Here is a 1,153,433-nt window from a genome sequence, read left to right on the forward strand (position 1 = left end):
CTGCTTTGTTCGTTTTCCTGAGGATTCCTTTGCCTAGTCAGGGTCTCGTGTTGCTGGCTAGAAACTTTAGGATTCTCTCTTCTTCTCTGTGGCAAATACTGCTGCAACTTTGACTGGGATTGCATGGAATCCAGAGATTCCTTACTGCGGTATGAACCTTTCAAGTGTGTTAATCCTTCCATTCCTAGATCCCTCGATATCTTTTTTTTTCTTGTGTCTTCTTGAGTTTCTTTCCCCAAAGGTTTGCTAGTTTTTGAATTAACATAGAATTCACCTGTTTTGCTAAGGTTATTCACAGAGATCCTATTCTTCGTAATGGCAAGCTCCTGTTTTTTTTTTTTTTTTTTTTTCTTAGCTTCAGTTTTTCTATTCTTTGCAACTTTTAATTGGTTTTGTTTTGGCACAAGTGCATTGCTGTGCTCACATCTGCTGGCAATGCTCCTGTATTTGCTGTGGAAGTCTGGCCCTGTCCAACGTCCCTTCCCATCTGCCTCTACTCTACCTCGGACGCCTGCACCAGAACAACTGAAGCAGTGGTGAGGAGGCCCAAACCGAGGATTCCACCCAGCCCATACTGGGCCACAGACCCAGAAGGTGCGGACCTCACCACTGCACCACCGGCCGGCCACTTACATGTTCAGTGGCAACGTGCAGTTGAGTGCAATGGGAGTTAAATATACTAGTGAGCCCAACTCTAGCACTGTGTAGATGAGGCTAGGTTGTTTTTCGGGTCCATTGTGATGTCAGAGGATTTGTCATAATTGTGTCTCTGAGGTCCAGCATGCTTCATGGATACAGGTTTCAGAGCCTGCTTGGAGCAGTCTCATAACTCACCCTTCCCAGTTAGCCCATGCTTGACCTTCGCTGCCGTTTTTTGGCTTGTGAATTTCTCTGACTTTCAAACGTTCCAGCAGAGTCTGTCTAAAGACGGACATCATCTTTCATTGTGGATAATTCAGGTGTGATTTCTGTTCACCTTCCATTTTCTGGGTCCTCTTTTTCTTTTCCATAGTATACTCGTCATGGTCTTTCTCAGCTATCTCCCTTAGACATGCTTATCAGTCCGTTCTCCTTCATTCCAAGTGATTAGTTTGTATTTCTTTAATCGCTATATGTTCTCTAGGGTGAGGTGTGAGTGCTTTCGTGACTCTTGGCTGTTGTCCTTGAATTTGCACCGGTCACTTGTAGGACTCTTGGCTATCCTAGCCTAGGTCAAACTAAGCACTGAGAACACGTGGTCATGTGGGTTGGTTTGACATCCTGAGATCAGAGACTCCAAATTCGAGGTGGTCCTGGCAACCCCCTTCACGGACACAATGATTCCGAGACAAATTAGACAAATCGGATGAATTCCACTCTCCAGGAAAGATATTTTTCTGTCTCTTTTCCGGATTTGGGAAGTTTCGAACTTGACCCCTGATCCTTGAACGTTCCCCTAGATTCCGTCCAGATACGGGCTTACTTAATTTTTATAGGGTGTGCCATTTGTTTGCCCTACATCCTCTACCGTGGCCTGTTTATTTTTCTTGAAACACAACTGTAAAGTTCTAATTTTCGTGCAACTTCCTTACATACGGTGTCAAAACACATAATCAATAATCCTTCTACGGCAAGAGGTAGGGGGAGAGAATTTCGATGGAGGCAAACAGAGCACACTAGCCTGGGAGGGCAGCCTTCACGAAGGAACGAAGCCCTGTGGAAGAGGGTGCTTTTCAGCACCCTTGTAGAGCACTTCCAAACAAAGAGACATACCCCAAGCGTGACAGGGCTCCATTCCTTCAAGGCTTCCAAGACATCTCTTGGGACACATTACCATGTGCCCAGTGGGCCCACGTGACACCAGAGCTTCGGAAAAAGAGACTGACCTTCAAAGAATGCTATGGGCCTTGGAAAGGAGGCATCGATTCTTCTCTTCAATGTCCTCAAGACATCTTTCTTGACTTGGCCTTATGCTTAAGGCACAAGGGCACTGTAGGTGTGATGAACCCCAAGTCCGGCCACTTGTTTCCAATGAAGTTGCAAGCTTGAATCAGCATGACCTCCCCATAGACTTGAATAGATGACAATGTTCTCCTCTCCGTGCCTGTCCCTCTATTCTCACTTGTGGCCTAGGGTTCCTTTCTTATCCCTTGCATCAGACTCTGTTTTATCTCTTCTAGTTTCTGTGCCTGCTTTCTGTTTGCCAAACCTGTTTCTGGGTATCTGTCCCTTTAATAGCCTAGCCTAGGCCAATCCTCAGACTGTAACCATGCGGCCACCCACCGTGATGTCATAAGCGACCTCAAAATTCGAAGTTGTCCTGACAACCTCCGTGCACACAGAGTTTCACAGCCATCTCAGACCAGTCTGACTCCTCACCCTGTCTAGGTAGGATAGTTTTCCTTTTTCTGCAATTGTTGTCAGTTTCTATCTTTCCCCTTGAACTTCGAAAGGGCTCCTACATTCTCTCTAGACACTGGTTTCACTCCTGTAAGATTATCCTGGGTTTTATCTCTTATATCTTGGGTAGATGGCAAAATGGGTGGACCTTACCCAGAAAAAGTCCTGGACCCCCTCACAAGTTGAAGTTGCCCAGGGAATGTTCTGATGCACAATGATGGTGTCATCTCGTGGCACTCTGCCAATTCCACCTTGGCAGGTCACAAGTTTTCCTTCCTTCTGCCTTTGGGAAGTGTACCAGATACTTCCATAGATTGTAATATTCTTATGGTTCCTTTTCTTGTGCGTATTGATAACGTATCCTCACAATTGCTGCTTATTTATGATCTCTGCCCGCACCATACCATGAAATCTATATTTCCTAACACTACTAATGTGATATGCACTCGTAATGTGAAACAGTGAGGCCCGGGCCGCCCAAGCGGAATGTGGGCACTTACCTGCTCCACCACAGGGCCGGCCCTGAATTGTACTTTTGGACCAACCTTTTGCCTGAACTTGGGAAGGCATGGGCCTGTTTGGATTATCCGTGAAGGTGATTAGTAATAACATCATGGACGGTAACATTTTCCGTTCGTTCATGGGTTTAGGACTGATCATGTTCTCTTCGTAGTATTCCTCTTCACCTATTTGGAATGGTCTGCCTTTCTGTAGCATCTGTAAGCATTTGGAGGTGATTTTCCATCCTTGGAAGTTCACCTTCTGTAAACTCTTTCCGCCCCCAAAGCTTTATGACATCATTCTGGACCCCTTTTTGGATTTTTGATTTGAGGTGAATTTATAGCCATGACCCTGCCTTAGAACGTACTATAACTTCCAGATTCACATCCTCATTGCTTTAGACTTCTGTGTAGCTTACATCATCTTCACCAGTGTAAGACTAATCACAGGCCCTCACCACACACTTGTGCCTAATCTTCTCTTTCACCCTCCGTCACCGCCCCTCTTTGCCTCTGGGAGCCCGCATACAAATGTTCAGTGCCACCTGTTGGTTAGTGCTTGCTTTTTCTTCTCCTTGTAAGTGAGATTCTATGGTATTTGAATTTCTCACTGGGGCTTGTTACACTTCCCCTAAAACCCTCACAGCCATTCTGGTGGTCACAAATGGCTGGATTGCATCATTTGTTCCGGCTGAGTGGTCTACCATTGTGTGGCTATAGCCCATCTTCCTTCTCCAATCATCCCTTGCTGGACACCAGGGTGCTTTCCAAGTCTTGGATATCAGGAGTAAGAGTGTGGTGAACACAGCCATGCACATGTCTTTATGCGGTAGTCTTTCTGACTTTTTTGGATAAACAAGCGGCAGATTAATAGCTGGGTCATACGGGACATGGATACTTAAATTTCTGAGGCAGTTCCACACCTTTGGCATCGTGGCTGCACCGGGTTACACTCCCACCAGCAGTGCAGGAGGCTTCCCTTCTCTCCACCTCCTCTCTGACACTTGTTATTTCCTGTCTGCTTCCTTCTAGCCATTCTGACCACAGTGAGCTGCCATGTCCTTGCAGTTTGGATTTGCATTTTCCTGAGACTTAATGATGGCGAACAAGTTTTCATGCACCTACTGGCCCTCTTTCTGTCTTCTTCGGAGAAATCTCTGCTTCCATCTTTTGACCAGGTTTTCATTGGCTTGTTTTTTTTTCTTGTGGAGACGTGCGAGTTGATTGTATCTTTGGGCTTTTCACCCCTTGTCCGATGTGTGGTTTGCAAACATCCTCTCCCAATTGTTGTGGTGTCTTAGTATTCAGTTGATGGTTTCCTTGACTGGCAGAAGTGTGTGCATTTGATGTGGTCCCGTTTGTTTCTTGTTTCCTTTGTTGCCCTTGCCCAGTCAGACATGCTTCTTCCAAATAGGCGGCTCAGACAGATGGCAAAGAGCACTCTGCCTAGGTCTTCTCCTACAAGGTTCACGGTTTCAAGTCTGCCATTCAAGGCTTTAATCCATTTCAGGTGGTGTGTGTGCCAGGTGTAACATCATGGTGTACTCTCGTTGTGTTCCATGTGGCTGTGCAGGCTTCCCAGCACCGTTAATTGTAGAGACTCTCCTTTCTCCGCCGTCTCCGCTTGGCTCCCTGGTCCAAAATGGGCTGTCCATGTAAGTTTGAGTTGGGCTCTGGGCTCTCAATTGTTTTGCATGGGTCTTCATGCCTGTTTTCGGGCCCAGACTGTGCCGTTTCGGTACCTAGCGCTTCGTCCTCTATGTTGAAATCAGAAATTGTGACACGGGCTGCTTTGTTCGTTTTCCTGAGGATTCCTTTGCCTAGTCAGGGTCTCGTGTTGCTGGCTAGAAACTTTAGGATTCTCTCTTCTTCTCTGTGGCAAATACTGCTGCAACTTTGACTGGGATTGCATGGAATCCAGAGATTCCTTACTGCGGTATGAACCTTTCAAGTGTGTTAATCCTTCCATTCCTAGATCCCTCGATATCTTTTTTTTTCTTGTGTCTTCTTGAGTTTCTTTCCCCAAAGGTTTGCTAGTTTTTGAATTAACATAGAATTCACCTGTTTTGCTAAGGTTATTCACAGAGATCCTATTCTTCGTAATGGCAAGCTCCTGTTTTTTTTTTTTTTTTTTTTTCTTAGCTTCAGTTTTTCTATTCTTTGCAACTTTTAATTGGTTTTGTTTTGGCACAAGTGCATTGCTGTGCTCACATCTGCTGGCAATGCTCCTGTATTTGCTGTGGAAGTCTGGCCCTGTCCAACGTCCCTTCCCATCTGCCTCTACTCTACCTCGGACGCCTGCACCAGAACAACTGAAGCAGTGGTGAGGAGGCCCAAACCGAGGATTCCACCCAGCCCATACTGGGCCACAGACCCAGAAGGTGCGGACCTCACCACTGCACCACCGGCCGGCCACTTACATGTTCAGTGGCAACGTGCAGTTGAGTGCAATGGGAGTTAAATATACTAGTGAGCCCAACTCTAGCACTGTGTAGATGAGGCTAGGTTGTTTTTCGGGTCCATTGTGATGTCAGAGGATTTGTCATAATTGTGTCTCTGAGGTCCAGCATGCTTCATGGATACAGGTTTCAGAGCCTGCTTGGAGCAGTCTCATAACTCACCCTTCCCAGTTAGCCCATGCTTGACCTTCGCTGCCGTTTTTTGGCTTGTGAATTTCTCTGACTTTCAAACGTTCCAGCAGAGTCTGTCTAAAGACGGACATCATCTTTCATTGTGGATAATTCAGGTGTGATTTCTGTTCACCTTCCATTTTCTGGGTCCTCTTTTTCTTTTCCATAGTATACTCGTCATGGTCTTTCTCAGCTATCTCCCTTAGACATGCTTATCAGTCCGTTCTCCTTCATTCCAAGTGATTAGTTTGTATTTCTTTAATCGCTGTATGTTCTCTAGGGTGAGGTGTGAGTGCTTTCGTGACTCTTGGCTGTTGTCCTTGAACTTGCACCGGTCACTTGTAGGACTCTTGGCTATCCTAGCCTAGGTCAAACTAAGCACTGAGAACACGTGGTCATGTGGGTTGGTTTGACATCCTGAGATCAGAAACTCCAAATTCGAGGTGGTCCTGGCAACCCCCTTCACGGACACAATGTTTCCGAGACAAATTAGACAAATCGGATGAATTCCACTCTCCAGGAAAGATATTTTTCTGTCTCTTTTCCGGATTTGGGAAGTTTCGAACTTGACCCCTGATCCTTGAACGTTCCCCTAGATTCCGTCCAGATACGGGCTTACTTAATTTTTATAGGGTGTGCCATTTGTTTGCCCTACATCCTCTACCGTGGCCTGTTTATTTTTCTTGAAACACAACTGTAAAGTTCTAATTTTCGTGCAACTTCCTTACATACGGTGTCAAAACACATAATCAATAATCCTTCTACGGCAAGAGGTAGGGGGAGAGAATTTCGATGGAGGCAAACAGAGCACACTAGCCTGGGAGGGCAGCCTTCACGAAGGAACGAAGCCCTGTGGAAGAGGGTGCTTTTCAGCACCCTTGTAGAGCACTTCCAAACAAAGAGACATACCCCAAGCGTGACAGGGCTCCATTCCTTCAAGGCTTCCAAGACATCTCTTGGGACACATTACCATGTGCCCAGTGGGCCCACGTGACACCAGAGCTTCGGAAAAAGAGACTGACCTTCAAAGAATGCTATGGGCCTTGGAAAGGAGGCATCGATTCTTCTCTTCAATGTCCTCAAGACATCTTTCTTGACTTGGCCTTATGCTTAAGGCACAAGGGCACTGTAGGTGTGATGAACCCCAAGTCCGGCCACTTGTTTCCAATGAAGTTGCAAGCTTGAATCAGCATGACCTCCCCATAGACTTGAATAGATGACAATGTTCTCCTCTCCGTGCCTGTCCCTCTATTCTCACTTGTGGCCTAGGGTTCCTTTCTTATCCCTTGCATCAGACTCTGTTTTATCTCTTCTAGTTTCTGTGCCTGCTTTCTGTTTGCCAAACCTGTTTCTGGGTATCTGTCCCTTTAATAGCCTAGCCTAGGCCAATCCTCAGACTGTAACCATGCGGCCACCCACCGTGATGTCATAAGCGACCTCAAAATTCGAAGTTGTCCTGACAACCTCCGTGCACACAGAGTTTCACAGCCATCTCAGACCAGTCTGACTCCTCACCCTGTCTAGGTAGGATAGTTTTCCTTTTTCTGCAATTGTTGTCAGTTTCTATCTTTCCCCTTGAACTTCGAAAGGGCTCCTACATTCTCTCTAGACACTGGTTTCACTCCTGTAAGATTATCCTGGGTTTTATCTCTTATATCTTGGGTAGATGGCAAAATGGGTGGACCTTACCCAGAAAAAGTCCTGGACCCCCTCACAAGTTGAAGTTGCCCAGGGAATGTTCTGATGCACAATGATGGTGTCATCTCGTGGCACTCTGCCAATTCCACCTTGGCAGGTCACAAGTTTTCCTTCCTTCTGCCTTTGGGAAGTGTACCAGATACTTCCATAGATTGTAATATTCTTATGGTTCCTTTTCTTGTGCGTATTGATAACGTATCCTCACAATTGCTGCTTATTTATGATCTCTGCCCGCACCATACCATGAAATCTATATTTCCTAACACTACTAATGTGATATGCACTCGTAATGTGAAACAGTGAGGCCCGGGCCGCCCAAGCGGAATGTGGGCACTTACCTGCTCCACCACAGGGCCGGCCCTGAATTGTACTTTTGGACCAACCTTTTGCCTGAACTTGGGAAGGCGTGGGCCTGTTTGGATTATCCGTGAAGGTGATTAGTAATAACATCATGGACGGTAACATTTTCCGTTCGTTCATGGGTTTAGGACTGATCATGTTCTCTTCGTAGTATTCCTCTTCACCTATTTGGAATGGTCTGCCTTTCTGTAGCATCTGTAAGCATTTGGAGGTGATTTTCCATCCTTGGAAGTTCACCTTCTGTAAACTCTTTCCGCCCCCAAAGCTTTATGACATCATTCTGGACCCCTTTTTGGATTTTTGATTTGAGGTGAATTTATAGCCATGACCCTGCCTTAGAACGTACTATAACTTCCAGATTCACATCCTCATTGCTTTAGACTTCTGTGTAGCTTACATCATCTTCACCAGTGTAAGACTAATCACAGGCCCTCACCACACACTTGTGCCTAATCTTCTCTTTCACCCTCCGTCACCGCCCCTCTTTGCCTCTGGGAGCCCGCATACAAATGTTCAGTGCCACCTGTTGGTTAGTGCTTGCTTTTTCTTCTCCTTGTAAGTGAGATTCTATGGTATTTGAATTTCTCACTGGGGCTTGTTACACTTCCCCTAAAACCCTCACAGCCATTCTGGTGGTCACAAATGGCTGGATTGCATCATTTGTTCCGGCTGAGTGGTCTACCATTGTGTGGCTATAGCCCATCTTCCTTCTCCAATCATCCCTTGCTGGACACCAGGGTGCTTTCCAAGTCTTGGATATCAGGAGTAAGAGTGTGGTGAACACAGCCATGCACATGTCTTTATGCGGTAGTCTTTCTGACTTTTTTGGATAAACAAGCGGCAGATTAATAGCTGGGTCATACGGGACATGGATACTTAAATTTCTGAGGCAGTTCCACACCTTTGGCATCGTGGCTGCACCGGGTTACACTCCCACCAGCAGTGCAGGAGGCTTCCCTTCTCTCCACCTCCTCTCTGACACTTGTTATTTCCTGTCTGCTTCCTTCTAGCCATTCTGACCACAGTGAGCTGCCATGTCCTTGCAGTTTGGATTTGCATTTTCCTGAGACTTAATGATGGCGAACAAGTTTTCATGCACCTACTGGCCCTCTTTCTGTCTTCTTCGGAGAAATCTCTGCTTCCATCTTTTGACCAGGTTTTCATTGGCTTGTTTTTTTTCTTGTGGAGACGTGCGAGTTGATTGTATCTTTGGGCTTTTCACCCCTTGTCCGATGTGTGGTTTGCAAACATCCTCTCCCAATTGTTGTGGTGTCTTAGTATTCAGTTGATGGTTTCCTTGACTGGCAGAAGTGTGTGCATTTGATGTGGTCCCGTTTGTTTCTTGTTTCCTTTGTTGCCCTTGCCCAGTCAGACATGCTTCTTCCAAATAGGCGGCTCAGACAGATGGCAAAGAGCACTCTGCCTAGGTCTTCTCCTACAAGGTTCACGGTTTCAAGTCTGCCATTCAAGGCTTTAATCCATTTCAGGTGGTGTGTGTGCCAGGTGTAACATCATGGTGTACTCTCGTTGTGTTCCATGTGGCTGTGCAGGCTTCCCAGCACCGTTAATTGTAGAGACTCTCCTTTCTCCGCCGTCTCCGCTTGGCTCCCTGGTCCAAAATGGGCTGTCCATGTAAGTTTGAGTTGGGCTCTGGGCTCTCAATTGTTTTGCATGGGTCTTCATGCCTGTTTTCGGGCCCAGACTGTGCCGTTTCGGTACCTAGCGCTTCGTCCTCTATGTTGAAATCAGAAATTGTGACACGGGCTGCTTTGTTCGTTTTCCTGAGGATTCCTTTGCCTAGTCAGGGTCTCGTGTTGCTGGCTAGAAACTTTAGGATTCTCTCTTCTTCTCTGTGGCAAATACTGCTGCAACTTTGACTGGGATTGCATGGAATCCAGAGATTCCTTACTGCGGTATGAACCTTTCAAGTGTGTTAATCCTTCCATTCCTAGATCCCTCGATATCTTTTTTTTTCTTGTGTCTTCTTGAGTTTCTTTCCCCAAAGGTTTGCTAGTTTTTGAATTAACATAGAATTCACCTGTTTTGCTAAGGTTATTCACAGAGATCCTATTCTTCGTAATGGCAAGCTCCTGTTTTTTTTTTTTTTTTTTTTTCTTAGCTTCAGTTTTTCTATTCTTTGCAACTTTTAATTGGTTTTGTTTTGGCACAAGTGCATTGCTGTGCTCACATCTGCTGGCAATGCTCCTGTATTTGCTGTGGAAGTCTGGCCCTGTCCAACGTCCCTTCCCATCTGCCTCTACTCTACCTCGGACGCCTGCACCAGAACAACTGAAGCAGTGGTGAGGAGGCCCAAACCGAGGATTCCACCCAGCCCATACTGGGCCACAGACCCAGAAGGTGCGGACCTCACCACTGCACCACCGGCCGGCCACTTACATGTTCAGTGGCAACGTGCAGTTGAGTGCAATGGGAGTTAAATATACTAGTGAGCCCAACTCTAGCACTGTGTAGATGAGGCTAGGTTGTTTTTCGGGTCCATTGTGATGTCAGAGGATTTGTCATAATTGTGTCTCTGAGGTCCAGCATGCTTCATGGATACAGGTTTCAGAGCCTGCTTGGAGCAGTCTCATAACTCACCCTTCCCAGTTAGCCCATGCTTGACCTTCGCTGCCGTTTTTTGGCTTGTGAATTTCTCTGACTTTCAAACGTTCCAGCAGAGTCTGTCTAAAGACGGACATCATCTTTCATTGTGGATAATTCAGGTGTGATTTCTGTTCACCTTCCATTTTCTGGGTCCTCTTTTTCTTTTCCATAGTATACTCGTCATGGTCTTTCTCAGCTATCTCCCTTAGACATGCTTATCAGTCCGTTCTCCTTCATTCCAAGTGATTAGTTTGTATTTCTTTAATCGCTGTATGTTCTCTAGGGTGAGGTGTGAGTGCTTTCGTGACTCTTGGCTGTTGTCCTTGAATTTGCACCGGTCACTTGTAGGACTCTTGGCTATCCTAGCCTAGGTCAAACTAAGCACTGAGAACACGTGGTCATGTGGGTTGGTTTGACATCCTGAGATCAGAGACTCCAAATTCGAGGTGGTCCTGGCAACCCCCTTCACGGACACAATGATTCCGAGACAAATTAGACAAATCGGATGAATTCCACTCTCCAGGAAAGATATTTTTCTGTCTCTTTTCCGGATTTGGGAAGTTTCGAACTTGACCCCTGATCCTTGAACGTTCCCCTAGATTCCGTCCAGATACGGGCTTACTTAATTTTTATAGGGTGTGCCATTTGTTTGCCCTACATCCTCTACCGTGGCCTGTTTATTTTTCTTGAAACACAACTGTAAAGTTCTAATTTTCGTGCAACTTCCTTACATACGGTGTCAAAACACATAATCAATAATCCTTCTACGGCAAGAGGTAGGGGGAGAGAATTTCGATGGAGGCAAACAGAGCACACTAGCCTGGGAGGGCAGCCTTCACGAAGGAACGAAGCCCTGTGGAAGAGGGTGCTTTTCAGCACCCTTGTAGAGCACTTCCAAACAAAGAGACATACCCCAAGCGTGACAGGGCTCCATTCCTTCAAGGCTTCCAAGACATCTCTTGGGACACATTACCATGTGCCCAGTGGGCCCACGTGACACCAGAGCTTCGGAAAAAGAGACTGACCTTCAAAGAATGCTATGGGCCTTGGAAAGGAGGCATCGATTCTTCTCTTCAATGTCCTCAAGACATCTTTCTTGACTTGGCCTTATGCTTAAGGCACAAGGGCACTGTAGGTGTGATGAACCCCAAGTCCGGCCACTTGTTTCCAATGAAGTTGCAAGCTTGAATCAGCATGACCTCCCCATAGACTTGAATAGATGACAATGTTCTCCTCTCCGTGCCTGTCCCTCTATTCTCACTTGTGGCCTAGGGTTCCTTTCTTATCCCTTGCATCAGACTCTGTTTTATCTCTTCTAGTTTCTGTGCCTGCTTTCTGTTTGCCAAACCTGTTTCTGGGTATCTGTCCCTTTAATAGCCTAGCCTAGGCCAATCCTCAGACTGTAACCATGCGGCCACCCACCGTGATGTCATAAGCGACCTCAAAATTCGAAGTTGTCCTGACAACCTCCGTGCACACAGAGTTTCACAGCCATCTCAGACCAGTCTGACTCCTCACCCTGTCTAGGTAGGATAGTTTTCCTTTTTCTGCAATTGTTGTCAGTTTCTATCTTTCCCCTTGAACTTCGAAAGGGCTCCTACATTCTCTCTAGACACTGGTTTCACTCCTGTAAGATTATCCTGGGTTTTATCTCTTATATCTTGGGTAGATGGCAAAATGGGTGGACCTTACCCAGAAAAAGTCCTGGACCCCCTCACAAGTTGAAGTTGCCCAGGGAATGTTCTGATGCACAATGATGGTGTCATCTCGTGGCACTCTGCCAATTCCACCTTGGCAGGTCACAAGTTTTCCTTCCTTCTGCCTTTGGGAAGTGTACCAGATACTTCCATAGATTGTAATATTCTTATGGTTCCTTTTCTTGTGCGTATTGATAACGTATCCTCACAATTGCTGCTTATTTATGATCTCTGCCCGCACCATACCATGAAATCTATATTTCCTAACACTACTAATGTGATATGCACTCGTAATGTGAAACAGTGAGGCCCGGGCCGCCCAAGCGGAATGTGGGCACTTACCTGCTCCACCACAGGGCCGGCCCTGAATTGTACTTTTGGACCAACCTTTTGCCTGAACTTGGGAAGGCGTGGGCCTGTTTGGATTATCCGTGAAGGTGATTAGTAATAACATCATGGACGGTAACATTTTCCGTTCGTTCATGGGTTTAGGACTGATCATGTTCTCTTCGTAGTATTCCTCTTCACCTATTTGGAATGGTCTGCCTTTCTGTAGCATCTGTAAGCATTTGGAGGTGATTTTCCATCCTTGGAAGTTCACCTTCTGTAAACTCTTTCCGCCCCCAAAGCTTTATGACATCATTCTGGACCCCTTTTTGGATTTTTGATTTGAGGTGAATTTATAGCCATGACCCTGCCTTAGAACGTACTATAACTTCCAGATTCACATCCTCATTGCTTTAGACTTCTGTGTAGCTTACATCATCTTCACCAGTGTAAGACTAATCACAGGCCCTCACCACACACTTGTGCCTAATCTTCTCTTTCACCCTCCGTCACCGCCCCTCTTTGCCTCTGGGAGCCCGCATACAAATGTTCAGTGCCACCTGTTGGTTAGTGCTTGCTTTTTCTTCTCCTTGTAAGTGAGATTCTATGGTATTTGAATTTCTCACTGGGGCTTGTTACACTTCCCCTAAAACCCTCACAGCCATTCTGGTGGTCACAAATGGCTGGATTGCATCATTTGTTCCGGCTGAGTGGTCTACCATTGTGTGGCTATAGCCCATCTTCCTTCTCCAATCATCCCTTGCTGGACACCAGGGTGCTTTCCAAGTCTTGGATATCAGGAGTAAGAGTGTGGTGAACACAGCCATGCACATGTCTTTATGCGGTAGTCTTTCTGACTTTTTTGGATAAACAAGCGGCAGATTAATAGCTGGGTCATACGGGACATGGATACTTAAATTTCTGAGGCAGTTCCACACCTTTGGCATCGTGGCTGCACCGGGTTACACTCCCACCAGCAGTGCAGGAGGCTTCCCTTCTCTCCACCTCCTCTCTGACACTTGTTATTTCCTGTCTGCTTCCTTCTAGCCATTCTGACCACAGTGAGCTGCCATGTCCTTGCAGTTTGGATTTGCATTTTCCTGAGACTTAATGATGGCGAACAAGTTTTCATGCACCTACTGGCCCTCTTTCTGTCTTCTTCGGAGAAATCTCTGCTTCCATCTTTTGACCAGGTTTTCATTGGCTTGTTTTTTTTCTTGTGGAGACGTGCGAGTTGATTGTATCTTTGGGCTTTTCACCCCTTGTCCGATGTGTGGTTTGCAAACATCCTCTCCCAATTGTTGTGGTGTCTTAGTATTCAGTTGATGGTTTCCTTGACTGGCAGAAGTGTGTGCATTTGATGTGGTCCCGTTTGTTTCTTGTTTCCTTTGTTGCCCTTGCCCAGTCAGACATGCTTCTTCCAAATAGGCGGCTCAGACAGATGGCAAAGAGCACTCTGCCTAGGTCTTCTCCTACAAGGTTCACGGTTTCAAGTCTGCCATTCAAGGCTTTAATCCATTTCAGGTGGTGTGTGTGCCAGGTGTAACATCATGGTGTACTCTCGTTGTGTTCCATGTGGCTGTGCAGGCTTCCCAGCACCGTTTATTGTAGAGACTCTCCTTTCTCCGCCGTCTCCGCTTGGCTCCCTGGTCCAAAATGGGCTGTCCATGTAAGTTTGAGTTGGGCTCTGGGCTCTCAATTGTTTTGCATGGGTCTTCATGCCTGTTTTGGGGCCCAGACTGTGCCGTTTCGGTACCTAGCGCTTCGTCCTCTATGTTGAAATCAGAAATTGTGACACGGGCTGCTTTGTTCGTTTTCCTGAGGATTCCTTTGCCTAGTCAGGGTCTCGTGTTGCTGGCTAGAAACTTTAGGATTCTCTCTTCTTCTCTGTGGCAAATACTGCTGCAACTTTGACTGGGATTGCATGGAATCCAGAGATTCCTTACTGCGGTATGAACCTTTCAAGTGTGTTAATCCTTCCATTCCTAGATCCCTCGATATCTTTTTTTTTCTTGTGTCTTCTTGAGTTTCTTTCCCCAAAGGTTTGCTAGTTTTTGAATTAACATAGAATTCACCTGTTTTGCTAAGGTTATTCACAGAGATCCTATTCTTCGTAATGGCAAGCTCCTGTTTTTTTTTTTTTTTTTTTTTCTTAGCTTCAGTTTTTCTATTCTTTGCAACTTTTAATTGGTTTTGTTTTGGCACAAGTGCATTGCTGTGCTCACATCTGCTGGCAATGCTCCTGTATTTGCTGTGGAAGTCTGGCCCTGTCCAACGTCCCTTCCCATCTGCCTCTACTCTACCTCGGACGCCTGCACCAGAACAACTGAAGCAGTGGTGAGGAGGCCCAAACCGAGGATTCCACCCAGCCCATACTGGGCCACAGACCCAGAAGGTGCGGACCTCACCACTGCACCACCGGCCGGCCACTTACATGTTCAGTGGCAACGTGCAGTTGAGTGCAATGGGAGTTAAATATACTAGTGAGCCCAACTCTAGCACTGTGTAGATGAGGCTAGGTTGTTTTTCGGGTCCATTGTGATGTCAGAGGATTTGTCATAATTGTGTCTCTGAGGTCCAGCATGCTTCATGGATACAGGTTTCAGAGCCTGCTTGGAGCAGTCTCATAACTCACCCTTCCCAGTTAGCCCATGCTTGACCTTCGCTGCCGTTTTTTGGCTTGTGAATTTCTCTGACTTTCAAACGTTCCAGCAGAGTCTGTCTAAAGACGGACATCATCTTTCATTGTGGATAATTCAGGTGTGATTTCTGTTCACCTTCCATTTTCTGGGTCCTCTTTTTCTTTTCCATAGTATACTCGTCATGGTCTTTCTCAGCTATCTCCCTTAGACATGCTTATCAGTCCGTTCTCCTTCATTCCAAGTGATTAGTTTGTATTTCTTTAATCGCTGTATGTTCTCTAGGGTGAGGTGTGAGTGCTTTCGTGACTCTTGGCTGTTGTCCTTGAATTTGCACCGGTCACTTGTAGGACTCTTGGCTATCCTAGCCTAGGTCAAACTAAGCACTGAGAACACGTGGTCATGTGGGTTGGTTTGACATCCTGAGATCAGAGACTCCAAATTCGAGGTGGTCCTGGCAACCCCCTTCACGGACACAATGATTCCGAGACAAATTAGACAAATCGGATGAATTCCACTCTCCAGGAAAGATATTTTTCTGTCTCTTTTCCGGATTTGGGAAGTTTCGAACTTGACCCCTGATCCTTGAACGTTCCCCTAGATTCCGTCCAGATACGGGCTTACTTAATTTTTATAGGGTGTGCCATTTGTTTGCCCTACATCCTCTACCGTGGCCTGTTTATTTTTCTTGAAACACAACTGTAAAGTTCTAATTTTCGTGCAACTTCCTTACATACGGTGTCAAAACACATAATCAATAATCCTTCTACGGCAAGAGGTAGGGGGAGAGAATTTCGATGGAGGCAAACAGAGCACACTAGCCTGGGAGGGCAGCCTTCACGAAGGAACGAAGCCCTGTGGAAGAGGGTGCTTTTCAGCACCCTTGTAGAGCACTTCCAAACAAAGAGACATACCCCAAGCGTGACAGGGCTCCATTCCTTCAAGGCTTCCAAGACATCTCTTGGGACACATTACCATGTGCCCAGTGGGCCCACGTGACACCAGAGCTTCGGAAAAAGAGACTGACCTTCAAAGAATGCTATGGGCCTTGGAAAGGAGGCATCGATTCTTCTCTTCAATGTCCTCAAGACATCTTTCTTGACTTGGCCTTATGCTTAAGGCACAAGGGCACTGTAGGTGTGATGAACCCCAAGTCCGGCCACTTGTTTCCAATGAAGTTGCAAGCTTGAATCAGCATGACCTCCCCATAGACTTGAATAGATGACAATGTTCTCCTCTCCGTGCCTGTCCCTCTATTCTCACTTGTGGCCTAGGGTTCCTTTCTTATCCCTTGCATCAGACTCTGTTTTATCTCTTCTAGTTTCTGTGCCTGCTTTCTGTTTGCCAAACCTGTTTCTGGGTATCTGTCCCTTTAATAGCCTAGCCTAGGCCAATCCTCAGACTGTAACCATGCGGCCACCCACCGTGATGTCATAAGCGACCTCAAAATTCGAAGTTGTCCTGACAACCTCCGTGCACACAGAGTTTCACAGCCATCTCAGACCAGTCTGACTCCTCACCCTGTCTAGGTAGGATAGTTTTCCTTTTTCTGCAATTGTTGTCAGTTTCTATCTTTCCCCTTGAACTTCGAAAGGGCTCCTACATTCTCTCTAGACACTGGTTTCACTCCTGTAAGATTATCCTGGGTTTTATCTCTTATATCTTGGGTAGATGGCAAAATGGGTGGACCTTACCCAGAAAAAGTCCTGGACCCCCTCACAAGTTGAAGTTGCCCAGGGAATGTTCTGATGCACAATGATGGTGTCATCTCGTGGCACTCTGCCAATTCCACCTTGGCAGGTCACAAGTTTTCCTTCCTTCTGCCTTTGGGAAGTGTACCAGATACTTCCATAGATTGTAATATTCTTATGGTTCCTTTTCTTGTGCGTATTGATAACGTATCCTCACAATTGCTGCTTATTTATGATCTCTGCCCGCACCATACCATGAAATCTATATTTCCTAACACTACTAATGTGATATGCACTCGTAATGTGAAACAGTGAGGCCCGGGCCGCCCAAGCGGAATGTGGGCACTTACCTGCTCCACCACAGGGCCGGCCCTGAATTGTACTTTTGGACCAACCTTTTGCCTGAACTTGGGAAGGCGTGGGCCTGTTTGGATTATCCGTGAAGGTGATTAGTAATAACATCATGGACGGTAACATTTTCCGTTCGTTCATGGGTTTAGGACTGATCATGTTCTCTTCGTAGTATTCCTCTTCACCTATTTGGAATGGTCTGCCTTTCTGTAGCATCTGTAAGCATTTGGAGGTGATTTTCCATCCTTGGAAGTTCACCTTCTGTAAACTCTTTCCGCCCCCAAAGCTTTATGACATCATTCTGGACCCCTTTTTGGATTTTTGATTTGAGGTGAATTTATAGCCATGACCCTGCCTTAGAACGTACTATAACTTCCAGATTCACATCCTCATTGCTTTAGACTTCTGTGTAGCTTACATCATCTTCACCAGTGTAAGACTAATCACAGGCCCTCACCACACACTTGTGCCTAATCTTCTCTTTCACCCTCCGTCACCGCCCCTCTTTGCCTCTGGGAGCCCGCATACAAATGTTCAGTGCCACCTGTTGGTTAGTGCTTGCTTTTTCTTCTCCTTGTAAGTGAGATTCTATGGTATTTGAATTTCTCACTGGGGCTTGTTACACTTCCCCTAAAACCCTCACAGCCATTCTGGTGGTCACAAATGGCTGGATTGCATCATTTGTTCCGGCTGAGTGGTCTACCATTGTGTGGCTATAGCCCATCTTCCTTCTCCAATCATCCCTTGCTGGACACCAGGGTGCTTTCCAAGTCTTGGATATCAGGAGTAAGAGTGTGGTGAACACAGCCATGCACATGTCTTTATGCGGTAGTCTTTCTGACTTTTTTGGATAAACAAGCGGCAGATTAATAGCTGGGTCATACGGGACATGGATACTTAAATTTCTGAGGCAGTTCCACACCTTTGGCATCGTGGCTGCACCGGGTTACACTCCCACCAGCAGTGCAGGAGGCTTCCCTTCTCTCCACCTCCTCTCTGACACTTGTTATTTCCTGTCTGCTTCCTTCTAGCCATTCTGACCACAGTGAGCTGCCATGTCCTTGCAGTTTGGATTTGCATTTTCCTGAGACTTAATGATGGCGAACAAGTTTTCATGCACCTACTGGCCCTCTTTCTGTCTTCTTCGGAGAAATCTCTGCTTCCATCTTTTGACCAGGTTTTCATTGGCTTGTTTTTTTTCTTGTGGAGACGTGCGAGTTGATTGTATCTTTGGGCTTTTCACCCCTTGTCCGATGTGTGGTTTGCAAACATCCTCTCCCAATTGTTGTGGTGTCTTAGTATTCAGTTGATGGTTTCCTTGACTGGCAGAAGTGTGTGCATTTGATGTGGTCCCGTTTGTTTCTTGTTTCCTTTGTTGCCCTTGCCCAGTCAGACATGCTTCTTCCAAATAGGCGGCTCAGACAGATGGCAAAGAGCACTCTGCCTAGGTCTTCTCCTACAAGGTTCACGGTTTCAAGTCTGCCATTCAAGGCTTTAATCCATTTCAGGTGGTGTGTGTGCCAGGTGTAACATCATGGTGTACTCTCGTTGTGTTCCATGTGGCTGTGCAGGCTTCCCAGCACCGTTTATTGTAGAGACTCTCCTTTCTCCGCCGTCTCCGCTTGGCTCCCTGGTCCAAAATGGGCTGTCCATGTAAGTTTGAGTTGGGCTCTGGGCTCTCAATTGTTTTGCATGGGTCTTCATGCCTGTTTTGGGGCCCAGACTGTGCCGTTTCGGTACCTAGCGCTTCGTCCTCTATGTTGAAATCAGAAATTGTGACACGGGCTGCTTTGTTCGTTTTCCTGAGGATTCCTTTGCCTAGTCAGGGTCTCGTGTTGCTGGCTAGAAACTTTAGGATTCTCTCTTCTTCTCTGTGGCAAATACTGCTGCAACTTTGACTGGGATTGCATGGAATCCAGAGATTCCTTACTGCGGTATGAACCTTTCAAGTGTGTTAATCCTTCCATTCCTAGATCCCTCGATATCTTTTTTTTTCTTGTGTCTTCTTGAGTTTCTTTCCCCAAAGGTTTGCTAGTTTTTGAATTAACATAGAATTCACCTGTTTTGCTAAGGTTATTCACAGAGATCCTATTCTTCGTAATGGCAAGCTCCTGTTTTTTTTTTTTTTTTTTTTTCTTAGCTTCAGTTTTTCTATTCTTTGCAACTTTTAATTGGTTTTGTTTTGGCACAAGTGCATTGCTGTGCTCACATCTGCTGGCAATGCTCCTGTATTTGCTGTGGAAGTCTGGCCCTGTCCAACGTCCCTTCCCATCTGCCTCTACTCTACCTCGGACGCCTGCACCAGAACAACTGAAGCAGTGGTGAGGAGGCCCAAACCGAGGATTCCACCCAGCCCATACTGGGCCACAGACCCAGAAGGTGCGGACCTCACCACTGCACCACCGGCCGGCCACTTACATGTTCAGTGGCAACGTGCAGTTGAGTGCAATGGGAGTTAAATATACTAGTGAGCCCAACTCTAGCACTGTGTAGATGAGGCTAGGTTGTTTTTCGGGTCCATTGTGATGTCAGAGGATTTGTCATAATTGTGTCTCTGAGGTCCAGCATGCTTCATGGATACAGGTTTCAGAGCCTGCTTGGAGCAGTCTCATAACTCACCCTTCCCAGTTAGCCCATGCTTGACCTTCGCTGCCGTTTTTTGGCTTGTGAATTTCTCTGACTTTCAAACGTTCCAGCAGAGTCTGTCTAAAGACGGACATCATCTTTCATTGTGGATAATTCAGGTGTGATTTCTGTTCACCTTCCATTTTCTGGGTCCTCTTTTTCTTTTCCATAGTATACTCGTCATGGTCTTTCTCAGCTATCTCCCTTAGACATGCTTATCAGTCCGTTCTCCTTCATTCCAAGTGATTAGTTTGTATTTCTTTAATCGCTGTATGTTCTCTAGGGTGAGGTGTGAGTGCTTTCGTGACTCTTGGCTGTTGTCCTTGAATTTGCACCGGTCACTTGTAGGACTCTTGGCTATCCTAGCCTAGGTCAAACTAAGCACTGAGAACACGTGGTCATGTGGGTTGGTTTGACATCCTGAGATCAGAGACTCCAAATTCGAGGTGGTCCTGGCAACCCCCTTCACGGACACAATGTTTCCGAGACAAATTAGACAAATCGGATGAATTCCACTCTCCAGGAAAGATATTTTTCTGTCTCTTTTCCGGATTTGGGAAGTTTCGAACTTGACCCCTGATCCTTGAACGTTCCCCTAGATTCCGTCCAGATACGGGCTTACTTAATTTTTATAGGGTGTGCCATTTGTTTGCCCTACATCCTCTACCCTGGCCTGTTTATTTTTCTTGAAACACAACTGTAAAGTTCTAATTTTCGTGCAACTTCCTTACATACGGTGTCAAAACACATAATCAATAATCCTTCTACGGCAAGAGGTAGGGGGAGAGAATTTCGATGGAGGCAAACAGAGCACACTAGCCTGGGAGGGCAGCCTTCACGAAGGAACGAAGCCCTGTGGAAGAGGGTGCTTTTCAGCACCCTTGTAGAGCACTTCCAAACAAAGAGACATACCCCAAGCGTGACAGGGCTCCATTCCTTCAAGGCTTCCAAGACATCTCTTGGGACACATTACCATGTGCCCAGTGGGCCCACGTGACACCAGAGCTTCGGAAAAAGAGACTGACCTTCAAAGAATGCTATGGGCCTTGGAAAGGAGGCATCGATTCTTCTCTTCAATGTCCTCAAGACATCTTTCTTGACTTGGCCTTATGCTTAAGGCACAAGGGCACTGTAGGTGTGATGAACCCCAAGTCCGGCCACTTGTTTCCAATGAAGTTGCAAGCTTGAATCAGCATGACCTCCCCATAGACTTGAATAGATGACAATGTTCTCCTCTCCGTGCCTGTCCCTCTATTCTCACTTGTGGCCTAGGGTTCCTTTCTTATCCCTTGCATCAGACTCTGTTTTATCTCTTCTAGTTTCTGTGCCTGCTTTCTGTTTGCCAAACCTGTTTCTGGGTATCTGTCCCTTTAATAGCCTAGCCTAGGCCAATCCTCAGACTGTAACCATGCGGCCACCCACCGTGATGTCATAAGCGACCTCAAAATTCGAAGTTGTCCTGACAACCTCCGTGCACACAGAGTTTCACAGCCATCTCAGACCAGTCTGACTCCTCACCCTGTCTAGGTAGGATAGTTTTCCTTTTTCTGCAATTGTTGTCAGTTTCTATCTTTCCCCTTGAACTTCGAAAGGGCTCCTACATTCTCTCTAGACACTGGTTTCACTCCTGTAAGATTATCCTGGGTTTTATCTCTTATATCTTGGGTAGATGGCAAAATGGGTGGACCTTACCCAGAAAAAGTCCTGGACCCCCTCACAAGTTGAAGTTGCCCAGGGAATGTTCTGATGCACAATGATGGTGTCATCTCGTGGCACTCTGCCAATTCCACCTTGGCAGGTCACAAGTTTTCCTTCCTTCTGCCTTTGGGAAGTGTACCAGATACTTCCATAGATTGTAATATTCTTATGGTTCCTTTTCTTGTGCGTATTGATAACGTATCCTCACAATTGCTGCTTATTTATGATCTCTGCCCGCACCATACCATGAAATCTATATTTCCTAACACTACTAATGTGATATGCACTCGTAATGTGAAACAGTGAGGCCCGGGCCGCCCAAGCGGAATGTGGGCACTTACCTGCTCCACCACAGGGCCGGCCCTGAATTGTACTTTTGGACCAACCTTTTGCCTGAACTTGGGAAGGCGTGGGCCTGTTTGGATTATCCGTGAAGGTGATTAGTAATAACATCATGGACGGTAACATTTTCCGTTCGTTCATGGGTTTAGGACTGATCATGTTCTCTTCGTAGTATTCCTCTTCACCTATTTGGAATGGTCTGCCTTTCTGTAGCATCTGTAAGCATTTGGAGGTGATTTTCCATCCTTGGAAGTTCACCTTCTGTAAACTCTTTCCGCCCCCAAAGCTTTATGACATCATTCTGGACCCCTTTTTGGATTTTTGATTTGAGGTGAATTTATAGCCATGACCCTGCATTAGAACGTACTATAACTTCCAGATTCACATCCTCATTGCTTTAGACTTCTGTGTAGCTTACATCATCTTCACCAGTGTAAGACTAATCACAGGCCCTCACCACACACTTGTGCCTAATCTTCTCTTTCACCCTCCGTCACCGCCCCTCTTTGCCTCTGGGAGCCCGCATACAAATGTTCAGTGCCACCTGTTGGTTAGTGCTTGCTTTTTCTTCTCCTTGTAAGTGAGATTCTATGGTATTTGAATTTCTCACTGGGGCTTGTTACACTTCCCCTAAAACCCTCACAGCCATTCTGGTGGTCACAAATGGCTGGATTGCATCATTTGTTCCGGCTGAGTGGTCTACCATTGTGTGGCTATAGCCCATCTTCCTTCTCCAATCATCCCTTGCTGGACACCAGGGTGCTTTCCAAGTCTTGGATATCAGGAGTAAGAGTGTGGTGAACACAGCCATGCACATGTCTTTATGCGGTAGTCTTTCTGACTTTTTTGGATAAACAAGCGGCAGATTAATAGCTGGGTCATACGGGACATGGATACTTAAATTTCTGAGGCAGTTCCACACCTTTGGCATCGTGGCTGCACCGGGTTACACTCCCACCAGCAGTGCAGGAGGCTTCCCTTCTCTCCACCTCCTCTCTGACACTTGTTATTTCCTGTCTGCTTCCTTCTAGCCATTCTGACCACAGTGAGCTGCCATGTCCTTGCAGTTTGGATTTGCATTTTCCTGAGACTTAATGATGGCGAACAAGTTTTCATGCACCTACTGGCCCTCTTTCTGTCTTCTTCGGAGAAATCTCTGCTTCCATCTTTTGACCAGGTTTTCATTGGCTTGTTTTTTTTTCTTGTGGAGACGTGCGAGTTGATTGTATCTTTGGGCTTTTCACCCCTTGTCCGATGTGTGGTTTGCAAACATCCTCTCCCAATTGTTGTGGTGTCTTAGTATTCAGTTGATGGTTTCCTTGACTGGCAGAAGTGTGTGCATTTGATGTGGTCCCGTTTGTTTCTTGTTTCCTTTGTTGCCCTTGCCCAGTCAGACATGCTTCTTCCAAATAGGCGGCTCAGACAGATGGCAAAGAGCACTCTGCCTAGGTCTTCTCCTACAAGGTTCACGGTTTCAAGTCTGCCATTCAAGGCTTTAATCCATTTCAGGTGGTGTGTGTGCCAGGTGTAACATCATGGTGTACTCTCGTTGTGTTCCATGTGGCTGTGCAGGCTTCCCAGCACCGTTTATTGTAGAGACTCTCCTTTCTCCGCCGTCTCCGCTTGGCTCCCTGGTCCAAAATGGGCTGTCCATGTAAGTTTGAGTTGGGCTCTGGGCTCTCAATTGTTTTGCATGGGTCTTCATGCCTGTTTTGGGGCCCAGACTGTGCCGTTTCGGTACCTAGCGCTTCGTCCTCTATGTTGAAATCAGAAATTGTGACACGGGCTGCTTTGTTCGTTTTCCTGAGGATTCCTTTGCCTAGTCAGGGTCTCGTGTTGCTGGCTAGAAACTTTAGGATTCTCTCTTCTTCTCTGTGGCAAATACTGCTGCAACTTTGACTGGGATTGCATGGAATCCAGAGATTCCTTACTGCGGTATGAACCTTTCAAGTGTGTTAATCCTTCCATTCCTAGATCCCTCGATATCTTTTTTTTTCTTGTGTCTTCTTGAGTTTCTTTCCCCAAAGGTTTGCTAGTTTTTGAATTAACATAGAATTCACCTGTTTTGCTAAGGTTATTCACAGAGATCCTATTCTTCGTAATGGCAAGCTCCTGTTTTTTTTTTTTTTTTTTTTTCTTAGCTTCAGTTTTTCTATTCTTTGCAACTTTTAATTGGTTTTGTTTTGGCACAAGTGCATTGCTGTGCTCACATCTGCTGGCAATGCTCCTGTATTTGCTGTGGAAGTCTGGCCCTGTCCAACGTCCCTTCCCATCTGCCTCTACTCTACCTCGGACGCCTGCACCAGAACAACTGAAGCAGTGGTGAGGAGGCCCAAACCGAGGATTCCACCCAGCCCATACTGGGCCACAGACCCAGAAGGTGCGGACCTCACCACTGCACCACCGGCCGGCCACTTACATGTTCAGTGGCAACGTGCAGTTGAGTGCAATGGGAGTTAAATATACTAGTGAGCCCAACTCTAGCACTGTGTAGATGAGGCTAGGTTGTTTTTCGGGTCCATTGTGATGTCAGAGGATTTGTCATAATTGTGTCTCTGAGGTCCAGCATGCTTCATGGATACAGGTTTCAGAGCCTGCTTGGAGCAGTCTCATAACTCACCCTTCCCAGTTAGCCCATGCTTGACCTTCGCTGCCGTTTTTTGGCTTGTGAATTTCTCTGACTTTCAAACGTTCCAGCAGAGTCTGTCTAAAGACGGACATCATCTTTCATTGTGGATAATTCAGGTGTGATTTCTGTTCACCTTCCATTTTCTGGGTCCTCTTTTTCTTTTCCATAGTATACTCGTCATGGTCTTTCTCAGCTATCTCCTTTAGACATGCTTATCAGTCCGTTCTCCTTCATTCCAAGTGATTAGTTTGTATTTCTTAATCGCTGTATGTTCTCTAGGGTGAGGTGTGAGTGCTTTCGTGACTCTTGGCTGTTGTCCTTGAATTTGCACCGGTCACTTGTAGGACTCTTGGCTATCCTAGCCTAGGTCAAACTAAGCACTGAGAACACGTGGTCATGTGGGTTGGTTTGACATCCTGAGATCAGAGACTCCAAATTCGAGGTGGTCCTGGCAACCCCCTTCAGGGACACAATGTTTCCGAGACAAATTAGACAAATCGGATGAATTCCACTCTCCAGGAAAGATATTTTTCTGTCTCTTTTCCGGATTTGGGAAGTTTCGAACTTGACCCCTGATCCTTGAACGTTCCCCTAGATTCCGTCCAGATACGGGCTTACTTAATTTTTATAGGGTGTGCCATTTGTTTGCCCTACATCCTCTACCCTGGCCTGTTTATTTTTCTTGAAACACAACTGTAAAGTTCTAATTTTCGTGCAACTTCCTTACATACGGTGTCAAAACACATAATCAATAATCCTTCTACGGCAAGAGGTAGGGGGAGAGAATTTCGATGGAGGCAAACAGAGCACACTAGCCTGGGAGGGCAGCCTTCACGAAGGAACGAAGCCCTGTGGAAGAGGGTGCTTTTCAGCACCCTTGTAGAGCACTTCCAAACAAAGAGACATACCCCAAGCGTGACAGGGCTCCATTCCTTCAAGGCTTCCAAGACATCTCTTGGGACACATTACCATGTGCCCAGTGGGCCCACGTGACACCAGAGCTTCGGAAAAAGAGACTGACCTTCAAAGAATGCTATGGGCCTTGGAAAGGAGGCATCGATTCTTCTCTTCAATGTCCTCAAGACATCTTTCTTGACTTGGCCTTATGCTTAAGGCACAAGGGCACTGTAGGTGTGATGAACCCCAAGTCCGGCCACTTGTTTCCAATGAAGTTGCAAGCTTGAATCAGCATGACCTCCCCATAGACTTGAATAGATGACAATGTTCTCCTCTCCGTGCCTGTCCCTCTATTCTCACTTGTGGCCTAGGGTTCCTTTCTTATCCCTTGCATCAGACTCTGTTTTATCTCTTCTAGTTTCTGTGCCTGCTTTCTGTTTGCCAAACCTGTTTCTGGGTATCTGTCCCTTTAATAGCCTAGCCTAGGCCAATCCTCAGACTGTAACCATGCGGCCACCCTGGGGGACATGTTCACCGTGACGTCATAAGCGACCTCAAAATTCGAAGTTGTCCTGACAACCTCCGTGCACACAGAGTTTCACAGCCATCTCAGACCAGTCTGACTCCTCACCCTGTCTAGGTAGGATAGTTTTCCTTTTTCTGCAATTGTTGTCAGTTTCTATCTTTCCCCTTGAACTTCGAAAGGGCTCCTACATTCTCTCTAGACACTGGTTTCACTCCTGTAAGATTATCCTGGGTTTTATCTCTTATATCTTGGGTAGATGGCAAAATGGGTGGACCTTACCCAGAAAAAGTCCTGGATCCCCTCACAAGTTGAAGTTGCCCAGGGAATGTTCTGATGCACAATGATGGTGTCATCTCGTGGCACTCTGCCAATTCCACCTTGGCAGGTCACAAGTTTTCCTTCCTTCTGCCTTTGGGAAGTGTACCAGATACTTCCATAGATTGTGATATTCTTATGGTTCCTTTTCTTGTGCGTATTGATAACGTATCCTCACAATTGCTGCTTATTTATGATCTCTGCCCGCACCATACCATGAAATCTATATTTCCTAACACTACTAATGTGATATGCACTCGTAATGTGAAACAGTGAGGCCCGGGCCGCCCAAGCGGAATGTGGGCACTTACCTGCTCCACCACAGGGCCGGCCCTGAATTGTACTTTTGGACCAACCTTTTGCCTGAACTTGGGAAGGCGTGGGCCTGTTTGGATTATTCGTGAAGGTGATTAGTAATAACATCATGGACGGTAACATTTTCCGTTCGTTCATGGGTTTAGGACTGATCATGTTCTCTTCGTAGTATTCCTCTTCACCTATTTGGAATGGTCTGCCTTTCTGTAGCATCTGTAAGCATTTGGAGGTGATTTTCCATCCTTGGAAGTTCACCTTCTGTAAACTCTTTCCGCCCCCAAAGCTTTATGACATCATTCTGGACCCCTTTTTGGATTTTTGATTTGAGGTGAATTTATAGCCATGACCCTGCATTAGAACGTACTATAACTTCCAGATTCACATCCTCATTGCTTTAGACTTCTGTGTAGCTTACATCATCTTCACCAGTGTAAGACTAATCACAGGCCCTCACCACACACTTGTGCCTAATCTTCTCTTTCACCCTCCGTCACCGCCCCTCTTTGCCTCTGGGAGCCCGCATACAAATGTTCAGTGCCACCTGTTGGTTAGTGCTTGCTTTTTCTTCTCCTTGTAAGTGAGATTCTATGGTATTTGAATTTCTCACTGGGGCTTGTTACACTTCCCCTAAAACCCTCACAGCCATTCTGGTGGTCACAAATGGCTGGATTGCATCATTTGTTCCGGCTGAGTGGTCTACCATTGTGTGGCTATAGCCCATCTTCCTTCTCCAATCATCCCTTGCTGGACACCAGGGTGCTTTCCAAGTCTTGGATATCAGGAGTAAGAGTGTGGTGAACACAGCCATGCACATGTCTTTATGCGGTAGTCTTTCTGACTTTTTTGGATAAACAAGCGGCAGATTAATAGCTGGGTCATACGGGACATGGATACTTAAATTTCTGAGGCAGTTCCACACCTTTGGCATCGTGGCTGCACCGGGTTACACTCCCACCAGCAGTGCAGGAGGCTTCCCTTCTCTCCACCTCCTCTCTGACACTTGTTATATCCTGTCTGCTTCCTTCTAGCCATTCTGACCACAGTGAGCTGCCATGTCCTTGCAGTTTGGATTTGCATTTTCCTGAGACTTAATGATGGCGAACAAGTTTTCATGCACCTACTGGCCCTCTTTCTGTCTTCTTCGGAGAAATCTCTGCTTCCATCTTTTGACCAGGTTTTCATTGGCTTGTTTTTTTTTCTTGTGGAGACGTGCGAGTTGATTGTATCTTTGGGCTTTTCACCCCTTGTCCGATGTGTGGTTTGCAAACATCCTCTCCCAATTGTTGTGGTGTCTTAGTATTCAGTTGATGGTTTCCTTGACTGGCAGAAGTGTGTGCATTTGATGTGGTCCCGTTTGTTTCTTGTTTCCTTTGTTGCCCTTGCCCAGTCAGACATGCTTCTTCCAAATAGGCGGCTCAGACAGATGGCAAAGAGCACTCTGCCTAGGTCTTCTCCTACAAGGTTCACGGTTTCAAGTCTGCCATTCAAGGCTTTAATCCATTTCAGGTGGTGTGTGTGCCAGGTGTAACATCATGGTGTACTCTCGTTGTGTTCCATGTGGCTGTGCAGGCTTCCCAGCACCGTTTATTGTGGAGACTCTCCTTTCTCCGCTGTCTCCGCTTGGCTCCCTGGTCCAAAATGGGCTGTCCATGTAAGTTTGAGTTGGGCTCTGGGCTCTCAATTGTTTTGCATGGGTCTTCATGCCTGTTTTGGGGCCCAGACTGTGCCGTTTCGGTACCTAGCGCTTCGTCCTCTATGTTGAAATCAGAAATTGTGACACGGGCTGCTTTGTTCGTTTTCCTGAGGATTCCTTTGCCTAGTCAGGGTCTCGTGTTGCTGGCTAGAAACTTTAGGATTCTCTCTTCTTCTCTGTGGCAAATACTGCTGCAACTTGGACTGGGATTGCATGGAATCCAGAGATTCCTTACTGCGGTATGAACCTTTCAAGTGTGTTAATCCTTCCATTCCTAGATCCCTCGATATCTTTTTTTTTCTTGTGTCTTCTTGAGTTTCTTTCCCCAAAGGTTTGCTAGTTTTTGAATTAACATAGAATTCACCTGTTTTGCTAAGGTTATTCACAGAGATCCTATTCTTCGTAATGGCAAGCTCCTGGTTTTTTTTTTTTTTTTTCTTAGCTTCAGTTTTTCTATTCTTTGCAACTTTTAATTGGTTTTGTTTTGGCACAAGTGCATTGCTGTGCTCACATCTGCTGGCAATGCTCCTGTATTTGCTGTGGAAGTCTGGCCCTGTCCAACGTCCCTTCCCATCTGCCTCTACTCTACCTCGGACGCCTGCACCAGAACAACTGAAGCAGTGGTGAGGAGGCCCAAACCGAGGATTCCACCCAGCCCATACTGGGCCACAGACCCAGAAGGTGCGGACCTCACCACTGCACCACCGGCCGGCCACTTACATGTTCAGTGGCAACGTGCAGTTGAGTGCAATGGGAGTTAAATATACTAGTGAGCCCAACTCTAGCACTGTGTAGATGAGGCTAGGTTGTTTTTCGGGTCCATTGTGATGTCAGAGGATTTGTCATAATTGTGTCTCTGAGGTCCAGCATGCTTCATGGATACAGGTTTCAGAGCCTGCTTGGAGCAGTCTCATAACTCACCCTTCCCAGTTAGCCCATGCTTGACCTTCGCTGCCGTTTTTTGGCTTGTGAATTTCTCTGACTTTCAAACGTTCCAGCAGAGTCTGTCTAAAGACGGACATCATCTTTCATTGTGGATAATTCAGGTGTGATTTCTGTTCACCTTCCATTTTCTGGGTCCTCTTTTTCTTTTCCATAGTATACTCGTCATGGTCTTTCTCAGCTATCTCCTTTAGACATGCTTATCAGTCCGTTCTCCTTCATTCCAAGTGATTAGTTTGTATTTCTTAATCGCTGTATGTTCTCTAGGGTGAGGTGTGAGTGCTTTCGTGACTCTTGGCTGTTGTCCTTGAATTTGCACCGGTCACTTGTAGGACTCTTGGCTATCCTAGCCTAGGTCAAACTAAGCACTGAGAACACGTGGTCATGTGGGTTGGTTTGACATCCTGAGTCAGAGACTCCAAATTCGAGGTGGTCCTGGCAACCCCCTTCAGGGACACAATGTTTCCGAGACAAATTAGACAAATCGGATGAATTCCACTCTCCAGGAAAGATATTTTTCTGTCTCTTTTCCGGATTTGGGAAGTTTCGAACTTGACCCCTGATCCTTGAACGTTCCCCTAGATTCCGTCCAGATACGGGCTTACTTAATTTTTATAGGGTGTGCCATTTGTTTGCCCTACATCCTCTACCGTGGCCTGTTTATTTTTCTTGAAACACAACTGTAAAGTTCTAATTTTCGTGCAACTTCCTTACATACGGTGTCAAAACACATAATCAATAATCCTTCTACGGCAAGAGGTAGGGGGAGAGAATTTCGATGGAGGCAAACAGAGCACACTAGCCTGGGAGGGCAGCCTTCACGAAGGAACGAAGCCCTGTGGAAGAGGGTGCTTTTCAGCACCCTTGTAGAGCACTTCCAAACAAAGAGACATACCCCAAGCGTGACAGGGCTCCATTCCTTCAAGGCTTCCAAGACATCTCTTGGGACACATTACCATGTGCCCAGTGGGCCCACGTGACACCAGAGCTTCGGAAAAAGAGACTGACCTTCAAAGAATGCTATGGGCCTTGGAAAGGAGGCATCGATTCTTCTCTTCAATGTCCTCAAGACATCTTTCTTGACTTGGCCTTATGCTTAAGGCACAAGGGCACTGTAGGTGTGATGAACCCCAAGTCCGGCCACTTGTTTCCAATGAAGTTGCAAGCTTGAATCAGCATGACCTCCCCATAGACTTGAATAGATGACAATGTTCTCCTCTCCGTGCCTGTCCCTCTATTCTCACTTGTGGCCTAGGGTTCCTTTCTTATCCCTTGCATCAGACTCTGTTTTATCTCTTCTAGTTTCTGTGCCTGCTTTCTGTTTGCCAAACCTGTTTCTGGGTATCTGTCCCTTTAATAGCCTAGCCTAGGCCAATCCTCAGACTGTAACCATGCGGCCACCCTGGGGGACATGTTCACCGTGACGTCATAAGCGACCTCAAAATTCGAAGTTGTCCTGACAACCTCCGTGCACACAGAGTTTCACAGCCATCTCAGACCAGTCTGACTCCTCACCCTGTCTAGGTAGGATAGTTTTCCTTTTTCTGCAATTGTTGTCAGTTTCTATCTTTCCCCTTGAACTTCGAAAGGGCTCCTACATTCTCTCTAGACACTGGTTTCACTCCTGTAAGATTATCCTGGGTTTTATCTCTTATATCTTGGGTAGATGGCAAAATGGGTGGACCTTACCCAGAAAAAGTCCTGGATCCCCTCACAAGTTGAAGTTGCCCAGGGAATGTTCTGATGCACAATGATGGTGTCATCTCGTGGCACTCTGCCAATTCCACCTTGGCAGGTCACAAGTTTTCCTTCCTTCTGCCTTTGGGAAGTGTACCAGATACTTCCATAGATTGTGATATTCTTATGGTTCCTTTTCTTGTGCGTATTGATAACGTATCCTCACAATTGCTGCTTATTTATGATCTCTGCCCGCACCATACCATGAAATCTATATTTCCTAACACTACTAATGTGATATGCACTCGTAATGTGAAACAGTGAGGCCCGGGCCGCCCAAGCGGAATGTGGGCACTTACCTGCTCCACCACAGGGCCGGCCCTGAATTGTACTTTTGGACCAACCTTTTGCCTGAACTTGGGAAGGCGTGGGCCTGTTTGGATTATTCGTGAAGGTGATTAGTAATAACATCATGGACGGTAACATTTTCCGTTCGTTCATGGGTTTAGGACTGATCATGTTCTCTTCGTAGTATTCCTCTTCACCTATTTGGAATGGTCTGCCTTTCTGTAGCATCTGTAAGCATTTGGAGGTGATTTTCCATCCTTGGAAGTTCACCTTCTGTAAACTCTTTCCGCCCCCAAAGCTTTATGACATCATTCTGGACCCCTTTTTGGATTTTTGATTTGAGGTGAATTTATAGCCATGACCCTGCATTAGAACGTACTATAACTTCCAGATTCACATCCTCATTGCTTTAGACTTCTGTGTAGCTTACATCATCTTCACCAGTGTAAGACTAATCACAGGCCCTCACCACACACTTGTGCCTAATCTTCTCTTTCACCCTCCGTCACCGCCCCTCTTTGCCTCTGGGAGCCCGCATACAAATGTTCAGTGCCACCTGTTGGTTAGTGCTTGCTTTTTCTTCTCCTTGTAAGTGAGATTCTATGGTATTTGAATTTCTCACTGGGGCTTGTTACACTTCCCCTAAAACCCTCACAGCCATTCTGGTGGTCACAAATGGCTGGATTGCATCATTTGTTCCGGCTGAGTGGTCTACCATTGTGTGGCTATAGCCCATCTTCCTTCTCCAATCATCCCTTGCTGGACACCAGGGTGCTTTCCAAGTCTTGGATATCAGGAGTAAGAGTGTGGTGAACACAGCCATGCACATGTCTTTATGCGGTAGTCTTTCTGACTTTTTTGGATAAACAAGCGGCAGATTAATAGCTGGGTCATACGGGACATGGATACTTAAATTTCTGAGGCAGTTCCACACCTTTGGCATCGTGGCTGCACCGGGTTACACTCCCACCAGCAGTGCAGGAGGCTTCCCTTCTCTCCACCTCCTCTCTGACACTTGTTATTTCCTGTCTGCTTCCTTCTAGCCATTCTGACCACAGTGAGCTGCCATGTCCTTGCAGTTTGGATTTGCATTTTCCTGAGACTTAATGATGGCGAACAAGTTTTCATGCACCTACTGGCCCTCTTTCTGTCTTCTTCGGAGAAATCTCTGCTTCCATCTTTTGACCAGGTTTTCATTGGCTTGTTTTTTTTTCTTGTGGAGACGTGCGAGTTGATTGTATCTTTGGGCTTTTCACCCCTTGTCCGATGTGTGGTTTGCAAACATCCTCTCCCAATTGTTGTGGTGTCTTAGTATTCAGTTGATGGTTTCCTTGACTGGCAGAAGTGTGTGCATTTGATGTGGTCCCGTTTGTTTCTTGTTTCCTTTGTTGCCCTTGCCCAGTCAGACATGCTTCTTCCAAATAGGCGGCTCAGACAGATGGCAAAGAGCACTCTGCCTAGGTCTTCTCCTACAAGGTTCACGGTTTCAAGTCTGCCATTCAAGGCTTTAATCCATTTCAGGTGGTGTGTGTGCCAGGTGTAACATCATGGTGTACTCTCGTTGTGTTCCATGTGGCTGTGCAGGCTTCCCAGCACCGTTTATTGTAGAGACTCTCCTTTCTCCGCTGTCTCCACTTGGCTCCCTGGTCCAAAATGGGCTGTCCATGTAAGTTTGAGTTGGGCTCTGGGCTCTCAATTGTTTTGCATGGGCCTTCATGCCTGTTTTGGGGCCCAGACTGTGCCGTTTCGGTACCTAGCGCTTCGTCCTCTATGTTGAAATCAGAAATTGTGACACGGGCTGCTTTGTTCGTTTTCCTGAGGATTCCTTTGCCTAGTCAGGGTCTCGTGTTGCTGGCTAGAAACTTTAGGATTCTCTCTTCTTCTCTGTGGCAAATACTGCTGCAACTTGGACTGGGATTGCATGGAATCCAGAGATTCCTTACTGCGGTATGAACCTTTCAAGTGTGTTAATCCTTCCATTCCTAGATCCCTCGATATCTTTTTTTTTCTTGTGTCTTCTTGAGTTTCTTTCCCCAAAGGTTTGCTAGTTTTTGAATTAACATAGAATTCACCTGTTTTGCTAAGGTTATTCACAGAGATCCTATTCTTCGTAATGGCAAGCTCCTGGTTTTTTTTTTTTTTTTTCTTAGCTTCAGTTTTTCTATTCTTTGCAACTTTTAATTGGTTTTGTTTTGGCACAAGTGCATTGCTGTGCTCACATCTGCTGGCAATGCTCCTGTATTTGCTGTGGAAGTCTGGCCCTGTCCAACGTCCCTTCCCATCTGCCTCTACTCTACCTCGGACGCCTGCACCAGAACAACTGAAGCAGTGGTGAGGAGGCCCAAACCGAGGATTCCACCCAGCCCATACTGGGCCACAGACCCAGAAGGTGCGGACCTCACCACTGCACCACCGGCCGGCCACTTACATGTTCAGTGGCAACGTGCAGTTGAGTGCAATGGGAGTTAAATATACTAGTGAGCCCAACTCTAGCACTGTGTAGATGAGGCTAGGTTGTTTTTCGGGTCCATTGTGATGTCAGAGGATTTGTCATAATTGTGTCTCTGAGGTCCAGCATGCTTCATGGATACAGGTTTCAGAGCCTGCTTGGAGCAGTCTCATAACTCACCCTTCCCAGTTAGCCCATGCTTGACCTTCGCTGCCGTTTTTTGGCTTGTGAATTTCTCTGACTTTCAAACGTTCCAGCAGAGTCTGTCTAAAGACGGACATCATCTTTCATTGTGGATAATTCAGGTGTGATTTCTGTTCACCTTCCATTTTCTGGGTCCTCTTTTTCTTTTCCATAGTATACTCGTCATGGTCTTTCTCAGCTATCTCCCTTAGACATGCTTATCAGTCCGTTCTCCTTCATTCCAAGTGATTAGTTTGCATTTCTTTAATCGCTGTATGTTCTCTAGGGTGAGGTGTGAGTGCTTTCGTGACTCTTGGCTGTTGTCCTTGAATTTGCACCGGTCACTTGTAGGACTCTTGGCTATCCTAGCCTAGGTCAAACTAAGCACTGAGAACACGTGGTCATGTGGGTTGGTTTGACATCCTGAGATCAGAAACTCCAAATTCGAGGTGGTCCTGGCAACCCCCTTCACGGACACAATGTTTCCGAGACAAATTAGACAAATCGGATGAATTCCACTCTCCAGGAAAGATATTTTTCTGTCTCTTTTCCGGATTTGGGAAGTTTCGAACTTGACCCCTGATCCTTGAACGTTCCCCTAGATTCCGTCCAGATACGGGCTTACTTAATTTTTATAGGGTGTGCCATTTGTTTGCCCTACATCCTCTACCCTGGCCTGTTTATTTTTCTTGAAACACAACTGTAAAGTTCTAATTTTCGTGCAACTTCCTTACATACGGTGTCAAAACACATAATCAATAATCCTTCTACGGCAAGAGGTAGGGGGAGAGAATTTCGATGGAGGCAAACAGAGCACACTAGCCTGGGAGGGCAGCCTTCACGAAGGAACGAAGCCCTGTGGAAGAGGGTGCTTTTCAGCACCCTTGTAGAGCACTTCCAAACAAAGAGACATACCCCAAGCGTGACAGGGCTCCATTCCTTCAAGGCTTCCAAGACATCTCTTGGGACACATTACCATGTGCCCAGTGGGCCCACGTGACACCAGAGCTTCGGAAAAAGAGACTGACCTTCAAAGAATGCTATGGGCCTTGGAAAGGAGGCATCGATTCTTCTCTTCAATGTCCTCAAGACATCTTTCTTGACTTGGCCTTATGCTTAAGGCACAAGGGCACTGTAGGTGTGATGAACCCCAAGTCCGGCCACTTGTTTCCAATGAAGTTGCAAGCTTGAATCAGCATGACCTCCCCATAGACTTGAATAGATGACAATGTTCTCCTCTCCGTGCCTGTCCCTCTATTCTCACTTGTGGCCTAGGGTTCCTTTCTTATCCCTTGCATCAGACTCTGTTTTATCTCTTCTAGTTTCTGTGCCTGCTTTCTGTTTGCCAAACCTGTTTCTGGGTATCTGTCCCTTTAATAGCCTAGCCTAGGCCAATCCTCAGACTGTAACCATGCGGCCACCCTGGGGGACATGTTCACCGTGACGTCATAAGCGACCTCAAAATTCGAAGTTGTCCTGACAACCTCCGTGCACACAGAGTTTCACAGCCATCTCAGACCAGTCTGACTCCTCACCCTGTCTAGGTAGGATAGTTTTCCTTTTTCTGCAATTGTTGTCAGTTTCTATCTTTCCCCTTGAACTTCGAAAGGGCTCCTACATTCTCTCTAGACACTGGTTTCACTCCTGTAAGATTATCCTGGGTTTTATCTCTTATATCTTGGGTAGATGGCAAAATGGGTGGACCTTACCCAGAAAAAGTCCTGGATCCCCTCACAAGTTGAAGTTGCCCAGGGAATGTTCTGATGCACAATGATGGTGTCATCTCGTGGCACTCTGCCAATTCCACCTTGGCAGGTCACAAGTTTTCCTTCCTTCTGCCTTTGGGAAGTGTACCAGATACTTCCATAGATTGTGATATTCTTATGGTTCCTTTTCTTGTGCGTATTGATAACGTATCCTCACAATTGCTGCTTATTTATGATCTCTGCCCGCACCATACCATGAAATCTATATTTCCTAACACTACTAATGTGATATGCACTCGTAATGTGAAACAGTGAGGCCCGGGCCGCCCAAGCGGAATGTGGGCACTTACCTGCTCCACCACAGGGCCGGCCCTGAATTGTACTTTTGGACCAACCTTTTGCCTGAACTTGGGAAGGCGTGGGCCTGTTTGGATTATTCGTGAAGGTGATTAGTAATAACATCATGGACGGTAACATTTTCCGTTCGTTCATGGGTTTAGGACTGATCATGTTCTCTTCGTAGTATTCCTCTTCACCTATTTGGAATGGTCTGCCTTTCTGTAGCATCTGTAAGCATTTGGAGGTGATTTTCCATCCTTGGAAGTTCACCTTCTGTAAACTCTTTCCGCCCCCAAAGCTTTATGACATCATTCTGGACCCCTTTTTGGATTTTTGATTTGAGGTGAATTTATAGCCATGACCCTGCATTAGAACGTACTATAACTTCCAGATTCACATCCTCATTGCTTTAGACTTCTGTGTAGCTTACATCATCTTCACCAGTGTAAGACTAATCACAGGCCCTCACCACACACTTGTGCCTAATCTTCTCTTTCACCCTCCGTCACCGCCCCTCTTTGCCTCTGGGAGCCCGCATACAAATGTTCAGTGCCACCTGTTGGTTAGTGCTTGCTTTTTCTTCTCCTTGTAAGTGAGATTCTATGGTATTTGAATTTCTCCCTGGGGCTTGTTACACTTCCCCTAAAACCCTCACAGCCATTCTGGTGGTCACAAATGGCTGGATTGCATCATTTGTTCCGGCTGAGTGGTCTACCATTGTGTGGCTATAGCCCATCTTCCTTCTCCAATCATCCCTTGCTGGACACCAGGGTGCTTTCCAAGTCTTGGATATCAGGAGTAAGAGTGTGGTGAACACAGCCATGCACATGTCTTTATGCGGTAGTCTTTCTGACTTTTTTGGATAAACAAGCGGCAGATTAATAGCTGGGTCATACGGGACATGGATACTTAAATTTCTGAGGCAGTTCCACACCTTTGGCATCGTGGCTGCACCGGGTTACACTCCCACCAGCAGTGCAGGAGGCTTCCCTTCTCTCCACCTCCTCTCTGACACTTGTTATTTCCTGTCTGCTTCCTTCTAGCCATTCTGACCACAGTGAGCTGCCATGTCCTTGCAGTTTGGATTTGCATTTTCCTGAGACTTAATGATGGCGAACAAGTTTTCATGCACCTACTGGCCCTCTTTCTGTCTTCTTCGGAGAAATCTCTGCTTCCATCTTTTGACCAGGTTTTCATTGGCTTGTTTTTTTTTCTTGTGGAGACGTGCGAGTTGATTGTATCTTTGGGCTTTTCACCCCTTGTCCGATGTGTGGTTTGCAAACATCCTCTCCCAATTGTTGTGGTGTCTTAGTATTCAGTTGATGGTTTCCTTGACTGGCAGAAGTGTGTGCATTTGATGTGGTCCCGTTTGTTTCTTGTTTCCTTTGTTGCCCTTGCCCAGTCAGACATGCTTCTTCCAAATAGGCGGCTCAGACAGATGGCAAAGAGCACTCTGCCTAGGTCTTCTCCTACAAGGTTCACGGTTTCAAGTCTGCCATTCAAGGCTTTAATCCATTTCAGGTGGTGTGTGTGCCAGGTGTAACATCATGGTGTACTCTCGTTGTGTTCCATGTGGCTGTGCAGGCTTCCCAGCACCGTTTATTGTAGAGACTCTCCTTTCTCCGCTGTCTCCGCTTGGCTCCCTGGTCCAAAATGGGCTGTCCATGTAAGTTTGAGTTGGGCTCTGGGCTCTCAATTGTTTTGCATGGGCCTTCATGCCTGTTTTGGGGCCCAGACTGTGCCGTTTCGGTACCTAGCGCTTCGTCCTCTATGTTGAAATCAGAAATTGTGACACGGGCTGCTTTGTTCGTTTTCCTGAGGATTCCTTTGCCTAGTCAGGGTCTCGTGTTGCTGGCTAGAAACTTTAGGATTCTCTCTTCTTCTCTGTGGCAAATACTGCTGCAACTTTGACTGGGATTGCATGGAATCCAGAGATTCCTTACTGCGGTATGAACCTTTCAAGTGTGTTAATCCTTCCATTCCTAGATCCCTCGATATCTTTTTTTTTCTTGTGTCTTCTTGAGTTTCTTTCCCCAAAGGTTTGCTAGTTTTTGAATTAACATAGAATTCACCTGTTTTGCTAAGGTTATTCACAGAGATCCTATTCTTCGTAATGGCAAGCTCCTGGTTTTTTTTTTTTTTTTTCTTAGCTTCAGTTTTTCTATTCTTTGCAACTTTTAATTGGTTTTGTTTTGGCACAAGTGCATTGCTGTGCTCACATCTGCTGGCAATGCTCCTGTATTTGCTGTGGAAGTCTGGCCCTGTCCAACGTCCCTTCCCATCTGCCTCTACTCTACCTCGGACGCCTGCACCAGAACAACTGAAGCAGTGGTGAGGAGGCCCAAACCGAGGATTCCACCCAGCCCATACTGGGCCACAGACCCAGAAGGTGCGGACCTCACCACTGCACCACCGGCCGGCCACTTACATGTTCAGTGGCAACGTGCAGTTGAGTGCAATGGGAGTTAAATATACTAGTGAGCCCAACTCTAGCACTGTGTAGATGAGGCTAGGTTGTTTTTCGGGTCCATTGTGATGTCAGAGGATTTGTCATAATTGTGTCTCTGAGGTCCAGCATGCTTCATGGATACAGGTTTCAGAGCCTGCTTGGAGCAGTCTCATAACTCACCCTTCCCAGTTAGCCCATGCTTGACCTTCGCTGCCGTTTTTTGGCTTGTGAATTTCTCTGACTTTCAAACGTTCCAGCAGAGTCTGTCTAAAGACGGACATCATCTTTCATTGTGGATAATTCAGGTGTGATTTCTGTTCACCTTCCATTTTCTGGGTCCTCTTTTTCTTTTCCATAGTATACTCGTCATGGTCTTTCTCAGCTATCTCCCTTAGACATGCTTATCAGTCCGTTCTCCTTCATTCCAAGTGATTAGTTTGCATTTCTTTAATCGCTGTATGTTCTCTAGGGTGAGGTGTGAGTGCTTTCGTGACTCTTGGCTGTTGTCCTTGAATTTGCACCGGTCACTTGTAGGACTCTTGGCTATCCTAGCCTAGGTCAAACTAAGCACTGAGAACACGTGGTCATGTGGGTTGGTTTGACATCCTGAGATCAGAAACTCCAAATTCGAGGTGGTCCTGGCAACCCCCTTCACGGACACAATGTTTCCGAGACAAATTAGACAAATCGGATGAATTCCACTCTCCAGGAAAGATATTTTTCTGTCTCTTTTCCGGATTTGGGAAGTTTCGAACTTGACCCCTGATCCTTGAACGTTCCCCTAGATTCCGTCCAGATACGGGCTTACTTAATTTTTATAGGGTGTGCCATTTGTTTGCCCTACATCCTCTACCCTGGCCTGTTTATTTTTCTTGAAACACAACTGTAAAGTTCTAATTTTCGTGCAACTTCCTTACATACGGTGTCAAAACACATAATCAATAATCCTTCTACGGCAAGAGGTAGGGGGAGAGAATTTCGATGGAGGCAAACAGAGCACACTAGCCTGGGAGGGCAGCCTTCACGAAGGAACGAAGCCCTGTGGAAGAGGGTGCTTTTCAGCACCCTTGTAGAGCACTTCCAAACAAAGAGACATACCCCAAGCGTGACAGGGCTCCATTCCTTCAAGGCTTCCAAGACATCTCTTGGGACACATTACCATGTGCCCAGTGGGCCCACGTGACACCAGAGCTTCGGAAAAAGAGACTGACCTTCAAAGAATGCTATGGGCCTTGGAAAGGAGGCATCGATTCTTCTCTTCAATGTCCTCAAGACATCTTTCTTGACTTGGCCTTATGCTTAAGGCACAAGGGCACTGTAGGTGTGATGAACCCCAAGTCCGGCCACTTGTTTCCAATGAAGTTGCAAGCTTGAATCAGCATGACCTCCCCATAGACTTGAATAGATGACAATGTTCTCCTCTCCGTGCCTGTCCCTCTATTCTCACTTGTGGCCTAGGGTTCCTTTCTTATCCCTTGCATCAGACTCTGTTTTATCTCTTCTAGTTTCTGTGCCTGCTTTCTGTTTGCCAAACCTGTTTCTGGGTATCTGTCCCTTTAATAGCCTAGCCTAGGCCAATCCTCAGACTGTAACCATGCGGCCACCCTGGGGGACATGTTCACCGTGACGTCATAAGCGACCTCAAAATTCGAAGTTGTCCTGACAACCTCCGTGCACACAGAGTTTCACAGCCATCTCAGACCAGTCTGACTCCTCACCCTGTCTAGGTAGGATAGTTTTCCTTTTTCTGCAATTGTTGTCAGTTTCTATCTTTCCCCTTGAACTTCGAAAGGGCTCCTACATTCTCTCTAGACACTGGTTTCACTCCTGTAAGATTATCCTGGGTTTTATCTCTTATATCTTGGGTAGATGGCAAAATGGGTGGACCTTACCCAGAAAAAGTCCTGGATCCCCTCACAAGTTGAAGTTGCCCAGGGAATGTTCTGATGCACAATGATGGTGTCATCTCGTGGCACTCTGCCAATTCCACCTTGGCAGGTCACAAGTTTTCCTTCCTTCTGCCTTTGGGAAGTGTACCAGATACTTCCATAGATTGTGATATTCTTATGGTTCCTTTTCTTGTGCGTATTGATAACGTATCCTCACAATTGCTGCTTATTTATGATCTCTGCCCGCACCATACCATGAAATCTATATTTCCTAACACTACTAATGTGATATGCACTCGTAATGTGAAACAGTGAGGCCCGGGCCGCCCAAGCGGAATGTGGGCACTTACCTGCTCCACCACAGGGCCGGCCCTGAATTGTACTTTTGGACCAACCTTTTGCCTGAACTTGGGAAGGCGTGGGCCTGTTTGGATTATTCGTGAAGGTGATTAGTAATAACATCATGGACGGTAACATTTTCCGTTCGTTCATGGGTTTAGGACTGATCATGTTCTCTTCGTAGTATTCCTCTTCACCTATTTGGAATGGTCTGCCTTTCTGTAGCATCTGTAAGCATTTGGAGGTGATTTTCCATCCTTGGAAGTTCACCTTCTGTAAACTCTTTCCGCCCCCAAAGCTTTATGACATCATTCTGGACCCCTTTTTGGATTTTTGATTTGAGGTGAATTTATAGCCATGACCCTGCATTAGAACGTACTATAACTTCCAGATTCACATCCTCATTGCTTTAGACTTCTGTGTAGCTTACATCATCTTCACCAGTGTAAGACTAATCACAGGCCCTCACCACACACTTGTGCCTAATCTTCTCTTTCACCCTCCGTCACCGCCCCTCTTTGCCTCTGGGAGCCCGCATACAAATGTTCAGTGCCACCTGTTGGTTAGTGCTTGCTTTTTCTTCTCCTTGTAAGTGAGATTCTATGGTATTTGAATTTCTCCCTGGGGCTTGTTACACTTCCCCTAAAACCCTCACAGCCATTCTGGTGGTCACAAATGGCTGGATTGCATCATTTGTTCCGGCTGAGTGGTCTACCATTGTGTGGCTATAGCCCATCTTCCTTCTCCAATCATCCCTTGCTGGACACCAGGGTGCTTTCCAAGTCTTGGATATCAGGAGTAAGAGTGTGGTGAACACAGCCATGCACATGTCTTTATGCGGTAGTCTTTCTGACTTTTTTGGATAAACAAGCGGCAGATTAATAGCTGGGTCATACGGGACATGGATACTTAAATTTCTGAGGCAGTTCCACACCTTTGGCATCGTGGCTGCACCGGGTTACACTCCCACCAGCAGTGCAGGAGGCTTCCCTTCTCTCCACCTCCTCTCTGACACTTGTTATTTCCTGTCTGCTTCCTTCTAGCCATTCTGACCACAGTGAGCTGCCATGTCCTTGCAGTTTGGATTTGCATTTTCCTGAGACTTAATGATGGCGAACAAGTTTTCATGCACCTACTGGCCCTCTTTCTGTCTTCTTCGGAGAAATCTCTGCTTCCATCTTTTGACCAGGTTTTCATTGGCTTGTTTTTTTTCTTGTGGAGACGTGCGAGTTGATTGTATCTTTGGGCTTTTCACCCCTTGTCCGATGTGTGGTTTGCAAACATCCTCTCCCAATTGTTGTGGTGTCTTAGTATTCAGTTGATGGTTTCCTTGACTGGCAGAAGTGTGTGCATTTGATGTGGTCCCGTTTGTTTCTTGTTTCCTTTGTTGCCCTTGCCCAGTCAGACATGCTTCTTCCAAATAGGCGGCTCAGACAGATGGCAAAGAGCACTCTGCCTAGGTCTTCTCCTACAAGGTTCACGGTTTCAAGTCTGCCATTCAAGGCTTTAATCCATTTCAGGTGGTGTGTGTGCCAGGTGTAACATCATGGTGTACTCTCGTTGTGTTCCATGTGGCTGTGCAGGCTTCCCAGCACTGTTTATTGTAGAGACTCTCCTTTCTCCGCTGTCTCCGCTTGGCTCCCTGGTCCAAAATGGGCTGTCCATGTAAGTTTGAGTTGGGCTCTGGGCTCTCAATTGTTTTGCATGGGTCTTCATGCCTGTTTTGGGGCCCAGACTGTGCCGTTTCGGTACCTAGCGCTTCGTCCTCTATGTTGAAATCAGAAATTGTGACACGGGCTGCTTTGTTCGTTTTCCTGAGGATTCCTTTGCCTAGTCAGGGTCTCGTGTTGCTGGCTAGAAACTTTAGGATTCTCTCTTCTTCTCTGTGGCAAATACTGCTGCAACTTTGACTGGGATTGCATGGAATCCAGAGATTCCTTACTGCGGTATGAACCTTTCAAGTGTGTTAATCCTTCCATTCCTAGATCCCTCGATATCTTTTTTTTTCTTGTGTCTTCTTGAGTTTCTTTCCCCAAAGGTTTGCTAGTTTTTGAATTAACATAGAATTCACCTGTTTTGCTAAGGTTATTCACAGAGATCCTATTCTTCGTAATGGCAAGCTCCTGGTTTTTTTTTTTTTTTTTCTTAGCTTCAGTTTTTCTATTCTTTGCAACTTTTAATTGGTTTTGTTTTGGCACAAGTGCATTGCTGTGCTCACATCTGCTGGCAATGCTCCTGTATTTGCTGTGGAAGTCTGGCCCTGTCCAACGTCCCTTCCCATCTGCCTCTACTCTACCTCGGACGCCTGCACCAGAACAACTGAAGCAGTGGTGAGGAGGCCCAAACCGAGGATTCCACCCAGCCCATACTGGGCCACAGACCCAGAAGGTGCGGACCTCACCACTGCACCACCGGCCGGCCACTTACATGTTCAGTGGCAACGTGCAGTTGAGTGCAATGGGAGTTAAATATACTAGTGAGCCCAACTCTAGCACTGTGTAGATGAGGCTAGGTTGTTTTTCGGGTCCATTGTGATGTCAGAGGATTTGTCATAATTGTGTCTCTGAGGTCCAGCATGCTTCATGGATACAGGTTTCAGAGCCTGCTTGGAGCAGTCTCATAACTCACCCTTCCCAGTTAGCCCATGCTTGACCTTCGCTGCCGTTTTTTGGCTTGTGAATTTCTCTGACTTTCAAACGTTCCAGCAGAGTCTGTCTAAAGACGGACATCATCTTTCATTGTGGATAATTCAGGTGTGATTTCTGTTCACCTTCCATTTTCTGGGTCCTCTTTTTCTTTTCCATAGTATACTCGTCATGGTCTTTCTCAGCTATCTCCCTTAGACATGCTTATCAGTCCGTTCTCCTTCATTCCAAGTGATTAGTTTGTATTTCTTTAATCGCTGTATGTTCTCTAGGGTGAGGTGTGAGTGCTTTCGTGACTCTTGGCTGTTGTCCTTGAATTTGCACCGGTCACTTGTAGGACTCTTGGCTATCCTAGCCTAGGTCAAACTAAGCACTGAGAACACGTGGTCATGTGGGTTGGTTTGACATCCTGAGATCAGAAACTCCAAATTCGAGGTGGTCCTGGCAACCCCCTTCACGGACACAATGTTTCCGAGACAAATTAGACAAATCGGATGAATTCCACTCTCCAGGAAAGATATTTTTCTGTCTCTTTTCCGGATTTGGGAAGTTTCGAACTTGACCCCGATCCTTGAACGTTCCCCTAGATTCCGTCCAGATACGGGCTTACTTAATTTTTATAGGGTGTGCCATTTGTTTGCCCTACATCCTCTACCCTGGCCTGTTTATTTTTCTTGAAACACAACTGTAAAGTTCTAATTTTCGTGCAACTTCCTTACATACGGTGTCAAAACACATAATCAATAATCCTTCTACGGCAAGAGGTAGGGGGAGAGAATTTCGATGGAGGCAAACAGAGCACACTAGCCTGGGAGGGCAGCCTTCACGAAGGAACGAAGCCCTGTGGAAGAGGGTGCTTTTCAGCACCCTTGTAGAGCACTTCCAAACAAAGAGACATACCCCAAGCGTGACAGGGCTCCATTCGTTCAAGGCTTCCAAGACATCTCTTGGGACACATTACCATGTGCCCAGTGGGCCCACGTGACACCAGAGCTTCGGAAAAAGAGACTGACCTTCAAAGAATGCTATGGGCCTTGGAAAGGAGGCCTCGATTCTTCTCTTCAATGTCCTCAAGACATCTTTCTTGACTTGGCATTATGCTTAAGGCACAAGGGCACTGTAGGTGTGATGAACCCCAAGTCCGGCCACTTGTTTCCAATGAAGTTGCAAGCTTGAATCAGCATGACCTCCCCATAGACTTGAATAGATGACAATGTTCTCCTCTCCGTGCCTGTCCCTCTATTCTCACTTGTGGCCTAGGGTTCCTTTCTTATCCCTTGCATCAGACTCTGTTTTATCTCTTCCAGTTTCTGTGCCTGCTTTCTGTTTGCCAAACCTGTTTCTGGGTATCTGTCCCTTTAATAGCCTAGCCTAGGCCAATCCTCAGACTGTAACCATGCGGCCACCCTGGGGGACATGTTCACCGTGATGTCATAAGCGACCTCAAAATTCGAAGTTGTCCTGACAACCTCCGTGCACACAGAGTTTCACAGCCATCTCAGACCAGTCTGACTCCTCACCCTGTCTAGGTAGGATAGTTTTCCTTTTTCTGCAATTGTTGTCAGTTTCTATCTTTCCCCTTGAACTTCGAAAGGGCTCCTACATTCTCTCTAGACACTGGTTTCACTCCTGTAAGATTATCCTGGGTTTTATCTCTTATATCTTGGGTAGATGGCAAAATGGGTGGACCTTACCCAGAAAAAGTCCTGGACCCCCTCACAAGTTGAAGTTGCCCAGGGAATGTTCTGATGCACAATGATGGTGTCATCTCGTGGCACTCTGCCAATTCCACCTTGGCAGGTCACAAGTTTTCCTTCCTTCTGCCTTTGGGAAGTGTACCAGATACTTCCATAGATTGTAATATTCTTATGGTTCCTTTTCTTGTGCGTATTGATAACGTATCCTCACAATTGCTGCTTATTTATGATCTCTGCCCGCACCATACCATGAAATCTATATTTCCTAACACTACTAATGTGATATGCACTCGTAATGTGAAACAGTGAGGCCCGGGCCGCCCAAGCGGAATGTGGGCACTTACCTGCTCCACCACAGGGCCGGCCCTGAATTGTACTTTTGGACCAACCTTTTGCCTGAACTTGGGAAGGCGTGGGCCTGTTTGGATTATCCGTGAAGGTGATTAGTAATAACATCATGGACGGTAACATTTTCCGTTCGTTCATGGGTTTAGGACTGATCATGTTCTCTTCGTAGTATTCCTCTTCACCTATTTGGAATGGTCTGCCTTTCTGTAGCATCTGTAAGCATTTGGAGGTGATTTTCCATCCTTGGAAGTTCACCTTCTGTAAACTCTTTCCGCCCCCAAAGCTTTATGACATCATTCTGGACCCCTTTTTGGATTTTTGATTTGAGGTGAATTTATAGCCATGACCCTGCCTTAGAACGTACTATAACTTCCAGATTCACATCCTCATTGCTTTAGACTTCTGTGTAGCTTACATCATCTTCACCAGTGTAAGACTAATCACAGGCCCTCACCACACACTTGTGCCTAATCTTCTCTTTCACCCTCCGTCACCGCCCCTCTTTGCCTCTGGGAGCCCGCATACAAATGTTCAGTGCCACCTGTTGGTTAGTGCTTGCTTTTTCTTCTCCTTGTAAGTGAGATTCTATGGTATTTGAATTTCTCACTGGGGCTTGTTACACTTCCCCTAAAACCCTCACAGCCATTCTGGTGGTCACAAATGGCTGGATTGCATCATTTGTTCCGGCTGAGTGGTCTACCATTGTGTGGCTATAGCCCATCTTCCTTCTCCAATCATCCCTTGCTGGACACCAGGGTGCTTTCCAAGTCTTGGATATCAGGAGTAAGAGTGTGGTGAACACAGCCATGCACATGTCTTTATGCGGTAGTCTTTCTGACTTTTTTGGATAAACAAGCGGCAGATTAATAGCTGGGTCATACGGGACATGGATACTTAAATTTCTGAGGCAGTTCCACACCTTTGGCATCGTGGCTGCACCGGGTTACACTCCCACCAGCAGTGCAGGAGGCTTCCCTTCTCTCCACCTCCTCTCTGACACTTGTTATTTCCTGTCTGCTTCCTTCTAGCCATTCTGACCACAGTGAGCTGCCATGTCCTTGCAGTTTGGATTTGCATTTTCCTGAGACTTAATGATGGCGAACAAGTTTTCATGCACCTACTGGCCCTCTTTCTGTCTTCTTCGGAGAAATCTCTGCTTCCATCTTTTGACCAGGTTTTCATTGGCTTGTTTTTTTTCTTGTGGAGACGTGCGAGTTGATTGTATCTTTGGGCTTTTCACCCCTTGTCCGATGTGTGGTTTGCAAACATCCTCTCCCAATTGTTGTGGTGTCTTAGTATTCAGTTGATGGTTTCCTTGACTGGCAGAAGTGTGTGCATTTGATGTGGTCCCGTTTGTTTCTTGTTTCCTTTGTTGCCCTTGCCCAGTCAGACATGCTTCTTCCAAATAGGCGGCTCAGACAGATGGCAAAGAGCACTCTGCCTAGGTCTTCTCCTACAAGGTTCACGGTTTCAAGTCTGCCATTCAAGGCTTTAATCCATTTCAGGTGGTGTGTGTGCCAGGTGTAACATCATGGTGTACTCTCGTTGTGTTCCATGTGGCTGTGCAGGCTTCCCAGCACCGTTTATTGTAGAGACTCTCCTTTCTCCGCCGTCTCCGCTTGGCTCCCTGGTCCAAAATGGGCTGTCCATGTAAGTTTGAGTTGGGCTCTGGGCTCTCAATTGTTTTGCATGGGTCTTCATGCCTGTTTTGGGGCCCAGACTGTGCCGTTTCGGTACCTAGCGCTTCGTCCTCTATGTTGAAATCAGAAATTGTGACACGGGCTGCTTTGTTCGTTTTCCTGAGGATTCCTTTGCCTAGTCAGGGTCTCGTGTTGCTGGCTAGAAACTTTAGGATTCTCTCTTCTTCTCTGTGGCAAATACTGCTGCAACTTTGACTGGGATTGCATGGAATCCAGAGATTCCTTACTGCGGTATGAACCTTTCAAGTGTGTTAATCCTTCCATTCCTAGATCCCTCGATATCTTTTTTTTTCTTGTGTCTTCTTGAGTTTCTTTCCCCAAAGGTTTGCTAGTTTTTGAATTAACATAGAATTCACCTGTTTTGCTAAGGTTATTCACAGAGATCCTATTCTTCGTAATGGCAAGCTCCTGTTTTTTTTTTTTTTTTTTTTTCTTAGCTTCAGTTTTTCTATTCTTTGCAACTTTTAATTGGTTTTGTTTTGGCACAAGTGCATTGCTGTGCTCACATCTGCTGGCAATGCTCCTGTATTTGCTGTGGAAGTCTGGCCCTGTCCAACGTCCCTTCCCATCTGCCTCTACTCTACCTCGGACGCCTGCACCAGAACAACTGAAGCAGTGGTGAGGAGGCCCAAACCGAGGATTCCACCCAGCCCATACTGGGCCACAGACCCAGAAGGTGCGGACCTCACCACTGCACCACCGGCCGGCCACTTACATGTTCAGTGGCAACGTGCAGTTGAGTGCAATGGGAGTTAAATATACTAGTGAGCCCAACTCTAGCACTGTGTAGATGAGGCTAGGTTGTTTTTCGGGTCCATTGTGATGTCAGAGGATTTGTCATAATTGTGTCTCTGAGGTCCAGCATGCTTCATGGATACAGGTTTCAGAGCCTGCTTGGAGCAGTCTCATAACTCACCCTTCCCAGTTAGCCCATGCTTGACCTTCGCTGCCGTTTTTTGGCTTGTGAATTTCTCTGACTTTCAAACGTTCCAGCAGAGTCTGTCTAAAGACGGACATCATCTTTCATTGTGGATAATTCAGGTGTGATTTCTGTTCACCTTCCATTTTCTGGGTCCTCTTTTTCTTTTCCATAGTATACTCGTCATGGTCTTTCTCAGCTATCTCCCTTAGACATGCTTATCAGTCCGTTCTCCTTCATTCCAAGTGATTAGTTTGTATTTCTTTAATCGCTGTATGTTCTCTAGGGTGAGGTGTGAGTGCTTTCGTGACTCTTGGCTGTTGTCCTTGAATTTGCACCGGTCACTTGTAGGACTCTTGGCTATCCTAGCCTAGGTCAAACTAAGCACTGAGAACACGTGGTCATGTGGGTTGGTTTGACATCCTGAGATCAGAGACTCCAAATTCGAGGTGGTCCTGGCAACCCCCTTCACGGACACAATGTTTCCGAGACAAATTAGACAAATCGGATGAATTCCACTCTCCAGGAAAGATATTTTTCTGTCTCTTTTCCGGATTTGGGAAGTTTCGAACTTGACCCCTGATCCTTGAACGTTCCCCTAGATTCCGTCCAGATACGGGCTTACTTAATTTTTATAGGGTGTGCCATTTGTTTGCCCTACATCCTCTACCCTGGCCTGTTTATTTTTCTTGAAACACAACTGTAAAGTTCTAATTTTCGTGCAACTTCCTTACATACGGTGTCAAAACACATAATCAATAATCCTTCTACGGCAAGAGGTAGGGGGAGAGAATTTCGATGGAGGCAAACAGAGCACACTAGCCTGGGAGGGCAGCCTTCACGAAGGAACGAAGCCCTGTGGAAGAGGGTGCTTTTCAGCACCCTTGTAGAGCACTTCCAAACAAAGAGACATACCCCAAGCGTGACAGGGCTCCATTCCTTCAAGGCTTCCAAGACATCTCTTGGGACACATTACCATGTGCCCAGTGGGCCCACGTGACACCAGAGCTTCGGAAAAAGAGACTGACCTTCAAAGAATGCTATGGGCCTTGGAAAGGAGGCCTCGATTCTTCTCTTCAATGTCCTCAAGACATCTTTCTTGACTTGGCATTATGCTTAAGGCACAAGGGCACTGTAGGTGTGATGAACCCCAAGTCCGGCCACTTGTTTCCAATGAAGTTGCAAGCTTGAATCAGCATGACCTCCCCATAGACTTGAATAGATGACAATGTTCTCCTCTCCGTGCCTGTCCCTCTATTCTCACTTGTGGCCTAGGGTTCCTTTCTTATCCCTTGCATCAGACTCTGTTTTATCTCTTCCAGTTTCTGTGCCTGCTTTCTGTTTGCCAAACCTGTTTCTGGGTATCTGTCCCTTTAATAGCCTAGCCTAGGCCAATCCTCAGACTGTAACCATGCGGCCACCCTGGGGGACATGTTCACCGTGATGTCATAAGCGACCTCAAAATTCGAAGTTGTCCTGACAACCTCCGTGCACACAGAGTTTCACAGCCATCTCAGACCAGTCTGACTCCTCACCCTGTCTAGGTAGGATAGTTTTCCTTTTTCTGCAATTGTTGTCAGTTTCTATCTTTCCCCTTGAACTTCGAAAGGGCTCCTACATTCTCTCTAGACACTGGTTTCACTCCTGTAAGATTATCCTGGGTTTTATCTCTTATATCTTGGGTAGATGGCAAAATGGGTGGACCTTACCCAGAAAAAGTCCTGGACCCCCTCACAAGTTGAAGTTGCCCAGGGAATGTTCTGATGCACAATGATGGTGTCATCTCGTGGCACTCTGCCAATTCCACCTTGGCAGGTCACAAGTTTTCCTTCCTTCTGCCTTTGGGAAGTGTACCAGATACTTCCATAGATTGTAATATTCTTATGGTTCCTTTTCTTGTGCGTATTGATAACGTATCCTCACAATTGCTGCTTATTTATGATCTCTGCCCGCACCATACCATGAAATCTATATTTCCTAACACTACTAATGTGATATGCACTCGTAATGTGAAACAGTGAGGCCCGGGCCGCCCAAGCGGAATGTGGGCACTTACCTGCTCCACCACAGGGCCGGCCCTGAATTGCACTTTTGGACCAACCTTTTGCCTGAACTTGGGAAGGCGTGGGCCTGTTTGGATTATTCGTGAAGGTGATTAGTAATAACATCATGGACGGTAACATTTTCCGTTCGTTCATGGGTTTAGGACTGATCATGTTCTCTTCGTAGTATTCCTCTTCACCTATTTGGAATGGTCTGCCTTTCTGTAGCATCTGTAAGCATTTGGAGGTGATTTTCCATCCTTGGAAGTTCACCTTCTGTAAACTCTTTCCGCCCCCAAAGCTTTATGACATCATTCTGGACCCCTTTTTGGATTTTTGATTTGAGGTGAATTTATAGCCATGACCCTGCCTTAGAACGTACTATAACTTCCAGATTCACATCCTCATTGCTTTAGACTTCTGTGTAGCTTACATCATCTTCACCAGTGTAAGACTAATCACAGGCCCTCACCACACACTTGTGCCTAATCTTCTCTTTCACCCTCCGTCACCGCCCCTCTTTGCCTCTGGGAGCCCGCATACAAATGTTCAGTGCCACCTGTTGGTTAGTGCTTGCTTTTTCTTCTCCTTGTAAGTGAGATTCTATGGTATTTGAATTTCTCCCTGGGGCTTGTTACACTTCCCCTAAAACCCTCACAGCCATTCTGGTGGTCACAAATGGCTGGATTGCATCATTTGTTCCGGCTGAGTGGTCTACCATTGTGTGGCTATAGCCCATCTTCCTTCTCCAATCATCCCTTGCTGGACACCAGGGTGCTTTCCAAGTCTTGGATATCAGGAGTAAGAGTGTGGTGAACACAGCCATGCACATGTCTTTATGCGGTAGTCTTTCTGACTTTTTTGGATAAACAAGCGGCAGATTAATAGCTGGGTCATACGGGACATGGATACTTAAATTTCTGAGGCAGTTCCACACCTTTGGCATCGTGGCTGCACCGGGTTACACTCCCACCAGCAGTGCAGGAGGCTTCCCTTCTCTCCACCTCCTCTCTGACACTTGTTATTTCCTGTCTGCTTCCTTCTAGCCATTCTGACCACAGTGAGCTGCCATGTCCTTGCAGTTTGGATTTGCATTTTCCTGAGACTTAATGATGGCGAACAAGTTTTCATGCACCTACTGGCCCTCTTTCTGTCTTCTTCGGAGAAATCTCTGCTTCCATCTTTTGACCAGGTTTTCATTGGCTTGTTTTTTTTCTTGTGGAGACGTGCGAGTTGATTGTATCTTTGGGCTTTTCACCCCTTGTCCGATGTGTGGTTTGCAAACATCCTCTCCCAATTGTTGTGGTGTCTTAGTATTCAGTTGATGGTTTCCTTGACTGGCAGAAGTGTGTGCATTTGATGTGGTCCCGTTTGTTTCTTGTTTCCTTTGTTGCCCTTGCCCAGTCAGACATGCTTCTTCCAAATAGGCGGCTCAGACAGATGGCAAAGAGCACTCTGCCTAGGTCTTCTCCTACAAGGTTCACGGTTTCAAGTCTGCCATTCAAGGCTTTAATCCATTTCAGGTGGTGTGTGTGCCAGGTGTAACATCATGGTGTACTCTCGTTGTGTTCCATGTGGCTGTGCAGGCTTCCCAGCACCGTTTATTGTAGAGACTCTCCTTTCTCCGCCGTCTCCGCTTGGCTCCCTGGTCCAAAATGGGCTGTCCATGTAAGTTTGAGTTGGGCTCTGGGCTCTCAATTGTTTTGCATGGGTCTTCATGCCTGTTTTGGGGCCCAGACTGTGCCGTTTCGGTACCTAGCGCTTCGTCCTCTATGTTGAAATCAGAAATTGTGACACGTGCTGCTTTGTTCGTTTTCCTGAGGATTCCTTTGCCTAGTCAGGGTCTCGTGTTGCTGGCTAGAAACTTTAGGATTCTCTCTTCTTCTCTGTGGCAAATACTGCTGCAACTTTGACTGGGATTGCATGGAATCCAGAGATTCCTTACTGCGGTATGAACCTTTCAAGTGTGTTAATCCTTCCATTCCTAGATCCCTCGATATCTTTTTTTTTTCTTGTGTCTTCTTGAGTTTCTTTCCCCAAAGGTTTGCTAGTTTTTGAATTAACATAGAATTCACCTGTTTTGCTAAGGTTATTCACAGAGATCCTATTCTTCGTAATGGCAAGCTCCTGTTTTTTTTTTTTTTTTTTTTTCTTAGCTTCAGTTTTTCTATTCTTTGCAACTTTTAATTGGTTTTGTTTTGGCACAAGTGCATTGCTGTGCTCACATCTGCTGGCAATGCTCCTGTATTTGCTGTGGAAGTCTGGCCCTGTCCAACGTCCCTTCCCATCTGCCTCTACTCTACCTCGGACGCCTGCACCAGAACAACTGAAGCAGTGGTGAGGAGGCCCAAACCGAGGATTCCACCCAGCCCATACTGGGCCACAGACCCAGAAGGTGCGGACCTCACCACTGCACCACCGGCCGGCCACTTACATGTTCAGTGGCAACGTGCAGTTGAGTGCAATGGGAGTTAAATATACTAGTGAGCCCAACTCTAGCACTGTGTAGATGAGGCTAGGTTGTTTTTCGGGTCCATTGTGATGTCAGAGGATTTGTCATAATTGTGTCTCTGAGGTCCAGCATGCTTCATGGATACAGGTTTCAGAGCCTGCTTGGAGCAGTCTCATAACTCACCCTTCCCAGTTAGCCCATGCTTGACCTTCGCTGCCGTTTTTTGGCTTGTGAATTTCTCTGACTTTCAAACGTTCCAGCAGAGTCTGTCTAAAGACGGACATCATCTTTCATTGTGGATAATTCAGGTGTGATTTCTGTTCACCTTCCATTTTCTGGGTCCTCTTTTTCTTTTCCATAGTATACTCGTCATGGTCTTTCTCAGCTATCTCCCTTAGACATGCTTATCAGTCCGTTCTCCTTCATTCCAAGTGATTAGTTTGTATTTCTTTAATCGCCGTATGTTCTCTAGGGTGAGGTGTGAGTGCTTTCGTGACTCTTGGCTGTTGTCCTTGAATTTGCACCGGTCACTTGTAGGACTCTTGGCTATCCTAGCCTAGGTCAAACTAAGCACTGAGAACACGTGGTCATGTGGGTTGGTTTGACATCCTGAGATCAGAGACTCCAAATTCGAGGTGGTCCTGGCAACCCCCTTCACGGACACAATGTTTCCGAGACAAATTAGACAAATCGGATGAATTCCACTCTCCAGGAAAGATATTTTTCTGTCTCTTTTCCGGATTTGGGAGGTTTCGAACTTGACCCCGATCCTTGAACGTTCCCCTAGATTCCGTCCAGATACGGGCTTACTTAATTTTTATAGGGTGTGCCATTTGTTTGCCCTACATCCTCTACCCTGGCCTGTTTATTTTTCTTGAAACACAACTGTAAAGTTCTAATTTTCGTGCAACTTCCTTACATACGGTGTCAAAACACATAATCAATAATCCTTCTACGGCAAGAGGTAGGGGAAGAGAATTTCGATGGAGGCAAACAGAGCACACTAGCCTGGGAGGGCAGCCTTCACGAAGGAACGAAGCCCTGTGGAAGAGGGTGCTTTTCAGCACCCTTGTAGAGCACTTCCAAACAAAGAGACATACCCCAAGCGTGACAGGGCTCCATTCCTTCAAGGCTTCCAAGACATCTCTTGGGACACATTACCATGTGCCCAGTGGGCCCACGTGACACCAGAGCTTCGGAAAAAGAGACTGACCTTCAAAGAATGCTATGGGCCTTGGAAAGGAGGCCTCGATTCTTCTCTTCAATGTCCTCAAGACATCTTTCTTGACTTGGCCTTATGCTTAAGGCACAAGGGCACTGTAGGTGTGATGAACCCCAAGTCCGGCCACTTGTTTCCAATGAAGTTGCAAGCTTGAATCAGCATGACCTCCCCATAGACTTGAATAGATGACAATGTTCTCCTCTCCGTGCCTGTCCCTCTATTCTCACTTGTGGCCTAGGGTTCCTTTCTTATCCCTTGCATCAGACTCTGTTTTATCTCTTCTAGTTTCTGTGCCTGCTTTCTGTTTGCCAAACCTGTTTCTGGGTATCTGTCCCTTTAATAGCCTAGCCTAGGCCAATCCTCAGACTGTAACCATGCGGCCACCCTGGGGGACATGTTCACCGTGATGTCATAAGCGACCTCAAAATTCGAAGTTGTCCTGACAACCTCCGTGCACACAGAGTTTCACAGCCATCTCAGACCAGTCTGACTCCTCACCCTGTCTATGAAGGATAGTTTTCCTTTTTCTGCAATTGTTGTCAGTTTCTATCTTTCCCCTTGAACTTTGAAAGGGCTCCTACATTCTCTCTAGACACTGGTTTCACTCCTGTAAGATTATCCTGGGTTTTATCTCTTATATCTTGGGTAGATGACAAAATGGGTGGACCTTACCCAGAAAAATTCCTGGACCCCCTCACAAGTTGAAGTTGCCCAGGGAATGTTCTGATGCACAATGATGGTGTCATCTCGTGGCACTCTGCCAATTCCACCTTGGCAGGTCACAAGTTTTCCTTCCTTCTGCCTTTGGGAAGTGTACCAGATACTTCCATAGATTGTGATATTCTTATGGTTCCTTTTCTTGTGCGTATTGATAACGTATCCTCACAATTGCTGCTTATTTATGATCTCTGCCCGCACCATACCATGAAATCTATATTTCCTAACACTACTAATGTGATATGCACTCGTAATGTGAAACAGTGAGGCCCGGGCCGCCCAAGCGGAATGTGGGCACTTACCTGCTCCACCACAGGGCCGGCCCTGAATTGTACTTTTGGACCAACCTTTTGCCTGAACTTGGGAAGGCGTGGGCCTGTTTGGATTATTCGTGAAGGTGATTAGTAATAACATCATGGACGGTAACATTTTCCGTTCGTTCATGGGTTTAGGACTGATCATGTTCTCTTCGTAGTATTCCTCTTCACCTATTTGGAATGGTCTGCCTTTCTGTAGCATCTGTAAGCATTTGGAGGTGATTTTCCATCCTTGGAAGTTCACCTTCTGTAAACTCTTTCCGCCCCCAAAGCTTTATGACATCATTCTGGACCCCTTTTTGGATTTTTGATTTGAGGTGAATTTATAGCCATGACCCTGCCTTAGAACGTACTATAACTTCCAGATTCACGTCCTCATTGCTTTAGACTTCTGTGTAGCTTACATCATCTTCACCAGTGTAAGACTAATCACAGGCCCTCACCACACACTTGTGCCTAATCTTCTCTTTCACCCTCCGTCACCGCCCCTCTTTGCCTCTGGGAGCCCGCATACAAATGTTCAGTGCCACCTGTTGGTTAGTGCTTGCTTTTTCTTCTCCTTGTAAGTGAGATTCTATGGTATTTGAATTTCTCCCTGGGGCTTGTTACACTTCCCCTAAAACCCTCACAGCCATTCTGGTGGTCACAAATGGCTGGATTGCATCATTTGTTCCGGCTGAGTGGTCTACCATTGTGTGGCTATAGCCCATCTTCCTTCTCCAATCATCCCTTGCTGGACACCAGGGTGCTTTCCAAGTCTTGGATATCAGGAGTAAGAGTGTGGTGAACACAGCCATGCACATGTCTTTATGCGGTAGTCTTTCTGACTTTTTTGGATAAACAAGCGGCAGATTAATAGCTGGGTCATACGGGACATGGATACTTAAATTTCTGAGGCAGTTCCACACCTTTGGCATCGTGGCTGCACCGGGTTACACTCCCACCAGCAGTGCAGGAGGCTTCCCTTCTCTCCACCTCCTCTCTGACACTTGTTATTTCCTGTCTGCTTCCTTCTAGCCATTCTGACCACAGTGAGCTGCCATGTCCTTGCAGTTTGGATTTGCATTTTCCTGAGACTTAATGATGGCGAACAAGTTTTCATGCACCTACTGGCCCTCTTTCTGTCTTCTTCGGAGAAATCTCTGCTTCCATCTTTTGACCAGGTTTTCATTGGCTTGTTTTTTTTCTTGTGGAGACGTGCGAGTTGATTGTATCTTTGGGCTTTTCACCCCTTGTCCGATGTGTGGTCTGCAAACATCCTCTCCCAATTGTTGTGGTGTCTTAGTATTCAGTTGATGGTTTCCTTGACTGGCAGAAGTGTGTGCATTTGATGTGGTCCCGTTTGTTTCTTGTTTCCTTTGTTGCCCTTGCCCAGTCAGACATGCTTCTTCCAAATAGGCGGCTCAGACAGATGGCAAAGAGCACTCTGCCTAGGTCTTCTCCTACAAGGTTCACGGTTTCAAGTCTGCCATTCAAGGCTTTAATCCATTTCAGGTGGTGTGTGTGCCAGGTGTAACATCATGGTGTACTCTCGTTGTGTTCCATGTGGCTGTGCAGGCTTCCCAGCACCGTTTATTGTAGAGACTCTCCTTTCTCCGCCGTCTCCGCTTGGCTCCCTGGTCCAAAATGGGCTGTCCATGTAAGTTTGAGTTGGGCTCTGGGCTCTCAATTGTTTTGCATGGGTCTTCATGCCTGTTTTGGGGCCCAGACTGTGCCGTTTCGGTACCTAGCGCTTCGTCCTCTATGTTGAAATCAGAAATTGTGACACGTGCTGCTTTGTTCGTTTTCCTGAGGATTCCTTTGCCTAGTCAGGGTCTCGTGTTGCTGGCTAGAAACTTTAGGATTCTCTCTTCTTCTCTGTGGCAAATACTGCTGCAACTTTGACTGGGATTGCATGGAATCCAGAGATTCCTTACTGCGGTATGAACCTTTCAAGTGTGTTAATCCTTCCATTCCTAGATCCCTCGATATCTTTTTTTTTCTTGTGTCTTCTTGAGTTTCTTTCCCCAAAGGTTTGCTAGTTTTTGAATTAACATAGAATTCACCTGTTTTGCTAAGGTTATTCACAGAGATCCTATTCTTCGTAATGGCAAGCTCCTGTTTTTTTTTTTTTTTTTTTTTTTCTTAGCTTCAGTTTTTCTATTCTTTGCAACTTTTAATTGGTTTTGTTTTGGCACAAGTGCATTGCTGTGCTCACATCTGCTGGCAATGCTCCTGTATTTGCTGTGGAAGTCTGGCCCTGTCCAACGTCCCTTCCCATCTGCCTCTACTCTACCTCGGACGCCTGCACCAGAACAACTGAAGCAGTGGTGAGGAGGCCCAAACCGAGGATTCCACCCAGCCCATACTGGGCCACAGACCCAGAAGGTGCGGACCTCACCACTGCACCACCGGCCGGCCACTTACATGTTCAGTGGCAACGTGCAGTTGAGTGCAATGGGAGTTAAATATACTAGTGAGCCCAACTCTAGCACTGTGTAGATGAGGCTAGGTTGTTTTTCGGGTCCATTGTGATGTCAGAGGATTTGTCATAATTGTGTCTCTGAGGTCCAGCATGCTTCATGGATACAGGTTTCAGAGCCTGCTTGGAGCAGTCTCATAACTCACCCTTCCCAGTTAGCCCATGCTTGACCTTCGCTGCCGTTTTTTGGCTTGTGAATTTCTCTGACTTTCAAACGTTCCAGCAGAGTCTGTCTAAAGACGGACATCATCTTTCATTGTGGATAATTCAGGTGTGATTTCTGTTCACCTTCCATTTTCTGGGTCCTCTTTTTCTTTTCCATAGTATACTCGTCATGGTCTTTCTCAGCTATCTCCCTTAGACATGCTTATCAGTCCGTTCTCCTTCATTCCAAGGGATTAGTTTGTATTTCTTTAATCGCTGTATGTTCTCTAGGGTGAGGTGTGAGTGCTTTCGTGACTCTTGGCTGTTGTCCTTGAATTTGCACGGGTCACTTGTAGGACTCTTGGCTATCCTAGCCTAGGTCAAACTAAGCAAGGAGAACACGTGGTCATGTGGGTTGGTTTGACATCCTGAGATCAGAAACTCCAAATTCGAGGTGGTCCTGGCAACCCCCTTCACGGACACAATGTTTCCGAGACAACTTAGACAAATCGGATGAATTCCACTCTCCAGGAAAGATATTTTTCTGTCTCTTTTCCGGATTTGGGAAGTTTCGAACTTGACCCCTGATCCTTGAACGTTCCCCTAGATTCCGTCCAGATACGGGCTTACTTAATTTTTATAGGGTGTGCCATTTGTTTGCCCTACATCCTCTACCCTGGCCTGTTTATTTTTCTTGAAACACAACTGTAAAGTTCTAATTTTCGTGCAACTTCCTTACATACGGTGTCAAAACACATAATCAATAATCCTTCTACGGCAAGAGGTAGGGGGAGAGAATTTCGATGGAGGCAAACAGAGCACACTAGCCTGGGAGGGCAGCCTTCACGAAGGAACGAAGCCCTGTGGAAGAGGGTGCTTTTCAGCACCCTTGTAGAGCACTTCCAAACAAAGAGACATACCCCAAGCGTGACAGGGCTCCATTCGTTCAAGGCTTCCAAGACATCTCTTGGGACACATTACCATGTGCCCAGTGGGCCCACGTGACACCAGAGCTTCGGAAAAAGAGACTGACCTTCAAAGAATGCTATGGGCCTTGGAAAGGAGGCCTCGATTCTTCTCTTCAATGTCCTCAAGACATCTTTCTTGACTTGGCATTATGCTTAAGGCACAAGGGCACTGTAGGTGTGATGAACCCCAAGTCCGGCCACTTGTTTCCAATGAAGTTGCAAGCTTGAATCAGCATGACCTCCCCATAGACTTGAATAGATGACAATGTTCTCCTCTCCGTGCCTGTCCCTCTATTCTCACTTGTGGCCTAGGGTTCCTTTCTTATCCCTTGCATCAGACTCTGTTTTATCTCTTCTAGTTTCTGTGCCTGCTTTCTGTTTGCCAAACCTGTTTCTGGGTATCTGTCCCTTTAATAGCCTAGCCTAGGCCAATCCTCAGACTGTAACCATGCGGCCACCCTGGGGGACATGTTCACCGTGATGTCATAAGCGACCTCAAAATTCGAAGTTGTCCTGACAACCTCCATGCACACAGAGTTTCACAGCCATCTCAGACCAGTCTGACTCCTCACCCTGTCTAGGTAGGATAGTTTTCCTTTTTCTGCAATTGTTGTCAGTTTCTATCTTTCCCCTTGAACTTCGAAAGGGCTCCTACATTCTCTCTAGACACTGGTTTCACTCCTGTAAGATTATCCTGGGTTTTATCTCTTATATCTTGGGTAGATGGCAAAATGGGTGGACCTTACCCAGAAAAAGTCCTGGACCCCCTCACAAGTTGAAGTTGCCCAGGGAATGTTCTGATGCACAATGATGGTGTCATCTCGTGGCACTCTGCCAATTCCACCTTGGCAGGTCACAAGTTTTCCTTCCTTCTGCCTTTGGGAAGTGTACCAGATACTTCCATAGATTGTAATATTCTTATGGTTCCTTTTCTTGTGCGTATTGATAACGTATCCTCACAATTGCTGCTTATTTATGATCTCTGCCCGCACCATACCATGAAATCTATATTTCCTAACACTACTAATGTGATATGCACTCGTAATGTGAAACAGTGAGGCCCGGGCCGCCCAAGCGGAATGTGGGCACTTACCTGCTCCACCACAGGGCCGGCCCTGAATTGTACTTTTGGACCAACCTTTTGCCTGAACTTGGGAAGGCGTGGGCCTGTTTGGATTATTCGTGAAGGTGATTAGTAATAACATCATGGACGGTAACATTTTCCGTTCGTTCATGGGTTTAGGACTGATCATGTTCTCTTCGTAGTATTCCTCTTCACCTATTTGGAATGGTCTGCCTTTCTGTAGCATCTGTAAGCATTTGGAGGTGATTTTCCATCCTTGGAAGTTCACCTTCTGTAAACTCTTTCCGCCCCCAAAGCTTTATGACATCATTCTGGACCCCTTTTTGGATTTTTGATTTGAGGTGAATTTATAGCCATGACCCTGCCTTAGAACGTACTATAACTTCCAGATTCACATCCTCATTGCTTTAGACTTCTGTGTAGCTTACATCATCTTCACCAGTGTAAGACTAATCACAGGCCCTCACCACACACTTGTGCCTAATCTTCTCTTTCACCCTCCGTCACCGCCCCTCTTTGCCTCTGGGAGCCCGCATACAAATGTTCAGTGCCACCTGTTGGTTAGTGCTTGCTTTTTCTTCTCCTTGTAAGTGAGATTCTATGGTATTTGAATTTCTCCCTGGGGCTTGTTACACTTCCCCTAAAACCCTCACAGCCATTCTGGTGGTCACAAATGGCTGGATTGCATCATTTGTTCCGGCTGAGTGGTCTACCATTGTGTGGCTATAGCCCATCTTCCTTCTCCAATCATCCCTTGCTGGACACCAGGGTGCTTTCCAAGTCTTGGATATCAGGAGTAAGAGTGTGGTGAACACAGCCATGCACATGTCTTTATGCGGTAGTCTTTCTGACTTTTTTGGATAAACAAGCGGCAGATTAATAGCTGGGTCATACGGGACATGGATACTTAAATTTCTGAGGCAGTTCCACACCTTTGGCATCGTGGCTGCACCGGGTTACACTCCCACCAGCAGTGCAGGAGGCTTCCCTTCTCTCCACCTCCTCTCTGACACTTGTTATTTCCTGTCTGCTTCCTTCTAGCCATTCTGACCACAGTGAGCTGCCATGTCCTTGCAGTTTGGATTTGCATTTTCCTGAGACTTAATGATGGCGAACAAGTTTTCATGCACCTACTGGCCCTCTTTCTGTCTTCTTCGGAGAAATCTCTGCTTCCATCTTTTGACCAGGTTTTCATTGGCTTGTTTTTTTTCTTGTGGAGACGTGCGAGTTGATTGTATCTTTGGGCTTTTCACCCCTTGTCCGATGTGTGGTCTGCAAACATCCTCTCCCAATTGTTGTGGTGTCTTAGTATTCAGTTGATGGTTTCCTTGACTGGCAGAAGTGTGTGCATTTGATGTGGTCCCGTTTGTTTCTTGTTTCCTTTGTTGCCCTTGCCCAGTCAGACATGCTTCTTCCAAATAGGCGGCTCAGACAGATGGCAAAGAGCACTCTGCCTAGGTCTTCTCCTACAAGGTTCACGGTTTCAAGTCTGCCATTCAAGGCTTTAATCCATTTCAGGTGGTGTGTGTGCCAGGTGTAACATCATGGTGTACTCTCGTTGTGTTCCATGTGGCTGTGCAGGCTTCCCAGCACCGTTTATTGTAGAGACTCTCCTTTCTCCGCCGTCTCCGCTTGGCTCCCTGGTCCAAAATGGGCTGTCCATGTAAGTTTGAGTTGGGCTCTGGGCTCTCAATTGTTTTGCATGGGTCTTCATGCCTGTTTTGGGGCCCAGACTGTGCCGTTTCGGTACCTAGCGCTTCGTCCTCTATGTTGAAATCAGAAATTGTGACACGTGCTGCTTTGTTCGTTTTCCTGAGGATTCCTTTGCCTAGTCAGGGTCTCGTGTTGCTGGCTAGAAACTTTAGGATTCTCTCTTCTTCTCTGTGGCAAATACTGCTGCAACTTTGACTGGGATTGCATGGAATCCAGAGATTCCTTACTGCGGTATGAACCTTTCAAGTGTGTTAATCCTTCCATTCCTAGATCCCTCGATATCTTTTTTTTTCTTGTGTCTTCTTGAGTTTCTTTCCCCAAAGGTTTGCTAGTTTTTGAATTAACATAGAATTCACCTGTTTTGCTAAGGTTATTCACAGAGATCCTATTCTTCGTAATGGCAAGCTCCTGTTTTTTTTTTTTTTTTTTTTTTTCTTAGCTTCAGTTTTTCTATTCTTTGCAACTTTTAATTGGTTTTGTTTTGGCACAAGTGCATTGCTGTGCTCACATCTGCTGGCAATGCTCCTGTATTTGCTGTGGAAGTCTGGCCCTGTCCAACGTCCCTTCCCATCTGCCTCTACTCTACCTCGGACGCCTGCACCAGAACAACTGAAGCAGTGGTGAGGAGGCCCAAACCGAGGATTCCACCCAGCCCATACTGGGCCACAGACCCAGAAGGTGCGGACCTCACCACTGCACCACCGGCCGGCCACTTACATGTTCAGTGGCAACGTGCAGTTGAGTGCAATGGGAGTTAAATATACTAGTGAGCCCAACTCTAGCACTGTGTAGATGAGGCTAGGTTGTTTTTCGGGTCCATTGTGATGTCAGAGGATTTGTCATAATTGTGTCTCTGAGGTCCAGCATGCTTCATGGATACAGGTTTCAGAGCCTGCTTGGAGCAGTCTCATAACTCACCCTTCCCAGTTAGCCCATGCTTGACCTTCGCTGCCGTTTTTTGGCTTGTGAATTTCTCTGACTTTCAAACGTTCCAGCAGAGTCTGTCTAAAGACGGACATCATCTTTCATTGTGGATAATTCAGGTGTGATTTCTGTTCACCTTCCATTTTCTGGGTCCTCTTTTTCTTTTCCATAGTATACTCGTCATGGTCTTTCTCAGCTATCTCCCTTAGACATGCTTATCAGTCCGTTCTCCTTCATTCCAAGTGATTAGTTTGTATTTCTTTAATCGCTGTATGTTCTCTAGGGTGAGGTGTGAGTGCTTTCGTTACTCTTGGCTGTTGTCCTTGAATTTGCACCGGTCACTTGTAGGACTCTTGGCTATCCTAGCCTAGGTCAAACTAAGCACTGAGAACACGTGGTCATGTGGGTTGGTTTGACATCCTGAGATCAGAAACTCCAAATTCGAGGTGGTCCTGGCAACCCCCTTCACGGACACAATGTTTCCGAGACAAATTAGACAAATCGGATGAATTCCACTCTCCAGGAAAGATATTTTTCTGTCTCTTTTCCGGATTTGGGAAGTTTCGAACTTGACCCCTGATCCTTGAACGTTCCCCTAGATTCCGTCCAGATACGGGCTTACTTAATTTTTATAGGGTGTGCCATTTGTTTGCCCTACATCCTCTACCCTGGCCTGTTTATTTTTCTTGAAACACAACTGTAAAGTTCTAATTTTCGTGCAACTTCCTTACATACGGTGTCAAAACACATAATCAATAATCCTTCTACGGCAAGAGGTAGGGGGAGAGAATTTCGATGGAGGCAAACAGAGCACACTAGCCTGGGAGGGCAGCCTTCACGAAGGAACGAAGCCCTGTGGAAGAGGGTGCTTTTCAGCACCCTTGTAGAGCACTTCCAAACAAAGAGACATACCCCAAGCGTGACAGGGCTCCATTCCTTCAAGGCTTCCAAGACATCTCTTGGGACACATTACCATGTGCCCAGTGGGCCCACGTGACACCAGAGCTTCGGAAAAAGAGACTGACCTTCAAAGAATGCTATGGGCCTTGGAAAGGAGGCATCGATTCTTCTCTTCAATGTCCTCAAGACATCTTTCTTGACTTGGCATTATGCTTAAGGCACAAGGGCACTGTAGGTGTGATGAACCCCAAGTCCGGCCACTTGTTTCCAATGAAGTTGCAAGCTTGAATCAGCATGACCTCCCCATAGACTTGAATAGATGACAATGTTCTCCTCTCCGTGCCTGTCCCTCTATTCTCACTTGTGGCCTAGGGTTCCTTTCTTATCCCTTGCATCAGACTCTGTTTTATCTCTTCTAGTTTCTGTGCCTGCTTTCTGTTTGCCAAACCTGTTTCTGGGTATCTGTCCCTTTAATAGCCTAGCCTAGGCCAATCCTCAGACTGTAACCATGCGGCCACCCTGGGGGACATGTTCACCGTGATGTCATAAGCGACCTCAAAATTCGAAGTTGTCCTGACAACCTCCGTGCACACAGAGTTTCACAGCCATCTCAGACCAGTCTGACTCCTCACCCTGTCTAGGTAGGATAGTTTTCCTTTTTCTGCAATTGTTGTCAGTTTCTATCTTTCCCCTTGAACTTCGAAAGGGCTCCTACATTCTCTCTAGACACTGGTTTCACTCCTGTAAGATTATCCTGGGTTTTATCTCTTATATCTTGGGTAGATGGCAAAATGGGTGGACCTTACCCAGAAAAAGTCCTGGACCCCCTCACAAGTTGAAGTTGCCCAGGGAATGTTCTGATGCACAATGATGGTGTCATCTCGTGGCACTCTGCCAATTCCACCTTGGCAGGTCACAAGTTTTCCTTCCTTCTGCCTTTGGGAAGTGTACCAGATACTTCCATAGATTGTAATATTCTTATGGTTCCTTTTCTTGTGCGTATTGATAACGTATCCTCACAATTGCTGCTTATTTATGATCTCTGCCCGCACCATACCATGAAATCTATATTTCCTAACACTACTAATGTGATATGCACTCGTAATGTGAAACAGTGAGGCCCGGGCCGCCCAAGCGGAATGTGGGCACTTACCTGCTCCACCACAGGGCCGGCCCTGAATTGTACTTTTGGACCAACCTTTTGCCTGAACTTGGGAAGGCGTGGGCCTGTTTGGATTATTCGTGAAGGTGATTAGTAATAACATCATGGACGGTAACATTTTCCGTTCGTTCATGGGTTTAGGACTGATCATGTTCTCTTCGTAGTATTCCTCTTCACCTATTTGGAATGGTCTGCCTTTCTGTAGCATCTGTAAGCATTTGGAGGTGATTTTCCATCCTTGGAAGTTCACCTTCTGTAAACTCTTTCCGCCCCCAAAGCTTTATGACATCATTCTGGACCCCTTTTTGGATTTTTGATTTGAGGTGAATTTATAGCCATGACCCTGCCTTAGAACGTACTATAACTTCCAGATTCACATCCTCATTGCTTTAGACTTCTGTGTAGCTTACATCATCTTCACCAGTGTAAGACTAATCACAGGCCCTCACCACACACTTGTGCCTAATCTTCTCTTTCACCCTCCGTCACCGCCCCTCTTTGCCTCTGGGAGCCCGCATACAAATGTTCAGTGCCACCTGTTGGTTAGTGCTTGCTTTTTCTTCTCCTTGTAAGTGAGATTCTATGGTATTTGAATTTCTCCCTGGGGCTTGTTACACTTCCCCTAAAACCCTCACAGCCATTCTGGTGGTCACAAATGGCTGGATTGCATCATTTGTTCCGGCTGAGTGGTCTACCATTGTGTGGCTATAGCCCATCTTCCTTCTCCAATCATCCCTTGCTGGACACCAGGGTGCTTTCCAAGTCTTGGATATCAGGAGTAAGAGTGTGGTGAACACAGCCATGCACATGTCTTTATGCGGTAGTCTTTCTGACTTTTTTGGATAAACAAGCGGCAGATTAATAGCTGGGTCATACGGGACATGGATACTTAAATTTCTGAGGCAGTTCCACACCTTTGGCATCGTGGCTGCACCGGGTTACACTCCCACCAGCAGTGCAGGAGGCTTCCCTTCTCTCCACCTCCTCTCTGACACTTGTTATTTCCTGTCTGCTTCCTTCTAGCCATTCTGACCACAGTGAGCTGCCATGTCCTTGCAGTTTGGATTTGCATTTTCCTGAGACTTAATGATGGCGAACAAGTTTTCATGCACCTACTGGCCCTCTTTCTGTCTTCTTCGGAGAAATCTCTGCTTCCATCTTTTGACCAGGTTTTCATTGGCTTGTTTTTTTTCTTGTGGAGACGTGCGAGTTGATTGTATCTTTGGGCTTTTCACCCCTTGTCCGATGTGTGGTCTGCAAACATCCTCTCCCAATTGTTGTGGTGTCTTAGTATTCAGTTGATGGTTTCCTTGACTGGCAGAAGTGTGTGCATTTGATGTGGTCCCGTTTGTTTCTTGTTTCCTTTGTTGCCCTTGCCCAGTCAGACATGCTTCTTCCAAATAGGCGGCTCAGACAGATGGCAAAGAGCACTCTGCCTAGGTCTTCTCCTACAAGGTTCACGGTTTCAAGTCTGCCATTCAAGGCTTTAATCCATTTCAGGTGGTGTGTGTGCCAGGTGTAACATCATGGTGTACTCTCGTTGTGTTCCATGTGGCTGTGCAGGCTTCCCAGCACCGTTTATTGTAGAGACTCTCCTTTCTCCGCCGTCTCCGCTTGGCTCCCTGGTCCAAAATGGGCTGTCCATGTAAGTTTGAGTTGGGCTCTGGGCTCTCAATTGTTTTGCATGGGTCTTCATGCCTGTTTTGGGGCCCAGACTGTGCCGTTTCGGTACCTAGCGCTTCGTCCTCTATGTTGAAATCAGAAATTGTGACACGTGCTGCTTTGTTCGTTTTCCTGAGGATTCCTTTGCCTAGTCAGGGTCTCGTGTTGCTGGCTAGAAACTTTAGGATTCTCTCTTCTTCTCTGTGGCAAATACTGCTGCAACTTTGACTGGGATTGCATGGAATCCAGAGATTCCTTACTGCGGTATGAACCTTTCAAGTGTGTTAATCCTTCCATTCCTAGATCCCTCGATATCTTTTTTTTTCTTGTGTCTTCTTGAGTTTCTTTCCCCAAAGGTTTGCTAGTTTTTGAATTAACATAGAATTCACCTGTTTTGCTAAGGTTATTCACAGAGATCCTATTCTTCGTAATGGCAAGCTCCTGTTTTTTGTTTTTTTTTTTTTTTCTTAGCTTCAGTTTTTCTATTCTTTGCAACTTTTAATTGGTTTTGTTTTGGCACAAGTGCATTGCTGTGCTCACATCTGCTGGCAATGCTCCTGTATTTGCTGTGGAAGTCTGGCCCTGTCCAACGTCCCTTCCCATCTGCCTCTACTCTACCTCGGACGCCTGCACCAGAACAACTGAAGCAGTGGTGAGGAGGCCCAAACCGAGGATTCCACCCAGCCCATACTGGGCCACAGACCCAGAAGGTGCGGACCTCACCACTGCACCACCGGCCGGCCACTTACATGTTCAGTGGCAACGTGCAGTTGAGTGCAATGGGAGTTAAATATACTAGTGAGCCCAACTCTAGCACTGTGTAGATGAGGCTAGGTTGTTTTTCGGGTCCATTGTGATGTCAGAGGATTTGTCATAATTGTGTCTCTGAGGTCCAGCATGCTTCATGGATACAGGTTTCAGAGCCTGCTTGGAGCAGTCTCATAACTCACCCTTCCCAGTTAGCCCATGCTTGACCTTCGCTGCCGTTTTTTGGCTTGTGAATTTCTCTGACTTTCAAACGTTCCAGCAGAGTCTGTCTAAAGACGGACATCATCTTTCATTGTGGATAATTCAGGTGTGATTTCTGTTCACCTTCCATTTTCTGGGTCCTCTTTTTCTTTTCCATAGTATACTCGTCATGGTCTTTCTCAGCTATCTCCCTTAGACATGCTTATCAGTCCGTTCTCCTTCATTCCAAGTGATTAGTTTGTATTTCTTTAATCGCTGTATGTTCTCTAGGGTGAGGTGTGAGTGCTTTCGTGACTCTTGGCTGTTGTCCTTGAATTTGCACCGGTCACTTGTAGGACTCTTGGCTATCCTAGCCTAGGTCAAACTAAGCACTGAGAACACGTGGTCATGTGGGTTGGTTTGACATCCTGAGATCAGAAACTCCAAATTCGAGGTGGTCCTGGCAACCCCCTTCACGGACACAATGTTTCCGAGACAAATTAGACAAATCGGATGAATTCCACTCTCCAGGAAAGATATTTTTCTGTCTCTTTTCCGGATTTGGGAAGTTTCGAACTTGACCCCTGATCCTTGAACGTTCCCCTAGATTCCGTCCAGATACGGGCTTACTTAATTTTTATAGGGTGTGCCATTTGTTTGCCCTACATCCTCTACCCTGGCCTGTTTATTTTTCTTGAAACACAACTGTAAAGTTCTAATTTTCGTGCAACTTCCTTACATACGGTGTCAAAACACATAATCAATAATCCTTCTACGGCAAGAGGTAGGGGGAGAGAATTTCGATGGAGGCAAACAGAGCACACTAGCCTGGGAGGGCAGCCTTCACGAAGGAACGAAGCCCTGTGGAAGAGGGTGCTTTTCAGCACCCTTGTAGAGCACTTCCAAACAAAGAGACATACCCCAAGCGTGACAGGGCTCCATTCCTTCAAGGCTTCCAAGACATCTCTTGGGACACATTACCATGTGCCCAGTGGGCCCACGTGACACCAGAGCTTCGGAAAAAGAGACTGACCTTCAAAGAATGCTATGGGCCTTGGAAAGGAGGCATCGATTCTTCTCTTCAATGTCCTCAAGACATCTTTCTTGACTTGGCCTTATGCTTAAGGCACAAGGGCACTGTAGGTGTGATGAACGCCAAGTCCGGCCACTTGTTTCCAATGAAGTTGCAAGCTTGAATCAGCATGACCTCCCCATAGACTTGAATAGATGACAATGTTCTCCTCTCCGTGCCTGTCCCTCTATTCTCACTTGTGGCCTAGGGTTCCTTTCTTATCCCTTGCATCAGACTCTGTTTTATCTCTTCTAGTTTCTGTGCCTGCTTTCTGTTTGCCAAACCTGTTTCTGGGTATCTGTCCCTTTAATAGCCTAGCCTAGGCCAATCCTCAGACTGTAACCATGCGGCCACCCACCGTGATGTCATAAGCGACCTCAAAATTCGAAGTTGTCCTGACAACCTCCGTGCACACAGAGTTTCACAGCCATCTCAGACCAGTCTGACTCCTCACCCTGTCTAGGAAGGATAGTTTTCCTTTTTCTGCAATTGTTGTCAGTTTCTATCTTTCCCCTTGAACTTCGAAAGGGCTCCTACATTCTCTCTAGACACTGGTTTCACTCCTGTAAGATTATCCTGGGTTTTATCTCTTATATCTTGGGTAGATGGCAAAATGGGTGGACCTTACCCAGAAAAAGTCCTGGACCCCCTCACAAGTTGAAGTTGCCCAGGGAATGTTCTGATGCACAATGATGGTGTCATCTCGTGGCACTCTGCCAATTCCACCTTGGCAGGTCACAAGTTTTCCTTCCTTCTGCCTTTGGGAAGTGTACCAGATACTTCCATAGATTGTAATATTCTTATGGTTCCTTTTCTTGTGCGTATTGATAACGTATCCTCACAATTGCTGCTTATTTATGATCTCTGCCCGCACCATACCATGAAATCTATATTTCCTAAGACTACTAATGTGATATGCACTCGTAATGTGAAACAGTGAGGCCCGGGCCGCCCAAGCGGAATGTGGGCACTTACCTGCTCCACCACAGGGCCGGCCCTGAATTGTACTTTTGGACCAACCTTTTGCCTGAACTTGGGAAGGCGTGGGCCTGTTTGGATTATTCGTGAAGGTGATTAGTAATAACATCATGGACGGTAACATTTTCCGTTCGTTCATGGGTTTAGGACTGATCATGTTCTCTTCGTAGTATTCCTCTTCACCTATTTGGAATGGTCTGCCTTTCTGTAGCATCTGTAAGCATTTGGAGGTGATTTTCCATCCTTGGAAGTTCACCTTCTGTAAACTCTTTCCGCCCCCAAAGCTTTATGACATCATTCTGGACCCCTTTTTGGATTTTTGATTTGAGGTGAATTTATAGCCATGACCCTGCCTTAGAACGTACTATAACTTCCAGATTCACATCCTCATTGCTTTAGACTTCTGTGTAGCTTACATCATCTTCACCAGTGTAAGACTAATCACAGGCCCTCACCACACACTTGTGCCTAATCTTCTCTTTCACCCTCCGTCACCGCCCCTCTTTGCCTCTGGGAGCCCGCATACAAATGTTCAGTGCCACCTGTTGGTTAGTGCTTGCTTTTTCTTCTCCTTGTAAGTGAGATTCTATGGTATTTGAATTTCTCACTGGGGCTTGTTACACTTCCCCTAAAACCCTCACAGCCATTCTGGTGGTCACAAATGGCTGGATTGCATCATTTGTTCCGGCTGAGTGGTCTACCATTGTGTGGCTATAGCCCATCTTCCTTCTCCAATCATCCCTTGCTGGACACCAGGGTGCTTTCCAAGTCTTGGATATCAGGAGTAAGAGTGTGGTGAACACAGCCATGCACATGTCTTTATGCGGTAGTCTTTCTGACTTTTTTGGATAAACAAGCGGCAGATTAATAGCTGGGTCATACGGGACATGGATACTTAAATTTCTGAGGCAGTTCCACACCTTTGGCATCGTGGCTGCACCGGGTTACACGCCCACCAGCAGTGCAGGAGGCTTCCCTTCTCTCCACCTCCTCTCTGACACTTGTTATTTCCTGTCTGCTTCCTTCTAGCCATTCTGACCACAGTGAGCTGCCATGTCCTTGCAGTTTGGATTTGCATTTTCCTGAGACTTAATGATGGCGAACAAGTTTTCATGCACCTACTGGCCCTCTTTCTGTCTTCTTCGGAGAAATCTCTGCTTCCATCTTTTGACCAGGTTTTCATTGGCTTGTTTTTTTTCTTGTGGAGACGTGCGAGTTGATTGTATCTTTGGGCTTTTCACCCCTTGTCCGATGTGTGGTCTGCAAACATCCTCTCCCAATTGTTGTGGTGTCTTAGTATTCAGTTGATGGTTTCCTTGACTGGCAGAAGTGTGTGCATTTGATGTGGTCCCGTTTGTTTCTTGTTTCCTTTGTTGCCCTTGCCCAGTCAGACATGCTTCTTCCAAATAGGCGGCTCAGACAGATGGCAAAGAGCACTCTGCCTAGGTCTTCTCCTACAAGGTTCACGGTTTCAAGTCTGCCATTCAAGGCTTTAATCCATTTCAGGTGGTGTGTGTGCCAGGTGTAACATCATGGTGTACTCTCGTTGTGTTCCATGTGGCTGTGCAGGCTTCCCAGCACCGTTTATTGTAGAGACTCTCCTTTCTCCGCCGTCTCCGCTTGGCTCCCTGGTCCAAAATGGGCTGTCCATGTAAGTTTGAGTTGGGCTCTGGGCTCTCAATTGTTTTGCATGGGTCTTCATGCCTGTTTTGGGGCCCAGACTGTGCCGTTTCGGTACCTAGCGCTTCGTCCTCTATGTTGAAATCAGAAATTGTGACACGTGCTGCTTTGTTCGTTTTCCTGAGGATTCCTTTGCCTAGTCAGGGTCTCGTGTTGCTGGCTAGAAACTTTAGGATTCTCTCTTCTTCTCTGTGGCAAATACTGCTGCAACTTTGACTGGGATTGCATGGAATCCAGAGATTCCTTACTGCGGTATGAACCTTTCAAGTGTGTTAATCCTTCCATTCCTAGATCCCTCGATATCTTTTTTTTTCTTGTGTCTTCTTGAGTTTCTTTCCCCAAAGGTTTGCTAGTTTTTGAATTAACATAGAATTCACCTGTTTTGCTAAGGTTATTCACAGAGATCCTATTCTTCGTAATGGCAAGCTCCTGTTTTTTGTTTTTTTTTTTTTTTTCTTAGCTTCAGTTTTTCTATTCTTTGCAACTTTTAATTGGTTTTGTTTTGGCACAAGTGCATTGCTGTGCTCACATCTGCTGGCAATGCTCCTGTATTTGCTGTGGAAGTCTGGCCCTGTCCAACGTCCCTTCCCATCTGCCTCTACTCTACCTCGGACGCCTGCACCAGAACAACTGAAGCAGTGGTGAGGAGGCCCAAACCGAGGATTCCACCCAGCCCATACTGGGCCACAGACCCAGAAGGTGCGGACCTCACCACTGCACCACCGGCCGGCCACTTACATGTTCAGTGGCAACGTGCAGTTGAGTGCAATGGGAGTTAAATATACTAGTGAGCCCAACTCTAGCACTGTGTAGATGAGGCTAGGTTGTTTTTCGGGTCCATTGTGATGTCAGAGGATTTGTCATAATTGTGTCTCTGAGGTCCAGCATGCTTCATGGATACAGGTTTCAGAGCCTGCTTGGAGCAGTCTCATAACTCACCCTTCCCAGTTAGCCCATGCTTGACCTTCGCTGCCGTTTTTTGGCTTGTGAATTTCTCTGACTTTCAAACGTTCCAGCAGAGTCTGTCTAAAGACGGACATCATCTTTCATTGTGGATAATTCAGGTGTGATTTCTGTTCACCTTCCATTTTCTGGGTCCTCTTTTTCTTTTCCATAGTATACTCGTCATGGTCTTTCTCAGCTATCTCCCTTAGACATGCTTATCAGTCCGTTCTCCTTCATTCCAAGTGATTAGTTTGTATTTCTTTAATCGCTGTATGTTCTCTAGGGTGAGGTGTGAGTGCTTTCGTGACTCTTGGCTGTTGTCCTTGAATTTGCACCGGTCACTTGTAGGACTCTTGGCTATCCTAGCCTAGGTCAAACTAAGCACTGAGAACACGTGGTCATGTGGGTTGGTTTGACATCCTGAGATCAGAAACTCCAAATTCGAGGTGGTCCTGGCAACCCCCTTCAGGGACACAATGTTTCCGAGACAAATTAGACAAATCGGATGAATTCCACTCTCCAGGAAAGATATTTTTCTGTCTCTTTTCCGGATTTGGGAGGTTTCGAACTTGACCCCGATCCTTGAACGTTCCCCTAGATTCCGTCCAGATACGGGCTTACTTAATTTTTATAGGGTGTGCCATTTGTTTGCCCTACATCCTCTACCCTGGCCTGTTTATTTTTCTTGAAACACAACTGTAAAGTTCTAATTTTCGTGCAACTTCCTTACATACGGTGTCAAAACACATAATCAATAATCCTTCTACGGCAAGAGGTAGGGGGAGAGAATTTCGATGGAGGCAAACAGAGCACACTAGCCTGGGAGGGCAGCCTTCACGAAGGAACGAAGCCCTGTGGAAGAGGGTGCTTTTCAGCACCCTTGTAGAGCACTTCCAAACAAAGAGACATACCCCAAGCGTGACAGGGCTCCATTCCTTCAAGGCTTCCAAGACATCTCTTGGGACACATTACCATGTGCCCAGTGGGCCCACGTGACACCAGAGCTTCGGAAAAAGAGACTGACCTTCAAAGAATGCTATGGGCCTTGGAAAGGAGGCATCGATTCTTCTCTTCAATGTCCTCAAGACATCTTTCTTGACTTGGCATTATGCTTAAGGCACAAGGGCACTGTAGGTGTGATGAACCCCAAGTCCGGCCACTTGTTTCCAATGAAGTTGCAAGCTTGAATCAGCATGACCTCCCCATAGACTTGAATAGATGACAATGTTCTCCTCTCCGTGCCTGTCCCTCTATTCTCACTTGTGGCCTAGGGTTCCTTTCTTATCCCTTGCATCAGACTCTGTTTTATCTCTTCTAGTTTCTGTGCCTGCTTTCTGTTTGCCAAACCTGTTTCTGGGTATCTGTCCCTTTAATAGCCTAGCCTAGGCCAATCCTCAGACTGTAACCATGCGGCCACCCTGGGGGACATGTTCACCGTGATGTCATAAGCGACCTCAAAATTCGAAGTTGTCCTGACAACCTCCGTGCACACAGAGTTTCACAGCCATCTCAGACCAGTCTGACTCCTCACCCTGTCTAGGTAGGATAGTTTTCCTTTTTCTGCAATTGTTGTCAGTTTCTATCTTTCTCCTTGAACTTCGAAAGGGCTCCTACATTCTCTCTAGACACTGGTTTCACTCCTGTAAGATTATCCTGGGTTTTATCTCTTATATCTTGGGTAGATGGCAAAATGGGTGGACCTTACCCAGAAAAAGTCCTGGACCCCCTCACAAGTTGAAGTTGCCCAGGGAATGTTCTGATGCACAATGATGGTGTCATCTCGTGGCACTCTGCCAATTCCACCTTGGCAGGTCACAAGTTTTCCTTCCTTCTGCCTTTGGGAAGTGTACCAGATACTTCCATAGATTGTGATATTCTTATGCTTCCTTTTCTTGTGCGTATTGATAACGTATCCTCACAATTGCTGCTTATTTATGATCTCTGCCCGCACCATACCATGAAATCTATATTTCCTAACACTACTAATGTGATATGCACTCGTAATGTGAAACAGTGAGGCCCGGGCCGCCCAAGCGGAATGTGGGCACTTACCTGCTCCACCACAGGGCCGGCCCTGAATTGTACTTTTGGACCAACCTTTTGCCTGAACTTGGGAAGGCGTGGGCCTGTTTGGATTATTCGTGAAGGTGATTAGTAATAACATCATGGACGGTAACATTTTCCGTTCGTTCATGGGTTTAGGACTGATCATGTTCTCTTCGTAGTATTCCTCTTCACCTATTTGGAATGGTCTGCCTTTCTGTAGCATCTGTAAGCATTTGGAGGTGATTTTCCATCCTTGGAAGTTCACCTTCTGTAAACTCTTTCCGCCCCCAAAGCTTTATGACATCATTCTGGACCCCTTTTTGGATTTTTGATTTGAGGTGAATTTATAGCCATGACCCTGCCTTAGAACGTACTATAACTTCCAGATTCACATCCTCATTGCTTTAGACTTCTGTGTAGCTTACATCATCTTCACCAGTGTAAGACTAATCACAGGCCCTCACCACACACTTGTGCCTAATCTTCTCTTTCACCCTCCGTCACCGCCCCTCTTTGCCTCTGGGAGCCCGCATACAAATGTTCAGTGCCACCTGTTGGTTAGTGCTTGCTTTTTCTTCTCCTTGTAAGTGAGATTCTATGGTATTTGAATTTCTCACTGGGGCTTGTTACACTTCCCCTAAAACCCTCACAGCCATTCTGGTGGTCACAAATGGCTGGATTGCATCATTTGTTCCGGCTGAGTGGTATACCATTGTGTGGCTATAGCCCATCTTCCTTCTCCAATCATCCCTTGCTGGACACCAGGGTGCTTTCCAAGTCTTGGATATCAGGAGTAAGAGTGTGGTGAACACAGCCATGCACATGTCTTTATGCGGTAGTCTTTCTGACTTTTTTGGATAAACAAGCGGCAGATTAATAGCTGGGTCATACGGGACATGGATACTTAAATTTCTGAGGCAGTTCCACACCTTTGGCATCGTGGCTGCACCGGGTTACACGCCCACCAGCAGTGCAGGAGGCTTCCCTTCTCTCCACCTCCTCTCTGACACTTGTTATTTCCTGTCTGCTTCCTTCTAGCCATTCTGACCACAGTGAGCTGCCATGTCCTTGCAGTTTGGATTTGCATTTTCCTGAGACTTAATGATGGCGAACAAGTTTTCATGCACCTACTGGCCCTCTTTCTGTCTTCTTCGGAGAAATCTCTGCTTCCATCTTTTGACCAGGTTTTCATTGGCTTGTTTTTTTTCTTGTGGAGACGTGCGAGTTGATTGTATCTTTGGGCTTTTCACCCCTTGTCCGATGTGTGGTCTGCAAACATCCTCTCCCAATTGTTGTGGTGTCTTAGTATTCAGTTGATGGTTTCCTTGACTGGCAGAAGTGTGTGCATTTGATGTGGTCCCGTTTGTTTCTTGTTTCCTTTGTTGCCCTTGCCCAGTCAGACATGCTTCTTCCAAATAGGCGGCTCAGACAGATGGCAAAGAGCACTCTGCCTAGGTCTTCTCCTACAAGGTTCACGGTTTCAAGTCTGCCATTCAAGGCTTTAATCCATTTCAGGTGGTGTGTGTGCCAGGTGTAACATCATGGTGTACTCTCGTTGTGTTCCATGTGGCTGTGCAGGCTTCCCAGCACCGTTTATTGTAGAGACTCTCCTTTCTCCGCCGTCTCCGCTTGGCTCCCTGGTCCAAAATGGGCTGTCCATGTAAGTTTGAGTTGGGCTCTGGGCTCTCAATTGTTTTGCATGGGTCTTCATGCCTGTTTTGGGGCCCAGACTGTGCCGTTTCGGTACCTAGCGCTTCGTCCTCTATGTTGAAATCAGAAATTGTGACACGTGCTGCTTTGTTCGTTTTCCTGAGGATTCCTTTGCCTAGTCAGGGTCTCGTGTTGCTGGCTAGAAACTTTAGGATTCTCTCTTCTTCTCTGTGGCAAATACTGCTGCAACTTTGACTGGGATTGCATGGAATCCAGAGATTCCTTACTGCGGTATGAACCTTTCAAGTGTGTTAATCCTTCCATTCCTAGATCCCTCGATATCTTTTTTTTTCTTGTGTCTTCTTGAGTTTCTTTCCCCAAAGGTTTGCTAGTTTTTGAATTAACATAGAATTCACCTGTTTTGCTAAGGTTATTCACAGAGATCCTATTCTTCGTAATGGCAAGCTCCTGTTTTTTGTTTTTTTTTTTTTTTTCTTAGCTTCAGTTTTTCTATTCTTTGCAACTTTTAATTGGTTTTGTTTTGGCACAAGTGCATTGCTGTGCTCACATCTGCTGGCAATGCTCCTGTATTTGCTGTGGAAGTCTGGCCCTGTCCAACGTCCCTTCCCATCTGCCTCTACTCTACCTCGGACGCCTGCACCAGAACAACTGAAGCAGTGGTGAGGAGGCCCAAACCGAGGATTCCACCCAGCCCATACTGGGCCACAGACCCAGAAGGTGCGGACCTCACCACTGCACCACCGGCCGGCCACTTACATGTTCAGTGGCAACGTGCAGTTGAGTGCAATGGGAGTTAAATATACTAGTGAGCCCAACTCTAGCATTGTGTAGATGAGGCTAGGTTGTTTTTCGGGTCCATTGTGATGTCAGAGGATTTGTCATAATTGTGTCTCTGAGGTCCAGCATGCTTCATGGATACAGGTTTCAGAGCCTGCTTGGAGCAGTCTCATAACTCACCCTTCCCAGTTAGCCCATGCTTGACCTTCGCTGCCGTTTTTTGGCTTGTGAATTTCTCTGACTTTCAAACGTTCCAGCAGAGTCTGTCTAAAGACGGACATCATCTTTCATTGTGGATAATTCAGGTGTGATTTCTGTTCACCTGCCATTTTCTGGGTCCTCTTTTTCTTTTCCATAGTATACTCGTCATGGTCTTTCTCAGCTATCTCCCTTAGACATGCTTATCAGTCCGTTCTCCTTCATTCCAAGTGATTAGTTTGTATTTCTTTAATCGCTGTATGTTCTCTAGGGTGAGGTGTGAGTGCTTTCGTGACTCTTGGCTGTTGTCCTTGAATTTGCACCGGTCACTTGTAGGACTCTTGGCTATCCTAGCCTAGGTCAAACTAAGCACTGAGAACACGTGGTCATGTGGGTTGGTTTGACATCCTGAGATCAGAAACTCCAAATTCGAGGTGGTCCTGGCAACCCCCTTCAGGGACACAATGTTTCCGAGACAAATTAGACAAATCGGATGAATTCCACTCTCCAGGAAAGATATTTTTCTGTCTCTTTTCCGGATTTGGGAGGTTTCGAACTTGACCCCGATCCTTGAACGTTCCCCTAGATTCCGTCCAGATACGGGCTTACTTAATTTTTATAGGGTGTGCCATTTGTTTGCCCTACATCCTCTACCCTGGCCTGTTTATTTTTCTTGAAACACAACTGTAAAGTTCTAATTTTCGTGCAACTTCCTTACATACGGTGTCAAAACACATAATCAATAATCCTTCTACGGCAAGAGGTAGGGGGAGAGAATTTCGATGGAGGCAAACAGAGCACACTAGCCTGGGAGGGCAGCCTTCACGAAGGAACGAAGCCCTGTGGAAGAGGGTGCTTTTCAGCACCCTTGTAGAGCACTTCCAAACAAAGAGACATACCCCAAGCGTGACAGGGCTCCATTCCTTCAAGGCTTCCAAGGCATCTCTTGGGACACATTACCATGTGCCCAGTGGGCCCACGTGACACCAGAGCTTCGGAAAAAGAGACTGACCTTCAAAGAATGCTATGGGCCTTGGAAAGGAGGCATCGATTCTTCTCTTCAATGTCCTCAAGACATCTTTCTTGACTTGGCATTATGCTTAAGGCACAAGGGCACTGTAGGTGTGATGAACCCCAAGTCCGGCCACTTGTTTCCAATGAAGTTGCAAGCTTGAATCAGCATGACCTCCCCATAGACTTGAATAGATGACAATGTTCTCCTCTCCGTGCCTGTCCCTCTATTCTCACTTGTGGCCTAGGGTTCCTTTCTTATCCCTTGCATCAGACTCTGTTTTATCTCTTCTAGTTTCTGTGCCTGCTTTCTGTTTGCCAAACCTGTTTCTGGGTATCTGTCCCTTTAATAGCCTAGCCTAGGCCAATCCTCAGACTGTAACCATGCGGCCACCCTGGGGGACATGTTCACCGTGATGTCATAAGCGACCTCAAAATTCGAAGTTGTCCTGACAACCTCCGTGCACACAGAGTTTCACAGCCATCTCAGACCAGTCTGACTCCTCACCCTGTCTAGGAAGGATAGTTTTCCTTTTTCTGCAATTGTTGTCAGTTTCTATCTTTCCCCTTGAACTTCGAAAGGGCTCCTACATTCTCTCTAGACACTGGTTTCACTCCTGTAAGATTATCCTGGGTTTTATCTCTTATATCTTGGGTAGATGGCAAAATGGGTGGACCTTACCCAGAAAAAGTCCTGGACCCCCTCACAAGTTGAAGTTGCCCAGGGAATGTTCTGATGCACAATGATGGTGTCATCTCGTGGCACTCTGCCAATTCCACCTTGGCAGGTCACAAGTTTTCCTTCCTTCTGCCTTTGGGAAGTGTACCAGATACTTCCATAGATTGTAATATTCTTATGGTTCCTTTTCTTGTGCGTATTGATAACGTATCCTCACAATTGCTGCTTATTTATGATCTCTGCCCGCACCATACCATGAAATCTATATTTCCTAACACTACTAATGTGATATGCACTCGTAATGTGAAACAGTGAGGCCCGGGCCGCCCAAGCGGAATGTGGGCACTTACCTGCTCCACCACAGGGCCGGCCCTGAATTGTACTTTTGGACCAACCTTTTGCCTGAACTTGGGAAGGCGTGGGCCTGTTTGGATTATTCGTGAAGGTGATTAGTAATAACATCATGGACGGTAACATTTTCCGTTCGTTCATGGGTTTAGGACTGATCATGTTCTCTTCGTAGTATTCCTCTTCACCTATTTGGAATGGTCTGCCTTTCTGTAGCATCTGTAAGCATTTGGAGGTGATTTTCCATCCTTGGAAGTTCACCTTCTGTAAACTCTTTCCGCCCCCAAAGCTTTATGACATCATTCTGGACCCCTTTTTGGATTTTTGATTTGAGGTGAATTTATAGCCATGACCCTGCCTTAGAACGTACTATAACTTCCAGATTCACATCCTCATTGCTTTAGACTTCTGTGTAGCTTACATCATCTTCACCAGTGTAAGACTAATCACAGGCCCTCACCACACACTTGTGCCTAATCTTCTCTTTCACCCTCCGTCACCGCCCCTCTTTGCCTCTGGGAGCCCGCATACAAATGTTCAGTGCCACCTGTTGGTTAGTGCTTGCTTTTTCTTCTCCTTGTAAGTGAGATTCTATGGTATTTGAATTTCTCACTGGGGCTTGTTACACTTCCCCTAAAACCCTCACAGCCATTCTGGTGGTCACAAATGGCTGGATTGCATCATTTGTTCCGGCTGAGTGGTATACCATTGTGTGGCTATAGCCCATCTTCCTTCTCCAATCATCCCTTGCTGGACACCAGGGTGCTTTCCAAGTCTTGGATATCAGGAGTAAGAGTGTGGTGAACACAGCCATGCACATGTCTTTATGCGGTAGTCTTTCTGACTTTTTTGGATAAACAAGCGGCAGATTAATAGCTGGGTCATACGGGACATGGATACTTAAATTTCTGAGGCAGTTCCACACCTTTGGCATCGTGGCTGCACCGGGTTACACGCCCACCAGCAGTGCAGGAGGCTTCCCTTCTCTCCACCTCCTCTCTGACACTTGTTATTTCCTGTCTGCTTCCTTCTAGCCATTCTGACCACAGTGAGCTGCCATGTCCTTGCAGTTTGGATTTGCATTTTCCTGAGACTTAATGATGGCGAACAAGTTTTCATGCACCTACTGGCCCTCTTTCTGTCTTCTTCGGAGAAATCTCTGCTTCCATCTTTTGACCAGGTTTTCATTGGCTTGTTTTTTTTCTTGTGGAGACGTGCGAGTTGATTGTATCTTTGGGCTTTTCACCCCTTGTCCGATGTGTGGTCTGCAAACATCCTCTCCCAATTGTTGTGGTGTCTTAGTATTCAGTTGATGGTTTCCTTGACTGGCAGAAGTGTGTGCATTTGATGTGGTCCCGTTTGTTTCTTGTTTCCTTTGTTGCCCTTGCCCAGTCAGACATGCTTCTTCCAAATAGGCGGCTCAGACAGATGGCAAAGAGCACTCTGCCTAGGTCTTCTCCTACAAGGTTCACGGTTTCAAGTCTGCCATTCAAGGCTTTAATCCATTTCAGGTGGTGGGTGTGCCAGGTGTAACATCATGGTGTACTCTCGTTGTGTTCCATGTGGCTGTGCAGGCTTCCCAGCACCGTTTATTGTAGAGACTCTCCTTTCTCCGCCGTCTCCGCTTGGCTCCCTGGTCCAAAATGGGCTGTCCATGTAAGTTTGAGTTGGGCTCTGGGCTCTCAATTGTTTTGCATGGGTCTTCATGCCTGTTTTGGGGCCCAGACTGTGCCGTTTCGGTACCTAGCGCTTCGTCCTCTATGTTGAAATCAGAAATTGTGACACGTGCTGCTTTGTTCGTTTTCCTGAGGATTCCTTTGCCTAGTCAGGGTCTCGTGTTGCTGGCTAGAAACTTTAGGATTCTCTCTTCTTCTCTGTGGCAAATACTGCTGCAACTTTGACTGGGATTGCATGGAATCCAGAGATTCCTTACTGCGGTATGAACCTTTCAAGTGTGTTAATCCTTCCATTCCTAGATCCCTCGATATCTTTTTTTTTCTTGTGTCTTCTTGAGTTTCTTTCCCCAAAGGTTTGCTAGTTTTTGAATTAACATAGAATTCACCTGTTTTGCTAAGGTTATTCACAGAGATCCTATTCTTCGTAATGGCAAGCTCCTGTTTTTTTTGTTTTTTTTTTTTTTCTTAGCTTCAGTTTTTCTATTCTTTGCAACTTTTAATTGGTTTTGTTTTGGCACAAGTGCATTGCTGTGCTCACATCTGCTGGCAATGCTCCTGTATTTGCTGTGGAAGTCTGGCCCTGTCCAACGTCCCTTCCCATCTGCCTCTACTCTACCTCGGACGCCTGCACCAGAACAACTGAAGCAGTGGTGAGGAGGCCCAAACCGAGGATTCCACCCAGCCCATACTGGGCCACAGACCCAGAAGGTGCGGACCTCACCACTGCACCACCGGCCGGCCACTTACATGTTCAGTGGCAACGTGCAGTTGAGTGCAATGGGAGTTAAATATACTAGTGAGCCCAACTCTAGCACTGTGTAGATGAGGCTAGGTTGTTTTTCGGGTCCATTGTGATGTCAGAGGATTTGTCATAATTGTGTCTCTGAGGTCCAGCATGCTTCATGGATACAGGTTTCAGAGCCTGCTTGGAGCAGTCTCATAACTCACCCTTCCCAGTTAGCCCATGCTTGACCTTCGCTGCCGTTTTTTGGCTTGTGAATTTCTCTGACTTTCAAACGTTCCAGCAGAGTCTGTCTAAAGACGGACATCATCTTTCATTGTGGATAATTCAGGTGTGATTTCTGTTCACCTTCCATTTTCTGGGTCCTCTTTTTCTTTTCCATAGTATACTCGTCATGGTCTTTCTCAGCTATCTCCCTTAGACATGCTTATCAGTCCGTTCTCCTTCATTCCAAGTGATTAGTTTGTATTTCTTTAATCGCTGTATGTTCTCTAGGGTGAGGTGTGAGTGCTTTCGTGACTCTTGGCTGTTGTCCTTGAATTTGCACCGGTCACTTGTAGGACTCTTGGCTATCCTAGCCTAGGTCAAACTAAGCACTGAGAACACGTGGTCATGTGGGTTGGTTTGACATCCTGAGATCAGAAACTCCAAATTCGAGGTGGTCCTGGCAACCCCCTTCACGGACACAATGTTTCCGAGACAAATTAGACAAATCGGATGAATTCCACTCTCCAGGAAAGATATTTTTCTGTCTCTTTTCCGGATTTGGGAAGTTTCGAACTTGACCCCTGATCCTTGAACGTTCCCCTAGATTCCGTCCAGATACGGGCTTACTTAATTTTTATAGGGTGTGCCATTTGTTTGCCCTACATCCTCTACCCTGGCCTGTTTATTTTTCTTGAAACACAACTGTAAAGTTCTAATTTTCGTGCAACTTCCTTACATACGGTGTCAAAACACATAATCAATAATCCTTCTACGGCAAGAGGTAGGGGGAGAGAATTTCGATGGAGGCAAACAGAGCACACTAGCCTGGGAGGGCAGCCTTCACGAAGGAACGAAGCCCTGTGGAAGAGGGTGCTTTTCAGCACCCTTGTAGAGCACTTCCAAACAAAGAGACATACCCCAAGCGTGACAGGGCTCCATTCCTTCAAGGCTTCCAAGGCATCTCTTGGGACACATTACCATGTGCCCAGTGGGCCCACGTGACACCAGAGCTTCGGAAAAAGAGACTGACCTTCAAAGAATGCTATGGGCCTTGGAAAGGAGGCATCGATTCTTCTCTTCAATGTCCTCAAGACATCTTTCTTGACTTGGCATTATGCTTAAGGCACAAGGGCACTGTAGGTGTGATGAACCCCAAGTCCGGCCACTTGTTTCCAATGAAGTTGCAAGCTTGAATCAGCATGACCTCCCCATAGACTTGAATAGATGACAATGTTCTCCTCTCCGTGCCTGTCCCTCTATTCTCACTTGTGGCCTAGGGTTCCTTTCTTATCCCTTGCATCAGACTCTGTTTTATCTCTTCTAGTTTCTGTGCCTGCTTTCTGTTTGCCAAACCTGTTTCTGGGTATCTGTCCCTTTAATAGCCTAGCCTAGGCCAATCCTCAGACTGTAACCATGCGGCCACCCTGGGGGACATGTTCACCGTGATGTCATAAGCGACCTCAAAATTCGAAGTTGTCCTGACAACCTCCGTGCACACAGAGTTTCACAGCCATCTCAGACCAGTCTGACTCCTCACCCTGTCTAGGAAGGATAGTTTTCCTTTTTCTGCAATTGTTGTCAGTTTCTATCTTTCCCCTTGAACTTCGAAAGGGCTCCTACATTCTCTCTAGACACTGGTTTCACTCCTGTAAGATTATCCTGGGTTTTATCTCTTATATCTTGGGTAGATGGCAAAATGGGTGGACCTTACCCAGAAAAAGTCCTGGACCCCCTCACAAGTTGAAGTTGCCCAGGGAATGTTCTGATGCACAATGATGGTGTCATCTCGTGGCACTCTGCCAATTCCACCTTGGCAGGTCACAAGTTTTCCTTCCTTCTGCCTTTGGGAAGTGTACCAGATACTTCCATAGATTGTAATATTCTTATGGTTCCTTTTCTTGTGCGTATTGATAACGTATCCTCACAATTGCTGCTTATTTATGATCTCTGCCCGCACCATACCATGAAATCTATATTTCCTAACACTACTAATGTGATATGCACTCGTAATGTGAAACAGTGAGGCCCGGGCCGCCCAAGCGGAATGTGGGCACTTACCTGCTCCACCACAGGGCCGGCCCTGAATTGTACTTTTGGACCAACCTTTTGCCTGAACTTGGGAAGGCGTGGGCCTGTTTGGATTATTCGTGAAGGTGATTAGTAATAACATCATGGACGGTAACATTTTCCGTTCGTTCATGGGTTTAGGACTGATCATGTTCTCTTCGTAGTATTCCTCTTCACCTATTTGGAATGGTCTGCCTTTCTGTAGCATCTGTAAGCATTTGGAGGTGATTTTCCATCCTTGGAAGTTCACCTTCTGTAAACTCTTTCCGCCCCCAAAGCTTTATGACATCATTCTGGACCCCTTTTTGGATTTTTGATTTGAGGTGAATTTATAGCCATGACCCTGCCTTAGAACGTACTATAACTTCCAGATTCACATCCTCATTGCTTTAGACTTCTGTGTAGCTTACATCATCTTCACCAGTGTAAGACTAATCACAGGCCCTCACCACACACTTGTGCCTAATCTTCTCTTTCACCCTCCGTCACCGCCCCTCTTTGCCTCTGGGAGCCCGCATACAAATGTTCAGTGCCACCTGTTGGTTAGTGCTTGCTTTTTCTTCTCCTTGTAAGTGAGATTCTATGGTATTTGAATTTCTCACTGGGGCTTGTTACACTTCCCCTAAAACCCTCACAGCCATTCTGGTGGTCACAAATGGCTGGATTGCATCATTTGTTCCGGCTGAGTGGTATACCATTGTGTGGCTATAGCCCATCTTCCTTCTCCAATCATCCCTTGCTGGACACCAGGGTGCTTTCCAAGTCTTGGATATCAGGAGTAAGAGTGTGGTGAACACAGCCATGCACATGTCTTTATGCGGTAGTCTTTCTGACTTTTTTGGATAAACAAGCGGCAGATTAATAGCTGGGTCATACGGGACATGGATACTTAAATTTCTGAGGCAGTTCCACACCTTTGGCATCGTGGCTGCACCGGGTTACACGCCCACCAGCAGTGCAGGAGGCTTCCCTTCTCTCCACCTCCTCTCTGACACTTGTTATTTCCTGTCTGCTTCCTTCTAGCCATTCTGACCACAGTGAGCTGCCATGTCCTTGCAGTTTGGATTTGCATTTTCCTGAGACTTAATGATGGCGAACAAGTTTTCATGCACCTACTGGCCCTCTTTCTGTCTTCTTCGGAGAAATCTCTGCTTCCATCTTTTGACCAGGTTTTCATTGGCTTGTTTTTTTTCTTGTGGAGACGTGCGAGTTGATTGTATCTTTGGGCTTTTCACCCCTTGTCCGATGTGTGGTTTGCAAACATCCTCTCCCAATTGTTGTGGTGTCTTAGTATTCAGTTGATGGTTTCCTTGACTGGCAGAAGTGTGTGCATTTGATGTGGTCCCGTTTGTTTCTTGTTTCCTTTGTTGCCCTTGCCCAGTCAGACATGCTTCTTCCAAATAGGCGGCTCAGACAGATGGCAAAGAGCACTCTGCCTAGGTCTTCTCCTACAAGGTTCACGGTTTCAAGTCTGCCATTCAAGGCTTTAATCCATTTCAGGTGGTGGGTGTGCCAGGTGTAACATCATGGTGTACTCTCGTTGTGTTCCATGTGGCTGTGCAGGCTTCCCAGCACCGTTAATTGTAGAGACTCTCCTTTCTCCGCCGTCTCCGCTTGGCTCCCTGGTCCAAAATGGGCTGTCCATGTAAGTTTGAGTTGGGCTCTGGGCTCTCAATTGTTTTGCATGGGTCTTCATGCCTGTTTTGGGGCCCAGACTGTGCCGTTTCGGTACCTAGCGCTTCGTCCTCTATGTTGAAATCAGAAATTGTGACACGTGCTGCTTTGTTCGTTTTCCTGAGGATTCCTTTGCCTAGTCAGGGTCTCGTGTTGCTGGCTAGAAACTTTAGGATTCTCTCTTCTTCTCTGTGGCAAATACTGCTGCAACTTGGACTGGGATTGCATGGAATCCAGAGATTCCTTACTGCGGTATGAACCTTTCAAGTGTGTTAATCCTTCCATTCCTAGATCCCTCGATATCTTTTTTTTTCTTGTGTCTTCTTGAGTTTCTTTCCCCAAAGGTTTGCTAGTTTTTGAATTAACATAGAATTCACCTGTTTTGCTAAGGTTATTCACAGAGATCCTATTCTTCGTAATGGCAAGCTCCTGTTTTTTTTGTTTTTTTTTTTTTTCTTAGCTTCAGTTTTTCTATTCTTTGCAACTTTTAATTGGTTTTGTTTTGGCACAAGTGCATTGCTGTGCTCACATCTGCTGGCAATGCTCCTGTATTTGCTGTGGAAGTCTGGCCCTGTCCAACGTCCCTTCCCATCTGCCTCTACTCTACCTCGGACGCCTGCACCAGAACAACTGAAGCAGTGGTGAGGAGGCCCAAACCGAGGATTCCACCCAGCCCATACTGGGCCACAGACCCAGAAGGTGCGGACCTCACCACTGCACCACCGGCCGGCCACTTACATGTTCAGTGGCAACGTGCAGTTGAGTGCAATGGGAGTTAAATATACTAGTGAGCCCAACTCTAGCACTGTGTAGATGAGGCTAGGTTGTTTTTCGGGTCCATTGTGATGTCAGAGGATTTGTCATAATTGTGTCTCTGAGGTCCAGCATGCTTCATGGATACAGGTTTCAGAGCCTGCTTGGAGCAGTCTCATAACTCACCCTTCCCAGTTAGCCCATGCTTGACCTTCGCTGCCGTTTTTTGGCTTGTGAATTTCTCTGACTTTCAAACGTTCCAGCAGAGTCTGTCTAAAGACGGACATCATCTTTCATTGTGGATAATTCAGGTGTGATTTCTGTTCACCTTCCATTTTCTGGGTCCTCTTTTTCTTTTCCATAGTATACTCGTCATGGTCTTTCTCAGCTATCTCCCTTAGACATGCTTATCAGTCCGTTCTCCTTCATTCCAAGTGATTAGTTTGTATTTCTTTAATCGCTGTATGTTCTCTAGGGTGAGGTGTGAGTGCTTTCGTGACTCTTGGCTGTTGTCCTTGAATTTGCACCGGTCACTTGTAGGACTCTTGGCTATCCTAGCCTAGGTCAAACTAAGCACTGAGAACACGTGGTCATGTGGGTTGGTTTGACATCCTGAGATCAGAAACTCCAAATTCGAGGTGGTCCTGGCAACCCCCTTCAGGGACACAATGTTTCCGAGACAACTTAGACAAATCGGATGAATTCCACTCTCCAGGAAAGATATTTTTCTGTCTCTTTTCCGGATTTGGGAAGTTTCGAACTTGACCCCTGATCCTTGAACGTTCCCCTAGATTCCGTCCAGATACGGGCTTACTTAATTTTTATAGGGTGTGCCATTTGTTTGCCCTACATCCTCTACCCTGGCCTGTTTATTTTTCTTGAAACACAACTGTAAAGTTCTAATTTTCGTGCAACTTCCTTACATACGGTGTCAAAACACATAATCAATAATCCTTCTACGGCAAGAGGTAGGGGGAGAGAATTTCGATGGAGGCAAACAGAGCACACTAGCCTGGGAGGGCAGCCTTCACGAAGGAACGAAGCCCTGTGGAAGAGGGTGCTTTTCAGCACCCTTGTAGAGCACTTCCAAACAAAGAGACATACCCCAAGCGTGACAGGGCTCCATTCCTTCAAGGCTTCCAAGGCATCTCTTGGGACACATTACCATGTGCCCAGTGGGCCCACGTGACACCAGAGCTTCGGAAAAAGAGACTGACCTTCAAAGAATGCTATGGGCCTTGGAAAGGAGGCATCGATTCTTCTCTTCAATGTCCTCAAGACATCTTTCTTGACTTGGCATTATGCTTAAGGCACAAGGGCACTGTAGGTGTGATGAACCCCAAGTCCGGCCACTTGTTTCCAATGAAGTTGCAAGCTTGAATCAGCATGACCTCCCCATAGACTTGAATAGATGACAATGTTCTCCTCTCCGTGCCTGTCCCTCTATTCTCACTTGTGGCCTAGGGTTCCTTTCTTATCCCTTGCATCAGACTCTGTTTTATCTCTTCTAGTTTCTGTGCCTGCTTTCTGTTTGCCAAACCTGTTTCTGGGTATCTGTCCCTTTAATAGCCTAGCCTAGGCCAATCCTCAGACTGTAACCATGCGGCCACCCTGGGGGACATGTTCACCGTGATGTCATAAGCGACCTCAAAATTCGAAGTTGTCCTGACAACCTCCGTGCACACAGAGTTTCACAGCCATCTCAGACCAGTCTGACTCCTCACCCTGTCTAGGAAGGATAGTTTTCCTTTTTCTGCAATTGTTGTCAGTTTCTATCTTTCCCCTTGAACTTCGAAAGGGCTCCTACATTCTCTCTAGACACTGGTTTCACTCCTGTAAGATTATCCTGGGTTTTATCTCTTATATCTTGGGTAGATGGCAAAATGGGTGGACCTTACCCAGAAAAAGTCCTGGACCCCCTCACAAGTTGAAGTTGCCCAGGGAATGTTCTGATGCACAATGATGGTGTCATCTCGTGGCACTCTGCCAATTCCACCTTGGCAGGTCACAAGTTTTCCTTCCTTCTGCCTTTGGGAAGTGTACCAGATACTTCCATAGATTGTAATATTCTTATGGTTCCTTTTCTTGTGCGTATTGATAACGTATCCTCACAATTGCTGCTTATTTATGATCTCTGCCCGCACCATACCATGAAATCTATATTTCCTAACACTACTAATGTGATATGCACTCGTAATGTGAAACAGTGAGGCCCGGGCCGCCCAAGCGGAATGTGGGCACTTACCTGCTCCACCACAGGGCCGGCCCTGAATTGTACTTTTGGACCAACCTTTTGCCTGAACTTGGGAAGGCGTGGGCCTGTTTGGATTATTCGTGAAGGTGATTAGTAATAACATCATGGACGGTAACATTTTCCGTTCGTTCATGGGTTTAGGACTGATCATGTTCTCTTCGTAGTATTCCTCTTCACCTATTTGGAATGGTCTGCCTTTCTGTAGCATCTGTAAGCATTTGGAGGTGATTTTCCATCCTTGGAAGTTCACCTTCTGTAAACTCTTTCCGCCCCCAAAGCTTTATGACATCATTCTGGACCCCTTTTTGGATTTTTGATTTGAGGTGAATTTATAGCCATGACCCTGCCTTAGAACGTACTATAACTTCCAGATTCACATCCTCATTGCTTTAGACTTCTGTGTAGCTTACATCATCTTCACCAGTGTAAGACTAATCACAGGCCCTCACCACACACTTGTGCCTAATCTTCTCTTTCACCCTCCGTCACCGCCCCTCTTTGCCTCTGGGAGCCCGCATACAAATGTTCAGTGCCACCTGTTGGTTAGTGCTTGCTTTTTCTTCTCCTTGTAAGTGAGATTCTATGGTATTTGAATTTCTCACTGGGGCTTGTTACACTTCCCCTAAAACCCTCACAGCCATTCTGGTGGTCACAAATGGCTGGATTGCATCATTTGTTCCGGCTGAGTGGTATACCATTGTGTGGCTATAGCCCATCTTCCTTCTCCAATCATCCCTTGCTGGACACCAGGGTGCTTTCCAAGTCTTGGATATCAGGAGTAAGAGTGTGGTGAACACAGCCATGCACATGTCTTTATGCGGTAGTCTTTCTGACTTTTTTGGATAAACAAGCGGCAGATTAATAGCTGGGTCATACGGGACATGGATACTTAAATTTCTGAGGCAGTTCCACACCTTTGGCATCGTGGCTGCACCGGGTTACACGCCCACCAGCAGTGCAGGAGGCTTCCCTTCTCTCCACCTCCTCTCTGACACTTGTTATTTCCTGTCTGCTTCCTTCTAGCCATTCTGACCACAGTGAGCTGCCATGTCCTTGCAGTTTGGATTTGCATTTTCCTGAGACTTAATGATGGCGAACAAGTTTTCATGCACCTACTGGCCCTCTTTCTGTCTTCTTCGGAGAAATCTCTGCTTCCATCTTTTGACCAGGTTTTCATTGGCTTGTTTTTTTTCTTGTGGAGACGTGCGAGTTGATTGTATCTTTGGGCTTTTCACCCCTTGTCCGATGTGTGGTTTGCAAACATCCTCTCCCAATTGTTGTGGTGTCTTAGTATTCAGTTGATGGTTTCCTTGACTGGCAGAAGTGTGTGCATTTGATGTGGTCCCGTTTGTTTCTTGTTTCCTTTGTTGCCCTTGCCCAGTCAGACATGCTTCTTCCAAATAGGCGGCTCAGACAGATGGCAAAGAGCACTCTGCCTAGGTCTTCTCCTACAAGGTTCACGGTTTCAAGTCTGCCATTCAAGGCTTTAATCCATTTCAGGTGGTGGGTGTGCCAGGTGTAACATCATGGTGTACTCTCGTTGTGTTCCATGTGGCTGTGCAGGCTTCCCAGCACCGTTAATTGTAGAGACTCTCCTTTCTCCGCCGTCTCCGCTTGGCTCCCTGGTCCAAAATGGGCTGTCCATGTAAGTTTGAGTTGGGCTCTGGGCTCTCAATTGTTTTGCATGGGTCTTCATGCCTGTTTTGGGGCCCAGACTGTGCCGTTTCGGTACCTAGCGCTTCGTCCTCTATGTTGAAATCAGAAATTGTGACACGTGCTGCTTTGTTCGTTTTCCTGAGGATTCCTTTGCCTAGTCAGGGTCTCGTGTTGCTGGCTAGAAACTTTAGGATTCTCTCTTCTTCTCTGTGGCAAATACTGCTGCAACTTGGACTGGGATTGCATGGAATCCAGAGATTCCTTACTGCGGTATGAACCTTTCAAGTGTGTTAATCCTTCCATTCCTAGATCCCTCGATATCTTTTTTTTTCTTGTGTCTTCTTGAGTTTCTTTCCCCAAAGGTTTGCTAGTTTTTGAATTAACATAGAATTCACCTGTTTTGCTAAGGTTATTCACAGAGATCCTATTCTTCGTAATGGCAAGCTCCTGTTTTTTTTGTTTTTTTTTTTTTTCTTAGCTTCAGTTTTTCTATTCTTTGCAACTTTTAATTGGTTTTGTTTTGGCACAAGTGCATTGCTGTGCTCACATCTGCTGGCAATGCTCCTGTATTTGCTGTGGAAGTCTGGCCCTGTCCAACGTCCCTTCCCATCTGCCTCTACTCTACCTCGGACGCCTGCACCAGAACAACTGAAGCAGTGGTGAGGAGGCCCAAACCGAGGATTCCACCCAGCCCATACTGGGCCACAGACCCAGAAGGTGCGGACCTCACCACTGCACCACCGGCCGGCCACTTACATGTTCAGTGGCAACGTGCAGTTGAGTGCAATGGGAGTTAAATATACTAGTGAGCCCAACTCTAGCACTGTGTAGATGAGGCTAGGTTGTTTTTCGGGTCCATTGTGATGTCAGAGGATTTGTCATAATTGTGTCTCTGAGGTCCAGCATGCTTCATGGATACAGGTTTCAGAGCCTGCTTGGAGCAGTCTCATAACTCACCCTTCCCAGTTAGCCCATGCTTGACCTTCGCTGCCGTTTTTTGGCTTGTGAATTTCTCTGACTTTCAAACGTTCCAGCAGAGTCTGTCTAAAGACGGACATCATCTTTCATTGTGGATAATTCAGGTGTGATTTCTGTTCACCTTCCATTTTCTGGGTCCTCTTTTTCTTTTCCATAGTATACTCGTCATGGTCTTTCTCAGCTATCTCCCTTAGACATGCTTATCAGTCCGTTCTCCTTCATTCCAAGTGATTAGTTTGTATTTCTTTAATCGCTGTATGTTCTCTAGGGTGAGGTGTGAGTGCTTTCGTGACTCTTGGCTGTTGTCCTTGAATTTGCACCGGTCACTTGTAGGACTCTTGGCTATCCTAGCCTAGGTCAAACTAAGCACTGAGAACACGTGGTCATGTGGGTTGGTTTGACATCCTGAGATCAGAAACTCCAAATTCGAGGTGGTCCTGGCAACCCCCTTCACGGACACAATGTTTCCGAGACAACTTAGACAAATCGGATGAATTCCACTCTCCAGGAAAGATATTTTTCTGTCTCTTTTCCGGATTTGGGAGGTTTCGAACTTGACCCCGATCCTTGAACGTTCCCCTAGATTCCGTCCAGATACGGGCTTACTTAATTTTTATAGGGTGTGCCATTTGTTTGCCCTACATCCTCTACCCTGGCCTGTTTATTTTTCTTGAAACACAACTGTAAAGTTCTAATTTTCGTGCAACTTCCTTACATACGGTGTCAAAACACATAATCAATAATCCTTCTACGGCAAGAGGTAGGGGGAGAGAATTTCGATGGAGGCAAACAGAGCACACTAGCCTGGGAGGGCAGCCTTCACGAAGGAACGAAGCCCTGTGGAAGAGGGTGCTTTTCAGCACCCTTGTAGAGCACTTCCAAACAAAGAGACATACCCCAAGCGTGACAGGGCTCCATTCCTTCAAGGCTTCCAAGGCATCTCTTGGGACACATTACCATGTGCCCAGTGGGCCCACGTGACACCAGAGCTTCGGAAAAAGAGACTGACCTTCAAAGAATGCTATGGGCCTTGGAAAGGAGGCATCGATTCTTCTCTTCAATGTCCTCAAGACATCTTTCTTGACTTGGCATTATGCTTAAGGCACAAGGGCACTGTAGGTGTGATGAACCCCAAGTCCGGCCACTTGTTTCCAATGAAGTTGCAAGCTTGAATCAGCATGACCTCCCCATAGACTTGAATAGATGACAATGTTCTCCTCTCCGTGCCTGTCCCTCTATTCTCACTTGTGGCCTAGGGTTCCTTTCTTATCCCTTGCATCAGACTCTGTTTTATCTCTTCTAGTTTCTGTGCCTGCTTTCTGTTTGCCAAACCTGTTTCTGGGTATCTGTCCCTTTAATAGCCTAGCCTAGGCCAATCCTCAGACTGTAACCATGCGGCCACCCTGGGGGACATGTTCACCATGATGTCATAAGCGACCTCAAAATTCGAAGTTGTCCTGACAACCTCCGTGCACACAGAGTTTCACAGCCATCTCAGACCAGTCTGACTCCTCACCCTGTCTAGGAAGGATAGTTTTCCTTTTTCTGCAATTGTTGTCAGTTTCTATCTTTCCCCTTGAACTTCGAAAGGGCTCCTACATTCTCTCTAGACACTGGTTTCACTCCTGTAAGATTATCCTGGGTTTTATCTCTTATATCTTGGGTAGATGGCAAAATGGGTGGACCTTACCCAGAAAAAGTCCTGGACCCCCTCACAAGTTGAAGTTGCCCAGGGAATGTTCTGATGCACAATGATGGTGTCATCTCGTGGCACTCTGCCAATTCCACCTTGGCAGGTCACAAGTTTTCCTTCCTTCTGCCTTTGGGAAGTGTACCAGATACTTCCATAGATTGTAATATTCTTATGGTTCCTTTTCTTGTGCGTATTGATAACGTATCCTCACAATTGCTGCTTATTTATGATCTCTGCCCGCACCATACCATGAAATCTATATTTCCTAAGACTACTAATGTGATATGCACTCGTAATGTGAAACAGTGAGGCCCGGGCCGCCCAAGCGGAATGTGGGCACTTACCTGCTCCACCACAGGGCCGGCCCTGAATTGTACTTTTGGACCAACCTTTTGCCTGAACTTGGGAAGGCGTGGGCCTGTTTGGATTATTCGTGAAGGTGATTAGTAATAACATCATGGACGGTAACATTTTCCGTTCGTTCATGGGTTTAGGACTGATCATGTTCTCTTCGTAGTATTCCTCTTCACCTATTTGGAATGGTCTGCCTTTCTGTAGCATCTGTAAGCATTTGGAGGTGATTTTCCATCCTTGGAAGTTCACCTTCTGTAAACTCTTTCCGCCCCCAAAGCTTTATGACATCATTCTGGACCCCTTTTTGGATTTTTGATTTGAGGTGAATTTATAGCCATGACCCTGCCTTAGAACGTACTATAACTTCCAGATTCACATCCTCATTGCTTTAGACTTCTGTGTAGCTTACATCATCTTCACCAGTGTAAGACTAATCACAGGCCCTCACCACACACTTGTGCCTAATCTTCTCTTTCACCCTCCGTCACCGCCCCTCTTTGCCTCTGGGAGCCCGCATACAAATGTTCAGTGCCACCTGTTGGTTAGTGCTTGCTTTTTCTTCTCCTTGTAAGTGAGATTCTATGGTATTTGAATTTCTCACTGGGGCTTGTTACACTTCCCCTAAAACCCTCACAGCCATTCTGGTGGTCACAAATGGCTGGATTGCATCATTTGTTCCGGCTGAGTGGTATACCATTGTGTGGCTATAGCCCATCTTCCTTCTCCAATCATCCCTTGCTGGACACCAGGGTGCTTTCCAAGTCTTGGATATCAGGAGTAAGAGTGTGGTGAACACAGCCATGCACATGTCTTTATGCGGTAGTCTTTCTGACTTTTTTGGATAAACAAGCGGCAGATTAATAGCTGGGTCATACGGGACATGGATACTTAAATTTCTGAGGCAGTTCCACACCTTTGGCATCGTGGCTGCACCGGGTTACACGCCCACCAGCAGTGCAGGAGGCTTCCCTTCTCTCCACCTCCTCTCTGACACTTGTTATTTCCTGTCTGCTTCCTTCTAGCCATTCTGACCACAGTGAGCTGCCATGTCCTTGCAGTTTGGATTTGCATTTTCCTGAGACTTAATGATGGCGAACAAGTTTTCATGCACCTACTGGCCCTCTTTCTGTCTTCTTCGGAGAAATCTCTGCTTCCATCTTTTGACCAGGTTTTCATTGGCTTGTTTTTTTTCTTGTGGAGACGTGCGAGTTGATTGTATCTTTGGGCTTTTCACCCCTTGTCCGATGTGTGGTCTGCAAACATCCTCTCCCAATTGTTGTGGTGTCTTAGTATTCAGTTGATGGTTTCCTTGACTGGCAGAAGTGTGTGCATTTGATGTGGTCCCGTTTGTTTCTTGTTTCCTTTGTTGCCCTTGCCCAGTCAGACATGCTTCTTCCAAATAGGCGGCTCAGACAGATGGCAAAGAGCACTCTGCCTAGGTCTTCTCCTACAAGGTTCACGGTTTCAAGTCTGCCATTCAAGGCTTTAATCCATTTCAGGTGGTGTGTGTGCCAGGTGTAACATCATGGTGTACTCTCGTTGTGTTCCATGTGGCTGTGCAGGCTTCCCAGCACCGTTTATTGTAGAGACTCTCCTTTCTCCGCCGTCTCCGCTTGGCTCCCTGGTCCAAAATGGGCTGTCCATGTAAGTTTGAGTTGGGCTCTGGGCTCTCAATTGTTTTGCATGGGTCTTCATGCCTGTTTTGGGGCCCAGACTGTGCCGTTTCGGTACCTAGCGCTTCGTCCTCTATGTTGAAATCAGAAATTGTGACACGTGCTGCTTTGTTCGTTTTCCTGAGGATTCCTTTGCCTAGTCAGGGTCTCGTGTTGCTGGCTAGAAACTTTAGGATTCTCTCTTCTTCTCTGTGGCAAATACTGCTGCAACTTGGACTGGGATTGCATGGAATCCAGAGATTCCTTACTGCGGTATGAACCTTTCAAGTGTGTTAATCCTTCCATTCCTAGATCCCTCGATATCTTTTTTTTTCTTGTGTCTTCTTGAGTTTCTTTCCCCAAAGGTTTGCTAGTTTTTGAATTAACATAGAATTCACCTGTTTTGCTAAGGTTATTCACAGAGATCCTATTCTTCGTAATGGCAAGCTCCTGTTTTTTTTTTTTTTTTTTTTTCTTAGCTTCAGTTTTTCTATTCTTTGCAACTTTTAATTGGTTTTGTTTTGGCACAAGTGCATTGCTGTGCTCACATCTGCTGGCAATGCTCCTGTATTTGCTGTGGAAGTCTGGCCCTGTCCAACGTCCCTTCCCATCTGCCTCTACTCTACCTCGGACGCCTGCACCAGAACAACTGAAGCAGTGGTGAGGAGGCCCAAACCGAGGATTCCACCCAGCCCATACTGGGCCACAGACCCAGAAGGTGCGGACCTCACCACTGCACCACCGGCCGGCCACTTACATGTTCAGTGGCAACGTGCAGTTGAGTGCAATGGGAGTTAAATATACTAGTGAGCCCAACTCTAGCACTGTGTAGATGAGGCTAGGTTGTTTTTCGGGTCCATTGTGATGTCAGAGGATTTGTCATAATTGTGTCTCTGAGGTCCAGCATGCTTCATGGATACAGGTTTCAGAGCCTGCTTGGAGCAGTCTCATAACTCACCCTTCCCAGTTAGCCCATGCTTGACCTTCGCTGCCGTTTTTTGGCTTGTGAATTTCTCTGACTTTCAAACGTTCCAGCAGAGTCTGTCTAAAGACGGACATCATCTTTCATTGTGGATAATTCAGGTGTGATTTCTGTTCACCTTCCATTTTCTGGGTCCTCTTTTTCTTTTCCATAGTATACTCGTCATGGTCTTTCTCAGCTATCTCCCTTAGACATGCTTATCAGTCCGTTCTCCTTCATTCCAAGTGATTAGTTTGTATTTCTTTAATCGCTGTATGTTCTCTAGGGTGAGGTGTGAGTGCTTTCGTGACTCTTGGCTGTTGTCCTTGAATTTGCACCGGTCACTTGTAGGACTCTTGGCTATCCTAGCCTAGGTCAAACTAAGCACTGAGAACACGTGGTCATGTGGGTTGGTTTGACATCCTGAGATCAGAAACTCCAAATTCGAGGTGGTCCTGGCAACCCCCTTCACGGACACAATGTTTCCGAGACAAATTAGACAAATCGGATGAATTCCACTCTCCAGGAAAGATATTTTTCTGTCTCTTTTCCGGATTTGGGAGGTTTCGAACTTGACCCCGATCCTTGAACGTTCCCCTAGATTCCGTCCAGATACGGGCTTACTTAATTTTTATAGGGTGTGCCATTTGTTTGCCCTACATCCTCTACCCTGGCCTGTTTATTTTTCTTGAAACACAACTGTAAAGTTCTAATTTTCGTGCAACTTCCTTACATACGGTGTCAAAACACATAATCAATAATCCTTCTACGGCAAGAGGTAGGGGGAGAGAATTTCGATGGAGGCAAACAGAGCACACTAGCCTGGGAGGGCAGCCTTCACGAAGGAACGAAGCCCTGTGGAAGAGGGTGCTTTTCAGCACCCTTGTAGAGCACTTCCAAACAAAGAGACATACCCCAAGCGTGACAGGGCTCCATTCCTTCAAGGCTTCCAAGGCATCTCTTGGGACACATTACCATGTGCCCAGTGGGCCCACGTGACACCAGAGCTTCGGAAAAAGAGACTGACCTTCAAAGAATGCTATGGGCCTTGGAAAGGAGGCATCGATTCTTCTCTTCAATGTCCTCAAGACATCTTTCTTGACTTGGCATTATGCTTAAGGCACAAGGGCACTGTAGGTGTGATGAACCCCAAGTCCGGCCACTTGTTTCCAATGAAGTTGCAAGCTTGAATCAGCATGACCTCCCCATAGACTTGAATAGATGACAATGTTCTCCTCTCCGTGCCTGTCCCTCTATTCTCACTTGTGGCCTAGGGTTCCTTTCTTATCCCTTGCATCAGACTCTGTTTTATCTCTTCTAGTTTCTGTGCCTGCTTTCTGTTTGCCAAACCTGTTTCTGGGTATCTGTCCCTTTAATAGCCTAGCCTAGGCCAATCCTCAGACTGTAACCATGCGGCCACCCTGGGGGACATGTTCACCGTGATGTCATAAGCGACCTCAAAATTCGAAGTTGTCCTGACAACCTCCGTGCACACAGAGTTTCACAGCCATCTCAGACCAGTCTGACTCCTCACCCTGTCTAGGAAGGATAGTTTTCCTTTTTCTGCAATTGTTGTCAGTTTCTATCTTTCCCCTTGAACTTCGAAAGGGCTCCTACATTCTCTCTAGACACTGGTTTCACTCCTGTAAGATTATCCTGGGTTTTATCTCTTATATCTTGGGTAGATGGCAAAATGGGTGGACCTTACCCAGAAAAAGTCCTGGACCCCCTCACAAGTTGAAGTTGCCCAGGGAATGTTCTGATGCACAATGATGGTGTCATCTCGTGGCACTCTGCCAATTCCACCTTGGCAGGTCACAAGTTTTCCTTCCTTCTGCCTTTGGGAAGTGTACCAGATACTTCCATAGATTGTAATATTCTTATGGTTCCTTTTCTTGTGCGTATTGATAACGTATCCTCACAATTGCTGCTTATTTATGATCTCTGCCCGCACCATACCATGAAATCTATATTTCCTAAGACTACTAATGTGATATGCACTCGTAATGTGAAACAGTGAGGCCCGGGCCGCCCAAGCGGAATGTGGGCACTTACCTGCTCCACCACAGGGCCGGCCCTGAATTGTACTTTTGGACCAACCTTTTGCCTGAACTTGGGAAGGCGTGGGCCTGTTTGGATTATTCGTGAAGGTGATTAGTAATAACATCATGGACGGTAACATTTTCCGTTCGTTCATGGGTTTAGGACTGATCATGTTCTCTTCGTAGTATTCCTCTTCACCTATTTGGAATGGTCTGCCTTTCTGTAGCATCTGTAAGCATTTGGAGGTGATTTTCCATCCTTGGAAGTTCACCTTCTGTAAACTCTTTCCGCCCCCAAAGCTTTATGACATCATTCTGGACCCCTTTTTCGATTTTTGATTTGAGGTGAATTTATAGCCATGACCCTGCCTTAGAACGTACTATAACTTCCAGATTCACATCCTCATTGCTTTAGACTTCTGTGTAGCTTACATCATCTTCACCAGTGTAAGACTAATCACAGGCCCTCACCACACACTTGTGCCTAATCTTCTCTTTCACCCTCCGTCACCGCCCCTCTTTGCCTCTGGGAGCCCGCATACAAATGTTCAGTGCCACCTGTTGGTTAGTGCTTGCTTTTTCTTCTCCTTGTAAGTGAGATTCTATGGTATTTGAATTTCTCACTGGGGCTTGTTACACTTCCCCTAAAACCCTCACAGCCATTCTGGTGGTCACAAATGGCTGGATTGCATCATTTGTTCCGGCTGAGTGGTATACCATTGTGTGGCTATAGCCCATCTTCCTTCTCCAATCATCCCTTGCTGGACACCAGGGTGCTTTCCAAGTCTTGGATATCAGGAGTAAGAGTGTGGTGAACACAGCCATGCACATGTCTTTATGCGGTAGTCTTTCTGACTTTTTTGGATAAACAAGCGGCAGATTAATAGCTGGGTCATACGGGACATGGATACTTAAATTTCTGAGGCAGTTCCACACCTTTGGCATCGTGGCTGCACCGGGTTACACTCCCACCAGCAGTGCAGGAGGCTTCCCTTCTCTCCACCTCCTCTCTGACACTTGTTATTTCCTGTCTGCTTCCTTCTAGCCATTCTGACCACAGTGAGCTGCCATGTCCTTGCAGTTTGGATTTGCATTTTCCTGAGACTTAATGATGGCGAACAAGTTTTCATGCACCTACTGGCCCTCTTTCTGTCTTCTTTGGAGAAATCTCTGCTTCCATCTTTTGACCAGGTTTTCATTGGCTTGTTTTTTTTCTTGTGGAGACGTGCGAGTTGATTGTATCTTTGGGCTTTTCACCCCTTGTCCGATGTGTGGTCTGCAAACATCCTCTCCCAATTGTTGTGGTGTCTTAGTATTCAGTTGATGGTTTCCTTGACTGGCAGAAGTGTGTGCATTTGATGTGGTCCCGTTTGTTTCTTGTTTCCTTTGTTGCCCTTGCCCAGTCAGACATGCTTCTTCCAAATAGGCGGCTCAGACAGATGGCAAAGAGCACTCTGCCTAGGTCTTCTCCTACAAGATTCACGGTTTCAAGTCTGCCATTCAAGGCTTTAATCCATTTCAGGTGGTGTGTGTGCCAGGTGTAACATCATGGTGTACTCTCGTTGTGTTCCATGTGGCTGTGCAGGCTTCCCAGCACCGTTTATTGTAGAGACTCTCCTTTCTCCGCCGTCTCCGCTTGGCTCCCTGGTCCAAAATGGGCTGTCCATGTAAGTTTGAGTTGGGCTCTGGGCTCTCAATTGTTTTGCATGGGTCTTCATGCCTGTTTTGGGGCCCAGACTGTGCCGTTTCGGTACCTAGCGCTTCGTCCTCTATGTTGAAATCAGAAATTGTGACACGTGCTGCTTTGTTCGTTTTCCTGAGGATTCCTTTGCCTAGTCAGGGTCTCGTGTTGCTGGCTAGAAACTTTAGGATTCTCTCTTCTTCTCTGTGGCAAATACTGCTGCAACTTGGACTGGGATTGCATGGAATCCAGAGATTCCTTACTGCGGTATGAACCTTTCAAGTGTGTTAATCCTTCCATTCCTAGATCCCTCGATATCTTTTTTTTTCTTGTGTCTTCTTGAGTTTCTTTCCCCAAAGGTTTGCTAGTTTTTGAATTAACATAGAATTCACCTGTTTTGCTAAGGTTATTCACAGAGATCCTATTCTTCGTAATGGCAAGCTCCTGTTTTTGTTTTTTTTTTTTTTTTCTTAGCTTCAGTTTTTCTATTCTTTGAAACTTTTAATTGGTTTTGTTTTGGCACAAGTGCATTGCTGTGCTCACATCTGCTGGCAATGCTCCTGTATTTGCTGTGGAAGTCTGGCCCTGTCCAACGTCCCTTCCCATCTGCCTCTACTCTACCTCGGACGCCTGCACCAGAACAACTGAAGCAGTGGTGAGGAGGCCCAAACCGAGGATTCCACCCAGCCCATACTGGGCCACAGACCCAGAAGGTGCGGACCTCACCACTGCACCACCGGCCGGCCACTTACATGTTCAGTGGCAACGTGCAGTTGAGTGCAATGGGAGTTAAATATACTAGTGAGCCCAACTCTAGCACTGTGTAGATGAGGCTAGGTTGTTTTTCGGGTCCATTGTGATGTCAGAGGATTTGTCATAATTGTGTCTCTGAGGTCCAGCATGCTTCATGGATACAGGTTTCAGAGCCTGCTTGGAGCAGTCTCATAACTCACCCTTCCCAGTTAGCCCATGCTTGACCTTCGCTGCCGTTTTTTGGCTTGTGAATTTCTCTGACTTTCAAACGTTCCAGCAGAGTCTGTCTAAAGACGGACATCATCTTTCATTGTGGATAATTCAGGTGTGATTTCTGTTCACCTTCCATTTTCTGGGTCCTCTTTTTCTTTTCCATAGTATACTCGTCATGGTCTTTCTCAGCTATCTCCCTTAGACATGCTTATCAGTCCGTTCTCCTTCATTCCAAGTGATTAGTTTGTATTTCTTTAATCGCTGTATGTTCTCTAGGGTGAGGTGTGAGTGCTTTCGTGACTCTTGGCTGTTGTCCTTGAATTTGCACCGGTCACTTGTAGGACTCTTGGCTATCCTAGCCTAGGTCAAACTAAGCACTGAGAACACGTGGTCATGTGGGTTGGTTTGACATCCTGAGATCAGAAACTCCAAATTCGAGGTGGTCCTGGCAACCCCCTTCAGGGACACAATGTTTCCGAGACAACTTAGACAAATCGGATGAATTCCACTCTCCAGGAAAGATATTTTTCTGTCTCTTTTCCGGATTTGGGAAGTTTCGAACTTGACCCCTGATCCTTGAACGTTCCCCTAGATTCCGTCCAGATACGGGCTTACTTAATTTTTATAGGGTGTGCCATTTGTTTGCCCTACATCCTCTACCCTGGCCTGTTTATTTTTCTTGAAACACAACTGTAAAGTTCTAATTTTCGTGCAACTTCCTTACATACGGTGTCAAAACACATAATCAATAATCCTTCTACGGCAAGAGGTAGGGGGAGAGAATTTCGATGGAGGCAAACAGAGCACACTAGCCTGGGAGGGCAGCCTTCACGAAGGAACGAAGCCCTGTGGAAGAGGGTGCTTTTCAGCACCCTTGTAGAGCACTTCCAAACAAAGAGACATACCCCAAGCGTGACAGGGCTCCATTCCTTCAAGGCTTCCAAGGCATCTCTTGGGACACATTACCATGTGCCCAGTGGGCCCACGTGACACCAGAGCTTCGGAAAAAGAGACTGACCTTCAAAGAATGCTATGGGCCTTGGAAAGGAGGCATCGATTCTTCTCTTCAATGTCCTCAAGACATCTTTCTTGACTTGGCATTATGCTTAAGGCACAAGGGCACTGTAGGTGTGATGAACCCCAAGTCCGGCCACTTGTTTCCAATGAAGTTGCAAGCTTGAATCAGCATGACCTCCCCATAGACTTGAATAGATGACAATGTTCTCCTCTCCGTGCCTGTCCCTCTATTCTCACTTGTGGCCTAGGGTTCCTTTCTTATCCCTTGCATCAGACTCTGTTTTATCTCTTCTAGTTTCTGTGCCTGCTTTCTGTTTGCCAAACCTGTTTCTGGGTATCTGTCCCTTTAATAGCCTAGCCTAGGCCAATCCTCAGACTGTAACCATGCGGCCACCCTGGGGGACATGTTCACCGTGATGTCATAAGCGACCTCAAAATTCGAAGTTGTCCTGACAACCTCCGTGCACACAGAGTTTCACAGCCATCTCAGACCAGTCTGACTCCTCACCCTGTCTAGGAAGGATAGTTTTCCTTTTTCTGCAATTGTTGTCAGTTTCTATCTTTCCCCTTGAACTTCGAAAGGGCTCCTACATTCTCTCTAGACACTGGTTTCACTCCTGTAAGATTATCCTGGGTTTTATCTCTTATATCTTGGGTAGATGGCAAAATGGGTGGACCTTACCCAGAAAAAGTCCTGGACCCCCTCACAAGTTGAAGTTGCCCAGGGAATGTTCTGATGCACAATGATGGTGTCATCTCGTGGCACTCTGCCAATTCCACCTTGGCAGGTCACAAGTTTTCCTTCCTTCTGCCTTTGGGAAGTGTACCAGATACTTCCATAGATTGTAATATTCTTATGGTTCCTTTTCTTGTGCGTATTGATAACGTATCCTCACAATTGCTGCTTATTTATGATCTCTGCCCGCACCATACCATGAAATCTATATTTCCTAAGACTACTAATGTGATATGCACTCGTAATGTGAAACAGTGAGGCCCGGGCCGCCCAAGCGGAATGTGGGCACTTACCTGCTCCACCACAGGGCCGGCCCTGAATTGTACTTTTGGACCAACCTTTTGCCTGAACTTGGGAAGGCGTGGGCCTGTTTGGATTATTCGTGAAGGTGATTAGTAATAACATCATGGACGGTAACATTTTCCGTTCGTTCATGGGTTTAGGACTGATCATGTTCTCTTCGTAGTATTCCTCTTCACCTATTTGGAATGGTCTGCCTTTCTGTAGCATCTGTAAGCATTTGGAGGTGATTTTCCATCCTTGGAAGTTCACCTTCTGTAAACTCTTTCCGCCCCCAAAGCTTTATGACATCATTCTGGACCCCTTTTTGGATTTTTGATTTGAGGTGAATTTATAGCCATGACCCTGCCTTAGAACGTACTATAACTTCCAGATTCACATCCTCATTGCTTTAGACTTCTGTGTAGCTTACATCATCTTCACCAGTGTAAGACTAATCACAGGCCCTCACCACACACTTGTGCCTAATCTTCTCTTTCACCCTCCGTCACCGCCCCTCTTTGCCTCTGGGAGCCCGCATACAAATGTTCAGTGCCACCTGTTGGTTAGTGCTTGCTTTTTCTTCTCCTTGTAAGTGAGATTCTATGGTATTTGAATTTCTCACTGGGGCTTGTTACACTTCCCCTAAAACCCTCACAGCCATTCTGGTGGTCACAAATGGCTGGATTGCATCATTTGTTCCGGCTGAGTGGTATACCATTGTGTGGCTATAGCCCATCTTCCTTCTCCAATCATCCCTTGCTGGACACCAGGGTGCTTTCCAAGTCTTGGATATCAGGAGTAAGAGTGTGGTGAACACAGCCATGCACATGTCTTTATGCGGTAGTCTTTCTGACTTTTTTGGATAAACAAGCGGCAGATTAATAGCTGGGTCATACGGGACATGGATACTTAAATTTCTGAGGCAGTTCCACACCTTTGGCATCGTGGCTGCACCGGGTTACACTCCCACCAGCAGTGCAGGAGGCTTCCCTTCTCTCCACCTCCTCTCTGACACTTGTTATTTCCTGTCTGCTTCCTTCTAGCCATTCTGACCACAGTGAGCTGCCATGTCCTTGCAGTTTGGATTTGCATTTTCCTGAGACTTAATGATGGCGAACAAGTTTTCATGCACCTACTGGCCCTCTTTCTGTCTTCTTCGGAGAAATCTCTGCTTCCATCTTTTGACCAGGTTTTCATTGGCTTGTTTTTTTTCTTGTGGAGACGTGCGAGTTGATTGTATCTTTGGGCTTTTCACCCCTTGTCCGATGTGTGGTCTGCAAACATCCTCTCCCAATTGTTGTGGTGTCTTAGTATTCAGTTGATGGTTTCCTTGACTGGCAGAAGTGTGTGCATTTGATGTGGTCCCGTTTGTTTCTTGTTTCCTTTGTTGCCCTTGCCCAGTCAGACATGCTTCTTCCAAATAGGCGGCTCAGACAGATGGCAAAGAGCACTCTGCCTAGGTCTTCTCCTACAAGGTTCACGGTTTCAAGTCTGCCATTCAAGGCTTTAATCCATTTCAGGTGGTGTGTGTGCCAGGTGTAACATCATGGTGTACTCTCGTTGTGTTCCATGTGGCTGTGCAGGCTTCCCAGCACCGTTTATTGTAGAGACTCTCCTTTCTCCGCCGTCTCCGCTTGGCTCCCTGGTCCAAAATGGGCTGTCCATGTAAGTTTGAGTTGGGCTCTGGGCTCTCAATTGTTTTGCATGGGTCTTCATGCCTGTTTTGGGGCCCAGACTGTGCCGTTTCGGTACCTAGCGCTTCGTCCTCTATGTTGAAATCAGAAATTGTGACACGTGCTGCTTTGTTCGTTTTCCTGAGGATTCCTTTGCCTAGTCAGGGTCTCGTGTTGCTGGCTAGAAACTTTAGGATTCTCTCTTCTTCTCTGTGGCAAATACTGCTGCAACTTTGACTGGGATTGCATGGAATCCAGAGATTCCTTACTGCGGTATGAACCTTTCAAGTGTGTTAATCCTTCCATTCCTAGATCCCTCGATATCTTTTTTTTTCTTGTGTCTTCTTGAGTTTCTTTCCCCAAAGGTTTGCTAGTTTTTGAATTAACATAGAATTCACCTGTTTTGCTAAGGTTATTCACAGAGATCCTATTCTTCGTAATGGCAAGCTCCTGTTTTTTTTTTTTTTTTTTTTTCTTAGCTTCAGTTTTTCTATTCTTTGCAACTTTTAATTGGTTTTGTTTTGGCACAAGTGCATTGCTGTGCTCACATCTGCTGGCAATGCTCCTGTATTTGCTGTGGAAGTCTGGCCCTGTCCAACGTCCCTTCCCATCTGCCTCTACTCTACCTCGGACGCCTGCACCAGAACAACTGAAGCAGTGGTGAGGAGGTCCAAACCGAGGATTCCACCCAGCCCATACTGGGCCACAGACCCAGAAGGTGCGGACCTCACCACTGCACCACCGGCCGGCCACTTACATGTTCAGTGGCAACGTGCAGTTGAGTGCAATGGGAGTTAAATATACTAGTGAGCCCAACTCTAGCACTGTGTAGATGAGGCTAGGTTGTTTTTCGGGTCCATTGTGATGTCAGAGGATTTGTCATAATTGTGTCTCTGAGGTCCAGCATGCTTCATGGATACAGGTTTCAGAGCCTGCTTGGAGCAGTCTCATAACTCACCCTTCCCAGTTAGCCCATGCTTGACCTTCGCTGCCGTTTTTTGGCTTGTGAATTTCTCTGACTTTCAAACGTTCCAGCAGAGTCTGTCTAAAGACGGACATCATCTTTCATTGTGGATAATTCAGGTGTGATTTCTGTTCACCTTCCATTTTCTGGGTCCTCTTTTTCTTTTCCATAGTATACTCGTCATGGTCTTTCTCAGCTATCTCCCTTAGACATGCTTATCAGTCCGTTCTCCTTCATTCCAAGTGATTAGTTTGTATTTCTTTAATCGCTGTATGTTCTCTAGGGTGAGGTGTGAGTGCTTTCGTGACTCTTGGCTGTTGTCCTTGAATTTGCACCGGTCACTTGTAGGACTCTTGGCTATCCTAGCCTAGGTCAAACTAAGCACTGAGAACACGTGGTCATGTGGGTTGGTTTGACATCCTGAGATCAGAAACTCCAAATTCGAGGTGGTCCTGGCAACCCCCTTCAGGGACACAATGTTTCCGAGACAACTTAGACAAATCGGATGAATTCCACTCTCCAGGAAAGATATTTTTCTGTCTCTTTTCCGGATTTGGGAAGTTTCGAACTTGACCCCTGATCCTTGAACGTTCCCCTAGATTCCGTCCAGATACGGGCTTACTTAATTTTTATAGGGTGTGCCATTTGTTTGCCCTACATCCTCTACCCTGGCCTGTTTATTTTTCTTGAAACACAACTGTAAAGTTCTAATTTTCGTGCAACTTCCTTACATACGGTGTCAAAACACATAATCAATAATCCTTCTACGGCAAGAGGTAGGGGGAGAGAATTTCGATGGAGGCAAACAGAGCACACTAGCCTGGGAGGGCAGCCTTCACGAAGGAACGAAGCCCTGTGGAAGAGGGTGCTTTTCAGCACCCTTGTAGAGCACTTCCAAACAAAGAGACATACCCCAAGCGTGACAGGGCTCCATTCCTTCAAGGCTTCCAAGGCATCTCTTGGGACACATTACCATGTGCCCAGTGGGCCCACGTGACACCAGAGCTTCGGAAAAAGAGACTGACCTTCAAAGAATGCTATGGGCCTTGGAAAGGAGGCATCGATTCTTCTCTTCAATGTCCTCAAGACATCTTTCTTGACTTGGCATTATGCTTAAGGCACAAGGGCACTGTAGGTGTGATGAACCCCAAGTCCGGCCACTTGTTTCCAATGAAGTTGCAAGCTTGAATCAGCATGACCTCCCCATAGACTTGAATAGATGACAATGTTCTCCTCTCCGTGCCTGTCCCTCTATTCTCACTTGTGGCCTAGGGTTCCTTTCTTATCCCTTGCATCAGACTCTGTTTTATCTCTTCTAGTTTCTGTGCCTGCTTTCTGTTTGCCAAACCTGTTTCTGGGTATCTGTCCCTTTAATAGCCTAGCCTAGGCCAATCCTCAGACTGTAACCATGCGGCCACCCTGGGGGACATGTTCACCGTGATGTCATAAGCGACCTCAAAATTCGAAGTTGTCCTGACAACCTCCGTGCACACAGAGTTTCACAGCCATCTCAGACCAGTCTGACTCCTCACCCTGTCTAGGAAGGATAGTTTTCCTTTTTCTGCAATTGTTGTCAGTTTCTATCTTTCCCCTTGAACTTCGAAAGGGCTCCTACATTCTCTCTAGACACTGGTTTCACTCCTGTAAGATTATCCTGGGTTTTATCTCTTATATCTTGGGTAGATGGCAAAATGGGTGGACCTTACCCAGAAAAAGTCCTGGACCCCCTCACAAGTTGAAGTTGCCCAGGGAATGTTCTGATGCACAATGATGGTGTCATCTCGTGGCACTCTGCCAATTCCACCTTGGCAGGTCACAAGTTTTCCTTCCTTCTGCCTTTGGGAAGTGTACCAGATACTTCCATAGATTGTAATATTCTTATGGTTCCTTTTCTTGTGCGTATTGATAACGTATCCTCACAATTGCTGCTTATTTATGATCTCTGCCCGCACCATACCATGAAATCTATATTTCCTAAGACTACTAATGTGATATGCACTCGTAATGTGAAACAGTGAGGCCCGGGCCGCCCAAGCGGAATGTGGGCACTTACCTGCTCCACCACAGGGCCGGCCCTGAATTGTACTTTTGGACCAACCTTTTGCCTGAACTTGGGAAGGCGTGGGCCTGTTTGGATTATTCGTGAAGGTGATTAGTAATAACATCATGGACGGTAACATTTTCCGTTCGTTCATGGGTTTAGGACTGATCATGTTCTCTTCGTAGTATTCCTCTTCACCTATTTGGAATGGTCTGCCTTTCTGTAGCATCTGTAAGCATTTGGAGGTGATTTTCCATCCTTGGAAGTTCACCTTCTGTAAACTCTTTCCGCCCCCAAAGCTTTATGACATCATTCTGGACCCCTTTTTCGATTTTTGATTTGAGGTGAATTTATAGCCATGACCCTGCCTTAGAACGTACTATAACTTCCAGATTCACATCCTCATTGCTTTAGACTTCTGTGTAGCTTACATCATCTTCACCAGTGTAAGACTAATCACAGGCCCTCACCACACACTTGTGCCTAATCTTCTCTTTCACCCTCCGTCACCGCCCCTCTTTGCCTCTGGGAGCCCGCATACAAATGTTCAGTGCCACCTGTTGGTTAGTGCTTGCTTTTTCTTCTCCTTGTAAGTGAGATTCTATGGTATTTGAATTTCTCACTGGGGCTTGTTACACTTCCCCTAAAACCCTCACAGCCATTCTGGTGGTCACAAATGGCTGGATTGCATCATTTGTTCCGGCTGAGTGGTATACCATTGTGTGGCTATAGCCCATCTTCCTTCTCCAATCATCCCTTGCTGGACACCAGGGTGCTTTCCAAGTCTTGGATATCAGGAGTAAGAGTGTGGTGAACACAGCCATGCACATGTCTTTATGCGGTAGTCTTTCTGACTTTTTTGGATAAACAAGCGGCAGATTAATAGCTGGGTCATACGGGACATGGATACTTAAATTTCTGAGGCAGTTCCACACCTTTGGCATCGTGGCTGCACCGGGTTACACTCCCACCAGCAGTGCAGGAGGCTTCCCTTCTCTCCACCTCCTCTCTGACACTTGTTATTTCCTGTCTGCTTCCTTCTAGCCATTCTGACCACAGTGAGCTGCCATGTCCTTGCAGTTTGGATTTGCATTTTCCTGAGACTTAATGATGGCGAACAAGTTTTCATGCACCTACTGGCCCTCTTTCTGTCTTCTTCGGAGAAATCTCTGCTTCCATCTTTTGACCAGGTTTTCATTGGCTTGTTTTTTTTCTTGTGGAGACGTGCGAGTTGATTGTATCTTTGGGCTTTTCACCCCTTGTCCGATGTGTGGTTTGCAAACATCCTCTCCCAATTGTTGTGGTGTCTTAGTATTCAGTTGATGGTTTCCTTGACTGGCAGAAGTGTGTGCATTTGATGTGGTCCCGTTTGTTTCTTGTTTCCTTTGTTGCCCTTGCCCAGTCAGACATGCTTCTTCCAAATAGGCGGCTCAGACAGATGGCAAAGAGCACTCTGCCTAGGTCTTCTCCTACAAGGTTCACGGTTTCAAGTCTGCCATTCAAGGCTTTAATCCATTTCAGGTGGTGTGTGTGCCAGGTGTAACATCATGGTGTACTCTCGTTGTGTTCCATGTGGCTGTGCAGGCTTCCCAGCACCGTTTATTGTAGAGACTCTCCTTTCTCCGCCGTCTCCGCTTGGCTCCCTGGTCCAAAATGGGCTGTCCATGTAAGTTTGAGTTGGGCTCTGGGCTCTCAATTGTTTTGCATGGGTCTTCATGCCTGTTTTGGGGCCCAGACTGTGCCGTTTCGGTACCTAGCGCTTCGTCCTCTATGTTGAAATCAGAAATTGTGACACGTGCTGCTTTGTTCGTTTTCCTGAGGATTCCTTTGCCTAGTCAGGGTCTCGTGTTGCTGGCTAGAAACTTTAGGATTCTCTCTTCTTCTCTGTGGCAAATACTGCTGCAACTTTGACTGGGATTGCATGGAATCCAGAGATTCCTTACTGCGGTATGAACCTTTCAAGTGTGTTAATCCTTCCATTCCTAGATCCCTCGATATCTTTTTTTTTCTTGTGTCTTCTTGAGTTTCTTTCCCCAAAGGTTTGCTAGTTTTTGAATTAACATAGAATTCACCTGTTTTGCTAAGGTTATTCACAGAGATCCTATTCTTCGTAATGGCAAGCTCCTGTTTTTGTTTTTTTTTTTTTTTTCTTAGCTTCAGTTTTTCTATTCTTTGCAACTTTTAATTGGTTTTGTTTTGGCACAAGTGCATTGCTGTGCTCACATCTGCTGGCAATGCTCCTGTATTTGCTGTGGAAGTCTGGCCCTGTCCAACGTCCCTTCCCATCTGCCTCTACTCTACCTCGGACGCCTGCACCAGAACAACTGAAGCAGTGGTGAGGAGGCCCAAACCGAGGATTCCACCCAGCCCATACTGGGCCACAGACCCAGAAGGTGCGGACCTCACCACTGCACCACCGGCCGGCCACTTACATGTTCAGTGGCAACGTGCAGTTGAGTGCAATGGGAGTTAAATATACTAGTGAGCCCAACTCTAGCACTGTGTAGATGAGGCTAGGTTGTTTTTCGGGTCCATTGTGATGTCAGAGGATTTGTCATAATTGTGTCTCTGAGGTCCAGCATGCTTCATGGATACAGGTTTCAGAGCCTGCTTGGAGCAGTCTCATAACTCACCCTTCCCAGTTAGCCCATGCTTGACCTTCGCTGCCGTTTTTTGGCTTGTGAATTTCTCTGACTTTCAAACGTTCCAGCAGAGTCTGTCTAAAGACGGACATCATCTTTCATTGTGGATAATTCAGGTGTGATTTCTGTTCACCTTCCATTTTCTGGGTCCTCTTTTTCTTTTCCATAGTATACTCGTCATGGTCTTTCTCAGCTATCTCCCTTAGACATGCTTATCAGTCCGTTCTCCTTCATTCCAAGTGATTAGTTTGTATTTCTTTAATCGCTGTATGTTCTCTAGGGTGAGGTGTGAGTGCTTTCGTGACTCTTGGCTGTTGTCCTTGAATTTGCACCGGTCACTTGTAGGACTCTTGGCTATCCTAGCCTAGGTCAAACTAAGCACTGAGAACACGTGGTCATGTGGGTTGGTTTGACATCCTGAGATCAGAAACTCCAAATTCGAGGTGGTCCTGGCAACCCCCTTCAGGGACACAATGTTTCCGAGACAACTTAGACAAATCGGATGAATTCCACTCTCCAGGAAAGATATTTTTCTGTCTCTTTTCCGGATTTGGGAAGTTTCGAACTTGACCCCTGATCCTTGAACGTTCCCCTAGATTCCGTCCAGATACGGGCTTACTTAATTTTTATAGGGTGTGCCATTTGTTTGCCCTACATCCTCTACCCTGGCCTGTTTATTTTTCTTGAAACACAACTGTAAAGTTCTAATTTTCGTGCAACTTCCTTACATACGGTGTCAAAACACATAATCAATAATCCTTCTACGGCAAGAGGTAGGGGGAGAGAATTTCGATGGAGGCAAACAGAGCACACTAGCCTGGGAGGGCAGCCTTCACGAAGGAACGAAGCCCTGTGGAAGAGGGTGCTTTTCAGCACCCTTGTAGAGCACTTCCAAACAAAGAGACATACCCCAAGCGTGACAGGGCTCCATTCCTTCAAGGCTTCCAAGGCATCTCTTGGGACACATTACCATGTGCCCAGTGGGCCCACGTGACACCAGAGCTTCGGAAAAAGAGACTGACCTTCAAAGAATGCTATGGGCCTTGGAAAGGAGGCATCGATTCTTCTCTTCAATGTCCTCAAGACATCTTTCTTGACTTGGCATTATGCTTAAGGCACAAGGGCACTGTAGGTGTGATGAACCCCAAGTCCGGCCACTTGTTTCCAATGAAGTTGCAAGCTTGAATCAGCATGACCTCCCCATAGACTTGAATAGATGACAATGTTCTCCTCTCCGTGCCTGTCCCTCTATTCTCACTTGTGGCCTAGGGTTCCTTTCTTATCCCTTGCATCAGACTCTGTTTTATCTCTTCTAGTTTCTGTGCCTGCTTTCTGTTTGCCAAACCTGTTTCTGGGTATCTGTCCCTTTAATAGCCTAGCCTAGGCCAATCCTCAGACTGTAACCATGCGGCCACCCTGGGGGACATGTTCACCGTGATGTCATAAGCGACCTCAAAATTCGAAGTTGTCCTGACAACCTCCGTGCACACAGAGTTTCACAGCCATCTCAGACCAGTCTGACTCCTCACCCTGTCTAGGAAGGATAGTTTTCCTTTTTCTGCAATTGTTGTCAGTTTCTATCTTTCCCCTTGAACTTCGAAAGGGCTCCTACATTCTCTCTAGACACTGGTTTCACTCCTGTAAGATTATCCTGGGTTTTATCTCTTATATCTTGGGTAGATGGCAAAATGGGTGGACCTTACCCAGAAAAAGTCCTGGACCCCCTCACAAGTTGAAGTTGCCCAGGGAATGTTCTGATGCACAATGATGGTGTCATCTCGTGGCACTCTGCCAATTCCACCTTGGCAGGTCACAAGTTTTCCTTCCTTCTGCCTTTGGGAAGTGTACCAGATACTTCCATAGATTGTAATATTCTTATGGTTCCTTTTCTTGTGCGTATTGATAACGTATCCTCACAATTGCTGCTTATTTATGATCTCTGCCCGCACCATACCATGAAATCTATATTTCCTAAGACTACTAATGTGATATGCACTCGTAATGTGAAACAGTGAGGCCCGGGCCGCCCAAGCGGAATGTGGGCACTTACCTGCTCCACCACAGGGCCGGCCCTGAATTGTACTTTTGGACCAACCTTTTGCCTGAACTTGGGAAGGCGTGGGCCTGTTTGGATTATTCGTGAAGGTGATTAGTAATAACATCATGGACGGTAACATTTTCCGTTCGTTCATGGGTTTAGGACTGATCATGTTCTCTTCGTAGTATTCCTCTTCACCTATTTGGAATGGTCTGCCTTTCTGTAGCATCTGTAAGCATTTGGAGGTGATTTTCCATCCTTGGAAGTTCACCTTCTGTAAACTCTTTCCGCCCCCAAAGCTTTATGACATCATTCTGGACCCCTTTTTGGATTTTTGATTTGAGGTGAATTTATAGCCATGACCCTGCATTAGAACGTACTATAACTTCCAGATTCACATCCTCATTGCTTTAGACTTCTGTGTAGCTTACATCATCTTCACCAGTGTAAGACTAATCACAGGCCCTCACCACACACTTGTGCCTAATCTTCTCTTTCACCCTCCGTCACCGCCCCTCTTTGCCTCTGGGAGCCCGCATACAAATGTTCAGTGCCACCTGTTGGTTAGTGCTTGCTTTTTCTTCTCCTTGTAAGTGAGATTCTATGGTATTTGAATTTCTCACTGGGGCTTGTTACACTTCCCCTAAAACCCTCACAGCCATTCTGGTGGTCACAAATGGCTGGATTGCATCATTTGTTCCGGCTGAGTGGTATACCATTGTGTGGCTATAGCCCATCTTCCTTCTCCAATCATCCCTTGCTGGACACCAGGGTGCTTTCCAAGTCTTGGATATCAGGAGTAAGAGTGTGGTGAACACAGCCATGCACATGTCTTTATGCGGTAGTCTTTCTGACTTTTTTGGATAAACAAGCGGCAGATTAATAGCTGGGTCATACGGGACATGGATACTTAAATTTCTGAGGCAGTTCCACACCTTTGGCATCGTGGCTGCACCGGGTTACACTCCCACCAGCAGTGCAGGAGGCTTCCCTTCTCTCCACCTCCTCTCTGACACTTGTTATTTCCTGTCTGCTTCCTTCTAGCCATTCTGACCACAGTGAGCTGCCATGTCCTTGCAGTTTGGATTTGCATTTTCCTGAGACTTAATGATGGCGAACAAGTTTTCATGCACCTACTGGCCCTCTTTCTGTCTTCTTCGGAGAAATCTCTGCTTCCATCTTTTGACCAGGTTTTCATTGGCTTGTTTTTTTTCTTGTGGAGACGTGCGAGTTGATTGTATCTTTGGGCTTTTCACCCCTTGTCCGATGTGTGGTCTGCAAACATCCTCTCCCAATTGTTGTGGTGTCTTAGTATTCAGTTGATGGTTTCCTTGACTGGCAGAAGTGTGTGCATTTGATGTGGTCCCGTTTGTTTCTTGTTTCCTTTGTTGCCCTTGCCCAGTCAGACATGCTTCTTCCAAATAGGCGGCTCAGACAGATGGCAAAGAGCACTCTGCCTAGGTCTTCTCCTACAAGGTTCACGGTTTCAAGTCTGCCATTCAAGGCTTTAATCCATTTCAGGTGGTGGGTGTGCCAGGTGTAACATCATGGTGTACTCTCGTTGTGTTCCATGTGGCTGTGCAGGCTTCCCAGCACCGTTTATTGTAGAGACTCTCCTTTCTCCGCCGTCTCCGCTTGGCTCCCTGGTCCAAAATGGGCTGTCCATGTAAGTTTGAGTTGGGCTCTGGGCTCTCAATTGTTTTGCATGGGTCTTCATGCCTGTTTTGGGGCCCAGACTGTGCCGTTTCGGTACCTAGCGCTTCGTCCTCTATGTTGAAATCAGAAATTGTGACACGTGCTGCTTTGTTCGTTTTCCTGAGGATTCCTTTGCCTAGTCAGGGTCTCGTGTTGCTGGCTAGAAACTTTAGGATTCTCTCTTCTTCTCTGTGGCAAATACTGCTGCAACTTTGACTGGGATTGCATGGAATCCAGAGATTCCTTACTGCGGTATGAACCTTTCAAGTGTGTTAATCCTTCCATTCCTAGATCCCTCGATATCTTTTTTTTTCTTGTGTCTTCTTGAGTTTCTTTCCCCAAAGGTTTGCTAGTTTTTGAATTAACATAGAATTCACCTGTTTTGCTAAGGTTATTCACAGAGATCCTATTCTTCGTAATGGCAAGCTCCTGTTTTTGTTTTTTTTTTTTTTTTCTTAGCTTCAGTTTTTCTATTCTTTGCAACTTTTAATTGGTTTTGTTTTGGCACAAGTGCATTGCTGTGCTCACATCTGCTGGCAATGCTCCTGTATTTGCTGTGGAAGTCTGGCCCTGTCCAACGTCCCTTCCCATCTGCCTCTACTCTACCTCGGACGCCTGCACCAGAACAACTGAAGCAGTGGTGAGGAGGTCCAAACCGAGGATTCCACCCAGCCCATACTGGGCCACAGACCCAGAAGGTGCGGACCTCACCACTGCACCACCGGCCGGCCACTTACATGTTCAGTGGCAACGTGCAGTTGAGTGCAATGGGAGTTAAATATACTAGTGAGCCCAACTCTAGCACTGTGTAGATGAGGCTAGGTTGTTTTTCGGGTCCATTGTGATGTCAGAGGATTTGTCATAATTGTGTCTCTGAGGTCCAGCATGCTTCATGGATACAGGTTTCAGAGCCTGCTTGGAGCAGTCTCATAACTCACCCTTCCCAGTTAGCCCATGCTTGACCTTCGCTGCCGTTTTTTGGCTTGTGAATTTCTCTGACTTTCAAACGTTCCAGCAGAGTCTGTCTAAAGACGGACATCATCTTTCATTGTGGATAATTCAGGTGTGATTTCTGTTCACCTTCCATTTTCTGGGTCCTCTTTTTCTTTTCCATAGTATACTCGTCATGGTCTTTCTCAGCTATCTCCCTTAGACATGCTTATCAGTCCGTTCTCCTTCATTCCAAGTGATTAGTTTGTATTTCTTTAATCGCTGTATGTTCTCTAGGGTGAGGTGTGAGTGCTTTCGTGACTCTTGGCTGTTGTCCTTGAATTTGCACCGGTCACTTGTAGGACTCTTGGCTATCCTAGCCTAGGTCAAACTAAGCACTGAGAACACGTGGTCATGTGGGTTGGTTTGACATCCTGAGATCAGAAACTCCAAATTCGAGGTGGTCCTGGCAACCCCCTTCAGGGACACAATGTTTCCGAGACAACTTAGACAAATCGGATGAATTCCACTCTCCAGGAAAGATATTTTTCTGTCTCTTTTCCGGATTTGGGAAGTTTCGAACTTGACCCCTGATCCTTGAACGTTCCCCTAGATTCCGTCCAGATACGGGCTTACTTAATTTTTATAGGGTGTGCCATTTGTTTGCCCTACATCCTCTACCCTGGCCTGTTTATTTTTCTTGAAACACAACTGTAAAGTTCTAATTTTCGTGCAACTTCCTTACATACGGTGTCAAAACACATAATCAATAATCCTTCTACGGCAAGAGGTAGGGGGAGAGAATTTCGATGGAGGCAAACAGAGCACACTAGCCTGGGAGGGCAGCCTTCACGAAGGAACGAAGCCCTGTGGAAGAGGGTGCTTTTCAGCACCCTTGTAGAGCACTTCCAAACAAAGAGACATACCCCAAGCGTGACAGGGCTCCATTCCTTCAAGGCTTCCAAGGCATCTCTTGGGACACATTACCATGTGCCCAGTGGGCCCACGTGACACCAGAGCTTCGGAAAAAGAGACTGACCTTCAAAGAATGCTATGGGCCTTGGAAAGGAGGCATCGATTCTTCTCTTCAATGTCCTCAAGACATCTTTCTTGACTTGGCATTATGCTTAAGGCACAAGGGCACTGTAGGTGTGATGAACCCCAAGTCCGGCCACTTGTTTCCAATGAAGTTGCAAGCTTGAATCAGCATGACCTCCCCATAGACTTGAATAGATGACAATGTTCTCCTCTCCGTGCCTGTCCCTCTATTCTCACTTGTGGCCTAGGGTTCCTTTCTTATCCCTTGCATCAGACTCTGTTTTATCTCTTCTAGTTTCTGTGCCTGCTTTCTGTTTGCCAAACCTGTTTCTGGGTATCTGTCCCTTTAATAGCCTAGCCTAGGCCAATCCTCAGACTGTAACCATGCGGCCACCCTGGGGGACATGTTCACCGTGATGTCATAAGCGACCTCAAAATTCGAAGTTGTCCTGACAACCTCCGTGCACACAGAGTTTCACAGCCATCTCAGACCAGTCTGACTCCTCACCCTGTCTAGGAAGGATAGTTTTCCTTTTTCTGCAATTGTTGTCAGTTTCTATCTTTCCCCTTGAACTTCGAAAGGGCTCCTACATTCTCTCTAGACACTGGTTTCACTCCTGTAAGATTATCCTGGGTTTTATCTCTTATATCTTGGGTAGATGGCAAAATGGGTGGACCTTACCCAGAAAAAGTCCTGGACCCCCTCACAAGTTGAAGTTGCCCAGGGAATGTTCTGATGCACAATGATGGTGTCATCTCGTGGCACTCTGCCAATTCCACCTTGGCAGGTCACAAGTTTTCCTTCCTTCTGCCTTTGGGAAGTGTACCAGATACTTCCATAGATTGTAATATTCTTATGGTTCCTTTTCTTGTGCGTATTGATAACGTATCCTCACAATTGCTGCTTATTTATGATCTCTGCCCGCACCATACCATGAAATCTATATTTCCTAAGACTACTAATGTGATATGCACTCGTAATGTGAAACAGTGAGGCCCGGGCCGCCCAAGCGGAATGTGGGCACTTACCTGCTCCACCACAGGGCCGGCCCTGAATTGTACTTTTGGACCAACCTTTTGCCTGAACTTGGGAAGGCGTGGGCCTGTTTGGATTATTCGTGAAGGTGATTAGTAATAACATCATGGACGGTAACATTTTCCGTTCGTTCATGGGTTTAGGACTGATCATGTTCTCTTCGTAGTATTCCTCTTCACCTATTTGGAATGGTCTGCCTTTCTGTAGCATCTGTAAGCATTTGGAGGTGATTTTCCATCCTTGGAAGTTCACCTTCTGTAAACTCTTTCCGCCCCCAAAGCTTTATGACATCATTCTGGACCCCTTTTTGGATTTTTGATTTGAGGTGAATTTATAGCCATGACCCTGCATTAGAACGTACTATAACTTCCAGATTCACATCCTCATTGCTTTAGACTTCTGTGTAGCTTACATCATCTTCACCAGTGTAAGACTAATCACAGGCCCTCACCACACACTTGTGCCTAATCTTCTCTTTCACCCTCCGTCACCGCCCCTCTTTGCCTCTGGGAGCCCGCATACAAATGTTCAGTGCCACCTGTTGGTTAGTGCTTGCTTTTTCTTCTCCTTGTAAGTGAGATTCTATGGTATTTGAATTTCTCACTGGGGCTTGTTACACTTCCCCTAAAACCCTCACAGCCATTCTGGTGGTCACAAATGGCTGGATTGCATCATTTGTTCCGGCTGAGTGGTATACCATTGTGTGGCTATAGCCCATCTTCCTTCTCCAATCATCCCTTGCTGGACACCAGGGTGCTTTCCAAGTCTTGGATATCAGGAGTAAGAGTGTGGTGAACACAGCCATGCACATGTCTTTATGCGGTAGTCTTTCTGACTTTTTTGGATAAACAAGCGGCAGATTAATAGCTGGGTCATACGGGACATGGATACTTAAATTTCTGAGGCAGTTCCACACCTTTGGCATCGTGGCTGCACCGGGTTACACTCCCACCAGCAGTGCAGGAGGCTTCCCTTCTCTCCACCTCCTCTCTGACACTTGTTATTTCCTGTCTGCTTCCTTCTAGCCATTCTGACCACAGTGAGCTGCCATGTCCTTGCAGTTTGGATTTGCATTTTCCTGAGACTTAATGATGGCGAACAAGTTTTCATGCACCTACTGGCCCTCTTTCTGTCTTCTTCGGAGAAATCTCTGCTTCCATCTTTTGACCAGGTTTTCATTGGCTTGTTTTTTTTCTTGTGGAGACGTGCGAGTTGATTGTATCTTTGGGCTTTTCACCCCTTGTCCGATGTGTGGTCTGCAAACATCCTCTCCCAATTGTTGTGGTGTCTTAGTATTCAGTTGATGGTTTCCTTGACTGGCAGAAGTGTGTGCATTTGATGTGGTCCCGTTTGTTTCTTGTTTCCTTTGTTGCCCTTGCCCAGTCAGACATGCTTCTTCCAAATAGGCGGCTCAGACAGATGGCAAAGAGCACTCTGCCTAGGTCTTCTCCTACAAGATTCACGGTTTCAAGTCTGCCATTCAAGGCTTTAATCCATTTCAGGTGGTGTGTGTGCCAGGTGTAACATCATGGTGTACTCTCGTTGTGTTCCATGTGGCTGTGCAGGCTTCCCAGCACCGTTTATTGTAGAGACTCTCCTTTCTCCGCCGTCTCCGCTTGGCTCCCTGGTCCAAAATGGGCTGTCCATGTAAGTTTGAGTTGGGCTCTGGGCTCTCAATTGTTTTGCATGGGTCTTCATGCCTGTTTTGGGGCCCAGACTGTGCCGTTTCGGTACCTAGCGCTTCGTCCTCTATGTTGAAATCAGAAATTGTGACACGTGCTGCTTTGTTCGTTTTCCTGAGGATTCCTTTGCCTAGTCAGGGTCTCGTGTTGCTGGCTAGAAACTTTAGGATTCTCTCTTCTTCTCTGTGGCAAATACTGCTGCAACTTTGACTGGGATTGCATGGAATCCAGAGATTCCTTACTGCGGTATGAACCTTTCAAGTGTGTTAATCCTTCCATTCCTAGATCCCTCGATATCTTTTTTTTTCTTGTGTCTTCTTGAGTTTCTTTCCCCAAAGGTTTGCTAGTTTTTGAATTAACATAGAATTCACCTGTTTTGCTAAGGTTATTCACAGAGATCCTATTCTTCGTAATGGCAAGCTCCTGTTTTTGTTTTTTTTTTTTTTTTCTTAGCTTCAGTTTTTCTATTCTTTGCAACTTTTAATTGGTTTTGTTTTGGCACAAGTGCATTGCTGTGCTCACATCTGCTGGCAATGCTCCTGTATTTGCTGTGGAAGTCTGGCCCTGTCCAACGTCCCTTCCCATCTGCCTCTACTCTACCTCGGACGCCTGCACCAGAACAACTGAAGCAGTGGTGAGGAGGCCCAAACCGAGGATTCCACCCAGCCCATACTGGGCCACAGACCCAGAAGGTGCGGACCTCACCACTGCACCACCGGCCGGCCACTTACATGTTCAGTGGCAACGTGCAGTTGAGTGCAATGGGAGTTAAATATACTAGTGAGCCCAACTCTAGCACTGTGTAGATGAGGCTAGGTTGTTTTTCGGGTCCATTGTGATGTCAGAGGATTTGTCATAATTGTGTCTCTGAGGTCCAGCATGCTTCCTGGATACAGGTTTCAGAGCCTGCTTGGAGCAGTCTCATAACTCACCCTTCCCAGTTAGCCCATGCTTGACCTTCGCTGCCGTTTTTTGGCTTGTGAATTTCTCTGACTTTCAAACGTTCCAGCAGAGTCTGTCTAAAGACGGACATCATCTTTCATTGTGGATAATTCAGGTGTGATTTCTGTTCACCTTCCATTTTCTGGGTCCTCTTTTTCTTTTCCATAGTATACTCGTCATGGTCTTTCTCAGCTATCTCCCTTAGACATGCTTATCAGTCCGTTCTCCTTCATTCCAAGTGATTAGTTTGTATTTCTTTAATCGCTGTATGTTCTCTAGGGTGAGGTGTGAGTGCTTTCGTGACTCTTGGCTGTTGTCCTTGAATTTGCACCGGTCACTTGTAGGACTCTTGGCTATCCTAGCCTAGGTCAAACTAAGCACTGAGAACACGTGGTCATGGGGGTTGGTTTGACATCCTGAGATCAGAAACTCCAAATTCGAGGTGGTCCTGGCAACCCCCTTCAGGGACACAATGTTTCCGAGACAACTTAGACAAATCGGATGAATTCCACTCTCCAGGAAAGATATTTTTCTGTCTCTTTTCCGGATTTGGGAAGTTTCGAACTTGACCCCTGATCCTTGAACGTTCCCCTAGATTCCGTCCAGATACGGGCTTACTTAATTTTTATAGGGTGTGCCATTTGTTTGCCCTACATCCTCTACCCTGGCCTGTTTATTTTTCTTGAAACACAACTGTAAAGTTCTAATTTTCGTGCAACTTCCTTACATACGGTGTCAAAACACATAATCAATAATCCTTCTACGGCAAGAGGTAGGGGGAGAGAATTTCGATGGAGGCAAACAGAGCACACTAGCCTGGGAGGGCAGCCTTCACGAAGGAACGAAGCCCTGTGGAAGAGGGTGCTTTTCAGCACCCTTGTAGAGCACTTCCAAACAAAGAGACATACCCCAAGCGTGACAGGGCTCCATTCCTTCAAGGCTTCCAAGGCATCTCTTGGGACACATTACCATGTGCCCAGTGGGCCCACGTGACACCAGAGCTTCGGAAAAAGAGACTGACCTTCAAAGAATGCTATGGGCCTTGGAAAGGAGGCATCGATTCTTCTCTTCAATGTCCTCAAGACATCTTTCTTGACTTGGCATTATGCTTAAGGCACAAGGGCACTGTAGGTGTGATGAACCCCAAGTCCGGCCACTTGTTTCCAATGAAGTTGCAAGCTTGAATCAGCATGACCTCCCCATAGACTTGAATAGATGACAATGTTCTCCTCTCCGTGCCTGTCCCTCTATTCTCACTTGTGGCCTAGGGTTCCTTTCTTATCCCTTGCATCAGACTCTGTTTTATCTCTTCTAGTTTCTGTGCCTGCTTTCTGTTTGCCAAACCTGTTTCTGGGTATCTGTCCCTTTAATAGCCTAGCCTAGGCCAATCCTCAGACTGTAACCATGCGGCCACCCTGGGGGACATGTTCACCGTGATGTCATAAGCGACCTCAAAATTCGAAGTTGTCCTGACAACCTCCGTGCACACAGAGTTTCACAGCCATCTCAGACCAGTCTGACTCCTCACCCTGTCTAGGAAGGATAGTTTTCCTTTTTCTGCAATTGTTGTCAGTTTCTATCTTTCCCCTTGAACTTCGAAAGGGCTCCTACATTCTCTCTAGACACTGGTTTCACTCCTGTAAGATTATCCTGGGTTTTATCTCTTATATCTTGGGTAGATGGCAAAATGGGTGGACCTTACCCAGAAAAAGTCCTGGACCCCCTCACAAGTTGAAGTTGCCCAGGGAATGTTCTGATGCACAATGATGGTGTCATCTCGTGGCACTCTGCCAATTCCACCTTGGCAGGTCACAAGTTTTCCTTCCTTCTGCCTTTGGGAAGTGTACCAGATACTTCCATAGATTGTAATATTCTTATGGTTCCTTTTCTTGTGCGTATTGATAACGTATCCTCACAATTGCTGCTTATTTATGATCTCTGCCCGCACCATACCATGAAATCTATATTTCCTAAGACTACTAATGTGATATGCACTCGTAATGTGAAACAGTGAGGCCCGGGCCGCCCAAGCGGAATGTGGGCACTTACCTGCTCCACCACAGGGCCGGCCCTGAATTGTACTTTTGGACCAACCTTTTGCCTGAACTTGGGAAGGCGTGGGCCTGTTTGGATTATTCGTGAAGGTGATTAGTAATAACATCATGGACGGTAACATTTTCCGTTCGTTCATGGGTTTAGGACTGATCATGTTCTCTTCGTAGTATTCCTCTTCACCTATTTGGAATGGTCTGCCTTTCTGTAGCATCTGTAAGCATTTGGAGGTGATTTTCCATCCTTGGAAGTTCACCTTCTGTAAACTCTTTCCGCCCCCAAAGCTTTATGACATCATTCTGGACCCCTTTTTGGATTTTTGATTTGAGGTGAATTTATAGCCATGACCCTGCATTAGAACGTACTATAACTTCCAGATTCACATCCTCATTGCTTTAGACTTCTGTGTAGCTTACATCATCTTCACCAGTGTAAGACTAATCACAGGCCCTCACCACACACTTGTGCCTAATCTTCTCTTTCACCCTCCGTCACCGCCCCTCTTTGCCTCTGGGAGCCCGCATACAAATGTTCAGTGCCACCTGTTGGTTAGTGCTTGCTTTTTCTTCTCCTTGTAAGTGAGATTCTATGGTATTTGAATTTCTCACTGGGGCTTGTTACACTTCCCCTAAAACCCTCACAGCCATTCTGGTGGTCACAAATGGCTGGATTGCATCATTTGTTCCGGCTGAGTGGTATACCATTGTGTGGCTATAGCCCATCTTCCTTCTCCAATCATCCCTTGCTGGACACCAGGGTGCTTTCCAAGTCTTGGATATCAGGAGTAAGAGTGTGGTGAACACAGCCATGCACATGTCTTTATGCGGTAGTCTTTCTGACTTTTTTGGATAAACAAGCGGCAGATTAATAGCTGGGTCATACGGGACATGGATACTTAAATTTCTGAGGCAGTTCCACACCTTTGGCATCGTGGCTGCACCGGGTTACACTCCCACCAGCAGTGCAGGAGGCTTCCCTTCTCTCCACCTCCTCTCTGACACTTGTTATTTCCTGTCTGCTTCCTTCTAGCCATTCTGACCACAGTGAGCTGCCATGTCCTTGCAGTTTGGATTTGCATTTTCCTGAGACTTAATGATGGCGAACAAGTTTTCATGCACCTACTGGCCCTCTTTCTGTCTTCTTCGGAGAAATCTCTGCTTCCATCTTTTGACCAGGTTTTCATTGGCTTGTTTTTTTTCTTGTGGAGACGTGCGAGTTGATTGTATCTTTGGGCTTTTCACCCCTTGTCCGATGTGTGGTCTGCAAACATCCTCTCCCAATTGTTGTGGTGTCTTAGTATTCAGTTGATGGTTTCCTTGACTGGCAGAAGTGTGTGCATTTGATGTGGTCCCGTTTGTTTCTTGTTTCCTTTGTTGCCCTTGCCCAGTCAGACATGCTTCTTCCAAATAGGCGGCTCAGACAGATGGCAAAGAGCACTCTGCCTAGGTCTTCTCCTACAAGATTCACGGTTTCAAGTCTGCCATTCAAGGCTTTAATCCATTTCAGGTGGTGTGTGTGCCAGGTGTAACATCATGGTGTACTCTCGTTGTGTTCCATGTGGCTGTGCAGGCTTCCCAGCACCGTTTATTGTAGAGACTCTCCTTTCTCCGCCGTCTCCGCTTGGCTCCCTGGTCCAAAATGGGCTGTCCATGTAAGTTTGAGTTGGGCTCTGGGCTCTCAATTGTTTTGCATGGGTCTTCATGCCTGTTTTGGGGCCCAGACTGTGCCGTTTCGGTACCTAGCGCTTCGTCCTCTATGTTGAAATCAGAAATTGTGACACGTGCTGCTTTGTTCGTTTTCCTGAGGATTCCTTTGCCTAGTCAGGGTCTCGTGTTGCTGGCTAGAAACTTTAGGATTCTCTCTTCTTCTCTGTGGCAAATACTGCTGCAACTTTGACTGGGATTGCATGGAATCCAGAGATTCCTTACTGCGGTATGAACCTTTCAAGTGTGTTAATCCTTCCATTCCTAGATCCCTCGATATCTTTTTTTTTCTTGTGTCTTCTTGAGTTTCTTTCCCCAAAGGTTTGCTAGTTTTTGAATTAACATAGAATTCACCTGTTTTGCTAAGGTTATTCACAGAGATCCTATTCTTCGTAATGGCAAGCTCCTGTTTTTGTTTTTTTTTTTTTTTCTTAGCTTCAGTTTTTCTATTCTTTGCAACTTTTAATTGGTTTTGTTTTGGCACAAGTGCATTGCTGTGCTCACATCTGCTGGCAATGCTCCTGTATTTGCTGTGGAAGTCTGGCCCTGTCCAACGTCCCTTCCCATCTGCCTCTACTCTACCTCGGACGCCTGCACCAGAACAACTGAAGCAGTGGTGAGGAGGTCCAAACCGAGGATTCCACCCAGCCCATACTGGGCCACAGACCCAGAAGGTGCGGACCTCACCACTGCACCACCGGCCGGCCACTTACATGTTCAGTGGCAACGTGCAGTTGAGTGCAATGGGAGTTAAATATACTAGTGAGCCCAACTCTAGCACTGTGTAGATGAGGCTAGGTTGTTTTTCGGGTCCATTGTGATGTCAGAGGATTTGTCATAATTGTGTCTCTGAGGTCCAGCATGCTTCCTGGATACAGGTTTCAGAGCCTGCTTGGAGCAGTCTCATAACTCACCCTTCCCAGTTAGCCCATGCTTGACCTTCGCTGCCGTTTTTTGGCTTGTGAATTTCTCTGACTTTCAAACGTTCCAGCAGAGTCTGTCTAAAGACGGACATCATCTTTCATTGTGGATAATTCAGGTGTGATTTCTGTTCACCTTCCATTTTCTGGGTCCTCTTTTTCTTTTCCATAGTATACTCGTCATGGTCTTTCTCAGCTATCTCCCTTAGACATGCTTATCAGTCCGTTCTCCTTCATTCCAAGTGATTAGTTTGTATTTCTTTAATCGCTGTATGTTCTCTAGGGTGAGGTGTGAGTGCTTTCGTGACTCTTGGCTGTTGTCCTTGAATTTGCACCGGTCACTTGTAGGACTCTTGGCTATCCTAGCCTAGGTCAAACTAAGCACTGAGAACACGTGGTCATGTGGGTTGGTTTGACATCCTGAGATCAGAAACTCCAAATTCGAGGTGGTCCTGGCAACCCCCTTCACGGACACAATGTTTCCGAGACAAATTAGACAAATCGGATGAATTCCACTCTCCAGGAAAGATATTTTTCTGTCTCTTTTCCGGATTTGGGAAGTTTCGAACTTGACCCCTGATCCTTGAACGTTCCCCTAGATTCCGTCCAGATACGGGCTTACTTAATTTTTATAGGGTGTGCCATTTGTTTGCCCTACATCCTCTACCCTGGCCTGTTTATTTTTCTTGAAACACAACTGTAAAGTTCTAATTTTCGTGCAACTTCCTTACATACGGTGTCAAAACACATAATCAATAATCCTTCTACGGCAAGAGGTAGGGGGAGAGAATTTCGATGGAGGCAAACAGAGCACACTAGCCTGGGAGGGCAGCCTTCACGAAGGAACGAAGCCCTGTGGAAGAGGGTGCTTTTCAGCACCCTTGTAGAGCACTTCCAAACAAAGAGACATACCCCAAGCGTGACAGGGCTCCATTCCTTCAAGGCTTCCAAGGCATCTCTTGGGACACATTACCATGTGCCCAGTGGGCCCACGTGACACCAGAGCTTCGGAAAAAGAGACTGACCTTCAAAGAATGCTATGGGCCTTGGAAAGGAGGCATCGATTCTTCTCTTCAATGTCCTCAAGACATCTTTCTTGACTTGGCATTATGCTTAAGGCACAAGGGCACTGTAGGTGTGATGAACCCCAAGTCCGGCCACTTGTTTCCAATGAAGTTGCAAGCTTGAATCAGCATGACCTCCCCATAGACTTGAATAGATGACAATGTTCTCCTCTCCGTGCCTGTCCCTCTATTCTCACTTGTGGCCTAGGGTTCCTTTCTTATCCCTTGCATCAGACTCTGTTTTATCTCTTCTAGTTTCTGTGCCTGCTTTCTGTTTGCCAAACCTGTTTCTGGGTATCTGTCCCTTTAATAGCCTAGCCTAGGCCAATCCTCAGACTGTAACCATGCGGCCACCCTGGGGGACATGTTCACCGTGATGTCATAAGCGACCTCAAAATTCGAAGTTGTCCTGACAACCTCCGTGCACACAGAGTTTCACAGCCATCTCAGACCAGTCTGACTCCTCACCCTGTCTAGGAAGGATAGTTTTCCTTTTTCTGCAATTGTTGTCAGTTTCTATCTTTCCCCTTGAACTTCGAAAGGGCTCCTACATTCTCTCTAGACACTGGTTTCACTCCTGTAAGATTATCCTGGGTTTTATCTCTTATATCTTGGGTAGATGGCAAAATGGGTGGACCTTACCCAGAAAAAGTCCTGGACCCCCTCACAAGTTGAAGTTGCCCAGGGAATGTTCTGATGCACAATGATGGTGTCATCTCGTGGCACTCTGCCAATTCCACCTTGGCAGGTCACAAGTTTTCCTTCCTTCTGCCTTTGGGAAGTGTACCAGATACTTCCATAGATTGTAATATTCTTATGGTTCCTTTTCTTGTGCGTATTGATAACGTATCCTCACAATTGCTGCTTATTTATGATCTCTGCCCGCACCATACCATGAAATCTATATTTCCTAAGACTACTAATGTGATATGCACTCGTAATGTGAAACAGTGAGGCCCGGGCCGCCCAAGCGGAATGTGGGCACTTACCTGCTCCACCACAGGGCCGGCCCTGAATTGTACTTTTGGACCAACCTTTTGCCTGAACTTGGGAAGGCGTGGGCCTGTTTGGATTATTCGTGAAGGTGATTAGTAATAACATCATGGACGGTAACATTTTCCGTTCGTTCATGGGTTTAGGACTGATCATGTTCTCTTCGTAGTATTCCTCTTCACCTATTTGGAATGGTCTGCCTTTCTGTAGCATCTGTAAGCATTTGGAGGTGATTTTCCATCCTTGGAAGTTCACCTTCTGTAAACTCTTTCCGCCCCCAAAGCTTTATGACATCATTCTGGACCCCTTTTTGGATTTTTGATTTGAGGTGAATTTATAGCCATGACCCTGCATTAGAACGTACTATAACTTCCAGATTCACATCCTCATTGCTTTAGACTTCTGTGTAGCTTACATCATCTTCACCAGTGTAAGACTAATCACAGGCCCTCACCACACACTTGTGCCTAATCTTCTCTTTCACCCTCCGTCACCGCCCCTCTTTGCCTCTGGGAGCCCGCATACAAATGTTCAGTGCCACCTGTTGGTTAGTGCTTGCTTTTTCTTCTCCTTGTAAGTGAGATTCTATGGTATTTGAATTTCTCACTGGGGCTTGTTACACTTCCCCTAAAACCCTCACAGCCATTCTGGTGGTCACAAATGGCTGGATTGCATCATTTGTTCCGGCTGAGTGGTATACCATTGTGTGGCTATAGCCCATCTTCCTTCTCCAATCATCCCTTGCTGGACACCAGGGTGCTTTCCAAGTCTTGGATATCAGGAGTAAGAGTGTGGTGAACACAGCCATGCACATGTCTTTATGCGGTAGTCTTTCTGACTTTTTTGGATAAACAAGCGGCAGATTAATAGCTGGGTCATACGGGACATGGATACTTAAATTTCTGAGGCAGTTCCACACCTTTGGCATCGTGGCTGCACCGGGTTACACTCCCACCAGCAGTGCAGGAGGCTTCCCTTCTCTCCACCTCCTCTCTGACACTTGTTATTTCCTGTCTGCTTCCTTCTAGCCATTCTGACCACAGTGAGCTGCCATGTCCTTGCAGTTTGGATTTGCATTTTCCTGAGACTTAATGATGGCGAACAAGTTTTCATGCACCTACTGGCCCTCTTTCTGTCTTCTTCGGAGAAATCTCTGCTTCCATCTTTTGACCAGGTTTTCATTGGCTTGTTTTTTTTCTTGTGGAGACGTGCGAGTTGATTGTATCTTTGGGCTTTTCACCCCTTGTCCGATGTGTGGTCTGCAAACATCCTCTCCCAATTGTTGTGGTGTCTTAGTATTCAGTTGATGGTTTCCTTGACTGGCAGAAGTGTGTGCATTTGATGTGGTCCCGTTTGTTTCTTGTTTCCTTTGTTGCCCTTGCCCAGTCAGACATGCTTCTTCCAAATAGGCGGCTCAGACAGATGGCAAAGAGCACTCTGCCTAGGTCTTCTCCTACAAGGTTCACGGTTTCAAGTCTGCCATTCAAGGCTTTAATCCATTTCAGGTGGTGTGTGTGCCAGGTGTAACATCATGGTGTACTCTCGTTGTGTTCCATGTGGCTGTGCAGGCTTCCCAGCACCGTTTATTGTAGAGACTCTCCTTTCTCCGCCGTCTCCGCTTGGCTCCCTGGTCCAAAATGGGCTGTCCATGTAAGTTTGAGTTGGGCTCTGGGCTCTCAATTGTTTTGCATGGGTCTTCATGCCTGTTTTGGGGCCCAGACTGTGCCGTTTCGGTACCTAGCGCTTCGTCCTCTATGTTGAAATCAGAAATTGTGACACGTGCTGCTTTGTTCGTTTTCCTGAGGATTCCTTTGCCTAGTCAGGGTCTCGTGTTGCTGGCTAGAAACTTTAGGATTCTCTCTTCTTCTCTGTGGCAAATACTGCTGCAACTTTGACTGGGATTGCATGGAATCCAGAGATTCCTTACTGCGGTATGAACCTTTCAAGTGTGTTAATCCTTCCATTCCTAGATCCCTCGATATCTTTTTTTTTCTTGTGTCTTCTTGAGTTTCTTTCCCCAAAGGTTTGCTAGTTTTTGAATTAACATAGAATTCACCTGTTTTGCTAAGGTTATTCACAGAGATCCTATTCTTCGTAATGGCAAGCTCCTGTTTTTTTTTTTTTTTTTTTTTTCTTAGCTTCAGTTTTTCTATTCTTTGAAACTTTTAATTGGTTTTGTTTTGGCACAAGTGCATTGCTGTGCTCACATCTGCTGGCAATGCTCCTGTATTTGCTGTGGAAGTCTGGCCCTGTCCAACGTCCCTTCCCATCTGCCTCTACTCTACCTCGGACGCCTGCACCAGAACAACTGAAGCAGTGGTGAGGAGGCCCAAACCGAGGATTCCACCCAGCCCATACTGGGCCACAGACCCAGAAGGTGCGGACCTCACCACTGCACCACCGGCCGGCCACTTACATGTTCAGTGGCAACGTGCAGTTGAGTGCAATGGGAGTTAAATATACTAGTGAGCCCAACTCTAGCACTGTGTAGATGAGGCTAGGTTGTTTTTCGGGTCCATTGTGATGTCAGAGGATTTGTCATAATTGTGTCTCTGAGGTCCAGCATGCTTCATGGATACAGGTTTCAGAGCCTGCTTGGAGCAGTCTCATAACTCACCCTTCCCAGTTAGCCCATGCTTGACCTTCGCTGCCGTTTTTTGGCTTGTGAATTTCTCTGACTTTCAAACGTTCCAGCAGAGTCTGTCTAAAGACGGACATCATCTTTCATTGTGGATAATTCAGGTGTGATTTCTGTTCACCTTCCATTTTCTGGGTCCTCTTTTTCTTTTCCATAGTATACTCGTCATGGTCTTTCTCAGCTATCTCCCTTAGACATGCTTATCAGTCCGTTCTCCTTCATTCCAAGTGATTAGTTTGTATTTCTTTAATCGCTGTATGTTCTCTAGGGTGAGGTGTGAGTGCTTTCGTGACTCTTGGCTGTTGTCCTTGAATTTGCACCGGTCACTTGTAGGACTCTTGGCTATCCTAGCCTAGGTCAAACTAAGCACTGAGAACACGTGGTCATGTGGGTTGGTTTGACATCCTGAGATCAGAAACTCCAAATTCGAGGTGGTCCTGGCAACCCCCTTCACGGACACAATGTTTCCGAGACAAATTAGACAAATCGGATGAATTCCACTCTCCAGGAAAGATATTTTTCTGTCTCTTTTCCGGATTTGGGAAGTTTCGAACTTGACCCCTGATCCTTGAACGTTCCCCTAGATTCCGTCCAGATACGGGCTTACTTAATTTTTATAGGGTGTGCCATTTGTTTGCCCTACATCCTCTACCCTGGCCTGTTTATTTTTCTTGAAACACAACTGTAAAGTTCTAATTTTCGTGCAACTTCCTTACATACGGTGTCAAAACACATAATCAATAATCCTTCTACGGCAAGAGGTAGGGGGAGAGAATTTCGATGGAGGCAAACAGAGCACACTAGCCTGGGAGGGCAGCCTTCACGAAGGAACGAAGCCCTGTGGAAGAGGGTGCTTTTCAGCACCCTTGTAGAGCACTTCCAAACAAAGAGACATACCCCAAGCGTGACAGGGCTCCATTCCTTCAAGGCTTCCAAGGCATCTCTTGGGACACATTACCATGTGCCCAGTGGGCCCACGTGACACCAGAGCTTCGGAAAAAGAGACTGACCTTCAAAGAATGCTATGGGCCTTGGAAAGGAGGCATCGATTCTTCTCTTCAATGTCCTCAAGACATCTTTCTTGACTTGGCATTATGCTTAAGGCACAAGGGCACTGTAGGTGTGATGAACCCCAAGTCCGGCCACTTGTTTCCAATGAAGTTGCAAGCTTGAATCAGCATGACCTCCCCATAGACTTGAATAGATGACAATGTTCTCCTCTCCGTGCCTGTCCCTCTATTCTCACTTGTGGCCTAGGGTTCCTTTCTTATCCCTTGCATCAGACTCTGTTTTATCTCTTCTAGTTTCTGTGCCTGCTTTCTGTTTGCCAAACCTGTTTCTGGGTATCTGTCCCTTTAATAGCCTAGCCTAGGCCAATCCTCAGACTGTAACCATGCGGCCACCCTGGGGGACATGTTCACCGTGATGTCATAAGCGACCTCAAAATTCGAAGTTGTCCTGACAACCTCCGTGCACACAGAGTTTCACAGCCATCTCAGACCAGTCTGACTCCTCACCCTGTCTAGGAAGGATAGTTTTCCTTTTTCTGCAATTGTTGTCAGTTTCTATCTTTCCCCTTGAACTTCGAAAGGGCTCCTACATTCTCTCTAGACACTGGTTTCACTCCTGTAAGATTATCCTGGGTTTTATCTCTTATATCTTGGGTAGATGGCAAAATGGGTGGACCTTACCCAGAAAAAGTCCTGGACCCCCTCACAAGTTGAAGTTGCCCAGGGAATGTTCTGATGCACAATGATGGTGTCATCTCGTGGCACTCTGCCAATTCCACCTTGGCAGGTCACAAGTTTTCCTTCCTTCTGCCTTTGGGAAGTGTACCAGATACTTCCATAGATTGTGATATTCTTATGGTTCCTTTTCTTGTGCGTATTGATAACGTATCCTCACAATTGCTGCTTATTTATGATCTCTGCCCACACCATACCATGAAATCTATATTTCCTAAGACTACTAATGTGATATGCACTCGTAATGTGAAACAGTGAGGCCCGGGCCGCCCAAGCGGAATGTGGGCACTTACCTGCTCCACCACAGGGCCGGCCCTGAATTGTACTTTTGGACCAACCTTTTGCCTGAACTTGGGAAGGCGTGGGCCTGTTTGGATTATTCGTGAAGGTGATTAGTAATAACATCATGGACGGTAACATTTTCCGTTCGTTCATGGGTTTAGGACTGATCATGTTCTCTTCGTAGTATTCCTCTTCACCTATTTGGAATGGTCTGCCTTTCTGTAGCATCTGTAAGCATTTGGAGGTGATTTTCCATCCTTGGAAGTTCACCTTCTGTAAACTCTTTCCGCCCCCAAAGCTTTATGACATCATTCTGGACCCCTTTTTGGATTTTTGATTTGAGGTGAATTTATAGCCATGACCCTGCCTTAGAACGTACTATAACTTCCAGATTCACATCCTCATTGCTTTAGACTTCTGTGTAGCTTACATCATCTTCACCAGTGTAAGACTAATCACAGGCCCTCACCACACACTTGTGCCTAATCTTCTCTTTCACCCTCCGTCACCGCCCCTCTTTGCCTCTGGGAGCCCGCATACAAATGTTCAGTGCCACCTGTTGGTTAGTGCTTGCTTTTTCTTCTCCTTGTAAGTGAGATTCTATGGTATTTGAATTTCTCACTGGGGCTTGTTACACTTCCCCTAAAACCCTCACAGCCATTCTGGTGGTCACAAATGGCTGGATTGCATCATTTGTTCCGGCTGAGTGGTATACCATTGTGTGGCTATAGCCCATCTTCCTTCTCCAATCATCCCTTGCTGGACACCAGGGTGCTTTCCAAGTCTTGGATATCAGGAGTAAGAGTGTGGTGAACACAGCCATGCACATGTCTTTATGCGGTAGTCTTTCTGACTTTTTTGGATAAACAAGCGGCAGATTAATAGCTGGGTCATACGGGACATGGATACTTAAATTTCTGAGGCAGTTCCACACCTTTGGCATCGTGGCTGCACCGGGTTACACTCCCACCAGCAGTGCAGGAGGCTTCCCTTCTCTCCACCTCCTCTCTGACACTTGTTATTTCCTGTCTGCTTCCTTCTAGCCATTCTGACCACAGTGAGCTGCCATGTCCTTGCAGTTTGGATTTGCATTTTCCTGAGACTTAATGATGGCGAACAAGTTTTCATGCACCTACTGGCCCTCTTTCTGTCTTCTTCGGAGAAATCTCTGCTTCCATCTTTTGACCAGGTTTTCATTGGCTTGTTTTTTTTCTTGTGGAGACGTGCGAGTTGATTGTATCTTTGGGCTTTTCACCCCTTGTCCGATGTGTGGTTTGCAAACATCCTCTCCCAATTGTTGTGGTGTCTTAGTATTCAGTTGATGGTTTCCTTGACTGGCAGAAGTGTGTGCATTTGATGTGGTCCCGTTTGTTTCTTGTTTCCTTTGTTGCCCTTGCCCAGTCAGACATGCTTCTTCCAAATAGGCGGCTCAGACAGATGGCAAAGAGCACTCTGCCTAGGTCTTCTCCTACAAGGTTCACGGTTTCAAGTCTGCCATTCAAGGCTTTAATCCATTTCAGGTGGTGTGTGTGCCAGGTGTAACATCATGGTGTACTCTCGTTGTGTTCCATGTGGCTGTGCAGGCTTCCCAGCACCGTTTATTGTAGAGACTCTCCTTTCTCCGCCGTCTCCACTTGGCTCCCTGGTCCAAAATGGGCTGTCCATGTAAGTTTGAGTTGGGCTCTGGGCTCTCAATTGTTTTGCATGGGTCTTCATGCCTGTTTTGGGGCCCAGACTGTGCCGTTTCGGTACCTAGCGCTTCGTCCTCTATGTTGAAATCAGAAATTGTGACACGTGCTGCTTTGTTCGTTTTCCTGAGGATTCCTTTGCCTAGTCAGGGTCTCGTGTTGCTGGCTAGAAACTTTAGGATTCTCTCTTCTTCTCTGTGGCAAATACTGCTGCAACTTTGACTGGGATTGCATGGAATCCAGAGATTCCTTACTGCGGTATGAACCTTTCAAGTGTGTTAATCCTTCCATTCCTAGATCCCTCGATATCTTTTTTTTTCTTGTGTCTTCTTGAGTTTCTTTCCCCAAAGGTTTGCTAGTTTTTGAATTAACATAGAATTCACCTGTTTTGCTAAGGTTATTCACAGAGATCCTATTCTTCGTAATGGCAAGCTCCTGTTTTTGTTTTTTTTTTTTTTTCTTAGCTTCAGTTTTTCTATTCTTTGCAACTTTTAATTGGTTTTGTTTTGGCACAAGTGCATTGCTGTGCTCACATCTGCTGGCAATGCTCCTGTATTTGCTGTGGAAGTCTGGCCCTGTCCAACGTCCCTTCCCATCTGCCTCTACTCTACCTCGGACGCCTGCACCAGAACAACTGAAGCAGTGGTGAGGAGGCCCAAACCGAGGATTCCACCCAGCCCATACTGGGCCACAGACCCAGAAGGTGCGGACCTCACCACTGCACCACCGGCCGGCCACTTACATGTTCAGTGGCAACGTGCAGTTGAGTGCAATGGGAGTTAAATATACTAGTGAGCCCAACTCTAGCACTGTGTAGATGAGGCTAGGTTGTTTTTCGGGTCCATTGTGATGTCAGAGGATTTGTCATAATTGTGTCTCTGAGGTCCAGCATGCTTCATGGATACAGGTTTCAGAGCCTGCTTGGAGCAGTCTCATAACTCACCCTTCCCAGTTAGCCCATGCTTGACCTTCGCTGCCGTTTTTTGGCTTGTGAATTTCTCTGACTTTCAAACGTTCCAGCAGAGTCTGTCTAAAGACGGACATCATCTTTCATTGTGGATAATTCAGGTGTGATTTCTGTTCACCTTCCATTTTCTGGGTCCTCTTTTTCTTTTCCATAGTATACTCGTCATGGTCTTTCTCAGCTATCTCCCTTAGACATGCTTATCAGTCCGTTCTCCTTCATTCCAAGTGATTAGTTTGTATTTCTTTAATCGCTGTATGTTCTCTAGGGTGAGGTGTGAGTGCTTTCGTGACTCTTGGCTGTTGTCCTTGAATTTGCACCGGTCACTTGTAGGACTCTTGGCTATCCTAGCCTAGGTCAAACTAAGCACTGAGAACACGTGGTCATGTGGGTTGGTTTGACATCCTGAGATCAGAAACTCCAAATTCGAGGTGGTCCTGGCAACCCCCTTCAGGGACACAATGTTTCCGAGACAAATTAGACAAATCGGATGAATTCCACTCTCCAGGAAAGATATTTTTCTGTCTCTTTTCCGGATTTGGGAAGTTTCGAACTTGACCCCTGATCCTTGAACGTTCCCCTAGATTCCGTCCAGATACGGGCTTACTTAATTTTTATAGGGTGTGCCATTTGTTTGCCCTACATCCTCTACCCTGGCCTGTTTATTTTTCTTGAAACACAACTGTAAAGTTCTAATTTTCGTGCAACTTCCTTACATACGGTGTCAAAACACATAATCAATAATCCTTCTACGGCAAGAGGTAGGGGGAGAGAATTTCGATGGAGGCAAACAGAGCACACTAGCCTGGGAGGGCAGCCTTCACGAAGGAACGAAGCCCTGTGGAAGAGGGTGCTTTTCAGCACCCTTGTAGAGCACTTCCAAACAAAGAGACATACCCCAAGCGTGACAGGGCTCCATTCCTTCAAGGCTTCCAAGGCATCTCTTGGGACACATTACCATGTGCCCAGTGGGCCCACGTGACACCAGAGCTTCGGAAAAAGAGACTGACCTTCAAAGAATGCTATGGGCCTTGGAAAGGAGGCATCGATTCTTCTCTTCAATGTCCTCAAGACATCTTTCTTGACTTGGCATTATGCTTAAGGCACAAGGGCACTGTAGGTGTGATGAACCCCAAGTCCGGCCACTTGTTTCCAATGAAGTTGCAAGCTTGAATCAGCATGACCTCCCCATAGACTTGAATAGATGACAATGTTCTCCTCTCCGTGCCTGTCCCTCTATTCTCACTTGTGGCCTAGGGTTCCTTTCTTATCCCTTGCATCAGACTTTGTTTTATCTCTTCTAGTTTCTGTGCCTGCTTTCTGTTTGCCAAACCTGTTTCTGGGTATCTGTCCCTTTAATAGCCTAGCCTAGGCCAATCCTCAGACTGTAACCATGCGGCCACCCTGGGGGACATGTTCACCGTGATGTCATAAGCGACCTCAAAATTCGAAGTTGTCCTGACAACCTCCGTGCACACAGAGTTTCACAGCCATCTCAGACCAGTCTGACTCCTCACCCTGTCTAGGAAGGATAGTTTTCCTTTTTCTGCAATTGTTGTCAGTTTCTATCTTTCCCCTTGAACTTCGAAAGGGCTCCTACATTCTCTCTAGACACTGGTTTCACTCCTGTAAGATTATCCTGGGTTTTATCTCTTATATCTTGGGTAGATGGCAAAATGGGTGGACCTTACCCAGAAAAAGTCCTGGACCCCCTCACAAGTTGAAGTTGCCCAGGGAATGTTCTGATGCACAATGATGGTGTCATCTCGTGGCACTCTGCCAATTCCACCTTGGCAGGTCACAAGTTTTCCTTCCTTCTGCCTTTGGGAAGTGTACCAGATACTTCCATAGATTGTAATATTCTTATGGTTCCTTTTCTTGTGCGTATTGATAACGTATCCTCACAATTGCTGCTTATTTATGATCTCTGCCCGCACCATACCATGAAATCTATATTTCCTAACACTACTAATGTGATATGCACTCGTAATGTGAAACAGTGAGGCCCGGGCCGCCCAAGCGGAATGTGGGCACTTACCTGCTCCACCACAGGGCCGGCCCTGAATTGTACTTTTGGACCAACCTTTTGCCTGAACTTGGGAAGGCGTGGGCCTGTTTGGATTATTCGTGAAGGTGATTAGTAATAACATCATGGACGGTAACATTTTCCGTTCGTTCATGGGTTTAGGACTGATCATGTTCTCTTCGTAGTATTCCTCTTCACCTATTTGGAATGGTCTGCCTTTCTGTAGCATCTGTAAGCATTTGGAGGTGATTTTCCATCCTTGGAAGTTCACCTTCTGTAAACTCTTTCCGCCCCCAAAGCTTTATGACATCATTCTGGACCCCTTTTTGGATTTTTGATTTGAGGTGAATTTATAGCCATGACCCTGCATTAGAACGTACTATAACTTCCAGATTCACATCCTCATTGCTTTAGACTTCTGTGTAGCTTACATCATCTTCACCAGTGTAAGACTAATCACAGGCCCTCACCACACACTTGTGCCTAATCTTCTCTTTCACCCTCCGTCACCGCCCCTCTTTGCCTCTGGGAGCCCGCATACAAATGTTCAGTGCCACCTGTTGGTTAGTGCTTGCTTTTTCTTCTCCTTGTAAGTGAGATTCTATGGTATTTGAATTTCTCACTGGGGCTTGTTACACTTCCCCTAAAACCCTCACAGCCATTCTGGTGGTCACAAATGGCTGGATTGCATCATTTGTTCCGGCTGAGTGGTATACCATTGTGTGGCTATAGCCCATCTTCCTTCTCCAATCATCCCTTGCTGGACACCAGGGTGCTTTCCAAGTCTTGGATATCAGGAGTAAGAGTGTGGTGAACACAGCCATGCACATGTCTTTATGCGGTAGTCTTTCTGACTTTTTTGGATAAACAAGCGGCAGATTAATAGCTGGGTCATACGGGACATGGATACTTAAATTTCTGAGGCAGTTCCACACCTTTGGCATCGTGGCTGCACCGGGTTACACTCCCACCAGCAGTGCAGGAGGCTTCCCTTCTCTCCACCTCCTCTCTGACACTTGTTATTTCCTGTCTGCTTCCTTCTAGCCATTCTGACCACAGTGAGCTGCCATGTCCTTGCAGTTTGGATTTGCATTTTCCTGAGACTTAATGATGGCGAACAAGTTTTCATGCACCTACTGGCCCTCTTTCTGTCTTCTTCGGAGAAATCTCTGCTTCCATCTTTTGACCAGGTTTTCATTGGCTTGTTTTTTTTCTTGTGGAGACGTGCGAGTTGATTGTATCTTTGGGCTTTTCACCCCTTGTCCGATGTGTGGTCTGCAAACATCCTCTCCCAATTGTTGTGGTGTCTTAGTATTCAGTTGATGGTTTCCTTGACTGGCAGAAGTGTGTGCATTTGATGTGGTCCCGTTTGTTTCTTGTTTCCTTTGTTGCCCTTGCCCAGTCAGACATGCTTCTTCCAAATAGGCGGCTCAGACAGATGGCAAAGAGCACTCTGCCTAGGTCTTCTCCTACAAGGTTCACGGTTTCAAGTCTGCCATTCAAGGCTTTAATCCATTTCAGGTGGTGTGTGTGCCAGGTGTAACATCATGGTGTACTCTCGTTGTGTTCCATGTGGCTGTGCAGGCTTCCCAGCACCGTTTATTGTAGAGACTCTCCTTTCTCCGCCGTCTCCGCTTGGCTCCCTGGTCCAAAATGGGCTGTCCATGTAAGTTTGAGTTGGGCTCTGGGCTCTCAATTGTTTTGCATGGGTCTTCATGCCTGTTTTGGGGCCCAGACTGTGCCGTTTCGGTACCTAGCGCTTCGTCCTCTATGTTGAAATCAGAAATTGTGACACGTGCTGCTTTGTTCGTTTTCCTGAGGATTCCTTTGCCTAGTCAGGGTCTCGTGTTGCTGGCTAGAAACTTTAGGATTCTCTCTTCTTCTCTGTGGCAAATACTGCTGCAACTTTGACTGGGATTGCATGGAATCCAGAGATTCCTTACTGCGGTATGAACCTTTCAAGTGTGTTAATCCTTCCATTCCTAGATCCCTCGATATCTTTTTTTTTCTTGTGTCTTCTTGAGTTTCTTTCCCCAAAGGTTTGCTAGTTTTTGAATTAACATAGAATTCACCTGTTTTGCTAAGGTTATTCACAGAGATCCTATTCTTCGTAATGGCAAGCTCCTGTTTTTTTTTTTTTTTTTCTTAGCTTCAGTTTTTCTATTCTTTGCAACTTTTAATTGGTTTTGTTTTGGCACAAGTGCATTGCTGTGCTCACATCTGCTGGCAATGCTCCTGTATTTGCTGTGGAAGTCTGGCCCTGTCCAACGTCCCTTCCCATCTGCCTCTACTCTACCTCGGACGCCTGCACCAGAACAACTGAAGCAGTGGTGAGGAGGCCCAAACCGAGGATTCCACCCAGCCCATACTGGGCCACAGACCCAGAAGGTGCGGACCTCACCACTGCACCACCGGCCGGCCACTTACATGTTCAGTGGCAACGTGCAGTTGAGTGCAATGGGAGTTAAATATACTAGTGAGCCCAACTCTAGCACTGTGTAGATGAGGCTAGGTTGTTTTTCGGGTCCATTGTGATGTCAGAGGATTTGTCATAATTGTGTCTCTGAGGTCCAGCATGCTTCATGGATACAGGTTTCAGAGCCTGCTTGGAGCAGTCTCATAACTCACCCTTCCCAGTTAGCCCATGCTTGACCTTCGCTGCCGTTTTTTGGCTTGTGAATTTCTCTGACTTTCAAACGTTCCAGCAGAGTCTGTCTAAAGACGGACATCATCTTTCATTGTGGATAATTCAGGTGTGATTTCTGTTCACCTTCCATTTTCTGGGTCCTCTTTTTCTTTTCCATAGTATACTCGTCATGGTCTTTCTCAGCTATCTCCCTTAGACATGCTTATCAGTCTGTTCTCCTTCATTCCAAGTGATTAGTTTGTATTTCTTTAATCGCTGTATGTTCTCTAGGGTGAGGTGTGAGTGCTTTCGTGACTCTTGGCTGTTGTCCTTGAATTTGCACCGGTCACTTGTAGGACTCTTGGCTATCCTAGCCTAGGTCAAACTAAGCACTGAGAACACGTGGTCATGTGGGTTGGTTTGACATCCTGAGATCAGAAACTCCAAATTCGAGGTGGTCCTGGCAACCCCCTTCACGGACACAATGTTTCCGAGACAAATTAGACAAATCGGATGAATTCCACTCTCCAGGAAAGATATTTTTCTGTCTCTTTTCCGGATTTGGGAAGTTTCGAACTTGACCCCTGATCCTTGAACGTTCCCCTAGATTCCGTCCAGATACGGGCTTACTTAATTTTTATAGGGTGTGCCATTTGTTTGCCCTACATCCTCTACCCTGGCCTGTTTATTTTTCTTGAAACACAACTGTAAAGTTCTAATTTTCGTGCAACTTCCTTACATACGGTGTCAAAACACATAATCAATAATCCTTCTACGGCAAGAGGTAGGGGGAGAGAATTTCGATGGAGGCAAACAGAGCACACTAGCCTGGGAGGGCAGCCTTCACGAAGGAACGAAGCCCTGTGGAAGAGGGTGCTTTTCAGCACCCTTGTAGAGCACTTCCAAACAAAGAGACATACCCCAAGCGTGACAGGGCTCCATTCCTTCAAGGCTTCCAAGGCATCTCTTGGGACACATTACCATGTGCCCAGTGGGCCCACGTGACACCAGAGCTTCGGAAAAAGAGACTGACCTTCAAAGAATGCTATGGGCCTTGGAAAGGAGGCATCGATTCTTCTCTTCAATGTCCTCAAGACATCTTTCTTGACTTGGCATTATGCTTAAGGCACAAGGGCACTGTAGGTGTGATGAACCCCAAGTCCGGCCACTTGTTTCCAATGAAGTTGCAAGCTTGAATCAGCATGACCTCCCCATAGACTTGAATAGATGACAATGTTCTCCTCTCCGTGCCTGTCCCTCTATTCTCACTTGTGGCCTAGGGTTCCTTTCTTATCCCTTGCATCAGACTCTGTTTTATCTCTTCTAGTTTCTGTGCCTGCTTTCTGTTTGCCAAACCTGTTTCTGGGTATCTGTCCCTTTAATAGCCTAGCCTAGGCCAATCCTCAGACTGTAACCATGCGGCCACCCTGGGGGACATGTTCACCGTGATGTCATAAGCGACCTCAAAATTCGAAGTTGTCCTGACAACCTCCGTGCACACAGAGTTTCACAGCCATCTCAGACCAGTCTGACTCCTCACCCTGTCTAGGAAGGATAGTTTTCCTTTTTCTGCAATTGTTGTCAGTTTCTATCTTTCCCCTTGAACTTCGAAAGGGCTCCTACATTCTCTCTAGACACTGGTTTCACTCCTGTAAGATTATCCTGGGTTTTATCTCTTATATCTTGGGTAGATGGCAAAATGGGTGGACCTTACCCAGAAAAAGTCCTGGACCCCCTCACAAGTTGAAGTTGCCCAGGGAATGTTCTGATGCACAATGATGGTGTCATCTCGTGGCACTCTGCCAATTCCACCTTGGCAGGTCACAAGTTTTCCTTCCTTCTGCCTTTGGGAAGTGTACCAGATACTTCCATAGATTGTAATATTCTTATGGTTCCTTTTCTTGTGCGTATTGATAACGTATCCTCACAATTGCTGCTTATTTATGATCTCTGCCCGCACCATACCATGAAATCTATATTTCCTAACACTACTAATGTGATATGCACTCGTAATGTGAAACAGTGAGGCCCGGGCCGCCCAAGCGGAATGTGGGCACTTACCTGCTCCACCACAGGGCCGGCCCTGAATTGTACTTTTGGACCAACCTTTTGCCTGAACTTGGGAAGGCGTGGGCCTGTTTGGATTATTCGTGAAGGTGATTAGTAATAACATCATGGACGGTAACATTTTCCGTTCGTTCATGGGTTTAGGACTGATCATGTTCTCTTCGTAGTATTCCTCTTCACCTATTTGGAATGGTCTGCCTTTCTGTAGCATCTGTAAGCATTTGGAGGTGATTTTCCATCCTTGGAAGTTCACCTTCTGTAAACTCTTTCCGCCCCCAAAGCTTTATGACATCATTCTGGACCCCTTTTTGGATTTTTGATTTGAGGTGAATTTATAGCCATGACCCTGCCTTAGAACGTACTATAACTTCCAGATTCACATCCTCATTGCTTTAGACTTCTGTGTAGCTTACATCATCTTCACCAGTGTAAGACTAATCACAGGCCCTCACCACACACTTGTGCCTAATCTTCTCTTTCACCCTCCGTCACCGCCCCTCTTTGCCTCTGGGAGCCCGCATACAAATGTTCAGTGCCACCTGTTGGTTAGTGCTTGCTTTTTCTTCTCCTTGTAAGTGAGATTCTATGGTATTTGAATTTCTCACTGGGGCTTGTTACACTTCCCCTAAAACCCTCACAGCCATTCTGGTGGTCACAAATGGCTGGATTGCATCATTTGTTCCGGCTGAGTGGTCTACCATTGTGTGGCTATAGCCCATCTTCCTTCTCCAATCATCCCTTGCTGGACACCAGGGTGCTTTCCAAGTCTTGGATATCAGGAGTAAGAGTGTGGTGAACACAGCCATGCACATGTCTTTATGCGGTAGTCTTTCTGACTTTTTTGGATAAACAAGCGGCAGATTAATAGCTGGGTCATACGGGACATGGATACTTAAATTTCTGAGGCAGTTCCACACCTTTGGCATCGTGGCTGCACCGGGTTACACTCCCACCAGCAGTGCAGGAGGCTTCCCTTCTCTCCACCTCCTCTCTGACACTTGTTATTTCCTGTCTGCTTCCTTCTAGCCATTCTGACCACAGTGAGCTGCCATGTCCTTGCAGTTTGGATTTGCATTTTCCTGAGACTTAATGATGGCGAACAAGTTTTCATGCACCTACTGGCCCTCTTTCTGTCTTCTTCGGAGAAATCTCTGCTTCCATCTTTTGACCAGGTTTTCATTGGCTTGTTTTTTTTCTTGTGGAGACGTGCGAGTTGATTGTATCTTTGGGCTTTTCACCCCTTGTCCGATGTGTGGTCTGCAAACATCCTCTCCCAATTGTTGTGGTGTCTTAGTATTCAGTTGATGGTTTCCTTGACTGGCAGAAGTGTGTGCATTTGATGTGGTCCCGTTTGTTTCTTGTTTCCTTTGTTGCCCTTGCCCAGTCAGACATGCTTCTTCCAAATAGGCGGCTCAGACAGATGGCAAAGAGCACTCTGCCTAGGTCTTCTCCTACAAGGTTCACGGTTTCAAGTCTGCCATTCAAGGCTTTAATCCATTTCAGGTGGTGTGTGTGCCAGGTGTAACATCATGGTGTACTCTCGTTGTGTTCCATGTGGCTGTGCAGGCTTCCCAGCACCGTTTATTGTAGAGACTCTCCTTTCTCCGCCGTCTCCGCTTGGCTCCCTGGTCCAAAATGGGCTGTCCATGTAAGTTTGAGTTGGGCTCTGGGCTCTCAATTGTTTTGCATGGGTCTTCATGCCTGTTTTGGGGCCCAGACTGTGCCGTTTCGGTACCTAGCGCTTCGTCCTCTATGTTGAAATCAGAAATTGTGACACGTGCTGCTTTGTTCGTTTTCCTGAGGATTCCTTTGCCTAGTCAGGGTCTCGTGTTGCTGGCTAGAAACTTTAGGATTCTCTCTTCTTCTCTGTGGCAAATACTGCTGCAACTTTGACTGGGATTGCATGGAATCCAGAGATTCCTTACTGCGGTATGAACCTTTCAAGTGTGTTAATCCTTCCATTCCTAGATCCCTCGATATCTTTTTTTTTCTTGTGTCTTCTTGAGTTTCTTTCCCCAAAGGTTTGCTAGTTTTTGAATTAACATAGAATTCACCTGTTTTGCTAAGGTTATTCACAGAGATCCTATTCTTCGTAATGGCAAGCTCCTGTTTTTTTTTTTTTTTTTCTTAGCTTCAGTTTTTCTATTCTTTGCAACTTTTAATTGGTTTTGTTTTGGCACAAGTGCATTGCTGTGCTCACATCTGCTGGCAATGCTCCTGTATTTGCTGTGGAAGTCTGGCCCTGTCCAACGTCCCTTCCCATCTGCCTCTACTCTACCTCGGACGCCTGCACCAGAACAACTGAAGCAGTGGTGAGGAGGCCCAAACCGAGGATTCCACCCAGCCCATACTGGGCCACAGACCCAGAAGGTGCGGACCTCACCACTGCACCACCGGCCGGCCACTTACATGTTCAGTGGCAACGTGCAGTTGAGTGCAATGGGAGTTAAATATACTAGTGAGCCCAACTCTAGCACTGTGTAGATGAGGCTAGGTTGTTTTTCGGGTCCATTGTGATGTCAGAGGATTTGTCATAATTGTGTCTCTGAGGTCCAGCATGCTTCCTGGATACAGGTTTCAGAGCCTGCTTGGAGCAGTCTCATAACTCACCCTTCCCAGTTAGCCCATGCTTGACCTTCGCTGCCGTTTTTTGGCTTGTGAATTTCTCTGACTTTCAAACGTTCCAGCAGAGTCTGTCTAAAGACGGACATCATCTTTCATTGTGGATAATTCAGGTGTGATTTCTGTTCACCTTCCATTTTCTGGGTCCTCTTTTTCTTTTCCATAGTATACTCGTCATGGTCTTTCTCAGCTATCTCCCTTAGACATGCTTATCAGCCCGTTCTCCTTCATTCCAAGTGATTAGTTTGTATTTCTTTAATCGCTGTATGTTCTCTAGGGTGAGGTGTGAGTGCTTTCGTGACTCTTGGCTGTTGTCCTTGAATTTGCACCGGTCACTTGTAGGACTCTTGGCTATCCTAGCCTAGGTCAAACTAAGCACTGAGAACACGTGGTCATGTGGGTTGGTTTGACATCCTGAGATCAGAAACTCCAAATTCGAGGTGGTCCTGGCAACCCCCTTCACGGACACAATGTTTCCGAGACAAATTAGACAAATCGGATGAATTCCACTCTCCAGGAAAGATATTTTTCTGTCTCTTTTCCGGATTTGGGAAGTTTCGAACTTGACCCCTGATCCTTGAACGTTCCCCTAGATTCCGTCCAGATACGGGCTTACTTAATTTTTATAGGGTGTGCCATTTGTTTGCCCTACATCCTCTACCCTGGCCTGTTTATTTTTCTTGAAACACAACTGTAAAGTTCTAATTTTCGTGCAACTTCCTTACATACGGTGTCAAAACACATAATCAATAATCCTTCTACGGCAAGAGGTAGGGGGAGAGAATTTCGATGGAGGCAAACAGAGCACACTAGCCTGGGAGGGCAGCCTTCACGAAGGAACGAAGCCCTGTGGAAGAGGGTGCTTTTCAGCACCCTTGTAGAGCACTTCCAAACAAAGAGACATACCCCAAGCGTGACAGGGCTCCATTCCTTCAAGGCTTCCAAGGCATCTCTTGGGACACATTACCATGTGCCCAGTGGGCCCACGTGACACCAGAGCTTCGGAAAAAGAGACTGACCTTCAAAGAATGCTATGGGCCTTGGAAAGGAGGCATCGATTCTTCTCTTCAATGTCCTCAAGACATCTTTCTTGACTTGGCATTATGCTTAAGGCACAAGGGCACTGTAGGTGTGATGAACCCCAAGTCCGGCCACTTGTTTCCAATGAAGTTGCAAGCTTGAATCAGCATGACCTCCCCATAGACTTGAATAGATGACAATGTTCTCCTCTCCGTGCCTGTCCCTCTATTCTCACTTGTGGCCTAGGGTTCCTTTCTTATCCCTTGCATCAGACTCTGTTTTATCTCTTCTAGTTTCTGTGCCTGCTTTCTGTTTGCCAAACCTGTTTCTGGGTATCTGTCCCTTTAATAGCCTAGCCTAGGCCAATCCTCAGACTGTAACCATGCGGCCACCCTGGGGGACATGTTCACCGTGATGTCATAAGCGACCTCAAAATTCGAAGTTGTCCTGACAACCTCCGTGCACACAGAGTTTCACAGCCATCTCAGACCAGTCTGACTCCTCACCCTGTCTAGGAAGGATAGTTTTCCTTTTTCTGCAATTGTTGTCAGTTTCTATCTTTCCCCTTGAACTTCGAAAGGGCTCCTACATTCTCTCTAGACACTGGTTTCACTCCTGTAAGATTATCCTGGGTTTTATCTCTTATATCTTGGGTAGATGGCAAAATGGGTGGACCTTACCCAGAAAAAGTCCTGGACCCCCTCACAAGTTGAAGTTGCCCAGGGAATGTTCTGATGCACAATGATGGTGTCATCTCGTGGCACTCTGCCAATTCCACCTTGGCAGGTCACAAGTTTTCCTTCCTTCTGCCTTTGGGAAGTGTACCAGATACTTCCATAGATTGTAATATTCTTATGGTTCCTTTTCTTGTGCGTATTGATAACGTATCCTCACAATTGCTGCTTATTTATGATCTCTGCCCGCACCATACCATGAAATCTATATTTCCTAAGACTACTAATGTGATATGCACTCGTAATGTGAAACAGTGAGGCCCGGGCCGCCCAAGCGGAATGTGGGCACTTACCTGCTCCACCACAGGGCCGGCCCTGAATTGTACTTTTGGACCAACCTTTTGCCTGAACTTGGGAAGGCGTGGGCCTGTTTGGATTATTCGTGAAGGTGATTAGTAATAACATCATGGACGGTAACATTTTCCGTTCGTTCATGGGTTTAGGACTGATCATGTTCTCTTCGTAGTATTCCTCTTCACCTATTTGGAATGGTCTGCCTTTCTGTAGCATCTGTAAGCATTTGGAGGTGATTTTCCATCCTTGGAAGTTCACCTTCTGTAAACTCTTTCCGCCCCCAAAGCTTTATGACATCATTCTGGACCCCTTTTTGGATTTTTGATTTGAGGTGAATTTATAGCCATGACCCTGCATTAGAACGTACTATAACTTCCAGATTCACATCCTCATTGCTTTAGACTTCTGTGTAGCTTACATCATCTTCACCAGTGTAAGACTAATCACAGGCCCTCACCACACACTTGTGCCTAATCTTCTCTTTCACCCTCCGTCACCGCCCCTCTTTGCCTCTGGGAGCCCGCATACAAATGTTCAGTGCCACCTGTTGGTTAGTGCTTGCTTTTTCTTCTCCTTGTAAGTGAGATTCTATGGTATTTGAATTTCTCACTGGGGCTTGTTACACTTCCCCTAAAACCCTCACAGCCATTCTGGTGGTCACAAATGGCTGGATTGCATCATTTGTTCCGGCTGAGTGGTATACCATTGTGTGGCTATAGCCCATCTTCCTTCTCCAATCATCCCTTGCTGGACACCAGGGTGCTTTCCAAGTCTTGGATATCAGGAGTAAGAGTGTGGTGAACACAGCCATGCACATGTCTTTATGCGGTAGTCTTTCTGACTTTTTTGGATAAACAAGCGGCAGATTAATAGCTGGGTCATACGGGACATGGATACTTAAATTTCTGAGGCAGTTCCACACCTTTGGCATCGTGGCTGCACCGGGTTACACTCCCACCAGCAGTGCAGGAGGCTTCCCTTCTCTCCACCTCCTCTCTGACACTTGTTATTTCCTGTCTGCTTCCTTCTAGCCATTCTGACCACAGTGAGCTGCCATGTCCTTGCAGTTTGGATTTGCATTTTCCTGAGACTTAATGATGGCGAACAAGTTTTCATGCACCTACTGGCCCTCTTTCTGTCTTCTTCGGAGAAATCTCTGCTTCCATCTTTTGACCAGGTTTTCATTGGCTTGTTTTTTTTCTTGTGGAGACGTGCGAGTTGATTGTATCTTTGGGCTTTTCACCCCTTGTCCGATGTGTGGTCTGCAAACATCCTCTCCCAATTGTTGTGGTGTCTTAGTATTCAGTTGATGGTTTCCTTGACTGGCAGAAGTGTGTGCATTTGATGTGGTCCCGTTTGTTTCTTGTTTCCTTTGTTGCCCTTGCCCAGTCAGACATGCTTCTTCCAAATAGGCGGCTCAGACAGATGGCAAAGAGCACTCTGCCTAGGTCTTCTCCTACAAGGTTCACGGTTTCAAGTCTGCCATTCAAGGCTTTAATCCATTTCAGGTGGTGTGTGTGCCAAGTGTAACATCATGGTGTACTCTCGTTGTGTTCCATGTGGCTGTGCAGGCTTCCCAGCACCGTTTATTGTAGAGACTCTCCTTTCTCCGCCATCTCCGCTTGGCTCCCTGGTCCAAAATGGGCTGTCCATGTAAGTTTGAGTTGGGCTCTGGGCTCTCAATTGTTTTGCATGGGTCTTCATGCCTGTTTTGGGGCCCAGACTGTGCCGTTTCGGTACCTAGCGCTTCGTCCTCTATGTTGAAATCAGAAATTGTGACACGTGCTGCTTTGTTCGTTTTCCTGAGGATTCCTTTGCCTAGTCAGGGTCTCGTGTTGCTGGCTAGAAACTTTAGGATTCTCTCTTCTTCTCTGTGGCAAATACTGCTGCAACTTTGACTGGGATTGCATGGAATCCAGAGATTCCTTACTGCGGTATGAACCTTTCAAGTGTGTTAATCCTTCCATTCCTAGATCCCTCGATATCTTTTTTTTTCTTGTGTCTTCTTGAGTTTCTTTCCCCAAAGGTTTGCTAGTTTTTGAATTAACATAGAATTCACCTGTTTTGCTAAGGTTATTCACAGAGATCCTATTCTTCGTAATGGCAAGCTCCTGTTTTTTTTTTTTTTTTCTTAGCTTCAGTTTTTCTATTCTTTGCAACTTTTAATTGGTTTTGTTTTGGCACAAGTGCATTGCTGTGCTCACATCTGCTGGCAATGCTCCTGTATTTGCTGTGGAAGTCTGGCCCTGTCCAACGTCCCTTCCCATCTGCCTCTACTCTACCTCGGACGCCTGCACCAGAACAACTGAAGCAGTGGTGAGGAGGCCCAAACCGAGGATTCCACCCAGCCCATACTGGGCCACAGACCCAGAAGGTGCGGACCTCACCACTGCACCACCGGCCGGCCACTTACATGTTCAGTGGCAACGTGCAGTTGAGTGCAATGGGAGTTAAATATACTAGTGAGCCCAACTCTAGCACTGTGTAGATGAGGCTAGGTTGTTTTTCGGGTCCATTGTGATGTCAGAGGATTTGTCATAATTGTGTCTCTGAGGTCCAGCATGCTTCATGGATACAGGTTTCAGAGCCTGCTTGGAGCAGTCTCATAACTCACCCTTCCCAGTTAGCCCATGCTTGACCTTCGCTGCCGTTTTTTGGCTTGTGAATTTCTCTGACTTTCAAACGTTCCAGCAGAGTCTGTCTAAAGACGGACATCATCTTTCATTGTGGATAATTCAGGTGTGATTTCTGTTCACCTTCCATTTTCTGGGTCCTCTTTTTCTTTTCCATAGTATACTCGTCATGGTCTTTCTCAGCTATCTCCCTTAGACATGCTTATCAGTCCGTTCTCCTTCATTCCAAGTGATTAGTTTGTATTTCTTTAATCGCTGTATGTTCTCTAGGGTGAGGTGTGAGTGCTTTCGTGACTCTTGGCTGTTGTCCTTGAATTTGCACCGGTCACTTGTAGGACTCTTGGCTATCCTAGCCTAGGTCAAACTAAGCACTGAGAACACGTGGTCATGTGGGTTGGTTTGACATCCTGAGATCAGAAACTCCAAATTCGAGGTGGTCCTGGCAACCCCCTTCACGGACACAATGTTTCCGAGACAAATTAGACAAATCGGATGAATTCCACTCTCCAGGAAAGATATTTTTCTGTCTCTTTTCCGGATTTGGGAAGTTTCGAACTTGACCCCTGATCCTTGAACGTTCCCCTAGATTCCGTCCAGATACGGGCTTACTTAATTTTTATAGGGTGTGCCATTTGTTTGCCCTACATCCTCTACCCTGGCCTGTTTATTTTTCTTGAAACACAACTGTAAAGTTCTAATTTTCGTGCAACTTCCTTACATACGGTGTCAAAACACATAATCAATAATCCTTCTACGGCAAGAGGTAGGGGGAGAGAATTTCGATGGAGGCAAACAGAGCACACTAGCCTGGGAGGGCAGCCTTCACGAAGGAACGAAGCCCTGTGGAAGAGGGTGCTTTTCAGCACCCTTGTAGAGCACTTCCAAACAAAGAGACATACCCCAAGCGTGACAGGGCTCCATTCCTTCAAGGCTTCCAAGACATCTCTTGGGACACATTACCATGTGCCCAGTGGGCCCACGTGACACCAGAGCTTCGGAAAAAGAGACTGACCTTCAAAGAATGCTATGGGCCTTGGAAAGGAGGCATCGATTCTTCTCTTCAATGTCCTCAAGACATCTTTCTTGACTTGGCATTATGCTTAAGGCACAAGGGCACTGTAGGTGTGATGAACCCCAAGTCCGGCCACTTGTTTCCAATGAAGTTGCAAGCTTGAATCAGCATGACCTCCCCATAGACTTGAATAGATGACAATGTTCTCCTCTCCGTGCCTGTCCCTCTATTCTCACTTGTGGCCTAGGGTTCCTTTCTTATCCCTTGCATCAGACTCTGTTTTATCTCTTCTAGTTTCTGTGCCTGCTTTCTGTTTGCCAAACCTGTTTCTGGGTATCTGTCCCTTTAATAGCCTAGCCTAGGCCAATCCTCAGACTGTAACCATGCGGCCACCCTGGGGGACATGTTCACCGTGATGTCATAAGCGACCTCAAAATTCGAAGTTGTCCTGACAACCTCCGTGCACACAGAGTTTCACAGCCATCTCAGACCAGTCTGACTCCTCACCCTGTCTAGGAAGGATAGTTTTCCTTTTTCTGCAATTGTTGTCAGTTTCTATCTTTCCCCTTGAACTTCGAAAGGGCTCCTACATTCTCTCTAGACACTGGTTTCACTCCTGTAAGATTATCCTGGGTTTTATCTCTTATATCTTGGGTAGATGGCAAAATGGGTGGACCTTACCCAGAAAAAGTCCTGGACCCCCTCACAAGTTGAAGTTGCCCAGGGAATGTTCTGATGCACAATGATGGTGTCATCTCGTGGCACTCTGCCAATTCCACCTTGGCAGGTCACAAGTTTTCCTTCCTTCTGCCTTTGGGAAGTGTACCAGATACTTCCATAGATTGTAATATTCTTATGGTTCCTTTTCTTGTGCGTATTGATAACGTATCCTCACAATTGCTGCTTATTTATGATCTCTGCCCGCACCATACCATGAAATCTATATTTCCTAACACTACTAATGTGATATGCACTCGTAATGTGAAACAGTGAGGCCCGGGCCGCCCAAGCGGAATGTGGGCACTTACCTGCTCCACCACAGGGCCGGCCCTGAATTGTACTTTTGGACCAACCTTTTGCCTGAACTTGGGAAGGCGTGGGCCTGTTTGGATTATTCGTGAAGGTGATTAGTAATAACATCATGGACGGTAACATTTTCCGTTCGTTCATGGGTTTAGGACTGATCATGTTCTCTTCGTAGTATTCCTCTTCACCTATTTGGAATGGTCTGCCTTTCTGTAGCATCTGTAAGCATTTGGAGGTGATTTTCCATCCTTGGAAGTTCACCTTCTGTAAACTCTTTCCGCCCCCAAAGCTTTATGACATCATTCTGGACCCCTTTTTGGATTTTTGATTTGAGGTGAATTTATAGCCATGACCCTGCATTAGAACGTACTATAACTTCCAGATTCACATCCTCATTGCTTTAGACTTCTGTGTAGCTTACATCATCTTCACCAGTGTAAGACTAATCACAGGCCCTCACCACACACTTGTGCCTAATCTTCTCTTTCACCCTCCGTCACCGCCCCTCTTTGCCTCTGGGAGCCCGCATACAAATGTTCAGTGCCACCTGTTGGTTAGTGCTTGCTTTTTCTTCTCCTTGTAAGTGAGATTCTATGGTATTTGAATTTCTCACTGGGGCTTGTTACACTTCCCCTAAAACCCTCACAGCCATTCTGGTGGTCACAAATGGCTGGATTGCATCATTTGTTCCGGCTGAGTGGTATACCATTGTGTGGCTATAGCCCATCTTCCTTCTCCAATCATCCCTTGCTGGACACCAGGGTGCTTTCCAAGTCTTGGATATCAGGAGTAAGAGTGTGGTGAACACAGCCATGCACATGTCTTTATGCGGTAGTCTTTCTGACTTTTTTGGATAAACAAGCGGCAGATTAATAGCTGGGTCATACGGGACATGGATACTTAAATTTCTGAGGCAGTTCCACACCTTTGGCATCGTGGCTGCACCGGGTTACACTCCCACCAGCAGTGCAGGAGGCTTCCCTTCTCTCCACCTCCTCTCTGACACTTGTTATTTCCTGTCTGCTTCCTTCTAGCCATTCTGACCACAGTGAGCTGCCATGTCCTTGCAGTTTGGATTTGCATTTTCCTGAGACTTAATGATGGCGAACAAGTTTTCATGCACCTACTGGCCCTCTTTCTGTCTTCTTCGGAGAAATCTCTGCTTCCATCTTTTGACCAGGTTTTCATTGGCTTGTTTTTTTTCTTGTGGAGACGTGCGAGTTGATTGTATCTTTGGGCTTTTCACCCCTTGTCCGATGTGTGGTCTGCAAACATCCTCTCCCAATTGTTGTGGTGTCTTAGTATTCAGTTGATGGTTTCCTTGACTGGCAGAAGTGTGTGCATTTGATGTGGTCCCGTTTGTTTCTTGTTTCCTTTGTTGCCCTTGCCCAGTCAGACATGCTTCTTCCAAATAGGCGGCTCAGACAGATGGCAAAGAGCACTCTGCCTAGGTCTTCTCCTACAAGGTTCACGGTTTCAAGTCTGCCATTCAAGGCTTTAATCCATTTCAGGTGGTGTGTGTGCCAGGTGTAACATCATGGTGTACTCTCGTTGTGTTCCATGTGGCTGTGCAGGCTTCCCAGCACCGTTTATTGTAGAGACTCTCCTTTCTCCGCCGTCTCCGCTTGGCTCCCTGGTCCAAAATGGGCTGTCCATGTAAGTTTGAGTTGGGCTCTGGGCTCTCAATTGTTTTGCATGGGTCTTCATGCCTGTTTTGGGGCCCAGACTGTGCCGTTTCGGTACCTAGCGCTTCGTCCTCTATGTTGAAATCAGAAATTGTGACACGTGCTGCTTTGTTCGTTTTCCTGAGGATTCCTTTGCCTAGTCAGGGTCTCGTGTTGCTGGCTAGAAACTTTAGGATTCTCTCTTCTTCTCTGTGGCAAATACTGCTGCAACTTTGACTGGGATTGCATGGAATCCAGAGATTCCTTACTGCGGTATGAACCTTTCAAGTGTGTTAATCCTTCCATTCCTAGATCCCTCGATATCTTTTTTTTTCTTGTGTCTTCTTGAGTTTCTTTCCCCAAAGGTTTGCTAGTTTTTGAATTAACATAGAATTCACCTGTTTTGCTAAGGTTATTCACAGAGATCCTATTCTTCGTAATGGCAAGCTCCTGTTTTTTTTTTTTTTTTTCTTAGCTTCAGTTTTTCTATTCTTTGCAACTTTTAATTGGTTTTGTTTTGGCACAAGTGCATTGCTGTGCTCACATCTGCTGGCAATGCTCCTGTATTTGCTGTGGAAGTCTGGCCCTGTCCAACGTCCCTTCCCATCTGCCTCTACTCTACCTCGGACGCCTGCACCAGAACAACTGAAGCAGTGGTGAGGAGGCCCAAACCGAGGATTCCACCCAGCCCATACTGGGCCACAGACCCAGAAGGTGCGGACCTCACCACTGCACCACCGGCCGGCCACTTACATGTTCAGTGGCAACGTGCAGTTGAGTGCAATGGGAGTTAAATATACTAGTGAGCCCAACTCTAGCACTGTGTAGATGAGGCTAGGTTGTTTTTCGGGTCCATTGTGATGTCAGAGGATTTGTCATAATTGTGTCTCTGAGGTCCAGCATGCTTCCTGGATACAGGTTTCAGAGCCTGCTTGGAGCAGTCTCATAACTCACCCTTCCCAGTTAGCCCATGCTTGACCTTCGCTGCCGTTTTTTGGCTTGTGAATTTCTCTGACTTTCAAACGTTCCAGCAGAGTCTGTCTAAAGACGGACATCATCTTTCATTGTGGATAATTCAGGTGTGATTTCTGTTCACCTTCCATTTTCTGGGTCCTCTTTTTCTTTTCCATAGTATACTCGTCATGGTCTTTCTCAGCTATCTCCCTTAGACATGCTTATCAGCCCGTTCTCCTTCATTCCAAGTGATTAGTTTGTATTTCTTTAATCGCTGTATGTTCTCTAGGGTGAGGTGTGAGTGCTTTCGTGACTCTTGGCTGTTGTCCTTGAATTTGCACCGGTCACTTGTAGGACTCTTGGCTATCCTAGCCTAGGTCAAACTAAGCACTGAGAACACGTGGTCATGTGGGTTGGTTTGACATCCTGAGATCAGAAACTCCAAATTCGAGGTGGTCCTGGCAACCCCCTTCACGGACACAATGTTTCCGAGACAAATTAGACAAATCGGATGAATTCCACTCTCCAGGAAAGATATTTTTCTGTCTCTTTTCCGGATTTGGGAAGTTTCGAACTTGACCCCTGATCCTTGAACGTTCCCCTAGATTCCGTCCAGATACGGGCTTACTTAATTTTTATAGGGTGTGCCATTTGTTTGCCCTACATCCTCTACCCTGGCCTGTTTATTTTTCTTGAAACACAACTGTAAAGTTCTAATTTTCGTGCAACTTCCTTACATACGGTGTCAAAACACATAATCAATAATCCTTCTACGGCAAGAGGTAGGGGGAGAGAATTTCGATGGAGGCAAACAGAGCACACTAGCCTGGGAGGGCAGCCTTCACGAAGGAACGAAGCCCTGTGGAAGAGGGTGCTTTTCAGCACCCTTGTAGAGCACTTCCAAACAAAGAGACATACCCCAAGCGTGACAGGGCTCCATTCCTTCAAGGCTTCCAAGGCATCTCTTGGGACACATTACCATGTGCCCAGTGGGCCCACGTGACACCAGAGCTTCGGAAAAAGAGACTGACCTTCAAAGAATGCTATGGGCCTTGGAAAGGAGGCATCGATTCTTCTCTTCAATGTCCTCAAGACATCTTTCTTGACTTGGCATTATGCTTAAGGCACAAGGGCACTGTAGGTGTGATGAACCCCAAGTCCGGCCACTTGTTTCCAATGAAGTTGCAAGCTTGAATCAGCATGACCTCCCCATAGACTTGAATAGATGACAATGTTCTCCTCTCCGTGCCTGTCCCTCTATTCTCACTTGTGGCCTAGGGTTCCTTTCTTATCCCTTGCATCAGACTCTGTTTTATCTCTTCTAGTTTCTGTGCCTGCTTTCTGTTTGCCAAACCTGTTTCTGGGTATCTGTCCCTTTAATAGCCTAGCCTAGGCCAATCCTCAGACTGTAACCATGCGGCCACCCTGGGGGACATGTTCACCGTGATGTCATAAGCGACCTCAAAATTCGAAGTTGTCCTGACAACCTCCGTGCACACAGAGTTTCACAGCCATCTCAGACCAGTCTGACTCCTCACCCTGTCTAGGAAGGATAGTTTTCCTTTTTCTGCAATTGTTGTCAGTTTCTATCTTTCCCCTTGAACTTCGAAAGGGCTCCTACATTCTCTCTAGACACTGGTTTCACTCCTGTAAGATTATCCTGGGTTTTATCTCTTATATCTTGGGTAGATGGCAAAATGGGTGGACCTTACCCAGAAAAAGTCCTGGACCCCCTCACAAGTTGAAGTTGCCCAGGGAATGTTCTGATGCACAATGATGGTGTCATCTCGTGGCACTCTGCCAATTCCACCTTGGCAGGTCACAAGTTTTCCTTCCTTCTGCCTTTGGGAAGTGTACCAGATACTTCCATAGATTGTAATATTCTTATGGTTCCTTTTCTTGTGCGTATTGATAACGTATCCTCACAATTGCTGCTTATTTATGATCTCTGCCCGCACCATACCATGAAATCTATATTTCCTAAGACTACTAATGTGATATGCACTCGTAATGTGAAACAGTGAGGCCCGGGCCGCCCAAGCGGAATGTGGGCACTTACCTGCTCCACCACAGGGCCGGCCCTGAATTGTACTTTTGGACCAACCTTTTGCCTGAACTTGGGAAGGCGTGGGCCTGTTTGGATTATTCGTGAAGGTGATTAGTAATAACATCATGGACGGTAACATTTTCCGTTCGTTCATGGGTTTAGGACTGATCATGTTCTCTTCGTAGTATTCCTCTTCACCTATTTGGAATGGTCTGCCTTTCTGTAGCATCTGTAAGCATTTGGAGGTGATTTTCCATCCTTGGAAGTTCACCTTCTGTAAACTCTTTCCGCCCCCAAAGCTTTATGACATCATTCTGGACCCCTTTTTGGATTTTTGATTTGAGGTGAATTTATAGCCATGACCCTGCATTAGAACGTACTATAACTTCCAGATTCACATCCTCATTGCTTTAGACTTCTGTGTAGCTTACATCATCTTCACCAGTGTAAGACTAATCACAGGCCCTCACCACACACTTGTGCCTAATCTTCTCTTTCACCCTCCGTCACCGCCCCTCTTTGCCTCTGGGAGCCCGCATACAAATGTTCAGTGCCACCTGTTGGTTAGTGCTTGCTTTTTCTTCTCCTTGTAAGTGAGATTCTATGGTATTTGAATTTCTCACTGGGGCTTGTTACACTTCCCCTAAAACCCTCACAGCCATTCTGGTGGTCACAAATGGCTGGATTGCATCATTTGTTCCGGCTGAGTGGTATACCATTGTGTGGCTATAGCCCATCTTCCTTCTCCAATCATCCCTTGCTGGACACCAGGGTGCTTTCCAAGTCTTGGATATCAGGAGTAAGAGTGTGGTGAACACAGCCATGCACATGTCTTTATGCGGTAGTCTTTCTGACTTTTTTGGATAAACAAGCGGCAGATTAATAGCTGGGTCATACGGGACATGGATACTTAAATTTCTGAGGCAGTTCCACACCTTTGGCATCGTGGCTGCACCGGGTTACACTCCCACCAGCAGTGCAGGAGGCTTCCCTTCTCTCCACCTCCTCTCTGACACTTGTTATTTCCTGTCTGCTTCCTTCTAGCCATTCTGACCACAGTGAGCTGCCATGTCCTTGCAGTTTGGATTTGCATTTTCCTGAGACTTAATGATGGCGAACAAGTTTTCATGCACCTACTGGCCCTCTTTCTGTCTTCTTCGGAGAAATCTCTGCTTCCATCTTTTGACCAGGTTTTCATTGGCTTGTTTTTTTTCTTGTGGAGACGTGCGAGTTGATTGTATCTTTGGGCTTTTCACCCCTTGTCCGATGTGTGGTCTGCAAACATCCTCTCCCAATTGTTGTGGTGTCTTAGTATTCAGTTGATGGTTTCCTTGACTGGCAGAAGTGTGTGCATTTGATGTGGTCCCGTTTGTTTCTTGTTTCCTTTGTTGCCCTTGCCCAGTCAGACATGCTTCTTCCAAATAGGCGGCTCAGACAGATGGCAAAGAGCACTCTGCCTAGGTCTTCTCCTACAAGGTTCACGGTTTCAAGTCTGCCATTCAAGGCTTTAATCCATTTCAGGTGGTGTGTGTGCCAAGTGTAACATCATGGTGTACTCTCGTTGTGTTCCATGTGGCTGTGCAGGCTTCCCAGCACCGTTTATTGTAGAGACTCTCCTTTCTCCGCCATCTCCGCTTGGCTCCCTGGTCCAAAATGGGCTGTCCATGTAAGTTTGAGTTGGGCTCTGGGCTCTCAATTGTTTTGCATGGGTCTTCATGCCTGTTTTGGGGCCCAGACTGTGCCGTTTCGGTACCTAGCGCTTCGTCCTCTATGTTGAAATCAGAAATTGTGACACGTGCTGCTTTGTTCGTTTTCCTGAGGATTCCTTTGCCTAGTCAGGGTCTCGTGTTGCTGGCTAGAAACTTTAGGATTCTCTCTTCTTCTCTGTGGCAAATACTGCTGCAACTTTGACTGGGATTGCATGGAATCCAGAGATTCCTTACTGCGGTATGAACCTTTCAAGTGTGTTAATCCTTCCATTCCTAGATCCCTCGATATCTTTTTTTTTCTTGTGTCTTCTTGAGTTTCTTTCCCCAAAGGTTTGCTAGTTTTTGAATTAACATAGAATTCACCTGTTTTGCTAAGGTTATTCACAGAGATCCTATTCTTCGTAATGGCAAGCTCCTGTTTTTTTTTTTTTTTTTCTTAGCTTCAGTTTTTCTATTCTTTGCAACTTTTAATTGGTTTTGTTTTGGCACAAGTGCATTGCTGTGCTCACATCTGCTGGCAATGCTCCTGTATTTGCTGTGGAAGTCTGGCCCTGTCCAACGTCCCTTCCCATCTGCCTCTACTCTACCTCGGACGCCTGCACCAGAACAACTGAAGCAGTGGTGAGGAGGCCCAAACCGAGGATTCCACCCAGCCCATACTGGGCCACAGACCCAGAAGGTGCGGACCTCACCACTGCACCACCGGCCGGCCACTTACATGTTCAGTGGCAACGTGCAGTTGAGTGCAATGGGAGTTAAATATACTAGTGAGCCCAACTCTAGCACTGTGTAGATGAGGCTAGGTTGTTTTTCGGGTCCATTGTGATGTCAGAGGATTTGTCATAATTGTGTCTCTGAGGTCCAGCATGCTTCATGGATACAGGTTTCAGAGCCTGCTTGGAGCAGTCTCATAACTCACCCTTCCCAGTTAGCCCATGCTTGACCTTCGCTGCCGTTTTTTGGCTTGTGAATTTCTCTGACTTTCAAACGTTCCAGCAGAGTCTGTCTAAAGACGGACATCATCTTTCATTGTGGATAATTCAGGTGTGATTTCTGTTCACCTTCCATTTTCTGGGTCCTCTTTTTCTTTTCCATAGTATACTCGTCATGGTCTTTCTCAGCTATCTCCCTTAGACATGCTTATCAGTCCGTTCTCCTTCATTCCAAGTGATTAGTTTGTATTTCTTTAATCGCTGTATGTTCTCTAGGGTGAGGTGTGAGTGCTTTCGTGACTCTTGGCTGTTGTCCTTGAATTTGCACCGGTCACTTGTAGGACTCTTGGCTATCCTAGCCTAGGTCAAACTAAGCACTGAGAACACGTGGTCATGTGGGTTGGTTTGACATCCTGAGATCAGAAACTCCAAATTCGAGGTGGTCCTGGCAACCCCCTTCACGGACACAATGTTTCCGAGACAAATTAGACAAATCGGATGAATTCCACTCTCCAGGAAAGATATTTTTCTGTCTCTTTTCCGGATTTGGGAAGTTTCGAACTTGACCCCTGATCCTTGAACGTTCCCCTAGATTCCGTCCAGATACGGGCTTACTTAATTTTTATAGGGTGTGCCATTTGTTTGCCCTACATCCTCTACCCTGGCCTGTTTATTTTTCTTGAAACACAACTGTAAAGTTCTAATTTTCGTGCAACTTCCTTACATACGGTGTCAAAACACATAATCAATAATCCTTCTACGGCAAGAGGTAGGGGGAGAGAATTTCGATGGAGGCAAACAGAGCACACTAGCCTGGGAGGGCAGCCTTCACGAAGGAACGAAGCCCTGTGGAAGAGGGTGCTTTTCAGCACCCTTGTAGAGCACTTCCAAACAAAGAGACATACCCCAAGCGTGACAGGGCTCCATTCCTTCAAGGCTTCCAAGACATCTCTTGGGACACATTACCATGTGCCCAGTGGGCCCACGTGACACCAGAGCTTCGGAAAAAGAGACTGACCTTCAAAGAATGCTATGGGCCTTGGAAAGGAGGCATCGATTCTTCTCTTCAATGTCCTCAAGACATCTTTCTTGACTTGGCATTATGCTTAAGGCACAAGGGCACTGTAGGTGTGATGAACCCCAAGTCCGGCCACTTGTTTCCAATGAAGTTGCAAGCTTGAATCAGCATGACCTCCCCATAGACTTGAATAGATGACAATGTTCTCCTCTCCGTGCCTGTCCCTCTATTCTCACTTGTGGCCTAGGGTTCCTTTCTTATCCCTTGCATCAGACTCTGTTTTATCTCTTCTAGTTTCTGTGCCTGCTTTCTGTTTGCCAAACCTGTTTCTGGGTATCTGTCCCTTTAATAGCCTAGCCTAGGCCAATCCTCAGACTGTAACCATGCGGCCACCCTGGGGGACATGTTCACCGTGATGTCATAAGCGACCTCAAAATTCGAAGTTGTCCTGACAACCTCCGTGCACACAGAGTTTCACAGCCATCTCAGACCAGTCTGACTCCTCACCCTGTCTAGGAAGGATAGTTTTCCTTTTTCTGCAATTGTTGTCAGTTTCTATCTTTCCCCTTGAACTTCGAAAGGGCTCCTACATTCTCTCTAGACACTGGTTTCACTCCTGTAAGATTATCCTGGGTTTTATCTCTTATATCTTGGGTAGATGGCAAAATGGGTGGACCTTACCCAGAAAAAGTCCTGGACCCCCTCACAAGTTGAAGTTGCCCAGGGAATGTTCTGATGCACAATGATGGTGTCATCTCGTGGCACTCTGCCAATTCCACCTTGGCAGGTCACAAGTTTTCCTTCCTTCTGCCTTTGGGAAGTGTACCAGATACTTCCATAGATTGTAATATTCTTATGGTTCCTTTTCTTGTGCGTATTGATAACGTATCCTCACAATTGCTGCTTATTTATGATCTCTGCCCGCACCATACCATGAAATCTATATTTCCTAAGACTACTAATGTGATATGCACTCGTAATGTGAAACAGTGAGGCCCGGGCCGCCCAAGCGGAATGTGGGCACTTACCTGCTCCACCACAGGGCCGGCCCTGAATTGTACTTTTGGACCAACCTTTTGCCTGAACTTGGGAAGGCGTGGGCCTGTTTGGATTATTCGTGAAGGTGATTAGTAATAACATCATGGACGGTAACATTTTCCGTTCGTTCATGGGTTTAGGACTGATCATGTTCTCTTCGTAGTATTCCTCTTCACCTATTTAGAATGGTCTGCCTTTCTGTAGCATCTGTAAGCATTTGGAGGTGATTTTCCATCCTTGGAAGTTCACCTTCTGTAAACTCTTTCCGCCCCCAAAGCTTTATGACATCATTCTGGACCCCTTTTTGGATTTTTGATTTGAGGTGAATTTATAGCCATGACCCTGCATTAGAACGTACTATAACTTCCAGATTCACATCCTCATTGCTTTAGACTTCTGTGTAGCTTACATCATCTTCACCAGTGTAAGACTAATCACAGGCCCTCACCACACACTTGTGCCTAATCTTCTCTTTCACCCTCCGTCACCGCCCCTCTTTGCCTCTGGGAGCCCGCATACAAATGTTCAGTGCCACCTGTTGGTTAGTGCTTGCTTTTTCTTCTCCTTGTAAGTGAGATTCTATGGTATTTGAATTTCTCACTGGGGCTTGTTACACTTCCCCTAAAACCCTCACAGCCATTCTGGTGGTCACAAATGGCTGGATTGCATCATTTGTTCCGGCTGAGTGGTCTACCATTGTGTGGCTATAGCCCATCTTCCTTCTCCAATCATCCCTTGCTGGACACCAGGGTGCTTTCCAAGTCTTGGATATCAGGAGTAAGAGTGTGGTGAACACAGCCATGCACATGTCTTTATGCGGTAGTCTTTCTGACTTTTTTGGATAAACAAGCGGCAGATTAATAGCTGGGTCATACGGGACATGGATACTTAAATTTCTGAGGCAGTTCCACACCTTTGGCATCGTGGCTGCACCGGGTTACACTCCCACCAGCAGTGCAGGAGGCTTCCCTTCTCTCCACCTCCTCTCTGACACTTGTTATTTCCTGTCTGCTTCCTTCTAGCCATTCTGACCACAGTGAGCTGCCATGTCCTTGCAGTTTGGATTTGCATTTTCCTGAGACTTAATGATGGCGAACAAGTTTTCATGCACCTACTGGCCCTCTTTCTGTCTTCTTCGGAGAAATCTCTGCTTCCATCTTTTGACCAGGTTTTCATTGGCTTGTTTTTTTTCTTGTGGAGACGTGCGAGTTGATTGTATCTTTGGGCTTTTCACCCCTTGTCCGATGTGTGGTCTGCAAACATCCTCTCCCAATTGTTGTGGTGTCTTAGTATTCAGTTGATGGTTTCCTTGACTGGCAGAAGTGTGTGCATTTGATGTGGTCCCGTTTGTTTCTTGTTTCCTTTGTTGCCCTTGCCCAGTCAGACATGCTTCTTCCAAATAGGCGGCTCAGACAGATGGCAAAGAGCACTCTGCCTAGGTCTTCTCCTACAAGGTTCACGGTTTCAAGTCTGCCATTCAAGGCTTTAATCCATTTCAGGTGGTGTGTGTGCCAGGTGTAACATCATGGTGTACTCTCGTTGTGTTCCATGTGGCTGTGCAGGCTTCCCAGCACCGTTTATTGTAGAGACTCTCCTTTCTCCGCCGTCTCCGCTTGGCTCCCTGGTCCAAAATGGGCTGTCCATGTAAGTTTGAGTTGGGCTCTGGGCTCTCAATTGTTTTGCATGGGTCTTCATGCCTGTTTTGGGGCCCAGACTGTGCCGTTTCGGTACCTAGCGCTTCGTCCTCTATGTTGAAATCAGAAATTGTGACACGTGCTGCTTTGTTCGTTTTCCTGAGGATTCCTTTGCCTAGTCAGGGTCTCGTGTTGCTGGCTAGAAACTTTAGGATTCTCTCTTCTTCTCTGTGGCAAATACTGCTGCAACTTTGACTGGGATTGCATGGAATCCAGAGATTCCTTACTGCGGTATGAACCTTTCAAGTGTGTTAATCCTTCCATTCCTAGATCCCTCGATATCTTTTTTTTTCTTGTGTCTTCTTGAGTTTCTTTCCCCAAAGGTTTGCTAGTTTTTGAATTAACATAGAATTCACCTGTTTTGCTAAGGTTATTCACAGAGATCCTATTCTTCGTAATGGCAAGCTCCTGTTTTTTTTTTTTTTTTCTTAGCTTCAGTTTTTCTATTCTTTGCAACTTTTAATTGGTTTTGTTTTGGCACAAGTGCATTGCTGTGCTCACATCTGCTGGCAATGCTCCTGTATTTGCTGTGGAAGTCTGGCCCTGTCCAACGTCCCTTCCCATCTGCCTCTACTCTACCTCGGACGCCTGCACCAGAACAACTGAAGCAGTGGTGAGGAGGCCCAAACCGAGGATTCCACCCAGCCCATACTGGGCCACAGACCCAGAAGGTGCGGACCTCACCACTGCACCACCGGCCGGCCACTTACATGTTCAGTGGCAACGTGCAGTTGAGTGCAATGGGAGTTAAATATACTAGTGAGCCCAACTCTAGCACTGTGTAGATGAGGCTAGGTTGTTTTTCGGGTCCATTGTGATGTCAGAGGATTTGTCATAATTGTGTCTCTGAGGTCCAGCATGCTTCATGGATACAGGTTTCAGAGCCTGCTTGGAGCAGTTTCATAACTCACCCTTCCCAGTTAGCCCATGCTTGACCTTCGCTGCCGTTTTTTGGCTTGTGAATTTCTCTGACTTTCAAACGTTCCAGCAGAGTCTGTCTAAAGACGGACATCATCTTTCATTGTGGATAATTCAGGTGTGATTTCTGTTCACCTTCCATTTTCTGGGTCCTCTTTTTCTTTTCCATAGTATACTCGTCATGGTCTTTCTCAGCTATCTCCCTTAGACATGCTTATCAGTCCGTTCTCCTTCATTCCAAGTGATTAGTTTGTATTTCTTTAATCGCTGTATGTTCTCTAGGGTGAGGTGTGAGTGCTTTCGTGACTCTTGGCTGTTGTCCTTGAATTTGCACCGGTCACTTGTAGGACTCTTGGCTATCCTAGCCTAGGTCAAACTAAGCACTGAGAACACGTGGTCATGTGGGTTGGTTTGACATCCTGAGATCAGAAACTCCAAATTCGAGGTGGTCCTGGCAACCCCCTTCAGGGACACAATGTTTCCGAGACAACTTAGACAAATCGGATGAATTCCACTCTCCAGGAAAGATATTTTTCTGTCTCTTTTCCGGATTTGGGAAGTTTCGAACTTGACCCCTGATCCTTGAACGTTCCCCTAGATTCCGTCCAGATACGGGCTTACTTAATTTTTATAGGGTGTGCCATTTGTTTGCCCTACATCCTCTACCCTGGCCTGTTTATTTTTCTTGAAACACAACTGTAAAGTTCTAATTTTCGTGCAACTTCCTTACATACGGTGTCAAAACACATAATCAATAATCCTTCTACGGCAAGAGGTAGGGGGAGAGAATTTCGATGGAGGCAAACAGAGCACACTAGCCTGGGAGGGCAGCCTTCACGAAGGAACGAAGCCCTGTGGAAGAGGGTGCTTTTCAGCACCCTTGTAGAGCACTTCCAAACAAAGAGACATACCCCAAGCGTGACAGGGCTCCATTCCTTCAAGGCTTCCAAGGCATCTCTTGGGACACATTACCATGTGCCCAGTGGGCCCACGTGACACCAGAGCTTCGGAAAAAGAGACTGACCTTCAAAGAATGCTATGGGCCTTGGAAAGGAGGCATCGATTCTTCTCTTCAATGTCCTCAAGACATCTTTCTTGACTTGGCATTATGCTTAAGGCACAAGGGCACTGTAGGTGTGATGAACCCCAAGTCCGGCCACTTGTTTCCAATGAAGTTGCAAGCTTGAATCAGCATGACCTCCCCATAGACTTGAATAGATGACAATGTTCTCCTCTCCGTGCCTGTCCCTCTATTCTCACTTGTGGCCTAGGGTTCCTTTCTTATCCCTTGCATCAGACTCTGTTTTATCTCTTCTAGTTTCTGTGCCTGCTTTCTGTTTGCCAAACCTGTTTCTGGGTATCTGTCCCTTTAATAGCCTAGCCTAGGCCAATCCTCAGACTGTAACCATGCGGCCACCCTGGGGGACATGTTCACCGTGATGTCATAAGCGACCTCAAAATTCGAAGTTGTCCTGACAACCTCCGTGCACACAGAGTTTCACAGCCATCTCAGACCAGTCTGACTCCTCACCCTGTCTAGGAAGGATAGTTTTCCTTTTTCTGCAATTGTTGTCAGTTTCTATCTTTCCCCTTGAACTTCGAAAGGGCTCCTACATTCTCTCTAGACACTGGTTTCACTCCTGTAAGATTATCCTGGGTTTTATCTCTTATATCTTGGGTAGATGGCAAAATGGGTGGACCTTACCCAGAAAAAGTCCTGGACCCCCTCACAAGTTGAAGTTGCCCAGGGAATGTTCTGATGCACAATGATGGTGTCATCTCGTGGCACTCTGCCAATTCCACCTTGGCAGGTCACAAGTTTTCCTTCCTTCTGCCTTTGGGAAGTGTACCAGATACTTCCATAGATTGTAATATTCTTATGGTTCCTTTTCTTGTGCGTATTGATAACGTATCCTCACAATTGCTGCTTATTTATGATCTCTGCCCGCACCATACCATGAAATCTATATTTCCTAACACTACTAATGTGATATGCACTCGTAATGTGAAACAGTGAGGCCCGGGCCGCCCAAGCGGAATGTGGGCACTTACCTGCTCCACCACAGGGCCGGCCCTGAATTGTACTTTTGGACCAACCTTTTGCCTGAACTTGGGAAGGCGTGGGCCTGTTTGGATTATTCGTGAAGGTGATTAGTAATAACATCATGGACGGTAACATTTTCCGTTCGTTCATGGGTTTAGGACTGATCATGTTCTCTTCGTAGTATTCCTCTTCACCTATTTGGAATGGTCTGCCTTTCTGTAGCATCTGTAAGCATTTGGAGGTGATTTTCCATCCTTGGAAGTTCACCTTCTGTAAACTCTTTCCGCCCCCAAAGCTTTATGACATCATTCTGGACCCCTTTTTGGATTTTTGATTTGAGGTGAATTTATAGCCATGACCCTGCATTAGAACGTACTATAACTTCCAGATTCACATCCTCATTGCTTTAGACTTCTGTGTAGCTTACATCATCTTCACCAGTGTAAGACTAATCACAGGCCCTCACCACACACTTGTGCCTAATCTTCTCTTTCACCCTCCGTCACCGCCCCTCTTTGCCTCTGGGAGCCCGCATACAAATGTTCAGTGCCACCTGTTGGTTAGTGCTTGCTTTTTCTTCTCCTTGTAAGTGAGATTCTATGGTATTTGAATTTCTCACTGGGGCTTGTTACACTTCCCCTAAAACCCTCACAGCCATTCTGGTGGTCACAAATGGCTGGATTGCATCATTTGTTCCGGCTGAGTGGTATACCATTGTGTGGCTATAGCCCATCTTCCTTCTCCAATCATCCCTTGCTGGACACCAGGGTGCTTTCCAAGTCTTGGATATCAGGAGTAAGAGTGTGGTGAACACAGCCATGCACATGTCTTTATGCGGTAGTCTTTCTGACTTTTTTGGATAAACAAGCGGCAGATTAATAGCTGGGTCATACGGGACATGGATACTTAAATTTCTGAGGCAGTTCCACACCTTTGGCATCGTGGCTGCACCGGGTTACACTCCCACCAGCAGTGCAGGAGGCTTCCCTTCTCTCCACCTCCTCTCTGACACTTGTTATTTCCTGTCTGCTTCCTTCTAGCCATTCTGACCACAGTGAGCTGCCATGTCCTTGCAGTTTGGATTTGCATTTTCCTGAGACTTAATGATGGCGAACAAGTTTTCATGCACCTACTGGCCCTCTTTCTGTCTTCTTCGGAGAAATCTCTGCTTCCATCTTTTGACCAGGTTTTCATTGGCTTGTTTTTTTTCTTGTGGAGACGTGCGAGTTGATTGTATCTTTGGGCTTTTCACCCCTTGTCCGATGTGTGGTCTGCAAACATCCTCTCCCAATTGTTGTGGTGTCTTAGTATTCAGTTGATGGTTTCCTTGACTGGCAGAAGTGTGTGCATTTGATGTGGTCCCGTTTGTTTCTTGTTTCCTTTGTTGCCCTTGCCCAGTCAGACATGCTTCTTCCAAATAGGCGGCTCAGACAGATGGCAAAGAGCACTCTGCCTAGGTCTTCTCCTACAAGGTTCACGGTTTCAAGTCTGCCATTCAAGGCTTTAATCCATTTCAGGTGGTGTGTGTGCCAGGTGTAACATCATGGTGTACTCTCGTTGTGTTCCATGTGGCTGTGCAGGCTTCCCAGCACCGTTTATTGTAGAGACTCTCCTTTCTCCGCCGTCTCCGCTTGGCTCCCTGGTCCAAAATGGGCTGTCCATGTAAGTTTGAGTTGGGCTCTGGGCTCTCAATTGTTTTGCATGGGTCTTCATGCCTGTTTTGGGGCCCAGACTGTGCCGTTTCGGTACCTAGCGCTTCGTCCTCTATGTTGAAATCAGAAATTGTGACACGTGCTGCTTTGTTCGTTTTCCTGAGGATTCCTTTGCCTAGTCAGGGTCTCGTGTTGCTGGCTAGAAACTTTAGGATTCTCTCTTCTTCTCTGTGGCAAATACTGCTGCAACTTTGACTGGGATTGCATGGAATCCAGAGATTCCTTACTGCGGTATGAACCTTTCAAGTGTGTTAATCCTTCCATTCCTAGATCCCTCGATATCTTTTTTTTTCTTGTGTCTTCTTGAGTTTCTTTCCCCAAAGGTTTGCTAGTTTTTGAATTAACATAGAATTCACCTGTTTTGCTAAGGTTATTCACAGAGATCCTATTCTTCGTAATGGCAAGCTCCTGTTTTTTTTTTTTTTTTTTTTTCTTAGCTTCAGTTTTTCTATTCTTTGCAACTTTTAATTGGTTTTGTTTTGGCACAAGTGCATTGCTGTGCTCACATCTGCTGGCAATGCTCCTGTATTTGCTGTGGAAGTCTGGCCCTGTCCAACGTCCCTTCCCATCTGCCTCTACTCTACCTCGGACGCCTGCACCAGAACAACTGAAGCAGTGGTGAGGAGGCCCAAACCGAGGATTCCACCCAGCCCATACTGGGCCACAGACCCAGAAGGTGCGGACCTCACCACTGCACCACCGGCCGGCCACTTACATGTTCAGTGGCAACGTGCAGTTGAGTGCAATGGGAGTTAAATATACTAGTGAGCCCAACTCTAGCACTGTGTAGATGAGGCTAGGTTGTTTTTCGGGTCCATTGTGATGTCAGAGGATTTGTCATAATTGTGTCTCTGAGGTCCAGCATGCTTCATGGATACAGGTTTCAGAGCCTGCTTGGAGCAGTTTCATAACTCACCCTTCCCAGTTAGCCCATGCTTGACCTTCGCTGCCGTTTTTTGGCTTGTGAATTTCTCTGACTTTCAAACGTTCCAGCAGAGTCTGTCTAAAGACGGACATCATCTTTCATTGTGGATAATTCAGGTGTGATTTCTGTTCACCTTCCATTTTCTGGGTCCTCTTTTTCTTTTCCATAGTATACTCGTCATGGTCTTTCTCAGCTATCTCCCTTAGACATGCTTATCAGTCCGTTCTCCTTCATTCCAAGTGATTAGTTTGTATTTCTTTAATCGCTGTATGTTCTCTAGGGTGAGGTGTGAGTGCTTTCGTGACTCTTGGCTGTTGTCCTTGAATTTGCACCGGTCACTTGTAGGACTCTTGGCTATCCTAGCCTAGGTCAAACTAAGCACTGAGAACACGTGGTCATGTGGGTTGGTTTGACATCCTGAGATCAGAAACTCCAAATTCGAGGTGGTCCTGGCAACCCCCTTCAGGGACACAATGTTTCCGAGACAACTTAGACAAATCGGATGAATTCCACTCTCCAGGAAAGATATTTTTCTGTCTCTTTTCCGGATTTGGGAAGTTTCGAACTTGACCCCTGATCCTTGAACGTTCCCCTAGATTCCGTCCAGATACGGGCTTACTTAATTTTTATAGGGTGTGCCATTTGTTTGCCCTACATCCTCTACCCTGGCCTGTTTATTTTTCTTGAAACACAACTGTAAAGTTCTAATTTTCGTGCAACTTCCTTACATACGGTGTCAAAACACATAATCAATAATCCTTCTACGGCAAGAGGTAGGGGGAGAGAATTTCGATGGAGGCAAACAGAGCACACTAGCCTGGGAGGGCAGCCTTCACGAAGGAACGAAGCCCTGTGGAAGAGGGTGCTTTTCAGCACCCTTGTAGAGCACTTCCAAACAAAGAGACATACCCCAAGCGTGACAGGGCTCCATTCCTTCAAGGCTTCCAAGGCATCTCTTGGGACACATTACCATGTGCCCAGTGGGCCCACGTGACACCAGAGCTTCGGAAAAAGAGACTGACCTTCAAAGAATGCTATGGGCCTTGGAAAGGAGGCATCGATTCTTCTCTTCAATGTCCTCAAGACATCTTTCTTGACTTGGCATTATGCTTAAGGCACAAGGGCACTGTAGGTGTGATGAACCCCAAGTCCGGCCACTTGTTTCCAATGAAGTTGCAAGCTTGAATCAGCATGACCTCCCCATAGACTTGAATAGATGACAATGTTCTCCTCTCCGTGCCTGTCCCTCTATTCTCACTTGTGGCCTAGGGTTCCTTTCTTATCCCTTGCATCAGACTCTGTTTTATCTCTTCTAGTTTCTGTGCCTGCTTTCTGTTTGCCAAACCTGTTTCTGGGTATCTGTCCCTTTAATAGCCTAGCCTAGGCCAATCCTCAGACTGTAACCATGCGGCCACCCTGGGGGACATGTTCACCGTGATGTCATAAGCGACCTCAAAATTCGAAGTTGTCCTGACAACCTCCGTGCACACAGAGTTTCACAGCCATCTCAGACCAGTCTGACTCCTCACCCTGTCTAGGAAGGATAGTTTTCCTTTTTCTGCAATTGTTGTCAGTTTCTATCTTTCCCCTTGAACTTCGAAAGGGCTCCTACATTCTCTCTAGACACTGGTTTCACTCCTGTAAGATTATCCTGGGTTTTATCTCTTATATCTTGGGTAGATGGCAAAATGGGTGGACCTTACCCAGAAAAAGTCCTGGACCCCCTCACAAGTTGAAGTTGCCCAGGGAATGTTCTGATGCACAATGATGGTGTCATCTCGTGGCACTCTGCCAATTCCACCTTGGCAGGTCACAGGTTTTCCTTCCTTCTGCCTTTGGGAAGTGTACCAGATACTTCCATAGATTGTAATATTCTTATGGTTCCTTTTCTTGTGCGTATTGATAACGTATCCTCACAATTGCTGCTTATTTATGATCTCTGCCCGCACCATACCATGAAATCTATATTTCCTAACACTACTAATGTGATATGCACTCGTAATGTGAAACAGTGAGGCCCGGGCCGCCCAAGCGGAATGTGGGCACTTACCTGCTCCACCACAGGGCCGGCCCTGAATTGTACTTTTGGACCAACCTTTTGCCTGAACTTGGGAAGGCGTGGGCCTGTTTGGATTATTCGTGAAGGTGATTAGTAATAACATCATGGACGGTAACATTTTCCGTTCGTTCATGGGTTTAGGACTGATCATGTTCTCTTCGTAGTATTCCTCTTCACCTATTTGGAATGGTCTGCCTTTCTGTAGCATCTGTAAGCATTTGGAGGTGATTTTCCATCCTTGGAAGTTCACCTTCTGTAAACTCTTTCCGCCCCCAAAGCTTTATGACATCATTCTGGACCCCTTTTTGGATTTTTGATTTGAGGTGAATTTATAGCCATGACCCTGCCTTAGAACGTACTATAACTTCCAGATTCACATCCTCATTGCTTTAGACTTCTGTGTAGCTTACATCATCTTCACCAGTGTAAGACTAATCACAGGCCCTCACCACACACTTGTGCCTAATCTTCTCTTTCACCCTCCGTCACCGCCCCTCTTTGCCTCTGGGAGCCCGCATACAAATGTTCAGTGCCACCTGTTGGTTAGTGCTTGCTTTTTCTTCTCCTTGTAAGTGAGATTCTATGGTATTTGAATTTCTCACTGGGGCTTGTTACACTTCCCCTAAAACCCTCACAGCCATTCTGGTGGTCACAAATGGCTGGATTGCATCATTTGTTCCGGCTGAGTGGTCTACCATTGTGTGGCTATAGCCCATCTTCCTTCTCCAATCATCCCTTGCTGGACACCAGGGTGCTTTCCAAGTCTTGGATATCAGGAGTAAGAGTGTGGTGAACACAGCCATGCACATGTCTTTATGCGGTAGTCTTTCTGACTTTTTTGGATAAACAAGCGGCAGATTAATAGCTGGGTCATACGGGACATGGATACTTAAATTTCTGAGGCAGTTCCACACCTTTGGCATCGTGGCTGCACCGGGTTACACTCCCACCAGCAGTGCAGGAGGCTTCCCTTCTCTCCACCTCCTCTCTGACACTTGTTATTTCCTGTCTGCTTCCTTCTAGCCATTCTGACCACAGTGAGCTGCCATGTCCTTGCAGTTTGGATTTGCATTTTCCTGAGACTTAATGATGGCGAACAAGTTTTCATGCACCTACTGGCCCTCTTTCTGTCTTCTTCGGAGAAATCTCTGCTTCCATCTTTTGACCAGGTTTTCATTGGCTTGTTTTTTTTCTTGTGGAGACGTGCGAGTTGATTGTATCTTTGGGCTTTTCACCCCTTGTCCGATGTGTGGTTTGTAAACATCCTCTCCCAATTGTTGTGGTGTCTTAGTATTCAGTTGATGGTTTCCTTGACTGGCAGAAGTGTGTGCATTTGATGTGGTCCCGTTTGTTTCTTGTTTCCTTTGTTGCCCTTGCCCAGTCAGACATGCTTCTTCCAAATAGGCGGCTCAGACAGATGGCAAAGAGCACTCTGCCTAGGTCTTCTCCTACAAGGTTCACGGTTTCAAGTCTGCCATTCAAGGCTTTAATCCATTTCAGGTGGTGTGTGTGCCAGGTGTAACATCATGGTGTACTCTCGTTGTGTTCCATGTGGCTGTGCAGGCTTCCCAACACCGTTTATTGTAGAGACTCTCCTTTCTCCGCCGTCTCTGCTTGGCTCCCTGGTCCAAAATGGGCTGTCCATGTAAGTTTGAGTTGGGCTCTGGGCTCTCAATTGTTTTGCATGGGTCTTCATGCCTGTTTTGGGGCCCAGACTGTGCCGTTTCGGTACCTAGCGCTTCGTCCTCTATGTTGAAATCAGAAATTGTGACACGTGCTGCTTTGTTCGTTTTCCTGAGGATTCCTTTGCCTAGTCAGGGTCTCGTGTTGCTGGCTAGAAACTTTAGGATTCTCTCTTCTTCTCTGTGGCAAATACTGCTGCAACTTTGACTGGGATTGCATGGAATCCAGAGATTCCTTACTGCGGTATGAACCTTTCAAGTGTGTTAATCCTTCCATTCCTAGATCCCTCGATATCTTTTTTTTTCTTGTGTCTTCTTGAGTTTCTTTCCCCAAAGGTTTGCTAGTTTTTGAATTAACATAGAATTCACCTGTTTTGCTAAGGTTATTCACAGAGATCCTATTCTTCGTAATGGCAAGCTCCTGTTTTTTTTTTTTTTTTTTTTCTTAGCTTCAGTTTTTCTATTCTTTGCAACTTTTAATTGGTTTTGTTTTGGCACAAGTGCATTGCTGTGCTCACATCTGCTGGCAATGCTCCTGTATTTGCTGTGGAAGTCTGGCCCTGTCCAACGTCCCTTCCCATCTGCCTCTACTCTACCTCGGACGCCTGCACCAGAACAACTGAAGCAGTGGTGAGGAGGCCCAAACCGAGGATTCCACCCAGCCCATACTGGGCCACAGACCCAGAAGGTGCGGACCTCACCACTGCACCACCGGCCGGCCACTTACATGTTCAGTGGCAACGTGCAGTTGAGTGCAATGGGAGTTAAATATACTAGTGAGCCCAACTCTAGCACTGTGTAGATGAGGCTAGGTTGTTTTTCGGGTCCATTGTGATGTCAGAGGATTTGTCATAATTGTGTCTCTGAGGTCCAGCATGCTTCATGGATACAGGTTTCAGAGCCTGCTTGGAGCAGTCTCATAACTCACCCTTCCCAGTTAGCCCATGCTTGACCTTCGCTGCCGTTTTTTGGCTTGTGAATTTCTCTGACTTTCAAACGTTCCAGCAGAGTCTGTCTAAAGACGGACATCATCTTTCATTGTGGATAATTCAGGTGTGATTTCTGTTCACCTTCCATTTTCTGGGTCCTCTTTTTCTTTTCCATAGTATACTCGTCATGGTCTTTCTCAGCTATCTCCCTTAGACATGCTTATCAGTCCGTTCTCCTTCATTCCAAGTGATTAGTTTGTATTAGGTGTGAGTGCTTTCGTGACTCTTGGCTGTTGTCCTTGAATTTGCACCGGTCACTTGTAGGACTCTTGGCTATCCTAGCCTAGGTCAAACTAAGCACTGAGAACACGTGGTCATGTGGGTTGGTTTGACATCCTGAGATCAGAAACTCCAAATTCGAGGTGGTCCTGGCAACCCCCTTCAGGGACACAATGTTTCCGAGACAACTTAGACAAATCGGATGAATTCCACTCTCCAGGAAAGATATTTTTCTGTCTCTTTTCCGGATTTGGGAAGTTTCGAACTTGACCCCTGATCCTTGAACGTTCCCCTAGATTCCGTCCAGATACGGGCTTACTTAATTTTTATAGGGTGTGCCATTTGTTTGCCCTACATCCTCTACCCTGGCCTGTTTATTTTTCTTGAAACACAACTGTAAAGTTCTAATTTTCGTGCAACTTCCTTACATACGGTGTCAAAACACATAATCAATAATCCTTCTACGGCAAGAGGTAGGGGGAGAGAATTTCGATGGAGGCAAACAGAGCACACTAGCCTGGGAGGGCAGCCTTCACGAAGGAACGAAGCCCTGTGGAAGAGGGTGCTTTTCAGCACCCTTGTAGAGCACTTCCAAACAAAGAGACATACCCCAAGCGTGACAGGGCTCCATTCCTTCAAGGCTTCCAAGGCATCTCTTGGGACACATTACCATGTGCCCAGTGGGCCCACGTGACACCAGAGCTTCGGAAAAAGAGACTGACCTTCAAAGAATGCTATGGGCCTTGGAAAGGAGGCATCGATTCTTCTCTTCAATGTCCTCAAGACATCTTTCTTGACTTGGCATTATGCTTAAGGCACAAGGGCACTGTAGGTGTGATGAACCCCAAGTCCGGCCACTTGTTTCCAATGAAGTTGCAAGCTTGAATCAGCATGACCTCCCCATAGACTTGAATAGATGACAATGTTCTCCTCTCCGTGCCTGTCCCTCTATTCTCACTTGTGGCCTAGGGTTCCTTTCTTATCCCTTGCATCAGACTCTGTTTTATCTCTTCTAGTTTCTGTGCCTGCTTTCTGTTTGCCAAACCTGTTTCTGGGTATCTGTCCCTTTAATAGCCTAGCCTAGGCCAATCCTCAGACTGTAACCATGCGGCCACCCTGGGGGACATGTTCACCGTGATGTCATAAGCGACCTCAAAATTCGAAGTTGTCCTGACAACCTCCGTGCACACAGAGTTTCACAGCCATCTCAGACCAGTCTGACTCCTCACCCTGTCTAGGAAGGATAGTTTTCCTTTTTCTGCAATTGTTGTCAGTTTCTATCTTTCCCCTTGAACTTCGAAAGGGCTCCTACATTCTCTCTAGACACTGGTTTCACTCCTGTAAGATTATCCTGGGTTTTATCTCTTATATCTTGGGTAGATGGCAAAATGGGTGGACCTTACCCAGAAAAAGTCCTGGACCCCCTCACAAGTTGAAGTTGCCCAGGGAATGTTCTGATGCACAATGATGGTGTCATCTCGTGGCACTCTGCCAATTCCACCTTGGCAGGTCACAAGTTTTCCTTCCTTCTGCCTTTGGGAAGTGTACCAGATACTTCCATAGATTGTGATATTCTTATGGTTCCTTTTCTTGTGCGTATTGATAACGTATCCTCACAATTGCTGCTTATTTATGATCTCTGCCCGCACCATACCATGAAATCTATATTTCCTAACACTACTAATGTGATATGCACTCGTAATGTGAAACAGTGAGGCCCGGGCCGCCCAAGCGGAATGTGGGCACTTACCTGCTCCACCACAGGGCCGGCCCTGAATTGTACTTTTGGACCAACCTTTTGCCTGAACTTGGGAAGGCGTGGGCCTGTTTGGATTATTCGTGAAGGTGATTAGTAATAACATCATGGACGGTAACATTTTCCGTTCGTTCATGGGTTTAGGACTGATCATGTTCTCTTCGTAGTATTCCTCTTCACCTATTTGGAATGGTCTGCCTTTCTGTAGCATCTGTAAGCATTTGGAGGTGATTTTCCATCCTTGGAAGTTCACCTTCTGTAAACTCTTTCCGCCCCCAAAGCTTTATGACATCATTCTGGACCCCTTTTTGGATTTTTGATTTGAGGTGAATTTATAGCCATGACCCTGCCTTAGAACGTACTATAACTTCCAGATTCACATCCTCATTGCTTTAGACTTCTGTGTAGCTTACATCATCTTCACCAGTGTAAGACTAATCACAGGCCCTCACCACACACTTGTGCCTAATCTTCTCTTTCACCCTCCGTCACCGCCCCTCTTTGCCTCTGGGAGCCCGCATACAAATGTTCAGTGCCACCTGTTGGTTAGTGCTTGCTTTTTCTTCTCCTTGTAAGTGAGATTCTATGGTATTTGAATTTCTCACTGGGGCTTGTTACACTTCCCCTAAAACCCTCACAGCCATTCTGGTGGTCACAAATGGCTGGATTGCATCATTTGTTCCGGCTGAGTGGTCTACCATTGTGTGGCTATAGCCCATCTTCCTTCTCCAATCATCCCTTGCTGGACACCAGGGTGCTTTCCAAGTCTTGGATATCAGGAGTAAGAGTGTGGTGAACACAGCCATGCACATGTCTTTATGCGGTAGTCTTTCTGACTTTTTTGGATAAACAAGCGGCAGATTAATAGCTGGGTCATACGGGACATGGATACTTAAATTTCTGAGGCAGTTCCACACCTTTGGCATCGTGGCTGCACCGGGTTACACTCCCACCAGCAGTGCAGGAGGCTTCCCTTCTCTCCACCTCCTCTCTGACACTTGTTATTTCCTGTCTGCTTCCTTCTAGCCATTCTGACCACAGTGAGCTGCCATGTCCTTGCAGTTTGGATTTGCATTTTCCTGAGACTTAATGATGGCGAACAAGTTTTCATGCACCTACTGGCCCTCTTTCTGTCTTCTTCGGAGAAATCTCTGCTTCCATCTTTTGACCAGGTTTTCATTGGCTTGTTTTTTTTCTTGTGGAGACGTGCGAGTTGATTGTATCTTTGGGCTTTTCACCCCTTGTCCGATGTGTGGTTTGTAAACATCCTCTCCCAATTGTTGTGGTGTCTTAGTATTCAGTTGATGGTTTCCTTGACTGGCAGAAGTGTGTGCATTTGATGTGGTCCCGTTTGTTTCTTGTTTCCTTTGTTGCCCTTGCCCAGTCAGACATGCTTCTTCCAAATAGGCGGCTCAGACAGATGGCAAAGAGCACTCTGCCTAGGTCTTCTCCTACAAGGTTCACGGTTTCAAGTCTGCCATTCAAGGCTTTAATCCATTTCAGGTGGTGTGTGTGCCAGGTGTAACATCATGGTGTACTCTCGTTGTGTTCCATGTGGCTGTGCAGGCTTCCCAACACCGTTTATTGTAGAGACTCTCCTTTCTCCGCCGTCTCTGCTTGGCTCCCTGGTCCAAAATGGGCTGTCCATGTAAGTTTGAGTTGGGCTCTGGGCTCTCAATTGTTTTGCATGGGTCTTCATGCCTGTTTTGGGGCCCAGACTGTGCCGTTTCGGTACCTAGCGCTTCGTCCTCTATGTTGAAATCAGAAATTGTGACACGTGCTGCTTTGTTCGTTTTCCTGAGGATTCCTTTGCCTAGTCAGGGTCTCGTGTTGCTGGCTAGAAACTTTAGGATTCTCTCTTCTTCTCTGTGGCAAATACTGCTGCAACTTTGACTGGGATTGCATGGAATCCAGAGATTCCTTACTGCGGTATGAACCTTTCAAGTGTGTTAATCCTTCCATTCCTAGATCCCTCGATATCTTTTTTTTTCTTGTGTCTTCTTGAGTTTCTTTCCCCAAAGGTTTGCTAGTTTTTGAATTAACATAGAATTCACCTGTTTTGCTAAGGTTATTCACAGAGATCCTATTCTTCGTAATGGCAAGCTCCTGTTTTTTTTTTTTTTTTTTTTCTTAGCTTCAGTTTTTCTATTCTTTGCAACTTTTAATTGGTTTTGTTTTGGCACAAGTGCATTGCTGTGCTCACATCTGCTGGCAATGCTCCTGTATTTGCTGTGGAAGTCTGGCCCTGTCCAACGTCCCTTCCCATCTGCCTCTACTCTACCTCGGACGCCTGCACCAGAACAACTGAAGCAGTGGTGAGGAGGCCCAAACCGAGGATTCCACCCAGCCCATACTGGGCCACAGACCCAGAAGGTGCGGACCTCACCACTGCACCACCGGCCGGCCACTTACATGTTCAGTGGCAACGTGCAGTTGAGTGCAATGGGAGTTAAATATACTAGTGAGCCCAACTCTAGCACTGTGTAGATGAGGCTAGGTTGTTTTTCGGGTCCATTGTGATGTCAGAGGATTTGTCATAATTGTGTCTCTGAGGTCCAGCATGCTTCATGGATACAGGTTTCAGAGCCTGCTTGGAGCAGTCTCATAACTCACCCTTCCCAGTTAGCCCATGCTTGACCTTCGCTGCCGTTTTTTGGCTTGTGAATTTCTCTGACTTTCAAACGTTCCAGCAGAGTCTGTCTAAAGACGGACATCATCTTTCATTGTGGATAATTCAGGTGTGATTTCTGTTCACCTTCCATTTTCTGGGTCCTCTTTTTCTTTTCCATAGTATACTCGTCATGGTCTTTCTCAGCTATCTCCCTTAGACATGCTTATCAGTCCGTTCTCCTTCATTCCAAGTGATTAGTTTGTATTAGGTGTGAGTGCTTTCGTGACTCTTGGCTGTTGTCCTTGAATTTGCACCGGTCACTTGTAGGACTCTTGGCTATCCTAGCCTAGGTCAAACTAAGCACTGAGAACACGTGGTCATGTGGGTTGGTTTGACATCCTGAGATCAGAAACTCCAAATTCGAGGTGGTCCTGGCAACCCCCTTCAGGGACACAATGTTTCCGAGACAACTTAGACAAATCGGATGAATTCCACTCTCCAGGAAAGATATTTTTCTGTCTCTTTTCCGGATTTGGGAAGTTTCGAACTTGACCCCTGATCCTTGAACGTTCCCCTAGATTCCGTCCAGATACGGGCTTACTTAATTTTTATAGGGTGTGCCATTTGTTTGCCCTACATCCTCTACCCTGGCCTGTTTATTTTTCTTGAAACACAACTGTAAAGTTCTAATTTTCGTGCAACTTCCTTACATACGGTGTCAAAACACATAATCAATAATCCTTCTACGGCAAGAGGTAGGGGGAGAGAATTTCGATGGAGGCAAACAGAGCACACTAGCCTGGGAGGGCAGCCTTCACGAAGGAACGAAGCCCTGTGGAAGAGGGTGCTTTTCAGCACCCTTGTAGAGCACTTCCAAACAAAGAGACATACCCCAAGCGTGACAGGGCTCCATTCCTTCAAGGCTTCCAAGGCATCTCTTGGGACACATTACCATGTGCCCAGTGGGCCCACGTGACACCAGAGCTTCGGAAAAAGAGACTGACCTTCAAAGAATGCTATGGGCCTTGGAAAGGAGGCATCGATTCTTCTCTTCAATGTCCTCAAGACATCTTTCTTGACTTGGCATTATGCTTAAGGCACAAGGGCACTGTAGGTGTGATGAACCCCAAGTCCGGCCACTTGTTTCCAATGAAGTTGCAAGCTTGAATCAGCATGACCTCCCCATAGACTTGAATAGATGACAATGTTCTCCTCTCCGTGCCTGTCCCTCTATTCTCACTTGTGGCCTAGGGTTCCTTTCTTATCCCTTGCATCAGACTCTGTTTTATCTCTTCTAGTTTCTGTGCCTGCTTTCTGTTTGCCAAACCTGTTTCTGGGTATCTGTCCCTTTAATAGCCTAGCCTAGGCCAATCCTCAGACTGTAACCATGCGGCCACCCTGGGGGACATGTTCACCGTGATGTCATAAGCGACCTCAAAATTCGAAGTTGTCCTGACAACCTCCGTGCACACAGAGTTTCACAGCCATCTCAGACCAGTCTGACTCCTCACCCTGTCTAGGAAGGATAGTTTTCCTTTTTCTGCAATTGTTGTCAGTTTCTATCTTTCCCCTTGAACTTCGAAAGGGCTCCTACATTCTCTCTAGACACTGGTTTCACTCCTGTAAGATTATCCTGGGTTTTATCTCTTATATCTTGGGTAGATGGCAAAATGGGTGGACCTTACCCAGAAAAAGTCCTGGACCCCCTCACAAGTTGAAGTTGCCCAGGGAATGTTCTGATGCACAATGATGGTGTCATCTCGTGGCACTCTGCCAATTCCACCTTGGCAGGTCACAAGTTTTCCTTCCTTCTGCCTTTGGGAAGTGTACCAGATACTTCCATAGATTGTGATATTCTTATGGTTCCTTTTCTTGTGCGTATTGATAACGTATCCTCACAATTGCTGCTTATTTATGATCTCTGCCCGCACCATACCATGAAATCTATATTTCCTAACACTACTAATGTGATATGCACTCGTAATGTGAAACAGTGAGGCCCGGGCCGCCCAAGCGGAATGTGGGCACTTACCTGCTCCACCACAGGGCCGGCCCTGAATTGTACTTTTGGACCAACCTTTTGCCTGAACTTGGGAAGGCGTGGGCCTGTTTGGATTATTCGTGAAGGTGATTAGTAATAACATCATGGACGGTAACATTTTCCGTTCGTTCATGGGTTTAGGACTGATCATGTTCTCTTCGTAGTATTCCTCTTCACCTATTTGGAATGGTCTGCCTTTCTGTAGCATCTGTAAGCATTTGGAGGTGATTTTCCATCCTTGGAAGTTCACCTTCTGTAAACTCTTTCCGCCCCCAAAGCTTTATGACATCATTCTGGACCCCTTTTTGGATTTTTGATTTGAGGTGAATTTATAGCCATGACCCTGCCTTAGAACGTACTATAACTTCCAGATTCACATCCTCATTGCTTTAGACTTCTGTGTAGCTTACATCATCTTCACCAGTGTAAGACTAATCACAGGCCCTCACCACACACTTGTGCCTAATCTTCTCTTTCACCCTCCGTCACCGCCCCTCTTTGCCTCTGGGAGCCCGCATACAAATGTTCAGTGCCACCTGTTGGTTAGTGCTTGCTTTTTCTTCTCCTTGTAAGTGAGATTCTATGGTATTTGAATTTCTCACTGGGGCTTGTTACACTTCCCCTAAAACCCTCACAGCCATTCTGGTGGTCACAAATGGCTGGATTGCATCATTTGTTCCGGCTGAGTGGTATACCATTGTGTGGCTATAGCCCATCTTCCTTCTCCAATCATCCCTTGCTGGACACCAGGGTGCTTTCCAAGTCTTGGATATCAGGAGTAAGAGTGTGGTGAACACAGCCATGCACATGTCTTTATGCGGTAGTCTTTCTGACTTTTTTGGATAAACAAGCGGCAGATTAATAGCTGGGTCATACGGGACATGGATACTTAAATTTCTGAGGCAGTTCCACACCTTTGGCATCGTGGCTGCACCGGGTTACACTCCCACCAGCAGTGCAGGAGGCTTCCCTTCTCTCCACCTCCTCTCTGACACTTGTTATTTCCTGTCTGCTTCCTTCTAGCCATTCTGACCACAGTGAGCTGCCATGTCCTTGCAGTTTGGATTTGCATTTTCCTGAGACTTAATGATGGCGAACAAGTTTTCATGCACCTACTGGCCCTCTTTCTGTCTTCTTCGGAGAAATCTCTGCTTCCATCTTTTGACCAGGTTTTCATTGGCTTGTTTTTTTTCTTGTGGAGACGTGCGAGTTGATTGTATCTTTGGGCTTTTCACCCCTTGTCCGATGTGTGGTTTGCAAACATCCTCTCCCAATTGTTGTGGTGTCTTAGTATTCAGTTGATGGTTTCCTTGACTGGCAGAAGTGTGTGCATTTGATGTGGTCCCGTTTGTTTCTTGTTTCCTTTGTTGCCCTTGCCCAGTCAGACATGCTTCTTCCAAATAGGCGGCTCAGACAGATGGCAAAGAGCACTCTGCCTAGGTCTTCTCCTACAAGGTTCACGGTTTCAAGTCTGCCATTCAAGGCTTTAATCCATTTCAGGTGGTGTGTGTGCCAGGTGTAACATCATGGTGTACTCTCGTTGTGTTCCATGTGGCTGTGCAGGCTTCCCAGCACCGTTTATTCTAGAGACTCTCCTTTCTCCGCCGTCTCCACTTGGCTCCCTGGTCCAAAATGGGCTGTCAATGTAAGTTTGAGTTGGGCTCTGGGCTCTCAATTGTTTTGCATGGGTCTTCATGCCTGTTTTGGGGCCCAGACTGTGCCGTTTCGGTACCTAGCGCTTCGTCCTCTATGTTGAAATCAGAAATTGTGACACGTGCTGCTTTGTTCGTTTTCCTGAGGCTTCCTTTACCTAGTCAGGGTCTCGTGTTGCTGGCTGGAAACTTTAGGATTCTCTCTTCTTCTCTGTGGCAAATACTGCTGCAACTTTGACTGGGATTGCATGGAATCCAGAGATTCCTTGCTCTGGTAGGGACGTTTCAAGTGTGTTGATGCTTCCACTCCTAGATCCTGGAATCTTCTTCTTTCTCCTTGTGTCTTCTTGAGTTTCTTTACCCCAACGTTTGTTAGTTTTCGATTGACATGGCTTTCACCTGTTTTGCTAAGGTTATTCACAGAGATCTTATTCTTCTCACTGTCATGCATTTATTTTTACTTTTCAGCTTCAGTTTTTCTATTCTTTGCAACTTTGAATTGGTTTTGTTTTGGCAGAAGTGCATCGCTGAGCTCACATCTGCTGGCAATGCTCCTGTATTTGCTGTGGAAGTCTGGCCCTGTCTAACGTCCCTTCCCATCTGCCTCTACACTACCTCGGACGCCTGCATCAGAACAACTGAAGCAGTGGTGAGGAGGCCCAAACCGAGGATTCCACCCAGCCCACCCTGGGCCACCAAACCAGAAGGTGCTGACCTCGCCACTGCACCACCGGCTGGCCCCTTTCATGTTTATTGGAAACCTGCAGTTGAGGGCAGTGGAACTTGAATGTGCTACTTGAGCCCAACTTTGGCACTGTATAGATGAGGCCACGAAGTTATTCAGGCCCACTGTGATGTCAGAGGATTTGTCGTAATTGTGTCTCTGCTGTCCCGGCAGTCTTCATGGACACAGGGTTTCAGAGCCCGCTTGGAGCAGTCTCATATCTCTCCCTTCCCAATTAGCCCATGTTTTACCTTCGCTGTCGCTTTTTGGCTTATGAATTTCTCTGACTTTACCACTTTCAAGCAGAGTCTGTGTAAAGCCTTACATTCTTCATTGTGAATTATTCAGGTGTCACTTCTGTTCGCCTTCCATTTTCTGTCACCTTTTTTTCTTTTCAACAGTATAATCGTCATGGTCCTTCTCAACTCTCTCCCTTAGATATGCTTATCAGTCCGTTCTCCTTCAGTCCAAGTGATTAATTTTGTATATCTTTAATCACCATATGTTCTCTAGGACGAGGTGTGAGTGCTTTCGTGATTCTTGGTTGTTGTCTTTGAATTTGCACCAGTCACTGCCAGGACTCTTTGCTAACCTAGCCTAGGTCACACTAAGCACTGAGACCATGTGGTCATCTGGGTTGGTTGACATCCTGAGATCAGAAACTCCAAATTCGAGCTGGTCCTGGCAACCCCATTCAGGGACATACTGTTTCTAAGACAAATTAGAGAAATCTGATGAATTCCTCTCTCAGGAAAGAAATTTTTTTCTTCTCATTTCTGGATTTTGGAAGTTTCGAACTTGACCCCTGATCCTTGGACTTTCCCTTAGAATGTGTCTTGATAGGGGCTTACTTTAATTCTCTAGAGTGTGCCATTTCTCTGCCTTACATCCTCAGCCCTGGAATGTTTATTTTTCTTGATACAGACTTGTAATGTTCTAATTTTCAGCCAACTTCCTCACATATGGTATCAAAACACATAATCAATAATCCTTGTACAGAAAGAGTTAAGGGGAGACAATTTCATTGGAAGCAAAGTGAGCACTCTAGCCTGGGAGGTCAGCATTCACAAAGGAATGAAGCCCTCTGGAAAAGGGTGCTTTTCAACACACTTGTAGAGCGCTTCCAGACAAGGAGACATACCCACAGTGACAGGGCTACATTCCTTCAAGGCTTCCAAAACATCTCTTGAGACACATAAGCATGTACCCAGTGGGAACCTGTGACGCCAGAGCTATGGAAAGTGAGACTGATCTTCAAAGAATGCTAGGGGCCTAGGAAAGGAGGCATCGATTCTTTTCAGCAATGTCCGGAACAGATAATTCTTGACTTTGCATTATGCTTAAGGCAGAAGGACACTATGTTCCTGAAGGGGGTTGCCAGGACCTCCTCGAATTTGGAGTTTCTGATCTCAGGATGTCAAACCAAAACAGATGACCACGTGTTCTCAGTGCTTAGTTTGACCTAGGCTAGGATAGCAAAGATTCCTACAATGACCAGTGTAAATTCAAAGACAACAACCAAGAGTCATGAAAGCACTCACACCTCGGACTAGAGAACATATGGTGATTAAAGAAGTATAAAATTAATCACTTGGAATGAAGGAGAACGATCTGATAAGCATGTCTAAGGGACATAGCTGAGAAAGACCATGACGAGTATATTATAGAAAAGAAAAAAAGGTCCCAGAAAATGGAAGGTGAACAGAAATCACACCTGGATAATCCACAATGAAAGATGATGTCAGTCTTTAGACAGACTCTGCTTGAACGTTTGAAAGTCACAGTAATTCACAAGCCAAAAAGCAGCGAAGGTCAAACCTTTGCTAACTGGGAAGGGCGAGTTATACGACTGCTCCAAGAAGGCTCTGGAACCCTGTGTCCATGAATATTGTTGGGATAGCAGAGACACAATTATGACAAATCCTCTGACATCACAGAGGAAACAAAAAACACCTGGCCTCATCTACACAGTGCCATAGATGGGCTCAAGTACCATATTCAAGTCCCACTGCACTCAACTGCAGGTTGCCACTGGAACATGAAAGGGGCCGGCCGGTGGTGCAGCAGTGAGGTCCGCACCTTTTGGGTCAGTGGCCGGGGTTGGGCCGGGTGGAATCCTGGGGGTGAGCCTGCTCACCACTGCTTCAGTTATTCTGGGGCAGACGTCAGAGGTAATATAGAGGGAGATGGGAGTGCACGTTAGACAGTGCCAGACTTAAACAGCAAATACAGGAACATTGCCAGCAGACGTGAGCTTAGTGATGCACTTCTGCCAAAGCAAAATCAGTCAAAATTTGCAAAGTATAGAAAACCTGAAACTGGAAGAAAAAACAACAGCTTGCCAGTTAGGCGAACAAGATCTCTATGAAGAACCTTAGGAAAACAGGTGAAACTATGTTAATCGAAAACTAGCCGTCGTTTGGTGAAAGATGTTCAAAAAGACACAAGGAGAAAGAAGAAGATTCCAGGATCTAGGAATGGAAGAATTAGCACATTTGAAACGTCCATACCAGAGAAAGGAATCTCTGGATTCCAGCAATCCCAGTCAAAGTTGCAGCAATATTTGCCACAGAGATAGAAGAGAGAATCTTAACGTTTCTAGGCAGCAACAACAGACCCTGAATAGGCAAAGGAATCCTCAGGAAACGAAAAAAGCAGGACGTGGCACACTTTCTGATTTCAATATAGAGGGCGAAACTCTAGGTACCAAAACGGCATTACCTGGGCCCAAAAACAGGCACACATACCCATGCAACAGGAGCGAGAACCCAGAGCCCAACTCAAACGTACATGGACAGCCCATTTTCTACCAGCGAGCCAAGAGAAGACAGTTGAGAAGGGAGAGTCTGTACAATAAACGGTGCTGGGAAGCCTGCACATCCACACGGAACACAACGAGAGAAGACCATGATGTTACACCTGGGACACACACCATGTGAAATGGATTGAAGCCCTTAATGGTAGACTTGAAACTGTGAAACTTGTAGCAGAAGACCTAGGCAGAATGCTCTATTCCATCTGTCTGAGCCACCTATTTGGAAGAAGCATGTCTGACTGGGCAAGGGCAACAACGGAAACAAGAAACAAACGGGACCACATCAAATGCACACGCTTCTGCCCACTCAAGGAAACCATCGACTCAATGCAAAGACAGCACAACACCTGGGAGAGGAAGTTTGCAAACCACAAATCGGACAAGGGGTTAAAAGCCCAAAGATACAATGAACTCGCACGTCTCCACAAGAAAAAAAACAACAAGCCTATGAAAACCTGGTCAAAAGATGGAAACAGAAATTTCTCCCAAGAAGATGGAAAGAAGGGTAACAGGTGCATGAAAACTTGTTCACCATCATTAAGTCTCAGGAAAATGAAAATCCAAACTGCAAGGACATGGCAGCTCACTGTGGTCAGAATGGCTAGAAGGAAGCAGACAGGAAACAACAAGTGTCAGAAAGGAGGTGGAGAGTACGGAAGCCTCCTGCACTCCTGCTGGGAGTGTAAAACAGTGCAGCCAGTATGTCAAGTGGTGTGTAACTGCCTCTGAAATTTAAGAATCCATGTCCCATATGATCCAGCTATTCCTCTGAGGCGTGTTTATCCAAAGAAGTCGGAAACACTACCACATAAAGACATGTGCATGGCTGATTTCACCACAGCCTTACTCCCACTATCCAAGACCTGTAAGCCACACTGGTGCCCAGCAAGGGACGAATGCAGAAGGAAGATGGGCTCTAGCCACACAATGGCATACCACTCAACCGGAGCAAAGGATGCAAACCAGCCATTTTTGACCACCAGAATGGCTGTGAGGGTTTTAGGGGAAGTGAAACAAGCTCCAGGGACAATGTCAAATACCGTAACATCTCAATTACAAGTAGAAGAAAAAGAAAGCAATAACCAATATGTGGCACGGGATATTTGTGCCTTCCCAGAGGCAAAGCAGTGCGGTGGAGAAGGGTGAAAGATATGATTAGGCACAAGTATGTGGTGAGGGCCTGCGATTCGGCTTACGATGGTAAAGATGATTTAACCTACACAGAAGTCTAAATAGATGAGGATGTAAATCTGAAAGATATAGGATGTTCTAATGCAGTGTTACAGCAATAAATTCACCTAAAATCACAAATCCAAAAACGTTTCCAGAATGACGGCATAAAGCCCTCGGGACTGAAAGAGATAGGAGAAGGTGAACTTCCAAGCATGGAAAATCACCTCCAAATGCTTACTGATGCTACTGAAGGGTAGACCGTTCCAAATAGATGAACGTAACAATTGTGAGGATATGTTATCAATACACACCAGAAAAAGAACCATGAGAATATTACAATCTATGAACGCATCTGGTACACTTCCCCAAAGGAAGAAGGGAGGAAAACATGTGACCTGCTAAGGAGGAATTGCCAGAGTGCTAGGAGATGACATGATCATTGCGCATCAGAGGATTGCCTGGGCAACTTCAACTTGGGAGGGAGTCCAGGAGTTTCTCTGGGGTAGGTCCTCCCACTTGGCAATCTACACAAGATATAAGACATACAACCCAGGATAATCTTACAGGAAAGAAACCAGTGTCTAGAGAGAAAGTGAGAAACCGACAAGAAATTCAGAAAAAGGAAAACTATCCTACCTGGAAAGGGTGAGGAGTCAGACTGGTCTGAGATGGCTCTGAAACTCTGTGTGCACGCAGGTTGTCAGGACAACTTAGAATTTTGACGTTGTTTATGACATCATGGTACACATGTCCCCCAAGACGGCCGCATGGTTACAGTCTGAGGATTGGCCTAGGCTAGGCCATTAAAGAGAGAGATACCCTGAAACAGCTTTGAAAAACAGAAAGCGGGCACAGAAACTGGAACAGAGAAAACAGACTCTGATTCAAGGGATAAGAAAGGAATCCTTGGCAAGAAGCGAGAATAAAGGGACAAGCTCTGAGAGTAAAACATTGTCATCTATTCAAGTCTATGGGGAGGCAATGCTGATTCAAGCTTGCAACATGATTGGAAACAAGAGGCCAGACTGGGCCTTTTGAGACCTACAGTGTCCTCTGCCTTAAGCATAATCCAAAGTGAAGAATGATGTCTTGAGGACATTGAAGAGAAGAATTGATGCCTCCTTTCCTAGGCCCCTAGCCTGCTTCAAAGATCAGTCTCACTTTCCATAGCTCTGGCGTCATGGGGGCCCACTGGGTACATGCTAATGTGTCCCAAGAGATGTCTTGGAAGCCTTGAAGGAATGGAGCCCTGTCATGCTTAGGGTATGTCTGTTTGTTTGGAAGTGCTCCAGAAGGGTGCTAAAAATCAGCATTTTCCAGAGGGCTTTGTTTTTTGTGAAGGTTGTCCTCCCAGGCAGGAATCCTCAGTTTGGCTCCAATGACACTTTCTCTCTTCACCTCTTGCTGTAGAAGGATTATTGATTATGTGTTTTGACACCATATGTAAGGACGTTGGCTGAAAATTAGAACATTACAATTCTGTTTCAAGAAAAATAAAGAAGCCAGGGCTGAGAATGTAAGGCAAACAAAGTTCACTCCCTATAGAAATAAAGTAAGCCCGTATCTAGACAGAATCTAGGGGAACGTTCAAGGATCAGGGGTCAAGTTTGAAGCTTCCCAAATCCAGAAAATGAGAGAAAAATATCTTTTCTGGAGAGAGGAATTCATCATATTTGTCTAATTTGTCTGGGAAACATTATGTTCATGAAGGGTGTTGGCAGGACCTCCGTGAAATTTGGAGTTTCTGATCTCAGGATGTCAAAAAAACCCAGATGACCACTTGTTTCCAGGCTTAGTTTGACCAAGGCTAGAATAGCAAAGATTCCTACGAGTGACCAGTGCAAATACAAAGAGAACAACCAAGAATCACGAAAGGACTCACACCTCGCCCTAGAGAACATAAGGTGACTACAGAAATGCAAAATTAAAGACTTGGAATGAAGGAGAACCCACTGATAAGCATGTCTAAGGGAGATAGCTGAGAAAGACCATGACGATTATACTATGGAAAAGAAAAAAAGCTCCCAGAAAATGGAAGACGAACAGAAATCACACCTGAATAATCCACAATGAAAGATGTGCGTCTTTAGGCAGACTGTGCTTGAACGTTTGAAAGTTAGAGAAATTCACAAGCCAAAAAACGGCAGTGAATGTCAAACCTGGGCCAACTGGCAAGCATGAGTCATGAGACTGCTCCAAGCCGGCTCTGAAACCCTGTGTCCATGGAGCTTGCTGGGACAGCAGAGACACAATTATGACAAATCCTCTGACATCACAGTGGACCCGATAAACAACCTGGTCTCATCTATACAGAGCCACAGTTGGGCTCAAGCAGCACATTCAAGTCCCATTGCACTCAACTGCCGGTGGCCAACGGAACATGAAAGGGGCCAGCCGGTGGTGTAGCTGTGAGGTCCGCACCTTCTGGGTCAGTGTCACCTGGTGAGCCGGTTGGAAGCATGTGGGTGAGCCCCCTCACCACTGCTTCAGTCATTGTAGGTCAGGAGCCCGAGGTATTGTAGAGGCAGATGGGAAGGGACGTTAGACAGGGCCAGACTTCCACAGAAAATACTGTAGCATTGCCAGCAGATGTGGGCATACCACTGTACTTCTGCTCAAACAAAACCAATTCAAAGTTGCAAAGAATAGAAAAACTCAAGATAAAAAAAAGAAAAAAATACAGCTTGCCAGTACGAAGAATAACATCTCTATGAAGAACCTTAGCAAAACAGGTGAAAGCTATGTTAATTCAAAAACTAGCAAACGTTTGGGGAAAGAAATTCAAGAAGACACAAGGAGAAAGAAGGATATTCCAGGATCTAGGAATGCAAGAATTAACACAGTTGAAACGCCCATACCTGAGTAAAGGAATCTCTGGGTTGCATGCAATCCCAGTCAAAGTTGCAGCAATACTTGCCACAGAGATAGAAGAGAGAATCCTAATGTTTCTAGCCAGCAACAAGAGACCCTGAATAGGCAAAGGAATCCTCAGGAAAACGAAAAGCAGGACGTATCACACTTTCTGAATTCAACATATAGGACGAAGCGCTAGGTAATGAAACGGGACAGTCTGGGCCCAAAAACACGCACACAGACCCATGCAACAGAATGGAGAACCCAGAGCCCAACTCAAACGTGCATGGACAGCCCCTTTTCGAGCAGGGAGCCAAGAAGAGACAGAGGAGAGAGGAGAGTCTCTACAATAAATGGTGCTGGGAAGGCTACACAGCCACATGGAACACAACGAGAGTAGACCATGATGTTACACCTGGCACACAAACCACCTCGAAATAGATTAAAGCCCTGAATGGCAGACTTGAAACCGTGAACCTTGTAGCAGAAGACCTAGGCAGAGAGCTCTTTGCCATCTGTCTGAGCCGCCTATATGGAAGAAGCATGTCTGACTGGGCAAGGGCAACAAAGGAATCACGAAACAAACGGGACCACATCAAATGCACACGCTTATGCCCACTCAAGGAAACCTTCCACTCAATGCGAAGACAACACAACAACTGGGAGAGGATGTTTGCAAACCACACATCAGACACGGGGTGGAAACCCCAAAGATGCAATCAACTCGCACGTCTCCACTAGAAAAAAACAAGAAGCCAATGAAAACCTGGGTAAAAGATGGAAACAGAGATTTCTCCCAAGAAGATCGAAAGAGTGCCTGGAGGTGCATGAAAACTTGTTCACCATCATTAAATCTCAGGCCATGCAAATCCAAACTGGAATGACAAAGCAGCTCACTGTGCTGAGAATGGTTATAAGAAACCAGACGGAAAACAGCAAGTGTCAGAGGGGAGAGGGCAGAAGGGAAGCCTCCTGTACTGCCGGTGGGAGTGTAATCCGCTTCAACCACTACGCCAAGAGGTGTGGTGCTGCCTCAGAAGTTTAAGAATAGATGTGACATATGATCCAGTTATTCCTCTGCGGCCTGTTTATTCTAAGAACTCGGAAACACTACAACATAAAGACATGTGCACCGCTGGGTTCAGCCTAGCCTGACTCCCGCTATCCAAGACTAGGTAGCCGCCCTGGTGCCCAGCAAGGGACGAAGGCAGAAGGAAGACTGGCTATAGCCACACAATGGCATACCACTCAACCACAACAAAAGATGCAATCCAGCCATTTGTGATCAACTGTATAGCTGTGAGGGTTTTCGGGGAAGCGAAAGAAGCCCCAGGGAGAATGTCAGATACCCTAGGATCTCATTTACAAGGAGAAGAAAAAGCAAGCAGTAACCAACAGGTGACAAGGGACATTTGATTGGACATTCCCAGAGACAAAGCGTGGTGGTGTGGGAGGGTGAAAGAGATGATTAGGGACAAGAGTGCAGTTAGGGCCTGCCATTAGGCTTATGCCGCTGAAGATGATGTAACCTACACAGAAGTCTAAATAGATGAGGATGCAAATCCGAAAGATATAGGATGTTCTAATGCAGGGTTATGGCAATAAACTCACCTAAAATCAAAAATCCGAAAAGAGGTCCAGAATGACGGCATAAAGCTTTGGAGGCTGAAGAGATTACAGAAGGAGAACTTCCAAGGATGGAAAATCACCTCAAAATGCTTACTGATGCTACAGAAAGGTAGATCATTCAAAACAGTTGAAGAGGAATACTACCGAGAGAACATGATCAGTCCTAAAACCATGAACCAAGGGAAAATATTACCGACCATGATGTTACTAGTAATCACCTTCATGAATAATCCAAACAGGCCAACGACTTCCGAAGTTCAGGCAAAAGGTTGGTCCAAAAGAACAATTCAGGACCGGCCCTGTGGTGGATCGGGTAAGTGCCCACGTTCCTCTTGGGCCCCGGGACTCACTGTTTCACATCACGGGTGCAGATCACATTAGCAGTGTTAGGAAATATAGATTTCATGGTACACTGCAGACAGGGATCATAAAATAAGTAGCAATTCTGACGATACGTTATCAATACGAACCAGAAAAAGAACCGTGAGGCTTTTACAATCCATGAACGCATCTGGTACACTTCCCCAAAGGAAGAAGGAAGGAAAACATGGGACCTGCCAAGGTGGAATTGGCAGAGGGCTAGGAGATGACACGATCATTGCCCATCAGAGGATTGCCCGGGCAACTTCAACTTGGGAGGGAGTCCAGGACTTTCTCTGGGGAACGTCCACCCACTTGGCCATCTACATAAAATGTAAGAGGTAAAACCCAGGATAATCTTACAGGAAAGAAACCAGTGTCTAGAGAGAATGTAGCAGGCCTTACAAAGTTCGAGTAGAAAGTCAGAAACCGACAAGAAATCGAGAAAAAGGAAAACTATCCTACCTGGAAAGGGTGAGGAGTCACACTGGCCTGTGATGGCTCTGAAATTCTGTGTGCACGCAGGTCGTCAGGACAACTTCGAATTTTGAGGTTGTTTATGACATCACGATGAACATGTCCGCCAAGATGGCTGCACGGTTACAGACTGAGGATTGGCCTAGGCTAGGCTATTAAAGGGAGGGATACCCAGAAACAGCTTTGAAAAACAGAAAGCGGACACAGAAACTTTAAGACATAAAACAGACACTGATTCAAGGGGTAAGAAAGGAATCCTTGGCAAGAAGCGAGAATAGAGGGACAAGCACGAGAGGAGAACGTTGACATCTATTCAAGTCTATGGGGAGGCCATGCTGATTCAAGCTTGCAACTTGATTGGAAGCAAGAGGCCGGACTTGGGCCTTATCAGACCTACATGGTCCTTCTGCCTTAAGAATAAGCCAAAGTCAAGAATGATGTCTTGAGGACGGTGAAGAGAAGAATCGATTCCTCGTTTCCTAAGCCCCTGGCATTCTTTGCAGATCAGTCTCACTTTCCATAGCTCTGGCGTCACCGGACCCCACTGGCTTCATGCTAATGTGTCCCAAGAGATTTCTTGGAAGCCTTGAAGGAATGGACCCCTGTCATGCTTGCAGTATGTCTCTTTGTTTAGAGTGCTCTACAAGGGTGCTGAAAAGCACCCTTTTCCACCGGGCTTCGTTCCTTCGTGAAGGCTGCCCTCCCAGACTGGAGTGCTCAGTTTGCCTCCAATGAAATTCTCTCCCCCACCTCTTGCCGTAGACGGATCATGGATTATGTGTTTTGACACCATATGTAAGGAAGTGGGCTGAAAATGAGAACATTACAATTCTGTTTCAAGAAAAATAAACAGGCCAGGGCTGAGAATGTAAGGCAAACAAATGGCACAGCCTATAGAAATAAAGTAAGCCCGTATCTAGACGGAATCTAGGGGAACGTTCCAGGATCAGGGGTGAAGTTCAAAACTTCCCAAATCCGGAAAAGAGACAGGAAAATATCTTTCCTGGAGAGAGGAATTCTTCAGATTTGTCTAATTTGTCTTGGAAACATTGTGTCCATGATAAGGGATGCTAGGACTACCTGGAATTTGGAGTTTCTGATCTCAGGATGTCAAACCAAAACAGATGACCACGTGTTCTCAGTGCTTAGTTTGACCTAGGCTAAGACAGCAAAGACTCCTTCAAGTGACAGGTGCAAGTTCAAAGACAACAACTAAGACACACGAAAGCACTCACACCTCGGCCTAGAGAACATACGGTGATTCAAGAAATGCAAAATTAATCACTTGGAATGAAGGAGAACGGACTGATAAGCATGTCTAAGAGAGATAGCTGAGAAGTACCATGACGATTATACTATGGAAAAGAGAAAAAGGTCCCAGAAAATGGAAGGCGAACAGAAATCACACCTGGATAATCCACAATGGAAGATGATGTCCGTCTTTAGACAGACTCTGCTGGAACGTTTGAAAGTCAGAGACATTCACAAGCCAAAAGACTGCAGCGAACGTCAAGCCTGGGCTAAGTGGGAAGGGTGAGTTATAAGACTGCTCCAAGCGGGCCATGAAACCGTGTGTCCATGAAGCTTGCCTGGACAGCAGAGACACGATTATGACAAATCCTCTGACATCACAGTGGACCCGAAAAACAACCTGGCCTCATCTACACAGTGCCAGAGTTGGGCTCAAGTAGCATATTCAAGTCCCATTGCCCTCAACTGCAGGTTGCCAATGGAACATGAAAGGGGCCGGCCAGTGGTGCAGCGGTGAGGTCCACACCTTCTTGGTCTGTGGCCAGGGGTGAGCCGTGTGGACACTCAGGGTGAGCCTGCTCACCACTGCTTCAGTCATTCTGGGGCAGGCGTCCGAGGTAGTGTAGAGGCAGATGGGAAGGGACATTAGACAGGGCCAGACTTCCAGAGCAAATACAGGAGCATTGCCAGCGGATGTGAGCTCAGCGATGCACTTCTGCCAATACAAAACCGATTCAGTGTTGCAAAGAATAGAAAAACTGAAGCTGAAAATAAAAAATGAAAAACTGCATGCCAGTGAGAAGAATAAGATCTCTATGAAGAAACTTAGCAAAACAGGTGAAAGCCATGTCAATCGAAAAGTAACAAACGTTGGGGGAAAGAAATTCAAGAAGACACAAGGAGAAAGAAGGAGATTCCAAGATCTAGGAATGGAAGCATCAACACACTGGAAACGTCCATACCAGAGAAATAATCCGTGGATTCCATGCAATCCCAGTGAAAGTTGCAGCAATGTTTCCCACAGAGACAGAAGAGAGAATCCGAAAGTTTCTAGCCAGCAGAGACTATGAATAGGCAAAGGAATCCTCAGGAAAACGAACAAAGCAGCACGTATCACACTTTCCGAATAAAACCTATAGGACAAGTCACTAGGTACCGAAATGGCACAGTCTGGGACCAAAAACAGGCACACAGACCCATGCAACAGAATCGAGAGCCCAGAGCCCAACTCAAATGTACATGGACAGCCCATTTTCTGCCAGGAAGCCAAGAGGAGACAGTGGAGAAAGCAGAGTGTCTAAAATAAATGGTGCTGAGAAGCCTGCACAGCCACATGGAATACAATGAGAGTAGACCATGATGTTACACTTGGCACACACACCACCTAGAAATGGATTAAAGCCCTGAATGGCAGATTTGAAGCCATGAAACTTGCAGGAGAAGACCTAGGCAGAGTGCTCTTTGCCATCTGTCTGAGCCGCCTATTTGGAAGAAGCATGTCTGACTGGGCAAGGGCAACAAAGGAAACAAGAAACAAACGGGACCACATCAAATGCACACGCTTCTGCCCAGTCAAGGAAACCAGTGACTCAATGCCAAGACAGCACAACAACTGGGAGAGGATGTTTGCAAACCACACATTGGACCAGGGGTGAAAAGCCCAAAGATACATTCAACTCACACGTCTCCACAAGAAAAACAAGCCAATGAAAACCTGGGCAAAAGATGGAAACAGAGATTTCTCCCAAGGAGATCAAACGAGGGCCAACAGGTGCATGAAAACTTGTTCACCATCATTAAGTCTCAGGCCAATGCAAATGAAAACTGCGAGGACACAGCAGCTCACTGTGGTCAGAATGGCTATAAGGAAGCAGACAGGAAACAAGTGTCAGAGAGGATGTGGAGAGAAGGGAAGCCTCCTGTACTGCTGGTGGGAGTGTAAACCGGTGCAGTCAGTACTCCAACCGCTGTGGAACTGCCTCAGAAATTGAAGAATCCATGTCCCATAAGATCCAGCTATTCCTGTGTGGCGTGTTGATCCAAAGAACTCGGAAACACTACTGCATAAAGACATGTGCATGGCTGATTTCACCACAGCCTTCCTCCCTCTATCCAAGACTTGGAATCCGCCCTGGTGACCCAGAAAAGGAGGAATTCAGAAGGAAGATGGGCTATACCCACACAATGGCATACCTCTTAGCCGGAACAAATGATGTAATCCAGCCATTAGTGACCACCACAATGGCTGTGAAGGTTTTAGGGAAGTGAAACAGGCCCCAGGGAGAAAGTCAAATACTGTAGGATCTCACTTACAAGGAGAAGAAATGACAAGCAGTAACCAACTATTGGCACGGGACATTTGATTAAGGGTTACCAGAGGCAAAGCGGGGAGGTGGGGTAGGGTGAAACAGATGATTAGGCACAAGTGTGTGGTAAGGGCCTGTGATTCAGCTTACTCTGGTGAAGATGATGTAACCTACACAGAAGTCTAAACCGATGAGGATGCAAATCTGAAAGATATAGGATGTTCTATTGCAGCGTTATGGCAATAAATTCACCTAAAATCAAAAATCCAAAAAGGGGTTCAGAATGAAGGCATAGAGCTTTGGGGGCTGAAAGAGATTAGAGAAGGTGAACTTCCAAGGATGGAAAATCACCTCAAAATGCTTACTGATGTTACAGAAAAGTAGACCATTCCAAAAAGAGGAAGAGGAATACTTCCAAGAGAACATGATCCGTCCTAAACCCATGAACCAACGGAAAATGCTACCATCCATGATGTTACTACTAATCACCTTCGCGCATAATCCAAACAGGCCCACGTCTTCCCAAGTTCAGGCAAAGGGTTCGTCCAAAAGGCAAATTCAGGGCTGTCACTGTGGTGGAGCGGGTAAGTGCCGACGTTCCGCTTGGGCGGCCAGGCCCTCACTGTTTCACATTATGGGTGCACATCACATTAGCAGTGGTAGGAAATATAGATTTCATGGTACAGTGCGGACAGAGGTCATAAATAAGTAGCAATTGTGAGGATACCTTATCAATACGCGCCAGAAAAAGAACCATGAGAATATTACAATCTATGAAGGCATCTGGTACACTTCCCCAAAGGCAGAAGGAAGGAAAACTTGTGACCTGCCAAGGTGGAATTGGCAGAGTGCTAGGAGATGACACGAGCATTGTGCATCACAGGATTGCCTGGGCAACTTCAACTTGGGAGGGAGTCCAGGACTTTCTCTGGGGAACGTCCACCCACTTGGCCATCTACCCAAGATATAAGAGAAACAACCCAGGATAATCTTACAGGAAAGAAACCAGTGTCTAGAGAGAATGTAGCAGGCCTTTCAAAGTTCGAGGAGAAAGTGAGAAACCGACAAGAAATCCAGAGAAAGGAAAACTATCCTACCTGGAAAGGGCGAGGAGTCGGACTGGCCTGAGATGGCTCTGAAAGTCTGTGTGCATGGAGGTTGTCAGGACAACTTAGAATTTTGAGGTTGTTTATGACAACACGGTGAATATGTCCCCCATGATAGCCGCATGGTTACAGTCTAAGGATTGGCCTACGCTAGGCTATTAAAGGGAGAGATACCCAGAAACAGCTTTGACAAACAGAAAGCAGGCACAGAAACTGGAAGAGATGAAACAGACTGTGAATCAAGGGATAAGAAAGGAATCCTTGGCAAGAAGCGAGAATAGAGGGACAAGCACTGAGAGGAGAACTTTGTCATCTATTCAAGTCTATGGGGAGGCCAGGCTGATTCAAGCTTGCAACTTGATTGGAAGCAAGAGGCCGGACTGGGCCTTATCAGACCTACGTGGTCCTTCTGCCTTAAGCATGATCCAAAGTCAAGAATGATGTCTTGAGGACGTTGAAGAGAAGAATCGATGTCTCATTTCCTAGGCCCCTGGCATTCTTTGAAGATCAGTCTCACTTTCCATAGCTCTGGCGTCACGTGGGCCCACTGGGTACATGCTAATGTGTCCCAAGAGATGTCTTGGACGCCTTGAAGGAATGGACCCCTGTCACGCTTTGGGCATGTCTCTTTGTTTGGAAGGGCTCTACAAGTGTGCTGAAAAACACCCTTTTCCAGGGGGTTCGTTCCTTTGTGAAGGCTGCCACCCAGACTTGAGTGCTCAGTTTGGCTCCAATGAAATTCTCTGCCTGTACCTCTTGCCCTAGAAGGATTATTGAATATGTATTTTGACACCATATGTAAGGAAGTGGGCTGAAAATTAGAACATTACAATTCTGTTTCAAGAAAAATAAACAGGCCAGGGCTGAGGATGTAAGACAAAGAAATGGCACAGCCTATAGAAATGAGGCAAGCCCGTATCTAGATGGAATCTAGGGGAACGTTCCAGGATCAGGGCTGAAGTTCGAAACTTCCCCAATCCAGAGAAGTGACAGAAAAATATCTTTCCTGGAGTGAGGAATTCATCAGATTTGTCTAATTGGTGTCAGACACATAGTGTCCCTGAAGGGAGATGCCAGGACCACCTCGAATTTGGAGTTTCTGATCTCAGGATGTCAAACAAACCCAGATGACCACGTGTTCTCAGTGCTTAATTTGACCTAGGCTAGGATAGCAAAGATTCCTACAACTGACCTGTGTAAATTCAAAGACAACATCCAAGAGTCACGAAAGCATTTATGCCTCGGCCTAGAGAACATACGGTGATTCAAGAAATGCAGAATTAATCACTTCGAATGAAGGAGAACAGACTGATAAGCATGTCTAAGGGAGACAGCTGAGAAAGACCATGACGATTATACTCTGGAAAAATAAAAAAAAGCTCCCAGAAAATGGAAGACAAACAGAAATCACACCTGAATAATACACAATGAACGATGATGTCAGTCTTTAGACAGACTCTGGTTGATCATTTGAAAGTCAGAGAAATTCACAAGCCAAAACACGGCAGTGAAAGTCAAACCTGGGCTACCTGGGAAGAGTGAGTTATGAGACTGCTCCAAGCGGGCTCTGAAACCCTGTGTCTATGAAGCTTGCCGGGACAGCAGAGACACAATTATGACGAATCCTCTGACAGCACAGTGGACCCGAAAAACAACCTGGCCTCATCTACACAGTGTCAGAGTTGGGCTCAAGTAGCATATTCAAGTCCCAGTGAACTCAACTGCAGGTTGCCAATGGAACAGGAGAGGGGCTGACCGGTGGTGCAGCGGTGAGGTCCGCAGCTTTTGTGTCAGTGGCCCGAAGTGGGCCGGGTGGAATGATGGGGCTGAGCCTCCTCACCACTGCTTCAGTCATTGTGCGGCAGCCATCTGAGGTAGTGTAGAGGCAGATAGGAAGTGACGTTAGACAGGGCCAGACTTCCACAGCAAACACAGGAGCATTGTCAGCAGATGTGAGGACAGCAATGCAATTCTGCCAAAACAAAACCAATTGAATGTTGCAAAGAATAGAAAAACTGAAGCTAAACAACAACAACAAAAAAAAACAGCTTGCCAGTGAGAAGAATAAGATCTTTATGAAGAACCTTAGCAAAACAGGTGAAAGCTATGTCAATCAAAAACTAGCAAATGTGTGAGGAAAGAAATTCAAGAAGACACAAGGAGAAAGAAGGATATTCCAGGTTCTAGGAATGGAAGAATTAACACACTTGAAACGTCCATACTGGAGAAAGGAATCTCTGGATTCCATGCAATCCCAATCAAAGTTGCAGCAATATTGGCCACAGAGACAGAAGAGGGAATCTGAAAGTTTCTAGCCAGCAACAAGAGACCCTGAATAGGCAAAGGAATCTTCAGGAAACAGAACAAAGCAGGACGTGTCACACTTTCTGATTTCAACATATAGAATGAAGTGATAGGTACCGAAACGTCACAGTCTGGGCCCAAAAACAGGCACGCAGACCCATGCAAAACAATTGAGAGCCCAGAGCCCAAGGGAAACGTACATGGACAGCCCATTTTGTACCAGGGAGCCAAGAGGAGACAGCGGAGAAAGGAGAGTCTCTACAATAAACGGTGCTGGAAAGCCTGCACAGCCACATGGACCACAACGAGAGTACACCATGATGTTACACCTGGCACACACACCACCTCGAAATGGATTAAAGCCTTGAATGGCAGACTTGAAACTGTGAACCTTTTGGAGAAGACCTAGGCAGAGTGCTCTTTGCCATCTGTCTGAGCCGCCTGTTTGGAAGAAGCAAGTCTGACTGGGCAAGGGCAACAAAGGAAACAAGAAACAAATGGGACCACATCAAATGCACACACTTCTGCCCAGTCAAGGAAACCATCGACTCAATGCCAAGACAGCACAACAACTGGGCGAGGATGTTTGCAATGCACACATCCGACCAGGGGTGAAAAGCCCAAAGATACAATCAACTCACACGTCTCCACAAGAAACACAACAAGCCAATGAAAACCTGGGCAAAAGATGGAAGCAGAGATTTCTCCCCAGAAGATCGAAATAGGGCCAACAGGTGCATGAAAACTTGTTCACCATCATTAAGTCTCAGGCCAATGCAAATCCAAACTGCAAGGACATGGCAGCTCACTGTGGTCAGAATGGCTATAAGGAAGCAGACAGAAAGCAAGTGTCAGAGAGGAGGTGGAGAGAAGGGAACCCTCCTGCACTGATGGTGGGAGTGTAAACTGGTGCAGCCAGTACTCCAAGCGGTGTGGAACTGCCTCAGAAATTGAAGAATCCATGTCCCATATGATCCAGCTTTTCCTCTGTGGCGTGTTTATCCAAAGAACTTGGAAACACTAACGCATAAAGACATTTGCACCACTGAGTTCAGCACACCCTTACTGCCGCTGTCCAAGACTTGGAGGCCCCCCTGGTGCCCAGCAAGGGACTAATGGAGAAGGATGATGGGCTATAGCCACACAATGGCATACCACTCAGCCAGAACAAGGTATGCAATCCAGCCATTTGTGACCACCAGAATGGCTGTGAGGGTTTTAGGGGAAGTGAAACAAGCCCTAGGGAGAAAGTCAAAGGGGTAGGATCTCACTGACAAGGAGAAGGAAAAGCAAGCACTATCCAACAAGTGGCACAGGACATTTGATTGGGGGTTCCCAGAGGCAAAGCGGGGCGGTGGGGGAGGGTGAAAGAGATGATGAGGCACAAGTGTGTGCTGAGGACCTGTGATTCGGCTTAGGTTGTTGAAGATGATGTAAGCTCCACAGAAGTCTAAATCGATGAGGATGCAAAGCGGAAAGATATAGGATGTTCTAATGCAGGGTTATGGCAATAAATTCACCTAAAATCAAAAATCCAAAAAGGGGTCCAGCATGAAGGCATAAAGCTTTGGGGCTGAAAGAGATTAGAGAAGGTGAACTTCCAAGGATGGAAAATCACCTCAAAATGCCTACTCATGCTACAGGAATGTAGACCATTCCAAACAGATGAAGAGGAATACTTCCTAGAGAACATGATCCGTCCTAAACCCATGAACCAGCGGAAAATGTTACCGTCCATGATGTTACTAGTAATCACCTTCATGAATAATCCAAACAGGCCCACGTCTTCCCAAGTTCAGGCAAAAGGTTGGTCCAAAAGTCCAATTCAGGGCCGGCCCTGTGGTGAAGCAGATAAGTTTCCACCTTCCGCTTCAGCACCCCGGCCTCACTCTTTCACATCATGGGTGGAGATCAAATTAGCAGTGTTAGGAAAGATAGATTTCATGGTACTATGCGGACAAGGATCATAAATAAGTTGCAATTGTGAGGATAAGTTATCAAAACTCACCAGAAAAAGAGCCATTAGAATATTACAATCTATGAAGGCATCTGGTACGCTTCCCCAAAGGAAGAAGAAAGGAATACATGTGACCTGCCAAGGTGGAATTGGCAGACTGCTAGGAGATGACACAATCATTGCACATCAGAGGATTGCCTGGGCAACTTCAACTTGGGAGGGAGTCCAGGGTTTTCTCAGGGGAAGGTCCACCCACGTGGCCATCTACACAAGGTATAAGAGATACAACCCAGGATAATCTTACAGGAAAGAAACCAGTGTCTAGAGAGAATGTAGCAGGCCTTTCAAAGTTCGAGGAGAAAGTTAGAAACCGACAAGAAATCTGGAAAAAGGAAAACTATCCTACCTGGAAAGGCTGAGGAGTCAGACTGGTCTGAGATGGCTCTGAAACTCTGTGTGCATAGAGGTTGTCAGGACAACTTAGAATTTTGAGGTTGTTTATGACATCACAGTGAACATGTCCACCAAGATGTCCGCATGGTTGCAGTCTGAGGCTTGGCCTTGGCTAGACTATTAAAGGGAGAGACACCCAAAAACAGCTTTGATAAACAGAAAGTGGACACCAAAACTGGAGGAGATAGAACAGACTCTGATTCAAGGGGTAAGAAAGGAATCCTTGGCAAGAAGCAAGAATAGGGGACAAGAACTGACAGGAGATCATTTTCATGTATTCAAGTCTATGGGGAGGCCATGTTGATTCTTGCTTGAAACTTGATTGGAAACAAGAGGCCAGACTTGGGGCTCATCTGATCTACTTTGTCCTTTTGCCTTAAGCACAATCCAAAGTCAAGAATGATGTCTTGAGGACATTGAAGTGAATAACCGATGCCTGCTTTCCTAGGCCCAGGGCTTTCTTTGATGATCAGTCTGACTTTCCCTACCTCTGGTGGCACGGGGGCCGACTGGGTACACGCTAATGTGTTCCAAGAGATTTCTTGGAAACCTTGAAGGAATGGACCCCTGTCATGCTTGGGGTATGTCTCTTTGTTTGGAAGGACTCTACAAGGGTGCTGAAAAGCACCCTTTAGCAGAGAAATTAGTTCCTTTGTGAAGGCTGCCCTCCCAGTCTGGAGTGCTCACATTGGCTCCAATGAAATTCTCTCCCCCTACCTCTTGCCACATAAGGATTATTGACTATGTGTTTTGACACCATATGTAAGGAAGTGGGCTGAAAATTAGAACATTACAATTGTGTTTCAAGAAAAATAAACAGGCAAGGTCTGAGGATTTAAGTCAAACAGATGGCACAGCCTATAGAAATAAGGTGAGCCCGTATCTAGACGGAATGTAGGCGAACGTTCAAGGATTGGGGGTCAAGTTCGAAACTTCCCAAATCCAGAAAATAGACAGAAAAATATCTTTCCTGGAGAGAAGAATTCATCAGATTTCTCTAATTTGTCTCGGAAACATTGTGTTCCTGAAAGGGGTTGCCAGGACCACCTCGAAGTTGGAGTTTCTGATCTCAGGATGTCAAACAAACCCAGATGACCACGTGTTCTCAGTGCTTATTTTGACCTCGGCTAGGATAGCAAAGATTCCTACAAGTTACCAGTGCAAATTCAAAGAAAACAAGCAAGAGTCATGAAAGCACTCACACCTCAGCCTAGAACACATGAGGTCATTAAAGAAATACAAAATGAATCACTTGGAATGAAGGAGAACGAACTGATTAGCATGTCTAAGGAAGACAGCTGAGAAAGACCATGACGAGTATACTATGGAAAAGAAAAAAAGGTCCCAGAAAATGGAAGGCCAACAGAAATCACATCTGAATAATCCACAATGAAAGATCATGTCCATCTTTAGACAGACTCTGCTTGAACGTTTCAAAGTCAGAAAAATTCACAAGCCACAAAACAGCAGCGAAGGTCAAACCTGGGCTAACTGGGAAGGGTGAGTTATGAGACTGCTCCAAGCAGGCTCTGAAACCTTGTGTCCATGAAGCTTGCCAGGACAGCAGAGACACAATTATGACAAATCCTCTGAAATCACAGTGTAGACGAAAATCAACCTGGCCTTATCTACAGTGCCAGAGTTGGGCTCAAGTAGCATATTCAAGTCCCATTGCACTCAACTGCATCTTGCCAGTGGAACAAGAAAGGTGCCGGCCGGTGGTGCAGTGGTGAGGTCTGCACCTTCTGGTTTAGTGGCCCGGGTTCGGCCGATTGGAAAACTGGGGGTGAGACTGCTCACCACTGCTTCAGTCATTATGGGGCATACATCCGAGGTAGTTCAGAGGCAGATGGGAAGGGACGTTAGACAGGGCCAGACTTCCACAGCAAATACAGGAGCATTGTCAGCAGGTGTGATCTCAGTGATGCACATCTGCCAAAACAGAACCAGTTAAAATTTGCAAAGAATAGAAAAACTGAAGCTAAAAAAAAAACCCCAGCTTGCTAGTGAGAAGAATAAGATCTTTATGAAGAACCTTAGCAAAACAGGTGAAAGCTATGTCAATCGAAAACTAGCATACGTTTGGGGAAAGAAATTTAAGGAGACACACGGAGAAAGAAGGATATTACTGGATCTGGGAATGGAAGAATTAACACACTTTAAACGTCCATACTGGAGAAAGGAATCTCTGGATTCCATGAAATCCAAGTCAAAGTTGCAGCAATATTGGCCACAGAGATAAAAGAGAGAATCCGAAAGTTTCTAGCCAGCAACAAGAGACCCTGAGTAGGCAAAGGAATCCTCAGGAAAACGAAAAAGGCAGGATGTGTCACACTTTCTGATTTCAACATATAGGACGAAGCGCTAGGTACCGAAACGGCACGGTCTGGGCCCAAAAACAGGCACGCAGATCCATGCAACAGAATCGACAGCCCACAGCCCAACTCAAACGTATATGTACATCCCATTTTGGTCCAGAGAGTCAAGAGGAGACAGTGGAGAAAGGAGAGTCTGTAGAATAAACGGTGCTGGGAAGCCTGCACAGCCACATGGACACAACGAGAGTAGACCATGATCTTACACCTGGCACACACACCACCTCGAAATGGATTAAAGCCTTGAATGGCAAACTTGAAACCGTGAACCTTGTAGAAGAAGACCTAGGCAGAGTCTACTTTGCCATCTGTCTGAGCCCCCTATTTGGAAGAAGCATGTCGGACCGGGCAAGGGCAACAAAGCAAACAAGAAACAAATGGGACCACATCAAATGCACACTCTTCTGCCCACTCAAGGAAACCATCGACTCAATGCAAAGAGAGCACAACAACCATGGGAGGCTGTTTGCAAAGCACACATAGGACAACGGTTGAAAAGCCCAAAGATATAATCAACTCGCATGTCTCCACAAGAAAAAAAACAACAAGCCAATGAAAACCTGGGCAAAAGATGGAAACAGAGATTGCTCCCAAGAAGATTGAAAGAGGGCCAACAGCTGCGTGAAAACTTGTTTACCATCATTAAGTGTCAGGCCAATGCAAATCCAAACTGCAAGGACATAACAGCTCACTGTGGTCAGAATGGCTATAAGGAAGCAGACAGGAAACAAGTGTCAGAGAGGAGGTGGAGAGAGTGGAAGCCTCCTGCACTGCTGGTGGGAGTGTAAACTGGTGCAGCCACTACTCCAAGAGGTGTGGAACTGCCTCAGAAATTTAAGAATCCGTGTCTCATATGATCCAGCTATTCCGCTGTGGTGTGTTTATCCAAAGAACCCGGAAACACTACTGCATAAAGACATGTGCACCACTGAGTTCACCACTGCACTACTGCCACTATTGAAGACTTGGAAGCCGCCCTGGTGCCCAGCAAGGGACAAATGCAGAAGGAAAATATGCTATAGCCACATAATGGCATACCACTCAGCCGAAACAAAGGATGCAATCCAGCCATTTGTGACCACCAGAATGGCTATGAGGGTTTTAGGAGAGGTGAATCAAGCCCCAGGGAGAAAGTCAAATACCATAGGATCTCACTTCCAAGGAGAAGAATAAGCAAGCACTAAATAACAGGTGGCACGGGACATTTAATTGGGGGTTCCACAGGCAAAGTGGGGCGGTGTGGGAGGGTGAAAGAGATGATGAGGCACAAGTGTGTGGTGAGGGCCTGTCATTAGGCTTATGCTGGTGCAGATGATGTAAGCTACGCAAAAGTCTAAATCGATGAGGATGCAAATCTGAAAGATAAAGGATGTTCTAATTCAGGGTTATGGCAATAAATTCACCAAAACTCAAAAATCCAAAAAGTGGTCCAGAATGACGGCATAAATCTTTGGGGCTGAAAGAGATTAGAGAAGGTGAACTTCCAAGGACGGAAAATCACCTCAAAATGCGTACTGATGCTACAGAAAGGTAGACCATTCCAAACAGATGAAGAGCAATACAACCAAGAGAACATGATCCGTCCTAAACCCATGAACCAACGGAAAATGTTACCGTCCATGATTTTACTACTAATCACCTTCATGAATAATGCAAACAGGTCCACGTCTTCCCAATTCAGGCAAAAGGTTGGTCCAAAATTACAATTCAGGGCCATCTCTGTGATGGAGCGCGTAAGTGCCCACGTTCCTCTTGGGCAGCCCAGGCCTCACTGTTTGACATCACGGGTGCAGATCACATTAGCAGTGTTAGGAAATATAGATTTCATGGTAATATGCGGACAGGGATGATAAATAAGTTGCAATTGTGAGGATACGTTATCAATACGCACCACAAAATGAACCATGAGAATATTACAATCTATGAACGAATCTGGTACACTTCCCCAAAGGAGAAAGGAAGGAAAACATGTGACCTGCCAAGGTGGAATATGCAGAGTGCTAGGAGATGACACGATCATTGCACATCACAGGATTGCCTGGGCAACTTCAACTTGGGAGGGAGTCCAGGGTTTTCTCAGGGGAAGGTCCACCCACTTGGCCGTCTACACAAGGTGTAAGAGATACAACCCAGGATAATCTTACAGGAAAGAAACCAGTGTCTAGAGAGAATGTAGCAGGTCTTCAGAGTTCGAGAAGAAAGTTAGAAACTGACAAGAAATCCAGAGAAAGGAAAACTATCCTACCTGTAAAGGGTGAGGAGTCAGACTGGTCTGAGATGGCTCCGAAACTCTGTGTGCATGGAGGTTGTCAGGACTAGTTAGAATTTTGAGGTTTTTTATGGCATCACAGTGACCATGCCCCCGTCGTTTTCTAACTTTCTCTTCTAACTTTGAAAGGTCTACTACATTCTCTCTACACACAGGTATCTTTCCTTTAAGATTATTCTTGGTTTTATCTCTTATCTTTTGTGGATATGGTTAAACTGGTGGACTTTCCCCGGAGACAGTCATGGAGGCCATCCCAAGCTGAAGTTGCCCATTCAATTGCCTGATGCACAATGATCATGTGATCTCCCAGCAGTCTGACAATTCCACCTTGGCAAGTCACATGCTTTCATTCCTTCATCATTTGGGGAAGTGTACCTGATGCGTTCACAGATTGTAATATTCTCAAGGTTCTCTTTCTGGTGTGTATTCATAAGGTCTCCTCACCATTTCTACTTGTTTATGTTCTCTGTGCCCATCAGACCGTGTAATCTGGATTTCCTAATGCTTGTATTATGGTCTACACCCGTGATGCTAACCTTTGAAACCTGGTCAACCCAAGCGGAACATGTGCACTTACCCACTACACCACAGGGCTGGCCCTGAATAGGACTTTTGGACCAAACTTTGGCCTGAACTTCGGAATATGTTGGCCTGCTTCGATCATTTGTGAAGGGAATAAGTAGTAACATCATGGATGGTAACATTTTCCATCGGGTCATGTGTTTGGCTCGGACAATGTTCTCTTGGTAGTATTCCTCTTCATCTCTTTGCAAAGGTCTACCTTTCTGTATCATCATTAAGCATTTGGAGGTGATTGCTAATCCTTGGATGTTCATCTTCTCTAATCTCTTTCAGCCTCCAAAGCTTTAGGCCGTAAATCTGCACCCCTTTTTGGAGTTTTGATTTTATGTGAATTGATTTCCGTAACCCTGCATTCTAACATCCTATAGCTTTCAAATCTACATGCTCATAGATTTAGACTTCTGTGTAGGCTACATCATCTTCACCAGCGTAAGCCTAATTACAGGTCCTCACCACACACTTGTGCCTAATCAGCTCTTTCTCCCTCTGGTGGCCGCCCCCATTTCCCTCTGGGAACTACCAATCCTATGTCACGTGCTACCTGTTTGTTGGTCCATTTTTCCTCTTCTCCTTGTACGTGAGATCCTGTGGTATTTTACCTTACCCCGGTGCTTGTTTCAGTTCCCCTAATACCCTCAGGAGCCTTTCTGGTGTTCACAAATGGCGGCACTGCCTCCGTTCCTACAACTGAGTGTTATGCCATTGTGTGGCTATAGCCCATCTTCCTTCTTCTTTCGTCACATGATGGGGACCAGGGCGGCCTCGAAGTCTTGGATATCGGGAGTAAGGCTGTGGTGAGCACAGTGGTGCACGGATCTCTATGCGTTAGTGTTTCCAAGTTCTTTGGATAAATATGCTGCCAAGGACTACCTGGATCTTATGGTAGATGGATTCTGACATTTCTGAGGCTGTTCCACACAGCTTTGCATAGTGGCTGCACCGGTTTACACTCCCACCATCAGTGCAGGAAGCTTCTCTTCTCTCCACCTCCTCGCCAAAACCTGTGGTTTCCTGTCTTCCTCCTTATACCCCTCTGACCACTGTGAGCTGCTGTCTCATTGCCATTCGGATTCACATTGACCAGAGACTTAATGATGATGAGCATGTTTTCATATAGCCTGTTGGCCATCTTTCTATCTTCCTGAGAGAAATGTCTGTTTCCATCTTTTTAACAGGTTGTATTGGGCTCGTTGTTTTTTTTTCCTCTGGAGACATATGAGTTCATTGGATCTTTTGGCTATTCACCTCTCCTCTGATGTGTGGTTTGCAAACATCCTGTCACAGTTGTTGTGCTGTCTTTGCATTGAGCTGATGGTGTTGTTGGCTGGGCAGAAGGTTCTGCGTTGGATGGAGTCCTGCTTGATTCTTGTTTCCTTTGTTGCCATTGCTCAGTCACACATGCTTCTTCCAAACAGGCAGCCAAGCCAGATGGCAAAGAGCAAGCTGCCTGCGTTTTCTCCTCGTAGTGTCACGGTTTCAAGTCTTCCATTCAAGGCCTGAATCCATTTCGAGGTGGTGTGTGTTCCTGGTGTAACATCATGGTCTACTCTCATTGTGTTACATGCGGCTGTGCAGTCTACCCAGCACCGTTTCTTGTCGAGACTCTACTTTCTCTGCTGTCTCCTCTTGGCTCCCTGGTCGTAAATGGGCTGTCCATGGATGTGTGAGTTGACCTCTGGGGTCTCGATTCTGTTGCATGGGTCTGTGTGCCTATTTTGGAGTCCAGGCTGTGCTGTTTCGGGACCCAGCTCTTTGTTCTATATGTGGCAATCAGATAGGGTGATAATTGCTGCTTTGTTCTTTTCCCTCAGGATTCCTGTGTCTATTCAGGGTCCTTTGTTGCTGGATAGAAACTTTAGGATTCTCTCTCCTATTTGTGTGGGGCAGATTGCTGCAACTTTCACTGGGACTGCATGGAATCCAGACATTGCTTTCTCGTCAAAAATAATCCATAACCAATCTATAAATGAAACTTTGGGTGAGCTTACTCTGAGCTTAAATCTGAGGATTATAACCCGGGCATCAAACAAGTGGGGTGCACAGACTGGTTATATGCTCCCAGAGAGGATGTTTCACATAGGATTGAAATGTCCAATTTACAATAGTCACGAGACTACTCTGTTGGCACAGCGATTGATGGAAATAGCAGGTAGGTCTTCTGTCTCAGTGAACACAGCAGGGTGGCGGTCTGTTGCCTCCAGCTGACTGCTCACAGGTGGGCTGGGTGGTCAAAGGTGAGTGCAGCAATCTGTTCATAGCCTAGGACAAAATGCTTATCCCTAAGGAAATGTTAATGTTGGGGAAGTTGCACCTTTATCTTAAGGGCCATTGGAAATGTCTAAGCAGATATGCAATGCGTGCTAAATAGCCCTAGTCAGGCCCTTTTGGAAAAAACAAAATCAGGCCGAATTAGGTCTATACCAAATGGCTTCCTCATATACTCCAATATATCCTATTGCTTCCCATTTTTATTTGTCAGCTTTCTGCCGTATGGACGTTTCAAGTGTGTCCGTTGTTCCATTCGAAGGGCATGGAATAGCCTTGCATTGCCTTGTGACTTGTGGAATTTCTTTCCCCAAAACTTTGCTAGTTTTTGGTTTCCATCGCTTTCTCCTGTTTGGCAAAGGTTATTCGTAGATATAATTTTCTTCTCACTGGCATGGGTCTTTTTTATTTTGAGGTTCAGCTTTTCTATTCTTTGCAACTTTTAATTGGTTTTGTTTTGGCAGATGTTTATGGCTGTGCTCAAATCTGCTGGCCATGCCGCTGTATTCTCTGAGGAAGAGTGGTGCTCTCTAAAGTCGCTTCCCATCTGCCTCTACACTAGGTCACACGCCTGGCACAGAATGGCTGGACGATCATTGAGGAGGCTGACCCCCAGGATTCCACATGGCTGACCATGGGCTATCGACCCAAATGAAGTGGACTCCACACTGCCCCACTGGCCAGCCCCTTTGATGTTCCATTGGCAACCTGCAGTTGAGTGGAATGGGACTTGAATATGCTACTTGAGCCCAAATCTGGCCCTGAGTAGATGCGGCCAGGTGTTTATCTGGGACACTGTGATGTCGGAGGATTTGTCAGAATCGTGTCTCCTCTGTCCAGTCTAGCTTCGTGGACACAGGCTTCAGAGCCTGCGGGGAGCAGTCTCATAACTCCCCCTTCCCAGTTAGACCAGGTTTGACCTTCACTGTAATTTTTGGGGTTGTGACTTTCTCAGACTTTCAAGTGTTCAAGCAGAATCTGTCTAAAGACTGACGTCTATCACTGTGGATTATTCACTTGTGATTTCTGTTGGCCTTCCATTTGACAGGACCTTATTTTCTTTTCCATCGTCCAATCGTCATGGTCTTTCTGAGGTATCTCCCTTTGGTATGCTTATCAGTGCGTTCTCCTTCATTCCAAGTTATGAATTTTGCATTTCTTTAATCACCTTAGGTTCTGTAGGCCGAGGTGTGAGTCCTTTCGTGATTGTTGGGTGTTGTCTTGGAATTTTTATAGGTCACTTGTAGGAATCTTTGCTATCCTGGTCGAGTTGACACTGCACTCTGAGAACTCGTGGTCATCTTGGCTGGTTTGACATTCTGAGATCAGAAACTCCAGATTCGTGGGGGTCCTGGCAACCGCCTTCACGGACAGTATGTTTCTGAGACAAGTTTGCAAAATCTGATGAACTCCTCTCTCCAGGTAACAGATTTTTCTGTCTCTTTTCTGGATTTGGGAAATTTCGAACTTAACCCCTGATCCTTGGGCGCTCCACCAGATTAGGTCTAGATACTGGCTTACTTTATTTCCACAGGGTTTTCTATTGGTTTGACTTACATCCTCAGCTCTGGCATGTGTAGTTTTCTTTAAATATAATGGTAGTGTTCTAATTTTCAGCCAACCCCCTTCCATATGGTGTCAAAACACAGAGTCAGTACTCTTTCTACGGCAAGAGATAATGGGAGAGAATTTCATTGGAGTCCAACTGAGCACGCTAGCCTGTGGGGGCAGCCTTGACACAGGAACGAAGCCCTCTGGAAAAGGGTGCTTTTCAGCACACTTCCAGTGCCCTTCCAAACCAGCAGACATACTGAAAGAATGATCGGCGTGCATTTCTTCAAGTCTTCAGAGAGATGTCTTGGGACACATTAGCATGTACCCAGTGGGCCCCCATGACTCCAGAGCTGTGGAAAGGGAGACTTCTCTTCAAAGCATGCAAGGGGCATAGGACGGAGGCTTCGATTCTTCTCTTCAATGTCCTCAAGAGATCATTCTTGACTTTGGATTATGAGTAAGGCAGAAGGCCAACATAGGACTGATAAGCGCCAAGTCTGGCCTCTTGTTTCAAATCAAGTTTCAAGGTTGAATCAGCACGGCCTCCCCATCTACTCCAGTAGATGACAATGTTCTCCTCTCAGCGATTGTCCCTCTATTATTGCTTCTTCCCAGTGATTCCTTTCTTATCCCTTGAATCAGCGTCTCTTTGATCTCTTCAAGTTTCTGTGCCTGGTTCCTGTTGGGAAAAGCTGTTTCTGGGTATCTCTCACTTCACTATCACAGCCTAGGCAAATACTCGCCTGGGAAACATGCGGCCACCTTTGGTGACATGTTCAGCGTGATGTCATAAACACCCTCGGATTTTTCTAAGTTATCCTGACAACGTCCATGCACACAGTGTTTGAGAGCCATCTCATACCAGTCTGAAGACTCCATCTTTCCAGGTAGGATAGTTCTCCTTGTTCTGCATTTCTTATCAGTTTCTAAGATTCTCCTCGAACATTGAAAGGTCTACTACCTTCCCTCCAGAGACCGGTTTCTTTCCTTTAAGATTATCCTGGGTTTTACCTCTTACCTTTTGTGGATATGGCCAAATGGGTGGATTTTCCACAGAGAAAGTCCTGGAGTCCCTCCCAAGTTCAATTTGCCCAGGCAATCCTCTGACTCGTGTGATCACCTGGCAGTCTGACAATTCCACCTTGTCGTGTCACATGTCTTCCTTCCTTCATCATTTGGGGACGTGTACCTGATACGTTCATAGATTGTAATATTCTCATGGTTCCTTTTCTGGTGCGTATTGATAAGTTCTCCTCACAATTTCTACTTCTTTATGATCTCTGTGCCGACCAGACCATGAAATCTGGATTTCCCATTGCTATTAATCTGATCCCCACCCTGATGCTAGGCGGTGATGCCCGGGACGCCCAAGAGGAATGTGGGCACTTACTTGCTACACCACAGCGCCAGCCCTGAATTGGACTTTTGGAGCAATCTTTCGCTGAACTTAGGAAGAAGCTGGCCTTTTTCGATCATTCGTGAAGGTAATTAGTAGTGACCTCATAGAGGGTAACATTTTCCCTTGGTTCATGAGTTTAGCACGGAACACATTCTCTTTGTAGTATTCATCTTAATCTATTTGCAATGGTCGACCATTCTGTAGCATCATTAAGCATTTTGAGGAGCTTCACAATCCTTAGAAGTTCATCTCTCTAATCTCTTTCAGCATCAAAAGCTTTATGCTGCAAATATGCACGCCTTTTAGGATTTTTTATTTCCCTCTGGGAACCACCAATCCAAAGGGAAGGCTGGTATCCAAAGCTAGAATGCACAGTTTGGCAACAATGAAATTCTCTCCCCCATCCCTCGCCATAGAACAGTATTGCTTATGTGCTTTGACACCATATGTGAGGAAGTTGACTGAAAATTAGAACATTACACTTATATTTAACGAAAAATAAACATGACAGAGATGACGATTTAAGTCGAACAACTAACAAATCCTACAGAAATAAAGTAAACCAGCATCCAGACGTAGTCTACTGAAATGATCGAGGATCCAGGGTCCACTTCGAGCGTCCCCATATTCAGAAAAGAGACATAAAAATATCTTACCTGGAGACAGGAATTCATCAGATTTCTCTAATTTGTCTCGGAAGCATTATGTCCATATGGTGGTTGCCAGGACAACCTAGAATTTGGAGATTCTGATCTCAGAATGTCAAACCGACAAAGATGACCTCGTGTTCTCAGTGCTCCATTGGACCTAGGCTAGGATAGCAAAGACTCCTTTAAGTGAACGATTGAAATTCAAAGACAATACCCAAAAATCACGAAAGCACTCACACGTCGGCCTAGAGAACATATGGTGACTAAAGAAATACAAAATTAATAACTTGAATGAAGGACAAGGGACTGATAAGCATATCTATGGGAGACAGCTGAGAAAGACCATGACAATTGATGTGGATTAAGGCCACCCCAGCTCGAAAAGCCCAAGGTTATGTGGTGGACATGCAGAACTATATGACCCGGTGAATTTCTTTTGGTATGAATTAGAGGTGCCCCAGTGAGAGAAGCCCAGGTCATGCTCACCTACATGTCTATCTATATGGCCAGATTAGTATCTAATATTATATGACCACACAATAACAAGAACCCATCTGAACTGAAATCATTTAATGACGTTTACATCATATTTTCTTTTTCCATTAAAAATAAGTCATGTACCCATGACTCATAAAATTAGCCCTTACCCTCAACTCTGGGCAGCAGCAGCAGCTCTTCGCTGCCCATGGGTTCTGTCCCCATGCATGTAGCTCTACACTGCCCATATATCCTGTCCCCATGCAGCAACTCTTTACTGCCCATGGGTCCTGTCCCCATGTTATCCTGTAACGTTCTCTAAATAAAAGAGCACCACTACCAGACGTTGAGAGTCCAAGAAATCTTTCAACTCTTCAGCTCGCTGAGCCTGCATCATATCTTGTGTCCTGTATGGGGAACTTGCTTCGTCAGTTTTTGAGCTCGACTTCTGGTAAGTGCCCCTTTTTTCCTGGTGCCTCTCTCTTTTTCGAGGATGGATCTAAACTCACTTCTCCATCAGGAGCTTTCTTGGTTAGCTGTATGAATCGATGTTTGTTGCCCATGGCTACTCTATGGGGCAAATCATGGCATTCAGCTTGAAGAGAATCAGTAGCTTAAGCCTCAGGGTGATGTAGCATGAATTGATCCATTCCTTCCTGAGTCTATCTCTAATATATAAATATTACCTGGGCATGCATAGGCCACTTAAGTCATTAGGATGGTTGGCAATCTACAAGACTCCGGTGGAAGGTTTCTTCTCCTAAGGCTGGATTGGGATACCTCCCATGGCACCTGACCAGGCTCTGAACTGTGCAAAGGTCCCAATCGGGAATCGAGTTCAAGGAATCTACCAAAGTATAACCTTTGCTTGAGTATGGGAAACCCTTCTTCAGAGAATGACTCCAACACGCAATTGGGTAGAATGTCCCTCAGAGCGGCGGAAAATTCCTCACACTTTTTCTCCATTATGTTCTCTCTTAAACTTCTCCTTTTGTCTCGGGGACCATTCACCAGGCACCTATTACTGCCAGGCAGAATAGGAAAGATGTTCACCAGGCACCTGTTACTGCCAGGCATCCGAGGGAAGGTATACAAGGGATGCAATGCTGGCGGACACCCCCGTCACCCCTTGCTATAGGAACCCCACAGTAGGAACAACAGGTGGGATGCTACCGTAGGTTCAGGGGGCATTTTCAAGGTAATGGACGTGTCTCTTTCATCTTTGTTAGAGATACAATGGCCATTTTCATCTCCTTTTGAGCTTTGCAACCGGGAAACAAATAAATCTTTCAAAAGTCAAGTCCTCCAACACTGGGAGCCCCAACTTTGGCTTTCTGGGCCTGATCACCCTGGCGACCCCAAGTAGGGTGAGCTCTGTTGGCGGTTGACTCATTGAGTATTTTAGTCACCTACTGAGTTGGCTATGAGGGTAGGAAATCTGTGATTTTTTCTGTGAACAGTCGTGCTACGGTAGTGTGCCACAGCACGGGAACTGTTGTGTGACTCTTATCTTGAGAACCCTCTGAGCAGCCATGAGGGTGAGGTCTGGTGTCTTCTATTCCTTTGTTTTGGTCATCATCTCCTCTGTTGTCACCAAGTCGAGGTTAAAATCAGGCTGGACCTGATCAGAACCTGCACCTTCTGTGAAATCGAAAAACTTGAAAACATTTTCAAGGGACTTAAGTCTCAACCCTGGTACTTGGAGCCACGGCCCCCAGTCAGTTCCAGGCCTTTGTAGGCACTCCACCCTTCTCCACTCCACTGTCAGTCGCACACTGGCTTTACTGCCATGGGGAATGCCATAAGCATCCCCAGAGACTCACCACTCAGGGTCATTCCAACTAATTAGAAACACTTTCAATTGTATGGGTTATGCCCCAGAGACTCCAGCTGGGAGAAAATTTGTGAGGTTTCTCTGTGCCTTTATGGTGCAGTTGGACAGGTAGATCAACCTAGAACGTCCTTCAAGTTACAGTCCAGTTTCTGAGAAATCAAGAGCAACCGTCCTTAGAAAGTCCTTGCAAGACTGGAAAGACAGTTCTAGAGGCAGCTCAGTTTCGACCTAGTTCCTTTATCATGAAAAGGATTATCATCCCCCCTCTCCAGGAACTACTATCTACCCAATCACTCAGTCTTAAGACTCAAAAAAAAAAAAAAAAAAAGGAGGGGAAAGGGTAAATGGCCATAAGTGTGTCATTGCAAAAAGTATAGCATCTAGAGAGTCTTCTCCATAAGCATTAGTAAAAAGGCTCAAAACAAAGTTTGGATTCATAACTGGTGAGCTTTGTATTATTGTACCTGAGTCACGGCAGTAGCTTTTAAAACAATAGTTGTACAGTCTCTGTGTATGTGTGTCTATGTGTACGTTATACATGTGATATTTTTACCCCTGGATGATATGGCCAAAATAAAGATCTCTGTTTAGTTGGCTTAAAGTAAGTGCTTTCATAAATTCTAAATGTAGTAGAAATTAACTCAGTGCCTTTCAAAGTTAACATCATGTGAATTAACATTTGGTAAATGAAAGCTTCTTTAAGTTTGTTGCTTTGATTGAAAATAGTCTTGTTGTCAGAGTTGTCAGTATGTGCATAGGATGCTGGCATTCAGACTCGGTTTCCTAGTCATATAGGTTCACGTTGTCTGTTAAATTTGTCAGCGAAATAATATATTTAAATGATGACCAGTTTTGTCTAATGCCTCATGAGGTTTCCGTAGGTAATCTGAACATAATTGTTGGAAACAAATGGTTTAAATACATAAAACTCATGAAATTGAATACAATAACATTTATGGTCTCTATACTTGGGGGAAAAAACAGCTTCAAATTCTTTTGGTAACAATCTTGAATTTTGCCAAGTAGAGTTAAATAATAAATATCTGAATATCTGGATCATTTTTGGATAGGATGAAACACTGAATCATTAATAAACACATCTAAGTTATCTACTTTTGGCTTCTTATGGAAGAGGCTAAAAGCGTGTGGGTGTATTAAAAAGCATGCCTTGTGTTTTGTTGTAAAGCGGCGTGTTTCTAAACTTAGGAAGTGTTTAGAATGCTGATAGAAAAGACAATCAATAATTTTTTACCTTTTCAGTGTTTACTAGGTCTGCTAAGGGTTAAAGTTCTAATTACCTTATGGAATTAAACCTACTGCAAATTACTAAGGAAAAGAGCTTTGTATTCAAGGAGGCTAAAATGGAGGCTTTCAGTAAAAAAGGTATAAAGAATGGAAATATTTTTGTTTGATGGGTTAAGAAAGATAAATTTGTCGTGATGTACTAGAAAGGAAAAAACAAAGACTTTGGGTCAAATTCTGAAAACAAAAAAGAAAGTTGTAGAAGGTTTGTGAAGGAGAAATTCTGAAAGGAGTTTTATGCCTGGTCAAGTAGACTAACGTAAGTTCAATTAAGTGCATGAGTTTGAAAGTTCAAAATAAGTAGGTGCAGAAATTCAAGTTTGGTTTTCTCTAAAAGGATACATTTTCTTGAACTTTTGATCTGCTCTTGGTAAAGAGGTCATAAAAGCTATTCCTTTGAGTAAGTCTACCTAAGAGACAAATCTGTTTTGTGAAAATAATGACTGAGGTCACTCTTAAGATTTTTGACTCTGTTATCACTTTGAATAGATACCCGAGCATTGCTTCACAGGGAGTGTTGCTTTCTATTTGAACAAGCATTTGAAAAGCTTTTGATATGTTTTGACAAGCTTCTCCCTCAAAAATATTCAAATGCTGAATGAAGGCTTTCTTTTGACCTGGTAGGCAGAAGAAAAATTACTCTGAGGATTTTTAGAGGGCCCCTGAGACTTCTCGAAGACATTTGCTCTCTCTTCCTATAAGAAGGAAGATATTAAACTAATTAGGCTTACTTGGTCTATTAAATTACATGGGAAACATTGTGAAATCAGTGATGATAGACTTCCTTAGGTGGTATAAGATGGGTAAATGTTATTAATATAGGTGTCTTAAAATTATATAGCATTCCTAAGAGTCTGATCTTTCCTGGTTAACAGTCATAAGTCCAATTATTATCAGCAAGTGTTAAATGTCACTGAAGTAGCCAAGTTTCTTGGTCAATTGCCCTTTTGAGTCCTTTGTCCATTTCCAGGTAGTTGTTTTACTCTGATGCTTTTTTCTTTTGCAAATATGCTTCATCTTCCGAGAAATTCCACGAAAGGGTTCTGACACAAATGTTCTAAATGACAGGCTTCTGATAAACTTTCAGATTGTAAAACTGAATGGAGTAAGATTTTACAGAATTCTAACAGAAACTAAGCTCATCGATCTGCTAACAGAAAACTCAGCTCAAGAATTGATTATACAGGACTGTGTGAACTGATGAGGATGGTTGTAATTTTTTAGAACTTCTGTTTGAAATATTGTTGAGTTTTGATGTGTTGTTTTGTTTTCTCGTAATGAAGGAAAGCTTTTTCTCTTTTCCCTTATGCTAACAATGACTCACAGCCATTTGGTGAAATTATACCTTCATGAGCAAAACTGAAACATTTATCTTTTTCTCCCTACCTTATCCCTAAGGAATTTGGAAACCCTTTGTCACTGAGTATGGTTATTTAGTGGCAATATTTGCATAAGTTCCATAAGAATCTGTTCTCCTTATAACAGGCCACATTGGTTATACTACCAAGGCTTTGACTGGAATGTCATATTTGAAACATACAGGCTGAGATATGACAAGACAGCATTTCAGGAACAAAGATTGGACTTTCTGGAATACAGTCCCTAGGAAATATGGGCCTGGTACCTTGTTTACAGAGATTCTGGCAATCTTGCCCGGTCACTAAGGAAGCTTGCTTATCTGCCAGGTGCAAGGAACCTCCGAATACTTTGCTGGACCTCAAAGAGAACTGAACTCACATCTGTAGGTACTGCAGGCCAAATCTGATGGCAAGTCCTTGGCTTGGCTTTTCTGGCATCTAGAGGCCTTCACAGATCAATGTGAGATTACTCTCCCTGGGGCAGCCCCAATTCTTACTAGAAAAATATCCACCAGGTCATGTAGTTTGGCATGTAGGCCAGGTCACCTTGGGCTTCTCTAGCTTGGGCAGCATTAATCCTCATCATAAACCACCCCTGAACCCATTATGACCGGAAATCTTTGGGGATATGAATGATGGTCAGTCTTCTGTAACTACTTCTGGCTGTACAAGGTCGTAGAGCTGCCCCAAAATGGGGCCATAGGTACAGGTAGGAAGTTCAGTGGACCAGAAGTCTTCACCGGTGGAGTTCAAGGATGACAAGTTGTACAGAGCCTCTGGAGACGAGAGAATCCTTTGACGAGAGGTGGTCCAGGAGGTGAAACATTTTTCACATGCGGAAGACAAACAATGAAACAGACAACAAAATATCATAAGAAATACAAGCAGTATGTTTAACCCAATGAATAAGATTTTGAAGTACTGCAGAAACCTGGTCCTGACTAGGAGTTCAACCAGTCGTTTACAGTTAGGGTTGGTCAGACATGGATTTAATTTGGTGGCTGGGATAGGAAGCCAGAAATATTTTGATGGTAGTCAGGAATATAGACACAACATTGTTTTTATAATGACACTGGTGCCCCCTTGTGCTGCTGTTAAGACATACAGTGCCATTTGGATTTGAAGGACTGCCTTACACACTTGGGATACTTCTAAATTGAGCAGCGAAATGCTATGTTGTGTATCATTTAATGCCTTCATACTAAATTTGTTTAGGACTTCCATGTGCAAGACGATATTTTCGATTCCTAATTGGGGAAGGAAAATTGCGGAAAGATGGTCATACCAGTGGGAGACAGAGCGGGTCCAGTGCTGTTGCAGGTTGGGTAGCTTAGCAGCAGGAGATATAGTAAATGTAGTTCTACCTTGCATCCAGACAAAGCCTAGGGTGCATCATCCAATCCATCCAGGTGGCAGCCAAGGTAATAAATTGGAGCCACATATCCACTGAACACCGTTAGGGGCTAACCAATGCATTCTGGGCCGTCTATCCCAGTCAGTCCCAAACTAACCTGTATTTTTTTTAAGGCTATGACATAAGAACACATATAAAAGGGATTTTTTCCCAAGGTCAGCTGCTATTAGGCCATGTATCACAGGTGTGGTTGGTTTCTTCCCAACAGAGAGCGGGCTTTTACTGAGTTGCCCACTAGTAGGAGTGAACCAAATATACTCATGCCAAATTAGATATGGTCCATCCTGTGTGTATCGATAAGTTGGGGACTTTACTGTTGGAACTTGTTTTGTTTGATACACCTGTGACAAGGCAAATCTAGTTAGTATTTGGACAGTAGTATTGAAGGAAAATGTTTGATGGTGGCCAGGGAACTCCGAAGTGTCAGAGATAGATGGCCACAAGGAGACATTACGATTAGTACTAGATGAATCTTGCAGAAGAAAAGAGCTAGAATCTAGTATCCATGAATGGCTACTGTAGCTTCTACAGAAGCGTAATTTTTTGCTCTCTTAAATCATCCTCATTTTTACAAAAGATAGCCAAATTATGATTAACACGTTTGCAAATAAAGTGTAGTTTCAATACAACTTGCTCCAATTATTTACATAAGAGCAGCAAGAATCGGAATTGCTTATACAGGTTTTTAAAAATCTGCTTTGCTGGAATTTTTTCTGAGGAGTCTCGGATTGAACTGTGAGGGCCTCTAGAGGCCAGAAAGGCCAAGCCAAGGACTTGCCATCAGATTTGGCCTGCAGTACCTACAGATGTGAGTTGTGTTCTCTTTGAGGTCACCCAAAATATTTGGAGGTTCCCTGCACCTGCCAGATAAGCAAGATTCCTTAGTGACCGGGCAAGATTGCCAGAATCTCTGTATACAAGGTACCAGGCCCATGTTTCCTAGGGACTGTATTCCAGAAAGTCCAATCTTTGTTCCTGAAATGCTGTCTTGTCATATCTGAGCCTGTATGTTACAAATATGACATTCCAGTCAAAGCCTTGGTAATATAACCAATGTGTCTTGTTATAAGGAGAACAGATTCTTATGGAACTTATGCAAATATTGCCACGAAATGACCATACTCAATCACAAAGGGTTTCCAAATGCCTTAGGGATAAGGTAGGGAGAAAAAGGTAAATGTTTCAGTTTTGCTCATCAAGGTATAATTTCACTAAATGGCTGTAAGTCATAGTTAGCATAAGAGAAAAGAGAAAAAGCTTTCCTTCATTACGAGAAAACAAAACAACACATCAAAACTCAACAATATTTCAAATAGAAGTCCTAAAAAATTACAATCATCCTTATCAGTTCACACAGCCCTGCATAATCAGTTCTGGGGCTGAATCTTCTGTTAGTAGATTGATGAACTTGGTTTCTGTTAGAATTCTGTAATTTCTTACTCCGTTCAGTTTTACAATCTGAAAGTTTATCAGAAGCCTGTCGTTTAGAACCTTTGTGTCAGAACCCTTTCGTGGAATTTCTCAGAAGATGAAGCATATTTGCAAAAGAAAAAAGCATCAGAGTAAAACAACAACTACCTGGAAATGGACAAAGGACTCAAAAGGGCAATTGAGAAAGAAACTTGGCTACTTCTGTGACATATTAGACTTCTAGATAATAAGTGGACTTATGACTGATAACGAGGAGAGATCAGAATTTTAGGAATGCTATATAATTTTAAGACATCTATATTAATAACATTTACCCATCTAATACCTAAGAAAGTCCATCATTACTTATTTTACAATGATTCCCGTGCAATGTAATAGACCAAATAAGTCTAATTAGTTTAGCATTTTCCTCCTTTGGGAAGAGAGAGCAAATGTCTTTGAGAAGTCTCAAGGGCCCTCTGAAAAGCCTCAGATTAATTTTTCTTTTGTCTACCAGGTCAAAAGACAGCCTTCATTTAGGATTTGAATATTTTTGAGGGAGAATCTTGTCAAAACATATCAAAAGCTTTTCAAATGCTTGTTCAAATGTGAAACAACACTCACTGTGAAATATGCTCAGGTATCTATTCAAAGTGATAACAGAAAGAGTCAATAATCTTAATAGTGACCTAAGTCATTATATTCACAAAACAGGTTTGTCTCTTAGGTAGAGTTACTCGAAGTAATAGCTTTTATAACCTCTTTATCAATAGCAGATCAAAAGTTCAAGAAAATGTATACTTTTAGAGAAAACCAAATTTGAATTTCTGCACCTACTTATTTTTAACATTCAAACTCATTCACTTAATTGAACTTACTTTAGTCTTCTTGACCAGGCATAAAACTCCTTTCAGATTTTCTTCTTCACAAACCTTCTAAAACTTTCTTTTATGTTTTCAGAATTTCTCCCAAAGTCTTTGTTTTTTTCTTTCTAGTACATCAGGACGAATTTATCTTCCTTAACCAATCAAAAAAAATATTTCCATTATTTATACCTTTTTTACTGAAAACGTACATTTTAACTTCCTTGAATACAGAGCTCTTTTTCTTAGTAATTTCCTGTAGCTTTAATTACGTAGGTTAATTAGAACTTTTAACCCTTAACAGACCTACTAAACACTAAAAAGGAAAACAATTATGAATTGTCTTTTATATCAGTATTCTGAACACTTCATAAATTTAGAAACACGCCACTTTACAACAAAACACAAGGCATGGTTTTTAATACACCCACACGCTTTTAGCCTCTTCAAGAAGAAGCCAAAAGTAGATAACTTAGATGTGTTTATTAATAATGTTTCAGTGTTTCGTCCTATCCAGAAATGACCCAGATATTCAGATTTTTATCATTTAACTTAACTTGGCAAAACTCAAGATGGTTACCAAAAAGCATTTCGAAGCTGTTTTTCTTTCCCAAACTATACAGACCATAAAAGTTTTTGTACTCACTTTAATGAGTATTATCTATTTAAACCATTTGTTTCCATCAATTATGTTCAGATTACCTACTGAAACCTCATGAGGCCTTAGACAAAACTGGTCATCATTTAAAGCTATTACTTTGCTGACAAATTTAGCAGACAACGTGAACTTATATGACTAGTAAACCCAGGCTGAAGGCCTGCATCCCTATGCAAATACCGACATCCCTGAACAACAAGACTATTTTGAATCAGACCAACAAACTTAAACAGTCTTTCATTTACCAAAGGTTAATTCACATGACATTAACTTTGAAAGGCACTGAGTTAATTTCTACTGCATTTAGCATTTATGTAAACACTTACTATAAGCCAACTAAACAGAGATCTTAATTTTGGTCATACCACCCAAGGCTGAAAATATCACATGTATAACCTACACATAGACACGCATACACAGAGACTGTACAACTACTGTTTTAAAAGCTACTGCCGTGAATCGGTTACAATAATATAAAGCTCACCAGTTATGAAGGTAAACTTTGTTTTGAGCCTTTTTACAAATACTTATGGAGAAGACCCTCGAGATGCTAGACTCTTTCAATGGCACATTTATGGCCATTTCTCCTTTCCCCTCCTTTCTTTTTTTCAGTCTTAAGAGTGAGTGATGGGCTAGATAGTAGTTCCTGGAGAGGGGGGATGATAATCCTTTTCATGATAAAGGAACTAGGTGGAATCTGAACTGCCTCTAGTGCTGTCTCTCCAGTCTTGCAAGGACTTTCTAAGGACGGTTGCTCTTGATTTCTCAGAAACTGGACTGTAACTTGAAGGACGTTCTAGGTTGATCTACCTGTCCAACTGCACCATAAAGGCACAGAGAAACCTCGCAAATTTTCTCCCAGCTGGAGTCTCTGGGGCATAACCCATGCAATTGAAAGTGTTTCTAATTAGTTAGAATGACCCTGAGTGGTGAGTCTCTGGGGATGCTTATGCCATTCCCCATGGCAGTAAAGCCAGTGTGCAACTGTCAGTGGACTGAAGAAGGGTGCAGTGACTACAAACACCTGGAACTGGCTGCAGGCCTTGGCTCCCAGTACCCGGGTTGAGAGTTAAGGTCCTTGCCAAATATTTTCAAGTTGTTCGATTTTACAGAAGGTCCATGTTCTGGTCAGGTCCAGCCAGAACTTAACCTCGACTTGGTGACAACAGATGACATGATGAGCAAAACAGAGAAAGGAAAAGAAGACCTCACCCTCATGGTTGCTCTCACAGGGTTCTCAAGATAAGAGTCACACAACCGTTCCTGTGTTGTGGCACAGTACCGTAGCATGGCAGTTCTCAGAATAAATCACAGGTCTGCTACCCTCATAGCCAACTCAGTAGGTGACTAAAATACTCAATGAGTCAACCGCCAAGGGAGGGCACCCTACTTAGTGTCGTTGGGGTGATCAGGCCCAGAAAGCCAAAGTTGGGGCTCCAGTGGTGGAGGCCTTGATCCTTGAAAGATTCCTTCGTTTCCCCAGTTGCAAAGTTCAAAAGGAGATGAAAATGGCCATTGTAACTCTAACAAAGTTGAAAGAGACATGTCCATTACCTTGAAGATCACCCCTGACCCTACGGCAGCATCCTACATGTGGTTCCTACTGTGGGGTTCCTATACCAAGGGGTGATGGGCGTGGCCCCCAGCATTGCATCCCTTGTGTACCTTCCGTGGTATGTCTTGCAGTAACAGCTGCCTGGTGAACATCTTTCCTATTCTGCCTGGCAGTAATAGGAGCCTGTTGAATGGTCCCCAAGAGAAAAGGAGAAGTTTAAGAGAGAACAGGATGGAGAAAAATAGTGTAGAATTTTCCACTGAGCTGGGGGACATTCTACCCAATTGCGTGTTGGAGCCATTCTTTGAAGGGTTTCCCATATGCAACCAAAGGTTAGACTGTGGTACTTCCCTTGAACTGTAATCCCAATGGAGACATTCACACAGTTCAGAGCATGGTCAGGTGCCATGGGAGGTATCCCAATCCAGCCTTAGGAAAAGAAACCTTCCAGGGGAGTCTTGCAGATTGCCGGCCATCCTAAGGACTTAAGTGGCTGACCCGTGCCCACCTAAAATTTGTGTATTAGAGATAGAGTCAGGAAGGAATGGAGTAATTCACTCTACATCGCCCTTAGGCATAAGGTACTGATTCTCTTCAAGCTGAATGCCATGATTTGCCCTATAGAGTAGCCATGGGCAGCAAACGTGGATTCAAGCAGCTATCCAAGAAAGTTCCTGATGGAGAGGTGAATTTAGATCCATCCTTGAAAAAGAGAGATGCACAACGAAGAAAAGGGCTCTTACCCGAACTCGAGCTCACAAACCTATGAAGCAAGTTTTTGATATGGGCCACAAGATATGATATGGGCTTGGTGAGCTGAAGAGTCAAAAGAAAGATTTCTTGGACTCTCAAATTCTGGAACTGGTGCTCTTTTACTTATAGAATGGTACAGGACAACATGGCAACAGGACCCATGGGCAGTAAATAGTTGCTGCATGGGGACAGGACATATGGGCAGTGAAGAGCTGCTGCTGCTGCTGCATTGGGAAAGGTTCCATGGGAAGTCAGAGGTCCTGCTGCTGCCCTGAGTTGAAGCTAAGGGCTAATTTTATAATGCATTGGTACGTGACATTTTTACTGGAAAAAGAAAAGATGATGTTAAAAGTCATTAAATGATTTCAGTTCAGATGGGGTCTGGTTATTGTGTGGTCATATAGCATTAAATACCAATCTGGCCATATAGATAGGCATGTAGGTGAGCATGAAATGGGCTTCTATCACTGGGACACCTCTAATTCATACCAAAAAAAAAAAAACCTCACCGGGTCATGCAGTTTGGTATGTAGGCCAGGTAACCTTGGGCTTTTCGAGCTGGGGCAGCCTTAATCCACATCATTCGTCATGGTCTTTCACAGATATCTCCCATAGATATTCTTATCAGTCTTTTCTCCTCCATTCCAAGTTATGAATGTTGTATTTCCTTATTCACCATATGTTCTGTAGGGGTCTAGATTTACGGCCTAATACTTTGGAGGCTGAAAGAGATTAGAGAAGATGAACTTTCAAGGATTGGTAATCACCTCAAAATGCTTAATGATGCTATAGAAAGGAAGACCATTACAAAGAGATGAAAAGGAACATTACCAAGAGAACACGTTCCGTGCTAAACTCAGGAGCCAAAGGAAAAGGTTACAGTCCACAATGTTACTACTAATTACCGTTACGAATAACCAAAGCAGGCCAACATCATCCCTAGTTCAGGCAAAAGTTTGATCCAAAAGTCGATTTCAGTGCCGGCCCTGCGGTGTACTGGGTATGTGCCCACGTTCCGCCTGGGCGCCCAGGGCTTCATTGGTTAGCACCACGGGTGCGGATCAGATTAGTAGCATTAGCAAATATAGATTTCACGGTATGGTGCGGAGAGACATCCTAAAGAAATCGAAATTTTGAAGAGACGTTATGAGTACACACCAGAAAAAGAACCATGGGAATATTACAATCTATGAACGCATCAGGAACACTTCCCCAAATAATGAAGGAAGGAAAACATGTGACCTGCCAAAGTGGAATTGTCAGACTGCTAGGAGATGACATGATCTTTGCGCATCAGAGGATTGCCTGGGAAAAGTCATCTTGGGAGGGCCTCCGGGACTTTCTCTTGGGAAAGTCCACCCATTTGGTCTCATCCACAAAAGATAAGAGAGAAAACCCAGATTAATCCGAAAGGAAAGAAACCAGTGTCTAGAAGGAAGGTAGCAGACCTTTTCAAGTTCAAGGAAAAAGTCAGAAACCAACAAGAAACACCTAACGACGAAAGCAATCCTACCTGGAAAGGGGGAGTAATCAGACTGGGATGAGATGGTTCTGAAGAGCTGTGTGCATGGAGGTCGTCAGCACAACTTCGAATTCTGAGGGTGTTTATGACATCACAGTGAACATGTCACCCAAGATGGCCACAGGTTTCCAGCCCGAGGATTGGCATAGGCTAGGATATTCAAGTGAGGGATACTCAGAAACATCTTTTGCCCACAGAAACAGGGCACAGAAAGTTGAAGAGATCAAAGATACGCTAATTCAAGGGATAAGACAGGAATCATTGGGAAGAAGCCATAATAGAGGGACAAGCACTGAGAGAACATTGCCATCTCCTCACGTCGAAGAGGAGGCCATTCTGATTCAAACTTGAAACTTGATTTGAAACAAGAGGCAGGAACTATGAGACCTATGTTGTCCTTCTGCCTCACTCATAATGCAAAGTAAAGAATGATCTCTTGAGGTCATTGTAGAGAAGAATCAAGGCCGCCGTCCTAGGCCACTAGCATTTTTTAAAGAGAAGTCTCACTTTCCATAGCTCTGGCATCATGGGTGCCCACTGGCTACATGCTAATGTGTCACAAGACACCTCTTTGAAGCCTGGAAGGAATGGACAACTGTCATGCTTGGGGTATGTCTCTTGGTTTGGAAGGACTCTAGAAGTGGCTCAAAAGCACCCTATTGCAGAGGGGACATTCCTTGGTGAATGCTGCACTCCAAGGCTAGAGTCCTAAGTTGGGATCAATGAGATTCTCTTCCCCTTCTCTTGCCGTAGAAGGAGTATTGATTATGTGTTTCAACACCACATGTAACGATGTTGGCTGAAAATTAGAACATTATCATTATATTTAAAGAAAAATAAACACGCCACAGGTGAGGATGTAAATCAAACAAATAACAAACCCTGTGGAAAGAAAGTAAGCCAGTATCTAGACATAATCTAGCAGAGCATTCAAGGAGCAGGGGTGAAGTTCGAACTTTCCAAATCCAGAAATAGACAGAAGGATCTCTCACCTGGAAAGAGAAATTCATCAGATTCGTCTAATTTGTTGCGGAACCATTGTGTCCGTGAAGATGGTTGCCAGGACAACTTCAAATCTGGAGTTTCTGATCTCAGAATCTCTAACCAAGGAAGATGCCCACATGTTCTCAGCGCTCAGTGTCACCTCGGCCAGGATAGCACAGATTCCTTCAAGTGACCGATGGAAATTCAAAGACAACACCCACCAATCACAAAAGCACTCGCACAACAGCCAACAGAACATATCGTGATCAAAGAAATGGAAAATTTATAACTTGGAATGAAAAGGGAACACACTGATAAGCATATCGAAGGGAGATAGCTTAGCAATACCATGATGATTAGCCTATGGAAAAGAAAAAATGGTCCCAGAAAATGTAAGGCAAACAGAAATCACAACTGAATAATCCACAGTGAAAGACGGCCGTGTTTAGACAGATTCTGGTTAAACGTTTGAAAGTCAGAAAAGTCACAACCCCAAAACCTGCAGTGAAGGTCAAACCTGGGCTAAACGGAATGGGAGAGTTCTAAGACTGCTCCAAGCGGGCTCTGAAACCTTGTGTCCATGAAGCTTGCTGGCACAGCACAGACACAATTCTCAGAAATCCTATGACATCACAGTGGACCAGGAAAACAACATGGCTTCATCTACACAGGGCCAGAGCTGGGCTCCAGGAGCATATTGAAGTCACATTCCAAAACAGCAGGTTGCCAATGGAACATGAAAGGGGCTGGCCACTGCTGAAGCTGTGAAGTCCGTGCCTTCTGGGTCCGCAGCCCATGGTCGTCCATTTGTGCTCTTGGGGTTGAGCCTCCTCACCGCTGGTACAGCCATCCTGGGAGAGTCCTGGAAGGTAGTGTAGAGGCAGATGGGAAGTGACGTTAGACAGTGCCACTCTTGCTCAGCAAATACAGCAGCACGACCAGCAGATGTGAGCACTGCCATAAACTTCTGCCAAAACAGAACCAATTAAAAGTTGCAAAGAATAGAAAAACTGAGCCTCAAAAAAAGAAGCATGTCACTAAGAATAATAAGATATCTAGGACTAACCTTCACTAAACAGGTGGAAGCATTGTAAACCAATACTAGCAAAGCTTTGGCTAAAGAAATTCCAGAAGACCCAACGAATCGGAAGAGTATTCCGTGCTTTTGGAATGGAAGAACTAACACACTTGAAACATCCATAGCGGATAGAGGAATCTGTGGATTCCAAGCAGTCCCAGTCAAAGTTGCAGTGATCTTTCCCACAGAAATAGAAGAGAGAATAATAAAGTCTCTATCCAGAAGGAAAGGACCCTGAATACCCAAAGGAATCCTGAAGAAAATGAACAAAGCAGGACGTATCACACTTTCTGATTTCCACATATAGGACGAAGCGCTAGGAACCGAAACGGCACAGTCTGGGCCCAAAAACAGGCACACAAATCCATGGAACAGAATCGAGAGCCCAGAGGTCAACTCACGCATATATGCACATGCATACATGCGCAACACATTTTCAACCAGGGAACCAGGAGTACACAGCAGAGAAAGGAGAGTCTCGATGAGAAACAGTGCTGGGAAGACTGCACAGCCAAATGTAACACAATGAGAGTAGAGCATGATGTTACTCTAGTCACACACACCACCTCGAAACGGATTAAAGACTTCAATGGAAGACTTGAAACCGGGAGACTTCTAGGAGAAAACCTAGGCAGCATGCTCATTGCCATCTGTCTTAGCAGCCTATTTGGAAGAAGCGTGTGTGACAGGAATGGGCAACAAAGGAAACAGGCAGATGGGAAGCGACGTTAGACTGGGCCAGTCTTCCTCAGCAAATACAGTAGCATTGCCAGCTGATGTGAGCACAGCAGTAAACATCTGCCTAAATAAAACCAATCAAAAGTTGCAAAGGATAGAAAAACTGAACCTCACAAAAAAAAAAAAAAAGCATGCTAGTAGGAAGAACAAGGTATCTAGGAATAACCTGTGACAAACAGGTGAAAGCTATGTAAACCGAGAAGTAGCAAAGCTTTGGGGAAAGAAATTCCACAAGATACAAGGAAATGGAAGGGCATCAGTGCGCATGGAATGGAAGAAAACGAAGGAAGAATGAAGTATCATCACAATGATACCTTTCTTATCCCTGGAATCAGCATCTCTTTGATCTCTTCAAGTTTCTGTGCCAGGTTTCTGTTTGGAAAAGCTGTTTCTGGGTATCTCTCACTTGAGTATCCCAGCGTAAGCCAATCCTGGTACTGTAAACATGCAGCCATCTGGGGTGACACGTTCACTGTAATGTCATAAACACTCTCAGAATTCAAAGTTGTCCTGACAACCTCCATGCACACAGAATTTCAGAGCCGTCTCCTCCCAGCCTGACTACTCCCCCTTTGCAGGAAGGATAGTTTTCCTTGTTCTGGATGTGTTGTCGGTTTTCAACTTTGTCCTCTAACTTGGAAAGGTCTACTACATTCCCACAGACACCGGTTTCTTTCCTTTAAGATTATCCTGGGTTTTATCGCATATCATTTGTGGATATGGGCAAATGGGTGGACTTTCCCCAGAGAAAGTCCTGGACTCCCTCCCAAGTTGACGTTGCCCAGGAAATCCTGTGATGCACAATGATCGTGTGATCTCATGGCAGTCTGACAATTCCACCTTGGTGGGTCACATATTTTCCTTCCTTCATGATTTGGGAAAGTGTACCAGATGCGTTCATAGACTCTAATATTCTCATGGTTCTTTTTCTGGTGAGTATTGATAAGGTCTCCTCACAATTACTACTTCTTTATGATCTCTGTGCCAACCGTACCTTGAAATCTGGATTTCCTAATGCTAGAAATCTGATCTGTACCCATGATGCTAGCCACTGAATCCTGGGCCACGCAAGAGGAAGTTGGGCACTTACCTGCTGCACCACAGGGCCGGCAATGAATTAGACTTCTGCACCAACCTTTGGCCTGAACTTGGGAAGATGTTGGCCTGCTTCAATCATTCGTGAAGGGAATCAGTAGTAACATCATGGAAGGTATTATTTTCCATTGGTTCATGACTTTAGCACGGAACATGTTCTCTTGCTAGTATTCCGCTTCATCACTTTGCGAAGGTCTACCTTTCTGTAGCATCATTAAGCACTTTGAGGTGATTACCAATCCTTGGAAGTTCATCCTCTCTGATCTCTTTCAGCCTATAAAGCTTTAGGCCGTAAGTCTGCACCCCTTTTTGGATTTTTCATTTTATGTGGATTGATTGCCGTAACCCTGCATTCTAACATGCTATGGCTTTCAGATCTACATCCTCATAGATTTCGAATTCTGAGTAGGTTACATCATCTTCACCACCGTAAGGCTAATTACAGGCTCTCACGATACTTGTGCCTAATCAACTCTTTCTCCCTCTGGCCCTCGCCTACTTTTCCTCTGAGAACTACCAATCCCATGTCACATGCTACCTGTTTGTTTGTCCGTTTTTCCTCTTCTCCTGTACGTGAGATCCTGTGGTATTTGACCTTACCCCTGGCGCTTGTTTCAGTTCCTCTAGTACCCTCAGGAGCCATTCTGGTGGTCACAAATGGGTGGACTGCATCCGTTCCGACAGCTGAATGCTATGCCACTGTGTGGCTATAGCCTATCTTCCTTCTCCATTCGTCCCTTGATGGGCATCAGGGAGGCTTCCAAGTCTTGGATATCGGGAGTAAGGCTGTGGTGCACACAGCAGTGCACGCATCTCTGTGCATTACTGTTTCCATGATCTTTGGATATATACGTCACAGAGGAATAGCTGGATCATATGCTAGGTGGATTCTGAAACATTCTGAATTTTCACTCCTTTGTGTAGTGGCTGCATCGGCTCAAACTCCCACCTGCAGTGCAGGAGGCTTCCCTTCTCTCCACCTCCTCTCTGAAACTTGTTTCCTGTCTTCACCCTTATAGCCATTCTGACCACTGTGAGCTGCTATCTCATTGCACTTCGGATTTGCATTGGCCTCAGACTTAATGATGAGGAACATGTTTTCATACAGCCTGTTGGCCATCTTTCTATCTTCCTGGGAGAAATGTGTGTTTCCATCTTTTGCCCAGGTTTTGTTGGGCTCATTGTTTTTTTCCTGTGGAGATGTATGAGTTCACTGGATCTTATGGCTGTTCACCCCTTCTCCGATGTCTGTTCTGCAAACATCCTGTCGCAGTTGTTGTGCTGTCTTTGCATTGAGTCGATGGAGTCGTTGGCCGGGTAGAAGCTTCTGCGTTGGATGGAGTCACGCTTGTTTCTTGTTCCTTTTGTTGCCCTTACCCAGTCACACATGCTTCTTCCAAGTAGGCGGCTATGCCAGATGGCAAAGAGCAAGCTGCCTGCATTTTCCGGCAGCAGTTTCATGGTTTCAAGTCTTCCATTCAAAGCTTTAATCCATTTCAATGTGGTATGTGTGCCTGGTGTAACATCATGGTCTAGTCTCATTGTGCCACTTGTGGCTCTGAAGTCTTCCCAGCACTGTTTCTTTTCGAGACTCTCCTTTCTCTGCTGTCTCCTCTTGGCTCCCGTGTCGAAAATGGGCTGCCCATATATGTGGCAGTTGACTGCTGGGCTCAATTCTGTTCCATGGGTCTGTGTGCCTATTTTGGGGGAAAGGTTGTGCTGTACCGGTACCTAGCGCTTTGTCCTATATTTGGCAATGAGAAAGTGTGATACATGCTGCTTTGTTCCTTTTCCTCAGGATTCCTCTTCCTATTCAGGGTCCTTTGTTGCCACATAGAAACTTTAGTATTCTCTCTTCTATTTCTGTGGGAAAGATTTCTGCAACTTTGACTGGGACGACATGGAATGCAGACATTGCTTTTTGCGGTATGGATGCTTAAAGTGTGTTCGTTCTTCCATTCAAAGAACATGGAATAGACTTCCGTTTCCTTGTGTCTTGTGGAATTTCTTTGCCCAAAGCTTTGCTAGATTTCGGTAGACATAGCTTTCTCCTGTTTGGCCAATGTTATTCCTAGATGTTTTTTTTCTTTTTACTGGCATGCTTTCTTTTTTGCTGTTCCTTTTTTCTATTCTTAGCAACATTTAATTGGTTAGTTTTGGCAGAAGTTTATGGCTGTGCTCACATCTGCTGGCCATGCTGCTGTATTTGCTGAGCAAGAGTAGCACGGTATAACGTTGCTTCCCATATGCCTCTACACTGGGTTGCACGCCTGGCCCAGAACGGCTGGATGAGCGGTGAGGAGGCTCACCCCCAGGATTCCACGTGGCCGACCCTGGGTTGCCGACTCAGAACACAGGGACTTCACGGCTGCCCCACTGGCTGGCCCCTTTCGTGTTCCATTGGCAACCTGCAGTTAAGTGGAATGTACTTTAACATGTTACTTGAGCCCAACTCTGGCCCTGTGTAGATGAGGCCAGCTTCTTTTTCTGGACCACTTTGATGTCGGAGTATTTGTCAGAATCGTGTCTCTTTTCCAACCAGGCTTCGGGGACACAGGGTTTCAGAGCCCGCGTGGAGCAGTCTCAGAACTCACCCTTCCCAGTTAGCCCAGGTTTGACCTTCAATGCAAGTTTTGGGGTTGTGACTTTCTCGGACTTTCAAACGTTCACGCAGACCCTAACTAAACACTGAAGTCAATCACTGTGGATTATTGAGGTGTGATTTCTGTTTGCCTTCCATTTTCTGGGAGCTTGCTTTCGTTTCCATAGTCTAATCGTCATGGTGCTGAGCTATCTCCCTTCGATATGCTTATCAGTGTGTTCTCCTTCATTTCAAGTTAGGAGTTTGGTATTTCTTTAATCACCATAGGTTCTGTAGGCTGATGTGTGAGTGCTTTCGTTACTGTTGGGTGTTGTCTTTGAATTTCCATCGGTCATTTGAAGGAATCTTTGCCATCCTAGCCTAGATCCAACTGAGCACTGAGTGAACGTGGTCATCTTGGTTGGTTCGATATTGTGAGATCAGAAAAGCCATGTTTGAGGTTGTCCTGGAAACCACCTTCCCAGACACAATGGTTCTGAGACAAATTAGATAAATCTGATGGATTCCTCTCTCCAGCTGAGAGATCCTTCTGTCTCTTTTCTAGATTTGGAAAGTTCAGAACTTCACACCTGATCCTTGAACGCTCCACTAGATTACGTCTAGATACTGGCTTACTTTATTTCCACGGGTTTTGTTATTTGTTTAATTTACCTCCTCAGCTGTGGCATGTTTATATTCCTTTAAATAGAATGGTAATGTTCTAAGTTTCAGCAAACATCGTTATGTGTGGTGTCAAATACCTAATCAATACTCCTTCTATGGCAAGAGATGGGGGAGAGAATCTCATTGATCTCAACTGAGCACTCTAGCCTGGGAGGACAGCCTTCACACAGTAACGAAGCTTTCTGCAAAAGGGTGCTTTTGCGCACTCTTCCTGAGTCCTTCCAAACCAAAAGACATACCCCAAGCATGACAGGGGCCCATTCCTTCCAGGCTTCAAAGAGATGCCTAGTGACACATTACCATGTACCCAGTGGGTGCCTATGACGCCAGAGCTATGGAAAGTGAGACTTCTCTTCACAGAATACTAGGGAACTAGGACCGAGGCCTCTATTCTTCTCTTCAATGTCTTCAAGAGATCATTCTTGACTTTGGATTATGAGTAAGGCAGAAGGCCAACATAGGTCTGATAAGCCCAAGGTCCGGCCTCTTGTTTCAAGTCAAGTTTCAAGCTTGAATCAGCATGGCCTCCCCATCGACTTGAGGAGATGGCAATGTTCTCCTCTCAGTGCTTGTCCCTCTGTTATCACTTCTTCCCTATGATTCCTTTCTTATCCATTGAATTAGCGTCTCTTGCATCTCTTCACGTTTCTGCGCCCAGATTCTGTTTGCAAAAGCTGTATCTGGGTATCTGTCACTTGAGTATCCAAGCCTAGACCAATCCTCGGGCTGGAGACCTGCGGCCATCTTGGGTGACATGTTTACCGTGATGTCATAAACACCCTCAGAATTCTAAGCTGTCCTGAAAACCTCCATGCACACAGTTCTTCACGACCATCTCATACCAGTCTGACTACTTCCCCTTTCCAGGTAGGATAGTTTTCCTTGTTCTGGATTCCGTGTCTGTTTATAACTTTATCCTCGAACTTTGAAAGGTCTACTACAATCCCGCTGGACACCAGTTTCTTTCCTTTCAGATTATCCTGGGTTTTATCTCTTATCTTTTGTGGATGAGTCCAAATGGGTGGACTTTCCCCAGAGAAAGCCCTGGAGTCCCTCCCGAGATTGACTTTCCTGGTCAATCCTCTGATGCGTAATGATCGTGTCATCTCCATTTCCACCTGGCAGGTCACATGTTTTCCTTCCTTCATCACTTGGCGAGGTGTTCCTGATGCGTTCATAGATTGTAATATTCTCATGGTTCTTACTCTGATGTGTATTCATAACGTCTCTTCACAATGTCGACTTCTTTAGGATGTCTGTCTGCACCATACCGTGAACTCTATATTTGCTAATGCTACTAATCTGATCTGCACCTGTGATGCTCGCCCATGAAGCCTGTACCACCCAAGTGGAATGTGGGAACTTACCCAGTACACCACAGGGCCGGCACTGAATTGGATTCTTGGACCAACATTTTTTCTGAACTGGGGAAGATGTTGGCCTGCTTTGATTAGTTGTAAAGGTAATTAGTAGTAACATCATGGACGGTAACCTTTTCCTTTGGATCCTGAGTTTAGCACGGAACATGTTCTCTTGGTAGAGTTGTTCTTCATCTCTTTGCCACTGTATACCTTTCTGTAGCATTATTAAGCACTGGGAGGTGATTATCAATGCTTGGAAGTTCATCTTCTCTAATCTCTTTCAGCCTCCAAAGCTTTAGGCCATAAACCTGCTTGCCTTTTTGTAGTTTTGATTTTACATGAATTGATTGCCATAACCCTGCATTATAACACCCTATTGTTTTCAGATTTACAACCTCCTAGATTTAGACTTCTTTGTATGGTACATCATCTTCACCACCGTAAGCCCAATGACATGCCCATACCATACACTGGTGCCTAATCAACTCTTTCTTCCACTGTCTTCTGCCACCGATTCCCTCTGGGAACCACCAATCCCTTGTCATGTGCTACCTGTTTGTTTCTCCTTATTTTACATTTCTCCTTGTAAGTGAGATCCTACGGTATTTGACTTTCTCCCTGGGGCTTCTTTCAGTTCCCCTCATACCCTCAGGAGCCATTCTGTTGTCACAAATGGCTGGACTGCACCCTTTCTTGCAGCTGAGTGCTATCCCATTGTGCGGCTATAGCCAATCTTCCTTCTCCATTCGTCCCTTGATGGGCCCCAGGGCGATATCCAAGTCCTGGACATCAGGATTAAGGCTGTGGTGAACACAGCGGTGCAGGGATTCCTATGCGTTGGTGTTTCCAAGTTCTTCGGATAAATACGACGCAGAGGAATAGCTGGATCATATAGTAGATGGATTCTGAAATTTCTGCGGAAGTTCCACACCACTTTGCATAGTTCCTGCACCAGCTTACACTCCCACCAACGGTGCAGGAGGCTTCCCTTCTCTCCACCTCCTCTCCGACACTTGTTTCCTGTCTTGTTCCTTATGGGCATTCTGACCACAATGTGCTGTTATCTCATTGCCATTTGGATTTGCATTGGCCTTAGACGTAATGATTATGAACATGTGTTCATACAGCTGTTGGCCATCTTTCTATCTTATTTGGTAAAACTCTGTTTCCATCTTTTGCCCAGGTTTTAATGGGCTTGTTGTTTTTTGTCTTGTGTTGGCATGTGCGGTCGTTGGCTCTTTTGGCTATTCAGTCCTTCTCCAATGTGTGGTTTGAAACATCCACTCGCAGTTGTTGTGCTGTCTTTGCATTGAGTGGATGGTTTCCTCGGCTGGGCAGAAGCTTCTGCGTTGGATGCAATCCCATTTGTTTCTTGTTTCGTGTGTTGCCCTTGCCCAGTCACACATGCTTCTTCCAAATAGGTGGCTATGCCAAATGGCCATGAGCAAGGTGCCTGGTTTTCTACTAGAAGTTTCACAGTTTCAAGTCTTCCGTTCAATGCTTTAATCCATTTCGAGGTGGTGTGTGAGCCTGATGTAACATCATAGTCTACTCTCATTGCGTCACATATGGCTGTGCAGTTTTCCAGCACCTTTTCTTCTTGAGACTCTCCTTTCTCCACTGATCCTCTTGCCTTCCTCGTTGCAAATGGGCTGTCCATATATGTGTGAGTTGACCTCTGGGCTCTCGATTCTTTTCCGTTGATCTCTGTGTCTGTTTTTGAGACCAGACTGTGCCATTTCAGTATGTAGCACTTCGTCCTACATGTTGAAATCAGTAAATGTGATATGTCCTGCTTTGTTCGTTTTCCTCAGGATTCCTTTGGGTATTCATGGTCCCTTGTTGCTGGATAGAGACTTAAGGATTCTCTCTTCTATTTCTGTGGGAAAGATTCTGCAAATTTGACTGGGATTGCATGGAATCCAGAGATTGCTTTATCCGTTATGGAGGTTTCAAGTATTTTAGATCCTACATTCCTATAGCACGGAATACCCTTCCATGTGCTTGTGTCTTCTGGAATTTCTTTCTCCAAAGTTTTGCTAGTTTTCGATTTCCATACCTTGCACCTGTTTGGCTAAGCTTATTTCTAGAGATCTTATTCTTTTTTTCCTGGGGTTTGGTTTTTCTGTTCTTTTCAAGTTTTCATTAGTTTTGTTTCGGCTGATGTTTATGGCTGTGCTCAGATCTGCTGTCGATGTTGCTGTATTTGCTGAGGAATACTGACGCTGTCTGACGTTGCTTCCCAGCTGCCCCTACACTACCTCCCATGCCTCCCCGAGAATGGCTGGACCAGCGGTGAGGAGGTTCACCCCCAGGATTCCGCATGGCCAGCCCCGGGCTGCAAACCCAGAATGTGCAGACTTCACCACTGCACCACGGGCCGGCACCTTTCATGTTCCATCGGCAACCTGCAGTTGAGTGGAATGGGACTTGAATATGCTACTTCAGCCCAACTCGGGCACTGTGTAGATGAGGCCAGTTTGTTTTTCTTCTCCACTGTGATGTCAGAGGATTTGTCAGAATTGTGTCTCTGCTGTCCCTGCAAACTTCATAGACACAGGCTTTCAGATCCTGATTTTAGCAGTCTCATAACTCACCCTTACCAGTTTGCCTAGGTTTGACCTTCGCTTGGGTTTTTGGGATTGTGACTTACTCCGACTTTCAAACGTTCAGAGTATGTCTAAAACTGACATCTTTCTTTTTCTATTATTCATGTGTGATTTCTGTGCCTTCCATTTTCTGGGACTGTTTTTTATTTTCCATGGTAGAATCGTTGATATGGGCTCAGCGAGCTGAAGACTCGAATGAAAGATTGCTTGGACTCTCAAGATCCTGCATTGGTGTTCTTTTATTGAGAGAACAGTACAGGATAGCATTGGGCCAGGACACATTAGCAGTGAAGAGCTACGGCTGCTGCTGCCTGGGGACAGGACCAATGGGTCAGAGCTATTGCTGCTATCCTGACTAGAGGGTTAGGGCTAATTTCATAAGGCATGGGTATATGACTTATTTTTACTCGAAAAAGAAATAATGATGTAAAATGTCTTTAAATGATTTCAGTACAGATGGGGTCTGGACATTGTGTTGTCATATTTTTAGATACGAATCTGGCCATATAGATCAGCATGTAGGTGAGAATGCCCTGGGCTTCTCAACCTGGGGAAGCCCTAATTCATACCATAAATAAACCCACTGGGTCATATAGTTTGGCATGTACTCCAGGTCACCTTCAGCTTCCCTAGCTGGGGCAGCCCTGATCCACATCATAAAACCTCCCTGAACCTATTTGGACTGGAAATCTTTGGGGATATGGATGATAGCCAGTCTTCTGTGACTACTTCTGGCTGTACAGGGTCGTAGAGCTGTCCCTAAATGGGGCCATAGGTACACTTAGGCAGTTTAGTGGACCAGAAGGCTTGCCCCATTGAGTTCAAGCCTGACAAGTTATACAGCTCCTCTGGAGATGAGAGAGTCATTGACAAGTGGTGGTCCAGGAAGTGAAACATTTTTGACATGCAGAAGACAAACAATGAAACAGACAACAAAATATCATAAGAAATACAAGCAGTATGTTTAACCCAATGAGTAAGGTTTTGAAGTAGTGCAGAAACTTTGTCCTGACTAGGAGTTCAACCAATCATTTAGATTTAGGGTTGGTCAGACATGGATTTAATTTGATGGCTGGGATACCAAGTCAGAAATATTTTGATGGTAGTCAGGAATATAGATACAACATTCAGTTTTTATAATGGCACATGTGCCCCCTTGTGCTGCTGTCAAGACATCCAGAGCCATTTGGATTTGGAGGACTGCCTTACACACTTGGGATACTTCTAAATTGAGCAGTGAAATGCTATGTTGTGTATCATTTAATGCCTTCATAGTAAATTTGTTTAGGACTTCCATGTGCAAGACTTGAATATGCTACAAAAGTCGATTCCTAATTGGTGAAAGAAAATTGTGGAAAGATGGTCTAACCAGTGGAAGACAGGGCTGGTCAAGTGCTGTGGCAAGTTGGGTAGGTTAGCAGGAGGAGATATAGTAAATGTAGTTCCACCTTGCATACAGACAAAGCCTAGAGTGCATCGTCCAATCCATGCAGGTGGTAGCCAAGGTCATAAATTGGAGCCACATATCCACTGAGCACCCTTAGGGGCTAACCAATGCGTGTTGAGCCATGTATCCCTGTCAGTCTGAAACCAATCAGTATTTTTTTAAAGGCTATGATATGAGAACACATATAACAGGGATTTTTTCCCATAGGTCGAGTGCTATAAGGCCATGTATCACAGGGGTGATATTTTTTCCCCAAAAGAAAGTGGCCTTTTACTGAGTTGCCCACTAGTAGGAGTGAACCAAATATATTCATCCCAAATTTTGTATTGTCCATCCTGTGTGTATTAATAAGTTGGGGACATTACCTTTGGAACTTGTTCTGTATGATCCAAGTGTGACAAGGCAAATCTAGTTAGTATTTGGACAGTAGTATTGAAGGAAAATGTTTGATTGTGGCCAGGGAACTTCCAGGTGTCAGAGGTAGATGGCCACAAGGAGACATTACTATTAATAATACATGAATATTGCAGAAGAAAAGAGCTAGAATCTAATATCCATGAATGCCTACTATAGCTTCTACAGAAACATATTTTTTCCTCTCTTAAATCACCCTCATTTTTACAAAAGATAGCCAAATCAGGATTAACGGGTTTACAAATCAAGTGTAGTTTCAATACAACATGCTCCAATTATTTACATAAGAGCAGCAAGAATAGTAATTGTTCATACAGGCTTTTTTAAATGTGCTTCGCTGGATCTTTTCCTGCGGAACCTCAGATTGAACTGTGAAGGCCTCTAGAGGCCAGAAAAGCCAAGCCAAGGACTTGCCATCAGATTTGGCCTGCAGTACCTACAGATTCGAGTGGTGTTCTCTTTGAGGTCTCCCCAAATATTTGGAGGTTCCTTGCACCTGCCAGATAAGCAAGCTTCCTTACTTACTGGGTAAGATTGCCAATATCTCAGTAAACAAGGTACCAGGCCTGTGTTTCCGATTGGCTGTATTCCAGAACGTCCAATCTTTGTTCCTGAAATGCTGTCTTGTCATATCGGAGACTGTGTGTTTCAAATATGACATTCCAGTCCAAGCCTTGGTAATATAACCAATGTGTCCTGTTATAAGGAGAACAGATTCTTATGTAACTTATGCAAATATTGCCACGAAATGACCATACTCAGTCACAAAGGTTTTCCAAATTCAGGAGGGATAAGGTAGGCAGAAAAAGGTAAATGTTTCAGTTTTGCTAATAAAGGTATAATTTCACCAAATGGCTGTAAGTTATAGTTAGCATAAGAGAAAAGAGAAAAAGGTTTCCTTCATTATGAGAAAACAAAACAACACATCCAAACTCAACAATATTTCAAACAGAAGTCCTAAAAATTTATAATCGTCCTAATCAGTGTACACAGTCCTGTATAATCAATTCTTGAGCTGAATCTTCTGTTAGCAGATCGATGAGCATAGTTTCTGTTAGAATACTGTCATTTCTTACTCCGGTCAGTTTTACAATCTGAAGGTTTATCAGAAACATGTCGTTTAGACTCTTTGTGTCAGAATCCTTTCCAGGAATTTCTCGGAAGTTGAAACATATTTGCAAAAGGAAAAAGCATCAGAGTAAAACAACAACTATCTGCAAATGGACAAAGAAGTCAAAAGGGTAATTGGCAAAGAAACTTGACTACTTCTGTGATATATATCACTGCCAGATAATAAGTGAACTTATCACTGACAACTAGGGCAGATCAGAATTTTAGGAATGCTATCTAATTTTGAGATGTCTATATTAATAACATTTACCCATCAAATACCAGCTAAGAAAGTCTATTGTCACTTATTTCACAATGTTTCCCATTTAATTTAATAGACCAAATAAGCCAAATTATTTTAGCATTTTCCTCCTTGTAGGAAGAGAGAGCAAATTTTTTGAGAAGTCTCAGGGACCCTCTGAAAATCCTCAGAGTAATCATTCTTCTGTCTACCAGGTCTAAAGAACGACTTCATTCAGGATTTGAATATTTTTGAGGGAGAATCTTGTCACAAAATATCAAAAGTTTTTAAAATGTTCAAATAGCAAGCAACACTCACTGTGAAACAATGCTCAGGTATCCATTCAAAGTGATAACAGAAAGAGTCAAAAATATTAAGAGTAACCTCAGCCATTATTTTCACAAAACAGATTTGTCTCTTAGGTAGACGTACTCAAAGGAACAGCTCTTACATCCTCTTTACCAAGAGCAGATCAAATGTTCAAGAAAATGTATCCTTTTAGAGAAAACCAAATTTGAATTTCTGCACCTACTTATGTTTCACATTCAAACCCATTCACTTAATTGAACTTACTTTAGTCTACTTGAGAAGGCATAAAACTCATTTCAGAATTCCTCCTTCACAAACCTTCTACATCTTTCTTTTTCATTTTCAGTACTTGTCCCAAAGTCTTTCTTTTTTCCTTTCTAGTACATCAGGAGCAATTTATCTGTCTTAACCCCTCAAACAAAAATATTTCCATTCTTTATACCTTTTTTACTGAAAACATACATTTTAACTTCCTTGAATACAGAGCTCTTTTGCTTAGTAATTTCCAGTAGCTTTAATTCCATAGGTTAGTTAGAACCTTTAACGCTTAACGGACCTAGTAAACACTAAAAAGGTAAACGATTATGAAATGTGTTTTATATCAGCATTCTAAACACTTCACAAATTAAGAAACATGCCACTTCGCAATAAAACACAAGGCATGCTTTTTGATACACCCAAATGCTTTTAGCCTCTTCAATAAGAAGCCAAAAGTAGATAACATAGATATGTTTAACAATAATGTGTGAGTGTTCCGTTCTATCCAAAAGTGACTCGCATATTCATCTTTTTATCATTTAACTTAACTTGGCAAAACTCAAGATTGTTACCAAAAAGGATTTCGAAGCTGTTTTTTTTCCCCAAGTATACAGACCATAAAAGTTATTGTACTCACTTTTATGAGTTTTATGTATGTAAACCATTTGTTTCCAACAATTATGTTCAGATTACTACGGAAACCTCATGAGGCATTAGACAAAACTGGTCATCATTTAAAGCTATTATTTTGCTGACAAATTTAACAGACAACGTGAACTTATATGACTAATAAACCGAGTCTGAATGCCTACATCCTATGCAAATACTGACAAATCTGACAAGAAGACAATTTTCAATGAAACCAACAAACTTAAAGAAGCTTTCATTTACCAAAGGTTAATTCACGTCACGTTAACTTTGAAAGTCACTCTGTTAATTTTGACTACATTTAGAATTTAAGAAAGCACTACTTTAAGCCAACTAAACAGAGATCTTAATTTTGGCCAGACCACCCAGGGGTTAAAATATCACACGTATAATGTACACATAGACACATATATGCAGAGACTGTACAACTAATGTTTTAAAAACTACTGCAATGAATCAGGTACAGTAATATAAAGATCACCAGTTACAAATCAAAACTTTGTTTTGAGCCTTTTTACTAATACTTATGGAGAAGACCCTCAAGATGCTAGACTTTTTGCAAGGGCACACTTATGGCCATTTATCCTTTCCCCTCCTTTTTTTTTTTTTCAGTCTTAAGAAAGAGTGATATACTAGACAGTAGTTCCTGGAGGGGGGGAAGATAATCCTTTTCATGGTAAAGGAACAAGGTGGAATCTGAACTGACTCTAGAACTGTATTTCCAGTCTTGCAAGGATTTTCTAAGGACGGTTGCTCTTGATTTCTCAGAAACTGGACTGTAACTTGAAGGACGTTCTAGGTTGATCTACCTGTCCAACTGCACCAGAAAGGCAGAGAGAAACATCACACATTTTCTACCAGCTGGAGTTTCTGGGGCATAACCCATACAATTGAAAGTGTTCCTAATTAGTTAGAATGACCCTGAGTGATGAGTCTTAAGGGATGCTTATCTCATTCCCCACGGCAGTAAAGCCAGTGTCCGACTGATAGTGAAGTGGAGAAGGGTCGAATGCATACAAAGGGCTTGAACTGGCTGGAGGCCGGGGCTCCCAGTTCAACCCGGGTTGAGAATGAAGTTCCTTGCAAAAGGTGTTCAAGTTTTCCGATTTTACAGAAGTTCCAGGTTCTGGTCAAGTCCAGCCTGAACTTAACCAAGACTTGGTGAGAACAGAGGACATGATGAGCCAAACAAAGAAAGGAAATGAAGACATCAGACCTCACCCTCATGGCCGCTCAAAGAGGGTTCTCAAGAGAAGACTCACTCAACCGTTCCCGTGCTGGGGCGCACTACTGTAGCATGACAGTTCACAGAATAAATCCCAGGTCTGCTACCCTCATAGCCAACTCAGTAGGTGACTAAAACACTCAATGAGTCAACCCCCAAGAGAGGGCACCCTACTGGGGCTTTCCGGGGTGATCAGGCCCAGAAATGCCAAGTTTGGGGTCCCAGGGGTGGAGGCCATGACTGTTGACAGATTTCTTTGCTTGCCTGTTGCAAAGCTCAAAAGGAGACGAAAATCGCCATTGCAACTCTAAGAAAGATGAAAGAGACAGGTCCATTACCTTGAAAATCCCCCCTGCACCTGGGGCAGCATCCTACCTGTCATTCCTACTGTGGGGTTCCTATAACAAGGGGTGATGGGGGTGTCCCCCAGCATTGCATCCATTGCATATCTTCCCTTGTATACCTGGAAGTTACAAGTGCCTGGTGAACATCCTTCCTATTCTACCTGGCAGTAATAGGTGCCTGGTGAATGGTCCCCAAGACAAAGGGAGAAGTTCAAGAGAGAACAGGATGGAGAAAATTAGTGAGGCATTTTCTGCCGCTCTGGGGGACATTCTACCCAATTGCGTGTTGGAGGCATTCTCCGAGAAGGGCTTCCCATACGCAACCAAAGGTTAGACTTTGGTACTTTCCTTGAACTGGAGTCCCAATTGGGACATTCACACAGTTCAGAGCATGGTCAGGTGCCATGGGAGGTATCCTAATCCAACCTTAGGAAAAGGAACCTTACAGGGGAGTCTTGCAGATTGCCGAACATCCTAATGACTTAAGTGGCCGACCCGTGCCCACCTGAAATTTGTATATTAGAGATAGAGTCAGGAAGGAATGGAGTAATTCACTCTACATCGCCCTTAGGCTTAAGGTACTGATTCTCTTCAAGATGAATGCCATGATTTGCCCCATAGAGTAGCCATGGGCAGCAAACGTGGATTCTTACAGCTATCCAAGACAGTTCCTGATGGAGAAGTGAATTTAGATTCATCCTCGAAACAGAGAGAGGCACAAGGAAGAAAAGGGCACTTACCAGAAGTTGAGCTCAGAAACCGATGAAGCAAGTTCCCGGTAGGGGGGCCACAATATATGATGGTGGGTCAGCGAGCTGATGAGTCGGAAGAAAGATTTCTTGGTCTCTCAAGGCCTGGCAGAGGTGCTCTTTTATTTAGAGAACGGTACAGGATAACATAGGGACAGGACCCATGGGGAGTAAAGAGTTGCTTCCTGGGGACAGGACCTATGGGTAGTGAAGAGCTGCAGGCATGGGAACTGGAACCACGGGCAGTGAATAGCTGCTGCTGCTGCATGGGGAAAGGAGCCATGGGCAGTCAGATGTCCTGCCGCTGCCCTGAGTTGAGGGTAAGGGCAAATTTTATAAGGCATGGGTACGTGACATTTTTACTGGAAAAAGAAAAGATGATGTAAAAAGCCATTAAATGACTTCAGTACAGATGGAGTCTGGTTATTGTGTGGTCGTATAACATTAGATAGGAATTTGGCCTTATAGATAGGCATGTAGGTGAGCATCGCCTGGGCTTCTCTCACTGGGGCACCTCTAATTCATACCAAAAAAAATTCACCGGGTCATATAGTTCTGCATGTACACCAGATAACCTTCAGCTTTTCGAGCTGGGGCAGCCTTAATCCACATCAATCGTCATTGTCTTTCTCAGCTATCTCCCATAGATACGCTTATCAGTCCGTTCTCCTTCATTCCATGTTATGAATTTTGTGATTCTTTAATCACCATGTGTTCTCTAGGCTGATGTGTGAGTGTTTTCATGATTGTTGGGCATTGCCTTCGAATTTCCATCGTTCACTTGAAGGAATCTTTGCTATCTTAGCCTAGGTCCAACTGAGCACTGAGAACACGAGGTCATCTTGGTTGGTTTGACATTCTGAGATCAGAAACTCCAAATTCTAGGTTGTCCAGGCAACCACCTTATTGACATAATGTTTCTGAGACAAATTAGAGAAATGTGATGAATTCCTGTCTCCAGGTAAGATATTTTTATGTCTCTTTTCTAAATTTGGGAAGGCTGGAACTTGACCCTGGATGAATGGTCCTCCTAGTAGATTACATCTAGATACGGCTTTACTTTATTTCTGTAGGGTTTGTAAGTTGTTTGATTTACACCCTAAGCTCTGGCATGTTTATTTTTCATTAAATATAAGTGTAATGTTCTAATTTTCAGCCAACTTCCTCACATATGCTGTCAAAACACATAGTCAATAATCTTCTACGGCCAGAGATGGGAGAGAATTTCACTGGTGCCAAACTGAGCATTCTAGCTTTGGATGTCAGTCTTCACTTTGGATTGGTGATTCCCAGAGGGAATGAAAAAATCCAAAAAGGCGTGCTGATTTCTGGTATAAAGGATTTGAGGCTGAAAGAGATTAGAGAAGATGAACTTCCAAGGACTGTGAATCTCCTCCAAATGCTTAATGATGCTACAGAAAGTAGACCATTGCAAATAGATTATGGGGAATACTATGAAGAGAATGTGTTCCGTGCTAAACAGATGAACCAAGGGAAAATGTTACCGTCTATGATGTTACGAGTAATTACATTCACGAATAATCACAGCAGGCCATCTTCTTCCCAGTTCAGGAAAAATATTGGTCCACAAGTAAAATTCAGGGCCAGCCATGTGTTCAGGAGTGTAAGTGCCCACATTCCTATTGGGTGGCCTGGGATTCATGGATTTGCATCACTGGTGCTGATCAGATTAGTAACGTTGCGAAAGATAGATTTCATGGTATGATGTGTACAGAGATCACAAAAAAGTCGAAATTGTGAGCATACATCAGAGATAGGCAATAGGAAAAAAACATGAAATTATTGCAATCTACGACACATCTGGTACACTTCCCTAAATACAAAATGAAGGAAGTGATGTGACCTGCATAGGTAGAATTGGCGGACTGCATGAGATGACACGATCATTGCACATCAGAGGCTTGAGTGGGCAACTTCAACTTTGGATGGACTCCAGGATTTTCACTGGGGAAAGTCTACACATTCGGCCATATTCACAAAATGTAACAGATAAAACCCAGGATAAACTTAAAGTAAAGAAACCATGTCTAGAGAGAATGTAGTAGACATTTAAAAGTTCAAGGATAAAGTTAGAAACCCACAAGAAATCCAGGAAATGGAAAACTATTCAAGCTGGAAAGGGAGAGTAGTCATGTGCATAGAAGATGCTGGGACAACTTAGAAGTTTGAGGGAGTTTATGACATCACAGTGAACATGTCACCCAAGATGGCCTCATGGTTATAGTCTGAGGATTGTCCTAGGCTACGATACTCAAGTTAGAGATACCCAGAAGAGAATTTAAAAACAGAAACCAGGCACTGAAACTTGAAGAGAGAGAATACACGCTGATTAAAGGGGTAAGAAAGAAGTCATTGTGAGGAAGCAATAATAGGGGGACAAATGCTGAGTGGAGAACATTGTAATCTACTCAAGTGTATGGAGAGGCCATGCTGATGCAAGCTTGAAACTTGATTTGAAACCAGAGGCTGGACTTGGGGCTTATCAGACCTACATTGTCCTTCTGCCTTAATCATAATCCAAAATTAACAATGATCTCCTGAGGACACGGTAGACAATGATTGATGCTTCCTTTCCTATGCCCCTAGCATTCATTGAAGAGAAGTCTCACTTTCCATAGCTCTGGCATTACAGAGGCCCATTGGGTACATGCTAATGTGTCACAAGATATCTCTTTGAACCCTTGAAGGAATGGACCCCCGTCATGCTTCGTGTATGTCCCATTGTTTGACAGGGCTCCAGAATTGTGCTAGGAAGCACCCTATTCCAGACGGCTTCATTGCTTTGTGAGGGCTGCCCTACCAGGCTAGTATGCTTGGTTTGGCTTCAATGAAATTCTCTCCCCGTATCTCTTGAAGTAGAATGATTATTAATATCGTGTATTGACAGCATATGTAAGGAGGTTGGCTCAAAATTAGAACATTACAATTATGTTTATAGAAAAATAAACATGCCAGAGCTGAGGATGTAAATCGAACAAGTAAAACACTCTATAGAAATATAGTAAGCCAGTATCTAGACATAATCTAGTGGAACACTCAAGGATCGGGAGTAAAGTTCGAAACTTCCCAAATCCAGAAATGAGACAGAAAAGTATCTTACCTGGAGCGGAGTTCATCAGATTTCTCTAATATGTCTCGGAAACATAACGTCCGTGAAGGTGGTTGCCAGCACAACCTCGAATCTGGAGTTTCTGATCTCAGAATGTCAAAGCAACCAAGACGACCACGTGTTCTCAGGGCTCAGTGTCACCTCGGCCAGGATAGCAGTTTCCTACAGGTGACCGATGGAAATTCCAAGACAACACGCAACAATCACGAAAAGACTCAGACCTCGTCATACAGAACATACGGTGATTACAGAAATACAAAAGTCATAGCTTGCAATGGAGGAGAACGGACGGATAAGCATATTGAAGAGAGATAGGTCAGAAAGACCGTAACGATTAGACTTTGGAAAAGAGAAAAAAATCCCTGAAAATGGAAGGCCAATAGAAATCACATCTGAATAATCCACAGTGAAAGACTTCAGTCATTAGACAGACTCTGACTGGACGTTTGAAAGTCCGAGAAAGTCACAAAGCCAAAAACTGCAGCGAAGGTCAAACCTGGACTAACTGGAAGGGTGAGTTACGGGACTGCTCCACGCGGGCTCTGAAAGCCTGCATCCACGAAGCTAGACAGGACAGCAGCCACACGATTCTGACAAATCCTCCGACATCACAGAGGGCCAGAAAAAGAAGCTGGCCTCATCTACACAGGGCCAGAGGTGGGCTCAAGTAGCATATTCAAGTCACATCCCACTCAACTGCAGGTTGCCAATGGAACACAAAAGGGGCTGGCCAGTGGGGAAGTGGTGAAGTCCGCGCATTCTGGTTTGGGAGCCCTGCTTCGGCCACATGGAATCCTGCGGGTGAGCATCCAAACGGCTCGTCCAGCCATTCTGGGGCAGATGTGTGAGGTAGTGTAGAGGTAGATGGGAAGCGACATTAGACAGCTCCACTCTTCCACAGCAAATACAGCAGCATGGCCAGCAGATGTGAGCACAGCCATAAACTTCTGCCAAAACAAAGCCAATTGAAAGTTGCAAAGAATTGAAAACTTGAACCTCAAAAAAGAAAGCATGCCAGTAAGAAGTAAAAGATATCTAGCAATAACCTTGGCCAAACAGGAGAAAGCTATGGAAACCGAAATCCAGCAAAGATTCTGGGGAAGAAACTCCAGAAGACACAAAGAGACGGAAGGCTATTCCGTGTTCTTCGAATGGAAGAACTAACACACTTGAAGCGTCCATACCACATAAAGCCATCTCTGGATTCCATGCAGTCCCAGTCAAAGTCACAGCACTATTTCCCACAGAAATGGAAGAGAGAATCCTAGAGTTTCTATCCCGCAACAAAAGACACTGAATAGCCAAAGGAATACTGAGGAAAACGGACAAAGCAGCAGGCATCACACTTTCTGATTTCCAGATATAGGACGAAGTGCTAGGTACGGAAACAGCACAGCCTGGCACCCAAAAGAGGCACACAGACCCATGGAACAGAATCGACAGCCCAGAGGTCAACTGACACACATATGGACAGCCCATATTCGACCAGGGAGCGAAGAGGAGACAGCAGAGAAAGGAGAGTCTCGACAAGAAATGGTGCTGGGAAGGCAGCACAGCCACATGGAACACAGTGAGAGTAGACCGTGATGTTACACCAGGGACACACACCACCTCAAAATGGATTAAAGCCTTGAACAGAAGACTCGAAAACGTGCAGCTTCTAGGACAAAACGCAGGCAGCTTGCTCTTTGCCATCTGGCTTAGCCACCTGTTTGGAAGAAGCATGTGTGACTGGGCAATGGAAACAAAGGAAACAAGAAACAAGCGGGACTCCATCCAACGCAGAAGCTTCTGCCCAGCCAACGACACCATCGACTGACTGGGAAGACTGTGCCACAACTGACAGCAGATGTTTGCAAACCACACAACGGAGAAGGGGTGAGCAGCCATAACATCCAATGAACTCATACGTCTTCACAGGAAAAGAAACAGCGAGCCCAATAAAACCAGGGTAAAAGATGGAAACAGACAGCTCTCCCAGGAAGATAGAAAGATGGCCAACAGGCTGTATGAAAACATGCTCATCAACATTAAGTCTCTGCTCAAGGCAAATACAAAAGTCACTGAGATAGCAGCTCACAGTGGTCAGAATGGCTATAAGGATGAAGAGAGGAACCAACAAGTTTCAGAGAGGAGGTGGAGAGAAGGGAAGCCTCCTGCACTGCTGGTGGGAGTGTAAACCTGTGCAGCCACTACGCACACTACTGTGGAATTGCCTCAGCATTTTCAGAATCCATCTACAGTATGATCCAGGTATTCCTCTGTGGCGTATATATCCAAAGATCTTGGAAACACTAATGCACAGAGATCCGTGCATCGCTGTATTCCCCACAGCATTACTCCCAATATGCAACATTTGGAAGCCTCCCTGATGCCGATCAAGGGACGAATGGAGAAGGAAGATGGGCTATAGCCACACAATGGCATAGCACTCAGCTGTAGGAACAGATGCAGTGCAGCCATTTGTGACCACCTGAATGGCTCCTGAGGGTATCAGGGGAACTGAAAGAAGCCCTGGGGTAAGGTCAAATACCACAGGATCTCACGTGCAAGGAGAAGAGGAAAAATGGACCAAGAAACAGGTAGCACGTGACATAGGATTGGCAGTTCCCAGAGGGAAAGGGGGGCGGGGGACGGAGGGACAAAGAGTTGATTAGGCACAAGTGTGTGGTGTGGGCCTGTAATTAGGCTTACGCTGGTGAAGATGATGTAGCCTACACAGACGTCTAAATCTATGAGGATGTAGATTTGAAAGCTATAGGATGTTAGAATGCAGGGTTACGGAAATCAATTCACATAAAATCAAAACTCAAAAAGGGGTGCAGATTTACGGCCTAAAGCTTTGGAGGCTGAAAGAGATTAGAGAAGATGAACATCCAAGGATTAGCAATCGCCTCCAAATGCTTAATGATGATACAGAAAGGTAGACCTTTGCAAAGAGATGAAGAGGAATACTACCAAGAGAACATGGTCCGAGCCAAATCATGAATCAACGGAAAATGTTACCGACACTAATGTTACTACCGCTTCCCTTCACGAATGATCAAAGCAGGCCAACATCTTCCCAAATTCAGGCCAAAGGTTGGTCCAAAAGCCCAATTTGGGGCCGGGCTGTGGTGTAGCAGGTAAGTGCCCACATCCGCTTGGGCGGCCTGGGCTTCACCGGCTAGCATCACGCTTGGGGATCAGATTACTAGTATTAGGAAATACAGATTTCAAGGTCTGGTGGTCACAGAGATCATAAAGAAGTAGAAATGGTGAGGAGACCTTATCTGCACGCACCAGAAAAAGATCCAGGAGAATATTACAATCTATGAATGCATAAGGAACACTTCCCCAAATGATGAAGGAAGGAAAACATGTGACCTGCCAAGGTGGAAATGTCAGACTGCTAGGAGATCACACGATCAGTGTGCATCAGGGGAATGCCTGGGCAACTTCAACATGAGAGGGCCTCCTGGACGTTCTCTGGGGAAAGTCCACCCATTTGGCCATATCCACAAAAGATAAGAGATAAAACCCGGGATAAGCTTAAAGGAAAGAAACCGGTGTCTAGAGGGAACTTAGTAGACCCTTCAAGTCCTTGGAGAAAGTTAGAAAACGACAAGAAATCCAGAGCAAGGAAAACTATCCTACCTGGATAGGGGGACTAGTCAGATTGGGATGAGACGGCTCTGAAACACTGTGTGCATTGAGGTTGTCAGGACAACTTAGAATCTGAGGGTGTTTATGACATCACAGTGAACATGTCACCCAAGATGGCCGCATGTTTACAGTCCGAGGATTGGCCTAGTCTAGGACACTCAAGTGAGAGATACCCAGAAACAGCTTTTCCAAACAAAAACTTGAAAGGATCAAACAGACTCTGATTCAAGGGAGAAGAAAGGAATCATTGGGAACAAGCGATAATAGATGGACAAGCACAGAGAGGAGAACATTGTCACCTACTCAAGTAGATGGTGAGGTCGTGCAGATTCAATCTTGGAACTTGATTTGAAACAAGAGGCCAGACTTGGGGCTTATCAGACCTATATTGTCCTTCTGCCTTACTCATAATCCAAAGTACAGAATGATCTCTTGGGGACGTTGAAGAGAAGAATCGAGGACTCCTTTCGTAGGCCCCTAACATCCTTTGAAGAGAACTCTACCTTTGCATAGCTCTGGCCTCACGGGGGCCCACTGGCTACATGCTAAGGTTTCCCAAGAGATCTCTTTGAATCCTTGAAGGCATGGACGCCTGTCATGCTTGGGGTATGTAGCTTGGTTTGGAAGGGCTCTAGAAGTGTGCTGAAAAGCACCCTTTTCCAGAGGGCTTCATTCCTGTGTGAAGGCTGCCCTCCCAGGCTACAGTGCTCAGTTAGGCTCCAATGAAATTAACTCCCCCATCTGTTGCCGTAGAAGGAGTACTGATTCTGTGTTTTGACACCATATGGAAGGAGGTTGACTGAAAACTAGAACATTACCATGATATTTAAAGAAAAATACACACGCCAGAGCTGAGGATGTCAATCAAACAGTAACAGACTCTGTAGAAATAAAGTAAGCCAGTATCTAGATGTAATCTAGGGGAGCGTTCAAGGTTCAGGGCTAAACGTCGAAACTTCCCAAATCCAGGGAAAGAGACGGAAGGATTTCTCACCTGGAGAGAGGAATTCATCAGACTCATCGAATTTGTCTCGGAACCATTGTGTCTGTGAAGGTGGTTGCCAGGACAACGTCTAACCTGGAGTTTCTCATCTCACAATGTCAAATGAACCAAGATGGACACATGTCCTCAGTTCTCAGTTGGACGTAAGCTAGGATAGCAAAGATTCCTTCAACTGACAGATGGAAATTCGAAGACAACATCCAGCAATCACCAAAGCACCCACACGTCGGCCTACAGAACATATGGTGATTAAAAAAATACAGAATTCCTAACCTAGAATGAAGGAGAACCCACTGATAAGCATATCGAAAGGAGAGAGATCAGAAAGACCACTACGATTAGACTAAGGAAAGAAAACATGCTCCCAGAAAATGGAAGGCAAACAGAAATCACACCTGAATACTCCACAGTGAATGAAGACAGTGTTTACAAAGAGTCTGCTTGAACGTTTGAAAGTCCGAGAAAGTCACAACCCCAAAATTTGCGGTGAATGTCAAACCTGGGCTAACTGGGAAGGGTGAGTTCTCAGACTGCTCCAAGCTGGCTCTGAAACCCTGTGTCCATGATGCTTGCTGGGACAGCAGAGACCCAATTCTGACAAATCCCAGTGAACCGGAAAAACAACCTGGCCTCGTCTACACTGGACCAGATTTGGGCTCAAGTAGCATATTCAAGTCACATTCCAATCAACTGCAGGTTGCCAATGGAACACGAAAGGGGCCGGCCAGTGTTGCATAGGTGACGTCCGCGTGTTCTGTGTCGGCAGCATGTGGTTGGCCACGTGGAATTCTGGGGGTGAGCCTCCTCACCGCTCGTGCAGCCTTTCTGGGGCAGGCTTCCAAGGTAGTGTAGAGGCAGATGGGAAGCGACGTTAGAGAGGGCCAGTCTTCATCAGCAAATACGGCAGCATTGCCAGCAGATATGAGCACGGCAGTAAACATCTGCCTAAACAAAACCAATTAAAAGTTGCAAATGATGGAAAAACTTAACCTCAAAAAAAAAAAGCATGCTAGAAAGAAAAACAAGTAATCTAGGGATAACCTGCACAAAACAGGTGAAAGCTATGTAAACCGAGAAATAGCAAACCTTTGGGAAAGAAATTCCAGAGGACACAAGGAAACGGAAGGGAATTCAGTGCTCTTGGAATGGAAGAAAACGAAGAAAGCATGAGGTATCATCACAATGATTCCTTTCTCATGCCTTGGATCAGCGTCTCTTTGCTCTCTTCAAGTTTCTGTGCCCGGTTTCTGTCTGGAAAAGCTGTTTCTGGGTATCTCTCACTTGATTCTCCTAGCCTAGGCCAATCCTTGGACTGTAAACATGTGGCCATCTTGGGTGGCATGTTCACCGTGATATCATAAACACCCTCCGAATTCTAAGTTGTACTGACAACCTCCATGCACTCAGTGTTTCAGAGCCATCTCATACCAGTCTGACTACTCCCGTTTTCCAAGTAGGATAGTTTTGCCAGTTTTGGATTTCTTGTCGGGTTCTAACTTTCTCCTCGAACTTTGAAAGGTCTACAACATTCCCTCTAGACACGGGTTTCTTTCCATGAAGTTTATCCCCGGTTTTCTCCCTTATCTTTTGTGGATGTGGTCAAAGGGGTGGACCTTCCCCAGAGAAATTCCTGGATCTCCTCCCAAGTTGAATTTACCCAGGCAATTCTCTGATGCGCAATGAGCGTGTCATCTCCTAGGAGTCTGACAATTCCACCTGGGCAGGTCACATGTTTTCCTTCCTTCATCATTTGGGAAATTGTACCTTATGCATTCATAGGTTGTAATATTCTCAGCCTTCATTTTCCGGTGTGTATTGAAAATGTCTCCTCAGAATTTCTACTTCTTTATGATCTCTGTGCCCACCATACTGTGAAATCTGTATTTCCTAATGCTAGTAATCTGATCTGCAAAACTGATGATAGCAGGTGAAGCCCGGGCCGCCCAATCAGAACTTGGGCACTTACCTGCTACACTACAGGGCCGACCCTGAATTAGGCTTTTGGACAAACATTTGGCCTGTTCTTGGGAAGATGTTGGCCTGCTGCGATCATTCGTGAAGGCAGTTAGTAACATCATGGACGGTAGCATTTTCCACTGGTTCATGAGTTTAGCATGGAACACGTTCTCTTGGTAGTGTTCCTCTTCATCTCCTTGCAATGGTCTACCTTTCTGTAGCGTCCTTAAGCATTTTGAGGTGATTACCAATCCTTCGAAGTTCATCTTCTCTAATTTCTTACAGACTCCAAAGCTTTAAGCCGTGAACCTTAACGTCTTTTGGGAGTTTTGATTTTACGTGAATTGTTTGCCATAACCCAGCATTATAACATCCTATACGTTTCAGACCTACATCCTCATAGATTTAGACTTATGTGTACGTTACATCATCTTCACCACCGTAAGTCTAATTAGAGGCCCTCACCACACACTTGTGTCAAATCAACTATTTCTCCCTCTGGGCACCGCCACCTTTCCCTCTGGGAACCAGAAATCCCATGTCACGTGCTACCTGTTTCTTGGTCCTTTTTTTCCTCTTCTCCTTGTAAGAGAGACCCTATGGTATTTGACCTTCCCTCTGGGGCTTGTTTCCATGCCCCTAAAACCCTCAGGAGCCATTCTGTTGGTCACAAATGGCTGGAAGGCATCTGTTCCTGCAGCTGAGTGCTATGCCGTTGTGTGGCTATAGCCCATCTTTCTTGTCCCTTGATGGGCACCAGGGAGGCTTCCCTGTCTTCGATATCGGGAGTAAGGCTGTGGTGAGCACAGCGATGCACGGATCTCTGTGCATTAGCGTTTGCAAGTTCTTTGGATATATATGCCACATAGGAGTACCTGGATCATGTGGTAGATGGATTCTGAAAATTCTGAGGCAATTCCACACCACTTCGCGTAGTGGCTGCACCGGTTTACACTCCCACCAGCAGTGCAGGAGGCTTCCCTTCTCTCCACCTCCTGTCTGAAACTTGTTGGTTCCTGTCTTCATCCTTATAGCCATTCTGACCACTGTGAGCTGCTATCTCAGTGCCGTTCGTATTTGCATTGAGCAGAGACTTAATGATGATGAGCATCTTTTCATACAGCCTGTTGTCCATCTTTCTATCTTCCTGGGAGAGCTGTCTGTTTCCATCTTTTGCCCAGGATTTATTTGACTCGTTGACTTTTCTCCTGTGGAGACGTATGACTTCATTGGCTCTTTTGGCTATTTACCCCTTCTCCAATGTGTGGTTTGCAAACCTGCTGTCGCAGTTGTTGTGACGTCTTTGCACTGAGTCTATGGTGTCATTGGCTGGGCAGAAGCTTCTGAGTTGGATGGAGTCCCGCTTGTTTCTTGTTTCCTTTGTTGCCCTTGCCCAGTCACACATGCTTCTTCCAAATAGGCGGCCAAGCCAGATGGCAAAGAGCAAGCTGCCTGCGTTATCTCCTCGAAGTGTCATGGTTTCAAGTCTTCCATTCAAGGCTTTAATCCATTTCGAGGTGGTGTGTGTGCCTGGTGTAACATCACGGTCTACTCTCATTGTGTTACATCTGGCTGTGCAGTCTTTCCAGCACCATTTCCTGTCTAGAGTCTCTTTTCTCCGCTTTCTCCTCTTGGCTCCCTGGTCGAAAATGGGCTGTCCATAGGTGTGTGAGTTGATTTCTGGGCTCTCGATTCTGTTCCATGCATCTGTGTGCCTCCTTTGCAGGCCAGGCTGTGCTGTTTTGGTACCTAGCTCTTCGTCCTATATGTGGCAGTAAGAAAGTGTGATAATTGCTGCTTTGTTTGTTTTCCCCAGGATTCCTTTTGCTATTCAGTGTCCTTTGTTGCTGGATAGAAACTTTAGGATTCTCTCTTCTATTTCTGTGGGAAAGATTGCTGCAAGTTTGACTGGGACTGCATGGAACCCAGACATTGCTTTGTCTACAAAATAATCCGTAACCAATCTGTAAATGAAAATTTGTGCGAGTTTATTCTGAGCTTCAATCTGAGGATTATAACCCAGGGCCTTTCTACCCAAAGGAAGAAAGAGCATCAGAGAAGTGGGGGTGCACAGACTGGTTGTATTCCCCTCACAGAGGATGTTTCACATAGGATTGAAATGTCCCATTTACAATAGTCGTGAGACTGCTCTGTTGGCACAGCGATTGATGGAAATAGAAGGTAGGTCTTCTGTCTCAGTGAACACAGTAGGGTGGCAGTCTGTTGTCTCCAGCTGACTGGTCACAGGTGAGCTGGGTGGTCAAGGGTGAGTGCAGCAATCTGTTCCTAGCCTAGGGAGAAATGCTTATCCCTAAAGAAATGCTAATGTGGGGGGAAGTTGCACCTTTATCTCAAGGGCCATAGGAAATGTCTAAGCAGATATGCAATGCGTGCTAAATAGCCATAGTCAGGCCCGTTTGGAAAAAACAAAATCAGGCCGAATTAGGTTTATACCAAATGGCTTCCTCATATAGTCCAATATATCCAATTGCTTCCCATTTTTATTTGAGCTTTATTCCGTATGGACGATTCAAGTGTGTCCGTTGTTGCATTCGAAGGGCACGGAATAGCCTTGCGTTTCCTTGTGTCTTGTGGAATTTCTTTCCCCAAAACTTTGCTAGTTTTTGGTTCCCATCGCTTTCTCCTGTTTGTCCAAGGTTATTCGCTGGTATCATTTTCTTCTCACTGGCATGGGGTTTTTTTGAGGTTCAGCTTTTCTATTCTTTGCAAATTTTAATTGGTTTTGTTTGGCAGAAGTTTATGGCTGTGCTCAAATCTGCTGGCCGTGCTGTTCTCTTTGCTGAGGAAGAGTGGCGCTGTCTAACATCGCTTCCCCTCTGCCTCTACACTAGCTCGCACGCCTGTCCCAGAATGGCTGGACGAGCGTTGAGGAGGCTCACCACCAGGATTCCACGCGGCCGACCCTGGCCTGCCGACCCAGAACACGTGGACTTCACCGCTGGCCCACTGGCTGGACACTTTCGTGCTGCATTGGCAACCTGCAGTTGAGTGGAATGTGACCTGAATATGCTACTTGAACCCAACTCTGGCCCTGTGTAGATGAGGCCAGATTTTTTCTCTGGCCCACTGTGATGTTGGAGGATTTTTCAGAATCTTGTCTCCTCTGTCCAGTCTAGCTTGGTGGACACAGGGTTTCAGAGCATGCATGGAGCAGTCTCATAACTCACCCTTCCCAGTTACACCAGGTTAGACCTGCCCTGCAGTTTTTGGGGTTGTGACTTTCCCGGACTTTCAATCGTTCAAGCAGAGTCTGTCTAAAGACTGACATCTTTCACTGTGGATTATTGAGGTGTGATTTCTGTTGACCTTCCATTTTATGGGACCCTGTTTTCTTTTCCATGGTCTAATCGTCATGTTCTTTATGAGCTTGTCCTTTGACATGCTTATCAGTGCGTTCTCCTTCACTCCATTTTAGGAATTTTGTATTTCTTTAATCACCATATGTTCTGTAGGCCAAGGTGTGAGTCTTTTCGTGATTGTTGGGTGTTATCCTGGAATTTTCATCGTTCACTTGAGGGAATCTCTGCTATCCTAGCCTAGATCCAACTGAGCACTGACTACACGTGGTCATCTTGGTTCGTTTGACATTGTGAGATGATAAACTCCAGGTTCGAGGTTATCCTGGCAACCACTTTCATGTGCCCAATGGTTCCGACACAAATTAGATGAATCTGATGAATTCCTCTCTGCAGGTGAGAGACCTTCTGTCCCTTTTCTGGATTTGGGAAGTCTCGTGCTTGACCAACGATCCTTGAACTTTCCACTAGATTATGTCTAGATGCTGGCTTACTTTATTTCCACAGGGTTTGTTATTTGTTTGATTTACATCCTCAGCTGTGGCATGTTTATTTTTCTTTAAGTATAATGGCAATGTTCTAATTTTCTGCCATCCTCTCCAAATGTGGTTTCGAAACACATAATCAATACTCCTTCTACGGTAAGAGATATGGGGAGAGAATCTCACTGATCCCACTGAGCCCTGTAACCTGGGAGGCCAGCCTTCACAAAGGATGGAAGCCCTCTGCAAAAGGGTACTTTTCAGCACACTTCTAGAGCCCTTCCAAACCAAGAGACATACCCAAGCATGGCAGGGGTCCATTTCTTCAAGGCATCAATGAGCTCTCTTGTGACATATTGGCATTACCCAGTGGGCCCCCGTGACTTGAGAGCTGTGGAAAGTGAGAATTCTCTTCAAGAATGCTAGGGGCCTAGGAAAGGAGGCCTCGATTCTTCTCTTCAATGTCTTCAATGATCATTCTTGACTTTGTATTATGGGTAAGGCAGAAGTACAACGTAGGTCTGATAAGCCCCGGGTCCGGCCTCATTTTTCAGATACATTTCCAGCTTGAATCAACATGGCCTCCCCAGACTTCCGTTGATGACAATGTTGCCCTCTGAGTACTTGACCCTCTATTGTCTCTTCTTCCCAATGATTCCTTTCTCATCCCTTGAATTAGCGTCTCTTTGATGTCTTCAAGTTTCTGTGCCCGGTTTGTGTTTGGAAAAGCTGTTTCTGTGTACCTCTCACTTGAATATCCTAGCCCAGGCCAATCCTAGAGCTGGAAACCTATGGCCAAATTTGGTGACATGGTCACCGTGATGTCATAAACATGCTCAGAATTCTAAGTTGTCCTGACAACCTCCATGCACACAGTGTTTCAGAGCCATCTCATACCAGTCTGACGACTCCCCCTTTCCAGGTGCGATAGTTTTCCTTTTTTGGACTTCTTGTCGGTTTCTAACTTTATCCTCGAACCTTGAAAGTTCTACTACATTCCTTCTAGACAGTGGTTTCTTTCCTTTAAGATAGTCCTGGGATTTATCTCTTATCTTCTGTGGATGTGGCCAAATGTGTGGACTTCCCCACAGAAAGTCCTGGAGTCCCTGCAAAGCTGAAGTTACCCAAGCAATCCTCTGATGAGCAATGATCATATCAACTCATAGCAGTCTGGTGTTTCCACCTTGGCAGGTCAGATGTTTTCCTTCCTTCATCATTTGGGGAAGTGTACCTGATGTGTTCATAGATTGTAATATTGTCATGGTTCATTTCCTGGTGTGTATTCATAAGGTATACTCACAATTTCTACTTCTTCATGATCTCAGTCGGCACCATACCTTGAAATCTATATTTCCTAATGCTCCTAATCGGATCTGCACCTGAGATGCCAGCCTGCCAGTCCCAGGCAGCCCAAGTGGAACATGGACACTTACCCAATACACCAGAGGGCTGGCCCTGAGTTGGACTTTTGCACCAACCTTTGGCTTGAACTTGGGAAGATGTTGGTCTGCATAGATTATTCAAAAAGTAATTACCAGTAACATAGTGGACAGCAAAATTTTCAGTTGCCTTAGGGGTTTAGCACAGGTCATGTTCTGTTGGTAGTGTTCCTCTTCATCTCTTTGCAATGGTCTACCTTTATGTTGCATCATTAAGCATTTCGAGGTAATTGTCAATCCTTTGAAGTTCATAATCTCTAAACTCTTTCAGACTGCAAACTTTATCCCTTAAACCTGCTTGCCTTTATGGAGTTTTGATTTTAGTTGAATTGATTTCCATAATCTAGCATTAGAGAATCCTATAGCTTTCAGATTTACATCCTCATAGATTTAGACTTCTGTGTATGCTACATCTTCTTCCCCACAGTAAGCCTAATTACAGGCCCACACCCCACACTTGTGCCTAATCAACTCTTTCTCCCGCCGTCCACTGCCACCCGTTCCCTCTGGGAACCACCAATCCCATATCACGTTCTACCTGTTTGTTGGTCCTTATTTTAATATTCTGCTTGTAAGTGAGATGCGATGGTATTTGATTTCTCCCTTGGGTTTCTTTCAGTTCCCCTCCCACCCTCAGGAGTGATTATGCTGTCACAAATCGCTGGACTGCACTCTTTCTTACAGCTGAGTGTTTTGCCTTTGTGTGGATATAGCCCAACTTCCTTCTCCATTGGTCCTTTGCTGGGCACCAGGGTGGCTTCCAAGTCTTGGATATCGGGAGTAAGGCTGTGGTGAACACAGCGGGGCACGGATCTGTGTGCATTAGTGTTTCGCAGTTCTTTGGATAAACACGCTGGAGAGGAATAGCTGGATCATATGGTAGATGGACTTGGAAATTTCTGAGACAATTTCACATGGCTATGCCTAGTGCCCTCACCGGTTTGCACTCCCACCAGAGGTGCAGGACTCTTCCCTTCTCTCCACCTTCTCTCTGACACTTGTTGTTTCCTGTCTTGTTCCCTATAGCCATTCAGAACACAGGGAGCTGTCATCTCATTGCCGTGAGGATTTGCGTTGGCCTTATACTTAATGGTGTTGAACATGTGTTCATACAGCTGTTGGCCACCTTTCTGTCTTCTTGGGGTAAATCTCTGTTTCCATCTTCTGCCCAGGTTTTAATGGGCTTGTTGTTTTTTCTCTTGTGGAGACGTGTGGGGTCATTGGGTCTTTTGGCTATTCAGCCCTTCTCAGATGTGTGGTTTGAAACATCCTCTCCCTGTTGTTGTGCTGTCTTTGCATTGAGTGGACGGTTTCCCCGGCTGGACAGAAGCTTCTACGTTGGATGGAGTCCTGCTTCTTTCTTCTTTTCTTTGTTGCCCTTGCCTAGTCACACATGCTTCTTCCAAACAGGCAGCTACCCCAGATGGCAAAGAGCAAGCTGCCTGTGTTTTCTCCTAGAAGTTTCAATGTTTCAAGACTTCCGTTGAAGGCTTTAATCCATTTCGAGGTGGTGTGTGTGCCTGGTGTAATATCATGATCTACTCTTATTGTGTTGCATGTGGCTGTGCAGTCTACCAAGCACCATTTATTTTAGAGACTCTCCTTTCTCCACTGTCTCCTCTTGCCGTCCTCATTGCAACTGTGTTGTCCATATATGTGTGAGTTGACCTTTGGGTTCTGCATCCTGTTCCATTGGTCTTTGTGCCTGTTTTTGGGACCAGGCTGTGCTGGTTCGGTACCAAGCGCTTCATCCTACATGTTGAAATCAAAGTGAGATACGTCCTGCTTTGTTCATTCTCCTCAGAATTCCTTTGGGTATTCAAGGTCCCTTGTTGCTGGATAGAGACTTTAGGATTTTCTCTTCTATTTCTCTGGGAAAGATTGCTGTAAATTTGACTGGGATTGCATGCAATACAGAGATTGCTTTATCCATTACGGACGTTTCAGGTATTTTAGATCTTACATTCCTAGAGCACGGAATACCCTTCTGTTTCCTTGTGTTTTCTGGAATTTCTTTCCCTAAAGCTTTGCTAGTTTTCGGTTTCCATAGCTTGCACCTGTTTGTCTAAGCTTATTCCTAGAAATCTTATTCTTCTTACTTGCATTTTTTTCCCCAGAGGTTCAGTTTTTCTATTCTTTGAAACTTTTCATTGGTTTTGTTTCGGCAGCTGTTTATGGCTGTACGCACATCTGGTGGTGATGCTGCTGTATTAGCTGGGCAAGAATGACACTGTCTGACGTTGCTTCCCATCTGCCTCTACACTACCTTGGACGCCTGCCTCAGAATATCTGGACCATCGGTGAGGAGGTTCACCTCCAGGATTCTGCATGGTCTGCCCCGGGTGCCAACCCAGAATTTGTGGACTTCACCACTGCACCACTGGCCAGGACCTTTCATGTTCCATTGGAAACCTGCATTTGATGTGGAATGTGAGTTGAATATGGTATTTGGGACAAATCTTGCACTGTGTAGACGAGGCCAGTTTGTTTTTCTTCTCCACTGTGATGTCAGAGGATTTCTCAGAATTGTGTCTCTGCTATCACGGCAAACTTCATTGACACAGGTTTTCAGAGCCCCATTTTAGCAGTCTCATAACTCACCCTTACCATTTAGCCTAGGTTTGACATTTGCTGCATTTTTTGGTTTTGTGACTTTCTCTGTCTTTTGAACGTTCAGGGTATTTCTGAAACGGACATCTTTCATTGTGGATTATTCAGCTGTGATTTCTGTGTGCCTTCCATTTTCTGGGATGGTTTTTTGTTTTCCATGTTATAATTGTTAATATGGGCTCGGTGAGCTGAAGACTCGAATGAAAGATTTCTCGCACATTCAAGGTGTGGCATTGGTGTTATTTTATTTAGAGAATAGTATGGGATAGCATGGGGACAGGACCCATGGGTAGTGAAGAGTTGCTGCTGCTCCCTGTGGATGTTACCCATGAGCAGTCAAAGCTCCTGCTGCTGCCCTGAGTTGAGGGTTAGGGCTAGTTTTATAAGTCATGGGTACATGATTTATTTTTACTGGAAGAAGAAATGATGTGGTAAATGTCTTTAAATGATTTCAGTGCAGATGGGGTCTGGTTATTGTGCAGTCATGTAACTTTAGATACGGATCTGGCAATATAGATCAGCATGTACATGATGATGCCCTGGGCTTCTCTCCCTGAGTCAGCTCTAATTCCACCGGCTCATATAGTTTGACATGTAGGCCAGATCACCCTGGGCTTCCCTAGCTGGGGCAGCTTTAATGTACATCATAAACACCCCCTGAACCCATTTGGACTGGAGAGGTTTGGGGATATGGACGATGGTCAGTTTTCTGTAACTACTTCTGGCTGTACAAGGTCGCAGAGCTGTCCCTAAATGGGGTCATAGGTACAAGTAGGCAGTTCAGTGGACTGGAAGGCTTCACCTGTGGAGTTCAAGGCTGACAAGGTATACAGAGCCTCTGGAGACGAGAGAATCATTTGACGAGAGGTGGTCCAGGAGGTGAAACTTTTTTCACATGCGGAAGACAAACAATGAAACAGACAACAAAATATCATAAGAAATACAAGCAGTATGTTTAACCCAATGTATAACGTATTGAAGTAGTGCAGAAACCTGGTCCTGACTTGGAGTTCAACCAATCGTTTAGAGTTAGGGTTGATAAGACATGGATTTAATTTGGTGGTTGGGATAGGAAGCCAGAAATATTTTGACGGTAGTCAGGAATATAGACACAACATTCAGTTTTTATAATGGCATAGGTGCCCCCTTGTGCTGTTGTCAAGACATCCAGTGCCATTTGGATTTGGAGGACTGCCTTACACATTTGGGATACTTCTAAATTGAGCAGCGAAATGCTATGTTGTGTCTCATTTAATGCCTTCATAATAAATTTGTTTAGGACTTCCATGTGCAAGACGACACTTTCGATACCTAATTGGGGAAGGAAAATTGCGGAAAGATGTTCATACCAGTGGAAGACAGAGCTGGTCCAGGGCTGCTGCAGGTTGGGTAGGATAGCAGGAGGAGATGTAGTAAATGGAGTTCTACCCTGCATCCAGCCAAAGCCTAGTGTGCATCGTGCAATCCACTTAGGTGGCAGCAAAGGCCATAAATTGGAGCCGCATAGCCACTGAGCACCATTAGGAACTAACCAAAGTGTGCTGGGCTGTCTATCCCAGTGAATCCCAAACCAATCGGTACTTTTTTAAGACTATGATATGAGAACACATATAACAGCGAATTTTTCCCATAGGTCGGCTGTTATTAGGCCATGTATCACAGGTTTGATTGGTTTGTTCCCAACAGAGAGTGACCTTTTAGTGAGTTGACCACTAGTAGGAGTGAACCAAATACATTCATCCCAAATTTCATATCGTCCATCCTGTGTGTATCGATAAGTTAGGTAATTTACCTTTGGAACTTGTTTCTAATCCACCTGTGACAAGGCAAATCTAGTTAGTATTTGGGGAGTATTTTTAAAGGAAAATGTTTGAATGTGGCCAGGGAACTCGCAGGTGTTATACATAGATGAGCACAAGGAGACATTACGATTAGTAATAGATGAATCTTGCACAAGAAAGAGCTAGAATCTAATATCCATGAATGCCTACTATAGCTCCTACAGAAACATAATTTTTTCCTCTCTTAAATCACCCTCATTTTTACAAAAGATAGCCAAATCAGGATTAACAGGTTTGCAAGTAAAGTGTAGTTTCAATACAACATGCTCCAATTATTTACATAACAGCTACAAGAATAGCAATTGTTTATACAGGCTTTTTTAAGTATGCCTTGCTGGAAATTTTTATGAGGAATCTCGGATATAACTGTGAAGGCCTCTAGAGGCCAGAAAAGCCAAGCCAAGGATTTGCCATCAGATTTTGCCTGCAGTACTTACATATTTGAGTGGAGTTCTCTTTCAGGTCCCCCAAAGTATTTGGAGGTTACTTGCACCTGCCAAATAAGCACGTTTCTTTACTTAACGGGTAAGATTGCAGGAATCTCTGTAAACATGGTACCAGGCCCGTGTTTCCGAGTGGCTGTATTCCAGAAAGTCCAATCTTTGTTCCTGAAATGCTGTCTTGTCATAGCTGAGCCTGTATGTTTCAAATATGACATTCCAGTCAAAGCCTTGGTAATATAACCAATGTGTCCTGTTATAAGGAGAACAGATTCTTATGGAACTTATGCAAATATTGCCACGAAATGACCATACTCAGTCACAAAGGGTTTCCAAATTCTCGAGGGATAAGGTACAGAGAAAAAGATGAATGTTTCAGTTTTGCTCATAAAGGTAAAATTTCATCAAATGGCTGTAAGTCAAAATTAGCATAAGAGAAAAGAGAAAAAGATTTCCTTCATTATGAGAAAACAACACAACACATCAAAACTCAACAATATTTCAAAATAGAAGTCCTAAAAAATTATAATCTTCCTCATCAGTTCACACAGTCCTGTATAATCAATTCTTGAGCTAAATCTGTCCTTAGCAGATCGAGGGGCTTAGTTTCTGTTACAATTCTGTAGTTTCTTACTCAGCTCAGTTTTACAATCTGAAAGTTTATCAGTAACCTGTAGTTTAGATCTTCTGTGTCAGAATCCTTTCCAGGAATATCTTGGAAGACGAAACATATTTGCAAAAGAAAAAAGCATCAGAGTAAAACAACAACTATCTGCAAATGGACAAAGGACTCAAAAGGGCAATTGACAAAGAAACTTGGATACTTCTGTGACATATGACCCTTCCAGATAATAAGTGGACTTATGACTGATAACCAGGAAAGATCAGAATCTTAGGAATGCTATATAATTTGAAGACATCTATATTAATAACATTTACACATCTAATACGACTAAGAAGATCTATCATCACTTGTTTCACAGTTTTCCATGTAATTTAATAGAAAAAATAAGCCTAACTAGTTTAATGTTTTCCTCCTTACAGGAACAGAGAGCAAATTTCTTTGAGAAGTCTCAGGTGCCCTCTGAAAATCCTCAGAGTAATTTCTCTTATGTCTACCAGGTCAAAAGAAAGACTTCATTCAGGATTTGAATATTTTTGAGGGAGAAGCTTGTCAAAACATATCCAAAGTTTTTAAAATGCTTCTTCAAATAGGAAACAACACTCACTGTGAAACAATGCTCAGGTATCTATTCAAAGTGATGACAGAAAGAGTCAAAAATCTTAAGAGTGACCTCAGTCATTATTTTCACAAAACACATTTCTCTCTTAGGTAGACTTACTCAAAGGAAGAGCTTTTATAACCTCTTTATCAAGAGCAGCTCCAAAGTTCAAGAAAAAGTATCATTTTAGAGAAAACCAAATTTGAATTTCTGCACCTACTTATGTTTCACATTCAAACTCATTCACTTAATTGAACTTACTTTAGTCTACTTGAGTAGGCATAAAACTCCTTTCAGAATATCTACTTCACAAACCTTCTTCAACTTTCTTTTTCGTTTTCAGAATTTGTCAACAACCCTTTCTTTTTTCCTTTCTAGTACATTAGGACAAATTTATTTTTCTTCCCCCATCAAACAAAAATATTTCCATTCTTTATACTTTTTTACTGAAAGCATACATTTTAACTTCCCTGAATACAGAGCTCTTTTCCCTATTAATTTCCTGTAGTTTTAATTCCATAAGTTAATTAGAACTTTTTAAGCCTTAACAGATCTTCTAAACGCTAAAAAAGTAAATAATTATGAATTGTCTTTTATATCAGCATTCTAAACACTTCATAACTTTAGAAACATGCCGCTTTACAATAAAACACAAGGCATGCTTTTTAATACACCCAAACGCTTTTAGCCTCTGCAAGAAGAAGCCAAAAGTAGATAACTTAGATGTGTTTATTAATAATGATTCAGTGTTTCAGCCTATCCAAAAATGACCCACATATTCATCTTTTTATCATTTAACTTAACTTTGCAAAACTCAAGATTGTTACACAGAAAAATTTCAAGCTGTTGGTTTTTCAACAAGTATACAGAGCATAAATGTTGTACTCACTTTTATGAGTTTTATGTATTTAAACCATTTTTTCCCAACAATTATGTCCAGATCACCTACAGAAACCTCATGAGGCATTAGACAAAACTGGTCATCATATAAAGCTATTATTTTGCTGACAAATTTAAGAAAGTGAGCTTATATGACTAGAAAACCCATGCTGAATGCCTACATCCTATGCAAATACCGACAACTCTGACAAGATAATTTTCAATCAAACCAACAAACTTTAACAAGCTTTCATTTACCAAAGGTTAATTCACATCACGTTAACTTTGAAAGGCACTGAGTTAATTTCTACTACATTAGAATTTATGTAAGCACTTTCTTTAAGCCAACTAAACAGAGATCTTAATTTTGGCCATACCATCCAGGGGTAAAAATATCACACATATAAGGTACACATAGACACACATAGACAGAGACTGTACAACCATTGTTTTAAAAACTACTCCAGTGAATCAGGTACAATAATATAAAGCTCACTGGTTATGAATCCACACTTTGTTTTGAGCCTTTTTACTAATACTTATGGAGAAGACCCTCGAGATGGTAGACTTTCTGCAAGGGTGCACTTATGACCATTTATCCTTTCCCCTCCTTTGTTTTTTCAGTCTTAAGAATGAGTGATGGGCTACATAGTAATTCCTGGAGAGGGGGGATGAGAATCCTTTTCATGATAAAGGAACTAGGTGGAATCTGAACTGCCTCTACAGCTGTCTTTCCAGTCTTGCAAGGATTTTGTAAGGACAGTTGCTCTTGATTTCTCAGAAACTGGACTGTAACTTGAAGGACATTCTAGGTTGATCTACCTGTCCAACTGCACCAGAAAGGCACAGAGATACCTCTCAAATTTTCCCCCAGATGGAGTTTCTGGGGCATACCCATACAATTGAAAGTGTTTCTAATTAGTTAGAATGACCCTGAGTGGTGAGTCTCTTAGGATGCTTACGTCATTCCCCATGGCAGTAAAGCCAGTGTCAGACTGACAGTGAACTGGAAGAAGGTGCAGTGCCTCCAGAGGCCTGGAACATGCTGGAGGCCGGGGCTCCCAGTACCCGGGTTGAGAGTTAAGTCCCTTTCAAAATATTTTCAAGTTTTTCGATTTTACAGAAGGTCCAGGTTCTGGTCAGGTTCAGCCTGAACTTAAGCTCGACTTGGTGACAACAGACTACATGATGAGCAAAACAAAGAAAGGAAAAGAAGACACCAGACCTCACCCTCATGGCCACTCCCAGAGGGTTATCATGATAAAAGTCACACAACAGTTCCAATGCTGGGGCATACTACCCTAGCACGACAGTTCACAGAATAAATCACAGGTCTCCTAACATCATAGCCAACTCAGTAGGTGACTAAAATACTCAATGAATCAACCGCCAACAGAGGGCACCCTACTTGGGGTCGCTGGGGTGATCAGGCCCAGAAAGCCAAAGTTGGGGCTCCCAGTGTTGTAGGACTTGACTGTTGAAAGATTTCTTTGTTTTCCGGTTGCAAAGCTCAAAAGGGGACGAAATTGGCCATTGTAACTCTAAGAAAGATGAAAGAGACAGGTCCATTACCTTGAAAATCCCCCCTGAACCTAGGGAAGCATCTTACCTGTTGTTCCTACTGTGGGGTGCCTATAGCAAGGGGTGATGGGGGTGTCCCCCAGAATTGCATCCCTTGGATATCTTCCCTGGTATGCCTGGCAGTAACAGGTGCCTGGTGAACATCTTTCCTATTCTGCCTGGAAGTAATAGGTGCCTGGTGAGTGGTCCCCAAGAGAATAGGAGAAGTTTAAGAGAGAACATGATGTAGAGAAATAGTGAAGAAGTTTCCACCACGCTGGGGGACATTCTACCCAATTGTGTATTGGAGCCATTCTGTGAAGAAGGGTTTCCAATACTCAACCAAAGGTTAGAGTTTGGTACTTTCCCTGAACTGCAGTCCCGATTGGGACATTCACACAGTTCAGATGGTCAAGTGCCATGGGAGGTATCTCAATCCAGCTTTAACTATAGAAAACTTGCACGGGAGTCTTGGAGATTGCCAACCATCCTAATGACTTAAATGGCTCACCTGTTCCCACGTAAAATTTATATATTAGAGATAGCGTCAGGAAGGAATGGATTAATTCATTCTACATCACTCTTAGGCTTAAGGTACTGATTCTCTTCAAGCTGAATGCCAGATTTGCATCATAGAGTAGCCATGGGCAGCAAACATGAATTCATGCAGCTATTCAAGACTGTTCCTGATGGAGAAGTGAATTTAGATCCATCCTCGAAAAAGAGAGAGGCACAAGGAAGAAAAGGGCACTTACCAGAATTCGAGCTCACAAACTGATGAAGCATGTTCCCCATACGGGCCACAAGATATGATGCATGGTCGGCAAGCTCAAGACTTGAAAGAAAGATTTCTTGGACCGTCAAGGTCTGGCAGTGGTGTTCTTTTATTTAGACAATGGTACAGGATAGCATGGGGACAGGACCTATGGGCAGTGAAGAGCTGCTGCTGCTGCATTGGGAAAGGACCCATGGGTAGTCACAGCTCCTGCTGCTTTCCGGAGTTGAGGTTAAGGACTAATTTTATAAGGCATGGGTACGTGACTTATTTTTCCTGGAAAAAGAAAAGATGATGTAAAAAGTCGTTAAATGATTTCAGTTCAGATAGGTTCTTGTTATTGTGTGGTCATATAACACTAGATACAAAACTGGCCCCATAGATAGGCATGTAGGTGAGCATTACCTGGGCTTCTCTCACTGGGGCATCTCTAATTCATACCAAAAGAAATTCAATGGGTCATATAGTTCTGCATGTTCACCAGCTAACCTTGGGCTTTCGAGTGGGGGCAGCCTTAATCCACATCAATCCTCATGGTCTTTCACAGCTGTCTCCCATAGATATGCTCATCAGTGTGTCCTCCTTCATTCCAAGTTAGGTATTTTGTATTTCTTTAATCACCATATGTTCTCCAGCCTGATGCATGAGTGATTTCATGATTGTTGGGTTTTTTCTTTGAATTTCCATCGTTCACTTGAAGGAATCTTGGTTATCCTGGCCTAGGTCCAACTGAGCACTGAGAACATGAGGTCATCTTGGTTGGTTTGACATTCTGAGATCAGAAACGCCAAATTCTAATTTGTCCTGGCAACCACCTTATGGACATAATGTTTCCGAGACACATTAGACAAATCTGATGAATTCCTCTCTCCAGGTAAGACATTTTTATGTCTTTTTTTCTGAATTTGGGTAGGCTAGACCTTGACTTCGGATCCTTAATTGTTCCAGTAGATTACGTCTAGATGCTTGTTTACTTTATTTCTGTAGGGTTTTCTAGTTGTTTGGTTTACATCCTCAGTTCTGGCATGTTTATTTTTCGTTAAATATAAGTGTAATGTTCTAATTTTCAGCCAACTGCCTCACGTACAGTGTCAAAACACATAATCAATACTCTTCTATGACAAGAGATAGGGGGAGAGAATTTCATTGGGGCCAAACGGAGCATTTTAGCTTTGATGGCAGCCTTCACTTTGGATTGGTGGTTCCCAGAGGGAAAGAAAAAATCCAAAAAGCTGTGCAGATTTACGGCATAAAGCTTTTGAGGCTGAAAGAGATTAGAGAAGGTAAACTTTCAAGGATTGTGAATCTCCTTCAAATGCTTAATGATGCTACAGAAAAGTAGACCATTGCAAACACATAAAGAAGAATACTACAAAGACAATGTGTTCCATGCTAAACTCATGAACCAAGGGAAAATGTTACCTTCTGTGAGGTTACTACTCATTACCTTCACGAATAATCACAGCAGGCCAGCTTCTTCCCAAGCTCAGGCAAAAGATCGGTCCAAAAGTAAAATTCAGGGCCAGTCATGTGTTCTGGTGTGTAAGAGCCCACGTTCCTAGTCTGTGGCCTGGGACTCATGGATTCGCATCACGGGTGCTGATCAGATTAGTAACATCAGGAGAGATAGATTTCATGGTATGGTGCGGGCAGAGATCATACATAAGTGGAAATTGTGAGCATACCTTATCCATATGCACCAGGAAAACAACATGAAAATATTGCAATCTATGACACATCTGGTAGACTTCTCAAATACAGAACGGAGGAAGTGATGTGACTTGCATAGGTGGAATTGTCGGACTGCACAAGATGACATGATCATTGAACATCAGAGGATTGGCTGGGCAACTTCAACTTGGGAGGGACTCGTGGACTTTTTCTCGGGAAAGTCTACATATTTGGCCATATCCACAAAATGTGACAGATAAAACCAAGGATAAACTTAAAGTAAAGAATTCAGTGTCTAGAGAGAATGTAGTAGACATTTACAAGTCCAAAGATAAAGTTATAAACAGACAAGAAATCCAGGAAATGGAAAACTATCAGACTGGTATCAGATGGCTCTGAAATACTGTGTGCATGGAAGATGCCGGGACAACTGAGAAGTTTGAGGGTGTTTATGACATCACAGTGAACATGTTACCCAAGATGGCCTCATCTTTATAGTCTGAGGATTGTCCTAGGCTACGTTACTCAAGTGAGAGATATCCAGAAAAGAATTTAAAAACAGAAACCAGCATTGAAACTTGAAGAGTTAGAATTGCCACTGATTAAAGGGATAAGAAAGAAGTCATTGTGAAGAAGCAATAAATAACAGAGAGACAAGCACTGAGTGGAGAACATTGTGATTCTCTCAAGAATATGGGTAGGCCATGCTAATTCAAGCTTGAAACTTGATTTGAAACCAGAGGCGGGACTTGGGTCTTATCAGACTTCGTTGTCCTTCTGCCTTAATCATAATCCCAAATCAAGAATGATCTCCTGAGGACATTGTAGAGAAGGATCGATGCTTCCCTTCCTATGCCCCTAGCACTCATTGAAGAGAAGTCTCACTTTCCATAGCTCTGGCATTATGGAGGCCCACTGGGTACATGCTAATGTGTCACAATACATCTCTTTGAACCCTTGAAGGACTAGACCCTCATCATGCTCCGGATATGTCGCATTGTTTGGCAGGGCTCCAGAAGTGTGCTGAGAAGCACCCTTTTCCAGAGGGCTTCCTTGCTTTGTGAGGGATGCCCTACCAGGCTAGTGTGCTCAGTATGGCTCCAATGAAATACTCCCCTTATCTCTTGGACTAGAATGATTACTGATGGAGTGTATTGACACCATGTGAAAGCAGGTTGTCTGAAAATTAGAACATTACACTTATCATTATAGAAAAATAAACATGCCATAACTGAGGTTGTAAATCAAACAAATAACACACCTTATAGAAATACAGTAAGCCAGTATCTAGACATAATCTAGTGGAATGTTCAAGGATCGGGGGTCAAGATCGAAACTTCCCAAATCCAGAAATGAGACAGAAAAGTATCTTACCTGGATCGGAATTCATCACATCTGTCTAATTTGCCTCGGGTACATTATGTTCATGAAGAAGGTTAACATGACAACCTAGAATTTGTAGTTTAAGATCTCAGAATGTCAGACCAACCAAGATGAACGCGTCTTCACAGTGCTCATTTTGACCAAGGCTAGCATGGTAAAGATTGTTACAAGTGACCAATGTAAATTCAAAGACAACACCCAACAATGAAAAGCACTCACAGGTAGGCCTATAGAACATAGGGTGGTTAAAGAAATAGAAAATTGATACCTTGGGATGAAGGAGAACTGGCTGACAAGCATACCAAACGGGGAAATCTGAGAAAGACCACGATGATTATGCTATGGAAAAACAAAATGGGCTCAAACGAAGGAAGGCAAACACAAATAACACCTGAATAATCCACAACGAAAGATGTCAGGCTTTAGACAGACTCTGCTTGAACTTTTGAAAGTCAGAAAGTGACACAAACCAAAAAACTGCAGCGAGGTAAAACCTGGGCTACCTGGAAAGGGTGGGTATGAGACTCCTCCAAACGTCCTATGAAACCCTGTGTCCATGAAGCTTGCCAGGAGAGCAGAGACACAATTATGACAAATTCTCTGACATCACAGTTGACCAACAATACAAACTGGCTACATCTACTCAGTGCCAGAGTTGGGCTGAAGTAGCCTATTTAAGTCACATTCCCCTCAAATGCAGGTTGCCGAGGGAACATGAATGGGGCTGGTCAGCAAAGAATTGGAGAAGTCCGCGCATTCTGCGTAGGCAGCCAAGAGTTGGAAGCATAGAATCCTGGGGGTAAACCTCCTCACCGCTGGTACAGCCATTCTGGGGCAGGAGTGGGAGGTAATGTAGAGGCCGATGAGAAGCGACGTTAGACAGAGCCACTCTTCCTCAACAAATACAGGAGCATTTCCAGCAGATGTGAGCACAGTGATAAATCTCTTTCAAAAAGAAACAAATTAAAAGTTGCAAAGAATAGGAAAATTGAACCTCAAAAAAAAGAAAAAGGATGCCAGTAAGAAGAATAAGATACCTAGGAATAACCTCACCCCAACAGGTGAAAGCTCTGTAAACAGAAAACTAGCAAACCTTTGCAGAAAGAAATGGGAGAGGACACAAGGAAGCGGAAGGATATTCCATGCTCTTGAAATGGAAGAATTAACACACTTGAAATGTCCACACCGCATAGATAAATCTCTTGATTCCATCCAGTCCCAGTCAAAGTTGCAGCAATATTTCTCACAGAGATAGAAGCGAGCATCCTAAAGTTTACATCCAGCAACAAAAGACCCCGAATAGCCAAAAGAATCCTGAGGAAAAAGAACAAATCTCAATGTATAACACTTTCTGATTTCAACATATAGGATGAAGAAATTGAAATGGACACAGCGCAGGCTGGGATGCAAAACAAGGAAACAGAACCAAGGAACAGAATCAAGAGCCCAGAGGTATAGGGACACATATATGGACACCCCATTTTCGACCATGGAGCCAAGAGGAGACAGTGGAGAAAGGAAAGTCTCTACAATGAATGGTGTTAGGAAGAGTGCAGAGTCTCATGTAAGACAAGGAGAGTAGACCACGGTGTTACACCAGGCACAAACACCAACTCGAAATGGATTAAAGTCTAGAATGTAACACTGGAAACCATGAGACTTCTGGAAGAAAACGTAGGTAGGGTGCTCTTTGTCATTTTTCTTAGCCTCATATTTGGAAGAAGCATGTCTGTCTGGGAAAGGGCAATAAAGGAAACAAGAAACAAATGGGACTACATCAAACACAAAAGCTTTTGCATAGCGAAGGAAATCATTGATGCAATGCAAAGACAGCACAACTGGGAGATGATGTTTGCAAACCACACATTGGTGAAGGGGTGAATAGCCAAAAGAGCCAATAAACTCATACGGCTCCACAAGAAAAAAAAAAAAAAAGCCCCATTAAAATCTGGGCAAAAGCTGGAAACAGACATTTCTCCCAGGAAGATAGAAAGATGGCCAACAGGCTGTATGAAAACATGTTCATCATCATTAAGTCTCTGGTCAGTGCAAATCTGAAAGGCAATGAGAGAGCAGCTCACGGCAGTCAGAATGGCTATAAGGATGAAGACAGGAAATAAGATTCGGAGAGGAGGTGGAGAGAAGAGAAGCCTCCTGCACTGCTGGAGGGAGTGTAAACAGGTGCAGCCACGACACAAAATGGTGAGGAATTGCCTTAGACATTTCAGAATACATCGACCATATGATCCAGCTATTCCTCTGTGGTGTGTTTATCCAAAGAACTTGGAAACACTCATACACAGAGATTGGTGCACACCTCTATTTACCCTGGCCTTATTCCCGATATCCAAGACTTGGAAGCCTGCCTGGTGCCCATCAAGGGATGAATGGAGAAGGAAGATGGGCTATAGCCACACAAAGGCATAGCACTCAGCTATAAGAACAGATTCAGGCCAGCCATTTGTGACCACCAGAATGGCTCCTGAGGGTACTGGGGGAACTGAAACAAGCCCCAGGGGTATGGTCAAATACCACAGGATCTCATGCACAAGGAGAAGAGCAAGAACGGACCAACAAACAGGTATCACATGACAATGGATTGGCATTTCCCAGAGGGAAAGTGGGGCAGTGGCCAGAGAGAGAAAGTGTTGATTAGGGACAGGTGTGTGGTTAGGGACAGTAATTAGGCTTACGTTGGTGAAGATGATGTAACCTACTCTGAAGTCTAAATCTATGTGGATGTAGATCTGAAAGCTATAGGTTATTATAATGTTGGGTTACAGCAATCAATTCACATAAAACCAGAACTCCCAAAAGGGATGCAGATTTACAACTGGAAGCTTTGGAGACAGAAAGAGGTTAGAGAAGATGAACTTCCAAGTATTGGTAATCACCTCAACATGCTCAATGATGCTACAGAAAGGTAGACCTTTGCAAAGAGATGAAGAGGAATACTACCAAGAGAACATGTTCCGTGCTAAACTCATGAACCAACAGAAAACGTCACCGTTCATGATGTTACTACTGATTCCTTCACGAATGATCAAAGCAGGCCAACATCTTCACAGGTCAGGTCAAAGGGTGGTGCAAAAGTCCAATTCAGGGCTGGCGCTGTGATGTAGCAGGTAGGTCCCTACGTTCCACTTGGGCGGCCCGGGCTTCACCAGCTAGCATCAGGGGTGCAGATCAGATTACTAGCATTAGGAAATACAGATTTCAAGGTATGGTGGGCACAGAGATCGTAAAGAAGGAGAAATTGTCACGAGACCTTAACAATATACATCAGAAAAAGAGCCATGAGAATATGACAATCTATGAACGCATCAGGAACACTTCCCCAAATGATGAAGCAAGGAAAACTTTTAACATGCCAAGTGGAATTTTCAGACTGCTAGGAGATCACACGATCATTGTGCATCAGGGGATTGCCTGGGCAACTTCCAATTGGGAGGGCCTCCAGGACTTTTTCTGAGGAAAGTCCACCCAATTGGGCATATACACAATGGATAAGATATAAAACAAGGGATAATCTTAAAGGAAAGAAACTGGTGGGTAGAGGGAATGTAGCATACCTTTCAAGTTCCACGAGAAAGTTAGAAACTGACAAGAAATCCAGAACAAGGAAAACTATCCTACCTGGAAAGGTGGAGTCGTCAGACTGATATGAGATGGCTCTGAAACACTGTGTGCCTGGAGGTTTTCAGGACAACTTAGAATTCTGAGGGTGTTTTGACGTCACGGTGAACGTGTCACCCAAGATGGCAGCAAGTTTAGAGTCCGAGGATTGCCGTGGCTAGGATACCCACGTGAGAGATATCCAGAAACAGCTTTTCCAAACAGAAACCGCACACAGAAACTTGAAGAGAGCAAAGAGGCACTGATTCAAGGGGTAAGAAAGGAATCATTGGGAAGAAGGGATACTAGAGTGGCAAGCACTGAGAGGAGAACATTGTTATCTACTCAAGTAGATGTGGAGGCCGTGCTGATTGAAGCTTGCAACTTGATTTGAAACAAGAGGCTGGACTTGGGGTTTATCAGAACTACGTAGTCCTTCTGCCTTACTCATAATCCCAAGTCAAGAATGATCTCTTGAGGACATTGAAGAAAAGAATTGAGGCCTCCTTTCCTAAGCTCCTAGAATTCTTTGAAGAGAGGTCTCCCTTTGCATAGCTCTGGCGTCACGGGGTCCCACTGGGTACATGCTAATGTGTCCCAAGACATCTCTGTGAAGACTTAAAGGAATGGATGATTGTCATGCTTGGGGTGTGTCCTTTGGTTTGGAGGGCTGTAGAAGTGTGCTTAAAAGCACCCTTTTCGAGAGGGCTTCATTCCTGTGTGAAGGCTGCCCTTCCAGGCAAAGTGCTCAGTTGGGCTCCAATGAAATTCTCTCCCCCACCTCTTGCCATGGAAACAGTATTGATTCCTTTTTCTGACAACATATGGAAGGAGGTTTGCTGAAAATTAGCACATTGTCATTATATTTAAATAAAAATACACCTGCCAAAGTTCAGAATGAAAATCAAACCAATAGGAAATCATGTAGAAATAAAAAGCCAAGTATCCAGATGTAATCTTGTGGAGCATTCAATGATCAGGGGTCAAGTTTGAAACTTCCCAAATCCAGAAAAGAGACAGTCAAACCACTTACCTGGAGGGAGGAATTAATCAGATTTTTCTAATTCCTCTCGAAAACATAATGTCCGTGAAGGTGGTTGTCCGGACAAGCTCAAATCTGGAGTTTCTGATCTGAGAATCTCAAACCTACCAAGACGACCATGTGTTCTCAGGGCTAAGTGTCACCTGGGCCGGGATAGCAAAGATTCCTACAAGTGACCAATGGAAATTCCAAGACAACACCCAACAATCACGAGATGACTCACACCTCGGGCTACAGAACCTATGGTAATTAAAGACATACAAAACTCCTAACTTGGAAAGAAGGAGAACACAATGATAAGCAAATCGAATGGAGATAACTCAGCAAGACCATAACAATTAAACTATAGAAAATAAAAAAGTATCCCGGAATATGGATGCCAACAGAAACCAAAGCTGACTAATCCACAGTGAAAGACGTCAGTCATTAGACACACTCTGTTTGAACATTTGAAAGTCAAAGAAAGTCACAATGCCAAAAACAGCAGCAAAGGTCAAACCTGGCCTAAATGAGAAGGGTGAGTTATGAGACTGCTCCCCACAGGCTCTGAAACCCTGTGTCCACCAAGCTAGACCGGACAGCAGAGAGACGATTCTGACAAATCACCCAACATCAGGTGGGTCAGAAAAGCAAGCTGGCCTGATCAACACAGGGCCAGAGTTGGGCTCAAGTAGCATATTCAAGTCACAATCCACTCAACTGCAGGTTGGCAATGGAACATGAAAAGGGCCAGCCAGTGGGGCCGTGGTGAAGTCCGCACATTCTGGTTCAGCAGCCCAGGTTCGGCGATGTGGAATCCTGGGGGTGAGCCGCCTCACCGCTCGTCCAGCCATTCTGGGGAAGGCGTCTGAGGTAGTGTAGATGCAGATGGGAAGCGACGATAGACATCGCCATTCTTCCTCAGGAAATGCAGCAGCATGGCCAGCAGATGTGAGCACAGCCATAAATTCTGTCAAAACAAAACCAATTGAAAGTTGCAAAGAATAGAAAAACTGAACCTCAAAAAAGAAAGCATGCCAGTAGGAAGAAAAAGATATATAGGAATAAACGTGGCCAAACAGCAGAAAGCTATGGAAACAGAAAACTTGCAAAGGTTTGGGCGAAGATATTACAGAAGACACAAGGAAACGGAAGGCTATTCTGTGCTCTTCCAATGGAATAACGAACACACTTCAAACGTCCATACCGCATAAAGCAGTGTCTGGATTGCATGCAGTCCCAGTCAAAGTTGCAACAATCATTCCCACAGAAATACAACACAGAATCCTAAAGTTTCTATCCAGCAACAAAGGACCCTGAACAGCCAGAGGAATCCTCAGGAAAACGAACAAAGCAGCAAGTATCACACTTTCTGATTTCAACATATAGGATGAAGCCCTAGGTACGGAAACAGCACAGCCTGGGCCCCAATATAGGCACACAGACTCATGCAACAGAACGAGAGCCTGGAGGTCAACTCACACATCTACTGACAACGCATTTTCGAATAGTGAGCCTAGAGGAGAAAGTGGAGAAAGGAGAGTCTCCACAAGAAACGGTGCTGAGAAGACTGCACACAAACAGGTAACACAATGAGAGTAGACCATGATGTTACACCAGACATACGCACGACCTCGTAATGGATTAAAACCTTGAATGGAATACTTGAAACCGTGCAACTTCTAGGAGACAACCCAGGCAGCTTACGCTTTGCCATCTGTCTTGGCTGCCTATTTGGAAGAAGCATGTGTCAGTGGGCAAGGGCAAGAAAGGAAACAAGAAACAAACGGGACTCCACCCAATGCAGAAGCTTCTGCCCAGCCAAGGACTCCATCGACTCAATGCAAAGACAGCACAACAACTGTGACAGGCTGTTTGCAAACCACATATCGGAGAAGGGGTGAGTAGCCAAAAGATCCAATGAACTCATACAACTTCACAGGAATAAAAACAACGAGCCCAATAGAACCTGGGCAAAAGATGGAAACAGACATTTCTCCCAGGAAGATAGGAAGATAGTCAACATGTTGTATGAAAACATGTTCATCATCATTAAGACTCTGGTCAATGCAAATCTGAATGGCAATGAGATAGCAGCACACAGTGGTCAGAATCGCTATAAGGATGAAGACGGGAAACAATAAGTTTCACAGAGGAGGTGGAGAGAAAGGAAGCCTCCTGCACTGCTGTAGGAATGTGAACCGGTGCAGCCACTACGCAAAGTGGTGTGGAATTGCCTCAGAAATTTCAGAATCCACCTACCACATGATCCGTCTATTCCTCTGTGGTGTATATATCCAAACATCATGGAAACACTAATGCACAGAGATCGATGCACTGCTGTGTTCACCACAGCCTTACTCCCGATATCCAAGACTTGGAAGCATCAGTGGTGACCATCAAGAGATGAATGGAGAAGGAAGATCGGCTATAGCCACACGATGGTATAGCTCTCAGCTGTAGGAATGGATGCAGTCCAGCCATTTGTGACCACCAGAATGGCTCCTGAGGGTCTTAGGGGAACTGAAGCAAGCCCCAGGGATAAGGTTGAATACCACAGGATCTCACGTATAAGGAGAAGAGGAAAAACGGAGCAAAAAAAAGGTAGGATGTGACATGGGATTGGTAGTTCCCAAAGGGAAATGGATGCGGGGGTCTGAGGGAGAAAGAGTTGATTAGGCACAAGTGTGTGGTGAGGGCCTGTAATTAGGCTTACAGTGGTGAAGATGATGTAACCTACACAGAAGTCTAAATCTATGAGGATGTAGATGTGAAAAGCTATAGGATGTTATAATGCTGGGTTACGGCAATCAGTTCACATAAAATCAAAACTCCAAAAAACGGTGCAGATTTACGGCCTAAGCTTTGGAGGCTGAAAGAGATTAGATAAGATGAACTTCCAAGGATTAGTAATCACCTCCAAATGCTTAATGATGCTACAGAAAGGTAGACCTCAGCAAAGAGATGAAGCAGAATACTAGCAAGAGAATATGTTCCGTGCTAAACTCATCAACCAAAGGTAAATGTTACCGTCATTCATGTTACTACTGATTCCCTTCACGAATGATCGAAGCAGACCAACATCCTCCCAACTTCAGGCCAAAGGTTTGTCCAGAAGTCCAATTCATTGGCGGACCTGTGATGTAGCAGGTAAGAGCCCACGTTCCGCTTGGGTGGCCTGAGCTTCACAGGATAGCACCACGGTTGTGGATCAGATTACTAGCATTAGGAAATCCAGATTTCACGGTCTGGTGGGCACAGAGATCATAAAGAAGTAGAAATGGTGAGGGAAACTGAGCACTATGCACCAGAAAAAAACCATGTGAATATTACAATCTATGAACGCATCAGCTACACTTCCCCAAATGATGAAGGAAGGAAACATGTGACTTGCCTGGTGGAATTGTCAGACTGCTAGGAGATGACACGATAAGTGTGCATCAGGGGATTGCCTGGGCAACTTCAACTTGGGAGGGAGTCCATGACTTTCTCTGGGGAAAGTCCACCCATTTCACCATATCCACAAAACATAAGAGATAAAATCTTTGATAATCTTAACGGAAAAAGACTGCTGTGTAGAGGGAATGTAGTAGACCTTTCAAAGTTCGAGGAGATAGTTAGAAACCGACAAGAAATCCAGACAAAGGAAAACTATCCTACCTGGAAATGGGGAGTGGTCAGACTGGTATGCGATGGCTCTGAAACACTGTGTGCATGGAGGTTGTCAGGACAACTTGGAATTCTGAGGGTGTTTATGAACATGTCACCCAAGATGGCCACATCTATACAGTCCGAAGATTGGCCATTGTGTGGCTATAGATCGTCTTCCTTCTCCATTCGTCACTTGATGGGCACCACGTAGGCTTCCAAGTCTTGGATATTGGGAATAAGTCTGTGGTGAACACAGTGGTGCATGGATCTCTGAGCATTAGTGTTTCCAAGTTCTTTGGATATATATGCCACAGAGGAATAGCTGGATCATATGGTAGATGGATTCTGAAAATTCTAAGGCAATTCCACAGCACTTTGGGTAGTGGCTGCACCTGATTACACTCCCCCCAGCAGTGCAGGAAGCTTCCCTTCTCTCCACCTCCTCTCCAAGACTTGTTGTTCCCTGTCTTCATCCCTATAGCCATTCTGACCACTGTGAGCTGCTGTCTCATTGCCGTTCGTATTTGCATTGCCAAAGACTTAATGATAATGAACATGTTTTCATACAGCCTGTTGGCCATCTTTTATCTTCCTGGGAGAAATATCTCTTTCCATCTTTTGTCCACGTTTTATGGGGCTCGTTGTTTTTTTATTGTGGGGACATATGAGTTCATTGAATATTTTGACTAATCACCCCTTCTCCGATGTGTGGTTTGCAAACATCCACTCGCAGTTGTTGTGCTGTCTTTGCATTGAGTTGATGGAGTCGTTGGCTGTTCAGAAGCTTCTGCGTTGGATGGAGTCCTGCTTGTTTCTTGTTTCCTTTGTTCTCCTTGCCCAGTTACACATGCTTCTTCCAAATAATCGGCTAAGCCAGATGGCAAAGAGCAAGCTGCCTGCGTTTTCTCCTAGAAGTTGCATTGTTTCAAGCCTTCCATTCAAGGCCTTAATCCATTTCCAGGTGGTGTGTGTGGCTGGTGTAACATCATGGTCTACTCTCATTGTGTTACATGTGGCTGTGCAGTCTTCCCAGCACCGTTTCTTGTCGAGACTCTGCTTTCTCTGCTGTCTCCTCTTGGCTCCTTGGTCTAAAACGGGCTGTCAATATATGTGGGAGTTGACCTCTGGGCTCTCGATTCTGTTCCTTGTGTCTGTGTGCCTCTTTTTGTGGCCAGCCTTTGCCGTTTCGGTACCTAGCAGTTCGTGCTATATGTGGAAATTCGAAAATGTGGTACTTGCTGAGTTGTTCATTTTCCTCAGGATTCCTTTGGCCTTTCCAGCTCCTTTGTTGCTGGATAGAAACTTTAGGATTCTCTCTTCTATTCCTGTGGGAAAGATTGCTGAAACTTCGATGGGGCGTGCGTGGAATCCAGAGATTGCTTTATCCAATATGGACGTTTCAAGTGTGTTCGTTCTTCCATTTGAAGAGCGGTGAATAGACTTCCGTTTCCTTATGTGTTCTTTAATTTCTTTCCGCAAAGCTTTCCAGTTTGTTGGTCCTTGTTTGTCTCTTCTCCTTGTAAGTGAGCTCCTACGGTACTTGAGTTTCTCCCTTCGAGCTGTTTCACTTCCAATGAAACCCTCAAGAACCATCCTTCTGGTCACTAATGGCTGGATTCTCTCTTTTGTTATGGCTCAGAGATATGCCATTGTGTTCATAAAGCCCAGCTTCCTTCTCCAATCTTCTTTCTCTATTCGTCCTTCTGCCTTGATGGGCATCAGGGCGGCTTCCCAGTCTTGGATAACGGGAGTAAGGCCAGGGTGAACACAGGGGTGCACATATATCAGTGCACGACTTCTTCCAAGGTCTTTGGATAAACCCGCCACTGAATAATAGCTGGATCATATGGTAGAATCCATGTACCATGGATGGATTCTGATATGTCTGAGGCAATTCCACACAGATTTGCGTCGTGGCTGCACCAGCTTACACTCACAGCAGCACTGTAGGAGTCTTCGCATCTCTGCAGCTCCTCTCTGACACTTGTTTCCTGACTTTTTACCTATAGTCATTCAGAACACACTGAGCTGCTATCTCACTGCCATTTGAATTTCAATCGCCCTGAGTCTTAATGATGATGAACATGTTTTCATACACCTGTTGACCATCTCTATATCTTCTTGGGTGAAATCTCTGTTTCCACCTACTGCCCAGGTTTTAATGGGCTTATTTATTTTTCTCTTGTGGACCCATATGAGTTCACTGCATCTTTTGGCTATTCACCCGTTCACCGATGTGTGGTGTTCAAACATCCTCTCCCAGTGGTTGTACTGTCTTTCCATTGAGTCGATGGTTTCCTTGGCTGGGCAGAAGCTTTTGCATTTGATGTAGTCCCATTTGTTTCTTGTTTCCGTTGTTTCCCTTGCCCAAGCAGACATGCATCTTACTAATAGGAGGCTAAGACAGATGTAAAATAGCATGCTGCCTAGGTTTCCTTACAGAAGTCTCGTGGTTTGCAGTCTTACATTCAAAACTTTAATCCATTTTGTGTTGGTGTTTGTGCCTGGTGTAACATCGTGGTCTACTCTCCTTGTCTTACATGAGGCTCTGCAGTCTTCCCAGCACCGTTTATTGCCGAGACTTTCCTTTCTCCACTGTCTCCTCTTGGTTCCGTGGTCGAAAATGGGTTGTCCATGTATGTGTGCGTATACCTCTGGGCTCTCGATTGTGTTCCTTGGTTCTGCGTGTCTGTTTTCATCCCAGCCTGTGCCGCTTCCAATCCTATTTCTTCATCCTATATGTTGAAATCAGAAAGTGTGATACATTGAGCTTTGTTCGTTTTCCTCAGGATTCCTTTGGCCATCCGTGGTCTTTTGTTGCTGGATGTAAACTTTAGGATGCTCACTTCTATCTCTGTGAGAAATATAGCTGCAACTTTGCCTGGGACTTCATGTAATCTAGAGATTGCTTTATCCGGAGTGGAGGTTTCCAGTGTGTTAATTCTTCCATTTCACAGCATGGAATATCCTTCTGCTTCCTTGTGTCTTCTCCCATTTCTTTCCACAAGGTTTGCTAGTTTTCGATTTACCGAGCTTTCACCTGTTGGGGCGAGGTTATTCCTAGGTATCTAAATCTTCTCACTGGCATTTTTTTTTGAGGTTCAATTTTCCTATTCTTTGCAACTTTTAATTTGCTTCCTTTTGACAGAAGTTTATCGCTGTTCTCACATCTGATGACAGTGCTCCTGTATTTGCTAAGGAAGAGTGGCCCTGTCTATCGTCACTTCTCATCTGCCTCTATACTCCTTCCCACGCCTGCCACAGAATGGTTTGGCCAGCGGTGAAGAGGTTTACCCCCAGTATTCCACCCTGTCAACTTCAGGCTTCCGACCCAGAATGCACGGACTTCCCCAATTCTCCACTGGCCGGCCCCTTTCATATTCCCTTGGCAGCCTGCAGTTCAGTATAATGTGACTTAAATATGCTACTTCAGCCCAAGTCTGGCACTGAGTAGACGTAGCCAGTTTGCATTTTTGGTCAACTGCGAAGTCAAACAATTTGTCAAAATTGTGTCTCTGCTGTCCCAGCAAGCTTCATGGACACAGTGTTTCTGAGCACGTTTGGAGCAGTCTCATTCTCACCCTTTCCAGGTAGCCCAGGTTTTACCTCACTGCGGTTTTTTGGTTTGTGACACTCTCTGACTTTCAAAAGTTCAAGCATAGTCTATCTAAAGTCTGACATCTTTCATTGTGGATTATTCAGGTGTGATTTGTGTTTGCTTTCCCTTTTCTGAGCCCATTTTGCTTTCCATAGTATAATCATCATGGTCTTTCTCAGATTTCTCCCTATGGTATGCTTGTCAGTCAGTTCTTCTTCATCCCAAGGTATCAATTTTCTATTTCTATAATCACCCTATGTTCTATAGGCCTACGTGTGAGTGCTTTTCATTGTTGGGTGTTGTCTTTGAATTTACATTGGTCACTTGTTGCAATCTTTGCCATGCTAGCCAAAGTCAAAGTGAGCTTGAGAACATGTGGTCATCTTGCTTGGTCTTACCTCCTGAGATCTTAAACTCCAAACCATAGGTAGTCATGGCAACCTCCTTCATGGACATAATGTATCTGAGACAAATTAGACGAATCTGATGAATCCGCTTCAGGGAAGGTACTTTTCTGTTTCATTCCTGGATTTGGGAAGTTTCAGACTTGACCACCGATCGTTGAACGTTCCCTTAGACTACGTGTAGATATTGGTTTACTTTATTTCTATAGGGTGTGTTGTTTGTTTGATATACATCCTCAGATCTGGCATGTTTATTTTTCTATAAAGATAATGGTAATGTTCTAATTTTGAGCCAACCTCCTTACATATGGTGTCAATACACGTTATCAATAATCATTCTACTCCAAGAGATAGGGGGAGAGTATTTCATTGGAGCCAAAGTGAACACACTAGCCTCGCAGTGCAGCCCTCACAAAGCAACGAAGCCATCTGGAAAAGGGTGTTTCTCAGCGCACTTCTGGCGCCCTGCCAAAAAATGAGGCATACTAGAAGCATGACGGGGTTCCATTCCTTCATGGGTTCCAAGAGATGTATTGTGACACATTAGCATGTACCCAGTTGGCCACCGTAATGCCAGGAGCTATGGAAAGTGAGACTTCTCCTCAATTAATGCTAGAGGCAAAGGAAAGGAGGCATCAATCCTTCTCTACAATGTCCTCAGGACACCATTCTTGATTTTGGATTATGATTAAGGCAGGAGAATTTGTACGTCTGATAAACCCCAAGTCCAGCCTCTGGTTTCAAATCAAGTTTCAAGCTTGAATCAGCATGGCCTCGCCATATACTTGAGTAGATGACAATGGTCTCCACTCAGTGCTTGGCCCTGTATTATTGCTTCATCACGATGACTTCTTTCTTACCCATTTAATCAACGTCTATTCTATCTCTTCAAGTTTCAGTGCTTGGTTTCTGTTTTTAAATTCTTTTCTGGGTATCTCACACTTGAGTATCGTATCCCCGGATAATCCTCAGACTATAAAGATGAGGGCATCTTGGGTGACAGGTTCACTGTGGTGTCATAAACACCCTCAAACTTCTAAGTTGTCCCGGCGTCTTCCTTGCACACAGTGTTTCAGAGCCATCTCATACCAGTCTGGCACTCACCCTTTCCATTTCCTGGATTTCTTGTCGGTTTCTAACTTTATCCTTGAACGTTTAAATGTCTAGTACATTCTCTCTAGACACTGGTTTCTTTATTTTAAGTTTATCCTGGGTTTTACCTGTTACATTTTGTGGATATGGCCGAGTGTTTAGACTTTCCCCAGTGAAAGTCTTGGAGTTCCTCCCAAGTGGAAGCTGCCCAGGCAATCCTCTGACATGCAATGATCGTGTCATCTCATGCAGGCTGACAATTCCACCTATGCAGGTCACATCACTTTCTTCCCTCTGTATTTAGGGAAGTGTACCAGATGTGTCATAGATTGCAATATTTTCATGTTTTTTTCCTGGTGCATATCTATAAGTTATGCTCACAATTTCCACTTATTTATTATCTCTGTCTGCACCATACCATGAAACCTATCTTTCCTAATGTTACTAATGTGATCCGTACGTGTCATACGAATCCATGAATCCCAGGCCGCCCACTAGTAACATGGACTCTTACACACCAGAACACATGGCTGGCCCTGAATTTTACTTTGGGACCAATTTTTTGCCTGAACTTGGGAAGAAGCTGGCCTGCTGTGATTATTCATGAAGGTAATTAGTAGTAACCTCATAGACGGTAACATTTTCCCTTGGTTCATGAGTTTAGCACGGAACACGTTCTCTTCGTAGTAGTCCTCTTAATCTATTTGAAATGGTCTACCTTTCTGTATCATCATTAAGCATTTGGAGGAGATTCACAATCCTTGGAAGTTTATTTTCTCTAATGTCTTTCAGCCTCAAAAGCTTTTTGCCACAAATCTGCATGCCTTTTTGGATTTTTTCTTTCCCTCTGGGAACCTCACATCCAAAGTGAAGGCTGCCATCCAAAGCTAGAATGCTCAGTGGCCCCAGTGCAATTCTCTCCCCCAATGTATTGCCATAGAAGAGTATTGATTATGTGTTTTGACACCATAATGAGGAAATTGGCTGAAAATTACAACATTACACTTATGTTTAATGACAAATAAACATGCAAGAGCAGAGGATGTAAATCAAACAACTAACAAATCCTACAGAAATAAAGTAAACCAGTATCTAGACATAATCTACCTGAACGATCAGGGATCTGGACTCAAGTTCGAGCCTTCCAAAATTCAGAAAAGAGACATAAAAATATCTTACCTGGAGAGAGGAATTCATCAGATTTGTCTAATTTGTCTCCGAAAGATTATGTCCATAAGGTGGTTGCCAGGACAACCTAGAATTTGGCGTTTCTGATCTCAGAATGTCAAACCAACAAACATGACCACGTGTTCTCAGTGCTCAGTTGGACCTAGGCTAGCTTAGCAAAGATTCCTTCAAGTGAACGATTGAAATTCAAAGACAATAGCCAACAATCAGGAAATCACTCATACATCAGGCTGGAGAACATATGGTGATGAAAGAAATACAAAATTAATAACTTGAATGAAGGAGAATGGACTGATAAGCATATCGATGGGAGACAGCTGAGAAAGCCCATGACGATTGATGTGGATTAAGGCTGCCCCAGTTCGAAAAGCCCAAGGTTACCTGGCCTACATGCCAAACTACATGACGCGGTGAATCATTTTTTGGTATGAATTAGAGGTGCCCCAGTGAGAGAAGCCCAGGTCATGCTCACCTACATGCCTATCTATATGGCCAGATTCGTATCTAATGTTATCCGACCACACAATAACCAGACCCCAACTGAACTGGAATCATTTCATGACATTTTACATCATCTTCTCTTTTTCCAGCAAAACTAAGTCACGTAACTATGCTTATAAAATTAGCACTTACCCTGTACTCAGGGCAGCAGCAGGAGCTGTGACTGCCCATGGGTCCTGTCCCCATGCTATCCTGTACCGTTCTCTAAATAAAAGAGCATCACTGCCAGACCTTGAGAGTCCAACAAATCTTTCTTTTGACTCTTCAGTTCGCCAACCCCGCATCATATCTTGTGGCCCGTACGGGGATTTTGCTTCATCGGTTTGTGAGCTTGACTTCTGGTAAATGCCCTTTCCTTCCTTGTGCCTCTCTCCTTTTCGAGGATGGATCTAAATTCACTTCTCCATCAGGAACTTTCTTGGATAGCTGTATGAATCCACGTTTGCTGCCCATGGCTACTCTGTGGGGCAAATCATGGCATTCGGCTTGAAGAGAATCAGTAGCTTAAGCCTAAGGGTGATGTAGAATGAATTAATCCGTTCCGTCCTGACTCTATCTCTGATATATAAATTTTACGTGGGCACGGGGTGGCCACTTAAGTCATTAGGATGGTCGGGAATCTACAAGACTCCTGTGGAAGGTTTCTTTTCCTAAGGCTGTATTGGGCTACCTCCCATGGCACCTGACCATGCTCTGAACTGTGTGAATGTCCCAATTGGGAGTCCAGTTCAAGGCAAGTAAGAAAGTCTAACCTTTGGTTGAGTATGGAAAACCCTTCTCGGAGAATGGCTCCAACACGCAATTGGGTAGAATGTCCCCCAAAGCGGCGGAAAATTCCTCACTATTTTTCTCTATCCTGTTCTCTCTTAAACTTCTCCTTTTCTCTCAGGGACCATTCACCAGGCATCTATTGCTGCCAGGCAGAATAGGAAAGATGTTCACCAGGCACCTGTTACTGCCAGGCATCCGAGGGAAGGTACACAAGGGATGCAATGCTGGTGGACTTCCCCATCACCCATTGCTATAGGAATCCCACATTAGGAACGACAGGTGGGATGCTGCCCTAGGTTCACAGGAGATTTTCAAGGAAATTCACGTGTCTCTTTCATCTTTGTTAGAGTTACACGGGCCATTTTCATCTCCTTTTGAGCTTTGCAACCGGAAAACAGAAGAATCTTTGAAGAGTCAAGGTCTCCATGCCTGGGAACCCCAACTTTGGCTTTCTACCCTGATCACCACGGCAACACCAAGTAGGGTGCCCTTTTTTGGCAGATGACTGATTGAGGATTTTAGTCACCTACTGAGTTGGCTATTAGGGTAGCAGACCTGTGATTTATTCTGTGAAATGTCATGCTAGGGTAGTGTGCCCCAGCACGGGAACTGTTGTGTGACTCTTATCTTGATAACCCTCTGGGAGTGGCCATGAGGGTGAGGTCTGGTGTCTTCTTTTCCTTTCTTTGTTTTGCTCATCATGTAGTCTGTTGTCACCAAGTCGAGCTTAAGTTCAGGCTGAACCTGACCAGAACCTGGACCTTCTGTAAAATCGAAAAACTTGAAAACATTTTGCAAGGGACTTAACTCTCAACCCGGCTGCTGGGAGCCCTGACCTCCAGCCAGTTCCCGGCTTCTGTGGGCACTGCACCCTTTTCCAGTCCACTGTCAGTCAGACACTGGCTTTACTGCCATGGGGAATGCCGTAAGCATCCCCAGAGACTCACCACTCAAAATCCTTCTAACTAATTAGAAACACTTTCAATTGTATGGGTGATGCCCCAGAAACTCCAACTAGGAGAAAATCTGCGATTTTTCTCTGTGCCTTTCTGGTGCAGTTGGACAGGTAGATCAACCTAAAAGGACCTTCAAGTTACAGTCCAGTTTCTGGGAAATAAAGAGCAACTGTCCTTACAAAATCCTTGCAAGACTGGAAAGACAGCTCTAGAGGCAGTTCAGATTCCACCTAGTTCCTTTATCATGAAAAAGATTATCATGCTCCCTCTCCAGGAACTACTGTCCAGTCCATCACTCATTCTTAAGACTGAAAAACAAAAAAGGAGGGGAAAGGTTAAATGAACATAAGTGTGTCTTTGCCAAATGTCTAGCATGTCAAAGGTCTTCTCTTAAGTATTAGTAAAAAGGCTCAAAACAAAGTTTGGATTCATAACTTGTGAGCTCAATATTATTGTTCCTGACTCACAGCAGTAGTTTTTAAAAGGATGGTTGTACAGTCTCTCTGTAGGTGTGTCTATGTGTATGTTATAGGTGTGATACTTTTATCCTGGATGCTATGGCCAAAATTAAGATTTCTGTTTAGTTGGCTTAAAGTAAGTGCTTTATTAAATTCTAAATGTAGTAGAAATTAACTCAGTGCCTTTCAAAGTAAACGAGATGTGAATTAACCTATGTTAAATGAAAACTTGTTTAAGTTTGTTGGTTTGATTGAAAATAGTCTTCTTGTCAGAGTTGTCGGTATTTGCATAGTATGCAGGCATTCATCCTGGGTTTGCTAGTCACATAAGTTCACGTTGTCTGTTAAATTTGTCAGCAAAATAATAGCTGTAAACGATGACCAGTTTTTTCAAATGCCTCATGAGGTTTCCGTAGGTAATCTGAACATAATTGTCGGAAAAAAATGGTTTAAATACATAAAACTCACAATAACTTTTACAGTCTGTATACTTGGGGAAAAAAACAGTTTCGAAATTCTTTTTGGTAACAATCTTGAGTTTTGCCAAGTTAAGTTAAATGATAAAAATCTGAATACCTGGGTCATTTTTGGATAGGATGAAACACTGAAACATTATTAATAAACATAGCTAAGTTATCTGATTTTGGCTTCTGAGTGAAGAGGCTAAAAGCGTTTGGGTGTATTAAGAAGCATGCCTTGTGTTTTGTTGTAAAGTACCACGTTTCTAAATTTATGAAGTGTTTAGAATGCTGATATAAAAGACAATTCATAATTGTTTACATTTTTAGTGTTTACTAGGTCTGTTAAGGTTTAAATGTTCTAATTAACCTATGGAATTAAAGCTACTGGAAATTAATAAGTAAAAGAGCTGTGTATCCAAGGAAGTTAAAATGGATGTTTTCAGTAAAAAAGGTATAAAGAATGGAAATATTTTTGTTTGATAGGTTAAGAAACATAAATTTGTCCTGATGTACTAGAAAGGAAAAAGAAAGACTTTGGGACAAAGTTGTAGAATGCTTGTGAAGGAGAAATTCCGAAAGGAGTTTTATGCCTGGTCAAGTAGACTAAAGTAAGTTCAATTAAGTGCATGAGTTTGAATGTTAAAAATAAGTACGTGCAGAAATTCAAATTTGGTTGTCTCTGAAAGGATACTTTTTCTTGAACTTTGGATCTGCTCTTGATAATGAGGTTATAAAAGCTATTCCTTTGAGTAATTCTACCTAAGACACAAATCTGTTTTGTGAAAATAATGACTGAGGTCACTCTTAAGATTTTTCACTCTTTCTGTTATCACTTTGAATAGATACCTGAGCATTGTTTCACAGTGAGTGTTGTTTCCTATTTGAAGAAGCATTTTAAAAAATTTGGGTATGTTTTGACAAGGTTCTCCCTCAAAAATATTCAAATCCTGAATGAAGGCTGTCTTTTGACCTGGTAGACAGAAGAAAAATTACTCTGAGGATTTTCAGAGGCCCCCTGAGTCATCTCAAAGAAATTTTCTCTCTCTTCCTATAAGGAGGAAAATACCAAACTAACTAGGCTTATTTGGTCTATTAAATTACATGGAAAACATTGGGAAATAAGTGAAGATAGACTTTCTTAGGTGGTATTAGATGGGTAAATGTTATTAATATAGATGTCCTAAAATTATATGGCATTCTTAAGATTCTGATCTGTCCTGGTTATCAGTCATAAGTCCAATTATTATCTGGAAGTGTTATATGTCACAGAAGTAGCCAAGTTTCTTTGGCAATTGCCGTTTGGAGTCCTTTGTCCATTTGCAGATAGCTGTTGTGTTACTCTGATGCTTTTTTCTTTTGCAAATATCTTTCATCTTCTGAGAAATTCCTGGAAAGGATTCTGACACAGAGGTTCTAAACTACACGTTTCTGATAAACTTTCAGATTGTAAAACTGAGCTGAGTAAGAAATGACAGAATTCTACCAGAAACTAAGTTCATCGATCTGCTGACAGAAGATTCAGCTCAAGAGTTGATTATACAGGACTGTGTGAACTGATGAGGAGGATTATAATTTTTTAGGACATCTGTTTGAAATATTGTTGAGTTTTGATGTGTTGTGTTGTTTTCTCACAATGAAGGAAATATTTTGTCTTTTCTCTTATGCTAACTTTGACTTACAGCCGTTTGGTGAAATTATGCCTTTATGAGAAAAACTGAAACATTTATCTTTTTCTCCCTACCTTATCCCTCTGGAATTGGGAAACCCTTTGTGACTGAGTATGGTTATGTAGTGGCAATATTTGCATAAGTTCCATAAGAATCTGTTCTCCTTATAACAGGACACATTGGTTATACTACCAAGGCTTTGACTGGAATGTCATATTTGAAACATACAGGCTCAGATATGACAAGACAGCATTTCAGGAACAAAGATTGGACTTTCTGGAATACAGCCACTTGGAAACATGGGCCTGGTACCTTGTTTACAGAGATTCTGGCAATCTTACCCAGTAACTAAGGAAGCTTGCTTATCTGACAGGTGTAAGGAACTCCGAATATTTTGGGAGACCTCAAAGAGAACACCACTCAAATCTGTAAGTACTGCAGGCCAAATCTGATGGCAAGTCCTTGGCTTGGCTCCTCTGGCCTTGCAAGGCCTTCACAGTTGAATCTGAGATTCCTCATAAAAAAGTCCAGCAAAGCAGATTTTAAAAAGCCTGTATAAGCAATTACTATTCTTGTTCCTCTTATGTAAATAATTGGAGCAAGTTGTATTGAAGCTACACTTTATTTGCAAACCAGTTCATCCTAATTTGGCTATCTTTTATAAAAATGAGGGTGATTTAAGAGAGAAAAAATACGTTTATGTAGAAGCTATAGTAGGTATTCCTGGATATTAGATTCTAGCTGTTTTCTTTTACAAGATTCATCTATTGCTAATCGTAATGTCTCCTTGTGGCCATCTATCTCTGACACCTGGGAGTTCCCTGGCCACCATCAAACATTTTCCTTCAATACTACTGCCCGAATACTAAATACATTTGCTTTGTCACAGGTGGATCCTAAACAACATGTTCCAAATTTAAAGTCCCCAGCTTATCAAGACACAGGATGGACCATATCAAATTTGGAATGAATATATTTGGTTCACTCCTACTAGTGGTCAACCCAGTAAAAGATCATTCTCTGTTGGGAACAAACCAATCACACCTGTGATACATGGCCTAATAGCACTCGACTTATGGGGAAAATTCCCTGTTATTTGTGTTCTCGTATCATAGCCTTAAAAAAAATACTGACTGGTCTGGGACTGACTGGGATAGACGGCCCGGCATGTTTTGGTTAGCCCCTAATGGTGCTCAGTGTCGATGTGGGTCCACTTTATGGCCTTGGCTGCCACCTGGATGGGTTGGATGATGCACCCTAGGCTTTGTCTGCATGCAAGGTAGAACTACATTTAATATATCTCCTCCTGCTAACCTACCCAACTGCAACAGCGCTGGACCACCTGTGTCTTCCACTGGTATTTCCATCTTTACTCAATTATCCTTCACCAATTAGGAATTGAAAATGCTGTCTTGCACATGGAAGTCCTAATCAAATTCAGCAGGAAGGCATTAAATGAGGCACAACATAGCATTTTGCTGCTCAATTTAGAAGTATCCCAAATGTGTAAGGCAGTTCTCCAAATCCAAATGGCACTGGATGTCTTGACAGAAGCACAAGGGGGCACCTGTGCCATTATAAAAAGTGAATGTTTTGCCTATATTCTTGACTACCGTCAAAATATTTCTGGCTTCCTATCCCAGCCACCAAATTAAATCCATGTCTGACCAACCCTAACTCTAAACGATTGGTTGAACTCCCAGTCAGTACCAGGTTTCTGCACTACTTCAAAACATTATTTATTGGGTTAAACATACTGCTTGTATTTCTACTTGTAGTTTGCTGTCTGTTTCGTTGTTTGTCTTCTGCATGCCAAAATACTTCACCTCCTGGAGCACATCTCGTCAAATGATTCTCTCCTCTCCAGGGGCTCTGTATAACTTAGCCTTGGACTCCACAGGTGAAGACTTCTGGTCCACTGAACTTCTACCTGTGCCTATGGCCCCATTTAGGGACACCTCTACAACATTGTACAGCCAGAAGTATTTACAGAAGAGTGAACATCGTCCATATCCCCAAATATTTCCGGTCCAAATGGGTTCGAGGGGGGTTATGTCGTGGATTGAGGCTGCTCCAGCTAGAAAAGCCCAAGGTGACCTGGCCTACATGCCAATCTATATGACCCGGTGGATTTTTTGTTGATATGAATTAGGGCTGTCTCATGGAGAGCATCTCAGGGCATACTAACCTACATGGTAATATATATGGGCATATTCGTATCTAAAGTTATGTGACCGCACAATAACCAGACCCCATCTGCACTGAAATCATTTAAAGACATTGAACATCATCATTTCTTTTTCCAGTAAAAACAAGTCATGTACCCAGTCCTTATAAAATTATCACTAACCCTCAACTGAGGGATGCAGCAGGAGCTCTGACTGCTCATGGGTCCCGTCCCCAGGGAGCAGCAGCAGCTCTTCACTGCCCATGGGTCCTGTCCCCATGCCATCCCGTACTATTCTCTAAATAAAAGAGCACCAATGCCAGACCTTGAGAGTCCAAGAAATCTTATATTTGAGTCTTCAGCTCGCCGAGCCCATATCAACAATTATACCATGGAAAAGAGAAAACGGTCACAGAAAATGGAAGGCACACAGAAATCACATCTGAATAATCCACAATGAAACAATTAAGGTTTAGTCATACTCTGAACGTTCAAATGTCAGAGAAAGTCACATCCACAAAAACTGGAGCAAATGTCAAACTTAGGCTAATTGGTAAAGGTGAGTTATCACACTGCTAACATCGGGCTCTGAAAACCTGTGTCAATGAAGTGTGCCAGGACAGCAGAGACAGAATTCTGACAAATCTTCTGACATCACAGTGGAGAAGAAAAATAAACTGGCCTCATCTACACAGTGCCACATTTGGCCCAAGTAGCCCATTCAAGTCACATTCCACTCAACTGCAGGTTGCCAATGGAACATGAAAGGTGCCGGCCAGTGGTGTAGTGGTGAACACTGCACGTTGTGGTCAGCAGCCCTGGGCAGGCCATGCGGAATCCTGGGGGTGAACCTCATCACAGCTGGTCCAGCCATTCTGAGTCAGGCGTCTGAGGTAGTGTAGAGGCAGATGGGAAGCAACGTCAGACAGCGTCAATCTTCCTCAGAAAGTACAGCAGCATCGCCAGCAGATGTGAGCACAGCCATGAACATCTGCCAAAACAAAACCAATGAAAAGTTGCATAGGATAGAAAAACTGAACCTCAGAAAGAAAAAACATGCACGTAAGAACAATAGGATTTCTAGGAATTAGCTTAGACAAACAGGTGCAAGCAATGGAAACCGAAAACTAGCAAAGCTTTGGCGAAAGCAATTCCAGAAGACACAAGCAAACGGAAGGGTATTCCATGACCTAGGAATGTAAGAACTAAAACAACTGAAATGGCAGTAAGGATAAATCAATCTCTAGATTCCATGCAATCCCAGTCAAAGTTGCAGCAATCTTTCCCACGGAAATAGAAGAGAGAATCCTAAAGTCTCTATACAGCAACAAGAACCCTGAATACCCAAAGGAATCCTTAGGAAAAAAGCAGGACGAACAAAGCAGGATGTAAAACACTTTCTGATTCCAACATGTAGGACGAAGAGCTAGGTACCGAAACATAGCCTGCTCCCAAAAACAGGCACACAGACCAATGGAACAGAATCCAGAGCCCAGAGGTCAACTCGCTCATATATGAACAACTCATTTGCAATGAGGAAGGCAAGAGGAGACAGTGGAGAAAGGTGAGTCTCTAAAAGAAATGGTGCTGGGAAGCCTGCACAGCCACATGTAACACAATGAGAGTAGACCATGATGTTACACCAGGCACACACCCCACCTCGAAATGGATTAAACCCTTCAACTTAAGACTTGAAACCGTGAAACTTCTAGAATAAAACCCAGGGAGCTTGCTCTTTGCCATCTGGCGTAGCCCCCTATTTGGAAGAAGCATGTGTGACTAGTCAAGGTCAACAATGGAAACAAGAAACAAACGGGACTCCATCCAATGCAGTAGGTTCTGTCCAGCCAAGGAAACCGTCGACTCAATGCAAGGACAGCACAACAGCAGGAAGAGAATATTTCAAACCACACATCGGAGAAGGGCTGAATAGCCAAAAGATCCAATGACCTCACACGTCTCGACAAGAGAAAAAACAACAAGCCCATTAAAACCTGAGCAAAAGATGGAAACAGAGATTTACACCAAGAAGACAGAAAGGTTGCCAACAGCTTTATGAACTCATGTTCATCATCATTGAGTCTAAGGCCAATGCAAATCCAAACGGCAATGAGATAGCAGCTCACTGTGGTCAGAATGGCTATAAAGAACAAGACAGGAAACAAGTGTCGGAGGGGAGGTGGAGAGAAGGGAAGAGTTCTGCACCGCTGGTGGGAGTGCAAACCGGTGAAGGCACTAGGCATAGCCTTGTGGAATTGCTTCAGAAATTTCAAAATACATCTACCATATGGTCCAGCTATTCCTCTGCGGCGTGTTTATCCAAAGAAATTGGGAACACTACTGCACAGAGATCCGTGCAGCGCTGTGTTCACCACAGCCTTCCTCCCGATATGCAAGACATGGAAGTTCCTCTGGTACCCATCAAGGGACCCATGGAGAAGGAAGGTGGGCCATATCCACACAATGGCCTAGCACTCAGCTGTAAGAAAGGGTGCAGTCCAGCCATTTGTGACACCAGAATGGCTCCTGTGGGTATGAGGGGAACTGAAACAACCCCCAGGGAGAATGTCAAACACCATAGGATCTCACTTACAAGGAGAAGATTAAAATAGGGACCAACAAACATGTAGAACATGACATGGGATTGGTGGATCCCAGAGGTAACGGGTGGCAGGGGACGGTGTGAGAAAGAGTTGTTTAGGCACAATTTTGTAGTGTGGGCCTGTAATTAGGCTTACAGTGGGGAAGATGATGTACCATACACAGAAGTCTAAATCTATGAGGATGTAAATCTGAAAGCTATAGGATGTTATAATGAAGGGTTAGGGAAATCAATTCACCTAAAATCAAAACTCCTTAAATGCAAGTAGGTTTATGGCATAAAGATTGCAGGCTGAAAGAATTTAGAGAAGATGAACTTCCAAGGATTGATAATCAGCTCCAAATGCTTAACGATGCTACAGAAAATTAGACCATTGCAAAGAGATGAAGAGGAACACAACCAACATAGCACGTTCTGTGCTAAACTCATGAGCCAAGGGAAAATGTTACCGTCCACGATGTTTTTACTAATTACATTTATGAATAATCAATGCAGGCCAACATCTTCCCAAGTTCAAGCCAAAGGTTGGTCCAAAAGTCCAATTCAGGTCCGGCACTGTAGTGTAGCTGGTAAGTGCCCATGTTTCACTGGGGCGGCCTAGGCTTGGCAGGGTGGCATCACGGGTCTGGTTCAGATTAGGAGCAGTAGGAAATATGGATTTCAAGGTATGGTGCCAACAGAGATCATGAAGAAGTAGAAATTGTGAGGATACCTTATGAATACACACCAGGAAATGAACCATGAGAATATTACAATCTATGAACGCATCAGGTACACTTCCCCAAATGATGAAGGAAGGAAAACATGTGACCTGCCAAGGTGGAATTGCCAGACTACTATGAGATGACATGATCATTGCTCATCAGAGGATTGCCTGGGTAACTTCAACTTTGCAGGGACTCCAGGACTTTCTGTGGGGAAAGTCCACACATTTGGCCACATCCACAAAACTTAAGAGATAAATCCCAGGACGATCTTAAAGGAAAAAAACCAGTGTCTAGAAGGAATGTAGTAGACCTTTCAAGGTTAGAGGAGAAAGTTAGAAACCGACAAGAAGTCCCGTAAAAGGAAAACTGTCCTACCTGGAAAGGGAGAGTAGTCAGACTGGTATGAGATGGGTCTTAAACACTGTGTGCATGGAGGTTTTCAGCACAACTTAGAATTCTGAGGGTGTTTATGACATCATGGTGACCATGTCACCCAAGATGGTTCCAGGTTTCCATCCCGAGGATTTGCCTAGGCTAGGATATTCAAGTGAGAGATTCCCAGAAACAGCTTTTCCAAACAGAAACCGGGCACAGAAACTTGAAGAGATCCAACAGATGCGTATTCAAGGGATGAGAAAGGAATCACTGAAGTGAAGCAATAATAGAGGGACAAGCACTCAGAGGAGAACATTGTCATCTACTCACGTAGATGGGGAGGCCATGCTGATTCAAGCTTGAAACTTGTTTTGAGAAAAGAGGCCATACCTGGGGCTTATCAGACCTACATTGTCCTTCTGCCTTACCCATAACCCAAAGTCAAGAATGATTACTTGAGGACATTGAAGAGAAGAAGTGAGGCCACCTTTCTTAGGCCTCAGCAAACTTTGAAGACAAGTCTCCCTTTCCATAGCTCTCAAGTCACGGGGGCCCACTGGGTACATGCCAATGTGTCAGAAGAGATCTCATTGAAGCCTGGAACGAATGGCCCCCTGCCATGCTTGGGTATGTCGCTTGGTTTGGAAGGGCTCTAGAAGTGTGCTGAAAAGCACCTTTTCCAGAGAGCTTTGTTCCTTTGTGAAGGCTGCCCTCCCAGGCTAGAGTGTTCAGTTGGGATCAATGAGATTCTCTCCACCCTCTCTTGCCATACAAGGAATATTGATTACGTGTTTCGATACCACACTTAAGGAGGTTTGCTGAAAATTAGAACATTACCATTATATTTAAAGAAAAATAAACTCGCCACAGCTGAGGAGGTAAATCAAACACATAACAAAACCTGTAGAAACAAAGTAAGCCAGTATCTAGCCATAATCTAGTGGAAAGTTCAAGCATCAAGGGTGAAGTTTGAAACTTCCCAAATCCAGAATAGAGACAGAAGGTCTCTCACCTGGACAGAGGAATTCATCAGATTCATCTAATTTGTTTCAGAAGCATTGGGTTCCTGAAGGTGGTTGCCAGGACAACGTCCTACCTGGAGTTTCTCATCTCACAATGTCAAACGAACCCAGATGACCACGCGTACTCAGTGCTCAGTTGCACCTAGACTAAGAGAGCAAAGACTCCCTCAAGTGACCGATGGAAATTTAAAGACGACACCCAGGAATCATGAAAGCACTCACACATAGGCCTACAGAACATATGGTGATTAAAGAAATACAAAATTCCTAACTTGGAATGAAGGAGAATGTACTGACAAGCATCTCGAAGGGACATACCTCAGAAAGACCATGACAATTAGACTATGGAAAAGAAAACAGGGTCCCAGAAAATGGAAGCCCAACAGAAATCACACCTGAATGATCCACAGTGCAATACGTCAGTCTTTAGACAGACTATGCTTGAACGTTGGAAAGACTGAGAAGGTCACAACCCCAAAACTTGCAATGAAGGTCAAACCTGGGCTAACTGGCAAGGGTGAGTTACGAGACTGCTTCAAGCGGGCTCTGAAACCCTGTGTCCATGAAGCTTGCTGGGACAGCAGAGACACAATTCTGACAAATCCTCTGACATCACAGTGGACCGGATAGAAAAGCAGGCCTAGTCTACACAGGGCCCGATTTGGGCTTATGTAGCAAATTTAATTCACCTTTCACTCAACAGCAGGTTGGCAATGGAACATGAAAGGGGCCAGCCCGTGTTGTAGCAGTGAAGTCCGTGCATTCTGGGTTGGAAGCCCGTGCTAGGCCACATGGATTCCTGGGGGTGAGCCTCCTCACCGTTGGCCCAGCCAACGCCTGGGGCAGGCGTCCGAGGTAGTGCAGAGGCAGATGGGAAGCAACGTTAGACAGGGCCACTCTTCTTTAGCAAATACAGCTGCAGTGTCAGCAGATGTGAGCACAGCCATAAACGTTTTCCAAAACAGAACCAATTAAAAGGTGCAAAGAACATAAATACTGAACCTCAAAAACAGAAGCATACCAGTAAGAAGAATAAGATATCTATGAATGACCTTAACCAAACAGGTGCATGCTATGTAACACGAAAGGGAAGAAAGCTTTTGGGAAATAAATTCCAGAAGAGAGAAGGAAACGGAAGGCTATACCGTGCTCTTGGAATGGAAGAACTAACACACTTGAAAAGTTCGTAACAGATAAAGCAATCTCTGGATTCCATGCAATCCCAGTCAAAGTTGTAGTAATTTTTCCCACAGAAATAGAAGAGAGAATCCCAAAGTCTCTATCCAGGCATAAGGGACACTGAATAGCCAACGGAATCCTGAGGAAAATGAACAAAGCTGGACGTATCCCCCTTTCTGATTTCACCATACAGGACGAAGCACTAGGTACTGAAACAGCACAGTCTGGGCCCCAAAATAGGCACACAGACGAATAGAACACGATCAAGAGCACAGAGGTCTACTCACACAAATATGGACAGCTCATTTTCGACCAGAGGGACAAGAGAAGACAGCAGAGAAAGGAAAGTCTAGAGAAGAAATGTTTCTTGGAAGACTGCACAACCACAGGTAACAAAATGAGAGTAGGACATGATGTTAAACGAGGCACATACCACCTCGAAATGGATTAAAGCCTTGAATGGAAGACTTCAGTCCATGGAACTTCTAGGAGAAAACCCAGGCAGCGTGCTCTTTACCATCTGGCTTAGCTGCCTATTTGGAAGAAGCATGTGTGACTGGGCAAGGGCAAGAAAGGAAACAAGAAGCAAAGGGACTCTATCCAACGCAGAAGGTTCTGCCCAGCCAAGGAAACCATAACTCAATGCAAAGACTGCACAGCAACTGGCAGTGGATGTTTGCAAACCACACATCAGAGAAGGGCTGAATAGCCAAACTATCCAATAACCTCACACGTCTCCACAAGAGGAAAAACAACAAACCCAGTAAAACCTGGGCAAAAGATGGAAACAGAGATTTCTCCCAAAGAGAGAAAGATGGGCAACAGCTGTATGAAAACATGTTCACCATCATAAATTCTCAGGCCAGTGCAAATCCAAATGGCAATGGGATAACAGCTCCCTGTGGTCAGAATGGCTATAAGGAACAAGACAGGAAACAACAAGTGTCAGAGAGGAGGTGGAGACAAGGGAAGCCTCCTGCACCACTGGTGGGAGTGTAAACCGGTGCAGCCAGTAGGAAAAGCAGTGTGGAATTGCCTCAGAAATTTCTACCATATGATCCAGCTATTCCTCAGCAGCTTGTATATCCATAGAACTTGGAAACACTAATGCATACAGATCCGTGCACCACTGTGTTCACCACAGCCTTACTCCCGAGATACAAGACTTGTAAGCCGCCCTGGTGCCCATCAAGGGACGAATGGAGAAGGAAGATGGGTTATATCCACACAATGGCACAGCACTCAGCTGTAGGAATGGATGCAGTCCAGTCATTTGTGACCACCAGAATGGCTCCTGAGGGTATGAGGGGAATTGAAACAAGCCCAGGGAGAAGGTCAAATACCATGCGATCTAAGTTACAAAGAGATATAGAAAAAAAAGGACAAACAAGCTGGAATCACGTGAGATGGAACCGGTGGTTCCCAGAGGGAATGGGAGTCTGGGCCCCGAGGGAGACATAGTTGAATAGGCACAAGTGTGTGGTGAGGGCCTGTAATTAGGCTTATGGTGGTGAAGATGATCTAACCTACACAGAACTTTAAATCTGTGAGGATGTAAATGTGAAAGATATAGGATGTTATAATGCAGGGTTACGGCCACCAATTCACATAAAATCAAAACTCCAAAAAGGGGTGCAGATTTACGGCCTAAAGCTTTGGAGGCTGAAACAGATTACAGAGGATGACCTTCCAAGGATTGGTAATCACCTCAAAATGCTTAATGATGCTACAGAAAGGTAGACCTTTGCAAAGAGATGAAGCGGAATACTAGGAAGAGAACATGTTCCATGCTAAACTCATGAACCAACGGAAAATGCTACCTTCCATGTTGTTACTACTGATTCCCTTCATGCATGAGCCAAGCAGGCCAACATCCTCCCAAGTTCAGGCCAAAGTTTGGTCCAAAAGTCCAATTCAGGGCCTGCCCTGTATTGCAGCAGGTAAGTTCCCACGTTCCGCCTCGGTGGCCGGGGCTTCATTGGCTAGCATCACGTGTGTGGATCAGATTACTAGCATTAGGAAATCCAGATTTCATGGTCTCGTGGGCACAGAGATCATAAAGAAGTAGAAAGTGTGAGATGACCTTATCAATACTCACCAGAAAAAGAACCATGAGAATATTACAATCTATGAATGCGTCAACTACACTTGCCCAAATGATGAAGGAAACAAAACATGTGAGTTGCCAAGGTGGAATTGTCACACCACTAGGAGATCACACGATCATTGTGCATCAGGGGATTGCCTGGACAGCATCAACTTCTTACGGACTTCAGGACGTTCTCTGAGGAAAGTCCACCCATTTGGCCATATCCACAAAAGATAAGAGATAAAACCAGGGATGATCTTTAAGGGAAGAAACAGGTGTCTAGAGGGAATATAGTAGACCTTTCAAAGTTCGAGGAGAAAGTTAGAAACTGACAAGAAATCCAGAACAAGGAAAACTATCCTACCTGGAAAGGGGGAATAGTCAGACTGGTATGAGATGGGTCTGAACCACTGCGTGCATGGAGGTTTTCAGGACAACTTAGAATTCTGAGGGTGTTTATGACATCGCGGTGAACATGTCACCCAAGATGGCCGCATGTTTCCAGTCCTAGCATTGGACTAGGCTAGGATAGTCAAGTGAGAGATACCCAGAAACAGCATTTACAAACAGAAACCAGGCACAGAATCTTGAAGAGACCAAAGAGACGCTGGTTCAAGGGATAAGAAAGGAATCATTGTGATGATACCTCATGATTTCTTTGTTTTCCTCAGGATTCCTTTGGTTCTTCAGGGTCTTTTGTTGCTGGAGAGAAACATTAGGATTCCCTCTTCTATTTCTGTGGGAAAGATTGCTGCAACGTTGACTGGGATTGCATGGAATCCAGAGATTGCTTTATCCAGTACGGACGTTTCAAATGTGTTAATTCTTCCATTCCAAGAGCACTGAATGCCCTACCAGTTCCTTGTGTCTTGTGGAATTTCTTTCCTCAAAGCTTTGCTATTTCTCGGTTTACATAGCTCTCAGCTGTTTGGCTCAGGTTATTCCTAGATACCTTAATCTTCTAAAGCATGCTTTTATTTTTTTTTTTGAGGGCAAGTTTTTCTATCATTTGTAACTTTTAATTGCTTTTGTTTAGGCAGAAGTTTATCGCTGTGCTCACATCTGTTGGCAATTCTCCTGTATTTCCTGATGAAGAGGGCCCTGTCTAACGTCTCTTCCCATCTGCCTCTACACTACCTCGGACGCCTGTCCCAGAATGGCTGGACCAGCCGTGAGGAGGTTCACGCCAGGATTCTATGCGGCCACTGCTGGCTGCCGACCCAGAGCACGTGGACTTCACCGCTGCACCGCTGCACCACTGGCCGGCCCCTTTCATGTTCCATTGACAGCCTGCAGTTGAGTGGAAGGTGACTCCAGTATGCTACTTGAGCCCAACTCTGGCCCTGTGTAGATGAGGCCAGCTTGTTTATCTGGTCCAGTGTGATGTCAGAGGATCTGTCAGAATTGTGTCTCTGCTGTCCCGGCAAGCTTCATGGACACCGGCTTTCATAGCCCGCTTGGAGCAAACTCGTAACTCACCCTTCCCAGGTAGCCCAGCTTTGACCTTCGCTGCAGTTTTTGGGGTTGTGAATTTCTCGGACTTTCAAACATTAGAGCAGAGTCTGTCTAATGAATGACATATTTCACAGTGGATTATTCAGGTGTGATTTCAGTTTGCCTTCCATTTCGGGGACCTTGGTTTCATTTCCATAGTCTAATCATCATGGTCTTTCTCAGCTATCTGCCTTACATATGCTTATGAAGCCGTTCTCCTTCATGCCAAGTTATTAATTTTGTATTTTTTTAATCACCATATTTTCTGTAGGCCGAGGTGTGAGTCCTTTCGTGAATGTTGGGTGTTGTCTTGGAATTTCCATCTGTCACTTGAAGGGATCTCTGCTATCCTAGCCTAGGCCAAACTGAGCACTGAGAACACCAGGTCCTCTTGGATGGTTTGACATTCTGAGATCAGAAACTCCAGATTCATGGGTGTCCTGGCAACCACCTTCACGTAAATGATGTTTCCGAGACAAATTAGACAAATCTGATGAACTCCTCTCTCCAGGCAACAGATTTTCTGTCTCTTTTCTGGATTTTGGAAGTTTCTAACTTGAGCCCTGATCCTTGAACATTCCACTAGCTTACGTCCAGATACTGGCTTGCTTTATTTCTATAGGGTTTATTTTTTTGATTTACATCCTCAGATCTGGCATGTGTAGTTTTCTTTAAATGTCACTGTAATGTTTAATTTTCCACCAACTCCTTACATAAGGTGTCAAAACACATAGTCAATACTCCTTCTAGGGTCAGAGATATGGGGAGAGAACTTCATTAGAGTCCAATGGAGCAATCTAGCCTGGGAGGGCAGCCTTCACAAAGGAACGAAGCCCTCTGGAAAAACGGTGCATTTCAGCACACTTCTGGAGCCCTTCCAAACAAGGAGACATACCCCAAGCATGACAGGTGCCCACGCCTTCAGGGCTTCAAAGAGTACTCTTGTGAGACATAACCGTCTACCCAGTGGGCCCCCGTGATGCCAGAGCTATGGAAAGGGAGACTTCTCCTCAAAGAATGCTAGGGGCCCAGGAAAGGAGGCATAGATTCTCCTCTTTGATGTCCTGAAGACTTCATTCTTGACTTTGGATTAAGATTAAGTCAGAAGGACAATGTCGGTCTGATAAGCCCCAAGTCTGGCCTCTTGCTTCCAATCAAGTTTCAAGCTTGAATCAGCATGGTCTCCCCATCTACTTGAGTAGATGACAATGTTCTCCTCTTGGTGCTTGTCCCTCTATTATCGCTTCTTCCCAATGATTCCTTTCTTATCCCTTGGATCATAGTCTCTTTGATCTCTTCAGGATTCTGTGCCCGGTTTCTGTTTGTAGCAGCTGTCTCTGGGTATCTCTCACTTGAATATCCTAGCCTAGTCCAACGCTCCAACTGGAAATATGCAGCGATCTTGGGTGACATGTTCACCGTGATATCATAAACACCCTCAAAGTTACAAGTTGTCCTGACAACCTCCCTGCACACCATGTTTCAGAGCCATCTCATACAAGTCTGACCACGCACCTTTTCCAGGCAGGATAGTTTTCCTTTTTCTGGATTTCTTGTCGGTTTCCAACTTTATCCTCCAACTTTGAAAGGTGTACTACATTCTCTCTAGACACCGGTTTCTTTCCTTTAAGATTACCCTAGGTCATCTCTCATAATTTGTGGCTATGACCAAATGGGTGGACCTTCCCCATAGAAAGTCCTGGAGTACTTCCCAAGTTGAGGTTGCCCAGGCAATCCTCTGATGCGCAATGATCGTTTCATCTCATAGCAGTCTTACAAGTCCACCTTGGCAGGGTACAAGTTTTCCTTCCTTCTTCATTTGGCAAGTGTACCAGCTGCGTTCACACATTGTAGTACCCTCATGTTTCTTTTTCTGGTGCATATTGCTAACGCATCCTCACAATTTCCACTTCTTTGTGGTCTCTGTCCGCACCATACCATGAAATCTACATTTCCGATTGCTACTAATCTGATCCCCACCCCTGATGCGAACCACTGAAGCCCGGGCCGCCCAAGCAGAACGTGGGCACTTACCCCCTACACCACAGGGCCGGCCCTGAATTGGACTTTTGGGCCAATCATTGGCCTGAACTTGGGAAGATGTTATCCTCCTTTGATTATGAGTAAATGGAATTACTAGCAACATCATGGACGGGAACATTTTCCATTGGTGCGTGAGTTTAGCACGGAACATGTTTTCTTGGTAGTATTCCTCATCATCTCGTTGCAATGGTCTACCTTTCTGTAGCACTATTAAGCATTTGGAGGTGATTGTCAATACTTGGAAGTTCATCTTCTCTCATCTCTTTCAGACTCCAAAGCTTTATGCCGTAAATCCGCACGCCTTTCTGGATTTTGGATTTTATGTTAGTTTATTGTTGTAACCCTGCGTTATAACATCCTGTAGCTTTCAGATTTCCACTCCCAGAGATTTAGACTGCTGTGTAGGTTATATCATCCTCCCCTCCGGAAGCCTCATTACAGGCCTGAACCACATGCTTGTGGCTAATCTTCTCTTTCACCCTCCCTCCGCCCCCCAGTCCCCTTGGGAACCACCAATCCACTGTCCCATGGTACCTGTACATTAGCCCATGTTTTTCTGTGCTCCTTGTAAGTGAGAACCTACGGGATTTGACTTTCTCCCTGTGACTGGTTTCACTTCCCATAAGACATTCAGGAGCCATTCTGGAGGTCACAAAGGGCTGGATTACATCCTTACTTATAGCTGAGTAGTATGCCCTTGTGTCGCTATAGCCCATCTTCCTTCTCCATTAGTCCCTTGATGGGCACCAGGGCAGCTTCCAAGTCTTGGATATCAGGAGCAAGGCTGTGGTGAACACAGCGGTGCAGGGATCTCTATGCATTGGTGTTTCCAAGTTCTTTGGATAAATACACCACCGAGGAAGAGCTGGATCATATGGTAGATGGAATCTTAAATTTCTGAGGCAAGTCCACACTGCTTTGTGGAGTGGCAGCATCGGTTTACACTACCACCAGCCGTGCTGGAGGCTTCACTTCTCTCCACCTCCTCTCAGACACTTGTTTCCTGGCTTGTTACTTAGGGCCATTGTGACCACAGTAAGCTGCTATCTCATTGAAGTTTGGATTTGCACTGGCATGGGACTTCCTGATGAGGAACATGTTTTCATACAGCCTATTGGCCATCTTTCTATCTTCTGGGGAGAAATCTCTGTTTGCATCTTCTGCCCAGGTTTTAGTGGGCTTGTTGTGTTTTCTCTTTTGGAGACGTATGAGGTCATTGGATCTTTTGGCTCTTAACCCCTTCTCTGATGTGTGTTTTGAAAACATCCTCTCCCAGTTGTTGTGCTGACGTTGCACTGAGTTGATGGTTTCCTTGTCTGGGCAGAAGCTTCTGCAGTGTATGAAGTCCCGTTTGTTTCTTGTTTCCTTTGTTGCCCTTGACTAGTCAAACATGCTTCTTCCAAATAGGTGGCTAAGCCAGATGGCAAAGAGCAAGCTGGCTGGGTTGTCTCCTAGAAGTTGCACGGTTTCAAGTCTTCCATTCAAGGCTTTAATCCATTTCGAGGTGGTGTGTGTGCCTGGTGTAACATCATGGTCTACTCTCATTGTGTTACATGTGGCTGTGCAGTCTTCCATGCACCGGTGCTTGTCGAGACTCTCCTTTCTCTGCTGTCTCCTCTTGGTTCTATTGTCGAAAATGGGTTGTCCATATGTACGTAAGTTGACCTCTGGGCTCTCGATTCTGTTCCATGTGTCTGTGTGCCTGTTTTTGGACCCAGACTCTGCCATTTCGGTTCGTTGCGCTCCGTCCTACATGAAGAAATCAGACAGTGTGATATGTCATGCTTTGTTCGTTTTCCTCAGGATTCCTTTGGGTATTCAGATTCCTTTGCTGCTAGATAGAGGCTTTACTATCCTCTCTCTATTTCTGTGAGAAAGATTGCTGCAACTTGGACTGGGATTGCATGGAATCCACAGATTGCTTTATGGGGTATGGACGTTTCAAGTGTATTAGTTCTTCCATTCGAAGAGCATGAAATAGCCTTCCGTTTCCTTAGGTCTTCTGGAGTTTCTTTCCGCAAAGCTTTGCCAGGTTTTGGTTTACATAGCTTGCATCTGTTTGGTGAAGCATAGTCTTAGATATCTTATTTCTCCTACTGGCATGCTTCCCTTTTTGAGGTTCATTATTTCTATTCTTTGCACCTTTTAATTGGTTCTGTTTTGGCAAACGTTTATTGCTATGCTCACATCTGCTGACAATGCTGCTGTACTTGCTGAGGATGAGTGGCACTGCCTAACGTCGTTTCCCAACTGCCTCTACACTACCTCAGACGCCTGCCCCAGATGGCTGTAACAACCATGAGGAGGATCACCCCAGGATTCCACGCTCCCGACCGCGGCCGGCCGACCAAGAACACGTGGACTTCACCCCTGCAACACTGGCCGGCCCTTTACATGTTCCATTGCCAACATGCAGTTGAGTGGAATGTGACTTGAATATGCCACTTGAGCCCAACTCTGGCCCTGTGTTGACTAGGCCAGGTTGTTTTTCCGGTGCACTGTGATGTCAGAGGATTTGTCAGAATTTTGTCTCTGCTCTCCTGGCAAGCTTCATGGACACACGGTTTCAGAGCCCGTTTGGAGCAGTCTGAGAACTCACCCTTCCCAGTTAGCCCAGGTTTGACCTTCACTGCAGGTTTTGGGGTTGTCACTTTCTCAGACTTTCCAACATTCAAGCAGAGTCTGTCTAAAGACTGACGTCTTTCACTGTGGATTATTGAGGTGTGATTTCTGTTGGCCTTCCATTTTCTGGGACCATGTTTTCTTTTCCATAGTCTAATTGTCATGGTCTTTCTGAGCTATCTCCCTTTGACATGCTTATGATTGCATTCTCCTTCGTTCCAAGTTAGGAATTTTGTATTTCTTTAATCACTGTATGTTCTGTAGGCTGGTGTGTGAGTGCTTTTGTGATTGTTGGGTGTTATCTTTGAATTTCTATTGGTAACTTGAAGTAATCTTTGCTATGCTAGCCTAGGTGCAACTGAGCACTGAGTACATGTGGTCATCTTGGTTCGTTTGACATTGTGAGATGAGAAACTCCATGTTGTCCTGGCAACCACCTTCAAGGACCCAAGGGTTTCGAGTCAAATTAGATGAATCTGATGAATTTCTGTCTGCAGGGGAGAGATCCTTCCATCACTTTTCTGGATTTGGGTGGTTTCGTACTTCACCCCTCATCCCTGACCGCTCCACTAGATTACGTGTAGATTGTTTCTTACTTTATTTCTACAGGGTTTTTTTATTTGTTTGATTTACATCCTCAGCTGTGGCATGTTTATTTTTCTTTAAATATAATGGAAATGTTCTACTTTTCAGCCAACCTCCTTACATGTAGTTCGAAACACATAATCAATACTCCTTCTAAGATAAGAGATGGGGGAGAGAATCTCATTGATCCCAACTGAGCACTCTAGCCTGGGAGGGCAGCCATCACCAAGGAACGAAGCCCTCTGGAAAAGGGTGCTTTTTAGCACACATCTAGAGCCTTTCCAAAGCAAGAAACATAGCCAACCATGGCAGAGATCCATTCCTTCCAGGCTTCAATGAGATCTCTTGAGACACATTGGCATGTACCCAGTGGACCCCTGTGAAGCCAGAGCTATGGAAAGAGAGACTTGTCTTCAAGATGCTAGGGCCCTAGAAAAGGAGGTCTGGATTCTTCTCTTCAATGTCCTCAAGTGATCATTCTTGACTTTGGATTATGAATAAGGCAGAAGGACAACGTAGGTCTGATAAGCCCCAGGTCCGGCCTCTTTTTTCTAAACAAGTTTCAAGCTTGAATCAGCACAGTCTCCCCATCTACTTGAGTAGATGACACTGTTCTCCTCTCAGTGCTTGCCCATCTAGTATCGCTTCTTCCCAATGATTCCTTTCTCAACTCTTGAATCAGCGTCTCTTTGATCTCTTCAAGATTCTGTGCCAGGATTCTGTTTGGAAAAGCTGTTTCTGGGTAACTGTCACTTGAATATACTGTCCTAGGCCTATCCTCGGGCTGGAAACCTCAGCCAACTTGGGTGACATGGTCACCATGATGTCATAAACACCCTCAGAATTCTAAGTTGTCCTGACAACCTCCATGCACACAGTGTCTCAGAGTGATCTCATACCAGTCTGACTACTCTCCCTTTCCAGGTAGGACAGTTTTCCTTTTTCTGGACTTGTTGTCGGTTTCTAACTTTATCCTCGAACCTTGAAAGGTCTACTACATTCCTTCTAGACACTAGTTTCTTTCCTTTAAGATCGTCCTGGGATTTATCTCTTATCATTTGTGGATGTGGCCAAATGTGTGGACTTTCCCCAGAGAAAGTCCTGGAGTCCCTGTCAAATTTATGTTCCCAGCAATCCTCTGATGCACAATGATCGTGTCATCTCATAGCACTCTGGCAATTCCACCTTGGCTGGTTACATGTTTTACTTCCTTCATCATGTGGGGAAGTGTACCTGATGCGTTCATAGATTGTGATATTCTCATGGTTCTTTTTCTGGTGTGTATTCATAACGTATCCTCACAATTTCTACATCTTCATGATCTCTGTCTGCATCATACCTTGAAATCTATATTTCCAAATGCTCCTAATCTGATCCGGACCTGTGATGCTGGCCAGCAAAGCCCAGGCCGCCCAAGCAGAACATGGGCACTTATCTGCTACACCACTGGGCCGACCCTGAATAGGACTTTTGAACCAACCTTTGTACTGAACTTTGGAAGATGTTGGCCTGCTTTGATTATTCGTAAAGGTTATTAGTAGTAACATCATAGACAGCTACATTTTCCATTCTCTCATGAGCTTAGCATGGAACGTGTTCTCTTGGTAGTGTTCCTCTTCATCTCTTTGCAATGGTCTACCTTTCTGTAGCATCATTAAGCATTTGAAGGTGATTATCAATCCATGGAAGCCCATCTTCTCTAAACTCTTTCAGCCTCCAATCTTTATGCCATAAACCTGCTTGCCTTTATGGAGTTTTGATTTTATTTGAACTGGTTTCCGGAACCCTGAATTATAACATCCTATAACTTTCAGATTTACATCCTCATAGATTTAGACTTCTGTGTATGCTACGTCATCTTGACCACTCTAAGCTTAATTACAGGCCCACACCACACACTTGTGCCTAAACCACTCTTTCTCTCACCGTCCCCTGCCACCTGTTACCTCTGGGAACAACCAATCCTCTGTCACATGCTACCTGTTTGTTGCTCCTTGTTTTAACCTTCTCCTTGTAAGTGAGATCCTATGGTATTTGACTTTCTCCCTGGGTATTGTTTCAGTTACCTTCATACACTCAGTAGCCATTCTGGTGTCACAAATTGCTGGACTGCACACTTTCTTACAGCTGAGTGCTATGCCATTGTGTGAATATAGCCCATCATCCTTCTCCAAGAGCCCTTGATGGGCACCAGGGAGGATTCCAAGTCTTGGATATCGGGAGTAAGGCTGTGGTGAACAAAGCAGTGCAGGGATCTCCATGCCTTAGTGATTCCAAGGTCTTTGGATAAACACGCCAGAGAGGAATAGCTGGATCATATTGTAGATGGATTCTGAAATTTTGAGGTAATGTCACATGGCTTTACGTAGTGCCTGCACTGGTTTACACTCCCACAAGCTCTGCATGACTCTTCCCTTCTCTCCACCTCCTCTCCAACACTTGTTGTTTCCTCTCTTGTTCCTTGTAGCCATTCTGAACACAATGTGCTGTTATCTCATTGCCATTCGGATTTGCATTGGCCTTAGACTTAACGATGATGAACATGTATTTATATAGCTATTTCCAAACCTTCTATCTTCTTGGCGTAAATTTCTGTTTCCATCTTTTGCCCAGGTTTTAATGGGCTTGTTGTTTTTTCTCTTGTGGAGACGTGTGTGGCCATTGGATGTTTTGGCTATTCAGCCCTTCTCCGATGTGTGGTTTGAAACATCCTCTCCCTGTTGTTGTGCTGTCTTTGCATTGAGTAGATGGTTTTCTTGGCTGGACAGTAGGTTCTGCATTGGATGGAATCCCGTTTGTTTCTTGTTTCATTTGTTGCCCTTGCCCAGTCACATATGCTTCTTCCAAATAGGCGGCTAAGCCAGATGGTAAAGAGCAGGCTGCCTGCGTTTCCTCCAGGAAGTTTCACGGTTTCAAGACTTCCGTTGAAGGCTTTAATCCATTTCGAGATGGTGTGTGTGCCTGGTGTAACATCATGGTCTACTCTCATTGTGTTACATGTGGCTCTGCAGTCTTCCCAGCACTGTTTCTGTTAGTCTCTCCTTTCTCCACTGTCTCCTCTTGCCTTCCTCGTTGCAAATGTGCTGTCCATATATGTGTGAGTTGAACTCTGGGCTCTGGATTCTGTTCCGTTGGTCTGTTTGCCTGTTTTTGCGACCAAACTGTGCCGTTTCGGTACCTAGCACTTCGTCCTACATGTTGAAATCTCAAAGTGTGATACCTCCTGCTTTGCTTGTTTCCCTCAGGATTCCTTTGGGTATTCAGCGTCCCTTTTCACTGGATAGAGACTTTAGGATTCTCTCTTCTATTTCTGTGGGAAAGATTCTGCAACTTTGACTGGGATTGCATGGAATCCAGAGATTGCTTTATCCATTACGGAAGTATCAAGTGTTTTACTTCTTACATTCCTAGAGCACGGAATACCCTTCCGTTTGCTTGTGTCTTCTGGAATTTCTTTCCACAAAGCTTAGCTAGCTTTCGGTTTCCATAGCTTGCAGCTGTTTGGCTAAGCTTATTACTAGAAATCTTTTTGTTCTTACTGGCAGTTTTTTTTTGAGGTTCAGTTTTTCTGTTCTTTGCAACTGTTCATTGATCTTGTTTTGGCATATGTTTATGTGTGTGCTCACATCTGCAGGCGATGCTGCTGTATTTTCTGAGGAAGAGTGATGCTGTCTGACATCACTTCCCAGATGCCTCAACACTACCTCGGACGCCTGCTGGAAAACGGCTGGACCAGCAGTGAGGAGGTTCACACCCAGGATACCACGTGTCCGGCCCCGGGCTGCCGACCCAGAACATGCCGACTTCACCACTGGGCCACTGGTGGCACCTTTCATGTTTCATTGGCAACCTGCAGTTGAGTGGAATGTGACTTGAATATGCTACTTGAGCCCAACTCTGGCGCTGTGTAGATGAGCCCAGTTTGTTTTTCTTCTCCACTGTGATGTCAGAGGATTTGTCAGAATTGTGTCTCTGCTATTCCAGCAAACTTCATCGACACAGGTTTTCAGAGCCCGATTTTAGCAGTCTTGTAACTCACCCTTCCCAGTTAACCTACGTTTGACCTTCAATGCAGTTTTTGGAGTTGTGACTTTCTCTGATTTTAGAACGTTCAGAGTATGTCCAAAATTGACGTCTTTCATTGTGCATTATTCAGGTGGGATTTCTGTGTGCCTTCCATTTTCTTGAACCGTTTTTTATTTTCCATGGTATAATCGTTGATAGGGGCTCAGCGAGCTGAAGACTCGAATGAAACATTTCTTGGAATCTAAAGGTCTGGCATTGGTGCTCTTTTATTTAGAGAATAGTACAGGATAGCATGGGGACAGGACCCATGGCCAGTCAGAGCTCCTGCTGTTGCCCTGAGTTAAGGGTTACGGCGAATTTTATAAGGCATGGGTACATGACTTACTTTTACTGGAAAAAGAAATGATGATGTAAAATATCTTTAAATGATTTCAGTACAGAATGGGTCTGGTTATTGTGCGGTCATATAACTTTAGATACAAATCTGGCAATATAGATCCGCATGTACGTGATGATGCCCTGGGCTTCTCTCCCTGGCTTCTCAGCCCTAATTCATAACATAAAGAAATCCACCTGGTCACATAGTTTGGCATGTAGGCCAGGTCACCTTGGGTTTCTCTAGCTGGGGCCAGCTTAATCCACATCATAAACCCCCCCTGAACCCATTTGGACCGGAAATCTTTGGGGATATGGACGATGGTCTGTCTTCTGTGACTACTTCTGGCTGTACAAGGTCATAGAGCTGTCCCTAAATGGGACCATAGGCACAGGTAGGAAGTTCAGTGGACCGTAAGGCTTCACCCATGGTGTTCAAGGCTGACAAGGTATACAGAGCCTCTGGAGACAAGAGAATCATTTGACGAGAGGTGGTCCACGAGGTGAAACATTTTTGACATGCGGAAGACAAACAACGAAACAGATAAATTATCATAAGAAATACAAGCAGTATGTTTAACCCAATGAAAAAGGTTTTGAAGTAGTACAGAAAACTGATCCGGACTAGGAGTTCAACGAATCGTTTAGAGTTAGGGTTGATAAGACATGGATTTAATTTGGTGGTGGGGATAGGAAGCCAGAAATATTTAGATGGTAGTCAAGAATATGGACACAACATTCAGTTTTTATAATGGCACAGTGCTGCTCTTGTGCTGCTGTCAAGACATCCAGTGCCGTTTGGATTTGGAGGACTGCCTTTCACATTTGGGATACTTCTAAATTGAGCAGTGAAGTGCTATATTGAGTGTCATGTAATGCCTTCATAATAAATTTGTTTAGGACTTCCATGTGCAAGACGACATTTTGGATTCCTAATGAGGGAAGGAAAATTGAGGAAAGATGGTCACACCAGAGGAAGACACAGCTGGTTCAGTGTTGCTGCAAGTTGGGTAGGTTAGAAGGAGGAGATATAGTAGATCTCATTGTACCTTGCATCCAGACAAAGCCTAGGGTGCATCATCCAATCCATCCAGGTGGCAGCCAAGGCTGTAAATTGGAGCCACATAGCCACTGAGCACAATTAGGGGCTAACCAATGTGTGCGGGGCCATCTATCCCAGTCAGTCCCAAACCAATCAGTATTTTTTCAGCCTATGATATGAGAACACATATAACAGCAAATTTTTCGCATCGGTCAGGTGTTAATAGGCAATGTATCACAAGCGTGATTGGTTTGCTCCCAACAGAGAGTGACCTTTGACTGAGTTGACCACGAGTAGGAGTGAACCAAATATATTCATCCCAAATTTGATATTGTCCATCCTATGCATATCGATAAGTTGGGGACTTTACATTTGGAACTTGTTGTTTAGGATCCACCTATGACAAGGCAAATCTAGTTAGTATTTGGGCAGTAGTATTGAAGGAAAATGTTTGATGATGGCCAGGGAACTCCCAGGTGACAGACATAGATGGCAACAAATAGACATTACGATTAGTAATAGATGAATCTTGCCAAAGAAAACAGCTAGAATCTAGTATCCAGGAATGCCTATTATAGCTTCTACAGAAACATAATTTTTGTCTCTTAAATCACCCTCATTTTTACAAAAGATAGCCAAATTAGGATTAACTGGTTTTCAAATAAAGTTCAGTTTCAAGACAACTTTCTCCAATTATTTACATATCAGCAGCAAGAATAGTAATTGCTCATACAGGCTTTTTAAAATCTGCTTTGCTAGAATTTTTTCTGACGAATCTCAGATTGAACTGTGAAGGCCTCTTGAGGCCAGAAAAGCCAAGCCAAGGACTTGTCATCAGATTTTGCCTGCAGTACTTACAGATCTGAGTGGAGTTCTCCTTGAGTTCCCCCAAAATATTCGGAGGTTCCTTACACCTGGCAGATAAACAACCTTCCTTACTTACCGGGTGAGATTGCCAGAATCTCTGTAAACACGGTACCAGGCCCATGTTTCCAAGTGGCTGTATTCCAGAAAGTCCAATCTCTGTTCCGGAAATGCTGTCTTGTCATATCTTACCCTGTATGTTTCAAATATGACATTCCAGTCAAAGCCTTGGTAGTATAACCAATGTGTCCTGTTATAAGGAGAACAGATTCTTATGGAACTTATACAAATATTGCCACCAAATAACTATACTCAGTCACAAAGTGTTTCCCAATTCCGGAGTGATAAGTTAGGGAGAAAAAGATAAATGTTTCAGTTTTGCTCATAAAGGTATAATTTCACCAAATTGCTGTAAGTCATAGCATAAGAGAAAAGAGAAAAAGATTTCCCTCATTATGAGAAAACAAAACGACACATCAAAACTCAACAATATTTCAAACAGATGTCCTAAAAATTTATAATCATCCTCATCAGTTCACACAGTCCTGTATAATCAAGTCTTGAGCTGAATCTTCTGTCAGCAGATCGAGGAGCTGAGTTTCTGTTAGAATTCTGTAGTTTCTTACTCAGTTTAGTTTTACAATCTGAAAGTTTATCAGAAATCTGTAGATTAGATCCTCTGTGTCACAATCCTTTCCAGAAATTTCTCGGAAGATGAAACATATTTGCTAAAGAAAAAAGCAGCAGAGTAAAACAAGAACTAACTGCAAATTTGCAAAGGAATCAAAAGGGCAATTGACAAAGAAACTTGGCTACTCCTGTGACATATAACACTTCCAGATAATAATTGGACTTATGACTGATAACCATCACAGATCAGAATTCTAGGAATGCTATATAATTTTAAGACATCTATATTAATAACATTTACACATCTAATACCACCTAAGAAGATCTATCATCACTTATTTCCCAATGTTTCCCATGTAATTTAATAGACCAAATAAGCCTAATTAGTTTAGTATTTTCTTCCTTATAGGAAGAGAGAGCAAATTTCTTTGAGAAGTCTCAGGGGCCCTCTGAAAATCCTCAGAGTAATCATTCTTCTGTCTACCAGGTTAAAAGAAAGACTTCATTCAGGATTTGAATATTTTTGAGAGAGAAGCTTGTTAAAACATATAAAAAGTTTTTAAAATGCTTCTTCAAATAGGAAACAATTCTCACTGTGAAACAATTTTCAGGTATCTATTCAAAGTGATAACAGAAAGAGTCAAAAATATTAAGACTGAGCTCAGTCATTATTTTCACAAAACAGATTTGTCTCTTGGGTAGACTTACTCAAAGGAACAGCTTTCATTACCTCCTTATCAAGAGCAGATCAAAGGTTCAAGAAAATTTATCCTTTTAAAGAAAACCAAATTTGAATTTCTGCACCTACTTATTTTTAACATTCAAACTCATTCACTTAATTGAACTTACTTTAGTCTACGTGACCAGGCATAAAACTCCTTTCAGAATTTCTCCTTCACAAACCTTCTAAAACTTTCTTTCTTGGTTTCAGATTTTGTCCCAAACTCTTTCTTTTTTCCTTTCTAGTACATTAGGACGCATTTATCTTTCTTAACCCATCAAACAAAAATATTTCCATTCTTTATACCGTTTGTACTGAAAGCATAGACTTTAACTTCCTTGAATATGAGCTCTTTTCCTTAGTAATTTCCAGTAGCTTTAATTCCATAGGTTAATTAGAACTTTTAACCCTTAACAGACGTAGTAAACACTAAAAAGGCAAACAGTTATGAATCGACTTTTATATCAGCATTCTACACCCTTCATAACTTTAGAAACACGCCACTTTACAATAAAACACAAGGCATGCTTTTTATACACCCAAACACTTTTAGCCTCTTCAATAAGAAGCCAAAATTAGATAAGTTAGATATGTTTATTAATAATGTTTTGGTGTTACATCCAATCCAAAACAACCCAGATATTCAGATTTTATCATTTAACTTAACTTGGCATAACTCAAGACTGTTACCAAAAAGAATTTTGATGCTGTTTTTTTTCAACAAGTATACTGATCATGAAAGTTATTGTACTCATTTTTATGAGTTTTATGTTTATAAACCATTTGTTTCCAACTATTATGTTCAGAGTACCTACAGAAACCTCATCAGGCATTAGACAAAACTGGTCATCATTTAAACCTATTATTTTGTTGACAAATTTAACAGACAACGTGAACTTATATGAGTAGAAAACCCAGGCTGAATGCCTGCATCCTATGCAAATACCAACAACTCTGACAAAAAGACTATTTTCAATCCTTAATCCACATCAATCGTCTTTTTCTTTCTCAGCTCTCTCTCATAGGTATGCTTATCAGTCCATTCTCCTTCATTCCAAGTTATTAATTTTGTATTTCTTTAATCACCATATGTTCTGTAGGCCGATGCATGAGTGCTTTTGTGATCGTTATGTATTGTCTTTGAATTCCCATTGTTCACTAGAAGGAATCTTTGCTACCCTAGCCTAGATCCAACTGAGCACTGAGAACACATCATCATCTCGGTTGGTTTGACATTCTGAGATCAGAAACTCCAAATGCTAGGTTGTCCAGCCAACCAACTTATGGACATAATGTTTCTGAGACAAATTAGACAAACCTGATGAATTCTTCTCTCCAGGTAAGATATTTTCATGTCTCTTTTCTGAATTTGGGAAGGCTCGAACTTGATCGTTAGAGTAGATTACGTCTAAGGACTGCTTTACTTTAATTCTGTAGGGATTGTTAGTTGTTTGATTCACATCCTCAGCTCTGGCATGTTTATTTTTCTTTAAATATGTGTAATGTTTCAATTTTCAGCCAACTTCCTCACATATGTTTTCAAAACACATAATCAATACTCTTCCAAAAAGGCATGCAGATGTGCACCATGAAGCGTTTGAGGCTGAAAGACGTTAGAGAAGATGAACTTCCAAGGATTGTGAATCTCTTCCAAATGCTTAATGATGATACACAAAGTAGACCATAGCAAATAGATTAAGAGGAATACAACGAAGAGAACGTGTTCCGCGCTAAGCTCATGAAGCAAGGGAAAATGTTACCATGAGTGAGGTTATTACTAATTACCTTCACGAATAATCACAGCAGGGCAGCTTCTCCCCAAGTTCAGGCAACAGATTGGTCCAAAAGTAAAATTCAGGTCCAGCCATGTGTTCTGGTGTGTAAGTGTCCACGTTCCTAGTGGACGACCTGGGATTCATGGAGTCAATGATGGGTGCTGATCAGATTAGTAACATTAGGAAAGATAGATTTCATGGTATGGTGCAGACAGAGATCCAAAATAAATGGAAATTGTGAGCATACCTTATCGATACGCACAAGGAAATAAACATGAAAATATTGCAGTCTATGACACATCTGGTACACTTCTCTAAATACAAAATGAAGGAAGTGATGTGACCTGCATAGGTGGAATTGTCGGACTGCACGAGATGACATGATCATTGCACATCAGAGGATTGGCTGGGCAACTTCAACTTGGGAGGGACTCCAGGACTTTCTCTGGGGAAAGTCTACACATTTGGCCATATCTACAAAATGTAACAGCTAAAACCCAGGATAAACTTAAAGTAAAGAAACTAGTGTCTAGAGAGAATGTACTAGACGTTTAAAAGTTCAAGGATAAAGTTAGAAACCGACAAGAAATCTAGGAAATGGAAAACTATTCTAGCTGGAAAGCATGAGTAGTCAGACTGGTATGAGATCACTCTGAAATGCTGTGTGCATGTAAGATGCCAGGACAACTGAGAAGTTTGAGGGTGTTTAGGACATCACAGTGAACATGTCACCCAAGATGGCCTCATGTTGATAGTCTGAGGATTGTCTTAGGCTACTGATTCTCAAGGGAGAGATACCCAGAAGAGAATTTAAAAACAGAAACCAGGCACTGAAACTTGAAGAGATAGAATAGACGCTGATTAAAGGGATAAGAAAGAAGTCATTGTGAAGATACAATAATAGAGGGACAATCACTGAGTGGAGACCACTGTGATCTACTCAAGTATAGGGGGAGGTCATGGAGATTCAAGCTTGAAACTTGATTTGAAACCAGAGGCTGGACTTGGGTCTTATCAGGCCTACATTTTCCTTCTGTGTTAATCATCATCCAAAATCAAGAGTGATCTCCTGAGGACATTGTAGAGAATGATTGATGCTTCCTTTCCTATGCCACTTGCATTCATTGAAGAGAAGTATCACTTTCCATAGCTCTGGCATTACGGAGCTCCAAAGGGTACATGCTAATGTGTCACAAGATATCTCTTTGAACCCTTGAAGGAATGGACCCCGTCATGCTTTGCGTATGTCTCATTGTTTGGCAGGGCTTCAGAAATGTGCTGAGAAGCACCCTTTTCCAGATGGCTTCATTGCTTTGTGAGGGCCACTGTAACAGGCTGGTGTGCTCAGTTTGGCTCCAATGAAGTTCTATCCCCATATCTCTTGGAGTAGAATGATTATTGATGACGTGTATTGACACCATATGTAAATAGTTTGGCTGAAAATTAGAACATTACAATTATCTTTATAGAAAATAAACTTGCCAGAGCTGAGGATGTAAATCAAACAAATAACACACCCTATAGAAATAAAGTAAGCCAGTATCTAGACGTAATCTAGAGGAACGTTCAAGGATGGGGGTCAAGATTGAAACTTCCCAAATCCAGAAATGAGACAGAAAAGTATCTTATTTGGAGCGGAATTCAGCAGATTTGCCGAATTTGTTTCAGCTACATTATGTTCATGAAGGAGGTTGCCATGCCTACCTAGAATTTGGAGGTTAAGATCTCAGAATGTCAGACCAACCAAGATGAACACGTGTTCTCAGTGCTCATCTTCACCAAGGCTAGCATGGCAAAGATGGCTACACGGGACCATGTAAATTCAAAGACAACACCCAACAATGAAAAGCACTCACACGTAGGTCTATAGAACATAGGGTGGTTAAAGAAATAGAAAATTGATACCTTGGGATGAAGGACAACCGACTGACAAGCATACCAAATGGGGAAATCTGAGAACGACCATGATGATTATACTATGGAAAAACAAAATGTGCTCAGAAAAGGGAATGCAAACACAAATAACACCTGAATAATCCACAACAAAAGATGTCAGACTTTAGACAGACTCTGCTTGAACTTTTGAAAGTCAGAAAGTCACAAACCAAAAAACTGCAGTGAGGTAAAACCTGGGCTACCTTGAAAGGGTGAGTCTGAGATTGCTCCAAACCTGCTCTGAAACTCTGTGTCCATGATGCTTGCCTGGACAGCAGAGACACAATTATGACAAATTCTCTGACATCACAGTTGAGCAAAAATACAAACCGTCTACATCAACTCAGTGCCAGAATTGGGCTGAAGTAGCCTATTTAAGTCACATTCCACACAACTGCAGGTTGCAAGGGAACTTGAAAGGGGTCGGGCAGTGGAGAACTGGGGAAGTCCGCGGGTTTTGCGTCGGCAGCCTGCACTTGGCTGGGTGGAATCCTGGGGGCAGACCTCCTCACCGCTGGTCCAGCCATTCTGGGGCAGGCGTGGGAGGGAGTGTAGAGGCAGATGAGAAGCAACGTGAGACAGGGCCACTCTTCCTCAGCAAATACAGGAGCACTTCCAGCAGATGTGAGCCCAGCAATAAACCTCTGTCAAAAGGAAACAAATTAAAAGTTGCAATCAATAGGAAAATTGAACCTCAAAAAAAATGCCAGTAGGAATAATAAGATACCTACGAATAACCTCACCCCAACAGGTGAAAGCTCTGTAAATCGATAACTAGCAAACCTTTGTAGAAGAAAAATGGGAGAAGACACAAGGAGGCGGAAGGATATTGCATGCTCTTGAAATGAAAGAATTAACACACTGGAAACCTCCACACTGGCTAAAGCAATCTCTAGATTACATGAAATCCCAGTCAAAGTTGCAGCTATATTTCTCACAGAGATAGAAGCGAGCATCCTAAAGTTTACATCCAGCAACAAAAGGCCCCAAATAAACGAAGGAATCCTGAGGAAAAAGAACAAAGCTCAATGTATCACATTTTCTGATTTGAATATAGAGGACGAAGAACTAGGAATGGAAACGGCACAGTCTGGGATGCAAAACAGACACACAGAACCATGGAACAGAATCAAGAGCCCAGAGGTATATGCACACCTATATGGACAGCCCATTTTCGACCACGGCGCCAAGAGGAGACAGGGGAGAAAGGAAAGTCTCTACAATAAATGGTGCTGGGAGGACTGCAGAGCCTCACCTAAGACAAGGAGAATAGACCACAGTGTTACACCAGGCAAAAACACCAACTCAAAATGGATTAAAGTCTTGAATGTAAGACTGGAAACCATGAGACTTCTGGAAGAAAACGCTGTCAGCTTGCTCTTTGTCATCTGTCTTAGCCTCCTATTTGGAGGAAGACTTTCTGTCTGGGCAAGGGCAATAAAGGAAACAAGAAACAAATGGGACTACATCAAACACAAAAGCTTCTGCCCAGCCAAGGAAACCATCGACTCAATGCAAAGACAGTACAACCACTGGGAGAGGATGTTGAAAACCACACATCGGTGAACAGGTGAATAGCCAAAAGATGCAGTGAACTCATATGGGTCCACAAGAGAAAAACAATAAGCCCATTAAAACCTGGGCAGTAGGTGGAAACAGAGATTTCGCCCAAGAAGATATAGAGATGGTCAACAGGTGTATGAAAACATGTTCATCATCATTAAGACTCAGGGCAGTTGAAATCCAAACGGCAGTGAGATAGCAGCTCAGTGTGTTCTGAATGACTATAGGTAAAAAGTCAGGAAACAAGTGTCAGAGAGGAGCTGCAGAGATGGGAAGACTCCTACAGTGCTGCTGTGAGTGTAAGCTGGTGCAGCCACGACGCAAATCTGTGTGGAATTGCCTCAGACATGTCAGAATCCATCTACTATATGATCCAGCTATTATTCAGTGGCGTGTTTATCCAAAGACCATGGAAAAAGTCGTGCACCGATATATGTGCACCCCTGTGTTCACCCTGGCCTTACTCCCGTTATCCAAGACTTGAAAGCTGCCCTGATGCCCATCAGGGCAGAAGGAAGAATAGATAGGGAAGATTGGAGAAGGAAGGTTGGCTTTATGAACACAATGGCATATCACTGAGCCATAACAAAGTAGAGAATCCAGCCATTAGTGACCAGAAGGATGGCTCCTGAGGGTTTCATTGGAAGTGAAACAACTCGCAGGGAGAAACTCAAATACCGTAGGAGCTCACTTACAAGGAGAAGAGACAAACAAGGACCAACAAACTGGAAAGCTTTGCGGAAAGAAATTAAAGAAGACACAAGGAAACGGAAGTCTATTCACTGCTCTTCAAATGGAAGAACGAACACACTTGAAACGTCCGTACTGGATAAAGCAATCTCTGGATTCCACGCAAGCCCCATCGAAGTTTCAGCAATCTTTCCCACAGGAATAGAAGAGATAATCCTAAAGTTTCTATCCAGCAACAAAGGAGCAGGAACGGCCAAAGGAATCCTGAGGAAAATGAACAAGGCAGCAAGTACCACATTTTCGAATTTCCACATATAGCACGAACTGCTAGGTACCGAAACGGCAAAGGATGGCCACAAATAGAGGCACACAGACACAAGGAACAGAATCGAGAGCCCAGAGGTCAACTCCCACATATATGCACAGCCCATTTTAGACCAAGGAGCCAAGAGGAGACAGCGGAGAAAGGAGAGTCTCGACAAGAAACGGTGCTGGGAAGACTGCACAGCCACATGTAACACAATGAGAGTAGACCATAATGTTACACCAGCCACACACACCACCTGGAAATGGATTAAGGCCTTGAATGGAAGACTTGAAATGGTGCAACTTCTAAGAGAAAATGCAAGCAGCTTGCTATTTGCCATTTGGCTTAGCAGATTATTTGGAAGAAGTGTGTGTGACTGGGCAAGGGCAACAAAGGAAACAAGAAACAAGCGGGACTCCATCCAACGCAGAAGCTTCTGAACAGCCAACGACTCCATCGACTCAATGCAAAGACAGCACAACAACTGCGAGTGGATGTTTGTAAACCACACATCGGAGAAGGGGTGATTAGCCAAAATATCCAATGAACTCATATGTCTCCACAGTAAAAAAACAACGATCCCCATAAAACCTGGGCAAAAGATGGAAACAGATATTTCTCCCAGGAAGATAAAAGATGGCCAACAGGCTGTATGAAAACATGTTCATCATCATTAAGTCTTTGGCAATGCAAATACGAACGGCAATGAGACAGCAGCTCACAGTGGTCAGAATGGCTATAGGGATGAAGACAGGGAACAAGTCTCGGAGAGGAGGTGGAGAGAAGGGAAGCCTCCTGCACTGCTGGGGGGAGTGTAATCAGGTGCAGCCACTACCCAAAGTGCTGTGGAATTGCCTTAGAATTTTCAGAATCCATCTACCATATGATCCAGCTATTCCTCTGTGGCATATATATCCAAAGAACTTGGAAACACTAACGCTCAGAGATCCATGCAGCACTGTGTTCACCACAGCCTTACTCCCAATATCCAAGACTTGGAAGCCTACGTGGTGCCCATCAAGTGATGAATGGAGAAGGAAGACGATCTATAGCCACACAATGGCCAATCTTCAGACTGTATAGATGGGGCCATCTTGGGTGACATGTTCATAAACACCCTCAGAATTCTAAGTTGTCCTGACAACCTCCATGCACACAGTGTTTCAGAGCCATCGCATACCAGTCTGACCACTCCCCATTTCCAGGTAGGATAGTTTTCCTTTGTCTGGATTTCTTGTCAGTTTCTAACTTTCTCCTCGAACTTTGAAAGGTCTACTACATTCCCTCTACACACCAGTCTTTTTCCGTTACGATTATCAAAGATTTTATCTCTTATGTTTTGTGGATATGGTGAAATGGGTGGACTTTCCCCAGAGAAAGTCATGGACTCCCTCCCAAGTTGAAGTTGCCCAGGCAATCCCCTGATGCACACTTATCGTGTCATCTCCTAGCAGTCTGACAATTCCACCAGGCAAGTCACATGTTTCCTTCCTTCATCATTTGGGGAAATGTGGCTGATGCGTTCATAGATTGTAATATTCTCATGGTTTTTTTCTGGTGTGTATTGCTCAGTTTCCCTCACCATTTCTAGTTCTTTATGATCTCTGTGCCCACCAGACCGTGAAATCTGGATTTCCTAATGCTAGTAATCTGATCCACAACCGTGGTGCTATCCTGTGAAGCTCAGGCCACCCAAGTGGACCGCGGGCACTTACCTGCTACATCACAGGTCCAGCAATGAATTGGACTTCTGGACCAACTTTTGGCCTTATCGTGGGAGGATGTTAGCCTGCTTCGATTATTCGTGAAGGGAATCAGTAGTAACATGAATGACGGTAACATTTACCTTTGGTTGATGAGTTTAGCACGGAACATATTCTCTTGCTAGTATTCTGCTTCATCTCTTTGCTAAGGTCTACCTTTCTGTAGCATCATTAAGCATTTGGAGGTGATTACTAATCCTTGGAAGTTCATCTTCTCTAATCTCTTTCAGCCTCCAAAGCTTAGGCCGTAAATCTGCACCGTTCTTTGGAGTTTTGATTTTATGTGAATTGATTGCCGTAACCCAGCATTATAACATCCTATAGCTTTTCACATCTACAATCTCATAGATTTAGACTTCTGTGTAGGTTACAGCATCTTCACCACTGTAAGCCTAATTACAGGCCCTACCACACACTTGTGCCTAATCAACTCTTTCTCCCTCAGACCCCCGCATCCATTTCCCTTTGGGAAGTACCAATCCCATGTCACGTCCTACCTTTTTGTTGCTCCGTTTTTCCTCTTCTCCTTGTACATGAGATCCTGTGGTATTCAACTTTATCCCTGGGCCTTGCTTCAGTTCCCCTAAGACCATCAGGAGCCATTCTGGTGGTCACAAATGGCTGGACTGCATCCATTCCTACAGCTGAGAGCTATACCATCGTGTGGCTATAGCCGATCTTCCTTCTCCATTCATCTCTTGATGGTCACCACTGACGCTTCCAAGTCTTGGATATCGGGAGTAAGGCTGTGGTGAACACAGCAGTGCATCAATCTCTGTGCATTAGTGTTTCCATGATGTTTGGATATATACGCCACAGAGGAATAGATGGATCATGTGGTAGGTGGATTCTGAAATTTTTGAGGCAATTCCACACCACTTTGTGTAGTGGCCGCACTGGTTCACATTCCTACCAGCAGTGCAGGAGGCTTCCTTTCTCTCCACCTCCTCTGTGAAACTTATTGTTTCCCGTCTTCATCCTTATAGCCATTCTGACCACTGTGTGTTGCTATCTCATTGCCGTTCGGATTTGCATTGACCAGAGACTTAATGATGATGAACATGTTTTCATACAGCCTGTTGGCTATCTTCCTATCTTCCGTGGAGAAACGTCTGTTTCCATCTTTTGCCCAGGTTCTATTGGGCTCGTTGTTTTTATCCCTGTGAAGACGTATGAGTTCATTGGATCTTTTAGCTACTCACCCCTTCTCCGATGTGTGGTTTGCAAACAGCCTGTCACAGTTGTGCTGTCTTTGCATTGAGTCAATGGAGTCGTTGGCTGGGCAGAAACTTCTGCATTGGATGGAGTCTTGCTTGTTTTTTGTTTCCTGTGTTGCCTTTGCCCACTGACACATGCTTCTTCCAAATAGGCAGCCAAGCCAGATGGCAAAGAGTAAGCTGCCTGGGTTGTCTCCTAGAAGTTGCACGGTTTCAAGTATTCCATTCGAGGCTTTAATCCATTTCGAGGTCGTGCATATGTCTGGTGTAACATCATGGTCTACTCTCATTGTGTTACCTGTTGGTGTGCAGTCTTCTCAGCACCGTTTCTTTGGAGACTCTCCTTTCTCCCCTTTCTCCTCTAGGCTCACTGTTCGAAAATGCGCTGTCAGTAGATGTCTGAGTTGACCTCCAGTCTCTCGTTCTGTTGCATGAGTCTGTGTGCCTATTTTGGGGGCCAGGCTGTGCTGTTTCCGTACCTAGGGCTTCATCCTATATGTTGAAATCAGAAAGTGTGATACTTGCTGCTTTGTTCGCTTTCCTGAGGTGTCCTCTGGCTATTCCGGGTCCTTTGTTGCTGGATAGAAACTTTAGGATTCTGTCTTCTATTTCTGTAGGAATGAGTGTTGCAAATTTGACTGGGACTGCATGCAATCCAGACACTGCTTTATGCGGTATGGACGTTTGAAGTGTGTTCGTTCTTCCATTGGAAGAGCACGGAATAGCCTTCCGTTCCCTTGTGTCTTCTGTAATATCTTCGCCCAAACCTTTGCAAGTTTTCTGTTTCCATAGCTTTCTGCTGTTTGGCCACGTTTATTCCTATATATCTTTTTCTTCCTACTGGCATGCTTTCTTTTTTGAGGTTCAGTTTTTCTATTCTTTGCAACTATCAATTGGTTTTGTTTTGACAGAAGTTTATAGCTGTGCTCACATCTGCTGGCCATGCTGCTGCATTTCCTGAGGAAGAATGGCGATATCTATCGTCGCTTCCCATCTGCCTCTACACTACCTCAGACGCCTTCCCAAGAATGGCTGGACGAGCGGTGAGGTGGCTCACCCCCAGGATTCCACATCGCCGATCCTGGGCTGCTGAACCAGAATGTGCAGACTTCACCACGGCCCCACTGGCTGGCCCTTTTCATGTTCCATTGGCAACCTGCAGTTGAGTGGATTGTGACTTGAATATGCTACTTGAGCCCAACTCTGGCCCTGTGTTGATCAGGCCAGCTTGATTTTCTGGCCCACTGTGATGTTGGGTGATTTGTCAGAATCGTGTCTCTGCTGTCCGGTCTAGTTTCGTGGACACATGGTTTCAGAGCCCTTGGGGAGCAATCTCATAACTCACCCTTCTCATTTAGGCCAGGTTTGACCTTTGCTGCTGTTTTTGGCATTGTCACTTTCTCTGACTTTCAAACGTTCAAACAGAGTGTGTCTAATGACTGACGACTTTCACTGTGGATTAGTCAGCTTTGATTTCTGTGGGCCTCCATATTCCAGGATACTTTTTTCTTTTTTATAGTCTAATTGTTATGGTCTTGCTGAGTTATCTCCGTTCGATTTGCTTATCAGTGTGTTCTCCTTCTTTCCAAGTTAGGAGTTTTGTATGTCTTTAATTACCATAGGTTCTGTAGCCCGAGGTGTGAGTCATCTCGTGATTGTTGGGTGTTGTCTTGGAATTTCCATTGGTCACTTGTAGGAATCTTTGCTATCCCGGCCCAGGTGACACTTAGCCCTGAGAACACATGGTCGTCTTGGTAGGTTTGAGATTCTCAGATCAGAAACTCCAGATTCGAGCTTGTCCGGACAACCACCTTCACGGACATTATGTTTTCGAGAGGAATTAGAGAAATCTGATGAATTCCTCCCTCCAGGTAAGTGATTTGTCTGTCTCTTTCCTGGATTTGGGAAGTTTCAAACTTGACCCCTGATCATTGAATGCTCCACAAGATTACATCTGGATACTTGGCTTTTTATTTCTACATGATTTCCTATTGGTTTGATTTTCATTCTGAACTTTGGCAGGTGTATTTTTATTTAATAATGACAATGTGCTAATTTTCATCAAACCTCCTTCCATATGTTGTCAGAACAAGGAATCAATACTATTTCCATGGCAAGAGGTGGGGGAGAGAATTTCATTGGAGCCCAACTGAGCACTGTAGCCTGGAAGGGCAGCCTTCACACAGGAACGAAGCCCTCTCGAAAAGGGTGCTTTTAAGCACACTTCTACAGCCCTCCAAACCAAAGGACACACCCCAAGCATGACAATCATCCATTCCTTTAAGTCTTCACAGAGATGTCTTGGGACACATTAGCATGTACCCAGTGGGACCCCGTGACGCCAGAGCTATGCAAAGGGAGACCTCTCTTCAAAGAATTCTAGGAGCTTAGGAAAGGAGGCCTCAATTCTTTTCTTCAATGTCCTCAAGAGATCATTCTTGACTTGGGATTATGAGTAAGGCAGAAGGACTATGTAGTTCTGATAAACCCCAAGTCCAGCCTCTTGTTTCAAATCAAGTTGCAAGCTTCAATCAGCACGGCCTCCACATCTACTTGAGTAGATAACAATGTTCTCCTCTCAGTGCTTGCCCCTCTAGTATCCCTTCTTCCCAATGATTCCTTTCTTATCCCTTGAATCAGTGCCTCTTTGCTCTCTTCAAGTTTCTGTGTGCGGTTTCTGTTTGGAAAAGCTGTTTCTGGATATCTCTCACGTGGGTATCCTAGCCACGGCAATCCTCGGACTCTAAACTTGCTGCCATCTTGGGTGACACGTTCACCGTGATGTCATAAACACCCTCAGAATTCTAAGTTGTCCTGAAAACCTCCAGGCACACAGTGTTTCAGAGCCATCTCATATCAGTCTGACGACTCCACCTTTCCAGGTAGGATAGTTTTCCTTGTTCTGGATTTCTTGTCAGTTTCTAACTTTCTCGTGGAACTTGAAAGGTATGCTACATTCCCTCTACCCACCAGTTTCTTTCCTTTAAGATTATCCCTTGTTTTATATCTTATCCATTGTGTATATGCCCAATTGGGTGGACTTTCCTCAGAGAAAGTCCTAGAGGCCCTCCCAATTGGAAGTTGCCCAGGCACTCCCCTGATGCATAATGATCGTGTGATCTCCTAGCAGTCTAAAAATTCCACTTGGCAGGTTACATGTTTTCCTTCCTTCATCATTTGGGGAAGTGTTCCTGATGCGTTCATAGATTGTCATATTCTCATGGCTCTTTTTCTGGTGCATATTGTTAAGGTCTCGTGACAATTTCTCCTTCTTTATGATCTTTGTGCCCACCATACCTTGAAATCTGTATTTCCTAATGCTAGTAATCTGATCTGCACCCCTGATGCTAGCTGATGAAGCCCGGGCCGCCCAAGTGGAACGTAGGATCCTACCTGCTACATCACAGGGCTGGCCCTGAATTGGACTTTTGGACCAACCTTTGACCTGACCTGTGAAGATGTTGGCCTGCTTCGATCATTCGTGAAGGAATCAGTAGTAACATCATGAACGGTGACGTTTTCTGTTGGTTCATGAGTTTAGCACGGAACATGTTCTCTTGGTAGTATTCCTCTTCATCTCTTTGCAAAGGTCTACCTTTCTGTAGCATCATTGAGCATGTTGAGGTGATTACCAATACTTGGAAGTTCATCTTCTCTAACCTCTTTCTGTCTCCAAAGCTTCCAGTTGTAAATCTGCATCCCTTTTGGGAGTTCTGGTTTTATGTGAATTGATTGCCATAACCCAACATTATAATGACCTATAGCTTTCACATCTACATCCACATAGATTTAGACTTCAGAGTAGGTTACATCATCTTCACCAACGTAAGCCTAATTACTGTCCCTAACAACACACCTGTGCCTAATCAACTCTTTCTCTCTGGCCACTGCCCCACTTTCCCTCTGGGAAGTGCCAATCCATTGTCATGTGATACCTGTTTGTTGGTCCGTTCTTGCTCTTCTCCTTGTGCATGAGATCCTGTGGTATTTGACCATACCCCTGGGGCTTGTTTCAGTTCCCCTAAAACCGTCAGGAGCCATTCTGGTGATCACAAATGGCTGGCCTGAATCCGTTCCTATAGCTGAGTGCTATGCCTTTGTGTGGCTATAGCCCATCTTCCTTCTCCATTCATCCCTTGATGGGCACCAGGCAGGCTTCCAAGTCTTGGATATCGGGAATAAGGCCAGGGTAAATAGAGGTGTGCACCGATCTCTGTGTATGAGTGTTTCCAAGTTCTTTGGATAAACACACCACAGAGGAATAGCTGGATCATATGGTCGATGTATTCTGAAATGTCTAAGGCAATTCCACACCGTTTTGTGTCGTGGCTGCACCTGTTTACACTCCCTCCAGCAGTGCAGGAGGCTTCTCTTCTCTCCACCTCCTCTCCGAAACTTATTTGCTGGCTTCATCGTTATAGCCATTCTGACTGCCGTGAGCTGCTATCTCATTGCCTTTCAGATTTGCACTGACCAGAGACTTAATGATGAAGGACATGTTTTCATACAGCCTGTTGGCCATCTTTCTATCTTCCTGGGAGAAATGTCTGTTTCCAGCTTTTGCCCAGATTTTAATGGGGCTTGTTTTTTTTTTTTTTCTTGTGGAGCCGTATGAGTTTATTGGCTCTTTTGGCTATTCACCCCTTCACCAATGTGTGGTTTGCAAACATCCTCTCCCAGTTGTTGTGCTGTCTTTGCATTGAATCAATGATTTCCTTTGCTATGCAGAAGTTTTTGTGTCTGATGTAGTCCCATTTGTTTCTTGTTTCCTTTATTGCCCTTTCCCAGACAGATGTGCTTCTTCCAAATATGAGGCTAAGAAAAATGACAAAGAGCACCCTACCTACGTTTTCTTCCAGAAGTATCATGGTTTCCAGTATTAGATTCTAGACTTTAATCCATTTCGAGTTGGTGTTTCTGCCTGGTGTAACGCCGTGGTCTACTCTCCTTGTGTTACATGAGACTCTGCACTCTTCCCAACACTGTTCATTGTAGAGACTTTCCTTTCTCCACTGTCTCCTCTTGGCGCCCTGGTCGAAAATGGGCTGTCCATATATGTGTCCCTATACCTCTGGGCTCTTGATTCTGTTCCATGCTTCTGTTTCTCTGTTTTGCATCCCAGCCTGCGCTGTTTCCATTTCAATTTCTTCATCCTATATGCTGAAATCAGCAAGTGTGATACATTGAGCTTTGTTCTTTTTCCTCAGGATTCCTTTGGCTATTCGGGTTCTTTTGTTGCTGGATGTGAACTTCAGGATGCCCGCTTCTATCTCTGTGAGAAATATTGCTGCAATTTTGACTGGGACTGCATGGAATGAAGAGATTTCTCTATGCAGTGTGGACATTTCAAGTCTGTTAATTCTTCCATTTCAAGAGCATGCAATATCCTTCCGCTTCCTTGTATCTTCTCCCATTTCTTTCTGCAAAGGTTTGCTAGTTTTCTGTTTACAGAGCTTTCACCTGTTCGGGTGAGGTTATTCCTAGGTATCTTATTCTTCTTACTGGCATCCTTTTCCTTTTTTATTGAGGTTCAATTTTCCTATTCTTTGCAACTTTTAATTTGTTTCCTTTTGAAAGAGATTTATCACTGTGCTCACATCTGCTGGAAATGCTCCTGTATTTGCTGAGGAAGAGTGGCCCTGTCTAACGTCGCTTCTCATCTGCCTCTACATTACCTCCCACTCCCGCCCAAGAATGGCTGTACCAGTGGTGAGGAGGTTTACCCCCAGGATTCTACCCTGCCAACTCCTGGCTGCCAACTCAGAGTGCGTGGACTTCCCCAATTCTTTATTGACCAGCCCCACTCATGTTCCCTCGGCAACCTGCATTTGAGTGGAATGTGACTTAAATAGGCTACTTCAGCCCAACTCTGGCACTGAGTAGATGTAGCCAGTTTGTATTTTCGGTCAACTGCGATGTCAGAGAATTTGTCATAATTGTGTCTCTGCTCTCCCAGCAAGCTTCACGGACACAGGGTTTCAAAGGACGTTTGGAGGAGTCTCATACCCACCCTTTCCAGGTAGCCCAGGTTTTACCTCGCTGCAGTTTTTTGGTTTGTGACACTTTCTGACATTCAAAAGTTCAAGCAGAGTCTGTCTAAAGCCTGACATCTCTCGTTGTGGATTATTCAGGTGTTATTTGTGTTTGCCTTCCTTCGTTTGAGCCCATTTTGTTTTTCCATAGCATAATCATCGTGGTCTTTCTCAGATTTCCCCTTTGCTATGCTTGTCAGCCAGTTCTCCATCATCCCAAGGTATCAATTTTCTATTTCTTTAACCACCTTATGTTCTATAGGCCTATGTGTGAGTGCTTTTCATTGTTGGGTGTTGTCTTTGAATTTACATTGGTCACTTGTAGCAATCTTTACCATGCTAGCCTTGGTCAAAATGAGCACTGTGAACACGTGTTCATCTTGGTTGGTCTGACATTCTGAGATCTTAAACTCCAAATTCTAGGTTGTCAGGTTAACCTTCTTCATGAACATAATGTAGCCGAGACAAATTAGACAGATGTGATGAATTCCGTTCCAGGTAATAATACTTTTCTGTCTCATTTCTGCATTTGGGAAGTTTCAATCTTGACCCCCGATCCTTGAACGTTCCACTAGATTACGTCTAGATACTGGCTTACTGTATTTCTATAAGGTGTGTTATTTGTTTGATTTACAACCTCAGTTATGGCATGTTTATTTTTCTATAAAGATAATTGTAATGTTCTAATTTTCAGACAACCTCCTTTCACATGGTGTCAATACACGTCATCAGTAATCATTCTACTCCAAGAGATGGGGGAGAGTATTTCATTGGAGCCAAACTGAGCACACTAGCCTGGTAGGGCAGCCCTCACAAAGCAATGAAGCCCTCTGGAAAAGGGTGATTCTCAGCACACTTCTGGAGCCCTGCCAAACAATGCGACATATCTGGAGCATGATGGGGGTCTAGTCCTTCAAGGGTTCAAAGAGTTGTATTGTGACACATTAGCATGTACCCAGTGGGCCTCCGTAAAGCCAGAGCTATGGAAAGTGAGACTTCTCTTCAATGAGTGCTAGTGGCATAGGAAGGGAAGCATCGATCCTTCTCTACAATGTCCTCAGGAGATCATTCTTGATTTGGGATTATGATTACAGCAGAAGGACAATGTAGGTCTGATAAGACCCAAGTCCAGCCTCTGGTTTCAAATCAAGTTGCAAGCTTCAATCAGCACGGCCTCCACATCTACTTGAGTAGATAACAATGTTCTCCACTCAGTGCTTGTCTCTCTGTTATTTATTGCTTCTCCACAATGACTTCTTTCTTATCCCTTTAATCAGTGGCAATTCTAACTCTTCAAGTTTCAGTGCTGGTTTCTGTTTTTAAATTCTTTTCTGGGTATCTCTCACTTGAGTATCGTAGCCTAGGACAATCCTCGGACTATAAAGATGAGGCCATCTTGGGTGACATGTTCACTGTGATGTCATAAACACCCTCAAATTTCTCAGTTGTCCCAGCATCTTCCATGCACACAGTATTTCAGAGCCATATGATAGCAGTCTGATAGTTTTCCATTTCCTGGATTTCTTGTGTGTTTATAACTTTATCTTTGGACTTTTAAATGTCTACTACATTCTCTCTAGACACTGAATTCTTTACTTTAAGTTTATCCTTGGTTTTATCTGTCACATTTTGTGGATATGGCCAAATATGTAGACTTTCCCCCGAAAAAGTCCACGAGTCCCTCCCAAGTTGAAGTTGCCCAGCCAATCCTCTGATGTTCAATGATCGTGTCATGTTGTGCAGTCCGACAATTCCACCTATGCAAGTCACATCAATTCCTCCATTCTGTATTTGAGAAGTCTACCAGATGCGTCATAGATTGCAATATTTTCATGTTGTTTTCCTGGTGCATATGGATAAGGTATGCTCACAATTTCCACTTATGTATGATCTCTGCCCGCACCATACCTTGAAATCTATCTCTCCTGATGTTACTAATCTGATCAGCACCCGTGATGCGAATCCATGAGTCCCAGTCCACAGACTAGGAACGTGGGCTCTTACACACCAGAACACATGACTGGCCCTGAATTTTACTTTTGGACCAATCTTTTGCCTGAACTTGGGAAGAAGCTGGCCTGCTGTGATTATTCGTGAAGGTAATGAGTAGTAACGTCACAGAAGGTAACATTTTCCCTTGGTTCATGAGTTTAGCACGGAACACGTTGTCTTTGTAGTATTCTTCTTAATATATTTGCAATGGTCTACCTTTCTGTAGCATCATTAAGCATTTGAAGGAGATTCACAATCCTTGAAAGTTTATCTTCTCTAATCTCTTTCATCCTCAAAAGCTTTATGCCGTAAATATGCACAGCTTTTTGGATTTTTTCTTTCCCTCTGGGAACCACCAATTCAAAGTGAAGGCTGCCATCAAAGCTAAAATGCTCCATTTGGCCCCAATGAAATTCTTTCCCCCTGTCTCTTGTCATAGAAGAGTATTGATTATGTGGTTTGCCACCGTATGTGAGGAAGTTGGCTGAATATTAGAATATTACACTTATATTTAACGAAAAATAAACATGCCAGAGCTGAGGATGTAAACCAAACAACTAGCAAACCCTACAGAAATAAAGTAAACCAGTATCTAGACGTAATCTACTGGAACAATGAAGGATCCGAAGTCAAGGTCTAGCCTACCCAAATTCAGAAAAAAAGACATAAAAATATCTTACCTGGAAAGAGGAATTCATCAGATTTGTCTAATTTGTCTCAGAAACATTATGTCCATAAGGTGGTTGCCAGGACAAACTAGAATTTGGCGTTTCTGATCTCAAAATATCAAACCAACCAAGATGACCTCGTGTTCTCAGTGCTCTGTTGGACCTAGGCTAGGACAGCCAAGATTCCTTCAAGTGAACGATGGAAATTCAAAGACAAAACCCAACAATCACGAAAGTACACACATCGGCCTAGAGAACTTATGGTGATTAAAGAAATACAAAATTCCTAACTTGGAATGAAGGAGAACACACTGATGCGCATATCTATTGCAGACAGCTGTGAAAGACCATGAGGATTGATGTGGATTAAGGCTGCCCCCATTCGAAAGCCCAAGGTTAGCTGGTGAACATGCAGAACTATATGACCCGTTGAATTTCTTTTGGTATGAATTAGAGGTGTCCCAGTGAGAGAAGCCCAGGTCATGCTCACCTACATGCCTATCTATGGGGCCAGTTTTGTATCTAGTGTTATAAGACCACACAATATTCAGAACCCATCTGAACTGAAATCATGTAATGACTTTTTACCTCATCTTTTCTTTTTCCAGGAAAAATTAATCATGTACCCATGCCTGATAAAATTAGCCCTTAACCTCAACTCCAGGCAGCAGCAGGAGCTGTGACTGCCCATGGGTCCTTTCCCAATGCAGCAGCAGCAGCAGCGCTTCACTGCCCATAGGTCCTGTCCCCATGCTATCCTGTACCATTGTCTAAATAAAAGAGCACCACTGCCAGACCTTGAGGGTCCAAGAAATCTTATTTTCAACTCTTGACCTTGCCGACCATGCATCATATCTTGTGGCCCATATGGGGAACGTGCTTCATTGGTTTGTGAGCTCGAATTCTGGTAAGTGCCCTTTCCTTCCTTGTGCCTCTCTCTTTTTCGAGGATGGATCTAAATTCACTTCTCCATCAGGAACAGTCTTGAATAGCTGCATGAATTCATGTTTGCTGCCCATGGCTACTCTATGATGCAAATCTGGCATTCAGCTTGAAGAGAATCAGTACCTTAAGCCTAAGAGTGATGTAGAATGAATTAATCCATTCCTTCCTGACCCTATCTCTAATACATAAATTTTACGTGGGAAAGGGTCAGCCATTTAAGTCATTAGGATGGTTGGCAATCTCCAAGACTCTCGTGGAAGGTTTCTATCCCTAAAGCTGGATTGGGATACCTCCCATGCACTTGACCATCTGAACGGTGTGAATGTCCCAATCGGGACTTCAGTTCAGGGAAAGTACCAACGTCTAACCTTTGGCTGAGTATTGGAAACCCTTCTTTGGATAATCGCTCCAACACGCAATTGGGTAGAATGACCCCAGCGTGGCGGAAACTTCTTCACTATTTCTCTCCGTCATGTTCTCTCTTAAACTTCTCCTTTTCTCTTGGGGACCACTCACCAGGCACCTATTACTTCCAGGCAGAATAGGAAAGATGTTCACCAGGCACCTGTTACTGCCAGGCATAGCAGGGAAGGTACCCAAGGGATGCAATTCTGGGGGACACCCCCATCACCCCTTGCTATAGGCACCCCACAGTAGGAACAACAGGTAGGATGCTTCCCTAGGTTCAGGGGGGATTTTCAAGGTAATGGACTTGTCTCACCTTTCTTAGAGTTACAATGGCCATTTTCATCTCCTTTTGAGCTTTTCAACCGGGAAACAAAGAAATCTTTCAAGAGTCAAGTCCTCCAACACTGGGAGCCCCAACATTGGCTTTCTTGGTCTGATCACCTCGGTGATACTTTGGGGGACCTGAAAGAGAACTCCACTCAAATCTGTAAGTACTGCAGGCAAAATCTGATGGCAAATCCTTGGCTTGGCTTTTCTGGCCTCTAGAGGCCTTCACAGTTGAATCTGTGATTCCTCATAAAAATTTCCAGCAAAGTATACTTAAAAAAGCCTGTATAAACAATTGCTATTCTTGTAGCTGTTATGTAAATAATTGGAGCAAGTTGTATTGAAACTACACTTTACTTGCAAACCTGTTAATCCCGATTTGGCTATCTTTTGTAAAAATGAGGGTGATTTAAGAGAGAAAAAATTATGTTTCTGTAAAAGCTATAGTAGGCATTCATGGATATTAGATTCTAGCTCTTTTCATCCACAAGATTCATCTATTACTAATCGTAATGTCTCCTTGTGCTCATCTATGTCTGACACCTGCGAGTTCCCTGGCCACAATCAAACATTTTCCTTTAAAACTACTCCCCAAATACTAACTAGATTTGCCTTATCACAGGTGGATCAGAAACAAGTTCCCAAGGTAAAGTCCACAACTTATCGATACACACAGGATGGGCCATATGAAATTTGGGATGAATGTATTTGTTTCACTCCTACTAGTGGTCAACTCAGTAAAAGGTCACTCTCTGTTGAGAACAAACCAATCACACTTGTGATACATGGCCTAATAACAGCCGACTTATGGGAAAAATTCGCTGTTATATGTGTTCTCATATCATAGTCTTAAAAAAGTGCTGATTGGTTTGGGACTGACTTGGATAGACAGCCCAGCACAATATGGTTAGTCCCTAATGGGGCTCAGTGGCTATGCGGCTCCAATTTATGGCCTTTGCTGCCACCTCAGTGGATTGCACGATGCACACTAGGCTTTTTCTGGATGCAGGGTAGAACTAAATTTACTATATCTCCTCCTGCTATCCTACCCAACCTGCAGCAGCACTGAACCAGGTCTGTCTTCCACTGGTATGACAATCTTTCCGCAATTTTCCTTCCCCAATTAGGAATCAAAAGTGTCGTCTTGCACATGGAATCCTAAACAAATTTATTATGAAGGCATTAAATAATGCACAATATACCATTTTGCTGCTCAATTTAGAAGTATCCCAAGTGTGTAAGGCAGTCCTCCAAATCCAAATGGCACTGGATGTCTTGACAGCAGCACAAGGGGGCACCTATGCAATTATAAAAACTGAATGTTGTGTCTATATTCCTGACTACCATCAAAATATTTCTGGCTTCCTATCCCAACCACCAAATTAAATCCATGTCTTATCAACCCTAAATCTAAACGATTGGTTGAACTCCAAGTCAGGACCAGGTTTCTGCACTACTTCAATACGTTATACATTGGGTTAAACATACTGCTTGTATTTCTTATGATATTTTGTTGTCTGTTTTATTGTCTGTCTTCCGCATGTGAAAAAAGTTTCACCTCCTGGACCACCTCTCGTCAAATGATTCTCTCGTCTCCAGAGGCTCTGTATACCTTGTCAGCCTTGAACTCCACAGGTGAAGCCTTCCAGTCCACTGAACATCCTACCTGTACCTGTGACCCCATTTAGGGACAGCTCTGCAACCTTGTACAGCCATAAGTAGTTACAGAAGACTGACCATCGTCCATATCCCCAAACCTCTCCAGTCCAAATGGGTTCAGGGGGCGTTTATGATGTGGATTAAGGCTGCCCTAGCTAGGGAAGCCCAAGGTGATCAGGCCTACATGCCAAACTATATGAGCTGGTGGAATTAGGGCTGACTCAGGGAGAGAAGCTCAGCGTATCCTCAGCTACATGCTGATCTACAGGGCCAGATCCGTATCTAAAGTTATATGACTGCACAATAAGCAGACCCCATCTGCACTGAAATCATTTAAAGACATTTTACCACATCATTTCTTTTTCCAGTAAAGATAAATCATGTACCCATGACTTATAAAACTAGCACTAACCCTCAACTCAGGGCAGCAGCAGGAGCTTTGACTGATCATGGGTCCCATCCCCAAGGAGCAGCAGCAACTCTTCACTACCCATGGGTCCTGTCCCCATGCTATCCTGTACTATTCTCTAAATAAAACAGCACCAGTGCCAGACCTTCAATGTCCGAGAAATCTTTCATTCGAGTCTTCACCTCGCTGAGCCCATATCAACAATTATAACATGGAAAACAAAAAACCGTCGCAGAAAATGGAAGGCACACAGAAATCACACCTGAATAATCCACAATGTAAGATGTCCGTTTTAGACATTCCCTGAACGTTCAAAAGACAGAGAAAGTCACAAACCCAAAAACTGTAGCAAATGTCAAACTTAGGCTAACTGGTAAGGGTGAGTTATGAGACTGTTAAAATCTGGCTCTGAAAACCTGTGTCAATGATGTTTGCTGTGATAGCAGAGACACAATTCTGAGCAATCCTCTGACATCACAGTGGAGAAGAAAAACAAACTGGCCTCGTCTACACAGTGCAAGATTTGTCCCAAATAGCATATTCAAATCACATTCCACATCAAACGCAGGTTCCAATGGAACATGAAAGGTGCTGGCCAGTGGTGCAGTGGTGAAGTCCGCAAATTCTGGGTCGGCACCCGGGGCAGACCATGCAGAATCCTTGAGGTGAACCTCCTCACCGATGATCCAGATATTCTGGGGCAGGCGTCCAAGGTAGTGTAGAGGCAGATGGGAAGCAACGTCAGACAGCGTCATTCTTGCCCAGCTAATACAGCAGCATTGCCTCCAGATGTGAGCACAGCCATAAACATCTGCCAAAACAAAACCAATGAAAAGTTTCAAAGAATAGAAAAACTGAACCTCTGGGGAAAAAAATGCAAGTAAGAAGAATAAGATTTCTAGGAATAAGCTTAGACAAACAGGTGCAAGCTATGGAAACCGAAAACTAGCAAAGCTTGAGGGAAAGAAATTCCGGAAAACACAAGGAAACAGAAGGGTATTCCGTGCTCTAGGAATGTAAGATCTGAAACACCTGAAACGTCCGCAATGGATAAAGCAATCTCTGGGTTGCATGCAATCCCAGTCAAATTTGCAGCAATCTTTCCCAGAGAAATAGAAGAGAAAATCCTAAAGTCTCTATCCAGCAACAAGGGACCCTGAATACCCAAAGGAATTCTGAGGAGAACGAACAAAGCAGGACGTATCACACTTTGATTTCAAGATGTAGGACGAAGCTCTTGGTACCGAACCAGCACAGCCTGGTCCCAAAAACAGGCAGAAAGACCAATGGAACAGAATGCAGAACCCAAGGGTCAACTCACACATATATGGAGAGCGCATTTGCAATGAGGACGGCAAGAGGAGACAGTGGAGAAAGGAGAGTCTCTAAAATAAATGGTGCTGGGAAGACTGCAAAGCCATATGTAACACAATAAGAGTAGATCATGATGTTACACCAGGCACACACACCACCTCGAAAAGGATTAAAGCCTTCACGGAAGTCTTGAAACAGTGAAACTTCTAGGAGAAAACACAGGCAGCCTGCTCTTTGCCATCTGGGGTAACCGCCTATTTGGAAGAAGCATGTGTGACTGGGCAAGGGCAACAAAGAAAAGAAGAAAGAAGCAGGACTCCATCCAACGTAGAAGCTTCTGTCCAGCCGGGGAAACCGTCCACTCAATGCAAAGACAGCACAACAACAGGGAGAGGATGTTTCAAACCACACATCTGAGAAGGGCTGAATAGCCAAAAGACCCAATGACCACACACGTCTCCACAAGAGAAAAAAACAACAAGCCCATTAAAACCTGGGCAGAAGATGGAAACAGAGATTTACCCCAAGAAGACAGAAAGGTGGCCAACAGCTCTATGAACACATGTTCAACACCATTAAGTATAAGGCCAACGCAAATCCTCATGGCAATGAGATGACAGCTCCCTGTGTTCAGAATGGCTATAAGGAACAAGACAGGAAACAACAAGTGTCAGAGAGAAGGTGGAGAGAAGGGAAGAGTCCTGCACCTCTGGTGGGAGTGCAAACCGGTGAGGGCACTAGGCATAGCCATGTGAAATTGCCTCAGAAATTTCCAAATCCATCTACCATATGATCCAGCTATTCCTCTCCAGCGTGTTTATCCAAAGAACTGCGAAACACTAATGCACACAGATCCGTGCCCCGCTGTGTTCACCACAGCCTTACTCCTGATATCCAAGACTTGGAAGCCACCCTGGTGCCCATCAAAGGACCAATGGAGAAGGAAGTTGGGCTATATCCACACAAAGGCAAAACACTCAGCTGTAAGAAAGAGTGCAGTCCAGCGATTTGTGACAGCAGAATCACTCCTGAGGGTGGGAGGGGAACTGAAAGAAGCCCAAGGGAGAAATCAAATACCATCGCATCTCACTTATGAGCAGAAGATTAAAATAAGGACCAACAAACAGGTAGAACGTGATATGGGATTGGTGGTTCCCAGAGGGAATGGGTGGCAGTGGACGGTGGGAGAAAGAGTTGATTAGGCACAAGTGTGGGGTGTGGGCCTGTAATTAGGCTTACTGTGGGGAAGAAGATGTAGCATACACAGAAGTCTAAATCTATGAGGATGTAAATATGAAAGCTATAGGATTCTCTAATGCTAGGTTATGGAAATCAATTCACCTAAAATCAAAACTCCATAAAGGCAAGCAGGTTTAAGGGATAAAGTTTGCAGGCTGAAAGAGTTTAGAGATTATGAACTTCAAAGGATTGATAATCACCTCAAAATGCTTAATGATGCAACATAAAGGTAGATCATTGCAAAGAGATGAAGAGGAACACTACCAACAGAACCTCACCCGTGCTATACTCCTGAGCCAACTGAAAATGCTGCTGTCCACGATGTTACTGGTAATTACCTTTACGAATAATCAATGCAGACCAACATCTTCCCAAGTTCAAGCCAAAGGTTGGTCCAAAACTCCAATTCAGGGATAGCCCTCTGGTGTAGTGGGTAAGTGTCCATGTTCCACTTGGGCTGCCTGGGACTGGCAGGCTGGCATCTCAGGTGCAGATCCGATTAGGAGCATTAGGAAATATAGATTTCAAGGTATGGTGCCGACAAAGATCATGAAGAAGTAGAAATTGTGAGGATACCTTATGAATACACACCAGGAAATGAACCATGACAATATTACAATCTATGAACACATCAGGTACACTTCCCCAAATGATGAAGGAAGGAAAACATCTGACCTGCCAAGGTGGAAACACCAGTCTGCTATGAGTTGACATGATCATTGCTCATTAGAGGATTGCTTGGGTAACTTCAGCTTCGCAGGGACTCCAGGACTTTCTGTGGGGAAAGTCCACACATTTGGCCACATCCACAAAAGATAAGAGAAAAATCCCAGGACTATGTTAAAGGAAAGAAACCACTGTCTAGAAGGAATGTAGTACAACTCTCAAGGTTCTAGGATAAAGTTGGAAACCGACAAGAAGTCCAGAAAAAGGAAAACTATCGCACCTGGAAAGGGGGAGTCGTCAGAATGGTATGAGATGGCTCTGAAACACTGTGTGCATGGAAGTTGTCAGGACAACTTAGAATTCTGAGCGTGTTTATGACATCACGGTGACCATGTCACCAAAGTTGGCCATAGGTTTCCAGCTCTAGGATTGGCCTGGGCTAGGATATTCAAGTGAGAGGTACACAGAAACAGCTTTTCCAAACACAAACCAGGGACAGAAACTTGAAGACATCAAAGAGACGCTAATTCAAGGGATGAGAAAGGAATCATTGGGAAGAAGAGCCAATAGAGGGTCAAGTACTCAGAGGAAAACATTGTCATCTACGGAAGTCTGGGGAGGCCATGCTGATTCAAGCTGGAAATGTGTTCTGAAAAACGAGGCCGGACCCGGGGCTTATCAGACCTACGTTGTCCTTCTGCCTACCCATAATACAAAGTCAAGAATGATCAATTGAGGACATTGAAGAGAAGAATCGAGGCCTCCTTTCCTATGCCCCTAGCATTCTTGAAGAGAATTCTCACTTTCCACAGCTCTCAAGTCACGGGTCCCACTGGGTATATGCCAATATGTCAAAAGAGAGCTCATTGATGCCTTGAAGGAATGGACCCCTGCCATGCTTGGGTATGTCTCTTGGTTTGGAAGGGGTCTAGAAGTGTGCTGAAAAGTACCCTTTTGCAGAGGGCTTCCATCCTTTGTGAAGGCTGGCCTCCCAGGTTACAGGGCTCAGTGGGATCAGTGAGATTCTTTCCCCATATCTCTTACCGTAGAAGGAGTATTGATTATGTGTTTCGAAACCACACGTAGAGAGGATGGCAGAAAATTAGAACATTACCATTATACTTAAAGAAAAATAAACATGCCACAGCTGAGGATGTAAATCAAACAAATAACAAACCCTGTGGAAATAAAGTAAGCCAGTATCTAGACGTAATCTAGTGGAAAGTTCAAGGATCAGTGGTCAAGCTCAAAACTTCCCAAATCCAGAAAAGGGACAGAAGGTCTGTCACCTGCAGAGAGGAATTCATCAGATTCATCTAATTTGTGTCGGAACCATTGGGCCCATGAAAGTGGTTGCCAGGATAACCTCGAACCTGGAGTTTATCATCCCACAATGTCAAACGAACCAAGATGACCACGTGTAGTCAGTGCTCAGTTGGATCTAGGCTAGGATAGCAAAGATTCCCTCAAGTGACCGAGGAAAATTCCAGGACAACACCCAACAATCACGAAAGGACTCACACCTTGGCCTACAGAACATATGCTGATTAAAGAAATACAAAATTCCTAAAATGGAGTGAAGGAGAATGCACTGATAAGCATGTCAAAGCACAAGCTCATGAAGAACATGACGATTAGACCATGGAAAAGCAAACAGGGTCCCATAAAATGGAAGGCCAACAGAAATCACACCTCAATAATCCACAGTGAAAGATGTCAGTCTTTAGACAGACTCTGCTTGAACGATTGAAAGTCCGGGAAAGTCACAACCCCAAAAACTGCAGGGAAGGTCTAACCTGGCCTAACTGGGAAGGGTGTGTTATGAGACTGCTCCATGTGTGTTCTGAAACCCTGTGTCCACCAAGCTAGACTGGACAGAGGAGACACGATTCTGAAAAATCCTCCGACATCACAGTGTGCCACAGAAACAACCTGGCCTCATCTACACAGGGCCAGAGTTGGGTTCAAGTAGCATATTCAAGTCAAATTCCACTCAACCGCAGGTTGCCAATGCAGCACGAAAGGGTCCAGCCAGTGGGCCAGCGGTGAAGTCCACGTGTTCTGGGTCAGCAGGCCAGGGTCAGCCGCGTGTAATCCTGGGGGTGAGCCTCCTCAACGCTCGTCCAGCCATTCTGGGCCGGGCGTGCGAGCTAGTGTAGAGGCAGATGGGAAGTGATTTTAGAGAGCGCCACTCTTCCTCGGCAAAGAGGGCAGCACGGCCAGCAGATTTGAGCACAGCCATAAACTTCTGCCAAACAAAACCAATTAAAAGTTGCAAAGAATAGAAAAGCTGAACCTCAAAAAAAACCCATGCCAGTGAGAAGAAAATGATATCTGCGAATAACCTTGGACAAACAGGAGAAAGTGATCGAAACCAAAAATTAGCAAAGTTTTGGGGAAAGAAATGCCACAAGACACAAGGAAATGCAAGGCTATTCCGTGCCCTTCGAATGGAACAACGGACACACTTCAAACGTCCATATGGCATAAAGCTGACAAATAAAAATGGGAAGCAATTGGATATATTGGACTATATGAGGAAGCCATTTGGTATAGACCTAATTCGGCCTGATTTTGTTTTTTCCAAAAGGGCCTGACTATGGCTATTTAGCACACATTGTATATCTGCTTAGACATTTCCTATGGCCCTTGAGGTAAAGGTGCCACTTCCCCCCACATTAGCATCTCTTTAGGGACAAGCATTTCTCCCTAGTCTAGGAACTGATTGCTGCACTCACCTTTGACCAACCAGCTCACCTGTGACCAGTCAGCTGGAGCCCACAGACTGCCAGCCTACTGTGTTCACTGAGACAGAAGACCTACCTGCTATTTCCATCAATCGCTGTGCCAACAGAGCAGTCTCGCGACTATTGTAAATGGGACATTTCAATCCTATGTGAAACATCCTCTATGAGGGGAATACAACCAGTCTGTGCACCCCACTTCTCTGATGCTCTTTCTTCCTTTGGGTAGAAAGGCCCCGGGTTATAATCCTCAGATTGAAGCTCAGAATAAACTCCCCCAAATTTTCATTTACAGATTGGTTACGGATTACTTTTGTCGACAAAGCAATGTCTGGATTCCATGCAGTCCCAGTCAAAGTTGCAGCAATCTTTCCCACAGAAATAGAAGAGAGAATCCTAAAGTTTCTATCCAGCATCAAAGAACCCTGAATAGCAAAAGGAATCCTGGGGAAAACGAACACAGCAGCAATTATCACACTTTCTTACTGCCACATATAGGACGAAGAGCTAGGTACCAAAACAGCACAGCCTGGTCTGCAAAGGAGGCACACAGATGCATGGAACAGAATCAAGAGCCCAGAAATCAACTCACACACCTATGGACAGCCCATTTTCAACCAGGGAGCCAAGAGGAGAAAGCGGAGAAAAGAGACTCTAGACACGAAATGGTGCTGGAAAGCCTGCACAGCCAGATGTAACACAATGAGAGTAGACCGTGATGTTACACCAGGCACACACACCACCTCGAAATGGATTAAAGCCTTGAATGGAAGACTTGAAACTGTGACACTTCTAGGAGAAAATGCAGGCAGCTTGCTCTTTGCCATCTGGCTTGGCCGCCTATTTGGAAGAAGCATGTGTGACTGGGCAAGGGCAACAATGGAAACAAGAAACAAGCGGGACTCCATTCAACACAGAAGCTTCTGCCGAGCCAACGACACAATCGACTCAGTGCAAAGACGTCACAACTGCGACAGCAGGTTTGCAAACCACACATCGGAGAAGGGGTGAATAGCCAAAAGATCCACTGAAGTCATACGTCTCCACAGGAGAAAAGTCAAAGAGCCAAATAAATCCTGGGCAAAAGATGGAAACAGACAGCTCTCCCAGGAAGACAGAAAGATGGACAACAGGCTGTATGAAAACATGCTCATCATCATTAAGTCTCTGCTCAATGCAAATACGAACGGCACTGAGATAGCAGCTCACAGTGGTCAGAATGGCTATAAGGATGAAGACAGAAACCAACAAGTTTCAGAGAGGAGGTGGAGAGAAGGGAAGCCTCCTGCACTGCTGGTGGGAGTGTAAACCGGTGCAGCCACTACGCAAAGTGGTGTGGAATTGCCTCAGAATTTTCAGAATCCATCTACCACATGATCCAGGTATTCCTATGTGGCGTATATATCCAAAGTACATGCAAATGCTAATGCACAGAGATCCGTGCACCGCTGTGCTCACCAAAGCCTTACTCCCGATATCGAAGACAGGGAAGCCTCCCTGGTGCCCATCAAGGGACAAGAAAGATGGGCTATAGCCACACAACGGCATAGCACTCAGCTGCAGGAACAGATGCCTTCCAGCCATTTGTGACCAACAGAATGGCTCCTGAGGGTTTTAGGGGCATGGAAACAAGCCCCAGAGGGAAGGTCAAATACCATAGGGTCTCTCTTACAAGGAGAAGAGGAAAAAAAGGACCAAGAAACAGGTAGCACGTGACATGGGATTTCTGGTTCCCAGAGGGAAAGGTGGCGGGGCCCAGAGGGAGAAATAGTTGATTTGACACAATTGTGTGGTGAGGGCCTCTAATTAGACTTATGGTGGTGAAGATGATGTAACGTACACAGAAGTCTAAATCTATGAGGATGTAGATCTGAAAGGTATAGGATGTTATAATGCTGGGTTATGGCAAACAATTCACGTAAAATCAAAACTCCCAAAAGACGTTAAGTTTCACGGCTTAAAGCTTTGGAGTCTGTAAGAAATTAGAGAAGATGAACTTCGAAGGATTGGTAATCACCTCAAAATGCTTAATGACGCTACAGAAAGGTAGACCATTGCAAGGAGACGAAGAGGAACACTACCAAGAGAACGTGTTCCATGCTAAACTCGTGAACCAGCGGAAAATGCTACCGTCCATGATGTTACTAACTGCCTTCACGAATGATCGAAGCAGGCCAACATCTTCCCAAGATCAGGCCAAAGGTTTGTCCAAAAGCCCAATTCAGGGTCGGCCCTGTGGTGTAGCAGGTAAGTGCCCAAGTTCTGATTGGGCGTCCCAGGCTTCACCTGCTATCATCAGGGTTGCAGATCAGATTGCTAGCATTAGGAAATACAGATTTCACAGTATGGTAGGCACAGAGATCATAAAGAAGTAGAAATTCTGAGGAGGCATTTTCAATACACACCGGAAAATGAAGGCTGAGAATATTACAACCTATGAATGCATAAGGTACAATTTCCCAAATGATGAAGGAAGGAAAACATGTGACCTGCCCAGGTGGAATTGTCAGACTCCTAGGAGATGACACGCTCATTGTGCATCAGAGAATTGCCTGGGCAAATTCAACTTGGGAGGAGCTCCAGGAATTTCTCTGGGGAAGGTCCACCCGTTTGACCACATCCACAAAAGATAAGGGAGAATACCGGGGATAATCTTCATGGAAAGAAACCCGTGTCTAGAGGGAATGTTGTAGACCTTTCAAAGTTTGAGGAGAAAGTTAGAAACCAACAAGAAATCCAGAACTGGGAAATCTATCCTACTTGGAAAACGGGAGTAGTCAGACTGGTATGAGATGGCTCTGAAACACTGTGTGCATGGAGGTTGTCAGTACAACTTAGAATTCGGAGGGTGTTTATGATATCACGATGAACATGTCACCCAAGATGGCCACATGTTTACAGTCCAAGGATTGGCCTAGGCTAGGAGAATCAAATGAGAGATACCCAGAAACAGCTTTTCCAAACAGAAACCAGGCACAGAAACTTGAAGAGACCAAAGAGACGCTGATCCAAGGCATGAGAAAGGAATCATTGTGATGATACCTCATGCTTTCTTCGTTTTCTTCCATTCCAAGAGCACTGAATTCCCTTCCGTTTCGTTGTGTCCTCTGGAATTTCTTTCCCAAAGGTTTGCTATTTCTCGGTTTACATAGCTTTCACCTGTTTTGTGCAGGTTATCCCTAGATTACTTGTTTTTCTTTCTAGCATGCTTTTTTGTTTTTTGAGGTTCAGTTTTTCTATCATTTGCAACTTTTAATTGGTTTTGTTTAGGCAGATGTTTACTGCTGTGCTCATATCTGCTGGCAATGCTGCCATATTTGCTGAGGAAGACTGGCCCTGTCTAATGTCGCTTCCCATCTGCCTCTACACTACCTCGGACGCCTTCCCCAGAAAGGCTGCACGAGCGGTGAGGAGGCTCACCCCCAGAATTCCACGCGGCCAACCACACGCTGCCTACACAGAACATGCAGACGTCACCTATGCAACACTGGCCGGCCCCTTTCGTGTTCCATTGGCAACCTGCAGTTGAGTGGAATGTGCCTTGAATATGCTACTTGAGCCCAAATCTGGTCCAGTGTAGACGAGGCCAGGTTGTTTTTCCGGTCCACTGGGATTTGTCAGAATTGGGTCTCTGCTGTCCCAGCAAGCATCATGGACACAGGGTTTCAGAGCCAGCTTGGAGCAGTCTGAGAACTCACCCTTCCCAGTTAGCCCAGGTTTGACATTCACCGCAAATTTTGGGGTTGTGACTTTCTCGGACTTTCAAACGTTCAAGCAGACTCTTTGTAAACACTGACTTCATTCACTGTGGAGTATTCAGGTGTGATTTCTGTTGCCTTCCATTTTCTGGGAGCTTGTTTTCTTTCCTTAGTCTAATCGTAGTGGTCTTTCTGATCTCTCTCCCTTCGATATACTTATCAGTGGGTTCTCCTTCATTCTAGGTTAGGAATTCTGTATTTTTTTAATCACCATATGTTCTGTAGGCCGACATGTGGGTGCTTTGGTGATTGCTGGATGTTGACTTTGAATTTCCATCTGTCAGTTGAAGGAATCTTTGCTATCCTAGCTTACGTCCAACTGAGAACTGAGGACACATGTCCATCTTGGTTCATTTGACATTGTGAGATGAGAAACTCCAGGTTACACCTTGTCCTGGCAACCACCTTCACAGACACAATGGTTCCGAGACAAATTCGATGAGTCTGATGAATTCCTCTCTCCAGGTGAGAAATCCTTCCGTCTCTTTCCCTGGATCTGGGAAGTTTCGACGTTCAGCCCTGAACCTTGAACGCTCCCCTAGATTACATCTAGATACTGGATTACTTTATTTCTACAGAGCCTGTTACTGTTTGATTGACATCCTCAGCTCTGGCGTGTGTATTTTTCTTTAAATATCATGGTAATGTTCTAGTTTTCAGTCAACCTCCTTCCATATGGTGTCAAAACACAGAATCAGTACTCCTTCTACGGCAAGAGATGGGGGAGTTAATTTCATTGGAGCCCAACTGAGCACTGTAGCCTGGGAGGGCAGCCTTCACACAGGAATGAAGCCCTCTGGAAAAGGGTGCTTTTCAGCACACTTCTAGAGCCCTTCAAACCAAGCCACATACCCTAAGCATGACAGGCGTCCATGCCTTCAAGGCTTCAAAGAGATCTCTTGGGAAACCTTAGCATGTAGCCAGTGGGCCCCCATAAGGCCAGAGCTATGCAAAGGTAGAGTTCTCTTCAAAGGATGTTAGGGGCCTACGAAAGGAGTCCTCGATTCTTCTCTTCAACGTCCCCAAGAGATCATTCTGTACTTTGGATTATGAGTAAGGCAGAAGGACAATGTAGGTCTGATAAGCCCCAAGTCTGGCCTCTTGTTTCAAATCAAGTTCCAAGATTGAATCTGCACGACCTCACCATCTACTTGAGCAGGTGACAATGTTCTCCTCTCTGTGCTTGTCCATCTATTATCGCTTGTTCCCAATGATTCCTTTCTTCTCCCTTGAATCAGAGTCTGTTTGATCCTTTCAAGTTTTTGTTTGGAAAAGCTGTTTCTGGGTATCTCTCACTTGAGTGTCCTAGACTAGGCCAATCCTCGGACTGTAAACATGCGGCCATCTTGGGTGACATGTTCACCGTGATGTCATAAACACCCTCAGATTCTAAGTTGTCCTGACAACCTCAATGCACACAGTGTTTCAGAGCCGTCTCATCCCAATCTGACTAGTCCCCCTTTCCAGGTAGGATAGTTTTCCTTGCTCTGGATTTCTTGTCGGTTTCTAACTTTCTCCAAGGACTTGAAGGGTCTTCTATGTTCCCTCTAGACACCGGTTTCTTTCCTTTAAGCTTATCCCGGGTTTTATCTATTATCTTTTGTGGATATGGCCAAATGGGAGAACGTCCAGGAGGCCCTCTCATGTTGAAGTTGCCCAGGCATTCCCCTGATGCACACTGATCGTGTGATCTCCTAGCAGTCTGACAATTCCAGCTTGGCAGGTCACATGTTTTCCTTCCTTCATCATTTGGGGAATTGTTCCTTATGCATTCATAGATTGTAATATTCTCGTGGATCCTTTTCTGGTGCGTACTGATAAGGTCTCCTCACCATTTCTACTTCTTTATGATCTCTGTGACCACCAGACCTTGAAATCTGTATTTCCTAATGCTAGTAATCTGATCCCCAAGCGTGATGCTAGACGGTGAAGCCCAGGCCGCTCAAGCGGATGTGGGCACTTACCTGCTACACCACAGCCCGGCCCCAAATTGGGCTTTTGGACCAACCTTTGGCCTGAATTTGGGAAGATGTTGGCCTGCTTCGATCATTCATGAAGGGAAGTGGTAGTAACATCAGGGTCGGTAACATTTTCCGTTGATTCATGATTTGGCTCGGACCATGTTCTCTTGGTAGTATTCCTCTTCATCTCTTTGCAAAGGTCTACCTTTCTGTATCATCATTAAGCATTTGGAGGTGAATGCTAATCCTTGGATGTTCATCTTCTCTAATCTCTTTCAGCCTCCAAATCTTTAGGCTGTAAATCTGCACCCCTTTTTGGAGTTTTGATTTCATGTGAATTGATTTCCGTAACCCTGCATTCTAACATACTATAGCTTACAAATCTACATCCTCATAGATTTAGACTTCTGTGTAGGCTACATCATCTTCACCAGCGTAAGACTCATTACAGGCCCTCACCACACACTTGTGCCTAATCAACTCTTTGTCCCTCCGTCCCCCACCCCCCTTTCCCTCTGGGAACTGCCAATCCTATGTCACGTGTTACCTGTTTCTTGGTCCATTTTTCCTCTTCTCCTTGTATGTGAGATCCCGTGGTATTTGACCTTACCCCAGTGCTTGTTTCAGTTCCCCTGATACCCTCAGGAGCCTTTCAGGTGGTCACAAATGGCTGCACTGCATGTGTCCCTACAGCTGAGTGCTATGCCATTGTGTGGCTATAGCCCATCTTCCTTCTCCATTCGTCCCTTGATGGGCACCAGGGAGGCTTCCAAATGTTGCATATCAGGAGTAAGGCTGTGGGGAATACAGTGATGCACGGATCTCTCTGCATTAGTATTTCCAAGATCTTTGGATATATACGCCACAGAGGAATACCTGGATCATGTGGTAGATGGATTCTGAAAATTCTGAGGCAATTCCACACCACTTCGCGTAGTGGCTGCACCGGTTTACACTCCCACCAGCAGTGCAGGAGGCTTCCCTTCTCTCCACCTCCTCTCTGAAACTTGTTGGTTCCTGTCTTCATCCTTATAGCCATTCTGACCACTGTGAGCTGCTATCTCAGTGCCGTTCGTATTTGCATTGAGCAGAGACTTAACAATGACGAGCATGTTTTCATACAGCCTGTTGTCCATCTTTCTATCATCCTGGGAGAGCTGTCTGTTTCCATCTTTTGCCTTGGTTTTATTGGGCTCGCTGTTTTTTTTCCTGTGAATACGTATGAGTTCATTGGATCTTATGGCTGTTCACCCCTTCTCCGATGTGCGGTTTGCAAACATCTGCTGTCAGTTGTTGCACAGTCTTTGCAGTCAGTCAATGGTGTCTTTGTCTGGGCAGAAGCTTCTGCATTGGATGGAGTCCCGCTTGTTTCTTGTTTCCTTTGTTTCCCTTGCCCGGTCACACATGCTTCTTCCAAACAGGTGGCTAAGCCAGATTGCAAAGAGCAAGCTGCCTGCGTTTTCTCCTACAAGCTGCACGTTTTCAAGTCTTCCGTTCAAGGCTTTAATCCATTTCGAGGTGGTGTATGTCCCTGGTGTAACATCACGGTCTACTCTCACGGTGTTCCATTTGGCTGTGCTGTCTTCCCAGCACCATTTCTTGTCGAGACTCTCCTTTCTCTGCTGTCTCCTCTTGGCTCCCTGGTCGAAAATGGGCTGTAAATATGTGTTTCAGTTGACCTCTGGGCTCTCGATTCTGTTCCATGGGTCTGTCTGCCTCTTTTGGGCGCCAGGCTGTGCTGTTTCCGTACCTAGCACTTCGTCCTATATCTGGACATCAATAAGTGCGATGCCTGCTGCTTTGTCCGTTTTCCTCAGTAGTCCTTTGGCTATTCAGTGTCCTTTGTTGCTGGATAGAAACTCTAGGATTCTCTCTTCCATTTCTGTGGGAAATAGTGCTGCAACTTTGACTGGGACTGCATGGAATCCAGAGATGGCTTTATGCAGTATGGACGCTTCAAGTGTGTTAGTTCTTCCATTCGAAGAACAAGGAATAGCCTTCCGTCTCCTTTTGTCTTCTGGAGTTTCTTCCCCAGAATCTTTGCTGGATTTCGGTTTCCATAGCTTTCTCCTGTTTGGCCAAGGTTATTGCTAGATACCTTTTACTTCTTACTGGCATGCTTTCTTATGTGAGGTTCAATTTTTCAATTCTTTGCAACTTTCGCTTGGCTTTGTTTTGGCAGAAGTTTATGGCTGCGCTCACATCTGTGGGCCATGCTGCTGTATTTGCTGTGGAAGAGTGGAGAAGTCTAATGTCTCTTCCCATCTACGTCCACACTACCTCACACATCTGCCCCAGAATGTCTGGACGAGCTGTGAGGATGCTCACCTGCAGGATTCCATGTGGCCGAAGCTGGGCTCCCGAACCAGAATGCGCGGACTTCACCACTTCCCCACTGGCTGGCCCCTTTCGTGTTCCATTGGCAACCTGCAGTTGAGTGGGACGTGACTTGAATATGCTACTTGAGCCCACCTCTGGCCCTGTGTAGATGAGGCCAGCTTCTTTTTCTGGCCCTCTGTGATGTCGGAGGATTTGTCAGAATCGTGTGGCTGCTGTCCTGTCTAGCTTCCTGGATGCAGGCTTTCAGAGCCCGCGTGGAGCAGTCCCATAACTCACCCTTCCCAGTTAGTCCAGGTTTGACCTTCGCTGCAGTTTTTGGCCTTGTGACTTTCTCGGACTTTCAAACGTCCAGTCAGAGTCTGTCTAATGACTGAAGTCTTTCACTGTGGTTTATTCAGATGTGATTTCTATTGACCTTCCATTTTCAGGGATATTTTTCTCTTTTCCAAAGTCTAATCGTTACGGTCTTTCTGACCTATCTCTCTTCAATATGCTTATCAGTCCGTTCTCCTCCATTGCAAGCTATGACTTTTGTATTTCTGTAATCACCATATGTTCTGTATGCCGAGGTCTGAGTCTTTTCGTGATTGTTGCGTGTTGTCTTGGAATTTCCATCGGTCACCTGTAGGAAACTGCTATCCTGGCCGAGGTGACACTGAGCCCTGAGAACACGTGGTCGTCTTGGTTGCTTTGACATTCTGAGATCAGAAACTCCAGATTCGAGGTTGTGCTGGCAACCGCCTTAACGGACGTTATGTTTCCGAGACATATTAGAGAAATCTGATGAACTCCGCTCCAGGTAAGATACTTTTCTGTCTCATTTCTGGATTTGGGAAGTTTCGAACTTTACTCCCGATCCTTGAGTGTTCCACTAGATTATGTCTAGATACTGGCTTACTATATTTCTATAGAGTGTTTTACTTGTTCGATTTACATCCTCAGCTCTGGCATGTTTATTTTTCTATAAACATAATTGTAATGTTCTAATTTTGAGCCAACCTCCTTACATATGCTGTCAATACACGATATTAATAATCATTCTACTTCAAGAGATATGGGGAGAGAATTTCATTGAAGCCAAACCAAGCATACTAGCCTGTTAGGGCAGCCCTCACAAAGCAATGAAGCCGCCTGGAATAGGGTGCTTCTCAGCACAATTCTGGAGCCCTGTCAAACAATGGGACATACACGAAGCATGATGGGGGTCCATTCCTTCAAGTGTTCAAAGAGATATCTTGTGACACATTAGCATGTACCCAATGGGCCTCTGTAATGCCAGAGCTATGGAAAGTGAGACTTCTCTTCAATGAGTGCTAGGGGCATAGGAAAGGAAGCATCAATCATTGTCTACAGTGTCCTCAGGATATCATTCTTAATTTTGGATTATGATTAAGGCATAAGGACAATGTAGGTCTGCTAAGCCCCAAGTCCAGCCTCTGGTTTCAAATCAAGTTTCAAGCTTGCATCAGCATGGCCTCCCCATACACTTGAGTAGATTACAATGTTCTCCACTCAGCGCTTGTCCCCTATTATTGCTTCCTCACAATGACTTCTTTCTTACCCCTTTAATCAGCGTGTATTCTCTCTCTTCAAGTTTCAGTGCCTGGTTTCTGTTTTTAAATTCTCTTCTGGGTATCTCTAACTTGAGTATCGTAGCCTAGGACAATCCTCAGACTATAACCATGAGGCCATCTTGGGTGACATGTTCACTGTGATGTCATAAACTCCCTCAAACTTCTAAGTTGTCCCAGCATCTTCTATGCACATGACTACTCTCCCTTTCCAGCTTGAATAGTTTTCCATTTCCTGGATTTCTTGTGGGTTTCTAACTTTATCCTTGAACTTTTAAATGTCTACTACATTCTCTCTAGACATGGTTTCTTTACTTTAAGTTTATCCTGGGTTTTATCTGTTACATTTTGTGAATATGGCCGAATGTGTAGACTTTCCCCAGTGAAAGTCCTGGAGTCCATCCAAAGTTGAAGTTGCCCACTCAAGCCTCTGATGTGCAATGATCGTGTCATCTCATGCAGTCCGCCAATTCTACCTATGCAGGTCACATCACTTCCTTCAGTCTGTATTTAGGGAAGTGTACCAGATGTGTCATAGATTGCAATATTTTCATGTTTTTTTCCTATTGCCTATCTCTGATGTGTGCTCACAAATTCGACTTCTTTGTGATCTCTGTACACACCATACCATGAAATCTATCTTTCCCAACGTTACTAATCTGATCAGCACCAGTGATGCGAATCCATGAATCCCAGGCCACCCAATAGGAATGTGGGCACTTACACTCCTGAACACATGGCTGGCCCTGAATTTTACTTGTGGACCAATATTTTTCCTGAACTTGGGAAGAAGATGGACTGCTGCGGTTATTCGTGAATGTAATTACTCGTAACATCATAGATGGTAACATTTTCCCTTGGTTCATCTGTTTAGCACGGAACACATTCTCTTCATAGTATTCCCCATAATCTATTTGCAATGGTCTACTTTCTGTAGCATCATTAAGCATTTGGAGGAGATTCACAGTCCTTGGAAGTTCATCTTCTCTAATCTCTTTCAGCCTCAAATCCTTTATGCCCCAAATCAGCACGCCTTTTTGGAATTTTTCATTCCCTCTGGGAATCACCAATCCAAAGTGAAGGCTGACATCCAAAGCTAGAGTGCTCAGTTTGGCACCAGTGAAATTCTCTCCCATCTCTGGCCGTAGAAGATTATTGACTATGTGTTTTGACAGCATATGTGAGGAAGTTGGCTGAAAATTAGAACATTACACTTATATTTAAAGAAAAATAAACATGCCAGAGCTTAGGGTGTAAATCAAACAACTTACAAACCCTACAGAAATAAAGTAAAGCCGTATCTAGATGTAATCTACTAGGAGGACCATTCATCCAGGGTCAAGTTCCAGCCTTCCCAAATTTAGAAAAGAGACATAAAAATATCTTACCTGGAGACAGGAATTCATCACATTTCTCTAATTTGTCTCAGAAACATTATGTCCATAAGGTGGTTGCCTGGACAACCTAGAATTTGGAGTTTCTGATCTCAGAATGTCAAACCAACCAAGATGACCTCGTGTTCTCAGTGCTCAGTTGGACCTAGGCTAGGATAGCAAAGATTCCTTCAAGTGAACGATGGAAATTCGAAGGCAATGCCCAACAATCATGAAAACACTCACACATCAGCCTAGAGAACACATGGTGATTAAAGAAACACAAAATTCATAACTTGGAATGAAGGAGAACGGACTGATAAGTGTATCTATGGGAGATAGCTGAGAAAGACAATGACGATTGATGTGGATTAAGGCTGCCCCAGCTCGAAAAGCCCAAGGTTACCTGGCCTACATGTCAAAGCATACGACCCGGTGAAGTTTTTTTGGTATGAATTAGAGGTGCCCCAGTGAGAGAAGCCCAGGCGATGCTCACCTACATGCCTATCTATATGGCCAAATTCGTATCTAATGTTATACGACCACACAATAACCAGACTCCATCTGTACTGAAGTCATTTAATGGCTTTTTACATCATCTTTTCTTTTTCCAGTAAAAATGTCACGTACACATGCCTTATAAAATTTGCTCTTACCCTCAACTCAGGGCAGCAGCAGGACATCTGACTGGCCATGGCTCCTTTCCTGATGCCGCAGCAGCAGCTATTCACTGCCCGTGGTTCCAGTTCCCATGACTGCAGCTCTTCACTACCCATAGGTCCTGTCCCCATGAAGCAACTCTTTACTCCCAATGGGTCCTGTCCCTATGTTATCCTGTACCATTCTCTAAATAAAAGAGCACCTCTGCCAGGCCTTGAGAGACCAAGAAATCTTTCTTCCGACTCATCAGCTTCGAGGATGTATCACAATTCACTTCTCCATCAGGAACTGTCTTGGATAGCTGTATGAATCCACGTTTGCTGCCCATGGCTACTCTATAGGGCAAATCATGGCATTCAGCTTGAAGAGAATCAGTACCTTAAGCATAAGGGCGATGTAGAGTGAATCACTCCATTCCTTCCTGACTCTATCTCTAATATACAAATTTTAGGTGGGCACGGGTCGGCCACTTAAGTCATTAGGATGGTCAGCAATCTGCAAGACTCCCCTGTAAGGTTTCTTTTCCTAAGGTTGGATTAGGATACCTCCCATGGCTCCTGACCATGCTCTGAACAGTGTGAATGTCCCAATTGGGACTCCAGTTCAAGGAAAGTACCAAAGTCTAACCTTTGGTTGTGTATGGGAAGCCCTTCTCGGAGAATGCCTCCAACACGCAATTGGGTAGAATGTCCCCCAGAGCAGCGGAACATGCCTCACTAATTTTCTAAATCCTGTTCTCTCTTGAACTTCTCCCTTTGTCTTGGGGACCATTCATCAGGCACCTATTACTGCCAGGTAGAATAGGAAGGATGTTCACCAGGCACCTGTAACTTCCAGGTATACCAGGGAAGATATGCAATGGATGCAATGCTGGGGGACACCCCCATCACCCCTTGTTATAGGAACCCCACAGTAGGAATGACAGGTAGGATGCTGCCCCAGGTTCAGGGGGGATTTTCAAGGTAATGGACCTGTCTCTTTCATCTTTCTTAGAGTTGCAATGGCGATTTTCGTCTCCTTTTGAGCTTTGCAACAGGCAAGAGAAGAAATCTGTCAACAGTCATGGCCTCCACCCCTGGAACCCCAAACTTGGCTTTTCTGGGCCTGATCACGCCGGAAAGCCCCAGTAGGGTGCCCTCTCTTGGGGGTTGACTCATTGAGTGTTTTAGTCACCTACTGAGTTGGCCATGAGGGTGGCAGACCTGGGATTTATTCTGTGAGCTGTCATGCTACAGTAGTGTGCCCCAGCACGGGAACTGTTGAGTGAGTCTTCTCTTGATAACCCTCTTTGAGCGGCCATGAGGGTCAGGTCTGATGTCTTCATTTCCTTTCTTTGTTTTGCTCATCATGTCCTCTGTTGTCACCAAGTCTTGGTTAAGTTCAGGCTGGACCTGACCAGAACCTGGAACTTCTGTAAAATCGGAAAACTTGAACACCTTTTGCAAGGAACTTCATTCTCAACCCGGGTACTGGGAGCCCCGGCCTCCAGCCAGTTCAAGCCCTTTGTATGCACTCCACCCTTCTCCACTTCATTGTCAGTCGGACACTGGCTTTACTGCCGTGGGGAATGAGATAAGCATCCCTTAAGACTCATCCCTCAGGGTCATTCTAACTAATTAGAAACACTTTCAATTGTATGGGTTATGCCCCAGAAACTCCAGCTGGGAGAAAATGTGTGATGTTTCTCTCTGCCTTTCTGGTGCAGTTGGACAGGTAGATCAACCTAGAACGTCCTTCAAGTTACAGTCCAGTTTCTGAGAAATCAAGAGCAACCGTCCTTAGAAAATCCTTGCAAGACTGGAAATACAGTTCCAGAGGAAGTTCAGATTCCAGCTTGTTCCTTTACCATGAAAAGGATTATCTTCCCCCCTCTCCAGGAACTACTATCTGGCATATCACTCATTCTTAAGACTGAAAAAAAAAAAAAGGAGGGGAAAGGATAAATGGCCATAAGTGTGCCCTTGCATAAAGTCTAGCGTCTTGAGGGTCTTCTCCATAAGTATTAGTAAAAAGGCTCAAAACAAAGTTTTGATTTGTAACTGGTGAGCTTTATATTACCGTACCTGATTCATGGCAGTAGTTTTTAAAACAATAGTTGTACAGTCTCTGTGTATATGTGTCTATGTGTACATTATACATGTGATATTTTAACCCCTGGATGGTATGGCCAAAATTAAGATCTCTGTTTAGTTGGCTTTAAGCAAGGGCTTTCTTAAATTCTAAATGTAGTCGAAAATAACAGAGTGACTTTCAAAGTTAACGTGACGTGAATTAACCTTTGGTAAATGAAAGCTTCTTTAAGTTTGTTGGTTTCATTGAAAATTGTCTTCTTGTCAGAGTTGTCAGTATTTGCATAGGATGCAGGCATTCAGACTCGGTTTACTAGTCATATAAGTTCACGTTGTCTGTTAAATTTGTCAGCAAAATAATAGCTTTAAATAATGACCAGTTTTGTCTAATGCCTCATGAGGTTTCCGTAGTAATCTGAACATAATTGTTGGAAACAAATGGTTTACATACATAAAACTCATAAAAGTGAGTACAATAACTTTTATGGTCTGTATACTTGGGGAAAAAAAGCAGCTTCGAAATCCTTTTTGGTAACAATCTTGAGTTTTGCCAAGTTAAGTTAAATGATAAAAAGATGAATATGCGAGTCACTTTTGGATAGAACGGAACACTCACACATTATTGTTAAACATATCTATGTTATCTACTTTTGGCTTCTTATTGAAGAGGCTAAAAGCGTTTGGGTGTATCAAAAAGCATGCCTTGTGTTTTATTGCGAAGTGGCATGTTTCTTAAGTTGTGAAGTGTTTAGAATGCTGCTATAAAAGACATTTCATAATTGTTTACCTTTTTAGTGTTTACAAGGTCCGTTAAGCGTTAAAGGTTCTAACTAACCTATGGAATTAAAGCTACTGGAAATTACTAAGCAAAAGAGCTTTGTATTCAAGGAAGTTAAAATGTATGTTTTCAGTAAAAAAGGTATAAAGAGTGGAAATATTTTTGTTTGATGGGTTAAGAAAGATAAATTGTTCCTGATGTACTAGAAAGGAAAAAAGAAAGACTTTGGGACAAGAACTGAAAATGAAAAAGAAAGATGTAGAAGGTTTGTGAAGGAGGAATTCTGAAATGAGTTTTATACCTGCTCAAGTAGACTAAAGTAAGTTCAATTAAGTGAATGAGTTTGAATGTGAAACATAAGTAGGTGGAGAAATTCAAATTTAGTTTTCTCTAAAAGGATACATTTTCTTGAACCTTTTATCTGCTCTTGGTAAAAGGATGTAAGAGCTGTTCCTTTGAGTACGTCTACCTAAGAGACGAATCTGTTTTGTGAAAATAATGGCTGAGGTTACTCTTAATATTTTTGACTCTTTAGGTTATCACTTTGAATGGATACCTGAGCATTGTTTCACAGTGAGTGTTGTGTGCTATTTGAACAACATTTTAAAAACTTTTGATATGTTGTGACAAGCTTCTCCCTCAGAAATATTCAAATCCTGAATGAAGGCGTTCTTTAGACCTGGTAGACAGAAGAATGATTACTCTGAGGATTTTCAGAGGGTCCCTGAGACTTCTCAAAAAATTTGCTCTCTCTTCCTACAAGGAGGAAAATGCTAAAGTAATTTGGCTTATTTGGTCTATTAAATTAAATGGGAAACATTGTGAAATAAGTGACAATAGACTTTCTTAGCTGGTATTTGATGGGTAAATGTTATTAATATAGACATCTCAAAATTAGATAGCATTCCTAAAATTCTGATCTGCCCTGGTTATCAGTGATAAGTTCACTTATTATCTGGCAGTGTTATATGTCACAGAAGTAGTCAAGTTTCTTTGCCAATTGCCCTTTTGAGTTCTTTGTCCATTTGCAGATAGTTGTTGTTTTACTCTGATGCTTTTTCCTTTTGCAAATATGTTTCAACTTCCGAGAAATTCCTGGAAAGGATTCTGACACAAAGAGTCTAAACGACAGGTTTCTGATAAACCATCAGATTGTAAAACTGAACGGAGTAAGAAATGACAGAATTCTAACAGAAACTATGCTCATCGATCTACTAACAGAAGATTCATCTCAAGAATTGATTATACAGGACTGTGTGCACTGATTAGGACGATTATAAATTTTTAGGACTTCTGTTTGAAATATTGTTGAGTTTTGATGTGTTGTTTTGTTTTCTCATAATGAAGGAAATCTTTTTCTCTTTTCTCTTATGCTAACTATAACTTACAGCCATTTGGTGAAATTATACCGTTATGAGCAAAACTGAAACATTTATCTTTTTCTGCCTACCTTATCCCTCCTGAATTTGGAAACCCTTTGTGACTGAGTATGGTCATTTCGTGGCAATATTTGCATAAGTTCCATAAGAATCTGTTCTCCTTATAACAGGACACATTGGTTATATTACCAAGGCTTGGACTGGAATGTCATATTTGAAACACACAGTCTCTGACATGACAAGACAGCGTTTCAGGAACAAAGATTGGACTCTCTGGAATACAGCCACTCGGAAACACAGGCCTCGTACCTTGTTTACTGAGATTTTGGGAATCTTACCCGGTAAGTAAGGAAGCTTGCTTATCTGGCAGGTGCAAGGAACCTCCGAATATTTGGGGAGACCTCAAAGAGAACACCACTCAAATCTGTAGGTACTGCAGGCCAAATCTGATGGCAAGTCCTTGGCTTGGCTTTTCTGGCCTCTAGAGGCCTTCACAGTTCAATCTGAGGTTCCGCAGGAAAAGATCCAGCGAAGCACATTTAAAAAAGCCTGTATGAACAATTACTATTCTTGCTGCTCTTATGTAAATAATTGGAGCAAGTTGTATTGAAACTACACTTGATTTGCAAACCTGTTAATCCTGATATGGCTATCTTTTGTAAAAATGAGAGTGATTTAAGAGAGAAAAAATTATGTTTATGTAGAATCTATAGTAGGCATTCATGGATATTAGATTCTAGCTCTTTTCTTCCGCAATTTTCATGTATTATTAATAGTAATGTCTCCTTGTGGCCATCTACCTCTGACACCTGGAAGTTCCCTGGCCACAATCAAACATTTTCCTTCAATACTACTGTCCAAATACTAACTAGATTTGCCTTGTCACACTTGGATCATACAGAACAAGTTCCAAAGGTAATGTCCCCAACTTATTAATACACACAGGATGGACAATACAAAATTTGGGATGAATATATTTGGTTCACTCCTACTAGTGGGCAACTCAGTAAAAGGCCACTTTCTTTTGGGGAAAAAATATCACAGCTGTGATACATGGCCTTATAGCACTCGACCTATGGGAAAAAATCCCTGTTATATGTGTTCTTATGTCATAGCCTTAAAAAAAAATACAGGTTAGTTTGGGACTGACTGGGATAGACGGATCAGAATGCATTGGTTAGCCCCTAACGGTGCTCAGTGGATATGTGGCTCCAATTTATGACCTTGGCTACCACCTGCATGGATTGGATGATGCACTCTAGGCTTTGTCTGGATGCAAGGTGGAACTACATTTACTATATCTCCTCCTGCTAACCTACCCAACTTGCAACAGCACTTGACCAGCCCTGTCTTCCACTGGTATGACCATCTTTCCACAATTTTCTTTCACCAATTAGGAATCGACTTTTGTAGCATATTCAAGTCTTGCCCATGGAAGTCCTAGACAAATTTACTATGAAGGCATTAAATGATACACAACATAGCATTTCACTGCTCAATTTAGAAGTATCCCAAGTGTGTAAGGCAGTCCTCCAAATCCAAATGGCTCTGGATGTCTTGACAGCAGCACAAGGGGGCACCTGTGCCATTAGAAAAACTGAATGTTGTGTCTATATTCCTGACTACCATCAAAATATTTCTGGCTTGGTATCCCAGCCATCAAATTAAATCCATGTCTGACCAACCCTAAATCTAAATGATTGGTTGAAGTCCTAGTCAGGAGAAAGTTTCTGCACTACTTCAAAACCTTATTCATTGGGTTAAACATACTGCTTGTATTTCTTATGATATTTTGTTGTCTGTTTCATTGTTTGTCTTATGCATGTCAAAAATGTTTCAATTCCTGGACCACCTCTTGTCAATGACTCTCTCATCTCCAGAGGATCTGTATAACTTGTCAGGCTTGAACTCAATGGGGCAAGCCTTCTGGTCCACTAAACTGCCTAAGTGTACTTATGGCCCCATTTAGGGACAGCTCTACGACCCTGTACAGCCAGAAGTAGTCACAGAAGACTGACCATCATCCATATGCCCAAAGATTTCCAGTCCAAATAGGTTCAGGGAGGTTTTATTATGTGGATCAGGGCTGCCCCAGCTAGGGAAGCTGAAGGTGACCTGGAGTACATGTCAAACTATAGGACCCAGTGGATTTTTTTATGGTGTGAATTAGGGCTTCCCCAGGTTGAGAAGCCCAGGGCATTCTCACCTACATGCTGATCTATATGGCCAGATTCATATCTAAAAATATGACAACACAATGTCCAGACCCCATCTGTACTGAAATCATTGAAAGACATTTTACATCATTATTTCTTTTTCGAGTAAAAATAAGTCATATACCCATGCCTTATGAAATTAGCCCTAACCCTCTAGTCAGGGCAGCAGCAATAGCTCTGACCAGCCATGGGTCCTGTCCCCAGGCAGCAGCAGCAGTAGCTCTTCACTGCTAATGTGTCCTGTCCCCATGCTATCCTGTACTGTTCTCTCAATAAAAGAACACCAATGCAGGATCTTGAGAGTCCAAGCAATCTTTCATTTGAGTCTTCAGCTCGCTGAGCCCATATCAACGATTCTACCATGGAAAATAAAAAACGGTCCCAGAAAATGGAAGGCACACAGAAATCACACATGAGTAATACAAAAAGAAAGATGTCAGTTTTAGACATACTCTGAACGTTTGAAAGTCGGAGTAAGTCACAATCCCAAAAACCCAAGTGAAGGTCAAACCTAGGCTAACTGGTAAGGGTGAGTTATGAGACTGCTAAAATCAAGATCTGAAAGCCTGTGTCTATAAAGTTTGCAGGGACAGCAGAGACACAATTCTGACAAATCCTCTGACATCACAGTGGACCCGAAAAACAACCTGGCCTCATCTACACAGTGCCCGAGTTGGGCTCAAGTAGCATATTCAAGTCCCATTCCACTCAACTGCAGGTTGCCAATGGAACATGAAAGGTGCCGGCCCATGGTGCAGTGGTGAAGTCTGCACGTTCTGGGTCGGCAGCCCGGGGCTGGCCATGCGGAATCCTGGGGGTGAACCTCCTCTCCGCTGGTCCAGCCATTCTCGGGGAGGCATGGGAGGTAGTGTAGAGGCAGCTGGGAAGCAACGTCAGACAGCGTCAGTATTCCTCAGCAAATACAGCAACATCGACAGCAGATCTGAGCACAGCCATAAACATCAGCCGAAACAAAACTAATGAAAACTTGAAAAGAACAGAAAAACCGAACCTCAGGAAAAAAAGAATAAGATCTCTAGAAATAAGCTTAGCCAAACAGGTGCAAGCTATGGAAATCGAAAACTAGCAAAACTTTGGGGAAAGAAATTCCAGAAGACACAAGCAAATGGAAGGGTATTCCGTGCTATAGGAATGTAGGATCTAAAATACTTGAAACCTCCATAACGGATAAAGCAATCTCTGGATTCCATGCAATCCCAGTCAAAGTTGCCGAATCTTTCCTACAGAAATATAAGAGAGAATCCTTAAATCTCTATCCAGCAACAAGGGACCATGAATACCCAAAGGAATCCTGAGGAAAACGAACAAAGCAGGACATATCACATTTACTGATTTCAACATTTAGGACGAAGTGCTACGTACTGAAATGGCACAGTCTGGTCTCAAAAACAGACACAGAGATCAACGGAAAAGAATCGAGAGCCCAGAGGTCAACTCACACATATATGGACAGCCCATTTGCAACGAGGAAGGCAAGAGGATCAGTGGAGAAAGGAGAGTCTCAAGAAGAAAAGGTGCTGGAAAACTGCACAGCCGTATGTGATGCAATGAGAGTAGACCATGATGTTACATCAGGCACACACACCACCTCGAAATGGATTAAAGCATTGAACGGAAGACTTGAAACCGTGAAACTTCTAGTAGAAAACCAGGCACCTTGCTCATGGCCATGTGGCATAGCCACCTATTTGGAAGAAGCATGTGTGACTGGGCAAGGGCAACACACGAAACAAGAAACAAATGGGATTGCATCCAACGCAGAAGCTTCTGCCCAGCCGAGGAAACCATCCACTCAATGCAAAGACAGCACAACAACTGCGAGTGGATGTTTCAAACCACACATTGGAGAAGGACTGAATAGCCAAAAGAGCCAACGACCGCACATGCCAACACAAGACAAAAAACAACAAGCCCATTAAAACCTGGGCAAAAGATGGAAACAGAGTTTTACCAAATAAGATAGAAAGATGGCCAACAGCTGTATGAACACATGTTCATAATCATTACGTCTAAGGCCAATGCAAATTCAAATGGCAATGAGATACCAGCACATTGTGGTCAGAATGCCCATAAGGAACAAGACAGGAAACAAGTGTCGGAGAGGAGGTGGAGAGAAGGGAAGCCTCCTGCACCGTTGGTGGGAGTGTAAGCCGGTGCAGGAACTATGCAAAGCGGTGTGGAACTTCCGCAGAAATTTCAGAATCCATCTACCATATGATCCAGCTATTCCTCTGCATCGTATTTATCCGAAGAACTTGGAAACACCAACGCATAGGAATCCCTGCACCGCTGTGTTCACCACAGCCTTAATCCTGATGTGCAGGACTTGGATATCGCCCTGGGGCCCAACAAGGGACGAATGGAGAAGGAAGATTGGCTATAGCCGCACAATGGGATAGCACTCAGCTGCAAGAAAGGGTGCAGTCCAGCCATTTGTGACAACAGAATGGCTCCTGAGGGTATGAGGGGAACTGAAAGAAGCCCCAGGGAGAAAGTCAAATACCGTAGGATCTCACTTACAAGGAGAAATGTAAAATAAGGAGAAACAAACAGGTAGCACATGACAAGGGATTGGTGGTTCCCAGAGGGAATCGGTGGCAGAAGACAGTGGAAGAAAGAGTTGATTAGGCACCAGTGTATGGTATGGGCATGTCATTGGGCTTATGGTGGTGAAGATGATGTACCATACAAAGAAATCTAAATCTAGGAGGTTGTAAATCTGAAAACAATAGGGTGTTATAATGCAGGGTTATGGCAATCAATTCATGTAAAATCAAAACTACAAAAAGGCAAGCAGGTTTATGGCCTAAAGCTTTGGAGGCTGAAAGAGATTAGAGAAGATGAACTTCCAAGCATTGATAATCACCTCCCAGTGCTTAATAATGCTACAGAAAGGTATACAGTGGCAAAGAGATGAAGAACAACTCTACCAAGAGAACATGTTCCGTGCTAAACTCAGGATCCAAAGGAAAAGGTTACCGTCCATGATGTTACTACTAATTACCTTTACAACTAATCAAAGCAGGCCAACATCTTCCCCAGTTCAGACAAAATGTTGGTCCAAGAATCCAATTCAGTGCCGGCCCTGTGGTGTACTGGGTAAGTTCCCACATTCCACTTGGGTGGTACAGGCTTCATGGGCGAGCATCACAGGTGCAGATCAGATTAGTAGCATTAGCAAATATAGATTTCACGGTATGGTGCAGACAGACATCCTAAAGAAGTCGACATTGTGAAGAGACGTTATGAATACACATCAGAGTAAGAACAGTGAGAATATTACAATCTATGAACGCATCAGGAACACCTCGCCAAGGGATGAAGGAAGGAAAACATGTGACCTGCCAGGTGGAAATGGAGATGACACGATCATTACGCATCAGAGGATTGACCAGGAAAGTCAATCTCGGGAGGGACTCCATGGCTTTCTCTGGGGAAAGTCCACCCATTTGGACTCATCCACAAAAGATAAGAGATAAAACCCAGGATAATCTGAAAGGAAAGAAACTGGTGTCCAGCGGGATTGTAGTAGACCTTTCAAAGTTCGAGGATAAAGTTATAAACAGACACGGAATCCAGAACAAGGAAAACTATCCTACCTGGAAAGGGGAAGTAGTCAGACTGGTATGAGATGGTCGTGAAGAACTGTGTGCATGGAGGTTTTCAGGACAGCTTAGAATTCTGAGGGTGTTTATGACATCACGGTAAACATGTCACCCAAGATGGCCGCAGGTCTCCAGCCCGAGGATTGGTCTAGGCTTGGATACTCAAGTGACAGATACCCAGATACAGCTTTTGCAAACAGAATCTGGGCGCAGAAACGTGAAGAGATGCAAGAGACGCTAATTCAATGGATAAGAAAGGAATCATAGGGAAGAAGTGATAACAGAGGGACAAGCACTGAGAGGAGAACATTGCCATCTCCTCAAGTCGATGGGGAGGCCATGCTGATTCAAGCTTGAAACTTGACTTGAAACAAGAGGCCGGACCTTGGGCTTATCAGACCTATGTTGGCCTGCTGCCTCACTCATAATCCAAAGTCAAGAATGATCTCTTGAAGGCATTGAAGAGAAGAATAGAGGCCTCGGTCCTAGGTCCCTAGTATTCTGTGAAGAGAAGTCTCACTTTCCATAGCTCTGGCGTCATAGGCACCCACTGGGTACATGGTAATGTGTCACTAGGCATCTCTTTGAAGCCTGGAAGGAATGGGCCCCTGTCATGCTTGGGGTATGTCTCTTGGTTTGGAAGGACTCAGGAAGAGTGCGCAAAAGCACCCTTTTGCAGAAAGCTTCGTTACTGTGTGAAGGCTGTCCTCCCAGGCTAGAGTGCTCAGTTGAGATCAATGAGATTCCCTCCCCCATCTCTTGCCGTAGAAGGAGTATTGATTAGGTGTTTGACACCGCACATAACGATGTTTGCTGAAACTTAGAACATTACCATTCTATTTAAAGGAATATAAACATGCCACAGCTGAGGAGGTAAATTAAACAAATAACAAAACCTGTGGAAATAAAGTAAGCCAGTATCTAGACGTAATCTAGTGGAGCGTTCAAGGATCAGGTGTGAAGTTCTGAACTTTCCAAATCTAGAAAAGAGACAGAAGGATCTCTCAGCTGGAGAGAGGAATCCATCAGATTCATCTAATTTGTCTCGGAACCATTTTGTCTGGGAAGGTGGTTTCCAGGACAACCTCAAACATGGCGTTTCTGATCTCACAATATCGAACCAACCAGGATGACCACGTTTACTCAGTGCTCAGTTGGGTCTAGGCTAGGATGGCAAAGATTCCTTCAAATGACCGATGGAAATTCAAATACAACACCCAACAGTAACGAAAGCACTCACACATCAGCCTACAGAACATATGGTGATTAAAGAAATACCAAACTCCTAACTTGAAATGAAGGAGAACACACTGATAAGCATATCGAAGGGAGATAGCTCAGCACCATGACGATTAGACTATGGAAACGAAAACAAGATCCCAGAAAATGGAAGGCAAACAGAAATCACACCTCAATAATCCACAGTGATTGACTTCAGTGTTTAGTTAGGGTCTGCGTGAACGTTTGAAAGTCCGAGAAAGTCACAACCCCAAAACTTGCATTGAAGGTCAAACCTGGGCTAACTGGGAAGGGTGAGTTCTGAGACTGCTCCACGCGGGCTCTGAAACCCTGTGTCCCAGAAGCCTGGTTGGAAAAGAGACACGATTCTGACAAATACTCCGACATCACAGTGGTCCAGAAAAAGAAGCTGGCCTCATCTACACAGGGCCAGAGTTGGGCTCAAGTAACATGTTAAAGTACATTCCACTCAACTGCAGGTTGCCAATGGAACACGAAAGGGGCCAGCCAGTGGGGCAGCCGTGAAGTCCCTGCGTTCTGAGTCGGCAACCCAGGGTCGGCCACGTGGAATCCTGGAGGTGAGCCTCCTCACCGCTCATCCAGCCGTTCTGGGCCAGGCGTGCGACCCAGTGTAGAGGCATATGGGAAGCAACGTTATACCACGCTACTCTTGCTCAGCAAATACAGCAGAATGGCCAGCAGATGTGAGCACAGCCATAAACTTCTGCCAAAACTAACCAATTAAATGTTGCTAAGAATAGGAAAAAGGAACAGCAAAAAAGAAAGCATGCCAGTAAAAAGAAAAAAAGCATCTAGGAATAACATTGGCCAAACAGGAGAAAGCTATGTCTACCGAAATCTAGCAAAGCTTTGGGCAAAGAAATTCCACAAGACACAAGGAAACGGAAGTCTATTCCATGTTCTTTGAATGGAAGAACGAACACACTTTAAGCATCCATACCGCAAAAAGCAATGTCTGCATTCCATGTCGTCCCAGTCAAAGTTGCAGCAATCTTTCCCACAGAAATAGAAGAGAGAATACTAAAGTTTCTATGTGGCAACAAAGGACCCTGAATAGGAAGAGGAATCCTGAGGAAAACGAACAAAGCAGCATGTATCACACTTTCTCATTGCCAAATATAGCACAAAGCGCTAGGTACCGGTACAGCACAACCTTTCCCCCAAAATAGGCACACAGACCCATGGAACAGAATTGAGCCCAGCAGTCAACTGCCACATATATGGGCAGCCCATTTTCGACACGGGAGCCAAGAGGAGACAGCAGACAAAGGAGAGTCTCGAAAAGAAACAGTGCTGGGAAGACTTCAGAGCCACAAGTGGCACAATGAGACTAGACCATGATGTTACACCAGGCACACATACCACATTGAAATGGATTAAAGCTTTGAATGGAAGACTTGAAACCATGAAACTGCTGCGGGAAAATGCAGGCAGCTTGCTCTTTGCCATCTGGCATAGCCGCCTACTTGGAAGAAGCATGTGTGACTGGGTAAGGGCAACAAAAGGAACAAGAAACAAGCGTGACTCCATCCAACGCAGAAGCTTCTACCCGGCCAACGACTCCATCGACTCAATGCAAAGACAGCACAACAACTGCGACAGGATGTTTGCAGAACAGACATCGGAGAAGGGGTGAACAGCCATAAGATCCAGTGAACTCATACATCTCCACAGGAAAAAAACAATGAGCCCAACAAAACCTGGGCAAAAGATGGAAACACACATTTCTCCCAGGAAGATAGAAAGATGGCCAACAGGCTGTATGAAAACATGTTCCTCATCATTAAGTCTGAGGCCAATGCAAATCCGAAGTGCAATGAGATAGCAGCTCACAGTGGTCAGAATGGCTATAAGGGTGAAGACACGAAACAACAAGTTTCAGAGAGGAGGTGGAGAGAAGGGAAGCCTCCTGCACTGCAGGTGGGAGTTTGAGCCGATGCAGCCAATACACAAAGGAGTGAAAATTCAGAATGTTTCAGAATCCACCTAGCATATGATCCAGCTATTCCTCTGTGACATATATATCCAAAGATCATGGAAACAGTAATGCACAGAGATGCGTGCACTGCTGTGTGCACCACAGCCTTACTCCCGATATCCAAGACTTGGAAGCCTCCCTGATGCCCATCAAGGGACGAATGGAGAAGGAACATAGGCTATAGCCACACAGTGGCATAGCATTCAGCTGTCGGAACGGATGCAGTCCAGCCATTTGTGACCACCAGAATGGCTCCTGAGGGTACTAGAGGAACTGAAACAAGCGCCAGGCGTAAGGTCAAATACCACAGGATCTCACGTACAGGAGAAGAGGAAAAACGGACAAACAAACAGGTAGCATGTGACATGGGATTGGTAGTTCTCAGAGGAAAAGTAGGCGAGGGCCAGAGGGAGAAAGAGTTGATTAGGCACAAGTATCGTGAGAGCCTGTAATTAGCCTTACGGTGGTGAAGATGATGTAACCTACTCAGAAGTCTAAATCTATGAGGATGTAGATCTGAAAGCCATAGCATGTTAGAATGCAGGGTTACGGCAATCAATCCACATAAAATGAAAAATCCAAAAAGGGGTGCAGACTTACGGCCTAAAGCTTTATAGGCTGAAAGAGATCAGAGAGGATGAACTTCCAAGGATTGGTAATCACCTCAAAGTGCTTAATGATGCTACAGAATGGTAGACCTTCGCAAAGTGATGAAGCGGAATACTAGCAAGAGAACATGTTCCGTGCTAAAGTCATGAACCAATGGAAAATAATACCTTCCATGATGTTACTACTGATTCCCTTCACGAATGATTGAAGCAGGCCAACATCTTCCCAAGTTCAGGCCAAAGGTTGGTGCAGAAGTCTAATTCATTGCCGGCCCTGTGGTGCAGCAGGTAAGTGCCCAACTTCCTCTTGCGTGGCCCAGGATTCAGTGGCTAGCATCATGGGTACAGATCAGATTTCTAGCATTAGGAAATCCAGATTTCAAGGTACGGTTGGCACAGAGATCATAAAGAAGTAGTAATTGTGAGGAGACCTTATCAATACTCACCAGAAAAAGAACCATGAGAATATTAGAGTCTATGAACGCATCTGGTACACTTTCCCAAATCATGAAGGAAGGAAAATATGTGACCCACCAAGGTGGAATTGTCAGACTGCCATGAGATCACATGATCATTGTGCATCACAGGATTTCCTGGGCAACGTCAACTTGGGAGGGAGTCCAGGACTTTCTCTGGGGAAAGTCCACCCATTTGCCCATATCCACAAATGATATGCGATAAAACCCAGGATAATCTTAAAGGAAAGATACCGGTGTCTGTGGGAATGTAGTAGACCTTTCCAAGTTAGAGGACAAAGTTGAAAACCGACAACACATCCAGAACAAGGAAAACTATCCTTCCTGCAAAGGGGGAGTAGTCAGGCTGGGAGGAGACGGCTCTGAAACTCTGTGTGCATGGAGGTTGTCAGGACAACTTTGAATTCTGAGAGTGTTTATGACATTACAGTGAACGTGTCACCCCAGATGGCTGCATGTTTACAGTACCAGGATTGGCTTACGCTGGGATACTCAAGTGAGAGATACCCAGAAACAGCTTTTCCAAACAGAAACCTGGCACAGAAACTTGAAGAGATCAAAGAGATGCTGATTCCAGGGATAAGAAAGGTATCATTGTGATGATACTTCATTCTTCCTTCGTTTTCTTCCATTCCATGCGCACTGATGCCCTTCCATTTCCTTGTATCTTGTGGAATTTCTTTCCCCAAAGCTTTGCTACTTCTCGGTTTACATAGCTTTCACCTGTTTGGCACAGGTTATTCCTAGATACCTTGTTCTTCCTACTAGCATGCTTTTTTTTTTTTGTGAGGTTCAGTTTTTCTATCCTTTGCAACTTTTGATTGGTTTTATTTAGGCAGATGTTTACTGCTGTGCTCACATCAGCTGGCAATGCTGCTGTATTTGCTGAGGAAGACTGGCCCAGTCTAACGTCGCTTCCCATCTGCCTGTTTCCTTTGTTGCCCATTCCTGTCACACACGCTTCTTCCAAATAGGCTGCTAAGACAGATGGCAATGAGCATGCTGCCTAGGTTTTCTCCTAGAAGTCTCACGGTTTCAAGTCTTCCATTGAAGTCTTTAATCCGTTTCGAGGTGGTGTGTGTGACTAGAGTAACATCATGCTCTACTCTCATTGTGTTACATTTGGCTGTGCAGTCTTCCCAGCACCGTTTCTTGTCGAGACTCTCCTTTCTCCGCTGTGTACTCTTGGTTCCCTGGTTGAAAATGTGTTGTGCATGTATGCATGTGCATATATGCGTGAGTTTACCTCTGGGCTCTCGATTCTGTTCCATGGATTTGTGTGCCTGTTTTTGGGCCCAGACTGTGCCGTTTCAGTTCCTAGCACTTCGTCCTATATGTGGAAATCAGAAAGTGTGATACGTCCTGCTTTGTTCATTTTCTTCAGGATTCCTTTGGGTATTCAGAGTCCTTTCCTTCTGGATAGAGACTTTATTATTCTCTCTTCTATTTCTGTGGGAAAGATCACTGCAACTTTGACTGGGACTGCTTGGAATCCACAGATTCCTCTATCCGCTATGGACGTTTCAAGTGTGTTAGTTCTTCCATTCGAACAGCACGGAATAGTCTTCCGTTTCGTTGTGTCTTCTGGAATTTCTTTAGCCAAAGCTTTGCTAGTATCGGTTTACAATGCTTCCACCTGTTTACTGAAGGTTAGTCCTAGATATCTTATTATTCTTAGTGACATGCTTCTTTTTTTGAGGCTCAGTTTTTCTATTCTTTGCAACTTTTAATTGGTTCTGTTTTGGCAGAAGTTTATGGCAGTGCTCACATCTGCTGGTCGTGCTGCTGTATTTGCTGAGCAAGAGTGGCACTGTCTAACGTCACTTCCCATCTGCCTCTACACTACCTCCCAGGACTCTCCCAGGATGGCTGTACCAGCGGTGAGGAGGCTCAACCCCAAGAGCACAAATGGACGACCATGGGCTGCGGACCCAGAAGGCACGGACTTCACAGCTTCAGCAGTGGCCAGCCCCTTTCATGTTCCATTGGCAACCTGCTGTTTTGGAATGTGACTTCAATATGCTACTGGAGCCCAGCTCTGGCCCTGTGTAGATGAAGCCATGTTGTTTTCCTGGTCCACTGTGATGTCATAGGATTTCTGAGAATTGTGTCTGTGCTGTGCCATCAAGCTTCATGGACACAAGGTTTCAGAGCCCGCTTGGAGCAGTCTCAGAACTCACCCATTCCATTTAGCCCAGGTTTGACCTTCACTGCAGGTTTTGGGGTTGTGACTTTTCTGACTTTCAAACGTTTAAGCAGAATCTGTCTAAACACGGCCGTCTTTCACTGTGGATTATTCAGTTGTGATTTCTGTTTGCCTTACATTTTCTGGGACCTTTTTTTATTCCTTAGGCTAATCATCATGGTATTGCTAAGCTATCTCCCTTCGATATGCTTATCAGTGTGTTCCCTTTTCATTCCAAGTTATAAATTTTGCATTTCTTTGATCACGATATGTTCTGTTGGCCGTTGTGTGAGTGCTTTCGTGATTGGTGGGTGTTGTCTTTGAATTTCCATCGGTCACTTGAAGGAATCTCTGCTATCCTGGCCGAGGTGACAATGAGCACTGAGAACATGTGGTCATCTTCCTTGGTTAGAGATTCTGAGATCAGAAACTCCAGATTTGAGGCTGTCCTGGCAACCATCTTCACGGACACAATGGTTCCGCAACAAATTAGACGAATCTGATGAATTTCTCTTTCCAGGTGAGAGATCCTTCTGTCTATTTCTGGATTTGGAAAGTTCGAACTTCACCCCTGATCCTTGAATGCTCTGCTAGATTATGTCTAGATACTGGCTTACTTTCTTTCCACAGGGTTTGTTATTTTTTTGATTTATATCCTCACCTGTGGCGTGTTTATTTTTCCTTAAATATAATGATAATATTCTAATTTTCAGCCAACATCGTTACACGTGGTGTTGAAACACATAATCAATACTCCTTCTACGGCAAGAGAAGGGGGAGAGAATCTCATTGATCCCAACTTAGGACTCTAGCCTTGGAGTGCAGCATTCACCAAGGAATGACCCTCTCTGCAATAGGGTGCTTTTGAGCCACTTCTAGAGTCCTTCCAAACCAAGAGACATACCCCAAGCATGACAGTTGTCCACTCCTTCCAGGCTTCAAAGAGGTGTCTTGTGACACATTAGCATGTAGCCAGTGGGCACCCATGATGCCAGAGCTATGGAAAGTGAGACGTCTCTTTAAAAAATGCTAGTGGCCTAGGACGGCGGCCTTGATTCTTCTCTACAATGACCTCAAGAGATCGTTCTTGACTTTGGATTATGAGTGAGGCAGAAGGACAACATAGGTCTCATAGTTCCAGCCTCTTGTTTCAAATCAAGTTTCAAGCTTGAATCAGAACGGCCTCCTCTTCGACGTGAGGAGATGGCAATGTTCTCCTCTCAGTGCTTCTCCCTCTATTATGGCTTCTTCCCAATGATTCCTGTCTTATCCCTTGAATTACCGTATCTTTGATCTCTTCAACTTTCTGTGCCCTGTTTCTGTGGGCAAAAGCTGTTTCTGAGTATCCCTCACTTGAATATCCTAGCCTATGTCAATCCTCGGGCTGGTAACCTGTGGCCATCTTGGGTGACATATTTAGAGTGATGTCATAAACACCCTCAGAATTCGAAGTTGTCCTGAAGACCTCCATGCACACAGTTCTTCAGAACCATCTCATCCCAGTCTGATTACTCCCCCTTTCCAGGTAGGATAGTTTTCGTCGTTATGTATTTCTTGTCGGTTTCTAACTTTTTCCTCAAATTTGAAAAGGTCTGCTACCTTCCCTCTAGACACTGGTTTCTTTCCTTTCGGATTAATCTGGGTTTTCTCTCTTATCTTTTGTGGATGAGGCCAAATGGGTGGACTTTCCCAAGAGAAAGTCCCGGAGGCCCTCCCAAGATGACTTCCCAGGCAATCCTCTGATGTACAATGATCATGTCATCTCCTAGCAGTCTGACAATTCCACTTTGGCAGGTCACATGTTTTCCATCCTTCATTATTTGGGGAAGTGTTCCTGATGCGTTCATAGATTGTAATATTCCCATGGTTCTTTTTCTGGTGTGTACTCATAACGTCTCTTCAAAATTTCGATTTCTTTAGGATGTCTCTCCGCACCATACCGTGAAATCTATATTTGCTAATGCTACTAATCTGATCCACACCCGTGGTGCTAACCAATGAAGCCCTGGCTGCCCAGGCGGAACCTGGGCACATACCCAATACACCACAGGGCAAGCACTGAAATGGACTTTTGGATCAAACATTTGCCTGAACTAGGGATGATGTTGGCCTGCTTTGGTTATTCGTGATGGTAATTAGTAGTAACATTGTGGACTGTAACCTTTTCTTTTGGCTCCTGAGTTTAGCACGGAACGTGTTCTCTTGGTAATGTTCCTCTTCATCTCTTTGTAATGGTCTTCCTTTCTGTAGCATCATTAAGCATTTTGAGGTGATTACCAATCCTTGAAAGTTCATCTTCTCTAATCTCTTTCAGCCTCCAAAGTTTTAGGCCGTAAATCTGGACCCCTAGAGAACATATGGTAAATAAAGAAATACAAAGTTCATAACTTGGAATGGAGGAGAAAAGACTGATAAGAATATCTATGGGAGATATCTGTGAAAGACCATGATGAATGATGTGGATTAAGGCTGCCCCAGCTCGGAATACCCACAGTTACCTGGCCTACATACCAAACTACATGACCTGGTGAGTTTTTTTTTTTTTTGGTATGAATAAGTGGTGTCCCAGTGATAGAAGCCCATTTCATGCTCACCTACCTGCCTATCTATATGGTCAGATTCGTATTTAATGCTATATGACCACACAATAACCAGACCCCATCTGAACTGAAATCATTTAATGACTTTTAAAATCATATTTTCTTTTTCCAGTAAAAATGTCACATACCAATGCATTATAAAATTAGCCCTTACCTTCCACTCAGGGCAGCAGCAGGACCTCTGACTGCCTATGGAACCTTTCCCCATGCTGCCTCAGCAGCAGCTCTTCACTGCCCATAGGTCCTGTCCCCATGCAGCAACTATTTACTGCCCATGGGTCCTGTTGCCATGTTGTCCTCTACCATTTTATAAATAAAAGAGCACCACTTCCAGAATTTGAGAGTCCAAGAAATCTTTCTTTTGACTCTTCAGCTCACCAAGCCCATATCATATCTTGTGGCCCATATCAAAAACTTGCTTCATAGGTTTGTGAGCTCGAATTCTGGTAAGTGCCCTTTTCTTCGTTGTGCATCTCCCTTTTTCAAGGATGGATCTAAATTCACTTCTCCATCAGGAACTTTCTTGGATAGCTGCATGAATCCACGTTTGCTGCCCATGGCTACTCTATGGGGCAAATCATGGCATTCAGCTTGAAGAGAATCCGTATCTTAAGCCTAAGGGCGATGTAGAGTGAATTACTCCATTCCTTCCTGACTCTATCTCTAATATACAAATTTTAGGTGGGCACGGGTCGGCCACTTAAGTCATTAGGATGGTCGGCAATCTGCAAGACTCCCTTGGAAGGTTCCTTTTCCTAAGGTTGGATTAGGATACCTCCCATGGCACCCGACCATGCTCTGAACTGTGTGAATGTCCCAATTGGGACTCCAGTTCAAGGAAAGTACCAAAGTCTAACCTTTGGTTGCGTATGGGAAGCCCTTCTCGGAGAATGCCTCCAACACGCAGTTGGGTAGATAGTCCCCCAGAGTGGCGGAAAATGCCTCACTAATTTTCTCCATCCTGTTCTCTCTTAAAATTCTTCCTTTCTCTTGGGGACCATTCACCAGGCACCTATTACTGCCAGGCAGAATAGGAAAGATGTTCACCAGGCACCTGTAACTTCCAGGCATACCAGGGAAGATATGCAATGGATGCAATGCTGGGGGACACCCACATCACCCCTTGTTATAGGAACCCCACAGTAGGAATGACAGGTAGGATGCTGCCCCAGGTTCAGGGGGGATTTTCAAGGTAATGGACCTGTCTCTTTCATCTTTCTTAGAGTTGCAATGGCGATTTTCGTCTCCTTTTGAGCTTTGCAACAGGCAAGAGAACAAATCTGTCAACAGTCATGGCCTCCACCCCTGGGAGTCCAAACTTGGCATTTCTGGGCCTGATCACCCTGGAAAGCCCAAGTAGGGTGCCCTCTCTTGGGGGTTGACTCATTGAGTGTTTTAGTCACCTACTGAGTTGGCTATGAGGGTAGCAGACCTGGGATTTATTCTGTGAACTGTCATGCTACAGTAGTGTGCCCCAGCACGGGAACGGTTGAGTGAGTCTTCTCTTGAGAACCCTCTTTGAGTGGCCATGAGGGTGAGGTCTGTTGTCTTCATTTCCTTTCTTTGTTTTGCTCATCATGTCCTCTGTTGTCACCAAGTCTTGGTTAAGTTCAGGCTGGACCTGACCAGAACCTGGAATTTCTGTAAAATCGGAAAACTTGAACACCTTTTGCAAGGAACTTCATTCTCAACCCGGGTACTGGGAGCCCCGGCCTCCAGCCAGTTCAAGCCCTTTGTATGCACTCCACCCTTCTCCACTTCACTGTCAGTCGGACACTGGCTTTACTGCCGTGGGGAATGAGATAAGCATCCCTTAAGACTCATCACTCAGGGTCATTCTAACTAATTAGAAACACTTTCAATTGTATGGGTTATGCCCCGGAAACTCCAGCTGGGAGAAAATGTGTGATGTTTCTCTCTGCCTTTCTGGTGCAGTTGGACAGGTAGATCAACCTAGAACGTCCTTCAAGTTACAGTCCAGTTTCTGAGAAATCAAGAGCAACCGTCCTTAGAAAATCCTTGCAAGACTGGAAATACAGTTCTAGAGGCAGTTCAGATTCCACCTTGTTCCTTTACCATGAAAAGGATTATCTTCCCCCCTGTCCAGGAACTACTATCTGGCATATCACTCATTCTTAAGACTGAAAAAAAAAAAAGGAGGGGAAAGGATAAATGGCCATAAGTGTGCTCGTGCATAAAGTCTAGCATCTTGAGGGTCTTCTCCATAAGTATTAGTAAAAAGGCTCAAAACAAAATTTTGATTTGTAACTGGTGAGCTTTATATTACTGTACCTGATTCATGGCAGTAGTTTTTAAAACAATAGTTGTACAGTCTCTGTGTATATGTGTCTATGTGTACATTATACGTGTGATATTTTAACCCCTGGATGGTATGGCCAAAATTAAGATCTCTGTTTAGTTGGCTTAAAGCAAGTGCTTTCTTAAATTCTAAATGTAGTCGAAATTAACACAGTGACTTTCAAAGTTAACGTGACGTGAATTAACCTTTGGTAAATGAAAGCTTCTTTAAGTTTGTTGGTTTCATTGAAAATTGTCTTCTTGTCAGAGTTGTCAGTATTTGCATAGGATGCAGGCATTCAGACTCGGTTTACTAGTCATATAAGTTCACGTTGTCTGTTAAATTTGTCAGCAAAATAATAGCTTTAAATGATGACCAGTTTTGTCTAATGCCTCATGAGGTTTCCGTAGTAATCTGAACATAATTGTTGGAAACAAATGGTTTACATACATAAAACTCATAAAAGTGAGTACAATAACTTTTATGGTCTGTATACTTGGGGAAAAAAACAGCTTCGAAATCCTTTTTGGTAACAATCTTGAGTTTTGCCAAGTTAAGTTAAATGATAAAAAGATGAATATGCGAGTCACTTTTTGATAGAACGGAACACTCACACATTATTGTTAAACATATCTATGTTATCTACTTTTGGCTTCTTATTGAAGAGGCTAAAAGCGTTTGGGTGTATCAAAAAGCGTGCCTTGTGTTTTATTGTGAAGTGGCATGTTTCTTAAGTTGTGAAGTGTTTAGAATGCTGCTATAAAAGACATTTCATAATTGTTTACCTTTTTAGTGTTTACTAGGTCCGTTAAGCATTAAAGGTTCTAACTAACCTATGGAATTAAAGCTACTGGAAGTTACTAAGCAAAAGAGCTTTGTATTCAAGGAAGTTAAAATGTATGTTTTCAGTAAAAAAGGTATAAAGAGTGGAAATATTTTTGTTTGATGGGTTAAGAAAGATAAATTGTTCCTGATGTACTAGAAAGGAAAAAAGAAAGACTTTGGGACAAGTACTGAAAATGAAAAAGAAAGATGTAGAAGGTTTGTGAAGGAGGAATTCTGAAATGAGTTTTATACCTGCTCAAGTAGACTAAAGTAAGTTCAATTAAGTGAATGAGTTTGAATGTGAAACATAAGTAGGTGGAGAAATTCAAATTTAGTTTTCTCTAAAAGGATACATTTTCTTGAACCTTTTATCTGCTCTTGGTAAAGAGGATGAAAGAGCTGTTCCTTTGAGTACGTCTAACTAAGAGACGAATCTGTTCTGTGAAAATAATGGCTGAGGTTACTCAATATTTTTGACTCTTTAGGTTATCACTTTGAATGGATACCTGAGCATTGTTTCACAGTGAGTGTTGTGTGCTATTTGAACAACATTTTAAAAACTTTTGATATGTTGTGACAAGCTTCTCCCTCAGAAATATTCAAATCCTGAATGAAGGCGTTCTTTAGACCTGGTAGACAGAAGAATGATTACTCTGAGGATTTTCAGAGGGTCCCTGAGACTTCTCAAAAAATTTGCTCTCTCTTCCTACAAGGAGGAAAATGCTAAAGTAATTTGGCTTATTTGGTCTATTAAATTAAATGGGAAACATTGTGAAATAAGTGACAATAGACTTTCTTAGCTGGTATTTGATGGGTAAATGTTATTAATATAGACATCTCAAAATTAGATAGCATTCCTAAAATTCTGATCTGCCCTGGTTATCAGTGATAAGTTCACTTATTATCTGGCAGTGTTATATGTCACAGAAGTAGTCAAGTTTCTTTGCCAATTGCCCTTTTGAGTTCTTTGTCCATTTGCAGATAGTTGTTGTTTTACTCTGATGCTTTTTCCTTTTGCAAATATGTTTCAACTTCCGAGAAATTCCTGGAAAGGATTCTGACACAAAGAGTCTAAACGACAGGTTTCTGATAAACCATCAGATTGTAAAACTGAACGGAGTAAGAAATGACAGAATTCTAACAGAAACTATGCTCATCGATCTACTAACAGAAGATTCATCTCAAGAATTGATTATACAGGACTGTGTGCACTGATTAGGACGATTATAAATTTTTAGGACTTCTGTTTGAAATATTGTTGAGTTTTGATGTGTTGTTTTGTTTTCTCATAATGAAGGAAATCTTTTTCTCTTTTCTCTTATGCTAACTATAACTTACAGCCATTTGGTGAAATTATACCGTTATGAGCAAAACTGAAACATTTATCTTTTTCTGCCTACCTTATCCCTCCTGAATTTGGAAACCCTTTGTGACTGAGTATGGTCATTTCGTGGCAATATTTGCATAAGTTCCATAAGAATCTGTTCTCCTTATAACAGGACACATTGGTTATATTACCAAGGCTTGGACTGGAATGTCATATTTGAAACACACAGTCTCTGACATGACAAGACAGCGTTTCAGGAACAAAGATTGTACTCTCTGGAATACAGCCACTCGGAAACACAGGCCTCGTACCTTGTTTACTGAGATTTTGGGAATCTTACCCGGTAAGTAAGGAAGCTTGCTTATCTGGCAGGTGCAAGGAACCTCCGAATATTTGGGGAGACCTCAAAGAGAACACCACTCAAATCTGTAGGTACTGCAGGCCAAATCTGATGGCAAGTCCTTGGCTTGGCTTTTCTGGCCTCTAGAGGCCTTCACAGTTCAATCTGAGGTTCCGCAGGAAAAGATCCAGCGAAGCACATTTAAAAAAGCCTGTATGAACAATTACTATTCTTGCTGCTCTTATGTAAATAATTGGAGCAAGTTGTATTGAAACTACACTTGATTTGCAAACCTGTTAATCCTGATATGGCTATCTTTTGTAAAAATGAGAGTGATTTAAGAGAGAAAAAATTATGTTTATGTAGAATCTATAGTAGGCATTCATGGATATTAGATTCTAGCTCTTTTCTTCCGCAATTTTCATGTATTATTAATAGTAATGTCTCCTTGTGGCCATCTACCTCTGACACCTGGAAGTTCCCTGGCCACAATCAAACATTTTCCTTCAATACTACTGTCCAAATACTAACTAGATTTGCCTTGTCACACTTGGATCATACAGAACAAGTTCCAAAGGTAATGTCCCCAACTTATTAATACACACAGGATGGACAATACAAAATTTGGGATGAATATATTTGGTTCACTCCTACTAGTGGGCAACTCAGTAAAAGGCCACTTTCTTTTGGGGAAAAAATATCACAGCTGTGATACATGGCCTTATAGCACTCGACCTATGGGAAAAAATCCCTGTTATATGTGTTCTTATGTCATAGCCTTAAAAAAAAATACAGGTTAGTTTGGGACTGACTGGGATAGACGGATCAGAATGCATTGGTTAGCCCCTAACGGTGCTCAGTGGATATGTGGCTCCAATTTATGACCTTGGCTACCACCTGCATGGATTGGACGATGCACTCTAGGCTTTGTCTGGATGCAAGGTGGAACTACATTTACTATATCTCCTCCTGCTAACCTACCCAACTTGCAACAGCACTTGACCAGCCCTGTCTTCCACTGGTATGACCATCTTTCCACAATTTTCTTTCACCAATTAGGAATCGACTTTTGTAGCATATTCATGTCTTGCCCATGGAAGTCCTAGACAAATTTACTATGAAGGCATTAAATGATACACAACATAGCATTTCACTGCTCAATTTAGAAGTATCCCAAGTGTGTAAGGCAGTCCTCCAAATCCAAATGGCTCTGGATGTCTTGACAGCAGCACAAGGGGGCACCTGTGCCATTAGAAAAACTGAATGTTGTGTCTATATTCCTGACTACCATCAAAATATTTCTGGCTTGGTATCCCAGCCATCAAATTAAATCCATGTCTGACCAACCCTAAATCTAAATGATTGGTTGAACTCCTAGTCAGGGCAAAGTTTCTGCACTACTACAAAACCTTATTCATTGGGTTAAACATACTGATTGTATTTCTCATGATATTTTGTTGTCTGTTTCATTGTTTGTCTTATGCATGTCAAAAATGTTTCACTTCCTGGACCACCTCTTGTCAATGACTCTCTCATCTCCAGAGGATCTGTATAACTTGTCAGGCTTGAACTCAATGGGGCAAGCCTTCGGGTCCACTAAACTGCCTAAGTGTACCTATGGCCCCATTTAGGGACAGCTCTACGACCCTGTACAGCCAGAAGTAGTCACAGAAGACTGGCCATCATCCATATCCCCAAAGATTTCCAGTCCAAATAGGTTCAGGGAGGTTTTATGATGTGGATCAGGGCTGCCCCAGCTAGGGAAGCTGAAGGTGACCTGGAGTACATGCCAAACTATAGGACCCAGTGGATTTTTTTATGGTATGAATTAGGGCTGCCCCAGGGAGAGAAGCCCAGGGCATTCTCACCTACATGCTGATCTATATGGCCAGATTCGTATCTAAAAATATGACAACACAATGTCGAGACTCCATCTGTACTGAAATCATTTAAAGACATCTTACATCATTATTTCTTTTTCGAGTAAAAATAAGTCATATACCCATGCCTTATGAAATTAGCCCTAACCCTCTAGTCAGGGCAGCAGCAATAGCTCTGACCAGCCATGGGTCCTGTCCCCAGGCAGCAGCAGCAGTAGCTCTTCACTGCTAATGTGTCCTGTCCCCATGCTATCCTGTACTGTTCTCTCAATAAAAGAACACCAATGCAGGATCTTGAGAGTCCAAGAAATCTTTCATTCGAGTCTTCAGCTCGCTGAGCCCATATCAACGATTCTACCACGGAAAATAAAAAATGGTCCCAGAAAATGGAAGGCACACAGAAATCACACATGAGTAATACAAAAAGAAAGATGTCAGTTTTAGACATACTATGAACGTTTGAAAGTCGGAGTAAGTCACAATCCCAAAAACCCAAGCGAAGGTCAAACCTAGGCAAACTGGTAAGAATGAGTTATGAGACTGCTAAAATCAGGATCTGAAAGCCTGTGTCTATGAAGTTTGCAGGGACAGCAGAGACACAATTCTGACAAATCCTCTGACATCACAGTGGAGAAGAAAAACAAACTGGCCTCATCTACACAGTGCCCGAGTTGGGCTGAAGTAGCATATTCAAGTCCCATTCCACTCAACTGCAGGTTGCCAATGGAATATGAAAGGTGCCGGCCCCTGGTGCAGTGGTGAAGTCTGCACGTTCTGGGTCGGCAGCCCGGGGCTGGCCATGCGGAATCCTGGGGGTGAACCTCCTCTCCGCTGGTCCAGCCATTCTCGGGGAGGCATGGGAGGTAGTGTAGAGGCAGCTGGGAAGCAACGTCAGACAGCATCAGTATTCCTCAGCAAATACAGCAACATCGACAGCAGATCTGAGCACAGCCATAAACATTAGCCGAAACAAAACTAATGAAAATCTGAAAAGAACAGAAAAACCGAACCTCAGGAAAAAAAGAATAAGATCTCTAGAAATAAGCTTAGCCAAACAGGTGCAAGCTATAGAAATCGAAAACTAGCAAAACTTTGGGGAAAGAAATTCCAGAAGACACAAACAAATGGAAGGGTATTCCGTGCTATAGGAATGTACTATCTAAAATACTTGAAACCTCCATAACGGATAAAGCAATCTCTGGATTCCATGCAATCCCAGTCAAAGTTGCAGAATCTTTGCCACAGAAATATAAGAGAGAATCCTTAAGTCTCTATCCAGCAAGAAGGGACCCTGAATACCTAAAGGAATCCTGAGGAAAACGAACAAAGCAGGACATATGACATTTACTGATTTCAACATGTAGGACGAAGTGCTACGTACCGAAATGGCACAGTCTGGTCTCAAAAACAGACACAGAGATCAACGGAAAAGAATCGAGAGCCCAGAGGTCAACTCACACATATATGGACAGCCCATTTGCAACGAGGAAGGCAAGAGGATCAGTGGAGAAAGGAGAGTCTCAAGAAGAAAAGGTGCTGGAAAAATGCACAGCCATATGTGACGCAATGAGAGTAGACCATGATGTCACAACAGGCTCACACACCACCTCGAAATGGATTAAAGCATTGAACGGAAGACTTGAAACCGTGAAACTTCTAGTAGAAAACCAGGCACCTTGCTCATGGCCATGTGGCATAGCCACCTATTTGGAAGAAGCATGTGTGACTGGGCAAGGGCAACACACGAAACAAGAAACAAATGGGATTGCATCCAACGCAGAAGCTTCTGCCCAGCCGAGGAAACCATCCACTCAATGCAAAGACAGCACAACAACTGCGAGTGGATGTTTCAAACCACACATTGGAGAAGGACTGAATAGCCAAAAGAGCCAACGACCGCACATGCCAACACAAGAGAAAAAACAACAAGCCCATTAAAACCTGGGCAAAAGATGGAAACAGAGTTTTACCAAATAAGATAGAAAGATGGCCAACAGCTGTATGAACTCATGTTCATAATCATCACGTCTAAGGCCAATGCAAATCCAAATGGCAATGAGATACCAGCACATTGTGGTCAGAATGCCCATAAGGAACAAGACAGGAAACAAGTGTCGGAGAGGAGGTGGAGAGAAGGGAAGCCTCCTGCACCGTTGGTGGGAGTGTAAGCCGGTGCAGGAACTATGCAAAGCGGTGTGGAACTTCCGCAGAAATTTCAGAATCCATCTACCATATGATCCAGCTATTCCTCTGCGTCGTATTTATCCGAAGAACTTGGAAACACCAACGCATAGGAATCCCAGCACCGCTGTGCTCACCACAGCCTTAATCCTGATGTCCAGGACTTGGATATCACCCTGGGGCCCATCAAGGGACGAATGGAGAAGGAAGATTGGCTATAGCTGCACAATGGGATAGCACTCAGCTGCAAGAAAGGGTGCAGTCCAGCCATTTGTGACAACAGAATGGCTCCTGAGGGTATGAGGGGAACTGAAAGAAGCCCCAGGGAGAAAGTCAAATACCGTAGGATCTCACTTACAAGGAGAAGAGTAAAATAAGGAGAAACAAACAGGTAGCACATGACAAGGGATTGGTGGTTCCCAGAGGGAATCGGTGGCAGAAGACAGTGGAAGAAAGAGTTGATTAGGCACCAGTGTGTGGTATGGGCATGTCATTAGGCTTACGGTGGTGAAGATGATGTACCATACAAAGAAGTCTAAATCTAGGAGGTTGTAAATCTGAAAACAATAGGGTTTTATAATGCAGGGTTATGGCAATCAATTCATGTAAAATCAAAACTACAAAAAGGCAAGCAGGTTTATGGCCTAAAGCTTTGGAGGCTGAAAGAGATTAGAGAAGATGAACTTCCAAGCATTGCTAATCACCTCCAAGTGCTTAATAATGCTACAGAAAGGTATACAATGGCAAAGAGATGAAGAACAACTCTACCAAGAGAACATGTTCCGTGCTAAACTCAGGATCCAAAGGAAAAGGTTACCGTCCATGATGTTACTACTAATTACCTTTACAACTAATCAAAGCAGGCCAACATCTTCCCCAGTTCAGACAAAATGTTGGTCCAAGAATCCAATTCAGTGCCGGCCCTGTGGTGTACTGGGTAAGTTCCCACATTCCACTTGGGTGGTACAGGCTTCATCGGCGAGCATCACAGGTGCAGATCAGATTAGTAGCATTAGCAAATATAGATTTCACGGTATGGTGCAGACAGACATCCTAAAGAAGTCGAAATTGTGAAGAGACGTTATGAATACACATCAGAGTAAGAACCGTGAGAATATTACAATCTATGAACGCATCAGGAACACCTCGCCAAGGGATGAAGGAAGGAAAACATGTGACCTGCCAGGTGGAAATGGAGATGACACGATCATTACGCATCAGAGGATTGACCAGGAAAGTCAATCTCGGGAGGGACTCCATGGCTTTCTCTGGGGAAAGTCCACCCATTTGGACTCATCCACAAAAGATAAGAGATAAAACCCAGGATAATCTGAAAGGAAAGAAACTGGTGTCCAGCGGGATTGTAGTAGACCTTTCAAAGTTCGAGGATAAAGTTATAAACAGACACGGAATCCAGAACAAGGAAAACTATCCTACCTGGAAAGGGGAAGTAGTCAGACTGGTATGAGATGGTCGTGAAGAACTGTGTGCATGGAGGTTTTCAGGACAGCTTAGAATTCTGAGGGTGTTTATGACATCACGGTAAACATGTCACCCAAGATGGCCGCAGGTCTCCAGCCCGAGGATTGGTCTAGGCTTGGATACTCAAGTGACAGATACCCAGATACAGCTTTTGCAAACAGAATCTGGGCGCAGAAACGTGAAGAGATGCAAGAGACGCTAATTCAATGGATAAGAAAGGAATCATAGGGAAGAAGTGATAACAGAGGGACAAGCACTGAGAGGAGAACATTGCCATCTCCTCAAGTCGATGGGGAGGCCATGCTGATTCAAGCTTGAAACTTGACTTGAAACAAGAGGCCGGACCTTGGGCTTATCAGACCTATGTTGGCCTGCTGCCTCACTCATAATCCAAAGTCAAGAATGATCTCTTGAAGGCATTGAAGAGAAGAATAGAGGCCTCGGTCCTAGGTCCCTAGTATTCTGTGAAGAGAAGTCTCACTTTCCATAGCTCTGGCGTCATAGGCACCCACTGGGTACATGGTAATGTGTCACTAGGCATCTCTTTGAAGCCTGGAAGGAATGGGCCCCTGTCATGCTTGGGGTATGTCTCTTGGTTTGGAAGGACTCAGGAAGAGTGCGCAAAAGCACCCTTTTGCAGAAAGCTTCGTTACTGTGTGAAGGCTGTCCTCCCAGGCTAGAGTGCTCAGTTGAGATCAATGAGATTCCCTCCCCCATCTCTTGCCGTAGAAGGAGTATTGATTAGGTGTTTGACACCGCACATAACGATGTTTGCTGAAACTTAGAACATTACCATTCTATTTAAAGGAATATAAACATGCCACAGCTGAGGAGGTAAATTAAACAAATAACAAAACCTGTGGAAATAAAGTAAGCCAGTATCTAGACGTAATCTAGTGGAGCGTTCAAGGATCAGGTGTGAAGTTCTGAACTTTCCAAATCTAGAAAAGAGACAGAAGGATCTCTCAGCTGGAGAGAGGAATCCATCAGATTCATCTAATTTGTCTCGGAACCATTGTGTCTGGGAAGGTGGTTTCCAGGACAACCTCAAACATGGCGTTTCTGATCTCACAATATCGAACCAACCAGGATGACCACGTTTACTCAGTGCTCAGTTGGGTCTAGGCTAGGATGGCAAAGATTCCTTCAAATGACCGATGGAAATTCAAATACAACACCCAACAGTAACGAAAGCACTCACACATCAGCCTACAGAACCTATGGTGATTAAATAAATACCAAACTCCTAACTTGAAATGAAGGAGAACACACTGATAAGCATATCGAAGGGAGATAGCTCAGCACCATGACGATTAGACTGTGGAAACGAAAGCAAGCTCCCAGAAAATGGAAGGCAAACAGAAATCACACCTCAATAATCCACAGTGATTGACTTCAGTGTTTAGTTAGAGTCTTCTTGAACGTTTGAAAGTCGGAGAAAGTCACAACCCCAAAACTTGCATTGAAGATCAAACCTGTGCTAACTGGGAAGGGTGAGTTCTGAGACTGCTCCATGCTGGCTCTGAAACCCTGTGTCCCCGAAGCCTGGTTGGAAAAGAGACACGATTCTGACAAATACTCCGACATCACAGTGGTCCAGAAAATGAAGCTGGCCTCATCTACACAGGGCCAGAGTTGGGCTCAAGTAACATGTTAAAGTACATTCCACTCAACTGCAGGTTGCCAATGGAACACGAAAGGGGCCAGCCAGTGGGGCAGCCGTGAAGTCCCTGTGTTCTGAGTCGGCAACCCAGGGTCGGCCACATGGAATCCTGGCGCTGAGCCTCCTCACCGCTCATCCAGCCGTTCTGGGCCAGGTGTGCAACCCAGTGCAGAGGCATATGGGAAGAAACGTTATACCACGCTACTCTTGCTCAGCAAATACAGCAGCATGGCCAGCAGATATGAGCACAGCCATAAACTTCTGCCAAAACACACCAATTAAATGTTGCTAAGAATAGAAAAAAGGAACAGCAAAAAAGAAAGCATGCCAGTAAAAAGAAAAAAAGCATCTAGGAATAACATTGGCCAAACAGGAGAAAGCTATGTCTACCGAAATCTAGCAAAGCTTTGGGCAAAGAAATTCCACAAGACACAAGGAAACGGAAGTCTATTCCATGTTCTTTGAATGGAAGAACGAACACACTTTAAGCATCCATACCGCAAAAAGCAATGTCTGCATTCCATGTCGTCCCAGTCAAAGTTGCAGCAATCTTTCCCACAGAAATGGAAGAGAGAATACTAAAGTTTCTATGTGGCAACAAAGGACCCTGAATAGGAAGAGGAATCCTGAGGAAAACGAACAAAGCAGCATGTATCACACTTTCTGATTGCCAAATATAGGACAAAGCGCTAGGTACCGGTACAGCAAATCCTTTCCCCCAAATTAGGCCCACAGACCCATGGAAGAGAATTGAACCCAGCAGTCAACTGCCACATATATGGGCAGCCCATTTTCGACACGGGAGCCAAGAGGAGACAGCAGAGAAAGGAGAGTCTCGAAAAGAAACAGTGCTGGGAAGACTTCAGAGCCACAAGTGGCACAATGAGACTAGACCATGATGTTACACCAGGCACACATACCACATTGAAATGGATTAAAGCTTTGAATGGAAGACTTGAAACCATGAAACTGCTGCCGGAAAATGCAGGCAGCTTGCTCTTTGCCATCTGGCATAGCCGCCTACTTGGAAGAAGCATGTGTGACTGGGTAAGGGCAACAAAAGAAACAAGAAACAAGCGTGACTCCATCCAACGCAGAAGCTTCTACCCGGCCAACGAGTCCATCGACTCAATGCAAAGACAGCACAACTGCGACAGGATGTTTGCAGAACAGACATCGGAGAAGGGGTGAACAGCCATAAGATCCAGTGAACTCATACATCTCCACAGGAAAAAAAACAATGAGCCCAACAAAACCTGGGCAAAAGATGGAAACACACATTTCTCCCAGGAAGATAGAAAGATGGCCAACAGGCTGTATGAAAACATGTTCATCATCATTAAGTCTGAGGCCAATGCAAATCCGAAGTGCAATGAGATAGCAGCTCACAGTGGTCAGAATGGCTATAAGGGTGAAGACACAAAACAACAAGTTTCAGAGAGGAGGTGGAGAGAAGGGAAGCCTCCTGCACTGCAGGTGGGAGTTTGAGCCGAAGCAGCCACTACACAAAGGAGTGAAAATTCAGAATGTTTCAGAATCCACCTAGCATATGATCCAGCTATTCCTCTGTGACGTATATATCCAAAGATCATGGAAACAGTAATGCACAGAGATCCGTGCACTGCTGTGAGCACCACAGCCTTACGCCCGATATCCAAGACTTGGAAGCCTCCCTGATGCCCATCAAGGGACGAATGGAGAAGGAAGATAGGCTATAGCCACACAGTGGCATAGCATTCAGCTGTCGGAATGGATGCAGTCCAGCCATTTGTGACCACCAGAATGGCTCCTGAGGGTACTAGAGGAACTGAAACAAGCGCCAGGCGTAAGGTCAAATACCACAGGATCTCACGTACAGGAGAAGAGGAAAAACGGACCAACAAACAGGTAGCATGTGACATGGGATTGGTAGTTCTCAGAGGAAAAGTAGGCGAGGGCCAGAGGGAGAAAGAGTTGATTAGGCACAAGTATCGTGAGAGCCTGTAATTAGCCTTACGGTGGTGAAGATGATGTAACCTACTCAGAAGTCTAAATCTATGAGGATGTAGATCTGAAAGCTATAGCATGTTAGAATGCAGGGTTACGGCAATCAATCCACATAAAATGAAAAATCCAAAAAGGGGTGCAGACTTACGGCCTAAAGCTTTATAGGCTGAAAGAGATCAGAGAGGATGAACTTCCAAGGATTGGTAATCACCTCAAAGTGCTTAATGATGCTACAGAATGGTAGACCTTCGCAAAGTGATGAAGCGGAATACTAGCAAGAGAACATGTTCCGTGCTAAAGTCATGAACCAATGGAAAATAATACCTTCCATGATGTTACTACTCCTTCCCTTCACGAATGATTGAAGCAGGCCAACATCTTCCCAAGTTCAGGCCAAAGGTTGGTGCAGAAGTCTAATTCATTGCCGGCCCTGTGGTGCAGCAGGGAAGTGCCCAACTTCCTCTTGCGTGGCCCGGGCTTCAGGGGCTAGCATCATGGGTGCAGATCAGATTTCTAGCATTAGGAAATCCAGATTTCAAGGTATGGTTGGCACAGAGATCATAAAGAAGTAGTAATTGTGAGGAGGCCTTATCAATACTCACCAGAAAAAGAACCATGAGACTATTAGAGTCTATGAACGCATCTGGTACGCTTTCCCAAATCATGAAGGAAGGAAAATATGTGACCCACCAAGGTGGAATTGTCAGACTGCCATGAGATCACACGATCATTGTGCATCACAGGATTTCCTGGGCAACGTCAACTTGGGAGGGAGTCCAGGACTTTCTCTGGGGAAAGTCCACCCATTTGGCCATATCCACAAAAGATATGCGACAAAACCCAGGATAATCTTAAAGGAAAGAAACCGGTGTCTAGAGGGAATGTAGTAGACCTTTCCGAGTTAGAGGACAAAGCTGAAAACCAACAACACATCCAGAACAAGGAAAACTATCCTTCCTGGAAAGGGGGAGTAGTCAGGCTGGGAGGAGACTGCTCTGAAACACTGTGTCCATGGAGGTTGTCAGGACAACTTTGAATTCTGAGAGTGTTTATGACATTACAGCGAACGTGTCACCCCAGATGGCTGCATGTTTACAGTACCAGGAGTGGCTTAGGCTGGGATACTCAAGTGAGAGATACTCAGAAACAGCTTTTCCAAACAGAAACCAGGCACAGAAACTTGAAGAGATCAAAGAGATGCTGATTCCAGGGATAAGAAAGGTATCATTGTGATGATACTTCATTCTTCCTTCGTTTTCTTCCATTCCATGCGCACTGATGCCCTTCCGTTTCCTTGTATCTTGTGGAATTTCTTTCCCCAAAGCTTTGCTACTTCTCGGTTTACATAGCTTTCACCTGTTTGGCACAGGTTATTCCTAGATACCTTGTTCTTCCTAGTAGCATGCTCTTTTTTCTTTTTTGAGGTTCAGTTTTTCTATCCTTTGCAACTTTTGATTAGTTTTATTTAGGCAGATGTTTACTGCTGTGCTCACATCTGCTGGCAATGCTGCTGTATTTGCTGAGGAAGACTGGCCCAGTCTAACGTCGCTTCCCATCTGCCTGTTTCCTTTGTTGCCCATTCCTGTCACACACGCTTCTTCCAAATAGGCTGCTAAGACAGATGGCAACGAGCATGCTGGCTAGGTTTTCTCCTAGAAGTCTCACGGTTTCAAGTCTTCCATTCAAGTCTTTAATCCGTTTCGAGGTGGTGTGTGTGACTAGAGTAACATCATGCTCTACTCTCATTGTGTTACATTTGGCTGTGCAGTCTTCCCAGCACCGTTTCTTGTCGAGACTCTCCTTTCTCCGCTGTGTACTCTTGGTTCCCTGGTTGAAAATGTGTTGCGCAAGTATGCATGTGCATATATGCTTGAGTTGACCTCTGGGCTCTTGGTGCCTGTTTTTGGGCCCAGATTGTGCCATTTCGGTTCCTAGCACTTCGTCCTATATGTGGAAATCAGAAAGTGTGATACGTCCTGCTTTGTTCATTTTCTTCAGGATTCCTTTGGGTATTCAGGGTCCTTTCCTCCTGGATAGAGACTTTATTATACTCTCTTCTATTTCTGTGGGAAAGATCACTGCAAAGTTGACTGGGATTGCTTGGAATCCACAGAGTCCTCTATCCGCTATGGACGTTTCAAGTGTGTTAGTTCTTCCATTCCAACAGCACGGAATAGTCTTCCGTTTCATTGAGTCTTCTGGAATTTCTTTAGCCAAAGCTTTGCTAGTATCGGTTTACAATGCTTCCACCTGTTTACTGAAGGTTAGTCCTAGATATCTTATTATTCTTAGTGTCATGCTTCTTTTTTTGAGGTTCAGTTTTTCTATTCTTTGCAACTTTTAATTGGTTCTGTTTTGGCAGAAGTTTAAGGCAATGCTCACATCTGCTGGTCGTGCTGCTTTATTTGCTGAGCAAGAGTGGCACTGTCTAACGTCACTTCCCATCTGCCTCTACACTACCTCCCAGGACTCTCCCAGGATGGCTGTACCAGCGGTGAGGAGGCTCAACCCCAAGAGCACAAGTGGACGACCACGGGCTGCGGACCCAGAAGGCACGGACTTCACAGCTTCAGCAGTGGCCAGCCCCTTTCATGTTCCATTGGCAACCTGCTGTTTTGGCATGTGACTTCAATATGCTCCTGGAGCCCATCTCTGGCCCTGTGTAGATGAAGCCATGTTGTTTTCCTGGTCCACTGTGATGTCATAGGATTTCTGAGAATTGTGTCTGTGCTGTGCCAGCAAGCTTCATGGACACAAGGTTTCAGAGCCCGCTTGGAGCAGTCTCAGAACTCACCCATTCCATTTAGCCCAGGTTTGACCTTCATTGCAGGTTTTGGGGTTGTGACTTTTCTGACTTTCAAACGTTTAAGCAGAATCTGTCTAAACACGGCCGTCTTTCACTGTGGATTATTCAGTTGTGATTTCTGTTTGCCTTACATTTTCTGGGACCTTTGTTTTTTCCTTAGGCTAATCATCATGGTATTGCTAAGCTATCTCCCTTCGATATGCTTATCAGTGTGTTCCCTTTTCATTCCAAGTTATAAATTTTGCATTTCTTTGATCACGATATGTTCTGTTGGCTGTTGTGCGAGTGGTTTTGTGATTGGTGGGTGTTGTCTTTGAATTTCCATCGGTCACTTGAAGGAATCTCTGCTATCCTGGCCGAGGTGACACTGAGCACTGAGAACATGTGGGCATCTTCCTTGGTTAGAGATTCTGAGATCAGAAACTCCAGCTTTGAGGTTGTCCTGGCAACCATCTTCACGGACACAATGGTTCCGCAACAAATTAGACGAATCTGATGAATTTCTCTTTCCAGGTGAGAGATCCTTCTATTTCTGGATTTGGAAAGTTCGAACTTCACCCCTGATCCTTGAATGCTCTGCTAGATTATGTCTAGATACTGGCTTACTTTGTTTCCACAGGGTTTGTTATTTGTTTGATTTACATCCTCACCTGTGGCGTGTTTATTTTTCTTTAAATATAATGATAATGTTCTAATTTTCAGCCAACATCGTTACATGTGGTGTTGAAACACATAATCAATACTCCTCCTCGGCAGGAGAAGGGGGAGAGAATCTCATTGATCCCAACTTAGGACTCTAGCCTTGGAGTGCAGCATTCACCAAGGAATGACCCCCTCTGCAAAAGGGTGCTTTTGAGCCACTTCTAGAGTCCTTCCAAACCAAGAGACATACCCCAAGCATGACAGTTGTCCATTCCTTCCAGGCTTCAAAGAGGTGTCTTGTGACACATTAGCATGTAGCCAGTGGGCACCCATGATGCCAGAGCTATGGAAAGTGAGACTTCTCTTTAAAAAATGCTAGTGGCGAGAGGAAGAGCCAAGATGGCGCCGTGAGTAGTCCTCTTTGTCTCTCGCCCTTCGAGTCTACAATTATTTGGACACTTATCGCTTGACAAAGGATATCCAGACAGCATCTCAGGACGTCTGAGACACCCACGCGACTATACATCGGAAGGCGGATGGACTTTCCTCTGGGAGGATGTGGAAATAGGTGAGGGCTCTCCGACCCCGACGGGCAGCCTGGTACCCGCAAGCGGCTTTCTTCCAACGGACGCCCCCAGAGGATCCACGCACGTCTAGGGCAGGAGCGAGAACACAACAGAGGAGCGACGGTGGAAACAGGTGACCAGAACCCTACCTAAACCCCCTGCAATTACTCCTAAACGCAGAGGGAAACTTTGGAGTTGCACACCTGAGCCCGCGGGGAGAGTCTCTCCCCGCCATTGGCGGGGGGATCCAGCCTGGTGCTCGGGGCGCCCGGAGGGTCCCAGAGAGAGACACGGAGGGCACGGAGATCTCCCAGCTGCCGTTGCCCGCCCCGTGGGACTAGGGATTGCCAGAGATCTCGGAGAGGACTGGGGCGGGGGGAATTTTCAAAGGCCGGTCCTGCGACCCGGAGGGGAAGTGCCGGAGCTCCGCCCGGGCAGCAGACAAAACTTTCTGTTTGCCATTAGCAGAGGGGCCACGCTGAGCATTCACGGCTCCGGCAGAGGCCCGGAGAGAAGCCCTGAGGGCGGGGCGACCCCCAGCTGCCGTTGCCCGCCCCGTGGGGCTAGGGATTGCCGGAGATCTCAGAGAGGACCGGGGCTGTGGGAATTTTCAAAGGCCGGTTCTGCGACCCGGAGGGGAAGCGCCGGAGCTCCGCCCAGGCAGCAGACAAAACTCTCTGTTTGCCATTAGCAGAGGGGCCACGCTGAGCATTCACGGCTCCAGCAGAGGCCCGGAGAGAAGCCCTGAGGGCGGGGTGACCCCCAGCTGCCGTTGCCCGCCCTGTGGGACTAGGGATTGCCAGAGATCTCGGAGAGGACCAGGGCGGGGGGAATTTTCAAAGGCCGGTCCTGCGACCCGGAGGGGAAGCGCCGGAGCTCCGCCCTGGCAGCAGACAAAACTCTCTGTCTGCCATTAGCAGAGGGGCCACGCTGAGCATTCACGGCTCCGGGAGAGGCCCGGAGAGAATCCCTGAGGGCAGGGCGACCCCCAGCTGCCGTTGCCCGCCCCGTGGGGCTAGGGATTGCCGGAGATCTCGGAGAGGACCGGGGCTGTGGGAATTTTCAAAGGCCGGTTCTGCGACCCGGAGGGGAAGCGCCGGAGCTCCGCCCAGGCAGCAGACAAAACCCTCTGCCTGCGGTTAGCAGAGGGGCCACGCCCAGCATTCACGCTCCGGCAGAGGCCCGGAGAGAAGCCCTGAGTGCGGGGCGACCCCCAGCTGCCGTTGCCCGCCCCGTGGGTCTAGGGATTGCCGGAGATCTCGGAGAGGACTGGGGCTGGAGAGAGTTCCAGAGACCCAGCTTAGTAGCCTAGGGGGAAACCCTACAGGCTCACAGCAGCCTTAGGGAAAGCCTCTGCACAGCACCAGTAGAAGGCACCCAGCCGCCAGCCACAAGGCTGGAAGACCCCAGGGCAAAAGCAGCATAACTAGGTGTACTAACCACAGACTGTAGAAGATGCCAATAGCTCTCCTGCGACCTATAGAGGACAAGTGAGATTTGGTGGGTGCCGACAGCAACGGAGCGACAAATATAAGTGATCCCACCCCTGGCTGCTGGAAAAGCCCATAACACCGTTGCAGACCCCAAGGAGAGAGCACATCTAGGTGGGCTGCAACAGTAGGCACCTGCAGCCTGAAGCCCCCCTGTGACGGCCCCCACAGCAGAGGAGGGAATCCAAAGGGCCACTGTGGCTACGAAGAGGGGCCCAGGCCCAGTTAGCAACTACGGACAGGGTTCCTGGTTGGTGAAATATAAACAGCTGCTCCTCCCACCGCAGCAGCTGAAACAAGTGAAAGGAGCAACTAAACTCTATCTCCATGCGGAGGCACAAATCAACAACATCAAGCAATATGAAAAAATACATTAAATCTCCAGAACAGAAAGAAAGCAACAAATACACAGAAAACAATCCCAAAGAAAATGAGATGTATAACCTAAATGACGATGACTTCAAAACAGCCATCATTAAGATTCTCAATGAGTTAAGAGAGAATTCTGACCGACAACTCAACGAGTTCAGGAGCTATGTCACAAAAGAGTTTGATACGATAAAGAAGAACCAAACAGAAATATTGGAAATGAAGAACACAATAGAGGAGACTAAGAAAAATCTAGATGCTCTGAACAGTAGGGCCGATAATATGGAGGAAAGAATTAGCAATTTGGAAGATGGCAATATAGAATTGTTGCAGGCAGAGGAGGAGAGAGAAGCAAGACTTAAAAGAAATGAAGAAACTCTCCGAGAATTATCAGACACAATTAGGAGATGCAACGTAAGGATTATAGGTATACCAGAGGGAGAAGAGAAGGAGAAAGGGGCAGAAAACCTATTCAAAGAAATAACGGCTGAGAACTTCCCAAATCTGGTGAGGGAGATGGATCTTCAGGTGACAGAAGCCAATAGATCTCCAAACTTTATCAATGCAAGAAGACCAACTCCACGGCATATAGTAGTGAAGCTAGCAAAAGTCAACGACAAGGAGAAAATATTAAGGACAGCCAGGCAAAAGAAACTAACCTACAAAGGAACCCCCATCAGGCTATCAGCAGATTTCTCAGCAGAAACTTTACAGGCTAGAAGAGAGTGGAATGATATATTCAAAAATCTGAAGGACAAAAATCTACAGCCGAGAATTCTCTACCCAGCGAAAATATCCTTCAAATACGATGGAGAAATAAAAACTTTCCCAGACAAACAAAAATTAAGGGAGTTCATTGCCACAAAACCTCCTCTTCAGGAAATCCTCAGGAAAACCCTCATTCCTGAAAAATCCAAAAAAGGAAAGGGGCTACAAAACCAAGAGCAGAGGAGATAAGTAGAAGGACAACAACAGAGAGTAGTAGCTCTACATCAGAACAGATTAAACCATGGGACGAGAAACAAAGGAAACTGAAGAAAACCGGAAAACAAGACACAAAATGGGAGTGGTAGGCCCCCACGTCTCAATAATCACTCTAAATGTAAATGGATTGAACTCCCCAATCAAAAGACACAGAGTGGCAGGATGGATCAAAGAACAAGATCCAACAATATGCTGCCTCCAGGAAACACACCTCAGCCCCAAAGACAAACACAGACTCAGAGTGAAGGGATGGAGAACAATACTCCAAGCTAATAATGAACAAAAGAAAGCAGGTGTCGCTATACTAATATCAGACAAGGTAGATTTCAAAGCAAAACAGATAAAGAAAGATAAAGAGGGACAGTATATAATGATAAAAGGGACTCTCCACCAAGAAGACATAACACTTATAAATATATACGCACCCAACACAGGAGCACCAAAATTTGTAAAGCAACTCTTAATAGAACTAAAAGAAGACATCAACAACAATACAATAATAGTAGGGGACCTCAACACACCATTAACACCAATGGACAGAACATCCAGACAGAAAATCAACAAGGAAATAATAGAATTAAATGAAAAATTAGACCAGATGGACTTAATAGATATATATAGAACACTTCATCCAAAAACAGCAGGTTACACATTCTTCTCAAGTGCACATGGAACATTCTCAAGGATTGACCATATTTTGGGAACCAAAGCAAACATCAATAAATACAAGAGAGTTGAAATAATATCAAGCATCTTTTCTGATCATAACGCTATTAAACTAGAAATCAACTACAAGAAAAAAGCAGAGAAAGGTGCAAAAATGTGGAGACTAAACAACACGCTTCTCAACAAACAATGGATCATTGAAGAAATTAAAGAAGAAATCAAATATTATCTGGAGACAAATGAAAATGAGAACACGACATACCAAATCATTTGGGATGCAGCAAAAGCAGTCCTAAGAGGGAAATTCATCGCAATACAGGCTCACCTCACTAAACAAGAAAAAGCTCACGTAAGCAACCTCAAACGACACCTAACAGAACTATAAAAAGAAGAACAAACAAAGCCCAGAGTCAGTAGAAGGAGGGAAACAATAAAAATAAGAGCAGAAATAAACGATATTGAAACAAAAAAGACAATAGAAAGGATCAATGAAACAAAGAGTTGGTTCTTCGAAAGAATTAACAAAATTGACAAACCCCTAGCCAGACTCACCAAGAAAAGAAGAGAGAAAGCGCAAATTAATAAAATCAGGAATGAGAGAGGAGAAATCACAACAGATACCAATGAAATACAAGAGATCATAAGAGAATACTATGAAAAACTATATGCCAACAAATTGAACAACTTGGAAGAAATGGACAAATTCCTAGACTCCTACAATCTCCCCAAACTGAATCAGGAAGAAATGGAGAATCTGAATAGACCAATCACAAGTAAGGAAATAGAAACGGTAATCAAAAACCTCCCCAAAAACAAGAGTCCAGGACCAGACGGCTTCTCTGGAGAATTCTACCAAACATTCAAAGAAGACTTAATACCTATTCTCCTCAAACTGTTCCAGAAAATTGAGAAAGATGGAGAACTCTCTAACACATTCTATGAAGCCAACATCACTCTGATCCCCAAACCTGACAAGGACAACACAAAGAAGGAGAACTACAGGCCGATATCACTGATGAACATAGATGCAAAAATCCTCAACAAAATTTTGGCAAACCGATTACAGCAATACATCAAAAAGATTATACACCATGATCAAGTGGGATTTATACCAGGGACACAGGGATGGTTCAACACCCGCAAGTCAATCAACGTGATACACTACATCAACAAAATGAAAAACAAAAACCACATAATCATCTCAATAGACGCAGAGAAAGCATTCGACAAGATCCAACACCCATTTATGATAAAAACCCTCAGTAAATTGGGTATAGAAGGAAAGTACCTCAACATAATAAAGGCCATATATGATAGACCCACAGCCAACATCATACTCAATGGACAAAAGCTGAAAGCCATCCCTCTGAGGACAGGAACAAGACAAGGGTGCCCACTTTCACCACTCCTATTCAACATAGTACTGGACGTGCTGGCCAGAGCAATTCGGCAGGAAAAAAAAATAAAAGGAATCCAAATAGGTAACGAAGAAGTAAAACTCGCGTTGTTTGCAGACGACATGATCTTATACATAGAAAACCCCAAAGAATCCACAGAAAAACTATTAGAAATAATCAACAACTACAGCAAAGTAGCAGGGTATAAAATTAACGTGCATAAATCAGTAGCATTTCTATACACTAACAATAAACTAACAGAAAAAGAACTCAAGAACTCTATCCCATTCACAATCGCAACGAAAAGAATAAAATACCTTGGGATAAACTTAACCAAGGAAGTGAAGGATCTATACAATGAAAACTACAAGACTTTCTTGAAAGAAATTGACGATGACATAAAGAGATGGAAAGACATTCCTTGCACATGGATTGGAAGAATAAACATAGTTAAAATGTCCATACTACCCAAAGCAATATACAGATTCAATGCTATCCCAATCAGAATCCCAAGAACATTCTTCACAGAAATTCGACAAACAATCCTAAAATTCATATGGGGGAACAAAAGACCACGAATTGCTAAAGCAATCTTGAGCAAGAAAAACAAAGCCGGCGGAATCACAATCCCTGATTTCAAAACATACTACAAAGCTACAGTGATCAAAACAGCATGGTCCTGGTACAAAAACAGGTGCACAGATCAATGGAACAGAATTGAAAGCCCAGAGATAAAACCACACATCTATGGACAGCTAATCTTCGACAAAGGAGCAGAGGGCCTACAATGGAGAAAAGAAAGTCTCTTCAACAAATGGTGCTGGGAAAACTGGACAGCCACATGCAAAAGATTGAAAATCGACCATTCTTTTTCACCACACACCAAAATAAACTCAAAATGGATCAAAGACCTAAAGATTAGGCCTGAGACAATAAGTCTTTTGGAAGAGAATATAGGCAGTACACTCTTTGACATCAGTTTCAAAAGAATCTTTTCGGACACTGTAACTCCTCAGTTGAGGGAAACAATAGAAAGAATAAACAAATGGGACTTCATCAGACTAAAGAGCTTCTTCAAGGCAAGGGAAAACAGAATTGAAACAAAAAAACAGCTCACTAATTGGGAAAAAATATTTACAAGCCACTTATCCGACAAAGGGTTAATCTCCATAATATACAAAGAACTCACACTGCTTAACAACAAAAAAACAAACAACCCGATCAAAAAATGGGCAGAGGACATGAACAGACATTTCTCAAAAGAAGATATGAATATGGCCAATAGACACATGAAAAGATGTTCATCATCGCTAATCATCAGGGAAATGCAAATCAAAACTACACTAAGATATCACCTTACCCCCGTTAGATTGGCAAAAACATCCAAAACCAAGAACGACAAATGTTGGAGAGGTTGTGGAGAAAGAGGAACCCTCATACACTGTTGGTGGGAATGCAAACTGGTACAGCCACTATGGAAAACAGTATGGAGATTTCTCAAAAAGTTAAAAATAGAAATACCCTATGACCCAGCCATCCCATTACTGGGTATCTATCCTAAGAACCTGATATCAGATATCTCAAGAGTCCGTTGCACCCCTATGTTCATCGCAGCATTATTTACAATAGCCAAGACGTGGAACCAGCCTACATGCCCAGAAACTGATGATTGGATAAAGAAGATGTGGTATATATACACAATGGAATACTACTCAGCCATAAAAACAGACGAAATTGGCCCATTCACAACAATGTGGATGGACCTCGAGGGCATTATGTTAAGCGAAATAAGTCAGTCAGAGAAAGACGAACTCTATATGACTCCACTCATAGGTGGAAATTAGTATATTGAGAAGGAGATCTGATCGGTGGTTACCAGGGAAAAGGGGGGGTGGGGGGAGGGCACGGAGGGGGAAGTGGTGTACCCACAACATGACTAACAAAAATGTACAACTGAAATTTCACAAGCTTGTAATCCATCATAACATTAATAAAAAAAAAAAAAATGCTAGTGGCCTAGGACGGCGGCCTTGATTCTTCTCTACAATGACCTCAAGAGATCATTCTTGACTTTGCATTATGAGTGAGGCAGAAGGACAACATAGGTCTCATAGTTCCAGCCTCTTGTTTCAAATCAAGTTTCAAGCTTGAATCAGAATGGCCTCCTCTTCGACGTGAGGAGATGGCAATGTTCTCCTCTCAGTGCTTGTCCCTCTATTATGGCTTCTTCCCAATGATTCCTGTCTTATCCCTTGAATTAGCGTATCTTTGATCTCTTCAAGTTACTGTGCCCTGTTTCTGTGGGCAAAAGCTGTTTCTGAGTATCCCTCACTAGAATATCCTAGCCTATGCCAATCCTCGGGCTGGAAACCTGTGGCCATCTTGGGTGACATATTCACCGTGATGTCATAAACACCCTCAGAATTCAAAGTTGTCCTGAAGACCTCCATGCACACAGTTCTTCAGAACCATCTCATCCCAGTCTGATTACTCCCCCTTTCCAGGTAGGATTGCTTTCGTCGTTAGGTGTTTCTTGTTGGTTTCTAACTTTTTCCTCGAACTTGAAAAGGTCTGCTACCTTCCTTCTAGACACTGGTTTCTTTCCTTTCGGATTAATCTGGGTTTTCTCTCTTATCTTTTGTGGATGAGGCCAAATGGGTGGACTTTCCCAAGAGAAAGTCCCGGAGGCCCTCCCAAGATGACTTTTCCCACGCAATCCTCTGATGCGCAAAGATCATGTCATCTCCTAGCAGTCTGAAAATTCCACTTTGGCAGGTCACATGTTTTCCTTCCTTCATTATTTGGGGAAGTGTTCCTGATGCGTTCATAGATTGTAATATTCCCATGGTTCTTCTTCTGGTGTGTACTCATAACGTCTCTTCAAAATTTCGATTTCTTTAGGATGTCTGTCCACACCATACCGTGAAATCTATATTTGCTAATGCTACTAATCTGATCCGCACCCGTGGTGCTAACCAATGAAGCCCTGGCCGCCCAGGCGGAACGTGGGCACATACCCAGTACACCGCAGAGCCGGCACTGAAATGGACTTTTGGATCAAACATTTGCCTGAACTAGGGATGATGTTGGCCTGCTTTGGTTATTCGTAACGGTAATTAGTAGTAACATTGTGGACTGTAACCTTTTCCTTTGGCCCCTGAGTTTAGCACGGAACGTGTTCTCTTGGCAATGATCTTCTTCATCTCTTTGTAATGGTCTTCCTTTCTGTAGCATCATTAAGCATTTTGAGGTGATTACCAATCCTTGAAAGTTCATCTTCTCTAATCTCTTTCAGCCTCCAAAGTTTTAGGCCATAAATCTAGACCCCTGCAGAACATATGGTGAATAAGGAAATACAACATTCATAACTTGGAATGGAGGAGAAAAGACTGATAAGAATATCTATGGGAGGTAGCTGTGAAAGACCATGACGAATGATGTGGATTAAGGCTGCCCCAGCTCGAAAAGCCCAAGGTTACCTGGCCTACATACCAAACTACATGACCCGGTGAGTTGTTTTTTTTTTGGTATGAATTAGAGGTGTTCCAGTGATAGAAGCCCATTTCATGCTCACCTACATGCCTATCTATATGGCCAGATTCATATTTAATGCTATATGACCACACAATAACCAGACCCCATCTGAACTGAAATCATTTAATGACTTTTAACATCATCTTTTCTTTTTCCAGTAAAAATGTAACGTACCAATGCATTATAAAATTAGCCCTTATCTTCAACTCAGGGCAGCAGCAGGACCTCTGACTTCCCATGGAACCTTTCCCAATGCAGAAGCAGCAGCAGCTCTTCACTGCCCATATGTCCTGTCCCCATGCAGCAACTATTTACTGCCCATGGGTCCAGTCGCCATGTTGTCCTGTACCATTCTATAAGTAACAGAGCACCACTTCCAGAATTTGAGAGTCCAAGAAATCTTTCTTTTGACTCTTCAGCTCACCAAGCCCATATCATATCTTGTGGCCCATATCAAAAACTTGCTTCATAGGTTTGTGAGCTCGACTTCTGGTAAGTGCCCTTTTCTTCGTTGTGCATCTCTCTTTTTCAAGGATGGATCTAAATTCACTTCTCCATCAGGAACTTTCTTGGATAGCTGCTTGAATCCACGTTTGCTGCCCATGGCTACTCTATAGGGCAAATCATGGCATTCAGCTTGAAGAGAATCAGTACCTTAAGCCTAAGGGTGATGTAGAGTCAATTACTCCATTCCTTCCTGACTCTATCTCTAATATACAAATTTTAGGTGGGCACGGGTCAGCCACTTAAGTCCTTAGGATGGCCAGCAATCTGCAAGACTCCCCTGGAAGGTTTCTTTTCCTAAGGCTGGATTGGGATACCTCCCATGGCACCTGACCATGCTCTGAACTGTGTGAATGTCTCCATCGGGACTACAGTTCAAGGGAAGTACCACACTCTAACCTTTGGTTGCATATGGGAAACCCTTCTTCAAAGAATGGCTCCAACACGCAATTGGGTAAAATGTCCCCCAGCTCTGTGGAAAATTCTACACTATTTTTCTCCATCCTGTTCTCTCTTAAACTTCTCCTTTTCTCTTGGGGACCATTCAACAGGCTCCTATTACTGCCAGGCAGAATAGGAAAGATGTTCACCAGGCAGCTGTTACTGCCAGACATACCACGGAGGGTACACAAGGGATGCAATGCTGGGGGCCACGCCCATCACCCCTTGCTATAGGAACCCCACAGTAGGAACCACATGTAGGATGCTGCCGTAGGGTCAGGGGTGATCTTCAAGGTAATGGACATGTCTCTTTCAACTTTGTTAGAGTTACAATGGCCATTTTCATCTCCTTTTGAACTTTGCAACTGGGGAAATGAAGGAATATTTCAAGGATCAAGGCCTCCACCACTGGAGCCCCAACTTTGGCTTTCTGGGCCTGATCACCCCAACTACCCTAAGTAGGGTGACCTCTCTTGGCGCTTGACTCATTGAGTATTTTAGTCACCTACTGAGTTGGCTATGAGGGTAGGAGACCTGTGATTTATTCTGAGAACTGTCGGACAATGGTAGTGTGCCACAGCACAGGAACTGTTGTGTGACTCTTATCTTGAGAACGCTCTGAGAGCAACCATGAGGGTGAGGTCTGATGTCTTCTTTTCCTTTCTCTGTTTTGCTCATCATGTCATCTGTTGTCACCAAGTCGAGGTTAAGTTCTGGCTGGACCTGACCAGAACATGGACCTTCTGTAAAATCGAACAACTTGAAAATATTTTGCAAGGACCTTAACTCTCAACCCGGGTACTGGGAGCCCCGGCCTCCAGCCAGTTCCAGGTGTTTGTAGCCACTGCACCCTTCTCCAGTCCACTGCCAATCGCACACTGGCTTTACTGCCATGGGGAATGGCATAAGCATCCCCAGAGAGTCACCACTCAGGGTCATTCTAACTAATTAGAAACAATTTCAATTGTATGGGTTATGCCCCAGAGACTCCAGCTGGGAGAAAATTTGTGAGGTTTCTCTGTGCCTTTATGGTGCAGTTGGACAGGTAGATCAACCTAGAACGTCCTTCAAGTTACAGTCCATTTTCTGAGAAATCAAGAGCAACTGTCCTTAGAAAATACTTGCAAGACTGGAAAGACAGTTCTAGAGGCAGTTCAGATTCCACCTAGTTCCTTTATCATGAAAAGGATTATCATCCCCCCTCTCCAGGAACTACTATCTAGCCCATCACTCACTCTTAAGACTGAAAAAAAGAAAGGAGGGGAAAGGAGAAATGGCCATAAATGTGCCATTGAAAGATTCTAGCATCTCGAGGGTCTTCTCCATAAGTATTTGTAAAAAGGCTCAAAACAAACTTTACCTTCATAACTGGTGAGCTTTATATTATTGTAACCGATTCACGGCAGTAGCTTTTAAAACAGTAGTTGTACAGTCTCTGTGTATGCGTGTCTATGTGTAGGTTATACATGTGATATTTTCAGCCTTGGGTGGTATGACCAAAATTAAGATCTCTGTTTAGTTGGCTTATAGTAAGTGTTTACATAAATGCTAAATGCAGTAGAAATTAACTCAGTGCCTTTCAAAGTTAATGTCATGTGAATTAACCTTTGGTAAATGAAAGACTGTTTAAGTTTGTTGGTCTGATTCAAAATAGTCTTGTTGTCAGGGATGTCGGTATTTGCATAGGGATGCAGGCCTTCATCCTGGGTTTACTAGTCATATAAGTTCACGTTGTCTGCAAAATTTGTCAGCAAAGTAATAGCTTTAAATGATGACCAGTTTTGTCTAAGGCCTCATGAGGTTTCAGTAGGTAATCTGAACATAATTGATGGAAACAAATGGTTTAAATAGATAATACTCATTAAAGTGAGTACAAAAACTTTTATGGTCTGTATAGTTTGGGAAAGAAAAACAGCTTCGAAATGCTTTTTGGTAACCATCTTGAGTTTTGCCAAGTTAAGTTAAATGATAAAAATCTGAATAGCTGGGTCATTTCTGGATAGGACGAAACACTGAAACATTATTAATAAACACATCTAAGTTATCTACTTTTGGCTTCTTCTTGAAGAGGCTAAAAGCGTGTGGGTGTATTAAAAACCATGCCTTGTGTTTTATTGTAAAGTGGCGTGTTTCTAAATTTATGAAGTGTTCAGAATGCTGATATAAAAGACAATTCATAATTGTTTTCCTTTTTAGTGTTTAGTAGGTCTGTTAAGGGTTAAAAGTTCTAATTAACCTACGTAATTAAAGCCAGAGGAAATTATTAAGAAAAAGAGCTCTGTATTCAAGGAAGTTAAAATGTACGTTTTCAGTAAAAAGGGTATAAATAATGGAAATATTTTTGTTTGATTGGTTAAGGAAGATAAATTCGTCCTGATGTACTAGACAGGAAAAAACAAAGAATTTGGGAGAAATTGTGAAAACATAAAAGAAAGTTTTGGAAGGTTTGTGAAGAAGAAAATCTGAAAGGAGTTTTATGTCTGCTCAAGAAGACCAAAGCAAGTTCAATTAAGTGAATGAGTTTGAATGTTAATAATAAGTAGGTGCAGAAATTCAAATTTGGTTTTCTCTAAAAGGATACATTTTCTTGAACTTTTGATCTGCTCTTGCTAAAGAGGTTATAAAAGCTATTCCTTTGAGTAAGTCTACCTAAGAGACAAACCTGTTTTGTGAATATAATGACTTCGGTCACTATTAAGATTATTGACTCTTTCTGTTATCACTTTGAATAGATACCTGAGCACATTTCACAGTGAGTGTTGTTTCACATTTGAACAAGCATTTGAAAAGCTTTTGATATGTTTTGACAAGATTCTCCCTCAAAGATATTCAAATCCTAAATGAAGGCTATCTTTTGACCTGGTAGACAGAAGAAAAATTAATCTGAGGATTTTCAGAGGGCCCTTGAGTCTTCTCAAAGACATTTGCTCTCTCTTCCTATAAGGAGGAAAATACTAAACTAATTAGACTTATTTGGTCTATTACATTGCATGGGAATCATTGTAAAATAAGTAATGATAGACTTTCTTAGGTGTTATTAGATGGGTAAATGTTATAAATATAGATGTCTTAAAATTATATAGCATTCCTAAAATTCTGATCTGTCCTCGTTATCAGTCATAAGTCCACTTATTATCTGGAAGTTTAATATGTCACAGAAGTAGCCAAGTTTCTTTGTCAATTGTCCTTTTGAGTCCTTTGTCCATTTTCAGGTACTTGTTGTTTTACTCTGATTCTTTTTCCTTTTGCAAATATGTTTCATCTTCCGAGAAATTCCTGGAAAGGGTTCTGACAAAAAGGTTCTAAACGACAGGCTTCTGATAAACTTTCAGATTGTAAAACTGAACAGAGTAAGAAATTACAGAATTCTAACAGAAAGTAAGTTCGTCAATGTACTAACAGAAGATTCAACCCCAGAACTGATTATGCAGGGCTGTGTGAACTGATAAGGATGATTGTAATTTTTTAGGACTTCTATTTGAAATATTGTTGAGTTTTGATGTGTTGTTTTGTTTTCTCATAATGAAGGAAAGCTTTTTCTCTTTTCTCTTATGCTAACTATGACTTACAGCCATTTGGTGAAATTATACCTTCATGAGCGAAACTGAAACATTTATATTTTTCTCCCTACCTTATCCCTCGAGAATTTGGAAACCCTTTGTTACTGAGTATTGTTATTTCGTGGCAATATTTGCATAAGTTCCATAAGAATCTGTTCTCCTTATAACAGGACACATTGGATATATTACCAAGGCTTTGACTGGAATGTCATATTTGAAACACACAGGCTCAGATATGACAAGACAGCATTTCAGGAACAAAGATTGGACTTTCTGGAATACAGCCACTTGGAAACATGGGCCTGGTACCTTGTTTACAGAGATTCTGGCAATCTTGACCGGTCACTACGGAATCTTGCTTATCTGGCAGGTGCAGGGAACCTCCGAATATTTTGGGTGACCTCAAAGAGAACGCCACTCAAATCTGTAGGTACTGCAGGCCAAATCTGATGGCAAGTCCTTGGCTTGGCTTTTCTGGCCTCTAGAGGCCTTCACAGTTCAATCTGAGACTCCTCAGAAAAAATTCCAGCAAAGCAGATTTTTAAAAACCTGTATAAGCAATTCCGATTCTTTCTGCTCTTATGTAAATAATTGGAGCAAGTTGTATTGAAACTACACTTTATTTGCAAACGTGTTAATCATAATTTGGCTATCTTTTGTAAAAATGAGGATGATTTAAGAGAGCAAAAAATTACGCTTCTGTAGAAGCTACAGTAGCCATTCATGGATACTAGATTCTAGCTCTTTTCTTCTGCAAGATTCATCTATTACTAATCGTAATGTCTCCTTGTGGCCATCTATCTCTGACACCTCGGAGTTCCCTGGCCACAATCAAACATTTTCCTTCAATACTACTGTCCAAATACTAACTAGATTTGCCTTGTCACAGGTGTATCAAACAAAACAAGTTCCAACAGTAAATTCCCCAACTTATCGATACACACAGGATGGACCATATCAAATTTGTGACGAATATATTTGGTTCACTCCTACTAGTGGGCAACTCAGTAAAAGGCCGCTCTCTGTTGGGAAGAAACCAACCACACCTGTGATACATGGCCTAATAGCAGCTGACCTTGGGAAAAACTCCCCTTTATATGTGTTCTTATGTCATAGCCTTAAAAAAAAATACAGGTTAGTTTGGGACTGACTGGGATAGATGGCCCAGAATGCATTGGTTAGCCGCTAACGGTGCTCAGTGGATATGTGGCTCCAATTTATTACCTTGGCTGCCACCTGGATGGATTGGATGATGCACCCTAGGCTTTGTCTGGATGCAAGGTAGAACTACATTTACTATATGTCCTCCTGCTAAGCTACCCAACCTGCAACAGCACTGGACCTGCTCTGTCTTCCACTGGTATGACCATCTTTCCGCAATTTTCCTTCCCCAATTAGGAATCGAAAATATCGTCTTGCACACGGAAGTCATAAACAAATTTACTATGAAGGCATTAAATGATACACAACATAGCATTTCGCTGCTCAATTTAGAAGTATCCCAAGTGTGTAAGGCAGTCCTCCAAATCCAAATGGCACTAGATGTCTTGACAGCAGCACAAGGGGGCACCAGTGTCATTATAAAAACAATGTTGTGTCTATATTCCTGACTACCATCAAAATATTTCTGGCTTCCTATTCCAGCCACCAAATTAAATCCATGTCTGACCAACCCTAACTGTAAACGACTGGTTGAACTCCTAGTCAGGACCAGGTTTCTGCAGTACCTCAAAATCTTATTCATTGGGTTAAACATACTGCTGGTATTTCTTATTATAATTTGTTATCTCTTTCGTTGTTTGTCTTTAGCATGTCAAAAATGTTTCACCTCCTGGACCACCTCTCGTCAAAGGATTCTCTCGTCTCCAGAGGCTCTGTACAACTTGTCACCCTTGAACTCCACTTGTGAAGACTTCTGGTCCACTGAACTTCCTACCTGTGCCTATGGCCCCATTTTGGGGAAGCTCTACGACCTTGTACAGCCAGAAGTAGTTACAGAAGACTGACCATCATTCATATCCCCAAAGATTTCCGGTCATAATGGGTTCAGGGGTGGTTTATGATGAGGATTAATGCTGCCCAAGCTAGAGAAGCCCAAGGTGACCTGGCCTACAAGCCAAACTACATGACCTGGTGGATATTTTTCTAGTATGAATTGGGGCTGCCCCAGGGAGAGTAATCTCACATTGATCTGTGAAGGCCTCTAGATGCCAGAAAAGCCAAGCCAAGTACTTGCCATCAGATTTGGCAGTACCTACAGATGTGAGTTCAGTTCTCTTTGAGGTCCACAAAATATTCGGAGGTTCCTTGCACCTGGCAGATAAGCAAGCTTCCTTAGCGACCGGGCAAGATTGCCAGAATCTCTGTAAACAAGGTACCAGGCCCATGTTGCCTAGGGACTGTATTCCAGAAAGTCCAATCTTTGTTCCTGAAATGCTGTCTTGTCATATCTGAGCCTGTATGTTTCAAATATGACATTCCAGTCAAAGCCTTGGTAGTATAACCAATGTGTCCTGTTATAAGGTGAACAGATTCTTATGGAACTTATGCAAATATTGCTACTAAATAACCATACTCAGTGACAAAGGGTTTCCACATTCCTTAGGGATAATGTAGGGAGAAAAAGATAAATGTTTCAGTTTTGCTCATGAAGGTATAATTTCACCAAATGGCTGTAGGTCATTGTTAGCATAAGGGAAAAGAGAAAAAGCTTTCCTTCATTATGAGAAAACAAAACAACACATCAAAACTCAACAATATTTCAAACAGAAGTCCTAAAAAATTACAACCATCCTCATCAGTTCACACAGTCCTGTATAATGAATTCTTGAGCTGAGTTTTCTGTCAGCAGATTGATGAACTTAGTTTCTGTTAGAATTCTGTCATTTCTTACTCAGTTCAGTTTTACAATCTGAAAGTTTGTCAGAAGCCTGTCGTTTAGAACCTCTGTGTCAGAACCCTTTCCAGGAATTTCTGGGAAGATGAAGCATATTTGCAAAAGAAAAAAGCATCAGAGTAAAACAACAAGTACCTGGAAATGGACAAAGGACTCAAAAGGGCAATTGACAAAGAAACTTGGCTACTTCAGTGACATATAACACTTGCTGATAATATTTGGACTTATGACTGTTAACCAGGAAAGATCAGACTCTTAGGAATGCTATATAATTTTAAGGCACCTATATTAATAACATTTACCCATCTTATACCACCTAACGAAGTCTATCATCACTTATTTCACAATGTTTCCCATGTAATTTAATAGACCAAGTAAGCCTAATTAGTTTAATATCTTCCTTCTTATAGGATGAGAGAGCAAATGTCTTCGCGAAGTCTCAGGGGCCCTCTAAAAATCCTCAGAGTAATTTTTCTTCTGCCTACCAGGTCAAAAGAAAGCCTTCCTTCAGCATTTGAATATTTTTGAGGGATAAGCTTGTCAAAACCTATCAAAAGCTTTTCAAATGCTTGTTCAAATAGAAAGCAACACTCGCTGTGAAGCAATGCTCAGGTATCTATTCAAAGTTATAACAGAGTCAAAAATCTTAAGAGTGACCTCAGTCATTATTTTCACAAAACAGATTTGTCTCTTACGTAGACTTACTCAAAGGAACAGCTTTTACGACCTCTTTACCAAGAGCAGATCAAAAGTTCAAGAAAATGTATCCTTTTAGAGAAAACCAAACTTGAATTTCTGCACCTACTTATTTTGAACTTTCAAACTCATGCACTTAATTGAACTTACTTTAGTCTACTTGACCAGGCATAAAACTCCTTTCAGAATTTCTCCTTCACAAACCTTCTACAACTTTCTTTTTTGTTTTCAGAATTTGACCCAAAGTCTTTGTTTTTTCCTTTCTAGTACATCACGACAAATTTATCTTTCTTAACCCCTCAAACAAAAATATTTCCATTCTTTATACCTTTTTTACTGCAAGCCTCCATTTTAGCCTCCTTGAATACAAAGCTCTTTTCCTTAGTAGTTTCCAGTAGGTTTAATTCCATAAGGTAATTAGAACTTTAACCCTTAACAGACCTAGTAAACACTAAAAAGGTAAACAATTATGGATTGTCTTTTATATCAGCATTCTAAACACTTCCTAAGTTTAGAAACACTCCGCTTTACAACTAAACACAAGGCATGCTTTTTAATACACCCACACGCTTTTAGCCTCTTCCATAAGAAGCCAAAAGTAGATAACTTAGATATGTTTATTAATAATGATTCAGTGTTTCATCCTATCCAAAAATGATCCAGATATTCAGATATTTATTATTTAACTTTACTTGGCAAAATTCAAGATTGTTACCAAAAGACTTTAAAGCTGTTTTTTTCCCCCAAGTATAGAGACCATAAATGTTACTGTATTCACTTTTATGAGTTTTATGTATTTAAACCATTTGTTTCCAACAATTATGTTCAGATTACCTACGGAAACCTCATGAGGCAATAGGCAAAACAGGTCATCATTTAAATATATTATTTCGCTGACAAATTTAACAGACAACGTGAACTTATATCACTAGTAAACCGAGGCTGAATGCCTGCATCCTATGCAAATACTGACAACTCTGACAACAAGACTATTTTCGATCAGACCAACAAACTTAAACAGTCTTTCATTTACCAAAGGTTAATTCACATGATTTTAACTTTGAAAGGCACTGAGTTAATTTCTACTACATTTAGAATTTATGAAAGCACTTACTTTCAGCCAACTAAACATATCTTAATTTTGGCCCTACCATCCAGGGGTAAAAATATCACATGTATAACGTACACATAGACACACATACACAGAGACTGTACAACTATTGTTTTAAAAGCTACTGCCGTGACTCAGGTACAATAATATAAAGCTCACCAGTTATGAATCTAAACTTTGTTTTGAGACTTTTTACTAATGCTTATGGAGAAGACTCTCTAGATGCTATACTTTTTGCAATGACACACTTATGGCCATTTATCCTTTCCCCTCCTTTCTTTTTTTTTTTTCACTCTTAAGACTGAGTGATTGGGTAGATAGTAGTTCCTGGAGAGGGGGGATGATAATCCTTTTCATGATAAAGGAACTAGGTCGAAACTGAGCTGCCTCTAGAACTGTCTTTCCAGTCTTGCAAGGACTTTCTAAGGACGGTTGCTCTTGATTTCTCAGAAACTGGACTGTAACTTGAAGGACGTTCTAGGTTGATCTACCTGTACAAGTGCACCATAAAGTCACAGAGAAACCTCACAAACTTTCTCCCAGCTGCAGTTTCTGTGCCATAATCCAGACAATTGAAAGTGTTTCTAATTAGTTGGAATGACCCTGAGTGGTGAGGCTCTGGGGATGCTTATGGCATTCCCCATGGCAGTAAAGCCAGTGTGCGACTGACAGTGGAGTGGAGAAGGGTGGAGTGCCTACAAAGGCCTGGAACTGACTGGGGGCCGGGGCTCCAAGTACCCGGGTTGAGAATTTAGTCCCTTGAAAAATGTTTTCAAGTTTTTCGATTTCACAGAAGGTGCAGGTTCTGATCAGGTCCAGCCTGATCTTAACCTCGACTTGGTGACAACAGAGGAGATGATGACCAAAACAAAGAAAGGAATAGAAGACACCAGACCTCACCCTCATGGCCGCTCAGAGGGTTCTCAAGATAAGAGTCACACAACAGTTCCCGTGCTGTGGCACACTACCATAGCACGACTGTTCACAGAAAAAAATCACAGATTTCCTACCCTCATAGCCAACTCAGTAGGTGACTAAAATACTCAATGAGGCAACCGCCAACAGAGGGTACCCTACTTGGGGTCGCCAGGGTGATCAGGCCCAGAAAGCCAAAGTTGGGGCTCCCAGTGTTGGAGGACTTGACTTTTGAAAGATTTCTTTGTTTCCCGGTTGCAAAGCTCAAAAGGAGACGAAAATGGCCATTGTATCTCTAACAAAGATGAAAGAGACACGTCCATTACCTTGAAAATGCCCCCTGAACCTACGGCAGCATCCCACCTGTTGTTCCTACTGTGGGGTACCTATAGCAAGGGCTGGCGGGGGTGTCTGCCAGCATTGCATCCCTTGTATACCTTCCCTCGGATGCCTGGCAGTAACAGGTGCCTGGTGAACAACTTTCCTATTCTGCCTGGCAGTAATAGGTGCCTGCTGAATGGTCCCTGAGACAAAAGGAGAAGTTTAAGAGAGAACATAATGGAGAAAAAGTGTGAGGAATTTTCCGCCGCTCTGAGGGACATTCTACCCAATTGCATGTTGGAGTCATTCTCTGAAGAAGGGTTTCCCATACTCAAGCAAAGGTTAGACTTTGGTAGTTTCCTTGAACTCGATTCCTGATTGGGACATTTGCACAGTTCAGAGCCTGGTCAGGTGCCATGGGAGGTATCCCAATCCAGCCTTAGGAGAAGAAACCTTCCACCGGAGTCTTGCAGATTGCCAACCATCCTAATGACTTAAGTGGCCTATGCATGCCCAGGTAATATTTATATATTAGAGATAGACTCAGGAAGGAATGGATCAATTCATGCTACATCACCCTGAGGCTTAAGCTACTGATTCTCTTCAAGCTGAATGCCATGATTTGCCCCATAGAGTAGCCATGGGCAACAAACATCGATTCATACAGCTAACCAAGAAAGCTCCTGATGGAGAAGTGAGTTTAGATCCATCCTCGAAAAAGAGAGAGGCACCAGGAAGAAAGGGGCACTTACCAGAAGTCGAGCTCAAAAACTGACGAAGCAAGTTCCCCATACAGGACACAACATATGATGCAGGCTCAGCGAGCTGAAGAGTTGAAAGATTTCTTGGACTCTCAACGTCTGGTAGTGGTGCTCTTTTATTTAGAGAACTTTACAGGATAACATGGGGACAGGACCCATGGGCAGTAAAGAGTTGCTGCATGGGGACAGGATCTATGGGCAGTGTAGAGCTGCATGCATGGGGACACAACCCATGGGCAGCGAAGAGCTGCTGCTGCTGCCCTGAGTTGAGGGTAAGGGCTAATTTTATGAGTCATGGGTACATGACATTTTTAATGGAAAAAGAAAATATGATGTAAACGTCCTTAAATGATTTCAGTTCAGATGGGTTCTTGCTATTGTGTGGTCATATAACACTAGATACAAAACTGGCCCCGTAGATAGGCATGTAGGTGAGCATGACCTGGGCTTCTCTCACTGGGGCACCTCTAATTCATACCAAAAGAAATTCACCAGGTCATATAGTTCTGCATGTATACCACATAACCTTGGGCTTTTCGAGCTGGGGTGGCCTTAATCCACATCAATTGTCATGGTCTTTCTCAGCTGTCTCCCATAGATATGCTTATCAGTCCCTTCTCGTTCATTCACGTTATTAATTTTGTATTTCTTTAGTCACCATATGTTCTCTAGGCCGACGTGTGAGCGCTTTCGTGATTTTTGGGTATTGTCTTTGAATTTCAATCGTTCACTTAAAGGAATCTTTGCTATCCAGCCTAGGTCCAATGGAGCACTGAGAACACGAGGTCATCTTGGTTGGTTTGACATTCTGAGATCAGAATCTCCAAATTCTAGGTTGTCCTGGCAACCACCATATGGACATAATGTTTCCGAGACAAAATAAACAAATCTGATGAATTCATCCCCACAGGTAAGATATTTTTATGTCTCTTTTCTGAATTTGGGGACGCTCGAAGTGGACCCTGGATCCTTGATCATTTCAGTAGACTACGTCTGGATGCTGGTTTACTTTATTTCTGTAGGATTCGTTAGTTGTTCGACTTAAATCGTCATCTCTGTCATGTTTATTTTTCATTAAATATAAGTGTAATGTTCTAATTTTCAGTCAACTTCCTCACATATGGTGTCAAAGCACATAAGCAATACTCTTCTATGGCGAGGGATGGGGGAGAGAATTTCATTGTTGCCAAACTGAGCATTCTAGCTTTGGATACCAGCCTTCCCTTTGGATTGGTGGTTCCCAGAGGGAAAGAAAAAATCCTAAAAGGTGTGCATATTTGCGGCATAAAGCTTTTGATGCTGAAAGAGATTAGAGAGATGAACTTCTAAGGTTTGTGAAGCTCCTCAAAATGCTGAATGATGCTACAGAATGGTCGACCATTGCAAATAAATTAAGATGAATACTACAAAGAGAATGTGTTCCGTGCTAAACTCATGAACCAAGGGAAAATGTTACCCTCTATGAGGTCACTACTAATTACCTTCAGGAATGATCGAAAAAGGCCAGCTTCTTCCCAAATTCAGCGAAAGATTGCTCCAAAAGTCCAATTCAGGGCTGGCACTGTGGTGTAGCAAGTAAGTGCCCACGTTCCTCTTGGCGGCCCGGGCATCACCGCCTAGCATCATGGGTGGGGATCAGATTAATAGCAATGGGAAATCCAGATTTCATGGTCTGGTCGGCACAGAGATCATAAAGAAGTAGAAATTGTGAGGAGAACTTATCAATACGCACCAGAAAAGGAACCATGAGAATATTACAATCTATGAACGTATCAGGTACACGTCCCCAAATGATGAAGGAAGGAAGACATGTGACCCAACAAGGTGGAATTGTCAGACTGCCAGGTGATCACACGAGTCAGAGGATTGCCTGGGCAAATTCAACTTGGGAGGGACTCCAGGACTTTCTCTGTGGAAAATCCACCCATTTGGCCATATCCACAAAAGGTAAGAGGTAAAACCCAGGATAATCTTAAAGGAAAGAAACCGGTCTCTGGAGGGAAGGTAGTAGACCTTTCAATGTTCAAGGAGAATCTTAGAAACTGATAAGAAATGCAGAACAAGGAGAACTATCCTACCTGGAAAGATGGAGTCTTCAGACTGGTATGAGATGGCTCTCAAACACTGTGTGCATGGACGTTGTCAGGATAACTTAGAAAAATCCGAGGGTGTTTATGACATCACGCTGAACATGTCACCAAAGACGGCCGCATGTTTCCAGGGCGAGTATATGCCTAGGCTGTGATAGTGAAGTGAGAGATACCCAGAAACAGCTTTTCCCAACAGGAACCAGGCACAGAAACTTGAAGAGATCAAAGAGACTCTGATTCAAGGGATAAGAAAGGAATCACTGGGAAGAAGCGCTAATAGAGGGACAAGCGCTGAGAGGAGAACATTGTCATCTACTCAAGTAGATGGGGAGGCCGTGCTGATTCAACCTTGAAACTTGATTTGAAACAAGAGGCCGGACTTGGTGCTTATCAGTCCTACATTGGCCTTCTGCCTTACTCATAATCCAAAGTCAAGAATGATCTCTTGAGGACATTGAAGAGAAGAATCGAAGCCTCTGTCCTACGCCCCTAGCATGCTTTGAAGAGAAGTCTCCCTTTCCACAGCTCTGGAGTCATGGGGGCCCACTGGGTACATGCTAATGTGTCCCAAGCCATCTCTTTGAAGACTGAAGAAATGCACGCCGATCGTTCTTTGAGTATGTCTGCTGGTTTGGAAGGGCACTGGAAGTGTGCTGAAAAGCACCCTTTTCCAGAGGGCTTCGTTCCTGTGTCAAGGCTGCCCCCACAGGCTAGCGTGCTCAGTTGGACTCCAATGAAATTCTCTCCCATTATCTCTTGCCATAGAAAGAGTACTGACTCTGTGTTTTGACACCTTATGGAAGAGGTTTGGCTGAAAATTAGAACACTACCATTATATTTAAAGAAAACTACACATGCCAGAGCTGACGATGTAAGTCAAACCAATAGAAAACCCTGTGGAAATAAAGTAAGCCAGTATCTAGACCTAATCTGGTGGAGCGCCCAAGGATCAGGGGTTAAGTTCGAAATTTCCCAAATCCAGAAAAGAGACAGAAAAATCTGTTACCTGGAGAGAGGAGTTCATCAGACTTTGCGAACTTGTCTCAGAAACATAATGTCCGTGAAGGTGGTTGCCAGGACCCCCACGAATCTGGAGTTTCTGATCTCAGAATGTCAAACCAGCCAAGATGACCACGAGTTCTCAGAGCGCAGTGTCAAGTCGACCAGGATAGCAAAGATTCCTACAAGTGACCTGTAAAAATTGCAAGACAACACCCAACAATCACGAAAGGACTCACACTTCGGCCTACAGAAACTAAGGTGATTAAAGAAATGCAAAATTCATAACTTGGAATGAAGGAGAATGCACTGATAAGCATACCAAAGGGAGATACCTCAGAAAGACCATGACGATTGGAGTATGGAAAAGAAAATAAGGTCCTGTCAAGTGGAACGCCAACAGAAATCACAAGTGAATAATCCACAGTGATAGACGTCAGTCTTTAGACAGGTTCTGCCTGAACACTATGCAGGAGTGTTTCCGAGTTCTTTGGATCAACACGCCACAGAGGAATAGCTGGATCATATGGGACACGGATTCTTAAACTTCTGAGGCAGTTCCACACCGCTTGGCGTAGTGGCTGCGCCGGTCTGCACTCCCACCAACGGTGCAGGAGGCTTCCCTTCTCTCAACCTCCTCTCTGACACTTGTTGCTTCCGTTCTGGTTCCTTATAGCCATTCTGACCACAGTGAGGTGCTGTGCCCTTGCAGTTTGCACTTGCATTGGCCTGAGACTTAATGATGGTGAACAAGTTTTCATGTCACCATTGGCCCTCTTTCGATCTTCTTGGAAGAAATCTCTGTTTCCATCTTTTGCCCAGGTTTTCAATGGCTTGACGTTTTTATTCTTGTGGAGACATGCGAGTTGATTGCATCTTTGGGCTTTTCACCCCTTGTCCGATGTGTGCTTTGTAAACATCCTCTCCTAGTTGTTGTGCTATTTTTGCATTCAGTCGATGGTTTCCTTCACTGGGCAAGGAGCGTCCGCATTTGACGTGGTCCCGTTGGTTTCTTGTTGACTTGGTTGCCCTGGCCCAGTCGGACTTGCTTCTTCCAAACAGGCGGCTCAGACAGATGGCAAAGAGCACTCTGCCTAGGTCTTCTGCTACAAGGTTCACGGTTTCAAGTCTGCCATTCAAGGCTTTGATCCATTTCAGGTGGTGTATGTGCCAGGTGTAACATCATGGTGTACTCTCGTTGTGTTCCATGTGGCTGTGCAGGCTTTCCAGCACCGTTTATTGTAGAGGCTCTCCTTTCTCCGCTGTCTCCTCTTGGCTCCCTGGTCGAAAATGGGCTGTCCATGTACGTTTGAGTTGGGCTCTGGGTTCTCGATTCTGTTGCATGGGTCTGTGTGCCTGTTTTTGGGCCCAGACTGTGCCGTCTTGGTACCTAGTGCTTCGTCCTATATGTTGAAATCGGAAAGTGTGCCACGTCCTGCTATTTTCATTTTCCTGAGGATTCCTTTGCCTAGACGGGGTCTCTTGTTGCTGGCTAGAAACTTTACGATTCCCTCTTCTGTCTCTGTGGGAAACATTGCTGCAACTCTGACAGGGGTTGCATGGAATCCAGAGATTCCTTTCTCTGGTATGGACGTTTCCAGTGTGTTGATGCTTCCATTCCTAGATCCTGGAATCTCCTTCTTTCTCCTTGTGTCTTCTTGAATTTCTTTCCCCACACGTTTGTTAGTTTTCCATTGACATGGCCTTCACCTGTTTTGCTAAGTTTCTTCCTAGAGATCTCATCCTGCTCACTGGCATGCAGTTTTTCATTTTGTCTTTTCAGCTTCAGTTTTTCTATTCTTTGCAACTTTGAATCGGTTTTCTTTTGGCAGAAGTGCATCGCTGAGCTCACATCCGCTGGCAATGCTCCCGTATTTGCTGTGGAAGTCTGGCCCTGTCTAACGTCCCTTCCCATCTGCCTCTACACGACCTCGGACGCCTGCCCCAGAATGACTGAAGCAGTGGTGAGCAGGCTCACCCGAGGGTCCACCCGGCCCACCCTGGGCCACCGACCCAGAAGGTGCGGACCTCACCGCTGCACCACCGGCCGGCCCCTTTCATGTTCCATTGGCAACCTGCAGTTGAGGGCAATGGGACTTCAATATGCTACTTGAGCCCAACTCTGGCACTGTGTAGATGAGGCCAGGTTGTTTATCGTGTCCACTGCGATGTCAGAGGATTTGTCATAATCGTGTCTCTGCTGTCCCGGCAAGCTTCACGGACACACGGTTTCCTGGCCCGCTTGGAGCAGCCTCATAACTCACCCTTCCCACTTAGCCCAGGCTTGACCTACGCTGCTGTATTTTGGCTTGTGAATTTCTCTGACTTTCAAACGTTCCAGCAGAGTCTGTCTAAAGACGGACATCATCTTTCATTGTGGATTATCCAGGTGTGATTTCTGTTCCCCTTCCATTTTCTGGGAGCTTATTCTCTTTTCCATAGTGTAATCGTCATGGTATTTCTCAGCTATCCCCCTTAGACATGCTTATCAGTCCGTTCCCCTTCATTCCAAGTGATTAGTTTTGCATGTCTGGAATCACCGAATGTTCTCCAGGCCGAGGTGTGAGTGCTTTCATGACTCTTGGTGGTTGTCTTTGAATTTGCACCGGTCACTTGAAGGAGTCTTTGCTGTCCTAGCCCAGGTCAAACTAAGCACTGAGAACCCGTGGTCATCTGGGTTGGTTTGACATCCTGAGGTCAGAAACTCCAAATTCTAGGTGGTCCTGGCATCGCCCTTCACAGACACAATGTTTCCAAGAAAATTAGACAAATCTGATGAATTCCTCTCTCCAGGAAAGATATTTTCCTGTCTCTTTTCCGGATTTGGGAAGTTTCGAACTTCACCCCTGATCCTGGAACGTTCCCCTAGATTCCGTCTAGATACGGGCTTACTTTATTTCTATAGGCTGTGCCATTTGTTTGCCTTACATCCTCAGGCCTGACCTGTTTATTTTTCTTGAAACAGAATTGTAATGTTCTGATTTTCAGCCCACTTCCTTACATGTGGTGTCAAAACACATAATCAATAATCCTTCTACGGCAAGAGGTAGGAGGAGAGAATTTCATTGGGGGCAAACTGAGCACACTAGCCTGGGCGGGCAGCCTTCACGAAGGAGGGAAGCCCTGTGGAAAAGGGTGCTTTTCAGCACCATTGTAGAGCACTTCCAAACAAAGAGACGTACTCCAAGCGTGACAGGGCTCCATTCCTTCAAGGCTTCCAAGACATCTCTTGGGACACATTAGCATGTACCCAGTGGGCCCCCGTGACGCCAGAGCTATGGAAAGTGAGACTGATCTGCAAAGAATGCCAGGTGCCTAGGAAAGGAGGCATCGATTCTTCTCTTCAACGTCCTCAAGACATCACTCTTGACTTTGGCTTATGCTTAAGGCAGAAGGACCACGTAGGGCTGATAAGGCCCAAGTCCGGCCTCTTGCTTCCAATCAAGTTGCAAGCTTGAATCAGCATGGCCTCCCCATAGACTTGAATAGATGACAACGTTCTCCTCTCGGTGCTTGTCCCTCTATTCTCGCTTCCTGCCATGGATTCCTTTCTTACCCCTTGAATCAGCGTCTGTTTTATGTCCTCCAGTTTCTGTGTCTGCTTTCTGTTTTTCAAAGCTGTTTCTGGGTATCCCTCCCTTTAATAGCCTAGTCTAGGTCAATCCTCAGTCTGTAACCGTGCGGCCATCTTGGCGGACATGATCATCGTGATGTCATAAACAACCTCAAAATTCGAAGTTGTCCTGACATCCTGCGTGCACACAGAGTTTCAGAGCCATCTCAGGCCAGTCTGACTCCTCACCATTTCCAGGTAGGATAGTTTTACTTTTTCTCGATTTCTTGTCGGTTTCTGACTTTCTCCTCGAACTTTGTAAGGCCTGCTACATTCTCTCTAGACACTGGTTTCTCTCCTGTAAGATTATCCTGGGTTTTACCTCTTACATTTTCTGTAGATGGCCAAGTGGGTGGACGTTGCCCAGAGAAAGTCCTGGACTCCCTCCCAAGTTGAAGTTGCCCGGGCAATCCTCTGATGGGCAATGATCGTGTCATCTCCTAGCCCTCTGCCAATTCTACCTTGGCAGGTCCCATGTTTTCCTTCCTGCTTCCTTTGGGGAAGTGTACCAGATGCGTTCATGGATTGTAAAAGCCTCACGTTCTTTTTCTGGTGCGTATTGATAAGGTGACCTCACCATTGCTACCTATTTTATGATCCTTGTCCGAACTGTACCATGAAATCTATATTTCCTAACACTGCTAGTGTGATCTGCACCCGTGATGTGAAACAGTGAGGCCTGGGCCGGCCAAGCGGAACGTGGGCACTTACCTGCTCCGCCACAGGGCCGGCCCTGAATTGGACTTTTGGACCAACCTTTTGCCTGAGCTTGGGAACACGTGGGCCTGTTTGGATTATTCGTGAAGGTGATTAGTAGTAACATCATGGACGGTAACCTTTTCCGTTGGTGCATGGGTTTAGCAGGCAGCATGTTCTGTGGGTAGTATTCCTCTTCACCTATTTCGAATGGTCTACCTTTCTGTAGCATCAGTACGCATTTTGAGGTGATTTTCCAGCCTTGGAAGTTCACCTTCTCTAATCTCTTTCAGCCCCAAAGCTTTATGCCGTCATTCTGGACCCCATTTTGGATTTTTTGCTTTTAGGTGAATTTATTGCCATAACCCTGCATTAGAACATCCTATATCTTTCTGATTTGCATCCTCATCGATGTAGACTTCTGTGTAGCTTACATCATCTTCACCTGCGTAAGCCTAATAGCAGGCCCTCACCACACACTTGTGCCTCATCATCTGTTTCCCCCCTCACACCTCCCCGATTTGTCTCAGGGAACCCCCAATCAAATGTCCCGTGCCACCTGTTCCTGACCGCTTGTTTTTTCTTCTCCTCTTAAGTGAGATCCTAGGGTATTTGCCTTTCTCCCTGGGGCTTGTTTCACTTCCCTAAAACCCTCACAGTCATTCTGGTGGTCACAAATGGCTGGATTACATCCTTTGTTCTGGCTGACTGGTGTGCCATTGCCTGGCTATAGCTCATCTACCTGTTAATTCTTCCATTCCTAGATCCCGAAATATCCTTCTTTTTCCTTGTGTCTTCTGGAATTCCTTTCCCCAAAGATTTGCTTGTTTTCGAATTGACATGGCTTTCACCTGTTTTGCTAAGCTTCTTCATAGAGATCTTCTTCTTACTGCCAACGTGTTTGTTTTCTTTTTTTTGAGCTTCAGTTTTTGTATTCTTTGCAACTTGTAATCTGTTTTGTTTTGGCAGAAGTGCATCACTGAGCTCACATCTGCTGGCAATGCTCCTGTATTTGCTGTGGAAATTTGGCCCTGTCTAACCTCCCTTCCCATCTGCCTCTACACTACCTAGGACGCCAGATCCAGGATGACTGAAGCAATGGTTAGGAGGCTCACACCCAGGATTCCACACAGCCCACCCCGGACCACCGACCCGGAAGGTGTGGACCTAACCACTGCACCACTGCCAGGCCCCTTTCATGTTCCTTTGGCCACCTGCAGTTGAGTATAATGGGATTTGAATATGCTACTTGAGCCCAAGTCTGGCACTGTGTAGATGAGAGCAGGTTGTTTTTCAGGTCCACCGTGATGTCAGAGGATTTGTCATAATTATGTCTCTGGTGTGCCGGCAGGCTTCATCGAAACAGGGCTTCAGAGCCTGCTTGGAGCAGTCTAATAACTCACCATTCCCAGTTAGCGCAGGTTTGACCTTTGCTGCCGTCTTTTGGCTTGTGAATTTCTCTGACTTTCAAACGTTCAAGCAGAGTCTGTGTAAAGACTGACATCTCTCATTGTGGATTTTTCAGGTGTGATTTTTGTTCACCTTCCATTTTCTGGAACTTTTTTCTTTTCCATATTATACTCGTCATGGTCTTTCTCAACTATCTCCCTTAGATATGCTTATCAGTCTGTTCTCCTCAGTTCGTAATGATTAATTTTGTATTTCGTTAATAACCGTATGTTCTCTAGTCCAAGGTGTGAGTGCTTTCGTGACTCTTGGTTGTTGTCTTTGAATTTGCACCGGTCACTTGTAGGACTGCTTGCTATCCTAGCCTGGGTCAAACTAAGCACTGAGAACACGTGGTTATCTGGGTTGATTTGAGATCCTGAGATCAGAAACTCCAAATTCGCGGGGTCCTGTCAACCCCTTTCATGGACATACTGCCTTCACTAAGAAATGAAGCCCTGTATAAAAGGGTGCATTTCAGCACACTTGTAAAGCCCTTCCAAACAAAGAGACACATTAACATGTACCCAGTGGGAACCCATGACGCCATAGCTTTGGAAAGTGAGACTGATCTTCAAAGAATGCTAGAGGTGTAGGAAAGGAGGCATTGATTCTTCTCTACAATGTCCTCATGAGAACATTCTTGACTTTGGATTATACTTAAGACAGAAGGACACTGTGTCCATGAAGGGGGTATCAAGGTCCACCTCGAATTTGGAGCTTCTGATCTCAGGATGTCAAACCTACCCAGATGATGAACAGGTGGCATGGCACATTTGATTGGGGATTCCCAGAGGCAAAGCAGGTCGGTGGGGGGGGGGTGGAAAGAGATAGTGAGGCACAAGAGTGTGGTGAGGGCCTGTGATTAGGCTTACGCTGGTGACGATGATGTAAGCTATCTGAAAGATATAGGATGTTTTAATGCAGGTTTATGGAAATAAATTCAGCAAAAATCAAAGATCCAAAAAGGGGTCCAGAATGATGGCATAAAGCTTTGGGGGCTGAAAAAGAATCGCTAAGGTGACCTTCCAAGGATGGAAAATCACCTTAAAATTCTTATTGATGCTACAGAAAGGTAAACCATTCCAAACAGATGAAGAGGAATACTCCCCAAAGAACATGATCCATGCTAAACCCATGAACAACAGGAAAAGGTTACTGTCCATGATGTTACTACTAATCACCTTCACGAATAATCCAAACAGGCGCACGTTTTCCCAAGCTCAGGCTAAAAGTTGGTCCAAAAGTCCAATTCAGGGCCGGCCCTGTGGTAGACCGGGTAAGTGCCCACGTCCTGCTTTGGCGGTCCGGGCCTCACTGATTCACATCACGGGTGCAGATCTCATTAACAGTGTTAGGAAATATAGATTTCATGGTACGGTGTGGACAGAGATCATAAATTAGTAGCCAATGTGAGGATAGCTTATCAATACGCAACAGAAAAAGAACCACGAGACTATTACAATCTATGTATGCATTTGGTACACTTCCCCAAAGGAAGAAGGAAGGAAAACTTGTGACCTGTCAAGGTGGAATTGGCAGAGTGCTAGAAGATGACATGATCATTGCGCATCAGAGGATTGCCTGGGCAACTTCAACTTGGGAGGCAGTCCAGGACTTTCTCTGGGGAATGTCCACCCACTTGGCCGCCTACACAAGATATAAGAGATACAACCCAGGATAATCTTACAGGAAAGAAACCAGTGTCTAGGGAGATTGTGCTAGGCCTATAAAAGTTCGAGGAGGAAGTTAGAAACCGACAAGAAATCCAGAAAAAGGAAAACTATCCTTTCTGGAAAGGGTTAGGAGTCTGACTGGTCTGAGATAGCTCTGAAACTCTGTGCATGGAGGTTGTCAGGACAACTTAGAATTAGGACGTTCTTTATGACATCATGGTGAACATGTCCCCCAAGAGGGCCGCATGGTTACAGTCTGAGGATTGGCCTAGGATAGGCTATTAAAGGGAGAGATAACAAGAAACAGCTTTGACAAACAGAAAGCTGGCACAGAAAGTAGAAGAGATCAAACCGACTCTGATTCAAGGGATAAGAAAGGAATCCTTGGCAAGAAGTGAGAATAGAGGGACAAGCACTGAGAGGAGAACATTGTCATCTATTCAAGTCTATGGGGACAGCATGCTGATTCAAGCTTGAAACTTGATTGGAAACAAGATGCCACACTTGGGCCCTATCAGAACTATGTTGTCCTTCTTCCTTAAGCATAATCCAAAGTCAAGAATGATGTCTTGAGGACATTGAAGAGAAGAATATGATGCCTCCTTTCCTAGACACTGGTTTCTTTCCAGTATAAGATTATCCTTGGTTGTATCTCTTATATCTTGTGTAGATGGCCAAGTGGGTGGACCATCCCCAGAGAAAGTCCTGGACTCCCTCCCAAGTTGAACTTGCCCAGGCAATCCTCTCATGCGCAATGATCATATCATTTCCTAGCACTCTGCCAACTTCACCTTGGCAGGTCACATGTCTTCCTTCCTTCTTACTTTGGGGAAGTGTACCAGATGCGTTCATTGATTGTAATATTCTCATGGAGATTTTCTGGTGCGAATTGATAACGTATCATCAGAATTGCTACTTATTTATGATCTCTGTCCGCACTGTACCATGAAATCTGTATTTCCTAACACTGCTAAAGTGATCTGCACCCGTAATGTGAAACAGTGAGGCCCCGGCTGCCCAAGTGGAAGGAGGGCACTTACTCACTCCACCACAAAGCCGGCCCTGAATTCTTATTTTGGACCAACCTTTTGTCTGAACTTGGGAAGACGTGGGCTTGTTGGGATTATTCATAAAGGTGATTTCTATGAACATCATGGACGGTAACATTTTCCCTTGGTTCATGGGTTTAGCACGCATCATGTTCTGTGGGTCGTATCCCTCTTCATCTATTTGGAATGGTCTACCTTTCTGTAGAAACAGTAAGAATTTTGAGGTGATTTTCCATCCTTGGAAATTCACCTTCTCTAAATGCTTTCAGCCCCAAAAGCATTATGCCGGCATTCTGGACCCCGTTTTGGATTTTTGATTTTAGGTGAATTTATTGCCATAACCCTGCATTAGAACATCCTATATCTTTCAGATTTGCATCCTCATTGGTTTAGACTTCTGTGTAGGTTACATCATCTTCACCAGCTAAAGCTGAATCACAACCCCTCACCGCACACTGGTGCCTCATCATCTCTTTTACCCTCCCCCACCACCCCGCTCTGCATCTGGGAACTCCCAATAAAATGTCCTGTGCCACCTGTTGGTTAGTGCTTGCTTTTTCTTCTCCTTGTAAGAGAGATCCTATGGTATTTGACGTTCTCCCTGGGGCTTGTTTCACTTCCCCTAAAACCCTCACAGCCATTCTGGGTGTCACAAATGGCTGGAATGCAACCTTTGTTCCAGCTGAGTGGTATGCCATTGTGTGGGTATAGCCCATCTTCCTTATGCATTCTTCCCTTGCTGGGCACCAGGGCGGATTTCAAGTCTTGGATAGCGGGAGTAATGCTGTTGTGAAATCAGCGGTGCACGGCTCATTATAAGGTAGTGTTTCTGAGCTCTTTGGACAAACACGCCTCAGAGGAACAGCTGGATCATATGAGACACGGATTCTTAAATTTCTGAGGCAGTTCCACACCGCTTGGAGTAGTGTCTGCACCGGTTTCCACTCCCACTTGCAGTGCAGGAGATTTCCCTTCTCTCCACCTCCTCTCTGACACTTGTTTCCTGTCTGCTTCCTTATAGCCATTCTGACCACAGTGAGCTGCTGTGTCCTTGCAGTTTGCATTTGCATTGGCCTGAGACTTAATGATGGGAACAAGTTTTCATGCACCTTTTGGCCCTCTTTCAATCTTCTTGGGAGAAATCTCTGTTTCCATCTTTTGCCCAGGTTTTCATTGGCTTCTTGTTGTTTTTCTCGTGGAGCTGTGCGAGTTGATTGTATCTTTGGGCTTTTCACCCCTTGTCCGATGTGTGGTTTGCAAACATCCTCTCCCAGTTGTTGTGGTGTCTTGGCATTGAGTCGATGGTTTCCTTGACTGGGCAGAAGCGTCCGCATTTGATGTGGTCCCCTTTGTTTCTTGTTTCCTTTGTTGCCCTTGCCCAGTCAGACATGCTTCCTCCAAACAGGCGGCTCAGACAGATGGCAAAGAGCACTCTGCTTAGGTCTTCTCCTAGAAGGTTCACGGTTTCAAGTCTGCCATTCAAGGCTTCCATCCATTTCGAGGTGGTGTGTGTGCCACGTGTAACATAATGGTGTACTCTCGTTGTGTTCCATGTGGCTGTGCAGGCTTCCCAGCACCATTTATTGTAGAGACTCTCCTTTCTCCACTGTCTCCTATTGCCTCCCTCATTGGAAAGGGGCTGTCCACGTACGTTTGAGTTGGGCTCTGGGCTCTGGATTCTGTTGCATGGGTCTCTGTGCCTGTTTTTGGGTGCAAACTGTGCCCTTTTGGTACCTAGCGCTTCGTCCTCTATGTTGAAATCAGAAAGTGTAGCACGTCCTGCTTTGTTCATTTTCCTGAGGATTCCTTTGCCTATTCAGGGTCTCTTGGTGCTGCCTAGAAACTTTAGGATTCTCTCTTCTATCTCTTTGGGAAATATTGCTGCAACTTTGACTGGGATTGCATGGAATCCAGAGATTCCTTTCTGCGGTATGGACCTTTCAAGTGTGTTAATTATTCCATTCCTAGATCCCAGAATATCCTTCCTTTTCCTTGTGTCTTCTTGAATTTCTTTCCCAAAATTTTTGCTAGTTTTCGATTGATATGGCTCTCACCTTTTTTGCTAAGTTTCTTCGTAGAGATCTAATTCTTCTCACTGGCAAGATGTCTCGCACTGTCTAACGTCCCTTCCCTTCTGCCTCTGCACTACCTTGGACGCCAGCCCCACAATGACTGAATGTCTTGAGGACATTGAAGAGAAGAATCGATGCCTCCTTTCCCAGGCCTGTAGCATTCTTTGAAGATCTGTCTCACTTTCCATAGCTCAGGCGTCACGGCGGACCACTGGGTACATGCTAATGTGTCCCAAGAGATGTCTTGGAAGCATTGAAGGAATGGACCCCTGTCATGCTTGGGCTATGTCTCTTTGTTTGGAAGGGCTCTACAAGTGTGCTGAGAAGCACCCTTTTCCAGAGGGCTTCGTTCCTTCGTGAAGGCTGCCCTCCCAGCCTAGTGTGCTCAGGGTGGCTCCAATCAAATTCTCTCCCCCTACTTCTTGCTGTAGAAGGATTATCGATTATGTGTTTGGACACCACATGTAAGGAAGTTGGCTGAAAATTTGGACATTACAATTCTGTTTCAAGAAAAATAAACAGGCCAGGGCTGAGGATGTAAGGCAAACAAATGGCACAGCCTATAGAAATAAAGTAAGCCCGTATCTAGAGGAAATCTAGGAGAACATTCAAGGATCAGGAGTCAAGTTTGAAACTTTCCAAATCCGGAAAAAGACAGAAAAATATCTTTCTTGGAGAGATGAATTCATCAGATTTGTCTAATTTGTCTTGGAAACATTGTGTCCGTGAAGGGTGTTGCCAGGACCCCCACGAATTTGGAGTTTCTGATTAGGATGTCAAACCAACCCAGATGACCATGTGTTCTCAGTGCTTAGTCTGACCTATGCTAGGGTAGCAAAGATTGCTACTAGTGACTGGTGAAAGTTCTAAGGGAACCACCAAGAATCATGAAAGCAGTCATACCTCGGTCTAGAAAACATACAGTGATTAAGGAAATACAAAACTAACCACTTAGACTGAAGGAGAATGGACTGATAAGCATGTCTAAGGGAGATAGCTGAGAATGACCATGACAAGTATACTATAGAAAAGAAAAAATGCTCCCATAAAATGGAAGGCGAACAGAAATCACACCTGAATAATCCACAATGAATGATGTCACTCTTTAGACAGACTCTGCTTGAACCTTTGAAAGTCAGAGAAATTTACTAGCCAAAAAATGGCAGCGAAGGTCAAACCTGGGCTAACTGGGAAGGGTGAGTTATGAGACTGCTATAAGCGGGCTCTGAAACCCTGTGTCCATGAAGCTTGGTGGGACAGAAGACACACAATTATGACAAATCCTCTGACATCACAATGTACGCGAAAAACAACCTGGCCTCATCTACACAGTGCCAGAGTTGGGCTCAAGTAGCATATACAAGTCCCATTGCAGTCAACTGCAGGTGGCCAATGGAACAGGAAAGCGGATGGCCAGAGGTGCAGAAGTGAGGCCCGCACCTACTGCGACGGTTGCCTGGGGTGGGCCGGGTGGAATCCTGGGCGTGAGCCTGCTCACCACTGCTTCAGTCACTGGGGGGCAGGCGTTCGAGGTAGTGTAGAGGCAGATGGGAAGGGACGTTAGACAGGGCCAGACTTCCACAGCAAATACAGGATCATTGCCAGAAGATGTGAGCACAGCGATGCACTTCTGCCAAAATACAACCAATTAAAACTTGGACAGAATAGAAAAACTGACTCTGAAAAAGAAAAAACCAGCTTGCCAGTTAGAAGAATAAGATCTCTATGAAGAATCGTAGCAAAACAGGTGTTACCTATGTCAATCGAAAACTAGCAAACGATTCGGTAAAGAAATTTAAGAAGACACAAGGAGAAAGAAGGATATTCCAGGATCTAGGAATGCAAGAATTAACACACTTGAAACGTCCATACCGGAAAAAGGAATCTCTGGATTCCATGCAATCCCAGTCAAAGTTGCAGCCATACTTGCCACAGAGATCGAAGAGAGAATCCTAAAATTTCTAGGCAGCAACAAGAGACCCTGACTAGGCAAAGGAATCCTCAGGAAAACGAACAAAACAGGATGTGTTACACTTTCTTATTTCAACATAGAGGATGAAGTGCTAGTTACCGAAATGGCACAATCTTGGCCCAAAAACATGCACAAGACCCATGCAACAGAATCGAGAGCCCAGAGCCCAACTCAAACGTACATGGACAGCCCATTTTCGGCCAGGGAGCCAGGAGGAGACAGCGGAGAAAGGAGAGTCTCTACAATAAATGGTGCTGGGAAGCCTGCACAGCCACATGGAACACAAGGAGAGTACACCATGATGTTACACGTGGCACACACACCACCTGAAATGGATCAAAGCCTTGAATGGCAGACTTGAAACTGTGAACCTTGTAGCAGAAGACCTAGGCAGAGTGCTCTTTGCCATCTGTCTGAGCCGCCTATTTGGAAGAAGCATGTCTGACTGGGAAAGGGCAACAAAGGAAACAAGAAACAAACGGGACCACATCAAATGCACACACTTCTGCCAGTCAAGGAAACCATCAACTGAATACTAAGACACCACAACAATTGGGAGAGGATGTTTGCAAACCACACATCGGACACGGGATGAAAAGCCCAAAGATACAATCAACTCACACGTCTCCACAAGGAAAAAAACAAGAAGCCAATGAAAACCTGGGCAAAAGATGGAAACAGAGATTTCTCCCAAGAAGAACTAAAGAGGGCCAACAAGTGCATGAAAACTTGTTCAGCATCATTAAGTCTCAGGCCATGGCAAATCCAAACTGCAAGGACATAGCATCTCACTGTGGTCAGAATGGCTATAAGGAAGCAGACAGGAAACCACAACTGTTAGAGGGGAGGTGGAGAGAAGGGAAGCCTCCTGTACTGCTGGTGGGAGTGTAAACCGGTGCATCCACTAAGCCAAGACGTGTGTAGCTGCATCAGAAGTTTAAGAATCCATGTTCCATACGATCCAGCTATTCCTCTGCAGCACGTTTATCCAAAGAACTGGGAAACACTACAGCATAAAGACATGTGCACAGCTGAGTTCACCACAGCCTTAATCTCGCTATCCAAGACTTGGTAGCCGCCCTGGTGCACAGCAAGGGATGAATGCAGAAGAAATATGGGCTATAACCACACCACGGCATACCACTCAGCCGGAACAAAGGATGCAATCCAGCCATTTGTGACCACCTGTATAGCTGTGAGGGTTTTAGGGGAAGTGAAAGAAGCCCCAGGGAGAATGTCAGATACCATAGGATCTCACTTACAAGAAGAAGAAAACGCAAGCGCTAACCAACAGGTGGCAAGGGACATTTGATTCGGCGATCCCAGAGGCAAAGTGCAGGGGTGGGGAAGGGTGAAAGAGATGATGAGGCACAAGTGTGTGATGAGGGCCTGTGATTCCGCTTACGCAGGTGAAGGTGATGTAACCTACACAGATCCATGAGGATGCAAATCTGAAAGATATAGGATGTTCTAATGCAGGGTATGGCAATAAATTCACCTAAAATTAAAAATCCAAAAACGGGTCCAGAATGACGGCATAAAACTTTGGGGGTTGAAAGAGATTAGAGAAGGTCAACTTCCAAGGATGGAAAATCACCCCAAAATGCTTAATGATGCTACAGAAAGGTAGACCTTTCAAAATAGATGAAGATGAATACTACCCTGAAACCATCATCCATGCTAAACCCATGAACCAAGGGAAAATGTTACCGTCCATGATGTTACTACTAATCACCTCCAACAATAATACAAACAGGCCCACGTGTTCCCAAGCTCAGGCAAAAGGTTGATCCAAAAGTACAATTAAGGGCCGGTCATTGGTGGAGAGGGTAGGTGCCCACGTTCCGCTTGGGCGGCCCGAGTCTCACTGTGACACATCACGGGTGTAGATCACATTAGCAGTGTTAGGAAATATAGATTTCATAGTACGGTGCGGACAGGGATGATAAATAAGTAGCAATTGTGAGGATACGTTAATAATATGCACCAGAAAAAGAACCGTGAGGCTTTTACAATCCATGAATGCATCTGGTACAATTCCCCAAAGGAAGTGGGAAGGAAAACATGTGACCTGCCAATGTGGAATTGGCAGAGTGCTAGGAGATGACACGATCATTGTGCATCAGATAGCCTGGGCAACTTCAACTGGGGAGGGAGTCCAGGACTTTCTCTGGGGAAGGTCCACACACTTGGCCATCTACAAAAGATATAAGAGATACAATCCAGGATAATCTTACAGGAAAGAAAACAGTGTCTAGAGAGGATGTAGCAGCCTTTTCGAAGTTCGAGGAGAATGTCAGAAACTGACAAGAAATCCAGAAAAAGGACAACTATCCTACCTGGAAAGGGTGACGAGTCAGACTGGTCTGAGATGGCTCTGAAGATCTGTGTGCATGGAGGTTGTCAGGACAACTTAGAATTTTGAGGTTGTTTATGACATCACGGTGACCCCGTCCCCCAAGAGGGCCGCATGGTTACAGTCTGAGGATTGGCCTAGGCTAGGCTATTAAAGGGACAGATACCCAGAAACAGCTTCGAAAAACAGAAAGTGGGCTCAGAAACTGGAAGAGATAAAACAGAGTCTGAATCAAGGGATAAGAGAGGAATCCTTGGCCAGAAGCGAGAATAGAGGGACAAGCACCGAGAGGAGAACATTGTCATCTATTCAAGTCTATGGGGAGGCCATGCTGACTCAAGCTTGCAACTTGATTGGAAAAACAAGAGGCCAGACTTGGGGCTCATCAGAACTACAGTGTGCTTCTGCCTTAAGCATAATGCAAAGTCAACAATGACGGCTTGAGGACATTGAAGAGAAGAATCGATGCCTCCTTTCCTAGGCCCCTAGCATGCTTTGAAGATCAATCTCACTTTCCATAGCTCAGGTGACATGGGGGCCCACTGTGTACATGCTAATGTGTCCCAAGAGATGTCTTGGAAGCCTTGAAGGAATGGAGCCCTGTCACGCTTGGGGTATGTCTCTTTGAGTGGAAGGGCTCTACAAGTGTGCTGAAAATCACCCTTTTCCAGAGAGCTTCATTCCTTTGTGAAGGTTGCCCTCCCAGGCTAGAGTGGTCAGTTTTGCACCAATGAAATTCTCTCACCCTACTTCGTGCCGTGGAAGAATTATAGAGTGTGTGTTTTGACACCATATGTAAGGGAGTTGGCTGAAAAGTAGAATATTACAATCCTGTTTCAAGTAAAATAAACAGGCCCGGGCTGAGGATGTAAGGCAAACAAATGGCACAGCCTATAGAAATAAAGTAGGCCTGTATCTAGAGGAAATCTAGGGGAATGTTCTAGGATCAGGGGTCAAGTTTGAAACTTCCCAAATCCAGAAAAGAGACAGAAAGCTATCTTTCCTGGAGAGAGGAATTCATCAGATTTGTCTAATTTGTCTCAGGAACATTGTGTCCCTGAAGGGGGTTGCCAGGACCAACTAGAATTTGGAGTTTCTGATCTCAGGATGTCAAACCAACCCAGATGACCACGGGTTCTCAGTGCTTAGTTTGACCTGGTGCAGGATAGCAAAGATTCCTACAAGTGACCAGTGCAAATTCATAGACAACAACCACGAGGCACGAAAGCACTCACAGCTCGGACTAGAGAACATACGGTTCTTAGAGAAATACAAAATTAATCACTTGGACTGAAGGAGATCGGAGCGATAAGAATATCTAAGAGAGATAGCTGAGAAAGACCATTATGAGTATACTATGGAAAATTAAAAAGGTCCCAGAAAATGGAAGGCGAACAGAACTCATACCTGAATAATCCACAATGAAAGACGTCAGTCTTTAAACAGAGTCTGCTTGAACGTTTGAATGTCAGAGAAATTCACAAGCCACAAAATGGCAGCGAAGGTCAAACCTGGGCTAACTGGAAAGGGCGAGTTATGAGACTGCTCCAAGCGGGCTCTGAAACCCTGTGTCCATGAAGATTGCCGGTACAGCAGAGACACAATTACGACAAATCCTCTGACATCACAGTGGACGCGAAAAACTACCTGGTCTCATCTACACATCTGTAGCATCTGTAAGCATTTTGAGGTGATTTTCCATCCTTGGAAGTTCACCTTCTGTAAACTCTTTCCGCCCCCAAAGCTTTACGCTGTCTAACTGGACCCCTTTTTGGATTTTTGATTTGAGGTGAATTTATAGCCATGACCCTGCATTAGAACGTACTATAACTTCCAGATTCACATCCTCATTGCTTTAGACTTCTGTGTAGCTTACATCATCTTCACCAGTGTAAGACTAATCACAGGCCCTCACCACACACTTGTGCCTAATCTTCTCTTTCACCCTCCGTCACCGCCCCTCTTTGCCTCTGGGAGCCCGCATACAAATGTTCAGTGCCACCTGTTGGTTGGTGCTTGCTTTTTCTTCTCCTTGTAAGTGAGATTCTATGGTATTTGAATTTCTCACTGGGGCTTGTTACACTTCCCCTAAAACCCTCACAGCCATTCTGGTGGTCACAAATGGCTGGCTTGCATCATTTGTTCCGGCTGAGTGGTATGCCATTTTGTGGCTATAGCCCATCTTCCTTCTCCAATCATCCCTTGCTGGACACCAGGGTGCTTTCCAAGTCTTGGATATCAGGAGTAAGAGTGTGGTGAACACAGCCATGCACATGTCTTTATGCGGTAGTCTTTCTGACTTTTTTGGATAAACAAGCGGCAGATAAATAGCTGGGTCATATGGGACATGGATACTTAAATTTCTGAGGCAGTTCCACACCTTTGGCATCGTGGCTGCACCGGGTTACACTCCCACCAGCAGTGCAGGAGGCTTCCCTTCTCTCCACCTCCTCTCTGACACTTGTTATTTCCTGTCTGCTTCCTTCTAGCCATTCTGACCACAGTGAGCTGCCATGTCCTTGCAGTTTGGATTTGCATTTTCCTGAGTCTTAATGATGGGGAACAAGTTTTCATGCACCTACTGGCCCTCTTTCTATCTTCTTTGGAGAAATCTCTGCTTCCATCTTTTGACCAGGTTTTCATTGGCTTGTTTTTTTTCTTGTGGAGACGTGCGAGTTGATTGTATCTTTGGGCTTTTCACCCCTTGTCCGATGTGTGGTTTGCAAACATCCTCTCCCAGTCGTTGTGATGTCTTAGTATTCAGTTGATGGTTTCCTTGACTGGCAGAAGTGTGTGCATTTGATGTGGTCCCGTTTGTTTCTTGTTTCCTTTGTTGCCCTTTCCCAGTCAGACATGCTTCTTCCAAATAGGCGGCTCAGACAGATGGCAAAGAGCACTCTGCCTAGGTCTTCTCCTACAAGGTTCACGGTTTCAAGTCTGCCATTCAAGGCTTTAATCCATTTCAGGTGGTGTGTGTGCCAGGTGTAACAGCATGGTGTACTCTCGTTGTGTTCCATGTGGCTGTGCAGGCTTCGCAGCACCGTTTATTGTAGAGACTCTCCTTTCTCCGCTGTCTCCACTTGGCTCCCTGGTCCAAAATGGGCTGTCCATGTAAGTTTGAGTTGGGCTCTGGGCTCTCAATTGTTTTGCATGGGTCTTCATGCCTGTTTTTGGGCCCAGACTGTGCCGTTTCGGTACCTAGCGCTTCGTCCTCTATGTTGAAATCAGAAATTGTGACACGTACTGCTTTGTTCGTTTTCCTGAGGATTCCTTTGCCTAGTCAGGGTCTCTTGTTGCTGGCTAGAAACTTTAGGATCCTCTCTTCTTCTCTGTGGCAAATACTGCTGCAACTTTGACTGGGATTGCATGGAATCCAGAGATTCCTTTCTCTGGTATGGACGTTTCAAGTGTGTTAATGCTTCCATTCCTAGATCCTGGAATCTTCTTCTTTCTCCTTGTGTCTTCTTGAATTTCTTTCCTCCAACGTTTGTTAGTTTTCGATTGACATGGCTTTCACCTGTTTGCTAAGGTTCTTCATAGAGATCTTATTCTTCTCACTGGCATGCAGTTTTTTTTTATTTTCAGCTTCAGTGTTTCTATTCTTTGCAACTTTGAATTGGTTTTGTTTTGGCAGAACTGCATCGCTGAGCTCACATCTGCTGGCAATGCTCCTGTATTTGCTGTGGAAGTCTGGCCCTGTCTAACGTCCCTTCCCATCTGCCTCTACACTACCTCGGACGCCTGCCCCAGAATGACTGAAGCAGTGGGGAGGACGATCACCCACTTCATTCCACCCGGCCCACCCTGGGCCACCAAACCAGAAGGTGCTGACCTCGCCACTGCACCACCGGCTGGCCCCTTTCATGTTTATTGGAAACCTGCAGTTGAGGGCAGTGGAACTTGAATGTGCTACTTGAGCCCAACTTTGGCACTGTATAGATGAGGCCATGAAGTTATTCAGGCCCACTGTGATGTCAGAGGATTTGTCGTAATTGTGTCTCTGCTGTCCCGGCAATCTTCATGGACACCGGGTTTCAGAGCCCGCTTGGAGCAGTCTCATATCTCTCCCTTCCCAATTAGCCCAGGTTTGACCTTCGCTGTCGCTTTTTGACTTATGAATTTCTCTGACTTTACAACGTTCAAGCAGAGTCTGTGTAAAGCCTTCCATCCTTCATTGTGAATTATTCAGGTGTGACTTCTGTTCGCCTTCCATTTTCTGTCACCTTTTTTTCTTTTCGACAGTATAATCGTCATGGTCCTTCTCAACTATCTCCCTTAGATATGCTTATCAGTCCGTTCTCCTTCAGTCCAAGTGATTAATTTTGTATATCTTTAATCACCGTATGTTCTCTAGGACGAGGTCTGAGTGCTTTCGTGATTCTTGGTTGTTGTCTTTGAATTTGCACCAGTCACTGCCAGGACTCTTTGCTAACCTAGCCTAGGTCACACTAAGCACTGAGACCACGTGGTCATCTGGGTTGGTTGATATCCTGAGATCAGAAACTCCAAATTCGAGCTGGTCCTGGCAACCCCATTCAGGGACATACTGTTTCTGAGACAAATTAGAGAAATCTGATGAATTCCTCTCTCAGGAAAGAAATTTTTTCTTCTCATTTCTGGATTTTGGAAGTTTCGAACTTGACCCCTGATCCTTGGACTTTCCCTTAGAATGTGTCTTGATAGGGGCTTACTTTAATTCTCTAGAGTGTGCCATTTCTTTGCCTTACATCCTCAGCCCTGGAATGTTTATTTTTCTTGATACAGACTTGTAATGTTCTAATTTTGAGCCAACTTCCTCACATATGGTATCAAAACCCATAATCAATAATCCTTGTACAGAAAGAGTTAAGGGGAGACAATTTCATTGGAAGCAAAGTGAGCACTCTAGCCTGGGAGGTCAGCCTTCACAAAGGAATGAAGCCCTCTGGAAAAGGGTGCTTTTCAACACACTTGTAGAGCGCTTCCAGACAAGGAGACATACCCACAGTGACAGGGCTACATTCCTTCAAGGCTTCCAAAACATCTCTTGAGACACATAACCATGTACCCAGTGGGAACCCGTGACGCCAGAGCTATGGAAAGTGAGACTGATCTTCAAAGAATGCTAGGGGCCTAGGAAAGGAGGCATCGATTCTTTTCAGCAATGTTCGGAACAGATAATTCTTGACTTTGCATTATGCTTAAGGCAGAAGGACACTATGTTCCTGAAGGGGGTTGCCAGGACCTCCTCGAATTTGGAGTTTCTGATCTCAGGATGTCAAATCAAAACAGATGACCACGTGTTCTCAGTGCTTAGTTTGACCTAGGCTAGGATAGCAAAGATTCCTACAATGACCAGTGTAAATTCAAAGACAACAACCAAGAGTCATGAAAGCACTCACACCTCGGACTAGAGAACATATGGTGATTAAAGAAGTATAAAATTAATCACTTGGAATGAAGGAGAACGATCTGATAAGCATGTCTAAGGGACATAGCTGAGAAAGACCATGACGAGTATATTATAGAAGAGAAAAAAAGGTCCCAGAAAATGGAAGGTGAACAGAAATCACACCTGGATAATCCACAATGAAAGATGATGTCAATCTTTAGACAGACTCTGCTTGAACGTTTGAAAGTTAGAGAAATTCACAAGCCAAAAAACGGCAGTGAATGTCAAACCTGGGCCAACTGGCAAGCGTGAGTCATGAGACTGCTCCAAGCCGGCTCTGAAACCCTGTGTCCATGGAGCTTGCTGGGACAGCAGAGACACAATTATGACAAATCCTCTGACATCACAGTGGACCCGATAAACAACCTGGGCTCATCTATACAGAGCCACAGTTGGGCTCAAGCAGCACATTCAAGTCCCATTGCACTCAACTGCCGGTGGCCAACGGAACATGAAAGGGGCTGGCCGGTGGTGTAGCTGTGAGGTCCGCACCTTCTGGGTCGGGGTCACCTGGTGAGCCGGTTGGAAGCATGTGTCTGAGCCCCCTCACCACTGCTTCAGTCATTGTAGGGCAGGAGCCCGAGGTATTGTAGAGGCAGATGGGAAGGGACGTTAGACAGGGCCAGACATCCACAGCAAATACTGTAGCATTGCCAGCAGATGTGGGCATAGCACTGTACTTCTGCTGAAACAAAACCAATTCAAAGTTGCAAAGAATAGAAAAACTCAAGATAAAAAAAAGAAAAAATACAGCTTGCCAGTACGAAGAATAACATCTCTATGAAGAACCTTAGCAAAACAGGTGAAAGCTATGTTAATTCAAAAACTAGCAAACGTTTGGGGAAAGAAATTCAAGAAGACACAAGGAGAAAGAAGGATATTCCAGGATCTAGGAATGCAAGAATTAACACAGTTGAAACGCCCATACCTGAGTAAAGGAATCTCTGGGTTGCATGGAATCCCAGTCAAAGTTGCAGCAATACTTGCCACAGAGATAGAAGAGAGAATCCTAATGTTTCTAGCCAGCAACAAGAGACCCTGAATAGGCAAAGGTATCCTCAGGAAAACGAAAAGCAGGACGTATCACACTTTCTGAATTCAACATATAGGATGAAGCGCTAGGTAATGAAACGGCACAGTCTGGGCCCAAAAACACGCACACAGACCCATGCAACAGAATCGAGAACCCAGAGCCCAACTCAAACGTGCATGGACAGCCCCTTTTCGAGCAGGGAGCCAAGAAGAGACAGAGGAGAGAGGAGAGTCTCTACAATAAATGGTGCTGGGAAGGCTACACAGCCACATGGAACACAACGAGAGTAGACCATGATGTTACACCTGGCACACACACCACCTCGAAATAGATTAAAGCCTTGAATGGCAGACTTGAAACCGTGAACCTTGTAGGAGAAGACCTAGGCAGAGAGCTCTTTGCCATCAGTCTGAGCCGCCTATATGGAAGAAGCATGTCTGACTGGGCAAGGGCAACAAAGGAATCACGAAACAAACGGGACCACATCAAATGCACACGCTTCTGCCCACTCAAGGAAACCTTCCACTCAATGCGAAGACAACACAACAACTGGGAGAGGATGTTTGCAAACCACACATCAGACACGGGGTGGAAACCCCAAAGATGCAATCAACTCGCACGTCTCCACTAGAAAAAAACAAGAAGCCAATGAAAACCTGGTCAAAAGATGGAAACAGAGATTTCTCCCCAGAAGATCGAAAGAGGGCCAGGAGGTGCATGAAAACTTGTTCACCATCATTAAATCTCAGGCCATGCAAATCCAAACTGGAATGACAAGCAGCTCACTGTGCTGAGAATGGTTATAAGGAACCACACAGAAAACAGCAAGTGTCAGAGGGGAGATGGCAGAAGGGAAGCCTCCTGTACTGCCGGTGGGAGTGTAATCCGCTGCAACCACTACGCCAAGAGGTGTGGTGCTGCCTCAGAAGTTTAAGAATAGATGTGACATATGATCCAGCTATTCCTCTGCGGCCTGTTTATCCTAAGAACTCGGAAACACTACAACATAAAGACATGTGCACCGCTGGGTTCAGCCTAGCCTGACTCCCGCTATCCAAGACTAGGTAGCCGCCCTGGTGCCCATCAAGGGACGAAGGCAGAAGGAAGATGGGCTATAGCCACACAATGGCATACCACTCAACCACAACAAAAGATGCAATCCAGCCATTTGTGATCACCTGTATAGCTGTGAGGGTTTTCGGGGAAGCGAAAGAAGCCCCAGGGAGAATGTCAGATACCATAGGATCTCATTTACAAGGAGAAGAAAAAGCAAGCAGTAACCAACAGGTGACAAGGGACATTTGATTGGACATTCCCAGAGACAAAGCGCGGTGGTGTGGGAGGGTGAAAGAGATGATTAGGGACAAGAGTGCAGTTAGGGCCTGCCATTAGGCTTATGCCGCTGAAGATGAGGTAACCTACACAGAAGTCTAAATAGATGAGGATGCAAATCCGAAAGATATAGGATGTTCTAATGCAGGGTTATGGCAATAAACTCACCTAAAATCAAAAATCCAAAAAGAGGTCCAGAATGACGGCATAAAGCTTTGGAGGCTGAAGAGATTAGAGAAGGAGAACTTCCAAGGATGGAAAATCACCTCAAAATGCTTACTGATGCTACAGAAAGGTAGATCAGTCAAAAGAGTTGAAGAGGAATACTACCGAGAGAACATGATCAGTCCTAAAACCATGAACCAAGGGAAAATGTTACCGTCCATGTTGTTACTAGTAATCACCTTCATGAATAATCCAAACAGGCCAACGACTTCCGAAGTTCAGGCAAAAGGTTGGTCCAAAAGAACAATTCAGGGCCGGCCCTGTGGTGGATCGGGTAAGTGCCCACGTTCCCCTTGGGCCCCGGGCCTCACTGTTTCACATCACGGGTGCAGATCACATTAGCAGTGTTAGGAAATATAGATTTCATGGTACACTGCAGACAGGGATCATAAAATAAGTTGCAATTCTGACGATACGTTATCAATACGCACCAGAAACAGAACCGTGAGGCTTTTACAATCCATGAACGCATCTGGTACACTTCCCCAAAGGAAGAAGGAAGGAAAACATGGGACCTGCCAAGGTGGAATTGGCAGAGGGCTAGGAGATGACATGATCATTGCCCATCAGAGGATTTCCCGGGCAACTTCAACTTGGGAGGGAGTCCAGGACTTTCTCTGGGGAACGTCCACCCACTTGGCCATCTACCCAAGATATAAGAGAAACAACCCAGGATAATCTTACATGAAAGAAACCAGTGTCTAGAGAGAATGTAGCAGGCCTTTCAAAGTTCGAGGAGAAAGTGAGAAACCGACAAGAAATCCAGAGAAAGGAAAACTATCCTACCTGGAAAGGGCGAGGAGTCACACTGGCCTGTGATGGCTCTGAAACTCTGTGTGCACGCAGGATGTCAGGACAACTTCGAATTTTGAAGTTGTTTATGACATCACGATGAACATGTCCGCCAAGATGGCCGCACGGTTACAGACTGAGGATTGGCCTAGGCTAGGCTATTAAAGGGAGGGATACCCAGAAACAGCTTTGAAAAACAGAAAGCGGACACAGAAACTGGAAGACATAAAACAGACGCTGATTCAAGGGGTAAGAAAAGAATCCTTGGCAAGAAGCGAGAATAGAGGGACAAGCACTGAGAGGAGAACGTTGTCATCTATTCAAGTCTATGGGGAGGCCATGCTGATTCAAGCTTGCAACTTGATTGGAAGCAAGAGGCCGGACTTGGGCCTTATCAGACCTACGTTGTCCTTCTGCCGTAAGCATGATCCAAAGTCAAGAATGATGTCTTGAGGACGTTGAAGAGAAGAATCGATTCCTCGTTTCCTAAGCCCCTGGCATTCTTTGCAGATCAGTCTCACTTTCCATAGCTCTGGCGTCACGGGACCCACTGGCTTCATGCTAATGTGTCCCAAGAGATTTCTTGGAAGCCTTGAAGGAATGGACCCCTGTCATGCTTGCGGTATGTCTCTTTGGAGTGCTCTACAAGGGTGCTGAAAAGCACCCTTTTCCACAGGGCTTCGTTCCTTCGTGAAGGCTGCCCTCCCAGGCTAGAGTGCTCAGTTTGCCTCCAATGAAATTCTCTCCCCCACCTCTTGCCGTAGACGGATCATTGATTATGTGTTTTGACACCATATGTAAGGAAGTGGGCTGAAAATGAGAACATTACAATTCTGTTTCAAGAAAAATAAACAGGCCAGGGCTGAGGATGTAAGGCAAACAAATGGCACAGCCTATAGAAATAAAGTAAGCCCGTATCTAGACGGAATCTAGGGGAACGTTCCAGGATCAGGGGTGAAGTTCGAAACTTCCCAAATCCGGAAAAGAGACAGGAAAATATCTTTCCTGGAGAGAGGAATTCTTCAGATTTGTCTAATTTGTCTTGGAAACATTGTGTCCATGATGAGGGATGCTAGGACTACCTGGAATTTGGAGTTTCTGATCTCAGGATGTCAAACCAAAACAGATGACCACGTGTTCTCAGTGCTTAGTTTGACCTAGGTTAGGACAGCAAAGACTCCTTCAAGTGACCGGTGCAAGTTCAAAGACAACAACCAAGAGACACGAAAGCACTCACACCTCGGCCTAGAGAACATACGGTGATTCAAGAAATGCAAAATGAATCACTTGGAATGAAGGAGAATGGACTGATAAGCATGTCTAAGAGAGATAGCTGAGAAGTACCATGACGATTATACTATGGAAAAGAGAAAATGGTCCCAGAAAATGGAAGGCGAACGGAAATCACACCTGGATAATCCACAATGGAAGATGATGTCCGTCTTTAGACAGACTTTGCTGGAACGTTTGAAAGTCAGAGAAATTCACAAGCCAAAAGACGGCAGCGAAGGTCAAGGCTGGGCTAAGTGGGAAGGGTGAGTTATGAGGCTGCTCCAAGCGGGCCATGGAACCGTGTGTCCATGAAGCTTGCCGGGACAGCAGAGACACGATTATGACAAATCCTCTGACATCACAGTGGACCCGAAAAACAACCTGGCCTCATCTACACAGTGCCAGAGTTGGGCTCAAGTAGCATATTGAAGTCCCATTGCCCTCAACTGCAGGTTGCCAATGGAACATGAAAGGGGCCGGCCGGTGGTGCAGCGGTGAGGTCCGCACCTTCTTGGTCGGTGGCCCGGGGTGGGCCGGGTGGACCCTCGGGTGAGCCTGCTCACCACTGCTTCAGTCATTCTGGGGCAGGCGTCTGAGGTCGTGTAGAGGCAGATGGGAAGGGACGTTAGACAGGGCCAGACTTCCACAGCAAATACAGGAGCATTGCCAGCAGATGTGAGCTCAGCGATGCACTTCTGCCAATACAAAACCGATTCAGAGTTGCAAAGAATAGAAAAACTGAAGCTGAAAATAAAAAATGAAAAACTGCATGCCAGTGAGAAGAATAAGATCTCTATGAAGAAACTTAGCAAAACAGGTGAAAGCCATGTCAATCGAAAAGTAACAAACGTTGGGGGAAAGAAATTCAAGAAGACACAAGGAGAAAAAAGGAGATTACAAGATCTAGGAATGGAAGCATCAACACACTGGAAACGTCCATACCAGAGAAAGGAATCTCTGGATTCCATGCAATCCCAGTGAAAGTTGTACCAATGTTTCCCACAGAGACAGAAGAGAGAATCCGAAAGTTTCTAGCCAGCAGACAGAGACTCTGAATAGGCAAACGAATCCTCAGGAAAACGAACAAAGCAGCACGTATCACACTTTCCGAATAAAACCTATAGGACAAGTCACTACGTACCGAAATGGCACAGTCTGGGACCAAACACAGGCACACAGACCCATGCAACAGAATCGAGAGCCCAGAGCCCAACTCAAATGTACATGGACAGCCCATTTTCTGCCAGGAAGCCAAGAGGAGACAGTGGAGAAAGCAGAGTGTCTAAAATAAATGGTGCTGAGAAGCCTGCACAGCCACATGGAATACAATGAGAGTAGACCATGATGTTACACTTGGCACACACACCACCTAGAAATGGATTAAAGCCCTGAATGGCAGATTTGAAGCCATAAAACTTGCAGAAGAACACCTAGGCTGAGGGCTCTTTGCCATCTGTCTGAGCCACCTATTTGGATGCAGCATGTCTGACTGGGCAAGGGCAACAAAGGAAACAAGAAACAAACGGGACCACATCAAATGCACACGCTTCTGCCCACTCAAGGAAACGATCGACTCAATGCAAAGAGAGCACAACAACCATGGGAGGCTGTCTGCAAAGCACACATAGGACAACGGTTGAAAAGCCCAAAGATATAATCAACTCGCATGTCTCCACAAGAAAAAAAACAAGCCAATGACAACCTGGGCAAAAGATGGAAACAGAGATTTCTCCCAAGAAGATCAAACGAGGGCCAACAGCTGCATGAAAACTTGTTCACCATCAGTAAGTCTCAGGCCAATGCAAATCCAAACTGCGAGGACACAGCAGCTCACTCTGGTCAGAATGGCTATAAGGAAGCAGAAAGGAAACAAGTGTCAGAGAGGATGTGGAGAGAAGGGAAGCCTCCTGTACTGCTGGTGGGAGTGTAAACCGGTGCAGTCAGTACTCCAACCGCTGTGGAACTGCCTCAGAAATTGAAGAATCCATGTACCATAAGATCCAGCTATTCCTGTGTGGCGTGTTTATCCAAAGAACTCGGAAACACTACTGCATAAAGACATGTGCACCACTGAGTTCACCACAGCCTTCCTCCCTCTATCCAAGACTTGGAATCCGCCCTGGTGACCCAGAAAAGGAGGAATTCAGAAGGAAGATGGGCTATACCCACACAATGGCATTCCTGTTAGCTGGAACAAATGATGTAATCCAGCCATTAGTGACCACCAGAATGGCTGTGAAGGTTTTAGAGGAAGTGAAACAAGCCCCAGGGAGAAAGTCAAATACTGTAGGATCTCACTTACAAGGAGAAGAAAAGACAAGCAGTAACCAACTATTGGCACGGGACATTAGATTAAGGGTTACCAGAGGCAAAGCGGGGAGGAGGGGTAGGGTGAAACAGATGATTAGGCACAAGTGTGTGGTAAGGGCCTGTGATTCAGCTTACTCTGGTGAAGATGATGTAACCTACACAGAAGTCTAAACCGATGAGGATGCAAATCTGAAAGATATAGGATGTTCTATCGCAGCGTTATGGCAATAAATTCACCTAAAATCAAAAATCCAAAAAGGGGTTCAGAATGAAGGCATAGAGCTTTGGGGGCTGAAAGAGATTAGAGAAGGTGAACTTCCAAGGATGGAAAATCACCTCAAAATGCTTACTGATGTTACAGAAAAGAGGACCATTCCAAAAAGAGGAAGAGGAATACTTACAAGCGAACATGATCCGTCCTAAACCCATGAACCAACGGAAAATGCTACCATCCATGATGTTACTACTAATCACCTTCGCGCATAATCCAAACAGGCCCACGTCTTCCCAAGTTCAGGCAAAGGGTTCGTCCAAAAGTCAAATTCAGGGCTGTCACTGTGGTGGAGCGGGTAAGTGCCGACGTTCCGCTTGGGCGGCCAGGCCCTCACTGTTTCACATCACGGGTGCACATCACATTAGCATTGGTAGGAAATATAGATTTCATGGTACAGTGCGGACAGAGGTCATAAATAAGTAGCAATTGTGAGGATACCTTATCAATACGCACCAGAAAAAGAACCATGAGAATATTACAATCTATGAAGGCATCTGGTACACTTCCCCAAAGGCAGAAGGAAGGAAAACTTGTGACCTGCCAAGGTGGAATTGGGAGAGTGCTAGGAGGTGACACGATCATTGTGCATCACAGGATTGCCTGGGCAACTTCAACTTTGGAGGGAGTCCAGGACTTTCTCTGGGGAACGTCCACCCACTTGGCCATCTACCCAAGATATAAGAGAAACAACCTAGGATAATCTTACAGGAAAGAAACCAGTGTCTAGAGAGAATGTAGCAGGCCTTTCAAAGTTCGAGGAGAAAGTGAGAAACCGACAAGAAATCCAGAGAAAGGAAAACTATCCTACCTGGAAAGGGCGAGGAGTCGGACTGGCCTGAGATGGCTCTGAAAGTCTGTGTGCATGGAGGTTGTCAGGACAACTTAGAATTTTGAGGTTGTTTATGACAACACGGTGAATATGTCCCCCATGATAGCCGCATGGTTACAGTCTAAGGATTGGCCTACGCTAGGCTATTAAAGAGAGAGATACCGAGAAACAGCTTTGACAAACAGAAAGCAGGCACAGAAACTGGAAGAGATGAAACAGACTGTGAATCAAGGGATAAGAAAGGAATCCTTGGCAAGAAGCGAGAATAGAGGGACAAGCACTGAGAGGAGAACGTTGTCATCTATTCAAGTCTATGGGGAGGCCATGCTGATTCAAGCTTGCAACTTGATTGGAAGCAAGAGGCCGGACTTGGGCCTTATCAGACCTACGTGGTCCTTCTGCCTTAAGAATAAGCCAAAGTCAAGAATGATGTCTTGAGGACATTGAAGAGAAGAATCGATTCCTCGTTTCCTAAGCCCCTGGCATTCTTTGCAGATCAGTCTCACTTTCCATAGCTCGGGCGTCACGTGGGCCCACTGGGTACATGCTAATGTGTCCCAAGAGATGTCTTGGACGCCTTGAAGGAATGGACCCCTGTCACGCTTGGGGCATGTCTCTTTGTTTGGAAGGGCTCTACAAGTGTGCTGAAAAGCACCCTTTTCCAGGGGGTTCGTTCCTTTGTGAAGGCTGCCACCCAGACTGGAGTGCTCAGTTTGGCTCCAATGAAATTCTCTCCCTGTACCTCTTGCCCTAGAAGGATTATTGAATATGTATTTTGACACCATATGTAAGGAAGTGGGCTGAAAATTAGAACATTACAATTCTGTTTCAAGAAAAATAAACAGGCCAGGGCTGAGGATGTAAGACAAAGAAATGGCAAGCCTATAGAAATGAGGCAAGCCCGTATCTAGTTGGAATCTAGGGGAACGTTCCAGGATCAGGGGTGAAGTTCGAAACTTCCCTAATCCAGAGAAGTGACAGAAAAATGTCTTTCCTGGAGAGAGGAATTCATCTGATTTGTCTAATTGGTGTCAGACACATTGTGTCCCTGAAGGGAGATGCCAGGACCACCTCGAATTTGGAGTTTCTGATCTCAGGATGTCAAACCAACCCAGATGACCACGTGTTCTCAGTGCTTAGTTTGACCTAGGCTAGGATAGCAAAGATTCCTACAAGTGACCGGTGTAAATTCAAAGACAACATCCAAGAGTCACGAAAGCATTCACGCCTTGGCCTAGAGAACATACGGTGATTCAAGAAATGCAGAATTAATCACTTCGAATGAAGGAGAACAGACTGATAAGCATGTCTAAGGGAGACAGCTGAGAAAGCCCATGATGATTATACTCTGGAAAAATAAAAAAAAGGTCCCAGAAAATGGAAGGCGAACAGAAATCACACCTGAATAATCCACAATGAACGATGATGTCAGTCTTTAGACAGACTCCGGTTGATCATTTGAAAGTCAGAGAAATTCACTACCCAAAACACGGCAGTGAATGTCAAACCTGGGCTAACTGGGAAGGGTGAGTTATGAGACTGCTCCAAGCGGGCTCTGAAACCCTGTGTCTATGAAGCTTGCCGGCACAGCAGAGACACAATTATGACGAATCCTCTGACAGCACAGTGGACCCGAAAAACAACCTGGCCTCATCTACACAGTGTCAGAGTTGGGCTCAAGTAGCATATTCAAGTCCCATTGAACTCAACTGCAGGTTGCCAATGGAACAGGAGAGGGGCTGACCGGTGGTGCAGCGGTGAGGTCCGCAGCTTTTGTGTCAGTGGCCCGAAGTGGGCCGGGTGGAATGATGGGACTGAGCCTCCTCACCACTGCTTCAGTCATTGTGCGGCAGCCGTCTGAGGTAGTGTAGAGGCAGATAGGAAGGGACGTTAGACAGGGCCAGACTTCCACAGCAAACACAGGAGCATTGTCAGCAGATGTGAGGACAGCAATGCAATTCTGCCAAAACAAAACCAATTGAATGTTGCAAAGAATAGAAAAACTGAAGCTAAACAAAAAAAAAAAAACAGCTTGCCAGTGAGAAGAATAAGATCTTTATGAAGAACCTTAGCAAAACAGGTGAAAGCTATGTCAATCGAAAACTAGCAAATGTGTGAGGAAAGAAATTCAAGAAGACACAAGGAGAAAGAAGGATATTCCAGGTTCTAGGAATGGAAGAATTAACACACTTGAAACGTCCATACCAGAGAAAGGAATCTCTGGATTCCATGCAATCCCAATCAAAGTTGCAGCAATATTGACCACAGAGACAGAAGAGGGAATCTGAAAGTTTCCAGCCAGCAACAAGAGACCCTGACTAGGCAAAGGAATCTTCAGGAAACAGAACAAAGTAGTACGTGTCACACTTTCTGATTTCAACATATAGAATGAAGCGATAGGTACCGAAACGTCACAGTCTGGGCCCAAAAACAGGCACGCAGACCCATGCAACAGAGTCGACAGCCCAGAGCCCAAGTGAAACGTACATGGACAGCCCATTTTGTACCAGGGAGCCAAGAGGAGACAGCGGAGAAAGGAGAGTCTCTACAATAAACGGTGCTTGGAAGCCTGCACAGCCACATGGAACACAACGAGAGTACAACATGATGTTACACCTGGCACACACACCACCTCGAAAAGGATTAAAGCCTTGAATGGCAGACTTGAAACCGTGAACCTTGTAGGAGAAGACCTAGGCAGAGTGCTCTTTGCCATCTGTCTGAGCCGCCTGTTTGGAGGAAGCAAGTCTGACTGGGCAAGGGCAACAAAGGAAACAAGAAACAAACGGGACCACACCAAATGCACACGCTTCTGCCCAGTCAAGGAAACCATCGACTCAATGCCAAGACAGCACAACAACTGGGAGAGGATGTTTGCAATGCGCACATCGGACCAGGGGTGAAAAGCCCAAAGATACAATCAACTCACACGTCTCCACAAGAAACACAACAAGCCAATGAAAACCTGGGCAAAAGATGGAGACAGAGATTTCTCCCCAGAAGATCGAAAGAGGGCCAACAGGTGCATGAAAACTTGTTCACCATCATTAAGTCTCAGGCCAATGCAAATCCAAACTGCAAGGACATGGTAGCTCACTGTGGTCAGAATGGCTATAAGGAAGCAGACAGGAAACAAGTGTCAGAGAGGAGGTGGAGAGAAGGGAACCCTCCTGCACTGATGGTGGGAGTGTAAACCGGTGCAGCCGGTACTCCAAGCGGTGTGGAACTGCCTCAGAAATTGAAGAATCCATGTCCCATATGATCCAGCTATTCCTCTGTGGCGTGTTTATCCAAAGAACTTGGAAACACTAACGCATAAAGACATTTGCACCGCTGAGTTGAGCACAGCCTTACTGCCGCTGTCCAAGACTTGGAAGCCGCCCTGGTGCCCAGCAAGGGACTAATGGAGAAGGATGATGGGCTTTAGCCACACAATGGCATACCAGTCAGCCAGAACAAGGTATGCAATCCAGCCATTTGTGACCACCAGAATGGCTGTGAGGGTTTTAGGGGAAGTGAAACAAGCCCTAGGGAGAAAGTCAAAGGGGTAGGATCTCACTGACAAGGAGAAGGAAAAGCAAGCACTACCCAACAAGTGGCACAGGACATTTGATTGGGGGTTCCCAGAGGCAAAGCGGGGCGGTGGGGGAGGATGAAAGAGATGATGAGGCACAAGTGTGTGCTGAGGACCTGTGATTCGGCTTAGGTTGTTGAAGATGATGTAAGCTACGCAGAAGTCTAAATCGATGAGGATGCAAAGCGGAAAGATATGGGATGTTCTAATGCAGGGTTATGGCAATAAATTCACCTAAAATCAAAAATCCAAAAAGGGGTCCAGCATGACGGCATAAAGCTTTGGGGCTGAAAGAGATTAGAGAAGGTGAACTTCCAAGGATGGAAAATCACCTCAAAATGCCTACTCATGCTACAGGAATGTAGACCATTCCAAACAGATGAAGAGGAATACTACCAAGAGAACATGATCCGTCCTAAACCCATGAACCAGCGGAAAATGTTACCGTCCATGATGTTACTAGTAATCACCTTCATGAATAATCCAAACAGGCCCACGTCTTCCCAAGTTCAGGCAAAAGGTTGGTCCAAAAGTCCAATTCAGGGCCGGCCCTGTGGTGAAGCAGATAAGTTTCCACCTTCCGCTTCAGCACCCCGGCCTCACTCTTTCACATCACGGGTGCAGATCACATTAGCAGTGTTAGGAAATATAGATTTCATGGTACTATGTGGACAAGGATCATAAATAAGTTGCAATTGTGAGGATAAGTTATCAAAACTCACCAGAAAAAGAGCCATTAGAATATTACAATCTATGAATGCATCTGGTACACTTCCCCAAAGGAAGAAGAAAGGAATACATGTGACCTGCCAAGGTGGAATTGGCAGAGTGCTAGGAGATGACACAATCATTGCACATCGGAGGATTGCCTGGGTAACTTCAACTTGGGAGGGAGTCCAGGGTTTTCTCAGGGGAAGGTCCACCCACTTGGCCATCTACACAAGGTATAAGAGATACAACCCAGGATAATCTTACAGGAAAGAAACCAGTGTCTAGAGAGAATGTAGCAGGCCTTTCAAAGTTTGAGGAGAAAGTGAGAAACCGACAAGAAATCTGGAAAAAGGAAAACTATCCTACCTGGAAAGGCTGAGGAGTCAGACTGGTCTGAGATGGCTCTGAAACTCTGTGTGCATAGAGGTTGTCTGGACAACTTAGAATTTTGAAGTTGTTTATGACATCACAGTGAACATGTCCACCAAGATGTCCGCATGGTTACAGTCTGAGGCTTGTCCTTGGCTAGACTATTAAAGGCAGAGACACCCAAAAACAGCTTTGATAAACAGAAAGTGGACACCAAAACTGGAGGAGATAGAACAGACTCTGATTCAAGTGGTAAGAAAGGAATCCTTGGCAAGAAGCGAGAATAGGGGACAAGAACTGACAAGAGATCATTTTCATGTATTCAAGTCTATGGGGAGGCCATGTGGATTCAAGCTTGAAACTTGATTGGAAACAAGAGGCCAGACTTGGGGCTCATCTGATCTACTTTGTCCTTTTGCCTTAAGCACAATCCAAAGTCAAGAATGATGTCTTGAGGACATTGAAGTGAATAACCGATGCCTGCTTTCCTAGGCCCAGGGCTTTCTTTGATGATCAGTCTGACTTTCCCTACCTCTGGTGGCACGGGGGCCGACTGGGTACACGCTAATGTGTTCCAAGAGATTTCTTGGAAACCTTGAAGGAATGGACCCCTGTCATGCTTAGGGTATGTCTCTTTGTTTGGAAGGACTCTACAAGGGTGCTGAAAAGCACCCTTTAGCAGAGAACTTAGTTCCTTTGTGAAGGCTGCCCTCCCAGTCTGGAGTGCTCACTTTGGCTCCAATGAAATTCTCTCCCCCTACCTCTTGCCACATAAGGATTATTGACTATGTGTTTTGACACCATATGTAAGGAAGTGGGCTGAAAATTAGAACATTACAATTGTGTTTCAAGAAAAATAAACAGGCAAGGTCTGAGGATTTAAGTCAAACAGATGGCACAGCCTATAGAAATAAGGTGAGCCCGTATCTAGACGGAATCTAGGCGAACGTTCAAGGATTGGGGGTCAAGTTCGAAACTTCCCAAATCCAGAAAATAGACAGAAAAATATCTTTCCTGGAGAGAAGAATTCATCAGATTTCTCTAATTTGTCTCGGAAACATTGTGTTCCTGAAAGGGGTTGCCAGGACCACCTCGAAGTTGGAGTTTCTGATCTCAGGGTGTCAAACAAACCCAGATGACCACGTGTTCTCAGTGCTTATTTTGACCTAGGCTAGGATAGCAAAGATTCCTACAAGTTACCAGTGCAAATTCAAAGAAAACAAGCAAGAGTCACGAAAGCACTCACACCTCAGCCTAGAACACATGAGGTCATTAAAGAAATACAAAATGAATCACTTGGAATGAAGGAGAACGAACTGATTAGCATGTCTAAGGGAGACAGCTGAGAAAGACCATGACGAGTATACTATGGAAAAGAAAAAAAGGTCCCAGAAAATGGAAGGCCAACAGAAATCACATCTGAATAATCCACAATGAAAGATCACGTCCGTCTTTAGACAGATTCTGCTTGAACGTTTCAAAGTCAGAAAAATTCACAAGCCACAAAACAGCAGCGAAGGTCAAACCTGGGCTAACTGGGAAGGGTGAGTTATGAGAGTGCTCCAAGCAGGCTCTGAAACCCTGTGTCCATGAAGCTTGCCAGGACAGCAGAGACACAATTATGACAAATCCTCTGAAATCACAGTGTAGACGAAAATCAACCTGGCCTTATCTACAGTGCCAGAGTTGGGCTCAAGTAGCATATTCAAGTCCCATTGCACTCAACTGCATCTTGCCAGTGGAACATGAAAGGTGCCGGCCGGTGGTGCAGTGGTGAGGTCTGCACCTTCTGGTTTAGTGGCCCGGGTTCGGCCGATTGGAATACTGGGGGTGAGCCTGCTCACCACTGCTTCAGTGATTATGGGGCATACGTCCGAGGTAGTTCAGAGGCAGATGGGAAGGGACGTTAGACAGGGCCAGACTTCCACAGCAAATACAGGAGCATTGTCAGCAGGTGTGAGCTCAACGATGCACTTCTGCCAAAACAAAACCAGTTAAAAGTTGCAAAGAATAGAAAAACTGAAGCTAAAAAAAAAAAAAACCAGCTTGCTAGTGAGAAGAATAAGATCTTTATGAAGAACCTTAGCAAAACAGGTGAAAGCTATGTCAATCGAAAACTAGCATACGTTTGGGGAAAGAAATTCAAGGAGACACACGGAGAAAGAAGGATATTCCTGGATCTGGGAATGGAAGAATTAACACACTTGAAACGTCCATACTGGAGAAAGGAATCTCTGGATTCCATGAAATCCCAGTCAAAGTTGCAGTAATATTGGCCACAGAGATAGAAGAGAGAATCCGAAAGTTTCTAGCCAGCAACAAGAGACCCTGAGAGGGCAAAGGAATCCTCAGGAAAACGAAAAAGGCAGGACGTGTCACACTTTCTGATTTCAACATATAGGACGAAGCGCTAGGTACCGAAACGGCACGGTCTGGGCCCAAAAACAGGCACGCAGACCCATGCAACAGAATCGACAGCCCACAGCCCAACTCAAACGCATATGTACATCCCATTTTGGTCCAGAGAGTCAAGAGGAGACAGTGGAGAAAGGAGAGTCTGTACAGTAAACGGTGCTGGGAAGCCTGCACAGCCACATGGACACAACGAGAGTAGACCATGACCTTACACCTGGCACACACACCACCTCGAAATGGATTAAAGCCTTGAATGGCAAACTTGAAACCGTGAACCTCGTAGAAGAAGACCTAGGCAGAGTCTACTTTGCCATCTGTCTGAGCCCCCTATTTGGAAGAAGCATGTCGGACCGGGCAAGGGCAACAAAGCAAACAAGAACCAAATGGGACCACATCAAATGCACACGCTTCTGCCCACTCAAGGAAACGATCGACTCAATGCAAAGAGAGCACAACAACCATGGGAGGCTGTCTGCAAAGCACACATAGGACAACGGTTGAAAAGCCCAAAGATATAATCAACTCGCATGTCTCCACAAGAAAAAAAACAAGCCAATGACAACCTGGGCAAAAGATGGAAACAGAGATTGCTCCCAAGAAGATTGAAAGAGGGCCAACAGCTGCATGAAAACTTGTTCACCATCATTAAGTCTCAGGCCAATGCAAATCCAAACTGCAAGGACATAGCAGCTCACTGTGGTCAGAATGGCTATAAGGAAGCAGACAGGAAACAAGTGTCAGACAGGAGGTGGAGAGAGTGGAAGCCTCCTGCACTGCTGGTGTGAGTGTAACCCGGTGCAGCCACTACTCCAAGCGGTGTGGAACTGCCTCAAAATTTAAGAATCCGTGTCTCATATGATCGAGCCATTCCTCTGTGGTGTGTTTATCCAAAGAACCCGGAAACACTACTGCATAAAGACATGTGCACCGCTGAGTTCACCACTGCACTACTGCCACTATTGAAGACTTGGAAGCCGCCCTGGTGCCCAGCAAGGGACAAATGCAGAAGGAAAATATGCTATAGCCACACAATGGCATAACACTCAGCCAGAACAAAGGATGCAATCCAGCCATTTGTGACCACCAGAATGGCTATGAGGGTTTTAGGAGAGGTGAATCAAGCCCCAGGGAGAAAGTCAAATACCATAGGATCTCACTTACAAGGAGAAGAATAAGCAAGCACTAAATAACAGGTGGCACGGGACATTTAATTGGGGGTTCCACAGGCAAAGAGGGGCGGTGGGGGAGGGTGAAAGAGATGATGAGGCACAAGTGTGTGGTGAGGGCCTGTCATTAGGCTTACGCTGGTGCAGATGATGTAAGCTACGCAGAAGTCTAAATCGATGAGGATGCAAATCTGAAACATAAAGGATGTTCTAATTCAGGGTTATGGCAATAAATTCACCAAAACTCAAAAATCCAAAAAGGGGTCCAGAATGACGGCATAAATCTTTGGGGGCTGAAAGAGATTAGAGAAGGTGAACTACCAAGGATGGAAAATCACCTCAAAATGCGTACTGATGCTACAGAAAGGTAGACCATTCCAAACGGATGAAGAGCAATACTACCAAGAGAACATGATCCGTCCTAAACCCATGAACCAACGGAAAATGTTACCGTCCATGATTTTACTACTAATCACCTTCATGAATAATGTAAACAGGCCCACGTCTTCCCAATTCAGGCAAAAGGTTGGTCCAAAATTACAATTCAGGGCCATCTCTGTGACGGAGCGCATAAGTGCCCACGTTCCTCTTGGGCGGCCCAGGCCGCTCTGTTTGACATCACTGGTGCAGATCACATTAGCAGTGTTAGGAAATATAGATTTCATGGTAATATGCGGACAGGGATGATAAATAAGTTGCAATTGTGAGGATACGTTATCAATACGCACCACAAAATGAACCATGAGAATATTACAATCTATGAACGAATCTGGTACACATCCCCAAAGGAGAAAGGAAGGAAAACATGTGACCTGCCAAGGTGGAATATGCAGAGTGCTAGGAGATGACACGATCATTGCACATCACAGGATTGCCTGGGCAACTTCAACTTGGGAGGGAGTCCAGCGTTTTCTCAGGGGAAGGTCCACCCACTTGGCCATCTACACAAGGTGTAAGAGATACAACCCAGGATAATCTTACAGGAAAGAAACCAGTGTCTAGAGAGAATGTAGCAGGCCTTCAAAGTTCGAGAAGAAAGTTAGAAACTGACAACAAATCCAGAGAAAGGAAAACTATCCTACCTGTAAAGGGTGAGGAGTCAGACTGGTCTGAGATGGCTCCGAAACTCTGTGCGCATGGAGGTTGTCAGGACAAGTTAGAATTTTGAGGTTTTTTATGGCATCACAGTGACCATGTCCCCGTCGTTTTCTAACTTTCTCTTCTAACTTTGAAAGGTCTACTACATTCTCTCTACACACAGGTATCTTTCCTTTAAGATTATTCTTGGTTTTATCTCTTATCTTTTGTGGATATGGTTAAACTGGTGGACTTTCCCCGGAGACAGTCATGGAGGCCATCCCAAGCTGAAGTTGCCCATTCAATTGCCTGATGCACAATGATCATGTGATCTCCCAGCAGTCTGACAATTCCACCTTGGCTAGTCACATGCTTTCATTCCTTCATCATTTGGGGAAGTGTACCTGATGCGTTCACAGATTGTAATATTCTCAAGGTTCTCTTTCTGGTGTGTATTGATAAGGTCTCCTCACCATTTCTACTTGTTTATGTTCTCTGTGCCCATCAGACCGTGTAATCTGGATTTCCTAATGCTTGTAATATAGTCTACACCGTGATGCTAACCTTTGAAACCCGGTCAACTCAAGCGGAACATGTGCACTTACCCGCTACACCACAGGGCTGGCCCTGAATAGGACTTTTGGACCAAACTTTGGCCTGAACTTCGGAATATGTTGGCCTGCTTCGATCATTTGTGAAGGGAATCAGTAGTAACATCATGGATGGTAACATTTTCCATCGGGTCATTAGTTTGGCTCGGACAATGTTCTCTTGCTAGTATTCCTCTTCATCTCTTTGCAAAGGTCTACCTTTCAGTAGCATCATTAAGCATTTGGAGGTGATTGCCAATCCTTGGAAGTTCATCTTCTCTAATCTGTTTCAGCCTCCAAAGCTTTAGGCCGTAAATCTGCACCCCTCTTTGGAGTTTTGATTTTATGTGAATTGATTGTCATAACCCTACATTGTAAGATCCTATAGCTTTCAGATCTACATCCTCATAGATTTAGACTTCTGTGTAAGTTACATCATCTTCACCACCGTAAGCCTAATTACAGGCCCTCACCACACACTTGTGCCTAATCAGCTCTTTCTCCCTCCGGTGGCCGCCCCCATTTCCCTCTGGGAACTACCAATCCTATGTCACGTGCTACCTGTTTGTTGGTCCATTTTTCCTCTTCTCCTTGTGCATGAGATCCTGTGGTATTTGACCTTTCCCCAGGGCTTTTTTCAGTTCCCCTAATACCCTCAGGAGCCTTTCTGGTGTTCACAAATGGCGGCACTGGCTCCGTTCCTACAACTGAGTGTTATGCCATTGTGTGGCTATAGCCCATCTTCCTTCTTCTTTCGTCACATAATGGGGACCAGGGCGGACTCGAAGTCTTGGATATCGGGAGTAAGGCTGTGGTGAGCACAGTGGTGCACGGATCTCTATGCGTTAGTGTTTCCAAGTTCTTTGGATAAATATGCTGCCAAGGACTACCTGGATCTTATGGTAGATGGATTCTGACATTTCTGAGGCTGTTCCACACAGCTTTGCATAGTGGCTGCACCGGTTTACACTCCCACCATCAGTGCAGGAGGCTTCTCTTCTCTCCACCTCCTCTCCGAAACCTGTGGTTTCCTGTCTTCCTCCTTATAGCCCTCTGACCACTGTGAGCTGCTGTCTCATTGCCGTTTGGATTCACATTGACCAGAGACTTAATGATGATGAGCATGTTTTCATATAGCCTGTTGGCCATCTTTCTATCTTCCTGGGAGAAATGTCTGTTTCCACCTTTTTAACAGGTTGTATTGGGCTCGTTGTTTTTTTTTCCTCTGGAGACGTATGAGTTCATTGGATCTTTTGGCTATTCACCTCTTCTCCGATGTGTGGTTTGCAAACATCCTGTCACAGTTGTGCTGTCTTTGCATTGAGCCGATGGTGTTGTTGGCTGGGCAGAAGGTTCTGCGTTGGATGGAGTCCTGCTTGATTCTTGTTTCCTTTGTTGCCATTGCTCAGTCACACATGCTTCTTCCAAACAGGCAGCCAAGCCAGATGGCAAAGAGCAAGCTGCCTGCGTTTTCTCCTCGGAGTGTCACGGTTTCAAGTCTTCCATTCAAGGCCTGAATCCATTTCGAGGTGGTGTGTGTGCCTGGTGTAACATCATGGTCTACTCTCATTGTGTTACATGCGGCTGTGCAGTCTACCCAGCACCGTTTCTTGTCGAGACTCTACTTTCTCTGCTGTCTCCTCTTGGCTCCCTGGTCGTAAATGGGCTGTCCATGGATGTGTGAGTTGAGCTCTGGGGTCTCAATTCTGTTGCATGGGTCTGTGTGCCTATTTTGGAGTCCAGGCTGTGCTGTTTCGGGACCCAGCTCTTTGTTCTATATGTGGCAATCAGAAAGGGTGATAATTGCTGCTTTGTTCGTTTTCCTCAGGATTCCTGTGTCTATTCAGGGTCCTTTGTTGCTGGATAGAAACTTTAGGATTCTCTCTCCTATTTGTGTGGGACAGATTGCTGCATCTTTGACTGGGACTGCATGGAATCCAGACATTGCTTTGTCGTCAAAAATAATCCATAACCAATCTATAAATGAAACTTTGGGTGAGCTTACTCTGAGCTTAAATCTGAGGATTATAACCCGGGCATCAAACAAGTGGGGTGCACAGACTGGTTATATGCTCCCAGAGAGGATGTTTCACATACGATTGAAATGTCCCATTTACAATAGTCACGAGACTACTCTGTTGGCACAGCGATTGATGGAAATAGCAGGTAGGTCTTCTGTCTCAGTGAACACAGCAGGGTGGCGGTCTGTTGCCTCCAGCTGACTGCTCACAGGTGGGCTGGGTTGTCAAAGGTGAGTGCAGCAATCTGTTCATAGCCTAGGACAAAATGCTTATCCCTAAGGAAATGTTAATGTTGGGGAAGTTGCACCTTTATCTTAAGGGCCATAGGAAATGTCTAAGCAGATATGCAATGCGTGCTAAATAGCCCTAGTCAGGCCCTTTTGGAAAAAACAAAATCAGGCCGAATTAGGTCTATACCAAATGGCTTCCTCATATACTCCAATATATCCTATTGCTTCCCATTTTTATTTGTCAGCTTTCTGCCGTATGGACGTTTCAAGTGTGTCCGTTGTTCCATTCGAAGGGCATGGAATAGCCTTGCATTGCCTTGTGACTTGTGGAATTTCTTTCCCCAAAACTTTGCTAGTTTTTGGTTTCCATCGCTTTCTCCTGTTTGGCAAAGGTTATTCGTAGATATAATTTTCTTCTCACTGGCATGGGTCTTTTTTATTTTGAGGTTCAGCTTTTCTATTCTTTGCAACTTTTAATTGGTTTTGTTTTGGCAGAAGTTTATGGCTGTGCTGAAATCTGCTGGCCATGCCGCTGTATTCTCTGAACAAGAGTGGTGCTCTCTAAAGTCGCTTCCCATCTGCCTCTACACTAGGTCACACGCCTGGCACAGAATGGCTGGACGATCATTGAGGAGGCTGACCCCCAGGATTCCACGTGGCTGACCATGGGCTATCGACCCAAATGAAGTGGACTCCACACTGCCCCACTGGCCAGCCCCTTTCATGTTCCATTGGCAACCTGCAGTTGAGTGGAATGGGACTTGAATATGCTACTTGAGCCCAAATCTGGCCCTGTGTAGATGCGGCCAGCCTGTTTATCTGGCACACTGTGATGTCGGAGGATTTGTCAGAATCGTGTCTCCTCTGTCCAGTCTAGCTTCGTGGACACAGGCTTCAGAGCCTGCGGGGAGCAGTCTCATAACTCACCCTTCCCAGTTAGACCAGGTTTGACCTTCGCTGTAATTTTTGGGGTTGTGACTTTCTCAGACTTTCAAGCGTTCAAGCAGAATCTGTCTAAAGACTGACGTCTATCACTGTGGATTATTCACTTGTGATTTCGGTTGGCCTTCCATTTGACAGGACCTTATTTTCTTTTCCATCGTCCAATCGTCATGGTCTTTCTGAGGTATCTCCCTTTGGTATGCTTATCAGTGCGTTCTCCTTCATTCCAAGTTATGAATTTTGCATTTCTTTAATCACCTTAGGTTCTGTAGGCCGAAGTGTGAGTCCTTTCGTGATTGTTGGGTGTTGTCTTGGAATTTTTATAGGTCACTTGTAGGAATCTTTGATATCCTGGTCGAGTTGACACTGCACTCTGAGAACTCGTGGTCATCTTGGCTGGTTTGACATTCTGAGATCAGAAACTCCAGATTCGTGGGGGTCCTGGCAACCGCCTTCACGGACAGTATGTTTCTGAGACAAGTTCGCAAAATCTGATGAACTCCTCTCTCCAGGTAACAGATTTTTCTGTCTCTTTTCTGGATTTGGGAAATTTCGAACTTAACCCCTGATCCTTGGGCTCTCCACCAGTTTAGGTCTAGATACTGGCTTACTTTATTTCCACAGGGTTTTCTATTGGTTTGACTTACATCGTCAGCTCTGGCATGTGTAGTTGTCTTTAAATATAATGTAGTGTTCTAATTTTGAGCCAACCCTCTTCCATATGGTGTCAAAACACAGAGTCAGTACTCTTTCTATGGCAAGAGATAATGGGGCAGAATTTCATTGGAGTCCAACTGAGCACGCTAGCCTGTGGGGGCAGCCTTGACACAGGAACGAAGCCCTCTGGAAAAGGGTGCTTTTCAGCACACTTCCAGTGCCCTTCCAAACCAGCAGACATACTCAAAGAATGATCGGCGTGCATTTCTTCAAGTCTTCAAAGAGATGTCTTGGGACACATTAGCATGTACCCAGTGGGCCCCCATGAATCCAGAGCTGCGGAAAGGGAGACTTCTCTTCAAAGCATGCTAAGGGCGTAGGACAGAGGCTTCGATTCTTCTCTTCAATGTCCTCAAGAGATCATTCTTGACTTTGGATTATGAGTAAGGCAGAAGGCCAACATAGGACTCATAAGCGCCAAGTCCGGCCTCTTGTTTCAAATCAAGTTTCAAGGTTGAATCAGCACGGCCTCCCCATCTACTCCAGTAGATGACAATGTTCTCCTCTCAGCGCTTGTCCCTCTATTATCGCTTCTTCCCAGTTATTCCTTTCTTATCCCTTGAATCAGCGTCTCTTTGATCTCTTCAAGTTTCTGTTGGGAAAAGCTGTTTCTGGGTATCTCTCACTTCACTATCACAGCCTAGGCAAATACTCGCCCGGGAAACATGTGGCCACCTTTGGTGACATGTTCACCGTGATGTCATAAACACCCTCGGATTTTTCTAAGTTATCCTGACAACGTCCATGCACACAGTGTTTGAGAGCCATCTCATACCAGTCTGAAGACTCCATCTTTCCAGGTAGGATAGTTCTCCTTGTTCTGCATTTCTTATCAGTTTCTAAGATTCTCCTCGAACATTGAAAGGTCTACTACCTTCCCTCCAGAGACCGGTTTCTTTCCTTTAAGATTATCCTGGGTTTTACCTCTTACCTTTTGTGGATATGGCCAAATGGGTGGATTTTCCACAGAGAAAGTCCTGGAGTCCCTCCCAAGTTGAATTTGCCCAGGCAATCCTCTGACTCGTGTGATCACCTGGCAGTCTGACAATTCCACCTTGTTGGGTCACATGTCTTCCTTCCTTCATCATTTGGGGACGTGTACCTGATACGTTCATAGATTGTAATATTCTCATGGTTCCTTTTCTGGTGCGTATTGATAAGTTCTCCTCACAATTTCTACTTCTTTATGATCTCTGTGCCGACCAGACCATGAAATCTGGATTTCCCATTGCTATTAATCTGATCCCCACCCATGATGCTAGGCGGTGATGCCCGGGCCGCCCAAGAGGAACGTGGGCACTTACTTGCTACACCACAGTGCCAGACCTGAATTGGACTATTGGAGCAATCTTTCGCTGAACTTGGGAAGAAGCTGGCCTTTTTCGATCATTCCTGAAGGTAATTAGTAGTGACCTCATAGAGGGTAACATTTTCCCTTGGTTCATGAGTTTAGCACGGAACACATTCTCTTTGTAGTATTCATCTTAATTTATTTGCAATGGTCGACCATTCTGTAGCATCATTCAGCATTTTGAGGAGCTTCACAAACCTTAGAAGTTCATCTCTCTAATCTCTTTCAGCATCAAAAGCTTTATGCCGCAAATATGCACGCCTTTTAGGATTTTTTCTTTCCCTCTGGGAACCACTAATCCAAAGGGAAGGCTGGTATCCAAAGCTAGAATGCTCAGTTTGAAAACAATGAAATTCTCTCCCCCATCCCTCGCCATAGAAGAGTATTGCTTATGTGCTTTGACACCATATGTGAGGAAGTTGACTGAAAATTAGAACATTACACTTATATTTAACGAAAAATAAACATGACAGAGATGACGATTTAAGTCGAACAACTAACGAATCCTACAGAAATAAAGTAAACCAGCATCCAGACGTAGTCTACTGAAATGATCAAGGATCCAGGGTCCACTTCGAGCGTCCCCATATTCAGAAAAGAGACATAAAAATATCTTACCTGGAGACAGGAATTCATCAGATTTCTCTAATTTGTCTTGGAAACATTATGTCCATACGGTGGTTGCCAGGACAACCTAGAATTTGGAGATTCTGATCTAAGAATGTCAAACCAACCAAGATGACCTCGTGTTCTCAGTGCTCCATTGGACCTAGGCTAGGATAACAAAGACTCGTTTAAGTGAACGATTGAAATTCAAAGACAATACCCAAAAATCACGAAAGCACACACACGTCGGCCTAGAGAACATATGGTGACTAAAGAAATACAAAATTAATAACTTGAATGAAGGACAAGGGAGTGATAATCATATCTATGGGAGACAGCTGAGAAACACCATGACAATTGATGTGGATTAAGGCCGCCCAAGCTCGAAAAGCCCAAGGTTATGTGGTGTACATGCAGAACTATATGACCCGTTGAATTTCTTTTGGTATTAATTAGAGGTGCCCCAGTGAGAGAAGCCCAGGTCATGCTCACCTACATGCCTATCTATGGGGCCAGTTTTGTATCTAGTGTTATATGACCACACAATAAGAAGAACCCATCTGAACTGAAATCATTTAATGACGTTTACATCATATTTTCTTTTTCCAGTAAAAATAAGTCATGTACCCATGACTCATAAAATTAGCCCTTCCCCTCAACTCAGGGCAGCAGCAGGAGCTCTGACTGCCCATGGGTCCTTTCCGCATTCAGCAGCAGCAGCAGCTCTTCGCTGCCCATAGATCCTGTCCCCATGCAGCAACTCTTTACTGCCCATGGGTCCTGTCCCCATGTTATCCTGTAACATTCTCTAAATAAAAGAGCACCACTACCAGACGTTGAGAGTCCAAGAAATCTTTCAACTCTTCAGCTCGCTGAGCCTGCATCATATCTTGTGTACTGTATGGGGAACTTGCTTCGTCAGTTTTTGAGCTCGACTTCTGGAAAGTGCCCCTTTCTTTCTGGTGCCTCTCTCTTTTTCGAGGATGGATCTAAACTCACTTCTCCATCAGGAGCTTTCTTGGTTAGCTCTATGAATCGATGTTTGCTGCCCATGGCTACTCTATGGGGCAAATCATGGCATTCAGCTTGAAGAGAATCAGTAGCTTAAGCCTCAGGGTGATGTAACATGAATTAATCCATTCCTTCCTGAGTCTCTCTCTAATATATAAATATTACCTGGGCATGCATAGGCCACTTAAGTCATTAGGATGGTTGGCAATCTGCAAGACTCCGGTGGAAGGTTTCTTCTCCTAAGGCTGGATTGGGATACCTCCCATGGCACCTGACCAGGCTCTGAACTGTGCAAATGTCCCAATCGGGAATCGAGTTCAAGGAAACTACCAAAGTCTAACCTTTGCTTGAGTATGGGAAACCCTTCTTCAGAGAATGACTCCAACATGCAATTGGGTAGAATGTCCCTCAGAGCGGCGGAAAATTCCTCACACTTTTTCTCCATTATGTTCTCTCTTAAACTTCTCCTTTTGTCTCGGGGACCATTCACCAGGCACCTATTACTGCCAGGCAGAATAGGAAAGTTGTTCACCAGGCACCTGTTACTGCAAGGCATCCGAGGGAAGGTATACAAGGGATGCAATGCTGGCAGACACCCCCGTCACCCCTTGCTATAGGAACCCCACAGTAGGAACAACAGGTGGGATGCTGCCGTAGGTTCAGGGGACATTTTCAAGGTAATGGACGTGTCTCTTTCATCTTTGTTAGAGATACAATGGCCATTTTCATCTCCTTTTGAGCTTTGCAACCGGGAAACAAAGAAATCTTTCAAGAGTCAAGTCCTCCAACACTGGGAGCCCCAACTTTGGCTTTCTGGGCCTGATCACCCTGGCGAGCCCAAGTAGGGTGCCCTCTGTTGGCAGTTGACTCATTGAGTATTTTAGTCACCTACTGAGTTGGCTATGAGGGTAGGAAATCTGTGATTTTTTCTGTGAACAGTCGTGCTACAGTAGTGTGCCACAGCACGGGAACTGTTGTGTGACTGTTATCTTGAGAACCCTCTGAGCAGCCATGATGGTGAGGTCTGGTGTCTTCTATTCCTTTCTTTGTTTTGGTCATCATCTCCTCTGTTGTCACCAAGTCGAGGTTAAGATCAGGCTGGACCTGATCAGAACCTGCACCTTCTGTGAAATCGAAAAACTTGAAAACATTTTCAAGGGACTTAACTCTCAACCTGGGTACTTGGAGCCACGGCCCCCAGTCAGTTCCAGGCCTTTGTAGGCACTCCACCCTTCTCCACTCCACTGTCTGTCACACACTGGCTTTACTGCCATGGGGAATGCCATAAGCATCCCCAGAGACTCACCACTCAGGGTCATTCCAACTAATTAGAAACACTTTCAATTGTCTGGGTTATGGCACAGAAACTGCAGCTGGGAGAAACTTTGTGAGGTTTCTCTGTGCCTTTATGGTGCAGTTGGACAGGTAGATCAACCTAGAATGTCCTTCAAGTTACAGTCCAGTTTCTGAGAAATCAAGAGCAACCGTCTTCAGAAAGTCCTTGCAAGACTGGAAAGACAGTTCTAGAGGCAGCTCAGTTTCGACCTAGTTCCTTTATCATGAAAAGGATTATCATCCCCCCTCTCCAGGAACTACTATCTAGCCAATCACTCAGTCTTAAGACTCAAAAAAAAAAAAAAAAAGAAAGGAGGGGAAAGGATAAATGGCCATAAGTGTGTCATTGCAAAAAGTATAGCATCTAGAGAGTCTTCTCCATAAGCATTAATAAAAAGTCTCAAAACAAAGTTTGGATTCATAACTGGTGAGCTTTGTATTATTGTACCTGATTCACGGAAGTAGCTTTTAAAACAATAGTTGTACAGTCTCTGTGTATGTGTGTCTATGTGTACGTTATACATGTGATATTTTTACCCCTGGATGGTATGGCCAAAATAAAGATCTCTGTTTAGTTGGCTTAAAGTAAGTGCTTTCATAAATTCTAAATGTAGTAGAAATTAACTCAGTGCCTTTCAAAGTTAACATCATGTGAATTAACATTTGGTAAATGAAAGCTTCTTTAAGTTTGTTGCTTTGATTGAAAATAGTCTTGTTGTCAGAGTTGTCAGTATTTGCATAGGATGCAGGTATTCAGCCTCGGTTTACTAGTGATATAAGTTCACATTGTCTGTTAAATTTGTCAGCAAAATAGTATATTTAAATGATGACCAGTTTTGCCTAATGCCTCATGAGGTTTCCGTAGGTAATCTGAACATAATTGTTGGAAACAAATGGTTTAAATACATAAAACTCATGAAATTGAATACAATAACATTTATGGTCTCTATACTTGGGGGAAAAAAACAGCTTCAAATTCTTTTGGTAACAATCTTGAATTTTGCCAAGTAAAGTTAAATAATAAATATCTGAATATCTGGATCATTTTTGGATAGGATGAAACACTGAATCATTAATAAACACATCTAAGTTATCTACTTTTGGCTTCTTATGGAAGAGGCTAACAGCGTGTGGGTGTATTAAAAAGCATGCCTTGTGTTTAGTTGTAAAGCGGCGTGTTTCTAAACTTAGGAAGTGTTTAGAATGCTGATAGAAAAGACAATCCATAATTGTTTACCTTTTCAGTGTTTACTAGGTCTGTTAAGGGTTAAAGTTCTAATTACCTTATGGAATTAAACCTACTGCAAATTACTAAGGAAAAGAGCTTTGTATTCAAGGAGGCTAAAATGGAGGCTTTCAGTAAAAAAGGTATAAAGAATGGAAATATTTTTGTTTGATGGGTTAAGAAACATAAATTTGTCGTGATATACTAGAAAGGAAAAAACAAAGACTTTGGGTCAAATTCTGAAAACAAAAAAGAAAGTTGTAGAAGGTTTGTGAAGGAGAAATTCTGAAAGGAGTTTTATGCCTGGTCAAGTAGACTAACGTAAGTTCAATTAAGTGCATGAGTTTGAATGTTCAAATAAGTAGGTGCAGAAATTCAAGGTTGGTTTTCGCTAAAAGGATACATTTTCTTGAACTTTTGATCTGCTCTTGGTAAAGAGGTCATAAAAGCTATTCCTTTGAGTAAGTCTACCTAAGAGACAAATCTGTTTTGTGAAAATAATGACTGAGGTCACTCTTAAGATTTTTGACTCTGTTATCACTTTGAATAGATACCCGAGCATTGCTTCACAGTGAGTGTTGCTTTCTATTTGAACAAGCATTTGAAAAGCTTTTGATATGTTTTGACAAGCTTCTCCCTCAAAAATATTCAAATGCTGAAGGAAAGCTTTCTTTTGACCTGGTAGGCAGAAGAAAAATTACTCTGAGGATTTTTAGAGGGCCCCTGAGACTTCGCGAAGACATTTGCTCTCTCTTCCTATAAGAAGGAAGATATTAAACTAATTAGGCTTACTTGGTCTATTAAATTACATGGGAAACATTGCGAAATAAGTGATGATAGACTTCGTTAGGTGGTATAAGATGGGTAAATGTTATTAATATAGGTGTCTTAAAATTATATAGCATTCCTAAGAGTCTGATCTTTCCTGGTTAACAGTCATAAGTCCAATTATTATCAGCAAGTGTTATATGTCACTGAAGTAGCCAAGTTTCTTGGTCAATTGCCCTTTTGAGTCCTTTGTCCATTTCCAGGGAGTTGTTGTTTTACTTTGATGCTTTTTTCTTTTGTAAATATGCTTCATCTTCTGAGAAATTCCAGGAAAGGGTTCTGACACAAAGGTTCTAAACGACAGGCTTCTGATAAACTTTCAGATTGTAAAACTGAACAGAGTAAGAAATTACAGAATTCTAACAGAAACTAAGCTCATCGATCTGCTAACAGAAAACTCAGCTCAAGAATTGATTTACAGGACTGTGTGAACTGATGAGGATGGTTGTAATTTTTTAGAACTTCTGTTTGAAATATTGTTGAGTTTTGATGTGTTGTTTTGTTTTCTCGTAATGAAGGAAAGCTTTTTCTCTTTTCCCTTATGCTAACAATGACCTACAGCCATTTGGTGAAATTATACCTTCATGAGCAAAACTGAAACATTTATCTTTTTCTCCCTTCATTATCCCTAAGGAATTTGGAAACCCCTTGTCACTGAGTATGGTTATTTAGTGGCAATATTTGCATAAGTTCCAAAAGAATCTGTTCACCTTATAACAGGCCACATTGGTTATACTACCAAGGCTTTGACTGGAATGTCATATTTGAAACATACAGGCTCAGATATGACAAGACAGCATTTCAGGAACAAAGATTGGACTTTCTGGAATACAGTCCCTAGGAAACATGGGCCTGGTACCTTGTTTACAGATATTCTGGCAATCTTGCCCGGTCGCTAAGGAAGCTTGCTTATCTGCCAGGTGCAAGGAACCTCCGAATATTTTGGTGGACCTCAAAGAGAACTGAACTCACATCTGTAGGTACTGCAGGCCAAATCTGATGGCAAGTCCTTGGCTTGGCTTTTCTGGCATCTAGAGGCCTTCACAGATCAATGTGAGATTACTCTCCCTGGGGCAGCCCCAATTCATACTAGAAAAATATCCACCAGGTCATGTAGTTTGGCTTGTAGGCCAGGTCACCTTGGGCTTCTCTAGCTTGGGCAGCATTAATCCTCATCATAAACCACCCCTGAACCCATTATGACCGGAAATCTTTGGGGATATGAATGATGGTCAGTCTTCTGTAACTACTTCTGGCTGTACAAGGTCGTAGAGCTTCCCCAAAATGGGGCCATAGGTACAGGTAGGAAGTTCAGTGGACCAGAAGTCTTCACCGGTGGAGTTCAAGGATGACAAGTTGTACAGAACCTCTGGAGACGAGAGAATCCTTTGACGAGAGGTGGTCCAGGAGGTGAAACATTTTTGACGTGCTACAGACAAACAACGAAAGAGACAAAAATTATAAGAAATACCAGCAGTATGTTTAACCCAATGAATAAGATTTTGAAGTACTGCAGAAACCTGGTCCTGACTAGGAGTTCAACCAGTCGTTTACAGTTAGGGTTGGTCAGACATGGATTTAATTTGGTGGCTGGGATAGGAAGCCAGAAATATTTTGATGGTAGTCAGGAATATAGACACAACATTGTTTTTATAATGACACTGGTGCCCCCTTGTGCTGCTGTCAAGAAATCTAGTGCCATTTGGATTTGGAGGACTGCCTTACACACTTGGGATACTTCTAAATTGAGCAGCGAAATGCTATGTTGTGTATCATTTAATGCCTTCATACTAAATTTGTTTAGGACTTCCATGTACAAGACGATATTTTCGATTCCTAATTGGGGAAGGAAAATTGCGGAAAGATGGTCATACCAGTGGAAGACAGAGCGGGTCCAGTGCTGTTGCAGGTTGGGTAGCTTAGCAGGAGGAGATATAGTAAATGTAGTTCTACGTTGCATCCAGACAAAGCCTAGGGTGCATCATCCAATCCATCCAGGTGGCAGCCAAGGTAATAAATTGGAGCCACATATCCACTGAGCACCGTTAGCGGCTAACCAATGCATTCTGGGCCATCTATCCCAGTCAGTCCCAAACTAACCTGTATTTTTTTTAAGGCTATGACATAAGAACACATATAAAAGGGATTTTTTCCCAAGGTCAGCTGCTATTAGGCCATGTATCACAGGTGTGGTTGGTTTCTTCCCAACAAAGAGTGGCCTTTTACTCAGTTGCCCACTAGTAGGAGTGAACCAAATATACTCATCCCAAATTAGATATGGTCCATCCTGTGTGTATCGATAAGTTGGGGACTTTACTGTTGGAACTTGTTTTGTTTGATACACCTGTGACAAGGCAAATCTAGTTAGTATTTGGACAGTAGTATTGAAGGAAAATGTTTGATTGTGGCCGGGGAAGTCCGAGGTGTCAGAGATAGATGGCCACAAGGAGACATTACGATTAGTAATAGATGAATCTTGTGGAAGAAAAGAGCTAGAATCTAGTATCCATGAATGGCTACTGTAGATTCTACAGAAGCGTAATTTTTTGCTCTCTTAAATCATCCTGATTTTTACAAAAGATAGCCAAATTATGATTAACACGTTTGCAAATAAAGTGTAGTTTCAATACAACTTGCTCCAATTATTTACATAAGAGCAGAAAGAATCGGAATTGCTTATACAGGTTTTTAAAAATCTGCTTTGCTGGAATTTTTTCTGAGGAGTCTCAGATTGAACTGTGAAGGCCTCTAGAGGCCAGAAAAGCCAAGCCAAGGACTTGCCATCAGATTTGGCCTGCAGTACCTACAGATTTGAGTGGTGTTCTCTTTGAGGTCACCCAAAATATTTGGAGGTTCCCTGCACCTGCCAGATAAGCAAGATTCCGTAGTGACCAGGCAAGATTGCCAGAATCTCTGTAAACAAGGTACCAGGCCCATGTTTCCAAGTGGCTGTATTCCAGAAAGTCCAATCTTTGTTCCTGAAATGCTTTCTTGTCATATCTGAGCCTGTATGTTACAAATATGACATTCCAGTCAAAGCCTTGGTAATATAACCAATGTGTCTTGTTATAATGAGAACAGATTCTTATGGAACTTATGCAAATATTGCCACGAAATGACCATACCCAGTAACAAAGCGTTTGACAATTCCTTAGGGATAAGGTAGGGAGAAAAAGGTAAATGTTTCAGTTTTGCTGACGAAGGTATAATTTCACTAAATGGCTGTAAGTCATAGTTAGCATAAGAGAAAAGAGAAAAAGCTTTCCTTCATTACGAGAAAACAAAACAACACATCAAAACTCAACAATATTTCAAATAGAAGTCCTAAAATATTACAATCGTCCTTATCAGTTCACACAGCCCTGCATAATCAGATCTGGGGTTGAATCTTCTGTTAGTAGATTGATGAACTTAGTTTCTGTTAGAATTCTGTAATTTCTTACTCCATTCAGCTTTACAATCTGAAAGTTTATCAGAAGCCTGTCGTTTAGAACCTTTGTATCAGAACCCTTTCGTGGAATTTCTCAGAAGATGAAGCATATTTGCAAAAGAAAAAAGCATGAGAGTAAAACAACAACTACCTGGAAAAGGACAAAGGACTCAAAAGGGCAATTGAGAAAGAAACTTGGCTACTTCTGTGACATATTAAACTTCCAGATAATAAGTGTACTTATGACTGATAACGAGGAGAGATCAGAATTTTAGGAATGCTATATAATTTTAAGACATCTATATTAATAACATTTACCCATCTAATAACACCTAAGAAAGTCCATCATTACTTATTTTACAATGATTCCCGTGCAATGTAATAGACCAAATAAGTCTAATTAGTTTAGTATTTTCCTCCTTTTGTAAGAGAGAGCAAATGTCTTTGAGAAGTCTCAAGGGCCCTCTGAAAAGCCTCAGATTAATTTTTCTTTTGTCTACCAGGTCAAAGGACAGCCTTCATTTAGGATTTGAATATTTTTGAGGGAGAATCTTGTCAAAACATATCACAAGCTTTTCAAATGCTTGTTCAAATGTGAAACAACACTCACTGTGAAATATGCTCAGGTATCTATTCAAAGTGATAACAGAAAGAGTCAATAATCTTAATAGTGACCGAAGTCATTATATTCACAAAACAGGTTTGTCTCTTGGGTAGAGTTACTCGAAGTAATAGCTTTTATAACCTCTTTAGCAAGAGCAGATCAAAAGTTCAAGAAAATGTATCCTTTAGAGAAAACCAAATTTGAATTTCTGCACCTACTTATTTTTAACATTCAAACTCATTCACTTAATTGAACTTACTTTAGTCTTCTTGACCAGGCATAAAACTCCTTTCAGACTTTCTTCTTCACAAACCTTCTAAAACTTTCTTTTATGTTTTCAGAATTTCTCCCAAAGTCTTTGTTTTTTTCTTTCTAGTACATCAGGACGAATTTATCTTCCTTAACCAATCAAACAAAAATATTTCCATGATTTATACCTTTTTTACTGAAAACGTACATTTTAACTTCCTTGAATACAGAGCTCTTTTTCTTAGTAATTTCCTGTAGCTTTAATTACGTAGGTTAATTAGAACTTTTAACCCTTAACAGACCTACTAAACACTAAAAAGGAAAACAATTATGCATTGTCTTTTATATCAGTATTCTGAACACTTCATAAATTTAGAAACACACCACTTTACAACAAAACACAAGGCATGGTTTTTAATACACCCACACGCTTTTAGCCTCTTCAAAAAGAAGCCAAAAGTAGATAACTTAGATGTGTTTATTAATAATGTTTCAGTGTTTAGTCCTATCCAGAAATGACCCAGATATTCAGATTTTTATCATTTAACTTAACTTGGCAAAACTCAAGATGGTTACCAAAAAGCATTTCGAAGCTGTTTTTCTTTCCCAAACTATACAGACCATAAAAGTTTTTGTACTCACTTTAATGAGTATTATCTATTTAAACCATTTGTTTCCATCAATTATGTTCAGATTACCTACTGAAACCTCATGAGGCCTTAGACAAAACTGGTCATCATTTAAAGCTATTACTTTGCTGACAAATTTTGCAGACAACGTGAACTTATATGACTAGTAAACCCAGGATGAAGGCCTGCATCCCTATGCAAATACCGACATCCCTGACAACAAGACTATTTTGAATCAGACCAACAAACTTAAACAGTCTTTCATTTACCAAAGGTTAATTCACATTTCATTAACTTTGAAAGGCACTGAGTTAATTTCTACTGCATTTAGCATTTATGTAAACACTTACTATAAGCCAACTAAACAGAGATCTTAATTTTGGTCATACCACCCAAGGCTGAAAATATCACATGTATAACCACACATAGACACACATACACAGAGACTGTACCACTACTGTTTTAAAAGCTACTGCCGTGAATCGGTTACAATAATATAAAGCTCACCAGTTATGAAGGTAAACTTTGTTTTGAGCCTTTTTACAAATACTTATGGAGAAGACCCTCGAGATGCTAGACTCTTTCAATGGCACATTTATGGCCATTTCTCCTTTCCCCTCCTTTCTTTTTTTCAGTCTTAAGAGTGAGTGATGGGCTAGATAGTAGTTCCTGGAGAGGGGGGATGATAATCCTTTTCATGATAAAGGAACTAGGTGGAATCTGAACTGCCTCTAGTGCTGTCTCTCCAGTCTTGCAAGGATTTTCTAAGGACAGTTGCTCTTGATTTCTCAGAAACTGGACTGTAACTTGAAGGACGTTCTAGGTTGATCTACCTGTCCAACTGCACCATAAAGGCACAGAGAAACCTCGCAAATTTTCTCCCAGCTGGAGTCTGGGGCATAACCCATGCAATTGAAAGTGTTTCTAATTAGTTAGAATGACCCTGAGTGGTGAGTCTCTGGGGATGCTTATGCCATTCCCCATGGCAGTAAAACCAGTGTGTGACTGGCAGTGGACTGGAGAAGGGTGCAGTGGCTACAAACACCTGGAACTGGCTGCAGGCCTGGGCTCCCAGTACCGGGGTTGAGAGTTAAGGTCCTTGCCAAATATTTTCAAGTTGTTCGATTTTACAGAAGGTCCATGTTCTGGTCAGGTCCAGCCAGAACTTAACCTCGACTTGGTGACAACAGATGACATGATGAGCAAAACAGAGAAAGGAAAAGAAGACACCAGACCTCACCCTCATGGTGGCTCTCAGAGGGTTCTCAAGTTAAGAGTCACACAACAGTTCCTGTGTTGTGGCACACTACCGTAGCATGGCAGTTCTCAGAATAAATCAAAGGTCTCCTACCCTCATAGCCAACTCAGTAGGTGACTAAAATACTCAATGAGTCAAGCGCCAAGAGAGGGCACCCTACTTAGGGTCGTTGGGGTGATCAGGCCCAGAAAGACAAAGTTGGGGCTCCAGTGGTGGAGGCCTTGATCCTTGAAAGATTCCTTCGTTTCCCCAGTTGCAAAGTTCAAAAGGAGATGAAAATGGCCATTGTAACTCTAACAAAGTTGAAAGAGACATGTCCATTACCTTGAAGATCACCCCTGACCCTACGGCAGCATCCTACATGTGGTTCCTACTGTGGGGTTCCTATAGCAAGGGGTGATGGGCGTGGCCCCCAGCATTGCATCCCTTGTGTACCTTCCGTGGTATGTCTGGCAGTAACAGCTGCCTGGTGAACATCTTTCCTATTCTGCCTGGCAGTAATAGGAGCCTGTTGAATGGTCCCCAAGAGAAAAGGAGAAGTTTAAGAGAGAACAGGATGGAGAAAAATAGTGTAGAATTTTCCACTGAGCTGGGGGACATTCTACCCAATTGCGTGTTGGAGCCATTCTTTGAAGAAGGGTTTCCCATATGCAACCAAAGGTTAGAGTGTGGTACTTCCCTTGAACTGTAGTCCCGATGGAGACATTCACACAGTTCAGAGCATGGTCAGGTGCCATGGGAGGTATCCCAATCCAGCCTTAGGAAAAGAAACCTTCCAGGGGAGTCTTGCAGATTGCCGGCCATCCTAAGGACTTAAGTGGCTGACCCGTGCCCACCTAAAATTTGTATATTAGAGATAGAGTCAGGAAGGAATGGAGTAATTGACTCTACATCACCCTTAGGCTTAAGGTACTGATTCTCTTCAAGCTGAATGCCATGATTTGCCCTATAGAGTAGCCATGGGCAGCAAACGTGGATTCAAGCAGCTATCCAAGAAAGTTCCTGATGGAGAAGTGAATTTAGATCCATCCTTGAAAAAGAGAGATGCACAACGAAGAAAAGGGCACTTACCAGAAGTCGAGCTCACAAACCTATGAAGCAAGTTTTTGATATGGGCCACAAGATATGATATGGGCTTGGTGAGCTGAAGAGTCAAAAGAAAGATTTCTTGGACTCTCAAATTCTGGAAGTGGTGCTCTGTTACTTATAGAATGGTACAGGACAACATGGCGACTGGACCCATGGGCAGTAAATAGTTGCTGCATGGGGACAGGACATATGGGCAGTGAAGAGCTGCTGCTGCTTCTGCATTGGGAAAGGTTCCATGGGAAGTCAGAGGTCCTGCTGCTGCCCTGAGTTGAAGATAAGGGCTAATTTTATAATGCATTGGTACGTTACATTTTTACTGGAAAAAGAAAAGATGATGTTAAAAGTCATTAAATGATTTCAGTTCAGATGGGGTCTGGTTATTGTGTGGTCATATAGCATTAAATATGAATCTGGCCATATAGATAGGCATGTAGGTGAGCATGAAATGGGCTTCTATCACTGGAACACCTCTAATTCATACCAAAAAAAAAACAACTCACCGGGTCATGTAGTTTGGTATGTAGGCCAGGTAACCTTGGGCTTTTTGAGCTGGGGCAGCCTTAATCCACATCATTCGTCATGGTCTTTCACAGCTACCTCCCATAGATATTCTTATCAGTCTTTTCTCCTCCATTCCAAGTTATGAATGTTGTATTTCCTTATTCACCATATGTTCTGCAGGGGTCTAGATTTATGGCCTAAAACTTTGGAGGCTGAAAGAGATTAGAGAAGATGAACTTTCAAGGATTGGTAATCACCTCAAAATGCTTAATGATGCTATAGAAAGGAAGACCATTACAAAGAGATGAAGAAGATCATTGCCAAGAGAACACGTTCCGTGCTAAACTCAGGGGCCAAAGGAAAAGGTTACAGTCCACAATGTTACTACTAATTACCGTTACGAATAACCAAAGCAGGCCAACATCATCCCTAGTTCAGGCAAATGTTTGATCCAAAAGTCCATTTCAGTGCCGGCTCTGCGGTGTACTGGGTATGTGCCCACGTTCCGCCTGGGCGGCCAGGGCTTCATTGGTTAGCACCACGGGTGCGGATCAGATTAGTAGCATTAGCAAATATAGATTTCACGGTATGGTGTGGACAGACATCCTAAAGAAATCGAAATTTTGAAGAGACGTTATGAGTACACACCAGAAGAAGAACCATGGGAATATTACAATCTATGAACGCATCAGGAACACTTCCCCAAATAATGAAGGAAGGAAAACATGTGACCTGCCAAAGTGGAATTTTCAGACTGCTAGGAGATGACATGATCTTTGCGCATCAGAGGATTGCGTGGGAAAAGTCATCTTGGGAGGGCCTCCGGGACTTTCTCTTGGGAAAGTCCACCCATTTGGCCTCATCCACAAAAGATAAGAGAGAAAACCCAGATTAATCCGAAAGGAAAGAAACCAGTGTCTAGAAGGAAGGTAGCAGACCTTTTCAAGTTCGAGGAAAAAGTTAGAAACCAACAAGAAACACCTAACGACGAAAGCAATCCTACCTGGAAAGGGGGAGTAATCAGACTGGGATGAGATGGTTCTGAAGAACTGTGTGCATGGAGGTCTTCAGGACAACTTTGAATTCTGAGGGTGTTTATGACATCACGGTGAATATGTCACCCAAGATGGCCACAGGTTTCCAGCCCGAGGATTGGCATAGGCTAGGATATTCTAGTGAGGGATACTCAGAAACAGCTTTTGCCCACAGAAACAGGGCACAGTAACTTGAAGAGATCAAAGATACGCTAATTCAAGGGATAAGACAGGAATCATTGGGAAGAAGCCATAATAGAGGGACAAGCACTGAGAGGAGAACATTGCCATCTCCTCACGTCGAAGAGGAGGCCATTCTGATTCAAGCTTGAAACTTGATTTGAAACAAGAGGCTGGAACTATGAGACCTATGTTGTCCTTCTGCCTCACTCATAATGCAAAGTCAAGAATGATCTCTTGAGGTCATTGTAGAGAAGAATCAAGGCCGCCGTCCTAGGCCACTAGCATTTTTTTTTTTTTTATTAATGTTATGATGGATTACAAGCTTGTGAAATTTCAGTTGTACATTTTTGTTAGTCATGTTGTGGGTACACCACTTCCCCCTCCGTGCCCTCCCCCCACCCCCCCTTTTCCCTGGTAACCACCGATCAGATCTCCTTCTCAATATACTAATTTCCACCTATGAGTGGAGTCATATAGAGTTCGTCTTTCTCTGACTGACTTATTTCGCTTAACATAATGCCCTCGAGGTCCATCCACATTGTTGTGAATGGGCCAATTTCGTCTGTTTTTATGGCTGAGTAGTATTCCATTGTGTATATATACCACATCTTCTTTATCCAATCATCAGTTTCTGGGCATGTAGGCTGGTTCCACGTCTTGGCTATTGTAAATAATGCTGCGATGAACATAGGGGTGCAACGGACTCTTGAGATATCTGATATCAGGTTCTTAGGATAGATACCCAGTAATGGGATGGCTGGGTCATAGGGTATTTCTATTTTTAACTTTTTGAGAAATCTCCATACTGTTTTCCATAGTGGCTGTACCAGTTTGCATTCCCACCAACAGTGTATGAGGGTTCCTCTTTCTCCACAACCTCTCCAACATTTGTCGTTCTTGGTTTTGGATGTTTTTGCCAATCTAACGGGGGTAAGGTGATATCTTAGTGTAGTTTTGATTTGCATTTCCCTGATGATTAGCGATGATGAACATCTTTTCATGTGTCTATTGGCCATATTCATATCTTCTTTTGAGAAATGTCTGTTCATGTCCTCTGCCCATTTTTTGATCGGGTTGTTTGTTTTTTTGTTGTTAAGCAGTGTGAGTTCTTTGTATATTATGGAGATTAACCCTTTGTCGGATAAGTGGCTTGTAAATATTTTTTCCCAATTAGTGAGCTGTTTTTTTGTTTCAATTCTGTTTTCCCTTGCCTTGAAGAAGCTCTTTAGTCTGATGAAGTCCCATTTGTTTATTCTTTCTATTGTTTCCCTCAACTGAGGAGTTACAGTGTCCGAAAAGATTCTTTTGAAACTGATGTCAAAGAGTGTACTGCCTATATTCTCTTCCAAAAGACTTATTGTCTCAGGCCTAATCTTTAGGTCTTTGATCCATTTTGAGTTTATTTTGGTGTGTGGTGAAAAAGAATGGTCGATTTTCAATCTTTTGCATGTGGCTGTCCAGTTTTCCCAGCACCATTTGTTGAAGAGACTTTCTTTTCTCCATTGTAGGCCCTCTGCTCCTTTGTCGAAGATTAGCTGTCCATAGATGTGTGGTTTTATCTCTGGGCTTTCAATTCTGTTCCATTGATCTGTGCACCTGTTTTTGTACCAGGACCATGCTGTTTTGATCACTGTAGCTTTGTAGTATGTTTTGAAATCAGGGATTGTGATTCCGCCGGCTTTGTTTTTCTTGCTCAAGATTGCTTTAGCAATTCGTGGTCTTTTGTTCCCCCATATGAATTTTAGGATTGTTTGTTGAATTTCTGTGAAGAATGTTCTTGGGATTCTGATTGGGATAGCATTGAATCTGTATATTGCTTTGGGTAGTATGGACATTTTAACTATGTTTATTCTTCCAATCCATGTGCAAGGAATGTCTTTCCATCTCTTTATGTCATCGTCAATTTCTTTCAAGAAAGTCTTGTAGTTTTCATTGTATAGATCCTTCACTTCCTTGGTTAAGTTTATCCCAAGGTATTTTATTCTTTTCGTTGCGATTGTGAATGGGATAGAGTTCTTGAGTTCTTTTTCTGTTAGTTTATTGTTAGTGTATAGAAATGCTACTGATTTATGCACGTTAATTTTATACCCTGCTACTTTGCTGTAGTTGTTGATTATTTCTAATAGTTTTTCTGTGGATTCTTTGGGGTTTTCTATGTATAAGATCATGTCGTCTGCAAACAACGCGAGTTTTACTTCTTCGTTACCTATTTGGATTCCTTTTATTTTTTTTTCCTGCCGAATTGCTCTGGCCAGCACGTCCAGTACTATGTTGAATAGGAGTGGTGAAAGTGGGCACCCTTGTCTTGTTCCTGTCCTCAGAGGGATGGCTTTCAGCTTTTGTCCATTGAGTATGATGTTGGCTGTGGGTCTATCATATATGGCCTTTATTATGTTGAGGTACTTTCCTTCTATACCCAATTTACTGAGGGTTTTTATCATAAATGGGTGTTGGATCTTGTCGAATGCTTTCTCTGCGTCTATTGAGATGATTATGTGGTTTTTGTTTTTCATTTTGTTGATGTAGTGTATCACGTTGATTGACTTGCGGGTGTTGAACCATCCCTGTGTCCCTGGTATAAATCCCACTTGATCATGGTGTATAATCTTTTTGATGTATTGCTGTAATCGGTTTGCCAAAATTTTGTTGAGGATTTTTGCATCTATGTTCATCAGTGATATCGGCCTGTAGTTCTCCTTCTTTGTGTTGTCCTTGTCAGGTTTGGGGATCAGAGTGATGTTGGCTTCATAGAATGTGTTAGAGAGTTCTCCATCTTTCTCAATTTTCTGGAACAGTTTGAGGAGAATAGGTATTAAGTCTTCTTTGAATGTTTGGTAGAATTCTCCAGAGAAGCCGTCTGGTCCTGGACTCTTGTTTTTGGGGAGGTTTTTGATTACCGTTTCTATTTCCTTACTTGTGATTGGTCTATTCAGATTCTCCATTTCTTCCTGATTCAGTTTGGGGAGATTGTAGGAGTCTAGGAATTTGTCCATTTCTTCCAAGTTGTTCAATTTGTTGGCATATAGTTTTTCATAGTATTCTCTTATGATCTCTTGTATTTCATTGGTATCTGTTGTGATTTCTCCTCTCTCATTCCTGATTTTATTAATTTGCGCTTTCTCTCTTCTTTTCTTGGTGAGTCTGGCTAGGGGTTTGTCAATTTTGTTAATTCTTTCGAAGAACCAACTCTTTGTTTCATTGATCCTTTCTATTGTCTTTTTTGTTTCAATATCGTTTATTTCTGCTCTTATTTTTATTGTTTCCCTCCTTCTACTGACTCTGGGCTTTGTTTGTTCTTCTTTTTATAGTTCTGTTAGGTGTCGTTTGAGGTTGCTTACGTGAGCTTTTTCTTGTTTAGTGAGGTGAGCCTGTATTGCGATGAATTTCCCTCTTAGGACTGCTTTTGCTGCATCCCAAATGATTTGGTATGTCGTGTTCTCATTTTCATTTGTCTCCAGATAATATTTGATTTCTTCTTTAATTTCTTCAATGATCCATTGTTTGTTGAGAAGCGTGTTGTTTAGTCTCCACATTTTTGCACCTTTCTCTGCTTTTTTCTTGTAGTTGATTTCTAGTTTAATAGCGTTATGATCAGAAAAGATGCTTGATATTATTTCAACTCTCTTGTATTTATTGATGTTTGCTTTGGTTCCCAAAATATGGTCAATCCTTGAGAATGTTCCATGTGCACTTGAGAAGAATGTGTAACCTGCTGTTTTTGGATGAAGTGTTCTATATATATCTATTAAGTCCATCTGGTCTAATTTTTCATTTAATTCTATTATTTCCTTGTTGATTTTCTGTCTGGATGTTCTGTCCATTGGTGTTAATGGTGTGTTGAGGTCCCCTACTATTATTGTATTGTTGTTGATGTCTTCTTTTAGTTCTATTAAGAGTTGCTTTACAAATTTTGGTGCTCCTGTGTTGGGTGCGTATATATTTATAAGTGTTATGTCTTCTTGGTGGAGAGTCCCTTTTATCATTATATACTGTCCCTCTTTATCTTTCTTTATCTGTTTTGCTTTGAAATCTACCTTGTCTGATATTAGTATAGCGACACCTGCTTTCTTTTGTTCATTATTAGCTTGGAGTATTGTTCTCCATCCCTTCACTCTGAGTCTGTGTTTGTCTTTGGGGCTGAGGTGTGTTTCCTGGAGGCAGCATATTGTTGGATCTTGTTCTTTGATCCATCCTGCCACTCTGTGTCTTTTGATTGGGGAGTTCAATCCATTTACATTTAGAGTGATTATTGAGACGTGGGGGCCTACCACTCCCATTTTGTGTCTTGTTTTCCGGTTTTCTTCAGTTTCCTTTGTTTCTCGTCCCATGGTTTAATCTGTTCTGATGTAGAGCTACTACTCTCTGTTGTTGTCCTTCTACTTATCTCCTCTGCTCTTGGTTTTGTAGCCCCTTTCCTTTTTTGGATTTTTCAGGAATGAGGGTTTTCCTGAGGATTTCCTGAAGAGGAGGTTTTGTGGCAATGAACTCCCTTAATTTTTGTTTGTCTGGGAAAGTTTTTATTTCTCCATCGTATTTGAAGGATATTTTCGCTGGGTAGAGAATTCTCGGCTGTAGATTTTTGTCCTTCAGATTTTTGAATATATCATTCCACTCTCTTCTAGCCTGTAAAGTTTCTGCTGAGAAATCTGCTGATAGCCTGATGGGGGTTCCTTTGTAGGTTAGTTTCTTTTGCCTGGCTGTCCTTAATATTTTCTCCTTGTCGTTGACTTTTGCTAGCTTCACTACTATATGCCGTGGAGTTGGTCTTCTTGCATTGATAAAGTTTGGAGATCTATTGGCTTCTGTCACCTGAAGATCCATCTCCCTCACCAGATTTGGGAAGTTCTCAGCCGTTATTTCTTTGAATAGGTTTTCTGCCCCTTTCTCCTTCTCTTCTCCCTCTGGTATACCTATAATCCTTACGTTGCATCTCCTAATTGTGTCTGATAATTCTCGGAGAGTTTCTTCATTTCTTTTAAGTCTTGCTTCTCTCTCCTCCTCTGCCTGCAACAATTCTATATTGCCATCTTCCAAATTGCTAATTCTTTCCTCCATATTATCGGCCCTACTGTTCAGAGCATCTAGATTTTTCTTAATCTCCTCTATTGTGTTCTTCATTTCCAATATTTCTGTTTGGTTCTTCTTTATCGTATCAAACTCTTTTGTGACATAGCTCCTGAACTCGTTGAGTTGTCGGTCAGAATTCTCTCTTAACTCATTGAGAATCTTAATGATGGCTGTTTTGAAGTCATCGTCATTTAGGTTATACATCTCATTTTCTTTGGGATTGTTTTCTGTGTATTTGTTGCTTTCTTTCTGTTCTGGAGATTTAATGTATTTTTTCATATTGCTTGATGTTGTTGATTTGTGCCTCCGCATGGAGATAGAGTTTAGTTGCTCCTTTCACTTGTTTCAGCTGCTGCGGTGGGAGGAGCAGCTGTTTATATTTCACCAACCAGGAACCCTGTCCGTAGTTGCTAACTGGGCCTGGGCCCCTCTTCGTAGCCACAGTGGCCCTTTGGATTCCCTCCTCTGCTGTGGGGGCCGTCACAGGGGGGCTTCAGGCTGCAGGTGCCTACTGTTGCAGCCCACCTAGATGTGCTCTCTCCTTGGGGTCTGCAACGGTGTTATGGGCTTTTCCAGCAGCCAGGGGTGGGATCACTTATATTTGTCGCTCCGTTGCTGTCGGCACCCACCAAATCTCACTTGTCCTCTATAGGTCGCAGGAGAGCTATTGGCATCTTCTACAGTCTGTGGTTAGTACACCTAGTTATGCTGCTTTTGCCCTGGGGTCTTCCAGCCTTGTGGCTGGCGGCTGGGTGCCTTCTACTGGTGCTGTGCAGAGGCTTTCCCTAAGGCTGCTGTGAGCCTGTAGGGTTTCCCCCTAGGCTACTAAGCTGGGTCTCTGGAACTCTCTCCAGCCCCAGTCCTCTCCGAGATCTCCGGCAATCCCTAGACCCACGGGGCGGGCAACGGCAGCTGGGGGTCGCCCCGCACTCAGGGCTTCTCTCCGGGCCTCTGCCGGAGCGTGAATGCTGGGCGTGGCCCCTCTGCTAACCGCAGGCAGAGGGTTTTGTCTGCTGCCTGGGCGGAGCTCCGGCGCTTCCCCTCCGGGTCGCAGAACCGGCCTTTGAAAATTCCCACAGCCCCGGTCCTCTCCGAGATCTCCGGCAATCCCTAGCCCCACGGGGCGGGCAACGGCAGCTGGGGGTCGCCCTGCCCTCAGGGATTCTCTCCGGGCCTCTCCCGGAGCCGTGAATGCTCAGCGTGGCCCCTCTGCTAATGGCAGACAGAGAGTTTTGTCTGCTGCCAGGGCGGAGCTCCGGCGCTTCCCCTCCGGGTCGCAGGACCGGCCTTTGAAAATTCCCCCCGCCCTGGTCCTCTCCGAGATCTCTGGCAATCCCTAGTCCCACAGGGCGGGCAACGGCAGCTGGGGGTCGCCCCGCCCTCAGGGCTTCTCTCCGGGCCTCTGCTGGAGCCGTGAATGCTCAGCGTGGCCCCTCTGCTAATGGCAAACAGAGAGTTTTGTCTGCTGCCTGGGCGGAGCTCCGGCGCTTCCCCTCCGGGTCGCAGAACCGGCCTTTGAAAATTCCCACAGCCCCGGTCCTCTCTGAGATCTCCGGCAATCCCTAGCCCCACGGGGCGGGCAACGGCAGCTGGGGGTCGCCCCGCCCTCAGGGCTTCTCTCCGGGCCTCTGCCAGAGCCGTGAATGCTCAGCGTGGCCCCTCTGCTAATGGCAAACAGAAAGTTTTGTCTGCTGCCCGGGCGGAGCTCCGGCACTTCCCCTCCGGGTCGCAGGACCGGCCTTTGAAAATTCCCCCCGCCCCAGTCCTCTCCGAGATCTCTGGCAATCCCTAGTCCCACGGGGCGGGCAACGGCAGCTGGGAGATCTCCGTGCCCTCCGTGTCTCTCTCTGGGACCCTCCGGGCGCCCCGAGCACCAGGCTGGATCCCCCCGCCAATGGCGGGGAGAGACTCTCCCCGCGGGCTCAGGTGTGCAACTCCAAAGTTTCCCTCTGCGTTTAGGAGTAATTGCAGGGGGTTTAGGTAGGGTTCTGGTCACCTGTTTCCACCGTCGCTCCTCTGTTGTGTTCTCGCTCCTGCCCTAGACGTGCGTGGATCCTCTGGGGGCGTCCGTTGGAAGAAAGCCGCTTGCGGGTACCAGGCTGCCCGTCGGGGTCGGAGAGCCCTCACCTATTTCCACATCCTCCCAGAGGAAAGTCCATCCGCCTTCCGATGTATAGTCGCGTGGGTGTCTCAGACGTCCTGAGATGCTGTCTGGATATCCTTTGTCAAGCGATAAGTGTCCAAATAATTGTAGACTCGAAGGGCGAGAGACAAAGAGGTCTACTCACGGCGCCATCTTGGCTCTTCCTCTCGCCACTAGCATTTTTTAAAGAGAAGTCTCACTTTCCATAGCTCTGGCATCATGGGTGCCCACTGGCTACATGCTAATGTGTCACAAGACACCTCTTTGAAGCCTGGAAGGAATGGACAACTGTCATGCTTGGGGTATGTCTCTTGGTTTGGAAGGACTCTAGAAGTGGCTCAAAAGCACCCTTTTGCAGAGGGGGTCATTCCTTGGTGAATGCTGCACTCCAAGGCTAGAGTCCTAAGTTGGGATCAATGAGATTCTCTCCCCCTTCTCCTGCCGAGGAGGAGTATTGATTATGTGTTTCAACACCACATGTAACGATGTTGGCTGAAAATTAGAACATTATCATTATATTTAAAGAAAAATAAACACGCCACAGGTGAGGATGTAAATCAAACAAATAACAAACCCTGTGGAAACAAAGTAAGCCAGTATCTAGACATAATCTAGCAGAGCATTCAAGGATCAGGGGTGAAGTTCGAACTTTCCAAATCCAGAAATAGAAGGATCTCTCACCTGGAAAGAGAAATTCATCAGATTTGTCTAATTTGTTGCGGAACCATTGTGTCCGTGAAGATGGTTGCCAGGACAACCTCAAAGCTGGAGTTTCTGATCTCAGAATCTCTAACCAAGGAAGATGCCCACATGTTCTCAGTGCTCAGTGTCACCTCGACCAGGATAGCAGAGATTCCTTCAAGTGACCGATGGAAATTCAAAGACAACACCCACCAATCACAAAAGCACTTGCACAACAGCCAACAGAACATATCGTGCTCAAAGAAATGCAAAATTTATAACTTGGAATGAAAAGGGAACACACTGATAAGCATATCGAAGGGAGATAGCTTAGCAATACCATGATGATTAGCCTAAGGAAAAAAAAAAGGTCCCAGAAAATGTAAGGCAAACAGAAATCACAACTGAATAATCCACAGTGAAAGACGGCCGTGTTTAGACAGATTCTGCTTAAACGTTTGAAAGTCAGAAAAGTCACAACCCCAAAACCTGCAATGAAGGTCAAACCTGGGCTAAATGGAATGGGTGAGTTCTGAGACTGCTCCAAGCGGGCTCTGAAACCTTGTGTCCATGAAGCTTGCTGGCACAGCACAGACACAATTCTCAGAAATCCTATGACATCACAGTGGACCAGGAAAACAACATGGCTTCATCTACACAGGGCCAGAGATGGGCTCCAGGAGCATATTGAAGTCACATTCCAAAACAGCAGGTTGCCAATGGAACATGAAAGGGGCTGGCCACTGCTGAAGCTGTGAAGTCCGTGCCTTCTGGGTCCGCAGCCCGTGGTCGTCCACTTGTGCTCTTGGGGTTGAGCCTCCTCACCGCTGGTACAGCCATCCTGGGAGAGTCCTGGGAGGTAGTGTAGAGGCAGATGGGAAGTGACGTTAGACAGTGCCACTCTTGCTCAGCAAATAAAGCAGCACGACCAGCAGATGTGAGCATTGCCTTAAACTTCTGCCAAAACAGAACCAATTAAAAGTTGCAAAGAATAGAAAAACTGAACCTCAAAAAAAGAAGCATGACACTAAGAATAATAAGATATCTAGGACTAACCTTCAGTAAACAGGTGGAAGCATTGTAAACCGATACTAGCAAAGCTTTGGCTAAAGAAATTCCAGAAGACTCAATGAAACGGAAGACTATTCCGTGCTGTTGGAATGGAAGAACTAACACACTTGAAACGTCCATAGCGGATAGAGGAATCTGTGGATTCCAAGCAATCCCAGTCAACGTTGCAGTGATCTTTCCCACAGAAATAGAAGAGAGTATAATAAAGTCTCTATCCAGGAGGAAAGGACCCTGAATACCCAAAGGAATCCTGAAGAAAATGAACAAAGCAGGACGTATCACACTTTCTGATTTCCACATATAGGACGAAGTGCTAGGAACCGAAACGGCACAATCTGGGCCCAAAAACAGGCACCAAGAGCCCAGAGGTCAACTCAAGCATATATGCACATGCATACTTGCGCAACACATTTTCAACCAGGGAACCAAGAGTACACAGCGGAGAAAGGAGAGTCTCGACAAGAAACGGTGCTGGGAAGACTGCACAGCCAAATGTAACACAATGAGAGTAGAGCATGATGTTACACTAGTCACACACACCACCTCGAAACGGATTAAAGACTTGAATGGAAGACTTGAAACCGTGAGACTTCTAGGAGAAAACCTAGCCAGCATGCTCGTTGCCATCTGTCTTAGCACCCTATTTGGAAGAAGCGTGTGTGACAGGAATGGGCAACAAAGTAAACAGGCAGATGGGAAGCGACGTTAGACTGGGCCAGTCTTCCTCAGCAAATACAGCAGCATTGCCAGCAGATGTGAGCACAGCAGTAAACATCTGCCTAAATAAAACTAATCAAAAGTTGCAAAGGATAGAAAAACTGAACCTCAAAAAAGAAAAAAGAGCATGCTACTAGGAAGAACAAGGTATCTAGGAATAACCTGTGCCAAACAGGTGAAAGCTATGTAAACCGAGAAGTAGCAAAGCTTTGGGGAAAGAAATTCCACAAGATACAAGGAAACGGAAGGGCATCAGTGCGCATGGAATGGAAGAAAACGAAGGAAGAATGAAGTATCATCACAATGATACCTTTCTTATCCCTGGAATCAGCATCTCTTTGATCTCTTCAAGTTTCTGTGCCTGGTTTCTGTTTGGAAAAGCTGTTTCTGAGTATCTCTCACTTGAGTATCCCAGCCTAAGCCACTCCTGGTACTGTAAACATGCAGCCATCTGGGGTGACACGTTCGCTGTAATGTCATAAACACTCTCAGAATTCAAAGTTGTCCTGACAACCTCCATGGACACAGTGTTTCAGAGCAGTCTCCTCCCAGCCTGACTACTCCCCCTTTCCAGGAAGGATAGTTTTCCTTGTTCTGGATGTGTTGTTGGTTTTCAGCTTTGTCCTCTAACTCGGAAAGGTCTACTACATTCCCTCTAGACACCGGTTTCTTTCCTTTAAGATTATCCTGGGTTTTGTCGCATATCTTTTGTGGATATGGCCAAATGGGTGGACTTTCCCCAGAGAAAGTCCTGGACTCCCTCCCAAGTTGACGTTGCCCAGGAAATCCTGTGATGCACAATGATCGTGTGATCTCATGGCAGTCTGACAATTCCACCTTGGTGGGTCACATATTTTCCTTCCTTCATGATTTGGGAAAGCGTACCAGATGCGTTCATAGACTCTAATAGTCTCATGGTTCTTTTTCTGGTGAGTATTGATAAGGCCTCCTCACAATTACTACTTCTTTATGATCTCTGTGCCAACCATACCTTGAAATCTGGATTTCCTAATGCTAGAAATCTGATCTGCACCCATGATGCTAGCCCCTGAAGCCCGGGCCACGCAAGAGGAAGTTGGGCACTTCCCTGCTGCACCACAGGGCCGGCAATGAATTAGACTTCTGCACCAACCTTTGGCCTGAACTTGGGAAGATGTTGGCCTGCTTCAATCATTCGTGAAGGGAAGGAGTAGTAACATCATGGAAGGTATTATTTTCCATTGGTTCATGACTTTAGCACGGAACATGTTCTCTTGCTAGTATTCCGCTTCATCACTTTGCGAAGGTCTACCATTCTGTAGCATCATTAAGCACTTTGAGGTGATTACCAATCCTTGGAAGTTCATCCTCTCTGATCTCTTTCAGCCTATAAAGCTTTAGGCCGTAAGTCTGCACCCCTTTTTGGATTTTTCATTTTATGTGGATTGATTGCCGTAACCCTGCATTCTAACATGCTATAGCTTTCAGATCTACATCCTCATAGATTTAGACTTCTGAGTAGGTTACATCATCTTCACCACCGTAAGGCTAATTACAGGCTCTCACGATACTTGTGCCTAATCAACTCTTTCTCCCTCTGGCCCTCGCCTACTTTTCCTCTGAGAACTACCAATCCCATGTCACATGCTACCTGTTTGTTGGTCCGTTTTTCCTCTTCTCCTGTACGTGAGATCCTGTGGTATTTGACCTTACGCCTGGCGCTTGTTTCAGTTCCTCTAGTACCCTCAGGAGCCATTCTGGTGGTCACAAATGGCTGGACTGCATCCATTCCGACAGCTGAATGCTATGCCACTGTGTGGCTATAGCCTATCTTCCTTCTCCATTCGTCCCTTGATGGGCATCAGCGAGGCTTCCAAGTCTTGGATATCGGGCGTAAGGCTGTGGTGCTCACAGCAGTGCACGGATCTCTGTGCATTACTGTTTCCATGATCTTTGGATATATACGTCACAGAGGAATAGCTGGATCATATGCTAGGTGGATTCTGAAACATTCTGAATTTTCACTCCTTTGTGTAGTGGCTGCTTCGGCTCAAACTCCCACCTGCAGTGCAGGAGGCTTCCCTTCTCTCCACCTCCTCTCTGAAACTTGTTGTTTTGTGTCTTCACCCTTATAGCCATTCTGACCACTGTGAGCTGCTATCTCATTGCACTTCGGATTTGCATTTGCCTCAGACTTAATGATGATGAACATGTTTTCATACAGCCTGTTGGCCATCTTTCTATCTTCCTGGGAGAAATGTGTGTTTCCATCTTTTGCCCAGGTTTTGTTGGGCTCATTGTTTTTTTTCCTGTGGAGATGTATGAGTTCACTGGATCTTATGGCTGTTCACCCCTTCTCCGATGTCTGTTCTGCAAACATCCTGTCGCAGTTGTGCTGTCTTTGCATTGAGTCGATGGACTCGTTGGCCGGGTAGAAGCTTCTGCGTTGGATGGAGTCACGCTTGTTTCTTGTTTCTTTTGTTGCCCTTACCCAGTCACACATGCTTCTTCCAAGTAGGCGGCTATGCCAGATGGCAAAGAGCAAGCTGCCTGCATTTTCCGGCAGCAGTTTCATGGTTTCAAGTCTTCCATTCAAAGCTTTAATCCATTTCAATGTGGTATGTGTGCCTGGTGTAACATCATGGTCTAGTCTCATTGTGCCACTTGTGGCTCTGAAGTCTTCCCAGCACTGTTTCTTTTCGAGACTCTCCTTTCTCTGCTGTCTCCTCTTGGCTCCCGTGTCGAAAATGGGCTGCCCATATATGTGGCAGTTGACTGCTGGGTTCAATTCTCTTCCATGGGTCTGTGGGCCTAATTTGGGGGAAAGGATTTGCTGTACCGGTACCTAGCGCTTTGTCCTATATTTGGCAATCAGAAAGTGTGATACATGCTGCTTTGTTCGTTTTCCTCAGGATTCCTCTTCCTATTCAGGGTCCTTTGTTGCCACATAGAAACTTTAGTATTCTCTCTTCTATTTCTGTGGGAAAGATTGCTGCAACTTTGACTGGGACGACATGGAATGCAGACATTGCTTTTTGCGGTATGGATGCTTAAAGTGTGTTCGTTCTTCCATTCAAAGAACATGGAATAGACTTCCGTTTCCTTGTGTCTTGTGGAATTTCTTTGCCCAAAGCTTTGCTAGATTTCGGTAGACATAGCTTTCTCCTGTTTGGCCAATGTTATTCCTAGATGCTTTTTTTCTTTTTACTGGCATGCTTTCTTTTTTGCTGTTCCTTTTTTCTATTCTTAGCAACATTTAATTGGTGTGTTTTGGCAGAAGTTTATGGCTGTGCTCATATCTGCTGGCCATGCTGCTGTATTTGCTGAGCAAGAGTAGCGTGGTATAACGTTTCTTCCCATATGCCTCTGCACTGGGTTGCACACCTGGCCCAGAACGGCTGGATGAGCGGTGAGGAGGCTCAGCGCCAGGATTCCATGTGGCCGACCCTGGGTTGCCGACTCAGAACACAGGGACTTCACGGCTGCCCCACTGGCTGGCCCCTTTCGTGTTCCATTGGCAACCTGCAGTTGAGTGGAATGTACTTTAACATGTTACTTGAGCCCAACTCTGGCCCTGTGTAGATGAGGCCAGCTTCATTTTCTGGACCACTGTGATGTCGGAGTATTTGTCAGAATCGTGTCTCTTTTCCAACCAGGCTTCGGGGACACAGGGTTTCAGAGCCAGCATGGAGCAGTCTCAGAACTCACCCTTCCCAGTTAGCACAGGTTTGATCTTCAATGCAAGTTTTGGGGTTGTGACTTTCTCCGACTTTCAAACGTTCAAGCAGACCCTAACTAAACACTGAAGTCATTCACTGTGGATTATTGAGGTGTGATTTCTGTTTGCCTTCCATTTTCTGGGAGCTTGCATTGTTTTCCATAGGCTAATCGTCATGGTTCTGAGCTATCTCCCTTCGATATGCTTATCAGTGTGTTCTCCTTCATTTCAAGTTAGGAGTTTGGTATTTCTTTAATCACCATAGGTTCTGTAGGCTGATGTGTGAGTGCTTTCGTTACTGTTGGGTGTTGTCTTTGAATTTCCATCGGTCATTTGAAGGAATCTTTGCCATCCTAGCCTAGATCCAAGTGAGCACTGAGTAAACGTGGTCATCTTGGTTGGTTCGATATTGTGAGATCAGAAACGCCATGTTTGAGGTTGTCCTGGAAACCACCTTCCCAGACACAATGGTTCCGAGACAAATTAGATGAATCTGATGGATTCCTCTCTCCAGCTGAGAGATCCTTCTGTCTCTTTTCTAGATTTGGAAAGTTCAGAACTTCACACCTGATCCTTGAACTCTCCACTCGATTACGTCTAGATACTGGCCTACTTTATTTCCACAGGTTTTGTGATTTGTTTAATTTACCTCCTCAGCTGTGGCATGTTTATATTCCTTTAAATAGAATGGTAATGTTCTAAATTTCAGCAAACATCGTTATGTGTGATGTCAAACACCTAATCAATACTCCTTCTACGGCAAGAGATGGGGGAGGGAATCTCATTGATCTCAACTGAGCACTCTAGCCTGGGAGGACAGCCTTCACACAGTAACGAAGCTTTCTGCAAAAGGAAGCTTTTGCACACTCTTCCTGAGTCCTTCCAAACCAAGAGACATACCCCACGGATGACAGGGGTCCATTCCTTCCAGGCTTCAAAGAGATGCCTAGTGACACATTACCATGTACCCAGTGGGTGCCTATGACGCCAGAGCTATGGAAAGTGAGACTTCTCTTCACAGAATACTAGGGACCTAGGACCGAGGCCTCTATTCTTCTCTTCAATGTCTTCAAGAGATCATTCTTGACTTTGGTTTATGAGTGAGGCAGAAGGACAACATAGGTCTGATAAGCTCAAGGTCCGGCCTCTTGTTTCAAGTCAAGTTGCAAGATTGAATCAGCATGGCCTCCCCATCGACTTGAGGAGATGGCAATGTTCTCCTCTCAGTGCTTGTCCCTCTGTTATCACTGCTTCCCTATGATTCCTTTCTTATCCATTGAATTAGCGTCTCTTGCATCTCTTCACGTTTCTGCACCCAGATTCTGTTTGCAAAAGCTGTATCTGGGTATCTGTCACTTGAGTATCCAAGCCTAGGCCCATCCCCGGGCTGGAGACCTGCCCCCATCTTGGGTGACATGTTTACCGTGATGTCATAAACACCCTCAGAATTCTAAGCTGTCCTGAAAACCTTCATGCACACAGTTCTTCACGACCATCTCATACCAGTCTGACTACTTCCCCTTTCCAGGTAGGATAGTTTTCCTTGTTCTGGATTCCGTGTCTGTTTATAACTTTATCCTCAAACTTTGAAAGGTCTACTACAATCCCGCTGGACACCAGTTTCTTTCCTTTCAGATTATCCTGGGTTTTATCTTTTATCTTTTGTGGATGAGTCCAAATGGGTGGACTTTCCCCAGAGAAAGCCCTGGAGTCCCTCCCGAGATTGACTTTCCTCTTCAATCCTCTGATGTGTAATGATCGTGTCATCTCCATTTCCACCTTGGCAGGTCACATGTTTTCCTTCCTTCATCATTTGGGGAAGTGTTCCTGATGCGTTCATAGATTGCAATATTTCCATGGTTCTTTCTCTGATGTGTATTCATAACGTCTCTTCACAATTTTGACTTCTTTAGGATGTCTGTCTGCACCATACCATGAAATCTATATTTGCTAATGCTACTAATCTGATCCGCACCCGTGATGCTCGCCGATGAAGCCTGTACCACCCAAGTGGAATGTGGGAACTTACCCAGTACACCACAGGGCCGGCACTGAATTGGATTCTTGGACCAACATTTTGCCTGAACTGGGGAAGATGTTGGCCTGCTTTGATTATTTGTAAAGGTAATTAGTAGTAACATCATGGACGGTAACCTTTTCCTTTGGATCCTGAGTTTAGCACGGAACATGTTCTCTTGGTAGAGTTGTTCTTCATCTCTTTGCCACTGTCTACCTTTCTGTAGCATTATTAAGCACTTGGAGGTGATGAGCAATGCTTGGAAGTTCATCTTCTCTAATCTCTTTCAGCCTCCAAAGCTTTAGGCCATAAACCTGCTTGCCTTTTTGTAGTTTTGATTTTACATGAATTGATTGCCATAACGCTGCATTATAACACCCTATTGTTTTCAGATTTACAACCTCCTAGATTTAGACTTCTTGTATGGTACATCATCTTCACCACCGTAAGCCTAATGACATGCCCATACCACACACTGGTGCCTAATCAACTCTTTCTTCCACTGTCTTCTGCCACCGATTCTCTCTGGGAACCACCAATCCCTTGTCATGTGCTACTGGTTTGTTTCTCCTTATTTTACTCTTCTCCTTGTAAGTGAGATCCTATGGTATTTGACTTTCTCCCTGGGGCTTCTTTCAGTTCCTCTCATACCCTCAGGAGCCATTGTGGTGTCACAAATGGCTGGACTGCACCCTTTCTTGCAGCTGAGTGCTATCCCATTGTGTGGCTATAGCCAATCTTCTTTCTCCATTCGTCCCTTGATGGGCCCCAGGGCGATATCCAAGTCCTGCACATCAGGATTAAGGCTGTGGTGAACACAGCGGTGCAGGGATTCCTATGCGTTGGTGTTTCCAAGTTCTTCGGATAAATACGACGCAGAGGAATAGCTGGATCATATGGTAGATGGATTCTGAAATTTCTGCGGAAATTCCACACTGCTTTGCATAGTTCCTGCACCGGCTTACACTCCCCCAACGGTGCAGGAGGCTTCCCTTCTCTCCACCTCCTCTCCGACACTTGTTTTCTGTCTTGTTCCTTATGGGCATTCTGACCACAATGTGCTGTTATCTCATTGCCATTTGGATTTGCATTGGCCTTAGATGTAATGATTATGAACATGTGTTCATACAGCTGTTGGCCATCTTTCTATCTTATTTGGTAAAACTCTGTTTCCATCTTTTGCCCAGGTTTTAATGGGCTTGTTTTTTCTCTTGTGTTGGCATGTGCGGTCCTTGGCTCTTTTGGCTATTCAGTCCTTCTCCGATATGTGGTTTGAAACATCCACTCGCAGTTGTGCTGTCTTTGCATTGAGTGGATGGTTTCCTCGGCTGGGCAGAAGCTTCTGCGTTGGATGCAATCCCATTTGTTTCTTGTTTCGTGTGTTGCCCTTGCCCAGTCACACATGCTTCTTCCAAATAGGCGGCTATGCCACATGGCCATGAGCAAGGTGCCTGGTTTTCTACTAGAAGTTTCACGGTTTCAAGTCTTCCGTTCAAGGCTTTAATCCATTTCGAGGCTGTGTGTGTGCCTGATGTAACATCATGGTCTACTCTCATGGCATCACATATGGCTGTGCAGTTTTCCAGCACCTTTTCTTCTTGAGACTCTCCTTTCTCCACTGATCCTCTTGCCTTCCTCGTTGCAAATGGGCTGTCCATATATGTGTGAGTTGACCTCTGGGCTCTCGATTCTTTTCCGTTGATCTCTGTGTCTGTTTTTGAGACCAGACTGTGCCGTTTCTGTACGTAGCACTTCGTCCTACATGTTGAAATCAGTAAATGTGATATGTCCTGCTTTGTTCGTTTTCCTCAGGATTCCTTTGGGTATTCAGGGTCCCTTCTTGCTGGATAGAGACTTAAGGATTCTCTCATATTTCTGTGGGAAAGATTCTGCAACTTTGACTGGGATTGCATGGAATCCAGAGATTGCTTTATCCGTTATGGAGGGTTCAGGTATTTTAGTTCCTACATTCCTATAGCACGGAATACCCTTCCATTTGCTTGTGTCTTCTGGAATTTCTTTCCCCAAAGTTTTGCTAGTTTCCGATTTCCATAGCTTGCACCTGTTTGGCTAAGCTTATTTCTAGAGATCTTATTCTTTTTTTGCTGAGGTTCAGTTTTTCTGTTCTTTTCAAGTTTTCATTAGTTTTGTTTCAGCTGATGTTTATGGCTGTGCTCAGATCTGCTGTCGATGTTGCTGTATTTGCTGAGGAATACTGACGCTGTCTGACGTTGCTTCCCAGCTGCCTCTACACTACCTCCCATGCCTCCCCGAGAATGGCTGGACCAGCGGTGAGGAGGTTCACCCCCAGGATTCCGCATGGCCAGCCCCGGGCTGCCGACCCAGAATGTGCAGACTTCACCACTGCACCACGGGCCGGCTCCTTTCATGTTCCATTGGCAACCTGCAGTTGAGTGGAATGGGACTTGAATATGCTACTTCAGCCCAACTCGGGCACTGTGTAGATGAGGCCAGTTTGTTTTTCTTCTCCACTGTGATGTCAGAGGATTTGTCAGAATTGTGTCTCTGCTGTCCCTGCAAACTTCATAGACACAGGCTTACAGAGCCTGATTTTAGCAGTCTCATAACTCACCCTTACCAGTTACCCTAGGTTTGACCTTCGCTTGGGTTTTTGGGAATGTGACTTACTCCGACTTTCGAACGTTCAGAGCATGTCTAAAACTGACATCTTTCTTTATGTATTATTCATGTGTGATTTCTGTGTGCCTTCCATTTTCTGGGACCGTTTTTTATTTTCCGTGGTAGAATCGTTGATATGGGCTCAGCGAGCTGAAGACTCGAATGAAAGATTGCTTGGACTCTCAAGATCCTGCATTGGTGTTCTTTTATTGAGAGAACAGTACAGGATAGCATGGGGACAGGACACATTAGCAGTGAAGAGCTACTGCTGCTGCTGCCTGGGGACAGGACCCATGGCTGGTCAGAGCTATTGCTGCTGCCCTGACTAGAGGGTTAGCGCTAATTTCATAAGGCATGGGTATATGACTTATTTTTACTCGAAAAAGAAATAATGATGTAAAATGTCTTTAAATGATTTCAGTACAGATGGAGTCTGGACATTGTGTTGTCATATTTTTAGATACGAATCTGGCCATATAGATCAGCATGTAGGTGAGAATGCCCTGGGCTTCTCGCCCTGGGGCAGCCCTAATTCATACCATAAAAAAATCCACTGGGTCATATAGTTTGTCATGTAGTCCAGGTCACCTTCAGCTTCCCTAGCTGGGGCAGCCCTGATCCACATCATAAAACCTCCCTGAACCTATTTGGACTGGAAATCTTTGGGGATATGGATGATGGTTAGTCTTCTGTGACTACTTCTGGCTGTACAGGGTTGTAGAGCTGTCCCTAAATGGGGCCATAGGTACACTTAGGCAGTTTAGTGGACCAGAAGGCTTGCCCCATTGAGTTCAAGCCTGACAAGTTAGACAGATCCTCTGGAGATGAGAGAGTCATTGACAAGAGGTGGTTCAGGAAGTGAAACATTTTTGACATGCTAAAGACAAACAATGAAACAGACAACAAAATATCATAAGAAATACAAGCAGTATGTTTAACCCAATGAATAAGGTTTTGAAGTAGTGCAGAAACTTTGTCCTGACTAGGAGTTCAACCAATCATTTAGATTTAGGGTTGGTCAGACATGGATTTAATTTGGTGGCTGGGATACCAAGCCAGAAATATTTTGACGGTAGTCAGGAATATAGATACAACATTCAGTTTTTATAATGGCACAGGTGCCCCCTTGTGCTGCTGTCAAGACATCCAGTGCCATTTGGATTTGGAGGACTGCCTTACACACTTGGGATACTTCTAAATTGAGCAGTGAAATGCTATGTTGTGTATCATTTAATGCCTTCATAGTAAATTTGTCTAGGACTTCCATGCAAGACTTGAATATGCTACAAAAGTCGATTCCTAATTGGTGAAAGAAAATTGCGGAAAGATGGTCATACCAGTGGAAGACAGGGCTGGTCAAGTGCTGTTGCAAGTTGGGTAGGTTAGCAGGAGGAGATATAGTAAATGTAGTTCCACCTTGCATCCAGACAAAGCCTAGCGTGCATCGTCCAATCCATGCAGGTGGTAACCAAGGTCATAAATTGGAGCCACGTATCCACTGAGCACCGTTAGGGGCTAACCAATGCGTGTTGAGCCATGTATCCCAGTCAGTCTGAAACCAATCAGTATTTTTTTTAAGGCTATGATATGAGAACACATATAACAGGGATTTTTTCCCATAGGTCGAGTGCTATAAGGCCATGTATCACAAGGGTGATATTTTTTCCCCAAAAGAAAGTGGCCTTTTACTGAGTTGCCCACTAGTAGGAGTGAACCAAACATATTCATCCCAAATTTTGTATTGTCCATCCTGTGTGTATTAGTAAGTTGGGGACATTACCTTTGGAACTTGTTCTGTATGATCCAAGTGTGACAAGGCAAATCTAGTTAGTATTTGGACAGTAGTATTGAAGGAAAATGTTTGATTGTGGCCAGGGAACTTCCAGGTGTCAGAGGTAGATGGCCACAAGGAGACATTCATATTAATAATACATGAATATTGCGGAAGAAAAGAGCTAGAATCTAATATCCATGAATGCCTACTATAGCTTCTACAGAAACATAATTTTTTCTCTCTTAAATCACTCTCATTTTTACAAAAGATAGCCATATCAGGATTAACAGGTTTGCAAATCAAGTGTAGTTTCAATACAACTTGCTCCAATTATTTACATAAGAGCAGCAAGAATAGTAATTGTTCATACAGTCTTGTTTAAATGTGCTTCGCTGGATCTTTTCCTGCGGAATCTCACATTGAACTGTGAAGGCCTCTAGAGGCCAGAAAATCCAAGCCAAGGACTTGCCATCAGATTTGGCCTGAAGTACCTACAGATTTCAGTGGTGTTCTCTTTGAGGTCTCCCCAAATATTTGGAGGTTCCTTGCACCTGCGAGATAAGCAAGCTTCGTTACTTACCAGGTAAGATTGCCAAAATCTCAGTAAAGAAGGTACCAGGCCAGTGTTTCCGAGTGGCTGTATTCCAGAAAGTCCAATCTTTGTTCATGAAACGCTGTCTTGTCATATCTGAGGCTGTGTGTTTCAAATATGACATTCCAGTCAAAGCCTTGGTAATATAACCAATGTGTCCTGTTATAAGGAGAACAGATTCTTATGGAACTTATGCAAATATTGCCACGAAATGACCATACTCAGTCACAAAGGGTTTCCAAATTCAGGAGGGATAAGGTAGGCAGAAAAAGATAAATGTTTCAGTTTTGCTCATAAAGGTATAATTTCACCAAATGGCTGTAAGTTTTAGTTAGCATAAGCGAAAAGAGAAAAAGATTTCCTTCATTATGAGAAGACAAAACAACACATCCAAACTCAACAATATTTCAAACAGAAGTCCTAAAAATTTATAATCGTTCTAATCAGTGCACACAGTCCTGTATAATCAATTCTTGAGCTGAATCTTCTGTTAGCAGATCGATGAGCATAGTTTCTGTTAGAATTCTGTCATTTCTTACTCCGTTCAGTTTTACAATCTGAAGGTTTATCAGAAACCTGTCGTTTAGACTCTTTGTGTCAGAATCCTTTCCAGGAATTTCTCGGAAGTTGAAACATATTTGCAAAAGGAAAAAGCATCAGAGTAAAACAACAACTATCTGCAAATGGACAAAGAACTCAAAAGGGCAATTGGCAAAGAAACTTGACTACTTCTGTGACATATAACACTGCCAGATAATAAGTGAACTTATCACTGACAACCAGGGCAGATCAGAATTTTAGGAATGCTATCTAATTTTGAGACGTCTATATTAATAACATTTACCCATCAAATACCAGCTAAGAAAGTCTATTGTCGCTTATTTCACAATGTTTCCCATTTAATTTAATAGACCAAATAAGCCAAATTACTTTAGCATTTTCCTCCTTGTAGGAAGAGAGAGCAAATTTCTTTGAGAAGTCTCAGGGACCCTCTGAAAATCCTCAGAGTAATCATTCTTCTGTCTACCAGGTCTAAAGAATGCCTTCATTCAGGCTTTGAATATTTTTGAGTGAGAAGCTTGTCACAACATATCAAAAGTTTTTAAAATGTTCAAATAGCAAACAACACTCACTGTGAAACAATGCTCAGGTATCCATTCAAAGTGATAACAGAAAGAGTCAAAAATATTAAGAGTAACCTCAGCCATTATTTTCACAAAACAGATTTGTCTCTTAGGTAGACGTACTCAAAGGAACAGCTCTTACATCCTCTTTACCAAGAGCAGATCAAAAGTTCAAGACAATGTATCCTTTTAAAGAAAACCAAATTTGAATTTCTGCACCTACTTATTATTAACATTCAAACTCATTCACTTAATTGAACTTACTTTAGTCTACTTGAGCAGGCACAAAACTCATTTCAGAATTCCTCCTTCACAAACCTTCTACATCTTTCTTTTTCATTTTCAGTACTCGTCCCAAAATCTTTCTTTTTTCCTTTCTAGTACATCAGGAGCAATTTATCTTTCTTAACCCATCAAACAAAAATATGTCCATTCTTTATACCTTTTTTACTGAAAACATACATTTTAACTTCCTTGAATACAGAGCTCTTTTTCTTAGTAAATTCCTGTAGCTTTAATTCCATAGGTAAGTTAGAACCCTTAACACTTAACGGACCTAGTAAACACTAAAAAGGTAAACAATTATGAAATGTCTTTTATAGCAGCATTCTAAACACTTCACAACTTAAGAAACATGCCACTTCGCAATAAAACACAAGGCATGCTTTTTGATACACCCAAACGCTTTTAGCCTCTTCCATAAGAAGCCAAAAGTAGATAACTTAGATATGTTTAACAATAATGTGTGTGTGCCGTTCTATCCAAAAGTGACCCGCATATTCATCTTTTTATCATTTAACTTAACTTGGCAGAACTCAAGATTGTTACCAAAAAGGATTTTGAAGCTGTTTTTTTCCCCAAGTATACAGACCATAAAAGTTATTGTACTCACTTTTATGAGTTTTATGTATTTAAACCATTTGTTTCCAACAATTATGTTCACATTACTAGGGAAACCTCATGAGGCATTAGACAAAACTGGTCATCATTTAAAGCTATTATTTTGCTGACAAATTTAACGGACAACGTGGACTTATATGACTAGTAAACCGAGTCTGAATGCCTGCATCCTATGCAAATACTGACAACCCTGACAAGAAGACAATTTTCAATGAAACCAACAAACTTAAAGAAGCTTTCATTTATCAAAGGTTAATTCACGTCACGTTAACTTTGAAAGTCACTCTGTTAATTTCGACTACATATAGAATTTAAGAAAGCACTTACTTTAAGCCAACTAAACAGAGATCTTAATTTTGGCCAGACCATATAGGGGTTAAAATATCTCACGTATGATGTACACATAGACACATATACACAGAGACTGTACAACTATTGTTTTAAAAACTACTGCCATGAATCAGGTACAATAATATAAATCTCACCAGGTACAAGTCAACACTTTGTTTTGAGCCTTTTTACTAATACTTATGGAGAAGACCCTCAAGATGCTAGACTTTTTGCAAGGGCACACTTATGGCCATTTATCCTTTCCCCTCCTTTTTTTTTCAGTCTTAAGAATGAGTGATATGCTAGATAGTAGTTCCTGGAGAGGGGGGAAGATAATCCTTTTCATGGTAAAGGAACAAGGTGGAATCTGAACTCCCTCTAGAACTGTATTTCCAGTCTTGCAAGGATTTTCTAAGGACGGTTGCTCTTGATTTCTCAGAAACTGGACTGTAACTTGAAGGACGTTCTAGGTTGATCTACCTGTCCAACTGCACCAGAAAGGCACAGAGAAACATCACACATTTCCTACCAGCTGGAGTTTCTGGGGCATAACCCATACAATTGAAAGTGTTTCTAATTAGTTAGAATGACCCTGAGTGATGAGTCTTAAGGGATGCTTATCTCATTCCCCACAGCAGTAAAGCCAGTGTCCAACTGACAGTGAAGTGGAGAAGGGTGGAGTGCATGCAAAGGGCTTGAACTGCCTGGAGGGCGGGGCTCCCAGTACCCGGGTTGAGAATGAAGTTCCTTGCAAAATATTTTCAAGTTTTTCGATTTTACAGAAGTTCCAGGTTCTGGTCAAGTCCAGCCTGAACTTAACCAAGACTTGGTGACAACAGAGGACATGATGAGCAAAACAAAGCAAGGAAATGAAGACATCAGACCTCACCCTCATGGCCGCTCAAAGAGGGTTATCAAGAGAAGACTCACTCAACAGTTCCCATGCTGGGGCGCACTACTGTAGCATGGCAGTTCACAGAATAAATCACAGGTCTGCTACCCTCATAGCCAACTCAGTAGGTGACTAAAACACTCAATGAGTCACCCCCCAAGAGAGAGCACCCTACTTGGGCTTTCCGGGGTGATCAGGCCCAGAAATGCCAAGTTTGGGGTCCCAGGGTTGGAAGCCATGACTGTTGACCGATTTCTTTGCTTCCCTGTTGCAAAGCTCTAAAGGAGACGCAAAACGCCATTGCAACTCTAAGAAAGATGAAAGAGACAGGTCCATTACCTTGAAAATCCCCCATGAACCTGGGGCAGCATCCTACCTGTCAATCCTACTGTGAGGATCCTATAACAAGGGGTGATGGGGGTGACCCCCAGCATTGCATCCATTGCATATCTTCCCTGGTATGCCTGGAAGTTACAGGTGCCTGGTGAACATCTTTCCTATTCTGCCTGGCAGTAATAGGTGCCTGGTGAATGGTCCCCAAGAGAAAGGGAGAAGTTCAAGAGAGAACAGGATGGAGAAAATTAGTGAGGAATTTTGCGCCGCTATGGGGGGCATTCTACCCAATTGCGTGTTGGAGGCATTCTCCGAGAAGGGCTTCCCATACGCAACCAAAGGTTAGACTTTGGTACTTTCCTTGAACTGGAGTCCCAATTGGGACATTCACACAGTTCAGAGCATGGTCAGGTGCCATGGGACGTATCCCAATCCAACCTTAGGATAAGAAACCTTACAGGGGAGTCTTGCAGATTGCTGACCATCCTAAGGACTTAAGTGGCCAACCCGTGCCCACCTAAAATTTGTATATTAGAGATAGAGTCAGGGAGGAATGGAGTAATTCACTCTACATCGCCCTTAGGCTTAAGGTACTGATTCTCTTCAAGCTGAATGCCATGATTTGCCCCATAGAGTAGCCATGGGCAGCAAACGTGGATTCATATAGCTATCCAAGACAGTTCCTGATGGAGAAGTGAATTTAGATTCATCCTCGAAACAGAGAGAGGCACAAGGAAGAAAAGGGCACTTACCAGAAGTTGAGCTCAGAAACCGATGAAGCAAGTTCCCGGTAGGGGGGCCACAAGATATGATGGTGGGTCAGCGAGCTGATGAGTCGGAAGAAAGATTTCTTGGTCTCTCAAGGCCTGCCAGAGGTGCTCTTTTATTTAGAGAATGGTACAGGATAACATAGGGACAGGACCCATGGGGAGTAAAGAGTTGCTTCATGGGGACAGGACCTATGGGTAGTGAAGAGCTGCAGGCATGGGAACTGGACGCACGGGCAGTGAATAGCTGCTGCTGCTGCATGGGGAAAGGAGCCATGGGCATTCAGATGTCCTGCCGCTGCCCTGAGTTGAGGGTAAGGGCAAATTTTATAAGGCATGGGTACGTGACATTTTTACTGGAAAAAGAAAAGATGATGTAAAAAGCCATTAAATGACTTCAGTACAGAATGGAGTCTGGTTATTGTGTGGTCGTATAACATTAGATAGGAATTTGGCCATATAGATAGGCATGTAGGTGAGCATCGCCTGGGCTTCTCTCACTGGGGCACCTCTAATTCATACCAAAAAAAATTCACCGGGTCATATGTTTTGACATGTAGGCCAGGTAACCTTGGGCTTTTCGAGCTGGGGCAGCCTTAATCCACATCAATCGTCATTGTCTTTCTCAGCTATCTCCCATAGATACGCTTATCAGTCCATTCTCCTTCATTCCAAGTTATGAATTTTGTGATTCTTTAATCACCATATGTTCTCTAGGCTGATGTGTGAGTGTTTTCATGATTGTTGGGCATTGCCTTCAAATTTCCATCGTTCACTTGAAGGAATCTTTGCTATCTTAGCCTAGGTCCAACTGAGCACTGAGAACACGAGGTCATCTTGGTTGGTTTGACATTCTGAGATCAGAAACTCCAAATTCTAGGTTGTCCAGGCAACCACCTTATGGACATAATGTTTCTGAGACAAATTAGAGAAATCTGATGAATTCCTGTCTCCAGGTAAGATATTTTTATGTCTCTTTTCTAAATTTGGGGAGGCTGGAACTTGACCCTGCATGAATGGTCCTCCTAGTAGATTACGTCTAGATACGGCTTTACTTTATTTCTGTAGGGTTTGTAAGTTGTTTGATTTACACCCTAAGCTCTGGCATGTTTATTTTTCATTAAATATAAGTGTAATGTTCTAATTTTCAGCCAACTTCCTCACATATGCTGTCAAAACACATAGTCAATAATCTTCTACGGCCAGAGATGGGAGAGAATTTCACTGGTGCCAAACTGAGCATTCTAGCTTTGGATGTCAGTCTTCACTTTGGATTGGTGATTCCCAGAGGGAATGAAAAAATCCAAAAAGGCGTGCTGATTTGGGGCATAAAGGATTTGAGGCTGAAAGAGATTAGAGAAGATGAACTTCCAAGGACTGTGAATCTCCTCCAAATGCTTAATGATGCTACAGAAAGTAGACCATTGCAAATAGATTATGGGGAATACTATGAAGAGAATGTGTTCCGTGCTAAACAGATGAACCAAGGGAAAATGTTACCGTCTATGATGTTATGAGTAATTACATTCACGAATAATCACAGCAGGCCACCTTCTTCCCAAGTTCAGGAAAAATATTGGTCCACAAGTAAAATTCAGGGCCAGCCATGTGTTCAGGAGTGTAAGTGCCCACATTGCTATTGGGTGGCCTGGGATTCATGGATTCGCATCACTGGTGCTGATCAGATTAGTAACGTTGGGAAAGATAGATTTCATGGTATGGTGTGTACAGAGATCACAAAGAAGTCGAATTTGTGAGCATACATTAGAGATAGGCAATAGGAAAAAAACATGAAAATATTGCAATCTATCACACATCTGGTACACTTCCCTAAATACAGACTGAAGGAAGTGATGTGACCTGCATAGGTAGAATTGGCGGACTGCATGTGATGACACGATCATTGCACATCAGAGGCTTGAGTGGGCAACTTCAACTTTGGATGGACTCCAGGACTTTCACTGGGGAAAGTCTACACATTCGGCCATATTCACAAAATGTAACAGATAAAACCCAGGATAAACTTACAGTAAAGAAACCATGTCTAGAGAGAATGTAGTAGACATTTAAAAGTTCAAGGATAAAGTTAGAAACCCACAAGAAATCCATGAAATGGAAAACTATTCAAGCTGGAAAGGGAGAGTAGTCATGTGCATAGAAGATGCTGGGACAACTTAGAAGTTTGAGGGAGTTTATGACATCACAGTGAACATGTCACCCAAGATGGCCTCATGGTTATAGTCTGAGGATTGTCCTAGGCTATGATACTCAAGTTAGAGATACCCAGAAGAGAATTTAAAAACAGAAACCAGGCACTGAAACTTGAAGAGAGAGAATACACGCTGATTAAAGGGGTAAGAAAGAAGTCATTGTGAGGAAGCAATAATAGGGGGACAAGCACTGAGTGGAGAACATTGTAATCTACTCAAGTGTATGGGGAGGCCATGCTGATGCAAGCTTGAAACTTGATTTGAAACCAGAGGCTGGACTTGGGGCTTATCAGACCTACATTGTCCTTCTGCCTTAATCATAATCCAAAATTAACAATGATCTTCTGAGGACACGGTAGACAATGATTGATGCTTCCTTTCCTATGCCCCTAGCATTCATTGAAGAGAAGTCTCACTTTCCATAGCTCTGGCATTACAGAGGCCCATTGGGTACATGCTAATGTGTCACAAGTTATCTCTTTGAACCCTTGAAGGAATGGACCCCCGTCATGCTTTGTGTATGTCCCATTGTTTGACAGGGCTCCAGAATTGTGCTAGGAAGCACCCTATTCCAGACGGCTTCATTGCTTTGTGAGGGCTGCCCTACCAGGCTAGTATGCTTGGTTTGGCATCAATGAAATTCTCTCCCCGTATCTCTTGAAGTAGAATGATTATTAATATCGTGTATTGACAGCATATGTAAGGAGGTTGGCTCAAAATTAGAACATTACAATTATGTTTATAGAAAAATAAACATGCCAGAGCTGAGGATGTAAATCGAACAAGTAAAACACTCTATAGAAATATAGTAAGCCAGTATCTAGACGTAATCTAGTGGAACACTCAAGGATCGGGAGTAAAGTTCGAAACTTCCCAAATCCAGAAATGAGACAGAAAAGTATCTTACCTGGAGCAGAGTTCATCAGATTTCTCTAATATGTCTCGGAAACATAACGTCCGTGACGGCGGTTGCCAGCACATCCTCGAATCTGGAGTTTCTGATCTCAGAATGTCAAAGCAACCAAGACGACCACGTGTTCTCAGGGCTCAGTGTTACCTCGGCCAGGATAGCAGTTTCCTACAGGTGACCGATGGAAATTCCAAGACAACACGCAACAATCACGAAAAGACTCAGACCTCGGCATACAGAACATAGGGTGATTACAGAAATACAAAAGTCATAGCTTGCAATGAAGGAGAACGGACTGATAAGCATAGCGAAGAGAGATAGGTCAGAAAGACCATAACGATTAGACTTTGGATAAGAGAAAAAAATCCCTGAATATGGAAGGCCAATAGAAATCACATCTGAATAATCCACAGTGAAAGACTTCAGTCATTAGACAGACTCTGACTGGACATTTGAAAGTCCGAGAAAGTCACAAAGCCAAAAACTGCAGGGAAGGTCAAACCTGGACTAACTGGAAGGGTGAGTTACGGGACTGCTCCACGCGGGCTCTGAAAGCCTGCATCCACGAAGCTAGACAGGACAGCAGCCACACGATTCTGACAAATCCTCCGACATCACAGAGGGCCAGAAAAAGAAGCTGGCCTCATCTACACAGGGCCAGAGGTGGGCTCAAATAGCATATTCAAGTCACATCCCACTCAACTGCAGGTTGCCAATGGAACACAAAAGGGGCTGGCCAGTGGGGAAGTGGTGAAGTCCGCGCATTCTGGTTTGGGAGCCCTGCTTCGGCCACATGGAATCCTGCAGGTGAGCATCCTCACGGCTCATCCAGCCATTCTGGGGCAGATGTGTGAGGTAGTGTAGAGGTAGATGGGAAGCGACATTAGACAGCTCCACTCTTCCACAGCAAATACAGCAGCATGGCCCGCAGATGTGAGCGCAGCCGTAAACTTCTGCCAAAACAAAGCCAATTGAAAGTTGCAAAGAATTGAAAAATTGAACCTCAAAAAAGAAAGCATGCCAGTAAGAAGTAAAAGATATCTAGCAATAACCTTGGCCAAACAGGAGAAAGCTAGGGAAACCGAAATCCAGCAAAGATTCTGGGGAAGAAACTCCAGAAGACACAAGGAGACGGAAGGCTATTCCGTGTTCTTCGAATGGAAGAACTAACACACTTGAAGCGTCCATACACAATAAAGCCATCTCTGGATTCCATGCAGTCCCAGTCAACATTAAGTCTCTGCTCAAGTCAAATACAAACGGCACTGAGATAGCAGATCACAGTGGTCAGAATGGCTATAAGGATGAAGAGAGGAACCAACAAGTTTCAGAGAGGAGGTGGAGAGAAGGGAAGCCTCCTGCACTGCTGGTGGGAGTGTAAACCTGTGCAGCCACTACGCACACTACTGTGGAATTGCCTCAGAATTTTCAGAATCCATCTACCATATGATCCAGGTATTCCTCTGTGGCGTATATATCCAAAGATCTTGGAAACACTAATGCACAGAGATCCATGCATCGCTGTATTCCCCACAGCCTTACTCCCAATATGCAACATGTGAGACCCTATGGTATTTGACCTCCCTCTGGGGCTTGTTTCCATGTCCCTAAAACCCTCAGGAGCCATTCTGTTGGTCACAAGTGGCTGGAAGGCATCTGTTCCTGCAGCTGAGTGCTATGCCATTGTGTGGCTATAGCCCATCATTCTTGTCCATTCGTCCCTTGATGGGCACCAGGGAGGCTTCCCTGTCTTCGATATCAGGAATAAGGTTGTGGTGAGCACAGCGGTGCATGGATCTCTGTGCATTAGTGTTTCCAAGTTCTTTGGATATATATGCCACAGAGGAATACCTGGATCATGTGGTAGATGGATTCTGAAAATTCTGAGGCAATTCCACACCACTGCGCGTAGTGGCTGCACCGGTTTACACTCCCACCAGCAGTGCAGGAGGCTTGCCTTCTCTCCACCTCCTCTCTGAAACTTGTTGGTTCCTGTCTTCATCCTTATAGCCATTTTGACCACTGTGAGCTATCTCGGTGCCGTTCGTATTTGCATTGAGCAGAGACTTAATGATGATGAGCATGTTTTCATACAGCCTGTTGGCCATCTTTCTATCTTCCTGGGAGAAATGTCTGTTTCCATCTTTTGCCCAGGATTTATTTGGCTTGTTGTTTTTTCTCCTGTGGAGACATATGACTTCATTGGATCTTTTGGCTATTCACCCCTTCTCTGATGTGTGGTTTGCAAACCTGCTGTCGCAGTTGTTGTGACGTCTTTGCACTGAGTCCATGGTGTCGTTGACTGGGCAGAAGCTTCTGCGTTGGATGGAGTCCTGCTTGTTTCTTGTTTCCTTTGTTGCCCTTGCCCAGTCACACATGCTTCTTCCAAATAGGCGGCCAAGCCAGATGGCAAAGAGCAAGCTGCCTGCGTTTTCTCCTCGAAATGTCACGGTTTCAAGTCTTCCATACAAGGCCTTAATCCATTTCGAGGTGGTGTGCGTGCCTGGTGTACCATCACGGTCTACTCTCATTGTGTTACATCTGGCCGTGCAGTCTTTCCAGCACCATTTCCTGTCTAGAGTCTCTTTTCTCCGCTTTCTCCTCTTGACTCCCTGGTCGAAAATGAGATGTCCATAGATGTGTGAGTTGATTTCTGGGCTCTCGATTCTGTTCCATGCATCTGTGTGCCTCCTTTGCAGGCCAGGCTGTGCTGTTTTGGTACCTAGCTCTTCGTCCTATATGTGGCAGTAAGAAAGTGTGATAATTGCTGCTGTGTTCGTTTTCCCCAGGATTGCTTTTGCTATTCAGTGTCCTTAGTTGCTGGATAGAAACTTTAGGATTCTCTCTTCTATTTCTGTGGGAAAGATTGCTGCAACTTTGACTGGCACTGCATGGAATCCAGACATTGCTTTTTTGACAAAAGTAATCTGTAACCAATCTGTAAATGAAAATTTGGGGGAGTTTATTCTGAGCTTCAATCTGAGGATTATAACACAGGGCCTTTCTACCCAAAGGAAGAAAGAGCATCAGAGAAGTGGGGTGCACAGACTGGTTGTATTCCCCTCATAGAGGATGTTTCACATAGGATTGAAATGTCCCATTTACAATAGTTGCGAGACTGCTCTGTTGGCACAGCGATTGATGGAAATAGCAGGTAGGTCTTCTGTCTCAGTGAACACAGTAGGGTGGCAGTCTGTTGTCTCCAGCTGACTGGTCACAGGTGAGCTGGGTGGTCAAAGGTGAGTGCAGCAATCAGTTCCTAGCCTAGGGAGAAATGCTTATCCCTAAAGAAATGCTAATGTGGGGGGAAGTTGCACCTTTATCTCAAGGGCCATAGGAAATGTCTAAGCAGATATGCAATGAGTGCTAAATAGCCATAGTCAGGCCCTTTTGGAAAAAACAAAAGCAGGCCGAATTAGGTCTATACCAAATGGCTTCCTCATATAGTCCAATATATCCAATTGCTTCCCATTTTTATTTGTCAGCTTTATGCCGTATGGACGTTTCAAGTGTGTCCGTTGTTGCATTCGAAGGGCACGGAATAGCCTTGCGTTTCCTTGTGTCTTGTGGAATTTCTTTCCCCAAAACTTTGCTAGTTTTTGGTTTCCATCACTTTCTCCTGTTTGTCCAAGGTTATTCGCAGATATCGTTTTCTTCTCACTGGCATGGGTTTTTTTTGAGGTTCAGCTTTTCTATTCTTTGCAACTTTTAATTGGTTTTGTTTGGCAGAAGTTTATGGCTGTGCTCAAATCTGCTGGCCGTGCTGCTCTCTTTGCTGAGCAAGAGTGGCACTGTTTAACATCGCTTCCCATCTGCCTCTACACTAGCTCGCACGCCTGGCCCAGAATGGCTGGACGAGCGTTGAGGAGGCTCACCCCCAGGATTCCACGTGGCCGACCCTGGCCTGCCGACCCAGAACACGTGGACTTCACTGCTGGCCCACTGGCTGGACCCTTTCATGCTCCATTGGCAACCTGCGGTTGAGTGGAATGTGACTTGAATATGCTACTTGAACCCAACTCTGGCCCTGTGTAAATGAGGCCAGGTTGTTTCTCTGGCCCACTGTGATGTCGGAGGATTTTTCAGAATCGTGTCTCCTCTGTCCAGTCTAGCTTGGTGGACACAGGGTTTCAGAGCATGCGTGGAGCATTCTCATAACTCACCCTTCCCAGTTAGGCCAGGTTAGACCTTCCCTGCAGTTTTTGGGGTTGTGACTTTCCCGGACTTTCAATCGTTCAAGCAGAGTCTGTCTAAAGACTGACATCTTTCACTGTGGATTATTGAGGTGTGATTTCTGTTGGCCTTCCATTTTATGGGACCCTGTTTGCTTTTCCATGGTCTAATCATCATGTTCTTTATGAGCTTGTGCTTTGACATGCTTATCAGTGCGTTCTCCTTCACTCCATTTTAGGAATTTTGTATTTCTTTAATCACCATATGTTCTGTAGGCCAAGGTGTGAGTCCTTTCGTGATTGTTGGGTGTTGTCCTGGAATTTACATCGTTCACTTGAGGGTATCTTTGCTATCCCAGCCTAGATCCAACTGAGCACTGACTACACGTGGTCATCTTGGTTCGTTTGACATTGTGAGATGATAAACCCCAGGTTCGAGGTTATCCTGGCAACCACTTTCACGGGCCCAATGGTTCCAACACAAATGAGATGAATCTGATGAATTCCTCTCTGCAGGTGAGAGACCTTCTGTACCTTTTCTGGATTTGGGAAGTTTCGAGCTTGACCACTGATCCTTGAACTTTCCACTAGATTACGTCTAGATACTGGCTTACTTTATTTCTACAGGGTTTGTTATTTGTTTGATTTACATCCTCAGCTGTCGCATGTTTATTTTTCTTTAAGTATAATGGTAATGTTCTAATTTTCTGCCATCCTCTCTACGTGTGGTTTCGAAACACATTATCAATACTCCTTCTACGGTAAGAGATATGGGGAGAGAATCTCACTGATCCCACTGAGCCCTGTAACCTGGGAGGCCAGCCTTCACAAAGGATGGAAGCCCTCTGCAAAAGGGTACTTTTCAGCACACTTCTAGAGCCCTTCCAAACCAAGAGACATACGCAAGCATGGCAGGGGGCCATTCCTTCAAGGCATCAATGAGCTCTCTTGTGACATATTGGCATATACCCAGTGGGCCCCCGTGACTTGCGAGCTGTGGAAAGTGAGAATTCTCTTCAAGAATGCTAGGGGCCTAGGAAAGGAGGCCTCGATTCTTCTCTTCAATGTCCTCAATTGATCATTCTTGACTTTGTATTATGGGTAAGGCAGAAGGACAGCATAGGTCTGATAAGCCCCGGGTCCGGCCTCGTTTTTCAGAACACATTTCCAGCTTGAATCAGCATGGCCTCCCCAGACTTCCGTAGATGTCATTGTTGTCCTCTGAGTACTTGACCCTCTATTGTCTCTTCTTCCCAATGATTCCTTTCTCATCCCTTGAATTAGCGTCTCTTTGATGTCTTCAAGTTTCTGTGCCCGGTTTGTGTTTGGAAAAGCTGTTTCTGTGTACCTCTCACTTGAATATCCTAGCCCAGGCCAATCCTAGAGCTGGAAACCTATGGCCAACTTTGGTGACATGGTCACCGTGATGTCATAAACACGCTCAGAATTCTAAGTTGTCCTGACAACCTCCATGCACACAGTGTTTCAGAGCCATCTCATACCAGTCTGACGACTCCCCCTTTCCAGGTGTGATAGTTTTCCTTTTTCTGGACTTCTTGTCGGTTTCTAACTTTATCCTCGAACCTTGAAAGTTCTACTACATTCCTTCTAGACAGCGGTTTCTTTCCTTTAAGATAGTCCTGGGATTTATCTCTTATCTTTTGTGGATGTAGACAAATGTGTGGACTTTCCCCACAGAAAGTCCTGGAGTCCCTGCAAAGCTGAAGTTACCCAAGCAATCCTCTGATGAGCAATGATCATGTCATCTCATAGCAGTCTGGTGTTTCCACCTTGGCAGGTCAGATGTTTTCCTTCCTTCATCATTTGGGGAAGTGTACCTGATGTGTTCATAGATTGTAATATTCTCATGGTTCATTTCCTAGTGTGTATTCATAAGGTATCCTCACAATTTCTACTTCTTCATGATCTCAGTCGGCACCATACCTTAAAATTTATATTTCGTAATGCTCCTAATCAGATCTGCACCTGAGATGCCAGCCTGCCAGTCCCAGGCCGACCAAGTGGAACATGGACACTTACCCACTACACCAGAGGGCTGGCCCTGAATTGGACTTTTGGACCAACCTTTGGCTTGAACTTGGGGAAATGGTCTGCGTTGATTATGCGTAAAGGTAATTAGCAGTAACATCGTGGACAGCAACATTTTCAGTTGGCTCAGGAGTTTAGCACTGGTCATGTTCTGTTGGTAGTGTTCCTCTTCATCTCTTTGCAATCGTCTACCTTTATGTTGCATCATTAAGCATTTCAAGGTGATTGTCATTCCTTTGATGTTCATAATCTCTAAACTCTTTCAGCCTGCACACTTTATCCCTTAAACCTGCTTGCCTTTATGGAGTTTTGATTTTAGGTGAATTGATTTCCATAACCTAGCCTTAGAAAATCCTATAGCTTTCAGATTTACATCCTCAGAGATTTAGACTTCTGTGTATGCTACATCTTCTTCCCCACAGTAAGCCTAATTACAGGCCCACACCCCACACTTGTGCCTAATCAACTCTTTCTCCCACCGTCCACTGCCACCCGTTCCCTCTGGGAACCACCAATCCCATATCACGTTCTACCTGTTTGTTGGTCCTTATTTTAATCTTCTGCTTGTAAGTGAGATGCGATGGTATTTAATTTCTCCCTTGGGCTTGTTTCAGGACCCCTCCCACCCTCAGGAGTGATTCTGCTGTCACAAATCGCTGGACTGCACTGTTTCTTACAGCTGAGTGCTTTGCCTTTGTGTGGATATACCCCACCTTCCTTCTCCATTGGTCCTTTTATGGGCACCAGGGCGGCTTCCAAGTCTTGGATATCTGGAGTAAGGCTGTGGTGAACACAGTGGGACACGGATCTGTGTGCATTAGTGTTTCGCATTTCTTTGGATAAACACGCTGGAGAGGAATAGCTGGATCATATGGTAGATGGATTTGGAAATTTCTGAGGCAATTTCACATGGCTATGCCTAGTGCCCTCACCGGTTTGCACTCCCACCAGAGGTGCAGGACTCTTCCCTTCTCTCCACCTTCTCTCTGACACTTGTTGTTTCCTGTTTTGTTCCTTATAGCCATTATGAACACAGGGAGCTGTCATCTCATTGCCATGAGGATTTGCGTTGGCCTTATACTTAATGGTGTTGAACATGTGTTCATACAGCTGTTGGCCACCTTTCTGTCTTCTTGGGGTAAATCTCTGTTTCCATCTTCTGCCCAGGTTTTAATGGGCTTGTTTTTTCTCTTGTGGAGACGTGTGTGGTCATTGGGTCTTTTGGCTATTCTGACCTTCTCAGATGTGTGGTTTGAAACATCCTCTCCCTGTTGTTGTGCTGTCTTTGCATTGAGTGGACGGTTTCCCCGGCTGGACAGAAGCTTCTACGTTGGATGGAGGCCTGCTTCTTTCTTCTTTTCTTTGTTGCCCTTTCCCAGTCACACATGCTTCTTCCAAATAGGCGGCTACCCCAGATGGCAAAGAGCAAGCTGCCTGTGTTTTCTCCTAGAAGTTTCACTGTTTCAAGACTTCCGTTGAAGGCTTTAATCCATTTCGAGGTGGTGTGTGTGCCTGGTGTAACATCATGATCTACTCTTATTGTGTTACATGTGGCTGTGCAGTCTTCCCAGCATCATTTATTTTAGAGACTCTCCTTTCTCCACTGTCTCCTCTTGCCTTCCTCATTGCAAATGCGCTGTCCATATATGTGTGAGTTGACCCTTGTGTTCTCCATTCTGTTCCATTGGGGTTTGTGCCTGTTTTGGGGACCAGGTTGTGCTGGTTTGGTACCAAGCGCTTCGTCCTACGTGTTGAAATCAAAGTGTGATACGTCCTGCTTTGTTCGTTCTCCTCAGAATTCCTTTGGGTATTCAGGGTCCCTTGTTGCTGGATAGAGACTTTAGGATTTTCTCTTCTATTTCTCTGGGAAAGATTGCTGCAAATTTGACTGGGATTTCATGCAACCCAGAGATTGCTTTATCCATTGCGGACGTTTCAGGTGTTTCAGATCTTACATTCCTAGAGCACAGAATACCCTTCTGTTTCTTTGTGTTTTCTGGAATTTCTTTCCCTAAAGCTTTGCTAGTTTTTGGTTTCCATAGCTTGCACCTTTTTGTCTAAGCTTATTCCTAGAAATCTTATTCTTCTTACTTGCATGTTTTTTTTTTCCAGAGGTTCAGTTTTTCTATTCTTTGAAACTTTTCATTGCTTTTGTTTTGGCAGATGTTTATGGCTGTGCTCACATCTGGTCGTGATGCTGCTGTATTAGCTGGGCAAGAATAACGCTGTCTGACGTTGCTTCCCATCTGCCTCTACACTACCTTGGACGCCTGCCCCATAATATCTGGACCATCGGTGAGGAGGTTCACCTCAAGGATTCTGCATGGTCTGCCCTGGGTGCCGATCCAGAATTTGTGGATTTCACCACTGCTCCACTGGCCAGCACCATTCATGTTCCATTGGAAACCTGCATTTGATGTGGAATGTGAGTTGAATATGCTATTTGGGACAAATCTTGCACTGTGTAGACGAGGCCAGTTTGTTTTTCTTCTCCACTGTGATGTCAGAGGATTTCTGAGAATTGTTTCTCTGCTATCATGGCAAACTTCATCGACACAGGTTTTCAGAGCCAGATTTTAACAGTCTCATAACTCACCCTGACCAGTTAGCCTAGGTTTGACATTTGCTACAGTTTTTGGGTTTGTGACTTTCTCTGTCTTTCGAACGTTCAGGGAATGTCTAAAACGGACATCTTTCATTGTGGATTATTCAGGTGTGATTTCTGTGTGCCTTCCATTTTCTGGGACGGTTTTTTGTTTTCCATGTTATAATTGTTGAAATGGGCTCGGCAAGCTGAAGACTCGAACGAAAGATTTCTCGGACATTGAAGGTCTGGCACTGGTGCTCTTTTATTTAGAGAATAGTATGGGATAGCATGGGGACAGGACCCATGGGTAGTGAAGAGTTTCTGCTGCTCCTTGGGGATGGGACCCATGAGCACTCAAAGCTCCTGCTGCTGCCCTGAGTTGAGGGGTAGGGCTAGTTTTATAAGTCATGGGTACATGATTTATTTTTACTGGAAAAAGAAATGATGTGGGAAAATGTCTTTAAATGATTTCAGTGCAGATGGGGTCTGGTTATTGTGCAGTCATTTAACTTTAGATACGGATCTGGCCCTGTAGATCAGCATGTAGGTGAGGATGAGCTGAGCTTCTCACCCTGAGTCAGCCCTATTCTACCTGCTCATATAGTTTGGCATGTAGGCCAGATCACCTTGGGCTTCCCTAGCTGGGGCAGCCTTAATCCATATCATAAACACCCCCTGAACCCATTTGGACTGGAGAGGTTTGGGGATATGGACGATGGTCAGTCTTCTGTAACCACTTATGGCTGTACAAGGGTGCAGATCTGTCCCTAAATGGGGTCATAGGTACAGGTAGGAAGTTCAGTGGACTGGAAGGCTTCACCTGTGGAGTTCAAGGCTGACAAGGTATACAGAGCCTCTGGAGACGGGAGAATCATTTGACGAGAGGTGGTCCAGGAGGTGAAACTTTTTTCACATGCGGAAGACAGACAATGAAACAGACAACAAACTATACTAAGAAATACAAGCAGTATGTTTAACCCAATGTATAACGTATGGCAGTAGTGCAGAAACCTGGTCCTGGCTTGGAGTTCAACCAATCGTTTAGAGTTAGGGTTGATAAGACATGGATTTAATTTGGTGGTTGGGATAGGAAGCCAGAAATATTTTGACGGTAGTCAGGAATATAGACACAACATTCAGTTTTTATAATGGCATAGGTGCCCCCTTGTGTTGCTGTCAAGACATCCAGTGCCATTTGGATTTGGAGGACTGCCTTACACATTTGGGATACTTCTAAATTGAGCAGCGAAATGCTATGTTGTGCATCATTTAATGCCTTCATAATAAATTTGTTTAGGACTTCCATGTGCAAGACGACACTTTCGATTCCTAATTAGGTAAGGAAAATTGCGGAAAGATGTTCATACCAGTGGAAGACAGACCTGGTTCAGAGCTGCTGCAGGTTGGGTAGGATAGCAGGAGGAGATGTAGTAAATGGAGTTCTACCCTGCATCAAGACAAAGCCTAGTGTGCATCGTGCAATCCATTTAGGTGGCAGCCAAGGCCATAAATTGGAGCCGCATAGCCACTGAGCACCATTAGGGACTAACCAAAGCGTCCTGGGCTGTCTATCCCAGTCAGTCCCAAACCAATCAGTACTTTTTTAAGACTATGATATGAGAACACACATAACAGCGAATTTTTCCCATAGGTCGGCTGTTATTAGGCCATGTGTCACAAGTGTGATTGGTGTGTTCCCAACAGAGAGTGACCTTTTACTGAGTTGACCACTAGTAGGAGTGAACCAAATACATTCATCCCAAATTTCATATGGTCCATCCTGTGTGTATCCATAAGTTGGGGACTTTCCCTTTGGAACTTGTTGTTTCGGATCCACCTGTGACAAGGCAAATCTAGTTAGTATTTGGGGAGTAGTTTTAAAGGAAAATGTTTGATTGTGGCCAGGGAACTCGCACGTGTCAGACATAGATGAGCACAAGGAGACATTACGATTAGTAATAGATGAATCTTGTGGATGAAAAGAGCTAGAATCTAATATCCATGAATGCCTACTATAGCTTCTACAGAAACATAATTTTTTCTCTCTTAAATCACCCTCATTTTTACAAAAGATAGCCAAATCAGGATTAACAGGTTTGCAAGGAAAGTGTAGTTTCAATACAACTTGCTCCAATTATTTACATAACAGCTACAAGAATAGCAATTGTTTATACAGGCTTTTTTAAGTATGCTTTGCTGGAAATTTTTATGAGGAATCACAGATTGTACTGTGAAAGCCTCTAGGGGCCAGAAAAGCCAAGCCAAGGATTTGCCATCAGATTTTGCCTGCAGTACTTACAGATTTGAGTGGAGTTCTCTTTCAGGTCCCCCAAAGTATTCGGAGGTTACTTGCACCTGCCAGAGAAGCACGTTTCCTTACTTAACGGGTAAGATTGCCAGAATCTCTGTAAACAACTTACCAGGCCCGTGTTTCCGAGTGGCCGTATTCCAGAAAGTCCAATCTTTGTTCCTCAAATACTGTCTTGTTATATTTGACCCTGTATATTTCAAATAAGACATTCCAGTCAAAGGGAGAAGCTTGTCAAAACATATCCAAAGTTTTTAAAATGCTTGTTCAAATAGGAAACAACACTCACTGTGAAACAATGCTCAGGTATCTATTCAAAGTGATGACAGAAAGAGTCAAAAATCTTAAGAGTGACCTCAGTCATTGTTTTCACAAAACACATTTCTCTCTTGGGTAGACTTACTCAAAGGAACAGCTTTTATAACGTCTTTATCAAGAGCAGATCCAAAGTTCAAGAAAAAGTATCCTTTTAGAGAAAACCAAATTTCAATTTCTGCACCTACTTATTTTGAACATTCAAACTCATTCACTTAATTGAACTTACTTTAGTCTACTTGAGTAGGCATAAAATTCTTTTCAGAATTTCTACTTCACAAGCCTTCTACAACTTTCTTTTTCGTTTTCAGAATGTGTCAACAACTCTTTCTTTTTTCCTTTCTAGTACATTAGGACAAATTTACCTTTTTTCACCCATCAAACAAAAATATTTCCATTCTTTATACCTTTTTTATTGAAAGCATACATTTTAACTTCCCTGAATACAGAGCTCTTTTCCGTATTAATTTCCTGTAGCTTTAATTCCATAAGTTAATTAGAAATATTAAGGCTTAACAGATCTACTAAACACTAAAAAGTAAGCAATTATGAATTGTCTTTTATATCAGCAGTCTAAACACTTCATAAATTTAGAAACATGCTGCTTTACAATAAAACACAAGGCATGCTTTTTGATACACCCACACGCTTTTAGCCTCTTCAAGAAGAAGCCCAAAGTAGATAACTTAGATAGGTTTATTAATAATGGTTCAGTGTTTCATCCTATCCAAAAATGACCCACATATTCATCTTTTTATCATTTAACTTAACTTTGCAAAAGTCAAGATTGTTACACAGAAAAATTTTGAAGCTGTTTTGTTTCAACAAGTATACTGACCATAAAAGTTATTGTACTCACCTTTATGAGTTTTATGTATTTAAACCATTTGTTTCCAACAACCATGTTCAGATTACCTATGGAAACCTCATGAGGAATTAGACAAAACTGGTCATCATTTAAAGCTATTATTTTACTGACAAATTTAAGAAAGTGAACTTATATGACTAGATAACCCAGGCTGAATGCCTGCATCCTATGCAAATACCGACAAATCTGACAACAAGATAATTTTCAATCAAACCAAGAAACTTTAACAAGCTTTCATTTACCAAAGGTTAATTCACATCACGTTAACTTTGAAAGGCACTGAGTTAATTTCTACTACATTAGAATTTATGTAAGCACTATCTTTAAGCCAACTAAACAGAGATCTTAATTTTGGCCATACCATCCAGGGGTAAAAATATCACACGTATAATGTACACATAGACACACATAGACAGAGACTGTACAACCATTGTTTTAAAAACTACTCCAGTGAGTCAGGTACAATAATATAAAGCTCACCAGTTATGAATCCACACTTTGTTTTGAGCCTTTTTACTAATAGTTATGGAGAAGACCCTCGAGATGGTAGACTTTTTGCAAGGGTGAACTTATGACCATTTATCCTTTCCCCTCCTTTTTTTTTCACTCTTAAGAATGAGTGATGGGCTACATAGCAGTTCCTTCAGAGGGGGAATGAGAATCCTTTTCATGATAAAAGAAGTAGGTGGAATCTGAACTGCCTCTAGAGCTGTCTTTCCAGTCTTGCAAGGATTTCGTAAGGACAGTTGCTCTTGATTTCTCAGAAACTGGACTGAAACTTGAAGGACATTCTAGGTTGATCTACCTGTCCAACTGCACCAGAAAGGCACAGAGATACATCACAAATTTTCTCCCAGATGAAGTTTCTGGGGCATACCCATACAATTGAAAGTGTTTCTAATTAGGTAGAATGACTCTAAGTGGTGAGTCTCTTGGGATGCTTACATCATTCCCCATGGCAGTAAAGCCAGTGTCGGACTGACAGTGAACTGGACAAGGGTGCACAGCCTAAAGAGGCCTGGAACATGCTGGAGGCCGGGGCTCCCAGTACCCGGGTTGAGAGTTAAGTCCATTGCAAAATACTTTCATGTTTTTCAATTTTACAGAATGTCCAGTTTCTGGTCAAGTCCAGCCTGAACTTAAGCTCGACTTAGTGACAACAGAGGACATGATGAGCAAAACAAAGAAATTAAAAGAAGACACCAGACCTCACCCTCATGGCCATTCCCAGAGGGTTATCATGATAAAAGTCACACAACAGTTCCAATGCTGGGGCACACTACCATAGCATGACAGTTCACAGAATAAATCACAGGTCTCCTAACATCATAGCCAATTCAGTAGGTGACTAAAATACTCAATGAGTCAACCGCCAACAGGGGGCACCCTACTTGGCATCACCGGGGTGATCAGACCCAGAAAGCCAAAGTTGGGGCTCCCAGTGTTGGAGGACTTGACTGTTGAAAGATTTCTTTGTTTCCCGGTTGCAAAGCTCAAACTGAGACGAAATTGGCCATTGTAACTCTAAGAAAGATGAAAGAGACAGGCCCATTACCTTGAAAATCCCCCCTGAACCTAGGGAAGCATCCTACCTGCTGTTCCTACTGTGGGGTGCCTATAGCAAGGGGTGATGGGGGTGTCCCCCAGAATTGCATCCCTTGGATACCTTCCCTGCTATGCCTAGCAGTAACAGGTGCCTGGTGAACATCTTTCCTATTCTGCCTGGAAGTAATAGGTGCCTGGTGAGTGGTCCCCAAGAGAAAAGGAGAAGTTTAAGAGAGAACATGATGGAGAAAAATAGTGAAGAAGTTTCCACCACACTGGGGTCATTCTACCCAGTTGCGTGTTGGAGCGATTCCCCAAAGAAGGGTTTCCAATACTCAGCCAAAGGTTAGACGTTGGTACTTTCCCTGAACTGAAGTCCCGATTGGGACATTCACACAGTTCAGATGGTCAAGTGCATGGGAGGTATCCCAATCCAGCTTTAGGGATAGAAACCTTCCACGAGAGTCTTGGAGATTGCCAATCATCCTAATGACTTAAATGGCTGACCCGTTCCCACGTAAAATTTATGTATTAGAGATAGGGTCAGGAAGGAATGGATTAATTCATTCTACATCACTCTTAGGCTTAAGGTACTGATTCTCTTCAAGCTGAATGCCAGATTTGCATCATAGAGTAGCCATGGGCAGCAAACATGAATTCATACAGCTATTCAAGACAGTTCCTGATGGAGAAGTGAATTTAGACCCATCCTCGAAAAAGAGAGAGGCACAAGGAAGGAAACGGCACTTACCAGAATTCGAGCTCACAAACCAATGAAGCGCGTTCCCGATATGGGCCACGAGATATGATGTGGGGTCAGCAAGCTCAAGAGTTGAAAATAAGATTTCTTGGACCCTCAAGGTCTGGCAGTGGTGCTCTTTTATTTAGAGAATAGTACAGGATAGCATGGGGACAGGACCTATGGGCAGTGAAGAGCTGCAGGCATGGGGACAGGACCCATGGGCAGTGAAGAGCTGCTGCTGCTGCTGCATTGGGAAAGGACCCATGGGTAGTCACAGCTCCTGCTGCTGCCCGGAGTTGAGGTTAAGGACTAATTTTATGAGGCATGGTTACGTGACTTATTTTTCCTGGAAAAAGAAAAGATGATGTAAAAAGTCATCAAATGATTTCAGTTCAGATGGGTTCTGGATATTGTGTGGTCATATAACACTAGATACAAAACTGGCCCCATAGATAGGCATGTAGGTGAGCATGACCTGGGCTTCTCTCACTGGGGCACCTCTAATTCATACCAAAAGAAATTCAACGGGTCCTATAGTTCTGCTTGTTCACCAGCTAACCTTGGGCTTTTGAATGGGGGCAGCCTTAATCCACATCAATCCTCATGGTCTTTCACAGCTATCTCCCATAGATATGCTCATCAGTGTGTTCTCCTTCATTCCAAGTTAGGAATTTTGTATTTCTTTAATCACCATATGTTCTCTAGGCCGATGTGAGTGCTTTCGTGATTGTTGGGTTTTGTCTTTGAATTTCCAGCGTTCACTTGAAGGAATCTTGGCTATCCTAGCCTAGGTCCAACTGAGCACTGAGAACACGAGGTCATCTTGGTTGGTTTGACATTTTGAGATCAGAAACGCCAAATTTTAGTTGGTCCTGGCAAGCACCTTATGGACATAATGTTTCCGAGACAAATTAGACAAATCTGATGAATTCCTCTCTCCAGGTAAGATGTTTTTATGTCTTTTGTTCTGAATTTGGGTAGGCTAGACCTTGACTTCGGATCCTTCATTGTGCCAGTAGATTACGTCTAGATACTGGTTTACTTTATTTCTGTAGGGTTTGCTAGTTGTTTGGTTTACATCCTCAGCTCTGGCATGTTTATTTTTCGTTAAATATAAGTGTAATGTTCTAATATTCATCCAACTTCCTCACATACGGTGGCAAACAACATAATCAATACTCTTCTATGACAAGAGACAGGGGGAGAGAATTTCATTGGGGCCAAACGGAGCATTTTAGCTTTGATGGCAGCCTTCACTTTGGATTGGTGGTTCCCAGAGGGAAAGAAAAAATCCAAAAAGCTGTGCAGATTTCCAGCATAAAGCTTTTGAGGCTGAAAGAGATTAGAGAAGATAAACTTTCAAGGATTGTGAATCTCCTCCAAATGCTTAATGATGCTACAGAAAGGTAGACCATTGCAAATAAATTAAGAAGAATACTACAAAGACAACGTGTTCCATGCTAAACTCATGAACCAAGGGAAAATGTTACCTTCTGTGAGGTTACTACTCATTACCTTCACGAATAATCACAGCAGGCCAGCTTCTTCCCAAGTTCAGGCAAAAGATTGGTCCAAAAGTAAAATTCAGGGCCAGTCATGTGTTCTGGTGTGTAAGAGCCCACGTTCCTAGTCTGTGGCCTGGGACTCATGGATTCACATCACGGGTGCTGATCAGATTAGTAACATCAGGAGAGATAGATTTCATGGTATGGTGCGGGCAGAGATCATACATAAGTGGAAATTGTGAGCATACCTTATCCATATGCACCAGGAAAACAACATGAAAATATTGCAATCTATGACGCATCTGGTAGACTTCTGAAATACAGAATGGAGGAAGTGATGTGACTTGCATAGGTGGAATTGTCGGACTGCACAACATGACACGATCATTGAACATCAGAGGATTGGCTGGGCAACTTCAACTTGGGAGGGACTCGTGGACTTTTTCTGGGGAAAGTCTACATATTTGGCCATATCCACAAAATGTGACAGATAAAACCAAGGATAAACTTAAAGTAAAGAATTCAGTGTCTAGAGAGAAGGTAGTAGACATTTAAAAGTCCCAAGATAGTTATAAACAGACAAGAAATCCAGGAAATGGAAAACTATCAGACTGGTATCAGATGGCTCTGAAATACTGTGTGCATGGAAGACGCCGGGACAACTGAGAAGTTTGAGGGTGTTTATGACATCACAGTGAACATGTCACCCAAGATGGCCTCATCTTTATAGTCTGAGGGTTGTCCTAGGCTACAATACTCAAGTGAGAGATACCCTGAAAAGAATTTAAAAACAGAAACCAGCACTAAACCTTGAAGAGTTAGAATTGCCGCTGATGAAAGGGATAAGAAAGAAGTCATTGTGGAGAAGAAATAAATAAAGGAGAGACAAGCACTGAGTGGAGAACATTGTTATCTACTCAAGTAGATGTGGAGGCCGTGCTGATTGAAGCTTGCAACTTGATTTGAAACCAGAGGCTGGACTTGGGTCTTATCAGACCTACGTTGTCCTTCTGCCTTAATCATAATCCCAAATCAAGACAGATCTCCTGAGGACATTGTAGAGAAGGGTCGATGCTTCCCTTCCTATGCCCCTAGCACTCATTGAAGAGAAGTCTCACTTTCCATACCTCTGGGTTTACGGAGGCCCACTGGGTACATGCTAATTTGTCACAATACGTCTCTTTGAACTCTTGAAGGACTAGAACCCCGTCATGCTCCAGGTATGTCGCATTGTTTGGCAGGGCTCCAGAAGTGTGCTGAGAATCACCCTTTTCCCGAGGGCTTCATTGCTTTGTGAGGGATGCCCTACCAGGCTAGTGTGCTCAGTTTGGCTCCAATGAAATACTCTCCCCCATCACTTGGAGTAGAATGATTACTGATGGCGTGTATTGACACCATGTGAAAGGAGGTTGTCTGAAAATTAGAGCATTACAATTATCTTTATAGAAAAATAAACATGAGGTTGTAAATCAAACAAATAACACACCTTATAGAAATAGAGTAAGCCAGTATCTAGACGTAATCTAGTGGAACGTTCAAGGATCGGGGGTCTAGATCGAAACTTCCCAAATCCAGGAATGAGACAGAAAAGTATCTTACCTGGAACGGAATTCATCACATCTGTCTAATTTGTCTCGGGTACATTATGTTCATGAAGAAGGTTCACATGACAAACTAGAATTTGGAGTTTAAGATGTCAGAACGTCAGACCAACCAAGATGAACACGTTTTCTCAAGCTCACTTTGACTTAGGCTAGCATGACAAAGATTGCAACAAGTGACCAAAGTAAATTCAAAGACAACACCCAACAATGAAAAGCACTCACACGTAGGCCTATAGAACATAGGGTGGTTAAAGAAATAGTAAATTGATACCTTGGGATGAAGGACAACCGACTGACAAGCATACCAAAGGGGGAAATCTGAGAAAGACCACGATGATTATGCTATGGAAAAACAAAACGTGCTCAAAAGAAGGAAGGCAAACACAAATAACACCTGAATAATCCACAACGAAAGATGTCAGGCTTTAGACAGACTCTGCTTGAACTTTTGAATGTCAGAAAGTGTCACAAACCAAAAAACTGCAGCGAGGTAAAACCTGGGCTACCTGGAAAGGGTGGGTATGAGACTCCTCCAAACGTCCTATGAAACCCTGTGTCTATGAAGCTTGCCAGGAGAGCAGAGACACAATTATGACAAATTCTCTGACATCGCAGTTGACCAAAAATACAAACTGGCTACATCTACTCAGTGCCAGAGTTGGGCTGAAGTAGCCTATTTAAGTCACATTCCACTCAAATGCAGGTTGCCGAGGGAACATGAATGGGGCTGGTCAGTAAAGAATCGGGGATGTCCACGCACTCTGAGTTGGCAGCCAGGAGTTGGCAGGGTAGAATCCTGGGGGTAAACCTCCTCACCGCTGGTACAGCCATTCTTGGGCAGGAGTGGGAGGTAATGTAGAGGCAGATGAGAAACGACATTACACAGAGCCACTCTTCCTCAGCAAATACAGGAGCATTTCCAGCAGATGTGAGCACAGTGATAAATCTCTTTCAAAAGGAAACAAATTAAAAGTTGCAAAGAATAGGAAAATTGAACCTCAATAAAAAAGGAAAAGGATGCCAGTAAGAAGAATAAGATACCTAGGAATAACCTCACCCCAACAGGTGAAAGCTCTGTAAACAGAAAACTAGCAAACCTTTGCAGAAAGAAATGGGAGAAGACACAAGGAAGCGGAAGGATATTCCATGCTCTTGAAATGGAAGAATTAACACACTTGAAATGTCCACACCGCATAGAGAAATCTCCTGATGCCATGCAGTCCCAGTCAAAGTTGCAGCAATATTTCTCACAGAGATAGAAGCGAGCATCCTACAGTTTACCTCCAGCAACAAAAGACCCCGAATAGCCAAAGGAATCCTGAGGAAAAAGAACAAAGCTCAATGTATCACACCTTCTGATTTCAACATATAGGACGAAGAAATTGAAATGGAAGAAGCACAGGCTGGGATGCAAAACAGAGAAACAGAACCATGGAACAGAATCAAGAGCCCAGAGGTATAGGGACACATATATGGACAGCCCATTTTCGATCACAGAACCAAGAGGAGACAGTGGAGAAAGGAAAGTCTCTACAATGAATGGTGTTGGGAAGAGTGCAGAGTCTCATGTAAGACAAGGAGAGTAGACCATGGTGTTACACCAGGCACAAACACCAACTCGAAATGGATTGAAGTCTAGAATGTAATACTGGAAACCATGAGACTTCTGGAAGATAACGTAGGTAGGGTGCTCTTTGTCATTTTTCTTAGCCTCATATTTGGAAGAAGCATATCTGTCTGGGAAAGGGCAATAAAGGAAACAAGAAACAAATGGGACTACATCAAACACAAAAGCTTTTGCATAGCCAAGGAAATCATTGATTCAATGCAAAGACAGCACAACAACTGGGAGAGGATGTTTGCAAACCACACATTGGTGAAGGGGTGAATAGCCAAAAGATCCAATAAACTCATACGGCTCCACAGGAAAAAAAAAAAAAAAAAAACAAGCCCCATTAAAATCTGGGCAAAAGCTGGAAACAGAGATTTCTCCCAGGAAGATAGAAAGATGGTCACCAGGCTGTATGAAAACATGTGCATCATCATTAAGTCTCTGGTCAGTGCAAATCTGAAAGGCAATGAGATAGCAGCTCACGGCAGTCAGAATGGCTATAAGGATGAATACAGGAAATAAGATTCGGAGAGGAGGTGGAGAGAAGAGAAGCCTCCTGCACTGCTGGAGGGAGTGTCAACAGGTGCAGCCACGACACAAAACGGTGTGGAATTGCCTTAGACATTTCAGAATACATCGACCATATGATCCAGCTATTCCTCTGTGGTGTGTTTATCCAAAGAACTTGGAAACACTCATACACAGAGATCGGTACACACCTCTATTTACCCTGGCCTTATTCCCGATATCCAAGACTTGGAAGCCTGCCTGGTGCCCATTAAGGGATGAATGGAGAAGGAAGATGGGCTATAGCCACACAAAGGCATAGCACTCAGCTATAGGAACGGATTCAGGCCAGCCATTTGTGATCACCAGAATGGCTCCTGACGGTTTTAGGGGAACTGAAACAAGCCCCAGGGGTATGGTCAAATACCACAGGATCTCATGCACAAGGAGAAGAGCAAGAACGGACCAACAAACAGGTATCACATGACAATGGATTGGCACTTCCCAGAGGGAAAGTGGGGCAATGGCCAGAGAGAAAGAGTTGATTAGTCACAGGTGTGTGGTTAGGGACAGAAATTAGGCTTACGTTGGTGAAGATGATGTAACCTACTCTGAAGTCTAAATCTATGTGGATGTAGATCTGAAAGCTATAGGTCATTATAATGTTGGGTAATGGCAATCAATTCACATAAAACCAGAACTCCTAAAGTGATGCAGATTTACAACCGGAAGCTTTGGAGACAGAAAGAGGTTAGAGAAGGTGAACTTCCAAGTATTGGTAATCACCTCAACATGCTCAATGATGCTACAGAAAGGTAGACCTTTGCAAAGAGATGAAGAGGAATACTACCAAGGGAACATGTTCCGTGCTAAACTCATGAACCAACAGAAAACGTCACCGTTCATGATGTTACTACTGATTACTTCACGAATGATCGAAGCAGGCCAACATCTTCACAGGTCAGGTCAAAGGTTGGTCCAAAAGTCCAATTCAGGGCCAGCCCTGTGATGTAGCAGGTAGGTTCCTACGTTCCACTTGGGCGGCCCGGGCTTCACCAGCTAGCATCAGGGGTGCGGATAAGATTACTAGCATTAGGAAATACAGATTTCAAGGTATGGTGGGCACAGAGATCATAAAGAAGGAGAAATTGTCACGAGACCTTAACAATATGCACCAGAAAAAGAACCATGAGTATATGACAATCTATGAACGCATCAGGAACACTTCCCCAAATGATGAAGGAAGGAAAACATGTAACCTGCCAAGTGGAATTTTTAGACTGCTAGGAGATCACACGATCATTGTGCATCAGGGGATTGCCTGGGCAACTTCCAATTGGGAGGGTTTCTAGGACTTTCTCTGAGGAAAGTCCACCCAGTTGGGCATATACACAATGGATAAGATATAAAACAAAGGATAATCTTAAAGGAAAGAAACTGGTGGGTAGAGGGAATGTAGCATACCTTTCAAGTTCCACGAGAAAGTTAGAAACTGACAAGAAATCCAGAACAAGGAAAACTATCCTACCTGGAAAGGTGGAGTCGTCAGACTGATATGAGATGGCTCTGAAACACTGTGTGCCTGGAGGTTTTCAGGACAACTTAGAATTCTGAGGGTGTTTATGACGTCACGGTGAACGTGTCACCCAAGATGGCAGCAAGTTTAGAGTCCGAGGATTGCCGTGGCTAGGATACCCACGTGAGAGATATCCAGAAACAGCTTTTCCAAACAGAAACCGCACACAGAAACTTGAAGAGAGCAAAGAGGCACTGATTCAAGGGATAAGAAAGGAATCATTGGGAAGAAGGGATACTAGAGGGGCAAGCACTGAGAGGAGAACATTGTTATCTACTCAAGTAGATGTGGAGGCCGTGCTGATTGAAGCTTGCAACTTGATTTGAAACAAGAGGCTGGACTTGGGGCTTATCAGAACTACGTAGTCCTTCTGCCTTACTCATAATCCCAAGTCAAGAATGATCTCTTGAGGACATTGAAGAAAAGAATTGAGGCCTCCTTTCCTAAGCTCCTAGAATTCTTTGAAGAGAGGTCTCCCTTTGCATAGCTCTGGCGTCACGGGGTCCCACTGGGTACATGCTAATGTGTCCCAAGACATCTCTGTGAAGACTTAAAGGAATGGATGATTGTCATGCTTGGGGTGTGTCCTTTGGTTTGGAGGGCTGTAGAAGTGTGCTTAAAAGCACCCTTTTCGAGAGGGCTTCGTTCCTGTGTGAAGGCTGCCCTTCCAGGCTACAGTGCTCAGTTGGGCTCCAATGAAATTCTCTCCCCCACCTCTTGCCATGGAAACAGTATTGATTCCTTGTTCTGACAAAATATGGAAGGAGGTTTGCTGAAAATTAGCACATTGCCATTATATTTAAATAAAAATACACCTGCCAAAGTTCAGAATGAAAATCAAACCAATAGGAAATCATGTAGAAATAAAAAACCAAGTATCCAGATGTAATCTTGTGGAGCATTCAATGATCAGGGGTCAAGTTTGAAACTTCCCAAATCCAGAAAAGAGACAGACAAATCACTTACCTGGAGGGAGGAATTCATCAGATTTCTCTAATTTCTCTCGAAAACATAATGTCCGTGAAGGTGGTTGTCCGGACAAGCTCGAATCTGGAGTTTCTGATCTGAGAATCTCAAACCTACCAAGACGACCATGTGTTCTCAGGGCTAAGTGTCACCTGGGCCGGGATAGCAAAGATTCCTACAAGTGACCAATGGAAATTCCAAGACAACACCCAACAATCATGAGATGACTCACACCTCGGGCTACAGAACCTATGGTAATTAAAGACATACAAAACTCCTAACTTGGAAAGAAGGAGAACACACTGATAAGCAAATCGAACGGAGATATCTCAGCAAGACCATAACAATTAGACTATAGAAAAGAAAAACGGATCCTGGAATATGGAGGCCAACAGAAATCAAAGCTGACTAATCCACAGTGAAAGTCGTCAGTCATTAGACACACTCTGTTTGAACGTTTGAAAGTCAGAGAAAGTCACAACGCCAAAAACAGCAGCAAAGGTCAAACCTGGCCTAAATGAGAATGGTGAGTTATGAGATTGCTCCCCGAGGGCTCTGAAACCCTGTGTCCACGAAGCTAGACCGGACAGCAGAGACACGATTCTGACAAATCACCCAACATCACAGTGGGCCAGAAAAGCAAGCTGGCCTGATCAACACAGGGCCAGAGTTGGGCTCAAGTAGCATAGTCAAGTCACAATCCACTCAACTGCAGGTTGCCAATGGAACATGAAAAGGGCCAGCCAGTGGGGCCGTGGTGAAGTCTGCACATTCTGGTTCAGCAGCCGAGGATCGGCGATGTGGAATCCTGGGGGTGAGCCACCTCACCGCTCGTCCAGCCATTCTGGGGAAGGCGTCTGAGGTAGTGTAGAGGCAGATGGGAAGCGACGATAGATATCGCCATTCTTCCTCAGGAAATGCAGCAGCATGGCCAGCAGATGTGAGCACAGCTATAAACTTCTGTCAAAACAAAACCAATTGAAAGTTGCAAAGAATAGAAAAACTGAACCTCAAAAAAGAAAGCATGCCAGTAGGAAGAAAAAGATATCTAGGAATAAACGTGGCCAAACAGCAGAAAGCTATGGAAACAGAAAACTCGCAAAGGTTTGGGTGAAGATATTCCAGAAGACACAAGGGAACGGAAGGCTATTCCGTGCTCTTCCAATGGAAGAACGAACACACTTCAAACGTCCATACCGCATAAAGCAGTGTCTGCATTGCATGCAGTCCCAGTCAAAGTTGCAACAATCATTCCTACAGAAATAGAAGACAGAATCCTAAAGTTTCTATCCAGCAACAAAGGACCCGGAATAGCCAGAGGAATCCTCAGGAAAACGAACAAAGCAGCAAGTATCACACTTTCTGATTTCAACATATAGGACGAAGCCCTAGGTACGGAAACAGCACAGCCTGGCCCCCAAAATAGGCACACAGACTCATGCAACAGAACGAGAGACTGGAGGTCAACTCAGACATCTACTGACAGCGCATTTTCGAACAGTGAGCCTAGAGGAGAAAGTGGAGAAAGGAGAGTCTCCACAAGAAACGGTGCTGAGAAGACTGCACACCAACAGGTAACACAATGAGAGTAGACCATGATGTTACACCAGACATACACACGACCTCGAAATGGATTAAAGCCTTGAGTGGAATACTTGAAACCGTGCAACTTCTAGGAGACAACCCAGGCAGCTTACTCTTTGCCATCTGGCTTGACTGCCTATTTGGAAGAAGCATGTGTCAGTGGGCAAAGGCAACACAGGAAACAAAAAACAAGCGGAACTCCATCCAATGCAGAAGCTTCTGCCCAGCCAACGACTCCATTGACTCAATGCAAAGACAGCACAACTGTGACAGGCTGTTTGCAAACCACACATTGGAGAAGGGGTGAGTAGCTAAAAGATCCAATGAACTCATATGTCTTCACAGGGATAAAAACAAGGAGCCCAATAGAACCTGGGCAAAAGATGGAAACAGACATTTCTCCCAGGAAGATAGGAAGATAGCCAACAGGCTGTATGAAAACATGTTCATCATCATTAACTCTCTGGTCAATGCAAATCCGAACGGCAATGAGATAGCAACACACAGTGGTCAGAATGGCTATAAGGATGAAGACGGGAAAGAATAAGTTTCACAGAGGAGGTGGAGAGAAAGGAAGCCTCCTGCACTGCTGGTAGGAATGTGAACCAGTGCGGCCACTACACAAAGTGGTGTGGAATTGCCTCAAAAATTTCAGAATCCACCTACCACATGATCCATCTATTCCTCTGTGGCGTATATATCCAAACATCATGGAAACACTAATGCACAGAGATCGATGCACTGCTGTGTTCACCACAGCCTTACTCCCGATATCCAAGACTTGGAAGCGTCAGTGGTGACCATCAAGAGATGAATGGAGAAGGAAGATCGGCTATAGCCACACGATGGTATAGCTCTCAGCTGTAGGAATGGATGCAGTCCAGCCATTTTTGACCACCAGAATGGCTCCTGAGGGTCTTATGGGAACTGAAGCAAGGCCCAGGGATAAAGTTGAATACCACAGGATCTCATGTACAAGGAGAAGAGGAAAAACGGAGCAACAAAAAGGTAGGACGTGACATGGGATTGGTAGTTCCCAAAGGGAAATGGATGCGGGGGTCTGAGGGAGAAAGAGTTGATTAGGCACAAGTGTGTGGTGAGGGCCTGTAATTATGCTTACACTGGTGAAGATGATGTAACCTACACAGAAGTCTAAATCTATGAGATTGTAGGATGTTATAATGCTGGGTTACGGCAATCAATTCACATAAGATCAAAACTCCAAAGAGGGGTGCAGATTTACGGCCTAAGCTTTGGAGGCTGAAAGAGCTTAGAGAAGATGAACTTCCAAGGATTGGTAAGCACCTCCAAATGCTTAATGATGCTACAGAAAGATAGATCTTAGCAAAGAGATGAAGCGGAATACTAGCAAGAGAATATGTTCCATGCTGAACTCATCAACCAAAGGTAAATGTTACCGTCATTCATGTTACTACTGATTCCCTTCACGAATAATCGAAGCAGGCTAACATCCTCCCACGATAAGGCCAAAAGTTGGTCCCGAAGTCCAATTCATTGGCGGACCTGTGATGTAGCAGGTAAGTGTCCACGGTCCGCTTGGGCGGCCTGAGCTTCACAGGATAGCACCACGGTTGTGGATCAGATTACTAGCATTAGGAAATCCAGATTTCACGGTCTGGTGGGCACAGAGATCATAAAGAAGTAGAAATGGTGAGGGAAACTGAGCAATACACACCAGAAAAAAACCATGAGAATATTACAATCTATGAACGCATCAGCTACACTTCCCCAAATGATGAAGGAAGGAAACATGTGACTTGCCTGGTGGAATTGTCAGACTGCTAGGAGATGACACGATAAGTGTGCATCAGGGGATTGCCTGGGCAACTTCAACTTGGGAGGGAGTCCATGACTTTCTCTGGGGAAAGTCCACCCATTTCACCATATCCACAAAACATAAGAGATAAAATCTTTGATAATCTTAACGGAAAAAGACTGCTGTGTAGAGGGAATGTAGTAGACCTTTCAAAGTTCGAGGAGAAAGTTAGAAACCGACAAGAAATCCAGACAAAGGAAAACTATCCTACCTGGAAGTGGGGAGTGGTCAGACTGGTATTCGATGGCTCTGAAACACTGTGTGCATGGAGGTTGTCAGGACAACTTAGAATTCTGAGGGTGTTTATGAACATGTCACCCAAGATGGCCACATCTATACAGTCCGAAGATTGGCCATTGTGTGGCTATAGATCATCCTCCTTCTCCATTCGTCACTTGATGGGCACCACATAGGCTTCCAAGTCTTGGATATTGGGAGTAAGGCTGTGGTGAACACAGTGCTGCATGGATCTCTGAGCATTAGTGTTTCCAAGTTCTTTGGATATATATGCCACAGAGGAATAGCTGGATCATATGGTAGATGGATTCTGAAAATTCTAAGGCAATTCCACAGCACTTTGGGTAGTGGCTGCACCTGATTACACTCCCCCCAGCAGTGCAGGAGGCTTCCCTTCTCTCCACCTCCTCTCCGAGACTTGTTCCCTGTCTTCATCCCTATAGCCATTCTGACCACTGTGAGCTGCTGTCTCATTGCCGTTCGTATTTGCATTGCCAAAGACTTAATGATGATGAACATGTTTTCATACAGCCTGTTGGCCATCTTTTATCTTCCTGGGAGAAATATCTCTTTCCATCTTTTGCCCACGTTTTATGGGGATCGTTGTTTTTTTACTGTGGAGACATATGAGTTCATTGGATATTTTGGCTAATCACCCCTTCTCCGATGTGTGGTTTGCAAACATCCACTCGCAGTTGTTGTGCTGTCTTTGCATTGAGTCGATGGAGTCGTTGGCTGTTCAGAAGCTTCTGCGTTGGATGGAGTCCCGCTTGTTTCTTGTTTCCTTTATTGCCCTTGCCCAGACAGAAAGGCTTCCTCCAAATAGGAGGCTAAGACAGATGACAAAGAGCAAGCTGCCAGCGTTTTCTTCCAGAAGTCTCATGGTTTCCAGTCTTACATTCAAGACTTTAATCCATTTTGAGTTGGTGTTTGTGCCTGGTGCAACACTGTGGTCTATTCTCCTTGTCTTAGGTGAGGCTCTGCAGTCCTCCCAGCACCATTTATTGTAGAGACTTTCCTTTCTCCCCTGTCTCCTCTTGGCGCCGTGGTCGAAAATGGGCTGTCCATATAGGTGTGCATATACCTCTGGGCTCTTGATTCTGTTCCATGGTTCTGTGTGTCTGTTTTGCATCCCAGACTGTGCCGTTTCCATTCCTAGTTCTTCGTCCTCTATATTCAAATCAGAAAATGTGATACATTGAGCTTTGTTCTTTTTCCTCAGGATTCCTTCGTTTATTTGGGGCCTTTTGTTGCTGGGTGTAAACTTTAGGATGCTCGCTTCTTTCTCTGTGAGAAATATAGCTGCAACTTTGACTGGGATTTCATGTAATCTAGAGATTGCTTTAGCCGGTGTGGAGGTTTCCAGTGTGTTCATTCTTCCATTTCAAGAGCATGCAATATCCTTCCCCCTCCTTGTGTCTTCTCCCATTTTTCTTCTACAAAGGTTTGCTAGTTATCGATTTACAGAGCTTTCACCTGTTGGGGTGAGGTTATTCGTAGGTATCCTATTATTCTTACTGGCATTTTTTTGAGGTTCAATTTTCCTATTGATTGCAACTTTTAATTTGTTTCCTTTTGACAGAGGTTTATTGCTGGGCTCACATCTGCTGGAAGTGCTCCTGTATTTGCTGAGGAAGAGTGGCCCTGTCTCACGTTGCTTCTCATCTGCCTCTACACTCCCTCCCACGCCTGCCCCAGAATGGCTGGACCAGCGGTGAGGAGGTCTGCCCCCAGGATTCCACCCAGCCAAGTGCAGGCTGCTGACCCAAAACCCGCGGACTTCCCCAGTTCTCCACTGCCCGACCCCTTTCAAGTTCCCTTGCAAGCTGCAGTTGTGTGGAATGTGACTTAAATAGGCTACTTCAGCCCAATTCTGGCACTGAGTTGATGTAGACGGTTTGTATTTTTGCTCAACTGTGATGTCAGAGAGTTTGTCATAATTGTGTCTCTGCTGTCCAGGCAAGCATCATGGACACAGAGTTTCAAAGGAGGTTTGGAGCAATCTCAGACTCACCCTTTCAAGGTAGCCCAGGTTTTACCTCACTGCAGTTTTTTGGTTTGTGACTTTCTGACATTCAAAAGTTCAAGCAGAGTCTGTCTAAAGTCTGACATCCTTTGTTGTGGATTATTCAGGTGTTATTTGTGTTTGCATTCCCTTTTCTGAGCACATTTTGTTTTTCCATAGTATAATCATCATGGTCGTTCTCAGATTTCCCCCTTTGGTATGCTTGTCAGTCGGTTGTCCTTCATCCCAAGGTATCAATTTTCTATTTCTTTAACCACCCTATGTTCTATAGACCTACGTATGAGTGCTTTTCATTGTTGGGTGTTGTCTTTGAATTTACATGGTCCCGTGTAGCCATCTTTGCCATGCTAGCCTTGGTGAAGATGAGCACTGAGAACACGTGTTCATCTTGGTTGGTCTGACATTCTGAGATCTTAACCTCCAAATTCTAGGTAGGCATGGCAACCTCCTTCATGAACATAATGTAGCTGAAACAAATTCGGCAAATCTGCTGAATTCCGCTCCAAATAAGATACTTTTCTGTCTCATTTCTGGATTTGGGAAGTTTCAATCTTGACCCCCATCCTTGAACGTTACTCTAGATTACGTCTAGATACTGGTTTACTTTATTTCTATAGGGTGTGTTATTTGTTTGATTTACATCCTCAGCTCTGGCAAGTTTATTTTCTATAAAGATAATTGTAATGATCTAATGTTCAGCCAAACTATTTGCATATGGTGTCAATACACGTCATCAATAATCATTCTACTCCAAGAGATATGGGGATAGAACTTCATTGGACCCAAACTGAGCACACTAGCCTGTTACGGTGGCCCTCACAAAGCAATGAAGCCGTCTGGAAAAGGGTGCTTCTCAGCACATTTCTGTAGCCCTGCCAAACAATGAGACATATGCAAAGCATGACGGGGTCCATTCCTTCAAGGGTTCAAAGAGATATCTTGTGACACATTAGCATGTACCCTTTGGAGCTCCGTAATGCCAGAGCTATGGAAAGTGATACTTCTCTTCAATGAATGCAAGTGGCATAGGAAAGGAAGCATCAATCATTCTCTACAATGTCCTCAGGAGATCACTCTTGATTTTGGATGATGATTAACACAGAAGGAAAATGTAGGCCTGATAAGACCCAAGTCCAGCCTCTGGTTTCAAATCAAGTTTCAAGCTTGAATCTCCATGACCTCCCCCTATACTTGAGTAGATCACAGTGGTCTCCACTCAGTGATTGTCCCTCTATTATTGTATCTTCACAATGACTTCTTTCTTATCCCTTTAATCAGCGTCTATTCTATCTCTTCAAGTTTCAGTGCCTGGTTTCTGTTTTTAAATTCTCTTCTGGCTATCTCTCCCTTGAGTATCAGTAGCCTAAGACAATCCTCGGACTATCAACATGAGGCCATCTTGGGTGACATGTTCACTGTGATGTCCTAAACACCCTCAAACTTCTCAGTTGTCCTGGCATCTTACATGCACACAGCATTTCAGAGCGATCTCATACCACTCTGACTACTCACGCTTTCCAGCTAGAATAGTTTTCCATTTCCTAGATTTCTTGTCGGTTTCTAACTTTATCCTTGAACTTTTAAACGTCTAGTACATTCTCTCTAGACACTAGTTTCTTTACTTTAAGTTTATCCTGGGTTTTAGCTGTTACATTTTGTAGATATGGCCAAATGTGTAGACTTTCCCCAGAGAAAGTCCTGGAGTCCCTCCCAAGTTGAAGTTGCCCAGCCAATCCTCTGATGTGCAATGATCATGTCATCTCGTGCAGTCCGACAATTCCACCTATGCAGGTCACATCACTTCCTTCATTTTGTATTTAGAGAAGTGTACCAGATGTGTCATAGACTGCAATATTTTCATGTTTATTTCCTTGTGCGTATCGATAAGGTATGCTCACAATTTCCATTTATTTTGGATCTCTGTCTGCACCATACCATGAAATCTATCTTTCCTAATGTTACTAATCTGATCAGCACCCATCATTGACTCCATGAATCCCAGGTCGTCCACTAGGAACGTGGACACTTACACACCAGAACACATGGCTGGACCTGAATTTTACTTTTGGACCAATCTGTTGCCTGAACTTGGGGAGAAGCTGCCCTGCTGTGATTATTCGTGAAGGTAATTAGTAATAACCTCACTCATGGTAACATTTTCCCTTGCTTCATGAGCTTAGCACGGAACACGTTCTCTTCGTTGTATTCCTCTTAATCTATTTGCTATGGTCTACCTTTGCATATCATCATTAAGCATTTGGAAGAGATTCACAATCCTTGGAAGTTCATCTTCTCTAACGTCTTTCAGCCTCAAACGCTTCATGGTGCAAATCTGCATGCCTTTTTGGAAGAGTATTGATTATGTGTTTTGAAAACATATGTGAGGAAGTTGGCTGAAAATCGAAACATTACACTTATATTTAAAGAAAAATAAACATGCCAGAGCTGAGGATGTGAATCAAACAACTAACAATCGCTACAGAATTAAAGTAAAGCAGTCCTTAGATGTAATCTACTCTAACGATCAAGTTCGAGCCTTCCCAAATTCAGAAAAGAGACATGAAAATATCTTACCTGGAGAGAAGAATTCATCAGGTTTGTCTAATTTGTCTCAGAAACATTATGTCCATAAGTTGGTTGACTGGACAACCTAGCATTTGGAGTTTCTGATCTCAGAATGTCAAACCAACCGAGATGACGATGTGTTCTCAGTGCTCAGTTGGATCTAGGCCAGGGTAGCAAAGATTCCTTCTAGTGAACAATGGGAATTCAAAGACAATACATAACAATCACAAAAGCACTCATGCATCGGCCTACAGAACATATGGTGATTAAAGAAATACAAAATTAATAACTTGGAATGAAGGAGAATGGACTGATAAGCATACCTATGAGAGAGAGCTGAGAAAGAAAAAGACGATTGATGTGGATTAAGGATTGAAAATAGTCTTTTTGTCAGAGTTGTTGGTATTTGCATAGCATGCAGGCATTCAGCGTGGGTTTTCTAGTCATATAAGTTCACGTTGTCTGTTAAATTTGTCAACAAAATAATAGCTTTAAATGATGACCAGTTTTGTCTAATGCCTCATGAGGTTTCTGTAGGTAATCTGAAGATAATAGTTGGAAACAAATGGTTTATATACATAAAACTCATAAAAATGAGTACAATAACTTTCATGATCAGTATACTTGTTGAAAAAAAAACAGCATCAAAATCCTTTTTGGTAACAATCTTGAGTTATGCCAAGTTAAGCTAAATGATAAAAATCTGAATATCTGGGTTGTTTTTGGATTGGATGTAACACTGAAACATTATTAATAAACATATCTAAGTTATCTACTTTTGGCTTCTTATTGAAGAGGCTAAAAGCATTTGGGTGTATAAAAAGCATGCCTTGTGTTTTATTGTAAAGTGCCGTGTTTCTAAAGTTATGAAGTGCTTAGAATGCTGATATAAAACTCGATTCATAACTGTTTGCCTTTTTAGTGTTTACTACATCTGTTAAGGGTTAAAAGTTCTAATTAACCTATGGAATTAAAGCTACTGGAAATTACTAAGGAAAAGAGCTCATATTCAAGGAAGTTAAAGTCTACGCTTTCAGTAAAAATGGTATAAAGAATGGAAATATTTTTGTTTGATGGGTTAAGAAAGATAAATGCATCCTAATGTACTAGAAAGGAAAAAAGAAAGAGTTTGGGACAAAATCTGAAACCAAAAAAGAAAGTTTTAGAAGGTTTGTGAAGGAGAAATTCTGAAAGGAGTTTTATGCCTGGTCATGTAGACTAAAGTAAGTTCAATTAAGTGAATGAGTTTGAATGTTAAAAATAAGTAGGTGCAGAAATTCAAATTTGGTTTTCTTTAAAAGGATAAATGTTCTTGAACCTTTGATCTGCTCTTAATAAGGAGGTAATGAAAGCTGTTCCTTTGAGTAAGTCTACCCAAGAGACAAATCTGTTTTGTGAAAATAATGACTGAGGTCAGTCTTAATATTTTTGACTCTTTCTGTTATCACTTTGAATAGATACCTGAACATTGTTTCACAGTGAGTATTGTTTCCTATTTGAAGAAGCATTTTAAAAACTATTGATATGTTTTAACAAGCTTCTCCCTCAAAAACAATCAAATCCTGAATGAAGGCTATCTTTTCACATGGCAGACAGAAGAATGATTACTCTGAGGATTTTCAGAGGGCCCCTGAGACTTCTCAAAGAAATTTGCTCTCTCTTCCTATAAGGAAGAAAATACTAAACTAATTAGGCTTATTTGGTCTATTAAATTACATGGGAAACATTGGGAAATAAGTGATGATAGATCTTCTTAGGTGGTATTAGATGGGTAAATGTTATTAATATAGATGTCTTAAAATTATATAGCATTCCTAGAATTCTGATCTGTGATGGTTATCAGTCATAAGTCCAATTATTATCTGGAAGTGTTATATGTCACAGGAGTAGACAAGTTTCTTTGCCAATTGCCCTTTTGATTCCTTTGCAAATTTGCAGTTAGTTCTTGTTTTACTCTGCTGCTTTTTTCTTGAGCAAATATGTTTCATCTTCCGACAAATTTCTGGAAAGGATTCTGACACAGAGGATCTAATCTACAGATTTCTGATAAACTTTCAGATTGTAAAACTAAACTGAGGAAGAAACTACAGAATTCTAACAGAAACTAAGCTCCTCGATTTGCTCACAGAAGATTTAGCTCAAGACTTGATTATACAGGACGGTGTGAACTGATGAGGATGATTATAATTTTTTAGGACTTCTGTTTGAAATATTGTTGAGTTTTGATGTGTTGTTTTGTTTTCTCATAATGAGGGAAATCTTTTTCTCTTTTCTCTTATGCTATGACTTACAGCAATTTGGTGAAATTATACCTTTATGAGCAAAACTGAAACTTTTATCTTTTTCTCCCTAACTTATCACTCCGGAATTGGGAAACACTTTGTGACTGAATATAGTTATTTGGTGGCAATATTTGTATAAGTTCCATAAGAATCTGTTCTCCTTATAACAGGACACATTGGTTATACTACCAAGGCTTTGACTAGAATGTCATATTTGAAACATACAGGGTCAGATATGACAAGACAGCATTTCCGGAACAGAGATTGCACTTTCTGGAATACAGCCACTTGGAAACATGGGCCTGGTACCTTGTTTACAGAGATTATGGCAATCTCACCCGGTAAGTAAGGAAGCTTGTTTATCTGCCAGGTGTAAGGAACCTCCGAATATTTTGGGGGAACTCAAGGAGAACTCCACACAAATCTGTAAGTACTGCAGGCAAAATCTGATGACAAGTCCTTGGCTTGGCTTTTCTGGCCTCGAGAGGCCTTCACAGTTCAATCTGAGATTCGTCAGAAAAAAATTCTAGCAAAGCAGATTTTCAAAAGCCTGTATGAGCAATTACTATTCTTGCTGCTGATATGTAAATAATTGGAGAAAGTTGTCTTGAAACTGCACTTTATTTGAAAACCAGTTAATCCTAATTTGGCTATCTTTTGTAAAAATGAGGGTGATTTAAGAGACAAAAATTATGTTTCTGTAGAAGCTATAATAGGCATTCCTGGATACTAGATTCTAGCTGTTTTCTTTGGCAAGATTCATCTATTACTAATCGTAATGTCTATTTGTTGCCATCTATGTCTGACACCTGGGAGTTCCCTGGACATCATCAAACATTTTCCTTCAATACTACTGCCCAAATATTAACTAGATTTGCCTTGTCATAGGGGGATCCTAAACAACAAGTTCCAAATGTAAAGTCCCCAACTTATCGATACGCATAGGATGGACAATATCAAATTTGGGATGAATATATTTGGTTCACTCCTACTCGTGGTCAACTCAGTCAAAGGTCACTCTCTGTTGGGAACAAACCAATCACACTTGTGATACATCGCCTATTAACACCTGACCGATGGGAAAAATTCGCTGTTATATGTGTTCTCATATCATAGTCTTAAAAAAATACTGATTGGTTTGGGATTGACTGGGATAGATGGCCCTGCACACATTGGTTAGCCCCTAATTGTGCTCAGTGGCTATGTGGCTCCAATTTACAGCCTTGGCTGCCACCTGGATGGATTGGATGATGCACCCTAGGCTTTGTCTGGATGCAAGGTACAATGAGATCTACTATATCTCCTCCTGCTAACCTACCCAACTTGCAGCAACACTGAACCAGCTGTGTCTTCCACTGGTGTGACCATCTTTCCTCAATTTTCCTTCCCTCATTAGGAATCCAAAATGTCGTCTTGCACATGGAAGTCCTAAACAAATTTATTATGAAGGCATTACATGACACTCAATATAGCACTTCACTGCTCAATTTAGAAGTATCCCAAATGTGAAAGGCAGTCCTCCAAATCCAAACGGCACTGGATGTCTTGACAGCAGCACAAGAGCAGCACTGTGCCATTATAAAAACTGAATGTTGTGTCCATATTCTTGACTACCATCAAAATATTTCTGGCTTCCTATCCCCACCACCAAACTAAATCCATGTCTTATCAACCCTAAGTCTAAACGATTCGTTGAACTCCTAGTCCGGATCAGTTTTCTGTACTACTTCAAAACCTTATTCATTGGGTTAAACATACTGCTTGTATTTCTTATGATAATTTATGTGTTTCGTTGTTTGTCTTCCGCATGTCAAAAATGTTTCACCTCGTGGACCACCTCTCATCAAATGATTCTCTTGTCTCCAGAGGCTCTGTATACCTTGTCAGCCTTGAACACCATGGGTGAACCCTTACAGTCCACTGAACTTCCTACCTGTGCCTATGGTCCCATTTAGGGACAGCTCTATGACCTTGTACAGCCAGAAGTAGTCACAGAAGACAGACCATCGTCCATATCCCCAAAGATTTCCGGTCCAAATGGGTTCAGGGGGGATTTATGATATGGATTAAGCCGGCCACAGCTAGAGAAACCCAAGGTGACCTGGCCTACATGCCAAACTATGTGACCAGGTGGATTTCTTTATGGTATGAATTAGGGCTGAGAAGCCAGGGAGAGAAGCCCAGGGCATCATCACGTACATGCTGATCTATATTGCCAGATTTGTATCTAAAGTTATATGACCGCACAATAACCAGACCCATTCTGCACTGAAATCATTTAAAGATATTTTACATCATCATTTCTTTTTCCAGTAAAAGTAAGTCATGTACCCATGCCTTATAAAATTCGCCGTAACCCTTAACTCAGGGCAACAGCAGGAGCTCTGACTGCCCATGGGTCCTGTCCCCATGCTATCCCGTACTATTCTCTAAATAAAAGAGCACCAATGCCAGACCTTTAGATTCCAAGAAATGTTTCATTCGAGTCTTCAGCTCGCCGAGCCCCTATCAACGATTATACCATGGAAAAGAAAAAGTGGTTCAAGAAAATGGAAGGCACACAGAAATCCCACCTGAATAATGCACAATGAAAGACGTCAATTTTGGACATACTCTGAACGTTCTAAAATCAGAGAAAGTCACAACTCCAAAAACTGCATTGAAGGTCAAACCTAGGTTAACTGGGAGGGTGAGTTACAAGACTGCTAAAATCGGGCTCTGAAAACCTGTGTCGATGAAGTTTGCTGGAATAGCAGAGACACAATTCTGACAAATCCTCTGACATCACAGTGGAGAAGAAAAACAAACTGGGCTCATCTACACAGCGCCAGAGTAGGGCTCAAGCAGCATATTCAAGTCACATTCCACTCAACTGCAGGTTGCCAATGAAACATGAAAGGCGCCACCAGTGGCACAGTGGTGAAGTCTGCATGTTCTGGGTCGGCAGCCCGGGGCCGGACACGTGGTATCCTGGGTGTGAACCTCCTCACTGCTGGTCCAGCCGTTTTCCAGCAGGCGTCTGAGGTAGTGTTGAGGCAGCTGGGAAGTGATGTCAGACAGCATCACTCTTCCTCAGAAAATACAGCAGCATCGCCTGCAGATGTGAGCACACACATAAACATATGCCAAAACAAGATCAATGAAAGGTGCAAAGAACAGAAAAACTGAACCTCAAAAAAAAAAAAAGAACATGCCAGTAAGAACAAAAAGATTTCTAGTAATAAGCTTAGCCAAACAGCTGCAAGCTATGGAAACCGAAAGCTAGCAAAGCTTTTTGGAAAGAAATTCCAGAAGACACAAGCAAATGGAAGGGTATTCCGTGCTCTAGGAATGTAAGAAGTAAAACACTTGATACTTCCGTAATGGATAAAGCAATCTCTGGATTCCATGCAATCCCAGTCAAAGTTGCGGAATCTTTCCCACAGAAATAGAAGAGAGAATCCTAAAGTCTCTATCCAGTGCAAAGGGACGCTGAATACCCAAAGGAATCCTGAGGGAAACAAGCAAAGCAGGACGTATCACACTTTGTGATTTCAACATGTAGGATCAAGTGCTAGGTACCGAAACGGTACAGTTTGGTCTCAAAAACAGGCAAAGAGACCAATGGAACAGAATCCAGAGCCCAGAGTTCAACTCACTCATATATGCACAGCACATTTGCAATGAGGAAGGCAAGAGGAGACAGTGGAGAAAGGAGAGACTAACAGAAACAGTGCTGGGAAGACTGCAGAGCCACATGTAACACAATGAGAGTAAACCATGATGTTACACCAGACACACACACCATCTCGAAATGGATTAAAGCCTTCAACAGAAGTCTTGCAACCGTGAAACTTCCTGGAGGAAACACAGGCAGCCTGCTCTTTACCATCTGGCTTAGCCGCCTATTTGGAAGAAGCATGTGTGACTGGGCAAGGGCAACAAATGAAACAAGAAACAAACGGGATTCCATCCAATGCAGAACCTTCTGTCCAGCCAAGGAAACCATCTACTCAATGCAAAGACAGCACAACAACAGGGAGAGGATGTTTCAAACCACACATCGGAGAAGGGCTGAATAGCCAAAACATCCAATGGCCACACAGGTCTCCACAAGAGAAAAAACAACAAGCCCATTAAAACCTGAGCAAAAGATGGAAACAGAAATTTACCCCAAGAAGATAGAAGGTTGTGAAATAGCTATATAAACACATGTTCATCATCGTTAAGTCTAATGCCAATGCAAATCCAAACGGCAATGACATAGCTCACTGTGGTCAGAATGGCTACAAGGAACAAGACAGGAAACAACAAGTGTTGGAGAGGAGGTGGAGAGAAGGGAAGAGTCCTGCAGAGCTTGTGGGAGTGTAAACCAGTGTGGGCACTACGTAAAGCCAAGTGACATTACCTCAAAAATTTCAAATCCATCTACCATATGATCCAGCTATTCCTCTCCGGCGTGTTTATCCAAAGACCTTGGAATCACTAAGGCATGGAGATCCCTGCACTGCTTTGTTCACCACAGCCTTACTCCCGATATCCAAGACTTGGAATCCTCCCTGGTGCCCATCAAGGGCTCTTGGAGAAGGAAGATGGGCTATATCCACACAATGGCATAGCACTCAGCTGTAAGAAAGTGTGCAGTCCAGCCATTTGTGACACCAGAATGGCTCCTGTGGGTATGAAGGTAACTGAAACAATCCCCAGGGAGAAAGTCAAATACCATAGGATCTCACTTACAAGGAGAAGGTTAAAACAAGGAGCAACAAACAGGTAGCATGTGACAGGGGATTCGTGGTTCCCAGAGGTAACGGGTGGCAGGGGATGGAGGGAGAAACAGTTGATTAGGCACAAGTGTGTGGTGTGGGCCTGTAATTAAGCGTACAGTGGTCAAGATGACGTAGCATACACAGAAGTCTAAATCTATGAGGATGTAAATCTGAAAGTTATAGGATGTTATAATGCAGGGTTCCGGAAACCAGTTCACATAAAATCAAACCTCCATAAAGGCAAGCAGGTATATGGCATAAAAATTGCAGGCTGAAAGAGTTTAAAGAAGATGGGCTTCCATGGATTGATAATCACCTTCAAATGCTTAATGATGCTACAGAATGGTAGACAATTGCAAAGAGATGAAGAGGAACACTACCAAGAGAACACGTTCCATGCTAAGCTCATGAGAGAACGGAAAATGTAGCTGTCTATGATGTTACTACTAATAACCTTTACGAATAATCAAAGCAGGCCAACATCTTCCAAAGTTCAGTACAAAGGTTGGTTCAAAAGTCCTATTCAGGGTCGGCCCAGTGGTGTAACGGGTAAGTGCCCATGTTCTGCTTGGGCGGCCTGGGCTTTGCTGGCCGGCATCACAGGTCCGGATCAGATTAGGAGCATTTGGAAATATAGATTTCAAGGTATGATGCAGACAGAGATCATGAAGATGTAGAAATTGTGAGGATACGTTATGAATACACACCAGAAAAAGAACCATGAGAATATCACAATCTATGAACGCATCAGGTACACTTTCCCACATGATGAAGGAAGTAAAACATGTGACCAGCCAAGGTGGAATTGCCAGAGTGCTATGAGATGACACGATCATTGTGCATCAGAGGATTGCTGGGAACATAAAGTTGGCAGGGACTCCAGGACTTTCTCTGGGGAAAGTCCACACATTTGGCCACATCCACAAATGATAAGAGATAAATCCCAGGACGAACTTAAAGGAAAGAAACCAGTGTCTAGAAGGAATGTAGTAGACCTTTCAAGGTTCGAGGATAAAGTTAGAAACTGACAACAAGTCCAGAAAAAGGAAAACTGTCCTACCTGGAAAGGGAGAGTAGTCAGACTGGTATGCGATCACTCTGAGCCACTGTGTGCATGAAGGTTGTCAGGACAACTTAGAATTCTGAGGGTGTTTATGACATCATGGTGACCATGTCACCCAAGTTGGCTGAGGTTTCCAGCCCGAGGATAGGCCTAGGGCAGTATATTCAAGTGACAGTTACCCAGAAACAGCTTTTCCAAACAGAATCCTGGCACAGAATCTTGGAGAGATCAAAGAGACGCTGATTCAAGAGTTGAGAAAGGAATAATTGGGAAGAAGCAATACTAGAGGGGCAAGCACTGAGAGGAGAACAGTGTCATCTACTCAAGTAGATGGGGAGACTGTGCTGATTCAAGCTTGAAACTTGTTTAGAAAAAAGAGGCCAGACCTGGGGCTTATCAGACCTACGTTGTCCTTCTGCCTTACCCATAAGCCAAAGTCAAGAATGATCACTTGAGGACATTGAAGAGAAGAATCCAGACCTCCTTTTCTAGGCCCCTAGCATCTTGAAGACAAGTCTCTCTTTCCATAGCTCTGGCTTCACAGGGGTCCACTGGGTACATGCCAATGTGTCTCAAGAGATCTCATTGAAGCCTGGAAGGAATGGATCTCTGCCATGGTTGGGTGTGTTTCTTGCTTTGGAAAGGCTCTAGATGTGTGCTAAAAAGCACCCTTTTCCAGTGGGCTTCGTTCCTTGGTGATAGCAGCCATCCCAGGCTAGAGTGCTCAGTTGGGATCAATGAGATTCTCTCCCCCATCTCTTATCTTAGATGGAGTATTGATTATGTGTTTCGAACTACATGTAAGGAGGTTGGCTGAAAAAGTAGAACATTTCCATTATATTTAAAGAAAAATAAACATGCCACTGCTGAGGATGTAAATCAAACTAATAAAAAAACCCTGTAGAAATAAAGTAAGAAACGATCTACACGTAATCTAGAGGAGCGTTCAGGGATGAAGGGTGAAGTACGAAACCACCCAAATCCAGAAAAGGGATGGAAGGATCTCTCCCCTGGAGAGAGGAATTCATCAGATTCATCTAATTTGTCTCGAAACCCTTGGGTCCTTGAAGGTGGTTGCCAGGACAACATGCAGTTTCTCATCTCACAATGTCAAATGAACCAAGATGACCACATGTACTCAGTGCCCAGTTGCACCTAGGCTAGCATAGCAAAGATTACTTCAAGTTACCAATAGAAATTCAAAGATAACACCCAACAATCACAAAAGCACTCACACACCAGCCTACAGAACATACAGTGATTAAAGAAATACAAAATTCCTAACTTGGAATGAAGGAGAATGCAATCATAAGCATGTCAAAGGGAGATAGCTCAGAAGGACCATAACAATTAGACTATGGAAAAGAAAACATGGTCCCAGAATATGGAAGGCCAACAGATATCACACCTCAATAACCCACAGTGAAAGACGTCAGTCTTTAGACAGACTCTGCTTGAATGTTGGAAAGTCTGAGAAAGTGACAACCCCAAAACCTGCAGTGAAGGTCAAACCTGGGCTAACTGGGAAGGGGGAGTTCTCAGACTGCTCCAAACGGGCTCTGAAACCGTGTGTCCATGAAGCTTGCTGGGACAGCAGAGACAAAATTCTGACAAATCCTCTGACATCACAGTGCACCAGAAAAACAACCTGGCCTAGTCGACACAGGGCCAGAGTTGGGCTCAAGTAGCATATTCAAGTCACATTCCACTCAACTGCAGGTTGGCAATGGAACATGTAAAGGGCCGGCCAGAGTTGCAGGGGTGAAGTCCACGTGTTCTTGGTCGGCCGGCCGCGGTCGGGAGCGTGGAATCCTGGGGTGATCCTCCTCATGGTGGTTACAGCCATCTGGGGCAGGCGTCCGAGGTAGTGTAGAGGCAGTTGGGAAACGACGTTAGACAGTGCCACTCATCCTCAGCAAGTACAGCAGCATTGTCAGCAGATGTGAGCATAGCAATAAACGTTTGCCAAAACAGAACCAATTAAAAGGTGCAAAGAATAGAAATAATGAACCTCAAAAAGGGAAGCATGCCAGTAGGAGAAATAAGATATCTAAGACTATGCTTCGCCAAACAGATGCAAGCTATGTAAACCAAAACCTGGCAAAGCTTTGCGGAAAGAAATTCCAGAAGACCTAAGGAAACGGAAGGCTATTTCATGCTCTTCGAATGGAAGAACTAATACACTTGAAACGTCCATACCCCATAAAGCAATCTGTGGATTCCATGCAATCCCAGTCCAAGTTGCAGCAATCTTTCTCACAGAAATAGAGAGAGGATAGTAAAGCCTCTATCCAGCAGCAAAGGAATCTGAATACCCAAAGGAATCCTGAGGAAAATGAACAAAGCATGACATATCACACTGTCTGATTTCCTCATGTCGGACGGAGCGCAATGAACCGAAATGGCACAGTCTGGGTCCAAAAACAGGCACACAGACACATGGAACAGAATCGAGAGCCCAGAGGTCAACTTACGTACATATGGACAACCCATTTTCGACAATAGAACCAAGAGGAGACAGCAGAGAAAGGAGAGTCTCGACAAGCACCGGTGCATGGAAGACTGCACAGCCACATGTAACACAATGAGAGTAGACCATGATGTTACACCAGGCACACACACCACCTCGAAATGGATTAAAGCCTTGAATGGAAGACTTGAAACCGTGCATCTTCTAGGAGACAACCCAGGCAGCTTGCTCTTTGCCATCTGGCTTAGCCACCTATTTGGAAGAAGCATGTTTGACTAGTCAAGGGCAACAAAGGAAACAAGAAACAAACGGGACTTCATACACTGCAGAAGCTTCTGCCCAGACAAGGAAACCATCAACTCAGTGCAACGTCAGCACAACAACTGGGAGAGGATGTTTTCAAAACACACATCAGAGAAGGGGTTAAGAGCCAAAAGATCCAATGACCTCATACGTCTCCAAAAGAGAAAACGCAACAAGCCCACTAAAACCTGGGCAGAAGATGCAAACAGAGATTTCTCCCCAGAAGATAGAAAGATGGCCAATAGGCTGTATGAAAACATGTTCCTCATCAGGAAGTCCCATGCCAGTGCAAATCCAAACTTCAATGAGATAGCAGCTTACTGTGGTCACAATGGCCCTAAGTAACAAGCCAGGAAACAAGTGTCTGAGAGGAGGTGGAGAGAAGTGAAGCCTCCAGCACTGCTGGTGGTAGTGCAAACCGATGCTGCCACTCCACAAAGCAGTGTGGACTTGCCTCAGAAATTTAAGATTCCATCTACCATATGATCCAGCTCTTCCTCGGTGGTGTATTTATCCAAAGAACTTGGAAACACCAATGCATAGAGATCCCTGCACTGCTGTGTTCACCACGGCCTTGCTCCTGATATCCAAGACTTGGAAGCTGCCCTGGTGCCCATCAAGGGACCAATGGAGAAGGAAGATGGGCTATAGCGACACAAGGGCATACTACTCAGCTATAAGTAAGGATGTAATCCAGCCCTTTGTGACCTCCAGAATGGCTCCTGAGGGTCTTATGGGAAGTGAAACCAGTCACAGGGAGAAAGTCAAATCCCGTAGGTTCTCATTTACAAGGAGAACAGAAAAACATGGGCTAATGTACAGGTACCATGGGACAGTGGATTGGTGGTTCCCAAGGGGACTGGGGGGCAGAGGGAGGGTGAAAGAGATGATTAGCCACAAGCATTTGGTTCAGGCCTGTAATGAGGCTTCCGGAGGGGAGGATGATATAACCTACACAGAAGTCTAAATCTCTGGGGGTGGAAATCTGAAAGCTACAGGATGTTATAACGCAGGGTTACAACAATAAACTAACATAAAATCCAAAATCCAGAAAGACGTGCGGACTTACGGCATAAAGCTTTGGAGTCTGAAAGAGATGAGAGAAGAACTTCCAAGTATTGACAATCACCTCCAAATGCTTAATAGTGCTACAGAAAGGTAGACCATTGCAACGAGATGATGAGGACTACTACCAAGAGAACATGTTCCGTGCTAATCTCATGCACCAACGGAAAATGTTCCCGTCCATGATGTTGCTAGTAATTCCATTTACTCATAATCAAAGGAGGATAACATCTTCCCAAGTTCAGGCCAATGATTGGCCCAAAAGTCCAATTCAGGGCCGGCCCTGTGGTGTATGGGGTAAGTGCCCACGTTCCGCTTGGGCGGCCCGGGCTTCAGTGGTTCGCATCATGGGTGGGGATCAGATTAGTAGCAATCGGAAATGGAGATTTCACGGGATGGTGTGGACAGTGACCATAAAGAAGTAGAAATTGTGAGGATGTGTTAGCAATACGCACCAGAAAAAGAAACATGAGGGTACTACAATGTGTGAACGCAGCTGGTACACTTGCCAAATGAAGAAGGAAGGAAAACTTGTAACCTGCCAAGGTGGACTTGTGAGACTGCTATGAGATGAAACGATCATTGCGCATCAGAGGATTGCCTGGGCAACCCCAACTTGGGAAGTACTCCAGGTCTTTCTATAGGGAAGGTCCACCCATTTGGTCATAGCCACAAATTATGAGAGATGACCTAGGATAATCTTAAAGGAAAGAAACCGGTGTCTAGAGAGAATGTAGTACACCTTTCAAAGTTGGAGGATAAAGTTGGAAACCGACAAGAAATCCAGAAAAAGGAAAACTATCCTGCCTGGAAAAGGTGTGTGGTCAGACTTGTATGAGATGGCTCTGAAACATGGTGTGCAGGGAGGTTGTCAGGACAACTTGTAACTTTGAGGGTGTTTATGATATCACGGTGAACATGTCACCCAAGATCGCCGCATATTTCCAGTCGGAGCGTTGGACTAGGCTAGGATATTCAAGTGAGAGATACCCAGAGACAGCTGTTACAAACAGAAACTGGGCACAGAATCTTGAAGAGATCAAAGAGACTATGATCCAAGGGATAAGAAAGTAATCATTGGGAAGAAGCGATAATATAGGGACAAGCACCAAGAGGGGAACATTGTCATCTACTCAAGTAGATGGGGAGACCATGCTGATTCAAGCTTGAAACTTGATTGGAAACAAGAGGCCAGACTTGGGGCTTATCAGACCGACATTGTCCTTCTGACTTAATCTTAATCCAAAATCAAGAATGAAGTCTTCAGGACATCAAAGAGGAGAATCCATGCCTCCTTTCCTGGGCCCCTAGCATTCTTTGAGGAGAAGTCTCCCTTTCCATAGCTCTGGCATCACGGGGGCCCACTGGGTAGACGGTTATGTCTCACAAGAGTACTCTTTGAAGCCCTGAAGGCGTGGGCACCTGTCATGCTTGGGGTATGTCTCCTTGTTTGGAAGGGCTCCAGAAGTGTGCTGAAATGCACCCTTTTCCAGAGGGCTTCGTTCCTTTGTGAAGGCTGCCCTCCCAGGCTAGATTGCTCCATTGGACTCTAATGAAGTTCTCTCCCCATATCTCTGACCCTAGAAGGAGTATTGATTATGTGTTTTGACACCTTATGTAAGGAGTTGGTGGAAAATTAAACATTACAGTGACATTTAAAGAAAACTACACATGCCATATCTGAGGATGTAAATCAAAAAAATAAACCCTATAGAAATAAAGCAAGCCAGTATCTGGACGTAAGCTAGTGGAATGTTCAAGGATCAGGGCTCAAGTTAGAAACTTCCCAAATCCAGAAAAGAGACAGAAAAATCTGTTGCCTGGAGAGAGGAGTTCATCAGATTTGTCTAATTTGTCTCGGAAACATCATTTCCGTGAAGGTGGTTGCCAGGACACGCATGAATCTGGAGTTACTGATCTCAGAATGTCAAACCATCCAAGAGGACCTGGTGTTCTCAGTGCTCAGTTTGGCCTAGGCTAGGATAGCAGAGATTCCTTCAAGTGACAGATGGAAATTCCAAGACAACACCCAACAATCACGAAAGGACTCACACCTCAGCCTACGGAAAATATGGTGATTAAAAAAATACAAAATTATTAACTTGGAATGAAGGAGAACGGATTGATAAGCATATGTAATGGAGATAGCTGAGAAAGACCATGATGATTAGACTATGGAAATGAAACCAAGGTCCCCGAAATGGAAGGCAAACTGAAATCACACCTGAATAATCCACTGTGAAATATGTCATTCATTAGACAGACTCTGCTGGAATGTTTGAAAGTCCGAGGAATTCACAATCCCAAATACTGCAGCGAAGGTCAAAGCTGGGCTACCTGGGAAGGGTGAGTTACGAGTTTGCTCCAAGTGGGCTATGAAAGCCGGTGTCCATGAAGCTTGCCGGGACAGCAGAGACACAATTCTGACAGATCCTCTGACATCACACTGGACCAGATAAACAAGCTGGCCTCATCTACACAGGGCCAGAGTTGGGCTCAAGTAGCATACTCGAGTCACCTTCCACTCAACTGCAGGCTGTCAATGGAACATGAAAGGGGCCGGCCAGTGGTGCAGCGGTGACGTCCACGCGCTCTGGTTCGGCAGCCAGCGGTGGCCGCATAGAATCCTGGCGTGAACCTTCTCACAGCTGGTCCAGCCATTCTGGGACAGGCGTCCGAGGTAGTGTAGAGGCAGATGGGATGAGACGTTAGACAGGGCCCTCTTCATCAGGAAATACAGGAGCATTGCCAACAGATGTGAGCACAGCGATAAACTTCTGCCTAAACAGAAGCAATTAAAAGTTACAAATGATAGAAAAACTTACCCTCAAAAAAAAATAAAAGCATGCTTTAGAAGATTAAGGTATCTAGGAATAACCTGAGCCAAACAGGTGAAAGCTATGTAAACCGAGAAATAGCAAAGCTTTGAGGAAAGAAATTCCACAAGACACAAGGAACTGCAAGGGCATTCAGTGCTCTTGGAATGGAAGAAGTAACACATTTGAAACGTCCGTACTGGATAAAGCAATCTCTGGATTGCATGCAATCCCAGTCAACGTTGCAGCAATCTTTCCCATAGAAATTGAAGAGGGAATCCTAATGTTTCTCTCCAGCAACAAAAGACCCTGAAGAACCAAAGGAATCCTGAGGAAAACAAAGAAATCATGATGTATCATCACAATGATTCCTTTCTTATCCCTTGAACCAGCGTCTCTTTGGTCTCTTCAAGATTCTGTGCCTGGTTTCTGTTTGTAAAAGCTGTTTCTGGGTATCTCTCACTTGACTATCCTAGCCTAGTCCAATGCTAGGACTGGAAACATGCGGCCATCTTGGGTGACATGTTCACCGCGATGTCATAAACACCCTCAGAATTCTAAGTTGTCCTGAAAACCTCCATGCACGCAGTGGTTCAGACCCATCTCATACCAGTCTGACTATTCCCCCTTTCCAGGTAGGATAGTTTTCCTTGTTCTGGATTTCTTGTCAGTTTCTAACTTTCTCCTCAAACTTTGAAAGGTCTACTATATTCCCTCTAGACACTGGTTTCTTCCCTTAAAGATCATCCCTGGTTTTATCTCTTATCTTTTGTGGATATGGCCAAATGGGTGGACTTTCCTCAGAGAATGTCCTGAAGTCCGTAAGAAGTTGATGCTGTCCAGGCAATCCCCTGATGCACATTGATCGTGTGATCTCCTAGCAGCGTGACAATTCCACCTTGGCATCTCACATGTTTTGTTTCCTTCATCATTTGGGGAAGTGTTCCTTATGCGTTCATAGATTGTAATATTCTCATGGTTCTTTTTCTGGTGAGTATTCATAAGGTCATCTCATACTTTCTACTTCTTTATGATCTCTGTGCCCACGAGACCATGAAATCTGGATTTCCTAATGCTAGTAATCTGATCCACACACTTGATGCTAGCCAATGAAGCCCCGGCCACCGAGGTGGAACGTGGGCACTTACCTGCTGCACCACAGGGCAGGCCCTGAATTGGACTTTTGGACCGAACTTTGGCCTGAACTTGGGAAGATGTTGGCCTGCTTGGCTCATGCGTGAAGGGAATCAGTAGTAACAACATGGAAGGTAGCATTTTCCATTGGTTCATGAGTTTAGCAAGGAACATGTTCTCTTCCTAGTATTCCTCTTCATCTCTTTGCAATGGTCTACATTTCTGTAGCATCATTAAGCATTTTGAGGTGATTACCAATCCTTGGAAGTTCATCTTCTCTAATCTGTTTCAGCCTCCAAAGCTTTAGGCCGTAAATCTGCACCCCTTTTTGGAGTTTTGATTTTATGTGAATTGGTGGCCGTAACCCTGCATTATAACCTCCTATATCTCTCACATTTACATCCTCACAGATTTAAAGTTCTGTGTAGGTTACATCATCTTCACCACCATAAGCCTAATTACAGGCCCTGACCACACACTTGTGCCTATTCAACTATGTCTCCCTCCGGGCCCAGGCTCCCATTCCCTCTGGGAACCACCGGTTCCATCTCACGTGATTCCAGTTTGTTTGTCCTTTTTTTCTATATCTCTTTGTAACTTAGATCGCATGGTATTTGACCTTCTCCCTGGGCTTGTTTCAATTCCCCTCATACCCTCAGGAGCCATTCTGGTGGTCACAAATGACTGGACTGCATCCATTCCTACAGCTGAGTGCTATGCCATTGTGTGGATATAGCCCATCTTCCTTCTCCATTCGTCCCTTGATGGGCACCAGGGCGGCTTACAAGTCTTGTATCTCGGGAGTAAGGCTGTGGTGAACACAGTGGTGCACGGATCTCTATGCATTAGTGTTTCCAAGTTCTATGGATAGACAAGCTGCCGAGGAATAGCTGGATCATATGGTAGAAATTTCTGAGGCAATTCCACACTGCTTTTCCTACTGGCTGCACCGGTTTACACTCCCACCAGTGGTGCAGGAGGCTTCCCTTCTCTCCACGTCCTCTCTGACACTTGTTGTTTCCTGTCTTGTTCCTTATAGCCATTCTGACCACAGGGAGCTGTTATCCCATTGCCGTTTGGATTTGCACTGGCCTGAGAATTTATGATGGTGAACATGTTTTCATACAGCTGTTGCCCATCTTTCTCTCTTTGGGAGAAATCTCTGTTTCCATCTTTTGCCCAGGTTTTACTGGGTTTGTTGTTTTTCCTCTTGTGGAGACGTGTGAGGTTATTGGATCGTTTGGCTATTCAGCCCTTCTCTGATGTGTGGTTTGCAAACATCCACTGCCAGTTGCTGTGCAGTCTTTGCATTGAGTTATGGTTTCCTTGGCTGGGCAGAACCTTCTGCGTTGGATAGAGTCCCGTTTGCTTCTTGTTTCCTTTCTTGCCCTTGCCCAGTCACACATGCTTCTTCCAAATAGGCAGCTAAGCCAGATGGTAAAGAGCACGCTGCCTGGGTTTTCTCCTAGAAGTTCCATGGACTGAAGTCTTCCATTCAAGGCTTTAATCCATTTCGAGGTGGTATGTGCCTCGTTTAACATCATGTCCTACTCTCATTTTGTTACCTGTGGTTGTGCAGTCTTCCAAGAAACATTTCTTCTCTAGACTTTCCTTTCTCCACTGTCTTCTCTTGTCCCTCTGGTCGAAAATGAGCTGTCCATATTTGTGTGAGTAGACCTCTGCGCTCTTGATCGTGTTCTATTCGTCTGTGTGCCTGTTTTTGGGCCCAGACTGTGCTGTTTCAGTACCTAGTGCTTCGTCCTGTATGGTGAAATCAGAAAGGGGGATACGTCCAGCTTTGTTCATTTTCCTCAGGATTCCGTTGGCTATTCAGTGTCCCTTATGCCTGGATAGAGACTTTAGGATTCTCTCTTCTATTTCTGTGGGAAAAATTACTACAACTTTGACTGGGATTGCATGGAATCCAGAGATTGCTTTATCTGTTATGAACTTTTCAAGTGTGTTAGTTCTTCCATTCCAAGAGCACGGTATAGCCTTCCGTTTCCTTCTCTCTTCTGGAATTTATTTCCCAAAAGCTTTCTTCCCTTTCGTGTTACATAGCATGCACCCGTTTGGTTAAGGTCATTCATAGATATCATATTCTTCTTACTGGTATGCTTCTGTTTTTGAGGTTCAGTATTTATGTTCTTTGCACCTTTTAATTGGTTCTGTTTTGGCAAACGTTTATGGCTGTGCTCACATCTGCTGACACTGCAGCTGTATTTGCTAAAGAAGAGTGGCCCTGTCTAACGTTGCTTCCCATCTGCCTCTGCACTACCTCAGACGCCTGCCCCAGAATGGCTGGGCCAACTGTGAGGAGGCTCACCCCCAGGAATCCATGTGGCCTAGCACGGGCTTCCAACCCAGAATGCACGGACTTCACTGCTACAACATGGGCTGGCCCCTTTCATGTTCCATTGCCAACCTACTGTTGAGTGAAATGTGAATTAAATATGCTACATAAGCCCAAATCTGGCCCTGTGTAGACTAGGCCTGGTTTTCTATCCGGTCCACTGTGATGTCAGAGGATTTGTCAGAATTTGTCTCTGCTGTCCCAGCAAGCTTCATGGACACAGGGTTTCAGAGCCCGCTTGGAGCAGTCTCGTAACTCACACTTCCCAGTTAGCCCAGGTTTGACCTTCATTGCAAGTTTTGGGGTTGTGACCTTCTCGGTCTTTCCAACGTTCAAGCATAGTCTGTCTAAAGACTGACGTATTGCACTGTGGATCATTCAGGTGTGATTTCTGTTGGGCTTCCATTTTCTGGGACCCTGTTTTCTTTTCCATAGTCTAATCGTCATGGTCTTCCTGAGGTATGTCCCTTCGAGATGCTTGTCAGTACATTCTCCTTCATTCCAAGTTAGGGATTTTGTATTTCTTTAATCACCATATGTTCTGTAGGCCGATGTGTGAGTGCTTTCGTGATTCCTCTGTGTCGTCTTTGAATTTCCATCGGCCACTTGAGAGAGTCTTTGCTCTCTTAGTCTAGGTGCAACTGAGCACTGAGTACGCGTGGTCATCTGGGTTCCTTTGACATTGTGAGATGAGAAACTCCAGGTATGATGTTGTCCTGGCAACCACCTTCAGGAAGCCAATGCTTCTGAAACAAATTAGATGAATCTGATGAATTCCTCTGTCCAGGTGAGAGACCTTCTGTCTCTATTCTGGATTTGGGAAGTTTCAAACTTCACCCTTGATGCTTGAACTTTCCACTAGATTATGGCTAGATACTGGCTTACTTTGTTTCTACAGGTTTTGTTATGTGTTTGATTTACCTCCTCAGCTGTGGCGAGTTTATTTTTCTTTAAATATAATGGTAATGTTCTAATTTTCAGCAAACCTCCTTACGTGTGGTATCGAAACACGTAATCAATATTCCTTGTACGGCAAGAGAGGGTGGAGAGAATCTCATTGATCCCAACTGAACACTCTAGCCTGGGAGGGCAGCCTTCACAAAGGAACAAAGCTCTCTGGAAAAGGTGCTTTTCAGCACACTTCTAGAGCCCTTCCAAACCAAGCGACATACCCAAGCATGGCAGGGGGCCATTCTTTCCAGGCTTCAATGAGATCTCTTCTGACACATTGGCATGTACCCAGTTGGCCCCAGTGACTTGAGAGCTATGGAAAGGGAGACTTGTCTTCAAAGTTTGCTGAGGCCTAAGAAAGGTGGCCTCGCTTCTTCTCTTCAATGTCCTCAAGTAATCATTCTTGACTTTGGGTTATGGGTAAGGCAGAAGGACAATGTAGGTCTGATAAGCCCCAGGTACGGCCTCTTTTCTCAAAACAAGTTTCAAGCTTGAATCAGCATGGCCTCCCCATCTACGTGAGTAGATGACAATGTTCTCCTCTGAGAGCTTGTCCCTCTATTATCGCTTCATTTCAGTGATTCCTTTCTCATCCCTTGAATACGCATCTGTTGGATCTCTTCAAGTTTCTGTGCCCGGTTTCTGTTTGGAAAAGCTGTTTCTGGGAATCTCTCACTTGAATATCCTAGCCTAGGCAAATCCTCGGGATGGAAACCTGGGACCATCTTGGGTGACATGGTCACCATGATGTCATAAACACCCTCAGAATTCTAAGTTGTGCTGAAAACCTCCATGCACACAGTGTTTAAGACCCATCTCATACCAGTCTGACTACTCTCCCTTTCCAGGTAGGACAGTTTTCCTTTTACGGGACTTCTTGTCGGTTTCTAACTTTCTCCTCTAACCTTGAAAGGTCTACTACATTCCTTCTAGACACTGGTTTCTTTCCTTTAAGACCGTCCTGGGATTTATCTCTTATCTTTTGTGGATGTGGCCAAATGTGTGAACTTTCCCCACAGAAAGTCCTGGAGTCCCTGCAAAGTTGAAGTTACCCAGGCAATCCTCTGATGAGCAATGATCATGTCATCTCATAGTAGTCTGGCAATTCCACCTTGGCAGGTCACATGTTTTCCTTCCTTCATCATTTGGGGAAGTGTACCTGATGCGTTCATAGATTGTAATATTCTCATGGTTCATTTGCTGGTGTGTATTCATAAGGTATCCTCACAATTTCTACTTCTTCATGATCTCTGTTGGCACCATACCTTGAAATCCATATTTCCTACTGCTCCTAATCTGATCCAGACCCGTGATGCCACCCTGCCAAGCCTAGGCCGCCCCAGTGAAACGTGGGCACTTACCAGCTACACTACAGTGCCGGACCTGAATTGGACTTTTGGACCAACCTTTGGCTTGAACTTGGGAAGATGTTGGCCTGCATTGATTATTCATAAATGTAATTAGTAAAAACATCGTGGACGGTAACATTTTCCGTTGGCTCATGAGTTTAGCACAGAACGTGCTGTGTTGGTTGTGTTCCTCTTCATCTCTTTGCAATGGTCTAATTTTCTTTAGCATCGTTAAGCATTTGGAGGTGATTATCAATCCTTGGAAGTTCATCTTCTCTAAATTCTTTCAGCCTGCAATCTTTATGCCATAAACCTGCTTGCATTTAAGGAGTTTTGATTTTAGGTGAATCGATTTCCCTAACCCTTCATTATAACATCCTATAGCTTTCAGATTTACATCCTCATAGATTTAGACTTCTGTGTATGGTACATCATCTTCCCCACTGTAAGCCTAATTACAGGCCCACACTACAAAATTGTGCCTAAACAACTCTTTCTCCCACCGTCCCCTGCCACCCGTTACCTCTGGGAACCACCAATCCCATGTCATGTTCTACATGTTTCTTGGTCCCTATTTTAATCTTCTCCTTGTAAGTGAGATCCTATGGTATTTGACATTCTCCCTGGGGGTTGTTTCAGTTCCCCTCATACCCGCAGGAGCCATTCTGGTGTCACAAATGTCTGGACTGCACCCTTTCTTACAGCTGAGTGCTAGGCCATTGTGTGGATATGGCCCACCTTCCTTCTCCATGGGTCCCTTGATGGGCACCAGAGGAACTTCCATGTCTTGCATATCGGGAGGAAGGCTGTGGTGAACACAGCACTGCACAGATCTCTGTGCAGTAGTGTTCCCAATTTCTTTGGATAAACACGCCGCAGAGGAATAGCTGGACCATATGGTAGATGTATTTTGAAATTTCTGAGGCAATTCCACAAGGCTATGCCTAGTGCCTTCACCGGTTTGCACTCCCACCAGCGGTGCAGAACTCTTCCCTTCTCTCTGCCTCCCCTCCGACACTTGTTGTTTCCTGTCTTGTTCTTTATAGCCATTCTGACCACAGTGAGCTGCTATCTCATTGCCATTTGGATTTGCATTGGCCTTAGACTCAATGATGATGAACATGAGTTCATAAAGCTGTTAGCAACCTTTCTGTCTTCTTGGTGTAAATCTCTGTTTCTATCTTTTGCCCAGGTTTTAATGGGCTTGTTCTTTTTTCTCTTGTCGAGACGTGTGAGGTCATTGGATCTTTTGGCTATTCAGCCCTTCTCCGATGTGTGGTTTGAAATATTCTCTTCCTGCTGTTGCGCTGTACTTGCATTGAGTCGACGGTTTCCTTGGCTGGACAGAACCTACTGCATTGGATGGAGTCCCGTTTGTTTCTTGTTTCCATTGTTGACCTTGACTAGTCACACATGCTTCTTCCAAATAGGCGGCTATGCCAGATGGCAAAAAGCAAGCTCCCTGGGTTTTATTCTAGAAGTTTCACGGGTTCAAGTCTTAAGTTGAAGGGTTTAATCCATTTCGAGGTGGGGTGTGTGCCTGGTGTAACATCATGGTCTACTCTCATTGTGTTACATGTGGCTGTGCAGGCTTCCCAGCACCGTTTCTTTTAGAGACTCACCTTTCTCCACTGTCTCCTCTTGCCTTCCTCTTTGCAAATGAGTTGTTCATATATGGGTGAGTTGACCTCTGGGCTCTGGATTCTGTTCCATTGGTCTGTGTGCCTGTTTTTGGGAGCAGGCTATGTTTCGGTACCTACCTCTTTGTCCTACATGTTGGAATCAGAAAGTGTTTTACATCCTGCTTTGTTCGTCCTGCTTTTTTCCTCAGGATTCCTTTGGGTATTCAGGGTTCTTGTTGCTGTATAGAGACTTTAGGATTCTCTCTTCTATTTCTGTGGGAAAGATTGCTGCAACTTTGACTGGGATTGCATGGAATCTAGAGATTGATTTATCCTTTACGGCCATTTCAGTTGTTTTAGTTCTTACATTCCTAGAGCATGGAATACCCTTCCGTTTGCTTGTGTCTTCTGGAATTGCTTTCGCCAAACCTTTGCTAGTTTTCGGTTTCCATTGCTTGCACCTGTTTGTCTAAGCTAATTCCTAGAAATCCTATTGTTCTTACGTGCATGTTTTTTCTTTCTGAGGTTCAGTTTTTCTATCCTATGCAACTTTTCATTGGTTTTGTTTTGGCAGATGTTCATGGCTGTGCTCACATCTGCTGGTGATGATGCTGTACTTTCTGAGGAAGACTGACGCTGTCTGACGTTGCTTCCCATCTGCCTCTACACTACCTCAGACGCCTTCCCCAGAATGGCTGGACCAGCTGTGATGAGGTTCGCCCCCAGGATTCCGCATGGCCTGCCCAGGGCTGCTGACCACAACGTGCAGTGTTCACCACTACAACACTGGCCGGCACCTTTCATGTTCCATTGGCAGCCTGCAGTTGAGTGGAATGTGACTTGAATGGGCTACTTGGGCCAAATGTGGCACTGTGTAGATGAGGCCAGTTTATTTTTCTTCTCCACTGTGATGTCAGAAGATTTGTCAGAATTCTGTCTCTGCTGTCCTGGCACACTTCATTGACACAGGTTTTCAGAGCCTGATGTTAGCAGTGTGATAACTCACCTTTACCAATTAGCCTAAGTTTGACATTTGCTCCAGTTTTTGTGAATTTGACTTTCTCTGGCTTTCGAACGTTCAGAGTATGACTAAAACTTAATTGTTTCATTGTGGATTATTCAGATGTGATTTCTGTGTGCCTTCCAATTTCTGTGACCGTTTTCTCTTTTCCATGGTATAATTGTTGATATGGGCTCGGCGAGCTGAAGACTCAAATATAAGATTTCTTGGACTCTCAAGGTCTGGCATTGGTGCTCTTTTATTTAGAGAATAGTACGGGATGGCATGGGGACAGGACCCATGGGCAGTGAAAAGCTGCTGCTGCTCCCTGGGGACGGGACCCATGAGCAGTCAGAGCTCCTGCTGCATCCCTCAGTTGAGGGTTAGTGATAATTTTATAAGGACTGGGTACATGACTTGTTTTTACTGGAAAAAGAAATGATGATGTTCAATGTCTTTAAATGATTTCAGTGCAGATGGGGTCTGGTTATTGTGCGGTCATATAACTTTAGATACGAATCTGCCCATATATATTACCATGTAGGTTAGTATGCCCTGAGATGCTCTCCATGGGACAGCCCTAATTCATATCAACAAAAAATCCACCGGGTCATATAGCTTGGCATGTAGGCCAGGTCACCTTGGGCTTTTCTAGCTGGAGCAGCCTCAATCCATGACATAAACCCCCTCGAACCCATTTGGACCGGAAATATTTGGGGATATGGACGATGTTCACTCTTCTGTAAATACTTCTGGCTGTACAATGTTGTAGAGGTGTCCCTAAATGGGGCCATAGGCACAGGTAGAAGTTCAGTGGACCAGAAGTCTTCACCTGTGGAGTCCAAGGCTAAGTTATACAGAGCCCCTGGAGAGGAGAGAATCATTTGACGAGATGTGCTCCAAGAGGTGAAATATTTTGGCATGCAGAAGACAAACAACGAAACAGACAACAAACTACAAGTAGAAATACAAGCAGTATGTTTAACCCAATGAATAAGGTTTTGAAGTAGTGCAGAAACCTGGTACTGACAGGGAGTTCAACCAATCGTTTAGAGTTAGGGTTGGTCAGACATGGATTTAATTAGGTGGCTGGGATAGGAAGCCAGAAATATTTTGATGGTAGTCAAGAATATAGGCAAAACATTCACTTTTTATAACGGCACAGGTGCCCCCTTGTGCTGCTGTCAAGACATCCAGTGCCATTTGGATTTGGAGAACTGCCTTACACATTTGGGATACTTCTAAATTGAGCAGCGAAATGCTATGTTGTGCATCATTTAATGCCTTCCTACTGAATTTGATTAGGACTTCCATGTGCAAGACAGCATTTTCAATTCCTAATTGGTGAAGGATAATTGAGTAAAGATGGAAATACCAGTGGAAGACACAGCTGGTCCAGCGCTGTTGCAGTTGCGTAGGTTAGCAGGAGGAGATATATTAAATGTAGTTCTACCTTGCATGCAGACAAAGCCTAGGGTGCATCATCCAATCCATCCAGGTGGCAGCCAAGGCCATAAAGTGGACCCACATCGACACTGAGCACCATTAGGGGCTAACCAAAACGTGCTGGGCCGTCTATCCCAGTCAGTCCCAGACCAGTCAGTATTTTTTTTAAGGCTATGATACGAGAACACAAATAACAGGGAATTTTCCCCATAAGTCGAGTGCTATTAGGCCATGTATCACAGGTGTGATTGGTTTGTTCCCAACAGAGAATGATCTTTTACTGGGTTGACCACTAGTAGGAGTGAACCAAATATATTCATTCCAAATTTGATATGGTCCATCCTGTGTCTTGATAAGCTGGGGACTTTAAATTTGGAACATGTTGTTTAGGATCCACCTGTTACAAAGCAAATGTATTTAGTATTCGGGCAGTAGTATTGAAGGAAAATGTTTGATGGTGGCCAGGGAACTCCCAGGTGTCAGAGATAGATGGCCACAAGGAGACATTACGATTAGCAATAGATGAATCTTGTAAAAGAAAACAGCTAGAATCTAATATCCAGGAATACCTACTATAGCTTCTACATAAACGTATTTTTTCTCTCTTAAATCACCCTCATTTTTACAAAAGATAGCCAAATTAGGATGAACTGGTTTGAAAATAAAGTGTAGCTTCAATACAACTTGCTCCAATTATTTACATAAGAGGAACAAGAATAGTAATTGCTTATACAGGCTTTTTAAAATCTGCTTTGCTGGACTTTTTTATGAGGAATCTCAGATTCAACTGTGAAGGCCTTGCAAGGCAAGAAAAGCCAAGCCACGGACTTGCCATCAGATTTGGCCTGCAGTACTTACAGATTTGAGTGGTGTTCTCTTTGAGGTCCCCCAAAATATCTGGAGTTCCTTACACCTGTCAGATAAGCAAGCTTCCTTAGCGACCGGGCAAGATTGCCAGAATCTCTGTAAACAAGGTACCAGGCCCATGTTTCCAAGTGGCTGTATTCCAGAAAGTCCAATCTTTGTTCCTGAAATGCTGTCTTGTCATATCTGAGCCTGTGTGTTTCAAATATGACATTCCAGTCAAAGCCTTGGTAGTATAACCAATGTGTCCTGTTATAAGGAGAACAGATTCTTATGGAACTTATGCAAATATTGCCACTACATAACCATACTCGGTCACAAAGGGTTTCCCAATTCCAGAGGGATAAGGTAGGGAGAAAAAGATAAATGTTTCAGTTTTTCTCATAAAGGCATAATTTCACCAAACGGCTGTAAGTCAAAGTTAGCATAAGAGAAAAGAAAAAATATTTCCTTCATTGTGAGAAAACAAAACAACACATCAAAACTCAACAATATTTCAAACAGATGTCCTAAAAAATTATGATCATCCTCATCAGTTCACACAGTCCTGTATAATCAACTCTTGAGCTGAATCTTCTGTCAGCAGATCGATGAACTTAGTTTCTGGTAGAATTCTGTAATTTCTTACTCAGCTCAGTTTTACAATCTGAATGTTTATCAGAAACGTGTACTTTAGAACCTATGTGTCAGAATCCTTTCCAGGAATTTCTCGGAAGATGAAAGATATTTGCAAAAGAAAAAAGCATCAGAGTAAAACAACAGCTATCTGCAAATGGACAAAGGACTCCAAACGGCAATTGCCAAATAAACTTGGCTACTTCTGTGACATATAACACTTCCAGATAATAATTGGACTTATGACTGATAACCAGGACAGATCAGAATCTTAAGAATGCCATATAATTTTAAGACATCTATATTAATAACATTTACCCATCTAATACCACCTAAGATAGTCTATCTTCATTTATTTCCCAATGTTTTCCATGTAATTTAATAGACCAAATAAGCCTAGTTAGTTTGGTATTTTCCTCCTTATAGGAAGAGAGAGAAAATTTCTTTGAGACGACTCAGGGGGCCTCTGAAAATCCTCAGAGTAATTTTTCTTCTGTCTACCAGGTCAAAAGAAAGCCTTCATTCAGGATTTGAATATTTTTGAGGGAGAAACTTGTCAAAACATACCCAAAGTTTTTAAAATGCTTCTTCAAATAGGAAACAACACTCACTGTGAAACAATGCTCAGGTATCTATTCAAAGTGATAACAGAAAGAGTGAAAAATCTTAATAGTGACCTCAGTCATTATTTTCACAAAACAGATTTGTCTCTTAGGTAGAATTACTCAAAGGAATAGCTTTTATAACCTCTTTATCAAGAGCAGATCCAAAGTTCAAGAAAAAGTATCCTTTCAGAGAAAACCAAATTTGAATTTCTGCACGTACTTATTTTTAACATTCAAACTCATGCACTTAATTGAACTTACTTTAGTCTACTTGACCAGGCATAAAACTCCTTTCAGAATTTCTCCTTCACAAGCATTCTACAACTTTGTCCCAAAGTCTTTCTTTTTCCTTTCTAGTACATCAGGACAAATTTATGTTTCTTAACCTATCAAACAAAAATATTTCCATTCTTTATACCTTTTTTACTGAAAACATCCATTTTAACTTCCTTGGATACACAGCTCTTTTACTTATTAATTTCAAGTAGCTTTAATTCCATAGGTTAATTAGAACATTTAAACCTTAACAGACCTAGTAAACACTAAAAATGTAAACAATTATGAATTGTCTTATTTATCAGCATTCTAAACACTTCATAAATTTAGAAACGTGGTACTTTACAACAAAACACAAGGCATGCTTCTTAATACACCCAAACGCTTTTAGCCTCTTCACTAAGAAGCCAAAATCAGATAACTTAGCTATGTTTATTAATAATGTTTCAGTGTTTCATCCTATCCAAAATTGACCCAGGTATTCAGATTTTTATCATTTAACTTAACTTGGCAAAACTCAAGATTGTTACCAAAAAGAATTTCGAAGCTGTTTTTTTCCCCAAGTATACAGACTGCAAAATTTATTGTGAGTTTTATGTATTTAAACCATTTTTTTCCGACAATTATGTTCAGATTACCTACGGAAACCTCATGAGGCATTTGAAAAAACTGGTCATCGTTTACAGCTATTATTTTGCTGACAAATTTAACAGACAACGTGAACTTATGTGACTAGCAAACCCAGGATGAATGCCTGCATACTATGCAAATACCGACAACTCTGACAAGAAGACTATTTTCAATCAAACCAACAAACTTAAACAAGTTTTCATTTAACATAGGTTAATTCACATCTCGTTTACTTTGAAAGGCACTGAGTTAATTTCTACTACATTTAGAATTTAATAAAGCACTTACTTTAAGCCAACTAAACAGAAATCTTAATTTTGGCCATAGCATCCAGGATAAAAGTATCACACCTATAGCATACACATAGACACACCTACAGAGAGACTGTACAACCATCCTTTTAAAAACTACTGCTGTGAGTCAGGAACAATAATATTGAGCTGACAAGTTATGAATCCAAACTTTGTTTTGAGCCTTTTTACTAATACTTATGGAGAAGACCTTTGACATGCTAGACTTTTGGCAAAGACACACTTATGTTCATTTAACCTTTCCCCTCCTTTTTTGTTTTTCAGTCTTAAGAATGAGTGATGGACTGGACAGTAGTTCCTGGAGAGGGAGGATGATAATCTTTTTCATGATAAAGGAACTAGGTGGAATCTGAACTGCCTCTAGAGCTGTCTTTCCAGTCTTGCAAGGATTTTGTAAGGACAGTTGCTCTTTATTTCCCAGAAACTGGACTGTAACTTGAAGGTCCTTTTAGGTTGATGCACCTGTCCAACTGCACCAGAAAGGCACAGAGAAAAATCGCAGATTTTCTCCTAGTTGGAGTTTCTGGGGCATCACCCATACAATTGAAAGTGTTTCTAATTAGTTAGAAGGATTTTGAGTGGTGAGTCTCTGGGGATGCTTACGGCATTCCCCATGGCAGTAAAGCCAGTGTCTGACTGACAGTGGACTGGAAAAGGGTGCAGTGCCCACAGAAGCCGGGAACTGGCTGGAGGTCAGGGCTCCCAGCAGCCGGGTTGAGAGTTAAGTCCCTTGCAAAATGTTTTCAAGTTTTTCGATTTTACAGAAGGTCCAGGTTCTGGTCAGGTTCAGCCTGAACTTAAGCTCGACTTGGTGACAACAGACTACATGATGAGCAAAACAAAGAAAGGAAAAGAAGACACCAGACCTCACCCTCATGGCCACTCCCAGAGGGTTATCAAGATAAGAGTCACACAACACTTCCCGTGCTGGGGCACACTACCCTAGCATGACAGTTCACAGAATAAATCACAGGTCTGCTACCCTCATAGCCAACTCAGTAGGTGACTAAAATCCTCAATCAGTCATCTGCCAAAAAAGGGCACCCTACTTGGTGTTGCCGTGGTGATCAGGGTAGAAAGCCAAAGTTGGGGTTTCCAGGCGTCGAGGCCTTGACTCTTCAAAGATTCTTCTGTTTTCCGGTTGCAAAGCTCAAAAGGAGATGAAAATGGCCCGTGTAACTCTAACAAAGATGAAAGAGACACGTGAATTTCCTTGAAAATCCCCTGTGAACCTAGGGCAGCATCCCACCTGTCGTTCCTAATGTGGGGTTCCTATAGCAATGGGTGATGGGGAAGTCCACCAGCATTGCATCCCTTGTGTACCTTCCCTCGAATGCCTGGCAGTAACAGGTGCCTGGTGAACATCTTTCCTATTCTGCCTGGCAGCAATAGATGCCTGGTGAATGGTCCCTGAGAGAAAAGGAGAAGTTTAAGAGAGAACAGGATAGAGAAAAATAGTGAGGAATTTTCCGCCGCTTTGGGGGACATTCTACCCAATTGCGTGTTGGAGCCATTCTCCGAGAAGGGTTTTCCATACTCAACCAAAGGTTAGACTTTCTTACTTGCCTTGAACTGGACTCCCAATTGGGACATTCACACAATTCAGAGCATGGTCAGGTGCCATGGGAGGTAGCCCAATACAGCCTTAGGAAAAGAAACCTTCCACGGGAGTCTTGTAGATTCCCGACCATCCTAATGACTTAAGTGGCCAACCCGTGCCCACGTAAAATTTATATATCAGAGATAGAGTCAGGAAGGAACGGATTAATTCATTCTACATCACCCTTAGGCTTAAGCTACTGATTCTCTTCAAGCCGAATGCCATGATTTGCCCCACAGAGTAGCCATGGGCAGCAAACGTGGATTCATACAGCTATGCAAGAAAGTTCCTGATGGAGAAGTGAATTTAGATCCATCCTCGAAAAGGAGAGAGGCACAAGGAAGGAAAGGGGATTTACCAGAAGTCAAGCTCACAAACCGATGAAGCAAAATCCCCGTACGGGCCACAAGATATGATGCGGGGTTGGCGAACTGAAGAGTCAAAAGAAAGATTTGTTGGACTCTCAAGGTCTGGCAGTGATGCTCTTTTATTTAGAGAACGGTACAGGATAGCATGGGGACAGGACCCATGGACACTAAAGAGTTGCTGCATGGGGACAGGACCCATGGGCAGTCACAGCTCCTGCTGCTGCCCTGAGTACAGGGTAAGTGCTAATTTTATAAGCATAGTTACGTGACTTACTTTTGCTGGAAAAAGAAAAGATGATGTAAAATGTCATGAAATGATTCCAGTTCAGTTGGGGTCTGGTTATTGTGTGGTCGGATAACATTAGATACGAATCTGGCCATATAGATAGGCATGTAGGTGAGCATGACCTGTGCTTCTCTCACTGGGGCACCTCTAATTCATACCAAAAAATGATTCTGATTTCAACATATAGGATGAAGAAATAGGATTGGAAACGGCACAGGCTGGGATGAAAACAGACATGCAGAACCATGGAACACAATCGAGAGCCCAGAGGTATACACACACATACATGGACAGCCCATTTTCGACCACGGAACCAAGAGGAGACAGTGGAGAAAGGAAAGTCTCTACAGTAAATGGTGCTGGGACGACTGCTGAGCCCCATGTAAAACAAGGAGAGTAGACCACGGTGTTACACCAGGCACAAACACCAACTCAAAATGGATTAAAGTTTTGAATGTAAGACTGCATACCACGAGACTTCTGTAAGGAAAACTAGTCAGCATGTTATTTGACATCTGTCTTAGCCTCCTATTAGTAAGATGCAGGTCTGCTTGGGCAAGGGCAACAACAGAAACAAGAAACAAATGGGACTACATCAAATGCAAATGTTCAGCCCAGCCAAGGAAACCATCGACTCAATGCAAAGACAGTACAACCACTGGGAGAGGATGTTTGAAAACCACACATCGGTGGACGGGTGAATAGCCAAAAGATGCAGTGAACTCATATGGGTCCACAAGAGAGAAAAAAATAAGCCCATTAAAACCTGGGCAGTAGGTGGAAACAGAGATTTCACCCAAGAAGATATAGAGATGGCCAACAGGTGTATGAAAACATGTTAATCATCATTAAGACTCAGGGCAATTGAAATCCAAATGGCAGTGAGATAGCAGCTCAATGTGGTCTGAATGACTATAGGTAAAAAGTCAGGAAACAAGTGTCAGAGAGGAGCTGCAGAGATGGGAAGACTCGTACAGTGCTGCTGTGAGTGTAAGCTGGTGCAGCCACGACGCAAATCAGTGTGGAATTGCCTCAGACATGTCAGAATCCATCTACCATATGATCCAGCTATTATTCAGTGGCGTGTTTCTCAAAAGACCTTGGAAAAAGTCTTGCACCGATATATGTGCACCCCTGTGTTCACCCTGGCCTTACTCCCGTTATCCAAGACTTGGAAGCCGCCCTGATGCCCATCAAGGCAGAAGGACGAATAGAGAAAGAAGATTGGAGAAGGAAGCTGGGCATTATGAACACAATGGCATATCTCTGAGCCATAAGAAAAGAGAGAATCCAGCCATTAGTGACCTGAAGGATGGTTCTTGAGGGTTTCATTGGAAGTGAAACAGCTCGCAGGGAGAAACTCAAATACCGTAGGAGCTCACTTACAAGGAGAAGAGACAAACAAGGACCAACAAACTGGAAAGCTTTGCGGAAAGAAATTAAAGAAGACACAAGGAAACGGAAGTCTATTCCACGCTCTTCGAACGGAAGAATGAACACACTTGAAACGTCCATATTGGATAAAGCAATCTCTGGATTCCACACAAGCCCCATCGAAGTTTCAGCAATCTTTCCCACAGAAATAGAAGAGATAATCCTAAAGTTTCTATCCAGCAACAAAGGAGCAGGAACGGCCAAAGTAATCCTGAGAAAAACGAACAACTCAGCAAGTACCACATTTTCGAATTTCCACATATAGGACGAACTGCTAGGTACCGAAACGGCAAAGGCTGGCTACAAATAGAGGCACACAGACACAAGGAAGAGAATCGAGAGCCCAGAGGTCAACTCCCACATATATTGACAGCCCAGTTTAGACCAAGGAGCCAAGAGGAGACAACAGAGAAAGAAGAGTCTCGAGAAGAAACGGTGCTGGGAAAACTGCACAGCCACATGTAACACAATGAGAGTGGACCATGATGTTACCCCAGCCACACACACCACCTCAAAATGGATTAAGGCCTTGAATGGAAGACTTGAAACCATGCAACTTCTAGGAGAAAACGCAGGCAGCTTGCATTTTGCCATCTGGCTTAGCCGATTATTTGGAAGAAGCATGTGTGACTGGGCAAGGGCAACAAAGGAAACAAGAAACAAGCGGGACTCCATCCAACGCAGAAGCTTCTGAACAGCCAACGACTCCATCGACTCAATGCAAAGACAGCACAACTGCGAGTGGATGTTTGCAAACCACACATCGGAGAAGGGATGATTAACCAAAATATCCAATGAACTCATATGTCTCCACAATAAAAAATCAACGAGCCCTATAAAAGGTGGGCAAAAGATGGAAAGAGATATTTCTCCCAGGAAGATAAAAGATGGCCAACAGGCTGTATGAAAACATGTTCATCATCATTAAGTCTTTGGCAATGCAAATACGAACGGCAATGAGACAGCAGCTCACAGTGGTCAGAATGGCTATAGGGATGAAGACAGGGAACAACAAGACTTGGAGAGGAGGTGGAGAGAAGGGAAGCTTCCTGCACTGCTGGGGGGAGTGTAATCAGGTGCAGCCACTACCCAAAGTGCTGTGGAATTGCCTTAGAATTTTCAGAATCCATCTACCATGTGATCCAGCTATTCCTCTGTGGCATATATATCCAAAGAACTTGGAAACACTAATGCTCAGAGATCCATGCACCACTGTGTTCACCACAGCCTATTCCCAATATCCAAGACTTGGAAGCCTATGTGGTGCCCATCAAGTGACGAATGGAGAAGGAAGACGATCTATAGCCACACAATGGCCAATCTTCGGACTGTATAGATGTGGCCATCTTGGGTGACATGTTCATAAACACCCTCAGAATTCTAAGTTGTCCTGACAACCTCCATGCACACAGTGTTTCAGAGCCATCGCGTACCAGTCTGACCACTCCCCATTTCCAGGTAGGATAGTTTTCCTTGTTCTGGATTTCTTGTCGGTTTCTAAATGTCTCCTCGAACTTTGAAAGGTCTACTACATTCCCTCTACACACCAGTGTTTTTCCGTTACGATTATCAAAGATTTTATCTCTTATGTTTTGTGGATATGGTGAAATGGGTGGACTTTCCCCAGAGAAAGTCATGGACTCCCTCCCAAGTTGAAGTTGCCCAGGCAATCCCCTGATGCACACTTATCGTGTCATCTCCTAGCAGTCTGACAATTCCACCAGGCAAGTCACATGTTTCCTTCCTTCATCATTTGGGGAAGTGTAGCTGATGCGTTCATAGATTGTAATATTCACATTGTTTTTTTCTGGTGCGTATTGCTCAGTTTCCCCCACCATTTCTACTTCTTTATGATCTCTGTGCCCACCAGACCATGAAATCTGGATTTCCTAATGCTAGTAATCTGATCCACAACCGTGGTGCTATCCTGTGAAGCTCAGGCTGCCCAAGTGGAACGTGGGCACTTACCTGCTACATCACAGGTCCGCCAATGAATTGGACTTCTGGACCAACCTTTGGCCTGAACTTGGGAGGATGTTGGTCTGCTTCGATCATTCGTGTAGGGAATCAGTAGTAACATGAGTGACCATAACATTTACCTTTCATTGATGAGTTTAGCACCGAGCATTTTCTCTCGCTACTATTCCGCTTCATCACTTTGCTAAGGTCTACCTTGCTGTAGCATCATTATGCATTTGGAGGTGCTTACCAATCCTTGGAAGTTCATCTTCTCTAATCTCTTTCAGCCTCCAAAGCTTAGGCCGTAAATCTGCACCCCTCTTTGGAGCTTTGATCTTATGTGAATTGATTGCCGTAACCCAGCATTATAACATCCTATAGCTTTTCACATCTACAATCTCATAGATTTAGACTTCTGTGTAGGTTACATCATCTTCACCACTGTAAGCCTAATTACAGGCCCTCACCCCACACTTGTGCCTAATCAACTCTTTCTCCCTCAGACCCCCGCATCCATTTCCCTTTGGGAACTACGAATCCCATGTCACGTCCTACCTTTTTGTTGCTCCGTTTTTCCTCTTCTCCTTGTACGTGAGATCCTGTGGTATACAACCTTATCCCTGGGGCTTGCTTCAGTTCCCCTAAGACCCTCAGGAGCCATTCTGGTGGTCACAAATGGCTGGACTGCATCCATTCCTACAGCTGAGAGCTATACCATCGTGTGGCTATAGCCGATCTTCCTTCTCCATTCATCTCTTGATGGTCACCACGGACGCTTCCAAGTCTTGGATATCGGGAGTAAGGCTGTGGTGAACACAGCAGTGCATCGATCTCTGTGCATTAGTGTTTCCATGATGTTTGGATATATACGCCACAGAGGAATAGACGGATCATATGGTAGGTGGATTCTGAAATTTCTGAGGCAATTCCACACCACTTTGCATAGTGGCTGCACCAGTTCACATTCCTACAGCAGTGCAGGAGGCTTCTTTACTCTCCACCTCCTCTGAGAAACTTATTGTTTCATGTCTTCATCGTTATAGCCATTCTGACTGCCGTGAGCTGCTATCTCATTGCCTTCAGATTTGCACTGACCAGAGACTTAATGATGATGAACATATTTTCATACAGCCTGTTGGCCATCTTTCTATCTTCCTGGGAGAAATGTCTGTTTCCAGCTTTTGCCCAGATTATAATGGGGCTTGTTTTTTTTTTCTTGTGGAGCCGTATGAGTTTATTGGATCTTTTAGCTATTCACCCCTTCACCAATGTGTGGCTTGCAAACATCCTCTCCCAGTTGTTGTGCTGTTTTTGCATTGCATCAATGATTTCCTTGGCTATGCAAAAGCTTTTGTGTTTGATGTAGTCCCATTTGTTTCTGGTTTCCTTTATTGCCCTTTCCCAGACATGCTTCTTCCAAATATGAGGCTAAGACAAATGACAAAGAGCACGCTACCTACATTTTCTTCCAGAAGTCTCATGGTTTCCAGTGATACATTCTAGACTTTAATCCATTTTGAGTTGGTGTATGTGCCTGGTGTAACACCGTGGGCTACTCTCCTTGTCTTACATGAGACTCTGCACTCTTCCCAACACTGTTCATTGTAGAGACTTTCCTTTCTCCACTGTCTCCTCTTGGCTCCGTGGTCGAAAATGGGGTGTCCATATATGTGTCCCTATACCTCTGGGCTCTTGATTCTGTTCCTTGGTTCTGTTTCTTTGTTTTGCATCCCAGCCTGCACTGTTTCCATTTCAATTTCTTCATCCTATATGTTGAAATCAGAAAGTGTGATACATTGAGCTTTGTTATTTTTCCTCAGGATTCCTTTGGCTATTCGGGGTCTTTTGTTGCTGGATGTAAACTGTAGGATGCTCGCTTCTATCTCTGTGAGAAATATTGCTGCAACTTTGGCACTGCAAGGAATCAAGAGATTTCTCTATGCGGTGTGGACATTTCAAGTGTGTTAATTCTTCCATTTCAAGAGCATGGAATATCCTTCCACTTCCTTGTGTCTTCTCCCATTTCTTTCTGCAAAGGTTTGCTAGTTTTCTGTTTACAAAGCTTTCACCTGTTGGGGTGAGGTTATTCCTAGGTATCTTATTCTTCTTACTGGCATCCTTTTTCTTTTTTATTGAGGTTCAATTTTCCTATTATTTGCAACTTTTAATTTGTTTCCTTTGGAAAGAGATTTATCACTGTGCTCACATCTGCTGGAAATGCTCCTGTATTTGCTGAGGAATAGTGGCCCTGTCTAACGTCACTTCTCATCTGCCTCTACATTACCTCCCTCGCCTGCCCCAGAATGGCTGTACCAGCGGTGTGGAGGTTTACCCCCAGGATTCTACCCTGCCAACTCCTTGCTGCCGACGCAGAATGCCATCTGATATCAGTCTAACTGCTCACCCTTTCCAGCTAAGATGGTTTCCCATCTCCTGGATTTCTTGTGTGTTTATAACTTTATCTTTGGACTTTTAAATGTCTACTACATTCTCTCTAGACACTGAATTCTTTACTTTAAGTTTATCCTTGGTTTTATCTGTCACATTTTGTGGATATGGCCAAATATGTAGACTTTCCCCAGAAAAAGTCCACGAGTCCCTCCCAAGTTGAAGTTGCCCAGCCAATCCTCTGATGTTCAATGATCGTGTCATCCTGTGCAGTCCGGCAATTCCACCTATGCAAGTCACATCACTTCCTCCATTCTGTATTTGAGAAGTCTACCAGATGCGTCATAGATTGCAATATTTTCATGTTGTTTTCCTGGTGCATATGGATAAGGTCTGCTCACAATTTCCACTTATGTATGATCTCTGCCTGCACCATACCATGAAATCTATCTCTCCTGATGTTACTAATCTGATCAGCACCCGTGATGCAAATCCATGAGTCCCAGACCACAGACTAGGAACATGGGCTCTTACACACCAGAACACATGACTGGCCCTGAATTTTACTTTTGGACCAATCTTTTGCCTGAACTTGGGAAGAAGCTGGCCTGCTGTGATTATTCGTGAAGGTAATGAGTAGTAACCTCTCAGAAGGTAACATTTTCCCTTGGTTCATGAGTTTAGCATGGAACACATTGTCTTTGTAGTATTCTTCCTAATGTGTTTGCAATGGTCTACTTTTCTGTAGCATCATTAAGCATTTGGAGGAGATTCACAATCCTTGAAAGTTTATCTTCTCTAATCTCTTTCAGCCTCAAAAGCTTTATGCCGTAAATCTGCACAGCTTTATGGATTTTTTCTTTCCCTCTGGGAACCACCAATCCAAAGTGAAGGCTGCCATCAAAGCTAAAATGCTCCGTTTGGCCCCAATGAAATTCTCGCCCCCTATCTCTTGTCATAGAAGAGTATTTATTATGTGTTTTGACACTGTATGTGAGGCAGTTGGCTGAAAATTAGAACATTACACTTATATTTAACGAAAAATAAACATGCCATAGCTGAGGATGTAAACCAAACAACTAGCAAACCCTACAGAAATAAAGTAAACAAGCATCTAGACGTAATCTACTGGAACAATGAAGGATCCGAAGTCAAGGTCTAGCTTACCCAAATTCAGAACAAAAGACATAAAAATATCTTACCTGGAGAGAGGAATTCATCAGATTTCTCTAATGTGTCTCGGAAACATTATGTCCATAAGGTGGTTGCCAGGACAAACTAGAATTTGGCGTTTCTGATCTCAAAATGTCAAACCAACCAAGATGACCTCATGTTCTCTGTGCTCAGTTGGACCTAGGCCAGGATAACCATGATTCCTTCAAGTGAACGATGGAAATTCAAAGACAAAACCCAACAATCACGAAAGCACTCACATCGGCCTAGAGAACATATGGTGATTAAAGAAATACAAAATTCCTAACTTGGAATGAAGGAGAACACACTGATGAGCATATCTATGGGAGACAGCTGTGAAAGACCATGAGGATTGATGTGGATTAAGGCTGCCCCCACTCGAAAGCCCAAGGTTAGCTGGTGAACATGCAGAACTATATGACCCATTGAATTTCTTTTGGTATGAATTAGAGGTGCCCCAGGGAGAGAAGCCCAGGTCATGCTCACCTACATGCGTATCTATGGGGCCAGTTTTGTATCTAGTGTTATATGACCACACAATAACAAGAACCCATCTGAACTGAAATCATTTAATGACTTTTTACATCATTTCTTTTTCCAGGAAAAATAAGTCACGTACCCATGCCTGATAAAATTAGTCCTTAAGCTGAACTCCGGAAAGCAGCAGGAGCTGTGACTACCCATGGGTCCTTTCCCAATGCAGCAGCAGCAGATCTTCACTGCCCATAGGTCCTGTCCCCATGCTATCCTGTACCATTGTCTAAATAAAAGAGACTGCCAGACCTTGAGGGTCCAAGAAATCTTTCTTTCAACTCTTGAGCTTACCGACCATGCATCATATCTTGTGGCCCGTATGGGGAACATGCTTCATCGGTTTGTGAGCTCGAATTCTGGTAAGTGCCCTTTTCTTCCTTGTGCCTCTCTCTTTTTCGAGGATGGATCTAAATTCACTTCTCCATCAGGAACTGTCTTGAATAGCTGTATGAATTCATGTTTGCTGCCCATGGCTACTCTATGGTGCAAATCTGGCATTCAGCTTGAAGAGAATCAGTACCTTAAGCCTAAGAGTGATGTAGAATGAATTAATCCATTCGTTCCTGACCCTATCTCAAATATATAAATTTTACGTGGGAACAGGTGAGCCATTTAAGTCATTAGGAATGTTGGCAATCTCCAAGAATCCCGTGGAAGTTTTCTATTCCTAAAGCTGGATTGAGATACGTCCCATTGCACTTGACCATCTGAACTGTGTGAATGTCCCAATCGGGACTGCAGTTCAGGGAAAGTACCAAACTCTAACCTTTGGTTGAGTATTGGAAACCCTTCTTCGGAGAATGGCTCCAATACACAATTGGGTAGAATGTCCCCCAGCGTGGCGGAAACTTCTTCACTATTTCTCTCCATCATGTCCTCTCTTAAACTTCTCCTATTCTCTTGGGGACCACTCACCAGCCACCTATTACTTCCAGGCAGAATAGGAAAGATGTTCACCAGGCACCTGTTACTGCCAGGCATACCAGGGAAGATATCCAAGGGATGCAATTCTGGGGGACACCCCCATCACCCCTTGCTATAGGCACCCCACTGTAGGAACAACAGGTAGGATGCTTCCCTAGGTTCAGGGGGATTTTCAAGGTAATGGACCTGTCTCTTTCATCGTTCTTAGAGTTACAATGGCCAATTTCGTCTCCTTTTGAGCTTTGCAACCGGGAAACAAAGAAATCTTTCAACAGTCAAGTCCTCCAACACTGGGAGGCCCAACTTTGGCTTTCTGGGCCTGATCACCCCAGGGACCCCAAGTAGGGTGCCCTCTGTTGGCGGTTGATTCATTGAGTATTTTAGTCACCTACTGAGTTGGCTATGATGTTAGGAGACCTGTGATTTATTCTGTGAACTGTCGTGCTAGGGTAGTATGCCCCAGCATTGGAACTGTTGTGTGACTTTTATCATGATAACCCTCTGGGAACAGCCATGAGGGTGAGGTCTGATGTCTTCTTTTAATTTCTTTGTTTTGCTCATGTCCTCTGTTGTCACCAAGTTGAGCTTAAGTTCAGGCTGGACTTGAGCAGAACCTGTCCCTTCTGTAAAATCAAATAACTTGAAAATATTTTGCAAGGGACTTAACTCTCAACCGAGGTACTGGGAGCCCCGGCATCCAGCATGTTCCAGGCCTCTTTAGGCACTGCACCTTTGTCCAGTACACTGTCAGTCCAACACTGGCTTCACTGCCATGGGGAATGACGAAAGCATCCCAAGAGACTCACCACTCAGGGTCATTCTAACTAATTAGAAACACTTTCAATTGTATGGGTATGCCCCAGAAACTCCATCTGGGGGAAAATTTGAGAGGTATCTCTGTGCCTTTCTGGTGCAGTTGGACAGGTAGATCCACCTAGAATGTCCTTCAAGTTACAGTCCATTTTCTGAGAAATCAAGAGCAACTGTCCTTACAAAATCCTTGCAAGACTGGAAAGACAGCTCTAGAGGCAGTTCAGATTTCACGTACTTACTTTATCATGAAAAGGATTCTCATCCCCCCTCTCCAGGAACTACTATGTAGCCCATCACTCACTCTTAAGACTGAAAAAAAAAAAAAGGAGGGGAAAGGATAAATGGTCATAAGTGCACCCTTGCAAAAAGTCTACCATCTCGAGGGTCTTCTCCATAAGTATTAGTAAAAAGTCTCAAAACAAAATGTGGATTCATAACTGGTGAGCTTTATATTATTGTACCTGACTCACTGGAGTAGTTTTTAAAACAATGGTTGTACAGTCTCTGTCTATGTGTGTCTATGTGTACTTTATACGTGTGATATTTTTACCCCTGGATGGTATGGCCAAAATTAAGATCTCTGTTTAGTTGGCTTAAAGATAGTGCTTACATAAATTCTAATGTAGTAGAAATTAACTCAGTGCCTTTCAAAGTTAACGTGATGTGAATTAACCTTTGGTAAATGAAAGCTTGTTAAAGTTTCTTGGTTTGATTGAAAATTATCTTGTTGTCAGACTTGTCGGTATTTGCATAGGATGTAGGCATTCAGCATGGGTTTTCTAGTCATATAAGCTCACTTTCTTAAATTTGTCAGCAAAATAATAGCTTTATATGATGACTAGTTTTGTCTAATGCCTCATGAGGTTTCTGTAGGTAATCTGAACATAAATGTTGGAAAAAATGGTTTAAATACATAAAACTCATAAAAGTGAGTACAATAACTTTTATGCTCTGTATACTTGTTGAAAAACCAACAGCTTCGAAATTTTTCTGTGTAACAATCTTGAGTTTTGCAAAATTAAGTTAAATGATAAAAAGATGAATATGCCGGTCATTTTTGGATAGGCTGAAACACTGAATCATTAGTAATAAACATATTTAATTTATCTACTTTTGGCTTCTTCTTGAATAGGCTAAAAGCGTTTGGGTGTATTAAAAAGCATGCCTTGTGTTTTATTGTAAAGCTGCATGTTTCTAAAGTTATGAAGTGTTTAGATGCTGATATAAAAGACAATTCATAATTATTTACTTTTTTAGCGTTTAGGAGATCTGTTAAGCCTTAAAAGTTCTAATTAACTTATGGAATTAAAGCTAGAGGAAATTAATAAGTAAAAGAGCTCTGTATTCAGGGATGTTAAAATGTATGCTTTCAGTAAAAAAGGTATAAAGAATGGAAATATTTTTGTTTGATGGGTGAAGAAAGATAAATTTGTCCTAATGTACTAGAAAGGAAAAAAGAAAGAGTTGTTGACAAATTCTGAAAACAAAAAAGAAAGTTGAAGAAGGTTTGTGAAGTAGATATTCTGAAAGGAGTTTTATGCCTACTCAAGTAGACTAAAGTAAGTTCAATTAAGTGAATGAGTTTGAATGTTCAAGATAAGTAGGTGCAGAAATTGAAATTTGGTTTTCTCTAAAAGGATACTTTTTCTTGAACTTTGGATCTGCTCTTGATAAAGAGGTTATAAAAGCTGTTCCTTTGAGTAAGTCTACCTAACAGAGGAATGTGTTTTGTGAAAATAATGACTGAGGTCACTCTTACGATTTTTGACTCTTTCTGTCATCACTTTGAATAGATACCTGAGCATTGTTTCACAGTGAGTGTTGTTTCCTATTTGAAGAAGCATTTTGAAAACTTTGGCTATGTTTTGACAAGCTTCTCCCTCAAAAATATTCAAATCCTGAATGAAGTCTTCCTTTTAACCTGGTAGACAGAAGAGAAATTACTCTGAGGATTTTCAGAGGGCCCCTGAGACTTCTCAAAGAAATTTGCTCTCTGTTCCTGTAAGGACGAAAACATTAAACTAATTAGGCTTAGTTTTTCTATTAAATTACAGGGGAAACTGTGAAACAAGTGATGATAGATATTCTTAGGTGGTATTAGATTGGTAAATGTTATTAATATAGATGTCTTAAAATTATATAGCATTCCTAAGCTTCTGATCTTTCCTGGTTATCAGTCATAAGTCCACTTATTATCTGGAAGGGTCATATGTCACAGAAGTATCCAAGTTTCTTTGACAATTACCCTTTTGAGTCCTTTGTCAATTTGCAGATAGTTGTTGTTTTACTCTGATGCTTTTTTCTTTTGCAAATATGTTTCATCTTCAGAGATATTCCTGGAAAGGATTCTGACACAGAAGATCTAAACTACAGGTTTCTGATAAACTTTCAGATTGCAAAACTGAGCTGAGTAAGAAACTACAGAATTGTAATAGAAACTAAGCTCCTCGATCTGCTAAGGACAGATTTAGCTCAAGAATTGATTATACAAGACTGTGTGAACTGATGAGGACGATTATAATTTTTTAGGACTTCTGTTTGAAACATTGTTGAGTTTTGATGTGTTGTTTTGTTTTCTCATAATGAAGGAAATCTTTTTCTCTTTTCTCTTATGCTAACTTTGACTTACAGCCACTTGGTGAAATTATACCTTTATGAGCAAAACTGAAACATTCAGCTTTTTCTCTGTACCTTATACCTCGAGAATTTGGAAACCCTTTGTGACTGAGTATGGTCATTTCGTGGCAATATTTGCATAAGTTCCATAAGAATCTGTTCTCCTTATAACAGGACACATTGGTTATATTACCAAGGCTTTGACTGGAATGGCATATTTGAAACATAAAGGCTCAGCTATGACAAGACCGCATTTCAGGAACAAAGATTGGACGTTCTGGAATACAGCCACTCGGAAACATGGGCCTGGTACCATGTTTACAGAGATTCTGGCAATCTTACCTGTTAAGTAAGGAAACGTGCTTATTTGGCAGGTGCAAGTAACCTCCAAATACTTTGGGGGACCTGAAAGAGAACTCCACTCAAATCTGTAAGTACTGCAGGCAAAATCCGATGGCAAATCCTTGGCTTGTCTTTTCTGGCCTCTAGAGGCCTTCACAGTTCAATCCGAGATTCCTCATAAAAATTTCCAGCAAGGCATACTTAAAAAAGCCTGTATAAAAAATTGCTATTCTTGTAGCTGTTATATAAATAATTGGAGCAAGTTGTATTAAAACTACACTTGATTTGCAAACCTGTTAAACCTGATTTGGCTATCTTTTGTAAAAATGAGGGTGATTTAAGAGAGAAAAAATTATGTTTCTGTAGAAGCTATTGTAGGCATTCATGGATATTAGATTCTAGCTCTTTCTTCCGCAAGATTCATCTATTACAAATCGTAATGTCTCCTTGTGCTCATCTATGTCTGATACCTGCGAGTTCCCTGGCCACATTCAAACATTTTCCTTTAAAACTACTCCCCAAATACTAACTAGATTTGCCTTGTCACAGGTGGGTTAGAAACAACAAGTTCCAAAGTTAAATTACCTAACTTATCGATAGACACAGGATGGACCATATGAAATTTGGGATGAATGTATTTGGTTCACTCCTACTAGTGGTCAACTCAGTAAAAGGTCACTCTCTGTTGGGAACAAACCAATCACATCTGTGATACATGGCCTAATAACAGCCGACCTATGGGAAAAATTCGCTGTTATATGTGTTCTCATATCATAGTCTTAAAAAAGTACTGATTGGTTTGGGACTGACTGGGATAGACAGCCCAGGACGCTTTGGTTAGTCCCTAATGGTGCTCAGTGGCTATGCGGCTCCAATTTATGGCCTTGGCTGCCACCTAAATGGATTGCACGATGCACACTAGGCTTTAGCTGGATGCAAGGTAGAACTCCATTTACTACATCTCCTCCTGCTAACCTACTCAACTGCAGCAGCTCAGGACCAGCTCTGTCTTCCACTGGTATGACCATCTTTCCGCAATTTTCCTTCCCCAATTAGGTATCGAAAGTGTCGTCTTGCACATGGAAGTCCTAAACAAATTTATTATGAAGGCATTAAATGACGCGCAACATAGCATTTTTCTGCTCAATTTAGAAGTATCCCAAATGTGTAAGGCAGTCCTCCAAATCCAAATGGCACTGGATGTCTTGACAGCAGCACAAGGGGGCACCTATGCCATTATAAAAACTGAGTGTTGTGTCTATATTCCTGACTACCGTCAAAATATTTCTGGCTTCCTATCCCAACCACCAAATTAAATCCGTGTCTTATCAACCCTAACTCTAAACGATTGGTTGAACTCCAAGTCAGGACCAGGTTTCTGCACTACTTCAATACGTTATACATTGGGTCAAACATACTGCTTGTATTTCTTATTATAGTTTCTTGTCTGTTTCATTGTTTGTCTTCCTCATGTGAAAAAAGTTTCACCTCCTGGACCACCTCTCGTCAAATGATTCTCTCGTCTCCAGAGGCTCTGTATACCTTGTCAGCCTTGAACTCCACAGGTGAAGGCTTCCAGTCCACTGAACTTCCTACCTGTACCTATGACCCCATTTAGGGACAGCTCTGCGACCATGTAAAGCCATAAGTAGTTACAGAAGACTGACCATCGTCCATATCCCCAAACCTCTCCAGTCCAAATGGGTTCAGGGGGTGTTTATGATGTACATTACAGCTGCCCCAGCTAGGGAAGCCCAAGGTGATCTGGCCTACATGCCAAACTATATGAGCCGGTGGAATTAGAGCTGACTGAGGGAGAGAAGCCCAGGGCATCATCACGTACATGCTGATCTATATTGCCAGATCCGTATCTAAAGTTATATGACTGCACAATAACCAGACCCCATCTGCACTGAAATCATTTAAAGAATTTTCCCACTTCATTTCTTTTCCCAGTAAAAATAAATCATGTACCCATGACTTATAAAACTAGCCCTAACCCTCAACTCAGGGCAGCAGCAGGAGCTTTGACTGATCATGGGTCCCATCCCCAGGGAGCAGCAGCAACTCTTCACTACCCATGGGTCCTGTCCCCATTCTATCCCGTACTATTCTCTAAATAAAATAGCACCAATGCCAGACCTTGAATGTCCTAGAAATCTTTCATTCGAGTCTTCAGCTCACCAAGCCCATATCAACCATTATACCATGGAAAACAAAAAACCGTCCCAGAAAATGGAAGGCACACAGAAATCGCAGCTGAATAATCCACAATGAAAGATGTCCATTTTAGAAATACCCTGAACGTTCGAAAGACAGAGAAAGCCACAAACCCCAAAAATGCAGCAAATGTCAAACCTAGGCTAAATGGTAAGGGTGAGTTATGAGACTGCTAAAATGGGGCTCTGAAAACCTGTGTCAATGAAGTTTGCCGTGATAGCAGAGACACAATTCTGAGAAATCCTCTGACATCACAGTGTAGAAGAAAAACAAACTGGCCTCGTCTACACAGTGCAAGATTTGTCCCAAATAGCATATTCAACTCACATTCCACATCAAATGCAGGTTTAAAGTGGAACATGAAAGGTGCTTGCCAGTGGTGCAGTGGTGAAGTCCACAAATTCTGGGTCGGCACCCAGGGCAGACCATGCAGAATCCTGGAGGTGAACCTCCTCACCGATGGTCCACATATTCTGGGGCAGGCGTCAAAGGTAGTGTAGAGGCAGATGGGAAGCAACGTCAGACAGCATCATTCTTGCCCAGCTAATACAGCAGCATCGCCCCCAGATGTGAGTACAGCCATAAACATCTGCCAAAACAAAAGCAATGAAAAGTTTCAAAGAATAGAAAAACTGAAACTCTGGAAAAAATGCAAGTAAGAAGAATAAGATTTCTAGGAATAAGCTTAGACAAACAGCTGCAAGCTATGGAAACTGAAAACTAGCAAAGCTTTAGGGAAAGAAATTCCAGAAAACACAAGGAAACAGAAGGGTATTCTGTGCTCTAGGAATGTAAGATCTAAAACACCTGAAACGTCCGTAATGGATAAAGCAATCTCCGTATTGCATGCAATCCCAGTCAAATTTACAGCAATCTTTCCCAGAGAAATAGAAGAGAAAATCCTAAAGTCTCTATCGAGCAACAAGGGACCCGGAATACCCAAAGGAATTCTGAGGAGAACGAACAAAGCAGGACGTATCACACTTTGATTTCAACATGTAGGACGAAGCGCTTGGTACCGAACCAGCACAGCCTGGTCCCAAAAACAGGCACAAAGACCAATGGAACAGAATGCAGAACCCAAGAGTCAACTCACACATGTATGGACAGCACATTTGCAATGAGGAAGGCAAGAGGAGACAGTGGAGAAAGGAGAGTCTCTAAAATAAATGGTGCTGGGAAGACTGCACAGCCACATGTAACACAATAAGAGTAGATCATGAAGTTACACCAGGCACACACACCACCTCGAAATGGATTAAAGCCTTCAATGGAAGTCTTGAAACAGTGAAACTTCTAGGAGAAAACACAGGCAGCTTGTTCTTTGCCATCTGGGGTAGCCACCTATTTGAAAGAAGCATGTGTGACTGGGCAAGGGCAACAAAGAAAAGAAGAAAGAAGCAGGACTCCATCCAACGTAGAAGCTTCTGTCCAGCCGGGGAAACCGTCCACTCAATGCAAAGACAGCACAACAGGGAGAGGATGTTTCAAACCACACATCTGAGAAGGGCTGAATAGCCAAAAGACCCAATGACCACACACGTCTCCACAAGAGAAAAAACAACAAGCCCATTAAAACCTGGGCAGAAGATGGAAACAGAGATTTACCCCAAGAAGACAGAAAGGTGGCCAACAGCTCTATGAACACATGTTCAACACCATTAAGTATAAGGCCAACGCAAATCCTCACGGCAATGAGATGACAGCTCCCTGTGTTCAGAATGGCTATAAGGAACAAGACAGGAAACAACAAGTGTCAGAGAGAAGGTGGAGAGAAGGGAAGAGTCCTGCACCTCTGGTGGGAGTGCAAATCGGTGAGGGCACTAGGCATAGCCATGTGAAATTGCCTCAGAAATTTCCAAATCCATCTACCATATGATCCAGCGATTCCTCTCCAGCGTGTTTATCCAAAGAACTGCGAAACACTAATGCACACAGATCCGTGCCCCGCTGTGTTCACCACAGCCTTACTCCCGATATCCAAGACTTGGAAGCCGCCCTGGTGCCCATCAAAGGACCAATGGAGAAGGAAGTTGGGCTATATCCACACAAAGGCAAAACACTCAGCTGTAAGAAAGAGTGCAGTCCAGCGATTTGTGACAGCAGAATCACTCCTGAGGGTGGGAGGGGAACTGAAAGAAGCCCGAGGGAGAAATCAAATACCATCGCATCTCACTTACAAGCAGAAGATTAAAATAAGGACCAACAAACAGGTAGAACGTGATATGGGATTGGTGGTCCCCAGAGGGAACGGGTGGCAGTGGACGGTGAGAGAAAGAATTGATTAGGCACAAGTGTGGGGTGTGGGCCTGTAATTAGGCTTACTGTGGGGAAGAAGATGTAGCATACACAGAAGTCTAAATCTATGAGGATGTAAATCTGAAAGCTATAGGATTCTCTAATGCTAGGTTATGGAAATCAATTCACCTAAAATCAAAACTCCATAAAGGCCAGCAGGTTTAAGGGATAAAGTTTGCAGGCTGAAAGAGTTTAGAGATTATGAACATCAAAGGATTGACAATCACCTCGAAATGCTTAATGATGCAACATAAAGGTAGACCATTGCAAAGAGATGAAGAGGAACACTAGCAACAGAACATAACCCGTGCTAAACCCCTAAGCCAACTGAAAATGTTGCTGTCCCCGATGTTACTGGTAATTACCTTTTTGAATAATCAATGCAGACCAACATCTTCCCAAGTTCAAGCCAAATGTTGGTCCAAAAGTCCAATTCAGGGCCAGCCCTCTGGTGTAGTGGGTAAGTGTCCATGTTCCACTTGGGCGGCCTGGGACTGGCAGGCTGGCATCGCAGGTGCAGATCCGATTAGGAGCATTAGGAAATATAGATTTCAAGGTATGGTGCCGACTGAGATCATGAAGAAGTAGAAATTGTGAGGATACCTTATGAATACACACCAGGAAACGAACCATGAGAATATTACAATCTATGAACACATCAGGTACACTTCCCCAAATGATGAAGGAAGGAAAACATCTGACCTGCCAAGGTGGAAACACCAGACTGCTATGAGTTAACATGATCATTGCTCATCAGAGGATTGCTTGGGTAACTTCAGCTTTGCAGGGACTCCAGGACTTTCTGTGGGGAAAGTCCACACATTTGGCCACATCCACAGAAGATAAGAGATAAATCCCAGGACTATCTTAAAGGAAAGAAACCACTGTCTAGAAGGAATGTAGTAGAACTTTCAAGGTTCGAGGATAAAGTTAGAAACCGACAAGAAGTCCAGAAAAAGGAAAACTATCACACCTGGAAAGGGGGAGTCGTCAGACTGGTATGAGATGGCTCTGAAACACTGTGTGCATGGAGATTGTCAGGACAACTTAGAATTCTGAGCGTGTTTATGACATCACGGTGACCATGTCACCAAAGTTGGCCATAGGTTTCCAGCTCTAGGATTGGCCTGGGCTAGGATATTCAAGTGAGAGGTACACAGAAACAGCTTTTCCATACACAAACCGGGCACAGAAACTTGAAGACATCAAAGAGACGCTAATTTAAGGGATGAGAAAGGAATCATTGAGAAGAAGAGACAATAGAGGGTCAAGTACTCAGAGGGCAACATTGTCATCTACGGAAGTCTGGGGAGGCCATGCTGATTCAAGCTGGAAATGTGTTCTGAAAAACGAGGCCAGACCCGGGGCTTATCAGACCTACATTGTCCTTCTGCCTTACACATAATACAAAGTCAAGAATGATCAATTGAGGACATTGAAGAGAAGAATCGAGGCCTCCTTTCCTAGGCCCCTAGCATTCTTGAAGAGAATTCTCACCTTCCACAGCTCTCAAGTCACGGGGGCCCACTGGGTAATGCCAATATGTCACAAGAGAGCTCATTGATGCCTTGAAGGAATGGACCCCTGCCATGCTTGGGTATGTCTCTTGGTTTGGAAGGGCTCTAGAAGTGTGCTGAAAAGTACCCTTTTGCAGAGGGCTTCCATCCTTTGTGAAGGCTGGCCTCCCAGGTTACAGGACTCAGTGGGATCAGTGAGATTCTCTCCCCATATCTCTTACCGTAGAAGGAGTATTGATTATGTGTTTCGAAACCACACATAGAAAAGATGGCAGAAAAGTAGAACATTACCATTATACTTAACGAAAAATAAACATGCCACAGCTGAGGATGTAAATCAAACAAATAACAAACCCTGTGGAAATAAAGTAAGCCAGTATCTAGACGTAATCTAGTGGAAAGTTCAAGGATCAGTGGTCAAGCACGAAACTTCCCAAATCCAGAAAAGGGACAGAAGGTCTCTCACCTGCAGAGAGGAATTCATCAGATTCATCTAATTTGTGTTGGAACCATTGGGCCCATGAAAGTGGTTGCCACGATAACCTCGAACATGGAGTTTATCATCTCACAATGTCAAACGAACCAAGATGACCACGTGTAGTCAGTGCTCAGTTGGATCTAGGCTAGGATAGCAGAGATTCCCTCAAGTGAACGATGAAAATTCCAGGACAACACCCAACAATCACGAAAGGACTCACACCTTGGCCTACAGAACATATGGTGATTAAAGAAATACAAAATTCCTAAAATGGAGTGAAGGAGAACGCACTGATAAGCATGTCAAAGGACAAGCTCATAAAGAACATGACGATTAGACCATGGAAAAGCAAACAGGGTCCCATAAAATGGAAGGCCAACAGAAATCACACCTCAATAATCCACAGTGAAAGATGTCAGTCTTTAGACAGACTCTGCTTGAACAATTGAAAGTCCGGAAAAGTCACAACCCCAAAAACTGCAGGGAAGGTCTAACCTGGCGTAACTGGGAAGGGTGAGTTATGAGACTGCTCCACGCATGCTCTGAAACCCTGTGTCCACCAAGCTAGACTGGACAGAGGAGACACGATTCTGAAAAATCCTCCAACATCACAGTGGGCCAGAGAAAAAACCTGGCCTCATCTACACAGGGCAAGAGTTGGGTTCAAGTAGCATATTCAGGTCACATTCCACTCAACCGCAGGTTGCCAATGCAGCACGAAAGGGTCCAGCCAGTGGGCCAGCGGTGAAGTCAACGTGTTCTGGGTCAGCAGGCCAGGGTCGGCCGCGTGGAATCCTGGGGGTGAGCCTCCTCAACGCTCGTCCAGCCATTCTGGGCCAGGCGTGCGAGCTAGTGTAGAGGCAGATGGGAAGCGATGTTAAACAGCGCCACTCTTCCTCAGGAAAGAGAACAGCACGGCCAGCAGATTTGAGCACAGCCATAAACTTCTGCCAAACAAAACCAATTAAAAGTTGCAAAGAATAGAAAAGCTGAACCTCAAAAAAAACCCATGCCAGTGAGAAGTAAATGACACCTGCGAATAACCTTGGACAAACAGGAGAAAGCGATGGGAAACAAAAACTAGCAAAGTTTTGGGGAAAGAAATTCCACAAGACACAAGGAAACACAAGGCTATTCCGTGCCATTCGAATGCAACAACGGACAGACTTGAAACGTCCATACGGCATAAAGCTCAAATAAAAATGGGAAGCAATTGGATATATTGGATTATATGAGGAAGCCATTTGGTATAAACCTAATTCGGCCTGATTTTGTTTTTTCCAAAAGGGCCTGACTATGGCTATTTAGCATGCATTGCATATCTGCTTAGACATTTCCTATGGCCCTTGAGATAAAGGTGCAACTTCCCCCCACATTAGCATTTCTTTAGGGATAAGCATTTCTCCCTAGGCTAGGAACTGATTGCTGCACTCACCCTTGACCACCCAGCTCACCTGTGACCAGTCAGCTGGAGACAACAGACTGCCACCCTACTGTGTTCACTGAGACAGAAGACCTACCTGCTATTTCCATCAATCGCTGTGCCAACAGAGCAGTCTCGCGACTATTGTAAATGGGACATTTCAATCCTATGTGAAACATCCTCGATGAGGGGAATACAACCAGTCTGTGCACCCCCACTTCTCTGATGCTCTTTCTTCCTTTGGGTAGAAAGGCCCTGGGTTATAATCCTCAGATTGAAGCTCAGAATAAACTCCCCCAAATTTTCATTTACAGATTGGTTATGGATTATTTTGTCAACAAAGCAATGTCTGGATTCCATGCAGTCCCAGTCAAAGTTGCAGCAATCTTTCCCACAGAAATAGAAGAGAGAATCCTAAAGTTTCTATCCAGCAACAAAGGACACTGAATAGCAAAAGGAATCCTGGGGAAAACGAACAAAGCAGCAATTATCACACTTTCTTACTGCCACATATAGGACGAAGAGCTAGGTACCAAAACAGCACAGCCTGGCCTGCAAGGGGGCACACAGATGCATGGAACAGAATCGAGAGCCCAGAGATCAACTCACACACCTATGGACAGCCCATTTTCGACCAGGGAGCCAAGAGGAGAAAGCGGAGAAAAGAGACTCTAGACAGGAAATGGTGCTGGAAAGACTGCACAGCCAGATGTAACACAATGAGAGTAGACCGTGATGTTACACCAGGCACACACACCACCTCGAAATGGATTAAAGCCTTGAATGGAAGACTTGAAACCGTGACACTTCGAGGAGATAACGCAGGCAGCTTGCTCTTTGCCATCTGGCTTGGCCGCCTATTTGGAAGAAGCATGTGTGACTGGGCAAGTGCAACAAAGGAAACAAGAAACAAGCAGGACTCCATCCAACACAGAAGCTTCTGCCCAGCCAATGACACCATCGATTCAGTGCAAAGACGTCACAACAACTGCGACAGCAGGTTTGCAAACCACACATCGGAGAAGGGGTGAATAGCCAAAAGATCCAATGAAGTCATACGTCTCCACAGGAGAAAAATCAACGAGTCAAATAAATCCTGGGCAAAAGATGGAAACAGACAGCACTCCCAGGAAGATAGAAAGATGGACAACAGGCTGTATGAAAAGATGCTCATCATCATTAAGTCTCTGCTCAATGCAAATACGAACGGCACTGAGATAGCAGCTCACAGTGGTCAGAATGGCTATAAGGATGAAGACAGGAACCAACAAGTTTCAGAGAGGAGGTGAAGAGAAGGGAAGCCTCCTGCACTGCTGGTGGGAGTGTAAACTGGTGCAGCTACTACACGAAGTGGTGTGGAATTGCCTCAGAATTTTCAGAATCCATCTACCACATGATCCAGGTACTCCTCTGTGGCATATATATCCAAAGAACTTGAAAACGCTAATGCACAGAGATCCGTGCACCGCTGTGCTCACCACAGCCTTACTCCCGATATCGAAGACAGGGAAGCCTCCCTGGTGCCCATCAAGGGACAAGAAAGATGGGCTATAGCCACACAACGCCATAGCACTCAGCTGCAGGAACAGATGCCTTCCAGCCATTTGTGACCAACAGAATGGCTCCTGAGGGTTTTAGGGGCATGCAAACAAGCCCCAGAGGGAAGGTCAAATACCATAGGGTCTCACTTACAAGGAGAAGAGGAAAAAAAGGACCAAGAAACAGGTAGCACGTGACATGGGATTTCTGGTTCCCAGAGTGAAAGGTGGCGGGGCCCAGAGGGAGAAATACTTGATTTGACACAAGTGTGTGGTGAGGGCCTGTAATTAGGCTTACGGTGGTGAAGATGATGTAACGTACACAGAAGTCTAAATCTATGAGGATGTAGATCTGAAAGGTATAGGATGTTATAATGCTGGGTTATGGCAAACAATTCATGTAAAATCAAAACTCCCAAAAGACGTTAAGGTTCACGGCTTAAAGCTTTGGAGTCTGTAAGAAATTAGAGATGATGAACTTCGAAGGATTGGTAATCACCTCAAAATGCTTAATGACGCTACAGAAAGGTAGACCATTGCAAGGAGACGAAGAGGAACACTACCAAGAGAACGTGTTCCATGCTAAACTCATGAACCAGCGGAAAATGCTACCGTCCATGATGTTACTAACTGCCTTCACGAATGATCGAAGCAGGCCAACATCTTCCCTAGAACAGGCCAAAGGTTTGTCCAAAACCCTAATTCAGGGTCGGCCCTGTAGTGTAGCAGGTAAGTGCCCAAGTTCTGATTGGGCGGCCCGGGCTTCACCTGCTATCATCAGGGTTGCAGATCAGATTACTAGCATTAGGAAATACAGATTTCACAGTATGGTGGGCACAGAGATCATAAAGAAGTAGAAATTCTGAGGAGACATTTTCAATACACACCGGAAAATGAACGCTGAGAATATTACAACCTATGAATGCATAAGGTACAATTTCCCAAATGATGAAGGAAGGAAAACATGTGACCTGCCCAGGTGGAATTGTCAGACTCCTAGGAGATGACACGCTGATTGCACATCAGAGAATTGCCTGGGTAAATTCAACTTGGGAGGAGCTCCAGGAATTTCTCTGGGGAAGGTCCATCCGTTTGACCACATCCACAAAAGATAAGGGAGAAAACCGGGGATACACTTCATGGAAAGAAACCCGTGTCTAGAGGGAATGTTGTAGACCTTTCAAAGTTCGAGGAGAATTTTAGAAACGGACAAGAAATCCAAAACTGGCAAAACTATCCTACTTGGAAAACAGGAGTAGTCAGACTGGTATGAGATGGCTCTGAAACACTGAGTGCATGGAGGTTGTCAGTACAAATTAGAATTATGAGGGTGTTTATGATATCACGGTGAACATGTCATCCAAGATGGCCACATGTTTACAGTCCAAGGATTGGCCTAGGCTAGGAGAATCAAGTGAGAGATACCTAGAAACAGCTTTTCCAAACAGAAACCGGGCACAGAAACTTGAAGAGACCAATGAGACGCTGATCCAAGGTATGAGAAAGGAATCATTGTGATGATACCTCATGCTTTCTTCGTTTTCTTCCATTCCAAGAGCACTGAATTCCCTTTCGTTTCCTTGTGTCCTCTGGAATTTCTTTCTCCAATGTTTGCTATTTCTCGGTTTACATAGCTTTCACCTGTTTGGCACAGGTTATTCCTAGATTACTTGTTTTTCTTTCTAGCATGCTTGTTTTTTTTTGAGGTTCAGTTTTTCTATCATTTGCAACTTTTAATTGGTTTTGTTTAGGCAGATGTTTACTGCCGTGCTCATATCTGCTGGCAATGCTGCCATATTTTCTGAGGAAGACTGGCCCTGTCTAACGTCACTTCCCATCTGCCTCTACACTACCTCGGACGCCTGCCCCAGAAAGGCTGCACGAGCGGTGAGGAGGCTCACCCCCAGAATCCACACGGCCAACCACATGCTGCTGACACAGAACACGCGGACGTCACCTATGCAACACTGGCCGGGCCCTTTCGTGTTCCATTGGCAACCTGCAGTTGAGTGGAATGTGCCTTGAATATGCTACTTGAGCCCAAATCTGGTCCAGTGTAGACGAGGCCAGGTTGTTTTTCTGGTCCACTGGGATTTGTCAGAATTGGGTCTCTGCTGTCCCAGCAAGCATCATGGACACAGGGTTTCAGAGCCAGCTTGGAGCAGTCTGAGAACTCACCCTTCCCAGTTAGCCCAGGTTTGACATTCACCGCAAATTTTGGGGTTGTGACTTTCTCGGACTTTCAAAGATTCAAGCAGACTCTTTGTAAACACTGACTTCATTCACTGTGGAGTATTCAGGTGTGATTTCTGTTTGCCTTCCTTTTTCTGGGAGCTTGTTTTCTTTCCTTAGTCTAATTGTAGTGGTCTTTCTGATCTCTCTCCCTTCGATATGCTTATCAGTGGGTTCTCCTTCATTCTAGGTTAGGAATTCTGTATTTTTTAAATCACCATATGTTCTGTAGGCCGACCTGTAGGTGCTTTGGTGATTGTTGGATGTTGTCTTTGAATTTCCATCTGTCAGTTGAAGGAATCTTTGCTATCCTAGCTTACGTCCAACTGAGAACTGAGGACACGTCTCCATCTTGGTTCATTTGACATTGTGAGATGAGAAACTCCAGGTTAGACGTTGTCCTGGCAACCACCTTCACGGACACAATGGTTCTGAGACAAATTCGATGAGTCTGATGAATTCCTCTCTCCAGGTGAGAAATCCTTCCGTCTCTTTCCCTGGATTTGGGAAGTTTCGACGTTCAGCCCTGAACCTTGAACGCTCCCCTAGATTACATCTAGATACTGGCTTACTTTATTTCTACAGAGTCTGTTACTGTTTGATTGACATCCTCAGCTCTGGCATGTGTATTTTTCTTTAAATATCATGGTAATGTTCTAGTTTTCAGTCAACCTCCTTCCATATGGTGTCAAAACACAGAATCAGTACCCCTTCTACGGCAAGAGATGGGGGAGTTAATTTCATTGGAGCCCAACTGAGCACTGTAGCCTGGGAGGGCAGCCTTCACACAGGAATGAAGCCCTCTGGAAAAGGGTGCTTTTCAGCACACTTCTAGAGCCCTTCCAAACCAAGCTACATACCCCAAGCATGACAGGAGTCCATGCATTCAAGGCTTCAAAGAGATCTCTTGGGAAACATTAGCATGTAGCCAGTGGGCCCCCGTGAGGCCATAGCTATGCAAAGGTAGAGTTCTCTTCAAAGGATGTTAGGGGCCTATGAAAGGAGTCCTCGATTCTTCTCTTCAACGTCCCCAAGAGATCATTCTCTACTTTGGATTATGAGTAAGGCAGAAGGACAATGTAGGTCTCATAAGCCCCAAGTCTGGCCTCTTGTTTCAAATCAAGTTCCAAGATTGAATCTGCACGACCTCACCATCTACTTGAGTAGGTGACAATGTTCTCCTCTCTGTGCTTGTCCATCTATTATCGCTTGTTCCCAATGATTCATTTCTTCTCCCTTGAATCAGAGTCTGTTTGATCCTTTCAAGTTTTTGTTTGGAAAAGCTGTTTCTGGGTATCTCTCACTTGAGTGTCCTAGACTAGGCCAATCCTCGGACTGTAAACATGAGGCCATCTTGGGTGACATGTTCACCGTGATGTCATAAACACCCTCAGATTCTAAGTTGTCCTGACAACCTCAATGCACACAGTGTTTCAGAGCCGTCTCATCCCAATCTGACTAGTCCCCCTTTCCAGGTAGGATTGTTTTCCTTGCTCTGGATTTCTTGTCGGTTTCTAACTTTCTCCAAGGACTTGAAGGGTCTACTAAGTTCCCTCTAGACACCGGTTTCTTTCCTTTAAGCTTATCCCGGGTTTTATCTCTTATCTTTTGTGGATATGGCCAAATGGGTGGACTTTCCCCAGAGAACGTCCGGGAGGCCCTCTCATGTTGAAGTTGCCCAGGCATTCCCCTGATGCACACTGATTGTGTGATCTCCTAGCAGTCTGACAATTCCTCCTTGGCAGGTCACATGTTTTCCTTCCTTCATCATTTGGGGAAGTGTTCCTTATGTGTTCATAGATTGTAATATTCTCCTGGATCTTTTTCTGGTGTGCACTGATAAGGTCTCCTCACCATTTCTACTTCTTTATGATCTCTGTGACCACCAGACCTTGAAATCTGTATTTCCTAATGCTAGTAATCTGATCCTCAAGCGTGATGCTAGCCGGTGAAGCCCGGGCCGCCCAAGCGGATGTGGGCACTTACCTGCTACACCACAGCCCGGCCCCAAATTGGGCTTTTGGACCAACCTTTGGCCTGAATTTGGGAAGATGTTGGCCTGCTTTGATCATTCGTGAAGGGAAGCGGTAGTTACATTAGTGTCGGTAACATTTTCCGTTGATTCATGATTTGGCTCGGACCATGTTCTCTTGGTAGTATTCCTCTTCATCTCTTTGCAAAGGTCTACCTTTCTGTATCATCATTAAGCATTTGGAGGCGATTGCTAATCCTTGGATGTTCATCTTCTCTAATCTCTTTCAGCCTCCAAAGCTTTAGGCAGTAAATCTGCACCCCTTTTTGGAGTTTTGATTTTATGTGAATTGATTTCCGTAACCCTGCATTCTAACATCCTATAGCTTTCAAATCTACATCCACATAGATTTAGATTTCTGTGTAGGCTACATCATCTTCACCAGCGTAAGCCTAATTACAGGCCCACACCACACACTTGTGCCTAATCAACTCTTTGTCCCTCCGTCCCCCGCCCCCCTTTCCCTCTGGGAAATGCCAATCCTATGTCACGTGCTACCTGTTTGTTGGTCCATTTTTCCTCTTCTCCTTGCACGTGAGATCCTGTGGTATTTGACCTTAAGCCAGGGCTTGTTTCAGTTCCCCTGATACCCTCAGGAGCCATTCTGGTGGTCACAAATGGCTGCACTGCATCTGTTCCTACAGCTGAATGCTATGCCATTGTGTGGTTATAGCCCATCTTCCTTATCCATTCGTCCCTTGATGGGCATCAGGGAGGCTTCCAAATGTTGCATATTGGGAGTAAGGCTGTGGGGAATACAGCGATGCATGGATCTCTGTGCATTAGTGTTTCCAAGATCTTTGGATATATACGCCACAGAGGAATACCTGGATCATACGGTAGATGGATTCTGAAAATTCTGAGGCAATTCCACAGTAGTGTGCGTAGTGGCTGCACAGGTTTACACTCCCACCAGCAGTGCAGGAGGCTTCCCTTCTCTCCACCTCCTCTCTGAAACTTGTTGGTTCCTCTCTTCATCCTTATAGCCATTCTGACCACTGTGATCTGCTATCTCAGTGCCGTTTGTATTTGACTTGAGCAGAGACTTAATGTTGACTGGGACTGCATGGAATCCAGAGATGGCTTTATTGTGTATGGACGCTTCAAGTGTGTTAGTTCTTCCATTCGAAGAACACGGAATAGCCTTCCGTCTCCTTGTGTCTTCTGGAGTTTCTTCCCCAGAATCTTTGCTGGATTTCGGTTTCCCTAGCTTTCTCCTGTTTGGCCAAGGTTATTGCTAGATATCTTTTACTTCTTACTGGCATGCTTTCTTTTTTGAGGTTCAATTTTTCAATTCTTTGCAACTTTCAATTGGCTTTGTTTTGGCAGAAGTTTACGGCTGCGCTCACATCTGCGGGCCATGCTGCTGTATTTGCTGTGGAAGAGTGGAGCTGTCTAATGTCGCTTCCCATCTACCTCTACACTACCTCACACATCTGCCCCAGAATGGCTGGATGAGCCGTGAGGATGCTCACCTGCAGGATTCCATGTGGCCGAAGCAGGGCTCCCAAACCAGAATGCGCGGACTTCACCACTTCCCCACTGGCCAGCCCCTTTTGTGTTCCATTGGCAACCTGCAGTTGAGTGGGATGTGACTTGAATATGCTATTTGAGCCCACCTCTGGCCCTGTGTAGATGAGGCCAGCTTCTTTTTCTGGCCCTCTGTGATGTCGGAGGATTTGTCAGAATCGTGTGGCTGCTGTCCTGTCTAGCTTCGTGGATGCAGGCTTTCAGAGCCCGCGTGGAGCAGTCCCGTAACTCACCCTTCCAGTTAGTCCAGGTTTGACCTTCCCTGCAGTTTTTGGCTTTGTGACTTTCTCGGACTTTCAAATGTCCAGTCAGAGTCTGTCTAATGACTGAAGTCTTTCACTGTGGATTATTCAGATGTGATTTCTATTGGCCTTCCATATTCAGGGATTTTTTTCTCTTATCCAAAGTCTAATCGTTATGGTCTTTCTGACCTATCTCTCTTCGCTATGCTTATCAGTCCGTTCTCCTTCATTGCAAGCTATGACTTTTGTATTTCTGTAATCACCCTATGTTCTGTATGCCGAGGTCTGAGTCTTTTCGTGATTGTTGCGTGTTGTCTTGGAATTTCCATCGGTCACCTGTAGGAAACTGCTATCCTGGCCGAGGTGACACTGAGCCCTGAGAACACGTGGTCGTCTTGGTTGCTTTGACATTCTGAGATCAGAAACTCCAGATTCGAGGATGTGCTGGCAACCGCCGTCACGGACGTTATGTTTCCGAGACATATTAGAGAAATCTGATGAACTCTGCTCCAGGTAAGATACTTTTCTGTCTCATTTCTGGATTTGGGAAGTTTCGAACTTTACTCCCGATCCTTGAGTGTTCCACTAGATTACGTCTAGATACTGGCTTACTATATTTCTATAGAGTGTTTTACTTGTTCGATTTACATCCTCAGCTCTGGCATGTTTATTTTTCTATAAACATAATTGTAATGTTCTAATTTTGAGCCAACCTCCTTACATATGCTGTCAATACACGATATTAATAATCATTCTACTTCAAGAGATACGGGGAGAGAATTTCATTGAAGCCAAACCAAGCATACTAGCCTGGTAGGGCAGCCCTCACAAAGCAATGAAGCCGTCTGGAATAGGGTGCTTCCTAGCACAATTCTGGAGCCCTGTCAAACAATGGGACATACACAAAGCATGACGGGGGTCCATTCCTTCAAGGGTTCAAAGAGATAACTTGTGACACATTAGCATGTACCCAATGGGCCTCTGTAATGCCAGAGCTATGGAAAGTGAGACTTCTCTTCAATGAATGCTAGGGGCATAGGAAAGGAAGCATCAATCATTGTCTACCGTGTCCTCAGAAGATCATTGTTAATTTTGGATTATGATTAAGGCAGAAGGACAATGTAGGTCTGATAAGCCCCAAGTCCAGCCTCTGGTTTCAAATCAAGTTTCAAGCTTGCATCAGCATGGCCTCCCCATACACTTGAGTAGATTACAATGTTCTCCACTCAGTGCTTGTCCCCCTATTATTGCTTCCTCACAATGACTTCTTTCTTACCCCTTTAATCAGCGTGTATTCTCTCTCTTCAAGTTTCAGTGCCTGGTTTCTGTTTTTAAATTCTCTTCTGGGTATCTCTAACTTGAGTATCGTAGCCTAGGACAATCCTCAGACTATAACCATGAGGCCATCTTGGGTGACATGTTCACTGTGATGTCATAAACTCCCTCAAACTTCTAAGTTGTCCCAGCATCTTCTATGCACATGACTACTCTCCCTTTCCAGCTTGAATAGTTTTCCATTTCATGGATTTCTTGTGGGTTTCTAACTTTATCCTTGAACTTTTAAATGTCTACTACATTCTCTCTAGACATGGTTTCTTTACTGTAAGTTTATCCTGGGTTTTATCTGTTACATTTTGTGAATATGGCCGAATGTGTAGACTTTCCCCAGTGAAAGTCCTGGAGTCCATCCAAAGTTGAAGTTGCCCACTCAAGCCTCTGATGTGCAATGATCGTGTCATCTCATGCAGTCCGCCAATTCTACCTATGCAGGTCACATCACTTCCTTCAGTCTGTATTTAGGGAAGTGTACCAGATGTGTCATAGATTGCAATATTTTCATGTTTTTTTCCTATTGCCTATCTCTAATGTATGCTCACAATTTCGACTTCTTTGTGATCTCTGTACACACCATACCATGAAATCTATCTTTGCCAACGTTACTAATCTGATCAGCACCAGTGATGTGAATCCATGAATCCCAGGCCACCCAATAGCAATGTGGGCACTTACACTCCTGAACACATGGCTGGCCCTGAATTTTACTTGTGGACCAATATTTTTCCTGAACTTGGGAAGAAGGTGGCCTGCTGTGATTATTCGTGAGTGTAATTACTCATAACATCATAGACAGTAACATTTTCCCTTGGTTCATCTGTTTAGCACGGAACTCATTCTCTTCATAGTATTCCCCATAATCTATTTGCAATGGTCTACTTTCTGTAGCATCATTAAGCATTTGGAGGAGATTCACAGTCCTTGGAAGTTCATCTTCTCTAATCTCTTTCAGCCTCAAATCCTTTATGCCCCAAATCAGCACGCCTTTTTGGATTTTTTCATTCCCTCTGGGAATCACCAATCCAAAGTGAAGACTGACATCCAAAGCTAGAATGCTCAGTTTGGCACCAGTGAAATTCTCTCCCATCTCTGGCCGTAGAAGATTATTGACTATGTGTTTTGACAGCATATGTGAGGAAGTTGGCTGAAAATTAGAACATTACACTTATATTTAATGAAAAATAAACATGCCAGAGCTTAGGGTGTAAATCAAACAACTTACAAACCCTACAGAAATAAAGTAAAGCCGTATCTAGACGTAATCTACTAGGAGGACCATTCATGCAGGGTCAAGTTCCAGCCTTCCCAAATTTAGAAAAGAGACATAAAAATATCTTACCTGGAGACAGGAATTCATCAGATTTCTCTAATTTGTCTCAGAAACATTATGTCCATAAGGTGGTTGCCTGGACAACCTAGAATTTGGAGTTTCTGATCTCAGAATGTCAAACCAACCAAGATGACCTCGTGTTCTCAGTGCTCAGTTGGACCTAGGCTAAGATAGCAAAGATTCCTTCAAGTGAACGATGGAAATTTGAAGGCAATGCCCAACAATCATGAAAACACTCACACATCAGCCTAGAGAACATATGGTGATTAAAGAATCACAAAATTCATAACTTGGAATGAAGGAGAACGGACTGATAAGCGTATCTATGGGAGATAGCTGAGAAAGACAATGACGATTGATGTGGATTAAGGCTGCCCCAGCTCGAAAAGCCCAAGGTTACCTGGCCTACATGTCAAAGCATATGACCCGGTGAATTTTTTTTGGTATGAATTAGAGGTGCCCCAGTGAGAGAAGCCCAGGCGATGCTCACCTACATGCCTATCTATATGGCCAAATTCCTATCTAATGTTATACGACCACACAATAACCAGACTCCATTCTGTACTGAAGTCATTTAATGGCTTTTTACATCATCTTTTCTTTTTCCAGTAAAAATGTCACGTACCCATGCCTTATAAAATTTGCCCTTACCCTCAACTCAGGGCAGCGGCAGGACATCTGAATGCCCATGGCTCCTTTCCCCATGCAGCAGCAGCAGCTATTCACTGCCCGTGCGTCCAGTTCCCATGCCTGCAGCTCTTCACTACCCATAGGTCCTGTCCCCATGAAGCAACTCTTTACTCCCCATGGGTCCTGTCCCTATGTTATCCTGTACCATTCTCTAAATAAAAGAGCACCTCTGGCAGGCCTTGAGAGACCAAGAAATCTTTCTTCCGACTCATCAGCTCGCTGACCCACCATCATATCTTGTGGCCCCCCTACCGGGAACTTGCTTCATCGGTTTCTGAGCTCAACTTCTGGTAAGTGCCCTTTTCTTCCTTGTGCCTCTCTCTGTTTCGAGGATGAATCTAAATTCACTTCTCCATCAGGAACTGTCTTGGATAGCTATATGAATCCACGTTTGCTGTCCATGGCTACTCTATGGGGCAAATCATGGCATTCAGCTTGAAGAGAATCAGTACCTTAAGCCTAAGGGCGATGTAGAGTGAATTACTCCATTCCTCCCTGACTCTATCTCTAATATACAAATTTTAGGTGGGCACGGGTTGGCCACTTAAGTCCTTAGGATGGTCAGCAATCTGCAAGACTCCCCTGTAAGGTTTCTTATCCTAAGGTTGGATTGGGATACGTCCCATGGCACCTGACCATGCTCTGAACTGTGTGAATGTCCCAATTGGGACTCCAGTTCAAGGAAAGTACCAAAGTCTAACCTTTGGTTGCGTATGGGAAGCCCTTCTCGGAGAATGCCTCCAACACGCAATTGGGTAGAATTCCCCCCATAGCGGCGGAAAATTCCTCACTAATTTTCTCCATCCTGTTCTCTCTTGAACTTCTCCCTTTCTCTTGGGGACCATTCACAAGGCACCTATTACTGCCAGGCAGAATAGGAAAGATGTTCACCAGGCACCTGTAACTTCCAGGCATACCAGGGAAGATATGCAATGGATGCAATGCTGGGGGTCACCCCCATCACCCCTTGTTATAGGATCCTCACAGTAGGATTGACAGGTAGGATGCTGCCCCAGGTTCAGGGGGGATTTTCAAGGTAATGGACCTGTCTCTTTCATCTTTCTTAGAGTTGCAATGGCGTTTTGCATCTCCTTTAGAGCTTTGCAACAGGGAAGCAAAGAAATCGGTCAACAGTCATGGCTTCCACCCCTAGGACCCCAAACTTGGCATTTCTGGGCCTGATCACCCCGGAAAGCCCAAGTAGGGTGCTCTCTCTTGGGGGGTGACTCATTGAGTGTTTAGTCACCTACTGAGTTGGCTATGAGGGTAGCAGACCTGTGATTTATTCTGTGAACTGCCATGCTACAGTAGTGCGCCCCAGCATGGGAACTGTTGAGTGAGTCTTCTCTTGATAACCCTCTTTGAGCGGCCATGAGGGTGAGGTCTGATGTCTTCATTTCCTTGCTTTGTTTTGCTCATCATGTCCTCTGTTGTCACCAAGTCTTGGTTAAGTTCAGGCTGGACTTGACCAGAACCTGGAACCTCTGTAAAATCGAAAAACTTGAAAATATTTTGCAAGGAACTTCATTCTCAACCCGGGTACTGGGAGCCCCGGCCTCCATTCAGTTCAAGCCCTTTGCATGCACTCCACCCTTCTCCACTTCACTGTCAGTTGGACACTGGCTTTACTGCTGTGGGGAATGAGATAAGCATCCCTTAAGACTCATCACTCAGGGTCATTCTAACTAATTAGAAACACTTTCAATTGTATGGGTTATGCCCCAGAAACTCCAGCTGTAGGAAATGTGTGATGTTTCTCTGTGCCTTTCTGGTGCAGTTGGACAGGTAGATCAACCTAGAACGTCCTTCAAGTTACAGTCCAGTTTCTGAGAAATCAAGAGCAACCGTCCTTAGAAAATCCTTGCAAGACTGGAAATACAGTTCTAGAGGGAGTTCAGATTCCACCTTGTTCCTTTACCATGAAAAGGATTATCTTCCCCCCTCTCCAGGAACTACTATCTAGCATATCACTCATTCTTAAGACTGAAAAAAAAAGGACGGGAAAGGATAAATGGCCATAAGTGTGCCCTTGCAAAAAGTCTAGCATCTTGAGGGTCTTCTCCATAAGTATTAGTAAAAAGGCTCAAAACAAAGTGTTGACTTGTACCTGGTGAGATTTATATTATTGTACCTGATTCATGGCAGTAGTTTTTAAAACAATAGTTGTACAGTCTCTGTGTATATGTGTCTATGTGTACATCATACGTGAGATATTTTAACCCCTGGATGGTCTGGCCAAAATTAAGATCTCTGTTTAGTTGGCTTAAAGTAAGTGCTTTCTTAAATTCTATATGTAGTCGAAATTAACAGAGTGACTTTCAAAGTTAACGTGACGTGAATTAACCTTTGATAAATGAAAGCTTCTTTAAGTTTGTTGGTTTCATTGAAAATTGTCTTCTTGTCAGAGTTGTCAGTATTTGCATAGGATGCAGGCATTCAGACTCGGTTTACTAGTCATATAAGTCCACGTTGTCCGTTAAATTTGTCAGCAAAATAATAGCTTTAAATGATGACCAGTTTTGTCTAATGCCTCATGAGGTTTCCCTAGTAATGTGAACATAATTGTTGGAAACAAATGGTTTAAATACATAAAACTCATAAAAGTGAGTACAATAACTTTTATGGTCTGTATACTTGGGGAAAAAAACAGCTTCAAAATCCTTTTTGGTAACAATCTTGAGTTCTGCCAAGTTAAGTTTAATGATAAAAAGATGAATATGCGGGTCACTTTTGGATAGAACGGCACACACACATTATTGTTAAACATATCTAAGCTATCTACTTTTGGCTTCTTATGGAAGAGGCTAAAAGCGTTTGGGTGTATCAAAAAGCATGCCTTGTGTTTTATTGCGAAGTGGCATGTTTCTTAAGTTGTGAAGTGTTTAGAATGCTGATATAAAAGACATTTAATAATTGTTTACCTTTTTAGTGTTTACTAGGTCCGTTAAGTGTTAAGGGTTCTAACTTACCTATGGAATTAAAGCTACAGGAATTTACTAAGAAAAAGAGCTCTGTATTCAAGGAAGTTAAAATGTATGTTTTCAGTAAAAAAGGTATAAAGAATGGACATATTTTTGTTTGATGGGTTAAGAAAGATAAATTGCTCCTGATGTACTAGAAAGGAAAAAAGAAAGATTTTGGGACGAGTACTGAAAATGAAAAAGAAAGATGTAGAAGGTTTGTGAAGGAGGAATTCTGAAATGAGTTTTGTGCCTGCTCAAGTAGACTAAAGTAAGTTCAATTAAGTGAATGAGTTTGAATGTTAATAATAAGTAGGTGCAGAAATTCAAATTTGGTTTTCTTTAAAAGGATACATTGTCTTGAACTTTTGATCTGCTCTTGGTAAAGAGGATGTAAGAGCTGTTCCTTTGAGTACGTCTACCTAAGAGACAAATCTGTTTTGTGAAAATAATGGCTGAGGTTACTCTTAATATTTTTGACTCTTTCTGTTATCACTTTGAATGGATACCTGAGCATTGTTTCACAGTGAGTGTTGTTTGCTATTTGAACATTTTAAAAACTTTTGATATGTTGTGACAAGCTTCTCACTCAAAAATATTCAAAGCCTGAATGAAGGCATTCTTTAGACCTGGTAGACAGAAGAATGATTACTCTGAGGATTTTCAGAGGGTCCCTGAGACTTCTCAAAGAAATTTGCTCTCTCTTCCTACAAGGAGGAAAATGCTAAAGTAATTTGGCTTATTTGGTCTATTAAATTAAATGGGAAACATTGTGAAATAAGCGACAATAGACTTTCTTAGCTGGTATTTGATGGGTAAATGTTATTAATATAGACGTCTCAAAATTAGATAGCATTCCTAAAATTCTGATCTGCCCTGGTTGTCAGTGATAAGTTCACTTATTATCTGGCAGTGTTATATGTCACAGAAGTAGTCAAGTTTCTTTGCCAATTGCCCTTTTGAGTTCTTTGTCCATTTGCAGATAGTTGTTGTTTTACTCTGATGCTTTTTCCTTTTGCAAATATGTTTCAACTTCCGAGAAATTCCTGGAAAGGATTCTGACACAAAGAGTCTAAACGACAGGTTTCTGATAAACCTTCAGATTGTAAAACTGAACGGAGTAAGAAATGACAGAATTCTAACAGAAACTATGCTCATCGATCTGCTAACAGAAGATTCAGCTCAAGAATTGATTATACAGGACTGTGTGCACTGATTAGAACGATTATAAATTTTTAGGACTTCTGTTTGAAATATTGTTGAGTTTGGATGTGTTGTTTTGTCTTCTCATAATGAAGGAAATCTTTTTCTCTTTTCGCTTATGCTAACTAAAACTTACAGCCATTTGGTGAAATTATACCTTTATGAGCAAAACTGAAACATTTATCTTTTTCTGCCTACCTTATCCCTCCTGAATTTGGAAACCCTTTGTGACTGAGTATGGTCATTTCGTGGCAATATTTGCATAAGTTCCATAAGAATCTGTTCTCCTTATAACAGGACACATTGGTTATATTACCAAGGCTTTGACTGGAATGTCATATTTGAAACACACAGCCTCAGATATGACAAGACAGCGTTTCATGAACAAAGATTGGACTTTCTGGAATACAGCCACTCGGAAACACTGGCCTGGTACCTTGTTTACTGAGATTTTGGCAATCTTACCTGGTAAGTAACGAAGCTTGCTTATCTCGCAGGTGCAAGGAACCTCCAAATATTTGGGGAGACCTCAAAGAGAACACCACTGAAATCTGTAGGTACTTCAGGCCAAATCTGATGGCAAGTCCTTGGCTTGGATTTTCTGGCCTCTAGAGGCCTTCACAGTTCAATGTGAGATTCCGCAGGAAAAGATCCAGCGAAGCACATTTAAAAAAGACTGTATGAACAATTACTATTCTTGCTGCTCTTATGTAAATAATTGGAGCAAGTTGTATTGAAACTACACTTGATTTGCAAACCTGTTAATCCTGATATGGCTATCTTTTGTAAAAATGAGAGTGATTTAAGAGAGAAAAAATTATGTTTCTGTAGAAGCTATAGTAGGCATTCATGGATATTAGATTCTAGCTCTTTTCTTCCGCAATATTCATGTATTATTAATAGTAATGTCTCCTTGTGGCCATCTACCTCTGACACCTGGAAGTTTCCTGGCCACAATCAAACATTTTCCTTCAATACTACTGTCCAAATACTAACTAGATTTGCCTTGTCACACTTGGATCATACAGAACAAGTTCCAAAGGTAATGTCCCCAACTTACTAATACACACAGGATGGACAATACAAAATTTGGGATGAATATATTTGGTTCACTCCTACTAGTGGGCAACTCAGTAAAAGGCCACTTTCTTTTGGGGAAAAAATATCACCCCTGTGATACATGGCCTTATAGCACTCGACCTATGGGAAAAAATCCCTGTTATATGTGTTCTCATATCATAGCCTTAAAAAAAATACTGATTGGTTTCAGACTGACTGGGATACATGGCTCAACACGCATTGGTTAGCCCCTAACGGTGCTCAGTGGATACGTGGCTCCAATTTATGACCTTGGTTACCACCTGCATGGATTGGATGATGCACTCTAGGCTTTGTCTGGATGCAAGGTGGAACTACATTTACTATATCTCCTCCTGCTAACCTACCCAACTTGCAACAGCACTTGACCAGCCCTGTCTTCCACTGGTATGACCATCTTTCCGCAATTTTCTTTCACCAATTAGGAATCGACTTTTGTAGCATATTCAAGTCTTGCATGGAAGTCCTAGACAAATTTACTATGAAGGCATTAAATGATACACAACATAGCATTTCACTGCTCAATTTAGAAGTATCCCAAGTGTGTAAGGCAGTCCTCCAAATCCAAATGGCACTGGATGTCTTGACAGCAGCACAAGGGGGCACCTGTGCCATTATAAAAACTGAATGTTGTATCTATATTCCTGACTACCGTCAAAATATTTCTGGCTTGGTATCCCAGCCACCAAATTAAATCCATGTCTGACCAACCCTAAATCTAAATGATTGGTTGAACTCCTAGTCAGGACAAAGTTTCTGCACTACTTCAAAACCTTATTCATTGGGTTAAACATACTGCTTGTATTTCTTATGATATTTTGTTGTCTGTTTCATTGTTTGTCTTTAGCATGTCAAAAATGTTTCACTTCCTGAACCACCTCTTGTCAATGACTCTCTCATCTCCAGAGGATCTGTCTAACTTGTCAGGCTTGAACTCAATGGGGCAAGCCTTCTGGTCCACTAAACTGCCTAAGTGTACCTATGGCCCCATTTAGGGACAGCTCTACAACCCTGTACAGCCAGAAGTAGTCACAGAAGACTAACCATCATCCATATCCCCAAAGATTTCCAGTCCAAATAGGTTCAGGGAGGTTTTATGATGTGGATCAGGGCTGCCCCAGCTAGGGAAGCTGAAGGTGACCTGGACTACATGCCAAACTATATGACCCAGTGGATTTTTTTATGGTATGAATTAGGGCTGCCCCAGGGCGAGAAGCCCAGGGCATTCTCACCTACATGCTGATCTATATGGCCAGATTCGTATCTAAAAATATGACAACACAATGTCCAGACTCCATCTGTACTGAAATCATTTAAAGACATTTTACATCATTATTTCTTTTTCGAGTAAAAATAAGTCATATACCCATGCCTTATGAAATTAGCCCTAACCCTCTAGTCAGGGCAGCAGCAATAGCTCTGACCAGCCATGGGTCCTGTCCCCAGGCAGCAGCAGCAGTAGCTCTTCACTGCTAATGTGTCCTGTCCCCATGCTATCCTGTACTGTTCTCTCAATAAAAGAACACCAATGCAGGATCTTGAGAGTCCAAGCAATCTTTCATTCGAGTCTTCAGCTCGCTGAGCCCATATCAACGATTCTACCACGGAAAATAAAAAACGGTCCCAGAAAATGGAAGGCACACAGAAATCACACATGAATAATACATAAAGAAAGATGTCAGTTTTAGACATACTCTGAACGTTCGAAAGTCGGAGTAGGTCACAATCCCAAAAACCCAAGCGAAGGTCAAACCTAGGGTAACTGGTAAGGGTGAGTTATGAGACTGCTAAAATCAGGCTCTGTAAGCCTGTGTCTATGAAGTTTGCAGGGACAGCAGAGACACAATTCTGACAAATCCTCTGACATCACAGTGGAGAAGAAAAACAAACTGGCCTCATCTACACAGTGCCCGAGTTGGGCTGAAGTAGCATATTCAAGTCCCATTCCACTCAACTGCAGGTTGCCAATGGAACATGAAAGGAGCCGGCCCGTGGTGCAGTGGTGAAGTCTGCACATTCTGGGTCGGCAGCCCGGGGCTGGCCATGCAGAATCCTGGGGGTGAACCTCCTCACCGCTGGTCCAGCCATTCTCGGGGAGGCATGGGAGGTAGTGTAGAGGCAGCTGGGAAGCAACGTCAGACAGCGTCAGTATTCCTCAGCAAATACAGCAACATCGACAGCAGATCTGAGCACAGCCATAAACATCAGCCGAAACAAAACTAATGAAAACTTGAAAAGAACAGAAAAACCGAACCTCAGCAAAAAAAGAATAAGATCTCTAGAAATAAGCTTAGCCAAACAGGTGCAAGCTATGGAAATCGGAAACTAGCAAAACTTTGGGGAAAGAAATTCCAGAAGACACAAGCAAATGGAAGGGTATTCCGTGCTATAGGAATGTAGGAACTAAAATACCTGAAACCTCCATAACGGATAAAGCAATCTCTGGATTCCATGCAATCCCAGTCAAAGTTGCAGAATCTTTCCCACAGAAATATGAGAGAATCCTTAAGTCTCTATCCAGCAAGAAGGGACCCTGAATACCCAAAGGAATCCTGAGGAAAACGAACAAAGCAGGACATATCACATTTACTGATTTCAACATGTAGGACGAAGTGCTACGTACAGAAACGGCACAGTCTGGTCTCAAATACAGACACAGAGATCAACGGAAAAGAATCGAGAGCCCAGAGGTCAACTCACACATATATGGACAGCCCATTTGCAACGAGGAAGGCAAGAGGATCAGTGGAGAAAGGAGAGTCTCAAGAAGAAAAGGTGCTGGAAAACTGCACAGCCATATGTGATGCCATGAGAGTAGACCATGATGTTACATCAGGCACACACACCGCCTCGAAATGGATTAAAGCCTTGAACGGAAGACTTGAAACCGTGAAACTTCTAGTAGAAAACCAGGCACCTTGCTCATGGCCATGTGGCATAGCCGCCTATTTGGAAGAAGCATGTGTGACTGGGCAAGGGCAACACACGAAACAAGAAACAAATGGGATTGCATCCAACGCAGAAGCTTCTGCCCAGCCGAGGAAACCATCCACTCAATGCAAAGACAGCACAACTGCGAGTGGATGTATCAAACCACATATCGGAGAAGGACTGAATAGCCAAAAGAGCCAACGACCGCACATGCCAACACAAGAGAAAAAACAAGCCCATTAAAACCTGGGCAAAAGATGGAAACAGAGTTTTACCAAATAAGATAGAAAGATGGCCAACAGCTGTATGAACACATGTTCATAATCATTACATCTAAGGCCAATGCAAATCCAAATGGCAATGAGATAACAGCACATTGTGGTCAGAATGCCCATAAGGAACAAGACAGAAAACAAGTGTCGGAGAGGAGGTGGAGAGAAGGGAAGCCTCCTGCACCGTTGGTGGGAGTGTAAGCCGGTGCGGGAACTATGCAAAGCAGTGTGGAATTTCCGCAGAAATTTCAGAATCCATCTACCATATGATCCAGCTATTCCTCTGCGTCGTATTTATCCGAAGAACTTGGAAACACCAACGCATAGGAATCCCTGCACTGCTGTGTTCACCACAGCCTTAATCCTGATGTGCAGGACTTGGATATCGCCCTGGGGCCCATCAAGGGACGAATGGAGAAAGAAGATTGGCTATAGCCACACAATGGGATAGCACTCAGCTGCAAGAAAGGGTGCAGTCCAGCCATTTGTGACACCACAATGGCTCCTGAGGGTATGAGAGGAACTGAAAGAAGCCCCAGGGAGAAAGTCAAATACCATAGGATCTCACTTACAAGGAGAAGAGTAAAATAAGGAGAAACAAACAGGTAGCACATGACAAGGGATTGGTGGTTCCCAGAGAGAATCGGTGGCAGAAGACAGTGGAAGAAAGAGTTGATTAGGCACCAGTGTGTGGTATGGGCATGTCATTAGGCTTACGGTGGTGAAGATGATGTACCATACAAGAAGTCTAAATCTAGGAGGTTGTAAATCTGAAAACAATAGGGTGTTATAATGCAGCGTTATGGCAATCAATTCATGTAAAATCAAAACTACAAAAAGGCAAGCAGGTTTATGGCCTAAAGCTTTGGAGGCTGAAAGAGATTAGAGAAGATGAACTTCCAAGCATTGCTAATCACCTCCAAGTGCTTAATAATGCTACAGAAAGGTAGACAGTGGCAAAGAGATGAAGAACAACTCTACCAAGAGAACATGTTCCGTGCTAAACTCAGGATCCAAAGGAAAAGGTTACCGTCCATGATGTTACTACTAATTACCTTTACAAATAATCAAAGCAGGCCAACATCTTCCCCAGTTCAGGCAAAATGTTGGTCCAAGAATCCAATTCAGTGCCGGCCCTGTGGTGTACTGGGTAAGTTCCCACATTCCACTTGGGTGGTACAGGCTTCATCGGCGAGCATCACGGGTGCGGATCAGATTAGTAGCATTAGCAAATATAGATTTCATGGTATGGTGCAGACAGACATCCTAAAGAAGTCAAAATTGTGAAGAGACGTTATGAATACACATCAGAGTAAGAACCATGGAAATATTGCAATCTATGAACGCATCAGGAACACCTCCCCAAATGATGAAGGAAGGAAAACATGTGACCTGCCAAGGTGGAAATGGAGATGACACGATCATTACACATCAGAGGATTGAAGAGGAAAGTCAATCTCGGGAGGGACTCCAGGGCATTCTCTGGGGAAAGTCCACCCATTTGGACTCATCCACAAAAGATAAAAGATAAAACCCAGGATAATCTGAAAGGAAAGAAACTGGTGTCCAGCGGGATTGTAGTAGACCTTTCAAAGTTTGAGGATAAAGTTATAAACAGACACGGAATCCAGAACAAGGAAAACTATCCTACCTGGAAAGGAGAAGTAGTCAGACTGGTATGAGATGGTCGTGAAGAACTGTGTGCATGGAGGTTTTCAGGACAGCTTAGAATTCTGAGGGTGTTTATGACATCACGGTAAACATGTCACCCAAGATGGGGGCAGGTCTCCAGCCCGGGGATGGGCCTAGGCTTGGATACTCAAGTGACAGATACCCAGATACAGCTTTTGCAAACAGAATCTGGGTGCAGAAACGTGAAGAGATGCAAGAGACGCTAATTCAATGGATAAGAAAGGAATCATAGGGAAGCAGTGATAACAGAGGGACAAGCACTGAGAGGAGAACATTGCCATCTCCTCAAGTCGATGGGGAGGCCATGCTGATTCAATCTTGCAACTTGACTTGAAACAAGAGGCCGGACCTTGAGCTTATCAGACCTATGTTGTCCTTCTGCCTCACTCATAATCCAAAGTCAAGAATGATCTCTTGAAGACATTGAAGAGAAGAATAGAGGCCTCGGTCCTAGGTCCCTAGTATTCTGTGAAGAGAAGTCTCACTTTCCATCGCTCTGGCGTCATAGGCACTCACTGGGTACATGGTAATGTGTCACTAGGCATCTTTTTGAAGCCTGGAAAGAATGGACCCCTGTCATCCGTGGGGTATGTCTCTTGGTTTGGAAGGACTCAGGAAGAGTGTGCAAAAGCTTCCTTTTGCAGAAAGCTTCGTTACTGTGTGAAGGCTGTCCTCCCAGGCTAGAGTGCTCAGTTGAGATCAATGAGATTCCCTCCCCCATCTCTTGCCGTAGAAGGAGTATTGATTAGGTGTTTGACATCACACATAACGATGTTTGCTGAAATTTAGAACATTACCATTCTATTTAAAGGAATATAAACATGCCACAGCTGAGGAGGTAAATTAAACAAATCACAAAACCTGTGGAAATAAAGTAGGCCAGTATCTAGACGTAATCGAGTGGAGCGTTCAAGGATCAGGTGTGAAGTTCTGAACTTTCCAAATCTAGAAAAGAGACAGAAGGATCTCTCAGCTGGAGAGAGGAATCCATCAGATTCATCTAATTTGTCTCGGAACCATTGTGTCTGGGAAGGTGGTTTCCAGGACAACCTCAAACATGGCGTTTCTGATCTCACAATATCGAACCAACCAAGATGACCACGTTTACTCAGTGCTCACTTGGATCTAGGCTAGGATGGCAAAGATTCCTTCAAATGACCGATGGAAATTCAAAGACAACACCCAACAGTAACGAAAGCACTCACACATCAGCCTACAGAACCTATGGTGATTAAAGAAATACCAAACTCCCAACTTGAAATGAAGGAGAACACACTGATAAGCATATCGAAGGGAGATAGCTCAGAACCATGACGATTAGACTATGGAAAACAATGCAAGCTCCCAGAAAATGGAAGGCAAAGAGAAATCACACCTCAATAATCCACAGTGAATGACTTCAGTGTTTAGTTAGGGTCTGCTTGAACGTTTGAAAGTCCGAGAAAGTCACAACCCCAAAACTTGCATTGAAGGTCAAACCTGTGCTAACTGGGAAGGGTGAGTTCTGAGACTGCTCCACGCGGGCTCTGAAACCCTGTGTCCCCGAAGCCTGATTGGAAAAGAGACACGATTCTGACAAATACTCCGACATCAAAGTGGTCCAGAAAAAGAAGCTGGCCTCATCTACACAGGGCCAGAGTTGGGCTCAAGTAACATGTTAAAGTACCTTCCACTCAACTGCAGGCTGACAATGGAACACGAAAGGGGCCAGCCAGTGGGGCAGCCATGAAGTCCCTGTGTTCTGAGTCGGCAACCCAGGGTCGGCCACGTGGAATCCTGGGGGTGAGCCTCCTCACCGCTCATCCAGCAGTTCTGGGCCAGGCGTGCGACCCAGTGTAGAGGCATATGGGAAGCAACGTTATACCACGCTACTCTTGCTCAGCAAATACAGCAGCATGGCCAGCAGATGTGAGCACAGCCATAAACTTCTGCCAAAACAAACCAATTAAATGTTGCTAAGAATAGAAAAAAGGAACAGCAAAAAAGAAAGCATGCCAGTAAAAAGAAAAAAACATCTAGGAATAACATTGGCCAAACAGGAGAAAGCTATGTCTACCGACATCTAGCAAAGCTTTGGGTAAAGAAATTCCACAAGACACAAGGAAACGGAAGTCTATTCCATGTTCTTTGAACGGAAGAACAAACACACTTTAAGCATCCATACCGGAAAAAGCAATGTCTGCATTCCATGTCGTCCCAGTCAAAGTTGCAGCAATCTTTCCCACAGAAATAGAAGAGAGAATACTAAAATTTCTATGTGGCAACAAAGGACCCTTAATAGGAAGAGGAATCCTGAGGAAAACGAACAAAGCAGCATGTATCACACTTTCTGATTGCCAAATATAGGATAAAGCGCTAGGTACCGGTACAGCACAGCCTTTCCCCCAAAATAGGCACACAGACCCATGGAAGAGAATTGAGCCCATCAGTCAACTGCCACATATATGGGCAGCCCATTTTCGACACGGGAGCCAAGAGGAGACAGCAGAGAAAGGAGAGTCTCGAAAAGAAACAGTGCTGGGAAGACTTCAGAGCCACAAGTGGCACAATGAGACTAGACCATGATGTTACACCAGGCACACATACCACATTGAAATGGATTAAAGCTTTGAATGGAAGGCTTGAAACCATGAAACTGCTGCCGGAAAATGCAGGCAGCTTGCTCTTTGCCATCTGGCATAGCCGCCTACTTGGAAGAAGCATGTGTGACTGGGTAAGGGCAACAAAAGAAACAAGAAACAAGCGTGACTCCATCCAACGCAGAAGCTTCTACCCGGCCAACGAGTCCATCAACTCAATGCAAAGACAGCACAACTGCGACAGGATGTTTGCAGAACAGACATCGGAGAAGGGGTGAACAGCCATAAGATCCAGTGAACTCATACATCTCCACAGGAAAAAAAACAATGAGCCCAACAAAACCTGGGCAAAAGATGGAAACACACATTTCTCCCAGGAAGATAGAAAGATGGCCAACAGGCTGTATGAAAACATGTTCCTCATCATTAAGTCTGAGGCCAATGCAAATCCGAAGTGCAATGAGATAGCAGCTCACAGTGGTCAGAATGGCTATAAGGGTGAAGACACAAAACATGTTTCAGAGAGGAGGTGGAGAGAAGGGAAGCCTCCTGCACTGCAGGTGGGAGTTTGAGACGATGCAGCCACTACACAAAGGAGTGAAAATTCAGAATGTTTTAGAATCCACCTAGCATATGATCCAGCTATTCCTCTGTGACGTATATCTCCAAAGATCATGGAAACAGTAATGCACAGAGATCCGTGCACTGCTGTGAGCACCACAGCCTTACACCCGATATCCAAGACTTGGAAGCCTCCCTGATGCCAATCAAGGGACGAATGGAGAAGGAGCATAGGCTATAGCCACACAGTGGCATAGCATTCAGCTGTCGGAATGGATGCAGTCCAGCCATTTGTGACCACCAGAATGGCTCCTGAGGGTACTAGAGGAACTGAAACAATCGCCGGGGTAAGGTCAAATACCACAGGATCTCACGTACAGGAGAAGAGGAAAAACGGACCAACAAACAGGTAGCATGTGACATGGGATTGGTAGTTCCCAGAGGAAAAGTAGGCGAGGGCCAGAGGGAGAAAGAGTTGATTAGGCACAAGTATCGTGAGAGCCTGTAATTAGCCTTACGGTGGTGAAGATGATGTAACCTACTCAGAAGTCTAAATCTATGAGGATGTAGATCTGAAAGCCATAGCATGTTAGAATGCAGGGTTACGGCAATCAATCCACATAAAATCAGAACTCAAAGAGGGGTGCAGACTTATGGCCTAAAGCTTTATAGGCTGTAAGAGATCAGAGAGGATGAACTTCCAAGGATTGGTAATCACCTCAAAGTGCTTAATGATGCTACAGAAAGGTAGACCTTCGCAAAGTGATGAAGCGGAATACTAGCAAGAGAACATGTTCCGTGCTAAACTCATGAACCAATGGAAAATAATACCTTCCATGATGTTCCTACTGATTCCCTTCACGAATGATTGAAGCAGGCCAACATCTTCCCAAGTTCAGGCCAAAGGTTGGTGCAGAAGTCTAATTCATTGCCGGCCCTGTGGTGCAGCAGGTAAGTGCCCAACTTCCTCTTGTGTGGCCCGGGCTTCAGGGGCTAGCATCATGGGTGCAGATCAGATTTCTAGCATTAGGAAATCCAGATTTCAAGGTATGGTTGGCACAGAGATCATAAAGAAGTAGTAATTGTGAGGAGGCCTTATCAATACTCACCAGAAAAAGAACCATGAGACTATTAGAGTCTATGAACGCATCTGGTACGCTTTCCCAAATCATGAAGGAAGGAAAATATGTGACCCACCAAGGTGGAATTGTCAGACTGCCATGAGATCACACGATCATTGTGCATCACAGGATTTCCTGGGCAACGTCAACTTGGGAGGGAGTCCAGGACTTTCTCTGGGGAAAGTCCACCCATTTGGCCATATCCACAAAAGATATGCGACAAAACCCAGGATAATCTTAAAGGAAAGAAACCGGTGTCTAGAGGGAATGTAGTAGACCTTTCCGAGTTAGAGGACAAAGCTGAAAACCAACAACACATCCAGAACAAGGAAAACTATCCTTCCTGGAAAGGGGGAGTAGTCAGGCTGGGAGGAGACGGCTCTGAAACACTGTGTCCATGGAGGTTGTCAGGACAACTTTGAATTCTGAGAGTGTTTATGACATTACAGCGAACGTGTCACCCCAGATGGCTGCATGTTTACAGTACCAGGAGTGGCTTAGGCTGGGATACTCAAGTGAGAGATACCCAGAAACAGCTTTTCCAAACAGAAACCAGGCACAGAAACTTGAAGAGATCAAAGAGATGCTGATTCCAGGGATAAGAAAGGTATCATTGTGATGATACTTCATTCTTCCTTCGTTTGCTTCCATTCCATGCGCACTGATGCCCTTCCGTTTCCTTGTATCTTGTGGAATTTCTTTCCCCAAAGCTTTGCTACTTCTCGGTTTACATAGCTTTCACCTGTTTGGCACAGGTTATTCCTAGATACCTTGTTCTTCCTAGTAGCATGCTTTTTTTTCTTTTTTGAGGTTCATTTTTTCTATCCTTTGCAACTTTTGATTAGTTTTATTTAGGCAGATGTTTACTGCTGTGCTCACATCTGCTGGCAATGCTGCTGTATTTGCTGAGGAAGACTGGCCCAGTCTAACGTCGCTTCCCATCTGCCTGTTTCCTTTGTTGCCCATTCCTGTCACACACGCTTCTTCCAAATAGGCTGCTAAGACAGATGGCAACGAGCATGCTGCCTAGGTTTTCTCCTAGAAGTCTCCCGGTTTCAAGTCTTCCATTCAAGTCTTTAATCCGTTTCGAGGTGGTGTGTCTGACTAGTGTAACATCATGCTCTATTCTCATTGCATATATGCGTGAGTTGACCTCTGGGCTCTTGGTGCCTGTTTTTGGGCCCAGATTGTGCCATTTCGGTTCCTAGCACTTCGTCCTATATGTGGAAATCAGAAAGTGTGATACGTCCTGCTTTGTTCATTTTCTTCAGGATTCCTTTGGGTATTCAGGGTCCTTTCCTTCTGGATAGAGACTTTATTATTCTCTCTTCTATTTCTGTGGGAAAGATCACTGCAACTTTGACTGGGATTGCTTGGGATCCACAGATTCCTCTATCCGCTATGGACGTTTCAAGTGTGTTAGTTCTTCCATTCCAACAGCACGGAATAGTCTTCCGTTTCGTTGTGTCTTCTGGAATTTCTTTAGCCAAAGCTTTGCTAGTATCGGTTTACAATGCTTCCACCTGTTTAGTGAAGGTTAGTCCTAGATATCTTATTATTCTTAGTGACATGCTTCTTTTTTTGAGGTTCAGTTTTTCTATTCTTTGCAACATTTCATTGGTTCTGTTTTGGCAGAAGTTTATGGCAGTGCTCACATCTGCTGGTCGTGCTGCTTTATTTGCTGAGCAAGAGTGGCACTGTCTAACGTCACTTCCCATCTGCCTCTACACTACCTCCCAGGACTCTCCCAGGATGGCTGTACCAGCGGTGAGGAGGCTCAACCCCAAGAGCACAAGTGGACGACCACGGGCTGCGGACCCAGAAGGCACGGACTTCACAGCTTCAGCAGTGGCCAGCCCCTTTCATGTTCCATTGGCAACCTGCTGTTTTGGAATGTGACTTCAATATGCTACTGGAGCCCAGCTCTGGCCCTGTGTAGATGAAGCCATGTTGTTTTCCTGGTCCACTGTGATGTCATAGGATTTCTGAGAATTGTGTCTGTGCTGTGCCAGCAAGCTTCATGGACACAAGGTTTCAGAGCCCGCTTGGAGCAGTCTCAGAACTCACCCATTCCATTTAGCCCAGGTTTGACCTTCACTGCAGGTTTTGGGGTTGTGACTTTTCTGACTTTCAAACGTTTAAGCAGAATCTGTCTAAACACGGCCGTCTTTCACTGTGGATTATTCAGTTGTGATTTCTGTTTGCCTTACATTTTCTGGGACCTTTTTTCTTTTCCATAGGCTAATCATCATGGTATTGCTAAGCTATCTCCCTTCGATATGCTTATCAGTGTGTTCCCTTTTCATTCCAAGTTATAAATTTTGCATTTCTTTGATCACGATATGTTCTGTTGGCTGTTGTGCGAGTGCTTTTGTGATTCGTGGGTGTTGTCTTTGAATTTCCATCGGTCACTTGAAGGAATCTCTGCTATCCTGGCCGAGGTGACACTGAGCACTGAGAACATGTGGGCATCTTCCTTGGTTAGAGATTCTGAGATCAGAAACTCCAGCTTTGAGGTTGTCCTGGCAACCATCTTCACGGACACAATGGTTCCGCAACAAATTAGACGAATCTGATGAATTTCTCTTTCCAGGTGAGAGATCCTTCTATTTCTGGATTTGGAAAGTTCGAACTTCACCCCTGATCCTTGAATACTCTGCTAGATTATGTCTAGATACTGGCTTACTTTGTTTCCACAGGGTTTGTTATTTGTTTGATTTACATCCTCACCTGTGGCGTGTTTATTTTTCTTTAAATATAATGATAATGTTCTAATTTTCAGCCAACATCGTTACATGTGGTGTTGAAACACATAATCAATACTCCTTCTACGGCAGGAGAAGGGGGAGAGAATCTCATTGATCCCAACTTAGGACTCTAGCCTTGGAGTGCAGCATTCACCAAGGAATGACCCCCTCTGCAAAAGGGTGCTTTTGAGCCACTTCTAGAGTCCTTCCAAACCAAGAGACATACCCCAAGCATGACAGTTGTCCATTCCTTCCAGGCTTCAAAGAGGTGTCTTGTGACACATTAGCATGTAGCCAGTGGGCACCCGTGATGCCAGAGCTATGGAAAGTGAGACTTCTCTTTAAAAAATGCTAGTGGCCTAGGACGGCGGCCTTGATTCTTCTCTACAATGACCTCAAGAGATCATTCTTGACTTTGGATTATGAGTGAGGCAGAAGGACAACATAGGTCTCATAGTTCCAGCCTCTTGTTTCAAATCAAGTTTCAAGCTTGAATCAGAATGGCCTCCTCTTCGACGTGAGGAGATGGCAATGTTCTCCTCTCAGTGCTTCTCCCTCTATTATGGCTTCTTCCCAGTGATTCCTGTCTTATCCCTTGAATTAGCGTATCTTTGATCTCTTCAAGTTACTGTGCCCTGTTTCTGTGGGCAAAAGCTGTTTCTGAGTATCCCTCACTAGAATATCCTAGCCTATGCCAATCCTCGGGCTGGAAACCTGTGGCCATCTTGGGTGACATATTCACCGTGATGTCATAAACACCCTCAGAATTCAAAGTTGTCCTGAAGACCTCCATGCACACTGTTCTTCAGAACCATCTCATCCCAGTCTGATTACTCCACCTTTCCAGGTAGGATAGTTTTCGCCCTTATGTATTTCTTGTCGGTTTCTAACTTTTTCCTCGAACTTGAAAAGGTCTGCTACCTTCCCTCTAGACACTGGTTTCTTTCCTTTCGGATTAATCTGGGTTTTCTCTCTTATCTTTTGTGGATGAGGCCAAATGGGTGGACTTTCCCAAGAGAAAGTCCCGGAGGCTCTCCCAAGATGACTTTTCCCAGGCAATCCTCTGATGCGCAATGATTGTGTCATCTCCTAGCAGTCTGACAATTCCACTTTGGCAGGTCACATGTTTTCCTTCCTTCATTATTTGGGGAAGTGTTCCTGATGCATTCCTAGATTGTAATATTCCCATGGTTCTTTTTCTGGTGTGTACTCATAACGTCTCTTCAAAATTTCGATTTCTTTAGGATGTCTGTCTGCACCATACCATGAAATCTATATTTGCTAATGCTACTAATCTGATCCGCACCCGTGGTGCTAACCAATGAAGCCCTGGCCGCCCAGGCGGAACGTGGGCACATACCCAGTACACCGTAGGGCCGGCACTGAAATGGACTTTTGGATCAAACATTTGCCTGAACTAGGGATGATGTTGGCCTGCTTTGGTTATTTGTAATGGTAATTAGTAGTAACATTGTGGACTGTAACCTTTTCTTTTGGCTCCTGAGTTTAGCACGGAACGTGTTCTCTTGGTAATGTTCTTCTTCAACTCTTTGTAATGGTCTTCCTTTCTGTAGCATCATTAAGCATTTTGAGGTGTTTACCAATCCTTGAAAGTTCATCTTCTCTAATCTCTTTCAGCCTGCAAAGTTTGAGGCCGTAAATCTGGACCCCTAGAGAACACATGGTGAATAAAGAAATACGAAATTCATAACTTGGAATGGAGGAGAAAAGACTGATAAGAATATCTATGGGAGATAGCTGTGAAAGACCATGATGAATGATGTGGATTAAGGCTGCCCCAGCTCGAAAAGCCCAAGGTTACCTGGCCTACATACCAAACTACATGACCCGGTGAGTTATTTTGTGTTTTTTTTCGTATGAATTAGAGGTGTCCCAGTGATAGAAGCCCATTTCATGCTCACCTACATGCCTATCTATATGGCCAGATTGGTATTTAATGCTATATGACCACACAATAACCAGACCCCATCTGAACTGAAATCATTTAATGACTTTTAACATCATCTTTTCTTTTTCCAGTAAAAATGTAATGTACCAATGCATTATAAAATTAGCCCTTACCTTCAACTCAGGGCAGCAGCAGGACCTCTGACTACCCATGGAACCTTTCCCCATACAGCAGCAGCAGCAGCTCTTCACTGCCCATATGTCCTGTCCCCATGCAGCAACTATTTACTGCCCATGGGTCCTGTTGCCATGTTGTCCTGTACCATTCTATAAGTAAAAGAGCACCAGTTCCAGAATTTGAGAGTCCAAGAAATCTTTCTTTTGACTCTTCAGCTCACCAAGCCCATATCATATCTTGTGGCCCATATCAAAAACTTGCTTCATAGGTTTGTGAGCTCGACTTCTGGTAAGTGCCCTTTTCTTCGTTGTGCATCTCTCTTTTTCAAGGATGGATCTAAATTCACTTCTCCATCAGGAACTTTCTTGGATAGCTGCTTGAATCCACGTTTGCTGCCCATGGCTACTCTATAGGGCAAATCATGGCAGTCAGCTTGAAGAGAATCAGTACCTTATGCCTAAGGGCGATGTAGAGTGAATTACCCCATTCTTTCCTGACTCTATCTCTAATATACAAATTTTAGGTGGGCCCAGGTCAGCCACTTAAGTCCTTAGGATGGCCGGCAATCTGCAAGACTCCCCTGGAAGGTTTCTTTTCCTAAGGCTGGATTGGGATACCTCCCATGGCACCTGACCATGCTCTGAACTGTGTGAATGTCTCCCTCGGGACTACAGTTCAAGGGAAGTACCACAGTCTAACCTTTGGTTGCATGTGGGAAACCCTTCTTCAAAGAATGGCTCCAACACGCAATTGGGTAGAATGTCCCCCAGCTCGGTGGAAAATTCTACACTATTTTTCTCCATCCTGTTCTCTCTTAAACTTCTCCTTTTCTCTTGGGGACCATTCAACAGGCTCCTATTACTGCCAGGCAGAATAGGAAATATGTTCACCAGGCAGCTGTTACTGCCAGACATACCACGGAAGGTACACAAGGGATGCAATGCTGGGGGCCACGCCTATCACCCCTTGCTATAGGAACCCCACAGTAGGAACCACATGTAGGATGCTGCCGTAGGGTCAGGGGTGATCTTCAAGGTAATGGACATGTCTCTTTCATCTTTCTTAGAGTTACAATGGCCATTTTCATCTCCTTTTGAACTTTGCAACTGGGGAAACAAAGGAATCTTTCAAGGATCAAGGCCTCCACCACTGGAGCCCCAACTTTGGCTTTCTGGGCCTGATCACCCCAACTACCCTAAGTAGGGTGACCTCTCTTGGTGGTTGACTCATTGAGTATTTTAGTCACCTACTGAGTTGGCTATGAGGGTAGGAGACCTGTGATTTATTCTGAGAACTGTCGGGCTACGGTAGTGTGCCACAGCACAGGAACTGTTGTGTGACTCTTATCTTGAGAACCCTCTGAGAGCAACCATGAGGGTGAGGTCTGGTGTCTTCTTTTCCTTTCTCTGTTTTGCTCATCATGTCATCTGTTGTCACCAAGTCGAGGTTAAGTTCTGGCTGGACCTGACCAGAACATGGACCTTCTGTAAAATCGAACAACTTGAAAATATTTTGCAAGGACCTTAACTCTCAACCCGGGTACAGGGAGCCCCGGCCTCCAGCCAGTTCCAGGTGTTTGTAGCCACTGCACCCTTCTCCAGTCCACTGCCAGTCGCACACTGGCTTTACTGCCATGGGGAATGGCATAAGCATCCCCAGAGACTCACCACTCAGGGTCATTCTAACTAATTAGAAACACTTTCAATTGTATGGGTTATGCCCCAGAGACTCCAGCTGGGAGAAAATTTGCGAGGTTTCTCTGTGCCTTTATGGTGCAGTTGGACAGGTAGATCAACCTAGAACGTCCTTCAAGTTACAGTCCAGTTTCTGAGAAATCAAGAGCAACTGTCCTTAGAAAATCCTTGCAAGACTGGAAAGACAGCACTAGAGGCAGTTCAGATTCCACCTAGTTCCTTTATCATGAAAAGGATTATCATCCCCCCTCTCCAGGAACTACTATCTAGCCCATCACTCACTCTTAAGACTGAAAAAAAGAAAGGAGGGGAAAGGAGAAATGGCCATAAATGTGCCATTGAAAGAGTCTAGCATCTCGAGGGTCTTCTCCATAAGTATTTGTAAAAAGGCTCAAAACAAAGTTTACCTTCATAACTGGTGAGCTTTATATTATTGTACCTGATTCACGGCAGTAGCTTTTAAAACAGTAGTTGTACAGTCTCTGTGTATGCGTGTCTATGTGTAGGTTATACATGTGATATTTTCAGCCTTGGGTGGTATGACCAAAATTAAGATCTCTGTTTAGTTGGCTTATAGTAAGTGTTTACATAAATGCTAAATGCAGTAGAAATTAACTCAGTGCCTTTCAAAGTTAATGTCATGTGAATTAACCTTTGGTAAATGAAAGACTGTTTAAATTTGTTGGTCTGATTCAAAATAGTCTTGTTGTCAGGGATGTCGGTATTTGCATAGGGATGCAGGCCTTCAGCCTGGGTTTACTAGTCATATAAGTTCACGTTGTCTGCAAAATTTGTCAGCAAAGTAATAGCTTTAAATGATGACCAGTTTTGTCTAAGGCCTCATGAGGTTTCAGTAGGTAATCTGAACATAATTGATGGAAACAAATGGTTTAAATAGATAATACTCATTAAAGTGAGTACAAAAACTTTTATGGTCTGTATAGTTTGGGAAAGAAAAACAGCTTTGAAATGCTTTTTGGTAACCATCTTGAGTTTTGCCAAGTTAAGTTAAATGATAAAAATCTGAATAGCTGGGTCATTTCTGGATAGGACGAAACACTGAAACATTATTAATAAACACATCTAAGTTATCTACTTTTGGCTTCTTCTTGAAGAGGCTAAAAGCGTGTGGGTGTATTAAAAACCATGCCTTGTGTTTTATTGTAAAGTGGCGTGTTTCTAAATTTATGAAGTGTTCAGAATGCTGATATAAAAGACAATTCATAATTGTTTTCCTTTTTAGTGTTTAGTAGGTCTGTTAAGGGTTAAAAGTTCTAATTAACCTACGTAATTAAAGTTACAGGAAATTACTAAGAAAAAGAGCTCTGTATTCAAGGAAGTTAAAATGTACGTTTTCAGTAAAAAAGGTATAAGTAATGGAAATATTTTTTTTTTGATTGGTTAAGGAAGATAAAATCGTCCTGATGTACTAGAAAGGAAAAAACAAAGAATTTGGGAGAAATTGTGAAAACATAAAAGAAAGTTTTAGAAGGTTTGTGAAGAAGAAAATCTGAAAGGAGTTTTATGCCTGGTCAAGAAGACCAAAGCAAGTTCAATTAAGTGAATGAGTTTGAATGTTAATAATAAGTAGGTGCAGAAATTCAAATTTGGTTTTCTCTAAAAGGATACATTTTCTTGAACTTTTGATCTGCTCTTGATAAAGAGGTTATGAAAGCTATTCCTTTGAGTAAGTCTACCTAAGAGACTAACCTGTTTTGTGAATATAATGACTTAGGTCACTCTTAAGATTATTGACTCTTTCTGTTATCACTTTGAATAGATACCTGAGCACATTTCACAGTGAGTGTTGTTTCACATTTGAACAAGCATTTGAAAAGCTTTTGATATGTTTTGACAAGATTCTCCCTCAAAGATATTCAAATCCTAAATGAAGGCTATCTTTTGACCTGGTAGACAGAAGAAAAATTAATCTGAGGATTTTCAGAGGGCCCTTGAGACTTCTCAAAGACATTTGCTCTCTCTTCCTATAAGGAGGAAAATACTAAACTAATTAGACTTATTTGGTCTATTACATTGCACGGGAATCATTGTAAAATAAGTAATGATAGACTTTCTTAGGTGTTATTAGATGGGTAAATGTTATAAATATAGATGTCTTAAAATTATATAGCATTCCTAAATTTCTGATCTGTCCTCGTTATCAGTCATAAGTCCACTTATTATCTGGAAGTTTAATATGTCACAGAAGTAGCCAAGTTTCTTTGTCAATTGCCCTTTTGAGTCCTTTGTCCATTTCCAGGTACTTGTTGTTTTACTCTGATTCTTTTTCCTTTTGCAAATATGTTTCATCTTCCGAGAAATTCCTGGAAAGGGTTCTGACAAAAAGGTTCTAAACGACAGGCTTCTGATAAACTTTCAGATTGTAAAACTGAACGGAGTAAGAAATTACAGAATTCTAACAGAAACTAAGTTCATCAATCTACTAACAGAAGATTCAGCCCCAGAACTGACTATGAAGGGCTGTGTGAACTAAGGATGATTGTAATTTTTTAGGACTTCTGTTTGAAATATTGTTGAGTTTTGATGTGTTGTTTTGTTTTCTCATAATGAAGGAAAGCTTTTTCTCTTTTCTCTTATGCTAACTATGACTTACAGCCATTTGGTGAAATTATACCTTCATGAGCAAAACTGAAACATTTATCTTTTTCTCCCTACCTTATCCCTAAGGAATTTGGAAACCCTTTTTTACTGAGTATGGTCATTTCGTGGCAATATTTGCATAAGTTCCATAAGAATCTGTTCTCCTTATAACAGGACACATTAGTTATATTACCAAGGCTTTGACTGGAATGTCATATTTGAAACATACAGGCTCAGATATGACAAGACAGCATTTCAGGAACAAAGATTGGACTTTCTGGAATACAGCCACTTGGAAACATGGGCCTGGTACCTTGTTTACAGAGATTCTGGCAATCTTGCCCGGTCACAACGGAATCTTGCTTATCTGGCAGGTGCAGGGAACCTCCGAATATTTTGGGTGACCTCAAAGAGAACGCCACTCAAATCTGTAGGTACTGCAGGCCAAATCTGATGGCAAGTCCTTGGCTTGGCTTTTCTGGCCTCTAGAGGCCTTCACAGTTCAATGTGAGACTCCTCAGAAAAAATTCCAGCAAAGCAGATTTTTAAAAACCTGTATAAGCAATTCCGATTCTTTCTGCTCTTATGTAAATAATTGGAGCAAGTTGTATTGAAACTACACTTTATTTGCAAACGTGTTAATCATAATTTGGCTATCTTTTGTAAAAATGAGGATGATTTAAGAGAGCAAAAAATTACGCTTCTGTAGAAGCTACAGTAGCCATTCATGGATACTAGATTCTAGCTCTTTTCTTCTGCAAGATTCATCTATTACTAATCGTAATGTCTCCTTGTGGCCATCTATCTCTGACACCTCGGAGTTCCCTGGCCACAATCAAACATTTTCCTTCAATACTACTGTCCAAATACTAACTAGATTTGCCTTGTCACAGGTGTATCAAACGAAACAAGTTCCAACAGTAAAGTCCCCAACTTATCGATACACACAGGATGGACCATATCTAATTTGAGATGAGTATATTTGGTTCACTCCTACTAGTGGGCAACTCAGTAAAAGGCCGCTCTCTGTTGGGAAGAAACCAACCACACCTGTGATACATGGCCTAATAGCAGCTGACCTTGGGAAAAACTCCCCTTTATATGTGTTCTTATGTCATAGCCTTAAAAAAAAATACAGGTTAGTTTGGGACTGACTGGGATAGACGGCCCAGAATGCATTGGTTAGCCGCTAACGGTGCTCAGTGGATATGTGGCTCCAATTTATGACCTTGGCTGCCACCTGGATGGATTGGATGATGCACCCTAGGCTTTGTCTGGATGCAAGGTAGAACTACATTTACTATATCTCCTCCTGCTAAGCTACCCAACCTGCAACAGCACTGGACCCGCTCTGTCTTCCACTGGTATGACCATCTTTCCGCAATTTTCCTTCCCCAATTAGGAATCGAAAATATCGTCTTGCACACGGAAGTCCTAAACAAATTTACTATGAAGGCATTAAATGATACACAACATAGCCTTTCGCTGCTCAATTTAGAAGTATCCCAAGTGTGTAAGGCAGTCCTCCAAATCCAAATGGCACTGGATGTCTTGACAGCAGCACAAGAGGGCACCAGTGTCAGTATACAAACAATGTTGTGTCTATATTCCTGACTACCATCAAAATATTTCTGGCTTCCTATCCCAGCCACCAAATTAAATCCATGTCTGACCAACCCTAACTGTAAACGACTGGTTGAACTCCTAGTCAGGACCAGGTTTCTGCAGTAGCTCAAAATCTTATTCATTGGGTTAAACATACTGCTTGTATTTCTTATTATAATTTGTTGTCTCTTTCGTTGTTTGTCTTTAGCATGTCAAAAATGTTTCACCTCCTGGACCACCTCTCGTCAAAGGATTCTCTCGTCTCCAGAGGCTCTGTACAACTTGTCACCCTTGAACTCCATCGGTGAAGACTTCTGGTCCACTGAACTTCCTACCTGTACCTATGGCCCCATTTTGGGGCAGCTCTACGACCTTGTACTGCCAGAAGTAGTTACAGAAGACTGACCATCATTCATATCCCCAAAGATTTCCGGTCATAATGGGTTCAGGGGTGGTTTATGATGTGGATTAATGCTGCCCAAGCTAGAGAAGCCCAAGGTGACCTGGCCTACATGCCAAACTACATGACCTTGTGGATATTTTTCTAATATGAATTGGGGCTGCCCCAGGGAGAGTAATCTCACATTGATCTGTGAAGGCCTCTAGATGCCAGAAAAGCCAAGCCAAGGACTTGCCATCAGATTTGGCCTGCAGTACCTACAGATGTGAGTTCAGTTCTCTTTGAGGTCCACCAAAATATTCGGAGGTTCCTTGCACCTGGCAGATAAGCAAGCTTCCTTAGTGACCGGGCAAGATTGCCAGAATCTCTGTAAACAAGGTAACAGGCCCATGTTTCCTAGGGACTGTATTCCAGAAAGTCCAATCTTTGTTCCTGAAATGCTGTCTTGTCATATCTGAGCCTGTATGTTTCAAATATGACATTCCAGTCAAAGCCTTGGTAGTATAACCAATGTGTCCTGTTATAAGGAGAACAGATTCTTATGGAACTTATGCAAATATTGCCACTAAATAACCATACTCAGTAGCACATGGTTTCCAAATTCCTTAGGGATAAGGTAGGGAGAAAAAGATAAATGTTTCAGTTTTGCTCATGAAGGTATAATTTCACCAAATGGCTGTAGGTCATTGTTAGCATAAGGGAAAAGAGAAAAAGCTTTCCTTCATTATGAGAAAACAAAACAACACATCAAAACTCAACAATATTTCAAACAGAAGTTCTAAAAAATTACAACCATCCTCATCAGTTCACACAGTCCTGTATAATGAATTCTTGAGCTGAGTTTTCTGTTAGCAGATCGATGAGCTTAGTTTCTGTTAGAATTCTGTAATTTCTTACTCCATTCAGTTTTACAATCTGAAAGTTTATCAGAAACCTGTCATTTAGAAACTTTGTGTCAGAACCCTTTCCTGGAATTTCTGGGAAGATGAAGCATATTTGCAAAAGAAAAAAGCATCAGAGTAAAACAACAAGTACCTGGAAATGGACAAAGGACTCAAAAGGGCAATTGACAAAGAAACTTGGCTACTTCAGTGACATATAACACTTGCTGATAATAATTGGACTTATGTCTGTTAACCAGGAAAGATCACACTCCTAGGAATGTTATATAATTTTAAGACACCTATATTAATAACATTTACCCATCTTATACCACCTAAGGAAGTCTATCATCACTTATTTCACAATGTTTCCCATGTAATTTAATAGACCAAGTAACCCTAATTAGTTTAATATCTTCCTTCTTATAGGAAGAGAGAGCAAATGTCTTCGCGGACTCTCAGGGGCCCTCTAAAAATCCTCAGAGTAATTTTTCTTCTGCCTACCAGGTCAAAAGAAAGCCTTCATTCAGCATTTGAATATTTTTGAGGGATAAGCTTGTCAAAACCTATCAAAAGCTTTTCAAATGCTTGTTCAAATAGAAAGCAACACTCGCTGTGAAGCAATGCTCGGTTATCTATTCAAAGTTATAACAGAGTCAAAAATCTTAAGAGTGACCTCAGTCATTATTTTCACAAAACAGATTTGTCTCTTACGTAGACTTACTCAAAGGAACAGCTTTTAAGACCTCTTTACCAAGAGCAGATCAAAAGTTCAAGAAAATGTATCCTTTTAGAGAAAACCAAACTTGAATTTCTGCACCTACTTATTTTGAACTTTCAAACTCATGCACTTAATTGAACTTACTTTAGTCTACTTGACCAGGCATAAAACTCCTTTCAGAATTTCTCCTTCACAAACCTTCTACAACTTTCTTTTTTGTTTTCAGAATTTGACCCAAAGTCTTTGTTTTTTCCTTTCTAGTACATCACGACAAATTTATCTTTCTTAACCCATCAATCAAAAATATTTCCATTCTTTATATCTTTTTTACTGAAAACATCCATTTAACCTCCTTGAATACAAAGCTCTTTTCCTTAGTAGTTTCCAGTAGGTTTAATTCCATAAGGTAATTAGAACTTTAACCCTTAACAGACCTAGTAAACACTAAAAAAGTAAACAATTATGGATTGTCTTTTATATCAGCATTCTAAACACTTCCTAAGTTTAGTAACACGCCGCTTTACAACTAAACACAAGGCATGCTTTTTAATACACCCACACGCTTTTAGCCTCTTCCATAAGAAGCCAAAAGTAGATAACTTAGATATGTTTATTAATAATGATTCAGTGTTTCATCCTATCCAAAAATGATCCAGATATTCAGATATTTATTATTTAACTTTACTTGGCAAAATTCAAGATTGTTACCAAAAGACTTTAAAGCTGTTTTTTTCCCCCAAGTATAGAGACCATAAATGTTATTGTATTCACTTTTATGAGTTTTATGTATTTAAACCATTTGTTTCCAACAATTATGTTCAGATTACCTACGGAAACCTCATGAGGCATTAGACAAAACTGGTCATCATTTAAATATATTATTTCGCTGACAAATTTAACAGACAACGTGAACTTATATCACTAGTAAACTGAGGCTGAATGCCTGCATCCTATGCAAATACTGACAACTCTGACAACAAGACTATTTTCGATCAAACCAACAAACTTAAAGAAACTTTCATTTACCAAAGGTTAATTCACATGATGTTAACTTTGAAAGGCACCGAGTTAATTTCTACTACATTTAGAATTTATGAAAGCACTTACTTTCAGCCAACTAAACATATCTTAATTTTGGCCCTACCATCCAGGGGTAAAAATATCACATGTATAACGTACACATAGACACACATACACAGAGACTGTACAACTATTGTTTTAAAAGCTACTGCCGTGACTCAGGTACAATAATATAAAGCTCACCAGTTATGAATCTAAACTTTGTTTTGAGCCTTTTTACTAATGCTTATGGAGAAGACTCTCTAGAAGCTATACTTTTTACAATGACACACTTATGGCCATTTATCCTTTCCCCTTCTTTTTTTTTTTTTTTGAGTCTTAAGACTGAGTGATTGGCTAGATAGTAGTTCCTGGAGAGGGGGGATGATAATCCTTTTCATGATAAAGGAACTAGGTCGAAACTGAGCTGCCTCTAGAACTGTCTTTCCAGTCTTGCAAGGACTTTCTAAGGACGGTTGCTCTTGATTTCTCAGAAACTGGACTGTAACTTGAAGGACGTTCTAGGTTGATCTACCTGTCCAACTGCACCATAAAGTCACAGAGAAACCTCACAAACTTTCTCCCAGCTGCAGTTTCTGTGCCATAATCCAGACAATTGAAAGTGTTTCTAATTAGTTGGAATGACCCTGAGTGGTGAGTCTCTGGGGATGCTTTTGGCATTCCCCATGGCAGTAAAGCCAGTGTGCGACTGACAGTGGAGTGGAGAAGGGTGGAGTGCCTACAAAGGCCTGGAACTGACTGGGGGCCGGGGCTCCAAGTACCCGGGTTGAGAGTTTAGTCCCTTGAAAAATGTTTTCAAGTTTTTCGATTTCACAGAAGGTGCAGGTTCTGATCAGGTCCAGCCTGATCTTAACCTCGACTTGGTGACAACAGAGGAGATGATGACCAAAACAAAGAAAGGAATAGAAGACACCAGACCTCACCCTCATGGCCGCTCAGAGGGTTCTCAAGATAAGAGTCACACAACAGTTCCCGTGCTGTGGCACACTACCATAGCACGACTGTTCACAGAAAAAAATCACAGATTTCCTACCCTCATAGCCAACTCAGTAGGTGACTAAAATACTCAATGAGTCAACCGCCAACAGAGGGCACCCTACTTGGGGTCGCCAGGGTGATCAGGCCCAGAAAGCCAAAGTTGGGGCTCCCAGTGTTGGAGGACTTGACTTTTGAAAGATTTCTTTGTTTCCCGGTTGCAAAGCTCAAAAGGAGACGAAAATGGCCATTGTATCTCTAACAAAGATGAAAGAGACACGTCCATTACCTTGAAAATGCCCCCTGAACCTACGGCAGCATCCCACCTGTTGTTCCTACTGTGGGGTTCCTATAGCAAGGGCTGGCGGGGGTGTCTGCCAGCATTGCATCCCTTGTATACCTTCCCTCGGATGCCTTGCAGTAACAGGTGGCTGGTGAACATCTTTCCTATTCTGCCTGGCAGTAATAGGTGCCTGGTGAATGGTCCCTGAGACAAAAGGAGAAGTTTAAGAGAGAACATAATGGAGAAAAAGTGTGAGGAATTTTCCGCCGCTCTGAGGGACATTCTACCCAATTGCATGTTGGAGTCATTCTCTGAAGAAGGGTTTCCCATACTCAAGCAAAGGTTAGACTTTGGTAGTTTCCTTGAACTCGATTCCCGATTGGGACATTTGCACAGTTCAGAGCCTGGTCAGGTGCCATGGGAGGTATCCCAATCCAGCCTTAGGAGAAGAAACCTTCCACCGGAGTCTTGCAGATTGCTAACCATCCTAATGACTTAAGTGGCCTATGCATGCCCAGGTAATATTTATATATTAGAGATAGACTCAGGAAGGAATGGATCAATTCAGGCTACATCACCCTGAGGCTTAAGCTACTGATTCTCTTCAAGCTGAATGCCATGATTTGCCCCATAGAGTAGCCATGGGCAACAAACATCGATTCATAGAGCTAACCAAGAAAGTTCCTGATGAAGAAGTGAGTTTAGATCCATCCTCGAAAAAGAGAGAGGCACCAGGAAGAAAGGGGCACTTACCAGAAGTCGAGCTCAAAAACTGATGAAGCAAGTTCCCCATACAGGACACAAGATATGATGCAGGCTCTGCGAGCTGAAGAGTTGAAAGATTTCTTGGACTCTCAACGTCTGGTAGTGGTGCTCTTTTATTTAGAGAACTTTACAGGATAACATGGGGACAGGACCCATGGGCAGTAAAGAGTTGCTGCATGGGGACAGGATCTATGGGCAGTGTAGAGCTGCATGCATGGGGACAGAACCCATGGGAAGCGAAGAGCTGCTGCTGCTGCCCTGAGTTGAGGGTAAGGGCTAATTTTATGAGTCATGGGTACATGACTTATTTTTAATGGAAAAAGAAAATATGATGTAAACGTCATTAAATGATTTCAGATCAGATGGGGTCTGGTTATTTTGTGGTCATATAACACTAGATACAAAACTGGCCCCGTAGATAGGCATGTAGGTGAGCATGACCTGGGCTTCTCTCACTGGGGCACCTCTAATTCATACCAAAAGAAATTCACCAGGTCATATAGTTCTGCATGTATACCACATAACCTTGGGCTTTTCGAGCTGGGGTGGCCTTAATCCACATCAATTGTCATGGTCTTTCTCAGCTGTCTCCCATAGATATGCTTATCAGTCCCTTCTCGTTCATTCACGTTATTAATTTTGTATTTCTTTAGTCACCATATGTTCTCTAGGCCGACGTGTGAGCGCTTTCGTGATTTTTGGGTATTGTCTTTGAATTTCAATCGTTCACTTAAAGGAATCTTTGCTATCCTAGCCTAGGTCCAATGGAGCACTGAGAACACGAGGTCATCTTGGTTGGTTTGACATTCTGAGATCAGAATCTCCAAATTCTAGGTTGTCCTGGCAACCACCATATGGACATAATGTTTCCGAGACAAATTAGACAAATCTGATGAATTCATCCCTACAGATAAGATATTTTTATGTCTCTTTTCTGAATTTGGGGACGCTCAAAGTGGAACCTGGATCCTTGATCATTTCAGTAGACTACGTCTGGATGCTGGTTTACTTTATTTCTGTAGGATTCGTTAGTTGTTCGACTTACATCATCATCTCTGTCATGTTTATTTTTCGTTAAATATAAGTGTAATGTTCTAATTTTCAGTCAACTTCCTCACATATGGTGTCAAAGCACATAAGCAATACTCTTCTATGGCGAGGGATGGGGGAGAGAATTTCATTGTTGCCAAACTGAGCATTCTAGCTTTGGCTACCAGCCTTCCCTTTGGATTGGTGGTTCCCAGAGGGAAAGAAAAAATCCTAAAAGGCGTGCATATTTGCAGCATAAAGCTTTTGATGCTGAAAGAGATTAGAGAGATGAACTTCTAAGGATTGTGAAGCTCCTCAAAATGCTTAATGATGCTACAGAATGGTCGACCATTGCAAATAGATTAAGATGAATACTACAAAGAGAATGTGTTCCGTGCTAAACTCATGAACCAAGGGAAAATGTTACCCTCTATGAGGTCACTACTAATTACCTTCAGGAATGATTGAAAAAGGCCAGCTTCTTCCCAAGTTCAGCGAAAGATTGCTGCAAAAGTCCAATTCAGGTCTGGCACTGTGGTGTAGCAAGTAAGTGCCCTCGTTCCTCTTGGGCGGCCCGGGCATCACCGCCTAGCATCATGGGTGGGGATCAGATTAATAGCAATGGGAAATCCAGATTTCATGGTCTGGTCGGCACAGAGATCATAAAGAAGTAGAAATTGTGAGGAGAACTTATCAATACGCCCCAGAAAAGGAACCATGAGAATATTACAATCTATGAACGTATCAGGTACACGTCCCCAAATGATGAAGGAAGGAAGACATGTGACCCAACAAGGTGAAATTGTCAGACTGCCAGGTGATCACACGAGTCAGAGGATTGCCTGGGCAAATTGAACTTGGGAGGGACTCCAGGACTTTCTCTGTGGAAAATCCACCCATTTGGCCATATCCACAAAAGGTAAGAGGTAAAACCCAGGATAATCTTAAAGGAAAGAAACCGGTCTCTGGAGGGAAGGTAGTAGACCTTTCAATGTTCGAGGAGAATCTTAGAAACTGATAAGAAATGCAGAACAAGGAGAACTATCCTACCTGGAAAGATGGAGTCTTCAGACTGGTATGAGATGGCTCTCAAACACTGTGTGCATGGACGTTGTCAGGATAACTTAGAAAAATCCGAGGGTGTTTATGACATCACGCTGAGCATGTCACCAAAGATGGCCGCATGTTTCCCGGGCGAGTATTTGCCTAGGCTGTGATAGTGTAGTGAGAGATACCCAGAAACAGCTTTTCCCAACAGGAACCAGGCACAGAAACTTGAAGAGATCAAAGAGACGCTGATTCAAGGGATAAGAAAGGAATCACTGGGAAGAAGCGCTAATAGAGGGACAAGCGCTGAGAGGAGAACATTGTCATCTACTGGAGTAGATGGGGAGGCCGTGCTGATTCAACCTTGAAACTTGATTTGAAACAAGAGGCCGGACTTGGCGCTTATCAGTCCTACATTGGCCGTCTGCCTTACTCATAATCCAAAGTCAAGAATGATCTCTTGAGAACATTGAAGAGAAGAATTGATGCCTCCATCCTACGCCCCTAGCATGCTTTGAAGAGAAGTCTCCCTTTCCACAGCTCTGGAGTCATGGGGGCCCACTGGGTACATGCTAATGTGTCCCAAGACATGTCTTTGAAGACTTGAAGAAATGCACGCCGATCATTCTTTGAGTATGTCTGCTGGTTTGGAAGGGCACTGGAAGTGTGCTGGAAAGCACCCTTTTCCAGAGGGCTTCGTTCCTGTGTCAAGGCTGCCCCCACAGGCTAGCGTGCTCAGTTGGACTCCAATGAAATTCTCTCCCATTATCTCTTGCCGTAGAAGGAGTACTGACTCTGTGTTTTGACACCTTATGGAAGAGGTTTGGCTGAAAATTAGAACACTACCATTATATTTAAAGAAAACTACACATGCCAGAGCTGAGGATGTAAGTCAAACCAATAGAAAACCCTGTGGAAATAAAGGAAGCCAGTATCTAGACCTAATCTGGTGGAGCGCCCAAGGATCAGGGGTTAAGTTCGAAATTTCCCAAATCCAGAAAAGAGACAGAAAAATCTGTTACCTGGAGAGAGGAGTTCATCAGACTTTGCGAACTTGTCTCAGAAACATACTGTCCGTGAAGGCGGTTGCCAGGACACCCACGAATCTGGAGTTTCTGATCTCAGAATGTCAAACCAGCCAAGATGACCACGAGTTCTCAGAGCGCAGTGCCCACTCGACCAGGATAACAAAGATTCCTACAAGTGACCTGTAAAAATTGCAAGACAACACCCAACAATCATGAAAGGACTCACACTTCGGCCTACAGAACCTAAGGTGATTAAAGAAATGCAAAATTCATAACTTGGAATGAAGGAGAATGCACTGATAAGCATACCAAAGGGAGATACCTCAGAAAGACCATGACGATTGGAGTATGGAAAAGAAAATAAGGTCCTGTCAAGTGGAACGCCAACAGAAATCACAAGTGAATAATCCACAGTGATAGATGTCAGTCTTTAGACAGGTTCTGCCTGAACACTATGCAGGAGTGTTTCCGAGTTCTTTGGATCAACACACCGCAGAGGAATAGCTGGATCATATGGGACACGGATTCTTAAACTTCTGAGGCAGTTCCACACCGCTTGGCGTAGTGGCTGCACCGGTCTGCACTCCCACCAACGGTGCAGGAGGCTTCCCTTCTCTCCACCTCCTCTCTGACACTTGTTGCTTCCTGTCTGCTTCCTTATAGCCATTCTGACCACAGTGAGCTGCTGTGTCCTTGCAGTTTGCACTTGCATTGTCCTGAGACTTAATGATGGTGAACAAGTTTTCATGCAACCATTGGCCCTCTTTCGATCTTCTTGGGAGAAATCTCTGTTTCCATCTTTTGCCCAGGTTTTCATTGGCTTGACGTTTTTATTCTTGTGGAGACATGCGAGTTGATTGCATCTTTGGGCTTTTCACCCCTTGTCCGATGTGTGCTTTGTAAACATCCTCTCCCAGTTGTTGTGCTATTTTTGCATTCTGTCGATAGTTTCCTTCACTGGGCAAGGAGCGTCCGCATTTGACGTGGTCCCGTTGGTTTCTTGTTGTCTTGGTTGCCCTTGCCCAGTAGGACTTGCTTCTTCCAAACAGGTGGCTCAGACAGATGGCAAAGAGCACTCTGCCTAGGTCTTCTGCTACAAGGTTCACGGTTTCAAGTCTGCCATTCAAGGCTTTGATCCATTTCAGGCGGTGTATGTGCCAGGTGTAACATCATGGTGTACTCTCGTTGTGTTCCATGTGGCTGTGCAGGCTTTCCAGCACGATTTATTGTAGAGACTCTCCTTTCTCCGCTGTCTCCTCTTGGCTCCCTGGTCGAAAATGGGCTGTCCATGTACGTTTGAGTTGGGCTCTGGGTTCTCGATTCTGTTGCATGGGTCTGTGTGCCTGTTTTGGGGCCCAGACTGTGCCGTCTCGGTACCTAGTGCTTCGTCCTATATGTTGAAATCGGAAAGTGTGCCACGTCCTGCTTTTTTCGTTTTCCTGAGGATTCCTTTGCCTAGTCAGGGTCTCTTGTTGCTGGCTAGAAACTTTAGGATTCCCTCTTCTGTCTCTGTGGGAAACATTGCTGCAACTTTGACTGGGATTGCATGGAATCCAGAGATTCCTTGCTCTGGTAGGGACGTTTCCAGTGTGTTGATGCTTCCACTCCTAGATCCGGGAATCTCCTTCTTTCTCCTTGTGTCTTCTTGAATTTCTTTCCCCCAACGTTTGTTAGTTTTCCATTGCCATGGCTTTCACCTGTTTTGCTAAGTTTCTTCATAGAGATCTCATCCTTCTCACTGGCATGCAGTTTTTCACTTTTTCTTTTCAGCTTCAGTTTCTCTATTCTTTGCAACTTTGAATCGGTTTTGTTCTGGCAGAAGTGCATCGCTGAGCTCACATCTGCTGGCAATGCTCCTGTATTTGCTGTGGAAGTCTGGCCCTGTCTAACGTCCCTTCCCATCTGCCTCTACACTACCTCGGACGCCTGCCCCAGAATGCCTGAAGCAGTGGTGAGCAGGCTCACCCGAGGGTCCACCCGGCCCACCCCGGGCCACCGACCCAGAAGGTGCGGACCTCACCGCTGCACCACCGGCCGGCCCCTTTCATGTTCCGTTGGCAACCTGCAGTTGAGGGCAATGGGACTTGAATATGGTACTTGAGCCCAACTCTGGCACTGTGTAGATGAGGCCAGGTTGATTTTCGGGTCCACTGTGATGTCAGAGGATTTGTCATAATCGTGTCTCTGCTGTCCCGGCAAGCTTCATGGACACACGGTTCCATGGCCCGCTTGGAGCAGCCTCATAACTCACCCTTCCCACTTAGCCCAGGCTTGACCTATGCTGCTGTATTTTGGCTTGTGAATTACTGTGACTTTCAAACGTTCCAGCAGAGTCTGTCTAAAGGATGACATCATCTTTCATTGTGGATTATCCGGGTGTGATTTCTGTTCATCTTCCATTTTCTGGGACCTTATTCTCTTTTCCATAGTGTAATCGTCATTGTATTTCTCAGCTATCCCCCTTAGACATGCTTATCAGTCCGTTCCCCTTCATTCCAAGTGATTAGTTTTGCATTTCTTGAATCACCGTATGTTCTCCAGGCCGAGGTGTGAGTGCTTTCATGACTCTTGGTGGTTGTCTTTGAATTTGCACCGGTCACTTGAAGGAGTCTTTGCTGTCCTAGCCCAGGTCAAACTAAGCACTGAGAACCCGTGGTCATCTGGGTTGGTTTGACATCCTGAGATCAGAAACTCCAAATTCTAGTTGGTCCTGGCATCCCCCTTCACGGACACAATGTTTCCAAGACAAATTAGACAAATCTGATGAATTTCTCTCTCCAGGAAAGATATTTTCCTGTCTCTTTTTGGGATTTGGGAAGTTTCGAACTTCACCCCTGATCCTGGAACGTTCCCCTAGATTCCGTCTAGATACGGGCTTACTTTATTTCTATAGGCTGTGCCATTTGTTTGCCTTACATCCTCAGCCCTGACCTGTTTATTTTTCTTGAAACAAAATTGTAATGTTCTGATTTTCAGCCCACTTCCTTAAATGTGGTGTCAAAACACAGAATCAATAATCCTTCTACGGCAAGAGGTAGGGGGAGAGAATTTCATTGGGGGCAAACTGAGCACACTAGCCTGGGAGGGCAGCCTTCACGAAGGAGCGAAGCCCTGTGGAAGAGGGTGCTTTTCAGCACACTTGTAGAGCACTTCCAAACAAAGAGACATACCCCAAGCGTGACAGGGCTCCATTCCTTCAAGGCTTCCAAGACATCTCTTGGGACACATTAGAATGAAGCCAGTGGGCCCCCGTGACGCCAGAGCTGTGGAAAGTGAGACTGATCTGCAAAGAATGCCAGGTGCCTAGGAAAGGAGGCATCGGTTCTTCTCTTCAACGTCATCAAGACATCACTCTTGACTTTGGCTTATGCTTAAGGCAGAAGGACCATATAGGTCTGATAAGGCCCAAGTCCGGCCTCTTGCTTCCAATCAAGTTGCAAGCTTGAATCAGCATGGCCTCCCCATAGACTTGAATAGATGACAACGTTGTCCTCTCGGTGCTTGTCCCTCTATTCTCGCTTCCTGCCAAGGATTCCCTTCTTACCACTTGAATCAGCGTCTGTTTTATGTCCTCCAGTTTCTGTGTCCACTTTCTGTTTTTCAAAGCTGTTTCTGGGTATCCCTCCCTTTAATAGCCTAGCCTATGTCAATCCTCAGTCTGTAACCGTGCGGCCATCTTGGCGGACATGATCATCGTGATGTCATAAACAACCTCAAAATTCGAAGTTGTCCTGACATCCTGCGTGCACACAGAGTTTCAGAGCCATCTCAGGCCAGTCTGACTCCTCACCTTTTCCAGGTAGGATAGTTTTACTTTTTCTCGATTTCTTGTCGGTTTCTGACTTTCTCCTCGAACTTTGTAAGGCCTGCTACATTCTCTCTAGACACTGGTTTCTCTCCTGTAAGATTATCCTGGGTTTTACCTCTTACATTTTATGTAGATGGCCAAGTGGGTGGACGTTCCCCAGAGAAAGTCCTGGACTCCCTCCCAAGTTGAAGTTGCCCGTGAAATCCTCTGATGCGCAATGACCGTGTCATCTCCTAGCACTCCGCCAATTCCACCTTGGCAGGTCCCATGTTTTCCTTCCTTCTTCCTTTGGGGAAGTGTACCAGATCCGTTCATGGATTGTAAAAGCCTCACGTTCTTTTTCTGGTGCGTATTGATAAGGTGACCTCACCATTGCTACTTATTTTATGATCCCTGTCCGCACTGTACCATGAAATCTATATTTCCTAACACTGCTAATGTGATCTGCACCCGTGATGTGAAACAGTGAGGCCTGGGCCGGCCAAGCGGAACGTGGGCACTTACCTGCTCCGCCACAGGGCCGGCCCTGAATTGGACTTTTGGACCAACCTTTTGCCTGAGCTTGGGAACACGTGGGCCTGTTTGGATTATTCGTGAAGGTGACTAGTAGTAACATCATGGACCGTAACCTTTTCCGTTGGTGCATGGGTTTAGCAGGCAGCATGTTCTGTGGGTAGTATTCCTCTTCACCTATTTCGAATGGTCTACCTTTCTGTAGCATCAGTACGCATTTTGAGGTGATTTTCCAGCCTTGGAAGTTCACCTTCTCTAATCTCTTTCAGCCCCAAAGCTTTATGCCGTCATTCTGGACCCCATTTTGGATTTTTTGCTTTTAGGTGAATTTATTGCCATAACCCTGCATTAGAACATCCTATATCTTTCTGATTTGCATCCTCATCGATGTAGACTTCCGTGTAGCTTACATCATCTTCACCTGCGTAAGCCTAATAGCAGGCCCTCACCACACACTTGTGCCTCATCATCTGTTTCCCCCTCTCACACCTCCCCGCTTTGTCTCAGGGAACCCCCAATCAAATGTCCCGTGCCACCTGTTCCTGACCGCTTGTTTTTTCTTCTCCTCTTAAGTGAGATCCTAGGGTATTTGACTTTCTCCCTGGGGCTTGTTTCACTTCCCTAAAACCCTCACAGTCATTCTGGTGGTCACAAATGGCTGGATTGCATCCTTTGTTCCGGCTGACTGGTGTGCCATTGCCTGGCTAGAGCCCATCTTCCTGTTAATTCTTCCATTCCTAGATCCCGAAATATCCTTCTTTTTCCTTGTGTCTTCTGGAATTCCTTTCCCCAAAGATTTGCTTGTTTTCAAATTGACATGGCTTTCACCTGTTTTGCTAAGCTTCTTCATAGAGATCTTCTTCTTACTGCCAACGTGTTTGTTTTCTTTTTTTTGAGCTTCAGTTTTTGTATTCTTTGCAACTTGTAATCGGTTTTGTTTTGGCAGAAGTGCATCACTGAGCTCACATCTGCTGGCAATGCTCCTGTATTTGCTGTGGAAATTTGGCCCTGTCTAACCTCCCTTCCCATCTGCCTCTACACTACCTAGGACGCCAGATCCAGGATGACTGAAGCAATGGTTAGGAGGTTCACACCCAGGATTCCACACAGCCCACCCCGGACCACCGACCCGGAAGGTGTGGACCTAACCACTGCACCACTGCCAGGCCCCTTTCATGTTCCTTTGGCCACCTGCAGTTGAGTATAATGGGATTTGAATATGCTACTTGAGCCCAAGTCTGGCACTGTGTAGATGAGAGCAGGTTGTTTTTCAGGTCCACCGTGATGTCAGAGGATTTGTCATAATTATGTCTCTGGTGTGCCGGCAGGCTTCATTGAAACAGGGCTTCAGAGCCTGCTTGGAGCAGTCTAATAACTCACCATTCCCAGTTAGTGCAGGTTTGACCTTTGCTGCCGTCTTTTGGCTTGTGAATTTCTCTGACTTTCAAACGTTCAAGCAGAGTCTGTGTAAAGACTGACGTCTCTCATTGTGGATTTTTCAGGTGTGATTTTTGTTCACCTTCCATTTTCTGGAACTTTTTTCTTTTCCATATTATACTCGTCCTGGTCTTTCTCAACTTTCTCCCTTAGATATGCTTATCAGTCTGTTCTCCTCAGTTCGTAATGATTAATTTTGTATTTCTTTAATAACTGTATGTTCTCTAGTCCAAGGTGTGAGTGCTTTCGTGACTCTTGGTTGTTGTGTTTGAATTTGCACCGGTCACTTGTAGGACTGCTTGCTATCCTAGCCTGGGTCAAACTAAGCACTGAGAACACGTGGTTATCTGGGTTGATTTGAGATCCTGAGATCAGAAACTCCAAATTCGCGGGGTCCTGTCAACCGCTTTCATGGACATACTGCCTTCACTAAGAAATGAAGCCCTGTATAAAAGGGTGCATTTCAGCACACTTGTAAAGCCCTTCCAAACAAAGAGACACATTAACATGTACCCAGTGGGAACCCATGACGCCAGAGCTTTGGAAAGTGAGACTGATCTTCAAAGAATGCTAGAGGTGTAGGAAAGGAGGCACCGATTCTTCTCTTCAATGTCCTCATGAGAACATTCTTGACTTTGGATTATACTTAAGACAGAAGGACACTGTTTCCATGAAGGGGGTACCAAGGTCCACCTCGAATTTGGAGCTTCTGATCTCAGGATGTCAAACCTACCCAGATGATGAACAGGTGGCATGGCACATTTAATTGGGGATTCCCAGAGGCAAAGCAGGTCGGTGGGGGGGTGGTGGAAAGAGATGGTGAGGCACAAGAGTGTGGTGAGGGCCTGTGATTAGGCTAACGCTGGTGACGATGATGTAAGCTATCTGAAAGATATAGGATGTTTTAATGCAGGTTTATGGAAATAAATTCAGCAAAAGTCAAAGATCCAAAAAGGGGTCCAGAATGATGGCATAAAGCTTTGGGGGCTGAAAAAGAATCGCTAAGGTGACCTTCCAAGGATGGAAAATCACCTTAAAATTCTTATTGATGCTACAGAAAGGTAAACCATTCCAAACAGATGAAGAGGAATACTCCCCAAAGAACATGATCCATGCAAAACCCATGAACAACAGGAAAAGGTTACTGTCCATGATGTTACTACTAATCAAGTTCACGAATAATCCAAACAGGCGCACGTTTTCCCAAGCTCAGGCTAAAGGTTGGTCCAAAAGTCCAATTCAGGGCCAGCCCTGTGGTAGACCGGGTAAGTGCCCACGTCCTGCTTTGGCGGCCCGGGCCTCACTGATTCACATCACGGGTGCAGATCTCATTAACAGTGTTAGGAAATATAGATTTCATGGTACGGTGTGGACAGAGATCATAAATTAGTAGCCATTGTGAGGATAGCTTATCAATACGCAACAGAAAAAGAACCACGAGACTATTACAATCTATGTACGCATTTGGTACACTTCCCCAAAGGAAGAAGGAAGGAAAACTTGTGACCTGTCAAGGTGGAATTGGCAGAGTGCTAGAAGATGACATAATCATTGCGCATCAGAGGATTGCCTGGGCAACTTCAACTTGGGAGGCAGTCCAGGACTTTCTCTGGGGAATGTCCACCCACTTGGCCGCCTACACAAGATATAAGAGATACAACCCAGGATAATCTTACAGGAAAGAAACCAGTGTCTAGGGAGATTGTGCTAGGCCTATCAAAGTTCGAGGAGAAAGTTAGAAACCGACAAGAAATCCAGAAAAAGGACAACTATCCTTTCTGGAAAGGGTTAGGAGTCTGACTGGTCTGAGATAGCTCTGAAACTCTGTGCATGGAGGTTGTCAGGACAACTTAGAATTAGGACGTTCTTTATGACATCATGGTGAACATGTCCCCCAAGAGGGCCGCATGGTTACAGTCTGAGGATTGGCCTAGGATAGGCTATTAAAGGGAGAGATAACAAGAAACAGCTTTGACAAACAGAAAGCTGGCACAGAAAGTAGAAGAGATCAAACCGATTCTGATTCAAGGGATAAGAAAGGAATCCTTGGCAAGAAGTGAGAATAGAGGGACAAGCACTGAGAGGAGAACATTGTCATCTATTCAAGTCTATGGGGACAGCATGCTGATTCAAGCTTGAAACTTGATTGGAAACAAGATGCCACACTTGGGCCCTATCAGAACTATGTTGTCCTTCTTCCTTAAGCATAATCCAAAGTCAAGAATGATGTCTTGAGGACAATGAAGAGAAGAATATGATGCCTCCTTTCCTAGACACTGGTTTCTTTCCAGTATAAGATTATCCTTGGTTGTATCTCTTATATCTTGTGTAGATGGCCAAGTGGGTGGACCATCCCCAGAAAAAGTCCTGGACTCCCTCCCAAGTTGAACTTGCCCAGGCAATCCTCTCATGCGCAATGATCATATCATTTCCTAGCACTCTGCCAATTCCACCTTGGCAGGTCACATGTCTTCCTTCCTTCTTACTTTGGGGAAGTGTACCAGATGCGTTCATTGATTGTAATATTCTCATGGAGATTTCCTGGTGCGAATTGATAACGTATCGTCAGAATTGCTACTTATTTATGATCTCTGTCCGCACCGTACCATGAAATCTGTATTTCCTAACACTGCTAAAGTGATCTGCACCCGTAATGTGAAACAGTGAGGCCCCGGCTGCCCAAGTGGAAGGTGGGCACTTACCCACTCCACCACAAAGCCGGCCCTGAATTCTTATTTTGGACCAACCTTTTGTCTGAACTTGGGAAGACGTGGGCTTGTTGGGATTATTCATGAAGGTGATTTCTATTAACATCATGGACGGTAACATTTTCCCTTGGTTCATGGGTTTAGCACGCATCATGTTCTGTGGGTAGTATCCCTCTTCATCTATTTGGAATGGTCTACATTTCTGTAGAAACAGTAAGAATTTTGATGTGATTTTCCATCCTTGGAAATTCACCTTCTCTAAATGCTTTCAGCCCCAAAAGCATTATGCCGGCATTCTGGACCCCGTTTTGGATTTTTGATTTTAGGTGAATTTATTGCCATAACCCTGCATTAGAACATCCTATATCTTTCAGATTTGCATCCTCATTGGTTTAGACTTCTGTGTAGGTTACATCATCTTCACCAGCTAAAGCTGAATCACAACCCCTCACCGCACACTGGTGCCTCATCATCTCTTTTACCCTCCCCCACCACCCCGCTCTGCATCTGGGAACTCCCAATAAAATGTCCTGTGCCACCTGTTGGTTAGTGCTTGCTTTTTCTTCTCCTTGTAAGAGAGATCCTATGGTATTTGACGTTCTCCCTGGGGCTTGTTTCACTTCCCCTAAAACCCTCACAGCCATTCTGGGTGTCACAAATGGCTGGAATGCAACCTTTGTTCCAGCTGAGTGGTATGCCATTGTGTGGGTATAGCCCATCTTCCTTATGCATTCTTCCCTTGCTGGGCACCAGGGCGGATTTCAAGTCTTGGATAGCGGGAGTAATGCTGTTGTGAAATCAGCGGTGCACGGCTCATTATAAGGTAGTGTTTCTGAGCTCTTTGGACAAACACGCCTCAGAGGAACAGCTGGATCATATGAGACACGGATTCTTAAATTTCTGAGGCAGTTCCACACCGCTTGGAGTAGTGTCTGCACCGGTTTCCACTCCCACTTGCAGTGCAGGAGATTTCCCTTCTCTCCACCTCCTCTCTGACACTTGTTTCCTGTCTGCTTCCTTATAGCCATTCTGACCACAGTGAGCTGCTGTGTCCTTGCAGTTTGCATTTGCATTTGCATTGGCCTGAGACTTAATGATGGGAACAAGTTTTCATGCACCTTTTGGCCCTCTTTCGATCTTCTTGGGAGAAATCTCTGTTTCCATCTTTTGCCCAGGTTTTCATTGGCTTCTTGTTGTTTTTCTCGTGGAGCTGTGCGAGTTGATTGTATCTTTGGGCTTTTCACCCCTTGTCCGATGTGTGGTTTGCAAACATCCTCTCCCAGTTGTTGTGCTGTCTTGGCATTGAGTCGATGGTTTCCTTGACTGGGCAGAAGCGTCCGCATTTGATGTGGTCCCGTTTGTTTCTTGTTTCCTTTGTTGCCCTTGCCCAGTCAGACATGCTTCTTCCAAATAGGCGGATCAGACAGATGGCAAAGAGCACTCTGCTTAGGTCTTCTCCTACAAGGTTCACGGTTTCAAGTCTGCCATTCAAGGCTTCAATCCATTTCGAGGTGGTGTGTGTGCCACGTGTAAGATCATGGTGTGCTCTCGTTGTGTTCCATGTGGCTGTGCAGGCTTCCCAGCACCATTTATTGTAGAGACTCTCCTTTCTCCACTGTCTCCTATTGCCTCCCTCGTTGGAAAGGGGCTGTCCACGTACGTTTGACTTGGGCTCTGGGCTCTCGATTCTGTTGCATGGGTCTCTGTGCCTGTTTTTGGGTGCATACTGTGCCCTTTTGGTACCTAGCGCTTCGTCCTCTATGTTGAAATCAGAAAGTGTAGCACGTCCTGCTTTGTTCATTTTCCTGAGGATTCCTTTGCCTATTCAGGGTCTCTTGGTGCTGCCTAGAAACTTTAGGATTCTCTCTTCTATCTCTTTGGGAAATATTGCTGCAACTTTGACTGGGATTGCATGGAATCCAGAGATTCCTTTCTGCGGTATGGACCTTTCAAGTGTGTTAATTATTCCATTCCTAGATCCCGGAATATCCTTCTTTTGCCTTGTGTCTTCTTGAATTTCTTTCCCAAAATGTTTGCTAGTTTTCGATTGATATGGCTCTCACCTGTTTTGCTAAGGTTCTTCGTAGAGATCTAATTCTTCTCACTGGCAAGATGTCTCGCACTGTCTAACGTCCCTTCCCTTCTGCCTCTGCACTACCTTGGACGCCAGCCCCACAATGACTGAATGTCTTGAGGACATTGAAGAGAAGAATCGATGCCTCCTTTCCCAGGCCTGTAGCATTCTTTGAAGATCTGTCTCACTTTCCATAGCTCAGGCGTCACGGCGGACCACTGGGTACATGCTAATGTGTCCCAAGAGATGTCTTGGAAGCATTGAAGGAATGGACCCCTGTCATGCTTGGGCTATGTCTCTTTGTTTGGAAGGGCTCTACAAGTGTGCTGAGAAGCACCCTTTTCCAGAGGGCTTCGTTCCTTTGTGAAGGTTGCCCTCCCAGGCTAGAGTGGTCAGTGTGGCTCCAATCAAATTCTCTCCCCCTACTTCTTGCTGTAGAAGGATTATCGATTATGTGTTTGGACACCATATGTAAGGAAGTTGGCTGAAAATTTGGACATTACAATTCTGTTTCAAGAAAAATAAACAGGCCAGGGCTGAGGATGTAAGGCAAACAAATGGCACAGCCTATAGAAATAAAGTAAGCCCGTATCTAGAGGAAATCTAGGAGAACTTTCAAGGATCAGGTGTCAAGTTTCAAACTTTCCAAATCCGGAAAAAGACAGAAAAATATCTTTCTTTGAGGGATGAATTCATCAGATTTGTCTAATTTGTCTTGGAAACATTGTGTCCATGAAGGGTGTTGCCAGGACCCCCACGAATTTGGAGTTTCTGATTAGGATGTCAAACCAACCCAGATGACCATGTGTTCTCAGTGCTTAGTCTGACCTATGCTAGGGTAGCAAAGATTGCTACTAGTGACTGGTGAAAGTTCAAAGGGAACCACCAAGAATCATGAAAGCAGTCATACCTCGGCCTAGAAAACATACAGTGATTAAGGAAATACAAAACTAATCACTTAGACTGAAGGAGAATGGACTGATAAGCATGTCTAAGGGAGATAGCTGAGAATGACCATGACAAGTATACTATAGAAAAGAAAAAATGCTCCCATAAAATGGAAGGCAAACAGAAATCGCACCTGAATAATCCACAATGAATGATGTCACTCTTTAGACAGACTCTGCTTGAACCTTTGAAAGTCAGAAAAATTTACTAGCCAAAAAATGGCAGCGAAGGTCAAACCTGGGCTAACTGGGAAGGGTGAGTTATGAGACTGCTATAAGCGGGCTCTGAAACCCTGTGTCCATGAAGCTTGGTGGGACAGAAGACACACAATTATGACAAATCCTCTGACATCACAATGTACGCGAAAAACAAACTGGCCTCATCTACACAGTGCCAGAGTTGGGCTCAAGTAGCATATACAAGTCCCATTGCAGTCAACTGCAGGTGGCCAATGGAACAGGAAAGCGGATGGCCAGAGGTGCAGAAGTGAGGCCCGCACCTACTGCGACGGTTGCCTGGGGTGGGCCGGGTGGAATCCTGGGCGTGAGCCTGCTCACCACTGCTCCAGTCACTGGGGGGCAGGCGTTCGAGGTAGTGTAGAGGCAGATGGGAAGGGACGTTAGACAGGGCCAGACTTCCACAGCAAATACAGGAGCATTGCCAGAAGATGTGAGCACAGCAATGCACTGCTGCCAAAATAAAACCAATTAATACTTGCACTGAATAGAAAAACTGACTCTGAAAAAGAAAAAACCAGCTTGCCAGTTAGAAGAATAAGATCTCTATGAAGAATCGTAGCAAAACAGGTGTTAGCTATGTCAATCGAAAACTAGCAAACGTTTCGGTAAAGAAATTCAAGAAGACACAAGGAGAAAGAAGGATATTCCAGGATCTAGGAATGGAAGAATTAACACACTTGAAACGTCCATATCGGAAAAAGGAATCTCTGGATTCCATGCAATCCCAGTCAAAGTTGCAGCCATACTTGCCACACAGATAGAAGAGAGAATCCTAAAATTTCTAGGCAGCAACAAGAGACCCTGACTAGGCAAAGGAATCCTCAGGAAAATGAACAAAACAGGACGTGTTACACTTTCTTATTTCAACATAGAGGATGAAGTGCTAGTTACCGAAATGGCACAATCTTGGCCCAAAAACATGCACAAGACCCATGCAACAGAATCGAGAGCCCAGAGCCCAACTCAAACGTACATGGACAGCCCATTTTCGGCCAGGGAGCCAGGAGGAGACCGCGGAGAAAATAGAGTCTCTACAATAAATGGTGCTGGGAAGCCTGCACAGCCACATGGAACACAACGAGAGTACACCATGATCTTACACGTGGCACCCACACCACCTCAAAATGGATCAAAGCCTTGAATGGCAGACTTGAAACCGTGAACCTTGTAGCAGAAGACCTAGGCAGAGTGCTCTTTGCCATCTGTCTGAGCCGCCTGTTTGGAAGAAGCAAGTCCGACTGGGCCAGGGCAACCAAGTCAACAAGAAACCAACGGGACCACGTCAAATGCGGACGCTTCTGCCCAGTGAAGGAAACCATCGACTGAATGCAAAGATAGCACAACGACTGGGAGAGGATGTTTGCAAACCACAAATCGGACACGGGATGAAAAGCCCAAAGATACAATCAACTCACACGTCTCCACAAGAAAAAAAACAAGAACCCAATGAAAGCCTGGGCAAAAGATGGAAACAGAGATTTCTCCCAAGAAGAACTAAAGAGGGCCAACAAGTGCATGAAAACTTGTTCAGCATCATTAAGTCTCAGGCCATGGCAAATCCAAACTGCAAGGACATAGCATCTCACTGTGGTCAGAATGGCTATAAGGAAGCAGACAGGAAACCACAACTGTTAGAGGGGAGGTGGAGAGAAGGGAAGCCTCCTGTACTGCTGGTGGGAGTGTAAACCGGTGCATCCACTAAGCCAAGACGTGTGTAGCTGCATCAGAAGTTTAAGAATCCATGTTCCATACGATCCAGCTATTCCTCTGCAGCACGTTTATCCAAAGAACTGGGAAACACTACAGCATAAAGACATGTGCACAGCTGAGTTCACCACAGCCTTAATCTCGCTATCCAAGACTTGGTAGCCGCCCTGGTGCACAGCAAGGGATGAATGCAGAAGGAATATGGGCTATAACCACACCACGGCATACCACTCAGCCGGAACAAAGGATGCAATCCAGCCATTTGTGACCACCTGTATAGCTGTGAGGGTTTTAGGGGAAGTGAAAGAAGCCCCAGGGAGAATGTCAGATACCATAGGATCTCACTTACAAGAAGAAGAAAACGCAAGCGCTAACCAACAGGTGGCAAGGGACATTTGATTCGGCGATCCCAGAGGCAAAGTGCAGGGGTGGGGAAGGGTGAAAGAGATGATGAGGCACCAATGTGTGGTGAGGGCCTGTGATTCGGCTTACGCAGGTGAAGGTGATGTAACCTACACAGATGGTTAAATCCATGAGGATGCAAATCTGAAAGATATAGGATGTTCTAATGCAGGGTATGGCAATAAATTCACCTAAAATTAAAAATCCATAAAGGGGTCCAGAATGACGGCATAAAGCTTTGGGGGTTGAAAGAGATTAGAGAAGGTGAACTTCCAAGGATGGAAAATCACCCCAAAATGCTTAAAGATGCTACAGAAAGGTAGACCTTTCAAAATAGATGAAGATGAATACTACCCTGAAACCATCATCCATGCTAAACCCATGAACCAAGGGAAAATGTTACCGTCCATGATGTTACTACTAATCACCTCCAACAATAATACAAACAGGCCCACGTGTTCCCAAGCTCAGGCAAAAGGTTGATCCAAAAGTACAATTAAGGGCCGGTCATTGGTGGAGAGGGTAGATGCCCACGTTCCGCTTGGGTGGCCCGAGTCTCACTGTTACACATCACGGGTGTAGATCACATTAGCAGTGTTAGGAAATATAGATTTCATAGTACGGTGCGGACAGGGATGATAAATAAGTAGCAATTGTGAGGATATGTTAATAATATGCACCAGAAAAAGAACGCTGAGAATATTACAATCGATGAAGGCATCTGGTACAATTCCCCAAAGGAAGTCGGAAGGAAAACATGTGACCTGCCAACGTGGAATTGGCAGAGTGCTAGGAGATGACACGATCATTGTGCATCATATAGCCTGGGCAACTTCAACTGGGGAGGGAGTCCAGGACATTCTCTGGGGAAGGTCCACACACTTGGCCATCTACAAAAGATATAAGAGATACAATCCAGGATAATCTTACAGGAAAGAAAACAGTGTCTAGAGAGGATGTAGCAGCCTTTTTGAAGTTCGAGGAGAATGTCAGAAACTGACAAGAAATCCAGAAAAAGGACAACTATCCTACCTGGAAAGGGTGACGAGTCAGACTGGTCTGAGATGGCTCTGAAGATCTGTGTGCATTGAGGTTGTCAGGACAACTTAGAATTTTGAGGTTGTTTATGACATCACGGTGACCCTGTCCCCCAAGAGGGCCGCATGGTTACAGTCTGAGGATTGGCCTAGGCTAGGCTATTAAAGGGACAGATACCCAGAAACAGCTTTGAAAAACAGAAAGTGGGCTCAGAAACTGGAAGAGATAAAACAGAGTCTGAATCAAGGGATAAGAGAGGAATCCTTGGCCAGAAGCGAGAATAGAGGGACAAGTACCGAGAGGAGAACATTGTCATCTATTCAAGTCTATGGGGAGGCCATGCTGACTCAAGCTTGCAACTTGATTGGAAACAAGAGGCCGGACTTGGGGCTCATCAGAACTACAGTGTGCTTCTGCCTTAAGCATAATGCAAAGTCAACAATGATGGCTTGAGGACATTGAAGAGAAGAATCGATGCCTCCTTTCCTAGGCCCCTAGCATGCTTTGAAGATCAATCTCACTTTCCATAGCTCAGGTGACATGGGGGCCCACTGTGTACATGCTAATGTGCCCCAAGAGATGTCTTGGAAGCCTTGAAGGAATGGAGCCCTGTCACGCTTGGGGTATGTCTCTTTGAGTGGAAGGGCTCTACAAGTGTGCTGAAAATCACCCTTTTCCAGAGAGCTTCATTCCTTTGTGAAGGTTGCCCTCCCAGGCTAGAGTGGTCAGTTTTGCACCAATGAAATTCTCTCACCCTACTTCGTGCCGTGGAAGAATTATAGAGTGTGTGTTTTGACACCATATGTAAGGGAGTTGGCTGAAAAGTAGAATATTACAATCCTGTTTCAAGTAAAATAAACAGGCCAGGGCTGAGGATGTAAGGCAAACAAATGGCACAGCCTATAGAAATAAAGTAGGCCTGTATCTAGAGGAAATCTAGGGGAATGTTCTAGGATCAGGGGTCAAGTTTGAAACTTCCAAAATCCAGAAGAGACAGAAAGCTATCTTTCCTGGAGAGAGGAATTCATCAGATTTGTCTAATTTGTCTCGGGAACATTGTGTCCGTGAAGGGGGTTGCCAGGACCAACTAGAATTTGGAGTTTCTGATTAGGATGTCAAACCAACCCAGATGACCATGTGTTCTCAGTGCTTAGTTTGACCTAGGCTAGGATAGCAAAGATTCCTACAAGTGACCGGTGCAAATTCAAAGACAACAACCAAGAGTCACGAAAGCACTCACACCTTGGTGTAGATAACATACGGTTATTAAAGAAATACAAGATTAATCACTTGGAATGAAGGAGAACGGACTGATAAGCATGTCTAAGGGAGATAGCTGAGAAAGACCATTATGATTATACTATAGAAAAGAAAAAAAGTCCCAGAAAAAGGACGACGAACGGAAATCACACCTGGATAATCCACAATGAAAGATGTCAGTCTTTAGACAGACTCTGCTGGAACGTTTGAAAGTCAGAGAAATTCACAAGCCAAAAAACGGCAGCGAAGGTCAAACCTAGCTAACTGGGAGGGGTGACTTATGAGACGGCTCCAAGTGCGCTCTGAAACCCTGTGTCCATGAAACTTGCTGGGACAGCAGAGACACAATTATGACAAATCCTCTGACATCACAGTGGACCCGAAAAACAACCTGGTCTCAACTACACAGTGCCAGAGTTGGGCTCAAGTAGCATATTGATGTCCCATTGCCCTCAACTGCAGGTTGGCAATGGAACATGAAAGAGGCCGGCCGGTGGTGCAGCAGTGACTTCTGCACCTTCTGGGTCGGTGGCCCAAGGGTGGACCGGGTGGTACCCTTGGGGTCAGCCTGCACACCACGGCTTCAGTCATTCTGGGGCTGGCATCCCAGGTGGAGTAGAGGCAGATGGGAAGGGACGTTAGACAGGCCCAGACTTCCACAGCAAATACAGGAGCGTTGCCAGCAGATGTGAGCTCAGCGATGCACTTCTGCCAAAACAGAACCAATTAAAAGTGGCACAGAATAGAAAAACTGCAGCTAAAAAAAAAAAAAGTACAGCTTTCCAGTGAGAAGAATAAGATCTGTAAGAAGAACATTAGCAAAACATTAGTAAGCTATGTCAATTGAAAACTAGCAAACATTTGGGGAAAGAAATTCAAGAAGACACAAGGAGAAAGAAGGATATTCCAGGATCTAGGAATGGAAGAATTAAAACACTTGAAACGTCCATACCGGAGAAAGGAATCTCTGGATTCCATGCAATCCCAGTCAAAGTTGCAGCAGTATTTGCGACAGAGATAGAAGAGAGAATCCTAAACTTTCTACCCAGCAACAAGAGATACTGAATAGACAAAGTAATCCTCAGGGAAATGAACAAAGCAGCACGTGTCACACTTTCTGATTTCAACATAGAGGACGAAGCGCTAGGTACCGAAACGGCAGTCTTGGTCCAGAAACAGGCACACAAACCCATGCAACAGAATCGAGAGCCAAGAGAGCAGCTCAAACGTACATGGACAGCCCATTTTCGACCAGGGAGCCAAGAGGAGACAGTGGAGAAAGGAGAATCTCTTCAATAAGCGGTGCTGGGAAGCCTGCACAGCCACATGGAACACAACGAGAGTACACCATGATGTTACACCTGGCACACACACCACCTGAAATGGATTAAAGCCTTGAATGGCAGACTAGAAACCGTGAACCTTGTAGAAGAAGATCTAGGCACACTGCTCTTTGTCATCTGAGTGAGAAGCCTATTTGGAAGAAGCATGTCGGACTGGGCAAGGGCAACAAAGGAAACAAGAAAAAAATGGGACCACATCAAATGCACACACTTCTGCCCAGTCAAGGAAACCATCGACTCAATGCAAAGACATTACAAGAACTGGCAGAGGATGTTTGCAAACCACACATCGGACAAGGGGTGAAAAGCCCAAAGATACAATCAACTCGCACGTCTCCACAAGAAAAAAAACAAGAAGCCAATGAAAACCTGGGCAAAAGATGGAAACAGAGATTGCTCCCAAGAAGATCAAAAGAGGGCCAACAGGTGCATGAAAACTTGTTCACCATCATTCAGTCTAAGGCCAATGCAAATCCAAACTGCATGGCAGCTCACTGTGGTCAGAATGGCTAGAAGGAACCAGAGAGGAAACAAGTGTCAGAGAGGAGGTGGAGAGAAGGGAAGCCTCCTGCACTGCTGGTGGGAGCATAAACTGGTGCAGCCACCACGCCAAGCCATGTGGAACTGTCTCAGAAATTTAAGAAACCATTTCTGATATGATCCAGCGACGTGTTTATCCAAAGAACTCGGAAACAGTACTGAATGGGGACATGTGCACCCCGGAATTCACCGGAACCTTACTCCCCCTATCCAAGACTTGGAAGCTGCCCTGGTGCCCAGCAAGGGAAGAATGCAGAAGGAAGAAATGCTATAGCCACACAACGGCATACCACACAACTGGAACAAAGGATGCAAAGCGGGCACAGAAACTGGAAAAGATAAAACAGACGCTGATTCAAGGGGTAAGAAAGGAATCCTTGGCAAGAAGCGAGAATACAGGGACAAGCACTGAGAGGAGAACGTTGTCATCTATTCAAGTCTATGGGGAGGCAATGCTGATTCAAGCTTGCAACTTGATTGGAAGCAAGAGGCCGGACTTGGGCCTTATCAGACCTACGTTGTCCTTCTGCCTTAAGCATAATCCAAAGTCAAGAGTGATGTCTTGAGGACATTGAATAGAAGAATCAATGCATCCTTTCCTAGGCCCCTAGCACGTTTTGAAGATCAGTCTCTTTTTCCATAGCTCTGGCGTCACAGGGGCCCACTGGGTACATGCTAATGTGTCCCAAGGGATGTCTTTGAAGCCTTGAAGGAATGGAGCTCTGTTATGCTTGGGGTATGTCTCCTTGTTTAGAAGGGCTCTACAAGTGTGCTGAAAAGCACCCTTTTCCACAGGGCTTGCTTCCCTTGTGAAGGCTGCCCTCCCAGTCTAGAGTGCTCAGTTTGCCTCCAATGCAATTCTCTCCCCCACCTCTTGCCGGAGACGGATCATTGATTATGTGTTTTGACACCATATGTAAGGAAGTTGGCTGAAAATTAGAACATTACAATTCTGTTTCAAGAAAAATAAACAGGCCAGGGCTGAGGATGTAAGGCAAACAAATGGCAGAGCATATAGAAATAAAGTAAGCCCGTATCTACACGGAATCTAGGGTAAAGTTAGACGATCAGGGGTCAAGTTCGAAACTTCCCAAATCCAGTAAAGGGACACAAAAATATCTTTCCTGGATAGTGGAATTCATCCGATTTGTCTAATTTGCCTCGGAAGCATTGTGTCCCTGAAGGGGGTTGCCAGGACCAACTAGAATTTGGAGTTTCTGATCTCAGGATGTCAAACCAACCCAGATGACCACGGGTTCTCAGTGCTTAGTTTGACCTGGTCCAGCATAGCCAAGAGTCCTACAAGTGACCAGTGCAAATTCATAGACAACAACCACGAGGCACGAAAGCACTCACAGCTCGGCCTAGAGAACATACGGTTATTAGAGAAATACAAAATTAATCACTTGGACTGAAGGAGATCGGATCGATAAGAATATCTAAGAGAGATAGCTGAGAAAGACCATTACGAGTATACTATGGAAAAGTAAAAAGGTCCCAGAAAATGGAAGGCGAACAGAAATCATACCTGAATAATTCACAATGAAAGACGTCAGTCTTTAAACAGAGTCTGCTTGAACGTTTGAATGTCAGAGAAATTCACAAGCCACAAAATGGCAGCGAAGGTCAAACCTGGGCTAACTGGAAAGGGCGAGTTATGAGACTGCTCCAAGCGGGCTCTGAAACCCTGTGTCCATGACCCTTGCCGGCACAGCAGAGACACAATTATGACAAATCCTCTGACATCACAGTGGACCCAAAAAACTACCTGGTCTCATCTACACATCTGTAGCATCTGTAAGCATTTTGAGGTGATTTTCCATCCTTGGAAGTTCACCTTCTGTAAACTCTTTCCACCCCCAAAGCTTTATGACATCATTCTGGACCCCTTTTTGGATTTTTGATTTGAGGTGAATTTATAGCCATGACCCTGCATTAGAACATACTATAACTTCCAGATTCACATCCTCATTGCTTTAGACTTCTGTGTAGCTTACATCATCTTCACCAGTGTAAGACTAATCACAGGCCCTCACCACACACTTGTGCCTAATCTTCTCTTTCACCCTCCGTCACCGCCCCTCTTTGCCTCTGGGAGCCCGCATACAAATGTTCAGTGCCACCTGTTGGTTAGTGCTTGCTTTTTCTTCTCCTTGTAAGTGAGATTCTATGGTATTTGAATTTCTCACTGGGGCTTGTTACACTTCCCCTAAAACCCTCACAGCCATTCTGGTGGTCACAAATGGCTGGCTTGCATCATTTGTTCCGGCTGAGTGGTATGCCATTTTGTAGCTATAGCCCATCTTCCTTCTCCAATCATCCCTTGCTGGACACCAGGGTGCTTTCCAAGTCTTTGATATCAGGAGTAAGACTGTGGTGAACACAGCCATGCACATGTCTTTATGCGGTAGTCTTTCTGACTTTTTTGGATAAACAAGCGGCAGATTAATAGATGGGTCTTATGGGTCATGGATACTTAAATTTCTGAGGCAGTTCCACACCTTTGGCATCGTGGCTGCACCGGGTTACACTCCCACCAGCAGTGCAGGAGGCTTCCCTTCTCTCCACCTCCTCTCTGACACTTGTTATTTCCTGGCTGCTTCCTTCTAGCCATTCTGACCACAGTGAGCTGCCATGTCCTTGCAGTTTGGATTTGCATTTTCCTGAGACTTAATGATGGTGAACAAGTTTTCATGCACCTACTGGCCCTCTTTCTATCTTCTTTGGAGAAATCTCTGCTTCCATCTTTTGACCAGGTTTTCATTGGCTTGTTTTTTTTCTTGTGGAGACTACTGAGTTGATGTTATCTTTGGGCTTTTCACCCCTTGTCCGATGTGTGGTTTGCAAACATCCTCTCCCAATTGTTGTGGTGTCTTAGTATTCGGTTGATGGTTTCCTTGACTGGCAGAAGTGTGTGCATTTGATGTGGTCCTGTTTGTTTCTTGTTTCCTTTGTTGCCCTTGCACAGTCCGACATGCTTCTTCCAAATACGCGGCTCAGACAGATGGCAAAGAGCACTCTGCCTAGGTCTTCTCCTACAAGGTTCACGGTTTCAAGTCTGCCATTCAAGGCTTTAATCCATTTCAGGTGGTGTGTGTGCCAGGTGTAACATCATGGTGTACTCTCGTTGTGTTCCATGTGGCTGTGCAGGCTTCCCAGCACCGTTTATTGTAGAGACTCTCCTTTCTCCGCTGTCTCCACTTGGCTCCCTGGTCCAAAATGGGCTGCCCATGTAAGTTTGAGTTGGGCTCTGGGCTCTCAATTGTTTTGCACGGGTCTTCATGCCTGCTTTTGGGCCCAGACTGTGCCGTTTCGGTACCTAGCGCTTGGTCCTCTATGTTGAAATCAGAAATTGTGACACGTGCTGCTTTGTTCGTTTTCCTGAGGATTCCTTTGCCTAGTCAGGGTCTCGTGTTGCTGGCTAGAAACTTTAGGATTCTCTCTTCTTCTCTGTGGCAAATACTGCTGCAACTTTGACTGGGATTGCATGGAATCCAGAGATTCCTTACTGCGGTATGAACCTTTCAAGTGTGTTAATCCTTCCATTCCTAGATCCCTCGATATCTTTTTTTTTCTTGTGTCTTCTTGAATTTCTTTCCCCAAAGGTTTGCTAGTTTTTGAATTAACATAGAATTCACCTGTTTTGCTAAGGTTATTCACGCAGATCCTATTCTTCGTAATGGCAAGCTCCTGTTTTTTTTTTTTTTTCTTAGCTTCAGTTTTTCTATTCTTTGCAACTTTGAATTGGTTTTCTTTTGGCACAAGTGCATTGCTGTGCTCACATCGGCTGGCAATGCTCCTGTATTTGCTGTGGAAGTCTGGCCCTGTCCAACGTCCCTTCCCATCTGCCTCTACTCTACCTCGGACGCCTGCACCAGAACAACTGAAGCAGTGGTGAGGCGGCCCAAACCGAGGATTCCACCCAGCCCATACTGGGCCACAGACCCAGAAGGTGCGGACCTCACCACTGCACCACCGGCCGGCCACTTACATGTTCAGTGGCAACGTGCAGTTGAGTGCAATGGGAGTTAAATATACTAGTGAGCCCAACTCTAGCACTGTGTAGATGAGGCTAGGTTGTTTTCCGGGTCCATTGTGATGTCAGAGGATTTGTCATAATTGTGTCTCTGAGGTCCAGCATGCTTCATGGATACAGGTTTCAGAGCCTGCTTGGAGCAGTCTCATAACTCACCCTTCCCAGTTAGCCCATGCTTGACCTTCGCTGCCGTTTTTTGGCTTGTGAATTTCTCTGACTTTCAAACATTCCAGCAGAGTCTGTCTAAAGACGGACATCATCTTTCATTGTGGATAATTCAGGTGTGATTTCTGTTCACCTTCCATTTTCTGGGTCCTCTTTTTCTTTTCCATAGTATACTCGTCATGGTCTTTCTCAGCTATCCCCCTTAGACATGCTTATCAGTCCGTTCTCCTTCATTCCAAGTGATTAGTTTGTATTTCTTTAATCGCTGTATGTTCTCTCGGGTGAGGTGTGAGTGCTTTCGTGACTCTTGGTTGTTGTCCTTGAATTTGCACCGGTCACTTGTAGGACTCTTGGCTATCCTAGCCTAGGTCAAACTAAGCACTGAGAACACATGGTCATGTGGGTTGGTTTGACATCCTGAGATCAGAAACTCCAAATTCGAGGTGGTCCTGGAAACCCCCTTCACGGACACAATGTTTCCAAGACAACTTAGACAAATCGGATGAATTCCACTCTCCAGGAAAGATATTTTTCTGTCTCTTTTCCGGATTTGGGAAGTTTCGAACTTGACCCCTGATCCTTGAACGTTCCCCTAGATTCCGTCCAGATATGGGCTTACTTAATTTTTATAGGGTGTGCCATTTGTTTGCCCTACATCCTCTACCCTGGCCTGTTTATTTTTCTTGAAACACATCTGTAAAGTTCTAATTTTCGTGCAACTTCCTTACATATGGTGTCAAAACACATAATCAATAATCCTTCTACGGCAAGAGGTAGGGGGAGAGAATTTCGATGGAGGTAAACTGAGCACACTAGCCTTGGAGGGCAGCCTTCACGAAGGAATGAAGCCCTGTGGAAGAGGGTGCTTTTCAGCACCCTTGTAGAGCACTTCCAAACAAAGAGACATACCCCAAGTGTGACAGGGCTCCATTCCTTCAAGGCTTCCAAGACATCTCTTGGGACACATTATCATGTGCCCAGTGGGCCGACGTGACACCAGAGCTTCGGAAAAAGAGACTGACCTTCAAAGAATGCTATGGGCCTCGGAAAGGAGGCATCGATTCTTCTCTTCAATGTCCTCAAGACATCTTTCTTGACTTTGCATTATGCTTAAGGCACAAGGGCACTGTAGGTGTGATGAGCCCCAATTCCGGCCACTTGTTTCCAATGAAGTTGCAAGCTTGAATCTGCATGACCTCCCCATAGACTTGAATAGATGACAATGTTCTCCTCTCAGTGCTTGTCCCTCTATTCTCACTTGTGGCCTAGGGTTCCTTTCTTATCCCTTGCATCAGACTCTGTTTTATCTCTTTTAGTTTCTGTGCCTGCTTTCTGTTTGTCAACCCTGTTTCTGGGTATCTGTCCCTTTAATAGCCTAGCCTAGGCCAATCCTCAGACTGTAACCATGCGGCCACCCTGGGGGACATGTTCACCATGATGTCATAAGCGACCTCATAATTCGAAGTTGTCCTGACAACCTCCGTGCACACAGAGTTTCACAGCCATCTCAGACCAGTCTGACTCCTCACCCTGTCTAGGTAGGATAGTTTTCCTTTTTCTGCAATTGTTGTCAGTTTCTATCTTTCTCCTTGAACTTCGAAAGGGCTCCTACATTCTCTCTAGACACTGGTTTCACTCCTGTAAGATTATCCTGGGTTTTATCTCTTATATCTTGGGTAGATGGCAAAATGGGTGGACCTTACCCAGAGAAAGTCCTGGACTCCCTCACAAGTTGAAGTTGCCCAGGGAATGTTCTGATGCACAATGATGGTGTCATCTCGTGGCACTCTGCCAATTCCACCTTGGCAGGTCACAAGTTTTCCTTCCTTCTGCCTTTGGGAAGTGTACCAGATACTTCCATAGATTGTAATATTCTTATGGTTCCTTTTCTTGTGCGTATTGATAACGTATCCTCACAATTGCTGCTTATTTATGATCTCTGCCCGCACGATACCATGAAACCTATATTACCTAAACTACTAATGTGATATGCACTCGTAATGTGAAACAGTGAGGCCCGGGCGGACCAAGCGGAATGTGGGCACTTACCCGCTCCACCACAGGGCCGGCCCTGAATTGTACTTTTGGACCAACCTTTTGTCTGAACTTGGGAAGACGTGGGCCTGTTTGGATTATTCGTGAAGGAGATTAGTAATAACATCATGGACGGTAACATTTTCCGTTCGTTCATGGGTTTAGGACTGATCATGTTCTCTTCGTAGTATTCCTCTTCACCTATTTGGAATGGTCAGCCTTTCTGTAGCATCTGTAAGCATTTGGAGGTGATTTTCCATCCTTGGAAGTTCACCTTCTCTAATCTCTTTCAGCCCCAAAGCTTTACGCTGTCTAACTGGACCCCTTTTTGGATTTTTGATTTTAGGTGAATTTATTGCCATAACCCTGCATTAGAACATCCTACATCTTCCAGATTTACATCCTCATTACTTTAGACTCCTGTGTGGCTTCCATCATCTTCACCAGCGTAAGCCTAATCACAGGTCCTCACCACACAGTTGTGCCTAATCATCTCTTTCAGCCTTCCTCACTGCCTCTTTTTGCCTCTTGGAACCCGGAATCCAATGTCCAGTGCCACCTGATCATTAGTGCTTGCTTTTTCTTCTCCTTGTAAGTGACAACCTATGGTATTTGGCTTTCTTCCTGGGACTTGTTTCACTTCCCCTAAAACCCTCACAGCCATTCGGGTGGTCACAAATGGCTGGATTGCATACTTTGTTCTGGCTGAGTGGTACGCCATTCTGTGGGTATAGCCCATCTTCCTTCTCTATTCGTCCCCTGCCGTGCACCAGGTCGGTTTCCAACTCTTAGATAGCTGGAGTAAGGCTGTGATGAACTCAGCGGTGCATGTCTTTATGCAGTAGTGTTTCCGAGGTCTTTGGATAAACATGCTGCACAGGAATAGGTGGATCATATGGGACATGGATTCTTAAATTTCTGAGGATGTTCCACACCGCTTGGCATAGTGGCTGCACCAGTTTATACTGCCACCAGCAGTGCAGGAGGCTTCCCTTCTCTCTACCTCCTTTCTGACACTTGTTTCCTCTCTGGTTCCTTATAGCCATTCTGACCACAGTGAGCTGCCATGTCCTTGCAGTTTGGATTTGCATTGGCCTTAGACTGAATGATGATGAGCAAGTTTTCATGCCACCATTGGCCCTCTTGCAATCTTCTTGGGAGAAATATCTGTTTCGATCTTTTGACCAGGTTTTCATTGGCTTGTTTTTTTTCTTGTGGAGACGTGTGAATTGATTGTATCTGTGGGCTTTTCACCCCTTGTCTGATGTGTGGTTTGCAAACATCCATTCCCAGGTGTTGTGCTGTCTTTGCATTGAGTCGATGGTTTCCTTCACTGGGCCGAAGCGTCTGCATTTCACCTGCTCCCGTTTGTTTCTTGTTTCCTTTGTTGCCCTTGTCCAGTCAGATATGCTTCTGCCAAATAGGCGGCTCAGATGGCAAAGAGCACTCTGCCTAGGTCTTCTTCTACAAGGTTCACAGTTGCAAGTCTGACATACAGGGCTTTAATCCATTTCAGGTGGTGTGTGTGCCAGGTGTAACATCATGGTGTACTCTCGTTGTGTTCCATGTGGCTGTGCAGGCTTCCCAGCACCGTTTATTGTAGAGACTCTCCTTTCTCCGCTGTCTCGTCTTGGCTCCCTGGTCGAAAATGGGCTGTCCATGTACGTTTGAGTTGGGCTCTGGGTTCTCGATTCTGTTGCATGGGTCTGTGTGCCTGTTTTTGGGCCCAGACTGTGCCGTCTCGGTACCTAGTGCTTCGTCCTATATGTTGAAATCGGAAAGTGTGCCACGTCCTGCTTTTTTCGTTTTCCTGAGGATTCCTTTGCCTAGTCAGGGTCTCCTGTTGCTGGCTAGAAACTTTAGGATTCCCTCTTCTGTCTCTGTGGGAAACATTGCTGCAACTTTGACTGGGATCGCATGGAATCCAGAGATTCCTTTCTCTGGTATGGACGTTTCAAGTGTGTTAATGCTTCCATTCCTAGATCCTGGAATCTTCTTCTTTCTCCTTGTGTCTTCTTGAATTTCTTTCCCCCAACGTTTGTTAGTTTTCGTTTGACATGGCTTTCACCTGTTTTGCTAAGGTTCTTCATAGAGATCTTATTCTTCTCACTGGCATGCAGATTTTTTTTTCTTTTCAGCTGCAGTGTTTCTATTCTTTGCAACTTTGAACTGGTTTTGTTTTGGCAGAAGTGCATCACTGAGCTCACATCTGCTGGCAATGCTCCTGTATATGCTGTGGAAGTCTGGCCCTGTCTAACGTTCCTTCCCATCTGCCTCTACACTACCTCGGATGACTGCCCCAGAATGACTGAAGCAGTGGTGAGGACGATCACCCACTTCATTCCACCCGGCCCACCCTGGGCCACCAAACCAGAAGGTGCTGACCTTGCCACTGCACCACCGGCTGGCCCCTTTCATGTTTATCGGAAACCTGCAGTTGAGGGCAGTGGAACTTGAATGTGCTACTTGAGCCCAACTTTGGCACTGTATAGATGAGGCCACGAAGTTATTCAGGCCCACTGTGATGTCAGAGGATTTGTCGTAATTGTGTCTCTGCTGTCCCAGCAATCTTCATGGACACAGGGTTTCAGAGCCCGCTTGGAGCAGTCTCATATCTCTCCCTTCCCAATTAGCCCAGGTTTGACCTTCGCTGTCGCTTTTTGGCTTATGAATTTCTCTGACTTTACAACGTTCAAGCAGAGTCTGTGTAAAGCCTTACATCCTTCATTGTGAATTATTCAGGTGTGACTTCTGTTCGCCTTCCATTTTCTGTCACCTTTTTTTCTTTTCGACAGTATAATCGTCATGGTCCTTCTCAACTATCTCCCTTAGATATGCTTATCAGTCCATTCTCCTTCAGTCCAAGTGATTAATTTTGTATATCCTTAATCACCATATGTTCTCTAGGACGAGGTGTGAGTGCTTTCATGATTCTTGGTTGTTGTCTTTGAATTTGCACCAGTCACTGCCAGGACTCTTTGCTAACCTAGCCTAGGTCACACTAAGCACTGAGACCACGTGGTCATCTGCGTTGGTTGACATCCTGAGATCAGAAACTCCAAATTCGAGCTGGTCCTGGCAACCCCATTCAGGGACATACTGTTTCTAAGACAAATTAGAGAAATCTGATGAATTCCTCTCTCAGGAAAGAAATTTTTTCTTTTCATTTCTGGATTTTGGAAGTTTCGAACTTGACCCCTGATCCTTGGACTTTCCCTTAGAATGTGTCTTGATAGGGGCTTACTTTAATTCTCTAGAGTGTGCCATTTCTTTGCCTTACATCCTCAGCCCTGGAATGTTTATTTTTCTTGATACAGACTTGTAATGTTCTAATTTTGAGCCAACTTCCTCACATATGGTATCAAAACCCATAATCAATAATCCTTGTACAGAAAGAGTTAAGGGGAGACAATTTCATTGGAAGCAAAGTGAGCACTCTAGCCTGGGAGGTCAGCCTTCACAAAGGAATGAAGCCCTCTGGAAAAGGGTGCTTTTCAACACACTTGTAGAGCGCTTCCAGACAAGGAGAAATACCCACAGTGACAGGGCTCCATTCCTTCAAGGCTTCCAAAACATCTCTTGAGACACATAAGCATGTACCCAGTGGGAACCCGTGACGCCAGAGCTATGGAAAGTGAGACTGATCTTCAAAGAATGCTAGGGGCCTAGGAAAGGAGGCATCGATTCTTTTCAGCAATGTTCGGAACAGATAATTCTTGACTTTGCATTATGCTTAAGGCAGAAGGACACTATGTCCGTGAAGGGGGTTGCCAGGACCTCCTCGAATTTGGAGTTTCTGATCTCAGGATGTCAAACCAACCCAGATGACCATGTGTTCTCAGTGCTTAGTTTGACCTAGGCTAGGATAGCAAAGATTCCTACAATGACCAGTGTAAATTCAAAGACAACAACCAAGAGTCAAGAAAGCACTCACACCTCGGACTAGAGAACATATGGTGATTAAAGAAGTATAAAATTAATCACTTGGAATGAAGGAGAACGAACTGATAAGCATGTCTAAGGGACATAGCTGAGAAAGACCATGACGAGTATATTATAGAAAAGAAAAAAAGGTCCCAGAAAATGGAAGGTGAACAGAAATCACACCTGGATAATCCACAATGAAAGATGATGTCAGTCTTTAGACAGACTCTGCTTGAACGTTTGAAAGTCACAGTAATTCACAAGCCAAAAAGCAGCGAAGGTCAAACCTTTGCTAACTGGGAAGGGCGAGTTATAAGACTGCTCCAAGCAGGCTCTGGAACCCTGTGTCCATGAATATTGTTGGGATAGCAGAGACACAATTATGACAAATCCTCTGACATCACAGTGGAAACAAAAAACACCTGGCCTCATCTACACAGTGCCATAGATGGGCTCAAGTACCATATTCAAGTCCCACTGCACTCAACTGCAGGTTGCCACTGGAACATGAATGGGGCCGGCCGGTGGTGCAGCAGTGATATCCACACCTTTTGGGTCAGTGGCCGGGTTTGGGCCGGGTGGAATCCTGGGGGTGAGCCTGCTCACCACTGCTTCAGTTATTCTGGGGCAGACGTCAGAGGTAATGTAGAGGGAGATGGGAGTGCACGTTAGACAGTGCAAGACTTAAACAGCAAATACAGGAACATTGCCAGCAGATGTGAGCTTAGTGATGCACTTCTGCCAAAGCAAAATCAGTCAAAATTTGCAAAGTATAGAAAACCTGAAACTGGAAGAAAAAACAACAGCTTGCCAGTTAGGCAAACAAGATCTCTATGAAGAACCTTAGCAAAACAGGTGAAGCTATGTTAATCGAAAACTAGCCGTCGTTTGGTGAAAGACACAAGGAGAAAGAAGGAGATTCCAGGATCTAGGAATGGAAGAATTAGCACATTTGAAACGTCCATACCGGAGAAAGGAATCTCTGGATTCCATGCAATCCCAGCCAAAGTTGCAGCAATATTTGCCACAGAGATAGAAGAGAGAATCTTAACGTTTCTAGGCAGCAACAACAGACCCTGAATAGGCAAAGGAATCCTCAGGAAACGAAAAAAGCAGGACGTGGCACACTTTCTGATTTCAATATAGAGGGCGAAACTCTAAGTACCAAAACGGCATAACCTGGGCCCAAAAACAGGCACACATACGCATGCAACAGGAGCGAGAACCCAGAGCCCAACTCAAACGTACATGGACAGCCCATTTTCTACCAGGGAGCCAAGAGAAGACAGTTGAGAAGGGAGAGTCTGTACAATAAACGGTGCTGGGAAGCCTGCACATCCACACGGAACACAACGAGAGAAGACCATGATGTTACACCTGGCACACACACCATGTGAAATGGATTGAAGTCCTTAATGGTAGACTTGAAACTGTGAAACTTGTAGCAGAAGACCTAGGCAGAATGCTCTATTCCATCTGTCTGAGCCACCTATTTGGAAGAAGCATGTCTGACTGGGCAAGGGCAACAACGGAAACAAGAAACAAACGGGACCACATCAAATGCACACGTTTCTGCCCACTCAGGGAAACCATGGACTCAATGCAAAGACAGCACAACACCTGGGAGAGGAAGTTTGCAAACCACAAATCGGACAAGGGGTGAAAAGCCCAAAGATACAATGAACTCGCACGTCTCCACAAGAAAAAACACAACAAGCCTATGAAAACCTGGTCAAAAGATGGAAACAGAAATTTCTCCCAAGAAGATGGAAAGAGGGGTAACAGGTGCATGAAAACTTGTTCACCATCATTAAGTCTCAGGAAAATGAAAATCCAAACTGCAAGGACATAGCAGCTTACTGTGGTCAGAATGGCTATAAGGAAGCAGACAGGAAACAACAAGTGTCAGAGAGGAGGTGGAGAGTACGGAAGCCTCCTGCACTCCTGCTGGGAGTGTAAAACAGTGCAGCCAGTATGCCAAGTGGTGTGTAACTGCCTCTGAAATTTAAGAATCCATGTCCCATATGATCCAGCTATTCCTCTGAGGCGTGTTTATCCAAAGAATTCGGAAACACTACCACATAAAGACGTGCATGGCTGATTTCACCACAGCCTTACTCCCACTATCCAAGACTTGTAAGCCGCACTGGTGCCCAGCAAGGGACGAATGCAGAAGGAAGATGGGCTCTAGCCACACAATGGCATACCACTCAACCGGAGCAAAGGATGCAAACCAGCCATTTTTGACCACCAGAATGGCTGTGAGGGTTTTAGGGGAAGTGAAACAAGCTCCAGGGACAATGTCAAATACCGTAACATCTCACTTACAAGTAGAAGAAAAAGAAAGCAATAACCAATATGTGGCACGGGATATTTGTGCCTTCCCAGAGGCAAAGCAGTGCGGTGGAGAAGGGTGAAAGATATGATTAGGCACAAGTATGTGGTGAGGTCCTGCGATTCGGCTTACGATGGTGAAGATGATTTAACCTACACAGAAGTCTAAATCGATGAGGATGTAAATCTGAAAGATATAGGATGTTCTAATGCAGTGTTACAGCAATAAATTCACCTAAAATCACAAATCCAAAAACGTTTCCAGAATGACGGCATAAAGCCCTGGGGACTGAAAGAGATAGGAGAAGGTGAACTTCCAAGCATGGAAAATCACCTCCAAATGCTTACTGATGCTACTGAAGAGTAGACCATTCCAAATAGATGAAGAGTAATACTACCACGAGAAGATGATCAGTCCTAATCCCATGAACCAAGGGAAAATGTTACCGTCCAGGACGTTACAACTAATCACCTTCATGACTAATCCAAACAGGCCCATGTCTTCCCCCGTTCAGGCAAAAGGTTGGTCCAACAGGAAAATTCATGGCCGGCCCTGTGGTGGAGTGTGTAAGTGCCCATGTTCCGCTTGTGTGGCCTGGGCCTCACTCCTTCACATCACGGGTGCCGATAACATGAGCAGTTTTAGGAAATATAGATTTCATGGTACGGTGCAGACAGGGATCATATATAAGTAGCAATTGTGAGGATATGTTATCAATACACACCAGAAAAAGAACCATGAGAATATTACAATCTATGAACGCATCTGGTACACTTCCCCAAAGGAAGAAGGGAGGAAAACATGTGACCTGCTAAGGAGGAATTGCCAGAGTGCTAGGAGATGACATGATCATTGCGCATCAGAGGATTGCCTGGGCAACTTCAACTTGGGAGGGAGTCCAGGAGTTTCTCTGGGGAAGGTCCTCCCATTTGGCCATCTACACAAGATATAAGAGATACAACCCAGGATAATCTTACAGGAAAGAAACCAGTGTCTAGAGAGAATGTAGCAGGCCTTTCAAAGTTCAAGGAGAAAGTGAGAAACCGACAAGAAATTCAGAAAAAGGAAAACTATCCTACCTGGAAAGGGTGAGGAGTCAGACTGGTCTGAGATGGCTCTGAAACTCTGTGTGCATGCAGGTTGTCAGGACAACTTAGAATTTTGACGTTGTTTATGACATCATGGTACACATGTCCCCCAAGACGGCCGCATGGTTACAGTCTGAGGATTGGCCTAGGCTAGGCCATTAAAGAGAGAGATACCCTGAAACAGCTTTGAAAAACAGAAAGCGGGCACAGAAACTTGAACAGAGAAAACAGACTCTGATTCAAGGGATAAGAAAGGAATCCTTGGCAAGAAGCGAGAATAAAGGGACAAGCTCTGAGAGTAAAATATTGTCATCTATTCAAGTCTATGGGGAGGCAATGCTGATTCAAGCTTGCAACATGATTGGAAACAAGAGGCCAGACTGGGCCTTTTGAGACCTACAGTGTCCTTCTGCCTTAAGCATAATCCAAAGTGAAGAATGATGTCTTGAGGACATTGAAGAGAAGAATTGATGCCTCCTTTCCTAGGCCCCTAGCCTGCTTCAAAGATCAGTCTCACTTTCCATAGCTCTGGTGTCATGGGGGCCCACTGGGTACATGCTAATGTGTCCCAAGAGATGTCTTGGAAGCCTTGAAGGAATGGAGCCCTGTCATGCTTAGGGTATGTCTGTTTGTTTGGAAGTGCTCCACAAGGGTGCTAAAAATCAGCATTTTCCAGAGGGCTTTGTTTTTTGTGAAGGCTGTCCTCCCAGGCTGGAATCCTCAGTTTGGCTCCAATGACATTCTCTCCCTTCACCTCTTGCTGTAGAAGGATTATTGATTATGTGTTTTGACACCATATGTAAGGACGTTGGCTGAAAATTAGAACATTACAATTCTGTTTCAAGAAAAATAAAGAAGCCAGGGCTGAGGATGTAAGGCAAACAAAGTTCACTCCCTATAGAAATAAAGTAAGCCCGTATCTAGACGGAATCTAGGGGAACGTTCAAGGATCAGGAGTCAAGTTTGAAACTTCCCAAATCCAGAAAATGAGAGAAAAATATCTTCTCTGGAGAGAGGAATTCATATTTGTCTAATTTGTCTGGGAAACATTATGTTCATGAAGGGTGTTGGCAGGACCCCCGTGAAATTTGGAGTTTCTGATCTCAGGATGTCAAAAAAACCCAGATGACCACTTGTTTCTGGGCTTAGTTTGACCAAGGCTAGAATAGCAAAGATTCCTATGAGTGACCAGTGCAAATACAAAGACAACAACCAAGAATCACGAAAGGACTCACACCTCGCCCTAGAGAACATAAGGTGACTACAGAAATGCAAAATTAAAGACTTGGAATGAAGGAGAACCCACTGATAAGCATGTCTAAGGGAGATAGCTGAGAAAGGCCATGACGATTATACTATGGAAAAGAAAAAAAGGTCCCAGAAAATGGAAGACGAACAGAAATCACACCTGAATAATCCACAATGAAAGATGTGCGTCTTTAGACAGACTGTGCTTGAACGTTTGAAAGTTAGAGAAATTCACAAGCCAAAAAACGGCAGTGAATGTCAAACCTGGGCCAACTGGCAAGCGTGAGTCATGAGACTGCTCCAAGCCGGCTCTGAAACCCTGTGTCCATGGAGCTTGCTGGGACAGCAGAGACACAATTATGACAAATCCTCTGACATCACAGTGGACCCGATAAACAACCTGGTCTCATCTATACAGAGCCACAGTTGGCCTCAAGCAGCACATTCAAGTCCCATTGCACTCAACTGCCGGTGGCCAACGGAACATGAAAGGGGCCGGCCGGTGGTGTAGCTGTGAGGTCCGCACCTTCTGGGTCGGGGTCACCTGGTGAGCCGGTTGGAAGCATGTGGGTGAGCCCCCTCACCACTGCTTCAGTCATTGTAGGGCAGGAGCCCGAGGTATTGTAGAGGCAGATGGGAAGGGACGTTAGACAGGGCCAGACTTCCACAGAAAATACTGTAGCATTGCCAGCAGATGTGGGCATAGCACTGTACTTCTGCTGAAACAAAACCAATTCAAAGTTGCAAAGAATAGAAAAACTCAAGATAAAAAAAAGAAAAAATACAGCTTGCCAGTACGAAGAATAACATCTCTATGAAGAACCTTAGCAAAACAGGTGAAAGCTATGTTAATTCAAAAACTAGCAAACGTTTGGGGAAAGAAATTCAAGAAGACACAAGGAGAAAGAAGGATATTCCAGGAACTAGGAATGCAAGAATTAACACAGTTGAAACGCCCATACCTGAGTAAAGGAATCTATGGGTTGCATGCAATCCCAGTCAAAGTTGCAGCAATACTTGCCACACAGATAGAAGAGAGAATCCTAATGTTTCTAGCCAGCAACAAGAGACCCTGAATAGGCAAAGGAATCCTCAGGAAAACGAAAAGCAGGACGTATCACACTTTCTGATTTCAACATATAGGACGAAGCGCTAGGTAACGAAACGTCACAGTCTGGGCCCAAAAACACGCACACAGACCCATGCAACAGAATCGAGAACCCAGAGCCCAACTCAAACGTGCATGGACAGCCCCTTTTCGAGCAGGGAGCCAAGAGGAGACAGAGGAGAAAATAGAGTCTCTACAATAAATGGTGCTGGGAAGGCTACACAGCCACATGGAACACAACGAGAGTAGACCATGATGTTACACCTGGCACACACACCACCTCGAAATAGATTAAAGCCCTGAATGGCAGACTTGAAACCGTGAACCTTGTAGGAGAAGACCTAGGCAGAGAGCTCTTTGCCATCAGTCTGAGCCGCCTATATGGAAGAAGCATGTCTGACTGGGAAAGGGCAACAAAGGAATCACGAAACAAACGGGACCACATCAAATGCACACGCTTCTGCCCACTCAAGGAAACCTTCCACTCAATGCGAAGACAACACAACAACTGGGAGAGGATGTTTGCAAACCACACATCAGACACAGGGTGGAAACCCCAAAGATGCAATCAACTCGCACGTCTCCACTAGAAAAAAACAAGAAGCCAATGAAAACCTGGTCAAAAGATGGAAACAGAGATTTCTCCCCAGAAGATCGAAAGAGGGCCAGGAGGTGCATGAAAACTTGTTCACCATCATTAAATCTCAGGCCATGCAAATCCAAACTGGAATGACAAAGCAGCTCACTGTGCTGAGAATGGTTATAAGAAACCACACAGAAAACAGCAAGTGTCAGAGGGGAGATGGCAGAAGGGAAGCCTCCTGTACTGCCGGTGGGAGTGTAATCCGCTGCAACCACTACGCCAAGAGGTGTGGTGCTGCCTCAGAAGTTTAAGAATAGATGTGACATATGATCCAGCTATTCCTCTGCGGCCTGTTTATCCTAAGAACTCGGAAACACTACAACATAAAGACATGTGCACCGCTGGGTTCAGCCTAGCCTGACTCCCGCTATCCAAGACTAGGTAGCCGCCCTGGTGCCCAGCAAGGGACGAAGGCAGAAGGAAGATGGGCTATAGCCACACAATGGCATACCACTCAACCACAACAAAAGATGCAATCCAGCCATTTGTGATCACCTGTATAGCTGTGAGGGTTTTCGGGGAAGCGAAAGAAGCCCCAGGGAGAATGTCAGATACCATAGGATCTCATTTACAAGGAGAAGAAAAAGCAAGCAGTAACCAACAGGTGACAAGGGACATTTGATTGGACATTCCCAGAGACAAAGCGCGGTGGTGTGGGAGGGTGAAAGAGATGATTAGGGACAAGAGTGCAGTTAGGGCCTGCCATTAGGCTTATGCCGCTGAAGATGAGGTAACCTACACAGAAGTCTAAATAGATGAGGATGCAAATCCGAAAGATATAGGATGTTCTAATGCAGGGTTATGGCAATAAACTCACCTAAAATCAAAAATCCAAAAAGAGGTCCAGAATGACGGCATAAAGCTTTGGAGGCTGAAGAGATTAGAGAAGGAGAACTTCCAAGGATGGAAAATCACCTCAAAATGCTTACTGATGCTACAGAAAGGTAGATCATTCAAAAGAGTTGAAGAGGAATACTACCGAGAGAACATGATCAGTCCTAAAACCATGAACCAAGGGAAAATGTTACCGTCCATGTTGTTACTAGTAATCACCTTCATGAATAATCCAAACAGGCCAACGACTTCCGAAGTTCAGGCAAAAGGTTGGTCCAAAAGAACAATTCAGGGCCGGCCCTGTGGTGGATCGGGTAAGTGCCCACGTTCCCCTTGGGCCCCGGGCCTCACTGTTTCACATCACGGGTGCAGATCACATTAGCAGTGTTAGGAAATATAGATTTCATGGTACACTGCAGACAGGGATCATAAAATAAGTTGCAATTCTGACGATACGTTATCAATACGCACCAGAAACAGAACCGTGAGGCTTTTACAATCCATGAACGCATCTGGTACACTTCCCCAAAGGAAGAAGGAAGGAAAACATGGGACCTGCCAAGGTGGAATTGGCAGAGGGCTAGGAGATGACATGATCATTGCCCATCAGAGGATTTCCCGGGCAACTTCAACTTGGGAGGGAGTCCAGGACTTTCTCTGGGGAACGTCCACCCACTTGGCCATCTACCCAAAATATAAGAGATACAACCCAGGATAATCTTACAGGAAAGAAACCAGTGTCTAGAGAGAATGTAGCAGGCCTTTCAAAGTTCGAGGAGAAAGTGAGAAACCGACAAGAAATCCAGAGAAAGGAAAACTATCCTACCTGGAAAGGGCGAGGAGTCACACTGGCCTGTGATGGCTCTGAAACTCTGTGTGCACGCAGGTTGTCAGGACAACTTCGAATTTTGAGGTTGTTTATGACATCACGATGAACATGTCCGCCAAGATGGCCGCACGGTTACAGACTGAGGATTGGCCTAGGCTAGGCTATTAAAGGGAGGGATACCCAGAAACAGCTTTGAAAAACAGAAAGCGGACACAGAAACTGGAAGACATAAAACAGACGCTGATTCAAGGGGTAAGAAAGGAATCCTTGGCAAGAAGCGAGAATAGAGGGACAAGCACTGAGAGGAGAACGTTGTCATCTATTCAAGTCTATGGGGAGGCCATGCTGATTCAAGCTTGCAACTTGATTGGAAGAAAGAGGCCGGACTTGGGCCTTATCAGACCTACGTTGTCCTTCTGCCGTAAGCATGATCCAAAGTCAAGAATGATGTCTTGAGGACGTTGAAGAGAAGAATCGATTCCTCGTTTCCTAAGCCCCTGGCATTCTTTGCAGATCAGTCTCACTTTCCATAGCTCTGGCTTCACGGGACCCATTGGCTTCATGCTAATGTGTCCCAAGAGATTTCTTGGAATCCTTGAAGGAATGTACCCCTGTCATGCTTGCGGTATGTCTCTTTGTTTGGAGTGCTCTACAAGGGTGCTGAAAAGCACCCTTTTCCACAGGGCTTCGTTCCTTCGTGAAGGCTGCCCTCCCAGGCTAGAGTGCTCAGTTTGCCTCCAATGAAATTCTCTCCCCCACCTCTTGCCGTAGATGGATCATTGATTATGTGTTTTGACACCATATGTAAGGAAGTGGGCTGAAAATGAGAACATTACAATTCTGTTTCAAGAAAAATAAACAGGCCAGGGCTGAGGATGTAAGGCAAACAAATGGCACAGCCTATAGAAATAAAGTAAGCCCGTATCTAGACGGAATCTAAGGGAACGTTCCAGGATCAGGGGTGAAGTTCGAAACTTCCCAAATCCGGAAAAGAGACAGGAAAATATCTTTCCTAGAGAGAGGAATTCTTCAGATTTGTCTAATTTGTCTTGGAAACATTGTGTCCATGATGAGGGATGCTAGGACTACCTGGAATTTGGAGTTTCTGATCTCAGGATGTCAAACCAAAACAGATGACCACGTGTTCTCAGTGCTTAGTTTGACCTAGGTTAGGACAGCAAAGACTCCTTCAAGTGACCGGTGCAAGTTCAAATACAACAACCAAGAGACACGAAAGCACTCACACCTCGGCCTAGAGAACATACGGTGATTCAAGAAATGCAAAATGAATCACTTGGAATGAAGGAGAACGGACTGATAAGCATGTCTAAGACAGATAGCTGAGAAGTACCATGACGATTATACTATGGAAAAGAGAAAAAGGTCCCAGAAAATGGAAGGCGAACGGAAATCACACCTGGATAATCCACAATGGAAGATGATGTCCGTCTTTAGACAGACTCTGCTGGAACGTTTGAAAGTCAGAGAAATTCACAAGCCAAAAGACGGCTGCGAACGTCAAGCCTGGGCTAAGTGGGAAGGGTGAGTTATGAGGCTGCTCCAAGCGGGCCATGGAACCGTGTGTCCATGAAGCTTGCCGGGACAGCAGAGACACGATTATGACAAATCCTCTGACATCACAGTGGACCCGAAAAACAACCTGGCCTCATCTACACAGTGCCAGAGTTGGGCTCAAGTAGCATATTGAAGTCCCATTGCCCTCAACTGCAGGTTGCCAATGGAACATGAAAGGGGCCGGCCGGTGGTGCAGCGGTGAGGTCCGCACCTTCTTGGTCGGTGGCCCGGGGTGGGCCGGGTGGACCCTCGGGTGAGCCTGCTCACCACTGCTTCAGTCATTCTGGTGCAGGCGTCCGAGGTAGAGTAGAGGCAGATGGGAAGGGACGTTAGACAGGGCCAGACTTCCACAGCAAATACAGGAGCATTGCCAGCAGATGTGAGCTCAGCGATGCACTTCTGCCAGAACAAAACCGATTCAAGGTTGCAAAGAATAGAAAAACTGAAGCTGAAAATAAAAAATGAAAAACTGCATGCCAGTGAGAAGAATAAGATCTCTATGAAGAAACTTAGCAAAACAGGTGAAAGCCATGTCAATCGAAAAGTAACAAACGTTGGGGGAAAGAAATTCAAGAAGACACAAGGAGAAAAAAGGAGATTACAAGATCTAGGAATGGAAGCATCAACACACTGGAAACGTCCATACCAGAGAAAGGAATCTCTGGATTCCATGCAATCCCAGTGAAAGTTGTAGCAATGTTTCCCACAGAGACAGAAGAGAGAATCCGAAAGTTTCTAGCCAGCAGACAGAGACTCTGAATAGGCAAACGAATCCTCAGGAAAACGAACAAAGCAGCACGTATCACACTTTCCGAATAAAACCTATAGGACAAGTCACTACGTACCGAAATGGCACAGTCTGGGACCAAACACAGGCACACAGACCCATGCAACAGAATCGAGAGCCCAGAGCCCAACTCAAATGTACATGGACAGCCCATTTTCTGCCAGGAAGCCAAGAGGAGACAGTGGAGAAAGCAGAGTGTCTAAAATAAATGGTGCTGAGAAGCCTGCACAGCCACATGGAATACAATGAGAGTAGACCATGATGTTACACTTGGCACACACACCACCTAGAAATGGATTAAAGCCCTGAATGGCAGATTTGAAGCCATGAAACTTGCAGGAGAACACCTAGGCTGAGTGCTCTTTGCCATCTGTCTGAGCCACCTATTTGGATGCAGCATGTCTGACTGGGCAAGGGCAACAAAGGAAACAAGAAACAAACGGGACCACATCAAATGCACACGCTTCTGCCCAGTCAAGGAAACCAGTGACTCAATGCCAAGACAGCACAACAACTGGGAGAGGATGTTTGCAAACCACACATCGGACAAGGGGTGAAAAGCCCAAAGATACATTCAACTCACACGTCTCCACAAGAAAAACAAGAAGCCAATGAAAACCTGGGCAAAAGATGGAAACAGAGATTTCTCCCAAGAAGATCAAACGAGGGCCAACAGGTGCATGAAAACTTGTTCACCATCAGTAAGTCTCAGGCCAATGCAAATCCAAACTGCGAGGACACAGCAGCTCACTCTGGTCAGAATGGCTATAAGGAAGCAGAAAGGAAACAAGTGTCAGAGAGGATGTGGAGAGAAGGGAAGCCTCCTGTACTGCTGGTGGGAGTGTAAACCGGTGCAGTCAGTACTCCAACCGCTGTGGAACTGCCTCAGAAATTGAAGAATCCATGTACCATAAGATCCAGCTATTCCTGTGTGGCGTGTTTATCCAAAGAACTCGGAAACACTACTGCATAAAGACATGTGCACCACTGAGTTCACCACAGCCTTCCTCCCTCTATCCAAGACTTGGAATCCGCCCTGGTGACCCAGAAAAGGAGGAATTCAGAAGGAAGATGGGCTATACCCACACAATGGCATTCCTGTTAGCTGGAACAAATGATGTAATCCAGCCATTAGTGACCACCAGAATGGCTGTGAAGGTTTTAGGGGAAGTGAAACAAGCCCCAGGGAGAAAGTCAAATACTGTAGGATCTCACTTACAAGGAGAAGAAAAGACAAGCAGTAACCAACTATTGGCACGGGACATTTGATTAAGGGTTACCAGAGGCAAAGCGGGGAGGAGGGGTAGGGTGAAACAGATGATTAGGCACAAGTGTGTGGTAAGGGCCTGTGATTCAGCTTACTCTGGTGAAGATGATGTAACCTACACAGAAGTCTAAACCGATGAGGATGCAAATCTGAAAGATATAGGATGTTCTATCGCAGCGTTATGGCAATAAATTCACCTAAAATCAAAAATCCAAAAAGGGGTTCAGAATGAAGGCATAGAGCTTTGGGGGCTGAAAGAGATTAGAGAAGGTGAACTTCCAAGGATGGAAAATCACCTCAAAATGCTTACTGATGTTACAGAAAAGAAGACCATTCCAAAAAGAGGAAGAGGAATACTTACAAGCGAACATGATCCGTCCTAAACCCATGAACCAACGGAAAATGCTACCATCCATGATGTTACTACTAATCACCTTCGCGCATAATCCAAACAGGCCCACGTCTTCCCAAGTTCAGGCAAAGGGTTCGTCCAAAAGTCAAATTCAGGGCTGTCACTGTGGTGGAGCGGGTAAGTGCCGACGTTCCGCTTGGGCGGCCAGGCCCTCACTGTTTCACATCACGGGTGCACATCACATTAGCAGTGGTAGGAAATATAGATTTCATGGTACAGTGCGGACAGAGGTCATAAATAAGTAGCAATTGTGAGGATACCTTATCAATACGCACCAGAAAAAGAACCATGAGAATATTACAATCTATGAAGGCATCTGGTACACTTCCCCAAAGGCAGAAGGAAGGAAAACTTGTGACCTGCCAAGGTGGAATTGGCAGAGTGCTAGGAGGTGACACGATCATTGTGCATCACAGGATTGCCTGGGCAACTTCAACTTTGGAGGGAGTCCAGGACTTTCTCTGGGGAACGTCCACCCACTTGGCCATCTACCCAAGATATAAGAGAAACAACCTAGGATAATCTTACAGGAAAGAAACCAGTGTCTAGAGAGAATGTAGCAGGCCTTTCAAAGTTCGAGGAGAAAGTGAGAAACCGACAAGAAATCCAGAGAAAGGAAAACTATCCTACCTGGAAAGGGCGAGGAGTCGGACTGGCCTGAGATGGCTCTGAAAGTCTGTGTGCATGGAGGTTGTCAGGACAACTTAGAATTTTGAGGTTGTTTATGACAACACGGTGAATATGTCCCCCATGATAGCCGCATGGTTACAGTCTAAGGATTGGCCTACGCTAGGCTATTAAAGGGAGAGATACCCAGAAACAGCTTTGACAAACAGAAAGCAGGCACAGAAACTGGAAGAGATGAAACAGACTGTGAATCAAGGGATAAGAAAGGAATCCTTGGCAAGAAGCGAGAATAGAGGGACAAGCACTGAGAGGAGAACGTTGTCATCTATTCAAGTCTATGGGGAGGCCATGCTGATTCAAGCTTGCAACTTGATTGGAAGCAAGAGGCCGGACTTGGGCCTTATCAGACCTACGTGGTCCTTCTGCCTTAAGAATAAGCCAAAGTCAAGAATGATGTCTTGAGGACATTGAAGAGAAGAATCGATTCCTCGTTTCCTAAGCCCCTGGCATTCTTTGCAGATCAGTCTCACTTTCCATAGCTCGGGCGTCACGTGGGCCCACTGGGTACATGCTAATGTGTCCCAAGAGATGTCTTGGACGCCTTGAAGGAATGGACCCCTGTCACGCTTGGGGCATGTCTCTTTGTTTGGAAGGGCTCTACAAGTGTGCTGAAAAGCACCCTTTTCCAGGGGGTTCGTTCCTTTGTGAAGGCTGCCACCCAGACTGGAGTGCTCAGTTTGGCTCCAATGAAATTCTCTCCCTGTACCTCTTCCCCTAGAAGGATTATTGAATATGTATTTTGACACCATATGTAAGGAAGTGGGCTGAAAATTAGAACATTACAATTCTGTTTCAAGAAAAATAAACAGGCCAGGGCTGAGGATGTAAGACAAAGAAATGGCAAGCCTATAGAAATGAGGCAAGCCCGTATCTAGTTGGAATCTAGGGGAACGTTCCAGGATCAGGGGTGAAGTTCGAAACTTCCCTAATCCAGAGAAGTGACAGAAAAATGTCTTTCCTGGAGAGAGGAATTCATCTGATTTGTCTAATTGGTGTCAGACACATTGTGTCCCTGAAGGGAGATGCCAGGACCACCTCGAATTTGGAGTTTCTGATCTCAGGATGTCAAACCAACCCAGATGACCACGTGTTCTCAGTGCTTAGTTTGACCTAGGCTAGGATAGCAAAGATTCCTACAAGTGACCGGTGTAAATTCAAAGACAACATCCAAGAGTCACGAAAGCATTCACGCCTTGGCCTAGAGAACATACGGTGATTCAAGAAATGCAGAATTAATCACTTCGAATGAAGGAGAACAGACTGATAAGCATGTCTAAGGGAGACAGCTGAGAAAGCCCATGATGATTATACTCTGGAAAAATAAAAAAAAGGTCCCAGAAAATGGAAGGCGAACAGAAATCACACCTGAATAATCCACAATGAACGATGATGTCAGTCTTTAGACAGACTCCGGTTGATCATTTGAAAGTCAGAGAAATTCACTACCCAAAACACGGCAGTGAATGTCAAACCTGGGCTAACTGGGAAGGGTGAGTTATGAGACTGCTCCAAGCGGGCTCTGAAACCCTGTGTCTATGAAGCTTGCCGGCACAGCAGAGACACAATTATGACGAATCCTCTGACAGCACAGTGGACCCGAAAAACAACCTGGCCTCATCTACACAGTGTCAGAGTTGGGCTCAAGTAGCATATTCAAGTCCCATTGAACTCAACTGCAGGTTGCCAATGGAACAGGAGAGGGGCTGACCGGTGGTGCAGCGGTGAGGTCCGCAGCTTTTGTGTCAGTGGCCCGAAGTGGGCCGGGTGGAATGATGGGACTGAGCCTCCTCACCACTGCTTCAGTCATTGTGCGGCAGCCGTCTGAGGTAGTGTAGAGGCAGATAGGAAGGGACGTTAGACAGGGCCAGACTTCCACAGCAAACACAGGAGCATTGTCAGCAGATGTGAGGACAGCAATGCAATTCTGCCAAAACAAAACCAATTGAATGTTGCAAAGAATAGAAAAACTGAAGCTAAACAAAAAAAAAAAAACAGCTTGCCAGTGAGAAGAATAAGATCTTTATGAAGAACCTTAGCAAAACAGGTGAAAGCTATGTCAATCGAAAACTAGCAAATGTGTGAGGAAAGAAATTCAAGAAGACACAAGGAGAAAGAAGGATATTCCAGGTTCTAGGAATGGAAGAATTAACACACTTGAAACGTCCATACCAGAGAAAGGAATCTCTGGATTCCATGCAATCCCAATCAAAGTTGCAGCAATATTGACCACAGAGACAGAAGAGGGAATCTGAAAGTTTCCAGCCAGCAACAAGAGACCCTGACTAGGCAAAGGAATCTTCAGGAAACAGAACAAAGTAGTACGTGTCACACTTTCTGATTTCAACATATAGAATGAAGCGATAGGTACCGAAACGTCACAGTCTGGGCCCAAAAACAGGCACGCAGACCCATGCAACAGAGTCGACAGCCCAGAGCCCAAGTGAAACGTACATGGACAGCCCATTTTGTACCAGGGAGCCAAGAGGAGACAGCGGAGAAAGGAGAGTCTCTACAATAAACGGTGCTTGGAAGCCTGCACAGCCACATGGAACACAACGAGAGTACAACATGATGTTACACCTGGCACACACACCACCTCGAAAAGGATTAAAGCCTTGAATGGCAGACTTGAAACCGTGAACCTTGTAGGAGAAGACCTAGGCAGAGTGCTCTTTGCCATCTGTCTGAGCCGCCTGTTTGGAGGAAGCAAGTCTGACTGGGCAAGGGCAACAAAGGAAACAAGAAACAAACGGGACCACACCAAATGCACACGCTTCTGCCCAGTCAAGGAAACCATCGACTCAATGCCAAGACAGCACAACAACTGGGAGAGGATGTTTGCAATGCGCACATCGGACCAGGGGTGAAAAGCCCAAAGATACAATCAACTCACACGTCTCCACAAGAAACACAACAAGCCAATGAAAACCTGGGCAAAAGATGGAGACAGAGATTTCTCCCCAGAAGATCGAAAGAGGGCCAACAGGTGCATGAAAACTTGTTCACCATCATTAAGTCTCAGGCCAATGCAAATCCAAACTGCAAGGACATGGTAGCTCACTGTGGTCAGAATGGCTATAAGGAAGCAGACAGGAAACAAGTGTCAGAGAGGAGGTGGAGAGAAGGGAACCCTCCTGCACTGATGGTGGGAGTGTAAACCGGTGCAGCCGGTACTCCAAGCGGTGTGGAACTGCCTCAGAAATTGAAGAATCCATGTCCCATATGATCCAGCTATTCCTCTGTGGCGTGTTTATCCAAAGAACTTGGAAACACTAACGCATAAAGACATTTGCACCGCTGAGTTGAGCACAGCCTTACTGCCGCTGTCCAAGACTTGGAAGCCGCCCTGGTGCCCAGCAAGGGACTAATGGAGAAGGATGATGGGCTTTAGCCACACAATGGCATACCAGTCAGCCAGAACAAGGTATGCAATCCAGCCATTTGTGACCACCAGAATGGCTGTGAGGGTTTTAGGGGAAGTGAAACAAGCCCTAGGGAGAAAGTCAAAGGGGTAGGATCTCACTGACAAGGAGAAGGAAAAGCAAGCACTACCCAACAAGTGGCACAGGACATTTGATTGGGGGTTCCCAGAGGCAAAGCGGGGCGGTGGGGGAGGATGAAAGAGATGATGAGGCACAAGTGTGTGCTGAGGACCTGTGATTCGGCTTAGGTTGTTGAAGATGATGTAAGCTACGCAGAAGTCTAAATCAATGAGGATGCAAAGCGGAAAGATATGGGATGTTCTAATGCAGGGTTATGGCAATAAATTCACCTAAAATCAAAAATCCAAAAAGGGGTCCAGCATGACGGCATAAAGCTTTGGGGCTGAAAGAGATTAGAGAAGGTGAACTTCCAAGGATGGAAAATCACCTCAAAATGCCTACTCATGCTACAGGAATGTAGACCATTCCAAACAGATGAAGAGGAATACTACCAAGAGAACATGATCCGTCCTAAACCCATGAACCAGCGGAAAATGTTACCGTCCATGATGTTACTAGTAATCACCTTCATGAATAATCCAAACAGGCCCACGTCTTCCCAAGTTCAGGCAAAAGGTTGGTCCAAAAGTCCAATTCAGGGCCGGCCCTGTGGTGAAGCAGATAAGTTTCCACCTTCCGCTTCAGCACCCCGGCCTCACTCTTTCACATCACGGGTGCAGATCACATTAGCAGTGTTAGGAAATATAGATTTCATGGTACTATGTGGACAAGGATCATAAATAAGTTGCAATTGTGAGGATAAGTTATCAAAACTCACCAGAAAAAGAGCCATTAGAATATTACAATCTATGAATGCATCTGGTACACTTCCCCAAAGGAAGAAGAAAGGAATACATGTGACCTGCCAAGGTGGAATTGGCAGAGTGCTAGGAGATGACACAATCATTGCACATCGGAGGATTGCCTGGGTAACTTCAACTTGGGAGGGAGTCCAGGGTTTTCTCAGGGGAAGGTCCACCCACTTGGCCATCTACACAAGGTATAAGAGATACAACCCAGGATAATCTTACAGGAAAGAAACCAGTGTCTAGAGAGAATGTAGCAGGCCTTTCAAAGTTTGAGGAGAAAGTGAGAAACCGACAAGAAATCTGGAAAAAGGAAAACTATCCTACCTGGAAAGGCTGAGGAGTCAGACTGGTCTGAGATGGCTCTGAAACTCTGTGTGCATAGAGGTTGTCTGGACAACTTAGAATTTTGAAGTTGTTTATGACATCACAGTGAACATGTCCACCAAGATGTCCGCATGGTTACAGTCTGAGGCTTGTCCTTGGCTAGACTATTAAAGGCAGAGACACCCAAAAACAGCTTTGATAAACAGAAAGTGGACACCAAAACTGGAGGAGATAGAACAGACTCTGATTCAAGTGGTAAGAAAGGAATCCTTGGCAAGAAGCGAGAATAGGGGACAAGAACTGACAAGAGATCATTTTCATGTATTCAAGTCTATGGGGAGGCCATGTGGATTCAAGCTTGAAACTTGATTGGAAACAAGAGGCCAGACTTGGGGCTCATCTGATCTACTTTGTCCTTTTGCCTTAAGCACAATCCAAAGTCAAGAATGATGTCTTGAGGACATTGAAGTGAATAACCGATGCCTGCTTTCCTAGGCCCAGGGCTTTCTTTGATGATCAGTCTGACTTTCCCTACCTCTGGTGGCACGGGGGCCGACTGGGTACACGCTAATGTGTTCCAAGAGATTTCTTGGAAACCTTGAAGGAATGGACCCCTGTCATGCTTAGGGTATGTCTCTTTGTTTGGAAGGACTCTACAAGGGTGCTGAAAAGCACCCTTTAGCAGAGAACTTAGTTCCTTTGTGAAGGCTGCCCTCCCAGTCTGGAGTGCTCACTTTGGCTCCAATGAAATTCTCTCCCCCTACCTCTTGCCACATAAGGATCATTGACTATGTGTTTTGACACCATATGTAAGGAAGTGGGCTGAAAATTAGAACATTACAATTGTGTTTCAAGAAAAATAAACAGGCAAGGTCTGAGGATTTAAGTCAAACAGATGGCACAGCCTATAGAAATAAGGTGAGCCCGTATCTAGACGGAATCTAGGCGAACGTTCAAGGATTGGGGGTCAAGTTCGAAACTTCCCAAATCCAGAAAATAGAAAAATATCTTTCCTGGAGAGAAGAATTCATCAGATTTCTCTAATTTGTCTCGGAAACATTGTGTTCCTGAAAGGGGTTGCCAGGACCACCTCGAAGTTGGAGTTTCTGATCTCAGGATGTCAAACAAACCCAGATGACCACGTGTTCTCAGTGCTTATTTTGACCTAGGCTAGGATAGCAAAGATTCCTACAAGTTACCAGTGCAAATTCAAAGAAAACAAGCAAGAGTCACGAAAGCACTCACACCTCAGCCTAGAACACATGAGGTCATTAAAAAAATACAAATTGAATCACTTGGAATGAAGGAGAACGAACTGATTAGCATGTCTAAGGGAGACAGCTGAGAAAGACCATGACGAGTATACTATGGAAAAGAAAAAAAGGTCCCAGAAAATGGAAGGCCAACAGAAATCACATCTGAATAATCCACAATGAAAGATCACGTCCGTCTTTAGACAGATTCTGCTTGAACGTTTCAAAGTCAGAAAAATTCACAAGCCACAAAACAGCAGCGAAGGTCAAACCTGGGCTAACTGGGAAGGGTGAGTTATGAGACTGCTCCAAGCAGGCTCTGAAACCCTGTGTCCATGAAGCTTGCCAGGACAGCAGAGACACAATTATGACAAATCCTCTGAAATCACAGTGTAGACGAAAATCAACCTGGCCTTATCTACAGTGCCAGAGTTGGGCTCAAGTAGCATATTCAAGTCCCATTGCACTCAACTGCATCTTGCCAGTGGAACATGAAAGGTGCCGGCCGGTGGTGCAGTGGTGAGGTCTGCACCTTCTGGTTTAGTGGCCCGGGTTCGGCCGATTGGAATACTGGGGGTGAGCCTGCTCACCACTGCTTCAGTGATTATGGGGCATACGTCCGAGGTAGTTCAGAGGCAGATGGGAAGGGACGTTAGACAGGGCCAGACTTCCACAGCAAATACAGGAGCATTGTCAGCAGGTGTGAGCTCAACGATGCACTTCTGCCAAAACAAAACCAGTTAAAAGTTGCAAAGAATAGAAAAACTGAAGCTAAAAAAAAAAACCAGCTTGCTAGTGAGAAGAATAAGATCTTTATGAAGAACATTAGCAAAACAGGTGAAAGCTATGTCAATCGAAAACTAGCATACGTTTGGGGAAAGAAATTCAAGGAGACACAAGGAGAAAGAAGGATATTCCTGGATCTGGGAATGGAAGAATTAACACACTTGAAACGTCCATACTGGAGAAAGGAATCTCTGGATTCCATGAAATCCCAGTCAAAGATGCAGCAATATTGGCCACAGAGATAGAAGAGAGAATCCGAAAGTTTCTAGCCAGCAACAAGAGACCCTGAGAGGGCAAAGGAATCCTCAGGAAAACGAAAAAGGCAGGACGTGTCACACTTTCTGATTTCAACATATAGGACGAAGCGCTAGGTACCGAAACGGCACGGTCTGGGCCCAAAAACAGGCACGCAGACCCATGCAACAGAATCGACAGCCCACAGCCCAACTCAAACGCATATGTACATCCCATTTTGGTCCAGAGAGTCAAGAGGAGACAGTGGAGAAAGGAGAGTCTGTACAGTAAACGGTGCTGGGAAGCCTGCACAGCCACATGGACACAACGAGAGTAGACCATGATCTTACACCTGGCACACACACCACCTCGAAATGGATTAAAGCCTTGAATGGCAAACTTGAAACGGTGAACCTCGTAGAAGAAGACCTAGGCAGAGTCTACTTTGCCATCTGTCTGAGCCCCCTATTTGGAAGAAGCATGTCGGACCGGGCAAGGGCAACAAAGCAAACAAGAACCAAATGGGACCACATCAAATGCACACGCTTCTGCCCACTCAAGGAAACGATCGACTCAATGCAAAGAGAGCACAACAACCATGGGAGGCTGTCTGCAAAGCACACATAGGACAACGGTTGAAAAGCCCAAAGATATAATCAACTCGCATGTCTCCACAAGAAAAAAAACAACAAGCCAATGACAACCTGGGCAAAAGATGGAAACAGAGATTGCTCCCAAGAAGATTGAAAGAGGGCCAACAGCTGCATGAAAACTTGTTCACCATCATTAAGTCTCAGGCCAATGCAAATCCAAACTGCAAGGACATAGCAGCTCACTGTGGTCAGAATGGCTATAAGGAAGCAGACAGGAAACAAGTGTCAGAGAGGAGGTGGAGAGAGTGGAAGCCTCCTGCACTGCTGGTGGGAGTGTAAACCGGTGCAGCCACTACTCCAAGCGGTGTGGAACTGCCTCAAAATTTAAGAATCCGTGTCTCATATGATCGAGCCATTCCTCTGTGGTGTGTTTATCCAAAGAACCCGGAAACACTACTGCATAAAGACATGTGCACCACTGAGTTCACCACTGCACTACTGCCAGTATTGAATACTTGGAAGCCGCCCTGGTGCCCAGCAAGGGACAAATGCAGAAGGAAAATATGCTATAGCCACACAATGGCATACCACTCAGCCAGAACAAAGGATGCAATCCAGCCATTTGTGACCACCAGAATGGCTATGAGGGTTTTAGGAGAGGTGAATCAAGCCCCAGGGAGAAAGTCAAATACCATAGGATCTCACTTACAAGGAGAAGAGTAAGCAAGCACTAAATAACAGGTGGCACGGGACATTTAATTGGGGGTTCCACAGGCAAAGAGGGGCGGTGGGGGAGGGTGAAAGAGATGATGAGGCACAAGTGTGTGGTGAGGGCCTGTCATTAGGCTTACGCTGGTGCAGATGATGTAAGCTACGCAGAAGTCTAAATCGATGAGGATGCAAATCTGAAAGATAAAGGATGTTCTAATTCAGGGTTATGGCAATAAATTCACCAAAAATGAAAAATCGAAAAAGGGGTCCAGAATGACGGCATAAATCTTTGGGGGCTGAAAGAGATTAGAGAAGGTGAACTTCCAAGGATGGAAAATCACCTCAAAATGCATACTGATGCTACAGAAAGGTAGACCATTCCAAACAGATGAAGAGGAATACTACGAAGAGAACATGATCCGTCCTAAACCCATGAACCAGCGGAAAATGTTACCGTCCATGATGTTACTAGTAATCACCTTCATGAATAATCCAAACAGGCCCACGTCATTCCCAATTCAGGCAAAACGTTGGTCCAAAATTACAATTCAGGGCCGTCTCTGTGATGGAGCGCGTAAGTGCCCACGTTCCTCTTGGGCGGCCCAGGCCTCACTGTTTGACATCACGGGTGCAGATCACATTAGCAGTGTTAGGAAATATAGATTTCATGGTAATATGCGGACAGGGATGATAAATAAGTTGCAATTGTGAGGATACGTTATCAATACGCACCACAAAATGAACCATGAGAATATTACAATCTATGAACGAATCTGGTACACTTCCCCAAAGGAGAAAGGAAGGAAAACATGTGACCTGCCAAGGTGGAATATGCAGAGTGCTAGGAGATGACACGATCATTGCACATCACAGGATTGCCTGGGCAACTTCAACTTGGGAGGGAGTCCAGGGTTTTCTCAGGGGAAGGTCCACCCACTTGGCCATCTACATAAAATGTAAGAGGTAAAACCCAGGATAATCTTACAGGAAAGAAACCAGTGTCTAGAGAGAATGTAGCAGGCCTTCAAAGTTCGAGAAGAAAGTTAGAAACTGACAAGAAATCCAGAGAAAGGAAAACTATCCTACCTGTAAACGGTGAGGAGTCAGACTGGTCTGAGATGTCTCCAAAACTCTGTGTGCATGGAGATTGTCAGGACAAGTTAGAATTTTGAGGTTTTTTATGGCATCACAGTGACCATGTCTCCGTCGTTTTGTAACTTTCTCTTCTAACTTTGAAAGGTCTACTACATTCTCTCTACACACAGGTATCTTTCCTTTAAGATTATTCTTGGATTTATCTCTTATCTTTTGTGGATATGCTTAAACTGGTGGACTTTCCCCGGAGACAGTCATGGAGGCCATCCCAAGCTGAAGTTGCCCATTCAATTGCCTGATGCACAATGATCATGTGATCTCCCAGCAGTCTGACAATTCCACCTTGGCAAGTCACATGCTTTCGTTCCTTCATTTGGGGAAGTGTACCTGATGCGTTCACAGATTGTAATATTCTCAAGGTTCTCTTTCTGGTGTGTATTGATAAGGTCTCCTCACCATTTCTACTTGTTTATTTTCTCTGTGCCCATCAGACCGTGTAATCTGGATTTCCTAATGCTTGTAATATGGTCTACACCCGTGATGCTAACCTTTGAAACCCAGTCAGCTCAAGCGGAACATGTGCACTTACCCGCTACACCACAGGGCTGGCCCTGAATTGGACTTTTGGATCAAACTTTGGCCTGAACTTTGGAATATGTTGGCCTGCTTCGATCATTTGTGAAGGGAATCAGTAGTAACATCATGGATGGTAACATTTTCCATCGGGTCATGAGTTTGGCTCGGACAATGTTCTCTTGCTAGTATTCCTCTTCATCTCTTTGCAAAGGTCTACCTTTCAGTAGCATCATTAAGCATTTGGAGGTGATTGCCAATCCTTGGAAGCTCATCTTCTCTAATCTCTTTCAGCCTCCAAAGCTTTAGGCCGTAAATCTGCACCCCTCTTTGGAGTTTTGATTTTATGTGAATTGATTGTCATAACCCTACATTGTAAGATCCTATAGCTTTCAGATCTACATCCTCATAGATTTAGACTTCTGTGTAAGTTACATCATCTTCACCACCGTAAGCCTAATTACAGGCCCTCACCACACACTTGTGCCTAATCAGCTCTTTCTCCCTCCGGTGGCCGCCCCCATTTCCCTCTGGGAACTACCAATCCTATGTCAAGTGCTACCTGTTTGTTGGTCCATTTTTCCTCTTCTCCTTGTGCATGAGATCCTGTGGTATTTGACCTTTCCCCAGGGCTTTTTTCAGTTCCCCTAATACCCTCAGGAGCCTTTCTGGTGTTCACAAATGGCGGCACTGCCTCCATTCCTACAACTGAGTGTTATGCCATTGTGTGGCTATAGCCCATCTTCCTTCTTCTTTCGTCACATGATGGGGACCAGGGCGGCCTCAAAGTCTTGGATATCGGGAGTAAGGCTGTGGTGAGCACAGTGGTGCACGGATCTCTATGCGTTAGTGTTTCCAAGTTCTTTGGATAAATATGCTGCCAAGGACTACCTGGATCTTATGGTAGATGGATTCTGACATTTCTGAGGCTGTTCCACACAGCTTTGCATAGTGGCTGCACCGGTTTACACTCCCACCATCAGTGCAGGAGGCTTCTCTTCTCTCCACCTCCTCTCCGAAACCTGTGGTTTCCTGTCTTCCTCCTTATAGCCCTCTGACCACTGTGAGCTGCTGTCTCATTGCCGTTCGGATTCACATTGACCAGAGACTTAATGATGATGAGCATGTTTTCATATAGCCTGTTGGCCATCTTTCTATCTTCCTGGGAGAAATGTCTGTTTACACCTTTTTAACAGGTTGTATTGGGCTCGTTGTTTTTTTTTCCTCTGGAGACGTATGAGTTCATTGGATCTTTTGGCTATTCACCTCTTCTCCGATGTGTGGTTTGCAAACATCCTGTCACAGTTGTGCTGTCTTTGCATTGAGCCGATGGTGTTGTTGGCTGGGCAGAAGGTTCTGCGTTGGATGGAGTCCTGCTTGATTCTTGTTTCCTTTGTTGCCATTGCTCAGTCACACATGCTTCTTCCAAACAGGCAGCCAAGCCAGATGGCAAAGAGCAAGCTGCCTGCGTTTTCTCCTCGTAGTGTCACGGTTTCAAGTCTTCCATACAAGGCCTGAATCCATTTCGAGGTGGTGTGTGTGCCTGGTGTAACATCATGGTCTACTCTCATTGTGTTACATGCGGCTGTGCAGTCTACCCAGCACCGTTTCTTGTCGAGACTCTACTTTCTCTGCTGTCTCCTCTTGGCTCCCTGGTCGTAAATGGGCTGTCCATGGATGTGTGAGTTGACCTCTGGAGTCTCGATTCTGTTGCATGGGTCTGTGTGCCTATTTTGGAGTCCAGGCTGTGCTGTTTCGGGACCCAGCTCTTTGTTCTATATGTGGCAATCAGAAAGGGTGATAATTACTGCTTTGTTCTTTTTCCTCAGGATTCCTGTGTCTATTCAGGGTCCTTTGTTGCTGGATAGAAACTTTAGGATTCTCTCTCCTATTTGTGTGGGACAGATTGCTGCAACTTTGACTAGGACTGCATGGAATACAGACATTGCTTTCTCGTCAAAAATAATCCATAACCAATCTATAAATGAAACTTTGGGTGAGCTTACTCTGAGCTTAAATCTGAGGATTATAACCCGGGCATCAAACAAGTGGGGTGCACAGACTGGTTATATGCTCCCAGAGAGGATGTTTCACATACGATTGAAATGTCCCATTTACAATAGTCACGAGACTATTCTGTTGGCACAGCGATTGATGGAAATAGCAAGTAGGTCTTCTGTCTCAGTGAACACAGCAGGGTGGCGGTCTGTTGCGTCCAGCTGACTGGTCACTGGTGGGCTGGGTGGTCAAAGGTGAGTGCAGCAATCTGATCATAGCCTAGGACAAAATGCTTATCCCTAAGGAAATGTTAATGTTGGGGAAGTTGCACCTTTATCTTAAGGGCCATTGGAAATGTCTAAGCAGATATGCAATGCGTGCTAAATAGCCCTAGTCAGGCCCTTTTGGAAAAAACAAAATCAGGCCGAATTAGGTCTATACCAAATGGCTTCCTCATATACTCCAATATATCCTATTGCTTCCCATTTTTATTTGTCAGCTTTCTGCCGTATGGACGTTTCAACAGTGTCCGTTGTTCCATTCTAAGGGCATGGAATAGCCTTGCATTGCCTTGTGACTTGTGGATTTTCTTTCCCCAAAACTTTGCTAGTTTTTGGTTTCCATCGCTTTCTCCTGTTTGGCAAAGGTTATTCGTAGATATAATTTTCTTCTCACTGGCATGGGTCTTTTTTATTTTGAGGTTCAGCTTTTCTATTCTTTGCAACTTTTAATTGGTTTTGTTTTGGCAGATGTTTATGGCTGTGCTCAAATCTGCTGGCCATGCCGCTGTATTCTCTGAACAAGAGTGGTGCTCTCTAAAGTCGCTTCCCATCTGCCTCTACACTAGGTCACACGCCTGGCACAGAATGGCTGGATGATCATTGAGGAGGCTGACCCCCAGGATTCCACGTGGCTCACCATGGGCTATCGACCCAAATGAAGTGGACTCCACACTGCCCCACTGGCCAGCCCCTTTCATGTTCCATTGGCAACCTGCAGTTGAGTGGAATGGGACTTGAATATGCTACTTGAGCCCAAATCTGGCCCTGTGTAGATGCGGCCAGTCTGTTTATCTGGCACACTGTGATGTCGGAGGATTTGTCAGAATCGTGTCTCCTCTGTCCAGTCTAGCTTCGTGGACACAGGCTTCAGAGCCTGCGGGGAGCAGTCTCATAACTCACCCTTCCCAGTTAGACCAGGTTTGACCTTCGCTGTAATTTTTGGGGTTGTGACTTTCTCAGACTTTCAAGCGTTCAAGCAGAATCTGTGTAAAGACTGACGTCTATCACTGTGGATTATTCACTTGTGATTTCTGTTGGCCTTCCACTTGACAGGACCTTATTTTCTTTTCCATACTCCAATCGTCATGGTCTTTCTGAGGTATCTCCCTTTGGTATGCTTATCAGTGCATTCTCCTTCATTCCAAGTTATGAATTTTGCATTTCTTTAATCACCTTAGGTTCTGTAGGCCGAAGTGTGAGTCCTTTCATGATTGTTGGGTGTTGTCTTGCAATTTTTACAGGTCACTTGTAGGAATCTTTGTTATCCTGGTCGAGTGGGCACTGCGCTCTGAGAACTCGTGGTCATCTTGGCTGGTTTGACATTCTGAGATCAGAAACTCCAGATTCGTGGGTGTCCTGGCAACCGCCTTCACGGACAGTATGTTTCTGAGACAAGTTCGCAAAGTCTGATGAACTCCTCTCTCCAGGTAACAGATTTTTCTGTCTCTTTTCTGGATTTGGGAAATTTCGAACTTAACCCCTGATCCTTGGGCGCTCCACCAGATTAGGTCTAGATACTGGCTTCCTTTATTTCCACAGGGTTTTCTATTGGTTTGACTTACATCCTCAGCTCTGGCATGTGTAGTTTTCTTTAAATATAATGGTAGTGTTCTAATTTTCAGCCAAACCTCTTCCATAAGGTGTCAAAACACAGAGTCAGTACTCCTTCTATGGCAAGAGATAATGGGAGAGAATTTCATTGGAGTCCAACTGAGCACGCTAGCCTGTGGGGGCAGCCTTGACACAGGAACGAAGCCCTCTGGAAAAGGGTGCTTTCCAGCACACTTCCAGTGCCCTTCCAAACCAGCAGACATACTCAAAGAATGATCGGCGTGCATTTCTTCAAGTCTTCAAAGACATGTCTTGGGACACATTAGCATGTACCCAGTGGGCCCCCATGACTCCAGAGCTGTGGAAAGGGAGACTTCTCTTCAAAGCATGCTAGGGGCGTAGGATGGAGGCATCAATTCTTCTCTTCAATGTTCTCAAGAGATCATTCTTGACTTTGGATTATGAGTAAGGCAGACGGCCAATGTAGGACTGATAAGCGCCAAGTCCGGCCTCTTGTTTCAAATCAAGTTTCAAGGTTGAATCAGCACGGCCTCCCCATCTACTCCAGTAGATGACAATGTTCTCCTCTCAGCGCTTGTCCCTCTATTAGCGCTTCTTCCCAGTGATTCCTTTCTTATCCCTTGAATCAGCGTCTCTTTGATCTCTTCAAGTTTCTGTGCCTGGTTCCTGTTGGGAAAAGCTGTTTCTGGGTATCTCTCACTACACTATCACAGCCTAGGCAAATACTCGCCCGGGAAACATGCGGCCATCTTTGGTGACATGCTCAGCGTGATGTCATAAACACCCTCGGATTTTTCTAAGTTATCCTGACAACGTCCATGCACACAGTGTTTGAGAGCCATCTCATACCAGTCTGAAGACTCCATCTTTCCAGGTAGGATAGTTCTCCTTGTTCTGCATTTCTTATCAGTTTCTAAGATTCTCCTCGAACATTGAAAGGTCTACTACCTTCCCTCCAGAGACCGGTTTCTTTCCTTTAAGATTATCCTGGGTTTTACCTCTTACCTTTTGTGGATATGGCCAAATGGGTGGATTTTCCACAGAGAAAGTCCTGGAGTCCCTCCCAAGTTCAATTTGCCCAGGCAATCCTCTGACTCGTGTGATCACCTGGCAGTCTGACAATTTCACCTTGTTGGGTCACATGTCTTCCTTCCTTCATCATTTGGGGACGTGTACCTGATACGTTCATAGATTGTAATATTCTCATGGTTCCTTTTCTGGGGCGTATTGATAAGTTCTCCTCACAATTTCTACTTCTTTATGATCTCTGTGCCGACCAGACCATGAAATCTGGATTTCCCATTGCTATTAATCTGATCCCCACCCATGATGCTAGGCGGTGATGCCCGGGCCGCCCAAGAGGAACGAGGGCACTTACTTGCTACACCACAGTGCCAGACCTGAATTGGACTTTTGCAGCAATCTTTCGCTGAACTTGGGAAGAAGCTGGCCTTTTTCAATCATTCCTGAAGGTAATTAGTAGTGACCTCATAGAGGGTAACATTTTCCCTTGGTTCATGAGTTTAGCACGGAACACATTCTCTTTGTAGTATTCATCTTAATCTATTTGCAATGGTCGACCATTCTGTAGCATCATTAAGCATTTTGAGGAGCTTCACAATCCTTAGAAGTTCATCTCTCTAATCTCTTTCAGCATCAAAAGCTTTATGCTGCAAATATGCACGCCTTTTAGGATTTTTTCTTTCCCTCTGGGAACCACCAATCCAAAGGGAAGGCTGGTAGCCAAAGCTAGAATGCTCAGTTTGGCAACAATGAAATTCTCTCCCCCATCCCTCGCCATAGAAGAGTATTGCTTATGTGCTTTGACACCATATGTGAGGAAGTTGACTGAAAATTAGAACATTACACTTATATTTAACGAAAAATAAACATGACAGAGATGATGATGTAAGTCGAACAACTAACGAATCCTACAGAAATAAAGTAAACCAGCATCCAGACGTAGTCTACTGAAATGATCAAGGATCCAGGTTCCACTTTGAGCGTCCCCAAATTCAGAAAAGAGACATAAAAATATCTTATCTGTAGGGATGAATTCATCAGATTTGTCTAATTTGTCTCGGAAACATTATGTCCATATGGTGGTTGCCAGGACAACCTAGAATTTGGAGATTCTGATCTCAGAATGTCAAACCAACCAAGATGACCTCGTGTTCTCAGTGCTCCATTGGACCTAGGCTAGGATAGCAAAGATTCCTTTAAGTGAACGATTGAAATTCAAAGACAATACCCAAAAATCACGAAAGCGCTCACACGTCGGCCTAGAGAACATATGGTGACTAAAGAAATACAAAATTAATAACGTGAATGAACGAGAAGGGACTGATAAGCATATCTATGGGAGACAGCTGAGAAAGACCATGACAATTGATGTGGATTAAGGCCACCCCAGCTCGAAAAGCCCAAGGTTATGTGGTATACATGCAGAACTATATGACCTGGTGAATTTCTTTTGGTATGAATTAGAGGTGCCCCAGTGAGAGAAGCCCAGGTCATGCTCACCTACATGCCTATCTACGGGGCCAGTTTTGTATCTAGTGTTATATGACCACAAAATAACCAGACCCCATCTGAACTGAAATCATTTAATGACGTTTACATCATATTTTCTTTTTCCATTAAAAATAAGTCATGTACCCATGACTCATAAAATTAGCCCTTACCCTCAACTCAGGGCAGCAGCAGCAGCTCTTCGCTTCCCATGGGTTCTGTCCCCATGCATGCAGCTCTACACTGCCCATAGATCCTGTCCCCATGCAGCAACTCTTTACTGCCCATGGGTCCTGTCCCCATGTTATCCTGTAAAGTTCTCTAAATAAAAGAGCACCACTACCAGACGTTGAGAGTCCAAGAAATCTTTCAACTCTTCAGCTCGCAGAGCCTGCATCATATCTTGTGTCCTGTATGGGGAACTTGCTTCATCAGTTTTTGAGCTCGACTTCTGGTAAGTGCCCCTTTCTTCCTGGTGCCTCTCTCTTTTTCGAGGATGGATCTAAACTCACTTCTTCATCAGGAACTTTCTTGGTTAGCTCTATGAATCGATGTTTGTTGCCCATGGCTACTCTATGGGGCAAATCATGGCATTCAGCTTGAAGAGAATCAGTAGCTTAAGCCTCAGGGTGATGTAGCCTGAATTGATCCATTCCTTCCTGAGTCTATCTCTAATATATAAATATTACCTGGGCATGCATAGGCCACTTAAGTCATTAGGATGGTTAGCAATCTGCAAGACTCCGGTGGAAGGTTTCTTCTCCTAAGGCTGGATTGGGATACCTCCCATGGCACCTGACCAGGCTCTGAACTGTGCAAATGTCCCAATCGGGAATCGAGTTCAAGGAAACTACCAAAGTCTAACCTTTGCTTGAGTATGGGAAACCCTTCTTCAGAGAATGACTCCAACATGCAATTGGGTAGAATGTCCCTCAGAGCGGCGGAAAATTCCTCACACTTTTTCTCCATTATGTTCTCTCTTAAACTTCTCCTTTTGTCTCAGGGACCATTCACCAGGCACCTATTACTGCCAGGCAGAATAGGAAAGATGTTCACCAGCCACCTGTTACTGCAAGGCATCCGAGGGAAGGTATACAAGGGATGCAATGCTGGCAGACACCCCCGCCAGCCCTTGCTATAGGAACCCCACAGTAGGAACAACAGGTGGGATGCTGCCGTAGGTTCAGGGGGCATTTTCAAGGTAATGGACGTGTCTCTTTCATCTTTGTTAGAGATACAATGGCCATTTTCGTCTCCTTTTGAGCTTTGCAACCGGGAAACAAAGAAATCTTTCAAAAGTCAAGTCCTCCAACACTGGGAGCCCCAACTTTGGCTTTCTGGGCCTGATCACCCTGGCGACCCCAAGTAGGGTGCCCTCTGTTGGCGGTTGACTCATTGAGTATTTTAGTCACCTACTGAGTTGGCTATGAGGGTAGGAAATCTGTGATTTTTTTCTGTGAACAGTCGTGCTATGGTAGTGTGCCACAGCACGGGAACTGTTGTGTGACTCTTATCTTGAGAACCCTCTGAGCGGCCATGAGGGTGAGGTCTGGTGTCTTCTATTCCTTTCTTTGTTTTGGTCATCATCTCCTCTGTTGTCACCAAGTCGAGGTTAAGATCAGGCTGGACCTGATCAGAACCTGCACCTTCTGTGAAATCGAAAAACTTGAAAACATTTTTCAAGGGACTAAACTCTCAACCCGGGTACTTGGAGCCCCGGCCCCCAGTCAGTTCCAGGCCTTTGTAGGCACTCCACCCTTCTCCACTCCACTGTCAGTCGCACACTGGCTTTACTGCCATGGGGAATGCCAAAAGCATCCCCAGAGACTCACCACTCAGGGTCATTCCAACTAATTAGAAACACTTTCAATTGTCTGGATTATGGCACAGAAACTGCAGCTGGGAGAAAGTTTGTGAGGTTTCTCTGTGACTTTATGGTGCAGTTGGACAGGTAGATCAACCTAGAACGTCCTTCAAGTTACAGTCCAGTTTCTGAGAAATCAAGAGCAACCGTCCTTAGAAAGTCCTTGCAAGACTGGAAAGACAGTTCTAGAGGCAGCTCAGTTTCGACCTAGTTCCTTTATCATGAAAAGGATTATCATCCCCCCTCTCCAGGAACTACTATCTAGCCAATCACTCAGTCTTAAGACTCAAAAAAAAAAAAAAAGGAGGGGAAAGGATAAATGGCCATAAGTGTGTCATTGTAAAAAGTATAGCTTCTAGAGAGTCTTCTCCATAAGCATTAGTAAAAAGGCTCAAAACAAAGTTTAGATTCATAACTGGTGAGCTTTATATTATTGTACCTGAGTCACGGCAGTAGCTTTTAAAACAATAGTTGTACAGTCTCTGTGTATGTGTGTCTATGTGTACGTTATACATGTGATATTTTTACCCCTGGATGGTAGGGCCAAAATTAAGATATGTTTAGTTGGCTGAAAGTAAGTGCTTTCATAAATTCTAAATGTAGTAGAAATTAACTCGGTGCCTTTCAAAGTTAACATCATGTGAATTAACCTTTGGTAAATGAAAGTTTCTTTAAGTTTGTTGGTTTGATCGAAAATAGTCTTGTTGTCAGAGTTGTCAGTATTTGCATAGGATGCAGGCATTCAGCCTCAGTTTACTAGTGATATAAGTTCACGTTGTCTGTTAAATTTGTCAGCGAAATAATATATTTAAATGATGACCAGTTTTGTCTAATGCCTCATGAGGTTTCCGTAGGTAATCTGAACATAATTGTTGGAAACAAATGGTTTAAATACATAAAACTCATAAAAGTGAATACAATAACATTTATGGTCTCTATACTTGGGGGAAAAAAACAGCTTTAAAGTCTTTTGGTAACAATCTTGAATTTTGCCAAGTAAAGTTAAATAATAAATATCTGAATATCTGGATCATTTTTGGATAGGATGAAACACTGAATCATTATTAATAAACATATCTAAGTTATCTACTTTTGGCTTCTTATGGAAGAGGCTAAAAGCGTGTGGGTGTATTAAAAAGCATGCCTTGTGTTTAGTTGTAAAGCGGCGTGTTACTAAACTTAGGAAGTGTTTAGAATGCTGATATAAAAGACAATCCATAATTGTTTACTTTTTTAGTGTTTACTAGGTCTGTTAAGGGTTAAAGTTCTAATTACCTTATGGAATTAAACCTACTGGAAACTACTAAGGAAAAGAGCTTTGTATTCAAGGAGGTTAAATGGATGTTTTCAGTAAAAAAGATATAAAGAATGGAAATATTTTTGATTGATGGGTTAAGAAAGATAAATTTGTCGTGATGTACTAGAAAGGAAAAAACAAAGACTTTGGGTCAAATTCTGAAAACAAAAAAGAAAGTTGTAGAAGGTTTGTGAAGGAGAAATTCTGAAAGGAGTTTTATGCCTGGTCAAGTAGACTAAAGTAAGTTCAATTAAGTGCATGAGTTTGAAAGTTCAAAATAAGTAGGTGCAGAAATTCAAGTTTGGTTTTCTCTAAAAGGATACATTTTCTTGAACTTTTGATCTGCTCTTGGTAAAGAGGTCTTAAAAGCTGTTCCTTTGAGTAAGTCTACGTAAGAGACAAATCTGTTTTGTGAAAATAATGACTGAGGTCACTCTTAAGATTTTTGACTCTGTTATAACTTTGAATAGATAACCGAGCATTGCTTCACAGCGAGTGTTGCTTTCTATTTGAACAAGCATTTGAAAAGCTTTTGATAGGTTTTGACAAGCTTATCCCTCAAAAATATTCAAATGCTGAATGAAGGCTTTCTTTTGACCTGGTAGGCAGAAGAAAAATTACTCTGAGGATTTTTAGAGGGCCCCTGAGAGTCCGCGAAGACATTTGCTCTCTCTTCCTATAAGAAGGAAGATATTAAACTAATTAGGGTTACTTGGTCTATTAAATTACATGGGAAACATTGTGAAATAAGTGATGATAGACTTCCTTAGGTGGTATAAGATGGGTAAATGTTATTAATATAGGTGTCTTAAAATTATATAACATTCCTAGGAGTGTGATCTTTCCTGGTTAACAGACATAAGTCCAATTATTATCAGCAAGTGTTATATGTCACTGAAGTAGCCAAGTTTCTTTGTCAATTGCCCTTTTGAGTCCTTTGTCCATTTCCAGGTACTTGTTGTTTTACTCTGATGCTTTTTTCTTTTGCAAATATGCTTCATCTTCCCAGAAATTCCAGGAAAGGGTTCTGACACAAAGTTTCTAAATGACAGGTTTCTGATAAACTTTCAGATTGTAAAACTGAATGGAGTAAGAAATTACAGAATTCTAACAGAAACTAAGCTCATCGATCTGCTAACAGAAAACTCAGCTCAAGAATTCATTATACAGGACTGTGTGAACTGATGAGGATGGTTGTAATTTTTTAGAACTTCTGTTTGAAATATTGTTGAGTTTTGATGTGTTGTTTTGTTTTCTCATAATGAAGGAAAGCTTTTTCTCTTTTCCCTTATGCTAACAATGACCTACAGCCATTTGGTGAAATTATACCTTCATGAGCAAAACTGAAACATTTATCTTTTTCTCCCTACCTTATCCCTAAGGAATTTGGAAACCATGTGCTACTGAGTATGGTTATTTAGTGGCAATATTTGCATAAGTTCCATAAGAATCTGTTCTCCTTATAACAGGACACATTGGTTATACTACCAAGGCTTTGACTGGAATGTCATATTTGAAACATACAGGCTCAGATATGACAAGACAGCATTTCAGGAACAAAGATTGGACTTTCTGGAATACAGTCCCTAGGAAACATGGGCCTGTTACCTTGTTTACAGAGATTCTGGCAATCTTGCCCGGTCACTAAGGAAGCTTGCTTATCTGCCAGGTGCAAGGAACCTCCGAATATTTTGGTGGACCTCAAAGAGAACTGAACTCACATCTGTAGGTACTGCAGGCCAAATCTGATGGCAAGTCCTTGGCTTGGCTTTTCTGGCATCTAGAGGCCTTCACAGATCAATGTGAGATTACTCTCCCTGGGGCAGCCCCAATTCATATTAGAAAAATATCCACAAGGTCATGTAGTTTGGCATGTAGGCCAGGTCACCTTGGGCTTCTCTAGCTTGGGCAGCATTAATCCACATCATAAACCACCCCTGAACCCATTATGACCGGAAATCTTTGGGGATATGAATGATGGTCAGTCTTCTGTAACTACTTCTGGCAGTACAAGGTCGTAGAGCTGCCCCAAAATGGGGCCATAGGTACAGGTAGGAAGTTCAGTGGACCAGAAGTCTTCACCGATGGAGTTCAAGGGTGACAAGTTGTACAGAGCCTCTGGAGACGAGAGAATCCTTTGACGAGAGGTGGTCCAGGAGGTGAAACATTTTTGACATGCTAAAGACAAACAACGAAAGAGACAACAAATTATAATAAGAAATACAAGCAGTATGTTTAACCCAATGAATAAGATTTTGAGCTACTGCAGAAACCTGGTCCTGACTAGGAGTTCAACCAGTCGTTTACAGTTAGGGTTGGTCAGACATGGATTTAATTTGGTGGCTGGGATAGGAAGCCAGAAATATTTTGATGGTAGTCAGGAATATAGACACAACATTGTTTGTATACTGACACTGGTGCCCTCTTGTGCTGCTGTCAAGACATCCAGTGCCATTTGGATTTGGAGGACTGCCTTACACACTTGGGATACTTCTAAATTGAGCAGCGAAAGGCTATGTTGTGTATCATTTAATGCCTTCATAGTAAATTTGTTTAGGACTTCCGTGTGCAAGACGATATTTTCGATTCCTAATTGGGGAAGGAAAATTGCGGAAAGATGGTCATACCAGTGGAAGACAGAGCGGGTCCAGTGCTGTTGCAGGTTGGGTAGCTTAGCAGGAGGAGATATAGTAAATGTAGTTCTACCTTGCATCCAGACAAAGCCTAGGGTGCATCATCCAATCCATCCAGGTGGCAGCCAAGGTCATAAATTGGAGCCACATATCCACTGAGCACCGTTAGCGGCTAACCAATGCATTCTGGGCCGTCTATCCCAGTCAGTCCCAAACTAACCTGTATTTTTTTTTAAGGCTATGACATAAGAACACATATAAAGGGGAGTTTTTCCCAAGGTCAGCTGCTATTAGGCCATGTATCACAGGTGTGGTTGGTTTCTTCCCAACAGAGAGCGGCCTTTTACTGAGTTGCCCACTAGTAGGAGTGAACCAAATATACTCATCTCAAATTAGATATGGTCCATCCTGTGTGTATCGATAAGTTGGGGACTTTACTGTTGGAACTTGTTTCGTTTGATACACCTGTGACAAGGCAAATCTAGTTAGTATTTGGACAGTAGTATTGAAGGAAAATGTTTGATTGTGGCCAGGGAACTCCGAGGTGTCAGAGATAGATGGCCACAAGGAGACATTACGATTAGTAATAGATGAATCTTGCAGAAGAAAAGAGCTAGAATCTAGTATCCATGAATGGCTACTGTAGCTTCTACAGAAGCGTAATTTTTTGCTCTCTTAAATCATCCTCATTTTTACAAAAGATAGCCAAATTATGATTAACACGTTTGCAAATAAAGTGTAGTTTCAATACAACTTGCTCCAATTATTTACATAAGAGCAGAAAGAATCGGAATTGCTTATACAGGTTTTTAAAAATCTGCTTTGCTGGAATTTTTTCTGAGGAGTCTCACATTGAACTGTGAAGGCCTCTAGAGGCCAGAAAAGCCAAGCCAAGGACTTGCCATCAGATTTGGCCTGCAGTACCTACAGATTTGAGTGGCGTTCTCTTTGAGGTCACCCAAAATATTCGGAGGTTCCCTGCACCTGCCAGATAAGCAAGATTCCGTAGTGACCGGGCAAGATTGCCAGAATCTCTGTAAACAAGGTACCAGGCCCATGTTTCCAAGTGGCTGTATTCCAGAAAGTCCAATCTTTGTTCCTGAAATGCTGTCTTGTCATATCTGAGCCTGTATGTTTCAAATATGACATTCCAGTCAAAGCCTTGGTAATATAACTAATGTGTCCTGTTATAAGGAGAACAGATTCTTATGGAACTTATGCAAATATTGCCACGAAATGACCATACTCAGTAAAAAAGGGTTTCCAAATTCCTTAGGGATAAGGTAGGGAGAAAAAGATAAATGTTTCAGTTTTGCTCATGAAGGTATAATTTCACCAAATGGCTGTAAGTCATAGTTAGCATAAGAGAAAAGAGAAAAAGCTTTCCTTCATTATGAGAAAACAAAACAACACATCAAAACTCAACAATATTTCAAACAGAAGTCCTAAAAAATTACAATCATCCTTAGTTCACACAGCCCTTCATAGTCAGTTCTGGGGCTGAATCTTCTGTTAGTAGATTGATGAACTTAGTTTCTGTTAGAATTCTGTAATTTCTTACTCCGTTCAGTTTTACAATCTGAAAGTTTATCAGAAGCCTGTCGTTTAGAACCTTTTTGTCAGAACCCTTTCCAGGAATTTCTCGGAAGATGAAACATATTTGCAAAAGGAAAAAGAATCAGAGTAAAACAACAAGTACCTGGAAATGGACAAAGGACTCAAAAGGGCAATTGACAAAGAAACTTGGCTACTTCTGTGACATATTAAACTTCCAGATAATAAGTGGACTTATGACTGATAACGAGGACAGATCAGAAATTTAGGAATGCTATATAATTTTAAGACATCTATATTTATAACATTTACCCATCTAATAACACCTAAGAAAGTCTATCATTACTTATTTTACAATGATTCCCGTGCAATGTAATAGACCAAATAAGTCTAATTAGTTTAGTATTTTCCTCCTTATAGGAAGAGAGAGCAAATGTCTTTGAGAAGTCTCAAGGGCCCTCTGAAAATCCTCAGATTAATTTTTCTTCTGTCTACCAGGTCAAAAGATAGCCTTCATTTAGGATTTGAATATCTTTGAGGGAGAATCTTGTCAAAACATATCAAAAGCTTTTCAAATGCTTGTTCAAATGTGAAACAACACTCACTGTGAAATGTGCTCAGGTATCTATTCAAAGTGATAACAGAAAGAGTCAATAATCTTAAGAGTGACCTAAGTCATTATATTCACAAAACAGGTTAGTCTCTTAGGTAGACTTACTCAAAGGAATAGCTTTCATAACCTCTTTATCAAGAGCAGATCAAAAGTTCAAGAAAATGTATCCTTTTAGAGAAAACCAAATTTGAATTTCTGCACCTACTTATTATTAACATTCAAACTCATTCACTTAATTGAACTTGCTTTGGTCTTCTTGACCAGGCATAAAACTCCTTTCAGATTTTCTTCTTCACAAACCTTCTAAAACTTTCTTTTATGTTTTCACAATTTCTCCCAAATTCTTTGTTTTTTCCTTTCTAGTACATCAGGACGATTTTATCTTCCTTAACCAATCAAAAAAAAAATATTTCCATTACTTATACCTTTTTTACTGAAAACGTACATTTTAACTTCCTTGAATACAGAGCTCTTTTTCTTAGTAATTTCCTGTAACTTTAATTACGTAGGTTAATTAGAACTTTTAACCCTTAACAGACCTACTAAACACTAAAAAGGAAAACAATTATGAATTGTCTTTTATATCAGCATTCTGAACACTTCATAAATTTAGAAACACGCCACTTTACAATAAAACACAAGGCATGGTTTTTAATACACCCACACGCTTTTAGCCTCTTCAAGAAGAAGCCAAAAGTAGATAACTTAGATGTGTTTATTAATAATGTTTCAGTGTTTCGTCCTATCCAGAAATGACCCAGCTATTCAGATTTTTATCATTTAACTTAACTTGGCAAAACTCAAGATGGTTACCAAAAAGCATTTCAAAGCTGTTTTTCTTTCCCAAACTATACAGACCATAAAAGTTTTTGTACTCACTTTAATGAGTATTATCTATTTAAACCATTTGTTTCCATCAATTATGTTCAGATTACCTACTGAAACCTCATGAGGCCTTAGACAAAACTGGTCATCATTTAAAGCTATTACTTTGCTGACAAATTTTGCAGACAACGTGAACTTATATGACTAGTAAACCCAGGCTGAAGGCCTGCATCCCTATGCAAATACCGACATCCCTGACAACAAGACTATTTTGAATCAGACCAACAAATTTAAACAGTCTTTCATTTACCAAAGGTTAATTCACATGACATTAACTTTGAAAGGCACTGAGTTAATTTCTACTGCATTTAGCATTTATGTAAACACTTACTATAAGCCAACTAAACAGAGATCTTAATTTTGGTCATACCACCCAAGGCTGAAAATATCACATGTATAACCTACACATAGACACGCATACACAGAGACTGTACAACTACTGTTTTAAAAGCTACTGCCGTGAATCAGGTACAATAATATAAAGCTCACCAGTTATGAAGGTAAACTTTGTTTTGAGCCTTTTTACAAATACTTATGGAGAAGACCCTCGAGATGCTAGACTCTTTCAATGGCACATTTATGGCCATTTCTCCTTTCCCCTCCTTTCTTTTTTTCAGTCTTAAGAGTGAGTGATGGGCTAGATAGTAGTTCCTGGAGAGGGGGGATGATAATCCTTTTCATGATAAAGGAACTAGGTGGAATCTGAACTGCCTCTAGTGCTGTCTTTCCAGTCTTGCAAGGATTTTCTAAGGACAGTTGCTCTTGATTTCTCAGAAACTGGACTGTAACTTGAAGGACGTTCTAGGTTGATCTACCTGTCCAACTGCACCATAAAGGCACAGAGAAACCTCGCAAATTTTCTCCCAGCTGGAGTCTCTGGGGCATAACCCATACAATTGAAAGTGTTTCTAATTAGTTAGAATGACCCTGAGTGGTGAGTCTCTGGGGATGCTTATGCCATTCCCCATGGCAGTAAAGCCAGTGTGCGACTGGCAGTGGACTGGAGAAGGGTGCAGTGGCTACAAACACCTGGAACTGGCTGGAGGCCGGGGCTCCCTGTACCCGGGTTGAGAGTTAAGGTCCTTGCAAAATATTTTCAAGTTGTTCGATTTTACAGAAGGTCCATGTTCTGGTCAGGTCCAGCCAGAACTTAACCTCGACTTGGTGACAACAGATGACATGATGAGCAAAACAGAGAAAGGAAAAGAAGACACCAGACCTCACCCTCATGGTTGCTCTCAGAGGGTTCTCAAGATAAGAGTCACACAACAGTTCCTGTGCTGTGGCACACTACCGTAGCCCGACAGTTCTCAGAATAAATCACAGGTCTCCTACCCTCATAGCCAACTCAGTAGGTGACTAAAATACTCAATGAGTCAACCACCAAGAGAGGTCACCCTACTTAGGGTAGTTGGGGTGATCAGGCCCAGAAAGCCAAAGTTGGGGCTCCAGTGGTGGAGGCCTTGATCCTTGAAAGATTCCTTTGTTTCCCCAGTTGCAAAGTTCAAAAGGAGATGAAAATGGCCATTGTAACTCTAAGAAAGATGAAAGAGACATGTCCATTACCTTGAAGATCACCCCTGACCCTACGGCAGCATCCTACATGTGGTTCCTACTGTGGGGTTCCTATAGCAAGGGGTGATAGGCGTGGCCCCCAGCATTGCATCCCTTGTGTACCTTCCGTGGTATGTCTGGCAGTAACAGCTGCCTGGTGAACATATTTCCTATTCTGCCTGGCAGTAATAGGAGCCTGTTGAATGGTCCCCAAGAGAAAAGGAGAAGTTTAAGAGAGAACAGGATGGAGAAAAATAGTGTAGAATTTTCCACCGAGCTGGGGGACATTCTACCCAATTGCGTGTTGGAGCCATTCTTTGAAGAAGGGTTTCCCACATGCAACCAAAGGTTAGACTGTGGTACTTCCCTTGAACTGTAGTCCCGAGGGAGACATTCACACAGTTCAGAGCATGGTCAGGTGCCATGGGAGGTATCCCAATCCAGCCTTAGGAAAAGAAACCTTCCAGGGGAGTCTTGCAGATTGCCGGCCATCCTAAGGACTTAAGTGGCTGACCCGGGACCACCTAAAATTTGTATATTAGAGATAGAGTCAGGAAAGAATGGGGTAATTCACTCTACATCGCCCTTAGGCATAAGGTACTGATTCTCTTCAAGCTGAATGCCATGATTTGCCCTATAGAGTAGCCATGGGCAGCAAACGTGGATTCAAGCAGCTATCCAAGAAAGTTCCTGATGGAGAAGTGAATTTAGATCCATCCTTGAAAAAGAGAGATGCACAACGAAGAAAAGGGCACTTACCAGAAGTCGAGCTCACAAACCTATGAAGCAAGTTTTTGATATGGGCCACAAGATATGATATGGGCTTGGTGAGCTGAAGAGTCACAAGAAAGATTTCTTGGACTCTCAAATTCTGGAAGTGGTGCTCTTTTACTTATAGAATGGTACAGGACAACATGGCGACTGGACCCATGGGCAGTAAATAGTTGCTGCATGGGGACAGGACATATGGGCAGTGAAGAGCTGCTGCTGCTGCTGCATGGGGAAAGGTTCCATGGGTAGTCAGAGGTCCTGCTGCTGCCCTGAGTTGAAGGTAAGGGCTAATTTTATAATGCATTGGTACATTACATTTTTACTGGAAAAAGAAAAGATGATGTTAAAAGTCATTAAATGATTTCAGTTCAGATGGGGTCTGGTTATTGTGTGGTCATATAGCATTAAATACCAATCTGGCCATATAGATAGGCATGTAGGTGAGCATGAAATGGGCTTCTATCACTGGGACACCTCTAATTCATACGAAAAAAAACACAAAATAACTCACCGGGTCATGTAGTTTGGTATGTAGGCCAGGTAACCTTGGGCTTTTCGAGCTGGGGCAGCCTTAATCCACATCATTCATCATGGTCTTTCACAGCTATCTCCCATAGATATTCTTATCAGTCTTTTCTCCTCCATTCCAAGTTATGAATTTCGTATTTCTTTATTCACCATGTGTTCTCTAGGGGTCCAGATTTACGGCCTCAAACTTTGCAGGCTGAAAGAGATTAGAGAAGATGAACTTTCAAGGATTGGTAAACACCTCAAAATGCTTAATGATGCTACAGAAAGGAAGACCATTACAAAGAGTTGAAGAAGAACATTACCAAGAGAACACGTTCCGTGCTAAACTCAGGAGCCAAAAGAAAAGGTTACAGTCCACAATGTTACTACTAATTACCATTACAAATAACCAAAGCAGGCCAACATCATCCCTAGTTCAGGCAAATGTTTGATCCAAAAGTCCATTTCAGTGCTGGCCCTACGGTGTACTGGGTATGTGCCCACGTTCCGCCTGGGCGGCCAGGGCTTCATTGGTTAGCACCACGGGTGCGGATCAGATTAGTAGCATTAGCAAATATAGATTTCATGGTATGGTGCAGACAGACATCCTAAAGAAATCGAAATTTTGAAGAGACGTTATGAGTACACACCAGAAAAAGAACCATGGGAATATTACAATCTAGGAATGCATCAGGAACACTTCCCCAAATAATGAAGGAAGGAAAACATGTGACCTGCCAAAGTGGAATTGTCAGACTGCTAGGAGATGACACAATCATTGCGCATCAGAGGATTGCCTGGGAAAAGTCATCTTGGGAGAGCCTCCGGGACTTTCTCTTGGGAAAGTCCACCCATTTGGCCTCATCCACAAAAGATAAGAGAGAAAACCCAGATTAATCCGAAAGGAAAGAAACCAGTGTCTAGAGGGAAGGTAGCAGACCTTTTCAAGTTCGAGGAAAAAGTTAGAAACCGACAAGAAATACATAAGGGCGAAAACTATCCTACCTGGAAAGGTGGAGTAATCAGACTGGGATGAGATGGTTCTGAAGAACAGTGTGCATGGAGGTCTTCAGGACAACTTTGAATTCTGAGGGTGTTTATGACATCACGGTGAATATGTCACCCAAGATGGCCACAGGTTTCCAGCCCGAGGATTGGCATAGGCTAGGATATTCTAGTGAGGGATACTCAGAAACAGCTTTTGCCCACAGAAACAGGGCACAGTAACTTGAAGAGATCAAAGATACGCTAATTCAAGGGATAAGACAGGAATCACTGGGAAGAAGCCATAATAGAGGGAGAAGCACTGAGAGGAGAACATTGCCATCTCCTCACGTCGAAGAGGAGGCCATTCTGATTCAAGCTTGAAACTTGATTTGAAACAAGAAGCTGGAACTATGAGACCTATGTTGTCCTTCTGCCTCACTCATAATCCAAAGTCAAGAATGATCTCTTGAGGTCATTGTAGAGAAGAATCAAGGCCGCCGTCCTAGGCCACTAGCATTTTTTAAAGAGAAGTCTCACTTTCCATAGCTCTGGCATCACGGGTGCCCACTGGCTACATGCTAATGTGTCACAAGACACCTCTTTGAAGCCTGGAAGGAATGGACAACTGTCATGCTTGGGGTATGTCTCTTGGTTTGGAAGGACTCTAGAAGTGGCTCAAAAGCACCCTTTTGCAGAGGGGGTCATTCCTTGGTGAATGCTGCACTCCAAGGCTAGAGTCCTAAGTTGGGATCAATGAGATTCTCTCCCCCTTCTCCTGCCGTAGAAGGAGTATTGATTATGTGTTTCAACACCACATGTAACGATGTTGGCTGAAAATTAGAACATTATCATTATATTTAAAGAAAAATAAACACGCCACAGGTGAGGATGTAAATCAAACAAATAACAAACCCTGTGGAAACAAAGTAAGCCAGTATCTAGACATAATCTAGCAGAGTATTCAAGGATCAGGGGTGAAGTTCGAACTTTCCAAATCCAGAAATAGAAGGATCTCTCACCTGGAAAGAGAAATTCATCAGATTCGTCTAATTTGTTGCGGAACCATTGTGTCCGTGAAGATGGTTGCCAGGACAACCTCAAAGCTGGAGTTTCTGATCTCAGAATCTCTAACCAAGGAAGATGCCCACATGTTCTCAGTGCTCAGTGTCACCTCGGCCAGGATAGCAGAGATTCCTTCAAGTGACCGATGGAAATTCAAAGACAACACCCACCAATCACAAAAGCACTCGCACAACAGCCAACAGAACATATCGTGATCAAAGAAATGCAAAATTTATAACTTGGAATGAAAAGGGAACACACTGATAAGCATATCGAAGGGAGATAGCTTAGCAATACCATGATGATTAGCCTATGGAAAAGAAAAAAGGTCCCAGAAAATGTAAGGCAAACAGAAATCACAACTGAATAATCCACAGTGAAAGACGGCCGTGTTTAGACAGATTCTGCTTAAACGTTTGAAAGTCAGAAAAGTCACAACCCCAAAACCTGCAGTGAAGGTCAAACCTGGGCTAAATGGAATGGGTGAGTTCTGAGACTGCTCCAAGCGGGCTCTGAAACCTTGTGTCCATGAAGCTTGCTGGCACAGCACAGACACAATTCTCAGAAATCCTATGACATCACAGTGGACCAGGAAAACAACATGGCTTCATCTACACAGGGCCAGAGCTGGGCTCCAGTAGCATATTGAAGTCACATTCCAAAACAGCAGGTTGCCAATGGAACATGAAAGGGGCTGGCCACTGCTGAAGCTGTGAAGTCCGTGCCTTCTGGGTCCGCAGCCCGTGGTCGTCCACTTGTGCTCTTGGGGTTGAGCCTCCTCACCGCTGGTACAGCCATCCTGGGAGAGTCCTGGGAGGTAGTGTAGAGGCAGATGGGAAGTGACGTTAGACAGTGCCACTCTTGCTCAGCAAATAAAGCAGCACGACCAGCAGATGTGAGCACTGCCATAAACTTCTGCCAAAACAGAACCAATGAAATGTTGCAAAGAATAGAAAAACTGAACCTCAAAAAAAGAAGCATGTCACTAAGAATAATAAGATATCTAGGACTAACCTTCACTAAACAGGTGGAAGCATTGTAAACCGATACTAGCAAAGCTTTGGCTAAAGAAATTCCAGAAGACACAACGAAACGGAAGACTATTCCGTGCTGTTGGAATGGAAGAACTAACACACTTGAAACGTCCATAGCGGATAGAGGAATCTGTGGATCCCAAGCAATCCCAGTCAAAGTTGCAGTGATCTTTCCCACAGAAATAGAAGAGAGAATAATAAAGTCTCTATCCAGAAGGAAAGGACCCTGAATACCCAAAGGAATCCTGAAGAAAATGAACAAAGCAGGACGTATCACACTTTCTGATTTCCACATATAGGACGAAGTGCTAGGAACCGAAATGGCACAATCTGGGCCCAAAAACAGGCACCAAGAGCCCAGAGGTCAACTCACGCATATATGCAATGAGAATAGAGCATGATGTTACACTAGTCAGACACACCACCTCGAAACGGATTAAAGACTTGAATGGAAGACTTGAAACCGGGAGACTTCTAGGAGAAAACCTAGGCAGCATGCTCGTTGCCATCTGTCTTAGCAGCCTATTTGGAAGAAGCGTGTGTGACAGGAATGGGCAACAAAGGAAACAGGCAGATGGGAAGCGACGTTAGACTGGGCCAGTCTTCCTCAGCAAATACAGCAGCATTGCCAGCAGATGTGAGCACAGCAGTAAACATCTGCCTAAATAAAACTAATCAAAAGTTGCAAAGGATAGAAAAAATGAACCTCAAAAAAGAAAAAAAAGCATGCTACTAGGAAGAACAAGGTATCTAGGAATAACCTGTGCCAAACAGGTGAAAGCTATGTAAACCGAGAAGTAGCAAAGCTTTGGGGAAAGAAATTCCACAAGATACAAGGAAACGGAAGGGCATCAGTGCGCATGGAATGGAAGCAAACGAAGGAAGAATGAAGTATCATCACAATGATACCTTTCTTATCCCTGGAATCAGCATCTCTTTGATCTCTTCAAGTTTCTGTGCCTGGTTTCTGTTTGGAAAAGCTGTTTCTGGGTATCTCTCACTTGAGTATCCCAGCCTAAGCCACTCCTGGTACTGTAAACATGCAGCCATCTGGGGTGACACGTTCGCTGTAATGTCATAAACACTCTCAGAATTCAAAGTTGTCCTGACAACCTCCATGGACACAGTGTTTCAGAGCCGTCTCCTCCCAGCCTGACTACTCCCCCTTTCCAGGAAGGATAGTTTTCCTTGTTCTGGATGTGTTGTTGGTTTTCAGCTTTGTCCTCTAACTCGGAAAGGTCTACTACATTCCCTCTAGACACCGGTTTCTTTCCTTTAAGATTATCCTGGGTTTTATCGCATATCTTTTGTGGATATGGCCAAATGGGTGGACTTTCCCCAGAGAAAGTCCTGGACTCCCTCCCAAGTTGACGTTGCCCAGGAAATCCTGTGATGCACAATGATCGTGTGATCTCATGGCAGTCTGACAATTCCACCTTGGTGGGTCACATATTTTCCTTCCTTCATGATTTGGGAAAGCGTACCAGATGCGTTCATAGACTCTAATAGTCTCATGGTTCTTTTTCTGGTGAGTATTGATAAGGCCTCCTCACAATTACTACTTCTTTATGATCTCTGTGCCAACCATACCTTGAAATCTGGATTTCCTAATGCTAGAAATCTGATCTGCACCCATGATGCTAGCCCCTGAAGCCCGGGCCACACAAGAGGAAGTTGGGCACTTACCTGCTGCACCACAGGGCCGGCAATGAATTAGACTTCTGCACCAACCTTTGGCCTGAACTTGGGAAGATGTTGGCCTGCTTCAATCATTCGTGAAGGGAATCAGTAGGAACATCATGGAAGGTATTATTTTCCATTGGTTCATGAGTTTAGCACGGAACATGTTCTCTTGCTAGTATTCCGCTTCATCACTTTGCGAAGGTCTACCTTTCTGTAGCATCATTAAGCACTTTGAGGTGATTACCAATCCTTGGAAGTTCATCCTCTCTGATCTCTTACAGCCTATAAAGCTTTAGGCCATAAGTCTGCACCCCTCTTTGAGTTCTGATTTTATGTGGATTGATTGCCGTAACCCTGCATTCTAACATGCTATGGCTTTCAGATCTACATCCTCATAGATTTAGACTTCTGAGTAGGTTACATCATCTTCACCACCGTAAGGCTAATTACAGGCTCTCACGATACTTGTGCCTAATCAACTCTTTCTCCCTCTGGCCCTCGCCTACTTTTCCTCTGGGAACTACCAATCCCATGTCACATGCTACCTGTTTGTTGGTCCGTTTTTCCTCTTCTCCTGTACGTGAGATCCTGTGGTATTTGACCTTACCCCGGCGATTGTTTCAGTTCCTCTAGTACCCTCAGGAGCCATTCTGGTGGTCACAAATGGCTGGACTGCATCCATTCCGACAGCTGAATGCTATGCCACTGTGTGGCTATAGCCTATGCTCCTTCTCCATTCGTCCCTTGATTGGCATCAGGGAGGCTTCCAAGTCTTGGATATCGGGTGTAAGGCTGTGGTGCTCACAGCAGTGCACGGATCTCTGTGCATTACTGTTTCCATGATCTTTGGAGATATACGTCACAGAGGAATAGCTGGATCATATGCTAGGTGGATTCTAAAACATTCTGAATTTTCACTCCTTTGTGTAGTGGCTGCATCGTCTCAAACTCCCACCTGCAGTGCAGGAGGCTTCCCTTCTCTCCACCTCCTCTCTGAAACATGTTTTGTGTCTTCACCCTTATAGCCATTCTGACCACTGTGAGCTGCTATCTCATTGCACTTCGGATTTGCATTGGCCTCAGACTTAATGATGAGGAACATGTTTTCATACAGCCTGTTGGCCATCTTTCTATCTTCCTGGGAGAAATGTGTGTTTCCATCTTTTGCCCAGGTTTTGTTGGGCTCATTGTTTTTTTTCCTGTGGAGATGTATGAGTTCACTGGATCTTATGGCTGTTCACCCCTTCTCCGATGTCTGTTCTGCAAACATCCTGTCGCAGTTGTGCTGTCTTTGCATTGAGTCGATGGACTCGTTGGCCGGGTAGAAGCTTCTGCGTTGGATGGAGTCACGCTTGTTTCTTGTTTCTTTTGTTGCCCTTACCCAGTCACACATGCTTCTTCCAAGTAGGCGGCTATGCCAGATGGCAAAGAGCAAGCTGCCTGCATTTTCCGGCAGCAGTTTCATGGTTTCAAGCCTTCCATTCAAAGCTTTAATCCATTTCAATGTGGTATGTGTGCCTGGTGTAACATCATGGTCTAGTCTCATTGTGCCACTTGTGGCTCTGAAGTCTTCCCAGCACTGTTTCTTTTCGAGACTCTCCTTTCTCTGCTGTCTCCTCTTGGCTCCCGTGTCGAAAATGGGCTGCCCATATATGTGGCAGTTGACTGATGGGCTCAATTCTCTTCCATGGGTCTGTGTGCCTATTTTGGGGGAAAGGCTGTGCTGTACCGGTACCTAGCGCTTTATCCTATATTTGGCAATCAGAAAGTGTGATACATGCTGCTTTGTTCGTTTTCCTCAGGATTCCTCTTCCTATTAAGGGTCCTTTGTTGCCACATAGAAATTTTAGTATTCTCTCTTCTATTTCTGTGGGAAAGATTGCTGCAACTTTGACTGGGACGACATGGAATGCAGACATTGCTTTTTCCGGTATGGATGCTTAAAGTGTGTTCGTTCTTCCATTCAAAGAACATGGAATAGACTTCCGTTTCCTTGTGTCTTGTGGAATTTCTTTACCCAAAGCTTTGCTAGATGTCGGTAGACATAGCTTTCTCCTGTTTGGCCAATGTTATTCCTAGATGTTTTTTTCTTTTTACTGGCATGCTTTCTTTTTTGCTGTTCCTTTTTTCTATTCTTAGCAACATTTAATTGGTTTGTTTTGGCAGAAGTTTATGGCTGTGCTCACATCTGCTGGCCATGCTGCTGTATTTGCTGAGCAAGAGTAGCGTGGTATAACGTTGCTTCCCATATGCCTCTACACTGGGTCGCACGCCTGGCCCAGAACTGCTGGATGAGCGGTGAGGAGGCTCACCCCCAGGATTCCACGTGGCCGACCCTGGGTTGCTGACTCAGAACACAGGGACTTCATGGCTGCCCCACTGGCTGGCCCCTTTCGTGTTCCATTGTCAGCCTGCAGTTGAGTGGAAGGTACTTTAACATGTTACTTGAGCCCAACTCTGGCCCTGTGTAGATGAGGCCAGCTTCTTTTTCTGGACCACTTTGATGTCGGAGTATTTGTCAGAATCGTGTCTCTTTTCCAATCAGGCTTCGGGGACACAGGGTTTCAGAGCCCGCGTGGAGCAGTCTCAGAACTCACCCTTCCCAGTTAGCACAGGTTTGACCTTCAATGCAAGTTTTGGGGTTGTGACTTTCTCGGACTTTCAAACGTTCAAGCAGACCCTAACTAAACACTGAAGTCATTCACTGTGGATTATTGAGGTGTGATTTCTCTTTGCCTTCCATTTTCTGGGAGCTTGCATTGTTTTCCATAGTCTAATCGTCATGGTTCTGAGCTATCTCCCTTCGATATGCTTATCAGTGTGTTCTCCTTCATTTCAAGTTGGGAGTTTGGTATTTCTTTAATCACCATAGGTTCTGTAGGCTGATGTGTGAGTGCTTTCGTTACTGTTGGGTGTTGTCTTTGAATTTCCATCGGTCATTTGAAGGAATCTTTGCCATCCTAGCCTAGATCCAAGTGAGCACTGAGTAAACGTGGTCATCTTGGTTGGTTCGATATTGTGAGATCAGAAACGCCATGTTTGAGGTTGTCCTGGAAACCACCTTCCCAGACACAATGGTTCCGAGACAAATTAGATGAATCTGATGGATTCCTCTCTCCAGCTGAGAGATCCTTCTGTCTCTTTTCTAGATTTGGAAAGTTCAGAACTTCACACCTGATCCTTGAACGCTCCACTCGATTACGTCTAGATACTGGCCTACTTTATTTCCACAGGTTTTGTGATTTGTTTAATTTACCTCCTCAGCTGTGGCATGTTTATATTCCTTTAAATAGAATGGTAATGTTCTAAATTTCAGCAAACATCGTTATGTGTGATGTCAAACACCTAATCAATACTCCTTCTACGGCAAGAGATGGGGGAGGGAATCTCATTGATCTCAACTGAGCACTCTAGCCTGGGAGGACAGCCTTCACACAGTAACGAAGCTTTCTGCAAAAGGAAGCTTTTGCACACTCTTCCTGAGTCCTTCCAAACCAAGAGACATACCCCACGGATGACAGGGGTCCATTCCTTCCAGGCTTCAAAAAGATGCCTAGTGACACATTACCATGTACCCAGTGGGTGCCTATGACGCCAGAGCGATGGAAAGTGAGACTTCTCTTCACAGAATACTAGGGACCTAGGACCGAGGCCTCTATTCTTCTCTTCAATGTCTTCAAGAGATCATTCTTGACTTTGGATTATGAGTGAGGCAGAAGGACAACATAGGTCTGATAAGCTCAAGGTCCGGCCTCTTGTTTCAAGTCAAGTTGCAAGATTGAATCAGCATGGCCTCCCCATCGACTTGAGGAGATGACAATGTTCTCCTCTCAGTGCTTGTCCCTCTGTTATCACTGCTTCCCTATGATTCCTTTCTTATCCATTGAATTAGCGTCTCTTGCATCTCTTCACGTTTCTGCACCCAGATTCTGTTTGCAAAAGCTGTATCTGGGTATCTGTCACTTGAGTATCCAAGCCTAGGCCCATCCCCGGGCTGGAGACCTGCCCCCATCTTGGGTGACATGTTTACCGTGATGTCATAAACACCCTCAGAATTCTAAGCTGTCCTGAAAACCTCCATGCACACAGTTCTTCACGACCATCTCATACCAGTCTGACTACTTCCCCTTTCCAGGTAGGATAGTTTTCCTTGTTCTGGATTCCGTGTCTGTTTATAACTTTATCCTCAAACTTTGAAAGGTCTACTACAATCCCGCTGGACACCAGTTTCTTTCCTTTCAGATTATCCTGGGTTTTATCTTTTATCTTTTGTGGATGAGTCCAAATGGGTGGACTTTCCCCAGAGAATGCCCTGGAGTCCCTCCCGAGATTGACTTTCCTCTTCAATCCTCTGATGTGTAATGATCGTGTCATCTCCATTTCCACCTTGGCAGGTCACATGTTTTCCTTCCTTCATCATTTGGGGAGGTGTTCCTGATGCGTTCATAGATTGCAATATTTCCATGGTTCTTACTCTGATGTGTATTCATAACGTCTCTTCACAATTTTGACTTCTTTAGGATGTCTGTCTGCACCATACCATGAAATCTATATTTGCTAATGCTACTAATCTGATCCGCACCCGTGATGCTCGCCGATGAAGCCTGTACCACCCAAGTGGAATGTGGGAACTTACCCAGTACACCACAGGGCCGGCACTGAATTGGATTCTTGGACCAACATTTTGCCTGAAATGGGGAAGATGTTGGCCTGCTTTGATTATTTGTAAAGGTAATTAGTAGTAACATCATGGACGGTAACCTTTTCCTTTGGATCCTGAGTTTAGCACGGAACATGTTCTCTTGGTAGAGTTGTTCTTCATCTCTTTGCCACTGTCTACCTTTCTGTAGCATTATTAAGCACTTGGAGGTGATTAGCAATGCTTGGAAGTTCATCTTCTCTAATCTCTTTCAGCCTCCAAAGCTTTAGGCCATAAACCTGCTTGCCTTTTTGTAGTTTTGATTTTACATGAATTGATTGCCATAACGCTGCATTATAACACCCTATTGTTTTCATATTTACAACCTCCTAGATTTAGACTTCTTGTATGGTACATCATCTTCACCACCGTAAGCCTAATGACATGCCCATACCACACACTGGTGCCTAATCAACTCTTTCTTCCACTGTCTTCTGCCACCGATTCTCTCTGGGAACCACCAATCCCTTGTCATGTGCTACCTGTTTGTTTCTCCTTATTTTACTCTTCTCCTTGTAAGTGAGATCCTATGGTATTTGACTTTCTCCCTGGGGCTTCTTTCAGTTCCTCTCATACCCTCAGGAGCCATTGTGGTGTCACAAATGGCTGGACTGCACCCTTTCTTGCAGCTGAGTGCTATCCCATTGTGTGGCTATAGCCAATCTTCTTTCTCCATTCGTCCCTTGATGGGCCCCAGGGCGATATCCAAGTCCTGCACATCAGGATTAAGGCTGTGGTGAACACAGCGGTGCAGGGATTCCTATGCGTTGGTGTTTCCAAGTTCTTCGGATAAATACGACGCAGAGGAATAGCTGGATCATATGGTAGATGGATTCTGAAATTTCTGCGGAAATTCCACACTGCTTTGCATAGTTCCCGCACCGGCTTACACTCCCACCAACGGTGCAGGAGGCTTCCCTTCTCTCCACCTCCTCTCCGACACTTGTTTTCTGTCTTGTTCCTTATGGGCATTCTGACCACAATGTGCTGTTATCTCATTGCCATTTGGATTTGCATTGGCCTTAGATGTAATGATTATGAACATGTGTTCATACAGCTGTTGGCCATCTTTCTATCTTATTTGGTAAAACTCTGTTTCCATCTTTTGCCCAGGTTTTAATGGGCTTGTTTTTTCTCTTGTGTTGGCATGTGCGGTCGTTGGCTCTTTTGGCTATTCAGTCCTTCTCTGATATGTGGTTTGAAACATCCACTCGCAGTTGTGCTGTCTTTGCATTGAGTGGATGGTTTCCTCGGCTGGGCAGAAGCTTCTGCGTTGGATGCAATCCCATTTGTTTCTTGTTTCGTGTGTTGCCCTTGCCCAGTCACACATGCTTCTTCCAAATAGGCGGCTATGCCACATGGCCATGAGCAAGGTGCCTGGTTTTCTACTAGAAGTTTCACGGTTTCAAGTCTTCCGTTCAAGGCTTTAATCCATTTCGAGGCGGTGTGTGTGCCTGATGTAACATCATGGTCTACTCTCATGGCATCACATATGGCTGTGCAGTTTTCCAGCACCTTTTCTTCTTGAGACTCTCCTTTCTCCACTGATCCTCTTGCCTTCCTCGTTGCAAATGGGCTGTCCATATATGTGTGAGTTGACCTCTGGGCTCTCGATTCTTTTCCGTTGATCTCTGTGTCTGTTTTTGAGACCAGACTGTGCCGTTTCTGTACGTAGCACTTCGTCCTACATGTTGAAATCAGTAAATGTGATATGTCCTGCTTTGTTCGTTTTCCTCAGGATTCCTTTGGGTATTCAGGGTCCCTTCTTGCTGGATAGAGACTTAAGGATTCTCTCATATTTCTGTGGGAAAGATTCTGCAACTTTGACTGGGATTGCATGGAATCCAGAGATTGCTTTATCCGTTATGGAGGTTTCAGGTATTTTAGTTCCTACATTCCTATAGCACGGAATACCCTTCCATTTGCTTGTGTCTTCTGGAATTTCTTTCCCCAAAGTTTTGCTAGTTTCCGATTTCCATAGCTTGCACCTGTTTGGCTAAGCTTATTTCTAGAGATCTTATTCTTTTTTTGCTGAGGTTCGGTTTTTCTGTTCTTTTCAAGTTTTCATTAGTTTTGTTTCGGCTGATGTTTATGGCTGTGCTCAGATCTGCTGTCGATGTTGCTGTATTTGCTGAGGAATACTGACGCTGTCTGACGTTGCTTCCCAGCTGCCTCTACACTACCTCCCATGCCTCCCCGAGAATGGCTGGACCAGCGGTGAGGAGGTTCACCCCCAGGATTCTGCATGGCCAGCCCCGGGCTGCCGACCCAGAATGTGCAGACTTCACCACTGCACCACGGGCCGGCTCCTTTCATGTTCCATTGGCAACCTGCAGTTGAGTGGAATGGGACTTGAATATGCTACTTCAGCCCAACTCGGGCACTGTGTAGATGAGGCCAGTTTGTTTTTCTTCTCCACTGTGATGTCAGAGGATTTGTCAGAATTGTGTCTCTGCTGTCCCTGCAAACTTCATAGACACAGGCTTACAGAGCCTGATTTTAGCAGTCTCATAACTCACCCTTACCAGTTACCCTAGGTTTGACCTTCGCTTGGGTTTTTGGGATTGTGACCTACTCCGACTTTCGAACGTTCAGAGTATGTCTAAAACTGACATCTTTCTTTATGTATTATTCATGTGTGATTTCTGTGTGCCTTCCATTTTCTGGGACCGTTTTTTATTTTCCGTGGTAGAATCGTTGATATGGGCTCAGCGAGCTGAAGACTCGAATGAAAGATTGCTTGGACTCTCAAGATCCTGCATTGGTGTTCTTTTATTGAGAGAACAGTACAGGATAGCATGGGGACAGGACACATTAGCAGTGAAGAGCTACTGCTGCTGCTGCCTGGGGACAGGACCCATGGCTGGTCAGAGCTATTGCTGCTGCCCTGACTAGAGGGTTAGGGCTAATTTCATAAAGCATGGGTTTATGACTTATTTTTACTCGAAAAAGAAATAATGATGTAAAATGTCTTTAAATGATTTCAGTACAGATGGAGTCTGGACATTGTGTTGTCATATTTTTAGATACGAATCTGGCCATATAGATCAGCATGTAGGTGAGAATGCCCTGGGCTTCTCGCCCTGGGGCAGCCCTAATTCATACCATAAAAAAATCCACTGGGTCATATAGTTTGGCATGTAGTCCAGGTCACCTTCAGCTTCCCTAGCTGGGGCAGCCCTGATCCACATCATAAAACCTCCCTGAACCTATTTGGACTGGAAATCTTTGGGGATATGGATGATGGTTAGTCTTCTGTGACTACTTCTGGCTGTACAGGGTTGTAGAGCTGTCCCTAAATGGGGCCATAGGTACACTTATGCAGTTTAGTGGACCAGAAGGCTTGCCCCATTGAGTTCAAGCCTGACAAGTTAGACAGATCCTCTGGAGATGAGAGAGTCATTGACAAGAGGTGGTTCAGGAAGTGAAACATTTTTGACATGCTAAAGACAAACAATGAAACAGACAACAAAATATCATAAGAAATACAAGCAGTATGTTTAACCCAATGAATAAGGTTTTGAAGTAGTGCAGAAACTTTGTCCTGACTAGGAGTTCAACCAATCATTTAGATTTAAGGTTGGTCAGACATGGATTTAATTTGGTGGCTGGGATACCAAGCCAGAAATATTTTGACGGTAGTCAGGAATATAGATACAACATTCAGTTTTTATAATGGCACAGGTGCCCCCTTGTGCTGCTGTCAAGACATCCAGTGCCATTTGGATTTGGAGGACTGCCTTACACACTTGGGATACTTCTAAATTGAGCAGTGAAATGCTATGTTGTGTATCATTTAATGCCTTCATAGTAAATTTGTCTAGGACTTCCATGCAAGACTTGAATATGCTACAAAAGTCGATTCCTAATTGGTGAAAGAAAATTTCGGAAAGATGGTCATACCAGTGGAAGACAGGGCTGGTCAAGTGCTGTTGCAAGTTGGGTAGGTTAGCAGGAGGAGATATAGTAAATGTAGTTCCACCTTGCATCCAGACAAAGCCTAGAGTGCATCGTCCAATCCATGAAGGTGGTAACCAAGGTCATAAATTGGAGCCACGTATCCACTGAGCACCGTTAGGGGCTAACCAATGCGTGTTGAGCCATGTATCCCAGTCAGTCTGAAACCAATCAGTATTTTTTTTAAGGCTATGATATGAGAACACATATAACAGGGATTTTTTCCCATAGGTCGAGTGCTATAAGGCCATGTATCACAGGGGTGATATTTTTTCCCCAAAAGAAAGTGGCCTTTTACTGAGTTGCCCACTAGTAGGAGTGAACCAAATATATTCATCCCAAATTTTGTATTGTCCATCCTGTGTGTATTAGTAAGTTGGGGACATTACCTTTGGAACTTGTTCTGTATGATCCAAGTGTGACAAGGCAAATCTAGTTAGTATTTGGACAGTAGTATTGAAGGAAAATGTTTGATTGTGGCCAGGGAACTTCCAGGTGTCAGAGGTAGATGGCCACAAGGAGACATTACTATTAATAATACATGAATATTGCGGAAGAAAAGAGCTAGAATCTAATATCCATGAATGCCTACTATAGCTTCTACAGAAACATAATTTTTTCTCTCTTAAATCACTCTCATTTTTACAAAAGATAGCCATATCAGGATTAACAGGTTTGCAAATCAAGTGTAGTTTCAATACAACTTGCTCCAATTATTTACATAAGAGCAGCAAGAATAGTAATTGTTCATACAGTCTTTTTTAAATGTGCTTCGCTGGATCTTTTCCTGCGGAATCTCACATTGAACTGTGAAGGCCTCTAGAGGCCAGAAAATCCAAGCCAAGGACTTGCCATCAGATTTGGCCTGAAGTACCTACAGATTTCAGTGGTGTTCTCTTTGAGGTCTCCCCAAATATTTGGAGGTTCCTTGCACCTGCGAGATAAGCAAGCTTCGTTACTTACCAGGTAAGATTGCCAAAATCTCAGTAAACAAGGTACCAGGCCAGTGTTTCCGAGTGGCTGTATTCCAGAAAGTCCAATCTTTGTTCATGAAACGCTGTCTTGTTATATCTGAGGCTGTGTGTTTCAAATATGACATTCCAGTCAAAGCCTTGGTAATATAACCAATGTGTCCTGTTATAAGGAGAACAGATTCTTATGGAACTTATGCAAATATTGCCACGAAATGACCATACTCAGTCACAAAGGGTTTCCAAATTCAGGAGGGATAAGGTAGGCAGAAAAAGATAAATGTTTCAGTTTTGCTCATAAAGGTATAATTTCACCAAATGGCTGTAAGTTTTAGTTAGCATAAGCGAAAAGAGAAAAAGATTTCCTTCATTATGAGAAGACAAAACAACACATCCAAACTCAACAATATTTCAAACAGAAGTCCTAAAAATTTATAATCGTCCTAATCCGTGCACACAGTCCTGTATAATCAATTCTTGAGCTGAATCTTCTGTTAGCAGATCGATGAGCATAGTTTCTCTTAGAATTCTGTCATTTCTTACTCCGTTCAGTTTTACAATCTGAAGGTTTATCAGAAACCTGTCGTTTAGACTCTTTGGGTCAGAATCCTTTCCAGGAATTTCTCGGAAGTTGAAACATATTTGCAAAAGGAAAAAGCATCAGAGTAAAACAACAACTATCTGCAAATGGACAAAGAACTCAAAAGGGCAATTGGCAAAGAAACTTGACTACTTCTGTGACATATAACACTGCCAGATAATAAGTGAACTTATCACTGACAACCAGGGCAGATCAGAATTTTAGGAATGCTATCTAATTTTGAGACGTCTATATTAATAACATTTACCCATCAAATACCAGCTAAGAAAGTCTATTGTCGCTTATTTCACAATGTTTCCCATTTAATTTAATAGACCAAATAAGCCAAATTACTTTAGCATGTTCCTCCTTGTAGGAAGAGAGAGCAAATTTCTTTGAGAAGTCTCAGGGACCCTCTGAAAATCCTCAGAGTAATCATTCTTCTGTCTACCAGGTCTAAAGAATGCCTTCATTCAGGCTTTGAATATTTTTGAGTGAGAAGCTTGTCACAACATATCAAAAGTTTTTAAAATGTTCAAATAGCAAACAACACTCACTGTGAAACAATGCTCAGGTATCCATTCAAAGTGATAACAGAAAGAGTCAACAATATTAAGAGTAACCTCAGCCATTATTTTCACAAAACAGATTTGTCTCTTAGGTAGACGTACTCAAAGGAACAGCTCTTACATCCTCTTTACCAAGAGCAGATCAAAAGTTCAAGACAATGTATCCTTTTAAAGAAAACCAAATTTGAATTTCTGCACCTACTTATTATTAACATTCAAACTCATTCACTTAATTGAACTTACTTTAGTCTACTTGAGCAGGCACAAAACTCATTTCAGAATTCCTCCTTCACAAACCTTCTACATCTTTCTTTTTCATTTTCAGTACTCGTCCCAAAATCTTTCTTTTTTCCTTTCTAGTACATCAGGAGCAATTTATCTTTCTTAACCCATCAAACAAAAATATGTCCATTCTTTATACCTTTTTTACTGAAACATACATTTTAACTTCCTTGAATACAGAGCTCTTTTTCTTAGTAAATTCCTGTAGCTTTAATTCCATAGGTAAGTTAGAACCCTTAACACTTAACGGACCTAGTAAACACTAAAAAGGTAAACAATTATTAAATGTCTTTTATATCAGCATTCTAAACACTTCACAACTTAAGAAACATGCCACTTCGCAATAAAACACAAGGCATGCTTTTTGATACACCCAAACGCTTTTAGCCTCTTCCATAAGAAGCCAAAAGTAGATAACTTAGATATGTTTAACAATAATGTGTGTGTGCCGTTCTATCCAAAAGTGACCCGCATATTCATCTTTTTATCATTTAACTTAACTTGGCAGAACTCAAGATTGTTACCAAAAAGGATTTTGAAGCTGTTTTTTTCCCCAAGTATACAGACCATAAAAGTTATTGTACTCACTTTTATGAGTTTTATGTATTTAAACCATTTGTTTCCAACAATTATGTTCACATTACTAGGGAAACCTCATGAGGCATTAGACAAAACTGGTCATCATTTAAAGCTATTATTTTGCTGACAAATTTAACGGACAACGTGGACTTATATGACTAGTAAACCGAGTCTGAATGCCTGCATCCTATGCAAATACTGACAACTCTGACAAGAAGACAATTTTCAATGAAACCAACAAACTTAAAGAAGCTTTCATTTATCAAAGGTTAATTCACGTCACGTTAACTTTGAAAGTCACTCTGTTAATTTCGACTACATATAGAATTTAAGAAAGCACTTACTTTAAGCCAACTAAACAGAGATCTTAATTTTGGCCAGACCATCCAGGGGTTAAAATATCTCACGTATGATGTACACATAGACACATATACACAGAGACTGTACAACTATTGTTTTAAAAACTACTGCCATGAATCAGGTACAATAATATAAATCTCATCAGGTACAAGTCAACACTTTGTTTTGAGCCTTTTACTAATACTTATGGAGAAGACCCTCAAGATGCTAGACTTTTTGCAAGGGCACACTTATGGCCATTTATCCTTTCCCCTCCTTTTTTTTTCAGTCTTAAGAATGAGTGATATGCTAGATAGTAGTTCCTGGAGAGGGGGGAAGATAATCCTTTTCATGGTAAAGGAACAAGGTGGAATCTGAACTCCCTCTAGAACTGTATTTCCAGTCTTGCAAGGATTTTCTAAGGACAGTTGCTCTTGATTTCTCAGAAACTGGACTGTAACTTGAAGGACGTTCTAGGTTGATCTACCTGTCCAACTGCACCAGAAAGGCACAGAGAAACATCACACATTTCCTACAGCTGGAGTTTCTGGGGCATAACCCATACAATTGAAAGTGTTTCTAATTAGTTAGAATGACCCTGAGTGATGAGTCTTAAGGGATGCTTATCTCATTCCCCACAGCAGTAAAGCCAGTGTCCAACTGACAGTGAAGTGGAGAAGGGTGGAGTGCATGCAAAGGCTTGAACTGCCTGGAGGCCGGGGCTCCCAGTACCCGGGTTGAGAATGAAGTTCCTTGCAAAATATTTTCAAGTTTTTCGATTTTACAGAGGTTCCAGGTTCTGGTCAAGTCCAGCCTGAACTTAACCAAGACTTGGTGACAACAGAGGACATGATGAGCAAAACAAAGCAAGGAAATGAAGACATCAGACCTCACCCTCATGGCCGCTCAAAGAGGGTTATCAAGAGAAGACTCACTCAACAGTTCCCATGCTGGGGCGCACTACTGTAGCATGGCAGTTCACAGAATAAATCACAGGTCTGCTACCCTCATAGCCAACTCAGTAGGTGACTAAAACACTCAATGAGTCACCCCCCAAGAGAGAGCACCCTACTTGGGCTTTCCGGGGTGATCAGGCCCAGAAATGCCAAGTTTGGGGTCCCAGGGGTGGAAGCCATGACTGTTGACCGATTTCTTTGCTTCCCTGTTGCAAAGCTCTAAAGGAGACGCAAAACGCCATTGCAACTCTAAGAAAGATGAAAGAGACAGGTCCATTACCTTGAAAATCCCCCCTGAACCTGGGGCAGCATGCTACCTGTCAATCCTACTGTGAGGATCCTATAACAAGGGGTGATGGGGGTGACCCCCAGCATTGCATCCATTGCATATCTTCCCTGGTATGCCTGGAAGTTACAGGTGCCTGGTCAACATCTTTCCTATTCTGCCTGGCAGTAATAGGTGCCTGGTGAATGGTCCCCAAGAGAAAGGGAGAAGTTCAAGAGAGAACAGGATGGAGAAAATTAGTGAGGAATTTTCCGCCGCTATGGGGGGCATTCTACCCAATTGCGTGTTGGAGGCATTCTCTGAGAAGGGCTTCCCATACGCAACCAAAGGTTAGACTTTGGTACTTTCCTTGAACTGGAGTCCCAATTGGGACATTCACACAGTTCAGAGCATGGTCAGGTGCCATGGGACGTATCCCAATCCAACCTTAGGATAAGAAACCTTTCAAGGGAGTCTTGCAGATTGCTGACCATCCTAAGGACTTAAGTGGCCAACCCGTGCCCACCTAAAATTTGTATATTAGAGATAGAGTCAGGGAGGAATGGAGTAATTCACTCTACATCGCCCTTAGGCTTAAGGTACTGATTCTCTTCAAGCTGAATGCCATGATTTGCCCCATAGAGTAGCCATGGGCAGCAAACGTGGATTCATATAGCTATCCAAGACAGTTCCTGATGGAGAAGTGAATTTAGATTCATCCTCGAAACAGAGAGAGGCACAAGGAAGAAAAGGGCACTTACCAGAAGTTGAGCTCAGAAACCGATGAAGCAAGTTCCCGGTAGGGGGGCCACAAGATATGATGGTGGGTCAGCAAGCTGATGAGTCGGAAGAAAGATTTCTTGGTCTCTCAAGGCCTGCCAGAGGTGCTCTTTTATTTAGAGAATGGTACAGGATAACATAGGGACAGGACCCATGGGGAGTAAAGAGTTGCTTCATGGGGACAGGACCTATGGGTAGTGAAGAGCTGCAGGCATGGGAACTGGACGCACGGGCAGTGAATAGCTGCTGCTGCTGCATGGGGAAAGGAGCCATGGGCATTCAGATGTCCTGCCGCTGCCCTGAGTTGAGGGTAAGGGCAAATTTTATAAGGCATGGGTACGTGACATTTTTACTGGAAAAAGAAAAGATGATGTAAAAAGCCATTAAATGACTTCAGTACAGAATGGAGTCTGGTTATTGTGTGGTCGTATAACATTAGATAGGAATTTGGCCATATAGATAGGCATGTAGGTGAGCATCGCCTGGGCTTCTCTCACTGGGGCACCTCTAATTCATACCAAAAAAAATTCACCGGGTCATATGCTTTGACATGTAGGCCAGGTAACCTTGGGCTTTTCGAGCTGGGGCAGCCTTAATCCACATCAATCGTCATTGTCTTTCTCAGCTATCTCCCATAGATACGCTTATCAGTCCATTCTCCTTCATTCCAAGTTATGAATTTTGTGATTCTTTAATCACCATATGTTCTCTAGGCTGATGTGTGAGTGTTTTCATGATTGTTGGGCATTGCCTTCAAATTTCCATCGTTCACTTGAAGGAATCTTTGCTATCTTAGCCTAGGTCCAACTGAGCACTGAGAACACGAGGTCATCTTGGTTGGTTTGACATTCTGAGATCAGAAACTCCAAATTCTAGGTTGTCCAGGCAACCACCTTATGGACATAACGTTTCTGAGACAAATTAGAGAAATCTGATGAATTCCTGTCTCCAGGTAAGATATTTTTATGTCTCTTTTCTAAATTTGGGAAGGCTGGAACTTGACCCTGCATGAATGGTCCTCCTAGTAGATTACGTCTAGATACGGCTTTACTTTATTTCTGTAGGGTTTGTAAGTTGTTTGATTTACACCCTAAGCTCTGGCATGTTTATTTTTCATTAAATATAAGTGTAATGTTCTAATTTTCAGCCAACTTCCTCACATATGCTGTCAAAACACATAGTCAATAATCTTCTACGGCCAGAGATGGGAGAGAATTTCACTGGTGCCAAACTGAGCATTCTAGCTTTGGATGTCAGTCTTCACTTTGGATTGGTGATTCCCAGAGGGAATGAAAAAATCCAAAAAGGCGTGCTGATTTGGGGCATAAAGGATTTGAGGCTGAAAGAGATTAGAGAAGATGAACTTCCAAGGACTGTGAATCTCCTCCAAATGCTTAATGATGCTACAGAAAGTAGACCATTGCAAATAGATTATGGGGAATACTATGAAGAGAATGTGTTCCGTGCTAAACAGATGAACCAAGGGAAAATGTTACTGTCTATGATGTTATGAGTAATTACACTCACGAATAATCACAGCAGGCCACCTTCTTCCCAAGTTCAGGAAAAATATTGGTCCACAAGTAAAATTCAGGGCCAGCCATGTGTTCAGGAGTGTAAGTGCCCACATTGCTATTGGGTGGCCTGGGATTCATGGATTCGCATCACTGGTGCTGATCAGATTAGTAACGTTGGGAAAGATAGATTTCATGGTATGGTGTGTACAGAGATCACAAAGAAGTCGAAATTGTGAGCATACATTAGAGATAGGCAATAGGAAAAAAACATGAAAATATTGCAATCTATCACACATCTGGTACACTTCCCTAAATACAGACTGAAGGAAGTGATGTGACCTGCATAGGTAGAATTGGCGGACTGCATGAGATGACACGATCATTGCACATCAGAGGCTTGAGTGGGCAACTTCAACTTTGGATGGACTCCAGGACATTCACTGGGGAAAGTCTACACATTCGGCCATATTCACAAAATGTAACAGATAAAACCCAGGATAAACTTACAGTAAAGAAACCATGTCTAGAGAGAATGTAGTAGACATTTAAAAGTTCAAGGATAAAGTTAGAAACCCACAAGAAATCCATGAAATGGAAAACTATTCAAGCTGGAAAGGGAGAGTAGTCATGTGCATAGAAGATGCTGGGACAACTTAGAAGTTTGAGGGAGTTTAGGACATCACAGTGAACATGTCACCCAAGATGGCCTCATGGTTATAGTCTGAGGATTGTCCTAGGCTACGATACTCAAGTTAGAGATACCCAGAAGAGAATTTAAAAACAGAAACCAGGCACTGAAACTTGAAGAGAGAGAATACACGCTGATTAAAGGGGTAAGAAAGAAGTCATTGTGAGGAAGCAATAATAGGGGGACAAGCACTGAGTGGAGAACATTGTAATCTACTCAAGTGTATGGGGAGGCCATGCTGATGCAAGCTTGAAACTTGATTTGAAACCAGAGGCTGGACTTGGGGCTTATCAGACCTACATTGTCCTTCTGCCTTAATCATAATCCAAAATTAACAATGATCTTCTGAGGACACGGTAGACAATGATTGATGCTTCCTTTCCTATGCCCCTAGCATTCATTGAAGAGAAGTCTCACTTTCCATAGCTCTGGCATTACAGAGGCCCATTGGGTACATGCTAATGTGTCACAAGTTATCTCTTTGAACCCTTGAAGGAATGGACCCCCGTCATGCTTTGTGTATGTCCCATTGTTTGACAGGGCTCCAGAATTGTGCTAGGAAGCACCCTATTCCAGACGGCTTCATTGCTTTGTGAGGGCTGCCCTACCAGGCTAGTATGCTTGGTTTGGCTTCAATGAAATTCTCTCCCCGTATCTCTTGAAGTAGAATGATTATTAATATCGTGTATTGACAGCATATGTAAGGAGGTTGGCTCAAAATTAGAACATTACAATTATGTTTATAGAAAAATAAACATGCCAGAGCTGAGGATGTAAATCGAACAAGTAAAACACTCTATAGAAATATAGTAAGCCAGTATCTAGACGTAATCTAGTGGAACACTCAAGGATCGGGAGTAAAGTTCGAAACTTCCCAAATCCAGAAATGAGACAGAAAAGTATCTTACCTGGAGCAGAGTTCATCAGATTTCTCTAATATGTCTCGGAAACATAACGTCCGTGACGGCGGTTGCCAGCACATCCTCGAATCTGGAGTTTCTGATCTCAGAATGTCAAAGCAACCAAGACGACCACGTGTTCTCAGGGCTCAGTGTTACCTCGGCCAGGATAGCAGTTTCCTACAGGTGACCGATGGAAATTCCAAGACAACACGCAACAATCACGAAAAGACTCAGACCTCGGCATACAGAACATAGGGTGATTACAGAAATACAAAAGTCATAGCTTGCAATGAAGGAGAACGGACTGATAAGCATAGCGAAGAGAGATAGGTCAGAAAGACCATAACGATTAGACTTTGGATAAGAGAAAAAAATCCCTGAATATGGAAGGCTAATAGAAATCACATCTGAATAATCCACAGTGAAAGACTTCAGTCATTAGACAGACTCTGACTGGACATTTGAAAGTCCGAGAAAGTCACAAAGCCAAAAACTGCAGGGAAGGTCAAACCTGGACTAACTGGAAGGGTGAGTTACGGGACTGCTCCACGCGGGCTCTGAAAGCCTGCATCCACGAAGCTAGACAGGACAGCAGCCACACGATTCTGACAAATCCTCCGACATCACAGAGGGCCAGAAAAAGAAGCTGGCCTCATCTACACAGGGCCAGAGGTGGGCTCAAATAGCATATTCAAGTCACATCCCACTCAACTGCAGGTTGCCAATGGAACACAAAAGGGGCTGGCCAGTGGGGAAGTGGTGAAGTCCGCGCATTCTGGTTTGGGAGCCCTGCTTCGGCCACATGGAATCCTGCAGGTGAGCATCCTCACGGCTCATCCAGCCATTCTGGGGCAAATGTGTGAGGTAGTGTAGAGGTAGATGGGAAGCGACATTAGACAGCTCCACTCTTCCACAGCAAATACAGCAGCATGGCCCGCAGATGTGAGCGCAGCCGTAAACTTCTGCCAAAACAAAGCCAATTGAAAGTTGCAAAGAATTGAAAAATTGAACCTCAAAAAAGAAAGCATGCCAGTAAGAAGTAAAAGATATCTAGCAATAACCTTGGCCAAACAGGAGAAAGCTAGGGAAACCGAAATCCAGCAAAGATTCTGGGGAAGAAACTCCAGAAGACACAAGGAGACGGAAGGCTATTCCATGTTCTTCGAATGGAAGAACTAACACACTTGAAGCGTCCATACACAATAAAGCCATCTCTGGATTCCATGCAGTCCCAGTCAACATTAAGTCTCTGCTCAAGTCAAATACAAACGGCACTGAGATAGCAGATCACAGTGGTCAGAATGGCTATAAGGATGAAGAGAGGAACCAACAAGTTTCAGAGAGGAGGTGGAGAGAAGGGAAGCCTCCTGCACTGCTGGTGGGAGTGTAAACCTGTGCAGCCACTACGCACACTACTGTGGAATTGCCTCAGAATTTTCAGAATCCATCTACTGTATGATCCAGGTATTCCTCTGTGGCGTATATATCCAAAGATCTTGGAAAAACTAATGCACAGAGATCCATGCATCGCTGTATTCCCCACAGCCTTACTCCCAATATGCAACATTTGGAAGCCTCCCTGATGCCCGTCAAGGGACGAATGGATAAGGAAGATGGGCTATAACCACACAATGGCATAGCATTCAGCTGTAGGAACAGATGCAGTGCAGCCATTTGGGACCACCAGAATGGCTCCTGAGGGTATCAGGGGAACTGAAACAAGCCCTGGGTTAAGGTCAAATACCACAGGATCTCACGTGCAAGGAGAAGAGGAAAAATGGACCAACAAACAGGTAGCACGTGACATAGGATTGGCATTTCCCAGAGGGAAAGGGGGGCGGGGGACGGAGGGACAAAGAGTTGATTAGGCACAAGTGTGTGGTGTGGGCCTGTAATTAGGCTTACGCTGGTGAAGATGATGTAGCCTACACAGAAATCTAAATCTATGTGGATGTAGATTTGAAAGCTATAGGATGTTAGAATGCAGGGTTACGGAAATCAATTCACATAAAATCAAAACTCCAAAAAGGGGTGCAGATTTACTGCCTAAAGCTTTGGAGGCTGAAAGAGATTAGAGAAGATGAACATCCAAGGATTAGCAATCGCCTCCAAATGCTTAATGATGATACAGAAAGGTAGACCTTTGCAAAGAGATGAAGAGGAATACTACCAAGAGAACATGGTCCGAGCCAAATCATGAATCAACGGCAAATGTTACCGACACTAATGTAACTACCGCTTCCCTTCACGAATGATCAAAGCAGGCCAACATCTTCCCAAATTCAGGCCAAAGGTTGGTCCAAAAGCCCAATTTGGGGCCGGGCTGTGGTGTAGCAGGTAAGTGCCCACATCCGCTTGGGCGGCCCGGGCTTCACCGGCTAGCATCACGCTTGAGGATCAGATTACTAGCATTAGGAAATACAGATTTCAAGGTCTGGTGGTCACAGAGATCATAAAGAAGTAGAAATGGTGAGGAGACCTTATCAGTGCACACCAGAAAAAGATCCAGGAGAATATTACAATCTATGAACACATAAGGAACACTTCCCCAAATGATGAAGGAAGGAAAACATGTGACCTGCCAAGGAGGAATTGTCAGACTGCTAGGAGATCACACAATCAGTGTGCATCAGGGGAATGCCTGGGCAACTTCAACATGAGAGGGCCTCCCGGACGTTCTCTGGGGAAAGTCCACCCATTTGGCCATATCCACAAAAGATAAGAGATAAAACCCGGGATAAGCTTAAAGGAAAGAAACCGGTGTCTAGAGGGAACTTAGTAGACCCTTCAAGTCCTTGGAGAAAGTTAGAAACCGACAAGAAATCCAGAGCAAGGAAAACAATCCTACCTGGAAAGGGGGACTAGTCAGATTGGGATGAGACGGCTCTGAAACACTGTGTGCATTGAGGTTGTCAGGACAACTTAGAATCTGAGGGTGTTTATGACATCACGGTGAACATGTCACCCAAGATGGCCTCATGTTTACAGTCCGAGGATTGGCCTAGTCTAGGACACTCAAGTGAGAGATACCCAGAAACAGCTTTTCCAAACAAAAACTTGAAAGGATCAAACAGACTCTGATTCAAGGGAGAAGAAATGAATCATTGGGAACAAGCGATAATAGATGGACAAGCACAGAGAGGAGAACATTGTCACCTACTCAAGTAGATGGTGAGGTCGTGCAGATTCAATCTTGGAACTTGATTTGAAACAAGAGGCCAGACTTGGGGCTTATGAGACCTACATTGTCCTTCTGCCTTACTCATAATCCAAAGTACAGAATGATCTCTTGGGGACGTTGAAGAGAAGAATCGAGGACTCCTTTCATAGGCCCCTAACATCCTTTGAAGAGAACTCTACCTTTGCATAGCTATGGCCTCACGGGGGCCCACTGGCTACATGCTAATGTTTCCCAAGAGATCTCTTTGAAGCCTTGAATGCATGGACTCTTGTCATGCTTGGGGTATGTAGCTTGGTTTGGAAGGGCTCTAGAAGTGTGCTGAAAAGCACCCTTTTCCAGAGGGCTTCATTCCTGTGTGAAGGCTGCCCTCCCAGGCTACAGTGCTCAGTTGGGCTCCAATGAAATTAACTCCCCCATCTCTTGCCGTAGAAGGGGTACTGATTCTGTGTTTTGACACCATATGGAAGGAGGTTGACTGAAAACTAGAACATTACCATGATATTTAAAGAAAAATACACATGCCAGAGCTGAGGATGTCAATCAAACAGTAACAGACTCTGTAGAAATAAAGTAAGCCAGTATCTAGATGTAATCTAGGGGAGCGTTCAAGGTTCAGGGCTGAACGTCGAAACTTCCCAAATCCAGGGGAAGAGACGGAAGGATTTCTCACCTGGAGAGAGGAATTCATCAGACTCATCGAATTTGTCTCAGAACCATTGTGTCCGTGAAGGTGGTTGCCAGGACAACGTCTAACCTGGAGTTTCTCATCTCACAATGTCAAATGAACCAAGATGGAGACGTGTCCTCAGTTCTCAGTTGGACGTAAGCTAGGATAGCAAAGATTCCTTCAACTGACAGATGGAAATTCAAAGACAACATCCAACAATCACCAAAGCACCTACAGGTCGGCCTACAGAACATATGGTGATTTAAAAAATACAGAATTCCTAACCTAGAATGAAGGAGAACCCACTGATAAGCATATCGAAGGGAGAGAGATCAGAAAGACCACTACAATTAGACTAAGGAAAGAAAACAAGCTCCCAGAAAAAGGAAGGCAAACAGAAATCACACCTGAATACTCCACAGTGAATGAAGTCAGTGTTTACAAAGAGTCTGCTTGAATCTTTGAAAGTCCGAGAAAGTCACAACCCCAAAATTTGCGGTGAATGTCAAACCTGGGCTAACTGGGAAGGGTGAGTTCTCAGACTGCTCCAAGCTGGCTCTGAAACCCTGTGTCCATGATGCTTGCTGGGACAGCAGAGACCCAATTCTGACAAATCCCAGTGGACCAGAAAAACAACCTGGCCTCGTCTACACTGGACCAGATTTGGGCTCAAGTAGCATATTCAAGGCACATTCCACTCAACTGCAGGTTGCCAATGGAACACGAAAGGGCCCGGCCAGTGTTGCATAGGTGACGTCCGCATGTTCTGTGTCAGCAGCATGTGGTTGGCCGTGTGGATTCTGGGGGTGAGCCTCCTCACCGCTCGTGCAGCCTTTCTGGGGCAGGCGTCCGAGGTAGTGTAGAGGCAGATGGGAAGTGACGTTAGACAGGGCCAGTCTTGCTCAGAAAATATGGCAGCATTGCCAGCAGATATGAGCACGGCAGTAAACATCTGCCTAAACAAAACCAATTAAAAGTTGCAAATGATAGAAAAACTGAACCTCAAAAAAAAAACAAGCATGCTAGAAAGAAAAACAAGTAATCTAGGAATAACCTGTGCCAAACAGGTGAAAGCTATGTAAACCGAGAAATAGCAAACATTTGAGAAAGAAATTCCAGAGGACACAAGGAAACGAAAGGGAATTCAGTGCTCTTGGAATGGAAGAAAACGAAGAAAGCATGAGGTATCATCACAATGATTCCTTTCTCATACCTTGGATCAGCGTCTCATTGGTCTCTTCAAGTTTCTGTGCCCGGTTTCTGTTTGGAAAAGCTGTTTCTAGGTATCTCTCACTTGATTCTCCTAGCCTAGGCCAATCCTTGGACTGTAAACATGTGGCCATCTTGGATGACATGTTCACTGTGATATCATAAACACCCTCATAATTCTAATTTGTACTGACAACCTCCATGCGCTCAGTGTTTCAGAGCCATCTCATACCAGTCTGACTACTCCTGTTTTCCAAGTAGGATAGTTTTGCCAGTTTTGGATTTCTTGTCCGTTTCTAAAATTCTCCTCGAACTTTGAAAGGTCTACAACATTCCCTCTAGACACGGGTTTCTTTCCATGAAGTGTATCCCCGGTTTTCTCCCTTATCTTTTGTGGATGTGGTCAAACGGATGGACCTTCCCCAGAGAAATTCCTGGAGCTCCTCCCAAGTTGAATTTACCCAGGCAATTCTCTGATGTGCAATCAGCGTGTCATCTCCTAGGAGTCTGACAATTCCACCTGGGCAGGTCACATGTTTTCCTTCCTTCATCATTTGGGAAATTGTACCTTATGCATTCATAGGTTGTAATATTCTCAGCGTTCATTTTCCGGTGTGTATTGAAAATGTCTCCTCAGAATTTCTACTTCTTTATGATCTCTGTGCCCACCATACTGTGAAATCTGTATTTCCTAATGCTAGTAATCTGATCTGCAACCCTGATGATAGCAGGTGAAGCCCGGGCCGCCCAATCAGAACTTGGGCACTTACCTGCTACACTACAGGGCCGACCCTGAATTAGGGTTTTGGACAAACCTTTGGCCTGTTCTAGGGAAGATGTTGGCCTGCTTCGATCATTCATGAAGGCAGTTAGTAACATCATGGACGGTAGCATTTTCCGCTGGTTCATGAGTTTAGCATGGAACACGTTCTCTTGGTAGTGTTCCTCTTCGTCTCCTTGCAATGGTCTACCTTTCTGTAGCGTCATTAAGCATTTTGAGGTGATTACCAATCCTTCGAAGTTCATCATCTCTAATTTCTTACAGACTCCAAAGCTTTAAGCCGTGAACCTTAACGTCTTTTGGGAGTTTTGATTTTACATGAATTGTTTGCCATAACCCAGCATTATAACATCCTACACCTTTCAGATCTACATCCTCATAGATTTAGACTTCTGTGTACGTTACATCATCTTCACCACCGTAAGCCTAATTACAGGCCCTCACCACACACTTGTGTCAAATCAACTATTTCTCCCTCTGGGCCCCGCCACCTTTCACTCTGGGAACCAGAAATCCCATGTCACGTGCTACCTGTTTCTTGGTCCTTTTTTTCCTCTTCTCCTTGTAAGTGAGACCCTATGGTATTTGACCTTCCCTCTGGGGCTTGTTTGCATGCCCCTAAAACCCTCAGGAGCCATTCTGTTGGTCACAAATGGCTGGAAGGCATCTGTTCCTGCAGCTGAGTGCTATGGCGTTGTGTGGCTATAGCCCATCTTTCTTGTCCCTTGATGGGCACCAGGGAGGCTTCCCTGTCTTTGATATCGGGAGTAAGGCTGTGGTGAGCACAGCGGTGCACGGATCTCTGTGCATTAGCGTTTTCAAGTTCTTTGGATATATATGCCACAGAGGAGTACCTGGATCATGTGGTAGATGGATTCTGAAAATTCTGAGGCAATTCCACACCACTTCGTGTAGTAGCTGCACCAGTTTACACTCCCACCAGCAGTGCAGGAGGCTTCCCTTCTCTTCACCTCCTCTCTGAAACTTGTTGGTTCCTGTCTTCATCCTTATAGCCATTCTGACCACTGTGAGCTGCTATCTCAGTGCCGTTCGTATTTGCATTGAGCAGAGACTTAATGATGATGAGCATCTTTTCATACAGCCTGTTGTCCATCTTTCTATCTTCCTGGGAGTGCTGTCTGTTTCCATCTTTTGCCCAGGATTTATTTGGCTCGTTGATTTTTCTCCTGTGGAGACGTATGACTTCATTGGATCTTTTGGCTATTCACCCCTTCTCCGATGTGTGGTTTGCAAACCTGCTGTCGCAGTTGTTGTGACGTCTTTGCACTGAATCGATGGTGTCATTGGCTGGGCAGAAGCTTCTGTGTTGGATGGAGTCCTGCTTGTTTCTTGTTTCCTTTGTTGCACTTGCCCAGTCACACATGCTTCTTCCAAATAGGCGGCCAAGCCAGATGGCAAAGAGCAAGCTGCCTGCGTTATCTCCTCGAAGTGTCACGGTTTCAAGTCTTCCATTCAAGGCTTTAATCCATTTCGAGGTGGTGTGTGTGCCTGGTGTAACATCACGGTCTACTCTCATTGTGTTACATCTGGCTGTGCAGTCTTTCCAGCACCATTTCCTGTCTAGAGTCTCTTTTCTCCGCTTTCTCCTCTTGGCTCCCTGGTCGAAAATGGGCTGTCCATAGGTGTGTGAGTTGATCTCTGGGCTCTCGATTCTGTTCCATGCATCTGTGTGCCCCCTTGCAGGCCAGGCTGTGCTGTTTTGGTACCTAGCTCTTCGTCCTATATGTGGCAGTAAGAAAGTGTGATAATTGCTGCTTTGTTCGTTTTCCCCAGGATTCCTTTTGCTATTCAGTGTCCTTTGTTGCTGGATAGAAACTTTAGGATTCTCTCTTCTATTTCTGTGGGAAAGATTGCTGCAACTTTGACTGGGACTGCATGGAATCCAGACATTGCTTTGTTGACAAAATAATCCATAACCAATCTGTAAATGAAAATTTGGGGGAGTTTATTCTGAGCTTCAATCTGAGGATTATAACCCAGGGCCTTTCTACCCAAAGGAAGAAAGAGCATCAGAGAAGTGGGGGTGCACAGACTGGTTGTATTCCCCTCATCGAGGATGTTTCACATAGGATTGAAATGTCCCATTTACAATAGTCGCGAGACTGCTCTGTTGGCACAGCGATTGATGGAAATAGCAGGTAGGTCTTCTGTCTCAGTGAACACAGTAGGGTGGCAGTCTGTTGTCTCCAGCTGACTGGTCACAGGTGAGCTGGGTGGTCAAGGGTGAGTGCAGCAATCAGTTCCTAGCCTAGGGAGAAATGCTTATCCCTAAAGAAATGCTAATGTGGGGGGAAGTTGCACCTTTATCTCAAGGGCCATAGGAAATGTCTAAGCAGATATGCAATGCATGCTAAATAGCCATAGTCAGGCCCTTTTGGAAAAAACAAAATCAGGCCGAATTAGGTTTATACCAAATGGCTTCCTCATATAATCCAATATATCCAATTGCTTCCCATTTTTATTTGAGCTTTATGCCGTATGGACGTTTCAAGTCTGTCCGTTGTTGCATTCGAATGGCACGGAATAGCCTTGTGTTTCCTTGTGTCTTGTGGAATTTCTTTCCCCAAAACTTTGCTAGTTTTTGTTTCCCATCGCTTTCTCCTGTTTGTCCAAGGTTATTCGCAGGTGTCATTTACTTCTCACTGGCATGGGTTTTTTTTGAGGTTCAGCTTTTCTATTCTTTGCAACTTTTAATTGGTTTTGTTTGGCAGAAGTTTATGGCTGTGCTCAAATCTGCTGGCCGTGCTGTTCTCTTTCCTGAGGAAGAGTGGCGCTGTTTAACATCGCTTCCCATCTGCCTCTACACTAGCTCGCACGCCTGGCCCAGAATGGCTGGACGAGCATTGAGGAGGCTCACCCCCAGGATTCCACGCGGCCGACCCTGGCCTGCTGACCCAGAACACGTTGACTTCACCGCTGGCCCACTGGCTGGACCCTTTCGTGCTGCATTGGCAACCTGCGGTTGAGTGGAATGTGACCTGAATATGCTACTTGAACCCAACTCTTGCCCTGTGTAGATGAGGCCAGGTTTTTTCTCTGGCCCACTGTGATGTTGGAGGATTTTTCAGAATCGTGTCTCCTCTGTCCAGTCTAGCTTGGTGGACACAGGGTTTCAGAGCATGCGTGGAGCAGTCTCATAACTCACCCTTCCCAGTTACGCCAGGTTAGACCTTCCCTGCAGTTTTTGGGGTTGTGACTTTTCCGGACTTTCAATCGTTCAAGCAGAGTCTGTCTAAAGACTGACATCTTTCACTGTGGATTATTGAGGTGTGATTTCTGTTGGCCTTCCATTTTATGGGACCCTGTTTGCTTTTCCATGGTCTAATCGTCATGTTCTTTATGAGCTTGTCCTTTGACATGCTTATCAGTGCGTTCTCCTTCACTCCATTTTAGGAATTTTGTATTTCTTTAATCACCATATGTTCTGTAGGCCAAGGTGTGAGTCCTTTCGTGATTGTTGGGTGTTGTCCTGGAATTTTCATCGTTCACTTGAGGGAATCTCTGCTATCCTAGCCTAGATCCAACTGAGCACTGACTACACGTGGTCATCTTGGTTCGTTTGACATTGTGAGATGATAAACTCCATGTTCGAGGTTATCGTGGCAACCACTTTCATGGGCCCAATGGTTCCAACACAAATTAGATGAATCTGATGAATTCCTCTCTGCAGGTGAGAGACCTTCTGTCCCTTTTCTGGATTTGGGAAGTTTCGTGCTTGACCACTGATCCTTGAACTTTCCACTAGATTACGTCTAGATACTGGCTTACTTTATTTCCACAGGGTTTGTTATTTGTTTGATTTACATCCTCAGCTGTGGCATGTTTATTTTTCGTTAAGTATAATGGTAATGTTCTACTTTTCTGCCATCTTTTCTATGTGTGGTTTCGAAACACATGATCAATACTCCTTCTACGGTAAGAGATATGGGGAGAGAATCTCACTGATCCCACTGAGTCCTGTAACCTGGGAGGCCAGCCTTCACAAAGGATGGAAGCCCTCTGCAAAAGGGTACTTTTCAGCACACTTCTAGAGCCCTTCCAAACCAAGAGACATACCCAAGCATGGCAGGGGTCCATTCCTTCAAGGCATCAATGAGCTCTCTTGTGACATATTGGCATTACCCAGTGGGCCCCCGTGACTTGAGAGCTGTGGAAGGTGAGAATTCTCTTCAAGAATGCTAGGGGCCTAGGAAAGGAGGCCTCGATTCTTCTCTTCAATGTCCTCAATTGATCATTCTTGACTTTGTATTATGTGTAAGGCAGAAGGACAATGTAGGTCTGATAATCCCCGGGTCTGGCCTCGTTTTTCAGAACACATTTCCAGCTTGAATCAGCATGGCCTCCCCAGACTTCCGTAGATGACAATGTTGCCCTCTGAGTACTTGACCCTCTATTGTCTCTTCTTCTCAATGATTCCTTTCTCATCCCTTAAATTAGCGTCTCTTTGATGTCTTCAAGTTTCTGTGCCCGGTTTGTGTTTGGAAAAGCTGTTTCTGTGTACCTCTCACTTGAATATCCTAGCCCAGGCCAATCCTAGAGCTGGAAACCTATGGCCAACTTTGGTGACATGGTCACCGTGATGTCATAAACACGCTCAGAATTCTAAGTTGTCCTGACAACCTCCATGCACACAGTGTTTCAGAGCCATCTCATACCAGTCTGACGACTCCCCCTTTCCAGGTGTGATAGTTTTCCTTTTTCTGGACTTCTTGTCGGTTTCTAACTTTATCCTCGAACCTTGAAAGTTCTACTACATTCCTTCTAGACAGTGGTTTCTTTCCTTTAAGATAGTCCTGGGATTTATCTCTTATCTTCTGTGGATGTGGCCAAATGTGTGGACTTTCCCCACAGAAAGTCCTGGAGTCCCTGCAAAGCTGAAGTTACCAAAGCAATCCTCTGATGAACAATGATCATGTTAACTCATAGCAGTCTGGTGTTTCCACCTTGGCAGGTCAGATGTTTTCCTTCCTTCATCATTTGGGGAAGTGTACCTGATGTGTTCATAGATTGTAATATTCTCATGGTTCGTTTCCTGGTGTGTATTCATAAGGTATCCTCACAATTTCTACTTCTTCATGATCTCAGTCGGCACCATACCTTGAAATCTATATTTCCTAATGCTCCTAATCGGATCTGCACCTGCGATGCCAGCCTGCCAGTCCCAGGCTGCCCAAGTGGAACATGGACACTTACCCACTACACCAGAGGGCTGGCCCTGAATTGGACTTTTGGACCAACATTTGGCTTGAACTTGGGAAGATGTTGGTCTGCATTGATTATTCAAAAAGGTAATTACCAGTAACATCGGGGACAGCAACATTTTCAGTTGGCTTAGGGGTTTAGCACGGGTTATGTTCTGTTGCTAGTGTTCCTCTTCATCTCTTTGCAATGGTCTACCTTTATGTTGCATCATTAAGCATTTCGAGGTGATTGTCAATCCTTTGATGTTCATAATCTCTAAACTCTTTCAGCCTGCAAACTTTATCCCTTAAACCTGCTGGCCTTTATGGAGTTTTGATTTTAGGTGAATTGATTTCCATAACCTAGCATTAGAGAATCCTATAGCTTTCAGATTTACATCCTCATAGATTTAGACTTCTGTGTATGCTACATCTTCTTCCCCACAGTAAGCCTAATTACAGGCCCACACCCCACACTTGTGCCTAATCAATTCTTTCTCCCACCGTCCACTGCCACCCGTTCCCTCTGGGGACCACCAATCCCATATCACGTTCTACCTGTTTGTTGGTCCTTATTTTAATCTTCTGCTTGTAAGTGAGATGCGATGGTATTTGATTTCTCCCTCGGGCTTCTTTCAGTTCCCCTCCCACCCTCAGGAGTGATTCTGCTGTCACAAATCGCTGGACTGCACTCTTTCTTACAGCTGAGTGTTTTGCCTTTGTGTGGATATAGCCCAACTTCCTTCTCCATTGGTCCTTTGATGGGCACCAGGGCGGCTTCCAAGTCTTGGATATCGGGAGTAAGGCTGTGGTGAACACAGCGGGGCACGGATCTGTGTGCATTAGTGTTTCGCAGTTCTTTGGATAAACACGCTGGAGAGGAATCGCTGGATCATATGGTAGATGGATTTGGAAATTTCTGAGGCAATTTCACATGGCTATGCCTAGTGCCCTCACCGATTTGCACTCCCACCAGAGGTGCAGGACTCTTCCCTTCTCTCCACCTTCTCTCTGACACTTGTTGTTTCCTGTCTTGTTCCTTATAGCCATTCTGAACACAGGGAGCTGTCATCTCATTGCCGTGAGGATTTGCGTTGGCCTTATACTTAATGGTGTTGAACATGTGTTCATAGAGCTGTTGGCCACCTTTCTGTCTTCTTGGGGTAAATCTCTGTTTCCATCTTCTGCCCAGGTTTTAATGGGCTTGTTGTTTTTTCTCTTGTGGAGACGTGTGTGGTCATTGGGTCTTTTGGCTATTCAGCCCTTCTCAGATGTGTGGTTTGAAACATCCTCTCCCTGTTGTGCTGTCTTTGCATTGAGTGGACGGTTTCCCCGGCTGGACAGAAGCTTCTACGTTGGATGGAGTCCTGCTTCTTTCTTCTTTTCTTTGTTGCCCTTGCCCAGTCACACATGCTTCTTTCAAATAGGTGGCTACCCCAGATGGCAAAGAGCAAGCTGCCTGTGTTTTCTCCTAGAAGTTTCACTGTTTCAAGACTTCCATTGAAGGCTTTAATCCATTTCGAGGTGGTGTGTGTGCCTGGTGTAACTTCATGATCTACTCTTATTGTGTTACATGTGGCTGTGCAGTCTTCCCAGCACCATTTATTTTAGAGACTCTCCTTTCTCCACTGTCTCCTCTTGCCTTCCTCATTGCAAATGTGCTGTCCATACATGTGTGAGTTGACTCTTGGGTTCTGCATTCTGTTCCATTGGTCTTTGTGCCTGTTTTTGGGACCAGGCTGTGCTGGTTCGGTACCAAGCGCTTCGTCCTACATGTTGAAATCAAAGTGTGATACGTCCTGCTTTGTTCGTTCTCCTCAGAATTCCTTTGGGTATTCCGGGTCCCTTGTTGCTCGATAGAGACTTTAGGATTTTCTCTTCTATTTCTCTGGGAAAGATTGCTGTAAATTTGACTGGGATTGCATGCAATACGGAGATTGCTTTATCCATTACGGACGTTTCAGGTGTTTTAGATCTTACATTCCTAGAGCACAGAATACCCTTCTGTTTCCTTGTGTTTTCTGGAATTTCTTTCCCTAAAGCTTTGCTAGTTTTCAGTTTCCATAGCTTGCAGCTGTTTGTCTAAGCTTATTCCTAGAAATCTTATTCTTCTTACTTGCATTTTTTCCAGAGTTTCAGTTTTTCTATTCTTTGAAACTTTTCATTGCTTTTGTTTTGGCAGATGTTTATGGCTGTACTCACATCTGGGGGCGATGCTGCTGTATTAGCTGGGCAAGAATGATGCTGTCTGACGTTGCTTCCCATCTGCCTCTACACTACCTTTGACGCCTGCCCCAGAATATGTGGACCATCGGTGAGGAGGTTCACCTCCAGGATTCTGCATGGTCTGCCCTGGGTGCCGACCCAGAATTTGTGGACTTCACCACTGCACCACTGGCAAGCACCTTTCATGTTCCACTTTAAACCTGCATTTGATGTGGAATGTGAGTTGAATATGCTATTTGGGACAAATCTTGCACTGTGTAGACGAGGCCAGTTTGTTTTTCTTCTACACTGTGATGTCAGAGGATTTCTCAGAATTGTGTCTCTGCTATCACGGCAAACTTCATTGACACAGGTTTTCAGAGCCCCATTTTAGCAGTCTCATAACTCACCCTTACCATTTAGCCTAGGTTTGACATTTGCTGCATTTTTGGGGTTTGTGGCTTTCTCTGTCTTTCGAACGTTCAGGGTATTTCTAAAATGGACATCTTTCATTGTGGATTATTCAGCTGCGATTTCTGTGTGCCTTCCATTTTCTGGGACGGTTTTTTGTTTTCCATGGTATAATGGTTGATATGGGCTTGGTGAGCTGAAGACTCGAATGAAAGATTTCTAGGACATTCAAGGTCTGGCATTGGTGCTATTTTATTTAGAGAATAGTACGGGATAGAATGGGGACAGGACCCATGGGTAGTGAAGAGTTGCTGCTGCTCCCTGGGGATGGGACACATGAGCAGTCAAAGCTCCTGCTGCTGCCCTGAGTTGAGGGTTAGGGCTAGTTTTATAAGTCATGGGTACATGATTTATTTTTACTGGGAAAAGAAATGAAGTGGGAAAATTCTTTAAATGATTTCAGTGCAGATGGGGTCTGGTTATTGTGCAGTCATATAACTTTAGATACGGATCTGGCAATATAGATCAGCATGTACGTGATGATGCCCTGGGCTTCTCTCCCTCAGTCAGCTCTAATTCCACCGGCTCATATAGTTTGGCATGTAGGCCAGATCACCTTGGGCTTCCCTAGCTGGGGCAGCTGTAATGTACATCATAAACACCCCCTGAACCCATTTGGACTGGAGAGGTTTGGGGATATGGACGATGGTCAGTCTTCTGTAACTACTTATGGCTTTACATGGTCGCAGAGCTGTCCCTAAATGGGGTCATAGGTACAGGTAGGAAGTTCAGTGGACTGGAAGCCTTCACCTGTGGAGTTCAAGGCTGACAAGGTATACAGAGCCTCTGGAGACGAGAGAATCATTTGACGAGAGGTGGTCCAGGAGGTGAAACTTTTTTCACATGAGGAAGACAAACAATGAAACAGACAAGAAACTATAATAAGAAATACAAGCAGTATGTTTGACCCAATGTATAACGTATTGAAGTAGTGCAGAAACCTGGTCCTGACTTGGAGTTCAACCAATCGTTTAGAGTTAGGGTTGATAAGACACAGATTTAATTTGGTGGTTGGGATAGGAAGCCAGAAATATTTTGACGGTAGTCAGGAATATAGACACAACACTCAGTTTTTATAATGGCATAGGTGCCCCCTTGTGCTGCTGTCAAGACATCCAGTGCCATTTGGATTTGGAGGACTGCCTTACACATTTGGGATACTTCTAAATTGAGCAGAAAAATGCTATGTTGCGCGTCATTTAATGCCTTCATAATAAATTTGTTTAGGACTTCCATGTGCAAGACGACACTTTCGATACCTAATTGGGGAAGGAAAATTGCGGAAAGATGGTCATACCAGTGGAAGACAGAGCTGGTCCTGAGCTGCTGCAGTTGAGTAGGTTAGCAGGAGGAGATGTAGTAAATAGAGTTCTACCTTGCATCCAGCTAAAGCCTAGTGTGCATCGTGCAATCCATTTAGGTGGCAGCCAAGGCCATAAATTGGAGCCGCATAGCCACTGAGCACCATTAGGGACTAACCAAAGCGTCCTGGGCTGTCTATCCCAGTCAGTCCCAAACCAATCAGTACTTTTTTAAGACTATGATATGAGAATACATATAACAGCGAATTTTTCCCATAGGTCGGCTGTTATTAGGCCATGTATCACAGATGTGATTGGTTTGTTCCCAACAGAGAGTGACCTTTTACTGAGTTGACCACTAGTAGGAGTGAACCAAATACATTCATCCCAAATTTCATATGGTCCATCCTGTGTCTATCGATAAGTTAGGTAATTTAACTTTGGAACTTGTTGTTTCTAACCCACCTGTGACAAGGCAAATCTAGTTAGTATTTGTGGAGTAGTTTTAAAGGAAAATGTTTGAATGTGGCCAGGGAACTCGCAGGTATCAGACATAGATGAGCACAAGGAGACATTACGATTTGTAATAGATGAATCTTGCGGAAGAAAGAGCTAGAATCTAATATCCATGAATGCCTACAATAGCTTCTACAGAAACATAATTTTTTCTCTCTTAAATCACCCTCATTTTTACAAAAGATAGCCAAATCAGGTTTAACAGGTTTGCAAATCAAGTGTAGTTTTAATACAACTTGCTCCAATTATTTATATAACAGCTACAAGAATAGCAATTTTTTATACAGGCTTTTTTAAGTATGCCTTGCTGGAAATTTTTATGAGGAATCTCGGATTGAACTGTGAAGGCCTCTAGAGGCCAGAAAAGACAAGCCAAGGATTTGCCATCGGATTTTGCCTGCAGTACTTACAGATTTGAGTGGAGTTCTCTTTCAGGTCCCCCAAAGTATTTGGAGGTTACTTGCACCTGCCAAATAAGCACGTTTCCTTACTTAACGGGTAAGATTGCCAGAATCTCTGTAAACATGGTACCAGGCCCATGTTTCCGAGTGGCTGTATTCCAGAACGTCCAATCTTTGTTCCTGAAATGCGGTCTTGTCATAGCTGAGCCTTTATGTTTCAAATATGCCATTCCAGTCAAAGCCTTGGTAATATAACCAATGTGTCCTGTTATAAGGAGAACAGATTCTTATGGAACTTATGCAAATATTGCCACGAAATGACCATACTCAGTCACAAAGGGTTTCCAAATTCTCGAGGTATAAGGTACAGAGAAAAAGCTGAATGTTTCAGTTTTGCTCATAAAGGTATAATTTCACCAAGTGGCTGTAAGTCAAAGTTAGCATAAGAGAAAAGAGAAAAAGATTTCCTTCATTATGAGAAAACAAAACAACACATCAAAACTCAACAATGTTTCAAACAGAAGTCCTAAAAAATTATAATCGTCCTCATCAGTTCACACAGTCTTGTATAATCAATTCTTGAGCTAAATCTGTCCTTAGCAGATCGAGGAGCTTAGTTTCTATTACAATTCTGTAGTTTCTTACTCAGCTCAGTTTTGCAATCTGAAAGTTTATCAGAAACCTGTAGTTTAGATCTTCTGTGTCAGAATCCTTTCCAGGAATATCTCTGAAGATGAAACATATTTGCAAAAGAAAAAAGCATCAGAGTAAAACAACAACTATCTGCAAATTGACAAAGGACTCAAAAGGGTAATTGTCAAAGAAACTTGGATACTTCTGTGACATATGACCCTTCCAGATAATAAGTGGACTTATGACTGATAACCAGGAAAGATCAGAAGCTTAGGAATGCTATATAATTTTAAGACATCTATATTAATAACATTTACCAATCTAATACCACCTAAGAATATCTATCATCACTTGTTTCACAGTTTCCCCTGTAATTTAATAGAAAAACTAAGCCTAATTAGTTTAATGTTTTCGTCCTTACAGGAACAGAGAGCAAATTTCTTTGAGAAGTCTCAGGGGCCCTCTGAAAATCCTCAGAGTAATTTCTCTTCTGTCTACCAGGTTAAAAGGAAGACTTCATTCAGGATTTGAATATTTTTGAGGGAGAAGCTTGTCAAAACATAGCCAAAGTTTTTAAAATGCTTCTTCAAATAGGAAACAACACTCACTGTGAAACAATGCTCAGGTATCTATTCAAAGTGATGACAGAAAGAGTCAAAAATCGTAAGAGTGACCTCAGTCATTATTTTCACAAAACACATTCCTCTGTTAGGTAGACTTACTCAAAGGAACAGCTTTTATAACCTCTTTATCAAGAGCAGATCCAAAGTTCAAGAAAAAGTATCCTTTTAGAGAAAACCAAATTTCAATTTCTGCACCTACTTATCTTGAACATTCAAACTCATTCACTTAATTGAACTTACTTTAGTCTACTTGAGTAGGCATAAAACTCCTTTCAGAATATCTACTTCACAAACCTTCTTCAACTTTCTTTTTTGTTTTCAGAATTTGTCAACAACTCTTTCTTTTTTCCTTTCTAGTACATTAGGACAAATTTATCTTTCTTCACCCATCAAACAAAAATATTTCCATTCTTTATACCTTTTTTACTGAAAGCATACATTTTAACATCCCTGAATACAGAGCTCTTTTACTTATTAATTTCCTCTAGCTTTAATTCCATAAGTTAATTAGAACTTTTAAGGCTTAACAGATCTCCTAAACGCTAAAAAAGTAAATAATTATGAATTGTCTTTTATATCAGCATCTAAACACTTCATAACTTTAGAAACATGCAGCTTTACAATAAAACACAAGGCATGCTTTTTAATACACCCAAACGCTTTTAGCCTATTCAAGAAGAAGCCAAAAGTAGATAAATTAAATATGTTTATTACTAATGATTCAGTGTTTCAGCCTATCCAAAAATGACCTGCATATTCATCTTTTTATCATTTAACTTAATTTTGCAAAACTCAAGATTGTTACACAGAAAAATTTCGAAGCTGTTGGTTTTTCAACAAGTATACAGAGCATAAAAGTTATTGTACTCACTTTTATGAGTTTTATGTATTTAAACCATTTTTTCCAACATTTATGTTCAGATTACCTACAGAAACCTCATGAGGCATTAGACAAAACTAGTCATCATATAAAGCTATTATTTTGCTGACAAATTTAAGAAAGTGAGCTTATATGACTAGAAAACCCATGCTGAATGCCTACATCCTATGCAAATACCGACAAGTCTGACAACAAGATAATTTTCAATCAAACCAAGAAACTTTAACAAGCTTTCATTTACCAAAGGTTAATTCACATCACGTTAACTTTGAAAGGCACTGAGTTAATTTCTACTACATTAGAATTTATGTAAGCACTATCTTTAAGCCAACTAAACAGAGATCTTAATTTTGGCCATACCATCCAGGGGTAAAAATACCACACGTATAAAGTACACATAGACACACATAGACAGAGACTGTACAACCATTGTTTTAAAAACTACTCCAGTGAGTCAGGTACAATAATATAAAGCTCACCAGTTATGAATCCACACTTTGTTTTGAGACTTTTTACTAATACTTATGGAGAAGACCCTCGAGATGGTAGACTTTTTGCAAGGGTGCACTTATGACCATTTATCCTTTCCCCTCCTTTTTTTTTTTTTCAGTCTTAAGAGTGAGTGATGGGCTACATAGTAGTTCCTGGAGAGGGGGGATGAGAATCCTTTTCATGATAAAGTAAGTACGTGAAATCTGAACTGCCTCTAGAGCTGTCTTTCCAGTCTTGCAAGGATTTTGTAAGGACAGTTGCTCTTGATTTCTCAGAAAATGGACTGTAACTTGAAGGACATTCTAGGTGGATCTACCTGTCCAACTGCACCAGAAAGGCACAGAGATACCTCTCAAATTTTCCCCCAGATGGAGTTTCTGGGGCATACCCATACAATTGAAAGTGTTTCTAATTAGTTAGAATGACCCTGAGTGGTGAGTCTCTTGGGATGCTTTCGTCATTCCCCATGGCAGTGAAGCCAGTGTTGGACTGACAGTGTACTGGACAAAGGTGCAGTGCCTAAAGAGGCCTGGAACATGCTGGATGCCGGGGCTCCCAGTACCTCGGTTGAGAGTTAAGTCCCTTGCAAAATATTTTCAAGTTATTTGATTTTACAGAAGGGACAGGTTCTGCTCAAGTCCAGCCTGAACTTAAGCTCAACTTGGTGACAACAGAGGACATGAGCAAAACAAAGAAATTAAAAGAAGACATCAGACCTCACCCTCATGGCTGTTCCCAGAGGGTTATCATGATAAAAGTCACACAACAGTTCCAATGCTGGGGCATACTACCCTAGCACGACAGTTCACAGAATAAATCACAGGTCTCCTAACATCATAGCCAACTCAGTAGGTGACTAAAATACTCAATGAATCAACCGCCAACAGAGGGCACCCTACTTGGGGTCCCTGGGGTGATCAGGCCCAGAAAGCCAAAGTTGGGCCTCCCAGTGTTGGAGGACTTGACTGTTGAAAGATTTCTTTGTTTCCCGGTTGCAAAGCTCAAAAGGAGACGAAATTGGCCATTGTAACTCTAAGAACGATGAAAGAGACAGGTCCATTACCTTGAAAATCCCCCTGAACCTAGGGAAGCATCCTACCTGTTGTTCCTACAGTGGGGTGCCTATAGCAAGGGGTGATGGGGGTGTCCCCCAGAATTGCATCCCTTGGATATCTTCCCTGGTATGCCTGGCAGTAACAGGTGCCTGGTGAACATCTTTCCTATTCTGCCTGGAAGTAATAGGTGGCTGGTGAGTGGTCCCCAAGAGAATAGGAGAAGTTTAAGAGAGGACATGATGGAGAGAAATAGTGAAGAAGTTTCCGCCACGCTGGGGGACATTCTACCCAATTGTGTATTGGAGCCATTCTCCGAAGAAGGGTTTCCAATACTCAACCAAAGGTTAGAGTTTGGTACTTTCCCTGAACTGCAGTCCCGATTGGGACATTCACACAGTTCAGATGGTCAAGTGCAATGGGACGTATCTCAATCCAGCTTTAGGAATAGAAAACTTCCACGGGATTCTTGGAGATTGCCAACATTCCTAATGACTTAAATGGCTCACCTGTTCCCACGTAAAATTTATATATTAGAGATAGGGTCAGGAAGGAATGGATTAATTCATTCTACATCACTCTTAGGCTTAAGGTACTGATTCTCTTCAAGCTGAATGCCAGATTTGCACCATAGAGTAGCCATGGGCAGCAAACATGAATTCATACAGCTATTCAAGACAGTTCCTGATGGAGAAGTGAATTTAGATCCATCCTCGAAAAAGAGAGAGGCACAAGGAAGAAAAGGGCACTTACCAGAATTCGAGCTCACAAACCGATGAAGCATGTTCCCCATACGGGCCACAAGATATGATGCATGGTCGGTAAGCTCAAGAGTTGAAAGAAAGATTTCTTGGACCCTCAAGGTCTGGCAGTCTCTTTTATTTAGACAATGGTACAGGATAGCATGGGGACAGGACCTATGGGCAGTGAAGATCTGCTGCTGCTGCATTGGGAAAGGACCCATGGGTAGTCACAGCTCCTGCTGCTTTCCGGAGTTCAGGTTAAGGACTAATTTTATCAGGCATGGGTACGTGACTTATTTTTCCTGGAAAAAGAAATGATGTAAAAAGTCATTAAATGATTTCAGTTCAGATGGGTTCTTGTTATTGTGTGGTCATATAACACTAGATACAAAACTGGCCCCATAGATACGCATGTAGGTGAGCATGACCTGGGCTTCTCTCCCTGGGGCACCTCTAATTCATACCAAAAGAAATTCAATGGGTCATATAGTTCTGCATGTTCACCAGCTAACCTTGGGCTTTCGAGTGGGGGCAGCCTTAATCCACATCAATCCTCATGGTCTTTCACAGCTGTCTCCCATAGATATGCTCATCAGTGTGTTCTCCTTCATTCCAAGTTAGGAATTTTGTATTTCTTTAATCACCATATGTTCTCTAGGCCGATGTGAGTGCTTTCGTGATTGTTGGGTTTTGTCTTTGAATTTCCATCGTTCACTTGAAGGAATCATGGTTATCCTGGCCTAGGTCCAACTGAGCACAGAGAACATGAGGTCATCTTGGTTGGTTTGACATTTTGAGATCAGAAACGCCAAATTCTAGTTTGTCCTGGCAACCACCTTATGGACATAATGTTTCCGAGACACATTAGAGAAATCTGATGAATTCCTCTCTCCAGGTAAGATATTTTTATGTCTTTTGTTCTGAATTTGGGTAAGCTAGACCTTGACTTCGGATCCTTCATTGTTCCAGTAGATTACGTCTAGATGCTTGTTTACTTTATTTCTGTAGGGTTTGCTAGTTGTTTGGTTTACATCCTCAGCTATGGCATGTTTATTTTTCGTTAAATATAAGTGTAATGTTCTAATTTTCAGCCAACTGCCTCACATACAGTGTCAAAACACATAATAAATACTCTTCTATGACAAGAGATAGGGGGCGAGAATTTCATTGGGGCCAAACGGAGCATTTTAGCTTTGATGGCAGCCTTCACTTTGGATTGGTGGTTCCCAGAGGGAAAGAAAAAATCCATAAAGCTGTGCAGATTTACGGCATAAAGCTTTTGAGGCTGAAAGAGATTAGAGAAGATAAACTTTCAAGGATTGTGAATCACCTCCAAATGCTTAATGATGCTACAGAAAAGTAGACCATTGCAAACACATTAGGAAGAATACTACAAAGACAATGTGTTCCATGCTAAACTCATGAACCAAGGGAAAATGTTACCTTCTGAGAGGTTACTACTCATTACCTTCACGAATAATCACAGCAGGCCAGCTTCTTCCCAAGTTCAGGCAAAAGATTGGTCCAAAAGTAAAATTCAGGGCCAGTCATGTGTTCTGGTGTGTAAGAGCCCATGTTCCTAGTCTGTGGTCTGGGACTCATGGATTTGCATCACGGGTGCTGATCAGATTAGTAACATCAGGAGAGATAGATTTCATGGTATGGTGCAGGCAGAGATCATACATAAGTGGAAATTGTGGGCAGACCTTATCCATATGCACCAGGAAAACAACATGAAAATATTGCAATCTATGACGCATCTGGTAGACTTCTCAAATACAGAATGGAGGAAGTGATGTGACTTGCATAGGTGGAATTGCCGGACTGCACAGGATGACACGATCATTGAACATCAGAGGATTGGCTGGGCAACTTCAACTTGGGAGGGACTCGTGGACTTTTTCTGGGGAAAGTCTACATATTTGGCCATATCCACAAAATGTGACAGATAAAACCAAGGATAAACTTAAAGTAAAGAATTCAGTGTCTAGAGAGAATGTAGTAGACATTTAAAAGTCCAAAGATAAAGTTATAAACACACAAGAAATCCAGGAAATGGGAAACCATCTTAGCTGGAAAGGGTGAGCAGTTAGACTGATATCAGATGGCATTCTGCGTCGGCAGCAAGGAGTTGGCAGGGTAGAATCCTGGGGGTAAACCTCCACACCGCTGGTACAGCCATTCTGGGGCAGGCGAGGGAGGTAATGTAGAGGCAGATGAGAAGTGACGTTAGACAGGGCCACTATTCCTCAGCAAATACAGGAGCATTTCCAGCAGATGTGAGCACAGTGATAAATCTCTTTCCAAAGGAAACAAATTAAAAGTTGCAAATAATAGGAAAATTGAACCTCAATAAAAAAGAAAAAGGATGCCAGTAAGAAGAATAAGATACCTAGGAATAACCTCACCCCAACAGGTGAAAGCTTTGTAAACAGAAAACTAGCAAACCTTTGCAGAAAGAAATGGGAGAAGACACAAGGAAGTGGAAGGATATTCCATGCTCTTGAAATGGAAGAATTAACACACTTGAAATGTCCACACCGCATAGAGAAATCTCTTGATTCCTTGCAGTGCCAAAGTTGCAGCAATATTTCTCACAGAGATAGAAGCGAGCATCCTACAGTTTACATCCAGCAACAAAAGACCCCGAATAGCCAAAGGAATCCTGAGGAAAAATAACAAAGCTCAATGTATCACACTTTCTGATTTCAACATATAGGATGAAGAAATTGAAATGGAAACAGTGCAGGCTGGGATGCAAAACAAAGAAACAGAACCAAGGAACAGAATCAAGAGCCCAGAGGTATAGGGACACATATATGGACACCCCATTTTCGACCACGGAGCCAAGAGGAGACAGTGGAGAAAGGAAAGTCTCTACAATGAACAGTGTTGGGAAGAGTGCAGAGTCTCATGTAAGACAAGGAGAGTAGCCCACGGTGTTACACCAGGCACATACACCAACTCAAAATGGATTAAAGTCTAGAATGTATCACTGGAAACCATGAGACTTCTGGAAGAAAATGTAGGTAGCGTGCTCTTTGTCATTTGTCTTAGCCTCATATTTGGAAGAAGCATGTCTGGGAAAGGGCAATAAAGGAAACCAGAAACAAATGGGACTACATCAAACACAAAAGCTTTTGCATAGCCAAGGAAATCATTGATGCAATGCAAAAACAGCACAACAACTGGGAGAGGATGTTTGCAAGCCACACATTGGTGAAGGGGTGAATAGCTAAAAGATCCAATAAACTCATACGGCTCCACAAGAAAAAAAAAAACAAGCCCCATTATAATCTGGGCAAAAGCTGGAAACAGACATTTCTCCCAGGAAGATAGAAAGATGGCCAACAGGCTGTATGAAAATATGTTCATCATCATTAAGTCTCTGGTCAGTGCAAATCTGAAGGCAATGAGATAGCAGCTCACGGCAGTCAGAATGGCTATAACGATGAAGACATGAAACAATAAGTTTCTCAGAGGAGGTGGAGAGTAAAGAAGCCTCCTGCACTGCTGTAGGAATGTGAACTGGTGCAGCCACTATGCAAAGTGGTGTGGAATTGCCTCAGAAATTTCAGAATCCACCTACCATATGATCCGTCTATTCCTCTGTGGCGTATATATCCAAACATCATGGAAACACTAATGCACAGAGATCGATGCACTGCTGTGTTCACCACAGCCTTACTCCCGATATCCAAGACTTGGAAGCGTCCGTGGTGACCATCAAGAGATGAATGGAGAAGGAAGATCGGCTATAGCCACACGATGGTATAGCTCTCAGCTGTAGGAATGGATGCAGTCCAGCCATTTGTGACCACCAGAATGGCTCCTGAGGGTCTTAGGGGAACTGAAGCAAGCCCCAGGGATAAGGTTGTATACCACAGGATCTCACGTACAAGGAGAAGAGGAAAAACGGAGCAACAAAAAGGTAGGACGTGACATGGGATTCGTAGTTCCCAAAGGGAAATGGATGCGGGGGTCTGAGGGAGAAAGAGTTGATTAGGCACAAGTGTGGGGTGAGGGCCTGTAATTAGGCTTACAGTGGTGAAGATGATGTAACCTACACAGAAGTCTAAATCTATGAGATTGTAGATGTGAAAAGCTATAGGATGTTATAATGCTGGGTTACGGCAATCAATTCACATAAGATCAAAGCTCCAAAGAGGGGTGCAGATTTACGGCCTAAGCTTTGGAGGCTGAAAGAGATTAGAGAAGATGAACTTCCAAGGATTGGTAAGCACCTCCAAATGCATAATGATGCTACAGCAAGGTAGACCTTAGCAAAGTGATGAAGCGGAATAGTAGCGAGAGAAAATGCTCGGTGCTAAACTCATCAATGAAAGGTAAATGTTATGGTCACTCATGTTACTACTGATTCCCTACACGAATGATCGAAGCAGACCAACATCCTCCCAAGTTCAGGCCAAAGGTTGGTCCAGAAGTCCAATTCATTGGCGGACCTGTGATGTAGCAGGTAAGTGCCCACGTTCCACTTGGGCAGCCTGAGCTTCACAGGATAGCACCACGGTTGTGGATCAGATTACTAGCATTAGGAAATCCAGATTTCATGGTCTGGTGGGCACAGAGATCATAAAGAAGTAGAAATGGTGGGGGAAACTGAGCAATACGCACCAGAAAAAAACAATGTGAATATTACAATCTATGAACGCATCAGCTACACTTCCCCAAATGATGAAGGAAGGAAACATGTGACTTGCCTGGTGGAATTGTCAGACTGCTAGGAGATGACACGATAAGTGTGCATCAGGGGATTGCCTGGGCAACTTCAACTTGGGAGGGAGTCCATGACTTTCTCTGGGGAAAGTCCACCCATTTCACCATATCCACAAAACATAAGAGATAAAATCTTTGATAATCGTAACGGAAAAACACTGGTGTGTAGAGGGAATGTAGTAGACCTTTCAAAGTTCGAGGAGACATTTAGAAACCGACAAGAAATCCAGAACAAGGAAAACTATCCTACCTGGAAATGGGGAGTGGTCAGACTGGTACGCGATGGCTCTGAAACACTGTGTGCATGGAGGTTGTCAGGACAACTTAGAATTCTGAGGGTGTTTATGAACATGTCACCCAAGATGGCCACATCTATACAGTCCGAAGATTGGCCATTGTGTGGCTATAGATCGTCTTCCTTCTCCATTCGTCACTTGATGGGCACCACATAGGCTTCCAAGTCTTGGATATTGGGAATAAGGCTGTGGTGAACACAGTGGTGCATGGATCTCTGAGCATTAGTGTTTCCAAGTTCTTTGGATATATATGCCACAGAGGAATAGCTGGATCACATGGTAGATGGATTCTGAAAATTCTAAGGCAATTCCACAGCACTTTGGGTAGTGGCTGCACCTGATTACACTCCCCCCAGCAGTGCAGGAAGCTTCCCTTCTCTCCACCTCCTCTCCAAGTCTTGTTGTTCCCTGTCTTCATCCCTATAGCCATTCTGACCACTGTGAGCTGCTGTCTCATTGCCGTTCGTATTTGCATTGCCAAAGACTTAATGATGATGAACATGTTTTCATACAGCCTGTTGGCCATCTTTTATCTTCCTGGGAGAAATATCTCTTTCCATCTTTTGCCCACCTTTTATAGGGCTCGTTGATTTTTTATTGTGGAGACATATGAGTTCATTGGATATTTTGGTTAATCATCCCTTCTCCGATGTGTGGTTTGCAAACATCCACTCGCAGTTGTGCTGTCTTTGCATTGAGTCGATGGAGTCGTTGGCTGTTCAGAAGCTTCTGCGTTGGATGGAGTCCCGCTTGTTTCTTGTTTCCTTTGTTGCCCTTGCCCAGTCACACATGCTTCTTCCAAATAATCGGCTAAGCCAGATGGCAAAATGCAAGCTGCCTGCGTTTTCTCCTAGAAGTTGCATGGTTTCAAGTCTTCCATTCAAGGCCTTAATCCATTTTGAGGTGGTGTGTGTGGCTGGGGTAACATCATGGTCCACTCTCATTGTGTTACATGTGGCTGTGCAGTTTTCCCAGCACAGTTTCTTCTCGAGACTCTTCTTTCTCTGTTGTCTCCTCTTGGCTCCTTGGTCTAAACTGGGCAGTCAATATATGTGGGAGTTGACCTCTGGGCTCTCGATTCTCTTCCTTGTGTCTGTGTGCCTCTATTTGTAGCCAGCCTTTGCCGTTTCGGTACCTAGCAGTTCGTCCTATATGTGGAAATTCGAAAATGTGGTACTTGCTGAGTTGTTCGTTTTTCTCAGGATTACTTTGGCCGTTCCTGCTCCTTTGTTGCTGGATAGAAACTTTAGGATTATCTCTTCTATTTCTGTGGGAAAGATTGCTGAAACTTCGATGGGGCTTGTGTGGAATCCAGAGATTGCTTTATCCAATATGGACGTTTCAAGTGTGTTCATTCTTCCGTTCGAAGAGCGTGGAATAGACTTCCGTTTCCTTGTGTCTTCTTTAATTTCTTTCCGCAAAGCTTTCCAGTTTGTTGGTCCTTGTTTGTCTCTTCTCCTTGTAAGTGAGCTCCTACGGTATTTGAGTTTCTCCCTGCGAGCTGTTTCACTTCCAATGAAACCCTCAAGAACCATCCTTCAGGTCACTAATGGCTGGATTCTCTCTTTTCTTATGGCTCAGAGATATGCCATTGTGTTCATAATGCCCAGCTTCCTTCTCCAATCTTCTTTCTCTATTCGTCCTTCTGCCTTGATGGGCATCAGGGCGGCTTCCAAGTCTTGGATAACGGGAGTAAGGCCAGGGTGAACACAGGGGTGCACATATATCGGTGCAAGACTTTTTCCAAGGTCTTTTGAGAAACACGCCACTGAATAATAGCTGGATCATATGGTAGATGGATTCTGACATGTCTGAGGCAATTCCACACTGATTTGCGTCGTGGCTGCACCAGCTTACACTCACAGCAGCACTGTACGAGTCTTCCCATCTCTGCAGCTCCTCTCTGACACTTGTTTCCTGACTTTTTACCTATAGTCATTCAGACCACATTGAGCTGCTATCTCACTGCCATTTGGATTTCAATTGCCCTGAGTCTTAATGATGATTAACATGTTTTCATACACCTGTTGGCCATCTCTATATCTTCTTGGGTGAAATCTCTGTTTCCACCTACTGCCCAGGTTTTAATGGGCTTATTTTTTTCTCTCTTGTGGACCCATATGAGTTCACTGCATCTTTTGGCTATTCACCCGTCCACCGATGTGTGGTTTTCAAACATCCTCTCCCAGTGGTTGTACTGTCTTTGCATTGAGTCGATGGTTTCCTTGGCTGGGCTGAACATTTGCATTTGATGTAGTCCCATTTGTTTCTTGTTTCTGTTGTTGCCCTTGCCCAAGCAGACCTGCATCTTACTAATAGGAGGCTAAGACAGATGTCAAATAACATGCTGACTAGTTTTCCTTACAGAAGTCTCGTGGTATGCAGTCTTACATTCAAAACTTTAATCCATTTTGAGTTGGTGTTTGTGCCTGGTGTAACACCGTGGTCTACTCTCCTTGTTTTACATGGGGCTCAGCAGTCGTCCCAGCACCATTTACTGTAGAGACTTTCCTTTCTCCACTGTCTCCTCTTGGTTCCGTGGTCGAAAATGGGCTGTCCATGTATGTGTGTGTATACCTCTGGGCTCTCGATTGTGTTCCATGGTTCTGCATGTCTGTTTTCATCCCAGCCTGTGCCGTTTCCAATCCTATTTCTTCATCCTATATGTTGAAATCAGAATCATTTTTTGGTATGAATTAGAGGTGCCCCAGTGAGAGAAGCACAGGTCATGCTCACCTACATGCCTATCTATATGGCCAGATTCGTATCTAATGTTATCCGACCACACAATAACCAGACCCCAACTGAACTGGAATCATTTCATGACATTTTACATCATCTTTTCTTTTTCCAGCAAAAGTAAGTCACGTAACTATGCTTATAAAATTAGCACTTACCCTGTACTCAGGGCAGCAGCAGGAGCTGTGACTGCCCATGGGTCCTGTCCCCATGCAGCAACTCTTTAGTGTCCATGGGTCCTGTCCCCATGCTATCCTGTACCGTTCTCTAAATAAAAGAGCATCACTGCCAGACCTTGAGAGTCCAACAAATCTTTCTTTTGACTCTTCAGTTCGCCAACCCCGCATCATATCTTGTGGCCCGTACGGGGATTTTGCTTCATCGGTTTGTGAGCTTGACTTCTGGTAAATCCCCTTTCCTTCCTTGTGCCTCTCTCCTTTTCGAGGATGGATCTAAATTCACTTCTCCATCAGGAACTTTCTTGCATAGCTGTATGAATCCACGTTTGCTGCCCATGGCTACTCTGTGGGGCAAATCATGGCATTCGGCTTGAAGAGAATCAGTAGCTTAAGCCTAAGGGTGATGCAGAATGAATTAATCCGTTCCTTCCTGACTCTATCTCTGATATATAAATTTTACGGGGGCACGGGTTGGCCACTTAAGTCATTAGGATGGTCGGGAATCTACAAGACTCCCGTGGAAGGTTTCTTTTCCTAAGGCTGTATTGGGCTACCTCCCATGGCACCTGACCATGCTCTGAATTGTGTGAATGTCCCAATTGGGAGTCCAGTTCAAGGCAAGTAAGAAAGTCTAACCTTTGGTTGAGTATGGAAAACCCTTCTCGGAGAATGGCTCCAACATGCAATTGGGTAGAATGTCCCCCAAAGCGGCGGAAAATTCCTCACTATTTTTCTCTATCCTGTTCTCTCTTAAACTTCTCCTTTTCTCTCAGGGACCATTCACCAGGCATCTATTGCTGCCAGGCAGAATAGGAAAGATGTTCACCAGGCACCTGTTACTGCCAGGCATCCGAGGGAAGGTACACAAGGGATGCAATGCTGGTGGACTTCCCCATCACCCATTGCTATAGGAACCCCACATTAGGAACGACAGGTGGGATGCTGCCCTAGGTTCACAGGGGATTTTCAAGGAAATTCACGTGTCTCTTTCATCTTTGTTAGAGTTACACGGGCCATTTTCATCTCCTTTTGAGCTTTGCAACCGGAAAACAGAAGAATCTTTGAAGAGTCAAGGCCTCGACGCCTGGAAACCCCAACTTTGGCTTTCTACCCTGATCACCACGGCAACACCAAGTAGGGTGCCCTTTTTTGGCAGATGACTGATTGAGGATTTTAGTCACCTACTGAGTTGGCTATGAGGGTAGCAGACCTGTGATTTATTCTGTGAACTGTCATGCTAGGGTAGTGTGCCCCAGCACGGGAAGTGTTGTGTGACTCTTATCTTGATAACCCTCTGGGAGTGGCCATGAGGGTGAGGTCTGGTGTCTTCTTTTCCTTTCTTTGTTTTGCTCATCATGTAGTCTGTTGTCACCAAGTCGAGCTTAAGTTCAGGCTGAACCTGACCAGAACCTGGACCTTCTGTAAAATCGAAAAACTTGAAAACATTTTGCAAGGGACTTAACTCTCAACCCGGCTGCTGGGAGCCCTGACCTCCAGCCAGTTCCCGGCTTCTGTGGGCACTGCACCCTTTTCCAGTCCACTGTCAGTCAGACACTGGCTTTACTGCCATGGGGAATGCCGTAAGCATCCCCAGAGACTCACCACTCAAAATCCTTCTAACTAATTAGAAACACTTTCAATTGTATGGGTGATGCCCCAGAAACTCCAACTAGGAGAAAATCTGCGATTTTTCTCTGTGCCTTTCTGGTGCAGTTGGACAGGTGCATCAACCTAAAAGGACCTTCAAGTTACAGTCCAGTTTCTGGGAAATAAAGAGCAACTGTCCTTACAAAATCCTTGCAAGACTGGAAAGACAGCTCTAGAGGCAGTTCAGATTCCACCTAGTTCCTTTATCATGAAAAAGATTATCATCCTCCCTCTCCAGGAACTACTGTCCAGTCCATCACTCATTCTTAAGACTGAAAAACAAAAAAGGAGGGGAAAGGTTAAATGAACATAAGTGTGTCTTTGCCAAAAGTCTAGCATGTCAAAGGTCTTCTCCATAAGTATTAGTAAAAAGGCTCAAAACAAAGTTTGGATTCATAACTTGTGAGCTCAATATTATTGTTCCTGACTCACAGCAGTAGTTTTTAAAAGGATGGTTGTACAGTCTCTCTGTAGGTGTGTCTATGTGTATGCTATAGGTGTGATACTTTTATCCTGGATGCTATGGCCAAAATTAAGATTTCTGTTTAGTTGGCTTAAAGTAAGTGCTTTATTAAATTCTAAATGTAGTAGAAATTAACTCAGTGCCTTTCAAAGTAAACGAGATGTGAATTAACCTATGTTAAATGAAAACTTGTTTAAGTTTGTTGGTTTGATTGAAAATAGTCTTCTTGTCAGAGTTGTCGGTATTTGCATAGTATGCAGGCATTCATCCTGGGTTTGCTAGTCACATAAGTTCACGTTGTCTGTTAAATTTGTCAGCAAAATAATAGCTGTAAACGATGACCAGTTTTTTCAAATGCCTCATGAGGTTTCCGTAGGTAATCTGAACATAATTGTCGGAAAAAAATGGTTTAAATACATAAAACTCACAATAAATTTTGCAGTCTGTATACTTGGGGAAAAAAACAGCTTCGAAATTCTTTTTGGTAACAATCTTGAGTTTTGCCAAGTTAAGTTAAATGATAAAAATCTGAATACCTGGGTCAATTTTGGATAGGATGAAACACTGAAACATTATTAATAAACATAGCTAAGTTATCTGATTTTGGCTTCTTAGTGAAGAGGCTAAAAGCGTTTGGGTGTATTAAGAAGCATGCCTTGTGTTTTGTTGTAAAGTACCACGTTTCTAAATTTATGAAGTGTTTAGAATGCTGATATAAAAGACAATTCATAATTGTTTACATTTTTAGTGTTTACTAGGTCTGTTAAGGTTTAAATGTTCTAATTAACCTATGGAATTAAAGCTACTTGAAATTAATAAGTAAAAGAGCTGTGTATCCAAGGAAGTTAAAATGGATGTTTTCAGTAAAAAAGGTATAAAGAATGGAAATATTTTTGTTTGATAGGTTAAGAAACATAAATTTGTCCTGATGTACTAGAAAGGAAAAAGAAAGACTTTGGGACAAAGTTGTAGAATGCTTGTGAAGGAGAAATTCTGAAAGGAGTTTTATGCCTGGTCAAGTAGACTAAAGTAAGTTCAATTAAGTGCATGAGTTTGAATGTTAAAAATAAGTACGTGCAGAAATTCAAATTTGGTTTTCTCTGAAAGGATACTTTTTCTTGAACTTTGGATCTGCTCTTGATAAAGAGGTTATAAAAGCTATTCCTTTGAGTAATTCTACCTAAGAGACAAATCTGTTTTGTGAAAATAATGACTGAGGTCACTATTAAGATTTTTCACTCTTTCTGTTATCACTTTGAATAGATACCTGAGCATTGTTACACAGTGAGTGTTGTTTCCTATTTGAAGAAGCATTTTAAAAACTTTGGGTATGTTTTGACAAGTTTCTCCCTCAAAAATATTCAAATCCTGAATGAAGGCTTTCTTTTGACCTGGTAGACAGAAGAAAAATTACTCTGAGGATTTTCAGAGGCCCCCTGAGTCGTCTCAAAGAAATTTTCTCTCTCTTCCTATAAGGAGGAAAATACCAAACTAACTAGGCTTATTTGGTCTATTAAATTACATGGAAAACATTGGGAAATAAATGAAGATAGACTATCTTAGGTGGTATTAGATGGGTAAATGTTATTAATATAGATGTCTTAAAATTATATGGCATTCTTAAGATTCTGATCTGTCCTGGTTATCAGTCATAAGTCCAATTATTATCTGGAAGTGTTATATGTCACAGAAGTAGCCAAGTTTATTTGGCAATTGCCGTTTGGAGTCCTTTGTCCATTTGCAGATAGCTGTTGTTTTACTCTGATGCTTTTTTCTTTTGCAAATATCTTTCATCTTCCGAGAAATTCCTGGAAAGGATTCTGACACATAGGTTCTAAAGTACACGTTTCTGATAAACATTCAGATTGTAAAACTGAGCTGAGTAAGAAATTACAGAATTCTACCAGAAACTAAGTTCATCGATCTGCTGACAGAAGATTCAGCTCAAGAGTTGATTATACAGGACTGTGTGAACTGATGAGGATGATCATAATTTTTTAGGACATCTGTTTGAAATATTGTTGAGTTTTGATGTGTTGTTTTGTTTTCTCACAATGAAGGAAATATTTTTTCTTTTCTCTTATGCTAACTTTGACTTACAGCCGTTTGGTGAAATTATGCCTTTATGAGAAAAACTGAAACATTTATCTTTTTCTCCCTACCTTATCCCTCTGGAATTGGGAAACCCTTTGTGACCGAGTATGGTTATGTAGTGGCAATATTTGCATAAGTTCCATAAGAATCTGTTCTCCTTATAACAGGACACATTGGTTATACTACCAAGGCTTTGACTGGAATGTCATATTTGAAACACACAGGCTCAGATATGACAAGACAGCATTTCAGGAACAAAGATTGGACTTTCTGGAATACAGCCACTTGGAAACATGGGCCTGGTACCTTGTTTACAGAGATTCTGGCAATCTTGCCCGGTCGCTAAGGAAGCTTGCTTATCTGACAGGTGTAAGGAACTCCGAATATTTTGGGGGACCTCAAAGAGAACACCACTCAAATCTGTAAGTACTGCAGGCCAAATCTGATGGCAAGTCCGTGGCTTGGCTTTTCTTGCCTTGCAAGGCCTTCACAGTTGAATCTGAGATTCCTCATAAAAAAGTCCAGCAAAGCAGATTTTAAAAAGCCTGTATAAGCAATTACTATTCTTGTTCCTCTTATGTAAATAATTGGAGCAAGTTGTATTGAAGCTACACTTTATTTTCAAACCAGTTCATCCTAATTTGGCTATCTTTTGTAAAAATGAGGGTGATTTAAGAGAGAAAAAATACGTTTATGTAGAAGCTATAGTAGGTATTCCTGGATATTAGATTCTAGCTGTTTTCTTTTACAAGATTCATCTATTGCTAATCGTAATGTCTCCTTGTGGCCATCTATCTCTGACACCTGGGAGTTCCCTGGCCACCATCAAACATTTTCCTTCAATACTACTGCCCGAATACTAAATACATTTGCTTTGTAACAGGTGGATCCTAAACAACATGTTCCAAATTTAAAGTCCCCAGCTTATCAAGACACAGGATGGACCATATCAAATTTGGAATGAATATATTTGGTTCACTCCTACTAGTGGTCAACCCAGTAAAAGATCATTCTCTGTTGGGAACAAACCAATCACACCTGTGATACATGGCCTAATAGCACTCGACTTATGGGGAAAATTCCCTGTTATTTGTGTTCTCGTATCATAGCCTTAAAAAAAATACTGACTGGTCTGGGACTGACTGGGATAGACGGCCCAGCACGTTTTGGTTAGCCCCTAATGGTGCTCAGTGTCGATGTGGGTCCACTTTATGGCCTTGGCTGCCACCTGGATGGATTGGATGATGCACCCTAGGCTTTGTCTGCATGCAAGGTAGAACTACATTTAATATATCTCCTCCTGCTAACCTACGCAACTGCAACAGCGCTGGACCAGCTGTGTCTTCCACTGGTATTTCCATCTTTACTCAATTATCCTTCACCAATTAGGAATTGAAAATGCTGTCTTGCACATGGAAGTCCTAATCAAATTCAGTAGGAAGGCATTAAATGATGCACAACATAGCATTTCGCTGCTCAATTTAGAAGTATCCCAAATGTGTAAGGCAGTTCTCCAAATCCAAATGGCACTGGATGTCTTGACAGCAGCACAAGGGGGCACCTGTGCCGTTATAAAAAGTGAATGTTTTGCCTATATTCTTGACTACCATCAAAATATTTCTGGCTTCCTATCCCAGCCACCTAATTAAATCCATGTCTGACCAACCCTAACTCTAAACGATTGGTTGAACTCCCTGTCAGTACCAGGTTTCTGCACTACTTCAAAACCTTATTCATTGGGTTAAACATACTGCTTGTATTTCTACTTGTAGTTTGTTGTCTGTTTCGTTGTTTGTCTTCTGCATGCCAAAATATTTCACCTCTTGGAGCACATCTCGTCAAATGATTCTCTCCTCTCCAGGGGCTCTGTATAACTTAGCCTTGGACTCCACAGGTGAAGACTTCTGGTCCACTGAACTTCTACCTGTGCCTATGGCCCCATTTAGGGACACCTCTACAACATTGTACAGCCAGAAGTATTTACAGAAGAGTGAACATCGTCCATATCCCCAAATATTTCCGGTCCAAATGGGTTCGAGGGGGTTTATGTCATGGATTGAGGCTGCTCCAGCTAGAAAAGCCCAAGGTGACCTGGCCTACATGCCAAGCTATATGACCCGGTGGATTTTTTGTTGATATGAATTAGGGCTGTCCCATGGAGAGCATCTCAGGGCATACTAACCTACATGGTAATATATATGGGCAGATTCGTATCTAAAGTTATATGACCGCACAATAACCAGACCCCATCTGCACTGAAATCATTTAAAGACATTGAACATCATCATTTCTTTTTCCAGTAAAAACAAGTCATGTACCCAGTCCTTATAAAATTATCACTAACCCTCAACTGAGGGATGCAGCAGGAGCTCTGACTGCTCATGGGTCCCGTCCCCAGGGAGCAGCAGCAGCTTTTCACTGCCCATGGGTCCTGTCCCCATGCCATCCCGTACTATTCTCTAAATAAAAGAGCACCAATGCCAGACCTTGAGAGTCCAAGAAATCTTATATTTGAGTCTTCAGCTCGCCGAGCCCATATCAACAATTATACCATGGAAAAGAGAAAACGGTCACAGAAATTGGAAGGCACACAGAAATCACATCTGAATAATCCACAATGAAACAATTAAGTTTTAGTCATACTCTGAACGTTCGAAAGCCAGAGAAAGTCAAATTCACAAAAACTGGAGCAAATGTCAAACTTAGGCTAATTGGTAAAGGTGAGTTATCACACTGCTAACATCAGGCTCTGAAAACCTGTGTCAATGAAGTGTGCCAGGACAGCAGAGACAGAATTCTGACAAATCTTCTGACATCACAGTGGAGAAGAAAAATAAACTGGCCTCATCTACACAGTGCCACATTTGGCCCAAGTAGCCCATTCAAGTCACATTCCACTCAACTGCAGGCTGCCAATGGAACATGAAAGGTGCCGGCCAGTGTTGTAGTGGTGAACACTGCACGTTGTGGTCAGCAGCCCTGGGCAGGCCATGCGGAATCCTGGGGGCGAACCTCATCACAGCTGGTCCAGCCATTCTGGGGCAGGCGTCTGAGGTAGTGTAGAGGCAGATGGGAAGCAACGTCAGACAGCGTCAGTCTTCCTCAGAAAGTACAGCATCATCACCAGCAGATGTGAGCACAGCCATGAACATCTGCCAAAACAAAACCAATGAAAAGTTGCATAGGATAGAAAAACTGAACCTCAGAAAGAAAAAACATGCACGTAAGAACAATAGGATTTCTAGGAATTAGCTTAGACAAACAGGTGCAAGCAATGGAAACCGAAAACTAGCAAAGGTTTGGCGAAAGCAATTCCAGAAGACACAAGCAAATGGAAGGGTATTCCATGCTCTAGGAATGTAAGAACTAAAACAACTGAAATGGCCGTAAAGGATAAATCAATCTCTAGATTCCATGCAATCCCAGTCAAAGTTGCAGCAATCTTTCCCACAGAAATAGAAGAGAGAATCCTAAAGTCTCTATACAGCAACAAGAACCCTGAATACCCAAAGGAATCCTGAGGAAAAAAGCAGGACGAACAAAGCAGGATGTAAAACACTTTCTGATTCCAACATGTAGGACAAAGAGCTAGGTACCGAAACATAGCCTGCTCCCAAAAACAGGCACACAGACCAATGGAACAGAATCCAGAGCCCAGAGGTCAACTCACCCATATATGAACAACTCATTTGCAAAGAGGAAGGCAAGAGGAGACAGTGGAGAAAGGTGAGTCTCTAAAAGAAACGGTGCTGGGAAGCCTGCACAGCCACATGTAACACAATGAGAGTAGACCATGATGTTACACCAGGCACACACCCCACCTCGAAATGGATTAAACCCTTCAACTTAAGACTTGAACCCGTGAAACTTCTAGAATAAAACCCAGGGAGCTTGCTTTTTGCCATCTGGCATAGCCGCCTATTTGGAAGAAGCATGTGTGACTAGTCAAGGTCAACAATGGAAACAAGAAACAAACGGGACTCCATCCAATGCAGTAGGTTCTGTCCAGCCAAGGAAACCGTCGACTCAATGCAAGTACAGCGCAACAGCAGGAAGAGAATATTTCAAACCGCACATCGGAGAAGGGCTGAATAGCCAAAAGATCCAATGACCTCACACGTCTCGACAAGAGAAAAAAGAACAAGCCCATTAAAACCTGGGCAAAAGATAGAAACAGAGATTTACACCAAGAAGACAGAAAGGTTGCTAACAGCTTTATGAACTCATGTTCATCATCATTGAGTCTAAGGCCAATGCAAATCCAAATGGCAATGAGATAGCAGCTCACTGTGGTCAGAATGGCTATAAAGAACAAGACAGGAAACAACAAGTGTCGGAGGGGAGGCAGAGAGAAGGGAAGAGTTCTGCACCGCTGGTGGGAGTGCAAACCGGTGAAGGCACTAGGCATAGCCTTGTGGAATTGCCTCAGAAATTTCAAAATACATCTACCATATGGTCCAGCTATTCCTCTGCGGCGTGTTTATCCAAAGAAATTGGGAACACTACTGCACAGAGATCTGTGCAGTGCTGTGTTCACCACAGCCTTCCTCCCGATATGCAAGACATGGAAGTTCCTCTGATGCCCATCAAGGGACCCATGGAGAAGGAAGGTGGGCCATATCCACACAATGGCCTAGCACTCAGCTGTAAGAAAGGGTGCAGTCCAGACATTTGTGACACCAGAATGGCTCCTGCGGGTATGAGGGGAACTGAAACAACCCCCAGGGAGAATGTCAAATACCATAGGATCTCACTTACAAGGAGAAGATTAAAATAGGGACCAAGAAACATGTAGAACATGACATGGGATTGGTGGTTCCCAGAGGTAACGGGTGGCAGGGGACGGTGGGAGAAAGAGTTGTTTAGGCACAATTTTGTAGTGTGGGCCTGTAATTAGGCTTACAGTGGGGAAGATGATGTACCATACACAGAAGTCTAAATCTATGAGGATGTAAATCTGAAAGCTATAGGATGTTATAATGAAGGGTTAGGGAAATCGATTCACCTAAAATCAAAACTCCTTAAATGCAAGCAGGTTTATGGCATAAAGATTGCAGGCTGAAAGAATTTAGAGAAGATGAACTTCCAAGGATTGATAATCACCTCCAAATGCTTAACGATGCTAAAGAAAATTAGACCATTGCAAAGAGATGAAGAGGAACACAACCAACACAGCACGTTCTGTGCTAAACTCATGAGCCAACGGAAAATGTTACCGTCCACGATGTTTTTACTAATTACATTTATGAATAATCAATGCAGGCCAACATCTTCCCAAGTTCAAGCCAAAGGTTGGTCCAAAAGTCCAATTCAGGTCCGGCACTGTAGTGTAGCTGGTAAGTGCCCACGTTTCACTGGGGCGGCCTAGGCTTGGCAGGGTGGCATCACGGGTCTGGATCAGATTAGGAGCAGTAGGAAATATGGATTTCAAGGTATGGTGCCAACAGAGATCATGAAGAAGTAGAAATTGTGAGGATACCTTATGAATACACACCAGCAAATGAACCATGAGAATATTACAATCTATGAACGCATCAGGTACACTTCCCCAAATGATGAAGGAAGGAAAACATGTGACCTGCCAAGGTGGAATTGCCAGACTACTATGAGATGACATGATCATTGCTCATCAGAGGATTGCCTGGGTAACTTCAACTTTGCAGGGACTCCAGGACTTTCTGTGGGGAAAGTTCACACATTTGGCCACATCCACAAAAGATAAGAGATAAATCCCAGGACGGTCTTAAAGGAAAGAAACCAGTGTCTAGAAGGAATGTAGTAGACCTTTCAAGGTTAGAGGAGAAAGTTAGAAACCGACAAGAAGTCCCGTAAAAGGAAAACTGTCCTACCTGGAAAGGGAGAGTAGTCAGACTGGTATGAGATGGGTCTTAAACACTGTGTGCATGGAGGTTTTCAGCACAACTTAGAATTCTGAGGGTGTTTATGACATCATGGTGACCATGTCACCCAAGATGGTCCCAGGTTTCCATCCCGAGGATTTGCCTAGGCTAGGATATTCAAGTGAGAGATTCCCAGAAACAGCTTTTCCAAACAGAAACCGGGCACAGAAACTTGAAGAGATCCAACAGATGCGTATTCAAGGGATGAGAAAGGAATCACTGAAATGAAGCGATAATAGAGGGACAAGCTCTCAGAGGAGAACATTGTCATCTACTCACGTAGATGGGGAGGCCATGCTGATTCAAGCTTGAAACTTGTTTTGAGAAAAGAGGCCGTACCTGGGGCTTATCAGACCTACATTGTCCTTCTGCCTTACCCATAACCCAAAGTCAAGAATGATTACTTGAGGACATTGAAGAGAAGAAGCGAGGCCACCTTTCTTAGGCCTCAGCAAACTTTGAAGACAAGTCTCCCTTTCCATAGCTCTCAAGTCACTGGGGCCAACTGGGTACATGCCAATGTGTCAGAAGAGATCTCATTGAAGCCTGGAAAGAATGGCCCCCTGCCATGCTTGGGTATGTCGCTTGGTTTGGAAGGGCTCTAGAAGTGTGCTGAAAAGCACCTTTTCCAGAGAGCTTTGTTCCTTTGTGAAGGCTGCCCTCCCAGGCTAGAGTGTTCAGTTGGGATCAATGAGATTCTCTCCACCCTCTCTTGCCGTACAAGGAATATTGATTACGTGTTTCGATACCACACGTAAGGAGGTTTGCTGAAAATTAGAACATTACCATTATATTTAAAGAAAAATAAACTCGCCACAGCTGAGGAGGTAAATCAAACACATAACAAAACCTGTAGAAACAAAGTAAGCCAGTATCTAGCCATAATCTAGTGGAAAGTTCAAGCATCAAGGGTGAAGTTTGAAACTTCCCAAATCCAGAATAGAGACAGAAGGTCTCTCACCTGGACAGAGGAATTCATCAGATTCATCTAATTTGTTTCAGAAGCATTGGCTTCCTGAAGGTGGTTGCCAGGACAACATCATACCTGGAGTTTCTCATCTCACAATGTCAAAGGAACCCAGATGACCACGCGTACTCAGTGCTCAGTTGCACCTAGACTAAGAGAGCAAAGACTCTCTCAAGTGGCCGATGGAAATTCAAAGACGACACAGAGGAATCACGAAAGCACTCACACATCGGCCTACAGAACATATGGTGATTAAAGAAATACAAAATCCCTAACTTGGAATGAAGGAGAATGTACTGACAAGCATCTCGAAGGGACATACCTCAGGAAGACCATGACGATTAGACTATGGAAAAGAAAACAGGGTCCCAGAAAATGGAAGCCCAACAGAAATCACACCTGAATGATCCACAGTGCAATACGTCAGTCTTTAGACAGACTATGCTTGAACGTTGGAAAGACCGAGAAGGTCACAACCCCAAAACTTGCAATGAAGGTCAAACCTGGGCTAACTGGGAAGTGTGAGTTACGAGACTGCTCCAAGCGGGCTCTGAAACCCTGTGTCCATGAAGCTTGCTGGGACAGCAGAGACAAATTCTGACAAATCCTCTGACATCACAGTGGACCGGATAGAAAACCAGGCCTAGTCTACACAGGGCCAGATTTGGGCTTATGTAGCATATTTAATTCACATTTCACTCAACAGCAGGTTGGCAATGGAACATGAAAGGGGCCAGCCCCTGTTGTAGCAGTGAAGTCCGTGCATTCTGGGTTGGAAGCCCGTGCTAGGCCACATGGATTCCTGGGGGTGAGCCTCCTCACAGTTGGCCCAGCCATTCTGGGGCAGGCGTCTGAGGTAGTGCAGAGGCAGATGGGAAGCAACGTTAGACAGGGCCACTCTTCTTTAGCAAATACAGCTGCAGTGTCAGCAGATGTGAGCACAGCCATAAACGTTTGCCAAAACAGAACCAATTAAAAGGTGCAAAGAACATAAATACTGAACCTCAAAAACAGAAGCATACCAGTAAGAAGAATATGATATCTATGAATGACCTTAACCAAACGGGTGCATGCTATGTAACACGAAAGGGAAGAAAGCTTTTGGGAAATAAATTCCAGAAGAGAGAAGGAAACGGAAGGCTATACCGTGCTCTTGGAATGGAAGAACTAACACACTTGAAAAGTTCATAACAGATAAAGCAATCTCTGGATTCCATGCAATCCCAGTCAAAGTTGTAGTAATTTTTCCCACAGAAATAGAAGAGAGAATCCTAAAGTCTCTATCCAGGCATAAGGGACACTGAATAGCCAACGGAATCCTGAGGAAAATGAACAAAGCTGGACGTATCCCCCTTTCTGATTTCACCATACAGGACGAAGCACTAGGTACTGAAACAGCACAGTCTGGGCCCAAAAACAGGCACACAGACGAATAGAACACGATCAAGAGCGCAGAGGTCTACTCACACAAATATGGACAGCTCATTTTCGACCAGAGGGACAAGAGAAGACAGTGGAGAAAGGAAAGTCTAGAGAAGAAATGTTTCTTGGAAGACTGCACAACCACAGGTAACAAAATGAGAGTAGGACATGATGTTAAACGAGGCACATACCACCTCGAAATGGATTAAAGCCTTGAATGGAAGACTTCAGTCCATGGAACTTCTAGGAGAAAACCCAGGCAGCGTGCTCTTTACCATCTGGCTTAGCTGCCTATTTGGAAGAAGCATGTGTGACTGGGCAAGGGCAAGAAAGGAAACAAGAAGCAAACGGGACTCTATCCAACGCAGAAGGTTCTGCCCAGCCAAGGAAACCATAACTCAATGCAAAGACTGCACAGCAACTGGCAGTGGATGTTTGCAAACCACACATCAGAGAAGGGCTGAATAGCCAAACGATCCAATAACCTCACACGTCTCCACAAGAGGAAAAACAACAAACCCAGTAAAACCTGGGCAAAAGATGGAAACAGAGATTTCTCCCAAAGAGAGAAAGATGGGCAACAGCTGTATGAAAACATGTTCACCATCATAAATTCTCAGGCCAGTGCAAATCCAAACGGCAATGGGATAACAGCTCCCTGTGGTCAGAATGGCTATAAGGAACAAGACAGGAAACAACAAGTGTCAGAGAGGACGTGGAGACAAGGGAAGCCTCCTGCACCACTGGTGGGAGTGTAAACCGGTGCAGCCAGTAGGAAAAGCAGTGTGGAATTGCCTCAGAAATTTCTACCATATGATCCAGCTATTCCTCGGCAGCTTGTCTATCCATAGAACTTGGAAACACTAATGCATAGAGATCCGTGCACCACTGTGTTCACCACAGCCTTACTCCCGAGATACAAGACTTGTAAGCCGCCCTGGTGCCCATCAAGGGACGAATGGAGAAGGAAGATGGGCTATATCCACACAATGGCATAGCACTCAGCTGTAGGAATGGATGCAGTCCAGTCATTTGTGACCACCAGAATGGCTCCTGAGGGTATGAGGGGAATTGAAACAAGCCCAGGGAGAAGGTCAAATACCATGCGATCTAAGTTACAAAGAGATATAGAAAAAAAGGACAAACAAACTGGAATCACGTGAGATGGAACCGGTGGTTCCCAGAGGGAATGGGAGCCTGGGCCCGGAGGGAGACATAGTTGAATAGGCACAAGTGTGTGGTCAGGGCCTGTAATTAGGCTTATGGTGGTGAAGATGATGTAACCTACACAGAACTTTAAATCTGTGAGGATGTAAATGTGAGAGATATAGGAGGTTATAATGCAGGGTTACGGCCACCAATTCACATAAAATCAAAACTCCAAAAAGGGGTGCAGATTTACGGCCTAAAGCTTTGGAGGCTGAAACAGATTAGAGAAGATGAACTTCCAAGGATTGGTAATCACCTCAAAATGCTTAATGATGCTACAGAAATGTAGACCATTGCAAAGAGATGAAGAGGAATACTAGGAAGAGAACATGTTCCTTGCTAAACTCATGAACCAATGGAAAATGCTACCTTCCATGTTGTTACTACTGATTCCCTTCACGCATGAGCCAAGCAGGCCAACATCTTCCCAAGTTCAGGCCAAAGTTCGGTCCAAAAGTCCAATTCAGGGCCTGCCCTGTGGTGCAGCAGGTAAGTGCCCACGTTCCACCTCGGTGGCCGGGGCTTCATTGGCTAGCATCAAGTGTGTGGATCAGATTACTAGCATTAGGAAATCCAGATTTCATGGTCTCGTGGGCACAGAGATCATAAAGAAGTAGAAAGTATGAGATGACCTTATGAATACTCACCAGAAAAAGAACCATGAGAATATTACAATCTATGAACGCATAAGGAACACTTCCCCAAATGATGAAGGAAACAAAACATGTGAGATGCCAAGGTGGAATTGTCACGCTGCTAGGAGATCACACGATCAATGTGCATCAGGGGATTGCCTGGACAGCATCAACTTCTTACGGACTTCAGGACATTCTCTGAGGAAAGTCCACCCATTTGGCCATATCCACAAAAGATAAGAGATAAAACCAGGGATGATCTTTAAGGGAAGAAACCAGTGTCTAGAGGGAATATAGTAGACCTTTCAAAGTTTGAGGAGAAAGTTAGAAACTGACAAGAAATCCAGAACAAGGAAAACTATCCTACCTGGAAAGGGGGAATAGTCAGACTGGTATGAGATGGGTCTGAACCACTGCGTGCATGGAGGTTTTCAGGACAACTTAGAATTCTGAGGGTGTTTATGACATCGCGGTGAACATGTCACCCAAGATGGCCGCATGTTTCCAGTCCTAGCATTGGACTAGGCTAGGATAGTCAAGTGAGAGATACCCAGAGACAGCTTTTACAAACAGAAACCAGGCACAGAATCTTGAAGAGACCAAAGAGACGCTGGTTCAAGGGATAAGAAAGGAATCATTGTGATGATACATCATGATTTCTTTGTTTTCCTCAGGATTCCTTTGGTTCTTCAGGGTCTTTTGTTGCTGGAGAGAAACATTAGGATTCCCTCTTCAATTTCTGTGGGAAAGATTGCTGCAACGTTGACTGGGATTGCATGCAATCCAGAGATTGCTTTATCCAGTACGGACGTTTCAAATGTGTTACTTCTTCCATTCCAAGAGCACTGAATGCCCTTGCAGTTCCTTGTGTCTTGTGGAATTTCTTTCCTCAAAGCTTTGCTATTTCTCGGTTTACATAGCTTTCACCTGTTTGGCTCAGGTTATTCCTAGATACCTTAATCTTCTAAAGCATGCTTTTATTTTTTTTTGAGGGTAAGTTTTTCTATCATTTGTAACTTTTAATTGCTTCTGTTTAGGCAGAAGTTTATCGCTGTGCTCACATCTGTTGGCAATGCTCCTGTATTTCCTGATGAAGAGGGCCCTGTCTAACGTCTCTTCCCATCTGCCTCTACACTACCTCGGACGCCTGTCCCAGAATGGCTGGACCAGCTGTGAGAAGGTTCACGCCAGGATTCTATGCGGCCACCGCTGGCTGCCGAACCAGAGCGCGTGGACGTCACCGCTGCACCACTGGCCGGCCCCTTTCATGTTCCATTGACAGCCTGCAGTTGAGTGGAAGGTGACTCGAGTATGCTACTTGAGCCCAACTCTGGCCCTGTGTAGATGAGGCCAGCTTGTTTATCTGGTCCAGTGTGATGTCAGAGGATCTGTCAGAATTGTGTCTCTGCTGTCCCGGCAAGCTTCATGGACACCGGCTTTCATAGCCCACTTGGAGCAAACTCGTAACTCACCCTTCCCAGGTAGCCCAGCTTTGACCTTCGCTGCAGTATTTGGGATTGTGAATTCCTCGGACTTTCAAACATTCCAGCAGAGTCTGTCTAATGAATGACATATTTCACAGTGGATTATTCAGGTGTGATTTCAGTTTGCCTTCCATTTCGGGGACCTTGGTTTCATTTCCATAGTCTAATCATCATGGTCTTTCTCAGCTATCTCCCTTACATATGCTTATCAATCCGTTCTCCTTCATTCCAAGTTAATAATTTTGTAGTTTTTAAATCACCATATTTTCTGTAGGCTGAGGTGTGAGTCCTTTCGTGATTGTTGGGTGTTGTCTTGGAATTTCCATCTGTCACTTGAAGGAATCTCTGCTATCCTAGCCTAGGCCAAACTGAGCACTGAGAACACCAGGTCCTCTTGGATGGTTTGACATTCTGAGATCAGTAACTCCAGATTCATGCGTGTCCTGGCAACCACCTTCACGGAAATGATGTTTCCGAGACAAATTAGACAAATCTGATGAACTCCTCTCTCCAGGCAACAGATTTTTCTGTCTCTTTTCTGGATTTGGGAAGTTTCTAACTTGAGCCCTGATCCTTGAACATTCCACTAGCTTACGTCCAGATACTGGCTTGCTTTATTTCTATAGGGTTTATTTTTTTGATTTACATCCTCAGATATGGCATGTGTAGTTTTCTTTAAATGTCACTGTAATGTTTAATTTTCCACCAACTCCTTACATAAGGTGTCAAAACACATAATCAATACTCCTTCTAGGGTCAGAGATATGGGGAGAGAACTTCATTAGAGTCCAATGGAGCAATCTAGCCTGGGAGGGCAGCCTTCACAAAGGAACGAAGCCCTCTGGAAAAGGGTGCATTTCAGCACACTTCTGGAGCCCTTCCAAACAAGGAGACATACCCCAAGCATGACAGGTGCCCACGCCTTCAGGGCTTCAAAGAGTACTCTTGTGAGACATAACCGTCTACCCAGTGGGCCCCCGTGATGCCAGAGCTATGGAAAGGGAGACTTCTCCTCAAAGAATGCTAGGGGCCCAGGAAAGGAGGCATGGATTCTCCTCTTTGATGTCCTGAAGACTTCATTCTTGATTTTGGATTAAGATTAAGTCAGAAGGACAATGTCGGTCTGATAAGCCCCAAGTCTGGCCTCTTGTTTCCAATCAAGTTTCAAGCTTGAATCAGCATGGTCTCCCCATCTACTTGAGTAGATGACAATGTTCCCCTCTTGGTGCTTGTCCCTATATTATCGCTTCTTCCCAATGATTACTTTCTTATCCCTTGGATCATAGTCTCTTTGATCTCTTCAAGATTCTGTGCCCAGTTTCTGTTTGTAACAGCTGTCTCTGGGTATCCCTCACTTGAATATCCTAGCCTAGTCCAACGCTCCGACTGGAAATATGCGGCGATCTTGGGTGACATGTTCACCGTGATATCATAAACACCCTCAAAGTTACAAGTTGTCCTGACAACCTCCCTGCACACCATGTTTCAGAGCCATCTCATACAAGTCTGACCACACACCTTTTCCAGGCAGGATAGTTTTCCTTTTTCTGGATTTCTTGTCGGTTTCCAACTTTATCCTCCAACTTTGAAAGGTGTACTACATTCTCTCTAGACACCGGTTTCTTTCCTTTAAGATTATCCTAGGTCATCTCTCATAATTTGTGGCTATGACCAAATGGGTGGACCTTCCCTATAGAAAGACCTGGAGTACTTCCCAAGTTGGGGTTGCCCAGGCAATCCTCTGATGCGCAATGATCGTTTCATCTCATAGCAGTCTCACAAGTCCACCTTGGCAGGTTACAAGTTTTCCTTCCTTCTTCATTTGGCAAGTGTACCAGCTGCGTTCACACATTGTAGTACCCTCATGTTTCTTTTTCTGGTGCGTATTGCTAACACATCCTCACAATTTCTACTTCTTTATGGTCACTGTCCACACCATCCCGTGAAATCTCCATTTCCGATTGCTACTAATCTGATCCCCACCCATGATGCGAACCACTGAAGCCCGGGCCGCCCAAGCGGAACGTGGGCACTTACCCCATACACCACAGGGCCGGCCCTGAATTGGACTTTTGGGCCAATCATTGGCCTGAACTTGGGAAGATGTTATCCTCCTTTGATTATGGGTAAATGGAATTACTAGCAACATCATGGACGGGAACATTTTCCGTTGGTGCGTGAGATTAGCACGGAACATGTTCTCTTGGTAGTATTCCTCATCATCTCGTTGCAATGGTCTACCTTTCTGTAGCACTATTAAGCATTTGGAGGTGATTGTCAATACTTGGAAGTTCTTCTCTCATCTCTTTCAGACTCCAAAGCTTTATGCCGTAAGTCCGCACGCCTTTCTGGATTTTGGATTTTATGTTAGTTTATTGTTGTAACCCTGCGTTATAACATCCTGTAGCTTTCAGATTTCCACCCCCAGAGATTTAGACTTCTGTGTAGGTTATATCATCCTCCCCTCCGGAAGCCTCATTACAGGCCTGAACCAAATGCTTGTGGCTAATCATCTCTTTCACCCTCCCTCTGCCCCCCAGTCCCCTTGGGAACCACCAATCCACTGTCCCATGGTACCTGTACATTAGCCCATGTTTTTCTGTTCTCCTTGTAAATGAGAACCTACGGGATTTGACTTTCTCCCTGTGACTGGTTTCACTTCCCATAAGACCCTCAGGAGCCATTCTGGAGGTCACAAAGGGCTGGATTACATCCTTACTTATAGCTGAGTAGTATGCCCTTGTGTCGCTATAGCCCATCTTCCTTCTCCATTGGTCCCTTGATGGGCACCAGGGCAGCTTCCAAGTCTTGGATATCAGGAGCAAGGCCGTGGTGAACACAGCAGTGCAGGGATCTCTATGCATTGGTGTTTCCAAGTTCTTTGGATAAATACACCACCGAGGAAGAGCTGGATCATATGGTAGATGGAATCTTAAATTTCTGAGGCAAGTCCACACTGCTTTGTGGAGTGGCAGCATCGGTTTGCACTACCACCAGCAGTGCTGGAGGCTTCACTTCTCTCCACCTCCTCTCAGACACTTGTTTCCTGGCTTGTTACTTAGGGCCATTGTGACCACAGTAAGCTGCTATCTCATTGAAGTTTGGATTTGCACTGGCATGGGACTTCCTGATGAGGAACATGTTTTCATACAGCCTATTGGCCATCTTTCTATCTTCTGGGGAGAAATCTCTGTTTGCATCTTCTGCCCAGGTTTTAGTGGGCTTGTTGCGTTTTCTCTTTTGGAGACGTATGAGGTCATTGGATCTTTTGGCTCTTAACCCCTTCTCTGATGTGTGTTTTGAAAACATCCTCTCCCAGTTGTTGTGCTGACGTTGCACTGAGTTGATGGTTTCCTTGTCTGGGCAGAAGCTTCTGCAGTGTATGAAGTCCCGTTTGTTTCTTGTTTCCTTTGTTGCCCTTGACTAGTCAAACATGCTTCTTCCAAATAGGTGGCTAAGCCAGATGGCAAAGAGCAAGCTGCCTGGGTTGTCTCCTAGAAGATGCACGGTTTCAAGTCTTCCATTCAAGGCTTTAATCCATTTCGAGGTGGTGTGTGTGCCTGGTGTAACATCATGGTCTACTCTCATTGTGTTACATGTGGCTGTGCAGTCTTCCATGCACCGGTGCTTGTCGAGACTCTCCTTTCTCTGCTGTCTCCTCTTGGTTCTATTGTCGAAAATGGGTTGTCCATATGTACGTAAGTTGACCTCTGGGCTCTCGATTCTGTTCCATGTGTCTGTGTGCCTGTTTTTGGACCCAGACTGTGCCATTTCGGTTCATTGCGCTCCGTCCGACATGAGGAAATCAGACAGTGTGATATGTCATGCTTTGTTCATTTTCCTCAGGATTCCTTTGGGTATTCAGATTCCTTTGCTGCTGGATAGAGGCTTTACTATCCTCTCTCTATTTCTGTGAGAAAGATTGCTGCAACTTGGACTGGGATTGCATGGAATCCACAGATTGCTTTATGGGGTATGGACGTTTCAAGTGTATTAGTTCTTCCATTCGAAGAGCATGAAATAGCCTTCCGTTTCCTTAGGTCTTCTGGAATTTCTTTCCGCAAAGCTTTGCCAGGTTTTGGTTTACATAGCTTGCATCTGTTTGGCGAAGCATAGTCTTAGATATCTTATTTCTCCTACTGGCATGCTTCCCTTTTTGAGGTTCATTATTTCTATTCTTTGCACCTTTTAATTGGTTCTGTTTTGGCAAACGTTTATTGCTATGCTCACATCTGCTGACAATGCTGCTGTACTTGCTGAGGATGAGTGGCACTGTCTAACGTCGTTTCCCAACTGCCTCTACACTACCTCGGACGCCTGCCCCAGATGGCTGTAACCACCATGAGGAGGATCACCCCAGGATTCCACGCTCCCGACCGCGGCCGGCCGACCAAGAACACGTGGACTTCACCCCTGCAACACTGGCCGGCCCTTTACATGTTCCATTGCCAACCTGCAGTTGAGTGGAATGTGACTTGAATATGCCACTTGAGCCCAACTCTGGCCCTGTGTCGACTAGGCCAGGTTGTTTTTCTGGTGCACTGTGATGTCAGAGGATTTGTCAGAATTTTGTCTCTGCTGTCCCAGCAAGCTTCATGGACACACGGTTTCAGAGCCCGTTTGGAGCAGTCTGAGAACTCCCCCTTCCCAGTTAGCCCAGGTTTGACCTTCACTGCAGGTTTTGGGGTTGTCACTTTCTCAGACTTTCCAACATTCAAGCAGAGTCTGTCTAAAGACTGACGTCTTTCACTGTGGGTTATTGAGGTGTGATATCTGTTGGCCTTCCATATTCTGGGACCGTGTTTTCTTTTCCATAGTCTAATTGTTATGGTCCTTCTGAGCTATCTCCCTTTGACTTGCTTATGATTGCATTCTCCTTCATTCCAAGTTAGGAATTTTGTATTTCTTTAATCACTGTATGTTCTGTAGGCTGGTGTGTGAGTGCTTTTGTGATTGTTGGGTGTTATCTTTGAATTTCTATTGGTAACTTGAAGTAATCTTTGCTATGCTAGCCTAGGTGCAACTGGGCACTGAGTACATGTGGTCATCTTGGTTCATTTGACATTGTGAGATGAGAAACTCCATGTTGTCCTGGCAACCACCTTCAAGGACCCAAGGGTTTCGAGACAAATTAGATGAATCTGATGAATTCCTCTCTCCATGGGAGAGATCCTTCCATCCCTTTTCTGGATTTGGGTGGTTTCGTACTTCACCCTTCATCCCTGAACGCTCCTCTAGATTACGTGTAGATCGTTTCTTACTTTATTTCTACAGGGTTTTTTTATTTGTTTGATTTACATCCTCAGTTGTGGCATGTTTATTTTTCTTTAAATATAATGGAAATGTTCTACTTTTTCAGCCAACCTCCTTACATGTAGTTCGAAACACATAATCAATACTCCATCTAAGATAAGAGATGGGGGAGAGAATCTCATTGATCCCAACTGAGCACTCTAGCCTGGGATGGCTGCTATCACCAAGGAACGAAGCCCACTGGAAAAGGGTGCTTTTTAGCACACATCTAGAGCCTTTCCAAAGCAAGAAACACACCCAACCATGGCAGAGATCCATTCCTTCCAGGCTTCAATGAGATCTCTTGAGACACATTGGCATGTACCCAGTGGACCCCTGTGAAGCCAGAGCTATGGAAAGAGAGACTTGTCTTCAAGATGCTAGGGGCCTAGAAAAGGAGGTCTGGATTCTTCTCTTCAATGTCCTCAAGTGATCATTCTTGACTTTGGATTATGAGTAAGGCAGAAGGACAACGTAGGTCTGATAAGCCCCAGGTCTGGCCTCTTTTTTCTAAACAAGTTTCAAGCTTGAATCAGCACAGTCTCCCCATCTACTTGAGTAGATGACACTGTTCTCCTCTCAGTGCTTGCCCCTCTAGTATTGCTTCTTCCCAATGATTCCTTTCTCAACTCTTGAATCAGCGTCTCTTTGATCGCTCCAAGATTCTGTGCCAGGATTCTGTTTGGAAAAGCTGTTTCTGGGTAACTGTCACTTGAATATACTGCCCTAGGCCTATCCTCGGGCTGGAAACCTCAGCCAACTTGGGTGACATGGTCACCATGATGTCATAAACACCCTCAGAATTCTAAGTTGTCCTGACAACCTTCATGCACACAGTGGCTCAGAGTGATCTCATACCAGTCTGACTACTCTCCCTTTCCAGGTAGGACAGTTTTCCTTTTTCTGGACTTGTTGTCAGTTTCTAACTTTATCCTCGAACCTTGAAAGGTCTACTACATTCCTTCTAGACACTGGTTTCTTTCCTTTAAGTTCGTCCTGGGATTTATCTCTTATCATTTGTGGATGTGGCCAAAAGTGTGGACTTTCCCCAGAGAAAGTCCTGGAGTCCCTGCCAACTTTATGTTCCCAGCAATCCTCTGATGCACAATGATCGTGTCATCTCATAGCACTCTGGCAATTCCACCTTGGCTGGTCACATGTTTTACTTCCTTCATCATGTGGGAAAGTGTACCTGATGCGTTCATAGATTGTGATATTCTCATGGTTCTTTTTCTGGTGTGTATTCATAACGTATCCTCACAATTTCTACATCTTCATGATCTCTGTCTGCATCATACCTTGAAATCTATATTTCCAAATGCTCCTAATCTGATCCGGACCTGTGATGCCGGCCAGCAAAGCCCAGGCCGCCCAAGCAGAACATGGGCACTTACCCGTTACACCACTGGGCCGACCCTGAATAGGACTTTTGAACCAACCTTTGTACTGAACTTTGGAAGATGTTGGCCTGCTTTGATTATTCGTAAAGGTTATTAGTAGTAACATCATAGACAGCTACATTTTCCGTTCTCTCATGAGCTTAGCATGGAACGTGTTCTCTTGGTAGTGTTCCTCTTCATCTCTTTGCAATTGTCTACCATTCTGTAGCATCATTAAGCATTTGAAGGTGATTATCAATCCATGGAAGCCCATCTTCTTTAAACTCTTTCAGCCTGCAATTTTTATGCCATATACCTGCTTGCCTTTATGGAGGTTTGATTTTATGTGAACTGGTTTCCGGAACCCTGCATTATAACATCCTATAACTTTCAGATTTACATCCTCATAGGTTTAGACTTCTGTGTATGCTACGTCATCTTGACCACTGTACGCTTAATTACAGGCCCACACCACACACTTGTGCCTAATCAACTGTTTCTCCCTCCATCCCCTGCCACCCGTTACCTCTGGGAACCACGAATCCCCTGTCACATGCTACCTGTTTGTTGCTCCTTGTTTTAACCTTCTCCTTGTAAGTGAGATCCTATGGTATTTGACTTTCTCCCTGGGGATTGTTTCAGTTACCTTCATACCCACAGGAGCCATTCTGGTGTCACAAATGGCTGGACTGCACACTTTCTTACAGCTGAGTGCTATGCCATTGTGTGGATATAGCCCATCTTCCTTCTCCAAGAGCCCTTGATGGGCACCAGGGAGGATTCCAAGTCTTGGATATCGGGAGTAAGGCTGTGGTGAACAAAGCAGTGCAGGGATCTCCATGCCTTAGTGATTCCAAGGTCTTTGGATAAACACGCCGGAGAGGAATAGCTGGATCATATGGTAGATGGATTTGAAATTTTTGAGGTAATGTCACTTGGCTTTACGTAGTGCCCACACTGGTTTACACTCCCACAAGCTCTGCAGGACTCTTCCCTTCTCTCCACCTCCTCTCCAACACTTGTTGTTTCCTGTCTTGTTCCTTGTAGCCATTCTGACCACAGTGAGCTATGTCATTGCCGTTTGGATTTGCATTGGCATTAGACTTAACGATGATGAACATGTGTTTATATAGCTATTTCACAACCTTCTATCTTCTTGGGGTAAATTTCTGTTTCCATCTTTTGCTCAGGTTTTAATGGGCTTGTTGTTTTTTCTCTTGTGGAGACCTGTGTGGCCATTGGATGTTTTGGCTATTCAGCCCTTCTCCGATGTGTGGTTTGAAACATCCTCTCCCTGTTGTTGTGCTGTCTTTGCATTGAGTAGATGGTTTCCTTGGCTGGACAGAAGGTTCTGCATTGGATGGAATCCCGTTTGTTTCTTGTTTCATTTGTTGCCCTTGCCCAGTCACACATGCTTCTTCCAAATAGGCGGCTAAGCCAGATGGTAAAGAGCAGGCTGCCTGTGTTTCCTCCAGGAAGTTTCACGGTTTCAAGACTTCTGTTGAAGGCTTTAATCCATTTCGAGATGGTGTGTGTGTCTGGTGTAACATCATGGTTTACTCTCATTGTGTTACATGTGGCTCTGCAGTCTTCCCAGCACTGTTTCTGTTAGTCTCTCCTTTCTCCACTGTCTCCTCTTGCCTTCCTCATTGCAAATGTGCTGTGCATATATGAGTGAGTTGAACTCTGGGCTCTGGATTCTGTTCCATTGGTCTCTTTGCCTGTTTTTGAGACCAAACTGTACCGTTTCGGTACCTAGCACTTGATCCTACATGTTGAAATCACAAAGTGTGATACGTCCTGCTTTGCTTGTTTCCCTCAGGATTCCTTTGGGTATTCAGCGTCCCTTTGCACTGGATAGAGACTTTAGGATTCTCTCTTCTATTTCTGTGGGAAAGATTCCGCAACTTTGACTGGGATTGCATGGAATCCAGAGATTGCTTTATCCATTACGGAAGTATCAAGTGTTTTACTTCTTACATTCCTAGAGCACGGAATACCCTTCCATTTGCTTGTGTCTTCTGGAATTTCTTTCCAAAAAGCTTTGCTAGCTTTCGGTTTCCATAGCTTGCAGCTGTTTGGCTAAGCTTATTACTAGAAATCTTTTTGTTCTTACTGGCATGTTCTTTTTTTTTTTTTTGAGGTTCAGTTTTTCTGTTCTTTGCACCTTTCATTGATCTTGTTTTGGCATATGTTTATGTGTGTGCTCACATCTGCAGGCGATGCTGCTGTATTTTCTGAGGAAGAGTGATGCTGTCTGACATCACTTCCCAGCTGCCTCAACACTACCTCAGACGCCTGCTGGAAAACGGCTGGACCAGCAGTGAGGAGGTTCACACCCAGGATACCACGTGTCCGGCCCCGGGCTGCCGACCCAGAACATGCAGACTTCACCACTGCGCCACTGGTGGCGCCTTTCATGTTTCATTGGCAACCTGCAGTTGAGTGGAATGTGACTTGAATATGCTGCTTGAGCCCTACTCTGGCGCTGTGTAGATGAGCCCAGTTTGTTTTTCTTCTCCACTGTGATGTCAGAGGATTTGTCAGAATTGTGTCTCTGCTATTCCAGCAAACTTCATCGACACAGGTTTTCAGAGCCCGATTTTAGCAGTCTTGTAACTCACCCTCCCAGTTAACCTAGGTTTGACCTTCAATGCAGTTTTTGGAGTTGTGACTTTCTCTGATTTTAGAACGTTCAGAGTATGTCCAAAATTGACGTCTTTCATTGTGCATTATTCAGGTGGGATTTCTGTGTGCCTTCCATTTTCTTGAACCACTTTTTCTTTTCCATGGTATAATCGTTGATAGGGGCTCGGCGAGCTGAAAACTCGAATGAAACATTTCTTGGAATCTAAAGGTCTGGCATTGGTGCTCTTTTATTTAGAGAATAGTACGGGATAGCATGGGGACAGGACCCATGGGCAGTCAGAGCTCCTGCTGTTGCCCTGAGTTAAGGGTTACGGCGAATTTTATAAGGCATGGGTACATGACTTACTTTTACTGGAAAAAGAAATGATGATGTAAAATATCTTTAAATGATTTCAGTGCAGAATGGGTCTGGTTATTGTGCGGTCATATAACTTTAGATACAAATCTGGCAATATAGATCAGCATGTACGTGATGATGCCCTGGGCTTCTCTCCCTGGCTTCTCAGCCCTAATTCATACCATAAAGAAATCCACCTGGTCACATAGTTTGGCATGTAGGCCAGGTCACCTTGGGTTTCTCTAGCTGTGGCCGGCTTAATCCATATCATAAATCCCCCCTGAACCCATTTGGACCGGAAATCTTTGGGGATATGGACGATAGTCTGTCTTCTGTGACTACTTCTGGCTGTACAAGGTCATAGAGCTGTCCCTAAATGGGACCATAGGCACAGGTAGGAAGTTCAGTGGACTGTAAGGGTTCACCCATGGTGTTCAAGGCTGACAAGGTATACAGAGCCTCTGGAGACAAGAGAATCATTTGATGAGAGGTGGTCCACGAGGTGAAACATTTTTGACATGCGGAAGACAAACAACGAAACACATAAATTATCATAAGAAGTACAAGCAGTATGTTTAACCCAATGAATAAGGTTTTGAAGTAGTACAGAAAACTGATCCGGACTAGGAGTTCAACGAATCGTTTAGACTTAGGGTTGATAAGACATGGATTTAGTTTGGTGGTGGGGATAGGAAGCCAGAAATATTTTGATGGTAGTCAAGAATATGGACACAACATTCAGTTTTTACAATGGCACAGTGCTGCTCTTGTGCTGCTGTCAAGACATCCAGTGCCGTTTGGATTTGGAGGACTGCCTTTCACATTTGGGATACTTCTAAATTGAGCAGTGAAGTGCTATATTGAGTGTCATGTAATGCCTTCATAATAAATTTGTTTAGGACTTCCATGTGCAAGACGACATTTTGGATTCCTAATGAGGGAAGGAAAATTGAGGAAAGATGGTCACACCAGTGGAAGACACAGCTGGTTCAGTCTTGCTGCAAGTTGGGTAGGTTAGCAGGAGGAGATATAGTAGATCTCATTGTACCTTGCATCCAGACAAAGCCTAGGGTGCATCATCCAATCCATCCAGGTGGCAGCCAAGGCTGTAAATTGGAGCCACATAGCCACTGAGCACAATTAGGGGCTAACCAATGTGTGCAGGGCCATCTATCCCAGTCAATCCCAAACCAATCAGTATTTTTTTAAGACTATGATATGAGAACACATATAACAGCGAATTTTTCCCATCGGCCAGGTGTTAATAGGCGATGTATCACAAGTGTGATTGGTTTGTTCCCAACAGAGAGTGACCTTTGACTGAGTTGACCACGAGTAGGAGTGAACCAAATATATTCATCCCAAATTTGATATTGTCCATCCTATGCGTATCGATAAGTTGGGGACTTTACATTTGGAACTTGTTGTTTAGGATCCCCCTATGACAAGGCAAATCTAGTTAATATTTGGGCAGTAGTATTGAAGGAAAATGTTTGATGATGTCCAGGGAACTCCCAGGTGTCAGACATAGATGGCAACAAATAGACATTACGATTAGTAATAGATGAATCTTGCCAAAGAAAACAGCTAGAATCTAGTATCCAGGAATGCCTATTATAGCTTCTACAGAAACATAATTTTTGTCTCTTAAATCACCCTCATTTTTACAAAAGATAGCCAAATTAGGATTAACTGGTTTTCAAATAAAGTGCAGTTTCAAGACAACTTTCTCCAATTATTTACATATCAGCAGCAAGAATAGTAATTGCTCATACAGGCTTTTTAAAATCTGCTTTGCTAGAATTTTTTTCTGACGAATCTCAGATTGAACTGTGAAGGCCTCTCGAGGCCAGAAAAGCCAAGCCAAGGACTTGTCATCAGATTTTGCCTGCAGTACTTACAGATTTGTGTGGAGTTCTCCTTGAGTTCCCCCAAAATATTCGGAGGTTCCTTACACCTGGCAGATAAACAAGCTTCCTTACTTACCGGGTGAGATTGCCATAATCTCTGTAAACAAGGTACCAGGCCCATGTTTCCAAGTGGCTGTATTCCAGAAAGTGCAATCTCTGTTCCGGAAATGCTGTCTTGTCATATCTGACCCTGTATGTTTCAAATATGACATTCTAGTCAAAGCCTTGGTAGTATAACCAATGTGTCCTGTTATAAGGAGAACAGATTCTTATGGAACTTATACAAATATTGCCACCAAATAACTATATTCAGTCACAAAGTGTTTCCCAATTCCGGAGTGATAAGTTAGGGAGAAAAAGATAAAAGTTTCAGTTTTGCTCATAAAGGTATAATTTCACCAAATTGCTGTAAGTCATAGCATAAGAGAAAAGAGAAAAAGATTTCCCTCATTATGAGAAAACAAAACAACACATCAAAACTCAACAATATTTCAAACAGAAGTCCTAAAAAATTATAATCATCCTCATCAGTTCACACAGTCCTGTATAATCAAGTCTTGAGCTAAATCTTCTGTGAGCAGATCCAGGAGCTTAGTTTCTGTTAGAATTCTGTAGTTTCTTCCTCAGTTTAGTTTTACAATCTGAAAGTTTATCAGAAATCTGTAGATTAGATCCTCTGTGTCAGAATCCTTTCCAGAAATTTGTCGGAAGATGAAACATATTTGCTCAAGAAAAAAGCAGCAGAGTAAAACAAGAACTAACTGCAAATTTGCAAAGGAATCAAAAGGGCAATTGGCAAAGAAACTTGTCTACTCCTGTGACATATAACACTTCCAGATAATAATTGGACTTATGACTGATAACCATCACAGATCAGAATTCTAGGAATGCTATATAATTTTAAGACATCTATATTAATAACATTTACCCATCTAATACCACCTAAGAAGATCTATCATCACTTATTTCCCAATGTTTCCCATGTAATTTAATAGACCAAATAAGCCTAATTAGTTTAGTATTTTCTTCCTTATAGGAAGAGAGAGCAAATTTCTTTGAGAAGTCTCAGGGGCCCTCTGAAAATCCTCAGAGTAATCATTCTTCTGTCTGCCATGTGAAAAGATAGCCTTCATTCAGGATTTGATTGTTTTTGAGGGAGAAGCTTGTTAAAACATATCAATAGTTTTTAAAATGCTTCTTCAAATAGGAAACAATACTCACTGTGAAACAATGTTCAGGTATCTATTCAAAGTGATAACAGAAAGAGTCAAAAATATTAAGACTGACCTCAGTCATTATTTTCACAAAACAGATTTGTCTCTTGGGTAGACTTACTCAAAGGAACAGCTTTCATTACCTCCTTATCAAGAGCAGATCAAAGGTTCAAGAACATTTATCCTTTTAAAGAAAACCAAATTTGAATTTCTGCACCTACTTATTTTTAACATTCAAACTCATTCACTTAATTGAACTTACTTTAGTCTACATGACCAGGCATAAAACTCCTTTCAGAATTTCTCCTTCACAAACCTTCTAAAACTTTCTTTTTTGGTTTCAGATTTTGTCCCAAACTCTTTCTTTTTTCCTTTCTAGTACATTAGGATGCATTTATCTTTCTTAACCCATCAAACAAAAATATTTCCATTCTTTATACCATTTTTACTGAAAGCGTAGACTTTAACTTCCTTGAATATGAGCTCTTTTCCTTAGTAATTTCCAGTAGCTTTAATTCCATAGGTTAATTAGAACTTTTAACCCTTAACAGATGTAGTAAACACTAAAAAGGCAAACAGTTATGAATCGACTTTTATATCAGCATTCTAAGCACTTCATAACTTTAGAAACACGGCACTTTACAATAAAACACAAGGCATGCTTTTTATACACCCAAATGCTTTTAGCCTCTTCAATAAGAAGCCAAAAGTAGATAACTTGGATATGTTTATTAATAATGTTTCAGTGTTACATCCAATCCAAAAACAACCCAGATATTCAGATTTTTATCATTTAGCTTAACTTGGCATAACTCAAGATTGTTACCAAAAAGAATTTTGATGCTGTTTTTTTTTCAACAAGTATACTGATCATGAAAGTTATTGTACTCATTTTTATGAGTTTTATGTATATAAACCATTTGTTTCCAACTATTATCTTCAGATTACCTACAGAAACCTCATGAGGCATTAGACAAAACTGGTCATCACTTAAAGCTATTATTTTGTTGACAAATTTAACAGACAACGTGAACTTATATGACTAGAAAACCCAGGCTGAATGCCTGCATGCTATGCAAATACCAACAACTCTGACAAAAAGACTATTTTCAATCCTTAATCCACATCAATCGTCTTTTTCTTTCTCAGCTCTCTCTCATAGGTATGCTTATCAGTCCATTCTCCTTCATTCCAAGTTATTAATTTTGTATTTCTTTAATCACCATATGTTCTGTAGGCCGATGCATGAATGCTTTTGTGATTGTTATGTATTGTCTTTGAATTCCCATTGTTCACTAGAAGGAATCTTTGCTACCCTGGCCTAGATCCAACTGAGCACTGAGAACACATCGTCATCTCGGTTGGTTTGACATTCTGAGATCAGAAACTCCAAATGCTAGGTTGTCCAGCCAACCAACTTATGGACATAATGTTTCTGAGACAAATTAGACAAACCTGATGAATTCTTCTCTCCAGGTAAGATATTTTCATGTCTCTTTTCTGAATTTGGGAAGGCTCGAACTTGATCGTTAGAGTAGATTACATCTAAGGACTGCTTTACTTTAATTCTGTAGCGATTGTTAGTTGTTTGATTCACATCCTCAGCTCTGGCATGTTTATTTTTCTTTAAATATAAGTGTAATGTTTCGATTTTCAGCCAACTTCCTCACATATGTTTTCAAAACACATAATCAATACTCTTCCAAAAAGGCATGCAGATTTGCACCATGAAGCGTTTGAGGCTGAAAGACGTTAGAGAAGATGAACTTCCAAGGATTGTGAATCTCTTCCAAATGCTTAATGATGATATGCAAAGGTAGACCATAGCAAATAGATTAAGAGGAATACAACGAAGAGAACGTGTTCCGTGCTAAGCTCATGAAGCAAGGGAAAATGTTACCATGAGTGAGATTACTACTAGTTACCTTCACGAATAATCACAGCAGGGCAGCTTCTCCCCAAGTTCAGGCAACAGATTGGTCCAAAAGTAAAATTCAGGTCCAGCCATGTGTTCTGGTGTGTAAGTGTCCACGTTCCTAGTGGACGACCTGGGATTCATGGAGTCAATGATGGGTGCTGATCAGATTAGTAACATTAGGAAAGATAGATTTCATGGTATGGTGCAGACAGAGATCAAAAATAAATGGAAATTGTGAGCATACCTTATAGATACGCACAAGGAAATAAACATGAAAATATTGCAGTCTATGACACATCTGGTACACTTCTCTAAATACAAAATGAAGGAAGTGATGTGACCTGCATAGGTGGAATTGTCGGACTGCACGAGATGACATGATCATTGCACATCAGAGGATTGGCTGGGCAACTTCAACTTGGGAGGGACTCCAGGACTTTCTCTGGGGAAAGTCTACACATTTGGCCATATCTACAAAATGTAACAGCTAAAACCCAGGATAAACTTAAAGTAAAGAAACTAGTGTCTAGAGAGAATGTACTAGACGTTTAAAAGTTCAAGGATAAAGTTAGAAACCGACAAGAAATCTAGGAAATGGAAAACTATTCTAGCTGGAAAGCGTGAGTAGTCAGAGTGGTATGAGATCGCTCTGAAATGCTGTGTGCATGTAAGATGCCAGGACAACTGAGAAGTTTGAGGGTGTTTAGGACATCACAGTGAACATGTCACCCAAGATGGCCTCATGTTGATAGTCCGAGGATTGTCTTAGGCTACTGATACTCAAGGGAGAGATAGCCAGAAGAGAATTTAAAAACAGAAACCAGGCACTGAAACTTGAAGAGATAGAATAGACGCTGATTAAAGGGATAAGAAAGAAGTCATTGTGAAGATACAATAATAGAGGGACAATCACTGAGTGGAGACCACTGTGATCTACTCAAGTATAGGGGGAGGTCATGGAGATTCAAGCTTGAAACTTGATTTGAAACCAGAGGCTGGACTTGGGTCTTATCAGGCCTACATTTTCCTTCTGTGTTAATCATCATCCAAAATCAAGAGTGATCTCCTGAGGACATTGTAGAGAATGATTGATGCTTACTTTCCTATGCCACTTGCATTCATTGAAGAGAAGTATCACTTTCCATAGCTCTGGCATTACGGAGCTCCAAAGGGTACATGCTAATGTGTCACAAGATATCTCTTTGAACCCTTGAAGGAATGGACCCCGTCATGCTTTGCATATGTCTCATTGTTTGGCAGGGCTACAGAAATGTGCTGAGAAGCACCCTTTTCCAGACGGCTTCATTGCTTTGTGAGGGCCACCGTAACAGGCTAGTGTGCTCAGTTTGGGTCCAATGAAGTTCTATCCCCATATCTCTTGGAGTAGAATGATTATTGATGACGTGTATTGACACCATATGCAAATAGTTTGGCTGAAAATTAGATCATTACAATTATCTTTATAGAAAATAAACTTGCCAGAGCTGAGGATGTAAATCAAACAAATAACACACCCTATAGAAATAAAGTAAACCAGTATCTAGACGTAATCTAGAGTAACGTTCAAGGATGGGGGTCAAGATTGAAACTTCCCAAATCCAGAAATGAGACAGAAAAGTATCTTATTTGGAGCGGAATTCAGCAGATTTGCCGAATTTGTTTCAGCTACATTATGTTCATGAAGGAGGTTGCCATGCCTACCTAGAATTTGGAGGTTAAGATCTCAGAATGTCAGACCAACCAAGATGAACACGTGTTCTCAGTGCTCATCTTCACCAAGGCTAGCATGGCAAAGATGGCTACACGGGACCATGTAAATTCAAAGACAACACCCAACAATGAAAAGCACTCATACGTAGATCTATAGAACATAGGGTGGTTAAAGAAATAGAAAATTGATACCTTGGGATGAAGGACAACCGACTGACAAGCATACCAAAGGGGGAAATCTGAGAACGACCATGATGATTATACTATGGAAAAACAAAATGTGCTCAGAAAAGGGAATGCAAACACAAATAACACCTGAATAATCCACAACAAAGGATGTCAGACTTTAGACAGACTCTGCTTGAACTTTTGAATGTCAGAAAGTCACAAACCAAAAAACTGCAGTGAGGTAAAACCTGGGCTACCTTGAAAGGGTGAGTCTGAGATTGCTCCAAACCTCTGAAACTCTGTGTCCATGATGCTTGCCTGGACAGCAGAGACACAATTATGACAAATTCTCTGACATCACAGTTGAGCAAAAATACAAACCGTCTACATCAACTCAGTGCCAGAATTGGGCTGAAGTAGCCTAAGTCACATTCCACACAACTGCAGGTTGCAAGGGAACTTGAAAGGGGTCGGGCAGTGGAGAACTGGGGAAGTCCGCGGATTCAGGGTCGGCAGTCTGCACTTGGCTGCGTGGAATCCTGGGGGCAGACCTCCTCACCGCTGGTCCAGCCATTTTGGGGCAGGCGTGGGAGGGAGTGTAGAGGCAGATGAGAAGCAACGTGAGACAGGGCCACTCTTCCTCAGCAAATACAGCAGCATTTCCAGCAGATGTGAGCCCAGCGATAAACCTCAGTCAAAAGGAAACAAATTAAACGTTGCAATCAATAGGAAAATTGAACCTCAAAAAAAATGCCAGTAAGAATAATAAGATACCTACGAAAAACCTCACCCCAACAGGTGAAAGCTCTGTAAATCGATAACTAGCAAACCTTTGCGGAACAAAAATGGGAGAAGACACAAGGAGGCGGAAGGATATTGCATGCTCTTGAAATGGAAGAATTAACACACTGGAAACCTCCACACCAGCTAAAGCAATCTCTAGATTACATGAAATCCCAGTCAAAGTTGCAGCTATATTTCTCACAGAGATAGAAGCGAGCATCCTAAAGTTTACATCCAGCAACAAAAGGCCCCAAATAACCAAAGGAATCCTGAGGAAAAAGAACAAAGCTCAATGTATCACATTTTCTGATTTGAATATAGAGGACGAAGAACTAGGAATGGAAACGGCACAGGCTGGGATGCAAAACAGACACACAGAACCATGGAACAGAATCAGGAGCCCAGAGGTATACGCACACATATATGGACAGCCCATTTTTGACCACGGCGCCAAGAGGAGACAGGGGAGAAAGGAAAGTCTCTACAATAAATGGTGCTGGGAAGACTGCAGAGCCTCACCTAAGACAAGGAGAATAGACCACGGTGTTACACCAGGCACAAACACCAACTCAAAATGGATTAAAGTCTTGAATGTAAGACTGGAAACCATGAGACTTCTAGAAGAAAACGCTGGCAGCTTGCTCTTTGTCATCTGTCCTAGCCTACTATTTGGAGGAAGTCTTTCTGTCTGGGCAAGGGCAATAAAGGAAACAAGAAACAAATGGGACTACACCAAACGCAAAAGCTTCTGCCCAGCCAAGGAAACCATCGACTCAATGCAAAGACAGTACAACCACTGGGAGAGGATGTTTGAAAACCACACATCGGTGGACGGGTGAATAGCCAAAAGATGCAGTGAACTCATATGGGTCCACAAGAGAAAAAAAAATAAGCCCATTAAACCTGGGCAGTAGGTGGAAACAGAGATTTCGCCCAAGAAGAGTTAGAGATGGTCAACAGGTGTATGAAAACATGTTCATCATCATTAAGACTCAGGGCAGTTGAAATCCAAACGGCAGTGAGATAGCAGCTCAATGTGGTCAGAATGACTATAGGTAAAAAGTCAGGAAAAAAGTGTCAGAGAGGAGCTGCAGAGATGGGAAGACTCCTACAGTGCTGCTGTGAGTGTAAGCTGGTGCAGCCACGACGCAAATCAGTGTGGAATTGCCTCAGACATGTCAGAATCCATCTACTATATGATCCAGCTATTATTCAGTGGCGTGTTTATCCAAAGATCTTGGAAAAAGTCGTGCACCAATATATGTGCACCCCTGTGTTCACCCTGGCCTTACTCCCGTTATCCAAGACTTGGAAGCCGCCCTGATGCCCATCAAGGCAGAAGGGCGAATAGAGAAAGAAGATTGGAGAAGGAAGCTGGGCTTTATGAACACAATGGCATATCTCTGAGCCATAACAAAGTAGAGAATCCAGCCATTAGTGACCAGAAGGATGGCTCTTGAGGGTTTCATTGGAAGTGAAACAGCTCGCAGGGAGAAACTCACATACCGTAGGAGCTCACTTACAAGGAGAAGAGACAAACAAGGACCAACAAACTGGAAAGCTTTGCATAAAGAAATTAAAGAAGACACAAGGAAACGGAAGTCTATTCCAAGCTCTTCGAATGGAAGAATGAACACACTTGAAAAGTCCGTACTGGATAAAGCAATCTCTGGATTCCACGCAAGCCCCGTCAAAGTTTCAGCAATCTTTCCCACAGAAATAGAAGAGAGAATCCTAAAGTTTCTATCCAGCAACAAAGGAGCAGGAACGGCCAAAGGAACCCTGAGGAAAGCGAACAAGGCAGCACATACCACATTTTCGAATTTCCACATATAGGACGAACTGCTAGGTACCGAAAAGGCAAAGGCTGGCCACAAAAAGAGGGACATAGACACAAGGAACAGAATCGAGAGCCCAGAGGTCAACTCCCACATATATGGACAGCCCATTGTAGACCAAGGAGCCAAGAGGAGACAGCAGAGAAAGGAGAGTCTCGACAAGAAACGGTGCTGGGAAGACTGCACAGCCGCATGTAACACAATGAGAGTAGTCCATAATGTTACAGCAGCCACACACACCACCTGGAAATGGATTAAGGCCTTGAATGGAAGACTTGAAACGGTGCAACTTCTAAGAGAAAACGCAAGCAGCTTGATATTTGCCATCTGGCTTAGCCGATTATTTGGAAGAAGCGTGTGTGACTGGGCAAGGGCAACAAGGGAAACAAGAAACAAGCGGGACTCCATTCAATGCAGAAGCTTCTGCCCAGCCAACGACTCCATCGACTCAATGCAAAGACAGCACAACAACTGCGAGTGGATGTCTGCAAACCACACATCGGAGAAGGGGTGATTAGCCAAAATATCCAATGAACTCATATGCCTCCACAGTGAAAAAACAACGATCCCCATCAATCTGGGCAAAAGATGGAAACAGATATTTCTCCCAGGAAGATAGAAAGATGGACTACAGGCTGTATGAAGACATGTTCATCATCATTAAGTCTTTGGCAATGCAAATACGAACGGCAATGAGATAGCAGCTCACAGTGGTCAGAGTGGCTATAGGGATGAAGACAGGGAACAACAAGTCTTGGAGAGGTGGTGGAGAGAAGGGAAGCCTCCTGCACTGCTGGGGGGAGTGTAATCAGGTGCAGCCACTACCCAAAGTGCTGTGGAATTGCCTTAGAATTTTCAGAATCCATCTACCATATGATCCAGCTATTCCTCTGTGGCATATATATCCAAAGAACTTGGAAACACTAATGCTCAGAGATCCATGCAGCACTGTGTTCACCACAGCCTTACTCCCAATATCCAAGACTTGGAAGCCTACGTGGTGCCCATCAAGTGATGAATGGAGAAGGAAGACGATCTATAGCCACACAATGGCCAATCTTCGGACTGTATAGATGTGGCCATCTTGGGTGACATGTTCATAAACACCCTCAGAATTCTAAGTTGTTCTGACAACCTCCATGCACACAGTGTTTCAGAGCCATCGCATACCAGTCTGACCACTCCCCATTTCCAGGTAGGATAGTTTTCCTTTCTCTGGATTTCTTCTCGGTTTCTAACTTTCTCCTCGAACTTTGAAAGGTCTACTACATTCCCTCTACACACCAGTCTCTTTCCGTTACGATTATCAAAGATTTTACCTATGTTTTGTGGATATGGTGAAATGGGTAGACTTTCCCCAGAGAAAGTCATGGACTCCCTCCCAAGTTGAAGTTGCCCAGACAATCCCCTGATGCACACTTATCGTGTCATCTCCTAGCAGTCTGACAATTCCACCAGGCAAGTCACATGTTTCCTTCCTTTGTCATTTGGGGAAGTGTACCTGATGCGTTCATAGATTGTAATATTCTCATGGTTCTTTTTCTGGTGCGTATTGCTCAGTTTCCCTTACCATTTCTACTTCTTTATGATCTCTGTGCCCACCACACCGTGAAATCTGGATTTCCTAATGCTAGTAATCTGATCCACAACCGTGTTGCTATCCTGTGAAGCTCAGGCCGCCCAAGCGGAACGTGGGCACTTACCTGCTACATCACAGGTCCGCCAATGAATTGGACTTCTGGACCAACCTTTGGCCTGAACTTAGGAGGATGTTGGCCTGCTTCGACCATTCATGAAGGGAATCAGTAGTAACATGAATGACGGTAACATTTACCTTTGGTTGATGAGTTTAGCATGGAACATATTCTCTTGCTAGTATTCCACTTCATCTCTTGCTAAGGTCTACCTTTCTGTAGCATCATTAAGCATTTTGAGGTGATTACCAATCCTTGGAAGTTCATCTTCTCTAACCTCTTTCACCCTGCAACTCTTAGGCCGTAAGTCTGCACCGTTTTTTGGAGATTTGATTTTATGTGAATTGATTGCCGTAACCCAGCATTATAACATCCTATAGCTTTTCACATCTACAATCTCATAGGTTTAGACTTCTGTGTAGGTTACATCATCTTCACCACTGTAAGCCTAATTACAGGCCCTCACCACACACTTGTGCCTAATCAACTCTTTCTCCCTCAGACCCCCGCATCCATTTCCCTTTGGGAACTACCAATCCCATGTCACGTCCTACCTTTTTGTTGCTCCGTTTTTCCTCTTCTCCTTGTACGTGAGATCCTGTGGTATTCAACCTTATCCCTGGGGCTTGCTTCAGTTCCCCTAAGACCCTCAGGAGCCATTCTGGTGGTCAGAAATGGCTGGACTGCATCCATTCCTACAGCTGAGAGCTATACCCTCGTGTGGCTATAGCCGATCTTCCTTCTCCATTCATCTCTGGATGGTCACCACGGACGCTTCCAAGTCTTGGATATCGGGAGTAAGGCTGTGGTGAACACAGCAGTGCATCAATCTCTGTGCATTAGTGTTTCCATGATATTTGGATATATACGCCACAGAGGAATAGATGGATCATGTGGTAGGTGGATTCTGAAATTTCTGAGGCAATTCCACACCACTTTGCGTAGTGGCCGCACCGGTTCACATTCCTACCAGCAGTGCAGGAGGCTTCCTTTCTCTCCACCTCCTCTGTGAAACTTATTGTTTCCCGTCTTCATCCTTATAGCCATTCTGACCACTGTGTGTTGCTATCTCATTGCCGTTCGGATTTGCATTGACCAGAGACTTAATGATGATGAACATGTTTTCATACAGCCTGTTGGCTATCTTCCTATCTTCCTGGGAGAAATGTCTGTTTCCATCTTTTTCCCAGGTTCTATTGGGCTCGTTGTTTTTATTCCTTTGAAGACGTATGAGTTCATTGGATCTTTTGGCTACTCACCCCTTCTCCGATGTGTGGTTTGCAAACAGCCTGTTGCAGTTGTTGTGCTGTGTTTGGAATGAGTCCAATGGAGTCGTTGGCTGGGCAGAAGCTTCTGCATTGGATGGAGTCCCGCTTGTTTTTTGTTTCCTGTGTTGCCTTTGCCCACTGACACATGCTTCTTCCAAATAGGCAGCCAAGCCAGATGGCAAAGAGCAAGCTGCCTGGGTTGTCTCCTAGTAGTTGCACGGTTTCAAGTATTCCATTCAAGGCTTCAATCCATTTTGAGGTCGTGGGTATGTCTGGTGTAACATCATGGTCTACTCTCATTGTGTTACCTGTTGGTGTGCAGTCTTCTCAGCACCGTTTCTTGTGGAGACTCTCCTTTCTCCACTTTCTCCTCTAGGCTCACTGTTCGAAAATGCGCTGTCAGTAGATGTCTGAGTTGACCTCCAGTCTCTCGTTCTGTTGCATGAGTCTGTGTGCCTATTTTGGGGGCCAGGCTGTGCTGTTTCCGTACCTAGGGCTTCGTCCTATATGTTGAAATCAGAAAGTGTGATACTTGCTGCTTTGTTCGTTTTCCTGAGGAGTCCTCTGGCTATTCCGGGTCCTTTGTTGCTGGATAGAAACTTTAGGATTCTGTCTTGTATTTCTGTGGCAATGATTGTTGCAACTTTGACTCGGACTGCATGCAATGCAGACACTGCTTTATGCGGTATGGACGTTTGAAGTGTGTTCGTTCTTCCAGTGGAAGAGCACGGAATAGCCTTCCGTTCCCTTGTGTCTTCTGTAATATCTTCGCCCAAACCTTAGCAAGTTTTCTGTTTCCATAGCTTTCTGCTGTTTGGCCACGTTTATTCCTAGATATCTTTTTCTTCCTACTGGCATGCTTTCTTTTTTGAGGTTCAGTTTTTCTATTCTTTGCAACTTTCAATTGGTTTTGTTTTGACAGAAGTTTATAGCTGTGCTCACATCTGCTGGCCATGCTGCTGCATTTCCTGAGGAAGAATGGCGATGTCTATCGTCGCTTCCCATCTGCCTCTACACTACCTCAGACGACTTCCCCAGAATGGCTGGACGAGCGGTGAGGTGGCTCACCCCCAGGATTCCACATTGCCGATCCTGGGCTGCTGAACCAGAATGTGCAGACTTCACCACGGCCCCACTGGCTGGCCCATTTCATGTTCCATTGGCAACCTGCAGTTGAGTGGATTGTGACTTGAATATGCTACTTGAGCCCAACTCTGGCCCTGTGTTGATCAGGCCAGCTTGCTTTTCTGGCCCACTGTGATGTTGGGTGATTTGTCAGAATCGTGTCTCTGCTGTCCGGTCTAGCTTCGTGGACACAGGGTTTCAGAGCCTTCGGGGAGCAATCTCATAACTCACCCTTCTCATTTAGGCCAGGTTTGACCTTTGCTGCTGTTTTTGGCGTTGTGACTTTCTCTGACTTTCAAACGTTCAAACAGAGTGTGTCTAATGACTGACGATTTTCACTGTGGATTAGTCAGCTTTGATTTCTGTTGGCCTCCATATTCCGGGATCCTTTTCTCTTTTCTACAGTCTAATTGTTATGGTCTTGCTGAGATATCTCCGTTGGATTTGCTTATCAGTGTGTTCTCCTTCTTTCCAAGTTAGGAGTTTTGTATGTCTTTAATTACCATAGGTTCTTTAGCCCGAGGTGTGAGTCATCTCATGATTGTTGGGTGTGGTCTTGGAATTTCCATCGGTCACTTGTAGGAATCTTTGCTATCCCGGCCCAGGTGACACTTAGCCCTGAGAACACATGGTCGTCTTGGTAGGTTTGACATTCTCAGATCAGAAACTCCAGATTCGAGATTGTCCGGACAACCACCTTCATGGACATTGTGTTTTTGAGAGAAATCTGATGAATTCCTCCCTCCAGGTAAGTGATTTGTCTGTCTTTTTTCTGGATTTGGGAAGTTTCAAACTTGACCCCTGATCATTGAATGCTCCACAAGATTACATCTGGATACTTGGCTTTTTATTTCTACATGATTTCCTATTGGTTTGATTTTCATTCTGAACTTTGGCAGGTGTATTTTTATTTAAATATAATGGCAATGTGCTAATTTTCAGCAAACCTCCTTCCATATGTTGTCAGAACAAGGAATCAATACTGTTTCCATGGCAAGAGGTGGGGGAGAGAATTTCATTGGAGCCCAACTGAGCACTGTAGCCTGGAAGGGCAGCCTTCACACAGGAACGAAGCCCTCTCGAAAAGGCTGCTTTTAAGCACACTTCTACAGCCCTCCAAACCAAAGGACACACCCCAAGCATGACAATCATCCATTCCTTTAAGTCTTCACAGAGATGTCTTGGGACACATTAGCATGTACCCAGTGGGACCCAGTGACGCCAGAGCTATGCAAAGGGAGACCTCTCTTCAAAGAATTTTAGGAGCTTAGGAAAGGAGGCCTCAATTCTTTTCTTGAATGTCCTCAAGAGATCATTCTTGACTTGGGATTATGAGTAAGGCAGAAGGACAACGTAGTTCTGATAAGCCCCAAGTCCAGCCTCTTGTTTCAAATCAAGTTGCAAGCTTCAATCAGCACAGCCTCCACATCTACTTGAGTAGATAACAATGTTCTCCTCTCAGTGCTTGCCCCTCTAGTATAACTTCTTCCCAATGATTCCTTTCTTATCCCTTGAATCAGTGCCTCTTTGCTCTCTTCAAGATTCTGTGTGCGGTTTGTGTTTGGAAAAGCTGTTTCTGGATATCTCTCACGTGGGTATCCTAGCCACGGCAATCCTCGGACTCTAAACTTGCTGCCATCTTGGGTGACACGTTCACCGTGACGTCATAAACACCCTCAGAATTCTAAGTTGTCCTGAAAACCTCCAGGCACACAGTGTTTCAGAGCCATCTCATATCAGTCTGACGACTCCACCTTTCCAGGTAGGATAGTTTTCCTTGTTCTGGATTTCTTGTCAGTTTCTAACTTTCTCGTGGAACTTGAAAGGTATGCTACATTCCCTCTACCCACCAGTTTCTTTCCTTTAAGATTATCCCTTGTTTTATATCTTATCCATTGTGTATATGCCCAATTGGGTGGACTTTCCTCAGAGAAAGTCCTAGAGGCCCTCCCAATTGGAAGTTGCCCAGGGAATCCCCTGATGCACAATGATCGTGTGATCTCCTAGCAGTCTAAAAATTCCACTTGGCAGGTTACATGTTTTCCTTCCTTCATCATTTGGGGAAGTGTTCCTGATGCGTTCATAGATTGTCATATACTCATGGTTCTTTTTCTGGTGCATATTGTTAAGGTCTCGTGACAATTTCTCCTACTTTATGATCTCTGTGCCCACCATACCTTGAAATCTGTATTTCCTAATGCTAGTAATCTTATCCGCACCCCTGATGCTAGCTGGTGAAGCCCGGGCCGCCCAAGTGGAACGTAGGAACCTACCTGCTACATCACAGGGCTGGCCCTGAATTGGACTTTTGGACCAACCTTTGACCTGACCTGTGAAGATGTTGGCCTGCTTCCATCATTCGTGAAGGAATCAGTAGTAACATCATGAACAGTGACGTTTTCTGTTGGTTCATGAGTTTAGCACGGAACATGTTCTCTTGGTAGTATTCCTCTTCATCTCTTTGCAAAGGTCTACCTTTCTGTAGCATCATTGAGCATGTTGAGGTGATTACCAATACTTGGAAGTTCACCTTCTCTAACCTCTTTCTGTCTCCAAAGCTTCCAGTTGTAAATCTGCATCCCTTTAGGAGTTCTGGTTTTATGTGAATTGATTGCCATAACCCAACATTATAATAACCTATAGCTTTCAGATCTACATCCACATAGATTTAGACTTCAGAGTAGGTTACATCATCTTCATCAACGTAAGCCTAATTACTGTCCTTAACCACACACCTGTGCCTAATCAACTCTTTCTCTCTGGCCACTGCCCCACTTTCCCTCTGGGAAATGCCAATCCATTGTCATGTGATACCTGTTTCTTGGTCCGTTCTTGCTCTTCTCCTTGTGCATGAGATCCTGTGGTATTTGACCATACCCCTGGGGCTTGTTTCAGTTCCCCTAAAACCGTCAGGAGCCATTCTGGTGATCACAAATGGCTGGCCTGAATCCGTTCGTATAGCTTAGTGCTATGCCTTTGTGTGGCTATAGCCCATCTTCCTTCTCCATTCATCCCTTGATGGGCACCAGGCAGGCTTCCAAGTCTTGGATATCGGGAATAAGGCCAGGGTAAATAGAGGTGTGCACCGATCTCTGTGTATGAGTGTTTCCAAGTTCTTTGGATAAACACACCACAGAGGAATAGCTGGATCATATGGTCGATGTATTCTGAAATGTCTAAGGCATTTCCACACCGTTTTGTGTCGTGGCCGCACCTGTTTACACTCCCTCCAGCAGTGCAGGAGGCTTCTCTTCTCTCCACCTCCTCTCCGAAACTTATATGCTGTCTTCATCGTTATAGCCATTCTGACTGCCGTGAGCTGCTATCTCATTGCCTTTCAGATTTGCACTGACCAGAGACTTAATGATGATGAACATGTTTTCATACAGCCTGTTGGCCATCTTTCTATCTTCCTGGGAGAAATGTCTGTTTCCAGCTTTTGCCCAGATTTTAATGGGGCTTGTTTTTTTTTTTTTTCTTGTGGAGCCGTATGAGTTTATTGGTTCTTTTGGCTATTCACCCCTTCACCAATGTGTGGTTTGCAAACATCCTCTCCCAGTTGTTGTGCTGTCTTTGCATTGAATCAATGATTTCCTTGGCTATGCAGAAGTTTTTGTGTCTGATGTAGTCCCATTTGTTTCTTGTTTCCTTTATTGCCCTTTCCCAGACAGATATGCTTCTTCCAAATATGAGGCTAAGAAAAATGACAAAGAGAACCCTACCTACGTTTTCTTCCAGAAGTATCATGGTTTCCAGTATTACATTCTAGACTTTAATCCATTTCGAGTTGGTGTTTGTGCCTGGTGTAACGCCGTGGTCTACTCTCCTTGTCTTACATGAGACTCTGCACTCTTCCCAACACCGTTCATTGTAGAGACATTCCTTTCTCCACTGTCTCCTCTTGGCGCCCTGGTCGAAAATGGGCTGTCCATATATGTATCCCTATACCTCTGGGCTCTTGATTCTGTTCCATGGTTCTGTTTCTCTGTTTTGCATCCCAGCCTGCGCTGTTTCCATTTCAATTTCTTCCTCCTATATGCTGAAATCAGCAAGTGTGATACATTGAGCTTTGTTCTTTTTCCTCAGGATTCCTTTGGCTATTCGGGTTCTTTTGTTGCTGGATGTGAACTTTAGGATGCTCGCTTCTATCTCTGTGAGAAATATTGCTGCAATTTTGACTGGGACTTCATGGAATGAAGAGATTTCTCTATGCGTTGTGGACATTTCAAGTCTGTTAATTCTTCCATTTCAAGAGCATGGAATATCCTTCCGATTCCTTGTATCTTCTCCCATTTCTTTCTGCAAAGGTTTGCTAGTTTTCTGTTTACAGAGCTTTCACCTGTTGGGGTGAGGTTATTCCTAGGTATCTTATTCTTCTTACTGGCATCCTTTTTCTTTTTTATTGAGGTTCAATTTTTCTATTCTTTGCAACTTTTAATTTGTTTCCTTTTGAAAGAGATTTATCACTGTGCTCACATCTGCTGGAAATGCTCCTGTATTTGCTGAGGAAGAGTGGCCCTGTCTAACGTCGGTTCTCATCTGCCTCTACATTAACTCCCACTCCCGCCCAAGAATGGCTGTACCAGTGGTGAGGCGGTTTACCCCCAGGATTCTACCCTGCCAACTCCTGGCTGCCAACTCAGAGTGCGCAGACTTCCCCAATTCTTTATTGACTAGCCCCACTCATGTTCCCTCAGCAACCTGCATTTGAGTGGAATGTGACTTAAATAGGCTACTTCAGCCCAACTCTGGCACTGAGTAGATGTAGCCAGTTTGTATTTTCGGTCAACTGCGATGTCAGAGAATTTGTCATAATTATGTCTCTGCTCTCCCAGCAAGCTTCATGGACTCAGGGTTTCAAAGGACGTTTGGAGGAGTCTCATACCCACCCTTTCCAGGTAGCCCAGGTTTTACCTCGCTGCAGTTTTTTGGTTTGTGACACTTTCTGACTTTCAAAAGTTCAAGCAGAGTCTGCCTAAAGTCTGACACCTTTCGTTGTGGATTATTCAGGTGTTATTTGTGTTTGCCTTCATTCATTTGAGCCCATTTTGTTTATCCATAGCATAATCATCGTGGTCTTTCTCTGATTTCCCCCTTTGGTATGCTTGTCAGCCAGTTCTCCATCATCCCAAGGTATCAATTTTCTATTGCTTTAACCACCATATGTTCTATAGGCCTACATGTGAGTGCTTTTCATTGTTGGGTGTTGTCTTTGAATTTACATTGGTCACTTGTAGCAATCTTTACCATGCTAGCCTTGGTCAAAATTAGCACTGTGAACACGTGTTCATCTTGGTTGGTCTGACATTCTGAGATCTTAAACTCCAAATTCTAGGTTGTCATGTTAACCTTCTTCATGAACATAATGTACCCGAGACAAATTAGACAGATGTGATGAATTCCGTTCCAGGTAATAATACTTTTCTGTCTCATTTCTGGATTTGGGAAGTTTCGATCTTGACCCCTGATCCTTGAACGTTCCACTAGATTACGTCTAGATACTGGCTTACTGTATTTCTATAAGGTGTGTTATTGGTTTGATTTACAACCTCAGCTATGGCATGTTTATTTTTCTATAAAGATAATTGTAATGTTCTAATTTTCAGACAACCTCCTTTCACATGGTGTCAATAAACGTCATCAGTAATCATTCTACTCCAAGAGATGGGGGAGAGTATTTCATTGGAGCCAAACTGAGCACACTAGCCTGGTAGGGCATCCCTCACAAAGCAATGAAGCCCTCTGGAAAAGGGTGATTCTCAGAACAATTCTGGAGCCCTGCCAAACAATGCGACATACCTGGAGCATGACGGGGTTCTAGTCCTTCAAGGGTTCAAAGAGATGTATTGTGACACATTAGCATGTACCCAGTGGGCCTCCGTAATGCCAGAGCTATGGAAAGTGAGACTTCTCTTCAATGAGTGCTAGGGGCATAGGAAGGGAAGCATCGATCCTTCTCTACAATGTCCTCAGGAGATCTGTCTTGATTTGGGATTATGATTAAGGCAGAAGGACAACGTAGGTCTGATAAGACCCAAGTCCATCCTCTGGTTTCAAATCAAGTTGCAAGCTTCAATCAGCACGGCCTCCACATCTACTTGAGTAGATAACAATGTTCTCCACTCAGTGCTTGTCTGTCTGTTATTTATTGCTTCTCCACAATGACTTCTTTCTTATCCCTTTAATCAGCGGCAATTCTAACTCTTCAAGTTTCAGTGCTGGTTTCTGTTTTTAAATTCTTTTCTGGGTATCTCTCACTTGAGTATCGTAGCCTAGGACAATCCTCGGACTATAAAGATGAGGCCATCTTGGGTGACATGTTCACTGTGATGTCATAAACACCCTCAAATTTCTCAGTTGTCCCGGCATCTTCCATGCACACAGTATTTCAGAGCCATCTGATAGCAGTCTGATAGTTTTCCATTTCCTTGATTTCTTGTCTGTTTATAACTTTATCTTTGGACTTTTAAATGTCTACTACATTCTCTCTAGACACTGAATTCTTTACTTTAAGTTTATCCTTGGTTTTATCTGTCACATTTTGTGGATATGGCCAAATATGTAGACTTTCCCCAGAAAAAGTCCACGAGTCCCTCCCAAGTTGAAGTTGCCCAGCCAATCCTCTGATGTTCAATGATCGTGTCATCTTGTGCAGTCCGACAATTCCACCTATGCAAGTCACATCACTTCCTCCATTCTGTATTTGAGAAGTCTACCAGATGCATCATAGATTGCAATATTTTCATTTTGTTTTCCTGGTGCATATGTATAAGGTATGCTCACAATTTCCACTTATGTATGATCTCTGCCCGCACCATACCATGAAATCTATCTCTCCTGATGTTACTAATCTGATCAGCACCCGTGATGCGAATCCATGAGTCCCAGGCCACAGACTAGGAACGTGGGCTCTTACACACCAGAACACATGCTGGCCCTGAATTTTACTTTTGGACCAATCTTTTGCCTGAACTTGGGAAGAAGCTGGCCTGCTGTGATTATTCGTGAAGATAATGAGTACTAACCTCACAGAAGGTAACATTTGCCCTTGGTTCATGAGTTTAGCACGGAACACATTGTCTTTGTAGTATTCTTCTTAATATATTTGCAATGGTCTACCTTTCTGTAGCATCATTAAGCATTTGTAGGAGATTCACAATCCTTGATAGTTTATCTTCTCTAATCTCTTTCAACCTCAAAAGCTTTATGCCGTAAATCTGCACAGCTTTTTGGATTTTTTCTTTCCCTCTGGGAACCACCAATCCAAAGTGAAGGCTGCCATCAAAGCTAAAATGCTCCATTTGGCCCCAATGAAATTCTTTCCCCCGTCTCTTGTCATAGAAGAGTATTGATTATGTGGTTTGCCACCGTATGTGAGGAAGTTGGCTGAATATTAGAATATTACACTTATATTTAACGAAAAATAAACATGCCAGAGCTGAGGATGTAAACCAAACAACTAGCAAACCCTACAGAAATAAAGTAAACCAGTATCTAGACGTAATCTACTGGAACAATGAAGGATCCGAAGTCAAGGTCTAGCCTACCCAAATTCAGAAAAAAAGACATAAAAATATCTTACCTGGAGAGAGGAATTCATCAGATTTGTCTAATTTGTCTCGGAAACATTATGTCCATAAGGTGGTTGCCAGGACAAACTAGAGTTTGGCGTTTCTGATGTCAAAATGTCAAACCAACCAAGATGACCTCGTGTTCTCAGTGCTCGGTTGGACCTAGGCTAGGAAAGCCAAGATTCCTTCAAGTGAACGCTGGAAATTCAAAGACAAAACCCAACAATCACGAAAGTCCACACATCGGCCTAGAGAACTTCTGGTGATTAAAGAAATACAAAATTCCTAACTTGGAATGAAGGAGAACACACTGATGCGCATATCTATTGCAGACAGCTGTGAAAGACCATGAGGATTGATGTGGATTAAGGCTGCCCCCATTCGAAAGCCCAAGGTTAGCTGGTGAACATGCAGAACTATATGACCCGTTGAATTTCTTTTGGTATGAATTAGAGGTGCCCCAGGGAGAGAAGCCCAGGTCATGCTCACCTACATGCCTATCTATGGGGCCAGTTTCGTATCTAGTGTTATAAGACCACACAATATTCTGAACCCATCTGAACTGAAATCATGTAATGACTTTTTACCTCATCTTTTCTTTTTCCAGGAAAAATTAATCACGTACCCATGCCTGATAAAATTAGTCCTTAACCTCAACTCCGGGCAGCAGCAGGAGCTGTGACTGCCCATGGGTCCTTTCCCAATGCAGCAGCAGCAGCAGCTCTTCACTGCCCATGGGTCCTGTCCCCATGCTATCCTCTACCATTCTCTAAATAAAAGAGCACCACTGCCAGAAAACGAGGATCCAAGAAATCTTATTTTCAACTCTTGAGCTTGCCGACCATGCATCACATCCTGTGGCCCATATGGAGAACGTGCTTCATTGGTTTGTGAGCTCGAATTCTGGTAAGTGCCCTTTCCTTCCCTGTGCCTCTCTCTTTTTCGAGGATGGATCTAAATTCACTTCTCCATCAGGAACTGTCTTGAATAGCTGTATGAATTCATGTTTGCTGCCCATGGCTACTCTATGATGCAAATCTGGCATTCAGCTTGAAGAGAATCACTACCTTAAGCCTAAGAGTGATGTAGAATGAATTAATCCATTCCTTCCTGACCCTATCTCTAATACATAAATTTTACGTGGGAACGGGTCAGCCTAAGTCATTAGGATGGTTGGCAATCTCCAAGACTCTCGTGGAAGGTTTCTATCCCTAAAGCTGGATTGGGATACCTCCCATGCACTTGACCATCTGAACGGTGTGAATGTCCCAATCGGGACTTCAGTTCAGGGAAAGTACCAACGTCTAACCTTTGGCTGAGTATTGGAAACCCTTCTTTGGAGAATCGCTCCAACACGCAATTGGGTAGAATGACCCCAGCGTGGCAGAAACTTCTTCACTATTTTTCTCCATCATGTTCTCTCTTAAGCTTCTCCTTTTCTCTTGGGGACCACTCACCAGGCACCTATTACTTCCAGGCAGAATAGGAAAGATGTTCACCAGGTACCTGTTACGGCCAGGCATAGCAGGGAAGGTATCCAAGGGATGCAATTCTGGGGGACACCCCCATCACCCCTTGCTATAGGCACCCCACAGTAGGAACAACAGGTAGGATGCTTCCCTAGGTTCAGGGGGGATTTTCAAGGTAATGGACTTGTCTCACCTTTCTTAGAGTTACAATGGCCATTTTCATCTCCTTTTGAGCTTTGCAACCGGGAAACAAAGAAATCATTCAAGAGTCAAGTCCTCCAACACTGGGAGCCCCAACATTGGCTTTCTTGGTCTGATCACCTCGGTGATACTTTGGGGGACCTGAAAGAGAACTCCACTCAAATCTGTAAGTACTGCAGGCAAAATCTGATGGCAAATCCTTGGCTTGGCTTTTCTGGCCTCTAGAGGCCTTCACAGTTGAATCTGTGATTCCTCATAAAAATTTCCAGCAAAGTATACTTAAAAAAGCCTGTATAAACAATTGCTATTCTTGTAGCTGTTATGTAAATAATTGGAGCAAGTTGTATTGCAACTACACTTTGCTTGCAAACCTGTTAATCCTGATTTGGCTATCTTTTGTAAAAATGAGGGTGATTTAAGAGAGAAAAAATTATGTTTCTGTAGAAGCTATAGTAGGCATTCATGGATATTAGATTCTAGCTCTTTTCATCCACAAGATTCATCTATTACTAATCGTAATGTCTCTTTGTGCTCATCTATGTCTGACACCTGCGAGTTCCCTGGCCACAATCAAACATTTTCCTTTAAAACTACTCCCCAAATACTAACTAGATTTGCCTTATCACAGGTGGATCAGAAACAAGTTCCCATGGTAAAGTCCGCAACTTATCGATACACACAGGATGGACCATATAAAATTTGGGATGAATGTATTTGGTTCACTCCTACTAGTGGTCAACTCAGTAAAAGGTCACTCTCTGTTGGGAACAAACCAATCACACTTGTGATACATGGCCTAATAACAGCCGACCTATGGGAAAAATTCGCTGTTATATGTGTTCTCATATCATAGTCTTAAAAAAGTACTGATTGGTTTGGGACTGACTTGGATAGACAGCCCAGCACGATATGGTTAGTCCCTAATGTTGCTCAGTGGCTATGCGGCTCCAATTTATGGCCTTTGCTGCCACCTAAGTGGATTGAACGATGCACACTAGGCTTTGTCTTGATGCAGGGTAGAACTACATTTACTATATCTCCTCCTGCCATCCTACCCAACCTGCAGCAGCACTGAACCAGGTCTGTCTTCCACTGGTATGACCATCTTTCCGCAATTTTCCTTCCCAAATTAGGAATCGAAAGTGTCGTCTTGCACATGGAATCCTAAACAAATTTATTATGAAGGCATTAAATGAGGCACAACATAGCATTTTGCTGCTCAATTTAGAAGCATTCCAAGTGTGTAAGGCAGTCCTCCAAATCCAAATGGCACTGGATGTCTTGACAGCAGCACAAGGGGGCACCTATGCCATTATAAAAACTGAATGTTGTGTCTATATTCCTGACTACCGTCAAAATATTTCTGGCTTCCTATCCCAACCACCAAATTAAATCCATGTCTTATCAACCCTAACTCTAAACGATTGGTTGAACTCCAAGTCAGGACCAGGTTTCTGCACTACTTCAATACGTTATACATTGGGTGAAACACACTGCTTGTATTTCTTATTATAGTTTGTTGTCTGTTTTATTGTCTGTCTTCCGCATGTGAAAAAAGTTTCACCTCCTGGACCACCTCTCGTCAAATGATTCTCTCGTCTCCAGAGGCTCTGTATACCTTGTCAGCCTTGAACTCCACAGGTGAAGCCTTCCAGTCCACTGAACATCCTACCTGTACCTGTGACCCCATTTAGGGACAGCTCTGCAACCTTGTACAGCCATAAGTAGTTACAGAAGACTGACCATCGTCCATATCCCCAAACCTCTCCAGTCCAAATGGGTTCAGGGGGCGTTTATGATGTGGATTAAGGCTGCCCCAGCTAGGGAAGCCCAGGGTGATCTGGCCTACATGCCAAACTATATGAGCAGGTGGAATTAGGGCTGACTCAGGGAGAGAAATTCAGCGTATCCTCAGCTACATGCTGATCTACAGGGCCAGATCCATATCTAAAGTTATATGACTGCACAATAAGCAGACCCCATCTGCACTGAAATCATTTAAAGACATTTTACCACATCATTTCTTTTTCCAGTAAAAATAAATCATGTACCCATGACTTATAAAACTAGCACTAACCCTCAACTCAGGGCAGCAGCAGGAGCTTTGACTGATCATGGGTCCCATCCGCAGGGAGCAGCAGCAACTCTTCACTACCCATGGGTCCTGTCCCCATGCTATCCCATACTATTCTCTAAATAAAAGAGCACCAGTGCCAGACCTTCAATGTCCGAGAAATCTTTCATTCGAGTCTTCATCTCGCCGAGCCCATATCAACAATTATAACATGGAAAACAAAAAACCGTCGCAGAAAATGGAAGGCACACAGAAATCACACCTGAATAATCCACAATGTAAGATGTCCGTTTTAGACATTCCCTGAACGTTCAAAAGACAGAGAAAGTCACAAACCCAAAAACTGTAGCAAATGTCAAACCTAGGCTAACTGGTAAGGGTGAGTTATGAGACTGTTAAAATCTGGCTCTGAAAACCTGTGTCGATGATGTTTGCTGTGATAGCAGAGACACAATTCTGAGCAATCCTCTGACATCACAGTGGAGAAGAAAAACAAACTGGCCTCGTCTACACAGTGCAAGATTTGTCCCAAATAGCATATTCAAATCATATTCCACATCAAAGGCAGGTTTCCAATGGAACATGAAAGGTGCTGGCCAGTGGTGCAGTGGTGAAGTCCGCAAATTCTGGGTCGGCACCCAGGGCAGACCATGCAGAATCCTTGAGGTGAACCTCCGCACCGATGATCCAGATATTCTGGGGCAGGCGTCCAAGGTAGTCTAGAGGCAAATGGGAAGCAACGTCAGACAGCATCATTCTTGCCCAGCTAATACAGCAGCATTGCCTCCAGATGTGAGCACAGCCATAAACATCTGCCAAAACAAAACCAATGAAAAGTTTCAAAGAATAGAAAAACTGAACCTCTGGGGAAAAAACATGCAAGTAAGAAGAATAAGATTTCTAGGAATAAGCTTAGACAAACAGGTGCAAGCTATGGAAACCGAAAACTAGCAAAGCTTTAGGGAAAGAAATTCCAGAAAACACAAGGAAACAGAAGAGTATTCCGTGCTCTAGGAATGTAAGATCTGAAACACCTGAAACGTCCGCAATGGATAAAGCAATCTCTGGGTTGCATGCAATCCCAGTCAAATTTGCAGCAATCTTTCCCAGAGAAATAGAAGAGAAAATCCTAAAGTCTCTATCCAGCAACAAGGGACCCGGAATACCCAAAGGAATTCTGAGGAGAACGAACAAAGCAGGACGTATCACACTTTGATTTCAACATGTAGTATGAAGCACTTGGTAGTGAACCAGCACAGCCTGGTCCCAAAAACAGGCAGAAAGACCAATGGAACAGAATGGAGAACACAAGGGTCAACTCACACATATATGGAGAGCGCATTTGCAATGAGGACGGCAAGAGGAGACAGTGGAGAAAGGAGAGTCTCTAAAATAAATGGTGCTGGGTAGACTGCACAGCCATATGTAACACAATAAGAGTAGATCATGATGTTACACCAGGCACACACACCACCTCGAAATGGATTAAAGCCTTCAACGGAAGTCTTGAAACAGTGAAACTTCTAGGAGAAAACACAGGCAGCTTGCTCTTTGCCATCTGGGGTAGCCGACCTATTTGGAAGAAGCATGTGTGACTGGGCAAGGGCAACAAAGAAAAGAAGAAAGAAGCAGGACTCCATCCAACGTAGAAGCTTCTGTCCAGCCGGAGAAACCGTCCACTCAATGCAAAGACAGCACAACAACAGAGAGAGGATGTTTCAAACCACATATCTGAGAAGGGCTGAATAGCCAAAAGACCCAATGACCACACACGTCTCCACAAGAGAAAAAACAAAAAGCCCATTAAAACCTGGGCAGAAGATGGAAACAGAGATTTACCCCAAGAAGACAGAAAGGTGGCCAACAGCTGTATGAACACATGTTCAACACCATTAAGTATAAGGCCAACGCAAATCCTCACGGCAATGAGATGACAGCTCCCTGTGTTCAGAATGGCTATAAGGTACAAGACAGGAAACAACAAGTGTCACAGAGAAGGTGGAGAGAAGGGAAGAGTCCTGCACCTCTGGTGGGAGTGCAAACCGGTGAGGGCACTAGGCATAGCCATGTGAAATTGCCTCAGAAATTTCCAAGTCCATCTACCATATGATCCAGCTATTCCTCTCCAGCGTGTTTATCCAAAGAACTGCGAAACACTAATGCACACAGATCCATGCCCCACTGTGTTCCCCACAGCCTTACTCCAGATATCCAAGACTTGGAAGCCGCCCTGGTGCCCATCAAAGGACCAATGGAGAAGGAAGTTGGGCTATATCCACACAAAGGCCAAACACTCAGCTGTAAGAAAGAGTGCAGTCCAGCGATTTGTGACAGCAGAATCACTCCTGAGGGTGGGAGGGGAACTGAAACAAGCCCAAGGGAGAAATAAAATACTATCGCATCTCACTTACAAGCAGAAGATTAAAATAAGGACCAACAAACAGGTAGAACGTGATATGGGATTGGTGGTTCCCAGAGGGAACGGGTGGCAGTGGATGGTGGGAGAAAGAGTTGATTAGGCACAAGTGTGGGGTGTGCGCCTGTAATTAGGCTTACTGTGGGGAAGAAGATGTAGCATACACAGAAGTCTAAATCTATGAGGATGTAAATCTGAAAGCTATAGGATTCTCTAATGCTAGGCTATGGAAATCAATTCACCTAAAATCAAAACTCCATAAAGGCAAGCAGGTTTAAGGGATAAAGTTGGAGGCTGAAATAGTTTAGAGATTATGAACTTCAAAGGATTGATAATCACCTCGAAATGCTTAATGATGCAACATAAAGGTAGACCATGGCAAAGAGATGAAGAGGAGCACTACCAACAGAACCTGACCCGTGATATACTCCTGAGCCAACTGAAAATGCTGCTGTCCACGATGTTACTGGTAATTACCTTTACGAATAATCAATGCAGAAAAACATCTTCCCAAGTTCAAGCCAAAGGTTGGTCCAAAAGTCCAATTCAGAGCCAGCCCTCTGGTGTAGTGGGTAAGTGTCCATGTTCCACTTGGGCGGCCTGGGACTGGCAGGCTGGCATCTCAGGTGCAGATCCGATTAGGAGCATTAGGAAATATAGATTTCAAGGTATCGTGCCGACAGAGATCATGAAGAAGTAGAAATTGTGAGGATACCTTATGAATACACACCAGGAAATGAACCATGACAATATTACAATCTATGAACATATCAGGTACACTTCCCCAAATGATGAAGGAAGGAAAACATCTGACCTGCCAAGGAGGAAACACCAGTCTGCTATGAGTTGACATGATCTTTGCTCATTAGAGGATTGCTTGGGTAACTTCAGCTTCGCAGGGACTCCAGGACTTTCTGTGGGGAAAGTCCACACATTTGGCCACTTCCACAAAAGATAAGAGATAAATCCCAGGACTATCTTAAAGGAAAGAAACCACTGTCTAGAAGGAATGTAGTAGAACTCTCAAGGTTCTAGGATAAAGTTAGAAACCGACAAGAAGTCCAGAAAAAGGAAAACTATCACACCTGGAAAGGGGGAGTCATCAGAATGGTATGAGATGGCTCTGAAACACTGTGTGCATGGAGGTTGTCAGGACAACTTAGAATTCTGAGCATGTTTATGACATCACGGTGACCATGTCACCAAAGTTGGCCATAGGTTTCCAGCTCGAAGATTGGCCTGGGCTAGGATATTCAAGTGAGAGGTACACAGAAACAGCTTTTCCAAACACAAACCAGGGACAGAAACTTGAAGACATCAAAGAGACGCTAATTCAAGGGATGAGAAAGGAATCATTGGGAAGAAGAGACAATAGAGGGTCAAGTACTCAGAGGACAACATTGTCATCTACGGAAGTCTAGGGAGGCCATTCTGATTCAAGCTGGAAATGTGTTCTGAAAAACGAGGCCGGACCCGGGGCTTATCAGACCTACGTTGTCCTTCTGCCTTACCCATAACACAAAGTCAAGAATGATCAATTGAGGACATTGAAGAGAAGAATCGAGGCCTCCTTTCGTAGGCCCCTAGCATTCTTGAAGAGAATTCTCACTTTCCACAGCTCTCAAGTCACGGGGGCCCACTGGGTATATGCCAATATGTCACAAGAGAGCTCATTGATGCCTTGAAGGAATGGACCCCTGCCATGCTTGGGTATGTCTCTTGGTTTGGAAGGGCTCTAGAAGTGTGCTGAAAAGTACCCTTTTTCAGAGGGCTTCCATCCTTTGTGAAGGCTGGCCTCCCAGGTTACAGGACTCAGTGGGATCAGTGAGATTCTCTCCCCATATCTCTTACCATAGAAGGAGTATTGATTATGTGTTTCGAAACCACACGTAGAGAGGATGGCAGAAAATTAGAACATTACCATTATACTTAAAAATAAACATGCCACAGCTGAGGATGTAAATCAAACAAATAACAAACCCTGTAGAAATAAAGTAAGCCAGTATCTAGACGTAATCTAGTGGAAAGTTCAAGGATCAGTGGTCAAGCTCAAAACTTCCCAAATCCAGAAAAGGGACAGAAGGTCTTTCACCTGCAGAGAGGAATTCATCAGATTCATCTAATTTGTGTCAGAACCATTGGGCCCATGAAATTGGTTGCCAGGATAACCTCGAACCTGGAGTTTATCATCCCACAATGTCAAACGAACCAAGATGACCACGTGTAGTCAGTGCTCAGTTGGATCTAGGCTAGGATAGCAAAGATTCCCTCAAGTGAACGATGTAAATTCCAGGACAAAACCCAACAATCACGAAAGGACTCACACCTTGGCCTACAGAACATATGGTGATTAAAGAAATACAAAATTCCTAAAATGGAGTGAAGGAGAACGCACTGATAAGCATGTCAAAAGACAAGCTCATAAAGAACATGACGATTAGACCATGGAAAAGCAAACAGGGTCCCATAAAATGGAAGGCCAAAAGAAATCACACCTCAATAATCCACAGTGAAAGATGTCAGTCTTTAGACAGACTCTGCTTGAACGATTGAAAGTCCGGCAAAGTCACAACCCCAAAAACTGCAGGGAAGGTCTAACCTGGCCTAACTGGGAAGGGTGAGTTATGAGACTGCTCCACGTGTGCTCTGAAACCCTGTGTCCACCAAGCTAGACTGGACAGAGGAGACACGATTCTGAAAAATCCTCCAACATCACAGTGGGCCACAGAAACAACCTGGCCTCATCTACACAGGGCCAGAGCTGGGTTCAAGTAGCATATCCAAGTCACATTCCACTCAACCGCAGGTTGCCAATGCAGCACGAAAGGGTCCAGCCAGTGGGCCAGCGGGTAAGTCCACGTGTTCTGGGTCTGCAGGCCAGGGTCGGCCACGTGGAATCCTGGGGGTGAGCCTCCTCAACGCTCGTCCAGCCATTCTGGGCCAGGCGTGCAAGCTAGTGTAGAGGCAGATGGGAAGCGATTTTAGACAGTGCCACTCTTCCTCGGCAAAGAGAGCAGCACGGCCAGCAGATTTGAGCACAGCCATAAACTTCTGCCAAACAAAACCAATTAAAAGTTGCAAAGAATAGAAAAGCTGAACCTCAAAAAAACCCCATGCCAGTGAGAAGAAAATGATATCTGCGCATAACCTTGGACAAACAGGAGAAAGCGATCGAAACCAAAAACTAGCAAAGTTTTGGGGAAAGAAATTCCACAAGACACAAGGAAATGCAAGGCTATTCCGTGCCCTTCGAATGGAACAACGGACACACTTCAAACGTCCATATGGCATAAAGCTGACAAATAAAAATGGGAAGCAATTGGATATATTGGACTATATGAGGAAGCCATTTGGTATAGACCTAATTCGGCCTGATTTTGTTTTTTCCAAAAGGGCCTGACTATGGCTATTTAGCACGCATTGCATATCTGCTTAGACATTTCCTATGGCCATTGAGATAAAGGTGCCACTTCCCCCCACATTAGCATCTCTTTAGGGATAAGCATTTCTCCCTAGGCTAGGAACTGATTGCTGCACTCACCCTTGACCAACCAGCTCACCTGTGACCAGTCAGCTGGAGACCACAGACTGCCAGCCTACTGTGTTCACTGAGACAGAAGACCTACCTGCTATTTCCATCAATCGCTGTGCCAACAGAGCAGTCTTGCGACTATTGTAAATGGGACATTTCAATCCTATGTGAAACATCCTCTATGAGGGGAATACAACCAGTCTGTGCACCCCACTTCTCTGATGCTCTTTCTTCCTTTGGGTAAAAAGGCCCCGGGTTATAATCCTCAGATTGAAGCTCAGAATAAACTCCCCCAAATTTTCATTTACCGATTGGTTATGGATTACTTTTGTCGACAAAGCAATGTCTGGATTCCATGCAGTCCCAGTCAAAGTTGCAGCAATCTTTCCCACAGAAATAGAAGAGAGAATCCTAAAGTTTCTATCCAGCATCAAAGGACCCTGAATAGCAAAAGGAATCCTGGGGAAAACGAACACAGCAGCAATTATCACACTTTCTTACTGCCACATATAGGACGAAGAGCTAGGTACTAAAACAGCACAGCCTGGCCTGCAAAGGAGGCACACAGATGCATGGAACAGAATCGAGAGCCCAGAAATCAACTCACACACCTACGGACAGCCCATTTTCGACCAGGGAGCCAAGAGGAGAAAGCGGAGAAAAGAGACTCTAGACAGGAAATGGTGCTGGAAAGACTGCACAGCCAGATGTAACACAATGAGAGTAGACCGTGATGTTACACCAGGCACACACACCACCTCGAAATGGATTAAAGCCTTGAATGGAAGATTTGAAACTGTGACACTTCGAGGAGAAAATGCAGGCAGCTTGCTCTTTGCCATCTGGCTTGGCCGCCTATTTGGAAGAAGCATGTGTGACTGGGCAAGGGCAACAAAGGAAACAAGAAACAAGCGGGACTCCATTCAATCAGAAGCTTCTGCCGAGCCAACAACACAATCGACTCAGTGCAAAGACGTCACAACTGCCACAGCAGGTTTGCAAACCACACATCGGAGAAGGGGTGAATAGCCAAAAGATCCAATGAAGTCATACATCTCCACAGCAGAAAAGTCAACGAGTCAAATAAATCCTGGGCAAAAGATGGAAACAGACAGCTCTCCCAGGAAGATAGAAAATTGGACAACAGCCTGTATGAAAAGATGCTCATCATCATTAAGTCTCTGCTCAATGCAAATACGAACGGCACTGAGATAGCAGCTCACAGTGGTCAGAATGGCTATAAGGATGAAGACAGGAACCAACAAGTTTCAGAGAGGAGGTGGAGAGAAGGCAAGCCTCCTGCACTGCTGGTGGGAGTGTAAACCGGTGCAGCCACTATGCGAAGTGGTGTGGAATTGCCTCAGAATTTTCAGAATCCATCTACCACATGATCCAGGTACTCCTCTGTGGCATATAAATCCAAAGAACTTGCAAACGCTAATGCACAGAGATCTGTGCACCGCTGTGCTCACCACAGCCTTACTCCCGATATCGAAGACAGGGAAGCCTCCCTGGTACCCATCAAGGGACAAGAAAGATGGGCTATAGCCACACAACGGCATAGCACTGAGCTGAAGGAACAGACGCCTTCCAGCCATTTGTGACCAACAGAATGGCTCCTGAGGGTTTTAGGGGAATGGAAACAAGCCCCAGAGGGAAGGTCAAATACCATAGGGTCTCACTTACAAGGAGAAGAGGAAAAAAAGGACCAAGAAATAGGTAGCACATACATGGGATTTCTGGTTCCCAGAGGGAAAGGTGGCGGGGCCCAGAGGGAGAAATAGTTGATTTGACACAAGTGTGTGGTGAGGGCCTGTAATTAGGCTTACGGTGGTGAAGATGATGTAACGTACACAGAAGTCTAAATCTATGAGGATGTAGATCTGAAAGGTATAGGATGTTATAATGCTGGGTTATGGCAAACAATTCACGTAAAATCAAAACTCCCAAAAGACGTTAAGGTTCACGGCTTAAAGCTTTGGAGTCTGTAAGAAATTAGAGAAGATGAACTTCGAAGGATTGGTAATCACCTCAAAATGCTTAATGACGCTACAGAAAGGTAGACCATTGCAAGGAGACGAAGACGAACACTACCAAGAGAACGTGTTCCATGCTAAACTCGTGAACCAGTGGAAAATGCTACCGTCCATGATGTTACTAACTGCCTTCACTAATGATCGAAGCAGGCCAACATCATCCCAAGATCAGGCCAAATGTTTGTCCAAAAGCCCAATGCAGGGTCGGCCCTGTGGTGTAGCAGGTAAGTGCCCAAGTTCTGATTGGGCGGCCCGGGCTTCACCTGCTATCATCAGGGTTGCAGATCAGATTGCTAGCATTAGGAAATACAGATTTCACAGTATGATGGGCACAGAGATCATAAAGAAGTAGACATTCTGAGGAGGCATTTACAATACACACCAGAAAATGAACGCTGAGAATATTACAACCTATGAATGCATAAGGTACAATTTCCCAAATGATGAAGGAAGGAAATCATGTGACCTGCACAGGTGGAATTGTCAGATTCCTAGGAGATGACACGCTCATTGTGCATCAGAGAATTGCCTGGGCAAATTCAACTTGGGAGGAGCTCCAGGAATTTCTCTGGGGAAGGTCCACCCCTTTGACCACATCCACAAAAGATAAGGGAGAAAACCGGGGATAATCTTCATGGAAAGAAACCCGTGTCTAGAGGGAATGTTGTAGACCTTTCAAAGTTTGAGGAGAAAGTAAGAAACCGACAAGAAATCCAGAACTGGGAAAACTATCCTACTTGGAAAATGGGAGTAGTCAGACTGGTATGAGATGGCTCTGAAACACTGTGTGCATGGAGGTTGTCAGTACAACTTAGAATTCTGAGTGTGTTTATGATATCACGGTGAACATGTCACCCAAGATGGCCACATGTTTACAGTCCAAGGATTGGCCTAGGCTAGGAGAATCAAGTGAGAGATACCCAGAAACAGCTTTTCCAAACAGAAACCGGGCACAGGAACTTGAAGAGACCAATGAGACGCTGATCCAAGGCATGAGAAAGGAATCATTGTGATGATACCTCATGCTTTCTTCGTTTTCTTCCATTCCAAGAGCATTGAATTCCCTTCCGTTTCCCTGTGTCCTCTGGAATTTCTTTCCCAAAGGTTTGCTATTTCTCGGTTTACATAGCTTTCACCTGTTTTGTGCAGGTTATCCCTAGATTACTTGTTTTTCTTTCTAGCATGATTGTTTTTTTTTGAGGTTCAGGTTGTCCATCATTTGCAACTTTTAATTGGTTTTGTTTAGGCAGATGTTTACTGCTGTGCTCATATCTGCTGGCAACGCTGCCGTATTTGCTGAGGAAGACTGGCCCTGTCTAATGTCGCTTCCCATCTGCCTCTACACTACCTCGGACGCCTGCCCCAGAAAGGCTGCACGAGCGGTGAGGAGGCTCACCCCAGAATTCCATGCGGCCAACCACACGCTGCCGACACAGAACATGCGGACGTCACCTATGCAACACTGGCTGGCCCCTTTCGTGTTCCATTGGCAACCTGCAGTTGAGTGGAATGTGCCTTGAATATGCTACTTGAACCCAAATCTGGTCCAGTGTAGACGAGGCCAGGTTGTTTTTCCGATCCACTGGGATTTGTCAGAATTGGGTCTCTGCTGTCCCAGCAAGCATCATGGACACAGGGTTTCAGAGCCAGCTTGGAGCAGTCTGAGAACTCACCCTTCCCAGTTAGCCCAAGTTTGACATTCACTGCAAATTTTGGGGTTGTGACTTTCTCGGACTTTCAAACGTTCAAGCAGACTCTTTGTAAACACTGAGTTCATTCACTGTGGAGTATTCAGGTGTGATTTCTGTTTGCCTTCCATTTTCTGGGAGCTTGTTTTCTTTCCTTAGTCTAATCGTAGTGGTCTTTCTGATCTCTCTCCCTTCGATATGCCTATCAGTGGGTTCTCCTTCATTCTAGGTTAGGAATTCTGTGTTTTTTTAATCACCATATGTTCTGTAGGCCGACGTGTGGGTGCTTTGGTGATTGTTGGATGTGGTCTTTGAATTTCCATCTGTCAGTTGAAGGAATCTTTGCTATCCTAGCTTACGTCCAACTGAGAACTGAGGACACATGTCCATCTTGGTTCATTTGACATTGTGAGATGAGAAACTCCAGGTTAGACGTTGTCCTGGCAACCACCTTCACGGACACAATGGTTCCGAGACAAATTCGATGAGTCTGATGAATTCCTCTCTCCAGGTGAGAAATCCTTCCGTCTCTTCCCCTGGATTTGGGAAGTTTCGACGTTCAGCCCTGAACCTTGAACGCTCCCCTAGATTACATCTAGATACTGGCTTACTTTATTTCTACAGAGTCTGTTACTGTTTGATTGACATCCTCAGCTCTGGCATGTGTATTTTTCTTTAAATATCATGGTAATGTTCTAGTTTTCAGTCAACCTCCTTCCATATGGTGTCAAAACACAGAATCAGTACTCCTTCTACGGCAAGAGATGGGGGAGTTAATTTCATTGGAGCCCAACTGAGCACTGTAGCCTGGCAGGGCAGCCTTCACACAGGAATGAAGCCCTCTGGAAAAGGGTGCTTTTCAGCACACTTCTAGAGCCCTTCCAAACCAAGCTACATACCCCAAACATGACAGGCATCCATGCCTTCAAGGATTCAAAGAAATCTCTTGGGAAACCTTAGCATGTAGCCAGTGGGCCTCCATGAGGCCAGAGCTATGCAAAGGTAGAGTCCTCTTCAAAGGATGTTAGGGGCCTACAAAAGGAGTCCTCGATTCTTCTCTTCAACGTCCCCAAGAGATCATTCTGTACTTTGGATTATGAGTAAGGCAGAAGGACAATGTAGGTCTGATAAGCCCCAAGTCTGGCCTCTTGTTTCAAATCAAGTTCCAAGATTGAATCTGCACGACCTCACCATCTACATGAGCAGGTGACAATTTTCTCCTCTCTGTGCTTGTCCATCTATTATCGCGTGTTCCCAATGATTCCTTTCTTCTCCCTTGAAACAGAGTCTGTTTGATCCTTTCAAGTTTTTGTTTGGAAAAGCTGTTTCTGGGTATCTCTCACTTGAGTGTCCTAGACTAGGCCAATCCTCGGACTGTAAACATGCGGCCATCATGGGTGACATGTTCACCGTGATGTCATAAACACCCTCAGATTCTAAGTTGTCCAGACAACCTCAATGCACACAGTGTTTCAGAGCCGTCTCATCCCAATCTGACTAGTCCCCCTTTCCAGGTAGGATAGTTTTCCTTGCTCTGGATTTCTTGTCGGTTTCTAACTTTCTCCAAGGACTTGAAGGGTCTACTACGTTCCCTCTAGACACCGGTTTCTTTCCTTTAAGCTTATCCCGGGTTTTATCTCTTATCTTTTGTGGATATGGCCAAAGGGGTGGACTTTCCCCAGAGAACGTCCGGGAGGCCCTCTCATGTTGAAGTTGCCCAGGCATTCCCCTGATGCACACTGATCGTGTGATCTCCTAGCAGGCTGACAATTCCACCTGGGCAGGTCACATGTTTTCCTTCATTCATCATTTGGGGAAGTGTTCCTTATGCATTCATTGATTGTAATATTCTCGTGGATCCTTTTCTGGTGCGTACTGATAAGGTCTCCTCACCATTTCTACTTCTTTATGATCTCTGTGACCACCAGACCTTGAAATCTGTATTTCCTAATGCTAGTAATCTGATCCCCAAGCGTGATGCTAGCCGGTGAAGCCCAGGCCGCTCAAGCGGATGTGGGCACTTACCTGCTACACTACATCCCGGCCCCAAATTGGGATTTTGGACCAACCTTTGGCCTGAATTTGGGAAGATGTTAGCCTGCTTCGATCATTCGTGAAGGGAAGCAGTAGTAACATCAGGGTCGGTAACATTTTCCGTTGATTCATGATTTGGCTCGGACCATGTTCTCTTGGTAGTATTCCTCTTCATCTCTTTGCAAAGGTCTACCTTTCTGTATCATCATTAAGCATTTGGAGGCGATTGCTAATCCTTGGATGTTCATCTTCTCTAATGTCTTTCAGCCTCCAAAGCTTTAGGCCGTAAATCTGCACCCCTTTTTGGAGTTTTGATTTTATGTGAATTGATTTCCATAACCCTGCATTCTAACATCCTATAGCTTTCAAATCTACATGCTCATAGATTTAGACTTCTGTGTAGGCTAAATCATCTTCACCAGTGTAAGCCTAATTACAGGCCCTCACCACACACTTGTGCCTAATCAACTCTGTCCCTCCGTCCCCCGACCCCTTCCCTCTGGGAACTGCCAATCCTATGTCACCTGCTACCTGTTTGTTGGTCCATTTTTCCTCTTCTCCTTGTACGTGAGATCCTGTGGTATTTGACCTTACCCCAGTGCTTGTTTCAGTTCCCCTGATACCCTCAGGAGCCATTCAGGTGGTCACAAATGGCTGCACTGCATGTGTCCCTACAGCTGAGTGCTATGCCATTGTGTGGCTATAGCGCATCTTCCTTCTCCATTTGTCCCTTGATGGGCATCAGGGAGGCTTCCAAATGTTGCATATCAGGAGTAAGGCTGTGGGGAATACAGCAATGCACGGATCTCTGTGCATTAGTATTTCCAAGATCTTTGGATATATACGCCACAGAGGAATACCTGGATCATGTGGTAGATGGATTCTGAAAATTCTGAGGCAATTCCACACCACTTCGCGTAGTGGCTGCACTGGTTTACACTCCCACCAGCAGTGCAGGAGGCTTGCCTTCTCTCCACCTCCTCTCTGAAACTTGTTGTTTCCTGTCTTCATCCTTATAGCCATTCTGACCACTGTGAGGTGCTATCTCAGTGACGTTCGTATTTGCATTAAACAGAGACTTAATGTTGATGAGCATGTTTTCATACAGCCTGTTGTCCATCTTTCTATCATCCTGGGAGAGCTGTCTGTTTCCATCTTTTGCCCTGGTTGTATTGGGCTCGCTGTTTTTTTTCCTGTGAAGACGTATGAGTTCATTGGATCTTATGGCTGTTCACCCCTTCTCCGATGTGCGGTTTGCAAACATCTGCTGTCAGTTGTTGCACAGTCTTTGCAGTCAGTCGATGGTGTCTTTGTCTGGGCAGAAGCTTCTGCATTGCATGGAGTCCCGCTTGTTTCTTGTTTCCTTCGTTTCCCTTGCCCGGTCACACAAGCTTCTTCCAAACAGGTGGCTAAGCCAGATGGCAAAGAGCAAGCTGCCTGCGTTTTCTCCTGGAAGCTGCACGTTTTCAAGTCTTCCTTTCAAGGCTTTAATCCATTTCGAGGTGGTGTGTGTCCCTGGTGTAACATCACGGTCTACTCTCACGGTGTTCCATTTGGCTGTGCTGTCTTCCCAGCACCATTTCTTGTCGAGACTCTCCTTTCTCTGCTGTCTCCTCTTGGCTCCCTGGTCAAAAATGGGCTGTAAATATGTGTTTCAGTTGACCTCTTGGCTCTCGATTCTGTTCCATGGGACTGTGTGCCTCTTTTGGGCGCCAGGCTGTGCTGTTTCCGTACCTAGCACTTCATCCTATAGCTGGAAATCAATAAGTGTGATGCCTGCTGCTTTGTCCGTTTCCCTCAGTATTCCTTCGGCTATTCAGTGTCCTTTGTTGCTGGATAGAAACTCTAGGATTCTCTCTTCCATTTCTGTGGGAAATAGTGCTGCGACTTTGACTGGGACTGCATGGAATCCAGAGATGGCTTTATGCGGTATGGACGCTTCAAGTGTGTTAGTTCTTCCATTCGAAGAACACGGAATAGCCTTCCGTCTCCTTGTGTCTTCTGGAGTTTCTTCCCCAGAATCTTTGCTGGATTTCGGTTTCCATAGCTTTCGCCTGTTTGGCCAAGGTTATTGCTAGATATCTTTTACTTCTTACTGGCATGCTTTCTTTTTTGAGGTTCAATTTTTCAATTCTTTGCAACTTTCGATTGGCTTTGTTTTGGCAGAAGTTTATGGCTGCGCTCATATCTGCGGGCCATGCTGCTCTATTTGCTGTGGAAGAGTGGAGAAGTCTAATGTCGCTTCCCATCTACCTCCACACTACCTCACACATCTGCCCCAGAATGGCTGGACGAGCCGTGAGGATGCTCACCTGCAGGATTCCATGTGGCTGAAGCTGGGATCCCGAACCAGAATGTGCGGACTTCACCACTTACCCTCTGGCCGGCCCCTTTCGTGTTCCATTGGCAACCTGCAGTTGAGTGGGACGTGACTTGAATATGCTACTTGAGCCCACCTCTGGCCCTGTGTAGATGAGGCCAGCTTCTTTTTCTGGCCCTCTGTAATGTCGTAGGATTTGTCAGAATCGTGTGTCTGCTGTCCAGTCTAGCTTCGTGGATGCAGGCTTTCAGAGCCCGCGTGGAGCAGTCCCATAACTCACCCTTCCCAGTTAGTCCAGGTTTGACCTTCGCTGCAGTTTTTGGCGTTGTGACTTTCTCGGACTTTCAAACGTCCAGTCAGAGTCTGTCTAATGACTGAAGTCTTTCACTGTGGATTATTCAGATGTGATTTCTATTGGCCTTCCATTTTCAGGGATTTTTTTCTCTTTTCCAAAGTCTAATCGTTACGGTCTTTCTGACCTATCTCTCTTCGCTATGCTTATCAGTCCGTTCTCCTTCATTGCAAGCTATGACCTTTATATTTCTGTAATCACCATATGTTCTGTATGCCGAGGTCTGAGTCTTTTCGTGATTGTTGCGTGTTGTCTTGGAATTTCCATCGGTCACCTGTAGGAAACTGCTATCCTGGCCGAGGTGACACTGAGCCCTGAGAACACGTGGTCATCTTGGTTGCTTTGACATTCTGAGATCAGAAACTCCAGATTCGAGGTTGTGCTGGCAACCGCCTTCACGGACATTATGTTTCCGAGACATATTAGAGAAATCTGATGAACTCCGCTCCAGGTAAGATACTTTTCTGTCTCATTTCTGGATTTGGGAAGTTTCGAACTTTACTCCCGATCCTTGAGTGTTCCACTAGATTACGTCTAGATAGTGGCTTACTATATTTCTATAGAGTGTTTTACTTGTTCGATTTACATCCTCAGCTCTGGCATGTTTATTTTTCTATAAACATAATTGTAATGTTCTAATTTTGAGCCAACCTCCTTACATATGCTGTCAATACACGATATTAATAATCATTCTACTTCAAGAGATACGGGGAGAGAATTTCATTGAAGCCAAACCAAGCATACTAGCCTGGTAGGGCAGCCCTCACAAAGCAACGAAGCCGTCTGGAATAGGGTGCTTCTCAGCACAATTCTGGAGCCCTGTCAAACAATGGGACATACACGAAGCATGATGGGGGTCCATTCCTTCAAGGGTTCAAAGAGATATCTTGTGACACATTAGCATGTACCCAATGGGCCTCTGTAATGCCAGAGCCATGGAAAGTGAGACTTCACTTCAATGAATGCTAGGGGCATAGGAAAGGAAGCATCAATCATTGTCTACAGTGTCCTCAGGAGATCATTCTTAATTTTGGATTATGATTAAGGCAGAAGGACAATGTAGGTCTGCTAAGCCCCAAGTCCAGCCTCTGGTTTCAAATCAAGTTTCAAGCTTGCATCAGCATGGCCTCCCCATACACTTGAGTAGATTACAATGTTCTCCACTCAGCGCTTGTCCCCCTATTATTGCTTCCTCACAATGACTTCTTTCTTACCCCTTTAATCAGCGTGTATTCTCTCTCTTCAAGTTTCAGTGCCTGGTTTCTGTTTTTAAATTCTCTTCTGGGTATCTCTAACTTGAGTATCGTAGCCGAGGACAATCCTCAGACTATAACCATGAGGCCATCTTGGGTGACATGTTCACTGTAATGTCATAGACTCCCTCAAACTTCTAAGTTGTCCCAGCATCTTCTATGCACATGACTACTCTCCCTTTCCAGCTTGAATAGTTTTCCATTTCCTGGATTTCTTGTGGGTTTCTAACTTTATCCTTGAACTTTTAAATGTCTACTACATTCTCTCTAGACATGGTTTATTTACTTTAAGTTTATCCTGGTTTTTATCTGTTATAATTTGTGAATATGGCCGAATGTGTAGACTTTCCCCAGTGAAAGTCCTGGAGTCCATCCAAAGTTGAAGTTGCCCACTCAAGCCTCTGATGTGCAATGATCGTGTGATATCATGCAGTCCGCCAATTCTACCTATGCAGGTCACATCACTTCCTTCAGTCTGTATTTAGGGAAGTGTACCAGATGTGTCATAGATTGCAATATTTTCATGTTTTTTTTCCTATTGCCTATCTCTGATGTATGCTCACAAATTCGACTTCTTTGTGATCTCTGTACACACCATACCATGAAATCTATCTTTCCCAACGTTACTAATCTGATCAGCACCAGTGATGCGAATCCATGAATCCCAGGCCACCCAATAGGAATGTGGGCACTTACACTCCTGAACACATGGCTGGCCCTGAATTTTACTTGTGGACCAATATTTTTCCTGAACTTGGGAAGAAGATGGCCTGCTGTGATTATTCGTGAATGTAATTACTCGTAACATCATAGACGGTAACATTTTCCCTTGGTTCATCTGTTTAGCACGGAACACATTCTCTTCATAGTATTCCCCATAATCTATTTGCAATGGTCTACTTTCTGTAGCATCATTAAGCATTTGGAGGAGATTCACAGTCCTTGGAAGTTCATCTTCTCTAATCTCTTTCAGCCTCAAATCCTTTATGCCCCAAATCAGCATGCCTTTTTGGATTTTTTCATTCCCTCTGGGAATGACCAATCCAAAGTGAAGGCTGACATCCAAAGCTAGAGTGCTCAGTTTGGCACCAGTGAAATTCTCTCCCATCTCTGGCCGTAGAAGATTATTGACTATGTGTTTTGACAGCATATGTGAGGAAGCTGGCTGAAAATTAGAACATTACACTTATATTTAATGAAAAATAAACATGCCAGAGCTTAGGGTGTAAATCAAACAACTTACAAACCCTACAGAAATAAAGTAAAGCCGTATCTAGACGTAATCTACTAGGAGGACCATTCGTGCAGGGTCAAGTTCCAGCCTTCCCAAATTTAGAAAAGAGACATAAAAATATCTTACCTGGAGACAGGAATTCATCAGATTTCTCTAATTTGTCTCAGAAACATTATGTCCATAAGGTGGTTGCCTGGACAACCTAGAATTTGGAGTTTCTGATCTCAGAATGTCAAACCAACCAAGATGACCTCGTGTTCTCAGTGCTCAGTTGGACCTAGGCTAAGATAGCAAAGATTCCTTCAAGTGAACGATGGAAATTCAAAGGCAATGCCCAACAATCATGAAAACACTCACACATCAGCCTAGAGAACATATGGTGATTAAAGAATCACAAAATTCATAACTTGAAATGAAGGAGAACGGACTGATAAGCGTATCTATGGGAGATAGCTGAGAAAGACAATGACGATTGATGTGGATTAAGGCTGCCCCAGCTCGAAAAGCCCAAGGTTACCTGGCCTACATGTCAAAGCATACGACCCGGTGAATTTTTTTTGGTATGAATTAGAGGTGCCCCAGTGAGAGAAGCCCAGGCGATGCTCACCTACATGCCTATCTATATGGCCAAATTCCTATCTAATGTTATACGACCACACAATAACCAGACTCCATCTGTACTGAAGTCATTTAATGGCTTTTTACATCATCTTTTCTTTTTCCAGTAAAAATGTCACGTACCCATGCCTTATAAAATTTGCCCTTACCCTCAACTCAGGGCAGCGGCAGGACATCTGACTGCCCATGGCTCCTTTCCCCATGCAGCAGCAGCAGCTATTCACTGCCCGTGCGTCCAGTTCCCATGCCTGCAGCTCTTCACTACCCATAGGTCCTGTCCCCATGAAGCAACTCTTTACTCCCCATGGGTCCTGTCCCTATGTTATCCTGTACCATTCTCTAAATAAAAGAGCACCTTTGGCAGGCCTTGAGAGACCAAGAAATCTTTCTTCCGACTCATCAGCTCGCTGACCCACCATCATATCTTGTGGCCCCCCTACCGGGAACTTGCTTCATCGGTTTCTGAGCTCAACTTCTGGTAAGTGTCCTTTTCTTCCTTGTGCCTCTCTCTGTTTCGAGGATGGATCTAAATTCACTTCTCCATCAGGAACTGTCTTGGATAGCTGTAAGAATCCACGTTTGCTGCCCAGGGCTACTCTATGGGGCAAATCATGGCATTCAGCTTGAAGAGAATCAGTACCTTAAGCCTAAGGGCGATGTAGAGTGAATTACTCCATTCCTTCCTGACCCTATCTCTAATATACAAATTTTAGGTGGGCACGGGCCGGCCACTTAAGTCATTAGGATGGTCAGCAATCTGCAAGACTCCCCTGTAAGGTTTCTTTTCCTAAGGTTGGATTAGGATACCTCCCATGGCACCTGACCATGCTCTGAACTGTGTGAATGTCCCAATTGGGACTCCAGTTCAAGGAAAGTACCAAAGTCTAACCTTTGGTTGCGTATGGGAAGCCCTTCTCGGAGAATGCCTCCAACACGCAATTGGGTAGAATGTCCCCCAGAGCGGCAGAAAATGCCTCACTAATTTTCTCCATCCTGTTCTCTCTTGAACTTCTCCCTTTGTCTTGGGGACCATTCATCAGGCACCTATTACTGCCAGGTAGAATAGGAAGGATGTTCACCAGGCATCTGTAACTTCCAGGCATACCAGGGAAGATATGCAATGGATGCAATGCTGGGGGACACCCCCATCACCCCTTGTTATAGGAACCCCACAGTAGGAATGACAGGTAGGATGCTGCCCCAGGTTCAGGGGGGATTTTCAAGGTAATGGACCTGTCTCTTTCATCTTTCTTAGAGTTGCAATGGCGTTTTGCGTCTCCTTTTGAGCTTTGCAACAGGGAAGCAAAGAAATCTGTCAACAGTCATGGCCTCCACCCCTGGGACCCCAAACTTGGCATTTCTGGGCCTGATCACCCCGGAAAGCCCAAGTAGGGTGCCCTCTCTTGGGGGTTGACTCATTGAGTGTTTTAGTCACCTACTGAGTTGGCTATGAAGGTAGCAGACCTGGGATTTATTCTGTGAACTGTCATGCTACAGTAGTTCGCCCGAGCATGGGAACTGTTGAGTGACTCTGCTCTTGAGAACCCTCTTTGAGCGGCCATGAGGGTGAGGTCTGATGTCTTCATTTCCTTTCTTTGTTTTGCTCATCATGTCCTCTGTTGTCACCAAGTCTTGGTTAAGTTCAGGCTGGACTTGACCAGAACCTGGAACTTCTGTAAAATCGGAAAACTTGAAAACCTTTTGCAAGGTACTTCATTCTCAACCCGGGATGAACTGGGAGCCCCGGCCTCCAGCCAGTTCAAGCCCTTTGTATGCATTCGACCCTTCTCCACTTCACTGTCAGTCGGACACTGGCTTTACTGCCGTGGGGAATGAGATAAGCATCCCTTAAGACTCATCACTCAGGGTCATTCTAACTAATTAGGAACACTTTCAATTGTATGGGTTATGCCCCAGAAACTCCAGCTGGGAGAAAATGTGTGATGTTTCTCTGTGCCTTTCTGGTGCAGTTGGACAGGTAGATCAACCTAGAACGTCCTTCAAGTTACAGTCCAGTTTCTGAGAAATCAAGAGCAACCGTCCTTAGAAAATCCTTGCAAGACTGGAAATACAGTTCTAGAGGCAGTTCAGATTCCACCTTGTTCCTTTACCATGAAAAGGATTATCTTCCCCCCCTCCAGGAACTACTATCTAGCATATCACTCTTTCTTAAGACTGAAAAAAAAAAAAAAGGAGGGGAAAGGATAAATGGCGATAAGTGTGCCCTTGCAAAAAGTCTAGCATCTTGAGGGTCTTCTCCATAAGTATTAGTAAAAAGGCTCAAAACAAAGTTTTGATTTGTAACTGGTGAGCTTTATATTATTGTACCTGATTCATGGCAGTAGTTTTTAAAACAATAGTTGTACAGTCTCTGTGTATATGTGTCTACGTGTACATTATACGTGTGATATTTTAACCCCTGGATGGTCTGGCCAAAATTAAGATCTCTGTTTAGTTGGCTTAAAGTAGTGCTTTCTTAAATTCTAAATGTAGTCAAAATTAACAGAGTGACTTTCAAAGTTAACGTGACGTGAATTAACCTTTGGTAAATGAAAGCTTCTTTAAGTTTGTTGGTTTCATTGAAAATTGTCTTCTTGTCAGAGTTGTCAGTATTTGCATAGGATGCAGGCATTCAGACTCGGTTTACTAGTCCTATAAGTTCACGTTGTCTGTTGAATTTGTCAGCAAAATAATAGCTTTAAATGATGACCAGTTTTGTCTAATGCCTCATGAGGCTTCCGTAGTAATCTGAACATAATTGTTGGAAACAAATGGTTTACATACATAAAACTCATAAAAGTGAGTACAATAACTTTTATGGTCTGTATATTTGGGGAAAAAAACAGCTTCGAAATCCTTTTTGGTAACAATCTTGAGTTTTGCCAAGTTAAGTTAAATGATAAAAAGATGAATATGCGGGTCACTTTTGGATAGAACGGAACTCTCACACATTATTGTTAAACATATCTAAGTTATCTAATTTTGGCTTCTTATTGAAGAGGCTAAAAGCGTTTGGTTGTATCAAAAAGCATGCCTTGTGTTTTATTGCGAAGTGGCATGTTTCTTAAGTTGTGAAGTGTTTAGAATGCTGATATAAAAGACATTTCATAATCGTTTACCTTTTTAGTGTTTACTAGGTCCGTTAAGCGTTAAAGCTTCTAACTAACCTTTGGAATTAAAGCTACTGGAAATTACTAAGCAAAAGAGCTCTGTATTCAAGGAAGTTAAAATGTATGTTTTCAGTAAAAAAGGTATAAAGAATGGAAATATTTTTGTTTGATGGGTTAAGAAAGATAAATTGCTCCTGATATAGTAGAAAGGAAAAAAGAAAGACTTTGGGACAAGTACTGAAAATGAAAAAGAAAGATGTAGAAGGTTTGTGAAGGAGGAATTCTGAAATGAGTTTTATGCCTGGTCAAGTAGACTAAAGTAAGTTCAATTAAGTGAATGAGTTTGAATGTGAAACATAAGTAGGTGCAGAAATTCAAATTTGGTTTTCTCTAAAAGTATACATTTTCTTGAACTTTTGATCTGCTCTTGGTAAAGAGGATGTAAGAGCTGTTCCTTTGAGTACGTCTACCTAAGAGAGAAATCTGTTTTGTGAAAATAATGGCTGAGGTTACTCTTAATATTTTTGACTCTTTCTGTTATCACTTTGAATGGATACCTGAGCATTGTTTCACAGTGAGTGTTGTTTGCTATTTGAACAACATTTTAAAAACTTTTGATATGTTGTGACAAGCTTCTCCCTCAGAAATATTCAAATCCTGAATGAAGGCGTTCTTTAGACCTGGTAGACAGAAGAATGATTACTCTGAGGATTTTCAGAGGGTCCCTGAGACTTCTCAAAGAAATTTGCTCTCTCTTCCTACAAGGAGGAAAATGCTAAAGTAATTTGGCTTATTTGGTCTATTAAATTAAATGGGAAACATTGTGAAATAAGCGACAATAGACTTTCTTAGCTGGTATTTGATGGGTAAATGTTATTAATATAGACGTCTCAAAATTAGATAGCATTCCTAAAGTTCTGATCTGCCCTGGTTGTCAGTGATAGGTTCACTTATTATCTGGCAGTGTTATATGTCACAGAAGTAGTCAAGTTTCTTTGCCAATTGCCCTTTTGAGTTCTTTGTCCATTTGCAGATAGTTGTTGTTTTACTCTGATGCTTTTTCCTTTTGCAAATATGTTTCAACTTCCGAGAAATTCCTGGAAAGGATTCTGACCCAAAGAGTCTAAACGACAGGTTTCTGATAAACCTTCAGATTGTAAAACTGAACGGAGTAAGAAATGACAGAATTCTAAGAGAAACTATGCTCATCGATCTGCTAACAGAAGATTCAGCTCAAGAATTGATTATACAGGACTGTGTGCACGGATTAGGACGATTATAAATTTTTAGGACTTCTGTTTGAAATAATGTTGAGTTTGGATGTGTTGTTTTGTTTTCTCATAATGAAGGATATCTTTTTCTCTTTTCTCTTATGTGAACTATAACTTACAGCCATTTGGTGAAATTATACCCTTATGAGCAAAACTGAAACATTTATCTTTTTCTGCCTACCTTATCCCTCCTGAATTTGGAAACCCTTTGTGACTGAGTATGGTCATTTCGTGGCAATATTTGCATAAGTTCCATAAGAATCTGTTCTCCTTATAACAGGACACATTGGTTATATTACCAAGGCTTTGACTGGAATGTCATATATGAAACACACAGTCTCTGATATGACAAGACAGCGTTTCAGGAACAAAGATTGGACTTTCTGGAATATAGCCACTCGGAAACACAGACCTGGTACCTTGTTTACTGAGATTTTGGCAATCTTACTCGGTAAGTAAGGAAGCTTGCTTATCTGGCAGGTGCAAGGAACCTCCGAATATTTGGGGAGACCTCAAAGAGAACACCACTCAAATCTGTAGGTACTGCAGGCCAAATCTGATGGCAAGTCCTTGGCTTGGCTTTTCTGGCCTCTAGAGGCCTTCACAGTTCAATCTGAGATTCTGCAGGAAAAGATCCAGCGAAGCACATTTAACAAAGCCTGTATGAACAATTACTATTCTTGCTGCTCTTATGTAAATAATTGGAGCAAGTTGTATTGAAACTACACTTGATTTTCAAACCCGTTAATCCTGATTTGACTATCTTTTGTAAAAATGAGAATGATTTAAGAGAGAAAAAATTATGTTTCTGTAGAAGCTATAGTAGGCATTCATGGATATTAGATTCTAGCTCTTTTCTTCCGCAATATTCATGTATTATTAATATTAATGTCTCCTTGTGGCCATCTCCCTCTGACACCTGGAAGTTCCCTGGCCACAATCAAACATTTTCCTTCAATACTACTGTCCAAATACTAACTAGATTTGTCTTGTCACACTTGGATCATACAGAACAAGTTCCAAAGGTAATGTCCCCAACTTATTAATAGACACAGGATGGACAATACAAAATTTGGGATGAATATATTTGGTTCACTCCTACTAGTGGGCAACTCGGTAAAAGGCCACTTTCTTTTGGGGAAAAAAATCACCCCTGTGATACATGGTCTTATAGCACTCGACCTATGGGAATAAATCCCTGTAATATGTGTTCTCATATCATAGCCTTAAAAAAAATACTGATTGGTTTCAGACTGACTGGGATACATGGCTCAACACGCATTGGTTAGCCCCTAACGGTGCTCAGTGGATACGTGGCTCCAATTTATGACCTTGGCTACCACCTGCATGGATTGGACGATGCACTCTAGGCTTTGTCTGGATGCAAGGTGGAACTATATTTACTATATCTCCTCCTGCTAACCTACCCAACTTGCAACAGCACTTGGCCAGCCCTGTCTTCCATCGGTATGACCATCTTTCCGCACTTTCTTTCACCAATTGGGAATCGAAAGTGTCGTCTTGCACATGGAAGTCCTAAACAAATTTAGTATGAAGGCATTAAATGATACACAACATAGCATTTCGCTGCTCAATTTAGAAGTATCCCAAGTGTGTAAGGCAGTCCTCCAAATCCAAATTGATCTGGATGTCTTGACAGCAGCACAAGGGGGCACCTGTGCCATTATAAAAACTGAATGTTGTGTCTATATTCCTGACTACCATCAAAATATTTCTGGCTTGGTATCCCAGCCACCAAATTAAATCCATGTCTGACCAACCTTAAATCTAAATGATTGGTTGAACTCCTAGTCAGGACAAGGTTTCTGCACTACTTCAAAACCTTATTCATTGGGTTAAACATACTGCTTGTATTTCTTATGATATTTTGTTGTCTGTTTCATTGTTTGTCTTATGCATGTCAAAATTGTTTCACTTCCTGGACCACCTCTTGTCAATGACTCTCTCATCTCCAGAGGATCTGTATAACTTGTCAGGCTTGAACTCAATGGGGCAAGCCTTCTGGTCCACTAAACTGCCTAAGTGTACCTATGGCCCCATTTAGGGACAGCTCTATGACCCTGTACAGCCAGAAGTAGTCACAGAAGAGTGACCATCATCCATATCCCCAAAGATTTCCAGTCCAAATAGGTTCAGGGAGGTTTTATGATGTGGATCAGGGCAGCCCCAGCTAGGGAAGCTGAAGGTGACCTGGAATATATGCCAAACTATAGGACCCAGTGGATTTTTATACTGTATGAATTAGGGCTGCCCCAGGGCAAGAAGCCCAGGGCATTCTCACCTACATGCTGATCTATATGGCCAGATTCGTATCTAAAAATATGACAACACAATGGCCAGACCCCATCTGTACTGAAATCATTCAAAGACATTTTACATTATTTCTTTTTTGAGTAAAAATAAGTCATATACCCATGCCTTATGAAATTAGCCCTAACCCTCCAGTCAGGGCAGCAGCAGGAGCCCTGACTACCCATGGGTCCTGTCCCCAGGCAGCAGCAGCAGTAGCTCTTGACTGCTAAAGTGTCCTGTCCCCATGCTATCCTGTATTGTTCTCTCAATAAAAGAACACCAATGCAGGATCTTGAGAGTCCAAGCAATCTTTCATTCGAGTCTTCAGCTCGCTGAGCCCATATCAACGATTGTACCACGGAAAATAAAAAACGTTCCCAGAAAATGGAAGGCACACAGAAATCACACATGAATAATACATAAAGAAAGATGTCAGTTTTAGACATACTCTGAACATTCGAAAGTCAGAGTAAGTCACAATCCCAAAAACCCAAGCGAAAGTCAAACCTAGGCGAACTGGTAAGGGTGAGTTATGAGACTGCTAAAATCAGGATCTGAAAACCTGAGTCTATGAAGTTTTCAGGGACAGCAGAGACACAATTCTGACAAATCCTCTGACATCACAGTGGACCCGAAAAACAACCTGGCCTCATCTACACAGTGCCCGAGTTGGGCTCAAGTAGCATATTCAAGTCCCATTCCACTCAACTGCAGGTTGCCAATGGAACATGAAAGGTGCTGGCCCGTGGTGCAGTGGTGAAGTCTGCACGTTCTGGGTCAGCAGCCCGGGGCTGGCCATGCAGAATTCTCGGGGTGAACCTCCTCACCGCTGGTCCAGCCATTCTCGGGGAGGCATGGGAGGTAGTGTAGAGGCAGCTGGGAAGCAACGTCAGACAGCGTCAGTATTCCTCAGCAAATACAGCAGCATTGACAGCAGATCTGAGCACAGCCATAAACATCAGCCAAAACAAAACTAATGAAAACTTGAAAAGAACAGAAAAGGCGAACCTCAGGAAAAAAAAGAATAAGATCTCTAGAAATAAGCTTAGCCAAACAGGTGCAAGCTATGGAAATCGGAAACTAGCAAAACTTTGGGGAAAGAAATTCCAGAAGACACAAGCAAATGGAAGGGTATTCCGTGCTATAGGAATGTAGGAACTAAAATACTTGAAACCTCCATAACGGATAAAGCAATCTCTGGATTCCATGCAATCCCAGTCAAAGTTGCAGAATCTTTCCCACAGAAATATAAGAGAGAATCCTTAAGTCTCTATCCAGCAACAAGGGACCCTGAATACCCAAAGGAATCCTGAGGAAAACGAACAAAGCAGGACATATCACATGTACTGATTTCAACATGTAGGACGAAGTGCTACGTACCAAAACGGCACAGTCTGGTCTCAAAAACAGACACAGAGATCAACGGAAAAGAATCGAGAGCCCAGAGGTCAACTCACACATATATGGACAGCCCATTTGCAATGAGGAAGGCAAGAGGATCAGTGGAGAAAGGAGAGTCTCAAGAAGAAAAGGTGCTGGAAAACTGCACAGCCATATGTGACACAATGAGAGTAGACCATGATGTTACATCAGGCTCACACACCACCTCGAATTAGATTAAAGCCTTGAACGGAAGACTTGAAACCGTGAAACTTCCAGTTGAAAACCAGGCACCTTGCTCATGGCCATGTGGCATAGCCACCTATTTGGAAGAAGCATGTGTGACTGGGCAAGGGCAACACACGAAACAAGATCAAATGGGATTGCATCCAACGCAGAAGCTTCTGCCCAGCCGAGGAAACCATCCACTCAATGCAAAGACAGCACAACTGCGAGTGGGTGTTTCAAACCACACATCAGAGAAGGACTGAATAGCCAAAAGAGCCAACGACTGCACATGCCAACACAAGAGAAAAAACAACAAGCCCATTAAAACCTGGGCAAAAGATGGAAACAGAGATTTACCAAATAAGATAGAAAGATGGCCAACAGCTGTATGAACACATGTTCATAATCATTACGTCTAAGGCCAATGCAAATCCAAATGGCAATGAGATAACAGCACATTGTGGTCAGAATGCCCATAAGGAACAAGACCGGAAACAAGTGTCGGAGAGGAGGTGGAGAGATGGGAAGCCTTCTGCACCATTGGTGGGAGTGAAAGCCGGTGCGGGAACTATGCAAAGCAGTGTGGAATTTCTGCAGAAATTTCAGAATCCATCTACCATGTGATCCAGCTATTCCTCTGTGTCGTATTTATCTGAAGAACTTGGAAACACCAACGCATAGGAATCCCTGCACCGCTGTGCTCACCACAGCCTTAATCCTGATGTCCAGGACTTGGATATCGCCCTGGGGCCCATCAAGGGACGAATGGAGAAGGAAGATTGGCTATAGCCGCACAATGGGATAGCACTCAGCTGCAAGAAAGGGTGCAGTCCAGCCATTTGTGACACCAGAATGGCTCCTGAGGGTATGAGGGGCACTGAAAGAAGCCCCAGGGAGAAAGTCAAGTACCGTAGCATCTCACTCACAAGGAGAAGAGTAAAATAAGCAGAAACAAACCGGTAGCACATGACAAGGGATTGGTGGTTCCTAGAGAGAATCGGTGGCAGAAGACAGTGGAAGAAAGAGTTGGTTAGGCACCAGTGTGTGGTATGGGCATGTCATTAGGCTTACGGTGGTGAAGATGATGTACCATACAAAGAAGTCTAAATCTAGGAGGTTGTAAATCTGAAAACAATAGGGTGTTATAATGCAGGGTTATGGCAATCAATTCATGTAAAATCAAAACTACAAAAAGACAAGCAGGTTTATGGCCTAAAGCTTTGGAGGCTGAAAGAGATTAGAGAAGATGAACTTCCAAGCATTGCTAATCACCTCCAAGTGCTTAATAATGCTACAGAAAGGTAGACAGTGGCAAAGAGATGAAGAACAACTCTACCAAGAGAACATGTTCCGTGCTAAACTCAGGATCCAAAGGAAAAGGTTACCGTCCATGATGTTACTACTATTTACCTTTATAAATAATCAACGCAGGCCAACATCTTCCCCAGTTCAGGCAAAATGTTGGTCCAAGAATCCAATTCAGTGCCGGCCCTGTGCTATACTGGGTAAGCTCCCACATTCCACTTGGGGGGTACAGGCTTCATCGGCGAGCATCACGGGTGCAGATCAGATTAGTAGCATTAGCAAATATAGATTTCACGGTATGGTGCAGACAGACATCCTAAAGAAGTAGAAATTGTGAAGAGACGTTAGGAATACACATCAGAGTAAGAACCATGGGAATATTACAATCTATGAACGCATCAGGAACACCTCCCCAAATGATGAAGGAAGGAAAACATGTGACCTGCCAAGGTAGAAATGGAGATGACACGATCATTATGCATCAGAGGATTGACCAGGAAAATCAATCTCGGGAGGGACTCCAGGGCTTTCTCTGGGGAAAGTCCACCCATTTGGACTCATCCACAAATGATAAGAGATAAAACCGAGGATAATCTGAAAGGAAAGAAACTGGTGTCTAGCGGGATTGTAGTAGACCTTTCAAAGTTCGAGGATAAAGTTATAAACAGACACGGAATCCAGAACAAGGAAAACCATCCTACCTGGAAAGGGGAAGTAGTCAGACTGGTATGAGATGGTCGTGAAGAACTGTGTGCATGGAGGTTTTCAGGACAGCTTAGAATTCTGAGGGTGTTTATGACATCACGGTAAACATGTCACCCAAGATGGCCGCAGGTCTCCAGCCCGAGGATTGGCCTAGGCTTGGATACTCAAGTGACAGATACCCAGATACAGCTTTTGCAAACAGAATCTGGGCACAGAAACGTGAAGAGATGCAAGAGACGCTAATTCAATGGATAAGAAAGGAATCATAGGGAAGCAGTGATAACAGAGGGACAAGCACTGAGAGGAGAACATTGCCATCTCCTCAAGTCGATGGGGAGGCCATGCTGATTCAAGCTTGAAACTTGACTTGAAACAAGAGGCCGGACCTTGGGCTTATCAGACCTATGTTGGCCTTCTGCCTTACTCATAATCCAAAGTCAAGAATGATCTCTTGAAGACATTGAAGAGAAGAATAGAGGCCTCGGTCCTAGGTCCCTAGTATTCTGTGAAGAGAAGTCTCACTTTCCATAGCTCTGGCGTCATAGACACCCACTGGGTACATGGTAATGTGTCACTAGGCATCTCTTTGAAGCCTGGAAGGAATGGGCCCCTGTCATGCTTGGGGTATGTCTCTTGGTTTGGAAGGACTCAGGAAGAGTGCGCAAAAGCACCCTTTTGCAGAAAGCTTTGTTACTGTGTGAAGGCTGTCCTCCAAGGCTAGAGTGCTCAGTTGAGATCAATGAGATTCACTCCCCCTTCTCTTGCCATAGAAGGAGTATTGATTAGGTGTTTGACACCACACATAACGATGTTTGCTGAAACTTAGAACATTACCATTCTATTTAAAGGAATATAAACATGCCACAGCTGAGGAGGTAAATTAAACAAATAACAAAACCTGTGGAAATAAAGTAAGCCAGTATCTAGACGTAATCTAGTGGAGCGTTCAAGGATCAGGTGTGAAGTTCTGAACTTTCCAAATCTAGAAAAGAGACAGAAGGATCTCTCAGCTGGAGAGAGGAATCCATCAGATTCATCTAATTTGTCTCGGAACCATTGTGTCTGGGAAGGTGGTTTCCAGGACAACCTCAAACATGGCGTTTCTGCTCTCACAATATCGAACCAACCAAGATGACCACGTTCACTCAGTGCTCAGTTGGATCTAGGCTAGGATGGCAAAGATTCCTTCAAATGACCGATGGAAATTCAAAGACAACACCCAACAGTAATGAAAGCACTCACACATCAGCCTACAGAACCTATGGTGATTAAAGAAATACCAAACTCCTAACTTGAAATGAAGGAGAACACACTGATAAGCATATCGAAGGGAGATAGCTCAGAACCATGACGATTAGACTATGGAAACGAAAGCAACCTCCCAGTAAATGGAAGGCAAACAGAAATCACACCTCAATAATCCACAGTGATTGACTTCAGTGTTTAGTTAAGGTCTGCTTGAACGTTTAAAAGTCAGAGAAAGTCACAACCCCAAAACTTGCATTGAAGGTCAAACCTGTGCTAACTGGGAAGGGTGAGTTCTGAGACTGCTCCACGCGAGCTCTGAAACCCTGTGTCCCCGAAGCCTGATTGGAAAAGAGACACGATTCTGACAAATACCCTGACATCACAGTGGTGCAGAAAAAGAAGCTGGCCTCATCTACACAGGGCCAGAGTTGGGCTCAAGTAACATGTTAAAGTACATTCCACTCAACTGCAGGTTGCCAATGGAACATGAAAGGGGCCAGCCAGTGGGGCAGCCGTGAAGTCCCTGCATTCTGAGTCAGCATCCCAGGGTCAGCCAGGTGGAATCCTGGGGGTGAGCCTCCTCACCGCTCATCCAGCCATTCTGGGCCAGGCGTGCGAAGCAGTGTAGAGGCAAATGGGAAGCAACGTTATACCGCGCTACTCTTGCTCAGCAAATACAGCAGCATGACCAGCAGATGTGAGCACAGCCATAAACTTCTGCCAAAACACACCAATTAAATGTTGCTAAGAATAGAAAAAAGGAACAGCAAAAAAGAAAGCATGCCAGTAAAAAGAAAAAAACATCTAGGAATAACATTGGCCAAACAGGAGAAAGCTATGTCTACCGAAATCTAGCAAAGCTTTGGGCAAAGAAATTCCACAAGACACAAGGAAACGGAAGTCTATTCCATGTTCTTTGAATGGAAGAACGAACACACTTTAAGCATCCATACCGGAAAAAGCAATGTCTGCATTCCATGTCGTCCCAGTCAAAGTTGCAGCAATCTTTCCCACAGAAATAGAAGAGAGAATACTAAAGTTTCTATGTGGCATCAAAGGACCCTTAATAGGAAGAGGAATCCTGAGGAAAACGAACAAAGCAGCATGTATCACACTTTCTGATTGCCAAATATAGGACAAAGTGCTAGGTACCGGTACAGCACAGCCTTTCCCCCAAAATAGGCACACAGACCCATGGAACAGAATTGAGCTCAGCAGTCAACTGCCACATATATGGGCAGCCCATTTTCGACATGGGAGCCAAGAGGAGACAGCAGAGAAAGGAGAGTCTCGAAAAGAAACAGTGCTGGGAAGACTTCAGAGCCACAAGTGGCACAATGAGACTAGACCATGATGTTACACCAGGCACACATACCACATTGAAATGGATTAAAGCTTTGAATGGAAGACTTGAAACCGTGAAACTTATGTGGGAAAATGCAGGCAGCTTGCTCTTTGCCATCTGGCATAGCCGCCTACTTGGAAGAAGCATGTGTGACTGGGTAAGGGCAACAAAAGAAACAAGAAACAAGCGTGACTCCATCCAATGCAGAAGCTTCTACCCGGCCAACGACTCCATCGACTCAATGCAAAGACATGACAACAACTGCGACAGGATGTTTGCAGAACAGACATCGGAGAAGGGGTGAACAGCCATAAGATCCAGTGAACTCATCCATCTCCACAGGAAAAAAAACAATGAGCCCAACAAAACCTGGGCAGAAGATGGAAACACACATTTCTCCCAGGAAGATAGAAAGATGGCCAACAGGCTGTATGAAAACATGTTCCTCATCATTAAGTGTGAGGCCAATGCAAATCCGAAGTGCAATGAGATAGCAGCTCACAGTGGTCAGAATGGCTATAAGGGTGAAGACACGAAACAACATGTTTCAGAGAGGAGGTGGAGAGAAGGGAAGCCTCCTGCACTGCAGGTGGGAGTTTGAGCCGATGCAGCCACTACACAAAGGAGTGAAAATTCAGAATGTTTCAGAATCCACCTAGCATATGATCCAGCTATTCCTCTGTGACGTATATATCCAAAGATCATGGAAACAGTAATGCACAGAGATCCGTGCACTGCTGTGTGCACCACAGCATGACTCCCGATATCCAAGACTTGGAAGCCTCCCTGATGCCCATCAAGGGACGAATGGAGAAGGAAGATAGGCTATAGCCACACAGTGGCATAGCATTCAGCTGTCGGAATGGATGCATTCCAGCCATTTGTGACCACCAGAATGGCTCCTGAGGGTACTAGAGGAAATGAAACAAGCGCCAGGGGTAAGGTCAAATACCACAGGATCTCACGTACAGGAGAAGAGGAAAAACGGACCAACAAACAGGTAGCATGTGACATGGGATTGGTAGTTCCCAGAGGAAAAGTAGGCAAGGGCCAGAGGGAGAAAGAGTTGATTAGGAACAAGTATCTTCAGAGCCTGTAATTAGCCTTACGGTGGTGAAGATGATGTAACCTACTCAGAAGTCTAAATCTATGAGGATGTAGATCTGAAAGCTATAGCATGTTAGAATGCAGGGTTACGGCAATCAATCCACATAAAATCAAAACTCCAAAAAGGGGTGCAGACTTACGGCCTAAAGCTTTATAGGCTGAAAGAGATCAGAGAGGATGAACTTCCAAGGATTGGTAATCACCTCAAAGTGCTTAATGATGCTACAGAAAGGTAGACCTTCGCAAAGTGATGAAGCGGAATACTAGCAAGAGAACATGTTCCGTCCTAAACTCATGAACCAATGGAAAATAATACCTTCCATGATGTTACTACTGATTCCCTTCACGAATGATTGAAGCAGGCCAACATCTTCCCAAGTTCAGGCCAAAGGTTGGTGCAGAAGTCTAATTCATTGCCGGCCCTGTGGTGCAGCAGGGAAGTGCCCAACTTCCTCTTGCGTGGCCCGGGCTTCAGGGGCTAGCATCATGGGTATAGATCAGATTTCTAGCATTAGGAAATCCAGATTTCAAGGTATGGTTGGCACAGAGATCATAAAGAAGTAGTAATTGTGAGGAGACCTTATCAATACTCACCAGAAAAAGAACCATGAGAATATTAGAGTCTATGAACGCATCTGGTACGCTTTCCCAAATCATGAAGGAAGGAAAATATGTGACCCACCGAGGTGGAATTGTCAGACTGCCATGAGATCACACGATCATTGTGCATCACAGGATTTCCTGGGCAACGTCAACTTGGGAGGGAGTCCAGGACTTTCTCTGGGGAAAGTGCACCCATTTGGCCATATCCACAAACGATATGCGATAAAACCCAGGATAATCTTGAAGGAAAGAAACCGGTGTCTGTGGGAATGTAGTAGACCTTTGCAAGTTAGAGGACAAAGTTGAAAACCGACAACACATCCAGAACAAGGAAAACTATCCTTCCTGCAAAGGGGGAGTAGTCAGGCTGGGAGGAGACGGCTCTGAAACACTGTGTGCATGGAGGTTGTCAGGACAACTTTGAATTCTGAGAGTGTTTATGACATTACAGTGAACGTGTCACCCCAGATGGCTGCATGTTTACAGTACCAGGATTGGCTTAGGCTGGGATACTCAAGTGAGAGATAGCCAGAAACAGCTTTTCCAAACAGAAACCAGGCACAGAAACTTGAAGAGATCAAAGAGATGCTGATTCCAGGGATAAGAAAGGTATCATTGTGATGATACTTCATTCTTCCTCCGTTTGCTTCCATTCCATGCGCACTGATGCCCTTCCGTTTCCTTGTATCTTGTGGAATTTCTTTCCCCAAAGCTTTGCTACTTCTCGGTTTACATAGCTTTCACCTGTTTGGCACAGGTTATCACTAGATACCTTGTTCTTCCTACTAGCATGCTTTTTTTTTTTTTTGAGGTTCAGTTTTTCTATGCTTTGCAACTTTTGATTGGTTTTATTTAGGCAGATGTTTACTGCTGTGCTCACATCGGCTGGCAATGCTGCTGAGGAAGACTGGCCCAGTCTAACGTCACTTCCCATCTGCCTGTTTCCTTTGTCGCCCATTCCTGTCACACACGCTTCTTCCAAATAGGCTGCTAAGACAGATGGCAACGAGCATGCTGCCTAGGTTTTCTCCTAGAAGTCTCCCGGTTTCAAGTCTTCCATTCAAGTCTTTAATCCATTTCGAGGTGGTGTGTGTGACTAGAGTAACATCATGGTCTACTCTCATTGTGTTACATTTGGCTGTGCAGTCTTCCCAGCACCATTTCTTGTCGAGACTCTCCTTTCTCTGCTGTGTACTCTTGGTTCCCTGGTTGAAAATGTGTTGTGCATGTATGCATGTGCATATATGCGTGAGTTGACCTCTGGGCTCTCGATTCTGTTCCATGGATTTGTGTGCCTGTTTTTGGGCCCAGACTGTGCCCTTTCGGTTCCTAGCACTTCGTCCTATATGTGGAAATCAGAAAGTGTGATACGTCCTGCTTTGTTCATTTTCTTCAGGATTCCTTTGGGTATTCAGGGTCCTTTCCTTCTGGATAGAGACTTTATTATTCTCTCTTCTATTTCTGTGGGAAAGATCACTGCAACTTTGACTGGAATTGCTTGGAATCCACAGATTCCTCTATCCGCTATGGACGTTTCAAGTGTGTTAGTTCTTCCATTCCAACAGCACAGAATAGTCTTCCGTTTCGTTGTGTCTTCTGGAATTTCTTTAGCCAAAGCTTTGCTAATATTGGTTTACAATGTTTCCACCTGTTTAGTGAAGGTTAGTCCTAGATATCTTATTATTCTTAGTGACATGCTTCTTTTTTTGAGGCTCAGTTTTTCTATTCTTTGCAACTTTTAACTGGTTCTGTTTTGGCAGAAGTTTATGGCAGTGCTCACATCTGCTGGTCGTGCTGCTGTATTTGCTGAGCAAGAGTGGCACTGTCTAACGTCACTTCCCATCTGCCTCTACACTACCTCCCAGGACTCTCCCAGGATGGCTGTACCAGCGGTGAGGAGGTTCAACCCCAAGAGCACAAATGTACGACCATGGGCTGTGGACCCAGAAGGCACGGACTTCACAGCTTCAGCAGTGGCCAGCCCCTTTCATGTTCCATTGGCAACCTGCTGTTTTGGAATGTGACTTCAATATGCTACTGGAGCCCAGCTCTGGCCCTGTGTAGATGAAGCCTTGTTGTTTTCCTGGTCCACTGTGATGTCATAGGATTTCTGAGAATTGTGTCTGTGCTGTGCCAGCAAGCTTCATGGACACAAGGTTTCAGAGCCCGCTTGTAGCAGTCTCAGAACTCTCCCATTCCATTTAGCCCAGGTTTGACCTTCACTGCAGGTTTTGGGGTTGTGACTTTTCTGACTTTCAAACGTTTAAGCAGAATCTGTCTAAACACGGCCGTCTTTCACTGTGGATTATTCAGTTGTGATTTCTGTTTGCCTTACGTTTTCTGGGACCTTTTTTTCTTTTCCATAGGCTAATCATCATGGTATTGCTAAGCTATCTCCCTTCGATATGCTTATCAGTGTGTTCCCTTTTCATTCCAAGTTATAAATTTTGCATTTCTTTGATCACGATATGTTCTGTTGGCCGTTGTGTGAGTGCTTTCGTGATTGTTGGGTGTTGTCTTTGAATTTCCATTGGTCACTTGAAGGAATCTCTGCTATCCTGGCCGAGGTGACACTGAGCACTGAGAACATGTGGGCATCTTCCTTTGTTAGAGATTCTAAGATCAGAAACTCCAGATTTGAGGTTGTCCTGGCAACCATCTTCACGGACACAATGGTTCCGCAACAAATTAGACGAATCTGATGAATTTCTCTTTCCAGGTGAGAGATCCTTCTGTCTATTTCTGGATTTGGCAAGTTCGAACTTCACCCCTGATCCTTGAACGCTCTGCTAGATTATGTCTAGATACTGGCTTACTTTGTTTCCACAGGGTTTGTTATTTGTTTGATTTATATCCTCACCTGTGGCGTGTTTATTTTTCCTTAAATATAATGATAATATTCTAATTTTCAGTCAACATCGTTACATGTGGTGTTGAAACACATAATCAATACTCCTTCTACAGCAAGAGAAGGGGGAGAGAATCTCATTGATCCCAACTTAGGACTCTAGCCTTGGAGTGCAGCATTCACCAAGGAATGAACCCCTCTGCAAAAGGGTGCTTTTGAGCAACTTCTAGAGTCCTTCCAAACCAAGAGACATACCCTAAGCATGACAGGGGTCCACTCCTTCCAGGCTTCAAAGAGGTGTCTTGTGACACATTAGCATGTAGCCAGTGGGCACCCGTGATGCCAGAGCTATGGAAAGTCAGACTTCTCTTTAAAAAATGCTAGTGGCCTAGGACGGCGGCCTTGAGTCTTCTCTACAATGACCTCAAGAGATCATTCTTGACTTTGGATTATGAGTGAGGCAGAAGGACAACATTGGTCTCATAGTTCCAGCCTCTTGTTTCAAATCAAGTTTCAAGGTTGAATCAGAACGGCCTCCTCTTCGATGTGAGGAGATGGCAATGTTCTCCTCTCAGTGCTTGTCCCTCTATTATGGCTTCTTCCCAATGATTCCTGTCTTATCCCTTGAATTACAGTATCTTTGATCTCTTCAACTTTCTGTGCCCCGTCTCTGTGGGCAAAAGCTGTTTCTGAGTATCCCTCACTTGAATATCCTAGCCTATGTCAATCCTCGGGCTGGAAACCTGTGGCCATCTTGGGTGACATATTTACAGTGATGTCATAAACACCCTCAGAATTCGAAGTTGTCCTGAAGACCTCCATGCACACAGTTCTTCAGAACCATCTCATCCCAGTCTGATTACTCCCCCTTTCCAGGTAGGATAGTTTTCGTCGTTATGTATTTCTTGTCGGTTTATAACTTTTGCCTCAAACTTGAAAAGGTCTGCTACCTTCCCTCTAGACACTGGTTTCTTTCCTTTCGGATTAATCTGGGTTTTCTCTCTTATCTTTTGTGGATGAGGCCAAATGGGTGGACTTTCCCAAGAGAAAGTGCCGGAGGCCCTCCCAAGATGACTTCCCAGGCAATCCCCTGATGTACAATGATCATGTCATCTCCTAGCAGTCTGGCAATTCCACTTTGGCAGGTCACATGTTGTCCTTCATTCATTATTTGGGGAAGTGTTCCTGATGCGTTCATAGATTGTAATATTCCCACGGTTCTTTTTCTGGTGTGTACTCATAACGTCTCTTCAAAATTTCGATTTCTTTAGGATGTCTCTCCGCACCATACCGTGAAATCTATATTTGCTAATGCTATTAATCTGATCCACACCCGTGGTGCTAACCAATGAAGCCCTGGCCGCCCAGGCGGAACGTGGGCACATACCCAGTACACCACAGGGCCAGCACTGAAATGGACTTTTGGATCAAACTTTTGCCTGAACTAGGGATGATGTTGGCCTGCTTTGGTTATTCGTGACGGTAATTAGTAGTAACATTGTGGACTGTAACCTTTTCTTTTGGCTCCTGAGTTTAGCACAGAACGTGTTCTCTTGGTAATGTTCTTCTTCAACTCTTTGTAATGGTCTTCCTTTCTGTAGCATCATTAAGCATTTTGAGGTGATTACCAATCCTTGAAAGTTCATCTTCTCTAATCTCTTTCAGCCTCCAAAGTTTTAGGCCGTAAATCTGGACCCCTAGAGAACATATGGTGAATAAAGAAATACGAAATTCATAACTTGGAATGGAGGAGAAAAGACTGATAAGAATATCTATGGGAGGTAGCTGTGAAAGACCATGACGAATGATGTGGATTAAGGCTGCCCCAGCTCGAAAAGCCCAAAGTTACCTGGCCTACATACCAAACTACATGACCCGGTGAGTTTTTTTTTTTTTTTTTTGGTATGAATTAGAGGTGTCCCAGTGATAGAAGCCCATTTCATGCTCACCTACATGCCTATCTATATGGCCAGATTGGTATTTAATGCTATATGACCACACAATAACCAGACCCCATCTGAACTGAAATCATTTAATGACTTTTAAAATCATATTTTCTTTTTCCAGTAAAAATGTCACATACCAATGCATTATAAAATTAGCCCTTACCTTCAACTCAGGGCAGCAGCAGGACCTCTGACTGCCTATGGAACCTTTCCCCATGCAGCAGCAGCAGCAGCTCTTCACTGCCCATAGGTCCTGTCCCCATGCAGCAACTATTTACTGCCCATGGGTCCTGTCGCCATGTTGTCCTGTACCATTTTATAAATAAAAGAGCACCACTTCCAGAATTTGAGAGTCCAAGAAATCTTTCTTGTGACTCTTCAGCTCAACAAGCCCATATCATATCTTGTGGCCCATATCAAAAACTTGCTTCATAGGTTTGTGAGCTCGACTTCTGGTAAGTGCCCTTTTCTTCGTTGTGCATCTCTCTTTTTCAAGGATGGATCTAAATTCACTTCTCCATCAGGAACTTTCTTGGATAGCTGCATGAATCCACGTTTGCTGCCCATGGCTACTCTATGGGGCAAATCATGGCATTCAGCTTGAAGAGAATCCGTATCTTAAGCCTAAGGGCGATGTAGAGTGAATTACTCCATTCCTTCCTGACTCTATCTCTAATATACAAATTTTAGGTGGGCACGGGTTGGCCAGTTAAGCCCTTAGGATGGCCGGCAATCTGTAAGACTCCCCTGGAAGGTTTCTCTTCCTAAGGCTGGATTGGGATACCTCCCATGGCACCTGACCATGCTCTGAACTGTGTGAATGTCTCAATCGGGACTCCAGTTCAAGGAAAGTACCAAAGTCTAACCTTTGGTTGCATATGGGAAACCCTTCTTCGGAGAATGGCTCCAACACGCAATTGAGTAGAATGTCCCCAAGCTCGGTGGAAAATTCTACACTATTTTTCACCATCCTGTTCTCTCTTAAAATTCTCTTTTTCTCTTGGGGACCATTCAACAGGCACCTATTACTGCCAGGCAGAATAGGAAAGATGTTCACCAGGCAGCTGTTACTGCCAGGCATACCACGGAAGGTACACAAGGGATGCAACGCTTTGGGCCACGCACATCACCCCTTGCTATAGGAACCCCACAGTAGGAACCACATGTAGGATGCTGCCGTAGGGTCAGGGGTGATCTTCAAGGTAATGGACATGTCTCTTTCATCTTTGTTAGAGTTACAATGGCCATTTTCATCTCCTTTTGAACTTTGCCACTGGGGAAACAAAGGAATCTTTCAAGGATCAAGATCTCCACCACTGGAGCCCCAACTATGGCTTTCTGGGCCTGATCACCCCAGCGACCCTAAGTAGGGTGCCCTCTCTTGGCAGTTGACTCATTGAGTAGTTTAGTCACCTACTGAGTTGGACATGAGGGTAGGAGACCTGTGATTTATTTTGTGAACTGTCGTGCTACGGTAGTGTGCCACAGCACAGGAACTGTTGTGTGACTCTTAACTTGAGAACCCTCTGAGAGCAACCATGAGGGTGAGGTCTGCTGTTTTCTTTTCCTTTCTCTGTTTTGCTCATCATGTCATCTGTTGTCACCAAGTCGAGCTTAAGTTCTGGCTGGACCTGACCAGAACATGGACCTTCTGTAAAATCGAACAACTTGAAAATATATTGCAAGGGACTTAACTCTCAACCCCGGTACTGGGAGCCCCGGCCTCCAGCCAGTTCCAGGTGTTTGTAGCCACTGCACCCTTCTCCAGCCACTGCCAGTCGCACACTGGCTTTTCTGCCATGGGGAATGGCATAAGCATCCCCAGAGACTCACCACTCAGGGTCATTCTAACTAATTAGAAACACTTTCAATTGTATGGGTTATGCCCCAGAGACTCCAGCTGGGAGAAAATTTGCGAGGTTTCTCTGTGCCTTTATGGTGCAGTTGGACAGGTAGATCAACCTAGAACGTCCTTCAAGTTACAGTCCAGTTTCTGAGAAATCAAGAGCAACTGTCCTTAGAAAATCCTTGCAAGACTGGAAAGACAGCTCTAGAGGCAGTTCAGATTCCACCTAGTTCCTTTATCATGAAAAGAATTATCATCCCCCCTCTCCAGGAACTACTATCTAGCCCATCACTCACTCTTAAGACTGACAAAAAGAAAGGAGGGGAAAGGAGAAATGGCCATAAGGGTGCCATTGAAAGAGTCTAGCATCTCGAGGGTCTTCTCCATAAGTATTAGTAAAAAGGATCAAAACAAAGTTTACCTTCATAACTGGTGAGCTTTATATTATTGTACCTGATTCACGGCAGTAGCTTTTAAAACAGTAGTTGTACAGTCTCTGTGTATGCGTGTCTATGTGTAGGTTATACATGTGATATTTTCAGCCTTGGGTGGTATGACCAAACTTAAGATCTCTGTTTAGTTGGCTTATAGTAAGTGTTTACATAAATGCTAAATGCAGTAGAAATCAACTCAGTGCCTTTCAAAGTTAATGTCATGTGAATTAACCTTTGGTAAATGAAAGACTGTTTAAGTTTGTTGGTCTGATTCAAAATAGTCTTGCTGTCAGGGATGTCGGTATCTGCATAGGGATGCAGGCATTCAGCCTGGGTTTACTAGTCATATAAGTTCACGTTGTCTGCTAAATTTGTCAGCAAAGTAATAGCTTTAAATGATGACCAGTTTTGTCTAAGGCCTCATGAGGTTTCAGTAGGTAATCTGAACATAATTGATGGAAACAAATGGTTTAAATAGATAATACTCATTAAAGTGAGTACAAAAACTTTTATGGTCTGTATAGTTTGGGAAAGAGAAACAGCTTCGAAATGCTTTTTGGTAACCATCTTGTGTTTTGCCAAGTTAAGTTAAATGATAAAAATCTGAATAGCTGGGTCATTTCTGGATAGGACGAAACACTGAAACATTATTAATAAGCACATCTAAGTTATCTACTTTTGGCTTCTTCTTAAAGAGGCTAAAAGCCTGTGGGTGTATTAAAAACCGTGCCTTGTGTTTTATTGTAAAGTGGCGTGTTTCTAAATTTATGAAGTGTTCAGAAAGCTGATATAAGAGACAATTCATAATTGTTTTCCTTTTTAGTGTTTAGTAGGTCTGTTAAGGGTTAAAAGTTCTAATTAACCTACGTAATTAAAGCTACAGGAAATTACTAAGAAAAAGAGATCTGTATTCAAGAAAGTTAAAATGTACGTTTTCAGTAAAAAAGGTATAAATAATGGAAATATTTTTGTTTGATTGGTTAAGGAAGATAAATTCGTCCTGATGTACTAGAAAGGAAAAAACAAAGACTTTGGGACAAATTCTGAAAACATAAAAGAATGTTTTAGAAGGTTTGTGAAGAAGAAAATCTGAAAGGAGTTTTATGCCTGGTCAAGAAGACCAAAGTAAGTTCAATTAAGTGAATGAGTTTGAATGTTAATAAGTAGTTGCAGAAATTCAAATTTGGTTTTCTCTAAAAGGGTACATTTTCTTGAACTTTTGATCTGCTCTTGATAAAGAGGTTATAAAAGCTATTCCTTTGAGTAAGTCTACCTAAGAGACTAACCTGTTTTGTGAATATAATGACTTAGGTCACTCTTAAGATTATTGACTATTTCTGTTAGAACTTGAATAGATACCTGAGCATATTTCACAGTGAGTGTTGTTTCACATTTGAACAAGCACTTGAAAAGCTTTTGATATGTTTTGACAAGATACTCCCTCAAAAATATTCAAATCCTAAATGAAGGCTATCTTTTGACCTGATAGACAGAAGAAAAATTTATCTGAGGCTTTTCAGAGGGCCCTTGAGACTTCTCAAAGACATTTGCTCTCTCTTCCTATAAGGAGGAAAATACTAAACTAATTAGACTTATTTGGTCTATTACATTGCACGGGAATCATTGTAAAATAAGTAATGATAGACTTTCTTAGGTGTTATTAGATGGGTAAATGTTATTAATATAGATGTCTTAAACTTATATAGCATTCCTAAAATTCTGATCTGTCCTGGTTATCAGTCATAAGTCCACTTATTATCTGGAAGTTTAATATGTCACAGAAGTAGCCAAGTTTCTTTGGCAATTGCCCTTTTGAGTCCTTTGTCCATTTCCAGGTAGCTGTTGTTTTACTCTGATGCTTTTTCCTTTTGCAAATATGTTTCATCTTCTGGGAAATTCCTGGAAAGGGTTCTGACACAAAGGTTCTAAACGACAGGCTTCTGATAAACTTTCAGATTGTAAAACTCAACGGCGTAGAGAAATTACAGAATTCTAAGAGAAACTAAGTTCATCGACCTACTAACAGAAGATTCAGCCCCAGAACTGATTATGCAGGGCTGTGTGAACTGACAAGGATGATTGTAATTTTTTAGGACTTCTATTTGAAATATTGTTGAGTTTTGATGTGTTGTTTTGTTTTCTTGTAATGAAGGAAAGCTTTTTCTCTTTTCTCTTATGCTAACTATGACTTACAGCCATATAGTGAAATTATACCTTCATGAGCAAAACTGAAACATTTATCTTTTTCTGCCTACCTTATCCCTCCTGAATTTGGAAACCCTTTGTGACTGAGTATGGTCATTTCGTGGCAATATTTGCATAAGTTCCATAAGAATCTGTTCTCCTTATAACAGGACACATTGGTTATATTACCAAGGATTTGACTGGAATGTCATATTTGAAACATACAGGCTCAGATATGACAAGACAGCATTTCAGGAACAAAGATTGGACTTTCTGGAATACAGTCCCTAGGAAACATGGGCCTGGTACCTTGTTTACAGAGATTCTGGCAATCTTGCCCGGTCACTAAGGAAGCTTGCTTATCTGGCAGGTGCAAGGAACCTCCGAATATTTTGGGTAACCTCAAAGAGAACGCCACTCAAATCTGTAGGTACTGCAGGCCAAATCAGATGGCAAGTCCTTGGCTTGGCTTTTCTGGCCTCTAGAGGCCTTCACAGTTCAATCTGAGACTCCTCAGAAAAAATTCCAGCAAAGCAGATTTTAAAAAACCTGTATAAGCAATTCCGATTCTTTCTGGTCTTATGTAAATAATTGGAGCAAGTTGTATTGAAACTACACTTTATTTGCAAACGTGTTAATCATAATTTGGCTACCTTTTGTAAAAATGAGGATGATTTAAGAGAGCAGAAAATTACGCTTCTGTAGAAGCTACAGTAGCCATTCATGGATACTAGATTCTAGCTCTTTTCTTCCGCAAGATTCATCTATTACTAATCATAATGTCTCCTTGTGGCCGTCTATCTCTGGCACCTCAGAGTTCCCTGGCCACAATTAAACATTTTCCTTCAATACTACTGTCCAAATACTAACTAGATTTGCCTTGTCACAGGTGTATCAAACAAAACAAGTTCCAACAGTAAAGTCCCCAACTTATCGATACACACAGGATGGACCATATCTAATTTGAGATGAGTATATTTGGTTCACTCCTATTTGTCTTTCTCCCTGGGGCTTGTTTCACTTCCCTAAAACCCTCACAGCCATTCTGGTGGTCACAAATGGCTGGGTTGCATCCTTTGTTCCGGCTGACTGGTGTGCCATTGTGTGACTATAGCCGATCTTCCTTCTGCACTCGTCCCTTGCTGTACTCCAGGGAGGCTTCCAAGTCTTGGCTAGTGGGACAGACGCTGTGGTGAACTCAGCGGTGCACATGTCTTTATGCAGGAGTGTTTCCGAGTTCTTTGGATCAACACGCTGCAGAGGAATAGCTGGACCATATGGGACATGGATTCTTAAACTTCTGAGGCAGTTCCACACCGCTTGGCATAGTGGCTGCACCGGTTTGCACTCCCACCAACGGTGCAGGAGGCTTCCCTTCTCTCCACCTCCTCTCTGACACTTGTTGCTTCCTGTCTGGTTACTTATAGCCATTCTGACCATAGTGAGCTGCTGTGCCCTTGCAGTTTGCATTTGCATTGGCCTGAGACTTAATGATGGTGAACAAGTCTTCATGCACCTGTTGGCCATCTTTTGATCTTCTTGGCAGAAATCTCTGTTTCCATCTTTTGCCCAGGTTTCCATTGGCTTGCCATTTTTTTTCTTGTGGAGACGTGTGAGTTGATTGCATCTTTGGGCTTTTCACCCCTTGTCCAATGTGTGGTTTGCAAACATCCTCTCCCAGTTGTGCTATCTTTGTATTCAGTCGATGGTTTTCTTCACTGGGCAGAAGCGTCCGCATTTGATGTGGTCCCGTTGGTTTCTTGTTGACTTGGTTGCCCTTGCCCAGTCGGACTTGCTTCTTCCAAACAGGCGGCTCAGACAGATGGCAAAGAGCACTCTGCCTAGGTCTTCTCCTACGAGGTTCATGGTTTCAAGTCTGCCATTCAAGGCTTTGATCCATTTCAGGTGGTGTGTGTGCCAGGTGTAACATCATGGTGTACTCTCGTTGTGTTCCATGTGGCTGTGCAGGCTTCCCAGCACCATTTATGGTAGAGACTCTCCTTTCTCCGCTGTCTCCTCTTGGCTCCCTGGTCGAAAATGGGCTGTCCATGTACGTTTGAGTTGGGCTCTTGGTTCTCGATTCTGTTGCATGGGTCTGTGTGCCTGTTTTGGGGCCCAGACTGTGCCGTCTCGGTACCTAGTGCTTCGTCCTCTATGTTGAAATTGGAAAGTGTGACACGTCCTGCTTTTTTCGTTTTCCTGAGGATTCCTTTGCCTAGTCAGGGTCTCTCATTGCTGGCTAGAAACTTTAGGATTCCCTCTTCTGTCTCTGTGGGAAACATTGCTGCAACTTTGACTGGGATTGCATGGAATCCAGAGATTCCTTGCTGTGGTATGGACGTTTCAAGTGTGTTGATGCTTCCATTCCTAGATCCTGGAATCTCCTTCTTTCTCCTTGTGTCTTCTTGAATTTCTTTCCCCCAATGTTTGTTAGTTTTCCATTGCCATGGCTTTCACCTGTTTTGCTAAGTTTCTTCCTAGAGATCTCATCCTTCTCACTGGCCTGCAGTTTTTCACTTTTTCTTTTCAGCTTCAGTGTTTCCGGTATGCAATTGCTTGGCTATAGCCCATCTTCCTCTTAATTCTTCCATTCCTAGATCCCGAAATATCCTTCTTTTTCCTTGTGTCTTCTGGTATTCCTTACCTCAAAGATTTGCTTGTTTTCGAATTGCCATGGCTTTCACCTGTTTTGCCAAGGTTCTTCATATAGATCTTATTCTTCTTACTGTCAATATGTTTGTTTTCTTTTGTTTTGTTTTTTTGAGCTTCAGTTTTTGTATTCTTTGCAACTTGTAATCCGTTTTGTTTTGGCAGAAGTGCATCACTGAGCTCACATCTGCTGGCAATGCTCCTGTGTTTGCTGTGGAAATTTGGCCCTGTCTAACGTCCCTTCCCATCTGCCTATACACTACCTTGGCCGCCAGATCCAGGATGACTGAAACAATGGTTAGTAGGCTCACACCCAGGATTCCACACAGCCCACCCCGGACCACCGACCCGGAAGGTGTGGACCTAACTACTGCACCACTGCCAGGCCCTTTCATGTTCCGTTGGCAACCTGCAGTTGAGTACAATGGGATTTGTATATGCTACTTGAGCCCAAGTCTGGCACTGTGTAGATGAGAGCAGGTTGTTTTTCGGGTCCACTGCGATGTCAGAGGATTTGTCATAATTGTATCTATGCTGTGCCAGCAGGCTTCATCGAAACAGGGCTTCAGAGCCTGCTTGGAGCAGTCTAATAACTCACCATTCCCAGTTAGCGCAGGTTTGACCTTTGCTGCCGTCTTTTGGCTTGTGAATTTCTCTGTCTTTCAAACCTTCCAGCAGAGTCTGTGTAAAGACTGACATCTCTCATTGTGGATTATTCAGGTGTGACTTTTGTTCACCTTCCATTTTCTGGAACTTTTTTCTTTTCCATATTATACTCGTCATGGTCTTTCTCAACTATCTCCCTTAGATATGCTTATCAGTCTGTTCTCCTCAGTTCGTAATGATTAATTTTGTATTTCTTAAATCACCGTATATTCTCTAGTCCAAGGTGTGAGTGCTTTCATGATTCTTGGTTGTTGTCTTTGAATTTGCACCGGTCACTTGTAGGACTGCTTGCTATCCTAGCCTGGGTCAAACTAAGCACTGAGAACACGTGGTTATCTGGGTTGATTTGAGATCCTGAGATCAGAAACTCCAAATTCGCGGGGTCCTGTCAACCCCTTTCATGGACATACTGCCTTCACTAAGAAATGAAGCCCTGTATAAAATGGTGCATTTCAGCACACTTGTAAAGCCCTTCCAAACAAAGAGACACATTAACGTGTACCCAGTGGGAACCCATGATGCCAGAGCTTTGGAAAGTGAGACTGATCTTCAAAGAATGCTAGAGGCGTAGGAAAGGAGGCATCGATTCTTCTCTTCAATGTCCTCATGAGAACATTCTTGACTTTGGATTATACTTAAGACAGAAGGACACTGTGTCCATGAAGGGGGTTTCATGGTCCACCTCGAATTTGGAGCTTCTGATCTCAGGATGTCAAACCTACCCAGATGATGAACAGGTGGCATGGCACATTTGATTGGGGATTTCCGGAGGCAAAGCAGGTCAATGGGGGGGTGGGGGAAAGAGATGGTGAGGCACAAGAGTGTGGTGAGGGCCTGTGATTAGGCTTACGCTGGTGACGATGATGTAAGCTATCTGAAAGATATAGGATGTTTTAATGCAGGTTTATGGAAATAAATTCAGCAAAAGTCAAAGATCCAAAAAGGGGTCCAGAATGATATCATAAAACTTTGGGGGCTGAAAAAGAATCGCGAAGGTGCCCTTCCAAGGATGGAAAATCACCTTAAAATTCTTAATGATGCTACAGAAAGGTAAACCATTCCAAAGAGATGAAGATGAATACTCCCCAAAGAACGTGATCCATGCTAAACCCATGAACAACAGGAAAGGGTTACTGTCCATGATGTTACTACTAATCACCTTCACGAATAATCCAAACAGGCACACGTTTTCCCAAGCTCAGGCTAAAGGTTGGTCCAAAAGTACAATTCAGGGCCGGCCCTGTGGTAGACCGGGTAAGTGCCCACGTCCTGCTTTGGCCGTCCGGGCCTCACTGATTCACATCACGGGTGCAGATCACATTAGCAGTGTTAGTAAATATAGATTTCATGGTACGGTGCACACAGAGATCATAAATAAGTAGCCATTGTGAGGATAGCTTACCAACACACAACAGAAAAAGAACCACCAGACTATTACAATCTATGTACGCATTTGGTACACTTCCCCAAAGGAAGAAGGATGGAAAACATGTGACCTGCCAAGGTGGAATTGGCAGATTGCTAGAAGATGACATGATCATTGCGCATCAGAGGACTGCCTGGGCAACTTCAACTTGGGAGGGAGTCCAGGACTTTCTCTGGGGAATGTCCACCCACTTGGCCGCCTACACAAGATATAAGAGATACAACCCAGGATAATCTTACAGGAAAGAAACCAGTGTCTAGGGAGATTGTGCTAGGCCTTTCAAAGTTCGAGGAGAATGTTAGAAACCGACAAGAAATCCAGAAAAAGGAAAACTATCCTTTCTGGAAAGGGTTAGGAGTCAGACTGGTGTGAGATAGCTCTGAAACTCTGTGTGCATGTAGGTTGTCAGGACAACTTAGAATTAGGACGTTCTTTATGACATCATGGTGAACATGTCCCCCAAGAGGGCCACATGGTTACAGTCTGAGGATTGGCCTAGGATAGGCTATTAAAGGGAGAGATAAGAAGAAACATCTTTGACAAACAGAAAGCTGGCACAGAAAGTAGAAGAGATCAAACTGACTCTGATTCAAGGGATAAGAAAGGAATCCTTGGCAAGAAGGGAGAATAGAGGGACAAGCACTGAGAGGAGAACATTGTCATCTATTCAAGTCTATGGGGACGGCATGCTGATTCAAGCTTGAAACTTGATTGGAAACAAGATGCCACACTTGGGCCCTATCAGAACTATGTTGTCCTTCTTCCTTAAGCAAAATCCAAAGTCAAAAATGATGTCTTGAGGACATTGAAGAGAAGAATCGATGCCTCCTTTCCTAGACACTGGTTTCTTTCCAGTATAAGATTATCCTTGCTTGTATCTCTTATATCTTGTGTAGATGGCCAAGTGGGTGGACCATCCCCACAGAAAGTCCTGGACTCCTTCCCAAGTTTAAGTTGCCCAGGCAATCCTCTCATGTGCAATGATCGTATCATCTCCTAGCACTCTGCCAATTCCACCTTGGCAGGTCACATGTCTTCCTTCCTTCTTACTTTGGGGAAGTGTACCAGATGCGTTCATTGATTGTAATATTCTCATGGAGCTCTTTCTGGTGCGAATTGATAACGTATCGTCAGAATTGCTAATTATTTATGATATCTGTCCACACCGTACCATGAAATCTGTATTTCCTAACACTGCTAAAGTGATCGGCACCCGTAATGTGAAACAGTGAGGCCCCGGCCGCCCAAGTGGAAGGTGGGCACTTACTCCACCACAAAGCCGGCCCTGAATTCTTATTTTGGACCAACCTTTTGTCTGAACTTGGGATGACGTGGGCTTGTTGGGATTATTCGTGAAGGTGATTTCTATTAACTTCATGGACGGTAACATTTTCCCTTGGTTCATGGGTTTAGCACGCATCATGTTCTGTGGGTAGTATTCCTCTTCATCTATTTGGAATGGTCTACCTTTCTGTAGAATCAGTAAGAATTTTGAGGTGATTTTCCATCCTTGGAAGTTCACCTTCTCTAAACGCTTTCAGCCCCAAAAGCAATATGACGTCATTCTGGACCCCGTTTTGGATTTTTGATTTTAGGTGAATTTATTGCCATAACCCTGCATTAGAACATCCTATATCTTTCAGATTTGCATCCTCATTGGTTTAGACTTCTGTGTAGGTTACATCATCTTCACCAGCTAAAGCTGAATCACAACCCCTCACTGCACACTGGTGCCTCATCATCTCTTTCACCCTCCCCCACCACCCCGCTCTGCATCTGGGAACTCCCAATAAAATGTCCCGTGCCACCTGTTGCTTAGTGCTTGCTTTTTCTTCTCCTTGTAAGAGAGATCCTATGGTATTTGACGTTCTCCCTGGGGCTTGTTTCACTTCACCTAAAACCCTCACAGCCATTCTGGGTGTCACAAATGGCTGGAATGCAACCTTTGTTCCAGCTGAGTGGTATGCCATTGTGCGGGTATAGCCCATCTTCCTTATGCATTCTTCCCTTGCTGGGCACCAGGGCGGCTTTCAAGTCTTGGATAGCGGGACTAACGCTGTAGTGTAATCAGTGGTGCACGTCTCCTTATGAGGTAGTGTTTCTGAGCTCTTTGGACAAACACGCCTCAGAGGAACAGCTGGATCATATGGGACATGGATTCTTAAATTTCTGACGCAGTTCCACACTGCTTGCCATATTGGCTGCACAGGTTTCCACTCCCACTTGCAGTGCAGGAGATTTCCCTTCTCTCCACCTCCTCTCTGACACTTGTTTCCTGTCTGCTTTCTTATAGCCATTCTGACCACAGTGAGCTGCTGTGTCCTTGCAGTTTGCATTTGCATTGGCCTGAGACTTAATGATGTGAACAAGTTTTCATGCACCTTTTGGCCCTCTTTCAATCTTCTGGGGAGAAATCTCTGTTTCCATCATTTGCCCAGGTTTTCATTGGCTTCTTGTTGTTTTTCTCGTGGAGTTGTGCGAGTTGATTGCATCTTTGGTCTTTTAACCCCTTGTCCGATGTCTGGTTTGCAAACATCCTCTCCCAGTTGTTGTGCTGTCTTGGAATTGAGTTGATGGTTTCCTTGACTGGGCAGAAGCGTGTGCATTTGATGTGGTCCCGTTTGTTTCTTGTTTCCTTTGTTGCCCTTGCCCAGTCAGACATGATTCTTCAAAATAGGCGGCTCAGACAGACAGCAAAGAGAACTCTGCGTAGGTCTTCTCCTACAAGGTTCACGGTTTCAAGTATGCCATTCAAGGCTTTAATCCATTTCGAGGTGGTGTGTGTGCCACGTGTAACATCATGGTGTACTCTCGTTGTGTTCCATGTGGCTGTGCAGGCTTCCCAGCACCGTTTATGGTAGAGGCTCTCCTTTCTCCGCTGTCTCCTCTTGGCTCCCTGGTCGAAAATGGGCTGTCCATGTACGTTTGAGTTGGGCTCTGGGTTCTTGATTCTGTTGCATGGGTCTGTGTGCCTGTTTTGGGGCCCAGACTGTGCCGTCTCGGTACCTAGTGCTTCGTCCTATATGTTGAAATTGGAAAGTGTGCCACGTCCTGCTTTTTTCGTTTCCTGAGGATTCCTTTGCCTATTCAGGGTCTCTTGTTGCTGCCTAGAAATTTTAGGATTCTCTCTTCGATCTCTGTGGCAAGTGTTGCTGCAACTTTGACTGGGATTGCATGGAATCCAGAGCTTCCTTTCTGCGGTATGGACCTTTCAAGTGTGTTAATTCTTCCATTCCTAGATCCCGGAATATCCTTCTTTTTCCTTGTGTCTTCATGAATTTCTTTCCCAAAACGTTTGCTAGTTTTCGATTGACATGGCTCTCACCTGTTTTGCTAAGGTTCTTCATAGAGATCTAATTCTTCTCACTGGCAAGATGTCTCGCCCTGTCTAACGTCCCTTCTCTTCTGCCTCTGCACTACCTTGGAAGCCGGCCACACAATGACTGAATGTCTTGAGAACATTGAAGAGAAGAATTGATGCCTACTTTCCCAGGCCCATAGCATTCTTTGAAGATCTGTCTCACTTTCCATAGCTCAGGCGTCATGGTGGACCACTGGGTACATGCTAATGTGTCCCAAGAGATGTCTTGGAAGCATTGAAGGAATGGACCCCTGTCATGCTTGGGCTATGTCTCTTTGTTTGTAAGGGCTCTACAAGTGTGCTGAGAAGCACCCTTTTCCAGAGGGCTTCGTTCCTTCGTGAAGGCTGCCCTCCCACTCTAGTGTGCTCAGTGTGGCTCCAATCAAATTCTCTCCCCCTACTTCGTGCTGTAGAAGGATTATTGATTATGTGTTTGGACACCATATGTAAGGAAGTTGGCTGAAAATTTGGAAATTACAATTCTGTTTCAAGAAAAATAAAGAAGCCAGGGCTGAGGATGTAAGGTAAACAAATGGCAGAACCTATAGAAGTAAAGTAAGCCCGTATCTAGAGGAAATCTAGGAGAACATTCAAGGATCAGGTGTCAAGTTCGAAACTTTCCAAATCCGGAAAAAGACAGAAAAATATCTTTCTTGGAGAGAGGAATTCATCAGATTTGTCTAATTTGTCTCGGAAACATTGTGTCCGTGAAGGATGTTGCCAGGACCCCCGCGAATTTGGAGTTTCTGATCTCAGGATGTCTAACCAAACCAGATGACCACATGTTCTCAGTGCTTTGTTTGACCTATGCTAGGGTATCAAAGATTGCTACTAGTGACGTGTGAAAATTCAAAGGGAACCACAAAGAATCATGAAAGCAGTCATACCTCGGCCTAGAGAACATACAGTGATTAAGGAAATACAAAACTAATCACTTAGACTGAAGGAGAACAGACTGATAAGCATGTCTAAGGGAGATAGCTGAGAATGACCATGACAAGTATACTATAGAAAAGAAAAAATGCTCCCATAAAATGGAAGGCGAACAGAAATCACACCTGAATAATCCACAATGAAAGATGTCACTCTTTAGACACACTCTGCTTGAACCTTTGAAAGTCAGAGAAATTTACTAGCCAAAAAACGGCAGCGAAGGTCAAACCTGGGCTAACTGGGAAGGGTGAGTTATGAGACTGCTATAAGCGGGCTCTGAAACCCTGTGTCCATGAAGCTTGGTGGGACAGAAGACACACAATTAAGACAAATCCTCTGACATCACAATGTTCGCGAAAAACAAACGGGCCTCATCTACACACTGCCAGAGTTGGGCTCAAGAAGCATATTCAAGTCCCATTGCAGTCAAATGCAGGTGGCCAATGGAACAGGAAAGCGGACGGCCAGAGGTGCAGAAGTGAGGCTCGCAACTACTGTGACAGTTGCCTGGGGTGGGCCGGGTGGAATCCTGGGCGTGAGCCTGCTCACCACTGCTTCAGTCACTGGGGGGCAGGCGTCCGAGGTAGTGTAGAGGCAGATGGGAAGGGACGTTAGACAGGGCCAGACTTCCACAGCAAATACAGGAGCATTGCCAGCAGATGTGAGCACAGCGATGCACTTCTGCCAAAATAAAACCAATTTAAAGTTGCACAGAATATAAAAACTGACTCTGAAAAAAAAAAAAACCAGCTTGCCTGTTAGAAGAAAAAGACCTCTATGAAGAATCGTAGCAAAAGAGGTGTTAGCTATGTCAATCGAAAACTAGCAAACGTTTCGGTAAAGAAATTCAAGAAGAAACAAGAAGAAAGAAGGATATTCCAGGATCTAGGAATGGAAGAATTAACACACTTGAAACGTCCATACCGGAAAAAGGAATCTCTGGATTCCATGCAATCCCAGTCAAAGTTGCAGCAACACTTGCCACAGAGATAGAAGAGAGAATCTTAACGTTTCTAGGCAGCAACAAGAGACCCTGAATATGCAAAGGAATCCTCAGGAAAACGAAAAAAGCAGGACGTGGCACACTTTCTTATTTCAACATAGAGGATGAAGCGCTAGTTACCGAAATGGCACAATCTTGGCCCAAAAACATGCACAAGACCCATGCAACAGAATCGAGAGCCCAGAGCCCAACTCAAACGTACATGGACAGCCCATTTTCGACCAGGGAGCCAAGAGGAGACAGCGGAGAAAGGAGAGTCTCTACAATAAACGGTGCTGGGAAGCCTGCACAGCCACACGGAACCCAACGAGAGTACACCATGATGTTACACGTGGCACACACACCACCTCGAAATGGATTATAGCCTTGAATGGCAGACTTCAAACTATGAACCTTGTAGGAGAAGACCTAGGCAGAGTGCTCTTTGCCATCTGTCTGAGCCGCCTATTTGGAAGAAGCATGTCTGACTGTGAAATGGCAACAAAGGAAACAAGAAACAAACGGGACCACATAAAATGCGGACGCTTCTGCCCAGTGAAGGAAACCATCGACTCAATGCCAAGACAGCATAACAACTGGGAGAGGATGTTTGCAAACCACACATCAGACACGGGGTGGAAACCCCAAAGATGCAATCAACTCGCACGTCTCCACTAGAAAAATCAAGAAGCCAATGAAAACCTGGGCAAATGATGGAAACAGAGATTTCTCCCAAGAAGAACTAAAGAGGGCCAACAAGTCCATGAAAACTTGTTCACTATCATTAAATCTCAGGCCATGGCAAATCCAAACTGCAAGGACATAGCATCTCACTGTGGTCAGAATGGCTATAAGGAAGCAGACAGGAAACCACAACTGTCAGAGGGGAGGTGGAGAGAAGGGAAGCCTCCTGTACTGCTGGTGAGAGTGTAAACCGGTGCATCCACTAAGCCAAGACATGTGGAGCTGCATCAGAAATTTAAGAATCCATGTTCCATACGATCCAGCTATTCCTCTGCGGCATGTTTATCCAAAGAACTGGGAAACACTACAGCATAAAGACACGTGCACAGCTGAGTTCACCACAGCCTTAATCTCGCTATTCAAGACTTGGTAGCCGCCCTGGTGCGCAGCAAGGGATGAATGCAGAAGGAATATGGGCTATAACCACACCATGGCATACCACTCAGCCAGAACAAAGGATGCAATCCAGCCATTTGTGACCACCTGTATAGCAGTGAGGGTTTTAGGGGATGCGAAAGAAGCCCCAGGGAGAATGTCAGATACCGTAGGATCTCACTTAGGAGAAGAAGAAAACGCAAGCGCTAACCAACAGGTAGCAAGGGACATTTGACTCGGCGATCCCAGAGGCAAATCGTGGGGGTGGGGCAGGGTGAAAGAGATGATTAGGCACAAGTGTGTGGTGAGGGTCTGTGATTCGGCATACGCTGGTGAAGATGATGTATCCTACACAGAAGTTAAATCGATGAGGATGCTTATCTGAAAAATATAGGATGTTCTAATGCAGGGTTATGGCAATAAATTCACTTAAAATCAAAAATCCAAAACGGGGTCCAGAATGACAGCATAAAGCTTTGGGGGCTGAAAGAGATTAGAGAAGGTGAACTTCCAAGGTTGGAAAATCACCTCAAAGTGCTTACTGATGCTACAGAAAGGTAGACCATTCAAAATAGATCAAGAGGAATACTACCAAGAGAACATGATCAGTCCTAAACCCATGAACCAAGGGAAAATATTACCGTCCATGATTTTACTAGAAATCACCTTTAAGACTAATCCAAATAGGCCAATGTCTTCCCAAGTTCAGTCAAAAGGTTGATCCAAAAGTACAATTAAGGGCTGGCGATTGGTGGAGCGGGTAGGTGCCCACATTCCACTTGGGTGGCCTGGGTCTCACTGTTTCACATCACGGGTGCCGATCACATGATTTGTGTTAGGAAATATAGATTTCATGGTACGGTGCAGTCAGAGATCATAAATAAGTAGCAATTGTGAGGATTCGTTATCAATACACACCAGAAAAAGAACCTTGAGACTATTACAATCTATGAAGGCATCTGGTACACTTCCCCAAAGGAAGAAGGAAGGAAAACATGTGACCTGCCAAGGTGGAATTGGCAGAGTGCTAGGAGATGACACGATCATTGCGCATCAGAGGATAGCCTGGGCAACGTCAACTTGGGAGGGCGTCCAGGACTTTCTCTGGGGAAGGGCCACATACTTCGCCATCTACACAAGATATAAGAGATACAATCCAGGATAATCTTACAGGAAAGAAAACAGTGTCTAGAGAGAATGTAGCAGCCTTTTCAAAGTTCGAGGAGAATGTTAGAAACCGATAAGAAATCCAGAAAAAGGACAACTATCCTACCTGGAAAGGGTGAGAAGTCAGACTGGTCTGAGATGGCTCTGAAACTCTGTGTGCATGGAGGTTGTCAGGACAACTTAGAATTTTGAGGTTGTTTATGACATCACGGTGACCCTGTCTCCCAATATGGCCGCATGGTTACAGTATGAGGATTGGCCTAGGCTAGGCTATTAAAGGGAGAGATACCCAGAAACAGCTTTGAGAAACAGAAAGCAGACACAGAAACTGGAAGAGATAAAACAGAGTCTGATTCAAGGGATAAGAGAGGAATCCTTGGCCAGAAGCGAGAATAGAGGGACAAGCACTGAGAGCAGAACATTGTCATCTATTCAAGTCTATGGGCAGGCCATGCTGACTCAAGCTTGCAACTTGATTGGAAACAAGAGGCTGGACTTGGGGCCCATCAGAACTACAGTGTGCTTCTGCCTTAAGCATAATCCAAAGTCAAGAATGATGTCTTGAGGACATTGAAGAGAAGAATCGATGCCTCCATTCCTAGGCCCCTAGCAGCCTTTGAAGATCAGTCTCACTTTCCATAGCTCAGGCATCATCGGGGCCCACTGGGTACATGCTAATGTGTCCCAAGAGATGTCTTGGAAGCCTTGAAGGAATGGAGCCCTGTCATGCTTGGGGTATGACTCTTTGTTTGGAAGGGCTCTACAAGTGTGCTGAAAAGCACCCTTTTCCAGAGGGATTTGTTCCTTTGTTACGGTTGCCCTCCCAGGCTGGAGTGCTCAGTTTGGCTCCAAATTCTCTCCTCCTAAATCTTGCCAAAGATGGATTATTGATTATGTGTTTTGACCCCATATGTGAGGAAGTTGGCTGAAAATTAGAACATGACAGTTCTGTTTCAAATAAAATAAACAGGCCAGGGCTGAGGATGTATGGCAAACGGCACACCCTATAGAAATAAAGTACGCCCGTATCTAGACGGAACCTAGGGGAACGTTCAAGGATCAGTGGTCAAGCTTGAAACTTCCCAAATCCGGAAAAAGACAGAAAAATATCTTTCCTGGAGAGAGGAATTCATCAGATTTGTCTAATTTGTCTCGGAAACATTATGTCCTTGAGGGTGTTGCCAGGACCCCTGCAAAATTGGAGTTTCTGATCTCAAGATGTCAAACCAATCCAGACGACCACTTGTTCTCAGTACTTAGTTTAACCTAGGCTAGGATAGCGAAGATTGCCACCAGTGACTGGTGCAAATTCCAAGAGAACAACCAAGAATCACGAAAGCAGTCACACCTCTGCCTAGAGAACATACGGTGATTAAAGAAATACAAACCTAATCACTTGGACTGAAGGAGAACGGACTGATAAGCATGTCTAAGGTAGATAGCTAAGAAAGACCATGATGAGTATACTATGGAAAAGAAAAAATGCTCCCAGAAAATTCAAGGCAAACAGAAATCACACCTGAATAATGCACAATGAAAGATGTCAGTCTTTAGACAGACTCTGCTTGAACGTTTGAAAGTCAGAGAAATTCACTAGCCAAAAAATGGCAGCAAAGGTCAAGCATGGGCTAACTGGGAAGGGTGAGTTATGAGATTGCTCCAAGCGGGCTCTGAAACCCTGTGTCCATGAAGCTTGGTGGGACAGAATACACACAATTATGACAAATCCTCTGAAATCACACTGTACGTGAAAAACAACCTGGCCTCATCTACGCAGTGCCAGAGTTGGGCTCAAGTAGCATATTCAAGTCCCATTGCAGTCAACTGCAGGTGGCCAATGGAACATGAAAGCGACCGGCTGGTGGTGCAGCAGTGAGGTCCACACCTACTGCGTAGGTAGCCCGAGGTGGGTCGGGTGGATTCCTGGGCGTGAGCCTGCTCACCGCTGCTTCAGTCACTGAGGGGCAGGCATCCGAGGTAGTGTAGAGTCAGAGGGGACAGGATGTTAGACAGGGCCAGACTTCCACAGCATGTACAATAGCGTAGCAAGCAGATGTAAGCTAAGCGATGCACTTCTGCCAAAACAAAACCAATTCAAAGTTGCAAAGAATAGAAAAACCAAAGCTAAAAAAAAAATAATACAGCCTGCCAATGAGAAGAATAAGATCTCTATGAAGAAACTTAGCAAAACAGGTGAAAGGTATTTCAATTGACAACTAGCAAACGTTTGGGGAAAGAAATTCAAGAGGCACAAGGAGAAAGAAGGATATTCCAGGATCTACGAATGGAAGAATTGACACACTTGAAACGTCCATACCGGAGAAAGGAATCTCTGATTTCATTCAATCCCAGTCAAAGTTGCAGCAGTATTTGTGACAGAGATAGAAGAGAGAATCCTAAACTTTCTACCCAGCAACAAGAGATACTGAATAGACAAAGGAATCCTCAGGGAAATGAACAAAGCAGCACGTGTCACACTTTCTGATTTCAACATAGAGGACATAGCGCTAGGTACTGCAACAGCACAGTCTTGGCCCAGAAACAGGCACACAAACCCATGCAAAAGAATCGAGAGCCAAGAGCCCAAATCAAAAGTACATGGACAGCCCCTTTTCAAGCAGAGAGCCAAGAGGAGACAGTGGAGAAAGGAGAGTGTCTACAATAAGCGGTGCTGGGAAACCTGCACAGCCAGATGGAACACATTGACAAAAGACCATGATATTACACCTGGCACTCACACCACCCTGAAATGGATAAGAGCCTTGAATGGCAGACTTGAAACCGTGAACCTTCTAGGAGAAGACATAGGCAGAGTGCTCTTTGCCATCTGTCTGAGCCGCCTATTTGGAAGAAGCATGTCGGACCGGGCAAGGGCAACAAAGCAAAGAAGAAATAAACGGGACCACATCAAGTGCACACGCTTCTGCCCAGTGAAGGAAAGCATCGACCCAATGCAAAGACACCACAACAACTGGGAAAGGATGTTTGCAAACCACACATCGGACACGGGGTGAAAAGCCCAAAGATACAATCAACTCACACGTCTCCACAAGAAAAAAAACAAGAACCCAATGAAAACTTGCGCAAAAGATGGAAACAGTGATTTCTCCCAAGAAGAACTAAAGAGGACCAACAGGTGCATGAAAACTTGTTCACCATCATTAATTCTCAGGCCAAGGCAAACCCAAACTGCAAGGACATAGCATCTCACTGTGGTCAGAATGGCTATAAGGAAGCAGACAAGAAACAACAAGTGTCCAGGGGAGGTAGAGAGAAGGGAAGCCTCCTGCAGTGCTGGTGGGAGTGGAAACAGGTGCAGCCACTACTCAAAGCGGTGTGGAACTGCCTCAGAACTTTAAGAATCCATGTCCCATATGATCCAGCTATTCCTGTGTGGCGTGTTGATCCAAAGAACTTGGAAACACTACTGCATAAAGATATGTGCACCACTGAGTTCAGCACAGCCTTACTCACACTATCCAAGACTTGGAAGCTGCCCTGGTGCCCATCAAGGGACGAAGGCAGAAGGAAGATGGGCTATAGTCACTCAATGCCATACCACTCAGCCGGAACAAAGGAGGCAATCCAGCCATTTGTGACCGCCAGAATGGCTGTGAGGGTTTTAGGGGAAATGAAACAAGCCCCAGGGAGAAAGTCAAATACCGTCGGATCTCACTTACAAGGAGAAGAAAAAACGAGATCTATCCAAAAGGTGGCACGGCTCATTTGATTGTTGGTTCCCAGAGGCAAAGTGCAGGGGTGGGGAAGGGTGAAAGAGATGATGAGGCACAAAAGTGCAGTTAGGGCCTGCCATTAGGCTTATGCCACTGAAGATGATGTAATCTACACAGAAGTCTAAATAGATGAGGATGCAAATCTGAAAGACATAGGATGGTCTAATGCAGGGTTATGGCAATAAACTCACCTAAAATCAAAAATCAAAAAAGAGGTCCAGAATGACGGCATAAAACTTTGGAGGCTGAAGAGATTAGAGAAGGTGAACTTCCAAGGATGGAAAATCACCTCAAAATGCTTACTGATGCTACAGAAAGGTAGATCATTCAAAATAGTTGAAGAGGAATACTACCGAGAGAACATGATCAGTCCTAAAACCAGGAACCAAGGGAAAATGTTACCGTCCATGCTGTTACTACTAATCACATTCAGGACTAATCAAAACGGGCCAACGACTTCCGAAGTTCAGGCAAATGGTTGGTCCAAAAGAGCAATTCAGGGCCAGCCCTGTGGTGGATTCTGTAAGTGCCCACGTTCCCCTTGGGCAACGGGACTCGCTGTTTCACATCACGGGTGCAGATCACATTAGCAGTGTTAGGAAATATAGATTTCATGGTACGGTGCAGACAAGGATCATAAAACAAGTAGCAATGGTGAGGTTACGTTATCAATACGCACCAGAAAAAGAACCGTGAGGCTTTTACAATCCATGAACGCATCTGGTACACTTCCCCAAAGGAAGAAGGAAGGAAAACATGGGACCTGCCAAGGTGGAATAGGCAGAGTGCTAGGAGATGACACGACCATTGCTCATCAGAGGATTGCCCGGGCAACTTCAACTTGGGAGGGAGTCCAGGACTTTCTCTGGGGAACGTCAACCCACTTGGCCATCTACATAAAATGTAAGGGGTAAAACCCAGGATAATCTTACAGGACAGAAACCAGTGTCTAGAGAGAATGTAGCAGGCCTTACAAAGTTCGAGGAGAAAGTCAGAAACCGACAAGAAATCGAGAAAAAGGAAAACTATCCTACCTGGAAGGGTGGAGTGAGATGGCTCTGAAACTCCGTGTGCATGCAGGTTGTCAGGACAACTTCGAATTTTGAGGCTGTTTATGACATCACGAGGATCATGTCCACCAAGATGGCCGCACGGTTACAGACTGAGGATTGGCCTAGGCTAGACTATTAAAGGGAGGGATACCCAGAAACAGCTTTGAGAAACAGAAAGCAGACACAGAAACTGGAAGACATAAAACAGACACTGATTCAAGGGGTAAGAAAGGAATCCTTGGCAAGAAGCGAGAATAGAGGGACAAGCACTGAGAGGAGAACGTTGTCATCTATTCAAGTCTATGGGGAGGCCATGCTGATTCAAGCTTGCAACTTGATTGGAAGCAAGAGGCCGGACTTGGGACTTATCAGACCTACGTGGTCCTTCTGCCTTAAGCATAAGCCCAAGTCAAGAATGATGTCTTGAGGACGTTGAAGAGAAGAATCGATGCCTCCTTTCCTAGGTCCCTGGCATTCTTTGCAGATAAGTCTCACTTTCCATAGCTCTGGCATCACGGGGGTCCACTGGGTACATGCTAATGTGTCCCAAGAGATGACTTGGAAGCCTTGAAGGAATGGAGCCCTGTCACGCTTGGGCTATGTCTCTTTGTTTGGAAGTGCTCTACAAGGGTGCTGAAAAGCACCCTTTTCCACAGGGCTTCATTCCTTCGTGAAGGCTGCCCTCCCAGGCTAGTGTGCTCAGTTTGCCTCCATCGAAATTCTCTCCCCCTACCTCTTGCTGTAGAAGGATTATTGATTATGTGTTTTGACACCACATGTAAGGAAGTGGGCTGAAAATCAGAACATTACAATTCTGTTTCAAGAAAACTAAACAGGCCAGGGCTGAGGATGTAAGGGAAACAAATGGCACAGCCTTTAGAAATAAAGTAATCCCTATCTAGACGGAACCTAGGGGAACGTTCCAGGATCAGGGGTGAAGTTTGAAACTTCCCAAATCCGGAAAGGAGACAGAAAAATATCTTTCCTGGAGAGAGGAATTCATCAGATTTGTCTAATTGTCTTGCAAACATTGTGTCCGTGAAGGGGGATGCCAGGACCACCTCGAATTTGGAGTTTCTGACCTCAGGATGTCAAACCAACCCAGATGACCACGTGTTCTCAGTGCTTAGTTTGTCCTTTGCTAGGACAGCAAAGACTCCTTCAAGTGACCGGTGAAAATTCAAAGACAACAACCATGAGTCACGAAAGCACTCACACCTCGCCCTAGAGAACATACAGTGATTCAAGAAATGCAAAATTAATCCCTTGGAATGAAGGAGAACGGACTGATAAGCATGTCTAAGAGACATAGCTGGAAATACCATGACGATTATACTATGGAAAAGAAAAAAAGGTCCCAGAAAATGGAAGGCAGACAGAAATCACACAAAATGAAAGATGATGTCAGTCTTTAGACAGACTCTGCTTGAACGTTTGAAAGTCAGAGAAATTCACAAGCCAAAAGACGGCAGCGAACGTCAAGCCTGGGCTAAGTGGGAAGGGTGACTTATGAGACTGCTCTGAGCGGGCCATGAAAGCGTGTGTCCATGAAGCTTGCCGGGACAGCAGAGACACGATTATGACAAATCCTCTAACATCACAGTGGACCCGAAAAACAACCTGGCCTCATCTACACAGTGTCAGAGTTGGGCTCAAGTAGCATATTCAAGTCCCATTGCACTCAACTGCAGGTTGCCAATGGAACAGGAAGGGGCTGGCCGGTGGTGCAGCAGTGAGGTCCGCAGCTTTTGTGTCAGTGGCCCAGAGTAGGCCGGGTGTAATGATGGGGCTGAGCCTCCTCACCACTGCGTCAGTCATTGTGTGGCAGACGTCTGAGGTAGTGTAGAGGCAGATAGGAAGGGACGTTAGACAGGGCCAGACTTCCACAGCAAATACAGGAGCATTGTCACCAGATGTGAGGACAGCAATGCAATTCTGCCAAAACAAAACCAATTGAATGTTGCAAAGAATAGAAAAACTGAAGTTGAAAAATAAAAAACAGCATGCCAGTGAGAAGAATAAGATCTTTATGAAGAACCTTAGCAAAACAGGTGAAAGCTATGTCAATCGAAAACTAGCAAACGTGTGGGGAAAGAAATTCAAGAAGACACAAGGAGAAAGAAGGAGATTCCAGGTTCTAGGAATGGAAGAATTAACACACTTGAAACGTCCATTCCGGAGAAAGGAATCTCTGGATTCCATGCAATCCCAGTCAAATTTGCAGCAATATTCTCTACAGAGATCGAAGACAGAATCTGAAAGTTTCTAGCCAGCAACAAGAGACCCTGAATAGGCAAAGGAATCCTCAGGAAACAGAACAAAGCATGACGTGTCACACTTTCTGATTTCAACATATAGAACGAAGTGATACATACCGAAACATCACAGTCTGGGCCCAAAAACAGGCACGCAGACCAATGCAACAGAATCGAGAGCCCAGAGCCCAAGTGAAACGTACATGGACAGCCCATTTTGGACCAGGGAGCCAAGTGGAGACAGCGGAGAATGGAGAGTCTCTACAATAAACGGTGCTGGGAAGCCTGCACAGCCACATGGAACACAACGAGAGTACACCATGATGTTACACCTGGCACACACACCATCTCGAAATTGATTAAAGCCCTGAATGGCAGACTTGAAACCATGAAACTTGTAGAAGACCTAGGCAGAGTGCTCTTTGCCATCTGTCTGAGCTGCCTATTTGGAGGAAGCATATCTGACTGGTCAAGGGCAACAAAGGAAACAAGAAACAAACGGGACCACATCAAATGCACACGCTTCTGCCCACTCAAGGAAACCATCGACTCAATGCAAAGACAGCACAACAACTGGGAGAGGATGTTTGCAATGCACACATTGGACCAGGGGTGGAAAGCCCAAAGATACAATCAACTCACACGTCTCCACAAGAAACTCAACAAGCCAATGAAAACCTGGGCAAAAGATGGAAACAGAGATTTCTCCCAAGAAGATCGAAAGAGGGCCAACAGGTGCATGAAAACTTGTTCACCATCATTAAGTCTCAGGCCAATGCAAATCCAAACGGCAAGGACACAGCAGCTCACTGTGGTCAGAATGGCTAGAATGAATCAGAAAGGAAACAAGTGTCAGAGAGGATGTGGAGAGAACCGAAGCCTCCTGTACTGCTGGTGGGTGTGTAAACCGGTGCAGTCAGTACTCCAAGCGGTGTGGAACTGCCTCAGAAATTGAAGAATCCTTGTCCCATATGATTCAGCTATACCTGTGTGGCGTGTTGAACCAAAGAACTCGTAAACACTACTGCATAAAGACATGTGCACCACTGAGTTCACCACAGCCTTACTCCCTCTATCCAAGACTTGGAATCCGCCCTGGTGCCCAGCAAGGGACTAATGGAGAAGGATGATGGGCTATACCCACACAATGGCATACCTCTTAGCCGGAACAAATGATGTAATCCAGGCATTAGTGACCACCAGAATGGCTGTGAGGGTTTTAGGGGAAGTGAAACAAGCCCCAGGGAGAAAGTCAAATACTGTAGGATCTCACTTACAAGGAGAAGAAAAGACAAGCAGTAACCAACTATTGGCACGGGACATTTGATTAAGGGTTACCAGAGGCAAAGCAGGGAGGTGGGGTAGGGTGAAAAAGATGATTAGGCACAAATGTGTGGTAAGGGCCTATGATTCAGCTTACTCTGGTGAAGATGATGTAACCTACACAGAAGTCTAAACCGATGAGGATGCAAATCTGAAAGATATAGGATGTTCTATCGCAGCGTTATGGCAATAAATTCACCTAAAATCAAAAATCCAAAAAGGGGTCCAGCATGACGGCATAAAGCTTTGGGGCTGAAAGAGATTAGAGAAGGTGAACTTCCAAGGATGGAAAATCACCTCAAAATGCTTACTGATGGTACAGAAAAGTAGACCATTCCAAAAAGAGGAAGAGGAATACTTCCAGAGAACATGATCCGTCCTAAACCCATGAATCAACGGAAAATGTTACCGTCCATGAGGTTACTACTAATCACCTTCACGAATAATCCAAACAGACCCACCTCTTCCCAAGTTCAGGCAAAGGGTTGGTCCAAATGTCAAATTCAGGGCCGTCACTGTGGTGGAGCGTGTAACTGCTGACGTTCCGCTTGGGCGGCCAGGCCCTCACTGTTTCACATCACGGGTGCACATCACTTTAGCAGTGGTAGGAAATATAGATTTCATGGTACGGTGTGGACAGAGGTCGTAAATAAGTAGCATTTATGAGGATACCTTATCAATACGCGCCAGAAAATGAACCATGAGAATATTACAATCTATGAAGGCATCTGGTACACTTCCTCAAAGGAAGAAGGAAGGAAAACATGTGACCTGCCAAGGTGGAATATGCAGAGTGCTAGGAGATGACACGATCATTGCGCATCACAGGATTGCCTGGGCAACTTCAACTTGGGAGGGAGTCCAGGGTTTTCTCAGGGGAAGGTCCACCCACTTGGCCATCTACACAAGGTATAAGAGAAACAACCCAGAATAATCTTACAGGGAAGAAACCAGTGTCTAGAGAGAATGTAGCAGGCCTTTCAAAGTTCGAGGAGAAAGTGAGAAACCGACAAGAAATCCAGAGAAAGGAAAACTATCCTACCTGGAAAGGGCGAGGAGTCAGACTGTTCTGAGATGGCTCTGAAAGTCTGTGTGCATGTAGGTTGTCAGGACAACTTAGAATTTTGAGGTTGTTTATGACAACATGGTGAATATGTCCCCCATGATGGCCACATGGTTACAGTCTGAGGCTTGACCTTGGCTAGACTATTAAAGGCAGAGACACCCAAAAACAGCTTTGATAAACAGAAAGTGGACACCAAAACTGGAGGAGATAAAACAGACTGTGATTCAAGGGATAAGAAAGGAATCCTTGGCAAGAAGTGAGAATAGGGGACAAGAACTGACAGGAGATCATTGTCATGTATTCAAGTCTATGGGGAGGCCATGTTGATTCAAGATTGAAACTTGATTGGAAACAAGAGGCCAGACTTGTGGCTCATCTGACCTACTTTGTCAATCCAAAGTCAAGAATGATGTCTTGAGGACGATGAAGTGAATAACCGATGCCTGCTTTTCTAGACCCAGGGCTTTCTTTGATGATCAGTCTCACTTTCCATACCTCTGGTGTCACGGGGGCCCACTGGGTACACGCTAATGTGTCCCAAGAGATGTCTTGGACGCATTGAAGGAATGGACCCCTGTCATGCTTGGGGTATGTCTCTTTGTTTGGAAGGGCTCTACAAGTGTGCTGAAAAGCACCCTTTTGCAGAGGACTTAGTTCCTTTGTGAAGGCTGCCCTCCCAGGCTAGAGTGCTCAGTTTGGTCCAATGAAATTCTCTCCCCCTACCTCTTGCCGTAGAAGGATTATTGATTATGTGTTTTGACACCACATGTAAGGAAGCGGGCTGAAAATTAGAACATTACAATTGTGTTTCAAGAAAAATAAACAGGCAAGGTCTGAGGATTTAAGTCAAACAGATGGCACAACCTATAGAAATAAGGTCAGCCCGTATCTAGATGGAATCTAGGCCAAAGTTCAAGGATCGGGGGTCAAGTTCGAAACTTCCCAAATCCAGAAAATAGAAAAATATCTTTCATGGAGAGAAGAATTCATCAGATTTCTCTAATTTGTCTCGGAAACATTGTGTCCATGAAAGGGGTTGCCAGGACCACCTCGAAGTTGGAGTTTCTGATCTCAGGATGTCAAACAAACCCAGATGACCACGTGTTCTCAGTGCTTATTTTGACCTAGGCTAGGATAGCAAAGATTCCTACAAGTGACCAGTGCAAATTCAAAGAAAACAAGCCAGAGTCACGAAAGCACTCACACCTCGGCCTAGAACACATGAGGTCATTAAAGAAATACAAAATTAATCACTTGGAATGAAGGAGAACGGACTGATTAGCATGTCTAAGGGAGATAGCTGAGAAAGACCATGACGAGTATACTATGGAAAAGAAAAAAAGGTCCCAGAAAATGGAAGGCCAACAGAAATCACATCTGAATAATCCACAATGAGAGATGATGTCCGTCTTTAGACAGACTCTGCTTGAACGTTTCAAAGTCAGAAAAATTCACAAGCCACAAAACAGCAGCGAAGGTCAAACCTGGGCTAACTGGGAAGGGTGAGTTATGAGACTGCTCCAAGCAGGCTCTGAAACCCTGTGTCCATGAAGCTTGCTGGGATAGCAGAGACACAATTATGACAAATCCCCTGAAATCACAGTGTAGACGAAAATCAACTTGGCCTTATCTACACAGTGCCAGCGTTGGGCTCAAGTAGCATATTCAAGTCCCATTGCACTCAACTGCATCTTGCCAGTGGAACATGAAAGGGGCCGGCCAGTGGTGCAGTGGTGAGGTCTGCATCTTCTTGGTCGGTGACCTGGGTTCGGCCGATTGGAATACTGGGTGTGAGCCTGCTCACCACTGCTTCAGTCATTATGGGGCATACATCCAAGGTAGTTCAGAGGCAGATGGGAAGGGACGTTAGACAGGGCCAGACTTCCACAGCAAATACAGGAGCATTGTCAGCAGGTGTGAGCTCAACGATGCACTTCTGCCAAAACAAAACCAGTTAAAATTTGCAAAGAATAGAAAAACTGAAGCTAAAAAAAAGAAACAAACCAGCTTGCTAGTGAGAAGAATAAGATCTTTATGAAGAACCTTAGCAAAACAGGTGAAAGCTATGTCAATCAAAAACTAACAAACGTTTGGGGAAAGAAATTCAAGGAGACACACGGAGAAAGAAGGATATTCCAGGATCTGGGAATGGAAGAATTAACACACTTGAAACGTCCATACCAGAGAAGGGAATCTCTGGATTCCATGAAATCCCAGTCAAAGTTGCAGCAATATTGGCCACAGAGACAGAAGAGAGAATCCGAAAGTTTCTACCTAGCAACAAGAGACCCTGAGTAGGCAAAGGAATCCTCAGGAAAACGAAAAAAGCAGGACGTGTCACACTTTCTGATTTCAACATATAGGACGAAGCGCTAGATACTGAAAAGGCACAGTCTGGGCCCAAAAACAGGCACGCAGACCCATGCAACAGAATCGACAGCCCACAGCCCAACTCAATCGCATATGTACATCCCATTTTCGAACAGGGAGTCAAGAGGAGACAGTGGAGAAAGGAGAGTCTGTACAATAAACGGTGCTGGGAAGCCTGCACAGCCACATGGACACAACGAGAGTAGACCATGATGTTACACCTGGCACACACACCACCTAGAAATGGCTTAAAGCCTTAAATGGCAAACTTGAAACCGTGAACCTTGTAGAAGAAGACCTAGGCAGAGTCCACTTTGCCATCTGTCTGAGCCCCCTATTTGGAAGAAGCATGTCGGACCGGGCAAGGGCAACAAAGCAAGCAAGAAACAAATGGTACCACATCAAATGCACACACTTCTGCCCAGTCAAGGAAACCATCGACTCAATGCAAAGACAGCACAACAACCATGGGAGGATGTTTGCAAAGCACACATAGGACAAGGGTTGAAAAGCCCAAACATATAATCAACTCGCACGTCTCCACAAGAAAAAAAACAACAAGCCAATGAAAACCTGGGCAAAAGATGGAAACAGAGATAGCTGCCAAGAAGATTGAAAGAGGGCCAACAGGTGCATGAAAACTTGTTCACCATCATTAATTCTCAGGCCAACGCAAATCCAAACTGCAAGGACATTGCAGCTCACTGTGTTCAGAATGGCTATAACGAAGCAGACACGAAAAAAGTGTCAGAGAGGAGGTGGAGAGAGTGGAAGCCTCCTGCACTGCTGGTGAGAGTGTAAACCGGTGCAGCAACTACTCCAAGCGGTGTGGAACTGCCTCAGAAATTTAAGAATCCGTGTCTCATATGATCCAGCTATTCCTCTGTGACGTGTTTATCCAAAGAACCCAGAAACACTACTGCATAAAGACATGTGCACCGCTGAGTTCACCACTGCACTACTGCCGCTATTGAAGACTTGGAAGCCGCCCTGGTGCCCAGCAAGGGAGGAATGCAGAAGGAAAATATGCTATAGCCACACAATGGCATACCAGTCAGCCGGAACAAAGGATGCAATCCAGCCATTTGTGACAACCAGAATGGCTGTGAGGGATTTAGGAGAGGTGAATCAAGCCCCAGGGAGAAAGTCAAATATAGTAGGATCTCACTTACAAGGAGAAGAATAAGCAAGCACTAAACATCAGGTGGCACGGGACATTTGATTGGGGGTTCCACAGGCAAAGACGGGCGGTGGGGGAGGGTGAAAGAGATGATGAGGCACAAGTGTATGGTGAGGGCCTGTCATTAGGCTTACGCTGGTGCAGATGATGTAAGCTACGCAGAAGTCTAAATCGATGAGGATGCAAATCTGAAAGATAAAAGATGTTCTAATTCAGGGTTATGGCAATAAATTCACCAAAAATCAAAATTCCAAAAAGGGGTCCAGAATGACGGCATAAATCTTTGGGGGCTGAAAGAGATTAGAGAAGGTGAACTTCCAAGGATGGAACATCCTCTGAAAATGCTTACTGCTTCTACAGAAAGGTAGACCATTCCAAACAGATGAAGAGGAATACTACCAAGAGAACATGATCCGTCCTAAACCCATGAATCAACGGAAAATGTTACCGTCCATGATGTTACTACTAATCACCTTCACGAATAATGCAAACAGGCCCACGTCTTCCCAATTCAGGCAAAAGGTTGGTCCAAAATTACAATTCAGGGCCGTCTCTGTGATGGAGCGCGTAAGTGCCCACGTTCCTCTTGGGCGGCCCAGGCCTCACTGTTTGACATCATGGCTACACATCACATTAGCAGTGTTAGGAAATATAGATTTCATGGTACTATGCGGACAGGGATGATAAATAAGTTGCAATTGTGAGGATACGTTATCAATACGCACCAGAAAATGAACCATGAGAATATTACAATCTATGAACGAATCTGGTACACTTCCCCAAAGGAGAAAGGAAGGAAAACATGTGACCTGCCAAGGTGGAATATGCAGAGTGCTAGGAGATGACACGATCATTGCGCATCAGAGGATTGCCTGGGCAACATCAACTTGGGAGGGAGTCCAGGGTTTTCTCAGGGGAAGGTCCACCCACTTGGCCATCTACACAAGGTATAAGAGATACAACCCAGGCTAATCTTACAGGAAAGAAACCAGTGTCTAGAGAGAATGCAGCAGGCCTTCAAAGTTCGAGAAGAAAGTTAGAAACAGACAGGTAATCCAGAGAAAGGAAAACTATCCTCCCTGGAAAGGGTGAGGAGTCAGACTGGTCTGAGATGGCTCCAAAACTCTGTGTGCATGGAGATTGTCAGGACAAGTTAGAATTTTGAGGTTTTTTATGGCATCACAGTGACCATGTCTCCGTCGTTTTCTAACTTTCTCTTCTAACTTTGAAAGGTCTACTACATTCTCTCTACACACAGGTATCTTTCCTTTAAGATTATTCTTGGTTTTATCTCTTATCTTTTGTGGATATGGTTAAACTGGTGGACTTTCCCTGGAGACAGTCCTGGAGGCCATCCCAAGTTGAAGTTGCCCATTCAATTGCCTGATGCACAATGATCATGTGATCTCCCAGCAGTCTGACAATTCCACCTTGGCAAGTCACATGCTTTCGTTCCTTCATCATTTGGGGAAGTGTACCTGATGCGTTCACAGATTGTAATATTCTCAAGGTTCTCTTTCTGGTGTGTATTGATAAGGTCTCCTCACCATTTCTACTTGTTTATGTTCTCTGTGCCCATCAGACCGTGAAATCTGGATTTCCTAACGCTTGTAATATGGTCTACACCCGTGATGCTAACCTTTGAAACCCGGTCAGCTCAAGCGGAACATGTGCACTTACCCGCTACACCACAGGGCTGGCCCTGAATTGGACTTTTGGACCAAACTTTGGCCTGAACTTCGGAATATGTTGGCCTGCTTCGATCATTTGTGAAGGGAATCAGTAGTAACATCATGGATGGTAACATTTTCCATTGGGTCATGAGTTTGTCTCGGACAATGTTCTCTTGGTAGTATTCCTCTTCATCTCTTTGCAAAGGTCTACCTTTCAGTAGCATCATTAAGCATTTGGAGGTGATTGCCAATCCTTGGAAGCTCATCTTCTCTAATCTCTTTCAGCCTCCAAAGCTTTAGGCTGTAAATCTGCACCCCTCTTTGGAGTTTTGATTTTATGTGAATTGATTGTCATAACCCTACATTGTAAGATCCTATAGCTTTCAGATCTACATCCTCATAGATTTAGACTTCTGTGTAAGTTACATCATCTTCACCACCGTAAGCCTAATTACAGGCCCTCACCACACACTTGTGCCTAATCAGCTCTTTCTCCCTCCGGTGGCCGCCCCCATTTCCCTCTGGGAACTACCAATCCTATGTCACGTGCTACCTGTTTGTTGGTCCATTTTTCCTCTTCTCCTTGTGCATGAGATCCTGTGGTATTTGACCTTTCCCCAGGGCTTTTTTCAGTTCCCCTAATACCCTCAGGAGCCTTTCTGGTGTTCACAAATGGCGGCACTGCCTCCGTTCCTACAACTGAGTGTTATGCCATTGTGTGGCTATAGCCCATCTTCCTTCTTCTTTCGTCACATGATGGGGACCAGGGCGGCCTCGAAGTCTTGGATATCGGGAGTAAGGCTGTGGTGAGCACAGTGGTGCACGGATCTCTATGCGTTAGTGTTTCCAAGTTCTTTGGATAAATATGCTGCCAAAGACTACCTGGATCTTATGGTAGATGGATTCTGACATTTCTGAGGCTGTTCCACATAGCTTTGCATAATGGCTGCACCGGTTTACACTCCCACCATCAGTGCAGGAGGCTTCTCTTCTCTCCACCTCCTCTCCGAAACCTGTGGTTTCCTGTCTTCCTCCGCATAGCCCTCTGACCACTGTGCGCTGCTGTCTCATTGCCGTTCGGATTCACATTGACCAGACACTTAATGATGATGAGCATGTTTTCATTTGGCTGTTGGCCATCTTTCTATATTCCTGGGAGAAATGTCTGTTTCCATCTTTTTAACAGGTTGTATTGGGCTCGTTGTTTTTTTTCCACTGGAGACACATGAGTTCATTGGATCTTTTGGCTATTCACCTCTTCTCCGATGTGTGGTTTGCAAACATCCCGTCGCAGTTGTTGTGCTGTCTTTGCATTGAGCCAATGGTGTCGTTGGCTGGGCAGAAGGTTCTGCGTTGGATGGAGTCCTGCTTGTTTCTTGTTTCCTTTCTTGCCATTGCTCAGTCACACATGCTTCTTCCAAACAGGCAGCCAAGCCAGATGGCAAAGAGGAAGCTGCCTGCGTTTTCTCCTCGTAGTGTCACAGTTTCAAGTCTTCCATTCAAGGCCTGAATCCATTTTGAGGTGGTGTGTGTGCCTGGTGTAACATCATGGTCTACTCTCATTGTGTTACATGCGGCTGTGCAGTCTACCCAGCACCGTTTCTTGTCGAGACTCTACATTCTCTGCTGTCTCCTCTTGGCTCCCTGGTCGTAAATGGGCTGTCCATGGATGTGTGAGTTGACCTCTGGGGTCTCGATTCTGTTGCATGGGTCTGTGTGCCTATTTTGGGGTCCAGGCTGTGCTGTTTCAGGACCTAGCCCTTTGTTCTATATGTGGCAATCAGAAAGGGTGATAATTGCTGCTTTGTTCGTTTTCCTCAGGATTCCTGTGTCTATTCAGGATCCTTTGTTGCTGGAGAGAAAGTTTAGGATTCTCTCTCCTATTTGTGTGGGACAGATTGCTGCAACTTTTACTGGGACTGCATGGAATCCAGACATTGCTTTGTCGTCAAAAATAATCCATAACCAATCTATAAATGAAACTTTGGGTGAGCTTACTCTGAGCTTAAATCTGAGGATTATAACCCGGGCATCAAACAAGTGGGGTGCACAGACTGGTTATATGCTCCCAGAGAGGATGTTTCACATAGGATTGAAATGTCCCATTTACAATAGTCACGAGACTACTCTGTTGGCACAGCGATTGATGGAAATAGCAGGTAGGTCTTCTGTCTCAGTGAACACAGCAGGGTGGCGGTCTGTTGCCTCCAGCTGACTGCTCACAGGTGGGCTGGGTGGTCAAAGGTGAGTGCAGCAATCTGTTCATAGCCTAGGACAAAATGCTTATCCCTAAGGAAATGTTAATGTTGGGGAAGTTGCACCTTTATCTTAAGGGCCATTGGAAATGTCTAAGCAGATATGCAATGCGTGCTAAATAGCCCTAGTCAGGCCCTTTTGGAAAAAACAAAATCAGGCCGAATTAGGTCTATACCAAATGGCTTCCTCATATACTCCAATATATCCTATTGCTTCCCATTTTTATTTGTCAGCTTTCTGCCGTATGGACGTTTCAAGTGTGTCCGTTGTTCCATTCTAAGGGCATGGAATAGCCTTGCATTGCCTTGTGACTTGTGGAATTTCTTTCCCCAAAACTTTGCTAGTTTTTGGTTTCCATCACTTTCTCCTGTTTGGCAAAGGTTATTCGTAGATATAATTTTCTTCTCACTGGCATGGGTCTTTTTTATTTTGAGGTTCAGCTTTTCTATTCTTTGCAACTTTTAATTGGTTTTGTTTTGGCAGATGTTTATGGCTGTGCTCAAATCTGCTGGCCATGCCGCTGTATTCTCTGAACAAGAGTGGTGCTCTCTAAAGTCGCTTCCCATCTGCCTCTACACTAGGTCACATGCCTGGCCCGGAATGGCTGGACGATCATTGAGGAGGCTGACCCCCAGGATTCCACGTGGCTGACCATGGGCTATCGACCCAAAAGAAGTGAACTAAACACTGCCCCACTGGCCAGCCCCTTTCATGTTCCATTGGCAACCTGCAGTTGACTGGAATGGGACTTGAATATGCTACTTGAGCCCAAATCTGGCCGGGTGTAGATGAGCCCAGCCTGTTTATCTGGCACCCTGTGATGTTGGAGGATTTGTCAGAATCGTGTCTCCTCTGTCCAGTCTAGCTTCGTGGACACCGGCTTCAGATCCTGCGGGGACTAGTCTCATAACTCACCCTTCCCAGTTAGACAAGGTTTGACCTTCGCTGTAATTTTTGGGGTTGTGACTTTCTCAGACTTTCAAGCGTTCAAGCAGAATCTGTCTAAAGACTGACGTCTATCACTGTGGATTATTCACTTGTGATTTCTGTTGGCCTTCCATTTGACAGGACCTTATTTTCTTTTCCGTCGTCCAATCGTCATGGTCTTTCTGAGGTATCTCCCTTTGGTATGCTTATCAGTGCGTTCTCCTTCATTCCAAGTTATGAATTTTGCATTTCTATAATCACCTTAGGTTCTGTAGGCCGAGGTGTGAGTCCTTTCGTGATTGTTGGGTGTTGTCTTGGAATTTTTATAGGTCACTTGTAGGAATCTTTGCTATCCTGGTCGAGTTGACACTGAGCCCTGAGAACTCATGGTCGTCTTGGCTGGTTTGACATTCTGAGATCAGAAACTCCAGATTCGTGGGGGTCCCGGCAACCGCCTTCACGGACATTATGTTTCTGAGGCAAGTTAGCAAAATCTGATGAACTTCTCTCTCCTGGTAACAGATTTTTCTGTCTCTTTTCTGGATTTGGGAAATTTCGAACTTAACCCCTGATCCTTGGGTGCTCCACCAGATTAGGTCTAGATACTGGCTTACTTTATTTCCACAGGGTTTTCTATTGGTTTGACTTACATCCTCAGCTCTGGCATGTGTAGTTTTCTTTAAATATGATGGTAGTGTTCTAATTTTCACCCAACCCCCTTCCATATGGTGTCAAAACACAGAATCAGTACTCCTTCTACGGCAAGAGATAATGGGAGAGAATTTCATTGGAGTCCAACTGAGCACGCTAGCCTGTGGGGGCAGCCTTGACACAGGAACAAAGCCCTCTGGAAAAGGGTGCTTTTCAGCACACTTCCAGTGCCCTTCCAAACCAGCAGACATACTCAAAGAATGACAGGCGTGCATTTCTTCAAGGCTTCAAAGAGATGTCTTGGGACACATTAGCATGTACCCAGTGGGCCCCCATGACTCCAGAGCTGTGGAAAGGGAGACTTCTCTTCAAAGGATGCTAGGGGCGTAGGACGGAGGCTTTGATTCTTCTCTTCAATGTCCTCAAGAGATCATTCTTGACTTTGGATTATGAGTAAGGCAGAAGGCCACATAGGACTGATAAGCACCAAGTCCGGCCTCTTGTTTCAAATCAAGTTTCAAGGTTGAATCAGCACGGCCTCCCCATCTACTCCAGTAGATGACAATGTTCTCCTCTCAGCGCTTGTCCCTCTATTAGCGCTTCTTCCCAGTGATTCCTTTCTTATACCTTGAATCAGCGTCTCTTTGATCTCTTCAAGTTTCTGTGCCTGGTTCCTGTTGGGAAAAGCTGTTTCTGGGTATCTCTCACTTCACTATCACAGCCTAGGCAAATACTCGCCCTGGAAACATGCGGCCATCTTTGGTGACATGTTCACCGTGATGTCATAAACACCCTCGGATTTTTCTAAGTTATCCTGACAACGTCCATGCACACAGTGTTTGAGAGCCATCTCATACCAGTCTGAAGACTCCATCATTCCAGGTAGGATAGTTCTCCTTGTTCTGCATTTCTTATCAGTTTCTAAGATTCTCCTCGAACATTGAAAGGTCTACTACCTTCCCTCCAGAGACCGGTTTCTTTCCTTTAAGATTATCCTGGGTTTTACCTCTTACCTTTTGTGGATATGGCCAAATGGGTCGATTTTCCACAGAGAAAGTCATGGAGTCCCTCCCAAGTTGAATTTGCCCAGGCAATCCTCTGACTCGTGTGATCACCTGGCAGTCTGACAATTCCACTTTGTCGGGTCACATGTCTTCCTTCCTTCATCATTTGGGGACGTGTACCTGATACGTTCATAGATTGTAATATTCTCATGGTTCCTTTTCTGGTGCGTATTGATAAGTTCTCCTCACAATTTCTACTTCTTTATGATCTCTGTGCCGACCAGACCATGAAATCTGGATTTCCCATTGCTATTAATCTGATCCCCACCCATGATGCTAGGTGGTGATGCCCGGGCTGCCCAAGAGGAATGTGGGCACTTACTTGCTACACAACAGCACTGGCCCTGAATTGGAATTTTGGAGCAATCTTTCGCTGAACTTGGGAAGAAGCTGGGCTTTTTTGATCATTCCTGAAGGTAATTAGTAGTGACCTCATAGAGGGTAACATTTTCCCTTGGTTCATGAGTTTAGCACGGAACACATTCTCTTTGTAGTATTCATCTTAATCTATTTGCAATGGTCGACCATTCTGTAGCATCATTAAGCATTTTGAGGAGCTTCACAATCCTTAGAAGTTCATCTCTCTAATCTCTTTCAGCACCAAAAGCTTTATGCCGCAAATATGCACGCCTTTTAGGATTTTTTCTTTCCCTCTGGGAACCACCAATCCAAAGGGAAGGCTGGTATCCAAAGCTAGAATGCACAGTTGGGCAACAATGAAATTCTCTCCCCCATCCCTCGCCATAGAAGAGTATTGCTTATGGGCTTTGACACCATATGTGAGGAAGTTGACTGAAAATTAGAACATTACACTTATATTTAACGAAAAATAAACATGACAGAGATGACGATGTAAGTCAAACATCTAACAAATCCTACAGAAATAAAGTAAACCAGCATCCAGACGTAGTCTACTGAAATGATCAAGGATCCAGGTTCCACTTCGAGCGTTCCCAAATTCAGAAAAGAGACATAAAAATATCTTACCAGTAGGGATGAATTCATCAGATTTGTCTAATTTGTCTCGGAAACATTATGTCCATAAGGTGGTTGCCAGGACAATGTAGAATTTGGAGATTCTGATCTCAGAATGTCAAACCAACCAAGATGACCTCGTGTTCTCAGTGCTCCACTGGACCTAGGCTAGGATAGCAAAGATTCCTTTAAGTGAACAATTGAAATTCAAAGACAATACCCAAAAATCATGAAAGCACTCACACGTCGGCCTAGAGAACATATGGTGACTAAAGAAATACAAAATTAATAACTTGAATGAAGGACAAGGGACTGATAAGCATACCTATGGGATACAGCTGAGAAAGACCATGACAATTGATGTGGATTAAGGCCGCCCCAGCTCGAAAAGCCCAAGGTTATGTGGTGTACATGCAGAACTATATGACCCGGTGAATTTCTTTTGGTATGAATTAGAGGTGCCCCAGTGAGAGAAGCCCAGGTCATGCTCACCTACATGTCTATCTATATGGCCAGATTCGTATCTAATATTATATGACCACACAATAACCAGACCCCATCTGAACTGAAATCATTTAATGACGTTTACATCATATTTTCTTTTTCCAGTAAAAATAAGTCATGTACCCATGACTCATAAAATTAGCCCTTACCCTCAACTCAGGGCAGCAGCAGGAGCTCTGACTCCCCATGGGTCCTTTCCGCATTCAGCAGCAGCAGCAGCTCTTTGCTGCCCATGGGTCCTGTCCCCATGCAGCAACTCTTTACTGCCCATGGGTCCTGTCCCCATGTTATCCTGTAACGTTCTCTAAATAAAAGAGCTCCACTACCAGACGTTGAGAGTCCAAGAAATCTTTCAACTCTTCAGCTCGCTGAGCCTGCATCATATCTTGTGTCCTGTATGGGGAACTTGCTTCATCAGTTTTTGAGCTCGACTTCTGGTAAGTGCCCCTTTCTTCCTGGTGCCTCTCTCTTTTTCGAGGATGGATCTAAACTCACTTCTCCATCAGGAACTTTCTTGGTTAGCTCTATGAATCGATGTTTGCTGCCCATGGCTATTCTATGGGGCAAATCATGGCATTCAGCTTGAAGAGAATCAGTAGCTTAAGCCTCAGGGTGACGTAGCATGAATTAATCCATTCCTTCCTGAGTCTATTTCTAATATATAAATATTACCTGGGCATGCAGAGGCCACTTAAGTCATTAGGATGGTTGGCAATCTGCAAGACTCCGGTGGAAGGTTTCTTCTCCTAAGGCTGGATTGGGATACCTCCCATGGCAGCTGACCAGGCTCTGAACTGTGCAAATGTCCCAATCGGGAATCGAGTTCAAGGAAACTACCAAAGTCTAACCTTTGGTTGAGTATGGGAAACCCTTCTTCAGAGAATGACTCCAACATGCAATTGGGTAGAATGTCCCTCAGAGCGGCGGAAAATTCCTCACACTTTTTCTCCATTATGTTCTCTCTTAAACTTCTCCTTTTGTCTCGGGGACTATTCACCAGGCACCTATTACTGCCAGGCAGAATAGGAAAAATGTTCACCAGGCACCTGTTACTGCCAGGCATCTGAGGGAAGGTATACAAGGGATGCAATGCTGGCAGACACCCCCGTCACCCCTTGCTATAGGAACCCCACAGTAGGAACAACAGGTGGGATGCTGCCGTAGGTTCAGGGGGCATTTTCAAGGTAATGGACGTGTCTCTTTCATCTTTGTTAGAGATACAATGGCCATTTTCGTCTCCTTTTGAGCTTTGCAACTGGGAAACAAAGAAATCTTTCAAGAGTCAAGTCCTCCAACACTGGGAGCCCCAACTTTGGCTTTCTGGGCCTGATCACCCTGGCGAGCCCAAGTAGGGTGCCCTCTGTTGGCGGTTGACTCATTGAGTATTTTAGTCACCTACTGAGTTGGCTATGAGGGTAGGAAATCTGTGATTTTTTCTGTGAACAGTCGTGCTACGGTAGTGTGCCACAGCACGGGAACTGTTGTGTGACTGTTATCTTGAGAACCCTCTGAGCGGCGATGAGGGTGAGGTCTGGTGTCTTCTTTTCCTTTCTTTGTTTTGGTCATCATCTCCTCTGTTGTCACCAAGTCGAGCTTAAGATCAGGCTGGACCTGATCAGAACCTGCACCTTCTGTGAAATCGAAAAGCTTGAAAATATTTTTCAGGGGACTTAACTCTCAACCCAGGTACTTGGAGCTCCAGGCCCCAGTCAGTTCCAGGCCTTTGTAGGCACTCCACCCTTCTCCACTCCACTGTCAGTCGCACACTGGCTTTACTGGATGGGGAATGCCACAAGCATCCCCAGAGACTCACCACTCAGGGTCATTCTAACTAATTAGAAACACTTTCAATTGTCTGGGTTATGGCACAGAAACTGCAGCTGGGAGAAAGTTTGTGAGGTTTCTCTGTGCCTTTATGGTGCAGTTGGACAGGTAGATCAACCTAGAATGTCCTTCAAGTTACAGTCCAGTTTCTGAGAAATCAAGAGCAACCGTCCTTAGAAAGTCCTTGCAAGACTGGAAAGACAGTTCTAGAGGCAGCTCAGTTTCGACCTAGTTCCTTTATCATGAAAAGGATTATCATCCCCCCTCTCCAGGAACTACTATCTAGCCAATCACTCAGTCTTAAGACTCAAAAATAAAAACAAAGAAAGAAAGGAGGGAAAGGATAAATGGCCATAAGTGTGTCATTGCAAAAAGTATAGCATCTAGAGAGTCTTCTCCATAAGCATTAGTAAAAAGGCTCAAAACAAAGTTTGGATTCATAACTGGTGAGCTTTATATTATTGTACCTGATTCACGGCAGTAGCTTTTAAAACGATAGTTGTACAGTCTCTGTGTATGTGTGTCTATGTGTACGTTATACATGTGATATTTTTACCCCTGGATGATATGGCCAAAATAAAGATCTCTGTTTAGTTGGCTTAAAGTAGTGCTTTCTTAAATTCTAAATGTAGTAGGAATTAACTCAGTGCCTTTCAAAGTTAGCATCATGTGAATTAACATTTGGTAAATGAAAGCTTCTTTAAGTCTGTTGGTTTGACTGAAAATAGTCTTGTCAGAGTTGTCAGTATTTGCATAGGATGCAGGCATTCAGCCTCGGTTTACGAGTCATATAAGTTCACGTTGTCTGTTAAATTTGTCAGTGAAATAATATATTTAAATGATGACCAGTTTTGTCTAATGCCTCATGAGGGTTTCGTAGGTAATCTGAACACAATTGTTGGAAACAAATTGTTTAAATACATAAAACTCATAAAAGTGAATACAATAACATTTATGGTCTCTATACTTGGGGGAAAAAAACAGCTTCAAATTCTTTTGGTAACAATCTTGAATTTTGCCAAGTAAAGTTAAATAATAAATATCTGAATATCTGGATCATTTTTGGATAGGATGAAACACTGAATCATTATTAATAAACATATCTAAGTTATCTACTTTTGGCTTCTTATGGAAGAGGCTAAAAGCGTGTGGGTGTATTAAAAAGCATGCCTTGTGTTTTGTTGTAAATCGGCGTGTTTCTAAACTTATAAAGTGTTTAGAATACTGATAGAAAAGACAATCCATAATTGTTTACCTTTTTAGTGTTTACTAGGTCTGTTAACGGTTAAAGTTCTAATTACCTTATGGAATTAAACCTACTGCAAATTACTAAGGAAAAGAGCTTTGTATTCAAGGAGGTTAAAATGGATGCTTTCAGTAAAAAAGGTATCAAGAATGGAAATATTTTTGATTGATGGGTTAAGAAAGATAAATTTGTCGTGATGTACTAGAAAGGAAACAACAAAGACTTTGGGTCAAATTCTGAAAACAAAAAAGAAAGTTGTAGAAGGTTTGTGAAGGAGAAATTCTGAAAGGAGTTTTATGCCTGGTCAAGTAGACTAAAGTAAGTTCAATTAAGTGCATGAGTTTGAAAGTTCAAAATAAGTAGGTGCAGAAATTCAAGTTTGGTTTTCTCTAAAAGGATTCATTTTCTTGAACTTTGGATCTGCTCTTGGTAAAGAGGTCTTAAAAGCTATTCCTTTGAGTAAGTCTACCTAAGAGACAAATCTGTTTTGTGAAAATAGTGACTGAGGTCACTCTTAAGATTTTTGACTCTGTTATCACTTTGAATAGATACCCGAGCATTGCTTCACAGGGAGTGTTGCTTTCTATTTGAACAAGCATTTGAAAAGCTTTTGATATGTTTTGACAAGCTTCTCCCTCAAAAATATTCAAATGCTGAATGAAGGCTTTCTTTTGACCTGGTAGGCAGAAGAAAAATTACTCTGAGGATTTTTAGAGGGCCCCTGAGACTTCTTGAAGACATTTGCTCTCTCTTCCTATAAGAAGGAAGATATTAAACTAATTAGGGTTACTTGGTCTATTAAATTACATGGGAAACATTGTGAAATAAGTGATGATAGACTTCCTTAGGTGGTATAAGATGGGTAAATGTTATTAATATAGGTGTCTTAAAATTATATAGCATTCCTAAGAGTCTGATCTTTCCTGGTTAACAGTCATAAGTCCAATTATTATCAGCAAGTGTTATATGTCACTGAAGTAGCCAAGTTTCTTGGTCAATTGCCCTTTTGAGTCCTTTGTCCATTTCCAGGTAGTTGTTGTTTTACTCTGATGCTTTTTTCTTTTGCAAATATGCTTCATCTTCCGAGAAATTCCAGGAAAGGGTTCTGACACAAAGGTTCTAAACGACAGGCTTCTGATAAACTTTCAGATTGTAAAACTCAACGGAGTAAGAAATTACAGAATTCTAACAGAAACTAAGCTCATCGATCTGCTAACAGAAAACTCAGCTCAAGAATTGATTATACAGGACTGTGTGAACTGATGAGGATGGTTGTAATATTTTAGAACTACTGTTTGAAACATTGTTGAGTTTTGATGTGTTGTTTTGTTTTCTCGTAATGAAGGAAAGCTTTTTCTCTTTTCCCTTATGCTAACAATGACTCACAGCCATTTGGTGAAATTATACCTTCATGAGCAAAACTGAAACATTTATCTTTTTCTCCCTACCTTATCCCCAAGAAATTTGGAAACGCTTTGTCACTGAGTATGGTTATTTAGTGGCAATATTTGCATAAGTTCCATAAGAATCTGTTCACCTTATAACAGGCCACATTGGTTATACTACCAAGGCTTTGACTGGAATGTCATATTTGAAACATACAGGCTCAGATATGACAAGACAGCATTTCAGGAACAAAGATTGGACTTTCTGGAATACAGTCCCTAGGAAACATGGACCTGGTACCTTGTTTACAGAGATTCTGGCAATCTTGCCCGGTTGCTAAGGAAGCTTGCTTATCTGCCAGGTGCAAGGAACCTCCGAATATTTTGGTGGACCTCAAAGAGAACTCAACTCACATCTGTAGGTACTGCAGGCCAAATCTGATGGCAAGTCCTTGGCTTGGCTTTTCTGGCATCTAGAGGACTTCACAGATCAATGTGAGATTACTCTCCCTGGGGCAGCCCCAATTCATACTAGAAAAATATCCACCAGGTCATGTAGTTTGGCATGTAGGCCAGGTCACCTTGGGCTTCTCTAGCTTGGGCAGCATTAATCCACATCATAACCCACCCCTGATCCCATTATGACCGGAAATCTTTGGGGATATGAATGATGGTCAGTCTTCTGTAACTACTTCTGGCTGTACAAGGTTGCAGAGCTTCCCCAAAATGGGGCCATAGGTACAGGTAGGAAGTTCAGTGGACCAGAAGTCTTCACCGGTGGAGTTCAAGGGTGACAAGTTGTACAGAGCCTCTGGAGACGAGAGAATCCTTTGACGAGAGGTGGTCCAGGAGGTGAAACATTTTTGACATGCTAAAGACAAACAACGAAAGAGACAACAAATTATAATAAGAAATACAAGCAGTATGTTTAACCCAATGAATAAGATTTTGAAGTACTGCAGAAACCTGGTCCTGACTAGGAGTTCAACCAGTCGTTTACAGTTAGGGTTGGTCAGACATGGATTTAATTTGGTTGTTGGGATAGGAAGCCAGAAATATTTTGATGGTAGTCAGGAATATAGACACAACATTATTTTTATAATGACACTGGTGCCCCCTTGTGCTGCTGTCAAGACATCCAGTGCCATTTGGATTTGGAGGACTGCCTTACACACTTGGGATACTTCTAAATTGAGCAGCAAAATGCTATGTTGTGCATCATTTAATGCCTTCATAGTAAATTTGTTTAGGACTTCCATGTGCAAGATGATATTTTGGATTCCTAATTGGGGAAGGAAAATTGCGGAAAGATTGTCATACCAGTGGAAGACACAGCGGGTCCAGTGCTGTTGCAGGTTGGGTAGCTTAGCAGGAGGAGATATAGTAAATGTAGTTCTACCTTGCATCCAGACAAAGCCTATGGTGCATCATCCAATCCATCCAGGTGGCAGCCAAGGTAATAAATTGGAGCCACATATCCACTGAGCACCGTTAGGGGCTAACCAAGGCATACTGGGCAGTCTATCCAAGTCAGTCCCAAACTAACCTGTATTTTTTTTTAAGGCTATGACATAAGAACTCATATAAAGGGGAGTTTTTCCCAAGGTCAGCTGCTATTAGGCCATGTATCACAGGTGCGGTTGGTTTGTTCCCAACAGAGAGTGGCCTTTTACTGAGTTGCCCACTAGTAGGAGTGAACCAAATATACCCATCCCAAATTAGATATGGTCCATCCTGTGTGTATCGATAAGTTGGGGACTTTACTGTTGGAACTTGTTTTGTTTGATACACCTGTGACAAGGCAAATCTAGTTAGTATTTGGACAGTAGTATTGAAGGAAAATGTTTAATTGTGGCCAGGGAACTCTGAGGTGCCAGAGATAGATGGCCACAAGGAGACATTACGATTAGTAATAGATGAATCTTGCGGAAGAAAAGAGCTAGAATCTAGTATCCATGAATGGCTACTGTAGCTTCTACAGAAGCGTAATTTTCTGCTCTCTTAAATCATCCTCATTTTTACAAAAGGTAGCCAAATTATGATTAACACGTTTGCAAATAAAGTGTAGTTTCAATACAACTTGCTCCAATTATTTACATAAGACCAGAAAGAATCGGAATTGCTTATACAGGTTTTTTAAAATCTGCTTTGCTGGAATTTTTTCTGAGGAGTCTCAGATTGAACTGTGAAGGCCTCTAGAGGCCAGAAAATCAAGCTAAGGATTTGCCATCAGATTTGGCCTGCAGTACCTACAGATTTGAGTGGCGTTCTCTTTGAGGTCACCCAAAATATTTGGAGGTTCCTTGCACCTGCCAGATAAGCAAGCTTCCTTAGTGACCGGGCAAGATTGCCAGAATCTCTGTAAACAAGGTACCAGGCCCATGTTTCCTAGGGACTGTATTCCAGAAAGTCCAATCTTTGTTCCTGAAATGCTGTCTTGTCATATCTGAGCCTGTATGTTTCAAATATGACATTCCAGTCAAATCCTTGGTAATATAACCAATGTGTCCTGTTATAAGGAGAACAGATTCTTATGGAACTTATGCAAATATTGCCACGAAATGACCATACTCTGTAACAAAGGGCTTGACATTTCCTTAGGGATAAGGTAGGGAGAAAAAGGTAAATGTTTCAGTTTTGCTCATGAAGGTATAATTTCACTAAATGGCTGTAAGTCATAGTTAGCATAAGAGAAAAGAGAAAAAGCTTTCCTTCATTACAAGAAAACAAAACAACACATCAAAACTCAACAATATTTCAAATAGAAGTCCTAAAAAATTACAATCATCCTTGTCAGTTCACACAGCCCTGCATAATCAGTTCTGGGGCTGCATCTTCTGTTAGTAGGTTGATGAACTTAGTTTCTCTTAGAATTCTGTAATTTCTTACGCCGTTGAGTTTTACAATCTGAAAGTTTATCAGAAGCCTGTCGTTTAGAACCTTTGTGTCAGAACTCTTTCCAGGAATTTCTCAGAAGACGAAACATATTTGCAAAAGGAAAAAGCATCAGAGTAAAACAACAGCTACCTGGAAATGGACAAAGGACTCAAAAGGGCAATTGCCAAAGAAACTTGGCTACTTCTGTGACATATTAAACTTCCAGATAATAAGTGGACTTATGACTGATAACCAGGACAGATCAGAATTTTAGGAATGCTATATAAGTTTAAGACATCTATATTAATAACATTTACCCATCTAATAACACCTAAGAAAGTCTATCATTACTTATTTTACAATGATTCCCGTGCAATGTATTAGACCAAATAAGTCTAATCAGTTTAGTATTTTCCTCCTTATAGGAAGAGAGAGCAAATGTCTTTGAGAAGTCTCAAGGGCCCTCTGAAAAGCCTCAGATTAATTTTTCTTCTGTCTACCAGGTCAAAAGACAGCCTTCATTTAGGATTTGAATATTTTTGAGGGAGAAGCTTGTCAAAACATATCAAAAGCTTTTCAAATGCTTGTTCAAATGTGAAACAACACTCACTGTGTAATGTACTCGGGTATCTATTCAAAGTGATAACAGAAAGAGTCAATAATCTTAAGAGTGACCTAAGTCATTATATTCACAAAACAGGTTTGTCTCTTAGGTAGACTTACTCAAAGGAATAGCTTTTAAGACCTCTTTAGCAAGAGCAGATCAAAAGTTCAAGAAAATGTACCCTTTTAGAGAAAACCAAATTTGAATTTCTGCAACTACTTATTATTAACATTCAAACTCATTCACTTAATTGAACTTACTTTGGTCTTCTTGACCAGGCATAAAACTCCTTTCAGATTTTCTTCTTCACAAACCTTCTAAAACTTTCATTTATGTTTTCAGAATTTGTCCAAAAGTCTTTGTTTTTTCCTTTCTAGTACTTCAGGACGAATTTATCTTCCTTAACCAATCAAACAAAAATATTTCCATTATTTATACCTTTTTTACTGAAAACGTACATTTTAACTTTCTTGAATACAGATCTCTTTTTCTTAGTAATTTCCTGTAGCTTTAATTACGTAGGTTAATTAGAACTTTTAACCCTTAACAGACCTACTAAACACTAAAAAGGAAAACAATTATGAATTGTCTCTTATATCAGCTTTCTGAACACTTCATAAATTTAGAAACACGCCACTTTACAATAAAACACAAGGCACGGTTTTTAATACACCCACAGGCTTTTAGCCTCTTTAAGAAGAAGCCAAAAGTAGATAACTTAGATGTGTTTATTAATAATGTTTCAGTGTTTCGTCCTATCCAGAAATGACCCAGCTATGCAGATTTTTATCATTTAACTTAACTTGGCAAAACTCAAGATGGTTACCAAAAAGCAATTCGAAGCTGTTTCTCTTTCCCAAACTATACAGACCATAAAAGTTTTTGTACTCACTTTAATGAGTATTATCTATTTAAACCATTTGTTTCCATCAATTATGTTCAGATTACCTACTGAAACCTCATGAGGCCTTAGACAAAACTGGTCATCATTTAAAGCTATTACTTTGCTGACAAATTTAGCAGACAACGTGAACTTATATGACTAGTAAACCCAGGCTGAATGCCTGCATCCCTATGCAAATACCGACATCCCTGACAGCAAGACTATTTTGAATCAGACCAACAAACTTAAACAGTCTTTCATTTACCAAAGGTTAATTCACATGACATTAACTTTGAAAGGCACTGAGTTGATTTCTACTGCATTTAGCATTTATGTAAACACTTACTATAAGCCAACTAAACAGAGATCTTAATTTTGGTCATACCACCCAAGGCTGAAAATATCACATGTATAACCTACACATAGACACGCATACACAGAGACTGTACAACTACTGTTTTAAAAGCTACTGCCGTGAATCAGGTACAATAATATAAAGCTCACCAGTTATGAAGGTAAACTTTGTTTTGAGCCTTTTTACTAATACTTATGGAGAAGACCCTCGAGATGCTAGACTCTTTCAATGGCACCCTTATGGCCATTTCTCCTTTCCCCTCCTTTCTTTTTGTCAGTCTTAAGAGTGAGTGATGGGCTAGATAGTAGTTCCTGGAGAGGGGGGATGATAATTCTTTTCATGATAAAGGAACTAGGTGGAATCTGAACTGCCTCTAGAGCTGTCTTTCCAGTCTTGCAAGGATTTTCTAAGGACGGTTGCTCTTGATTTCTCAGAAACTGGACTGTAACTTGAAGGACGTTCTAGGTTGATCTACCTGTCCAACTGCACCATAAAGGCACAGAGAAACCTCGCAAATTTTCTCCCAGCTGGAGTCTCTGGGGCATAACCCATACAATTGAAAGTGTTTCTAATTAGTTAGAATGACCCTGAGTGGTGAGTCTCTGGGGATGCTTATGCCATTCCCCATGGCAGAAAAGCCAGTGTGCGACTGGCAGTGGCTGGAGAAGGGTTCAGTGGCTACAAACACCTGGAACTGGCTGGAGGCCGGGGATCCCAGTACCGGGGTTGAGAGTTAAGTCCCTTGCAATATATTTTCAAGTTGTTCGATTTTACAGAAGGTCCATGTTCTGGTCAGGTCCAGCCAGAACTTAAGCTCGACTTGGTGACAACAGATGACATGATGAGCAAAACAGAGAAAGGAAAAGAAAACAGCAGACCTCACCCTCATGGTTGCTCTCAGAGGGTTCTCAAGTTAAGAGTCACACAACAGTTCCTGTGCTGTGGCACACTACCGTAGCACGACAGTTCACAAAATAAATCACAGGTCTCCTACCCTCATGTCCAACTCAGTAGGTGACTAAACTACTCAATGAGTCAACTGCCAAGAGAGGGCACCCTACTTAGGGTCGCTGGGGTGATCAGGCCCAGAAAGCCATAGTTGGGGCTCCAGTGGTGGAGATCTTGATCCTTGAAAGATTCCTTTGTTTCCCCAGTGGCAAAGTTCAAAAGGAGATGAAAATGGCCATTGTAACTCTAACAAAGATGAAAGAGACATGTCCATTACCTTGAAGATCACCCCTGACCCTACGGCAGCATCCTACATGTGGTTCCTACTGTGGGGTTCCTATAGCAAGGGGTGATGTGCGTGGCCCAAAGCGTTGCATCCCTTGTGTACCTTCCGTGGTATGCCTGGCAGTAACAGCTGCCTGGTGAACATCTTTCCTATTCTGCCTGGCAGTAATAGGTGCCTGTTGAATGGTCCCCAAGAGAAAAAGAGAATTTTAAGAGAGAACAGGATGGTGAAAAATAGTGTAGAATTTTCCACCGAGCTTGGGGACATTCTACTCAATTGCGTGTTGGAGCCATTCTCCGAAGAAGGGTTTCCCATATGCAACCAAAGGTTAGACTTTGGTACTTTCCTTGAACTGGAGTCCCGATTGAGACATTCACACAGTTCAGAGCATGGTCAGGTGCCATGGGAGGTATCCCAATCCAGCCTTAGGAAGAGAAACCTTCCAGGGGAGTCTTACAGATTGCCGGCCATCCTAAGGGCTTAACTGGCCAACCCGTGCCCACCTAAAATTTGTATATTAGAGATAGAGTCAGGAAGGAATGGAGTAATTCACTCTACATCGCCCTTAGGCTTAAGATACGGATTCTCTTCAAGCTGAATGCCATGATTTGCCCCATAGAGTAGCCATGGGCAGCAAACGTGGATTCATGCAGCTATCCAAGAAGGTTCCTGATGGAGAAGTGAATTTAGATCCATCCTTGAAAAAGAGAGATGCACAACGAAGAAAAGGGCACTTACCAGAAGTCGAGCTCACAAACCTATGAAGCAAGTTTTTGATATGGGCCACAAGATATGATATGGGCTTGGTGAGCTGAAGAGTCACAAGAAAGATTTCTTGGACTCTCAAATTCTGGAAGTGGTGCTCTTTTATTTATAAAATGGTACAGGACAACATGGCGACAGGACCCATGGGCAGTAAATAGTTGCTGCATGGGGACAGGACCTATGGGCAGTGAAGAGCTGCTGCTGCTGCTGCATGGGGAAAGGTTCCATAGGCAGTCAGAGGTCCTGCTGCTGCCCTGAGTTGAAGGTAAGGGCTAATTTTATAATGCATTGGTATGTGACATTTTTACTGGAAAAAGAAAATATGATTTTAAAAGTCATTAAATGATTTCAGTTCAGATGGGGTCTGGTTATTGTGTGGTCATATAGCATTAAATACCAATCTGGCCATATAGATAGGCATGTAGGTGAGCATGAAATGGGCTTCTATCACTGGGACACCTCTAATTCATACCAAAAAAAAAAAAAAAACTCACCGGGTCATGTAGTTTGGTATGTAGGCCAGGTAACTTTGGGCTTTTCGAGCTGGGGCAGCCTTAATCCACATCATTCGTCATGGTCTTTCACAGCTACCTCCCATAGATATTCTTATCAGTCTTTTCTCCTCCATTCCAAGTTATGAATTTCGTATTTCTTTATTCACCATATGTTCTCTAGGGGTCCAGATTTACGGCCTAAAACTTTGGAGGCTGAAAGAGATTAGAGAAGATGAACTTTCAAGGATTGGTAATCACCTCAAAATGCTTAATGATGCTATAGAAAGGAAGACCATTACAAAGAGTTGAAGAAGAACATTACCAAGAGAACACGTTCTGTGCTAAACTCAGGAGCCAAAAGAAAAGGTTACAGTCCACAATGTTACTACTAATTACCGTCACGAATAACCAAAGCAGGCCAACATCATCCCTAGTTCAGGCAAAAGTTTGATCCAAAAGTCCATTTCAGTGCTGGCCCTGTGGTGTACTGGGTATGTGCCCACGTTCCGCCTGGGCGGCCAGGGCTTCATTGGTTAGCACCACGGGTGTGGATCAGATTAATAGCATTAGCAAATATAGATTTCACGGTATGGTGCGGAGAGACATCCTAAAGAAATCGAAATTTTGAAGAGACGTTATGAGTACACACCAGAAAAAGAACCGTGGGAATATTACAATCTATGAACGCATCAGGAACACTTCCCCAAATAATGAATGAAGGACAACATGTGACCTGCCAAAGTGGAATTGCCAGACTGCTAGGAGATGACATGATCATTGTACATCAGGGGATTGCCTGGGAAGTCATCTTGGGAGGGCCTCCGGCACTTTCTCTTGGGAAAGTCCACCCATTTGGCCTCATCCACAAAAGATAAGAGAGAAAACCCAGATTAATCCGAAAGGAAAGAAACCAGTGTCTAGAGGGAAGGTAGCAGACCTTTTCAAGTTTGAGGCAAAAGTTATAAACCGACAAGAAATACATAACGACGAAAACTATCCTACCTGGAAAGGGGGAGTAATCAGACTGGGATGAGATGGTTCTGAAGAACTGTGTGCATGGAGGTCTTCAGGACAACTTCGAATTCTGAGGGTGTTTATGACATCACTGTAAATATGTCACCCAAGATGGCCACAGGTTTCCAGCCCGAGGATTGACATAGGCTAGGATATTCAAGTGAGGGATACTCAGAAACAGCTTTTGCCCACAGAGACGGGGCACAGAAAGTTGAAGAGATCAAAGATACTGTAATTCAAGGGATAAGACAGGAATCATTGGGAAGAAGCCATAATAGAGGGACAAGCACTGAGAGGAGAACATTGCCATCTCCTCACATCGAAGAGGAGGCCGTTCTGATTCAACCTTGAAACTTGATTTGAAACAAGAGGCTGGAACTATGAGACCAATGTTGTCCTTCTGCCTCACTCATAATCCAAAGTCAAGAATGATCTCTTGAGGTCATTGTAGAGAAGACTCAAGGCCGCCGTCCTAGGCCACTAGCATTTTTTAAAGAGAAGTCTGACTTTCCATAGCTCTGGCATCACGGGTGCCCACTGGCTACATGCTAATGTGTCACAAGACACCTCTTTGAAGCCTGGAAGGAGTGGACCCCTGTCATGCTTAGGGTATGTCTCTTGGTTTGGAAGGACTCTAGAAGTTGCTCAAAAGCACCCTTTTGCAGAGGGGTTCATTCCTTGGTGAATGCTGCACTCCAAGGCTAGAGTCCTAAGTTGGGATCAATGAGATTCTCTCCCCCTTCTCTTGCTGTAGAAGGAGTATTGATTATGTGTTTCAACACCACATGTAACGATGTTGACTGAAAATTAGAATATTATCATTATATTTAAGGAAAAATAAACACGCCACAGGTGAGGATATAAATCAAACAAATAACAAACCCTGTGGAAACAAAGTAAGCCAGTATCTAGACATAATCTAGCAGAGCGTTCAAGGATCAGGGGTGAAGTTCGAACTTGCCAAATCCAGAAATAGACAGAAGGATCTCTCACCTGGAAAGAGAAATTCATCAGATTCGTCTAATTTGTTGCGGAACCATTGTGTCCGTGAAGATGGTTGCCAGGACAACCTCAAATCTGGAGTTTCTGATCTTAGAATCTCTAACAAAGGAAGATGCCCACATGTTCTCAGTGCTCAGTGTCACCTCGGCCAGGATAGCAGAGATTCCTTCAAGTGACCAATGGAAATTCAAAGACAACACCCAACAATCACGAAAGCACTCACACAACGGCCAACAGAACATATCGTGATCAAAGAAATGCAAAATTTATAACTTGGAATGAAAAGGGAACACACTGATAAGCATATCGAAGGGAGATAGCTTAGCAATACCATGATGATTAGCCTATGGAAAAGAAAAAAAGGTCCCAGAAAACGTAAGGCAAACAGAAATCACAACTGAATAATGCACAGTGAAAGACGGCCGTGTTTAGACACATTCTGCTTAAACGTTTGAAAGTCAGAAAAGTCACAACCCCAAAACCTGCAGTGAAGGTCAAACCTGGGCTAAATGGAATGGGAGAGTTCTGAGACTGCTACAAGCGGGCTCTGAAACCTTGTGTCCATGAAGCTTGCTGGCACAGCACAGACACAATTCTCAGAAATCCTATGACATCACAGTGGACCAGGAAAACAACAAGGCTTCATCTACACAGGGCCAGAGCTGGGCTCCAGTAGCATATTGAAGTCACATTCCAAAACAGCAGGTTGCCAATGGAACATGAAAGGGGCTGGCCACTGCTGAAGCTGTGAAGTCCGTGCCTTCTGGGTCCACAGCCCATGGTCGTACATTTGTGCTCTTGGGGTTGAACCTCCTCACCGCTGGTACAGCCATCCTGGGAGAGTCCTGGGAGGTAGTGTAGAGGCAGATGGGAAGTGACGTTAGACAGTGCCACTCTTGCTCAGCAAATACAGCAGCACGACCAGCAGATGTGAGCACTGCCATAAACTTCTGCCAAAACAGAACCAGTTAAAAGTTGCAAAGAATAGAAAAACTGAGCCTCAAAAAAAGAAGCATGTCACTAAGAATAATAAGATATCTAGGACTAACCTTCACTAAACAGGTGGAAACATTGTAAACCAATATTAGCAAAGCTTTGGCTAAAGAAATTCCAGAAGACACAACGAAACGGAAGACTATTCTGTGCTGTTGGAATGGAAGAACTAACACACTTGAAACGTCCATAGCGGATAGAGGAATCTGTGGATTCCAAGCAATTCCAGTCAAAGTTGCAGTGATCTTTCCCACAGAAATAGAAGAGAGAATAATAAAGTCTCTATCCAGAAGGAAAGGACCCTGAATACCCAAAGGAATCCTGAAGAAAATGAACAAAGCAGGACGTATCACACTTTCTGATTTCCACATATAGGACGAAGTGCTAGGAACCGAAAGGGCACAGTCTGGGCCCAAAAACAGGCACACAAATCCATGGAACAGAATCGAGAGCCCAGAGGTCAACTCAGGCATATATGCACATGCATACATGCACAACACATTTTCAACCAGGGAACCAAGAGTACACAGCAGAGAAAGGAGAGTCTCGACAAGAAATGGTGCTGGGAAGACTGCACAGCCAAATGTAACACAATGAGAGTAGACCATGATGTTACTCTAGTCACACACACCACCTCGAAATGGATTAAAGACTTGAATGGAAGACTTGAAACCGGGAGACTTCTAGGAGAAAACCTAGGCAGCATGCTCGTTGCCATCTGTCTTAGCAGCCTATTTGGAAGAAGCGTGTGTGACAGGAATGGGCGACAAAGGAAACAGGCAGATGGGAAGTGACGTTAGACTGGGCCAGTCTTCCTCAGCAGCATTGCCAGCCGATGTGAGCACAGCAGTAAACATCTGCCTAAATAAAACCAATCAAAAGTTGCAAAGCATAGAAAAACTGAACCTCAAAAAAAAAAAAAAAGCATGCTAGTAGGAAGAACAAGGTATCTAGTGATAACCTGTGCCAAACAGGTGAAAGCTATGTAAACCGAGAAGTAGCAAAGCTTTGGGGAAAGAAATTCCACAAGATACAAGGAAACGGAAGGGCATCAGTGCGCATGGAATGGAAGCAAACGGAGGAAGAATGAAGTATCATCACAATGATACCTTTCTTATCCCTGGAATCAGCATCTCTTTGATCTCTTCAAGTTTCTGTGCCTGGTTTCTGTTTGGAAAAGCTGTTTCTGGCTATCTCTCACTTGAGTATCCCAGCCTAAGCCAATCCTGGTACTGTAAACATGCAGCCATCTGGGGTGACACGTTCACTGTAATGTCATAAACACTCTCAGAATTCAAAGTTGTCCTGACAACCTCCATGCACACAGTGTTTCAGAGCCGTCTCCTCCCAGCCTGACTACTCCCCCTTTGCAGGAAGGATAGTTTTCCTTGTTCTGGATGTGTTGTCGGTTTTCAACTTTGTCCTCTAACTTGCAAAGGTCTACTACATTCCCACAGACACCGGTTTCTTTCCTTCAAGATTATCCTGGGTTTTATCGCATATCGTTTGTGGATATGGCCAAATGGGTGCACTTTCCCCAGAGAAAGTCCTGGACTCCCTCCCAAGTTGACGTTGCCCAGGAAATCCTGTGATGCACAATGATCGTGTGATCTCATGGCAGTCTGACAATTCCACCTCGGTGGGTCACATATTTTCCTTCCTTCATGATTTGGGAAAGCGTACCAGATGCGTTCATAGACTCTAATATTCTCATGGTTCTTTTTCTGGTGAGTATTGATAAGGTCTCCTCACAATTACTACTTCTTTATGATCTCTGTGCCAACCATACCTTGAAATCTGGATTTCCTAATGCTAGAAATCTGATCTATACCCATGATGCTAGCCCCTGAAGCCCGGGCCACGCAAGAGGAAGTTGGGCACTTCCCTGCTGCACCACAGGGCCGGCAATGAATTAGACTTCTGCACCAACCTTTGGCCTGAACTTGGGAAGATGTTGGCCTGCTTCAATCATTCGTGAAGGGAATCAGTAGTAACATCATGGAAGGTATTATTTTCCATTGGTTCATGAGTTTAGGACGGAACATGTTCTCTTGCTAGTATTCCGCTTCATCACTTTGCGAAGGTCTACCTTTCTGTAGCATCATTAAGCACTTTGAGGTGATTACCAATCCTTGGAAGTTCATCCTCTCTGATCTCTTTCAGCCTATAAAGCTTTAGGCCGTAAGTCTGCACCCCTTTTTGGAGTTTTGATTTTATGTGGATTGATTGCCGTAACCCTGCATTCTAACATGCTATAGCTTTCAGATCTACATCCTCATAGATTTAGACTTCTGAGTAGGTTACATCATCTTCACCACCGTAAGGCTAATTACAGGCTCTGAAGATACTTGTTCCTAATCAACTCTTTCTCCCTCTGGCCCTTGCCTACTTTTCCTCTGGGAACTACCAATCCCATGTCACATGCTACCTGTTTGTTGGTCCGTTTTTCCTCTTCTCCTGTACGTGAGATCCTGTGGTATTTGACCTTACCCCTGGCGCTTGTTTCATTTCCTCTAGTACCCTCAGGAGCCATTCTGGTGGTCACAAATGGCTGGAATGCATCCATTCCGACAGCTGAATGCTATGCCACTGTGTGGCTATAGCCTATCTTCCTTCTCCATTCGTCCCTTGATGGGCATCAGGGAGGCTTCCAAGTCTTGGATATCGGGAGTCATGCTGTGGTGCACACAGCAGTGCACGGATCTCTGTGCATTACTGTTTCCATGATCTTTGGATATATACGTCACAGAGGAATAGCTGGATCATATGCTAGGTGGATTCTGAAACATTCTGAATTTTCACTCCTTTGTGTAGTGGCTGCATCGGCTCAAACTCCCACCTGCAGTGCAGGAGGCTTCCCTTCTCTCCACCTCCTCTCTGAAACATGTTGTTTCGTGTCTTCACCCTTATAGCCATTCTGACCACTGTGAGCTGCTATCTCATTGCACTTCGGATTTGCATTGGCCTCACACTTAATGATGAGGAACATGTTTTCATACAGCCTGTTGGCCATCTTTCTATCTTCCTGGGAGAAATGTGTGTTTCCATCTTCTGCCCAGGTTTTGTTGGGCTCATTGTTTTTTTTCCTGTGGAGATGGATGAGTTCACTGGATCTTATGGCTGTTCACCCCTTCTCCGATGTCTGTTCTGCAAACATCCTGTCGCAGTTGTTGTCATGTCTTTGCATTGAGTCGATGGAGTCGTTGGCCGGGTAGAAGCTTCTGCATTGGATGGAGTCACGCTTGTTTCTTGTTTCTTTTGTTGCCCTTACCCAGTCACACATGCTTCTTCCAAGTAGGCGGCTATGCCAGATGGCAAAGAGCAAGCTGCCTGCATTTTCCCACATAAGTTTCACGGTTTCAAGTCTTCCATTCAAAGCTTTAATCCATTTCAATGTGGTATGTGTGCCTGGTGTAACATCATGGTCTAGTCTCATTGTGCCACTTGTGGCTCTGAAGTCTTCCCAGCACTGTTTCTTTTCGAGACTCTCCTTTCTCTGCTGTCTCCTCTTGGCTCCCATGTCGAAAATGGGCTGCCCATATATGTGGCAGTTGACTGCTGAGCTCAATTCTGTTCCATGGGTCTGTGTGCCTATTTTGGGGGAAAGGCTGTGCTGTACCGGTACCTAGCACTTTGTCCTATATTTGGCAATCAGAAAGTGTGATACATGCTGCTTTGTTCGTTTTCCTCAGGATTCCTCTTCCTATTAAGGGTCCTTTGATGCCACATAGAAACTTTAGTATTCTCTCTTCTATTTCTGTGGGAAAGATTGCTGCAACTTTGACTGGGACGACATGGAATGCAGACATTGCTTTTTCCGGTATGGATGCTTAAAGTGTGTTCGTTCTTCCATTCAAAGAACATGGAATAGACTTCCGTTTCCTTGTGTCTTGTGGAATTTCTTTGCCCAAAGCTTTGCTAGATTTCGGTAGACATAGCTTTCTCCTGTTTGGCCAATGTTATTCCTAGATGTTTTTTTCTTTTTACTGGCATGCTTTCTTTTTTGCTGTTCCTTTTTTCTATTCTTAGCAACATTTAATTGGTGTGTTTTGGCAGAAGTTTATGGCTGTGCTCACATCTGCTGGTCATGCTGCTGTATTTGCTGAGCAAGAGTAGCGCGGTATAACGTTGCTTCCCATTTGCCTCTACACTGCTTCGCACGCCTGGCCCAGAATGGCTGGATGAGCGGTGAGGAGGCTCACCCCCAGGATTCCACCTGGCTGACCCTGGGATGCTGACTCAGAATGCAGGGACTTCACGGCTGCCCCACTGGCTGGCCCCTTTCATGTTCCATTGGCAACCTGCAGTTGAGTGGAATGTACTTTAACATGTTACTTGAGCCCAACTCTGGCCCTGTGTAGATGAGGCCAGCTTCTTTTTCTGCACCACTGTGATGTCAGGGTATTTGTCAGAATCGTGTCTCTTTTCCAATCAGGCTTCGGGGACACAGGGTTTCAGAGCCCGCGTGGAGCAGTCTCAGAACTCACCCTTCCCAGTTAGCACAGGTTTGACCTTCAATGCAAGTTTTGGGGTTGTGACTTTCTCTGACTTTTAAACGTTCAAGCAGACCTTAACTAAACACTGAAGTCAATCACTGTGGATTATTGAGGTGTGATTTCTGTTTGCCTTCCATTTTCTGGGAGGTTGCTTTCGTTTCCATAGTCTAATCGTCATGGTTCTGAGCTATCTCCCTTCGATATGCTTATCAGTGTGTTCTCCTTCATTTCAAGTTAGGAGTTTGGTATTTCTTTAATCACCATAGGTTCTGTAGGCTGATGTGTGAGTGCTTTCATTACTGTTGGGTGTTGTCTTTGAATTTCCATCGGTCATTTGAAGGAATCTTTGCCATCCTAGCCTAGATCCAACTGAGCACTGAGTGAACGTGGTCATCTTGGTTGGTTCGATATTGTGAGAGCAGAAACGCCATGTTTGAGGTTGTCCTGGAAACCACCTTCCCAGACACAATGGTTCCGAGACAAATTAGATGAATCTGATGGATTCCTCTCTCCAGCTGAGAGATCCTTCTGTCTCTTTTCTAGATTTGGAAAGTTCAGAACTTCACACCTGATCCTTGAACGCTCCACTAGATTACGTCTAGATACTGGCTTACTTTATTTCCACAGGTTTTGTTATTTGTTTAATTTACCTCCTCAGCTGTGGCATGTTTATATTCCTTTAAATAGAATGGTAATGTTCTAAGTTTCAGCAAACATCGTTATGTGTGGTGTCAAACACCTAATCAATACTCCTTCTATGGCAAGAGAAGGGGGAGTGAATCTCATTGATCTCAACTGAGCACTCTAGCCTTGGAGGACAGCCTTCACACAGTAACAAAGCTTTCTGCAAAAGGGTGCTTTTGCGCACTCTTCCTGAGTCCTTCCAAACCAAGAGACATACCCCAAGCATGACAGGGGCCCATTCCTTCCAGGCTTCAAAGAGATGCCTAGTGACACATTACCATGTACCCAGTGGGTGTCTATGACGCCAGAGCTATGGAAAGTGAGACTTCTCTTCACAGAATACTAGGGACCTAGGACCGAGGCCTCTATTCTTCTCTTCAATGTCTTCAAGAGATCATTCTTGACTTTGGATTATGAGTAAGGCAGAAGGCCAACATAGGTCTGATAAGCCCAAGGTCCGGCCTCTTGTTTCAAGTCAAGTTTCAAGCTTGAATCAGCATGGCCTCCCCATCGACTTGAGGAGATGGCAATGTTCTCCTCTCAGTGCTTGTCCCTCTGTTATCACTGCTTCCCTATGATTCCTTTCTTATCCATTGAATTAGCGTCTCTTGCATCTCTTCACGTTTCTGTGCCCAGATTCTGTTTGCAAAAGCTGTATCTGGGTATCTGTCACTTGAGTATCCAAGCCTAGGCCAATCCTCGGGCTGGAGACCTGCGGCCATCTTGGGTGACATGTTTACCGTGATGTCATAAACACCCTCAGAATTCTAAGCTGTCCTGAAAACCTCCATGCACACAGTTCTTCACGACCATCTCATACCAGTCTGACTACTTCCCCTTTCCAGGTAGGATGGTTTTCCTTGTTCTGGATTCCGTGTCTGTTTATAACTTTATCCTCGAACTTTGAAAGGTCTACTACAATCCCGCTAGACACCAGTTTCTTTCCTTTCAGATTATCCTCGGTTTTATCTCTTATCATTTGTGGATGAGTCCAAATGGGTGGACTTTCCCCAGAGAAAGCCCTGGAGTCCCTCCCGAGATTGATTTTCCTGGTCAATCCTCTGATGCATAATGATCGTGTCATCTCCATTTCTACCTTGGCAGGTCACATGTTTTCCTTCCTTCATCATTTGGGGAGGTGTTCCTGATGCGTTCATAGATTGTAATATTCCCATGGTTCTTACTCTGATGTGTATTCCTAACGTCTCTTCACAATTTCTACTTCTTTAGGATGTCTGTCTGCACCATACCGTGAAATCTATATTTGCTAATGCTACTAATCTGATCTGCACCCGTGATGCTCGCCGATGAAGCCTGTACCCCCCAAGTGGAATGTGGGAGCTTACCCAGTATAGCACAGGGCCGGCACTGAATTGGATTCTTGGACAAACATTTTGCCTGAACTGGGGAAGATGTTGGCCTGCGTTGATTATTTATAAAGGTAAATAGTAGTAACATCATGGACGGTAACCTTTTCCTTTGGATCCTGAGTTTAGCACGGAACATGTTCTCTTGGTAGAGTTGTTCTTCATCTCTTTGCCACTGTCTACCTTTCTGTAGCATTATTAAGCACTTGGAGGTGATTAGCAATGCTTGGAAGTTCATCTTCTCTAATCTCTTTCAGCCTCCAAAGCTTTAGGCCATAAACCTGCTTGTCTTTTTGTAGTTTTGATTTTACATGAATTGATTGCCATAACCCTGCATTATAACACCCTATTGTTTTCAGATTTACAACCTCCTAGATTTAGACTTCTTTGTATGGTACATCATCTTCACCACCGTAAGCCTAATGACATGCCCATACCACACACTGGTGCCTAACCAACTCTTTCTTCCACTGTCTTCTGCCACCGATTCTCTCTAGGAACCACCAATCCCTTGTCATGTGCTACCGGTTTGTTTCTGCTTATTTTACTCTTCTCCTTGTGAGTGAGATGCTACGGTACTTGACTTTCTCCCTGGGGCTTCTTTCAGTGCCCCTCATACCCTCAGGAGCCATTCTGGTGTCACAAATGGCTGGACTGCACCCTTTCTTGCAGCTGAGTGCTATCCCATTGTGCGGCTATAGCCAATCTTCCTTCTCCATTCGTCCCTTGATGGGCCCCAGGGCGATATCCAAGTCCTGGACATCAGGATTAAGGCTGTGGTGAGCACAGCGGTGCAGGGATTCCTATGCGTTGGTGTTTCCAAGTTCTTCAGATAAATACGACACAGAGGAATAGCTGGATCACATGGTAGATGGATTCTGAAATTTCTGCAGAAATTCCACACTGCTTTGCATAGTTCCCGCACCGGCTTTCACTCCCACCAATGGTGCAGAAGGCTTCCCATCTCTCCACCTCCTCTCCGACACTTGTTTCCGATCTTGTTCCTTATGGGCATTCTGACCACAATGTGCTGTTATCTCATTGCCATTTGGATTTGCATTGGCCTTAGACGTAATGATTATGAACATGTGTTCATACAGCTGTTGGCCATCTTTCTATCTTATTTGGTAAATCTCTGTTTCCATCTTTTGCCCAGGTTTTAATGGGCTTGTTGTTTTTTCTCTTGTGTTGGCATGTGCAGTCGTTGGCTCTTTTGGCTATTCAGTCCTTCTCTGATGTGTGGTTTGAAACACCCACTCGCAGTTGTGCTGTCTTTGCATTGAGTGGATGGTTTCCTCGGCTGGGCAGAAGCTTCTGCGTTGGATGCAATCCCATTTGATCTTGTTTCGTGTGTTGCCCTTGCCCAGTCACACATGCTTCTTCCAAATAGGTGGCTATGCCACATGGCCATGAGCAAGGTGCCTGGTTTTCAACTGGAAGTTTCACGGTTTCAAGTCTTCCGTTCAAGGCTTTAATCTAATTCGAGGTGGTGTGTGAGCCTGATGTAACATCATGGTCTACTCTCATTGTGTCACATATGGCTGTGCAGTTTTCCAGCACCTTTTCTTCTTGAGACTCTCCTTTCTCCACTGATCCTCTTGCCTTCCTCATTGCAAATGGGCTGTCCATATATGTGTGAGTTGACCTCTGGGCTCTCGATTCTTTTCCGTTGATCTCTGTGTCTGTTTTTGAGACCAGACTGTGCCGTTTTGGTACGTAGCACTTCGTCCTACATGTTGAAATCAGTACATGTGATATGTCCTGCTTTGTTCGTTTTCCTCAGGATTCCTTTGGGTATTCAGGGTCCCTTGTTGCTGGATAGAGACTTAAGGATTCTCTCTTATATTTCTGTGGGAAAGATTCTGCAACTTTGACTGGGATTGCATGGAATCCAGAGATTGCTTTATCCGTTATGGAGGTTTCAAGTATTTTAGTTCCTACATTCCTATAGCACGGAATACCCTTCCATTTGCTTGTGTCTTCTGGAATTTCTTTCCCCAAAGTTTTGCTAGTTTCCGATTTCCATAGCTTGCACCTGTTTGGCTAAGCTTATTTCTAGAGATCTTATTCTTTTTTTTCCTGAGGTTCGCCTTTTCTGTTCTTTTCAAGTTTTCATTAGTTTTGTTTTGGCTGATGTTTATGGCTGTGCTCAGATCTGCTGTCAATGCTGCTGTATTTGCTGAGGAATACTGACGCTGTCTGACGTTGCTTCCCAGCTGCCTCTACACTACCTCCCATGCCTCCCCGAGAATGGCTGGACCAGCGGTGAGGAGGTTCACCCCGAGAATTCTGCATGGCCAGCCCCGGGCTGCTGACCCAGAACGTGCAGACTTCACCACTGCACCACGGGCCAGCACCTTTCATGTTCCATTGGCAACCTGCAGTTGAGTGGAATGGGACTTGAATATGCTACTTGAGCCCAACTCGGGCACTGTGTAGATGAGGCCAGGTTGTTTTTCGGGTCCACTGTGATGTCAGAGGATTTGTCAGAATTGTGTCTCTGCTGTCCCTGAAAACTTCATAGACTCAGGTTTTCAGATCCTGATTTTAGCAGTCTCATAACTCACCCTTACCAGTTCGCCTAGGTTTGACTTTCGCTTGGGTTTTTGGGATTGTGACTTACTCTGACTTTCGAATGTTCAGAGTATGTCTAAAACTGACATCTTTCTTTATGTATTATTCATGTGTGATTTCTGTGTGCCTTCCATTTTCTGGGAACGTTTTTTATTTTCCGTGGTACAATCGTTGATATGGGCTCAGCGAGCTGAAGACTCGAATGAAAGATTGCTTGGACTCTCAAGATCCTGCATTGGTGTTCTTTTATTGAGAGAACAATACAGGATAGCATGGGGACAGGACACTTTAGCAGTCAAGAGCTACTGCTGCTGCTGCCTGGGGACAGGACCCATGGGTAGTCAGGGCTCCTGCTGCTGCCCTGACTGGAGGGTTAGGGCTAATTTCATAAGGCATGGGTATATGACTTATTTTTACTCAAAAAAGAAATAATGTAAAATGTCTTTGAATGATTTCAGTACAGATGGGGTCTGGCCATTGTGTTGTCATATTTTTAGATACGAATCTGGCCATATAGATCAGCATGTAGGTGAGAATGCCCTGGGCTTCTTGCCCTGGGGCAGCCCTAATTCATACAGTATAAAAATCCACTGGGTCCTATAGTTTGGCATATATTCCAGGTCACCTTCAGCTTCCCTAGCTGGGGCAGCCCTGATCCACATCATAAAACCTCCCTGAACCTATTTGGACTGGAAATCTTTGGGGATATGGATGATGGTCACTCTTCTGTGACTACTTCTGGCTGTACAGGGTCGTAGAGCTGTCCCTAAATGGGGCCATAGGTACACTTAGGCAGTTTAGTGGACCAGAAGGCTTGCCCCATTGAGTTCAAGCCTGACAAGTTATACAGATCCTCTGGAGATGAGAGAGTCATTGACAAGAGGTGGTCCAGGAAGTGAAACAATTTTGACATGCATAAGACAAACAATGAAACAGACAACAAAATATCATAAGAAATACAAGCAGTATGTTTAACCCAATGAATAAGGTTTTGAAGTAGTGCAGAAACCTTGTCCTGACTAGGAGTTCAACCAATCATTTAGATTTAAGGTTGGTCAGACATGGATTTAATTTGGTGGCTGGGATACCAAGCCAGAAATATTTTGATGGTAGTCAGGAATATAGACACAACATTCAGTTTTTATAATGGCACAGGTGCCCCCTTGTGCTGCTGTCAAGACATCCAGATCAATTTGGATTTGGAGGACTGCCTTACACACTTGGGATACTTCTAAATTGAGCAGCGAAATGCTATGTTGTGTATCATTTAATGCCTTCATACTAAATTTGTTTAGGACTTCCATGTGCAAGACGACACTTTCGATTCCCAATTGGTGAAAGAAAGTGCGGAAAGATGGTCATACCGATGGAAGACAGGGCTGGCCAAGTGCTGTTGCAAGTTGGGTAGGTTAGCAGGAGGAGATATAGTAAATATAGTTCCACCTTGCATCCAGACAAAGCCTAGAGTGCATCGTCCAATCCATGCAGGTGGTAGCCAAGGTCATAAATTGGAGCCACGTATCCACTGAGCACCGTTAGGGGCTAACCAATGCGTGTTGAGCCATGTATCCCAGTCAGTCTGAAACCAATCAGTATTTTTTTTAAGGCTATGATATGAGAACACATATTACAGGGATTTATTCCCATAGGTCGAGTGCTATAAGACCATGTATCACAGGGGTGATTTTTTTCCCCAAAAGAAAGTGGCCTTTTACCGAGTTGCCCACTAGTAGGAGTGAACCAAATATATTCATCCCAAATTTTGTATTGTCCATCCTGTGTCTATTAATAAGTTGGGGACATTACCTTTGGAACTTGTTCTGTATGATCCAAGTGTGACAAGACAAATCTAGTTAGTATTTGGACAGTAGTATTGAAGGAAAATGTTTGATTGTGGCCAGGGAACTTCCAGGTGTCAGAGGTAGATGGCCACAAGGAGACATTAATATTAATAATACATGAATATTGCGGAAGAAAAGAGCTAGAATCTAATATCCATGAATGCCTACTATAGCTTCTACAGAAACATAATTTTTTCTCTCTTAAATCATTCTCATTTTTACAAAAGATAGTCAAATCAGGATTAACGGGTTTGAAAATCAAGTGTAGTTTCAATACAACTTGCTCCAATTATTTACATAAGAGCAGCAAGAATAGTAATTGTTCATACAGGCTTTGTTAAATGTGCTTCGCTGGATCTTTTCCTGCAGAATCTCAGATTGAACTGTGAAGGCCTCTAGAGGCCAGAAAAGCCAAGCCAAGGACTTGCCATCAGATTTGGCCTGCAGTACCTACAGATTTGAGTGGTGTTCTCTTTGAGGTCTCCCCAAATATTCAGAGGTTCCTTGCACCTGCCAGATAAGCAAGCTTCCTTACTTACCGAGTAAGATTGCCAAAATCTCAGTAAACAAGGTACCAGGTCTGTGTTTCCGAGTGGCTATATTCCAGAAAGTCCAATCTTTGTTCCTGAAACGCTGTCTTGTCATATCAGAGACTGTGTGTTTCATATATGACATTCCAGTCAAAGCCTTGGTAATATAACCAATGTGTCCTGTTATAAGGAGAACAGATTCTTATGGAACTTATGCAAATATTGCCACGAAATGACCATACTCAGTCACAAAGGGTTTCCAAATTCAGGAGGGATAAGGTAGGCAGAAAAAGATAAATGTTTCAGTTTTGCTCATAAGGGTATAATTTCACCAAATGGCTGTAAGTTATAGTTCACATAAGAGAAAAGAGAAAAAGATATCCTTCATTATGAGAAAACAAAACAACACATCCAAACTCAACATTATTTCAAACAGAAGTCCTAAAAATTTATAATCGTCCTAATCCGTGCACACAGTCCTGTATAATCAATTCTTGAGCTGAATCTTCTGTTAGCAGATCGATGAGCATAGTTTCTCTTAGAATTCTGTCATTTCTTACTCCGTTCAGTTTTACAATCTGAAGGTTTATCAGAAACCTGTCGTTTAGACTCTTTGGGTCAGAATCCTTTCCAGGAATTTCTCGGAAGTTGAAACATATTTGCAAAAGGAAAAAGCATCAGAGTAAAACAACAACTATCTGCAAATGGACAAAGAACTCAAAAGGGCAATTGGCAAAGAAACTTGACTACTTCTGTGACATATAACACTGCCAGATAATAAGTGAACCTATCACTGACAACCAGGGCAGATCAGAACTTTAGGAATGCTATCTAATTTTGAGACGTCTATATTAATAACATTTACCCATCAAATACCAGCTAAGAAAGTCTATTGTCGCTTATTTCACAATGTTTCCCATTTAATTTAATAGACCAAATAAGCCAAATTACTTTAGCATTTTCCTCCTTGTAGGAAGAGAGAGCAAATTTCTTTGAGAAGTCTCAGGGACCCTCTGAAAATCCTCAGAGTAATCATTCTTCTGTCTACCAGGTCTAAAGAACGCCTTCATTCAGGATTTGAATATTTCTGAGGGAGAAGCTTGTCACAACATATCAAAAGTTTTTAAAATGTTGTTCAAATAGCAAACAACACTCACTGTGAAACAATGCTCAGGTATCCATTCAAAGTGATAACAGAAAGAGTCAAAAATATTAAGAGTAACCTCAGCCATTATTTTCACAAAACAGATTTGTCTCTTAGGTAGACTTACTCAAAGGAACAGCTCTTACACCCTTTTACCAAGAGCAGATCAAAAGTTCAAGAGAATGTATACTTTTAGAGAAAACCAAATTTGAATTTCTGCACCTACTTATGTTTCACATTCAAACTCATTCACTTAATTGAACTTACTTTAGTCTACTTGACCAGGCATAAAACTCATTTCAGAATTCCTCCTTCACAAACCTTCTACATCTTTCTTTTTCATTTTCAGTACTTGTCCCAAAGTCTTTCTTTTTTCCTTTCTACTATATCAGGAGCAATTTATCTTTCTTAACCCATCAAACAAAAATATTTCCATTCTTTATACCTTTTTTACTGAAAACATACATTTTAACTTCCTTGAATACAGAGCTCTTTTGCTTAGTAATTTCCAGTAGCTTTAATTCCAAAGGTTAGTTAGAAGCTTTAACGCTTAACGGACCTAGTAAACACTAAAAAGGTAAACGATTATGAAATGTCTTTTATATCAGCATTCTAAACACTTCACAACTTAAGAAACATGACACTTCGCAATAAAACACAAGGCATGCTTTTTGATACAACCAAACGCTTTTAGCCTCTTCAATAAGAAGCCAAAATTAGATAACTTAGATATGCTTAACAATAATGTGTGAGAGTTCCGTTCTATCCAAAAGTGACCCGCATATTCATCTTTTTATCATTTAACTTAACTTGGCAAAACTCAAGATTGTTACCAAAAAGGATTTCGAAGCTGTTTTTTTCCCCAAATATACAGACCATAAAAGTTATTGTACTCACTTTTATGATTTTTATGTATGTAAACCATTTGTTTCCAACAATTATGTTCAGATTACTACGGAAGCCTCATGAGGCATTAGACAAAACTGGTCATCATTTAAAGCTATTATTTTGCTGACAAATTCAACAGACAACGTGAACTTATATGACTAGTAAACCGAGTCTGAATGCCTGCATCCTATGCAAATACTGACAACTCTGACAAGAAGACAATTTTCAATGAAACCAACAAACTTAAAGAAGCTTTCATTTACCAAAGGTTAATTCACGTCACGTTAACTTTGAAAGTCACTCTGTTAATTTCGACTACATTTAGAATTTAAGAAAGCACGTACTTTAAGCCAACTAAACAGAGATCTTAATTTTGGCCAGACCATCCAGGGGTTAAAATATCACACATATGATGTACACGTAGACACATATACACAGAGACTGTACAACTATTGTTTTAAAAACTACTGCCATGAATCAGGTACAGTAATATAAAGCTCACCAGTTACAAATCAAAACTTTGTTTTGAGCCTTTTTACTAATACTTATGGAGAAGACCCTCAAGATGCTAGACTTTTTGCAAGGTCAAACTTATGGCCATTTATCCTTTCCCCTCCTTTTTTTTTTCAGTCTTAAGAATGAGTGATATGCTAGATAGTAGTTCCTGGAGAGGGGGGAAGATAATCCTTTTCATGGTAAAGGAACAAGGTGGAATCTGAACTGCCTCTAGAACTGTCTTTCCAGTCTTGCAAGGATTTTCTAAGGACGGTTGCTCTTGATTTCTCAGAAACTGGACTGTAACTTGAAGGACGTTCTAGGTTGATCTACCTGTCCAACTGCACAAGAAAGACAGAGAGAAACATCACACATTTTCTACCAGCTGGAGTTTCTGGGGCATAACCCATACAATTGAAAGTGTTTCTAATTAGTTAGAATGACCCTGAGTGGTGAGTCTTAAGGGACGCTTATCTTATTCTCCACAGCAGTAAAGCCAGTGTCCGACTGACAGTGAAGTGGAGAAGGGTGGAATGCATACAAAGGGCTTGAACTGGCTGGAGACCGGGGCTCCCAGTACCCGGGTTGAGAATGAAGTTCCTTGCAAAAGGTTTTCAAGTTTTTCGATTTTACAGAAGTTCCAGGTTCTGGTCAAGTCCAGCCTCAACTTAACCAAGACTTGGTGACAACAGAGGACATGATGAGCAAAACAAAGAAAGGAAATGAAGACATCAGACCTCACCCTCATGGCCGCTCAAAGAGGGTTCTCAAGAGAAGACTCACTCAACAGTTCCCATGCTCGGGCGCACTACTGTAGCATGACAGTTCACAGAATAACTCACAGGTCTGCTACCCTCATAGCCAACTCAGTAGGTGACTAAAACACTCAATGACTCACCACCCAAGAGAGAGCACCATACTTGGGCTTTCCGGGGTGATCAGGCCCAGAAATATCAAGTTTGGACTCCCAGGGGTGGAGGCCATGACTGTTGACAGATTTCTTTGCTTCCCTGTTGCAAAGCTCAAAAGGAGAGGCAAAACACCATTGCAACTCTAAGAAAGATGAAAGAGAGAGGGCCATTACCTTGAAAATCCCCCCTGAACCTGGGGCAGCATCCTACCTGTCATTCCTACTGTGGGGTTCCTATAACAAGGGGTGATGGGTGTGTCCCCCAGCATTGCCTCCATTGCATATCTTCCCTGGTATGCCTGGAAGTTACAGGTGCCTGGTGAACATCTTTCCTATTCTGCCTGGCAGTAATAGGTGCCTGGTGAATGGTCCCCAAGAGAAAGGGAGAAGTTCATGAGAGAACAGGATGGAGAAAATTAGTGAAGCATTTTGCGCCGCTCTGGGGTACATTCTACCCAATTGCGTGTTGGAGGCATTCTCCGAGAAGGGCTTCCCATACGCAACCAAAGGTTAGACTTTGGTACTTTCCTTGAACTGGAGTCCCAATTGGGACATTCACACAGTTCAGAGCATGGTCAGGTGCCATGGGAGGTATCCTAATCCAACCTTAGGAAAGGAACCTTACAGGGGAGTCTTGCAGATTGCTGACCATCCTAATGACTTAAGTGGCTGACCCGTGCCCACCTAAAATTTGTATATTAGAGATAGAGTCAGGAAGGAATGGAGTGATTCACTCTACATCGCCCTTAGGCTTAAGGTAGTGATTCTTTTCAAGCTGAATGCCATGATTTGCCCCATAGAGTAGCCATGGGCAGCAAACGTGGATTCATACAGCTATCCAAGACAGTTCCTGATGGAGAAGTGAATTTAGATTCATCCTCGAAACAGAGAGAGGCACAAGGAAGAAAACGGCACTTACCAGAAGTTGAGCTCAGAAACCAACGAAGCAAGTTCCCAGTAGGGGGGCCACAATATATGATGGTGGGTCAGCGAGCTGATGAGTCAGAAGAAAGATTTCTTGGTCTCTCAAGGCCTGGCAGAGGTGCTCTTTTATTTAGAGAATGGTACAGGATAACATAGGGACAGGAGCCAGGGGCAGTAAAGAGTTGCTTCATGGGGACAGGACCTATGGGTAGTGAAGAGCTGCAGGCATGGGAACTGGACCCACAGGCAGTGAATAGCTGCTGCTGCTGCATGGGGAAAGGAGCCATGGGCAGTCAGATGTCCTGCTGCTGCCCTGAGTTGAGGGTAAGGGCAAATTTTATAAGGCATGGGTACGTGACATTTTTACTGGAAAAAGAAAACATGATGTAAAAAGCCATTAAATGACTTCAGTACAGATGGAGTCTGGTTATTGTGTGGTCGTATAACATTAGATACGAATTTGGCCATATAGATAGGCATGTAGGTGAGCATCACCTGGGCTTCTCTCACTGGGGCACCTCTAATTCATACCAAAAAAAAATCACCGGGTCGTATGCTTTGACATGTAGGCAAGGTAACCTTGGGCTTTTCGAGCTGGGGCAGCCTTAATCCACATCAATCGTCATTGTCTTTCTCAGCTATCTCCCATAGATATGCTTATCAGTCCGTTCTCCTTCATTCCAAGTTATGAATTTTGTGTTTCTTTAATCACCATATGTTTTCTAGGCTGATGCGTGAGTGTTTTCATGATTGTTGGGCATTGCCTTTGAATTTCCATCTTTCACTTGAAGGAATCTTTGCTATCCTAGCCTAGGTCCAACTGAGCACTGAGAACACGAGGTGATCTTGGTTGGTTTGACATTCTGAGATCAGAAATTCCAAATTCTAGGTTGTCCAGGCAACCACCTTATGGACATAATGTTTCTGAGACAAATTAGAGAAATCTGATGAATTCCTGTCTCCAGGTAAGATATTTTTATGTCTCTTTTCTAAATTTGGGAAGGCTGGAACTTGACCCTGGATCCATGGTCCTCCTAGTAGATTACATCTAGATACTGCTTTACTTTATTTCTGTAGGGTTTGTAAGTTGTTTGATTTCCACCCTAAGCTCTGGCATGTTTATTTTTCATTAAATATAAGTGTAATGTTCTAATTTTCAGCCAGCTTCCTCACATATGCTGTCAAAACACATAGTCAATAATCTTCTACGGCCAGAGATGGGAGAGAATTTCACTGGTGCCAAACTGAGCACTCTAGCTTTGGATGTCAGCCTTCACTTTGGATTGGTGATTCCCAGAGGGAATGAAAAAATCCAAAAAGGCGTGCTGATTTTGGGCATAAAGGATTTGAGGCTGAAAGAGATTAGAGAAGATGAACTTCCAAGGACTGTGAATCTCCTCCAAATGCTTAATGATGCTACAGAAAGTAGACCATTGCAAATAGATTATGGGGAATACGATGAAGAGAATGTGTTCCATGCTTAACAGATGAACCAAGGGAAAATGTTACCGTCTATGATGTTACGAGTAATTACATTCACGAATAATCACAGCAGGCCATCTTCTTCTCAAGTTCAGGAAAAATATTGGTCCACAAGTAAAATTCAGGGCCAGCCATGTGTTCAGGGGTGTAAGTGCCCACATTCCTATTGGGTGGCCTGGAACTCATGGATTCGCATCACTGGTGCTGATCAGATTAGTAACGTTGGGAAAGATAGATTTCATGGTATGGTGTGTACAGAGATCACAAAGAAGTCGAATTTGTGAGCATACATTACAGATAGGCAATAGGAAAGAAACATGAAAATATTGCAATCTATGACACATCTGGTACACTTCCCTAAATACAGACTGAAGGAAGTGATGTGACCTGCATAGGTAGAATTGGCGGACTGCATAAGATGACACGATCATTGCACATCAGAGGCTTGAGTGGGCAACTTCAACTTTGGATGGACTCCACGACTTTCACTGGGGAAAGTCTACACATTCGGCCATATTCACAAAATGTTACAGATAAAAACCAGGATAAACTTAAAGTAAAGAAACCATGTCTAGAGAGAATGTAGTAGACATTTAAAAGTTCAAGGATAAAGTTAGAAACCCACAAGAAATCCAGGAAATGGAAAACTATTCAAGCTGGAAAGGGAGAGTAGTCATGTGCATAGAAGATGCTAGGAGAACTTAGAAGTTTGAGGGAGTTTATGACATCACAGTGAACATGTCACCCAAGATGGCCTCATGGTTACAGTCTGAGGATTGTCCTAGCCTACGATACTCAAGTTAGAGATACCCAGAAGAGAATTTAAAAACAGAAACCAGGCACTGAAACTTGAAGAGAGAGAATACACGCTGACTAAAGGGGTAAGAAAGAAGTCATTGTGAGGAAGCAATAATAGGGGGACAAGCGCTGAGTGGAGAACATTGTAATCTACTCAAGTGTATGGGGAGGCCATGCTGATGCAAGCTTGAAACTTGATTTGAAACCAGAGGCTGGACTTGGGGCTTAGCAGACCTACATTGTCCTTATGCCTTAATCATAATCCAAAATTAAGAATGATCTCCTGAGGACACTGTAGACAATGATTGATGCTTCCTTTCCTATGCCCCTAGCATTCATTGAAGTGAAGTCTCACTTTCCATGGCTCTGGCATTACAGAGGCCCATTGGGTACATGCTAATGTGTCACAAGATATCTCTTTGAACCCTTGAAGCAATGGACCCCCATCATGCTTCGTGTATGTCCCATTGTTTGACAGGGCTCCAGAATTGTGCTGAGAAGCACCCTATTCCAGACGGCTTCGTTGCTTTGTGAGGGCTGCCCTACCAGGCTAGTATGCTTGGTTTGGCTTCAATGAAATTCTCTCCCCGTATCTCTTGAAGTAGAATGATTATTAATATCGTGTATTGACAGCATATGTAAGGAGGTTGGCTCAAAATTAGAACATTACAATTATGTTTATAGAAAAATAAACATGCCAGAGCTGAGGATGTAAATCGAACAAGTAAAACACTCTATAGAAATATAGTAAGCCAGCATCTAGACGTAATCTAGTGGAACACTCAAGGATCAGGAGTAAAGTTCGAAACTTCTCAAATCCAGAAATGAGACAGAAAAGTATCTTACCTGGAGCGGAGTTCATCAGATTTCTCTAATATGTCTCGGAAACATAATGTCCGTGAAGGCGGTTGCCAGCACAACCTCGAATCTGGAGTTTCTGATCTCAGAATGTCAAAGCAACCAAGACGGCCACGTGTTCTCAGGGCTCAGTGTCACCTCGGCCAGGATAGCAGTTTCCTACAGGTGACCGATGGAAATTCCAAGACAACACGCAACAATCACGAAAAGACTCAGACCTCGGCATACAGAACATATGGTGATTACAGAAATATAAAAGTCATAGCTTGCAATGAAGGAGAACGGACTGATAAGCATATCGTAGAGAGATAGGTCAGAAAGACCGTAACGATTAGACTTTGGAAAAGAGAAAAAAATCCCTGAAAATGGAAGGCCAATAGAAATCACATCTGAATAATCCACAATGAAAGACTTCAGTCATTAGACAGACTCTGACTGGACGTTTGAAAGTCCGAGAAAGTCACAACTCCAAAAACTGCAGCGAAGGTCAAACCTGGACTAACTGGGAAGGGTGAGTTATGGGACTGCTCCACGCGGGCTCTGAAAGCCTGCATCCACGAAGCTAGACTGGACAGCAGACACACGATTCTGACAAATCCTCAGACATCACAGAGGGCCAGAAAAAGAAGCTGGCCTCATCTACACAGGGCCAGAGGTGGGCTCAAGTAGCATATTCAAGTCACATCCCACTCAACTGCAGGTTGCCAATGGAACACGAAAGGGGCCAGCCAGTGGGGAAGTGGTGAAGTCCGCGCATTCTGGTTCGGGAGCCCAGCTTCAGCCACATGGAATCCTGCGGGTGAGCATCCTCACGGCTCGTCCAGCCATTCTGGGGCAGATGTGTGAGGTAGTGTGGAGGTAGATGGGAAGCGACATTAGACAGCTCCACTCTTCCACAGCAAATAGAGCAGCATGGCCCGCAGATATGAGCGCAGCCATAAACTTCTGCCAAAACAAAGCCAATCGAAAATTGCAAAGAATTGAAAAATTGAACCTCACAAAAGAAAGCATGCCAGTAAGAAGTAAAAGATATCTAGCAATAACCTTGGCCAAACAGGAGAAAGCTATGGAAACCGAAATCCAGCAACGATTCTGGGGAAGAAACTCCAGAAGACAAAAGGAGACGGAAGGCTATTCCGTGTTCTTCGAATGGAAGAACTAACACACTTGAAGCGTCCATACCGCATAAAGCCATCTCTGGATTCCATGCAGTCCCAGTCAAAGTCGCAGCACTATTTCCCACAGAAATGGAAGAGAGAATCCTAGAGTTTCTATCCAGCAACAAAGGACACTGAATAGCCAAAGGAATACTGAGGGAAACGGACAAAGCAGCAGGCATCGCACTTATTGATTTCCAGATATAGGACGAAGTGCTAGGTATGGAAACAGCACAGCCTGGCGCCCAAAAGAGGCACACAGACCCATGGGACAGAATCGAGAGCCCAGAGGTCAACTGAAACACATATTTACAGCCCATTTTCGACCAGGGAGCCAAGAGGAGACAGCAGAGAAAGGAGAGTCTCGACAATAAATGGTGCTGTGAAGACAGCACAGCCACATGGAACACCGTGAGAGTAGACCGTGATGTTACTCCAGGGACATACACCACCTCGAAATGGATTAAAGCCTTGAAAGGAAGACTTGAAAACGTGCAGCTTCTAGGAGAAAACGCAGGCAGCTTGCTCTTTGCCATCTGGCTTAGCCACCTGTTTGGAAGAAGCATGTGTGACCGGGCAAGGGAAACAAAGGAAACAAGAAACAAGCGGGACTCCATCCAATGCAGAAGCTTCTGCCCAGACAAAGACACCATCGACTGACTGCAAAGACTGTGCAACAACTGACAGCAGATGTTTGCAAACCGCACATCGGAGAAGGGGTGAACAGCCATAAGATCCAATGAACTCATACGTCTTCACAGGAAACAAAACAGCGAGCCCAATAAAACCAGGGCAAAAGATGGAAACAGACAGCTCTCCCAGGATGATAGAAAGATGGACAACAGGCTGTATGAAAACATGCTCATCATCGTTAAGTCTCTGCTCAATGCAAGTACGAACGGCACTGAGATAGCAGCTCACAGTGGTCAGAATGGCTATAAGGATGAAGACAGGAACCAACAAGTTTCAGAGAGGAGGTGGAGAGAAGGCAAGCCTCCTGCACTGCTGGTGGGAGTGTAAACCGGTGCAGCCACCACGCGAAGTGGTGTGGAATTGCCTCAGAATTTTCAGAATCCATCTACCACATGATCCATGTATTCCTCTGTGGCGTATATATCCAAAGATCTTGGAAATACTAATGCACAGAGATCCGTGCATTGCTGTATTCCCCACAGCCTTACTCCTGATATGCAACATTTGGAAGCCTCCCTGATGCCCATCAAGGGACAAATGGAGAAGAAAGATGAGCTATAGCCACACAATGGCATAGCACTCAGCTGTAGGGACACATGCATTGCAGCCATTTGTGACCATCTGAATGGCTCCTGAGGGTATCAGGGGAACTGAAACAAGCACTGGGGTAAGGTCAAATACCACAGGATCTCACGTACAAGGAGAAGAGGAAAAATGGACCAACAAACAGGTAGCAGGTGACATAGGATTGGCAGTTCCCAGAGGGAAAGGGGTCGGGGGACGGAGGGACAGACTTGATTAGGCACAAGTGTGTGGTGAGGGCCTGAAATTAGGCTTACGCTGGTGAAGATGATTTAGCCTACACAGAAGTCTAAATCTATGAGGATGTAGATTTGAAAGCTATAGGATGTTAGAATGCAGGGTTACGGAAATCAATTCACATAAAATCAAAACTCCAAAAAGGGGTGCAGATTTACGGCCTAAAGCTTTGGAGGCTGAAAGGCATTAGAGAAGATGAACATCCAAGGATTAGCATTCGCCTCCAAATGCTTAATGATGATACAGAAAGGTAGACGTTTGCAAAGAGATGAAGAGGAATACTACCAAGAGAAAATGGTCCGAGAAAAATCATGAATCAACGGCAAATGTTACCGACCCTGATGTTACTACTGCTTCCCTTCACGAATGATCGAAGCAGGCCAACATCTTCCCAAATTCAGGCCAAAGGTTGGTCCAAAAGCCCAATTTGGGGCCGGGCTGTGGTGTAGCAGGTAAGTGCCCACATCCGCTTGAGCGGCCTGGGCTTCACAGGCTAGCATCACGCTTGGGGATCAGATTACTAGCATTAGGAAATACAGATTTCAAGGTCTGGTGGTCACAGAGATCATAAAGAAGTAGAAATGGTGAGGAGACCTTATCAGTACTCACCAGAAAAAGATCCACGAGAATATTACAATCTATGAACGCATAAAGAACACTCCCCCAAATGATGAAGGAAGGAAAACATGAGACCTGCCAAGGTGGAATTGTCAGACTGCTAGGAGATCACACGATCAGTGTGCATCAGGGGAATGCCTGGGCAACTTCAACATGAGAGGGCTTCCCGGACGTTCTCTGTTGAAAGTCCACCCATTTGGCCATATCCACAAAAGATAAGAGATAAAACCCGGGATAATCTTAAAGGAAAGAAACCGGTGTCTAGAGGGAACGTAGTAGACCCTTCAAGTCCTTGGAGAAAGTTAGAAACAGACAAGAAATCCAGAGCAAGGAAAACTATCCTACCTGGAAAGGGGGACTAGTCAGATTGGGATGAGACGGCTCTGAAACACTGTGTGCATTGAGGTTGTCAGTACAACTTAGAATCTGAGGGTGTTTATGACATCACGGTGAACATGTCACCCAAGATGGCGCATGTTTACAGTCCGAGGATTGGCCTAGTCTAGGACACTCAAGTGAGAGATACCCAGAAACAGCTTTTCCAAACAAAAACTTGAAAGGATCAAACAGACTCTGATTCAAGGGAGAAGAAAGGAATCATTGGGAACAAGCGATAATAGATGGACAAGCACAGAGAGGAGAAAATTGTCACCTGCTCATGTAGATGGTGAGGTCGTGCAGATTCAATCTTGGAACTTGATTTGAAACAAGAGGCCAGACTTGGGGCTTATCAGACCTACATTGTCCTTCTGCCTTACTCATAATCCAAAGTACAGAATGATCTCTTGGGGACGTTGAAGAGAAGAATCGAGGACTCCTTTCGTAGGCCCCTAACATCCTTTGAAGAGGACTCTACCTTTGCATAGCTTTGGCCTCACGGGGGCCCACTGGCTACATGCTAAGGTTTCCCAAGAGATCTCTTTGAAGCCTTGAAGGCATGGACGCCTGTCATGCTTCTGGTATGTGGCTTGCTTTGGAAGGGCTGTAGAAGTATGCTGAAAAGCACTCTTTTACAAAGGGCTTCATTCCTGTGTGAAGGCTGCCCTCCCAGGCTACAGTGCTCAGTTGGGCTCCAATGAAATTAACTCCCCCATCTCTTGCCGTAGAAGGAGTACTGATTCTGTGTTTTGACACCATATGGAAGGAGGTTGACTGAAAACTAGAACATTACCATGATATTTAAAGAAAAATACACACGCCAGAGCTGAGGATGTCAATCAAACAGTAACAGACTCTGTAGAAATAAAGTAAGCCAGTATCTAGATGTAATCTAGGGGAGCGTTCAAGGTTCAGGGCTGAACGTCGAAACTTCCCAAATCCAGGGGAAGAGACGGAAGGATTTCTCACCTGGAGAGAGGAATTCATCAGACTCATCGAATTTGTCTCAGAACCATTGTGTCCGTGAAGGTGGTTGCCAGGACTACATCTAACCTGGAGTTTCTCATCTCACAATGTCAAATGAACCAAGATGGACACGTGTCCTCAGTTCTCAGTTGGACGTAAGCTAGGATAGCAAAGATTCCTTCAACTGACAGATGGAAATTCAAAGACCACATGCAACAATCACCAAAGCACCCACACGTCGGCCTACAGAACATATGGTGATTAAAAAAATACAGAATTCCTAACCTAGAATGAAGGAGAACCCACTGATAAGTATATCGAAGGGAGAGAGATCAGAAAGACCACTACGATTAGACTAAGGAAAGAAAACAAGCTCCCAGAAAATGGAAGGCAAACAGAAATCACACCTGAATACTCCACAGTGAATGAAGTCAGTGTTTACAAAGAGTCTGCTTGAACGTTTGAAAGTCCGAGAAAGTCACAACCCCAAAATTTGCGGTGAATGTCAAACCTGGGCTAACTGGGAAGGGTGAGTTCTCAGACTGCTCCAAGCTGGCTCTGAAACCCTGTGTCCATGATGCTTGCTGGGACAGCAGAGACCCAATTCTGACAAATCCCAGTGGACCGGAAAAACAACGTGGCCTCGTCTACACTGGACCAGATTTGGGCTCAAGTAGCATATTCCAGTCACATTCCACTCAACTACAGGTTGCCAATGGAACACGAAAGGGGCCGGCCAGTGTTGCATAGGTGACGTCCGCGTGTTCTGTGTCGGCAGCGTGTGGTTGGCTGCATGGAATTCTGGGGGTGAGCCTCCTCACCGCTCGTGCAGCCTTTCTTGGGCAGACGCCCGAGTTCGTGTAGAGGAAGATGGGAAGCGACGTTAGACAGGGCCAGTCTTCCTCAGCAAATGCGGCAGCATTGCCAGCAGATATGAGCACAGCAATAAACATCTGCCTAAACAAAACCAATTAAAATTTGCAAATGATAGAAAAACTGAACCTCAAAAAAAAAATAAAAGAATGCTTTAGAAGATTCAGGAATCTAGGAATAACCTGAGCCAAACAGGTGAAAGCTATGTAAACCGAGAAATAGCAAACCTTTGGGAAAGAAATTCCAGAGGACACAGGGAAACGGAAGTGAATTCAGTGCTCTTGGAATGGAAGAAAACGAAGAAAGCATGAGGTATCATCACAATGATTCCTTTCTCATGCCTTGGATCAGCGTCTCTTTGGTCTCTTCAAGTTTCTATGCCCGGTTTCTGTTTGGAAAAGCAGTTTCTGGGTATCTCTCACTTGATTCTGCTAGCCTAGGCCAATCCTTGGACTGTAAACATGTCGCCATCTTGGGTGACATGTTCACCGTGATGTCATAAACACCCTCAGAATTCTAAGTTGTACTGACAACCTCCATGCGCTCAGTGTTTCCGAGCCATCTCATACCAGTCTGACTACTCCTGTTTTCCAAGTAGGATAGTTTTCCCAGTTCTGGATTTCTTGTCGGTTTCTAACTTTCTCCTCGAACTTTGAAAGGTCTACAACATTCCCTCTAGACACGGGTTTCTTTCCATGAAGATTATCCCCGGTTTTCTCTCTTATCTTTTGTGGATGTGGCCAAAAGGGTGGACCTTCCCCAGAGAAATTCCTGGAGCTCCTCCCAAGTTGAATTTGCCCAGGCAATTCTCTGATGGGCAATGAGCGTGTCATCTCCTAGGAGTCTGACAATTCCACCTGGGCAGGTCACATGTTTTCCTTCCTTCATCATTTGGGAAATTGTACCTTATGCATTCATAGGTTGTAATATTCTCAGCGTCCATTTTCTGGTGTGTATTGAAAATGCCTCCTCAGAATTTCTACTTCTTTATGATCTCTGTGCCCACCATACTGTGAAATCTGTATTTCCTAATGCTAGTAATCTGATCTGCAACCCTGATGATAGCAGGTGAAGCCCGGGCCGCCCAATCAGAACTTGGGCACTTACCTGCTACACCACAGGGCCGACCCTGAATTGGGCTTTTGGACAAAACATTGGCCTGATCTTGGGAAGATGTTGGCCTGCTTCGATCATTCGTGAAGGCGGTTAGTAACATCATGGACGGTAGCATTTTCCACTGGTTCATGAGTTTAGCATGGAACACGTTCTCTTGGTAGTGTTCCTCTTCGTCTCCTTGGAATGGTCTACCTTTCTGTAGCGTCCTTAAGCATTTTGAGGTGATTACCAATCCTTCGAAGTTCATCTTCACTAATTTCTTACAGACTCCAAAGCTTTAAGCCGTGAACCTTAACGTCTTTTGGGAGTTTTGATTTTACGTGAATTGTTTGCCATAACCCAGCATTATAACATCCTATACCTTTCAGATCTACATCCTCATAGATTTAGACTTCTGTGTACGTTACATCATCTTCACCACCGTAAGCCTAATTACAGGCCCTCACCACACACTTGTGTCAAATCAACTATTTCTCCCTCTGGGCCCCGCCACCTTTCCCTCTGGGAACCAGAAATCCCATGTCACGTGCTACCTGTTTCTTGGTCCTTTTTTTCCTCTTCTCCTTGTAAGTGAGACCCTATGGTATTTGACCTTCCCTCTGGGGCTTGTTTCCATTCCCCTAAAACCCTCAGGAGCCATTCTCTTGGTCACAGATGGCTGGAATGCTTCTGTTCCTGCAGCTGAGTGCTATGCCGTTGTGTGGCTATAGCCCATCTTTCTTGTCCCTTGATGGGCACCAGGGAGGCTTCCCTGTCTTCAATATCGGGAGTAAGGCTGTGGTGAGCACAGTGGTGCACGGATCTCTGTGCATTAGCGTTTGCAAGTTCTTTGGATATATATGCCCCAGAGGAGTACCTGGATCATGTGGTAGATGGATTCTGAAAATTCTGAGGCGATTCCACACCACTTCGCGTAGTGGCTGCACTGGTTTACACTCCCACCAGCAGTGCAGGAGGCTTCCCTTCTCTCCACCTCCTCTCTGAAACTTGTTGGTTCCTGTCTTCATCCTTATAGCCATTCTGACCACTGTGAGCTGCTATCTCAGTGCCGTTCGTATTTGCATTGAGCAGAGACTTAATGATGATGAGCATGCTTTCATACAGCCTGTTGTCCATCTTTCTATCTTCCTGGGAGAGCTGTCTGTTTCCATCTTTTGCCCAGGATTTATTTGGCTCTTTGATTTTTCTCCTGTGGAGACGTATGACTCCATTGCATCTTTGGCTATTCACCCCTTCTCCGATGTGTGGTTTGCAAACCTGCTGTCGCAGTTGTTGTGACGTCTTTGCACTGAGTCGATGGTGTCGTTGGCTGGGAAGAAGCTTCTGTGTTGGATGGAGTCCCGCTTGTTTCTGGTTTCCTTTGTTGCCCTTGTCCAGTCACGCATGCTTCTTCCAAATAGGCGGCCAAGCCAGATGGCAAAGAGCAAGCTGCCTGCATTTTCTCCTCGAAGTGTCACGGTTTCAAGTCTTCCATTCAAGGCTTTAATCCATTTCGAGGTGGTGTGTGTGCCTGGTGTAACATCACGGTCTACTCTCATTGTGTTAGATCTGGCTGTGCAGTCTGTCCAGCACCATTTCCCGTCTAGAGTCTCTTTTCTCCGCTTTCTCCTCTTGGCTCCCTGGTCGAAAATGGGCTGTCCATAGATGTGTGAGTTGATTTCTGGGCTCTCGATTCTGTTCCATGCATCTGTGTGCCTCCTTTGCTGGCCAGGCTGTGCTGTTTTAGTACCTAGCTCTTCGTCCTATATGTGGAAGTAAGAAAGTGTGATAATTGCTGCTTTGTTCGTTTTCCCCAGGATTCCTTTTGCTATTCAGGGTCCTTTGTTGCTGGATAGAAACTTTAGGATTCTCTCTTCTATTTCTGTGGGAAAGATTGCTGCAACTTTGACTGGGACTGCATGGAATCCAGACATTGCTTTGTCGACAAAAATAATCCATAACCAATCTGTAAATGAAAATTTGGGGGAGTTTATTCTGAGCTTCAATCTGAGGATTATAACCCGGGGCCTTTCTACCCAAAGGAAGAAAGAGCATCAGAGAAGTGGGGTGCACAGACTGGTTGTATTCCCCTCATAGAGGATGTTTCACATAGGATTGAAATGTCCCATTTACAATAGTCGCGAGACTGCTCTGTTGGCACAGCGATTGATGGAAATAGCAGGTAGGTCTTCTGTCTCAGTGAACACAGTAGGGTGGCAGTCTGTTGTCTATAGCTGACTGGTCACAGGTGAGCTGGGTGGTCAAAGGTGAGTGCAGCAATCAGTTCCTAGCCTAGGGAGAAATGCTTATCCCTAAAGAAATGCTAATGTGGGGGGAAGTTGCACCTTTATCTCAAGGGCCATAGGAAATGTCTAAGCAGATATGCAATGCGTGCTAAATAGCCATAGTCAGGCCCTTTTGGAAAAAACAAAATCAGGCCGAATTAGGTCTATACCAAATGGCTTCCTCATATAGTCCAATATATCCAATTGCTTCCCATTTTTACTTGAGCTTTGCCGTATGGACGTTTCAAGTGTGTCCCTTATTGCATTCGAAGTGCACGGAATAGCCTTGCGTTTCCTTGTGTCTTGTGGAATTTCTTTCCCCAAAACTTTGCTAGTTTTTGGTTTCGATCGCTTTCTCCTGTTTGTCCAAGGTTATTCACAGGTATCATTTTCTTCTCACTGGCATGGGTTTTTTTTGAGGTTCAGCTTTTCTATTCTTTGCAACTTTTAATTGGTTTTGTTTGGCAGAAGTTTATGGCTGTGCTCAAATCTGCTGGCCGTGCTGCTCTCTTTGCCGAGGAAGAGTGGCGCTGTCTAACATCGCTTCACATCTGCCTCTACACTAGCTTGCACGCCTGACCCAGAATGGCTGGACGAGCGTTGAGGAGGCTCACACCCAGGATTCCACGCGGCCGACCCTGGCCTGCCGACCCAGAACACGTGGACTTCACCGCTGGCCCACTGGCTGGACCCTTTCGTGCTGCATTGGCAACCTGCGGTTGAGTGGAATGTGACTTGAATATGCTACTTGAACCCAAATCTGGCCCTGTGTAGATGAGGCCAGGTTGTTTCTGTGGCCCACTGTGATGTCGGAGGATTTTTCAGAATCGTGTCTCTGCTATCCAGTCTAGCTTGGTGGACACAGGGTTTCAGAGCACGCGTGGAGCAGTCTCATAACTCACCCTTCCCAGTTAGGCCAGGTTAGACCTTCCCTGCAGTTTTGGGGTTGTGACTTTCCCGGACTTTCAATCTTTCAAGCAGAGTCTGTCTAAAGACTGACATCTTTCACTGTGGATTATTGAGGTGTGATTTCTTTTAGCCTTCCATTTTATGGGACCCTGTTTGCTTTTCCATGTTCTAATCGTCATGTTCTTTATGAGCTTGTCCTTTTACATGCTTATCAGTGCGTTCTCCTCTACTCCATTTTAGGAATTTTGCATTTCTTTAATCACCATATGTTCTGTAGGCCAAGGTGTGAGTCCTTTCGTGATTGTTGGGTGTTGTCCTGGAATTTTCATTGTTCACTTGAGGGAATCTTTGCTCTCCCAGCCTAGATCCAACTGAGCACTGACTACACGTGGTCATCTTGGTTCGTTTGACATTGTGAGATGATAAACTCCAGGTTCGAGGTTATCGTGGCAACCACTTTCATGGGCCCAATGGTTCCGACACAAATTAGATGAATCTGATGAATTCCTCTCTGCAGGTGAGAAACCTTCTGTCCCTTTTCTGGATTTGGGAATTTTCGAGCTTGACCACTGATCCTTGAACTTTCCACTAGATTACATCTAGATACTGGCTTACTTTATTTCTACAGGTTTTGTTATTTGTTTGATTTACATCCTCAGCTGTGGCACGTTTATTTTTCTTTAAGTATAATGGTAATGTTCTAATTTTCTGCCATCGTTTCTATGTGTGGTTTCAAAACACTTAATCAGTACTCCTTCTACGGTAAGAGATATGGGGAGAGAATCTCACTGATCCCACTGAGCCCTGTAACCTGGGAGGCCAGCCTTCACAAAGGATGGAAGCCCTCTGCAAAAGGGTACTTTTCAGCACACTTCTAGAGCCCTTCCAAACCAAGACACATACCCAAGCATGGCAGGGGTCCATTCCTTCAGGGCATCAATGAGCTCTCTTGTGAAATATTGGCATATACCCAGTGGGCCCCCGTGACTTGAGAGCTGTGGAAATTGAGAATTCTCTTCAAGAATGCTAGGGGCCTCGGAAAGGAGGCCTCGAGTGTTCTCTTCAATGTCCTCAATTGATCAGTCTTGACTTTGTATTATGGGTAAGGCAGAAGGACAACGTAGGTCTGATAAGCCCCGGGTCCGGCCTCGTTTTTCAGAACACATTTCCACCTTGAATCAGCATGGCCTCCCCAGACTTCCGTAGATGACAATGTTGTCCTCTGAGTACTTGACCCTCTATTGTCTCTTCTTCCCAATGATTCCTTTCTCATCCCTTGAATTAGCGTCTCTTTGATGTCTTCAAGTTTCTGTGCCCGGTTTGTGTTTGGAAAAGCTGTTTCTGTGTACCACTCACCTGAATATCCTAGCCCAGGTCAATCCTAGAGCTGGAAACCTATGGCCAACTTTGGTGACGTGGTCACCGTGATGTCATAAACACGCTCAGAATTCTAAGTTGTCCTGACAACCTCCATGCACACAGTGTTTCAGAGCCATCTCATACCAGTCTGACGACTCCCCCTTTCCAGGTGCGATAGTTTTCCTTTTTCTGGACTTCTTGTCAGTTTCTAACTTAATCCTCGAACCTTGAAAGTTCTACTACATTCCTTCTAGACAGTGGTTTCTTTCCTTTAAGATAGTCCTGGGATTTATCTCTTATCTTTTGTGGATGTGGCCAAATGTGTGGACTTTCCCCACAGAAAGTCCTGGAGTCCCTGCGAAGCTGAAGTTACCCAAGCAATCCTCTGATGTTCAATGATCATGTCAACTCATAGCAGTCTGGTGTTATCACCTTGGCAGGTCAGATGTTTTCCTTCCTTCATCATTTGGGGAAGTGTACCTGATGTGTTCATAGATTGTAATATTCTCATGGTTCATTTCCTGGTGTGTATTCATAAGGTATCCTCACAATTTCTACTTCTTCATGATCTCAGTCGGCACCATACCTTGAAATCAATATTTCCTAATGCTCCTAATTGGATCTGTACCTGAGATGCCAGCCTGCCAGTCCCAGGCCGCCCAAGGGCAACATGGACACTTACCCACTACACCAGAGGGCTGGCCCTTCATTGGACTTATGGACCAACCTTTGGCTTGAACTTGGGAAGATGGTCTGCATTGATTATTCGTAAAGGTAATTAGCAGTAACATCGTGGACAGCAACATTTTCAGTTGGCTCAGGAGTTTAGCACGGGTCATGTTCTCTTGGTAGTGTTCCTCTTCATCTCTTTGCAATGGTCTACCTCTATGTTGCATCATTACGCATTTCGAGGTGATTATCAATCCTTTGAAGTTCATAATCTCTAAACTCTTTCAGCCTGCAAACTTTATCCCTTAAACCTGCTTGCCTTTATGGAGTTTTGATTTTAGGTGAATTGATTTCCATAACCTAGCATTAGAAAATCCTATAGCTTTCAGATTTACATCCTCAGAGATTTAGACTTCTGTGTATGCTACATCTTCTTCCCCACAGTAAGCCTAATTACAGGCCCACACCCCACACTTGTGCCTAATCAACTCTTTCTCCCACCGTCCACTGCCACCCGTTCCCTCTGGGAACCACCAATCCCATATCACGTTCTACCTGTTTGTTGGTCCTTATTTTAATCTTCTCCTTGTAAGTGAGATGCGATGGTATTTGATTTCTCCCTTGGGCTTGTTTCAGTTCCCCTCCTACCCTCAGGAGTGATTCTGCAGTCACAAATCGCTGGACTGCACTGTTTCTTACAGCTGTGTGTTTTGCCTTTGTGTGGATATAGCCCAACTTCCTTCTCTATTGGTCCTTTGATGGGCACCAGGGCGGCTTCCAAGTCTTGTATATCGGGAGTAAGGCTGTGGTGAACACAGCGGGGCACGGATCTGTGTGCATTAGTGTTTCGCAGTTCTTTGGATAAACACGCTGGAGAGGAATAGCTGGATCATAAGGTAGATGGATTTGGAAATTTCTGAGGCAATTTCACATGGCTATGCCTAGTGCCCTCACCAGTTTGCACTCCTACCAGAGGTGCAGGACTCTTCCCTTCTCTCCACCTTCTCTCTGACACTTGTTGTTTGCTGTTTTGTTCCTTATAGCCATTCTGAACACAGGGAGCTGTCATCTCATTGCCGTGAGGATTTTGTGTTGGCCTTATACTTAATGGTGTTGAACATGTGTTCATACAGCTGTTGGCCACCTTTCTGTCTTCTTGGGGTAAATCTCTGTTTCCATCTTCTGCCCAGTTTTAATGGGCTTGTTGTTTTTTCACTTGTGGAGACGTGTGGTTTGAAACATCCTCTCTCTGTTGTTGTGCTGTCTTTGCATTGAGTGGACGGTTTCCCCAGCTGGACAAAAGCTTCTACGTTGGATGGAGTCCTGCTTCTTTCTTCTTTTCTTTGTTGCCCTTGCCCAGTCACACATGCTTCTTCCAAATAGGCGGCTACCCGGGATGGCAAAGAGCAAGCTGCCTGTATTTTCTCCTAGAATTTTCACTGTTTCAAGACTTCCGTTGAAGGCTTTAATCCATTTCGAGGTGGTGTGTGTGCCTGGTGTAACATCATGATCTACTCTTATTCTGTTACATGTGGCTGTGCAGTCTTCCCAGCACCATTTATTTTAGAGACTCTCCTTTCTCCACTGTCTCCTCTTGCCTTCCTCATTGCAAATGCGCTGTCCATATATGTCTGAGTTGACCCTTGTGTTCTCCATTCTGTTCCATTGGGCTTTGTGCCTGTTTTTGGGACCAGGCTGTGCTGGTTCGGTACCAAGCGCTTCGTCCTACATGTTGAAATCAAAGTGTGATACGTCCTGCTTTGTTCGTTCTCCTCAGAATTCCTTTGGGTATTCCGGGTCCCTTGTTGCTGGATAGAGACTTTAGGATTTTCTCTTCTATTTCTCTGGGAAAGATTGCTGCAAATTTGACTGGGATTGCATGCAACCCAGAGATTGCTTTATCCATTGCGGACGTTTCAGGTGTTTCAGATCTTACATTCCTAGAGCACAGAATACCCTTCTGTTTCTTTGTGTTTTCTGGAATTTCTTTCCCTAAAGCTTTGCTAGTTTTCGGTTTCCATAGCTTGCACCTGTTTGTCTAAGCTTATTCCTAGAAATCTTATTCTTCTTACTTGCATGTTTTTTTCCAGAGGTTCAGTTTTTCTATTCTTTGAAACTTTTCATTGGTTTTGTTTTGGCAGATGTTTATGGCTGTGCTCACATCTGGTGGTGATGCTGTTGTATTAGCTGGGCAAGAATAACGCTGTCTGACGTTGCTTCCCATCTGCCTCTACACTACGTTGGACGCCTGCCCCAGAATATCTGGACCATCGGTGAGGAGGTTCACCTCCAGGATTCTGCATGGTCTGCCCTGGGTGCCGACCCAGAATTTGTGGACTTCACCAATGCACCACTGGCCAGCAACTTTCATGTTCCATTGGAAACCTGCATTTGATGTGGAATGTGAGTTGAATATGCTATTTGGGACAAATCTTGCACTGTGTAGACGAGGCCAGTTTGTTTTTCTTCTCCACTGTGATGTCAGAGGATTTCTCAGAATTGTGTCTCTGCTATCACGGCAAACTTCATTGACACAGGTTTTCAGAGCCACATTTTAACAGTCTCATAACTCACCCTGACCAGTTAGCCTAGGTTGACATTTGCTACAGTTTTTGGGTTTGTGACTTTCTCTGTCTTTCGAACGTTCAGGGAATGTCTAAAACGGACATCTTTCATTGTGGATTATTCAGGTGTGATTTCTGTGTGTCTTCCATTTTCTGGGACGGTTTTTTGTTTTCCATGTTATAATTGTTGATATGGGCTCAGTGAGCTGAAGACTCGAATGAAAGATTTCTCGGACATTGAAGGTCTGGCACTGGTGCTCTTTTATTTAGAGAATAGTATGGGATACCATGGGGACAGGACCCATGGGTAGTGAAGTGTTGCTGCTGCTCCCTGGGGATGGGACACATGAGCAGTCAAAGCTCCTGCTGCTGCCCTGAGTTGAGGGTTAGGGCTAGTTTTATAAGTCATGGGTACATGATTTATTTTTACTGGAAAAAGAAATGATGTGGTAAAATGTCTTTAAATGATTTCAGTGCATATGGGGTCTGGTTATTGTGCAGTCATATAACTTTAGATACGGATCTGGCCCTGTAGATCAGCATGTAGCTGAGTATGCGCTGAGCTTCTCACCCTGAGTCATCCCTATTCCACCTGCTCATATAGTTTGGCATGTAAGCCAGATCACCTTGGGCTTCCCTAGCTGGGGCAGCCTTAATACATATCATAAACACCCCCTGAACCCATTTGGACTGGAGAGGTTTGGGGATATGGACGATGGTCAGTATTCTGTAACTACTTATGGCTGTACAAGGTCGCAGAGATGTCCCTAAATGGGGTCATAGGTACAGGTAGGAAGTTCAGTGGACTGGAAGGCTTCACCTGTGGAGTTCAAGGCTGACAAGGTATACAGAGCTTCTGGAGACGAGAGAATCATTTGACGACAGGTGGTCCAGGAGGTGAAACTTTTTTCACATGCGGAAGACAGACAATGAAACAGACAACAAACTATAGTAAGAAATACAAGCAGTATGTTTAACCCAATGTATAACGTATTGAAGTAGTGCAGAAACCTGGTCCTGACTTGGAGTTCAACCAATCGTTTGGAGTTAGGGTTGATAAGACATGGATTTAATTTGGTGTTTGGGATAGGAAGCCAGAAATATTTTGACGGTAGTCAGGAATATAGACACAACATTCAGTTTTTATAATGGCATAGGTGCCCCCTTGTGCTGCTGTCAAGACATCCAGTGTCATTTGGATTTGGAGGACTGCCTTACACATTTGGGATACTTCTAAATTGAGCAGCGAAATGCTATGTTGTGCATCATTTAATGCCTTCATAATAAATTTGTTTAGGACTTCCATGTGCAAGACGACACTTTCGATTCCTAATTAGGGAAGGAAAATTGCAGAAAGATGGTCATACCAGTGGAAGACAGACCTGGTTCAGCGCTGCTGCAGGTTGGGTAGGATAGCAGGAGGAGATGTAGTAAATGTAGTTCTACCCTGCATCCAGACAAAGCCTAGTGTGCATCGTGCAATCCACTTAGGTGGCAGCAAAGGCCATAAATTGGAGCCGCATAGCCACTGAGCACCATTAGAGACTAACCAAAGCGTGCTGGGCTGTCTATCCAAGTCAGTCCCAAAGCAATCAGTACTTTTTTAAGACTATGATATGAGAACACATATAACAGCGAATTTTTCCCATAGGTCGGCTGTTATTAGGCCATCTATAACAAGTGTGATTGGTTTGTTCTCAACAGAGAGTGACCTTTTACTGAGTTGACCACTAGTAGGAGTGAACCAAATACATTCATCCCAAATTTCATATGGTCCATCCTGTGTGTATCCATAAGTTGGGGACTTTCCCTTTGGAACTTGTTGTTTAGGATCCACCTGTGACAAGGCAAATCTAGTTAGTATTTGGGGAGTAGTTTTAAAGGAAAATGTTTGATTGTGGCCAGGGAACTCGCAGGTGTCAGACATAGATGAGCACAAGGAGACATTATGATTAGTAATAGATGAATCTTGTGGATGAAAAGAGCTAGAATCTAATATCCATGAATGCCTACTATAGCTTCTACAGAAACATAACTTTTTCTCTCTTAAATCACCCTCATTTTTCAAAAGATAGCCAAATCAGGATTAACAGGTTTGCAAGTCCAGTGTAGTTTCAATACAACTTGCTCCAATTATTTACATAACAGCTACAAGAATAGCAATTTTTTGTACAGGCTTTTTAAAGTATGCTTTGGTGGAAATTTTTATGAGGAATCATAGATTGAACTGTGAAAGCCTCTAGAGGCCAGAAAAGCCAAGCCAAGGATTTGCCATCAGATTTTGCCTGCAGTACTTACAGATTTGAGTGGAGTTCTCTTTCAGGTCCCCCAAAGTATTCAGAGGTTTCTTGCACTTTCCAGATAAGCACGCTTCCTTACCTAACGGGTAAGATTGCCAGAATCTCTATAAACAAGGTACCGGGCCCGTGTTTCTGAGTGGCTGTATTCCAGAAAGTCCATTCTTTGTTCCTGAAATGCTGTCTTGTCATATCTGAGCCTGTATGTTTCAAATATGACATTCCAGTCAAAGCCTTGGTAATATAACCAATGTGTCCTGTTATAAGGAGAACAGATTCTTTTGGAACTTATGCAAATATTGCCACGAAATGACCGTACTCAGTAACAGAGGGTTTGACATTTCCTTAGGGATATGGTAGGGAGTAAAACATAAATGTTTCAGTTTTGCTTATAAAGGTATAATTTCACCAAATTGCTGTAAGTCAAGGTTAGCATAAGAGAAAAGAGAAAAAGATTTCCTTCATTGTGAGAAAACAAAACAACACATCAAAACACAACATTTCAAACAGAAGTCCTAAAAAATTATAATCCTCCTCATCAGTTCACACAGTCCTGTATAATCAATTCTTGAGCTGAATCTTCTGTCAGCAGATCGAGGAGCTTAGTTTCCATTACAATTCTGTAGTTTCTTACTCAGCTCAGTTTTACAGTCTGAAAGTTTATCAGAAACCTGTAGTTTAGATCCTCTGTGTCAGAATCCTTTCCCGGAATATCTCAGAAGATGAAACATATTTGCAAAAGAAAAAAGCAGCTGAATAAAACAACAATTATCTGCAAATGGACAAAGGACTCAAAAGGGCAATTGACAAAGACACTTGGATACTTCTGTGACATATGACCCTTCCAGATAATAAGTGGACTTATGACTGATAACCAGGACAGATCAGAATCTTAGGAATTCTATATAATTTGAAGACATCTATATTAATAACATTTACACATCTAATACCACCTAAGAACATCTATCACTTGTTTCACAATGTTTCTCATGTAATTTAATAGAAAAAATAAGCCTAATTAGTTTAATGTTTTCCTCCTTACAGGAACAGAGAGCAAATTTCTTTGAGAAGTCTCAGGGGCCCTCTGAAAATCCTCAGAGTAATTTCTCTTCTGTCCACCAGGTCAAAAGAAAGACTTCATTCAGGATTTGAATATTTTTGAGGGAGAAGCTTGTCAAAACATAGCCAAAGTTTTTAAAATGCTTCTTCAAATAGGAAACAACACTCACTGTGAAACAATGCTCAGGTATCTATTCAAAGTGATGACAGAAAGAGTCAAAAATCTTAAGAGTGACCTCAGTCATTGTTTTCACAAAACACATTTCTCTCTTGGGTAGACTTACTCAAAGGAACAGCTTTTATAACGTCTTTATCAAGAGCAGATCCAAAGTTCAAGAAAAAGTTTCCTTTTAGAGAAAAACAAATTTCAATTTCTGCACCTACTTATTTTGAACATTCAAACGCATTCACTTAATTGAACTTACTTTAGTCTACTTGAGTAGGCATAAAAATCTTTTCAGAATTTCTACTTCACAAACCTTCTACAACTTTCTTTTTCGTTTTCAGAATGTGTCAACAACTCTTTCTTTTTTCCTTTCTAGGTCATTAGGACAAATTTATCTTTTTTCATCCATCAAACAAAAATATTTCCATACTTTATACCTTTTTTACTGAAAGCATACATTTTAACTTCCCTGAATACAGAGCTCTTTTCCTTATTAATTTCCTGTAGCTTTAATTCCATAAGTTAATTAGAACTTTTAAGCCTTAACAGATCTACTAAACACTAAAAAGTAAGCAATTATGAATTGTCTTTTATATCAGCATTCTAAACACTTCATAACTTTAGAAACATGCAGCTTTACAATAAAACACAGGCATGCTTTTTGATACACCCACACGCTTTTAGCCTCTTCAAGAAGAAGCCCAAAGTAGATAACTTAAATATGTTTGTTAATAATGATTCAGTGTTTCAGCCTATCCAAAAATGATCCGCATATTCATCTTTTATCATTTAACTTACCTTTGCAAAAGTCAAGATTGTTACACAGAAAAATTTTGAAGCTGTTTTGTTTCAACAAGTATACTGACCATAAAAGTTATTGTACTCACCTTTATGAGTTTTATGTATTTAAACCATTTGTTTCCAACAACCATGTTCATATTAGCTATGAAAACCTCATGAGGAACTAGACAAAACTGGTCATCATTTAAAGCTATTATTTTACTGACAAATTTAAGAAAGTGAACTTATATGACTAGATAACCCAGGCTGAATGCCTGCATCCTATGCAAATACCGACAACTCTGACAAGATAATTTTCAATCAAACCAACAAACTTTAACAAGCTTTCATTTACCAAAGGTTAATTCACATCACGTTAACTTTGAAAGGCACTGAGTTAATTTCTACTACATTTAGAATTTATGTAAGCACTTTCTATAAGCCAACTAAACAGAGATCTTAATTTTGGCCATACCATCCAGGGGTAAAAATATCACACGTATAATGTACACATAGACACACATAGACAGAGACTGTATAACCATTGTTTTCAAAACTACTCCAGTGAATCAGGGACAATAATATAAAGCTCACCAGTTATGAATCCACACTTTGTTTTGAGCCTTTTTACTAATACTTATGGAGAAGACCCTCGAGATGGTAGACTTTTTGCAAGGGTGCACTTATGAACATTTATCCTTTCCCCTCCTTTTTTTTTTCAGTCTTAAGAATGAGTGATGGGCTACATAGTAGTTCCTTCAGAGGGGGAATGAGAATCCTTTTCATCATAAAGGAAGTAGGTGGAATCTGAACTGCCTCTAGAGCTGTCTTTCCAGTCTTGCAAGGATTTTCTAAGGACGGTTGCTCTTGATTTCTCAGAAACTGGACTGAAACATGAAGGACATTCTAGGTTGATCTACCTGTCCAACTGCACCATAAAGGCACAGAGATACATCACAAATTTTCTCCCAGATGAAGTTTCTGGGGCATACCCATACAATTGAAAGTGTTTCTAATTAGTTAGAATGACTCTAAGTGGTGAGTCTCTTGGGATGCTTAAATCATTCCCCATGGCAGTAAAGCCAGTGTCAGACTGACATTGAACTGGACAAGGGTGCAGTGCCTACAGAGGCCTGCAACATGCTGGAGGCCGGGGCTCCCAGTAGCCGGGTTGATAGGTAAGTCCCTTGCAATATATTTTCAAGTTTTTTAATTTTACAGAATGTCCAGGTTCTGGTCAAGTCCAGCCTGAAATTAAGCTCGACTTGGTGACAACAGAGGACATGATGAGCAAAACCAAGAAATTAAAAGAAGACACCAGACCTCACCCTCATGGCCATTCCCAGAGGGTTATCATGATAAAAGTCACACAACAGTTCCAATGCTGGGGCACACTACCCTAGCATGACAGTTCACAGAATAAATCACAGGTCTCCTAACCTCATAGCCAATTCAGTAGGTGACTAAAATACTCAATGAGTCAACCGCCAACAGGGGGCACCCTACTAGGCATCACCGGGGTGATCAGACCCAGAAAGCCAAAGTTGGGGCTCCCAGTGTTGGAGGACTTGACTCTTGAAAGATTTCTTTGTTTCCCGGTTGCAAAGCTCAAAAGGAGACGAAATTGGCCATTGTAACTCTAAGAAAGATGAAAGAGACAGGTCCGTTACCTTGAAAATCCCCCCTGAACCTAGGGAAGGATCCTACCTGTTGTTCCTACTGTGGGGTGCCTGTATCAAGGGGTGATGTGGGTGTCCCCCAGAATTGCATCCCTTGGGTAACTTCCCTGCTATGCCTGGCAGTAACAGGTGCCTGGTGAACATCTTTCATATTCTGCCTGGAAGTAATAGGTGCCTGGTGAATGGTCCCCAAGAGAATAGGAGAAGTTTAAGAGAGAACATGATAGAGAGAAATAGTGAAGATGTTTCCACCATGCTGGGGTCATTCTACCCAATTGCGTGTTGGAGTGATTCTCCAAAGAAGGGTTTCCAATACTCAGCCAAAGGTTAGACGTTGGTACTTTCCTTGAACTAAAGTCCCGATTAGGACATTCACACCATTCAGATGGTCAAGTGCATGGGAGGTATCCCAATCCAGCTTTAGGGATAGAAACCTTCCACGAGAGTCTTGGAGATTGCCAACCATCCTAATGACTTAAATGGCTGACCCGTTCCCACGTAAAATTTATGTATTAGAGATAGGGTCTGGAAGGAATGGATTAATTCATTCTACATCACTCTTAGGCTTAAGATACTGATTCTCTTCAAGCTGAATGCCAGATTTGCACCGTAGAGTAGCCATGGGCAACAAACATGAATTCATACAGCTATTCAAGGCAGTTCCTGATGGAGAAGTGAATTTAGATCCATCCTCGAAAAACAGAGAGGCACAAGGAAGGAAAGGGCTCTTACCAGAATTCGAGCTCACAAACCAATGAAGCACCTTCCCTATATGGGCCACGAGATATGATGTGGGGTCGGCAAGCTCAAGAGTTGAAAATAAGATTTCTTGGACCCTCAAGGTCTGGCAGTGGTGCTGTTTTATTTAGAGAATGGTACAGGATAGCATGGGGACATGACCTATGGGCAGTGAAGAGCTGCAGGCATGGGGACAGGACCCATGGGCAGTGAAGAGCTGCTGCTGCTGCTGCATTGGGAAAGGACCCATGGGTAGTCACAGCTCCTGCTGCTGCCCGGAGTTGAGGTTAAGGACTAATTTTCTCAGGCATGGTTACGTGACTTATTTTTCCTGGAAAAAGAAAAGATGATGGAAAACGTCATTAAATGATTTCAGTTCAGATGGGTTCTGGATATTGTGTGGTCATATAACACTAGATACGAAACTGGCCCCATAGATAGGTATGTAGGTGAGCATTACCTGGGCTTCTCTCACTGGGGCACCTCTAATTCATACCAAAAGAAATTCAACGGGTCATATAGTTCTGCATGTTCACCAGCTAAACTTGGGCTTTCGAGTGGGGGCGGCCTTAATCCACATAAATCCTCATGGTTTTTCACAGCTGTCTCCCATAGATATGCTCATCAGTGTGTTCTCCTTCATTCCAAGTTAGGAATTTTGTATTTCTTTAATCACCATATGTTCTCTAGGCCGATGTGAGTTCTTTCGTGATTGTTGGGTTTTGTCTTTGAATTTCCAGCGTTCACTTGAAGGAATCTTGGCTTTCCTAGCCTAGGTCCAACCGAGCACTGAGAACACGAGGTCATCTTGGTTGGTTTGACATTTTGAGATCAGAAACGCCAAATTCTAGTTTGTCCTGGCAACCACCTTATGGACATAATATTTCCGAGACAAATTAGACAAATCTGATGAATTCCTCTCTCCAGGTAAGATATTTTTATGTCTTTTTTTCTGAATTTGGGTAGGCTAGACGTTGACTTCGGATCCTTCATTGTTCCAGTAGATTACGTCTAGATACTGGTTTACTTTATTTCTGTAGGGTTTGCTAGTTGTTTGGTTTACATCCTCAGCTCTGGCATGTTTATTTTTCGTTAAATACAAGTGTAATATTCAGTCAACTTCCTCACATACGGTGGCAAACCACATAATCAATACTCTTCTATGACAAGAGACGGGGGAAAGAATTTCATTGGGGCCAAATGGAGCATTTTAGCTTTGATGGCAGCCTTCACGTTGGATTGGTGGTTCCCAGAGGGAAAGAAAAAATCCAAAAAGCTGTGCAGATTTACGGCATAAAGCTTTTGAGGCTGAAAGAGATTAGAGAAGATAAACTTTCAAGGATTGTGAATCTCCTACAAATGCTTAATGATGCTACAGAAAGGTAGGCCATTGGAAATATATTAAGAAGAATACTACAAAGACAACGTGTTCCATGCTAAACTCATGAACCAAGGGAAAATGTTACCTTCTGTGAGGTTACTACTCATTACCTTCATGAATAATCACAGCAGGCCAGCTTATTCCCAAGTTCAGGCAAAAGATTGGTCCAAAAGTAAAATTCAGGGCCAGTCATGTGTTCTGGTGTGTAAGAGCCCACGTTCCTAGTCTGTGGCCTGGGACTCATGGATTCGCATCACGGGTGCTGATCAGATTAGTAACATCAGGAGAGATAGATTTCATGGTATGGTGTGGGCAGAGATCATACATAAGTGGAAATTGTGAGCATACCTTATCCATATGCACCAGGAAAACAACATGAAAATATTGCAATCTATGACGCATCTGGTAGACTTCTCAAATACAGAATGGAGGAAGTGATGTGACTTGCATAGGTGGAATTGTCGGACTGCACAAGATGACACGATCATGGAACATCAGAGGATTGGCTGGGCAACTTCAACTTGGGAGGGACTCGTGGACTTTTTCTGGGGAAAGTCTACATATTTGGCCATATCCACAAAATGTGACAGATAAAACCAAGGATAAACTTAAAGTAAAGAATTCAGTGTCTAGAGAGAATGTAGTAGACATTTAAAAGTCCCAAGATAGTTATAAACAGACAAGAAATCCAGGAAATGGAAAACTATCAGACTGGTATCAGATGGCTCTGAACTACTGTGTGCATGGAAGACACCGGGACAACTGAGAAGTTTGAGGGTGTTTATGACATCACAGTGAACATGTCACCCAAGATGGCCTCATCTTTATAGTCCGAGGATTGTCCTAGGCTACGATACTAAAGTGAGAGATACCCAGAAAAGAATTTAAAAACAGAAACCAGCACAGAAACTTCAAGAGTTAGAATTGCCGCTGATTAAAGGGATAAGAAAGAAGTCATTGTGGAGAAGCAATAAATAACAGAGAGACAAGCACTGAGTGGAGAACATTGTTATCTACTCAAGTAGATGTGGAGGCCGTGCTGATTGAAGCTTGCAACTTGATTTGAAACCAGAGGCTGGACTTGGGTCTTATCAGACCTACGTTGTCCTTCTGCCTTAATCATAATCCCAAATCAAGACAGATCTCTTGAGGACATTGTAGAGAAGGATTGATGCTTCCCTTCCTATGCCCCTAGCACTCATTGAAGAGAAGTCTCACTTTCCATAGCTCTGGCTTTATGGAGGCCCACTGGGTACATGCTAATTTGTCACAATACATCTCTTTGAACCCTTGAAGGACTAGAACCCCGTCATGCTCCAGGTATGTCGCATTGTTTGCCAGGGCTCCAGAAGTGTGCTGAGAATCACCCTTTTCCAGAGGGCTTCGTTGCTTTGTGAGGGCTGCCCTACCAGGCTAGTGTGCTCAGTTTGGCTCCAATGAAATACTCTCCCCCATCTCTTGGAGTAGAATGATTACTGATGACGTTTATTGACATCATGTGAAAGGAGGTTGTCTGAAAATTAGAACATTACAATTATCTTTATAGAAAAATAAACATGAGGTTGTAAATCAAACCAATAACACACCTTATAGAAATACAGTAAGCCAGTATCTAGACGTAATCTAGTGGAACGTTCAAGGATCGGGGGTCAAGATCGAAACTTCCCAAATCCAGGAATGAGACAGAAAAGTATCTTACCTGGACAGAATTCATCACATCTGTCTAATTTGTCTCAGGTACATTATGTTCATGAAGAAGGTTAACATGACAAACTAGAATTTGGAGTTTAAGATCTCAGAACGTCAGACCAACCAAGATGAACACGTGTGCACAGTGCTCATTTTGACCAAGGCTAGCATGGTAAAGATTGCTACAAGTGACCAATGTAAATTCAAAGACAACACCCAACAATGAAAAGCACTCACACGTAGGCCTATAGAACATAGGGTGGTTAAAGAAATAGAAAATTGATACCTTGGGATGAAGGAGAACTGGCTGACAAGCATACCAAAGGGGGAAATCTGAGAAAGACCACGATGATTATGCTATGGAAAAACAAAACGTGCTCAAAAGAAGGAAGGCAAACACAAATAACACCTGAATAATCCACAACAAAAGGTGTCAGACTTTAGACAGATTCTGATTGAGCTTTTGAAAGTCAGAAAGTGACACAAACCAAAAAACTGCAGCGAGGTAAAACCTGTGCTACCTGGAAAGGGTGGGTATGAGACACCTCCAAACGTCCTATGAAACCCTGTGTCCATGAAGCTTGCCGGGAGAGCAGAGACACAATTATGACAAATTCTCTGAAATCACAGTTGAGCAAAAATACAAACCGTCTACATCAACTCAGTGCCAGAATTGGGCTGAAGTAGCCTAAGTCACATTCCACACAACTGCAGGTTGCAAGGGAACTTGAAAGGGGTCCGGCAGTAGAGAACTGGGGAAGTCCACGCACTCTGAGTTGGCAGCCAGGAGTTGGCAGGGTAGAATCCTGTGGGTAAACCTCCTCACCGCTGGTACAGCCATTCTGGGGCAGGCGAGGGAGGTAAAGTAGAGGCCGATGAGAAGCGACATTAGACAGAGCCACTCTTCCTCACCAAATACAGGAGCATTTCCAGCAGATGTGAGCACAGTGATAAATCTCTTTCCAAAGGAAACAAATTAAAAGTTGCAAAGAATAGGAAAATTGAACCTCAATAAAAAAGAAAAAGGATGCCAGTAAGAAGAATAAGATACCTAGGAATAACCTCACCCCAACAGGTGAAAGCTCTGTAAACAGAAAACTAGCAAACCTTTGCAGAAAGAAATGGGAGAACACATAAGGAAGTGGAAGGATATTCCATGCTCTTGAAATGGAAGCATTAGCACACTTGAAATGTCCACACTGCATAGAGAAATCTCTTGATTCCATGCAGTGCCAGTCAAAGTTGCAGCAATATTTCTCACAGAGATAGAAGCGAGCATCCTAAAGTTTACATCCAGCAACAAAAGACCCCGAATAGCCAAAAGAATCCTGAGGAAAAAGAACAAAGCTCAATGTATCACACCTTCTGATTTCAACATATAGGATGAAGAAATTGAAATGGATGAAGCGCAGGCTGGGATGGAAAACAGAGAAACAGAACCATGGAACAGAATCAAGAGCCCAGAGGTATAGGGACACATATATGGACAGCCCATTTTCGATCACAGCACCAAGAGGAGACAGTGGAGAAAGGAAAGTCTCTACAATGAACGGTGTTGGGAAGAGTGCAGAGTCTCATGTAAGACAAGGAGAGTAGACCATGGTGTTACACCAGGCACAAACACCAACTCGAAATGGATTAAAGTCTAGAATGTAATACTGGAAACCATGAGACTTCTGGAAGAAAACGTAGGTAGGCTGCTCTTTGTCATTTTTCTTACCCTCATATTTGGAAGAAGCATATCTGTCTGGGAAAGGGCAATAAAGGAAACAAGAAACAAATGGGACTACATCAAACACAAAAGCTTTTGCATAGCCAAGGAAATCATTGATTCAATGCAAACACAGCACAACAACTGGGAGAGGATTTTTGCAAACCACACATTGGTGAAGGGGTGAATAGCCAAAAGATCTAATAAACACATAAGGCTCCACAAGAAAAAAAAAAAAACACGCCCCATTAAAATCTGGGCAAAAGCTGGAAACAGAGATTTCTCCCAGGAAGATAGAAAGATGGCCAACAGGCTGTATGAAAACATGTTCATCATCATTAAGTCTCTGGTCAGTGCAAATCTGAAAGGCAATGAGAGAGCAGCTCACGGCAGTCATCATGGCTATAAGGATGAAGACAGGAAATAAGATTCGGAAAGGAGGTGGAGAGAAGGGAAGCCTCCTGCACTGCTGGAGGGAGTGGAAACAGGTGCAGCCACGACACAAAACGGTGAGGAGTTGCCTTAGACATTTCAGAATACATCGACCATATGATCCAGCTATTCCTCTGTGGTGGGTTCATCCAAAGAACGTGGAAACACTCATACACAGAGATCGGTGCACACCTCTATTTTCCCTGGCCTTATTCCCGATATCCAAGACTTGGAAGCCTGCCTGGTGCCCATCAAGGGATGAATGGAGAAGGAAGATGGGCTATAGCCACACAAAGGCATAACACTCAGCTATAGGAACAGAGTCAGGCCAGCCATTTGTGACCACCAGAATGGCTCCTGAGGGTATTGGGGGAACTGAAAGAAGCCCCAGGGGTATGGTCAAATACCACAGGATCTCACCTACAAGGAGAAGAGCAAGAACGGACCAAGAAACAGGTATCACATGACAATGGATTGGCATTTCCAAGAGGGAAAGTGGGGCAGTGGCCAGAGAGAGAAAGTGTTGATTAGGCACAGATGTGTGGTTAGGGACAGTAATTAGTCTTACGTTGGTGAAGATGATGTAACCTACTCTGAAGTCTAAATCTATATGGATGTAGATCTGAAAGCTATAGGTGATTATAATGTTGGGTTAAGGCAATCAATTCACATAAAACCAAAACTCCCCAAAGAGATGCAGATTTACAACCGGAAGCTTTGGAGACAGAAATAGGTTAGAGAAGATGAACTTCCAAGTATTGGTAATCACCTCAACATGCTCAAGGATGCTACAGAAAGGTAGACCTTTGCAAAGAGATGAAGAGGAATACTACCAAGAGAACATGATCGGTGCGAAACTCATGAACCAACAGAAAACGTTACCGTTCATGATGTTACTACTGATTCCTTCACGAATGATGGAAGCAGGCCAACATATTCACAGGTCAGGTAAGGTTGGTCCAAAAGTCCAATTCAGGGCCGGCCCTGTGATGTAGCAGGCAGGTTCCTACGTTCCACTTGGGCGGCCCGGGCTTCACCAGCTAGCATCAGGGGTGTGGATCAGATTACTAGCATTAGGAAATATAGATTTCAAGGTATGGTGGGCACAGAGATCATAAAGAAGGAGAAATTGTCACGAGACCTTAAAAATATGCACCAGAAAATGAACCATGAGTATATGACAATCTATGAACGCATCAGGAACACTTCCCCAAATGATGAAGGAAGGAAAACATGTGACCTGCCAAGTGGAATTTTTAGACTGCTAGGAGATCACATGATCATTGTGCATCAGGGGATTGCCTGGGCAACTTCCAATTGGGAGGGCCCCCAGGACTTTCTCTGAGGAAAGTCCACCAAATTGGGCATATACACAATGGATAAGATATAAAACAAGGAATAATCTTAAAGGAAAGGAACCGGTGAGTAGAGGGAATGTAGCATACCTTTCAAGTTCCACGAGAAAGTTAGAAACTGACAAGAAATCCAGAACAAGGAAAACTATCCTACCTGGAAAGGTGGAGTCGTCAGACTGATATGAGATGGCTCTGAAACACTGTGTGCCTGGAGGTTTTCAGGACAACTTAGAATTCTGAGGGTGTTTATGACGTCACGGTGAATGTGTCACCCAAGATGGCAGCAAGTTTAGAGTCCGAGGATTGCCCTGGCTAGGATACCCACGTGAGAGATATCCAGAAACAGCTTTTCCAAACAGAAACCGCCCACAGAATCTTGAAGAGGTCAAAGAGGCATTGATTCAAGGTATAAGAAAGGAATCATTGGGAAGAAGGGATAGTAGAGGGGCAAGCACTGAGAGGAGTACATTGTTATCTACTCAAGTAGATGTGGAGGCCGTGCTGATCGAAGCTTGCAACTAGATTTGAAACAAGAGGCTGGACTTGGGGCATATCAGACCTACATTTTCCTTCTGCCTTACTCATAAACCCAAGTCAAGAATGATCTCCTGAGGACATTGAAGAGAACAATTGAGGCCTTCTTTCCTAGGCCCCTAGCATTCTTTGAAGAGACGTCTCCCTTTGCATAGCTCTGGCGTCACGGGGTCCCTCTGGGTACATGCTAATGTGTCCCAAGACATCTCTGTGAAGACTTAAAGGAATGGATGATTGTCATGCTTGGGGTGGGTCCTTTGGTTAGGAGGGCTGTAGAAGTGTGCTTAAAAGCACCCTTTTCGAGAGGGCTCCGTTCCTGTGTGAAGGCTGCCTTCCCAGGCTACAGTGGTCAGTTGGGCTCCAATGAAATTCTCTCCCCCACCTCTTGCCATGGAAACAGTATTGATTTCTTGTTCTGACAACATATGGAATGAGGTTTGCTGAAAATTAGAACATTGCCATTATATTTAAATAAAAATACACCTGCCAAAGTTCAGAATGAAAATCAAACCAATAGCAAACCATGTAGAAATAAAGTAAGCCCAGTATCCAGACGTAATCTGTTGGAGCATTCAATGATCAGGGGTCAAGTTTGAAACTTCCCAAATCCAGAAAAGAGACAGACAAATCACTTACTGGAGGGAGGAATTCATCACATTTCTCTAATTTCTCTCAAAAACATAATATCCCTGAAGGTGGTTGCCCAGACAACCTTGAATCTGGAGTTTCTGATCTGAGAATCTCAAACCTACCAAGACGACCATGTGTTCTCAGGGCTAAGTGTCACCTGGGCCGGGATAGCAAAGATTCCTACAAGTGACCGATGGAAATTCCAAGACCACACCCAACAATCACAAAATGACTCACACGTCGGGCTACAGAGCCTATGGTAATTAAAGACATAGAAACTCCTAACTTGGAAAGAAGGAGAACGCACTCATAGCAAATCGAACGCAAGATATCTCAGGAAGACCATAAAAATTAGACTATAGAAAAGAAAAAAGGATCCCCGAATATGGAGGCCAACAGAAATCAAAGCTGAGTAATCCACAGTGAAAGACGTCAGTCATTAGACACACTCTGTTTGAACGTTTGAAAGTCAGAGAAAGCCACAACGCCAAAAACAGCAGCAAAGGTCAAACCTGGCCTAAATGAGAAAGGTGACTTATGAGACTGCTCCCCGCGGGCTCTGAAACCCTGTGTCCACGAAGCTAGACCGGACAGCAGAGACACGATTCTGACAAATCACCCAACATCACAGTGGGCCAGAAAAGTAAGCTGGCCTCATCAACACAGGGCCAGAGTTGGACTCAAGTAGCATATGCAAGTCACAATCCACTCAACTGAAGGTTGCCAATGGAACATGAAAAGGGCCAGCCAGTGGGGCCGTGGTGAAGTCTGCACATTCTGGTTCAGCAGCCCACGTTCGGAGATGTGGCATCCTGGGGGTGAGCCACCTCACCGCTCGTCCAGCCATTCTGGGGAAGGCGTCTGAGGTAGTGTAGAGGCAGATGGGAAGCGACGATAGACATCGCCATTCTTCCTCAGGAAATGCAGCAGCATGGCCAGCAGATGTGAGCACAGCCATAAACATCTGTCAAAACAAAACCAACTGAAAGTTTCAAAGAATAGAAAAACTGAACCTCAAAAAAGAAAGCATGCCAGTAGGAAGAAAAAGGTATCTAGGAATAAATGAGGCCAAACAGCAGAACGATATGGAAACAGAAAACTTGCAAAGGTTTGGGCGAAGATATTACAGAAGACACAAGGGAACGGAAGACTATTCCGTGCACTTCCAATGGAAGAACGAACACACTTCAAACGTCCATACCGCATAAAGCAGTGTCTGGATTGCAGGCAGTCCCTGTCAAAGTTGCAACAATCATTCCCACAGAAATACAAGACAGAATCCTAAAGTTTCTATCCAGCAACAAAGGACCCGGAATAGCCAGAGGAATCCTCAGGAAAACGAACAAAGCAGCAAGTATCACACTTTCTGATTTCAACATATAGGACGAAGCCCTAGGTACGGAAACAGCACAGCCTGGCCCCCAAAATAGGCACACAGACTCATGCAACAGAACGAGAGCCCAGAGGCCAACTCACACATCTACTGACAGCACATTTTCGAACAGTGAGCCTAGAGGAGAAAGTGGAGAAAGGAGAGTCTCCACAAGAAACGGTGCTGAGAAGACTGCACACCAACAGGTAACACAATGAGAGTAGACCATGATGTTACACCAGACATACACACGATCTCGAAATGGATTAAAGCCTTGAATGGAATACTTGAAACCGTGCAACTTCTGGGAGACAACCCAGGCAGCTTGCTCTTTGCCATCTGTCTTGGCTGCCTATTTGGAAGAAGCATGTGTCAGTGGGCAAAGACAACAAAGGAAACAAAAAACAAGCGGGACTCCATCCAATGCAGAAGCTTCGGCCCAGCCAACGACTCCATTGGACTCATTCCAAACACAGCACAACAACTGCAACAGGCTGTTTGCAAACCACACATCGGAGAAGGGGTGAGTAGCCAAAAGATCCAATGAACTCATACGTCTTCAAAGGAATAAAAACAACGAGCCCAATAGAACCTGGGAAAAAGATGGAAACAGACATTTCTCCCAGGAAGATAGGAAGATAGCCAACAGGCTGTATGAAAACATGTTCATCATCATTAAGTCTCTGGTCAATGCAAATCCGAACGGCAATGAGATAGCAACACACAGTGGTCAGAATGGCTATAAGGATGAAGACGGGAAACAATAAGTTTCACAGAGGAGGTGGAGAGAAAGGAAGCCTCCTGCACTGCTGGTAGGAATGTGAACCGGTGCAGCCACTACGCAAAGTGGTGTGGAATTGCCTCAGAAATTTCAGAATCCACCTACCACATGATCCATCTATTCCTCTGTGGCGTATATATCCAAATATCATGGAAACACTAATGCACAGAGATTGATGCACTGCTGTGTTCACCACAGCCTTACTCCCGATATCCAAGACTTGGAAGCGTCCGTGGTGACCATCCAGAGATGAATGGAGAAGGAAGATCGGCTATAGCCACACGAGGGTATAGCTCTCAGCTGTAGGAATGGATGCAGTCCAGCCATTTCTGACCACCAGAATGGCTCCTGAGGGTCTTAGGGGAACTGAAGCAAGCCCCAGGGATAAGGTTGAATACCACAGGATCTCACGTACAAGGAGAAGAGGAAAAACGGAGCAACAAAAAGGTAGGACGTGACATGGGATTGGTAGTTCCCAAAGGGAAATGGATGCGGGGGTCTGAGGGAGAAAGAGTTGATTAGGCACAAGTGTGTGGTGAGGGCCTGTAATTAGGCTTACAGTGGTGAAGATGATGTAACCTACACAGAAGTCTAAACCTATGAGATTGTAGATGTGAAAAGCTATAGGATGTTATAACGCTGGGTTACGGCAATCAATTCACATAAAATCAAAACTCCAAAAAACGGTGCAGACTTACGGCCTAAGAGTTGCAGGGTGAAAGAGGTTAGAGAAGATGAACTTCCAAGGATTGGTAATCACCTCAAAATGCTTAATGATGCTACAGAAAGGTAGACCTTAGCAAGAGATGAAGTGGAATACTAGCAAGAGAATATGTTCCATGCTAAACTCATCAACCAAAGGTAAATGTTACCGTCATTCATGTTACTACTGATTCCCTTCACGAATGATCGAAGCAGGCCAACATCCTCCTAAGTTCAGGCCAAAGGTTGGTCCAGAAGTCCAATTCATTGGCGGACCTGTGATGTAGCAGGTAAGTGCCCACGTTCCGCTTGGGCGGCCTGAGCTTCACAGGATAGCAACACGGTTGTGGATCAGATTACTAGCATTAGGAAATCCAGATTTCACGGTGTGGTGGGCACAGAGATCATAAAGAAGTAGAAATGGTAAGGGAAACTGAGCAATACGCACCAGAAAAAGAACCATGAGAATATTACAATCTATGAACGCATCAGGTACACTTCCCCAAATGACAAAGGAAGGAAACATGTGACTTGCCTGGTGGAATTGTCAGACTGCTAGGAGATGACACGATAAGTGTGCATCAGGGGATTGTCTGGGCAACTTCAACTTGGGAGGGAGTCCATGACTTTCTCTGGGGAAAGTCTACCCATTTCACCATATCCACAAAACATAGGTAAAATCTTTGATAATCGTAACGGAAAGAGACTGGTGTGTAGAGGGAATGTAGTAGACCTTTCAAAGTTCGAGGAGAAAGTTAGAAACCGAGAAGAAATCCAGAGAAAGGAAAACTATCCTACCTGGAAATGGGGAGTGGTCAGACTGGTATGCGATGGCTCTGAAACACTGTGTGCATGGAGGTTGTCAGAACAACTTAGAATTCTGAGGGTGTTTATGAACATGTCACCCAAGATGGCCACATCTATACAGTCCGAAGATTGGCCATTGTGTGGCTATAGATCGTCTTCCTTCTCCATTCATCACTTGATGGGCACCACGTAGGCTTCCAAGTCTTGGATATTGGGAGTAAGGCTGTGGTGAACACAGTGCTGCATGGATCTCTGAGCATTAGTGTTTCCAAGTTCTTTGGATATATATGCCACAGAGGAATAGCTGGATCATATGGTAGATGGATTCTGAAAATTCTAAGGCAATTCCACAGCACTTTGGGTAGTGGCTGCACCTGATTACACTCCCCCCAGCAGTGCAGGAGGCTTCCCTTCTCTCCACCACCTCTCCAAGACTTGTTGTTCCCTGTCTTCATCCCTATAGCCACTCTGACCACTGTGAGCTGCTATCTCATTGCCGTTCGTATTTGCATTGCCAAAGACTTAATGATGATGAACATGTCTTCATACAGCCTGTAGTCCATCTTTCTATCTTCCTGGGAGAAATATCTGTTTCCATCTTTTGCCCAGATTGATGGGGATCGTTGTTTTTTCACTGTGGAGGCATATGAGTTCATTGGATATTTTGGCTAATCACCCCTTCTCCGATGTGTGGTTTGCAGACATCCACTCGCAGTTGTTGTGCTGTCTTTGCATTGAGTCGATGGAGTCGTTGGCTGGGCAGAAGCTTCTGCATTGAATGGAGTCCCGCTTGTTTCTTGTTTCCCTTGTTGCCCTTGCCCAGTCACACACGCTTCTTCCAAATAATCGGCTAAGCCAGATGGCAAATATCAAGCTGCTTGCGTTTTCTCTTAGAAGTTGCACCGTTTCAAGTCTTCCATTCAAGGCCTTAATCCATTTCCAGGTGGTGTGTGTGGCTGCTGTAACATTATGGACTACTCTCATTGTGTTACATGCGGCTGTGCAGTCTTCCCAGCACCGTTTCTTGTCGAGACTCTCCTTTCTCTGCTGTCTCCTCTTGGCTCCTTGGTCTACAATGGGCTGTCCATATATGTGGGAGTTGACCTCTGGGCTCTCGATTCTGTTCCTTGTGTCTATGTCCCTCTTTTTGTGGCCAGCCTTTGCCTTTTCGGTACCTAGCAGTTCGTCCTATATGTGGAAATTCGAAAATGTGGTATGTGCTGCCTTGTTCGCTTTCCTCAGGGTTCCTTTGGCCGTTCCTGCTCCTTTGTTGCTGGATAGAAACTTTAGGATTCTCTCTTCTATTTCTGTGGGAAAGATTGCTGAAACTTTGACGGGGCTTGCGTGGAATCCAGAGATTGCTTTATCCAGTACGGACTTTTCAAGTGTGTTCATTCTTCCATTCGAAGAGCTTGGAATAGACTTCCGTTTCCTTGTGTCTTCTTTAATTTCTTTATGCAAAGCTTTCCAGTTTGTTGGTCCTTGTTTGTCTCTTCTCCTTGTAAGTGAGCTCCTACGGTATGTGAGTTTCTCCCTGCGAGCTGTTTCACTTCCAATGAAACCCTCAAGAGCCATCCTTCTGGTCACTAACGGCTGGATTCTCTACTTTGTTATGGCTCAGAGATATGCCATTGTGTTCATAAAGCCCAGCTTCCTTCTCCAATCTTCTTTCTCTATTCGCCCTTCTGCCTTGATGGGCATCAGGGCGGCTTCCAAGTCTTGGATAACGGGAGTAAGGCCAGGGTGAACACAGGGGTGCACATATATTGGTGCACGACTTTTTCCAAGATCTTTGGATAAACACGCCACTGAATAATAGCTGGATCATATAGTAGATGGATTCTGACATGTCTGAGGCAATTCCACACTGATTTGCGTCGTGGCTGCACCAGCTTACACTCACAGCAGCACTGTAGGAGTCTTCCCATCTCTGCAGCTCCTCTCTGACACTTTTTTCCTGACTTTTTACCTATAGTCATTCTGACCACATTGAGCTGCTATCTCACTGCCGTTTGGATTTCAACTGCCCTGAGTCTTAATGATGATGAACATGTTTTCATACACCTGTTGACCATCTCTAACTCTTCTTGGGCGAAATCTCTGTTTCCACCTACTGCCCAGGTTTAATGGGCTTATTTTTTTTTCTCTTGTGGACCCATATGAGTTCACTGCATCTTTTGGCTATTCACCCGTCCACCGATGTGTGGTTTTCAAACATCCTCTCCCAGTGGTTGTACTGTCTTTGCATTGAGTCGATGGTTTCCTTGGCTGGGCAGAAGCTTTTGCGTTTGGTGTAGTCCCATTTGTTTCTTGTTTCCTTTATTGCCCTTGCCCAGACAGAAAGACTTCCTCCAAATAGTAGGCTAGGACAGATGACAAAGAGCAAGCTGCCAGAGTTTTCTTCTAGAAGTCTCATGGTTTCCAGTCTTACATTCAAGACTTTAATCCATTTTGAGTTGGTGTTTGTGCCTGGTGTAACACCGTGGTCTATTCTCCTTGTCTTAGGTGAGGCTCTGCAGTCTTCCCAGCACCATTTATTGTAGAGACTTTCCTTTCTCCCCTGTCTCCTCTTGGCGCCGTGGTCAAAAATGGGCTGTCCATATATGTGTGCGTATACCTCTGGGCTCCTGATTCTGTTCCATGGTTCTGTGTGTCTGTTTTGCATCCCAGCCTGTGCCGTTTCCATTCCTAGTTCTTCGTCCTCTATATTCAAATCAGAAAATGTGATACATTGAGCTTTGTTCTTTTTCCTCAGGATTCCTTTGGTTATTTGGGGCCTTTTGTTGCTGGATGTAAACTTTAGGATGCTCGCTTCTATCTCTGTGAGAAATATAGCTGCAACTTTGACTGGGATTTCATGTAATCTAGAGATTGCTTTAGCTGGTGTGGAGGTTTCCAGTGTGTTAATTCTTCCATTTCAAGAGCATGCAATATCCTTCCGCCTCCTTGTGTCTTCTCCCATTTTTGTTCCGCAAAGGTTTGCTAGTTATCGATTTACAGAGCTTTCACCTGTTGGGGTGAGGTTTTTCGTAGGTATCTTATTATTCTTACTGGCATTTTTTTTGAGGTTCAATTTTCCTATTGATTGCAACGTTTAATTAATTTGTTTCCTTTTGACTGAGGTTTATCGCTGGGCTCACATCTGCTGGAAATGCTGCTGTATTTGCTGAGGAAGAGTGGCCCTGTCTCACGTTGCTTCTCATCTGCCTCTACACTCCCTCCCACTCCTGCCCCAAAATGGCTGGACCAGCGGTGAGGAGGTCTGCCCCCAGGATTCCACGCAGCCAAGTGCAGACTGCCGACCCTGAATCCGCGGACTTCCCCAGTTCTCCACTGCCCGACCCCTTTCAAGTTCCCTTGCAACCTGCAGTTGTGTGGAATGTGACTTAGGCTACTTCAGCCCAATTCTGGCACTGAGTTGATGTAGACGGTTTGTATTTTTGCTCAACTGTGATGTCAGAGAATTTGTCATAATTGTGTCTCTGCTGTCCAGGCAAGCATCATGGACACAGAGTTTCAGAGGAGGTTTGGAGCAATCTCAGACTCACCCTTTCAAGGTAGCCCAGGTTTTACCTCACTGCAGCTTTTTGGTTTGTGACTTTCTGACTTTCAAAAGTTCAAGCAGAGTCTTTCTAAAGTCTGACATCTTTTGTTGTGGATTATTCAGGTGTTATTTGTGTTTGCATTCCCTTTTCTGAGCACATTTTGTTTTTCCATAGTATAATCATCATGGTCGTTCTCAGATTTCCCCCTTTGGTATGCTTGTCAGTCGGTTGTCCTTCATCCCAAGGTATCAATTTTCTATTTCTTTAACCACCCTATGTTCTATAGGCCTACGTGTTAGTGCTTTTCATTGTTGGGTGTTGTCTTTGAATTTACATGGTCCCGTGTAGCCATCTTTGCCATGCTAGCCTTGGTGAAGATGAACACTGAGAACACGTGTTCATCTTGGTTGGTCTGACATTCTGAGATCTTAAACTCCAAATTCTAGGTAGGCATGGCAACCTCCTTCATGAACATAATGTATCTGAAACAAATTCGGCAAATCTGCTGAATTCCGCACCAAATAAGATACTTTTCTGTCTCATTTCTGGATTTGGGAAGTTTCAATCTTGACCCCCATCCTTTAACGTTCCTCTAGATTACGTCTAGATACTGGCTTACTTTATTTCTATAGGGTGTGTTATTTCTTTGATTTACATCCTCAGCTCTGGCAAGTTTATTTTTCTATAAAGATAATTGTAATGTTCTAATTTTCAGCCAACCTATTTACATATGGTATCAATACACGTCATCAATAATCATTCTACTCCAAGAGATACGGGGAGAGAAATTCATTGGAGCCAAACTGAGCACACTAGCCTGTTACGGTGGCCCTCACAAAGCAACGAAGCCCTCTGGAAAAGGGTGCTTCTCAGCACATTTCTGAAGCCCTGCCAAACAATGAGACATACGCAAAGCATGACGGGGTCCATTCCTTCAAGGGTTCAAAGAGATATCTTGTGACACATTAGCATGTACCCTTTGGAGCTCCATAATGCCAGAGCTAGGGAAAGTGATACTTCTCTTCAATGAATGCTAGTGGCATAGGAAAGGAAGCATCAATCATTCTCTACAATGTCCTCTGGAGATCACTCTTGATTTTGGATGATGATTAACGCAGAAGGAAAATGTAGGCCTGATAAGACCCAAGTCCAGCCTCTGGTTTCAAATCAAGTTTCAAGCTTGAATCTCCATGGCCTCCCCCTATACTTGAGTAGATCACAGTGGTCTCCACTCAGTGATTGTCCCTCCATTATTGTATCTTCACAATGACTTCTTTCTTATCCCTTTAATCAGCGTCTATTCTATCTCTTCAAGTTTTAATGCCTGGTGTCTGTTTTTCAATTCTCTTCTGGGTCTCTCTCCCTTGAGTATCAGTAGCCTAAGACAATCCTAGGACTATTAACATGAGGCCATGTTGGGTGACATGTTCACTGTGATGTCATAAACACCCTCAAACTTCTCAGTTGTCCTGGCATCTTCCATGCACACAGCATTTCAGAGCGATCTCATACCAGTCTGACGACTCACGCTTTCCAGCTAGAATAGTTTTCCAGTTCCTAGATTTCTTGTCGGTTTCTAACTTTATCCTTGAACTTTTAAATGTCTAGTACATTCTCTCTAGACCCTAGTTTCTTTGCTTTAAGTTTATCCTGGGTTTTAGCTGTTACATTTTGTGGATATGGTCAAATGTGTAGACTTTCCCCAGAGAAAGTCCTGGAGTCCCTCCCAAGTTGAAGTTGCCCAGCCAATCCTCTGATGTGCAATGATCATGTCATCTCATGCAGTCCGACAATTCCACCTATGCAGGTCACATCACTTCCTTCATTTTGTATTTAGAGAAGTGTACCAGATGTGTCATAGACTGCAATATTTTCATGTTTATTTCCTTGTGCGTATCTATAAGGTATGCTCACAATTTCCATTTATTTATGATCTCTGTCTGCACCATACCATGAAATCTATCTTTCCTAATGTTACTAATCTGATCAGCACCCATGAATTGAATCCATGAATCCCAGGTCGTCCACTAGGAACGTGGGCACTTACACACCAGAACACATGGCTGGACCTGAATTTTACTTTTGGACCAATCTGTTGCCTGAACGTGGGAAGAAGCTGCCCTGCTGTGATTATTCGTGAAGGTAATTAGTAGTAACCTCACTCATGGTAACATTTTCCCTTGCTTCATGAGCTTAACACGGAACACGTTCTCTTCGTTGTATTCCTCTTAATCTATTTGCTATGGTCTACCTTTGTGTATCATCATTAAGCATTTGGAGGAGATTCACAATCCTTGGAAGTTCATCTTCTCTAACGTCTTTCAGCCTCAAAAGCTTCTTGGTGCAAATCTGCATGCCTTTTTGGAAGAGTATTGATTATGTGTTTTGAAAACATATGTGAGGAAGTTTGCTGAAAATTGAAACATTACACTTATATTTAAAGAAAAATAAACATGCCAGAGCTGAGGATGTAAATCAAACAACTAACAATCCTTACAGAATTAAAGTAAAGCAGTCCTTAGACGTAATCTACTCTAATGATCAAGTTCGAGCCTTCCCAAATTCAGAAAAGAGACATGAAAATATCTTACCTGGAGAGAAGAATTCATCAGGTTTGTCTAATTTGTCTCAGAAACATTATGTCCATAAGTTGGTTGCCTGGACAACCTAGCATTTGGAGTTTCTGATCTCAGAATGTCAAACCAACCAAGATGACGATGTGTTCTCAGTGCTCAGTTGGATCTAGGCAAAGATTCCTTCTAGTGAACAAGGGGAATTCAAAGACAATACATAACAATCACAAAAGCATTCATGCATCGGGCTACAGAACATATGGTGATTAAAGAAATACAAAATTAATAACTTGGAATGAAGGAGAATGGACTGATAAGCATACCTATGAGAGATAGCTGAGAAAGAAAAAGAAGATTGATGTGGATTAAGGATTGAAAATAGTCTTTTTGTCAGAGTTGTTGGTATTTGCATAGCATGCAGGCATTCAGCGTGGGTTTTCTAGTCATATAAGTTCACGTTGTCTGTTAAATTTGTCAACAAAATAATAGCTTTAAATGATGACCAGTTTTGTCTAATGCCTCATGAGGTTTCTGTAGGTAATCTGAACATAATTCTTTGAAACAAATGGTTTAAATACATAAAACTCATAAAAATGAGTACAATAACTTTTATGGTCAGTATACTTGTTGGAAAAAAACAGCTTCAAAATTCTTTTTGGTAACAATCTTGAGTTTTGCCAAGTTAAGTTAAATGATAAAAATCTGAATATCTGGGTTGTTTTTGGATTGGATGTAACACCGAAACATTATTAATAAACATATCTAAGTTATCTACTTTTGGCTTCTTATTGAAGAGGCTAAAAGCGTTTGGGCGTATAAAAAGCATGCCTTGTGTTTTATTGTAAAGTGGCGTGTTTCTAAAGTTATGAAGTGTTTAGAATGCTGATATAAAAGTTGATTCATAACTGTTTGCCTTTTTAGTGTTTACTACGTCTGTTAAGGGTTAAAAGTTCTAATTAACCTATGGAATTAAAGCTACTGGAACTTACTAAGGAAAAGAGCTCATATTCAAGGAAGTTAAAGTCTACGCTTTCAGTAAAAAAAGGTATAAGGAATGGAAATATTTTTGCTTGATGGGTTAAGAAAGATAAATTCGTCCTAATGTACTAGAAAGGAAAAAAGAAAGAGTTTGGGACCAAATCTGAAACCAAAAAAGAAAGTTTTAGAAGGTTTGTGAAGGAGAAATTCTGAAAGGAGTTTTATGCCTGGTCATGTAGACTAAAGTAAGTTCAATTAAGTGAATGAGTTTGAATGTTAAAAATAAGTAGGTGCAGAAATTCAAATTTGGTTTTCTTTAAAAGGATAAATGTTCTTGAACCTTTGATCTGCTCTTGATAAGGAGGTAAGGAAAGCTGTTCCTTTGAGTAAGTCTACCTAAGAGATAAATCTGTTTTGTGAAAATAATGACTGAGGTCAGTCTTAATATCTTTGACTCTTTCTGTTATCACTTTGAATAGATACCTGAGCATTGTTTCACAGAGAGTATTGTTTCCTATTTGAAGAAGCATTTTAAAAACTTTTGATATGTTTTAACAAGCTTCTCCCTCAAAAATATTCAAATCCTGAATGAAGGCTGTCTTTTCACATGGCAGACAGAAGAATGATTACTGTGAGGATTTTCAGATGGCCCCTGAGACTTCTCAAAGAAATTTGCTCTCTCTTCTTATTAGGAAGAAAATACTAAACTAATTAGGCTTATTTGGTCTATTAAATTACATGGGAAACATTGGGAAATAAGTGATGATAGATCTTCTTAGGTGGTATTAGATGGGTAAATGTTATTAATATAGATGTCTTAAAATTATATAGCATTCCTAGAATTCTGATCTGTCCTGGTTATCAGTCATAAGTCCACTTATTATCTGGAAGTGCTTTATGTCACAGGAGTAGCCAAGTTTCTTTGTCAATTGCCCTTTTGATTCCTTTGCAAATTTGCAGTTAGTTCTTGTTTTACTCTGCTGCTTTTTTCTTTAGCAAACATGTTTCATCTTCCGAGAAATTTCTGGAAAGGATTCTGACACAGAGGATCTAATCTACAGATTTCTGATAAACTTTTAGATTGTAAAACTAAACTGAGTAAGAAACTGCAGAATTCTAACAGAAACTAAGCTCCTCTATCTGCTGACAGAAGATTCAGCTCAAGACTTGATTATACAGGACTGTGTGAACTGATGAGGATGATTATAGTTTTTTAGGACTTCTGTTTGAAATATTGTTCAGTTTTGATGTGTTGTTTTGTTTTCTCATAATGAGGGAAATCTTTTTCTCTTTTCTCTTATGCTAACTATGACTTACAGCAATTTGGTGAAATTATACCTTTATGAGCAAGACTGAAACTTTTATCTTTTTCTCCCTATCTTATCCCTCCGGAATTGGAAACACTTTGTGACTGAGTATAGTTATTTGGTGGCAATATTTGTATAAGTTCCATAAGAATCTGTTCTCCTTATAACAGGACACATTGGTTATACTACCAAGGATTTGACTGGAATGTCATATTTGAAACATACAGGATCAGATATGACAAGACAGCATTTCCGGAAGAGAGTTTGCACTTTCTGGAATTCAGCCACTTGGAAACATGGGCCTGGTACCTTGTTTACAGAGATTCTGGCAATCTCACCCGGTAAGTAAGGAAGCTTGCTTATCTGCCAGGTGTAAGGAACCTCCGAATATTTTGGGGGAACTCAAGGAGAACTCCACTCAAATCTGTAAGTACTGCAGGCAAAATCTGATGACAAGTCCTTGGCTTGGCTTTTCTGGCCTCGAGAGGCCTTCACAGTTCAATCTGAGATTCGTCAGAAAAAATTCTAGCAAAGCAGATTTTAAAAAGCCTGTATGAGCAATTACTATTCTTGCTGCTGATATTTAAATAATTGGAGATAGTTGTCTTGAAACTGCACTTTATTTGAAAACCAGTTAATCCTAATTAGGCTATCTTTTGTAAAAATGAGGGTGATTTAAGAGACAAAAATTATGTTTCTGTAGAAGCTATAATAGGCATTCCTGGATACTAGATTCTAGCTGTTTTCTTTGGCAAGATTCATCTATTACTAATCGTAATGTCTATTTGTTGCCATCTATGTCTGACACCTGGGGGTTCCCTGGACATCATCAAACATTTTCCTTCAATACTACTGCCCAAATACTAACTACATTTGCCTTGACATAGGTGGATCCTAAACAAGTTCCAAATGTAAAGTCCCCAACTTATCGATATGCATAGGATGGACAATATCAAATTTGGGATGAATATATTTGGTTCACTCCTACTCGTGGTCAACTCAGTCAAAGGTCACTCTCTGTTGGGAACAAACCAATCACGCTTGTGATACATCGCCTATTAACACCTGACCGATGGGAAAAATTTGCTATTATATGTGTTCTCATATCATAGGCTTAAAAAAATACTGATTGGTTTGGGACTGACTGGGATAGATGGCCCCGCACACATTGGTTAGCCCCTAATTGTGCTCAGTGGCTATGTGGCTCCAATTTACAGCCTTGGCTGCCACCGGGATGGATTGGATGATGCACCCTAGGCTTTGTCTGGATGCAAGGTACAATGAGATCTACTATATCTCCTCCTTCTAACCTACCCAACTTGCAGCAACGCTGAACCAGCTGTGTCTTCCACTGGTGTGACCTACTTTCCTCAATTTTCCTTCCCTCATTAGGAATCCAAAATGTCGTCTTGCACATGGAAGTCCTAAACAAATTTATTATGAAGGCATTACATGACACTCAATATAGCACTTCACTGCTCAATTTAGAAGTATCCCAAATGTGAAAGGCAGTCCTCCAAATCCAAATGGATCTGGATGTCTTGACAGCAGCACAAGAGCAGCACTGTGCCATTATAAAAACTGAATGTTGTGTCATATTCTTGACTACCATCAAAATATTTATGGCTTCCTATCCCCACCACCAAACTAAATCCATGTCTTATCAACCCTAAATCTAAACGATTTGTTGAACTCCTAGTCCGGATCAGTTTTCTGTACTACTTCAAAACCTTATTCATTGGGTTAAACATACTGCTTGTATTTCCTATGATAATTTATCTGTTTCGTTGTTTGTCTTCCGCATGTCAAAAATGTTTCACCTCGTGGACCACCTCTCGTCAAACGATTCTCTTGTCTCCAGAGGCTCTGTATACCTTGTCAGCCTTGAACACCATGGGTGAAGCCTTACGGTCCACTGAACTTCCTACCTGTGCCTATGGTCCCATTTAGGGACAGCTCTATGACCTTGTACAGCCAGAAGTAGTCACAGAAGACAGACCATCGTCCATATCCCCAAAGATTTCCGGTCCAAATGGGTTCAGGGGGGGTTTATGATGTGGATTAAGCCAGCCCCAGCTAGAGAAACCCAAGGTGACCTGGCCTACATGCCAAACTATGTGACCAGGTGGATTTCTTTATGGTATGAATTAGGGCTGAGAAGCCAGGGAGAGAAGCCCAGGGCATCATCATGTACATGCTGATCTATATTGCCAGATTTGTATCTAAAGTTATATGACCGGACAATAACCAGACACATTCTGCACTGAAATAATTTAAAGATATTTTACATCATCATTTCTTTTTCCAGTAAAAGTAAGTCATGTACCCATGCCTTATAAAATTCGCCATAACCCTTAAATCAGGGCAACAGCAGGAGCTGTGACTGCACATGGGTCCTGTCCCCATGCTATCCCGTACTATTCTCTAAATAAAAGAGCACCAATGCAGGATCTTGAGAGTCCAAGCAATCTTTCATTCGAGTCTTCAGCTCGCCGAGCCCCTATCAACGATTATACCATGGAAAAGAAAAAACGGTTCAAGAAAATGGAAGGCACACAGAAATCCCACCTGAATAATGCACAATGAAAGACGTCAATTTTGGACATACTCTGAACGTTCTAAAATCAGAGAAAGTCACAACTCCAAAAACTGCATCGAAGGTCAAACCTAGGTTAACTGGGAAGGGTGAGTTACAAGACTGCTAAAATCAGGCTCTGAAAACCTGTGTCGATGAAGTTTGCTGGAATAGCAGAGACACAATTCTGACAAATCCTCTGACATCACAGTGGAGAAGAAAAACAAACTGGGCTCATCTACACAGCGCCAGAGTTGGGCTCAAGTAACATATTCAAGTCACATTCCACTGAACTGCAGGTTGCCAATGGACATGAAAGGCGCCACCAGTGGCGCAGTGGTGATGTCCGCATGTTCTGGGTCGGCAGCCCGGGGCCGGACACGTGGTATCCTGGGTGTGTACCTCCTCACTGCTGGTCCAGCCATTTTCCGGCAGGCGTCCAAGGTAGTGTTGAGGCAGCTGGGAAGTGATGTCAGACAGCATCACTCTTCCTCAGAAAAGACAGCAGCATCGCCTGCAGATGTGAGCACACACATAAACATATGCCAAAACAAAATCAAAGAACAGTTGCAAAGAACAGAAAAACTGAACCTCAAAAAAAAAAATGCCAGTAAGAACAAAAAGATTTCTAGTAATAAGCTTAGCCAAACAGCTGCAAGCTATGGAAACCGAAAGCTAGCAAAGCTTTGTGGAAAGAAATTCCAGAAGACACAAGCAAACGGAAGGGTATTCCGTGCTCTAGGAATGTAAGAACTAAAACACTTGATACTTCCGTAATGGATAAAGCAATCTCTGGATTCCATGCAATCCCAGTCAAAGTTGCAGAATCTTTCCCACAGAAATAGAAGAGAGAATCCTAAGGTCTCTATAAAGTGAAAAGAGACGCTGAATACCCAAAGGAATCCTGAGGGAAACAAGCAAAGCGGGACGTATCACACTTTGTGATTTCAACATGTAGGATCAAGTGCTAGGTACCGAAACGGCACAGTTTGGCCTCAAAAACAGGCAAACAGACCAACGGAACAGAATCCAGAGCCCAGAGTTCAACTCACACATATATGGACAGCACATTTGCAACGAGGAAGGCAAGAGGAGACAGTGGAGAAAGGAGAGACTAACAGAAACAGTGCTAGGAAGACTGCAGAGCCACATGTAACACAATGAGAGTAGAACATGATGTTACACCAGGCACACACACCATCTCGAAATGGATTAAAGCCTTCAACGGAAGTCTTGAAACCGTGAAACTTCCTGGAGGAAACGCAGGCAGCCTGCTCTTTACCATCTGGCTTAGCCGCCTATTTGGAAGAAGCATGTGTGACTGGGCAAGGGCAACAAAGGAAACAAGAAACAAACGGGATTCCATCCAATGCAGAACCTACTGTCCAGCCAAGGAAACCATCTACTCAATGCAAAGACAGCACAACAACAGGGAGAGGATGTTTCAAACCACACGTCAGAGAAGGGCTGAATAGCCAAAACATCCAATGACCACACACGTCTCCACAAGAGAAAAAACAACAAGCCCATTAAAACCTGGGCAAAAGGTGGAAACAGAAATTTACCCCAAGAAGATAGAAGGTTGGGAAATAACTATATAAACACATGTTCATCATCATTAAGTCTAAGGCCAATGCAAATAGAAACGGCAATGAGATAACAGCTCACTGTGGTCAGAATGGCTACAAGGAACAAGACAGGAAACAACAAGTGTTGGAGAGGAGGTGGAGAGAAGGGAAGAGTCCTGCAGAGCTTGTGGGAGTGTAAACCAGTGCAGGCACTACGTAAAGCTATGTGACATTACCTCAAATATTTCAGAATCCATCTACCATATGATCCAGCTATTCCTCTCCGGCGTGTTTATCCAAAGACCTTGGAATCACTAAGGCATGGAGATCCCTGCACTGCTTTGTTCACCACAGCCTTACTCCCAATATCCAAGACTTGGAATCCTCCCTGGTGCCCATCAAGGTCTCTTGGAGAAGGAAGATGGGCTATATCCACACAATGGCATAGCACTCAGCTGTAAGAAAGTGTGCAGTGCAGCAATTTGTGACACCAGAATGGCTACTGAGTGCATGAAGGTAACTGAGACAATCCCCAGGGAGAAAGTCACATACCATAGGATCTCACTTACAAGGAGAAGGTTAAAACAGGGAGCAACAAACCGGTAGCATGTGACAGAGGATTGGTGGTTCCCAGAGGTAACGGGTGGCAGGGGACGGAGGGAGAAACAGTTGATTAGGCACAAGTGTGTGGTGTGGGCCTGTAATTAAGCTTAGAGTGGTCAAGATGACATAGCATACACAGAAGTCTAAATCTATGAGGATGTAAATCTGAAAGTTATAGGATGTTATAATGCAGGGTTATGGAAACCAGTTCACATAAAATCAAAACTCCATAAAGGCAAGCAGGTTTATGGCATAAAGATTGCAGGCTGAAAGAGTTTAGAGAAGATGGGCTTCCATGGATTGATAATCACCTTCAAATGCTTAATGATGCTACAGAAAGGTAGACCATTGGAAAGAGATGAAGAGGAACACTACCAAGAGAACACGTTCCATGCTAAGCTCATGAGAGAACGGAAAATGTAGCTGTCTATGATGTTACTACTAATAACCTTTACGAATAATCAAAGCAGGCCAACATCTTCCAAAGTTCAGTACAAAGGTTGGTTCAAAAGTCCTATTCAGGGTCGGCCCAGTGGTGTAGCGGGTAAGAGCCCATGTTCTTCTTGGGTGGCCTGGGCTTAGCTGGCCGGCATCACAGGTCCGGATCAGATTAGGAGCATTTGGAAATATAGATTTCAAGGTATGATGCAGACAGAGATCATGAAGATGTAGAAATTGTGAGGATACGTTATGAATACACACCAGAAAAAGAACCATGAGAATATCACAATCTATGAACGCATCAGGTACACTTCCCCACATGATGAAGGAAGTAAAACATGTGACCAGCCAAGGTGGAATTGCCAGAGTGCTATGAGATGACACGATCATTGTGCATCAGAGGATTGCTGGGAACATAAAGTTGGCAGGGACTCCGGGACTTTCTCTGGGGAAAGTCCACACATTTGGCCACATCCACAAATGATAAGAGATAAATCCCAGAACGATCTTAAAGGAAAGAAACCAGTGTCTAGAAGGAATGTAGTAGACCTTTCAAGGTTCGAGGATAAAGTTAGAAACCGACAAGTCCAGAAAAAGGAAAACTGTCCTACCTGGAAAGGGAGAGTAGTCAGACTGGTATGAGATCACTCTGAGACACTGTGTGCATGGAGGTTGTCAGGACAACTTAGAATTCTGAGGGTGTTTATGACATCATGGTGACCATGTCACCCAAGTCGGCTGAGGTTTCCAGCCCGAGGATAGGCCTAGGACAGTATATTCAAGTGACAGTTACCCAGAAACAGCTTTTCCAAACAGAATCCTGGCACAGAATCTTGAAGAGATCAAAGACACGCTGATTCAAGAGTTGAGAAAGGAATCATTGGGAAGAAGCGATACTAGAGGGGCAAGCACTGAGAGGAGAACAGTGTCATCTACTCAAGTAGATGGGGAGACTGTGCTGATTCAAGCTTGAAACTTGTTTAGAAAAAAGAGGCCGTACCTGGGGCTTATCAGACCTACGTTGTCCTTCTGCCTTATTCATAATCCAAAGTCAAGAATGATCACTTGAGGACATTGAAGAGAAGAATCCAGACCTCCTTTTCTAGGCCCCTAGCATCTTGAAGACAAGTCTCTCTTTCCATAGCTCTGGCTTCACAGGGGTCCACTGGGTACATGCCAATGTGTCTCAAGAGATCTCATTGAAGCCTGGAAGGAATGGATCTCTGCCATGGTTGGCTATGTTTCTTGCTTTGGAAAGGCTCTAGATGTGTGCTAAAAAGCACCCTTTTCCAGAGGGCTTCATTCCTTGGTGATGGCTGCCCTCCCAGGCTAGAGTGCTCAGTTGGGATCAATGAGATTCTCTCCCCCATCTCTTATCTTAGATGGAGTATTGATTATGTGTTTCGAAGTACATGTAAGGAGGTTGGATGAAAAAGTAGAACATTTCCATTATATTTAAAGAAAAATAAACATGCCACAGCTGAGGATGTAAATCAAACAAATAAAAAAACCCTGTAGAAATAAAGTAAGAAACGACCTACATGTAATCTAGTGGAGCGTTCAGGGATGAGGGGTGAAGTACGAAACCACCCAAATCCAGAAAAGGGATGGAAGGATCTCTCCCCTGGAGACAGGAATTCATCAGATTCATCTAATTTGTCTCGAAACCCTTGGGTCCTTGAAGGTGGTTGCCAGGACAACATGGAGTTTCTCATCTCACAATCTCAAACGAACCAAGATGACCACATGTACTCAGTGCTCAGTTGCACCTAGGCTAGCATAGCAAAGATTACTTCAAGTTACCAATAGAAATTCAAAGATAACACCCAACAATCACAAAAGCACTCACACACCAGCCTACAGAACATACAGTGATTAAAGAAATACAAAATTCCTAACTTGGAATGAAGGAGAATGCAATCATAAACATGTCAAAGGGAGATAGCTCAGAAAGACCATGACAATTAGACTATGGAAAAGAAAACATGGTCCCAGAAAATGGAAGGCCAACAGAAATCACACCTCAATAATCCACAGTGAAAGATGTCAGTCTTTAGACAGACTCTGCTTGAATGTTGGAAAGTCTGAGAAAGTGACAACCCCAAAACCTGCAGTGAAGGTCAAACCTGGGCTAACTGGGAAGGGTGAGTTCTCAGACTGCTCCAAACGGGCTCTGAAACCGTGTGTCCATGAAGCTTGCCGGGACAGCAGAGACAAAATTCTGACAAATCCTCTGACATCACAGTGCACCAGAAAAACAACCTGGCCTAGTCGAAACAGGGCCAGAGTTGGGCTCAAGTAGCATATTCAAGTCACATTCCACTCAACTGCAGGTTGGCAATGGAACATGTAAAGGGCCGGCCAGTGTTGCAGGGGTGAAGTCCACGTGTTCTTGGTCGGCCGGCCGCGGTCGGGAGCGTGGAATCCTGGGGTGATCCTCCTCATGGTTGTTACAGCCATCTGGGGCAGGCGTCCGAGGTAGTGTAGAGGCAGTTGGGAAACGACGTTAGACAGTGCCACTCATCCTCAGCAAGTACAGCAGCATTGTCAGCAGATGTGAGCAAAGCAATAAACGTTTGCCAAAACAGAACCAATTAAAAGGTGCAAGGAATAGAAATAATGAACCTCAAAAAGGGAAGCATGCCAGTAGGAGAAATAAGATATCTAAGACTATGCTTCGCCAAACAGATGCAAGCTATGTAAACTAAAACCTGGCAAATCTCTGCGGAAAGAAATTCCAGAAGACCTAAGGAAACTGAAGACTATTTCATGCTCTTCGAATGGAAGAACTAATACACTTGAAACCTCCATACCCCATAAAGCAATCTGTGGATTCCATGCAATCCCAGTCCAAGTTGCAGCAATGTTTCTCACAGAAATAGAGAGAGGATAGTAAAGCCTCTATCCAGCAGCAAAGGAATCTGAATACCCAAAGGAATCCTGAGGAAAACGAACAAAGCATGACATATCACACTGTCTGATTTCCTCATGTAGGACGGAGCGCAACGAACCGAAATGGCACAGTCTCAGTCCAAAAACAGGCACACAGACACATGGAACAGAATCGAGAGCCCAGAGGTCAACTTACGTACATATGGACAACCCATTTTCGACAAGGGAACCAAGAGGAGACAGCGGAGAAAGGAGAGTGTCGACAAGCAACGGTGCATGGAAGACTGCACAGCCACATGTAACACAATGAGAGTAGACCATGATGTTACACCAGGCACACAGACCACCTCGAAATGGATTAAAGCCTTGAATGGAATACTTGAAACCGTGCAACTTCTGGGAGACAACCCAGGCAGCTTGCTCTTTGCCATCTGGCTTAGCCACCTATTTGGAAGAAGCATGTTTGACTAGTCAAGGGCAACAAAGGAAGCAAGAAACAAACGGGACTTCATACACTGCAGAAGCTTCTGCCCAGACAAGGAAACCATCGACTCAGTGCAAAGTCAGCACAACAACTGGGAGAGGAAGTTTTCAAAACACACATCAGAGAAGGGGTTAAGAGCCAAAAGATCCAATGACCTCATACGTCTCCAAAAGAGAAACGCAACAAGCCCACTAAAACCTGGGCAGAAGATGCAAACAGAGATTTCTCCCCAGAGGATAGAAAGATGGTCAATAGGCTGTATGAAAACATGTTCCTCATCAGGAAGTCCCATGCCAGTGCAAATCCAAACTTCAATGAGATAGCAGCTTACTGTGGTCACAATGGCCCTAAGTAACAAGCCAGGAAACAAGTGTCTGAGAGGAGGTGGAGAGAAGTGAAGCCTCCAGCACGGCTGGTGGTAGTGTAAACCAATGCTGCCACTCCACAAAGCAGTGTGGACTTGCCTCAGAAATTTAAGATTCCATCTACTATATGATCCAGCTCTTCCTCGGTGGTGTAGTTATCCAAAGAACTTGGAAACACCAATGCATAGAGATCCCTGCACTGCTGTGTTCACCACAGCCTTGCTCCTGATATCCAAGACTTGGAAGCTCCCCTGGTGCCCATCAAGGGACCAATGGAGAAGGAAGATGGGCTATAGCGACACAAGGGCATACTACTCAGCTATAAGTAAGGGTGTAATCCAGCCCTTTGTGACCTCCAGAATGGCTCTGAGGGTCTTATGGGAAATGAAACCAGTCACAGGGAGAAAGTCAAATCCCGTAGGTTCTCACTTACAAGGAGCACAGAAAAACATGGGCTAATGTACAGGTACCATGGGACAGTGGATTGGTGGCTCCCAAGGGGACTGGGGGGCGGAGGGAGGGTGAAAGAGAAGATTAGCCACAAGCATGTGGTTCAGGCCTGTAATGAGGCTTCCGGAGGGGAGGATGATATAACCTACACAGAAGTCTAAATCTCTGGGGGTGTAAATCTGAAAGCTACAGGATGTTATAACGCAGGGTTACAGCAATAAACTAACATAAAATCCAAAATCCAGAAAGGCGTGCGGATTTACGGCATAAAGCTTTGGAGTCTGAAAGAGATGAGAGAAGAACTTCCAAGTATTGACAATCACCTCCAAATGCTTAATAGTGCTACAGAAAGGTAAACCATTGCAACGAGATGATGAGGAATACTACCAAGAGAACATGTTCCGTGCTAATCTCACGCACCAACGGAAAATGTTCCCGTCCATGATGTTGCTAGTAATTCCATTTACCCATAATCAAAGGAGGATAACATCTTCCCAAGTTCAGGCCAATGATTGGCCCAAAAGTCCAATTCAGGGCCGGCCCTGTGGTGTAGGGGGTAAGTGCCCACGTTCTGCTTGGGCGGCCCGGGCTTCACTGGTTCGCATCAGGGGTGAGGATCAGATTAGTAGCAATCGGAAATGTAGATTTCATGGTGTGGTGCGGACAGAGACCACAAAGAAGTAGAAATTGTGAGGATGTGTTAGGAATATGAACCAGAAAAAGAAACATGAGGGTACTACAATGTGTGAACGCAGCTGGTACACTTGCCAAATGAAGAAGGAAGGAAAACTTGTAACCTGCCAAGGTGGACTTGTGAGAATGCTATGAGATGAAACGATCATTGCGCATCAGAGGATTGCCTGGGCAACCTCAACTTGGGAAGTACTCCAGGACTTTCTATGGGGAAGGTCCACCCATTTGGTCATAGCCACAAATTATGAGAGATGACATAGGATAATCTTAAAGGAAAGAAACCGGTGTCTAGAGAGAATGTAGTACACCTTTCAAAGTTGGAGGATAAAGTTGGAAACCGACAAGAAATCCAGAAAAAGGAAAACTATCCTGCCTAGAAAAGGTGCGTGGTCAGACTTGTATGAGATGGCTCTGAAACATGGTGTGCAGGGAGGTTGTCAGGACAACTTGTAACTTTGAGGGTGTTTATTTTATCACGGTGAACATGTCACCCAAGATCGCTGAATATTTCGAGTCGGAGCGTTGGACTAGGCTAGGATATTCAAGTGAGAGATACCCAGACACAGCTGTTACAAACAGAAACCGGGCACAGAATCTTGAAGAGATCAAAGAGACTATGATCCAAGGGATAAGAAAGGAATCATTGGGAAGAAGCGATAATAGAGGGACAAGCACCAAGAGGGGAACATTGTCATCTACTCAAGTAGATGGGGAGACCACGCTGATTCAAGCTTGAAACTTGCTTGGAAACAAGAGGCCAGACTTGGGGCTTATCAGACCGACATTGTCCTTCTGACTTAATCTTAATCCAAAGTCAAGAATGAAGTCTTCAGGACATCAAAGAGGAGAATCCATGCCTCCTTTCCTGGGCCCCTAGAATTCTTTGAGGAGAAGTCTCCCTTTCCATAACTCTGGCATCACGGGGGCCCACTGGGTAGACGGTTATGTCTCACAAGAGTACTCTTTGAAGCCCTGAAGGCGTGGGCACCTGTCATGCTTGGGGTATGTCTCCTTGTTTGGAAGGGCTCCAGAAGTGTGCTGAAATACACCCTTTTCCAGAGGGCTTCGTTCCTTTGTGAAGGCTGCCCTCCCAGGCTAGATTGCTCCATTGGACTCTAATGAAGTTCTCTCCCCATATCTCTGACCCTAGAAGGAGTATTGATTATGTGTTTTGACACCTTATGTAAGGAGTTGGTGGAAAATTAAACATTACAGTGACATTTAAAGAAAACTACACATGCCAGATCTGAGGATGTAAATCAAAAAAATAAACCCTATAGAAATAAAGCAAGCCAGTATCTGGACGTAAGCTAGAGGAATGTTCAAGGATCAGGGATCAAGTTTGAAACTTCCCAAATCCAGAAAAGAGACAGAAAAATCTGTTGCCTGGAGAGAGGAGTTCATCAGATTTGTCTAATTTGTCTCGGAAACATCATTTCCGTGAAGGTGGTTGCCAGGACACCCATGAATCTAGAGTTTCTGATCTCCGAATGTCAAACCATCCAAGAGGACCTGGTGTTCTCAGTGCTCATTTTGGCCTAGGCTAGGATAGCAGAGATTCCTTCAAGTGACAGATGGAAATTCCAAGACAACACCCAACATTCACGAAAGGACTCACACCTCGGCCTACAGAAAATATGGTGATTAAAAAATACAAAATTAATAACGACATGAAGGAGAACGGCTTCATAAGCATATGTAAGGGAGATAGCTGAGAAAGACCATGATGATTAGACTATGGAAATGAAACCAAGGTCCCCGAAATGGAAGGCAAACTGAAATCACACCTGAATAATCCACTATGAAATATGTCATTCATTAGACAGACTCTGCTGGAATGTTTGAAAGTCCGAGAAATTCACAACCCCAAAACCGCAGCGAAGGTCAAAGCTGGGCTACCTGGGAAGGGTGAGTTACGAGTTTGCTCCAAGCGGGCTGTGAAAGCCAGTGTCCATGAAGCTGGCCGGGACAGCAGAGACACAATTCTGACAGATTCTCTGACATCACACTGGACCAGATAAACAGGCTGGCCTCATCTACACAGGGCCAAAGTTGGGCTCAAGTAGCATACTCAAGTCACCTTCCATTCAACTGCAGGCCGTCAATGGAACATGAAAGGGGCCGGCCAGTGGTGCAGCGGTGAAGTCCACGCGCTCTGGGTCGGCAGCCAGCGGTGGCCACATAGAATCCTGGCGTGAACCTCGTCACGGCTGGTCCAGCCATTCTGGGACAGGCGTCCGAGGTAGTGTAGAGGCAGATGGGAAGAGACGTTAGACAGGGCCCTCTTCATCAGGAAATACAGGAGCATTGCCAACAGGTGTGAGCACAGCGATAAACTTCTGCCTAAACAAAAGCAATTAAAACTTACAAATGATAGAAAAACTTACGCTCAAAAAAAAAATAAAAGCATGCTTTAGAAGATTAAGGTATCTAGGAATAACCTGAGCCAAACAGGTGAAAGCTATGTAAACCGAGAAATAGCAAAGCTTTGAGGAAAGAAATTCCACAAGACACAAGGAACTGGTAGGGCATTCAGTGCTCTTGGAATGGAAGAATTAACACATTTGAAACGTCCGTACTGGATAAAGCAATCTCTGGATTCCATGCAATCCCAGTCAACGTTGCAGCAATCTTTCCCACAGAAATAGAAGAGGGAATCCTAATGTTTATCTGCAGCAACAAAAGACCCTGAAGAACCAAAGGAATCCTGAGGAAAACAAAGAAATCATGACGTATCATCACAATGATTCCATTCTTATCCCTTCAATCAGCGTCTCTTTGGTCGCTTCAAGATTCTGTGCCTGGTTTCTGTTTGTAAAAGCTGTTTCTGGGTATCTCTCACTTGACTATCCTAGCCTAGTCCAATGCTAGGACTGGAAACATGCGGCCATCTTGGGTGACATGTTCACCGTGATGTCATAAACACCCTCAGAATTCTAAGTTGTCCTGAAAACCTCCATGCACGCAGTGGTTCAGACCCATCTCATACCAGTCTGACTATTCCCCCTTTCCAGGTAGGATAGTTTTGCTTGTTCTGGATTTCTTGTCAGTTTCTAACTTTCTCCTCGAACTTTGAAAGGTCTACTATATTCCCTCTAGACACTGGTTTCTTCCCTTAAAGATCATCCCTGGTTTTATCTCTTATCTTTTGTGGATATGGCCAAATGGGTGGACTTTCCTTAGAGAATGTCCTGAAGTCTCTAAGAAGTTGATGCTGTCCAGGCAATCCCCTGATGCACAATGATCGTGTGATCTCCTAGCAGCGTGACAATTCCACCTTGGCATCTCACATGTTTTGTTTCCTTCATCATTTGAGGAAGTGTTCCTTATGCGTTCATAGATTGTAATATTCTCATGGTTCTTTTTCTGGTGAGTATTCATAAGGTCATCTCATACTTTCTACTTCTTTATGATCTCTGTGCCCACGAGACCATGAAATCTGGATTTCCTAATGCTAGTAATCTGATCCACACACGTGATGCTAGCCAATGAAGCCCCGGCCACCGAGGCGGCACGTGGGCACTTACCTGCTGCACCACAGGGCAGGCCCTGAATTGGACTTTTGGACCGAACTTTGGCCTGAACTTGGGAAGATTTTGGCCTGCTTGGCTCATGCGTGAAGGGAATCAGTAGTAACAACATGGAAGGTAGCATTTTCCATTGGTTCATGAGTTTAGCACGGAACATGTTCTCTTCCTAGTATTCCTCTTCATCTCTTTGCAAAGGTCTACATTTCTGTAGCATCATTAAGCATTTTGAGGTGATTACCAATCCTTGCAAGTTCATCTTCTCTAATCTGTTTCAGCCTCCAAAGCTTTAGGCCGTAAATCTGCACCCCTTTTTGGAGTTTTGATTTTATGTGAATTGGTGGCCGTAACCCTGCATTATAACGTCCTATATCTTTCACATTTACATTCTCACAGATTTAAAGTTCTGTGTATGGTACATCATCTTCACCACCATAAGCCTAATTACAGGCCCTCACCACACACTTGTGCCTATTCAACTATGTCTCCCTCCGGGCCCAGGCTCCCATTCCCTCTGGGAACCACTGGTTCCATCTCACGTGATTCCAGTTTGTTTGTCCTTTTTTTCTATATCTCTTTGTAACTTAGATCGCATGGTATTTGACCTTCTCCCTGGGCTTGTTTCAATTCCCCTCATACCCTCAGGAGCCATTCTGGAGGTCACAAATGACTGGACTGCATCCATTCCTACAGCTAAGTGCTATGCCATTGTGTGGATATAGCCCATCTTCCTTCTCCATTCGTCCCTTGATGGGCACCAGGGCGGCTTACAAGTCTTGTATCTCGGGAGTAAGGCTGTGGTGAACACAGTGGTGCACGGATCTCTATGCATTAGTGTTTCCAAGTTCTATGGATAGACAAGCTGCCGAGGAATAGCTGGATCATATGGTAGAAATTTCTGAGGCAATTCCACACTGCTTTTCCTACTGGCTGCACCGGTTTACACTCCCACCAGTGGTGCAGGAGGCTTCCCTTGTCTCCACCTCCTCTCTGACACTTGTTTCCTGTCTTGTTCCTTATAGCCATTCTGACCACAGGGAGCTGTTATCCCATTGCCGTTTGGATTTGCACTGGCCTGAGAATTTATGATGGTGAACATGTTTTCATACAGCTGTTGCCCATCTTTCTCTCTTTGGGAGAAATCTCTGTTTCCATCTTTTGCCCAGGTTTTACTGGGTTTGTTGTTTTTCCTCTTGTGGAGACGTGTGAGGTTATTGGATCGTTTGGCTATTCAGCCCTTCTCTGATGTGTGGTTTGAAAACATCCACTGCCAGTTGCTGTGCAGTCTTTGCATTGACTTATGGTTTCCTTGGCTGGGCAGAACCTTCTGCGTTGGATAGAGTCCCGTTTGTTTCTTGTTTCCTTTCTTACCCTTGCCCAGTCACACATGCTTCTTCCAAATAGGCAGCTAAGCCAGATGGTAAAGAGCATGCTGCCTGGGTTTTCTCCTAGAAGTTCCACGGACTCAAGTCTTCCATTCAAGGCTTTAATCCATTTCGAGGTGGCATGTGCCTCGTTTAACATCATGTCCTACTCTCATTTTGTTACCTGTGGTTGTGCAGTCTTCCAAGAAACATTTATTCTCTAGACTTTCCTTTCGCCGCTGTCTTCTCTTGTCCCTCTGGTCGACAATGAGCTGTCCATATTTGCGTGAGTAGACCTCTGCGCTCTTGATCGTGTTTTATTCGTCTGTGTGCCTGTTTTTGGGCCCAGACTGTGCTGTTTAAGTACCTAGTGCTTCGTCCTGTATGGTGAAATCAGAAAGGGGGATACGTCCAGCTTTGTTCATTTTCCTCAGGATTCCGTTGGCTATTCAGTGTCCCTTATGCCTGGATAGAGACTTTAGGATTCTCTCTTCTATTTCTGTGGGAAAAATTACTACAACTTTGACTGGGATTGCATGGAATCCAGAGATTGCTTTATCTGTTACGAACTTTTCAAGTGTGTTAGTTCTTCCATTCCAAAAGCACGGTGTAGCCTTCCGTTTCCTTCTCTCTTCTGGAATTTATTTCCCAAAAGCTTTCTTCCCTTTCGTGTTACATAGCATGCACCCGTTTGGTTAAGGTCATTCATAGATATCTTATTCTTCTTACTGGTATACTTCTGTTTTTGAGGTTCAGTATTTGTGTTCTTTGCACCTTTTAATTGGTTCTGTTTTGGCAAACGTTTATGGCTGTGCTCACATCTGCTGACACTGCAGCTGTATTTGCTGAAGAAGAGTGGCCCTGTCTAACGTTGCTTCCCATCTGCCTCTGCACTACCTCGGATGCCTGCCCCAGAATGGCTGGGCCAACGGTGAGGAGGCTCACCCCCAGGAATCCACGTGGCCTAGCGTGGGCTTCCGACCCAGAATGCACGGTCTTCACTGCTACAACACGGGCTGGCCCCTTTCATGTTCCATTGCCAACCTGCTGTTGAGTGAAATGTGAATTAAATATGCTACATAAGCCCAAATCTGGCCCTGTGTAGACTAGGCCTGGTTTTCTTTCTGGTCCACGGTGACATCAGAGGATTTGTCAGAATTGTGTCTCTGCTGTCCCGGAAAGCTTCATGGACACAGGGTTTCAGAGCCCGCTTGGAGCAGTCTCGTAACTCACCCTTCCCAGTTAGCCCAGGTTTGACCTTCATTGCAAGTTTTGGGATTGTGACCTTCTCGGTCTTTCCAACGTTCAAACATAGTCTGTCTAAAGACTGACGTATTGCACTGTGGATTATTCAGGTGTGATGTCTGTTGGGCTTCCATTTTCTGGGACCCTGTTTTCTTTTCCATAGTCTAATCGTCATGGTCTTTCTGAGGTATATCCCTTCGAGGTGCTTGTCAGTACATTCTCCTTCATTCCAAGTTAGGAATTTTGTATTTCTTTAATCACCATATGTTCTGTAGGCCGATGTGTGAGTGCTTTCATGAATCGTGGGTGTCGTCTTTGAATTTCCATCAGTCACTTGAGGGAGTCTTTGCTCTCTTAGTCTAGGTGCAACTGAGCACTGAGTACGCGTGGTCATCTGGGTTCGTTTGACATTGTGAGATGAGAAACTCCAGGTACGATGTTGTCCTGGCAACCACCTTCAGGAACCCAATGCTTCTGAAACAAATTAGATGAATCTGATGAATTCCTCTGTCCAGGTGAGAGACCTTCTGTCTCTATTCTGGATTTGGGAAGTTTCAAACTTCACCCTTGATGCTTGAACTTTACACTAGATTATGGCTAGATACTGGCTTACTTTGTTTCTACAGGTAATGTCATGTGTTTGACTTACCTCCTCAGCTGTGGCGAGTTTATTTTTCTTTAAATATAATGGTAATGTTCTAATTTTCAGCAAACCTCCTTACGTGTGGTATCGAAACACGTAATCAATATTCCTTGTACGGCAAGAGAGGGTGGAGAGAATCTCATTGATCCCAACTGAACACTCTAGCCTGGAGGGCAGCTTTCACAAAGGAACAAAGCCCTCTGGAATAGGTGCTTTTCAGCACACTTCTAGAGCCCTTCCAAACCAAGCAACATACCCAAGCATGGCAGGGGGCCATTCTTTCTGGGCTTCAATGAGATCTCTGCTGACACATTGGCATGTACCCAGTGGGCCCCCGTGACTTGAGAGCTATGGAAAGGGAGACTTGTCTTCAAAGTTTGCTGAGGCCTAAGAAAGGTGGCCTCGCTTCTTCTCTTCAATGTCCTCAAGTAATCATTCTTGACTTTGTGTTATGGGTAAGGCAGAAGGACAATGTAGGTCTGATAAGCCCCAGGTACGGCCTCTTTTCTCAAAACAAGTTTCAAGCTTGAATCAGCATGGCCTCCACATCTACGTGAGTAGATGACAATGTTCTCCTCTGAGTGCTTGTCCCTCTATTATCGCTTCATTTCAGTGATTCCTTTCTAATACCTTGAATACGCATCTGTTGGATCTCTTCAAGTTTCAGTGCCCAGTTTCTGTTTGGAAAAGCTGTTTCTGGGAATCTCTCACTTGAATATCCTAGCCTAGGCAAATCCTCGGGATGGAAACCTGGGACCATCTTGGGTGACATGGTCACCATGATGTCATAAACACCCTCAGAATTCTAAGTTGTGCTGAAAACCTCCATGCACACAGTGTTTCAGACCCATCTCATACCAGTCTGACTACACTCCCTTTCCAGGTGCGATAGTTTTCCTTTTTCTGGACTTCTTGTCGGTTTCTAACTTTCTCCTCGAACCTTGAAAGGTCTACTACATTCCTTCTAGACAATGGTTTCTTCCCTTTAAGATCGTCCTGGGATTTATCTCTTAAGTTTTGTGGATGTGGCCAAATGTGTGGACTTTCCCCACAGAAAGTCCTGGAGTCCCTGCAAAGTTGAAGTTACCCAGGCAATCCTCTGATGAGCAATGATCGTGTCATCTCATAGTAGTCTGGCAATTCCACCTTGGCAGGTCACATGTTTTACTTCCTTCATCATGTGGGGAAGTGTACCTGATGCGTTCATAGATTGTAATATTCTCATGGTTCATTTCCCGGTGTGTATTCATGAGGTATCCTCACAATTTCTACTTCTTCATGATCTCTGTTGGCACCATACCTTGAAATCCATATTTCCTACTGCTCCTAATCTGATCCGGACCCGTGATGCCACCCTACCAAGCCTAGGCCGCCCAAGTGAAACATGGGCACTTATCAGCTACACCACAGTGCCGGACCTGAATTGGACTTTTGGACCAACCTTTTGCCTGAACTTGGGAAGATGTTGGCCTGCATTGATTATTCCTAATTGTAATTAGTAAAAACATCGTGGGCGGTAACATTTTCCGTTGGCTCATGAGTTTAGCACAGAACGTGCTGTGTTGGTTGTGTTCCTCTTCATCTCTTTGCAATGGTCTAATTTTCTGTAGCATCGTTAAGCATTTGGAGGTGATTATCAATCCTTGGAAGTTCATCTTCTCTAAATTCTTTCAGCCTGCAATCTTTATGCCATAAACCTGCTTGCCTTTATGGAGTTTTGATTTTAGGTGAATTGATTTCCCTAACCCTTCATTATAACATCCTATAGCTTTCAGATTTACATCCTCATAGATTTAGACTTCTGTGTATGGTACATCATCTTCCCCACTGTAAGCCTAATTACAGGCCCACACTACACCATTGTGCCTAAACAACTCTTTCTCCCACCGTCCCCTGCCACCCGTTACCTCTGGGAACCACCAATCCCATGTCATGTTCTACATGTTTGTTGGTCCCTATTTTAATCTTATCCTTGTAAGTGAGATCCTATGGTATTTGACATTCTCCCAGGGGTTTGTTTCAGTTCCCCTCATACCCACAGGAGCCATTCTGGTGTCACAAATGGCTGGACTGCACCCTGTCTTACAGCTGAGTGCTATGCCATTGTGTGGATACAGCCCACCTTCCTTCTCCATGGGTCCCTTGATGGGCACCAGAGGAACTTCCATGTCTTGCATATTGGGAGGAAGGCTGTGGTGAACACAGCGCTGCACGGATCTCTAGGCAGTAGTGTTCCCAATTTCTTTGGATAAACACGCCGCAGAGGAATAGCTGGACCATATAGTAGATGTATTTTGAAGTTTCTGAGGCAATTCCACAAGGCTATGCCTAGTGCCTTCACCGGTTTGCATTCCCACCAGCGGTGCAGAACTCTTCCCTTCTCTCCACCTCCCCTCCGACACTTGTTTCCTGTCTTGTTCTTTATAGCCATTCTGACCACAGTGAGCTGCTATCTCATTGCCGTTTGGATTTGCATTGGCCTTAGACTTAATGATGATGAACATGAGTTCATAAAGCTCTTGGCAACCTTTCTGTCTTCTTGGGGTAAATCTCTGTTTCCATCTTTTGCCCAGGTTTTAATGGGCTTGTTGTTTTTTCTCTTGTGGAGACGTGTGAGGTCATTGGATCTTTTGGCTATTCAGCCTTTCTCCGATGTGCGGTTTGAAATATTCTCTTCCTGCTGTTGTGCTGTCCTTGCATTGAGTCAATGGTTTCCTTGGCTGGACAGAACCTACTGCATTGGATGGAGTCCCGTTTGTTTCTTGTTTCCATTGTTGACCTTGACTAGTCACACATGCTTCTTCCAAATAGGCCGCTACGCCAGATGGCAAAGAGCAAGCTCCCTGGGTTTTATTCTAGAAGTTTCGCGGATTCAAGTCTTAAGTTGAAGGGTTTAATCCATTTCGAGGGGGTGTGTGTGCCTGGTGTAACATCATGGTCTACTCTCATTGTGTTACATGTGGCTGTGCAGGCTTCCCAGCACCGTTTCTTTTAGAGACTCACCTTTCTCCACTGTCTCCTCTTGCCTTCCTCGTTGCAAATGAGTTGTTCATATATGGGTGAGTTGACCTCTGGGCTCTGGATTCTGTTCCATTGGTGTGTGTGCCTGTTTTTGGGAGCAGGCTATGTTTCGGTACCTAGCTCTTCGTCCTACATGTTGGAATCAGAAAGTGTTTTACATCCTGCTTTGTTCATCCTGCTTTTTTCCTCAGGATTCCTTTGGGTATTCAGGGTTCTTGTTGCTGTATAGAGAGTTTAGGATTCTCTCTTCTACTTCTGTGGGAAAGATTGCTGCAACTTTGACTGGGATTGCATGGAATCTAGAGATTGATTTATCCTTTACGGCCGTTTCAGTTGTTTTAGTTCTTACATTCCTAGACCGTGGAATACCCTTCCGTTTGCTTGTGTCTTCTGGAATTGCTTTCGCCAAAGCTTTGCTAGTTTTCGGTTTCCATTGCTTGCACCTGTTTGTCTAAGCTAATTCCTAGAAATCCTATTGTTCTTCCGTGCATGTTTTTTCTTCTGAGGTTCAGTTTTTCTATCCTATGCAACTTTTCATTGGTTTTGTTTTGGCAGATGTTCATTGCCGTGCTCACATCTGCTGGCGATGCTGCTGTACTTTCTGAGGAAGATTGACACTGTCTGACGTTGCTTCACATCTGCCTCTACACTACCTCAGATGCCTGCCCCAGAATGGCTGGACCAGCTGTGATGAGGTTCACCCCCAGGATTCCGTATGGCCTGCCCGGGGCTGCTGACCACAATGTGCAGTGTTCACCACGACACTGGCCGGCACCTTTCATGTTCCATTGGCAACCTACAGTTGAGTGGAATGTGACTTGAATGGGCTACTTGGGCCAAATGTGGCACTGTGTAGATGAGGCCAGTTTATTTTTCTTCTCCACTGTGATGTCAGATGATTTGTCAGAATTCTGTCTCTGCTGTCCTGGCACACTTCATTGACACAGGTTTTCAGAGCCCGATGTTAGCAGTGTGATAACTCACCTTTACCAATTAGCCTAAGTATGACATTTGCTCCAGTTTTTGTGGATGTGACTTTCTCTGACTTTCGAACGTTCAGAGTATGACTAAAGCTTAATTGTTTCATTGTGGATTATTCAGATGTGATTTCTGTGTGCCTTCCATTTTCTGTGACCGTTTTCTCTTTTCCATGGTATAATTGTTGATATGGGCTCGGCGAGCTGAAGACTCAAATATAAGATTTCTTGGACTCTCAAGGTCTGGCATTGGTGCTCTTTTATTTAGAGAATAGTACGGGATGGCATGGGGACAGGACCCATGGGCAGTGAAGACCTGCTGCTGCTCCCTGGGGACGGGACCCATGAGCAGTCAGAGCTCCTGCTGCATCCCTCAGTTGAGGGTTAGTGATAATTTTATAAGGACTGGGTACATGACTTGTTTTTACTGGAAAAAGAAATGATGATGTTCAATGTCTTTAAATGACTTCAGTGCAGATGGGGTCTGGATATTGTGCGGTCATATAACTTTAGATACGAATCTGCCCATATATATTACCATGTAGGTTAGTATGCCCTGGGATGCTCTCCATGGGACAGCCCTAATTCATATCAACAAAAAATCCAACGGGTCATATAGATTGGCATGTAGGCCAGGTCACCTTGGGCTTTTCTAGCTGGAGCAGCCTCAATCCACGACATAACCCCCTCGAACCCATTTGGACTGGAAATATTTGGGGATATGGACGATGTTCACTCTTCTGTAAATACTTCTGGCTGTACAATGTTGTAGTGGTGTCCCTAAATGGGGCCATAGGCACAGGTAGAAGTTCAGTGGACCAGAAGTCTTCACCTGTGGAGTCCAAGGCTAAGTTATACAGAGCCCCTGGAGAGGAGAGAATCATTTGACGAGATGTGCTCCAAGAGGTGAAATATTTTGGCATGCAGAAGACAAACAACGAAACAGACAACAAACTACAAGTAGAAATACAAGCAGTATGTTTAACCCAATGAATAAGGTTTTGAAGTAGTGCAGAAACCTGGTACTGACTGGGAGCTCAACCAATCGTTTAGAGTTAGGGTTGGTCAGACATGGATTTAATTTGGTGGCTGGGCTAGGAAGCCAGAAATATTTTGACGGTAGTCAAGAATATAGGCAAAACATTCACTTTTTATAACGGCACAGGTGCCCCCTTGTGGGGCTGTCAAGACCACCAGTGCCATTTGGATTTGGAGGACTGCCTTACACATTTGGGATACTTCTAAATTGAGCAGCGAAATGCTATGTTGTGCTTCATTTAATGCCTTCATACTGAATTTGATTAGGACTTCCATGTGCAAGACAGCATTTTCAATTCCTAATTGGTGAAGGATAATTGAGTAAAGATGGAAATACCAGTGGAAGACACAGCTGGTACAGCGCTGTTGCAGTTGGGTACGTTAGCAGGAGGAGATATAGTAAATGTAGTTCTACCTTGCATGCAGACAAAGCCTAGGGTGCATCATCCAATCCATCCAGGTGGCAGCCAAGGCCATAAATTGGACCCACATCGACACTGAGCACCATTAGGGGCTAACCAAAACGTGCTGGGCCGTCTGTCCCAGTCAGTCCCAGACAAGTCAGTATTTTTTTTAAGGCTATGATACGAGAACACAAATAACAGGGAATTTTCCCCATAAGTCGAGTGCTATTAGGCCATGTATCACAGGTGTGATTGGTTTGTTCCCAGAGCTGAGTGATCTTTTACTGAGTTGACCACTAGTAGGAGTGAACCAAATATATTCATTCCAAATTTGATATGGTCCATCCTGAGTCTTGATAAGCTGGGGACTTTAAATTTGGAACATGTTGTTTAGGATCCACATGTGACAAAGCAAATCTATTTAGTATTCGGGCAGTAGTATTGAAGGAAAATGTTTGATGGTGGCCAGGGAACTCCCAGGTGTCAGAGATAGATGGCCACAAGGAGACATTACGATTAGCAATAGATGAATCTTGCAAAAGAAAACAGCTAGAATCTAATATCCAGGAATACCTACTATAGCTTCTACATAAACGTATTTTTTCTCTCTTAAATCACCCTCATTTTTACAAAAGATAGCCAAATTAGGATGAACTGGTTTGCAAATAAAGTGTAGCTTCAATACAACTTGCTCCAATTATGTACATAAGAGGAGCAAGAATAGTAATTGCTTATACAGGCTTTTTTAAATCTGCTTTGCTGGACTTTTTTATGAGGAATCTCAGATTCAACTGTGAAGGCCTTGCAAGGCCAGAAAAGCCAAGCCAAGGATTTGCCATCAGATTTGGCCTGCAGTACTTACAGATTTGAGTGGAGTTCTCTTTGAGGTCCCCCAAAATATTCGGAGGTTCCTTACACCTGTCAGATAAGCAAGCTTCCTTACTTAATGGGTAAGATTGCCAGAATCTCTGTAAACAAGGTACCAGGCCCATGTTTCCAAGTGGCTGTATTCCAGAAAGTCGAATCTTTGTTCCTGAAATGCTGTCTTGTCATATCTGAGCCTGTGTGTTTCAAATATACATTCCAGTCAAAGCCTTGGTAGTATAACCAATGTGTCCTGTTATAAGGAGAACAGATTCTTATGGAACTTATGCAAATATTGCCACTACATAACCATACTCGGTCATAAAGGGTTTCCCAATTCCAGAGGGATAAGGTAGGGAGAAAAAGATAAATGTTTCAGTTTTTCTTATACAGGCATAATTTCCCCAAACGGCTGTAAGTCAAAGTTAGCATAAGAGAAAAGAAAAAATATTTCCTTCATTGTGAGAAAACAAAACAACACATCAAAACTCAACAATATTTCAAACAGATGTCCTAAAAAATTATAATCATCCTCATCAGCTCACACAGTCCTGTATAATCAACTCTTGAGCTGAATCTTCTGTCAGCAGATCGATGAACTTAGTTTCTGTTAGAATTCTGTCATTTCTTACTCAGTTCAGTTTTACAATCTGAAAGTTTGTCAGAAACGTGTAGTTTAGAACCTCTGTGTCAGAATCCTTTCCAGGAATTTCTCGGAAGATGAAAGATATTTGGAAAAGAAAAAAGCATCAGAGTAAAACAACAGCTATCTGCAAATGGACAAAGGACTCCAAACGGCAATTGCCAAAGAAACTTGGCTACTTCTGTGACATATAACACTTCCAGATAATAATTGGACTTATGACTGATAACCAGGACAGATCAGAATCTTAAGAATGCCGTATAATTTTAAGACATCTATATTAATAACATTTACTCATCTAATACCACCTAAGAAAGTCTATCTTCACTTATTTCCCAATGTTTTCCATGTAATTTAATAGACCAAATAAGCCTAATTAGTTTGGTATTTTCCTCCTCATAGGAAGAGAGAGAAAATTTCTTTGAGAAGACTCAGGGGGCCTCTGAAAATCCTCAGAGTAATTTTTCTTCTGTCTACCAGATCAAAAGAAAGCCTTCATTCAGGATTTGAATATTTTTGAGGGAGAAACTTGTTAAAACATATCAAAAGTTTTTAAAATGCTTCTTCAAATAGGAAACAACACTCACTGTGAAACAATGCTCAGGTATCTATTCAAAGTGATAACAGAAAGAGTGAAAAATCTTAAGAGTGACCTCAGTCATTATTTTCACAAAACAGATTTGTCTCTTAGGTAGAATTACTCAAAGCAATAGCTTTTATAACCTCTTTGTCAAGAGCAGATCCAAAGTTCAAGAAAAAGTATCCTTTCAGAGAAAACCAAATTTGAATTTCTGCACGTACTTATTTTTAACATTCAAACTCATGCACTTAATTGAACTTACTTTAGTCTACTTGACCAGGCATAAAACTCCTTTCAGAATTTCTCCTTCACAAGCATTCTACAACTTTGTCCCAAAGTCTTTCTTTTTCCTTTCTTGTACGTCATGACAAATTTATGTTTCTTAACCTATCAAACAAAAATATTTCCATTCTTTATACCTTTTTTACTGAAAACATCCATTTTAACTTCCTTGAACACAGAGCTCTTTTGCTTATTAATTTCCAGTAGCTTCAATTCCATAGGTTAATTAGAACATTTAAACCTTAACAGACGTAGTAAACACTAAAAATGTAAACAATTATGAATTGTCTTTTATATCAGCATTCTAAACACTTCATAAATTTAGAAACGTGGTACTTTACAACAAAACACAAGGCATGCTTCTTTATACACCCAAACGCTTTTAACCTCTTCACTAAGATGCCAAAATCAGATAACTTAGCTATGTTTATTAATAATGTTTCAGTGTTTCATCCTATCCAAAAATGACCCAGATATTCAGATTTTTATCATTTAACTTAACTTGGCATAACTCAAGATTGTTACCAAAAAGAATTTCGAAGCTGTTTTTTTCCCCAAGTATACAGACTGTAAAAGTTATTGTGAGTTTTATGTATTTAAACCATTTTTTTCCGACAATTATGTTCAGATTACCTACGGAAACCTCATGAGGCATTTGAAAAAACTGGTCATCGTTTACAGCTATTATTTTGCTGACAAATTTAACAGACAACGTGAACTTATGTGACTAGTAAACCCAGGATGAATGCCTGCATACTATGCAAATACCGACAACTCTGACAAGAAGACTATTTTCAATCAAACCAACAAACTTAAACAAGTTTTCATTTACCATAGGTTAATTCACATCACGTTTACTTTGAAAGGCACTGAGTTAATTTCTACTACATTTAGAATTTAAGTAAGCACTTACTTTAAGCCAACTAAACAGAGATCTTAATTTTGGCCATAGCATCCAGGATAAAAGTATCACACGTATAACATACACATAGCCACACATACAGAGAGACTGTACAACCATCGTTTTAAAAACTACTGCTGTGAGTCAGGAACAATAATATTAAGCTCACAAGTTATGAATCCAAACTTTGTTTTGAGCCTTTTTACTAATACTTATGGAGAAGACCTTTGACATGCTAGACTTTTGGCAAAGACACACTTATGTTCATTTAACCTTTCCCCTCCTTTTTTGTTTTTCAGTCTTAAGAATGAGTGATGGACTGGACAGTAGTTCCTGGAGAGGGAGGATGATAATCTTTTTCATGATAAAGGAACTAGGTGCAATCTGAACTGCCTCTAGAGCTGTCTTTCCAGTCTTGCAAGGATTTTGTAAGGACAGTTGCTCTTGATTTCCCAGAAACTGGACTGTAACTTGAAGGTCCTTTTAGGTTGATCCACCTGTCCAACTGCACCATAAAGGCACAGAGAAACCTCGCAAATTTTCTCCTAGTTGGAGTTTCTGGGGCATCACCCATACAATTGAAAGTGTTTCTAATTAGTTAGAAGGATTCTGAGTGGTGAGTCTCTGGGGATGCTTACGGCATTCCCCATGGCATTAAAGCCAGTGTCTGACTGACAGTGGACTGGAAAAGGGTGCAGTGCCCACAGAAGCCGGGAACCGGCTGGAGGTCAGGGCTCCCAGCAGCCGGGTTGAGAGTTAAGTCCCTTGCAAAATGTTTTCAAGTTTTTCGATTTTACAGAAGGTCCAGGTTCTGGTCAGGTTCAGCCTGAACTTAAGCTCGACTTGGTGACAACAGACTACATGATGAGCAAAACAAAGAAAGGAAAAGAAGACACCAGACCTCACCCTCATGGCCACTCCCAGAGGGTTATCAAGATAAGAGTCACACAACAGTTCCCGTGCTGGGGCACACTTCCCTAGCACGACGGTTCACAGAATAAATCACAGGTCTGCTACCCACATAGCCAACTCAGTAGGTGACTAAAATCCTCAATCAGTCATCTGCCAAAAAAGGGCACCCTACTTGGTGTTGCCGTGGTGATCAGGGTAGAAAGCCAAAGTTGGGGTTCCCAGGCGTGGAGGCCTTCACTCTTCAAAGATTCTTCTGTTTTCCGGTTGCAAAGCTCAAAAGGAGATGAAAATGGCCCGTGTAACTCTAACAAAGATGAAAGAGACACGTCCATTTCCTTGAAAATCCCCTGTGAACCTAGGGCAGCATCCCACCTGTCGTTCCTAATGTGGGGTTCCTATAGCAATGGGTGATGGGGAACTCCACCAGCATTGCATCCCTTGTGTACCTTCCCTCGGATGCCTGGCAGTAACAGGTGCCTGGTGAACATCTTTCCTATTCTGCCTGGCAGCAATAGGTGCCTGGTGAATGGTCCCTGAGAGAAAAGGAGAAGTTTAAGAGAGAACAGGATAGAGAAAAATAGTGAGGAACTTTCCGCCGCTTTGGGGGACATTCTACCCAATTGCGTGTTGGAGCCATTCTCCGAGAAGGGTTTTCCATACTCAACCAAAGGTTAGACTTTCTTACTTGCCTTGAACTGGACTCCCAATTGGGACATTCACACAGTTCAGAGCATGGTCAGGTGCCATGGGAGGTAGCCCAATACAGCCTGAGGAAAAGAAACCTTCCACGGGAGTCTTGCAGATTCCCGACCATCCTAATGACTTAAGTGGCCAACCCGTGCCCACGTAAAATTTATATATCAGAGATAGAGTCAGGAAGGAACGGATTAATTCATTCTACATCACCCTTAGGCTTAAGGTACTGATTCTCTTCAAGCCGAATGCCATGATTTGCCCCACAGAGTAGCCATGGGCAGCAAACGTGGATTCATACAGCTATCCAAGAAAGTTCCTGATGGAGAAGTGAATTTAGATCCATCCTCGAAAAGGAGAGAGGCACAAGGAAGGAAAGGGCATTTACCAGAAGTCAAGCTCACAAACCGATGAAGCAAAATCCCCGTACGGGCCACAAGATATGATGCGGGGTTGGCGAACTGAAGAGTCAAAAGAAAGATTTGTTGGACTCTCAAGGTCTGGCAGTGATGCTCTTTTATTTAGAGAACGGTACAGGATAGCATGGGGACAGGACCTATGGACAGGGAAGAGCTTCAGGCATGGGGACAGGACCCATGGGCACTAAAGAGTTGCTGCATGGGGACAGGACCCATGGGCAGTCACAGCTCCTGCTGCTGCCCTGAGTACAGGGTAAGTGCTAATTTTATAAGCATAGTTACGTGACTTACTTTTGCTGGAAAAACAAAAGATGATGCAAAATGTCATGAAATGATTCCAGTTCAGTTGGGGTCTGGTTATTGTGTGGTCGGATAACATTAGATACGAATCTGGCCATATAGATAGGCATGTAGGTGAGCATGACCTGGGCTTCTCTCACTGGGGCTCCTCTAATTCATACCAAAAAAATGATTCACCGCGTCATGTAGTTTGGCAAGTAGGCCAGGTAACCTTGGGCTTTTCGAGCTGGGGCAGCCTTAATCCACATCAATCGTCATGGGCTTTCTCAGCTATCTCCCATAGATATGCTTATCAGTCCGTTCTCCTTCATTCAAGTTATTAATTTTGTATTTCTTTCATCACCATATGTTCTCCAGCCTGATGTATGTGTGATTCCCTGATTGTTGGGTATTGTCTTTGAATTTCAATCGTTCACTTGAAGGAATCTTTGCTAAGCTAGCCTAGGTCCAACCGAGCACTGAGAACACGTGGTCATGTTTGTTGATTTGACATTCTGAGATCAGAAACTCTAAATCCTAGGTTGTCCTGGCAACCACCTTATGGACATAATCTTTCCGAGACAAATTAGACAAATCTGATGAATTCCTCTCTCCAGGTAAGATATTTTTATGTCTCCTTTCTGAATTTTGGAAGGCTCGAACTTGAGTCCGGATCCCTGATCATTCAGGTAGATTATGTCTAGATACTGGTTTACTTTATTTCTGTAGGATTTGTTAGTTGTTTGATTTACATCCTCTGCTCTGGCGTGTTTATTTGTCATTAAATATAAGTGTAATGTAATTTTCAGCCAACTTCCTCATTATGGTGTCAAAACACATAATCAATACTCTTCTATGGCAATACATCGAGAGAGAGAATTGCACTGGGGCCACTGAGCATTCTACTTTGGATGGCAGCCTTCACTTTGGATGTGAGGTTCCCAGAGGGAAAGAAAAAATCCAAAAAGGCATGCAGATTTGTGGCAAAAAGCTTTTGAGGCTGAAAGACATTAGAGAAAATAAACTTCCAAGGATTGTGAATCTCCTCCAAATGCTTAATGATGATACAGAAAGGTAGACCATTTCAAATAGATTAAGAGGACTACTACGAAGAGAACGTGTTCCGTGCTAAACTCATGAACCAAGGGAAAATGTTACCGTCTATGAGGTTACTACTAATTACCTTCATGAATAATCACAGCAGGCCAGCTTCTTCCCAAGTTCAGGCAAAAAATTGGCCCCAAAGTAAAATTCAGGGCCAGCCATGTGTTCTGGTGTGTAAGAGTCCATGTTACTAGTGGGCGGCCTGGGATTCAGGGATTCGTATGACACGTACGGATCACATTAGTAACATTAGGAAAGATAGGTTTCATGGTATGGTGCAGACAGAGATCATAAATAAGTGGAAATTGTGAGCATACCTTATAGATATGCACCAGGAAAAAAACATGAAAATATTGCAATCTATGACACATCTGGTACACTTCCCTAAATACAGAGGGAAGAAAGTGATGTGACCTGCATAGGTGGAATTGTCAGCCTGCACGGGATGACACGATCATTGCACATCAGAGGATTGCCTGGGCAGCTTCCACTTGGGAGGGACTCCAAGACTTTCACTGGGGAAAGTCTAAACACTCGGCCATATCCACAAAATGTAACAGATAAAACCCAGTATAAACTTAAAATAAAGAAACCAGTGTCTAGAGAGAATGTACTAGACATTTAAAAGTTCAAGGATAAAGTTAGAAACCGACAAGAAATCCAGGAAATGGAAAGGGTGAGTGTCATACTGGTATGAGATGGCTCTGAAACACTGTGTGCAAGGAAGACGCCGGGACAACTTAGAAGTTTGAGGGTGTTTATGACACCACAGTGAACCTGTCACCCAAGATGCCCTCATCTTTATAGTCTGAGGATTATCCTGGGATACGATACTCAAGTGAGAGATACCCAGAAAAGAATTTAAAAACAGAAAACAAGCACTGAAACTTGAAGAGATAGAATAGACGTTGATTAAATGGGTAAGAAAGAAGTCATCGTGATGAAGCAATAATACAGGGACAATCACTGAGTGGATACCATTGTCATCTACTCAAGTATATGGCGAGGCCATGCTGATTCAAGCTTGAAACTTGATTTGAAACCAGAGGCTGGACTTGGGGCTTATCAGACGTACAAATTCTCCTGCCTTAATCATAATCCAAAATCAAGAATGGTGTCCTGAGGACATTGTAGAGAAGGATTGATGCCTCCTTTCCTTTGCCTCTAGCATTAATTAAGGAGAAGTCTCACTTTCCATAGCTCTGGCATTACGGAGGCCAACTGGGTACATGCTAATGTGTCACAATACATCTCTTGGAACCCATGAAGGAATGGAACCCGTCATGCTTCTAGTATGCCTCATTTTTTGGCAGGGTGCCAGAAGTGCGCTGAGAAACACCCTTTTCCAGATGGCTTCGTTGCTTTGTGAGGGCTGCACTGCCAGGCTAGTGTGTTCACTTTGGCTCCAATGAAATACTCTCCCCCTATCTCTTGGAGTAGAATGATTATTGATAACGTGTATTGACACCATATGTAAGGAGGTTGGCTCAAAATTAGAACATTACCATTATCTTTATAGAAAAATAAACATGCCAGATCTGAGGATGTACATCAAACAACACACCCTATAGAAATAAAGTAAACAAATATCTACACGTAGTCTAAGGGAACGTTCAACGATCGGTGGTCAAGTTCGAAACTTCCCAAATCCAGGAATGAAACAGAAAAGTACCTTCCCTGAAGCGGATTCATCAGATTCGTCTAATTTGTCTCAGATACATTATGTTCATGAAGGAGGTTGCCATGACTACCTATGGTTTGGAGTTTAAGATCTCAGGAGGTAAGACCAAGAAAGATGACCACGTGTTCTCAAGCTCACTTTGACTTAGGCTAGCATGATAAAGATTGCAACAAGTGACCAATGTAAATTCAAAGACAACACCCAACAATGAAAAGCACTCACACGTAGGCCTATAGAACATAGGGTGATTATAGAAATAGAAAATTGATACCTTGGGATGAAGGAGAACTGACTGACAAGCATACCATAGGGAGAAATCTGAGAAAGACCATGATGATTATACTATGGAAAGCAAAATGGGCTCAGAAAAGGGAAAGCAAACACAAATCACACTTGAATAATCCACAACGAAAGATGTCAGACGTTAGACAGACTATGCTTGAACTTTTGAAAGTCAGAGAGTGTCACAAACCAAAAAACTGCAGTGAGGTAAAACCTGGGCTACCTGGAAAGGGTGAGAATGAGACTGCTCCAAACGTGCTCAGAAACACTGTGTCCATGAAGCTTGCTGGGACAGCAGAGACACAATTTTGACAAATTGTTTGACTTCGCAGTCAAAATGCAAACTGGCTACGTCTACTCAGTGCCAGACCTGGGCTGAAGTAGCATATTTAAGTCACATTATACTGAACTGCAGGCTGCCAAGGGAATATGAAAGGGGCCGGCCAGTGGAGAATTGGGGAAGTCCGTGCATTCTGGGTCGGAAGCCTGGAGTTGACAGGGTGGAATACTGGGGGTAAACCTCTTCACCGCTGGCCAAACCATTCTGTGGCAGGCGTGGGAAGGAGTGTAGAGGCAGATGAGAAGTGACGATAGACAGGGCCACTCTTCCTTAGCAAATATAGGAGCACTGTCATCAGATGTGAGAACAGCGATAAACTTCTGTCAAAAGGAAGCAAATTAAAAGTTGCAAAGAATAGGAAAATTGAACCTCAAAAAAAAAATGCCAGTGAGAAGATTTAGATACCTAGGAACAACCTCGCCCCAACAGGTGAAAGCTCGGTAAATCGAAAACTAGCAAACCCTATGGAAAGAAATGGGAGAAGACACAAGGAAGCGGAAGGATATTCCATGCTCTTGAAATGGATGAATTAACACACTGGAAACCTCCACTCCGGATAAAGCAATCTCTAGATTACATGAAGTCCCAGGCAAAGTTGCAGCTATGTTTCTCACAGAGATAGAAGCGAGCATCCTAAAGTTTACATCCAGCAACAAAAGACCACGGATGGCCAAAGGAATCCTGAGGAAAACGAACAAGGCTTAATGTATCACACTTTCTGATTTCAACATATAGGATGAAGAAATAGGATTGGAAATGGCGCAGCCTGGGATGAAAACAGACACACAGAACCATGGAACACAATCGAGAGCCCAGAGGTATACGCACACATACATGCACAGCCCATTTTCGACCACGGAACCAAGAGGAGAAAGTGGAGAAAGGAAATTCTCTGCAATAAACGGTGCTGGGAAGACAGCAGAGCCTCATGTAAGACAAGGAGAGTAGACCACGATGTTACACCAGGCACAAACACCAACACAAAATGGATTAAAGTTTTGAATGTAAGACTGCAAACCACGAGACTTCTGTAAGGAAACCTAGGCAGCATGCTATTTGACATCTGTCTTAGCCTCCTATTAGTAAGATGCATGTCTGCTTGGGCAATGGCAACAAGGGAAACAAGAAACAAATGGGACTACATCAAATGCAAAAGCTTCTGCCCAGCCAAGTAAACCATCGACTCAATGCAAAGACAGTACAACCACTGGGAGAGGATGTTTGAAAACCACACATCAGTGAATGGGTGAATAGCCAAAAGATGCAGTGAACTCATATGTGTCCACAAGAGAAAAAAATTAAGCCCATTAAAACCTGGGCAGGACGTGGAAACAGAGATTTCACCCAAGAAGATATAGAGATGGCCAAGAGGTGTATGAAAACATGTTAATCATCATTAAGACTCAGGGCAATTGAAATCCAAATGGCAGTGAGATAGCAGCTCACTGTGGTCTGAATGACTATAGGTAAAATGTCAGGAAACAAGTGTCAGAGAGGAGCTGCAGAGACGGGAAGACTCCTGCAGTGCTGCTGTGAGTGTAAGCTGGTGCAGCCACGAAGCAAAGCCCTGTGGAATTGCCTCAGACATGTCAGAATCCATCTACCATATGATCCAGCTATTATTCAGTGGCGTGTTTATCCAAAGAACTTGGAAGAAGTCGTGCACTGATATCTGTGCACCCCTGTGTTCACACTGGCCTTACTCCCATTATCAAAGACTTGGAAACCGCCCTGATGACCATCAAGGCAGAAGGACGAATAGAGAAAGAAGATTGGAGAAGGAAGCTGGGCTTTATGAACACAATGGCATATCTCTGAGCCATAACAAAGGAGAGAATCCAGCCATTAGTGACCTGAAGGATGGCTCTTGAGGGTTTTATTGGAAGTGAAACAGCTCACAGGGAGAAACTCAAATACCGCAGGAGCTCACTTACAAGGAGAAGAGACAAACAAGGACCAACAAACTGGAAAGCTTTGTGGAAAGAAATTAAAGAAGACACAAGGAAACGGAAGTCTATTCCATGCTCTTCGAATGGAAGAACTAACACACTTGAAACGTCCATATTGGATAAAGCAATCTCTGGATTCCACGCAAGCCCCATCGAAGTTTCAGCAATCTTTCCAACAGAAATAGAAGACAGAATCCTAAAGTTTCTATCCAGCAACAAAGGAGCAGGAAAGGCCAAAGGAATCCGGAGGAAAAGGAACAACTCAGCAAGTACCACATTTTCGAATTTCCACATATAGGACGAACTGCTAGGTACTGAAACGGCAAAGGCTGGCCACAAAAAGAGGCACACAGACACAAGGAACAGAATCGAGAGCCCAGAGGTCAACTCCCACATATATGGACAGCCCAGTTTAGGCCAAGGAGCCAAGAGGAGACAGCAGAGAAAGGAGAGTCTCGAAAAGAAACGATGCTGGGAAGACTGCACAGCCACATGTAACACAATGAGAATAGACCATGATGTTACACCAGCCACACACAGCACCTCAAAATGGATTAAGGCCTTGAATGGAAGACTTGAAACCATGCAACTTCTAGGAGAAAACGCAGGCAGCTTGCTCTTTGCATTCTGGCTTAGCCGATTATTTGGAAGAAGCATATGTGACTGGGCAAGGGCAACAAAGGAAACAAGAAAGAAGCGGGACTCCATCCAATGCAGAAGCTTCTCAACAGCCAACGACTCCATTGACTCAATGCAAAGACAGCACAACAACTGCGAGTGGATGTTTGCAAACCACACATCGGAGATGGGGTGAATAGCCAAAATACCAATGAACTCATATGTCTCCACAATAAAAAAACAACGATCCCCATAAAACCTGGGCAAAAGATGGAAACAGATATTTCTCCCAGGAAGATAAAAGATGGCCAACAGGCTGTATGAAGACATGTTCATCATCATTAAGTCTTTGGCAATGCAAATACGAACGGCAATGAGATAGCAGCTCACAGTGGTCAGAGTGGCTATAGGGATGAAGACAGGGAACAACAAGTCTCGGAGAGGAGGTGGGGAGAAGCAAAGCCTCCGGCACTGCTGGGGGGAGTGTAATCAGGTGCAGCCACTACCCAAAGTGCTGTGGAATTGCCTTAGAATTTTCAGAATCCATCTACCATATGATCCAGCTATTCCTCTGTGGCATATATATCCAAAGAACTTGGAAACACTAATGCTCAGAGATCCATGCAGCACTGTGTTCACCACAGCCTTACTCCCAATATCCAAGACTTGGAAGCCTACGTGGTGCCCATCCAGTGACGAATGGAGAAGGAAGACGATCTATAGCCACACAATGGCCAATCTTCGGACTGTATAGATGTGGCCATCTTGGGTGACATGTTCATAAACACCCTCAGAATTCTAAGTTGTCCTGACAACCTCCATGCACACAGTGTTTCAGAGCCATCGCATACCAGTCTGACCACTCCCCATTTCCAGGTAGGATAGTTTTCCTTTGTCTGGATTTCTTCTCGGTTTCTAACTTTCTCCTCGAACTTTGAAAGGTCTACTACATTCCCTCTACACACCAGTCTCTTTCCGTTACGATTATCAAAGATTTTATCTCTTATGTTTTGTGGATATGGTGAAATGGGTGGACTTTCCCCAGAGAAAGTCATGGACTCCCTCCCAAGTTGAAGTTGCCCAGGCAATCCCCTGATGCACACTTATCGTGTCATCTCCTAGCAGTCTGACAATTCCACCAAGCAAGTCACATGTTTCCGTTGGTTCATGAGTTTAGCACGGAACATGTTCTCTTCATCACTTTGCAAAGCTCTACCTTTCTGTAGCATCATTAAGCATTTTGAGGTGATTACCAATCCTTGGAAGTTCATCTTCTCTAATCTGTTTCAGCCTCCAAAGGTTTAGGCCGTAAATCTGAACCCCTCTTTAGAGTTTTGATTTTATGTGAATTGATTGCCGTAACCCACCATTCTAACATCCTATAGCTTTTCACATCTACATTCTCATAGATTTAGACTTCTGTGTAGGTTACATCATCTTCACCACTGTAAGCCTAATTACAGGCCCTCACCACACACTTGTGCCTAATCAACTCTTTCTCCCTCAGACCCCCGCATCCATTTCCCTTTGGGAACTACCAATCCCATGTCACGTCCTACCTTTTTGTTGCTCCGTTTTTCCTCTTCTCCTTGTACGTGAGATCCTGTGGTATTCAACCTTATCCCTGGGGCTTGCTTCAGTTCCCCTAAGACGCTCAGGAGCCATTCTGGTGGTCACAAATGGCTGCACTGCATCCATTCCTACAGCTGGGAGTTATACCATCGTGTGGCTGTAGCCGATCTTCCTTCTCCATTCATATCTTGATGGTCACCTCGGAGGCTTCCAAGTCTTAGATATCGGGAGTAAGGTTGTGGTGAACACAGCAGTGCATCGATCTCTGTGCATTAGTGTTTCCATGATATTTGGATATATACGCCACAGAGGAATAGAAGGATCATATGGTAGGTGGATTCTGAATTTTCTGAGGCAATTCCACACCACTTTGCATAGTGGCTGCACCCGTTCACATTCCTACCAGCAGTGCAGGAGGCTTCCTTTCTCTCCACCTCCTCTGTGAAACTTATTGTTTCCCGTCTTCATCCTTATAGCCATTCTGACTGCTGTGTGCTGATATCTCATTGCCGTTCAGATTTGCATTGACCAGAGACTTAATGATGATGAACATGTTTTCATACAGCCTGTTAGCTATCTTCCTATCTTCCTGGGAGAAATGTCTGTTTCCATCTTTTTCCCAGGTTCTATTGGGCTCGTTGTTTTTATTCCTGTGAAGATGTATGAGTTCATTGAATCTTTTGGCTACTCACCCCTTCTCCGATGTGTGGTTTGCAAACAGCCTGTCACAGTTGTTGTGCTGTCTTTGCATTGAGTCGATAGAGTCGTTGGCTGGGCAGAAGCTTCTGCATTGGGTGGAGTCCCGTGTGTTTCTTGTTTTCTTTCTTGCCCTTGCCCACTGACACATGCTTCTTCCAAATAGGCAGCCAAGCCAGATGGCAAAGAGTAAGCTGCCTGGGTTGTCTCCTAGAAGTTGCACGGTTTCAAGCATTCCATTCAAAGCTTTAATCCATTATGAGGTCGTGCGTATGTCTGGTGTAACATCATGGTCTACTCTCATTGTGTTACCTGTTGGTGTGCAGTCTTCTCAGCACTGTTTCTTGAGGAGACTCTCCTTTCTCCACTTTCTCCTCTAGGCTGACTGTTCGAAAATGTGCTGTCAGTAGATGTGTGAGTTGACCTGCAGGCTCTCGTTCTGTTGCATGAGTCTGTGTGCCTATATTGGGGCCCAGGCTGTGCTGTTTCCGTACCTAGGGCTTCATCCTATATGTTGAAATCAGAAAGTGTGATACTTGCTGCTTTGTTCGTTTTCCTGAGGATTCCTCTGGCTATTCTGGGTCCTTTGTTGCTGGATAGAAACTTTAGGATTCTGTCTTGTATTTCTGTGGGAATGATTGTTGCAACTTTGACTGGGACTGCATGCAATCCAGACACTGCTTTATGCGGTATGGACGTTTGAAGTGTTTTCGTTCTTCCATTGGAAGAGCACTGAATAGCCTTCCGTTCCCTTGTGTCTTCTGTAATATCTTCGCCCAAACCTTTACAAGCTTTCTGTTTCCATAGCTTTCTGCTGTTTGGCCACGTTTATTCCTAGATATCTTTTTCTTCCTACTGGCATGCTTTCTTTTTTGAGGTTCAGTTTTTCTATTCTTTGCAACTTTCAATTGGTTTTGTTTTGACAGAATTTATGGCTGTGCTCACATCTGCTGGCCATGCTGCTGCATTTCCTGAGGAAGAATGGCGATGTCTATCGTCGCTTCCCATCTGCCTCTACACTACCTCAGACGCCTTCCCCAGAATGGCTGGACGAGCGGTGAGGCAGCTCACCCCCAGGATTCCACATCGCCGAACCTGGGCTGCTGAACCAGAATGTGCGGACTTCACCACGGCCCCACTGACTGGCCCATTTCATGTTCCATTGGCAACCTGCAGTTGAGTGGATTGTGACTTGAATATGCTACTTGTGCCCAACTCTGGCCCTGTGTAGATGAGGCCAGCTTGCTTTTCTGGCCCACTGTGATGTTGGGTGATTTGTCAGAATCGTGTCTCTGCTGTCCGGTCTAGCTTTGTGGACACAGGGTTTCAGAGCCCGTGGGGAGCAGTCTCATAAATCACCCTTCTCATTTAGGCCAGGTTTGACCTTTGCTGCTGTTTTTGGCGTTGTGACTTTCTCTGACTTTCAAATGTTCAAACAGAGTGTGTCTAATGACTGACATCTTTCACTGTGGATTAGTCAGCTTTGATTTCTGTTGGCCTAAATATTCCGGGATACTTTTTTCTTTTCTATAGTTTATTTGTTATGGTCTTGTTGAGATATCTCCGTTCGATTTGCTTATCAGTGCGTTCTCCTTCTTTCCAAGTTAGGAGTTTTGTATGTCTTTAATTACCATAGGTTCTGTAGCCCGACGTGTGAGTCATTTCGTGATTGTTGGGTGTGGTCTTGGAATTTCCATCGGTCACTTGTAGGAATCTTTGCTATCCCGGCCCAGGTGACACTTAGCCCTGAGAACACATGGTCGTCTTGGTAGGTTTGAGATTCTCAGATTAGAAACTCCAGATTCAAGGTTGTCTTGGCAACCACCTTCACAGACATTATGTTATTGAGAGAAATTAGAGAAATCTGATGAATTCCTGCCTCCAGGTAAGTGATTTGTCTGTCTCTTTTCTGGATTTGGGAAGTTTCAAACTTGACCCCTGATCATTGAATGCTCCAACAGATTACTTCTGGATACTGGGCTTACTTTATTTCTACATGGTTTGCTATTGGTTTGATTTTCATTCTGAACTTTGGCAGGTGTATTTTTATTTAAATATAATGGCAACGTGCTAATTTTCAGCAAACCTCCTTCCATATGTTGTCAGAACAAGGAATCAATACTGTTTCCATGGCAAGAGGTGGGGTAGAGAATTTCATTGGAGCCCAACTGAGCACTGTAGCCTGGGAGGGCAGACTTCACACAGGAACGAAACCCTCTCAAAAAGGGTGCTTTTAAACACACTTCTACAGCCCTCCAAACCAAAGGACCCACCCCAAGCATGACAATCATCCATTCCTTTAAGTCTTCACAGAGATGTCTTGGGACACATTAGCATGTACCCAGTGGGACCCAGTGACGCCAGAGCTATGCAAAGGGAGACCTCTCTTCAAAGAATGCTATGGGCTTAGAAAAGGAGGCCTCAATTCTTTTCTTCAATGTCCTCAAGAGATCATTCTTGACTTGGGATTATGAGTAAGGCAGAAGGACAACGTAGTTCTGATAAGCCCCAAGTCCAGCCTCTTGTTTCAAATCAAGTTGCAAGCTTCAATCAGCACAGCCTCCACATCTACTTGAGTAGATAACAATGTTCTCTTCTCAGTTCTTGCCCCTCTAGTATCCCTTCTTCCCAATGATTCCTTTCTTATCCCTTGAATCAGTGCCTCTTTGATCTCTTCAAGTTTCTGTGTGCGGTTTCTGTTTGGAAAAGCTGTTTCTGGATATCTCTCACGTGGGTATCCTAGCCACGGCAATCCTCGGACTCTAAACTTGCTTCCATCTTGGGTGACACGTTCACCGTGACATCATAAACACCCTCAGAATTCTACGTTGTCCTGAAAACCTCGAGGCACACAGTGTTTCAGAGCCAACTCATATCAGTCTGACGACTCCACCTTTCCAGGTAGGATAGTTTTCCTTGTTCTGGATTTCTTGTCAGTTTCTAACTTTCTCGTGGAACTTGAAAGGTATACTACGTTCCTTCTACCCACCAGTTTCTTTCCTTTAAGATTATCCCTTGTTTTATATCTTATCCATTGTGTATATGTCCAATTGGGTGGACTTTCCTCAGAGAAAGTCCTGGAGGCCCTCCCAATTGGAAGTTGCCCAGGCAATCCCCTGATGCACAATGATCATGTGATCTCCTAGCAGTCTAAAAATTCCACTTGGCAGGTTACATGTTTTCCTTCCTTCATCATTTGGGGAAGTGTTCCTGATGCGTTCATAGATTGTCATATTCTCATGGCTCTTTTTCTGATGCGTATTGTTAAGTTCTCGTGACAATGTCTACTTCTTTATGATCTCTGTGCCCACCATACCTTGAAATCTGTATTTCCTAATGCTAGTAATCTGATCTGCACCCCTGATTCTAGCTGGTGAAGCCCGGGCCGCCCAAGTGGAACGTAGTCACCAACGTGCTACATCACAGGGCTGGCCCTGAATTGCACTTTTGGACCAACCTTTGATCTGACCTGTGAAGATGTTGGCCTGCTTCGATCATTCGTGAAGGGAATCAGTAGTAACATCATGAACGGTAACGTTTTCTGTTGGTTCATGAGTTTAGCATGGAACATGTTCTCTTGGTAGTATTCCTCTTCATCTCTTTGCAAAGGTCTACCTTTCTGTAGCATCATTGAGCATGTTGAGGTGATTACCAATACTTGGAAGTTCATCTTCTCTAACCTCTTTCTGTCTCCAAAGCTTCCGGTTGTAAATCTGCATCCCTTTTGGGAGTTCTGGTTATATGTGAATTGATTGTCGTAACCCAACATTATAATAACCTATGGCTTTCAGATCTACATCCACATAGATTTAGACTTCAGAGTAGGTTACATCATCTTCACCAACGTAAACCTAATTACTGTCCCTAACCACACACCAGTGCCTAATCAACACTTTCTTTCTCTGGCCACTGCCCCACTTTCCCTCTTGGAAATGCCAATCCATTGTCATGTGATACTTGTTTGTTGGTCGGTTCTTGCTCTTCTCCTTGTGCATGAGATCCTGTAGTATTTGACCATACTCCTTGGGCTTCTTTCAGTTCCCCCAATACCCTCAGGAGCCATTCTGGTGGTCACAAATGGCTGGCCTGAATCCGTTCCTATAGCTGACTGCTATGCCTTTGTGTGGCTATAGCCCATATTCCTTCTCCATTCATCCCTTGATGGGCACCAGGCAGGCTTCCAAGTCTTGGATATCTGGAATAAGGCCAGGTTAAATAGAGGTGTGCACTGATCTCTGTGTATGAGTGTTTCCACATTCGTTGGATAAACACACCACAGATGAATTGCTGGATCATATGGTCGATGTATTCTGAAATGTCTAAGGCAACTCCTCACCGTTTTGTGTCGTGGCTGCACCTGTTTACACTCCCTCCAGCAGTGCAGGAGGCTTCTCTTCTCTCCACCTCCTCTCCGAATCTTATTTCCTGTCTTCATCCTTATAGCCATTCTGACTGCCGTGAGCTGCTATCTCATTGCCTTTCAGATTTGCACTGACCAGAGACTTAATGATGATGAACATGTTTTCATACAGCCTGTTGGCCATCTTTCTATCTTCCTGGGAGAAATCTCTGTTTCCAGCTTTTGCCCAGATTTTAATGGGGCTTGTTTTTTTTTTCTTGTGGAGCCGTATGAGTTTATTGGATCTTTTGGCTATTCACCCCTTCACCAATGTGTGGTTTGCAAACATCCTCTCCCAGTTGTGCTGTCTTTCCATTGCATCAATGATTTCCTTGGCTATGCAGAAGCTTTTGTGTCTGATGTAGTCCCATTTGTTTCTTGTTTCCTTTATTGCCCTTTCCCAGACAGACATGCTTCTTCCACATATGAGGCTAAGACAAATGACAAAGAGCACCCTACCTACGTTTTCTTCCAGAAGTCTCATGGTTTCCAGTGTTACATTCTAGACTTTAATCCATTTTGAGTTGGTGTTTGTGCCTGGTGTAACACCGTGTTTTACTCTCCTTGTCTTACATGAGACTGTGCACTCTTCCCAAAACTGTTTATTGTAGAGACTTTCCTTTCTCCACTGTCTCCTCTTGGCTCCGTGGTCGAAAATGGGGTGTCCATATATGTGTCCCTTTACCTCTGGGCTCTTGATTCTGTTCCTTGGTTCTGTTTCTCTGTTTTGCATCCCAGCCTGCGCTGCTTCCCTTTCAATTTCTTCATCCTATAAGTTGAAATCAGAAAGTGTGATACATTGAGCTTTGTTCTTTTTCCTCAGGATTCTTTTGGCTATTCGGGGTCTTTTGTTGCTGGATGTAAACTTTAGGATGCTCGCTTCTATCTCTGTGAGAAATATTGCTGCAACTTTGACTGGCACTGCATGGAATCAAGAGATTTCTCTATGCGGTGTGGACATTTCAAGTGTGTTAATTCTTCCATTTCAAGAGCATGGAATATCCTTCCGCTTCCTTGTGTCTTCTCCCATTTCTTTCTGCAAAGGTTTGCTAGTTTTCTATTTACAGAGCTTTCACCTGTTGGGGTGAGGTTATTCCTAGGTACCTTATTCTTCTTACTGGCATCCTTTCTCTTTTTTATTGAGGTTCAATTTTCCTATTCTTTGTAACTTTTAATTTGTTTCCTTTTGAAAGAGATTTATCACTGTGCTCACATCTGCTGGAAATGCTCCTGTATTTGCTGAGGAAAAATGGCCCTGTCTAACGTCGCTTCTCATCTGCCTCTACATTATCTCCCTCGCCTGCCCCAGAATGGCTGTACCAGTGGTGAGGAGGTTTACCCCCAGGATTCTACCCTGCCAACTCCTGGCTGCCGACGCAGAATGCACAGACTACCCCAATTCTTTACTGACCAGCCCCATTCTTGTCCCCTCGGCAACCTACATTTGAGTGGAATGTGACTTAAATAGGCTACTTCAGCCCAACTCTGGCACTGAGTAGATGTAGACAGTTTGTATTTTCGGTCAACAGCGATGTCAGAGAATTTGTCATAATTGTGTCTCTGCTCTCCCGGCAAGCTTCATGGACACAGGGTTTCATAGGACGTTTGGAGGAGTCTCATACCCACCCTTTCCAGGTAGCACAGATTTTACCTCGCTGCAGTTTTTTGGTTTGTGTCACTTTCTGACTTTCAAAAGTTCAATCAGAGTCTGTCTAAAGCCTGACATCTTTCGTTGTGGAGTATTCAGGTGTTATTTGTGTTTGCCCTCCCTATTATGAGCCCATTTTGTTTTTCCATAGTATAATCATCATGGTCTTTCTCAGATTTCCCCCTTTGGTATGCGTGTCAGCCAGTTCTCCTTCATCCCAAGGTATCAATTTTCTGTTTCTTTAACCACCATATGTTCTATAGGCCTACGTGTGAGTGCTTTTCATTGTTGGGTGTTGTCTTTGAATTTACATTGGTCACTTGTAACAGTCTTTACCATGCTAGCCTTGGTCAAAATGAGCACTGTGAACACGTGTTCATCTTGGTTGGTCTGACGTTCTGAGATCTTAAACTCCAAATTCTAGGTTGTCATGTTAACCTTCTTCATGAACATAATGTGCCCGAGACAAATTAGACAGATGTGATGAATTCCGTTCCAGGTAAGATATTTTTCTGTCTCATTTCTGGATTTGGGAAGTTTCGATCTTGACCCCTGATCCTTGAACGTTCCACTAGATTATGTCTACATACTGGCTTACTGTATTTCTATAAGGTGTGTTATTTGTTTGATTTACAACCTCAGCTATGACATGTTTATTTTTCTATAATGATAATTGTAATGTTCTAATTTTCAGACAACCTCCTTTCACATGGTGTCAATACACGTCATCAGTAATCATTCTACTCCAAGAGATGGGGGAGAGTATTTCATTGGAGCCAAACTGAGCACACTAGCCTGGTAGGGCATCCCTCACAAAGCAACGAAGCCCTCTGGAAAAGGGTGCTTTTCAGCACACTTCTGGAGCCCTGCCAATCCATGGGACATATCTGGAGCATGATAGGGGTCTAGTCCTTCAAGGGTTCAAAGAGATGTATTGTGACACATTAGCATGTACCCAGTGGGCCTCCGTAAAGCCAGAGGTATGGAAAGTGAGACTTCTCTTCAATGAGTGCTAGGGGCATCGGATGGGAAGCATCGATCCTTCTCTATAATGTCCTCAGGAGATCATTCTTGATTTGGCATTATGATTAAGGCAGAAGGACAACGTAGGTCTGATAAGACCCAAGTCCAGACTCTGGTTTCAAATCAAGTTGCAAGCTTCAATCAGCACGGCCTTCACATCTACTTGAGTAGGTAACAATGTTCTCCACTCAGTGCTTGTCTCTCTGTTATTTATTGCTTCTTCACAATGACTTCTTTCTTATCCCTTTAATCAGTGGCAATTCTAACTCTTCAAGTTTCAGTGTTGTTTTCTGTTTTTAAATTCTTTTCTGGGTATCTCTCACTTTAGTATCGTAGCCTAGGACAATCCTCAGACTATAAAGATGAGGCCATCTTGGGTGACATGTTCACTGTGATATCATAAACACCCTCAAATTTCTGAGTTCTCTTGGCATCTTCCATGCACACAGTATGTCAGAGCCATCTGATATCAGTCTAACTACTCACCATTTCCAGCTAAGATGGTTTTCCATTTCCTGGATTTCTTGTCTGTTTATAACTTTATCTTTGGACTTTTAAATATCTACTACATTCTCTCTAGACACTGAATTCTTTACTTTAAGTTTATCCTTGGTTTTATCTGTCACATTTTGTGGATATGGCCAAATATGTAGAATTTACCCAGAAAAAGTCCACGAGTCCCTCCCAAGTTGAAGTTGCCCGGCCAATCCTCTGATGTTCAATGATCGTGTCATCTTGTGCAGTCCGACAATTCCACCTATGCAAGTCACATCACTTCCTCCATTCTGTATTTCAGAAGTCTACCAGATGCGTCATAGATTGCAATATTTTCATGTTGTTTTCCTGGTGCATATGTATAATAAGGTATGCTCACAATTTCCACTTATGTATGATCTCTGCCCGCACCATACCATGAAATCTATCTCTCCTGATGTTAATAATCTGATCAGCACCCGTGATGCGAATCCATGAGTCCCAGGCCACAGACTAGGAATGTGGGCTCTTACACACCAGAACACATGACTGGCCCTGAATTTTACTTTTGGACCAATCTTTTGCCTGAACTTGGGAAGAAGCTGGCCTGCTGTGATTATTCGTGAAGGTAATGAGTAGTAACCTCACAGAAGGTAACATTTTCCCTTGGTTCATGAGTTTAGCATGGAACACGTTGTCTTTGTAGTATTCTTCTTAATATATTTCCAATGGCCTACCTTTCTGTAGCATCATTAAGCATTTGGAGGAGATTCACAATCCTTGAAAGTTTATCTTCTCTAATCTCTTTCAGCCTCAAAAGCTTTATGCCGTGAATCTGCACAGCTTTTTGGATTTTTTCTTTCCCTCTGGGAACCACCAATCCAAAGTGAAGGCTGCCATCAAAGCTAAAATGCTCTGTTTGGCCCCAATGAAATTCTCTCCCCCATCTCTTGTCATAGAAGAGTATTGATTATGTGGTTTGCCACCGTATGTGAGGAAGCTAGCTGAAAATTAGAACATTACACTTATATTTAACGAAAAATAAACATGCCAGAGCTGAGGATGTAAAGCAAACTACTAGCAAACCCTACAGAAATAAAGTAAACCAGTATCTAGACGTAATCTCCTGGAACAATGAAGGATCAGATGTCAAGGTCTAGCCTACCCAAATTCAGAAAAAAAGACATAAAAATATCTTACCTGGAGAGAGGAATTCATCAGATTTGTCTAATTTGTCTCGGAAACATTATGTCCATAAGGTGGTTGCCAGGACAAACTAGAATTTGGCGTTTCTGATCTCAGAATGTCAAACCAACCAAGATGACCTCATGTTCTCAGTGCTCAGTTGGACTTAGGCCAGGGTAACCAAGATTCCTTCAAGTGATCGATGGAAATTCAAAGACAAAACCCAACAATCATGAAGGCACTCACACATCAGCCTAGAGAACATATGGTGATTAAAGAAATACAAAATTCCTAACTTGGAATGAAGGAGAACACACTGATGAGCATATCTATGGGAGACAGCTGTGAAAGACCATGAGGATTGATGTGGATTAAGGCTGCCCCCATTCGAAAGCCCAAGGTTAGCTGGTGAACATGCAGAACTATATGACCCGTTGAATTTCTTTTGGTATGAATTAGAGGTGCCCCAGTGAGAGAAGCCCATGTCATGCTCACCTACATGCCTATCTATGGGGCCAGTTTTGTATCTAGTGTTATATGACCACACAATAAGAAGAACCCATCTGAACTGAAATCATTTAATGACTTTTTACATCATCTTTTCTATTTCCAGGAAAAATAAGTCACGTACCCATGACTGATAAAATTAGTCCTTAACCTCAACTCCAGAAAGCAGCAGGAGCTGTGACTACCCATGGGTCCTTTCCCAATGTAGCAGCAGCAGCTCTTCACTGCCCATAGGTCCCGTCCCCATGCTATCCTGTACCACTGTCTAAATAAAAGAGCACCACTGCCAGACCTTGAGGGTCCAAGAAATCTTTCTTTCAACTCTTGAGCTTGCCGACCATGCATCATATCTTGTGGCCCGTATGGGGAACATGCTTCATCGGTTTGTGAGCTCGAATTCTGGTAAGTGCCCTTTTCTTCCTTGTGCCTCTCTCTTTTTCGAGGATGGATCTAAATTCACTTCTCCATCAGGAACTGTCTTGAATAGCTGTATGAATTCATGTTTGCTGCCCATGGCTACTCTATGGTGCAAATCTGGCATTCATCTTGAAGAGAATCAGTGCCTTAAGCCTAAGAGTGATGTAGAATGAATTAATCCATTCCTTCCTGACCCTATCTCTAATATATAAATTTTACGTGGGAACAGGTCAGCCATTTAAGTCATTAGGAATGTTGGCAATCTCCAAGAATCCCGTGGAAGTTTTCTATTCCTAAAGCTGGATTGAGATACCTCCCATTACACTTGACCATCTGAACTGTGTGAATGTCCCAATCGGGACTGCATTTCAGGGAAAGTACCGAACTCTAACCTTTGGTTGAGTATTGGAAACCCTTCTTCGGAGAATGGCTCCAATACACAATTGGGTAGAATGTCCCCCAGCGTGGCGGAAACTTCTTCACTACTTCTCTCCATCATGTTCTCTCTTAAACTTCTCCTATTCTCTTGGGGACCACTCACCAGGCACCTATTACTTCCAGGCAGAATAGGAAAGATGTTCATCAGGCACCTGTTACTGCCAGGCATACCAGGGAAGATATCCAAGGAATGCATGTCTGGGGGACACCCCCATCACCCCTTGCTATAGGCACCCCACAGTAGGAACAGCAGGTAGGATGCTTCCCTAGGTTCAGGGGCGATTTTCAAGGTAATAGACCTGTCTCTTTCATCTTTCTTAGAGTTACAATGGCCAATTTCGTCTCCTTTTGAGCTTTGCAACCGGGAAACAAAGAAATCTTTCAACAGTCAAGTCCTCCAACACTGGGAGACCCAACTTTGGCTTTCTGTGTCTGATCACCCCAGTGATGCCAAGTAGGGTGCCCTCTGTTGGCGGTTGATTCATTGAGTATTTTAGTCACCTACTGAGTTGGCTATGATGTTAGGAGACCTGTGATTTATTCTGTGAACTGTCGTGCTAGGGTAGTATGCCCCAGCATGGGAACTGTTGTGTGACTTTTATCATGATAACCCTCTGGGAATGGACATGAGGGTGAGGTCTGGTGTCTTCTTTTAATTTCTTGGTTTTGCTCATCATGTCCTCTGTTGTCACCAAGTCGAGCTTAATTTCAGGCTGGACTTGAGCAGAACCTGGACCTTCTGTAAAATCGAAAAACTTGAAAATATTTTGAAAGGGACTTAACTCTCAACCCGGGTACTGGGAGCCCCGGCCTCCAGCATGATCCAGGCCTCTGGAGGCACTGCACCTTCGTCCACTTCACTGTCAGTCTGACACTGGCTTTACTGCCATGGGGAATGACGTAAGCATCCCCAGAGACTCACCACTCAGGGTCATTCTAACTAATTAGAAACACTTTCAATTGTATGGGTATGCCCCAGAAACTCCATCTGGGGGAAAATTTGAGAGGTATCTCTGTGCCTTTATGGTGCAGTTGGACAGGTAGATCAACCTAGAATGTCCTTCAAGTTACAGTCCAGTTTCTGAGAAATCAAGGGCAACTTTCCTTACAAAATCCTTGCAAGACTGGAAAGACAGCTCTAGAGGCAGTTCAGATTCCACCTACTTCCTTTATGATGAAAAGGATTCTCATCACCCCTCTCCAGGAACTACTATGTAGCCCATCATTCATTCATAAGACTGAAAAAAAAAAAAGAGGGGAAAGGATAAATGGTCATAAGTGCACCCTTGCAAAAAGTCTACCATCTCGAGGGTCTTCTCCATAAGTATTAGTAAAAAGGCTCAAAACAAAGTGTGGATTCATAACTGGTGAGATTTATATTATTGTACCTGATTCACAGCAGTAGTTTTTAAAACAATGGTTGTACAGTCTCTGTCTATGTGTGTCTATGTGTACATTATACATGTGATATTTTTACCCCTGGATGGTATGGCCAAAATTAAGATCTCTGTTTAGTTGGCTTAAAGAAAGTGCTTACATAAATTCTAAATGTAGTAGAAATTAACTCAGTGCCTTTCAAAGTTAACGTGATGTGAATTAACCTTTGGTAAATGAAAGCTTGTTAAAGTTTGTTGGTTTGATTGAAAATTATCTTGTTGTCAGAGTTGTCAGTATTTGCATAGGATGCAGGCATTCAGCATGGGTTTTCTAGTCATATAAGCTCACTTTCTTAAATTTGTCAGCAAAATAATAGCTTTATATGATGACCAGTTTTGTCTAATGCCTCATGAGGTTTCTGTAGGTAATCTGGACATAATTGTTGGAAAAAATGGTTTAAATACATAAAACTAATAAAAGTGAGTACAATAACTTTTATGCTCTGTATATTTGTTGAAAAACCAACAGCTTCGAAATTTTTCTGTGTAACAATCTTGAGTTTTGCAAAGTTAAGTTAAATGATAAAAAGATGAATATGCGGGTCATTTTTGGATAGGCTGAAACACTGAATCTTTATTAATAAACATATCTAAGTTATCTACTTTGGGCTTCTTCTTGAAGAGGGTAAAACCGTTTGGGTGTATTAAAAAGCATGCCTTGTGTTTTATTGAGAAGTGGCATGTTTCTAAAGTTATGAAGTGTTTAGAATGCTGATATAAAAGACAATTCATAATTATTTACTTTTTTAGCGTTTAGTAGATCTGTTAAGGCTTAAAAGTTCTAATTAACTTATGAATTAAAGCTACAGGAAATTAATAAGGAAAAGAGCTCTGTATTCAGGGAAGTTAAAATGTACACTTTCAGTAAAAAAGTATAAAGAATGGAAATATTTCTGTTTGATGGGTGAAGAAAAATAAATTTGTCCTAATGTACTAGAAAGGAAAAAAGAAAGAGTTGTTGACAAATTCTGGAAACGAAAAAGAAAGCTGAAGAAGGTTTGTGAAGTAGAAATTCTGAAAGGAGTTTTAGGCCTACTCAAGTAGACTAAAGTAAGTTCAATTAAGTGAATGAGTTTGAATGTGAAACATAAGTAGATGCAGAAATTCAAATTTGGTTTTCTCTGAAAGGATACTTTTTCTTGAACTTTGGATCTGCTCTTCATAAAGAGGTTATAAAAGCTCTTCCTTTGAGTAAGTCTACCTAAGAGAGAAATGTGTTTTGTGAAAATAATGAGTGAGGTAACTCTTAAGATTTTTGACTCTTTCTGTCATCACTTTGAATAGATACCTGAGCATTGTTTCACAGTGAGTGTTGTTTCCTATTTGAAGAAGCATTTTAAAAACTTTGGCTATGTTTTGACAAGCTTCTCCCTCAAAAATATTCAAATCCTGAATGAAGTCTTTCTTTTGACCTGGTAGACAGAAGAGAAATTACTCTGAGGATTTTCAAAGGGCCCCTGAGACTTCTCAAAGAAATTTGCTCTCTCTTCCTGTAAGGAGGAAAACATTAAACTAATTAGGCTTATTTTTTCTATTAAATTAAAGGGGAAACTGTGAAACAAGTGATGATAGATATACTTCGGTGGTATTAGATTGGTAAATGTTATTAATATAGATGTCTTAAAATTATATAGCATTGCTAAGATTCTGATCTTTCCTGGTTATCAGTCATAAGACCGCTGATTATCTGGAAGGGTCATATGTCACAGAAGTATCCAAGTTTCTTTTTCAATTGCCCTTTTGAGTCCTTTGTCCATTTGCAGATAGTTGTTGTTTTACTCTGATGCTTTTTTCTTTTGCAAATATATTCCGTCTTCCAAGATATTCCTGGAAAGGATTCTGACACAGAGGGTCTAAACTACAGGTTTCTGATAGACTTTCACATTGTAAAACTGAGCTGAGTAAGAAACTACAGAATTGTAACAGAAACTAAGCTCCTCGATCTGCTAAGGACAGATTTAGCTCAAGAATTGATTATACAGGACTGTGTGAACTGATGAGGACGATTATAATTTTTTAGGACTTCTGTTTGAAATATTGTTGAGTTTTGATGTGTTGTTTTGTTTTCTCATAATGAAGGAAATCTTTTTCTCTTTTCTCTTATGCTAACTTTGACTTACAGCCATTTGGTGAAATTATACCTTTATGAGCAAAACTGAAACATTCATCTTTTTCTCTGTACCTTATCCCTCGAGAATTTGGAAACCCTTTGTGACTGAGTATGGTTATTTAGTGGCAATATTTGCATAAGTTCCATAAGATTCTGTTCTCCTTATCACAGGACACATTGGTTATATTACCAAGGATTTGAGTGGAATGTCATATTTGAAACATACAGGCTCAGATATGACAAGAAAGCATTTCAGGAACAAAGATTGGACTTTCTGGAATACAGCCACTCAGAAACATGGGCCTGGTACCATGTTTACAGAGATTCTGGCAATCTTACCCGTTAAGTAAGGAAACGTGCTTATTTGGCAGGTGCAAGTAACCTCCAAACACTTTGGGGGACCTGAAAGAGAACTCCACTCAAATCTGTAAGTACTGCAGGCAAAATCTGATGGCAAAACCTTGGCTTGGCTTTTCTGGCCTCTAGAGGCTTTCACAGTTCAATCCGAGATTCCTCATAAAAATTTCCAGCAAGGCATTCTTAAAAAAGCCTGTATAAACAATTGCTATTCTTGTAGCTGTTATGTAAATAATTGGAGCAAGTTGTATTGAAACTACACTTTACTTGCAAACCTGTTAAACATGATTCGGCTATCTTTTGTAAAAATGAGGGTGATTTAAGAGAGAAAAAGTTATGTTTCTGTAGAAGCTATAGTAGGCATTCATGGATAATAGATTCTAGCTCTTTCTTCTGCAAGATTCATCTATTACTAATCATAATGTCTCCTTGTGCTCATCTATGTCTGACACCTGCGAGTTCCCTGGCCACAATCAAACATTTTCCTTTAAAACTTCCCCCCAAATACTAACTAGATTTGCCTTGTCACAGGTGGATCCTAAACAACAAGTTCCAAAGGGAAAGTCCCCAACTTATGGATACACACAGGATGGACCATATGAAATTTGGGATGAATGTATTTGGTTCACTCCTACTAGTGGTCAACTCACTAAAAGGTCACTCTTTGTTGGGAACAAACCAATCACACCTGTGATACATGGCCTAATAACAGCCGACCTATGGGACAAATTTGCTGTTATATGTGTTCTCATATCATAGTCTTAAAAAAGTACTGATTGGTTTGGGACTGACTGGGATAGACAGCCCAGCACGCTTTGGTTAGTCCCTAATGGTGCTCAGTGGCTATGCGGCTCCAATTTATGGCCTTTGCTGCCACCTAAATGGATTGCTCGATGCACACTAGGCTTTTACTGGATGCAAGGTAGACCTACATTTACTACATCTCCTCCTGCTAACCTACCCAACTCCAGCAGCGCTGAACCAGCTCTGTCTTCCACTGGTATGACCATCTTTCCGCAATTTTCCTTCCCCAATTAGGTATCGAAAGTGTTGTCTTGCACATGGAAGTCCTAAACAAATTTAATATGAAGGCATTAAATGATACACAACATAGCCTTTCGCTGCTCAATTTAGAAGTATCCCAAGTTTGTAAGGCAGTCCTCCAAATCCAAATGGCACTGGATGTCTTGACAGCAGCACAAGGGGGCACCTATGGCATTATAAAAACTGAATGTTGTGTCTATATTCCCGACTACTGTCAAAATATTTCTGGCTTCCTATCCCAACCACCAAATTAAATCCATGTCTTATCAACCCTAAGTCTAAATGATTGGTTGAACTCCAAGTCAGGACCAGGTTTCTGCACTACTTCAATACTTTATACATTGGGTTAAACATACTGATTGTATTTCTTATAATAGTTTGTTGTCTGTTTCATGTTTGTCTTCCACATGTGAAAAAAGTTTCACCTCCTGGACCACCTCTCGTCAAATGATTCTCTCGTCTCCAGATGCTCTGTATACATTATCAGCCTTGAACTCCACAGGTAAAGGCTTCCAGTCCACTGAACTTCCTACCTGTACCTATGACCCCATTTAGGGACAGCTCTGCGACCTTGTACAGCCATAAGTAGTTACAGAAGACTGACCATCGTCCATATCCCCAAAACTCTCCAGTCCAAATGGGTTCAGGGGGTGTTTATGATGTGGATTAAAGCTGCCCCAGCTAGGGAAGCCCAAGGTGATCTGGCCTACATGCTAAACTATATGAGCCGGTGGAATTAGAGCTGACTCAGGGAGAGAAGCCCAGGGCATAATCACGTACATGCTGATCTACAGGGCCAGATCCATATCTAAAGTTATATGACTGCACAATAAGCAGACCCCATCTGCACTGAAATCATTTAAAGACATTTTACCACATCATTTCTTTTTCCAGTAAAAATAAATCATGTACCCATGACTTATAAAACTAGCACTAACCCTCAACTCAGGGCAGCAGCAGGAGCTTTGACTGATCATGGGTCCCATCCGCAGGGAGCAGCAGCAACTCTTCACTACCCATGGGTCCTGTCCCCATGCTATCCCATACTATTCTCTAAATAAAATAGCACCAATGCCAGACCTTGAATATCCGAGAAATCTTTCATTCGAATCTTCAGCTCGCCAAGCCCATATCAACAATTATACCATGGAAAACAAAAAACCGTCAAAGAAAATGGAAGACACACAGAAATCACACCTGAATAATCCACAATGAAAGATCTCCGTTTTAGAAATACCCTGAACGTTCGAAAGACAAAGAAAGGCACAAACCCCAAACCTGCAGCAAATGTCAAACCTAAGCTAAATGGTAAGGGTGAGTTATGAGACTGCTAAAATGGGGCTCTGAAAACCTGTGTCAATGAAGTTTGCTGTCATAGCAGAGACCCAATTCTGAGAAATCCTCCGAGATCACAGTGGAGAAGAAAAACAAACTGGCCTCGTCTACACAGTGCAAGATTTGTCCCAAATAGCATATTCAACTCACATTCCACATCAAATGCAGGTTTCCAATGGAACATGAAAGGTGCTGGCCAATGGTGCAGTGGTGAAGTCCACAAATTCTGGATCGGCACCCAGGGCAGACCATGCAGAATCCTGGAGGTGAACCTCCTCACTGATGGTCCAGATATTCTGGGGCAGGCTTCCAAGGTAGTGCAGAGGTAGATGGGAAGCAACATCAGACAGCGTCATTCTTGCCCAGCTAATACAGCAGCATAGCCACCAGATGTGAGCACAGCCATAAACATCTGCCAAAAAAAAACCAATGAAAAGTTTCAAAGAATAGGAAAACTGAACCTCTGGAACAAAAACATGCAAGTAAGAAGAAGAAGATTTCTAGGAATAAGCTTAGACAAACAGGTGCAAGCTATGGAAACCAAAAACTAGCAAAGCTTTAGGGAAAGAAATTCCAGAAAACACAAGGAAACAGAAGGGTATTCCATGCTCTAGGAATGTAAGATCTAAAACACCTGAAACGTCCGTAATGGATAAAGCAATCTCTGGATTGCATGCATTCCCAGTCAAATTTACAGCAATCTTTCCCACAGAAATAGAAGAGAAAATCCTAAAGTCTCTATCCAGCAACAAGGGACCCTGAATAACCAAAGCAATTCTGAGGAGAACGAACAAAGTAGGACGTATCACACTTTGATTTCAACATGTAGGACGAAGCTCTTGGTACCGAACCAGCACAGCCTGGTCCCAAAAACAGGCACAAAGAGCAATGGAACAGAATGCAGAACCCAAGGGTCAACTCACACATATATGGACAGCACATTTGCAATGAGGAAGGCAAGAGGAGACAGTGGAGAAAGGAGAGTCTCTAAAATAAATGGTGCTGGGAAGACTGCACAGCCACATGCAACACAATAAGAGTAGATCATGATGTTACACACACACCATCTCAAAATGGATTAAAGCCTTCAACAGAAGTCTTGAAACAGTGAAACTTCTAGGAGAAAACACAGGCAGCTTGCTCTTTGCCATCTGGGGTAGCCGCCTATTTGGAAGAAGCATGTGTGACTGGGCAAGGGCAACAAAGAAAAGAAGAAAGAAGCAGGACTCCATCCATCGTAGAAGCTTCTGTCCAGCGGGGAAACCGTCCACTCAATGCAAAGACAGCACAACAACAGGGAGAGGATGTTTCAAACCACACATCTGAGAAGGGCTGAATAGCCAAAAGACGCAATGACCACACACGTCTCCATAAGAGAAAAAACAAGCCCATTAAAACCTGGGCAGAAGATGGAAACAGAGACTTACCCTAAGAGACAGAAAGGTGGCCAACAGCTGTACGAACACATGTTCAACACCATTAAGTATAAGGCCAAGGCACATCCTCACGGCAATGAGATGACAGCTCCCTGTGTTCAGAATGGCTATAAGGAACAAAACAGGAAACAACAAGTGTCAGAGAGAAGGTGGAGAGAAGGGAAGAGTCCTGCACGACTGGTGGGAGTGCAAACCGATGAGGGCAGTAGGCATAGCCATGTGAAATTGCCTCAGAAATTTCCAAATCCATCTACCATATGATCCAGCTATTCCTCTCCAGCGTGTCTATCCAAAGAACTGCGAAACACTAATGCACACAGATCCGTGCCCCACTATGTACTCCACAGCCTTACTCCCAATATCCAAGACTTGGAAGCCGCCCTGGTGCCCATCAAAGGACCAATGGAGAAGGAAGCTGGGCTGTATGCACACAAAGGCAAAACACTCAGCTGTAAGAAAGAGTGCAGTCCAGCCATTTGTGACAGCAGAATCACTCCTGAGGGTGGAAGGGGAACTGAAACAAGCCCAAGGGAGAAATCAAATACCATCGCATCTCACTTACAAGCAGAAGATTAAAATAAGGACCAACAAACAGGTAGAACGTGATATGGGATTGGTGGTTCCCAGAGGGAACGGGTGGCAGTGGACGGTGGGAGAAAGAGTTGATTAGGCACAAGTGTGGGGTGTGCGCCTGTAATTAGGCTTACTGTGGGGAAGAAGATGTAGCATACACAGAAGTCTAAATCTATGAGGATGTAAATCTGAAAGCTATAGGATTTTCTAATGCTAGGTTATGGAAATCAATTCACCTAAAATCAAAACTCCATAAAGGCAAGCAGGTTTAAGGGATAAAGTTTGCAGGCTGAAAGAGTTTAGAGATTATGAACTTCAAAGGATTGATAATCACCTCGAAATGTTTAATGATGCAACATAAAGGTAGACCATAGCAAAGAGATGAAGAGGAACACTACCAACAGAAACTGACCCGTGCTAAACTCCTGAGCCAACTGAAAATGTTGCTGTCCACGATGTTACTGCTAATTACCTTTACGAATAAACAATGCAGACCAACATCTTCCCACGTTCAAGCCAAAGGTTGGTCCAAAAGTCCACTTCAGGGCCAGCCCTCTGGTGTAGTGGGTAAGTGTCCGTGTTCCACTTGGGCGGTCTGGGACTGGCAGGCTGGCATCGCAGGTGCAGATCCGATTAGGAGCATTAGAAAATATAGATTTCAAGGTATGGTGCCGACAGAGATCATGAAGAAGTAGAAATTGTGAGGATACCTTATGAATACACACCAGGAAATGAACCATGAGAATATTACAATCTATGAACACATCAGGTACACTTCCCCAAATGATGAAGGAAGGAAAACATGTGACATGCCAAGGTGGAAACACCAGACTGCTATGAGTTGACATGATCATTGCTCATCAGAGGATTGCTTGGGTAACTTCAGCTTTGCAGGGACGCCAGGACTTTCTGTGGGGAAAGTCCACACATTTGGCCACATCCACAAAAGATAAGAGATAAATCCCAGGACTATCTTAAAGGAAAGAAACCACTGTCTAGAAGGAATGTACTAGAACTTTCAAGGTTCAAGGATAAAGTTAGAAACCGAAAAGAAGTCCAGAAAAAGGAAAACTATCACACCTGGAAAGGGGGAGTCGCCAGACTGGTATGAGATGGCTCTGAAACACTGTGTGCATGGAGGTTGTCAGGACAACTTAGAATTCTGAGCGTGTTTATGACATCACGGTGACCACGTCACCAAAGTTGGCCATAGGTTTCCAGCTCTAGGATTGGCCTGGGCTAGGATATTCAGGTGAGTGGTACACAGAAACAGCATTTCCAAACACAAACCGGGCACAGAAATTTCAAGACATCAAAGAGACGCTAATTCAAGGGATGAGAAAGGATTCATTGGGAAGAAGAGACAATAGAGGTTCAAGTACTCAGAGGACAACATTGTCATCTATGGAAGTCTGGGGAGGCCATGCTGATTCAAGCTGGAAATGTGTTCTGAAAAACGAGGCCAGACCCGGGGCTTATCAGACCTACGTTGCCCTTCTGCCTTACCCATAATACAAAGTCAAGAATGATCAATTGAGGACATTGAAGTGAAGAATCGAGGCCTCCTTTCCTATGCCCCTAGCATTCTTGAAGAGAATTCTCAATTCCCACAGCTCTCAAGTCATGGGGGCCCACTGGGTATATGCCAATATGTCACAAGAGAGCTCATTGAAGCCTTGAAGGAATGGACGCCTGCAAAGCTTGGGTATGTCTCTTGGTTTGGAGGGGCTCTAGGAGTGTGCTGAAAAGTACCCTTTTGCAGAGGGCTTCCATCCTTTGTGAAGGCTGGCCTCCCAGGTTACAGGGCTCAGTGGGATCAGTGAGATTCTCTCCCCATATCTCTTATGGTAGAAGGAGTATTGATTATGTGTTTCCATACCACATGTAGAGAGGATGACAGAAAATTAGAACATTACCATTAAATTTAAAGAAAAATAAACATACCACAGCTGAGGATGTAAATTAAACAAATAACAAACCCTGTAGAAATAAAGTAAGCCAGTATCTAGACGTAATCTAGTGGAAAGTTCAAGGATCAGTGGTCAAGCTCGAAACGTCCCAAATCCAGAAAAGGGACAGAAGGTCTCTCACCAGCAGAGGGGAATTCATCAGATTCATCTAATTTGTGTCAGAACCATTGGGCCCATGAAAGTGGTTGCCACGATAACCTTGAACCTGAAGTTTATCATCTCACAATGTCAAACGAACCAAGATGACCTCGTGTAGTCAGTGCTCAGTTGGATCTAGGCTAGGATAGCAAAGATTCCCTCAAGTGAATGATGGAAATTCCAGGACAACACCCAGCAATCACGAAAGAACTCACACCTTGGCCTACAGAACATATGGTGATTAAAGAAATACAAAATTCCTAAAATGGAGTGAAGGAGAACGCACTGATAGGCATGTCAAAGGACAAGCTCATAAAGAACATGACGATTGGACCATGGAAAAGAAAACAGGGTCCCATAAAATGGAAGGCCAACAGAAATCACACCTCAATAATCCACAGTGAAAGATGTCAGTCCTTAGACAGACTCCGCTTGAACGATTGAAAGTCCGGGAAAGTCACAACGCCAAAAACTGCAGGGAAGGTCTAACCTGGCCTAACTGGGAAGGGTGAGTTATGAGACTGCTCCACGCGTGCTGTAAAACCCTGTGTCCACCAAGCTAGACTGGACAGAGGAGACACGATTCTGAAAAATCCTCCGACATCACAGGGGGCCACAGAATCAACCTGGCCTCATCTACACAGGGCCAGAGTTGGGTTCAAGTAGCATATTCAAGTCACATTCCCCTCAACCGCAGGTTGCCAATGGAGCACGAAAGGCTCCAGCCAGTGGGCCAGCGGTGAAGTCCACGTGTTCTGGGTCGGCAGGCCAAGGTCGGCCACGTGGAATCCTGGGGGGTCAGCCTCCTCAATGATCGTCCAGCCATTCTGGCTCAGGCGTGCAAGCTAGTGTAGAGGCAGATGGGAAGCGATGTTAGACAGCACCACTCTTCCTCAGCAAAGAGAGCAGCACGGTCAGCAGATTTGAGCACAGCCATAAACTTCTGCCAAACATAACCAATTAAAAGTTGCAAAGAATAGAAAAGCTGAACCTCAAAAAAAAACCCATGCCAGTGAGAAGAAAATGATATCTGCGAATAAACTTGGACAAACAGGAGAAAGTGATGGAAACCAAAAAGTAGCAAAGTTTTGGGGAAAGAAAATACACAAGACACAAGGAAATGCAAGGCTATTCCGTGCCCTTCGAATGCAACAATGGACACACTTGAAACGTCCATACGGCATAAAGCTGACAAATAAAAATGGGAAGCAATTGGATATATTGGACTATACGAAGAAGCCATTTGGTATAAACCTAATTCGGCCTGATTTTGTTTTTTCCAAAAGGGCGTGACTATGGCTATTTAGCACTCATTGCGTATCTGCTTAGACATTTCCTATGGCCCTTGAGATAAAGGTGCAACTTCCCCCCACATTAGCATTTCTTTAGGGATAAGCATTTCTCCCTAGGCTAGGAACTGATTGCTGCACTCACCTTTGACCACCCAGCTCACCTGTGACCAGTCAGCTGGAGACAACAGACTGCCACACTACTGGGTTCACTGAGACAGAAGACCTACCTGCTATTTCCATCAATCGCTGTGCCAACAGAGCAGTCTCGCGACTATTGTAAATGGGACATTTCAATCCTATGTGAAACATCCTCTATGAGGGGAATACAACCAGTCTGTGCACCCCACTTCTCTGATGCTCTTTCTTCCTTTGGGTAGAAAGGCCCCGGGTTATAATCCTCAGATTGAAGCTCAGAATAAACTCCCCCAAATTTTCATTTACAGATTGGTTATGGATTATTTTTGTCGACAAAGCAATGTCTGGATTCCATGCAGTCCCAGTCAAAGTTGCAGCAATCTTTCCCACAGAAATAGAAGAGAGAATCCTAAAGTTTCTATCCAGCAACAAAGGACCCTGAATAGCAAAAGGAATCCTGGGGAAAACGAACAAAGCAGCAATTATCACACTTTCTTACTTGCACATGTAGGACGAAGAGGTGGGTACCAAAACAGCACAGCCTGGCCTGCAAAGGAGGCACACAGCTGCATGGAACAGAATTGAGAGCCCAGAAATCAACTCACACATCTATGGACAGCCCATTTTCGACCAGGGAGCCAAGAGGAGAAAGCGGAGAAAAGAGACTCTAGACAGGAAATGGTGCTGGAAAGACTGCACAGCCAGATGTAACACAATGAGAGTAGACCGTGATGTTACACCAGGCACACACACCACCTCGAAATGGATTAAAGCCTTGAATGGAAGACTTGAAACCGTGACACTTCGAGGAGAAAACGCAGGCAGCTTGCTCTTTGCCGTCTGGCTTGGCAGCCTATTTGGAAGAAGCATGTGTGACTGGGCAAGGGCAACAAAGGAAACAAGAAACAAGCGGGACTCCATCCAACACAGAAGCTTCTGCCCCACCAACGACACCATCAACTCAGTGCAAAGACGTCACAACAACTGCGACAGCAGGTTTGCAAACCACACATCGGAGAAGGGGTGAATAGCCAAAAGATCCAATGAAGTCATACGTCTCCACAGGAGAAAAAACAACGAGCCAAATAAATCCTGGGCAAAAGATGGTAACAGACATTTCTCCCAGGAAGATAGAAAGATGGCCAACAGGTTGTATGAAAACATGCTCATCATCATTAAGTCTCTGCTCAATGCAAATACGAACTGCACTGAGATAGCTCACAGTGGTCAAAATGGCTATAAGGATGAAGACAGGAACCAACAAGTTTCAGAGAGGAGGTGGAGAGAAGGCAAGCCTCCTGCACTGCTGGTGGGAGTGTAAACCGGTGCAGCCACTACGCGAAGTGGTGTGGAATCGCCTCAGAATTTTCAGAATCCATCTACCACATGATCCAGGTATTCCTCTGTGGCATATATATCCAAAGATCTTGGAAACACTAATGCACAGAGATCCATGCACCGCTGTGCTCACCACAACCTTACTCCCGATATCGAAGACAGGGCAGCCTCCCTGGTGCCCATCAAGGGACGAACGGACAAGAAAGATGGGCTATCGCCACACAACGGCATATCACTCAGCTTCAGGAACAGATGCATTCCAGCCATTTGTGACCAACAGAATGGCTCCTGAGGGTTTTAGGGGCATGCAAACAAGCCCCAGAGGGAAGGTCAAATACCATAGGGTCTCACTTACAAGGAGAAGAGGAAAAAAAGGACCAAGAAACAGGTAGCACGTGACATGTGATTTCTGGTTCCCAGAGGGAAAGGTGGCGGGGCCCAGAGGGAGAAATAGTTGATTTGACACAAGTGTGTGGTGAGGGCCTGTAATTAGGCTTACGGTGGTGAAGATGATGTAACGTACACAGAAGTCTAAATCTATGAGGATGTAGATCTGAAAGGTATAGGATGTTATAATGCTGGGTTATGGCAAACAATTCACGTAAAATCAAAACTCCCAAAAGACGTTAAGGTTCACGGCTTAAAGCTTTGGAGTCTGTAAGAAATTAGAGAAGATGAACTTCGAAGGATTGGTAATCACCTCAAAATGCTTAAGGACGCTACAGAAAGGTAGACCATTGCAAGGAGACGAAGAGGAACACTACCAAGAGAACGTGTTCCATGCTAAACTCATGAACCAGCGGAAAATGCTACCGTCCATGATGTTACTAACTGCCTTCACGAATGATCGAAGCAGGCCAACATCTTCCCTAGAACAGGCCAATGTTTTGTCCAAGAGCCCAATTCAGGGTCGGCCCTGTGGTGTAGCAGGTAAGTGCCCAAGTTCTGATTGGGCGGCCCGGGCTTCACCTGCTATCATCAGGGTTGCAGATCAGATTACTAGCATTAGGAAATACAGATTTCACAGTATGGTGGGCACAGAGATCATAAAGAAGTAGAAATTCTGAGGAGGCATTTTCAATACACACCAGAAAATGAACGCTGAGAATATTACAACCTATGAATGCATAAGGTACAATTTCCCAAATGATGAAGGAAGGAAAACATGTGACCTGCCCAGGTGGAATTGTCAGACTCCTAGGAGATGACACACTCATTGTGCATCAGAGAATTGCCTGGGCAAATTCAACTTGGGAGGAGCTCCAGGAATTTCTCTGGGGAAGGTCCACCCTTTTGGCCACATCCACAAAAGATAAGAGAGAAAACCGGGGATAATCTTCATGGAAAGAAACCCGTGTCTAGAGGGAATGTTGTAGACCTTTCAAAGTTCAAGTAGAAAGTTAGAAACCGACAAGAAATCCAGAACTGGGAAAACTATCCTACTTGGAAAACAGGAGTAGTCAGACTGGTATGAGATGGCTCGGAAACACTGAGCGCATGGAGGTTGTCAGTACAACTTAGAATTCTGAGGGTGTTTATGACATCAAGGTGAAAATGTCACCCAAGATGGCCACATGTTTACAGTCCAAGGATTGGCCTAGGCTAGCAGAATCAAGTGAGAGATACCCAGAAACAGCTTTTCCAAACAGAAACCGGGCACAGAAACTTGAAGAGACCAAAGAGACGCTGATCCAAGGCATGAGAAAGGAATCATTGTGATGATACCTCATGCTTTCTTCATTTTCTTCCATTCCAAGAGCACTGAATTCCCTTCCGTTTCCTTGTGTCCTCTGGAATTTCTTTCCCAAAGGTTTGCTATTTCTCGGTTTACATAGCTTTCACCTGTTTTGTGCAGGTTATCCCTAGATTACTTGTTTTTCTTTCTAGCATGCTTTTTTGTTTTTTGAGGTTCAGTTTTTCTATCATTTGCAACTTTTAATTGGTTTTGTTTAGGCAGATGTTTATTGCTGTGCTCATATCTGCTGGCAATGCTGCCGTATTTGCTGAGGAATACTGGCCCTGTCTAACGTCGCTTCCCATCTGCCTCTACACTACCTCGGACGCCTGCCCCAGAAAGGCTGCACGAGCGGTGAGGAGGCTCACCCCCAGAATTCCATGCGGCCAACCACACGCTGCCGACACAGAACACGCGGACGTCACCTATGCAACACTGGCTGGCCCCTTTCGTGTTCCATTGGCAACCTGCAGTTGAGTGGAATGTGAGTTGAATATGCTACTTGAGCCCAAATCTGGTCCTGTGTAGACGAGGCCAGGTGGTTTTTCCGGTCCACTGGGATTTGTCAGAATTGGGTCTCTGCTGTCCCAGCAAGCATCATGGACACAGGGTTTCAGAGCCAGCTTGGAGCAGTCTGAGAACTCACCCTTCCCAGTTAGCCCAGGTTTGACATTCACTGCAAATTTTGGGGTTGTGACTTTCTCGGACTTTCAAACATTCAAGGAGACTCTTTGTAAACACTGACTTCATTCACTGTGGAGTATTCAGGTGTGATTTCTGTTTGCCTTCCATTTTCTGGGAGCTTGTTTTCTTTCCTTAGTTTAATCGTAGTGGTCTTTCTGATCTCTCTCCCTTCGATATGCTTATCAGTGGGTTCTCCTTCATTCTAGGTTAGGAATTCTGTATTTTTTTAATCACCATAGGTTCTGTAGGCCGACGTGTGGGTGCTTTGGTGATTGTTGGATGTTGTCTTCGAATTTCCATCTGTCAGTTGAAGGAATCTTTGCTATCCTAGCTTACGTCCAACTGAGAACTGAGGACACGTGTCCATCTTGCTTCATTTGACATTGTGAGATGAGAAACTCCAGGTTAGACGTTGTCCTGGCAACCACCTTCACGGACACAATGGTTCTGAGACAAATTCGATGAGTCTGATGAATTCCTCTCTCCAGGTGAGAAATCCTTCCGTCTCTTTCCCTGGATTTGGGAAGTTTCGACGTTCAGCCCTGAACCTTAAACGCTCCCCTAGATTACATCTAGATACTGGCTTACTTTATTTCTACAGAGTCTGTTACTGTTTGATTGACATCCTCAGCTCTGGCGTGTGTTTTTTTCTTTAAATATCATGGTAATGTTCTAGTTTTCAGTCAACCTCCTTCCGTATGGTGTCAAAACACAGAATCAGTACTCCTTCTATGGCAAGAGATGGGGGAGTTAATTTCATTGGAGCCCAACTGAGCACTGTAGCCTGGCAGGGCAGCCTTCACACAGGAATGAAGCCCTCTGGAAAAGGGTGCTTTTCAGCACACTTCTAGAGCCCTTCAAACCAAGCCACATACCCCAAGCATGACAGGCGTCCATGCCTTCAAGGCTTCAAAGAGATCTCTTCGGAAACCTTAGCATGTAGCCCGTGGGCCCCGTGAGGCCAGAGCTATGCAAAGGTAGAGTTCTCTTCAAAGGATGTTAGGAGCCTACAAAAGGAGTCCTTGATTCTTCTCTTCAACGTCCCCAAGAGATCATTCTGTACTTTGTATTATGAGTAAGGCAGAAGGACAATGTAGGTCTGATAAGCCCCAAGTCTGGCCTCTTGTTTCAAATCAAGTTCCAAGATTGAATTTGCACGACCTAACCATCTACTTGAGTAGGTGACAATGTTCTCCTCTCAGTGCTTCTCCATCTATTATCGCTTGTTCCCAATGATTCCTTCTCCTTTGAATCAGAGTCTGTTTGATCCTTTCAAGTTTTTGTTTAGAAAAGCTGTTTCTGGGTATCTCTCACTTGAGTGTCATAGACTAGGCCAATCCTCGGACTGTAAACATGCGGCCATCTTGGGTGACATGTTCACCGTGATGTCATAAACACCCTCAGATTCTAAGTTGTCCTGACAACCTCAATGCACACAGTGTTTCAGAGCCGTCTCATCCCAATCTGACTAGTCCCCCTTTCCAGGTAGGATAGTTTTCCTTGCTCTGGATTTCTTGTCGGTTTCGAACTTTCTCCAAGGACTTGAAGGGTCTCCTATGTTCCCTCTAGACACCGGTTTCTTTCCTTTAAGCTTATCCCGGGTTTTATCTCTTATCTTTTGTGGATATTGCCAAATGGGTGGACTTTCCCCAGAGAACGTCTGGGAGGCCCTCTCATGTTGAAGTTGCCCAGGCATTCCTCTGATGCACACTGATCTTGTGATCTCCTAGCAGTCTGACAATTCCACCTTGGCAGGTCTCATGTTTTCCTTCCTTCATCATTTGGGGAACTGTTCCTTATGCATTCATAGATTGTAATATTCTCGTGGATCTTTTTCTGGTGCGTACTGATAAGGACTCCTCACCATTTCTACTACTTTACGATCTCGGTGACCACCAGACCTTGAAATCTGTATTTCCTAATGCTAGTAATCTGATCCGCACACGTGATGCTAGCCTGTGAAGCCCGGGCCGCCCAAGCGGATGTGGGCACTTACCTGCTACACCACAGCCCGGCCCCAAATTGGGCTTTTGGACCAACCTTTGGCCTGAAATTGGGAAGATGTTGGCCTGCTTCGATCATTCGTGAAGGGAAGCGGTAGTAATATTAGGGTCGGTAACATTTGCCGTTGATTCATGATTTGGCTCGGACCATGTTCTCTTGGTAGTATTCCTCTTCATCTCTTTGCAAAGGTCTACCTTTCTGTATCATCATTAAGCATTTGGAGGTGATTGCTAATCCTTGGATGTTCATCTTCTCTAATCTCTTTCAGCCTCCAAAGCCTTAGGCCGTAAATCTGCACCCCTTTTTGGTGTTTTGATTTTATGTAAATTGATTTCTTTAACCCTGCATTCTAACATCCTATAGCTTTCAAATCTACATCCTCATAGATTTAGACTTCTGTGTAGGTTACATCCTCCTCACCAACGTAAGCCTAATTACAGGCCCCCACCACACACTTGTGCCTAATCAACTCTTTGTCCCTCCGTCCCCCGCCCCCATTTCCCTCTGGGAACTGCCAATCCTATGTCACGTGCTACCTGTTTGTTCCTCTTCTCCTTGTACGTGAGATCCTGTGGTATTTGACCTTACCCCAGTGCTTGTTTCAGTTCCCCTGATACCCTCAGGAGCCATTAAGGTGGTCACAAATGGCTGCACTGCATCTGTTCCTACAGCTGAGTGCTATGCCATTGTGTGTCTATAGCCCATCTTCCTTCTCCATTCGTCCCTTGATGGGCATCAGGGAGGCTTCCAAATGTTGCATATCGGGAGTAAGGCTGTGGGGAATACAGCGATGCACGGATCTCTGTGCATTAGTGTTTCCAAGATCTTTGGATATATACGCCGCAGAGGAATACCTGGACCATGTGGTAGATGGATTCAGAAAATTCTGAGGCAATTCCACACGACTTCGCGTACTGGCTGCACTGGTTTACCCTCCCAACAGCAGTGCAGGAGGCTTCCCTTCTCTCCACCTCCTCTCTGAAACTTGTTGGTTCCTGTCTTCATCCTTATAGCTATTCTGACCACTGTGAGCTGCTATCTCAGTGCCGTTCGTATTTGCATTGAGCAGAGACTTAAGGATGATGAGCTTGTTTTCATACAACCTGTTGTCCATCTTTCTATCTTCCTGGGAGAGCTGTCTGTTTCCATCTTTTGCCCTGGTTTTATTGGGCTCGCTGTTTTGTTTCCTGTGAAAACGTATGAGTTCATTGGATCTTATGGCTGTTCACCTCTTCTCCGATGTGCGGTTTGCAAACATCTGCTGTCAGTTGTTGCACAGTCTTTGCAGTCAGTCGCTGGTGTCATTGGCTGGGCAGAAGCTTCTGCGTTGGATGGAGTCCCGCTTGTTTCTTGTTTCCTTTGTTTCCCTTGCCCGGTCACACATGCTTCTTCCAAACAGGTGGCTAAGCCTGATGGCAAAGAGCAAGCTGCCTGCGTTTTCTCCTAGAAGCTGCACGTTTTCAAGTCGTCCATTAAAGGCTTTATCCATTTCGAGGTGGTGTGTGTCCCTGGTGTAACATCAAGGTCTACTCTCACGGTGTTCCATGTGGCTGTGCTGTCTTCCCAGCACCATTTCTTGTCGAGACTCTCCTGTCTCTGCTGTCTTCTCTTGGCTCCCTGGTCGAAAATGGGCTCTCCATATGTGTGTCAGTTGACCTCTGGGCTCTCGATTCTGTTCCATGGGTCTGTGTGCCTCTTTTGGGAGCCAGTCTGTGCTGTTTCCATACCTAGCACTTAGTCCTATATCTGGAAATCAATAAGTGTGATGCCTGCTGCTTTGTCCGTTTTCCTCAGTATTCCTTTGGCTATTCAGTGTCCTTTGTTGCTGGATAGAAACTCTAGGATTCTCTCTTCCATTTCTGTGGGAAATAGTGCTGCGACTTTGACTGGGACTGCATGGAATCCAGAGATGGCTTTATGCGGTATGGACGCTTCAAGTGTGTTAGTTCTTCCATTCGAAGAACACGGAATAGCCTTCCGTTTCCTTGTGTCTTCCAGAGTTTCTTCCCCAGAATCTTTGCTAGATTTCGGTTTCCATAGCTTTCTCCTGTTGGCCAAGGTTATTGCTAGACATCTTTTACTTCTTACTGGCATGCTTTCTTTTTTGAGGTTCAATTTTTCAATTCTTTGCAACGTTCGATTGGCTTTGTTTTGGCAGAAGTTTATGGCTGTGCTCACATCTGCGAGCCGTGCTGCTGTATTTGCTGTGGAAGAGTGGAGCTGTCTAATGTCGCTTCCCATCTACCTCTACACTACCTCACACATCTGCCCCAGAATGGCTGGAGGAGCCGTGAGGATGCTCACCTGCAGGATTCCATGTGGCCGAAGCTGGGCTCCCAAACCAGAATGCGCGGAATTCACCACTTCCCCACTGGCCAGCCCCTTTCGTGTTCCATTGGCAACCTGCAGTTGAGTGGGATGTGACTTGAATATGCTACTTGAGCCCACCTCTGGCCCTGTGTAGATGAGGCCAGCTTCTTTTTCTGGCCCTCTGTGATGTCGGAGGATTTGTCAGAATCGTGTGGCTGCTGTCCTGTCTAGCCTCGTGGATGCAGGCTTTCAGAGCCCACGTGGAGCAGTCCCATAACTCACCCTTCCCAGTTAGTCCAGGTTTGACCTTCGCTGCAGTTTTTGGTGTTGTGACTTTCTCGGACTTTCAAATGTCGAGTCAGAGTCTGTCTAATGACTGAAGTCTTTCACTGTGTATTATTCAGATGTGATTTCTATTGACCTTCCATTTTCAGGGAGTTTTCCCTCTTTTCCAAAGTCTAATCGTTGTGGTCTTTCTGACCTGTCTCTCTTCAATATGCTTATCAGTCCGTTCTCCTTCATTGCAAGCTATGACTTTTGTATTTCTGTAATCACCATATGTTCTGTATGCCGAGGTCTGAGTCTTTTCGTGATTGTTGCGTGTTGTCTTGGAATTTCCATTGGTCACCTGTAGGAAACTGCTATCCTGGCCGAGGTGACACTGAGCCCTGAGAACACGTGGTCGTCTTGGTTGCTTTGACATTCTGAGATCAGAAACTCCAGATTCGAGGTTGTGCTGGCAACCGCCTTCAGGGACGTTATGTTTCCGAGACATATTAGAGAAATCTGATGAACTCTGCACCAGGTAAGATACTTTTCTGTCTCATTTCTGGATTTGGGAAGTTTCGAACTTTACTCCCGATCCTTGAGTGTTCCACTAGATTACGTCTAGATGCTGGCTTACTATATTTCTATAGAGTGTTTTACTTGTTCGATTTACATCCTCAGCTCTGGCATGTTTATTTTTCTATAAACATAATTGTAATGTTCTAATTTTGAGCCAACCTCCTTACATATGCTGTCAATACACGATATTAATAATCATTCTACTTCAAGAGATATGGGGAGAGAATTTCATTGATGCCAAACCAAGCATACTAGCCTGGTAGGGAAGCCCTCACAAAGCAACGAATCCGTCTGGAATAGGGTGCTTCTCAGCACAATTCTGGAGCCCTGTCAAACAATGGGACATACACGAAGCATGACGGGGGTCCATTCCTTCAAGTGTTCAAAGAGATATCTCGTGACACATTAGCATGTACCAAATGGGCCTCTGTAATGCCTGAGCCATGGAAAGTGGGACTTCTCTTCAATGAATGCTAGGGGCATAGGAAAGGAAGCATCAATCATTGTCTACTGTGTCCTCAGGAGATCATTCTTAATTTTGGATTATGATTAAGGCAGAAGGACAATGTAGGTCTGATAAGCCCCAAGTCCAGCCTCTGGTTTCAAATCGAGCTTCAAGCTTGCATCAGCATGGCCTCCCCATACACTTGAGTAGATTACAATGTTCTCCACTCAGCACTTGTCCCCCTATTATTGCTTCCTCACAATGACTTCTTTCTTACCCCTTTAATCAGCGTGTATTCTCTCTCTTCAAGTTTCAGTGCCTGGTTTCTGTTTTTAAATTCTCTTCTGGGTATCTCTAACTTGAGCATCGTAGGCTAGGACAATCCTCAGACTATAACCATGAGGCCATCTTGGGTGACATGTTCACTGTGATGTCATAAACTCCCTCAAACTTCTAAGCTGTCCCAGCATCTTCTATACACACGACTACTCTCCCTTTCCAGCTTGAATAGTTTTCCATTTCCTGGATTTCTTGTGGGTTTCTAACTTTATCCTTGAACTTTTAAATGTCTACTACATTCTCTCTAGACATGGTTTATTTACTTTAAGTTTATCCTGGTTTTTATCTGTTACATTTTGTGAATATGGCCGAATGTGTAGACTTTCCCCAGTGAAAGTCCTGGAGTCCATCCAAAGTTGAAGTTGCCCACTCAAGCCTCTGATGTGCAATGATCGTGTCATCTCATGCAGTCCGCCAATTCTACCTATGCAGGTCACATCACTTCCTTCAGTCTGTATTTAGGGAAGTGTACCAGATGTGTCATAGATCGCAATATTTTCATGTTTTTTTTCCTATTGCCTATCTCTGATGTATGCTCACAATTTCGACTTCTTTGTGATCTCTGTACACACCATACCATGAAATCTATCTTTCCCAACGTTACTAATCTGATCAGCACCAGTGATGCGAATCCATGAATCCCAGGCCACCCAATAGGAATGTGGGCACTTACACTCCTGAACACATGGCTGGCCCTGAATTTTACTTGTGGACCCATATTTTTCCTGAACTTGGGAAGAAGATGGCCTGCTGTGATTATTCGTGAATGTAATTACTAGTAACATCATAGACGGTAACATTTTCCCTTGGTTCATCTGTTTAGCACGGAACACATTCTCTTCATAGTGTTCCCCATCATCTATTTGCAATGGTCTACTTTCTGTAGCATCATTAAGCATTTGGAGGAGATTCACAGTCCTTGGAAGTTCATCTTCTCTAATCTCTTTCAGCCTCAAATCCTTCATGCCCCAAATCAGCACGCCTTTTTGGATTTTTTCATTCCCTCTGGGAATCACCAATCCAAAGTGAATGCTGACATCCAAAGCTAGAATGCTCAGTTTGGCACCAGTGAAATTCTCTCCCATCTCTGGCCGTAGAAGATTATTGACTATGTGTTTTGACAGCATATGTGAGGAAGTTGGCTGAAAATTAGAACATTACACTTATATTTAATGAAAAATAAACATGCCAGAGCTTAGGGTGTAAATCAAACAACTTACAAACCCTACAGAAATAAGGTAAAGCAGTATCTAGATGTAATCTACTAGGAGGACCATGGATCCAGGGTCAAGTTCCAGCCTTCCCAAATTTAGAAAAGAGACATAAAAATATCTCACCTGGAGACAGGAGATCATCAGATTTCTCTAATTTGTCTCAGAAACATTATGTCCATAAGGTGGTTGCCTGGACAACCTAGAATTTGGAGTTTCTGATCTCAGAATGTCAAACCAACCAAGATGACCTCGTGTTCTCAGTGCTCAGTTGGACCTAGGCTAGGATAGCAAAGATTCCTTCAAGTGAACGATGGAAATTCAAAGGCAATGCCCAACAATCATGAAAACACTCACACATCAGCCTAGAGAACATATGGTGATTAAAGAAATACAAAATTCATAACTTGGAATGAAGGAGAACGGACTGATAAGCGTATCTATGGGAGATAGCTGAGAAAGACAATGACGATTGATGTGGATTAAGGCTGCCCCAGCTCGAAAAGCCCAAGGTTACCTGGCCTACATGTCAAAGCATATGACCTGGTGAATTTTTTTTGGTATGAATTAGAGGCGCCCCAGTGAGAGAAGCCCAGGTGATGCTCACCTACATGCCTATCTATATGGCCAAATTGCTATCTAATGTTATACGACCACACAATAACCAGACTCCATCTGTACTGAAGTCATTTAATGGCTTTTTACATCATCTTTTCTTTTTCCAGTAAAAATGTCACGTACCCATGCCTTATAAAATTTGCCCTTACCCTCAACTCAGGGCAGCGGCAGGACATCTGACTGCCCATGGCTCCTTTCCCCATGCAGCAGCAGCAGCTATTCACTGCCTGTGCGTCCAGTTCCCATGCCTGCAGCTCTTCACTACCCATAGGTCCTGTCCCCATGAAGCAACTCTTTACTCCCAATGGGTCCTGTCCCTATGTTATTCTGTACCATTCTCTAAATAAAAGAGCACCTCTGCCAGGCCTTGAGAGACCAAGAAATCTTTCTTCCGACTCATCAGCTTGTTGACCCACCATCATATATTGTGGCCCCCCTATCGGGAACTTGCTTAATTGGTTTCTGAGCCCAACTTCTGGTAAGTGCCCTTTTCTTCCTTGTGCCTCTCTCTGTTTCGAGGATGAATCTAAATTCACATCTCCATCAGGAACTGTCTTGGATAGCTGTATGAATCCACGTTTGCTGCCCATGGCTACTCTATGGGGCAAATCATGACATTCAGCTTGAAGAGAATCAGTACCTTAAGCCTAAGGGCGATGTAGAGTGAATTACTCCATTCCTTCCTGACTCTATCTCTAATATACAAATTTTAGGTGGGCACGGGTCGGCCACTTAAATCATTAGGATAGTCAGCAATCTGCAAGACTCCCTTGGAAGGTTTCTCTTCCTAAGGTTGGATTGGGATACCTCCCATGGCACCTGACCATGCTCTGAACTGTGTGAATGTCCCAATTGGGACTCCAGTTCAAGGAAAGTACCAAAGTCTAACCTTTGTTTGCGTATGGGAAGCCCTTCTTGGAGAATGCCTCCAACACGCAATTGGGTAGAATCTCCCCCAGAGCGGGAGAAAATGCCTCACTAATTTTCTCCATCCTGTTCTCTCTTGAACTTCTCCCTTTCTCTTGGGGACCATTCACCAGGCACCTATTACTGCCAGGCAGAATAGGAAGGATGTTCACCAGTCACCTGTAACTTCCAGGCATACCAGGGAAGATATGCAATGGATGCAATGCTGGGGGACACCCCCATCACCCCTTGTTATAGGAACCCCACAGTAGGAATGACAGGTAGGATGCTGCCCCAGGTTCAGGGGGGATTTTCAAGGTAATGGACCTGTCTCTTTCATCTTTCTTAGAGTTGCAATGGCGATTTTCGTCTCCTTTTGAGCTTTGCAACAGGGAAGCAAAGAAATCTGTCAACAGTCATGGCCTCCACCCCTGGGAGCCCAAACTTGGCATTTCTGGGCCTGATCACCCCGGAAAGCCCAAGTAGGGTGCCCTCTCTTGGGGGTTGACTCATTGAGTGTTTTAGTCACCTACTGAGTTGGCTATGAGGGTAGCAGACCTGTGATTTATTCTGTGAACTGTCATGCTACAGTAGTGTGCCCCAGCACGGGAACTGTTGTGTGAGCCTTCTCTTGATAACCCACTTTGAGCGGCCATGAGGGTGAGGTCTGATGTCTTCATTTCCTTTCTTTGTTTTGCTCATCATGTCCTCTTTTATCACCCAGTCTTGGTTAAGTTCAGGCTGGACTTGACCAGAACCTGGAACGTCTGTAAAATCGGAAAACTTGAACACCTTTTGCAAGCAACTTCATTCTCAACCCGGGTACTGGGAGCCCCGGCCTCCAGCCAGTTCAAGCCCTTTGTATGCATTCCACCCTTCTCCACTTCACTGTCAGTCGGACACTGGCTTTACTGCCGTGGGGAATGAGATAAGCATCCCTTAAGACTCATCACTCAGGGTCATTCTAACTAATTAGAAACACTTTCAATTGTATGGGTTATGCCCCAGAAACTCCAGCTGGTAGAAAATGTGTGATGTTTCTCTCTGCCTTTCTGGTGCAGTTGGACAGGTAGATCAACCTAGAACGTCCTTCAAGTTCCAGTCCAGTTTCTGAGAAATCAAGAGCAACCGTCCTTAGAAAATCCTTGCAAGACTGGAAAGACAGTTCTAGAGGCAGTTCAGATTCCACCTTGTTCCTTTACCATGAAAAGGATTATGTTCCCCCCCTCTCCAGGAACTACTATCTAGCATATCACTCATTCTTAAGACTGAAAAATAAAAAAGGAGGGGAAAGGATAAATGGCCATAAGTGTGCCCTTGCAAAAAGTCTAGCATCTTGAGGGTCTTCCCCATAAGTATTAGTAAAAAGGCTCAAAACAAAGTTTTGATTTGTAACTGGTGAGCTTTATATATTGTACCTGATTCATGGCAGTAGTTTTTAAAACAATAGTTGTACAGTCTCTGTATATATGTGTCTATGTGTACATTGTACGTGTGATATTTTAACCCCTGGATGGCCTGGCCAAAATTAAGATCTCTGTTTAGTTGGCTTAAAGTACGTGCTTTCTTAAATTCTAAATGGAGTCGAAATTAACAGAGTGACTTTCAAAGTTAACGTGACGTGAATTAACCTTTGGTAAATGAAAGCTTGTTTAAGTTTGTTGGTTTCATTGAAAATTGTCTTCTTGTCAGAGTTGTCAGTATTTGCATACTATGCAGGCATTCAGACTCGGTTTACTAGTCATATAAGTTCATGCTGTCTGTTAAATTTGTCAGCAAAATAATAGCTTTAAATGATGACCAGTTTTGTCTAATGCCTCATGAGGTTTCCATAGGTAATCTGAACATAATTGTTGGAAACAAATGGCTTAAATACATAAAACTCATAAAAGTGAGTACAATAACTTTTATGGTCTGTATACTTGGGGAAAAAAACAGCTTCGAAATCCTTTTTGGTAACAATCTTGAGTTTTGCCAAGTTAAGTTAAATGATAAAAAGATGAATATGCGGGTCACTTTTGGATAGAACGGAACACTCACACATTATTGTTAAACATATCTAAGTTATCTACTTTTGGCTTCTTATTGAAGTGGCTAAAAGCGTGTGGGTGTATCAAAAAGCGTGCCTTGTGTTTTATTGTGAAGTGGCATGTTTCTTAAGTTGTGAAGAGTTTAGAATGCTGATATAAAAGACATTTCATAATTGTTTACCTTTTTAGTGTTTACTAGGTCCGTTAAGTGTTAAAGGCTCTAACTAACCTATGGAATTAAAGCTACTGGAAATTAGTAAGCAAAAGAGCTCTGTATTCAAGGAAGTTAAAATGTATGTTTTCAGTAAAAAAGGTATAAAGAATGGAAATATTTTTGTTTGATGGGTTAAGAAAGATAAATTGCTCCTGATGTACTAGAAAGGAAAAAAGAAAGACTTTGGGACAAGTACTGAAAATGAAAAAGAAAGATGTAGAAGGTTTGTGAAGGAGGAATTCTGAAATGAGTTTTATGCCTGCTCAAGTAGACTAAAGTAAGTTCAATTAAGTGAATGAGTTTGAATGTGAAACATAAGTAGGTGCAGAAATTCAAATTTGGTTTTCTCTAAAAGGATACATTTTCTTGAACTTTTGATCTGCTCTTGATAAAGAGGTTATAAAAGCTGTTTCTTTGAGTAAGTCTACCTAAGAGACAAATCTGTTTTGTGAAAATAATGGCTGAGGTTACTCTTAATATTTTTGACTCTTTCTGTTATCACTTTGAATGGATACCTGAGCATTGTTTCACAGTGAGTGTTGTTTGCTATTTGAACAACATTTTAAATACTTTTGATATGTTGTGACAAGTTTCTCCCTCAAAAATATTCAAATCCTGAATGAAGGTGCTCTTTAGACCTGGTAGACAGAAGAATGATTACTCTGTGGATTTTCAAAGGGTCCCTGAGACTTCTCAAAGAAATTTGCTCTCTCTTCCTACAAGGAGGAAAATGCTAAAGTAATTTGGTTTATTTGGTCTATTAAATTAAATGGGAAACATTGTGAAATCAGTGACAATAGACTTTCTTAGCTGGTATTTCATGGGTAAATGTTATTAATATAGACGTTTCAAAATTAGACAGCATTCCTAAAATTCTGATCTGCCCTGGTTATCAGTGATAAGTTCACTTATTATCTGGCAGTATTATATGTCACAGAAGTAGTCAAGTTTCTTTGCCAATTGCCCTTTTGAGTTCTTTGTCCATTTGCAGATAGTTGTTGTTTTACTCTGATGCTTTTTCCTTTTGCAAATATGTTTCAACTTCCGAGAAATTCCTGGAAAGAATTCTGACACAAAGAGTCTAAACGACAGGTTTCTGATAAACCTTCAGATTGTAAAACTGAACGGAGTAAGAAATGACAGAATTCTAACAGAAACTATGCTCATCGATCTGCTTACAGAAGATTCAGCTCAAGAATTGATTATACAGGACTGTGTGCACTGATTAGGACGATTATAAATTTTTACGACTTCTGTTTGAAATATTGTTTAGTTTGGATGTGTTGTTTTGTTTTCTCATAATGAAGGAAATCTTTTTCTCTTTTCTCTTATGCTAACTATAACTTACAGCCATTTGGTGAAATTATACCTTTATGAGCAAAACTGAATCAATTATCTTTGTCTGCCTACCTTATCCCTCCTGAATTTGGAAACCCTTTGTGACTGAGTATGGTCATTTCGTGGCAATATTTGCGTAAGTTCCATAAGAATCTGTTCTCCTTATAACAGGACACATTGGTTATATTACCAAGGCTTTGACTGGAATGTCATATTTGAAACACACAGCCTCAGATATGACAAGACAGCGTTTCAGGAACAAAGATTGGACTTTCTGGAATACAGCCACTCGGAAACACAGGCCTGGTATATTGTTTACTGAGATTTTGGCAATCTTACCCGGTAAGTAAGGAAGCTTGCTTATCTGGCAGGTGCAAGGAACCTCCGAAAATTTGGGGAGACCTCAAAGAGAACACCACTGAAATCTGTAGGTACTTCAGGCCAAATCTGATGGCAAGTCCTTGGCTTGGCTTTTCTGGCTTCTAGAGGCCTTCACGGTTCACTCCGAGATTCCACAGGGAAAGATCCAGTGAAGCACATTTAAAAAAGCCTGTACGAACAATTACTATTCTTGCTACTCCTATGTAAATAATTGGAGCAAGTTGTATTGAAACTACACTTGATTTTCAAACCCGGTAATCCTGATTTGGCTATCTTTTGTAAAAGTGAGAGTGATTTAAGGGAGAAAAAATTATGTTTCTGTAGAAGCTATAGTAATCATTCATGGATATTAGATTCTAGCTCTTTTCTTCTGCAATATTCATGTATTATTAATAGTAATGTCTCCTTGTGGCCATCTACCTCTGACACCTGGAAGTTCCCTGGCCACAATTAAACATTTTCCTTCAATACTACTGTCCAAATACTAACTAGATTTGCCTTGTCACACTTGGATCATACAGAACAAGTTCCAAAGGTAATGTCCCCAACTTATTAATACACACAGGATGGACAATACAAAATTTGGGATGAATATATTTGGTTCACTCCTACTAGTGGGCAACTCAGTAAAAGGCCACTTTCTTTTGGGGAAAAAAAATCACCCCTGTGATACATGGCATTATAGCACTCGACCTATGGGAAAAAATCCCTGATAGATGTGTTCTCATATCATAGCCTTAAAAAAAATACTGATTGGTTTCAGACTGACTGGGATAAATGGCTCAACACGCATTGGTTAGCCCCTAACGGTGCTCAGTGGATATGTGGCTCCAATTTATGACCTTGGCTACCACCTGCATGGATTGGATGATGCACTCTAGGCTTTGTCTGCATGCAAGGTGGAACTACATTTACTATATCTCCTCCTGCTAACCTACCCAACTTGCAACAGCCCTTGACCAGCCCTGTCTTCCGCTGGTATGACCATCTTTCCGCAATTTTCTTTCACCAATTAGGAAACGACTTTTGTAGCATATTCAAGTCTTGCCCATGGAAGTCCTAAACAAATTTACTATGAAGGCATTAAATGATACACAACATAGCATTTCACTGCTCAATTTAGAAGTATCCCAAGTGTGAAAGGTAGTCCTCCAAATCCAATTGGCTCTGGATGTCTTGACAGCAGCACAAGGGGGCACCTGTGCCATTATAAAAACTGAATGTTGTGTCTATATTCCTGACTACCATCAAAATATTTCTGACTTGGTATCCCAGCCACCAAATTAAATCCATGCCTGACCAACCCTAAATCTAAATGATTGGTTAAACTCCTAGTCAGGACAAGGTTTCTGCACTACTTCAAAACCTTATTCATTGGGTTAAACATACTGCTTGTATTTCTTATGATATTTTGTTGTCTGTTTCATTGTTTGTCTTATGCATGTCAAAAATGTTTCACTTCCTGGACCACCTCTTGTCAATGACTCTCTCATCTCCAGAGGATCTGTATAACTTGTCAGGCTTGAACTCAATGGGGCAAGCCTTCTGGTCCACTAAACTGCCTAAGTGTACCTATGGCCCCATTTAGGGACAGCTCTACAACCCTGTACAGCCAGAAGTACTCACAGAAGACTGACCATCATCCATATCCTCAAAGATTTCCAGTCCAAATAGGTTCAGGGAGGTTTTATGATGTGGATCCGGGCAGCCCCAGCTAGGGAAGCTGAAGGTGACCTGGACTACATGCCAAACTATATGACCCAGTGGATTATTTTATGGTATGAATTAGGGCTGCCCCAGGGCGAGAAGCCCAGGGCATTCTCACCTACATGCTGATCTATATGGCCAGATTCGTATGTAAAAATATGACAACACAATGTCCAGACCCCATCTGTACTGAAATCATTTAAAGACATTTTACATCATTATTTCTTTTTCGAGTAAAAATAAGTCATATACCCATGCCTTATGAAATTAGCCCTAACCCTCTAGTCAGGGCAGCAGCAATAGCTCTGAGTACCCATGGGTCCTGACCCCAGGCAGCAGCAGCAGTAGCTCTTGACTGCTAATGTGTCCTGTCCCCATGCTACCCTGTACTGTTCTATCAATAAAAGAACACCAATGCAGGATCTTGAGAGTCCAAGCAATCTTTCATTCAAGTCTTCAGCTCGCTGAGCCCATATCAACGATTCTACCATGGAAAATAAAAAACGGTCCCAGAAAATGGAAGGCACACAGAAATCACATATGAATAATACATAAAGAAGGATGTCAGTTTTAGACATACTCTGAACGTTCGAAAGTCGGAGTAAGTCACAATCCCAAAAACCCAAGCGAATGTCAAACCTAGGAAAACTGGTAAGGGTGAGTTATGAGACTGCTAAAATCAGGCTCTGTAAGCCTGTGTCTATGAAGTTTGCAGGGACAGCAGAGACACAATTCTGACAAATACTCTGACATCACAGTGGAGAAGAAAAACAAACTGGCCTCATCTACACAGTGCCCGAGTTGGGCTCAGGTAGCATATTCAAGTCACATTCCACTAACTGCAGGTTGCCAATGGAACATGAAAGGTGCCGGCCCGTGGTGCAGTGGTGAAGTCTGCACGTTCTGGGTGGCCATGCGGAATCATGAGGGTGAACCTCCTCACCGCTGGTCCAGCCATTCTCAGAGAGGCATGGGAGGTAGTGTAGAGGCAGCTGGGAAGCAACGTCAGACAGCGTCAGTATTCCTCAGCAAATACAGCAACATCGACAGCAGATCTGAGCACAGCCATAAACATCAGCCAAAACAAAACTAATGAAAACTTGAAAAGAACAGAAAAACCAAACCTCAGCAAAAAAAGAATGAGATCTCTAGAAATAAGCTTAGCTAAACAGGTGCAAGATATGGAAATCGGAAACTAGCAAAACTTTGGGGAAAGAAATTCCAGAAGACACAAGCAAATGGAAGGGTATTCCGTGCTATAGGAATGTAGGAACTAAAATATTGAAACCTCCATAACGGATAAAGCAATCTCTGGATTCCATGCAATCCCAGACAAAGTTGCAGAATCTTTCCCACAGAAATAGAAGAGAGAATCCTTAAGTCTCTATCCAGCAACAAGGGAGCCTGAATACCCAAAGGAATCCTGAGGAAAACGAACAAAGCAGAACATGTCACATTTACTGATTTCAACATGTAGGACGAAGTGCTACGTACCGAAACAGCACAGTCTGGTCTCAAAAACAGACACAGAGATCAACGGAAAAGAATCGAGAGCCCAGAGGTCAACTCACACATATATGGACAGCCCATTTGCAACGAGGAAGGCAAGAGGATCAGTGGAGAAAGGAGAGTCTCAAGAAGAAAAGGTGCTGGAAAACTGCACAGCCATATGTGACACAATGAGAGTAGACCATGATGTTACATCAGGCACACACCCCACCTCGAAATGGATTAAAGCCTTCAACGGAAGACTTGAAACCGTGAAACTTCTAGTAGAAAACCAGCACCTTGCTCATGGCCATGTGGCATAGCTGCCTATTTGGAAGAAGCATGTGTTACTGGGCAAGGGCAACACACGAAACAAGAAACAAATGGGATTGCGTCCAACGCAGAAGCTTCTGCCCAGCCGAGGAAACCATCCACTCAATGTAAAGACAGCACAACTGCGCGTGGATGTTTCAAACCACACATCGGAGAAGGACTGAATAGCCAAAAGAGCCAAAGACCACACATGCCAACACAAGAGAAAAAACAACAAGCCCATTAAAACCTGGGCAAAAGATGGAAACAGAGTTTTACCAAATAAGATAGAAAGATGGCCAACAGCTGTATGAACACATGTTCATAATCATTACGTGTAAGGCAAATGCAAATCCAAATGGCAATGAGATAACAGCACATTGTGGGCAGAATGCCCATAAGGAACAAGACAGGAAACAACAAGTGTCGGAGAGGAGGTGGAGAGAAGGAAAGCCTCCTGAACCGTTGGTGGGAGTGTAAGCCGGTGCGGGAACTACGCAAAGCAGTGTGGAATTTCTGCAGAAATTTCAGAATCCATCTACCATATGATCCAGCTATTCCTCTGCGGTGTATTTCTCCGAAGAACTTGGAAACACCAACGCATAGGAATCCCTGCACCGCTGTGTTCACCACAGCCTTATTCCTGATGTCCAGGACTTGGATATTGCCCTGAGGCCCATCAAGGGACAAATGGAGAAAGAAGATTGGCTATAGCCGCACAATGGGATAGCACTCAGCTGCAAGAAAGGGTGCAGTCCAGCCATTTGTGACACCAGAATGGCTCCTGAGGGTATGAGGGGAACTGAAAGAAGCCCCAGGGAGAAAGTCAAGTACCGTAGCATCTCACTTACAAGGAGAGGAGTAAAATAAGGAGAATCAAACAGGTAGCACATGACAAGGGATTGGGGGTTCCCAGAGGGAATCGGTGGCAGAAGACAGTGGAAGAAAGAGTTGATTAGGCACCAGTGTGTGGTATGGGCATGTCATTAGGCTTACAGTGGTGAAGATGATGTACCATACAAAGAAGTCTAAATCTCGGAGGTTGTAAATCTGAAAACAATAGGGTGTTATAATGCAGGGTTATGGCAATCAATTCATGTAAAATCAAAACTACAAAAAGGCAAGCAGGTTTATGGCCTAAAGCTTTGGAGGCTGAAAGAGATTAGAGAAGATGAACTTCCAAGCATTGCTAATCACCTCCAAGTGCTTAATAATGCTACAGAAAGGTAGACAGTGGCAAAGAGATGAAGAACAACTCTACCAAGAGAACATGTTCCGTGCTAAACTCAGGATCCAAAGGAAAAGGATACCATCCATGATGTTACTACTAATTACCTTTACAAATAATCAAAGCAGGCCAACATCTTCCCCAGTTCAGGCAAAATGTTGGTCCAAGAATCCAATTCAGTGCCGGCCCTGTGGTGTACTGGGTAAGTTCCCACATTCCACTTGGGTGGTACAGGCTTCATCGGCGAGCATCACGGGTGCAGATCAGATTAGTAGCATTAGCAAATATAGATTTCACGGTATGGTGCAGACAGACATCCTAAAGAAGTCGAAATTGTGAAGAGACGTTATGAATACACATCCGAGTAAGAACCATGGGAATATTACATTCTATGAACGCATCAGGAACACTTCCCCAAATGATGAAGGAAGGAAAACATGTGACCTGCCAAGGTGGAAATGGAGATGACACGATCATTACGCATCAGAGGATTGACCAGGAAAATCAATCTCGGGAGGGACTCCAGGGCTTTCTCTGGGGAAAGTCCACCCATTTGGACTCATCCACAAATGATGAGAGATAAAACCCAGGATAATCTGAAAGGAAAGAAACTGGTGTCCAGCGGGATTGTAGTAGAACTTTCAAAGTTCGAGGATAAAGTTATAAACAGACACGGAATCCAGAACAAGGAAAACCATCCTACCTGGAAAGGGGAAGTAGTCAGACTGGTATGAGATGGTCGTGAAGAACTGTGTGCATGGAGGTTTTCAGGACAGCTTAGAATTCTGAGGGTGTTTATGACATCACAGTAAACATGTCACCCAAGATGGCCACAGGTCTCCAGCCCGAGGATTGGCCTAGGCTTGGATACTCAAGTGACAGATACCCAGATACAGCTTTTGCAAACAGATCTGGGCACAGAAAGGTGAAGAGATGCAAGAGACGCTAATTCAATGGATAAGAAAGGAATCATTGGGAAGAAGTGATAACAGAGGGACAAGCACTGAGAGGAGAACATTGCCATCTCCTCAAGTCGATGGGGAGGCCATGCTGATTCAAGCTTGAAACTTGACTTGAAACTACAGGCCGGACCTTGGGCTTATCAGACTTATGTTGGCCTTCTGCCTTACTCATAATCCAAAGTCAAGAATGATCTCTTGAAGACATTGAAGAGAAGAATAGAGGCCCCAGTCCTAGGTCCCTAGTATTCTGTGAAGAGAAGTCTCACTTTCCATAGCTCTGGCGTCATAGGCACCCACTGGGTACATGGTAATGTGTCACTAGGCATCTATTTGAAGCCTGGAAGGAATGGGCCCCTGTCATGCTTGGGGTATGTCTCTTGGTTTGGAAGGACTCAGCAAGAGTGCGCAAAAGCACCCTTTTGAAGAAAGCTTCGTTACTGTGTGAAGGCTGTCCTCCCAGGCTAGAGTGCTCAGTTGAGATCAATGAGATTCTCTCCCCCATCTCTTGCCGTAGAAGGAGTATTGATTAGGTATTTGACACCACGCATAACGATGTTTGCTGAAACTTAGAACATTACCATTCTACTTAAAGGAATATAAGCATGCCACAGCTGAGGAGGTAAATTAAACAAATAACAAAACCTGTGGAAATAAAGTAAGCCAGTATGTGGACGTAAACTAGTGGAGCGTTCAAGGATCAGGTGTGAAGTTCTGAACTTTCCAAAGGATCTCTCACCTGGAGAGAGGAATCCATCAGACTCATCTAATTTGTCTCGGAACCATTGTGTCTGTGAAGGTGGTTTCCAGGACAACCTCAAACATGGCGTTTCTGATCTCACAATATCGAACCAACCAAGATGACCACGTTTACTCAGTGCTCACTTGGATCTAGGCTAGGATGGCAAAGATTCCTTCAACTGACTGATGGAAATTCAAAGACAACACCCAACAGTAACGAAAGCACTCACACATCAGCCAACAGAACTTATGGTGATTAAAGAAATACCAAACTCCTAACTTGAAATGAAGGAGAACACACTGATAAGCATATCGAAGGGAGATAGCTCAGAACCATGACGATTAGACTATGGAAACGAAAGCAAGCTCCCAGAAAATGGAAGGCAAACAGAAATCACACCTCAATAATCCACAGTGAATGACTTCAGTGTTTAGTTAGGGTCTGCTTGAACGTTTGAAAGTCCGAGAAAGGCACAACCCCAAAACTTGCATTGAATGTCAAACCTGGGCTAACTGGGAAGGGTGAGTTCTGAGACTGCTCCACGCGGGCTCTGAAACCCTGTGTGCCCAAAGCCTGATTGGAAAAGAGACACGATTCTGACAAATACTCCGACATCACAGTGGTCCAGAAAAAGAAGCTGGCCTCATCTACACAGGGCCAGAGTTGGGCTCAAGTAACATGTTAAAGTACATTCCACTCAACTGCAGATTGCCAATGGAACATGAAAGGGGCCAGCCAGTGGGGCAGCCGTGAAGTCCCTGCGTTCTGAGTCAGCAACAAAGGGTCGGCCACATGGAATCCTGGGGCTGAGCCTCCTCACCGCTCATCCAGCCATTCTAGGCCAACGTGTGACCCAGTGTAGAGGCATATGGGAAGCAAAGTTATACCACGCTACTCTTGCTCAGCAAATACAGCAGCATGGCCAGCAGATGTGAGCACAGCCATAAACTTCTGCCAAAACAAACCAATTGAATGTTGCTAATAATAGAGAAAAGGAACGGCAAAAAAGAAAGCATGCCAGTAAAAAGAAAAAAAAAATCTAGGAATAACATTGGCCAAACAGGAGAAAGCTATGTCTACCGAAATCTAGCAAAGCTTTGGGCAAAGAAATTCCACAAGACACAAGGAAATGGAAGTCTATTCCATGCTCTTTGAATGGAAGAACGAACACACTTTAAGCATCCATACCGCAAAAAGCAATGTCTGCATTCCATGTCGTCCCAGTCAAAGTTGCAGAAATCTTTCCCACAGAAATAGAAGAGAGAATACTAAAGTTTCTATGTGGCAACAAAGGACCCTGAATAGGAAAAGGAATCCTGAGGGAAACGAACAAAGCAGCATGTATCACACTTTCTGATTGCCAAATATAGGACAAAGTGCTAGGTACCGGTACAGCACAGCCTTTCCCCCAAAATAGGCACACAGACCCATGGAACAGAATTGAGCCCAGCAGTCAACTGCCACATATATGGGCAGCCCATTTTCAACACGGGAGCCAAGAGGAGACAGCAGAGAAAGGAGAGTCTTGAAAAGAAACAGTGCTTGGAAGACTTAAGAGCCACAAGTGGCACAATGAGACTAGACCATGATGTTACAACAGGCACACATACCACATTGAAATGGATTAAAGCTTTGAATGGAAGACTTGAAACCGTGAAAATTATGTGGGAAAATGCAGGCAGCTTGCTCTTTGCCATCTGGCATAGCCGCCTACTTGGAAGAAGCATGTGTGACTGGGTAAGGGCAACAAAAGAAACAGGAAACAAGCGTGACTCCATCCAACGCAGAAGCTTCTACCCGGCCAACGACTCCATCGACTCAATGCAAAGACAGCACAACTGCGACAGGATGTTTGCAGAACAGACATCGGAGAAGGGGTGAACAGCCATAAGATCCAGTGAACTCATACATCTCCACAGGAAAAAAAACAATGAGCCCAACAAAACCTGGGCAAAAGATGGAAACACACATTTCTCCCAGGAAGATAGAAAGATGGCCAACAGGCTGTATGAAAACATGTTCCTCATCATTAAGTCTGAGGCCAATGCAAATCCGAAGTGCAATGAGATAGCAGCTCACAGTGGTCAGAATGGCTATAAGGGTGAAGACACGAAACAGCAAGTTTCAGAGAGGAGGTGGAGAGAAGGGAAGCCTCCTGCACTGCAGGTGGGAGTTTGAGCCGATGCAGCCACTACACAAAGGAGTGAAAATTCAGAATGTTTCAGAATCCACCTAGCATATGATCCAGCTATTCCTCTGTGACGTATATATCCAAAGATCATGGAAACAGTAATGCACAGAGATCCGTGCACTGCTGTGAGCACCACAGCCTTACTCCCGATATCCAAGACTTGGAAGCCTCCCTGATGCCCATCAAGGGACGAATGGAGAAGGAAGATAGGCTATAGCCACACAGTGGCATAGCATTCAGCTGTTGGAACGGATGCAAGTCCAGCCATTTGTGACCACCAGAATGGCTCCTGAGGATACTAGAGGAACTGAAACAAGCGCCAGGGGTAAGGTCAAATACCACAGGATCTCACGTACAGGAGAAGAGGAAAAACGGACCAACAAACAGGTAGCATGTGACATGGGATTGGTAGTTCCCAGAGGAAAAGTAGGCGAGGGCCAGAGGGAGAAAGAGTTGATTAGGCACAAGTATCGTGAGAGCCTGTAATTAGCCTTACGGTGGTGAAGATGATGTAACCTACTCAGAAGTCTAAATCTATGAGGATGTAGATCTGAAAGCCATAGCATGTTAGAATGCAGGGTTACGGCAATCAATCCACATAAAATCAGAACTCCAAAAAGGGGTGCAGACTTACGGCCTAAAGCTTTATAGGCTGAAAGAGATCAGAGAGGATGAACTTCCAAGGATTGGTAATCACCTCAAAGTGCTTAATGATGCTACAGAAAGGTAGACCTTCGCAAAGTGATGAAGCGGAATACTAGCAAGAGAACATGTTCCGTCCTAAACTCATGACCCAATGGAAAATAATACCTTCCATGATGTTACTACTGATTCCCTTCACGAATGATTGAAGCAGGCCAACATCTTCCCAAGTTCAGGCCAAAGGTTGGTGCAGAAGTCTAATTCATTGCCGGCCCTGTGGTGCAGCAGGGAAGTGCCCAACTTCCTCTTGCGTGGCCCAGGCTTCAGGGGCTAGCATCATGGGTACAGATCAGATTTCTAGCATTAGGAAATCCAGATTTCAAGGTATGGTTGGCACAGAGATCATAAAGAAGTAGTAATTGTGAGGAGACCTTATCAATACTCACCAGAAAAAGAACCATGAGAATATTAGAGTCTATGAACGCATCTGGTACGCTTTCCCAAATCATGAAGGAAGGAAAATATGTGACCCACCGAGGTGGAATTGTCAGACTGCCATGAGATCACACGATCATTGTGCAGGATTTCCTGGGCAACGTCAACTTGGGAGGGAGTCCAGGACTTTCTCTGGGGAAAGTCCACCCATTTGGCCATATCCACAAAAGATATGCGATAAAACCCAGGATAATCTTAAAGGAAAGAAACCGGTGTCTAGAGGGAATGTAGTAGACCTTTGCAAGTTAGAGGACAAAGTTGAAAACCGACAACACATCCAGAACAAGGAAAACTATCCTTCCTGCAAAGGGGGAGTAGTCAGGCTGGGAGGAGACGGCTCTGAAACACTGTGTGCATGGAGGTTGTCAGGACAACTTTGAATTCTGAGAGTGTTTATGACATTACAGTGAACGTGTCACCCCAGATGGCTGCATGTTTACAGTACCAGGATTGGCTTAGGCTGGGATACTCAAGTGAGAGATAGCCAGAAACAGCTTTTCCAAACAGAAACCAGGCACAGAAACTTGAAGAGATCAAAGAGATGCTGATTCCAGGGATAAGAAAGGTATCATTGTGATGATACTTCATTCTTCCTCCGTTTGCTTCCATTCCATGCGCACTGATGCCCTTCCGTTTCCTTGTATCTTGTGGAATTTCTTTCCCCAAAGCTTTGCTACTTCTCGGTTTACATAGCTTTCACCTGTTTGGCACAGGTTATTCCTAGATACCTTGTTCTTCCTACTAGCATGCTTCTTTTTTTTTTTGAGGTTCAGTTTTTCTATCCTTTGCAACTTTTGATTGGTTTTATTTAGGCAGATGTTTACTGCTGTGCTCACATCGGCTGGCAATGCTGCTGTATTTGCTGAGGAAGACTGGCCCAGTCTAACGTCGCTTCCCATCTGCCTGTTTCCTTTGTTGCCCATTCCTGTCACACAAGCTTCTTCCAAATAGGCTGCTAAGACAGATGGCAACGAGCATGCTGCCTAGGTTTTCTCCTAGAAGTCTCACGGTTTCAAGTCTTCCATTCAAGTCTTTAATCCATTTCGAGGTGGTGTGTGTGACTAGTGTAACAACATGCTCTACTCTCATTGTATTACATTTGGCCGTGCAGTCTTCCCAGCCCCATTTCTTGTCGAGACTCTCCTTTCTCCGCTGTGTACTCCTGTTTCCCTGGTTGAAAATGTGTTGTGCATGTATGCATGTGCATATATGTGTGAGTTGACCTCTGGGCTCTCGATTCTGTTCCATGGATTTGTGTGCCTGTTTTTGGGCCCAGACTGTGCCGTTTCGGTTCCTAGCGCTTCGTCCTATATGTGGAAATCAGAAAGTGTGATACGTCCTGCTTTGTTCATTTTCTTCAGGATTCCTTTTGGTATTCAGGGTCCTTTCCTTCTGGATAGAGACTTTATTATTCTCTCTTCTATTTCTGTGGGAAAGATCACTGCAACTTTGACTGGGATTGCTTGGAAGCCACAGACTCCTTTATCCGCTATGGACGTCTCAAGTGTGTTAGTTCTTCCATTCCAACAGCACGGAATAGTCTTCCCTTTCGTTGTGTCTTCTGGAATTTCTTTAGCCAAAGCTTTGCTAGTATCGGTTTACAATGCTTCCACCTGTTTAGTGAAGGTTAGTCCTAGATATCTTATTATTCTTAGTGACATGCTTCTTTTTTTGAGGCTCAGTTTTTCTATTCTTTGCAACTTTTAATTGGTTCTGTTTTGGCAGAAGTTTATGGCAGTGCTCAGATCTGCTGGTCGTGCTGCTGTGTTTGCTGAGCAAGAGTGGCACTGTCTAACGTCACTTCCCATCTGCCTCTGCACTATCTCCCAGGACTCTCCCAGGATGGCTGTACCAGCGGTGACGAGGCTCAAACACAAGAGCACCAATGGACGACCACAGTCTGCAGACCCAGAAGGCACGGACTTCACAGCTTCAGCAGTGGCCAGCCCCTTTCATGTTCCATTGGCAACCTGCTGTTTTGGAATGTGACTTCAATATGCTACTGGAGCCCAGCTCTGGCCCTGTGTAGATGAAGCCATGTTGTTTTCCTGGTCCACTGTGATGTCATAGGATTTCTGTGAATTGTGTCTGTGCTGTGCCAGCAAGCTTCATGGACACAAGGTTTCAGAGCCCGCTTGGAGCAGTCTCAGAACTCACCCATTCCATTTAGCCCAGGTTTGACCTTTACTGCAGGTTTTGGGGTTGTGACTTTTCTGACTTTCAAACGTTTAAGCAGAATCTGTCTAAACACGGCCGTCTTTCACTGTGGATTATTCAGTTGTGATTTCTGTTTGCCTTACATTTTCTGGGAATTTTTTTCTTTTCCATAGGCTAATCATCATGGTATTGCTAAGCTATCTCCCTTAGATATGCTTATCAGTGTATTCCCTTTTCATTCCAAGTTATAAATTTTGCATTTCTTTGATCACGATATGTTCTGTGAGACATTGTGCGAGTGCTTTTGTGTTTGGTGGGTGTTGTCTTTGAATTTCCATCGGTCACTTGAAGGAATCTGTGCTATCCTGGCCAAGGTGACTCTGAGCACTGAGAACATGTGGTCATCTTCCTTTGTTAGAGATTCTGAGATCAAAAACTCCAGATTTGAGGCTGTCCTGGCAACCATCTTCACGGACACAATGGTTCCGCAACAAATTAGACGAATCTTATGAATTTCTCTTTCTAGGTGAGAGATCCTTCTGTCTATTTCTGGATTTGGAAATTTCAAACATCACCCCTGATCCTTGAACACTCTGCTAGATTATGTCTAGATACTGGCTTACTTTGTTTCCACAGGGTTTGTTATTTGTTTGATTTATATCCTCACCTGTGGCGTGTTTATATTTCTTTACATATAATGATAATGTTCTAATTTTCAGCCAACATCCTTATATCTGGTGTTGAAACACATAATCAATACTCCTTCTACGGCAAGAGAAGGGGGAGAGAATCTCATTGATCCCAATTTAGGACTCTAGCCTTGGAGTGCAGCATTCACCAAGGAATGAAGCCCTCTGCAAAAGGGTGCTTTTGAGCCACTTCTAGAGTCCTTCCAAACCAAGAGACATACCCCAAGCATGACAGTTGTCCATTCCTTCCAGGCTTCAAAGAGGAGTCTTGTGACACATTAGCATGTAGCCAGTGGGCACCCGTGATGCCAGAGCTATGCAAAGTGAGACTTCTCTTTAAAAAATGCTAGTGGCCTAGGACGGCAGCCTTGATTCTTCTCTACAATGACCTCAAGAGATCATTTTTGACTTTGGATTATGAGTGAGGCAGAAGGACAACATAGGTCTCATAGTTCCAGCCTCTTGTTTCAAATCAAGTTTCAAGCTTGAATCAGAACGGCCTCCTCTTCGACGTGAGGAGATGGCAATGTTCTCCTTTCAGTGCTTGTCCCTCTATTATGGCTTCTTCCCAATGATTCCTGTCTTATCCCTTGAATTACCGTATCTTGCATCTCTTCACGTTTCTGCGCCCAGATTCTCTTTGCAAAGGCTGTATCTGGGTATCTGTCACTTGAGTATCCAAGCCTAGGCCAATCCTCGGGCTGGAGACCTGCGGCCATCTTGGGTGCCATGTTTACCGTGATGTCGTAAACACCCTCAGAATTCTAAGCTGTCCTGAAAACCTCCATGCACACAGTTCTTCACGACCATCTCATACCAGTCTGACTACTTCCCCTTTCCAGGTAGGATAGTTTTACTTGTTCGGAATTCCGTGTCTGTTTATAACTTTATCCTCGAACTTTGAAAGTTCTACTACAATCCCGCTAGACACCAGTTTCTTTCCTTTCAGATTATCCTGGGTTTTATCTCTCATCATTTGTGGATGAGTCCAAATGGGTGGACTTTCCCCAGAGAAAGCCCTGGAGTCCCTCCCGAGATTGATTTTCCTGGTCAATCCTCTGATGCATAATGATCGTGTCATCTCCATTTCCACCTTGGCAGGTCACATGTTTTCCTTCCTTCATCATTTGGGGAAGTGTTCCTGATGCGTTCATAGATTGTAATATTCCCATGCTTCTTACTCTGATGTGTATTCATAACGTCTCTTCACAATTTCTACTTCTTTAGGATGTCTGTCTGCACCATACCGTGAAATCTATATTTGCTAATGCTACTAATCTGATCCGCACCCGTGATGCTCGCCGATGAAGCCTGTACCACCCAAGTGGAATGTGGGAACTTACCCAGTACACCACAGGGCCGGCACTGAATTGGATTCTTGGACCAACATTTTGCCTGAACTGGGGAAGATGTTGGCCTGCTTTGATTATTTGTAAAGGTAATTAGTAGTAACATCATGGACGGTAACCTTTTCCTTTGGATCCTGAGTTTAGCACGGAACATGTTCTCTTGGTAGAGTTGTTCTTCAACTGTTTGCCACTTTCTACCTTTCTGTAGCATTATTAAGCTCTTGGAGGTGATTATCAATGCTTGGAAGTTCATCTTCTCTAATCTCTTTCAGCCTCCAAAGCTTTAGGCCATAAACCTGCTTGCCTTTTTGTAGTTTTGATTTTACATGAATTGATTGCCATAACCCTGCATTATAACACCCTATTGTTTTCAGATTTACAACCTCCGAGATTTAGACTTCTTTGTATGGTACATCATCTTCACCACCGTAAGCTTAATGACATGCCCATACCACACAATGGTGCCTAATCAACTCTTTCTTCCACTGTCTTCTGCCACCGATTCCCTCTGGGAACCCCCAATCCTTTGTCATGTGCTACCTGTTTGTTTCTCCTTATTTTACTCTTCTCCTTGTAAGTGAGATGCTACGGTACTTGACTTTCTCCCTGGGGCTTCTTTCAGTTCCCCTCATACCCTCAGGAGCCATTCTGGTGTCACAAATGGCTGGACTGCACCCTTTCTTGCAGCTGAGTGCTATCCCATTGTGCGGCTATAGCCAATCTTCCTTCTCCATTCGTCCCTTGATGGGCCCCAGGGAAATATCCAAGTCCTGGACATCAGGAATAAGGCTGTGGTGAACACAGCGGTGCAGGGATTCCTATGCGTTGGTGTTCCAAGTTCTTCGGATAAATACACCGCAGAGGAATAGCTGGATCATATGGTAGATGGATTCTGAAATTTCTGTGGAAATTCCACACCGCTTTGCATAGTTCCCGCACCAGCTTACACTCCCACCAACGGTGCAGGAGGCTTCCCTTCTCTCCACCTCCCCTCAGACACTTGTTTCCTGTCTTGTTCCTTATGGGCATTCTGACCACAATGTGCTTTTATCTCATTGCCATTTGGATTTGCATTGGCCTTAGACGTAATGATTATGAACATGTGTTCAGACAGCTGTTGGCCATCTTTCTATCTTATTTGGTAAAACTCTGTTTCCATCTTTTGCCCAGGTTTTAATGGGCTTGTTGTTTTTTCTCTTGTGTTGGCGTGTGCGGTCGTTGGCTCTTTTGGCTATTCAGTCCTTCTCCGATGTGTGGTTTGAAACATCCACTCGCAGTTGTTGTGCTGTCTTTGCATTGAGTGGATGATTTCCTCGGCTGGGCAGAAGCTTCTGCGTTGGATGCAATCCCATTTGTTTCTTGTTTCGTGTGTTGCCCTTGCCCAGTCACACATGCTTCTTCCAAATAGGCGGCTATGCCACATGGCCATGAGCAAGGTGCCTGGTTTTCTACTAGAAGTTTCACGGTTTCAAGTCTTCCATTCAAGGCTTTACTCCATTTCGAGGTGGTGTGTGAGCCTTATGTAACATCATGGTCTACTCTCATTGTGTCACATATGGCTGTGCAGTTTTCCAGCACCTTTTCTTCTTGAGACTCTCCTTTCTCCACTGATCCTCTTGCCTTCCTCGTTGCAAATGGGCTGTCCATATATGTGTGAGTTGACCTCTGGGCTCTCGATTCTTTTCCGTTGATCTCTGTGTCTGTTTTTGAGACCAGACTGTGCCGTTTCGGTACGTAGCACTTCGTCCTACATGTTGAAATCAGTAAATGTGATATGTCCTGCTTTGTTCGTTTTCCTCAGGATTCCCTTGGGTATTCAGGGTCCCGTGTTGCTGGATAGAGACTTAAGGATTCTCTCTTATATTTCTGTGGCAAAGATTCTGCAACTTTGTCTGGGATTGCATGGAATCCAGAGATTGCTTTATCCGTTATGGAGGTTTCAAGTATTTTAGTTCCTACATTCCTATAGCATGGGATACCCTTCCATTTGCTTGTGTCTTCTGGAATTTCTTTCCCCAAAGTTTTGTTAGTTTTCGATTTCCATAGCTTGCACCTGTTTGGCTAAGCTTATTTCTAGAGATCTTATTCTTTTTTTCCTGAGGTTCGGTTTTTCTGTTCTTTTCAAGTTTTCATTAGTTTTGTTTCGGCTGATGTTTATGGCTGTGCTCAGCTCTGCTGTCGATGTTGCTGTATTTGCTGAGGAATACTGACGCTGTCTGACGTTGCTTCCCAGCTGCCTCTACACTACCTCCCATGCCTCCCTGAGAATGGCTGGACCAGGGGTGAGGAGGTTCACCCCCTGGATTCCACATGGCCACCCCCGGGCTGCCGACCCAGAACTTGCAGACTTCACCACTGCTCCACGGGCCAGCACCTTTCATGTTCCATTGGCAACCTGCAGTTGAGTGCAATGGGACTTGAATATGCTACTTGTGCCCAACTCGGGCACTGTGTAGATGAGGCCAGTTTGTTTTTCTTCTCCAGTGTGATGTCAGAGGATTTGTCAGAATTGTGTCTCTGCTATTCCTGCAAACTTCATAGTCACAGGCTTTCAGATCCTGATTTTAGCAGTCTCATAACTCACCCTTACCAGTTAGCCTAGGTTTGACATTCGCTTGGGTTTTTGGGATTGTGACTTACTCTGACTTTCGAATGTTCAGAGTATGTCTAAAACTGACATCTTTCTTTATGTATTATTCATGTGTGATTTCTTTGTGCCTTCCATTTTCTGGGACCGTTTTATATTTTCCGTGGTAGAATCATTGATATGGGCTCAGCGAGCTGAAGACTCGAATGAAAGATTGTTTGGACTCTCAAGATCCTGCATTGGTGTTCTTTTATTGATAGAACAGTACAGGGTAGCATGGGGACAGGACACATTAGCAGTGAAGTGCTACTGTTGCTGCTGCCTGGGGACAGGACCCATGGGTAGTCAGGGCTCCTGCTGCTGCCCTGACTGGTGGGTTAGGGCTAATTTCATAAGGCATGGGTATGTGACTTATTTTTACTCGAAAAAGAAATAATGATGTAAAATGTCTTTAAATGATTTCAGTACAGATGGGGTCTGGACATTGTGTTGTCATATTTTTAGATACGAATCTGGCCATATAGATCAGCATGTAGGTGAGAATGCCCTGGGCTTCTTGCCCTGGGGCAGCCCTAATTCATACCATAAAAAAATGCACTTGGTCATATAGTTTGGCATGTAGTCCAGGTCACCTTCAGCTTCCCTAGCTGGGGCATCCCTGATCCACATCATAAAACCTCCCTGAATCTATTTGGACTGGAAATCTTTGGGGATATGGATGATGGTCAGTCTTCTGTAACTACTTCTGGCTGTACAGGGTCGTAGAGCTGTCCCTAAATGGGGCCATAGGTACACTTAGGCAGTTTAGTGGACCAGAAGGCTTGCCCCATTGAGTTCAAGCCTGACAAGTTATACAGATCCTCTGGAGATGAGAAACTCATTGACAAGAGGTGGTCCAGGAAGTGAAACATTTTTGACATGCATAAGACAAACAATGAAACAGACAACAAAATATCATAAGAAATACAAGCAGTATGTTTAACCCAATGAATAAGGTTTTGAAGTAGTGCAGAAACCTTGTCCTGACTAGGAGTTTAACTAATCATTTAGATTTAGGGTTGGTCATACATGGATTTAATTTGGTGGCTGGGATACCAAGCCAGAAATATTTTGACGGTAGTCAGGAATATAGAAACAACATTCAGTTTTTATAATGGCACAGGTGCCCCCCTGTGCTGCTGTCAAGACATCCAGAGCCATTTGGATTTGGAGGACTGCCTTACACACTTGGGATACTTCTAAATTGAGCAGCAAAATGCTACGTTGTGTATCATTTAATGCCTTCATACTAAATTTGTTTAGGAGTTCCATGTGCAAGACGACACTTTCGATTCCAAATTGGTGAAAGAAAATTGCGGAAAGATGGTCATACCAGTGGAAGACAGGGATCGTCAAGTGCTGTTGCAAGTTGGGTAGGTTAGCAGGAGGAGATATAGTAAATGTAGTTCCACCTTGCATGCAGACAAAGCCTAGAGTGCATCGTCCTATCCATGCAGGTGGCAGCCAAGGTCATAAATTGGAGCCACGTATCCACTGAGCACTGTTAGGGGCTAACCAACGCGTGTTAAGCCATGTATCCCAGTCAGTCTGAAACCAATCAGTATTTTTTTTAAGGCTATGATATGAGAACACATCTATCAGGGATTTTTTCCCATAGGTCGAGTGCTATAAGGCCATGTATCACAGGGGTGATTTTTTTTCCCCAAAACAAAGTGGCCTTTTACTGAGTTGCCCACTAGTAGAGGTGAAGCAAATATATTCATCCCAAATTTTGTATTGTCCATCCTGTGTGTATTAATAAGTTGGGGACATTACCTTTGGAACTTGTTCTGTATGATCCAAGTGTGACAAGGCAAATCTAGTTAGTATTTGGACAGTAGTATTGAAGGAAAATGTTTGATTGTGGCCAGGAAACTTCCAGGTGTCAGAGGTAGATGGCCACAAGGAGACATTAATATTAATAATACATGAATATTGCGGAAGAAAAGAGCTAGAATCTAATATCCATGAGTGCCTACTATAGCTTCTACAGAAACATAATTTTTTCTCTCTTAAATCACTCTCATTTTTACAAAAGATAGCCAAATCAGGATTAACGGGTTTGCAAATCAAGTGTAGTTTCAATACAACTTGCTCCAATTATTTACATCAGAGCAGCAGGAATAGTACTTGTTCATACAGGCTTTTTTAAATGTGCTTCGCTGGATCCTTTCCTGCAGAATCTCAGATTGAACTGTGAAGGCCTCTAGAGGCCAGAAAAGCCAAGCCAAGGACTTGCCATCAGATTTGGCCTGAAGTACCTACAGATTTCAGTGGTGTTCTCTTTGAGGTCTCCCCAAATATTCGGAGGTTCCTTGCACCTGCCAGATAAGCAAGCTTCCTTACTTACCGGGTAAGATTGCCAAAATCTCAGTAAACAAGGTACCAGGCCTGTGTTTCCGAGTGGCTGCATTCCAGAAAGTCCAATCTTTGTTCCTGAAACGCTGTCTTGTCATATCTGAGGCTGTGTGTTTCAAATATGACATTCCAGTCAAAGCCTTGGTAATATAACCAATGTGTCCTGTTATAAGGATAACAGATTCTTATGGAATTTATGAAAATATTGCCACGAAATGACCATACTCAGTCACAAAGCGTTTCCAAATTCAGGGGGGATAAGGTAGGGAGAAAAAGATAAATGTTTCAGTTTTGCTCATAAAGGTATAATTTCACCAAATGGCTGTAAGTTATAGTTCACATAAGAGAAAAGAGAAAAAGATTTCCTGCATTATGAGAAAACAAAACAACACATCAAAACTCAACAATATCTCAAACAGAAGTCCTAAAAATTTATAATCGTCCTAATCAGTGCACACAGTCCTGTATAATCAATTCTTGAGCTGAATCTTCTGTCAGCAGATCGATGAGCATAGTTTCTGTTAGAATTCTGTCATTTCTTACTCCGTTCAGTTTTACAATCTGAAGGTTTATCAGAAACCTGTCGTTTAGACTCTTTGTGTCAGAATCCTTTCCAGGAATTTCTCAGAAGTTGAAACATATTTGCAAAAGGAAAAAGCATCAGAGTAAAACAACAACTATCTGCAAATGGACAAAGAACTCAAAAGGGCAATTGGCAAAGAAACTTGACTACTTCTGTGACATATAACACTGCCAGATAATAAGTGAACTTATCACTGACAACCAGGGCAGATCAGAATTTTAGGAATGCTATCTAATTTTGAGACATCTATATTAATATCATTTACCCATCAAATACCAGCTAAGAAAGTCTATTGTCGCTTATTTCACAATGTTTCCCATTTAATTTAATAGACCAAATAAGCCAAATTACTTTAGCATTTTCCTCCTTGTAGGAAGAGAGAGCAAATTTCTTTGAGAAGTCTCAGGGACCCTCTGAAAATCCTCAGAGTAATCATTCTTCTGTCTACCAGGTCTAAAGAACGCCTTCATTCAGGATTTGAATATTTTTGAGCGAGAAGCTTGTCACAACATATCAAAAGTTTTTAAAATGTTGTTCAAATAGCAAACAACACTCACTGTGAAACAATGCTCAGGTATCTATTCAAACTGATAACAGAAAGAGTCAAAAATATTAAGAGTAACCTCAGCCATTATTTTCACAAAACAGATTTGTCTCTTAGGTAGACGTACTCAAAGGAACAGCTCTTACATCCTCTTTACCAAGAGCAGATCAAAAGTTCAAGAAAATGTATCCTTTTAGAGAAAACCAAATTTGAATTTCTGCACCTACTTATGGTTCACATTCAAACTCATTCACTTAATTGAACTTACTTTAGTCTGCTTGAGCAGGCATAAAACTCATTTCAGAATTCCTCCTTCACAAACCTTCTACATCTTTCTTTTTCATTTTCAGTACTTGTCCCAAAGTCTTTCTTTTTTCCTTTCTACTATATCAGGAGCAATTTATCTTTCTTAACCCATCAAACAAAAATATTTCCATTCTTTATACCTTTTTTACTGAAAACATACATTTTAACTTCCTTGAATACAGAGCTCTTTTGCTTAGTAATTTCCAGTAGCTTTAATTGCATAGGTTAGTTAGAACCTTTAACGCTTAACGGACCTAGTAAACTCTAAAAAGGTAAACAATTATGAAATGTCTTTTATATCAGCATTCTAAACACTTCACAACTTAAGAAACATGACACTTCGCAATGAAACACAAGGCATGCTTTTTGATACACGCAAACGCTTTTAGCCTCTTCAAAAAGAAGCCAAAAGTAGATAACTTAGATATGTTTAACAACAATGTGTGTTCTGTTCTATCCAAAAGTGACCCGCATATTCATCTTTTTATCATTTAACTTAACTTGGCAAAACTCAAGATTGTTACCAAAAAGGATTTCGAAGCTGTTGTTTTTCCCCAAGTATACAGCCCATAAAAGTTATTGTACTCACTTTTATGAGTTTTATGTATTTAAACCATTTGTTTCCAACAATTATGTTCAGATTACTACGAAAACCTCATGAGGCATTAGACAAAACTGGTCATCATTTAAAGCTATTATTTTGCTGACAAATTTAACAAAGTGAACTTATATGACTAGTAAACCGAGTCTGAATGCCTGCATCCTATGCAAATACTGACAACTCTGACAAGAAGACAATTTTCAATGAAACCAACAAACTTAAAGAAGCTTTCATTTACCAAAGGTTAATTCACTTCTTAACTTTGAAAGTCACTCTGTTAATTTCGACTACATTAGAATTTAAGAAAGCACGTACTTTAAGCCAACTAAGCAGAGATCTTAATTTTGGCCAGACCATCCAGGGGTTAAAGTATCACACGTATAATGTACACATAGACACATATACACAGAGACTGTACAACTATTGTTTTAAAAACTACTGCCATGAATCAGGTACAATAATATAAAGCTCACCAGTTATAAATCAACACTTTCTTTTGAGCCTTTTTACTAATACTTATGGAGAAGACCCTCAAGATGCTAGACTTTTTGCAAGGGCACACTTATGGCCATTTATCCTTTCCCCTCCTTTTTTTTTTCAGTCTTATGAATGAGTGATATGCTAGATAGTAGTTCCTGGAGAGGGGGGAAGATAATTCTTTTCATGGTAAAGGAACTAGGTGGAATCTGAACTGCCTCTAGAACTGTATTTCCAGTCTTGCAAGGATTTTCTAAGGACAGTTGCTCTTGATTTCTCAGAAACTGGACTGTAACTTGAAGGACGTTCTAGGTTGATCTGCCTGTCCAACTTCACCAGAAAGGCACACATTTTCTACCAGCTGGCATTTCTGGGGCATAACCCATACAATTGAAAGTGTTTCTAATTAGTTAGAATGGCCCTGAGTGATGAGTCTTAAGGGATGCTTATCTCATTCCCCATGGCAGTAAAGCCAGTGTCCGACTGACAGTGAAGTGGAGAAGGGTGGAGTGCATACAAAGGGCTTGAACTGGCTGGAGGCAGGGGCTCCCAGTACCCGGGTTGAGAATGAAGTTGCTTGCAAAAGGTGTTCAAGTTTTCCGATTTTACAGAAGTTCCAGGTTCTGGTCAGGTCCAGCCTGAACTTAACCAAGACTTGGTGACAACAGAGGACATGATGAGCAAAACAAAGAAAGGAAATGAAGACATCAGACCTCACCCTCATGGCCGCTCAAAGAGTGTTATCAAGAGAAGACTCACTCAACAGTTCCCGTGCTGGGGCACACTACTGTAGCATGACAGTTCACAGAATAAATCACAGGTCTGCCACGCTCAAAGCCAACTCAGTAGGTGACTAAAACACTCAATGAGTCAACCCCCAAGAGAGGGCACCCTACTTGGGCTTTCCGGGGTGATCAGGCCCAGAAATGCCAAGTTTGGACTCCCAGGGGTGGAGGCCATGACTGTTGACAGATTTCTTTGCTTCCCTGTTGCAAAGCTCAAAAGGAGATGAAAATCGCCATTGCAACTCTAAGAAAGATGAAAGAGACAGGTCCATTACCTTGAAAATCCCCCCTGAACCTGGGGCAGCATCCTACCTGTCATTCCTACTGTGGGGTTCCTATAACAAGGGGTGATGGGGGTGTCCCCCAGCATTGCATCCATTGCATATCTTCCCTGGTATGCCTGGAAGTTACAGGTGCCTGGTGAACATCTTTCCTATTCTGCCTGGCAGTAATAGGTGCCTGGTGAATGGTCCCCAAGACAAAGGGAGAAGTTCAAGAGAGAACAGGATGGAGAAAATTAGTGAGGCATTTTCCGCCGCTCTGGGGGACATTCTACCCACTTGCGTGTTGGAGGCATTCTCCAAGAAGGGCTTCCCATACGCAACCAAAGGTTAGACTTTGGTACTTTCCTTGAACTGGAGTCCCAATTGGGACATTCACACAGTTCAGAGCATGGTCAGGTGCCATGGGAGGTATCCCAATCCAACCTTAGGAAAAGAAACCTTACAGGGGAGTCTTGCAGATTGCTGACCATCCTAATGACTTAAGTGGCCGACCCGTGCCCACCTAAAATTTGTTTATTAGAGATAGGGTCAGGAAGGAATGGAGTAATTCACTCTACATCGCCCTTAGGCTTAAGGTACTGATTCTCTTCAAGCTGAATGCCATGATTTGCCCCATAGAGTAGCCATGGGCAGAAAACGCGGATTCATACAGCTATCCAAGACAGTTCCTGATGGAGAAGTGAATTGTGATTCATCCTTGAAGCTGATGAGTCGGAAGAAAGATTTCTTGGTCTCTCAAGGCCTGGCAGAGGTGCTCTTTTATTTAGAGAATGGTACAGGATAACATAGGGGCAGGACCCATGGGGAGTAAAGAGTTGCTTCATGGGGACAGGACCTATGGGTCGTGAAGAGCTGCAGGCATGGGAACTGGACGCACGGGCAGTGAATAGCTGCTGCTGCTACATGGGGAAAGGAGCCATGGGCAGTCAGATGTCCTGCTGCTGCCCTGAGTTGAGGGTAAGGGCAAATTTTATAAGGCATGGGTACGTGACATTTTTACTGGAAAAAGAAAAGATGATGTAAAAAGCCATTAAATGACTTCAGTACAGATGGAGTCTGGTTATTGTGTGGTCGTATAACACTAGATACGAGTTTGGCCATATAGATAGGCATGTAGGTGAGCATCACCTGGGCTTCTCTCACTGGGGCACCTCTAATTCATACCCAAAAACATCACCAGGTCGTATGCTTTGACATGTAGGCCAGGTATCCTTGGGCTTTTCGAGCTGGGGCAGCCTTAATCCACATCAATCGTCATTGTCTTTCTCAGCTATCTCCCATAGATACGCTTATCAGTCCGTTCTCCTTCATTCCAAGTTATGAATTTTGTGTTTCTTTAATCACCATATGTTCTCTAGGCTGATGTGTGAGTGTTTTCATGATTGTTGGGCATTGCCTTTGAATTTCCATCTTTCACGTGAAGGAATCTTTGCTATCCTAGCCTAGGTCCAACTGAGCACTGAGAACACGAGGTGATCTTGGTTGGTTTGACATTCTGAGATCAGAAACTCCAAATTCTAGGTTGTCCAGGCAACCACCTTATGGACATAATGTTTCTGAGACAAATTAGAGAAATCTGATGATCTCCTGTCTCCAGGTAAGATATTTTTATGTCTCTTTTCTAAATTTGGGAAGGCTGGAACTTGACCCTGGATCCATGGTCCTCCTAGTAGATTACATCTAGATGCTGCTTTACTTTATTTCTGTAGGGTTTGTAAGTTGTTTGATTTGCACCCTAAGCTCTGGCATGTTTATTTTTCATTAAATATAAGTGTAATGTTCTAATTTTCAGCCAACTTCCTCACATATGCTGTCAAAACACATAGTCAATAATCTTCTACGGCCAGAGATGGGAGAGAATTTCACTGGTGCCAAACTGAGCATTCTAGCTTTGGATGTCAGCCTTCACTTTGGATTGGTGATTCCCAGAGGGAATGAAAAAATCCAAAAAGGCGTGCTGATTTGGGGCATAAAGGATTTGAGGCTGAAAGAGATTAGAGAAGATGAACTTCCAAGGACTTTGAATCTCCTCCAAATGCTTAATGATGCTACAGAAAGTAGACCATTGCAAATAGATTATGGGGAATACTATGAAGAGAATGTGTTCCCTGCTAAACAGATGAACCAAGGGAAAATGTTACCGTCTATGATGTTACGAGTAATTACATTCACGAATAATCACAGCAGGCCATCTTCTTCCCAAGTTCAGGAAAAATATGGGTCCACAAATAAAATTCAGGGCCAGCCATGTGTTCAGGAGTGTAAGTGCCCACATTCCTATTGGGTGGCCTGGGATTCATGGATTCGCATCACTGGTGCTGATCAGATTAGTAACGTTGGGAAAGATAGATTTCATGGTATGGTGTGTACAGAGATCACAAAGAAGTCGAAATTGTGAGCATACATTAGAGATAGGCAATAGGAAAAAAACATGAAAATATTGCAATCTATGACATATCTGGTACACTTCCCTAAATACAGACTGAAGGAAGTGATGTGACCTGCATAGGTAGAATTGGCGGACTGCATGACATCACACGATCATTGCATATCAGAGGCTTCAGTGGGCAACTTCAACTTTGGGTGCACTCCAGAACTTTCACTGGGGAAAGTCTACACATTCGGCCATATTCACAAAATGTAACAGATAAAACCCAGGATAAACTTAAAGTAAAGAAACCATGTCTAGAGAGAATGTAGTAGACATTTAAATGTTCAAGGATAAAGTTAGAAACCCACAAGAAATCCAGGAAATGGAAAACTATTCAAGCTGGAAAGGGAGAGTAGTCATGTGCGTAGAAGATGCTGGGACAACTTAGAAGTTTGAGGGAGTTTATGACATCACAGTGAACATGTCACCCAAGATGGCCTCATGGTTATAGTCTGAGGATTGTCCTAGGCTACGGCACTCAAGTTAGAGATACCCAGAAGAGAATTTAAAAACAGAAACCAGGCACTGAAACTTGAAGAGAGAGAATACATGCCGATTAAAGGGGTAAGAAAGAAGTCATTGTGAGGAAGCAATAATAGGGGGATAAGTGCTGAGTGGAGAACATTGTAATCTACTCAAGTGTATGGGGGAAGCCATGCTGATGCAAGCTTGAAACTCGATTTGAAATCAGGGGCTGGACTTGGGGCTTATCAGACCTACATTGTCCTTCTGCCTTAATCATAATCCAAAATTAAGAATGATCTCCTGAGGACACGGTAGACAATGATTGATGCTTCCTTTCCTATGCCCCTAGCATTAATTGAAGAGAAGTCTCACTTTTCATAGCTCTGGCATTACAGAGGCCCATTGGGTACATGCTAATGTGTCACAAGATATCTCTTTGAACACTTGAAGGAATGGACCCCCATCATGATTCGTGTATGTCCCATTGTTTGACAGGGCTCCAGAATTGTGCTGAGAAGCACCGTATTCCAGATGGCTTCGTTGCTTTGTGAGGGCTGCCCTACCAGGCTGGTATGCTTGGTTTGGCTTCAATGAAATTCTCTCCACGTATCTCTTGAAGTAGAATGATTATTAATATCGTGTATTGACAGCATATGCAAGGAAGTTGGCTCAAAATTAGAACATTACAATTATGTTTATAGAAAAATAAACATGCCAGAGCTGAGGATGTAAATCGAACAAGTAAAACACTCTATAGAAATATAGTAAGCCAGTATCTAGACATAATCTAGTGGAACACTCAAGGATCGGGAGTAAAGTTCGAAACTTCCCAAATCCAGAAATGAGACAGAAAAGTATCTTACCTGGAGCGGAGTTCATCAGATTTCTCTAATATGTCTCGGAAACATAACGTCCGTGAAGGCGGTTGCCAGCACAACCTCGAATCTGGAGTTTCTGATCTCAGAATGTCAAAGCAACCAAGACGACCACGTGTTCTCAGGGCTCAGTGTCACCTCGGCCAGGATAGCAGTTTCCTACAGGTGACCAATGGAAATTCCACGACAACACGCAACAATCACGAAAAGACTCAGACCTCGGCATACAGAACATAGGGTGATTACAGAAATACAAAAGTCATAGCTTGCAATGAAGGAGAACGGACTGATAAGCCTATCGAAGAGAGATAGGTCATAAAGACCGTAACGCTTAGACTTTGGAAAAGAGAAAAAAATCCCTGAAAATGGAAGGCCAATAGAAATCACATCTGAATAATCCACAGTGAAAGACTTCAGTCATTATACAGACTCTGACTGGACGTTTGAAAGTCCGAGAAAGTCACAACGCCAAAAACTGCAGTGAAGGTCAAACCTGGACTAACTGGGAAGGGTGAGTTATGGGAGTGCTCCACGCGGGCTCTGAAAGCCTGCATCCACGAAGCTAGACAGGACAGCAGACACATGATTCTGACAAATCCTCCGACATCACAGAGGGCCAGAAAAAGGAGCTGGCCTCGTCTACACAGGGCCAGAGGTGGGCTCAAGTAGCATATTCAAGTCACATCCCACTCAACTGCAGGTTGCCAATGGAACACGAAAGGGGCCGGCCAGTGGGGAAGTGGTGAAGTCCGCGCATTCTGGTTTGGAAGCCCGGCTTCGGCCACATGGAATCCTGCAGGTGAGCATCCTCACGGCTCCTCCAGCCATTCTGGGGCAGATGTGTGAGGTGGTGTAGAGGTAGATGGGAAGCGACATTAGACAGCTCCACTCATCCACAGCAAATACAGCAGCATGGCCCGCAGATGTGAGCACAGCCATAAACTTCTGCCAAAACAAAGCCAATCGAAAGTTGCAAAGAATGAAAAATTGAACATCAAAAAAGTAAGCATGCCAGTAAGAAGTAAAAGATATCTAGCAATAACCTTGGCCAAACAGGAGAAAGCTATGGAAACCGAAATCCAGCAAAGATTCTGGGGAAGAAACTCCGGAAGACACAAGGAGACGGTAGGCTATTCCGTGTTCTTCGAATGGAAGAACTAACACACTTGAAGCGTCCATACCGCATAAAGCCATCTCTGGATTCCATGCAGTCCCAGGCAAAGTCGCAGCACTATTTCCCACAGAAAGGGAAGAGAGAATCCTAGAGTTTCTATCCCGCAACAAAAGACACTGAATAGCCAAAGGAATACTGAGGAAAACGGACAAAGCAGCAGGCATCACACTTTCTGATTTCCAGATATAGGATGAAGTGCTAGGTACGGAAACAGCACAGCCTTGCGCCCAAAAGAGGCACACAGACCCATGGAACAGAATCGAGAGCCCAGAGGTCAACTGACGCACGTATGGACAGCCCATTTTCGACACGAGAGCCAAGAGGAGACAGCAGAGAAAGGAGAGTCTCGACAAGAAATGGTGCTGGGAAGACAGCACAGCCACATGGAACACAGTGAGAGTAGACCATGATGTTACACCAGGGACACACACCACCTCGAAATGGATTAAAGCCTTGAACGGAAGACTTGAAAACGTGCAGCTTCTAGGAGAAAACACAGGAAGCTTGCTCTTTGCCATCTGGCATAGCCACCTGTTTGGAAGAAGCATGTGTGACCGGGCAAGGGAAAGAAAGGAAACAAGAAACAAGCGGGGCTCCATCCAACGCAGAAGCTTCTGCCCAGCCAATGACACCATCCACTGAATGCAAAGACTGTCCAATGCAAAGGTTGGTCCAAAAGCCCAATTTGGGGCCGGGCTGTGGTGTAGCAGGTAAGTGCCCACATCCGCTTGGGCGGCCCGGGCTTCACCGGCTAGCATCACGCGTGCAGATCAGATTACTAGCATTAGGAAATACAGATTTCAAGGTCTGGTGGTCACAGAGATCATAAAGAAGTAGAAATGGTGAGGAGACCTTATCAGAACGCACCAGAAAAAGATCCACGAGAATATTACAATCTATGAACGCATAAGGAACACTTCCCCAAATGATGAAGGAAGGAAAACGTGAGACCTGCCAAGGTGGAATTGTCAGACTGCTAGGAGATCACACGATCAGTGTGCATCAGGGGAATGCCTGGGCAACTTCAACATGAGAGGGCCTCCCAGACGTTCTCTGGGGAAAGTCCACCCATTTGGCCATATCCACAAAAGATAAGAGATAAAACCCGGGATAAGCTTAAAGGAAAGAAACCGGTGTCTAGAGGGAACGTAGTAGACCCTTCAAGTCCTTGGAGAAAGTTAGAAACCGACAAGAAACCCAGAGCAAGGAAAACTATCCTACCTGCAAAGGGGGACTAGTCAGATTGGGATGAGACGGCTCTGAAACACTGTGTGCATTGAGGTTGTCAGGACAACTTAGAATCTGAGGGTGTTTATGACATCACGGTGAACATGTCACCCAAGGTGGCAGCATGTTTACAGTCCGAGGATTGGCCTATTCTAGGACACTCAAGTGAGAGATACCCAGAAACAGCTTTTCCAAACAAAAACTTGAAAGGATCAAACAGACTCTGATTCAAGGGAGAAGAAAGGAATCATTGGGAACAAGCGATAATAGATGGACAAGCACTGAGAGGAGAACATTGTCACCTACTCAAGTAGATGGTGAGGTCGTGCAGATTCAATCTTGGAACTTGATTTGAAACAAGAGGCCAGACTTGGGGCTTATCAGACCTACATTGTCCTTCTGCCTTACTCATAATCCAAAGCACAGAATGATCTCTTGGGGACGTTGAAGAGAAGAATCGAGGACTCCTTTCATAGGCCCCTAACATCCTTTGAAGAGAACTCTACCTTTGCATAGCTCTGGCCTCACGGGGGCCCACTGGCTACATGCTAAGGTTTCCCAAGAGATCTCTTTGAAGCCTTGAAGGCATGGACGCCTGTCATGCTTGGGGTATGTGGCTTGGTTTGGAAGGGCTCTAGAAGTGTGCTGAAAAGCACCCTTTTCCAGAGGGCTTCATTCCTGTGTGAAGGCTGCCCTCCCAGGCTACAGTGCTCAGTTGGGCTCCAATGAAATTAACTCCCCCATCTCTTGCCGTAGAAGGAGTACTGATTCTGTGTTTTGACACCATATGGAAGGAGGTTGACTGAAAACTAGAACATTACCATGATATTTAAAGAAAAATACACACGCCAGAGCTGAGGATGTCAATCAAACAGTAACAGACTCTGTAGAAATAAAGTAAGCCAGTATCTAGATGTAATCTAGGGGAGCGTTCAAGGTTCAGGGCTGAACATCGAAACTTCCCAAATCCAGGGGAAGAGACGGAAGGATTTCTCACCTGGAGAGAGGAATTCATCAGACTCATCGAATTTGTCTTGGAACCATTGTGTCCGTGAAGCTGGTTGCCAGGACAACGTCTAACCTGGAGTTTCTCATCTCACAATGTCAAACGAACCAAGATGGACACGTGTCATCAGTTCTCAGTTGGACGTAAGCTAGGATAGCAAAGATTCCTTCAACTGACAGATGGAAATTCAAAGACAACATCCAACAATCACCAAAGCACCCACACGTCGGCCTACAGAACATATGGTGATTAAAAAAATACAGAATTCCTAACCTAGAATGAAGGAGAACCCACTGATAAGTATATCGAAGGGAGAGAGATCAGAAAGACCACTACGATTAGACTAAGGAAAGAAAACAAGCTCCCAGAAAATGGAAGGCAAACAGAAATCACACCTGAATACTCCACAGTGAATGAAGTCAGTGTTTACAAAGAGTCTGCTTGAACGTTTGAAAGTCCGAGAAAGTCACAACCCCCAAATTTGCAGTGAATGTCAAACCTGGGCTAACTGGGAAGGGTGAGTTCTCAGACTGTTCCAAGCTGGCTCTGAAACCCTGTGTCCATGATGCTTGCTGGGACAGCAGAGACCCAATTCTGACAAATCCCAGTGGACCGGAAAAACAACGTGGCCTCGTCTACACTGGACCAGATTTGGGCTCAAGTAGCATATTCAGGTCCCATTCCAATCAACTGCAGGTTGCCAATGGAACACGAAAGGGGCCGGCCAGTGTTGCATAGGTGATGTCCGCGTGTTCTGTGTCGGCAGCATGTGGTTGGCCGCGTGGAATTCTGGGGTGAGCCTCCTCACCGCTCGTGCAGCCTTTCTGGGGCAGGCGTCCGAAGTAGTGTAGAGGCAGATGGGAAGCGACGTTAGACTGGGCCAGTCTTCCTCAGCAAATACGGCAGCATTGCCAGCGGATATGAGCACAGCAGTAAACATCTGCCTAAACAAAACCAATTAAAAGTTGCAAATGATAGAAAAACTGAACCTCAAAAAAAAATAAAAGAATGCTTTAGAAGATTAAGGTATCTAGGAATAACCTGAGCCAAACAGGTGAAATCTATGTAAACCGAGAAATAGCAGACCTTTGGGAAAGAAATTCCAGAGGACACAAAGAAATGGAAGGGAATTCAGTGCTCTTGGAATGAAAGAAAATGAAGAAAGCATGAGGTATCATCACAATGATTCCTTTCCCATGCCTTGGATCAGCGTCTCATTGGTCTCTTCAAGTTTCTGTGCACGGTTTCTGTTTGGAAAAGCAGTTTCTGGGTATCTCTCACTTGATTACCCTAGCCTAGGCCAATCCTTGGACTGTAAACATGTCGCCATCTTGGGTGACATGTTCACCATGATGTCATAAACACACTCAGAATTCTAAGTTGTACTGACAACCTCCATGCACTCAGTGTTTCAGAGCCATCTCATACCAGCCTGACTACTCCCGTTTTCCAAGTAGGATAGTTTTCCCAGTTCTGGATTTCTTGTCGGTTTCTAACTTTCTCCTCGAACTTTGAAAGGTCTACAACATTCCCTCTAGACACGGGTTTCTTTCCATGAAGGTTATCCCCGGTTTTCTCTCTTATCTTTTGTGGATGTGGCCAAACGGGTGGACCTTCCCCAGAGAAATTCCTGGAGCTCCTCCCAAGTTGAATTTGCCCAGGCAATTCTCTGATGCGCAATCAGTTTGTCATCTCCTAGGAATCTGACAATTCCACCTGGGCAGGTCACATGTTTTCCTTCCTTCATCATTTGGGAAATTGTACCTTATGCATTCATAGGTTGTAATATTCTCAGCGTTCATTTTCTGGTGTGTATTGAAAATGCCTCCTCAGAATTTCTACTTCTTTATGATCTCTGTGCCCACCATACTGTGAAATCTGTATTTCCTAATGCTAGCAATCTGATCTGCAACCCTGATTATAGCAGGTGAAGCCCGGGCCGCCCAATCAGAACTTGGGCACTTACCTGCTACACCACAGGGCCGACCCTGAATTGGGCTTTTGGTCAAACCTTTGGCCTGATCTTGGGACGATGTTGGCCTGCTTCGATCATTCGTGAAGGCAGTTAGTAACATCATGGACGGTAGCATTTTCCGCTGGTTCATGAGTTTAGCATGGAACACGTTCTCTTGGTAGTGTTCCTCTTCATCTCCTTGGAATGGTCTACCTTTCTGTAGCGTCATTAAGCATTTTGAGGTGATTACCAATCCTTCAAAGTTCATCTTCTCTAATTTCTTACAGACTCCAAAGCTTTAAGCCGTGAACCTTAACGTCTTTTGGGAGTTTTGATTTTACGTGAATTGTTTGCCATAACCCAGCATTATAACATCCTATACCTTTCAGATCTACATCCTCATAGTTTTAGACTTCTGTTTACGTTACATCATCTTCACCACCGTAAGCCTAATTACAGGCCCTCACCACACACTTGTGTCAAATCAACTATTTCTCCCTCTGGGCCCCGCCACCTTTCACTCTGGGAACCAGAAATCCCATGTCACGTGCTACCTGTTTCTTGGTCCTTTTTTTCCTCTTCTCCTTGTAAGTGAGACCCTATGGTATTTGACCTTCCCTCTGGGACTTGTTTCCATTCCCCTAAAACCCTCAGGAGCCATTCTGTTGGTCACAAATGGCTGGAATGCTTCTGTTCCTGCAGCTGAGTGCCATGCCGTTGTGTGGCTATAGCCCATCTTTCTTGTCCCTTGATGGGCACCAGGGAGGCTTCCCTGTCTTCAATATCGGGAGTAAGGCTTTGGTGAGCACAGCTGTGCACGGATCTCTGTGCATTAGCGTTTGCAAGTTCTTTGGATATATATGCCCCAGAGGAGTACCTGGATCATGTGGTAGATGGATTCTGAAAATTCTGAGGCGATTGCACACCACTTCGCGTAGTGGCTGCACCGGTTTACACTCCCACCAGCAGTGCAGGAGGCTTCCCTTCTCTCCACCTCCTCTCTGAAACTTGTTGGTTCCTGTCTTCATCCTTATAGCCATTCTGACCACTGTGAGCTTCTATCTCAGTGCCGTTCGTATTTGCATTGAGCACAGACTTAATGATGATGAGCATGTTTTCATACAACCTGTTGTCCATCTTTCTATCTTCCTGGGAGAGCTGTCTGTTTCCATCTTTTGCCCAAGATTTATTTGGCTCGTTGATTTTTCTCCTGTGGAGACGTATGACTCCATTGCATCTTTGGCTATTCACCCCTTCTCCGATGTGTGGTTTTCAAACCTGCTGTCGCAGTTGTTGTGACGTCTTTGCACTGCGTCAATGGTGTCGTTGCCTGGGCAGAAGCTTCTGTGTTGGATGGAGTCCCGCTTGTTTCTTGTTTCCTTTGTTGCCCTTGCCCAGTCACACATGCTTCTTCCAAATAGGCGGCCAAGCCAGAAGGCAAAGAGCAAGCTGCCTGCGTTTTCTCCTCGAAGTGTCATGGTTTCAAGTCTTCCATTCAAGGCTTTACTCCATTTCGAGGTGGTGTGTGTGCCTGGTGTAACATCACGGTCTACTCTCATTGTGTTACATCTGGCTGTGCAGTCTTTCCAGCACCATTTCCTGTCTAGAGTCTCTTTTCTCCGCTTTCTCCTCTTGGCTCCCTGGTCGAAAATGGGCTGTCCATAGATGTGTGAGTTGATTTCTGGGCTCTCGATTCTGTTCCATGCAGCTGTGTGCCTCCTTTTCAGGCCAGGCTGTGCTGTTTTGGTACCTAGCTCTTCGTCCTACATGTGCAAGTAAGAAAGTGTGATAATTGCTGCTTTGTTCGTTTTCCCCAGGATTCCTTTTGCTATTCAGTGTCCTTTGTTGCTGGATAGAAACTTTAGGATTCTCTCTTCTATTTCTGTGGGAAAGATTGCTGCAACTTTGACTGGGACTGCATGGAATCCAGACATTGCTTTGTCGACAAAAATAATCCATAACCAATCTGTAAATGAAAATTTTGGGGAGTTTATTCTGAGCTTCAATCTGAGGATTATAACCCGGGGCCTTTCTACCCAAAGGAAGAAAGAGCATCAGAGAAGTGGGGTGCACAGACTGGTTGTATTCCCCTCATAGAGGATGTTTCACATAGGATTGAAATGTCCCATTTACAATAGTCGCGAGACTGCTCTGTTGGCACAGCGATTGATGGAAATAGCAGGTAGGTCTTCTGTCTCAGTGAACACAGTAGGGTGGCAGTCTGTTGTCTATAGCTGACTGGTCACAGGTGAGCTGGGTGGTCAAAGGTGAGTGCAGCAATCAGTTCCTAGCCTAGGGAGAAATGCTTATGCCTAAAGAAATGCTAATGTGGGAGGAAGTTGCACCTTTATCTCAACAGCCATAGGAAATGTCTAAGCAGATATGCAATGCGTGCTAAATAGCCATAGTCAGGCCCTTTTGGAAAAAACAAAATCAGGCCGAATTAGGTCTATACCAAATGGCTTCCTCATATAGTCCAATATATCCAATTGCTTCCCATTTTTATTTGAGCTTTATGCCGTATGGACATTTCAAGTGTGTTCGTTGTTGCATTAGAAGGGCACGGAATAGCCTTGCGTTTCCTTGTGTCTTGTGGAATTTCTTTCCCCAAAACTTTGCTAGTTTTTGGTTTCCATCGCTTTCTCCTGTTTGTCCAAGGTTATTCGCAGATATCATTTTCTTCTCACTGGCATGGGGTTTTTTTGAGGTTCAGCTTTTCTATTCTTTGCAACTTTTAATTGGTTTTGTTTGGCAGAAGTTTATGGCTGTGCTCAAATCTGCTGGCCGTGCTGCTCTCATTGCCGAGGAAGAGTGGCGCTGTCTAACATCGCTTCCCATCTGCCTCTACACTAGCTCACACGCCTGGCCCAGAATGGCTGGACGAGTGTTGAGGAGGCTCACCCCCAGGATTCCACACGGCGGACCCTGGCCTGCCGACCCAGAACACGTGGACTTCACCGCTGGCCCACTGGCTGGACCCTTTCGTGCTCCATTGGCAACCTGCGGTTGAGGGGAATGTGACTTGAATATGCTACTTGAACCCAACTCTGGCCCTGTGTAGATGAGGCCAGGCTGTTTCTGTGGCCCACTGTGATGTCGGAGGATTTTTCAGAATCGTGTCTCTGCTATCCAGTCTAGCTTGGTGGACACAGGGTTTCAGAGCACGCGTGGAGCAGTCTCATAACTCACCCTTCCCAGTTAGGCCAGGTTAGACCTTCCCTGCAGTTTTTGGGGTTGTGACTTTCCCGGACTTTCAATCGTTCAAGCAGAGTCTGTCTAAAGACTGACATCTTTCACTGTGCATTATTGAGGTGTGATTTCTGTTGGCCTTCCATTTTATGGGACCCTGTTTTCTTTTCCATGTTCTAATCGTCATGTTCTTTATGAGCTTGTGCTTTGACATGCTTATCAGTGCGTTCTCCTTCAGTCCATTTTAGGAATTTTGTATTTCTTTAATCACCATATGTTCTGTAGGCCAAGGTGTGAGTCCTTTCGTGACTGTTGGGTGTTGTCCTGGAATTTTCATCATTCACTTGAGGGAATCTTTGCTATCCCAGCCTAGATCCAACTGAGCACTGACTACACGTGGTCATCTTGGTTCGTTTGACATTGTGAGATGATAAACTTCAGGTTCGAGGTTATCCTGGCAACCACTTTCATGGGCCCAATGGTTCCGACACAAATTAGATGAATCTGATGAATTCCTCTATGCAGGTGAGAGACCTTCTCTCCCTTCTCTGGATTTGGGAAGTTTCGAGCTTGACCACTGATCCTTGAACTTTCCACTAGATTACGTCTAGATACTGGCTTACTTTATTTCTACAGGGTTTGTTATTTGTGTGATTTACATCCTCAGCTGTGGCATGTTTATTTTTCTTTAAGTATAATGGTAATGTTCTAATTTTCTGCCATCCTCTCTACGTGTGGTTTCAAAACACGTAATCAATACTCCTTCTACGGTAATAGATATGGGGAGAGAATCTCACTGATCCCACTGAGCCCTGTAACCTGGGAGGCCAGCCTTCACAAAGGATGAAAGCCCTCTGCAAAAGGGTACTTTTCAGCACACTTCTAGAGCCCCTCCAAACCAAGAGACATACGCAAGCATGGCAGGGGGCCATTCCTTCAAGGCATCAATGAGCTCTCTTGTGACATATTGGCATATACCCAGTGGGCCCCCGTGACTTGAGAGCTGTGGGAAGTGAGAATTCTCTTCAAGAATGCTAGGGGCATAGGAAAGGAGGCCTCGATTCTTCTCTTCAATGTCCTCAGTTGATCATTCTTGACTTTGTATTATGGGTAAGGCAGCAGGACAACGTAGATCTGGTAAGCCCTGGGTCCGGCCTCGTTTTTCAGAACACATTTCCAGCTTGAATCACCATGGCCTCCCTAGACTTCCATAGATGACAATGTTGTCCTCTGAGTACTTGGCCCTCTATTGTCTCTTCTTCCCAATGATTCTTTTCTCATCCCTTGAATTAGCATCTCTTTGATGGCTTCAAGTTTCTGTGCCCAGTTTGTGTTTGAAAAAGCTGTTTCTGTGTACCTCTCACTTGAATATCCTAGCCCAGGCCAATCTTCGAGCTGGAAACCTATGGCCAACTTTGGTGACATGGTCACCATGATGTCATAAACACACTCAGAAATCTATGTTGTCTTGTCAACCTCCATGCACACAGTGTTTCAGAGCCATCTCATACCAGTCTGGCGACTCCCCCTTTCCCGGTGCGATAGTTTTCCTTTTTCTGGACTTCTTGTCGGTTTCTAACTTTATCCTCGAACCTTGAAAGTTCTACTACATTCCTTCTAGACAGTGGTTTCTTTCCTTTAAGATAGTCCTGGGATTTATCTCTTATCTTCTGTGGATGTGGCCAAATGTGTGGACTTTCCCCACAGAAAGTCCTGGAGTCCCTGCGAAGCTGAAGTTACCCAAGCAATCCTCTGATGAGCAATGATCTTGTCAACTCATAGCAGTCTGGTGTTTCCACCTTGGCAGGTCAGATGTTTTTCTTCCTTCATCATTTGGGGAAGTGCACCTGATGTCTTCATAGATTGTAATATTCTCATGGTTCATTTCCTGGTGTTTATTCATAAGGTATCCTCACAATTTCTACTTCTTCATGATCTCTGTCGGCACCATACCTTGAAATTTATATTTCCTAATGCTCCTAATCGGACCTGCACCTGAGATGCCAGCCTGCCAGTCCCAGGCCGCCCAAGGGCAACATGGACACTTACCCACTACACCAGAGGGCTGGCCCTGAAGTGGACTTTTGGACCAACCATTGGCTTGAACTTGGGAAGATGTTGGTCTGCATTGATTATTCGTAAAGGTAATTAGCAGTAACCTCATGGACAGCAACATTTTCAGTTGGCTCAGGAGTTCAGCACGGGTCAGTTTCTGTTGGTAGTGTTCCTCTTCATCTCTTTGGAATGGTCTACATTTATGTTGCATCATTAAGCATTTTGAGGTGATTATCAATCATTTGAAGTTCATAATCTCTAAACTCTTTCAGCCTGCAAACTTTATCCCTTAAACCTGCTTGCCTTTATGGAGTTTTGATTTTAGGTGAATTTATGTCCATAACCTTGCATTAGAAAATCCTATAGCTTTCAGATTTACATCCTCATAGATTTAGACTTCTGTGTATGCTACATCTTCTTCCCCACAGTAAGCCTAATTACAGGCCCACACCCCACACTTGTGCCTAATCAACTCTTTCTCCCACCGTCCACTGCCACCCGTTCCCTCTGGGAACCACCAATCCCATATCACGTTCTACCTGTTTGTTGGTCCTTATTTTAATCTTCTGCTTGTAAGTGAGATGGGATGGTGTTTGATTTCTCCCTTGGGTTTGTTTCAGTTCCCCTCCCACCCTCAGGAGTGACTCTGCAGTCACAAATTGCTGGACTGCACTCTTTCTTACAGCTGAGTGTTTTGCCTTTGTGTGGATATAGCCCAACTTCCTTCTCCATTGGTCCTTTGATGGGCACCAGTGTGGCTTCCAAGTCTTGGATATCGGGAGTAAGGCTGTGGTGAACACAGCAGGGCACGGTTCTGTGTGCATTAGTGTTTCGCAGTTCTTTGGATAAACACGCTGGAGAGGAATAGCTGGATCATATGGTAGATGGATTTGGAAATTTCTGAGGCAATTTCACATGGCTATGCCTAGTGCCCTCACCGGTTTGCACTCCCACCAGTGGTGCAGGACTCTTCCCTTCTCTCCACCTTCTCTCTGACACTTGTTTCCTGTTTTGTTCCTTATAGCCATTCTGAACACAGGGAGCTGTCATCTCATTGTCGTGAGGATTTGCGTTGGCCTTATACTTAATGGTGTTGAACATGTGTTCATACAGCTGTTGGCCACCTTTCTGTTTTCTTGGCGTAAATCTCTGTTTCCATCTTCTGCCCAGGTTTTAATGGGCTTGTTGTTTTTTCTCTTGTGGAGACGTGTGTGGTCATTGGGTCTTTTGGCTATTCAGCCCTTCTCAGATGTGTGGTTTGAAACATCCTCTCCCTGTTGTCGTGTTGTCTTTGCATTGAGTGGATGGTTTCCCCGGCTGGACAGAAGCTTCTACGTTGGATGGAGTCCTGCTTCTTTCTTCTTTTCTTTGTTGCCCTTGCCCAGTCACACATGCTTCTTCCAAATAGGCGGCTACCCCAGATGGCAAAGAGCAAGCTGCCTGTGTTTTCTCCTAGAAGTTTCACTGTTTCAAGACTTCCGTTGAAGGCTTTAATCCATTTCGAGGTGGTGTGTGTGCCTGGTGTAACATCATGATCTACTCTTATTGTGTTACATGTGGCTGTGCAGTCTTCCCAGCATCATTTATTTTAGAGACTCTCCTTTCTCCACTGTCTCCTCTTGCCTTCCTCATTGCAAATGTGCTCTCCATATATGTGTGAGTTGACCCTTGGGATCTCCATTCTGTTCCATTGGGGTTTGTGCCTGTTTTTGGGACCAGGCTGTGCTGGTTCGGTAGCAAGCGCTTCGTCCTACATGTTGAAATCAAAGTGTGATACGTCCTGCTTTGTTCGTTCTCCTCAGAATTCCTTTGGGTATTCATGGTCCCTTGTTGCTGGATAGAGACTTTAGGATTTTCTCTTCTATTTCTGTGGGAAAGATTGCTGCAAATTTTACTGGGGTTGCATGCAACCCAGAGATTGCTTTATCCATTGCAGACGTTTCAGGTGTTTCAGATCTTACATTCCTAGAGCACAGAATACCCTTCTGTTTCTTTGTGTTTTCTGGAATTTCTTTCCCTAAAGCTTTGCTAGTTTTCGGTTTCCATAGCTTGCACCTGTTTGTCTAAGCTTATTCCTAGAAATCTTATTCTTCTTACTTGCATGTTTTTTTCCCAGAGGTTCAGTTTTTCTATTCTTTGAAACTTTTCATTGGTTTTGTTTTGGCAGATGTTTATGGCTGTGCTCACATCTGGTGGTGATGCTGCTGTATTAGCTGGGCAAGAATAACACTGTCTGATGTTGCTTCCCATCTGCCTCTCCACTACCTTGGACACCTGCCCCAGAATATCTGGACCATCGGTGAGGAGGTTCACCTCCAGGATTCTGCATGGTCTGCCCTGGGTGCCGACCCAGAATTTGCGGACTTCACCACTGCACCACTGGCCAGCACCTTTCATGTGCCATTGGAAACCTGCATTTGATGTGGAATGTGAGTTGAATATGCTATTTGGGACAAATCTTGCACTGTGTAGACGAGGCCAGTTTGTTTTTCTTCTCCATTGTGATGTCGGAGGATTTCTCAGAATTGTGTCTCTGCTATCACGGCAAACTTCATCAACACAGGTTTTCAGAGCCAGATTTTAACAGTCTCATAACTCACCCTGACCAGTTAGCCTAGGTTTGACATTTGCTACAGTTTTTGGGTTTGTGACTTTCTCTGTCTTTTGAACGTTCAGGGAGTGTCATCTAAAACGGACATCTTTCATTGTGGATTATTCAGGTGTGATTTCTGTGTGCCTTCCATTTTCTGGGACGGTTTTTTGTTTTCCATGTTATAATTGTTGAAATGGGCTCAGTGAGCTGAAGACTCGAATGAAAGATTTCTCGGACTTTGAAGGTCTGGCACTGGTGCTCTTTTATTTAGAGAATAGTATGGGATGGCATGGGGACAGGACCCATGGGTAGTGAAGAGTTGCTGCTGCTCCCTGGGGATGGGACCCATGAGCAGTCAAAGCTCCTGCTGCTACCCTGAGTTGAGGGTTAGGGCAAGTTTTATAAGTCATGGGTACATGATTTATTTTTACTGGAAAAAGAAATGATGTGGTAAAATGTCTTTAAATGATTTCAGTGCAGACGGATTCTGGTTATTGTGCAGTCATATAACTTTAGATACGGATCTGGCCCTGTAGATCAGCACGTAGGTGAGGATGCGCTGGGCTTCTCTCCCTGAGTCAGCCGTAATTCCACCTGCTCATATAGTTTGGCATGTAGGCCAGATCACCTTGGGCTTCCCTAGCTGGGGCAGGCTTAATCCACATCATAAACACCCCCTGTACCCATTTGGACTGGAGAGGTTTGGGGATATGGACGATGGTCAGTCTTCTGTAACTACTTATGGCTGTACAAGGTCGCAGAGCTGTCCCTAAATGGGGTCATAGGTACAGGTAGGATGTTCAGTGGACTGGAAGGCTTCACCGGTGGAGTTCAAGGCTGACAAAGTATACAGAGCATCTGGAGACGAGAGAATCATTTGACGAGAGGTGGTCCAGAAGGTGAAACTTTTTTCACATGTGGAAGACAGACAATGAAACAGACAACAAACTATAATAAGAAATACAAGCAGTATGTTTAACCCAATGTATAACGTATTGAAGTAGTGCAAAAACCTGGTCCTGACTTGGAGTTCAACCAATCGTTTAGAGTTAGGGTTGATAAGACATGGATTTAATTTGGTGGTTGGGACAGGAAGCCAGAAATATTTTGATGGTAGTCAGGAATATAGACACAACATTCAGTTTTTATAATGGCATAGGTGCACCCTTGTGCTGCTGTCAAGACATCCAGTGTCATTTGGATTTGGAGGACTGCCTTACACATTTGGGATACTTCTAAACTGAGCAGCGAAGTGCTATGTTGTGCATCATTTAATACCTTCATAATAAATTTGTTTAGGACTTCCATGTGAAAGACGACACTTTCGATTCCTAAGTGGGGAAGGAAAATTGCGGAAAGATGGTCATACCAGTGGAAGACAGACCTGGTTCAGCGCTGCTGCAGGTTGGGTAGGATAGCAGACGGAGATGTAGTAAATGTAGTTCTACCCTGCATCCAGACAAAGCCTAGTGTGCATCGTGCAATCCATTTAGGTGGCAGCCAAGGCCATAAATTGGAGCCGCATAGCCACTGAGCACTATTAGGGACTAACCAAAGCGTGCTGGGCTGTCTATCCCAGTCAGTCCCAAACCAATCAGTACTTTTTTAAGACTAGGATATGAGAACACATATAACAGCGAATTTTTCCCATAGGTCGGCTGTTATTTGGCCATGTATCACAGGTGTGATTGCTTTGTTCCCAACAGAGAGTGACCTTTTACTGAGTTGAGCACTAGTAGGAGTGAACCAAATACATTCATCCCAAATTTCATATGGTCCATCCTGTGTGTATTGATAAGTTGGGGACTTTCCCTTTGGAACTTGTTGTTTCAGATCCACCTGTAACAAGGCAAATCTAGTTAGTATTTGGGGAGTAGTTTTAAAGGAAAATGTTTAATTCTGGCCAGGGAACTCGCAGGTGTCAGACATAGATGAGCACAAGGAGACACTATGATTAGTAATAGATGAATCTTGTGGATGAAAAGAGCTAGAATCTAATATCCATGAATGCCTACTATAGCTTCTACAGAAACATAATTTTTTCTCTCTTAAATCACCCTCATTTTTACAAAAGATAGCCAAATCAGGATTAACAGGTTTGCAAGTAAAGTGTAGTTTCAATACAACTTGCTCCAATTATTTACATAACAGCTCCAAGAATAGCAATTGTTTATACAGGCTTTTTTAAGTATGCTTTGCTGGAAATTTTTATGAGGAATCAGAGATTGAACTGTGAAGGCCTCTAGAGGCCAGAAAAGCCAAGCCAAGGATTTGCCATCAGATTTTGCCTGCAGTACTTACAGATTTGAGTGGAGTTCTCTTTCAGGTCCCCCAAAGTATTCGGTGGTTACTTGCTCCTGCCAGATAAGCACGCTTCCTTACTTAACAGGTAAGATTGCCAGAATCTCTGTAAACAAGGTACCAGGACCGTGTTTCTGAGTGGCTGTATTCCAGAAAGCCCAATCTTTGTTCCTGAAATGCTGTCTTGTCATATCTGAGCCTGTATGTTTCAAATATGACATTCCAGTCAAAGCCTTGGTAATATAACCAATGTGTCCTGTTATAAGAAGAACAGATTCTTATGGAACTTATGCAAATATTGCCACGAAATGACCATACTCAGTCACAAAGGGTTTGACAATTCCTTAGGGATAAGGTAGGGAGAAAAAGATGAATGTTTCAGTTTTGCTCATAAAGGTATAATTTCACCAAATTGCTGTAAGTCAAAGTTAGCAGAAGAGAAAAGAGAAAAAGATTTCCCTCATTATGAGAAAACAAAACAACACATCAAAACTCAACAATATTTCAAACAGAAGTCCTAAAAAATTATAATCATCCTCATCAGTTCACACAGTCCTGTATAATCAATTCTTGAGCTGAATCTTCTGTCAGCAGATCGAGGAGCTTAGTTTCTGTTACAATTCTGTAGTTTCTTACTCAGCTCAGTTTTACAATCTGAAAGTTTATCAGAAACCTGTAGTTTAGATCCTCTGCGTCAGAATCCTTTCCCGGAATATCTCAGAAGATGAAACATATTTGCAAAAGAAAAAAGCATCAGAGAAAAACAACAATTATCTGCAAATGGACAAAGGACTCAAAAGGGCAATTGACAAAGAAACTTGGATACTTCTGTGACATATGACCCTTCCAGATAATAAATTTACTTATGACTGATAACCAGGACAGATCAGAATCTTAGGAATTCTATATAATTTGAAGACATCTATATTAATAACATTTACACATCTAATACCACCTAAGAATATCTATCATCACTTGTTTCACAATGTTTCCCATGTAATTTAATAGAAAAAATAAGCCTAATTAGTTTAATGTTTTCCTCCTTACAGGAACAGAGAGCAAATTTCTTTGAGAAGTCTCAGGGGCCCTCTGAAAATCCTCAGAGTAGTTTCTCCTCTGTCCACCAGGTCAAAAGAAAGACTTCATTCAGGATTTGAATATTTTTGAGGGAGAAACTTGTCAAAACATATCCAAGTTTTTAAAATGCTTCTTCAAATAGGAAACAACACTCACTGTGAAACAATGCTCAGGTATCTATTCAAAGTGATGACAGAAAGAGTCAAAAATCTTAAGAGTGACCTCAGTCATTATTTTCACAAAACACATTTCTCTCTTAGGTAGACTTACTCAAAGAAAAAGCTTTTATAACTTCTTTACCAAGAGCAGATCCAAAGTTCAAGAAAAAGTATCCTTTTAGAGAAAACCAAATTTCAATTTCTGCACCTACTTATTTTGAACATTCAAACTCATTCACTTAATTGAACTTACTTTAGTCTACTTGAGTAGGCATAAAACTCCTTTCAGAATTTCTACTTCACAAACCTTCTTCAACTTTCTTTTTCGTTTTCAGAATGTGTCAACAACTTTCTTTTTTCCTTTCTAGTACATTAGGACAAATTTATCTTTTTTCACCCATCAAACAAAAATATTTCCATTCTTTATACCTTTTTTACTGAAAGCATACATTTTAACTTCCCTGAATACAGAGCTCTTTTCCTTATTAATTTCCTGTAGCTTTAATTCCATAAGTTAATTAGAACTTTTAAGCCTTAACAGATCTACTAAACACTAAAAAGTAAGCAATTATGAATTGTCTTTTATATCAGCATTCTAAACACTTCATAACTTTAGAAACATGCAGCTTTACAATAAAACACAGGCATGGTTTTTGATACACCCACACGCTTTTAGCCTCTTCCATAAGAAGCCCAAAGTAGATAACTTAGATATGTTTATTAATAATGATTCAGTGTTTCATCCTATCCAAATATGACCCGCATATTCATCTTTTTATCATTTAACTTAACTTTGCAAAACTCAAGATTGTTATACAGAAAAATTTTGAAGCTGTTTTGTTTCAACAAGTATACTGACCATAAAAGTTATTGTACTCACCTTTATGAGTTTTATGTATTTAAACCATTTGTTTCCAACAACCATGTTCAGATTACCTATGGAAACCTCATGAGGAATTAGACAAAACTGGTCATCATTTAAAGCTATTATTTTACTGACAAATTTAAGAAAGTGAACTTATATGACTAGATAACCCAGGCTGAATGCCTGCATCCTATGCAAATACCGACAACTCTGACAACAAGATAATTTTCAATCAAACCAACAAACTTTAACAAGCTTTCATTTACCAAAGGTTAATTCACATCACGTTAACTTTGAAAGGCACTGAGTTAATTTCTACTACATTTAGAATTTATGTAAGCACTTTCTTTAAGCCAACTAAACAGAGATCTTAATTTTGGCCATACCATCCAGGGGTAAAAATATCACACATATAATGTACACATAGACACACATAGACAGAGACTGTACAACCATTGTTTTAAAAACTACTCCAGTGAATCAGGTACAATAATATAAAGCTCACCAGTTATGAATCCACACTTTGTTTTGAGCCTTTTTACTAATACTTATGGAGAAGATCCTCGAGATGGTAGACTTTTTGCAAGGGTGCACTTATGACCATTTATCCTTTCCCCTCTTTTTTTTTTCAGTCTTAAGAATGAGTGATGGGCTACATAGTAGTTCCTTCAGAGGGGGAATGAGAATCCTTTTCATCATAAAGGAAGTAGGTGGAATCTGAACTGCCTCTAGAGCTGTCTTTCCAGTCTTGCAAGGATTTTGTAAGGACAGTTGCTCTTGATTTCTCAGAAACTGGACTGAAACTTGAAGGACATTCTAGGTTGATCTACCTGTCCAACTGCACCAGAAAGGCACAGAGATACATCACAAATTTTCTCCCAGATGAAGTTTCTGGGGTATACCCATACAATTGAAAGTGTTTCTAATTAGTTAGAATGACCCGAAGTGGTGAGTCTCTTGGGATGCTTACGTCATTCCCCATTCCAGTAAAGCCAGTGTCGGACTGACAGTGAACTGGACAAGGGTGCAGTGCCTACAAAGGCCTGGAACATGCTGGAGGCCGGAGCTCCCAGTACCCGGGTTGAGATTTAAGTCCCTTGCAAAATATTTTCAAGTTTTTCAATTTTACAGAATGTCCAGGTTCTGGTCAAGTCCAGCCTGAACTTAAGCTCGACTTGGTGACAACAGAGGACACGATGAGCAAAACAAAGAAATTAAAAGAAGACACCAGACCTCACCCACATGGCCGTTCCCAGAGGGTTATCATGATAAAAGTCACACAACAGTTCCCATGCTGGGGCACACTACCCTAGCATGACAGTTCACAGAATAAATCGCAGGTCTCCTAACCTCATAGCCCATTCAGTAGGTGACTAAAATACTCAATCAGTCAACCGCCAACAGAGGGCACCCTACTTGGCATCACCGGGGTGATCAGACACAGAAAGCCAAAGTTGGGGCTCCCAGTGTTGGAGGACTTGACTCTTGAAAGATTTCTTTGTTTCCCAGTTGCAAAGCTCAAAAGGAGACGAAAATGGCCATTGTAACTCTAAGTAAGATGAGACAGGTCCATTACATTGAAAATCCCCCCTGAACCTAGGGAAGCACCCTACCTGTTGTTCTTATGGTGGGGTGCCTATAGCAAGGGGTGATGGGGGTGTCCCCCAGAATTGCATCCCTTAGATACCTTCCCTGCTATGCCTGGCAGTAACAGGTGCCTGGTGAACATCTTTCCTATTCTGCCTGGAAGTAATAGGTGCCTGGTGAGTGGTCCCCAAGAGAAAAGGAGAAGTTTAAGAGAGAACATGATGGAGAGAAATAGTGAAGAAGTTTCCGCCACGCTGGCGTCATTCTACCAAATTGCGTGTTGGAGCCATTCTCCAAAGAAGGGTTTCCAATACTCAGCCAAAGGTTAGACGTTGGTAATTTCCCTGAACTGAAGTCCCGATTGGGACATTCACACAGTTCAGATGGTCAAGTGCATGGGAGGTGTCCCAATCCAGCTTTAGTGATAGAAACCTTCCACGAGAGTCTTGGAGATTGCCAACCATCCTAATGACTTAAATGGCTGACCCATTCCCACGTAAACTTTATGTATTAGAGATAGGGTCAGGAAGGAATGGATTAATTCATTCTACATCACTCTTAGGCTTAAGGTACTGATTCTCTTCAAGCTGAATGCCAGATTTGCATCATAGAGTAGCCATGGGCAGCAAACACGAATTCATACAGCTATTCAAGACAGTTCCTGATGGAGAAGTGAATTTAGATCCATCCTCGAAAAAGAGAGAGGCACAAGGAAGGAAACGGCACTTACCAGAATTCGAGCTCACAAACCAATGAAGCACGTTCCCCATAAGGGCCACAAGATATGATGTGGGGTCGGCAAGCTCAAGAGTTGAAAATAAGATTTCTTGGACCCTCAAGGTCTGGCAGTGGTGCTCTTTTATTTAGAGAATGATACAGGATAGCATGGGGACAGGACCTATGGGCAGTGAAGAGCTGCAGGCATGGGGACAGGACACATGGGCAGTGAAGAGCTGCTGCTGCTGCTGCATTGGGAAAGGACCCATGGGCAGTCACAGCTCCTGCTGCTGCCCGTAGTTGAGGTTAAGGACTAATTTTATCAGGCATGGGTACGTGACTTATTTTTCCTGGAAAAAGAAAAGATAATGTAAAAAGTCATTAAATGATTTCAGTTCAGATGGGTTCTTCTTATTGTGTGGTTATATAACACTAGATACGAAACTGGCCCCATAGATAGGCATGTAGGTGAGCATGACCTGAGCTTCTCTCACTGGGGCACCTCTAATTCATACCAAAAGAAATTCAACGGGTCATATAGTTCTGCATGTTCACCAGCTAACCTTGGGCTTCCGAATGGGGGCAGCCTTAATCCACATCAATCCTCATGGTCTTTCACAGCTGTCTCCCATAGATATGCTCATCAGTGTGTTCTCCTTCATTCCAAGTTAGGAATTTTGTATTTCTTTAATCACCATATGTTCTCTAGGCCGATGTGAGTGCTTTCGTGATTATTGGGTTTTGTCTTTGAATTTCCATCGTTCACTTGAAGGAATCTTGGCTATCCTAGCCTAGGTCCAACTGAGCACTGAGAACACGAGGTCATCTTAGTTGGTTTGACATTCTGAGATCAGAAACGCCAAATTCTAGTTTGTCCTGGCAACCACCTTATGGACATTATGTTTCTGAGACAAATTAGAAAAATCTGATGAATTCCTCTCTCCAGGTAAGATATTTTTATGTCTTTTTTTCTGAATTTGGGTAGGCTAGACCTTGACATCGGATCCTTCATTGTTCCAGTAGATTACGTCTAGATACTGGTTTACTCTATTTCTGTAGGGTTTGCTAGTTGTTTGGCTTACGTCCTCAGCTTTGGCATGTTTATTTTTCATTAAATATAAGTGTAATGTTCTAATTTTCAGCCAACTTCCTCACATACGGTGGTAAACCACATAATCAATACTTTTCTATGACAAGAGATAGGGGGAGAGAATTTCATTGGGGTCAAATAAGCATTTTAGCTTTGATGGCAGCCTTCACTTTGGATTGGTGGTTCCCAGAGGGAAAGAAAGAATCCAAAAAGCTGTGCAGATTTCTGGCATAAAGCTTTTGAGGCTGAAAGAGATTAGAGAAGATAAACTTTCAATGATTGTGAATCTCCTCCAAATGCTTAATGATGCTACAGAAAGGTAGACCATTGCAAATATATTAAGAAGAATACTACAAAGACAACGTGTTCCATGCTAAACTCATGAATCAAGGGAAGATGTTACCTTTTGTGAGGTTACTACTCATTACCTTCATGAATAATCACAGCAGGCCAGCTTCTTCCCAAGTTCAGGCAAAAGATTGGTGCACAAGTAAAATTCAGGGCCAGTCATGTGTTCTGGTGTGTAAGAGCCCACGTTCCTAGTCTGTGGCCTGGGACTCATGGATTCGCATCACAGGTGCTGATCAGGTTAGTAACATCAGGAGAGATAGATTTCATGGTATGGTGTGGGCAGAGATCATACATAAGTGGAAATTGTGAGCAGACCTTATAGATATGCACCAGGAAAACAACATGAAAATATTGCAATCTATGACGCATCTGGTAGACTTCTCAAATACAGAATGGAGGAAGTGATGTGACTTGCATAGGTGGAATTGTCGGACTGTACAAGATGACACGATCATTGAACATCAGAGGATTGGCTGGGCAACTTCAACTTGGGAGGGACTCGTGGACTTTTTCTGGGGAAAGTCTACATATTTGGCCATATCCACAAAATGTGACAGATAAAACCAAGGATAAACTTAAAGTAAAGAATTCAGTGTCTAGAGAGAATGTAGTAGACATTTAAAAGTCCAAAGATAAAGTTATAAACAGACAAGAAATCCAGGAAATGGAAAACTATCAGACTGGTATCAGATGGCTCTGAAATACTGTGTGCTTGGAAGATGCCGGACAACTCAGAAGTTTGAGGGTGTTTATGACATCACAGTGAACATGTCACCAAAGATGGCCCCATCTTTATAGTCCGAGGATTGTCCTAGGCTACGATACTCAAGTGAGAGATACCCAGAAAAGAATTTAAAAACAGAAACCAGCACTGAAACTTGAAGAGTTAGAATTGCTGCTGATTAAAGGGATAAGAAAGAAGTCATTGAGGAGAAGCAATAAATAACAGACAGACAAGCACTGAGTGGAGAACATTGTGATCTTCTCAAGAATATGGGTAGGCCATTCTAATTCAAGCTTGCAACTTGATTTTAAACCAGAGGCTGGACTTGGGTCTTATCAGACCTACCTTGTCCTTCTGCCTTAATCATAATCCCAAATCAAGAATGATCTCCTGAGGACATTGTAGAGAAGGATCGATGTTTCCCTTCCTATGCCCCTAGCACTCATTGAAGAGAAGTCTCACTTTCCATACCTCTGGCTTTATGGAGGCCCACTGGGTACATGCTAATGTGTCACAATACATCTCTTTGAACCCTTGAAGGACTAGAACCCCATCATGCTCCAGGTATGTCGCATTGTTTGGCAGGGCTCCAGAAGTGTGCTGAGAATCACCCTTTTCCAGAGGGCTTCATTGCTTTGTGAGGGCTGCCCTACCAGGCTAGTGTGCTCAGTTTGGCTCCAATGAGATACTCTCCCCCATCTCTTGGAGTAGAATGATTACTGATGACGTGTATTGACACCATGTGAAAGGAGGTTGTCTGAAAAGTAGAACATTACAATTATCTTTATAGAAAAATAAACATGAGGTTGTAAATCAAACAAATAACACACCTTATAGAAATACAGTAAGCCAGTATCTAGACGTAATCTACTGGAACGTTCAAGGATCGGGGGTCAAGATCGAAACTTCCCAAATCCAGAAATGAGACAGAAAAATATCTTACCTGGAACGGAATTCATCACATCTGTCTAATTTGTCTCGGGTACATTATGTTCATGAAGAAGGTTAACATGACAAACTAGAATTTGGAGTTTAAGATGTCAGAACGTCAGACCAACCAAGATGAACACGTGTTCACAGTGCTCATTTTGACCAAGGCTAGCATGGTAAAGATTGCTACAAGTGACCAAGGTAAATTCAAAGACAACACCCAACAATGAAAAGCACTCACACGTAGGCCTATAGAACATAGGGTGGTTAAAGAAATAGAAAATTGATACCTTGGGATGAAGGAGAACTGGCTGACAAGCATACCAAACGGGGAAATCTGAGAAAGACCACGATGATTATGCTATGGAAAAACAAAACGGGCTCAAAAGAAGGAAGGCAAACACAAATAACACCTGAATAATCCACAACGAATGGTGTCAGACTTTAGACAGACTCTGCTTGAACTTTTGAAAGTCAGAAAGTGACACAAACCAAAAAACTGCAGCTAGGTAAAACCTGTGCTACCTGGAAAGGGTGGGTATGAGACTCCTCCAAACGTCCTTTGAAACCCTGTGTCCATGAAGCTTGCCGGGAGAGCAGAGACCTAATTATGACAAATTCTCTGACATCACAGTTGACCAAAAATACAAACTATCTACATCTACTCAGTGCCAGAGTTGGGCTGAAGTAGCCTATTGAAGTCACATTCCACTCAAATGTAGGTTGCCGATGGAACATGAATGGGGCTGGTCAGTAAAGAATTGGGGAAGTCTGCGCATTCTGAGTTGGCAGCCAGGAGTTGGCAGGGTAGAATACTGGGGGTAAACCTCCTCACCACTGGTACAGCCATTCTGTGGCAGGTGAGGGAGGTAATGTAGAGGCCGATGAGAAGCGACGTTAGACAGGGCCACACTTCCTCAGCAAATACAGGAGCACTTCCAGCAGATGTGAGCACTGTGATAAATCTCTTTCAAAAGGAAACAAATTAAAAGTTGCAAAGAATAGAAAAATTGAACCTCAATAAAAAAGCAAAAGGATGCCATTAAGAAGAATAAGATACCAAGGAATAACCTCACCCCAACAGATGAAAGATCTGTAAACAGAAAACTAGCAAACATTTGCAGAAAGAAATGGGAGAAGACACAAGGAAGCGGAAGGATATTCCATGCTCTTGAAATGGAAGAATTAACACACTTGAAACGTCCACACCGCATAGAGAAATCTCTTGATTCCATGCAGTCCCAGTCAAAGTTGCAGCAATATTTCTCACAGAGATAGAAGCGAGCATCCTAAAGTTTACATCCAGCAACAAAAGACCCCGAATAGCCAAAGGAATCCTGAGGAAAAAGAACAAAGCTCAATGTATCACACCTTCTGATTTCAACATATAGGACGAAGAAATTGAAATGCAAGCAGCGCAGGCTGGGATGCAAAACAGAGAAACAGAACCATGGAACAGAATCAAGAGCCCAGAGGTATAGGGTCACATATATGGACAGCCAATTTTCGATCATGGCGCCAAGAGGAGACAGTGGAGAAAGGAAAGTCTCTACAATGAACGGTGTTGGGAAGAGTGCAGAGTCTCATGTAAGACAAGGAGAGTAGACCATGGTGTTACACCACGCACAAACACCAACTCGAAATGGATTAAAGTCTAGAATGTAATACTGGAAACCATGAGACTTCTGGAAGGAAACGTAGGTAGGGTGCTCTTTGTCATTTTTCTTAGCCTCATACTTAGAAGAAGCATATCTGTCTGGGAAAGGGCAATAAAGGAAACAAGAAACAAATGGGACTACATCAGACATAAAAGCTTCTGCATAGCCAAGGAAATCATTGATGCAATGCAAAGACAGCACAACAACTGGGAGAGGACGTTTGCAATCCACACATTGGTGAAGGGGTGAATAGCCAAAAGATCCAATAAACTCATACGGCTCCACAAGAAAAAAAAAAAAAAAAAACAAGCCCCATTAAAATCTGGGCAAAAGCTGGAAACAGAGATTTCTCCCAGCAAGATAGAAAGATGGCCAACAGGCTGTATGAAAACATGTTCATCATCATTAAGTCTCTGGTCAGTGCAAATCTGAAAGGCAATGAGATAGCAGATCACGGCGGTCAGAATGGCTATAACGATGAAGACAGCAAATAAGTTTCGGAGAGGAGGTGGAGAGAAGAGAAGCCTCCTGCACTGCTGGAGGGAGTGTAAACAGGTGCAGCCACGACACAAAACGGTGTGGAATTGCCTTAGACATTTCAGAATACATCGACCATATGATCCAGCTATTCCTCTGTGGTGTGTTTATCCAAAGAACTTGGAAACACTCATACACAGAGATTGGTGCACACCTCTATTTACCCTGGCCTTATTCCCGATATCCAAGACTTGGAAGCCTGCCTGGTGCCCATCAAGGGATGAATGGAGAAGGAATATGGGCTATAGCCACACAAAGGCATAGCAGTCAGCTATAGGAACAGAGTCAGGCCAGCCATTTGTGACCACCAGAATGGCTCCTGAGGGTATTGGGGGAACTGAAAGAAACCCCAGGGGTATGGTCAAATACCACAGGATCTCACGTACAAGGAGAAGAGCAAGAACGGACCAACAAACAGGTATCACATGACAATGGATTGGCATTTCCCAGAGGGAAAGTGGGGCAGTGGCCAGAGAGAGAAAGTGTTGATTAGGCACAGGTGTGTGGTTAGGGACAGAAATTAGGCTTACGTTGGTGAAGATGATGTAACCTACTCTGAAGTCTAAATCAATGTGGATGTAGATCTGAAAGCTATAGGTCATTATAATGTTGGGTTACGGCAATCAATTCACATAAAACCAAAACTCCCAAAAGAGATGCAGATTTACAACCGGAAGCTTTGGAGACAGAAAGAGGTTAGAGAAGAGGAACTTCCAAGTATTGGTAATCACCTCAACATGCTCAATGATGCTACAGAAAGGTAGACTTTTGCAAAGAGATGAAGAGGAATACTACCGAGAGAACATGCTCTGTGCTAAACTCATGAACCAACAGAAAATGTAACCGTTCATGATGTTACTACTGATTCCTTCACGAATGATCGAAGCAGGCCAACATCTTCACAGGTCAGGTCAAAGGTTGGTCCAAAAGTGCAATTCAGGGCCGGCCCTGTGATGTAGCAGGTAGGTTCCTACATTCCACTTGGGTGGCCCGGGCTTCACCAGCTAGCATCAGGGGTGCGGATGAGATTACTAGCATTAGGAAATATAGATTTCAAGGTATGGTGGGCACAGAGATCATAGAGAAGGAGAAATTGTCACCAGATCTTAACAATATGCACCAGAAAAAAAACCATGACTTTATGACAATCTATGAATGCATCAGGAACACTTCCCCAAATGATGAAAGAAGGAAAACATGTGACCTGCCAAGTGGAATTTTTAGACTGCTAGGAGATCGCACGATCATTGTGCATCAGGGGATTGCCTGGGCAACTTCCAATTGGGAGGGCCCCCAGGACTTTCTCTGAGGAATGTCCACCCAATTGGGCATATACACAATGGATAAGATATAAAACAAGGGATAATCTTAAAGGAAAGGAACCAGTGGGTAGAGGGAATGTAGCATACCTTTCAAGTTCCACGAGAAAGTTAGAAACTGACAAGAAATCCAGAACAACGAAAACTATCCTACCTGGAAAGATGGAGTCGTCAGACTGATATGAGATGACTCTGAAACACTGTGTGCATGGAGGTTTTCAGGACAACTTAAAATTCTGAGGGTGTTTATGACGTCACGGTGAATGTGTCACCCAAGATGGCAGCAAGTTTAGAGTGCGAGGTTTGCCCTGGCTAGGATACCCACGTGAGAGATATCCAGAAACAGCTTTTCCAAACAGAAACTGCACACAGAAACTTGAAGAGATCAAAGAGGCACTGATTCAAGGGATAAGAAAGGAATCATTGGGAAGAAGGGATACTAGAGGGGCAAGCACTGAGAGGAGAACATTGTTATCTACTCAAGTAGATGTTGAGGCCGTGCTGATTGAAGCTTTCAACTTGATTTGAAACAAGAGGCTGGACTTGGGGCATATCACACCTACATTTTCCTTCTGCCTTACTCATAAACCCAAATCAAGAATGATCTCTTGAGGACATTGAAGAGAACAATTGAGGCCTTCTTTCCTAGACCCCTAGCATTCTTTGAAGAGAGGTCTCCCTTTGCATAGCTCTGGCGTCACGGGGTCCCACTGGGTACACGCTAAAGTGTCCCAAGACATCGCTGTGAAGACTTAAAGGAATGGATGATTGTCATGCTTGGGGTGTGTCCTTTGGTTTGGAGGGCTGTAGAAGTGTGCTTAAAAGCACCCTTTTTGAGAGGGCTTCGTTCCTGTGTGAAGGCTGCCCTCCCAGGCTACAGTGCTCAGTTGGGCTCCAATGAAATTCTCTACCCCATCTCTTGACATAGAAACAGTATTGATTTCTTGTTCTGACAACATATGGAATGAGGTTTGCTGAAAATTAGAACATTGCCATTATGTTTAAATAAAAATACACCTGCCAAAGTTCAGAATGAAAATCAAACCAATAGCAAACCATGTAGAAATAAAGTAAGCCCAGTATCCAGACGTAATCTGTTGGAGCATTCAATGATCAGGGGTCAAGTTTGAAACTTCCCAAATCCATAAAAGAGACAGACAAATCACTTACCTGGAGGGAGGAATTCATCAGATTTCTCTTGAAAACACAATGTCCGTGAAGGTGGTTGTCTGGAAAACCTCTAATCTGGAGTTTCTGATCTGAGAATCTCAAACCTAACAAGACGACCATGTGTTCTCAGGGCTAAGTGTCACCTGGGCCGGGATAGCAAAGATTCCTACAAGTGACCAATGGAAATTCCAAGACCACACCCAACAATCACGAAATGACTGACACGTCGGGCTACAGAACCTATGGTAATTAAAGACATACAAAACTCCTAACTTGGAAAGAAGGAGAACGCACTGATAAGCAAATCGAATGGAGATATCTCAGCAAGACCATAACAATTAGACTATAGAAAAGAAAAAAGGATCCCGGAATATGGAGGCCAACAGAAATCAAAGCTGACTAATCCACAGTGAAAGACGTCAGTCATTAGACACACTCTGTTTGAACGTTTGAAAGTCAGAGAAAGTCACAACGCCAAAAACAGCAGCAAAGGTCAAACCTGGCCTAAATGAGAAAGGTGACTTATGAGACTGCTCCCCGCGGGCTCTGAAACCCTGTGTCCACGAAGCTAGACTAGACAGCAGACACGATTCTGACAAATCACCCAACATCACAGTGGGCCAGAAAAGCAAGCTGGCCTCATCTACACAGAGCCAGAGTTGGGCTCAAGTAGCATATTCAATCACAATCCACTCAACTGCAGGTTGGCAATGGAACATGAAAAGGGCCAGCCAGTGGGGCCGTGGTGATGTCCGCACATTCTGGTTCAGCAGCCCAGGTTCGGTGATGTGGAATCCTGGAGGTGAGCCACCTCACTGCTCGTCCAGCCATTCTGGGGAAGGCATCTGAGGTAGTGTAGAGGCAGATGGGAAGCGACGATAGACATCGCCATTCTTCCTCAGGAAATGCAGCAGCATGGCCAGCAGATGTGAGCACAGCCATAAACTTCTGTCAAAACAAAACCAATTGAAAGTTGCAAAGAATAGAATAACCGAAGCTCAAAAAAGAAAGCATGCCAGTAGGAAGAAAAAGATATCTAGGAATAAACGTGGCCAAACAGCAGAAAGATATGGAAACAGAAAACTTGCAAAGGTTTGGGCAAAGATATTACAGAAGACACAAGGGAACGGAAGGCTATTCCGTGCTCTTCCAATGGAAGAACGAACACACTTCAAACGTCCATACCGCATAAAGCAGTGTCTGGATTGCATGCAGTCCCAGTCAAAGTTGCAACAATCATTCCCACATAAATACAACACAGAATCCTAAAGTTTCTATCCAGCAACAAAGGACCCTGAACAGCCAGAGGAATCCTCAGGAAAACGAACAAAGCAGCAAGTATCACACTTTCTGATTTCAACATATAGGACGAAGCCCTAGGTACGGAAACAGCACAGCCTGGGCCCCAAAATAGGCACACAGACTCATGCAACAGAAGGAGATGCTGGAGGTCAACAGACACATCTACTGACAGCGCATTTTCGAACAGTGAGCCTAGAGGAGAAAGTGGAGAAAGGAGAGTCTCCACAAGAAACGGTGCTGAGAAGACTGCACACCAACAGGTAACACAATGAGAGTAGACCATGATGTTACACCAGATATACACACGACCTCGAAATGGATTAAAGCCTTGAATGGAATACTTGAAACCGTGCAACTTCTAGGAGACAACCCAGGCAGCTTGCTCTTTGCCATCTGGCTTGGCTGCCTATTTGGAAGAAGCGTGTGTCAGTGGGCAAAGGCAAGAAAGGAAACAAAAAACAATCGGGACTCCATCCAATGCAGAAGCTTCTGCCCAGCCAACGACTCCATTGACTCAATGCAAACACAGCACAACAACCGCGAAAGGCTGTTTGCAAACCACACATCGGAGAAGGGGTGAGTAGCCAAAAGATCCAATGAACTCATACGTCTTCACAGGAATAAAAACAACGAGCCCAATAGAACCTGGGCAAAAGATGGAAAAAGACATTTCTCCCAGGAAGATAGGAAGACAGCCAACAGGCTGTATGAAAACATGTTCATCATCATTAAGTCTCTGGTCAATGCAAATCCGAACGGCAATGAGATAGCAACACACAGTGGTCAGAATGGCTATAAGGATGAAGACGGGAAACAATAAGATTCACAGAGGAGGTGGAGAGAAAGGAAGCCTCCTGCACTGCTGGTAGGAATGTGAACCGGTGCAGCCACTACGCAAACTGGTGTGGAATTGCCTCAGAAATGTCAGAATCCACCTACCATATGATCCGCTTATTCCTCTGTGGCGTATATATCCAAACATCATGGAAACACTAATGCACAGAGATCGATGCACTGCTGTGTTCACACAGCCTTACTCCCGATATCCAAGACTTGGAAGCGTCCGTGGTGGCCATCAAGAGATGAATGGAGAAGGAAGATCGGCTATAGCCACACGATGGTATAGCTCTCAGCTGTAGGAATGGATGCAGTCCAGCCATTTGCGACCACCAGAATGGCTCCTGAGGGTCTTAGGGGAACTGAAGCAAGCCCCAGGGATAAGGTTGAATACCACAGTATCTCACGTACAAGGAGAGGAGGAAAAACGGAGCAACAAAAAGGTAGGACGTGACATGGGATTGGTAGTTCCCAAAGGGAAATGGATGCGGGGGTCTGAGGGAGAAAGAGTTGATTAGGCACAAGTGTGTGGTGAGGGCCTGTAATTAGGCTTACAGTGGTGAAGATGATGTAACCTACACAGAAGTCTAAATCTCTGAGAATGTAGATGTGAAAAGCTATAGGATGTTATAATGCTGGGTTACGGCAATCAGTTCACATAAAATCGAAACTTCAAAAAACGGTGCAGATTTACGGCCTAAGCTTGGGAGGCTGAAAGAGATTAGAGAAGATGAACTTCCAAGGATTGGTAAGCACCTCCAAATGCTTAATGATGCTACAGAAAGGTAGACCTCAGCAAAGAGATGAAGCGGAATACTAGCAAGAGAATATGTTCCATGCTAAACTCATCAACCAAAGGTAAATGTTACCGTCATTCATGTTACTACTGATTCCCTTCACGAATGATCGAAGCAGGCTAACATCCTCCCAAGATCAGGCCAAAAGTTGGTCCAGAAGTCGAATTCATTGGCGGACCTGTGATGTAGCAGGTAAGTGCCCACGTTCCGCTTGGGCGTCCTGAGCTTCACAGGATAGCAACACGGTTGTGGATCAGATTACTAGCATTAGGAAATCCAGATTTCACGGTCTGGTGGGCACAGAGATCACAAAGAAGTAGAAATGGTGAGGGAAACTGAGCAATACGCACCAGAAAAAACCATGTGAATATTACAATCTATGGACGCATCAGCTACACTTCCCCAAATGATGAAGGAAGGAAACATGTGACTTGCCTGGTGGAATTGTCAGACTGCTAGGAGATGACACGATAAGTGTGCATCAGGGGATTGCCTGGGCAACTTCAACTTGGGAGGGAGTCCATGACTTTCTCTGGGGAAAGTCCACCCATTTCACCATATCCACAAAACACAAGAGATAAAATCTTTGATAATCGTAACGGGAAGAGACTGGTGTGTAGAGGGAATGTAGTAGACCTTTCAAAGTTCGAGGAGAAAGTTAGAAACCGAGAAGAAATCCAGACAAAGGAAAACTATCCTACCTGGAAATGGGGAGTGGTCAGACTGGTATGCGATGGCTCTGAAACACTGTGTGCATGGAGGTTGTCAGGACAACTTAGAATTCTGAGGGTGTTTATGAACATATCACGCAAGATGGCCACATCTATACAGTCCGAAGATTGGCCATTGTGTGGCTATAGATCGTCTTCCTTCTCCATTCATCACTGGATGGGCACCACGTAGGCTTCCAAGTCTTGGATATTGGGAGTAAGGCTGTGGTGAACACAGTGCTGCATGGATCTCTGAGCATTATTGTTTCCAAGTTCTTTGGATATATATGCCAGAGAGGAATAGCTGGATCATATGGTAGATGGATTCTGAAAATTCTAAGGCAATTCCACAGCACTTTGGGTAGTGGCTGCACCTGATTACACTCCCCCCAGCAGTGCAGGAGGCTTCCCTTCTCTCCACCTCCTCTCCGAGACTTGTTGTTCCCTGTCTTCATCCCTATAGCCATTCTGACCACAGTGAGCTGCTGTCTCATTGCCGTTCGTATTTGCATTGCCAAAGAATTAATGATGAAGAACATGTTTTCATACAGCCTGTTGGCCATCTTTTATCTTCCTGGGAGAAATATCTGTTTCCATCTTTTGCCCAGATTTATGGGGATCGTTGTTTTTTTACTGTGGAGACATATGAGTTCATTGGATATTTTGGCTAATCACCCCTTCTCCGATGTGTGGTTTGCAAACATCCACTCACAGTTGTTGTGCTGTCTTTGCATTGAGTCGATGGAGTCGTTGGCTGGGCAGAAGCTTCTGCATTGAATGGAGTCCCGCTTGTTTCTTGTTTCCTTTGTTGCCCTTGCCCAGTCACACACGCTTCTTCCAAATAATTGGCTAAGCCAGATGGCAAATAGCAAGCTGCTTGCGTTTTCTCTTAGAAGTTGCACCGTTTCAAGTCTTCCATTCAAAGCCTTTATCCATTTCCAGGTGGTGTGTGTGGCTGGTGTAACATCATGGTCTACTCTCATTGTGATACATGTGGCTGTGCAGTCTTCCCAGCATCATTTCTTGTCGAGACTCTCCTTTCTCCGCTGTCTCCTCTTGGCTCCTTGGTCTACAATGGGCTGTCCATATATGTGGGAGTTGACCTATGGGCTCTCGATTCTGTTCCTTGTGTCTATGTCCCTCTTTTTGTGGCCAGCCATTGCCGTTTCGGTACCTAGCAGTTCGTCCTATATGTGGAAATTCGAAAATGTGGTACTTGCTGAGTTGTTCGTTTTCCTCAGGATTCCTTTGGCCTTTCCTGCTCCTTTGTTGCTGGATAGAAACTTTAGGATTCTCTCTTCTATTTCTGTGGGAAAGATTGCTGAAACTTCGATGGGGCTTGCGTGGAATCCAGAGATTGCTTTATCCAATATGGACGTTTCAAGTGTGTTCGTTCTTCCATTCAAAGAGCGTGGAATAGACTTCTGTTTCCTTGTGTCTTCTCTAATTTCTTTCCGCAAAGCTTTCCAGTTTGTTGGTCCTTGTTTGTCTCTTCTCCTTGTAAGTGAGCTCCTATGGTATTTGAGTTTCTCTCTGCGAGTTGTTTCACTTCCAATGAAACCCTCAGGAGCCATCCTTCTGGTCACTAATGGCTGGATTCTCTACTTTGTTATGGCTCAGAGATATGCCATTGTGTTCATAAAGCCCAGCTTCCTTCTCCAATCTTCCCTATTTATTCTTCCTTCTGCCTTGATGGGCATCAGGGCGGCTTTCAAGTCTTGGATAACGGGAGTAAGGCCAGGGTGAACACAGGGGTGCACATATATCGGTGCGCGACTTCTTCCAAGGTCTTTGGATAAACACGCCACTGAATAATAGCTGGATCATATAGTAGATGGATTCTGACATGTCTGAGGCAATTCCACAGGGCTTTGCTTCGTGGCTGCACCAGCTTACACTCACAGCAGCACTGTAGGAGTCTTCCCATCTCTGCAGCTCCTCTCTGACACTTGTTTCCTGACTTTTTACCTATAGTCATTCTGACCACATTGAGCTGCTATCTCACTGCCGTTTGGATTTCAATTGCCTTGAGTCTTAATGATGATGAACATGTTTTCATACACCTGTTGACCATCTCTATCTCTTCTTGGGCGAAATCTCTGTTTCCACCTACTGCCCAGGTTTTAATGGGCGTATTTTTTTTCTCTTGTGGACCCATATGATTTTACTGCATCTTTTGGCTATTCACCCATTCACTGATGTGTGGTTTTCAAACATCCTCTCCCAGTGGTTGTACTGTCTTTGCATTGAGTCGATGGTTTCCTTGGCTGGGCAGAAGCTTTTGCGTTTGATGTAGTCCCATTTGTCTCTTGTTTCCTTTATTGCCCTTGCCCAGACAGAAAGGCTTCCTCCAAATAGGAGGCTAAGACAGATGACAAAGAGCAAGCTGCCAGCGTTTTCTTCCAGAAGTCTCATGGTTTCCAGTCTTACATTCAAGACTTTAATCCATTTCGAGTTGGTGTTTGTGCCTGGTGTAACACCGTGGTCTATTCTCCTTGTCTTAGGTGAGGCTCTGCAGTCTTCCCAGCACCATTTATTGTAGAGACTTTCCTTTCTCCCCTGTCTCCTCTTGGCGCCATGGTCGAAAATGGGCTGTCCATATATGTGTACGTATACCTCTGGGCTCTTGATTCTGTTCCATGGTTCTGTGTGTCTGTTTTGCATCCCAGCCTGTGCCATTTCCATTCCTAGTTCTTCTTCCTCTATATTCAAATCAGAAAATGTGATACATTGAGCTTTGTTCTTTTTCCTCAGGATTCCTTTGGTTATTTGGAGCCTTTTGTTGCTGGATGTAAACTTTAGGATGCTCGCTTCTATCTCTGTGAGAAATATAGCTGCAACTTTGACTGGGATTTCATGTAATCTAGAGATTGCTTTAGCTGGTGTGGAGGTTTCCAGTGTGTTAATTCTTCCATTTCAAGAGCATGCAATATCCTTCCGCCTCCTTGTGTCTTCTCCCATTTTTCTTCCGCAAAGGTTTGCTAGTTATCAATTTACAGAGCTTTCACCTGTTGGGGTGAGGTTATTCGTAGGTATCTTATTATTCTTACTGGCATTTTTTTTGAGGTTCAATTTTCCTATTGATTGCAACTTTTAATTTGTTTCCTATTGACAGAGGTTTATCACTGGGCTCACATCTGCTGGAAGTGCTCCTGTATTTGCTGAGGAAGAGTGGCCCTGTCTCACGTCGCTTCTCATCTGCCTCTACACTCCCTCCCACGCCTGCCCCAGAATGGCTGGACCAGTGGTGAGGAGGTCTGCCCCCAGGATTCCACCCAGCCAAGTGCAGGCTGCCGACCCAAAACCCGTGGACTTCCCCAGTTCTCCACTGCCTGACCCCTTTCAAGTTCCCTTGCAACCTGCAGTTGTGTGGAATGTGACTTAAATAGGCTACTTCAGCCCAATTCTGCCACTGAGTTGATGTAGACGGTTTGTATTTTTGCTCAACTGTGATGTCAGAGAATTTGTCATAATTGTGTCTCTGCTGTCCAGGCAAGCATCATGGACACAGAGTTTCAGAGCAGGTTTGGAGCAATCTCAGACTCACCCTTTCAAGGTAGCCCAGGTTTTACCTCGCTGCAGTTTTTTGGTTTGTGACTTTCTGACTTTCAAAAGTTCAAGCAGAGTCTGTCTAAAGTCTGACATCTTTTGTTGTGGATTATTCAGGTGTTATTTGTGTTTGCATTCCCTTTTCTGAGCACATTTTGTTTTTCCATAGTATAATCATCATGGTCGTTCTCAGATTTCCCCCTTTGTTATGCTTGTCAGTCGGTTGTCCTTCATCCCAAGGTATCAATTTTCTATTTCTTTAACCACCCTATGTTCTATAGACCTACGTGTGAGTGCTTTTCATTGTTGGGTGTTGTCTTTGAATTTACATGGTCCCGTGTAGCCATCTTTGCCATGCTAGCCTTGGTGAAGATAAGCACTGAGAACACGTGTTCATCTTGGTTGGTCTCACATTCTGAGATCTTAAACTCCAAATTCTAGGTAGGCATGGCAACCTCCTTCATGAACATAATGTAGCCGAAGCAAATTCGGCAAATCTGAGGAATTCTGCTCCAAATAAGATACTTTTCTGTCTCATTTCTGGATTTGGGAAGTTTCGGTCTTGACCCCCATCCTTGAACGTTCCTCTAGATTACGTCTAGATACTGGCTTACTTTATTTCTATAGGGTGTGTTATTTCTTTGATTTACATCCTCAGCTCTGGCAAGTTTATTTTTCTATAAAGATAATTGTAATGTTCTAATTTTCAGCCAACCTATTTACATATGGTATCAATACACGTCATCAATAATCATTCTACTCCAAGAGATACGGGGATAGAACTTCATTGGAGCCAAACTGAGCACACTAGCCTGTTATGGTGGCCCTCACAAAGCAACGAAGCCCTCTGGAAAAGGGTGCTTCTCAGCACATTTCTGAAGCCCTGCCAAACAATGAGACATATGCAAAGCATGACGGGGGTACATTCCTTCAAGGGTTCAAAGAGATATCTTGTGACACATTAGCATGTACCCTTTGGAGCTCCATAATGCCAGAGCTATGGAAAGTAATACTTCTCTTCAATGAATGCTAGTGGCATAGGAAAGGAAGCATCAATCATTCTCTACAATGTCCTCAGGAGATCACTCTTGATTTTGGATGATGATTAACGCAGAAGGAAAATGTAGGCCTGATAAGACCCAAGTCCAGCCTCTGGTTTCAAATCAAGTTTCAAGCTTGAATCTCCATGGCCTCCCCCTATACTTGAGTAGATCACAGTGGTCTCCACTCAGTGATTGTCCCTCTATTATTGTATCTTCAAAATGACTTCTTTCTTATCCCTTTAATCAGCGTCTATTCTATCTCTTCAAGTTTCAGTGCCTGGTTTCTGTTTTTAAATTCTCTTCTGGGTAGCTCTCCCTTGAGTATCAGTAGCCTAAGACAATCCTTGGACTATTAACGAGGCCATCTTGGGTGACATGTTCACTGTGATGTCCTAAACACCCTCAAACTTCTCAGTTGTCCCGGCATCTTCCATGCACACAGCATTTCAGAGCGATCTCATACCAGTCTGACTACTCACGCTTTCCAGCTAGAATAGTTTTCCATTTCCTAGATTTCTTGTCGGTTTCTAACTTTATCCTTGAACTTTTAAACGTCTAGTACATTCTCTCTAGACAGTAGTTTCTTTACTGTAAGTTTATCCTGGGTTTTAGCTGTTACATTTTGTAGATATGGTCAAATGTGTAGACTTTCCCCAGAGAAAGTCCTGGAGTCCCTCCCAAGTTGAAGTTGCCCAGCCAATCCTCTGATGTGCAATGATCACGTCATCTCGTGCAGTCTGACAATTCCACCTATGCAGGTCACATCACTTCCTTCATTTTGTATTTAGAGAAGTGTACCAGATGTGTCATAGACTGCAATATTTTCATGTTTATTTCCTTGTGCGTATCTATAAGGTATGCTCACAATTTCCCTTTATTTTTGATCTCTGTCTGCACCATACCATGAAATCTATCTTTCCTAATGTTACTAATCTGATCAGCACCCATGAATTGAATCCATGAATCCCAGGTTGTCCACTAGGAACGTGGGCACTTACACACCAGAACACATGGCTGGACCTGAATTTTACTTTTGGACCAATCTGTTGCCTGAACTTGGGAAGAAGCTGCCCTGCTGTGATTATTCGTGAAGGTAATTAGTAGTAACCTTACTCATGGTAACATTTTCCCTTGCTTCATGAACTTAACACGGAACACGTTCTCTTCGTTGTATTCCTCTTAATCTATTTGCTATGGTCTACCTTTGTGTATCATCATTAAGCATTTGGAGGAGATTCACAATCCTTGGAAGTTCATCTTCTCTAACGTCTTTCAGCCTCAAAAGCTTCATGGTGCAAATCTGCATGCCTTTTTGAACAGTATTGATTATGTGTTTTGAAAACATATGTGAGGAAGTTTGCTGAAAATTGAAACATTACACTTATATTTAAAGAAAAATAAACATGCCAGAGCTGAGGATGTAAATCAAACAACTAACAATCCCTACAGAATTAAAGTAAAGCAGTCCTTAGACATAATCTACTCTAACGATCAAGTTCGAGCCTTCCCAAATTCAGAAAAGAGACATGAAAATATCTTACCTGGAGAGAAGAATTCATCAGGTTTGTCTAACTTGTCTCAGAAACATTATGTCCATAAGTTGGTTGCCTGGACAACCTAGCATTTGGAGTTTCTGATCTCAGAATGTCAAACCAACCAAGATGACGATGTGTTCTCAGTGCTCAGTTGGATCTAGGCTAGGGTAGCAAAGATTCCTTGTAGTGAACAATGGGAATTCAAAGACAATACATAACAATCACAAAAGCATTCATACATCGGCCTACAGAACATATGGTGATTAAAGAAATACAAAATTAATAACTTGGAATGAAGGAGAATGGACTGATAAGCATACCTATGAGAGATAGCTGAGAAAGAAAAAGACGATTGATGTGGATTAAGGATTGAAAATAGTCTTTTTGTCAGAGTTGTTGGTATTTGCATAGCATGCAGGCATTCAGCGTGGGTTTTCTAGTCATATAAGTTCACGTTGTCTGTTAAATTTGTCAACAAAATAATAGCTTTAAATGATGACCAGTTTTGTCTAATGCCTCATGAGGTTTCTGTAGGTAATCTGAACATAATTGTTGGAAACAAATGGTTTAAATACATAAAACTCATAAAAATGAGTACAATAACTTTTATGGTCAGTATACGTGTTGAAAAAAAACAGCTTCAAAATTCTTTTTGGTAACAATCTTGAGTTATGCCAAGTTAAGTTAAATGATAAAAATCTGAATATCTGGGTTGTTTTTGGATTGGATGTAACACTGAAACATTATTAATAAACATATCTAAGTTATCTACTTTTGGCTTCTTATTGAAGAGGGTAAAAGCGTTGGGCGTATAAAAAGCATGCCTTGTGTTTTATTGTAAAGTGGCGTGTTTCTAAAGTTATGAAGTGTTTAGAATGCTGATATAAAAGTCGATTCATAACTGTTTGCCTTTTTAGTGTTTACTACGTCTGTTAAGGGTTAAAAGTTCTAATTAACCTACGGAATTAAAGCTACTGGAACTTACTAAGGAAAAGAGCTCATATTCAAGGAAGTTAAAGTCTATGCTTTCAGTAAAAAAAGGTATAAAGACTGGAAATATTTTTGCTTGATGGGTTAAGAAAGATAAATTCGTCCTAATGTACTAGAAAGGAAAAAAGAAAGAGTTTGGGACAAAATCTGAAACCAAAAAAGAAAGTTTTAGAAGGTTTGTGAAGGAGAAATTCTGAAAGGAGTTTTATGCCTGGTCATGTAGACTAAAGTAAGTTCAATTAAGTGAATGAGTTTGAATGTTAAAAATAAGTAGGTGCAGAAATTCAAATTTGGTTTTCTTTAAAAGGATAAATGTTCTTGAACCTTTGATCTGCTCTTGATCAGGAGGTAATGAAAGCTGTTCCTTTGAGTAAGTCTACCTAAGAGACAAATCTGTTTTGTGAAAATAATGACTGAGGTCAGTCTTAATATTTTTGACTCTTTCTGTTATCACTTTGAATAGATACCTGAGGATTGTTTCACAGAGAGTATTGTTTCCTATTTGAAGAAGCATTTTAAAAACTTTTGATATGTTTTAACAAGCTTCTCCCTCAAAAATATTCAAATTCTGAATGAAGGCTATCTTTTCACATGGCAGACAGAAGAATGATTACTCTGAGGATTTTCAGAGGGCCCCTGAGACTTCTCAAATACATTTGCTCTCTCTTCCTATAAGGAAGAAAATATTAAACTAATTAGGCTTATTTGGTCTATTAAATTACATGGGAAACATTGGGAAATAAGTGATGATAGATCTTCTTAGGTGGTATTAGATGGGTAAATGTTATTAATATAGATGTCTTAAAATTATATAGCATTCCTAGAATTCTGATCTGTCCTGGTTATCAGTCATAAGTCCACTTATTATCTGGAAGTGTTATATGTCACAGGAGTAGCCAAGTTTCTTTGTCAATTGCCCTTTTGATTCCTTTGCAAATTTGCAGTTAGTTCTTGTTTTACTCTGCTGCTTTTTTCTTTAGCAAATATGTTTCATCTTCCGACAAATTTCTGGAAAGGATTCTGACACAGAGGATCTAATCTACAGATTTCTGATAAACTTTTAGATTGTAAAACTAAACTGAGTAAGAAACTGCAGAATTCTAACAGAAACTAAGCTCCTCGATCTGCTGACAGAAGATTCAGCTCAAGACTTGATTATACAGGACTGTGTGAACTGATGAGGATGATTATAATTTTTTAGGACTTCTGTTTGAAATATTGTTGAGTTTTGATGTGTTGTTTTGCTTTCTCATAATGAGGGAAATCTTTTTCTCTTTTCTCTTATGCTAACTATGACTTACAGCAATTTGGTGAAATTATACCTTTATGAGCAAAACTGAAACTTTTATCTTTTTCTCCCTATCTTATCCCTCCGGAATTGGAAACACTTTGTGACTGAGTATAGTTATTTGGTGGCAATATTTGTATAAGTTCCATAAGAATCTGTTCTCCTTATAACAGGACACATTGGTTATACTACCAAGGCTTTGACTGGAATGTCATATTTGAAACATACAGGATCAGATATGACAAGACAGCATTTCTGGAACAGAGATTGCACTTTCTGGAATTCAGCCACTTGGAAACATGGGCCTGGTATCTTGTTTACAGAGATTCTGGCAATCTCACCTGGTAAGTAAGGAAGCTTGCTTATCTGCCAGGTGTAAGGAACCTCCGAATATTTTGGGGGAACTCAAGGAGAACTCCACTCAAATCTGTAAGTACTGCAGGCCAAATCTGATGACAAGTCCTTGGCTTGGCTTTTCTGTCCTCGAGAGGCCTTCACAGTTCAATCTGAGATTCGTCAGAAAAAATTCTAACAAAGCATATTTTAAAAAGCCTGTAGGAGCAATTACTATGCTTGCTGCTGATATGTAAATAATTGGAGAAAGTTGTCTTGAAACTGCACTTTATTTGAAAACCAGTTAATCCTAATTTGGCTATCTTTTGTAAAAATGAGGGTGATTTAAGAGACAAAAATTATGTTTCTGTAGAAGCTATAATAGGCATTCCTGGATACTAGATTCTAGCTGTTTTCTTTGGCAAGATTCATCTATTACTAATCGTAATGTCTATTTGTTGCCATCTATGTCTGACACCTGGGAGTTCCCTGGCCATCATCAAACATTTTCCATCAATACTACTGCCCAAATACTAACTAGATTTGCCTTGACATAGGTGGATCCTAAACAACAAGTTCGAAATGTAAAGTCCCCAACTTATCGATACGCATAGGATGGACAATATCAAATTTGGGATGAATATATTTGGTTCACTCCTACTCGTGGTCAACTCAGTCAAAGGTCACTCTCTGTTGGGAACAAACCAATCACGCTTGTGATACATCGCCTATTAACACCTGACCGATGGGAAAAATTTGCTGTTATATGTGTTCTCATATCATAGGCTTAAAAAAATACTGATTGGTTTGGGACTGACTGGGATAGATGGCCCCGCACACATTGGTTAGCCCCTAATTGTGCTCAGTGGCTATGTGGCTCCAATTTACAGCCTTGGCTGCCACCTGGATGGATTGGATGATGCACCCTAGGCTTTGTCTGGATGCAAGGTACAATGAGATCTACTATATCTCCTCCTTCTAACCTACCCAACTTGCAGCAACGCTGAAGCAGCTGTGTCTTCCACTGGTGTGACCTACTTTCCTCAATTTTCCTTCCCTCATTAGGAATCCAAAATGTCGTCTTGCACATGGAAGTCCTAAACAAATTTATTATGAAGGCATTACATGACACTCAATATAGCACTTCACTGCTCAATTTAGAAGTATCCCAAATGTGAAAGGCAGTCCTCCAAATCCAAATGGATCTGGATGTCTTGACAGCAGCACAAGAGCAGCACTGTGCCATTATAAAAACGGAATGTTGTGTCATATTCTTGACTACCATCAAAATATTTCTGGCTTCCTATCCCCACCATCAAACTAAATCCATGTCTTATCAACCCTAAGTATAAACGATTCATTGAACTCCTAGTCCGCATCAGTTTTCTGTACTACTTCAAAACCTTATTCATTGGGTTAAACATACTGCTTGTATTTCCTATGATAATTTGTCTGTTTCGTTGTTTGTCTTCCGCATGTCAAAAATGTTTCACCTCGTGGACCACCTCTCGTCAAATGATTCTCTTGTCTCCAGAGGCTCTGTATACCTTGTCAGCCTTGAACACCATGGGTGAAGCCTTACGGTCCACTGAACTTCCTACCTGTGCCTATGGTCCCATTTAGGGACAGCTCTATGACCTTGTACAGCCAGAAGTAGTCACAGAAGACAGACCATCGTCCATATCCCCAAAGATTTCCGGTCCAAATGGGTTCGGGGGGGTTTATGATGTGGATTAAGCCGGCCCCAGCTAGAGAAACCCAAGGTGACCTGGCCTACATGCCAAACTATGTGACCATCTGGATTTCTTTATGGTATGAATTAGGGCTGAGCAGCCAGGGAGAGAAGCCCAGGGCATCATCACGTACATGCTGATCTATATTGCCAGATTTGTATCTAAAGTTATATGACCCCACAATAACCAGACCCATTCTGCACTGAAATCATTTAAAGATATTTTACATCATCATTTCTTTTTCCAGTAAAAGTAAGTCATGTACCCATGCCTTATAAAATTCGCCATAACCCTTAAATCAGGGCAACAGCAGGAGCTGTGACTGCACATGGGTCCTGTCCCCATGCTATCCCGTACTATTCTCTAAATAAAAGAGCACCAATGCAGGATCTTGAGAGTCCAAGCAATCTTTCATTCGAGTCTTCAGCCCCTATCAACGATCATACCATGGAAAAGAAAAAACGGTTCAAGAAAATGGAAGGCACACAGAAATCCCACCTGAATAATGCACAATGAAAGACGTCAATTTTGGACATACTCTGAACGTTCTAAAATCAGAGAAAGTCACAACTCCGAAAACTGCATTGAAGGTCAAACCTAGGTTAACTGGGAAGGGTGAGTTACAAGACTGCTAAAATCGGGCTCTGAAAACCTGTGTTGATGAAGTTTGCTCCTCTAACATCACAGTGGAGAAGAAAAACAAACTGGGCTCATCTACACAGCGCCAGAGTTGGGCTCAAGTAGCATATTCAAGTCACATTCCACTCAACTGCAGGTTGCCAATGAAACATGAAAGGCGCCACCAGTGGCGCAGTGGTGATGTCCGCATGTTCTGGGTCGGCAGCCCGGGGCCGGACACGTGGTATCCTGGGTGTGTACCTCCTCACTGCTGGTCCAGCCATTTTCCAGCAGGCGTCCAAGGTAGTGTTGAGGCAGCTGGGAAGTGATGTCAGACAGCATCACTCTTCCTCAGAAAATACAGCAGCATCGCCTGCAGATGTGAGCACACACATAAACATATGCCAAAACAAAATCAATGAACAGTTGCAAAGAACAGAAAAACTGAACCTCAAAAAAAAAAAGAACATGCCAGTAAGAACAAAAAGATTTCTAGTAATAAGCTTAGCCAAACAGCTGCAAGCTATGGAAACCGAAAGCTAGCAAAGCTTTGTGGAAAGAAATTCCAGAAGACACAAGCAAACGGAAGGGTATTCCGTGCTCTAGGAATGTAAGAACTAAAACACTTGATACTTCCGTAATGGATAAAGCAATCTCTGGATTCCATGCAATCCCAGTCAAAGTTGCGGAATCTTTCCCACAGAAATAGAAGAGAGAATCCTAAAGTCTCTATCCAGTGAAAAGGGACGCTGAATACCCAAAGGAATCCTGAGGGAAACAAGCAAAGCGGGACGTATCACACATTGTGATTTCAACATGTAGGACGATGTGCTAGGTACCGAAACGGCACAGTTTGGTCTCAAAAACGGGCAAACAGACCAACGGAACAGAATCCAGAGCCCAGAGTTCAACTCACACATATATGGACAGCACATTTGCAACGAGGAAGGCAAGAGGAGACAGTGGAGAAAGGAGAGACTAACAGAAACAGTGCTGGGAAGACTGCAGAGCCACATGTAACACAATGAGAGTAGACCATGATGTTACACCAGGCACACACACCATCTCGAAATGGATTAAAGCCTTCAACGGAAGTCTTGAAACCGTGAAACTTCCTGGAGGAAACGCAGGCAGCCTGCTCTTTACCATCTGGCTTAGCCGCCTATTTGGAAGAAGCGTGTGTGACTGGGCAAGGGCAACAAAGGAAACAAGAAACAAACGGGATTCCATCCAATGCAGAACCTACTGTCCAGCCAAGGAAACCATCTACTCAATGCAAAGACAGCACAACAACAGGGAGAGGATGTTTCAAACCACACGTCGGAGAAGGGCTGAATAGCCAAAACATCCAATGACCACACACGTCTCCACAAGAGAAAAAAGAAGCCCATTATAACCTGGGCAAAAGATGGAAACAGAAATTTACCCCAAGAAGATAGAAGGTTGGGAAATAACTATATAAACACACGTTCATCATCATTAAGTCTAAGGCCAATGCAAATCCAAACGGCAATGAGATAACAGCTCACTGTGGTCAGAATGGCTACAAGGGACAAGACAGGAAACAAGTGTTGGAGAGGAGGTGAAGAGAAGGGAAGAGTCCTGCAGAGCTTGTGGGAGTGTAAACCAGTGCAGGCACTACGTAAAGCCATGTGACATTACCTCAAATATTTCAGAATCCATCTACCATATAATCCAGCTATTCCTCTCCAGCGTGTTTATCCAAAGACCTTGGAATCACTAAGGCATGGAGATCCCTGCACTGCTTTGTTCACCACAGCCTTACTCCCGATATCCAAGACTTGGAATCCTCCCTGGTGCCCATCAAGGGCTCTTGGAGAAGGAAGATGGGCTATATCCACACAATGGCATAACACTCAGCTGTAAGAAAGTGTGCAGTCCAGCCATTTGTGACACCAGAATGGCTACTGAGTGTATGAAGGTAACTGAGACAATCCCCATGGGGAAAGTCACATACCATAGGATCTCACTTACAAGAAGAAGGTTAAAACAGGGAGCAACAAACCGGTAGCATGTGACAGAGGATTGGTGGTTCCCAGAGGTAACGGGTGGCAGGGGACGGAGGGAGAAACAGTTGATTAGGCACAAGTGTGTGGTGTGGGCCTGTAATTAAGCTTAGAATGGTCAAGATGACGTAGCATACACAGAAGTCTAAATATATGAGGATGTAAATCTGAAAGTTATAGGATGTTATAATGCAGGGTTATGGAAACCAGTTCACATAAAATCAAAACTCCATAAAGGCAAGCAGGTTTATGGCATAAAGATTGCAGGCTGAAAGAGTTTAGAGAAGATGGGCTTCCATGGATTGATAATCACCTTCAGATGCTTAATGCTGCTACAGAAAATTAGACCATTGCAAAGAGATGAAAAGGAACACTACCAAGAGAACACGTTCCATGCTAAGCTCATGAGAGAATGGAAAATGTAGCTGTCTATGATGTTACTACTAATAACCTTTACGAATAATCAAAGCAGGCCAACATCTTCCAAAGTTCAGTACAAAGGTTGGTTCAAAAGTCCTATTCAGGGTCAGCCCAGTGGTGTAGCAGGTAAGTGTCCATGTTCTGCTTGGGCGGCCTGGGCTTTGCTGGCCAGCATCACAGGTCCGGATCAGATTAGGAGCATTTGGAAATATAGATTTCAAGGTATGATGCAGACAGAGATCATGAAGATGTAGAAATTGTGAGGATACGTTATGAATACACACCAGAAAAAGAACCATGAGAATATCACAATCTATGAACGCATCAGGTACACTTCCCCACATGATGAAGGAAGTAAAACATGTGACCATCCAAGGTGGAATTGCCAGAGTGCTATGAGATGACACGATCATTGTGCATCAGAGGATTGCTGGGAACATAAAGTTGGCAGGGACTCTGGGACTTTCTCTGGGGAAAGTCCACACATTTGGCCACATCCACAAATGATAAGAGATAAATCCCAGAACGATCTTAAAGGAAAGAAACCAGTGTCTAGAAGGAATGTAGTAGACCTTTCAAGGTTCGAGGATAAAGTTAGAAACCGACAAGTCCAGAAAAAGGAAAACTGTCCTACCTGGAAAGGGAGAGTAGTCAGACTGGTATGAGATCACTCTGAGACACTGTGTGCATGGAGGTTTTCAGGACAACTTAGAATTCTGAGGGTGTTTATGACATCATGGTGACCATGTCAACCAAGTCGGCTGAGGTTTCCAGCCCGAGGATAGCCCTAGGACAGTATATTCAAGTGACAGTTACCCAGAAACAGCTTTTCCAAACAGAATCCTGGCACAGAATCTTGAAGAGATCAAAGAGACGCTGATTCAAGAGTTGAGAAAGGAATCATTGGGAAGAAGCGATACTAGAGGGGGAAGCACTGAGAGGAGAACAGTGTCATCTACTCAAGTAGATGGGGAGACTGTGTTGATTCAAGCTTAAAACTTGTTTAGAAAAAAGAGGCCGGACCTGGGGCTTATCAGACCTACGTTGTCCTTCTGCCTTATTCATAATCCAAAGTCAAGAATGATCACTTGAGGACATTGAAGAGAAGAATCCAGACCTCCTTTTCTAGGCCCCTAGCATCTTGAAGACAAGTCTCTCTTTCCATAGCTCTGGCTTCACAGGGGTCCACTGGGTACATGCCAATGTGTCTCAAGAGATCTCATTGAAGCCTGGAAGGAATGGATCTCTGCCATGGTTGGCTATGTTTCTTGCTTTGGAAAGGCTCTAGATGTGTGCTAAAAAGCACCCTTTTCCAAAGGGCTTCGTTCCTTGGTGATGGCTGCCCTCCCAGGCTAGAGTGCTCAGTTGGGATCAATGAGATTCTCTCCCCCATCTCTTATCTTAGAAGGAGTATTGATTATGTGTTTCGAACTACATGTAAGGAGGTTGGCTGAAAAAGTAGAACATTTCCATTATATTTAAAGAAAAATAAACATGCCACAGCTGAGGATGTAAATCAAACAAATAAAAAACCCCTGTAGAAATAAAGTAAGAAACGATCTACATGTAATCTAGTGGAGCGTTCAGGGATGAGGGGTGAAGTACGAAACCACCCAAATCCAGAAAAGGGATGGAAGGATCTCTCCCCTGGAGACAGGAATTCATCAGATTCATCTAATTTGTCTCGAAACCCTTGCGTCCTTGAAGGTGGTTGCCAGGACAACATGGAGTTTCTCATCTCACAATGTCAAACGAAGCAAGATGACCACATGTACTCAGTGCTCAGTTGCACCTAGGCTAGCATAGCAAAGATTACTTCAAGTTACCAATAGAAATTCAAAGATAACACCCAACAATCACAAAAGCACTCACACACCAGCCTACAGAACATACAGTGATTAAAGAAATACAAAATTCCTAACTTGGAATGAAGGAGAATGTACTGACAAGCATCTCGAAGGGAGATAGCTCAGAAAGACCATGACAATTAGACTATGGAAAAGAAAACATGGTCCCAGAAAATGGAAGGCCAACAGAAATCACACCTCAATAATCCACAGTGAAAGACGTCAGTCTTTAGACAGACTCTGCTTGAATGTTGGAAAGTCTGAGAAAGTGACAACCCCAAAACCTGCAGTGAAGGTCAAACCTGGGCTAACTGGGAAGGGTGAGTTCTCAGACTACTCCAAACGGGCTCTGAAACTGTGTGTCCATGAAGCTTGCTGGGACAGCAGAGACAAAATTCTGACAAATCCTCTGACATCACAGTGCAACAGAAAAACAACCTGGCCTAGTCGAAACAGGGCCAGAGTTGGGCTCAAGTAGCATATTCAAGTCACATTCCACTCAACTGCAGGTTGGCAATGGAACATGTAAAGGGCCGGCCAGTGTTGCAGGGGTGAAGTCCACGTGTTCTTGGTCGGCCGGCCGCGGTCGGGAGCGTGGAATCCTGGGGTGATCCTCCTCATGGTTGTTACAGCCATCTGGGGCAGGCGTCCGAGGTAGTGTAGAGGCAGTTGGGAAACGACATTAGACAGTGCCACTCATCCTCAGCAAGTACAGCAGCATTGCCAGCAGATGTGAGCATAGCAATAAACGTTTGCCAAAACAGAACCAATTAAAAGGTGCAAGGAATAGAAATAATGAACCTCAAAAAGGGAAGCATGCCAGTAGGAGAAATAAGATATCTAAGACTATGCTTCACCAAACAGATGCAAGCTATGTAAACCAAAACCTGGCAAAGCTTTGCGGAAAGAAATTCCAGAAGACCTAAGGAAACGGAAGGCTATTTCATGCTCTTTGAATGGAAGAACTAATACACTTGAAACGTCCATACCCCATAAAGCAATCTGTGGATTCCATGCAATCCCAGTCCAAGTTGCAGCAATGTTTCTCACAGAAATAGAGAGAGGATAGTAAAGCATCTATCCAGCAGCAAAGGAATCTGAATACCCAAAGGAATCCTGAGGAAAATGAACAAAGCATGACAAATCACACTGTCTGATTTCCTCATGTAGGACGGAGCGCAACGAACCGAAATGGCACAGTCTCGGTCCAAAAACAGGCACACAGACACATGGAACAGAATTAAGAGCCCAGAGGTCAACTTACGTACATATGGACAACCCATTTTCAACAAGGGAACCAAGAGGAGACAGCGGAGAAAGGAGAGTCTCGAGAAGCAACGGTGCATGGAAGACTACACAGCCACATGTAACACAATGAGAGTAGACCATGATGTTATACCAGGCACACACACCACCTCGAAATGGATTAAAGCCTTGAATGGAATACTTGAAACCGTGCAACTTCTAGGAGACAACCCAGCCAGCTTGCTCTTTGCCATCTGGCTTAGCCACCTATTTGGAAGAAGCATGTTTGACTAGTCAAGGGCAACAAAGGAAGCAAGAAACAAACGGGACTTCATACACTGCAGAAGCTTCTGCCCAGACAAGGAAACCATCGACTCAGTGCAAAGTCAGCACAACAACTGGGAGAGGATGTTTTCAAAACACACATCAGAGAAGGGGTTAAGAGCCAAAAGATCCAATGACCTCATACGTCTCCAAAAGAGAAACGCAACAAGCCCACTAAAACCTGGGCAGAAGATTCAAACAGAGATTTCTCCCCAGAAGATAGAAAGATGGCCAATAGGCTGTATGAAAACATGTTCCTCATCAGGAAGTCCCATGCCAGTGCAAATCCAAACTTCAATGAGATAGCAGCTTACTGTGGTCACAATGGCCCTAAGTAACAAGCCAGGAAACAAGTGTCTGAGAGGAGGTGGAGAGAAGTGAAGCCTCCAGCACGGCTGGTGGTAGTGTAAACCGATGCTGCCACTCCACAAAGCAGTGTGGACTTGCCTCAGAAATTTAAGATTCCATCTACCATATGATCCAGCTCTTCCTTGGTGGTGTATTTATCCAAAGAACTTGGAAACACCAATGCATAGAGATCCCTGCACTGCTGTGTTCACCACAGCCTTGCTCCTGATATCCAAGACTTGGAAGCTGCCCTGGTGCCCATCAAGGGACCAATGGAGAAGGAAGATGGGCTATAGTGACACAAGGGCATACTACTCAGCTATAAGTAAGGGTGTAATCCAGCCCTTTGTGACCTCCAGAATGGCTCCTGAGGGTCTTATGGGAAATGAAACCAGTCACAGGGAGAAAGTCAAATCCCGTAGGTTCTCACTTACAAGGAGCACAGAAAAACATGGGCTAATGTACAGGTACCATGGGACAGTGGATTGGTGGTTCCCAAGGGGACTGGGGGGCGGAGGGAGGGTGAAAGAGAAGATTACCCACAAGCATGTGGTTCAGGCCTGTAATGAGGCTTCCGGAGGGGAGGATGATATAACCTACACAGAAGTCTAAATCTCTGGAGGTGGAAATCTGAAAGATACAGGATGTTATAACGCAGGGTTACAACAATAAACTAACATAAAATCCAAAATCCAGAAAGGCGTGCGGATTTACGGCATAAAGCTTTGGAGTCTGAAAGAGATGAGAGAAGAACTTCCAAGTATTGACAATCACCTCCAAATGCTTAATAGTGCTACAGAAAGGTAAACCATTGCAACGAGATGATGAGGAATACTACCAAGAGAACATGTTCCGTGCTAATCTCACGCACCAACAGAAAATGTTCCCCTCCATGATGTTGCTAGTAATTCCATTTACCCATAATCAAAGGAGGATAACATCTTCCCAAGTTCAGGCAAATGATTGGCCCAAAAGTCCAATTCAGGGCCGGCCCTGTGGTGTAGAGGGTAAGTGCCCACGTTCTGCTTGGGCGGCCCGGGCTTCAGTGGTACGCATCAGGGGTGGGGATCAGATTAGTAGCAATCGGAAATGTAGATTTCATGGTATGGTGCGGACAGAGACCACAAAGAAGTAGAAATTGTGAGGATGTGTTAGCAATATGCACCAGAAAAAGACACATGAGGGTACTACAATGTGTGAACGCAGCTGGTACACTTGCCAAATGAAGAAGGAAGGAAAACTTGTAACCTGCCAAGGTGGACTTGTGAGACTGCTATGAGATGAAATGATCATTGCGCATCAGAGGATTGCCTGGGCAACCTCAACTTAGGAAGTACTCCAGGACTTTCTATGGGGAAGGTCCACCCATTTGGTCATAGCCACAAATTATGAGAGATGACCTAGGATAATCTTAAAGGAAAGAAACCGGTGTCTAGAGAGAATGTAGTACACCTTTCAAAGTTGGAGGATAAAGTTGGAAACCAACAAGAAATCCAGAAAAAGGAAAGCTATCCTGCTTGGAAAAGGTGCGTGGTCAGACTTCTATGAGATGGCTCTGAAACATGGTGTGCAGGGAGGTTGTCAGGACAACTTGTAACTTTGAGGGTGTTTATGATATCACGGTGAACATGTCACCCAAGATCGCTGCATATTTCCAGTCGGAGCGTTGGACTAGGCTAGGATATTCAAGTGAGAGATACCCAGACACAGCTGTTACAAACAGAAACTGGGCACAGAATCTTGAAGAGATCAAAGAGACTATGATCCAAGGGATAAGAAAGGAATCATTGGGAAGAAGCGATAATAGAGGGATAAGCACCAAGAGGGGAACATTGTCATCTACTCAAGTAGATGGGGAGACCATGCTGATTCCAGCTTGAAACTTGATTGGAAACAAGAGGCCAGACTTGGGGCTTATCAGACCGACATTGTCCTTCTGACTTAATCTTAATCCAAAGTCAAGAATGAAGTCTTCAGGACATCAAAGAGGAGAATCCATGCCTCCTTTCCTGGGCCCCTAGCATTCTTTGAGGAGAAGTCTCCCTTTCCATAGCTCTGGCATCACGGGGGCCCACTGGGTAGATGGTTATGTCTCACAAGAGTACTCTTTGAAGCCCTGAAGGCGTGGGCACCTGTCATGCTTGGGGTATGTCTCCTTGTTTGGAAGGGCTCCAGAAGTGTGCTGAAATGCACCCTTTTCCAGAGGGCTTCGTTCCTTTGTGAAGGCTGCCCTCCCAGGCTAGATTGCTCCATTGGACTCTAATGAAGTTCTCTCCCCATATCTCTGACCCTAGAAGGAGTATTGATTATGTGTTTTGACACCTTATGTAAGGAGTTGGTGGAAAATTAGAACATTACAGTGACATTTAAAGAAAACTACACATGCCAGATCTGAGGATGTAAATCAAACAAATAAACCCTATAGAAATAAAGCAAGCCAGTATCTGGACGTAAGCTAGTGGAATGTTCAAGGATCAGGGCTCAAGTTAGAAACTTCCCAAATCCAGAAAAGAGACAGAAAAATCTGTTGCCTGGAGAGAGGAGTTCATCAGATTTGTCTAATTTGTCTCGGAAACATCATTTCCGTGAAGGTGGTTGCCAGGACACCCATGAATCTGGAGTTTCTGATCTCAGAATGTCAAACCATCCAAGAGGACCTGGTGTTCTCAGTGCTCAGTTTGGCCTAGGCTAGGATAGCAGAGATTCCTTCAAGTGACAGATGGAAATTCCAAGACAACACCCAACAATCACGAAAGGACTCACACCTCGGCCTACAGAAAATATGGTGATTAAAAAAATACAAAATTAATAACTTGGCATGAAGGAGAACGGATTGATAAGCATATGTAGGGGAGATAGCTGAGAAAGACCATGATGATTAGACTATGGAAATGAAACCAAGGTCCCCGAAATGGAAGGCAAACTGAAATCACACCTGAATAATCCACTATGAAATATGTCATTCATTAGACAGACTCTGCTGGAATGTTTGAAAGTCCGAGGAATTCACAATCCCAAATACTGCAGCGAAGGTCAAAGCTGGGCTACCTGGGAAGGGTGAGTTACGAGTTTGCTCCAAGTGGGCTATGAAAGCCGGTGTCCATGAAGCTTGCCGGGACAGCAGAGACACAATTCTGACAGATCCTCTGACATCACACTGGACCAGATAAACAAGCTGGCCTCATCTACACAGGGCCAGAGTTGGGCTCAAGTAGCATACTCGAGTCACCTTCCACTCAACTGCAGGCTGTCAATGGAACACGAAAGGGGCCGGCCAGTGGTGCAGCAGTGACATCCACGTGCTCTGGTTCGGCAGCCAGCGGTGGCCGCATAGATTCCTGGCGTGAACCTCCTCACGGCTGGTCCAGCCATTCTTGAGTAGTGTAGAGGCAGATGGGAAGAGACGTTAGACAGGGCCCTCTTCATCAGGAAATAGAGGAGCATTGCCAACAGGTGTGAGCACAGCAATAAACTTCTCCCTAAACAAAAGCAATTAAAAGTTACAAATGATAGAAAAACTTACCCTCAAAAAAAAATAAAAGCATGCTTTAGAAGATTAAGGTATCTAGGAATAACCTGAGCCAAACAGGTGAAAGCTATGTAAACCGAGAAATAGCAAAGCTTTGAGGAAAGAAATTCCACAAGACACAAGGAACTGGTAGGGCATTCAGTGCTCTTGGAATGGAAGAATTAACACATTTGAAACGTCCGTACTGGATAAAGCAATCTCTGGATTCCATGCAATCCCAGTCAACGTTGCAGCAATCTTTCCCACAGAAATAGAAGAGGGAATCCTAATGTTTCTCTCCAGCAACAAAAGACCCTGAAGAACCAAAGGAATCCTGAGGAAAACAAAGAAATCATGACGTATCATCACAATGATTCCTTTCTTATCCCTTGAACCAGCGTCTCTTTGGTCTCTTCAAGATTCTGTGCCTGGTTTCTGTTTGTAAAAGCTGTTTCTGGGTATCTCTCACTTGACTATCCTAGCCTAGTCCAATGCTAGGACTGGAAACATGCGGCCATCTTGGGTGACATGTTCACTGCGGTGTCATAAACACCCTCAGAATTCTAAGTTGTCCTGAAAACCTCCATGCACGCAGTGGTTCAGACCCATCTCATACCAGTCTGACTATTCCCCCTTTCCAGGTAGGATAGTTTTCCTTGTTCTGGATTTCTTGTCAGTTTCTAACTTTCTCCTCGAACTTTGAAAGGTCTACTATATTCCCTCTAGACACCGGTTTCTTCCCTTAAAGATCATCCCTGGTTTTATCTCTCATCTTTTGTGGATATGGCCAATGGACTTTCCTCATAGAACGTCCTGAACTCCGTAAGAAGTTGATGTAGTCCAGGCAATCCCCTGATGCACAATGATCGTGTGATCTCCTAGCGGTGTGACAATTCCACCTTGGCATCTCACATGTTTTGTTTCCTTCATCCTTTGGGCAAGTGTAGTTGACGCGTTCATAGATTATAATATTCTCATGGTTCTTTTTCTGGTGAGTATTGATAAGGTCATCTCACACTTTCTACTTCTTTATGATCTCTGTGCCCACGAGACCATGAAATCTGGATTTCCTAATGCTAGTAATCTGATCCACACACGTGATGCTAGCCAATGAAGCCCCGGCCACCGAGGCGGAACGTGGGCACTTACCTGCTGCAATACAGGGCAGGTCCTGAATTGGACTTTTGGACCAAACTTTGGTCTGAAATTGGGAAGATGTTGGCCTGCTTGGATCATGCATGAAGGGAATCAGTAGTAACAACATGGAAGGTAGCATTTTCCGTTGGTTCATGAGTTTAGCACGGAACATGTTCTCTTCCTAGTATTCCTCTTCATCTCTTTGCAAAGGTCTACCTTTCTGTAGCATCATTAAGCATTTTGAGGTGAGTACCAATGCTTGGAAGTCCATCTTCTCTAATCTGTTTCAGCCTCCAAAGCCTTAGGCCGTAAATCTGCACCCCTTTTTGGAGTTTTGATTTTATGTGAATTGGTGGCCGTAACCCTGCATTATAACATCCTATATCTTTCACATTTACATCCTCACAGATTTAAAGTTCTGTGTAGGTTACATCATCTTCACCACCATAAGCCTAATTACAGGCCCTCACCACACACTTGTGCCTATTCAACTATGTCTCCCTCCGGGCCCAGGCTCCCATTCCCTCTGGGACCCACTGGTTCCATCTCACGTGATTCCAGCTTGTTTGTCCTTTTTTTCTATATCTCTTTGTAACTTAGATCGCATGGTATTTGACCTTCTCCCTGGGCTTGTTTCAATTCCCCTCATACCCTCAGGAGCCATTCTGGTGGTCACAAATGACTGGACTGCATCCATTCCTACAGCTGAGTGCTATGCCATTGTGTGGATATAGCCCATCTTCCTTCTCCATTCGTCCCTTGATGGGCACCAGGGCGGCTTACAAGTCTTGTATCTCGGGAGTAAGGCTGTGGTGAACACAGTGGTGCACGGATCTCTACGCATTAGTGTTTTCAAGTTCTATGGATATACAAGCTGCCGAGGAATAGCTGGATCATATGGTAGAAATTTCTGAGGCAATTCCACACTGCTTTTCCTACTGGCTGCACCGGTTTACACTCCCACCAGTGGTGCAGGAGGCTTCCCTTGTCTCCACGTCCTCTCTGACACTTGTTGTTTCCTGTCTTGTTCCTTATAGCCATTCTGACCACAGGGAGCTGTTATCCCATTGCCGTTTGGATTTGCACTGGCCTGAGAATTTATGATGGTGAACATGTTTTCATACAGCTGTTGCCCATCTTTCTCTCTTTGGGAGAAATCTCTGTTTCCATCTTTTGCCCAGGTTTTACTGGGTTTGTTGTTTTTCCTCTTGTGGAGACGTGTGAGGTTATTGGATCGTTTGGCTATTCAGCCCTTCTCTGATGTGTGGTTTGCAAACATCCACTGCCAGTTGCTGTGCAGTCTTTGCATTGACTTATGGTTTCCTTGGCTGGGCAGAACCTTCTGCGTTGGATAGAGTCCCTTTGCTTCTTGTTTCCTTTCTTGCCCTTGCCCAGTCACACATGCTTCTTCCAAATAGGCAGCTAAGCCAGATGGTAAAGAGCACGCTGCCTGGGTTTTCTCCTAGAAGTTCCATGGACTGAAGTCTTCCATTCAAGGCTTTAATCCATTTCGAGGTGGTATGTGCCTCGTTTAACATCATGTCCTACTCTCATTTTGTTACCTGTGGTTGTGCAGTCTTCCAAGAAACATTTCTTCTCTAGACTTTCCTTTCTCCGCTGTCTTCTCTTGTCCCTCTGGTCGAAAATGAGCTGTCCATATTTGTGTCAGTAGACCTCTGCGCTCTTGATCGTGTTCTATTCGTCTGTGTGCCTGTTTTTGGGCCCAGACTGTGCTGTTTCAGTACCTAGTGCTTCGTCCTGTATGGTGAAATCAGAAAGGGGGATACGTCCAGCTTTGTTCATTTTCCTCAGGATTCCGTTGGCTATTCAGTGTCCCTTATGCCTGGATAGAGACTTTAGGATTCTCTCTTCTATTTCTGTGGGAAAAATTACTACAACTTTGACTGGGATTACATGTAATCCAGAGATTGCTTTATCTGTTACGAACTTTTCAAGTGTGTTAGTTCTTCCATTCCAAGAGTACGGTGTAGCCTTCCGTTTCCTTCTCTCTTCTGGAATTTATTTCCCAAAAGCTTTCTTCCCTTTAGTGTTACATAGCATGCACCCGTTTGGTTAAGGTCATTCATAGATATCTTATTCTTCTTACTGGTATGCTTCTGTTTTTGAGGTTCAGTATTTATGTTCTTTGCACCTTTTAATTGGTTCTGTTTTGGCAAACGTTTATGGTTGTGCTCACATCTGCTGACACTGCAGCTGTATTTGCTGAAGAAGAGTGGCCCTGTCTAACGTTGCTTCCCATCTGCCTCTGCACTACCTCGGACGCCTGCCCCAGAATGGCTGGGCCAACGGTGAGGAGGCTCACCCCCAGGAATCCATGTGGCCTAGCACGGGCTTCCAACCCAGAATGCATGGACTTCACTGCTACAACACGGGCTGGCCCCTTTCATGTTCCATTGCCAACCTGCTGTTGAGTGAAATGTGAATTAAATATGCTACATAAGCCCAAATCTGGCCCTGTGTAGACTAGGCCTGGTTTTCTATCCGTTCCACTGTGATGTCAGAGGATTTGTCAGAATTTTGTCTCTGCTGTCCCAGCAAGCTTCAGGGACACAGGGTTTCAGAGCCCGCTTGGAGCAGTCTCGTAACTCACCCTTCCCAGTTAGCCCAGGTTTGACCTTCATTGCAAGTTTTGGGGTTGTGACCTTCTCGGTCTTTCCAACGTTCAAGCATAGTCTGTCTAAAGACTGACGTATTGCTCTGTGGATCATTCAGGTGTGATTTCTGTTGGGCTTCCATTTTCTGGGACCCTGTTTTCTTTTCCATAGTCTAATCGTCATGGTCTTCCTGAGGTATGTCCCTTCGAGATGCTTGTCAGTACATTCTCCTTCATTCCAAGTTAGGAATTTTGTATTTCTTTAATCACCATATGTTCTGTAGGCCGATGTGTGAGTGCTTTCGTGATTCCTGGGTGTCGTCTTTGAATTTCCATCGGTCACTTGAGGGAGTCTTTGCTCTCTTAGTCTAGGTGCAACTGAGCACTGAGTACACGTGGTCATCTGGGTTCGTTTGACATTGTGAGATGAGAAACTCCAGGTACGACGTTGTCCTGGCAACCACCTTCAGGAACCCAATGCTTCTGAAACAAATTAGATGAATCTGATGAATTCCTCTGTCCAGCTGAGAGACCTTCTGTCTCTATTCTGGATTTGGGAAGTTTCAAACTTCACCCTTGATGCTTGAACTTTCCACTAGATTATGGCTAGATACTGGCTTACTTTTTTTCTACAGGTTTTGTTGTGTGTTTGACTTACCTCCTCAGCTGTGGCGAGTTTATTTTTCTTTAAATATAATGGTAATGTTCTAATTTTCAGCAAACCTCCTTACGTGTGGTATCGAAACACGTAATCAATATTCCTTGTATGGCAAGAGAGGGTGGAGAGAATCTCATTGATCCCAACTGAACACTCTAGCCTGGGAGGGCAGCTTTCACAAAGGAACAAAGCCCTCTGGAAAAGGTGCTTTTCAGCACACTTCTAGAGCCCTTCCAAACCAAGCGACATACCCAAGCATGGCAGGGGGCCGTTCTTTCCGGGCTTCAATGAGATCTCTGCTGACACATTGGCATGTACCCAGTGGGTCCCCGTGACTTGAGCGCTATGGAAAGGGAGACTTGTCTTCAAAGTTTGCTGAGGCCTAAGAAAGGTGGCCTCGCTTCTTCTCTTCAATGTCCTCAAGTGATCATTCTTGACTTTGGGTTATGGGTAAGGCAGAAGGACAATGTAGGTCTGATAAGCCCCAGGTATGGCCTCTTTTCTCAAAACAAGTTTCAAGCTTGACAGCATGGCCTCCACATCTACGTGAGTAGATGACAATGTTCTCCTCTGAGTGCTTGTCCCTCTATTATCGCTTCATTTCAGTGATTCCTTTCTCATCCCTTGAATACGCATCTGTTGGATCTCTTCAAGTTTCTGTGTCCAGTTTCTGTTTGGAAAAGCTGTTTCTGGGAATCTCTCACTTGAATATCCTAGCCTAGACAAATCCCCGGGATGGAAACCTGGGACCATCTTGGGTGACATGGTCACCATGATGTCATAAACACCCTCAGAATTCTAAGTTGTGCTGAAAACCTCCATGCACACAGTGTTTCAGAGCCATCTCATACCAGTCTGACGACTCCCCCTTTCCAGGTGTGATAGTTTTCCTTTTTCTGGACTTCTTGTCGGTTTCTAACTTTCTCCTCGAACCTTGAAAGGTCTACTACATTCCTTCTAGACAATGGTTTCTTCCCTTTAAGATCATCCTGGGATTTATCTCTTAAGTTTTGTGGATGTGGCCAAATGTGTGGACTTTCCCCACAGAAAGTCCTGGAGTCCCTGCAAAGTTGAAGTTACCCAGGCAATCCTCTGATGAGCAATGATCGTGTCATCTCATAGTAGTCTGGCAATTCCACCTTGGCAGGTCACATTTTTTACTTCCTTCATCATGTGGGGGAAGTGTACCTGATGCGTTCATAGATTGTAATATTCTCATGGTTCATTTCCCGGTGTGTATTCATAAGGTATCCTCACAATTTCTACTTCTTCATGATCTCTGTTGGCACCATACCTTGAAATCCATATTTCCTACTGCTCCTAATCTGATCCGGACCCGTGATGCCACCCTACCAAGCCTAGGCCGCACAAGTGAAACATGGGCACTTACCAGCTACACCACAGTGCCGGACCTGAATTGGACTTTTGGACCAACCTTTGGCCTGAACTTGGGAAGATGTTGGCCTGAATTGATTATTCCTAAATGTAATTAGTAAAAACATCGTGGACGGTAACATTTTCCGTTGGCTCATGAGTTTAGCACAGAACGTGCTGTGTTGGTTGTGTTCCTCTTCATCTCTTTGCAATCGTCCAATTTTCTGTAGCATCGTTAAGCATTTGGAGGTGATTATCAATCCTTGGAAGTTCATCTTCTCTAAATTCTTTCAGCCTGCAATCTTTATGCCATAAACCTGCTTGCCTTTATGGAGTTTTGATTTTAGGTGAATCGATTTCCCTAACCCTTCATTATAACATCCTATAGATTTCAGATTTACATCCTCATAGATTTAGACTTCTGTGTATGGTACATCATCTTCCCCACTGTAAGCCTAATTACAGGCCCACACTACACCATTGTGCCTAAACAACTCTTTCTCCCACCGTCCCCTGCCACCCGTTTCCTCTGGGAACCACCAATCCCATGTCATGTTCTACATGTTTGTTGGTCCCTATTTTAATCTTCTGCTTGTAAGTGAGATCCTATGGTATTTGACATTCTCCCTGGGGGTTGTTTCAGTTCCCCTCATACCCACAGGAGCCATTCTGGTGTCACAAATGGCTGGACTGCACCCTGTCTTACAGCTGAGTGCTATGCCATTGTGTGGATATAGCCCACCTTCCTTCTCCATGGGTCCCTTGATGGGCACCAGAGGAACTTCCATGTCTTGCATATTGGGAGGAAGGCTGTGGTGAACACAGCGCTGCACGGATCTCTGTGCAGTAGTGTTCCCAATTTCTTTGGATAAACACGCCGCAGAGGAATAGCTGGACCATATGGTGGATGTATTTTGACGTTTCTGAGGCAATTCCACAAGGCTATGCCTAGTGCCTTCACCGGTTTGCACTCCCACCAGCGGTGCAGAACTCTTCCCTTCTCTCCACCTCCCCTCCGACACTTGTTGTTTCCTGTCTTGTTCTTTATAGCCATTCTGACCACAGTGAGCTGCTATCTCATTGCTGTTTGGATTTGCATTGGCCTTAGACTTAATGATGATGAACATGAGTTCATAAAGCTGTTGGCAACCTTTCTGTCTTCTTGGGGTAAATCTCTGTTTCCATCTTTTGCCCAGGTTTTAATGGGCTTGTTGTTTTTTCTCTTGTCGAGACGTGTGAGGTCATTGGATCTTTTGGCTATTCAGCCTTTCTCCGATGTGCGGTTTGAAATATTCTCTTCCTGCTGTTCTGTTGTCCTTGCATTGAGTCGACAGTTTCCTTGGCTGGACAGAACCTACTGCATTGGATGGAGTCCCGTTTGTTTCTTGTTTCCATTGTTGACCTTGACTAGTCACACATGCTTCTTCCAAATAGGCCGCTATGCCAGATGGCAAAGAGCAAGCTCCCTGGGTTTTATTCTAGAAGTTTCACGGTTTCAAGTCTTAAGTTGAAGGGTTTAATCCATTTCGAGTGGGTGTGTGTGCCTGGTGTAACATCATGGTCTACTCTCATTGTGTTACATGTGGCTGTGCAGGCTTCCCAGCACCGTTTCTTTTAGAGACTCACCTTTCTCCACTGTCTCCTCTTGCCTTCCTCGTTGCAAATGAGTTGTTCATATATGGGTGAGTTGACCTCTGGGCTCTGGATTCTGTTCCATTGGTCTGTGTGCCTATTTTTGGGAGCAGGCTATGTTTCGGTACCTAGCTCTTCGTCCTACATGTTGAAATCAGAAAGTGTTTTACATCCTGCTTTGTTCGTCCTGCTTTTTTCCTCAGGATTCCTTTGGGTATTCAGGGTTCTTGTTGCTGTATAGAGACTTTAGGATTCTCTCTTCTATTTCTGTGGGAAAGATTGCTGCAACTTTGACTGGGATTGCATGGAATCTAGAGATTGATTTATCCTTTATGGCCGTTTCAGTTGTTTTAGTTCTTACATTCCTAGACCGTGGAATACCCTTCCGTTTGCTTGTGTCTTCTGGAATTGCTTTCACCAAAGCTTTGCTAGTTTTCGGTTTGCATTGCTTGCACCTGTTTGTCTAAGCTAATTCCTAGAAATCCTATTGTTCTTCCGTGCATGTTTTTTCTTTCTGAGGTTCAGTTTTTCTATCCTATGCAACTTTTCATTGGTTTTGTTTTGGCAGATATTCATGGCTGTGCTCACATCTGCTGGCGATGGTGCTGTACTTTCTGAGGAAGATTGATGCTGTCTGACGTTGCTTCCCATCTGCCTCTACACTACCTCAGATGCCTGCCCCAGAATGGCTGGACCAGCTGTGATGAGGTTCACCCCCAGGATTGCGCATGGCCTGCCCTGGGCTGCTGACCACAACGTGCAGTGTTCACCACGACACTGGCCAGCACCTTTCATGTTCCATTGGCAACCTGCAGTTGAGTGGAATGTGACTTGAATAGGCTACTTGGGCCAAATGTGGCACTGTGTAGATGAGGCCAGTTTATTTTAATTCTCCACTGTGATGTCAGAAGATTTGTCAGAATTCTGTCTCTGCTGTCCTGGCACACTTCATTGACACAGGTTTTCAGAGCCCGATGTTAGCAGTGTGATAACTCACCTTTACCAATTAACCTAAGTATGACATTTGCTCCAGTTTTTGTGGATGTGACTTTCTCTGACATTCGAACGTTCAGAGTATGACTAAAACTTAATTGTTTCATTGTGGATTATTCAGATGTGATTTCTGTGTGCCTTCCATTTTCTGTGACCATTTTCTCTTTTCCATGGTATAATTGTTGATATGGGCTCGGCGAGCTGAAGACTCAAATATAAGATTTCTTGGACTCTCAAGGTCTGGCATTGGTGCTCTTTTATTTAGAGAATAGTACGGGATGGCATGGGGACAGGACCGATGGGCAGTGAAGAGCTGCTGCTGCTCCCTGGGGAAGGGACCCATGAGCAGTCAGAGCTCCTGCTGCATCCCTCAGTTGAGGGTTAGTGATAATTTTATAAGGACTGGGTACATGACTTGTTTTTACTGGAAAAAGAAATGATGATGTTCAATGTCTTTAAATGATTTCAGTGCAGATGGGGTCTGGTTATTGTGCGGTCATATAACTTTAGATACGAATCTGCCCATATATATTACCATGTAGGTTAGTATGCCCTGAGATGCTCTCCATGGGACAGCCCTAATTCATATCAACAAAAAATCCACCGGGTCATATAGATTGGCATGTAGGCCAGGTCACCTTGGGCTTTTCTAGCTGGATCAGCCTCAATCCACAACATAAACCACCTCGAACCCATTTGGACAGGAAATATTTGGGGATATGGACGATGTTCACTCTTCTGTAAATACTTCTGGCTGTACAATGTTGTAGAGGTGCCCCTAAATGGGGCCATAGGCACAGGTAGAAGTTCAGTGGACCAGAAGTCTTCACCTGTGGAGTCCAAGGCTAAGTTATACAGAGCCCCTGGAGAGGAGAGAATCATTTGACGAGATGTGCTCCAAGAGGTGAAATATTTTGGCATGCAGAAGACAAACAACGAAACAGACAACAAACTACAAGTAGAAATACAAGCAGTATGTTTAACCCAATGAATAAGGTTTTGAAGTAGTGCAGAAACCTGGTACTGACTGGGAGCTCAACCAATCGTTTAGAGTTAGGGTTGGTCAGACATGGATTTAATTTGGTGGCTGGGCTAGGAAGCCAGAAATATTTTGACGGTAGTCAAGAATATAGGCAAAACATTCACTTTTTATAACGGCACAGGTGCCCCCTTGTGCTGCTGTCAAGACATCCAGTGCCATTTGGATTTGGAGGACTGCCTTACACATTTGGGATACATTTAAATTGAGCAGCGAAATGCTATGTTGTGCGTCATTTAATGCCTTCATACTGAATTTGATTAGGACTTCCATGTGCAAGACAGCATTTTCAATTCCTAATTGGTGAAGGATAATTGAGTAAAGATGGAAATACCAGTGGAAGACACAGCTGGTCCAGCGCTGTTGCAGTTGGGTAGGTAGCAGGAGGAGATATAGTAAATGTAGTTCTACCTTGCATGCAGACAAAGCCTAGGGTGCATCATCCAATCCATCCAGGTGGCAGCCAAGGCCATAAATTGGACCCACATCGACACTGAGCACCATTAGGGGCTAAACAAAATGTGCTGGGCCGTCTATCCCAGTCAGTCCCAGACCAGTCAGTATGTTTTTTAAGGCTATGATACGAGAACACAAATAACAGGGAATTTTTCCCATAAGTCGAGTGCTATTAGGCCATGCATCACAGGTGTGATTGGTTTGTTCCCAAGAGTGAGTGATCTTTTACTGGGTTGACCACTAGTAGGAGTGAACCAAATATATTCATTCCAAATTTGATATGGTCCATGCTGAGTCTTGATAAGCTGGGACTTTAAATTTGGAACATGTTGTTTAGGATCCACATGTGACAAAGCAAATCTATTTAGTATTCGGGAAGTAGTATTGAAGGAAAATGTTTGATGGTGGCCAGGGAACTCCCAGGTTTCAGAGATAGATGGCCACAAGGAGACATTACGATTAGCAATAGATGAATCTTGCAAAAGAAAACAGCTAGAATCTAATATCCAGGAATACCTACTATAGCTTCTACATAAACGTATTTTTTCTCTCTTAAATCACCCTCATTTTTACAAAAGATAGCCAAATTAGGATGAACTGGTTTGCAAATAAAGTGTAGCTTCAATACAACATGCTCCAATTATGTACATAAGAGGAGCAAGAATAGTAATTGCTTATACAGGCTTTTTTAAATCTGCTTTGCTGGACTTTTTTATGAGGAATCTCAGATTCAACTGTGAAGGCCTTGCAAGGCCAGAAAAGCCAAGCCAAGGATTTGCCATCAGATTTGGCCTGCAGTACTTACAGATTTGAGTGGTGTTCTCTTTGAGGTCCCCCAAAATATTCGGAGTTCCTTACACCTGTCAGATAAGCAAGCTTCCTTACTTACTGGGTAAGATTGCCAGAATCTCTGTAAAAAAGGTACCAGGCCCATGTTTCCAAGTGGCTGTATTCCAGAAAGTCGAATCTTTGTTCCTGAAATGCTGTCTTGTCATATCTGAGCCTGTGTGTTTCAAATATACATTCCAGTCAAAGCCTTGGTAGTATAACCAATGTGTCCTGTTATGAGGAGAACAGATTCTTATGGAACTTATGCAAATATTGCCACTACATAACCATACTCGGTCACAAAGGGTTTCCCAATTCCAGAGGGATAAGGTAGGGAGAAAAAGATAAATGTTTCAGTTTTTCTTATAAAGGCATAATTTCACCAAACGGCTGTAAGTCAAAGTTAGCATAAGAGAAAAGAAAAAATATTTCCTTCATTGTGAGAAAACAAAGCAGCACATCAAAACTCAACAATATTTCAAACAGATGTCCTAAAAAATTATAATCATCCTCATCAGTTCACACAGTCCTGTATAATCAACTCTTGAGCTGAATCTTCTGTCAGCAGATCGATGAACTTAGTTTCTGTTAGAATTCTGTCATTTCTTACTCAGTTCAGTTTTACAATCTGAAAGTTTGTCAGAAACGTGTAGTTTAGAACCTCTGTGTCAGAATCCTTTCCAGGAATTTCTCGGAAGATGAAAGATATTTGCAAAAGAAAAAAGCATCAGAGTAAAACAACAGCTATCTGCAAATGGACAAAGGACTCCAAACGGCAATTGCCAAAGAAACTTGGCTACTTCTGTGACATATAACACTTCCAGATAATAATTGGACTTATGACTGATAACCAGGACAGATCAGAATCTTAAGCATGCCATATAATTTTAAGACATCTATATTAATAACTTTTACCCATCTAATACTACCTAAGAAAGTCTTTCTTCACTTATTTCCCAATGTTTTCCATGTAATTTAATAGACCAAATAAGCCTAATTAGTTTGGTATTTTCCTCCTCATAGGAAGAGAGAGAAAATTTCTTTGAGAAGACTCAGGGGGCCTCTGAAAATCCTCAGAGTAATTTTTCTTCTGTCTACCAGGTCAAAAGAAAGCCTTCATTCAGGATTTCAATATTTTTGAGGGAGAAACTTGTTAAAACATATCAAAAGTTTTTAAAATGCTTCTTCAAATAGGAAACAACACTCACTGTGAAACAATGCTCAGCTATCTATTCAAAGTGATAACAGAAAGAGTGAAAATTCTTAAGAGTGACCTCAGTCATTATTTTCACAAAACAGATTTGTCTTTTAGGTAGAATTACTCAAAGGAATAGCTTTTATAACCTCTTTATCAAGAGCAGATCAAAAGTTCAAGAAAAAGTATCCTTTCAGAGAAAACCAAATTTGAATTTCTGCACCTACTTATTTTTAACTTTCAAACTCATGCACTTAATTGAACTTACTTTAGTCTACTTGACCAGGCATAAAACTCCTTTCAGAATTTCTCCTTCACAAGCATTCTACATCTTTGTCCCAAAGTCTTTCTTTTTCCTTTCTAGTACATCAGGAAAAATTTATGTTTCTTAACCTATCAAACAAAAATATTTCCATTCTTTATACCTTTTTTACTGAAAATATCCATTTTAACTTCCTTGAATACAGAGCTCTTTTGCTTATTAATTTCCAGTAGCTTTAATTCCATAGGTTAATTAGAACATTTAAACCTTAACAGACCTAGTAAACACTAAAAATGTAAACAATTATGAATTGTCTTTTATATCAGCATTCTAAACACTTCATAAATTTAGAAACGTGGTACTTTACAACAAAACACAAGGCATGATTCTTAATACACCCAAACGCTTTTAGCCTCTTCACTAAGATGCCAAAATCAGATAACTTAGCTATGTTTATTAATAATGTGTCAGTGTTTCATCCTATCCAAAAATGACCCAGATATTCAGATTTTTATCATTCAACTTATCTTGGCAAAACTCAAAATTGTTACCAAAAAGAATTTCGAAGCTGTTTTTTTCCCCAAGTATACAGACTGTAAAAGTTATTGTGAGTTTTATGTATTTAAACCATTTTTTTCCGACAATTATGTTCAGATTACCTACGGAAACCTCATGAGGCACTTGAAAAAACTGATCATCATTTACAGCTATTATTTTGCTGACAAATTTAACAGACAACGTGAACTTATGTGACTAGTAAACCCAGGATGAATGCCTGCATACTTTGCAAATACCGACAACTCTGACAAGAAGACTATTTTCAATCAAACCAACAAACTTAAACAAGTTTTCATTTACCATAGGTTAATTCACATCACGTTTACTTTGAAAGGCACTGAGTTAATTTCTACTACATTTAGAATTTAAGTAAGCACTTACTTTAAGCCAACTAAACAGAGATCTTAATTTTGGCCATAGCATCCAGGATAAAAGTATCACACCTATAACATACACATAGCCACACATACAGAGAGACTGTACAACCATCCTTTTAAAAACTACTGCTGTGAGTCAGGAACAATAATATTAAGCTCACAAATTATGAATCCAAACTTTGTTTTGAGCCTTTTTACTAATATTTATGGAGAAGACCTTTGACATGCTAGACTTTTGGCAAAGGCACACTTATGTTCATTTATCCTTTCCCCTCCTTTTTTGTTTTTCAGTCTTAAGAATGAGTGATGGACTGGACAGTAGTTCCTGGAGAGGGAGGATGATAATCTTTTTCATGATAAAGGAACTAGGTGGAATCTGAACTGCCTCTAGAGCTGTCTTTCCAGTCTTGCAAGGATTTTGTAAGGACAGTTGCTCTTCATTTCCCAGAAACTGGACTGTAACTTGAAGGTCCTTTTAGGTTGATCCACCTGTCCAACTGCACCATAAAGGCACAGAGAAACCTCGCAAATTTTCTCCTAGTTGGAGTTTCTGGGGCATCACCCATACAATTGAAAGTGTTTCTAATTAGTTAGAAGGATTCTGAGTGGTGAGTCTCTGGGGATGCATACGGCATTCCCCATGGCAGTAAAGCCTGTGTCTGACTGACAGTGGACTGGAAAAGGGTGCAGTGCCCACAGAAGCCGGGAACCGGCTGGAGGTCAGGGCTCCCAGCAGCCGGGTTGAGAGTTAAGTCCCTTGCAAAATGTTTTCAAGTTTTTCGATTTTACAGAAGGTCCAGGTTCTGGTCAGGTTCAGCCTGAACTTAAGCTCGACTTGGGGACAACAGACTACATGATGAGCAAAACAAAGAAAGGAAAAGAAGACACCAGACCTCACCCTCATGGCCACTCCCAGAGGGTTATCAAGATAAGAGTCACACAACAGTTCCCATGCTGGGGCACACTACCCTAGCACGACAGTTCACAGAATAAATCACAGGTCTGCTACCCTCATAGCCAACTCAGTAGGTGACTAAAATCCTCAATCAGTCATCTGCCAAAAAAGGGCACCCTACTTGGTGTTGCCGTGGTGATCAGGGTTGAAAGCCAAAGTTGGGGTTCCCAGGCATGGAGGCCTTCACTCTTCAAAGATTCTTCTGTTTTCCGGTTGCAAAGCTCAAAAGGAGATGAAAATGGCCCGTGTAACTCTAACAAAGATGAAAGAGACACGTCCATTTCCTAGAAAATCCATTGTGAACCTAGGGCAGCATCCCACCTGTGGTTCCTAATGTGGGGTTCCTATAGGAATGGGTGATGGGGAACTCCACCAGCATTGCATCCCTTGTATACCTTCCCTCGGATGCCTGGCAGTAACAGGTGCCTGGTGAACATCTTTCCTATTCTGCCTGGCAGTAATAGGTGCCTGCTGAATGGTCCCTGAGAGAAAAGGAGAAGTTTAAGAGAGAACAGGATAGAGAAAAATAGTGAGGAACTTTCCGCCGCTTTGGGGGACATTCTACCCAATTGCGTGTTGGAGCCATTCTCCGAGAAGGGTTTTCCATACTCAACCAAAGGTTAGACTTTCTTACTTGCCTTGAACTGGACTCCCAATTGGGACATTCACACAGTTCAGAGCATGGTCAGGTGCCATGGGAGGTAGCCCAATACACCCTGAGGAAAAGAAACCTTCCACGGGAGTCTTGCAGATTCCCGACTATCCTAATGACTTAAGTGGCCAACCCGTGCCCACATAAAATTTATATATCAGATAGAGTCAGGAAGGAACGGATTAATTCATTCTACATCACCCTTAGGCTTAAGGTACTGATTCTCTTCAAGCCGAATGCCATGATTTGCCCCACAGAGTAGCCATGGGCAGCAAACGTGGATTCATACAGCTATCCAAGAAAGTTCCTGATGGAGAAGTGAATTTAGATCCATCCTCGAAAAGGAGAGAGGCACAAGGAAGGAAAGGGCATTTACCAGAAGTCAAGCTCACAAACCGATGAAGCAAAATCCCCGTACGGGCCACAAGATATGATGCAGGGTTGGTGAACTGAAGAGTCAAAAGAAAGATTTGTTGGACTCTCAAGGTCTGGCAGTGATGCTCTTTTATTTAGAGAACGGTACAGGATAGCATGGGGACAGAACCTATGGGCAGGGAAGAGCTTCAGGCATCCGGGCAGGACCCATGGGCACTAAAGAGTTGCTGCATGGGGACAGGACCCATGGGCAGTCACAGCTCTTGCTGCTGCCCTGAGTACAGGGTAAGTGCTAATTTTATAAGCATAGTTACGTGACTTACTTTTGCTGGAAAAAGAAAAGATGATGTAAAATGTCATGAAATGATTCCAGTTCAGTTGGGGTCTGGTTATTGTGTGGTCGGATAACATTAGATACAAATCTGGCCATATAGATAGGCATGTAGGTGAGCATGACCTGGGCTTCTCTCACTGGGGCACCTCTAATTCATACCAAAAAATGATTCACGGCGTCATGTAGTTTGGCAAGTAGGCCAGTAACCTTGGGCTTTTCGAGCTGGGGCAGCCTTAATCCACATCAATCGTCATGGGCTTTCTCAGCTATCTCCCATAGATATGCTTATCAGTCCGTTCTCCTTCATTCAAGTTATTAATTTTGTATTTCTTTCATCACCATATGTTCTCCAGCCTGATGTATGTGTGATTCCCTGATTGTTGGGTATTGTCTTTGAATTTCAATCGTTCACTTGAAGGAATCTTTGCTAAGCTAGCCTAGGTCCAACCGAGCACTGAGAACACGTGGTCATGTTTGTTGATTTGACATTCTGAGATCAGAAACTCTAAATTCTAGGTTGTCCTGGCAACCACCTTATGGACATAATGTTTCCGAGACAAATTAGACAAATCTGATGAATTCCTCTCTCCAGGTAAGATATTTTTATGTCTCTTTTCTGAATTTTGAAAGGCTCGAACTTGAGTCTGGATCCCTGATCGTTCAGGTAGATTATGTCTAGATACTGGTTTACTTTATTTCTGTAGGATTTGTTAGTTGTTTGATTTACATCCTCTGCTCTGGCATGTTTATTTGTCATTAAATATAAGTGTAATGTAATTTTCAGCCAACTTCCTCATTATGGTGTCAAAACACATAATCAATACTCTTCTATGGCAATACATCGAGAGAGAGAATTGCACTGGGGCCACTGAGCATTCTAGCTTTGGATGGCAGCCTTCACTTTGGATGTGAGGTTCCCAGAGGGAAAGAAAAAATCCAAAAAGGCATGCAGATTTGTGGCAAAAAGCTTTTGAGGCTGAAAGACATTAGAGAAAATAAACTTCCAAGGATTGTGAATCTCCTCCAAATGCTTAATGATGATACAGAAAGGTAGACCATTTCAAATAGATTAAGAGGACTACTATGAAGAGAACGTGTTCCTTCCTAAACTCATGAACCAAGGGACAATGTTACCGTCTATGAGGTTACTACTAATTACCTTCATGAATAATCACAGCAGGCCAGCTTCTTCCCAAGTTCAGGCAAAAAATTGGTCCCAAAGTAAAATTCAGGGCCAGCCATGTGTTCTGGTGTGTAAGGGTTCATGTTACTAGTGGGCGGCCTGGGATTCATGGATTCGTATGACACGTACTGATCACATTAGTAACATTAGGAAAGATAGGTTTCATGATATGGTGCAGACAGAGATTATAAATAAGTGGAAATTGTGAGCATACCTTATAGATATGCACCAGGAAAAAAACATGAAAATACTGGAATCTATGACACATCTGGTACACTTCCCTAAATACAGAGGGAAGAAAGTGATGTGACCTGCATAGGTGGAATTGTCAGCCTGCACGAGATGACACGATCATTGCACGTCAGAGGATTGCCTGGGCAGCTTCTAATTGGGAGGGACTCCAAGACTTTCACTGGGGAAAGTCTAAACACTCGGCCATATCCACAAAATGTAACAGATAAAACCCAGGATAAACTTAAAATAAAGAAACCAGTGTCTAGATAGAATGTACTAGACATTTAAAAGTTCAAGGATAAAGTTAGAAACCGACAAGAAATCCAGGAAATGGAAAGGGTGAGTGTCAGAGTGGTATGAGATGGCTGTGAAACACTGTGTGCAAGGAAGACGCCGGGACAACTTAGAAGTTTGAGGGTGTTTATGACACCACAGTGAACCTGTCACCCAAGATGCCCTCATCTTTATAGTCTGAGGATTATCCTGGGATACGATACTCAAGTGAGAGATACCCAGAAAAGAATTTAAAAACAGAAACCAAGCACTGAAACTTGAAGAGATAGAATAGACGTTGATTAAATGGGTAAGAAAGAAGTCATCTTGATGAAGCAATAATACAGGGACAAGCACTGAGTGGAGACCATTGTCGTCTACTCAAGTATATGGCGAGGCCATGCTGATTCAAGCTTGAAACTTGATTTGAAACCAGAGGCTGGACTTGGGGCTTATGAGACGTACAAATTCTCCTGCCTTAATCATAATCCAAAATCAAGAATGGTGTCCTGAGGACATTGTAGAGAAGGATTGATGCCTCCTTTCCTTTGCCTCTAGCATTAATTGAGGAGAAGTCTCACTTTCCATAGCTCTGGCATTACGGAGGCCAACTGGGTACATGCGAATGTGTCACAATACATCTCTTGGAACCCTTGAAGGAATGGAACCCCGTCATGCTTCTAGTATGCCTCATTTTTTGGCAGGGCGCCAGAAGTGCGCTGAGAAACACCCTTTTCCAGATGGCTTCATTGTTTTGTGAGGGCTGCACTGCCAGGATAGTGTGTTCACTTTGGCTCCAATAAAATACTCTCCCCCTATCTCTTGGAGTAGAATGATTATGGATAACGTGTATTGACACCATATGTAAGGAGGTTGGCTCAAAATTAGAACATTACCATTATCTTTATAGAAAAATAAACATGCCATATCTGAGGATGTACATCAAACAAACAACACACCCTATAGAAATAAAGTAAACCAATATCTACACATAGTCTAAGGGAACGTTCAACGATCAGTGGTCAAGTTCGAAACTTCCCAAATCCAGGAATGAAACAGAAAAGTACCTTCCCTGAAGCGGATTCATCAGATTTGTCTAATTTGTCTCAGATACATTATGTTCATGAAGGAGGTTGCCATGACTACCTATAGTTTGGAGTTTAAGATCTCAGGAGGTAAGACCAAGCAAGATGACCACGTGTTCTCAAGCTCACTTTGACTTAGGCTAGCATGACAAAGATTGCAACAAGTGACCAATGTAAATTCAAAGACAACACCCAACAATGAAAAGCACTCACACGTAGGCCTATAGAACAAAGGGTGATTATAGAAATAGAAAATTGATACCTTGGGATGAAGGAGAACTGACTGACAAGCATACCATAGGGAGAAATCTGAGAAAGACCATGATGATTATACTATGGAAAGCAAAATGGGCTCAGAAAAGGGAAAGCAAACACAAATCACACTTGAATAATCCACAACAAAAGATGTAAGACGTTAGACAGACTATGCTTGAACTTTTGAAAGTCAGAGAGTGTCACAAACCAGAAAACCGCAGTGAGGTAAAACCTGGGCTAGCTGGAAAGGGTGAGAATGAGACTGCTCCAAACGTGCTCAGAAACACTGTGTCCATGAAGCTTGCTGGGACAGCAGAGACACAATTTTGACAAATTGTTTCACTTCGCAGTTGACCAAAAATGCAAACTGGCTACGTCTACTCAGTGCCAGACTTGGGCTGAAGTAGCATATTTAAGTCACATTATACTGAACTGCAGGCTGCCAAGGAAATATGAAAGGGGCCGGCCAGTGGAGAATTGGGGAAGTCCGTGCATTCTGGGTCGGAAGCCTGGAGTTGACAGGGTGGAATACTGGGGGTAAACCTCTTCACCGCTGGCCAAACCATTCTGTGGCAGGCGTGGGAAGGAGTGTAGAGGCAGATGAGAAGTGACGATAGACAGGGCCACTCTTCCTTAGCAAATATAGGAGCACTGTCATCAGATGTGAGAACAGCGATAAACTTCTGTCAAAAGGAAGCAAATTAAAAGTTGCAAAGAATAGGAAAATTGAACCTCAAAAAAAAAATGCCAGTGAGAAGATTTAGATACCTAGGAACAACCTCGCCCGAACAGGTGAAAGCTCGGTAAATCGAAAACTAGCAAACCCTGTGGAAAGAAATGGGAGAAGACACAAGGAAGCGGAAGGATATTCCATGCTCTTGAAATGGATGAATTAACACACTGGAAACCTCCACTCCGGATAAAGCAATCTCTAGATTACATGAAGTCCCAGGCAAAGTTGCAGCTATGTTTCTCACAGAGATAGAAGCGAGCATCCTAAAGTTTACATCCAGCAACAAAAGACCACGGATGGCCAAAGGAATCCTGAGGAAAACGAACAAAGCTCAATGTATCACACTTTCTGATTTCAACATATAGGATGAAGAAATAGGATTGGAAATGGCGCAGGCTGGGATGAAAACAGATACACAGAACCATGGAACACAATCGAGAGCCCAGAGGTATACGCACACATACATGCACAGCCCATTTTCGACCACGGAACCAAGAGGAGACAGTGGAGAAATGAAATTCTTTGCAATAAACGGTGCTGGGAAGACTGCAGAGCCTCATGTAAGACAAGGAGCGTAGACCACGGTGTTACACCAGGCACAAACACCAACACAAAATGGATTAAAGTTTTGAATGTCAGACTGCAAACCACGAGACTTCTCTAAGGAAACCTAGGCAGCATGCTCTTTGTCATCTGTCTTAGCCTCCTATTTGGAGGAAGCCTTTCTGTCTGGGCAAGGGCAACAAGGGAAACAAGAAACAAATGGGACTACATCAAATGCAAAAGCTTCTGCCCAGCCAAGGAAACCATCGACTCAATGCAAAGACAGTACAACCACTGGGAGAGGATGTTTGAAAACCACACATCGGTGAATGGGTGAATAGCCAAAAGATGCAGTGAACTCATATGTGTCCACAAGAGAAAAAAATTAAGCCCATTAAAACCTGGGCAGGACGTGGAAACAGAGATTTCACCCAAGAAGATATAGAGATGGCCAACAGGTGTATGAAAACATGTTAATCATCATTAAGACTTAGGGCAATTGAAATCCAAATGGCAGTGAGATAGCAGCTCACTGTGGTCTGAATGAGTATAGGTAAAAAGTCAGGAAACAAGTGTCAGAGAGGAGATGCAGAGATGGGAAGACTCCTACAGTGCTGCTGTGAGTGTAAGCTGGTGCAGCCATGACGCAAATCAGTGTGGAATTGCCTCAGACATGTCAGAATCCATCTACCATATGATCCAGCTATTATTCAGTGGCTTGTTTATCCAAAGACCTTGGAAGAAGTCGTGCACTGATATATGTGCACCCCTGTGTTCACACTGGCCTTACTCCCATTATCAAAGACTTGGAAACCGCCCTGATGCCCATCAAGGCAGAAGGACGAATAGAGAAAGAAGATTGGAGAAGGAAGCTGGGCTTTATGAACACAATGGCATATCTCTGAGCCATAACAAAAGAGAGAATCCAGCCATTAGTGACCATAAGAATGGCTCTTGAGGGTTTCATTGGAAGTGAAACAGCTCGCAGGGAGAAACTCAAATACCGTAGGAGCTCACTTACAAGGAGAAGAGACAAACAAGGACCAACAAACTGGAAAGCTTTGCCGAAAGAAATTAAAGAAGACACAAGGAAACGGAAGTGTATTCCACGCTCTTCGAATGGAAGAACGAACACACTTGAAAGGTCCATTTTGGATAAAGCAATCTCTGCATTCCACGCAAGCCCCATCGAAGTTTCAGCAATCTTTCCCGTAGGAATAGAAGACAGAATCCTAAAGTTTCTATCCAGCAACAAAGGAGCTGGAAAGGCCAAAGGAATCCTGAGGAAAACGAACAAATCAGCAAGTACCACATTTTCGAATTTCCACATATAGGACGAACTGCTAGGTACTGAAACGGCAAAGGCTGGCCACAAAAAGAGGCACACAGACACAAGGAACAGAATCGAGAGCCCAGAGGTCAACTCCCACATATATGGACAGCACAGTTTAGACCAAGGAGCCAAGAAGAGACAGCAGAGAAAGGAGAGTCTCGAAAAGAAACGATGCTGGGAAGACTGCACAGCCACATGTAACACAATGAGAATAGACCATGATGTTACACCAGCCACACACCACCTCAAAATGGATTAAGGCCTTGAATGGAAGACTTGAAACCATGCAACTTCTAGGAGAAAACGCAGGCAGCTTGCTCTTTGCCATCTGGCTTAGCCGATTATTTGGAAGAAGCATATGTAACTGGGCAAGGGCAACAAAGGAAACAAGAAACAAGCGGGACTCCATCCAACACAGAAGCTTCTCAACAGCCAACGACTCCATTGACTCAATGCAAAGACAGCACAACAACTGTGAGTGGATCTTTGCAAACCACACATCGGAGAAGGGGTGAATAGCCAAAATATCCAATGAACTCATATGTCTCCACAATAAAAAAACAACGATCCACATAAATCCTGGGCAAAAGATGGAAACAGATATTTCTCCCAGGAAGATAAAAGATGGCCAACAGGCTGTATGAAAACATGTTCATCATCATTAAGTCTTTGGCAATGCAAATACGAACAGCAATGAGATAGCAGCTCACAGTGGTCAGAGTGGCTATAGGGATGAATACAGGGAACAAGAAGTCTCGGAGAGGAGGTGGAGAGAAGCAAAGCCTCCTGCACTGCTGGGGGGAGTGTAATCAGGTGCAGCCACTACCCAAAGTGCTGTGGAATTGCCTTAGAATTTTCAGAATCGATCTACCATATGATCCAGCTATTCCTCTGTGGCATATATATCCAAAGAACCTGGAAACACTAATGCTCAGAGATCCATGCAGCACTGTGTTCACCACAGCCTTATTCCCAATATCCAAGACTTGGAAGACTACGTGGTGCCCATCCAGTGACAAATGGAGAAGGAAGACGATCTATAGCCACACAATGGCCAATCTTCGGACTGTATAGATGTGGCCATCTTGGGTGACATGTTCATAAACACCCTCAGAATTCTAAGTTGTCCTGACAATCTCCATGCACACAGTGATTCAGAGCCATCGCATACCAGTCTGACCACTCCCCATTTCCAGGTAGGATAGTTTTCCCTTCTTTGGATTTCTTGTCGGTTTCTAACTTTCTCCTCGAACTTTGAAAGGTCTACTACATTCCCTCTACACACCAGTCCTTTTCCGTTACGATTATCAAAGATTTTATCTCTTACCTTTTGTGGATATGGTGAAATGGATGGACTTTCCCCAGAGAAAGTCATGGACTCCCTCCCAAGTTGAAGTTGCCCAGGCAATCCCCTGATGCACACTTATCGTGTCATGTCCTAGCAGTCTGACAATTCCACCAGGCAAGTCACATCTTTCCGTTGGTTCATGAGTTTAGCACGGAACATGTTCTCTTCCTAGTATTCCGCTTCATCTCTTTGCAAAGGTCTACCTTTCTGTAGCATCATTAAGCATTTTGAGGTGATTACCAATCCTTGGAAGTTCATCTTCTCTAATCTGTTTCAGCCTCCAAAGGTTTAGGCCGTAAATCTGCACCCCTCTTTAGAGTTTTGATTTTATGTGAATTGATTGCCGTAACCCAGCATTCTAACATCCTATAGCTTTTCACATCTACATTCTCATAGATTTAGACTTTTGTGTAGGTTACATCATCTTCACCACTGTAAGCCTAATTACAGGCCCTCACCACACACTTGTGCCTAATCAACTCTTTCTCCCTCAGACCCCCGCATCCATTTCCCTTTGGGAACTACCAATCCCATGTCACGTCCTACCTTTTTGTTGCTCCGTTTTTCCTCTTCTCCTTGTACATGAGATCCTGTGGTATTCAACTTTATCCCTGGGCCTTGCTTCAGTTCCCCTAAGACCATCAGGAGCCATTCTGGTGGTCACAAATGGCTGGACTGCATGCATTCCTACAGCTGAGAGTTATACCATCGTGTGTCTATAGCTGATCTTCCTTCTCCATTCATCTCTTGATGGTCACCACGGAGGCTTCCAAGTCTTAGATATCGGGAGTAAGGCTGTGGTGAACACAGCAGTGCATCGATCTCTGTGCATTAGTGTTTCCATGATGTTTGGATATATACGCCACAGAGAAATAGACGGATCATATGGTAGGTGGATTCTGAATTTTCTGAGGCAATTCCACACCACTTTGCATAGTGGCTGCACTGGTTCACATTCCTACCAGCAGTGCAGGAGGCTTCCTTTCTCTACACCTCCTCTGTGAAACTTATTGTTTCCCGTCTTCATCCTTATAGCCATTCTGACTGCCGTGTGCTGCTATCTCATTGCCGTTCAGATTTGCATTGACCAGAGACTTAATGATGATGAACATGTTTTCATACAGCCTGTTAGCTATCTTCCTATCTTCCTGGGAGAAATGTCTGGTTCCATCTTTTGCCCAGGTTCTATTGGGCTCGTTGTTTTTATTCCTGTGAAGATGTATGAGTTCATTGGATCTTTTGGCTACTCACCCCTTCTCCGATGTGTGGTTTGCAAACAGCCTGTCACAGTTGTGCTGTCTTTGCATTGAGTCGATGGAGTCGTTGGCTGGGCAGAAGCTTCTGCATTGGGTGGAGTCCCGTGTGTTTCTTGTTTCCTTTCTTGCCCTTGCCCACTGACACATGCTTCTTCCAAATAGGCAGCCAAGCCAGATGGCAAAGAGTAAGCTGCCTGGGTTGTCTCCTAGAAGTTGCACGGTTTCAAGTATTCCATTCAAGGCTTTAACCCATTACGAAGTCGTGCGTATGCCTGGTGTAACATCATGGTCTACTCTCATTGTGTTACCTGTTGGTGTGCAGTCTTCTCAGCACCGTTTCTTGTGGAGACTCTCCTTTCTCCACTTTCTCCTCTAGGCTCACTGTTCAAAAATGCGCTGTCTGTAGATGTGTGAGTTGACCTCCAGGCTCTCGTTCTGTTGCATGAGTCTGTGTGCCTATATTGGGGCCCAGGCTGTGCTGTTTCCGTACCTAGGGCTTCATCCTATATGTTGAAATCAGAAAGTGTGATACTTGCTGCTTTGTTCGTTTTCCTGAGGATTCCTCTGGCTATTCTGGCTCCTTTGTTGCTGGATAGAAACTTTAGGATTCTGTCTTGTATTTCTGTGGGAATGATTGTTGCAACTTTGACCTGGACTGCATGCAATCCAGACACTGCTTTATGTGGTATGGACGTTTGAAGTGTGTTCGTTATTCCATTGGAAGAGCACGGAATAACCTTCCGTTTCCTTGTGTCTTCTGTACTATCTTCGCCCAAACCTTTACAAGTTTTCTGTTTCCATAGCTTTCTGCTGTTTGGCCACGTTTATTCCTAGATATCTTTTTCTTCCTACTGGCATGCTTTCTTTTTTGAGGTTCAGTTTTTCTATTCTTTGCAACTTTCAATTGGTTTTGTTTTGACAGAATTTATGGCTGTGCTCACATCTGGCCATGCTGCGCATTTCCTGAGGAAGAATGTCAATGTCTATCGTCGCTTCCCATCTGCCTCTACACTACCTCAGACGCCTTCCCCAGAATGGCTGGACGAGCGGTGAGGCGGCTCACCCCCAGGATTCCATATCGTCGAACCTGGGCTGCTGAACCAGAATGTGAGGACTTCACCACAGCCCCACTGGCTGGCCCTTTTCATGTTCCATTGCCAACCTGCAGTTGAGTGGATTGTGACTTGAATATGCTACTTGAGCCCAACTCTGGCCCTGTGTAGATGAGGCCAGCTTGCTTTTCTGGCCCACTGTGATGTTGGGTGATTTGTCAGAATCGTGTCTTTGCTGTCCAGTCTAGCTTCGTGGACACAGGGTTTCAGAGCCCGCGCGGAGCAGTCTCTTAAGTCACCTTTCTCATTTAGGCCAGGTTTGACCTTTGCTGCTGTTTTTGGCGTTGTGACTTTCTCTGACTTTCAAACGTTCAAACAGAGTGTGTCTAATGACTGACGTCTTTCACTGTGGATTAGTCAGCTTTGATTTCTGTTGGCCTCCATATTCCGTGATCCTTTTTTCTTTTCTATAGTTTAATTGTTATGGTCTTGTTGAGATATCTCCGTTCGATTTGCTTATCAGTGTGTTCTCCTTCTTTCCAAGTTAGGAGTTTTGTATGTCTTTAATTACCATAGGTTCTGTAGCCCGACATGTGAGTCATTTCGTGATTGTTGGGTGTGGTCTTGGAATTTCCATCGGTCACTTGTAGGAATCTTTGCTATCTCGGCCCAGGTGACACTTAGCCCTGAGAACACATGGTCGTCTTTGTAGGTTTGAGATTCTCAGATTAGAAACTCCAGATTCAAGGTTGTCTGGGCAACCACCTTCACAGACATTATGTTATTGAGAGAAATTAGACAAATCTGATGAATTCCTCCCTCCAGGTAAGTGATTTGTCTGTCTCTTTTCTGGATTTGGGAAGTTTCAAACTTGACCCCTGATCATTGAATGCTCCAACAGATTACGTCTGGATACTGGGCATACTTTATTTCCACATGGTTTGCTATTGGTTTGATTTTCATTCTGAACTTTGGCAGGTGTATTTTTATTTAAATATAATGGCAACATGCTAATTTTCAGCAAACCTCATTCCATATGTTGTCAGAACAAGGAATCAATACTGTTTCCCTGACAAGAGGTGGGGGAGAGAATTTCATTGGAGCCCAACTGAGCACTGTAGCCTGGGAAGGCAGACTTCACACAGGAACGAAACCCTCAAAAAGGGTGCTTTTAAACACACTTCTACATCCCTCCAAACCAAAGGACCCACCCCAAGCATGACAATCATCCATTCCTTTAAGTCTTCACAGAGGTGTCTTGGGACACATTAGCATGTACCCAGTGGGACCCCGTGATGCCAGAGCTATGCAAAGGGAGACCTCTCTTCAAAGAATGCTAGGGGCTTAGAAAAGGAGGCCTCAATTCTTTTCTTCAATGTCCTCAAGAGATCATTCTTGACTTGGGATTATGAGTAAGGCAGAAGGACAACGTAGTTCTGATAAGCCCCAAGTCCAGCCTCTTGTTTCAAATCAAGTTGCAAGCTTCAATCAGCACAGCCTCCACATCTACTTGAGTAGATAGCAATGTTCTCCTCTCAGTTCTTGCCCCTCTAGTATCCCTTCTTCCCAATGATTCCTTTCTTATCCCTTGAATCAGTGCCTCTTTGACCTCTTCAAGTTTCTGTGTGCGGTTTCTGTTTGGAAAAGCTGTTTCTGGATATCTCTCACGTTGGTATCCTAGCCAGGGCAATCCTCGGACTCTAAACTTGCTGCCATCTTGGGTGACACGTTCACCGAGACGTCATAAACACCCTCAGAATTCTAAGTTGTCCTGAAAACCTCCAGGCACACAGTGTTTCAGAGCCATCTCATATCAATCTGACGACTCCACCTTTCCAGGTAGGATAGTTTTCCTTGTTCTGGATTTCTTGTCAGTTTCGAACTTTCTCGTGGAACTTGAAAGGTATCCTACGTTCCTTTCCTTTAAGATTATCCCTTGTTTTACATCTTATCCATTGTGTATGTGTCCAATTGGGTGGACTTTCCTCAGAGAAAGTCCTGGAGGCCTCCCAATTGGAAGTTGCCCAGGCAATCCCCTGATGCACAATGATCGTGTGATCCCCCAGCAGTCTAAAAATTCCACTTGGCAGGTTACAAGTTTTCCTTCCTTCATCATTTGGGGAAGTGTTCCTGATGCGTTCATAGATTGTCATATTCTCATGGCTCTTTTTCTGATGCGTATTGTTAAGGTCTCGTGACAATGTCTACTACTTTATGATCTCTGTGCCCACCATACCTTGAAATCTGTATTTCCTAATGCTAGTAATCTGATCTGCACCCCTGATGCTAGCTGGTGAAGCCCGGGCTGCCCAAGTGGAACGTAGTCACCGACTTGCTACATCACAGGGCTGGCCCTGAATTGCACTTTTGGACCAACCTTTGACCTGACCTGTGAACATGTTGGCCTGCTTCGATCATTCGTGAAGGGAATCAGTAGTAACATCATGGAAGGTAACGTTTTCTGTTGGTTCATGAGTTTAGCATGGAACATGTTCTCTTGGTAGTATTCCTCTTCATCTCTTTGCAAAGATCTACCTTTCTGTAGCATCATTTAGCATGTTGAGGTGATTACCAATACTTGGAAGTTCATCTTCTCTAACCTCTTTCTGTCTCCAAAGCTTCCGGTTGTAAATCTGCATCCCTTTTGGGAGTTCTGGTTTTATGTGAATTGATTGTCATAACCCAACATTATAATAACCTATAGCTTTCAGATCTACATCCACATAGATTTAGACTTCAGAGTAGGTTACATCATCTTCACCAACGTAAACCTAATTACTGTCCCTAACCACACACCAGTGCCTAATCAACACTTTCTTTCTCTGGCCACTGCCCCACTTTCCCTCTGGGAAATGCCAATCCATTGTCATGTGATACTTGTTTGTTGGTCGGTTCTTGCTCTTCTCCTTGTGCATGAGATCCTGTAGTATTTGAGCATACTCCTGGGGCTTCTTTCAGTTCCCCCAATACCCTCAGGAGCCATTCTGGTGATCACAAATGGCTGGCCTGAATCCGTTCCTATACCTGACTGCTATGCCTTTGTGTGGCTATAGCCCATATTCCTTCTCCATTCATCCCTTGATGGGCATCAGGCAGGCTTCCAAGTCTTGGATATCAGGAATAAGGCCAGGGTAAATAGAGGTGTGCACCGATCTCTGTGTAGGAGTGTTTCCACGTTATTTGGATAAACACACCACAGATGAATTGCTGGATCATATGGTCGATGTATTCTGAAATGTCTAAGGCAACTCCTCACCGTTTTGTGTCGTGGCTGCACCTGTTTACACTCCCTCCAGCAGTGCAGGAGACTTCTCTTCTCTCCACTTCCTCCCTGAAACTTATTTCCTGTCTTCATCCTTATAGCCATTCTGACTGCCGTGAGCTGCTATCTCATTGCCTTTCAGATTTGCACTGACCAGAGACTTAATGATGATGAACATGTTTTCATACAGCCTGTTGGCCATCTTTCTATCTTCCTGGGAGAAATCTCTGTTTCCAGCTTTTGCCCAGATTTTAATGGAGCTTGTTTGTTTTTTCTTGTGGAACCGTATGAGTTTATTGGATCTTTTGGCTATTCACCCCTTCACCAATGTGTGGTTTGCAAACATCCTCTCCCAGTTGTGCTGTCTTTCCATTGCATCAATGATTTCCTTGGCTATGCAGAAGCTTTTGTGTCTGATGTAGTCCCATTTGTTTCTTGTTTCCTTTATTGCCCTTTCCCAGGCAGACATGCTTCTTCCACATATGAGGCTAAGACAAATGACAAAGAGCACCCTACCTACGTTTTCTTCCAGAAGTCTCATGGTTTCCAGTGTTACATTCTAGACTTTAATCCATTTCGAGTTGGTGTTTGTGCCTGGTGTAACACCGTGGTTTACTCTCCTTGTCTTACATGAGACTGTGCACTCTTCCCAAAACTGTTTATTGTAGAGACTTTCCTTTCTCCACTGTCTCCTCTTGGCTCCGTGGTCGAAAATGGGGTGTCCATATATGTGTCCCTTTACCTCTCGGCTCTTGATTCTGTTCCTTGGTTCTGTTTCTCTGTTTTGCATCCCAGCCTGCACTGCTTCCATTTCAATTTCTTCATCCTATATGTTGAAATCAGAAAGTGTGATACATTGAGCTTTGTTCTTTTTCCTCAGGATTCTTTTGGCTATTCGGGGTCTTTTGTTGCTGGATGTAAACTTTAGGATGCTCGCTTCTATCTCTGTGAGAAATATTGCTGCAACTTTGACTGGCACTGCATGGAATCAAGAGATTTCTCTATGCGGTGTGGACATTTCAAGTGTGTTAATTCTTCCATTTCAAGAGCATGGAATATCCTTCCGCTTCCTTGTGTCTTCTCCCATTTCTTTCTGCAAAGGTTTGCTAGTTTTCTGTTTACAGAGCTTTCACCTGTTGAGGTGAGGTTATTCCTAGGTATCTTATTCTTCTTACTGGCATCCTTTTTCTTTTTTATTGAGGTTCAATTTTCCTATTCTTTGCAACTTTTAATTTGTTTCCTTTTGAAAGAGATTTATCACTGTGCTCACATCTGCTGGAAATGCTCCTGTATTTGCTGAGGAAGAGTGGCCCTGTCTAACGTCGCTTCTCATCGGCCTCTACATTATCTCCCTCGACTGCCCCAGAATGGCTGTACCAGTGGTGAGGAGGTTTACCCCCAGGATTCTACCCTGCCAACTCCTGGCTCCCGACGCAGAATGCGCAGACTTCCCCAATTCTTTACTGACCAGCCCCATTCATGTTCCCTCGGCAACCTACATTTGAGTGGAATGTGACTTAAATAGGATACTTCAGCCCAACTCTGGCACTGAGTAGATGTAGACAGTTTGTATTTTCGGTCAACAGCGATGTCAGAGAATTTGTCATAATTGTGTCTCTGCTCTCCCGGCAAGCTTCATGGACACAGGGTTTCATAGGACGTTTGGAGGAGTCTCATACCCACCCTTTCCAGGTAGCACAGGTTTTACCTCGCTGCAGTTTTTTGGTTTGTGTCACTTTCTGACTTTCAAAAGTTCAATCAGAGTCTGTCTAAAGCCTGACATCTTTCGTTGTGGAGTATTCAGGTGTTATTTGTGTTTGCCTTCCCTATTCTGAGCCCATTTTGTTTTTCCATAGTATAATCATCATGGTCGTTCTCAGATTTCCCCGTTTGGTATGCTTGTCAGCCAGTTCTCCTTCATCCCAAGGTATCAATTTTCTGTTTCTTTAACCACCATATGTTCTATAGGCCTACGTGTGAGTGCTTTTCATTGTTGGGTGTTGTCTTTGAATTTACATTGGTCACTTGTAACAGTCTTTACCATGCTAGCCTTGGTCAAAATGAGCACTGTGAACACGTGTTCATCTTGGTTGGTCTCACGTTCTGAGATCTTAAACTCCAAGTTCTAGGTTGTCATGTTAACCTTCTTCATGAACATAATGTACCTGAGACAAATTAGACAGATGTGATGAATTCCGTTCCAGGTAAGATATTTTTCTGTCTCATTTCTGGATTTGGGAAGTTTCGATCTTGACCCCTGATCCTTGAACGTTCCACTAGATTATGTCTACATACTGGCTTACTGTATTTCTAGAAGGTGTGTTATTTGTTTGATTTACAACCTCAGCTATGACATGTTTATTTTTCTATAATGATAATTGTAATGTTCTAATTTTCAGACAACCTCCTTTCACATGGTGTCAATACACGCCATCAGTAATCATTCTAGTCCAAGAGATAGGGGGAGTATTTCATTGGAGCCAAACTGAGCACACTAGCCTGGTAGGGCATCCCTCACAAAGCAACGAAACCCTCTGGAAAAGGGTGCTTCTCAGCACACTTCTGGAGCCCTGCCAAACAATGCGACATACCTGGAGCATGACGGGGTTCTAGTCCTTCAAGGGTTCAAAGAGATGTATTGTGACACATTAGCATGTACCCAGTGGGCCTCCGTAAAGCCAGAGGTATGGAAAGTGAGACTTCTCTTCAATGAGTGCTAGGGGCATAGGAAGGGAAGCATCGATCCTTCTCTACAATGTCCTCAGGAGATCATTCTTGATTTGGGATTATGATTAAGGCAGAAGGACAACGTAGGTCTGATAAGACCCAAGTCCAGCCTCTGGTTTCAAATCAAGTTGCAAGCTTCAATCAGCACAGCCTCCACATCTACTTTAGTAGGTAACAATGTTCTCCACTCAGTGCTTGTCTCTCTGTTATTTATTGCTTCTTCACAATGACTTCTTTCTTATCCCTTTAATCAGTGGCAATTCTAACTCTTCAAGTTTCAGTGTTGGTTTCTGTTTTTAAATTCTTTTCTGGGTATCTCTCACTTTAGTATCGTAGCCTAGGACAATCCTCAGACTATAAAGATGAGGCCATCTTGGGTGACATGTTCACTGTGATATCATAAACACCCTCAAATTTCTCAGTTCTCCTGGCATCTTCCATGCACACAGTATGTCAGAGCCATCTGATATCAGTCTAACTACTCACCCTTTCCAGCTAAGATGGTTTTCCATTTCCTGGATTTCTTGTCTGTTTATAACTTTATCTTTGGACTTTTAAATATCTACTACATTCTCTCTAGACACTGAATTCTTTACTTTAAGTTTATCCTTGGTTTTATCTGTCACATTTTGTGGATATGGCCAAATATGTAGAATTTCCCCAGAAAAAGTCCACGAGTCCCTCCCAAGTTGAAGTTGCCCGGCCAATCCTCTGATGTTCAATGATCGTGTCATCTTGTGCAGTCCGACAATTCCACCTATGCAAGTCACATCACTTCCTCCATTCTGTATTTGAGAAGTCTACCAGATGCGTCATAGATTGCAATATATTCATGTTGTTTTCCTGGTGCATATGTATAAGGTATGCTCACAATTTCCACTTATGTATGATCTCTGCCCGCACCATACCATGAAATCTATCTCTCCTGATGTTACTAATCTGATCAGCACCCGTGATGCAAATCCATGAGTCCCAGGCCACAGACTAGGAACATGGGCTCTTACACACCAGAACACATGGCTGGCCCTGAATTTTACTTTTGGACCAATCTTTTGCCTGAACTTGGGAAGAAGCTGGCCTGCTGTGATTATTCCTGAAGGTAATGAGTAGTAACCTCACAGAAGGTAACATTTTCCCTTCGTTCATGAATTTAGCATGGAACACATTGTCTTTGTAGTATTCTTCTTAATATATTTCCAATGGTCTACCTTTCTGTAGCATCATTAAGCATTTGGAGGAGATTCACAATCCTTGAAAGTTTATCTTCTCTAATCTCTTTCAGCCTCAAAAGCTTTATGCCGTGAATCTGCACAGCTTTTTGGATTTTTTCTTTCCCTCTGGGAACCACCAATCCAAAGTGAAGGCTGCCATCAAAGCTAAAATGCTCTGTTTGGCCCCAATGAAATTCTCTCCCCCATCTCTTGTCATAGAAGAGTATTGATTATGTGGTTTGCCACCGTATGTGAGGAAGCTGGCTGAAAATTAGAACATTACACTTATATTTAACGAAAAATAAGCATGCCAGAGCTGAGGATGTAAAGCAAACTACTAGCAAACCCTACAGAAATAAAGTAAACCAGTATCTAGACGTAATCTCCTGGAACAATGAAGGATCCGATGTCAAGGTCTAGCCTACCCAAATTCAGAAAAAAAGACATAAAAATATCTTACCTGGAGAGAGGAATTCATCAGATTTGTCTAATTTGTCTCGGAAACAGTATGTCCATAAGGTGGTTGCCAGGACAAACTAGAATTTGGCGTTTCTGATCTCAGAATGTCAAACCAACCAAGATGACCTCGTTCTCAGTGCTCAGTTGGACCTAGTCCAGGATAACCAAGATTCCTTCAAGTGAACGATGGAAATTCAAAGACAAAACCCAACAATCATGAAGGCACTCACACATCGGCCTAGAGAACATATGGTGATTAAAGAAATACAAAATTCCTAACTTGGAATGAAGGAGAACACACTGATGAGCATATCTATGGGAGACAGCTGTGAAAGACCATGAGGATTGATGTGGATTAAGGCTGCCCCCACTCGAAAGCCCAAGGTTAGCTGGTGAACATGCAGAACTATATGACCCGTTGAATTTCTTTTGGTATGAATTAGAGGTGCCCCAGTGAGAGAAGCCATGGGGCCAGTTTTGTATCTAGTGTTATATGACCGCACAATAAGAAGAACCCATCTGAACTGAAATCATTTAATGACTTTTTACATCATCTTTTCTATTTCCAAGAAAAATAGGTCACGTACCCATGACTTATAAAATTAGTCCTTAACCTCAACTCCAGAAAGCAGCAGGAGCTGTGACTAACCATGGGTCCTTTCCCAATGCAGCAGCAGCAGCTCTTCACTGCCCATAGGTCCTGTCCCCATGCTATCCTGTACCATTGTCTAAATAAAAGAGCACCACTGCCAGACCTTGACGGTCCAAGAAATCTTTCTTTCAACTCTTGAGCTTGCCGACCATGCATCATATCTTGTGGCCCGTATGGGGAACATGCTTCATTGCTTTGTGAGCTCGAATTCTGGTAAGTGCCCTTTTCTTCCTTGTGCCTCTCTCTTTTTCGAGGATGGATCTAAATTCACTTCTCCATCAGGAACTGTCTTGAATAGCTGTATGAATTCATGTTTGCTGCCCATGGCTACTCTATGGTGCAAATCTGGCATTCATCTTGAAGAGAATCAGTGCCTTAAGCCTAAGAGTGATGTAGAATGAATTAATCCATTCCTTCCTGACCCTATCTCTAATATATAAATTTTACGTGGGAACAGGTCAGCCATTTAAGTCATTAGGATGGTTGGCAATCTCCAAGAATCCCGTGGAAGTTTTCTATTCCTAAAGCTGGATTGAGATACCTCCCATTACACTTGACCATCTGAACTGTGTGAATGTCCCAATCGGGACTGCAGTTCAGGGAAAGTACCGAACTCTAACCTTTTGTTGAGTATTGGAAACCTTTCTTCGGAGAATGGCTCCAATACACAATTGGGTAGAATGTCCCCCAGCGTGGCGGAAACTTCTTCACTACTTCTCTCCATCATGTTCTCTCTTAAACTTCTCCTATTCTCTTGGGGACCACTCACCAGGCACCTATTACTTCCAGGCAGAATACGAAAGATGTTCACCAGGCACCTGTTACTGCCAGGCATAGCAGGGAAGGTACCCAAGGGATGCAATTCTGGGGGACACCCCCATCACCCCTTGCTATAGGCACCCCACAGTAGGAACAACAGGTAGGATGCTTCCCTAGGTTCAGGGGCGATTTTTAAGGTAATAGACCTGTCTCTTTCACCTTTCTTAGAGTTACAATGGCCAATTTCGTCTCCTTTTGAGCTTTGCAACCAGGAAACAAAGAAATCTTTCAAGAGTCAAGTCCTCCAACACTGGGAGCCCCAACTTTGGCTTTCTGGGCCTGATCACCCCAGCGACCCCAAGTAGGGTGCCCTCTGTTGGCGGTTGATTCATTGAGTATTTTAGTCACCTACTGAGTTGGCTATGATGTTAGGAGACCTGTGATTTATTCTGTGAACAGTCGTGCTAGGGTAGTATGCCCTAGCATGGGAACTGTTGTGTGACTTTTATCATGATAACCCTCTGGGAATGGCCATGAGGGTGAGGTCTGGTGTTTTCTTTTAATTTCTTTGTTTTGCTCATCATGTCCTCTGTTGTCACCAAGTCGAGCTTAATTTCAGGCTGGACTTGAGCAGAACCGGGACCTTCTGTAAAATCGAAAAACTTGAAAATATTTTGAAAGGGACTTAACTCTCCACCCGGGTACTGGGAGACCCGGCCTCCAGCATGTTCCAGGCCTCTGGCGGCACTGCACCTTTGTCCAGTACACTGTCAGTCCTACACTGGCTTTACTGGAATGGGGAATGACGTAAGCATCCCAAGAGACTCACCACTCAGGGTCATTCTACCTAATTAGAAACACTTTCCATTGTATGGGTATGACCCAGAGACTCCAGCTGGGAGAAAATTTGAGAGGTATGTCTGTGCCTTTATGGTGCAGTTGGACAGGTAGATCAACCTAGAATGTCCTTCAAGTTACAGTCCAGTTTCTGAGAAATCAAGAGCAACTGTCCTTACAAAATCCTTGCAAGACTGGAAAGACAGCTCTAGAGGCAGTTCAGATTCCACCTACTTCCTTTATGATGAAAAGGATTCTCATTCCCCCTCTGAAGGAACTACTATGTAGCCCATCACTCATTCTTAAGACTGAAAAAAAAAAGAGGGGAAAGGATAAATGGTCATAAGTGCACCCTTGCAAAAAGTCTACCATCTCGAGGGTCTTCTCCATAAGTATTAGTAAAAAGGCTCAAAACAAAGTGTGGATTCATAACTGGTGAGATTTATATTATTGTACCGGATTCACAGCAGTAGTTTTTAAAACAATGGTTGTACAGTCTCTGTCTATGTGTGTCTATGTGTACATTATACGTGTGATATTTTTACCCCTGGATGGTATGGCCAAAATTAAGATCTCTGTTTAGTTGGCTTAAAGATAGTGCTTACATAAATTCTAATGTAGTAGAAATTTACTCAGTGCCTTTCAAAGTTAACGTGATGTGAATTAACCTTTGGTATATGAAAGCTTGTTAAAGTTTGTTGGTTTGATTGAAAATTATCTTGTTGTCAGAGTTGTCGGTATTTGCATAGGATGCAGGCATTCAGCATGGGTTTTCTAGTCATATAAGCTCACTTTCTTAAATTTGTCAGCAAAATAATAGCTTTATATGATGACCAGTTTTGTCTAATGCCTCATGAGGTTTCTGTAGGTAATCTGGACATAATTGTTGGAAAAAATGGTTTAAATACATAAAACTCATAAAAGTGAGTACAATAACTTTTATGCTCTGTATACTTGTTGAAAAACCAACAGCTTCGAAATTTTTCTGTGTAACAATCTTGAGTTTTGCAAAGTTAAGTTAAATGATAAAAAGATGAATATGCGGGTCATTTTTGGATAGGCTGAAACACTGAATCATTATTAATAAACATATCTAAGTTATCTACTTTGGGCTTCTTCTTGAAGAGGGTAAAACCGTTTGGGTGTATTAAAAAGCATGCCTTGTGTTTTATTGAGAAGTGGCATGTTTCTAAAGTTATGAAGTGTTTAGAATGCTGATATAAAAGACAATTCATAATTATTTACTTTTTTAGCGTTTAGTAGATCTGTTAAGGCTTAAAAGTTCTAATTAACTTATGGAATTAAAGCTACAGGAAATTAATAAGGAAAAGAGCTCTGTATTCAGGGAAGTTAAAATGTATGCTTTCAGTAAAAAAGGTATAAAGAATGGAAATATTTTTGTTTGATGGGTTAAGAAAGATAAATTTGTCCTAATGTACTAGAAAGGAAAAAAAAAGAGTTGTTGACAAATTCTGAAAACGAAAAAGAAAGTTGAAGAAGGTTTGTGAAGTAGAAATTCTGAAAGGAGTTTTATGCCTACTCAAGTAGACTAAAGTAAGTTCAATTAAGTGAATGAGTTTGAATGCGAAACATTATTAGGTGCAGAAATTCAAATTTGGTTTTCTCTAAAATGATACTTTTTCTTGAACTTTGGATCTGCTCTTGATAAAGAGGTTATAAAAGCTCTTCCTTTGAGTAAGTCTACCTAAGAGAGAAATGTGTTTTGTGAAAATAACGACTGAGGTCACTCTTAAGATTTTTGACTCTTTCTGTCATCACTTTGAATAGATACCTGAGCATTGTTTCACAGTGAGTGTTGTTTCCTATTTGAAGAAGCATTTTAAAAACTTTGGCTATGTTTTGACAAGCTTCTCCCTCAAAAATATTCAAATCCTGAATGAAGTCTTTCTTTTGACCTGGTGGACAGAAAAGAAATTACTCTGAGGATTTTCAGAGGGCCCCTGAGACTTCTCAAAGAAATTTGCTCTCTGTTCCTGTAAGGAGGAAAACATTAAACTAATTAGGCTTATTTTTTCTATTAAATTAAAGGGGAAACTGTGAAACAAGTGATGATAGATATTCTTAGGTGGTATTAGATTGGTAAATGTTATTAATATAGATGTCTTAAAATTATATAGCATTCCTAAGATTCTGATCTTTCCTGGTTATCAGTCATAAGACCGCTTATTATCTGGAAGGGTCATATGTCACAGAAGTATCCAAGTGTCTTTGTCAATTGCCCTTTTGAGTCCTTTGTCCATTTGCAGATAGTTGTTGTTTTACTCTGATGCTTTTTTCTTTTGCAAATATATTTCGTCTTCCAAGATATTCCTGGAAAGGATTCTGACACAGAGGATCTAAACTACAGGTTTCTGATAAACTTTCACATTGGAAAACTGAGCTGAGTAAGAAACTACAGAATTGTAACAGAAACTAAGCTCCTCGATCTGCTAAGGACAGATTTAGCTCAAGAATTGATTATACAGGACTGTGTGAACTGATGAGGACGATTATAATTTTTTAGGACTTCTGTTTGAAATATTGTTGAGTTTTGATGTGTTGTTTTGTTTTCTCATAATGAAGGAAATCTTTTTCTCTTTTCTCTTATGCTAACTTTGACTTACAGCCATTTGGTGAAATTATACCTTTATGAGCAAAACTGAAACATTCATCTTTTTCTCTGTACCTTATCCCTCGAGAATTTGGAAACACTTTGTGACTGAGTATGGTTATTTAGTGGCAATATTTGCATAAGTTCCATAAGATTCCGTTCTCCTTATGACAGGACACATTGGTTATATTACCAAGGCTTTGACTGGAATGTCATATTTGAAACATACAGGCTCAGATATGACAAGACAGCATTTCAGGAACAAAGATTGGACTTTCTGGAATACAGCCACTCAGAAACACGGGCCTGGTACCATGTTTACAGAGATTCCTGCAATCTTACCCGTTAAGTAAGGAAACGTGCTTATTTGGCAGGTGCAAGTAACCTCCAAACACTTTGGTGGACCTGAAAGAGAACTCCACTCAAATCTGTAAGTACTGCAGGCAAAATCTGATGGCAAATCCTTGGCTTGGCTTTTCTGGCCTCTAGAGGCTTTCACAGTTCAATCCGAGATTCCTCATAAAAATTTCCAGCAAGGCATACTTAAAAAAGCCTGTATAAACAATTGCTATTCTTGTAGCTGTTATGTAAATAATTGGAGCAAGTTGTATTGAAACTACACTTTACTTGCAAACCTGTTAAACATGATTTGGCTATCTTTTGTAAAAATGAGGGTGATTTAAAAGAGAAAAAGTTATGTTTCTGTAGAAGCTATAGTAGGCATTCATGGATATTAGATTCTAGCTCTTTCTTCTGCAAGATTCATCTATTACTAATCATAATGTCTCCTTGTGCTCATCTATGTCTGACACCTGCGAGTTCCCTGGCCACAATCAAACATTTTCCTTTATAACATCCCCCCAAATACTAACTAGATTTGCCTTGTCACAGGTGGATTAGAAACAACAAATTCCAAAGTTAAATTACCTAAATTATCGATACACACAGGATGGACCATATGAAATTTGGGATGAATGTATTTGGTTCACTCCTACTAGTGGTCAACTCACTAAAAGGTCACTCTCTGTTTGGAACAAACCAATCACACCTGTGATACATGGCCTAATAACAGCCGACCTATGGGAAAAATTTGCTGTTATATGTGTTCTCATATCATAGTCTTAAAAAAGTACTGATTGGTTTGGGACTGACTGGGATAGACAGCCCAGCACGCTTTGGTTAGTCCCTAATGGTGCTCAGTGGCTATGCGGCTCCAATTTATGGCCTTTGCTGCCACCTAAATGGATTGCACGATGCACACTAGGCTTTAGCTGGATGCAGGGTAGAACTCCATTTACTGCATCTCCTCCTGCTATCCTACCCAACTGCTATCCGGACCAGCTCTGTCTTCCACTGGTATGACCATCTTTCCGCAATTTTCCTTCCCCAATTAGGTATCAAAAGTGTCGTCTTGCACATGGAAGTCCTAAACAAATTTATTATGAAGGCATTAAATGACGCACAACATAGCATATTGTTGCTCAATTTAGAAGTATCCCAAATGTGTAAGGCAGTCCTCCAAATCCAAATGGCACTGGATGTCTTGACAGCAGCACAAGGGGGCACCTATGCCATTATAAAAACTGAATGTTGTGTCTATATTCCTGACTACTGTCAAAATATTTCTGGCTTCCTATCCCAACCACCAAATTAAATCCATGTCTTATCAACCCTAACTCTAAACGATTGGTTGAACTCCAAGTCAGGACCAGGTTTCTGCACTACTTCAATACGTTATACATTGGGTTAAACATACTGCTTGTATTTCTGATTATAGTTTGTTGTCTGTTACATGTTTGTCTTCTGCATGTGAAAAAAGTTTCACCTCCTGGACCACCTCTCGTCAAATGATTCTCTCGTCTCCAGAGGCTCTGTATACCTTGTCAGCCTTGAACTCCACAGGTGAAGCCTTCCAGTCCACTGAACTTCCTACCTGTACCTATGACCCCATTTAGGGACAGCTCTGCGACCTTGTACAGACATAAGTAGTTACAGAAGACTGACCATCGTCCATATCCCCAAACCTCTCCAGTCCAAATGGGTTCAGGGGTGTTTATGATGTGGATTAAAGCTGCCCAAGCTAGAGAAGCCCAAGGTGATCTGGCCAACATGCTAAACTATATGAGCTGGTGGAATTAGAGCTGACTCAGGAAGAGAAGCCCAGGGCATCATCACGTACATGCTGATCTATTTTGCCAGATCCGTATCTAAAGTTATATGACTGCACAATAGCCAGACCCCATATGCACTGAAATCATTTAAAGACATTTTACCACATCATTTCTTTTTCCAGTAAAAATAAATCATGTACCCATGACTTATAAAACTAGCCCTAACCCTCAACTCAGGGCAGCAGCAGGAGCTTTGACTGCTCATGTGTCCCATCCCCAGGGAGCAGCAGCAACACTTCACTACCCATGGGTCCTGTCCCCATGCTATCCTGTACTATTCTCTAAATAAAATAGCACCAATGCCAGACCTTGAATATCCGAGAAATCTTTCATTCGAGTCTTCAGCTCGCTAAGCCCATATCAATAATTATACCATGGAAAACAAAAAACCGTCCCATAAAATGGAAGACACACAGAAATCACACCTGAATAATCCACAATGAAAGATGTCCGTTTTAGAAATACCCTGAACGTTCGTAAGACAGAGAAAGGCACAAACCCCAAACCTGCAGTAAATGTCAAACCTAGGCTAAATGGTAAGGGTGAGTTATGAGACTGCTAAAATGGGGCTCTGAAAACCTGTGTCAATGAAGTTTGCTGTCAGAGCAGAGACCCAATTCTGAGAAATCCTCCGACATCACAGTGGAGAAGAAAAACAAACTGGCCTCGTCTACACAGTGGAAGATTTGTCCCAAATAGCATATTCAACTCACATTCCACATCAAATGCAGGTTTCCAATGGAACATGAAAGGTGCTGGCCAGTGGTGCAGTGGTGAAGTCCACAAATTCTGGATCGGCACCCAGGGCAGACCATGCAGAATCCTGGAGGTGAACCTCCTCACCAATGGTCCAGATATTCTGGGGCAGGCGTCCAAGGTAGTGTAGAGGTAGATGGGAAGCAACATCAGACAGCGTCATTCTTGCCCAGCTAATACAGCAGCATAGCCACCAGATGTGAGCACAGCCATAAACATCTGCCAAAAAAAAACCAATGAAAAGTTTCAAAGAATAGGAAAACTGAACCTCTGGAAAAAAAACATGCAAGTAAGAAGAATAAGATTTCTAGGAATAAGCTTAGACAAACAGGTGCAAGCTATGGAAACCAAAAACTAGCAAAGCTTTAGGGAAAGAAATTCCAGAAAACACAAGGAAACAGAAGGGTATTCCATGCTCTAGGAATGTAAGATCTAAAACACCTGAAACGTCTGTAATGGATAAAGCAATCTCTGGATTACATGCAATCCCAGTCAAATTTACAGCAATCTTTCCCAGAGAAATAGAAGAGAAAATCCTAAAGTCTCTATCCAGCAACAAGGGACCCTGAATAACCAAAGGAATTCTGAGGAGAACGAACAAAGCAGGACGTATCACACTTTGATTTCAACATGTAGGACGAAGCTCTTGGTACCAATCCAGCACAGCCTGGTCCCAAAAACAGGCACAAAGACCAAGGGAACAGAATGCAGAACTCAAGGGTCAACTCACACATATATGGACAGCACATTTACAATGAGGAAGGCAAGAGGAGACAGTGGAGAAAGGAGAGTCTCTAAAATAAATGGTGCTGGGAAGACTGCACAGCCATATGTAACACAATAAGAGTAGATAATGATGTTACACCAGGCACACACACCGCCTCGAAATGGATTAAAGCCTTCAATGGAAGTCTTGAAACAGTGAAACTTCTAGGAGAAAACACAGGCAGTTTGCTCTTTGCCATCTGGGGTAGCCGCCTATTTGGAAGAAGCATGTGTGACTGGGCAAGGGCAACAAAGAAAAGAAGAAAGAAGCAGGACTCCATCCATCGTAGAAGCTTCTGTTCAGTGGGGAAACCGTCCACTCAATGCAAAGACAGCACGACAACAGGGAGAGGATGTTACAAACCACACATCTGAGAAGGGCTGAATAGCCAAAAGACGCAATGACCACACACGTCTCCATAAGAGAAAAAACAAGCCCATTAAAACCTGGGCAGAAGATGGAAACAGAGACTTACCCCAAGAGACAGAAAGGTGGCCAACCAGCTGTACGAACACATGTTCAACACCATTAAGTATAAGGCCAAGGCAAAATCCTCACGGCAATGAGATGACAGCTCCCTGTGTTCAGAATGGCTATAATTAACAAAACAGGAAACAACAAGTGTCAGAGAGAAGATGGAGAGAAGGGAAGAGTCCTGAACCTCTGGTTGGAGTGCAAACCGGTGAGGGCACTAGGCATAGCCATGTGAAATTGCCTCAGAAATTTCCAAATCCATCTACCATATTATCCACCTATTCCTCTCCAGCGTGTTTATCCAAAGAACTGCGAAACACTAATGCACACAGATCCGTGCCCCGCTGTGTTCACCACAGCCTTACTCCCAATATCCAAGACTTGGAAGCCTCCCTGGTGCCCATCAAAGGACCAATGGAGAAGGAAGTTGGGCTATATCCACACAAAGGCAAAACACTCAGCTGGAAGAAACAGTGCAGTCCAGCGATTTGTGACTGCAGAGTCACTCCTGAGGGTGGGAGGGGAACTGAAACAAGCCCAAGGGAGAAATCAGATACCATCGCATCTCACTTACAAGGAGAAGACTAAAATAAGGACCAACAAACAGGTAGAACGTGATATGGGATTGGTGGTTCCCAGAGGGAACGGGTGGCAGTGGACGGTGGGAGAAAGAGTTGATTAGGCACAAGTGTGGGGTGTGGGCCTGTAATTAGAATTACTCTGGGGAAGAAGATGTAGCATACACAGAAGTCTAAATCTATGAGGATGTAAATCTGAAAGCTGTAGGATTTTCTAATGCTAGGTTATGGAAATCAATTCACCTAAAATCAAAACTCCATAAAGGCAAGCAGGTTTAAGGGATAAAGTTTGCAGGCTGAAAGAGTTTAGAGATTATGAACTTCAAAGGATTGATAATCACCTCGAAATGTTTAATGATGCAGCATAAAGGTAGACCATTGCAAAGAGATGAAGAGGAACACTACCAACAGAACATGACCCGTGCCAAACCCCTGAGCCAACTGAAAATGTTGCTGTCCACGATGTTACTGCTAATTACCTTTACAAATAAACAATGCAGACCAACATCTTCCCAAGTTCAAGCCAAAGGTTGGTACAAAAGTCCAATTCAGGGCCAGCCCTCTGGTGTAGTGGGTAAGTGTCCGTGTTCCACTTGGGCGGCCTGGGACTCGCAGGCTGGCATCGCAGGTGCAGATCCGATTAGGGGAATTAGAAAATATAGATTTCAAGATATGGTGCCGACAGAGATCATGAAGAAGTAGAAATTGTGAGGATACCTTATGAATACACACCAGGAAATGAACCATGAGAATATTACAATCTATGAAGACATCAGGTACACTTCCCCAAATGATGAAGGAATGAAAACATCTGACCTGCCAAGGTGGAAACACCAGACTGCTATGAGTTGACATGATCATTGCTCATCAGAGGATTGCTTGGGTAACTTCAGCTTTGCAGGGACTCCAGGACTTTCTGTGGGGAAGTCCACACATTTGGCCACATCCACAGAAGATAAGAGATAAATCCCAGGACTATCTTAAAGGAAAGAAACCACTGTCTAGAAGGAATGTAGTAGAACTTTCAAGGTTCGAGGATAAAGTTAGAAACCGACAAGAAGTCCAGAAAAAGGAAAACTATAGCACCTGGAAAGGGGGAGTCGCCAGACTGGTATGAGATGGCTCTGAAACACTGTGTGCATGGAGGTTGTCAGGACAACTTAGAATTCTGAGCGTGTTTATGACATCACAGTGACCACGTCACCAAAGTTGGCCATAGGTTTCCAGCTCTAGGATTGGCCTGGGCTAGGATATTCAATTGAGAGGTACACAGAAACAGCTTTTCCAAACACAAACTGGACACAGAAACTTGAAGACATCAAAGAGACGCTAATTCAAGGGATGAGAAAGGAATCATTGGGAAGAAGAGACATTAGAGGGTCAAGTACTCAGAGGACAACATTGTCATCTACGGAAGTCTGGGGAGGCCATGCTGATTCAAGCTGGAAATGTGTTCTGAAAAACGAGGCCGGACCCGGCGCTTATCAGACCTACGTTGCCCTTCTGCCTTACCCATAATACAAAGTCAAGAATGATCAATTGAGGACATTGAAGAGAAGAATCGAGGCCTCCTTTCCTATGCCCCTAGCATTCTTGAAGAGAATTCTCAATTCCCACAGCTCTCAAGTCATGGGGGCCCACTGGGTATATGCCAATATGTCACAAGAGAGCTCATTGAAGCCTTGAAGGAATGGACCCCTGCCATGCTTGGGTATGTCTCTTGGTTTGGAGGGGCTCTAGAAGTGTGCTGAAAAGTACCCTTTTGCAGAGGGCTTCCATCCTTTGTGAAGGCCGGCCTCTCAGGCTACAGGGCTCAGTGGGATCAGTGAGATTCTCTCCCCATATCTCTTACGGTAGAAGGAGTATTGATTATGTGTTTCCATACCACATGTAGAGAGGATGACAGAAAATTAGAACATTACCATTATACTTAAAGAAAAATAAACATTCCACAGCTGAGGATGTAAATTAAACAAATAACAAACCCTGTAGAAATAAAGTAAGCCAGTATCTAGACGTAATCTAGTGGAAAGTTCAAGGATCAGTGGTCAAGCTCGATACTTCCCAAATACAGAAAAGGGACAGAAGGTCTCTCACCTGCAGAGAGGAATTCATCAGATTCATCTAATTTGTGTCAGAACCATTGGGCCCGTGAAAGTGGTTGCCACGAGAACCTTGAACCTGGAGTTTATCATCTCACAATGTCAAACGAACCAAGATGACCTCGTGTAGTCAGTGCTCAGTTGGATCTAGGCTAGGATAGCAAAGATTCCCTCAAGTGAATGATGGAAATTCCAGGACAACACCCAACAATCACGAAAGGACTCACACCTTGGCCTACAGAACATATGGTGATTAAAGAAATACAAAATTCCTAAAATGGAGTGAAGGAGATCGCACTGATAGGCATGTCAAAGGACAAGCTCATAAAGAACATGACGATTAGACCATGGAAAAGAAAACAGGGTCCCATAAAATGGAAGGCCAACAGAAATCACACCTCAATAATCCACAGTGAAAGATGTCAGTCCTTAGACAGACTCTACTTGAACGATTGAAAGTCCGGGAAAGTCACAACCCCAAAAACTGCAGGGAAGGTCTAACCTGGCCTAACTGGGAAGGGTGAGTTATGAGACTGCTCCACGCATGCTCTGAAACCCTGTGTCCACCAAGCTAGACTGGACAGAGGAGACACGATTCTGAAAAATCCTCCGACATCACAGTGGGCCACAGAAACAACCTGGCCTCATCTACACAGGGCCAGAGTTGGGTTCAAGTAGCATATTCAAGTCACATTCCACTCAACCGCAGGTGGCCAATGCAGCACGAAAGGATCCAGCCAGTGGGCCAGTGGTGAAGTCCACGTGTTCTGTGTCGGCAGGCCAGGGTCGGCCACGTGGAATCCTGGGGGTGAGCCTCCTCAATGCTCGTCCAGCCATTCTGGGTCAGGCGTGCGAGCTAGTGTAGAGGCAGATGGGAAGCGATGCTAGACAGCGCCACTCTTCCTCAGCAAAGAGAGCAGCACGGCCAGCAGATTTGAGCACAGCCATAAACTTCTGCCAAACATAACCAATTAAAAGTTGCAAAGAATAGAAAAGCTGAACCTCAAAAAAAACCCATGCCAGTGAGAAGAAAACGATATCTGCGAATAACCTTGGACAAACAGGAGAAAGTGATGGAAACCAAAAACTAGCAAAGTTTTGGGGAAAGAAATTCCACAAGACACAAGGAAATGCAAGGCTATTCCGTGCCCTTCGAATGCAACAACGGACACACTTGAAACGTCCATACGGCATAAAGCTGACAAATAAAAATGGGAAGCAATTGGATATATTGGACTATATGAGGAAGCCATTTGGTATAAACCTAATTCGGCCTGATTTTGTTTTTTCCAAAAGGGCCTGACTATGGCTATTTAGCACGCATTGCATATCTGCTTAGACATTTCCTATGGCCCTTGAGATAAAGGTGCCACTTCCCCCCACATTAGCATTTCTTTAGGGATAAGCATTTCTCCCTAGGCTAGGAACTGATTGCTGCACTCACCTTTGACCACACAGCTCACCTGTGACCAGTCAGCTGGAGACAACAGACTGCCACACTACTGGGTTCACTGAGACAGAAGACCTACCTGCTATTTCCATCAATAGCTGTGCCAACAGAGCAGTCTCGCGACTACTGTAAATGGGACATTTCAATCCTATGTGAAACATCCTCTATGAGGGGAATACAACCAGTCTGTGCACCCCACTTCTCTGATGCTCTTTCTTCCTTTGGGTAGAAAGGCCCTGGGTTATAATCCTCAGATTGAAGCTCAGAATAAACTCCCCCAAATTTTCATTTACAGATTGGTTACGGATTATTTTTGTCGACAAAGCAATGTCTGGATTCCATGCAGTCCCAGTCAAAGTTGCAGAAATCTTTCCCACAGAAATAGAAGAGAGAATCCTAAAGTTTCTATCCAGCATCAAAGGACCCTGAATAGCAAAAGGAATCCTGGGGAAAACGAACAAAGCAGCAATTATCACACTTTCTTACTTCCACATATAGGACGAAGAGCTATGTACCAAAACAGCACAGCCTGGCCAGCAAAGGAGGCACACAGATGCATGGAACAGAATCGAGAGCCCAGAAATCAACTCACACATCTATGGACAGCCCATTTTCGACCAGGGAGCCAAGAGGAGAAAGCGGAGAAAAGAGACTCTAGACAGGAAATGGTGCTGGAAAGACTGCACAGCCAGATGTAACACAATGAGAGTAGACCGTGATGTTACACCAGGCACACACACCACCTCGAAATGGATTAAAGTCTTGAATGGAAGACTTGAAACCCTGACAATTCGAGTAGAAAACGCAGGCAGCTTGCTCTTTGCCTTCCGGCTTGGCCGCCTATTTGGAAGAAGCATGTGTGACTGGGCAAGGGCAACAAAGGAAACAAGAAACAAGCGGGACTCCATCCAACACAGAAGCTTCTGCCCAGCCAACGACACCATCGACTCAGTGCAAAGACGTCACAACAACTGCGACAGCAGGTTTGCAAACCACACATCGGAGAAGGGGTGAATAGCCAAAGATGCAGCAGAGTCATATGTCTCCACAGGAGAAAAATCAACGAGCCAAATAAATCCTGGGCAAAAGATGGAAACAGACAGCTCTCCCAGGAAGATAGAAAGATGGACAACAGGCGGTATGAAAACATGCTCATCATCATTAAGTCTCTGCTCAATGCAAATACGAACGGCACTGAGATAGAAGCTCACAGTGGTCAGAATGGCTATAAGGTGAAGACAGGAACCAACAAGTTTCAGAGAGGAGGTGGAGAGAAGGGAAGCCTCCTGCACTGCTGGTGGGAGTGTAAACCGGTGCAGCCACTACGCGAAGTGGTGTGGAATCGCCTCAGAATTTTCAGAATCCATCTACCACATGATCCAGGTATTCCTCTGGGGCATATATATCCAAAGAACTTGCAAACGCTAATGCACAGAGATCCGTGCACCGCTGTGCTCAGCAAAGCCTTACTCCCGATATTGAAGACTGGGAAGCCTCCCTGGTGCCCATCAAGGGACAAGAAAGATGGGCTATAGCCACAAAACGGCATAGCACTCAGCTGCAGGAACAGATGATTTCCAGCCATTTGTGACCAACAGAATGGCTCCTGAGGGATTTAGGGGAATGGAAACAAGCCCCAGAGGGAAGGTCAGATACCATAGGGTCTCACTTACAAGGAGAAGAGGAAAAAAAGGACCAAGAAACAGGTAGCACGTGACATGGGATTTCTGGTTCCCAGAGGGAAAGGTGGCGGGGCCCAGAGGGAGAAATACTTGATTTGACACAAGTGTGTGGTGAGGGCCTGTAATTAGGCTTACGGTGGTGAAGATGATGTAACGTACACAGGAGTCTAAATCTATGAGGATGTAGATCTGAAAGGTATAGGATGTTATAATGCTGGGTTATGGCAAACAATTCACGTAGAATCAAAACTCCCAAAAGACGTTAAGGTTCACGGCTTAAAGCTTTGGAGTCTGTAAGAAATTAGAGAAGATGAACTTCGAAGGATTGGTAATCACCTCAAAATGCTTAATGACGCTACAGAAAGGTAGACCATTGCAAGGAGACGAAGAGGAACACTACCAAGAGAACGTGTTCCATGCTAAACTCGTGAACCAGCGGAAAATGCTACCGTCCATGATGTTACTAACTGCCTTCACGAATGATCGAAGCAGGCCAACATCTTCCCAAGATCAGGCCAAAGGTTTGTCCAAAAGCCCAATTCAGGGTCGGCCCTGTGGTGTAGCAGGTAAGTGCCCAAGTTCTGATTGGGCGGCCCGGGCTTCACCTGCTATCATCAGGGTTGCAGATCAGATTGCTAGCATTAGGAAATACAGATTTCACAGTATGGTGGGCACAGAGATCATAAAGAAGTAGAAATTCTGAGGAGGCATTTTCAATACACACCAGAAAATGGACGCTGAGAATATTACAACCTATGAATGCATAAGGTACAATTTCCCAAATGATGAAGGAAGGAAAACATGTGACCTGCCCAGGTGGAATTGTCAGACTCCTAGGAGATGACACGCTCATTGTGCATCAGAGAATTGCCTGGGCAAATTCAACTTGGGAGGAGCTCCAGGAATTTCTCTGGGGAAGGTCCACCCGTTTGACCACATCCACAAAAGATAAGGGAGAAAACGAGGGATAATCTTCATGGAAAGAAACCCGTGTCTAGAGGGAATGTTGTAGACCTTGCAAAGTTCGAGGAGAAAGTTAGAAACCGACAAGAAATCCAGAACTGGGAAAACTATCCTACTTGGAAAACGGGAGTAGTCAGACTGGTATGAGATGGCTCTGAAACACTGAGTTCATGGAGGTTGTCAGTACAACTTAGAATTCTGAGGGTGTTTATGATATCACGGTGAACATGTCACCCAAGATGGCCACATGTTTACAGTCCAAGGATTGGCCTAGGCTTGGAGAATCAAGTGAGAGATACCCAGAAACAGCTTTTCCAAACAGAAACCGGGCACAGAAACTTGAAGAGACCAAAGAGACGCTGATCCAAGGCATGAGAAAGGAATCATTGTGATGATACCTCATACTTTCTTCGTTTTCTTCCATTCCAAGAGCACTGAATTCCCTTCCGTTTCCCTGTGTCCTCTGGAATTTCTTTCCCAAAGGTTTGCTATTTCTCGGTTTACATAGCTTTCACCTGTTTTGTGCAGGTTATCCCTAGATTACTTGTTTTTCTTTCTAGCATGCTGTTTTGTTTTTTGAGGTTCAGTTTTTCTATCATTTGCAACTTTTAATTGGTTTTGTTTAGGCAGATGTTTACTGCTGTGCTCATATCTGCTGGCAATGCTGCCGTATTTGCTGAGGAAGACTAACGTCGTTTCCCATCTGCCTCTACACTACCTCGGACGCCTGCCCCAGAAAGGCTGCACGAGCGGTGAGGAGGCTCACCCCCAGAATTCCATGTGGCCAACCACACGCTGCCGACACAGAACATGCGGACGTCACCTATGCAACACTGGCCGGCCCCTTTCGTGTTCCATTGGCAACCTGTAGTTGAGTGGAATGTGACTTGAATATGCTACTTGAGCCCAAATCTGTTCCAGTGTAGACGAGGCCTGGTTGTTTTTCCGGTCCACTGGGATTTGTCAGAATTGGGTCTCTGCTGTCCCAGCAAGCATCATGGACACAGGGTTTCAGAGCCAGCTTGGAGCAGTCTGAGAACTCACCATTCCCAGTTAGCCCAGGTTTGACATTCACTGCAAATTTGGGGGTTGTCACTTTCTCGGACTTTCAAACGTTCAAGCAGACTCTTTGTAAGCACTGACTTCATTCACTGTGGAGTATTCAGGTGTGATTTCTGTTTGCCTTCTATTTTCTGGGAGCTTGTTTTCTTTCCTTAGTCTAATCGTAGTGGTCTTTCTGATCACTCTCCCTTCGATATACTTATCAGTGGGTTCTCCTTCTTTCTAGGTTAGGAATTCTGTATTTTTTTAATCACCATATGTTCTGTAGGCCAACGTGTGGGTGCTTTGGTGATTGTTGGATGTGGTCTTTGAATTTCCATCTGTCAGTTGAAGGAATCTTTGCTATCCTAGCTTACGTCCAACTGAGAACTGAGGACACGTGTCCATCTTGGTTCGTTTGACATTGTGAGATGAGAAACTCCAGGTTAGACGTTGTCCTGGCAACCACCTTCACGGACACAATGGTTCCGAGACAAATTCGATGAGTCTGATGAATTCCTCTCTCCAGGTGAGAAATCCTTAGTCTCTTTCCCTGGATTTGGGAAGTTTCGACGTTCAGCCCTGAACCTTGAACGCTCCCCTAGATTACATCTAGATACTGGCTTACTTTATTTCTACAGAGTCTGTTACTGTTTGATTGACATCCTCAGCTCTGGCGTGTGTATTTTTCTTTAAATATCATGGTAATGTTCTAGTTTTCAGTCAACCTCCTTCCATATGGTGTCAAAACACAGAATCAGTACTCCTTCTACGGCAAGAGATGGGGGAGTTAATTTCATTGGAGCCCAACTGACCACTGTAGCCTGGGAGGGCAGCCTTCACACTGGAATGAAGCCCTCTGGAAAAGGGTGCTTTTCAGCACACTTCTAGAGCCCTTCCAAACCAAGCTACATACCCCAAGCATGACAGGCGTCCATGCCTTCAAGGATTCAAAGAGATCTGTTGGGAAACCTTAGCATGTAGCCAGTGGGCCCCCGTGAGGCCAGAGCTATGCAAAGGTAGAGTCCTCTTCAAAGGATGTTAGGGGCCTACAAAAGGAGTCCTCGATTCTTCTCTTCAACGTCCCCAAGAGATCATTCTGTACTTTGGATTATGAGTAAGGCAGAAGGACAATGTAGGTCTGATAAGCCCCAAGTCTGGCCTCTTGTTTCAAATCAAGTTCCAAGATTGAATCTGCACGACCTCACCATCTACTTGAGTAGGTGACAATGTTCTCCTCTCTGTGCTTGTCCATCTATTATCGCTTGTTCCCAATGATTCCTTTCTTCTCCCTTGAATCAGAGTCTGTTTGATCCTTTCAAGTTTTTGTTTGGAAAAGCTGTTTCTGGGTATCTCTCACTTGAGTGTCCTAGACTAGGCCAATCCTCGGACTGTAAACATGTGGCCATCTGGGGTGACATGTTCACCGTGATGTCATAAACACCCTCAGATTCTAAGTTGTCCTGACAACCTCAATGCACACAGTGTTTCAGAGCTGTCTCATCCCAATCTGACTAGTCCCCGTTTCCAGGCAGGATAGTTTTCCTTACTCTGGATTTCTTGTCGGTTTCTAACTTTCTCCAAGGACTTGAAGGGTCTACTAAGTTCCCTCTAGACACCGGTTTCTTTCCTTTAAGCTTATGCCAGGTTTTATCTCTTATCTTTTGTGGATATGGCCAAATGGGTGGACTTTCCCCAGATAACGTCCGGGAGGCCCTCTCATGTTGAAGTTGCCCAGGCATTCCCCTGATGCACACTGATCCTGTGATCTCCTAGCAGTCTGACAATTCCACCTTGGCAGGTCTCATGTTTTCCTTCCTTCATCATTTGGGGAAGTGTTCCTTATGCGTTCATAGATTGTAATATTCCCGTGGATCTTTTTCTGGTGCGTACTGATAAGGTCTCCTCACCATTTCTACTTCTTTATGATCTCTGTGACCACCAGACCTTGAAATCTGTATTTCCTAAAGCTAGTAATCTGATCTGCACGCGTGATGCTAGCCGGTGAAGCCCGGGCCGCCCAAGCGGATGTGGGCACTTACCTGCTACACCACAGCCCGGCCCCAAATTGGGCTTTTGGACCAACCTTTGGCCTGAATTTGGGAAGATGTTGGCCTGCTTCGATCTTTCATGAAGGGAAGCGGTAGTAACATCAGGGTCGGTAATATTTGCCGTTGATTCATGATTTGGCTCGGACCATGTTCTCTTGGTAGTATTCCTCTTCATCTCTTTGCAAAGGTCTACCTTTCTGTATCATCATTAAGCATTTGGAGGCGATTGCTAATCCTTGGATGTTCATCATCTGTAATCTCTTTCAGCCTCCAAAGCTTAGGGCCGTAAATCTGCACCCCTTTTCGGAGTTTTGATTTTATGTGAATTGATTTCCGTAACCCAGCATTCTAACATCCTATAGCTTTCAAATCTACATCCTCATAGATTTAGACTTCTGTGTAGGCTACATCATCTTCACCAGCGTAAGCCTAATTACAGGCCCTCACCACACACTTGTGCCAAGCCAACTCTTTGTCCCTCAGTCCCCTGCCCCCCTTTCCCTCTGGGAACTGCCAATCCTATGTCACGTGCTACGTGTTTGTTGGTCCATTTTTCCTCTTCTCCTTGTACGTGAGATCCTGTGGTATTTGACCTTACCCCAGGGCTTCTTTCAGTTCCCCTGATACCCTCAGGAGCCATTCAGGTGGTCACAAATGGCTGCACTGCATCTGTTCCTACAGCTGAGTGCTATGCCATTGTGTGTCTATAGCCCATCTTCCTTCTCCATTCGTCCCTTGATGGGCACCAGGGAGGCTTCCAAATGTTCCATATTGGGAGTAAGTCTGTGGAGAATACAGCGATGCACGGATCTCTGTGCATTAGTGTTTCCAAGATCTTTGGATATATACGCCACAGATGAATACCTGGATCATGTGGTAGATGGATTCTGAAAATTCTGAGGCAATTCCACACCACTTTGCGTAGTGGCTGCACCGGTTTACACTCCCACCAGCAGTGCAGGAGGCTTGCCTTCTCTCCACCTCCTCTCTGAAACTTGTTGGTTCCTGTCTTCATCCTTATAGCCATTCTGACCACTGTGAGCTGCTATCTCAGTGCCGTTCGTATTTGCATTGAGCAGAGACTTAATGGTGATGAGCATGTTTTCATACAGCCTGTTGGCCATCTTTCTATCTTCCTGGGAGAGCTGTCTGTTTCCATCTTTTGCCCTGGTTTTATTGGGCTCGCTGTTTCTTTTCCTGTGAAGACGTATGAGTTCATTGGATCTTATGGCTGTTCACCCCTTCTCCGATGTGCGGTTTGCAAACATCTGCTGTCAGTTGTTGCACAGTCTTCGCAGACAGTCGATGGTGTCGTTGGCTGGGCAGAAGCTTCTGCGTTGGATGGAGTCCCGCTTGTTTCTTGTTTCCTTTGTTTCCCTTGCCCGGTCACACATGCTTCTTCCAAACAGGTGGCTAAGCCTGATGGCAAAGAGCAAGCTGCCTGCGTTTTCTCCTAGAAGCTGCACGTTTTCAAGTCTTCCGTTCAAGGCTTTAATCCATTTCGAGGTGGTGTGTGTCCCTGGTGTAACATCACGGTCTACTCTCACTGTGTTCCATGTGGCTGTGCTGTCTTCCCAGCACCATTTCTTGTCGAGACTCTCCTTTCTCTGCTGTCTTCTCTTGGCTCCCTGGTCGAAAATGGGCTGTCAATATGTGTGTCAGTTGACCTCTGGGCTGTCGATTCTGTTCCATGGGTCTGTGTGCCTCTTTTGGGCGCCAGGCTGTGCTGTTTCCGTACCTAGCACTTCGTCCTATATCTGGAAATCAGAGAGTGTGATGCCTGCTGCTTTGTCCGTTTTCCTCAGTATTCCTTTGGCTATTCAGTGTCTTTTGTTGCGGGATAGAAACTCTAGGATTCTCTCTTCCATTTCTGTGGGAAATAGTGCTGCGACTTTGACTGGGACTGCATGGAATCCAGAGATGGCTTTATGTGGTATGGACGCTTCAAGTGTGTTAGTTCTTCCATTCGAAGAACACGGAATAGCCTTCCGTCTCCTTGTGTCTTCTGGAGTTTCTTCCCCAGAATCTTTGCTGGATTTCGGTTTCCATAGCTTTCTCTTGTTTGGCCAAGGTTCTTGCTAGACATTTTTTACTTCTTACTGGCATGCTTTCTTTTTTGAGGTTCAATTATTCAATTCTTTGCAACTTTCGATTGGCGTTGTTTTGGCAGAAGTTTATGGCTGCGCTCACATCTGCGGGCCATGCTGCTCTATTTGCTGTGGAAGAGTGGAGCTGTCTAATGTCGCTTCCCATCTACCTCTACACTACCTCACACATCTGCCCCAGAATGGCTGGACGAGCCATGAGGATGCTCACCCGCAGGATTCCATGTTTCCGATGCCGGGCTCCCAAACCAGAATGCACGGACTTCACCACTTCCCCACTGGCCGGCCCCTTTCGTGTTCCATTGGCAACCTGCAGTTGAGTGGGACGTGACTTGAATATGCTACTTGAGCCCACATCTGGCCCTGTGTAGACGAGGCCAGCTCCTTTTTCTGGCCCTCTGTGATGTCGGAGGATTTGTCAGAATCGTGTGTCTGCTGTCCTGTCTAGCTTCCTGGATGCAGGCTTTCAGAGCCCGCGTGGAGCAGTCCCATAACTCACCCTTCCCAGTTAGTCCAGGTTTGACCTTCGCTGCAGTTTTTGGCGTTGTGACTTTCTCGGACTTTCAAACGTCCAGTCAGAGACTGTCTAATGACTGAAGTCTTTCACTGTGGATTATTCAGATGTGATTTCTATTGGTCTTCCATTTTCAGGGATTTTTTTCTCTTTGCCAAAGTCTAATCGTTATGGTCTTTCTGACCTGTCTCTCTTCGATATGCTTATCAGTCTGTTCTCCTTCATTGTAAGCTATGACTTTTGTATTTCTGTAATCACCATATGTTCTGTATGCCGAGGTCTGAGTCTTTTCGTGATTGTTGTGTGTTGTCTTGGAATTTCCATCGGTCACCTGTAGGAAACTGCTATCCTGGCCGAGGTGACACTGAGCCCTGAGAACACGTGGTCGTCTTGGTTGCTTTGACATTCTGAGATCAGAAACTCCAGATTCGAGGTTGTGCTGGCAACCGCCTTCACGGACGTTATGTTTCCGAGACATATTAGAGAAATCTGATGAACTCCGCTCCAGGTAAGATACTTTTCTGTCTCATTTCTGGATTTGGGAAGTTTCGAACTTTACTCTCGATCCTTGAGTGTTCCACTAGATTATGTCTAGATACTGGCTTACTATATTTCTATAGAGTGTTTTACTTGTTCGATTTACATCCTCAGCTTTGGCATGTTTATTTTTCTATAAACATAATTGTAATGTTCTAATTTTGAGCCAACCTCCTTACATATGCTGTCAATACACGATATTAATAATCATTCTACTTCAAGAGATACGGTGAGAGAATTTCATTGAAGCCAAACCAAGCATACTAGCCTGGTAGGGCAGCCCTCACAAAGCAACGAAGCCGTCTGGAATAGGGTGCTTCTCAGCACAATTCTGAAGCTCTGTCAAACAATGGGACATACACGAAGCATGATGGGGGTCCATTCCTTCAAGTGTACAAAGAGATATCTTGTGACACATTAGCATGTACCCAATGGGCCTCTGTAATGCCAGAGCTATGGAAAGTGAGACTTCTCTTCAATGAATGCTAGGGGCATAGGAAAGGAAGCATCAATCATTGTCTACAGTGTCCTCAGGAGATCATTCTTAATTTTGGATTATGATTAAGGCAGAAGGACAATGTAGGTCTGATAAGCCCCAAGTCCAGCCTCTGGTTTCAAATCAAGTTTCAAGCTTGCATCAGCATGGCCTCCCCATACACTTGAGTAGATTACAATGTTCTCCACTCAGCGCTTGTCCCCTATTATTGCTTCCTCACAATGACTTCTTTCTTACCCCTTTAATCAGCGTGTATTCTCTCTCTTCAAGTTTCAGTGCCTGGTTTCTGTTTTTAAATTCTCTTCTGGGTATCTCTAACTTGAGTATCATCACCTAGGGCAATCCTCAGACTATAACCATGAGGCCATCTTGGGTGACATGTTCACTGTGATGTCATAAACTCCCTCAAACTTCTAAGTTGTCCCAGCATCTTCTATGCACATGACTACTCTCCCTTTCCAGCTTGAATAGTTTTCCATTTCCTGAATTTCTTGTGGGTTTCTAACTTTATCCTTGAACTTTTAAATGTCTACTACATTCTCTCTAGACATGGTTTCTTTACTTTAAGTTTATCCTGGGTTTAATCTGTTACATTTTGTGAATATGGCCGAATGTGTAGACTTTCCCCACTGAAAGTCCTGGAGTCCATCCAAAGTTGAAGTTGCCCACTCAAGCCTCTGATATGCAATGATCGTGTCATCTCATGCAGTCCGCCAATTCTACCTATGCAGGTCACATCACTTCCTTCAGTCTGTATTTAGGGAAATGTACCAGATGTGTCATAGATTGCAATATTTTCATGTTTTTTTCCTATTGCCTCTCTCTAATGTATGCTCACAATTTCGACTTCTTTGTGATCTCTGTACACACCATACCATGAAATCTATCTTTCCCAACGTTACTAATCTGATCAGCACCAGTGATGCGAATCCATGAATCCCAGGCCACCCAATAGGAATGTGGGCACTTACACTCCTGAACACATGGCTGGCCCTGAATTTTACTTGTGGACCAACATTTTTCCTGAACTTGGGAAGAAGTTGGCCTGCTGTGATTATTCGTGAATGTAATTACTCGTAACATCATAGACGATAACATTTTCCCTGGGTTAATCTGTTTAGCACGGAACACATTTCTTCATAGTATTCCCCATAATCTATTTGCAACGGTCTACTTTCTGTAGCATCATTAAGCATTTGGAGGAGATTCACAGTCCTTGGAAGTTCATCTTCTCTAATCTCTTTCAGCCTCAAATCCTTTATGCCCCAAATCAGCACGCCTTTTTGGATTTTTTCATTCCCTCTGGGAATCACCAATCCAAAGTGAATGCTGACATCCAAAGCTAGAATGCTCAGTTTGGCACCAGTGAAATTCTCTCCCATCTCTGGCCGTAGAAGATTATTGACTATGTGTTTTGACAGCATATGTGAGGAAGTTGGCTGAAAATTAGAACATTACACTTATATTTAATGAAAAATAAACATGCCAGAGCTTAGGGTGTAAATCAAACAACTTACAAACCCTACAGAAATAAGGTAAAGCAGTATCTAGATGTAATCTACTAGGAGGACCATGGATCCAGGGTCAAGTTCCAGCCTTCCCAAATTTAGAAAAGAGACATAAAAATATCTCACCTGGAGACAGGAATTCATCAGATTTCTCTAATTTGTCTCAGAAACATTATGTCCATAAGGTGGTTGCCTGGACAACCTAGAATTTGGAGTTTCTGATCTCAGAATGTCAAACCAACCAAGATGACCTCGTGTTCTCAGTGCTCAGTTGGACCTAGGCTAGGATAGCAAAGATTCCTTCAAGTGAATGATGGAAATTCAAAGGCAATGCCCAACAATCATGAAAACACTCACACATCAGCCTAGAGAACATATGGTGATTAAAGAAACACAAAATTCATAACTTGGAATGAAGGAGAACGGACTGATAAGCGTATCTATGGGAGATAGCTGAGAAAGACAATGACGATTGATGTGGATTAAGGCTGCCCCAGCTCGAAAAGCCCAAGGTTACCTGGCCTACATGTCAAAGCATACAACCCGGTGAATTATTTTTGGTATGAATTAGAGGTGCCCCAGTGAGAGAAGCCCAGGCGATGCTCACCTACATGCCTATCTATATGGCCAAATTCGTATCTAATGTTATACGACCACACAATAACCAGACTCCATCTGTACTGAAGTCATTTAATGGCTTTTTACAACATCTTTTCTTTTTCCAGTAAAAATGTCACGTACCCATGCCTTATAAAATTTGCCCTTACCCTCAACTCAGGGCAGCGGCAGGACATCTGACTGCCCATGGATCCTTTCCCCATGCAGCAGCAGCAGCTATTCACTGCCCGTGGGTCCAGTTCCCATGCCTGCAGCTCTTCACTACCCATAGGTCCTGTCCCCATGAAGCAACTCTTTACTGCCCCTGGGTCCTCTCCCTATGTTATCCTGTACCATTCTCTAAATAAAAGAGCATCTCTGCCAGGCCTTGAGAGACCAAGAAATCTTTCTTCCAACTCATCAGCTCGCTGACCCACCATCATATATTGTGGCCCCCCTACCGGGAACTTGCTTCATCGGTTTGTGAGCTCGACTTCTGTTAAGTGCCCTTTTCTTTGTTGTGCATCTCTCTTTTTCAAGGATGGATCTAAATTCACTTCTCCATCAGGAACTTTCTTGGATAGCTGCTTGAATCCACGTTTGCTGCCCATGGCTACTCTATGGGACAAATCATGGAATTCAGCTTGAAGAGAATCAGTACCTTAAGCCTTAGGGCGATGTAGAGTGAATTACTCCATTCCTTCCTGACCCTATCTCTAATATACAAATTTTAGGTGGGCACGGGTCGGCCACTTAAGTCATTAGGATGGTCAGCAATCTGCAAGACTCCCCTGTAAGGTTTCTTTTACTAAGGTTGGATTAGGATACCTCCCAACGCATCCGGCCATGCTCTGAACTGTGTGAATGTCCCAATTGGGACTCCAGTTCAAGGAAAGTACCAAAGTCTAACCTTTGGTTGCGTATGGGAAGCCCTTCTCGGAGAATGCCTCCAACACGCAATTGGGTAGAATGTCCCCCAGAGCGGCGGAAAATGCCTCACTAATTTTCTCCATCCTGTTCTCTCTTAAAATTCTCCCTTTCTCTTGGGGACCATTCACCAGGCACCTATTACTGACAGGCAGAATAGGAAAGATGTTCACCAGGCACCTGTAACTTCCAGGCATACCAGGGAAGATATGCAATGGAGGCAATGCTGGGGGACACCCCCATCACCCCTTGTTGTAGGAACCCCACAGTAGGAATGACAGGTAGGATGCTGCCCCAGGTTCAGGGGGGATTTTCAAGGTAATGGACCTGTCTCTTTCATCTTTCTTAGAGTTGCAATGGCGATTTTCGTCTCCTTTTGAGCTTTGCAACAGGCAAGCAATCTGTCAACAGTCATGGCCTCCACCCCTGGGAGTCCAAACTTGGCATTTCTGGGCCTGATCACCCTGGAAAACCCAAGTAGGGTGCCCTCTCTTGGGGGTTGTCTCATTGAGTGTTTTAGTCACCTACTGAGTTGGCTATGAGGGTGGCAGACCTGTGATTTATTCTGTGAACTGTCATGCTACAGTAGTGTGCCCCAGCACGGGAACTGTTGAGTGAGTCTTCTCTTGAGAACCCTCTTTGAGCGGCCATGAGTGTGAGGTCTGATGTCTTCATTTCCTTTCTTTGTTTTGCTCATCATGTCCTCTGTTTTCACCAAGTCTGGGTTAAGTTCAGGCTGGAATTGACCAGAACCTGGAACTTCTGTAAAATCGGAAAACTTGAACACCTTTTGCAAGGAACTTCATTCTCAACCCGGGTACTGGGAGCCCCGGCCTCCAGCCAGTTCAAGCCCTTTGTATGCACTCCACCCTTCTCCACTTCACTGTCAGTCGGACACTGGCTTTACTGCCGTGGGGAATGAGATAAGCATCCCTTAAGACTCATCACTCAGGGTCATTCTAACTAATTAGAAACACTTTCAATTGTATGGGTTATGCCCCAGAAACTCCAGCTGGTAGAAAATGTGTGATGTTTCTCTGTGCCTTTCTGGTGCAGTTGGACAGGTAGATCAACCTAGAACGTCCTTTAAGTTACAGTCCAGTTTCTGAGAAATCAAGAGCAACCGTCCTTAGAAAATCCTTGCAAGACTGGAAATACAGTTCTAGAGGCAGTTCAGATTCCACCTTGTTCCTTTACCATGAAAAGGATTATCTTCCCCCCTCTCCAGGATCTACTATCTGGCATATCACTCATTCTTAAGACTGAAAAAAAAAAAAGGAGGGGAAAGGATAAATGGCCATAAGTGTGCTCTTGCATAAAGTCTAGCATCTTGAGGGTCTTCTCCATAAGTATTAGTAAAAAGGCTCAAAACAAAGTTTTGATTTGTAACTGGTGAGCTTTATATCACTGTACCTGATTCATGGCAGTAGTTTTTAAAAAAATAGTTGTACAGTCTCTGTGTATATGTGTCTATGTGTACATTATACGTGTGATATTTTAACCCCTGGATGGTCTGGCCAAAATTAAGATCTCTGTTTAGTTGGCTTAAAGTAAGTGCTTTCTTAAATTCTAAATGTAGTCGAAATTAACAGAGTGACTTTCAAAGTTAACGTGACGTGAATTAACCTTTGGTAAATGAAAGCTTCTTTAAGTTTGTTGGTTTCATTGAAAATTGTCTTCTTGTCAGAGTCGTCAGTATTTGCATAGGATGCAGGCATTCAGACTCGGTTTACTAGTCATATAAGTTCACGTTGTCTGTTAAATTTGTCAGCAAAATAATAGCTTTAAATGATGACCAGTTTGTCTAAAGCCTCATGAGGTTTCCGTAGTAATCTGAACATAATTGTTGGAAACAAATGGTTTACATACATAAAACTCATAAAAATGAGTACAATAACTTTTATGGTCTGTATACTTGGGGAAAAAAACAGCTTCGAAATCCTTTTTGGTAACAATCTTGAGTTTTGCCAAGTTAAGTTAAATGACAAAAAGATGAATATGCGAGTCACTTTTGGATAGAAGGGAACACTCACACATTATTGTTAAACATATCTATGTTATCTACTTTTGGCTTCTTATTGAAGAGGCTAAAAGCGTTTGGGTGTATCAAAAAGCGTGCCTTGTGTTTTATTGCGAAGTGGCATGTTTCTTAAGTTGTGAAGTGTTTAGAATGCTGATATAAAAGACATTTCATAATTGTTTACCTTTTTAGTGTTTACTAGGTCCGTTAAGCGTTAAAGGTTCTAACTAACCTATGCAATTAAAGCTACTGGAAATTACTAAGCAAAAGAGCTTTGTATTCAAGGAAGTTAAAATGTATGTTTTCAGTAAAAAAGGTCTAAAGAGTGGAAATATTTCTGTTTGATGGGTTAAGAAAGACAAATTGTTCCTGATGTACTAGAAAGGAAAAAAGAAAGACTTTGGGACAAGTACTGAAAATGAAAAAGAAAGATTTAGAAGGTTTGTGAAGGAGGAATTCTGAAATGAGTTTTATGCCTAGTCAAGTAGACTAAAGTAAGTTCAATTAAGTGAATGAGTTTGAATGTGAAACATAACTAGGTGGAGAAATTCAAATTTAGTTTTCTCTAAAAGGATACATTTTCTTGAACCTTTTATCTGCTCTTGGTAAAGAGGATGTAAGAGCTGTTCCTTTGAGTACGTCTAACTAAGAGACGAATCTGTTTTGTGAAAATAATGGCTGAGGTTACCCTTAATATTTTTGACTCTTTAGGTTATCACTTTGAATGGATACCTGAGCATTGTTTCACAGTGAGTGTTGTTTGCTATTTGAACAACATTTTAAAAACTTTTGATATGTTGTGACAAGCTTCTCCCTCAGAAATATTCAAATCCTGAATGAAGGCGTTCTTTAGACCTGGTAGACAGAAGAATGATTACTCTGAGGATTTTCAGAGGGTCCCTGAGAATTCTCAAAAAATTTGCTCTCTCTTCCTACAAGGAGGAAAATGCTAAAATCATTTGGCTTATTTGGTCTATTAAATTAAATGGGAAACATTGTGAAATAAGTGACAATAGACTTTCTTAGCTGGTATTTGATGGGGAAATGTTATTAATATAGACGTCTCAAAATTAGATAGCATTCCTAACATTCTGATGTGCCCTGGTTATCAGTGATAAGTTCACTTATTATCTGGCAGTGTTATATGTCACAGAAGTAGTCAAGTTTCTTTGCCAATTGCCCTTTTGAGTTCTTTGTCCATTTCCAGATAGTTGTTGTTTTACTCTGATGCTTTTTCCTTTTGCAAATATGTTTCAACTTCCGAGAAATTCCTGGAAAGGATTCTGACACAAAGAGTCTAAACGACAGGTTTCTGATAAACCATCAGATTGTAAAACTGAACGGAGTAAGAAATGACCGAATTCTAACAGAAACTATGCTCATCGATCTACTAACAGAAGATTCATCTCAAGAATTGATTATACACGACTGTGTGCACTGATTAGGACGATTAGAAATTTTTAGGACTTCTGTTTGAAATATTGTTGAGTTTTGATGTGTTGTTTGGTTTTCTCATAATGAAGGAAATCTTTTTCTCTTTTCTCTTATGCTAACTATAACTTACAGCCATTTGGTGAAATTATACCTTTATGAGCAAAACTGAAACATTTATCTTTTTCTGCCTACCTTATCCCTCCTGAATTTGGAAACCCTTTGTGACTGAGTATGGTCATTTCGTGGCAATATTTGCATAAGTTCCATAAGAATCTGTTCTCCTTATAACAGGACACATTGGTTATATTACCAAGGC

This window comes from Equus asinus, chromosome 28 (genome assembly GCF_041296235.1).
Source record: "Equus asinus isolate D_3611 breed Donkey chromosome 28, EquAss-T2T_v2, whole genome shotgun sequence".
Classification (NCBI taxonomy): Eukaryota; Metazoa; Chordata; class Mammalia; order Perissodactyla; family Equidae; genus Equus; species Equus asinus.